The sequence below is a fragment of the Haliotis asinina genome, chromosome 12, assembly GCF_037392515.1.
Source record: "Haliotis asinina isolate JCU_RB_2024 chromosome 12, JCU_Hal_asi_v2, whole genome shotgun sequence".
NCBI classification, from domain to species: domain Eukaryota; kingdom Metazoa; phylum Mollusca; class Gastropoda; order Lepetellida; family Haliotidae; genus Haliotis; species Haliotis asinina.
The window spans coordinates 33,305,941-34,459,373 of NC_090291.1; the positions used below are offsets into that span (position 1 = coordinate 33,305,941).

Below are 1,153,433 nucleotides of genomic sequence, written 5' to 3' on the forward strand. Positions count from 1 at the left end.
GGTAGTTATGTGAGGTACACTTCGTGCCGACTGTATGACTGTCCCCTACCGTGCCAGTTAACATGATATTGCTGCCGACCACCCATGCTTCGCAAACACGACAATTTCAGGTCTTATTCATTACAATCTAAAAAGTTTAATTACACTGAAAGACACATCAGTATTGTTTGTTTATTTTTTTGCAGATCAACGCTTTAACGACGAGCCTGGTTCTAGCGTACAGCATTGCTTAGGGCGTAAAGGTTACACGTATAATTTTTGTCCTGACGTTAGCAGTTTCTCTTCTACATGTCGTTTATTTTTATGATTCGTCCTGAATAAGTGTTATATATGAAAGCTAAGGGGGCAAAAGTTATGATACGAGGGTAGTGTTTGTTTTTTTCGAATATGTATGCCATAAAGATACTTCAACATTAGCCGTCAGTGGGCTGTTCAACCCTCTGTGGCATTTCCCAATGAAACATTTAAACATGAACCTCTCTCTCTCTCTCTCTCTCTCTCTCTCTCACTCTCTCTCTCTCTCTCTCTCTCTCTCATTATCATTATTATTTATATACCACATTGTTATTAATTTTGTTTAGTGTTACGATTACATGGAACTCATGGCTGGTATTTACAACACTCTTTGTCGATCACCTCTCTACTCATCCCCACCCCCCTTGTTTCACTCGAACACTCGAACCATATTTGAGAGTGATGATTTGACGCAAACTCTCAAACTCATCTGCGCCCTTCTACTACCCATCCTTAGATATCTTTTGTGCAAAACGCGGGCTAATGGTGAAATTAAATACATCATTTCAGTTCCATAACAAATTATAAATTATTTGGCGTAGAAATTTTATCTCGAGACAGAAATTATGATCTGGAAGCTGATCCCGCCTAACACGTGCTGAACCCAGCAAGACCTATCAGGTGGCAGATGCATTGTAATTAGTTCGTCTAAGTTTAGTCTAAAATAAGAAGGGAAATGACTTTCTATGAAATCCACATTACTCTATATTTAATATTTGATCCTTTAAGATCAAAATTAATAATACCAGGGACTTCTTTGACATCAAACGTGCTATTGGCTTTTTTTCTGAAATGAGAGAACACGCCTATGTTTAGCAATACCAGCACAGGTTGGCCGTTTTAAATGTCTATTGTCGGGTACGCTACGCCATAAAATGCCTCTCTGACTTCTTCATTCGTTGAACTTAACACTCTAGGCTTAAAGAGGATTCTGTAGCGTTTAAAACAACTCGCTTTCAGGATCAAAGGTCACTGTTACATATGAGTTAAGCGTGATCAAAATTCAAAGGTCATTATTTGAAAAAGCTCATTCAAATGAAATATGAATCTCTTGTAAAACTAGCTACGGTTTATGATTTAACTCCACATGGCTAGGATGCAATAGGTTTAAAATATTAATTTATTTTTTTGAGGAATTATTTATGCTTAAGTTATTTTATTACCAAATGAATGAAACAGAGAACATGGTATCTGGTTACAAGAAGATCCACACACTGTGAGACCGTAATACTGTAACAACGAATACAATTGTACAGCGTCCATCTTGACGGTTTTTAATTATTGCGTCAAACTGATATTTTATCACCATTGTTCATAAGGTCAATATTATGTTTCTTTTACTTCAGAGGATGTTTGTCTTCTGTGGATGTAATGGGATCAAATGGCACTATTATTTGAGAGAGTTTAATTGTGATGAGCCATGCCTTCTTGTAATAAATGTACCCACGGGATCATATATAGCGTTAGCATCGTCGTTTCATATTCAGTAGTCTGTTGTACAGACCCTGAAGCAAATATATCCAAGAAAGCCCATGCAAGTCTAGTAAATGTGGCAAGTCTAGATTTCCTTAGCTTCAGAAAAATGGAGAAAGTCTCAGGGCTCCATTTCACCATACTATTTTTTACTACGAACCTTTTTTTCAATAAAATATGTTCATCATCATTATCATTATCATGAGGTTATCAAGGGTTATCATTCTTCTGACTTTGGAATGACATAATGGCTGTTTTGTCCTAAACTTGTGAAAACGACGTATTTATTTCTTTTCCAAATAGTTGGACATTTGTTACAAAATATGTTTCAATCTACTGAATATCACGCTCTAGCATCCAGTGTAGAACAGGCTCTGCGGCTGAGCTGAATCCAGTACTGTCTTACACCATTCAGTAATGTCCTACACCATCTAGTATTATCCTACACCATTCAGTATTGTCCTACACTATCCAGGGTAGTCCTACACCACCCGGTATTGTCCGGCACTACCAAGTATTGTCTTACACCATTCAGTAATGTCCTACACCATATAATATTATCCTACACCATTCAGTATTGTCCTACTCCATCCGGTATTGTCTTACATCATCCAGCATTGTCCTACACCACCCAGTATTGTCCCTACACATTCAGTATTGTCCTGCATCAACCAATATTATCCTACACCATCCAATATTATCCTATACCATCCAGTACGGTCCTTCACCATCCAGTATTGTACTACACCAACCAGTATTGCCCTACACCATCCAATATTATCCTACACTATCCAGTATTATCGTATACCATCCAGTACGGTCCTTCACCGTCCAGTATTGTCCTACACCGTCCAGTATTGTCCTACACCATCCAGTATTGTCCTACATCATCCAGTGTTGTCCTACATCGTCCAATGCTATCCTTTACTATCCAGTATGGTCATTCACCTTCCAGTATTATAATACACCATCAAATAGTATCCTAAACTGTCCAGTATTGACCCACATTACCCAGTATTAATCCACATCATCCAGGATTATTTCACCCTATCCAGTATAGTACCAAACAATCCAGAGTTACCCTAATCCAGACACTGGTAACCTTCATCTAATCTTAACCTTCACCCCAGCGTGACCCGACATCGTCCCAAACCAATCCCATCCACCCAAAACCAGTCCTACATCCACCATGTTTTTCCATTCTTTCATGAGGAGGTGAGCATCGCCCCTCCTTTCACTGCCCTGGTCTCGACAAATAATCCACTACAATTTTAATCAGACCACCGAACGTTACATAGTTTCGCGAAATGTTCCAACAAAGTAATTTATCAGTATACCCAAACACCTATATCGTCGGTACCAATACCGCCTTGGTAATTCGACTCAACCGAGAGCAACCCACGAACAGCTTTTTCGGTGAATCGAGTCATGAGGGACCAGTTAAACTGTTCTTCGACTTCCAACCAATTTAGCACCCAGGCACTCAAATTTCTTCGCGTGATTAGAGACGATAATTCGCTATAATTTTGGGCTCCATCTGTAAACCAACGCGAAGCTTATCAATTAGAAATGACGGCAAGTTCTAATGCTTATATAAGCAGGACTCGTCTCGACCTCTCGTGGTCCGATACCATACATGTAATCACAATTTTATTTCAAAATTTCATGGCAAAAAGAATTAGTAAAGAAAACTCCTTTTCAATGACGTTGAATGGTAATTCACATGCTATGTATCGGTTATTAGCACCGAGCGACGTGGTCTGTGTTGCATATACGAGACCCAAGGGCGGACCAAACCCTCTCTATCATCTTAATGCCTGTGCTGGCACTGGGCAGAGGATTAACACGACTTTTTGCATGATAAACTAAAATTCATCACTCTACAATAATGCATTCATATTGAAAACCTTTTTAGGCTCTAGTGGTGAATGATTTATGGCCGCATTCCCGTCAGTTTATGACAGAGGACCACGATTAAAGCTAGACGTGTGCGTCAGTGCCGAAGACCGACAGGAAATCGGGACGTGGCACGTGCGATGTGCCGGAGCTCGACCCGGGGGTCGTGTCGGGGAGAGGTGGGTCGAAAGGGGGAAAGGGTGGAAAAGCCCACGTCTGTCATAACATATCGATATATTGGCGTCTACATTACGGCTAACCTGTCGAGCAAGGGAAGCTAAACAGCGCTAAAAGCCCCTACATCCTGAAAAGGTAGAAGGGCCGTTAATAGCAATAATAATCTCTCACAATTCCATTGTACTGTACAGACCATCTCGGCATGATATTTCCGCTTGCGGACAGGTATTGCAAGAACAGTTTCGTGTTTCATGCACAGGTTCTAGGTTAATTATACCGTATCTCTGGTCATTACCGTACGATCATAGTCGATATGTCGTTTCATAAAAGAATAATCTTTCAGCGATTGATACCGTTTTATTGGTATTTGTCCGACAAATAATGGAAGCGAGCGTCGACGTAGCAGGATAGGCTTGTTAATGTGGTCTAATAAATCTAAAGACTCGCAGAGATGGTTGTATGGCTAAGAACATCATGTAATAAATACCATCTTGATATTATAATCTGGAATTATTACTCTATCATATCGCTATATATGTGATATTAATTGGGGGTTATTGTGTCGAGGCCGTTACGGAGCAACAACGGAGGGTTATGTCGTTTATGGAGTAATAACGGAGCCAATATGCCACTGAAACAAATGTCAGGAGCTGATGTTAACCCGTCATCTTGTCATGTAGTAAAAGACGGTAGACAGACACATTTTAAGGTTATTCATTTGAAAAATGGGATTAAAAAACTAAAGTTTATTTCCAATTCATACCCTTTTTAATTTCTCAACTGTCCATGAAAATATATTGATTTTAGGTTCAATCTCATTTTGTTCCTTTCAGTTTCGTGTTATGTTTTGTGGTGTAATATTTTAGTTGTGGTTTCTTCGGTAGGGTTAATATGAATCAGTATTGTTACGTTTGTTTAAATGACGAATGCAGAAACAAAGCGATATTTGCGTTATTTATGTACGAAGAGACATGGCTTATATTAATATTATTAAAGACAAATATCTTTCCATAACAACGGGGAAGGTCTAATAAAAGCAAAGATTCCGAACATATCACGAGCATGCGTTTATGAGTCACTATGAAATTGTGATGATGAGGTTGGCGAAAAAGTACGCCAGCGATGGCACCAGTCACAAGACACATGCGAACTGTTCTCATGAAAAAGCATGGAAAGTTCGTAACCGTTCGTAATCGTTGTGAGTGATGACTGTATGGGACGATAACACACTATCCCCGACTGTATGGAACGATAACACACCATTCCCGACTGTATGGAACGATAACACACCATCACCGACTAAATGGAACGATAACATATTCTGGCTGTATAGCATGGTCACCCTCCCTGCCTGTATGAACAGATAACCCACCTTGACTGTCTGAACAGGTGAGCCATCCTACTTGCATGAACAGTTAACCCACCTTGAACAGGTAACCAATCCTATCTGTATGAACAGATAGCCCACCTTGACTGTCTGAACAGGTAACTATCCTACCTGTATGAACAGATAGTCCACCTTGACTGTGTGAACAGGTCAGCTATCACGCATGCATGAACTATCCTGCCTATCCTGCCTGCATAAACAGGTAACACATCTAGACTGTCCGAACAGGTAAGCTATCCCAACTGTATGAACAGATAACCTACCTTGACTGAAGGAACATAGAACCCACATTGACTGTGTGATCAGGTAACCACCCTGACTGTATGAACAGATAACCCACCTTGACTGTCTGAACAGGCAACCTATTCTATCTGTATGAACAGATAGCCCACCTTGACTGTCTGAACAGGTAACCTATCCTATCTGTATGAACAGATAGCCCACCTTGATTGTATGAACACGTAAACCACACGGCAGGTAACCAATCCTGACTGAACAGATAGCTCAAACTGACTGTCTGAACAGATAACCCATCCTGATTGTCTGAACAGATAACCCATCCTTACAGTATGACAATTTTGTCCCAAGTCCACACAATGAAATAAATGGTTACGGATCTTACAGGATATATTGTACAACAACCTGTTGGGTCGCAGACGAATTCTTTGACATTGCATGGCTGGCCGTCGTATGGGTGATTACGTTTATGGGCATGTTCCAGGGACACCACAGTGGAAACCACCCAGAATGTCCTTGACGCCGTCTATCGACGTTGAGGAGGATCAAACCCGGATCATTAGTCGTAACGAGCGAACACCTTAACCACTGAACGATCCCATTACAAACTACACGGAACTATTGGCTTGCTTTCATGGACATTCTGTTGAACACATTGCGAAAAGACCAGCATTCCTGAAGTGTTAGGATCAGACATTTTGATTTCAACATCTGTGCATTAGGATGATCAAATAGTTCAAAAGAAACGGTTATTAGATGTTGCCAGACAGTGTAGTCAAACCAGCCTTAAGACGAAAATCTAAAGTATCGATTTTAGAGAACATTATACACTGTATATAGACATCAAAGCTATGAGGGTTACTACCAAGAACGGAACGGATATCTTTGAACAGAATGGGCGGAGAAATACATATAGCATATAAACGGATCTCTGCTTGTGTCCCTGCTCGGTAAGATATAGTTCGTTGATTTCTGTCAGATCCATTTCGGTAACGTAGCGCGTTATGTTACTATTGTAATTCCTGCTCTTACGCTATACTTCAAGGAGGTGCTCGCAGAAGATCTCAGCCAATCAGATTGCTCGACATTCGTGGTGAAGGCGACGGAGCGCACAACACACGAGGCGAGGAGCGATATTGATTGATGGCTGCCGATTTCACCGCGAGCGATATGGCGCACTGTCTGTCGCTAGCTGATTCCGCGATCTCTGTTGATTTAATCTTGTCTTTGGGAACGCGACATGACAAAAAGGATTCATAAACACATTACGCCTTGTCGGAGAACTCTTTACCTTGTATTGTACGCTGTTACAGACTGTGTTTTGTTTAAAGAGACTAACTGCATAATATAATGATCGTCTTTTTGGGACAACAAAGTTCGACCAGATAGCCATAGATTTACCTCGGGGTAATGTTCTTACAAGTTAATTATACAATCACGGCTGTACTGATATTGTTACATGTGTGCATGTTTCGTTATGCAAGTTCAGGGACAAACAGTGATCCGTTGAAATCAGTGATACTATCCTCTCCCGATCAAACAACGACCAAATGTATGTTAACGACCAAATGTATCTAAGTATTAACATATACAAACACGAGATACATTGGTTGTGACAGAATAGCTACAGTATGTGTCAAGAGTTACAGTAAGGTATGTGTCAGAGTTACAGTAGGGTATGTGTCAGACAAGAGGTACAGTGGGGTATGTGTCAGACAAGAGTTACAGTAGAGTGTATGTCAGACAATAGTGATATTATGTGTCAGACAATAATTCCAGTATGTATTTGACAACAGTTACCTTAGGGTATGTGTCAGACAATAGCTACAGTAGGGTATGTGTCAGACAATAGCTACAGTTGGGTATGTGTCAGACAAGAATTACAATAGGGTATGTGTCAGGCAATAGTTACAGTTGCGTATGTGTCAGACAATGGTTATAGTTGGGTATGTGTCAGACAATAGCTAGAGTTGGGTATGTGTCAGACAAGAGTTACAGTAGGGTATGTGTCGGACAATAGTTACAATATGTATTCGACAATAGTTACTGTAGGGTATGAGTCAGACAATAGCTACAGTAGGGTATGTGTCAGACAATAGCTACAGTTGGGTATGTGTCACACAATAGCTACAGTAGGGTATGTGTCAGACAGGAGTTGCAGTAGGGTGTATGTCAGCCAACAGTGACATTAAGTATCAGACAATAGCTATAGTAGGGTCTGTGTCAGACAATAGTTCCAGTATGTGTGAGACAATGGTTCCAGTATGTGTCGGACAATAGTTACAGTATGTATTCGACAATAGTTACAGTATGTATTCGACAATAGCTACGATAGGGTATGTGTCAGACAATAGCAACTATAAGTGATAGATAATAGTCACAGTAGGGCGTGTGTCTGGCAATGGTTACACTAGGGTCTGTGTCAGAAAACAGTTACATTATGTGTCAGACAATAGTAACAGCATTTGTCAAACAATAGTAACAGTAGAGTATGTATCAGACAATAGTTATAGTATGTGTCAAACAATAATAAAACTAGTGTTACAGTTTCGGGTTAAACTTTATTCTATATCCACAGATTGTGTCGTCATTAAAACACCTCTCTGTGAAGGATTATGTGTTAATCCTACATAGGATTCGTGAAACAAATGGGCAACTGTTGGTTGTCCTTGTGATATTAAAAAGAGGCACCTGTCGCTGGCCTCTCCTGTCATAAGTTTGGTCCATACAAGCTAGGTTACGTGCAAACTGCTGTCACATAGATGGAACATTACTGAGAATGGCGTTAGACTACAAATACATACATAATACGTCCTTTACACCTCGAGATGTCATGGATGACCGCGTCACCTGGTACTGTGCAGTAAAGGTTCAAACCCCTGCCTTGTTTAGTGTAGAATTGTACTCCTTAACTTACGACTCAAAAATAAAATGCACTTAAACGTACAGGCCCAGAGATGAGTTGATCTAACACGGCACCCAACCCGTTCTCGTCTCTGTACAATCTTCCTTGTGTTTCTTATTTGCTGTTGGGACAGGTTGGTAGCCTAGATTCCAATTGGTTTTCAGCATGGGTACAATGGGTGGCACCTATTTCTGGTGTACCCCACCAAGATATTGCTGGAATATTGTTCAAAGAGGCGAAAGACCATACTCACTCACCCTTTGTTGCTGTGGGTGATTCACTTGTGTCCACGACTCTGGCTACAGGATCATAGGCAAAGTCGTACTGTGGGAGAAATCAAACATTATTATATTACTTAATTTAGAAAAACGCCAATACTACATCAAAAACAATAGAAAACAGAACAAACGAACGTTACTCACAAGTCAAGCACACGTTAATCATAAGTCAAGCACACGTTAATCATAAGTCAGTCATACATAGCATACGTAAGTCATAGCCAAGCATATGTAATAAGTCAATCAATCATAAGTCAAACATACATTAATCATAGTCAAGCAGGCGTTACGCATGATTATAAGTTAAGCATATGTTAATCATAAGTCAAGCATATGTTAATCATAAGTCAAGCATAAGCATGCGTTAATTATAATGAAACATACGATAATCATAAGTCAAGCATACGTTAATTGGTCATAAGCCACACCCCTCATTCCTTCAATTTCAATAAAAATCACAATGAAATAGATTCTCTAGGGTCTACAAGAGAGACTACAAGTCTATATTACCATACAGAAGTATCATGTATATTAGCCAAGGCTAACCGCTGTTATTCATGTCACGAGGAGAGAAAAGGCAATTGTAGCCAACGGTATGAAATCATCAGGAAGAAAGAAAATAAGACGGATAAATCCTGTTTTGATTGTTTTCGTATATGTGACATTCACACAGTCACAATCAGACTTCTCCACAAATATGACAGGAGCGGTCAAACCAGTGTCCATCCCACCGACCACTCCCCATTCTATTGTCACACCTGTGTTTGGCGATGGTTGACAGTCATACAGGTGAATAACGCCCCGGTAATATCAACATACATTTAATACCGGTCATACGGCGCGAGCCACGTCAGGGCTGTATATACTTTATGACTCCCATAAATCATAAATATAACAGGATCTCATTCCTCTTGTACGTCCTGTCATGACGCGCGGCGACGCACTGGGACGATGATCGGCAATTTGAGTCGCCTGCAGTTTTGTATTTGTCCTACAAATTACTGGGATGAATAACTTTCTACTAACTCAGGAGGGGCGATGGCAGGTGACCGAGAGGTTGAATGTTGTAGTCTGTGAGGTTTATAGTTACAACACGGGTGATGGGAACGTTTCAGCAGGCCTAATGGTCAACTTGCGGCGTGCAGGCAGTGAGAATTGATCCACGTGGTACGAAGCTACACAAATTCAACCGGGCCGTGTCTCCAGAGAGATCAGGAGAAGCCGGGACTGGTTCAATATTGTTCTGATGGTATAGAAAAATCCCCAAGTCCGATGGTTAGTTGTTTAACGCCGCCGTAACATAAAAAGCGTAGATCGATGTTAATGTTGGTGATCACAGGATTGTCTGGTCCAGAATTGTTTGTTTTAAGAAAGCTGCAATATATACACCTGGAAATTAATCAAGCAACACCCCAATTTTTTCTATTGGAGCAACTTTGAAGTGTTCTGACAATCAAAATATGCCGGGTTGATATAGTTTGACACTTTTTTATTCAACAGACGATCTCTGACAAACAACTTAAAGGGAAAAAGTATCAAGACTTTGCTTTATTGCAACGAAATCCAAATTCTTAAAACTGTCTTAAATTCATGAAAAAATGGACACAATTTACTATTCATCCACAGACGTTGTTGTCAGGTGTATTAACACAAATGTCACATGGAAAGAAAGAACAGTCATCTGAGAGTCTGCACACCGACTTTCATCAATATCTAGTGTGTCCTCCCTGCGCACGCACCACCGATTCCAGACGCCTCCTCATTCCTTGAATGAGTCTCCGGATCTGATTCTGGGGGATCCTGTTCCACTCCTCATGCAGGGCAGCCGTCAATTCGTTGAGATTATGGACTGGTGGGTCTCTCTGCCTCACACGACGGCCAATAAAGTCCCACAAATGTTCAATGGGGTTGAGGTCAGGGCTCATGGCAGGCCATGGAATTCTGTCAATTGCATTTTGCCGCAAAAAATCATTTACAGCATGCGCCCTGTGAGGTCTAGCATTGTCGTCCATAAATATGGGTCTCGTTGCCAGAGGATGGTTCTCAAAATGAGGTACCACAGCCCTGTCAAGAACCTCCTGTTGGTAACGAACACCGTTAAGGTTGCCACGGATGGTAATGATATCCAACTTGCAGTTCATGGAAATGCACCCCCATACCATAACGGAACCTCCCCCAAAGGCCACAGTCTCCTGGATGTTCCGTGGAGCCATTGCTGTGTTCCTCTGCCTCCAGACCCGAGTACGACCGTCCACCATGTGCAGCAAGAACCGGCTCTCATCTGAGAAATGGACCTTCCTCCAAGAGGCAATGTTCCAGTGCAAACGGTCATTACACCAGGCCAGTCGGGCTGCCTTATGGGCTGGAGACAGTCTGGGTCGCTTGATTGGCCTCCTTGCCCGGTATCCTGCAGCTTTCAGACGATTCCGAACAGTCCTGTTCGAGATGGGTCTCCCTGGAAGCCACTCCTGTCTCAACCGAGAGCTCGAGTCGAAGGACCTGCGCCGTACAAGTCTCAGTAAAGCTCTGTCCTCCCGGACTGTGGTCTTCCTGGGTCTTCCTGGTCTAGGCAGGTCTTTAACTTCATTAGTGGCCCGGTATTTTTTCAAAAGTTTTGAAATTATGGAATGATGTCGTCCGATTTGAGTCCCGATTTGTCTTAGAGACATACCAGCATTCCTCATGCCGATTATTTGCCAACGAGTGGCCTCTGATAATTTCCTACGTGCCATGACATTGAAATGAATGAAAAACCGAATGCAATCGACAACCTGCGCTTGTAAACACCCCAGGGAAAAAGTGCATTTTTCGAAAGTTGAGGTTAAAGCAATGCACGTGCGCTGTGCAAGCTTCACGCGCGTCATATCAACCCATGAAAAGCTCATGCTGTATGTCAATACATCAAAATTGAATAATCAATCATCAAAATTACTTCGTTAAACTTTGTTAAGTTTTTATGTGTCTTTGAATTTGGTGTTGCTTAATTAATTTCCATATGTATAGCTGGCATATTTGTTCGTGTGACGTTAAAAACAAACAGATAAACTAAGTCAGTATAAACCTCCATGAGCATAACCATGTAAGCGGTGTGCGTGCGTGCGTGCGTGCGTGCGTGCGTGCGTGCGTGCGTGCGTGTGTGTTTTAGACTAACGTTGAGTCTCTAAATATATAATTTTGATTGTAACAAATGAAACCAAAAGGAGCACCAGGGAGACCAGAGATTCAGAACCTGAGGAGATCTGGAATTCCTACATTGAAGGCTTTAGAATTGCAGGGAGGGCTAGGCAGTAGGGAAAATAATGTGGTTCAGGGGCTGTGAGACAGACTTGGGGTTACTTCGCAGTCGGGGTGCCACGTGGTCGATGCCATGAGCGTCCCTCACGCCGTCGTGTCAAGACGTAACGTGTACGGTGTTCCACCCACATAGAGTTCACCCATCAGCTTAGTTCGACAAACTAATCAACCCTAATCCTGCACAATACAATGTACATCAAAGCATTGTCTGATTAAGTACGATAATAAAATTAATGTTATATCCATAATCCCAAGCATGTTATGAACTTTCATTAAACAGTGAACTTTGAACATGTCCCATGCGTTCAGACTACACTGCAGCCCATTAATCCACGGCCGTTATTGCTTTCAAATGGATGAAAACATGCTACAACAACGCTATTTCAGATGGCTTTCATGTTGACAATGCCAGTTTTCTATTACGTGTCTACTTTATAATAATGAGTCCCTCTATTTATGACATAATGTACGCTAGAACTCTGCAATGTTGACAGTAGAAACTAGGATCCCACATTAACTGAAATCGGATTCCGTATTTTTTTCCATACAATTTTGATCATGCGCTGTGTGTCATCCACCAAGTCCTCCAAACCTTTCAGAGCTCCGCACAGCGCTGGACAATATCGTAAATGGATAAATAGTTTGTTAATGTAGATATGTTCTAAACAAACACGCACGCTTGTCACGATCGACGGGCACTGTTTCTATAGCATAATCTTATTTGTTTTCTGACTGTAATATCGCTCGGCGTCCAGTGTTTTCATTAATCACCGAGCAAGTATTAACTTATGCAGTAATGGGTTAAATCTGCCATGTATTGTAACAATGGTCATACAGGCGGAGGGATGATCGCTTCTCCATTATGCGTATACCTTATGATCTGCCATTAGCATCCGGGCTGAGGTTCAGATCAGACGAGGACATGACTATATCAACCAAGCGCTATAGCTACATCGCCATAATTTGTAAAATACGTAAAACGCTTGCTAATTTGTGTGTATTGTTATAAACAAATGAAAAATAATAGATCGGCGGAGGGATTATATTGAATTTAATTCCCGTGCTTTTATGAGCGGCTCGAATACACACCAAATATCATTTAGAAAATTGGATTGTGATAGTTATAAAGAGAAACAGCTTTTATGCTTTGTGTATTTATGAATACGGTGCCCGTTCGATATTCAAACAAAATGCGGTGTCATTCGAGGCCGGGGGATCTAAAAGCGATGGTTTTAGATTTCACATATCTGTTTGTATGAACAGAGAAAGTCGTTAAGTATGAATTATTCTACGGGATACACACAATAGTGTGTGATCTGTGAAGTGTCTGGGAGACCTCTGCTGTCATATTACGAACAGACGCGGGGGGTGGGAGGTGGGGGGGGGTCTTGTCGGAGGGGGGGGGGGGCGCAGAGACCTATAACGAGGGACAGGCACGTAAGCCTTGAAAAACAATCTCGTCTCAGATGTTATAAAATGAGTGTAGAACAAATGCTCACGTTTAGACCCAAATCAAGCGGAAATACATCATTTCATAGCAGTGGGTTAGACCCGGTATGGGCGAATCTTACAACCCGATGGGAAAACTGACAAAAAATGTCCAAGCTGAAGCCGTGTGTCGGACCTTTGTGTTGTAGTCTGAAGTTAACACGTTGGTCGCAAAGAGATGAAAACCGCAATATAAGAGCGTGCACGTATCGCGCATCATGAATAAAGTTTGTTTAGAAAGCGAGATTATAAGCGAGCCCCTGCCTCCCTCCCTCCCTCCCTTCTGCACGGTGCACCTGTCACCCCAAGGGTATTAGCACGCTTAGGGACAGGGTTGTTTCATTCTTACCCAGGTAACTCAAAGCTCAGGGCGGCCTGAGCCGAGATTCGTCAAAAGATAAACTCATGGGTTCTTTTAGAAATTCGAGCGAGCCTTGCACTTCACTCAAAGCGAATATGATCCAGAGAAAATGATATAATTTGTCGTGTCTCAAGAATAAAGGAGCATGATTCAGTCGCGGTACCGCTGCCCCGGGTCCCCTCCAAACCCTGTATAATCACCTTTTTGTTAAGCTAACAGACCAAGCTAGACGGCTGCGTAACTTTACTCAACACACGCTCAGGAGCAAAGCCCGTCTTCTAAATGCCTTTTAATATTTTCCCGCCAAATTCTCTAATCGACGCTTGGGGCATGACTGGCAGACGTCTTCCGACTCGTGGCAGACGACAACTTTCGAGAGGGTATGATCCAATGTGTTTCGGGCGCAACTTTCCCATGTTCAACGCGACCTCCACAATTATACAGAGAGCCAAGGTCTCCGGATCAGATTGGCCAAATGAATTACATTTCCTAATTAAAACGCGAGCTCACATGTCCCCCGCACGATCTACCCCCATAGATCATGTTCGCAATGGCGGATCAAAGTGTTTATTAACGGTGCGAGACCAAGCGAAACATCTTCAAGGCCCATAACATCGACACTTTCTCATTGCTAGGCAAGGCGTGGGTGAAACATATCTTTAACACGACATTTTCTTATTTCATGTTTTCATAAATTATCCAAACGTTCGCCTTTCACACCCGTTTCGCATACTTTAATTAATTTATAGCCCTAATGGCTTTTGGTGTCGTGAAACATAAGCAGAGTACTATGCAGATTCTGACATTAAGAGACTTTGATAAAGTCTATTAAATTCACATGCATGGTTTGTCTTAGAGAAAAGAATGGCCATCCTTTGAAGAGGTCGACTGATCAGCCTTTCGCTGTGTTTACGTCATTAATTACGCCGATACACCAATACCCCACTCACGGCGAACACCAGCTGTTTACGAAGACGTGACGAGGGTGAACTCGCAAGGTGTCCCCCTCTCCTCCCAGAGACGGCAAGACTATGGGTTGCAGTAGGGAGAGGAAATATGCGTCAAACCCACTCGCGAAATATTTGTGATATTTCTACCAAAGGGATTAAAACCAACGAAAGGGGAAAGTTAGATAATATTGCCGTCGCACATCCCGGAAACGCATTGTTTAAGTACACACGTACCGCCGCTGAGATAGAAGTGTTTGTTGTTGTTGAAATGGAACAGGTTTATTTGTTTCGAGGATTAGAGCCCTTTTCGTAGGATATATTTTGGACAAAACATGGAAGCGTCCGCAAACCGCAAAACCAAATGTAACGACATGTTCGCAATCTAACATATGCTACTTGTTCTGCATCCAGTAATTAACAGCATCGCGTGAAATTCACGTATACCAGATTTCCGATATTATGCATGAGGTCATCAGAACTACTGCAAACTAAGAAATTAATGCGACATCCAAGCCTACAATGCGCCCACAATAAATGTGTCATTCCTGATTTAAAGTGCGTCTTGAAAGTAATGTGACAAATCCTATCCTTGAAATTTAGAACAGAGTTTGACGAACCGGCCTATATCAGTGTAAACACATGCATGGGGATGCAATATATTTATGTAGTATTGGAAATGCTTCCGGTTCGATTAAACAGTAACTCTTTCCACTTCGGAAAATCCCCCATATTTCCAGGACATGTCCATTCTTTCAAGGGTGGTGGGGTAGCCTATTGGATAATGCGTTCGCTCGCCACGCGGAAGACCCAGGTTCGATTACCTACATGGGTACAATGTGTTAAGCCCATTTATGGTGTTCCCACATTATATTGCCGGAATGTTGCTCAAAGCGTCTTAAAACTGAACTCACTCTTTCGGCATATCCAGCGTCGTCGTTAAACCTATGTTCGTCTCGCGCACCCCCGGTTTTAGTGGAATTCTGTTATCTGCCATATCCATGACGATAGATATTTTAACACATACACAACATGCGTGTTCTATGTGACACTGTCGCGACATCATCAGTGACGCTTCATCATAATAATGGTGGTCAAAGAATTACCTTACCATGCATCTTGAATCTGAAACGAATATTTAATGGGAAGAAATCTATAATGTTCTAAATAATGTTTTAGAAAGCGTCAAGAGATTTCCTCCTGTTCCCATGAAAGTAGTCTTGCCAAATATAATAGGTGTTGGGTATTTGTATAAGTACGTATACGTTCCTGTTGCTCTTTAGTGTGTTAGCCATTCCACAGTTGCACTTTTCATATAACCCATGTTCATGGCCAGGCCAAAAAGAGACAATAGCATAAGATGAGTGTATCTCCCATGTTTTAGCACTAGTATACGGTACGTTTAGCGCTGAGATCGGTTTGTGAAATTTATAATTCCCCATGATATATATTTCTCGTATAGATCTGAGCTTTTAACCAGGTACATTTCTTAATTCGTTTAAAGTTTTAACGTAAACAAACTGAAGAGTATAAAATTTAAATTTGACCGATCTACTGATGCGGAGAAAAAAGAGGGCATTTTCTTTGTGGTTTATTCTAAAAGAGTATGTACATGTGCGTGTAAAGCATAATATTTCTTGAAAAGAAAAACAACTCCACAACACCGGAAATGTACTTGTAAACAAGTTGCACAAACCCCATTCATTGGCTGTAACTCATTCGTTGCAAAAACCTCATATCATTTCCGGCTGACGTTAAAATATGCTAAACACTACAGATATATTCATTGTTGTGCGTGTTCCACATTTCCGTTGTGACGTAATCAATACCCCTGGAGCACATGGGGTTAACTTTAATTAAAATTTAGTGATTTCTATAACGAAACTTTAACAACAAAGCCTCGAGGCAATATCGGTAACACGTTTAGCGACATATATACATGAATAATTACACGCTACGAAACGCTGGAGGCAGAACACGGACGGATTCAATTCCTGACACTAAGTGTACCAATTTCATAAATCAATTTGTCCACAGGATAACCTCAGCAGGTGCTTGCGTCCGGCAGCGTCCGGTCGCTGACCATCCTTGCCACCAAGGACATAATTCTGCAATCAAACACTTTGCCCCTTTTGTATTTAGCAGAATATTTCTGTGTCAACTGAAAGGGACAGTAATACGAATCTGTTTATATTTTTGGCATTCGCTTCATAAAACCAGATCCGGTTTAACATAGGTGGGCTTGGCCTTCGACCTCTGCCCTGTCATCAGTTTCACTCCATCGGGTCAACCATCCGGGTTGTTTCATACCTTTCCGCTTGATAAATGCATCGGCTATAATAGGCAATTTTCGCATTGATACAATAAAGAGTTTTCTGAGGAATCTTCTTGAAGCAGCCTTGCCTCAGGCCGTTTGTATTTAACAAATTGTTAATCCGTAACCGCGTAATAAAATAGCCTGTCGCGGGTCACCGCTTCACGTGAAAGCCGTTATGATGTCACAGTGGTCATTTTCGCCTATGGTCAGTGGAATGTGAATGGCGCCACTCCTTACAGGGGTCAGTTTTTAAGCGTCTGTCAAAACGATTGTCATCCGCGGCCAACATTTGATTTGGTGCTTTTGAAAAATGAGCGGAATGATTATAGAGTAAGCGACATATTCATAATGGCGGGGGACATCACAGACCGCATTACGTATTCCGTACCTAACGTTCCCGGTGCGGGGGAACTGGATACGTGGGACACCCGTGTTTTATGACATCATGACATTGCATCTCATTATGCCTAGAAACCATTCAGCCACACTCAACATCGCAGTTCTATTCTATTCTTTTGTCATATACAGTATGACTGGTTGGACGAATGCAACCTGGCATGGTGGACACAATAGCGGTCACATTACTGACCAGTGGCATTGTTCCTTGGGCTCTAATAAAGTTCATAAGACATGGCTGAGATTCCTGGATCAATGATCTTCTTGAGGTATAGCCCTATTGCAATATGTCCACCACACCGGTCATAAGGAACGGGGGCGTACGTGACCGTTCTCACAATGCTCCAGATTGGGACTGGGCAACTGTGGCCAAAATAGCAGAGGGGATCTAGAATATAGTACACAGGGCTGAACTCATCGTGCGTCCAGACCAGGTCAAATACTTATAAGAGGTTGATAATTCATGAACACAGAATACTAGCATTTTCAAATATTAACCAATTTTGGAAACATCACCACGTTGATTGCATTTGCGGAAAGTACGATAAGACATCAGATATTAGAGATGTAAGACGTTTTATTGCATAGCATTCCATGAATGGCAATATTCTGTAAACTACACATACAAACATAGCGGCTAATGATGTATGTGTGAAGCCCATGCTTGGTGTCTGTTCCACCGTGTGACTATGCTCTGATGGAGGTAGTAAAAGTCGTTTTTGTTTCTTTCGCTGTTCAATATACAAATCAACATTCAGAAAGTGTATTTTTCACAAAAAATAGCAATTTTGCGACGTCCTGATTCTTATGCTGTTGTCAAACAGGAATAAATGAAGTTGGTGTTCATGAATTTGGTCAATAGTGTACTCCTCAAATGTAACTTAAGGAAGTTACATGCACAGTTTTCTCACCATCTACAGCATTAATAAATTCTTCTAAGTTTGCATATCCTAATTTCAGAATTACACTAGTATACAGATGGATATAAATAAACGCACCAGCAAAAGGGGTAGGGTATTCCTGGGTAGGATTCAAGCAGGATTATGTGGCTCCACAACACTAGGGTCTTTTGTATTACCCAAATTTGGCTAGGGTTGAACTCCGCAATGTTCTATTTATATGGCTGCGATCTATAAATAATCGAGGCAGGACAAGACAATCCAGTGATCAACAGCATGAGCTTCGATATGAATAGGATTCGATAGCATGTGTGAAAGAAGTCAGAGTCTGACCACCTGATCCCGATAGTTGCCTCTTACGGCAAACATGGGTTGCTGAAGACCAATTCTAACCCGGATCTTCAAGGGTTTAATTGTTAGCCAGAGTGTCAGAAGGGCTGTGTTACAGACGGCTAAACCCGGAACTCTCCTTATGTACGTCCCAAGCCAAAGTTAACAAGAACAATTCTGACAACTTGGCTAACGTTTGCATTGTTTTGGGTGTTTTTGTCATTATTTTTCAAACAAATTACTGCCAAAGATACAATCAACTGATAAATATTATTTCATTGAATATATGAAAGAGGACAAAGTCCTGTACGTTTGCATGGATACCTCTAAGGGTGTATACGGTCGTATTCCAAGTGTGCTCATCGTCGTCGTCATAATAGGCGGCGGCGTTGAGGTCGTCGTCATTGTTGTTGTCGACTTCATTATCATCATTACATCATCATTGTGCATCATCATCATCATCGTCGTCGTCATCATCATCATCATCATCATCACCACCACCACCGTCGTCATCATCATCATCATCATCATCATTACTATGCTCATCATCGTCATCACCATACTTTTCCTCCCCCTCGTCATTACTATTATCATTTTAACCCTGTTATTGTTTAGAACGCTAAAATGACAATCAACCTAACAAGCCCGCATAGCCAGCCATTAACATGCAAAGCGTCTCCTTTCCAATACAGATAGTCACTGACGCAGTTAAGACTTCATAACTTAACACAAAGCACATCTTCAATACGGCTTGGCTACCCCAAGGGAGCCCTCCCCCTTTGAAGTCGACGTTGTCGTTCATCCATTGTGCTCCTACCTCTCCAGTGTATTACACAACAGTATCTCGTAAGCCAAGCTCTAAACACATACGTAATTCTGGTGTTCAACACATGATTGTCTTTCAAACTAGAATCTGACAGCGTAATGCTCGTAGTATACGCTCGTATGGACGCTCGTCGCTTTTTATTAGAACGGATTAGCGTTTGATCCTTTGAAGATTCATTTCCTGTTTAGAGCGGATTATATCATATTTATTTACAGTGTTTTAGCGACTCCAGATCGCTGATGATGATTTATTACATAAGCCAGTAATTTAGTTGGGTTGATAAAAATAGGATTAATGCCTCCCTCCTAATGAAAATTAATGACATTATCATGTAAACCTCCAGACTGAACTGAGACAGAAAGCTGATTTTTAGCAGTAAACAGAAAAAGTGGGTGAGAATATTTGATTGTATGATTGTAAGAAAGGTACATATTTAACTTTCGACAATGTGAAGTTTTCTGCGCCGACCTAAACGCCATCACTCTGGCGCCATCATATATATACTTGCTCAGGATCATAAGAGCCGGCAAATGAGAATCGGAAGGTTACTGACAGAGTAATGAGTGAGTTTAGCTTTACGTCGCACTCCGCAATATTCCAGCTATATGACGGCGGCTGTAAATAATCATGTCTGGACCGGACAATCCACTGATCAACACCATGACCATTGGTCTACGCAACTGGGAACCGATGACATGTGCCATCCATGTCAGCTAGCCAGACTACCCGATCTCGTTAGTCGCCTGTTACAACAAGCATGGGTTGCCGAAGATCTTGACCTGATTTTCTGTAAGTCATGCTCATGATATCAATCACCAGTTTTCCTATCCCAGACCTGCTTTTGTTGCCTCAACCATACACAATCTCCAATCACAACCCACGAAGCAACATTTCTTCATACGTACATTCTTTCACTACGACCTTTAAACCATAACTCGTCACCTGGCTTGCGATCACAATGGCGCCGCTTAGGGAAGCGATATGGTCCCAATTTGATTTACAGCATGTGTTAAAAAGTAAAGCATAAATATTGCCCAGAGACTACCATCTTAGGTGTAAGCCGCTTGGTTGTTGGTGTGACTTAAGTTACCGAGAAGCCTATGTGCCCACGCTAAGAAAAGCCGAGATTAGAGTAATCTCGACTTCGCGACTGTTGCAAGCAAACACAAAGCGATTTAACACGTTTCTGTCAATGCCTAGCATATCCCGACATGCCTAGAGTAGCCATGCCCATCTACAGGCGATTAGTCAAAACTTTAAAGGATTATACCGACAAAATTGTGATTGGTATTTTATCGCAACGACAAAGGTCTATGATTGATTGTAATTGATTCGCTTATTGAATATTTCCAAACACTCGGCAACAAATTTCCATATGATTTCTAAGCTGATAAGGATCGGAGTCAACTCTGTCAGGTCTCGTTTGTCAGTGTTTATGGGCATGCCACACTGAGCTGGTTCGGATAAGCTTCTCAATAAACACAAAACGTTTATGAAAATCTACACTCTGAAGCCTATTTCAAACCGACTGAGGCAGTCTCGAGAGCAGCGCGGGTGGCGACGAATGGCAACTGCCGACGTGTCCCTGTCGCAGAAGGGGGAATGTATTTATGTATGTAATGATAAACTTAGCACAAGATTACCAATGTTGCAGATGCAGTGGTTATGTTCGCAAGACCACCCCACCTCCCCCACCTCACCTCCATTTCCCCCGTCCACTATTGTTCATATAGTTCATGTGGGCGGAAATCATCATCATCATCACCATCATCATCATCACCATCATCATCATCATCATCATCATCATCATCATCATCTCACTTGTGCAGTATGCGCTTTCGTCTTTGCCCCTTTCAACACCCCCATATCGCAAAATACTACAGTAACTGCTGCTACTGCTACTGCTACTGCTACTGCTACTGCTACTGCTACTGCTACTGCTACTGCTACTGCTACTGCTACTGCTAGACCCGTGAAGGTCCGGGGTAGAATGGGCCTTCAGCAACCCATGCTTGCCACAAAAGGCGACTATGCTTGTCGTAAGAGGCGACTAACGGGATCGGGTGGTCAGACTCGCTGACTTGGTTGACACATGTCATAGCATCCAATTTGCGCAGATCGATGCTCATGTTGTGGATCACTGGATTGTCTGGTCCAGACTCGATTATTTACAGACCGCCGCCATATAGCTGGAATATTGGAATAGTGCGGCGTAAAAATAAACTCACCCACTCACTCACTCACACACTCACACACTCACACACTCACTCACTCACTCACTACTACTACGTTTATGACAGTTACTGCTACTACTAATGTTACTGCTACTGCTTCTACCAAGAACACATTAACCTCTACCGCCATGGAAACGTATAAAGCACTGACATGACGTACACTGCAGATGGAATGATGAAGTCCGTCTGGCGTGAGTCGTAGATTCCCGTACCCCTCCCCACGCCCTCCCTCCCGCCCTACCCCCTCCGTATTTATGTCCGTACCCCTGGCACGGACTTCCAGCGACGTGGGGGCAAACTTGATGTATAGAACACATTTTAACGACCCATCTCGTTTCCCGTTCCGACTCGATGAAGAGCAGACGATAATTTTATATGATTTTTGCTTTATGACAACACCAGTTAAGCAGATGTGGACGAATTCTATGTCACTGATAAGCTCGCTAGTAGACCCGACAGTCTGGCGTTAATTACGTACATACAACTGTCGAATATTTCATTTCGTATTAATTCCAGACAAAATAGCTTGTGACTGGATATACACAAGCAGGCAATGAACGTCCTCCGTCGACGTAGATGGCTGCCGTTGTCCACGACGGGTACGATGTACATTTGTCAGCCGTCTGTTAATCGTTCGTGTGTCCGTCTCGCATATATGAGTAAGGATATTACTTTCAGAGCTATAACCGTGGGTTCAACTGCCTGTCTCTGTTAGCGTGCATAGCGCATCTGGGATTGATAAAAGTTATTGTAATCCTGACGATGTTTTGTTTTTACATGTTATTGTTCCCTTATCAAAGCACTGCATACCCCGATTATCGACGTACTCCTATAGCTACCCCTATATCGATGTACATAACTCTTCAGTCCACACGAATCCTGCATATTTAGAGATCACACATACACGCACAAAACACACACATGCATGCTCGTGCACGCGTGTTGGCTGGCATACGTCCACATAAGACAATACTACACAAACATACACACACACTGCATGGACACACTCATGAACATACACACCACGCCTTGCACACACACAAGCTAACCCACATACACGCACGCACGCACGCACGCACACACACATACATACATATGTCGTTTCTGCGTCTATTCCACCAACTCAGCAATGTTAGAGCACGTTCTTTTTGGCACAGATTGAATAAAAACAGACAAATGTTTATTCAGCTACACACTATGGGAGAATAACAACGATTCACATATCTGGTCCTTGCAGTTGAATTGAAACGGCAAGATGCCGCAGCAAGTGGATTGCTCAAAAGATTTTTTTTCGGTGAGTCTGTTTCCAAATTCTTAAAATTTCCCTCATATTTTTTTCTATGCTATTTTCGTTGATATACACTCAGTTCATTTCTACTTTCTTTGTAGAATGGCTGTACTTTTTGTAATAAAAAAACACTGCATTTGAATACAATTCTTTGCAATTAAATAGAAGTTTAGTGAATTATGCAGGCCAAACCCTGATGCCAACTCACAGAGTCAGACGCCGAGTCCTCTCAGCCACCTATTTGTACCAAAACCTCCAAACAAAGGGCCGACAAGCATGGAGACCTAGATACATATTTGTACCGGAACCTCCGTGGGTGGAGAAGCAGGAGGAAACTATATACATATTTACACCGGAACCACTAAACAAAGGGCAGACAAGTATGGGAAACAAGAGATCTATTTGCACCGGGACCTCCAAGGGCAGACAAGTATGGGAAACAAGAGACCTATTTGCACTGGAACCTCCAAGGGCAGACAAGCATGGGGAGCTCGAGACTTGTTTGCACTGGAACCTCCAAGGGCAGACAAGCACGGGAAACTCGAGACTTGTTTGCACTGGAACCTCCAAGGGCAGAAAAGTAAGGGGAACAAGAGACATATCTGCACCGGAACCTCCAAAGCGAGAAAAACATTTGGAACAGGATACCTATCTGCACCGGAATCCTCGCGTAGAGACAAGCATGAGAATGTATTTAACGGGGAAGCTCTACAAGAACGCCTCAGTACCGACGGATACACCTTCCATAAACGTACAAACTTCTTCTCCTATTATCTCCGATTTCCACTTAACAATCACATCACAGAAACATACATCCACATTGACCAGCTTCATGTAATGTTCCAGCTCTGACGTGCTCGCCCCGAACCCCAGCTGAGCCTCTGATCGTGCAGGTGCTCGTTCCCCTGGGGGTGACAAGCGCAACCTGCTCATATGAAGCACGTGGCGCAGTCTGCTAATTATAATTATTAATAATGTCATTATAATCAATCTGTCATGAACCACGGTTCATTCTGACCCTGGAATCATAAAGTCACGAGAAACACTCAAATCACAGAGAGACTGATCAACGACACATTGCCATCTTGACATCCACCCACGGCGGAACGTGGAGGTAGATGCCGGCGTGTTCGGCAGCGACCCTGCTGCACCGACAAGGACCACGCCATGTCAATGAAGTGCATGTACCATGAACCCATATAGTCCTACCTACCATATGTCGAATGTCACAAAACAAACGTAGTTGTAGGTCTGCTTGTATACCACCAGCTACAACACTGTCTGCCTCAAAGGTAACACTAAAGGCTCTGTAGCTCACCTATCTATTTTGGAAGTCCTCGATATTTTTAACATTTTATGAAAAAGACTTTCATTAAAAGTGACCGGGTATACGCCGTGTTTAGCAATATCATGGCAGGGAAAACCAGAAATGAGTTTCACACGTTGCATCCGTGAGGGGAATCGAACCCGGGTCTTCGGCGTGACGTTTGACCCACTAGGCTACCCACACTGAACCTATGATTTAAAGAATACATAAAACGTCAAAATAAACCAAATCATTTTATGCATATTACACACTCTCCTTACCACATGGGACATGCAAAACTGATATGGTGATGTTCAGATGTGACATTTTTAGCCAACATTTCCACTCTGAAGATCATATCTTAGACGATTCAGTCAAACAACTCCCTCTGGCGATGCCTAACAATTGATTATGTTCTGAAGTTTTGAAATTAATTTTCGACATGTTTTAATTATATCGTTGTAAAGAAGCTATATTTTTTCACAGTGACAGGAAATATATGTAACTTGTTTCATTTACACTCACAAATTGTACCGGCTGACTCGTACACAAAATGTTAACAAATCTGTCCTCAACCTGACGTAGTGGGGTTTCAAGGAACAATTTGAATCCGTACAACTTTAATTCTATGATAAATATTCTCCCTGTTTTAGCCAAACACCGTGTTTCATTGTATGTACCCATCTGGGAATGAAACCCGCTATGTGTGCGTGAAAAACACTTACAATTGCCCTAATGTTCCCCACCTCTAAGTCACGTGTCACGAATCATTAACTCCTCACACAGGTGCCTCTAAGCCATGCGCTGCTAGGAGTTCACAGGGTCAAGTACGATGTTTTTGTTTCTTTTTCTTGTAATTTGGCCACCTTTTGAATAAATTATATGATGTTTTATTACATGAAAAATTAATTTATCGAAAATTGCACACGCTGCCAAAGTCGATTTTCATTTCAACAGAATACACGTATGTAGTCATACGACCGTGACTTCATGACGTTATTGTGTCGCCGTAGCGACGTCGCATGTCCAGAAGTTGTTTCGTCGTCCCACGCGTTGCAATTACTACAACGTGGTCGGAGAGCCGGACATATCGTGGTGATATGGGCATACAAAACAACATCAAGAGGAAATATCCCTCATTTTTGTCACCTTACTTTTGTACGTGCAGATTAAAATCCCATTCATAAATATAAAATAAGCAAAGAAACCCACCAGGCACGGTGATTGCGACATAAGCCTTATGTCTGTCACGCTACGATCAAACATTCATCGTTAAATCACATTGGCTGTGTTCATAGTTGATTGGGATGAACCACTGACTGAGGCATACACTCCGGACTTTAATAATCCAGATCATAGGGAGATTGACAGTGACGGGGAAGGTGTCCGTGTATGCGCGTTAAGAATAACGAGAACTCGTGTGCAGTTGATTTGCTTCGCTTTCAACAATATTCCTGAAAAAGTATCCGAAAAGGACTCGAACAATTATCCTTGTTTATATATTGCTCTTTGTCGTGTGCGAGCGAGTCCGTATGGCAATATTCCAACTATACCAAGGCGGGGGACACCAGAAATGGGCTTCACACATTGTACTCATTTCGGGGATAGAAAACGGGTCTTCGACATCACGAGTGAACGCTTTAACCACTGGGCTATCCCACCGTCCCGTAAACGTACAAACTGTACCGTATATGCCACAAGACAAGAGGAAATAACACTTTCAAACTGACCCGAGAAGATCCGGGTTAGAATTGATCTTCAGTAACCCTTATTTGTCGTCAGAGGGGACTAATGGGATCGGGTGGTCAGGCTCGCTGACTCGGTTACCACATGTCATCGTATCCCAGCTGAATAGATCGATGTTCATGATGTCAGTCATTGGATGGTGTGGTCCGAACTTCATTATTTACATATAGCTGATATTTTGCTGAATGCGACGTTAAACAAACAAGCACTTCAACATCGGGACAAACAATAACTAATGGTATGAAAACGTTGTTTGGAAGAAAAAGAGTAACTTTAACAGGTTCTTGAGAGGCATATAGACATCGGTATTCTAATATACGACAAAATGTTATGGATGTCAACTTCTTCTTTACAATAAAGTACAGTAACTTTAAGGTCCATATTCAACTATGATGTCAAAAGACATCACCTGACATAACCAGTCCATGTCTGTTTGATTTTAAACACCATGAAACTTTGCGATTCCAAGATTCCGGTTTACCTTCTAATGGCTACTTTCTACCCCTTTCACCTCACCCACCTCACCCAACTTACATCACCTCACCTCACGTACATCACCTCACCTCACCGCCCTCACCCCACCGTACCGCACCTCACTCCACCTCACCGCACCGCCTCGCCTTGCCTCGCCTCGCCTCGCCTCGCCTCACCTCACCTCACCTCACCTCACCGCAACGCAACGCAACGCACCGCAACGCAACGCAATGCACTCCAACTCACCACACCGCATCGCACCTCATGACGTCGCGGTTTCCCCTGCCTTGCCACATAATGTCTCTCGCTGCAGTGAGTAATTTGACTGGACAGATATTCAGTGTCGCGCGGTCCAGATCGTATTCAAAAAGAATGTATTGTAGTGATAATACTGATAAAATATTCTGTATGTCCTGCTTTAGAAAAGAGGTGTTGAACATGTGGGGAATCAATACCAGCACTTAGGTGTGACATGCGAACACGTTACACTGTGGGCTACCCACGGCCTCACAGACGTAGAAAGCCTTAGAGATGTCAGGTGATTTTGTCACATGACTTATAAATACAATGGAAGCTGTCAAAATAGGCATCTGTCCAATACAAGTTGTAAACAACGGCATACAGTCTCAGCCCCGTCCGTGGCTAGTACATTTATCGTCAGCTTTACAACCCGGCATGTTGTCTAAACCGGATTCTCTCTTCAGTCCCGATGAGTGGTTGTTTAGACAGCTTCTACTGTAGTGTGTATGTATGTGTGTGCGAGCGTGCGTGCGTGCGTGTGCATCAGTGTGTGAGGGAGAGAGATAGTTTTTAAAGCAAATTTAAGTTATTAAAAAATGCACATACCACAACAAAGCCGTGCTAAATACTTTAAAACGTTCTGAAAAGAGACACTTCATAACTGAATACAATGACGCCCGTTTTTAAGACCGTTTACTTACAAGGACACATGGCAGATCAAACGCACTATTCACTGCAAGCCTATGACGCCAAAACCAACAATATACTGTGTCGGAAACTTTAAGCCAAACCTCCGCCAACTAATGCAAGGTAATAGCTCGGAACTCGTCCCAAGAGAACTAACATTAAATTTATAAACAAGTGCTATCGACAGCAACGCTCAAGTATCATTATGTTGTACAGACAGCAACAAGCAAAAAGCAGTATATTTGCATTGACGTTTCTAAACACAAAGCCCCCATGGTTCACTAAAGATGCATGTATACTTAATATCTATGCAAAATCATACGCCTATCTGGTAAAAAGGGAATTATACAAAATGAGGGATGGCGGTTTCCCCATGGGAGCCAAGGTCTTGCGATGATTAGTTTAAAATTTGATAAATGTATTGTCAGACCATTTGTCAGTCTTTCCGTTTCGTTCGGTTGGAACGGGATGCCATAAAACTATGTTAAATATTAATTCCAATGCCGAGTTGGTTTTTCGGACATGAAGGTATGTCAGGAAGGTTTGTTCGTTAATAACCCGTGCGGTGGAAGTATATTAAGTAAAGAGTCGATTTATGAAAATGAGAGGCTTAAACCCCGGGGACCACACAGAAGACAGGGCTCGGTCTGTGAAGCGGAACTCGAGACATATCGTATGAGCGACATGAGATCAAACAGGACACCACCCCCTTCATAAATATGTGTTTGTTTATGGTGTAAAATATCATCATAGAGTCACGACTCTTAAGACAGGATAGACTGAAACAGTCGTTGCTGCACAGGGAAAATGGTATTGCTAGTCAGCGATTGTAATTATTAGTTTGTCGACAGATGTCGGATGGTTGGGATGAGAGAAGGGGTTTCAGTTGGAGGGGGGTGTTGGACAAGGGTGTGAAGAAACATGTATGTACACTGAAGTCGAAAAGAAAGTATACACAAATTTTACTAAAACGTTTCTGAGCTGAAAACTGTCGCCAAAACGCGATCTTAAGCACTATCAAGTACACCAATAGGATCAAATACAGGTGCACACTCTCTGTAGCCAGATTTCACTCGTCTGACAGATGCGGATCCTGGCACCAGTAAGGGACGCAATACGACAGGGGATGATGCACCTGAGAAAAGGCTGTACAGTTCATTTTGACCCCTTTTCACGAGAGTTCCAATGGTCATTTAATAAACTTTCAGGACAAAAGGTTGGGTGTGCACCCCTGCACCACCACCCTACAACATTCCTCCCCCAAAACCACACCCTTCTAGATCCGCCAATGCACAAATTGCTCTTCTGACCCATAGGGAAGTATAAGGTGAGTGAATGAGTGAGTATGGTTTTACGCTACCTTTAACGACCACATCACATTGACATAATACATTATACCCATGTACGGAATCGAATCCGATCTTTGTTGTGATGAGCGAACGCCTCATCTAATAAGCTATCCCGCCGATCAAGAACAGGCATCGAGATCAAGAACTGGAATAAGCTGATGGAATAGGCGAACCCGTCCTACAGCAATCTTACATGATAAGATTGCTGTTTTTTTAGAACAGCCCTCACAACTTGTCTGGTTTGCACGGCGAGTAGAAAAGGGTCAACGGGTACAACGACGAGAACATTGATGAGCAAAACCAAAGTGCCGGTGACAGAGAAATATGGTTCCCACTAGAAAAGACCCAACAGCACAATAACAGAGTGGAAGACTCTACAACCTTGGGACACACTGACAAAACAGATGAAGATGGACACAGCAGACGATACAAAACCGTAACAAAAATACTACGTAATATGTCTACCATGACACATAGCAAGTTTAATGACTAACGTCACCAGAGAGATTCCACCTGTCGCTGTAACCGGTACATTGCTATATACATGTATTGTTGTGTTTATATATATGTATGTACGTGTTAGGCCCGTATTTGTATAATGCGCTCACCTGTCCTCTGATCCGACGTAATCAACCAACGTCTGACCTATCGACCTTTAAACATATTTACATGGGGACATCACGCTCGAAACGTCATGTTCCAACATTAAATTTTCTAACCACTGATTCAGTTATTCCTCGAGCACAATACAAGCTTGTTTAGGGAAACTGATAGCGTTATGTTATCAACAGCATATATGAAAGCGTCCGCCACTTAAAAATCGTCGCTCGAATAAACATAGAGACGAGGTTTCCTGTCACGCAATTTCACAATGGCGGGTGTCAGAGGAATGTCCATGATATTGATGCGGATATTGTTTATGTAGTCATTTACAATTGCCAACGTCATGATTATACCCGAAGCATACCCCACATAAGGTGCGGTGCACCCCTATATTTTGTAATCCTCCTATTTTCACAACCTCGTCTTACGTTACAGCTATTACTGAACGAAGAAAGAAATATTCCTATATCCGTTTCATTCCGCGATTAGCCGACTTCGTGAATGTCAAATATCTGCTTGTGACAGAGAGGTAGGTCAACCGACATTAAAACACTGCCAAAGCCGTATCACATTTCATTTTTATATCTTTGCAGGTGGGCTGGAAGTCTCTTGACCTTCGTTACTCTTGGTTGCTGCTGAGTGTCGACGTCAGTTCACAGATGGTCGGAACGTCCGTGTTTAAGTTTGAGTTTGGGCCGCTATGAACAGTTTTTCACTTATAAAATGGTCGTTATCTAGGATGCTTTTATTTTGTTTTACAGAAAGACTAACGAAAGGTACTGACAAACCATGAATTGGAATGAAAACGACTGGGATTCGAACCCAAGATTTTACCATCCCGGAATACAAATCAAAACTCTATGTGCAAGGAACGGTCATTGGAGAGTTCGATAGTACTTAATGGCCCTTTGTTGTCATGCGTCAAAGTCTGTGTGTCGACGTTTCGTCTATCAGGACAACAACGTGGGTGTTCATCCTGCAGTAAACAGTTTCTCAAACCCAGTAACCAATGTCCATGGGATACCCTGACCAGATGTGAACCCAGACCTTTCCCCTACTATAAACGCCTAGAACACCATCAAAGTCTCAGCCCACGGATCACGCTGGCATAACTTGGGCAGGTCCTGCACGAGGAGTGTAATAGATTCCCTTAAATCGCTATTAGGAAAACGTTTGACTGTCACGGCGGTATTACGCAATACAGACGTAAAGCCCGTCAAAACGTCAACTTTGAACGTCATCTTAACCGAGTCGTCCACAACATCTATTGTCATACTTCACTTCCGGTTGCAATGTATTCCTAATTCCATCATTACGATCACACTAATATTGCCTGATTAGCCATTATTATTCATACTCCCTACCCCTCATCGTAATAATCTTCGTGTTCCCTAGTAATAATCCACACATTAATCCGTGTGTTTCCTCTCAATTATTAATCTCTGCATTATGCTTCGAAATTCTCTTCGCGTCCCTCACTATAAGTTCAGGTAAAGTAGCAATTCTGAATTCGGCATCATTACAAGCCAACACTAAACCAGTTAGTAACAACGGCGATAATATGCCGACGGAACGCCGTTATGTTTTTATCAATGGCAGACAAGGGATTGCACACGAAGACATCTGCACATACGGCAGTTACATTTAATGTATGATATATATAAGGATTCTGTAATGTTGAATACTCGCGTCTATACTCATGCATAGACTAACGCTTAGTTTCTGAATATAATGTTGATGATAACATATAAACCCTTTCGTATTGAAAAGGGGACCCGGTGAGATGGGGGATTCAGACTGAGGAAATCTAGTCTTGCTTCGTTTAGGGTTTTAGCGTTAAGGGGAGGACAAGGCAGTAAGTAAGTGAGTGAGTGAGTTTGGTTTTACGCCGCACTCAGCAATATTCCAGCTATATGACGGCGATTGGTAAACAAGTGAGTCTGAACTAGACTGTCCAGTGATCAACACAATGAACATCAATGTATGCAGATAGGATGCGATGACATGTATCAACAAAGTAAGCGAATCTGACCACCCGATCCCGTCAGTAGTCTCTTTCGACAAGGTTAATGATGATTAATTCTAACAAGGGTCTTCACGGGTCATGGGGTAGGGGAAATATTGTGGATTAGGGACTGTGAGACAGACTAGATCGCGCATTGCGTAGTCGCCATATTAGCGCCTCCTATCTCACATCTGCATGATGCGATGACATAGTTCTATCGTTGTTGCACTGCAAAACTTGACAAGTGCAGTATATGTTGTCAATATCTATATGCCACGACGTGTCAGGAACTGGGGAAGAACAAACCATGATAATTGTGTGTTTTCCAGCTTGGCGTGTTTCTTCTTTCTTTCTTTTTTCTTATTTTCCATATAATGATCAGAGAATATGGTCGCTGAGAAAAACATGTGTTCCCCCTCTGAATTATGTGTCATATGGTTCTATCATACGTTTGTTACAGGGGCGATGAACCGTCATTTTTTACTGACGTAATTTTGTCTGTGGGAGGTCCAGGTTCGGCTTGTGGTGGAATGTTCATAATATGTCATCAGAGCTTCTGTAGAACATTCATATAACCTGCCATCATCATCATCATCATCATCATCATCATCATCATCATCGTGTCAGATGTTCTTCCGACGTCGCAACTACAATAGATCAGGCAGACATGAGTGTACATGATGAGAGAGTATTGTTTTACGCCGGTGATATTCCAGCAATATCACGACGGGGGACACCGGAAATGGTACCCATGTGGGGAATCGAACCTAATCTTCTAATTCAGATTCATTATATATTAACACTACATGGAAGAGAACTGGAACATAAAGTAATAAAAGATGCATCGCACACGAGCAGCATAGTGTTGTGAACCGAATTATCATAATCGCATTGAATTTGGGGTTCGAAGCCATGGCGGGTCATTAAAAGCTAAAAGACGTGTCATATGGTGGCACCTTATACCACTGGGCCACCCGTTTTGAGGGGCAACGACAATGGACGAGATACGAGAGGAGCTTTTACTTTTTGATGGGATTTAACACTAAATGCATGCTAAGGATAAAAATTGTCAAAAAGTCGGCGTAGATGGAACCGTCAACTACTAGACATCAATAGTACTTAACCCGTGAAGATCACGATTAGAGTATAGAACGATGCTCAAGATGTTGATCACTGGATTGTCTGACCTAAACTCAATTATTTACAGACCGTCGCTGCAATATTGCTGAGCGTCAAACAACAAACACACAAAAACAATATAACGTGGTGAATCGAACCCGGAGTTCCACTTTAATACTACCGCCAATTCCTTCTTTAAACAGCGAAACCATGGGAAGACCGTGATTGCAATTGTTATAACGCAGGCCATCTTCTTTAGGTCATTTCAAGAGAGAAATAAAAACCAGGAAAAATATCATACTGAGGCGGTTTTGTTCGTTTTCCGTTCATTAATACAGATATCGTGTTGGGACATTAATTAGGATACCTCGACATCATTATTGCCGAATCAATTTTCTTATATCGTCTCTCCCTTCCCCTGAACTTTGTTTTTGCACGCATAATCCGCACCGACCGCCATTTGCATATTTAATATTTGATATCGACACGTATTTCCATCAAAAATTGCTATCATGGGGAAACGGAGTGAGGATCGAATGTCTTTCATCCCCCCAAAGCGTGAAAGAAACGCGGTGCCAGCTAGTTTATGCCTGTTATGATTTGCTTTTTCTGCTAGACTTATCACGCAGGGGTCACGTGACTTGCGTGACTCGCATAATCAGCTGAAACATAATTATGTGATTCTAGAATACAGAAAATTGTATTTGAATATTGTATGTGACAGTGTACCTGCTTCCGAGGAGAATTATTAAAATGTAATAACTGCATTTTTCAGTATGCAATGTGCCATTTCTTATTTATGTGAAGGTAATCAAAATAGACCATCAATTGTGATTATTTTTTTGAAAACCTCACCCGTATCATAATGTATTTCTGTATTATTTCATCAAAACTCTTATTTTATTATCAAACATATGATTCGAATAAATCAATCATCAATTCTTTCGTAAATGCAATCTCCCGTTGTTTAATTTTTTCCAAAAAAAATCACACAAAATAAATCACTGACGCATATACAAGCTTCTACATTTTCATTTGTCATAAAAATGATTGTGAAAACTCAAACTGATCGAAACAATAACAGATACGTGTAAATACAGTATTTATATGTTCATTAAGGGAAGCGGTGATGTTACCATTATAACAGCCCGTCAATCAATATGTCACATGCACCGAAAACAAACTGCGAGTCGGTGCAAAATACCCGCAATAAACAAAATATGCCTCTGGGGAATAATATCGTTGTGAATTGTAATAACAATATCAATCAGGTGATTACTTCTACCTTCAATACATACATCTTATTTACTGTGACAAAAACCATCACAAATCACAGAGTAGTGACAGTTGCCCAGTGCGTGCAATGATGTCCCAATGAATGTTTGATCGGCAGCATATGAAATATGTTCCTTGTTTTACTGCGTCATCGATTTGGTGTTTATATTTTATCCATTAGGCTATTGCAGATGGAAAATGCATGGACACGTGTACCTGTCAAATATCATTTGTGTTTACACGTCTATTTAATCAGAAAGCCATGACGATAGGTTGTGTGCTTTATTGCCGGTTTATCGTCACCCTACTAATAACGATGCTGCCGCGATGCTTTTAATACCTGTAATAGCTGTCGGTATCACCATAACACTGTTTTCATAATCATCATCAGAGTGTATCCGTCGTCCAGCGCGTCATCATTTCCAGCGTTATTAATATTGTAAGTACACGCATACTGAAACTCGTGATCACTTTCATCCTTGGTGTCGTCGTCGTCATCGTCATCATCATCATCATCATCATACTACTACTCCTCATTTTCGTCGTCGTCGTCGTCGTCATCAGTACCATCATCATCACTATCTTCACCATCATATCATACTCATCATACTACTTCTCTTTATCATCATCGTCGTTGTCGTCTATCATCACCATCATCATCGTCATGGTCATTATAACACTAATCATACGCATCGTTGTAAGCCATACTCATCATTTTCATCATCATCATCATCACTATCATCATCATCATCATCATCACCATCATCATCATCATCATCATCATCACTATCATCATCATCATCACAATCTTCATCATCATTATCATCATCATCATCATCATCATCATCACTATCTTCATCATCATTATCATCATCATCATCATCGTCATCACCCTTTCTCAACCATCGTTATTTAAGTATCAGCATCGACCTCACAAACCGTCTCCACTCAGCCTGGTCATCGCCGGTGTCGTCGCGTCGTACACGAGGCAACCGCCGCCGCCTCCTATGATATGCTGATCTTAACCGAACGATTGGCCGGAGGCAGCACGGTAACACAATGAAGAACTGTGTCCTCATTATGTCCGCACTTTGTTAGATCGCATCTGTCCATCACTGCTCATTAATAAAAATACATTAATTCAATGAGGTCAATAATATAACCCGGCAGTGAAATTCTTGGAGCTGCTGGATATCTAAACTGATCACGTGATATGTGGATTAGGTTCAAAATAAATGTTTTGAGTGAGTGAGTTTAGTTTTACGCCGCACTCAGCGATATTCCAGCTATATGGCGGCGGTCTGTAAATAACTGAGCCTGGACCAGACAGTCTTGTGACTAACAGCATAATGATCGATCTGCTCAATTATGAACCGATGACACGTGTCAACCAAGTCAGCGAGCCTGACCACCCGATCCCGTTAGACGCCGCTTACAACAAGCAAAGAGTGCCCTTTGTTGCAAACATGGGATGCTGAAAGCCTATTCTAACTCGGATCTTCACGGGTCAAACATTTAGTAAACGAGGGCGAGCGTATTAGACACTTCATCATGGATCAACGAATTTTTTTATCGTGAGTGGGGGTTCAATGCCGCCTTTAGCAATATTCAAGCAATATCACGTCGGGGGTCACCAAACATGAGCTGCACGCATGGAACCCATGTAGGGAATCGAACCCGGGTCTTCGGCGTTACGAACTAACGCCGGGCCACCCCACCGGTTCGCTTCCATTATGAAGTGAGCAATGTAGTTATGATAAAAGTATACTCATACAAATGTTGTCACCGGCAGTAGCGCATACATTTATAGTAGACAAAAATAGTTATCCCTTTTGAAATTATGAATAATGACGTATTTATTCCCTGACATACTGAAAAAATTATCAGTCATAGAAATATTAACATCCCTTACTTATTTTGTCCAGTATATTAGCAGGTAAGAAACGCAGTAATGATGTACAGAAATTACTTTGCATGATTACAGTGATTACGTTTCAGAGAACCAGTCGAACACCGATATGTCGAAGTTGAATGGACATATGCTTCGACTTCGCACAAAATACTGATTACATGAGAGATGAGTCAAGAATTTCTCAATGCTAAATAATGCTAATTTGTAATGCTAATTTTTGCGCCTAGAATCCAACACGATGATGCTCTCTGCCTCTGACTTTCAAAACCGCTGCTAAGCGACCGCACAGGTCCGTACATCCGCTTTTCAGGCACCAATTTTAAACAGCTGGGAGTACTGAGTGCAAGGACACAACACAGTATGAGACCCAGGTCACAAATTTTGGTTTCTCCGGGATTCGAACCCGGACCTTTGACCTGAGTAGCTAGCATGATAACCACTTCACCACCATAGGTTCGACACACCGAGGTTCGACACAGTAGAGTTTGACAATATGTATCATAACAGCAAATCACAAAACATATAACACATATGGTGGAGACCGTTTAGTCGCATGTATGGAAGCACTTCCTGACAACATATCGATAATATTGCTTTAATATCGTACATCTATTTTCAAGTCTTCCTCAAACCAAAGACAATGATCTAATTAAAACTAAACACAAGAAAGTGTCTAAATACAAAGTTTGGCTCAGAACAAAGCAAATACGTCTCCAGTAGAAGGTAATTAAACAACATAAGGTAAAAAAGTTGTTTAAAATGCAGGGGAATGGCATTGACTTGGGCCTCGTGTGTCTCCTTGTCTCGCTATCAGCTCTCCCCAGAAACATAAGGCAAGTGTTATTCTGTCGTGGAGCAAGTGTCCGCTGTTTCAACACTTGGGTTGTTTTGGGGGAAAGTCAAACAGTGTTTTCAGCCACTCGAACCCCCCAAACCTCTCTTTGACAGGGGCATTATTGGAAACTAACAAACTGGATGTTTGCATCTGATCGTATGGTGTATTTTTTCTCGATGCGCGAAGTGTTGCGCCGTGCAATTAGGAGGGTCAAGGGCCCCTTCTGGAAAAGGACAGAGGCGACGGGGGTGGGGGTAGGGGATGGGGGTGGCGTGTGTGTTGTGTGTGTTGGGGGTGGGGGGTTGGAATTCATAATTCTGTCTGAGCGTGTCAGCACCCCCTAGTGATCTCTCACACGAGACCGAGATCTTGGAGGACCTGGGTCCATATTCCCTTCTTAATAATTTACCAGGAATTGAACTAATTGTTCGCTCTGGGGAGATTTGAGAAGAAAGTGACGGATTACACCCTAACTGTCCTGATTAAACCTAAAGGACACTGGGCGACTTAAACAGTTATATATTTCATAAAGGTACATGTTATTTTGTAGAAAAAACCAAGATATGTTCATGCGTTTATGACAGCACGTCTCCCAGAGAGCGGTGAAGTCTTTTTACACCACTGTCAACAAAATTTCGAAAAACGGAAAAAGAGGTGCATTTAAAAATTTCTTCGGCAAGAGAAAAACGAAAATTACTTATAGCTGTGGACATAATTTTGTTTTATAAACCCCAGGATAATTTCAATTTAATGAAAATCAAATTTCCTTCTTATCTTTTGGGTGAAAGACTTCTTTTCAAAGTTAATTTGGGATAAAGGAAAAAGTTCCTTTCCCTCATAACACGTGCCATCTTAACTGACATTCTAGGTTCTTGAAAATTAACTGCTATAATTGCCAACAGTAGATTTTTTAACTGTCATAACCTTTACAGTAAACATTTTTCAAATTGTGAAGACATCAAAAAAACAATCGGCCGAGTGAAAAAAAAGAGTTCATACAGTTCGGCTTGAATACCTACGGAAGAAATTTCATCGCAACTTGTATTGTCGGTTTGAAAATTATTTGTACTTTCTGTAAAAGCTTGGGTGAAAAATTAAATTGCACTGTCACCTGGTAGGACTAAAAGAAGAGCGTTTGCAGTTGTTAGAGTAATGACCTTAAACTCTGGAAACATATTTAGAGATACACTAAGAGTAGCAATAGCATGGTTTTATATACCCACCATCAAGTTCCGTGGAGCGTGTACGATGTCTGTAAAATTATTCGTTTCGTAAAATATCTGTTTCCCTAAATAGATGAAACTTAGTCTCGAAAATGTTTCGTTTCGTAAAATATCTATTCCAGGAAATAGATGAAACACAGTTCAAAAAGTCTTTCGTTTAGTGAAATATGTATTGCAGGAGATATAAATAGATTAAACGTAGTATAGAGCAGTGTGCTAATTAGATGTCAAAGCTGGACAGTTTACAAAATTGACGTTATCTGTCCTATAGACAGACTTTACCTAATTTACAAATACTGATGCTAAGGGTATCAAAATGATTAATTCGAGTCATCAAACCCCTTCGGGAGCTTAGCACTCGGCACCACTTTCTCAGGTGCTATTGGCCTCACAACTAATTATGTAGTACTACGTATGTTCGTGTCGTGCAGTGACACGATTGTTCAAGTGGGACTTGTTAGTCGGCGTCGTTAATTTAATCAATGCCCCCACGTGATTGCAGTTTACATTCTAACTGCAGTTGAACAGAACTGTTCGCCAGGTGATGATGTTCCGTGTCAGTGTCTCCGTTCAATATTAACAGCGTAAATAATAACTTGCTGGGAATGTATCACAAGGTTCACCTCGTAATTGGGGCTAATGGATATATGATACATAATTAACATTCAGGCAATTAGTATTTGTGAGTAGATTATGGGCCCAACGGTTCATTATGACAACATCCCATTCAGAAGAAAGTGATCCTTGGTCATCTGTTCGTTGTGATGCTCAAGAGGTGATGGCTCTGTTCTATATTTCAAACGTCCCACATACTCCTTCAACTTCCTTTCTGCTTGGGTACATCTGGTAGTAAAGAAAAAAATCATTGGACAAAAAAGTGTGACATACATCTGAATCAGATCCATTTTGGAACTTTTCTCCAACTCCAACATGTTTGATTGAATCATTCCTCTATCGACCTTGTAAACGTTCAACCTGCTTTGCCATTCAAGGCCTTGTAAACCCATCCGGACACTGCCTTACTAAACATATCCCTGTAGACCCATCTCGCCACCACGCTGACCGATTCCAGAATCAATCAACGTGTAAACCCATTCCAACACCACCCACCCCAACACTACACTGTAAGCCCATTCTAACTCTACACATGTAAAGCCATCACAGAATTAACGTGTAAGCCTATTCCAACACCGCCCCCGTAAACCCATCCCAGAATTAACGTGTAAACACCACCCCTGTATACCCATCCCAACACCACCCCGTAAGCACTACCCGGTAAACAAATTTCAGAATTAACGTGTAAAACCATCCCAACACCACCCTGTAAACCCATCCCAACACTACCCTCTAAACACTCCTAACACTACCCTGTAAACACATCTAAACACCGCAATGCAAACCCATTCCACCACTACCCCCAAAACACCCCCACATTACCCTCTAAACACCCTCAAAACTACCCTCGAAACACACCCTAATACTACCCTGTAAACACATCTAAACACTATCCTCTAAACACACCCAGCATTACCCTGTAAACCCACCCCCACAATATGCCGTAAACACATCTAAACACCACAATGCAAACCCATCCTACCAATACCCCCAAAACACCCCCACACTACCCTCTAAACACAACCAAAACTACTCTCTAAACACACTCAACACTACCCTGTAAACACATCCAAACACTACCCTCTAAACACCCCCAACACTACCATGTAAACCCATCCCAACACTACCCTCTAAACACCCCCAACACTACCATGTAAACCTATCCCCATACAACCATCTAAACACCCCGAACACTACGGTCTACCCTACCCCAGACACGAACCTCACCCTCACCTCCAACCCTAAACACGAACCTTACCCTCACCTCCAACCCCAGACACAAAACTACTCACCCTCACCTCACCCCACCCCCAACACCAGACGACAATCTCACTCTCACCTCCAACCCCAGACACGAACCTCACTCTCACCATCACCCTCAAACCCCACACAAACCTCGCCCTAACCTCAGCATTTAATCACAACTCTCCTGTCGCCGTGTATTAAACACTGCACATGTAACGGCCACTACTTGCTCTATCTATTTCACCGGCCTTCGTACAAGGTAGGTGAACAGTGGCACCATGAATATCATATTTTGTTTGAAGAGTCTTTTGCTCTGTGACTTATTGATGAGGACATCTGGGATAGATGTAAACACTCCCCGTTGTTCTTTGTCTCCAATTTCCCATCTTCCTTGGCAATATCGCGAATAATGTAATGTACTATTTTCTTCAATTAGAATATTGAAATGTGGACTCACTGGAGCCTAACCGTTGGCCATGCATCAACGAATCCATGGCGTTCACATGCATTAATTCTAATTTGATATTCAGTTTGATGAAAGCGAGTATTATGAGGTCATGTAGCACAAAAAGACACCGGCTGCAAATATCATGACGTTTTAATTGACACTTTAATGATCCTAGCTTCATTTGCTCTCCCAATATCGATTTCGTTTCAAACTATTGATACATAATTTAAAAGTATTTTCATTTTAAAAAAAAAACAGGAAAAATAATACCGATGTCTTTGAAACTAAACTGTGTGTTTGATATCGATCTTTCAAAAGAGTTTCAAGTAATATCGTCTGTCTCGGGCGCCTCAAAAATAACCCAACCGCCGACACCGCCACGCAGCTAATATACAACAATATACGCAGACGTAATAAAAACTAGTTGAGGTTAACGAATTAGTGGACTTAAGTAAGTTGAAATTCGATTTGTTTTTCCTGAGTATGTTGAGAGAGGTCAGTAATGCGGCCCAGACCATAAAAGTAATACGTAGCAGCGTTTGGAGGTGCGATGGTAGTTCTTATTCGCTGCAGTAACATTAATGCAAGGATATTACCGACCCCTACTCGCAACACGCTGCCGGAAGGTTTGAATTAAAGTCCACAATGTTATGGAGCGTGGGATATTTCTGTTTTGACTATCCAGACGAATGACAGTCTTTACTGAGCCCAAAGAACATATAAACTCCACTCCAAACAGCCCAGGCAGTCTAGGAAATGAAGAATAGGAATATACGGAGTTTGCTAAAATGTTGCCATTATCCTGTGACGTGAGACCGCGATTGGAGGAATTATGAGGTAAAATCGATAAAATACGCTTTCGATGTTATTGGAGAAAACACCGCAAAAATGCCGTCTTTTTTCGATTCAAAATTTACTCAACATGAAGTTGTATTGTTTTTAGAAAATAGATTAAATCGAGATCTTTTCGATATATTTTTTAAAAATTGATTCAAATGCGCTAACGCTATTCCCGTGTACCATACGAAAGAATGAGATGCGGCTGAGGTTTTTTTAATGCACATGTGACAAATTCTGGGAAAGGGAACACAGCATCGCTACGCTCGCACGTGACTGTCACGTGCCCTCTATGCTTCTCATATGCTCTTTGAACACCGACAAAAGATAATGCTAAAGCTTAATGCTATTCAGCCTTTTTTCGCGCCATTTTAGTTTAGGAACAAAAGCCCTTAAGTAAACGCAATCATTCAGATGCCGGTCAAGAAGCTAGTCATCGGGTTAAAAAACACCGCCTAATACATATATTCGTCTTGAAATATTACTGGGTCAGAGACAGATGACCAGACGCTATTTGGTTTTAAAAAATGGAAGCAAAAACAGCTTCCGTTTCATAAGAAGATAGAGCTTTTAGTTCACTTGTATTAATTTTTCCGTGATCGATATGCTCGGCTTCCAGAAAATGTATTTAGCAAAACGAACTCGCGTCACATCCGTGTTAAAAATCATCAGTAACGCAGGCCTGTGCAACTCAGCATCATTCAGAAACCGTCCATCGTATTGTAGTTTTGAAGGATTGTTAATAAATACATTATATTAACCTCGCTATCGGGTCGGGCTGTCATTTAAGGCCCAAGAAGTGTAAGCCGTCATGTGTATAACATAATAAGTAGGGACGCTTGTCTTCGACACTAAACAAATTTCATTTGATGGAGATGAAGCACAAAGAATATACGAAAAATCGATCTTCACATGCTGGAGTCAAGGCAAGCATTGAAGTCCGTTATAGATGTAAAAACAGTGGGACGTTCTACCATAGAGGCCAACCTAGTGTTTAGATGTCGCAAGAGCTCCATCCTCTTTTTGCTCCGGTTCGTGACGCGTTCGCCATTTCCAATCTAATTACCCGTTCGTGTATTGAAGCGCTGTAGGGCTAATAATCAGAACGCACTGAACAAGTTCCGAAAAAAGTAAAAAGTGATATATTTTGTTTCAAGAATAATTAAATAAAATATTGTCTATTTTATTTTGTTAGGGGGGACCTGTCATTTCAAGGAAGGCGTTCTTAGGTGGAATAACTTAATAAGCTGGTGAGATGAAATCCAAAATACAACGGCTTATACATCAGCAAGTCAAAGACGTGGATGAAAAAAATATTGATGGCATTACGCTCAAGTCTCAATGATTCGCTCCCCCTCTCGTCAAAATATCTCATCGTAGGAAGTTATAGGCATTGGGGGACCGTTTTCGCGACTCAATCCCTATAAACAATTTAGATAAATATCGCAAGCCTACATTCAACCGCCGATAAGCCTCCACCGTCGACATTTCGCCCGAGAGCCTGTCAGTACTGACACAACCGCGATTTGAGGTGAAACCCCCTACTTTTATCAGTTCATCATGAGCTGAATATTTCAATTTGAGCCGATTACAGTTCGATCTGAATAGCGACGAGAGGAATACATTATTACGGGCGATATTAAAACACCGTTCCTCTGAAAGGGGAAGCGAGTTTGGGCCGTGTTCTGCTTCCGGAAACAAGAGAGAGGTGTCTTGACTCCGTCGCTGATCGCGTAGCCACGACGCGTCACGTACCTTTTGATGGAAGGGGTGGGCCGGGGCTAAACGGGTTCTAAGCGCTGGAGTAATTTCACGGATAAAATTGAATTTGCTGCGAACTTTTAAATACAAAATAATTAAAGTGACGCACTAACCTATTTCAAGAGTTAGCGAGCCAGTTACAACGGAGTCTATCCAATTAATTAGACATCTGTCGGCATTCTTGTTAAAACGCATCTTCGAAATACAGATTAAATCAATTATTCAAAATATAATAATAGTGGTGATGAATTGATAAATGAACGAAATAATGGATGAAATAAAATGGGATAAAGGGGAATTGTAATCAACGGCAATTTTTATCACCATATTCATAATCAAAATTGATATTAATGGTGAAGGCGGGCGCGCATGGAAGCTAATTCCCGTCTAAATCTGTCCCTCATGAACTATCGTGAACAAAATGCATATTCATAACCATTTTCATCAACAAGAAAGTTCAAAGTTATTAACCTCAATCGTCGCAACATTTCATCAAAGTTTTTATGGTGTTTTAATTTTAGACAGATATCATCTAGAAAATAGATTGTCTGCGTTGGTTGTAACCTTGGGTTTTTACTTAAAGATGGATCGGGCGGTTTTTACGGACCTTTTTTCACCTCCCGGTCTCCAGGAGTGAAGTACATATTTTTGTCTGCGGGAATTGTTTCTTAATTCCCATTGCGGGGGCATTATCGCAATCCCTATATCGCCACAATACAAGACAAATCGCCTAACAAAAAGCGGGAAAATTCCCTACAGGGTTTATGAACATCACTTTTCACATGGAAGCGACAAAAACTGTTGCGTTTGTGTGAAGTTGACTATAATTCACTGTTCCCCTACAGGCGTGTGTTGTACATTCCACAATAAATACTTGCCCATGTCCCCAAGGACAGTTTTAATTATTTACAAGCAAGTCACCCATATTCACGAATATGTAAGTCACTAGAAATGGTTGTTTGAAGGACGTGCGCACAGACTGGGTCCCGTCTGTGGATTGATAAATGTAATAAGAAACTGGACCCCGTGCTCATACACAGGGGTAATCCTGTCAAACATACATGCGTTTGAAATATTTTCAGTCGATTTAAGTACGAGTAAGTATGCTGCAGTGTAGGAGAACAGCTATTAACATAAACAATTGTTCAAATACCAAGAAATCATACAAAGAAATTGTGTTTTCGATCGCCGTACAAGGAAGACCAAAACACAACAGCCATTCAGAGCCCTGAACATGCATTAAGTAAAGGAAAACTTAGTTTTATGGATAGCCATCTTCTAAGCTGCAATAAAGAAGGTGACTATCCATAGAACTTGATTTTCCTTCGCCTATACAACTTCTTAAATGCCTCTCAAAGAAATGCAATAAGTAAGCAAAGGTGAACATTTGTCATCCGGCACGCGCACATAGAGCCTTGGTTGCAGAATCTCATAGCTAACTATGCTTGAAAATGAAATACATATAGACAGACAAAATATATTAGTATTTAACAATAAGAGAATGCAAACAAAGTCTTCAAGATGCCATGCTTAATAATATTGATACATTGTATTCATTTATTCACATCACTTTTGATGAAAACATAAATTCCTATGTATATTATTTTACATGTCAAAATGCATGTGTATTCTAATTTTGGCGTGCATTTAACAATTCATATTCTCCAGGCTTCCACGCCCCTCCCGCAGCCGGCAAACCCCCCAACCCCTCCACTATCCCCCACTTAACCGTACTGACGCTTGTAGTTGGCTTCGCCTTTTAGACGTTTTCCTGTTTGAGAAATGAGTGCCAGAAATATCCATTTGTAAACATTTAGTGTGGCACAGTTACCTACTAACATCACTACTGTGCTGTTAACTATCCGTCTAGTGTTCATGCTGTAGAATGCCAACATTCGTGCGAGATGAATCATATATGGACACTTAATGAACACGTCGCGGACACATGAACACATTCACATGAACAGACCTATGGTGTCGGTTTGTCTCTCAGTCCCTGCAGAACATTTCCCTTCTATCTGGTCCTACCTGAAATGCTAAACCCCAACACGAAGCAAGTCTAGATATCCTTTGTTTCTGGGTCTCCTCTTCAATTTAAAAGACATTATTTGTTACTTACATATAAAATTTACATGTATCCAGAGGCTAAATTACAGTCTTGGCCCAAGTCGGTGTTCAACTCTGGCTAATGTCCAAAGCACGCTGCTAAAAGGTGAATATACATCATACCATACTGTCGGGTACCCATGTTTCGACATATTTCCACTGGATCGTTTGCATGTGGGTCAGACACTTCAGTGTGTGTGTGTTACTGATCCAGTAGAGTTTAAACTCCCCTGGAAGTATCCAAATAAATGATTTGCAAGATTACTTCTACCGATTATAAATCCCAACATTTCTTTTTCCGCAGAATCTAGTGATTTGAGAATTAGGAGTAGAATAATATATATTTCAATTAGGTCTCCTCAGTAATTAGGTTGTACCACGTGACCAAGATGAACCACCCTGCTTTGTTTTGATGGCCTTTTAAAGCAAACATTACTAAGGTAACTACAATACAATCAGGCACCTATATATCTACCGAGTATCTACGCTGTCTGAGTAGTCTTCCTAAGTTTCGATACACCAGATAATATCATACAATATCTCCTAAGTTTCAATACACCAGATAACACCACACAATATCGAGCAGATAAAACGGACAAACACAAACCAGTAAAACACAAGCTTCCTCCAAAATACAAGAGCAAAATTATGTAGAAAGAAAAAACCATACGAGGAGGAATGCTCTTTTTGCGAAGGGTGGGGTTGGGGGGGAGGGGAGGGGAAGGGTGGTAAGAAGGGGGAGGTCGATAGAAGAAAATATCTACGAGAGGGGGAGGGGTGCTAGGGATGTGTTTGAGAGGTTTGGGGAAGGTTTTTAACGCAGCTTGGTTCAACAGCAAGGAGATATCACTCACAAAAGAAAATATTATTGGGCCCCCGATTGCTCATCCGCAGTCATCCTTCAGTTGTTGCCCTAGCTCATTCAGATCCGAGGCGCTACAAATGTGAGAAAACAAGTGGCTTCCGACCCCCTATTCGCCATCGACCGGAGATCCCCGATCAAAGCCGATTGTTTAGATAATTGATTCCTTACCTCAATTAATCAATATTAAACTATTTTAAGGTTTGTCTCAAATATGGCTCTCAATAGCGGGCGACTGATTGAAACAATGTCCAAGTATCTGGCAACAATGAAGGGAAATTTAGTCGGAATGCGGGAAGTGGAATGCTGCATGCCGGGACGTCAGCCCGTTTCAAGACCGGTTAAGTCACGCGGTGTTTTGTGAGTCAAAATTAAATTAATTAACCCTTTTAGTATAAATGATTACACAATCTGATTTCGAAAAAAAGGCTGAGACGGTAACCGTGGTACATTGGCAGCGGATATGAATAATTGAAAAACACTGACGTCGTATTTACTGGAATTACTACATGTCAAATTCCGGTTTTGTAGCATTCTGATTTTCCATCATTGTACTGACCTTCTCCGAGTTATGTTCTTAAAATGTAACTGTTTATTACCTAAATATATGTTTTTTAACGATCGATTTAACTTTTTTTAAAGCGGAAATGACTCCAATGCGCCATTTCATTGTCCACACAAGATTAGTGGTTAAAAAATAAATCGATTTCAATTTAACAAACACAAAAATGACAATGCTTGATGGCCATTTTAGCAGGCAAAAATTCAAGATAAAAAAATCCATTTTCTAAGACGCCTATACAGGGGCGCAAGACTTCTAAGTGCACGCGGTGTTGAGATCAAAGAAAAAGTTATTACAACCAAAATACCACATAACTCTGCACAGTTTTCGAAGCCAATTTAGATCTAGAGGTACAATATCATAAAATTGCCCATCCGCCGTGCACAATACAAAACCAGTGGTTTGAAGGGCTAAACGTTGGGAAAAAAATAGCATAAATCGATGTTTTCTCCGAAATTTATCCGGTTTGCCACAACATCTGTGCAATCAGAAGAAATAATGCCTTTCCCCCTCTATAATCATATTTGCACGGCTTCAAATTACCAAAATCTGAAATAGGCGGTCAACGGGCAGCAATTGCATGAAATAACATCCGCGGACCAATCATATTCCCCGGCCTAATTGTAGGTATTTGATAAATTTCATATCTTGCCCCGCGGGCGAGCGCAGCACCCAGTCTAATATATGAGATTATCGATGGTTGTGCATTATATGTTGCGCACAATCTCTACTTTCGCTGGATTTAGAGCTACCAAATGACCGCTAGACTAGTGTTAGACGTAAAGACAAACCGATCCTACGTTTTCTATAGGACTACCCTAGCTCTACATTTAAGACTAATAAAAAGAAGTGAACCAGGTATATATAGAATTATATTGTTTGGACTCGGCGTTGTCACCGCCTTCTAATGAAGCATACGACCTTGCCATCTAGACCCGCGGGCAACAGCGCAATCTGGCCAATCTGAAGGGTCACCTCGCGTGAGTTACGAAATAAAAATAATCTTCGATAGGAGAGATCGATGAAGAATAGCATAGCTGGCTGAGTAATTACACTGGAAGATGTCATTTTTCAAAATTGAATTCAGAAACTAGGTGATGAGAGTTCGATATGGCGACCCACTACGCGCTCTTCTACCATCACGGCCATTCTCTCGCCTAATGCCACGCACCTCTATACGCGCTTCTAACTCCATAGAGCCCGGATGAAGACGCAAAAACAGGAAATAGAAACAAGAGGAGGTGGACACGGAAAAGGAATTAGATTCAATCTAAATCTTTCGAAATTCCATTTACACTGTATGATTTATTGCAATATTCTGAAAAAGGTGGTGAAATTACCAATGTTAGTTCGATCAAAATTCATTCCATTTCTTGGCTTACCAAATGTGACATCATAGTGATTGCCACCGCAGACATGATTGTATAAAGCTGCTAGATGAAATAAATATGTGTATATATGTAATTATGAATTGGTTCATTGGTTCTGGTTTGTGCAGAATTCTGATACTGTACAGTGAATGCTTTCATTATTTCAGGCCTACGTTTGGAACGTTTCATATATATATATATATATATATATATATATATATATATATATATATATATATATATATATATATATATATATATATAAAGCATCTATCTAGTTGATTGCATTTAAGAGATATCGATTAATTATTTGGTTTACCATATGTCTATGCTGGTAAAGTCGGTCTTTTCACCAGGACAAACAAGCTGAAAAAAGCTGATTTAGTATGATGTTTTTTCGCAACTTTAAACATTATTACGGCAGCACGGGACACCAGAAATGGGCATCACACATTGTACCCATATGAGGAATCGAACCAAGGTGTATAGCGAAACAAACGAATGGTTTCATCATTAGGCTACGTCATCGTCTACGTGTGAAAACAGTCAGTAAACAAATGAATCTGGGCCAGACAATCCGGTTATTTACACCATGATCGAGAGCCACTATCATCGATCTAGGCAGTGGGGAATCAAGTAACATTGATTTCGGGTCAGTGAGGGGCGATGGTGTAGCCCAGTGGTTAAAGCGGTTGCTCGTCACGTCGAAGGTCCTGGTTCGATTCCACACACGGGTAAAATTGTGTGAGGTCCATACCTCGTGTCCCCCGCCACAACGTTGTCGGAATATTGCTCACTCAATGAAAAAGACACTCGAAGACATGTCAGGTCAGAGTGAGAACGCAGAATGTAGCCATATTCAAGCAAATATACGGCGGAGCACACCCGTAATGTGCTTTACAAACTGCACAAATGCTGAGAATCGTACCCGGTCCTTCGGAGTAACGAGCGAACGCTTTATCATGAACCTACCCCAGCGCCCATCAGTACAGACCAGCAGGGCGGTTACTGGACGACCACAGCGACACCTACTGACTTAAATCCAGGGTGATTTGATACACGGTATAGTTTGGTTGAATATCCATATCGTGTATATGAAACATCACAACAGAAACTAGGACAATGTCTTAAATTTGTCCGATTTATAGATGAGCATGACAATTATTTGCCGAATGGGCATTCGATGTATGTTTTAAAGTAATATATTCAGTAATATTTATGGTAGTTCCTTGCTCGTGTGAGTTCATAAGTGACTTAAGAGCATGTCGTGGAAGCTCCCGATGCTGTAGGCTCACAGTCCAGCCAGACAGATGGACGTATAGCTGTGCCCACATGGCGCAGTAGGTCTTTCAGAACAGACAGGAGTAGGACTGTCAGAACAGACATGAGCAGGTATGTCATAACAGACAGGAGTAGGTCTGTCATAACAGGCAGGAGTAGGACTGTCAGAACAGACAGGAGTAGGTCTGCCAGAACAGACAAGAGTAGACCTTTAGAACAGTCAGGGGCAGGTCTGTCAGGAAAGACAGGGGAAGGTCTGTCAGAAGAGACATGGGTAGGTCTGTCTGAACAGACAGGAGTAGAATTGTCAATACAGGCCAGAGTAGAAACGTCAGTACAAGCCGGAGTAGAATTGTCAATACAAATCAGAGTAGAAATGGCAATAGTGACCGGAGTAGAAACGTCAATACAGACCAGAGTAGAATTGTCAATACAGACCATTGTAGAATCGTCAAAACAGGCCAGAGTAGAAAAGTCAAAACAGACCAGAACAGATAAGTAATGCATACCAGTGTAGATCTGTCAATACAGAACGGAGCAAATCAGAATTAGATCAATCCCTTCACACAGAACAACATCTAAACATTCCTTTACATTATGAAATGTCCGTTGCAGCTCGCTGTATTGACTTCTGTCCCTCTCTGTGTTTTGTTGTTCACTTGGGCAACAGATTTGCCTTTGCGTGTGTTTTGAATGTGATGTCATCGGTGAGTCATAAGAACATATTCCCACTTTCGTCACTACCGCATAAATAAGACAAAATACATATGATAAAGTACAACTGACCTTGGTTTTGGCACAGATTTACCATTATTATGGACAACAAACCTCTAAAATCAACAATTCCACACGATCACATATCACAAAGTGTCACGCAGATAAAATGTCAAGAAACCTGATATGAGGGGTTAAACAATCATATCAGATTATCAATCTGTCCCCTCGTTCGTCGATGGACTGATAATAGACATCGCTGACTGTCCCTCGACCGCTGCTTATAGTTGCTTGGCCGGAGTTACCATAACTCGTGCCAATCACTTCCCTTTAACATACCGGTACCATATGCACGACTAGCAATCATAACCCACAACGCCGTGCCGGTCAATCGCCAAGCATCTATTGATCCAAATATCGCTATGAAAAGGGATAACACGATCTAATGCACATTTCAACAGCATTATTTCGGAAATGAGTAATTGGCGATCATTTCATACATGATATATAGCTCTCTCTCTATCAGTTTTCATACACCGAGCGATAGCACTGTTAAGCAATTGATCGCGCGACCTCAGCGGCTGGTCGCGTGAAGGGTCCATCCTGTGTTATTTGCTCTAACGATCCGTCGATGTGAAGATATTATATTTTGAAAGAAATGTATTATATGAGAGCAAGTAATGATGGCAGGTCAAATGTAATAACTGTCTCCCGTCAACTTTCATCAAGCGCTCTCGCAACGTTGGCAGCGAGGCAACGGCACACAATGCCCGTTCCTGGAGACTGGTTTAGCGCTGGTTGGACGAAACGTGTTCGTGACGTCAGGGCAAATTGTATTACCCGGGAAAAATTGTCTTTTTATGCTTTTTTTCACAATTACAAATAGGAAAAAGATACCATTTCTCCCGATATGACGAGCACAGTCCATTGTTAGAGTAATTAGATTATTTTTAAGTGTTGCCAAAAACGTAAATAGGTATGGCGTTTTCGCCTGCGAAGGTTAACTACTTTTTGAGAGAAATATTCTGCCAAAATAAGCCATGTAGAATTTTATTATGTTATATTCTAAAACTAACTTAGAATGGCTAGAATGGTAATTATTTGAAATAATAAAACTCGAGACCCATCTTGGGTTGAAATGGGGAACCTTTGGGTATGGTGGTGTCCTTGGTTGACCTTGAATCAAATTTCACGGTAAACTACTAGAAATTAAAATCTGTGGGTTTGGGGTTTTTTTTCAGAACGATACCCTGCTCGTTTGGCAGGTAGATTTGGCAATCGAGACTCGGAAGGATTTTTGAAAAGATGCATTAGTGCAGTGTCTATCTCGTACAGTCAGTTTAAAACTGAGACGGCGAAAATCCATAGGCTGCTTATGTTATGTTCGTACGTACGTATGCCACAATTCAGATCAGGAACAATGATCAGAAATGGTAATATTTGGAATATCTTGGAGAAAAATTATGACGACATGAGGATTTATTTTCTATTTATTTTCATGTCGCTTGGAAAAAATATTTGTCACTTACATCACGGAATGATGTGTGGTCTGAGTGGTTCTGGATGCTTCCACGGACAATGGTCTTGACTTCAGCGCCCAGACTGTGTGGTTATGTTTCAGCTCCTGTCAACACCATATCGGCGCTGGTGGGTCGAAGTGATACACATCGAAGACCCCCTTTAAACTGAAAAACTGAAACACCTACTCTAATGATAATGGCAATACAATTCGTTTCAGCCATTTTCATGGCTGTTTTTTCGGTGTTACTGTTCAATGGTATTATAGATGGAGACTAGTGTCCTTCTTGTTGGTTTTCTTTTGTTTTAAAAGAGAGAAAAACTGGGTAAAATGTTGGCAGCTTATCCCCACTATGGCATGTTATGTTTGTAAAACTTGATGGGATCATGGAAGGGCTATCTTTATAATTTATATTTAAAAAACAAAAGTGATGTATGGGGAACTGGCCACACTCGGACTAGTCACTGCTATCTTGTGAGCTGACCATTGTGTCTTATGGAGAACTGAGTATGTTTCTTATGACGATGGATTTGTTTTAAATATGGCAGTAAAATTGACTGACACTCGTGAGCGAGTTTTGTTTTACGCCGCACCAGCAGTATTCTTGTTATGTGGCAACAGTCTGTAAATAATCGAATCTGCACTAGACTATCCAGTGATCGACATCATGAGCATTGACTGACACTCATGATTTAAATATCTCTTTGAATAAAGTGTGCGAATACCATTCTAACATCTTTATTATATTACGGTTAGTGTGGCTTTGTAATTTATGGCTTTATGCCACTTTCAGAATAATTTGAACCCGGTTCTTCCGAGTGGAGAGGTAAAGTTTTAACCACTAGGCTATCCGATAGCCATTGACAGTACGCCAGTGCACGATTCATACCCCTTTCAGCAAACTTTTAGCGACGGCACGAACGGGAACAGCAGAAATTGACAGCGTGCTTTGTACCCATTTGGGAGTCAAACACGGACTTAATGTTCGACGCATTAATGTTCGACGCGAGTGAACGCATTAACCACATGACTAACCATCCGTGCCTACTCTGTGCCTAACAGGGTATACGGAAGATGTGAAAACTATTGATTCATTTCTTATGATTTTGACAGTTAAGTGTATCTACATCACTTTATAATTCTGTTATTTGAAAAAAGAACATCAGTTTTTGCATCTTTTATGCGCTATCGTTCACAAAACTGTTAAACAAAATAACTGGCCGAGGAACCGTATGTACATCTCGTACCTGACTACGATCTTCTCTGAAAGCAAGAGATTCCCGAGTTTTGATTCCCGGAAACAGTCGATGATTGCCGAACAAAAACTTTGATGATTAGTACGGGCTGGACGTGCGTGACCTCTGTCGGCAGCGGCGAGAGGTCAAGAGGGCAGCTCAGATGAGGATCACCCAGGATAGTGTATATTGATTAGAGGGGATTGGGACTGTAATTGCACATTTTGTAAAATATCTCCATACACTCTCACCAGGGGGCGCTGTGAGGAATAGCGCCCTCGTTGTGACGTCACGAAACTTGACAGTTGCTTCCGTCGTTAATAAATGATAGCTCTCTGTCTAATCAATGGAACATTTTAGAAAGAACTTGAAGCGAAAGTCGTTGATTTAGTTCTGATGTTAAAGAAGGCGGGCTTGCGTTTAAAATGGGGATTATATTCTTCTAGAAGTATTTAGTTTATATTAAATTATTTGGTCATTTGTTTCTGTACCACACGAGCAAGAAGAATGAGAGTTGAGATTAAGATTCACTGATGCAGGACTTCGAGTTAAACGAATTGTGTTGTTTGAAATAAACAATCTGAACGCGCATCTGGGAATATCCTATATGATATCTCGTTCATCATATCAGCGCGGATCCCCAGAATCGGTGCGTGTCGTGAAAGCCGATTAGATGGGTAACAAGAATGTCCATTATGAGTGAATGATTATTATTTGCTTCGAGGGAAATACGACATCACGCCAAGAGGTCCTATGTCATAATATTACACACCATAGACGTCTGAGCATCACACATTGGTGGGCATCACACATCACACGTTGCTCCGCAACAAACGCCATACATTACGAAGCATCATATATACAACATTGTCGACCAACACATTCATACACTGCTGAACAAAAAAGTTACACATTGCTCTGTGCAACACACATCACAGATTCGTGAACAACAAACGTCACACATTGCTCTGTGCAACATACATCACAGACTCATGAACAACAAACGTCACACATTGCTCTGTGCAACACACACCGCAGATTCATGAACAACAAACGTCACACATTGCTCTGTGCAACACACACCACAGATTCATGAACAACAAACGTCACACATTGCCCTGAGCAACACACACCATAGACTGATGAACAACAAACGTCACAGATTGCTCTGTGCAACACAAATCACAGACTCATGAACAAAAAACGTCACACATTGCTGATCGAAAGCACACCACGTTGATGAGCAACACACCACAGATTGTCGATCGAGTCACACTAAAGATTGCTGTTGGAGTCACTGATTCTTGAGCAAAAGACATCACTTATTGTTGATTAGCAACACATATCACATATTGTCCCCTAACGTATTCAATATTTCATATGGTCGAAAAAAGTTTGACTATAAGATATGTTTTGAATCTCGTTTTTAACACCTTTATGATTTTTTTTCTAATCTGTAAACAAAATCTCATTTACCAAAAGATAATGTTCTTTAGAACTGGTAATCTCATATGTTTTGAGGTGAAAGGGGTGGGAGGGGTGTGGAAAGCAGTTACACCTATACGAATAGGTACACACCCCAGTAAGACCAACAGCTGTGCAATAAATTTCCCTTTCCACAAATAATTAGTTGGAATGACCAAAACAAAAATTTCAAAGCGTTATTTACGAGTATTTCAATTTCTTGACATCCTTTGGGCTCTTTGTTTTAATTTCCAAATCGCCCCAATGCATGTTTTTTCATCATTGTCTATAGTTCAAGTGTTATAAATGTGAGATTTTTTTCTCCCGTGAAGAGTGTAATTTCCTCGCACGGTGCTTGCCACTGCGTGCCCTGCTGCAGAGCCCGACTCCCCTAGTCTTTAATCAAGCCGGTCCGAAATGAACTTGCTTGATGAAATTCTCTAAATTACAAAATGTCACTTTGTCAATTTACTGTCTTGTCTTACGAGATCAATAATGCAGAAAATAAAAACGTAAATTAGAGCGGAGAACGTGGGGAATAAAATCGCAATGGCGAAGCAGACGAAACTACGTCGTCACTGCCACGCCGATTTGCAGTTAGTTTTTGACAAATTCTCGCCATTTTATGTCTTAGGGCTGTCTACGGGAAAGCAAGCGACAAAATTCAAGTTGTTATGATTTTAAAAGGAAAAAGTGGAAGATGCCTACGAAGCGTGAACGCGAACGTGTCGCGCACGAGAGGGGGCGACAGTCATTGATGTAATCTCGCGTGTGGGGGGTAACACAGCGAGAAAATCACATTAAAACAGCGATGACGTTTGGTTGTAGTCTGAGAAGCGAAGCTGATGTGATCCCGCCAGGAAATTTCTGTTGACGAGTATTTGTATTAAAACCTTACAATATTACGTTGAATAGACTACAACGCAGTCACTCAAAAACCCATCTTCGCTCTCAGTTACAATGTAAATTTAGACACCATATGAAAATCCAATTTTTCCGCCCCGGCTCTCGTAAGTGAGATTGCTCGTGTTATGGGCGATCCAGGATGACAGGCTGGGAGAGATATTGAAATTCTAGTCAGGCTGTGCATATTGCTATATTCTCAGCTTAATCAACCATGATTCTCTTGCATTAGACCGCTTGACCTCCCTGATTAACCTATAATTAATAAACAACCCGGTGTTAAAGCCGAAGAAAAGCTTAGGACGGAGGTCGCGTAACGTTCCCACCAAAACCATTTCACTCGAGATGAAAGTCCTCTCAACATTAAGCCTATGGGTGAGGAAAATGCCTCTTCTCTTTAGAAGCGGAGTCTCTATAGATCGTTTCTCATATCGGAAATGTCCAAAACGGCTCGAAAGGGTGCATATTAAGTTACCAAAGTCAATCGGAACTACGCCGAAATTCAATTGTATGTATTAGTCACAACTGAAGGTCGAACAACGATAGAAACCCAAGCTGTCTGAGGCGGAAACTACCCGCGATCCTACAAAGAAAATATTGAATTCCATTGCTCCGAAGGACGTGGGGAAAGCCACAAATTTAATTACTTCCCTCACGTAGAAATTCCTAGGTATTCCCTGGCATTAATTTTTAATCTTCACAATTGGGAATTATGCCATCTCCGCGTATCCTCTTTCTTACCTTGTATCAATATGGTTGGGGAAATACCCCGGATTGAAAGATACAGCGCATGCTCAATCTAATTAGAGGCAACGGAGAAATTAACAAGCAAGTTATTCGTAGTGCAAACAGCACAAGAGCGTTTAGGGGCGGGGAAGAGGGGGGAATTTATCAGTATCCCTTCGCCTTGTATCTGTGTAACGATAGACAGGCTAGTTCTAAACGGGTTCTAGGCAGCGGGTGTATTTATATTACCCTCCAATTGCCTCCCGTCGCCCAGTGTTTAGATACAATTTAATCGTTCTCGCAAAGACGTCACCCACGTTCAACCCCCACAGTTCTGACTCTCGACAAACCGGATCGCACCCCTGTGTGACCCCCACCCCCGAGACGGTAATATGACGGGGGTCACTGCCATTACCTCCCTATTCTCGCACTAAATAATTTCTGCAGCAATTTGGACGTTGATAAGGAGGGTTTCTGTCTATGGAGTAATTAATTGTACAAGATATCTGAAATTGACCTAAACACGCACGAAGTCTGCGAACTATCACAAAGTTGGATATCTTCGGCTGAAGTTTATTTTCCCGACCCCCCATTTTAAACGCAGACCCTCCCCTTTTCAGGTAAACTTACCCCTGCATACATGTAAATCGATAATTTAATACTATTTTACTTGTATATTCGACTTAACGTTCTGCGTGATTTCACGGTTTCTGTTTAAAGGCTTCTTGTATACAAAAAAGAAGGTATTGATTATAATTGTCAGAATGGACATTGAAGAATACTTCCACCGTCAGAAATGTAGGCAACTGAATGTATGAGTTATGGTGGATTTACATGTACTTCAAGATATTGTTAAGGACAAGTCTAATCTCCGTTTTTTTCTGGTCGATTTTACATTTTAATTTCATATTTTATATTTTCATAATGAACATTTCGATTTATGCAGAACATATTTGGTCTACTCGAATGTCCAGGTACAGATTCTTTTGTTCTTCAAGCGTTTGAAGAACACACATTGCGTTAACTTGCCAGGTACTGCCACAACAAGAGCGTCTTCAGGTAACCGAATCAGACGCTTTTATCAAATCTCTACTGTTATATCTGGCAAAATAAATTACAACAACAAGGCCTGCTTGTGTGTTTCACCGCTGGGTGGACAGTTAGACGAGACACGCCATCACAATGTTTCGAAAGTTCGCGTGAGGTTCATGGCCGATTAAAATATTTCTGTTTTCTCCTCTTCACCTTTTCCACTCTCGATTGTAAAACAACATGTAGTATTTGTCTGCAGACAGATTTGCATCATCACCAGAGCTGAGTGCTTCAGACGAACACAAGTAGCGCCCGTCACAACCGCTCGACATGGAAACGGCCCCAGATAGTTTTAATTTTGTTGTCAACTCTGAGCCTAATCGCCTACCCTCCCGCCACTATCTGTGCCCCGGGGTCGTCTAGGTGGCGTTATCTTAGGGACTACATCGCGAAAAGATACATACGCGCTGACTGGCGGAAGCTTTTCCTGCACTGTGTGCCCTACAAGAGGCCTCTCTCTGTGCACTGAATCTTTGTTGTTGAAAAGTAAATGGATACTCTTGTTACATAAAGCAAATTAAGTAAAAAGAACCTAAAAGGCTTTAATAAAACCTCGAAATATAAAATGCATCATGCTTCATGATCGATTTTTTATAACAACTCATAAGTTCGCCATTTTTTAAGGATATGAAACCTTAGAGGCCTTGCATGATTATTCGAAATATTACCTGGTAATCTTTTAATGTATTTAAAAATCAGTTTACGCGGTTCAATGTACATGTAAAATGACGGATTCCACATGATCGTCGTAACATCGTCTTGTATTCGTTGGGTGTCGTTACACCCCGGAACTCCACATGGTTGTTATCTAGCAATGGTTCAAGTTTTAGTACTCTTATTAACATCATCGAGGATCAAATACGAATATTGTGTATGATAACAGCTGAGTTTGACATGGAAGATTATACCCTCGCTTGTAAATGCCATAAACTCTGTCTGTATTTTTTCAGTGGATTTCATGTTTTATTGTACATGAGGTTATTTTTTCCTTTCGACAATGCTCATGTTTTTATAGCAAGAGCTCCCGTGATATTTGAGATCAAAGCCATATTGACTGCATCGGGGCTGTAGTCTGTCATACGGATACTGAAACAAATACATCCAAGTCCATGCGAGTTTAGAATATGTGGCAAGTCTAGATTTCACATTTTGTGAAGGTCTCAGGTTTCCATTTTGTTATATTTCATTTTTTTTTACACAAACTTTTTTTTTCAGTGAAATGAATTCATTTCAGTAACTAGTTGTTTCTCCAAGCACATTGTAAAAGAGCATTTTTATGCTATGCGTCTGATTGTGCTATAGTAAGCAAATTGTATGATATTCTTACTTCCAGTGTTAATACACACACACACACACACACACACACACACACACACACACACACACATATATATATATATATATATATATATATATATATATATATATATATATATATATATATATATATATATATATATATATATGTATGGCTTCGTGGACTGGAAGCCACAATCTTTTGTTGTTACATGATTTGAAAAAAAAATAATTGTAACGTCTCGAGGAAACCTCCAGGAGAATTTCATCCAGCGTAATCTCCATGGTATATGTTCCGCTAAATCTCCAAAACTACCCTGGATGAATCTGTGGCTAGAAAAGATGATTGTATTTCCCCCCTTTGCTGATTCCGTATTCAACCAATCAGCTTAGCCGTTACAACTGAGCTTGCCAGCATCAACAAAGATAACTGCGAAGGTTTGTACGCAATGCGACTCAGATTTGGGGGGACATCATACAAAGTGATAGGCCCGTAACTTAAACAATTTTATGCAAGAACTCCTTGTACCTCTTTCAGAATTTCAATGTAACGAATGTGTTGTCAAGTTTAATCGGTTAGATGATTTAAGGAGCGAAAGTGGGTTGTGATTGGTACGTTCAACTTCCCAGCGTAGACACCTGATTGGATAAAAAGTCAGCAAAGAGAGGTATAATAAAATCATATGACCGTAGATGCATTCAGGGTATAGTTTAGTTTGGTTCGTAGAATATGCCCAGGAGATTAGCAAGTCTACAATATGGTGCAAGTCTAGACCTCTACGTTTCTGAAAATGAAGAAAGACACTGGGCTCCTTTTCATAATATGTTATGATTATATTCCACAAACTGTTAAATACGAGTAGATGTTAGTCTAGGGGTATGCCAAGCTCACGCACTCATTCAAAAGCCATTTTAATGGCTACGATAAATGACCTCTACGACAACTTTCACTTCCGTAATAATATCGAATCCGTCAACCACTAAACACGCCTTTGGGTACCCTAACCACCCAGTGTCCCTGTTCACTGGTAACAGTCACCCACACCCAAAAATCAAAACCTCTCAGGGGTTCGAAGCTTAACCCAGTACGCAGCTTTAGAAACCTGAAGTAATTTTAGATGCTATGTTCTTAATATGAGGGGTGATTGGGTAGCCTAACAGTTAAAGCGTACGCTCGTCACGCCGAAGACCCGAGTTCGATTCCCTACATGAAGCAATGCGTTATTCCGATGTCTGGTGTCCCCCGCCTGGGATATTCCCAAAACGGCGTAAACCCAAACTCACTCATTCACTCTTAATACGACACGACAGCCCTTCCACCGAACCTGCCAATGGAACTTATATGCACCCAGACCCAATGCTTCTACCCTTTAACCAACCCCGTCCATTTCCAATCTCACCCCTGTTGGCGACGTCGTTGCGCACTGAAGTAGTTTATGACGTTGACCGTTGCCCCAGTGGCACAGTTACGCCGAAGCAAACGTGATTAACCGCTTTGTATTTCTGTAATAACCAACCTTCTGTTGATAAATTTCTTTTCTTAGGCGGACAGAATTGAGAGAAAATTGGCTAATTAATATTTGGGCTACCGGACCGGCCGTATAAACAGATTGGACAAGGGATGGCGCGGGCGCCCGACCTGGCTTGGAATCAAATTAGCATTGCAGTTCGTCATCTTTGTGGAGTGTTACCACTTTGCGAACAAGAATGATGCCATTGGGTTCTCCACGCCGCGCAGGATTGGGGTTAAGATACGGCGAAGTTGTAAACAGACGCTCAAGTCTTGCTTGGGGGCTATCGACACCGAAATACGATATAAGAATTACTTGTCCATTTTTCTACAGACATTTACGATCTCAGCTGGAAGATGTCACTTCATATCATATACTATTATGATATCAAACGTCCAGCATTCTTTTGTGCGTGGTTTTAGGAACGGAATTAATCCATAATGTATAACAGTATAAATATATACATTTTGTATAATTTTTTTTTCAATTGTTTACTTTTTGTTATTTGTTTATTTGTCTGTTTATATGTTTAATTTTAAGTTTTATCATACTTTTTTCTTTGGGGTGGTGGATGGGTGGGGGTGCAGAGGAGGAGTGGGTTGAATTGGTATCACCGTGAGCAAATCATTTGCTGTTAACGTTTTTACCCTTTATCCACATTACGTATACTGCTTAAGAAGTTAAATCATGAAGAATTGTATTAAAATCAAGTTTTAAAACGTTTGATCACACATAGAAACATGATTTTATATCCAAAAATAATTAATTGAAATTAAATTACTGACTCAATTAGTATTTTCACAATGTCACATATATATTTTGTGCCTCGGCCAAATTTAACCTTTTCACAAACAAAATACCAAAGTTTAACAGATGTCCTAGTAACAACAGAAATGGCGTCTATTGTTGCCATTTGAAAGAGAGTCAAAAGTCAAAAATGAAATAAAAACGTTTCCAAATCTGCATGAATGACGAAATTCACCCTGTTTCCTATGCAGACGGGGTGAACTTTGTGTGACTTAATTCAAACAATAGTGGTGTCTAGCTTCTCAAATGGAATGTATGTATGAATTCCATCTAAAAAGCATTTGCTTTCCGGGCTGAAAAAAAACCTTTGTGGCGCGTCTGGGCCTAGATTTTTGTTATTTTCTCACAATAACTTTCACACCGTCGTTGCCTATTAGATGTATACACAGAATAAAAGGTATGTATGATGGTAAATACGGAACATTATGATTGCATTTCCGAGTGCTTTGACATTTGAGGTTGCTCTCTCCGAGGTCCGCGCCTTGTTGTGTCGGTTTATCTCTTTGATCTCTTCTCCGGCGATGAGAAACACCGTTGCCTGCTGGATTCTATCATCGACAGATATGTGAATTTTTTCTTTCAAGATTATCTATTGAAAGGGTATCATAATATTGCCGTTGGTGCAACCTGATCTCATCCCAAACAAACGCTACCAACCCACAAAGGAGTGCAAACTGTTTTAAAATTTCATCTGTCAAAGACCAAGGAAACAGTCGGGTGATATTTTAAGAGTATTTCCATTAATGTTGCCTGCCCTGGTCTTTGAAAAGATACTTCTGCAAGATGGCTTGATGTGACTGCTCTCTTTACCAGCCGCTGCAGTCATGGACCGGGGGAGGGGGAGGAGAATGAGGATGCTAAAGATGCGTTCTGTAGGCTTGTTAGCAGCTGACCCAAGCACCGATCCTAGTGAAACCTATAATTATAAAGTCAGCAGGCCAACTAGCTCCCTGGGCCCCAAATTAAAACATGTCACTCCTGTCATTGTAGTTTCCGTTCAAAAACACCGGCGTTGACTGCCTCTGAATATGAGTGGCAATATTCGTTTTGTGAGGTTCTCTTTCCTCTATCGGCCAGTTTCCTCTGCGCCATAGGTCGGTCCAGACTCGCAAATAACCCGCTACAGCCTCAGGAAGGCTGATTTTGAAGCTTTTATTCAGAATGGATACAGATACAAATTTGAATAAATGAAATAAACAGTGTGCACGATGTGTGCGTGCTAGTCGGACAGAGACAGCGGACCAGGGCCGGCTTCTATTGACGAGTCAGCAGACCGCGGATCGCAACCATTCATTGCGAATTTATGGATTTCCTCCTCTCATGATCTACAATGCAAAACGCGACTTGACTGATTTTGGCTGCCGAAATTGATGTTTGCATATCAAACAGTGATTAATCTGCTCGAGGTGCCATTTCTAGCCATTCTTATTTCGAATGGACATGACAGGGATAGCCTTTCGGACAAGTTTAGATGACAGACGCAAAGGGGCGTCTTGTCCGACATGTCCCGCACGTGCTGGTCGCGCGCGGCAAACGGGTCACGTGCCACGCGACCTCTCCTGTCTTTGCTATATGAATAAGCAGACGACAATTTGAGGGTCAGACATCTTCAGGAAAAATAATTACAAGACACTTTTGTCATCACTCTCAAGGGAAAAGCAGCTCCGTGTGACACTTAAAAACACGATTATAATGAAGTAGAAGCTAAAACACAATAAAACAGCTGAAAAATGAACACCCTTGCTAATTTCGAAACAAAACAGGCGACACGCACCATGAACCGATCTTGTCCTGAACACACGTTGCCCTGACAGTCAGAGTAACACTTCTGCCTCTCTCCACACCCGGAGAATATGCGTATTGCTAATAAAGTGCGCCCGCCCGGGGTTAGAGTCGTGTGCATGGCAGTCCTGGGGGCGAGTCTCAATTTATACTGGCGATATTTATATGTGTGGTTTGTTGTGAGAGTAGTGTGTGGGGAAACTGTTCTGTTTACGAAACATCTCACATTGTTGTCGTTGCGTCGTGGAGTGAACAGCTGTAAGACTGCTGATCACCCACCCACTCACTCACTCACTCACTATGGCGTTTAATCAACTGAAACTTGCCGTTCGACATTTTTTTCCTTTGCTTGACATTTCGTTTTGATGGGACATCTAGAATGACCATTACCAGTAAATACCACAGATGTGTATGGCCCAATGGGTGATATCATGAGCAACATCGGCGGGACAGGATTTCAGTCAGCGGGGTCATAGATTAAGGCCATTCAATTCCCACTTGTCTGCTGGGCGTTGGGGTAGTCTAGTGGTTAAAGCGTTCGCTCGTCACGGTGACGACCAGATTCCCATATGCAACATGCGAAGCCAATTCTGGTGTCCCACGACGTGATATTGCTGGAATAGCGGAATAAAACCACATTCACTCACCCACTTGGTGCGGGGAATCCCTGCAAAGATATTGCCTGAAAACTGCGACAAATAGGCCTGTGATAGGGTTCCAAGATGTATTTCTGTCAAACATGTTCATATTTCTCCTGAAATTACTCATCATGTATCACATGTTCATACATGAGGTTTTCGTTCGAAGGACACGTGTATTCTTCGAGGTTCGATGCAAACCAACACGACACGCGCGTCAATAACCCTTACAGTCTGGTCACGACCAGCATTAAATGGCCTCAGACATTACAGTCTACAAGGTCAGGGACTGGATCATAAGTTCTTATCAGGTTTATTTTAATTCCTTTGGTTTGCGCCTTTTGGGCGTGAACAGTTTTACAAATTCTTTTACGAAAACAAGAAGGAAAAACACCCTGGTAGTAAAAACGAGTTGACTGAAAAAGTTGTCAACTTCACACACTCGAAAGCCCTGCCGTACAACCAACGTTTTGAATCATTAAGAGGCAGGAAACGTTCACAAAAGAATTTCTTTGAGGATTCCAACAATTTCACAATTAAGCTTTTGGGGTATGTCTCAAAACTGAAGAAATTAACCTTTTAATCCCGTTTCGCAATTTTGAACTGCCCCCTAACAGGATCTAAGCTGTCGAGGTGTCACCATACCCATATTTACGTCATGCCGTTGAACGTGAAACACGTAAAAGATCCATCGTTTTTTATGATTAAAACAAAATCAATATTGCCATTTTTCATCATTAATGTTCGATGGACAACTATCCCAACCATTATACCTACGTGAAAGAAGTAATTACGATACATCATGTTATTAAGTCAGGAAGACATGAAATAGCGAGGCCTATACATCATCGTCTAAATCCTAGAAATGTAACTAGAAATGGGGATTTTGACAAATTAATCCGCTTACTGTTATTCTATATAAAAGTAATCTTCGATCATAAATTGCAAGGGATGACAGTCGTCACGATCGGGCGAGAAGAAACGCCCCCAGCAGCCGAAGATGATCAATGTATCAGTCAAGTTATCGCTATGCGAATATTCGCCTCGCCACAGATTGATAAATCTGGGCTGGCATCATGCAATATGGCAATCATCTGATGGCTCTCTGTGAACAAGAGGTGGGTCTAATTTCAACTGGTCATAAGTCTTCCGCCTCCCGACCCTGCTCAGTCAGTTCCAGAGAGCGATCTCTGGTCTGGTGTGACCGTCTCGCGCATTATAAGAAGCGCCATCTATATTTCATCGATTCATTATATGAATACATGTATATTGGAAGCATAAACTAGGCGCCGTACTTGGAGAGTGAGTTATTAGAAAAGATTAATTTAATGGAAAATTGGTTGTTTAAAACTGTGTTAGTAAAAACTACGAATAACGAGTTTGGAGATAAAAATTTTCATAATGTCTTCTTGGGAAGGTTGTGGGAACTTTAAAGACACATGAACATTTCATGAATTCAACCTTTCAGCCAAATTTCAGACACTAAACAAAAGTACGTAGCACGCCTATAATTGGACGGAATTCAATAATATAGGGCAAGTATTGCAAAGAAGATATCTGGGTCGAAAATAGACACAAGCCTTTGATTAAACAGGGAAAATCAAACTTTTAGTCGACTTTGCAAACCAGTTAATTATATATTTCACAGCTTTTGGCATTTTTTCCCACAATGGATGTAGCTAACTATTCATGTATACACGTAGGTCAATACCAGTCAATACACCTACATATGTTACAGAACCAAGTCATCAAGGCATATACATGTGCAACTCAACAACTGTCGATATGCCTACATGTGTTACAGAACTAAGTTATCAAGGTATATGCACATGTAAGTCAATACCCGTCGATACATCTACATATGTTACAGGACAACGTTATCAAGGCATATGCACATGTAAGTCAATACCAGTCGATATACCTACATATGTTACAGAACCAAGTCATCAAGGTATATGCACATGTAAGTCAATACCCGTCGATACACCTACATATGTTACAGGACAACGTTATCAAGGCATATGCACATGTAAGTCAATACCAGTCGATATACCTACATATGTTACAGAACCAAGTTATCAAGGTATATGCACATGTAAGTCAATACCCGTCGATACACCTACATATGTTACAGAACAACGTTATCAAGGTATATGCACATGTAAGTCAATACCAGTCGATATACCTACATATGTTACAGAACCAAGTCATCAAGGCATATGCACGTGTACCTCAACACCAGTCGATATACCGATATATACACCACAGAACACCGGTATAATTGACAATATTACTGGCCCTCACTTCCCACCGTTAATGACCCAATCAGAGACCTAGTGTGCGTACAATTAGTACTGATTCTGGGAAGGGGTGAATGTTGTTTTGCGCCATATTCATCAAAACTGTGAATGATCTGACAATCCATTGGTCCGACGCACTGCAGCCACTTGGTTCGTGATTTAGTCTGATTCATCAACACACATGATTTTTTTTATGGCCTGTACAGATACATCCCTACAGACCCTGTTATTGTGGAAAAGGACATGACCGCGTACAACAGCAATGGCCGCTGCGATGTTATGAGAATGTTGCAATGATTTTTCAAAGAGACAGGCGGGAAAAAATGGAATAATTACTCAACTGCGTCATGTTCAAACCGATGGTTACTTTGTATGAGGACAAAAGAACTGTAAATGATTTAATAAGAGCAAATCGAAGATCGATACAAAGCCACATGCATATGTTGAAAACAGCAGGAGAATGGGTGTCGATACAGCAGCATAGGGTTCAGAGTGACATCTGATCTCCACATGACAAATACAGGAGTTAGCTCCCTTGACGATCATAGCTCTCGCATTAGCGGAGTTCATTTCTGTAACGCATGTAAGCACACAGGCCGTGAAATAGCATATTATATAGTCCTGCTTATGTCGATTATTGCGCTTTCCTTAACAAAGCACTAGAGCAATTGTGAATAATTTCAAACTATCTCCCGGCGTCTTGTAATAAAATATTGAAGAGTTCGGTGTCAACATGGCCGACTGAAAGTTTTACATCTGACAAGAGGCTCGCGTTCATTAATTATGTATTATTTAAATAAAAAGAGGCTTAGTGTATATAGCCATGAGAGACAGAGACCCGGTGAACTGGTGTATCTTTTGTTGATGAGACAACGTCGGGTGATGAAGTACGCTGTCCCATGTACTATTTATCAAGAAGCGGTAACATTTTTACAAAGGAATAATATATACATCTTATTGCATATGAATGTGATTCTGTATGCGACATGCGCGAATAAAGGCCTTTGTCCGATCCTGTATTCCCTTTCACAAATCATGCAATAAGCGGTGTTTTCAAAATGCGCCTTTTATGTGCAGCTACCTGGGTAGAACGTGTTTCATTAAAATGGCATGAGGAGTCTGTCCGCTCATAATGGTTGGATAAGTGGGGGGTTGAGGTTAAAGGGGGTTATGATTAATTTTTTTTCCATTTTGTGGGGACGATTTTGAAAGTAACAGGAACTGAATATGTCGACGTCATGAGTGTGACGGAGCGTACCGGCATTACCATCTTCCCACCATCCCAACACCGCCTTCATATATACAAAACAAGATAAACATACGTACACCCATCCACACACACACTCATATCCACATTCACCCCGCATTTACATCCACACCAATAACGACTCTCACACACCCACCCATCAATAACGACTCTCTCATACCCATCCATCCACAACCACTCTCTAACACCCGCCCACCCATCAATAACCACTCTCACACATCCATCCATCCATAACCACTTTCACACACCCATCCATCCATAACCACTCTCTAACGCCCACCTATCCATACCACTCTCGCACATCCATCCATCCATAACCACTCTCACATATCCATCCATCCATAACCACTCTCACACATCCATCCATCCATCCATCCATAACCACTCTCACACATCCATCCATCCATCCATCCATAACCTCTCACATACCCATCCATCCATAACCACTCTCACACATCCATCCATCCATCCATCCATCCATAACCACTCTCACACATCCATCCATCCATAACCGCTCTCACATATCCATCCATCCATAACCTCTCACATACCCATCCATCCATAACCACTCTCACACATCCATCCATCCATCCATAACCACTCTCACACATGCATCCATCCATCCATCCATAACCTCTCACATACCCATCCATCCATAACCACTCTCACACATCCATCCATCCATCCATCCATCCATAACCACTCTCACACATCCATCCATCCAAAACCTCTCACATATCCATCCATCCATAATCTCTCTCACATACCCATCCATTCATAACCACTCTCACATACCCATCCATGCATAACCACTCTCACACATCCATCCATCTATACAAATCTCACATACCCATCCATGCATAACCACTCTCACATACCCATCCATCCATAACCACTCTCAAACACCCATCCACTCATACCTCTCTCACATACCCATCCATCCCTAACCGCTGTCGCATAACCGCTCTCATATCTCTGATAGTGTTCACGTATACCCAGCCCCTAAAAAGTGCCTGTTTATTTACAAACTTTCTAAATGTTCTGATCACCAAGCCTCGGCCCCACCACTCCTCCACCGCTCCCCAACCCCGCCCCTCCCAGTGACAGCAGCATTACTTCCAAAGCAAACGATCCCCATGCCAGACAGGAAGCCATTCATGTAAAATTTATATACTTAACAGAATTCTTTCTTTTTAGAGAACGTAATTGAAGAAAAAAAATAATAAACTTTCCTGTGGTCTTGAGATGGTGTACAATGACGTCACTGACCTCGAGTCTACCCATGCTTCTCCACACCGAAATGGACACGGGCTCAACGTCACGGCTTCGCGGGGTTTATCAATAATGCAACGCAAAGCAGCCGATATGAAATAAATCTACAGCTTCATCAAATGATTGCAGTACAAGCGGGGTCTCAGGATATAATTCTTTGATTTCGCTTGGGTCGGTAAGGTAAATCGGAGGCAGATATAGCCATTCATCACGAATATGTTTTCCTGAGACGGGCCGGTTTCAGCGCTAATTGTTTCTGAAGAACGCCGACGAGGTGGTTGTCACGTCATTCCAACCGAACGCACCCAGTACACCCGGTGGCGATCGCAGTGCGCATGCGCAGACAGACCAAATCGTCATAAAATTACCTGGGTATGAAATAAATATGAAATATGACACTGTGTGCGGGCAACATGGCTATGATAGTTAATGAGTTAGTACCGCTGGCAGTTTGGAACTATCCTGGAAGTAGATTTTTTCCCTCCACCTGATTACTTTTAGATGACTTCGTGTCGGGGTCGCCGAGCTACCATTCAGGCCTTACTGCGTGAACTCTACAACATCGGCCATTGTCTGAAAGATACACCCAAAGAGTCAGTTTTTTTTATAAAAAAAGCTGAACGGTGTTTCTAATAAAATATTATCATGCAATATATGCTACATATTTGATGTAGTATAATCACTGGGTGTAGTTTTTCGCCGCAATTTCCCAACAGTCTCACAGCGGGGGACACCAGAAATGGGCTTCACGCATTGCATCCATGTGGGGAATCGAACCGGGTCTTCAGAGAGACGAACGAAAGCTTTAATCATAAGACCGTCCGACAGCCCCACAAGCATTCTATAGCTGAAAAACAAAGTTTGTCTTTTCACTCGAGTGAGTGAGGGTTTTACGTCGCCTTCAGCAACATTCCAGCAACATGGCGGCGGGTTTCACCACTGGTTTCACACCTTGTACCCATGTGAATAATCGAGCCCGGGTCTTCTGCGTGACGAGCGAGCTGTCGCGATGTTACTGGCCTGTTGCTGGTTATATATAGCTGGTTTTTTTCTTACCCTTGGTAGAGACAGCACCCGTTGTCCTGTTCCTCGACTTGCACAAGTTCCCAATGCAATAATTAATAGGTTAAATTGACAATTTCTAAAAAAATATATCACCTGGTGTCCCGAACAGTCCCCTCACCTAGAGTTGCCTGAATAATCTATAGGATAGAATTACAATGCATGTGGATCCATTGTGGATCAATTGTGGATCCACTGGATTAGCATTCAGTAAACCTTAGACAAGGCTACCCGGCCTGTTCCTAGTTTGTCTCACAGTCCCTGAACCACATTATTTTCCCAACTGCGTCTCCCTTCCTGCAATGCTAAACCTTAAAGTCTAGATTTCCTCAGGTTCAGCAATCTCTGGTCTCCCTGGGGCTACTTTTCAATTTATATACGTTTGTTTGTTACTATCAAAATTTTGTTTATTTAGATTAAGCATTAGCCTACCCTGTCCACTGTATGACTCTATCAGGCCCATCGATACCCTCTGGTTTACCTCGGTATAAGGAATCTGCAGTGCCATAACAAACCCAGCAAGGCTGCAGTCACCGAGATCAATTACACTGCACTAGCCTAATTCACCAAAACCATCTTCAAAAAAGTTATAAAAAATAAAAATAATGGCACCTTGCCCAAACCGACCCCGATGGAGTTATAAAAACGAGCATGGTACCCAGATGGAGAATATATTTGATATCATATGAAGATCGATACCAATAAAAAAAACCGGAAGTCATTTCCGCCCGATACAAGCAACCTTTAACTTCATCGCCTGTCTGCGGCGCTAGGGGTCGCTGCTCCGCTTAACAGCCATAATTCCCTTCACGACCCTATTTCATGACCTGTCATCGCGATGCTCGTCCTTCGCAGACATGGCTGCCAATAATATTTTCGCAGACAACGTGATCCCAATGAGAACAGACTGGACCCTTGAGGGCTTCAGCCATACCCTTCATATGATTATGAAATTTCATTACATGTCTCGCGACGACCAGCGCTCGAAAATGAACGAGAGCGTAAAGCGGACGAAACGTATCTTACCGTCAACAAAGTTTCCTTAATATTTCTTGTCACAACGAACTGACAGACCCGTTTCGGCGACCAGACAGACTTGTGTGAATAAATTGTCCCTTGCGACATAAAATCTGATCAAAAATAATATCTGCAATAAATAAATGAAACGCCATTCCCCGCTGGGAATTACTGGAGATTGGATAAACAGAATATTATTTTAGAAAAGCGAAGGCCCACGATGCTAAATCATGTATAATGACACTTACATATTACCTGAGAGAGACGCAGTCCCAGGACAGAACCTTCTAAAACAGACAGGGCAAAACAGCGCCGGAGACGCCATTGTTTTTGCAGTAACTCTTGGGGGAAGAGGCCCTTCAATATTTCAATATAAAGACGCAGTTATTGTCATCAATTATATTTGCCGGTGACAAGCTTACCGCACAAAATTGTAACAACATAAATCAATATTTTTACAGGCATATAAAAGACACCGCAGGTGTAGAGCAGGGCTGCATGTTTTTGTAAGTGGTCCGGACGGAGGGTAGTAAGAATTGGTCCACGATATACCATTGTCCAGACTTGCACGGCGTTAGCTGTGTTGTGTCATTGTAGGGCGTCAGGCGTATTCCTTGCGGAGAGGCATCCCTGTTAGCAAATCTTGAAGGCTTTTTACATAATTCAGTTCTGTATACATTTTAAACGAAGGAATAGAACAATTGTACTTTCGAGATTTCTTAAGAGTTTTTTTTTCATGAAAAACAGTTTAAAACGTCTTGGGAGCACGAGCCCTTTACTATCGTTGTCATCATCATCATCATCATCATCATCATCGATGTCGTCGACGTCACAAATATCACTGTACACAGCGCATACAGTCACCAAAAAAGTAAACGTTAATTTATGTAATACTTAAATTTCAACCAAAGGGTTTGATGAACCATCAGGTCTTTTAATTTCAGACAGGCAATACTTATTTATGTATCTGTAAATGTATGTACATACATAAAACAATATTGGAATATACAATGACATTTCAGAAACAGGACTGAGTATTGACTTCTATTGGTCTGAGTGAGTGAGTTTAATTTAATGTCGCTTTTAGCAATATTCCAGCAATATCTAGGCGAGAGACCACACAAATGGCTTAACACCTTGTGCCCAATTAGGGAATCGAACCCGGGTGTTCGGTCTGACGAGTGGACGCTTTAACCACCACCCCACCTTCAAGGGTTCAAGAGTTGCCACCTACCCAAGACATAATACTTTTTTAAATAATGTGTATTGCTGGATTATTGTTACAAGCGGCGTAAAACTAAACTCAATCATTAATTTTCAGTGGCATTGTTGGCTTGATGTCACCGAGTTCGGATCGTGCTGGCTGTGTACAAAGTATGATCAGAGGACAATCACACACTTAAAATAACCAAACAATCGAGATTTTTACCAAATCCCACTGTCAGGATAAGTATGTACAGAAAAGAAGATAAAAGAGCACTGGACGTGCCCTGTATAACTTCATCGGACGCAGCGTACGCCGAGATGATTTTTCACCATACCGTCCTGCCACATACGTCAGGTTATAAGTTATCGGAGTGAGAGAAAAAAAATTATCCAATTACAAAATACCCGACACTTTAATCCAAACAGATTGCTCCGACACAGGGCCTTAACGAATAACCTGATATCAATGACGATATATACAAACGTGTCCCATTACGGAGTGTTGGAGTTGAAGCCACATAAAAAAGATATCCTTGTTTCTCAACACTTTTTCAAAAAAATATGGGTCGAGCGGGCGGAATTTATTTTTACATTTTAACGCATTTTATGTCCCAAACCCCTTGATTTCTGTGGAAATTTAACCTGGTTTCCTACAGAAAATCAAAACTTAGAAGCGTACAAAAATCCTGCACATTTTGCGAGTCAAAGATGCATTTTCTCTGATTAAAAAATCATCGGGTAGGGTCGAATGTTTGGTACGGCCGGTGATGAGAAACAAGAATGTTTTCATGTATGACCTTAGCTAGTCATACTCCAAGGCAGCATTGTCATACAGATCCTGAAGCAAACATATATAAGAAAGCCCACGCAAATCTAGAAAATGTGTCAAGTCTAAATTTCCACAGCTCCTGCAAAAGAGGAAAGCCTCAGGGTTCTGGGGGTTTTTTCACATTGATTTTTTTTTAACTGAAAGCTTTTTTTTCTGTAAAATATGTTCATTTCAAAGACTAGTCGTGAATGATGAGTTCATGTATGTTCATTATATTCTATCCTTCAAAGAGGCAGTTCTAGATAAGCGGACAGTCTATGGATGCCAGTCTGATAGAGAAATATTTATATTTTTCAGAAATTATCATATAAACTATTAATTTTTACCTGAGAGACTTGTGAAAGAGTATTGTTTAGCAATCTATTGAAGGCAACCGACGATCCGTTTTATGGGACTTTTCTTTGTACTTGGGACCCAGGAAGATGGTTCATAGGCGATATTAAGATTGACAACGTGCATACTAAACATTCACATCAGAATGCTTGTGACAAATAACCTCGTATTTAATTTTAGTGTATTTGAAAACAGATATATTGTGTTTTTGATGTTATGTGAGTCGTATGTTCGTGTAGATAACACCTGCAAACCCTTTTTTCAACACCTTGTAAATCACGAGTTTTATTGATCTGTTCATAAAATCTTAATAATGTGCCTTTCAAGTCCAGTCTGTTTCAAGCGACCACTATGACTGTAAGGATATCAAAAGACGTTAAGATATGGTACTTGTTGTTCCCTGCCTGGCGCTCGGCAAGTGGGTACGGGAAGGACTGGTCAGCTCAGTCAGTATAATGTGTCAGAGGGAGATGTTCACGTTTAACTGCGGCGTGGTATCTCAGCGAACTAGCACTATAAAACCAGTCTAGCACAGTACAGCTAGTACAAGCAGCCACACATACATATGTATGCACGTTGTCATGTGAACGAAATATTCTTAAGCACGACGTTTTAACCCCACCTCACCTCACCTCACCTGAGATGTTGACCTGTTTTTTACGGCAGTTGTATTTTCAGTACGATCAGAACATGTTTTCACTTCATCTGGTTGATTAAGTTCTTTGATAGTATATATTTAATAAAAAAAGATGAACAGAACAAATTATGTTGATATATGATAAAACATACGTACATCCGCCACCATTATTTTCTACGGTAGTGAACTCGTTCATGTTTAACTCGAATCGATATGATGCAAAAGATGAATTTTTTACCAGTGATAATGCCACTGATTGGCTTTGAAACTGCTCGATAAATACCTTTCGTGATGAAGAAGGTGCAAGACAAAGGGGTTTTATTTCGTGTAAACATAAGCTTTTTTTGAAGGGGCATATGGTTGACACAAGTCGCAGTCACAAGATGATGAATTAAAATCGACCAAACACAACTTTTAAAATTTAATAATGCATTTTATTTCAGTTTGGTAGTTACTCATTATCACACTAGTCACAATGTCTAGGTTTCATCCGAGTGTCTAGTTTACATCGGTTAGACATAGACCGTAAATGAGAACTGGACCACTGCCTTGTTCAGTCCGACATACACCGTCTAAGAAATAGAAATACACATAATTTATTTAACACGTCATCTTAAAGTATTAAGGATGGGAATATGTTTCATTCATCCCCATCCTCGAATGAGTGAGCTGAACCGTAACATCGTACCTCCTAGTTCAGTACCAACCGAACATTGATAAACCGAACAGTTAACACTTATCAAAATAAAGTCGCCTTTACCTTTAGCTATACTCTTACATTCTGCCAGGGACAGGCGCAGTTAACCCAGCATTGTTTGGGATCCTCAACCAGCACGGCACTCGGGAAGGGTGAGGTTAACAGGGGGGATAGCTTGATCACAACGTGGGTAAATCCCCAATAAAACACAACAGCCTGTGAAATCAACACAGTTTCCACCAGATCCGTCCTAGTATCGTTATTCAGTTAGTTCCTTTCCGGTGGGGCGCTACATGAAAGCTTTCCACCATAACCCACCACTAAGCCAAACGGAATAAAATAAATGTCCAAATAAATTGGGCTTTAGAGGGATTAAGTGCTTTTTGGAGACACATTCGGGGTCGGGGAACCATCGTTATACGTACAGGCCAAAATTTAACAAAACAAATGTACACTAAAGAGGACTTGTAGAATTCTCTCCAAAACAATCTGACCTCCATTTGCCATGTGAGTACGTTCGGTTATGTTTATGATGCGTTGACATGATTTTTTAACAAATCTGTGACAGACGTTAATAAATCATAACCCGAAATTGCCCCATTTCGTCTGATAATAAACTTGGATGTTGGTTTTTTTTCTTTCGTTTTATACTTTGTCACCAAAGCCGTTACTTGTTTTTGACAACATATTGGCAAGGATAGACAAAGAGGAACATAGTATAACCTGTCTATTTCTTCATTTGCCTTTATGAGAACTCTGAATCATTATAAATGTGTTTTTTGCGACATTCCCATTCCTCCCAGGTAATAACTAAAATTAAGAATCAAATAAAACGCCCCCAAATCATATTTCGGCATGCTTGTCCGTCTGTTAAGTCCTGTGAAATTAGCGAGGAAGAGGCTTGTTTTAATTAGAACGCAGCCTTGTATATTAGATCCGTTAGAACGAATCCGTCCAACCACTGTAGCCAAAACTAATAAAACGTCACTACTTTTAATAGGACACCAATTGGTAAACACCAATTTTGATGAACCCTCGCTGGTGACTGGGCAGAATATTGCGAGTTTTGATAATCTGTTCATTTTTAGGGTACGGTATTATTTTCCCCAACAACTAATTAAGACTTTCAGATAGGATATTAACTCGGCTACCTTCCAGCTGACATGGACCGACGAACTAATTTGCTATGGTTGAATTTCTGTTTCCAAAAAAAGAATAGATATTATGGTAACTGAACTCGAAGGTCTTAACGCCTTTAGGCTGTCTGTCCAATGACGGTGGTCGCCATTAATCTGGAACTTTTCTTTGTATTGTCCAGTTCAAGGGATGACCCTTTGTCGCAAGTAATGTCAGAGGCATCTTGAAGACCATGTATCTTGGAATTTGCTCAACACACCAAATGGATTTGTGATCAGAGCTTGGCGTAGTTCAATCTCTGTTTTGTTACACTGTTTAGGTACTAATGCTTTGTGTTAGAACCAATGTCAGAACCAATGCTTTGCGTTGGAACCAATGTTAGAACCAAAGCTTTGTGTTGGAACCAATGTTAGAACCAATGCTTTGTGTTGGAACCAATGTCAGAACCAATGCTGTGTGTTGGAACCAATGTCTGGACCAATGCTTTGTGTTGGAACCAATGATATAACCAAAGCTTTGTGTTGGAACCAATGCTAGAACCAATGCTTTGTGTTGGAACCAATGTCAGAACCAATACTTTGTGTTGGAACCAATGTCAGAACCTATGCTTTGTGTTGGAACCAATGTTATAACCAAAGCTTTGTGTTGGAACCAATGTTAGAACCAATGCTTTGTGTTGGAACCAATGTTAGAACCAATGCTTTGTGTTGGAACCAATGTCAAAACCAATGCTTTGTGTTGGAACCAATGTTAGAACCAATGCTTTGTGTTGGAACCAATGTCAAAACCAATGCTTTGTGTTGGAACCAATGTTAGAACCAAAGCTTTGTGCTGGAACCAATGTTAGAACCAATGCTTTGTGCTGGAACCAATGTCAAAACCAATGCTTTGTGTTGGAACCAATGTCAGGACCAATGCTTTGTGTTGGAACCAATGTTATAACCAATGCTTTGTGTTGGAACCAATGTTAGAACCAAAGCTTTGTGTTGGAACCAATGTCAAAACCAATGCTTTGTGCTGGAACCAATGTCAGAACCAATGCTGTGTGTTGGAACCAGTGTCAGAACCAAAGCTTTCTGTACTCGTAAAACTCATTGTCAGTATAAAGGTGCAGCGCATCCTTAGGAAATTGGTATATCCACGTATACTATTAATACGTCCTTTGCAGAATGGTATTTATCATTTTGGTATATTTGTAGTAGTTCGGCTTATTCATTGTATAATGATTTAACTCGTTATTGGTTTAATAGTAGAACATTTGTAATCTTGGTATAACAGTATAGCTCAACCTTGGTATAACATTTAAACTGTTGTTGCACTCTGATGTAGCTTATTTTGGGTTTATAGTAAGGCTCATTCTTAGTATAATGGTATAATTCATCCTTGGTATAATAGTATACAGTTCAACCTTCAAACCGTTCTTGGTATTTATGATATAGACGCATTCTTAGAATATTAATATAGCTCATTCATAGTTTTATAGTATAGCTTATTATTAGTATATGGTATAATTTAAACAACATGAAAACTCATACAACAAAGCCTCCTCACTCGATTCCTCAAATCTGCCACAGTGTTTCAAGAAACCCATTGTAACCCCCGAGCATGAATATGATACTAAAATCTATGACTTTAGTTTAATATATTAATGGTGCACCTTGAATTCGAACCCGTTTGTATAAACTGATGCTCAAGTTCACATTTGAGGTGGCGACAGGCATGGCAGATTCTATTCAGCAGTTAACCAATATTCATGTATCATCGTCGTCATCGTCATCATCATCGTCGTCATCAACGTCATCGTCGTTGTTACACCTCGTATTTCCTTCTGCAACGTCCTTTTCCTGTCGTAGTAGTAGTAGTAGCAGCAGCAGTAATGTTTATAAGTAGTAAATTAGTATAAAATATTATTTCTTACAGTGTTCCCTGTAAATATCACGACCAATGCAAGCATTCCTAAACATCACTGTGTTGTCTGATGTTAATTGTTGATACTGAAGTTTGAAACAATCGTCCAGAAGACATTGTTGTGCAGATTGGACTCAATTGTTGGGAGGAGAAAGTTAACTCCTAACTATCAACTGTTTAATGTTGACATAATATGCATCTCTAAACATATTGGTTGTTGATTCAGTTAAGTCAGCGATCGGACGTTGGCACACCATCGCGTCCTGTTTCTTTGGAATGAGATACACGCTCTCTTTATCTGATATTAAGGACGCCATTAATGCCCCTGACCTCTGCCCCAACAACCGCTACCCCCGGGGCGGTGATGGGAGCAAGCTGCCAAATCTCTTGACCACCGTCCCAAGAGGTTTGCAGATAGTTTGTGATCATATTTACAACAGCTCATCGCCATTCGGACTAATATTTGTCCATGCGTGACCTGTCGTGCTCCGGCCATGTCCGGAGAGCCCCCATACGCGGTGAGCAAATAGCCCCCACATGTCGCGAGTGGCCAATTACAAGCAGCCACAGGTCCGGACTAGTGGACGGAGAAATATGATAGCTATTCAACTGACACCTTCACAGTTTTCTCTCAAAACCTAATACTAGTTGACAGGCAAATGCTACTTGCAGTTGCCTCCACGTGCAACTCATTCAATCGTTACTGGGGAACGGGTGGGACAGTTTTGAACTTGACTTCAAAATAAAATAAACTATATCCTTAAATTAACACCCAATCTTTTTTCTCAGCTCCCTACCTTTCTGAAGCTGCAGGTGCTAAGGGGAGTTGTATGTTTGGTGTTCAAGAGTTTAGAATTTCGCTCAGTAAGTCCATTTGGACGGTTTCCAGGCATTGTACAAGTAATAAAAGTTCATACGTCTTAGAAATAAAAGTTCATTGTTTTGTTTCAAAGAAAATACGCACATATTTCTTGAGCTTACAATCTCTTACTTCGAATGTTTTGAAAAATAAACATTAAGTTTAAAACATAAATGCATGTAATGGTTGTTTTCTGTTAAATTGTGTTTTAATGGATGGTTGAAAGATAACCAGAGAATCTCAAAGTGATTTAAGTTCACAGAATTTACGGAATGGTCTAAAATGAAACGTTTATGTTTGTCATGATGAATATCTCTAATCTGAAAATTTTCAACAACCCAAAACACCTTTCTTCAAAGTTAGGATGATCATCCATTGTATTGTTACAGAACGCAGTGGTTAATCGAGTGTGCCTACCCCCGAATTCCCCGGATCCGAAACCGTTGTGATGTAACTCAAAATTATTGTGATATCAAAACATGAATTATTCACACAGTGACGATTTCTTTACATTGTGTCCTTTTACCTACAGCAGAGGGGCAGTAGGGCCGAGTTAATAGGGTAGCTGAATGGTTCAAGCGTTCGCTCAGCATTTCAAAGACCGAAGTTTGATTCCCGTCATGGGTACGCTGTCACATGTGTGAAGCCCATGTTTGATTTCCCACAGCCACGCTTTTGCTGGAATATTAGCAAAAGCGGCCTAAAACTATACTCACCGGTGAGAGTTGTATTAACAGCAGTCATGCAGGGAGCGTCTGACCCTTTTGCACCTGACATTAATCCCCATCACAATATCGACATTTAGTTGGATAAATTCACTTTACACGCGTTTAGCCCCTCACCCCGAGGTCGACTTACTTCCTTACAAGGCTAGATACCCGCCCCCAACTTGTCAGTCAACCCCTCAGTGAGCAAAAACGCTGACCCGTGAAAAGTCAGTCACCCAGTATTCTCCACTAATTAAACTGGCTCTGGCTCTGTTTCGCGCTAGCTGCTACTACATGCTTGGCTAATTAGTGCGTGTAACCGTTATACCCCACCCAGGGGACCCTCTCTCGTCTACATGCCACCCCCACCCCTGAAGAATGAGCGCGTTACACACGACATGATAATTGAATCGATACAGTATAATTGGCGAACAGTTGCAGCCCCTATTTCAGGACCTAAGCCCTATTAGGAATTATCATGAAAATTAAATGTTCTCGCTGTTGCGCAATAATTTGATTTACTGAAAGAGCTGTTTATTTCCATATCATAATTACACTTTTGCATTATTCATGCAGGATTATACAATAGAATATTGAATGAACTGGGACAAATTTGTCAAATTTTGTCTGTCAGACGTTGATGCGAAATTAATTTGACCGTTTTAGTTAATGCCAATGACCAAATTTCTATATTCCGACTATAACGTATAGATGAACACAGAGCCCGGGGGACAGAAGCCCTCCTCGCGATGCTGTCGATTATTGTACATTCAGTGAAGGCATTTACAATGTATTCCGACATGTATATAATGTGCATTCCCAGAGGTGTTTTGCAAATGATGTGTAAACCGTCAATTTTAAGCAATAAATAAGATATTTAGAACCTTTCAATAAAACCTTGGCAAAAGAGTCACCATTACATCGATGACGTCAGTCATGCCAAGCATCGCTAATTTCATGAGGTTTCTAGTTCAATGTTTAGTCTGCTGCAGTCGAATAACGTCGCCTTTGACCCAGCGTTTAAGTGGTTACCCAGGCACGCAAACGTTTCATTTTAAACTTACTGATATTGTAAAACTTTTCAAAAGAACGTGAAAATGTTAATCGTTTCAATGATAAAAAAGGAGGATAGCATGAGTGAATATGGTTTCACTCCGCTTTTGGCATTATGCCAGTTAACGTCTTCATGAGACAATTTACATGTTATACGTATTAGGGCTAACGTCTTGTCTATAAAATGACTTATTTTACAGAGGAAAAGTTCCTAAATTACATGTACATAAATTACAACAAAAAGGAGTCTAGAGACTGTTTTCATTTTCAGAAACTGTAGTAATCTAGACTTGTTTCGTATTCTAGACTTGAAACGACTATATTGGGTATACTTGTTCCAGGGTCCGTAGAATCTGTACCAATACGGATTCTATGCAGGAAAGAAGGGACATTTCACATTCAGAGATTTTTTAGCGAACATTCAGTTTTTGTAGTGACAATGACTGAAATCAACTCATACCCGCCTCTTTGACAAGTAAATACTTCCCTAAATAAACAGTAGCCTACGCACTTTGGTTGGGAAAGAAACACTACAGTCGGGTCCAAATGCTTCAAACTTTGATTACATGTACATAAAACTGTACATGTGTATGGTACAAACTGTTCTACCCGTTGTTCGCGCTCGTACCCGTCACGTGATTGACAGATCACGTGGTGGTTGTCAACGCAGTGACAGCCCAACTCTCGTCCCATCTCACTAACAGCGATAACTTGAAGAGTGCCACTTGACAGGCTGGCTACAGCAAACAAGCCAGTCAATGACCATTCGCGCCTGAATGAGCCGGCCAATATGTATTCAATAATCTGCTCTGTATGATCACACATCGTAACTGTCTGCTCGCGGTGTTGCGCGCATTAACGCCGTGTAGCACTTGTTCTTAATGTTTGTGCAAGGAAATTGACAGTAGATGGCGCCGGTTGCAGTGCGTTGGACATCATCTGGGCAGGGCAGTGGACATAATTGCTGGTTTCCTCACATCACCATCACAATCGCCATATCAGAATCACCCGCTGTTAATACTCGCTGATTGTCAGATTCCGATGGAGATCGGGCTAACGGTAAACACATTCATAAACTCAGCCGTCCGACTGTGGTCAATGGTGGTCACTTGAAAAGTCTATCAGTAAGGCGATCAGACAGTGGATAGTTGCGGTCAACACCTTCATGAAATCTCCGATTTGGGCATGAATATTGGCTTTCAAATGACGAGGGAGTCTAGAAGAGCTGTAGTTGACTGCCACCGTGGAGTTTGGAAGCCTGGAGAGCATTTCACATTGGCGTATATTGTCGAGAGGGTCTTTGATGTTGAGCAGTTACTGACATGATACGAACATGAGTGGCGTGTTGTTAAGTGTCAATGAATACATAAATACTCACTGAGCTTGAAAAACCCGCGGTGAAAATGTCATTAAAAGTGGATTTTGTAAGTAGAGTGGCTCATATGCACAATATGCCGTTAACACTCTCAAAATTGCAAGTATTTCTGCAACAGCAGAACGTCGTCTTCGACGATAAATTTACAATAATTATGACACTAAATCTGAAAACTCTACGATAATTATCGCTACATTTTATACAAACGGCACTGCAACCCCTTCGACACATTCTCCGACTGTATCTACTGTTATACAGCCAGCGTCATCTACGGCAAGTACGACCACAACGTCCTCTTCTGCAATTACCACTACAACATCTCCTACGACACATATTTCTACAAATACTGATACGACTTCTTCGAGAACATCTGCTATTAAAATTAACAATTACTACAACATCTACGAAACAGACGTCTACAAATCTCGTTAAAACTTTATCAGCACTATAACCTACCTCTACTACTATACACCTGGAAATTAATCAAGCAACACCCCAATTTTTTCTATTGGAGCAACTTTGAAGTGTTCTGACAATCAAAATATGCCGGGTTGATATAGTTTGACACTTTTTTATTCAACAGACGATCTCTGACAAACAACTTAAAGGGAAAAAGTATGAAGACTTTGCTTTATTGCAACGAAATCCAAATTCTTAAAACTGTCTTAAATTCATGAAAAAATGGACACAATTTACTATTCATCCACAGACGTTGTTGTCAGGTGTATTAACACAAATGTCACATGGAAAGAAAGAACAGTCATCTGAGAGTCTGCACACCGACTTTCATCAATATCTAGTGTGTCCTCCCTGCGCACGCACCACCGATTCCAGACGCCTCCTCATTCCTTGGATGAGTCTCCGGATCTGATTCTGGGGGATCCTGTTCCACTCCTCATGCAGGGCAGCCGTCAATTCGTTGAGATTATGGACTGGTGGGTCTCTCTGCCTCACACGACGGCCAATAAAGTCCCACAAATGTTCAATGGGGTTGAGGTCAGGGCTCATGGCAGGCCATGGAATTCTGTCAATTGCATTTTGCCGCAAAAAATCATTTACAGCATGCGCCCTGTGAGGTCTAGCATTGTCGTCCATAAATATGGGTCTCGTTGCCAGAGGATGGTTCTCAAAATGAGGTACCACAGCCCTGTCAAGAACCTCCTGTTGGTAACGAACACCGTTAAGGTTGCCACGGATGGTAATGATATCCAACTTGCAGTTCATGGAAATGCACCCCCATACCATAACGGAACCTCCCCCAAAGGCCACAGTCTCCTGGATGTTCCGTGGAGCCATTGCTGTGTTCCTCTGCCTCCAGACCCGAGTACGACCGTCCACCATGTGCAGCAAGAACCGGCTCTCATCTGAGAAATGGACCTTCCTCCAAGAGGCAATGTTCCAGTGCAAACGGTCATTACACCAGGCCAGTCGGGCTGCCTTATGGGCTGGAGACAGTCTGGGTCGCTTGATTGGCCTCCTTGCCCGGTATCCTGCAGCTTTCAGACGATTCCGAACAGTCCTGTTCGAGATGGGTCTCCCTGGAAGCCACTCCTGTCTCAACCGAGAGCTCGAGTCGAAGGACCTGCGCCGTACAAGTCTCAGTAAAGCTCTGTCCTCCCGGACTGTGGTCTTCCTGGGTCTTCCTGGTCTAGGCAGGTCTTTAACTTCATTAGTGGCCCGGTATTTTTTCAAAAGTTTTGAAATTATGGAATGATGTCGTCCGATTTGAGTCCCGATTTGTCTTAGAGACATACCAGCATTCCTCATGCCGATTATTTGCCAACGAGTGGCCTCTGATAATTTCCTACGTGCCATGACATTGAAATGAATGAAAAACCGAATGCAATCGACAACCTGCGCTTGTAAACACCCCAGGGAAAAAGTGCATTTTTCGAAAGTTGAGGTTAAAGCAATGCACGTGCGCTGTGCAAGCTTCACGCGCGTCATATCAACCCATGAAAAGCTCATGCTGTATGTCAATACATCAAAATTGAATAATCAATCATCAAAATTACTTCGTTAAACTTTGTTAAGTTTTTATGTGTCTTTGAATTTGGTGTTGCTTAATTAATTTCCATATGTATATATGTACACCTTACTCTTGCCATGTTCTGTGCCTCCATCAAAAAGTGAGTTGTGTTTTACGCCGCCTTTATACTTCCTTTAAATATCAGCATGTCAGATTGCAATTGGAGAAACTGATCACTATGGTGAAACCCACGGGTAAGGGTCTCAAAAATGCACTATCAGTGCGAATCTGGGATTCGAATCCTCCAATGTCGAATCCTGGTATGACTAAGGGAGTATGATCAATGCAGATTTCACAGAGCCAGTCCACTGACACATCTTGCCAGACTAGAAGAGATACCCAATTTATATATTATGCGGAGATCTAACCGGTCTGTCCGAATCTGAGGTTAACAAGTCTTGAGTTGGGTCGTATATACCGCCAGAAACGAGTGTCAGGAAGTTTTCATGTCTTGTAATATGTCGTAGATTTTCTGCCAATACAGCACCCAAACATCCATTGAAACCAACCAGGTAACCAGCAAGTAAGTGAGAATGTTTCACGCCATTTTCACAATGCTCGATCCCATTTACAGTGGAGAGAATCAAACCCGGTCCTTAGCATTATGAGCCAGCGCTGCAACCACTAGGCTACGAAACCAGTTCTAACGCTTGCCCGAGCTCTGAGCTCCTTCGAGTTTAACACAACAGAAGCAGCTATCCCCGACTGTACGACCATTGTGTTCTATTCTTTCAGTTACATACTGGTCCAATCAGTATGCCAGTCTTGCCATATATTAAGACAGTACATATCGAAATGCACCGATAATCGGTTAACCGCAACAGATGTAAAAATAACTATTCAAGACAGAGCGGCCATCTTAATAACTGGGTTCAACGTACAGGGCTTTTTCACTCCCAAGAATTGATGTCAAATGTCCGAGCAGAAAACTATGTAATTTACGAACACTGGTCATCTGGAATTCGGACTTCCGTAATATATTTTACAACAAAGCCCAAAACTAGCATTTCGGTCACCCTCAAACCACGTGACGGGAACCAGACCCGAAAGATGACGTCCGCCATGTTTGATCTTGCCGCTCACAACATTAATAAATGATAGAACCCCGTGATTTAGCCGTCATTCAGCACCCAACATAACAGAAGCCTTTCATCACTTCTGGAATATTTTCAATTCCGGACCAGACCATATATTTATGGTCAGACAAGCAATCTTTACACGCATTGGTAAATCGGATCAGTTTAAATATTTATTGTCTGTTGGTAATAACAGTAAAAGTAATGGTAAATATAATGAAGATTTAGAAAGACTTACGTTTTTTGTGTGGAAATCACATAAGTTCTATACCATTACAGGACTCCGCTGGGGTTATCCGGTCCGAGATATGACAGCAAAACTCGTAAGGGAAAGTTTCTGAAAAACAAGCGGTTAAACTTTGGCAGCACTTCTTGGTGAAAAGTATATAGGCGTCAACAATTGACGTCGACTAACGTCACGATGTTGTACCTCCTTTGAAACATACTCTTCTGAGGGCTGAGCGGCCACACCTTCTTACGACGCGAGTGTAAGTACGAATCTTTTTAAGAAAAAGCCTTTTGCCCACCTGTTCTTGTTCGGTTTTTTCCTATCCTCTATTTCAGTGAAAACATTCGTGTCAACATTCATTCTTTGTACACGTTAGCTTTCTTATGAGAACATATAATTTATCCAGGCAGCCGAATTACCGAGGATGCAATAAACGTGATCCATACATCTAGAGATGCAACAGATATGACCCAAACATCTTGAGATGATGCAATAAAGATCCCAACCATCTAGAGATGCAGTCAGTATGATCCAAACAGCTAGAAATACAATAAATACGACTTAAACATCTCGGGATGCAACGAATATGGCCCAAACATCTAGGGATGCAATGAATATGGCCCAAACATCTAGGGATGCAACAGCTTTGACCTAAACATCTAGAGATGCAATGGCTGGCACCCTAGGGATGCAAGAAATATTGCCCAATTATATCTAGAAATGCAATAAAATTTATCCCAACATCTAAAGGCGCAATTCCTGGGACCTCATCACCGAGAGATGCAAAAGATATAATCCAAACATCTGGAGATGCAATAGATATAATCCAAACATCTGGAGATGCAATGCAAATGACCCAAATATCTAGAGATGCAATGTAAATCACCCAAACATATAGAGATGCAATATAAATGACCCAAAGATCTTGTGATGCAATAAACACTCTGAACGTTGAGGGAATCAGCACAGATCTAGTGTATCTAGGATTCCAATGACCCTCTTCCCCTTACATCTTGGTATACAATAAATATCAAAAACGTCAATGGAAAAGGCAAACACAACAAAATTCCATTTGACTATATATGTACCAACCATGGAAGGGTGCAATTCACGCCCCCTATATAATGGAATGCAACAATCCACGAAACATTAATGGTTGTAGTCCAAAGTATCCGATGACGTAAATAACATCGCAAACATTTACGGATGTAATGATAACCCCATACATTTTGGATTGGAAACAAACAAACAAACAAAACAAACCTCTTGGTATGCAATAAATTAACTACCCACACCTCTATACTTCATATAATATAGATATCACCATACCCATATCCAGGTATGCACCCGTCGTAAACATATAAAGGTACATCTGTATTAAACTGAGACTGTTGTATACTGATATGAGTTAAACTAGTCCTAGTGCAAATGTGCTTAACACAAGTCAATGCAAGCAGATGAGCTTTAACATCCAGGTAGAGACCTATCATCTCAGATATATTCTGGCATGCAATTAACGTATTAAACATGTAGGTATTCTGTATGACAGGCTTTACGCATTTAAATATCCATTTAACATGCCCCTACCCCTGTGGCTCAATAGCGAGTGAGTTTGGTTTTACGCCGCTTTTAGCAATATTACCGCCAGGCTACCCACGGCCCCCTGTCGCGCAATGCGTTTTGTCATCTAGACTTACAAAGAAACAACCCATCAGACTGTTACCTGTATTACATTATTGTAATTATATTATTGACACTAATAGTGCCACATCACAGACATTCATCCAGAGCTACTATTGTATATCGTTACTGAAAATCTGAAATCTAAATCCTGTCACAATATGTATTTTAACCTGACAACCCAACACTACCAGTGATCATCACAGACAGTCATTCAGCAATACAGAGTCCCAACACGTCTCATCCCATATGCCCCGCATCTAACGCCATCATCGTTTCATCCGAAAGAACAGCATTCCAATATGCATTTTTCCACGTATTATCTCAAAAAGCAAAACCTAAGCATTAGAAGAATTCTCTGCCTTTGAGCTCGCCATTCACAGGTGTTAGCCGATGTACAAGAAGTTATCGTTGGAAATCACGGCGTGAGGTTACGGCCGTATCCTTGCCTGCGTTACGTGCCTCACGGCTCCGTTCGATGCTGACTGCCCTCCATCACTACCAAGACAGCGCATCTGGAGGGCCTGTTCCTCTCTGGGAAAGGTTTAAACAAGAAAGAAGCCACGTGGCTTTTTGCAGAGATATTTCTCGACTGAAAATATCTTTTATTGTCTATAAATCAAAGCATGTTTATACCTCTGATACCGCAATATACCGGTTCTGTTTCCAACCACGACGGCACGGCCTATCTCCCACGTTCAGCAGAGCAACGGCACGACGCAATATGCTTTATGCCTACCTTTGTGAAGCGCTATTTGGAAGAACTTTATAGATGTGCCAAGTGGCAATATGGAACTTATAGCATTAATGGCTGTACTATTTACTTAAAAACATTATGCTTCAAAGCCCACTTACGGGGAAATTGTAAACTTTGGAATCTTACAAAACCGGAATGTTGGTTTGAGCGCAGGGATAAAACGGATTTAACAACAAATAGACACATCTTTTTTTACGTCACCTGAGTATTATATGGGGAGTATTTTGCTGTATTTTTTATGAGTGGAAATATTAACAATGTGCTACCTCTGGTTCTGCGTCTGCACGGGATGCCATTGAAAGGGGTCACTGAGTGGGTAAGTGAATGTTATTCAATGCCGCATGTAGAAATAGTTCAAATATCACGACTGCCAATACGTAATGGCTTCTGGGCAGCACCAACCAGTGTTTCACAGCATGAACAACGACGAGCAGTAAAGATGTGGTTGTTGTAGATGTAGTTATAGTAGTTATTGTTGTGGTAGGAGTTAATGTAGTCGTAGTAGAAGTAGCTGTTGTGGTTGTAGAATAAGTAGTAGTGACTGTTGTTGTTGCAGCAGCATAGTCTCCATGGTGCTAGTAGTCGTGGTCACTGAGATGGGGTCACGTGAAAATGGGGTGTAACATCGCTTAAAATCACTGCGCCTATCTTGGGACAATCATGCACGTATGTACGTGCGTGTGTAATTGCGGCTGTGTGTGCTGCCAAATGTCAGTTTATGGGGCTAGTGGAGATACCAGTGCCGTATGGATATTCCGATTTAGTGCAGTATGCTTACTACATTTCAAATTGAGCAATGAAGATCCACGTTAAAATTGATCTTCAGGTATCCATGCTTGTCGTAAGAGGCGCCGAACGGGATGAGAATGGTTTACAACATGCCATCGTATCCCAGTTGTGTAGGTCGATGCTCATGCTGTTGATCACTGGATTGACTGGTCCAGACTCGGTTATTTATTTAAAGCTGGATTATTGCTGAATGTAAACAACAACCCAATTACCCACCCAAACCACACATCGCACCTATGTGGAATCGAACCACGGTTTTCGGCGTGAGAAGCGAAACAACCAGGCAACCCATCGCTCCTCCAAGTACCAGGGAGGGTAACAAAAGGTACCATGTTTTCGCAGGGATTCCAACAATCTTACCCTCCCCGTGCTGGCACCCTATCCACTGGACTACGGTACAAACTAGTGCTAACAGTTGGTCAGTATTACAAGCAAAGACTGCCGTAGTACCCGTCGTCACGGCAGCAGACGTCGAATTAGCAGTTGAAGTAGTAACTCCTACTATCGTAGTAGCAGTTGCACTGGTAGCCGGTGTGGTATGAGGGCAGCGTGCCGTGTTATGAGAGCCAGCGTTTCATCGTGGGAACCAACACCCGAAGCCCACATCGTGTACAACGATGTATAAAGGCGCTGCAGCAACGACGGCAGTTGAGGGCCATAACTGTCATCCCGGCGAGAAGTGTATCCATGGAAGTTCTCGGGAGTGCAACGCTCGTGGCATGTGCTTCAAAATGTTGACATCAAGTCCCCAAATGAGCCTGATTAATTACCAACTGCTTATTAATTAAAAGTGAAATACGTTTGGCATCCATGTGTGATATGAGTAATAATAGTTCCAGGTCTGTCATGGCCGCTTTTCATTTCTCCTTCATTCACCAGCCTTTGAGAGCAACTGGAGATTTTATTATCCCGTTTTTGTCGAAAAATGTCAAAATCATTTTAGCTTGATTGAAAAAACTAGACAGCCCATGGATCATAATTATCGATTTGAGTCATATTTCCGATGCACTTCAATATTACTTCAAATTTGTAGACACTCGTCAGTTGTTTCTTCACTTAGGTTTCAACACTAACTGAACGCTGATGAATAACTTAAGGGGCAGACCAGCTCTATTCATCACACACCACCTCCCAAAAAACCATTGATTGTGTCATAAACGCGCGAGAAGGATATGATATTTTATTACTTCAAAAGAGACGCTTTTTGTCCCAGCTTTGATGTAACCATGCCATATTTGTAAGGATCTCTGAAAAAGCTGTCTGGCTGATTGTAAGCTGGTTATTGGAATTTGATTGATGGTGTATTTTCCAAGAAAGAGTGTCATCCATATTTGCATGATGCCAATGACCCGACTCGGATATCAGAAACTCCTAACTCAGCAAGTGAATCAGACGACCCCCCAAGCCCCCTAATGGCCTAATTTTGTGACCCTGTCTTTGAAATTAATTTTTCATAAGCCGCAATAAAATTCACGACCGCCACAAAAAGCGTGTCACCATAATAATCGGAACTGAATAGGTTAAACATGCGAGTAACGTACTCCCAACCGTCTTGAATTGAGCTTTCAGGGTATCGTAGGGAAGTGTTCATTGTTCACAGAACACCGACTCCACATTTCCAAACAGTTTCACAATGACACAAACTTCAAGTAGCCGTTTAGGGCATCTGTGTATGTGGAATTTGGAACATTCTGCAGTATATTCATGAGAGGAATACATGGAAATACGGGTATATGGAAATATGGGTATATGGAAATATTTCGATCAAAATGTGCCCTCTGATTGTATGTCATTTTGAATAATTTCTAGTAAATAAAAGCGACCTTTGTCCCTAACGTAATGAATCTACTGTATATTTGAACATGTTCATAAATTCTGGTCTGACAGTGGTGATACCAGACGTTCGTAGAACACGCGTCGGTATGAGTGAGTGAGTTAGGTTTTACGCCGCTGAATTCTAGTCTAACAGTAGTGATACCAGACGTTCGCAGAACACGCGTCGGTATGAGTGAGTAAGTTAGGTTTTACGCCGCTTTTACTAATATTCCCGCAATATCACGGCGGAGGTGGAGGTGAGCTTCACACACTGTACAGGAGGTGAATCGAACCGCGCTCCTCGACTTGACGAGCGAACGCTCTAACCACTGTGCGACCCCGCCGTCTCTCCGTTTGAGTGAGGGTCGCATGTTGTTTAACGCCGCCGTTAGCATTATCACGATGAAGTCTTGACGATGCAAAACTAAAGACTGACATATTCAACGGTATTTTCTTTGAGCTCATATCGGACCATATGTAGACCACAGTATTCAATAAGGAACGGTCTGTTTGGTTGGTTGGTTGGTTGGCTGGTTGGTTGGTTGGTTGGTTGGTTGGTTGGCTGGCATTTAATTATAACCCCACATTCAGCCAAGTTCCAACTAACATTAGAGCGTTCTGCTAATTATCTGGTCTGGACCAGTCAATCCAGTGATTGGTATTATCAACGGCTCGGGTCAGCGTAGATATTAATTAATCATTTCAGTTACAGCCGAAATTAAACATCTGGGATTCCACGAACCTATGTCATTATTCACGGGACCACTGGAGGCTTACCATCTACAATGAATGAGGGAGTGAGTGAGCTGGGTGTAACGTCACTTTTACCAACGTTCCAGGATTATTACGAAGGGGGACATCAGATATGCGCTTCACTTTTTCACTTTCACGAAAACATTGGCTTGCAACTCGCCTGGCCCAAAGAAGCTTTTCACGTGATCAGTGCTCAACAAATGCAACTTGTATTACAACTAGTCATTGCTGCAAGACACACTACCACTGCAGCATCAGTGATACTCAAAATGGAAGTGAGACCAAGGGTAATTTACAACATAGCCTGTATATAGTCTCCCTGGTGAGACAAAGAATTGTTTTTCGTACAAGGAATGGTCCACAATGAATATGCCGCCTCCGTACCAAACGGGAATTACAACAAAAATTCTATACTACTTGCAATGAAACTAACCATTAATACAAAACTGAAACAAAATCATTTTGATATACAGTATTGAAGACGACAAAAATAATACTATTTGTCTTACAACTACTCCGTCAGTAGCGTGCCTGACATCAGGCATGTACCTACACTTAATTTTTTGGCATATTCACCTCTTTGTCCGTAACATTAGCATCAAGCGAGAGATCCTCCAGTGCAATGTGGAGGATCAAGACGTACCTTTTGTCCACCATGGGTGATGGGTATGTCATGTATGGACTTATCAATTTCTGCAGAGACATGCCAGTAAACACACGCTGTGTCTTTGACATGCCAGTAAACACACACGCTGTGTCTTTCAGCAGTCTGCTGCTCTGAAGACGAGACGTATGGATTCATATAAGACTGTACGTAACACAAGTTTACTCCACAGAATAGAGAATTTGTTTTCTTATTGGTCCACATAATTGCCATATACTCAAAATATCTTTACAAAAATAATCAGAAGCAGGCTTTCTAGCACTTGGTATGTATTCACTATATCCTGCACCACATTTAACAATTATTACTGGTTTCAGACGATATAACAAGCTTACTCATCAGATTTTTCTATATAAGTAACTGTATACTGACAGTTTACACAAGAAAATGCATGGAAAGTTTGTTTTATATATTTTGATAAAAAGTAAACCAGCTGGTACATAACATTTCATGACTAAATACTGCTTTTAGCTGAAAGTTGTTTGGTCAATGCTTAAATATGTTACTAGTTGTACCTACACTTCATTTCTGGCCTGGGTAACGCCCCTCCATGATGAAAATAATGAGTCTTAAAAGACCTGAAAATAAAGGTTAAACTCCTAATCCCTGCTCTAAATCAACCAACCAATACCACCAATGATTGTGGTGAGGATGAATGGCAAAAAGTGATCCTAACTGCTAATTTTCTAGTCATTAAGTTTAAAAAAGAAATTCACAACAATTATTTGCAACGTTATACATACAGTATGACCTTAGAGACATTTGACATGTGAGACCAGCACGGATTTTAACAAACTCATTAGATTTGACAGTCATTGTTAGCTTCCAGCTAATTGTCTGTTTTACACAGATATTCTGCAAGTATTTATTCATCTGTGCAATTATTAATCTTATAATATTTTAATAACAGAAATATTCAAATAATTATGTTGTAGTTCTCCTAAACAATATTTGTCGAGAGGGAAATATTCTCCCTAACTCAAATACAATGTTAGTTTCTATTTCGGAACGTTTGTCATATAAGAAAGTGATATCACATCTTAGTAAACGGAGAAATAGTATCATGTGTCTGTTACAAAAAAATCTTTTATGTCTCATTTAACGGTAGGCGCCCTTTGTTTTAGAAGATACACTGAGAAAACACGGGACTCATTTCTTGAAAATTGGCACAAAGCCGTTACATTTACTCTGTTGATATGTGATCAAATATGATAAAAATGAAATCTTGTCTTATGAAGCTACCTTTAGCATTCGCCAGTCTATTTCAATATGGTCAAATTTATATATGGGGTTGAAATGTATAATGTAAGATTTCTGAAAATATGTATTGTTAAACAGCACGCAGTTCAAGCCTGTGTTAAAATAATATTGTTCTCATGACCATGCTGATTGCATACTGCTTACAAACAGAATAATGTTAGACTGTCAAATAAGATTTAATTTATTAATGTCATGGCCTAAGGTTCTTGAATTAAAGTTCATGAGAAAATTCTCGCCTTTTGGACAAAAAGCGCATCTGTTAGTTTTCCAATACTTATGATGGACAATTACCAGTTGCTCAAACTGAAGGGTGAATGTGTTTTTAATTTACATATTAGTAATGAATTATTGGAGTTACCACAATTGTTTTCAGGGAATAAAATTATCATCTGTTGTGAAACTAGTTTGAATCTACTCCAGTGACACTATGGCTGGTTTGTTGTTGAGATTCACAAAACCATATAGGAAAATAAATCAATTATTGACATGGGTGTTTTCCTTGTCATATGATATATTTTTCACAAAAACATCTAAGGTTACGAGCAGTCGATAGTATATACTTTATCATGGGCATAGAATGAGTGAGTGAGTTTTACGTCGCACTCAGCAATATTCCAGCTATATGGTGGTGGTTGGTCTGTAAACAAACAATCCAGTGATCAATAGCACGAGCATCAATCTATGCAATAGGGAACCACGCGATCCCGATCCCATGTAAATTGAAAGGAGCCCTAGAGAGTTGGGAGATTCAGAACCTGGGGAGATCTAGTCTTGCTTCATTTAGGGACTTAGCATTGCAGAGAGGACTGGGCGAAGGGGTAAATAATACAGTTTAAGGACTGTGAGACAGACTACATTGCACCCAACTTTCCAATACATCACGGCGCCTTCAAAAGACGCTGTAAGTAATACAAGTTACAGTAACAGGATTCCAAATGTCACCGATGATATACACAACTATACACAAGGTAGAACTAATCCTTCATCTTGTTATACTGATTTTCTGCCTTATTAAATTAAGATGAAGAAGACAAAATCATACTAGGTTTTTATTTAAAATAGATGGTTTAAGGTTACCTTGAAGTCAATTACATATAATTAGTTGTCAGGATGTTAACTTGCCATTAAATCCCTGGCAATGTGTGGTGGAAAGCCTAATGGTTGAAGTCTTTGCTCATCTCACTGAGGCCTGGGTTCGATTTCCCAGGTATGCTAAACATTGGATTACTGTTAAAACCCAACTCACTCAAACGCAGGCAAACTACTACTGTTTGAAACACCACGCAAATTTCAACTATTTAGATGTCATCCAAGTTGATCCCTGATTGAAAAGCGAGAGTGTTGAGGTTACAGTTGGTTGAATGAGTAAAACACTGGTAACCCCAAAAAATTAAATGATAATAAAGGTTTATGGAAAATCACAAGTACGGTTGTCTAAGAAAAACTTTGTAAAGTTCAGCTTTGTGGTTTAGATGGTTTTACGACAAATATGTACCTGGAATTTAACTCTACCTATAAGACCGTCTGGTATCTCATAAGGTTGGGGACCATCCTTGCCCGATGTATTATTAATTGTAATAATATAATAATACTTAACTAACATTAAAAATTGTAATAATAATCTATCCTTCGAAGAGGTAGGTCTCAGTTAGCTAAGGACCCCTGTCTGTTAGTTTTTATCTTCTCAGAAATTATTATTTAAGCTATATATTTTTTTAACTTAGACACTAGTGCAGGGTACAGAGTAAATGAACACTTTTATTTTTTAGCTCTGAGGGTGTGACAATTAAGTGTAGAAACATATTGCTCAAAACAATTTAAGAAGCACCTATTAAAAGGAAGTGTACTGCAAAACTCGGCAAAATGACAAAATATCTCATCACATGATTACAATTTCAAATCCTTAAATCTCTTTATAATTACATAAATAGATAAAAGGTAAAAGTAAATGGGCACTTTGTCCACACACTGATGAATCAATTAGAAATGACCAACCCAGGAGTGAAGTCAAGAGTCTTACTGCAAAGTTAAACTTTGCACCGGGACAAATGAGTGGGTGAGTGGGTGGGTGGGTGGATGGATGATGCATGATGGACCAACCAACCAACTAATCGATCAATCAATCAAATAAATCAATCAAATAAATAAATAAATAAATAAATAAATAAATAAATAAATAAATAAATAAATAAATAAATAAATAAATAAACCAATCAATCAATCAATCAATCAATCAATCCTGATCGCATAAATGAAAGCTTATATTATATCGACAGTTGAAATAACAGATCTAACCACCAATCAGCGAAAAACAACACAAGTCCCACAATGCACCTGTGTTGTCATGGGAGACAAGGGGGCCTATATGCCTCTGGTGCTATTGGCCATACCACTGATATTATTCATCACAAACAAAGTGCATCAATTATACAGGACAAGTTTATTCAAAGTTTACAGTCTGAACACATCGGAGTCTTCATCGGCCACTGAAGCAGCATTCTTGAGATGCAGCTGTTGCAGCCATCTTGGCCTCAAATTAGAGAGATCCTCACAGACTAGCTCCAATGCCCCTCAGCTAAAAAAAGAAAAAATACAGTGATGATTATCACAGTGACTAAATGCTTCTTGAAAGGAAATCAGGGACGCGCACAGGAAACGTAACACTAGACGCTGTTGTCATAAGAATTTTTCTGCAAAAATTCTGTGCAATTTTTAAGTATCGTTCATCTATACAGTGTCATATCAGCGCCCACCCATAGTTGAAAAAGTTCACAGATGAATTTAATACCTTCTCAAAAAGGTTTATTTATAAAAAAAAAAGTATATCCTAAAATGAAAAAAAGATATATGCCAAGCTAAGGGGTTAAGTTACAAGCATTTGTAAAATTTGACAAATCATTTGTGAGCTGACCTGAAATGACACTCCCAGATGTCAAAATCTCGTATCTATGGCATTGTGCGGCCACCAAGAAGCTCAACCACGTTCTGCGAAAATTTATGTCCACGGAGCAAAGTATACCAGAGCGAAGATCACATTTCAACCATTTGTGAAATTTCAGAAAGCATATGGTCTACCGCAGATGACTACGTTAATGGTCGTGGAGGCAAAACACAGTTGCAGCAGAGCAATATGGCTGTAATACCGCGCTCATAAATGTCATCCGTCAGAGACAAGCAAAATGTCATGGATAGATAGTGGGAAATAAGGGGACACCATAGCATTCAGCCTTCACCTTCTATCAGGCATAAACTGCTAATTGACATACGACTGAGAAAATTGTTTCAAATTCCCTATTTAATCAAATAGCATGCAAACATTTCTCCTGTCATGATAAGATTAGAGATATGGAAAATTAATAGGTTTCCAGGTTTGCGGGAACAAGACTTATGTGTGCGTCTATAATATTAGGGAAAGCGGACAAAGAAATTTATGACTTTTGGAAAATATTTCTTTATGAGGCTGTGCATGTTTCTTCATGGCTGATTAGAGGTTATAGGAGGTTCGGGAATGGCATTCGTAAGTTGCTTGTTACACGTCTCAGATAGGTGGCCCTCAATGACACGCACAGATGGCTCACATCCACCAAGGAGCAGGCATCCAACTCCAAATTGGCTCCAAGGCTACATGATGGAGCCATTGAGGAGTGAGTGAGTTGAGACTGATGTCAGTTTGAAAATTATGTCAGCATGTCAATCCACTGAATACCCATCGTGACAGAGGTTTTTTAGTTTTACAGTTTTGTTTTAGTTACAAAAATTGTCAAACACATATTGGTCTACAAACACGGGATGGAAATACATGTATAATCTATGATAGGGAATGACGGGATCCTGGAACACAAAGGGAGGTAATTCTATGCTGTGCCACCAAGTCTCACAGTTGTGGTTATTGTTGGATCAACCATGGTCGTGGCTGACTTACACCCTTTAGGTGCTGGTGACTTGTTGAATGCTTCATGAGGGATTCTGCATCAGAATAGGCCCCAGCATGGCATCCTTGTCACACTGAAGGCTGATATGATTCCCCACAAGGATGGAATGTGTGAAGCCAGGAAGTGACAACATTCCTGGCTGTGTTATGTGTTCACAGGTTAGGCATTAGGATGGTGTCTCAAAATGTGAACAGTAGGTACCATTCAACATTCTTAAGTTAGGCATTTGGGAACCCCATCTCTTCCTCTGAATCAGTGGCTACTGACACCTCCATTGAGACAATCCACACTCCTTAGCTGTATCAACTTCTTTTATTAGGACTGTATTTCCAATTCCAGTTCTGAATAAGCATAATTCAAAATTCCATTCATAGAACTATACTCACTCACTCTCCCACTGTGATATTGCTGGAATGTTGCTAAAATCGACACAAACTATACTCACTCACTCTCCCACTGTGATATTGCTGGAATGTTGCTAAAATCAGCACAAACTATACTCACTCACTGTCCCACTGTGATATTGCTGGAATGTTGCTAAAATCAGCACAAACTATACTCACTCACTCTCCCACTGTGATATTGCTGGAATGTTGCTAAAATCAGCACAAACTATACTCACTCACTCTCCCACTGTGATATTGCTGGAATGTTGCTAAAATCAGCACAAACTATACTCACTCACTCTCCCACTGTGATATTGCTGGAATGTTGCTAAAATCAGCACAAACTATACTCACTCACTCTCCCACTGTGATATTGCTGGAATGTTGCTAAAATCAGCACAAACTATTCTCCCTCACTCACTAACTAACTCACTTTTCAGATACATCTTAGTTTAAATGGCAGTTATTTCTGATGCAGACTGTATTTCAGAAACACAATTCCTAAGTAATGTGCAGAATAAGTCCAGCTCCTCTACATGTTGTCTGTTTCCACACATACTTGTGATTGGTGCTGTATATATAAAAGCTGAGTTGGAATGTCATAACTGTGCATGTGTGTAATGTAAATAACACACATGGCCCTGTCAAGCTTCGGTATGTGGCATAAGCTGTCTGTTTATATCATGTCTATACACACATGGCCTATTTATGAATGTATATAGCAATGTCACTCTGTCGAGATCAGCTGAGTAAGCAATTTATATATATTATCTTAGACAGTGGTATGTGGCATTGAAGTAGGTTTGATAGACACTAATAACCTCAAGTGGGCTTCGTGCAAGTTATGCCCTATGCTGAAAAAGAACCGGCTTGAAATTGAAAAAAATGGAGTTGTCAGATATGATGAATTACAAATGTCACAAATTAATTACAAAAGAAATTTATAACGTTTAACTTAAAGGTTACACCATAGCCGAGATTATTTTCAAATGAGGGCTTGCATTGCCTCTTGTATTAATGACTGGGGGTTTAATCATATGCTTACAATAAATAGTTATACGACATCCTTGATAGCAAAAGCATATTCTGCCAAATAAGCTGCAGATAAAGAACGTCTGATTATGTTTCACTTAATGCATGGTTTGCTGAGGAGATATTTCGCCAGATAAGGTCTATAAACTTTTCAAACTGACGGCTGCCATTAGCCCCTCAACAGTTTTTTGTTTTAAAATAATGGATAGTTGATATGGGGTAAAAACAAATGCTGATAAATACCTGAAAAAATATATAACAATTCCTGGAAAAAATGAACAAATGTGAAACAAAGCATAAGCTCACCTGGTAAAATGATTAATCTGTGGGGGCAATATGATGGAAATCTGTTTGTGTAATCGGAGGTTTTTCAAAATGGCTGTATTGCAGCCATATTGTATTTCAGATCAGTATCTTCTTTACTGAAAATAATGTTGTTTGTGACACATAACTGAACAAGGCTGAGGAACATGAAGGAAAAGTTTTTATCAATAACATAGTGCATGAATAAGGTTTATAACAGAATAACAGATATAGAAACCAGTATGCATGAAGTGTGTAACAGATATATAACACAATCCTCGTGTGTGAAATGTGTAACAGATTTATAACAGTTCTGATATAGGAAGTATGTAACAGATTTATAGCAGTTGTTATATGAAATGTGTAACAGATTTACAACAGTTCTGTTAAATGAAATGTGTAACAGATTTATAATAGTCCTGTTATAAGAAGTGTGTAACAGATAAATAACACAGTCCTGTTAAATGAAGTGTGTAACAGATTTATAATGGTGATGTTATATGAAGTGTGTAACAGATACATATATAACACATTCCTTATGTATGACGTATGTAATAGATTTTTATTGGATCATCTGCTTTTACAAATCTGATCTGTATAGGAACACTTGAATTTTGCACTCATGTTTTGGAAATTGAAGCAACATACATTCTTTATGATATCACTGAAATCTGCATTGCAAAGAACCAATATTTCAGCCCATGACCTCAGTATCATTGTCCCTCCCAAATCTTCCCGATACATCCCCAACACAACAAAACAGGAGCTACCCGGGTCAAAGAGGTACAGATAACCTCACAACATTTATGATACATGAGTTGATATCTCTCCTAAACAACACCAAATGCAGGATTCCAAGAATATAGGATAGCTCCACATACAAGGAAACAGAGAATTGCCTTACAAGAAAAAAACAAAACATAGCTAGTTTTCTGTCACAGATGAACTTTTTCCACTCAACATCAGCTATATTTTTGTTCTAAGTGGAGACACTGTTTTCAGTAGTCATAACAGAGTTACATATCTGGTACATGACCTTCAACAAGGGGACATTACCCAATGTATTGACCTGTGGCTTTTGCTATATATATTTTGTATTAGAGTCAGAAAAACCTAACACGTCATTGACGAGTACAAATATTTTCTGCAGTAAGGGATTAATTATAGGAGCTATTTTGTTTGATAATTCATATTCACTGGATGGATTTGTTAAAAAAATCATGAATTTGTCCATAATTATTAAGCAAAAGAAATCTCCTTGGATGATTATAAAATAATGTTGTTTGAAATATATATTTTTTCATTTTCAGACACTAAACAATTGATTGGAATTTCACAACACAAGTGAAGATTCTGCCACAAATACTAGAATTGCATGGGCATTCTTGGGTGTACTTGTTTCAGGGTCTGCAAGACAGACTACCATGGGAATACGATACTGTTAAAATAAACAATTTCAAACCTGATAAGACACTGTCTACTGTCAAATTATGAATCATGACTGGTACTTTGAATACAATCTACAGCCAGGGACCCCATGTGGATAAGGACTGTAACTCTGCAAGGATCTTGTATCACTGGCTGTGTCCAATCAGGGCCAGGGCAATGGTTTGAATCATACAAAACACCATATACTTAGAAGCTTTTCAGTGTGAATGAGTATGTATTTGGCAATACTACAGCAATATCATAGCTGGGGGACACCAGAAATGAACTGACACATTTTACCTATGAGGGGAACTGAACCCGGGCCTTCAGTGTGATGAGTGAACACTTTAACCACAAGGCTACCACACTGCCACTAGAGGCTTTTTAAGTGATTGAAAGTGCTATCAAGTGATCTGGATTTGCTAAAGGCAAACATATTACAACATGACAGCTTTAACTTTTTAGTGATTCAAGAAACAACAGAATTATTCAATGAAAATCAGAAGTCACAAAATGCATAGGCTTTTTTCAGAAAATGTATTCATGTTTGATGTTCCTCTGAACCTGTACAAATTCTCCAGGTCATGTCTTTCACCAAAAGATCATAACTGAATGCCACCTTTTGAAATATTCCATGAATATCATCGCAGGGGACACCAGGGGCTTCACACATTGTACCCAAATGGGAAATCAAACCCAGGTCCTCAGCATGACAAGTGGGCTCTTTAACCATGAAGGCCTTCTTAGTGAGGACATATATGCCATTCCACTGTAATACTACCATGAATTAGGACCACAGACGGAACTGTGTTGGGGACAAATGACACACTGCCCAGGGCAGACATTTTATTCCTTTCTTTCTTTTAAACAAAATTCAAGCTATCTGACAGCAGCCTGTAAATAACAAGTCAGGATCTAGCTGGACAATGATTGATATCATGAGCAAAGTTCACAACAATATGGTACACAGTGACCCAGTGATTCCTGAGGGAGCGATGAATTAATTCCAACCCAGAATCCCTGCTCTGGTTACTGTTATTAAGATTATTAAGACCTATATGCTAAAAATGATACTGATATTCAAATTGCTAAATTTGTCAAACTGTATTGTCTTCACCAAAAGGTTTGATAGTCTACCTAAATACATTGTAATTATGAAATTATTATTATGCATTATGTTACAGGTGTCTGTTACGGATAGATTTTCCATACATTCAGTGCTAAATATACTGCCATGTTTATGATTGTGTTTTGTAGGGAAAGGTTTTTACGTGTTTTTTGCCTGTTCATGAATCTTAATTAATGAAAACAAAAAATATTGCTTAAACCTCAGATGATAATCAGATCACTCTGTAGCAATAAGTGTAGACAAGATATGATGCTCTCTCTTTCTCAAACCCTCTTCAACCACCACCATCACTCCCAGATCTTCATTTCTGCCCCTCCCTCCCCCTCCCTCCCCCTCCCCATCCTGAACAGGTGTCCTCTGTTTCAGCTGCCAGAGAGAATATAGACAGCATACCATTGCTTCATATTTTCTACATAAACATATTAATCTGGGCCGATGGGAAGAATAACAGGCCTAACTGATGAAACAAGATGGGTGGTGGGAAGGGGATGGGAGATTCCTAAATATGCCGGACCACCTCTGGGAGAAGGATATCTCCAAGGGAATATTTCCTGGATAATTGAAAGAGAGGATTTGTTTTGATTTGGAGAAAGCCTGTTACTGTAGCTGGTACCTGTCAAATGCCTGTTTCATCATAACAATCTTCTCAGCTTCATCTCAGCCACTTTCAAGCTCACTAACATCTCAAAATGAAGCAGCTAAAAGATGTAAAAATTCAGTCACCACAACCAAATGCTTCTCACAAATAAACAACTGGATATGATTACACTTAAAAAATGGAAAAAACAGATATGACCAGACAAAACAAATATTTCAAATGTTATGCTTTTTTTGTCTTTAATGTACAAGGACATGGTTCCAGAAATTGTACAAGGACGGGGAAATATAACTGTTTTTACATGCTTGTGAAATAACACTGCTGTCATAACACAAGTGTCAAGGTATTATACATGTGTGTTCGACAGTGTATGTGTATTGAAGAACTGATTCAACATTGTATGTATAAAACTGATCCAATATTATGCATAAGTTTTTTCCCATTCATATATATCAAATATGTGTGTGTGTCTGTGTGTCTGTCTGTGTGTCTGTGTGTGTCTCTGTCTGTCTGTGTATGTCTTTCTGTGTGTGTCTGTGTGTGTATCTGTGTCTGTGTCTCTCTGAAAAAAAATCAACTCAGTAAATATGTTGCACGATAAATTCATCATGACATAAAAGAGATTCAACATATATATGTTCCAGAAAACCATCAACATGGTGAATATTTTGCTGGAAAAATCCTACATTGCAGGGTAAATTCATCATTGTACATACACTGCAGGAATATTCAGGGTAAATTCAACGATGTATATACACAGTAGGAAAACGCAGGATAAATTCAACATTGTATACACATTGTAGGAAAATGCAGAATAAATTAAACATTTGTATATTCAGTGCGGGAAACTATCAACATGGTAAATATGTTGCAAGGAAGATTCAACATTGTGGTGAAACAGATTCATTCAACAAATGTTTCATTCAGTATTGTACATGTGCCAGCAGTATTCTACCAGTTATAAATGTAACGGAAGGCTGAATATACATTTCATGCCTCCACATACATCCTAAGTCTTAGTGCCAAGGACGACTTGAAAACAATGATGACAAGTCTAGAAGTTGCAATTTGACTTCAGCAATAGCCTATGATAACAGCTTGGTAACAATGTTGACATTACTTGATAGTATAAATAATGTCAAGATTCATCAGCGAAGCTGTATATGGTGAGTGAATCATTTTGACTCATTTTATGAATTCTTTATGAACTCACATATTTCAAATGGAAAGGAAAACATTCAGACAATGAGCCGAAGAGATAACAATTCTGAAAGAGTTATTGCACAAACACCAGGTGTTGACAATACAATGCGACACATGTCTGATCATCCATCATTAACTGAATAGCTTTTTGTCATTCATAAGTAGATTGATTTTTCTAAAACATATCAATTATATAATTACCATATCTGTATATTAGATATTTGTTCAAGATAGCAGGTTTTCCATAGTTTTCAAAATTTCTTTATAATGTTATCATTTATTTACATACATGTTGTGTGTTTGTTTTGTTAGCTATTTTAGTGATGCCTGATATGTTAATACTTGTATTGTATTTCATAGGTTGAGTATAACATCGTCATAGGTGTAGACATTGTATAGAAATGGTGGGTGTTCATATAGGGAGGTATGGGAGTGCAAATGAATATGTGCTTGTTAACTTCACAAACTTCAGCAACCAATGTTTGCGACTAACAGGATTGGTTTCCACAGACTAACAGACTTGGACGACACACATCATCATATCCCAGTTGTGTAGATCAATGCTCATGCTGTTGATCACTGGATTGTCTGGTATACACTTGATTCATTACACACTGCCACAATATCGCTGGAATATTGCTGAGTGTCCCATTAAACAACAAACCAACCAATCAATCCAATCTGATAAAAAGCTATCTTTGTTATCTACAGAAAACATTATTTTTTAGCTGAATATACTTTAACGTAGGCTTTAGCTTAATTTCTTCACTTTGATTCTCATCTAGAAAAAATACTTTCATGTATTTTACCTTAACTGGGAAAGTATGCAAATCAAAATACATCAGAAAACATAAGAGTTAATCTGTCAAGTCAAGCCCTTCATATTATATGGTATATCTGTCATGGTTAGCTACAGTAATCGTTAATTAGCACTGAATAAATGAAATCAATATCATATTTTAAGATTTCATAGACAGGACCAAAACATTCATAAAAAAGATTCAAATATTGAAGAAATGCAGTTTGTGTTTTCCTTTCACAAAACACACTGAAATATACTCAATTATTATATTTTTAGGATCATGGATATATTTTTGTAATAAGACCAAGCACACATTTTCATAAAAGTTATAAACAAACAGTGAAAAACATCAATGTTCCCAAATAGTTCATTAGGGAACCACTAAAAAATAAGAGTGAGTGAGTGAGTGAGTTTGGTTTTACGCCGCTTTTAGCAATACTCCAGCGATATCACGGTGGGGGACACCAGAAAATGGGCCTCAAACATTGTACCCATGTGGGGAATCGAACCCGTGTCTTCAGCGTGACGAGCGAATGCTTTAACAACTAGGCTATCCCACCGCCCCTAAAAAATTAGAGAAAAGTCACACCACATCACTCCATCTTACTAAGTATGAATGTAACCTTTTCTAAAGAGTGTACTCAAACAAAAGAATAAAAAGTGGAAAAAATGTATACTAAACAAAAAAAGAAATACAACTCTGTTTTTGAGAAGTTTTTATATAGGAGACACAAATATGAATGCTTACTTTTATGAAATTTCATTTTTTTTAAATTTGTGTTTCTTTTGCTGTTTGGTATATATGTTTCTCAGTTAACTGTCAATCATATCATTGTTATTCTTAAAGAAAACACTTCACAAAATGATTTATACATCATTATGATTAATATGCATCAAAAAGGAGGGGGGTAAAATTGCACCCCTGCACACACCACACCCTTTTGCATCCCATTATGAACATCCCCATTTCATTACAATAAATGTTCCCCTTATGTTAAATATATAAAACATCCATTTGATAAGATTACTATATGGCATTTACTTTATTTCCACCAAAGGGATCTCTAATCTCCACCTTCCATACTACCAAGCACCTCTGCACACCTTCATATGTCCCGCAAACACGTCTGATTAGATTAATCTGTGTAATGTGTTGATGGACGAACGTGAACTAGCAGCAATATTATGGATGCAAAGATTCTAGGGTGGTGAGTTTACTGCTTCTGTTATGATAAGCATAAGTTTCTCTGGTATGGCAGCAGGGAGGGCCTTGTCAGATTCTAATAGCCCATTACACACGTGTCAACACTTGCATATACACACACGATGGGGTACCCTGCTACCATAGTCTCCCAAATTTTGCCCCAGAGGCACATATGTGCTGTGAGCATTGCTGTTGATATTTTTCGTGCATTGATTTGAGACGAGAAAGAGATCCTATGGCTCATGAACAATTTTTTTGCAAAGACATGCAACTATAATTTACTATCCTACAGAAACTGACATAAATAGTCTCTTAAGTTGACTATGCTAAGGAGTCAGGCTATGCTCAACTCAAGAATCTGGCTATGCTCTTGAGTCTGGCTATGCTCAAGAATCTTTTTATGCTCAGGAGCCTGGCTATACTTAGGAGTCTGGCAGTGGTCCGGTGTCTGGCTATGCTCAGGAGTTTGCCTGTGCACAAGATCCTGGCTTTGCTCAGTCTGGCTATGCTCAGCAGTCTGGCTATGTTCCGGAATCTGACTTTGATCAGGAGGTTTGCTATACTCAGGACTTAGCTATGCTCAGGAGTCTGGCAGTGCTCTGGTGTCTGGCTATGCTCATGAGTCAGGCAGTTGTCCGGGGTCTGGCTACGTTCAGGAGTAAGGCTGTGAGGCAAGAGTGTGAATGTGTTCAGGAATCTGGCTATGCTCCTCTATGTCTTAGTCTGAAAAACTGGTTTCACTCACCTGTTCACTAAAAAGTGCTTCGAGCCTAGATATGAACGGTCACTATGATGAGACCATGTATTATTTCCCAAACTAAAATCTGTTCTGTACCAAACTCACGCCTTCATTCTAACCATGTAATTCTTCCCCTTAACAATTTCAGGAAAACAGATGTCTGTGGTCGACCGTAAATATGTCATCATTAGTGAAATTTCGATAGACTTACATGTTAATAAACTGTTGCAAGAATAATGTTCGTAAATTGAGTAGAAGTCATTTTATTTTGATATTTTGCAAACATCTTGGAAATCATCCTCAGCTACATGTACATAATTTTCTTTCATTGTTCCATGGACTAGTTATTGAATGAAACCTGATTTTGAACCACATATAAGTACAACTTTTAATCTATCCCATAGATAGCCATGTTAAACCTGATTGGTACGTCACATATATGTTGTTTAAATAGTTGCAGTTTTCTTAATAGTCATCTGGCTGAAATGATTTCCCAGCTGGCAGATAAGTATTGAAAGCAATTCAACCGAATTAATGAAAATTATTCTTGTAAGAGTTAAGTAACATGCAAGTCTATAAAATTCATTAATAATGACTCACTATGGCCAACTACTGTATATGACCTATATATATTCTGTAACATCTGCCACACAAATTCAGTCATTTGTAATCAAATGCAATAATCCCTCCACTTAATGTTTCCCAAGACAAGGCTGAAGACAAAGGGATTTTAAAATATCTAGCAAACACCTAACAAGAGATTTCTCTCAACACTAGTTCAGCACTCACATCTTGTCAGGTTGACACTAGACAAATATAGTCTTTGAAATATTTTTTTGCACAAAACAGTACTTTAAAAACATTATTCTTTCCTGTTGGCTGGACCAGATTTTATATGCTAGGTTTGGGATTTATAAAAGACATAATATTTTTAAATTCTATAGTGATGGTGTTGAAATTGTTTAATGTTGAAGGTAACAGACATTTCACAAAATAAGCCGAATTTGAACTAGATCCTGTAACTCTCAGGGAACACAACTCTTCACATGAAATTTTAAGACTCTTTGACTTCCCTGTATCCTCCAAATATAAAAAATGCATAATAAACTATATATACTGGCATCATTTGTCATTCCACTAGAATATTGCAGAGTGTTGCATTGAGTAAGTTTAGTTTATTTCACCTATATGGCAGCAGTCTGTAAATAACCGAGTCTGGACCAGACAATGCAGTGATCAACAGCATGAGTCTCGATCTGCACACCTGGGAACCGATAACATGTGTCAGCCACGTCAGCGAGTCTGACCACCCAATCCTGTTAGTCACCTCTCACAACAAGCATGGGTTACTAAAGGCCAATATCCTAACCAGGACCTTCACCGGTACTGTTGCACTGAACAGCAATCATTAATTCATCCTATTGAATCTACCTTATTGTGTGACTACCATTTAAATACACCTGAATTTTCACACCTGACTTGTTGGCACCATTACGGTTCCTGTTTCTCTCTGCTGGTGGCCATCCCATACTAACCAGGAAGTGCCTGACACGCGCCATATCATTATAATCCCCAACATTGAAGGAGGTGCATTCAAATGTGATTAGCACCACAGTCTGACAAACCCATGACATAACAAATCCCCCATCAGCAAATGGCAGTGTTGATAAGTATGACGGCACCAAGGGAGGTAGAGAAATTGGCCAAAATTGCTAACAGCAAGCCGAAATTGGAGGAATTTCTCCTAAGTAATTTGTGAACCGTATTTGTGTAACTGTAGCTAGGTTGGTTTAGTAATGCGATAATGTTTGGAAGATATGACATGGAACCCCTCTCCCAGCTGCACCGCAAGGCTCTCTAGGTTACAAACATCCTCCCTCGTACATTCAGATCTGACACAACCTGTCTTCTTGCTTATTATATCTTTCCCATGGTTTAAATACTTTCCATTTAGGTTTCACTCTGTCTAATACATTCCGACATTTCTCGCTTCCCCCTCCATACCAACACCCCCCTCCACAGTTCCACACCTATACTCCATTCATGTATTGATGTCAGCAATCATATCTCAAGCTTCTGTCCAACGTCTCTTTGGTTCCTAATTGGCACTGCTGGATGAGAGGAATGCAAAATTGCTCCCATAACATAGAAATCTTTGGGTCAGGTTTTATGCTTTAGACGAGTGGGTGGCCATGTCATCTAAAGTGCTACTATTTGCTTACAGAGTTAAGTCCCTTGGGTATGCCAGGAAGCAATGATCATGGCTTCACTGATTATGTTTCTAGGTTTGTCAGCATTATGATAGGGGTTTCACCTAGTGCAGACAGATGCATAGTAACAAAGAAACACCTTTAAAATGAAAAGAAGCCCCAGGCAGTTGGGAGATTCAGAGCCTGGAGAAATCTGGACTTGCTTCATTTGGGGCTTTAGTAATGCAGGTGAGGGTAGGCTGAAGGGAAAATAATATTGTTTAGGGACTGTGAGACAGACTAGGGCTGGGTGGAAGTGAAACTATTGAGTTCAGGACTGTGAGACAGACTAAGACCAAACAAAGACTGCTGGTTTGACCCTATCCTATCTATTACCTCTGATGATGGCTGGGTGTAAGGAAATCGGTGGACCCAAGTTTCCTTACAATAGACCTGGAACATTGCCATGAATCGTTCTTTGAATCATCCTCTCCATGTCGTACTAATATACAACTTTAACAATGCATGTTGGGCACTGTTCCTTTGGTCTATCCACAGCCATTAACAATTCATTAACAAGACACATTAACCTAATCCCTTCATCGGTGGGTGATCTAGTGCATTATCAGCTAACTACTTCCTTAGATCTTAATAAAGATAACTTTTACTGGTTATTTTTTTTAATTTCAGTATCTCTTTCCCATCCTGTTCAATACTAAATTATACACCCTGATAACTAAACTCGGTAACCCCAGGTTACATTTCCCCAGTCAGTGTATCCCCAACTAGACTTGCAGATGTCTCCAGGGTTAAAAATTAATAGTTTAAATGTTAATTTCTAAAAGAATAATAAATTACAGACTTTGGTCCTTACTTAGTGTTCTGTCTGCTTATCTAGACTTGATAGGATAGAATTACTATACATCTATGGCTCAGCATTCAGTACAGACTTGGAGCAAGGCTAATACCCAAACTGCATATCCCAAAACATTACATCTCCAAACAGCACATTCAAAAATGTCTTGCCATAACAAATAGCAGTAAATATCTGCTTTTGTCAAGACATAGTACTCATATTGGTCTCTTACTTCCTGTCATCCCCTACCCTCACCCTTAACCCCACCCCAATGCATCTCTGTCTCCAGACTATGATATATTGATATATTAGTAAGAAGTCTCTTTACTATCCCCCAACAATACCAACTAAACTTAAATTAAGATCAGAAAATAACTGCCCATCTCCTTAATTCTACCCTTCTGAAATTCATTAATACATCCTTAACTCCTTCTGTCAGCCTGAAATGGTTATCCCTTAAGATAAAAAACTACTCCTCATTCCTCTACCACTCAATTCTCCCCACCACACACAAACATCATCATCCCTTTACTATATATTATCAACACCCTAATTGGTCCCTCCCCATCTCTTCAATGTAGGTATAAGTATCTGTGTGGAACCCCACCCCTCCCTCCCTGATCCCCACCCTAAGAGCTTCTGTCAATAATACCCCAGCTGGGCTGTCAATCAACATTGACAACTACTGGTCACGCCTACTTTGCTTGAAATTCTATAATATTGATAAAACTATTTTTTACCTAATTAAAAAATATAGCTTCCACAGAAAAAGCTATATATTTTTTTTAATATATTTTTTATAAAGTAAGAAGAATCAAATGGGCTTCAATAGAAAAGGGGAAAATAGATGACTTTGCCAGGAGGTTGTACGAAAGTTTATTATAACTTTCAAAGTACCTAACTATGTATACAGAATGCTCTACATCCCCTTATCCCATCCCCGCATATGTATAATACTGTTTATCTTTTTTCTTACAGAAACATGTTTGTTATTACTTTAAAAACTTACAAGTTCGTCTCATATTTGCCCTCTATTAACTGATATTCAATATGGTTGTACAACAAAATGATAAAATAAATATTTTCAAAATAGATATACTTTCTGCAATTAGAATTTCAAGTTATTTTCTTTTCTTTAAAAACTGCCCTTAACAAACCACACCTCCATCAAGTGCCAATATGGTTTGTTATTTTGATACCATTTTCCATGAAACATATCTTCTATCTGACGAGTTAAAAAAATAACTAACAGTAAATAAAAATGAGATTTTGCAACTGTGCTTTGAAATATGTCAACAGAGAACCTAGAAGTGATGTAGATCCTATGCACCTGCCATTTTGGTGGGAGAGACATAATTGTTTCAATATTTGGACAGTCTTACTTATGTGTTTACCTTGTATTTGTGACATCACTTGTCATCAAGTTGAAACTCAGAGGATTTAGATTCAGAGGCGAGTACATCCTTGTTCTTGTGAGAGATGACAGAAATATACAGACAGGAAACCAAAGTTTGTTACCAAACCTAAAAACACATACCCAGTGTTATAAAATATTTGTAGGTTAAAGGTTATGTTGGAAACTATGCAATCTAATTTACTTAAATAATTATTAAACTAATTTCATTGTCAGGACATTTAACACTTTGAAAATACATACATGTACATAACAATCAGATTTTAATGACTGAATGATAATTTATGTACAGTATAAATCTGTAAGCTATATACATTTAGTCTTAAATGGAGATTCACATTTTTCAATTGTGGGTTAATGTTGAAATTTTATCAAGTAAAATATTAAGTTTAGCTACAATAATTTTAAATGAAAATTTACATTGTTAAAATTTTGGGTAAATATTGGAATTTTATCAAGTAAAATTTAAGGTTTCGCTATGATGTATGGATGTTTCATTTTAAATGCTTTAAGAAGTTACGGAGTTCTTGATTTTATCACAGACTGATGATACAAAGTCATTCATCACTGACTGAGCAGACTCTGTGAGTTTGAAAGAAAGCATTACAACATATGTAACCTGGTCTAAAAAATGTGAATTTTCTTCTTAATTATGGAAAATCAATAAATGGCATAGACATTATTGTTCTTTAAAGCCGAAAAGTTAATTAAATTAAGACATCTTTGAAAACATGTGTCCACTGAAAAACGAACAGGCGACTAAAACATAAGCAGTAGAATGCTTAAATCAACGGAAAACTAAGCAGGAACGGGAAAAAGTATTCCAAGTTTCATCGAAACTGTCACACACATACTTCGTGTAACACCATGTTTTTCTTGACAATTCATTCACACATGGGTTTCAAGACCAAATTAACTGGAGAATTGTGACTTTCAAAATTTCCATTTTTTTTATGAGAATACACAGGTTGTGTTATTTCCGTGAAAAAATATCACGACTGATAAATTGAATTTTTGACAAAAAACCACCATGACAATATGCTGTTGTTTTCTTTTGGGAGAAAGGCATCTTTAAGCAAGATGAAGACTGTAAAGCCTCTGTTTTGGCCTTCTTTGCGTACATCAATGTTTGTGGGATACATTATTGATGTGATTGGCCTAGCTATCACCAACACCCTTTCACAGATTCCAAATCTCTTACTGAGGCTGTCACCTCCTTTCTCCCCAACAAAAAAATATGACAAAAGTTGATAACGTTTTTGGTCAAAAATGTCAGTTTCCATGTGTGAACCCTTCTGTATTTGGCACTTGGGGAGATGAAGCACATGACACAGCATCAGAAAATGAAACGTTAGTTCTGTGCCGGGAATTGATCAGGGGTGCCCGTCAATCGGAAATGTCCATGTTTGTATGGAAGGCCGCCTTCGCCAGAGTCTGCATCTGACCGAAGCACAGCTAAGTAATTTTCTAGACACAATAATCTTGGTAATAACCTGCCCTCGGCCAAACCCTCACAAAGAACGGGATCGGTGCTTAATATTACATAACTCAAGGGTGTTATCTTCACTGTAAGGAGAAAAGAAAATTATATCGTTTGCTCAGAATGGCAAAATAATACCCCATGGCCTCGAGGGACATCTTGATGAAGAAACAATGCAAATTTGAATCGGAAAAGCGTGAAAAGAAAATCCATCCCATCTCCTGGAGCTGATAAGCTAAAAGAAATGACGTGCGGGAGAAAGAGGCAGGATATTGTCGCGCACAACTTATGTTTATTGCATTACCATCGTAAGTTGTTTTACTTCTATCAGCCCACGAAATGAGCCTGGAGGGGCGTCGACCCACCATTACCCAAAGGCTGAAATATGATTAATCTCAGCTCATAGATTGGGGGGTCCACACTTGCAGCATAGCCCGACAGAGATACACTCAATTACTCTCACATAAAACAGCAACGACAACGTTTGTCATACCCTCTAGAAATTAGTAAGGTAATTACTAAGCTTAACCTTTGACCCCTGGCTCTCACAAAGGTCAACAAAAAGCCCTAACCTATTTTGAGCTTTGGAAGTAAAACGGAAAAAGTGAATTTAGTTAATGAAATGGGAGTTTGGGCAATCGGGATAAAGGAGATTTAAACAGGAATGACACATGACACAAACCCGAGGTGAATTTGTAATTGTGGATTATTATATTGGTCATATCCCAGTAACACATTTTCATTGTTTAATTTGTTAGTTTGCATTACAAATGGCAGACGCTCATCAGGGCTCAGAGACTGAGGGCTCACTGTGAACACACTGAAGCTCTTACACATGGAAATTTACGGGTAATTATGCAAACGTGTTTTGATTTTTTTAAATCAGCTCCAAACAATGACCATTTTAGCCAGTTAAGAAACCAAGCTTAAACAATTAATGCTATACTGTTTCCTAAATAGGAGGATTTTGTTTAACATGAATCAGGACCTGTTTAACCTTCTTCAAAGGTATCAAGAGTTACATGTATTGTATGGAAAGAATACATTATTCAATCTAGTGTTGTTTGAAGAGGAGGTATTTCATAAATTCATCTGTTTGACTGTACCAATGCTTGATGGACCTGAGAGGATGGGGACAACAAAAGAAAGTTATTGAGAAAATTCTCTGTGGTATTGTGCAGAAAAAATAGGGAGGGAGAACATGGGGGTGTATTGACTCAATGGCCAGCCCTAGGGTATATCATTTGTGGAATGCTATTATGGTTTTCTGGGTGGATATATATGCTGTAAGGTGCTGGGGGTGCATGGCTGAGGGTGTGAATTGTTGGGGGTGGGAAGTGGGAATGGTGGATGGTCTAAAGGTTGGGCTCTAAGTTGGAAGGGGGAGGTTGGGATCTGGGCTGATAGGCAGTTTGTGAGTTGGGTGTGAGATAGGTGTTTTTGTATGATGTTGGAGACTTGATTGTCAAACGCTTGGTGTGTCTGGGGTCGGGGAAGGTGTGGAGGGGAAAATGTGTTGAGTGGGGTGTGGTGCTGGGAGTGGTAAGTGGGAGTGCATGTTGATTGTGATTGATGTGTCAGGGGTGGGATTATGGTAAAAGGGGTGAAGGGGCTTGATTGTGGAGAGTGGATAAAGGTTTATTTGTTTGTTTATTTGCTAGTTTGTTTGTTTAATGCCACCCCCAGCAATATTACAGCTGTATGGCTGCAGTCTGTAAATCATGCAGGGTGGCTGGTTCTTGAGGTGGTTGTGTTTAGGAGATATGGGAGAAGGGCTGGGTTATGGAGGTTGGGTATTATAGGATGCAAGGTGGCTGATTGTTGGGATTGGGGTGCTAGGGGTGGGTATAAGGTGAAGGGGTGGGGTTGTGAAGGTTGAGTAAATGCTACAGGGTGGCTGGTTATTGGGGTTTGGGTGCTTGGGGTGGGTTTAAGGGATAAGGGTGAAGGGGTGGGGTTGTGAAGGTTGAGTAAATGATGCAGGGTGGCTGGTTATTGGGGTTTGGGTGCTTGGGGTGGGTTTAAGGGTGAAGGGTGGGGTTGTAAAGGTTGAGTATAGGATGCAAGGTGGCTGAGACTGGGGTGCTTAGGGTGGGTTTTGGGGATAAAGATGAAGGGTGGGGTTGTGTAGGTTGGGTATAGGATGCAGGGTGGCTGGTTGTTGGAACTGGGGTACTAGGAGTGGATTTAGGGGATAAGGGTAAAGAGGTGGGTTCTGGAGGTTGGGTATATATATGATGCTGAGTCGCTGGTTGAGACTGACGTGCTGAGGTGGGCTTAGGGGACAAGGTTGAAGATGTGGCGGTTGGGTATAGGGTGCTGGGTGGCTGTATTTTTTGGACTCTAGTACCAGTGGTGGGTTTAGGGGTTTGGTTGTGAAGAGCAGGGAGAGAGGTGAGGGATGTCGGGGGAGTGAAGAAGTTGTCTGAGGAGAAAGTGTCACATATGTGTGAAGTACATTAGATGATGTTTAGCTGGAGATGAAGGTTTCTTTATGATAGGCATAAAGACAGTGAGAATATCCTGCCTCCATTGCATACCAATTAATGGTTGGTGCAAGTGAAACATTTTGTAGGAATGCACAGAAATTAAAAACCTGACATTCGACATCTATGATCTAGCTTCAGACAGACTTATGAATTGAAGCTTTGTAATAATCATTTCCTTTTCTGTGAAAAGAGCCACTTGACTCAACACCACCATACATACTGATTACTTAAGAAAGCTCCCTTGCCATCATATTTTAATATCATACATAAGAAAGGTGATCCTTTCTCATAAACTCTTGAGTGTAATTATAAGCCAATCATATTAATACTGTCTAGCATTTCATTAATCAAACAGCCATCACTCTAGACTGAGCGGCAATAATATATCATAATTTCTAACTTGTGAAGGCCATTTTGAGACTTGATGTCTATGAAGGCAACAAGTCACCAACAGAAAATCTAATAAGAATCAAATGCCAGGTTCAATATCAGCAGGGATTCCTTTCAAATATCATAATATCTGCAAGACATTTCCAATGTGCAGATACAATATTCCAGAAATAGCTCCTTTGAGAGTAAAGGAATTGCACAGCAAATTTGCAATCATAGATCAAATGCCTTGAATATTAAAATGGAATTGGAAATGTAAATGACTAACTTCAACAATCGGTGGATGATTGTGTGTCAGTAAATGGGATAACCTGTTAACTTCTGAATCAGTCAACTTTCAGTGAGATAGCCACAAAAAGGCTTGATGGTAAGAGCCAGATAGTTAATTATGAGTATTCAAGTAGCCTAGAGGTAGCCTAGAGGTTAGTGTGCTCACTCATCATGACAAAGACCGGGGTTCAATTCCTCATGTGGGTACAATGTCTGAAGCCCATTTCTGGTGTCCCCCACTGTGATTTTGCTGGAATATTGCATGAAACCCAATTCATTCATTACGGTCATATGACAGCTGCCTCAAAATAATGAAGTCTGTATCAGGCAAATCAGTGATTGATATCATGAACAACAACATTACAAAGTCTCACTAACCTTTGGCAACCTATGCCTCTCATGAGAGAAAATTAACAGGATCGGGTGGTCAGGCTTGATAACATAGTTGACACAAGCCATTGTGCCCTAAAGGCATAGATCTAGTTCACAGATCTATGTGCACTTGATGATCACTGGATTGTCTGGTTGGAAAACTGCTGAGTGCAGTGTTACACAGGTAAGAAACATGCCTTACCAAAATGACCTTTTAAATTGCATCTTATGCCAAGTTATAATGAACAGATGGAATTAATTCTAACCTGGGTATTGAAATTTGCTACTCGCAGTCAGGTAATAATTAAGGAGAAAGTGCATTTCCTTGGTGTCTATCAGTGTTTTATTCAGACAGATGATGCATATAGTTGATTATATCTGCAGATCAGTGACAAAAGCAATAATATTTCCAACCACACATCCCCACCATACAACATGGGATGAAACAGAATGTCTGTAAATATTACATTATGTCATATATATAACAATCATTTTTCATAACACCATTGGAATCTGGTGAGACTGGTTATTCTCCAGCCTTGAGATCTTATATTTACACATACATCTTACAATAGATGATGTCAAAGTTGGGGAAATTTTGGGGACAAACAGGATATTTTACGATAATGTTTATATTAATTAAGTATACAGTCAAGTCTCTGTTTATCTGACAATCCAACGCATTTGTTGGTAACAAATTGAATAAACATACTTTAGTCGTACTTGTTTAGTCCAATATCCTCATTAATTTGACAATTTGATGTGCAACAGACAATGTCACATTAACAAGACTTGACTGTACTTTATCATCACACATATTGTAAACATTTGATTACAACCACTTTCCCATGAGTCAAATCTTGTCACATGATGGACAATATAATTTCAGACTCATGGGTAAACCAGTCCAAACAATCATTTCATTTCTCATAAATTACGATAAAACATTTCCATTTCCTTTCTTGTTATTTCAGATAGTGAGAATATCTGGGGGCCTAGTTCAACTGAAGTGTGGGACGATGACAAACATAATAGAAGATATAATGAGGTAATATATCAAAATATCTGATATGAAATCGTCATGGAGCTAAACCTTCACTGGGAAACACCAAAGAGGGATTGACAAAAGAGAGTCTCTATTTCAAAATGTAAATGCTTTTGTGAAATGTCGTATAAAAAATAATACTGAATTACAAGATACCACGGTCAAACAAATGAATCTGCACTAAATCTTCAGGTCTCCAAAAACATAATATCCTCAAGATAATAAATAACTGTGACATAAGTAAATGAAATAGGACATAGTAGATCCCCCGATCTTAACACCTGCCTGGACTCACTTTAACACCTTATCGTCATACACCTATTCATTTGAGTAGAAAAACTCAAGAGAGAGAAATAAAATTAATTTATAACATTAATAGCCAATTCAGTACATTATAGTAGGGCATCGAAATGTTTCAATTTATGCATTTACAACTTGGTCCATCATAAATCATGCCATTGTGATGTCTATGAATTCTTTTTTAAGCTTCCTTTATATGTCATTTCAAATGTTATTGAAGGCAGCGTTTATTCTTCTACCTATTCCTGGTTCAAGATTTCTCAAAATGCCAAACTTGATTACAGAGTGTTAAAGATGCTATCAGCATGCTGCTAATTATATCATGGTACAAAAAAGAATCCCATAGAGCTGGGTCTAGTTAGGGACTGCATGGGCATTCCATCTCTCAGAATAATGGCTTTCCTGCAATAGTGTGACATTGAAACCCATCAGCATGGCTTGTTTTGCCCATATTCTGTTCTTTCCGCCACACACAGACAACAAATTGCTGTTCCTCCTATACCTCCTTAACCAGCTCCTTTCAGTGTTGTCCCATCATCAGAGAACTCACTCTGGTTTGTGTGTACCAGATTTGAACCTTGCTTCCACTATACCAAAAGTCTGAATCATCTGATCAATGGCTGTGGTTTCATTGGAGAGATAGATATGCTTGTAATGCATCATTTTGGGTGTTACTTTGATAAATTTGATAAATCAAACTGTATAAACACAATGCTGGCATGTAGGGATAAAACAGGTGTGTCACACATACACAGACACAACACACATTTAGACATGACACACATTTAGACATGATACAAATTTAGACATGAGACATGTATACAGGTGTGTCATACACACTTAGACATGACTCATATTTAGACATGTCACACATGTGTGGGTGTGACAGACATTTATACATGAGACATATATACATATATGTCGTACATTTAGACACACATGTACAGCTATGTCATACATTTATACATGTCGCACATTTAGACAAGACACATATTCAGACAAGACACACATGTACAGCTATGTCATACATTTATACATGTCACACATTTAGACATGTTATACATTTAGACATGGCACACATTTAGATATGACACATACACAGGTATGTCATACATTCAGACATGTCATACATTCAGACATGACACACATTTAGACATGTCATACATTTAGACATGACACACATTTAGACATTAGACATGCACATGTATGTCATACATCAAGACATGTCATACATTCATACATGACACACATTTAGACATGACACACATATAGGTATGTCATACATTTAGACATGACACACATTTAGACATGGCACACATTTAGACATGATACACATTTATACATGACACACCTTTAGACATGCAACATGTACAGGCATGACACATACTGATATATCAGACACCCTCATTCTAACTTATCTCACTCTCTCTCACTCACACACACATGCACACACACACACACAGAGGTGACATGCGTACAGATACATCTCACACATTCAGATATTGCACACACACATACATAAACAGATGCCATACACTGAGATCTGTTATACAAATTCAGACATAACACACAGAGATGCCACACATACTGACACAGCACAATCATTTAGACATTAGAAAGAGAGACACAGAGAGAGATATATAGATATATCACACACCCAGATGTGTCCCACACACACAGATGACACATGTACAGGTATCTCATACACCCAGATGTGTCCCACACACACAGATGACACATGTACAGATATCTCATACACCCAGATGTGTCCCACACACACAGATGACATGTGTACAGATATCTCATACACCCAGATGTGTCCCACACACACAGATGACACATGTACAGGTATCTCATACACCCAGATGTGTCCCTCACACACAGATGACACATGTACAAAAATCTTGCACACCTAGATGACACACATACAGATATGTCACACATCCAGATGTGTCCCACATATCACATACAGATGACACACATACAGATATGTCACACACACACGTTCACACAAACACACACACACATATGACACACATGCAGACACATCACGCAAATTTAGACATCACAGGGAAAGAGGGAGAGACACTGGTGCCACACATACAGATACATCATTCATCCAGATGTGTCAGACACATTCAGGCATTACACACAGACACAGATGACATACACACAAACCTATCTTGAAGGTAACACAACAACCAGTTTAGGCCAATCCCTCCATTAGTACAACGCACCTCCCTTTCAGCCAGACAAGGGTTAACGTCGTCCCTTAGATGGGACAGCTCACCCAGAGACAATCAAGTATCCTTATTATGAAATATTTCAGCCTGCTTATAAAGATCAAGGGAATGTTTCCAAGTTATGAATTCAAGCAGTTACTGTGCAAACACTGATATGAACTGCAAGTGTGAACTTCAGCTTGTCATAAGTCACCCCATGGGGTCCCAGTCGACTATTCTCCACATCAGACTTCCTACAACCAGTGATTGATATGTTTACAATTTTCGTTTCAAATCAGGTGGTCATGAATTCATAGGAACATCAAACAGCCTTTCAAATATACAATAAGATATTGTTTGCCTTTTCTTATAACTTATGATTGATGTGTTTAATATTTTCATTTTATATCCTGCTTTCAACAATCCCAGTACATGCAAACACACATATATTAGCCAATATGAAATATTGTACCATATGTTTGCTTATTTGTCGGGAAACATGAATTAATGAAATCTTTGACCGGAGTTCCGTGTCAAGAGAAAACTGTATCAACTGGGTGCTTGGTCTGTCTGCCAGATATTAAAACTCAGACAGTCAACTTGAGACAAACATACACAATTAATGGCTATGAAATTGGGGTTGCGATAGCATTGCTATACATGTTACGTTTACTTGTCTAAATACAAGATTAACCAGCCAACAGGCCTAATGGATTACATGAAAGTAGAAGGTTTTCAAACCAACAGATCAATCTGTAACTTTGAAGAGATGCTTTTATTGCGCTGTTGATAACAATGTTTAATACTTTCCTCTAATTGAATATCAATTGATAAATCTTGCTGATAAAGAAGAAAATGTGACAGGAAAACAAATTTCTTTTCCATTCTAAATATTTCCTTGTCGAAAGTAATGATAGGTATTTTTTGTACATAAGTATTTATCATAAGATGCATTTTAAACAATAAAATTTGAATTCTATGATCTTATTTTAAAGTTTTATATTTTGACAAATGCACTGATTCATTTTACTTAGGTATTTTCACTAATGCAATAAATTAAATGAAATTTTATATGTTTTTATGGACCTTAATATGGCTATCCAGGTTTTTTATGCGTTTTTGAGTGAGTGAGTGAGTGAGTGAGTGAGTGAGTGAGTGAGTGAGTGAGTGAGTGAGTGAGTTTTTAGCAACATTCCTGCAACATCACAGCAGGGGACACAAGATGTGGGCTTCCCACATTGTACCCATGTATTGAATCGAACCCGGTACTTCAGTGTAGACAAGCTAATGCTTACCCACTAGGCTACCCCACTAGGGGAGTGAGTGAATGAACATGAGCAACAGTATTTCAGGTACATCCTGTTGAGTCCTGAGAGGAAAGTTTTACAAGTCACAGTCAAACACAAGACACAGTCAAACACAAATCAGCAAATCTTGGCAATTTTACTCTCACTGCAACCCAGAATGTCTCAGAAAACTCTGAAAATGATCCAAAATCACAAGTATCTATTTTTTTCTAAAGTACTTCTGAAATTCTAATGATTGGAAATTCTCTTTGAATTTGGGGGTTTTAGATGAATAATTGACATGCCTGTGCATGCATTTGTGACAAGAGCAACTACTGGCACATAATATCCTCACTAGTCCTGAACACCTGGTATAAATCATTTGATAATGATAATGATAATTTGATAATGATTCGCAAACACATGCTTGTGATTTAGTCAGATTATTTCAATCAATGCTGCTTTTAGCATTGATCATATAGACATGAAAAGGGTTTGAGTCCCTTTCACCTATTCAAAAATGTTTACATGATATTCCATGCTTATAGAATAACCCATGAAGTAGAATATTGCATAGAGTATGTCACAAGTGAAATTAATGCTTTAAGTTCTGAGCTTTACCTTATACCAGTTATCAGCCCATATGAGTAAAGAAAAGATATTGTTCTTAATTTGAGATGCTATTTCAGGACCCCACCTCCATAATATACGCAGAAAATACAAAGCATGGATAATATGTAAAAACTTTATATTTTCACATGAATTACTTCTTAATATTTCCAAAACATGATTCTGTGAACATACACTCATCCTCAATGTTAATTCCTTCCAATAAAATCAAAAATGGCATTAAAAAAACAGACATAACTTCATAGCAAGCTGCTTCTTAATCACACACTTAATCTTGTAAAAGAAAACTATTTGGCACAAGTCTTGACACACGTAACAGAAACAGCCAGTGCCATTGTTGAATTATCATCCAAGGTCAAAGTTCATTCAAAACTGGAAATGACTTTCTTACTGAAATAAGATTCTTATTTCCACCCGTCTCGTCTTTATCTTTCAAGATGATGCACTTGTTCACACAATGCTATGTCTTTGTTAAATGACAGACTTTATCTTACAGAAAGACTTAAGGGTTGTTGTGCTTCCAAAACCTCTCAGAGATTGCACCCAATTGTCTATCCCTTACCAGCACACTACTTCCCCACTCTTTATCCAGGAGTAACTCCCTATATAAACCAACAATAAATTATTACTTTATAGATAAAAGGAATAAACTTTTCCAAAGCATGTGAGGGAATGAGTCATTTAGCAAGCCTCCTGTTTAACCTCTATGACGATATGTTCGCGCAGGTGTCGGGGATATTTACGATCCAGCTCTGGTCCATGTTACCAAATCTCACCTCCGAGGCCTTACTGTTCACATTTACGGCCTACATCTGTAAGTTTTCCTTGTCAATTGATTTACGCTGCATATTTGCTAAGTAGAGGTCTATTTTAATCTGCAATTTCTCCTTTATAGCTGTGTGGCTGAACAGATCCGATTACTTGCAAGGATTCTTGTTCTCTGAACAACTAGTTCAACTCTGTAATTATGGAACTGATTAATTCTGATCAAACTTCTCAGTCCGGCAAAGGGTAGTAAATTTGGGAATCTGTCATTTATGCTCAAGAACTTTTGCTATATGAGCCTTCAAAATTGTTCCAAATCTGGGGGGTCGTCCAGCACTGGAAACTGAAGCTGTAATGTACAATAGGTTCATTAGCTACCTGCTAACCCTGCCTCTCTAAGCAGACTTGTTATTTACAAATTAATAATAAAAGTTAATTTATGTGCAATATAAATTACTGCCATGTCAGCAGGTCTGTCATTATCTAGTTTTCCGCTAAGATTCTTCTCAAACCGAACCTACCACTGTAATATAAATCATAACAATTAACATGTACATGATCATGATAAGTCATTTAATGTTACATAACTCATTTCCTCGGCCCCCAGCAGGGGGCGCTGTATTCAAGTCAACTTACGCAGTGGATATTACCCATAAATTAAGATAATTAAGAATCCAAGATTTATCTGACTGTCTTTAATTTCAATTCAAATTACTTTCTCAATGGCAATATATGTCGTCCACAACATATTTATATCATTGTATTGATCAGAATGGATATTTGTCATGCATTGCCATGTCTACATATCGGTGCTGGTTTAACTGGTGCAGATACAGTAAAATATTGATTCAAAGTCTTTGTGGGCATTTCTTAGAAAAACTGGAGGAAATGCAAAAATATCTTGGTACATAATGATAGAAGAAACAGAAAGTATTTACAATGTTTGTGAAAACGGAAACAAAAGAGACATAAAATATCATAATTCACTCCTTGGCTTGAGCTTAAGACCACACAACTGGAAATTTGTCATAGCATGTGTGTAGTGGGGATGTTATTATTCATGGGTCTGTTGATGCTTCGGGTGTTACGGGTCTTGAAATAGGGTTATCAGCTATATCATTAAAATCTCTTCTTGCGCAGGAAGTGTTATGCAAACGTATCATACATGAAATTGCAATATAGGTAATAACAATGATATCACAAACAACCATCATCATCGTCGTCATCATCATCATCACCATCATAATCATCATTGTCATCATCATCGTCATCGTCATCGTCATCGTCATCATCATCTGTAGAGGACCTTTCTCCACTAACTGGTCAGACATTTAGAGAGACCAGTTCTAACAAGTTGTCTGCTTGTTAGCCTTTCAAAAGAACCGAGTCATCAGTAGACCCTTAAGGAGGATAGGTCTTGATTAAACAGAGATGATCTTGAAGATCGTGCCACAGTACAGGTTTGGCTTTGGCAAAAGCTCAGTCCCCATAAATATAGCATGAAAGCTGAAGCAAACATATATGTAGCATTTTCTGACATTTGATTCAATTGATATTATGTGAATATTTGGCCATGGGAGTTATTACATTATAATCCTATCCCGGTACATAACTCCCCTGTAGAGACATGACGTGACGTGACGTGACGTGATATTACATGATACGATATGATATGATATGATACGATATGATATGATATGATATATGTGACATGACCAATATATGATAAATATTATATCGACACAACTACAAAATCCTTAATTAAAGTTTCAAATATGAAAAACTACACGCCCCACACATCCGAAAACTACTCAACTCAAAGTGCGCTGTAAACACAATATGTGTTAACCCCAACACAAAAGTTGCTGTCTCTAAAGGATTATTTTTTTGAATGCTATTGAACCCTATTGCAAAGGCATGTAATTGAATACCACATTAAAAAAATAATTCCATTTTTTCCAACAGCAAATCCATTTTTTGTAGCAGCAGTTGACAGGTCTGTGTAGAATTTATAATGTTGAAAAGTGAGTGATTTGTGACATGACTTGTGCATTGAGGCGAGGTCTGATGATGGCATTCCCAGACGGGTAAAAACGAGGAAGGTTAACCCCCCTCTTTGTTCAGGTCAAGGAGGGCACTGGCGCTGGGGTGATGAGCAGTTGGAACACACAACATGGATGCTTTTATGTGATGTCATTTCAGGTTGTGTATGAGGCATTAAGTCTGGATTACGCATAGACTCCGATCCAAACAATCCTCAGCCTCTCGGAAACTGGACATGATCCCTGAATATTATTGCCTTAATAATGCTTTATGATTTTTGTAATGGATTTTGTTTTCAATATCATTGTTTCATTATATCTTGTTTTTGTTCTTCAAACCAGATACAGATTAAATCTTTGAATGATGAGTTCTTAATACAATCTAGTAATTTTTTTAGAAAATAGTTTTTTTCTAAATTATTTTATTCTTTTAACAAATACATCTGAAGATACAATCATGATGATGATGGTTGAAACATCACTATGACAATACACTTATGCATTTAATTAGAAAATATTTACACTCTTTCATGCAAGGATTTCAAATTGGAAGATTCAATTTCAGTTCCAAAACTGTCATCTCATTTGTAACAACTGGAAACATGGATATTCTTACAAAATAACAAATTTATCAGAATACATACAAAAACTGATGCTTTTCCCTGCCTAAATGATCACTTTCGTTAATTCTGAAAAGTTTCATCAAGACGTGTCATATAACCAGTCTTTAACTAACCAGTCTTGAAACATCTTTATTTCTGAGCAAAGACAGGTTAAATTTCCACGTGCTATGTTTCAATTCCATCTATCTGGCCAAAATCCTCCCAATAATGAATTTACCATGTTCCCCATTGCCTCACCCTTCTGGTCAAACCATACATCACAATGGCTGCTTCATGTATCACCAGGGCGCCCTCTACCACAGTAAGGGAGGTAATCTGTTTAACACTCCAGGGACCAGGTTAACAAGGTGCTGGTCAAGGCAGAATGTAATGTATTTACCAAGTCAGGAATTTATGATGAGCTCACTCAAGTGCAATATAGTAAATTAGACAAATCTGGAGAATGTTCCTCAAAGTTGACCACCACTCATGGTTGGAACTCCTGCATTCTAAGAATACAGTTTATGAGCAATACGCAGTTTAATGACTTTCCCAGACCCTCTAGTGTTAAAGGTGTATTTTAATATTTCGCAAAACAAAAACTTTTGTCAAGATTGTTCATCTTTTTTAGCATAAAGAAGCTTGACATTCAGCAATCTATATTTAATACATTGAGCTTCTGGAAAGGTCTTCCATTATTTTCTTTTATGATATTATCAAAATAAGAAGTTAAACAGTAAATATATTCAATTCCCAACCAAACGTACTGCAGAAATATACTTTGATAAGAACTACCTTTTGTCACTTCCATTTCGTAGGTGCTTTGTTCCGTTTTTATGTCAAAGATCCATGTGTGAATATCTTTGAGGCACTGACTTTTTTTTAAAGAAAATCTAGCTGCACATGAATCTAGATAATCAATTTATATAGTAATTACATTAGAAAAGATAAATTGTATGTTGACAAACCTCAGTGACTGTATTGATACCTCCAGGGCAGTCTTTTGATATTCTGTGGAGTTTAGGTGATGGTCTGAAAATTGAAAAAAATATATAAATGTGTTCTAAAAAATAATGGAAATAAGATTATATTCGACCTATGATTTAAAAACTAACAGGACATGATGGATGTTCTGAACAATAATGTGTTCTGGGATTCAAATTAGATATTGACTCTTCCTTTCAGGTTGCAGTGAGGTAGGTAAGTGGTTAAAGCATTTGCTTGTCATGCTGAAGACCTAGGTTTGATTCTCCACGTGACTACAATGTGTTCAGCCAAGTTTAGCAGCCACCTGTTGTAACAATTTGCTGGAATATTGCTAAAAGGTAGTGTAAAACCATACTCACATAGTAAATAATAAATAATTTACTGATTTACAAATATGAAAAATACATGATTGGGTATTATCAGGTTGGTCTTTTGATCTTGGAAATCCCTGGCAGAACAGACAAACAGTTGAAATTCTTTGAATCATAGAGCATCATTTAAATTATCACCATTTTGTTTACAACAAAGACCAGTCTTGAATAACAATTTATGAGCCCAAAGCAAATTCTTTGTAAAAGTTAGCAAAATTCTTTGTTTAGTCTACAGGAAAACATAATTTCCCCCGAAAATTCATGCAAACTCATTTGTTATCATACAATGTTTTACTCTCTCACATATATGGTTGCATGTAAACATAGTTTACATTGTCAAAATAGCAAACAAACATTTCCTTATCAAATTTCATTCTGTTGCAAGACTACATTTTGTGTAAGTTTGAATAATATGAAATACATTTGATGAAAATGCCTGAAACTAACGTAACAATAATAAGTAAACTGATTGATAAAAAAGCATATTCCACAATTTTTCTGTAATTCTGCATTAAGTGACATTTTCTGAAAACCTGTCTGCCATTGCAGAATAGTCTACAACTGATATATTGTAAAGAATGATGTGGTCAAAATTTGGAAGATTTAATTTCTACCAAAAATTTTAAGCATTGTCGTGAAAACAGATCACATCAACCAAACATTTTCTGAGACGAAATGTATAAACAAGAGTTGATAATATTAAATAATGGAACTTTGTGATGATGATATTAAGAATTGTTGATATATTTTCTATTAAAAGACACAAGGTTCAGATTGAAAGTAATTCTCCCAATATGTTCAGTTGTAAAGAGTAAGCAATGTGTTGAGTGTGAAGGTACTCTTCTGTGTATCAATAGCTATAGTTTAGTTTTGTCATTCAGCTGTGGTGTCATGGTAACAAGATGGTACTCACAAATGGTAATGTATGACAGTATGCCTATTAAAACACCCGAAAAAATTAATTTCCGACTTCAAAAATAAAATACTTACACCACACAAAATCCCTTTTTGGAATTCTTCTGTCCCTGTCGTCTACCTGAACATATTATATTTGTCGAAATGTAAACATTAAACATGAAAATCACTCAAAACTGGATATTTTGTGTGTGATGGACAATTCTTCTGTTCAGTTGCTTCTAACAGATAATAAGAGGGAAGGATACATCTTGATCACAAAGCATCACTTCATTGGTTAGTTCTAGCCTTTGATGTTGGCAGCTTACACCGAACCTGCCGCAAACATCAGTGTTTAACAAATAAACTACTAATGCATTTTTCTCATGGCACACAACACTGGGAGCAACAAGAAATTGAAAAAAAATTGTCAAAATTTTTTAATCTCTCTATTGATATGGAAAGTAATATTTACTGTATGTGATACACCGATGATCTCACAGTTTCCTCACACAGAAACAGAATGTCTTCAAAGAAATACCTGAATCATGTGTTTTATCAAACAGAGATACATATGTCCATGAACAGAAAATGGCAGTTGTAAAATTTATGTATTTTGTATTTTCACAGCAGAACTGTCTTAACATTCAAGAAAATTAAGTTTGGAACATAGTTATTTACTCATCCAAATAGTGCAGTTCTATTCTAACGAAAGATATTAATTGTATAGTCTGTTAAAGTACCATACATTCAAGTCAGTTGGTTGACCTTGGGTTCTAAAATCTGAGCTGGCATAGAGAAAACATATGTCTCACCCTTGCTCTGACAAATAAATAGAAATAACAGTACTTAGTAGGCGGTGTCAAGTTATCTACATAGCTTCCCTAAAAGATAAAGTTGTCAGAATTAAACTGAAATTTCTCAAAACTGACACATACAACCACCACTTGTGTAGACAAGGGGAGACAACTAATTCCCTTATCTTAAAAAACTTATTTGATAATATGACCTTTGTTTAAAAAAAAATTGACAATGATCTATCATAGTTTTTTAACAATATGTTTTAACAATTTTGAACATAAACATCAGAAAAATGTTAAATACCGCCAAGTGACATTTAAATTATGAAGTGCCCTCTCGGTGAATAACGGTACAAACAGCACTTTGGGGAATTACTTCTTTGTAGCGTTTATTCCATGAATGTTTTTTTGGTATGGCATTTGTGCTTAATTTGACGAGTACAAATATCATCGCTATTCGCCATGATGGCAATGTATTCACGAACTGGCAACTCGGACAACATATGATGTTGTGCTTGACTATACAACACCCAAGGGAAACTTTAAGATACAAATCGCCTATGGAAATATCTTCCCAGTGAAAAAACGCCAAAGGTGGATAGAAATTTGTAAAAAATAGAGATGAACTTCAAATCTGTTTGTTGTGTCTAAATGTCAGAAAAAAATGTTGATTTTTTTTTGCTGTGTAGTTCTTTGAACAAAGAAATTTAGTATTGAAATTGCTGATCATCTTGGAGGTGAAGTTTACATGTACCAATATGGCGGGTTTGGCAAACCCACTATAAGCCCCACCGAGGGGCAGGGGAGGGTGTTTGAACAATAGATTTTCCCACAGCCCATGAGGGGAGGAGGCAGGTGAAATATGATTTGAGTCGGTGTTAGTCCTCGTCCGCCCCACCCAGAGACAATAGGGTCAGAGCCAAAGCACACATACACAATATTAAACAGGATATAGGCTTCATACAATGAGAGGACAAGATTTGGGTTGGGACACACATATTTCAAATACATCCAAACCATCAGAAACACTGTGGGAAGATAGGACATCCGTGCCCCTGTCATTTTGCCTCCTAACCCCCCTCATTTTCCTTAGGGTGACAACCATTGCATTCCCTCCCCAAGCACATCACACTATCATTTTATTTCACCAAGCTGTGAAATGTGCAGGTTATCTTAAGAATTACAAATTCACACAAATCTCCCTACTAAGACCTTTAAGAGCTATCACCCCCTCTCAAAGGGCTCCTGGGTCAACCACGGGCAAACCTAGTAAAGCTGACAACAAACAAGGCAGGGGGTTACTAAACTCCAACCCCACATGGAAAAAACAGGGGGACAGAAGAACGTTCAGTGTTTATTGATTGTTGAAAAAAGATTGAGCATGTAGCAATGAAAGACAAGCGGATTCAGCCTGAGTCGTGTCCCTGATGAAGAAATTCTAGGTGTGAAGAAGACAAGAAGCGATGAGCCAACGGTGCCAGTATGATAGCGAGTTAGGGGTAATCCTTCACACAGATGGATCACTCTCTACAAGACCATACACCTAGTCATTAGGAAAACACTACGTACTTTTAATAACTAGTTAGCCTTCAGGAAGAAAGTTTTTAGCCAAATCCAATCATCTAGGGCTGAATTCAGTGATGGGGCCCGACGGTAAATATATGCATGTCAAACAAACGCGGTTAAGGTCGTTTATTTGGCTTTTCATACCTGAAAATTAAAAAATCCATTGAATGTCCAAAGTACGATTTCACCAGCTCCCCACACCATGGTCAAAAGACTGCAAGAAACCCCCTTTTTTTATGAAAAGGTGGGAAACAAGTAGATAAAACTTTAGAAAATGTACAAAATTTCAAAATCTGTATAACTGTCCGTAAACACACACCTGTTACCTATCATTAACATTTGACACAAGTTTAAGATAAGATTCCATTCAAGATTCATTCAATAATAGGTATTAAGGTGAATATGACTTCATTCAAAATGCATACAGAAGTAAATATTAAAGTAAATATGATTTTGCTCAAGATTCATACAATAATAAATTGAAGGTAAATATGATTTAATCCAAAACACATACAACAGTAATTATTACGGTAAATATGATTTCATTCCAAATTTATACAACAGTAAGTATTAAGATAAATGTGATTTCATTCCAAATGTATACAATAGTAAGTATTGAGGTAAATGTGATTTAATTCCAAATTTACACAATAGTAAGTATTAAGGTAAATGTGATTTAATTCCAAATTTACACAATAGTAAGTATTATGGTAAATATGATTTCATTCAAAAAACAATTTATAAAACAATATATTTGAACCAAGTAAACTTTAACGAACCTCATTTGGTTGAATTTTTATAACTGAAATTAGGTTTTTTTTGCATCACAGAACAAAGGCATAATTGATAACTTTGTAAAGGTGAGCGTAGATAGAATGAGCAATCACTGGACCCTTGATTGACGACAAACAGAGTTTTTCACTGATCTTCGCCCCATCACTTTCTCACGACACTCCTCAAATTCTATCTTTTTCCTTCCTCTTTTTTCCCATAGGAAGGCAGACGAGTTCAAAGAAATTTTTAATAAGGGAATCTTTATGTGCCAGCCTCTATCGTGTTCCGATATGTCAACTTATGCGGCACCTGACAAAATGCTAAGCTGCACAATCTGTTATTCTTACTAAAAAACTGGCCCAACTTGCCAAGTTGGTTTGCAGAATATAATGTTTAACATGTAACACTGAGACCTACAAGGGGCAAGATTGATGTGCTGATGTTCATGACAATTTATTAAAATTAACATGGCACATTACATCCATAAATGTCATGGAATGAGACATGGTAAGCTCACACGGTCCGTTGACAGAGTGACTTTGTAGGTCTCATTACCAGCCTTTACAGGATTTATTTGAAATCTAAGTTTGTGTTAACATCAGCAAAATCAGCATTTTGTAGCTGGTCATATCACAAGGTAAAGATGCGGGTCTTCATGGAAGAATTGAATGATCACATGACACTCGGTGGAAGCGCTGATATGCCGAGACAAAAAAAAGCAGCATCCGTGCCTCATTTTGATTGTTCCCACGGTGACGAAGGCGACTTGTCTTTGCTAAGTTGTTGATTCGAATCCAGAGTTTATTTGTCTTTGTCACAAATCCAATTTTATAAAAAGACAGTAAAAAAAGCGAAGACCCTTTTGCAGTGCATTGTCATAAATAATGTCGCAAATTGTGCATGTCTTTGGTAGCATGCAACCAGGTGTGATTTATCCCAAACACATTTGGGATTGGTTTTCTGCGATGAAATCCAATAGCATCATGTTAATTATTGCCTGTTACACCTCGCCTTACAATACCTGCTCCCAAACTTCCACAAATCTGCTTCTGTTTACAATATATCACTTGCATATGTCCAAATGTAGGGGAGGAGTGGAGGTGGGGGGATGTTGGGAGGGGGTGAAGTTAAAGCAGATCGGTGTTGTCAAAAGGGAGAGTGGGCAGGGCTGATACACAGGGGGACGAGTCAGACAGAGTGGGGGAGGGTCATAAACACGAGGGGGGTTATCTGAGGGGATGAGGGCAGAGCCGAATACATTGGGTGGGGTGGTAAAGGAGGGAGAGGGGGTCAGGAAAATGGTTGTAAGGGTGCAGCTGACGGGGTGGGAGGGGCTGCTTGTGGAGATGGTGGAGGGATGCATTGGGCAAGGAAGTAATTTCGAGGAGGGTTTGAAAACAAAGATTAACAGTGAGAATGGGTGGACCAGTGGGAGAAGCAAGTTTGAAGGGAAGGGGAATGTTCATAGAGAAAAACGATGAAGGAAGGACAACTTCCAAAGCCATTACATACTGAAAAGTACACCTGCATTCAAGACACAACAGCAACCATTATTACCTATCTGCTGGTCATTCTTCAGTAGTTCAGCACTGCCATTCCATATGTGATATAGCAAGAGGGTTGATCTTAACATACCGGTACTCTATTTGATAATCTCAGAATCCATTTACTGGATATAATTACAAAACCATTTCATCGTAAAGTTTACAAAAATCTGGTCAATTGGTTGATTTTCTTATTGATATAACACTCAATGATTTGACAGGGGATGGTGATTTACTTAATTACTTTTCAATTATATATACCAGTGATATTATCTTACAACAGAAATAGTCTGGGAAGAAGAACCCTGCAGTGTCAATGAGCATCATAAATGAATTAGTATAATAATTTACATATAAAATTTCAAATAATAAAATGCAATGACTCAGTATTACAAATATAATGGAAACATCATCAGAAATGTAAATGTAAACCATATTACAAAAATAATATAACATGAATAAAAATAATAATAATAATGATAAAATTGGTAACATTAATAATTTTACAACTGATAACATTAATATACAATAAGAACATATTTCTTAACAATACACTTTTCCACCCACAAAATCTGCATCTGGGAGCTTATGTTACGAAAAATAACCCAGAATTTTAGACAATGGATATATATATGATCACAATCAATATTGTTAACCCCAGTAGACCCTGGATATTAAAATGAAGGAATACATGAGACAGGGAAAGTAGACTCTATAGAAATGATATGTAAGTCTATGGTGATGTGGCTCCCACTGTAATTTCCCCAGTTCCCTGACTAACCAAGCTGCAGTACGCTATGCTATTTTAGTGAATTCATAGTCTAAATGTGCTGTCAGAATCAATAGCGGCCACTCGGACTCCTGGTACCAAGAAATAGGGATTCGGAGGGCGAAAGAGCATGTTGTAAATATGAAATGTGTGAATAAAAACGAAAGTCTCTCGAGGGCCATACAGTCAAATATACATGCCGCGTTCATAAGTCATTTTTTCTCCATGTGCTAACGAGCCTGGAGAAAGACTGGAATTTTTTTATCGCTCTCCAAAGAATGAAGAAAAATGTACACTGTGTGGCCTATTCAGACATGGTAACGAGACGAGTTGGAGAGATCATGTCGGCCACCATTAGATCGGTATTAGTTCATGATGCCATCACATTGGATGTGTGTAATTAGCAAACTGTTTCTAATTAATCAGTAATAAGCATTTGGGTAGACATATGGAAGGAATTATTGATGTGTTTTCTCAACTGTGGTTAGTGAATGTGTTGGGGTTGGACTGTAATCATGAAAAGGAGACATTTAAATGTATCATTCAAACTGTACTATACATATAGACTGGGCCACAGTTAGTCCTACTGTCTCAACATACTTGGAGGGATAAAAGAATAAAATTGAATTGATATTTAATTGGTTAGATTATCTAAAAAAATCACAATGGGTCTGTGTAAGTGGAAAATGCAAGGCCAGACAGGAGCAAGAGAACTACAGACAAGAGTTGTTTGGAAATTTATACCTGGAACATCTTAAAATAGTAAAATGTGTAAAGTTGGAAATTTAGTGCTCCATTCAAAAAGGAATGCGATACCCTATAGCAATATGTATCAATGTTAGATATCATTATGGCTGGTTATTGATGCATGTTGTAACTTGCTTGCAATATGGAGGATAGACTTGCAAAAATCTCTAAGGTAAAAATTAACAGTTTTACATGATAATTTTGAACAAATTATATATAACAGACAGGGGTCCTTATGCCTCTTGGAACGATGGACTTACTATACATACATGGGCTCAACATTCAGTACTGTCTTAGAAAAGGCTATATCCAGGCTTCATGGAGAACTAAACAAGAATATTTACACACAGGCGGATCCACTGCAGGGGTGCAGGGGTGCAGGGGTGCAGGGGTGCAGGGGTGTGCACACACACATACCCTTTTGTCCTGAAATTCTGTTAAATGACCATTGAAACTCGGGTGAAAATAAAGTCATATGTACCTGATGACAGAGGAAGTCATGTGTACCTGATGACAGAGGAAGTCATGTGTACCTGATGACAGATGAAGTCATAGGTACCTGATGACAGAGGAAGTAATATGTGCCTGATGACACTTAAGTAATTCATTCCGTCGTACTTATTTTTTGGATCACGTCAGTCATCCATAATTAGAGGTGTAAGTAACAACACTTGTTATCAGACACCTGAAGATATCTGATACTTTTCACAGTCATCATCATCATCATCATCATCATCATCATCATCATCATAAAATACAAGGGACTAAAAGAAAATAGAAGCATAACCATCATTCTCTGAGATGAATCACTCTACAAAGGTGTGTCTTAATAAACGGAGATGCCCTTCAGTCCATCAACTTCATACTTCCTTTCTGAGAACTTAGTTTAATTGTAAACAAGCCAGACAGAAAGAAAATCAATTTTAAGTAAATTTCTCAAATCCCTCTCACACACAGAATGAGAGACCCTAGCAAAGGGAGATAACTCCATTTCTCTCCATTTTTATACCTGCCAATCTGACTTTAAAGGTACATTACTCACAAAAACTACAACTGATAAACAATGATATCTATTATGAATGCACATTTGTTTAACTGTATTGCCATAATTTAGTGCAATGCACTCTTTACTTTTTTTATATTTTGGAAGCAAATTAAATCTAGAATTTAATATTTTAACATGAAACAAATGTATAATTTAAAAACTTCAATAATTTGTTAACTGCCTTGTTAGGAAGTGTATTTAATCTACTGTAACTTTTCTACGGAAAAAAAAGGAAATGTTCACATTGCCCATGACATCTGGAAGGAGTTACGACCCATTATGTTAAAGCATCAATATCGATTTGTTAACATAAATGTGAAAAGTTCAGTTTTTATCAAAAGAGCACCCAGGTGCTCATGGCTACTCTCACGTGTTATTTTGTATTCGTCTTCCATTCAGAGAGAATTCCTCGCACATGAAGTCACGACCATATGCCTAAATACAAATATCAAATGTTTACACTAGATGCACTGAGTGAAGCCAAGCCATTCTGCAAGTCATTAAAACATTTTTCAAAGACAACAATATCTGAAACAATATGTAAAAGAATGGGAATGCTTCTCCATATGTAAGAAAGGCGAAAGTTTATCAAAAGACCGGATTTCTTACGAAGTTCTCAAGTTGCATAATCAAAACCTGTTCTTGACTACAATAATTCTAAACACATTTTTCATTTCCAAACAGCCTGGAAATTATATGGCCTTTAGAAGGCTTTTATCTTTTTGCGGAGTAATAATATCAACTTGCAACATTCTTGTTAAATGCTGGTGAGGTTCCGGTGAAAATGGCGAAGCCCCCACCATCTGTAGATTATCAAAGCTCACACGGCCCCCCCTTGACAAATTAGGACTATTTATTTTTTATCACAACGGGGAAATTTGGCCCTAGGGGAGCTGAAAATAACACTGGTATATATTAGAACATCAAAGCTTTTGAACAGATTATCTCATGGATTAGATTACACAGTGGGAATCTCGGCCTCAGATGCTCTCCTCTGCCAAAACAAAGCTGCAAATTTTTGCAAATATTTAGCAGGTGCATAAACTTCATTTTCACCATTCAAAGTTGAAATATCCACGCAGAAGAAAAAGTATCGAGAAAGATGTTAAAGATAAAAAGAATTTGTAACTCTCCAAACAAAGAGAAACAGATGTACAGACTTCCTGTACAGTGGGGATTTTGCCGATGATATTCACATGTACGCTAATTGAATAGCTCCGTTCTCTATGATATTCCAACGCCAAGACTGAAAAAGCTGCATGAAAGTTCAAAACACACTTATAAGCAAAAATAAATCTCCCATTAGAGAAACTATTTGTTCACTGTAACTGTGCAAACCCGAGAATAATGTTTGTTGTTGTTTTTTCTCGACGAGTTGAAACGTTCGCAACCATGTTTGAGTTATAACTGGAAGTCATCAAACTAACAAGCAAGAAAACACAGCCAGATGCCGGCCGGGGAAGTGAGAGTATCAAATCTACCACAAAACACCTCATGGACACACGAGAGAACATGACAACACACTCAGGTAGAGCCACACTTAACATCCTCTCCCTTCATCTATCTAAATACACATGGATACTGAGCACATAGACAAACAGATGCCACAAAAAGCATGGCAAAGAAATGGATAGGAAACTAGTCAGATAGAAACAAAGGAAATTATGAAACTACTATAAGTATGGAACTAGTGTGGTAAAGAAACTAACAGGTATGAAACTAAAGTAGTAATGAAATCAACACAGATATGAAACAGAGGTATGAATTCAAGGTAGAAATGAAACTAACGGGTATGAAACTAAAGTAGTAATTAAATTAACACAGATATTAAACTTACACAGATATGAAACAAACACAGGCATGAAACCAAGGTAGAAATTAAACTAACAGGTATGAAACTAAGGTAGTAATGAAGCTTACAGGTATATGAAACAAAGGTAGCAATGAAACAAACACAGGTATGAAAGTAAGGAAGCAATAAACTAACACAGGCATGAAACTAGGGTCATTAACTCTTATTATGAAGACATTCCACCCAGGTGGATTTGTCTAAGATTAATATCAAGTGAGGAACCACCATAGCATGAAACAAGTGTAGACATGAAACTATCATAACATGAGGCAAGCGTAGACCTGAAACTATCATAGCAAGAAGCATGAAACAAGCATAGACGTGAAACTATCATAGCATGGGGCAATCTAGACATGAAACTATCATAACACTAAACAAGTAGAGACATGAGGCATGAGACAATCTTAGGCATGAAACTATCATAGTATGAAAGAAGTGTAGAAATTAAACTATCACAGCATGAAATAAGAGTACGCATGAAACTATCAATGCACCAAAAAAGGCATAGACATGAAACTATCACAGCATGAGACAATCTAGACAAGAAACTATCATAGCATGAAACAAACATAGACATGAAACTATCACAGCATAAAACAAGCATAGACCTGAAACTATCACAGCATGAAACAAGTGTGTAGACATAAAACGATTACAGCTTTAAACAATTGTAGACATGAAACTATCATAGCATGAAACAAGTGTAGACATGAAAATGTTATTACATGAAACTATCACAGAGAAAAGAAGTACAGTTATGAAACTCAGTATGTGAAACAAATTTCACTGGTGAGTGAAATAGAAAAGCAATCTGGAGTAAAACCCAGGCTTTCTGAGCAAACACATGTCCCACCAAGCAGACCAGCTAATTCAATGTATTCAGTACAGAAAGGTCTCCACAGACTGACAGTGAAGAGACTGTGTTGTTCTCAACATGGAGAAACCAGCAGGTGCAAGCAGTGATCTCTGACAGAGAGTTGCCGAGAATTACCATTTAATCATAGTACACGTAGAACTAAAAAGTCACCTTGTCTTCACACAAAGATACTGGTGAAACAGTTAACACAACGGTTTGTCTGTACATTTTAAAACACTGAGCATCATGATAAATTATTAAAAGGTGAGCAAATGTTGTTTTATGCATCAATAAATTCCATGGGCTTTTTTCATAACTGTAGGTAACTATTCCTGTCTTGGTGAGCCAAACCATTGGTTGAAATCATGAGCATCAATCCAGTATGTCAGAGCATGATGACATGCAATCAAAAAGGCTATATACTGTAACAAGTCTATTTACATTAGTCCCTCCAGCAATATTTCACAGCAATATTCCCCAGCAATATTCCCCAGCAATATTTCATCAATATTTCCAGCAATTACCCAGCAATTCCATCAAATATTCCCAGAGTAATATTCCTCAACAATATTCCCCTGCAATAGTTACTAGCAATATTCCAGCAATATTTCCCAGCAATTTCCCCTAGCAACATTTCATCAATATTTCCCTGCAATAGTTCCCCACAATATTTTCCCAGCAATATTCCATCAATATTTACCAGCAATGATCCAGCAATGTCCTACCAACAACAATCCAATAACGTTCCAGAAATATTCCAACAGCATTCCAGTATTACTACCATGACAAATTAAAAACTGACATGTATTGCTTGGTGAATCAAGCCTAAAGAGACATTTTATCTACTACACTGCCCCTGTATCTACAGGTAGAGATAATAGTATACAGGTACCTGTGAAAAAACACCTAAACAATGACTGGACACATTTAAACAAGGGTCTAGATTTTCAAAGCTCTCTTAGCGCTAAGATAGTCTTAAGTGCCATACTTTAGCACAGAGACGGCTTCAAAAATCTAGACCCGGTATTACAATTTGACATCTTTGCTAACAGTGCTAGTGGCTGATGCTGATTAAATCATGAGGTCTAAAACATACTGTCTATACATACCAGCATCTGCTCAAATAAGTTTTCAGGAATGTTATTTCTATAACTCATTCTACAATTCTGTTTTCATCTGGTTATATCGGGGCCTTATCTCAACCAGTTCAGAATTCAGCTTTAAATTTGGAACAATTGACAGTAAAATTAAAATTATCCATTTACATAAATAAATTTTCTTCATATAAAATTGTCATGTAAAAAAGAATGAGGGAATTCAGTTCTACACCGCTTTTCATAACATTCTAGGAATATCATCAATTCGTGTAAAAGAAGTGATTCATTTAAATCATCAATTCATGTGAAAGAATCAGATTAATTGAAAATCATCAAGTCATGTAAAAAAGAATGAGTGAATTTAGTTTATGCTGGTTTTTTTTGTAACATTCCAGGAATATCATTAATCCATGTAAAAGAAGTCTATTCATAAAAAAATCATCAATTCATGTAAAAGAAGTTCATTCATAAAAAAATCATCAATTCATGTAAAAGAAGTTTATTCATAAAAAAATCATCAATTCATGTAAAAGAAATCTATTCATGAAAAATCTCATTTCATGAATCTGTTTCAGCTATATGACATTATCAAGCATCAGCTACCCTCAACATCAATATGCTTATCAGCAAGTAGTTATTTAATAAATGAAAAATTATATGCAAATAACCCTATAAATTGAATTACAAATATCTGACTGACACGGCACATTATTTACAAGGAATCAATAACCAGTCATTGTCTGATACACAGCATATTACCCATAATTCCAGGTATAACTCTCAACATTCATCAATCATTCCATTCATGTCTGGACCTATTAATTTTTTCGCATACTATTATCATGGAAAAATTTGTCATCATTATCGACACCATAAATCAATTCTCTGCTGTTTATGACTAGTTTTCATAATTGATGAATACTGTACAATAACATTTTCGGATAACGTTGATCAATATATCCAATTATTATTATGACAAATGCGTGTTTGATGATACGGGCTTAAGCAGGTGTCACATACTACACACAGATTGTCATTTCCGCGACGATGTTCGTGTCATAACATACATCAATCAAGTGAGATTGTATTATGATTAAATAATTCGCTGGTATTGATTTGGTTGCCGTGTCGGCAATTCAGATGATAAATTCATAACTATGAGTGCTTGATGCGACATAAACGCATTACGGAGTGTTTTCTTTGCGCTTGACACGTCTCGTCTGTGAGAAATACTTCTGTGATTGAAACCTGAGAGGAATACATATCGCATGATTGACAGCTTTCAACACCAGGAGGAGCAATTTACGACTCTCTTCTTCTTGGAGTAATATCGCAGATTTATTAGAAATATTTCATCTTTTGTGACAGCACGCTCCAAGCCAAAACAATCATATTGTCAGAGTCTGTTTTTTCAGCTAATGTTTTAGGTTCATTATTATATCTTGCTATTGATTCCCGTCTGTTTTTGACAGGTTTATTATTTGAGTGATAAACAAATTCAATAACATTTACCTTTTTTACTTGGAATTGGTGTGCAGTGCTTTTAAGGAAGTGTCTGTTGTTATTTTTTGTCTTGTCTAGAAATAACACATAAGCAATGTGACAATGTGTTCAGTGACTGATTGGAGCGTTGGTTTACTTAAAGATTGAGGCCTGTCTTTGATGGGTGCTTAATTGAGGTGATTGTGGGGTTCAGTGTTGGAGGGTAGTGGGGTGGCATTGACTATTGGAGGTTGTTGGTAAGGGGCTGTTGGCTGTTTGCAGTGTATGGGTTTCAATATCGGGGTTTTGTGGGGTTTGTGGGGCATGGGGTTGTGTATTGGAGGTTTGTGGGATATGAGGTTGAGTATTGAGTATTGAGGTTTGTGGGGCATGGGGTTGAATACTTGGAATTTGTGGGGTGCAGTGTTGAGTAATTGAGTGTTGAGATTTGTGTGGGGTGGAAAAGGGTATTAGGTGTTGAGGTTTGAGTGGCATCTGGTTGAGTATTGAGTGTTATGGTTTGTGTGGGTTGGGGTTGAGCATTGGGTGTTGGAGGTTGTGAGGCTTGATACTCAGAATTGGGTGTGAAGGTTTGTGTGGGGTGGGGTTGAATTAGGGTTTATGTAGACTATCACATAGTACCAGAATATATATAATTTTGATTGTAACAAATATACCCATTTAAAATGAAAAGGAGCCCCAGTGAATTGGGAGATTTAGACTTGCTTCATTTAGGGCTTTTTTTCAGGGAGGGCTAGGCTGCATGTGGGGAAATAATGTGGTTCAGGGACTGTGAGATAGTTACATGCCACACTCAATAACATTCCAGCTATGTGGCGGCAGTCTGTACATAATCGAGTCTGGACCATACAATTTAGTGATCAACAGCATGAACATCGATCTGCACACATGCGAACCAATAACATGTGTCAGCCACATCAGCGAGTTTGATCGCCCAGTCCCGTTAGTCACAACAAGCATGGTCCCTTTTGAGGCAAGAATGGGTTGCTGAAGGTCTGTTCTACCCTGGGCCTTCACGGGTCATAACCAAATTGAGTGGGAATAGGAGTGAGTGCATCACTTTGAGAGTTGGACAAGAGTAGTTCAGCAATTTGGTGTTAGGAGTTTGGTGGGTCTGTGTTGGGGTGCTGCATGTGGTCACAAGGGGGCATCGGTTGAGGTATGCTTGATGTTTGTTTTTGTTCCCTGAGCCTGAAGAAGGGGAACATAAACAAACATCGAGGGTACCTCAACCCACGGTCCCCAAAGGACCAGTGAACAGCGTATTTATCTAACCTAACACCTAAACGTTAATTTTGAAGTGTTTGAAGCATGGGTATCAGATCGTACACTTCACCCAGCCTGTGTGAATGAAACGATTCAAATCTTTCATCTTGCTGTTTTTTTTCCCGTAGGTATTGTCTAAGTAAAGTCACCATGATGTAATTCCCCTTCTTAATATTCACAGGGACTACATTTGGATGTTTTGTCGAAAATTTATTTATTGGAAAGAGAGTCAAATGTTTTCATAGCCATCACTAGATTTTGTGGACAACACAAGAAAAACAGATTTAGAGTTATCTCCCTTTTATCAATTTCCATTTGCAAAACATCAGTAATTTCAACACATTATGCATCATTTAATGGTATTTGAGATAATAAACTAACTACCATGATGTACTGAATGAGTTGCTGTTGGCAGCGGGGTGTATTGCAATGTACATCGTTTGTACACGGGTACATTGAGAAAAATAGAAGAGCACTCGGTCAGACAGTGACATCTATGTGTGAGGTAAGACAATATAAGTTGTTCACTGGTCGCGAGGGCGCCATGGGCTCATGTACATAACATAAACAACATATTTAATCTTACCGAACACCTGAATTTTAATTTTAAACTGTTTGAAGCACTTCTGTTAAATGCGAGGCAAATTGCCATTTTGCAGACGACACAAGGTAAACAGATTTAGAGTTATCTCCCTTTCATCAATTTTCAATCCCAAAACATCGGAAATTTCTGTGCTTGATGCATGATTTAATGTTATTAAAAAAAAGTGCTATCATGAAGCAACAGAAGAGTTCAGAATTCCCAGCGGTGTACATTGAAAATAATACATCGCCTGCAACCGGGGTACATTGAAAATAATAGAATTGCGCTTAGCCAGTCAGAAAGCAACATTCATGTGTGAGGTAAGATAATGTAAGGTGATCCCCTGCTGAGTCTACCACATGTACTTTCAGCAAAAGCACTGGTGAAGCAATATCAAGCAATGGGTGCAGCAATAGGTCAGCGATAGACAAGTTATACGCCAGCAATAGAAGAGCAATTATCAAGCAAGAGGCCAGCAATAGTCAATTAATGGTGTAGCAAATGGCCAGCAATAGTCAATTAATGGTGGAGCAAAAGGCCAGCAATAGTCAATCAAGAGTGGAGCAATAGGTCAGCAATAGGCCAGTAACAGTGAAACAATAAGTCAGTAATAGTCAAGCAATAGTCAAGCAATAAGTCAGCAATAGTCAAGCAATAAGTCAGGAATAGTCATGCAATAGTAAAGCAATAAGTCAGCAATAGTCAAGCAATAGTCAAGCAAAAAGTCAGGAATAGTCAGCAATAGGTCACCAAGTCAAGCAATAGTAAAGCAATAAGTCAGGAATAGTCAAGCAATAGTAAAGCAGTAAGTCAGGAATAGTCAAGCAATAGTAAAGCAGTAAGTCAGGAATAGTCAAGCAATAGGTCACCAAGTCAAGCAATAGTAAAGCAATAAGTCAGCAATAGTCAAGCAATAGTAAAGCAGTAAGTCAGGAATAGTCAAGCAATAGGTCACCAAGTCAAGCAATAGTAAAGCAATAAGTCAGGAATAGTCAAGCAATAGTAAAGCAGTAAGTCAGGAATAGTCAAGCAATAGGTCACCAAGTCAAGCAATAGTAAAGCAATAAGTCAGGAATAGTCAAGCAATAGTAAAGCAATAAGTCAGGAATAGTCAAGCAATAGTAAAGCAATAAGTCAGGAATAGTCAAGCAATAGTAAAGCAATAAGTCAGGAATAGTCAAGCAATAGTAAAGCAGTAAGTCAGGAATAGTCAAGCAATAGGTCACCAAGTCAAGCAATAGTAAAGCAATAAGTCAGGAATAGTCAAGCAATAGTAAAGCAGTAGGTCAGCAATAGACCACCTGGATACACAGAGGTCGGCCTTAACAGAATGTTCCACACACAGACTTCACATTTAATGAACTTGTGATACTCTGTCATGATGCTTTTTGGTAGATTTTTGTATTTTAATTACCAGCTGCCAGGAGCTGAAGATAAAAGAGCAATAATATTTCAAAGCTTTGGTCACAACCAAACAGAAAAAAACCTTCCAGAAACATATTTTTAAATGAAACGGAAAATATCAACATGGATGACACACAGAACATCAATCAACTATTTCAATGTGATATTGAACAGATTGAAAATTTTCACAGATGCTTTCAAAGAAATGGGAAGTTATTACTTTTTACAATGATTTGCTGTCATGAAAAATGCCATGAGATGAGATGGAAGAATTGTGCACCCCCTCAACCTGATGATAGGGACAATATGTTGCCCGCTAAGATGACCTGTACTCAATCCTTAGAGTAAATGCGTCTCGAACTGACCGATATTTGATTTAGTAAGTACTCGCCAACAAAAGTCATGTCAAGCCGATAGTACCAGGAACAAAACGGGCAGGAGATAGGGGACAGATCGGACGGACCACGAAGCGATATTAAAGATTGATTTTTATACTGCAAATGAATGGAAGATCACAGCTGTCCGTCTTGGGCGCAATTCTATACTCATGTTGATACCACTAAATATCCTCAATCTGTCTGCAATAAAATTGCCAATATCCTGATCGAGGGCGAATGGCATTGCAGAGGAATCCGAAGTGACCGGTATCAATCGTGATGACCTCTCCGCAGTCTCCGGTGTCATCTTAACTCTGATAAGTGAGGGCAGCACTTGCTGGGGACGTGTATCAAATTGCAGGGTTTGATCTCTCCATGTTGCCTTTAATGATGTTTTATGCTGAAATCCCTATTCTAGCCACAGTTTCTAATGGCCCCTCCGCCAGACCCATGTCCCCTAATTATTGGAATTTCCAGGCAAATCGTAGGTGCGAAAGATGATACCGGCCCCACATACACAGTGCGCGCTTTGATCAATAAACTCAACTAATGATGAAAATCTTAAATTCTTTCCTTTTCGGTGAGAGCAGAGGGATGAGTGAGTTATTCAGGTTTCGAGTATGATTTGGTCTACAAGAGCATCAATTCTATCAATAAAGAAAATTAGCGGGAGGAGAGAGTCTCACTGAGGCTGTGATTATGGTAGAGGCACTTCAATCATGTGTGAGCGCGCCAGCCTTGACGGTAGTATATGGGTTATCATTTCAAGTCTGTGATGTAATGAAATTATTGGAGTATCAGCCAGAATTAACATCACTTCCTTAAGAAGACCATATGTATCGCGACAGACCGACTCCAAGTTAATACTGACAGGAAATTGTTATCATTTCAAATTGAAACTGATTGAATTAGGAGGAAAGAGGTAAAAACGTTCCGATTGAAATGACCATCAAAGGCGGGCATGTTTTCTGAGAAATAGTTCAGCTGACCCACGACATGATAGGCCAAGTCCCGACACTGCAGATAACCTCCCATCCCGATGCTGACGCATTAGGACCCCAACAATACCAGCAGAGAGAAAATTCATCAAGTCAGATGAAAATAGCTCTGGTATGCCGATATATATCATACATCATGCAAATCAGATCTTTTCAGACTTTTTTTCGTCTGTTTGTTCCTAGAAATTATTTTGCCATCTTTCCAGGAACGTGTTGAATACACCAGGACACACAAGTAGAGCAGGCAGCATGATAAACTATTCATTTAGAAAAAACACACCTGTGGTGAACAATTCTGTCATAAAAAGATTTTTTTCTTGCGGGAGAAATTATTTTTCCATGTTTACTGAATGATGTTCATCAAAGCGTATATTAAGCACCACACACAAAGTCGCAGTGAAAAAGGTAAACCCGCACTTGCAGGGCCGACTGATTTGAAAGCCATTCCATACATTCATAACTCAATGTGGAAAAAGAAACCTGTTAAAGTATTTGTAGATCAGGAATCTCATGATCTGGCTAAATGTGTTAGCAACAATGGAGGATGTGGGTCGTTTTTGTGTTTATGAACATGGTAAAATTGGTGGAATGGGACTTCTGCTTCTGCTTTTTAAAATCTGGACATTTTTACGGGACATTGCATGTAGGCGAACCTTACCATTATTAGCTAGGTTCAACACAAGATGTTTTTATCACTGTCTTGCGGATTTATTTCATTCAAGTGTCATGCTGTGAATTTTCATAAAAAATGTAGTTGTCCATTTTCCCATATGTTTGAATGATATGAAACTGAAATCAATATGGAATTTTCACACAAGAAAAATTCACACTTCCAAAGTTTAAAAAATTTAAAAATAAATTTCCAGGAAAGAACAATATCAGATAAAAAATTCTGTGCATTATGAAAAGAAGGTTTGAAAGGTCAAACATAAATGATATGATTATTGATCACTATTTTTCACAAGGAAAGATTACATTTAACCAAGAAACAAATTTAAATGGAACAACTAAAAAATCCTAAAATTTGACTGTCATGCTTTGACAAAAGCCACAAACAAAAACAAAATGCATGCTTTCAGCACTTGCATGTACTTGAAATCCCATTAACTGAGTTCTGTAGGCCGAGGCAGATATCCCTTCATCTTAAACATATCAAACAGCAATGGTAAGTTATGAAAACAGGGGCACTATCTGGCAGGATATGGTAGAGGTCATGAATGGCCATTTCTAACCCCACTCCCTTTAAACTTGCAACAAGTGCAATCTTTGACATATTAAGTTACAAGTGATACATCACTATGTACCCATTCATAAACTTTCATATTTCCTCCCAGGCTCTGACTTTTACCATATGCGCTGATGCCATGTTTCCATCATGTATGGTATTTGTTCCTGGAATACAGTTTCCACATTTAGAGTGAGTCAGTTTTGATACCATTTGGAGAAGTGAGTAAGTGAGGTTTTACACCACTTTTAGCTTATATCATGGCTGGGGACACCAGAAATGGGCTTCACACATTGTAGCCATTTGAGGAATTGAACCCAGGTCTTTGGCATGACGAGTGAACACCTTAACCACAAGGCTAAGCCACTGTCGTTGCATGGAAATGTATTCTAGTTATTCTCATAATGGATAGCAAGTCTTTGCTGATACAGGTCTTAAATATTTACTAATTAAGTGAAAACTAAAGAGCACAGGTATGGCACTGAGCAGCCTAGAAACATGCATGTTGCAAATTTACGTTCATCTCAATTCATCAACTACTCCTAAATCGGACATCTGATGCTTCATTTAACTGACCAAAATCTGTGAAAAGGTGTTTGAATTTACAGTTCCTTTAAGTATAGCCCGGAAACAAAAAGAAAGAAGGACAACCTGAATGGACTGTGCCCTTTTGGGGAATCAAACCCAGGATTGTAACAAGAAAATGTTTGACCACATGGCTACTCCACGACATCGTTAAGTGATGAAAAGCATCTTTTTTCACCCCATGATGTGACTGAAACATTGTTCAAAGTGTTATTAAACCAGACTCTCAGTTAAAATCTGAGACTCTCACATATGCATGCACGCATGCACGCAGACACACACATATATTTAGGTGACTGCTTTGTATAATGTTCCTGCATGTGTGAGTACCTCATCATTTGTAAAGACACCCAAACAATGTACCCGGTTGAGAAAAAACACCCTTCACATTTTGCTGTTGCTATATTTAAGATGAAAAATAAGTATTTTGTCACTGTTCTCTTCTCACGCTACTAGTACATGATTGCCACGGAGAGATAAATTGCCTCTGCTGCCAGTTTGAAATAATAATCAGCTAAGTTCTGTTTTTGTCCTGAGTTGAAGGTGACCTGTTTGTAAAGTATCCTTGAGCATGAAAAGATAGTAAAAAATAAGAACCTTTACTGAACAATAAGGGAGTGCGAGGGTGATGAGGGAGGGAGGGAGGGATGGATGGATGTAGATTTGAATAGATGGATGGATGGAAGAATTGGTCTGAATAGATGATGGATGGAAGGATCGGTCTGAATATATGGATGGATGGAAGGATCGGTCTGAATAGATGGATGGATGGAAGGATCGGTCTGAATAGATGATGGATGGAAGGATCGGTCTGAATAAATGGATGAATGGAAGGACTGGTCTGAATAGATGATGGATGGAAGGATTGGTCTGAATAAATGGATGGATGGAAGGATCGGTCTGAATAGATGATGGATGGAAGGATTGGTCTGAATAAATGGATGGATGGAAGGATTGGTCTGAATAGATGGATGGATGGAAGGATCGGTCTGAATAGATGATGGATGGAAGGATTGGTCTGAATAGATGGATGGATGGAAGGATCAGTCTGAATAGATGGATGGATGGAAGGATCGGTCTGAATAGATGATGGATGGAAGGATCGGTCTGAATAGATGATGGATGGAAGGATTGGTCTGAATAAATGGATGGATGGAAGGATCAGTCTGAATAGATGGATGGATGGAAGGATCGGTCTGAATAGATGATGGATGGAAGGATCAGTCTGAATAGATGGATGGATGGAAGGATCGGTCTGAATAGATGGATGGATGGAAGGATCGGTCTGAATAGATGATGGATGGAAGGATTGGTCTGAATAAATGGATGGATGGAAGGATCAGTCTGAATAGATGGATGGATGGAAGGATCGGTCTGAATAGATGGATGGATGGAAGGATCGGTCTGAATAGATGATGGATGGAAGGATTGGTCTGAATAAATGGATGGATGGAAGGATCAGTCTGAATAGATGGATGGATGGAAGGATCGGTCTGAATAGATGGATGGAAGAATGGATGATGTTTGTATAGATAGGCGGAATGATGTTTAGATGCGTGGATGGACTGGTTTGAATATATGATAGATGAATGGGTAGATGGTTGGAAGGATGTGTTTGAATAGATGGATGATTAGATGAATGGATGGATGAATGGAAGGGTGGATGAATGATAAATGGATGGATGGATGTTGATGGATGGGTGAAATGAATGATGGATGGATGGTTTATACCACAGTCATTCAAATTCCAGTTACTGACAAAGCTACATTTCTCATACAATATAATGACTCACTAAATGTCTACCGCAAAACTTGGTAAACATTGTCTAATATTCAGTGAACATTAGTGAATTCCTAGCTCAGCATCAACATTCTCAACAAAAGCATCAGATAATCATCATGGTCAACTAATACTGATATTATTTAATAATGCCCCAAGAAATTCATTAATGAATTTAACACCTGTAGTTCTCATCTTTCGCTCAATGATTTTACTAATTGTGTTACTGGTTATTCAGCCTGTTCAGACAGAACCAAAAGCATCCAATGTTTACTTTCATGTTTGACAGTGGCAGACAATGCCCTTAACCTTCTATCTGACTCAAACAACTGGATGGAAGAAACTTGCTATGTCTTTGAGCATGCAAGCAAAATCACCTTTCAAACAAAGAAATTGCAGACTACCAAAAACTTGATATTCCTTTACAAACGTAGGACCTATCAACTTTGGGTTTTATCAGATGGGGAATAGGGTTGTCAGTTAAATTGTTAAAAAAATCAAGAAGGACCACTTACACACAGATTTAAAAAGTATGTCTGCAGTCACATTCATTTTCACTTAAAAACACCCGTATCTGATGTGTTGTTTTCGTCTCTCGCACATTTCGTTTGGAAGTGAGGAAGAACCCTTACTTACTATGAGTTAAATCACTTGCTGTCTTTAACACAAGTTTTTAATCCATCTCAAAAGCTATATCCATTGAAGAACACACAAAAGTTTTGAAATGTTTATTTGCATTTTGCTTCCAAATTAAATATTGTGCCATCTCAATATTCTTTGTATTTTAGTGACACAGAATGCATGCCAAACCCTACATTACATCTATACTTACGCTCTACTTACAGACGTCAAAATGTCTTACGCAATTTCAAATGACCTACAGGAATACAAGCCAGCAGAGGACAATGTTTTACTCACACTAGAAGAGCAAAGGACATATGCTCCATCAATGTCCTGTGACATCTTCCTTATATGCTTACTTGAGGAATTTATCTAACCGAAGGTGTTAAGTCTCACAACTTTCATAATTACTTTGTCACTTAAGTATCTGTATGCTTGTCTGCTGCAAATTCATCAGTGACAAAAAACTTGTCGTTCCCCATTTTGTAATTCATCTTTCCTTCCTGGCATCACTTGCTCTATAATCTAAAGATGGAGTTTTTCTCACATCAAAATAAGCAGTTTTTGCATAAGCTTCAATTATTCTAGCTTCCCTCTCTGTATGTTGCCAGACCTAACTGAGATCAATGCTAAGAGTGTTATGGATATGTCTGTATCACATTCCAACATCTATTATAGCACGACCTTTTTCTAACATTTCTGCTGGACAATAATGATCAGTTTTTAAAGAAACGAACAAAACATTTTGGGGAAGATTTAGACCATATATAATGTGTTATGCTTGATATGTAACAATCTAGCTCAAACTTAACCCAAATAGTAGCCTATATCATGTTTGAGTATATAGGTTCACTTACATCTGAGTGAGTGAGTGAGTGAGTGAGTGAGTGAGTGAGTGAGTGAGTGAGTGAGTGAGTGAGTGAGTGAGTGAGTGAGTGAGTGAGTGAGTGAGTGAGTGAGTGAGTGAGTGAGTGAGTGAGTGAGTGAGTGAGTGAGTGAGTGAGTGAGTGAGTGATATGTCCTAAATCACCATAAGGGTAAGTAGTGGGACCAGAAAAACTATTCTGTTCTGGAATTCTGACATGAGGTACTGGTGAACTTTCCTGCAACAGATTGTCAACAGGGACACGACAGTACAACAGATTGTCCATAGGCAGACAAAAATGGGGTATTAAAGATGTTTAATGTAGGTAACACATTCCACACAGACAAGGAGGAGGTGCTGGTGACCTTTCCTTCAACAGATTGTCCACTAGGATGGGGTATTTAAGATCTTAGATCTTTCTTGTAACAAACTCCACACAGACAAGGAGGAGGTGCTGGTGACCTTTCCTTCAACAGACTGTCCACTAAGATGGGTCATTTAAGATCTTAGATTTTTCTTGTAACAGACTCCACACAGACAAGGAGGAGGTGCTGGTGACCTTTCCTTCAACAGATTGTCCACTAAGATGGGGTATTTAAGATCTTTCTTGTAACAGACTCCACACAGACAAGGATGAGGTACTACATGACAAAGTGTTATGGATGTCAACTTCTTCTTTATTGTTTACACAATGTTTCTGGGCTAGTCCTTGCCCCTTCGTGAAGGAATAGCCCAGACACATTGTGTAAACAATAAAGAAGAAGTTACCATCCACAACATTTTGTCATATATCAGAATACAGACTTCTAAATGACTCTCAAAAACCTCAAGGATGAGGCACTGGAGACCACTCCTGCAACAGATCCTCTAAAGGGAGACAAGCAAGCTGTACTTGGGACATTTCCTGTAACAGATTCTTCACAGACACAGAATGGGTACAGTACTTGGCATCTGTTCTGGAACAGATTGAGTTAACAACATCTTTACAATAGATAATAACTAACTACAGTGTAACTAATGATATTTATCTTCTACAATGTTTCATATAACCTCAAGAACCTGAAACCCAAAATGCACAACAGGAGCCTCAGAACAGCAGAACATCACAGGGGCTCTGGTTGTCCCCAATCCAGAACCAAATCAGAATACCATGGATTGAAATATTATCCCAGCTGTGAGAATTGGCTTTTCGGGATACTTCTGATTGTAATAGGGGAATCTGGTGAAGCACAGTGGCCCCATTAGGGAATCCTGTCAATAACTTGCAAATATTGGCAGAGGACATACACTGTGTGCGATAGAGTGGAAACTCACAAAATGAGATGATAATTCAAGTGGAAGGGACACCTACAAGAGCAGACAATACTTTCTAATTCCTGAGGTTTTTGTTCTATACCATAGCCATGATGCCAGTGACATTTAGTGAAATGTTTATCCATAGTGAATGTTTTTTGCTGGTAAACTTGTGGAAACAGTTATGTCCCTGATCACATCAGCCATTTGATACGATGTACATAGCTTGTAAATTTACCACACCAAAACAGCTTTTTGTTTAGGTAGTCTGTCTGTGGGCTTGATTCTCATACGATAGACTAGTTCATCATCATCGTCATCGTCATCATCATCATCATCATCATCATCATCATCATCATCATCATCATCATCATCATCATCATCATCACCACCACCACCACCATCATCATCATCATCATCATCATCATCATCATCATCATCATCATCACCAAATGAGTTTTCTTCATCCCTATGTTTTATCTATGATTCATAATGAAAATATAAACAAAAGTCCACCATGGAAAATGAAGAAAAGTCTCTACTTCATAAGTTGTTGTTTTTAAGTTTGAATGATTCTAAAAACAAATCAATGATGGAACCATTAATTGATAAAGGGAAGGAGTTTGGAAGTCATTGAAGACGGGCCCAGCCACTACAAGTCAGGGCCTCCAGCAAATTTGTCAAAGAGCAAATTCCTTGCTTGACATTACAGATCAATTTTGTCTACGAAATGGCGACCTAATAGCAGAAATTGCATTTTCAGCGTTGGATACACCCTCAAGTCACAAATAATGTGGTTACATTTTCCATTTCATCAAAAAACAACCTTTATAGGGTGTCGGCCATGGTCCGAGGAAAGTTGGTCTCCTGACGTTTAGACAAACGAGATGAAAAAGCTGCCATTGTTTCAGCAAACGATGTTTTTCATACGCAAAATCATACAAGTGGCAGGCGAATAAGATTTGTACATGCTGAGGGATCGCTATAACACTTTAAAATGTGTCCCAAGATTTGACGCCTCATTTGAAAGCATTTTGCCATTCTAAATGCGGCTCGGATGTGCAATAACTATGAATTATCCGACACAATTTGCAACTAAAGTCATCATGTTTTTTGTGTGTCCAGTCTATTGGGGTTTAGCGTACTCATGGCTAAAGGCTCGTTATGGGGCTCAGTACAGGTACAAAGTAACTCCATCCCCGGGAATGTTGGGTCCTCGCACCGAGATCGTAGAGTCCCCGCAGTGATCAAGCCCCCAATAATTTTACTACATTTTGGTCTGAGCAGTAAATCATTTAGATAGCACATACAACAGTCTATTTGGAAACAAAAGTAGTTGTTGTCCGCTGCAATCTAACAAATGAGTCGGTGTGTAAAGTGCGATAAATTGTTCGAATGTTTCCGCAGAATAGAAAGCTCCAGTTTAGTTTCTGAATAATTCACATCAGCTTCTATCCCAGCCATGTTGTCTGCCTTGCCAGACACAAATATTGCTGTTCCATAACAATTATATGATGGCCATTCTTGTTTTAGTTCCACAAAGTATACAGGTAGCCTACTGGATGGATTTCAGAATCACTGATACTTTGGAATTTTTGTTCAGGATAATTAAAAGAATGTTTATCATAATCATACTGGACACTAAAACACAGTGTATGAATCTGTTTGAGCTGGTCAATAAAGGTTTTTGGTTTGCTTCAAAATGAGGTTTTGGTTCTAGCTGCATGGCAATCCAAATTATTGTTAGATGATAGATTTTTGGGCATCATTTTGGCAGTGTTACTTGGGCCATAATGACTGAGTCAATGTTACATCTTGTGTTGGCATTCCTCTAAGACACTCTGAGGGGACACCTGAGGTGTCTGGATCACACGATCACTCCTAACACCTACAACTCAAGCATTCTTGTTTTCAGTGCAAAAACTGATTTGCAAATAAATATAACTTTTACCACACACACATGCATCAAATTGTGTTGAATATGTGTAACCTTTAGGATACACGTACACCTGTATCACATTCATGACAAAATGTCCTTCACCCTAACCAGCAGCATATGAACCCTAGAACATTTATTTAGCATGCATTCACAACAGTCTTAGACATGACACAGGATGTCTGTTTGTCATCAGAATCCAGGAACTGGAGAGACAATTCTACAAATAGATTCCATAGATCTTCTTTACAAACTAGACTCATGAAGGTCCAGGTTAGAATAGAATGCCTTCAGCAACCAATGTTTGTTGTAAGAGGCAACTAACGGGATCGTGTGGTCATGCTCCTGATGTGGCTGACATGTCATCGGTTCCCATTTGCGAAGATCCATGCTCAGGTTGTTGATCACTGGATTGTCTGGTCCAGACTCAATTATTTACAGAGCGCAGTCATATAGCTGTAATATTGCTGAGTGTGGTATAAAACTAAACTCCCTCTTTCATCAGTTTATCCATTACCTATCTATCTACTTACACACACCTATCTGCCTACCTATATGTCTACTAACACCTACTTATATACCTGTCTATCTACTTACACACACCTATCTAGCTACTAACACTTATCTATCTACCAACTCTGCCTGTCTATCTACTTACACACATCTGTCTACCTACCTATCTATCTACTAATGCCTATATGCCTGCCCCCTCCCTATCTCACTATCTATCTATCTCACTATCTCACTATCTATCTATCTATCTATCTATCTATCTATCCTATTCATTCCACCCATCTATCCATCCATCCATCCATCCATCACACAACACATTCCCCATGCAACACCATCTCCCCGTGTGTAAGGTATACTTCCCAGATGTCCCCACTCCCAATGTCAATACAATCATATTCCCAGCCAGCAATCTTTTCTACTGCTTAGCAGTTGACATACTGTTTCCCCTCAGCCTTCATGATAGTGTCAGCATCTCATCAACACCTTCCTCCATCCACAAAACCCCATGGCTGATGCTGGAGGACAGAAGACACTAACTGATGTGCTTTCCACAAAGGGTAAGAAAAATGTCAAATAACTAGTCCAAAACGGAACAAATAATACAGTACCTATGTCAACCTGTCACTGAAGTATCCCGCTTACGCCAACAACACTATGGTCTGTATATCAGTATGCATCTGGTAAACCTCCATCTTCAAATAACAAATACAAATAAATCAATATGAAGCCACATTTGATAAAATACATTTAAAACATTTAGTTTCAATCTAAAAAAAAATGTATTTGAACATATTTCCAATAAAAGTGACTCCCCATGTAGAGTTTTGTTAAGTCTATGACTCAGATAGTAATTCAACCAAAAATACATCATTTTTTTTGTCTGAAGGCTATGTAGAGTACAGAATCTGAAGTCATATTAGATGCTCAGGGAATTTCGTCATCAGCAAAAAATCACTGAAAATACAAAGCAATCCTATAAAATTTGTGTACCTAGAGCTCAAGAGAAGTTTTGCTTTATCAGACATCAAGCCAATGTTCAGGAAACTGCTCCTCTCGATGTTATGACTTCGCATATAAAACCCAAAGAAAAGTAAGTTTCAATTAGACAAAATGAGTAATGTGTTGCATCTTTTTTGCCCCCATACAGAAGTGGGTGAAGGATAATAGAAGACCTTAATCATGCAGTAACTTGCACACAAATACTAGTCCTTGCCCAGTCTTGTATTCCCTGTGCTGTTGAATTCAATTCACATCCCACTCGTCAAGATTTTCGAAGATAAACTCCAATTGAACAAGCGCTATTTTCAAAAGGCACACATAATTGATGGTAGGGTAAACTGGTCTCTCGAATGCAAAGTGCAAAATACCTGCGATCAATCAGAAACATACAGCGGGCATAACTCCCACTGGGGCCATTCCATCTCAAGGAAGTCATTATATATAATATGCAGGAACTGATCAGAACTATCATCATCGTATGAAGGGTAATAAACAATATTAGGAATCGTTGCTAGTCATTGAAATGGGCGAGTAAGAATAGAAGGAACTAATAGAGGGGATATGGCGACAAGATGTTAATATTGTTGGCACCCTTTACCATGATTAATGACATCTAATATCAGATTGTTGAAAATTATGGACGAGATATTGATATGGCCCATACAGCAAAAATGACACCCCATGGAAATCAGTCAGGACTGCAACTTTTCACTATCGTCTTCTAGTGTAATAATTTCATTCAGAAGTGCATTTCCTTCTGTGAGAAAATTTCATTACAGTCCACGAAGATTGATTTCATAAATCAAGCGTCAGACAAAGCCCAAACGTCCTGTAAGTCGTACCACAGTGGATGTAAACACGGCTTTTTGACATAATGCTCATGCTGACTGCCTATTGTTGGAAACGGGGTAATTTGAATGCATATTCTGCAATTACAATATGCTATCGCTGCGGCCCAATGATGATGGAGAGGCAGACGAGGTTCTGGCTGACAAAGAGCGCGGGCTTCCAAGTACATCAATCATAACGCTCTCATGAAATCAGACATCATGCATTAATAACGCGTTGACTCCTTTACCATCCTAATGCCCCTGATATGATCGCTGAGCAACCCTCTTCCTTCTATTCCCAGGATCTAACGCATCTTTGGCACATTTCCCGTCATCTCGTCCGAAGAGCCGTGTTCGGCAAAGCAGAAAAATCGTTAGTCAAAGACTCCATTTGGCGACACGAGGGCCGCGATCCCAGTTGTCCCGAGTCACCCGGGTTAATTAGTGTGTCAAAACAATTAACAGCTCGACTTTGCAAGGTGAAGATGCCTTACACCTAAGCCATAATCGTGATATTGTAATGACGGCGTTTCCAGGCTGCTACTACTGTCGTTCGTCATAATTAAACACCAAAAAATCTTATTTACTGACTGCCATCAGGACGATGGACGGGCCATATAATTTTCAGGAAACATTTTACAGGACAGGGCGAGAAAATTGAGAATTATCGTTGATGTAATAATTCCTTTCAACTGTAACAGATGATAAACCCACAATTTTCCCTGGTCATTCAAAGCCTGATTTCATCTATCCGTCTCTATTATTAAAGAGATTTGCTAGGGAGATCAGTCATTTCAGATTGGCAAGTATAATCCCCTTCTCGCATCTATGCTAAACAATGTGTCAATGTGTCCCTCCCTCTAACAATGACTCGCACCGCCACAGTTGAGGGCTAATCTCGGCGAAAAGACATCTTTTCAACTTGTTACCAGTTGAAGTGAAGATTACATCTGAGCCACTAGCAAAATTCAGAACATTGATTGTCATCTGAAAAACAGATTGAAGCTAATTAAACCATTAAAATCTGTGATTGTTATCATATATGGGTTACATTTATAGGAAAGGTTAGCGAGCTGTTCTCCAGACACCTCAGGTGTCCCCTCAGAATGTCTCAGAGGAATGCCAACACTAGATGTAACATTGACTTAATGTGTAGATAAGTATACCCACATCAAAGGATTAGCACGTCACCATCAAGTGTAGCTTAGGATTTTATAATAACATATTTGAAGGACAATGCCTATGAATGAAGTTCTGGGTCATGAGTGAGTGAGTGAGTGAGTGAGTGAGTGAGTGAGTGAGTGAGTGAGTGAGTGAGTGAGCGAGTGAGCGAGTGAGCGAGTATTTAACATCACATCGGCAATATTTCAGCCATCTTCTGGGTCATTAACTAAATATGGTAAGCTATTATGAAATGTGTGTACATGCATAAGCTTTGAAATAAGATATAGCAAAGATTTTTCATTTAAAGGGGTAAATTCATGGCATGTTTTAGATGAGTCATTATTACTGACCTGGTTCATGACCTCAGTTAGTAAGATGACTATCCATATGGACCTAGATTTTCAAAGATCTCTTAGTGCTAAGATGGTCATAAGTGTCATACAATAAAATTAACTTATGACTATCTTAGCTCTAAGACAGCTTTGTAAATCTTGGCCCTGGTACTTAAAACTGAGTCAAAAATTCATACAAGTGTTACTAGTCACAGACTGCATTGATATTACAGATATTACAATTTTTCCTTCACACTAATATGACATTACTGAAAGAACTGACACTTTAGATCGCATTGACATCACAGATATGACTGACACTACAGATTAAATGACAAAACTGACACTTAACACTGTAACAGATGGTTCTATGGACTATACTAACACAATTGACTCTTTATACTGCAATGATATGACAAATATCAGTGGTACAATGAACTAAATGACATAAAAGACACTTCAAATTGCATTGACAGAGCACGTATCAGTGACACAGTGCATTGCAACAATACTGAGGGCTTAAAATAAATGAATGACTGTACAATGTCAGTACAGAAAGACAGTTTGACACTACAGATATGAATGACACAAATGACATAAGCACTGCAATGACATAATGGACTGCAAAGATACAAATGATACTACAGACTGCCACAATAGTGAAAAAAATACTTATAGTGCACTATTTGACACCTAAATGACCACAGTTCAGATTCCAAGGGCAATATTGACTGCAGTGGCACTAATCATAAGAAATGTTGATATTGACCTTCTATTTTGAATCTATCCACTTGTTTCCTATGCGAGTATAACACATTTAGGATGATAAATGTTGATATTGTCCTTCTGTCTGGCCTTTTCCACTTGTTTCCTATGATGACAGTGAGTGAGTGAGTTTATTCTAGCTATATGGTGGTGGTCGGTAAATAATCGAGTCTGGACCAGACAATCCAGTGATCAACGGGATGAGCATCGATCTGCACAACTGGGAACTGATGACATGTGTCAACAAAGTCAGCGAGCCTGACAACCTGATCCTGTTAGTCGCCTCTACCGACAAGCAGAGTCGCCTTTAACAGCAAGCATGGGTTGATGAAGGCCTAGTGTATGCCAGACCTTCACAGGTCCTGTGATGATATAACAAATTTAGGATAATATTAATAAATGTTGATACTGACTGTCTATCTGGCCTCTATCCACTTGTTTCCTATCTTGATATAAAAAGGTTTTTGGTGATAAATGTTGATATTGACCTTCACTCTTGTCTCTATCCACATGTTTCCCAATGCTGATATAACATGTATAGGATAATATATGCCGATAATTACCTTCTAATTAGTCTCTCTCCACTTGTTTCCTATCCTGATTTAACAAGTTTAGAATGATAAATGTTGACATTGACCTTCTATCTTGACTCTATCCACTTGTTTCCCAATGCTGATATAACACAGTTAGGATGATCAATGATAATATTGACCTTCTGTCTGGCCTCTATCCACTTGTTTTGTATGATGACATAACTAATTTTGGATAATTAATGCTGATATCGTCCATCTTTCTGATATCTATTTACTTGTTTCCCCATGCTCATATAACAGTTCAGTAATAAATCCTCAATTTGACCATCTATCTTGACTCTATCCAATTGTTCCCCCAATGCTGATATACCAAATTGTTTATGATAAATACATATATTGATCTCAATCTTGATAAACCTAATACTAACTCTGTCCAATTGTTCCTTACAACAGAGGTCCACCACATCGAAACAACAAGCATAACAATTTGATTACCTCATAAAACATTATTCTACTTCTTTACATTTTTTGGGCCTGCCACTGATTGGAAGCCAGTAGTATATCCTGCTTGGAGTGAACAGCACTGGGACGCATAACAAGACTAATTGCCACACACCTAACTCCAACCCCGACACCCCACCGGTGCCGATATTGTTTCATTACTGGGAGCATTTGTATTCATCAATCTTTTATTATGACAAAGGATAAATGCTTTTTATCCGCAGGTCTTGTCAATTAAGGGACAATAATTCATACAGTGCAAGATCTTGTGGCCAGGATGCATTCTATGACTACGGAAGACAAATACACGAACAGGGAGTCCATTTGCTCTGGGCTGACATCTGATGACCATGTAATAATATTCCTTCACATGGTGTCCATCTTAATGTTTAAATCTGATTGCAATTAGATCCGGCCTTTGTTTAGCATCCTCATTAGGCAACCTTATACATCAATTACATTGCAAAGTCAGAATAAATGAAAAATATTTTGTTCAGCCTTCATTATACATGTGATATTTGTTTTTCTTTCAGTTCAGGTCAGTCTTGATATTACATTTTTGTATCTTAATGCATACATATAAGATATAAGATACTGGGTCACACTTGTTAAAAAGGTAAATAAAGTTGTGTAATTATTTAATGGTAGAAAATTCGTTATTTCATATGTGAGTCAACACTTTGAAGCTGTGTGTGATAAATTGGTGGATAAAGAAAGCAAGTGTTTAGTTACAAGTATCCCTGCAATAACAGCAGTTTTCTTTAGCGTTAGAAAAATTTGTGTGTTGTAATAACAGTATGTCAGATATGAAATATATGTTTTAACTACACACCAATAATATAACTGAGATAATTAGAAAATAGCTTATGTAAGAAGTACAACTAATTGCATTGATTTGTCAAACAATTCTCATTTGAATCTGAATTCTATATTTCTAACACATGCTATTTTCCTTTAAATGTACAATCAGAGTAAGATTCATCTTAATTACTAAAATGAGATGGAAATAAAACAGTTTTACCAGTATCATTGATTATATAAATGATTATCATATGAATTTTAAATAACAATGACTCGATATTAAAAGAAAATGAAATTGTAAAATAAAAACACATGACCCTAAATATGGACCAAAATTTTGTTAATATGACTTCACAAGGGAGGTCACTGGTGATGAAAAAGAATACCGTTTTTCATTTCGAGGGAAAAAAAGGGCCCCCAAATTGTATCAATTTATAACAAAGGAAGAACAGGAATCGTAATGCTGTTACCGTTCCCCTCTTCCTTTGTCTGTCATCATTGCCGTTTGACTGAAACCTTTGTGTATCACGCTGAAATCATATCTTCGCCATGATTGACGCCAAAATTAGATTTACCTGACAGTGGTAGTGCTTTAAGATTTCTAGCCATGGGCTAAATTATGATATCTTGTTATAAGTCTGTTTCTGCCATGTTCGGCTGTCAGCCATAACAACAAGAGCATGTCATCAAGCCCAGCTGAGACAAGCTTCATCGCAAAGTCTATTCACTTCCCCTTTTTATCAGATTTGCAAAAAAAACCTCATTTTCTTTGAGAGTTCATTTCATATAGTCAGTGCAGGGCTCCCCTGTGTCACGGAGAACCATTCAACTTGTCAATCTTTTTGTCCATTTTTGAGCAAAACAGATTCTTGTGAATTCGCTCAAATTCCAGTCACCTCAATTCATTCATAACTATTTTTTTATGAAATTGTAGGAAAAACATTTTTTCTTTCGTTAACTTCATTTCCCCTTGTCAGCCATGCTACTATCTGGAGTGGTTAGGCAGGAGGTTTTTAAATTTTGACAGAAAATGATATCTTTGAAAAGAAGAAGTGAGATGTATTCCATTGATATTGACAGGGATAAAAATTCCTCAATAAATGGAAACATCAATCACAGACTGTTGGAGATGGGGACAGAATTGGTCAATGGCTTAAAGACTCACTGCATGACAGGAGCTGAGCTGGGAGATTATTTATATAGGAACTCCTGAATGGGTCCCAATTGAAGACCACTTTGGTTACTGGTTCCATGCTTGTTAAAAAACGGGTAAATGTGGATTGGTTGGTTTGAAGGTCACTGATGAACATTGAGAGACATTATTCAGTTGCAGATGTTGAGCTGTGAGATTATTTACTTTGGATTTTCATAAAGGCTACCAATCAAAGCCAGTTTTGGTTGTTGGTTTCAAACAATATGCTTGTTAAAGAAAAACTGGAAAAATTTGGATTGGTTGGCTACAAGGTTACTGATGAACATCCAGAGATATTACTCTGTTCCACATGCTAGCTGGGGGATTATTTTTATTTTTGATCTCCTTCAAGGTTCCCATTCAAAGACCGCATTTGTATATGATTCTCAGTCCAAACTTGTTGATAAACCAGCTAAATGTGGATTCATGGGTCATAATGGCTGCTGGTAAACAGGTAGGGGCATTCTGTAATGGAGAAATCTTGAGAATCTGTTGATACTACTTTCTATCAAACAAATTTCAAGTGATTTCTGTGACTTAAACCAGGTCGTGAATGAAATATAGTTTCTTGACAATTTTGGATCATGACCTAGTTGTGTTAGTTTAACTTGCCCCAAATTGACATCCAGGGACCCGTTTCACGAAACTCTCGTAAGCCTAAGATCTCATAACTTTTCTCGTAGCATCCATAGCTCCTGTGTTACAGTATAGGAGGTACGGATGCTACGAGATAAGTTACGAGATCTTAGGCTTACAAGAGCTTTGTGAAACAGGCCCCAGATCTGCAAGAGATTCACTGGCTCACAGTCAACAACAATGTGATGTCATCACTTTAGTTTAATATGTCACCAAGGCTGACTGTGTGTTCATAGTAACCAAGTGTAAGACCATAGTGTTCAAAGAGATTGCAGTTCAGTTAGCTGAAACTCAACATGGCTTTGCAAATATTCCTCATTGTGGCCTCTATGTGAGACAATGCAAAATGTGCATCACAGATCAATGAAAAAACACCAAAGACATCTATCTCATAATTCCTTTCCTCTTCACTTGCTCAGCTGTCAAAGTATCTTGACAAATGTATCCTACACCTTCCCAAAACCAACATATATATATACAGTATACTGATGTGAGTGAGTGAGTGAGTGAGTTGAGTTTTACGCCACACTCAGCAATATTCCATCTACATGGTGGCGGTCTGCAAATAATCAAGTCTGGACCAGACAATCCAGCAACCAGCATCAATCTGTGCAGTTGGGAACTGATGACATACGTCAACCAAGTCAGCAAGCCTGACCACACGATCCTGTTAGTTGCCTCCTACAACAAGCATAGTTGCCTTTTGTGGAAAGCATGGGTTGCTGAAGACCTATTCTACCCCAGATCTTCACGAGTACCTTGTGACCTTCCTCCCTCAATCAGAGTATCTTGTCAAATGTACCATGTACCCTCTCCAACCCCTGAAACAAGAACCACATACTTTCACATCAGTGATTTTGGAGTGACTCCTCTTACTACTCACATTATTCTTTTATATTATCAAACTCAGTATGTCATACAAGAACAGATTAACTATCGTATGATAAAATCAGTGTTATTTGACTCATTCTAAGTAATGCAAAACACAATAAATAACCATGCCAAGCTGACAAACATTTAAATATCAAACTTTATTCAATTTCTAATTATTTTTACAATTGAAATTCCAAATTTAATTTCTCAAAATACAATATGTATTCATGTTTTTCAACATCTGAAAAAACCATAAAAAGAAGCTGACAAATGTTTAAATTTAACTCCATTTCATTTTTTGATAAAATGTATATAATGCTCTACATGTAAAACAAAAAGTAAATTTGAAAATGAAAAAAACAATCTTAAAGAAGCAACATGATTTTTTGTCTAAACAGAAACATAAAATTAGCACTTTGTTCCATCCTAGACAGTGTACATATACACATATGCCTTAACCCAGGGTTCTCTCAGTCTGCCCTTGTTGTACAAATTGTGTTACTACACGGTGCATACATCAAAATATATCTCCATCATGATATGAACCAGTTTCCCCTTCAAATGATAAACAAACATTTTATTCCCCCTTTTTGTCCTTCAAGCAAAGGTTTGGGCTTACATCTAATCTCAGTTTCACAACTCGCTTTGTTCATTTCATAACACAAAAGCATTCATAATTCAATCAGATTCACTATAAACTTTCTTCCTTGCAATATCATAAAAGAACAAGATAAAAACACGTTGAGTTACATCACCTGGAAATCTTATTAGTATCGGAACAAAAACTTTATTACAAACTTATTTCTATCCTGCCCTCCAGGCCTAGCCATATCAAACACTAATTCTATATGATTTGCTCATCAAAGTTGCTTGGGGATCCAATTCCATTTTATGGCACATATCCTAATACCCCTCGGACACATAATGGGATCATCTTACATATGAGAATCCATGTTGTCCCTCTGGAAGATTATCAAGGAGAAACTATTTCAGGGGGAAGCAGGTGGGAACAACTCGAAAGATTTATGAAATCATACTGCCCTTTTCATGTTATTTGTGTTAGTCTCACAGATGAGGTCCCTGAGGGGAAACAAGACAACCACTGCACCTGTCGTGGAGATATACAACCTTAATCTAACCCTCTTCAAAACCTGAAAGCTTTCTGTTAGTGTGTTGATCTGCTTAGAATCATGTTTGTCATATAAGAATTTCACCAGTAACTTTTTCATAGCAAGTATCCATTGTATAATTTCATCGACCTTCATCGATAATTTTATTACTGTTGTATGCTGGCCTCACGCCCAGGGCATTACGGTATTACCATAGTTAACCATATTGGCAGTTCCTGTTCTCTCGGGAATGTTCATGGTGTAAGACATGTTATTTCTCTATCAGCTGCTCCCTTGTTCACTGCTAATTATCTACAGGACAAGCAACATGTTAATTATTAACCATCATGCACCAGTGGTGGATGGAAACTGGACCACACGGTATGTTATGGGACTGCCACAGACTGGTGTGGTCTGGTTGTCTGGGGAAGGAGTGGCGCGTGGTTGGGTCAAGAACTCAAGGTCTCGATCACTCTTTCAGTCTTTTAGAATTTAAATAAATCACTTAAAATCACACATGGAGAAATGGGGAAGGGGAGTGTGGTTCACATGGGAAAAAAGTCATATAATAAATTCTTTGTACTGCATAAGTGAGAGTGAGGTAACTACAGTAACTGTGGTATCAGCAGTGTGGACAGACAGACAGACAGACAGACAGACAGACAGACAGACAGACAGACAGACAGACAGACAGACAGACAGACAGACAGACAGACAGACAGACAGACAGACCAAAAGTGCTTTCACAATCCTGTTGAAAACCTACACTGACTCGTGAAGATCCAATTTAGAACAGATCTCCAGCAAACCCATGTTTTCGTAAGAGGCAACAAACGACATCAGGTGGTCAGACTTGCTGACATGGTTGTCATTGTATCCCAGTTGCACAGACTGAAGCTCATGCTGTTCCAGATGTGATTATTTACAGACTACCACTACATAGCTGGAATATTGCTGAATGTGGCATAAAACTTTAACTCACTCACTCTCTAAAATCTACATCACATAATTAGCAAACACTTCTACCACAAGTTTCCAAGACAAGGAGCTGACTAAATATACATTTATACTAATGTGCACTTTCACATACATATAGATACACATCTAAGTATACGTATATATCAGGAAACAAAAAAAAACAAACAAAAAAAACCATACAGGCATTTAAAACAATTCTGCATTTTCAAACAGTCAGTAAGCATCTACAAAACATTTAAGAAGAAGACTTGAAAGTCATAACTCAAGGCATTGTTTCAAAGATATTCTCAAGACAATAAAAATGAAAAAACGATCTCATCAAAAGAGTCATAAATCCCTGTAAAACTAAAACTGCTTGTATGCACTTAAATGTCAGGTAGGATAGGAAAAGTAACAAAACATTTGTAGCATGTACACATCTCATAATTGTCAATATTGATAATCGAATCAATATTCTCCTTAAGCAGCACTCAACAACTTTCGGACTGGGAAGCATGCATTTTCATACTCTCCACAGCTTATTGCAGAAAAATATGATGGCCATATTTCATCCTCTGCTATACTAGTCTAAACCCTGGCAGAAGCCTTGTTGAGATGCTCCTTAAAATGATTATAATCTTTTATTGCACATTTGGAATGACAGTACACAACAAATTGCCCCCAAATCAATGGGAACTGAAACGATAATACTCTTATAAAGCTTGGGTGGTTTACATTGCAGGGTTTACCAATCCTTGGCGCCACTTCAGCGCCAGATTTACTGTCAGACAATAGGAATGTTATGAGGTTATATCCCATATTAGATATCATGATATACGATTTTGTCATAGAATTGATTTAGAAACATGATACTCGTCATTTTGCAACGTGCATCAATGAATACATGTGTTTTGAACAGTATTTTTCCCAAAGTTGTGATTTTTTATTGAGAGTATTTCAAGAGGGGTATTAGAGCTCTAAATCTCACTTATACAGATTAAACATAACATAAAAGCTGAAGATTTCTCCGCAAACATTCTCGCAGTGATTCATGATGCACTATTCCAGTTAAGCTGCTTTGAACACAGCACAGAACTCTGTGTTACTGCTGTACAGATTTCAATAGATAACCATGATATAATCGCATTGCCTTCATAGAATTACAGTGATGTTCTGAGGCAGAAACTGATACTGTTTTGCATGCATTTTCAGCTTTAAATCAGCATGTTTGAGAGTTGTATAACATCTCCAGAAGAAGTGAGGATCAGCAGCATACAGAAGTATAACTAAATAATAACCCTAAGCATACAAAACAATAACTTTCTCTCCTGCACATTTTTTGTGTCTGTCTGTCTTCACTACCTTCAAACCCTACCATAAACAATAAAACCCTACCAAAACATGCCTACCTACACATCTCTACCCTACCATCACATCCTACACCTATCTACACAACCCTACCACAGCTGCATGTCCCTACCCAACCTACACACACCTACCCCTACCTACAAAACTGTGCCCTACCTAAACACCTCTACCTACACATAACTATCCTTCTGGGTACCTTCACACGCTATCACAACCCACAATACCTCTTCACATCCTACCCTTCCAAGACACCCTTCCCTATCTTCACCCCTCTACCAAAACACCCTACCCTACTTACACACGTCTACCTACACAACTACCCTACTTGCACCTCCTACCTCACCTTCACATCCCTACCCTACCTTCACACCCTTCCCTACCTACACACCCCTCCATACCTACACACCCCTCCATACCTTCCCACCCTACCATTATCTACTCACCCTACCCTACCTTCACACCCTTACTTACACACACCTCCCTACCTACACACCCCTACCTACACACCCCTACCCTACTTAGACACCCCTACCCTACCTACACAACCCTACCCTAACTACACACCCCTACCCTAACTACACACCCCTACCACACCCACACACCCATTACCCTACCCATACACCCCTACTCTACCAACACACCCTACCATATCTTCACATCCCTACCCTACTTTTCACAGCCCTACTCTAACTACACACCCCTACCATACCTACACAACCCTACTCTACCCTACCCACAAAATACTACCCTACCCATACACCCCTCCCCTACCTAAACACTCCTACCCATACCTACACACCCTACCCTACCTAACCACCCTAACTACACACCCCAACCTGCACACCTTATCTTATCATCATACCCCTACCCTATCTTCACACCCCTGCCCTACCTACAGACCCTAACCTAACTACACATCCCTACCCCACCTACACACTCCTACCTACACACCCCTACCCATACCTTCACACCCTCCCTACACACCCTACCCTACCCACACAGCCATCCAGCCCCCAACATATACCCCTTACCTACCTACTCACCTTATCCTATGTACATACCTTATCGTACCAACACCCACCCTGTACTGTAGCTACACACCATGCCCTGCACATAAAGTCATCCAACCCCCCACATACACCCACATGTGAAGGAAGCAGTACACCACCAGCAGTCAAGAGATGCTGTTAATCCTTATCATGTACGATGTATTCCTGTCACTGCCATTAGTCAGTGTCTATAAGTCATCCCTTCGTTCCTGTCAAAATAAATCACCTGGCCATTTCTTTGGCTGTTAATAACAGAACTGTCAATGTAAAAGAATGCTATGCACAGCTCAATTCCTCATTTTGAGTCAAATGACACTCATTATGCTTTCAAGGCAATTACATATAAGCCTTTATTTCTGATAGATATTCCATTATAAGAATCCCCAGTCCATCCAGAGATCATTCCATTGGCAAGAAAGATGGCACAGATTTGAGAATGCTGGATGCTTTGCATGTCAGGTTACATTGAACATTACCCCAAATGATGAATTGACCAAAATAACGCATTAATAAACATATAAAAAATGGATTGGCTTATAATTTCACATTTAGAGCCTGACTTGATGGTATTCCATTATAAAGTTCATTTCTGGAAACGATACATTGATATATTGTTTGTTAATACCAGGAAAATACTTGATTTGATACTTGTCTAAATTATCTCTGAAACCCTCAGCTGGAGAATTTTCCATTCATCAAGCTGGGATTCTGGATGAAAATTGCAAAAGTTTGAATGAGGCACATAAAATTTTGAACTTGGTGACCGAAATATATCATTTTCCTTCTGCACCCTGAAATTGAGTAGTCACCTCAGCAACCAAATTTGATTGACACTTTCAAGATGTTTCAGCTTTTTCAACGACTTAACCTCTTGTACTTACGATAAATTTAGTTCCCACATTGAAATTTTATTGCTTAATTTTCCAGGGAACAGTCTTCATTACAGCAGCAAAAGCTATGATATTGATATTACCCACGAAGCGAAGTAGCAGAACGTTCCGCTTGACTCCCATCCCACACGGAGCATGTCCTGCAAGGTCTGGCAAAGGGTGTTCCTGCAGAACATCAGAGCAATATTATGTGTGTAGACAGTCAAGGTGGCAATACACCATGTGCACGTGACAGGCTTCTGACAGTTACAAACAAGATGCCACCATCCAGGAGGGAAACTTGATGATGAGGGTTTTTGACGTGCAAGTCTTGATGTCATGGACAAGGTGTTGAAAGATGACCCACATATGACAGGATAATCACAAGAGTTTATCATGCTCAAGATTTATCCAGATCTTGAGATGATTTTGTTTCATACGTAGATGTTTAGATTGAAGAAAGTATTGAATACATATCTTCATAGAAAATGATGATATGATCCTTGGAAATAAACATTTAACGGATCATGGGGAAAACGGGAAATGATCCAGGGAAAAGAACATATGGTCCATTTAAACAGATGTGTCATTGAAATATACTCATGTCATGATACATATAAATAAATAAATAAGGTCTCCTAAACTATTGAAACAGATGTGTCATGATCCATATAAACAGATGTGTAATGATCTGTTACTAATAAATGTGTCATCATATGTTACTAAGTAAATGTGTCATGATCCACTGAAATATATGCCTCATGATCCATAGAAATAGACGTGTAATGATCTGTCACTAATAAATGTGTCATGATCTGATACAAAATATATATGTCATGATCCACTTACATAGATTTGTCATGATCCATAGAAACAGATGTGTAATGATGTGTTACTAATAAATGCGTCATGATCTGTTACTAAGTAAATGTGTCATGATCCACTGAAATATATGCCTCATGATCCATAGAAATAGACATGTAATGATCTGTCACAAATAAATGTGTCATGATCTGATACAAAATAATCTGTCATGATCCACTTACATAGATTTGTCATGATCCATAGAAACAGATGTGTAATGATGTGTTACTAATAAATGTGTCATGATCTGTTACTAATAAATGTGTCATGATCCACTGAAATAGATGTCATGATCTGTTACTAATAAATGTGTCATGATCTGTTACTAATAAATGTGTCATGATCTGTTGCTAAGTAGATGTGTCATGATCCACTGAAATAGATGCCTCATGATCCATGGAAATGCACGAGCCACAGTCTGTAGCTGAATAGGCATGATAATCTGTTGATAGATAGTGTCATCAGCCATGGAAACAGTTATCATAATCCTGGATAATGGAATTGGAGATGTCATGATCTTCTGAGCCATGAAAATACAAGTGTCAGAATCAACAGAATCTGGACACCATCAAGTGGGCTGTTCTAATGTATGACTGAAGTGTAAAAAGAATGTGTGGATGATCATACAGAGCATTACCCTAAGAACTATCTGATTAACTGTCAAAGTTAACTATATCTGACTTAAGACAAAATTCACAAGTAATTCAACAGAATTAAATCAGGTAATATTGCAGGGAGACATGAATAAATGGCGACATGTAAAAGTAAAACTGGAACTATTTGCACTAAAGCATATTGTTCTGAATGAGAAAAAAATATCAACATCATGTTTTTTTTCCTCCATCATTTAACCCCACCTAATGTCCCCTCCTTTTTGGCATTTAACTGAATTCAATGAGTCAACAATTTCTACTTAAACAGGGGGCAGTTGGACTGTAGTGTCTTTTTTAATGATCTTGAGACAAAAAACCCCTACTCTCTCCTCAAAAAAAGTTTAACTCTCATATGACATGGCTTGGCTGAATTCTAGAAAACCTGGTCGGCTCAATCAACCCTTTCACAATGCATACAAGAAAATGGCCTCAAAAGCTGAATTTCATTAATGTACACTGTTGACCAATTTTGCTGCTGAAGAGGACGACACGATTATTTTCCTTGTACAGGATTCTTCATTACTCTTACAGACTCCCCACGAATTTGACATTTATGAAATAAAAAAATCTGGACAGGATCATTTGGAAAGATTAACTGTACAAGATTAAACCTCTTGAATGTTCGCCTCTCCTTCAGTATGTGAGGTCAATGGGCTATTTGTCATGAGGTCCTGAAGGTCGCCCTCTCTTGTCCCGCACAGCCCTCAAATTATTTCTGTAATCCTGTGCACTGACTCAAATTCCTTTTAATTCCATTGCGCAGTCATAAATCATAAGCCCATTGACCTGAGAACATCATGTTGCTTTTAACATAGAAGATGAGTTTCCTTGCTCATATAATGGCTTGCCGAGCTTTAAAATATCCCTTTTGCCCGGAGGTCCACGCAATATTTCTATTTTCTCGGCTCTATCTGACCAATAAATTGCTTGGCTATGTGACAGTCTTGCAGCAGAGCATGGAGGTAACCTCGACCAGTTTTTATCCAGACCTCTATCAAAAGAAGTTTAATAAATAGTGAACGGATAAGGGCCGAGCCGAATATGCTGCTTGTCTTATATTTCATAAAATAATGAGCCTTGTGAGGCAATTACTGACTTTATCAGGCGCGGATCTTTGCGTCTCATCGTTGTGACAAGGCCTGATGGATGTGGGATAACTCCGTCATTCATCTCTGCTCATGACAAAATTCAAAGCATGAAACTGGAGGACCTCCGAGCTTGGACTGTAATTGCATATTAACTCGCCAACATCCGACAAAAATGGATGGAAAAGCCCAAAATGAGAAAAAAACGTCAGCAGCTGACAGAGAAATGAAATTTTTCATAACTCGGATGCTGTCGCAGTGGCAATTATTTGTGTGGAATGTTTGATGAATGTAGAAGAGTGGAGAACGGGCCCCAGTAACTTTCTAGCAGGCTTAGATCAGGTGGCATAACAATTCCCTGTCATACATTTCAAGGCAGAAAAGGGAGAAAAAAGAGGGAAAAAACACTGCCGAGGTCATGGACCACCGAAATGGAGGTTCATTCTCCTGTTCAATTTTCTGAATGTTTCTAATTTCTCTGCTGTCAAAGTGTTTTTACTTTTCCAAGACTGCCAATCAGCTGACTGCGAGAAATATGCAACATTGTAATCGGATTAATTATGAAAACAACTCGATATAAGATCTATGTGATACTCGTCCCTGCCATTCCCAGCATGATCCTGTTTTCCTGACAACTGCTATACACTTATTTTTGTAAACTTAATTTTCAGATGAAATGATTGGACTAAAAAAACAATTTTTGACAAATCTGAAGATCAAGCCATGACTAAGAATAATTGCTATTTTCTTGTCTGTTTAATTCTTTCCTAAACCATTTTTGCATTGTTGTCAAGTTGCTCTGTATGTAAGGCTTTAACACAAATGCCAGCAACTCATGTTTGTTGCAAGACAAACAAGACAGGGTGGTCAGACTCACTCATCAATCATGGATTTCTTGATAGATTCCTTGATTGGAAACTGAAACCATCCATTCATTGATGAAACTAAATGAGGCAGAGATCTGTTGTATAAGCTGATGTTTTATGTAAACTTTAGTTGGGATAAACTGGAAAGGAACGCGAATCTTAGTACATCATAATCATAGTTTGTTTTATGCATTGGGATTTGAATTGACAGCAAGTGACCAGTACAACAAAATTTTATCATATCAGTTAGTTTGTCATAAATGTAGAATACTGTATAAACATGGGGTGAGAACACAGGCTCTGGACTGAGGTCATACAGCTCTTGGGCAACAGCAGGGTGTCATAGATGTTATATAGGATTAGGCAGCAGCAGGCATAAACAGTTAGACATCACATGCAACCAAAAAATCAAACATTATATTTGTTCACTGCATTTTTTTTCAACTTTATAGGTTGAATTGGCATTTTGGATGATTTGTTTCATTAAGTGCATACCAAAAGGTGTCAGAATCTGCAAAGTTGTGGTTTACGTTGCATGTGACCTTTAAAGAGGCATAACAGCGGGTGTCACGTGAGTTATATTGACAAACAGCAGGGTGTCATAGATGTTATATAGGATTAGGTAGCAGCAGGCATAAACAGCAGGCATAAACAGCAGGCATAGGCATAGGGCAACATTAGTGTGTCATATGCATCATATAGACCTTGGGCAACAACAGGGTGTCACATGTGTTATATAAACTTAAGGCAACAGCAGGGTGTCATATGTTACACAGGCATAGGGCAACATTAGAGTGTCATATGTGTTTTATACACCTTGGACAACAGCAGGGTGTTACCTGTGTTATACAGAGTTAGGACAACAGTAGGGTGTAACCTGTGTTGTACAGACTTAGGACAACAGCAGGGTGTGACAAGTGTTGTACAGATTTAGGACAACAGCAGGGTGTCACATGTGTTGTACAGACTGGAGGCAACAGTAGGGTGTGATATAAGTTAGACGTCACATGCAACCAAAAAATCAAAAATAATTAACACACAATTATCACTTATTCATGACATATAATATACATTGCTGCTTGTAAGAAAACCAATAAACAAAATTATAAGCATACAATCGCGATTCAAAAGTGCAATATTTTGTACTTGGGCTTACTTCCCTTGAAATGAAGCCCTTGGGAGACTGAACCCAGTCATAGCGGGTGGGTGCGCACTCAAGTGATATGACGGCTTCTGATTGGCTGGTTCATTTGCTGATACGCTGAGGGCTCATTGTGTATGCAGAAAGATGATCTGTTTGATGGGCATTTCAGAAGTATAGCCAGTCACAAGAAAGTAAGATTCTTTATGGATAACAACTTCTTTACTTGTACTTGAAGCGTTGTTTCAGTATGGATTCATACACTGTTGTCAAACAAAATCATATACACTAGAAGAAGTTGTTATCCATAAAGAATGTATATAGAGATGGTGGGTTTTGTAAATACATGTTCTCTGAATTTGTGTTCAATACAATCAAAAATCATCTCAGTAGAGATGGTGAACTATTGCATGGCTGGAAACTGTCATTCGTCCAAGTACAAAGCAGAACTTGAAACTGACAAGAATTTGCACCAGTTTCCATCAGATCCAGTCATTGGAGAAAAATGGATGCAGTTTGTTTGCAATCAACAGACATAAAAACATATCATGTGTACAAGTATCACACCTGCCTAATTACATAATGTGGTAGAGACAGGACTTGGGTGCACGAGTCATAAATCAATTTATTTTGTTTATGGCGGATAGCCTGATGGGTGTTAAGTTCAATTTTGCATGTGGTCAGTGACTGAAGCTGTGTATTGCAGACAGGCAGGCAGACATATAGGTGTCACTAAACCAGACATTGAGCTTTCCCTGTGACAGAGGCTGCTTATCACTATCAACATGTATTTTTTTATGTAACGAGTAGATCATTTGCTTGTTTGTGTACACAACCAAAATTAGACTACTGCTCAGGGCCTCATACTCCGGGCATGAAAAACTGTTTCAAGCTCCGCAAACCTATTCACTGTGCATGCGTTATGAGCGCAGCGCAGCACAGCTGTTGAAACCACTTTTTCCCCCAGAGCTGGGAGAAATTTAGTAAAACTTTTGAACTTTGATTTCGCGGGCTATTTATTCACTGCATTTTGTTCAACTTTATAGGTGGAACTGGCATTTTGGATGATTTGTTTCAGTAAGTGCATACCGAAAGGAATCTGAATCTGCAAAGTTGTGGTTTACGTTGCATGTGACCTTTAAAGAGGCATAACAGCGGGTGTCATATGAGTTATATTGACAAAAGGACAACAGCAGGGTGTCATATTGACAAAAGGACAACAGCAGGGTGTCATATGTGTTATATTGACAAAAGGACAACAGCGGGGTGTCATATGTGTTATATTGGCAAAAGGGCAAAAGCAGGGTGTCTTATGTGTTATATCAATAAAAGGGCAACAGCAGGGTGTCACTGGTGTTATATTGTCTTAAACAATGTTATTATTACAGGATATTTATACATATATCCATGCAAATAGTGTTTGCTTAAGGCACTGATAATTGTTTCCTTCAATTATTGGATGTCAATCTTAATGTCACATGGCATCATCGATCTCAACTCCCTGGGGAGTATACAGCTCTTGCCACTAAGCACTGCAAGTTTTGTTGTGGCTGGGTTGACTGGGACATATAGTCACAGTACTTTGTCCAAATTTACTGTACGTTGCTGTACCTGCAACCAGGTATTTGCACGTATTGGCCACCCTCTGGTCATATGCAAACAGATTCGGGGGTTCTTTTACATGCACAGGGTTGTGTATTGTACCCTAGGAGTTGTGACATGAAATTCATCTGACTCCAAGGTTTTTACACCCAGGTGGGCTCAATCCTGACACTTAAACCTCACTGGATCACTAGCCCCAAGCTTTCGCCATCAAGCCCCAAATATAACCAATATAGACCATGCAAATCTAGAAAATGTGGCTAGTCAGTTGAAGGTCTCTGGAAATGAAGAAAGCTTCCGAGTTTCTTTTTAGAATTTTCAATATAATAATTTGAAAAATAAAATTTCGTTAAATATGCTAATTTCAAAGACCAATGTGTATTTAACAATGCTGGGAAGTTGACACAATACATGACAATATCAGACAAAAAAAACAAACAATGACAAATATACCCAGTGATTTGCAATTACACAATGATGAAAATGAATAATATAGGGAGTTAATATTTATTGTTACAGCCATATCGTGATGAAAAGTAAATAATATAACATCAACATGTAAATAGTGAAGACATTTACGGTCATCATGTTGATCAACACTGGGTTACAACCACTGTGACATTTCAGCTCTGAGTCTTACACCATACCGATGCAGGTCAGCATTAGAATGTTCACAAAAGCATCAAGACAATGAAAATAAAGAAGCTCATTATCCATATTATCCTGTCGTCAGTTAGATCTGAAACCAACTCACATATCTGATACAGGTCATTTAAGTTCAGGATTGTGCCCTTTAATGGAACGTTCACAAGGAAGCCAATACAAACCAGCGTGATTATCGTTTCTGATGAGAAGACATGCAGAGAGACATATTCCACGAAAATTAGGTCTTGTTCACATTTGTAATCTGGACATGTAATACATTATGCTGACATAATTTATTTAATTCATGTGAGATTTTCCCAAACTACACGATAAGAGAAATGAGTGTTATACTTTATGACATTTTCAAATTGTGTTATAATGCGTGCACAATAAGGTCGCATAGGAAAGAGAAGGTCATGGCAGACATCATCCGTAGTTATACATGGTAATATAGCAAAAACTCACATGAAAATGATACGCTTAACATATAAGTTCAAATCAACTATCATTATTGTGTAACAGCCGAAGGAAAATATGAAAAAAAAACATATTTGTGTTTGTGGGAATATGGGTGTAATGATGTGTCATTAATATAGAAGCTTGCAATGCTGTATTAGGAAATATCAGGGGTCACTTTAGACCAGGGGCTGGGGGTGGGTGTTAGTAGGGGTAGATGAGGGAGGGAGGGGAAGGAGGTGTTTTTGTGAGGGGCGAGTCTGGGGATGGGAGGGGGGAAGGCATCGTCAGATGAGAGTGAAAGGGTGATGCAGATGAGGAGGTGGGGAGAGAGAAGTATGTAAAGGGAATTAAGGGTAAGATGGAAGCTGGGAGAAGGGTGAGTTGAAAACAGGGATGGGACAAGGTGGGTCAAGATGATAGTAGGAGGGTTGATTAGTCAGTGTGGGTCAGGGTGGAAGAGGACTGGTTTGTCAGTGTGGGGCATGGCAGAGGGAGGGTGGGTCAGGGTAGAAAGAGGGTGGTGCGGAATGGAAGGAAGGTGGGGTAGACAGTGTGGGTCAGGGTGGAAGGAGGGTGGGGCAGGGTGGACAGTGGGTAAGCAGTTACATGTGGGTCAGGGTGGAAAGAGGGTGGGGCAGGGTGGAAGGAGGGTGAGTAGGTCAGTATGGGGCAGGGTGACAAGAGGGTAAGGAAAGGTCAAAGAAAAAGGGACAGCAATTTTAAACAATAAATTTCTATGAAGGTAAAATATATCCACTTCAAACAAATTTGCAAAAAAATCTCCATAACAATTAAAATATCCTGCTATATATTATAAAACAAAGAAAACAAAAACAAAAATGAGTATCAAGCAAAGAACAAACAAAATTCAATTTCCATGCCTTTCGTAACATCCACAAAAAAAGCTAAGCATAAAACAAGCTGCACAATTAGACCTGACTGTGGGAGACAGATGCATCTCTCACTAGCTCACCCGTGACCCGTCATTTCATCTCAAGTTGTTAAGAATGTATTTGAACTTATAGTTGGTAAACTAGTTCGTTATGGAGTAGGCTCTTTGCCATACAGAACACACTGGTTATAATATGCTCAGAGTTAACAGGCTTGCCAGCTCCTGGCTTTATTGTTCAAAATAGTTGTGAAACAGATCCTGTCTGATGCTGAACAATCAATTAAACTTAAATAGGCTCTGTCAACAGAACCGACTGACGCTGAACATGTAAGTGCATGTACAGGTGCTTCTCTTTCAGTACGAGGATAATCCTGATGAAATCTTTATCAAATATGCACTGAAATAGTAAAACATAGTAAGTCTTCCTCATATCTTTTTAAAATTAGAAATAAGGAAAAAAGAAGGTTTTCAGGACAATTTCGGTATATGTTAGGTTTGGTGAGAATTGTTTATTCTACAATTTACCAGTACCTAGACTAAGCCTAGTCTAAGAACATGATGAAATCTAGACTTGCTTCATATTTGTGTTGAAGATTTGTAGAGCATGCTTGCCAAAAGGGAAAATAATGTGGTTTTGTGATTGTTAAGACTATAGTGCAAATCTAACTTGAAAACTAATAAACATAGCATACTCAATGCAACACTGATCATAATCAAAACATTAGCCAGTCGTACAGACCCTGAAGTAGATATATCCAAGAAAGCCCATGCAAGTCTAGAAAATGTGGCAAATGTTCAGATTTCCTCAGCTTCAGGAAATGAAGAAAGTCTCAGGGGTCCGTTTCATTATATTATTTTTTTTCACTATGAACGTTTTTTCAGTAAAATTCATTTGTTCATTTCATTCATTGTTCATTTCAGAGACTAGTTGTTAGTCTATCAAAACATCATACCATCTCTTTGACGTTTTTGCAATTTTTTTTCCCTAAAAATAAACAAGCTGTTTCACAATCTATCATTAAAATATTGACACAGTTCACTATTTGTTACGAGGAAGTGCAGAGAAATGGACAGCCAGGTGTGCAAGAAAGCATGGAGATGGCAAAGCTCTGGTTAATAAATAAAAAACTCACTCAGCACTTGTGCAGATGCTTCTTGAACCATCTGTCTGTTCTTTTCTCAGCACGCCTCCCTCTTAACTAACACTGAACTGTGTCAGTAATTTAATGATAGTTTGTTAAACAACTTTTTTCATTTTTAAGCAAAAAAAATTGTAAAATTTATTTCAAATAACATTGAATCATGCATGATGCACAGGAATTACCTTTGTTTTGCAAATGCATATCTGTGGAAGGGAGATAACTCTACATTTGTTTTTAGTGAGTTGTCTGCAAATTCTTGCAATGGCTACTAAATGATTTCCTTCACATTCAAATAAATAAATTTTGACAAAACACTCAAATGTAGTCAAATTAAGAAGGGGAATTACACAGCGGCGACTGTGTAAGACAATACCTGCAGGAAGAACAGCAAGATGAAAGATTCGAGTCGTTTGATTCTCACAGGTTGGCTGAAGCGTAAGATCTGATACCTATGCTTCAAACAGTTAAAAAGTAACATTGAGGGGTTCAGTAATGAGTTCAGTTTTATGCCACTTTTAGCAATATTCCAGCGATATCACAGTGGGGTACCACTGAAATGAGGTCTTCAGTGTGATGAGTGATGCTTTAACAACTTGTGTACCCCTCCGTCCCCACAGCGTATGAGCTTGACGTCAGTGGTAACCTGTGTGATTTAGGTTTCAGCTTTGAACAATTTGCTGAAGCCAAGCAGAAAGAATATGGCACAGGCTAACAAAGACTTTGTTGTTTCCAGTAGTGAGTGAGTTTAGTTCATGCTGCACTCAGCAATATTCCTGTTATATACATACATTAGCAGTCTGTAAATAACCAAATTTGGACCAGACAATCCAGCGATCAACAGTATGAACATCAATCATGCAACTGGGATATGATGACATGTGTCAACCGCCTCAATGAGCCTGTCCTCCTGATCCTGTTAGTCGTGCCAATTGCTTCTACAAGACAGTGTTACAGATCCAGTGATGAGGCATTGAAATTCATCATAGCACGTTAGTACCTCGACATTGACAATCAGAGTTAATGATATCAATCACTGGTTTGTATAGTCCAGACTCAATTTACAGGCTGCTGAAGAAAAAATGTTTTGGAATCATGAAAATTTGTGGATAAAATGGTTCTTACAATTTGCATCAAAATATTTATCATGTCTAACACTTTTTATAAATAAACATTTAAAATTGTGACATTAAGCCATGCAATCAAACATGTAATTCATATTTCTTAATAAGAATGAATTTCTAAGTAACATGGCATTAACTGAGACTTCATTACAGGTCAATGTGTCGATTTCAGTTGAAATTAACTTCAGTCAATATCTTGAGCAAATATTACAATGTACTTTTCATCAGCTGTTCTATCTTTATCTAGCCCTCGTCTACACAGGCTGGTCACATCCCTAAAGTAATTAAAGATACAATCAATGTCGTTTGTACAAGTAATCAGTTTGAGTCATAAGGGTGATTTTTTTTTTAAACAGTGATAGTCCCTGAGGATTTCATAACCAACATTAAACTTATACCCATTGATTACCTCAGTTCTCCACAGTTCCTCATGGCACTAATGGACACCTCAGTATATCACTTTGCTGTTTTTCCCAATGACTCTACAAAACATATATTCTTAATTACATGCTGGGAAAAACAACTATGGCTTAAAAACATGACCCCTCGCGACATGAGAACTTAACTCAGACCATTGGACCAAGAGTGAAAGCCTTACTCACTCAGCTAGCTACCCATGAAGACTGCGATTCTTGCCATTCTGCCCAGGTATATTTTTCTCTTAATCACATTCTTGGAACAACAAATATGATTATATAATATACTCCATGTCACATGAGAATCAAACTCAGGCCAATGATCTCAAAGTGAATGCCTTTCTAACTGTGCTACATGGAAATAAGTATTTAGCTGTCAAACCAGAGAATTTCTGTGTTAACATTTTTCACTTAATTATATGCTGGGAATGACAAATGATTTTAAAAAACAGCCCATGTCACATGAAAATCAAACTCAGAAAATTAGACCCAAAGTGAAAGCCTTACCCACTATACCTACACCACCTGCGAAAAATAAGTATCTTGCTTTCCTTACAGAGAATGTTTCTGAAAACATTATTCTCTAAATTACATCCTTGGAACAGCTCATGATTTTAAAAAATATCCCATGTCACATAAGAATAAAACTCAGACCTTGACCCAGAAGCGAATGCCCTACCATCTAAGCCACCCATGTGGAGTAAGTATTTTGCTGTCATCCCAGAGGATACTTCAGTAAATATTATTCTCTTAATTAAATGGTGGGAAAAACACAAAATTTTATAAAATACCCAAAGTCACATAAGAGTAAAACTCTGATCCCTGGCACAAGAGTGAAAACTTGTCCCCCTAGGCCACCCATGAACACCAAGTGTCTGAACATGCAACATACATATATATATATGTCTAAATATTTATCAGTCGCTGTGGGCTTTAGATGAACATGAATAAAGCAGCATTAACAAAGCATATATATAACCAGCAGCTAATATTTGTTTTCTACAAGGCTCGCAGCCTGCAATGCATCTGACTGTCCTATAAATCAATAGTCACCATTCATTACACACAAGCCTCTTAATGGTTCTGTATGGACTACCTGAACTTCTCATTGTAATTTCCTCTGACACCTGCCAACCTCTGTGTAGCAACATGTCCGATTGTACACTGTCCCATTACATATTTAATGAATGTTGTCTGTTATCAATATTTTGAACATACAGGGATGAACCTTATTAGATTGAAAAAGCGGTGTACATGTGTTATCTTAGAAGTGCCAAAATAAATTCCTGCATATCCTGTGTGAGAGCATGAGTGCTGTGTTGTCAGCCCACCTGAAGCCATTTATTGCAGGATATGACACCTTTGACTGTCCCTCGTTATTACGTTTTTCTTTATGCATGTTAAAGTTGACGTTCTCACAAATTATATCATGTCCCCCACTCTTACACCCCACATGGCTCTGTTACATGATTGTGTCTTCATGTTTGAATTAAAAGAAGTAAAGTTGACTTTCATCATCTAACACTTGCTATGTACAAGTCATGAGGTTATCCAAGTCATGAGGTTATTCATGTCTTGACATTATCCCAGCTGCTGATGGAATTCACGTTACTATTAGGGATGTCATGATTCACCGATGCATCGGCATCGTCAGCAAGTTTGCATGCTACGTCTGATCATGCATGATTCATGTGATTTTGTATCAATTCCGGTTTGTTTACACATATTGATTACTATTTTGATTCCTAACACATTTGTCTTTTGTATTTTGTACACAAAACAGCAAACATGAATGGGTACTTGGGTACAAATGGGTACTTGGCTGATGGGTAGTTGTGCTTTATCTATTAATCTCTACCTATAACAGAAATTACTTGGATTATTTGTTAAGAGGTTTACAGTGAACAGTGGTTTCAACACCAGATATTTTCCTATTAAGGACCCATCTTTCAGTATCACCCACTAGCACTGTAACCAATCTCCCCTTTTCATCTTTCAGTATCACCCACTAATACTGTAACCAATCTTCCCTTTACATCTTTCAGTATCACCCACTAACACTGTAACCAATCTCCCCTTCACATCTGTAAGTATCACCCACTAACACTGTAACAAATCTCCCCTTTACATCTGTAAGTATCACCCACTAACACTATAACAAATCTCCCATTTACATCGTTCAGTATTACCCACTAACACAAACCAACTTTCACTCATATAACACAACATAGTTTATTCACATCAAATGTTAACCCAGGTATATAAACCATATTTACCAAATTCCTTGAAAACCATCCAACCAAAACACAGTTTTATCCCAGATAACCTATATTAGTCTATCCATATCCCAAGTATACCCCAGCCCAGATTGATAACCTAGATTATCCTTTCACTGGATAACTCACAAGTTAAGGAATACCCTAGGTATGCCCTGACCAATACATATACCCGAGATATATCCCTCCATAAGAACTATCAACACCCAGCATATGCCCCTCTATAAGAACTATCAACACCCAGGATATACCCCTCCATAAGAACTATCAACACCCAGGACATACACCTGCAAAAGAACTATCAACACCCAGGATATACCCCTGCATAAGAACTATTAACACACAGGATATACAACAGTTCTACTTTGGAAAGTATCTGGCATATCAAATTAAATTCTCAAGCAACAATTTACCTTGATCTTCCCCTTTCTCAAGATCCTTTGTACTCTTTACCCCAAAGTCAACCACAATAAATAATTTACAGACTTCATCAACTTTCAGCTAAGTACACATCTATTTATCCAAAAGCCTTATCCTCAAAAATATACCCCAAATTTACACCACCCACCCCATATGTACCCCTTGTATAATTGAAAATCTTTGCCCACCTGCATGAAGAAAAAAATATCATGTAGACCTTTTACCACCATTCCCACCTAAATACACCCTAACCCATCTCAAATATATCAAGGCCCAGATTTTCAAAGTTCTCTTAGCACTAAGACAGGTGTAAGTTAATGTTCATATATGGCACTTAGTGCTAAGAGAGTTTTGAAAATCTGGGCCAAGTGTATGTAAAACATATCACACCTCCTTTAAAAACAATGAAAATTTACACATCTCACACACACTAACAAATGTCCATTCATTAGCCTATAAACGTACAACACACCTTAATCCAAGGACCCACTTTTCCATTAAATCCCCAACAACCCCCCACCCTCACCCATCGTCTCCAACTCACCCCCTGAAGACACTGAGCACCTGTCAAACATGTCTGCTTTTCAGCATGTATCTGTTCTTCCAGTAATCCCTACTAACATTGATATGGGCAAATTGTCTCCTATTACCCTCAAATGACAAGGATAATAGGTGTTTGTTATAATTTACACTCATAAATCATCCGCCTCACAATGGTTTGATAATAAGCCCGAGTTTAACCCGGAGTGATCGAGATTGACGTCTGGGCATCAAGGATGCCGCATATTAGATTCGTCGCTCATCACAGTGATAATGGAATATGATCAATAAAGCTCCCGGCTCTATATCATACCACGCACAATGACGGTTATTAATCAAAGATGCGAAGTGAACAAAGTTTAAGAACGAGTTGATCCCGGCAAAAGCCGGGTTAAATGGAGGCGTGAGCCCGGGGTGTCACAGGATGACGGAGTCTGACAGCAGAGGAGGAGGATGTGTAAGTTTAATATTCCCCTTCTTTCAGAGAAGCGCTGACATTTTTTCTAAAAAATGCAATATTTGATCCATTTGTGGATCACACGTATCGAGATGCCAATTAACCTGCCCCTTGTCTGAATGTGATTGCCACAATGTCAGAGGGGGACACAGATTGAGTCACACACAACAGCGGATCTCCGCGCAAGTATTTTCTAATACTTCTGTCCCCCAATCCTACAGCGATTATGGCATTAGAATCTTCGACTCGTCTAATAACTAAGGGGTCAGCAAGCATTAACCCCATTTTTTGCCAATAATTGCATTATCTGACGGCTAAAATTGCCGGGGCGACCACTCCAGCTCCCCAATGCCATGTGACAAACCCATTACACCTCTTCTATTGATATAGTGCGCCATCGAAAACATATGAATTACATTTAATAATCCTGTATGACAAGCAGCCTTGCAAGTGAAAATGAAATTTTCTGGTCTTGAATATTAGGGAATTCTTAAGAATGGCGACCTGAGTGACACTTAATCAATAACTATAGCAACGAACCACAGTTGTGCTACAATCCATGGTGTTATAACCCGGATTCATATTGCTTACAGCATGTGCTAAGAAATTGAAATGTCGTGGCCCCTTCACCGCGCTCCTCACACACAAAAATAATTTTGTAATTCACTTCAAGAGGCATGAGTATGAATTTGGAAACTTTATAAACACAACCCACTAAAACTTTCCCGCTATGGGCAGTCAGCGTTTGGCAACATAAATGACAGGTTTTCGTATCGCGGCGATAGTGCTGTCGTCTTTTTTATCCACTTTTACATGATATGTATGGGGCAGTCAATATTGAATTTGCGAATTCCATTTAAATTTGCATCACATAGACATGAATGCTTGATAACCTTTACAACTTGGTCATATTGAAAAGTTGAAAACTTCCATAATTTGATGGGGAAAGGTTTGCCCGTCGGAACTTCATAGGACATTAAGTCTTGCAGCAGACATATTTATCTAATTTCAAGGTTATTTTGGAGGAGCAATATGATAATTCAGAATTGATTGCAGCAAGTCAACAGGTGAACGCATCTCTGTGTTGTAACAATGTCAGAGCTGGATTTGTTCATTTTATCCCATTTTGTAACATTGGAATTAAATTAACAATTACAGAATCCCAGACTTTGTCCCTTGCAGTTTAAATAAATATCATATTCAGCAAAAACATGTGAAACCCAGAGTGAGTGAGTGAGTGAGTGAGTGAGTGAGTGAGTGAGTGAGTGAGTGAGTGAGTGAGTGAGTGAGTGAGTGAGTGAGTGAGTGAGTGAGTGAGTGAGTGAGTGAGTGAGTGAGTGAGTGAGTGAGTGGTAAAGCCTGAAGTGATGCTGGTCTCCGATGATCTGACAAACTCAGGAACAACATGAGAAATAAATGTGATTGAAGCTTTTACGTTTCGGGCTGGGTGCGGTGGGGTGGCCTAATGGTAAAAGCATCTACTCATCACACTGAAGAGCCAGTTTCAATTCCCCACATGGGTACACAGTGATACTCACCATATTCACTCACTCACCAATCAGGGCATGTCAAAGGGAGGCTACTCTTAACAATGAATTCCTTAGCTCATTGGGCATCTGTTCCCCTTTATAGAGCAGCATAAGCTTGCTCCAAGGCTATAATGAACCAGCGTTCAAAATACCTGCCTGTCTACCTGCCCAGGATGTTAGTTTTAATTTAGATATACTTAGTAAATTGTATTTTTGTGACCAGGTAACCTTTGGTTAGGGCTGACAAGTTTTACATCTAACCTGACCAGTATGGTCTGGCTGAAAATTGTTGGGAGTTTCTTACCCTGGCTGAACTCTGAATCCATGGATGTTTTGTAATTCAATCCTCAAAAGGGACAAGTCTAGATAAGTGAACAGTAAGGATGCCAGTCTCTTATCTATATATTTTTTTTAAATTGCCATTTAAACTATTAATTATTGCCATAAAGACTTGTGCGAGTCTAAGTGTAGCACTATCATACTCTAATACTACCCATGACTGGGAAAATGTAAAAGGATATCGTTCATTCTCACCTTGTCATCTTGCTGATCAGAAGGTCTGGTGATAAAATATCAACATGAGACTCTACAATAACATAACACAAATCTACATAACTGAAGAACTCAAACCAATGTCTTTGAATATTCTCAGTCATTTGAGGGCAGGAGTCTTTTCATCAATACTGTGTTACACGACAGATAAAGAAGCTGACATCCATGGGCCAAACTGTTTCTTCCATGCACCTTATCAATTCTCACAGATTCTTTCAACATTTAACTTAGCCACCATCTTTTTCACCCACATCAAACCTCAGTATTAATTACAGGCTTACATAGCTCTGAACACAGAGTTGCCCTTTCTTCTAACATATGCAAACTAGCTTGACATCCCTAACTGACAAAAAACAATCATTGATTCAGTCTGAAAAAACAATCCTGGCATTTATTTAGAGACAGGGCAGTTATTAGTGTTTTATTGATTAATTCATTCACAGTGTCTTGTGACTTGACACTTATTAGGCCTGAGCTCCATACACCTCCAGTACTGCTGGGGAGTTCGGTATTTAATGTCATACCATCATGTTTCAGAATGCTGGGTTCCTTAATGCAGGAATCCAATACTATAAAACAAACAGAACAGTAATGGCTTTGTCAAATTGTCAGTGACAACAAATGTTCCAAAGCTGCCAGTTTCTCTTCTTTATCTTTCCTACCCTCCATCAAATCCAAATTAAACCATCATTTATACATCCTAATAATTCTTATCTTCCAATTCAACCCAGTATTGCCAAACGTCAAATCATTCACAATTTCACATATCCCCTCTCATCCCAACCAATGAAAGACAGCCATTCTTCTTTGCCAACTTTGCCAATGCTCTAATCCTTTTCCCACCTATCCTAATACAGCAAAATCTTCTTCCATCCCAATCTAGGCAATTTTCTAACCCATTCTGTAATTCCATCTTCAATTCAAACCTTGTATGTTTCTACACCCAGCCTAATACAGCAAGTACTTCTTCCATCCCAATCTTGACAATCTTCTACACCATCATGCTATTTCCAACAATCCTTTCAAGTTTTGTCCGTTTTCCCACCCATTCCAATCATCAAATCATTTATCCTTCACTTGCTGATATTCAAACCAATCCTACTATTTTCACTTTCATCCATTCAAATCTTGTTTGTTTAACCACCCATCTAATACAACAAATCCCTCTTCCATCCTAATCTTGCCAGTCTTCTAACCAATCCTACCAATCCCACTTTCTTCCTGTCAAATCTTGTCTGTTTTCAGACCCATCCTAATACAGGCAAACCTCCAATTACAGACCCATCCTAATACAGGCAAACCTCCAATTACAGACCCATCCCAATACAGGCAAACCTTCAATTATAGACCCATCCCAATACAGGCAAACCTCCAATTACACACCCACCCTAATACAGGCAAACCTCCAATTACAGACCCATCATAATACAGGCAAACCTTCAATTATAGATCCATCCTTATACAGGCAAACCTCCAATTACACACCCACCCTAATACAGGCAAACCTCCTGTTACAGACCCATCCTAATACAGGCAAACCTCCAGTTACAGACCCATCCTAATACAGGCAAACCTCCAGTTACAGACCCATGCTAATACAGGCAAACCTCCAATTATAGTTATCCTCACTTTCAACCCATACTGCTATTGCCTACTCATCTCCTGCCCAAATCTTCCCAATCATCTGACCCATCCTAAGAAAACCCATCCTCTTCCCACCCAAATCTTGCCCATCTAACCAATCCTAATAGTACCATCCTCTACCTTCACCCATTCCTCTTTGACTGTTTCAGTACTATTGCACACTGTCACCTACAGTGTCTGCCTCGAGAGGAGGTTGATAGTTTCATCCCCATCTTTTCTTGAACATTTAAAGCTTCTGTAAATCACATAAGCATAGGTATGATGCTGACAAAAGATTGATATAAACAGTTGGGTTTGAACACTATCACAATATACTGAGAAAATCACACAGCTTCACAAAGCACCTTAGGCCAAAGAGCCATTCAGCCATTCATGAAAATCTGGGGTACAATAGGTTTTAGGCAACCCATGCTTGCCACAAAAGGCGATTATGATTGTTGTAAGAGGCAACTAACAGGATCAGGTGGTCAGAGTCGATGACTTGGTTGACACATGTTATTGGTTCCAAACTGGGCACATCAATGCTCATGCTGTTAATCACTGGATTTTCTGGTCCAGACTTAATTATGTACAGGTTGCCGTCATATGCCTGGGAGTATTGCTGAATGCAACTTAAAACTAAACTCACTCACTCACTCACTCTCATCAGTTGTTGATTCTTCTTCTACTGCACCTACTGTTGCACAAAGCCATCTCGTACTAACATGTCATAAGTCACACATACAACCTTCACAACTAGTCTGTCTCACAGTCCCTGCACCACATTATTTTCCCTAATGCAAAGCCCTCCCTCCAATGCTAAACTATAAATGAAGCAAGTCTCGACTTCCACAGGTTCTCCTGACTCACTTGGGCTCCTTTTCAACATAAATGTGAAATATAATTGTTACTATAGAAAAATTTATATATTTGGGGAGTGAAGCCCATTTTGAGCACACGGTCCCTAAAATACCTTTGAATTCCCACAGATATCAATTTTAGATGGAAATCTCATGTGCCAAAAACAAGTGAGCTGAGTTCAAAACTGTTTCAGGCGCATAGAAGTTTGATCACAAGTTGTCATTTCAACGTTGAAGCAAAGCTAAGGACACAATAGGATAGAAGGATTGCAGTAGAGTGGACAAATATCATAGAATACATGCAGGACTTCCAGGAGGGGTTGCCCGGAATACAGTGGTGAACTGACCAGGCACCTTTCACCCACTTTTGGATTGCTGCCATTTTCATAGACCATTCTCTTGTTCATAGGAATGCGACAAAAAAGGTGGCACTGAATCATCTTTAAAATGAAGAAACAGAAAGAACTTTCCACCCTAATTTCAAAATGTGTATTTTTTCCATTCAGAGTTGCAATCTGAACTGAATAATTAATAGGAAATGTGAAGAGTGACAATTGCCATCACTAGGGGCAAAAGATTGAAAATGTAACTTAACAATTGGACAAAAGACATTAGTCTTATATACAGAACATTAGCATCTTGTAAAGCAGTCCATCTATAACAATTTCAAGACAAAAACACTGAATTGACATAAATGACACTTTTGGGACAATTACCATTTCTTGCTGGACCTTGCATTCCTGCAAATGTCTCCAGTTAAGTGGTTTTGGGGTCCACATTACAAAAACCTCAACATCCTTGGAGTTAATGATCCTTCACAAATTGGGAAATCTGTATGAAAACAAGAAATGCTCTTTGGGACTGGGGAAGAATTAGGCTTATTGATCTGAAGGGCTATCTGGCATTTACATCGCTTTTTGCTGCAAGTGACATTTATTAATATGACCAATTAGAGGGGCCATATTGTCATTAGTTCCACCTGAAGACCGATACAGGTATGTATGTCACTCAGTCATGTTGTCCATTCTGGCATTGGCACAAATCTGGACTTGTCCATATCGCTTGAGGTATTTTTTCCCCACCTGGGAAATTTTTAAGAGATGGTGCCTGATTTCTGGAAAAAATGATGCTAGTTTGAACTTATCGTGAAATGTTGAGGTCTATTTTCTGGTGATGTAAGTTGGTTGAGGAGAACAGCATTTTGGGGAGCAATGTGCAGGAAATTGGCTGACTGTCTTCGGGAAGCTTCAGGTGGATTACATTCACAAGTCCAGAAGGTTAGCCACTGAAAACAACATGGAGTCATCACCATGGAAACATCTCTAAATACTGGGGAACTATGGTGACCATTTCATGCTTTCTGTAGGAATGTTACTGCGTGTTTATTTGCCCTAGACGTGTCCTCTAAGTTCTTGCAACATGCCAACAAGCTGAATGTGTCCACTTGACACAAACTGATATCCTTCCTCCTTTTTCACTCTGTTGCTGACCATGGAACCAATCCATGCCTCTCAGATTCACCCCATCAATGCTAACAGCCACCCTCGTCCATTCATGTCACCTTAAAATGGTATATTTCAACCCTTCTCATCCAACATGGAACATATATACCCTTCTACCTCCCTTCCCTACCCTGTCCTTGGCCAGATTTTTGTCTAACATCATAATGACTTTCATCCTAGAATTGCACAAGTCTCTACACTAAAAATTAATATAACATTAAAGGGGAGGGTAGTAGGGGATAGTCCATTTTGCGAGCTTACCACTAGCCAATGACTATCCGTATGAGAAAAAGTAAAACATATCCATACAGATGAAACATTGCCAAAGGAATGGAATATATCATTACAGTTTCCCTTAATTGCTCTTCATCATCTGTTTCCTCCTTGTCTTCATCATGTGTATTTTATCAGTCTTGTAAATCCAATATCTCCTACTTTTTTCAATGGTATAGTTTAAATGTTAAGCTTTTACAAAAATATTAAATAACAGACTGGGGTCCTGGAATCTGATACCTAGACTTCATCTTCGAAGGATAGCATTATGATATATTCATGGGACCAGCATTCAGTATAGCCATGAAGCAAGGCTATCTTCACCCCTCTCAACATTTCAGCTTGGCCAAAATGTACCCCTTCCACCATTTTTCCTCTATTGCTATGTTTTGAGAAAACCCACAAATTTTCCTTTTTTCCTTACTCTTTGAATGGTATATTTTGACTCTTGTCCCACCATCATTTCCCTCATTGTACTTTTGTACTCACCTTCATCCTGAACCTACATTGTCTGTGACAATATTTCAACAACCTACCCTCCCTCTCCTGTTTTCCTACTACCTCAGTAGATATAGTTCATCTACCTCACCTCCATGGCTATATTTCACTGATCTTTCTCACCCTTCTCATGTACCTCACCTCACCCACTTACCTAAACCCTCCATGGTTATATTTCACTGATCTATCTCACCCTTCTGTTATGCCTCACCTCTCCAACTTACCTAAACCATTCATGACAACATTCCAAATCAATATCACCCTTCCCATCTACTTTAGCTCTCAAACCTACCCTACCTCACCCACTTCTCTAAACCATCCAGGGCTATATTCCCCACCTATATCACCCCTCCCATCTACTTCAGCCCTCCCACCTACATCGCCTCACCCACTTCCCAAAAGCATCCATGACTCTTTCACCATGTATATCACCCCTCATTTCACCCACTTCCCAAAACCATCCATGACTCTTTCACCATGTATATCACCCCTCATTTCACCCACTTCCCAAAACCATCCATGACTCTTTCACCATGTATGTCACCCCTCATTTCACCCACTACCCTAAACCATCCATGACTCTTTCACCATGTACATCACCCCTCATTTCTACTTCGGCCCTCCCACCTATCCCATCTCACCTACTTCAATAAACCCTCCATGGCTATATTCCCCATCTATATCACACCTCCCATCCTTTCCAGCCCTCCCACCTACCCCACTTCCCTACCCCATCCATGGCTATATTTCACCTACCTCTCCCCTCTCTCCTTCCACCCCTAATACCTTTCTACCCCATACTTCAACCCCCTCATCCCCTCCCCCAACCATAAGCACTTCTTGCAGTAATGTTGATTTAATGTTCTCAGTGAGATTATCCTAAGTGTTCATTACTCCCTCTAGTGTCAGCCCTGCTGCACGACAACCCCCCAAATCCCCCATGTCACACACACATCGTTTATGACACAGCTGGGACCTGCCACACGAACTCAGCTCTATACCCTCCTCATCCCACGCTAACCATCTAAAAGACAAAGTTAACACTAATCTGTGTCCACCACTGATAAATAGCCATTACACTGGGTACATAATTACATGCCATACTGAATCATTTGGATGTGTAAATACTAGACTTCATGCTAGCAAATCTGAGCAAGTGAGTTAAATAAAACAAATCAGCAATACCTTAGCCTCAAGGGTGTTATTTTATCAAATCCATGTGAGTGACTGAGTTTGGTTTTACGCCGCACTCAGCAATATTCCAGCTATATGGCTGCAGTCTGTAAACAATCAAGACCAGACAATCCAGAGATCAACAGCACGAGCATCGATCTGCCCAACTGAGAATTGTAGACATGTATCAACCAAGTTAGTGAGCCTGACCACCCCATCCCGTTAGTTGCCTCTTATGACAAGCATCTTTTGCATGATTAAAGTCAAATGGAGGGATGGTTATTTATGGTGATGTGTCACAAACTGAAGAAAAAACTACACCTGATTTGTTGATGTGAGCTGACATGGCTTCTGAAAAAGTGCAGACAAATCTGTCAAACAGACTTGACACAAAAACATGCTGTCTCTGTACGTCTATAACTGGCAGTTCCAGATTTCTGCATTTTGAGGTTTGATATTGAAGAGCATCATTGGGCTTCTTTTTATTATATTTCTTCAAGACAATTTAGAAACAATTTTCCTCATAAATTATTTTTATCTCAGAGATGCACGCACACATGCTTGCATATATATAAAACAATGAACAGGTGGTGTAGCCTAGTGGTTAAAGTGTTTGCTCTTCACACCTATGACCCGTGTTCCATTCCCCAAATGGGTACAATGTGTGAAGTCTACTATGTCAACCACCAATGAACCACCCACATACAGTTACACTATTTTACCTTTTCTGGACAACAAGTGCTAATATGAATAGCAGACACAGCCACACAGTCATCCTAGGAGACACAAATCTGCATTGTGACCCATTGCCCAAATGAGTGAGTTGCTTTTAACTCTGCTCTTAGCAATATTCCTATAATATCATGGCAAGGGACACCAGAAATGGACTTCACAAATTGTACCCATGTGAAGAATCAAACCCAGGTCTTCAGCTTGATGAGCAAACGCTTTAACCACTAAGCTTCACTTAAAGGCAAGAGGCAAACACAGAGAATCACACCAACAACACCAATGAACATATCACAGTCACCTGATATGACAATTAGCATTGACCAGAAACTAATGCAGACGCTGATGAAGCAAGCAGACCTCAATGGGTGGGATTGAGGGGGTGGAGTATTAGCCAGGAAATGGAGGGGGTGGGCCACGGCAGTGGGCAGATGGGTGACCTGAGGCAGATCTCAGTTAATTTGGGGTGAATGAAAGGTTGGTCATACCAGGGTGAACTTTGGAAAAGGATGAAGAGGTTTGAAACATATACCATTGGAAAAAAGGGTAGGGTAGGGAATACTGGATTTACAAGATTGATACAATGCAAATGATAAAGCCAAGGAGGAGATGGATGATGTAGAGAAATTAAGGAAAAATGTGACAATTTATTCCATTCCATTGGAAAGGTATCATCTGTATGGATATATATCACTTTTTCTGACATGCATTGGCATGTGGTATGCTCACAAAATGGAATATCCCTACTTTTTTAATGGTATATGACATCAAAACAAACATTCTTGGAATGGTTTTCTTTTTTATCAAAGATGCACTGACCCTGTAACTTTTCTCTCTTTCCATGAAGGATTATTGGTCCAGACAGTGATGAAAATGGTGTTTCACACACAGAAGTTTTAGTGATTTACCTTCTTAAACTATACACCCCTTCATCTAACAATTTAAAAAATAGCCTCTACTCAACCAACCAACCAACCAAATGTACCCATGATAACCAATCAACCAACACATCACCTTTCCTTCAACCCCAAAAACGTCATGCAACCAACCTACATAAACCTAACATAACATCTCACCAACCAACCAACTTTATATCCATCAACCAAACGCCCACCCAATTACCAGGGGTGGGTATTGCATAGAATTTTCATATTGTGATATATTGCAAAGCGAAAGCATATATTGAGATATATATTGCAATATATTGCAAGAATTTTTTTCCAACAAATATAATACTTATAATCAAGTTAATGCTTGATTTTAAAGCAAACATAAAAAAATCTCTATGCTTGATTAAACTTTCATAAAAACATTTAATCATGACAGAAAATGTAAACATTTGACACAAAAGAAATAAAGAAAGACCAAATTAACACCAATGCAGTGGTTACTATTTTGGACTAGTTTCTCCCCTCTCAACAAAAAGTTTGGACAGTAACTTGATATATCAAGTCAGGATATATCAGAGATCCCTGGTCATTATTGAATAAATATTTAAAACATTCAGATCCAAAACACAACAAAAATTACGAACTTAACTTCTGGTGTGAAAAATGGAAATATCTGAAGATTTCAGAGTGTTATGAAGTTCTCCATATACATGCCATAATACTGGTTTTTGATAAGCATATCACAATACATATCTTATTCATGTCTGAACCAGTAAATACCGGTCAACCAGTTATATTGTGCAAATTACCAGCCAAATCCATACAACCAACCAGCAAACAAACCAAGCCTACTGGCCAGCCAAAGAGCCAAAGAGCCAACCCAACCAGCCAACCAATCAATCCATCAAAAATCAAACAAACCATCAAGCAAACAGACCAATCAACCAGCCAGCCATCCAACCAACAAACTTTCCATCAACCAAACAAACATCATCAAATCAAATCAACCTACCACACCAATCTAAAAAACCCACCGCTTGACCTACCACACCAGTCTACTAACCAGTCGCTTGACTCCCACCCATATACCCAAAAGCATCTTTATCAAACCAAGTCACCTAGCAGCCACCCAATCAACAAAATCAACTGACATTTTATTCCAGCTGAGTACATGGCATACCAGGAGCCATGAAACATTCAAGCATGAATTAGGACAAGCAGAAGGTATTTCTGGAAGCACAGCACTGGATCCAAGATTCCAACAGAAAGCTGAATGACTAGAGATGACTGCTAATTCTATGTATCTAATGAATAGAAAGGTGGGCATGTTGAGATAAGGGCAATCAGGCAATAGATATACAGGAGGGACCATACAGCAGGACAGGGGGATAGCCCAACATGCCTAGGGTGGACTGACTTGACAGGAGTGGATATTGAAGAGATTAGGCTAGACCATTCGACATGAGCGACAGATCAGCGATATTTAGTTAAGACTTTCAGTCAGGGGAGGTAAACAAAAACTGACAGGTGACTTAATTACAGGTGTAAATGACAGGTAGGTGGAACATCGGAGCCGACACTTACGTGTCATGGCCGTGATTTATTGCCAGTTATCATATTTATGGAATATGATCAGGATGGACAAAATGGAAAGGTTGGCTTAATTTGCTCCATGTATTAAGCAAAGTCAGGAACATTCAAGGAAATGGGGCAGGCGTTGAATGCAGTCATACACTGACTCTACCTGTCATGGGATAATGTGATTGATGTGGGTCTGTTGACATACAATACCATGGACATGATATAGCCTGGCTTCAGGTTCTAGTGTGCTCTTATGTTTTATCATGCTTGATAAACCATGGACCAATTATCTGACAAAACTGAGCTTCTGTTGTGCTGAAGTTTAATCTTGTTACTTTGCACAATGCTATTATCTGGTCTAAGTCTTTGAAAGGCAAAAACATTCCATCTTACTCAGTAAATAACATTTAAATAATAAATATGTTTTCTTCTCAAGCCACATCAATAGAATGAGATGGACATTAATTATTCATGATTTCATTCATTCATAAAATTTTCAAGAACCAAAAGACACCCAAAAAAGCATGAAATGAACCGTAAAGATAAAAGTCAAAATTATAGTCAGGAATTTTAAGACTTCAGTGCCCAAAACACTAACCAATAAGTATGATGAAGAATTATGGCTGTGTGACTCAGTGGTTACATACACTCGCCCTTGACCACTCTGTGGGTGTTACCGAAACCAAGATGGCTGCCATGTGAGATGCGAGCAGCCGACAGGGATGGACAGACTCAGTGAGGCAGAGACAAGAGCAGGAGGAAACATCTTGGTGTGTTCTCTCTGCTCTCTCACACAACGTCTGATGAGCCAGCCACTCCATCACGGCAGTGCTGACACCATCTCTACATAGGCATAAGATGTAATTACCCTCACTATAGTATAACTTGGGTCGCCATTTATCATAAATGTCAGGCGGTGGGCAAGGCTGGTCTCCACAGGCCATCAACATACCCAATCTGCCTTCCCACAAGATTAAGTTTCGATCAATCATCAAAACCCCGATTTATGAGCTCAATGACCAAATCGTCCATTTTCTCTAATGTTTCATATACCTAATCGCCAAGACCCTTTCCTCTATTACCAAAGTAAATGGAGCTATTATTCATCTTTTATCATCAAGAAAAGCGTTTCATTTGCAGATTTTGCTATCTGTCTGATCCTTTGAAATAAAATACTATTTACCACATTACAGGCAATATGTGGTTCTGATCGTGAGAGAGCGTGTCGAAGCCTCCAGTAACGATAGTACCGTAATTATTTCCTGCTCAGATTCATAACATAGGATAAACACCGAATAGACCCCTTGACCTTCCAAGGAAATGTCGTCTTTCAACAGAAACAGGAAATGATCAGGGGACAAGCCCTTAATAAACAGTTCATACAGGACTATTATAAGTTAGTGTCAGCTCTTATGGGCCCTCATCATGCAATGTTATATGTGTTGACGATCCCAGCCAAATATCCCATAAATTTTTATATGGTCACAGTGCATTAGGACATGCCATTCCGCTAATCACTAGCTCCATATTAAATGGTGGAATAAGTCGGTAACGGGGATGATACAAGTGAAAGTTAATCACAAATTAGTCAGTACAGGGTTAAACAAACAGCGTACCATCCCGCAGAGCACTGCCGACAAATATATTGACGAATGAATCAAAAAGTTTCCAAGGTCTGTAAAAATATTTGAAAATCTCTTAACGAGTGATTTGTAGAATAAACGCAAAATAAATGCCTGGAAGGGTTGTGTTTAAGTTGTGTATCGGTATTATTTGCACGTCGGCAGCACATGAAAATGACCACACATAGTTATTATGGCGGTAAGCAGAGTCTTCATTTTCTTGGATTACTTCAAAGCATGAAGTGAATATTTTTCCAATTTCCCAATAGCCAATTTTCGTCTTTAGCCCATATTCCGTTAGATTCCAACATTGAAAAGGAATCTTGAATTATTTGCTCAATCTGTCTCATCGGAAAATGGCACGCAAACTAACATTATTATCCCCAATATGATGAGCAAATTAAGATATGAGAATTATATTCCAATTACGAGCAGAAAATTGAAACTGTCTTAATACTGCTTAGGGTAATAGTATGTCATCACGCTGTAATCCCCTCTGAAGTGCCGTTGCTTCAATATTCTCCTTTCATAAAGTAATCCTAATATTTTGAGAGCTATCACACTACATGGTGCGTTGGCAGCCATTTTTCATAATTGGAACACGGTGCAAGCCCCACTTAACCTCGCGGGTCCATCTCAATATATGAAAGAGTTTTATGAAGACGATTTTCCCATGTGACAGGTCTTTTAACCAGCATCATCTCATGACTACATTTGGTGACGTTTTCCCTCAAACTAACAATTATTTCACATGATAGCTGTCTCATCGCAAATTTTATACCCTCAAGCGACAATGACCATTTTTATGGAGAATTAAAAAGCATAATCTGTGGCAGATGAAGATTCTATCATTTAAGATCCCAATAAAAGAGAATTTAAACACATGATGAGTGTCGTGTGCCATTATTGAAAAAAAATCGATTCATAGATACAGGATAATTATTTTCTCCAAATGGGAAAAATGCTATGGGAATAATGACATTTGAGACCAAACTAATAACGTGTTACTTTGGCATAAAAACACCTGGGAGAAACTTCAACATTCTGAACAGTATATCACATGAACTTTGAAATCAACATAAACTACTGACTTACCATTACTATTAAAAACAGTAAATTTATTTCTAAACATCAAACACAGCCATGCCTGCCAAATCTCTCCCTTACTATACCAGGGTGTATGCCCACCAACCTATCTAAAACACCACAGGGTGTTTGGGTAGCCTTACGGTCAAAGGGTCTGCATGTCATGCTGAAGACCCGAGTTCGATTCCCCACATGGGTACAATGTGTGAAGCCTACTTTTGGTGTCCCCTGTCATGATATCGCTGTAATATTCCTAAAAGCAGCATAAAACCATACTCACTCTCTTAAGCTCCATAAAGTCTGTCTTGCACACAATCTGAGTAAACTTCCAATGCAATGGTGGATTCTGTGAAAGGGCAAATTCAGTCTTGTGAATCTAGTTACTGAACATCAGTCTAATGGAAAGATGAATTCCACGTTATGAAATTAAGCACACTGCACTTGCCCATTATAAAAGTGAATTCAATGAGGTGAAACCAGTTCAAGTCCATCCATCAATTGCAAAGGTGAATTCAGTATTGTGAATCAAGTTATAGTATGTGAAACTACAACATATCTGTCCATTACAAAAGTTAATAAAATATTGTGAACCAAGTTACAGTATGTGAAATTACAGTATATCTGCCCATTACAAAGATGAATTCAGTATTGTGAACCAAGTCACAGCATGTGAAACTACAGTATATCTGTCCATTGTAAATGTGAATGCCACATTGTGAAACTAGTTACAGCATGTGAAAACTACAGTATATATGCCCATTTTAAAGGTGAATTCCACATTATGAGGCAAGTTACAATATGTAAAACTACAACATATTTGTCTATTGTGAAGGTGAATTCCACATTGTGAAATTAGTTACAGTATGTGAAAACTACAGTAGAGCTGTCCATTTAAAGGTGAATTCAAAGTTGTGAAACCAGTTCAGGAACAGTTATCGATTGCAAAGGTGAATTCCACATGTGAAACTATTCACTGTACATCTGTCCTTTTTAAAGGTGGAATTCCACACGTGAAACTATTCATTGTGCATCTGTCCTTTTTAAAGGTGGAATTCCACACATTAAACTATTCATTGTGCATCTGTCCTTTTTAAAGGTGGAATTCCACACATGAAACTATTCACTGTGCATCTGTCCTTTTCAAAGGTGGAATTCCACATGTGAAACTATTCATTGTGCATCTGTCCTTTTCAAAGGTGGAATTCCACACGTGAAACTATTCATTGTGCATCTGTCCTTTTTAAAGGTGGAATTCCACACATGAAACTATTCACTGTGCATCTGTCCTTTTCAAAGGTGGAATTCCACATGTGAAACTATTCATTGTGCATCTGTCCTTTTCAAAGGTGGAATTCCACACGTGAAACTATTCATCGTGCATCTGTCCTTTTTAAAGGTGGAATTCCACACATGAAACTATTCACTGTGCATCTGTCCTTTTCAAAGGTGGAATTCCACACGTGAAACTATTCATTGTGCATCTGTCCTTTTCAAAGGTGGAATTCCACACGTGAAACTATTCATTGTGCATCTTTCCTTTTTAAAGGTGGAATTCCACACATGAAACTATTCACTGTGCATCTGTCCTTTTTAAAGGTGAATTCCACATTATGCAACAGGGAGCCATAAAATTGTCCATGGTGAAAGTGAATTCACTAGTGTGAAACTAGATAACACTTCAACAGTCCATTGCAAATATGAATTTGATGTTGTGAAACTAGTTGCATTACAAATGTTCCTAGCATAAGCTCATTCAATATTATTATGCTCATAATGGCGTGTTTGTCAAAAGCTAGGGTGGATCAAGTTTTGTGAAAATATGCTTGTTTGTAAGCTGTAAAAGTGTTTTTGATTTATTTTGATTTAAAGAAACGTATGTCAATGGTTGACAGTTATAAAAGCTATAGTACAACTATTAAAATGCTTTCATGAAGCACACATGCTGGGTTGCAAAGCCGATTTCAGCATTGTGAAACAACAAAGTGTTTACATCCAACTTGACTTCAACCATCTGGGTCAGCTATTTTTATATCCTGGAACTGTGTACTGAAATGTAAAATTGCAACTATTGGATATCCATGAACTGAAGGGGATATGAGACTGCTTAAAAACATACTGCTAAACAAATATACTTTGGCTTAGGTTTTACAAAAATATAGAAGAAATCACCTGGCATGCTGGATCTGCTGTTGTCACACACAAAAGCAGTGACAGTTTTATATCGACTTTCCCCTCATAAACAAATGGCTATCAACACATATATGTACACACAGTTACTTCACACTAGTAAGGTTATCCTACCACAGTAAGATTGTTGAGTGAGTGAGTGTCTTCCACTTTTAGCAATATTCCAGCAATGTCACAGCAAGGGACATCAGAAATGGGTTTCACACATTGTACCCATGTGGGGAATCAAACCTAGATTCTTAGCATGTCAAACCAATGATACCACTAGGCTACCTAATAGGTCCCATGGAAAAAATAACTTCTATTGAGTAGTATAGTGTGCTGATTCCTTTCTTACTTGGGCAAAAGGATATTAAATAAATCTAAACAAAAAACAAAAAAAACCCACTAAACTGTAACAAAACAGCCTTCAATAGAATTGTTAACCCTGCACTCAAAGAACCCATTCCCAGGAAGAGGGGATGCAAATATTTTGATATTGATCTTCCATTCTTACAAAATTTAACATCAATCAGAAATTATCAATAAAAGAGAAATAAGACAGAAAAGGACAAAAATATGCTAGTCCTCCATTTCACTGTTCAGGGGGAGTTTTTCCCAACTTGTATATATTTTTTCCTCCAAATTAGCTATGTTCACATTTCCCTTAACAAGCACAAAGGGAGAAATTTGGTGGCACAATCCTGGTGTGACAACCATTGGCCTCTTGACCATCAAAGAAGTTCATCTGCCGATGAATTATTACTGAGCGAGAGACGGAAGTGAGTTCAACTAGCCAGCATAATTACATCAAAGAGGTCGCACATTGCAAACATGACTGAGAAGACCCTAGCCAAGTAATTTGACCAATCATAAACAAGCTGACAGACAGTTATTGTATGGCAAGGGTTCGAAATGGATCATTTTTTGCTTCAAAAAAAGTTATTTGTCCAAGTCCCTGGTGGAAAGGCCTGAGCCCTTCGTCCCCTCAGTGTCTGCGGCAAGATCAACTTGTAATCGAAACTAATCCCTTCCCCGACTCAGGAAACCCATTTCGCTCACGTTATTTTCAACTAATTCCAGTGGTCTTTGAGCCTAAATCGCTTGCCGGCGACAGTAAAGACCTTATTGCGAGTCCAATTTTGCCAACATGCAAGAAGTTTTCATGTTGGTGCTATCATTATGTATGTTCGACCATCCATCATGGAGAGGGTGGTTGGGCAGGGGGGACTAGGGGGAGGGGGGGATAAGGGGACAGGAGGAGGATAGTACGTGGGTCATGGGGGTGGGGGGTGGACAGTCCACACAGAATACAACTATTACACACAACTTGCACATGTTCCATCTTGCCGCATCCGCATATCCCACAATCCTTTAGTACAGACAGAAGGCTGGACAGTTACCATGGTAATAGATACGGTGCCACATCTGATGGGGGGATACTCCTATTTGCCTTTTACTTTATAAACACCTTTAAATCGTCTTTATTTTTTTTTCGTGAAAATAGAGTTAACAATGAACTTGGCTGGTGCAGTTCCATCTGTCTTAACCACAGGTTGGATAAGAAATTGAATGATTCTCAAGAAATTAAATGATTTTCAAGAAATTAAATGATTTTCAAGAAATAATAGATTTTTCAATAATTTTATTTGAGATGATTGACCAGATAAGTCAAAATACAAGAAGCAAAGCAAAATAAGAGACATGCTATTGACTGACAAGTGATATATAGATAACTAAAAAAAATAATTTAAAAATCTCAGGACAGGAATCATCAGATATAAATGAACATTCAAGTGAAAAAACAAAAGAAAACCTTACTTTTTGATTGCAACATCACAATAAGAACTTGTTTCAGTCATGATTAGGAACACTGGGTACTGTGCTTGTTCATGCCAGCACCTCTGGTTTGATTCCCCTTGTGAGTACTGTGGAGCCTGTCCTCAGTGTGAGAGGTGGTGGAAGGACTAACTGTGGAGCCTGTCCTCAGTGTGAGGGGTGGTGGAAGGACTAACTGTGGAGCCTGTTCTCAGTGTGAGGGGTGGTGGAAGGACTAACTGTGGAGCCTGTTCTCAGTGTGATGTGTGGTGGAAGGACTAACTGTGGAGCCTGTCCACAGTGTGAGAGGTGGTGGAAGGACTAACTGTTGAGCCTGTTCTCAGTGTGATGAGTGGTAAAAGGACTAACTGTGGAGCACCTCTGGTTCGATTCCCCTTGTGAGTACTGTGGAGCCTGTCCTCAGTGTGAGAGGTGGTGGAAGGACTAACTGTGGAGCCTGTCCTCAGTGTGAGGGGTGGTGGAAGGACTAACTGTGGAGCCTGTTTTCAGTGTGAGAGGTGGTGGAAGGACTAACTGTGGAGCCTGTTCTCAGTGTGATGTGTGGTGGAAGGACTAACTGTGGAGCCTGTTCTCAGTGTGATGAGTGGTGGAAGGACTAACTGTGGAGCCTGTTCTCAGTGTGAGGGGTGGTGGAAGGACTAACTGTGGAGCCTGTCCTCAGTGTGATGAGTGGTGGAAGGACTAACTGTGGAGCCTGTCCTCAGTGTGAGGGGTGGTGGAAGGACTAACTGTGGAGCCTGTTCTCAGTGTGAGGGGTGGTGGAAGGACTAACTGTGGAGCCTGTTCTCAGTGTGAAGGTGGTGGAAGGACTAACTGTGGAGCCTGCCCTCAGTGTGATGAGTGGTAAAAGGACTAACTGTGGAGCCTGTCCACAGTGTGAGGGGTGGTGGAAGGACTAACTGTGTAGCCTGTTCTCAGTGTGAGGGGTGGTGGAAGGACTAACTGTGGAGCCTGCCCTCAGTGTGATGAGTGGTGGAAGGACTAACTGTGGAGCCTGTTCTCAGTGTGATGAGTGGTGGAAGGACTAACTGTGGAGCCTGTTCTCAGTGTGAGGGGTGGTGGAAGGACTAACTGTGGAGCCTGTCCTCAGTGTGATGAGTGGTGGAAGGACTAACTGTGGAGCCAGTCCTCAGTGTGAGGGGTGGTGGAAGGACTAACTGTGGAGCCTGTCCTCAGTGTGAGGGGTGGTGGAAGGACTAACTGTGGAGCCTGTTCTCAGTGTGAGGGTGGTGGAAGGACTAACTGTGGAGCCTGCCCTCAGTGTGAGGGGTGGTGGAAGGACTAACTGCGGAGCCTGTTTTCAGTGTGAGGGGTGTTGGAGTAGTCTAGTGGTTAAAGCACTGTCTCATCAAGAGAAGTTTTTTTTTATTTTCTATTTTCAACATGGCTACATCACATAAGCCAGTTTCTGAAGTCATGTTGTATGCTTTTGCGAGATTATTGCTAAAAACAGCATAAAATCATGCTCACTCACTCATGGAGACAGACACTATGACTTGGCTTGGATATTGAAAAACCACACTCAATTTGAATATTAGTATTCCTGAAAAGTCATCCTTCTGACTTACATGAAATAAGAACAAAGACATCACAGAGGACATCAGGAAAAAAAGAAAGAAAATCAATTGTATATGGGTATCAACAAAATATCAGATGCAAAATAAAGGAAATAAATATTGGAATAATATTTATGCCTTCAAATTCAAGAACACATGGGGCAAAACAGATTTTGCTACCAGCAATCATGTACCTTAATGAGGTGCAACTCAGGGAACCCCATGTTTTGACTTGAGGAAATTTCTTAACACAAACATATGCTCGAGAGACATGGTTAAAAGCTGGATGTAATAGACTTGTGAACAAACTAAGACTGAAATCAAAAGCTAAAAGCTCTGGGCAAATAGGGACTTAAAAGTCAGGAATAATTTATCTGCCACGAAATATTAGCAGTGTTATTGAAGAAATGAGAACATTTCACAGCAAAAGAGCAGTGCGATGATTATGTGCAAATCACTGTGGAGAGCTGCGTTATAAGCCCAGGGTGTCAAACACACGACACTAAATCAAAATTCCATTAGAACACTCACCAACAAAAATCATCCTGAAAAAGTTATTATTTGAAAATGGAAAAATAAGGAAAAGCTTTTTGACTGAAGTGTTGCCTCTAATCGAACACTGCCATGGATGGAAAATGAAATTGGCGAGAAAAGCGTTAATTTTCCAATAGTTCCTCTGGGACAAGTAAGCTGGGTTGTACGACGTTCCATGGACAATATGGCAAGATAGTATCATCTGGCAAAATGGTGAAACATTTCACGTCATAAGCATGCCACGCGCTAGACATTATCTCCCTTTTCATGTTGCTGCTTTTGGAAGTACGATCTATTTGTGTTTGCTCAGCATTAAAAGACGTGCACATAGGCTTGAGTTTTTGTTTGTAGCTGAAGTGCCGTCGGTGCCGTCGGTGATCGTGCTCCTAGGTTGCAATGAAGCCCTGCCTCTGATGGGAAGTTAATTCATAAATTGATGACATGTTCTGGGGGCACTAAGTGACAAACCGCCATGACACTAATTGACATATTCATACTTCGCACCCTCGCCCAGCGCAAAAATTAAATTAACCCGATGCATGAGCCCTCCTAATGATTGCTTCATCTGTTAAATTTTGTAAAAAATGTGAATTGGAAGTGTCACCCCCATTGTCGGGCGTTCCTGTATGCATGAATTCTCCACAATAGACACACTGCCTCCAGGCCCCTCAAAAAACTTGCAGCCATGGCCGTAACAACAAAGTAGTGTCACTAATATAATTTAGTATGTGCTTGGGCCAGAGAGGCGAATATGTCTTCCTAATTCAATACACAAAAATTGATGCATAATTTATAAATAATTGGAAAGGCATCGGCAGTGCTGGCTAAAACGAGCAGAAATATTGAATTTCCAAGTTGCAATTACCACTTTACCTATGATAAATTGAAGGATGGAACACCATGATGGAGGCCAGACGCGGGTCAAGGCAGATTTACACACTTCATCTGCAACATCGGCCAAACATCCACTGCTTCGTTAGTCGTGAGCTCTCACCCATACATACGATCTCTGGACCTGCAGTTTACGATGCCAACACTGGTCCACATTTTCAATATAATCACTGAGAAGCCTCAAAAATACTACAAGGCTTCTTTCGATATTGGGTCCATAATAGAAACCATGCCTTTAGCTGTGACATTTTTCTGCAAGAAACAACTAACGAAATTTGCTTGATGGTTCCGATGTAATCGTTGGGCGTTTTTTTTTCCCTCGTGCTTTGTTTCAGTTCATGTCAATCCTCTGAAGAATAAATCATCGATGCAATCTTATTGAATAAGGCTGACAATTTTTCACAATTTTACGTTTTTATATTTAACATGAAATCTGGGCTATCTGATGTTCCTGCAGACGTGGTATAGAGGCAGATGACATCAGAAATGCCAAAATGAGGCTTTGTTTTCGTCAGAGCTGTTAAGGCGGGACCAAGATGGATGACCAAGAAGCAAGGGCCAATTGAGTTATGGAGCCATAAATCATGTTTAGCGTTATTCACGTGATAAAACATATTCTAACATTAGTTTGCGTGCCTGTTTCTCTCTGATGAGACAGACGAATGAAGGTTCCTGATAGATCAAGAATTTAGCGACATTGGTGATAGTTGTCGTGTTTGAACATGAGCGTCTTGTTGTAGACCAAACACTTCTCAGAACAACACATACAATCTCCATGTCCTATCAGAATGATGAATTACCATGCTAGAACATACAGATATATGTGCTACTTGATCACAAATAACTATGTCTGTTACAAAACTCTGGTACAGGTGTTTCCTGAAGCCTTAACATTTTCCGTATGTTTGAAGGTGAACATAAATGACTGCATACAATATATCTCTGTTTGACAAAACATCCTTTGATGTCAAAGTGAATACATTAAAAGTTAGCATTGTTTTAGCAATCACTCTGTATGTCAGTGTGAGGCATGACATTATGATATATTGTTTTAGCAATCTCTGTATGTCAATGTGAAGGCATGTTAGTATATGCAATATGGTTTTAGCGATCTCTGTGTGAAGTGAAGGTATGTTAAGGTGTGCTCATGTATGCAATTTTGTTTTAGCAATTTCGTTTTGTGTGAACATCAAGGCATGTCAGGAGGTGCAATATCATTTTAGTGATCTCTGCATGTTAAAGTGAAGGTATGTTAGTCTATGCAATATTGTGTCTGTGTGAAGGTATGTTAGTCTATGCAATATTGTGTCAGTGTGAAGGTATGTTAGTCTATGCAATATTATGTCAGTGTGAAGGTATGTTAGTATATGCAATATTGTGTCAGTGTGAAGGTATGTTAGTATATGCAATATTGTGTCAGTGTGAAGGTATGTTAGTGTATGCAATATTGTGTCCGTGTGAAAGGTATGTTAGTGTATGCAGCATTATTTTAGCAATCTCTTAGTGAGTGTATGTCAAGGCATGTCAGGATATGCAATATTGGTGACATCTGTCAGTTAAAGTGAAGATATATAATTGCAATCATGAATATGACATCATCACTTTCATCATCATCACTTTCATCACCACCATTGTCGTCATCATTGTTGTTGTCGGCGGCGTCATCGTCATCATCGTCATCATCATCATCTGAAGAGCCCATTTCTGGTGTTCCCCTTGATGTTGATGGTGCTGAAATATTTCTAAAAGCTGTGTAACACCATACTGACACTCTCTCACTCACTCACGCGTTCACTCACTCATCACAACCATCACTCACACAGGTTGTAATAGTTACAGCAGCACTATTCTCAACCACCCAAAATAAAGACATACCTAAACACTTACAGCATAAACCTGTATCTGAGAGTCAACCATTTATCCAGTCAACCTTCAACCAGAGACAGATATCACAAAACATGGAAGTACTTGCTACGTCTCCGCTCCAAAGTCCGCCTGATGCTCTCCCACTAAAATACAGGCCATAACGAGCAATTAAAATAAAGCTCTTTTTGTTTTTTGTCTCGCAATCTAACACCAGATTTGGTTAAGTCACCGGATGCTACTGTCTGGTTGGGGAGATCAATACCAACACTTTATGTAGAAAAACATTCCCGAATCAAAGAGAAGCTCCAAATTAGGACTGAAGCTCTTGTTTCGTGTCAATGCGTGTCTGGAGAAACAATTTTCAACTAATTTACATACATGGGATGCATATACTTAGATTATGTGGATTATGAAAATTCATTTGAATGAAAAATATCACTATAAATTTTATAATATACTTAATGCACATGTGCTATTTCAAACGGCTCATCTTGAGGAGATACCGCTGGTATCATTATTTCAAAATGGTGCTTCACACATACAGCCTGGAAATGCATGCAAATAGTTTCGAGGTCTGTAATTGTCAAATTTGTATCATCATCATCATCATCATCATCATCATCATCATCATCAGCATCATCGTATACTCATCAATCAAACTTTCACTACAAACTACTTGTTACACACAAAAATGAGTCCTAGAACAAACCCAGGTAATGTCAATAAATTAAAGTTTGACAGAACACAAAATAATCACTGAAACTGTCTCTCAATTTAACCACAAACAATAGAGACACTATGTCTCCGTACATTATTTTTTCAACACTCTAAGGGCTATCTCCCCAAGGACTGTTTACACCTATGCTCCATCAAGGCACTTCTAACATCAGGTAAACTAATATCACCAAAAAAAACCCACCTCTACGTAAAAAATCCCATATTTCCCCTCATTGCGGGACAAGAACCACAGAGGAAGTTTATTTGATATCCTGTTGCTGTGATGGGTCTCCTCCTCTACATTCACACTCAAAAATTTTAAGACATTGCAACTTTGAACTTACAAACTACCAGAAATAATAGCAGTTCATTTTACTGTTGACCTCAAATATTGAATTGAGGTCCGCTGAGACAATGGGCTAGTAGTACTCAATAGGGCTAAGCTTTACAATCGAGACACAGGACATTGTCAAACAACTGGGGCTCACAATTCCCTTTCAATATCGCCATTAATTACCATTGTTTGTGTTAACACAACCGATCACTTGCTCCATTCTACAAATTTTTGCATCTTTTGGAATGCAGTAATGTGACGCTGTATGTCAGGTGTTCTTTTTCATAATTGTCTCATCAGGTCTTTGAATGGCATTTAGAAGTGATACACACGAGGAAGAGAGTCTTTATGGATGACAGCTTCTTTATTATGTGGAACACAATGTTTTACTTCTTCATCAGGTGATCAGGCAATGAAGTAAGGATATAATCTGAAACATTATGTTCCTCATAGTACAAAAGTTGACATCCACAAAATAATCTCTTCCTAATTGCTTAATGATGATAAAATAACTGTCAATATAATTGAAATATAAAAAAAGTTTCATTCCAAAACAGTTTAATCCTTATATTATGATAAGAAATATTTCACAATTTATTTCCTTTTCCCTATCACAAATCAGTAGTGATTAATCAAAACATGTTCATGACATAGACCTTTCATGTGGACTCTTCACAAATAAAGTAAGGGTTTTGTATGTTTTATCTATAATGGCCATATTAACTGTAGCAAAAACTTAAAATTTCAAATAATTTGAGAAGCATAAATTTCATCAGTAAATAACTTATCACACTTAGCCATCTTTAAACAGTCAATGCTCCCTAAAACAAACACACCAGAACCTACTGGTTAAGTTTACAACTGAGGGATGAGTATTGAAGGGAGAAAGTGATTCTGACACCAATTTCATTAATTATCGCCTAACGAGCATAAATCAAAATGTCCATTTATCAACATGAAACTTTTGCAATGTTGAAAACTGGCTTTCCGAATTAGTCCCAAACAGCACCCTTGGGCTTTAAGTGATGGCAATTTGAAATTCTAAAACAGCCTGACCGAAATTTGACAGTGAAATTAACCCTGGCAAACAGCGAGGATTAGTGCTGGTATTCCCTCGTCATAAGCATGTTCATCTGGGTGTACAGACTGCCCATACACCCACTATTTTCCTCACTACAAGTCATTTAGTTTGTCAATATACATACAGATAGAACGTTAATTTCTCTTCCGACAACCTTTTAATATATATTCCCCTGAGAAGGAAACTTGGATGATGCAGCTAATTGTCAAATCAATGCACGAATCACACAACATCTGTAGCTAAAACTAACGGCAGGAAAACAGTCCACTTTAATTGCTGCCTATTTGGTTTGTCTTTGAAGTAAGCGACCTGGTGTGGCTTGTAGGAGACTTCTGATGCCTGTCCGTTTCTTAGTTTTCATTATATTGCACAGTATAATTAATTCCTGCAAGACAAGGAGCTCCTTTAATTGACTTTTATAATTAAAGGAAAAGCAAATCTGTGGCTCTCGAAAAACCATCAATAAATGTCATTTCAAATAACATGACCTTTTCTTATTTGGAAAATAACAGATTATTTATTAACCCTGCATTTGTAGTTAATTTATATTCAGATTATTTTCTTTGCTGCTGAAACTCAGAAATAAATGGTACTGATGTCATTTGACGTTTAATGAATACATTTCCTGTTTTATGTCAGTAGAGTGCAAATGACTATTTTTCATATTTCAGAAAATGAACACATTTTGCAAAATGACCATAAAAGTTCTGGTAATAATATTTGAATGTATTATTTCATGAAACATGTTCATATCATCAGCTACACATTCCAGCAACACCCTGAAATATATTATGATTATGCTATAAATGTCATAATAGTGTAGAACCTGTAGGATATTTGGGCTGACTTTTAATCCATATTTATATGATAATGTGTTGGATTTAAAGGATATGCTGAGTTTGGTCCTTGCTGCCAAGTCTTAAGAATAAGGGACTCTTCAGTGTCAGATAAAACATATAGTTCTATTTTTCTTTGACGAAAGTTAATAAACGAACATTACATATAAATTTATAGATATATTTAGAGAGATGTAAGGAAACATATGAAAATGCATTTCAACACTGTCAGAATAAATAACTATTTATTCAACAGTTAGTTTGAATGCTTTCTCAATTTAACGATCAATTTTAATATTATGTAAAAAAAATTAACAGACACAATAAATCATCTTTCCGTACAAATAAACCCTATTGTTTGTTTCCTTCTTATTGTGACATTTATTAAACATGATAAAAATACTATATTCCATTAAACATATTATTTTCTTTCTCATGTCATGACATGCAATCACAAGCAAGTATGAGTATATAATATAGGTATTGAACATTGTGAGGATGACATAATGGTTATAACAAAACAGTCATAACACCCAGGATGCAGTTCTGTTCATCATGTCAGTAGATGTATGTGACCCGTCCAGCAACAAGCTTCGACTTATATCTTCAATCAGGCCCAGTTTCATCCTTGATAAGGTTGTAATTCACCACCAGTAAATGTGGAAGAAATTATGACTGGGAGATGGCCCATGTATCAATGCTATCAACAAAAGTTGAATTGTTTGAGAGTTACTGACTTGAACTTTCATCAGACACAAAGGTGTGAACAGCCTTCACATAATCATGTTTCATATAGTGAATCAATCAGGCCCAGTTTCATCCTTGCTAAGGTTGTAATTCACCACTAGTAAATGTGGAAGAAATTATGACTGGGAGATGGCCCATGTATCAATGCTATCTACAAAAGTTGAACTGTTTGAGAGTTACTGACTTGAACTTTCATCAGACACAAAGGTGTGAACAACCTTCACATAATCATGTTTCATATAGTGAACAGTGGAATGAACATTATGAGACGTGTTTTATGAAATAGTTCCTTTTCATCATTAATCATCCAATATATACCTACATCAATAACTTATGCGATATCAGGATGCATCCAAATTTAAGATAATTGTTTCATGACAGTTTAAACAGAATGATCACTTTCATAATTCATGAATTGTGGAAATGTCATTGTAGAGGTTGACAGTTCAGAGATGACAAAACTTTATGGATGACCAACTACCAAATTTCCACAATAGTGATGCTGTAATAGAGATTCTTAAACCATGTCAAACATACAATTTTCAAGTATGATTAAAGAAAGATGCTGTTTCTGTTACTATTCTGCAGTGTCGCTATTGTGAAATTAAAGAAGACATATTTAATGTTTCAAATTCAGATGTCAGTTTAAATTACTCCTTAAATGTGTAATACTATATTGATATGTTCATTCAAGATGTGTGTGAAGAGCTGTAGTGGTACATTGACAGATTCAACACATAGTACTTTATTTACGTGGGTGCTTGTTGAAAAGGTCACGTAAATGTCAGCCCCTCAGCCAGGTGTGTGTCCTAACTCCCTGCTTGTTTGAGTGAGTGAGTTCCTTGCCGTTGCAACAGCAGTCACATCACTCCACCATCAAACAAACAATGACAACAGTATAAGCACACTTTAACACCTACACTTCACATCTACTCAAAGACAAATTAAACTCATGTACATTTTATAATATTGTGACTGCTTTCAAACCACGACTGTAAATTTTACTTTGAAAAATATACACATATCAGTGTGTAAGTGGCTTGACATAGACTTAAGTCAAATTTAAACACAAATTCAAATTTGGTTTAGAAATTGGATCATGATTGTATGTGTAAGAATTTTTAAGAAAACGTGACATTTTCAGTTTTACACCATTACACATTAAAAACAACTTCACTCTACAATTATCAACTTCATGAGTGAATCGTTCATAGCCAGGTAGAATACAGTATGTCAAATATATGGTTTGAGGTTTTGTATTTGTTTACATAGAACAGAATAGACTTTTATCATGATATTAAATTCTGAATACAATTCTTGCATAATCATGCAGATGAACAAATGATACTAGCATGAATATATATGTAATCGATTAATGAATGAATCAAATAATATATATAATTCATAATCAGCTTTTTGCTACATTCGAAACATGAATGAGAACAATTTCATACTTATAACACAAATAAACAGACATTAAATATGTCTATGATTGTTGACGAATTATTATATCATTTCTGTGTTTGCAATCATGAAGATTTTCCACAGTTAGCATGCATGTAGAATGATGAATGTTTACTATAAGTTTCCAATATCAAACAGCTGCATTAGCGACCATAATACTATTTTCATGACAAGTTATTAAATTAGTACATTTTAATTTTTCGGTTCGTAATACAAATAGCAGTTTATTTTAAATTTTGTCAGTATAACTACTTCATGTACATTTAGTGTTTTCATTACAATAAACATGAATTAACAATATGTCATAATCCTGCTTTTTGAGGAATGTTTTGGCAGTGTTAAGTCATGTTGAGAGAGTCGTACTGTTGCTTCAGATTTTTGTGACTTTAACCTGTAAAGTGGATGATATCGTACCTACTCCACACAGATCACATTTCCCTGGTCACAACAGCTACTGAATTCTATGATTATTCATAATTCACAATCAAAATATAAAGTAACATTTTATTTCCATCACGATTGTCTAATAACCCTTTTACCTGGAAAAGATGAACCTTACATCATATTTATTTAAGTTTATTCATTTATTCATTTTCCCCTACATTTGTTAATATCTGATATCTTATCTGCATAAGTATGCAAGAAGTGTATATCACATATGTATATATATTCAGATAATAATGCTTCCCTGTGTAACAAAATGCAATATCTCCGTAAATATGCATGATCTTAAACATTATCTATATAAATATGAAAGAATATCTGCATAATTATGAAAGAGACAGACTTTTGCTTATGATTTTACAGGAAAAAGAGTTAAACATCATTCTGTGAGATATAAGGATGTGTTAAACTGAAGTAATTTATAAACACCATTTTTTATGGGTTTTCACAAACACATTTGATAATTAAGTCTATTGTGAGGCCTTGATGAAGCCTGTATAGACGTATACTGACACAAAAAACCCTAATCTATATCAAATCTTACAGTAAGGCTATTTCTCATGTATGTCTGGATTAAACTGAAAAAAGAGTGTTAAAGCAATATATGGAAAGTGGAAATAATCATTATGATCACACACAAATGCTCACCATTTTATTTTGTGCCAATGCTGGGTTTTATCAACATGATAAGTTGTAAATATTTCAGGCAATCAAAAAACTAGCTGAAATCAGTGAAAGGTCTCCTCTGATTTGATCGATTTGTGTAATGTAAAACCTTTATAAGTTAGTATGCATGGGTTATTGAGCAATTATGTTCCAATAAATAATATAAATTGGAAATAATAAACACTGGCTATATATAATGACAGTACAGAATGTAATACTGCAGGTGCAATGTACGAAACTTGTCAATAATTCATGCGATAATTTCCTAGTGGAGAGGCTATCTGCGCTGACAATGTGTCCCATAGCGTTTGTAATTCTTATCATGCAGCGTCCAGACTGCACAATACAGACATCACAATACTACCTAATTGTGTATCATGTTGAAAGTTTTCTTCTCAATGTACAACTGCAGGATACACTGATGCTGATACAAATTGGTTACGTATACCAATATCCTATCTTCCTGTCACAGGTATAATAAACTTAATCACAAACATATCAAACATTTTAAAAAGTTATTAATTATTTTTAAATTTTACATCAGTCTTATAACCAAATCATCTTTTATTATAGCTACCAGTCTGTCTCTCAAATTACTGCTTTCTGTTATTAATATGAAATTATTTTTGACAAAATACCATAATATTATAATTATATGAAATTTATGTTTAAAGTCTTGTTACAAATAAGTAACTATCCATCACCATTTTTGAACCATGTGGCTTACATCTGACACACGTTTGTCATAATGTGGCTGTCAAAATAATACAAATCTTTTTATTCCAGGATTATTATAACCAAACATAATGATTAATGACCAAACTGAATAATTATTGTCCAAATAAGGTTTCATGAATTTGAACACACTTTCAAATTTGAACTGGAGATTGTCAGCAAGCCTTTTTTGAAATCCCCATTACTGCTCCTTGCTGACCATGTCATGCAGGCCTGGGGAATGTGTCTGCCTTGATATCATACAACACCAGCTTCTGAGTAAACTCTGAAATTGACAAGATGGAATGTAAGATGTGGAAGTGGTATTTCCTACCTGAGAGCTGTGGAGAATCATGAAAATACTCCATCTTTTCAGCCTGAGTTCCCTTCCAGTCTCTGGTATTGAAGCAGAGGCGGCATCTCTTCAAAAACAAGAAATTCCTTGAATTAGCTGAGGTGCATTTAAACATTTGATCGAGTCTGATACCCTCTTTCAATACACTACACATACAAACAGGATGAAGACGAAACACATTTAATACGACAGATATATTTTTTCAGTCTTGTGTTAAGATGTCTTATATCTCATAATTTTCAATGCAGTATCAATATTCTTTATTAATATTATAAAATGATAATCTGATGAAATCCTAATGACTTTTGAAAATGCTACCATCATCTTTCAGAATTAGAACACGTTATACTTAACACTACTGGACACATGAAAATGAGTCAAAAATGGGGGATATTTCATATTTTGAAAGAACACAATGTATTTTGTGTTGTTCATGGGCACTACTAGTAAAGGGAGGTAACTCCCATTAAGCTATGCATAGGTATGTTTACATTTAAGTCAGCTGGTTCTTTGTAATCAATAACAGATATGCAAAAACCCAAATGCTTACATCATTGAATTTACATTCATCATGGATTAATCTGATATTAACTCACTTTTTTCAGCTTGATTAAAATATTCAAAATACTTACAAATGACTGGTCATAAAATATCAGGTTATTTTTCATGGTAAGATATTTCCCTTTAGTATTAATTTAGATTATGACTTGCTGAAATTATGTTAAGGAAATTTGTTTCCTAAAAATATATTCCAAATATGGACAACCTCCCTCATTGGATCCACAAAGATTCAGTTTAAAACTGATCCAGAGCAAGTTACGCTGGTTGTAACAGTAGATCAATGGATAAGGTGGGCTTGTCTGGAGCATGTCATTTATCTCAGTCGTCTACATTGATACTCATGATGTCAGCCACTGGATTTACATTGCTCTGTAAATAACTTAAATTTCACTGAGCATGATGCTAAACAACAACAAAAAGCAAAATTAATTCATCTAGTTGACAATCACAAGCTCTGCTTTCAAATTAGACAACTAGTCTCTGAAATGAACATATTTGTCTGAAAAAAGTTCATTGTAAAAGAAAATAATATAATGAAATGGAGCCCTGGGACTCTCTTCATTTTCAGAAGTTCAGAAAATATAGACTTGCCCCATTTTCTAGACTTGCGTGGGGTTTCTTGGTTATATTTGCTTCAGGGTCTGTGTGACAGACTACTTTTGGACCATCAGTTTCAGTATGATAGTTGATATTTGACATTACCCTGCAATATTACCTTGAGCTGAGGGTTCCCAAGAGAGTGTCCTCTTTCTGAGAGAAATCCCTCATCTCAAATCCACCCACCTAACCGTCCCATACAGTAAACAAGCAGTCCCATAGTTATTCAAATCTGTAGTGTGCAATCAGTGATTGATGTTAGAATTAACATCCCAAGTCACTTGGTGTTGACATAGTGTAAACCTAGTGACCTAGTCTGACCAATACATCCATCAGTTCATCAGTGGTGAGAAAAAAGTGTGTTGGTGATCTTGTCAACTTGAAATCACAGTATGGCTCTTTCAAACATACATTGAACATATGTGGAGAATTGACAGGGATAGGCATTGTACCCATGTCAGAGGTCAACACTGATTCACAATGTACCCATGTGGGGAATTCTGAAGTCTTAACATTGCAGGGAGATTGTGGGAGATCAACAGAGATTCACACTGTACCCATTCGTTGGTTTCACATTAATTTCAGACTGGCTGTGAGCATGCGCAAAGCGTGTAAAAATATCTACTGGCCAATTTCCGCTTTGGTCGTACTGATAGTGTAAACACAATCTAAAGAAAACGAAAAATCAAACTAAATACATAGTTTTATGTCTATTACAACTTATTACTATACCTGTATGCATGAAAGACTGGGAGTAGTGAAATAAATAGCTTGATTTATGTCAACAAGTTCTTGTATGAACACACCTCGCCACCTCTATCCTTCCCGCACATCCCCTTCTCACTACTATCAAAAGACACATTTCTGATGCAGCTGCAACCAAAATAGGACATCAATACCTGAAAAGCATATGCAAATCGATATATTTAGTCAGCTATGAACAGTTGTCACTTGTAAATAATTATCATTTAATCATTTTGTTTTGAGTGTATGCACAGCAAGTCAAATTAATCTGAAACCAACAAATGTGAGAGGACACCAGAAAACTAACAGTGCTTCACACTGCACCCATGCCAGAGGTCAACAGGGATTCACATTGCACCCATGCCAGAGGTCAACAGGGATTCACATTACACCCAAGTGGGAGATCAACGGGGATTTACATTGCACCCATGTGAGAGGCAACCAGGGATTCACATTTTACCTATGTGGGAAACTAAAAGTGCTTCACATTGCACCCATCCCAGAGGTCAACAGGGATTCACATTGCACCCATGTGGGGAATTGTCATGGATTCACACTGTGTCCATGTCAGAGGTCAACAGGAATTAACATTGCAGATTCACACTGTGCCCATGTCAGAGGTCAACAGGAATTAACATTGCACCCATGTGGGGAACTGTCGCGGATTCACACTGTGCCCATGTCAGAGGTCAACAGGAATTAACTTTGCACCCATGTGGGGAATTGTCATGGATTCACACTGTGTCCATGTCAGAGGTCAACAGGAATTAACATTGCACCCATGTGGGGAACTGTCGCAGATTCACACTGTGCCCATGTCAGGGGTCAACAGGAATTAACATTGCACCCATGTGGGGAACTGTCGCGGATTCACACTGTGCCCATGTCAGAGGTCAACAGGAATTAACTTTGCACCCATGTGGGGAATTGTCATGGATTCACACTGTGTCCATGTCAGAGGTCAACAGGAATTAACATTGCACCCATGTGGGGAACTGTCGCAGATTCACACTGTGCCCATGTCAGGGGTCAACAGGAATTAACATTGCACCCATGTGGGGAATAAACAATGCTTCACATTGTACCCATGCGACAGATAAATGGGGATTCACACTGAACCCATGTGGGGTATTGTCATGGTTTCACACTGTACCTAAGTCTGATGTCAATAGGAATTCACATTGCACCAAATACAAGGTGCAACGTTTCACATTGTACCCATGCCAGAGGTCAACAGGGATTCACACTGCACCCATGTTGGGAATTAATAGTGCTGCAGATTGTGGGAGGGCATGTGGGATGTCATTATTAACACTATCTCCCTCTTACACTCATCAGCCTTTGCTGGTAGTAAGAGGATTGGGTAGTCATGATCATGTCATTGTACTCCACTGCAAAGCTGATGCTCATAATATCAATCACAGGAATTTCTGGTCCAACTTGCTCATTTACAGAGGGTCACCATAAAGCCACACTATTACATTAAACAGAAACATAACAAAACATAAAACATAGATATAATCAGATGTACATTCTCAGTTTCCCACAGGTACCATATTACTTGAATGTTGACAAACATACCAAACAAATCTCATTTTCTCCCCCTTAAAAGATGGACCATCTCAACCTCAAATACCCCCCACCCTGCCCCAACACCCCTTCCCGGGTCAATATTTATATCATGTCCACCTACCATCAGCTGGACAATGTCACTAAACAGATACCCAGTGATCATTTTGACTTGACATATTAAAGTCTAGTCTTTCGAAGCACAGATTAATTTGTACTTGTACAGTTTTATCCCCCTTGTCAACTCATATCTTGATTTTACAAAACCAACATTTCAATTTCAACATAATATGTTTCTGATTTTCAACAGCTTTGAATTTTGTCCAGAAATTAAATGATGGCTACAATTTGACATTTTGTCCAATTTGCAATATCAAAGACAAAATCAATCACTGTTTACAAAGTTATTAGCTTCATACCAACAAATTAATTGATAAAGGTTCACATTTATCATTAAACTAAATCAATTTTAAAAAAATCTATAAAATCTGTAAAATCCATCTCTAAACATTTTTATCATTGTGTTTGGATACCAAGGAACCATCCAACCATTAATCAAAGTTAAAACACTTGCAGTTTCTTGCCACAAAAACATGACATAAAACCAGACAAACTATTCAACCTATAAATGGTCTCTTTGAAGAAAAGCTGACTTTGAAAATGTTAGCGTGGCATGCTTACATCACCATTAATCAGGAAAGGACCCCCACTTACACATCTTAAAAAGAGTCTGCAAACTAATACATCTTCCATTGACATGTTTCACTTTTAATTCAACCACAGTCAAATATCAAAAGATTAGCAAGATTATTTGTGATCCGAATTTATAAAACAATGGCAAATAAAAAGATACATTGAAGCAGATAAATGGAGCCACAAAATCTTCAAAAAAAAGTCTTCATTCATTTTCTCAAATCATTCGTCATGATCCTGATGTTGATAATATATCTGTCTTGCACAGTTTTCAATTTTTCCTGGTCTTCATTTACCATACATATTTTTTTTTAGTGGGAAGAAAAAGCATAATGTCAAAAAAAATAAATGCCTCCAAACTTTTTAAAACCGATCTACACCCAAGCACATTTACGATGTCATCGACATCCCTGAACTTTTTAATAAAACTTAATCTCCAAGGGGAAACTAAAGTCGGTGAATAAAAAAATCACAAAGCCAAAATGTACATCAATTTACTGATACTTTTAGCCTGAAACATCAAAGTCGAACCTCTCTGCCAAAAAAGTTTCAAACTCGCAGAATTGATTGGTGACACATTGGATGCCAGTGAGCAAAACTCAGTTATGCCGCAAGCAGGGGACGAATTAATAACCAACGCTATTCATCTCCGACTAGGAATGGCGGAAAGAAATTTATTTTGGCTATGCTCAAGCCAGGCCAATTCCAATTTCATTACAGCATAAAGTCCAGTTATCCCTACCAGTCCTCAACACTTTTATCATTAGTCATTAATTCATTCAGCCAAAACTGAGCGGGATCATTTTCTCGCGAAAAATAGTGTGATTTCTTTAGAAGCGTCCATTTGCCGTCTCGAATCCATCATCTAGGCTTCCTCAAGACATTGGTTTTGGAGCCCCCCAAATGCCTTCTCATGCTCTCGCATTGACGCTATGATGCCGTGCATACATGCCATAATCAACAGCGCATTCAAAATTGAATGAAAGATGATCCGTACGTCGGCAATATTTAAGAAACGGCATTAGATATCTTCTGAAGAAAGAGTCCTCGGATAGCAGAGAGAGACTGCTTGAATTATGCATAAAATCAGGAAGTCAGATGGACCTGGGATGAATAATAGGACACCTTCCCTTTCTTCCCTGACAAATTCTCTCTATTTGAGTGATATTGAGCTTAAACTAATTACGCTGCCCCCTCCAATACAAAGGACGCGCATTTCCGTGACCTGTCTGCCCTCCTCTATTCTACAAATTGATTTTCAGTGCACAACGATATGAATATGAGCCAAAATATCAGTGATAAATATCAAGCCGTTCTCAAATTGATTTAGGCCTGACATTAGTGTCAAAGGGCCTATTCCCATGTTGGGGCGGCCATGCGAGATAATTTTTTTGCAAAGTCACAGGGACTATTACATTGTGATGAACGAGTTGTATGCACACACATCATTAAATGTATTTAACCTCGCCCCTAACTGACGGAGGCAAATAGCTTGCCTGGCACTGAAGCATGCATATAACTCAGAGCCAATCTCTCATCTGTGCATCATGGCCCTTGCCACAGATCATATCGTTTTGGAATGTGTGAATGATAGAGAGAGCGGCCAAGACGAACATATGCAGGGACTCGCGAAAATATGATTACTGTCACGTCAATCCCACGATGCCCCAGGCAGGCCCAGCTGCTATGACAAGGATGGAGCAGCGCCTCTCTGTGTCAGAAAAACTCTTCAGCAGATAAACCAGTACAATAAAAAGTTAACCTCTTGACAGCTACAATTGATAACTGAAGCTATTTTTCAAACCTTACAATTCAAAGTTAGAAAATGATGACGTATGAAATTTCAAGAAGTCAACTTTCCAAAGAAAAGGGATACTTTTATCATTTATTTCAACGATTTCTAAAACAAATAAAGAACATTGTGGATCAAAATGTGCAAAACATCTGCTTGGCATTATTTTTTTTATTCATTTCACCATTACCTTGCTTAAAAACATTTTCCAGACAATTATTAAAGGAATAGTTCATTGCATTGTCCATATGAGCCAGTGGAGTGCATTTGAAAAAAAAAGAGAAAAGATTTAAATGTTTAGTTCTTTTTTAATTATGTGAGATAAAAATAGGCATACTGAAGTAACTTTAGATTGAAAAGCCATACTCTTTAAGAGAGAACTATTTTTCAAGGAATATACAATTTCTTTTGAATCGTTGCTGTATCTCCTGTAGTGAGCACTTTGCATCTAAGTAACACATGAAATGTCTCAACAGATCTGTCAGTATATGATCTGAGTACTAAACTGAAATGTTTCCAAGAGAACCTACATTTTCTGGTGCATAATAAATACGTTTTTCACAGAAGATACAACATCATGGGAGGAATCTACAATTGCCTTGTGACTATTAAATAGACTTTGAAAAGACTCTGTTTTATCAATGTTTGGACTGACATGCCTTTATTCCACTCAGTCTCTGACAAAATTAAACTTGGTGTCTCCCTTTTGTGCTTCTTGTACTTTTTATGGCACTGAGTACAGACATGTCACATTTGTGAAAGTTGAATGATTTTTAGTTAGTTAACCTGTGCCCAAAATAAGTTAGAGGCATAAAAAATTACCTATGTCGGCATTCGAAATAACTGCCTGTCCGACTGCCCGGGATGGGATATTTTCAAGATGGACTGCAAGATTCTCAAATTGACCTGCCTGACTAGATGGTTTGGGTTTCCCCAGTGTGTCCTACTGTGTACATGGGTTTCCCCTCTTTGTCCTACTGTGTACATCGGTTTCCCCAGTGTGTCCTACTGTGTACATGGGTTTCCCCAGTGTGTCCTACTGTGTACATGGGTTTCCCCTCTTTGTCCTACTGTGTACATTGGTTTTCCTAGTATGTCCTACTGTGTACATGGGGTTTCCCCAGTGGGTCGTACAGCACACATGGGTTTCCCCTGTGTGTCCTATTGTGTTCATAGGGTTTCCCCAGTGTGTCCTACTGTGTACATGGGTTTTCCCAGTGTCCTATTGTGTTCCTGGGGTTTCCCCAGTGTGTCCTACTGTGTACATGGGTTTTCCCAGTGTCCTATTGTGTTCCTGGGGTTTCCCTAGTATGTCATACAGCACGCATGGATTTTCCCAGTGTGTCCTACTGTGTACATGGGGTTTCACAAGTGTGTCAAGCAGCACACGTGGGTTTCCCCTGTGTGTCCTGTTGTGTTCATAGGGTTTCCCCAGTGTGTCCTACTGTGTACATGGGTTTTCCCAGTGTCCTATTGTGTTCCTGGGGTTTCCCCAGTGTGTCCTACTGTGTACATGGGTTTTCCCAGTGTCCTATTGTGTTCCTGGGGTTTCCCCAGTGTGTCCTACTGTGTACATGGGTTTTCCCAGTGTCCTATTGTGTTCCTGGGGTTTCCCCAGTGTGTCCTACTGTGTACATGGGTTTTCCCAGTGTCCTATTGTGTTCCTGGGGTTTCCCTAGTATGTCATACAGCACGCATGGATTTTCCCAGTGTGTCCTACTGTGTACATGGGGTTTCACAAGTGTGTCAAGCAGCACACGTGGGTTTCCCCTGTGTGTCCTGTTGTGTTCATAGGGTTTTCCCAGTGTGTCCTACTGTGTACATGGGTTTCCCCAGTGTGTCCTACTGTGTACATGGGGTTTCACAAGTGTGTCAAGCAGCACACGTGGGTTTCCCCTGTGTGTCCTGTTGTGTTCATAGGGTTTCCCCAGTGTGTCCTACTGTGTACATGGATTTTCCCAGTGTGTCCTACTGTGTACATGGGGTTTCACAAGTGTGTCAAGCAGCACACATGGGTTTTCCCCAGTGTGTCGTACAGCACTCAAGGGTTTCATCAAATAAGTACATATCTTGTAACTGCATCACTTTGGGCCCTCCTTACAATGAACTGACAAACCAGGATATCACTTAAATACAGTACAATGTATCAAGAACACAACTTGCGTAATAAATGGGCATAGCTTTCAAGGATAACCTCTGGAAGCCAATTTGAAAGAAAGATACAAAATGTCTGCATTAATTAGGAAAATGACAACATGTAACATTCACACAGTTTTGAAAAGAGTGGTGGTGTGGTAGTGTAGTGGTTAAGTCGTTTGACCATCATGCTAAGAATCTAGGTTTGATTCCCAATATGGGTACAATGTGTACAGCCCGTTTCTGATGATATCAGTGTCTACTGAAAAAAAAACATCTCACTCTGCCTGATTAAAAAAAAATGCACGTCGTTTTATCTATCTATTCTAAACCTGACGTAAATTGCAACAGCCAACACACACTACCACTGTTCACAGGTTGAAACTCGGACAATCATCAGAGTTACGTACATGAGTTGAAAACACTCGAGTGACCCAGTTATACATAAGTGTATGTAACAAATTGAGGTCATGTCATGTTGCCACATGCATACTCCTAAGGGAGTTGAGATTGTTGAGTCTTCTTGTTAGGTTTTCTTTTTTCCAGGTCACACTGCTCGACATGAATACTGGCTAATTGGTGTCAGTCAATACTGACGCTATGCCATTCACTGTTGTTTGTCTGACAACATAATACTGTATACAGGGACAGAACATGTCATTTATTGAACCTTCAGCTCCTGTATGAAAGGGAAACATCTTTCTACCATTACTAATAAGCAAGTATTTTTTGTTCTGCAACTGAACACTTCAAACAACTCGTACCATTTGATTAGCTGATTACATATCTAATTCTAACTTAAATAAATCACAGAATTTACAAATATCTTTTACATTTATATATTTTTCTGGGAAAAAAGATTGTCCAAATGCTAAGTATACGGAGTATTTGTGAAGGGAATCTCAACAGAGTTATTGGCTAAAACTAGATTACCTGAATAGATTGTAAAGAATGTCTTGCATACAAAGGTGAAAGAGTGCAAATCTGTCCCATCCTCTCTTACCTACCCATCTCCTCTCATCCATTTTCACCTACCCACCCATCCATTCCATCTTCTTTCACCTTCCTATGCATGTTTTCTCAACTATCCACCCATACTCTAACATCCACCCCATCCTCTCATCTACCCATCCATCCCATACTAGACATCCATCCTTGTTGTCCTTTCACTACCCATCCATTCATCCCATCCTGCCTCTCCATCAATCCATTCCATCCTCTCCCATCCCCTACCAACCATCTACTCTCTCACTCCTACCCATCCATACATCTCATCCTCTCACTCCTACCCATCCACATATCCATCCTCTCACTCCTACCCATCCACATATCCATCCTCTCACTCCTACCCATCCATACATCCATCCTCTCACTCCTACCCATTTATCTACCCATCCATTCATCCCATCCTGCCTCTCCATCAATCCATTCCATCCTCTCCTATCCCCTACCAACCATCTACCCACTCACTCCTACCCATCCACACATCCATCCTCTCACTCCTACCCATCCATACATCCATCCTCTCACTCCTACCCATCTATACATCCCATTCTCTCTCACCTACCCATCCATACATCCCACCCTCTCACTCCTATCTATCCATATATCCGTCCTCTCACTCCCATCCATCCATCCCATCCTCTCACTCCTACCAATCTATACATCCCATTCTCTCTCACCTTCCATCCATTTATCCTATTCTGTCTCACCTACCCATCCATACATCAAATCCTCTCACACCTACCCATTCATAGATCCCATTCTCTCTCACCTAACATCCATAGATCCCATCCTCTCTCACCTACCATCCATAGATCCCATCCTCTCTCACCTTCCACCCATTTATCCCATTCTCTCTCACCTACCCATCCACCCCATCCTCTCTTACCTACTCATCTATCCATCCCATCCTCTTTCAACTACCCATCCATCCATCCCATGCTAACTCAACTGTCCATCATCCCATCCTATCTCACCTACCAACCCATCTCATCTCTCAACTACCCCTTCCCTATCATTCATCCCATCCTCTTTCACCTACCCATCCATCCCATCCTTTCTCACCAACCCCTCCCGTCCATACCACTGACTCCCTCATAATTACCTGTATCCCTTCCCACCTACCCATCAACTCCTCCACCACCCCGCTCCCTCTAGGCAGACTGTGGCATTAACTCAGTGGTGGTGTAAGTGATAACGATCTACGCATCACGACAGCAGGGCTGTTGCTACAGGTATATACACCACGATGTGTTGGGCAGAGAAAACAAGCCCTCGTATCAAGCTCAATAGCTCAGGTTAATGCTGAAAACACAACAGACATTCCTCTCCACATGGAGGTAACATGAACCAAATTCATTCGAGAGAAGCCTATCCTATCACCGGATATAAGTCAAGATGGATTATATCAAGCACATGCCGCCAAATGATGGACTGTTAGCATTATTTGTAATAATTGTCAAAGTTATAGAGCAGTGTTAGCATTGGTTACACAAGTGAACAGAAGATGGGTTTCCAGGGAAATCCTAAATTAAACAAAACCCACAATGCGCACTAAATAAAAATGTCAGATGCACGTGTATGGTGTCCGCATCTCGCTCTCCATCTTGGTGGGCCTTGCTCACTCTGAACCATCGCTAAACGGCATTTGAAGCACAAGGACCTATCTGCCATAATAATTTACATTTACATGAATGCTCAATTGCAAGGAGTAAATGGACTGCCAATGTTTCTGAGGCTGCTCATACGGGCAGCCATTTCAAAGGCATTCCCATGTAACATCTGGTAATGGCGGTATTCTGTTATATCATTTCTGGTGAAGTTTTTCGCCCCACTTGACAAAACGTCTACTTTGAGTGTAGGAATGGGTAGAACTACAGGGGCTGTGATGATCACTAATTAAATTGCCGTCTCTCATCAGTGCCATCCCTCCAACAAGGTGAGGCTTAAAAGTGAACATTTTAACAGATGTACCTCCCTCAGCTGAGAGATGGCAAGTCTATTTTTATTGTCGAGAAATAGGTCTTTGTCAAATTTGAGTCAGTCAGTGATTTACGAGTCTCTGGCATGAAGTTGAAATAGGCACGCTAGAATTAATATTTCACACAAGGAAGTTTTGACTCAGTTATAAACAAATATGCAGATGAGGTGCTTGTATCTAACTGGCACAAAATGTTCATGGCATTCATCAGTGGTATGTCATGACATTGTCACAAAGGGGGCATATGTGATAATAAAAGCATGACATTGTATCCACAAGACATGTATCAATGTTATGACTGTCGTCGCAATGATACCATGACACTGTAACCACAAGTCATACATCAATTTTAAGACTGTCATGACAGTAACACCATGACATTGTATCCACATGACATGTATCAATGTTATGACTGTCATCACAATGATACCATGACACTGTATCCACAAGTCATACATCAATTTTAAGACTGTCATGACAGTAACACCATGACATTGTATCCACATGACATGTATCAATGTTATGACTGTCATCGCAATGATACCATGACACTGTATCCACAAAACATGCATTAATTTTAAGACTGTCATGATATTAACAGCATGACATGGGTTCTGCTTATCTAGACCTGCTTCTTGGAGCAAGGATACTGTCCTCTTATCTAGACTTGCTTCTTTAAAGGATAGAATTACTTACAACGCATCTCTGGGCTCAGCATTCAGTTTAGTCTTGGAGCAAAGCTAATAGAGGAGGTATCTGGGAGTTTCTGAATGCAAAATGAAAATGTTTTTGTTGACCTGCAGCATAGGTACTTTCATGGTTCAAATGCATAAACTATGAGATACTCAATTTATTAAAAAGGACCAGGGCCTCCTTTCACAAAGCAACCTTTACTAAGGTTAACCTTAACTCCCATTCTTTAACACTGCACTGTGGTTACCTATGTCTAAGGCAAATTAGGCTGTACAAAGGGAACATGGATATGAGTCTAGTGTTATGCCACTATTAGCAGCGTTCCAGCAATATCACTGCAGGCCATACCAGAAATGGGTTCGCACATTGTACCTATTTGAGGAATTAAAATCAGGTCTCCAACCTCTAAGCAAATGCTTTAACCACTGGGCTAACACAGTGAGGAAATGTGCAATTTTTAAATTTCCACTGCAAAAGTTCATTTTCTCCATGTGTAACCAAATCTGTCTTCAAAACCAAAGAAAACATACTAAAAAGGAGATCAACTCAATCCAAGAGTGATTGATCAAGTCAACATTGTCTCAGCTCTGAAATTAAGAATTGTTCTGCTGTCTTTAGATTTTTAAAAATGCATCTATCATAATGTCTTTTAGCAGCATGTAGAAGTTATACTTTTTTATTTATAGATAAGACATCTATATTTCTGTGTCTAAATGTCAATTTAGTGTGTCCACTTGATCATGGCTAAGAGACCATGGCGGTTGCTGTTGTACTTTCTCAATTATACATGCAGATAAAGTACTGGTGTGATGATCTGAAAAAAAAACAAACAATGTTAGAGCATACACAACGCCATGCTTAGTTTAAATGCTAGTATCGATGTTTCCTTAATTCAGATTGATTGAAAACCCACTCAAAACATTGAACTCAGCATGTGCTACTTCACTCAACACTGTCTTCAAGAGTTTGCAGTCATTTTCTCATGGTAGAATGGATATTACGTTTTTAATGCTGTGCCAGGTTGCTTGTAGATTTAACCACGCTAAATTTAACATTTGAAACCTCACCCTTGTCATTTGGTTCCAAGTTCAATTTGGCCCGTTTTACTCTACAGGTAACATACACTAGGTCTACAATGAAACCTAAGTTAGGTTCCCTCCTAATTTACTCATTCATAGCGTGTTAAAGGCCGACCACCAGCCATGGAGAATGGGCTTGTTTAACCCCCTCTGTCACTGTTATCAGGCATATCTCGACACTCTGTCCCTGTTTGAAAAACACTTAGGGTATTAAAAAAATTCACCCTTTTTCCTGAACCCTTTTGCCTCTGTTTGATTTTCAGTGTATAGTTTTGTCTACATATGCCCAAGTTTTTGTTGAAAGCAAATCTCAAAAGTGTATGTTCTTCATTTTTATGAGTAATTGTCCCAATGTGCCATTTCTTAAACTGCAGGAACTCAAGTGGGGAGGGAATGGATGGGGAGGTACAGCTGTTGGGACAAGATTAAATCAGTCAACTTTGTTGTTAAATCCTTGCCAAGTTACATAAACAGCTACTACATGCAAACAACATGCAAAATACTTAATCAGCATCATAAGTATGTGAGTGAGTGAGTGAACATGGTTTTATTCTATGTTAAGCAATATTCCTGCAATATCACCAGAAATGGGCTTCAATAAAATAAATGAGAGGTATATATGTTTAGTAATTTTAGTAACAATGTTATGTAAATTTAATAGCTATCAAATATGCCAAGTTTATTTTGTGTTAACATAATTTTCCTCCTTGGTGAACTAGTGGTGACACTGGGATTCACACGATTATGGTGTGATGTTCCTCGAATTAAAACACCAATTGATGCATATAGACAAGGATATCCTGCCTCATGACAAGAAAATAGTAGCTACATATGGAAGCTGGAAAGTTCAACGTGGTCAGGTTTAATTTCAAACACCTTATGTCATGATCTGAGATCCATACATAAGCGTTTGTATTCTTTATTAATCTGCAAGTGAAAAAAAAACAAAACAGTATAATCAAAACAGATTTTCAGATCAGAAAATCAAGGAGAAAAATAAAAAAAGAGAATATTTTCACAACACTGTGTACAAATTAGTTTCCTCAGTGTAAAACAATTTTACAAATGTCAAATGAAATACAATTTTTCGAAAAAATACTTCAACCAATTATTCTCTAGTGAATTTTTTTCCCCCACTTCTTGAGGTTATAGAAGTTCTTATTCCCATAAAACACACCAATATTGCTTGTGAAGACAACAGTTGTCACTCCGCTAGTACCAAAGAAAGTCATAAATGGCTGCCAGTCCCCAATCAGACGGCCAGTACACAGATTGGTATAATTGTATAAGGTGCCTTCGACTTCCCTGTGAAGTTATATGAAGCAAGGGTCAATAGAGCGCACTACACCAGACAATCAGGAAACATATATGCTTGCAAATCTCTTTCCAAAGTAAACTCGATATTCTCTCCGCACCATAAGAAGTTTTAAGTCAAGAAATTGCTTTTCTTTGGAAAATGAAGAAATTGCTGGGAGAGAGATAACAACCCCGGCCTCATCAAGACCTAGCGATAATCGCACTCTTATTGCTCGCGAGGAGAAATATTGGGAAGAGGATGGAAACTCATCAAAAATTAAGGTGGCCGTGCGAAGCCTCTCAAGTTTTATTGATGAAAGCCCGGCAAAATGACTCCCAGCAAATTAAGAGGGCTGAAGAGATTATTAATATTCTGTATTTGATTTCAACTGTGGCCGAATCAAAGGGCAGAAAAATCATCGCAAATTTCCCCGCCCTCGAGTTGTGAAGGGTCGGAGCAGGTAGAGTGCGGAGATCAATTTTCTGTCACTGCCATCTATTGAACCTTTAGCCCCATCCACCCTTTATGAGCTTCGCCAATTTTGAGATACTATAATTGAATTTGCATAAGGGCAGGGATCTCATGAACGAGCCTCATATGCAGGCTCCGAAAGCGTTATTTCGGAGATGACACAGAGAGACAATATCAATTTCTACACAATCTATACATCAATTAGCTCAATGTCGAAGGCCGAGGCCAGGATATGAACGCAGGACAATTCAATTAATACGGCTATAAGTCATGGAAATGATTTTCGCGCGCAACTTGTACCAAATATTCCCCAAAGCACACATTTCACGCCGAAGAAAATGAAAGTCTTGGCTAAGGCACTGGCCCTGTAACCCTCATATTAGTTTTTGATAGTATCAATTACTGGGTTTCACAACGGCTCCTCTTGAAGGTGATTTACACAGTATTATTGAGTAGCCAAAATGGTCAATATGAAGGCTTTTTCCTGCAAAAATGAGCAATTCATTTTGTGACTTGATGACAAGTCTCTCTGGGGTGATACATTGTTAGCGAGTAGTGGCACTCAATACTTTAAATAAGAAACAAGCGGAGAATTCTAATGCCGTCCCAATTTACTTTGTAGTAAATCCTCCCAACATGCCTTCAATGAAACACAAATAAATGACAAAAGGATGGCGCATTGTGCCGACAAAATTAGAACAAGAAACGGCAGCATTACTGACTGAGTGATATATGCGGTTAGCGAGATGAAATTTGTGATTTGTCTACCAATGGCGGATTAAGAAATTGAAATAAAACTTGTTCCAACTGAGTCACATCTTCCGAGTCACCAATTTTCACCAACAGCTGAGCAAGATTCGATGACGAGCGCACGTCGCGGGAAAAAAACTGCTTGTTTTCTGAATATGAGATTAAACCTCTGAGCAGACAAAAAACCAATCGGCTGTTTCTCCTCTTATCTCATTCTAATATTGTACAAGTTTAAATCCATTTTATTCAAATTTGACTGGGGATTGTTCGAGTGTTGGCTGTTGGATACAGAGACTTGCCATACCCTTCAGTAATGACTGTATTTAGGCGGAAAATTTAATGCAATTGAATATCCAAACATTCAACTTAACACTATTCGTGGCTTGTAGTGGCTCGGTGTTAAGTTACATGATGTTACATTTTGTGATGTTACGTTTCATGATGTTACATTTTGTGATGTTATACTTCATAATGTTACATTAAATTATGTTACATTTTTTTATGTTATACTTCACGGTGTTACATTTTGTGATGTTATACTTCATAATGTTACATTAAATTATGTTACATTTTTTTATGTTATACTTCACGGTGTTACATTTTGTGATGTTATACTTCATAATGTTACATTAAATTATGTTACATTTTTTTATGTTATACTTCGCGGTGTTACATTTTTTTGATGTTATACTTCATAATGTTACATTTAATGATGTTATACTTATAATGTTACACTTCATGTTACATTTCATAATGTTAAGCCTAGGAATGTTCATTCCCATGTAAATAGTTAGTGTCCAGTAATCACTCTGCTGAAATGTCTGATGCAAGTATACTTTACCCAGGAGTGGAATCTAAATACAATCAAATCCGAATGAGTCAAATCGCTGGGGACCAAGTATTACATTAGACTTATCGATGTATTCGAGATATAGGTACGTCTATGATGGTAGAAAAAATAGTCAAGACCGACAGATACTTCCAGTTATGCAAAATATTCAAGACGCCAACATTCGACTCATCGGCATTTGACTCATCGGGATTTGACTGTAGTCTAACTGTCCAGACATTCTTTTTAATTTCCCTGAGCATAGTGGACACTCCTCAATATGGATGGTTTTGCACCCTGGGCAGTATTTGTAAAACATGTTATAGCAACAATAGAAAATATTTATTTGCTGTTCTGAATGGATTTAATCTTAATAACTTCCCATGAGGTATGAATTTTTGTAAAAAGAAGAAACTTTAATTCCATTTGTTATATTTTCATTTGAAACATCACAGTAGAGACTAAAGACTAACTAAAACTATATCAAGTGTAATTAATTATTAACTGATTTTGATCCAAATGCCAATTTTATCAACATTATGAAAACAAGAAGTGACTGTACCATAAAAGATGTTACTATTTTTCTGTATTATGTACTTCGGCACATTAGAAATGTTCCTCTAAACTATAGATACCATATGCAAATGACTCTATGATGGGCCTGTGGCCCCTCCTGAATAAACATGTCTGTCTGTCTGTCTGATTGTCAATAGTTTCATTTTTTCCCCACTAAAGGCTGTTATTCTGATCAGAATTAATGATGTCATGTGTTACCAAACCATCTACTGTATATTTCATTGAGCAAATTTGTTTTAGTGCTGGTGCAGACAGTATTTCATTTACATAATGGCATGTCAGTTTGGAAAGCTTAAAGTGATGCCGATTAGAGTGGGTAATATTAAATTATAGGTCCTGATGCTGGAATATCCAATGGATAACAAGCGCATGTTTCTATCCTTTTGTTGTTGTTGTTTTATTTAAAAAAGCTGCAATATCACTTCTCTTAAACATGGTAATAAGGCATCTAATTCATGATTACTTGATTCAAGAATATTTTTATATTTTTTTATTTTATTTTTAAAAAGTTATGCTATATGGTAATTTTCAAATATACGACAATCACGCTTCCAACTTACCATTACTTGTCAAACAAATGTTTTGACATTTTTCTAGATACAAAAGTGATGAAGAAGATATATTTGTTTTAATATGGTAATTAGGCCTCTAATTCTGCATTACTTGTCTTAAGAATGTTCATTTGGTGAAAACGAAGTGTGACAATCACTGGATCATAGGTTAGTGCACATATGGGAATTTTGGGTACATTTGGGTGAGATTGTTCTTGTGGAACAAAGCATGAACATTTCCACTGTTTGCCAAGGCCAATAGAGAGAGAAGTATGATTTGTACAATACCCATCAACAGTTTAAACTTACTAGTGTTACACAGCCATTCACGTCAAGCAACTGTTCTACACTGAATTCATCCTATTGAAACAAAGGTGACAAAATACACAGCTGAGAAATAATATGATCATGCTCTCCACGCATTCAACACATCATCCCTAGCGATAGTGAATTACCTTAAGACACTGACAACTTCATCACTGACAACTAATCAATGATTTCTTAACGCAGCTGACAAAACTGACAAGCCATATCACATTACAAGCTGTTTAATGTCAAACTGCTACAAAAATCCACTTGATATCTGAAGCCAAAAAACATTTATCACCAGTCACTAATCATATTTCTTGCACATTCCCATGAAAAAAAAATCCTTATTTGAGCGAGTACAATGACAATACCCCCAAACCAATTTTCAAATCTGAAATATTGGATTTAAACTATTCTGAAAGAAAAAATTCCAAAGCCTCCATGGTCATGTCAGTACAGGACATCAAAACAGTTTTTGCAATAATTAAATGTAAACAGCTATAATTTACTATGTTATGAAATCATTTTCTTCTAAAGATCCATAAAGATTTTTCATTATAGCATAAAATGTCCAATACTGTTCTTCATTACTATGAAGGGCAAAATAACCAGTTCATTTCAATGCGCTGTCAAAGAAGAGATTGAGACTTTTGATCTTCTTTATTGAAAAGTTAACGAGGGAAAATGATATTGTTTTCTATATATGAATACACGCTGTTAACCCCCGAGCCTTGTTCATATATGGATGACAATGTCGAACAAAATACAATACATGTAATCTACATTATCGCTACATCAAATTAACTTTAAACCCATAAACGGCAAGTCTTTATGGTTGTCCGAGAGCACAAATGAATCCTGAATTAACCCTCCCGAAGGATTCAGCCATTTGGAAACTTGTAATAACATGATGGAATGCAGGTATATGTTAAGCTATTCTTCGTTATAGCCCTGTGCATGATTTCATCAACGGTGATTTGAAAACACATCATTCCGAAAAGGAATAGCGGATGACGTAGTTTTTATAAATTAATAAAGGAAAAAGCTGATGGCTGACTGTTGACACGGGACTGCGTTAAGTAACAATGATACAATCAAGAAGTGAAACAGCTTGATCAATGGTGTTTAGTTAATTAATTAATATTCCTCCCACTTTCTGACATGGCAAGTTCTGTCAATATTGGATAACGTTCTGGAGCCACAGTCTCTGCAAACATCGGCACACAAAATATGCCCAGGAGGAGATGATTGAATGATAAATCTGCAAGAGTATTAATGTAAGCTGGAAAAATACTGCTGTTCTAATCAGAGCCACACGACATTTACCTTCCTAAAGCTTGAATTTTGACAGTTTGCGACAATAAACATGGTGTAGCAATTGATGACTACGCAAGCCTGACAACCATTATGCAGACGTTTTCTCCACGACCTATCCTATTACAATTCCTCTGCAGGTGAGCTGTGATATTAACGCAGAATCGGCACACAAATTTCCCATAAATCCCTATGATTATGCGAGTAACACTGATTTATCGCTTGACAGCTCATGATACATCATATAACGAGCTAAGAAGATGAAACATAATTGCTCTAAATAGACACACGCATCGGTAAAGCATCGCATCATATGTCAACAGGGCTTCTGGCTGCGATTGAGATGATTTTCCTTGCATAATGCACCCTCCAAAAGCCCCAAAGATCATTTTAACGACAACCAAGAAAAAAAGGGTTTTATCAATTTCCCCATAGATCAGACTCCATGACATTAAATATGTCTTAGCTGGGATTTCCCTTACTTGTGATTATTCATTATGAATAGGCTTAACAATGTTTAGTTCTCTTAGCTCAAGCTTTTATTAAAACTACGACCAGGTTTACGAGGCAAACTCATTCTGGCACAGGATCTGTTTCCTGTGTTTATATTTCTATGTTTAATGGGCTATTATCATGTCAAATAAAATATTCTATCGAGTTACTTTCTAGCATACCTTTAACAGAGACGACTTACAAAGGCGTTTGTATCATTTTCTGCGGGATTAATGGCGTTAAAGCATTGTCCTCGACCGAACAGCCATAAAGAGGTCACTCCTGGCCATCAGAGATATCTAAGATGCTTACAGTATATCTTGTAATTACCGTGCACACATTTAATTTGTATGTACCACTTATTGACCAGTGAGTCAGGAAATTAGAAACACTGATCATATTATTGACTTAAACTATCAAATTAAGTCTGTGAAAATTAGATTCCTTAGAATGTGTTTGTAATTTGTGAAAATTTCACTCGATGAAAACGATGCATATAAATGTCTTATCCAACTTAATTGACTAAAATATCGTTTTTGATACTCAGGTACCTGAACTAATTGAAATCGTCATTTCAAACTGAGATGAAAGTGTCAGAAACTTAAGCACTTTATTTAAAATGTGGTTTTGAAATTGCAAACCCACTTGATAAAATTTGTGATCTTTAAAACAATCTCCCTTTACCAACTTTCAAATGGATATTACAAATGTCTAAAACGAATCAAGTGACCATTGTTTGTTCAACAAATAGGCATAAGAAAGTAGGAAAATTTGTGCCATTTTGCAGTCATATTGTTCTGCAGGACATATGCTATGCTGAAGTAAAACGTAAATAAATATTTCATATTCATTCTATTGTATTGGTGTGGAATGTTTGGGTGGGTGGGTGGGTGAGTGAGTGAGTTTTGTATGGGTGAGTGATTGAGAGTGCATGTTGAGTGCATGTCTTTCCTCCAGTCATCACCATGTGCTTTCCTCCAGTCATCACCATGTGATTTACTCCAGTCATCACCATGGGCTTTCCTCCAAACATCACCATGAGCTTTCCTCCAGTCATCACCACCATGTTCTTTGCTCCAGTCATCACCATGTGCTTTCCTGCAATCAATCACCATGGACTTTCCTCCAGTCATCACCATGAGCTTTCCTCCAGTCATCACCATGAGCTTTCCTCCAGTCATCACCATGTGCTTTCCTCCAGTCATCACTATGTGATTTCCTCCAGTTGTCACCATGGGCTTTCCTCCAGTCATCACCACCATGGTCTTTCCTCCAGTCATCACCATGTGTTTTCCTCCAGTCATCACCACCATGGTCTTTCCTCCAGTCATCACAATGGGCTTTCCACCAGTCATCACCATGGGCTTTCCTCCAGTCATCACCACCATGGTCTTTCCTCCAGTCATCACCATGTGTTTTCCTCCAGTCATCACAATGGGCTTTCCACCAGTCATCACAATGGGCTTTCCACCATTCATCACCATGATGTTTCCTCCAGTTATCACCATCTCATCATACCTGACAGGATAGAACACTTGTGCCCGACTCTTTGTCTGCTCCTGCAGATTCTCAGAGTAGGCCACCTTGCATGCTTATCTTCCTACAATGATTCCTTGCTATTATAGACCTTGACTGCTTCATCGGTGAACTCCCATATAGATTAGATCACCTGTGCCCAAATGCTTGACTACCCTTAAGGATTCCCAGATAGATTAGATCAAGTGTGCCCAAATGCTTGAGTACTTTAGATTCCCAGACTGCTCCAGGAAATTCTCAGATGGACTTGAATAACTTGTGTCCCCACCATAACTTCCTATGGGGATGGACTAGATCACCTGTGCCCCATGTTGAACTCCCTATGAGGATTGACTAGAAAACTAGTGCCCCAAAACTAACTGCCTATGGGTATGGACTAGGCAACCTGTGCCCCATGCTGGATCCGTATAGGGATTGACTAGATCACTTGTGAACCAAGTTGGACTCCCTGTGAGGATGGACTAGATCACCTGTGCCCCAAGCTGGACTCCCTGTGAGGATGGACTAGATAACCGGTGACCCAAGTTGGACTCCCTGTGAGGATGGACTAGATCACCTGTGCCCCAAGCTGGACTCCCTGTGAGGATGGACTAGATTACTTGTGCCCTTAGTGAATGTGCATAAATACACCATTAAAAGAAAAGATACTGCTCACTTTTTCTCCAGGAAGACATGGGTGGTCATGTCATAGATGGCACTGCACTTCTCTGTGCAGAAGATCTGGTTCCCCAAGGCATGTCAACTAACCCTAACTATGTTTGTAGGTGTGTCAGCCCTATACTCCTGCTTGGGGGTACATCAAATGTTTACCATGTAGAATCTGCATCTCTTCAGGCTGTCCTCCCCCATCAAGCTGACATGGAATGACATGATGGCAACACTGACTGGTCAAAGTGACATTTAAGTTAACTTATTCATTATCCCAGATATAGGAACACATTCACCTACAGTAAAAGAATATTTTTCTTTTTCCAAAACCCCAAACAATGACAAAACTTTGAAGTAATTATTTAGATAAATATGTTTTATAAAAAAAATATGCTATTTTTTAACCCAAACCACATTTTATATACAACACAAAGTTAATAAAAGAATAAGATATGCCCTTATAAGGTTCAAACAACTTATTTTCGCATTTTGAAAACTTCAAACAGTGACAAAACTTTTAAGCATTTATTACAAGAACTATGGTACAAATCTATCTGTATAATTAATCAATATGACCAAGGGCCACACAAATCTCTCGTCTGTTATACAAAGACGAAGGACTACCCACTGAACCTGATACTTTAAAGATGCTGTGGAACTTCAGGAAGTATTGTCCTATTTTTTAGTTATCTCTTATAGTAGAAAGGTATCACTATCAACCATTACCATCAAAAGGTCACCCTCAAAACCTGTGATGGTACGCGGGATATAGGTAGGCGCGTAAGTAAAAGCATCTATAACACAATGCTGCCGACTTGCGTGCGTAATAAAAAAAGTCTTATTTAAAAGGGCTCTGTCACACTCTAAATCAGACCCAATAGCATCCCATTCCAGTGGAGGACGTAAGGCAGTAAGAGCCGGAGAGGTTGGCTTCCTGTTACAGGGTTTTACAATGAGGCTTGTTACAGGGTTCTTTTTCCATTGCATGTTTATTATTTCTTCAGCTGTTTATCGTATCTTACATATAATTTTATGACCTCCTTTATCATGATTTAGATAATGTGGTCAAGGATAGTTTTAGAATTGTGATGGACTAATGGAGTTGGTCAAGGTTCTAAAAAACGTTAAAACTACTTACGAACCGATAAATTAATGTATTAGATGAGTAAGTGGGTATAATGCAGACTTGAATAGTGTTTCCGTCAATGATTGATGCCACATGTCAAATATCACATGGTGTGGGAGACGAGACATAAGTGAGGTCTTAGACATTTTCCATGTTGATGTTTGTTGTTCAACACTGCACTTAGCACAATTCCAGCTATACGGAAGCTGTCTGTAAATAATCACATCTTCAACAGACATTCTAGTGATCAACACCATGAGCACTGATCTACGCTATTGGGATACAATGACCTGTCAACCAAGTCAGTGAACCTGAGCACCTGATCCCGTTAGTCGCCTCTTACAACAAGCATGGGTTACTGAAGATCAGTTCTATCACAGATATTCACAGGGCCACCTGATCCTGTTAGTCGCCTCTTACAAGCATGGGTTACTGAAGATCAGTTCTAACACAGATCTTCAGAGGGCCACCTGATCCTGTTAGTCACCTCTTACAACAAACCTGGGTTACTGAAGATCAGTTCTAACACAGATCTTCACAGGGCCACCTGATCCCGTTAGTCGCCTCTTACAAGAAACATGGGTTACTGAAGATCAGTTCTAACACAGACCTTCACAGGGCCACCTGATCCTGTTAGTCGCCTCTTACAAGCATGGGTTACTGAAGATCAGTTCTAACACAGATCTTCACAGTGCCACCTGATCCTGTTATTCGCCTCTTACAACAAGCATGGGTTACTGAAGATCAGTTCTAACACAGATCTTCACAGGGCCACCTGATAGTGTTAGTCGCCTCTTACAACAAGCATGGGTTACTGAAGATCAGTTCTAACACAGATCTTCACAGGGCCACCTGATCCTGTTAGTCGCCTCTTACAACAAGCATAGGTTACTGAAGATCAGTTCTAACACAGATCTTCAAGGTAATCCCATGTTGAAACCCATGAACAAGATGTGGTCCAGACAAACACAGAAACTAAATCGGGACTTGTTTGGATCTGAACCTACAACAACTGCCATCGAACACACCTAAGGAAGGCAACCTAGAAGTTGATCTGAGATATAATTTTGAAAAGCAGGTACTGCTAGCATGCCTAATGGATTCCTAGGCCTTCAGCAAATCCTGTTTGCCACAAAAGGCGGCTATGCTTGTCATACGGGGCGACTAATGGGATAGAGTGGTCTGAGTTGATACATATTATTGTATCCCAATCGTGTTGATTGATGCTCATGCTGTTAATCACCAGATTGTCTGGTCCAAACTCGATTCTTTACAGACTGCCACCACTTAGCTGGAATATTGTTGAGTGTGGCATCAAACTTAACTCACTCACATGGATCATTAGGAGGCCCACTGAGGTCCAAGATACAATGTTGTTATCTGATTTGTTATGATTTTGACAGAATGAGAGATATTTGGACATTTATGGAAAGAACAAACTCGGTCAATGCACTCAGGAAAGAACTGTTTGACATGGCATAATGATAAAATACATAGGTGTTTGAATACAATGTATAGTAATTAAAGCACTTCAAACTACACTAACCTGTCATGGTAGAGATAATTTTCTGCAGAATCTAAAGCAAACAACAAGAAGATTCATGATCAGAAGACGAATTAAGGAAACATATCTATTGTCACACAGAGTGTGTACAAATTACAAAGTGGCTTTATCCAATGTCTATGCATTCAATAGCATGCACCTATATGTGTGTCAGTGAGTAAATAGATCATTATTCAAAGTTTCAAATTTTGCATATATCCTTAACTACTTTTATCCATTTTTTTTAACCTCAAATGGAGTTAATGTTAGCTTTAAGAAAACAGGTTCATTTTTGGCTTTAATCGTGATATATACTGATGAAATGGGTTAAAATGTGGATATGTATTTATATAATTCCTTAGATTTCTAACAACCATTCATGTTCCAACACACTTTTCACTGCCTGCATATTACCATATTCGACTTACTGAGTCAAAAATGAAGAAAATAATTATAACATTATTTCCAAATTATTCCCTATCAAAAATGTGAAAGTCAAACAGAGACATTTGCTAACAACTGTGTGCAAAAACAGACTTGCCTGTGCATTAAAGTCAAAACAGCTGTAAAAATGATAAAAATGAGCATTGTCACTTTCATACAAAATACAACATATCTGTAAAAATGAAATATTTCCAGCAGTTTTATTTCTGTTCTATATGGAGCCAACTTAAAACAGAAAAATGTAAATAAAATATAACAGAATGTGTATATGTGAAAACAACTTTACATACTTAATAACATAACTCATCACCTCTGAAAGGAAATAAACTCTTTGGTTAGTAATTATACAGGGAAAACCTAAATTGTTATTTTAAAATTTCACATTAATTAGTTATTTCTTAATGGCCATCTCACTACCCTATCACAGATTTGTTTCTGTGACACCTCTATGTCATCATATAGGCTGAGAAAATCCATTAAAGAGAAATACATTTTGTCTGGCTTCAGGAAACATGTTGTAATGTTTGAAACTCAATCAGATCCACCAATCTGTGAAGACACATTTCAAATTGTGCAAAATGACTATCTCTATTCCCGATGTTCACAGCCACCCAAGCATTTATTTTCCGCCACCTATCTTCTAATCTGACTTCACACCTCCTGCGAATCACAACACAGTTTACAAAGTGTTAGGGAAAATCTACAAAGAGCCGGCTTTGATATGACGAGTTGAAAATCCTCAGGGGTGATTTGCCAGTCCCATTTCCATATGAGATGTATGAAAGGCTAGGATTTCAGCAACTCATCCCAAGTCTCCGCAATATGGAGATGACATTAACTCTATCTGTCCTTGCGGGTTTGTTTTTGAATCGCGATGAAACCCAGTGGTGCAAAATCATATCAACTGCTTGAGTTAGTCTTCCACAAACATACAACAAATAACTGCGCATCTAAATGAGAGAAAATTACCCACGATGCACGTAGAACGTCCGTCACCTGATGCTCAGTCTTAATGGAAGATAATCAAATATTTACTAAGCGCGGGATCTCTATAAACTTGCAAATACGAGATATAATTAAGCTCAAGGAAGTATGGGAACTCTTGATCAGAAATGTATTGAGTTTGGTGGAGAAGAAATCTCGTAATTTCTTATTTGCTGGTGCGCTTCTCGTGAGATGGCCATAACCCCTCAAGTGTGGGGGCAGGTTGGCCACAAAATGGACAGTATCTCCAGAGAGTGTCATTCAAGATGCCCCTCAAAATGTGTTGATTGAGGGAAGAGTTGAAATTCATATCAACTCCCATTTTGTTCCCAGATAATCATAATTGGGAGATCTAATCCCGATTTGATCGGCATTGAGAAAATTAAACAATTCTCGGCCGTCTGAAACAATTCACGTTCTCATTTCTCAATGGCAGGGCTCGCCAACACAGGCCACAAACGTGGAATATTTTGCTGAAGGAATCGCAAGGTCAATAACAGTGAAATGGATAGCAATTTACAACATGACCAGTTATCTGGGTGATTTCTACGAGATTGTCTCATCTGGCATGATGTCCCTGCCAAGGAGATGGTCCAGCATCCCCTCCACTCCCTTCTCTCCTCCCCCACAACCATTCCCACCCCTACCCCTGTCCTATATAGTAATAGTGGACATTATTCAAGCCTTATTTCACATTCAACCACTTGTAGAAGATGCCTGTGCTACTGGGTACAACATTGCAAAGATAGACAATAAAATATATGCTTGTCAGCAAGGGAAACTTCTAAACGCAGTCCATCCAGCCATGCCAGTTAATTGACTGGGCTGTACACAAGACTTGTAAATAAGACTTGTCAGTAGGAAGATAACATGGGCTCTGACTGGAATAACTATTTGGGCCCTTTAAGGCAATTTGATGTTCAGACACAGGTTCGAAAGACTACCGATCTGTTATTATTCTGTTCAGTGACACATATATATGATGTCAAATATCAATATTAACACCACATGACAGATACAGAATATCTAAATAAATGTGCTAATGTCAATTTCTTTTCATTTCTTGTTTTGATATAGATGCTTATTCATCACTTTCTAAACATTACAAGATATGAATATAATATGTTCATGAAAATTAATTATTTCCTTATTGAATTTTAAATTTGACAAATTTGAAGACAAAATTACAACAAAAATTGTGAAAGGTAATATTTAAATATGCTGCATTTTCACAAGACATGGTTTTATTACCTTTTGAATAAAATGTGGTAGGAAAGCATTAAAAAAAATATTAATGTGGTTTTGGGTATATTCTGAAGACAACAAATTAATGTGGTGAAATGCATTTTGTTTGATCTTTCTTTCAAAAATACATTACATTCTGATTTGAAATCTATTTCACTCATTGTAAAACAACAATGAATGGTTGAAAGCAAAGAAACGATTAAAACCTGGAAACCCTAACCAGTTAACTGGGTGACATATGACAATGGTGGGTCTCATATTACTTTGAAATGTCCATTAGAATCCCATTTCAAGTCTTTTCAGAATTGTACAAAGTTAATTCTCTTCGTTCAGAACCCCATATTGATAATTGAGTGGTACGCCTATTCTTGTTAAGTGAAAAAACAATATTTCCGAATGAAAACATCTGACGTCAAGCCCCAGAGATGAAAGCTGAGTACAATTATAGAGTGTGAATTTAAAAGAAAATTGATCTCGGGATGCTTTGGTACAAACTATGGTCACATTAGGAGAGCACAGCTAGGCATTGGATGCATGGTTCAGTCTCTACTGAAAGACTACAGACAACTCCTAGAGATAATCTAATGATAATGGCTTCATTTCAGAATGTAATTTAGACACTCTGTATCAGCAGAAATGATTTTGAAGTAAGTGAAATATGGTGCTAATTAATTCAAAAGATGTTCAGTTCATCAGAAGTACAGTTTTTTACAGGAGCACGTGTGTGGTACCGAGATTATGAAATGTGAGAATTGTCTGTTTTCTTGTAGGAAGAGTGATTTAAATATGTGGACTTGTTTCATCATATCAGTATTTTACAAAATATTTTATAAATATATTTTGGTATTATATTAGTGTGGTGAGAGTGAGTGAGTGAGTGAGTGAGTGAGTGAGTGAGTGAGTGAGTGAGTGAGTGAGTGAGTGAGTGAGTGAGTGAGTGAGTGAGTGAGTATCATTTTATGCAATACTCCTGCAATATCATGGCTGTGGACACCAGAAATAGGCTTAGCACATTGTACCCATGAGGGTACCTGGACCTTTTGCATCACAAGTGATTGTTTTAACCACTAGGCGACCGCCCAGTCCCTTCATAATATCACAGTGAAGCATGCATGTAAACTGTCTGATGTCCAAACTTTATATTTAATGGTAGAGAAGTTTTGTGGCCTGTACAAATAATTGTGTTGAAAAGTGATCACATTTACTGTGATGCCATTACCTTCAACATTGATGTCCTCAACTACTATGACATCATCAACTACTGTGACATCATCAACTACTATGACATCATCAGCTACTATGACATCATCAACTACTATGACATCATCAACTACTATGACATCATCACAAACTGCAATCGCATCATCTTCTACAGCATCATGACCACCATCTACTGAACTACCATCAATCACCAACTATAACTGCATCATCTGCTGTGACACCATCAACTACTGCGGCCACAAGTCCCATATCTTCTTCTGTGACTTCATAATATATCATGATATCATCAAAAACTGTGTTGTGTCCAACTGCTTTGATATCATCATTTACTGGGACATCAACTACCATGATGCCATCTTCTAATTTGACATCATCAGCTACTATGACATCATCACATATGGTGACCTTATAGAAGGCTTGGATCTATCATTTGTATTGGGAATGTTCAGGAGAATCAACTGCATTTGTAAACGTAGAGTATTCACGTGCATTTTTGTTTCAGAAATACAAACATTCACGTAAACGCTCTTTACTTCGCGTAATTTCATTGCGCGAAACACATGGAGTTGAGCCTGCATGGGGTTCCCCCAATAGCAGTTTTGAACAGCACGTTAGAACTTCAGACTACAGCGATTGTGTTTTCGAAGACCCCTGCTAAAATATGATTATGACTCACCACTTGATAGGGTGCATTTGCAATACCTATTGATAGTTTTTCATTGTACTCACAATAGGACTAGACTGCTGTGAATAGTACACCAACTGTATGCATGTATACAAACAGAATTAAGGTGAAAATAGATTAGTCACAGTGTTAAGAATTTATTTCATAGAACACTGCGTAACACTGTTTTAACACAGCATATGATGTAAGGTACGAAGTGATACAATCAATGATATAACAGTCAACTGCCATTATATTTGACATATGTTCCAAACAACTGATCTTCAGTCAAGTTCATCCATGACAAGAAGGGCAGTGTAGCCTATTGGTTAAAGTGTTTGCTTGACACACTTAAGATCTGGGTTCAATATCCCTAATGGGTACATGGTGCGAAGCCCATTTCTGATGTCCCCTGCCATGATATTCCTGGAATGACGCTAAAAGTGCTGTAGGAACTCACTCACTCACTCATGACAAGCATGTAACTGTATGTCCTGTTTATGTGGTTTCATTTATCTTCCAAAACTGATTTTAATGATAAAAAGAATCTCACCCTCATGTCTACTGATATCAATTATATCAACACTTATTGATAAAGGTAAACATTTTCTGGATAATTGTAACTTTATCAGCTAATGTTGATATAATTGACCTCAGTAGACATGAGGGTGAGATTCTCTCTAATAAAAAATAAATAAATAAAAGAAAAATTTATTATTTTCTTGTTTCATTTTCAAACATTGTTTTAATCAACACATTCAAACTTGACATCACTTGGCTCTCAAATAATTGATACTTAAGAACTGACACGAGATTATTGGCATATGAGCTTAATGGAATCATTCATGTTTTAGATACCTTTGACAAAATATTGATTTGAAATGTTATAGAGAACAGAAAAGAACCAATACAAGGGTTAATGTTTAGGCCACCAGTGAAATTAAGGGTTAATGTCTAAATTCCCGCTCATTTATCATCTGGAATTTAACAAACAAGAATTCACATGAAACAAAAGTTTTTCAAATTTAAAAACAGGTAATCAGTCAAAAAACACTTCCTTTTTCATAGAAAAATCTATTCAAAACAAACTTTTAAGTTCCACAGATGCAAAACGCTGGTTTATAAATGAGATTTTTACTCAATAAAGAAAATAGACAGATTACATCACCGGACATCATCTGATACAAAAATATACGTTTCATCTACGACAATGCTCAAAAACAAAAACATAGCAATCAATTTATTGTGTTGCACCCTAGAGGATTGTAATGACTGCACTTTTTAACACCTGATATTGGTGGGAAATGAGCCTAGAGGAGGTGACCATCAATCTGAAGACCCTACCAAAATCAGTATATGTCCTTGATTTGATCCTACCGTAAATGACTTGTTTCAAAGTTATTTTGGGAAAATTATAGTGATAGGTTGACAAGATGGCGTGACGGATGTGATGAAGATGAAATTAAACCAAAGATTTGAATTTCCATTCCTTGAGGGCATGTATGTTCAGTGCTGTACAGCCTTAATTGCAGAAGCTTAAAGATGGGCTTGTCTCTGGCAAAATGTCTGGCACTGCTTTGCTGAAACAAGTCATTAAAACAAGCCACACCACTATTATCTCCTGCATGAAGACATATTTATCATATTTATCTGATTCCTGGGTCAAGATCCACAACGGTTCATAGCGCTACAATTTCTCTGCAACTTACAAATTCTAGTACCTTTTGCAGTTGAGTCCCAATGAGGATTTGAACCCATACTCTCAGAGCAAGGCATCTAATCACCAGGATAGAAGTCAGTGACTTAACCAACTCAGACACAGCATCTTCCACGAAAATAAAGTTGGCACAGCTCCCAACTGGCAAAGGTGTGGCACACATTATAATTTGTTCACTGATTATGAGGGGGATATCTTGTTATCTTATTATTTTACTTCACACACAAATGTCATTTTCTGATTGGCTCAGTGCTCTTCTATTATTTCAAATGTACCCCATATACAACTGAGGTTCATGTCAGTGTGTACCGCCCTGCCAGTACTCATTCGGTACTTCGTGGTAGTTATTCTTTACTCAAATAACATTGCACCACGCATGATGCATGGAAATTAATGATGTTTTGAATGAAAATTGATGGAAGGGAGATAAGTCTGTTTTTCCTGTGTCATCGGCAAAATCTTGCAATGGGTTCAAAAAGATTTGCCTCGCAATTTTGACAAAATGTTCAAATGTAGTCCCTGTACATTGGTACATTGAAAATAATAGAAGAGTGCTCAGCCAATCAGAAAACTCCACTTACATGTGAGGTAAGATGATGTTCTTCAGAAAGTGGTCAAATGTAACAACTTACACTTGGAATTACGTTACACTTTCTTGGTAAGGTACAGAGACAACTACCGTCCCAGATTTGAACCTATTCTTTGTCACTCTCTAAGCAATTCAGCAACATAATCCACTCAGTCACATAATTCAGTTTCCTCACTGAGAGTGTTGGTGCAAATCACAATGTGAGTCAACTCTACAAATATTACAAAATGACCACTTTCTAGAATACACAATATATCTTGCATCAGATAAATTTGTCTTAAGCAACCAATGGGTAGCATAAATAGTGTTTGACTGGATCGAGTGGTAAGAGTCATGACTTGGTTCATTCGTAACTGCTCGTCTCTTTCCATAACCTACAAGATGACTCGTACCCCTCTAGTATGAAATTATTGCCAAGAATTGTGGCGAACCAATTGAATCGCGCGTAGTAAAACGCATTTAAAAACATGAAAATGGCGGAACCGTTGAACTTTGAAACTTCACGAAACTATACCAAGCACAATTTTAACATGCACTTTGAGCTAAAGGATGAACAACTTTCAACACTGAAACATATTTACAAAGGAAATGACCGTATCACTGTTTTGCCTATGGGATGTAGGATATTCTTAGAGCCATGCTTGGAAATTCAGAGTTATCTTTCCTTGATAATGATACTAGACTGTTTTCATCTCCATGCCCGTTTGTGCTTAGACAGAACCCAGTCGTAAACATGGCCAAAAGAGGGGTACGAGACGCCTTCCGGCTTGTCGGAATGACAAGAATAGTTACGATTGGACTTGGTTTACACATGTCCTCATATCCCATCATAAAATACAAACAAACATACAAGTACACAAAAAGACATACTAATGAAGGGGAAACAACTATCGTGATAACCATAGTTTATTGCAACATACTATTAAATATATTGGTCACATTTAAGCACAAGATATGTCAACCATAACACTGTTTAAGTTTTCAGTGCATGACCTAATCAAAATGGTCACTATCGTTCATTCAAAATCTGCACATTTTGAGTCATGGATTAATTCCAAAGAATACAAAAATATACAATCACAAAAACATATTACATTTCTTAGCCGACACATGAAGAAATTCAAGATCGTTCATGCTAAAAAACATCCACATGATATTTCATGGTCACTCAATCAAATAAGCGAAAAAAGATAAACAAATTACAAATGGCAACAGATTTGTTAATGAATGACACTGAACTTGAAAATATCCATCCACAACTGCAAAAAAACAATGTGGACATGTGACCAATATTAGAACGCAATCCCATGAAGCTCAGCTGACGACTTCCAAGTAAGATTTGTCCGAACTATCGTCAATAAGTACTATGGTACTGCATGCAATTGTGTTCTTTTTGCAGTCATTTAGTTCAATAAATGTCAACGAGAAGACTGATTTACGAAGAGAGAATGGCAAAAAGTTCAAGTTCTAATTCAATCAAAACTATACCAAATTCCTTCAATATCTAGTTTTTTCATTTTCCCCGAAAAGGGCAAAAAGTGTGCCGATTGATTAAGTAGTGTATATGGCAATAAGTGATGGGGCTGGTAGTTAATCAACAGCCACATGTCGAGTGACAGACAGAGGTCCATTTGGGCAACCAATCAAATCACAATTGAGTCGCAGACACCGTGGGTTATATGGTATACTTGTATTAATCAAAACGTTGCCCATGCAGACAATCTAATAATCATAGCGGGGATTAATCTAAGGGACGAAGGCACAAGTGTGTCGATTAATGTGGCAAATCGTAACGATATCACCACAAACATACCTGTCAAGGGTGACAACTCTACTTGCCCTTTGAGTGGAACTCTCCAATTCCCGAAGGAGGAAAATAATTATCTTCATTAATCTTTCATTGGCTATTCAACTTTCAAAACTAACGTTGATAGGCGGGGGAATTCACGAGAAAATTCTTTGTCACTTCGTTCCCTCTGCAAGTCTCAGCGGATTTCAAATATAATAAATGAAAATTATCTCGGTGGGGGAAATCGCATTGTGAAAACTGCCCAGTAGCTGAAGTCTTGTAAATGCAAAAGGACAGGTGTCATTAAGTTAGACAGTTAACTCTGGATACATTGTCGCCACACGGCATTAACTTCCTTTCGCATCTACCAATGCATCGTTGGCTATATGCTAACGTACTATTGTAAATTGCACACTGTCAGACCCACTTTTTATCACAACTCTGCTATTGACGGCTTCGAAATAGACATATAATTGTAGCCACTTGCCGGTGGCGATATGTCAACCCCTGAGGTGTATTAACTATACATGAGCCAGTCATTTACAAAGAAGAAATTTTCTGCCTCTATTCCTCATTATTCAAAATTTGTGTGAAATAATTATTCAATCAAGGCTGAAGAGTCGGTACAGTTCGATCTCTTCACACCAAATGCAAACTTGCCCTTTCCTGTTCAGGGAAAATTGAACAAGTCTTTTTCACTCCACTCATAATTAACACCGGTATAATGGGGACTCAATATCAAATAGTCTGCAAGTGATAATGTTGAGTTTTTTACACCATCCCGGAATCAAAATCCATACACATAATCTGTTCATGAACACCTTTGTCAAGACAATAAGCCAATCCTGTCCATGCTTTTCTTGATAACATCAGAACGCAGAGCGTTGAAAAAAGACGATTACTAAAATTACTATAATCATTAGAGCTGACCCTCATACAGCATCACACGTAATTCTCTCAAGGACTCTCAAGTACAAACAAATTAATAATTCAGATATTGTTATAATATTTGATGGCTAATGACATGCTCAGCTGAGCGTTAAATGATATTATTATTTCAAAGAAGTTTTAAAAAGTTGGTTTTCCTTATAAAAAAACATATTCCTGTTTTTTTCTTTTACATATTTGATGACCACTGATTCATCATACCATCTGCATGTTGTACTGACATGATTTTGTGGTCCGCAAACAGAAACAAGCTTCATTTATCTTGCCAAAAAATTTAAAAGCACTTGAGTTCATTTTTATATTCATTTCACTGAAGTAATAATCAAATCAAGGGTAGCATAAAACACACTGAACGTCTGAGCATTTAAAAAGGACAAAATGAAAAAACATTACTTTTTAAACAAAACTTTGAATGATCAAACAAATACATTACTAAAATCCAATTTTATTTAAATCAATATTTATTTGTTTTACAAAGGCACTCTTTTGCTCAAAGTACAAAAGCCCTCTCTCTCAGTCTATTAAACTGGTATCATATTAGCTCCAGTTTACGTTTTATTCTAAAGCGCCAATTTGCCGATACAGATATTCCTAGGATACTACATCTACAGGGCTCTCAGGAAAAGCCTTGCTATCCAATCAAATCCATCATTCTAGCTGTCAAATAAATCACAACCTTGATTATACCTTGCCGTATGAAAAAGAACCGTTTAATCACTTGCTTGTCACCAAAATTATTTTTTGTCCTTTAAAGTCAGCAGACGACTTGTTTTTGATGTGTAAACAAGTTGTGCGTTGGATAGTATTAACCATCCTCTGAAAGATGATATACAAACCCTTTGTCTTTGTGTCTGGCCTGACTCCATACATTTTGCGTGTCCCTGTAGACATTGAATATCAAATGTAATGAATCTCAGGATCTAGTTACCTACAACTACCTCTGATAAAGGACACCTTATAGAAAACATTAAATAAAAACCTATGTGTAATTTGTAATTCAATACAAGTTTGTCGGTTTCTTTATTGTCTAGCATTATACATTCTTTTATAAGCACGAAGGATTCATTAAAGCTGTCTGGGTTGAGGCTATTTGTGGATTTAGCCAATCACTGATCTTTATTTATATAAGATATGGAAATCCAATCTCGTTGACTTGCTACAGTTTCCCTTACAACTTGTGTCATATCAGATGGTTCACTTATTGGTAGTTGTGTAGATAGTATATCTGACAATCCAATTTGCTCAGATATATTATACGTGTGAAGTAATACTTCCCAAAACAAAATTGTACTTCAGTAAATGAATGAACATATTATGGTTTATAACCATCTGACATGAAACCTACATTAATCTGTCATATAATTTGTTTAATTATAAAGTATATGTCATGAAACAGAATGTTCACATGTATATACCGACATATTGTCAAGCACAAAAAATTCATGTACTTCAATGGCTAAATGTGAAAATGGGCTATTCATGATGTATTTTGTTCTCAGAATTTTGGCAATTGTTTTGATACTGACAATGTTTGGAAAATTATTGTACTTTTTGCAATCAAATTCATTTTTAAAGTGTATAATAATTGAATGTGATGGCATGGCTTCTACTTCACATTTGAGCACAATATCAATGCACTTTTCTCAAGTACTGTTTATTATGTTAAAACTGTAATATTGCTACAAGAAGCATACTTATTTATTCATCCATCCAACTATTCTCCCTCCTCCCTCCATCCATCCCTCACTCACTAACACTTGGCAGTTACGTATGGTTGTAACAAACGGTCCACTAATAATAATTCCTTATAACTATAGTTCATCATTAATATGATGAATATGAATGAGTGAGTGGATATGGTTTTGCTCTGCTTTTAACAATATCTAAGCATTATCATGACAGGGTACACCAGAAATAGGCTTCACACATTGTACCCATGTTGGAATCAAACCTGGGTCTTCAACATGATGAGCAAATGCTTCAACCACTTGGCTACCCCACTGCCGCCTTGAATAAGGCATACATCAAGTGGTTGAGACTTTGTTATACCCATTAGATCATCATACGCATATTCAATTTGAACAAAGTGTACCACATTAGGAAATAGTAGTTCTAATACACATGAACATGTGTGATAACTTTGTGAATATTTTGCACTGAGCACATATTCAACACTGAGCCTGGCCATGAAAGACAACGTGATGAATAGTCACACTCATTGACTTGGATTGCATGTAGTAGCCTATCCCTTGCTCATAGTTTTACTTAATGAATTTTCTGATCCAGAGCAGTGTTGAAAGTTGAGCCAAATTTACTACGGTATGTCATAGTGGTGTTAACTATGGGGTGTCACTAAGTGTTCACTATTGGGCATCAATGGTTGTTCAACATGAAGTACGTCAATGGATTGTTCACTATGTCTGTCACTGGGTGTTCAATATGCGGTGTCAATGGGGTGTTCACTAAAAGGTGTAACTGGGTGTTCACTATGGGTGTCACTGGAGTATTCACTATAGGGTATCACTGGGGTGTTCACCCTGGGTGCCACTGTAGGGTACGAATGGGGTGTTCAGTGTGATTTATCCACTCTGTGATATTCACTATGAGAAATTTCCCCCTGGAAATTGCAGGTCAACACTGAGCCTGTCCATGAAAGACAACCTGATGAATCATAACACTCGCTGACTTGGATTGCATATAGTAGCCTAATCCATGCTCATAGTTTTATTTAATGAATTTTCTGATCAAGGGCAGTGTTGAAAGCTGAGCCAAATTTATGGGTGTCACTGGGGTGTTCACAATGAGGTGTCACTGCATGTTCACTAAGCGGTGTCAATGGGTGTTCACTATGGGGTGTTACTGGAGTATTCACTAAGGGGTGTTCACTATAGGGTGTCACTGTAGGCTTTCACTGGGGTGTTCAGTATGGGTGCCACTGTAGGGTATGGATGGGGTGTTCAGTGTGATTTATCCACTTTGGGGTGTCATTGGGTTGTTCATTATGGGTGTCACTATGCATTCACTACGGGTGTCACTGTAGTGCGTCACTGGGGTGTTCACTATGGGGTATCACTGCGGATTCACTATGGGTGTCACTGTAGGGTGTCACTGGGGTGTTTACTATGGGTACCACTAGGGCATTCACTATGGGGTGTCACTGCATGTTCACCATGAGTACCACTGTAGGGTATCACTGGGTGTTCACTATGGCATGTTACTGTAGGGTATCAATGGAGTGTTCACTTTGGGATGTCACTGCATGGTCACTATGAGGTGTCACTGTAAGGTATAACTGCAGTGTTCACTATGAGGTGTTCCCTATGGGGTGTCACTGGGTGTTGCCACTGTAGGGTATAACTGGAGCATTAACTTTGGTGTGTTCACTATGAGGTGTCACTTCAGTGTTCACTACAGGGTGTCACTGGGTGTTCACTATGAGGTGTCACTGAGTGTTTACTATGGCATGTCACTGTAGGGTATCACTGGTGTGTTCACTATGGGTTGTTACTAGAGTGTTCACTAAGGGGTATCACTTTGGCTTTTACTATGAGGTATCCATGGAGTGTTTACTTTGGGGCGTCACTGGGATGTTCACTATGAGGAGTCCCTGGGGTGTTTACTATAGGGTGTCACTGGACTCATCTCGCAACTGACACCTTACCATCCAAATCTGCTGAAGGACTAAACCTCTGAGGTTCTTGAAAAAGACATGACACAAATCCCATCATAAGTCGCTTCACAGCTGCAGCATTATGCCGCTTTCAGCAATATTCCAGCAATATCACTGCATGGGACACAAGAAATGGGCTTCAAACATGGTACCCATGTGTGGAACCACACCCAGGTCTTTGGTGTGAACAGCAATAACGCTTTAACCACTGCACCATGGTCATAACCAATGGTCATACATGTTAAAACAACATTAACATATGTCTGCATGACATGTGTAGAGCACAAGACATGTGTAGCTTGAAGGGTACAACCTCTTTAGTCATGTGACTCAAAGCCATTACTGCACTACACATACAACACCTGTACTAACTCTAGTTACTCAGCATCAGAGAATGTTATTAAGCACTTCAACTAGAGCATTCATGACTTTTGTCCAAACCATGTCACATTAACAAGTCATTTCATCACACACAAAAAAATACAACATAATTACGCCATGACATAAACATAAATAAAGTCACATTCTGACTTGGCGCTTGAGATGATAAAATGGTCGAGTTTTGTGATACAGTCATTACTGCTGTCCAATATGTGCCATGATGTGTCTGAAGCATGTTGTGATCAGACAGACCTCTGTTTTCTGGGAAGGAAATACTGCCCTTGCCAATGGTTTCCACAGCATATCTATGCATGATGACACCTCAGCAAGAACAACCTCATACAATAAGTTAGCAGTTTTTATCTGAGAATATATATGAAACATGATGGTTTTGCACAGAAAATCTATGGTATTGTGTGATAATGAGGTTTCTGGAAAGGTTGGAAATAGGTTTGCAGAATCAATATGTATTTCTTATTTAGCAGGGACAACTGAGCTGGAGTTTCTAGTGTTGACACTTCTGTTTATCATCATGTACATCAGGACCAGCATTATAGAAGGTATTTAACAGAGGGAGATGGGTGGATGGGTAATGGATGGATGGTGGGTAGTAAATGGATAGTGGGTGAATGGGTGGGTAGTAAATGGATAGTGGATGAATGGTGGGTAGTAAATGGATAGTGGATGGACCGGTGGGTAGTATTTGGGTAGTGGATGGATGGTGGATAGAAAATGGATAGTGGAGGAATGGGTGGATAGTAAACGGTTAGTGAGAGGACAGGTGAGTGGTAATCGAGTAATGGATGGGTAGTAAATTAGTATTGGGTGGACAGGTGTGTAGTAATTGGGAAGTGGATGATGGGTGGGCAGGAATTAAGTAGTGGACAGATGGTTAGTGGTAGATGGGTAGTAGAGGGATGGGTAGGTGATGGATGGATGGATGGATGGATGGATAGTTGATGGGTAGTGCAGTGATGAGTGGGTAGTAAATGGTAGTTGATGGATGAAAGGACAGGTAGTTTGATTGATGATGTGGTAGATGGTGAAGGTATTTGAGGGATGTGTGGGTAGAATATGGTTGTATGGGTATGGAAATATGGGTTTGTAAACCATTGGTTGGGTGGTGGAAACATGGATGACTAGATGGATGATGGAAGGGCAGATTATAAGTAGTACATCAATGGATGAATAGGTTGGTACAGGTGAAGTGGGTGGTAAGAGGTTTATGTGGAATGGGTTTGCAAATGGAAGGATAAAAGGAAAAGTGGATGGATGGATGGATAGATGGAGGGAGGGATGGATGAATGGAGGGAAAATTGAACTGGTCAGAAGACTGATGGAGAAATGATGATGGCCCATTGACTAATCTGAAAGATTTTCCAACCACTAGCTCTGCACATCAAACTTTCCTGCCCATAAACGTCTCCTTGACGACTGCTCAGATACCGCCTCTGTTTGGCCAAGCCATCATGCAACATAAACACACAAAGAAATCACAAAAACGGTAACATTCAACAAATAAATTGGTTGCATATAACAATGATATTTTATTTCAATGATAATGCAACATTCTCAATAATGAAACAAAAATAATAGCAGGAGCACGATAAATTTGTCATTTAGAAATTTACAGCGTGCTGATGCCAATAAATGTCAGTGACACGTTCCCAGTTTATGTCAGATAAAAACCATTTCCATTTTGTGAATTTAATAGTTACCGTCTTGCTTTGCATACAAAATAGAAATTCATTCTTGGTCCAAAGCCTCTCCGAGTGAGAGTCTATTTGAAATGAACTTTATGAGAACGGGACCAGCCTTGCTTCATCTTAGCAAGATGAACACATGATGGGGACTTGGAAATGGTCAGTGATAAAACCGTGTTGTCTAGAGCTTTAATCCTTTATTGTCTATCAAACGACTTCTCATACGCCAATCCACCAGCCACCATATTCGTCTCATTTTTCTTAATTCTTTCTGTGACTATAAACTTGGATAAGATGGATGAAGGCTTTTCCGAGATGTATTAGGCAAAGTCATAAGAGGCTGCCCTCGACACAGGCATGCAGGAGAGAGAAACGCAAATGGCGTCAGGCAAATCACCACAAGTCTATGACTATCGTTATTTGGACTTTGGTTGACAGAATCGTGCAAGTATTTCTCATAATGCAGTATTAGTCTTCATCGCACTTGATTACTCGTCCGATTCTCGATTAAAACAAGACTGATCCACGACTAGCAAATATGGCCTCGTGCATTATTTACTCTGTTGGAAATAATGGCTTTTCTATCAAGCCCATAAACAGGGATAACATTGCCACTCCAGACGTCATAAATCAAATAAATACATGTTTTATGGCCCCCTTTTCACCTTCTGCGACCTGTCATTAAAACAATAAATCCTACTAACCAATAATTTATCATCCTTCGATGTGATCCATAACTAAGACGAGGGCTTAGGTGAATGGGTTTTTCATCTTCAGGCTTCTTAGAAAGGGCATTTCTGTTCTCTCCTCTATGGTTCTTCGACTTGGATTACTTAGCAAATTCATAGATTTATCACGGGAGTAGCTTCAGTGCTAAACATCAGGATGTGCATGTGTCAGTGGTGGATTTAGACAATCAGCATATAACACACCACAGTGAGGAACACTGACAGTTCACATCAGCCAAGAGTAGTAAGTCCGACCAAGCTTTGTATTGCACAGGGTCTTACACTATCCCTCATTGCACCACCTTATTCAAATGGACTGAAAAAAAAAGGGATAAAAATATATTAAAAATATTGGTCAAGTTTTAAATTGTATCCAAATTTAGAATTCTGTTTGTAAGATATTATGATAATTTTTATTTATTAAAATTTGCTGATTTAAACATTCACATTTTTAAGTTAATTTTTAAAGATATTATGATTTTTACATTGTTTACCACATAGATTAATAAAAATGTGATGAGTATTGACAAGAGACATTTTACAGTGCCAATATAATAAATAAGCTCTTTAATCAAAGAAGCAGAAATTAAAAACAAGACCCTGAAAAATAAAACAAATCATAGGAACCTGAAAAAAACATCTGAAAATGTTTTAAAATTAATGTTAATTTGTCAAGAATTAATTTCCGTGTATCAAACTGCATCATCTGTGTTAAAAACCACCAGTATTTCAAACCCCTAGCTTGGCAATAAAAAGAACCTTATTTGGGCTTGAATAACCACAAGACCCATGAAGTAAGGGTAGTCTTCAGATTGCTACTATCTAGTCCAAAGATCAAAGCCCCAGAAAAAAAACAGATTTAGATTGGTCCAAAATTTATGTCACAATTTGGCCTGTTTTTCATTCAGAATAATCAAATATTAGCAGTGATAACAGAGAGGTCCAAATGAAAATGTGTCTCATTAACATACTATCATATTCTGCAGTACAATGACAAAAGCGTGATAGGCCAGTGAAAGTGAAGTAATTATAATCTATGCAACTCAAAATAAGTTAGGAAACCCTAAAGACTGGAATAGCGAAAATGTCTTAGAATGACATCCTTAAAAAAAGAAGGAATCACGTATTTCTTAAGTTCCTTTGAGCAATATATGTTTAAAATTTAAAAAAAAAAATACCAATAAAGCTTTTGCCATGTGATTCTCTAATAATACTTGAATATGTATTCAAGGCGGATATTTTGTTGTTTATGTTTCTGTTTTGTATCAAGGGCATTTAACACAAAACCGTATAGAAGTCAGGAGTCCTGTTACGATAACAGATTCAGATTTAATTTTCAGCTATTTTTTTTTGTAAATTTTAATCAAAACAACGGGAGAATGTCACCTGATTGACAGAGGTAATAATCATAATCTCTGTGTGATATTGCAAATCACTGTACCTGGTAATCCTTTTTTATATTGTAAATTGTTTTTCATCTCCTCTTCATTTTTCTGAAGTTGCACAATGTTGTATCTGAATGTGCAGTATATAAAAATAACATACTTTTGCTGGAACTTGTACCCCAAAATGAGTAGGTGCTTTATTCCCGAGTACACATAGCACGCAATAAACATGGTAACCCCTCTGTGAAAGCAATTATTGTTAATATCCCAAGATATAAATACAATACGAGCAGCCTACACACCCCAAGATTCCTGTAATCTCAGATACAGGACCCGTGAAAGTCCCGGTGTAGAATAGACCTGAAGCAACCCATGCTTGCCTTAAATGGCGACTATGCTTGTTGTAAGAGGTGATTAACAGGATCAGGTGGTCAGGCCCGCTGACTTGGTTGACACATGTCATCAGTTCCCAATTGTGCACATCGATGCTCATGTTGTTGATCACTGGATTGTCTGGTCTAGACTTGATTATTTACAGACCGCTGCCACACTGCTTGAATATTGCTGAGTGCGGCGTAAAACTCAACTCACACACTCACTCAGATATAGATTACTCATATCAAGAAATAAAGAAATATTTTTTACAATGAAAGGAATTCCATACCCTTTTTCCTGATGTTTTAGCAACTGTCAGTTTTATCACAAAATCGGATGAGATGCAGTTTAAAGACATTTATCAGGTAAATATCTCATGGCACAAGTGTTAAAGTTACACATGATGGTTGAAGCAAAGGTGGTGCAGTGCTCTACGCATCCGCTTCGCATATCACACAATTGATCCATTCTCATCACCAATACTGGTATGATAATAAAAACGAGGAAAAAATTTCATATCTCTTTTTGTCATATCAAGTGGGCCACCAATGTAAACCGACATGACAGCTCAGAGTCAGTCAGTGTAGAAATGGAACAAAACACCAGGAAACTGTATATCATCTTTTTGTGCAGTTGTCATAATTCAGAAAAACTTTCTTACACAGCGTTAAGTAGGTTCATGGAGTAGACTCCATCTGCAACAATAGCATCATTGCCAGATTACCACGGCAACTATTCTGTAAGACCGACACAAGCATATATAATCAGAGCCAGCCCACCACCAATCAGTAAACTTTAGAATTTCCATTGTTTAAAAACAAATCTAAACATGACAGTATCAGCAGTCAGATTATTTTGGATTTTCATCAGCTTACATCCCACATTCCACATGTAAACCATTATAGTCATGTGGAGCGGAATTTGTATTATTTTCTAATCCAACCCTGTGTGTTTGACATATCGCAACAACTGCAAGCACCTCCGCCTCCCCACTCTCCTACTCAGCCTAAACTGGCATCTACAAGCAGCGACATCATGAATTAGTAGCTGTGAAAGCTAGAAGTGCCATTTGCTTTTGATGATCTGATAGTGTCGGGATGTCAGAAACAAGGAAAAAACTTGGAACCTGTTGGAAAGCTCTCCCCTTAACTTGGTCTGGCTGGCCATGGCAAATATGGCTTGTCATCACTGCTGGTTCCTCCATACATCAACCCCAAACTTTATGATATTTATGTGAAAACTCTTTGACAGGTAACAGGCATCCCAGACTTCATCCTAAACTATTGTTGCCAAAATTCCAAATTGTACACATCCTGAAGCTACTTTCATCATAAATAATCTCTTTTCTATCCATCAATTTCTAATATGACAAGGCCGACCCAGTGCAAACCATCCACCCTTACTTCTAGACCTGGGAAAGAAAAACTTCCCATATCCCTGAAATTACAGTGACAGGTGATTTATAATTTCTTAATAGAAACTCGTGCCAAATTGGCAGGAAATATGAGCTAAAAACCCGGCCATATCTATGATCTGTCAGAATTATCACAAAAGAAATGCAGCTCTCTTGTTGTCCATAAAACTCTTCCTAGCATTTGGCGAACTTTCTTGGAAATCGGTCAAACTGCTTGGTGTCAGAGCATGATGGACATGACAGAAGACCATTTTTATCTGCGGGGTGTGTCATAACCAATTATTACACCTGTTACCCAAGTCATCTCACTGTTGGGGGAAGTCAACAAGTTCACATGCCTTAATAAAGCATTCATTATGAATCTATTACCCAGGGCACCTTCCACTGAGTAATCTTAGTGCTGGAACTGACAGAAGTTTATATCAAAGTCTTAAAGCTATGGGTGTCGGAAGTGTGTGTTAAGAGTATGGAAGTCTTAGAGCTATGACGGTCTGAAGTCTACGTTAAAGTATGGGAGTGTTAGAGCTATGCCAGTCTGAAGTCTACATTAAAGTATGGGAGTCTTAGAGCTATGACGGTCTGAAGTCTACATTAAAGTATGGGAGTCTTAGAGCTATGACGGTCTGAAGTCTACGTTAAAGTATGGGAATCTTAGAGCTATGACGGTCTGAAGTCTACATTAAAGGATGTGAGACTTAGAGCTATGCCGGTCTGAAGTCTACGTTAAAGTATGGGAGCCTTAGAGCTATGACGGTCTGAAGTCTACGTTAAAGTATGGGAGTCTTAGAGCTATGCTGGTCTGAAGTCTACATTAAAGGATGGGGGTCTTAGAGCTATGCCGGTCTGAAGTCTACGTTAAAGTATGGGTGTCATAGAGCTATGACGGTCTGAAGTCTATGTTAAAGTATGGGAGTCTTAGAGCTATGACTGTCTGAAGTCTACGTTAAAGTATGGGAGTCTTAGAGCTATGACGGTCTGAAGTCTACATTAAAGGATGGAAGTCTTAGAGCTATGACGGTCTGAAGTATACGTTAAAGTATGGGAGTCTTAGAGCTATGACGGTCTGAAGTCTACGTTAAAGTATGGGAGTCTTAGAGCTATGACGGTCTGAAGTCTACATTAAAGCATGGGAGTCTTAGAGCTATGCCGGTCTGAAGTCTACATTAAAGTATGGGAGTCTTAGAGCTATGACGGTCTGAAGTCTACATTAAAGTATGGGAGTCTTAGAGCTATGACGGTCTGAAGTCTACATTAAAGTATGGGAGTCTTAGAGCTATGCCGGTCTGAAGTCTACATTAAAGGATGGAAGTCTTAGAGCTATGACGGTCTGAAGTCTACATTAAAGTATGGGGGTCTTAGAGCTATGCCGGTCTGAAGTCTACATTAAAGTATGGGAGTCTTAGAGCTATGACGGTCTGAAGTCTACATTAAAGGATTGGAGTCTTAGAGCTATGACGGTCTGAAGTCTACATTAAAGCATGGGAGTCTTAGAGCTATGATGGTCTGAAGTCTTCGTTAAAGTATGGGAGTCTTAGAGCTACAAGTCAGAGGTCAAGTTAAGCATGGGAGTCTTAGAGCTATGACGGTCTGAAGTCTACGTTAAAGTATGGGAGTCTTAGAGCTATGACGGTCTGAAGTCTACGTTAAAGTATGGGAGTCTTAGAGCTATGCTGGTCTGAAGTCTACATTAAAGGATGGGGGTCTTAGAGCTATGCCGGTCTGAAGTCTACGTTAAAGTATGGGTGTCATAGAGCTATGACGGTCTGAAGTCTACATTAAAGTATGGGAGTCTTAAAGCTATGATGGTCTGAAGTCTACATTAATGTATGGGAGTCTTAGAGCTACAAGTCAGAGGTCAAGTTAAGCATAGGAGTCTTAGAGCTTTCTGTACATGCAAATATTGAAAAGGTGAACTTGGTTGTGAATTTGTCTTCATTTGTCAATGACAATACTTACAGTATAGTTAAGATAAATTCTTGATGCCTAAAGAGCACACACACACACAAAAGATTGAATTTATTTATAAACATTTTTCATACTAAACAAGCAGTATATTCATTTCACAAGTAAACTTGACAACATAGTAAAGACCATTGTGAAGTCAGTGACAAGGGCAAACTTAGAGTCCAACTTGTAGTGAAACCACATTCACTTGGTTAAAGAAGGCTCCGTAGAAGGTATTGCTCTTCTGGGCACATTTAAATTGCAAGGGGCACGCCTAAACATCTTTATGAAAACCCTGAGGCACACTTAACAAAAAATACATTTGCGGACTGTGCGGTCTCAGAGCTAACACTGCAGTAAGTTAAACACAGGCCTATGACAATCAATTGTTGCAGCACTGTCTAAACAAGCCTCCAGTCTACCTCATCTGCTAGTTCTAGATTCAGTGAATAGAAGGATTAAGGATATGAACCTGGTACTCATCATATTGATAAAGGAATCATTAACACAAACATTTAATCATATTCATCAGCTCTTGATGTCCATAGTAAACTGACTGCTTCTGACCTATCTGGAGTAGGCAAACCCACTTTCACACAGCATGACCTGTCAAGAGTGTATACACTTCAAATCATTTTGAATCAAGAATGTCTGAGTTGGTGTGTGAGTGTACATGTAAAATGTTCTTTCATTGAGTTGTCAGCAAAAGACTTAACCTGGAGTCCTAATGGTGTCACGAAAAAGGAGACTCAGCACAGAGACTTTTGTACCTGGACTCACCATAGTGAGAAAAAGGATGGGTACTGGGGCTTGTTCTAACCTGAATTCAGCACAGAGACTTTTGTACCTGGACTCACCATAGTGAGAGGAGGATGGGGTACTGGGGCTTGTTCTAACCTGAACTCAGCACAGAGGCTTTTGTACCTGGACTCACCATAGAGAGAGAAGGATGGGGTACTGGGGCTTGTTCTCACCTGAACTCAGTACAGAGACTATTGGGACCTGAACTCAGCACAGAGACTATTGGCACCTGAACTCACCACAGAGACTATTGGGACCTGGACTCACCACAGAGACTATTGGGAACTCACCATAGCAACTACTGAAAGATGAACTCACCACAGACCAATAAGCCTGGGTTACTGGGACTTGTTCTGACCTTAACTCACCAAAGATACTATAGGGATCTGAACTCCCCACAGACACTATTAGGACCTTAACTCCCCACAGAGACTATAGGGACAGGAACTCACCACAGACCAATAAGCATGCAACACTGGGACTTGTTCTGACCTGAACTCACCTCAGAGATTATTGGGACCTGAACTCACCACAGACAGACAAGCACATGTTTCTGGGGACCTATTCTGACCCAACGTTCCCACAAAAAGACAGGAACAAAACAGGCACCCCACTCACCATCCACAAATATTTACTGCCCATGAAATTCCTTTCATAATGAGCACAAATTATCTCATCACACTGAAATGTTTCTACATGAAGTGAAATCATTTGAGCATCAAGCCTAATCATTTCTTGAAACAATCAACAGCAGATCTTTATCATTCTTCCCGTTCAATTGTCAAGTGCACAAAGATTATAAACAACTTTCACCCCTCAAAACATCATAACCATGAAACTATAAATACATGTGAAGAAAATGAACTCATTCTTGGACGCTTTGCACATATTTCTTGCATGATTTACACAACACCGAAACAATTCCACAGCCAGATTAGGTCACTGAGCATTCTGCACATCAATTATCTTTAAGACGTTTTATGCATTTGTAAAATATTCGCATAAACATTCTATTTCCTCATCAAGACAGTTCCTTAAAAATGGTTTCTTTTCAATAACAGCCATTTCCAACATGAAATTTAAACAAACATAAACAAAAGCATTTTCCCTAAACAGATGAAGGCTGTTTTTTATCTGTTTGACATTAATCACGCCAAGACACTTCATCCTATTCTTTGTTGCAAATATAGAAATGATGTATATATCTTGCATCTAACTCATTTTTTAAACCGCAGCAATTTCCTCTTTTTATGATTTATAGCATTTTGGCTGTATAGTTTTTTTTTAACATTATGGAACAACTGTGTCTATTGCGTTGGTTGAGTGAAAAATAGGTATTCTTATCACTGCATCTTTGATGTAGGGTAGAAAAAAAACGTATCTTGGGTTTGGATCATATTCCGTAACATAACCCTCGTCCATATATGCCAACAATATGAAATACACTTAGGTGCAGTGAGATCATCACAATGTGTGCTATCCATTACAAGCTGGTGACTAAATCAACCTGTCTTCGGCCATATATCAGACTGACTTGGATGAAAAGACAATAAAATATTTCAGAAGAGTATTTGGCACAGACTGACTTTCAAAGAAACATGGACAATAAAATATTTCAGAAAAACATTCAGAACACACTGTCTTTGAAAGAAATATAGACAATATAATATTTCAGGCAGAAAAATATATCTGGCAGAGACTGGCTTTCATAAAAAAAATTTACAGATATATAATATTTCACAAGAATATTGGGACAGAGTGACTTTCATAAAAACTTAGACAATAAAATATTTCAGAAAAAAACATTCAGGACAGACTGACATTGAAAGAAATATAGACAAAAAATCATTTCATAAAAATAATGAGAAAATATTCAGACAGACTTAAAATGTGGAATATAATATTTCATGATGAGTGAGTGAGTGAGTGAGTGGGCGGGCGGGCGGGCGGGCGAGCGAGTGAGTGAGTGAGTGAGTGAGTGGGCGAGTGACTTGGTTTTAACTCTGCTTTGACTAGCATTCCATCTACCTCACAAAAATGTAGCTTGATGATGTGGCTGGGGGTGGGGGTGTGGCTGGGGGTGGGATGGGGCTGAGGCAAGAGTATATTTGGGACAGTCTCCAACGGTGGATAACAGTTTCCCACAAAAATGTTTTTCTGATTTTGTGTGGAAGCAAAGGTCATGTGTAGCTTTATCAAATCCTCTGATACACAGATAGCAGTGTTGTAAAGATGTCCATACGCAGTAGCAGAATCTAACATCCCAAGCCACAAGGGGTGGTAGGGTTGTGGGGGGGTAAGTGGGTGGGTGAGAGGGCGAGTGGGTGAGAGGGCGAGTGGGTGAGCGGGTGAGCGGGTTACTGAGTGAGGGAGCGAGTGAGCTTTAAAATCCTGCAATTACACTGCACAGGATGTCAGAAATGTGTTCTTTGGAGTGACAAGTTAACATTATAGCAAGATGACAACACTATGACAACACAAGCAAATGACACTATCAAATAGTGAATAATTCGTCCAGTACCTTGTGAATACAAGATTTCCTCTAATAAGCATTTATTCTCATTTGTCATTGGTCAAACTGCCATACTAAGTTGGCTATAAGGGCACAGCAGGACTATGAGACTTCACACTTTGCACCTTATCTAACATATTGCTCTGTGTTATATATTTTTTTGTCTCACAGCGTTAGGTTGTAAGACAGTTTGAGAATACGTCTCTCAGCTAGTGCAAATGTCTTACACCTAAATAATATCACTTGAATTACACCTAAAAATATGTCTGACAGCTGGAGAATATGTTTTACACATTGATATCTCTTACACCTCAGGAATATGTCTTATAACATAAGAATGTCAGATCTGTCAACAAATTCAGAATATATCTCTTTGGTTAAAGATTTCTGACAGCCAGAAAATACCTCTTACAGGATACTTATGAATTTGCCTCCCAGTTCCAGAATGTTTCATAAATATATATGCAAGAGGGAGAGAGGGAAGGAAAGAGAGAGAGAGAGGAGGGGAGGGAAAGAGAGAGAGAGGGAGAAAGAGGGAGACAGGGAGGGAGGGAAAGAGAAAGAGAGAGAGATGTGATCATCATAACTAGATGTCCTGTGGCATCAGAATTTGCCCCAGTTCAAGAATATTTTGATTACATGCAAGAGAGAGAGAGAGAGAGAGAGAGAGAGAGAAAGAGAGACAGGAGAGAGAGAGAGGTGAACATCATACCTATTTATATCATCAGATTGTGAATGGCATGTGCGTCCGTCAGTTTCATATGACAAATGATATGACAGTTACATTTTGACACACAGTTTGCCACAATCATATAGTATAAACAAAGTTTATAAAAAAAAGATTTATCAAAAGCATACTTTTTTAAAAAAAAGAGACACAAAAATATTTTATCACATTTGTTTCATATCCATACTACACTGGCATAAAACATGTCAGTAATTATTCTCAGCGAGCCAATGATTTGATGAGGCCATATGATACGATTACTGACATACCACGCAATAAAACATGGAAGCAGACTTAAACAGTAAACATGAAAAAAAGTTCCTGACATTTCACTCTCATTTTAACATTTCCAATTTTTTTACCAAATTACAGAATTTCTTTCAAGCATGTTCACCACCATGATGGATGCTGAGGACAATGTATTGAAGCATATTTTTTGACACTGGATAATTGTCACAGATAACAGAGTGTGTTGTACTTTTCCATATGATATTGAATATGGCCTCATCAGTTTCTTTCTGGACAGTGATGGAGTTGGGTCATTATTTTATGACATTGTGTTGGTGATCACATCCATAAGGTGAAACAAAAACTGACACAATGTTATGTTGTTTTTCTGGGAGTTAAAGTCTATCAGATGATTCTTAAAACCAGAGGAGGAGGAAAAGGGTGGTGACTGACGATGATGATGATGATCATTATTATCAATATTTTCCAACAATTTAAGAAAAAAACAGCTTCAATAGAACCCAATCTGTCTTCCTACACACTTGAGGGGAAATAAATAAATAATTTAATATCCACAATAATCTCAAGATCTAAAACAAAAAATGAAAGTACTTCAAATACATAAGAAACTGATGTCTTTAACATAATTGTGATAACACATATACATAGAACCATACACTAAATTAACACTTTATTCCTTTAAGTTTTAACAACTAACCATTAAAACACTTCCTGTTTAACATTCTAATGGTGAAACATAGACTACAGATTCACATATCTTCAAACAAATTCTAAAATTACACAACTACTTTCCACACGAATTACACGTTTTCCCCCATCTAGTTATCAAATACATATCCTTTTACATAATGGTTCCCTTTCTAATATGTAATAGGATTTTTTTCACTTTTCTATGACAGTGTACAACTTATGAAACACTTTTTTTCCTTTATCCTACAAAGCCCGAAACTATTAATTCTTTGAAAAGATCATTATTCTTTCCTTCACTAGAATAACTATATAAAAATTATCCAGATAATTCAAATATCAAAATACTGTGAGCCTCTGATGCAGGTGGTTCCAATAACTTGCACTGGCGTGATAAATACGAAATAACAGTGGTCCAAGAGGATTAAAAGTGACAAACAAGAACTGTCAAAATGACCTCACAGATTACAAAATAAACTCTTCAAAGCAACAAAAAAAAGGCACAAAAATCTACTTCCAACAAATACATGAACATAACAAAATACTACTTTAGGCTGACTGAAAAAAATCAAAATGGCCGCTTGTCCAGACAGAGCAGATGAGAGCTGGATATTGTATAAGACACCATGAATCTTCCTCACAGATCCAACTCAATCAAATCAGCTTGAAACAAAAGCAATGAAGATTTACAGTGCCCCAGAGTGGTCCCGAACAATTAGATATAAGTCGAATCAATAAGTACCCATCATCTGTTTTAGAAAAAATTGGATTTGTTGCGTGCGTCTCTAAAAGTAACGATGTCACACGTTGAGTTCAACATCCAATACGCCAGATCCTGTTTTTATTCCATCACTTTGATATAATGTGTACATCTGTTAAATTTAAAATGTCAGTGATTTTGGTGAGTACTCGTCTTTCTTCCTCATAATGCTGGAGGCGAGTTTTATAATGAACACCAACTGGTTAGACTTGCCCTGACAAAAATTACACTCGGGTCAAGATGAAATAGCATCAAATTATGTTCAGAAAGAAAACTATATGTCGATTGAGCCTCTGTCAAAGTTAATTCTGTCGGAAAAAATGTTTGAAATTCTTCCCCAAATCAAAAACTATGAGTCTGATTAGTGTTACTTTCAGGCATAATTTCAACCATGGTTCTTTTAAAATGGAGAGAAATCTTGTTTCCTAAAAGGCCTCAAGATCATCAGATACATCTAAAGTTTAAAAGTTTTAACGAAAAACAGGGTCTTATATTGATCATCCAATTTCCAGAAATATACAAAGTAACAGTGTCCTGATCAAGCTGAGTATATATTGAACCATCAACATCACTTTGCAACAAATCAATAAAACATTGATGAGTTATACTAAACAGGGACTATCCTCAACTCACTGAAGACATTCAGTTTTGAGTGTGGAAAAAAAAGCAATGTTTGGCTGGTTGTTTACAGCTATTCTGGAATTGATTTGCTCAAAGTAATTTCCACACATCTTAAAAATATTTATCAGCTCTAAAAACAAACTTATATGTGAGACATCAAAAAACCCTGGTGATGTGTAATACTCAAAAATATAAATATATTCAGGTTCTTCTCTCCCTGAGATGAGAAACTTTAAGGACCTGGAAAATTTTAAAGCAGTGAGAAGAGGAATATCTTCCTCTAACCAAATACCCTGGTTCTGGAGGCTGGTCAGTGGTCATTCTTCCAAGAATGATGGTTTCAGGAAAGGCACCACTAGTACCAGGAGGTACAGTTACTATGGGTTTTATTTACAGGGGCTAACAAAACAGTCTCATCTGGTACACTGCGTAATAAGGCTCCATGAGGAAGCATGTTAAACCAGGTATCCAGTTTCTGAGGTTCAAGTTTAAAGAGGGTGTACTATGTCGGGGAAAGAGCCTTCATCCTAAACTGAATGTAGCATATCTATATCTGTCTGGATACTCCAGTTCGGGCAGAATTCTAGGTCACCTTGATTTGACAAATTACATTAATCACTGAAAGAACCTGACCGTATTTTAGCACAAGCGGTATGGGATCAGCCCAAATACTGCCTTAGATTCCTCGTGGGTGCAGGATACTGATGGAACAGTCTCATCAGCTGTATTCAGTGCTACTTTCAAGCACAAGTCAAGCACTTTGATAACTAACATTTAATATCTGAGTGAAAGTATTTTAAGAATATTTTAGCAAAATATTTATTTGATGTTTTTGTTTGCTTGTTGTTTAATATCATATTTAGCAATAATCCAGCAGAGAACATATCAGGTTTTTTTATGTGGTCTCTGATTCCAGCTATATGGCACCAGTGTGTAAATAAATAAGCATGTCTGGACCAGACAATCCAGTGATTAACAATATGAGCATAACATAAAAGAGATCAGAGAAACACTGCATTTGTGGTCTAAGAATACAGGTTTGGTGGTTTTTAAATTATATCTGAGTCAAAGTCTATATGAGGGACTAATAAAAGAGAAAAGACTCTCTCCATATTCAAAAGAAATTCTGCTAAAAGCAGAATTGCTGAGTGATCTTGTCATATCAGATGTGTAATTAATACCAGTGTCCACAAAAGAGGTAAGCATCTCGTTCCCAACACAAAGAGACCGCATCTCTTCTCCATCACTTTCAAGCGATATATACCTGTTCTACAGGACCTATGATATATTAGGAGACCTCCTATCCTATTTATGCACCAAGCGTCTGTTAAATATACTGTCAAACTGGCGTATGTGTGTCTACATATTAGCTCATTTTCAAACTTATACATCTGTTACTGTCCAGCCCATGAGCTGTACTACAAGCTCCACCCTATGACACACAGACTGGTATTCAAGATTACAGTGAAGCATTTGCGGATTTCTACTAATAGTAATAAGGACATCAGGATTGTGAATTTGTTCTATATTGCGTTGAGTTTTACTGTGAGGCTAATTAAACATTAAAGCTTACACACAGACTTATTTGGAGGAGGCATGACTATACAATCTGCCAGTATCACAACTAACCATATTTAGCAATAAAATTACCTAAGCTATAACATCAAAAATGACAAATGACAAAAATTGATTATTTGAAATGACTGTCTTCTGTTCTAGCAATCAACACTGCGTTTCACATATTGTCAAGAAACATTATCAATTTGTAAAGTCTATTGTGAACAGGGTTATGAAAAAAAAAAAACAGACAGAAACAAATTGTCGCTTTCCTATGATCGCTTTCCTATGCACATATAATCAATGATATCAGTGTTCAGGCAGCTGGAGAGCAAAAACTGTCTCGATCCTTCCCTTCACCTTTTGTTCAGCTTATGAAAATGAAATGCTACTGTGTAGCAGACTGTCTAACTATGGCATAACATTAGGCAACACTTAATTTATGTTTCAGTTCATTTATTTGATCAACACCCCTCTTTTTACATTTTACCTGCCAAAACTATACTTTATGTGGATTGGAAAAACAGAAAGTGTTGCTGTGGATCATACAGCAGTTAAATTTAAGGACTCCAAAACAATTATCTTTTAACATTAGGATTATGACAAAGATTGTAAGACTTTAATGACAAAAATAAATTAAACAATAAACCAAGTAAAGGTTTGGCTTTAATGGGACCACCCAAAACTTCAGCTTAATTATTTTTGTCACCAAAACAACATTCTAATGCATTAAAATTTAATTGAGGCTAACTGATTTGATTTGATTCATGATGACCTACTTCAGCTAAAGGGTTTGCAAAAATCAATTCATAAAAATGTATTTGTAGTATGGCATTATGTATCCTTCAGTCTGGGACTCAGCACTATAGGACTTGTAGAACATTACTTTACAGATAAATACCTCAATGATACATGTGGATGTCAAGACCCTTATAATGTCCTTGACCTTCATGATAGTGTGGGTACATCACTGTGCATACAAATGTACACAAGTCTCACATTCGCATGGTGTATTACTAAGCAGTGATGGCCTCACATGACCAAAAGAATGCTACTTGACTTGTATTACTCATTAAAGCCCAAGATTTTGTATATTTACATTAAACTGTCATTTTGGCATGGTAAAATCTAGTGATTGATGTTATGTGTTACACACAGCCTGAGATCAATGACAATCAATCAACAAAGTCACTGATTATATTCATCTGATCCCCTTATCACCTCACACTACAAAAGCATACCGTACTTGCCTAAATAAGCACCCTGCTTCCGTTAGCACTCCAGACCAACTTCAAAGTGATATAAAAAAACCCAAAAAAACCAACTTCAAAGTGATATTAAAATGAACTTGGGATAATTTCACATTTTGTACAGAAAACGGCCGGACAGAAGTGATGTATAGTTTCATAGTCTTATTTCAAAGTTTCAGTGTCATCGATATTTCATTCAAGTGCAAACTGAAAAGATTTAATGGTTTAGAAAAGTAAATTAAATGGTTTTAATATGTGCCCCCTTGTCAGCTGTCTACACACCAAGGTTGTTTATTAAGGCAAATATGGTTGGTAAAAAGTTTCTCTATCAAAGGTGAGATAATTTGATTTCCATTAGCGACGAGGTTTTAAAAAAAACAAACCTCATAATTCTGGGGGAAAAAAACCAACTAAACCTTCATGAGGGAAACAAAAAATCTCACCCTCTACATCAACAACAACAACAATAATAATAATAATAATCCATATTTATATGTGCACCCAATCCACCTCGACAGACATGCTCAAGGCACTACAAGAAGTCTTTCTTGAGAAAAGCAATATTTCTGTCACAGAAACATGGACATGAGAGACTGTATGCCTGTACCATATTTATCATTAATAATTTCAACTCTTGTATTTAAGGAGACCATTTCATGCACATCTCATGTGAAAAGTTAGATATTCTTAACATTCTTGAAATAGTTTTTTTATTTTTTTTAAAATGTGATTAAGAAACTAATTTCTTTGTGTATATGGACAAAAACACTCTGACCCTACAAATGAAGGAAACATATATCTAAAGGATTAGGTCATACAGTAAAAAGATTTCCGCATAGACTGACAGTATTTTTAAGAAAAAAAAATGTAGCATACGTATAATTGAACAAATCAAAGCATCTCAAGGGGGGGGCAACAATATCTATCTAATAATTCTCCCCTGTTGTAGACCAACATTTTTCATCATGCTTGACTAAGATTTATTTTGTTATTTAACAGTCTAACAATAAGTCTGCTCTTTGTGGAAGGAAATTCGCAAGTGATGAAGGACACATTCCAGCAAAGTCATGGATGTGTATCAGTGCTATGTCAGTGGGATCAGGTTACAATACACAGACGGGTTTATGATGATCTCATGTACCACTCTCTTTGAAAACATTCCCAATTTCCAATGTCACACCATGAACATAACCAATCAGAGTAAAAATACTCAATCCATTTATCTTCGGTTAAAACTTCACAATTAACCTATTTCAAGTAAATTATTTATATGGATACACAAAAAAAGTGTTTTTAATGAACAAAAGTCAGCTTGTCTTTGGAACAAAACGCACAATCACAAATAAACAGAGATGTCATATTTTATGCAAGTTCCATGTTTAAAATGTGAGAAAGCACATTATTTCCTAACTGTGGCAGCAGTTTGTTTACAAGGGAGGACAGTGTTTCCACAATGCTAACAAGTACACTAAAGCAACTGTTTTGCAACATCCAGGCATAGTAATTTAATTACTGTCAGAAAACTCAACACTTGAACAAATGTTACACTTTGCTTTTTCCCATGGGGTATGTTTCCATTCTGAACTGCAAACAAAATATCTCCATATACCTCGCTTGATTCAAAGTTGCTTTCAGAAACACATGATTAAATTTTATTGTTTTCATAATGAAGAAATTGCCACATTCCTGACAGCTGAAGAAATAGTTCGTCGTGGGAGGTAGGTTTTATATATCACAGGTTTACCAAAATATGTGCCGGCACATGATGGACAAAGGGAGATCACTGTGCCTAAAGATGACTGTTGGCAGAATTATCCTCAAAAGAAAATCTGTCCAAAGGAAACCTGGTTCAAATCTGCATACAAACATTTTTTGTTTTGTTTTTGTGCTGTTGTTGCTTTTTTCTGTTTCCTTTTATTATTGCAATAAACAATATCTTAAACCAATTTAATAAACTAAATTAAAGATTATTTTAGGCACCTATTCACATAACAGACAAATACATTAGAAGCCTAGAATAATGATTCACAGCAGTCTAAACTGTAATGCAACAAATATGATTTTAATGTAAATAAACAAATGAAAAAAAACCACACACACAAATGTCTACTCCTGATTTTCTAGGGTGTAATCATAGTAACAACTAAAATAAAGCAATTACAATTTATTTGACTACATATCACAACTGTACCTTTATGTTAAATATAAAATTGATTCTTGCACTCTTACTTATATAAACAAATGCCAGACCATGATGGAAAAGGAAATACATGTAAACTCCTGAATGATACTAAAATTATGCTTCCTTTATGGGGCAGTGTATCAGCATCTGTCATAATACCAAAAGAAAAGTCATTTCATGTTATCAAACATGTAAGAGTTATCTCCCTTTATTATCCCCACTTTCAATATAAAGTGAATGTCTGTTGTTAATCTTACTGACAGGAACAGTCTCACAAAACATTCCACAAAATACTAAGATGAGCTCAAGAGGACCACAAATTTTAGTTTGTTATTAACAACCACCACTGTCGTATGCATTTTATCAAAATTTTACAACATGTTACCCTCCCACCTTCTCATTTCCACAATATTTGTCATTTCATCATTTCATTATAAAAAGTTCGGTATCAACATAGTTTAATGTAGATGCAGAGCACCTCTCCCCTAACATGACAGAGTGTAAAGGGTACACACCTGAATCAATCTATCAGAGGCAACCTGTTGACATGGGTCTTAAAATCATAAGATTCCTAATCTCTAGTGCAATTATCACAGCACTGTTCTGACGAAGGATGTTAAAAGAGGAACTTCAAATTTTGAAACAGCTTTTGCCTGATGATCCTGGATAATTCAAGGGCAGATAACTGCAACCACATATGAAGTGGGTTACACCTATTTCTATGGCAGTTATTTTTCAAATTTTATCCTAAGGTCTTACTCCTCCTTCCCCAGTAAATAATGGGCAGTCATGGTCTCCCTGCTACAACAAGTCACTGCGGTAGATCTAAGGTCAGTGCATCTGTTTATTCCACAAAAAGTCCAGGTTCAATTCCCAAATGGGGACAATGTCTGAAGTCAATTCTCGATGTGCTTTTTAGAAACAAGTTGTATAGGGAGAGTTCCAAAAGTGTAAGGCTAAATAAAAAAAGTGAAATGTTTCTTGGGCATCAGTACGTCATTTTTATTTGTGCGCATAACAATTTTGATTGCCATTTAAAAAAATATTTTTGACGCGTCCCAATCATCCATTGTCTACTATAAGAATGAGTGTCTGTATGAACGAGTGTGACTGAACCTATAACTCATTAGCACATGCTAAACATTCCAAGCTGTATTTCTGAGAGAATAAAAATATAATAAAAATAAAATAAAATAAAAATGTGTACCCGCTCCGCATTTTTTTCTGAGAAAAATTAAAAAAGAAAGTCCTACTGCCCTCATCAATTTTGAAAAACATGTGCCCAAGAAAGATTTAATTTTGTTTATGCTGCCTAACATAAGCATCGCATACACGTACCACTAATAAACCATCTGTCAACCAAGTCAGCAAGCCTGACCACCCAATCCCGTCAGTCACCCCTTTCGACTAGCACGGGTCACTGATAGCCAATATTCTCACCACGACATGACAAGACAATGACATGAACTAGGTTGAGTTTGAAGAATGGTTCCAGGGAATCATTTCATATCTTGATGCTTGCTAAGGTACATTTGTGTATGCCTAAAAGTAACTTGCAGTATCCATGACAACAATGGTGATTTCAATTGAGAACATAAGGGAAAAAACGTTTCCATGTGGTCATTAATTTGAAAATAATGTTACAAAATGATGCCCCAAAAGATTTGCTAATTATTAAAGCTACAAGAAATTTTGTAAGCACTATAAGCACTTAAAGCACAGCATGCAGTAAGTCCAAACTAAATTGAAGCAGTTATGTACACACAAGCACAAGCACAAGCACAAGCACAAGCACAAGCACAAGCACAAGCACTGAATAAGAGCTCCAACACAGAGGCATTGCAGATAAACAGTTGTGAGTTTTATACAGCTTGTAGCAATGTTCCAGCAATATCACGGCAGGGGACCTCAGAAACAGGCTTTGTATCCACGTGGGGAATCGAGCTTGGGTCTTCAGCTTTAACCACTAGGCTACCACACCGCCCCTTGTCATATCTAGACATGTCAGCTTGAGAAAGGCATGAAGTGATACAGGTCTCAAAGTTTACCACTTTGGTTGGAATTGATCTACACTAAGCCATGCCTGTCATAAGAAGCGACTTACAGGATCAGGTGGTCAGGCTCTCTGACTTGGTTGACATATGTCATTGTATTCCAACTGTGCAGATTGATGCTCATACTGTTGATTACTGGACTGTCTGGTCCCGATTTGATTATTTACAAACCGCCGCAATATACTGCTGTGTGCAGTGAGAAGCTAAACTCAATCACTTACAACTTTGATTTTCTTAAGGCACACAACCATGCACAACCAATTGTTGAGGAATGCTTGGCTAACCTTGCCCACCACCAGCATAAAAGCAAGCACTACAAGCTCTCAAGTACACAGTACAAGTACTAAAGCAAGCACTACAAGCTCTCAAGTACACAGTACAAGTACTAAAGCAAGCACTACAAGCTCTCAAGTACACAATACAAGTACACAAGTATACACTATGAGCTCTCAAGTACACAGTACAAGTACTCAAGTACACAGTACAAGTACTAAAGCAAGCACTACAAGCTCTCAAGTTTACAGTGCAACTACTGAAGTAGACACAAGGTCTTAAGTACATAGTACAAGTACTGGAGTACACACAACCTCTGAAGTACACAGTACAAATACACAAGTATACACTACGAGCTCTCAAGTACACAGTACAAGTACTAAAGCAAGCACTACAAGCTCTCAAGTATACAATTCAAGTACTGAAGTACTCTATGTACTGACCTCCATGGGATGACGTTGCTCCTTGTGCATCAACGGCAACAACAACTTCCTGGGATGTCACAGACGTGCTGTCTGGTTGATAGCCAGTGTTTTGGCCTGCTATTGAATCTGTAATGAGATTTATAGAAACATGCAGAATGGAGGCACACACTCTGACATCAACCACAATACAACTGCTCCTGATCTATAACCTACATGATCTGTTACAGTTATATACTAAACTCTGAACATCTACATTCTATTTCCTCACTTTCAATCACTGGAGGTACTTTTCACAATCACAGCCCATATGTCTGTGTATAGGAGCGACATTAAAAAGCAATTCTACAGTACAGCACTTACAACAGCCACAGTGATATGTCTATGACAAGTTGTGGAAGAAACTTGCTGACAAATTGTAGTGCAGTTTCTCTTACACACAAAAAACATGTAACAAGTGAAGCATTCATAAAATACTTCCTCAGTGTGGAAGCCAAATTACTGTCTGCTTAAATAATTGTCTGCTTAAAAAATCATTAGTTTTACATCTGCTACCTTCATTCTGTATGCATTTGCTTATTATGAATATTTGTTAACATGGAAAGGGAATAAGATCTATTTATAAGAAAGGCCCAAATAACCTGTCCCACTCTCATTTACATTGTGACCCATCAAAATATGCGTTAGAATTGATCTGCAGTAACTCATCCTTGTTGTAAGAGGTGACTAACAGGATCGGATGGTCAGACTCACTGACTTGGTCGACACATGTCATCATATTCCAATAGTGAAGATCAGTCCTCGGGCTATTGATCACTAGATTGTCTAGTCCAGACTTCTTTGAGTGGCATTTAGAAGCTGGTGTGATGAACATTAAGGAGAGTTCTATGAATATAGATATATACAGATCACTTGCCAGAAGACAGTGTTAGCACTACACCAAAATGTTGTTTGTGTTACATAAAGAAGTTGTATATTCATAGAACTCTCCTTGTAAGCCTTGATTATTCACAGATGGCACCATATAGCTTGGATATTGGTATGTGTGGTGTAAATCTAAACTCACTCACTGACTCATTTACCTTGCATGCGCATCTGTGAGATGAGCGCCTGACAGACAGACGAGGACAGCGTGATGACATTTGGCTGTGGTGCAGGCGTCGACACCGCCGGTTCCTGGAACTGTACAACAATCTGTGGACGACTGGGCTGGGACACTTGACCTGGGAGCGACACTTGAGGCACTTGTTGGTTGGCATGATGGGGCGAGGAGAAGCCACTCGATGGAAGGATAATTTGTATTTGTGCTGACTGCGTCGCTGATGCTGCTCCATGGTGATGCTGTTGCTGCTGCTGGGGGTGTTGTTGAGGTTGTAGGTGTTGAGGATGTGCATGTTGTGCTAGTTGGGACTGGTGCATATGTTGTTGCTGCTGCTGCTGTTGTTGTTGCTGTTGCTGGTGTTGATTCTGCTGCTGTTGAAGTTGAAGGTCACGTGTGACCAGGCTGACCGGGTATGGGTCAGGTGGCTGGACAACCTACAATACAGAATAATTAAAAAATGATTTCACATTTTCTTAGGTGCAACACAATGCCAATGTTAAAGGTAAAGGTGTCTGATGCAGGTTACAATAAACCCTCTAACATCTGTATAGCTGCCATTAATCTAGCAGTAAGCATATGGTTGAGATTTATAAATAAACGTAACACAAAACCGAAACTGAATCATGAATCATTTATCATCATAGGGTAAGGTTTGTTGGGTGTATCTGGTACTGAGGACTTTAGATGAAAATTGCTGAAAAAGCATTTATGTTAGTTATTCAGAACCAGTGACATTATTTTATGGTGTAACCATAATTTTGGTGATGAAGCCAAAGCTATAGGCCAGGCTGCACTTGCTGCAGGCACTGAGAGAAATACCCCCCAAAACCAAAATCTCACACTGAAATATGTCCATGAAAGATAATTCAGTGAATGATTGTGAGATAATTCACATGAATGGTTCTGGCATATCCCTAACACTTTGCATGCCATAAAATGCAAAATTCTACTAGGTAGGCAATCTGCCATTGGATTTTACACCCTAATTATAATTATTCATATAGTTTGGCAGTTAATGGCCCCATCTGTTTCATGCATAGATTAAACTAAAGCACAAACTTCTCCTTGTTCAACACATAGGTATAGTAACACAGGACCCGTGAAGGTCCTGGGGTAGAACAGGCCTTCAACAACCCATGCTTACCAGGAAAGGCGACTATGCTTGTCGTAAGAGGCGACTAATGGGATCAGGTGGTCAGGCTTGCTGACTTGGTTGACACATGTCATCGGTTCCCAACTATGCAGATTGATGATCATGCTGTTCATCACTAGATTGTCCAGACTCGATTATTTACAGACCGCCGACATATAGCTGGAATATTGCTGAGTGCAGTGTAAAACTAAACTCACTCACTCACTCTAGTAGTACAGTGGGTGAGTCAAGTTTTATGCCAGTTTTAGCAGTATTCAAGCATTAAATATTTAATACAGTGGGAGACACTAGAAATATGTTTCATTTGTATCACACTTGAATCTTTATCCAGTAAATGAATATAACAGTTTCTCATAATGAGTAAGTTAATGATTTAAGTTTGTGCCACTTTTAGAAATATTCCAGCAATATCACAGCAGGGGGACACCAGAAAGGCACTTCACATACCGCAACCATGTGAGAGATCAAACGTGGATCATCATGAGTAAATACCTCAAAAATCAGGCTGTGTCCCCACCCCCGTTGTTTAGTGAACCAACGGATAAAACATACTTATTTTGATCCTGCTGTATGCTGTATATTTTAGTCAGTTTCAGTTAACAAACTTTGATTATAAGAAACAAAACGTAGTCAATACTTTGAGTTTGTTACAACCATAGTTTACTGTCTGGAGTGACTTATATTTTATGTTGCATCAGCATTTTATTCAGCCACATAGCGATGAGACCAAGTCTACACATATACACTGAGTTCTTTATACATATTACATCATGACAGTATTACTTCCAGTAAGAAAACATCAGTACAACAAAAATGAAAACATTCAGTTTGTCATACATGTACAGACCAGTTCTTGAAGGGGATTTTAGAAGTTATATGAACATAAATACGACAAGTTTTTATGGATGTCCTGGCGAAGGAGCAAGAATTAGCTTTTAAATGTCATATAAGAATAAAAAGAAGTTATTACCCATCATAATGTGTCATATATCCAAGTACAGACCAGTCAGACACTTAAGTCACATGCCCATTATTGTATAATTAGGCCAGGCCAATTTATATTTCTTCTTTTATGGAATTTTGACCACAGAAAACCTAGATCAGGAGGGAAAAAATGTCAAAGTAATGTTCCTTTTAAATACTAAGTATTTCAAGTTTGGCCAAGAAAAAAAAGATGAAAAATGAAAAAATATTATTTGGTAAGTATTATATGTCTTGCCTGTAAGTTAATGGCCCCTGCGTCAGGTTGCTGAGCAATGCCCCGAGGAAGCTGATGAGGGTTCATGTGTTGGACCACCTGGTGATGGTGAGGCAGGGAATGTGGAACTCCATCATTTGACGGGTAAGGCTTGTTGTTCATCAGCTTCAGCCCTGGGTATGGGTTCTGCAGGACCTGCATGCTCTGAGAGCTTTGTATAAACTGCTGATGGTGCATATTCTGATGTTCTGATGTTGGAGGAAGCTGACCAAGGGATAACGAGTCATCAGGGAATCCCATATTAGCAGAAGTGTGTGCCCGGGAGGTGGTCACATATTGCTGCTGTTGATGTTGATAGGGTGATGTCGGTCGGACTGGGGAGGGACATCCATGGGGAATCTGGGAGAGGGTAGCAGCAGCTTCAGCTATGTCCTGAAGCCCACCCCGGCTACTAGACCTCTTCCTCCTGATATTCATCCTTTGCTGAGCCATCTGAGCAGACGTCTGAATCGTGTGGGAGACAACAGGAGACTGGACGACATTGACACTGGAAACGATGCTGCTGGGTGATGCCACCATCACCGCTTCCATCTCAGTCTCTATTTGGTCCCCTGGTTGAACCATACTGGCGATGGTTGACACAACTGTGTCGGACATCTGGCTGTCACTTGGGCCAGCATTCTGGAGCTGAAGAACTGCCAAGGCTGTGCTCTCCAGGTTCTGTGCAATCTCCTTACAATGCTGTCTCATGTGACTTCTGAGAGAGTCCTCTCTCACAAAAGCAGCTGTGCATATATTACAACTAAACGTTTTCTTACAATTTGGTTTTAGATTGGACCCATATCCTCTCTCCTCTCGAGTTTTAGTTGGACTGGGTGTATTTGTTGCCACAGCCCTAGCACCCTTCTTCATAACTGTTCTGCCTGGTTTACGATCCCCCAGCAACTTTTCAGGGTGCTTCTTACGGACATGGGTTTTCACGTTACCACTTTGCTTTGATGAGTAGGAACAGAAGTTACAGTTAAAGGGCCGCTCATCACTGTGGATGCGCATATGAGCCTTGAGGGCACTGTTGTTAGCACAGCAATAATTACATGTCGGACACTTTACTGGGTGGGTTGTGTCATGAATCTTCTTGTGTTCCCGGAGTAGTTTCCGTGACGACGTCTGAAAGTCACAATAGTTGCACTTCACCTCATTCTCATTGGAATGGTTTATACGGATGTGACTTTTCAGGTTCCCTGAAACATATGTATGTGAATGAGAGAGTGAGTGAGTGAGTGAGTGAGTGAGTATATTAGTGACCTGCTGATATCTAGAACTGCCAGCTTGAGAAAGCAACAACCAGCACTGGACCTCTAGGCCAGCCATTATTTTGAATGCACGAGGATATACACATCAAATATGTCTATACCTTGGATAAAATACTTTGATGGTGAAGTATTCTCACTATACAAGGCATTCAGTATATCAGTGACACCCTTCAAAGGGACATTTATAGAATATCAAGGGCAGGTAATTCTTCTTAGCTGAGGTTTTGGAATAAAGCAAAAGGGACATTCCATACACTCTCTGGAACTTCTTAAAGACAGACAATTATACAGATAAATAATAAACTAATTTTACTGTACAACAATGGCAGATACCTCCTCACCTTGGTTAGAACCTTAGATTCAATACAGATATTTCCTCAACAATATATTAACTTTGGCAGCACATCAAGGGGGGTAACTCCTTACCTCTAATGGAACACCTGTAGTCGCACAGCTCACAACCATAGGGTTTCTCGCCTGTGTGTGTCCGCATGTGGCGCTTCAGGTCAGAGTTAATCTTGAACTTGGCATCACACAGAGAGCACTGGAATGGTGTGTCCCCCGTGTGTGTGCGGAGGTGGACAATCAGCTGGCTGGAGTTACGGCTGGCATATGGGCAAATCTGGCATCTGGAGACAATAAAGCCACATCGGTGATAGAAGTGAGTGAGCTTACTTATACGCCACTTTCAGCAATATCGTGAGACACCATGTACTTCACACTATGTACGCATGTTGGGAATCGAACCCAGGTCGAACCCATGACAAGTGAACATTTTAACCACTCAGCTACTCCACCACCCCTCAGTGTTAGGAATCAACCTGAAAAGTTGACTGAAAATTCATTACATTCAACACAGTGTCCAAGGACACTACCTATCTATATCAACAAGTCGATATCCATTAACCTCCAGGCTAGAATTGCTCTTCAGTAACCCATGCTCGTTGCCAGAGGCAACGAATGGGATTGGGATGTTAGACCTGGTTGACACATGTTAACATAACAGATGCATAGATCTATGATCATGCTGTTGATCATCGGATTGTAAGGTCCAGACTCAATTATTTACCAACTGTGCCATATAGCTGGAATATTGTGGTGTACAACTAAATGCACTCACAAAACAAGTATGACAATCAAGTCAAACACTCAAGATAGTTGACAAGTGCTCACTGCCAGTTTCTGTCCCGCTATTTCTGACCAAACCTTGGTCAAATTACAGAAATAAAAATACAAAGAGCAACTTTAAATCATAACAAAATGTAATTTAAATAGGTTGTAAACTGTATATATTTAAAGGACAACTGACCAACATTTTAGTGTCTTTGTTTATCAAAAGTATTTGAACACATTTAGACAAAATCATGACACATTGTTTTCTGTACATCACATGTGTATCACACATATTTAATTATCCTTTAACCAGGCAAAACATTAGTAGTAATTAAAACTACCTCAATGGAAAAAGGTAAAATACTGGTTTAATATCAGCCCCTGAGTCAGATGCATATATGAGGGATTATTACTCATATAAAATTTTAAATGATATGATCATGATTATTTTTTACCCATATTCATATTCAGTTTATGTTTCAATATTACAAATTACAACTTATGATATATATCCCTCTCCTCCCCGTTCCCACTCCCAAATATTTGTAAACACAATATCACGGCAGGGAACACCAAAACCGGTTTTTAAACATTGTACCCATGAGGGGAATTGGACCCAGATCTTCAGCATGACAAGCAAATGCTCTAACTGCTAGGCTACCCTGCCAACTGTCCTGTCCAGCCTTTTACACATGGAAATATCTTTAAAAATTTGAAACTTAAATCTATAAATTTAAAGCTCACTTAAATGGCCTCTCATCAGTGTGTATGCGAAGGTGTTTTCTCAGGCTGCTGCTGTCCGCTGCTCCATAGTCGCCTGGGGAGATCAAGAATATGATACATGATACATGTGATACAGATGATACATAATACAGTTAGGGACCGTTCATAATTTATGGCTGGAGGGGAGGGGGGCAGAAACGTGAATGTACAAGCATGTACAATGTGAATGACAAACACACACACACACCCCTAAATGTATGCACAAAGTAACTTTAGTGACCCCCTGACTGTCAGATCAATAAATGTTGTTACTAACTTTTGACAAGTGTTATTCACTGACAAGAGCTGCCATGAATATCACTGGTCCAAGACCAATAAATTATTGGATCAACCGTAACTGAAGTCAATAACTGTTCATCATATGATGCAAAACTAAGACGGTCCTGATTTTAAGAGTGATTAAAGATGACATCAATGATCCTTCTTGCCAACCATTGTTTGGAAAGGGATGAGATTTTATTTCGGTATAAAGGCCATTGGCCCATGTGCAGTAAATAAATGCAAGGTGATATATGATGTGTTGACAATATGGTTTACAGATATACATTAGAGTAAACATGTATGTCTCGTTTATCTCTGGATACAATTTGTTTTATAAAGAGTATGTTGAATAAACAGCGCAATTTTTATAAGCAGATTCTTATCTTTACATGTTAACAACTTATAATATTTGCCTACGGTAGATGGACAATTTAGTTCTGGTAAATATTAGAAACACACACGGGGCACACACCATTCCAGTGCTCTCTGTGTGACGCCAAGTTCAAGATTAACTCTGACCTGAAGCGCCACATGTGGACACACACAGGCGAGAAACCCTATGGTTGTGAGCTGTGCGACTACAGGTGTTATTAGAAAATGTGGTTCATCTTCCAAACTATTACTGTTACACATTTTACATATTTTGCTGGTTCCACTGACATCTTTAAATCTTACATTACATAGGATTGGCAATTGTTGAATACGTAATAAGCATAAATAACGTCTATGTTCCTTTAGATGTACATTGGAGTGAGTGAGTGAGTTTAGTTTTACGCCGCACTTAGCAATATTCCAGCTATATGGCGACGGTCTGTAAATAATCGAGTCTGGACCAGACAATCCAGTGATCAACAACATGAGCATCGATCTGCGCAATTGGGAACCGATGACATGTGTCAACCAAGTCAGCTAGTCTGACCACCCGATCCCGTTAGTCGCCTCTTACGACAAGCATAGTCACCTTTTATGGCAAGCATGGGTTGCTGAAGGCCTATTCTACCCCGGGACCTTCACGGGTCTGTACATTGGAGATATAGTACTCAACATCCAGTAATGACTTTAATGATTTATAATAAGATAAATGAACTGACTCATTTATTTTGCTGAACATATTTTGCTTTGCAGAATCTATAAGTCTTTGTTTAAATACAGCTAGAAAGTCATTGCCAGTACCAACTTCTTGGCTTTACCCAAACAAAACCAAAGCCATACATGTTTAACAATGTCCTAATATAATCCTACAATTCTACCATTGTTTGGAAAGGGAAGCAACTCTGAATCAGTAACATCACAGAAATAAGGCAATGCCTATCTTATGCTGTTGTAACTGACATGTGGAATCAGGAGTTACGGTTATGGGTTTACCATTCCACTTTTAGCAGAGTGGGGTCTACAGGTTGCTATGTTAACCACATGTGAGGTTAACATAATCAGGCCCCCCTAAGTAATTGAAGGAATTACAGCAAATTTGAAGGAATTGCATCTCAAATGTAAACAAACGCAGCCCACTCGCGAAACAATTGCAGCGATATCGGTAGTTTAGCGGTAATAACAGAAACACATCGGCCCTATCGGAAGCAATGTCGGTAATACTGGAAACACGATCGGCCATCTTCGGAGATTTTTCGGTCGCGAGCGGAAACTCACGCAGCAAAACATGGCGTCGTTGGAAGAAGCACCCGTCTCGGTGAGATTTGTTTTTAGTTCCTACTATTACATTTTCATACTTATCCATCTTTGACCACCCGCGTTGAATGCGTTTAGGTATGAGGTGTTGTCGGGGCAATAGCTTATGTTTTTAGGAAAAGATTGTCACTGCAGAAGAGTGTCACAAGTCATGCCCCTGTAGTTTGTTTACATCTGAACATCGAAGTCGTGCCGATGATTACGAACGTGCGCCAGATATAACATCATTTTTTGTAAAATGTGTTTAAATTTGTCAATTGCACTTCGTAGCAAGAAAAATTATGGCTCATAAACTTCTTCATGGCGCACGTTCATGATGTTCGTAATCATCGGCACGACTTCGATGTTCAGATGTAAACAATCTCCAGGGGCATGACTTGTGACACTCTTCTGCAGTGACAATCTTTTCCTAAAAACATAAGCTATTGCCCCGACAACACCTCATACCTAAACGCATTCAACGCGGGTGGTCAAAGATGGATAAGTATGAAAATGTAATAGTAGGAACTAAAAACAAATCTCACCGAGACGGGTGCTTCTTCCAACGACGCCATGTTTTGCTGCGTGAGTTTCCGCTCGCGACCGAAAAATCTCCGAAGATGGCCGATCGTGTTTCCAGTATTACCGACATTGCTTCCGATAGGGCCGATGTGTTTCTGTTATTACCGCTAAACTACCGATATCGCTGCAATTGTTTCGCGAGTGGGCTGCGTTTGTTTACATTTGAGATGCAATTCCTTCAAATTTGCTGTATTTCCTTCAATTACTTAGGGGGGCCTGATAATGCTGTGTCACAAGATGCCCTGTGACAGCTCAACCAATCAGATAAAATTAAATTTGGCAGTCATATAATAAATGGCATTTGTAGTACAAACTACACATTATGGCATTTAAAACACATGTGACACAGTACACAATGGTATACACCTACACATCTGAAACAAGCACCTCTCATTGCGTTTTAGTGACAATATTGTGAGACTTTTATTAGTTTTAAGTAATTTATATTTAAAAAATACTGGTGCTAAAGTGTACAATAAACAAGAAAACTGACATTTACCTAGTTATTTTGTGTTTGGATTGAGCAGTCACCAAATATAGGAACAAGCACACCCAGAGCAACAGTGGTAGCAGTTGGCTAATATCTACACTGAGAATTAAATTATTTTGAAAGAAACGAATAATTCCATTTGAATTGAAAAGAGCCTAAGTGAAACAGCACACCCAGAACCTGAGGGAATCTAGACCTTCTTCACAAAAGGCTCTATCACTGCACAAATGGCTGGCAGAAAGGGCAAATAATGTGATTCAGGATCTGTGTGACAAACTTGGGCCACAGAAGATGTAAGATTGGCAGAGTTACTTCCCTTGCCCCAAGCTTTCTCTCCAGCATCCACAGAGGTCACAGGATATGAGTGAGTGAGTGAGTGAGTGAGTGAGTGAGTGAGGTTAGTTTTGCATTCAGCAATATTCAAGCTATATGACGGCAGTCTGTAAATAATCGAGACAATCCAGTGATCAACAACATGAGCATTGATCTGCACAATTGGGAACCGATGACATGTGTCAACCAAGCCAGCGAGCCTGACCACCCGATCATGTTAGTCGCCTCTTACGATAAGCACAGTCGCCTTTTATGGCAAGCATGGGTTGCTGAAGGCCTATTCTACCACGGGACCTTCACAGGTCTCACAGGATATAATGTTGAACAATTTACAACAGCTTTGACAGCAACCTTGAAAACACATTACAGATTAAAAGGAGGCAAGTCTTGGGGCAACTGGTTGTCCTAAAACATCATCATTATAACAATTCAAATCACTCACATTCCTAATATTTTCATTTTAAGGTGCTGCATTCACTTAAACTTTAAAGTAAAGATATCTGAAGGTCAGTATACTCACAGTAATGACATTTGAAGGGCTTGCTCCCTGTGTGTCCCCGAAGGTGTATCTTGAGTTTGTCACTGCGGCTGAAGGCTTTGCTGCAGTGCATACACTGAAATGGACGCTCACCCGTGTGTGTTCGAACATGGCGTTCAAGATCACGAACATACAGCGTGATGAAGTTACAGGCTGCAAATGTGCACTTGTACTTCTTGCGACTCGGTGACACAGGGTCATCTATCGCCAACATCAGTTCTGCAACACATGTCATAGAAAATACCTGTCATGAGGAAAAGGATCAAGAGGTGAATCCGGTTAATCTGAAATGTTGGAATGATAGCCAAAAATCAGTTTTGTTCTCATAATAATAAAGGACAATGTACCTGATAAATATGAATGAGAAAGGTCACATATATTCAAATTTCTGAGGAAAAAATGTGAGACAATGTCAACATTCTTAGCGCTAAAAAAGCCCTCAAGAACCAATTCATATTACTTGATACAGCATTAAAATTATTGTTTTATATAGACATGTACAACATAAATATGTTTTAAATAAAAAAAATGACGACAAATATGAATGACAGAGTTTGGCTTTTATGCCAGTTGTTGCAGAATTCCAGCACCATCATGGCGTGGGACACCAGAAATCAGCTTCACACACTGAACCCATTTGGGGATTCGAACCCAGGTCTTTGGCATGATGAGTCAATGCTTTAACCACTAGGCTACCCCATCACTCAACAACAAATCTGAAAAACAAGTAATTGTATCAATAACAATATGCTGATTTTGAACATACTTACCCTGTCCCCTAATGCTAGTGAAAGGCCTGAGTGGAGGTAAGGGCGTCTCCTCTGAATACATGACACTTTGAACTTCGGAAGCTTCTCCCTCCTCGCTCACCAAGTAGTGCTCACCCTGGTTGACAAGCTCAGCATTGGGCAGCAGAGACCCTGACTCAGGTGCCATGCCCTGCTGCCCTGATGCTGTCAGCATGGTCTCTGTTACAATAACCTCAGTTCTCTCCCCTTGTCGAGGTGACCCACCACTGCTCAGAGAGAGACTGACGCCACTGAACTGTTCTTCTTTCGTCTTCACCCGATTCAGGTCATAGTCTTGCTCCGGCTGTTGGATAGCCTCCACATAAATTGTCTGGGCAGGCTGTAACTGTTTAAGGTCATGATTGTCTTCACTTCTGGATATTTTGTTCTTCTCCTCCAAAGATGCTTCTTTTGTCTTCTGAAACACTGCAGCCTCTTCACTGGACAGAAACATGACACTCGAAGTTGGAGTATTTTGTTCCACTTGTGACCAACCAGAGGTTGAATCTTCTTGAGCTTGCAAGATGCCATCCTTGGTCAACACCATTGACTGTCCAGTACCTGATTGAACAGTGATGGAAGTTGAATGTCGACTATCCACCTCCGACTCACTGCTCGAAATCTGTTGGGATGAGACCAGCTGGCTTTCTGCTGCTTGAACAAGGTGTTTGATTGATGCCACTTCCCCTTCCGTTGTCCGGGGCGATTCATTATTACCATTTGCTTCCAAACTGGAAGCAGACGACATCTTGGCAGCCATTTTGGCTCGTAACTCTGCCAAGGATGGGCATTGGCTCTTGTGCAGTAGAAAAACTTCAACATTGTTGAATTGACTCTTGCAGGCACCACAGATGTGGATGTCAATGAAAGCATCCAGGGAACCTGAAATTACAGCATGAATCTAATGCATACATGCAAGACACACATTGGAATTGTAATTAAACAATAAAAGTGGTTAAAAGTTTACAGGGTGCATTGCTTTATGTTGTTAAGCGCAAGGATGTTCATGTTTGTTCAATAATATTCATCAAATATGATGGTTAGTTTACTTCATTCAAGTGGGTAATACTAAACAAAAATCTTTTGATGAATAAAAAATATGTTTTTTTACGATCGATGATCACTTTTAATCCTTATGGTGAATTTTTTATTATTTTCGATCACTTGAACACCACTAGGACTGGCTAGCTGTAAATTTAGACTGTCCATAAGAAATCCAGCCAGTCTCAGGCGGTTGGTCGGACCTTATTTCATACACTAAATATGGACTGTTATTCAATTTTGACCTGAACTTTACAGTTACTGAAAGAATACTCAAGTCTGTGGTTACTCTTAGGATCAGTGATATATTCAAGGATTACAAAATGTTGTGACATTGCATTAATATCAACGGCACATTAGTATGTGTAATTACAAGATTTTTCTTTTCCACGTGTCACAGATTATAGGTATGTAAAATATCCTGCAAGACGATATATGCATGCTAAACCAACAGTTACTTTGATGATATTTCATAAAGTTCTGTGCCTAAATCCTTGATCAATTATAAAAGCCCACTTCCATATATACCTAGTCTGTATACATAGAATAACTACAAGACTCTTTTGGCGTTCTGAGGTAAAAAATTATATAAAAGTAATAGTGTTAATTGGGTATTTTCAATTTTAATTGAAGAAAAATCTTTATTACTTCCTAAGATAATGAGGATTGCTCTGTTAACAACAAAATGTGCATGTATAGTGTCCCAAATGATGAATGCATATAGTCAGGGGGCATAACTATTCGTTAGTCACCAATATTCTCATAGGCTTACACAATATATTAGAAAGTTGTAATAATTTTCATTTGTTCAGTTTTCAGTATTTGGTTGACAGTATTTAGTTGCCAAATATTGAAGGTTGTTAGGAAACAGGTATCTTATTTCCATGTACCGTTCCTTCAAGTATTTTTTGTATAGTCATTACATTGTGTATTCTGTCCATAGACCGCCATGTTCAAAATTCTTATAACCAAGATATGTATGAAATATAGTGTGGTCATTCTCGTAAGACTGAATGGAAAATAAAACATGAATTATGTCTTTGCAGCTGAGATCATTGACACATGTAAAAAATATGAACACGATCAAATGACATTAAATTCAAGACAAGTTTTCTAGCTGCACTAAATCAACATGTAGTTCCTGAGAAATTAAGCAAAGTGATGAATACTTAAGTCCTATGACTGTTCAGTGAAGCCCATACTTCTAATAATGGATATTAATTGTTTTTCTTGATACAAGAAATATTATTTTTCTAAATTTTATTTTGTTCTTTGGTAATTCCATATAAGATAATTTACTTCTTAACAAAAACAGAAATTTTAATACATGTATATTCCATGCTCAAAAAAGTCTCTTATTGTCACAAGATATATTACAACCATGCTGCATTATTCAACATAAAGCCTTCCTTGAGTTGCAAAAAATAAGTAAACACTGTTAGAATGCTTTAAACATAATAACACAGTTCTTCATTTCGGCGTCATTTTCCAAATTCAAATTGAGAATGGAACGCATGGCAGCAATGCCGTTTGTTTATATATAAGCCCGGCACCCAGCACAAGAAGAACATTTATTCTGTCAGGTGCCCTTGAAAAGCGTCATGGCTAAAACAGTCATACGTGTTATTAGTTTATCAACAGATGACAGCTTTTTTATACTGCTTCAAGAAAACTAAACTATGTCACTGCTCATTGAACTTCACCCTGTCAACTTCTAGTTGCAGTTCAGATGCATAGTGGTAGAAGGGGCCCGAGTTGTCAGAAACTGCACAGGGCCCGACACCGTTCCTGGCCCTTCCTCGCCCCAACCGAGTGTCGCCATAACGAGGCCTCGTTTCAGCGTCGCCCCTTGCGCTCAAAGAAGTTTAAACTGGCAGGACATTAGGCTAAAACAGTTTAAAACATGCATACTCTGTTTCTCCATCGCGGTGCCACACGTCGTGGGACGACTTATTAATACAGGGTCGGGGTTATCCCATCAGTGATCGTCTTCTTTTTACGAATACACACAATGGCGGAACATGGACGATTATCATAACGGAAGTAGATGCTACATTCCTCGCGCAACTTATACTACAGGCAACTGGGTCAACCATGTAAATCACGATTGGCGACTTTAAAAAGCACAGGAGTTTGAATCAGTGTTTACACAAAGCTGTGTTAGCATTTCTCTAGATGCATCGAAGCTGAATCGTTTTTCAATAAAATTCGCATGGTATTTTCGTACGAATGGAAAAGCAACCATGCTGCAGCTAAGTGCCAATTTGCAGGGAAAATGATGTGAACCAGACAGTGCATCGTGGTCTCATAATATTTAAAAGCAGGACGAATAACCAGATTCATTAATTTTCTTTATTCCGCGTCAGTTTATATTAAAGTATTGCTAATCCATGCACTAAGATTAAATATCATAATGAGATTGTTAATGCAGTATTGATAACTCAATTGTAACTCGAGGCCCATGCATTAACGGCCATGTATAAGTCCCAAGCAACCCTGTAAGCATACTGTGGAGATATTCTATACATAAGCCCCACACAGAAGTAGCAGCACAGCACTAGAAGTAGTCGTAGTTGTAGTAGCTCTAGTAGTAGCAGTAGTAGTAGCAGCAGCCACAGTAGCACATATCAGTAGTAAATAAGTACTACTAGTAGTATAGTAGTAGTAGTAACTTTAACGTCGTCGCTGTAGTAGCAGCAGCAGCAGCATTAGTAGCAGCACTATTATATTCTTTTTATGCATTATACGAGGGGATGTCAATAAGTTTTGCACCTTGTATAGAAAAACACAAAATATTGGTATGAACCACATTTATTTTTCAACATAGTCCCTTTGTGAGTCCAGACACTTGTTCCATCTTTTCTGCCAGGCGCTGATGCCATCCTTGTAGAAGGCGCCATTTTGGTCCTCAAACCAGAGACCATATAATATAATATAATATTATATGGTCTCTGCTCAAACCAAGCCTCAGTAGCAGTAATAAGCTCATTATCACCCTGAAATCTACGATCACGCAAGTGTTTCTTAGAGATTTGGGAACAGATGGTAATCACTTGGTGCCAGGTCTGGAGAGTAGGGGGGATGCAGCAAGATTTCGTACCCGCACTCCTGGACAGCAGCGGCTGCAACGCGAGAGGTGTGTACTGGAGCATTGTCTTGATGTAGAAGAATACCACGTCTGATCTTGCCCCGGCGCTTCTCCTTGATTGACTGTCGCACTTGCCTCAACAAGTTAGCGTAATATTCCCCATTCATTGTTCTTCCTTTTGGTAAGTAATCTATGTGGATGACGCCTTTGATATCCCAGAAGTCTGTCGCCATTACCTTCAGCATTGATCTGGAGGCTTTGAACTTTTTGGTCCTGGGAGAAGTGACATGTTTCCATTCCATGGATTCTTGTTTGCTCTCTCAGGATCATACTGGTGGATCCAGGTTTCATCACAGGTTACTAGCCTAAAGTGAAAATCTTCTGGATTCTTGTTGTATCTGGTTAGCATGGAGTTGCTTATGGTGACCCTTGTTTGCTTTATTTCATCTGTAAGCATTCTTGGCACCCATCTTGCGCACACCTTAGACATGACGAGATGTTCATGAAGAATTGTCTCGATGGATCCGTGTGAAATGCCTGTGGTCTCCTCTAGCTCAAGGAGTGTGATTCGACGATTTTCCAGCACAAGTCTATGCACTCTGTCAATGTTTTCCTGACCAGTGCTTGTTGTTGGGCGACCTGGACGGGCGTCATCTTCAAGACTCTCTCTACCATGCTTAAATTCATTGACCCATCGTTTGATGGTAGCAGATGAAGGGGAAGACTTCCCATAAACTGCTGAAAGCCTTTCTTCAATGTTCTTCGCCGAGTTTCCTTCAAGAACTAAAAACTTAATTACTGCTCTATACTCAAATTTTATTCATTTTCACTGCAGCGAGGGGGGCCTCTTTCTGTCAATGTGAGCTGTTCAATAACTTCTGAGAGTAGGATACCAAAACTTATATATCACATCAGCTACACCCCAAGGTTCAATGTCGTACCATAGGCTGTGACACCTGGGTATGAAAAATGCTCAAGGCTCAAAACGTATTGACATCCTCTCGTACATTTCTCATCCGTCTTCATTATTCTAGGGAGGTGGGAGCCTAATGGTTAGAGCGTTCGCTCGTCACGCCGAAGGTCCAGGTTCGATAGTTACAATGTGTGAAGCCCATTTGTGGTCTCCCCCGCTGTGATATTGCTGAAATATTGTTTGGGAGATATTATATACAAAAGTCCCATGCTACTAGTATTAGCGACAGCAGTAGTAGTGCATCTTCGTGACGCATGCCCAACTTTGTTTATTCAAACCCTGACAAAATTGATATTTTCGAGTCTGTCACAGACCTCCAAATTAGATATGAACGACGTTAGACATGGAAAAGGTATTTTTGAATGGATTATGTATATTCCCATCTTCCTTCGTGATTCTGGGGAAGGGATAGCATAGAGGTTGTTGCTGCAATATTGCTAAAATCGACGAAATGATTCGATCTACTCTCATATTTGCAATGATCCATGAACAGGCAAACAGAACGCAAAATAGTCGAGATCAAATGTTATTCTTATACGATATCAAACAAACGAAACTTAACAATCAATAAATAAAAATAGATATGAAATGCTTGTATGTTTGTTTTTTTCAGTTCAAATGTTCTTCGGCACTTTAGATTCAGCAGAAGAACCACTATTGAGACAGTAAAGTGAGAATTCGTCAGAAAAGTATTGACGTCAGAGACTAAAATGGAAACCCATGAACTTATCATAGAAATATAAATGGATTACTTCTAGAGATAATTCAGTCAATTGTAATTTTATTGTAGTGTTTATTTCCCTGGTGATACAAACGATGACGCGTTTGGGGTTTTGTATTATTTTAAATAAACTAGTGCTCAAAAGAAAGTACACAGTACGTTTGACCATATTTGAAAAGAAAAGAGAAGCATACCAGTATGTGAATAACATCTTTTTAATTTCAACAGAGTGTTCAATTCTACAGGAAATATACACAAATCATTTCATACAAAGTCGAAAGTAACGTTTGGCTGATACTGAAAGTTACGTGGTGTCATTGTCTGATCTTTTACACAAATCAACCAGGCGTTTTTCTTCTGCAAAATGTCATCAAATGCTGTATCAATAATAAGTTTGACTCCATGCACATGCCAGAATACGTCGATGCATTGATGACTTAAAGATGGCGAATGACATAAGGCGTGATCCGTTGCCATTTCCGTAGGAGACATTGTTCCAGTTGTTGAGCAGTGACAAGTGGCACTGGTAGACCTCTGATTTGTCGATCCTGATAAAGTCCAGTAAGTGTCCTATCGGATTCGCGTCGTGTTAACATGCTGGCTACGAAAAAAGGACGACATTAGCGTTATGCAGAAAGTCGTACTTCAATCTCGCTGTTCATAGACAACGTCATATGGTTGCTGCTGGATAAATGGCAACACAACTGGTCGCAAAACTTCATCCCTGTATCTTCGAACATTTAGGCTGTGATGAATAATCTCAAGTCTCGTTTTGAGATAGCCCCATGTCGAACTTGTCACTCGTCGGATCGTCGTCACTGAACAGGCAAACCCTACTCTCTCTCTCTCTCTCTCTCCTCTCTCTCTCTCGTATATACTTGGAAGTATCTGTTCTGAACATACAGAAAAGACCAAATACATATATTGTAGTACATCTAAAGTGGAGCCTATTTTCTGTGAAATTTTGATACAGAGTCTGTTTTCTGTGATCTGATTAACTGTTGGTATAGACAGTTGTACATTCCACCAGCTTTTCGGGAACACATGGGAACAATGTGCGAAGCCCATTTACTGTCTCCCCAAACGTGGTATCACAAGCGGCGTAAAACACATCTTACTCTCTGATCATGTCGAATGTTCACAAAGGCAATGGACAAGACGTGATCTTACAACGCCTTTCTTCTGGGCATCGAAATCACTGTTATTGGTTTATTTCGGCATATTCGAAAATAGGACAATTCTTTTAAAAAAACTGTATTTCAACCTAAATATGGATGCATTTGAGGATTTTATTATTTTTGTGATTTGCATAAAGCTGTGTTGTTATGTTTTCTTGTAAACTAATACCTTCTAACATCTTTGATAGTTTTTAAGTAATGAATATAGATAGGAGGTAACGTTTCTTTTGGCGCTTACTGTATATTGGCCTTGCGTTAATGACCGTGTTGTATAACCTCAGGATTTCGGGCACAGTCTTATCCGAGCATAAGAGGTCGACCTCGACGAATGAAACATATAAGGATACGGTGTTAATCAGCGATTCTGAAAACGATACTGTTGGTCACACAAAGGAAGGTGGTGTCGATACAGTTACAAGGCGACTTGGACCAGAAGTAGGGTCTATTTGTGCCCGACACATTAATTGGAGCTGAACTAGCACAAATATATGTAGTCACACTGCAAATGATTATAGTTGCCATGTCCAGAATTGTTTTCAGTTTTCCAGTCCTCAGATTGCTGTTTTCACGGATGGGATGGAATGGAAGCCCGGGCGGATGATGTGCATTAATGTTATAGGGTATTTATATAGCGCACATATCCACGCAACTATAGTGCTTGCTCAAGGCGCTGGTATTTGGTTCACTGGATGTCAGTCTCTACGTCACATCGTGTTATCAATCTCGACTCCCTTGGGACTATACAACTCTTGCTGCCACTTGGCGCATCGAGTTTATTGTGGCTCTCTCATCCTTGCGAGGTACCCAATGTACAGCTGGGTAGACTGGGATACATAGTCACAGCACTTTGTCTAGGTTTACTGCACGTTGCTGTACCCGCAAATAGGTTTTGCACGTGTTTATGTGGCAACCGTCTGGTAATACACAAACGGATTCGTGGGTTCTTTTAAGTGCGCAGGATTTTGTACTCTACACAAAACTGAAAGAGTCTGCTCACAAAGTTGACTCCAAGGTTTTCACACGGGTTCAATCCCGACTCCTCAACCTCGCTGAATCACCAGCCATATCGCCCACCGCGCCCTTTTAGACCAGCATATATCCTCGGACCAGCAGCATGCAGCCTCCCTCTTATGGTACTGGTGGAGAGTCGGTGTAGTTCTCGGCTTGAGATTGCGTCTTGCCACACGTATAACGATTCAGTCGTCATGGTGATTGGTCTTCCTTGATCTTCCAGGTGTTGGACGATCCAGTATTTCCTGGTAGTCACGTTCTTCCTCGCAGTTCCGGATTAAAATGTAACTTCAGTAACCCATGCATGTCGCACGAGGCGAATAACGGAATCGGGTGGAAAGGATAAATGACACATGTCATCGTATCTCAGTTGCAAGGATTGATGATCATGTTGTTGATCACTGGTGTGTCAGGTCCAAACTCGATTATTTACAGATCGTCGCCGTATAGCTCGAATATTGCTGAGTAAGGCGTAAAACTAAACTCATACTCCTCAGGAGCGTGTGGTTAAAGTTCAAATTAGGACCGCTGTCACTGCCTCGTGCATCCTAATAACCTTCCATTGTGTATATTCTGAAAGTCTATACGTCTTGCCATGACAAGAAAAGTTCATTTTTAGTACTTTCGTCTCTTAAATCATTTTAGATAACTGTGCAAATTCCAACAATGTAATTTACACCACATTGTGTGTAAATTGCACCCTTTTTCGCTGCACACGAACAAGCAACATATAGGTTTTATAGGATCATGTGCAAAGCATATGCTGTACAGTGTTCCCAGAAATTATTGAGAAAATCTTTGTTTTTTTCTAATGATGCTAAGATTGGAAAAAGGGCTTTCACTATGCACTAAGCATACTAAATAAGGGAGACAAGTCTTGAAGGCTTAGAAGGCAGCTCATTACGTCAAGAGTTATCTCCCTTGTCTGAGCAGACGGCTTCCTGTGTTGACATGGCAGAATTTACAGCAAGAGAGAAAAGAAAACTCATTCTAGATGATTTTGAAAGGGGTGAGGCTGATGCTAAAGTGTTAGCTTGTAGACATGGTATTCCTCTGTCTACAGTATACAGAACTTTGAAGAATATTCAAACAGGAACCGGGATAGAGCACAAAGCAGGGGCAGGTCGGCCTAGGAAATTCAGTGTTGTGGATCGCCGAAGACTTGGGCAGATTGTGAGTAGGGGCAAATTGAAAAGTGTTGAGAACATCAGAAATGAAATGATTAGCAGAGGAAGTCCTCAGGTATGCAATGAAACAGTTAGGCAGGAATTACAGAGACTTAATTGGGTGAAAAAACGTGGAATTCCCTCGCCGTTGATGAAAGATGTACAAAAGGAAAAACGTTTAACCTGGTGTCGGGCTCATGAAAATCAAGATTGGGATAATACCAGCAACCAAAACATAGCCCGAAGTTTCACATGTGGGGTGGCATGTCGGCTCGCGGAGTGACGCCATTGTGTGTTTTCACGGGAAACTTGACAAAAGAAAGATACGTTGACATTCTAAATGGTCACCTTCTTCCGACAGCACAAACATTGTATGTAGATGATTGGATTTTCCAGCATGATAATGACCCAAAACACACTGCACGCTACACTAAACAGTGGTTGTCGGGCGAAAATGTTCAAGTTTTAGACTGGCCCAGTTACAGCCCAGACCTAAACCCAATTGAAAATGTGTGGGGAGTCATGAAGGACAGAATAAACCAAAAGGGACTGAGAAATATTGAAGATATGAAGGCCGAGGTGGTCCAATATTGGGATACCCTGTCACACGATTACCTACAAACTTTGATGGGTAGTGTGCCTAGGCGTATTCAGGCATGCACTGCTGAGCGAGGAGGTCTAACAAAGTACTAAAACAAGACTGAGACTGTAAAAGGATGATGTTTTAACATGTTTATGTAAGTAAAACGCCAGAAGTTAATAAACGTAATGAGTTACATGGCGCAACATGATTCTCAATAATTTCTGGGAATACTATACATGTACATTCAGATATGCTTATCGCCAGTTTGGACCAAAATTTTCAAACTTGCACTTGGATTCAGTTAATGCAGATATGTCTATTTAACATCCTGCATTCCAAACAGAACAATCAAATAATTCAATCTTATGATATCAAGTGGAAAACACAACTTTCGTGGCTGTCTTAGATCAGTTCTTGTCGGTTGATTGGATGTCGCTGTCCGACACGGCGATCTGTGACATCCCCGAGGGAAAATGTCTGGGAATCGTAACTTGTAGTTTCTGGAAATGGATACCTGTGACAGCTGTTAAAATTGTAGAAACAGATAGGAAGAATCCGAAGAATGTTATCCATGTAAAGGCCGGACAGTCAAATGTCCGCAAACGATGACCAGCAGTTCTCTCCTACCCACAAATTCCTCCCCACACCATAACATCTTTTTTCTTAAACATTCCCGCGATCAGTCTTCCCTAGGTAAGTGTGTTGCCAATCGCAGCTCTGAACACACAAAATCGACTTTCATCACTGAACATGACCTTCTGCCAGTCACGTCGCTGCCAGCGACGAACACACTTGGTGCATCCTAATCTTTGACGACGATGTTGCGTCGTTTTAGGTCCGATGTAATGTAATGTACATTTCAGTACATGACACATCCGAAAATGGTGCCATGAGGGGGAGCCATGGGCATGTTTTACGGTGTCAGCATCAGTTTAGAATTTTCATCATGACATCAACTGTGATTGCTTAATAACAATGAAAAAAAAACCAACAAAACAAAACAAACGAGGCAAGGCAAGTCAGGTTTTTAATCAGCACTGAGTAGCGAACTGGTAAACATTCAGTTTTGATTATCCGAACAAAGGGTCCAGTAGCAGTCAAAAATCCATTGCTATTTGATAAATATTGTGTATCAAATGCGCAGGTTTCATTAGTGTATTCACGTTTGAAAGACAACACCAACGGTGCTTCCTACGACCCGAGATACGCAGCTCTGTACACCGAATTGCAGCTTTAAACTACTGGATCAACCGTACGTTCACCAGTCTCTCTGACATCAGTCGAAGGACAGAGACGAATGTAAATCTCATATTTCAGACTTTCAGCCTCTTTTGGTATTGAGTTCAGGTTGCCACCACCCTGAAAAACGTGAGGTAAATTTGGTCCATCCATCAATATCATTCCGAGAATAAAAACTTATTCATGAAAATTTATATGAATTAAATACACAGATCCTCATATAATGGCATATAATGGGTGTTTGGTGTGGTGTCAGTAATGTTCCACCAATATGGTGACTATGTCTACATAATTTTCCAAACCAGACTTTCCAGTAATCAACAGCATGAACATCAATGTATGCAGTTGGGACACCTGATCCCATTTGTCACCTCTTACAAGCCAGGATTGCCTGCCCACTAAACACTTATTTCTAAGTTCTGACAGATGTTAGGTTCATATGAGTGTTGTCGTATCATGAAAATATTATGCCCAGGTATCCAAGTGAGAATGTTGATACAAAGCTTTGCAATGTGAGAGTTATTGTACAGGATCTTGAATAACAAGCAAAACAAGGCATACAGAAATGAAGTCATTTATTGTAACCATGGTAACAGATCAATTCCAAACATCACTGAGATTTCTCACTCCCGGTTAGAAATGTTTGAAGCAATTTATCCAGTCTCTATCTAACAGCAAACCACACAGCCTAGCTACAAGACTCAATACAACTTCAAATTTCACTCAAAACAGGTAACAACACAGAAAGTAACAAAAGAAAGAAATTTTGTATCCAGTAATTCATTTGTTTTACATTGTGACTTGTGGCTGTGCTGAAAAAAAAGAGTAACAAAAGTTCATGAATATCAACACAATTCCATAACACTGACTCTAAGTATGTATCTAACAAACAAGATATCCTGCACCAAACAATACCAAACAAAAACAGTACCTTAACAGATATGACCTTTCCTGCAGGTTTTGCAGCATTGTCTGTCCGAGTGCCAAACATCAGAATACCTTGTAACTTACTGTCCCTTGTGAAATGTATGCATTGAAGCAGGAAACAAATCATGTAAATATCAAACAATGCATTGAACACTATAAATAATTTTTTTTTTAAATTATCAAAAAATACTCAAGCACCTTTGCAACTACATTATCCTGAGACTGAATCAGTTGTATGGCCATTTTAGTAAACATTCTTCAGGAAAAAATAATTTGGAAAGTTCATATATGAGAACATAAAACCAGGTTTGCAGTTTGGTCTGAGATAACCCTTTCCCTGCTGTGCTAAATAACAATTTCTTGATAATCTATTGGGAAGAAGTGAATGTTTATAAATCAAAGCAGAAAATTTGTCAGCCATGGAAAACCACCAAAAAGCTATTTCCAGCCCAATGACAGGATCTTGTTTGTGGAAACACTGGTTTTCAACAAATATAACTCTAGACACTAAATTCGAATACTTTGATTGATCCTCTGGAAGATACTGTAATATCCTTAATAAATCTCCTACATATGCGGTGGTTGGTTGAGTGATACGAAACTGTTTCAGTATTTCACACCCAAAATAGGTTTCTGGGAACAAAACCAGGCAGTGTGTGACCAATCTAGGCTTAAACCACAAGGCTACCCCACATCCCCTCAGCCAGACCTTATTCACAGTGCAGTTTGACTGAAAATATGCTGTTTGAACAGTAGCAGTGCCACTGAGCAGCAGATACGCTGAAAACTTGGCAATATATACATTTATTATTGTTATTATCATATATTATCCGACATATCCTCTTTTTTTTTGTCTTGGTGAGTTAGTGAAATGCTTTTATCATTGCTTTGGACAGTATCTATTCCAGTTGTTTCTCAGGGTGGCAGCTTAACAGGGAGGAAATCCCGAAGTGATGATACAAGTCTCTGACCAGCACATCTTCAGAGACCTACAACTGGGTATAATGACAATACTAATAATGAGGGCACTTATACCATGCAATACTCCACACCACAAAGGGGCATGGTCAAAGCATGCCTATCTGCACAACATTATTCCCTGGATAACCCAAGCTGCTTGTTTGGTGCTAGAAGGTTTTTGCCATACGACATCCAACTGGGTACCCATTTTCTGCTGAGTGAGCAGAGGCAATTTTGAACAAACTCACTTGCCTAAGGTGAGAGCACATGTATCATGGGTTTTGTTGTGGGGCTCAATGTCCCATGCTCAGTGTTGCTTAACTTCAACTGATGTGTGACCTGAGCTCTATGCACAGGACCACACCCTACCATGTGGGTATGATAGTGACACACCTGGAAACAATCTGGGAGAACAGGAACCCTCAGTTTAAATTTTCCTGTACTTTATAAATAAAAATCTTTAAAATAACATATACGTTAAAAAAAAAAAAAAAAATAACAGAAAAGAAAAAAAACCCCTTTAGAATCGTTTTTTCATATAGAGAAGAAAGACATTACTGCCTAGCATCTTGACACTTCCTCATACTGACCACTCAGTAAAATATAGCCCTGCCTTATACTTTGTACATTTATATATACTTAACAAAATAACCATGATCAATAACTAAGTAATTATCATCATCATCATCATCATCATCATCATCATCATCATCATCATCATCATCATCATCAATACTTCTAGGATTACCGATGATACATGTAAAAGGAAGCTTGCTGGAAATGATACTTTGGTAACCATGGTAACATATAAAATGCAATGAAAACTATGTACATAACAAGCTAAAACAATAATGCCATAAATGATCTATAGCTGTCATAATGAAATGAACATGTCATGTTATGTACAACTTCAGTGTCCAAACACCTGACTAGTATTATGCTCTGCAGTAAACACACATTGACTGCGGACAAAAAAGCATGCACATATGTTGATACAAATATTACTGTTGGGTTAGTAGGAAAATATAATTTACACACGTAAACAACGTGGAAGTTAAGTACATAATAGCTGAATACCAACAGGATGGATTACTATAAACTCCTGCTATAGCACTACAGATACAGAAGGGTGTGCACTGTCCTACTAGAAAAACAAACTTGGCCATTACCATGTCATGGGCAAGGTCATCAACCACAGGGGTACCCCACCAGTGTAACCAGAGTTATCTTTCATTACAAGGACATCCTCAAAATTCATTACCATGGCCAAGATTTTTGAAGATCTCTTAGAACTGAGAAAATTGTAAGTTAATGTTAACGTATGGCACTAACGACCATCTTTATACTAGAAGAGCTTTGATATCTACGTCCATGTCCTTAAGTAACTTCTTGTCCTTACTAGATGGCAAATGAAACAATTAACCACAAAAAGTAGAACTGCCTGCATAAAACAGCATTGATTGATGAGATTTGTAACACAGATCTAAGCATAAATGCAGTCAATTTAAATGAGAACTGGTCATTTCTGTGCCAGAATATTAGATTCAATTCAGTGATTAGTTTTGTATAAATAGATTATGGCAGAGAAGCTGACATAAAGTTGAGGCAATTTAGATCATTTCAACTACTCAATCGTCACTAGCATGTCTGATTATGAATTATATGAAGTAACTTATCTTTGGTATTAGCTCTCTTAGCAGCCCAAATATATAGAATCTGTAATCTTTAATTTATAAGCTAAACAAAGGAACTAAGGTTTAGATGAATCTGTGATAAACTGATTGTTGTAAGGTGAATAGTTTAAATTACAGGTGATTTCCACATCATGTCACAGACATGAAAGTTCACTTGACGGTTCTGGAGATTGCTCTCATGACTGGCTCAGATCTGTGACTCTGTTATTGTCTATATGCATAACAGCTGCACCACTTTGACAGCTCAGGCAATGTCTACACACAACTGACACATTTTAAATATTTTGTGTCTGCATAACTTATATTACTGTATCAAAACTTCTTTTAAAAAACTGAACTGCACAATCATAATACTGAGGAACTACTATTTTCTAAGGGAGCCATGGTTGATTTATGGAATCTCAAGATTTGAAGGCCTTATCACAAGCATACAAAATAACACTGACATGTAATGGCTTCAAACTGCAAATCTTAATGTCAAACTCAAATCACTGCCATATAGAATACTTCCCTAAGAAATGTCCATAAAGTCAGGTGAACCCTCAAATGATAGTCTGTCGTACAGACCCTGAAGTATATATATCCAAGAAAGCCAACACAAGTCTAGAAAATGTGGCAAAATAAAGAAAGTCTCAGGGCTCCTTTTCATTATATTATTTTTTTTCACTATGAACATTTTTCAGTAAAATATGTTCATTTCAGAGACTAGCTGTTAGTCTACCTAAGTATCCAATTTCAAAGGAGGATGTTAGAGTGAGTGAGTGTTGACTACATCATTTCAGCAATATTCCAGCAATATCATGTAAGGGACCCAACAAATGGGCTTCACACATTGTAGTCCTATTGGGAACTGAACTCTTGTCTTAGTCGTGATGAGCAAACGCTTTAACCTCTACGCTACCCTCAGCCAGTCAGAACTCAGCTTTTCCAAACAATTCAGGATTAGAAATTTTAGCAACAGAAGGAAGCCAACAAGCTCCAGGAATATTCTTTCTTGAGCTACCTTTTCGGATGCAGATGCCACAGCACTCAGAGATGAGAAAAATATCAAGAAATATTATAAAATTCTTTTCCATAATGAGGCAAGTGTAGGGATATGATGGACTAAATGCTTTCTCATACATCATGAGAATTCAGAATGACACATTTCACTTTCATCATTGAGCTGCTCATCTATGAGATATTCTCAGATCTTCGCACATAGAGTTCAGATTTTACACTACTTTCAGGCATATCCCAACAATACCATGGCAATGGACAGGTGAAACAGGCTGAGCACTTAGTACTCATGTTGGGAATTAAGCCCAGGTCTTCAGCGTTTCATCGTATGTATACCCCACATCCTTACACTGAGACGCACGATATTGGTGTAAACGATCTTGTCTGAGTTTGACATCGAGCAAAGATCATTAATAATTAACTGTACCCATTCCAGTAATTCTCAGTGATATTCAACAGCAAAGTAAGGAATTAAATCAAACTGTGCTATACAATAATTAATGAGTGAGTATGGTTTTACGCCACTCTTGCCAATATTCCAGCAGATGACACCAGAAAATGGGCTTCAACAACAATCAATGACATACACATGCAAGAAAACTCTCCAAAACTGGTAATTAATAAAAGTAGATATGACAACAAAAAAACGCACAGTAACTTTCTATAATCACTAAGTAAATCAAACTGACTAAATGATATTTGATGGTAAATATATCTTATATTGTAAAAGAGTTTAAGAGCACACTAGATCACATGGAAGACACATTTAACAATGACAAATCACAAGGATGAACACTGGGGTGATAGATGAACACATTCCCTGAAGGAATAGCTTGTGTAGAAATAGTGAACAGAATACTATGCGTGTACCATATGTACTAAAGGATATGGGTATTAGCGATCATCTGTTTGGACAGTCTTGGAGGGTTTCATCACACTGACATGGCTAAAATGCATAGAATTATTTTCATCTAATGTATTCCTATCTGAAAGAATTCATTTTTAAAGAAAATATATTATTTCTATCTCAGCAGTCACTAAACATGATGCACCAGTTTCACGAAAATGAGCCCTCAGCAGCAGCAAGCCGTAAGATTTGACTTAATCAGATTGAATGACACGCAAAGGTTCTGATGGCAAAACCTCTGAAAGAGCCCAAAATGATAGGTCTCAAGCCTTCCAAGTATGGATGCATACTTGCAGGGTTTTGCCTTGACTCACTAACATCGAGGTCCTGGTGGACATGGTGAATTTTTGTCTGCTTCCATTCGCTAACTTTATTGAGTACTGGATGCACATTTGCGCATCCCGTGAAACTCTGGACACATGTCAGAGACTATTGTGATCACATCTTAACCAGGTGAGGATAGCTGGAGTTTAAAAGAAAATGTTTCCCAACATGTGAAATTCTAGGACATTTCCACTTTATCTGTCATTTGAATGACAAATCAGTGATATTTAATAAAAAAAAAAATACCCAAGAAAACAAGCACACACAAAAAAAGAACCAACTGAGTTGACAGATGTATGTCACCAATGAAAGAACAGCTCAAAACAAATCTTTCCACCTGCAACACTGTTCTACTCCTACTGATTATACTGTCTCACTGAAACAAAATACAAACTGGTGTTATTTCAACTAAACATCTTAGAAGAGAAACCCATGACCCACACATTGATTAAAAAAACTGATACACAATCAGTGGAATACACACTGACAGAGGGTACTGAAACTCTAAAAAGCAAAACAATGATATTCTACAGGTAAAGGAAGCACTATCATTTACAACTCCAGAGCATCAACAATTAAATATTATGAATATTATACAAGAGCATGAAGGATGAGAAAAGGAGATCTTGAAATTTGCATAAGTGCACAAATTATTGAATTGTATGAAGAATTTACACCATAACACTTAAAATTTAACAATGTCAGTAACATAGGCACATGACACAAAGTTGTACCATTTCTGGCACCAAGGACTATTGGCCTGGCATTATCAGACACAGGTACATTAATACTATGTATACACCACACAGTGACTTAAACAAGTTCTATGCCCTGATGACAGAATCCTATCAAGCTGTTTTGGGACCTACCCTGTGAACTACATGTTATGAGTGACAGAGTGAGTTTGGTTTATCCTGCATTTAGCAATATTCCAGCAATATCAAGGCTGGGGACACCATAAATGTTATGACAACATTATTGCAATACAAACATGCATTGTATACGATTAATTATTCATATGACTAGATACTGAATAATAATAATAATGATAAAACCAGAAAAAACACTGTTCTTATCCATGTGCACAATATTTGTGTGTAAGAAATATAGGGCATGAAGGGCATGTATTTATTCTTGTAGGTTCTGAAAAATATACTTGGCATCACATCACTCCAGCTTGGAGCCTATTCTATTTTTTTACAGTTTTCTCACAAAACACAAAACAGTAACTTCTGTAGCCATCAAGATAAATCTTGATTTTGTGCAGATGAATTAAACGAGTAACCTTCCAAGTACCTGCTTTTCACTTTCAGATAGGTTATACTGACAGAATTGTAAAAATATTTACAATTGGCCACACTCAGCGGCAGATAAAAATCACTTACAGAATGAACCATCATCAGCACAAGCTGTAAAAGGCTTCAGGACCCGCCCATCCGTCAGTGGGGAAAACAGTAGGCAGTATCTTTGGTTAACTGAGAGTTTGAGGGTTTTCCCAAAGCCTTTTACAGCAGTACTACTGGACACCGCTGCTACACAGCAGTTTTTTTCCAACAAGCATCTGCAGGATGTCTTTGTCTTCTAGGATCTGGAACTACCTCAACTAATGGACACAGCAGACTGGTCATGTATACGTTTCAGAATGGACGTGACATCAATAGTCTGTGACCAATGATCATGTTTTCATTTAGGTTCCTGTTTTCATGATTGTGGATTAATTCCCAACCACCCAAAATCAAACATTAAACAATTACATATATGTAAAATCAGTCCTTATTTGTAATTTCTCCGTATTTCTCCTTACATTCAGCTAAAAAAACATGTTTACTAAGCTATATTTCCTTTCGGTTTTGTATTTCAACCACAAGCTATAGGTTTACGAGCAAAATTCCAAAAATATATCTATTCATTATGATAAATGCAATTTCAGTATTAATCCCATTTAATTTCACACATAAATCAACAAACAGAAAAATGAGTCCATCACCTGGGTTGAGTATTTTCCCCCAAACACAGAACAGACATCTGTAGCAACAGTCAGCCATGGTCCTGAGTTTTGACAATTTTACTTGGTGGGTTATCTCCCTTCAGCAGTGTGTCCACAGCAGATCTCTTGCCCCCTGGAGCATGTCGAACCAGTCCTTGGTTCACCTCCAGGGTGCGTTGTATAATGTCTGAGTGTGACCTCATGTGAACATTAAGTTGTGCCTTGTTGATAGTTTCAAAACCACACTGACAGCATTTGAATACCACCCAGCAGACAGGTTGACGACCATCAGGTCCCATAGAGTTATTTAATCTCCCTTCGAGTATTTTCTTTTCTGAGATGAGAATCTTTTCCAACATGTCAGGGTCGCTGGTGTTGCTGCTGTCAATACGACAGTCATAGTCAATGGCGGCATTGATGACGTCATTGGTGAACTCATAGCTGTAGTTTCTGTCGCTGGCATGCCTCCACATGTGAGACTTGAGTGAGGGCAGATGATGGCAGACATAGCCGCAGAGATTACATTTGTACTGTTCCAGGGGCTGCTGAACATACCGCTGGTCGTTGATGTGACGCTTCATGTGAGATTTCAAACTCCTACTAGATACAGCAGTAAAGTCACACATCTCACATTTCAGGGTTTTAGTTTCTTCATGAATGCGAGCATGATCTGTAAAAACAGCTACACTTGTTGTAGTGAATTCACACTGGGAACATTTGAGATTTTCCTTCTTGGGCAAGAAATCCTTTGGAACTTCGTAGTCCGAATCAGTGGCATCCGAATCTTCAATGCTTTCAGGCTGGTCTTTGTAACAAAGCTCCTGCTTGTGAGAGCGCAATTCCAGCTTCGTAACAAATAGTTTGTTACAAAGGTCACATTTGTGATAGTACTGATCAGCATGGAAGCGGAGATGGTTCCTGTAAGCCATTGGGTCATTAGTTTCAAAGTCGCACATGTGGCAGATCAACGGGTCCTTATCACTGTGAGCTCTCATGTGGGCTCTTAACTGACTCTTGTAGTTGAAGGTGGAGGGGCAGAGTTTGCATGGATAGGTACGCATCTTACAGTGACGAATCATATGATCCTGCAGAGACTCACTGGAACCGGCAATAAAGTCACATAGTGAACATTCAAAGGGCTTCTTGGACTTGTGAAGACGCATGTGTAATCGGATCAGAAGTGTTCTGGAGTTGCTATAATGACAAAGCTTACATCTGTATTTAGTTTCTCCATCTTCTTCAATCTTCTCCATGTTTTCAATAGGGTCTACATTGAGTTCATCTTCATTAGATTCCCTCCTACTCCTGCGTCTTGACTGGCGTCTGCCTGGCAAGTTCTTAGCAGATTCATCCGTTTCACTCTCAGACTTCGACCGTTCTCTTAGCTGTTCAATGACAGCAAGCAGTGAGGAACAAATACCTGTCTTAGGTTTTGCAGACTCACTTGACAAATCTTCTGAAACAACTTCATCATCAGATTCTGTGTCACTATCAACCTCAGATGAATCGTTACTCGGCTTCACATTTTCTTCCTCACCAGTCTGAAGAGCACACACAGGGTTGCGATTAGGACCCTTCTTCAGCAAGGACAAAAGTGTGACTGCTTCTTCACTGTGCTTTTTAGCCCTGGTTAAAGGTCCCTTTGAAACATTTTCTTCTGTAACAGTCATCTTCTCCAACTGAGATAACTTTTTGGCTTGAACTGCTTCCAACCTCTCTTTAGCAGCTTGTCGCGTGCGAGCTCTTGTTACCATAGAAGGAGAACTACTTTGATTTACTGGTACCATTTCAGGTGACCCTGCACGGTCTGTCCAGTCATCATGCTGGGATTGTTCCACCACACGAGGACTGTTCTGTTGGCTCTTCATGCCAGTAAATCCAGAGGCAGATGGAACCGAGTCAACTGTTTCAACTACCACACTAACTTCCCCAGTCTTTGACTCTTCAGCCTCTTTATCAAAACAAATTCTCTTGGCTACTTGTAGTATATTTGTATCATCTCTCTGAATAGGTTTCTCTGGGCCTAGCTTTGCACCAGCTGATGGAGATTCAGAAGACTCTTTACTCAATGTGGATAGTGAACCTTGCTCACTGGATGGAGATTTACTCTTTGCTATGATAGAGGGTTTGAGCAATTTGGATGATGCTCTGGGAGGACTAGTGGTTTTTGATCCAACTAATGGTGTCACACCGGAGATAACTACTTTTTTTCCTGGACTGTTTGATGTTTCAACTAGATTCAACTCAGAAGTTGTGACAGTTTCTTCATTTCCAATATGTGCTATTGGAGCAGATTCTTTCATCTGTACTTCTTTGCTTGATGAAGGGATGTTTATTACAGAAGCAGTTTTCTGATGAGGCTCTCGAACTAAGGCCAGTGTTTTACCATCAATGGTCTGCATCTGGCAGATGGCAGTTCCTCCTGCAACTGTCTTTGGAGCAATGTCAGTTTTAACAAGCTTGATATTAGTGATAGTGTTGTCACTGACAGATCTGAAAACATGGGTAACTGGTGCAGCAATCTGAGTTGGGGTCTTTTGAGATTCTGAGTTAGTTTTCTGCACAGTGAAGTCACCAAGAGGAGTTGAGACTTTCCCATTTTCCTGATTCTCTGCATCATCAGTGCCTCCAGAAAATGATTGGGGAGGTACTTTTGGTGTTGGTATGTCATCGTACATACTAAGAGGGCCATTCTGAAACATCGGGTAGTCAATGGCTTGGTTTCCTGAGTGTTTCCAGATATGAGCTTTGATTGTTCGCTGATACTCACAAGTGTAGCCACAGATGATGCACTTGAATCGGCCTGTTGATGGATCATGTGTGAAAGGGGTATTCTCAGAGTTCTTGCATGTATTTTCTTTCGTTACTGGAGCAACCAGAAATGTCTGATCTGCCTTCAAGTCTGCAGGTGGCTGTGGCTGCTGCTGAGGTGGCTGTTGTTTTTGTTGCTGCTGCTGTTGTTGTGGCTTCTCTTGGTCCACTTTCACAGATGGCTTCACTCTATGAGTCAGCATGTGTTTGATAAACACTGTTGCTTCCTTGTGGACAAAGCTGCATTCTGTACACTTGTAGGCTGCATTGTCTGGGAGGGTAGCTTCAATGACTCGTATCTCCTTAGGAGCAGATTGGCCAATCTTCGATGTTTTTTCAACTAGTTTGGAAACATCAGGCTTCTTTTCTACTTGTGCCTCAGTCTTGATGTGAGACCACATGTGTGTCTTCATAGTGTCTGCATCTGGGGCAGTAAATCCACATTCTGTGCACTTAATCATGACATGCTTGCTCTGCTCTGCTTTAGGAGCTGTTCCAAGAGGCAGCGGAGGTGTTGCTTGGGCTCTTGGAGGTTGAGGTGTTGAGGACAAAGGTGAAACTAACTTTTCAGAGAGAGGTGGTTTCAATATATGAGTGTCAGCATGTGAAGCAAGCTTGTTAATATCTGCTGTTACAAAGGAGCATTCGCTACACTTGAACACCTTATCATGAGACTGGATGTGTTTCACAATCAGACTTTGATCGCCCGCAACAAAGTCACAAAGTTCACAAGCATAGATTCTGTCAGTATTGTGGGTATCCTTGAGATGTTTTTCAAAAGCTTCTTGATCAGCCAGATACACTGAACACAAACTACACTTAATCAATTTCTGTGTTGTGTGGAGTTTGATATGATTCGTGAGATGCCCTTTTTTCCTGAAAGATGCATTGCAATGCTCACATTCATACGGTCTCTCATTGGTATGGACAACTAAATGCTCACGCAAGGAGTGACTGCGTTTCCCAGCATAATCGCAAAATGGACACTTGTATGGACGTTCAGGATTATGAACCAGGTCAATGTGCTGCTTCAGGTAGTGCTTATTGTGGCTGGAGTAATCACATTCATCACACTTATGGACAGCATCAGATAAATGAGTCTGTCCTGGACTTGATGACGGTGGAACTGTCCCAACATGTTCAATGATCACACAGGGTATAGCATCCTTATCAAAGTTATCTGTGTTTAAGGGAGATGATGCTACAATAGTTATAACAGGAGCAGATCTAGATGGTGCTGTGTTGTCCTTGACAACAAGGCTTTCAGATCCATGGGTGGCAACGGTTTCCATTCTGGTCACAGGTACAAGAGACACTGGACATCCTTCGGACATGATGGATTCCTAAAGATGTGTGTCAACATGAGATCACATCAAGAAGATTCTAGATTCAGATCTAAGTCTATTGGTTCACTCAGAGAGGAGTTACATCATGGATCCTGCACTGCCCATGGACAAGAACGAACAATCATGTTCCAGGAGATCTAACCATAACTGGAAAATCTGAAACAAAGAAAATAATCAGCTTTGTAATCATCTTCTGAAAGAAACACACAACCACAGCAAAACATTTACAGCAAAAACTATGCTACTTCAAATATTGGCCTGTTTTAACTTTCACATTCCATGTTAGTAGTACTACATTGTTATATGGTTGGTTGGCTTTTAAAGGAACACTCATCAATATTCCAGCCATATGGAAATGGTCTCTAAATAATTGAACCTGGACCAGGCAATCCAGTGATCAGCAATTAATCTATACTACTGGGATATCATGACATTTGACAATCAAGTCAGCCAGTCTGACCACCCAAACTTGTTAGTCACCCCTTACTACACGCATGGGTTACTGAACACCCAATTCTAATCTGGATCTTCTTGGGTGTTATTGTTACAAGGAAAACAAAAATTCAATGAAGGTAAACTGGTAGTCCTCAAATGCCAAAGTGAGTGAGCAAGTTCAGTTTTCTGCCGCGCTCAGTAATGGCGGTGACCAGTAAATAATCAAGTCTGAACCAATCCAGTGGTCAAAAGCATCAGCATCAATCTGTGCAACAGGGAACTGATGACGTGTGTCAACCAAGTCAGCGAGCATCACCACCTGATCCCGTTAGACGTCTCTTATGACAAGCATGGGTTACTGAAGGCCCATATTATAACCTTGACCTTCACAGGTCTAAAAGACCAGACACAACTGAGGGCTCTCAACCTGATCCAGTTTAACTACAAAACAATCTAATAAGGATCAGCCAACAATCCATCAATTAATTTTTCTACATTCCATGATTTATCACATTAACTGGCAAAACACTGTGACAAATTAAACCATTTCGAAACATAAAGAGCCAACACAGGATATGTCTTTAGAAATGCTCATTGATCAAACTGAAATCAAGGTACAGTCAAGGTACCAACTATGGCTGAACCTATCCTCTAACCACATATACAAAATGAAGTTAAAATGTATAATATGCATGAAATGAACACTAATTACGAGTGGAATAATACATGGGGTTTGGTGTTACAAAGTAAATACATCAGCTTAGCGTTTGCCCTTAACCTGAAAAGCTGCAAGCCCAAGGAGAGGTCCCAGACTGATAAAAAATTGTGGGTCCTCATCAAAATGTGTAGGCACTACATTAATTCTGAAACACTGCATCAGCAACATTTGGACCCACTAAAATGATGTCATACACTGAAACATAATCAGAGTCTGGGGTGGAAATAACCCACTGCCCGATGTCCCAGTCTATTGTTTTTTTATCAAGCAAGCAAATTTGTACCTTACGCTGTAATGGTGTCCAGTTTACTTTCTAATACTACTTACGTTGTTTCTTTAAGAATTAACACGAAAACCAGACTGTATGGTGGAAAAATTATCAGGGCGAGTGTTTTGACATGTGCTACTGTACAGGAGTACACTAACAATTTTACAGTTATTACCCACCTTCAGAGCACACTTTGAGAGAGATATGTCTTCAGTAAACTTTAAATCTTATCAGCAATTCTGACCAGCATATTCCCTACATATTTTGGGAGGCATAGTTTAAACAGACTTCATAAGATTAAGAATAATTCAGTTACATCAGAGACTATATAATAGAGGGACGGAACTCAAGCCAGTGTGCGAAACCATCAGCGCTGAGGTTTGTACTAAGCAGCCTATTCGGAAGCTGACTGAAACGCGTGTTCAGTTCAGTCGTAGATTTCACGTATTTTCATTACAAAGGTAAGATTTAATTTTTCTCATTTATTCTCAGGTACATACTTATATTTGCACCAGTGCGTCTGACGTTTGGGGTGCTAAAGCATGTACATGTCTTTGTATTTGATGAATGCTGTCATGAGTGATCGTTGTTCTGTGAGGACAACAGCGGCGGCGTAAAATTGTCAAGATTTTGATTTTCAATAATGGCTACTAAGTCTCAATACCAATTCTTAGTTACCGCAATGTAGTAAAAGCAGATTAGCTAAAGTTTGGTTTAGTGGTATCCATAAGTCTGTGGGGGTCTCGAAATTCCTTATTTTGACTCATGCAATACGATGAAAAATGAACGTTTTCTGAAATATTACCTGACTTTCACACGCTTTCACAATAACAGCTTACTAGTAGTATTTTTAAAATAAGTTTGTGAACATTCACGGCAATTGAATCTTTTGCTTGGTACCAAATTTATATGGCCATAATCGGTATTTTATTTTTTATGGCTTTTTGACGTAAACCCATGTTTGCATCATGTACTGCGTGTTTCAATTACTGTGTAGCCGACGACACAACATTCATTTTCTTTGTTAATATGACACGAACATATATTTAATTCATTCTACAAAAGTCTCATGCACTAAAAATAGTTTCAATGAACAGTTCTTGTTGATTGCAGGTAAGTAATAATGGAAATAATATGTTCAAAATGATGTCCCTGTTAACTAAGGATGCACACCAAAGAAATCATTTTATTGAATGAAAAATCATTAATACAAAGTTGATAATTTGTAGTTACTGGTAGTTATTATTCTATTGGTATTTGTATTATCTGTTACCTGCAGAAATAAGTTTAAAATATCAAAGCGTTTGTATAATCAAGAATTTATATTGCTTCTTTTCTTATGTCAGCAAAGATAGTGTCAGTTAAGTGTAATATTCCCATCTTGAGAGTAAGTAAACAGATGTTGTTTGAAAGAACATTGACAATCAGCTATTGTATAATTTCAACAAGTATTTCTGGCACCCAATTCTTATTATTTTGTCTTCAATATAAAAATTGTGCATCTCCTCTTTTCAGTTCAATAGATGCACTGTGTGACAGAGCATGGAAGTCATTCTTCATTGACCTCACTGATGAACGCACAGATACCCCATGCCGGCAAGAGGAGACAGATTATGATGGTTGTCCTGCCATCAATTCTGCGGTTTAGCGTGAAGATGTCAATACGTCTATGATGGCTGCTGACTTCTATACATGTATGCATACTCTAAATAAAATCTCCCTGATGCACATCTGATGATATATGATCCAAAGTACCTCTCTCTAATGAGCTTCAGTGGCCAAACCCATTGAACACATGGTGTAACTTTATTGTCATAATAACTATGGAATAAATAAAGAAACTGACTATCCATATAACTTTGCTTTTCTTCAGCTATAAAATGGTTTATTATATCGGAATCTCTACTGAGGGCTTTTGCAATTTGAATTTGATCATGACCAAGTATTGAACCTGACTGTGATGCATCCATCACTGGGTCGCAAGTATACATCTTTCCTGCATCCATCATTTGAACTTCACTTGCAGGAGGCAAGACCTTTGAACTGTGTTTTTCATTAGGTTTGAAACTGTGTGGTTTGGTGGTTGTTCTCTTTAAGATATCCGTGGACAAAGTTGTGCACAGATTTGATGTTTTTCATTTACAATATCATGTGTTAATATTGTAAAAAAGTAGTATATTCTTTAGTGTTAGTCTCAATTTCAAACAATTGACATTCATATTTCTTTTTAATGAAAGAATATTATCTAAATGGTTGCATTTAGCAATACATATACATACATACACATTTATTTATCTTTTTTATAAAATAAATAACATAACATCAGAATCACACACTGCACAGTTCCTGTCAGTTGCAATTCCGGTATATTTGGATAGGTATGTGATAATAAATTCTTCATGGTAGCTAACAAGATAAAATTAGAGTTATGAACCCTATGAAATTGAAAATGATTAATTTCATGATGTGGCGGAGGGCGGGGATGCCCCATGACCTTTATGTCATGACAAGTTCAAGTTCTCAAGTCATTGTTTCATTCTATCTCAATCTACTGTGAAGGAAACGGTCAAATGGTCACAAAATCTGCTATACCCGGTTACTGTATGTAATGTTGTACATTGACGTTTGTGGAAATTGTCCTTCTGGCTTCCCTTTGCGTTTGTGAATAATGTTAAATCATGTTTCATTGGGACTATCAATTCATAAAATTATGCGAATTTATATGAAATTAAAATCAGAGAGCAATAGCATCATTTAGTGAACCACCTACCAGTGGCAACGGGTACTTAAAAGAAATCTAGAGATTATACATTCAGCGAATATCTGGGATACTAAAAACAGTACTGTTACATGACTGACTAAAACGACTCGGATTTCGCGAACGATACACATTTTCAGCAATGTTGTCAGCTGACATGTGCATATGAGAGAAAAGATAAAGATTATGATTATTGTAATAAGTTTATTGGAGCTGTTCATGTAATCTTTGACTCTCAATCGCAGCCGGTGAAATCCAGCTACGAATTAACTCCGGTCTGGATATTGCGCAGTATTGTTTACTTCGATACCAGAATGCTCATTTGTGAATGTCTGCGCATCTGTTGTGCATGTGTAACGGCAGGGATACTCTACAACAGGGATAGGTCACTCGCTTGCTTTCTTTACCATTTGTACTAATTAACGTGTGCCTCGTCATGCTCCAACGCACACAGTGACTTGGTTCGTTCCCAGTGCAACCTCAGTTGTGTATAAACCAGGGAGACGATATAGAGTAAATGTTGTGTAGATTATGTAGATTATCCCTGGTTTAACAGAACTTCAGCCAGTTTATTGTATCAGTCGGAATTTGACAATGAATTAATGAATTATAGTAAGAATTAAAAGCAAGAATTATGTGAATGAATGAACAAAATAAAGAAAAAAGAATAAAACAAAGTACATATGTGAATGAATGAAAGAGTAAATGATAAACTGCGACCTTCCCTCCCAAAACATGTTAAAGAACGCTAAAGTATTGCGAGAACATGCGTTAACATCAGCTGTCCTTTTAAAGAATCTACTTTGAAACATTTTGGTTTACATTAATAATTAATTCAGATATCTAATTGCATGTGGGGAATGAACATTAACAAAATGTCAACTGACACTGTCACACTGCCCTAAAAAATAAAGTGTAAAACTTCCACAAAGTGTTCTAAAACACCTTTCCAGTTTTGTTGAATAGTAAGATCAACAAGAAAGAAAGAAGTTATGGAACTTTAACCCTCAAGCATCAATGGCCAATCAGATCAGATCGGCAATATGTCATATTTTTCTCACACCTCAAATACACCCTAACATTTTGTTTTAGATTATGGAACTATCTACACCCTAACATTTTGTTTTAGATTATGGAACTATCACTATTACTTGCAAACACATCTCACATGAAAGTATATTCCTCTCATAAGTATTAAAGGTGTATGTGAAAGATGTTTTTGAAGTAATAACTAAAAACACTCAAACAACGGTGTATACTATTTCAATGGCGGATCAGAGCAGATCGGCGATATGTCACATCTTTCACACACCTCAATTACACCCTAACATTCTTTTTCAGATTATGAAACTATCACTATTACTTGCAAACACATTTCATCCGATAGTATATTCCCCTCATATGAATTAAAGGTGTATGTGAAAGATGTTTTTGAGGAAGTAACTAGGAATACTCAAACAACGGCGTATAGCATTTCAATGGCAAAATGTCATATCTTTCACACACCTTAGTTACACCCTAACAATTTTTAAAGTCATGAAACTGTCACTATTACCTGCAAATACCTTTCAACTAAAGGTATGTTCTCCTTCTAAAACTGAAACGAATGTGTGAAAGAAGTTTTTATCGGCACAATTTAGTCTATCTTCGCGGTGATTCCAGAATAGAAGCCAGTGAGCTATAACATACCGACTTGAAACTTTACTACAAATCTACTGTCCTAATACAGACACTAATACCAGTTATTTGACTTAAACTGAAGTGACAAAATACTTTACCTATCTTCTACATGTTGGATTTCAGTTGTTACAACAACTTAATCAGCTGTTGAAAATAAACCGGGCTCAATCTTAAATACTACGCTGCCACCGTATTGGCTACACTGGTTATGGAACGACCCGAGACATACGTTCAGCGGCTTTTCGAGGAGTTTCTTCTCCCTCTCTATATAGGCTCCCTGGTACCGGTAACCGAAGTTAGCAGCAGGGTGTCAATGAGTATCAGTTACATGCCAGACCGTAGCGCTGATGTTTAATGATAAACTCTTTACGGGGGCGTCCTTCTATTATACGGTCTCTGGTTACATCTTAATCATATCATGATTCTGAAATACACATTCCCTACAGAATCGGTGATGGGCTTTAAGTATTTGTCCTTTTGAGGGCAGTGCTGCAGGAGTTGGATGAAAGTAGAACTAAATGTTGAGAACTTGGAGTAGTTGGAGCCACTCTTCAAATTGTCATACACTGGCATTAGTGGCAAGATCTGAATCTATGTCCTTATACTGACACCGCCTTGGGCATTTATAGCCTAGCAACAAAGGCAGATGCAAATACGCACACAGCATCAAGCACGCCACTTCATTGGAAATATATAAAAACCAACGCGACATCTACTAATAAGGTTGTAACTGACTACCCTTCTCAAATTTTCCAACTGAAAATTATTGCAGATTACAAAATTATTGTATCTTTAAGTTCAGTCGGTAAGTGTTTGCCCATCAGACTTAGAACACAAACGCTTCGAGTTGTGAGACAAAAATATTGGACATAGCATGGACATGCTCACGTCAATAGTTGCAATTTTACGACAGCACAAAATGCACGTCCATCTGTGGAAGATGAGCACATGGCATCTATTTGTCAAGAACCGCGCGTTTTCGAGTGTGTGAACTTGACAGTTCTTGGGCTCCCGTCAAAACATGCATAATCATGACAAAACAAGTTTCAGTTGATCAAAAACTGAGCAAACCGAAATTGTATGTGGAATGGATGTTTCAGAAGCTAACAGAAACAAACAGTACTCACCATCTTTGACATTTTCTGAAATTTTCGGATTTGCTCCATTCGGTCAAGATGGCGATAAAGAATGTCACGTGATCAACTTTGTACGCCAGAGAAAGTCACGTGGTTAGAAATATGATCGATTTAAAAGAAACATAAAAACTATGACTCGATGTCATATCTATATTTATCTGTCTACTACTTATCAGCAAATGCCACAACAAGAATATCATTCTTTCTCAAGTAAAGATAATTGGTTTGTCGGCAGCGTTTCAAATAATTGTTTCCCAACAACATATATTGTATCGAGTATTTTTACCTAGGTCTTGAGATGACCAAAGGTATTATTCATTAGAACAAAATAAGTTCGAGTTCAAACATGACAGCCTGTCTAAACTCGGAGAGAAACTAATGTCTGAAACCTGATTTCTTCATTTAGAGCGTTTGTATTGAAGACAGTGCTGGGTTGAAACAAGGCCAATATAATGGTCTGTGGCTGAGGAGACTAATATATGGTGCAGCTGCCATGAAACGACATATCCAGTTTTAGCCTGTCCCGCAGTCCCTGAACCCGAGTATTTTTCCTCCACCCAGCTCCAGCTGCATGCTGTAGCCTATAATGAAGCAAGTCTAAAGTTTCTGCAGTATCACTTTTGCCCTCCTTCTCAAATTAAAATTTTTGAGCTTCGGTTTGTTCTATCCAACACACATAATTTACATTGCTACAAGGTGTAATCTAATCCAGATATCAGTGACTTCATTTTCACTCTAGTTGAAGTAAAGTGAAATGGTGTGCGTTCGTGCCCATATCTACCCCGCCGTGATATTGCTGGAATGTTGCTAAAAGCGGCGTAAAAACTCACCCACTCACCCACTCACTCACTCACTCACTCACTCACTCATCTTTTGAGACGATCTGCAAAGTACCGACCCCCATAAAATCACAAGTTCGGATAATTCCGACATACTTAACCCCTTGTGGGTTCGCGTACGGGGACCCGTGAAGGTCCCGGGGTAGAATAGCCCTTCAGCAACCCATGCTTGCCATAAAAGGCGACTATGCTTGTCGTAAGAGGCGACTAACGGGATCGGGTGGTCAGACTAGCCGACTTGGTTGACACATGTCATCGGTTCCCAATTGTGCAGGTCGATGCTCATGTTGTTGATCACTGGATTGTCTGGTCCAGACTCGATTATTCACAGACCGTCGCCATATAGCTGGAATATTGCTAAGTGTGACGTAAAACTAAACTCACTCACTCACTCGCGTACGGGATGAATGTGACCAGAGATCAAATGGTCTCTGATGTAACCAGACTCGTGCGTCTTCATACTCGTTGATCAATCTATTACATATCAAATACTTGACATGTGTCCAAAGAAACAAGCCAGTTTGGAAGTTAAAAACATTTGAGAACAACAGAGGTCTCGGTTCTAGTTACAGTTTAGGAAGTCGTCATGAAAATGGTATGTTGTTGCTGAGGACGGAAGAGCACTTGCCACGTTTCGGGGACACTGGTACGATTTGCCGGGTGGACACGTCAAAATGCCGGAGAAATTAACGTCTGTCGTTGCAAAGTTTTATGACGAATATATCCAGTCAACTCCGAAAAGACTTAAAATTGTAGATGCTTACCTAGTTTACGTGTTCTTGACGGGAGTATTCCAGTTTGGATACTGTTGTTTAGTGGGAACCTTCCCATTCAACTCATTTCTCTCTGGATTTATTTCAACTGTTGGTTCATTTGTTTTGGGAGGTAAGTATTCATTACATTTTTGCACAAAGATGCCATTGATGCAATCTTTATATTACTGAGTCATAATCCTGTTGTCTTATGATTCGTATAAGCTGACAATATAACTTGGCCTCTTTGCCGGTTATGCTTTTGGGCACACTGGTGACTCAAAAAGCACTAGATATAGTAATCGTGTTTTGTGGAGACGTAATCCTGTGAAAATTGGTTTTATTGTGTTATGACCGATAATTTGCACAATTTAGTTTTTGCATACTCCAATCAAAGGTCTTGGTACATTTGATAATTGGACATAGAAAAACACATAGAGTCGCCCCTATTACTAGTGGCAAAGGGAAGAACCAATCAGAGCTGTCCACTTAGGAGGTATGTAAAATGTGTGGTGTGTAAAACGTTGCAATTTGATGTCTTATTTAGTCAACTTGACCTGTCTTTAGCCATATTAACATTTTCTTCTGAATTCATCAATGTTGCATCTAAAACTCTAAACTCTGTTTCTGTCACATTAATAAATAATAAATAATAAATTTAAGGGAGAAGACAAATGATTTGATTCGACTTAATCAACCAAATAGCATAGCTTTTAGGTCTGAAACATTCCCTGGTCTTTAATCCTTTTACATAATTGAGAAAGTTAAAGAAATAAGCACTTCCATATTAGTGACTGATTGCCAATCTGGGTCCACATGAATAATTTATTGTCATGTTTCTAAACTTTGTTTTGAACAAGCAAAATGTAATTTGTATGCCTTGATGATCATAAATTGTGAAACATTCATAACAGTCCATGTTGCCAGATGGCGATCATGCTATGAAGTCTAGTTGCATCATCCCATGCAATCTTATGAGGCAACTATGAGGATCGAGTGAGTGGTCATGCTCGCTGACTCAGCTGATATGTCATCATATCATAATTGTGGATATCAATGCTCGTGCTGTTGATCACTGGATTGTCTGGTCCAGACTCGATTATTTACAGGCTGCCTTATAAAGTCATAGCTGGAATATATCTGATTGCTGCATTAAACAACAAACTCACAAAACAAAACTGTTTTGTCGCCAGTGTCCTGCTTGTGTAATAGCTCTTTACCATGCAGTCTTGTTACCATGTGCATATATTTACAATTCTGTGAAAGATTTTTGTTTGATTGCAGTGTGTCTAAGGCTTCAAGTGAATCCCCAGAATAAAAACGACTTTGTCGGAATCAGCCCTGAACGAGCCTTTGCTGACTTTGTTTTTGCTCACGTCATTCTACACTTAGTTGTTATAAACTTTCTGGGGTAAGTGTTACATTTGCTTTACTCATATTGGTTGGGCGAAATAAACCAATCTTGTGGTTCCAAAGACATCTCTTTAAATTTTTATGGTAGATAGGTATGTTTTTTTGGGGTTTTTTTTCGTTTTGTTATCACTATTCATGACTGCCAACGATAGTATTCTGCTATTTCAGATCACCCTTTGCAAATTTTATTTGGGTTTGATGCATCAATCTTAAACAGTTTGAAAAATTTATGTTGTTTATGTGGTCCCTGGCTAGTAAACATTCATTAGGACCACAAAGTTTGTAATGGTCCTGGTGACTATTGAATTTCGTATTGATAGTTGAGTAAATCTATGAATGTGATTTTGGACCAGTGAAGGTACAGACCACTAGTTGTCCATTCATTGGTCCTGTGGTCTAGTGTGAAAACTGGAAAGGTTTCTTTCCCAGATCTTTTCTATCCAATAAATGATACTACTTAAGCAAGTGGTCCCCCCTTGTAAAAAGTAGCCATAAGTGACAACTACATAATGATAATTTGTGAAACACATTTTTATTAAGACAGCCAAAATTATGAAACAAATCATAAGAGTTGATCTGACGATATCATGTTACTGTGCAACATTTTGTTGTAATGAAATTATTAGATCATCTGTTACTGAGCAATTTGTCTGTCTCAAATGAAATCAATCAGACCATAGTCTTTATGATATGTTGTGAATGGTGATTTGTTTTCATGCGTAATATTAAGTGATATGTTATCTTAAATTTCAGTTGATGGACAGCAGACACTTGTGGCAAGATTGAGGCCATCACAAGGGGAAGGGTGGGAATAGGGGGGATATTCATGCATATACAACACAATCATCAATAAATGTTAATTTAGCAGTACAAATTCGTATCTTATGTTTCTGGCAACATTGTTCCTGAAGCAGAAATTGGTGGAATGTGATTGACACAAGATAGTGAACTCAGGCCAAGGATAGACCGAAGTCAAGGACACTCCAAGGTCAAGGATACAATGACAAAGTCGTAGACAATGATATGCTAAAGTCATGAACAGACCAAGGTCAAGGATACACAATAGAATGATTTCAAGTGTAGTTGTTTTAAGTCAGTTAGATCAGTTTGTGAAACAATATGTATTGCTCCAAGTTTTGAAGAAGTGTTGTTGACCTTTGCAATGTTATGGTGGTTTGGCCATGTGAATCTCAGATAAAATCGGTGTCAGGGACCTGAAGCAACTTGATGACATGCCTGATCATGTAACATTCTGTAACAACTGCATATGTCTGTGCTGTCTTTAAGTCAATGGTGACTGTGCCAGAAGGTAACAACAATTGAATGTCATCACCCAATGGGGTATCTGCTGTGATGGTGTTAATCCAGGTAGGATTTGCCCTCTTTTACCCATGTTGATCCAACTTACATGGTGATCAGTTCATTACATAAGTGTATGTGGTAACCATGGCAATATTTTTGAATGTTTGGGGGGCATTCTTCATCCAATATAATGTTTTCTGATGAACTAAACATCATAGTTGATGAATGTATCCCTAAGACCTCTGCTGTTCTTCACATATGACAAGCATGGGTCCAGGGTTATTTTACAGTGTTAGATAGATGGATTAGAACACACATCTTGAGGAAGTGAAGGGTCTCGGGTATTTCTTAGCATGTCATACTATACCATGTAAATCTTGACTTCTGTTTCTTACATAACCACACATGCCAGTAAGTAGACTATTGGTTTCTTGGTGCCAAACTAATCAATTACTGATCATGTATTCCATAGTTTTGCAAATGTAGCTTGTTAGTGAAATTTGTTGACAATTTGAAGGATCAGTAAGGTCACATCCAGGTTAAGGAATTGGAACAAAGATGGCATCACACCATTAAGAAGGAAATTCCACGGACGTCCAACTACTATCAAAAATATTTAAAAGGGTTTCTACACATGATTCTGTGAGTGCTTTTGGAGTTGATACTAAATAGTATCTGCTCCTGCAGCAGTATCTTGAGCATGTTTCAGAGCTTTTTGAAGCTCATGAAGGGAAAATATTTCCTTATAATCTTGCCCCGCAGAGGACTTTGGGATACATTCATCAACTATGATGTTTTAGTTCATCAGAAAACATTTTCTGGGATCAGTTACGTGAATGGTTCAACCATTCAACAATTTACGTACTTTCACTCATGTCTAGACTGCAAGTTTGTATCTTCAGCAATATGAGAGAAATGCTTTTTTTGAAGTACCCATCACTCAAATGGAGCAGTATGCATAAATGGGTTAAACGTAAATCATCACAAGGATCCTTAACACAGAAACCTGCTGATTAAAGCATAAAAACATAAGTCTGATTCGTTAGTGACACAAAAATAATTTATTGAATACCTCTAACGGTATGTTTAAACTTCATCTGAGTACATAAAATAACAACACAACTTTGATTATAAGCCACTCCAATTAGTCCCTGTGTTCAAAGATACTTAGAAACCATTGTCACAAAAGCCTCACATTGGTTAGAGTTAATCAAATGGCTGTCGGAGACATGCAAGACAAATGCATCTTCCAGAGTGCACAAATCTTTGTCTGATAAACAAACTGGCAAAAGGACATCAAGGACGTAACATGTTTTCTTCATTTTAACTATTTAATACAAATTATATTCATACCAGCAAAAACAAGTTTCAAATATAAAGACACTTTCAGAGAAAACATGATAAATGAGATATTTTCATTAAACAAGAAAAAATCATAAATCTAAATCACATTGATTAATTCAGGACAAGTTAGAAACATAATTACAAGGTATTAAAAAGGTCTTACACATACTTTTTGCATTATTTTTTATATTTATTAGAAAAGCAGATATTTGCATCCTCGATATCTCCAGGGTCTACGTTCCGAAAAGTCTCCACTATACCCTGGATGCATCTACGGCTCAGCCCGATAAATTTATTACCTCCCTTGGCTGGCTTTTTATCCAATCAGGTGTCTACGCTGGGAAGTTGAGCGAACCAATCACAACTCACTTTCGCTTTTTAAATTCTCTAACCGATTAAACTTGGCAAACAAACCATGCGTAGGTTCTCTGAAAGTATTAGATGGATTTCTTGCATATGTTTTAAAAAAGGTTTCGGACCTATAAAGTTGCATGTATGATTTCCCCAAATTGTGAGTCGTACGGCGAGCAAACCTTCGCAGTTGCAACTGCTACCTTTGTTGATACTGGCAAGTTCGGTTATAACGGCGACCACTCTGATTGGCTACTAGAGTCAGCAAAGGGACGTAATAAAATTATCGGGCCGACCCAGAGATGCGTCCAGGGTATAGTGGAGACTTTTCGGAACGTATACCCTGGAGATATCGAGGATGATATTTGAAGCGACAAGCAAATCTCATAGATCTCTTATATTGACAGTTAGCATTAGGAAAACAAAAATAAAACAGACAAAATGTAAACAATCACTGGTATTCCTTTACAGATCTGCACATATTACGTATCCTTCATAACAGCTACAACAAATATACAACTCAAAAGAAGTTAAGGAACACCTGGGGAATGTCTCCTGGCAAACTATAGTCTTCAGGAAAACATAGGTGTTGTCTGACTTAAGTAATATACATCTAGAAGTCCTTCACAGAGGCATCTAACGACAACATAACTGGGAACAAAACTACATGCTCCACATGTACACACCAGGTTAATAATAATATAGGTAATACTAATTACATTTATAGACATCTGACTCCATTACCTACATGAATGTGCATGTGGTGTACTATTACCCTGGACAATAGATTCATCCATCCATCCATCCATCATCCATCCATCCATTCATTCTTTCATTCTGCAGTTTCAGTATCCCTCTCAAAAGTTGAGTAATAAAATTATTGTAATGAGAAATGCAGCAAGCAAACATTTACTTTATCAGATGAATGTGAAATAGCTTTCAGTGTTGGATTAGTGTGCAAGTTTTAATTATGGGTCTGGCTATTTCTCAAAGCAAACAGTGAATTACAAATGCTGGCATTTAGTGTTTTCGAAAGAAGAGGTGCATCTGGTAATCTATAGTCAACATTGAAGAGCATTATGATCGAAATAATTCTTAAAGCAATTGTAGTCATGATAATTTGGTAAATAACAGGTTGGTTGTACAATAATTCAAAGTTTTTTAAACAAAACTTTATTACATACACATTTTTGGGACATTGCCATTGGGGTGGGTGAAGGTCATCTGTGTATGATCACAATAACTGACAAAACTAATCCAAGAAATTAATTTATCAGGTTTTGAAAAATTATTGAGTTCAATGAGCAAGCTTTGTACAGCTTATCAAATCTTGAAAATGTCTGCAAGTGAAAGAGTGTGACATTGAGTGAGTATGGTTTTACACCACTCTAAGCAATATTACAGCGATATCATGGCTGGGGACAACAAATGGGATTCACACATTGTACTCATCTGGAGAATTTAACCCCTTGGCTACCCTTTAACTTCATCTGACACCCAACATCTGTGAGATCACTTACATTTGGATAAGGAAAACAGCAACTGTGAGATCACATTGTTCTATGGCAAAATAACCCAGGTTGACTTATTTTAAACATCACTTCAGCGCTCTGTAGTACAGTCAAACAATCTATTCAAATATTTACTTGAACACCATATAAATCTGACTATTTGTTCTTCAACAGTCTGAAATCTCGACAAAGATTGTCAACAACATCTAAAGCAATGTACAGACATCAATCCCTTCATCTCATGAGACAAGCAGTAGGATGACTACTGATGAGATTATTTATACGAATATATTACATGAACATATCCTTATCACACAGTTGTACATTAGATTGAGCTACACAAGATACACAAGCCATGAAAACACTTGAGCCGTACCTCATATTTAATCCTGCATCAACTAACTTCTTGTGATGCTAAGGCATCCTCTCACCTTCATAGAAGACTTGAAAACAATGGGACCCAGTGGACAAAATTCACGATGGAAAACTAGTGACCACTTGAATTCTTGAGAAAACTAACCAGAGAGGACTACGAACACACTTCCCTGTTTCATAATTCAATAAAACTAAGTTTTGATGACACTTACAAATACATAGGACTGACAGACCAAGGATAAGAATCAGGTTGAATCAAGACTTGACCGAGTTTGGGTTTATGCCGTTAAAGTAATATTCCAGCAACACCAGAAATGGGCTACAAACATTGTACCCATGTGGGGATTTGAACCTGAGTCTTCAGTGTGGCAAGCCAACGCTTTAACCACTAGGCTACTCCACCACCCCAGGCTGAATCTCGAACTTGAACCGTTAATTGGTGAGTCCTTGCTGCAAGGGACAAGTCTGAACAGTGTGCCCAGTGTTACAGTCAACTCATGATCCAAAGGGTCCTTATTACATATTCTAAGAAAGGAGACAGAAAATCTGGAATAAAGGTAAGCTTGATGCCTAATAAATCTTACGATGAAATCCAATGCATAATTCAAGGCATGTCTAAATACAGACAGCACCAACAAAAAGGAAATATCACAAATGCTGTAAAATCCAGGCCAGAAATAATTCCGAAGAAGTAGTTTGTACAGAAAGTATATACATATTATGGAGCTCATTTATCAGCTGTACTGAGAGTTGTTAAAGGAGTTCAGTCTGCGCTGAGCTGCCTGAAATATCACCTCTCGTTGTGACCTTGGGTCATCCGACTGATCAGACACTGAGGAATGATCCCCTGCTTCTGCACTGTGTCTGTTCTTGTGGAGGTATTTCCTACAATACAAGAAAAGAAAAACATACAACAGACTAGGTGAGTTTGGTTTTATGCCACCTTTGGCAATATTCCAGCAATATCATGACAGGAACACTAGAAATGGGCTTCACACTTTACCCATGTCCAGGTCTTCGTCTTGATCCAGGTCATGGATCCAGGTCTTCGTCTTGATGAGCAAATGCTTTAACAAGTGGGCTAACCCACTGCCCCACAACAGACTGAAAGGGATTTCAGGTATTCCACAACCTTCGCCAGGGAAGAGGAGATAAGCAATTAAGCATGAGTCAGTCAGGACAAGGAAAAATTTAGATATTTCTAGCATCATTTACCCAAATCTGTCCCCCTGTCATATCTTCACATCTGAAAAGGGTTTCTCACATACTATCATAGGGAATCAGACACAGGTCTTCGGTGTGAAGAGCAAACAGCTTAACCACTGCCCCAAAACAGACTGGAAGTTCTACATCTTTTTGGTATCATTTACCCAAATATACCCATTAATCTTACTTTTCATATGGAAAAATACTGATGTCCTAAACAGACATACTGGTCTTTTTAATGATGTGTTAGTAAATCATCATTCAACGTGAGTAGACTTACCTTCTGGCTTGATCAACCATGGATGTTTTTCTGTGTTCTAACATGGACATTCTCTCTGATGCAGATTTGGAAAATCTTCCTCCTAAGGGTGATGGAACATCCTCACTGAAACATGCCATACAACATCCAGCATGAAGTACCTGGTATAACATTACACTTACACAGAAACATGTCATACAACATCCAGCATGAAGTATTTGGCATAACATCCTCACTGAAACATGTCATACAACATCCAGCATGAAGTACTTGGCATAACATCCTCACTGAAACATGTCATACAACATTCAGCATGAAGTACCTGGTATAACATTATCCTTACACTGAAACATGTCATACAACATCCAACATGAAGTACCTGGTATAACATTACACTGTCATACAACATCCAGCATGAAATACTTGGCATAACCTACTCACTGAAACATGTCATACAACATCCAGCATGAAGTACCTGGTATAACATTACACTGTCATACAACATCCAGCATGAAGTACTTGGCATAACCTACTCACTGAAACATGTCATACAACATCCAGAATGAAGTACCTGGTATAACATTACACTTACACTGAAACATGTCATACAACATCCAGCATGAAGTACTTGGCATAACATCCTCACTGAAACATGCCATACAACATCCAGCATGAAGTGCCTGGTATAACATTGCACTGAAACATGTCATACAACATCCAGCATGAAGTACTTGGCAATACATCCTCAGCTTTGAAGACAGCTTTGAAAATCTAGGCCCTGGTCCTCAGACACTTAAACCATTAGGTCCCAGCACACAAAGATGGGTGCTGGATTAATAGCCTGGTGCCTTAGACGTCTCTCCCCCACGTCTTCACTGAAACACACATCACATAAAGTCTCCTCCTTCAAACACACATCACACACCATGTCTGCTCAATGAAGCACACATCAGACAATACTAGTATGTCTCCTCTCTGATTACACACAGGTGCATGTGATACACCTGGATAATCCCAGCTGCAGTGGTGACCATGTATCTGTATGGGTTCAACCTCTACATGCTATCTATCACCTACCTGTGTCTAAAGTCCCCAGAGTTATTAACTATGGCCTTGACCTGAGCCAACAGAGGATCTGCCTGAGTGTCCAAGTTATCCTCCACTAACTGATGGGTATCAGCCAATGCAGCCCTCAATCCCATCAGCCCTGTCCGAGACACGGTGGATGGTACAGCTATCTGCTGAAAGACATGGCATAGCTACACATAGTCAACTGTGGAAAGCAAACAATAATTAACACAAAGCCCAAAGCCCTTTTCATTCACATAAAAAAAATCTCTGAGAAGACATAACACAAGAAACAACTATATTTATGCTCACAAAATGCCCAATATTGGCATTAATGTTTCCTAAAAGAAATCCTTTGTCTTAGAATACTGAAGTTTTTATTTTACAGTAATGGTACTTGTGAATTAGAGCAGAGACCATATATATTATATCGTCTCTAATCAGAGGAATTAAAATGACATGAAAGCAATGATGTCTGCAAACACCAAACAAGGCTGTCAAGTCATAACCATTTTGCTCATACCTGCATATTCTGTTCATCATCAGCGTCGTTGTCAACACTGGGTCTGTTGGCAAGTACTGGTGTCTGAAAAACACAATTGTACATGAATAATGCTACTGAGTAAACCACATGACTATATTAGTGGGCTCTGTTCAACAACCATGGTGATCTACAACATATCTAGTTTATTGCAAGAGTGGCTCATGGATCCTACAGAAATAAACATGTTCAATTTTACTAGTATTTGCACAATTATCAATATATATGTATTTGTCACAACAATATGAAACATGTCAATGGTAGTTTAAGAGAGGGGCTGTTCAATAATAGAGCCTAAGAGCTCGATCACAGTATCACTTTGAACAGTGTTTGAGTTATATCAACAAATGTCATAGATATCCGATGTAAGAAATCTGATGAACATTTACAACTACAGGGAAACCAAGAAACATGAATATGGTGCCTTCATGGCTGTGATATGGTCATTACAAATAACGTGAGAAAAAGCAGAGGTATAGTGCTGACAACCCAAGGATCATAATCTGGGAGATTCAAACTAATATTACTGGGAGGTATGATCACCTTAGCGCTAAGATCACTTTGTACAACAGCCTCCTACAGAAAACACCCAGTTTCCTGGTCTGCAGTTCCTTCACTTGGCTAATATCATTTTTCAATGGATATAATGTGTCAGTTCAAATCATAAATAAACAGCAACACGACAACGTTCGCAATGTTTACACTCTCAAAATTCAAAAGTTGTAGAATGAATGAATTCACATGTTTGTTATGAATGGAAAAGTTTCATCACAACTTGACCTTATTATCCAATGAAATCGTTAGAATCTCAGATCAAGTCGTCCTGACACATGTCAATGCAAGACAATGTACGACTCGTGTGATATATGAGATTAATATGTAACTACCCATACGTTCACCACGTGGGTAATAAAATGCCTTACTCCACTGGGTCAACTGGGTGCTCACGGCAAGAAGTGAAATGGCAATACTCACTGGTGGAGCTACAAGTCTTCCCTCCAGAATGTTGTCTATGGTCAGGTTCACAGATCGAGTAGCTCCTAAATCATCCACAATGGTAGCCAGAGGCATGTTAGGAAATACTGCTTGCACCTGTCTAGCCTGAAACAAGGATAGTGAGTGTTAGTTTTACCCCGTTTTTAATAATATTACAGCAATATCACAGCGAGAGACACCAGAAATGGGCTTCACATACTGTACCCATGTGGGGAATTGAACCTGGGTCTATCGATACATTCCCAAGACATGACTGAAATACTGCCGATGTGACTTTATACTGTAACTCACTCATTCTTGTTCATTGCTGTCAGCAATATTTCAGCTAATTCATGGCAGTCTGTATATTACAACGTCTGGACCAGACAAGTGATTGACAACATGAGCAACACAACCCAATTACTGATCAGCCAAGTCAGGAAATCTGACACAGACTATTTGGTCTGTGTTGACAATGTCTATCAAAAACAGATTACCTTAGATCTGTTACTCACCATGTTATCTAACTGGGAAGTAGGTGACACCCGTGCTTGCTGTTGTCCTGGCAACAGATTGGTGTGAGTCACCTCCACCGAGAAACTCGGCAACCAGCTCACATAGCGAGATGCTGAAACAACAAAAACGTTCATAGCAGAGAAATGCTTCCTTGCAAATTATTTTTGAGCATTAAATGGTGATGAGAAAAAAACACAAGTTTCGAGAAAAAAATTGGTGGCCTATTTTCTCGCCTTTAGTTACCTTGGGTACGTTAGTTTTATGCGATTCTTAGTAACATTCCAGCAACAAAACGATGGGGGGAACCACAAATGGTCTACACATATTGTACCTATGTCAGGAATCAAACCTGGGTCTTCAACATGATGAGTGAACGCTTTAACCACTATGCTAGACTTGAAGCTACATTTCACCATGTTAAGGAACGTAACAGCTCCATCACTCCTTCATTCAGGCTTACTTACCATCAAAATGAAAGAAGTGATTCGTGGTTGCCTGGTTGGCAGGTGGCGCTGGTGGTGCCCCAGCATTCCCTGTTTCGGGTGGCACTCCTTGTGGCACGTTTTGTCTCTCACGTGGACCGTCACTCAGTGGCATGCGACAGGTTGGACAAGACGTGTCTTGTTCCAGCCAGGATCGTAAACAGGAACTGCAGACAGAACAGTGCATAACCATGACATCCCTATATCTCAGTTGCATCATGTATATCTTGATCATAGATTATTGATATCTCAATTGTTTCAGGGATAGCTTGATCATAGATTATTGATATCTCAGCTGTATCATGGATATCTTGATCATAGATTATTGATATCTCAGTTGTTTCAGGGATATCTTGATCATAGATTATTAATATCTCAGCTGTATCATGGATATCTTGATCATAGATTATTGATATCTCAGTTGTTTCAGGGATATCTTGATCATAGATTATTGATATCTCAGTTGTTTCAGGGATATCTTGATCATAGATTATTGATATCTCAATTGTTTCAGGGATATCTTGATCATAGATTATTGATATCTCAGTTGTTTCAGGGATACACTTCACGGATATTATTATGGCTATTTCCCTGATATACCATTGTTATATCAATGCTCTGTGACAGATATCTGTCAACTGTTTAGCAGATACCTGTCTGCTTTATGATGGATGTCTGTCATGTATATTGCATTGAATACACAATGCCATTTAGAAAGTGGTCAGATATAACCAATTGTATTTGGGATTATCTGGGATTCGAAATCACTAGCCTAGAGTCAGACGCCTAATTGCCAGCACACAAAAGTCAGTCGCCCAACTTTATTGGTACATATCTGTTTCTGCCCAAATGACTCTATCTTATGTTTCAGAATATGTTCATAAATCAGAAAATATGCTGAATTCCCTCCATAAATTCCCGAACTACCTCTGCTGAACATCAAACATGGTGAACAAATCACATTCTTACTTCACACTGCTACACTGGTAGGTGAAAGAACTTTATACTATTGCAACATAATTGGAAAAAGTTTCACACAAGTGTATTAGTATGAGAGGCATGGGAGACATTTCAGAGTGAGTGAGTGAGTGAGCGAGTGAGTGAGCGAGTGTAGTTTTACGCCACACTCAGCAATATTCCAGCTATATGGCGGCAGTCTGTAAATAATCTAGTCTGGACCAGACAATCCAGTGACCAACAACATGAGTATCGATCTGCGCAATGGGGAACCGATGACATGTGTCAACCAAGTCAGTGATCCTGACCATCCGATCCCGTTAGTCGCCTCTTACAACTAGCATAGTCACGAGACATTTCAGAAGTTATGCAGTACAAATAGAATGTCTCCACTAATTAGCCCTCATCACATCTGGTCCGGACTTACTTGTGGAAAAGATGGCTGCAGGGGAGCTTCCTGGCTGACTCCATCCTCTCCCAGCAGATAGCACAGTCATCATTGTTCTGCTCCAGGTCTTCCTGTGTTGCCATGGGGAACCTAACAGAACAGTTCCCATGATACATTCAGCCCTCGTGTCACTCACAATAATCAAGGATAATCCTACTGATCATTTTAAATTTAGCAGAGCAAATACCACTTATTAAGCTGAAATCCTCTTCAAATCTTTCTGAACTTTTTACGTTTTTTTGTAAGTACATTTAACTTTGCACAAATCAAAACCTTACACACTATATCTGTTTAAGGAATGTCTGCACCATTCACTCCTTTTACTCACTTGGCCTCCATGTTCTTGACAACACGCAGGTAGTTCTTGTGTCTTTTGACCCGTCTCTGGAACTCGTAGAACAGGTAGCGAAGCTGCATGCAGATCACCAGACTGGCCATGCTCAGGAAGATGTTGCCCCAAAGCTGCAGACAGAATCACACACCACAATCACACAAGGTTATCGGACTTCAGTGCTTATTTCCCCACTACTGTGGTCAGCATGATTCCAGTTATATTATGTAGATCTGTCTCTCATATTCACGGATTGGAAAGGCAAACCAATGAATAATTTCGTCAAAAATGTCTGATACAGAGATCTGGCTAAAGACAATGCGCAGGACATTTTATGATGTTTAGCAAAGTTTGTATTTTCTGTACTACCAGACTTATTTGAAACCTTGATGATCAGGCCATTACCCTGTGACCTGGCTGTCTATACATAAGGGTGTTCAAATCGAGTTATACGTTGCTCATGCTATCATCCACTAGCTTTGTACTATGAATATGGACGGCTGGGGCATAAATCAACATTCAGCCTCATTGTGCGAATATCAACATTCCCCAACCAGACTTTGTACTGTGACATCTCAAACTGTTGTTGATGCATTTGCCCACTGGTTCTCCTCTAGATTGAGTATTTACAGGCTGCAGTGATGCAGTAAAACATCATTCAATCACTTCCTTGACTGACAATCAGGGTAGTTTCCCACTGACACAGTCACAGCTGATAGTTTCACTTTCCTGCTTGTCAGCTTTGTTAAATCTAATCACAGTGAACACCAAACTAAGCTGGACAAGCTTGGAAGTTTTACTGCCAGTTAAAGAGGAGTGATGGGCTTTGTTTAAATGCTGCCTTGAACAATATTTCAGTTACAATGTTACAGAATACCTAATGTTGAAATTCTCAGATCCAACAGCTCCACCATTGTAAAAACAGGATGAATCTTGGGTTTGTACCCACAGTAGGTCTGAACATTTGACCACAAGTAACCTTGTAAACAGACAGACCACAGACAACAAAAATATAAAATGGCACACTCACCAGCATGTGTAAATGATGACAGAAGTCGATGGAGAGGGCAGCCAGTTCGAAGATGAGCTCTGCATAGTACACATACATGGATCTGTTCTCCCATACACCCTCCTTGCTCATGTCCCACAGGTGGATGACGTACCTAACACACAATCACATGGCATTATTGCACATTCCCTACCCGGTCAACCATAAATATCTCTTCTTTCAGCAGTAAATGCGAGGTAAGACAGCCGGGCTAACAGAACATTTATTGTTCAAAAACAAATTTTGAAACTTTCCCAAATGTGCATTTTTCTATATTAACAGAGAATTCCTCACTTTTTCCTGGGATGACTTGCACAAAACAACAATGTTAATTGTAACTTACTTAAGAAAATCTCAGTGCTAAGATCGTCCTGTGTAAACGACCACTGATATAATTCCATAATGAAATTGCTCTCTTGGGAAAAAGGACAAAGGTGCTTGGCAAGATTCTTATAAGATAACATTTTGAACAACTTCATGGTTTATAAATATTGTTTCACAAAGACGAGGGCACACCAGGCCCAACATGCCTGACCTGGTACGTCTTAGAGCCACCATTGGCGAAAATGTCAATGCAAGGAATGATAGCTGTGACGTGCTACTCACCTCACAACAACATACAGAGCCCGGATTCCCAGCAACAGACACTATGAAGGAACAAGACAAGAAATAATGCAGGAAAAATCTATTCAAACTACATACATTATGTCACATTCTTTTTCTTAAAAGGGACGTTGGAGTAGACTTGTGGTTAAAAGTGTTAATTAGTCTATTCCCCACATGGGTACAATGCATGAAGCATGTCCCCCGCCATGATACTGCTGGCATATTGCTAAAAGTAGCATGAAACTATACCCATTCTCTAAACTTTAAACCTCTCACATTATGTGGCGTACCATAGCACATCAGCTCCCTCAGTCAAGACAGTTTTATTTTTTATCCATGATCCAGATCAGTGATAATACGGAAGTCAGGAAATCATGACGTGGAAGACCAAGAACATGATACATGAATTGTACAGTTTGGTGAATTATACCTAGGTCTCTAGCATAATACACAAAGCTACCATGAGACTCGACCATCTGATTTCTGGGGATGCTGAGTCTCCCAACTCACCTCAGCCGCCATGAAAGCCAGTATAGTCAGTCCAACTTGCAGTCCGACGTAGACACACACGAGGAGCAGACCTCCACATGACACCAGGATCACCCATAACAGACTGAGGAGCTTCACGTGGGAGTACCGGGCTGTGGTTGGGGAGAACGACAACTGTAAACACAAACAATAGTCAAATGAACATTTATACAGGACATGAGTGAACTAAAAATCAAAAGGACTTATAAATGTTGTGGCTGCTAGCAGCACAACCATGCCCTTTTTGTCTCTCAGATGACTAGAAATGAACGTGATTCCATTCACAGTTTGCATGAATATCTGAGACACAACTTCTTGCCAAGTTAAGTGTGCGAGTGAGTTCAGATTCATCCTGCAATCAGCACTATTCCAGCTATATGGTGGCAGTCTGTAAATAATCAAGTCTGGACCTGAGTATCAGTTTGCACAATTAGGAACTGATGACACGTCTCCACCAAACCAAGTTCAAAATTGGCCATCTGATCTCTAACAACAAACATGGGTTACTGAAGATAAATTCTCACCCAGATCTTATGGGTACTTATCCAGGAAAGCCATAACAATCCAAGCATGTATAAAGTATACTCACGTATTCGAACCTGTCCTTGCAGAGCTGTGTGAGGAGGTGGAAGAAGCCAAGGATGGAGAACCAAGCCACCCACAGCACAACCTCCTCCATCGTCTGAACATTCATCACACCAAAGATGAAGATGAACTTGTAGAACACAAAGTTCCAGAATTTGTCCTTAAGGTGCTGAGCAAAATGTAAAGGCAAATAATAAGCAATCAACCAGAGACAACAAATCATAAATGTCTTTCTAACTTGATGATACTACTTGCTTGACCACCAAAGCTTATTTACTTATTTACTATTACATAGGTCCTTCACATTAATTGTACAAAAGAAAATATATGAACTAGCTTCTGGCAGTGGTACAGAGCTGAGCAGACGGAAAGTCATTTAGCTTCTGTCAAATGTACAGAGCTGAGCAGACATAAAGTCAATAAGCTTCTGTCAATGGTACAGAGTTGAGCAAATAGAAAGTCAGTAAGTTTCTGTAAATTGAACAAAGTTGAGCAGACAGACAGGCCACCAACATAACACTCACTATTGATTTCTAAAAACATTTACACCTCTACAATCATCTCTCGACTAGGACTCCGTGAATTAACTGATTACCTGTTGTTCACTGACTCGGAGTTCCCCAAACACCATGCGCTGAATGAGCTTGCCCAAAAGGATCAGGCAGCAATAGGCTGTATTTACCAGGGTCTGAAACACACATACAAGTTGGAATATCACTACTGGATGTCACCAAACTTACACCAGGGAACAACCTTGACATTCAACTTTTATGTTTCATGCTGCTGGAAAGAAGTAGTGGTCAGTGTATTTTATTTGAATTTTGGAATCCGACCTTTCTAAGATGGAATACTTCAACTGAAGCATGTAATTTTCTGAATAAAATTGATATTTTATACTTATCCTGACTCATGCTTATTTGCATATCTCTTTCCTCTATGCAAAGATAGTGGAACACTTGAAATCACTTGAAGTTCCCTTCTTTTGAAATGGCCATACAATCACACTCACCCACTGGAAGCCTCCCCGTTTCCCACCTCATTGGTCACATGACCAGTCCTGTCTGACATTCTCTCCATAATTCAATAAGCCCAATACAAAAATTGCAGAGAACCCAATGTGTCTGAGTGGGGCGGTAGGGAGGGCTTGACATCATGTGTCAGGATAAGTGTAAAATACAAATTTTATTTAGAAAAGAACACATTTTTCCTTATCCTGACTCATGCTTATTCTGCCTACAGAATCCAATGGAATCAACAGTGAGTCAGACCACAGTGGATTCTGTTGGATGCCATGTAAGTACATCCAGTACTCCCCGCTCCTTCAGGAACTGTAAAGGTGGTAATTTGGTCCTGTTCTTCCAAGAGTCATCTGTAAAACTAGGGAATCACATCCAGTCAAAGTTCTCTTCTTGTGAAGCGATTGCTGACTGGAACATAATGACATGCAGATCATCTCGCATCCTGCTAATGTCTCAGGCAACTGTATGTCAAGATTCGTATCACAACAAGTTGCAACCCTTCACATGTACAGGTATCTCCATTACGAGTATCGGATCAAAATCACTCATGATTCTAGATTCTCTTGCAACTTTTCCTTTATGATGTCCTCATCATCGAGTTGCGACTCTTTTTCATGAACAAGTAACTCCTTTACAAGTACAGGGTTATCATCACTCTGGATAAAAAGGGGTGAGCGAAACTGAGCATCTTTGTGGAACCGTTTGTTGTTGTAGTACAAGTGGCCCAAACTGGTGAATGCCAGCGACCTTCTCAGTGGCAATGTTCCATAGGTAGTGGTTGGGAAACACTGTATTTGATTTCCAAGAGCAGCCGTCCATTATAGATGTTAGCAAACATTTTCCATGTAGAGCAAGTGTCGACGCCAAGGTGCTCACTTCGCGAAGGTTTGAGTCATGTTGTGTTGTAGTCTGATCCATACTGAGATACTTCTGTAAGTGTCTCAGTAGATAATTGCATGAATAGTTGCTTGAACTTTTGTCTCCTTCACTTAGTTCACTGAAGATGTATTTTCAATGCTCTGAATTGGGCAAAATGATAAATCCTGTGTATCATGTAGCCCAAGGACTGTCAATAATGCCAGAATTGTCATACCAGATCTCCAGGCAATTGAGTTTGGGCAATAACATCCCATCACAGTCCTTGGAGCGCAAACGCACAATGATTGGTGACAAATAGCGTACGATTGTTGAAGTCCAGTGCATGTATTTCTGACATCTGTGTTGCCGTAGCTATGGCGAATAGAAACAGTGTTGTCTGTGTCAACAGATAGAAAGATTTCCGATCTGGTGTTTTGTAAGTGTCACAAGTGAGATGCTGAAGTACAACATTCATGTTCCAAGCTGCTGCCTTAAATCTGCGTTGTTTTTTGCAGCTTGAACCAGTATAGTGGGGTGAGTAAGACCGGCACTTTCGTCAGCTTGACCCCAGTTCTCCTGGTCCTGCTAAGTAGGTCAAAAGTGTAGAACTTTTAAGTCCTCTAGAATGCCATGGGTGACATAGACAGTCCTCTACTGGAGGATGTGTGGTTTTCAGTTCAGTGAAGCCCTTCCACTTGGTGCATGTCTCAAATCGCATCCATTTATCGTCGTTGACCTTGCTTATTTATGTATAACGGTACTGTGGAGTTTTTGATGTGGACCATCAGTAGTCTGTCCCTCAAAGCAGTCGACCAGTCATACTGCGCTGATTACAACTTTCATCTCAGGTGGGCTGACATGCAGAGTGTGGTTGTTGCTTGCCTGAATTCCTGCTGCAACCTCATCAAATCTTCCAGTAATGCGATACTGTTCTGTGTACACCATGCTCTTTGTTGCAGGAACATTTCAATCTGCTGAATATTCATGAAGACAAATGGCCATGATCAGCTAGAGTGTACCTTGGTAACGTGTTTCGTACAGCATGTACTTATCAGACAAACATACAGTGGATGTGTGTGGATTTATATACAGAAGAATCTTGGTGGTAGTGTTATTGGTGAGATCACAGTAAGAGAATGTCCTTGTGATGTCATGACTGCAGAGCTTGCTGGTGGGGGATTCCCAGTGGGTGTGTGGCAGCGTTGTTTAGCCGTGTGTTTGGAAACATAGTTTGATAATCCAATTAATCACTCTGGTGTTTTAGAGTGTATTGATTCCGGGTAGGGATTGTTATGAGAACTGTTATCATTTTGCGACACTGTTGTTAGAGTGGATTGTCTAACAACAGTAAGTGTAGAAACTTTGTGTTTATACATAGAGTGTTATACAAATAAAGAGTGAGTAAAACACAGTGTTTGTGTTTTTACTAGATGGGGGAAGGCTCTCTGAAATGATAACTACGGAAATACAACATTACTAAAGATGAAGGTACTATATACAATTTATGGTTACTGGATGAATGATAGCATACAAAAACCTTTGGTACTGAGGCGCCATGGCTCACTAGATAGTGGTCACACTTTCTAACTGCCAATTTGGTTATTGTCGGTAGCATTGAAGTCCTAAGGATATCATTGTGTGTTGTTCCAGGTTATGCTTGCTGGTACTCTTGGAGGATAGATAGATATAGAATATTTATATAGCACACATATCCACGCACTAGTGAATGCTCAAGACGCTGCTATTTTTCCCTCGATCACTGGGTGTCATATCTCAACAGCACATCGTATTTCAGTCTCAACTCCCTTGGGAGTATACAACTTGCTGCCACTTGGCGCACTGAGTTTATTGAGGCTCTCTCATCCTAACGAGGTACCCATTCACAGCTGGATGGACTGGGACACATAGTCACAGTACTTTGTCCAAGGTCACTGCATGTTGCTGTACCCGCAACTAGGTGTCTGCACGTATTCTTGCGGCCACCATCTGGTCATATACCAACGGATTCGTGGGGTCTTTTAAGTGCACAGGGTTGTGAACTGTACACTAGGGGTTGTGACAACACTGAAAGAGTCTGCACACAAAGTTGACTCCAAGGTTTTTACACCCAGTCACAGGTGGGCCCAATCCCGACACCTCGCTGGATCACTAGCCCAGCGCCTTAGCCAGCTTGCCCACCATGCCCACCATTAGGATCAAGTCTAATCTGACCCATCCTTGAAAATTACCACAAAGTAGCGGACAAATTGTCAACAAAACAAAATTCTTATAAAGTGAACACTGGAAGAACAAATAACCGTGCGAGTAGGACATAATACTACGGAACAGACGCAGACAGCCATAACCTACATCATAAGCACAATTTCATCAGTGTAAATGTAATCTAACATGATGAAATACATGTTCAACAAATTAAAAATCTGTAAATTTATCCACACAAAATTTGATATTGTAGTGCCAATCAGAGCTGGTCAGATGACAAATGTGGCGGGAAGCAGAGAGGCTTCCTGTGGGTGAGTGTGATTGTACATTTACTTCAATTGGAAGGGAACTTCAAGGCATTCCAAGAGTTCCACTATCTTCACACAGGAGGAGGAGATAAGCAAATAAGCATGAGTCAGGATAAGGAAAAATAATAATTTCCCCTCCAGTCAGAACGTTAATTACTTGACAGCAAACAGCAACCTCAAAAGGTTACATGGAGAACTGAAGGCATTGAGTACATGGGTTACGGCTGTATTCTTTCAAAATCATTGTTTATCATTTGCTTTGAATGGATTTAAGAGGCAAAATGGAAGATACTTTCAAAAGGCTGTTGCAAATCCTGCCAATACAACATTTGAACATTTCTGTTGTTCTTTTTCCAAATTTTGAATTAAGAAGTTAATCAAAATATTCTCAAAGTGTTGTGTGAAGTACAGGTTGCAATAATGTTACTGACTAATGTTCACCATTTCATAGGCCAAGCAAAGTGTGCAAATGGTTGTTCTGATGTCACCCACAATGGGATGTTCCTTCTCCTGTAATATATACAATAAATTCTCCAAAAACTTCTTACATAGTCTCTAAGCATGACCTTAAACAAATAAGCACTTTGACTTCATAATGAAGTCTGCTACATAGGTCAAAATCTATCTGGTGTTTTCTCAACTCACCCAAACACACCATGCCTGAGTTGTCATAACAAACAGGAAGTTCCACTCGTAGGAATCATAGGGTAGTGTGGTGTTCCATGGGTCAGTGATCATGATCTCGGGGTCATCATCACTCAGGTTCTCCGTTAAAGGGATCTCAGTTTTGACTGGAGCAGATTCTTCATGTTCCAGGCTTTCGAATGGAGTGGAGGTGACCGTCTGATGCGTGTAGAAGAGTGCACATGCCAGGAGAATTGTACTGAAGGCTGTGTACGTCTGCAGGCTGGGCAAAGGAATCCTCTCTAATAGGATGGCTGGCATTTTCCTACACAGAAATATACATATTTGATGAAGCAAAACCTATAGCTTCAACAACACATTAACCTCTGACAGTAGAAATAAGCCTTACAGACTACTGATCATGCTGATATTATCATTATTAGATCCTAGTGTTTGATCAAGTTGAGGGTTCCTGTCCTCATGCTTAAATGTAAAAGATTATGGGATCCCAAAACTTGAATTCTACAAAGGCAAACATTAAGGACCCCTCTTCATTCAAAATACTGGACTTAAAATCTGAAATATATATAGGTTCAATATGTTGACTCTCATCTTCTCCAACCCACTGAGAGTGCATGTGCTCCATTGTGGAGCCTACATACTGGGATATGGATCATTAGCACACGGAAGAGCTGGCAGCAAATGCAGTAAAATGTCAGTTTGTCCACTGGATCTCATTCCTAACTACTCACCTCTTTTCATGATCTACAACTTGTACAAGAACACTTCTACCTGTATATTACACTATTACTGCCAAGCATCGTGCCAAGCATCGTGCCAAGCATCGTGCCAAGCATCATGCCAAACAGTGGCACCGTCAACTTTGACACTTTGTTAAACTATCCAAAGCAGAATTTAAGCATGAAGTTTGAGCTAAAGGATCCGCAACTTTCAAAACATCTTTGTGAAGAGAATGACTGTAGAGCTGTTTTGCCCAGAGGATATGGGATATTCTCCTAAAAATTGTTTTTGAAATTCAGAGTTGTCTTTCCTTGGTAATAGTACTATTTTCATCTCTGTGCTTCCACAGGGTCAAGTCGTGAACATGGCTACGAGAGGGGTACATGACACCATCCAACATGGTGGAATGACACAAGAACTTACAAATGCACTGGAGCTGTGCAATTTATAACTTTGTTATTTTGAGAAACATGAGACTTTTCATTTATTATTCTCATCCTAATAAATTACTTCCCGGAGCACCAAGGAATGTCTTGGAGTATCTTGGAAACATCGCAGGGGGGTGTGGGGTGGGAGTGCACAGGGTATAAGTATAAAGGGGGCCATGTATGTGGGAACAATTTGGCAAATTCTACTAAGTAATCATGTTTTAGATATAATTTTGTTCATGGCATTATTACCTGTGCATTTAAAACACTGAAGACTGTAAGACAAGTTTGGCATACACTCTTTGATATTGACAGTCTATTAGTATCTGTATGAAGAAAAAACAACAAAACGAAAATAAGAAAATACTAAATAAAAAAAATCTCTCTCGCCAAACAAAACAGCTGAATGAAGTTGTGTGGTTAATGAAGTTCTCTGAATATATTTCTTTTACAACAGAAATATTTGACATATTCTTCGGGTAAATAATTAGTTGTAGGTTTGTTAGGTTTTACCAGTAAGCACTGAGTTCACTTCTGTGCCACTCTCTAATTGCTGTGAAGCTCAATAGGCTGATTGGCCAAGCTAACCCCTGTTGTTAAACTGCATGTTTGTTCACTACCTATCAGTTCATGACAGAACTGCTCTGGTCAGCAAAGGAATGAGCTTTCACAGCAAAAAAAGGAAAGTAAGTTATATGATTATTTTCAATACATTATTCTGTACTGGAATAATACAGCATGCATGCATTGTCTCTTTGAGTAAACTAAATGTGAGTAATATGTTATACAAATAGACATGACTGATTACTAGTAACTAAACATTTACGGGGATCACTAAATATTCTGTGTAGTGAATGAATGGATGTGTACAAGCATTATTACATTTCCAGAATGCTTGATAGGGTTTTGTTGATAGTTTGTCTCATACAAATTTATATATAATGCATGTGAATCCGTATGAAAAGGATATGTATATGTGTATTATTCTATTATATTTAATCTACATGGTTTATGTGTATCATCCTTCAAGTCCATTATTACAGTCCTCCCAAAGTGTGGCAGTTGAGATCAACCCTTGTATTACCAGATTACAGACAGGTAAGCTTAAGCACATGATAAGGGTTCTGCCTGTATTATTCCAATGGAGAAGGCCTCCTCTGGAGCAAACTTAATATGTGAAAAGAGGGGTGTATGGGCAGAACTCTTTCCCAGGTTAGGCAATATTTCATTTTCATTTGTCCAAGATCTGTGACATATCTCCATCTTGTAACCTTGTTCAGGGAAAGACTTCTTCCTGTATCCCCTCTTAAATTTCATTCTAGTTTATGGAACATGTACAGCACATCAAAAGGTTTGCATTAGTCCCATCTATTATAATTTCCTAGTGTGTTTACAAACAAGAAGAAATGAGGTAGTAATCCAGGGGCCCATTTCACAAAACTCTTGTAAGCCTAAGGTATCGTAACTTTTCTCGTAGCATTTGTACCTGGCATACTATAACATAGGAGGTGGAAATGCTACGAGAAACGTTACGAGACCTTAGGCTTACGAGAGTTTTCTGAAACGGGGCCCAGAAAAGTAAAACAACATTGATTTCCAATTGTTTTTTCTATTGTTGTAAGTGGTGCATTTAAAAAATGCAAGAACAAACATTTCAGTGTAACAATCATAAAATGATGAATCGACACCAAAAGGAGATATTTGTATCACATTATGGCTTCATACTCCAAATAAATATTGATGTGAAATTGAAGCAGAGCGAGGTGTGAAACATATCTTATGATTAACAGTATAACACATTTATTAACAAACGTTTTGGGTTAAACCTCAGTGTGGAGGGAATGCATGCTGGTTATAGATGCTGATTAAAATTTTAACCCTCGTGTATGAAGAGTTCCTTCGATTCCGGCATATTCTTTCTTATGCAGACTAACATTAACAATAGTCACACTGAGTGGCTCAACCCTATTGTACTTAATTTTCGGACTTTTTTTCAGTCCTCTAGTAATTGTTGTGTTAGGTTTTGTGAATAATTCTGGTATGTGTCAAGATATAAATATTATTTGGGATGTGGAAACGGGAGGAACTCTTACCGTATAATCTACTTGTTAAACAACATCGGTTTACGAGTATGTTCTAGAATACAACCGTGGCCGTGGGGTACAGAACTAGAACTGCTTAAAAATACTTTAGGGCGACAGACTGACCAATAAAACTGATAATTACCAGTCTGAATGCGGTAGATACGTGGATATTCTTCTCGAACTACAAAAATATTGCCGAGACAGTACCGGTCGGTAATGTGCTTGACCCGTCTAGACGGAACAGAAAAACATACGGAACAACTCCGTTAATGTCATAGTACGTCAACGACATCAGAACACATCTCACAGTGATATTATTTCTTGCACTTCTAGTGGAAAGAGATATGATATAAACACTGAACAAGCATGACGATTACGATAACAAATATAACAGACTTACATAAAACAAAACACAAATGTCGATCTCAAAATGTCGTCCAAGTCTAAACCGGAAGTTTTCGTACTTGCGTGGGATTAATACAACTAGCTTTTATTTCATTGAAGTCTAAACAATACACGGCAATACATTTTCATTTTCTTGCTAGATTTTATAATTAATATAAAGATACCTGGCTTTTAAAACGTGAAAAAGAAAATAATGACCATAAAATGATTTTATATGGGGAATTTCTGACATTAGGGTTGTTTGTAATACTAGTAGTTTTTAGGTTTATCCTTTTCCTTGCGTCCCGGAAGCCCTGATACTTCAAGGCCGGTCATGCAGACGATGGAAATGTGCGCTTGCATAAGGTGATACTTGGTGTATAGAAATGAGTGTCCTAATTGGTAAGTAGACATTGTTTATTAATGGTATCAAACAACAAGAGACTGCAGTTCAAGAATGCCCCTAGATATTAGTGCATAAAAAGCCCCAAACTGGAAATTTTATATCCAATTCCTGTTAGGTAGACAGTGTTGGCTCAAGAGAAGGTTTTGGAGTGTTTTGACTCATCAAATTCAGTGAGGACCCCCTCTATTTTACATCTGCCCATCTATTTAACATTGGAGGGGGTCCAGAAACATTATTTTCATCAATTTGGACCCACTCAAAATTTCACCCAAATCTAACAGTGGGTAGATCTCATAGGGTTTACGACAACTATATTTTTGCAAGCATTTTAAAATTGTGCTGCATGTGGCATATGCTGTTCATCATAAGTGACAATTTATCATTGACATTAAACACGAATAGAGAACCATAGTGTATGCACACCAGCCTTACCAGGTGCTTGGGAAACAGATGTAGGCAGCTGAAATATTCAGTCCTGTGATAAACCAATCGAATGTACGAGTCAGTTATTTTGCATATCAGAAAAGCATAAATAAAATATTACAATTAGCGTTTCAAAATCAGAATTATATATTTCTTATGATCATGAAAGTAAGTTAAATCCAATATTATCTGATACATTCTCTGTTTAAATCAGAAACATAATATCCCTTCAGTCTGTGTAATCAGCAAAACAATAATGACCTTGGGTGCCATTCCTGACAGTAGAATGCTATAGTCTGTTGCACATGAAGTTCCTCAACAAGCAAAATGTGCTATTTTTTATTTAGGGATCAAAAGATGATGTTAAGTTATAATATGTTTGCTCTATCCAAATACAAGATCTGAATTTATTTGATATTTACTGTACACTGGAATAAATCACTGGAGACAAGTGTTATATGCATAACTTATGCATAACCATACTAATTGTGCTAGACATTATTATGGTTGACCTTTCCTGGTTGATGTCAGTATAGTGCAAGATTTCAAAGGTATTAGACAAGTATTAGATGAGCCACGACCTGACAAATGACCCCAATTTGCATATATGGGAGTGCCCACTGGAACATTCCATTTGAAACAATATGGAAACAGGTTGTCATCTAAATATTGAAAAGTCTATTTTCTTGTGCAAATCATATTTTGATTGTTATATCATACTACTGGACAAATGCTAAACAGAAGTTGCCAGTCAGCGTGCATTGCACATGCTTAATCCCTCCTTAATCTACCTCATGTGCATGTATTCGTCTACAATCCCTGACCCGTCTGCTTGTCACAAACATGTTCACTGCACAAGTTCATCTAATACATGCCGAGCAGTAGTCCATTGCATACAGTTCATTACACTTTGCCCAATTCATTGGTTCCATTTGTCCATTGCGCTGTCAGGGTACAAAGTCAACACACAAATAATAGTGATAACTTACTGCAAATGTTTTTATGTCTGTAAGCCTTTTATGTCTGTGTATGTCCATTTAACATCTAAATCAAAATAATATACTTCTGTTTTTCCAGTTTATGTTTAACATGTTTCTATGTTACTGTTGCCAACTATTTGGAGATAGCAGATGCCTCTTGTCCCTCTGCTGTATACTCACTATGATGTAATAGAGGTATGATCTTTGAGGAATTTTCAGCAGTAGGTATCCTTGTGTCTTCTAGTCCATGAGGAGTCTCATCCAAATCATCAGTGTAACTACATCTAGTTGATGAGGGTTGAAATAAATGACATTTTACTGCCCCACACATGTACAGGTGCATTTTCTACAGAAGATAGGGTTTTCCTCGTAACTTTGATATGTTGGTATATGAAGTGGACATCTGTTGAAAATCTAGATTCAGTTTTATACTATTCCTGACAACCAAGTTTTGGTTAGTTATTTAATCTCAAATCAGTAGTAAAATATGTTGATAACTGATGTATTTATCATTATTTTACCTCTGGCATCATGGCTCTGTGACTTAATTAACCTTTACAATGAGAGTGAGCGAGTGAGTTTAGTTTTACGCTGCACTCAACAATATTCCAGCTATATGGCGGCAGTCTGTAAATAATCGAGTTTGGACCAGACAATCCAATGATCAACAACACGGGCATCAATCTGCGCAATTGGGAACCAATGACGTGTCAACCAAGTGAGTGAGCCTGACCAACCGATCCCGTTAGTCACCTCTTATGACAAACATAGTCACCTTTTCTTTGCAATGCGAAAATGAATTGGCCAGTACAATCATAAAAGGGAGGTTGTTGTTGGATTGGACCCGTGTGTAAAGTTAACCACTTCTCCATGCAGGTGGCGGAAGTGGTTTCATTGGACGACATTTAAGCAGGCTTCTCGTTGAAAATGGCTTCAAAGTCACTGTTGTGTCAAGACAGACTGGCCCAGATAAAATCACCTGGGTAAGTTACAGTAACTGCCAAACTTACATCTACTTAAATGTTAACCTGTTTGAAATGACATTTACCAACTTTGATTGGTGTAAAACTTTGTCTTCTTTGCAGATAGGAGTGCCCTGTTTTGCACACATGAATGTTTTCATCCCTGCAAGTTCATGTTTTTATTCATTTAACTTATTTGCAATTCAGCTTCAGGTGCATAGGATTGTAAGGTTGTGTTGAATATTCAGATCGTTCCTCTGGTCTGTTTATGCAAATCAGTAAGCACAGATTCAGTTGGCATTGTCATAGTGTGTTTGTGACAATTTGTCCATGGAATATGAGAATCTTAGTCAAAGATTGTTACCATTGGGTCAGATTTGTTAAACAAAGGTTGTGAGGAGATGTAACATATTGACACAACATTTCACAATACTCACACTCCTCTTTAACACTGCACAGGTACCGAAGGAGGTCTGTAAATAATTGGATCTTGACGAGGCAGTCAAAGGATTGACACAGATCTGCTCAGTTGGGTTGCAATGATATGCAAGCAACCAAATCGCTGACGCTGGTCACCTGATCTATTTTTGCCCATTATGCCAATCATAGGTTCCTTGTGACTTGTATGTTGCTGGTGATCCCACCAGACTGGGCTAGCAAAGTGTTGAAAGTTGTTGGACGTCAGTTTTGTTCAGTGTACAGACCTGTCTAATCAGCTTACAATGGATTTGAAGACTAAAGGTCAAATGACCCTGTAACTAGTGCGAATGTTCAACCAGGATTAAGAAACAGGATTTAGGCCTCAGGTCCATGAGATTAGTATAACAATATATTCATCATAATTTGGCATAAGCATTTTCTATCTGACATTATTCATATATTTGTTCCAGAAGGTATTGATGTTTATGTTTACAATGTTATTCAGAATGACTTGAGTCGCAATGGCCTGCCGGAAGGATGCACAGCCGTTGTCAGCATGGCTGGGGAAAATATTCTCAACCCAAAGAGACGGTACTGTTCTTGGGGTGTCTGTTGTTGTCAAACTTCACCTTGCTGTAGTGTAGCAGATTGTTCAGTAACTAAAACCATTCCTGTCAGTTATGTTTGGTTGGTACAACTCTAACCTATGTAACTGCATCCTCGATATCTACAGGGTGTATGTTCTGATCTCCACTATACCCTGGATGCATGTGTGACTCCAATAATTATTTACCTTCCTTGGCTGGCTTTTTATCTAATCAGGGTTCTATGCTGGCAAGATCACAAATACCAATCACAACTCACTTTCGCCTTTTAAATTATCTAACCTATTAATCTTGGAAACACAAATCATACAGAGGAACTCTGAAAGAGCACAATCAGTTCTTACATAAAGTTTCGGACCTGACAATTTGTCTGAATGATTTCCCCCAAAATCTTGAGTCTCACTGCAAACAAACTTTTGCAGCCGCAACTGCTGTCTTTGACAGTGACATGCTCAGTTGTAATGACAGCTTAGTTGATTAGCCAATGTGAGAATGCGGAGTCAGCCAAGGGAGGTAATAAAATTACCATAGATGCATCCACAATATACTGTAGATTTATTGGAATGTATACCCTGGAGATTACGAGGATGGTTTAAATGAAGACATATAGGATATCGAGATGATGGAACGTTCATTGACTGAGTGAGGGAGTTTAGTTTTACACTGCACTCAGCAATATTCCAGCTATATGGCTGCAGATGGAACGTTCAGTCTGATTATAGTTTTCACATGCTTTTGTTGCATTCATACTTATTATGTTAGCAGAGGTTGGTGAGAACCCGTGAAGATCCGCATTAGAATTGTTCTTCAGTAACCCATGCTTGTTGTAAGAGATAAGTAACAGATATGGTGGTCAGGCTCGCTGACTTGGTTGACATATCATTGTATCCAAACTGCATAGATATTGATATCGTCTGGTCCAAACTCAATTATTTACGAACTGCTGCTATATAACTGGAATATTGCTGAGTGTGGCATGACACTATACTTGTTCACTGGAAAATACTGTAAAAAATTCTGCTAAGTTGAAATATTACTTGGGCAATCCTGTCACAGTTTTTGTCAGCTACTAATATACTGCCTCAGAACAAATCACTCACTGTTAAACCCGCCTGCAAATATATTTATTGATATCAGATTCATGTTTGTAGATGGACACCAGAATTCAAGGAGGAGGTTTATAACAGTCGCATCTCCACCACCAAAGCACTCACATCAGCTATCTTGGCTGCGAGCAAGGTTCCAGAGGTATTTGTATCCATGTCAGGAGTGGGTGAGTATAGAGATAAACCTTGGTTAGAATTGGTTTCTAATTTTACTAATCCTGCACTACTTGCTTCCTGCTCTTATTGTTTACGGCTTCAAAAACAATGTAAAAAGATGTAGACTGTAATAATTTTAAATTTTACTAATTTCAACCCACATCATCTTGATTGTCTGGTCTGTATGAATTGTTTACAAACCACTGGCATATAACATTGTTGAATGCAGAGTTAAACAACAAACAATTGTACACAGTTGATATCAATCTGATCATATCCAGGTGAACTATCGAGGGCATCAAGTGAAGGCTTTTAACTATGGTGATACTATTGTTATAAAGGTTAAGTTATCCAGTAGTACAAGTGGATTTGGATGAGATTACATCATGATAAATCCTGACCAATCAAATCTCCTGCAGATGACTAGAAGTTAGAGTTCCTTAGATCATTGTCTATACTACTCAACATAATCTTAAGTATCACCCAGTTTCATAGTTCATCTGCAGCAAGGTGGTTCATGTCTGGCAATCCTGACGTGTTATGTAGATATTTAATGAATGCTGCTTCAAATCACCATATTGGTTTATTTTCCTTATTAAAAATCTTGCATAGAGTCAGCTATTAAAATGAGTATTACAAAGACTGTTTTTAAGCTTATTAAAGTTTAAAAAGACTGTAAAAGATACTCTTTAGTTATAAATGTTCTTCTGAAAAGATATACAGCATTCTCTCAATATTTATGGGTCCAGGAAAAACTGTTGACTTATCCGAATAACATCACATCCGAGTTCGGCATATCACATGAAAGAAATGGAAGAAAACAGTAGATTGCATGTCTACTATTTATTTGTTATCACAGAGATTGCAAATACACATGGTAATCTTGTCATAGTGTCCTTTTCGAAATATAGAAAAGTTGGATTTACTCCACAAATGAAGTAAAGAAATGAGAAAGTTTTAACTGACGGGCGTTTGGTGCACACAACCCATCAATGAATTGCTTGTCACATGATGACGTAAGTCCCTGATCAGATTCTCACTCTTATTTCATTCGATACTATAATCCGTTATCAGGTGTGTCAAGTTGAAATTGGGAGTACATCCTAATTAGATAAACAAACAAGTGACGTCTACAACTCAATTAGCCTGTTAAGGTCAAGGTAGAATAGGCCTTCAGCAACCCATGCTTGCCATAAAAGGTGACTATGCTTGTCGTAAGAGGCAACTAATGGGATCGGATGGTCAAGCTCGCTGACTTGGTTGACACGTCATCGGTTCCCAATTGCGCAGATCAATGCTCATGCTGTTGATCACTGGATTGTCTGGTCCAGACCCAGTTATCTACAGACCGCCACCATATAGCTGGAATATTGCTGAGCGTTACATAAAACTAAACTCTCTCAGAATGTTATAATTTAAAAACAATCACATTTTAAAAAAAAAACATTTCACTTTTGTCCAGCCTACATGTCTGTCAGTCCTATGTTTATACTTGACTACTCTGTTTACTATCTGTACTTACTGTGATTGCAGCCTATTACCCACCAAGTCCCACTGCGGAGTACACAGAAGACAGTTCAGGAGGTGACTACGACTTCCTGTCTCGACTGACAACAGACTGGGAGGCAGCTGCCCGACTACCTGACTCAATCAATGTCCGACAAGTTATTGTTAGATCAGGTCAGGGAGTGGTTGTAGTCCCAAACTGCTGTTGTAATACTCTACTTAACCAGTATAGTTCTGACATCATTTGGGCACACCACATTATTCTGTATGAATATATCCTTTTCAGATTTGCATGACATACTGAATTCAGATTTATGTGGTAATGAGTGTTATGACCTATTATATTTGAAAAGGATGAATGTCAGAAATCAAGTGAGTGAGTTGGGTTTTACGCAGAAATATTCCAGCAATATCATGGCAGAGGACACCAGAAATGAGCTTTAGGCATTGTACTCAAATGGGAAATTGAACCTGGTCTTCGGCATGACGAGCAAATGTTTTAAACACCAGGGTACTCCACCACCCAATCAGAAACCAAGTACCATGAAAATCCTGACACTCAGAAGCATGGTCTCACAAAAATAAAGAAGTGTTGTATTCAGAATGTAAAATCTTAGGAAAATAGTTGTCTGCTCAAAACTTGATTATTTTCAGAAGAGCCTTATGTAAATGGGGTATTGCTGAATATCATTTGAGTGAGCAGGGGAGTTGGGTTTTGTGCAGCTTTTAGCAATCTTCCAGCAATATCATGGTGGGGACAGCAGAAATGGGCTTCACACATTGTGCCCAAGTGGGGAATCAAACCTGAGTCTTCGCTGTGAATAAACCATATGAAGACATGGCTCTTGATCGTGTTGATCTATAGTCAACATTTTCATTTTCATTCCAGGTGTGGTCCTTGGTCGTGACGGTGGAATGGTTCAGCAGATGTTCATTCCATTTTTCCTAGGAGTGGGAGGAAGAGTAGGATCAGGATCCCAGTGGTTGCCATGGATACATGTTGCTGATATTGCTGGGCTGTTTACACATGCAATAATGAATCCCAGTGTTGCTGGAGTATTGAATGGAGTGGCACCAGAAGCTGCCACCAACAGTGACTTTACCAATGCCTTTGCCAGGGCCATGTGGAGGCCAGCCTTATTCCCAGTGCCTGCTTTCGCCATGAATTTCATATTTGGGGAAGAAAGAGGGAGGATCGTTTTGGAGGGGCAAAAAGTCTTGCCCAAAAAGACTTTAGAAAGTGGTTATAAATTTGTGTATCCTGACCTAAAGTCTGCTTGCACAAGCTGTGCACAACTGGTTTATGTGTAAATGTAGATGATCATGAGAGTGTCAGTTATCTAGGATGTCTAAAGTATTAGCACTGATCATTAAATAAAGCATACAAATACAGGGTCCCTGTTGTAAGCCTTGAAGGTTAAGTGTTCATGGGATCCTGGATTTAACATTTTAGATGCAAGATGCCTGTCATAAATACCATTGTAGCTTGTTGGTAAAAGCTATATTAGTTTCTGTGTGAATTAAGCTGTGAATAAAGAGTATTTTGTACAAAGTATTTATGATTATGTGTCACATTGTGCATGGGGGTCAACCCGTGAACCAGGTGTTTGGCAACAAAACTGAAGGCATGCACATCATGAAAACCACAGACTGGTCATGCTCCTGAAATGTTTCTGCGGATTAAATAAGCTATTATAGGGAGGCAAAATTTAGATTTCTGCCCTACGTCAATACCAACAGTAACGTCTCTTCAGAAGTAACACTATCACCATCACAATGATGGCATCATGCTGAGTACCAGCTGTGTAATCATGTCACATCAGGGAGTACAACAATACCTCTCTGATGTTTCACATGAAATCATTCATGACATGTAACAAGAAGATAGTCAATGAAACACACAGGCAGATGCTCCATATCAAAGAGCTTTTTCTCAGTGAAGAGGTCAGCCTCATGAATGCGAAAGCTCAATCATGAAGTCATGTATAGTTTCAAACAAAACCCATCTGGTGAATTTTCTGTAAATGAGTATATTCGATTTCTGATCTCAAAAGCATCAAAATAAGAGTAGCAAGTATATCTGTGCCATGAGGTCGTGTATAGTTTTAAAAAAAACGTGGTTTACCTTTCTGTTTAGCGGCAAAGCTGATTAGAAATGAGCATAATTGATTTCTGATCTCAAAACAACAAATAAGAGCAGGAAGTATGTCTGTGTTATTACACAATTGTTGATCAATAATGCAGTTTCTGGGACATCTATACAAATAGTGAGTAGCACTGTGTTCTTTCATTCCTACAAACGAAAATTCTGAGGTGAAATGATGATGTGATAACTGAGATGAAAACCCCAACATGAGGATTCTTGAAAAATACTATGGTCAACATTTGAACAGGTGATTATCAAGTGTATCATTCCAAGCTATTTGCATAGTTAATGAGATGATTCCATACCACCTCCAAGCTATATTTCTCAGATTTTTACAACAAAACCCATCAGAGGCACATCGAGTCAAACTTGAACCACTGTTATCCCACTTACCATCTCGCTTCCTGAAAGAATTTTCACTATAACACAGAACAGCAATGTATTTGGACATGAATTTTATTTGGCAGGATAATAATGAACCATAGCTCTTCATCACGGTGGTGATCAACCACTTTGCACAGAAAAACATTATTTTACACAGACAGGCTTAGTTCATATATACAGTCTTGTCAATACTTCATCCGGTATCTACAAAGCACGGCTGAATTTTACAAATAGCAATTATTTCTGAATATGTACACCATCTTCCTGGTCTAGAACATGCATTCTGTGACAACAATAGCACAAAAAAATCACAACAAAATCAATAGTCATTTTACAGTCAGGTCTTGTTGGAAAGCAGGCCTGGAAGAATATAATGTGAACTTTAAAAAAAGATTATGACAATATTCAAGGTTCCAAGACCATTAGTTTGAAAGTTTCACAATCAATCTGCACAAATAATACTTGTGATAAAAATAGTATTACCTTGGTAAGAAGACATTTTCTACCTTGAAAATAAATAGTGACAATATATGAAAACATGAACTGCTGACTGTTTTACGGCACTGACTTGAAGATGAAGAATGTGAAGACAAGGGTTGGAATGAAGTTATGAGATGATCTGATAAAATGCACACATTCAGATCACCACACAGCCCCCTCAGAAGTCCATCAGTGACAAAACGGGGATTTACTGGCATAAAACTTTGGATAGGATATTCTCAATTTCAAGCTGTTCAAAATCATGCAGGAAAGTCAGCAAAAGCAGGTCAATTCAGACATAGTCACTAAATTTCTGTTTCCAAATTCAGTGGTCATAGAGGTACTGGTCTTTGGCACTGAACAAGTGACATGATCTAAGTCAACAAATGTGTGGTTCATCCTTCATCTCTGTACTAAGATTGTATATACCTGCAACTATCCACAATGAATTAAACCAATTCAATCTAACCAAGTCCTGTGGCCTATTGATGTCCTCTTGTCAAAAAGCAACTTACTGCAAAACATACTTTCACACTAACATTCTTCAAGGCCACTACTATCTTCTTACCATGATTCATGAGGTATCGATGCATATGTTCAATCGTGCCCCCAATCATTGGTTTACTTGCATACCTTGACTAAAAGCTTCAACGTACTAATAAAGATAAAGCTGATTCTAAACTCACGAAAACACTTTGGTTCTCATTGAACTTCATAAATCTGTGGTTTTGTTTGCCTTTGTGACCTTCAGATAGAGTGAAGTCTTTCAAATTCAAGCCTAACCTGCAGGAAAACGTCCTCTCTTTTTAGTGTGGTGCTCCTTTCCAATCTTATGTAATAAGAGCCAAGTGCCAAACTGAGATGGTAATTCATTTTGAGATTGATACACACTAGTATGTAAGACTGCGATTGTTTCATGTAATTAAATGAAACTTGATGGGACTGCCAATTATGCCTTTAGAACAGATTAAAGCTATATAACTCAACATGCTCTATGTGTCGTCAAAGGAAACTTAATTTCAGATTTAACACGCAAATCAACAATTAGCTATAGAAACAACTCACATATATCCCCTTTATTGTCTCTTCCATCCAATATATATTGCCTCGGAAACCCAACTATTATCGATCATAAATATGATGTATATAGGAATATGGTACAGTCAGTATTAGATCTTATGTACATCTTTTCCAGGTTGATTACATAAATTAAAGAATATACAAGTATTTAACAATTACAGTTTCGGTCATGCATATTTTGATCTACTGTTTGTTCTACTCAATGCCTTCGATAATCCTACTATGATGGTGAATGATGGTGTTGCGTCAAGGTGATGGCAAGGTGGGTGATGATTATATATCAAGAGTTCACCAACAGACTTGCATGCACTGTTCCACTATAAACAATAGTATATACAAAATAATCACAAACTATGTGACAGAAAATACAAACTTTGCATTTTACCGTTCTGTGCCCATCTTGAAAAAAAAAAGACAAACAAAACAAAACAAGTATGTGATAGTTCTGTTCAATGTGCATTTACGCTGTCCAAATTTCTTATAAATAAACATGTTCACAACAAGGCCAACATCCGTAGCATGGAGCGAAGCATACAGGCTACAAATACTAAGATTAGATTTCAAACATACCTATAGTGACATAGGTACCTGATTCAGGATTAACCGCTGTAGTCAGTGAATATCCATCAGTCGATTAGGAGTGGTTGACAGACAAAATTTAGCACTGCGAGATCTGATTAACACCAAATTATAGCACACAGTTCAGCTTGGCAGGACCACAACATCAGATCTGCCTAGGAATTCAGTCAGTGGTCTGTCAGTCCATCATGGAGAAACTGTCCTGGACTTGATTTACAGCTCCCAAGAACTCACTATACAAAACTCTGCATCCATGAAAGACTTGAAGCCATGACTGGGCAAACGTGTCATTTCTACAGAAACTGTCAACTATGCTATTGCCACAGGCCTTGGGGAAAATTGGAAACTTCACCCATCTCTGTTACCGCATTTCCATTTTGGGTGTATGTCATTCGTATCCTCATTCGAATGGCTTGCTGTAAAACAAGATGTAGAAAATTTAGTGTTTCAGTGCTTTTTAGTGCTTTAGTGTTTCAGTGCTTTTAGCAATATTCACGCGATAACATTGTGGTGGAGCACATTGTAACCATGTGCTCATCGAACCAAGGTCTTCGGCAGGATGAGCATACACTTAAACAACAAGTCTACCTCAGTGTCCTGTAGTTAACGGGACTGAGGGAGTCAAACCAGCTTCATGCCAGCCATACTGGTGTAGAAGTCAACACTATATGACTGAAATCTGTACCTATTTGACTCAGTGACGCATGGGCAGTGGGGTAGCCTCGTGGCCAAAACATTTGCTCTTACTGATAAAACAACCAAGGTTGATAACTCAATCCACTAAGTCACCTATTAAGACCTGTATGGGCTCAAGCTACATGACACAGCTTGGTCCAACTAGATGCTTCTAACAACAAGCATGGTTCTAGATGCTTCTAACAAATATGGTTAACCAAATCTCCAGTCAGGGATTGAGACTGAGCAGATAAAACAACACTACCAGGGATATTCCTGCCATATCAAGCAGCAGTGAGTGGGAGTTTTACACCACTTTCAGCAATATTTTAGCAATATCATAGCAGGGACACCTAAAATGGGCTTTAACTGCTTTACAATCAGGCCCCATCCACTGCAGCATGAGGAAGTTTGGTGTGAGGAGTGAGTTACCTCTGGCACTGCTTCAACAGTATTGCAGTTATATCACGGCTTAACTCAAATTGGGCAGATGCCAGGCTATGAAAGGTACCACTGACTGCGCTATGAGGAAGACAAACCCAGAATGACACATTTACCACTTTAAATCCTAGAAGTATGGGTATGGTACAGACAAACCAGTATACTAGGTTTCACACCAACAAGAACAGGTGATGCAAATCAGCACAGCGGATAAAGGAAAGCTGCGAGGCCAACCATGAAACGAAAGTATGAGGTAGTGTCATTGCCCTGACCTTGGAGGGGTTCTGGATACAGATGACTTGTTCCACAAACCCATCATTCATTGGTGGCAGATTGTTACCGGAGGGGGACTGAAGCTGCAGCTGGAATGACTGTGAATAGAAAGCACTGACTAGTATTTCACAGTTATCAACATTCTCAATCTATAAACAGTAAACTATGGTAATAGTAAGTCAAAGGTGAGGTAAAATGGGGTTTAACATTGTGTTTAAGAATATATGACTTCCGTGTGCGTATGTGTGTGTGTGTGTGTGTGTGTGTACGAACCCTGACCTGTGCTGGTTTTAACTGCCAACTCACACAGAATACCATGTCACAGTAAAAAAACTTAAGACACATTGTACTGACTCTGAGCCATCCAGTCCTTGTTGTACCCAATAATCCTGAACGCCAAGCAAGGACCAACAAGAACCCTGTTTTAGTGTCTTTTGTTAAGATATGGCTGAGGATCGAACTTGAGACCCTTCAGCAGGCACTCTAACCTATACACCACACAGACAGTTCAAGTTCCAAAGGAACCGCATATTTTAATGTGTTATTACCATAGTTTGTGATGTGCATTTCACCTTTTTACAGTGAGACAAAAAAAATAAAAATGACCAGTTCATTATATGCATAACGTGTCCTATTATCTATTGTATCTGATTTGGGGACAGTGCCCTAAAGCACCTGTACTCAGACAATGATGTATCTTGCAAGTTTTTCTTAGGAAACAGGAAGTTTCTTTTAAAAATAGGGAGAGATTTCAATTAGTGAGTCCAGATATATTTCAGTTAAGGTAAACTGGGAGGAACTTCAAGCAACTCCGTACAATACAAAGACAATGTGCTCAGCAAGTCCATTTTAAGCACCTTTGGAACGGCTGCCTGGAAAACAAAATCTGAGATTGAAGACGCTGAGGAGTTGGTGGCCTTCATGTTGATGATGGTGGCTTCAGCCTGACCTCCTTGACGCTCACATCTGAACTCCAGGAGCAGCCCATTTTTGTTGAAAGCCACAATTGGCAGGAAGCCTGTAGTGACAAAAGTTGAAACCAATGGTACATGATCATGTTTCAATTAGCTTCCGGTCTTTTCAGATCTATCTTTAACTAACATATAAACTTGTCTGAGTGAATAGAAAACAAATCTAAAATGTCTTCTAATTTCTTTCAGTTTTCTCCAGGGCCTAGATTTTCAAAGTTCTCTTAGCGCAAAGATAGCGCTGATGTAAAATACTGACAATAAAGGGGTAAACCTGTTTCAGTAATTCAAATTGTCAGCTGTTGATTTTTTCAAGACCCATTTTGTAGCTTTGGACCCCCCCTTCTTTCCCATTCTTACCCATAACACAAGAGAAATCCCTTCAAGTGTCAGTAAATGTGAGTTTACCTGTGCCTCCATTCATCTGGTTGCTGAGGGGCTGCTGTGATGGCTGCATGAAACCCTCCATGAGGTTGCTCTGAGGCACCGGCACTGCAAAATAACAAGTACATATCAATAAATCCCCAAAAAGGAAGTCTGAAGAGACATATCATAAACTGTGAGCACAAACTTGACAGTCCTCCACACAAAGAGGTGATGTAATAGACTGTTCACTAATATCTGCTGAGTTTGCCACCCCAGTGGGTGATCATGTGACACACTAAAGAATTAAATACCGACTGTAAACCTCGTCATCACATGACCAAGATGCTAAGAGTGAGTTAGTTTGGTCTTATGTTGCTTCTAGCAATATTCCAGCAATATCACAGCAAGGGACATCAGAAAAGGAAAGAAAAAAAATACCCACAGTCCTGCAACAGGAGAGTGACATTAGCATTGAAAGATTTTATTCAAATATCACCAAACTGTTTCTAAGCAATGGAGGTCAATTTGAAAGACTTCATTCCAATATCACAAGCTGTCTCTAAACAAAGAAGGTCAGTTTGAAAGGAAATCCTCAATCACATGATTGTTAGCACTTAGAATTGAATAAGAAGTTATACACTGTAATGTGCTACAGTATAAGTTGTTCACTGGTCAAGAGGGGACCATGGGTGGAGGTACCTTTGATGTTTGCTTGTGTTCCCTTTGTTTTGAAGGAGCAGTGAACAACATATTTATCTTACCAAACACCTCAATGTTTATATGGAACTGTTTGAAGCATAGGTATCAGATCATACACTTCAGCCAACCTGTGTGAATCAAACGATTGGAATCTTGCTGTTTCTCCCCTCGCAGGTATTGTCTTTGTAAAGTCGCCACAATATAATTCCCCTGCTTGATATTCAGAGGGACTACATTTGAATGTTTTGTCGCAATATATTTATTGGAAATAGAGTCAAATGTTTTCGTAGCCATCGCTAGATTTTGCGGACAACACAAGAAAATCAGATTTAGAGTTATCTCCATTCTAACGATTTCCATTCCCAAAACATTGGTAATTTCCATGTACCGTGCATCATTTACTGTTTACTGTTCAAGACGAAAAAGTAACTACCACAAAGAACCGAATGAGTTGTTATTAGCAGCAGGGGGTATTGCAATCTTTGGCATGACGAGCAGACAGTTCAACCATTTGGTTACCTCACCACCATTCTCCTGAATATGTCCTCACCTGAGTTTGTAGGAGAGCTGATTGGGCCAAGGTCACCCAGAAGGTCAAGGAGGTCATCAACACCACTGCCCTTTGCTGTCTCACTTGTGTTGTTGCCAGGACTCGAGATGCCATTACCCAGAATATCAAGGATATTTGCTGACTGCAATGTTGGAACATAGACGGATAGAACTACACTTTGTGGCATTTCTGTGCTAGAAACAACATGCACAGTCAAAAATATATACATTAAGTATCCATATTCAGTGGCCAACTGAAACTAGCTTTAAAAGCACTACATATTTAGAAAAGTATTAAATAACTTCTTACAGAATAGAAAACAAATCTGAAATGTCTTAATTTCTTTCTATTTTCCCCAGAGCCTAGATTTTCAAAATTCTCTTAGCGCAAAGATGGCACTAATCTTAATACAAGGCACTTACGACTATCTTGGTGCTAAGACAGCTTTGAAAATCAGGCCCTGCATTCTAATAAACATGTCACATTAAAACATTTGCCAAACAAAAAAAAAAAAATATTTTCTTCAGCATAATCCATGCCTACACTAGACTAAACTGTCCTACCTCTGTCTGCTGATTGTTCTGCAGGTTCATGGCATTTGTCCTTTCCACCATGTTGGTGTTGAGCAAATCATCCTCCTCTGAGGCGTTGGTCACCTCACCGTTCTCCATCATGTTGCGGCACTTGGAGTGTTCCAGAAGAGGCATCCGCTCCAACAGAGCAGATCTGTCAGGCACAGATAAATAGAGGGCAGGGTTAGCTGTTGTGAAGTTCTCAATAACAGATGAGCCATATAGCAGCCTACTAATCATCTGGTATAGTCTAGTCATCATATTGGGAGCAAAAATTCATGCAACTGGGGAGAAAGAACATGAAATGAACCTTCTCTCCTAGCCTTGATCAGATGAACTTCTTTGAGTGGCATCTTAGAAGATGGGATGTACAATAATTAACAAACTTTATGTATCACAACTTTCATAGTTTGAGAATGTGATGTTTCAATATGGATTCTCGGCTTGACAACTTTAAAAGAATCTGTATCAAAACCTCACAATCATGAAATAAAAGAAGTTGTTAGTCATAAAGTTTGTTAAATATTGATCAGCTCATCCATTCCATCACCTATCAGAACCAACGATAGAATAGGCTGTATCACAGAGTAGAAACAAACCATGACTGGTGCTGTGATAATACCCACTGTCAAGATATGTTTCCTAACAGGATGGGTGTTAGGTGATGCATGCTTTCATACAGTCCCAACTCCCAACACATCCACTGTGAAGGAGACAACCTCCATCACCCAAGGACGAACAACCTTCTCCTAAAATATTGAACACACAGGCAGACATAAGGCAGCTCTCGGCCTAGATTTTCAAAGTTCACTTACGCAAAGACAGTGGTACATGCCATACATTAACATTAACTTATGACTATTTTAGAGCTGAGAAAGCTTAAAAGATCTAGGCCCTGATATTATCACAAGAACAATATCTAAAATTGCAACCACACCATCCTTAGTGAACTCACGAGTGGGTATGAGGTCTTACTCTAGCCAAGTATATTCAGAGGAGGCTGATATACAGCCTTGATGTCCTTTACAGTGTATACTACATAACCTCATCCTGAACTATTCACACCTCACTAGGGATCAAATCATGGATTCAACAGGAAACTTATGTAGGGTCAAATTTGGTTTAAATACCTCAGCTTATAGAAGGTAGTGGATCATAGGTTTCTGTAGGTCATTGCATTTTGTGGATCCCACACCTGCTATTGACATGTGTTGTATATTTGTCAGTGACTCCTTCCATGATTTGTTAAATGGTTGATTGGTGCCACGAAAACCATTAATATGGTTACTCATGTATCAAATACATCAGCAACATATGTCATATTTGGGATTTCACTTTCTTAGTAAAGTACAAATTCTAGTACTTTTTTCGGTTGAGTCCCATCCGGGATTCGAACCCGCACCCTCAGAGTCAGGCACCTAATCGCCATCACACAAAGTCAGCCGCCTAGCCCGCTCATGGAAGTCGCGGTGGCTGAGCGGGCTAGGCGGCTGACTTTGTGTGCTGGCGATTAGGTGCCTGACTCTGAGGGTGCGGGTTCGAATCCCGGATGGGACTCAACCGAAAAAAGTACTAGAATTTGTACTTTACTAAGAAAGTGAAATCCCAAATATGACATATGTTGCATTTGACCACTTTCTAAATGGCATCGTGCAAATACATCAGGTTAGAAGAAACTGTTTTTTTTGCCCAAATATGGGTTACCGTATCATTATGTAACCAATTTTAAATGGAAACAATACTTTAAATCATAAATCTACATTTCTTGCAATCCTTATCAAAATGTGATAAGACTATCTGAACACCCATGAATAACATGACATCACTTCTCACTTGGCTGTAAGAAAATTGTGAACATAATGCTCTTCCTTCACAAATATATCTTGGTAGTGAATGGTTCCAGAAAACTTCTCATAATAGCTAGGGCCAGATAATCCAATGATGAGCATCCATTTACAAACACATGTGAAGTCAGCAAGTCTGACCACCTAATCCTGTTAGTGGCCTCTCACAATTGTCACTGAAGATCAATTGTAACCCAGATCTTCACAAGCTGGCAGGTGCAAAGCCTACACCAGTATTACCTCATGTGGTCATGCTTATTAAAGAGGCTGGTAAACTCCACAGATCTCTGCTGCAGCTCTACATCAGTATGGCACCCATACACCTCTAACACTCGCTGGATGTTCCTGCAACATAGTCAAACTTGAGTAGTCTTCATACTAAACTGGGCTGACTGAATTAGGTCTTTATATTCAAAGATCACAATTCAAAGCCTGTGATCAAACGTTTCGTAGACAAAGGACAATATCACATGAAGAGTGAGTGAATGAGTTAGTGAGTTTGGTTTAATGTCACTTTAAGCAATATTCCAGCAACACAGCATGGGAATACCAGAAACAAGCTTCAATCCAACATAAATATGAAATGATCATTGTATACATGTGGGGTTTTTTTAATAATGAGTTAGTTTCACTCCACTTTAACAATATTCCAGCAATATTGCAGCAGGGACACAAGAAATGGGCTTCACACTGCTTTCTTAAGGCAATTGATCAGGGAACGTGGACCCCTAGCACCCTTAAAACATGTAACAGTTAATCAGGGGTACGGACAAATCTAGTGTGTTTGCTCACTGAATAGCCAGGTCCAATTCAATACATGGGTACAATGTTTGAACCCCTTTTCTGATCTCCACTGTCAGAAATTTAACATAATGTAAACAGACATGCAGCCAGTGGAATGACTTACGGCACGGCACGTGGGAATCTTGAGCTGAGCTTCATAATGGCGGTGATGGCATACTCCTTGGTTATGATGGAGGAGTTGCTGCCAGCCAGGACTTTCTCCAAGATCTGTACCACATCCTCTTCCGTGGCCTGTCAACACATATTACACAAACACAATATTACACAAATCATTTTGATTATCCAATTTAATATTTGAGCAAAATGGACAGAATAGTAAATATCTGGGCTCACCCTTGAAATGAACTCACTTCATTTGATTTGTTGTTTCACGCCACACTAACAAATATTTCAGTTGTATGAGGTCAGTCTTTAACTAAACGTGTCTGTACCAGACAATCCAGTGATCAACATTTAATATTTGAGCAAAAAGGGCAGAACAATCATGCCAAAAATGGTTTTCACTTAAAATGAGTCAATAATAAAACCAATTCAACTCACATTCAAAGGAGGCTCATCTTCAATGGTCTCAGAGAAGAGTTGTTCACCGTATTCTCCGATACACCAGGCAGCAACCTGCACTAAAGGCTGCTGGGACTGGTCATCTCGAATGGCTTTGAAAAGCTGGACAGTTGTGTATCCATGTAAAGACGTCGCCTCTGCAATCAGTTGGATCAGCGTGGACACAATTTCTGATCTCATACTATTACCAGCCTGAAAGTAGAGTTGGGTCCTAAGAGTTAGTCTTATGTACCACCATTTCTATGAATTTCTTCAATCAGAAGTTGATGTACTATACAAGATAAATCTTGTGGACAACTTCTTTAATTGCTTACCACGATGATTCTGTGCTTGCTCTTGCCGTTGTTCATCAACCTTAAGAAGACGCAAGAACTAGTCCAGGAACATCACAGTAAACAAATAAAGAAGTTGTCATCCATATTTCTATGTTCAGTGGTATGTCTTTCTTGGATTTTTAAGTAAACCAAGAAAGACAGAAATACCTAAACCCATTTATATCCCAGATGATTGATATTACAATGAATAAAGCATTGCAATACCATACCTGTATGTGATACAATGACGACTCCACTATGACTGACAAACCAAGACCATGCAACATCAGTAGAGTAAATACACCAAGTATGTGAACACTTACTGTTGTCAGCACTTTCATAACTGTGTCTATGTGCCATCTCTTGTTGGGTGCATATCTACAGGAAAAGGAATCAAAATGTCATACCCCTATTACCTCATGCTCAACATTTGAATCAGATAAATTATATACAAACATACTGAGTGTGACTGACCAACTATTCCTGCAGACATTAATCATGGCAAAGAAATGAATGAAATGAATGGGCAAGAGAAAGCAATTTGGTATGTACTTACTTTGATATGAATGTTTTTCATCTTTCTTAGACACAAAATGGCTCAAGTATGTGTATATTATTGAACACATGACAAGTAATTATTCCTATCAAAAGTGGAGAGAGTACTATAAATATTCACACTGTGTAATGTTCAGATGGGACTGAAGAGCAGTCAGCAATATTGTAGCTCCAAGACTTGAGGGTTTCGAATCATATTTATGTTTAAGAAACACAAAATTCAACTTCAAATAGAACAGCTTTCACACATGGTGACAAGGGCCAAGTTTGCTCAAGTTACAGAAACAGATACTTTGATGCCACAAAAACATTACACTTACTTGGTGGCTGCCATGATGATGTTTGAGCAGCAGTCAGGCTTGAACTCCAAATCACAGCTCTCCAGGAAATGTAGTAGTTCCTTCATCATGCCACGCACATTGTTGGAGTTGATCAAAGCAAATGACAACTCAACTGCACGTCTACAACACAACCATTGTGTCATTACATCAAAGCTCAAACTTTGACAATTTGTTTACAATACGCAAATGGAAAATTCTGCCACAGGAAAATATTGTTCAGTGTTAAGATTCAAACATCACTTACTAATAAACATAAAAAATAAGAACATATAACATGAAGGAAAAGACTCCACACACCAATATGGGGAAGACAAATAATTTCTTCGGTGAGTTAACATTTTTATCACGCTGTTAACACTGCTGTCGTATCATCATGAAAACAAGATACCATAAATAGATATGTCAACAAAGAAGTGAGTGCGTTTAGTTTTACGCTACTTCAAGCTACAATCCAGAAATATCACAGCAGGGGCCACTAAAAATGGGCTTCACACACTGTGCCCATATTGTGAATTGGACCTGCATCTTTAGAATGACAAGTAAACACCAAACCACTACACTATACCACCACCCCTGTCGACAAAGGAAGTCAAACAGTATATGGTGGTTCTAGAATTAGACTGATCTTAAGTAATGCCACACTAACAACATAACCAATGGGATACTACATTCCTAAGAAGTACAATATAGTGTGCATGACAATTATTAGCCAGTGAGGTTATAAGTGAAAACAGCCAACATGACAGCATTCATTATATCCTGTCACTCTTACTCAAATCTAAAACTTCAAACACTAATTCTCCAGTATACCCCATTTCCAAATCACAACTACGCATCCCATGTGTGCTGTAAAGTGTAAATGTTTTGATAATGTAAGACTTACCTTCTAATGGAGATATCTGGGTCTTTGAGGCAATCAACAATAGTTGTTCGATGTCTCTGTACTGCATTGTAATCAGCCTGCACGACTCTCAACAACGTATTGAGGGCAACATACCTACAAAACAAAACTGCATCATTTTAAGGATTGTCGACTGTCTATACAACATTTTAAAGATGAAGGAATAAAATGTATGGCTCCAAATAAACTGAATACATGACTACATAGTTATCGATCATAACAGTGGGTAACCTTTCTTTCATGGCATATATGCTGCATATGTTGACTAAATGTAAACTCACCTAATATTTTTATCATTATTTAGAAGGAACCTCCCCAGGATATTTACAGCAAGTACCTGCAACAAAGTAAAGATGGATACAACATAGATAAAGTCAACATAGACAAAAGTACAAACATGTTACATAAGAGAAATCAGCAAGCAAGACAGCTGACTTCAATAGAAAATACAGGTTTATTAGTTGAGGCAGGATACAAGTGAGACTGTCTTTTAAGTGTAAGAACAGATTCTCTGAAAGAATATTACTCAATCAACTACTCTAACGAACTGGTAAAATCTCATAATCGACGGTTGGTTCCTGACAACTGATAAATCATTGAAAATAATTGGTTAGCTAAATTCCCCTCATTTTTCAACTTAAGGCTGTTAATGCACAAAAATAAAGAAAAACATGAGTGTAATTTTTTCGTGGTTTGGGTTTTTTTCGTAAAAGTGAACAAAATGCACTTGCAAATTTCATATCCTCTGAGTTAGCAACATGATTTGCTGGAGTTTTGAAGATAAATTCAATCAGGACATGGAACGAGCTTGTAGTGCTTATGAAATGTAACTGGCAAAAACCAACCCTGTGAAAAATTTTAATGGAAAAAAATGTTCCAAACTTGCATGTGTTCAAAAACATGACTGATTGCTTGGTCGCTTAGTCATTGTGACCAATCTTTGATTATTACAATTCATTGAACTACTAATAGTAGCAACACAGGCTGGTTGTAAGAAGTGGGTAACTGAACGGACTGGATTGCCAGATAGAATTGTAAGCCATGGTGACATTATGCATGTTATAAAATGGGAACTGTGCTGATTGATGCTCAAGAAGATGATCACTGGATTTTAAGGAGTTTATTATTTTCAGACTGCTGTAATAAAGCAGGAATATTTTTGTTAGCAATGGTCAAGTAAATGAATGATGGAACAAACAAACACATGTACACAAAACCACTGAACAAATTTATTTTAAAAAACACACATAGAAAGGTTAACTGTTCTATGAGGAAATAACAATAACGAGCAAATGAACAATCAATGCAGTGTAATTACTTATCTTTGTACTGGCAACACTACTGCATTATATGGAATCTATATGGTACTGAGTTAGTACCTGATAACTCTGATGGACTTTATGCAAATTTTTTTTATAAAACACCAGGCAGAGATCCGGAACTTACCCTCAGTCCAGCTTCTGACTGGATGCCCATAATCGTCAGTACAATCTCGTACAGAATCGCGTGTCCCACATTCTTACTTGTATCTGTGTTTGTGGCAACCTTCAAGAAAATATTTAAATGTGTTAGCAATCAAAATATGAGCACATACACATACTGTATTGAAATGTTGTGGAATCTCAAAAAGGCATAAAAAAACATGAAATCTGTAAGCGTAAAGAGAACAATTGTTCTTGTTAACTTCTTACCTGTGCCAGAATATCATTCATTGTTTCACTGGCCTCTGTATCGTTTTTACCCAGAATTCTCAGCAAGCGCAATATTTTCACCTGCAACATAAGCAGAAAATGCATTAATAACTCATATTTTACAAAACACAAAGATTTGTGTAAAGGATGTATGATGATGGAACATGACAATTCTGAATTTGTGAATGGTGTGATGAAAAGATATTCAAAGTCTTCAACAATTAAAGTGACACACTGTACCATCACAGAGGTTGTGAACACCAAGAATCGCCTTTGCAGACCATTTACACATACTGAACCAGGTTAATGTAAAAACGAAATACGAACTTTTCATTAGTTCCTAAATATATACAGGGAGGTAAACATTTGGAAACATATTCTGGGCTAGCTTCCCTTTGATGATAAAAGCACAGGATTCAGGACCAATTTTATCCCATAATCTCAGAGGATGCTGGATTGGCTTGGATGTTGTACAACACAGCATTCAGCAATACTCCAACCATATGGCGGCAGTTTGAAAATTGTTTGGACCAGACAAACTAATGATCAACAGCATAAGCATTGATATATGCAGTTGGGATACGATGACAGGTGTAAATCAAGTCAGCGAGCCTGACCAACCAATCCTGTTAGTCGCCTCTAACAAAAGCATGGGTTGCTGAAGATAATTCTAACCAGGATCTTCATGTATCGTTCCCCCTAGGCACATTTAGGAGGGCGCAGCGCCCTGCCCTTTGATTTTTGCGCCCTGCCCTTTTTATTTTGCGCCCTGCCCTTTTCGCCTCAATCGCAGTCGTTTGCTACGACGCGTGTGTATTTTCCGGATTTTACCCAGGACGGAGTTCTCTCCCTTTCTTGAGGAGTCGCGATATTGTTTTTATAATGAATAAGAAATTGACATATAAACCATGGCAAAGTCAAAGGAGTTTAATTCGCCTTATGAATCACAATGCCTACCAAGGAAAGAATCAAGAGGAAAAGAGAAGAAGCGGTGAATGCTGATGCAAGGAAGTGTCGCCGACTGTTAGATTTCTTCGCTCCGAACCGGTATGTGCCTCTAAGTTCGTAATTTTTAAGCTGTTGATTTCCGATTCTTTTTCACATGCCTTTCATATAATACCTTTATTTGCTACAGACAATAATCTGTGGATTACACGGAATGTATTTTTGTGCGTTTAGGGACAGATATTCATACGACTGTGCCGTTTAGTTAAAATCTGTAACTCGAAAATGTCCGCCATTTTGAACCCATCGGCAATTTGAAACTGAACTTGTTTTATTTCGTTATTTGTCCTGGTAAATGAAATAGTTGAAACAGCTTACACACTGTTAAACCAGTTCTTTTAGTTTTGTGTTTAGTAGCGATTTCATTAAGAAGTATGTCTTGAAGGAATAAATCTTTTTCGATTTCAAACAATGGGAAGCCATACGCCATGTTGAAGCAGACAGAACTTACAGTAGATACTTACGTCCAGGCGAATGCTTGTTGGATATTGTAGTAAAAGTAGTCATGATATCAAATTTCACTATCTTAAAATATTTTTAACATGGTATTTTAACTTTGTATACTATTTTTCAGGCCGGAATTAGACGAGTCAGAGGTAGTTTCCTATGTCAACTCAAGGACACAGGAGTCAGAGGCAGTTATTCAAACAAAGAAGAAAGATGGTGGTCACAAAAGTGCATTTGACACAAATTGGCAGCAAAACCGGCCCTGGCTGAGGTACTCAGAAAATGACAAAATGAAGGGAAAGATGTTTTGTTCATTATGCTCCAAGTGGAATACCAAGGGCAGAAATGGATCTCAGGTTTGGACAGAGGTTGGATGCGAGACTGTCCGACTTGATAAGGTTTCCCTCCATGAGAATTCTCAAATGCATCGAGATGCTGTCCTTATGGAAAAGGATGACAAAGTGTCCATTGAAAACATTTTCTCAAGATACACAGAAAAGGAAAGTGCCGCACTGGAAGATGCACAGAAAGTACTGTTGTTTGTGTGTTTTGTGAAATTGTGAACAAATGTGGTAACAGATTAATGTCTTGAAATGCTTTTTTTCAAATTCTAATCTTAACGTACAAACTGAGGAGAGTAAAAACGAACTTTAGAATTCAACTTCATACACATTTTGTTATTTTTTCCAACATGCCCTTTTATGTCATGAAGTGCCCTTTTCCATGAATTTACCCTGCCCTTTTTGAACCCTAGGGGGAACACTATCATGGATTAGTCAGGAGAACACAAGGATGGAATATCTGGGACCTACTCTTTCCCACACCCAATACAGTCATTTGATGACAGCAACACACCTGCAGGTAGGGATCGCTGACTCCAGACACGTCGTGTTCTGGTGAGTAGCCTGCCATGATGAGGTTCTTCAGTATTCTGACTAGCTGTGGCACAAGCTGGAAGAAAATCAACACACGATAAACAACACAATCTACAACATCTGTACACTCATACCTAGGATTGCCATCTTCAAAACAGGATGTAGCTTTGTCTTAAGAACATTAAATCTTTGTGCAAAAAATACAAATCATACACAAACATAACTTTAATTAATGTCCAGAAATGCATGTAAAACTCTACAGCTGTCTAGAAGTAGAAATTAGCTCCCTGTATTTTCCTGGTTATTCACAATTTTGTGGGTGTGTCAAACAATTTTACTCAATTGTGCCCGCCTTAAAACTGAACACCATCATAGTGCCATGCATCAACATTTTTAATGACATCCAATTATAAAACGAGTGATCAATTTTCTAAATCTCCAAATATACTAAAAAGTCTTGAAAACAACTTATCATTTACAACATTTCACTAATCTGTTGGTGTGATCAGTTTGAGGTATTTACTTGAAGACCTGTCTGATTACTAACAATAACGTATATCTTGGGTATATAAGTGTGAACTCAGGATTTCAGCATCAAGAGCAGAAGCTCCAACCAACCACCTGAAGGGATAAGGAAGGTTCTCATATTTACAACTGAAGGTACAGTTCTCACAGGCATAATCAGAGCAAACACTGATTCGAACCAATGATCACTGCCTCTTCGACACAACCATATGCAATAAAATGTGATTCTTTTGTCCACTGGGTGACCTGTGCCCAAGAGTGTGTTGAAATAATCGTTGCTCTTGACATTATTTTTTGGCAGAAGATATAAAAAATGGACATTGTACCCTTGGAGCAAATTCAGACCATCTTGGGTGTGACAACCCCTAAGCTATCTCATATGTACAGAGAAACCTGCACCCCTAATACAGGGACTTGTCTGCAAGTACTACTAACAAACCTCTGCAAAAACCAGGTCTAATAACTACTCTGGCTGGTATGACTCTACCAGAGGAAAAAGAAAAACTAATCCCATCAAATCAATCTGGTTTTACAGTCATTCAAACTGAAATCAAAATGACTGCCAACAAGAACCTCCCCAACTTGAACAAAACAATACAGTAATGGTGTAAAATGTATGGTGTGGCGCATTTGGCATTGTGATTCAAACAGTAGCATTGTTGGGAAAAATTCTCAAACCAAAGCATCAGAACACATATTATTGCTACATGCATTATCTTGCAGAGCAATTACATGTGGAATCAATTTTAGCTCATATCCTTCCATACTGAATAACAGGCAACAGACTTCAACCATTTGCTGAAGACCTTTTAAATGAGTGGGTTGGTAAGTGAATGATGTTTTAGAAACATTCATTATCTTGACAGCTTACAGACATAATGTGGTAAGAGTCTTTGTACTGTTTTGTATATAATATATCATGGTAATGTCAACCTTTCCTGTCATTTTCATTATGTTGAATTTCTGGATGTGAAAAGGTTACACGTTATTTCTCTGAAGATAAAGATGAAATCTTATACGAGATAACCATTATATCAGAGCCATCTCTGATCTTGATGCCTAAACAGCTCGTGAAATATTCCAGTTTGAAACATTCATTTCTTAACAACTACATACTTATATGCACCACTACACCATAACTGCCATGGACTCCTATCATCAATAGTGTCATGTAACAAAGCCTGTTGTCCAATGTTAAGGCTGTGTGCAAGATGAAGCCCTTTCACCACATTATGCCTCATGCATAGCATACTACGAAAACAAAATTCATAAACATGCAAAAATAACTACAAAATGACCAAGTTTTATATTTTCCAAAACAAAGGAGTGATTCCTGAGTTAATTTGTACAGATGTATCTCGACTGTAATATCAGCTGTGGTGTGTTTAATGCTTAATTCTTCTAGTCTTGCATTCAATCATTGTAGTCATTGAAAGTTTGAATCTCTAAAAAACCAGAGTAAGCCTATCAAAAACATTCAGTAAGTGTAAGCATGAAAAAGGAGATAAAAGACCTTGCAATAATACTCAATGGTATATAATCACAATTAGGGTTAAGAATGAGTTCATAAATGCTTAAAATATTGATAATTATACAAAGATTTTACACTTCAGTTATATAGCATAATCAATGATTTTCTTGAAGCAACAGTTAATGTTGGAACCAACAAATACTGTCAGGAAAGTACACTGAACATGTTGACATTTTATTATGTTGGCATGGTGATAATGATGCAAACAAAGCATATCCCCTGCAACAGATGGCTCTGTATTGTATTGACCTCCAAGCACCATATTTTCAGCTTTGCACAATACCTTACATGTAATCTACATTTATTATGAACAAGCTTACTATAATGAACCATATTTTTTTTTTATCCTGTCACTCACTATATTTTAGGAAAAATGCCCAACAAATGAAAGTAGCAGTCCCTTCAATGTATTTCTCACATAAAAATCTACCGAAGTCAGATCACCCAACATTAACCAACTTTACTAAGTCTTTCCGACCAGTTCTATTGATCAACGCTTCTCACACACACCAGTTGCTGAACACTAGTTGCTGAATGACAAATGTTTGTCTGCTTGATTTTAGTTTACTCAGCAATATTCCAGCTACGTGGCAGTGGTCTGTTAATAATCAAGATTGGACCAGACAGTCCAGAGATCAACAGCAAGAGCATCAATCAACACTATTGGGATATGATGACATGTCAAACATGAGTGAGTCAATTTAGCTTTACACAGCTCTCAGCAATATTCCAGCTATATGGCAGTGGTCTGTAGATAGCTGAATCTGGACAAGAGCATCCACCTCCACATTTGAGAACCGATGACACGTGTCAACCAAGTCGGCAAGCCTGATCACCCAATCCTGTTGATCGCCTCATACGATAAAATCCCTGAGTAATTATTGTTACACAAAATTGATAAAAACTCTGGCTACATGAGGATATACCAACCAATGTATATGTTCTTAGACAGTACTTATCCACTGTTTTGATGTTATCTTGTTGACATCACCACCAAACAAAATACTCAGTAGGAATGACAATGTAAATTTAATTAGCACAGTTAAATAATATAACATAATTCATGAAATGTTAGTGTAAACAAAATAGCTAACAAGCCTTGAAGAAACTGGTATGTGAAGTGCATCTGGCTTTAGCTGTGGTAATGAAGCAGGTGACAGAGCAGGTGGGCATAAGCATTTCCTAGTGACACACATTTCTGCCATCATGGAACTTCCTCAAATCAGTTTTTCTTAGACTCACTTTTTTGGTAAATAAAACTACAACTCAAGAACTCCGATATGGTCTGACGGCCATTTTGGCATCATCTTACAAACAAAGTAGAACTCTTTTAGAGACAAAAACTCAGTCTTAGACAAAATGACACTCATGTCTGGCACAAACACATACACGCATTTTGTTCAACAAACACTGACAACATCTTGTGCAATAGTTCAGTGTACAAAGCAATTGTTTGCATTCCATATATGGCAAGTATTCACCATGAAGGTACAATTATCAATTTCAGGCAAGCCATATAGGGAAAATTAGTCTTTTACTGCAATTATTAGTTAACATGAATGCATATGTCCCAATATATATGATATAGTGAAAAATATTGTCAAAAATTTGTAAAATTATGTCTTTAGGAGACAACATGAGGATACTTAGTACTTCTGTAAAAGAAGACAATTTCAAATTGATATACTGCTCAACATTTGCTAAGGATCAAATAGGCATCTTTAGTGGTGTATCCCTTGGGGAATGTTGAGTAGTACATATACAGAAGACTGTCATTATGCCCATGAAACAGTGCAGAGGTGTTCATGTGAATCATGCTAAGTTCCACTGGGACATGTCAATGTCTGCCATCTTTCTCAAGGCGATGAATGGTTTCTTGGAAATTTTCTTGTTAAACCACTACCATAACTAATCAAAATAGCACAACATTTACACTACACAGAACCAAAACCCCAAAATAATCTATTAACTGCTGTATTAATGTTATTGTTAGTTTCCATAGCAACCCCTCTAAACTGCAGTGCTCCAGATAATGCTGTATCATGTGTATTTCTCTGGATTTCAAACATACAAAGAAATACTACACCCTTTTATGACAAACTTCTGCCACACTATGTATCTACTCTCAACTACTCTATATTTTATTACGCATTACATTTACTTTATTACTTTAAAACATGTCATTTGCATTAGTTGTACTGAAACGATTTTCTCCCTATCTTCCAATGTGATTGGTTAGTATCAAATAATAAACATGAAATTCTATGTCTTGGTTTTGTTCATTATTACTAGTAAAATCCAAAAATGCAATATATCATCTTTAATTACCTGATTTATAGTTAACAGATTTTTCCTAGCCAATTTGACATGCAAGTTAGATATTTTCAAGAAATAGTTACATAAATGACCAATCACAAGATCAATGATGTAGATCTGCAGGACAGTGTCCAGACATCTTTACTTGATTAAAATTAAATCTGCACAAAATATATTTTTCCATCACACAAATTGGTGTACATGTCAAATCTAAAACTGAGTGAGTGAGTGAGTTGTCTTTTACGCCGCACTCAGAAATATTCCAGTTATATGGCAGGGGTCAGTAAATAATCGAGTCTGGACCAGACAATCCAGTGACCAACAACATGAGCACTGACCTGCGCAGTTGGGAACTGATGACATGTGTCAATGAAGTCAGCGAGCCTGACCACCTGATCCCGTTAGTTGCCTCTTCCGACAAGCATAGTCGTCCTTTATGGCAAGCATCAATACACATAGCCATATAAAAAGTGGAAGCCTTGGGGGCATTTAAACATCAGAGTTAGTGCTGGTAATAAGGTTCCTCGACTATGAAAGTGTTGGTTTAAATCCAGGATGAGCAGTAAAGTACATTCTAATATGAAAACATATGTCTGATACATGTTTTGGAATGACCAGTCATGTATTTTGGTGGTTGAGAATTATCTGAAGCACTGTCGGCTGACAACACAAGTGCAATGTCAACATACAACATCAGCCACAAATTTTCATGTAAGGTTTATGAAATTAAACTTAAACATACAGACTAATAATCAATTCCATCTTTTGATTTATTTTCAAAAAATAAATCAATAAAAATCAAATTATAACAAGTCAGAATTTTTTCCCCAGAAAAAAAATAGGATGAAATTTCCATTTTTTTCTCAGACACAAACACTTCCATATGTGACATTTCCATTCCCAAATGAATGTACCTCACCACCCCCTTGTATAACAGGAAACGTACTTACATCATGTCTAGAGCCCTGTTAAGTACAGACAAAAGGTTATTTCATTTTACTGAAAGTAAGAAGCCATGAACATGACAAATGTTATTTCAGTATCAACCAATCAAATAGCTTGTTCATCAGGCATTCTATTAGACTGTAATGTCTGACAATCAAATAGTTGGTTTTAAGTTTGTATTATTTGCAGTGTTTCATACAAAAAATGCTAGGGTTGCACAGAATTAAAAATAACCAGTATACCTGTACATCACAATACACTTTTATAAGTACAGCAATATGTTTTAGGAGATAATCTATATGGTTTCAGTTAAAATCTACACATATTCTTATTAACAACAGATGTTTCCCTTCGTTATTTAGTGACAAAACTGCATCCTGCAATACTATGATTTGCATAATGAGGAAAATAGTATACATTGATATGCAAACTTATTTCTAAGATTACTGTTATCAGAACCATAACACATATGTTTAGGGACTTAAAATGTAGAAAATAGGATTGACATGCACAATTAGTGCCACTCACTGTCACTTAAGGTCCCAATATATCGTAATACGTATGGCAATGTGTTGGCGACAATTTGTTGGCGACACACAGCCCTATAAACACAATGTTTTGCGTGCATGTTTAGGACACATAGATTCTGATCTCCCTAATTTTTACAAGAGCCTTAAAACAGCGACATATATACAAAAAATAATTCTGAATGATTCAGGATTGCTATGAAGATTTCATGAGCAGGATTTGGACTACACATTTATAATTATATTGCTGCACACACTCATACAAAACCACCGCAAACACCAATTGCCAACAAATAGTTCATGCCATTCAAACTGGTTCTTCCATTCCTGCAACATAATTGTGTCTCACCAAACTAGGAGTACTAGTGACAGACAGGGACTGCCATTGTAGAATTTGTTCATAGCACTTCATGAGCTTATCAAAATATAAAAAAATAGTGTGACTTCTTTCCGTTTGAGACACACACACTACAATACATGTAATGACTGCATCACCAAGACATCAACAATATACAACAATGACTGCTCCCTCACACAGCTGTGGGCACACATGAAGTGAAAGCACTCAGCAAGCTAAGCACCTAGCATATCTAAGCTGGAGGAAATGACACAGAATGACATTTAATGATAAAGAATTTTTCAGAAGATTGGTTGTCAAAGTACTGTCATCATATTCCATAAACAGACCCATGCCTTTAAAAAAAAAATGCCTAACTTCCGTCATGTTTTAAAAGACTATTTTGCAGTCATGGTCACTACCTTGTTTATTCTCACATCCATACAATAAATAGAATACTGTACTTCATACAATTCCTTGACCTAAACACAAAACAACAAATCATGCAGTACAAAAAACCAGGTTAAGTATATTTTCATAAAATAGGATTCCAAAATAAACCAAAAGAAGTGACCTTCCATACGAAAACCACAAGGATTAAAAAAGGTTGCAATAGAAATTACTGACCCATACCCAAAAGAAAATAAACTGATCAGTAAAAGAGGCCATGCATTAGGCTAGAGCGAGCAAATTGAAGTGCTGCCACGCAATGGCTGCCATGTAATGGCTGCACTACCGTGGCACATGGCCACAACTGCAGCTTTCAAACATACCTCTTTCCCCTGGCAGAAGCATGGGAAAATAAACACAAAGCTCACATAGGAACAACCAAACATACAACAAAGTAATCATTTCTTTACATGGCGTCAATAAAAAAATCAACAAATTTATACTGTGTATTAAAAATGGTTGCTTAATATTGTTAATCAACCAGAATACTGTAATTTATGTTTTGAAATTTCTTTTGTTGGAATCTGACTTTTAATAAAAAAAATATTCTTTGGAATGATTTCAAAATAAATAAAAGTTAAACACGATGGACAAAGGACAAACTTTATATGGTTTTCAACAACTGAATTTCACATACATAAACAGTCATTAAACCTGCTGAACAAGTACGTACAACAGCGACCACATCTTAGTGCCATCTCATCTACTGAAGGTAAAAACGCCAGCTACCAAATTACCTTACAACTGTAAGGCAAAGTGGTATCCATTCACTGCACGTTAAACACACTACAACATGACACCCTTATCTAGCTATCTCGGACCATGACAAGCCACAACATTAAGAAAACTCCCGAAACAACATCAGCCACTCCCCGTACCCTCCCTCTAGCTCAGCTGAATAACTGCTCCACACTACTGCAAACACCTAAGTTCTTGCACTCACTGCCTACTCTTTATAACTCTGATAGCTCATACAGTTCCCATGGTAACATAAACACAGTAACCATGGCAACACAGGTTGATCAGCATGGGGAAAATCAATTCTATTACAAAACAGAAAATACAATCAACAGAAATAGTGCAAGTGCCCAATCAAAGGTTTACTTGGATAAACCATCTACAAGAGCTATTTTTACCAACAAATTCATGAGCATTGCCACATGCCCTTTTATGGATTAATTTGAATATTTTGCCACAAACGTATAAGCAAAACGAAGGGGTAAGGAAAAAGCCCTGAAACGTTATGAAAAGTACAGAAGTTGACATCCATAACATTTTGTCGTATAAATGTATAAACTGTTAAAACAAAGTTCTCAGTCTGCCTGACAATATTCTAACAAATCCCTTTTCAGATGAATGAAGCAAATCTGAGGGCCACCTCTAAGTGATGACGGAACCAGTAGTCTGTAAGTTAACAGTTGTTAAAGGGCTTGATGGTGCAAATCTGCTTCTGTAAACCTCACCCAAATTGTTTTCATACATAACATCCAAAACAATAACACCAAACGATAAACAGTAGGCATGCTGGATGTAATTCTGTAATAACAATGCATCATATTTACAGTTACATAGTTCACCATCTATGCCTTGTGGCAAGCAGACTGAAAGACTGACACCATGCAAGATATACTTTAAGCATTGAGAATGACGTATGACAAAAGGCCAGAGCAAGACCTACCTTCCTGAAGTGATGCAGGGTGTCTGGGCTTCTCTCACACATCTCTGTGATCAGACACACAGCTGTGAGCAGCACACCTGCAACACAAACACATCTCAGTGGTCACACAGGAGGCTGAGTACAGCACATCAGCACATCATCTCAAACTTTATCAGTCAAAAAACAAACTTAAATCTCAAAAGATCCCATTTCCAAAGACAAGCACTTTTTTCTGGTTGAGAACATGACCTGGGTGACATCAGCCTATAATATCTCTTCATGCTAAATAAGTTGCATTTTAAATTAGAGCTGTCTTGTAATTCTGACAAACTCAGAAACAGTTCTTCAAAGGTTACCATGGTTACAAATTTTTTATCAATACATACTGCATATCATTAAGTGCAAACTGAAAACAGATAACTGAGACCAGTGCCTGTTATATTCTCGCGAAATACGTAAAATGTGAAAATTTGTGTCATCCAATAGATTGCCAGCATGACAAAAGAGACCAACTACATATCCCAACGCAGCTGGTGTGAGACAAGTGAGAATCATTCTATGATCAAGTCTGTTTGCACTTTGAGTAGATCTTCCATTTCCTCAGCAAGCCATCTTTCCTCATGAAGAATTCTTAAGTGACTTGAGCTATGTAATAACCCCGAAAAAATGTTCAGTATAAATCTTAAAAAGGTAGAAATATTCTCTATCTATGACTGGGATGAAAATAATTATTGAACTGCTGATGTACCCTGGTACAGTGGCACTTGTAAAATCACTTGCTCTGATATTTTTTCCACTATACCTGCCAGTTTCCTTGTTGATTACTTAAATAAACAACAGAACTAACAGTGTAACGTCAACTGGACACTGGTACAGCAAGACATACAAATTAGCTTGCCTGACAGAAAAAAAGCCCACTAGACTGGGACATCAGGCAATGGGGTATTTCCATCCTGATATGGGTAACAACAAAGAGAAGGACTTCAGTTGTGTGTCATTATCAAGTGGTCAGCCAGGGCAGATCACACATTTGCAGTGATGCCAACTCCTAACTGATGCAATGGGAATCTGAGCTCCTAGAGGTAGGAAAGAATAAGGGATCCCTATAAATTGTTCCACTCAAGGAACAAAACGTTTAAATGCCATTAGACATAGTGATCCCAATAGAACTAAAACTGGTTTGTACTTGGCAGCAGTGTTTGTAAATGTTGCGAGAAAAAAATAAAAATTGCATGGAATCTAACAGGCAGCCAACACAAGTTCCCAATGACTTTCATGTGTACAAAATTTGATAACCTCTTTAAATAAAGTGTTACATTTAATCATCCTCATTTGATCCTAAAGTCAAAGATGATCCTGAGCCTCCAATAAGAAAGACTATCTACATCTTTCAAGATGATTCCGATAAATTCGGGATGGTTGGCATCTTTGCATTTGCATTTGCATGAGCTTCCAGTGGATGCCTTTAACAACAAAATACACGGGGTGTTACGGCAAGATGTTACAAATGGATGGCAAGTTGTTCCACACCATGATAAAAAGAACAAGAGAAAATGCATAACGAGACAGATAAGGTTTAGAATTCACAAACATCATTATCATCTGTATCTATAAGGATTGTGTTTGGGTAAACCTCAACTACCACGGGATGCACTCTCATTTCTTTTTTAATCAGTTTTTTAATGTTGAAATTATCACAAAGTCTGTAATGATCAATGGAACTAGCAGTATGTAGTTATCATCAACCCAACACTGATGCTAGCATTTAAATCACATTCAGATATGCCCAAGAGACACAGCAAATCAAACTGGCTTTTGAATACCAAAGGGTAGATAATTCTCAGAGGCAAGAGCAGGAAACCCACAAGTTAGTTCAAGTCTATCCAAAGTCCTGGATTCCAAGAGATAAAGAAAATGCAATACCATAAGCTGGTGCCTTACCATGATTCTTCTCATTGAGCAGTGAGCGTGTCGCAGGAATATACATCTCCATGAGATCAGGAACTTTCCGGATGATACGGAATGCACACAATATGGACTGCAATAACAAAATAAGAACTGAACAACTGTACAAATGTACAATACGAGCACAGACAAGTTACAGAACAACTCATTCAAATGAACCAATCTCAGTACACGAAATGACAGTTCCATTAACAAGGATGGCAGCAATAAAATCTATTTTCTGCTACAAACTTAATATTGTGTCATCGAATGAGGGTCTAGACAATTCACAGAATATATCGATTTGAAACAAAATCAAAGGAAATCCATGGATCAGCAAAAAATTGCCATCCCTTCATTAATCTCCATTCAGCAAGGCTAGAGAGCCACCCTCATGGAAATATTACTGTATACACTGAAAACAAGTAAATAAACAATAAGCAACAGTTTATCATCAGCTTAATTTTACCTTTTTCTTTATGTAGGCATTTGAAGATTTGATCATTTTCTCTATCTCTCCAGCTAAGTCTCTGCTCATTTCCACCGAGCATATTGAGCCCAACGTACAAAGGGCAAGGCTCTGAATGTACTGGGTTTGATGATTCAAGTCACTGGAACAAAACAAGTCACATGTCACATCCAGTTCAATGCTTTATCACTTGCTTATTAAAAGTTCCAAACATAAAGTGAGTGTATGAGTATAGCTTTACGCCACACTCAGCAATATTCCAGTTATTTGGCAGCAGTCTGTAAATAATTGAGTCTGAAGCAGATAATCCAGTGACCAACAGCATGAGCATCAATCTGCACATCTGGGAACCAATGATGTGTCAACCCAGTCAGCGAGCCTAACCTAATGCTAATCTGGGATAGAGTAACTTAGACCATTTGACTGAGTTCAAGACTAGTGAGTGAGTGAGTGAGTAAAGTTCTACGCAGCTCTAGGCAATATTCCAGCTAGATGGCAGCGGTCTGTAAATAACTGAGTCTGGACAAGACAATCCAGGGATCAACAGCATGGGCGCTCAATCTACACTACTGGAATACAATGACATGTCCATCAAGTCAAGCCTGACCACCGAACTCGTTATTTGCCTCTTGCAAAAACAATCTTGACCTGGATCTTCACACATCTCTTATAAACCAAAGTTTACTTCATCAGTGAAATGAAATGCTGAAATGCATAAACCACAAAAGCATGAGGACAGCAGCTACATACTTCTTAAGGGAGTTTGTGACAAGAAGGTGGACATCTTGTCTCTCATCCAGAAGCAACATGGCACCAAGGTACCCAATTCTTTTATCTGTGAAACGAGGTGAGGCAATCAGCTTCAGACATTCCAGCTGAAAAAACATGGCATGATAATGTTAAATTCATTTCACATTTAATTTCACTCATCGACAGACAAGTCAAAATATTTTTACACCAAGTAACAAGGAGAAAACAAAGTCATCAATATCCCCCTCAATGGTAGAATACACTTTATGAATATGTCAACATGTTATGATTATAAACTGTTTAGGGACTGTCGTTTCTTCATTATTGGAACAGATGGGAATAAAATCCTGTTCCCATGACCAAAGATTCAAGGTCAGAAATAAAACTGCATCTTCACTAGTTCGCCAAATGTATCTGTGACGAAAATGCCATCAACCATACAGTAAAACAGGTTGTCTATTAAGAAATGATTACTTAATTCTGAATATAACAAGTCTCAATCTGTATACAATCACACTCTTTAATACAATCTGAAAGCAATAATACAACATCACAAAAAACGTTTCCAAAAACTTCTACAAATATTACCCATTGCATTATTACACCATTCTCTATTAAAGATCTCACCTGGCCAAAGTGGGCTGGATATCCAAGCATGTGTATATAAAGTAGCTTGGCTACATTGCGGCACCTGTAGGTGTTGTCCTCGTCTCGGAAAGAATCTCGAATTGCAGCACATTCCTTGTTGACGACTGATCTCTCATCTGCAGCAGTACGGGCAGATCGGATTTCCCGTATAAGGTCTCGCAGCCGTTTGGGGGTCGGCATGGCTAGTGCCTAAACACTGAAAATATTGAAGATGATTCATAGTTATTAAATTTACAACATGAACAAAGTAACGATATTTACTTGTGAAACAAATAACTGTATTATACATCTATTATGCTGCATTTAGTTGGGGTCAGGTGAGGTTATACAATACCAGCCCACAAAGATTAAAGTACACTGAAAATAATGCCTATTCACATTTTAGGTTTGAAACCTAAAATGTATTTGGCATACAATCTATTTAGCACTTCATGTAAACAAGACAATCAATTCTTTAAATCATGAACTTTGTGTCTTACAACTAATTAAATGTGTCAGCTATAAGGCAGTGGTCTGTTAAAACACTGACAGAAAACTCAACCTTTTTCTTGTTCTAGTGAGTTTACTTTTATGCTGCACTTGACAATATTAGAGCTACATGGCAGTTGTCTGTAATTTAGTGTAAGTAACTGAGTCTAGATAATCCAGTGATCAGCATGAGCATCGATATGCGCAACTGGGAACCAATGACATGTCGATCAAGTCTGTGAGTCTAATCACCCGATCCTTCTAGTCACCCCTTATGACAGGCATCGTTGCCTTTTGTAGCAAGCATGGGTTGCTGAAGACCCATTCTACTCCAAATCTTCATGGGTCACTTCTTGTTTTACAACTAATCAGATATATTTTGGCTATACGGCATTGACCTGTACACGATCAAATTTGGACCACAACCAATGACTGATGTTATGAGCACATGTCGCTTGGCTCGACTAACCATTCTCAGAATCTGACCACCTAATAAAGTTTTCCAATATGAAGGTTGTGCTGGTGTCCTTAGGTTTGCTGCTGAAGCATTAGAATCTAGGGACCTCCATAATCTTTTAACACTGCATTTATTACATGAAAGATTAGCTTTCATGAATGTTACCAACAGCTGACCTATTAGGTCACCATAGTCAACCATAGCTCCTGATCAGCAGTAATAATAACAGCATCTGTTAACACAACACTCAACAAAATTACAGCTGCATCATTGAAGTCTGTAAATAACTGTGTTCGTATCAGGCAATCCGGTGATTGACAGCATCAACTGATGCAGGTAAGACAGAATGATATTAATCAACTAATGATCAATATTAAAAAAAGCCACAGAGCTTTACCCCTCTTATCTATTAAACACCAATTATGACCATCACTGGATTCAAATTCCAACGTATCCATCAAAGACAATTGTGTGTTTATCGTTGAGTCCATCGGGTTGAAAACAATATTAGCATTTCATAACAAGTTTCCACTCTGGTAACACATTTTCTCAAGTGATGATGCAATTTCACATCTGTCAGTTGAAACAGTAAAGAAGGCAAAATGCAGTATGTTGTGAGGTTTGATTGTACAATAGAGCAGTCATGATAATGCTCTTTATACAGCTGCCATTTTGTGTTGTGTCCCTCTCCATCCTCTCTTGCAATAAGAGTTTCCAAAAAATGTTCTCAAGAAAAGTGTATCTTTGTATATTTTCATTTGACTAGTACGAGCTGGAAAGCTGCTTCAGAATAGTGGCTGAAGTCAACGACTGCCATTGTCACATTTTCCTGTTTTCTGGAATTTGAAAAATAACATATAAAAATACCCACTGCTATGATTAGAATTTAGCAACTGAAAAAATAGTATTACATTATTCTATACATGTTAAAAATATGCTCATTGATGCTATTGGATGCATTTTCATGTGATACAATTAACATGATTAATGATAAGTGTATGCATAATTAGTTTATGTTGAAAAAAAACGTGAATGTCTACAATTTGACATAAACAGTCCATGCTGAATAATAGTTTTGACACAACTTTCAACAGTTAATGTATAATCATGGTCTTGTATCAATTATAACAAACAAATGAGAAACAGTCATCATTTGGACATCACAATCTTTCTCACAATAAATTCCATATGTAAGAAGTCTGTAAACATGGTAAATAGGAAGAAATACTACAATACCATCCTGCAAAAAATACATATCATGAGTCGGGTCTGAAGTTGAACTATTTCACATCTTGAAGTTTTTTTGTAATATCTGATATCATAAGGATCAGTCATATTTTCACCACTGATGTCAAACTGAAAAGAGGTACCATTGCGTATTTTAACAGAAGACTGCTACGTGATGAACAGAATCAGGACTTGAGTTATCAGTTGCATTAACCATGATCACCACCGATAACAACATTCCTCGAACAGGTGATTTTAAAGTTTCTCAAAATGCACTACTTTGAACTACTGACAGATGAATTAATGTCTGCACTCTAGAAATAGATATGATCAAATTGTATGATCTTATGTCAAGTTCCAATTTTCAAAAAGAGATTTGTACATATTTAATATTAATAATTCCGATCACATGCGTCAATGCTGAAAGAATCATACGGCAATGGCACACCGATCAAAATCATTGAAATGTAATCAGCTACATAGTAATTTTATCAGTGCAACTACTTGTTTTGTAATCAAATAAACAATAGCATATATAAGGATTCAATTGTTTGATGGTGAGTGACAGTTTTTTCACCTGCCATAATTTGTTGACTATTTAGCATACGAAGGAGGTGGGGACGGCTGCAAGCCGGTGTCATTTTACCTTGTAATAGTATGCGACAGATCTTCAGTGCCAACTTAAGGGTAAATTCTAATTATGTAGGTATAATCCAAAGGCACAAAGCGTCGAATAATTCTAAAAACCAACCGTAGAAGTGTGATACTATATTTTCTTATTCATTTACCACATTGCCTTCCTACAATATGGCGGTGCGTGATAAGATGTGAGGTGATCCGCGACATGAAAATAGTACCTAATTAAATTTGCATTTAATCCTGCTGCGGTTGTATGCTTACGTCCGGTTCTTCTCAGTTGCTCAGTACAAATATAGGTGGTACTTACAATATCTTATCTATCGGAATTAGGTTGTATTTCACGTTCGGCGAAATAATAACAAACCTGAAAATAGTGCACTACACCCGTGGCAAGTGGTTGTGACGTCACATCCGTGAATCTACGTATGGGCGACAACTCGAAATTGTGCGGCGGAATGCATTGCACACCACGATAAATAATACAACGAGCACATGGGTTGAAAGTCACCACACAAAGTTAAACTCCAAAGGCCAGTTAACTCAGCTACCGAAGTCATACAGCACAAACTAAGAAGGTTTCACAAAATTTATAAAAACACATCATTTAATTTCCGTATTTAATTTAATGCTTATTAGAGTGTAATAATTGAATTACCTTATTAAAATCTACCCTTTTAGTACTTGAACTGAAGGCCATGTGGTCAAGATTAGAACAGGTAATACAACAGTGCCATGGTGTGTAAAATAATACAATCATGTTAAGATAGGTTTTGCTCCAGCACTCGAAATTTTACAATTGGAGCTGGGCTGGAATACACTGGGATCTGCATCGATTATTAAATGAACACATTAGCAACATGTCGTATTCATCTTCAAGCGAGTTTAAAATACATTTGTCACAAATAGATTCGTCAAGTATGGGACCATTTTCTTTTAAAGATATGGTGGTGGTTGTGGTGGTGGTGGTGGAGGAGGGGGAGGGGAGGGTTGTACATTCAGGTAATGCGACTGTCATCGAAATTTGATAAACATTTGTTTTAGATCTGGGTTTTAGGCGCCACACGAAATATGCACTTCAGGTTCAGAAAGGGACTTAAATGTACTATTATTGACCATAAATGATGAGTTAATTGTCTTTACTTGTTACTTTCCCCCAGTATATTTCCCTGATTTAGATAGGTATACCAGTAAACCAACATTCCAAGCTGAGGAAAATACACCTGAATCTAAAATGACATTCCATATAAATGATCAGCAAGGGAAAGTAAATTATCAAACACTGTGAAGCTGTGAAGAATGTATTCTCATATCTGTTATTAACGAAAACAGACTAGCTGATGCAAGGAAATAGTCTACTAGACTAGTATCATTATTCTTAATAAAAGTAAAAGAATCATCATTATCCGCTGGCCTTCTTCCATTAACAATTTCCATTGTGATAATTTCAAGTCACATCTTGTTCATTCGTCGAATTTGCTTTACGCATTCATTAAAAGAGAGTCGTAGGGAGAGGGAATAGTATTCACACGATGCTATTTATAGTGACACGTTGTGTACACTCATTACAAAACAAATACGTTCACACCAATAGGTATCGTGGCCATCATTTGTTTACTGCATCGATTCCGAAATTTCGATCTTTAGAGAAGGACGACAGCAAAACACATCCTTAATAGATCACCCCCATAAGCCGCATGCAGTATAGTCTAGCTAAACAATTCCCAGGCAAACTGAAACATTGAAAAAGGTAACATACAGATAATAAATCTACACCTTCCTAATGAGGGCTCAGACTGACCAACCACAGCCTAAAGATTGGATCATAATTTCAATGTATTAGAAGATATTGCGTCTGAGATCGAACTTGAACCTGATTGAAAAAAAATCGGTTTAATAGGATCTGGTGCTTCTTAACTGGAGGTAGACATTAACTCATTACAATAACAAATAGAGCATATCTCACCTGGAGGCGAGACACTCAAAGGCCATTCACCATGTTAAGAAAACGTGTGTTTCACCTTGAGCTGTGACAATAAAACAGGAGAAATATTAATATATGCAGATCGTTATCAACCTCTGCAATGTCATTGCCGGAACAGGTTCAAACTGGGAAGGTCCAAATCCCGAAAAAAATGCTAGTCCACCCGGTACTGATAGGCATATGTATTGTTTTACAACTGAAGCTTAGAGCTTTCAAATGTTACCCGCATGTATGTACAAAGGAATTCAGAACTTTCTATGACCTCATCTGACACTACCACTGCCTTTCTACGGTAACTGGGGTATCAATGGGTGTGGACAGCAACCACAACTCATTCTTACAGTTCACCACGAACGCGGAGGGTCATATTTTCCCCGCTACTCGAAATATTCGGACAAGAGAAATACACCCCTAAGTCTACTGACCACGTTCTACACTGAGAAAGTCCAACGTAGCATGGTATTCTGTAGCAGTAATTAAGTTTTTAGTTCTTGAAGGAAACTCGACGAAGAACCTTGAAGAAAGGCTTTCAGCAGTTTATGGGAAGTCTCCTCCTTCATCTGCTACCATCAAACGATGGGTCGATGAATTTAAGCATGGTAGAGAGAGTCTTGAAAATAACCCCCTTCCAGGTCGCCCAACAACAAGCACTAGTCAGGAAAACATTGACAGAGTGCGTAGACTTGTGCTGGAAAATCGTCGAATCACACTCCACGAGTAAGAGGAGACCACAGGCATTTCACACGGATCCACCGAGACAATTCTTCATGAACATCTCGTCATGTCTAATGTGTGCGCAAGATGGGTGCCAAGAATGCTTACAGATGAAATGAAGCAAACAAGGGTCACCATAAGCAAAGTCCATGCTAACCAGATACAGCAAGAATCCAGAAGATTTTCACTTTAGGCTAGTAACCTGTGATGAAACCTGGATCCACCACTATGATCCTGAGAGAGCAAACAAGAATCCATGGAATGGAAACATGTCACTTCTCCCAGGAGCAAAACGTTCAAAGCCTCCAGATCAGTGCAGAAGGTAATGGCGACAGTCTTCTGGGATAGCAAAGGCGTCATCCACATAGATTACTTACCAAAAGGAAGTCAAGAACAATGAATGGGGAATATTACGCTAACTTGTTGAGGCAAGGGCGACAGTCAATCAAGGAGAAGCGCCGGGGCAAGATCAGACGTGGTATTCTTCTACATCAAGACAATGCTTCAGTACACACCTCTCGAGTTGCAGCCGCTGCTGTCCAGGAGTGCGGGTACGAAATCTTGCCGCATCCCCACTACTCCCCAAACCTGGCACCAAGTGATTACCATCTGTTCCCAAATCTCAAGAAACATTTGCGTGGTCGTAGATTTCAGGATGATAATGAGCATATTGCTGCTACTGAGGCTTGGTTTGAGGACCAAAATGGCCAAGGGGCGAGTATCAGGTGGACATAGAACATTTAATGAGCAAATAGTAGTGTATCTACTGTAAATGCATCTAAAATGTTAGCTACCTCACAATAAAAGAGACTTAACTGACACCTGGAGGTTTCCTTTCAAGAACCATAGATATGACAAGACGATTCTGTCTGGATATTGTATCTGCACTATCTAATTGACAATATGTCAAATGAAACATTAAGAGACTGAATCATGTCAATAACCATTAAAGTGAACACGAATGCATCTATCTTGAGTTAAGAATTAGTAGAACAACCGATTATGAAACGTGGTGCAGCGTCTGAAATGGAGACCAACCATTAACTAACCATTTCCTTGTAATAGACGAACTATGTATGAGACTCCATGTAAAATTACATGGAGATATATAATGTCAGATTCCTATCAGATAATGTAAATTAAAGTGAAATACTTTGGTGGTTTTAAAAAAGAAAATGGTAAGCGTTGACCGAAATTTTGTTATGACTTTCAAGACAGGAACCTTCTCGAGTCGACATAATTATACGCTATAAGAATCATTCAACACGTGATATTGACGCAAATACTACTTGCATATTGCTACCTTTAGGCGACTGGTATTGCTATTTGTAAACAGAAAAAGGGGAAAATGTTTCTTTTCAAGCACAAATGTCAAGAAAGATAATATTGGTGTTCCTAAACACCTTTTCACAATACATGTATCAAAGACATGATTTACTTGTTTTCACTACTGCAAGTAGACTGAAATCATAGAAATGATTCTTTTACAATTATAGACATTCTACAACATTCTTGTTTATCTTGTTTTAATAGTTGAAAGTGGTGACTTTAAATGGTTTTTCTTTGTCACAAAGTAGAATTTTTAGATTTCACTTTTTTTCATTTTCCTTTGGACATCTAAACCACTATAATGAGTTTATTTCGGCATAGTCGAAAATATGAAATTAAACTACAAAATATACAAACTTTACGGGTAACAACTTCTTTATTACGAGAGGGCGACATTTCGATATAGATTCTTGTAACGTTGTCAAGCAGGACATTACAAGAATCTGTTTTAAACCGTCTCGCAATAAAGAAGTTCTTATTCATAAAGTTTGTCAGTTTTGTACTCACACGTCACACACAGAAGACAATAAAACTCTTCTGAAAAAAGATGCATTTCACCTGAACATTAATGCATTTGACGATTTTATTCGTACTTTGCGTAAAGTTGTGTTGTTAAGCTTTTCTTTCTTTAAACTATTACCTTCTGACATATCTTTGATAATTTTAAGTAATTCGAAGGTTGGAGGGTAACGTATCGTTTGGCGTTTAGTTTATTGTATACCAGTAAAATTACTGCACGGTGATGTTCCTTTTAATTGACATTTTTCCAGAAAGTGTGGCATAGCAGATATCTGAACAAAATAAATAAGGCACTAAGTGGATTTGCATGGGAATTCAAAACGTCATACATTCGATATATGCTGATGGGCAAAAGAACCTTCGTCGGCGTTACCAACAGACTGGTCAGACCTCAGACAGACCTCAGACCCTGGATGACAACTGCGCAGGAAGACCACCACTTGAGGAAGTTAGAAATCGCGTCAACAGCACTCCTTCACCCAGTGAGTCGAATGACTGTGTCAAGGAGGCTACGGGCGTATGGAATCAATTTAAAGTGTTTCAGCAAGAACATTTCAAACCAAACCACAATATATTCAATGCTGGACTTTTTCGTATTTATATTAAAGTGTATATTTCCCAAAATGAACAAAATTAACACAATCCTGAATCAGAATAGCAGTGTTCATTTTACACAAATGAGTACGTGGCATAGTTTATATACAAATAATGTTAAGTATACATGTATGGCACCATACACGTACATGGTTTATATATAAGACTTAGTATGTACATATTTAACAGTAAATGACGAATAATGGTATTAATTTCCTAAAATATATGTAAAACATAGGCAAAATCTACATCATAACATTGAAACCGTGAGCACAAGAGTAGGATAAACGCTGTATACTCCTATTCCAACGACATTCACCTTTAAGAAATGATCAGCTATGTGTTGGCCGATACCGGAAACTGAAGGAAACTCAACCAGGGATCGTTTGCACACATCTGTGTGTGATGTTTTCATCAGAAACATACTCACTGTTGTTATTCCGTATTGTTATTTGTCTTTGGGGGTTTTTTTTGCCACAGTAACCAATGGAAGTATAAATGTCGATAAATAGTTACGCCTGATTTTGTCAGACATTTAATGTCGCGCTAGACAGAAATTCTGCCAAGTTACCCAATCATTGTAATAAATCTTTTTTTCTGTTCCCTAATTCTTTCCAAGTATATTCTTAAAATATTGAGAAAATGCATCGGTCTCTCCAAATTTGAGAAAATACTTCAGAATATAAAATCTTATTATTCACAGCACAGCGTTCGTTTTTAATCCTAAATTATTTTGCTTGATTTCACCTGCACGTTTGATATTGGTGACAAAGACCAATTATCATTTGATACTCAACTGTTTGAGAAATTCTGCGATGCATATGTTGTGGATGTGAAATATACAGTAGTTTGCCATAGGTCTGTCATCATTAGCGAAATATACCTTAGACTCACGTGTTATTTACTGTTGCAAGAATAATTTAAATAAATTGTGTATTAGTCATTGTATTTTAATAATCTGCAAACATTTTATACGTGTACATAATTCGACATCTGATTAAGCACTACAAGTACATCTAACTTCCATCTGTTCCATGGACAACCATGTTAAATCTGATTGGTATATCTAATATAGGTTGTTTAGAAAGTTGCAGCTTTTGTAATAATCATCGGAAAAGTGAATGGAAATTCTGTGTATGTAGCTGAGATTATTTCCCAGCTGGTAGATACACACTGAAAGCAATTCAACCGAAAATTTATTAAAATTATTCTTGCAAAAGTTAATTAAAATGCAAGTCCATGGGAATTTCACTAATAATGACTAATCACCACTGAATGTGATGTAATAGGTGTCTTATGGCCGGCCTGTAAACAATATTTAATGTCTGATAGTTACGTGTGCAGATGGACCAGGCAATCCATTGACTGACAATATAAGCATCTGCGCAATGAGAATGCAATGTCAGATAGTATGTAAATCCACACGGTTACCAGTACACCCCGTTAGTGACCTCTTTCAGCAAACATGGACTACTGAAAGCCAACTGTAATCCAATTTACGTTGTAGCAGTCAAGGGACAAGGAACCAGTTTACATCAGATTCCTACCCATACTAACAGCTAAACAGTCCGCTAGGCACGCACAAGACCCGGTTCGATTCTCCTCGGTGATACAATTTGTGTCCGATATCAACTGTCTTGGTATCGCAAACATATTGCTATAAGCTACTTAGAACTATTCGCACTCCCAATCGGCTAAAAAATATAAATAACATGCTCCATGCTCGATGTGCAAATGAAATTGTTTGTATAAATGTCGATATAGTATGACCAGAAATAATAGAGAATTTAAAGATGGTAAATTTCCTTCAACACGTGTGGTCAGAGGTGGCCAGTTATAAAGATTAAATAGTCGAAACTAAAAACAAAAGTCACCGAGACGGGTGCTCCTTCCAGTGATGCCATGTTTAGACGTGTGAGTTTCAGGACGCGACCGACAAATCACGGAACGGATCCGATAAATTTCTGAAGATGGCCCATGGTGCTTAAAGTATTATGGACACTGCTTCCGACAGGGGCGTTGTGTTTATGCTATTACAGCTAAACCACCAATACCACTGATGGTGATTTTTAGGGCGAAGCATGTGCAATTTGTATGACAGGCGACTAACGGGTTCGGGTACATGGACAGACTCCATGACTTGACTCCTGTTTCATCGATCAATCAAGATCGATGCTCATACTGTTGATCACCGGATTGTGTTGTCCAGACTCCTTTACTGGATTATGGAGGAGTGCGACGTAAAACTAAACTTATCCATCTCCTCACTCATTCCTTGTACAAGTACAAGACATTTGGTACAGTCAACCCTTTTAACCGACATGTTTAAAATTAACTTTATACAAAACCAGTTCTCCCTCGTACATGGTCGCAACGACTGTCAACAACAGAACCATAACACTTTCAGTATTGACAGGCGAACAACCCTAGACTACAGTAAGTCCATGGTCGAGTTCACTACTACACTATATCAAGCAGACAATAGTTTGGTTCCGCATGTTGCCGACAGGAAGCCTAATCGACCGGTTGCGTGATAGGTACGCATATGTCTGATGAAGGAACTCAGTTTACTTATTGTTATAAAGACATACAGTAATGTGGTCACGTAGCCACGCGACTTGAGCAATCGAATCCTTCTAACAACGGCAAAAATGACACTGAGATTTTCTGTTTCTACTGACCAGTGAGCGGTAACCACTGGGTCATACTCGGCCACAGCGATTTGCAGAGCAGTGAGTGACTTTAGTTTTACGCCGCACTCAACAATGGTCCATGTATATGTCGGCGGTCTGTGTATAACTGAGTCTGTACCAGAGAACACCAAGAGCATCGATCTGCTCAACTGGGAACCGATGACATGTGTCAATAAATCCTGATCACATGATCCCATTAGCCGCCTCTTACGACATGGGTTACTGAAGATCAAATCTAAGCCAGATCTTCACGGGTCTTGCAAAGCAGAGTTGCGCCCTTAGGTGTATCAGAGACCATATAATAGATTATATGGTCTCTGGGTGTATCAGCCACCTCCTAATCATGGCTTGGAATCATGATCGCCCTGATTATGTTTTTAGGTTGATTAGAACCTCAGGCATGTTCGTGGATTTCTTTGTTACATCAACCTGACGCGTCGTGACAGGGACAGAATACTGTTCAATCAAGTTCATCACTTGACGTGGGCACAGAATAGCGCAGAAGTTGACATTTTATATGATCTTCATCTTAGGCCTAACTTGGAAGCTAGATCTTAGTCACAACAAGGTGAATAGTCTCATTAATATAGTATAATAAGTACTGCTTATGTTACAGTGTGTATATGTGTACTGCCGCGTCATTTTACTGCCATTGTAATTCGCACACCATACCACTCACAGTTTGCTAAGGATCATAAACTTTCACAGCTTTACTTGAACGTATATTTATACCGAGTCCATAACTAACACATGTCAATAGCAGGTGTGGGATCCACATGATGTAATGACATACTGAAACCTAGGATCCATACTTACCTACTTACTATATAATAGCTTTCTCTTGTATCCATGATTTGACCCTTAGCAAAGTGTGAGCAGCATTTATATATATATATATATATATATGTGTGTGTGTGTGTGTGTGTGTGTGTGTGTGTGTGTGTGTGTGTGTGTAGATTTTATATATCTATGAATGACTTTAATTAACCAATGCCAGTATTTACTTAAGTCATGGAAGAATTATGATTGTCTGAAAACTACATATACGTGACACCCTTGGTCACTGGAATGGAATGCCAGGATGTGAAATGCGTGAATATGCTCCTACGTCGCTTCTACCAACACAACGGCATGGGCACCAGAAATGGGCTTCACACATTGTACCCATGTTGGGAATCGAACCCGCTCTTGGGATGACGAGCGAACGCTTTCACAAGGATGTCCGACCTTCCCGGCTGATAAGAAACTATCTGTGGAGGTGTATTTGATGCAGGGAACTATACAGTATCGGAATAAAAGATCTTCCCATATGGGAAGTAGAATGCAGGCCTTCGGTCCGACCATTGAACTTCTAGGCTATGATTGAATAAATGAAAGGAGTGAGTGAGTTGAGTTTTACGCCGCAGTCAGCAATATTCCAGCTACATGGCAGCGGTCTGTAAATAATCGAGCCTGGACCAGACAATCCAGTGATCAACAACATGAGCATCGATCTGCGGAATTGGGAACCGATGACATGTGTCAACCAAGTCAGCGAGCCTGACCACCCGATCCCGTTAGTCGCCTCTTACGACAAGCAGAGTCGCCTTTTATGGCAAAGGCCTATTCTACACCGGGACCTTCACGGGGCCACCATCTATGACAAGCATAAGTTGCTGAAGGTCTATTCTACCCCGGGACCTTCACGGGTCTATTCATGGAAAGGTACAAGGGAACACAGAAATTATGTGTGTTCCTCTATTTTTCTACTGATTTCTTCACAAGGTAAGCATTGTATTGTGAGTGAAATTCTGGAGATGAATGGAGGAACACTTGAATTTTCACGTGTTCCCTTACTCGTTTCCATGAGTATATAAATAGTAACAGATATCCGTATGAACTGGTTCATTCGAACTGATTATTAACACAACGCCATCGACAAAAGCATCATTGTGATGGACGCTGTTGTCTCAGCAATCATGTTTTCTTTGCTTGCCACGCTCAGCACTATTCCAACCATATAGCAAGGTCTGTAATTTACCGAGTCTGGACCAGATAATCCAGTGATCAACAGCATGAGCACTGGTCAACGCAACTGGGACACGACGACATGTGTAGTCCAAGTCAGCGATGTTGACCACCCGATCCTGTTGGTCAACCTGTAGCTTAGGTGACGGAAGACCCGTTCAGCCCCGGACCTTCACGGGTGTAAGATCTTATTTTGAAATTTCAAGAGCCGCCAATGTCCCTCGTATATATTTCGCGGATTATGATATCGCATGCTCGCGTTAAAAAAAATGAAGGACGTCAGGTGACATTTCTTTCAGCACAACTAAAAGTGTCCAAAACATGCACTTGTGGGGTTCCGTTGGCCTGTATCACGCAAAACGTAACAATTGACAGCATGCCGAGGTCATATTAGGTTAACTTCAAGTGTTTTCGTCACGATGTCACGTAATAATGCGGGATTTCAGCCGCGTGACTCAACAGACGTGACGGCGCTGGTTACCGAATGCAGCGTCTCTACTGAATGCAGAGTAGTTTTATCCTTGAAGAGGCAAGGATAAATAAACAGACTGGAAAGACGCCAGTCTGTTGGTTTGTTAGTTGGCTTGGTTTACGCTGCACTCAACAATACCCCAACAACATGCCGGTGGTCTGTAAATAATCGACTCTGGACCAGTCAACCCAATGATCAACATCATGAACATCGATCTACGCAACTGAGTTACGATGACATGATTGTGTCAACCAAGTCAGACAGCCTGGTCGTACGATCCTGTTAGTCGCCTTTTACGACTAGCATATCGGATATTTATACTTTTTAGACATTGTCAGTTTAACTATTAATTATTACCTTAGAGTCATGTGCAAATCTAATTATGGAAACACACACACACACACACACACACACACACACACACACACACACACACACCGAGAATATTTGTATGAAAATATTTTACTATATTTAGGAAAAAAACAATCGACATTTTCGAGTGAGAGGGTACACATAAATGTTTTACAGCCATCTGATAAACAATCATAAAGTCCACGTGAAATGTGGAAGTCTGTAGGTACGGCCTGCTATCGGATTAGAATATTGGCCTTCACTAAACCATGCTTGTCGTGAGAGGCAACAAACGGATCGGGTGGTCAGGGTCGCAGACTTGGCTGACAATTGTCATCTGTTCCCGATTGCGCAGATCGATGATCACGTTCTTGATCATGGGATTGTCTGGTCTACACTTGATTATTTACAGGCCGCCGCCATATAGCGGTGTTCGTCGGAAAACTAAACCCACTCACTCATTCACCTGCTAATAGAATGTCCTTTAAACTAATTCGGTACATATATTTTCACCATAAGGTTAATTGCGAGGAGAAAGCTCTGATCAATCACCATTCCCCAGAAGACAAAAACACTGATGTTTTTTCATGACTGATTGATCCAGCGATGGGGAAATATAACTTGGAACCTCTTATAAACATCTCTAATCTGCGGCCTGATGAACAAACATTTCCTTTGAAAATGATTTACACATTACACTTTACGAGAAGATATCATGCACAGGGTAAACATCGAAACACACATATGACCTCTCAGTTTCTGAGAGGACTGCGAAAGAAATTGAAAGAGGCGGCAGTAAAATATGCACTCAAGCACCTGTGCGTTCGTCTGCCTTATTGGGGTCTACACATTTGTCTGGCCAGTGGCAGGGGTTCTATCCTCATCGCAAGGAACTCTGATTAGGAGAGCGAGTAAAACCCATGTCTTTTGGTTTGCTTTTGTATTTATAGTGTTGATAAACGCAGTTGGTTCCAAATGAATTCCCACGCCTCAAATACTCACTAAGACCTCAAATACTAAGACCTGGAAATTGGCCAACATAACACCTTTAGCCCTTAAGTACCATCTGTGTGTCACTTGATATGAAATATATCATCACAAGTTGATAACATTACAATTTGTACGTTTATCATGATATGTTTGATGTCAGAAGGCACAAGGTGAGATTCTATTTAGCATTAAAACCACAATTCTTTCGTTTTCAATGAAAAATGTACATCTCTGAACACACTACTGCCATTATACTTGCAGAGCAGCGATGTCATAGCATTGTGATGTCATAAAGTTCATGATGCCATAGCATTGTCAGGGCACTGTCCAAAATCTACTGTCAAAACGATATCTCCTAGGATTTGACACTCGCAACATCTCATGGGGAACAAAATTTTGGAGGAAAAATAATTTTAACTGGGTTCCCATCAGGACTATTTAAAAAAAATAAATAAAAAATACAGAAACACTCATGACCTTGTCTGTATCAGGAATTGTTTAAGATTCTGTGTGTACTACATGATTTATAGTTATACAAGGCAATCTAGAACAAACAACAAAAAAGGAATGAGGTATTTATTGTGAAGAAACTGAGGTAATACCTAATACAACTATTTGTACTCCTTGGATTATTATATTGTACAGAACAGTGAACTCATACAAGACAGCCACTCTTCTGTATTCTCCATTCAATTTGAGTGCAGAGAACTACTGGATGTTATATTGTCTTCCTATTGGGCAAGTTACAGTACATTGTAGTTCCTCTAATAAGTGCCAAGTCTCTGATAAGCAAAATATTTCAGTTAGCACTACGGATGAAACAGCACCAAACACAATAACCATTAGTTTATTACAATAATCCCCCCTCTTCCTGAAATTAATAAAACTGGTAAACTTGAACAAAGCACTATGACTCAATGTCAATTTAACTCAGCTGTGAATGGGTACCTGTAAGGATGGGAAAGTCACATTAACTTGGTGTGCGTACTGGCTGCAAGACTTGTATGATCCCAGGGAGTTGAGACTGATAATATGGCATGCCATTGAGATGACATCCAGTGACTGAGGGGAAAAACACAGCACCTTTGAACAGCTGTGCTGGCTTTCCTTGGCACTGTACAAATGTTAGTATAACAATAATAATTTCAGTACTTGACCCATGGCAAGAGTCAAGAGGTTTATCAAGATTTTGGCTGTAAAAATGTTTCTATGTGTACAGACATATTTGGTATTCAATATCAGATGTGGGACTCTTTTATTATGGATGTATCTTCTGCAATATTCTTGTTGAAATATAAACGCCAGTTCTCTTACAAAATTGCCCAATAACTTTCAAATATTGTTAAAAGAAAGACCCGAGCACTTATTAGAGAAAATAAGGTACAAAAAACAACCATCAACATAAACTTTTGTTGTGATCATTCTACTTACAATTCTATTTTCATCCCAAACCTTTCAACTGATCTAAATATTCAGAAATATCAGAAAAACAAGGTATCTGAGTGTACAGTGCTTCAAATACATGTTCACACATAATCACATATAAATATATTTCATGAACCAGTGAGCTGTAAAATTTGACTAATGTCTGAAATAATCAAACAAACCAATTCAATGTGAGGAAACATACTAGGATTATACAAATCAAAAGGGGAACTGAACAGAGGTAAAGTTAATAAAAGTGATTTATAAATAAACAGCTAGAGGCAAACACATGGAGTATGTGGTGGCCCAGGGTTCCTCATACAATGCCATAAAGGGTGACTGAGCTTTTCAGATGTGGGAAGAGATATGAAAGAATGAATGAGTTTGGTTTATGGCGCTTTTAGCAATGTTCCAGCAATATGATGGCAGGGGACACCAGAAATGGACTTCACACATTGTATCCATGTGGGGAATCAAACCTGGGTCTATTTAAAACATACCGCTGAAATGGTTTGGGCACTGGGTAGATGGTCCAGCGGTTAAAGCATTTGCTTGCTATACTGTAGGCCCTGCTTCAGTTCCAAACAAGGTTTTAATTTGTGAAGCCTATTTCTTAGCAACCCCTACTATGATTGTGACACACAACAAAATCTGGAACATTATAAGGTTGATAGAAGTGGCAGTAGAATCTCTACATTAACCCTGCACATCATGGCCATGCTGCTTATCACAGTCCTTTGTCTATGCAATCTTTACTCTGTACTCATCAGCATTATTCTTCAGCTAGCTGTAGTTGGAGAAGAGGTCAGTGTTGACCACGCTGGGCAATGTGTCGACTCCCAGCCATCCACCTGTAAGGTCACTAAGGTTATACCCCCTTTATAAAGCTAGAGCAATCAGATCTACAGTAACCAAGAATACAGACAGAAGCTGGTATCATATGATTCAGGCTTCCGTTGTTTCAGGGATATTTCATTCTTGTTCCAAGGTCATCAAGGTTGGTGACCTTCACCTTCAGAAGAGGTTAGACTGGAGGTCTCCTAGAGCATGAGTCAAACGTTTGACCTTTTCCTCCATAGCACGTTTGTTGCTCTCAGTCTCTCTCAGCAACTCGCGCATCTCATTTTCCACTAGCGCCACCTGGTGTGAACAGAAGACAAGACATCATGAGACTAGAAATGTGGCAAAATGATTTTACAGAACTATATGCTTATTGCAAACATAGGGTCACTTTCTATCCAGCAGAAAATCTTTCAAATGGAGTGGCAGTGAAAGTCAATCGAAAGTCAATGATTATGGCTTGGAACATTATGTAGCAGTGCTATGACCATCTCAGGTCTTTATTTTAGCACTGGTACAAATAATACTCACCATGATACTATCGATCATCAAAATATTCAGACATATCTAAACTCAGCCAAAGCTTGGAAGGGAACTGAAGCTGACAAATCAGGCAATAACTATTCCCAGGAGATAGTTCAACAGTTTCTATTCATAACAAACCCCAATAACAACATCCAAAACCTTTCAATATTAACTATTAACATTTAACATGGTTCTATACAATATGTCCCCAGATTCTTTTAGAGGGAGATAACTGCAGTTTGAGAGCCAGTCATACCCTTCTGTTTGCTTCTTGCACTTCCTGTTCTTTTTGTTCCTTAACAAGAGTTATCTCCTCTTGGTGTGATTTCTCCTTTGCCTCTAGCTGTTTGCGAAATGCATCATCCATACCTCTGAGCTTCTCTATGGCCAAGCTAGACAACAAACAACAGTGAATTACTGCTTTCTGGCATAAAACTGCATAGATCATTACATAGGAATCTTACAAACTTTATTTTACTGTAATATCCCTCGCAATAAACAATCTTAGCACCAGGACAGTTGTAACTTTCATTCTCTAACACAGGCTTATGATAGTCATCTTGCCATGGTCCTCTTGTACAGGTGCCCGCTGCCTGTATGAGTGACCTTGAGCTTATCACTTTCACATCTGTGACAAGAAGATATAGCAAAGTCAATGAAATAGGGCTCGAAAGAGGGTCACAGGACTTTGTGACACCTTACATTGTTTGGTACTTCCAGTGACTAACAATGTTTTAAACCTTTTTGAATGGTTTATGGCAGCAAGTTGACAGTAAGGAACCAATAATTCTTGCAGGAATGACAAATTTCCAATCAAACCACCCCCGTATTAGTAAACTGTTATGACTGTCATCAGCTCCAACAGGCAATTGTTGTAGACTTGGTCTGGTCTAGTAAATAACATTTGGCAGATTGTCTGACCCACATTGATTATTTACAGACTGCTGTCAAATAGCTGGAATATTTCTGAGTGCATCATTAAAGAACAAAGAAAACCTATTCAAACGAGGTACAAGAAGCAATGAGCCTAACTAACTTTGCCGCTTCGATGGCCTTGTTTCTTTCTCCCATCAGCTTCTCCTCTTTGCCTTCCCATGATTCCTTCATTTGAGACACCTGGTGTTCAAGCTGACCAATCACAGCAGATTTCTCCTTCCAGCGTGTGTTCAAAATGCTGAAAAACATCTGTTGTTGTTATCAAGATATTCATATGAGTGACGCTGGCTTTCTGGGCCCAGTTCTTTAATACAGGTTTGGGATCATTGTAGCATTAAGGCTGTTTTGTGGAACAGAGGCCCTTCAGGGGCCATTTCACAAAGTTGCGCTATGACTCTTGTACGTCTATGTTAAAGTATGTGGGATATAATCACCTTAGTGTTATGATCGCTTGTAAAATGAGGTACATGTATAAGGAAAACAAATTTTCCATCAAATATTCCCTCAAGATGACAAGAAAACCCACATGTTTGATAAACCTGAGAATAGTACATGTACATCTATTGTAAACAGACAAAATGGAAATCAAGAATAACTGATCATCAATTCTTTGTGATGTAATGGTGAAAGCTCCTTGCGAGACTGGCGACAGGTAATCCAAAATTCAATATTTCATTAACATGTTTACAATAGAGTGAATTAACATAGATTGAACCCCGCCAAGGGAATACAGTGACAGAAATTGGGACATACAATAATAGGTGACTGTGATGCACAGCATGTTTGGGCAAACACCATTATTGCACAGAAATCAGTTAGCGCACAAGGCATTGGGAAGGAAGTCACCCTGGTTCCCATTCAGCTCAGGTTTTAGCCCATACTATTCAGTATTAACCCAGAAATACTGTGTGCAAATAATAAAGAAGTTGCACATCCATATCAAGTGTCTTGTATTATGCAATGCACTTCTAAATGCCAATCAAACATCTGTTGTGATTGTAAAGTCAAGAAAATTGCTCAAGCACTCTGTTGTTGAAAATAATGACCGAAACACATGATAACATCTCATTTGCCATGATGCAGATTCAGATGATCAAACTGATACTTTGAGTATGGTGACAATAAGTGAAAAAGGCTGAATCTTTAAAGTGAAAAAAAAAAATTCAGAGCTTGAGAAAGGCCTTTGTAAAACAGTTTAGCTTTCATACACATAAGTGTTGTTTCAGTACAACATTCACCTGTGAGCCTTCTGGGACTCGGCAAGGTCTTCACGTAAAGATGAAACTTCTCGTTTCAACTCATCTTTCCGTTCTCGCAATCTGTCCATTGTATCCTAAAGAATGAAGGCGGAAATCATTATATCAAGCACTTCTTTGTCTGCTTGTAGGGTACACTGACATTGATGAAATGACTTGGGAATAACAAACCTTAAATACATAACCGTCATTGATAATTAATAATTCTTACAAAATCAGCATCAAACAAATATGCCAAGATCTCCATTTTCATCCTGGATCAAATGTGTGACATCACAGTTATCTTTCATCCAGGCAGATAGTTTATTCTCCAACAAAGGACATGAAACGGAAATCCTACACTGCAAGACGATTAAATGTCAGAGATCCATAGAAGAGTCAAGTATGGAGGAATGTAAGCTGCAACAACAATTTAAAAAGCTCATCCACGCTTAATGATATGTGAAGAAAACTTACATGAGAGGACTTTAGAAGATGACGTAAAACTATATAATGTCAGTTTATCCAAACAGTATCATGTGACTCACCTGGGTGTCCTGATTAGCTGTTCTTTCCTCCAATAACTGAGCTTCTAAGTCCTGTTGTAATTTCAAAGTATCTTCTCGAGCTTTTTTTATTTCTCCATCTCGTTCAACAAGACCCTAGAAGAGCAGTAAAAATACACAATTCTGTCTTTTCCGATAATCCAGCTATATCATCATTCTGTTTGATAAACACTGAGGACACTTTTGCCAACTTAGCATTATTGAGATAGTTGGCAATAAAAATATCTTCATGGAAATGAATGAATCATGTCCTAATTCCATTTATATGATGTTTTACTTGGCCTATATAAACCTGCACTGTGCTTCTCACTGACACATCAAATTCCTTAACAAATACATGCATATCTATATCTATATAAACCTGCACTGTGCTTCTCACTGTATATTAAGTCATCTCTTGTTTTCCCAAAATAATCGCATTGGAGGTTTTTGTTTTGGAGGGACAGGTTTTACTTTTCGGAAGAAAGACCTCTTCCCAGGTTTCACTTTTCGTTAGTAAGACCGCTTCCCAGGTTTTACTTTTCCTAGACTAATATATGAACATCAACATTCAAATGATACATGGGTGTTTGAAATCAATTGAAAAATATCGTTCAAGATTAAGCCTATGACACAAATGTTTACCACAAGCGGGATTTGAGCCGCAAACCTCAGATTCATAGGCAGACGCTCTACCGCATGGGCACCAGGCAGACGAAGGTGATGGGGCTAAATTATCTACTTATAGTTACTGTCATTAAATTAACTTTACATGCGCTTCAGTGATTGTTATGAGTAAATGATCATCTACATTGTAGTAACCCATCATTGACGGTGTAAGAGAAAACACTTCTCAGTTTTGGTAGACAATGTAAAACCATCGGGGTGGGGAAATCCCTCCCCCTCCTGTTTTACACCGTCTACCAAAACCGAGGAGTATTTTCTCCTATACTTATTCCATGTTATAAACAAAGCACATGTCTAAAAACGCGGGGGGACATTCATGAATCCCAAGGTCCACATTATGGTGAAGGATGAGTGTATGTACATAGAATTAAAGACCTCCAGTGATGTCACTCTATTGTTCTGTTGAGGCACCATGTCTTGTCATACCTGATGCTGTGTTGAATGAGGGGCATGACTTCAATACTGTCCCTCTGCCCCAAGATATTACATCACTATTGTCCCTCTGACCAGAGATTTTCAGAGGAATATCCCTTGACTTTTCAGTATTTCTTGTTTTGAAGATCGACACAACTTTATCATGCCATCACTGAATATGATCCTAAAATATGACATTATTGACAATTTCAAACATGTCGTGCCAACACTCGGTTTCGAACCTGCAACCCCTTTCTTAACCACTAAGCTACAAAGGATCACTGTGAAGAATGAGCTTATTGTCTCCATGAACCGCATGTTCCTTGCAAGATGGGTAGTGCGTGAAGGGCATTGGTGGAATGTGTGGAGAATGTGCACTGCAAGGTGAGGTGTTGGCTGCCAGTCACATCCCATTTGATTTCAACACTAAATACCAAATATTGAAATTATATCAAAAGTATATCTTTGGTCGCTTTATAAACTGGAAAAAGCATGACCCATGAACATTACAAAGAAGTAAAGATGCCCATGGGCCATGCTATATCCTGTACATCAATCATGTTTATTTCATCATTCGGGTACAGGGCTCTAAGTGTAGTTGTAAGATATATAACATTTAGGTCACTGGTCCAGGGTGTCAATTAGACTTAGGCGTTGTCTCTGTATATATTATATAATTTTGATAGTAACAAACAAACCCAGTTTAATTGAAAAGGAGACCTAGGGAGACCAGAGATTCAGAACCTTAGGAAATCTTGACTCTGTTCATTTAAGGGTTTAGCACTGTAGAGAAGGCTTGGCAGTAGGCAGAATAATGTGGTTCAGGGACTGTGAAACAGACTAACTGTTACTGATAAATCTTGTTTTAATCTCATTTTAAACAACTTACATTGATACATAGCTATCAAACTTGGTACATTGATATCACAGGAATTAAATAATTTACAAACAAAATTCTACCTTTACAATAATGAGGTAAGAAAAAAATATTTCTTAAGTGTATTTATATAAATACAAGATCCTCCCTGTTGAGACAAAGTCCAAATTGTTTCCATGGAAACTGATAAAGACAAAAATGCCAACAATCTACAAATAATAAAATGCAGCAGTTCTGTTAGGTGTATATACCAGTTTTTGTTGAAAAATACTGAACATCTTTTTTGTTATGCTCCATAAACAAAATCATTACAGATGGATGCATGGATGGACAGCCGGACGAGGTAATCACAATATCCCCCTCTGGAGGATAAAAAGTCATAGTATTCACCTTCTACTAATTGACAGTCACAGGCTTTACATACAGATTCTGCATATTTAAAAATGCCCTTTTTGACATGAAAGTTACTAAAAATTTGCATGTTGCCCTTATTAACAATTTGTCTCTGAGTAAAGTTACATATAACTGCGTTGCAGGAGAGATTTTATACCAACAAAGTGCACAAAAAGAGATGACATTTCTAAACTGTGGTACCATATGTTTAATACAGATAAAAACATGCTCATATCATGAACATCCCCAGACAAATTATCTTTGCCATTTTCACTTGATACTTTAAGCAAAACAATGGAAAAGGTATCCCCTTGCACTTATTCCCTAAAGATTAATTCAGTACTTAAAGGCACAATGTCATGCTTTTTTGACAATATTTGTGTGTGTGTGTGCCTGCGTGTGTGCGCATGTGTTGGGGCATATGCACTTTGGCTCCCTATTTATGCAATAAAATTCTTATTATTCTGCGCTGTCGGTGTTTGCCAAACTGGCCCATTTATAACCTGCTCTCTTGGATTTTCGTAAAGAGTGTTCCAAGGGGCATAACTCTATGGTGTTTGCTTGAAATAAAGTTGAGGGTGCAAGAGTTGATTTAATGCATTGATTTAATGGCATTAATTCATTCCAGGTTTTAATTTCATTATGCAATGTTAATATGTAATTTTTTTCGGAATAAACTATAGCGTAGCTTTGCTGGGATCTGATAGTATTAATGACACAAATGCAATACTGACTTTTATTGGCATAATAGTGTGCCTTTAATTACTCTTATTTGTGTATTTCCAGAGACCATATAACAGATAACAGATAATCATATGGTCTCTGGTATTTCCTAAGATATTCATCCATGCAATATAAGCAGACTCATGATATTACAATGAAAGCAAGGGAATTCTACTTAATCAGTGCTGAAAAGGATTTGATCAATCTATTTTCAGTCAACATAACTTTACCAAGTTTCACTTTTCCAAGATTCGTCAGATAAGATTTCTAACAAACAGGCATCCTCTCACTGTCCCTTTTCTAGATTTGCCTCTCAAAAGGATAGAATTATTATACATCCCTAGCCTTCAGTATAGCCTTTGAGCAAGGCTACATCATGTGTTGATCTTCTGTCTGGTCTGCATGTTTCTGATGTAGCCGAGTGGGGAGACACTGATATCTGTAATTCTCACCTCTTTCAGTTTCCGAATGGTCTCTGTTTGATCATCAATGACCTTGGACTTGATTCTGAGACCGTCAGTCTCTCTCTGGAATAAAAACATAACAAAAAGATGATGTCCCATCTCTGACTTAATGCACTACTACTGGGAACACTGGTTATGAGTACTGTGTAAAGGTTTCGTTGATTACAGCCAGAAATGCTGCAGGTTTTATGTTTCAAACAATATATACTGAGGGAAACAAATAAGGGAATACCACTTCAAGGCAGTGTTTATTTATTCCTCAACACTATTCAAAGCTGATGATGAAAACTGGAAAATATAAAATGAACACTTGAATTTTCTTGAGGTTCCTTTACTTGTTTCTCACCTCAAGCTGTTTCTTGAGTGTGGCATTCTCCTGGTTAAGGATCTCAATCCTGGATTCCAGACGTCCTCGGTCCTGTGCCAAAGATGAACCTGAAACACACACATACCCAGCTGAAATAATATTCAGATGATACAAGGATTGTACTGTGTACTCTCGCCTTTGCCCATCACTTTGCATGGGTTTGATGATGGAGTTCGGTGGCAGTGAGTGAATGAGTTTAGTTTTATGCCACTTTTAGTTAGCAATATTCCAACAATATGAGGAGGAGGAGGAGGAGAAGGAGGAGGAGGAGAAGGAAAAAGAGGGGGATGAGCAGGGGTGAAGGAGGAGGAGGAGAAGGAAAAAGAGGGGGATGAGCAGGGGTGAAGGAGGAGGAGAAGGGGAAGGAGAAGGAGGGGGGATGAGCAGGGGTGAAGGAGGAGGATGAGGAGGAGGAGAGAAGAAGGAGGAGGAGGAGAAAGAGGGGGATGAGCAGGGGTGAAGGAGGAGGATGAGAAGGAGAAGGAGAAGGATAAGGGGGGATGAGCAGGGGTGAAGGAGGAGGATGAGGAGGAGGAGAGAAGAAGAAGGAGGAGGAGAAAGAGGGGGATGAGCAGGGGTGAGGGAGGAGGATGAGAAGGAGAAGGAGAAGGAGAAGGGGGGGTGAGCAGGGGTGAAGGAGGAGGATGAGGAGAAGGAGGATGAGGATGAGAATGAGGATGAGAAGGTGAAGAAGGAGGAGGAGTAGTGAAGGAGGAGAAGGAGGATGATGATGAGGATGAGGTGAAGAAGGAGGAGGAGTAGTGAAGGAGGAGGAGAAGGAGGATGAGGATGAGAATGAGGATGAGAAGGTGAAGAAGGAGGAGGAGTAGTGAAGGAGGATGAGGAGGATGAGAATGAGGATGAGAAGGTGAAGGAGGAGGAGTAGTGAAGGAGGAGGAGAAGGATGAGGAGGATGAGAAGGAGGAGGAAGTGACAAGAATCAAAGTTTTAAACTTCTTGATATATTATGCATCAAAGACTCTCTACATAGCTCACCTTGCTGAGCGAGTTCCTGCCCCCATAACTTCCTCTCTGCTTTCAAGCCTTCAATCACAGACTCCTGGGCATGGACCTCAGCAGAGAGACGAGCCTTCTCCTGGAACATACAGTCACTGTTCAAGTCCACTTTGAAAAGTATTCTGGCTATGGCAATATGATGAAAGATTTGAGTGACAAACATCATAGACGCATACCAGGTATGTGCTGACAAACCAGCAGATAGCAATGGAGAAATAGTGCAGTTAAACCCAAAATACTGGTGATAAATTGATGGACTGTAGTATTCAGCGCTGTGAACGTTTAGATAAAAATGTATTTCAGTTATATCAGGTTCAGGGTTAAAGAAATATTAGTGTAATGCTCCAGTAGGTCTTGGTCATGTTTGTTTGGGTGGTTACTGTTTTACACAGCTGTCAGCAATTTTCCAGCTACATGAAAGATGTCTGATCAATAAAAACCAATTCTGGGTAAGACAATCCAGTGATCACCATCATGAGCATCAATGCTCATATATAGTATTACACAAATAGTATATGATGACATGTGTCAACCAAGTCAGTGAGCCTGACCACCTGATCCCATTAGTTTGCTCCTGTGACAAGCATGGGTTACTGAAGATCAATTCTAACCCAGATCTTTGGTCTCTGAGACATGGGAAAACCTAACGGTGGTGGTGACAAATATAGTACAGTAATGTGTCCAGAGTGAAGCCCAGCTGCAGAGCATACACAGCTGGAAGTGTTTCTGTGGCAAAAATGTGCATAACAACAAGAGTTTTACTGATATCATCTTCTTGACACAATGCTTTGAAGAATATTCTTTGAGTCTATCACAATAAAAAAGTTACCCTCCATAAAATTCTTGCCTTTATGTGTATTACTTCTAAATGCAATTCAAAGACTTAAAAAATGTGTATATTTTGTGCATAATGTTTCAGTGATAGTAGCTTTAGGGCAAAGTGTCAACTTTCTCAATCCAGTATCAAACTATCAATGTGTAGAAGGTGACAAACAGGATCAGGAAGTCAGGCTGACTTGTCATCGTATCCTAACTGCATAGATTAATGCTCATGCTGTTGATCACTGGATGGCTGGTCAAGACTTGATTATTTGTAGACCGATGCCCATATAGCTGGATTATTGCCGAATGCAACATTAAACAAACCAAACAAATGTTAATGTCATGCTTGTTTCCAAAAAGCAGTTGCCATGAACAATAGAACCCAAAAAGACCTGAAGAACAAGAAACCATTCCCTGATACCCCTTTCATACATCCTGCTTCCACAAACTTACATTACAGACAGCAATATATAGCACCAGCCCTGGATTGTCAAGATAAATCACAAAATATACATAGCATAATTAAATTTGGTGCTGGTCTAATTAAAGGCAAAATAACAAGTAATTCTTTTTAGAATACAGGCTTTCAGATTGAATGTGATAACAATAATGAGTGTGAATTTGACTACTGGGATGGCTTTGATCTCCTCATTTAGAGTTAGCATTGACTTCAAAAACGATGATCAATTATTTTAAAGTTTATGTAAATGTTTGATTACATGTTTGATGTATCTGCAGGCTAATAACAGAACTGCAGACATTAAAGACCATCATACAATGCATCTCTTATTTCTAATCTGTATCATGATAAACAAACAATTGTACTAAGTCTGTATGTAAATCTTGAAAAAAATATCAAAATTACGGCATATTCCTTGCACTTTATTTCCTCATTAGCATGAGAAATAGGAAATATTTGCTGCCATGAAAGCTGATGGAAAAATTATGCATGGAATGCATTTTAGAAAAGACCAATTTCAAAGAGTAGTTGCTATTGGGTGTCCTCATTTGCACACTCTGCATCACTGATGCTGTCTATTACATAATGAAGATAAATTGACAAGCTCAATGCTGTCCTGTTACTCACTGATAACATCAGGGTTCCCCATGAGGTAACATTTTTTCTGCTATTTTGATACAATAAGTGAAAAAAGTGCATCAGACCATGGTCAATATGTCCTCTTCATGTAATTGATATGCCAAGTAAATAATCTATGAGACATAAATATTTCCTGTTAGGGGTTCAAAATTTAAATACTGCAGTGAAGCTTTTGCCCAGGTGTGATCTAACAGCTCCAAAAGGGAGACAACTCTTACCTTCTTGAGCAATTCAAGCTGCACCATTCTTTTCCTGGCTTCCTCCACATGGGCCTCTAGAGTCGTCACTCGTTCCTGAAATATTTGGACAACCGTTATGAGGAAATTAGTCTCTCTGACCACCACCAGATTCCCGTTCTCTTTTGATGTATCATGGCCATAACCTGAGCGTAATGGAGAACATGTCTCTTCCAAGTTTGCTGTTCGTCTGGATTTAATTATTTGGTTACACCCATTTATCAACTTTTTACGTCTGCAATACCTTATTATGAACAGATCAATGGGATCTTAAATATAATCAGTGTTGAAAAAACGAGCAAAATTGGAAAAGTTCATACTTACAAGTTAAACAACCGAAATGGCCATTTGATGAAGTGGATTTGACATGACTTAATCTTTGTGAACACTGCACATGCAGCAAGATATTCTGACAATGTATTTATGATTCATAAATAATATTGAATGTTTTTTTCATTTTTTTGTTTCTGAAAAATTAAACAAAGCTCAATCATCTGATTATGAATGGGAGACATTAGCTTCACTTGACTTCGAAGTGGTGGGGTAGCCTAGTGGTTAAAGCTGCCACCTGTCATACCAAAGACACGGGTTCAATTACCCAAATGGATAGAAAGTACCTTTTTGGTGTCCACCACCTTAATATTGCTGGAATATTGCTAAAACCATCATTATACTAAACTTATTCACTCACACACTTCACTTGAATGAGATTTACACTGATCTTAGCAATACTCCAAGAATATCTTGGCGAGAACACGAGAAACAGGCTCCATGCATTGAACCCATGTGGGTAATAAACCCGGTTTTCAGTCTGACCAGTGAACACTTTAACCACTAGGCTACCCACCACCCACCTAGCATGGTGAGATTAACACCAGACTGGACAAGATTTACATCTGACAGGACAAGATTTACACTAATTGACCACTGGCGAGACGATCCTCCCACACAAGGTAGTGAATAAGGGAGTGATTGGGTACGTTGCCTTTATAACAGACCAAGGATTCAAAAATATTTTGAAAAGCCACTTGCCACTGGATAAGTGACTCCAAGAAAGTAACTAATTTTCCACTAGGTCCACTAGCCTGATTTTATGACACAATGCGTGATGTTAATGTTTACTGGACTGTTTATCGAAGAGTGATAATTTCACTCTCTACTAGCTCTACTTTATTATCATTGTAAACTTTAATAGCTTCATTATGAGCAGATATGAAATGAAATCCAAGATTATGTGCATGTTTGAAACCAAAAGTATAAATTATCTACTCCATGGACAAGTAAGATACCATTATTTGACTGCCTGAATTGAACACTGACTTGTCCTGGGATTTTTAAACTCTTGCAGACATATTGTCCAAAGATAATTTCAAGCATACGAGAGTGCTTGATGAAGTCAACAATATTTATCAAAAGTATGAAAAAATTATCTTTTTTAATAGAAAATTTAATTATGAAGTTTAACTTTTTTCACAGACTGGTAATTTTGTATAGGCTTAGGCTGGGGGAAAGGTAGTAAAAAATTTATGTAGGGGTTTAGAAAATGTTGCATGAAAATTAGGAAGGGGGGTTGGCTCTCTTTTTCCTAAGATGAATTCCTCCATCCATATAATACATTCTTCCTTTAATATATCCTAAATTCAGATAATCCTCATACTTTAAAACAATACATATGATAAATTTCATAAGATTTCAAAAACAAATTTACAAACCACAAATTATTTTAAAGAAACAGAACTTCTCCTAAGGATTCATCCACTGGTTTAATGGCTCCTAAAAACGACTGTTTAAGGACACTGATGCCAACACTTACAAAAACAATAAACCAGCTGCAACATATCACAACAGTCATGTAAGTGAAAGGTTCTGATAATAATTCATATTTTTAAATCCAAAGGATATCTGTCAGATGGAAAAACTGACTTTCCTATTTTTCAAACATCATAACACACTGTGCATTAACCTGATAAAGAGCAAGACTCAGCTCTGATACTTTGTATGAAGGATAGGAAGAAGTTGCTCTCTATAAAAACATGACGTGTTTCTATTTGTTCTACTTCTAATGCCTCTTAAAAACTGCTGATGTTAATCGTGGATACTGTTTGAGACATGCGTTGTCACGTTGTATAACGTTCTCATCAGTATGCCCCTGCAAGACCAGCATCAGACAAGAAATGTGAATGTATGATTAAACAAAAGTCGACAGCTTCACTGACTGATGTGGAATCATAACATGATCCCAAATGCCTTGATCATTGCCTGGCGTGACTTAGAGTGGACAGATTTAGCTTTGAAAGCATCACACCTACAGAGTCACCCATAATGGATTTTTGGAGTGTTGTGTGTGTGGGAGTGAATTGTGTTTTGTGGGAATGAGTTATTGTATGAGTGTAGTCTTTGTGTAAAATCTGTCATGTGTGTGTGAGTCAATTCTGCCATTTTTGAGCGAGTGAATTCTGACATGTTTGAGTGAGCAAGTGAGTGAATTCTGCCATGTTTGAGTGGGTAAGTAAGTGAATTCTGTCATGTTTGAGTGAGTGAATTCTGCCATGTTTGAGTAAGAGAGTGAGTGTATTCTGCCATGTTTGAGTAAGAGAGTGAGTGTATTCTGCCATGTTTGAGTGAGTGAGTGAATTCTGCCATGTTTGAATGAGTGAGTGAATTCTGCCATGTTTGAGTGAGAGAATTCTGCCACATTTGAGTAAGAGAGTGAGTGTATTCTGCCATGTTTGAGTAAGTGAGTGAGTGAATTCTGCCATGTTTGAGTGAGTGAGTAAATTCTGCCATGCTTGAGTAAGAGAGTGAGTGAGTGGGTGGTTGGGTGAGTGAGTGAATGTTTCATGAGAGATTGATCATTCCAAAATTTGGAAGATAATAAAAGTGTACGACCAATACATTATGTAGAACGAATGAGAAGGATTCTGTGTGAGAGTTTATGAGAGAAAGAGTTTAACAGTGAGGATATGTGGGTACGGCTGAGAGTATGACTGATAGATCTTAGATTTTATCAATAAGAGTATGTAAGGCAACCATTTAACTACCTCTCCCTGCTTCTTCACCAGTTACTGTGACTGTCTGGGCTAAGACGAGGTGCTGTAGAACCAAGCACTTATCTGGAAACACTACACTATCCTCTCACACAGCTTACCCTGAAGTCCACATTCTGTTCATGCTTGGACTTAGTCAGTTCAGATATTCTCCCTTTCTGTTCCTTGACCAGCTGTAAACAGAAATACACCAGCTTGCACACAAAAGTTATCATTTGTCAGACTTCTTCCAGCTTTAGCTTCTTCGAAGTTCATTAAAGGGTTAGTATGTAAACAAAAACCCAGCCATTAAGATCTGTCAATAAATTACATATGCTTACTACATTCATAACTGACCTGCGAAGATCCATTTTGAATTTGTCTTCAGCAAAACATGCTTGTCATTAGTGGAGACCAATGGTTCGGTTGATCAGAATCTCTGACTTGGTTGACTCATGTCATTATATAACAATTGTGTAGATTGATGCTCATGATATTGATCACTGGATCATTTGGCCCAGATTTTATTATTTACAAAGTGCCATCATACAGATGAAATAGTATTGCAGAGAGTAATGTTATGAAAAAAACATCAAAATACCACAGAAGGATAACGTATTGTCTAAAAGAACAATGACATATTAGGTTATCAGGACAAATTGCTAGTTTATGTACAACACATATGTTATTTTCAAACTGTCAATAAATCATGTATGGAAGAAATTAATCCTTGTGACCTAAATACCCTACTTTTATTGAATGTAACGCTTGAAAGGTGTGTACATCAAGACCAGCTGATGCCCCTTTTGACAAATTGACATTCATAATCGACAATATGGCAATTGGAGCACACCACTGAACATATTCTGTCATTGATGATAACTTCATTCAGTTTATTGATTTTGTTGGTAATTGATACCTGTTTTGGAACTTTTCAGAACTATTTTGTATCAGCAGTAAAAGATGGCTACAGTGTGTATGATCTTAGGATATTTATATGATAATAATAATGATGATAATAAATGCCTTTATGACATGCTAAACTCCATTCACTAGATGAATACTCACACTGATAACAAGAATGCTCTAAGTGCACAATCTGAGCCCATTTCCGGAAAGCAAGCGTACTTTAATATAGCCTTACGACTGTTGAAGCACTACAATTACTTTGTGAAACCGACACTTCATTCCAGCTTTGAAATTTAATTTGGAAGAGACAGTTTGTACAAGATTTTGACTCTCCATTCCAGCTTTGAAATTTATTTGGAAGAGACAGTTTGTACAATATTTTGACTCTCCATTTCAGCTTTGAAATTTTATTTGGAAGAGACAGTTTGTACGAGATTTTGATGATACATTTTTTATTTTGCTGGGCATGGTGGCTCCTTTCTGTTTGGACATAATGACTGTTGATGTGCAACAACAGTAAGCGTGTTGTTATCAGTAAAGGGACACAGCGTGCTGGCATCATAGGTGCAACAATTTGCTGTGCAGAGTTATGTCCCTTTAGTACACAAGAAACCTATGGTTGTGCTTTCAAATCAAATGTCATAAAACTCTGTTTCACAACTCTTCATGGTTAAGAGTAGTGTATTCAGGTTGAATGAAATAATCAAACATTGATTGCAGTGACCAAGTGACAAAGTAATCAATCATTTTTTTCTCAAAAGCAAACACAAACGACTTTGGAACACAGGTTTACATTAACAGTATTTTGTTGTTTTCGTCTGTGTCATTAAATTAACTACAAGCTTGTTCCAAGCGAAGACTGACTCCGGGTTGTTGTTTAAAGGTGCATGTTGGATGTGAACTTTATAAATGTATTTTGTACATTTGCAAATAGAACAAATCACAACCTGTTTTTTTTCTGTATTTTTTGTGCATGAAGAACCATAACTGAAAAACAACACTGACCAATTATTTTTTAAAGAACCAATCATGAATTATGAGTGAGTGAGTTGGGTTTTACACCACTTTTAGCAATATTTCTGCAATATCATGGCAGGGGACAGCAGAAAGGGGCTTCACACACTGTATCCCTGTTAATAGAACCTGAGTCTTGATGAGCGGACACTTTAACCACTAGGCTACCCCACCACCCCTCATCACTCAGATTTTAACAAATTCCCAACACTGGTTAAGGGCCCTGTGGGACTGTCATGAAGAGACAGATGGTCTGTTTCCCACAGAGTAACTTAGACAAAAATTACAATGTAGGTAACATATGTTTTATTTGGGGTTATGCTTTCTTAGTTATTTTTTAATTCTTACCTTGACAAAAGCTTTGATTTTGGCATTTTTAGTATTCTTATTTCATTCTAGAAGGACACATTTGAAAATAATGAAGTTTGAGTTTTTTCCTTTCTGATAAATTGGCAGTTATCTTCATCTGCATTGAAAAATTTCCAACTTTACTGACATTTACATAATCATTGCTCTGCTGAATATTCAACTTCAGTTACATTGCTGGAATATTGCTAACTCACTTCAATATTTGCATGTCATCTTTGACGTTTATAGGGAGTTAACTCCAACAGGTAATCTTCTACTTCAAGTAGAAATATGCTTGCGGACGAATGGTAAAGATTTGGTTGGTTGGTTGGTTAATAACCAATATTAACCCTTCATGGCAACTGTCTGTAAATAAACAAGTCTGGATCTAACAATCCAGTGATCAAAATCATGAGCATTGATCTACACATCTGGGATACAATGATGTGTCAACCAAGTCAGTGAGTCTCACCACCTGATCCTGACTGTCACTTATTACGAGTGTTATAGTGTCTAATTCAGGAAAACCATCATGCAAATATTTCTAAAACCCTAAAACTATGTAGTCACGCCATATGAGACTTATTTGTTATTATTTAATCTGCATTTTTAATCTTTATCACTACCGCCATGTACACTTTCTTGTCAGTCACCCTGTTCTTTTTTGTCACTTCCAATAATTACAGTACATGTATATGACATTTATGGCCTTTATTGGTCATCCCCCTTAGCTGTGTCTCTCATTGCATCAACTATGCAAGGAAGTGCTGATGTTTCTCTGTTTATTGTTGAGTCTTTGCCTGTCCATTGTTGTCAAAAACTGTTACATATGTGCTCACATCTATATTGAAAACAGGGAGACCGGTATTCCAACTGGGACTACCAAAAGCAGGATAATTCCACTTGTAGGAAACATCCTGAGGTTGAGCTGGAAGTAAGTTCACCTCATTGTTTGTCATGTCTTGTGTAAGCAACTAAAGAAGAAGAATATTCGAGAATGTATTATAATCTTAATTATGAGCTGATTCCCTAGTCAATGCACCATACACCGTACCTACGTGATGACACAAGCATGGGTTACTGAAGATCAATTCATCTGGTAACACTGCAGCAATATCACAAGGACAAATGGGAAGAAACATGGCTAAATATGTCATATTGAGTCACATTTGAAACAAGATGTCCAAACTGGATCTCAGAGCAAAATTGAGATATACAATTCTGTCGAAACCACACTGACTGTCTTACCGCTGTTAGTTCACTGATCATTGCTGACGACTTTTCATCCTTTTTCTGTGCTGTCAATATAAGCTGACGGTTATCTTCATTTTCCCGCCTTGTTTTTTCAAACGCCGTCTGGAGCTGTCAAAATGTAAAAAAAAAAAAACCCAGAGGATTAAATTTTTCACCAATTTGAGTTCTGACAGTTATGATCATATTGATTGCCTGTTGATGTCCATGCTTTTACTAAAAAAAACCCAAATCAGCATGAAGTAATGACGTCTTCATTTATGCAAACTATGTCAAACACTCTTGAAAATAACTGATCGAAAAAAAGTTAAACAAAATATGGCCATAACAAACTACAATTTCTACTTACGATCACTAATCAGACACACTATCTATATTTGTTAATGCTGAAAATATCACTACTCCTTCAGATTACAAGCTTGCAAACATTTCTCGATGACTTTGATCAGATAGGGTCAGTCAGAAGAGTTGACCTAATTTTCATTTTCCCAAAGAGATGAGACATGTTTTCTAACTTCAAAGCATACTTATGTTGAACATTACAGCTGTAAGGAAATAGTGGCACACCAAAACATTGGACAAAAATCTGACACAAGCCAAATCTGTCACTGTTTTGTGGACAAGAAAGTGTTGTGGAGTTAAGAAGGGCATTTCATTGATCCTTGTTACATTCGTCTGGAAAACATCCATCAATGGATAAAGAAGGGATTAAGTGAAAATGAATTGGGACTGGTTAATCCCATGTCAGAGTTCTTTATTTGGGCAAGCCCTTACAATTAATTGGATGATGGGATCAGACAGCACAATCTCAAAGTTGGTGCTTGAGACAAAGGTATTAATAAACATAGGTTTACCTGAGTATGCAGTCAATTAAATTTATTGAAAGAAAGAATTCTTGTCTGGGATTGACACAGCTGGAGGTGGTGTGAGTCTGTATCTATCTACTGGTGAATTTTATTCCTTAGTTACTCAGTTTTCCACAAATCTAATCAACTTTCAACACTTATTCATCTTTCAAATATTTGTTCAATTCATTCATTAATTTAGTTAAATTTCTTTCAACTTTTTTTATGCCTTTAACATTTGCTAAATTTCATTAATTTATTCAGCTTTCCTTAATTCACTCATGAATTCAATTTTCATTACCTCGTTCAGATTTCATAAACATGTGCAACTTTCATTAATCCATTAAACTTTCAGTCAACTTTCATTGATTCCTTTATTTGTTCAATTTTCATCCATTCAATTTTTCATCTTTCATTCATCTCTTCATTCATTCAACTTTCCTTTGTTCACTCACTCATAACATGGGAAGCCATCTCTAACCAGCTAATTACATACAACCTGATGAATCACAAATACATTTCTTCATCACATTCTAACAAATGTCGACATTTAACTGAACACCTTAGTGAACAGCTGCAGCCATTGTCATCACATGGAGTCTGGCCAAGGGAGATAATGTTAGTGTTTTGGCGGGGCAAATTAGCTCCCAGAGGGCACCCTACTCTGTCTTTGATATAGGTACAACTCATTACAAGGACCACATGTTCTTCAGGGGTGTGACAGGCCAAACAGTGATACTGCCAGCCAACAAAGGCCACTTTGGTTCAGTTTATCTTGTGGTTCTTTGAAGGAATTTACCACTTGCTGTCATGTAAAGGTTGTCAGTATTGTGATCACAGAAACTCCCAGCTGCCTCAATGGCATAAAGGTCATTGTTCTGTATCTGCAATAGGTTTTGATGCTCACCGTAGTGACTATTTTTGTGATGAGTCTTGTCAACATGAGCTCTACCTGTGAGTTAATGAGTGAATGAATGCGTTCCTCTGTGTGTGCCGCTCAGTAACAACCCCAAGTTCAACTGATGGAATATTTTGCACAAATGAGGCTTCTGTTTGAAAGTGTATATGAGAATTGATAAATGAATCAGAGTACATGAGAGCATGGGTTAGAGTATAAATGAGAGTACATGAGTGCATTGGTCAGAGTATGAATGAGAGTACATGAGTGCATGGGTTAGAGTATGAATGTGAGTACATGAGTACACTGGTTAGAGTATGAGAGTACATGAGTGCATGAGTTAGAGTATGAATGAGAGCACATGAGTGCATGGATTAGAGTATGAATGTGAGTACATGAGTGCATGGGTTAGAGTATGAATGTGAGTACATGAGTGCATGGGTTAGAGTATGAATGAGAGTACATGAGTTAGAGTATGAATGTGAGTACATGAGTGCATGGGTTAGAGTATGAATGTGAGTACATGAGTGCATGGGTTAGAGTATGAATGTGAGTACATGAGTGCATGGGTTAGAGTATGAATGTGAGTACATGAATGCATGGGTGAGAGTATGAATGAGAGTATAAGCGTAAGACACTGCAACAACTGGAGGGAGAGAATGCCAGACAGAGTGATCGAGTTATTTTCCAGTAATATTGCAGTAAGGGCCACTTCAGACAGGATTCCATGTTTGGGTATAGAACAAGAGTCTGCAATGAGGTAAATGCAAACTAGAAAAGATCAGAGAACATTTATCAAACACTCTATGACTATAAAGTTTTGACGCAGACAAGTGAATTCAACTGAAGTACAAGAGCGAGTGAGTGAGCTGGGTTTTACACCACTTGTAACAATATTCCAGGGTACCCCAGAAATGGGATGTACACATTGTACCAATGTGGGGAATCGCTGAGCGGAAGGCTGAGCACAGGTTATTGGAGGGTTTGATGCCATGTTGTCTTAGGAAGTCCAGTGTTCCTCTGTCAGTGTGGGCACAATCATTGTCTTGATGGAAGATGTGATTTCTGTAGCATCCGAAACATGGTACAGCATGGGGTCTTTTCAGGTGGTCAGATTACAGCGAGCAGCTGTCACATCATTCCCCATCCAGGACCAAGATTATAGTGCAACAGGTTCAGGTTCAGACTGACTGCACCTCACACCAGATGCTTGGACCTTCACATGAGTCTCTTTCACCAATACGCTCATTTGAAAACAGGTCTTCACACCTTCACCATATTCTCTCTCTGGTATCAACTGTCGGTCTTTTCAATACTGGCGTTGTGCACGGTGAAAAACTCGGATATGAAATCAGCACTATCAGAGCATATCATCAAAAATCCCGGTCACACCATAAATTGGGAGGACACTGAGATTTTGGCCGTCAACGTCAATAACTGGCGAAAAAGGAAACTGCTGGATCCACCGCTCCAAACCGGAAATTAACAGAGATCAGGGTGTCTTCCTACCAAATGAGTGGTGCAAGATCATAGCCTTCAATGAACATGTATCTCCTTGTTTTCCACTATCACTGCACATGCCTTCATGTGTTTTTCCTAATATTGTTTACATAAGTGGCTTCTATCCCATAATGTGTTTTCATATCATTGTTTTCATAACTGGCTTCCAATCATCCAACTGTTAATCCTATCCTTCTAGTTGTATATACAGCCAGTATGTCAACACTTCAGTTAATCCTCTTGATCTCTGTACATCTCATCTGTAAATACTATCTCACTGGCTTCCTTTACACACTATATAATTTTTGCTCATTACCATACTATGTCATTCACCAGATGAAGGGGCAAGAAGTAGCCAAGGAATCTCGTGTTGTAAACATTAAAGAAGTTGTAAATCCATACTATTGGTTGTCATGAGTTATGGACTGACTTTCATTGGTTTCATTGGTGCATTTTAATTTCCACAAATGTTATATGGAACCTTTTGCCACATCCGCCTTTCTAGATGTGTTTGGTCGATATGCTTTTTCATCAGAAAACACTGATTTTGGTAATAACTACCAATCTTGATTGAAAACAAGTTAGCAAAACAATGCCATCATAACAAAAACACCATTTTGTGAGAACCAAATCTTGCAAGTGATGTTTCTTTTGTGGTTCAGTATATATAGCTCCTTAAAATAGTTGCCAGTTACACAAAATTCAAATATGGATGTTGATGACATTAACAAACTTAAGGGCATCCATTCATGAAAACAAATGCAATTGTTTTATTCCTTCTACACTTAGTCTGACATCTGCTGAATAGTTTAAAGGCATGTAAGGCAAAGTGGCTTTGGCAATAAACAGGAACCCCAAGGTGTCATCAAACAACACAACCTCAAATGAGCAGTCTTTTTATCACAGTGTGTGTTCTCTGCTGAATATTAATTGTGTTATTCTGTACTTACACCCTGTAAACACAAAGCATAACAAGTGATTAATAATTCAGCCTACTGAAGCATGCTGGGTAAATGGATCAGCCACTTCCCATGATTGCAGGATGTAGTTTGAATATTAACTTCAGTGAAATTACCATGTTTAATTATGTATTCTTCAAAAGCTGCACTGATGGTAATCACTAATATTGTGTAAGAAGGAAATGGCTTTTCAATAGCAAAATTGAAACTGCTATTCATTGCAGTCAAACTAGTTTTAAGTTCACAATTACTGATCACCCAAATTACTTTGAGAACATAGATACAATATCTTGGCACGAAATGGGTAATTTTTTAAGACTGTGAGCATAACTAGTCCTCATGTGTTACATTGCTGTTTAATGCAGCATTCCTGAACACTGTACACATTCACAGGTCATACATCCCATGTAGTCATACACATTCACAGGTCATATGTTCCATGTAGTCATACACATTCACAGGTCATACACATTCGCGGGTCATATGTTCCATGTAGTCATAAACATTCATAAGTCATACATTCCATGAGGTCATACACATTTACAGGTCATACATTCCATGTAGTCAAACATTCATAAGTCATACATTCCATGAGGCCATACGCATTCACAGGTCATACATTCCATGAAGTCATACACATTCACAAGTCATACATTCCATGTAGTCATACACATTTCACATCTATTGGTATTAAATACTCTCAGACAGTGTCTAGTAACAGAATAATAGAACACAAAATCAGTTTGGAACAAATTAATTATTAAAACTCATTAAAAACACCCAATCACAATTCTACAAGAATAAAATGCTCATCTTGGAATGGTACTGAAACTGTGTGATTCTAATATCTATTTCAATGGCCATTACAATGTAAAGACAGACAAATTTAGTCTAAGTAAACTTAGTCTCAGTATTATTTGTTACACTCCATGTCATCAGAGAGTATATAGAGCACATACAAAATCTGTTTTATGCAGACGTTTGTTTGTTGAGGGAGTGTCAGTGACTGGGGAATTTTGTAAGTCCTGCCAAACCCGTAACAGTAGCTGTTATCTGATTGATTAAATCCAATTGTCCGTCTTGCACATGATTGGACGCTCAGAGATGACCACATGTGACCTCCTACAAGGGTTTAGACTCAGTGTAGGAGTGCAACAAACGATACTGAGCCTACGTTGACCTAGACTGACACAGAATATGCTTAAAGCGAGACAATTATAATCCTTCTTTGGAACAAAATATTCTGACTAAAAATGTTTTATGATACTTGCAAATTTGATTAATCTAAACTGAATTTGGAACTGAATGAGGAGCAATTTCATGAATCTGATCCATAGCAGAGGCTTGGCTAATTTGACAGTAATGCATTGCTTTAAAGTGACACACTGGTACATGTGATATTTAAACTTTAACAGTATGATTTCAACATATTATCAAGCTAAATATTACAAATCATTTCACATTTAATCAGTTATTTTAAGTATATATATGCTGTTCAGAAGACAGAATTTTCATCTTCATTTTCAACAAATGAGTCAGACTTCTACAAATGATTTATTACGAGTACTGGAATTGCATATTGTAATATTATGAAATGCAATAAAGTTATCGTTTTCAGTTATCTGCCTCACAGAGAACCTATGAAATAGTTGAACTAAGTTCAGAATGACCTAGCATGTCCAGACTGCTTTAGCTTAAAGCGGACATACTTTTTACGCCATCTTAGTTATTTTAAAACTGACACAACCATGTTATCATCATTGTACAAGTCTTTTAATCAGCATATTGCAGTTTTCAATGGTCATTGCTAGTATGGGAGTCTATCTGTTTGAAATTGATGTAAAGTTTCCAAAATTGTTAATGCAGCAAGTAAAATTTCTCAATTTAAATTGCAAGATACTGGCACTATTTACAAGCAACAAATTGAATGGAAATCACCTAAAACATCAGATGACAACACTTGTGTCCGGTTTCTTGAATTTGAACCACTTTTTTCTGGCTGACAAAAGTCAGAACAGGGCTTGAAATTCTCTCATTATCAACTGTTTCAAACTGCCATCTTAATATATATTTAGTGCTCATGTTCATTAGAATAATTTTAATAAATCTTAATACCCTAAATGAAGCAAGTCTAGGTTCCCTCAGGTTCTGAATCTCCCAAGTTTTTGGGGCTCCTTTTCAGTTTAAACAGGTTCATTTGTTACAATCAATATTGATATATATAGAGGGACTAAGTCTTTGTCTCAGGGTTATTGTGTACTAGCATCTCCACAGGATACACTTCAGTGTATAGGAGCTGGTAGTAGTACTCAGTGGACAAATACTACTGATTATTCACTGACCTGGAAGGTAATAATGAGCTTACCTCTGAGAACCTGTTGGCCTCTATCTGCAGTGCCAGCCTAAACTCATCTTCCAGCTCACTGTACTGCTTTGTCAACTCATCAATCCTGTAGCAGCATATATAACATGTCAGAAACCACACTGTCCTGTACATTACTGTAGTGCACAAGTGGAATACAAGCAGAATACAAGTGGAATACAAGTGGAACACAAGTAGTATGTAAGTGGAATACAATTAGAATACAAGAAGATATCAAGTGCAATACAAGTTAAATACAAGTATAATACACGTGGAGTACAATTAAAATGCAAATGTAATACAATTATTATACAAGTGGCATACAATTAGAAAGAAAGTAGAATGCCAGTAGCATGCCAGCAAAACAAAAGTGAAATACAATTAGAATACAAGTGGAACACTAGTACAATACAAGAGGACTACACTTAGAGCACAAGTTGAATACAATTAGGATACAATTGAGATACAAGTAGAATGCAAGTAGAATGCAGGTGGAATATAGGTTCAATACAAGTTAAATACAATTAGAATACAAGTGGAATACAAGTAGAATAGTGGTGGAATGCTATTAGAATCCAAGTGGAATACAAGTGAAAGCATGCAGAATGCAAGTGGAATAAATTAGGATACACGTAAAATACAAGTATAATACAAGTTGAATACAAGAAGAGTACAGCTATAATACAAGTTGAATGCAAGCAGAGTACAAGTTGAATACAAGTAGGATGAGTGGAATACAAGCAGAATAAAACTTGTATACAAGAGAAATTCAGGTTGAGTTCAAGTAGAGTAAAAAATAGATACAGGTGGAATACAAGTAGAAAACAATTGGAGCACAAGTAGAGTATAATGCACAATAACAGTGGGTTATAAGTAACATACAAGGGACATATTAAGTAAAATACAGGTAGATTCACAAGCACAAAAACGAAATAGAGGTAGAACATACATGGAACATAAGAATGATACAAGGGGAATAGAAGAATAGAATAAGTAGACCACAAGTAAATTATAAGCAGAATTAAAGTTGAATAAAAATGGAGCCAAATTTTTATGTTGAAATACTAATATATATGTGGAGCTGAAGAAGACTGGAATATCAAGGGGTCATAAGGGAAATAAATGAAGAATGTATGTTAAATATTAAGAAGGATATAAGTTGAACAAAAGTGGAATACACACAAGTATGGCACATGATGGGCACAAGTAAGTGAATATGAATGGGATTCCATGAGAATACAAGTGAAATACAAGCAAAATACAAATGTAATACAATTAGAATACAAGCAGAATCAGAATTTCACATAAACTTAAATCACTGGGGTCAGTATGACCCATAGTAAATATTATGGGGAGTCATCAAAACCTTTTGTTTTACATGTGAAAAATGATTTAACTCTTGTTGTGTGACATATGACTTCTCTTCTTGTACGATAGATCTTAAACAATGGAATAAGATAGATCTTAAACAATGGAATCATTACATGTGTGACATAACAAAATAAGTAAAAACATCAGTGAAAGTTTTCATTCATTTATTTGCACTGAAGGCTGTTAGACACAAGGAATGTCAACCACCTCTTGCACATGGTCAACTTGTGGGTTTGGGCTTATGTTGTTTTCCTTGGGCTTATGGACAGAAACCCAAAAATACATACATTATTAACCAATCCAAGACTATTTTATCACTTGTAAGTGACCCATCATGTTTGATGAACAGTGGAATACAAGTACAGATCAGAATAATACAAGTAGAATACAAGTGGCACAAGCAGAATACAAGAGGAATACAGCTCATCAATACAGCAACTGTACTGTGGAGCCAATGGCGTTTCCTAGAGGTTACAGTGTTTACTCATCACACCAAAGACCAAGGTTCAATTCCCAACATGAGCACTGTGTGTGAAGCCCATTTCTGGTGTCCCCCTCTGTAAAACTGTTGAAATAGTGCTATTAAACAGTGTAAAACTAAACTTACAATTCTGTGATGAATTATCTAGGGTACTTTCATCAACCTATTCACCAAGTCTCACTACATATCGGAGAGGCCGCCTCCATGACAAAACCAGTACAATAGGGTGCGAAAACAATTCTAAACCAAATCCCCATGTGTACAATTGTGGATCATGTACAAAGAAGTGTAATAAACATGTCAGAGCAGACATTCACCAATGTCACTTTATCATATGATGGAGTATGGATGTGAATTCTATGACTGCCAATGACGCCAGTGTCGTGAAAATGTTGCAAAATCCGTGTATTATGTCTTGGAGGCTAGAGAATGATGCTGCATTACATGACCAGTAACACAAACAGTGTCATGAAGATGGAGGATGTTTAAGTCAGTGGGACAGCCTGGCACCTTGATTCATTTCTTCTTGCAGAATTTGGACATCAGTATGATTCAAAAGTAGTGTAGCTCACCTTGATATGTTGATTAGTTTGTTCATTGTTTGGCGCCATACTCAGCAATATTCCATCTATATGGCAGCTGTTTGTAAATAAAGTCTGAACCAGACAATCCATCTATGCAATTGGGATACAATGACTTGTCAACCAGGTCAGCGAATCTGACATCCTGATTCTGTTAGTCGCCTCTTAAGACAAGAATGGGCTGCCAAAGCTCAATTTTAAATTTGATCTTCACAGGTTACCATGACATGAAATGATTAACTTAGATTTTAACATAGACATAAAACAAAAGTTGCAATAAATCGTTTTGAAAACTTGATTTTACAATGAAGCATGGCAGCCATGTTGAAATTTCAATTCAATTACTTTTGGAGAATCCTCATGACAGGTAGGGACGAGCATGTGAAGCTCTACCGCAATTGGTAAAACAGTTTCTAAGGATGGAGATGTTTACTGAGCAGCCTGTCACTGGCTGATGTAGGACAAGGTGACTTGACTTTCAGTCAGGTGATCAAACAATAAAAACAATGTCTTCCAACACAGTCTTGTCTTCCCATCAACTACCACCTCATATCCAGAAGTGACATGACACACCACTTCCATCACTATCACCACAACCATGAAAGCATCAAGTAATTCATTCTCATGAACACAGCTAAAAAGTTTATTAGCAATTACTAAGAATCTCTCCACTTGCTGAAAAAGACTCCCCCATCACTGTACGATGCGGCAAACAAAGCTACTCAAGATGTGGTAGTCAATCATAAGACCAAATCACTGCTTACAAGGCTGACATTTAACAAGACATTTCTTCACAGAAGTGATTGGATTTTAGGATGCCAGCCAACATCCTCATCATGATTAAAACTTGACATGTGACTTGGAAATTGTACGAGGCTGATAAAGCCAATCTGAAGTCCATGAATTTTTGCAATTTGAGACTTCTGACACCTAATAATTGAATGCTGTTAGGTAACTGCTTGGCACTTCTTCAAGTGCCTCTGCTCAACAGGTTTCATGAGAGTTGTGTTTTTAAGATAACGATCTGTTTGCAATGTAAGGATCTGCTGTTTGGTATTGGTTTGAGGGGTTGGTGACGAGAAAGGGGTTTTGGGATTTAGTGTTTCAGGGGTTATGAGGTTTAGCTTCTGGTTGGACTTTGGGGTAATTGGGTAGAAGATCAGATAGGTCAACGTCAAAGATATTTTCATTGTAGATATCCTGGTGAGCATACCTGCAATTGGATCAGAATTTCTTGGACAGATCTCATCATTCAATTTCCCAAAATAACGGTGTTTTCCAAACATCACTGATGATGATAGCACCATATGTGAAGGTATGACCATTTTTATGTCTCAAAAAACATGAATAACGATTACAAAAATCTAAATGAACTCAAATTGCACAAAGGATGTGTGAATGAGTGATGTAGGAAGTTAGACCATATTGAAGAATATTTCACTTCCATGAAATCATAGGTCTGGTTGATGTGGGAGGTTGGTTGGTTTTGTTTCATGCCACACTCAGCAATATTCCTTTTATATGGTTTTGTAAATAATTAAATCTGGACAAGACAATCCAGTCATCAACAGCATGAGCATCAGTCTAAGCCATCAGGATACATGGACAGATGTGTAAACCATGTTAGCGACTCTGACCACTTCATCATGTTAGTCAACTCCTATGACAAACATGGATTGCTGAAGATTAATTCTTACCCAGATCTTCATGGGTCTGATGAGGAGGAAGAACCAGAGGAGGAACTTTGGCATAATAACTGAATACATATCTTGTGAACAGAAATACAAACCCAGAATTATTGGTTTCTGGCATGCCAAAGGGACACAACTCTACACAGCAAATCATGATCCCTGAGAATACTGGTTTGCAATGCCCTCTGATGACTTTGAACCAAATAAACTAAAACATTTACTGAATGACAGGTTTCTTAAGCAGTCTTCATGAAAACTGTATTTAGTTATTTGATGAACACATAAAATCTGCTATCTCTCTGTCAAGGGGATCCTGAAACAGGATACCATACAAAAACAATAAGCACATTCAACAGTGTTGAAGTGACAGTTAACTCCCCCTGACCTTTGGAACTACATTTTAAACCACATCTGAGGAGGAATCTTTAAACGTTCAACTTATGGAAGGATTACTGAAAGGACCAGGAGACAGTGGGACACCTTCCAGTGAAGCAACACAGATTTCATGATATGAAACTACAGAATTCATGCTTTATGACCCCAAAACAGAATTAAAGATATGAAACAATGTAATGTTAATGGTATGAAGCAATAAGAATGCATGATATTAAACAATACAGAATTCATGATATAAGACCATGCAGAATTCACTTCATGAAATGATGCAGTATTCATTATTTGAAATTATACAGATTTCATTATATGAATACTTGCAGATTTCTTTATATGAAACAATATGGTATTCATGTCATAAAACAAATACCACGTCCTAACGCTGGAAAATAAAACCTCCCAGCACATTGTAAACATGTGAAACCCATGCTTGAAAGTAGTACCTCTTACAAGGTTTCTCAGAGATTGCAATACGTCTGATATTGAAGCTTAAAGTGACAGCAGGGTTACAACTGATCAACAGGATTATCTGTTCCTGTTTTCAACAGTATATCTGTCATACATGTATGACAACACACTGAGTTGAGTTCAGTTCGGCTCTATGTCACTTCATCATTATTCCAGCCAAACAGGAACAAGAACAAGTTTGAATTCATACACATTTTTGCATTACATTACTATTTAAAAGAGATGTCATAGCACCAAATACAAAAGCAGACAATTTGGTATTCATATAACATTGCCCAACATTTATATACAGTACCTCAGTGCAAAATAATAGCTTGGAAATAAACTCTGAATATTCAGCTCAGGATTCGAAGACCTCAGGGAAAAAAGGTGATGGAAGCTGAGACCTGAGTTGACTGTGTGAATATTAAGAAACCCTGCAACAACAGCTTATATCACAGGGGGTTCAAAGACCTCTTAGCGTGAGAGGAAAGCCTACAGCAACTCTAGTTACAGATGTTTATCATTTTAGTGCAGCTCCAGCTGCTAGTACCTGCATGGCATTGACAGTCCAAAGATGATTAAACTTGACAAGAGAGACCACCTCTGGTACAATGAGAGAGGAATTTTGTCTTTAAACCTGCGACAAATTAATCTTGAGAAGAGAGACTAATCTCTGTGCAGTAAGTTGAATGGGCACTGGGGACCTATTTTTAGACAGACTGCCCCCTAGCTGACGTTTAATGTCAAGAACATGCCCTAACACTGGCTCAGTGGAAATAAGAACTGCAATCAGACCTGTCAAATTTTTCACGAAGCAAGCAGAAGCAATCACCAAGGCCAACCTGCTTCTATTTCTGAAAGGTCAGCTACTTGAACATATGTTAGCAAGAGAAGAAATTCTTTTTATGAATGAGAAATCCTAACAGATTCTTATCATCATGAAAATCGAAATCTTATCTTATCCAAACAAAAACATAACTTTTATCAACACTGAAAATCAGATGTATCAGATACCCAAACCATACTCGTATATCAAGACAAGGAGGGTCATGCAGACTTAATTTAACCCTGAGTGCCAACGTGGAGACAAGGAGAGTGATGGAGACCTGTTTAACCCAGAAAGCCAACAGGAAGACAAGGAGGGTGATGGAGACTTAATTTAACCTAGAGTGTCAACATGGAGACAAGGAGGGTGATGGAGAAGTATTTTAACCCAGAGTGTCAACATGGAGACAAGGAGGGTGATGGAGAAGTATTTTAACCCAGAGTGTCAACATGGAGACAAGGAGGGTGATGGAGAAGTATTTTAACCCAGAGTGTCAACATGGAGACAAGGAGGGTGATGGAGAAGTATTTTAAGCCAGAGTGTCAACATGGAGACAAGGAGGGTGATGGAGACCAAATTTAACTCAGAATGCCAACAGGAAGACAAGGAAGGTGATGGAGGCCTACATTAACCCAGGGTGTCAATATGGAGAAAAGAAGGGGGAAAAGGAATGAAGCATGGGTGTTGTTATCAGGCAACAGAGTGCCAGCAGCCAGTGTTAGCTTGAAGCGGGAGAAAATAAGAATAAATGAGTTGAATTTTATCACAGTGTATCAGCTAAATGTCAGCAGAAAGCAATCAAAGCCTCAGGTGTTTACACCCTTTGTGAAATCTGAAGGTATAGCATTAACCAACCTCAAAACATTATAGAGAAGAAACCCCATTTGGACCAACCATCATCGGTTTCTGGCGTTGGAAGGGGAGGCAAATCTGCACAGTGAACTGCAAAACCTCAAACATCTGGACAGGCAATGCCCAAGAGGTCATTATGACATTATAAAACTAGCTGAGATTTCAATGATTTGACAAAAGTAAGACACGTGAAGATCCACCAAGGCTTTCAAGACGACAAGAACTGTCAACTCAACACCACTGTATGTCATGATTATTGACAAATCTCCCTTTATACTATTTTTCTGATACTTTAAACAGACAGCTGAGGTCATCTGTGTAACAAAAACAATATGGTTTCAGGTAATTTCAGATAAGTAATCTTCCTTGCAATGTTCATTTGTTCAATAAAGAATGAGATTCTAGCAGCTGTGAAGTTGGGCATAGATAAATGTCAATAGGCATGACAACTCAAAGCTTTTGTTGAAATACATTGCACAATATTTTCTTAATTATTTTTACCGATCGAGAGTCACATATCCTCACACAAATGAATAAAGATTACAACAAGAGCATGAGTGTACAGCCTAATATTACAAGGGAGTAAGATTAGTTCCAGACAATCCAGTGATCAACAGCATGAGCATCGATCTGCACAAATGGGAAGCAAGGACATGCTTCAACCAAGTCAGTGAGTCTGACCATTCAATCCCATTGGTCACCTTTTACAACATGCATCGTTTAATGAAGGCCGATATTTTAACCTGGACATTCATGAATGTATTATTACGAAATAAGTATATGATTTTGTGTATTCCTATTTCATGTCACAATGCACCTGTAACTACCATATAAGGAAAAATGTATTGCCGAAGAGAGCAATGACAAGTGAGTGAGTTTAGTTTTTTTCAGTTTTTGTTGGAATGGTGTAGTGGCCTTGTGGGTAATGTGTTTGCTCATGATGTAAAGAACTGGGTTCCAGTCCCCATATGGTGTATTGCCTATCTGTGGAATATCCCATCAGGGTATTGGAGGAGAATTACCAAAAGTGCCATACAACCATACTCACTCACTCACTCACGTTTGCTCCTGAAGTAGAATATGATCACATACTCCATGTTCTCTGCACCATATACTACTTTGTTTGCTAATCCTTAATTTTAAGAAGTGTAGTTGAATGATCAATACTGATAGAAAATTGAAACAACAAAAATATGTGAGTGAGTGAATATAGTTTTATGCAGCTAGCAGCAATATTCCTGCAATATGATGGTTGGAACATCAGAGATAGAATCTACTCATTGTACCCATGTGGGAATCGAACCTGGATTTTCAGTGTGATGAGTGAATACTATAACCATTAAGCTACCTCACCTCCAAGAAACATGTGGGTTGAAATAACATGTCAAGAATGTGACAAACAGAGTTTGACATAACGCCTTAGATGAACTAAATATTTCAGCCAAGTCGTGGGTTATTATCAATGTCTGGCAACCCTGCTCTAGCCATTCAGTCATCGAGTGTTTCTCTCACTTGACTACTTAGACTGTATTTCATAACATATTCCTTTACAGGTCAAGTCGAGTCAAAGGCAAAACATAAAACGAAATAAAAATACAACAATTATCTTCATTTGCCCATTTATTCATTTCCTACTTTTGTTATTGCTTTCTTTCCTGAATAAATATTTCCAAAATTCTCAAAGGTGTAGGTTGAAGCTGAAGTAACTGAATTGGAAATGAACTTGAAGCCATCTTGGAGGAAAGATGCATTGACTTACTTGTGTTTCTGATGTGTTAGGTCCTGTTGATGCTGGGCTGCCAGTCGTTCTGCCTCTTTCTGAATCTGCTGCTGGAGCTCAGGGCTGCCCAGACTGTATCGATGCTTCAGCTCTTGTCTGTAACAAGTGAGTGAGTGAGTGAGTGAGTGAGTGAGTGAGTGAGTAAAAGTGAGTGAGCGAGTGAGTGTTAGGTAGCCATCATGGAAGCCATGTTGAAAATCTGATTCAACTTCTGAGCATGTTTTATGGGCACTTTCAAAAGGAATATTCCTGAAAAGATCAAGCTACAGATTCCTACTAGTTCCAGAGACGTCTGAAGAGAAATACATAAATAAAATCGTAAGATGACATATCTAACATGACTCTCATTCAGGTGAGCTAAAACAACTTGAAACCTGTGTAAAATAATTAGATTTTTTAACTAGTGCAATAATTATGTAACAATCCATATTTGTACATGTATTTATTTCAAATTAAGATGTAATCAAATCCAATTCAATCGTTTTGTAAACATCATTTCACATGTAATCAGAATTTCATTGTGTTTGACAAATGTGATTATCAAACTAACCACTTAATGATATGCCATTTAAGTCAGACATTCTCACATACAACTGATGATTAAAGGCCAAAAAATGGCATAAAATGTGTTGTGTCATGCTCTAATATGAACAAGAATCTTCTCTATATGAGAGCATGCACACACAGAGGCTCTTGTCAATCGTCCATATTGTATATTCCCCAAATTAGAAGCATGAGACACATGAAGATCTAGGTAAGAATTGATCTTCAGTAACCTATGCTTGTCATAAGGGGCAACTAATGAGATCAGGTGGTTAGGGTCATTGAATTGGTTGACCCACATGTCTTCGTATCCCAAATGCGTAGGACAATCCTCATGATGTTGATCACTGGGTTACCTGGTCCAGACTCCATCATTTACACACCGCCAATATTTAGCTGGAATATTGGTTAGTGAAGCATCAAACAACAAACAATGACTAGACCGCTTAGGTATATGCAACATTTGTTTTATATGTTGACCCATCTATTACTGGAGACAAACTTGTGAAGATCAAGGTTAGATGCAATCCATGAAGATCAAGTTCAGAGCTGATCTTCAGTACCCTTCCCTTGCTCGTAATAAGAGGGATTTATAGGATCAGGAGGGCAGTCCCACTGACTTGGCTGACACTTATCATTGTATCCCAGTTACTGTAATTGATGCTCATAATGTCAATCACTAGACTGTTGATTCCAGACAATATCAATTAAAGGCCACTACCATACAGATGGAAAATTGTTAAGTACTGTTTCAGAACAGCAAGTATTTAACAAATTCAAATGAGACCAACTTTTCTGTGTAATGACAACTAAGTATCTAACCAAATTCCAAATTCACAAATGGTGAACATTTTCATGACAAGGGCATCATAAATCGCTAGCATGTGACAGTATTGGATACATGTAGACTCAAAGAGGCTGGCTGGTGTTTTGCAACAGAGAAAATGATCTGAGTGACATTGGATGAGCTAGCTAATGTCTTTCTAAGGGCTTCACTTATATTAATTTATTACCTGCAAGTGCAATAATATTGGGGTTAATATTTTTCATATGAGACCCTGGGGTAAAATATCAGTTTGTCTTAGTGACGTGACATTATGAGCAATGCTTTTTTAGTGCTGTGATGGCAGGCAGCCAGGCTACTTTGGAAAGTAGATTTGGGTGTATTTCTCTCAATTTCAGGAATAAACAGAACATTATATTCATGCCCATATCACACTATGTTTATAACATTAACCTTTACACAGCACTATACATTTGTTAGTTACGATGATATAGGTTACTTTTGGTTCAGTGCTATTGGACACTTTCCATTAAGCTGAACTCAACAGACAATTATGCACTTTGGTGTTTAGCAGCATCACAAATGATTAAAAACACCACTTCAACTCTTGACTGATCTGTTTAGCAAAACATAAATATCCCACAGATATGGAGCTCTCTTGTAGTAATGAATACTATCCTCGAGAAAAACATCCTAAAAAGTTGAAAAGTGTAACTCAACAAAAAGGGAAAGCATACCACAAAAAAGTTTAAAAAAACACACCAAAAAACATCAATTCAGCACTAGTCTGATAGTGGAACAAGATTCATCCAGATATTTTCTATGTTTTAGCAGTTCTGCTCCAAAAACCAACAACAGAAGACAGACAGATGGACATACTGACTACTATAATGCTGGTTTTGCTGAAAAGTTGTCTCTAGAACATGCTGAACATGTGGTGTGGTGCCATTCATACACTGTTAAGACGTATCACTCAGTGCAAAACAAAAGTCACCAAATGAAAACAGACTACAGATTTCGTACAAGGTAACTTCTATTCACAATCAGCAGAAATGGAGCTTGGGGATAGCCATGAACCATCAATATTTCCATTGTAATGTTTCAACAAATGAAAATATTGTCATTTCTAACATTTGATCCTGACAATTATCAGTTAAGTGTCTGGGAGACCAAAGCCAGCTTCACGTTAGTTCAGAAACAGTTTATAAACATATAATTAACTCCCACATAGCCCACGATGTTGACTGATTTTTACATTGCTATATTTTTTTAACACGATCACCCAATCCCCCCTTCCCCAACTGACATAAACTGAATGTCCTCTAATACTTGACCAGCAATTAATATTCTGATAAAATCGTTCAGGCAAGTCTTTCATCTCACCACGGACATGCTTCCATTAAATATTCTCAGAAAACCTTCCTCCTAAAGCTGATGCTATTTTTCTATTTAACTAAATCTGTGTTGTTTATTGGAAAGTAGTATGTGTCTCCATTCCATTGATGTATTAGTAGCAGGACCAGTTACTGACCAGCCTATACTGGTCACTCCAAGACCACAACATCTTAATGGTCATCTGCCAGAGCATCAACAACTGACCAGTTACTTGGCATGTAAAGAGTGTAATCAGATGTTGCTCATGCATAGAACCCTGAAAACTGGTCATCAATTTTGCTGTTTCTTTGACAGATTTGTGGCCTTGGATTCCATCAATCATTGATAATAGGCCTGTCTTCTTGGTTGAAATGGCTTAAGGAACATATTTTTCACACTGCATGATCAGATTATTTCAATTTCCTGTTCCACCAATTCCTTGTTCAATCTGCTTAAAAGGCTAGTGGCCAAACTACTGATACAAATTTTTGAGGTGGCAACAAGGTTAAATCACTTCATGAAAATGGTAAAACACAAATCAAACAAAAAAGTATAGAAGACTGGATTTAAAAAGTTTAAACCATGAAAGTGGCTTTAGAAATATTTAGGGATTGTAGTGAGTGGGTTTAGTTTTGCAGCCCTTGGCAATATCCCAGCTCAACAGCAGTGGTGTGTAAATATTCATGTCTAGACCAGACAATCCAGTGATCAACAGCATGAGTATCAATCAGTGCAACTGAGAAATGATGACATGTGTCAACTAAGTCAGCAAGTCTGACCAACCGATCATGACTGTCGCCTCTTAAGACAAGCATGGGTTAAAGAAAGCCAATATTCTAACCCAAACCTACATAGCTCCATGGTAGTTGAGGCTGGTTATGAGAAACCTGTCAAAAATTATGCATGGCCTGAAATAGGATCTGCATGCATTTTCACCGTCAAATACTTAACCTTCCAACACAACACAAATAGTAATCATGATATCTCCAGGACTTGGCGCCAGTACATAGCCCTGGCATATGTCATAATGAAATGAAGAGCATACCACAGAACATTAACGATGACTTACAAACATTGAGACTACTAGTGAAAATAGTGAGTGAGAGGTCATTATGGTTTTGCTTACACCGCTTTTAGCAATGTTCCAGCAGTATCATGGTAGGGGGTGACAGAAATGAGCTTTACACATTGTTGTCAACATGGGGAATTGAACCTAGGTCTTTGGTGTGACAAGCCAATGCTTTGACCACTCTGCTGCCCCATGGAAGTAATGAAGGATGGTTACCTGAAGTTGTTTTGTCAAGCAATTTTTCAGATAATGGGAGATAACAATGTGAGCGATACATAATTGTTTCAATTCTGTTTACACATAACATTTAACAAATATTAATCAGTAGTTTTCAACAGTATAGAATTAAGAAGAAAAGAAGAAACACTTCCCATAAAGTTTGACATTCTTAACCTAAATTTCTGATGCATGTCTTCTCGAATACTTAAAGGTTAACAAGGAGTGGTTAAGATACAGTTGAAGCAACTGTGGGTTCCATAATTTCTTTTTCAAGAAAATGTATTTTCACCTTTTGAGCCTGTATGGATGACACTGTGACAACTCAAGCATCTAGAGAGTATTCAATCAGTTATGACATATTTAGACTGTCTGCCACATCTTGGCCTGGCATTCAATCCAGGAACAATTCAGTCATCTGGGAGTTCACATAATAAGCATTTAGGTCCAATCCTCTGTAGAAACTGATATCCTGATAACAACTTCTAATGGTCTGAGCCAGACATACATGCATGACTTGACTTTGATGTATGAAGAAAGAATATATGACACAGTTAAGATATTTTCCTTATTTCTGTTCTGAAAGGTTTTGACAAATAGTGACTTTACCATCACAAAAACCTATGACATACTTGAATATATAACTGTTAAGTAATAGGTAATTATAACAAACAATTTACTTGTGTAATTTCCTGTGTCTTGATTTGACAAAAGTATAAGGGTTTGATGATTGCAGGCACTTGCAGACTAGTGTATAGGAAAACAGAATATTTTATTTTCAAATGTACACTCTTCAAAAAAAGAAACGCAAAACCCAAATATCAATGAAAATTTGGTGTTATTCAAGGATGTGTAGATAGGCAGAAAACAAAAATACATAGATGAAATTTTGTGGAGCATCACAGTCATTACTGCTGTCCACCAGGTGGTGTTGAAGTCAGTATCTCATATGAGCACCTCCAGCTGTTACCATGGCCCGAGACTTCCTACAGATCGAATCAGTTGTTGGATGTTTCACTGTTATTGTGGAATCCTCCTGCAGCATGTGGAACAACTGTTGAAGAATACAACGTTGACATACTTGTGTATTGATCTCTTCCCAAAGGTGTTCGATTGGGTTTAGATCTGGGAATCTGGAGGGCCAGGGGAGGGTGTTGATGATGTTGTTGTTGGTCAGGTAGTCCATGATGGCACATGCTGTGTGGGGCCTGGCGTTGTCCTGTTGGAAGAGCCACCGCTGATGGTCAACAAGATGACAGACACAGACAGATGGAGAATCTGGTCGATGTATCGACCTTCTCCCCACTGAATCTGTTCACCTGTCTGATGCAGTCAGGAGTAAAACGTTCATGACGTTGCTAAACCATATGCGCCTCCAATTTGCCAGGTTCCATGGCAGCACCATGTTACACCATCTCACTCATCAATGTCAATGTAGTTGTGTCAAGGAGGGGGTAACTTTTGGATGTTTGGTAACGTATTCTTACTTCTTGGAGAAGGTTCATGATTGTCTGAGCGGACACTCTTCGGGCTCCAAACTGTTCTTGTGCTGTGTCCTGGGCGGTACAATGGATGTCCCGATCTTGGGCAGGTGACTCTTGGTGCAGTGCAGGTGACTCTAGGTCTCCCTGATCTTGGACGGTCATTTGTTGAATTTGTTAGACGAAATCGATCCCACAATCAAGTTACGTCCTGGGATGAACGTTGAAGATTCTTGCCACCTCACTCTTTGATTCGCAAGTTTGCAATTGTATATTTGCCTGATTACAATTGGCAGCATTGAGACGTTCCGTTTTCATGTACAGTACTTGCAAAGATCGTGGATGAAATTGTGATATTCTTTTGGGTCTTTTATAGTCACATGCTGTACTCATGCTTGGCATGTGAGAAACAATCATTGTGCCTGATATTCGTGCTGCATGACATCCATGAACATCATGACAATCCTCAATGATAAAACCATTGTAAGTATCATTTTTGAATTTCATTTTGCATTTCTTTTTTTCAAGTGTGTACTGTAATTTTATTCTCACAAGTATTCAGTTAGCTAACACAATACCACATCTCATTCCTGCAAATGACAATGACACAGTTAACTTTCTAGCATGTCACAGTTTGAAAACATTTTGTCGACACAGCATGTAGACAAAGTTTTTAACAAGATTTGACAAACAGTACAAAGACTTGCAAATCATGCAAATCATGTGGGTAGCAGTGCAGTGATTGTTCTAGACATGCTTTCCCATTCTGCAATCCATTCATAAACTCTTGGCTCTTGTGCTTCTTGGAATCTGACAGTGGTATGTGGCTAAAGGTTTGGCACCGTTCACATTCAAACAGTGATTTCAGTAATTCACATCATTAGCAATGTCTGACACTCTCAATGTAGGATAACACACAATGAACAGAATTGCCAAGCCACCATCAGGGCCCAGTTGCACATAGCTATTGTTGGTGATCATAAATCTCTCACTAAAGCATGGACTGGCAACAGTCACAGTGCCAAAAACGTTTAGTGTCACAGACACCACACTACACACGAAGACTTGGCAGCACCAAGATGATCCTAACACCCTTACTTCAAAAAGAAATGATGATGGTGGTCAAAGTGGTAAGACAACCTTGTGAATGAGGGATAGGTCTTCAGCAACCCATGCTTGCCACAAAAGTCGACTAAGCTCGTCATAAGAGGCTACTAATGGGATTTGATGGTCAGGCTTTCTGATATTGTTGACATTTGTCACTGTATCCAAGTTGCGTTGATTAATGCTCATGCTGTTGATCACTGGATTTTCTGGTCCATATTTGATTATCAACAGAATGCAGCCATAAAGCTGGAAAACTGCTGAGTATGGATTTAACAACAAACCAGCCAACCAAACAACTATGTTTCAAATGTCACGAGCATGTACTAGTTGTTTGGATATTTGTGTTATGTAAATATAATCTTAATAATCATAATAATAGGTTTCAAACTCCAGTCAAGTTTTCTGGCACATGCAACAACTTAGCACAATAAAATGTGGCTATCAGTCCCTCCAAATAAGAACTAACTATAAATTGTTAAATACTACCTGTCTTTTCTTATTATTGATAAGGAATCAGTGGGTGATTTACAAATTATTTGTCAATTTTGTTGAGGCAGATTTGGATGAATTGTGTGCCCATTCTAATAATGGATGAAAAGGAGATGGATGGACTGTCTGTTCACTCTGATAATAGATAAGGAAGACATGGGTGGATTATCTAGCGGTTCTGATCATGGATAAAGAGGATACGGATGGTCAGTCAGTCCACTCTGATCACAGATAAGGAATACATGGGTGGGTTGTCTAGCGGTTCCGATCATGGATAAAGAAGATACGGATGGTCAGTCAGTCCAATCTGATCATGGATAAGGAAGACATGGGTGGATTGTCTAGCGGTTCTGATCATGGATAAAGAGGATACGGATGGTCAGTCAGTCCAATCTGATCATGGATAAGGAAAACATGGGTGGATTGTCTAGCGGTTCTGATCATGGAGAAAGAAGATATGGATGGTCAGTCAGTCCAATCTGATCATGGATAAGGAAGACATGGGTGGATTGTCTAGCGGTTCTGATCATGGAGAAAGAAGATATGGATGGTCAGTCAGTCAAATCTGATCACAGATAAGGAATACATGGGTGGGTTGTCTAGCGGTTCCGATCATGGATAAAGAAGATACGGATGGTCAGTCAGTCCAATCTGATCATGGATAAGGAAGACATGGGTGGATTGTCTAGCGGTTCTGATCATGGATAAAGAAGATATGGATGGTCAGTCAGTCCTATCTGATCATGGATAAGGAAGACATGGGTGGATTGTCTAGTGGTTCTGATCATGGATAAAGAGGATACGGATGGTCAGTCAGTCCAGTCTGATTATGGATAAGGAACCTGGTATGGATGGAAAATGAGTACAATGTAATAATGGTGATATGAGTCAGGTAACATTTAACATTGTATCAGCTTTATTTCAAATAAATATTGTCAACAAATATAAACTGACAAATAAACAACAGACTTTGATGTTTAGATTGGTCAGTGTCTGAGGAAAATCACACTGTCACTTGTCAGAAAATAAGACCCCTTAGTCCAATATGGCATCCCCAAACCTGATCCCATAAATCAACACAAATTCTTTTAAGGTATACCATCTAAGGTAAGCATCTAATAAAAAGAAGAGCTCTCTCAAAGAAGAAATTGTTCCATAGCATTTTGTTTAAAGTGGTTATAGGTAACAAATGCAATGGAATCTGTGACAGTGATCTCCATCGTATTAAGTAAATACAAAATGTTTATTACACAGTTAAGGTCACTTTCAGTTCAAGGAAGTATTGGTCTATGAATAACTTTTTGTCCATTGCTAATAGCATAGTGATGATTCCTGTATCGAGGGAGTATTCAATCAGTTATGACATATTCAGATTGTCTGCTGCATACTGCCCGAGCATTCATTTCACAGAAAATTTTGCAACAGGGGAATTCACATATTGAGCATTCAGTTCCATTCTCAGGCAGAGTCTGATTTCCTGACAACTAATTTACATCAGTAGACCATATCCCAAATGACATACCAATATCCTGACAACTATGTCTAATGGGTTTAGTCTGACAAACATGCATGTGTTGACATTTCTGCACAATAAGGGAATATATGACACTGATATCATATTACCCTTCCAACTAATCTGAAAGGTTTGAAAAGTAATAACTTTGATGTGAAACCTTCTCCATCACCTAATGAGTTTGCTTGGTTTTTATCGCACCTTCTGAGCAAACACAGCTCTGTTTCAACTGACACCATATATCAGTATATAGTCTATGGTTTCAAATAGCATGAAAAGGTTAGTTTGGCGAACCTAGTTCCCATGTTTGCCACTGTAAAGAAGATGAATAGTTGTGTCTTAAGTAGTGTCTTAATCTTCAGTAACACACATGTCTACATGGTGATGGTGATCTAAAATGGCTCCTTCTCCCTAAACGTCCCCTACAAAACTCTTAGGACGTAATCAGTCGGTGCCATAACATCATCTATAACCATGTTCCTTGACGTCATCAACTGTGATCTTAAACAATACAGACACTTTGATGAACGTGAAACTTGGAACCGACATGTCTTGAATGAAGAGATCACTTGACCCGAGTAGCATGTGTATATAGTCTGATGACCAACATGATATCCACAGAATGACCACATGACACTAATACTGGCAGATCCCTCCAACAGCATATTTCCACCTATATCTTCAATGCATTCACTTCGGTAGTTGGTCAGTGGTGTAGCCTAATGGTTAAAGTGTTACCCTGGCATGCTGAAAACCTGGGTTCAATTCCAAACATGGGTGCAGTGTGAAGCCTGTTTCTAGTGTCCCCCATTTTGACATTTTGAATTTTGCTACTTTGGTAGCTGCAGTGAACATGACTGTATTCAGTATTGAGTCAAGTGTGGATCAACCAGTGACTGAAATCACTGACACCTATCCATATGATTCAGACATGAAGACATGCAGTTACCAGGCCTGACCTTCTTTAATGACTATGGGCCAAACCTTGCATTGGTTCCACATCAGAGTTTATCAACAGGATTGGTGATCAGGCTGTTTACTGCAGATCATCACTGCCAGTTAAACATCATTTGTAGCTCAGGATATCAACCACTGGGTTGATTTTTCTTGACTAGATTACTTAGAAACAGCTGGAATATTGCTGACAGAGGCATTAGACATCAAAGAGCCGAAACAACAAGCACTGAATACTCATGAAATGTGTAGTCAAGAGACAGAAGATTAACACATGCAAGCTGTAGAACTTAATGATGATCATTGAACATCCTGGTTTGGCACAATGTCCCCTCTGGATGACCTGAAATTAACTTCAGCAGACAGTGAGTTAAAGTGAGTGAGTGAGTGAGTGAGTGAGTGAGTGAGTGAGTGAGTGAGTGCAATGTCCCCTTTGGATGACCCAAAGGTAACTTCAGCAGACAGTGAGTAAGTGAGTGAGTGAGTTAAAGTGAGTGAGTGGATGAGTGAGTGAGTGTGTGAGTGAGTGAGAATGGAGAAAACCCCAAGTGATGAATTCATTTCCCACTCTGGTGAAACACAGGTATAATGCTGATTGATCTATGATTCATACCAAGGAATGTAGGTTCCTGTCCTGGAATATAAAGCCAACAGTCTGAGTGATTTGTAGCACCTCAGACAGTTGGTCCCTTGTTATAAAGAAAACAAATTAAACCAAAGAAAATCTGAAGGATGTTTTGTTTCAAAAAAAAAAACATTGTAAAATAATTGCTTGTCAACAAAGAGGTTATTAAACCAGTGCTATCAGTTGACTTGACAGTTTGTTGTGACAACATAAGGATATCAAAGCTCCTCAGAAAAATGTATTTCCTACAGTTGGTAAACATCACAGAATTGGTGGGGAAGAACGAACAACAACTGAGTCTGAATACGTTGCTACAGTATGGATCTCTCCTTGAAATATGATATTTAAAAGACTTGCAAAAACAACATAAATACTACATATTATCAAAATTTGAATTTTGATTTCATATTTCAAAGACACACTGCATCCAATACAATCATAAGGACCTTTGTTGCATAACAATCAGCACTGTTGGAATTATGGTAAGTTTCCATGGGAACAATGCAAATTTAAGAATTCACAAATTATCTATAGATACATATATATATATATATATATAGATCAGACATACACAATAACCTACATCAGGCTATTCTTTTTGTCTCCAAAGGCACTGCCTTGAAGAAATTGATGCATGTAAATTCTGTTTGGATGTCAGCTTGATAAACACGAAAAAATGGCTCCACTGATTTGATAATTTCTGTGGAAAGGATTTGTGATTAGATCCTGCTATAAAAATGTGAAAACATCAACAGAAATGGGATCAATGGAATACACAACGGGGATGAGAGAAATGATGCTTGAGAAAATAGGGTGTGATTATGATGACTATACTAAACTATACAACACGGTCACTTGGGGCCTCCATAAATGAATTCCCATACCACTTTGGTGTTCACAGTTGGCACTTCTCTCAAAGGAATTCATAAAGATTTCAGACTTATGTCTAAAACTAGGATTTTCTTGCCAGGAATACAGCAATAACCGACTTTTGGAACTTCCATCACAGTATGCATCATCATACGATTTCCTTTCACTTCATTACAACACATGCTTGATCGGAACAAACGTCCAATGGAGCATTTTGTGTGATTGTGCCAGGGAAATCAGTCCACCGTGTTTATATTGAATTAGACATGCAAAAAGTTACACTTGTCATGGAGTTGATTTCTTCACAGGGAAGCGAAAACTATGGGATTTAAAAGAGATTGCATAACATCATCCAAAGATGAAGTTGTCTTTCAGAAGTCGGAAGTAAAGATCTTATTCTGAAGTCCTACTGTTTTATTCTCACTATCTGAAAATTAATAGTTTCACAGACAACACAAATTGGAGATATTTTTTTTCAATAAATGTAGACTTATGTTAATGATGTCAGAAAACTACCATGTTATGCTTTTAACCCATAATATTTAATGGATGTGATGGTATTTTTCAAAACACCCATGATTAAAAGGAAATTCACAGCGAAACTATGGATGTGATGTTTTGTTTGTAATACCCTACATACACCGTCAACCACTTTCTGCAGCAGTACTTTCTGAAATTACTAATGTCAGTCATATATAGAACACCTTTCTGGAATATTTAGGCCTTGGGGTCTTTACTGAGCGACTCTGCTATATTTTCTGTCCACAGTATATTTAGCACATTTGTAGGTCATTGATGATATGGCTGCCTTAAAGGGGGCTATACTTTCTGTCCTTAGCATATTAACCACATTTGTGGGTCATTAACGCTTTGGCTGCCTCAAAAAGGGACTCTGCTATACTTTCTGTCCATAGTACAGTCAGTGGCCAAAAGTCTGTGCACAAATCATGTCACGTTGCCCATGTTTTGAGCTGCAAGCTGACTTTGAAACTTTACATTTTTGTCGCCTGCTATCATGCCAACCGAGAACTGACACCTGATCAAAGAAATCTAATTGTTGAGTTGGATCAACAAGGCCAATCAAACTACAAAATTGCTGATTTGACAGGTATAAACCCTAGAACAATTCAGAAAACTTTCAAACATTTTCGGGAGTGCGGTACAGTGAAATCGTTGCCGAGAAGTGGCCGGCCTCACAAATAGTCACCAAGAAGTGAACGACGATTTTTTCGTCCTGTGAAAAGCAATCGCTGTCAAACTCTTGGAACTTTGAATTCAATCATAACAAAACCTACTATTGTCTGTCAAAGAGACAGCACTGCCTTGATGACTTCAGTTTTAACAAAAGAATTGTAAATAACTGTAACATGTTATAGAAAGTGTATGAGATGAATTGGGCTTGGTATTATGAGTGGTTGGCATATTTAGTAACAATTAATATTATATCGCTACTTGACCCTTCTTATGAAGATGTGCACTGTAACAAAAACACCTTTAACCTAATCAGACATACGTTGTTCAAGCAGATCAGTATTGTATCTGGATAGTCTTCTCTTCCAGTGCAGAGAAAAATTAAGCTAAGCACTTCTTGAACTGTTGTATAAGGCTCATTTCCAGGATTTCTCACATCAGAAAAGACATGAATTTGCTTATACGTTTTCCTCCATCTTGAAATATACTCCTTTCATATTTTATGTAAGGGATAGAAAAGACTAAAAGAGACATACTCAATAATTGAGAAAAAATCCAGTAAATCACAAGTGTAAGAGATTCCTTGAGTGTCTGGAGCCTTGCAAATTACACATTTTCTCCTTTCGCTCTTACAACTGTATTCCTGTGTGATGTACAATGGCTGTTGGTAGCAGATGGCTACAAGAGAGATATAACACTGAGGCAAGGTACTAACTGTACTCCTGTGTGATGTACAATGGCTGCTGGTAGCAGACGGCCACAAGAGAGTGCTAAGACGTTCCTGACACATGAAGTCTCATGAAACAGATGTGGCGGAACTAATGTTAACCTCTGAAAGGCATTTAGAAGTGATACACATAGTGCTGAGATGCCAAACCCAAAGCATTGCAAATAGTAGTTTCAAGGATCAAAATAGTAGTCTTACAATAAAATTAGTAGTTAACTAAATACTTAAAATCATGATGAATTTTGAGAAAGATATTATGACACTAATAGAGACTGAAGCTTTAATTTCATATAGCATAAATAGCAGATTTTGAAATTATCAGCATTATATCTCTTTTTACTGAAAAAAAAATTAATCAACAACGATATGTTTTTGTGTATATAACCCAAATTTTGACTAATTTTCTTCAAATTGCATCAAATTTCTAGTGCAATTATATAGGTGTAGTTTGAGGCTACAATTTGTAATGACTACCATCAAATCATAGAAGATAAAATTTCTGATAGAAGCAAGAATTTTATGAATGTCAACTTCTATATTGTGATGGTTTCCATTTATTTTCTTATCCCTTGTTAAATTGCCACCATTGTTATCTCATCAACAATACCCAAGTTAACAATCACTGGCCTCCACTTGTCCATCTACTTTATAGTGCCCACTAACTACTGATTTCTCTTGCTATCTCATAACTGTTGTTGTTTTCACATGTACAGATACAGTGGTCTGTTTCCTGATTCTTTCATTCACCTGATGAAGGAGTAAGACTGTACTTTGAAATGTTGTGTCCATCACAAGAAAAGAAACTGACATCCATAGAATTCTTGCCTTCAATGTCAACCTTTAGTAATAATTAGCCAAACCATGACCTTGATGTCAGCTACGATTTGACCGCTGAGACCATCATTTGATTAATGTGAGAGTCATATCATGTCATTTCATCTGTACATCATGAAGTGAGGCACATTTAATCACAGGACTGTATTAAGTCAACCTTATTTTCATCTGGTATGACAGCAATTAATCTTAATTGAAACTACAGCCATATAAGAGTCGTTGATGCAATGTTTAACTTCACGCCACGCCACGCCACGCCACGCCACGCCACGCCACGCCACGCCACGCCACGCCACGCCACAAGTAGTTGTACTGGACGACCACTACAAACTGAGTGATATCAAAAAAGTGCTTTTCAGTTGAAGCACTTCCTAAAATATTTGCATCCACACAATCATGAAGCCATGTCTTAGTGCAAGTTAAATTTTAATATTTTACTTCTAATTTTGCTGTCTTGAGAAAATATAAATTAATTCTCAAATGAAACAATTTCAAGAAGGCATGAAGACAATATGTATAGGATAAATATCCTAGATAGTCTGTTTGACAATAAATGATATGAACCGATGGATGCTGGGATATGAATAATATTCAAATGATGTATGCAAATAAGAAGATGGGAGTCACTAAAAATTTAAACATTTCATAGTCAAAGAGAGCCTGCAAAAGCATTCATTCTTTTGTATGGAGAAGAAGCATGTCTATCACATCATGCATAGATAAAAATTCTCAGAGGGACAGGGATTAATCCAGCCATCAAGGATGAGATAACAATGGAGGCACTTAGGAGCACCGATAAACTACTGTCTTCCCTTGTTAGTGTTCCCTAATATCATTGTTGTTGTTTCACATGTATGTTATAAGTTGTTCACTGGTTGCGAGGGGGCCATGGGCTCATGTACCCTCGAGGTTTGTTTATGTTCCCCGAGCCTGCAGGACCCACAGGGCAAGGGGAACATAAACAAACCTCGAGGGTACATGAGCCCATGGACCCCGGGGGACCAGTGAACAATGTATTTATCTTACCAAACATCTAAATCTTAATTTTGAACTGTTTGAAGCACTTCTGTTGAATGCAAGGCAAATCGCCATTTTGCAGATGACACAAGGTAATCAGATTTAGAGTAATCTCCCTTCCATCAATTTTCAATCGCAAAACATTGGTAATTTCCGTGCTTGATGCATGATTCAATGTTATTCGAGGTAAAAAGTACTAAAATGAAGCACCAGAAGAGTTCAGAATTCCCAGCGGTGTACAATGAAAATAATACATCGCCTGTAAGCGGGGTACATTGAAAATAAGAGAACAGCGCTTTGCCAATCGGAGAGCGACATTCATGTGTGAAGTAAGATAAATATAACTGTCTGTAGCTTATCTCTATTTTTTTATCCATCTGATGAAGGAGTAAGAATATGTACTCGGACATGTAATGGTTCTATAGAAACTTACATCATAAACTGGTGGCTTTAACATTTGGTTTTAGTTGAAATATGAGCCACCATGTCTACTCTGTTCTTTCTCATGTCTGTGTATCTTGGAGGGATGAGTGTGTGAGTGAGTGATTCTAGTTTTATGCTGCACTCACCAATAATCCAGCTATATGGTGGCGGTCTGTAAATAATCAAGTCTGGACCAGACAATCCAGTGATCAACAGCATGAGCATCAATCTGGGCAGATGTGAACCAAAGAAATGTGTCAACAAAGTCCGCAAGTCTGACAACCTAATCCTGTTAGTCACTGCCTCCTATGACAAGGATAGTAGCCTATTTTTGGCAAGCATGGGTTGTTGAAGGCCTATTCTACCCCAGACTTTCGCGGGTCAACACTTATATAGTCTGATATTGGATGATGTTATTATTTATACACAGGTCCTTAAAAAGATAAATACTGAAGATACAGCCGAAAGACAAACAGTATCAACTGTAGTCAGAAGGCAATAACAATTGTGTTTAGTTGAAATATGTGCCAGAATGTTTACAATGTTCCTTTTTTGTGTTTGTTTTGGACATGTGAATACATCTGAAAATGCTAAGACAATGAGATATGACTGAGCAGACATGTTTCGAGTAGTCTCCCTTTGATGAAGGGTAACGTATCCTGCACATGGACAAAGGGGTTCCTGGAAATGACATAGTCATTCTGTGATTGGAGTAACTATTGTGAAAAGCTGTGTATGCAATTGTTGTTCTGCCTGTATGGCAGTTTGCCACTGTTTAAATATGCAAATTTAAAGTGGAATTATATTGTCTTATTATGTAAGAATGATGTATGCTGAAAACAATTATCCCACTAGTGTGTTTTTGGATGGGTAATTTTGTATTAGGAATTAACACTGTGTATGAAAACATCTATTTTCATAGCAAGGTGCAAGTCACCTATTAACTGCCTGTCAAATATATAATATACACTACATACCTGAAGTAAATATGCTGTAAAATAGCTGAAAGGGCATTCATCTTGCCTATAACTACCAGACAAATGTAGAATACATACAACATTACTAAACTAAATATGTTGTAATACAGCTGATTAGGCAATCTTGTCACCTACTAACTACCAATACAGGACAAATTTTATGGATAGCAACTTCTTGGGTTTGTTTTGACGACGTTTCGGAGCTTATCCTAGCCCCCTCATCAGGTTGAGCTGAACTGAGCTCTCCTGTATTGCTACGTCAACTTCTTAATGCCTTTGAAGAATTACTAACTACCAGTCAAAAAATACATACAACATACCTGAACTAAATATGTTGTAATATAGCTGAATAGGCAATCTTGTCACCTACTAACTACTAATCAAATATAACATACATACAACATTCCTGAACTAAATATGTTGTAATATAGCTTAATGGGCAATCTTGTCACCTACTAACTACCAATGAAATATAACATACATACAACATACCTGAAATAAATGTGTTGTAATATAGCTGAATAGGCAATCGTGTCACCCACTAATTACAAGTCAAATATATAATATATACTACAAACATGAACTAAATATGTTGTAAAATAGCTGAGTAGGCAATATTGTTCTCAAGAACCTTCAATAAATGTAATTTTCTGCTATGAACAAATACTGTTACGGATCCACCCATAAGAAAGGTTGGATACTTTATATTCAGGTAACCAAACACTCAGTTCTCTAGACTTATGGGAATCAGTTTTAGAAAAAGAATATTCATTTCATGTTTTTAATTAAAATAGATTCTGCAAACAACAATTCAGACTTACATCCAAATTTAAAGTTGCACTGCACAATGGTGATGGACATGCAAACAAAGGTTTAGTTTCATATCACAAAACACTCAAGGAAATGAAAATTAAATGAATAATGGTAACAGTGTTTGCTTGACATGAAAATGACCTGGGTTTTATTCAACCTGTGGGTACAATGTGCGAAAGCCCATTTCTGGTGCCGCCTGCCATGATATTGCTGGAATATTGCTGGAACACACTCACTCACTAACAATGTCCCTCCATACTGACATTTACACAGTGCTGTCTAATATTCAACATTTGCCTCACAGCTCGGTATTTGAATTGCCGTGATACTACTAGAACACAATCAACGTTTCTCAATGTATTAATTCTAATTGTTTATGTAAAATTGACTTCACCATTAGGGGTAACTGCTCGCATATTCATGAAAAACTGAATGTATCTTTTGCAATAACTGTATGCACTAGAGAAGTTAACACTGATCAATCAAACTAACTGCTAAAGGGAAATATAGATCTGTTATCACTTTAATCTTGTCATCAAAGTAATAAGCAATGATGGCAGCTGCAGGTCATGTTGAGTAATGAAAGTTTTCATCAGAATGTAATGGCTGATCAAAGGATCAATTTAAACCCAGAAGTGTAATAAATGATGCCGGTATTTACGATGCCAGGCTTCTGAATATGACTACTGCAACTGGACAGTGGGACTTCCTTCTGCCCACAGGCAGTCCTGCTTCAGCCATCGGATAGGGATGCACTAACAAGCACGTCTCATACAAAGTCACGTTCATTAGGGAAAGCTGTGGTAAACAAACGGAAAGTTTCCGAGAATATTCCACACTGTATTCCACACTATGGCATGTTAAGTGGCATCTAATCTGAACGGTTGATTCTGTGACAGGAAATCTGCCCCATGAGGCACTTAGCCATTTCCGAGTGTCTATCATGAGTGGTCAGTTCTCTAATGACAGGGTTTGAGCCTAGATGACATTTAGTCCCAGAATGAAAGTTATAATGTTTGAAAATATATGTCTCAGAAAACATACTAAATAAAATGAAGTATCTGTTCTTCCTACCCATTCAAGATATGAGATTGTTTTTCTCTATTAATTCTCTAGCGTGAGTATGAGTGAACTTTTTTTTTTTACTCCATACAACAATATTCAAGACATAGGCAGAGGTCTGTAAATAATGGTGTCTGGATCAGATAATCTAGTGATCAACAGCAAGAGCATCAGTCTATGCAATTTGGATGCAACAACATGTGTCAACCAAGTCAGCAAATCTGACCACCTGATCCTGTACTTCTTAAGCCATTCTTAACACATTGGCTACGATCAAAGTTAAGAAGTGCTGTGAACGTTTCGAGAATAGCTAGCTTGATCCTGTTGGTCACCTCTTATGACAGACTGGGGTTCTTGAAGACCAGTTCTAACCTGGATCTTCACAGGTTAGATAAATCTATGATATTTGTCCTGGATATATTCCCTTCATGAATAATTTTTGGTTCCTTTGAAAGCTAAATTATCTTTTCATGTGAAAGAGATTTTAAAATTTTGCTCATCTGACTGATGCATGACATAACATCCCAATTACATAGATTAAGGCTCATGATGTTGATGACTGGATTGACTCTGACTCGAATGTATTATTTACAGACAGACGCCACACAGCTAGAAGATTACTGAGCATAGCTGAGTGTGAATGAGACCAGTATTAAACAAAGAACAAATAAATGTCCAAACACACCATGTCCATCCTTGTTTAATGTAATCTGGAAAATCATACCACACATCAGTCAAATGGTCAATGATTTCTTGTACAGTACCAGGATGAGGATAAGTTCTTGAAGACTGTTGAGCAAAAGTGAAGTAGAATTGAAAAACAATTCCATTCTGTAAGCATGTCTTGTAGGTGGCCCATACAGAACAGTTATGTATGTTTTCACAGAGACCATATCTTATATGGTTTTCAAACAACAGTGCTTTGACATCACAGACATGGGAGATAACTGCATAGTCTATAGGCATACCACTAGGGACAGCTATGGCGTATTTCGAATTTTAATTTCCACTTCTGCACGTCTCAGTGGCACCTACAGGACAGAGGTAGTAATAATCCAGGGGGAACGTTTACAACGTAATTGCTCAAGTTTTTTGGAAATCAGCATTTATTATGACCCACGTAAACTTAATGGCCCAAAATGATCTGCCATGTTTGAACTAAATCAGAATTTTGTGAGCACTTTTAGAGTCACCATTACTTCAAAAAATATAACTTACATTCATTAATTAATCCAGGCACAGAGTTAGATGACCAAATAGAGCTTCATGGATGATCAACTTCTTTATTTTAACAATGGCCATGTTTCGGCATAGGTTCTTAGACCGTTTTCCAGCACGTGTAACAAGCATATGAAACTTTCAAGCATATGCTTGAAAATGGTATAGGAACTTATGCCGAAACATCGCAATTGTTAAAATAACGAAGTTGATCATCCATAAAGCTGTGTCATCTCTACACCAGCAACTTCTAGAATGCCACAAATAGACCAAATCCAGATATGCAGGCAAGGTTTTGAGAGTGCAAGGCCACAATCGGATACCGAAAACAAACTATACCAACAGGACATCAATGTTATTCGGCATGCCACTTTCTCATATAATTGGAAATGTTATGATGATCACATGGTCATGTAATGGAGAGACGAGGATAATTGAAAAAGGTTGTCTTGACATCCATGTTGAAAATCAGATTTTTGATGAAAAAATTTGATGACCCCTCAGAAGATTTCAGCTTTCTTGATGCGAGATTCTTAAGAGATGTTGCAAGGTTAATCCTACATGAAATTTCATCAGAAGTAATAACACTTGTTTAAATTGTACCAGATCCACACCTAAATGTTTCAACTACTTGCCTGATAACAGTGTTAACCCTACACCATTTACCTGATAACAGTGTTAACCCTTCACCATTTGCCTGATAACAGTGTTAACCCTACACCATTTGCCTGATAACAGTGTTAGCATCTGCACCTACTTGCCTGATAGCAGTTTTAGCACCTACACCTACTTGCCTGATACCAGTGGTAACAGCTACACCTACTTGTCTGATAACAGCAATAACAGCTACATCTACCTGTCTGATAACAGTGTTAGCACCTACACTAATTGCATAAAACAGTGTCAGAATCTACACCTACTTGTCCGATAACAGTGGTAACAGCTACACCTACTTGCCTGATACCAGTGTTAGCACCTACACCTACTTGCCTGATAAAAGTGTTAACAGCTACACCTACTTGCCTGATACAAGTGTTAACAGCTACACCTACTTGCCTGATACCAGTGTTAACAGCTACACCTACTTGCCTGATACCAGTGTTAACAGCTACACCTACTTGCCTGGTAATGGTATTAAGAGCTACACTACTTGCAGCTACACTGGAGATTGAAACATCATTTATTTGATAACATACAGCTTTCTCCTTTGTCCATCATGCCAACTTCTAAATGCCACTCAGAGAAGTGAACTTCATAAGTCTGCTGAAAAGCCTCTTTCATTACAAGGAATCAATCAGACACAATTACTTGTCAGAACCAATTACATAACATTGTTTGGCTAGTTGGTTTCATATTTAAAAATTAGCAACAGATTGATTGATAAAAGTGATTTTCAAACTTTTGCTGAAAACATCCAACACTTTTTTGGCTCTCAGCATGTTTTACAACACAAGCCACAGAATCCAATTTAATTGCACTTCTGAGAAGGCAAACTTTAATGAGTATCAGTTTACAAAACTTAATTTGACAAAGATCATTGATATAAATGGTGAAACTCTAATGAGTTTTCCATCTTTAACTTCCTTATAACAATTAGTTGTCTGGAGAACTGTGTAGGAGATGAAAATAGGATGCTCAACCTAAGATCGGATGAGAATAGGATGCTAGAAGTGAGAATGGGATGCCAGAAGTGTCAATGGGGTGCTAGAAAGGACAAGAGTGGATAGGATACTAGAACCAAGAGTGGAATGGCAATGGGATGCTGGAGCTTTTAGTGACTGATTTACAAACAATATCCTCCAGAATTTCATACGCAAACCAACATGATATTTGGAAGTGAAACAGTGCAGACTTCTTTATTGCAATGGATGTGACGTTTTGGTGCAGATGCTAACACCGTTATCAAGCAAGAGAGTGAGTGAGTGAGTGAGTGAGTGAGTGAAAGAGTGAGAGAGTCAATGCAGCTCTAAGTCACATTAACAATTTTGCAGCTGTCAAGCAAGTAATGACAACTGTATGCAGCAGTGTAATTGTATCTTTTATTTCAGTATTTGCACCAAGTGCAATCTCGCTTACAGGTTTAGCTGCACCATCAGACTTATGGCTGCACAATAAAATAATGTTACTGGTTCTAAAAAGGATAAAATATATTTGGTAAGCAGTTTCATAAATATCTGATACATTCAACAGAACCTGACCCAAGATGATAAATTATCACTGATTCTGTTTCAGTTTTGACTTGCCTGTGTCCATAAATGACTCAATCATATGATTTCTTCTATGTAACTAATTTTCCATATGCATTTATTGTGACAAATACCAAAGTTCTAGCTTTCTGAAACTTTATGCTTTCTGAGAAGTTTTGCAATTTTCATATGATTTGATCTAATTTTTTTCTGCTTCAAAAGAAATGTTGACAATTTAAAAATTCATGATGGATTAATGATTATCAGACTGTCATGAAAGCCTTTGTGCTGGAAATGACAAATGATTTTCCTTTATCCCACAGAGATGCATCACTTCGACCCGTGACATATGACATAATATTTCTCTGGTCAGTGGAGGATCACATAACCTTCATATTGCTTTCTCAACTACCTGGGGAACATCCATCCCAAACTCCATGTTAGACATTAATAGTTTTACATTCTCATTACCATGCTAGGATATGTGAATAAGCACTGGACAAGCATTTATTGCCTTTTCAACTGTTAAGTAGCAAGCAAAATGTTAGAAATCTGAGGCCCTGGTGTATCACTGTGGTTTAAGCATTCACTCATTGAATGCCAATGACTTAGGTTTGATTCCCCATATGGCTGTGTGAAGCCCATTTCTGGTGTATCCTGCCATGATATCGCTACAATATTGCTACAATATTGCTAAAGTCGGTGTAAAACTAAATTCAATCATTCACAAACTTTCTGAATCCGAACATCCCAAATGAAGCAAGGCCAGATTTTCTATGGTTCAGGTAAAGATCTTCAATTTTACCCAGGCTCATTTTCGGCATGGAAGCTGATACCTGTTTCCATCAAAATTATATATTTCCATCTTTTCACAAAGACACAGAGACATATAATTTCCAAACTGACATTGCAAGATCTCAGGCCATCATTCTAAAACATTCTAGTTGTTTTAAATCTGTTTTGGATGTTGAAAAGTATATTCTTGAATTGTTCCCCCCAAAAGAACAGTCGTAAGTTTCACTGTGTATCACATAAATTGAGAGTTCAGTCAGATAGATTTAAATGCTGTAACCCCAAAGCACTGTTATGTACAAGATGTGTTTTGGGTGGTATTGAGGATGAAAATAACTTCTCATTCACTTGTTGGTATTATATAACAAGCAGAGAACTGTTTTCACCTGAATATTATTATAAGAATCTGTCTGCCTCCCAAATGTATCAATTATTAGCTTCCACTGACAAAAAGTATTAAATCTCTGTATTTGAAAAGAAACTTGCCAAGATGTTGTAAATAAATGATACATTGGTATGTGTACTATGTGTAGTTGTTTATGTACTAGTAATACAGATCACATGGCCCCAAATACTAATAAAGTTGTCAATTGTCACTTCCATGCTTAATGTCAGTCTCAACTTTAATTCCAAACGGTATTTGTGATGATGATTGTAAACACCAATGTTTTAAACCCTTAACATTTATGACTTATGTGTGAAATCCTGTGGAAATTGTGTTAGCACATCTTCAAAGACATCCTGACCCGTGATGATCCGAGTAGAATAGGTCTTCAGCAACCCATGCTTGAAACAAGAGGTGACTACTAGTCGTAAGATGTGAATAACGGGATCGGGTGGCTAGGCTCGCTGACTTGGTTGACACACTTCAGACCTCCACCAGTAGATAGAATATTGATGAGTGTAAAATTAAACTCACTCACTCACTCACTCACTCGCTCGCTCACTCACTCACTCAAAGACAAACCCAGTTCTGGTATGTCATCTACCGGAAACCAGATCATGTTGGTTGGAATCCTGATTCACACTTTGGGAGTCACCATCCTGACCTACAGTTAAATTAGTTAAATTCAGTTTTGACATCCAACTCACCCACTCAACTCATCAGTACTTTTTGTGACACTATTGCCCTGCCTGAATCATGACTCTCTTGCCCATAATTTCATGTGACCAGCATGATACCTCTTACATCATACACAATCCGTTAACAAAAAATATTAATTTCATTTTCAACTGTTTCATTTTTGATGAGCTTTCACATCTAGATATCAAATGTGATCGATTAGTTAACTTTCATTTAGAAAATATTGAAAAAGAAATACAACAAAAACATTGAGAAAATACATTATATGACAAAAAATTAGAAAAAGTATTTCAATTTACAATATTCCAGCAACATGATGGATGACATCAGAAATGGGCTTCACACATTGTACCTATGTGGGGAATCAAACATAATGTTGGTCTTTGGTGTGACAAGCAAACGCTAACCACTAAGCTGCCAAGCCATCCCTGGACACTGTAAGTACTTGAACAAGCTCTCTATCTCTCAACAACCAGGTAGAAAACTGAAGTGCGATGAACTACAGACTGCCGACTATTATCACAGATTATTTGAAGAAGATTGTACAATTTCATATAAACTGTCAAATTTAGTCAAATCTTCATAGTTTAAGGGGACAGTGGGGTACCCCAATAGGTAAGAGTGTCTGCTTGTCACACTAAAAACCTGGGCTCACTTCCCCACATTTCTGGAGTCGCTAGCCGTGATATGGCTAAAGGGATGTAAAACCATTCTCACGCACTCAGTCACTCATTAATTCCTGTCAAGCTGAAATGCAAAGTTTCATGAATCACAAGAGTTCCATGTCTTAATACAGTATACACTGTCATGGTTTTATCATGGCACAGATTTACTCCCATGATCAAAATAGAGAAGTTCTATCCGACGAGAGATTTTGCTTGTTCTAACATGATCAGATGAATGCTTTAGACTTAAGATGCACACGCTATAAAAAAAATCACAACTTCGAGACAGCTGCTGAAGCTCCTATTGAAATATATTGTATGAGAGAAAATTCACTGCATCTAACTGATGCTTTGCTCCTTTGCTATTCAATAATCGATGACTCAAGAAAACTAAATCTTCAATACAGATGCACACAGTGGCATGTTTTGCATTGCTTTTGCGCAAAATGGAAAATGACTACATAATTGATCAAGAAAAGGACACAGCACTAGTTTCAAAAGTTTTAACAGTTTGTAACAAGTTGAAAGCATCATATACAAGACAGAATCCAGGACAGAGGATTGCTGTGAAAATACAGAAGCTTCCTTGAATATATAGAACCCATCAATGCCAATTTGGAGCCGTTTCCTCTTCTCTGGAGAGTTCCCTTTCAAATATCGTGTGAAACTCACTCCTAATGACATCGTCTGTGTTCAGCTCATGAACTGCCAAAGGGTGTTAATGGGTCGTAGGTATGGGACACGTTTTTTATTTCTTCTCTTTACTGTTTTAGGACTGAAATATCTTGAGGTCTGAAGAAAAATTACATGGTTAGGATGGTATGTGAACTACACCTTCGTTCATGAAAATGTCCCTTAAAAAGGGTATATTCTGCAGCAAAACATAAGACATCTCAATCACTTAGCACCATGTCTGGTATATAAATATATCATGTGTGGTAGACACATCTGTATCGTGTGTGATACACATCTGTATCACATGTGTCTGATATACACATCTGTATTGTGTGTATGATATACACATATGTATCATCTGTGTGATATACACATCTGCATAATGTGTGTGAGGTACACATCTGTATCACGTGTGTGATATACATATCTGCATCATGTGTGTGATATAATGTGTGTGATATACACATCTGTATTATGTATCTGATATTCACATCTGTATCACGTGTGTGATATACACATCTGCATCATGTGTGTGATATACACATCTGTATCATGTGTGACATACACACCTGCATCACATGTGTGAAATACACATCTGTATCATGTGTGGTATACACATCTGTATCAACTGTGTGAAATACACACCTTTGTCATGAACGATTATCTTACCTTCATGTAAATACTTTAATTTCACTGGACTATGACAGTTTAACAAGATTCCGTGTCACCCTACAAGGAGCCTACCTACAATGAGGCATACATCAGACCATATTACCCTCGAGAGAAGCATACAACTTATATTATCATGTATGTGCTATACAAAAATATCTCCTGTCAATAACACATGTGCAATATTTCTAGCCAGTTTGTGTACCATATATTTGGACAACCTTTCTGTACACATTTTCATTTTTAAGAATTCTTCATTATCCTGAATGTATCACATGTCCCAAGTGTTCATCACATTTGTATCATGTATCTGTATCACACCTATATCAGAAGTCCACATCAAACGCCTCTTTATGCATCCGTAGGACATATTTGCATCATGTGACTTCATTAAACGTCACAAAGACGCAAGGATTCTATGACACAAATTGGCAAACAGAGTCAAGTTCTGATCACATCCCAGGAGTGATCATATTTCAATCACACTGTAACTTAATACCATACAGAGGCAAAAGTGCAACAGCTCGTGGCATCAACAAAAATCACAAACCTGTATCATCAATCTCCATAATGACATAAAATGACAACCAATGCATAGAAAGTCAGAAATCTGCTGACCTCATGGGGATAGAAAGGAATTTGAGGCAGAGAAAAATTTCACTGAAGCTGTCAAATTTGTCAATTCTATGCATGCTGAGCTTGTTAAATGTTGTCTAATTACTGAGGGCTGTCACTACACACTGGCAGTGTAAAATTCAGCTGAATACTGTGAGTTGCGGAAATTCCCCAAGCAACCATGGTTACATGTGTTTGATGATGAAACGGTGTGATCAGTTGCATGTTTCACAAAGCTCTCATAGCATTATGACTATAAGTTCAGTTACAATAAAGGAAGTATGAAGTTGTATAGAAAGGCTACAAAATCTTAGACTTACGAGAGCTTTGTGAAATGGGGCCAAGCCTCATACTGACCATGATACTAAGCTGGATAGTACAACATCCTGAGTAGTGTGTCTCAACATCTACAACTGTGCTCCTGTTCATGGGCAGTCAGGAGTTCTTGCAGCTGACTGATTTGCCCCTTCTGGTTCTCAGTAGTGAGTCTCAAGATCTACCCCCCTCCCACAAACAACATGCATTGACAAATATACCTGTGCTCCTGTTCACGGGCAGCCAAGAGTTCTTGCAGCTGACCGAGTTGCCCCTTTTGGTTCTCAGTAGTGTGTCTCAACAATTCAGCCTCACGTGCCATGGCTGCTGCCTTCATCTGAGCTTCTTGCAACTTCTTTGTCTGGATTGAAACACAAATGTGGATATATCATTGCTGGATGATAGTCAAACGAGTGTTTGATTTACCCATTCTGAAAATAAAAAAACAAAGGACAAATCTGTTTTCTGTTCAAATACTAGTAACTTGTCATTGGCATATCAGACAAACACGTGACCTATCACTGAAAGGAAACCGGCTGTCTGACTGATCAAGTTTGAATCTGTTTCTAACATTGTGTGTAAGCCTTTCATGTGAACGTTTTGCGTAAGCCATGCAAGTAAGTATTGTGTTAGCCTTCTACGCATGTAAGCCTTGCAAGTATTGTATGTATGTTTTGTAAGCCTCGCATGTAAGCATTTTCTGTAAGCCTTGCAAGTAAGTATTGTGTTAGCCTTGTAAGCATGTAAGTCTTGCAAGTATTGTATGTATTGTACGAATGTTTTGTAAACCTTGAGTGTAAGCATTTTGTGTAAGCCTTGCAAGTAAGTATTGTGTTAGTCTTGTAAGCATGTAAGTCTTGCAAGTATTGTATGTTTTGTAAGGCCTGCGTGTAAGTACTGTGTTAGCCGTGTAAGCTTGTAAGCCTTGCAACTGTTGTATGTATGTTTTGTAAACCTTGAGTGTACGCATTTGTGTAAGCCTTGCAAGTAAGTATTGTGTTAGCCTTGTAAGCATGTAAGCCTTGCAAGTATTGTATGTATGTTTTGTAAGCCTTGCAAGTAAGTATTGTGTTAGCCTTGTAAGCATGTAAGCCTTGCAAGTATTGTATGTATGTTTTGTAAGCCTTGAATGTAAGCATTGTGTTAGCCTTGTAAGCATGTAAGCCTTGTAAGTATTGCATGTATGTTTTGTAAGCCTTGCATGTAAGCATTTTGTGTAAGTCTTGCATGTAGGTATTTTGTTAGCCTTGTAAGCATGTAAGCATTGAAAGCCACCTACCTCATGAGCTTCCTGATTCAACCTCTCCCTGTCTTGTTTCATCACTGTCTCCTCCATGGCTCTCAATGCAAGTTTATGGGACTGTTCATTTGCTTTGGACTGTGTCAGTTCTTCAGTTAGATCTCCAATTCTGTCCTAAACAGAAAGACCCGTAACTTTGACCATTACGATCTCATTGCTATTTTTTTAACTGACAGACTCCAAAATTGAAATTGACATCAGTCTGCATTTAACTAAATGCAGTCCACACAATCAAGTGACTGATATCATGAGCAACAGTTGGGATATGATGACATGCATCAACCAGGTGACCAAGTCACATGTGACAACTCCTATACCATGCATAGCACTCTTTGAAATACCTGCTGGCCCAACCTTCCGGGACAGGTTATTTTCAACACAGACTGTCAGATTCTCAAATCCACCTGCCCGAAGGTCCTGTTGACATTTAGGCATGTATCATATTTCAGGATCATAAATCATTATTCATTCACTTTAAAAAAAAAAAAAAAGAATAATAAAAATAATTAAATCCATTTGGATGACAAACGTGTCGCTTGTCGAACCTTAAATATTTGAGGGCAGGTACGTTTTGGACAAGGCTGGCACATTTTACATCTAACCAGCACAGTGGTCTGGCTGAAATTTTTGGTATTTCATAACCTGCATATACCATGCATGGCTTGGAGAAGACCAACATGGCTTGGAGAAGACCAACATGGATCCATCAACCAAGCTTAGGCACAGTGGAAGCTGTCAAAACCAACATCTGTCCAATCCAGCAAGTTGTCAACACCAGCACTAAATCTCTCTCAGTCCCTCCTGTGACATGTACATTTATCATCAGCTCTATAATCTGGCACATTGTCTAAACCAAATTATTCCTTCAGTCCCAACAACAGCCGGCACTGCATTCATGCAGAGCCAAAATGACACTTCACCATTCCAGGAATGTGATTAAAGAATCCCAAGAACAGTTCTTGTGAAATATTTTAAAATATATGAAGCTTCCGTTATTATCAACAAGCAAGAAAAACAATCAAGCAAGAAAAATCAAACCCAGGTCTTCAGCATGATGAGCAGATACTTCAACCACTAGGCCACCTAACTACCCAAACTGTTAGAAAGTCTAGAAGCATCAGTGATAGAGAAGGTGCCCCACAGTTTAAGAATTCAGAATTTATTGCTGATTTCTGTTTAAGATTACTGTTATTGAAGCTGGTTGATGTTTCCTCCAAGCTACCATGATTGAAAGTGGCATATCTGGTTAATAACAAGATGTGTTTTCTTTGTCTTACTATTTCGCCTTCAGAAAATTGCCACTGAAAGAAAACATGATTAATTCTTCATGGCAAATCTGATAAATCTACAAGAAAATTACACCCACCTTCAAACTTTGATTTTCTTCCTGCAGCCTTATCTTAACCTCTCTCTCATTCATCACAGCCTTCTTCAGGTGGCCCGTAGCCTCCAGCGCTGTGGTCTTTGTGTCACTGTCTTCTTTAGCTATGGAAGACAAAGACATTGATTGATTGATTGATTGATTGATTGATTGATTGATTGATTTTAGTTTTATGTCACACTCAGCAATATTCCAGCTATATGGCAGCAGTCTGTAAATAATCAAGTCTGGGCCAGACAATCCAGTAGTCATAGATTTACACAACTGGGGTAAGATGGCATGTTTCCACCTAGTCAGTGAGCCTGAACACCCGATCCCATTAGTTGCCTCTTACAAGGAGCATGGGTTACTGAAGATCAATTCTAACCCAGATCATCACGGGGGAAATAAGACTTTGTGATGGAAGATCAATTCTAACCCCGATCTTAATTGGTCAAAGAAGTTTGATTGTCTTGTACTCAGCAATATTCAACATGTATAGGTCTGGGCCAAGCAATCCACTGAATGACTTGTTTTGTTTGTTTGCTATTTAATGCCACACAATATTCTAGCTATGTGGCAGCAGTCCATAAATAATTGATTCTGGACTAGAAAATCCAGTGATCAACAGCATGAGCATCGATTTGCACAACTGGAATGCGATGACATGCCCAGTGGATGACATCATGAACATCATTCTATGAAACTGGGTTACCATGACATGCATAAACCTCAGCAAACCTCAGGTCTCTTCAGACATCTCTTATCACAAACAAGTATGCATTGATAAAGACCAGTGGTTCGGCACACATCTTTAGGTCAATAGAATACAATATCATTGCAAACTAATTTGCATAAAACCACAGTCTGTTACAAATAAATTGCTTTTCATGTTTCCTATCTCGAAACCACTGGAACTGTAGTTGGGCTGAATTATTTTAACAGATACTGCACATTTTTGCATATCAACTACATAAATTGTACAGATAAATATGAAAAAAAGGTTTCCTATTTCCAACAGTACTTGACCTTTTTGCAGACATGACAATAAACAGTGCTCTAATCAGGTACAAATCTTGAAAACTACAGTTGAAGAAAATAGTTTTGTTGATTGATCCAGATTCAAGCTAAATAAAAGAGATTCAGAAAATAAGGATTGGGATGACATTCTGATATATTAGAACCAGCATGTGTTTTGTGTTCATATATGGGCTTCTCAGTACAATTCTCAGACCCGTCTTTTTTCTTACAATGAATCAGCTCTTCAGTCAAGGTGACAAGTGAGTGGAATTTCCTTCGAATGGTTATAATTGTTTTCAAAGTAAAAGATATAGGTCATTACTCTTTCACCAAAGGCAAAATAACATTTGCCCCAATTGGGCTGAAGCTCACCTGCAATCTTTGAGTACCATGCATGACGATGTAAGTCAAGGTAGCAACTTGTGAACAGTCTTCAGAAACAGAGTGTCAACAAATCCATATTGAATCAAGCAAGTAAATCCTTTGTTCAACTATCTTGAAATAAAACAATGTTCTTTGTATATCTGGAATTATATTTGTAATACAGTGCATTAATTTTACTCCAAATGTCATTCAATAGTGTTTGATTAATTGACGAGGAATTGTGTGCCTTTTTAGTATGTGCAACGTTTGGTGACCTTTAGTGAGTGAGTGAGTGAGCAAGCGAGTGAAACATTGGCCATTCAACATTGCAAATTATACTAACAGACCCACAAACTTCAACCATGATTATTAACCCCCTGGCTGAGAATTGTATCTGCAGGGTTTTACAACACTGACATGAACTGAAAAATATGAAAACAACTTACTGACCAAATGCAAGGGTGTCTTGTAAGCATAAAACCCATGCTATCAGAAATACCATGGGAAAAAATGTTTATTAAGTCCAGTGTGTGGTTTTGGAAAAAGATTAAAGATAAATTTTTGCAACAATCATGATCAAATGAAAGTCATGATGCTTCAATCATATCTGAAACTCCTTATAGTCATTTTGAATACCTCAAACGTGGGCTTTCTGGGCTTGGATACAACAATGGCAAAAACACTGTGACCTTCACCTTTCAATAGGAACCCTTCATAACAGTTCATTTCAACAACAGATGAAAAATGGAACTCTAATGTTTTGACCAAGCAGTTGATATCTGTGGTGATAAGAAAGTGATGAGGGAGTCTACATCAAGGATTCATGTAAAAAAAAATTAAATTCACCAACAGTTCATCTATATCAGTTGGTTTTAACCCTGGGGCTCCAACTTCAGGTCTTCAATCAATCCAACAAGCAAAAAATCATCAAATCTTTAACTTGACAGTGACATTTAATATTCTTGAAGTTTAAATCTGCATCAAATCGTGGAAAACAAATCATCAATCACGAAAGGTTAATGAAATTGAGTTGTACCCAAAACACATTTGCCCATTCTCTAAGTGACTGGATCTTTGCATATGATAAATTTGATTTCCTGAAATGGAATGCTGTTCAATTTCTTCATGGAAAAACACTTCCTTTTAGCTTTTTATTATCAATAATGTAGACGATCAAGAGATCAAAGCTATACTAGCATGCCATCAGACCGAGGCATGAGGCAAAAAGAGCAGACTAATAGGCTGAAGAACGAGGTTAAAACAGCAGAATAATAGATTGAAGAAGCAGGCAATATCCTAGTGTTCCGGGATCAAGCCTTGCCCTTCATTAGGATTGCAGCAACAAAGACAAAAGTATCACTTGTGCAACTTTCTGTGGAATCGGTGGCAAATAAACTGTCTGAGTCCATGGATGTGTCTTGCTCTAAGAGGCGTACAGGATCTGAAAATGTCCGTGACAAATGCTTCAGCTTGTGTATAATGACACTGGTGGAGACAGCCAATGATCATATTATAGATCTCACAACACCTATAATAAGAACTTTGTTATATATGGGGTGGACAAACAGTCACTAGTCAGTCACATTTGGAGCTTTTAACTAGCAGCCATGGTTTACTGGCTTCGTGTGAGTGAGTGAGTGAGTGAGTGAGTGACTTCAATTTCACATTGCTTTTAGCACTATTCCAGCAATATCACAACTGGTTTCACAAGAAATGGGCTTCACACATTGTACTCATGTGGGGAATCAAACCCAGGCATGGTAAGTGAACGCTTTAACCACTAGGCTACCCCACCTCCTGGCTTAGTGGGAAAAGACTTCAGTGGTTTACAAACTATCAGGTTATATGTAAAATCAATTACCACAATCACTCTGCCCACTGACATTTGACATGTATGCACATTTTGCTCAAGATGTTGAATGCTGCATTCTGTTTGAATACTCATTGAGAGTCTCTTTGGGTTGGGAGCTTAGTGCCTAAAGCTCATCTCACCGAAGACCCAAGGTCCCCACTGTGACACTGCTGGAATGTTGCTAAAAGCAGCATACTCTCTCACTCTTTTTAAGGTAATGATGCTTGATTTGTTTTGGATTGGAAAATGAACTGCTACCAACAGGTGTTGATCAACTAACAATAGTTGGCTTCAATGACCACATTCACACCGCCTACTGACCATAAAGTGATTGGTTGATTGATTAACAGACTGACTGACTGACTGACTGACTGACTGACTGACTTAACAGTATTTGAATTATATCACTGGATGTCTGTCATATGTGTGAATCCAAGATCAGTGACTTCTGGCTACCCAAGGGACTTAACTCTCAGCAGCAGACATCAATGACAGGCCCCTCCTTGCACAGCTGACAACAAGGGAATCTGTCAAGGGAATCTGTACAGAGCAAGAAGACAATGATTTATTTTTCTATTCAAAGTGTAAATACATCTTCTGAAACGTTTTTTTCCAAAAGAACCTCCCAAACAAAACCTATCAAAATAATTATATCTCGAGGTCAAATACAATTTTTTTTTACAACTCTTGGAGAAATGCAATAATCCAACAGAATAATCAATATGCACATGTCTCTTTATGTGCGCTTCGTCCTGTATTACAAAGGAAAATTTAATAAATGCTATTTTGAGGTTGAAAGCAAACAACAAACTGCCCCCGCAGTGGAGAATCTATCTTGACATTCCATCCATTTCATCAAGTATATACTTCTTAAATCAGATTTATCACAGCATTTCTGTCTGAAAACTTTCTCCATGATTAAATACTAACTTTAACCCTTTCAGGGACAGCTTGGGCATGAGTTCATATATTACAAGTAACAAGGGATCTGTTATTGCTTTGAATCCACACAACATTCCAGCATTAGAATAAAGGGTCTGTTCTGCCGTGGACAACAATCATGCAATAGTGGGGACCTATTCTGGAATAGAATAACAAATACGAGACATGCATAGAGAACTAAAGACCTATTCTGGCTAAGAACACCAAACGGGAGATAAGCACTGAGAACTAAAGGCTTATTATGGGAGGGGCTAAAAGGGGAACCAACTATGTAATCTGGCCCAGAATACCAAAGGTGAGACAAGCATAGAGGGCTAACTCATTCTGGCAAAGGAGATCAAAACATGGAGAACTTGTGATCATGACATTCGGAAGGTATGGAGTTTTCAACAAACAATAGTGTTCCATCCTCATTCCGGTCCCCATCACCATTTCATAAGATGGAACTACTCTCAAGCGGCAGAACCTGAGAGGCTGAGGGTGGCACATCTCATGTCTGGGGCGTCTGAGAAAAACTACATGGTCCAGCATCAACTGTTCTTTCCCTTTCCAATGACTTCTCAAAACAAAATTATCTCCAAAACTCCAAATTATTGAAAAAAAACCAACATGATCAGTATTGAAAACAACCAGGGTATTGGTCATCAACAATCAATTTGTTGGATGGACATTCGAGATTGTAGTTATGACATTCTCACGAGAGAAGATGATTTTCTTGATGCCTCCATCTGCTGATCAATAACAACTTCATGCAAAATCACCACAACAGTCTCATCGGCTCAGTTTTATTCAATCCACCATCAAGTGACTTAATCTGGTAATAGTCATGTCATTAAGGGCTAACGTATCCCAAGTGAACCAACAGACAAATCCCAGATCAGTCTCCTTAATTCCAAGGTTCAGATCACCCAATATATTCCTAAGCTGCATGTTTATATGATTCCCAAAGGTGCAAATCTTAGACCCTGTATATTTCACCACCAGTGAAATATGTCCTTACCATCATTGAACATAAACGTAGACAAGCAAGAGACGCTTGTTAGCATTATACAAAGAAGATCAAGGCATTAAATAATGGCAAGAGGAGTCCTCAGCCTTATCCTAACTTAAAGGTATACAGACTCGAACATAGAATGATGGACTATCACAGATTATCTGGATAAACTGTAAACAGCATCTTCACAGGCCTACGTCCATATGTGTTTTGACCGAGAGCAAACTTGAAACATTTGCAACTATATGTACTATATTTTTTAATAGTATTTTAGCCTTTCAGTCCACTGTCATACTAATGATTAGGGTCTACCTCCACTTTGTCTCTGGTGCAGACATTGTGTGAGTAAGTGAGTTTGGTTTTATGCCACTCTTAGCAGAGGACACTGAAATGGGCTTCATACATTGTACCCAACTTCAGTCTTCGGTGTGACAAGCTGACAAGTGAACGCTTTAACCATCAGGCTATCCCACCACCTAACAGGCATTCTGGAAATCGGGTGAGGAAGGGTGAGGTGGGGTGAGGTGTGGCAAGGTTGGGTCTCATATGGTGTGCAAGAACAATGTGTATGCACAGATGGTTGTGCTCTTCTATAACAAAGCAAGTTGTAGAGTAATGGTCCATTGAGATACCATACCACAGTTCAACATACACACCCTACTCAGCAGACTAGTGTATGAAATAAGCAAAAAACACAGCCATAACATTTTATCTAGCCCAAACGAACCTAATCAGACCAGACATCAATATATTGTGAATTTACTCAGAGCACCTCAAGTTTTTACTCGACCATCGTACTGGCTACTGGCTAATCAACATTAAACACAAACATAGCAGACGTTTTTAGTTGGACAGATAAATTAAATTGTTTGGGCTTTTTAATTTTAAAAATACAGTTGAGTTTTACCTTTAATCTGTTTTAAACTGTCAAACTCTTTTTCAAATTTGAGCAAAAACTTAAGTTTGTTTCGCAAAATTGGAGCCAATTCTTGTTTTATACAGTCTATACCAGCAGGCAGTGAAACAACATACACCATCTTTCAATGTCTTTTGGCATGATCTATATTTGAGGATCAACCACTTTTTGCTCAATGGATCAATTATATATCCACAAATGAGGTAGGCTATTTTAAAATACTAGTACTATGGAATGCGACAGAAATTTATTTTGTTTTTGCCTTTTCACTTGTTTGGAGGAACTTAAAACCTGATTATTATATGAAACAAATACAACTGTTTTAAATCTCCAACCAACCATTATTTAGAAAAATGCTTGTAGAATAAAAAAAATCAATAATTAAAAACACAGGTGTAGCTATCTTATGAAAAAGAAATCTGTGCAAGAACAATTATTTCTCTGCAACTGAAAGCCTCATTTGTAGAATAAAAAGATCTTGAGTTTGTCATTTATCAAATGATATAATTTCATTTGAAAGGACAATGCATGCTATAGCTGAATGAACTCAAGTTTCACAGGGCATAAAAGGATTACTTTCAAAGGCATTCTCAAAACTGTCTAATTGCTTGAACTTGGTTCCGAGTGTGATATTTAGTAGATTGCAGTGCAAGGATACTGATTATTTTTAGTAGTAAGCACAAGATGTCGCTTGATCATGTTTTTTGCAATAAAACTGCACTTTCTCCAAACGCATGTACAGGTATTTAGAAACAGTAAAAGTCTATTGGAAATGGCTGTCCATTTCTTATATGAGCAAAATGAAGGGGTCTTTTTCAGCTGAAACTGAACACATTTCCTGAAACACACTTCCATTTCTAGGACAAAAAAAAAGATCATTATTCACCATCTAACTCAAATAATTTTTATGTGTCCCTAATACCCTCATTCATGGGTATCTACATGTGTGCTCTTTAAGTTCTTTCCTAGATGAAAAGTCACCATAAGTCACAAAAGAAGGAAGTAAACCTTACTTATCTCCCCTTAATACACATCACTCTTTTCTCAATGGCTGCCATCTTCATGTCTGAACATGCCTTTTTGACCCTTCTAATTTCACAATCTCATAAAGAGTCAATTTTTTAAGACAACACCAAAATACACATTATTTTGTTATGGTTGTCTCAGAAGACAGTCACATGATTTGTTGACCATCCCGTGATTCCAACAATCACCTGACCTATAAATCAGGAAATCAGGAAATCAGGACACCTGAAAACAACCGAGCCATCATGATGTGTCATGATCTGTTGCTAAATAGATCTATCATCACTAAACAGATGCATTCGTGAAGGTCTGGGGTAGAATAGGTCTTAGCAACCCATGCTTGCCATGAAAGGCATCTATGCTTGTGACAAGAGGGGACTAACGGGATCGGGTGTTCAGGCTCGCTGACTTGGTTGACATGTCATTGGTTCCCAGTTGTGCAGATTGATGCACATGCTGTTGATCACTGGATTGTCTGGTCCAGACTCAATAAGTTATAGACCGCTGCTGTATAGCTGGAATATAGATGAGTGTGGCATAAAACTAAACTCACTCACTACTAAATAGATGTGTCATGATCTGTTAACTGTACTTCAAAGACAACAGAACATATGAGGTCAATAAAGTTTCAGATTATAAGAACAGCAGAAAAATATTAAAATGTGCAGAGTGATGAATATTTTTCCACAATCTGCATGGCAACACTCATTTGTTTTGATTCCCTGTATACTCTGTTAATAAATATTCCATGTCCATATTGATATCACCTGGAGCAGCAAGGCTTCTACTGCATTGAGGAATCCACTACACTATCATACAAACATGACATTTATCATCAGAAAAGGATGACATGGAAAGGTCAATTACGTAAATTTTATCAAGTAATTTTCGACAAATGACAGTGGCTTGAGACATTTGTAATGTCTTAAACAATTAGAAATAAAACTACTAGCTTGGCATTCTCTGATGAGTCCTTGGTCCCTACATTGGGAGAAAAACATTAGTACAAAACATTATTTTCACTTTTACATTTTAATTTAACATTATCCATCACTATTTTTAACTTCTTTGAGAGACATGTAGAGGTTGGGTCAGTAAAGGAAGGATAACAACACATGGATGAACAACCTCTTTATTACCATGTGAATGATATTATAAGGAAACAGTTCATATATATGTTGTTATCATTCATTTATCACTTCATTTACAGGAGTGAGTGAGTGAGTATTGTTTTATGCCACTCTCAGCAATATTTGGACAGCTTTGCCGAAATACAAAATAAAAGGGGTTCACTTTCTTTTGCCTGTGAGTTTATATTCAATGATCAGCAATTGCCTTGATCTATACTGATGGGTTTTCCTACTCAGAACTTGTGTCGAGGGCACTTGTTGTCTCTGTTAAATATATTTGCCATGTACATCCTCATGAACCTTGGATTCTGATTGTCCAAGACTTGTCATTTTTTTCAGAAGACCAATGCATTAAATGTAGCAGAATGAAATAAACTGTGCTATCGTCACAAACAAGGTTCTTTTCCATTCTATCTGGTTATTCCCAAGGCTGAGAATCATGGCTGTTATCTCTAATGAAGCAGGAACATTGTCTACAGTGCTTTGGCTGTGAAGTCAGATCAAAGACATCATTCGGTTGACATCATCAAAAAATGAACAATTAAATAAAAAATGATAAAAAGTGATGCTTTTCACAGTGATATTACTCACTCTTAGGAAAGTTTGGCTCCCTGGAAATGGAGGTGTTTTTCATATTGTAATATGCTCAAGGCCCAAAAATATTGAAAACATTAACAACAATACTCCTCAGTTTCATATGTTCAGTAAAATTTTTGGATTTGAAGGAATTTGATATTTGAATACATCCATATACTTTGTGCAGGAATTTGCAGTCAAAGAATAGGTAAACAAAAAGCACTTCCAACTTTCAACCAAGCAAATATTCCTGTTGAACTTCTTTTCGTGATGTAATTGAAAGTCCAATAGGTGAACTCTTTTGTTTCAGATTAATATCGTCTTACACAGAAAGTTGTCAAAGGATTTTTTTTAGTTAAACGACAAGAATTATCAATGCAGAACGTCATACTACCTCATTGACTTGGTAATCTGTCTGTTCCAAATAAAGATAAACTCAACAAAATTGAAAACAGAGCACTAAAAATCATTGGCACTATATATCGGTCTACTTTACAAGCAGTAAATCATAATAAAGTGCAGAAAATTGTCAATGACAGCTCTTACATTCCTTTTTAACGACTTTGAATTTCTTCCATCAGGTCACTGTCTGCGCATGCTGATAGGTTGAACAAACACATTCTGTCACGTTTTTGTACCAGCTCGTATTCATTATTTTAACGACAGCTAATGCTGAGTGAGTGAGTGAGTTAACATTTAACGTCACATCGGCAGTATCTCAGCCATATCGTGACGAGACTAATGCTCAGTAATTATATTCATCATCTTACCATCATGTAGACCATTTTACACGACCGTTTTGAAATCATCAAAATAAAGTATTATCTTACCCTTATCTTAAAGAGCTTTGGAATTACTCCAAGACTTCAACAACATTGTTAGACAAGTCATTTTTTTCCTTTTAGTTTCCCCTGAATGTGCAAATTATTATTTGATACAAAAAATTGGTTTGAGTGTTGAGGGAGTGTTAAACTGTCTGTTGAAAAGTATTGGCTTCACTGTGAGTGACTTGCTACAATGGATGTCGTACATTGCAGCAGGGCTGGCAGTGACACTTAGACCACCATGGCTCTTCACATCCTCCAGCTAAACTTGACCTTATTAGTTTCATATTTGGACAAAATATGTGATAAGGACTATCTATTGGTAGATAGCATCAATTCTCATGTGTCATTTTACAAATTCTCAGTGTGGTCATCACGACCTGGGGCTCCTTTCACAAAGCAAATAGGAGATCATCAATCACTAAAGAAACCTCAATGCAGGTTAAAGAATGGGAGTTAAGGTTAACCTTTGTAACAGTAAAACAGCATTTCTACCTAAAAGTGATGAGTTTGCTTGCAAGTCTGTTAATCTAAAGTCACTTACTAATTTGAGAGAAAAATATGATCAATACCTTTTCCAAATCACTTAACAACAGACTAGTGTTTATCAGCTGGATGACCTTAAATTGGTTATCTTGCTACATGCACTCACATTAAAAAAATGTTACTATTTCCAGGTGTTCTCTGTGCAAATGCCTTTTAAACATGTCACTCTAAATGTGCTATGCTGATATTATGCTCTTTACACAGCAGAAATTACACCAGATAATTTCGTTTATGGCATAACTGTTCAGTAAAACACAAACACATTTGTTTGAACAATCAATTCTGCTTTTAGCGCAGATTTCAATGGACGTGAAAAGGGTTTTGTCATTTTTAATTATCTCCATGTGTGCATTGTTATTTCAGAATAATATGTCAACAATACGATAACATATCTCCACCAGAACTAATGCCTCACTTCAAGTTTTGTTCTGTTTGCTTGTTCTGTTCACCATACTGAGCAATATTCCAGCCATATGGTTGAGGTCTGTAAATAATTGAGTCTGGACCAGACAATCCAGTGATCAACAGCATGATCACTGATTTACACAACTGGGATACAATAACCACCTGGTCCCATTGGTCATCTCTTACGACAAGTATGGGTTACTGCAGACCGATTCTAACACGGATGTTCACGGGTTTGTCAATTCAAGTGTTTTCATAATTCAAACAACATGGCCAAAAGCACAGATAAATGAAGTACAATGTCCAGTGTGATGACAATGCAGATGATGCAGAGGCAGACGATGATGACGATGACGGTGGTGGTGGTGATGATGATGATGGTGATGGTGATGGTGGTGATGGTGGTGGTGATGGTGATGATGATGGTGATGGTGATGGTGGTGATGGTGGTGATGGTGATGGTGATGGTGATGGTGGTGATGATGCTGATGGATTAGAGTCACATGTTCTAATGACTTTCTTACAAGCCACATGAAGAAACATGTCATCCTTCAATTCAAAAATTGATTTTGCCTTTCATGTTGAACATTATCGGTTGTGCTCAAAAAACATTTGTGTTGAGTTCCATGCACAAGAACATATTGGTCCAAAACCAACAGAGCTGAAAGCATGGCATTTGTAATTCAGCCCACACAAATGTGATTGTTGGAAAAGTCTGTTCATCATATAAAGGGTTGTTGGACAAAGCTAAACTTAATTAAGCAAACTTTGCATCATGATCCAATAAATATGCAAATGATTTTTTGGAACTACATTCAAGCTGCATACTTGCTGGATGTGATGTCTTAATTCTTGATGAACTGTGGAATCAAGTTCCAAAAAGACTTTAACAGAATACTAAATCATTTCAGTATTCAAGACTGTATTTTGTCTTGTTTCTTTTGGATATACAATATTTAGCAGACCTAATGGACTTTACACATTGTACCCATGTGGAGAATAGGGTCTTTGGTACACTTGCTACCCTTGTGGGGATTAGAACTCTGGCCTATGTCATGTCAAGCAAACACTTTAACCACTAGACTACCCTACTGCGCCAAAGGGCAGTAAGAAATGAAAATGCAAAAAAATATAATAATTGATAAGCATCTACAAATTAAGGTGAAAGGAGTGACCCCAAATTAGGAAAAAGACAACTATTTATACAAGAAAGTGTTTTAACATTTTTAAGTACTTCAACTGTTCCTGAGTGACAAGAAACTCTCCACACTATTGGGACAATCTGCATACCATACAATTTCCCATCTCTGTGTTCAACTCTGCATCAAACAAATAATCACAAGTACCTGTTACACCTAACAGATGTAACCGTCCTTAAGAGCTTGTAGTGCCCTCCTTTGTGATGAAGTCAACACATTCTAGCTTGCAGATAAGCTATATATTATCATCAACACCATGTAATCACATCTCATTTTTGCAAGCATATTTCACTCCAAACCTTTGCAACAGTAAGACTTGATGAAGTAACAGCCAAGAAATAAGAACATATGAATAAAATATTGTCTATACATGGCCAAACATTCATTTTCATGATTGTGCTTCTTTCTGGGTTAGGAATCATATTTTGTTGACGGAGGAATCATATGGTTTTTCTTTGTTTACTGAGATAGAAGAATATTTCCAAGAGTTTGGAAAAACTGAATTATGATCTTGTAAAAGTAGAAAACTTCAATGATACAGAATGTACAAGTTTATGCTTCTGCTGTAAGTCAGAACTAATTGGGCACCTGGTTTCTTTGAGTGTGTTTCTACAGTTAGTCAGGGAGCCATTGTTCAAAACAAGTCTGACTGTCAGAATTCTGGGTTAGTGGGAAGAAGATTGCTGGATATGAAAGGCACCCAGAACAACAAGGATTAGGTCAGCCAGTTTCTTACTGATTAGCCCTTCTGTATGGACAACAAGGATGCAGTCCCCTGGCTCATGTTCCTACCTTTAGCTTGTACTGCACGAATATGGTCGGCAAGTTTCTTGGCTGCCTGATCTGCTTTCCAGTACAGTACAGTAAGACGACACGTACATGGTCCCACAGTTCGTGTTCCTACCTTTAGCTTGTACTGCACGAATATGGTCAGCAAGTTTCTTGGCTGCCTGATCTGCTTTCCAGTACAGTACAGTAAGACGACACGTACATGGTCCCACAGTTCATGTTCCTATCTTTAGCTTGTACTGCACGAATATGGTCGACAAGTTTCTTGGCTGCCTGATCTGCTTTCCAGTACAGTACAGTAAGACGACACGTACATGGTCCCACAGTTCGTGTTCCTACCTTTAGCTTGTACTGCACGAATATGGTCAGCAAGTTTCTTGGCTGCCTGATCTGCTTTCCAGTACAGTACAGTAAGACGACACGTACATGGTCCCACAGTTCATGTTCCTATCTTTAGCTTGTACTGCACGAATATGGTCGGCAAGTTTCTTGGCTGCCTGATCTGCTTTCCAGTACAGTACAGTAAGACGACACGTACATGGTCCCACAGTTTGTGTTCCTACCTTTAGCTTGTACTGCACGAATATGGTCGACAAGTGTCTTGGCTGCCTGCTCTGCTTTCCAGTACAGTACAGTAAGACGACAAGTACATGGTCCCACAGTTTGTGTTCCTACCTTTAGCTTGTACTGCACGAATATGGTCGACAAGTGTCTTGGCTGCCTGATCTGCTTTCCAGTACAGTACAGTAAGACGACACGTACATGGTCCCACAGTTTGTGTTCCTACCTTTAGCTTGTACTGCACGAATATGGTCGACAAGTGTCTTGGCTGCCTGATCTGCTTTCCAGTACAGTACAGTAAGACGACACGTACATGGTCCCACAGTTTGTGTTCCTACCTTTAGCTTGTACTGCACGAATATGGTCGACAAGTGTCTTGGCTGCCTGATCTGCTTTCCAGTACAGTACAGTAAGACGACACGTACATGGTCCCACAGTTTGTGTTCCTACCTTTAGCTTGTACTGCACGAATATGGTCGACAAGTGTCTTGGCTGCCTGATCTGCTTTCCAGTACAGTACAGTAAGACGACACGTACATGGTCCCACAGTTTGTGTTCCTACCTTTAGCTTGTACTGCACGAATATGGTCGACAAGTGTCTTGGCTGCCTGATCTGCTTTCCAGTACAGTACAGTAAGACGACACGTACATGGTCCCACAGTTTGTGTTCCTACCTTTAGCTTGTACTGCACGAATATGGTCGACAAGTGTCTTGGCTGCCTGATCTGCTTTCCAGTACAGTACAGTAAGACGACAAGTACATGGTCCCACAGTTTGTGTTCCTACCTTTAGCTTGTACTGCACGAATATGGTCGGCAAGTTTCTTGGCTGCCTGATCTGCTTTCCAGTACAGTACAGTAAGACGACAAGTACATGGTCCCACAGTTCATGTTCCTACCTTTAGCTTGTACTGCACGAATATGGTCGGCAAGTTTCTTGACTGCCTGATCTGCTTTCCAGTACAGTACAGTAAGACGACACGTACATGGTCCCACAGTTCATGTTCCTACCTTTAGCTTGTACTGCACGAATATGGTCGGCAAGTTTCTTGGCTGCCTGATCTGCTTTCCAGTACAGTACAGTAAGACGACAAGTACATGGTCCCACAGTTCGTGTTCCTACCTTTAGCTTGTACTGCACGAATATGGTCGGCAAGTTTCTTGACTGCCTGATCTGCTTTCCAGTACAGTACAGTAAGACGACACGTACATGGTCCCACAGTTCGTGTTCCTATCTTTAGCTTGTACTGCACGAATATGGTCGGCAAGTTTCTTGGCTGCCTGATCTGCTTTCCAGTACAGTACAGTAAGACGACAAGTACACGGTCACACAGTTCATGTTCCTATCTTTAGCTTGTACTGCACGAATATGGTCGGCAAGTTTCTTGGCTGCCTGCTCTGCTTTCCAGTACAGTACAGTAAGACGACACGTACATGGTCCCACAGTTTGTGTTCCTATCTTTAGCTTGTACTGCACGAATATGGTCGGCAAGTTTCTTGGCTGCCTGATCTGCTTTCCAGTACAGTACAGTAAGACGACAAGTACACGGTCACACAGTTCATGTTCCTATCTTTAGCTTGTACTGCACGAATATGGTCGGCAAGTTTCTTGGCTGCCTGATCTGCTTTCCAGTACAGTACAGTAAGACGACAAGTACACGGTCACACAGTTCATGTTCCTATCTTTAGCTCGTACTGCACGAATATGGTCAGCAAGTTTCTTGGCTGCCTGATCTGCTTTCCAGTACAGTACAGTAAGACGACAAGTACACGGTCACACAGTTCATGTTCCTATCTTTAGCTTGTACTGCACGAATATGGTCGGCAAGTTTCTTGGCTGCCTGATCTGCTTTCCAGTACAGTACAGTAAGACGACAAGTACACGGTCACACAGTTCATGTTCCTATCTTTAGCTTGTACTGCACGAATATGGTCGGCAAGTTTCTTGACTGCCTGATCTGCTTTCCAGTACAGTACAGTAAGACGACAAGTACACGGTCACACAGTTCATGTTCCTATCTTTAGCTTGTACTGCACGAATATGGTCGACAAGTGTCTTGGCTGCCTGATCTGCTTTCCAGTACAGTACAGTAAGACGACAAGTACATGGTTCCACAGTTCATGTTCCTATCTTTAGCTTGTACTGCACGAATATGGTCGACAAGTTTCTTGGCTGCCTGATCTGCTTTCCAGTACAGTACAGTAAGACGACAAGTACACGGTCACACAGTTCATGTTCCTACCTTTAGCTTGTACTGCACGAATATGGTCGGCAAGTTTCTTGGCTGCCTGATCTGCTTTCCAGTACAGTACAGTAAGACGACAAGTACACGGTCACACAGTTCATGTTCCTACCTTTAGCTTGTACTGCACGAATATGGTCGGCAAGTTTCTTGGCTGCCTGATCTGCTTTCCAGTACAGTACAGTAAGACGACAAGTACACGGTCACACAGTTCATGTTCCTATCCTTAGCTTGTACTGCACGAATATGGTCGGCAAGTTTCTTGGCTGCCTGATCTGCTTTCCAGTACAGTACAGTAAGACGACAAGTACACGGTCACACAGTTCATGTTCCTACCTTTAGCTTGTACTGCACGAATATGGTCGGCAAGTTTCTTGGCTGCCTGATCTGCTTTCCAGTACAGTACAGTAAGACGACAAGTACACGGTCACACAGTTCATGTTCCTACCTTTAGCTTGTACTGCACGAATATGGTCGGCAAGTTTCTTGGCTGCCTGATCTGCTTTCCAGTACAGTACAGTAAGACGACAAGTACATGGTCCCACAGTTCATGTTCCTATCTTTAGCTTGTACTGCACGAATATGGTCGGCAAGTTTCTTGGCTGCCTGATCTGCTTTCCAGTACAGTACAGTAAGACGACAAGTACACGGTCACACAGTTCATGTTCCTATCTTTAGCTTGTACTGCACGAATATGGTCGGCAAGTTTCTTGGCTGCCTGATCTGCTTTCCAGTACAGTACAGTAAGACGACAAGTACACGGTCACACAGTTCATGTTCCTATCTTTAGCTTGTACTGCACGAATATGGTCGGCAAGTTTCTTGGCTGCCTGATCTGCTTTCCAGTACAGTACAGTAAGACGACACGTACATGGTCCCACAGTTCATGTTCCTACCTTTAGCTTGTACTGCACGAATATGGTCAGCAAGTTTCTTGGCTGCCTGATCTGCTTTCCAGTACAGTACAGTAAGACGACAAGTACATGGTCCCACAGTTCGTGTTCCTACCTTTAGCTTGTACTGCACGAATATGGTCAGCAAGTTTCTTGACTGCCTGATCTGCTTTCCAGTACAGTACAGTAAGACGACAAGTACACGGTCACACAGTTCATGTTCCTATCTTTAGCTTGTACTGCACGAATATGGTCAGCAAGTTTCTTGGCTGCCTGATCTGCTTTCCAGTACAGTACAGTAAGACGACAAGTACACGGTCACACAGTTCATGTTCCTATCTTTAGCTTGTACTGCACGAATATGGTCGGCAAGTTTCTTGGCTGCCTGATCTGCTTTCCAGTACAGTACAGTAAGACGACAAGTACACGGTCACACAGTTCATGTTCCTATCTTTAGCTTGTACTGCACGAATATGGTCGGCAAGTTTCTTGGCTGCCTGATCTGCTTTCCAGTACAGTACAGTAAGACGACAAGTACATGGTCCCACAGTTCGTGTTCCTACCTTTAGCTTGTACTGCACGAATATGGTCGGCAAGTTTCTTGGCTGCCTGATCTGCTTTCCAGTACAGTACAGTAAGACGACAAGTACACGGTCACACAGTTCGTGTTCTTACCTTTAGCTTGTACTGCACGAATATGGTCGGCAAGTTTCTTGGCTGCCTGATCTGCTTTCCAGTACAGTACAGTAAGACGACACGTACATGGTCCCACAGTTCATGTTCCTATCTTTAGCTTGTACTGCACGAATATGGTCAGCAAGTTTCTTGGCTGCCTGATCTGCTTTCCAGTACAGTACAGTAAGACGACAAGTACACGGTCACACAGTTCATGTTCCTATCCTTAGCTTGTACTGCACGAATATGGTCGGCAAGTTTCTTGGCTGCCTGATCTGCTTTCCAGTACAGTACAGTAAGACGACAAGTACACGGTCACACAGTTCATGTTCCTATCCTTAGCTTGTACTGCACGAATATGGTCGGCAAGTTTCTTGGCTGCCTGATCTGCTTTCCAGTACAGTACAGTAAGACGACAAGTACACGGTCACACAGTTCATGTTCCTATCCTTAGCTTGTACTGCACGAATATGGTCGGCAAGTTTCTTGGCTGCCTGATCTGCTTTCCAGTACAGTACAGTAAGACGACAAGTACATGGTCCCACAGTTTGTGTTCCTACCTTTAGCTTGTACTGCACGAATATGGTCGACAAGTGTCTTGGCTGCCTGATCTGCTTTCCAGTACAGTACAGTAAGACGACACGTACATGGTCCCACAGTTTGTGTTCCTACCTTTAGCTTGTACTGCACGAATATGGTCGACAAGTGTCTTGGCTGCCTGATCTGCTTTCCAGTACAGTACAGTAAGACGACACGTACATGGTCCCACAGTTTGTGTTCCTACCTTTAGCTTGTACTGCACGAATATGGTCGACAAGTGTCTTGGCTGCCTGATCTGCTTTCCAGTACAGTACAGTAAGACGACAAGTACATGGTCCCACAGTTTGTGTTCCTACCTTTAGCTTGTACTGCACGAATATGGTCGGCAAGTTTCTTGGCTGCCTGATCTGCTTTCCAGTACAGTACAGTAAGACGACAAGTACATGGTCCCACAGTTCATGTTCCTACCTTTAGCTTGTACTGCACGAATATGGTCGGCAAGTTTCTTGACTGCCTGATCTGCTTTCCAGTACAGTACAGTAAGACGACACGTACATGGTCCCACAGTTCATGTTCCTACCTTTAGCTTGTACTGCACGAATATGGTCGGCAAGTTTCTTGGCTGCCTGATCTGCTTTCCAGTACAGTACAGTAAGACGACAAGTACATGGTCCCACAGTTCGTGTTCCTACCTTTAGCTTGTACTGCACGAATATGGTCGGCAAGTTTCTTGACTGCCTGATCTGCTTTCCAGTACAGTACAGTAAGACGACACGTACATGGTCCCACAGTTCGTGTTCCTATCTTTAGCTTGTACTGCACGAATATGGTCGGCAAGTTTCTTGGCTGCCTGATCTGCTTTCCAGTACAGTACAGTAAGACGACAAGTACACGGTCACACAGTTCATGTTCCTATCTTTAGCTTGTACTGCACGAATATGGTCGGCAAGTTTCTTGGCTGCCTGCTCTGCTTTCCAGTACAGTACAGTAAGACGACACGTACATGGTCCCACAGTTTGTGTTCCTATCTTTAGCTTGTACTGCACGAATATGGTCGGCAAGTTTCTTGGCTGCCTGATCTGCTTTCCAGTACAGTACAGTAAGACGACAAGTACACGGTCACACAGTTCATGTTCCTATCTTTAGCTTGTACTGCACGAATATGGTCGGCAAGTTTCTTGGCTGCCTGATCTGCTTTCCAGTACAGTACAGTAAGACGACAAGTACACGGTCACACAGTTCATGTTCCTATCTTTAGCTCGTACTGCACGAATATGGTCAGCAAGTTTCTTGGCTGCCTGATCTGCTTTCCAGTACAGTACAGTAAGACGACAAGTACACGGTCACACAGTTCATGTTCCTATCTTTAGCTTGTACTGCACGAATATGGTCGGCAAGTTTCTTGGCTGCCTGATCTGCTTTCCAGTACAGTACAGTAAGACGACAAGTACACGGTCACACAGTTCATGTTCCTATCTTTAGCTTGTACTGCACGAATATGGTCGGCAAGTTTCTTGACTGCCTGATCTGCTTTCCAGTACAGTACAGTAAGACGACAAGTACACGGTCACACAGTTCATGTTCCTATCTTTAGCTTGTACTGCACGAATATGGTCGACAAGTGTCTTGGCTGCCTGATCTGCTTTCCAGTACAGTACAGTAAGACGACAAGTACATGGTTCCACAGTTCATGTTCCTATCTTTAGCTTGTACTGCACGAATATGGTCGACAAGTTTCTTGGCTGCCTGATCTGCTTTCCAGTACAGTACAGTAAGACGACAAGTACACGGTCACACAGTTCATGTTCCTACCTTTAGCTTGTACTGCACGAATATGGTCGGCAAGTTTCTTGGCTGCCTGATCTGCTTTCCAGTACAGTACAGTAAGACGACAAGTACACGGTCACACAGTTCATGTTCCTACCTTTAGCTTGTACTGCACGAATATGGTCGGCAAGTTTCTTGGCTGCCTGATCTGCTTTCCAGTACAGTACAGTAAGACGACAAGTACACGGTCACACAGTTCATGTTCCTATCCTTAGCTTGTACTGCACGAATATGGTCGGCAAGTTTCTTGGCTGCCTGATCTGCTTTCCAGTACAGTACAGTAAGACGACAAGTACACGGTCACACAGTTCATGTTCCTACCTTTAGCTTGTACTGCACGAATATGGTCGGCAAGTTTCTTGGCTGCCTGATCTGCTTTCCAGTACAGTACAGTAAGACGACAAGTACACGGTCACACAGTTCATGTTCCTACCTTTAGCTTGTACTGCACGAATATGGTCGGCAAGTTTCTTGGCTGCCTGATCTGCTTTCCAGTACAGTACAGTAAGACGACAAGTACATGGTCCCACAGTTCATGTTCCTATCTTTAGCTTGTACTGCACGAATATGGTCGGCAAGTTTCTTGGCTGCCTGATCTGCTTTCCAGTACAGTACAGTAAGACGACAAGTACACGGTCACACAGTTCATGTTCCTATCTTTAGCTTGTACTGCACGAATATGGTCGGCAAGTTTCTTGGCTGCCTGATCTGCTTTCCAGTACAGTACAGTAAGACGACAAGTACACGGTCACACAGTTCATGTTCCTATCTTTAGCTTGTACTGCACGAATATGGTCGGCAAGTTTCTTGGCTGCCTGATCTGCTTTCCAGTACAGTACAGTAAGACGACACGTACATGGTCCCACAGTTCATGTTCCTACCTTTAGCTTGTACTGCACGAATATGGTCAGCAAGTTTCTTGGCTGCCTGATCTGCTTTCCAGTACAGTACAGTAAGACGACAAGTACATGGTCCCACAGTTCGTGTTCCTACCTTTAGCTTGTACTGCACGAATATGGTCAGCAAGTTTCTTGACTGCCTGATCTGCTTTCCAGTACAGTACAGTAAGACGACAAGTACACGGTCACACAGTTCATGTTCCTATCTTTAGCTTGTACTGCACGAATATGGTCAGCAAGTTTCTTGGCTGCCTGATCTGCTTTCCAGTACAGTACAGTAAGACGACAAGTACACGGTCACACAGTTCATGTTCCTATCTTTAGCTTGTACTGCACGAATATGGTCGGCAAGTTTCTTGGCTGCCTGATCTGCTTTCCAGTACAGTACAGTAAGACGACAAGTACACGGTCACACAGTTCATGTTCCTATCTTTAGCTTGTACTGCACGAATATGGTCGGCAAGTTTCTTGGCTGCCTGATCTGCTTTCCAGTACAGTACAGTAAGACGACAAGTACATGGTCCCACAGTTCGTGTTCCTACCTTTAGCTTGTACTGCACGAATATGGTCGGCAAGTTTCTTGGCTGCCTGATCTGCTTTCCAGTACAGTACAGTAAGACGACAAGTACACGGTCACACAGTTCGTGTTCTTACCTTTAGCTTGTACTGCACGAATATGGTCGGCAAGTTTCTTGGCTGCCTGATCTGCTTTCCAGTACAGTACAGTAAGACGACACGTACATGGTCCCACAGTTCATGTTCCTATCTTTAGCTTGTACTGCACGAATATGGTCAGCAAGTTTCTTGGCTGCCTGATCTGCTTTCCAGTACAGTACAGTAAGACGACAAGTACACGGTCACACAGTTCATGTTCCTATCCTTAGCTTGTACTGCACGAATATGGTCGGCAAGTTTCTTGGCTGCCTGATCTGCTTTCCAGTACAGTACAGTAAGACGACAAGTACACGGTCACACAGTTCATGTTCCTATCCTTAGCTTGTACTGCACGAATATGGTCGGCAAGTTTCTTGGCTGCCTGATCTGCTTTCCAGTACAGTACAGTAAGACGACAAGTACACGGTCACACAGTTCATGTTCCTATCCTTAGCTTGTACTGCACGAATATGGTCGGCAAGTTTCTTGGCTGCCTGATCTGCTTTCCAGTACAGTACAGTAAGACGACAAGTACATGGTTCCACAGTTTGTGTTCCTACCTTTAGCTTGTACTGCACGAATATGGTCGGCAAGTTTCTTGGCTGCCTGCTCTGCTTTCCATCGTCTCTCTCTCTCCTCCTCCAGTTCTTTCATCAGGTGCTGCAACATAATTTGGGTAGAATAGATTCAGCAACTGATTCAGTGATCAGTCACAGAGGCACATAGCGTAGAATATGTTTGGTACTGTATTCAATGATCAGTCACAGAGGAACTTGGTTTAGAATAGGCTAAGCAACTGATTTAGTGATCAGTCACAGAGGCACTTGGCGTAGAATATGTTTAGAACTGTATTCAATGATCAGTCACAGACGTACATGGTTTAGAGTAGGCTCAGCAACTGGTTAGAAGATCAGTCACAGAGGAAATCGGTTTAGAGTAGGATCAGCAACTGATTCAGTGATCAGTCATTAAATCAACAAGGAACCATCAGTCTGCTGAAAGGTATACTGTAATCCACAGAAAACTTACAATAGAATAAAAATTCAAGGCTTGAACAGTCAACAAGAAGATGAATTTATCAATATCCCCCACAATGGTAAAATACTCTTCATGAATATGTCAGCTAATTACTACCATATCAAGTGTATATTTTGATGTACCTCAGTAATGTTGGTATCGGAAATAGTGTGGTACTGTTGATTTAGGTGACAAGGTTCTTGAATACCCACATAGTGGAAGTAGAGCACTGAAGGGTTTTAAACTTCAGCCAGGATAAAAAAACAACAAAAAACACAACATGTTGTTATCATAGGTCTGCAGAAAAACATATCCACATCATGTGTTGTCTGGAAGAAACAGTCTGTCAGGCTGGGTGTAATGTTGACCAATCAGTATAAAATTCTACTTTAGAGAAGGAACTGTTCAAATACAATTTATATGATTTGTTAGTGTCAGTAACTTAACTATTTCTATTAACACCTCATGTTTCAAGTTTTAAAATAATTAGATAGTGAGTTTAGTTTTACGCTGCTTCTAGCAATATTCCATATTAGAACCCAGGACTTCAGTGTGATGACCTAACGCTTTAACCACAAGGCTACCCTGCCTACCCAAAAACTTAGTTAAATCAATTGTCAAAACAGGGGCAGAATTCAAGCTTTAACATATAATTCACTAGTTGCATTCTTGACAGGCATGAGTAATCAGGGCTTGTTTTGACCATGACTATAGACTACTCTAATCTTTACAGTCCTGGATAGTTTCAACATGTATTACTGTATTATTGGTTAGGACAGAGTAAACATGAGAAAACCTCACATGCAGCTTCATGATCAGCAGTTACATTTGATTTGTGATTAATCTGGGAGCCCATTTATCCAGTGAATATGCAGATATTGACTGATAAGTTGCATGAGGGAATACCACTTACCATCAGGAGCAGCGTGTGGGGTTTCTATGGTTCATATTGGGGGAACACTATATTGTTTGATCATGCTGCAGTGTGTGCAGCATGCATGGTTTACCTAATTTCTGTAGAAAAGTGCATACGCATGCACAATGTGCACCTCTTCACTGTATTTGGGACAAGAATACTTTGTGGTCTATAAGCAGACCAAAAACAGACCACACCTCATCAGCAACATTATAAGTGAGTTGCACTCACCAATATTCCAGATACATGGCTGTGGTCTGTAAAAAATCGAGTCTAGACCAGACAATCCAGTGATCAACAGCATGTGCATTGATCTACGCAATTGGGAAACAATGATATGTGTCAGCCAAGGCAGCAAGCCTTACCACTTGATCCTGTTAGTCACCTCTTACGACAAGCATTGGTTACTGAAGATCAATTCTAATCTTCACTGGTCCTTCAGCAAATTAAGGTACTGTACTTAATGAACAGGCATTCTTAAAACTTGGTGAATAAAACTTTGAGATTTGAGCTAAAATATCATTTGCCATTCAAATACTGGTGTAGCTCCTGTTCTGCAAGGGATACTTTAGGTGCAGAAATTAAGATTACTATAGGGTGGTTGAGTAGTCTGGTGGTTTAAGCCTTGGCTTACCATGCCGAAGACCTGGGTTCAATTCCTGCCATGATATTGCTGGAATATTGCTAAAAGTGACATAAAACCAAACTCACTCACTATGATGGCTGTGCATTGTGTCATGCATACAAAGATGGAAATAGCAATGAGCTGTGCAAACATTTCTCTCTCCCAGTGTGGTGATTCAGTTAAAACATACTACCCAAAATAACTTCAATAAATTTCAAACAATCAGAAATGTCATATCACAGACTATAGATTTTCAGAAATAATAAATCATACATGTCCCTTGTACAATGTCCATTTTAGGTTTGCTGTGTTATTTTAGTTTTAAAATTCAGTCAAAATACTGAACATGATAAAATGCGTACTAGACCTTGTGGTTAGAAACACAAGTCTAAAATCTTGGCCAATCCAGATTAAAGCAGGATCATAAATGCCAAACGGTTCTTTCTTATGATGATAATTTAATGAGATTTTATTTACAACTAAATGTTGACATGGGATACTTCAGAATCTCACATTAAAAACCAACAAACCCGTGCAACTTACTTTAAGGCAAGGACCGACCATACGATTGTCTCAGTTATCATAACTCTTGTCATTGCCCGATTTCATCATTTTATTTTGTTGCTAAATCAGTATTCGTATTGGCATTCCTTGGCATCTTTTCATAGACAAGTTTTGTTACGTTACACATGACACAAGATATCTGAAAGCCTCATGTAGATTTTATGTTATACACATTTTCCAAATAGCTTTACATTTTATTTTCAATAATGATTAACTGACTAAAAACTTATTACTAGAATATAATTACATTCTAAACTGAAAACATCTTCTTTCACAGCAGGTCTTGTCGCATTCTAGCTTTGCATTCCAATCATGATGGAATCAGACCAGAGACAATTTGAGCACATTTTCTGATAAATTATTGACATAAATATATCAAAAGTTTAGCCTCACTAAAAACACTCACTATATGCTTTGCATAAATATATGGTTACATCGAAGTTTGATTCCTCCACTATCTTGGGGGAACCAACTGCAAACTTTATGCAGATTAATTGCATGAAGATCATGCATCAAACTGCTGAAAAGCATGTTTTAATGTCATGTGAACAGTTGCATTTTGGTTGTAAATATTTTTCAAAGGTCACATGCAGCGTAAAATACAAGTTTGCAGATTCTGACACCTTTTGGCATGCACATGCTAAAACAAATCATCAAAAACGCCAACTCAACCTATAAAGATGAAAAAAACAAACAAAAACAATGTCACAATAAAAAAAAGCCCCCAAAACTGGGGTTCAAACAATTCACTAACTTTCCCCCCAGTGCTGATGGAAAAAGTGGTTTCAACGGCTATGCTGCCCTCATAACACATGCGCTGTGAATAGGTTCGTAGAGCTTGAAACAGTATGCATGCCTGGAGTATGAGGTTGTGGGCAGTAGTCTGATCTTGGTTGTGTACACAAACAAGTACATAATCTACTTGTTACATAAGAAAACATGTTGATTGTGTTAAGCAGACTCTGTCACACAGAAAACTTAGCGTCTGGTTTTACTCACACCTACATGTCTGCATGCCAGGTGTCTGCTAATGACAAAATTCAATGTACAACTTCAATCATTGACCACATCCAATTTGAAATTAACACCTATCGGGCTTATATGTCATAAAGAAAGAACCAGCTAAGCCTATCGACAAGTGAACCAGTGGCCAGTGAAATGGCTTAGTTACATTTGAGAGCATACCCACCAGCTCTGATTGGGTTCGGTATCATGGCTGCTTTGTTTCGAGGGAGGTAAATCTGAATACAAAATACTGCACTTTTGATCTGAGATTATACACTTATAATTTTGTTTATTTGTATTTTTCTTAATCAGAAATGCATTTTATATATCATGAATAAGTGATAACTGTGTTTTAATTATGTTTGATTTTTTGGTTTAAGAATTCACAAATTTTCTCTGATTGTTATCATTTATTAAACTCTGGACAATAACCTTTTCAGCATTACAAATTTATTTTACAATACATCATTCCTTGTGTAAACAGTACCTTTAAACAGTATGGAATATTTTGCAAAACTTAGTTTAGAACAGTCGCCTGAAGTAAGTGGTTATATTTACTCTAGTAGGTCTAAAATGTTTGATTTGATGAAAAGTAAACAAATAAACATAAATGATGACAAAAAGCAGTGTGATTTTGAATTAATTTGTTTAATTTTAAATCATGAAGATATGATCATTGGTTGGTATGTTTTGAAATTTCCATTTTGTCATTACTTTTGATTCTCTTTGAATGTCAACAATTGTTTTGAGAATTTTCTGTACAAAAACAGATTGAATTCACTTCAGACTTCAAAGACAACCTTGAGAGCACATATATACTGAAGCGAAAATATAAGGAAACAAATGAAAGGATAATTTTTCCTTTATTTTTTCGAAGGTTTCTTCACAAACTTTGTATGACATAGTTTGTGAAGAAACCTGGACAAAAATAAGGTAAGACTTTTGCTTTCATGTGATCCTTATTTTTCCCCTAAGTATATATGGATACAATTGTTTGTAGCAAGTAACACACTTCAGTGCTGTCTTCATTAAAGAGGGTGATGTGTAGCCTTGTGGTGAAGGTACCAGCTTATTAAGCTCAAGGCCTGGGTTTGATTCCTCACACAGGTATAATCTAGGTATCTGATCAGACTAAGGCTTAGTCTCTGAAAATTTATAATTTTGAAAGTAACAAACAAACCCATTTTAATTGAAAAGGAGCACCAGGGAGACGAGAGATTCAGAACCTAAGGAAATCTAGACTTGATTCATTTAAGGCTTTAGCACTGCAGAGAAGACTTGGCATTAGACAAAATAAGGTGATTCAGGGACTGTGAGACAGACTAATATCTGATTTATAATGTCTACGTGTGTAATATTGATGGAATGCTAGTTTTGCATAAATACATGTAAAATCTTGCTCAGACATTCTTCAGGGAAAATATTGCTATCAATGATCTGCTTTGGTCAAAAGGACAAACTTCAACACTGTAGCTCAGCTGAAAAATCCTTGAGTTGTGTCATGGTAATTTTCATGGATCTAATATTCTCAAGTGATAACATGGCTCTTTGGATGTTGAATAGGTCTTCAGTAATCCATGCTTGTTGTAAGAGGCAAGTAATGGGATCGGGTGGTCAGAACTTGGTTCCTATCTGTCATTGCATCCCTATTATGTAGATCGATGTTCCTGCTGTCGATCACTGGATTGTCTAGACTTGTTCACATACCTCTGTCAAACTGCTGGAAAATTGCTGAATGCTGCATTAAACAACAGATATTCTAATCTTTGAACTTTGAACATGTGGGTACTTCCTTATATATCTTTCCACAAAATTTTGGAAAATACCCAGGGATGGGTTTAACATACTGTGGACAAAAAGAAAGATGGATGAAAAGTACATGATGTTATAACGACTAGCAAACACTTAGGTCACAAGACTGCTCCATCTCGATTTTCTGCAAGTTTTCAGACAGACAAGGCCACTTAATATAATATCTAGGCATTTATCCTTCACAGAGATAATAGGTTATTAGGATTAGTTTTGACATGAAGGTAATTTCTACACGATACAGACAGATTATACACCGTAACGAGTTGAATGTGTAGATAGCAATTATTTCTGATCAGATCTTGCCAAACAGCAATTACAGGTCCTTAATGGCTATGTCTCTGGCCACCCAAGAGTGTGATCAGTTCCTGGTGGGCAGTCACTCAATGTTATCTACTCAGACAAGGGTCTTCATTGCTGACATGCACCATATTACATTGCATAAAGACTCTTCCTGGTACAAGCTGATTGTACTGTTTTCCACACAACTATGTATGAGCAAGTATTCATCCCACAGATGACATCTTTACTTTGTCCATCAGGACAAGATGTCTGACTGAGATCTGAAGTTTCCTGGTTAACCTCCCATAGTGGAATACAGAAATTTTATGTACGCAATATTGGCATCCAACATGGGTCACAGCACAATCTTTAATTTAAGTCCAATAAGTTTCAGTACCTGTTAATTTGATCCATTAATGCCTTCAGTTGTGAGCCTGTTGCAGGTTGTGGAGTTATTTCATGTGTAATCAAGGGAAAGTTCCAGCACCTTCAGGATGTACTAGTTGTGTGGATATGTGTAAATATATCCATTAATTACCAAAAAAATATAGATGAAATAACATCCTTTATTTGTCAGCCTGCTGAAAGGGTTAAACTCTTAATATGCCCTCTGGATCAGCAAGTCTACATCCCAAATACCATCATTGGGTTGGTAAAAGTTATGGCCGCTACACAACCAAGATGCATGGCTATTGTGTTACCTTATACTTGCAGGTCTTCTTGTCAAAACACATACTTGTTTCCAGATGAAAATGAAAGTCACATGGGAAAATATATTGGGATGTTTATCACGAGAGAATTGCTACAACAACACAAGATGGTCTGAAGCGTTTCATTCTGTCTGAGGCACATTAGTTCCAACTCCAAGTGGCCGCAATTACTTAAGCATCTGAATTTATTCACATCAGAATCCAAAGTTATGTTGCTACTTAGAATTACATCAGATTTAGCATATGATTCTATCTGCAGGCATTCCAAGCTGATGGTCTGAGTAAGCACAGCTCCTTCTGCTTGTCTTCAACATGATGGCTTGGGATCGGTCTCTTGGCCGACTGTCTGCACAATGATATGTCTCAGTGGAGTGGCTGTGCATTCATGTTTCCTGTCTTCAACGTGATGGCTCGGGATCAGTCTCTTGGCCAACTGTCAGCCCAAGCATATGCCTCAATGGTGTGGCTCTGAATTCATGTTTCCTGTCACTGGTTTGTCTGGTTCAAACTTGAATATTTCCAAGCCTCAGTGATAAAGCTTGAATATTGCTGATGGGAGCATGAAAAAAACATTCACTCAGTCACAATCAATTTGCAAATATGTAATGATGGATACTACCAATAATCATATATCCAAAAAGTTTCACAATGCACAAAGGTCACCAAACTTAGTGACTTACGATCACCTTATTGTTTTGTGAAAGGAAGTCCAGATCTGGAAAACATGCTGAACATGTTTGATGTGTTGAGAACCACGGACATCAATGGTTAATTCTCTACGAAGGCAGTAATTCATATACAAGAATTCTAATCCACACCACTGCTGGGGAGACAACACTCTGCTTTCGTTGAGAAAAAAAGTCATTAGTTTTATATACTACAATGAACAAAGTCCTGCTATTGTGACATCTTCCGGGCCCATTCCTCAAAGTGACTGTAGCACATGACTGTCATTAGTGTATGTTAATGCATGAGTGTTACAATCATCTTAGTGCTCTGATCACTTTGAGGAACAGGGGTCTGGATTAGAGTGTTTAGATAACTTAGACAGATACAGGATGGACAATGTGCGCTTTTGCATGCCTGTTTGGACTCTCAGTCTGTGAGAAGTAGGGATAAAATTTTAGATATACTGGTGTCTCCTATTCTCGCGGTACTTACAGACATCGGCTGAAAAAATTACACAAACAGTTCCAATCGTATGAATGCTTGTTGTTTCTAAATGAAGAGACTCCCCCTCTAACATCTGCATCTATCAGCTGCTTAATCCATCACGTGTATTGTTGCACTTGATCTCGAAGAAAAACAAGGTCACCCACTGCTGACTTTTCAAGGTGTCTCCCATTTTCGTGGCTAACAAGAAAGTAACGTTATTAAGTGTAAGGAAGGGGAATCCTGTTGAAAAGGGTGGGAAAAAGGTATGATTTTTCCAAGTTGGTTAAAACTCATGAATATTTGTTACATTGCAAAATTTTGATAATTCACAAACTTGGGTCACTTCCTAGTTACTGGTCAATGATGTAAACAACCACTAAGTATCAGTTTTGAATGGCACCACATTGGTGATCTCGGCAGAAAATGTATTTACCATGAGAATAGGAAACCCCCGAGCACAGGAGACGGCCCTATACATACAGTCATCCATCGCCATAATGCAGAACTCATCCATGGACCCAAAGACCACATTCATTCCACCAGGAGACACAGCACAATCCCCACCAGAGACAAATCGACACAATGTACCAATTTGACTTTCTAAAATCGGATTTCAGAAGATTCACAATATGATAATACTGACATAATAACTGTTTGAAAACAAATTTGTTTTAAATATGTTCCAAGTAATTTGCATTAAATTTGAATTATATTGATAGTTGTGAAAGTGAAGGCATACAATGAGAGACATGCTTGATGCGTAATCATGCTTAAAGAAGCTATGTTTAAGGAATATTAGATCTTCACACAAAACACTGGTCAACAAAGACTAAACTTTGGCAGGAAATACCAACAAAATCGGCAATGAACACAACAAATCGAAGATTTGATGCAATAGACCGAGTAACAATGTAATTTGTGTGAGTCTTGGCCTGGCAGAGGACAGTAATATTATGTGTTATGGGATTTTAATTGTATTAGATGATTGGAAATTTCATTTAGATCAAATACTATTGGACAAATTTTAGTACATGACTATTCTACATACAGCACTAGGCTTACCAGACAGAGCACAACCAACAATTGTCAAGATTGAGGTCCTTCATGCCATCGGAGCTATCTTTGTCCATAATATATCTAAATCGTGCTCTCAATGTGTCGAATAGCTCCAGCTGAAAATCCTGGATTGTTAGACCTTGGCCTCCTTGAGGAGGCAGCTGGACTTTGAGATTGTAATTATGTAGATGATACATCAAATTTAGGTAGAAAGTCTGAGGCAAGGAGTCTTTATACCTAAGCAGTATGCTTCATTTTCTCGACACACCATCACCCTTATCCTCACTGCATCAAATCATAAATATATTCTTCACAAATATAAAGAAAGCAATAAAATCTAAATTTTCTACAGACAAGTGCTTGCACATATGTCAGTATATACATGTATAGGTAAAGTAATTTAATTTCCCGCATGTTAAACCCCACCCCACCTCATCTATACCATCTCAACTCATCGAACCTATCTGACCTCACTTCACCATGCTTTGTCTCATGCATATAAACCTGAAGTGTGCTTCTCACTATATATTAAGTCATCTCTTGTTTTCCCAGAATAACCACACATGAAGTTTTTGTTTTGGAGGGACAGGTTTTACTTTTCACTAGAAAGACCTCTTCCCAGGTTTTACTTTTTGTCAGTAAGACTGCTTTTTTTGGACATCAGGATTCAAATGATACATGAGTGTTTGAAATCAATTGAAAAATTTCATTTAAGTTTATGCTCAAAGTACAAAGGTCTTCCCAAGCAAGATCGGAACCGCAAGTCTCAAATCCGCAAGTTTTGTAGGCAGGCTGATGAAGGTGGTGGGGTTAAATTATCTACCTATAGTTACGGTCATTAAATTGATTTTATGCGCATTTAAGTCATTGTTATGCAGCTGCATTAAATGATCATCTACAGTGTAATTGATGGTATATATGTTACAGAAAACACTTCTCGGTTTTGGTAGACACCCCTCATGATTTCCCTCCCATTCCGGTTTTACGCTGTCTACCAAATCTCGGAGGCATGTTTTCTCCTAAACTTCACATCCTCACCTCAACCAAACCCAACCCACCTCATCACAGCCCAATTCACGACTCTCTTGACCTCACCTCACCATACCACAACCCATGTAACCTTGCCTCACTTCACCTCCAGCCTTTCACCTCACCCCAACTCACATAACCCAAGCCAAACTCAACCCACCTCACTCCAACCCATCTAGCCTGACCATACCTCACCTTACCACACCACAACCAATGTAACCTCACCTCATTTTACTTCCAGCCTCTCACTTCATCCCAACTCATATAACCTAAAGTCAATTCAACCCACCTCACTCTGATTTCCAAACCATCTATCCTGATATTCTTTGCTTCACTCTACCCTCTGATCTTACCTCAACCCACGTCACCACAGCCTACCTCATCTCACCAATGTCACCTTACCTCACCTAACCAAACTATAACTCATCCAATCTCACCTCTCTTTACCTCCACACTCAACATCCCACCTCACTTGATCTTACCTTACCTTACGTCACCTCGCTTCAGCTCACAAATATGCAGTCTAAAACACATGCACATTTCTTGTTCGCAGTGAACATAAAAGACTGCTTCCCTTTGAATTAAAAAAGTCTTTTGACACCTAATCCCATTTCCCAAGATTATTCAGTTGCTTATTGTGAAGAAATGAATAACTCGGTAGTGGTATTTCTCAACTCTCATTGTTTGCGCAAGATCAATGAACAGAACATTGTCTATAGTATCACGGACATTTGTTCAAAATCATGAAAGTGGCATGCAAAGGAAATGATCACAACCCTATTAACCTTTCTTCTAAATGTCACAACATATTGCAATTTGATGAAAATGTGCCAGGTGAAGGACAATCTGTTTGAGTTAACAAAGCCCAAGGCTCTGCAGTTCCCCTATCAAATCCAGAATGATGAAGAAATGGACTTTCTGTCATAATATCAAATCTGAAGGTCAAAAATATAATTTCCTGAAAGTTATTTGAAAGTGTATGAAATCATGGCAAACATAATGCATCTCTGAAGCGTGTTACTTTGTTGGTGAAGGAGTAGCAGAATCTTGTTTCATGATGGTCTTGCAATGTTCTAGTTTCAAGTCTGTCATGTATCCCTTGTGGCAAAAATGACAAGAATCAACATCACAATCTTCTTTAAATAATGACATTGCTGTACTGCAGCCTCATTCCCTTCTCTTTTTCATGTGGACAGAGAGATAAAATCATTTTGATTTCATTAATACTTGTCCAAGAAGAAATGGTTCAGTACTCCCTGAGCAGATCAGCTGACACGCTTACAAGCGACTGGAAGCATTAGACATGTCAAAGTGGAATTGTTGGTTTTAAGTCTGCTTTGAACATCATTTCAGTGATATCATGATGTGTAAGCTAAAGTGGGACCTAATCCCTAAGTGATGCAGTTGCCTGACATTCAAAACTTTGATAAAAACCCACAGCATTGTATGACGGTTATTTGATTGTTGTTTAAAGCCGCACTCTGCAATATTAGTTATGTGGCAGTGGTCTGTAAATGATCAAGTCTGGGCCAGACAGTCAAGTACTGAGCATCATGGCCTACGTAGTTGGAGCATGATGACATGTCAACCAAGTCAGTGAGCCTGACTTCCCAATTTCCTTAGTCACCTCTTACGACAAGCATATGTTACTGAAGATCAATTTTAACCCAGATCTTCGTGGGTCACAACAACACTGTATGGTGATGACGAAGTTGGATTCATACGATGTGAAACAGTACCATGATCTCCATCACAAATCAAATGATGGTCCTCATTGCTGTGATAAGGTGCTGCCCAGTTACACAATCAATTGTAGAAAACGATGTTCCTTGTGAGGATCCTTCATGGATTTGACCCCAGCAAACTAGACTAACGGTTAGTTTCTGAATATACATAGTTTTCATTGTCACAAACCCATTTAGGTTGAAAACAAGCACCAGGGAGGTCCGAGATTCAGAGATGCGACCCTGTGGGAATCTAGACTTGCATTATTTATGGCTTTAGCACTGCAGGGAGAGCAGTAGGGAAAATATTGTGGTTCTGTGGCTGTGAGACAGAATACATTGCAGGGAAGGTTAGGTGTTTGGAAACATACTGTGGTTCAGGGACTGTCAGCCAACATTGCCTGGAGGGATAGGCTGTAGAGAAAATAATGTGGTTCAGTGATTGCGAAGGTTATGAAAAACGTGGGTTCAACTAAGTGCAAATTCCGGTTTATTTAGAAGATAATTACACTTTACATCTGTTTCCACTAGATATGTAGGTTATCACTCTCAGGTGACTTGGGATGGTTATCTTGGATTAGCAATAAACATTGCATTTAGCGAGTCTTATGAGTATGGCTAGGAGCATGACAGAATTTGCTTAAGTCTTTACTAATGAGTGAGTGAGTTGGGGTTTTTTTTGCCACTTTTAGCCATATTCCAGCCAGATCATAATGGGAAACACCAGAAAAGGCCTTCACAACATGAACCAGTGCAGGGAATCAAACCCAAGTCTTTGGTGTGATGAATGAACACTTTAAGCACTCAGTTTCCCACCACCCCTTTTCACAAGCAATAATATTTACAAAAATAAAAATGACCTCACACTGTGAAACTTTCAGTGTGGGCTAAATTTGTTGGCAAAACTCTCATGCTACTACTATTAACACTTTTAACATAGGAATTCAAATAAAACTGCAGAAAATCCTCCAACTGTGCATCCCAGCAAGATCTCTGCTTCTTATGCCAAGTGAGCATACCTCGCAGACATTCCAAGTATTTTCATACACAGAGATTCCAATGCACGGAAATTCTACACTAGCAACAGGGAGAGAACAGGAGAGACAGAGGTTATCCAGAAACATACTGAGGGAAACAAATAAGGCAACACCACTTCATCCCAGCATTCTTCTATTTATTCTCAGCTTCTTACCACAATGTGATTCAAAGCTTGTGGAGAATCCTGAAATAAAATATAGGAACACCTGAGCTATAATGTGTTCCCTTATTTTTTTCCTTCAGTATATCCACCTGGTGGGCATTACAGAATAGCGAACTTTATCATTTACAGTTGTTGGGAGAATGGACATGGTTGTTTCCTACAAAACAAGATAATTGAGTCAGTGCTGGTTTGGGTTGATCCTGATTCGGTAAGAGACGGTTACCACATGCGAGAACACTGTCAGATATTAAAGCAATGAAAACAAGAAGACAAAGTTGTTTGATCCATACCCTGCAACTGTGGTGAAGGTATGTCTTATGAATTATCAAAGAAAACTGGCTGGTTTCATGTAACAAAACTGAAAGAATACTTCAGATAAAAAGGATTTCATTTCCCAACTAAATGTAGTTTCAGCTGAGCAGAGTCAAAAGTATAGTTTCATTTCGAGATCTTTCCACCTTTGATGGATATAAAAAATATGACAGAGAATAATGAAAATAACTATTAACTTTAAAAAAAATAAATCATGAAGTACATTTTGTGTTTTCTCTGGTCGAATGTGGTTCTTGAAAGGCTTTAGGCATTGGAGAAACATGTATACGTGTTCCTTCATCAGGAGTAAGAATTAGCTCAGAAACAAATAAAAACATGTTGTTTTCCATAAAATGTGTCATGCATCCAACAAACAATCTCTCATAAAGGCAACAAAACCTGTCATATACGGTCATATATCATACGGTTATCCATATTTGTTCTTCTTATATTTTTTTTCTTCATTTGTTATTGAATATTGTTGTTTTAGTATAAGACACTTGAATGAAGTAAACAAATGCTCAACAGCGTAAAGATACAAATCCTATGTCTTTCTTGCACACATGCATGCCATTGCATGACAGTATTAGTTATACAAAAAACATTCAGAAGAAATATATGGAGAAAAGCTCTAAAAATTTGTGATTATATTAAAAATGTACATATAGTTTGATAATAATTGATAATTGTTCCCCACAAGTCTCCTGATAATTGATAATGGAACTGGTTTCCAATCCCCAACACTAGGCCATGTGGTCATTTAAAAGTCAGAAGTCATGTCGAATGTAGTTCCTTCACGTCACTAGATATTCTTGTGCTTTGTTTGCTATTTCATGATGCACTCAGCAATATTCAAGCAGTCTCACTAATCCAGTCTGGACCAGAAAATCCACTGATCAACATAATGAACATCGCTTTACACAAATAAGGACACCAATCAGGTCAGCAAGCCTGACCACTTGATCCCATTAGTTGCCTCCTACAATAAGCATTGCAGGAGGATCAATTCATATGCATAATATCAATTCATAAACAATGTATTTATCCTATCGAACACCTGAATTTTAATTTTAAACTGTTTGAAGCACTTCATAGTGGGTGTCATTTTCTGGGCACATGGTGTCCACCTTATTTCAAGAAAAAAATGAGCTCCAAATTCCCTTTCAGAAAAGATGCTCCTTAACACCCTCTCAATGTGATTAGTGTTGATGTGAAAAGCTTTTGGTTAATGCTAGAGGTTATTACCCTTATGACTTAAAACTAGTCTATGAAATTACATGTAACATATTTTACAGACAAAAAATCACACACACAAAAAAAATATAATGGAAAGGAATCCTGAGATCTTCATTCATGAAGCTGTGAAAATATAGACTTGTTACATTTTCTAGACTTGCGTGGGTTTCCTTGGATATATTTGCTTTAGAGTCTGTATCACAGACTACCCTTGGGACACATCAAAACTCGGATTCAGTGTAAGATGTTTACAAGAATGAGAATGAATTAAACAGGAGTCCTAATCAAGTATAGAGTCAGTTTAGTCATACAAAGCCTCCGTAGGCCTGTCTCCCTGACTCATGAAAATAGACTAAACAGGCACCTTACTCAAGTCTAGACAGATCTCGCAAGTTTCAGAGTACTTCAGTAAGTCTGTCTACCAGACCAATGAGAATATATTGGGGAAAGGTTTTGGCATACAATGTCAGACAATGTAAAAACGGAGAGGGAAGGAAATCCCGAGAGGGGGGAGCATCAATCATGGATAATTACAATGAATATTATCATTTAATGAAGCTACATAATAATAACTGAAGCACAGGCAAAATCCATTTAATAACAGTAACTACAAATAGAAAATTCAAACCAACATCCTTCATTACCCTAGTGGCTGTGTGGTAGAGCATCTGCCTACAAATCTGAAGGTTGCAGTTCCAGTCTTGCTTGGGAAGAGATTTGCACTTTGAACTTGAATTTTAAATGAAATTTTCCCATTGATTTCAAACACTCACATACCATTTGAATGTTGACATATAGAGTTCATATAGGGAAAGACAATAACAAAAAGTAAAACCTGGGAAGAGGTTTGCTTACAAACAAAAACCTCAAATGCGATTATTCTGGGCATCTTAGATGACCTAAGATATAGTGAGAAGCACGCTTCAGGTTTATGTAATAGGAGTCAAACTTAAGTCTAGAATGTTTGAGTTTGTTCTTGGTTCCATTTAGATTTCTTTGCATTTATTTTATAGACATACATCTTTAAATAAATACCTTAATTTCTGAACCTAAATATTGTTAGTCTAGATCCTGACCATCAACCTCAGATGTGTAAACTTCATGGCGTTTACCTCACATCTTTGAAGCACTATCAGGAGTGTTACAATCAACAGACAACCATCTACTGACAGCTCCAAGGGTTCACAGAATGTATAGACACAAATCCTAGTCATACACCACAGCAATAGTACTTCAGAAAATGTTTAACCGGATCTGGTGACTTCATCTTGTGATTGCTTCAAATCCAGACCAAACACGACACACCAATTTTCTCGAATCAGTAAGTTTTCACTTTTTATATGCAACTGTTCATTTGACTTGAGTGCAATATTCCTGTATCATGACGTGCAATAGGTATCCTCTTGACAGATGACATTTGGTGTAATATAAATGGACTAATTATTTCTTATATATATATATAAAAACAGGCAGAAATGTAACACTTTTAGTGGATTTTGTGAGGCACATCTCCACTAAAAGTGTTACATTTCTGCCTGTTTATATATATATATATATATATATAAGAAATAATTAGTCCATTTATATTACACCAAATGTCATCTGTCAAGAGGATACCTATTGCACGTCATGATACAGGAATATTGCACTCAAGTCAAATATATACACAAGTACTAAGATAGAGTACCGAGGTATACATATACACAAGTACTAAGATAGAGTACCGAGGTACACAAGTACTAAGATAGAGTACCAAGGTATATATACACACAAGTACTAAGATAGAGTACCAAGGTATATATACACACAAGTACTAAGATAGAGTATCGAGGTACACAAATACTAAGATAGAGTACTGAGGTATATATATACACAAGTACTAAGATAGAGTATCAAGGGATTTTGTGAGGAACATCTCCACTAAAAGTGTTACATTTCCGCCTGTTTGAGAAGGTACGGTGGGGTTGGTGGTCTTGATAAATAAATATGAGGGGATGTCAAAAAACTAGTAAGCCTAACTAAATGCTCGATGTCCAATTTTCGTAAAGTGTCCATTTTATTGCGAAGGGATCATTACCATAATTTAACATATGTGAGTAATGTAGTTCAAGAGATATGAGTCATCACCTGTCACATTGGGGTATAATATTTGTAAAATAATTCAGAAAATTAAAATGATGTCATTTGGTACCTCTCGGATAATGGTTTGTCTTCAAATAATATCATATACAATATGTTCAGAATAGTATTGTATGTATTCCTGTCATCATCAACATCCAATGATCTGGATTGCTAGATTTAGACAGGGTCTGTTTTTTTTAAGGATACCCCAACTTTGATCTTTCACAAACGTAGTGTCCACATATTCAAGCTGGCTCTGTTTATAATATATTGAGAGCTGACGCTTGTGAGACCTTGAAGTATTTAGCTTAAACCCTTGGCACCATGTATGAACAGTAGTCTATACAACTAAGACATGATGACTTGCATGACCAAGTCAGCAAACTTGATCACCAGCAGATCCTACATGTCATGAAGGAATGGTTTGGTAGAATAGTGGTAAGGGTAGAGTAAAACCATACTCACTCACTACTATCTTTGAAAAAAGATCAGTTCTTACCAATCTACTCACGAGTCACATTTATGGTTTCAGTACCCCATGGAACTACATGCAAGGTTAAACCCATGAAGATCCCGGTTCAAATTGATCTTCAGTAACCCATGCTTGTTGTAAGAGGTGATTAACGGGATCGGAAGGTCAGTTTCGCTGACTTGGTTGACACATGTCATCATATCCCAATTGCATAGATCGATGCCCATGCTGTTGATCATTTGATTGTATTGTAGACACTGGATTATTTCTTGATCATGGGATCGTTTGGTCCAGACCCGATCATTTACAGACCATCACCATATAGCTGGAAAATTCCTGATTGCCTCATGAAAGTAAATTCACTCACTTACTCAAAAGCATTATCAGCTGAAGACCATGTGAAATCCACACCTGTATAGGTTGCGGATTGTGAGACAAACTACCAGACCTTAACTCTGTTGTCACTTGCTGGCCCTGCGCCAAGTCCCAGGCCCAGATCTCAGTTTGGATTTAATGACACCTCCCACAACGCATCTCATGGTTTCAGCATCTCATACATCACTGGATATGTACCACCCATGTGGGCTCTGTTTGCTCAAATTTGTATGTTTTTTTAAAACAATGAGACGCATTCATGATCAGCACACTTAAAAGCATCTACTTCACTCAATGTACTTTCAGCCACGATTCCCTCCTTGTAAACCGTTTAACAGGTATCCTGCTGTTTAATAGATTTGCGGTGCGTGTTTCCATCTCCTCAAACAGATATAATAGGTTTAATCTCTGATCATAATATGCTGCAGTTACAAGACATAAAATTATTCATAGCTACAGAAACACAATTTGATGACACATATTTTCATTTAAGTAATAAGAATCATTTTGACCATGCCCACACAAATAATATGAAACCAATAATTTGTTTGCTTGTTTATTGCTTAATGCCTCATTCAGCAATATTTCAGTTAGTAATTGAGTGTAGACAAAAGAATCCAGTAATCAAAAGCATGTGCATCCATCTAGGCAGTTGGAATACGATGACATGTGTCAGCTCAAACGGAGAGCCTGACCTCCTTCACGGGTCTCTTGACGGAGGAAGTGGAGATTATGTGATCCCACAGTCTGCTGAGGCACTGCTGCGAGTATATCCCCAACTTTATTCATGATGAAACATCTTTTTTGTTTCTGTCACCTAAAACCTATCTTGAAAACAGGTCGATAAATGAATTTAAAAAATTACAATGCAGGTTTGATCATCCACTGGAAGAGTCCACTTTTAGATAATAGGGGTGACACTAGTTCATCACTGCATATTCAACAGTCAACAGACCATGAAAAGATGTTTTAAGATTGCAGGCGAATTAGGACGTAAGCAAATAGAGAACAGCACCGTGACCTATGTCTTTGTCAGTCCCTGAACCATATTGGTTTTCCTTATGCCCAGCCCTTTGCTTAAGCTTGAAATGAAGAAATGCTACATTTTCTTTTAAAGGTTGCTCTGAGCCTCCATTCTTCATTTTTATAGGAATCATTTGTATCTGTGAAAATAGTATATATTCACTGACTAAGAGTTAGTCTACCGGGGCTCCACTGAGGATGCTTGCTTTTCACCCAAATGTATATCCTAAATACTTCACCCAGCTCTTAACAGTGAAAAGGTAGGGTAGAATAGAATTTAAAGTGTTAATTTATCAAGCTGAAGACTCGAGTTTAACTGCCCACATTGTTACAATGCGTGAAGCCCATTTCTGGTTCCTAGAATACTGCTATAGGTCTGAAAAAGACATACTCACTCACTATCAGTGAAGAAACCCACACATTGTATTTTCCATAATCTAAAATCACATTCGCTTTTAATGTTGACAAAGTGATGAAGATAGAGATGTTCATTCAGGGATTGAAATAATGACAAAAAGGGCACATTGGTTGAAATTTAAAACTCTGTATTTGAAAGACTTATAACTTGCACTGCACCATCCTTTTAACAAAAACTTGAAACAGTTGGTAGCTGTTAAAGTTTTCCTTTCCACGATCAATGTCATGAATTGGCAAACAAAATTTTACACATTTTATTCTATGACACATAAACACAACTAAAAGGTGCAAAAAAAGCTTAATTTTAAAACTTAAAGAGGAAATCAGACTAAAAAGTAGAATGCAATGATAAAGTATATTGTCACTATTTTGTACTGGTTCTAGCTCCATCTTGAAAGAAAGTCACCTTCGGTCAAAGACTTGTTCACCTTCAAATACCAGAGCCATGAAAACGTTTTAGTCATACAGAATATTAGGAAGAGAGTTTAATGGATGTCAACGTCTTTCTTATGAGGAACACAACATTTCAGTGTATATTCTTACTGCTTCATTGGATGAAGGAGTAATTAGCCTGCTGATGGAGTAAGGATATTTAAAGAAGCAGTGTGTTAATCATAATAAAAATGTCGACATTCATAAAACTCTCTTCCTTATGTGTATCACTTCTAAATGTCCTTCAAAGAGTGAGTGAGTTTAGTTTTATGCCACACTCAGCAATATTCCAGCTGTATGGCGACGGTCTGTAAATAATTGAGTCAGGACCAGACAATCCAGTGATCAACAACATGAGCATCGATCTGCGCACATGGGAACCGATGACATATGTCAACCAAGTCAGCAAGCCTAACCACCCGATCCTGTTAGTCGCCTCGTACGACAAGATTGGGTTGCCTATTCTACCCCATGACCTTCACGGGTCGACCTTCAAAGACCTCATATAGATGCTATGTAGTTTTCCATGATTAGCATAGCTCAATATTTGTGTTTTTATCACAGTATTTGTAGAATACTTGTCATCAGTGTGTTGAGAGATATTTGGATGCACAAAGACCTGGGGTGGACAACAGGTCTTAAGCAACCCATGCTTACCACAAAAGGTGACAACAGGATTGGGTGGTCAGGTTCCCTGACTTGGTTGACATGTCATTACAGGGATTGAATTTTTTTTTTTTTTTCAAGTGTGTCTCATGGGCACTGTCATCACAATTTAAGTGTGTCATTTCAATTTCAGGTGTGCCATATATTCATGATCTATTCAACTGCATAACATGACTTGAAGTGAATGTTTGAGTTGATATTGTATTGTAACATTCACTAATAAATCATGAGTAATAAAACAATGCTAGGAATGTATTTTTGTTTATTTACTGAAAAGACATTGATGATAAGCAGGCTGCCTGACCTTTACACTTTATCATTTAAGTCATTGTCCATAATGTCGCTTTAAGTCATAAAAAATAATAATGTGAAAACATTCTTTAATGCACTTTGGCAAACAAATCATGTGTGCCAAAAAGGCACACTGATAGGAAATGAACTGTGCCATTTCAATTTTAACCATGTCATCGGTGCATTAGTTCACCTGCATTAGTTCCAAACTGTACAGCTGGATGCTCCCTTGACTTTGTGGATTATTTACAGACAGCTGCCATACAGCTGGAATATTGATGAGTGTGTCATGAAACTTAACTCACCCACTCACTTGAATGACATCTAGCAAATCTGACATGTTTATGATAAAGTGTTCAAGTGATCTGAAGCACAAGGTGAGGTAAACCCTGTTCTGTGACAACTGAGAGCTTGATTATTCATCGCATTAATTGTCTTTACTAGTCAATACCACTCATACCTGAAGCGGATGATGGTGACATGAAAAGTGGAATTGGATTGTAATTAAGGACAAGGGAAATAATTGATAGCACAGGACATAGAAGGGAGATAATGGTCACAACTAGTACCACAATGGGGTAACAAAATTACAGCCTATTTTATCAACGGTGGAGGTGAACTTTTGCAGAAGTTATTTCCCTTTCTTAAGAAAGCTGTTTGTTTATCAAGGTCCTTGACCTTGACCTGTCCTGTTCAGGACCAGTAACTGGGTCATGCCCATTTATGTCAGTGTTAATACTGATATATTGGGAAATCTAATTCTGATGAAGCTAATTTATGATGCTACACTAAACTACTGCATCATTTGTCTACAAGACTTGTCTATGCCCATCTCATGAAAACCATCAATTTATTGCCCCACTTGTGTTCAGTTCTGGTTTGCTTTTTTTCATGTTCATTATCTTTGGTAATTGTCCTCTGATTCCAACAAGAAACAACTCTGTAAACATGATCCTGACACTCTCCCTGCAACTAGAATGAAAAATGAATTAATAAAAGGAAAGTCAAATTTTCATGCTTCTCCAGAGAGAAGAGAATCCATATCATATGATTGAAAAATAAGTTGCAATTTTTAACTCAAGACAGGACATTGTTTTACAAAATCTACAAATAATTATGTCAATTGTTGTGTACCTCTTTCACTTTGATAATTTGATGTAAATTAGAAAAAAAAACATGTAGTGTTAAATTATACAGAAATTGGAAATTAAATGACTGAACTACAAAATGTCAAGTATGTGTTCCTATGATTAGAATTTATTTATCAAAATATATATAGAATTTATTTTATGTGACTAAATATTTATTTCTAATTACTTTGACAGAAAGTGTTGTGTTTAGGGAGTGTTACAAAATAATAAATGCTGACTTTACAAAGCTTCAAGGAAGATTCAGGAATAACATAATAAGGCCACCAACATGGGCATGCTCTAAGCACATACAACATAATGGACATTTATCAGCCTGGCTAACCCATGCTGTGTGTTAGGCATTAGAAGGTTGATAGTCGTATGACTTATTCCACCAGGTACCCATTTTCTGCTGGGAGAGCAAGGATACTTTTTGAAGAAACTAACTTGATGGGACCACATGTGTTACAAGTGCTTTGTTGTTGGGCAGGACAGAAGTTGAAAAAACTCTCAGGAGTCAAGCTGCCAGACAGGTCATCCATCCAAGAACTCCCTGTGACTGTAGTTCTGTGACATGGGCTCTGTGCACAGGACCACACACCACCATGACATGTGGCATAGGTCTCCCAGACAGTCAATGTCATCACTTGTGTCACCTAAATCTATGATTGCAGGGTTGTAAGAAAGGCTACTAGTTTTAGGGTAAATACTGTATAATGATACTCTTGACTGGAGCTAACATACAGAGATGCCAATCCCAACTTAGGCCAATTAGTATTTTTGCCAAAACAAAATTCATTATGCAAAAATTCAAATTTCCATATTGAATACAAAAGTACATAGACATTCTAAACACTTATCATTTACATTTTACTCCTGTAAAACAGTAGTAAGTATGTGGTTGAAATTTATTGTATATGGTACATTAAGTATTTGATAATATAATGCATTTTATTTTAAATTCATATATTTTACTGCTATTTTCTGCTATCATGGTCACATATTTTGTGTTGTATTTTTGCAACAAAAATGATAACGTCGTACAGGTTGGCATCTCTGTCGCATAATTCTAATCATGATTCAGCAAAGTGGAAAACATCCTGCATCAGTGTGGGCATTATCCCCACATTCAAGGTAGTGCTGCCCAAACCTGTGATTGCAAGGTCATATCAAAGTTTGTTAGTTGTTGTGTGGAAAATATCATGCATCACTATGGTGGTTCCCTCCAACATGAAGCTGACACACTTTGACAAATCTAGAACACTGTTCAAAGTGAGCTTATTCCAAACTCACTCGCTTGTCAAAAATGGTTTCGGCTTTTCCATCATCAGTTGACAATTATCAGAAAACAGACACAGGACATATGACAAAACTGACTTGACAAGTTAACCTTTCAGATTAATCAAAGCTTTTCTTCAAACTGACCACAGGTAATGTGACTGGAGAAGAGAATAAAATAACCAGCAGCATTTTTATAAATAACTGATTATTTCTGCTGTTTAAAGTTGAACGAAATCATACAATTCTTCTTTTAACTTTTCTTTGTAAGTCCATCAAACACAAAGAAATTGTATAGAGAACATTATAAAATGTATTCCGGATATATTTCTATGACTACATGTATCACTTGGCCTATGTCTTTTGAAACGATAAACCATAAAACACAAAATATCAGACATTTTCAACCTCATCAACATAAAACCTTTTTTGATGATGGATAAGCATCACTGTATACCGAATCCTACAACCTTGCAACCGTACACCACACCACGTATGCCAACATGACACAAATGCCTACCAGCACTCAAATATGGACCAATGAGAGACCTCATTACAGGTATCTTTTTTTCACCAAAAGCAACAGGAATACACACAAATCTGAGAGGTAGGCTTCTGATATTGCCCCCAGGGAGGTTTTCTTTGACCTTTTCATATGGTTCTGGATCCTTGATAACATCAGTGGTCAGTGGAATTGTGCTGCCGAGCTTAGGATGATGGGTGGAAGTGATGGGGAGGGCCAAAGCAAATAAGTCTGGTATAATGGAAGTTGTGGTATGCCACATGTTCTGAGATGATATCAGTGATATCATTGGCAGACTTAGGAAGATAAATGTTGTGTATTTCCAGATCAGTAGGTGTTATTGGGTATTTATCTGGCTGGCATCATTCGCATTAATGGAAACCAGCAACAAAACTAACTACGTGAACTCTCACAGCTGGGTGACAGACATGCATCACTATGGAAGGGTATAGGACATTATACAATTTATGGCAGCATGTTTCCTTGACAGCTGTTCTTGCCTGGTTTGTAGAATGTGGGAAATACTGCGGCAATGAAATGGAAGTTATTCTTTAAAATAGTTGTTGTATCTGCATTCAAGATGTTGGTGAGTTAATACTAAAGTATAGAACTTTATGGATAACAGCTTCTTGTCAAATGAACAGATTGATGTTTCGGCGCAGATTCTTAAACTGTTATCAGCAAACAAGCAAATGAGACTAAGGTGACATAATTCCCTGACCCAAATTGTCAAATTGTTTAAGATGAAGTTAAGTGTCAATAAAAACATGACCAGTCAACTCTTGATATCTTGCTCTAGTTGTTCAAACACACAAACATTTTCAAGTCTCACTTTGACCTTGATGTGAATGTCATAGTGTTGGAAATATGCAAAAAATAATACTAAAGAAATTGCTTATCAAAAAGGATTAACGAGAAGTCCTGAAAGTCTATGAAAGAAATCCAGTGAACGGTTACTGAGATATCTTACTGACAATCTGAACAAACTGACATCTTCAACGTGTTAGTGTGACCTTGAAAATTATGTGAACATCACGTTGCCCTGTATGAAGCTTGGTGATAGATATGAAGAAAGGTTGTCATGCTGAAATCTTCAAAGTGTCTTTGTGACCTTGAAAAGTATGTGAAGGTCACAAAACTTGACTTGGCCCTTCATCTTCCCTGTATGAAGCTTGGTGTCAAATATAAAGAAAATCTGGTGAAAGCTTCTTGAGAAATCTTGCTGACAAGGGAAATATGTTAAAGTCCCCTGTGACCTTGAAATGAAGGTCAAGGTCACCAAACCTGACTTGGGTCTTTCACACACTGTGATGAACAAAGGTACCAAGTATGAAAAGAATCTAGTGGATGGGTCTTATGATATTCCAGTTAATATATACATACCGATAGATTGACCTATGAAGCCTTATACTATATCCCCTATATATACTATATAAGCACAAAAGCACACAAGATATACACATTATTAACACGATTCCCATAAATTCACATGGCAAAGTGTGAAACACCTAACATGCATGCCTCAACAACAAAATGCACAGTAAGCCATTTACTTATTTTTGTCATCATTAAATAACTAATTAACATTCTAAAAAGATTTTCCTTTTGAATAACAGTTGAATATTTTAATGTAGACTACGGACATACTTGAATGTTGTAGCAATTGATTGAGGAAGGCAAGATATCTATTTTCAGACCATGTATCTTAATTTGCAATGGAATTTTACATGAGAGAGGTGTAAGTGGTGCATGGAATGATAAAGCTGGGTTCTGTCTATTGATGATTATCTCTGGATTTGATGAGTTGACACTTTTTTTGCTCCTTCATCACTAACAAGCTCCAGCTATCGCCATTGATTTCTTGCAAATCCAGACAAATAATTAGTGGAACATTCACTCACAATCGAGGAATGATGTGAAAGATTATTTTGATGTATCTGCACCTAGAAACAAGTTATAAACTACTTCTTTACTGCCATGTACCTCAACAACTGTCCAAAATACTACTCATTAATCTTGGAATGTGGCTACAAATCTTTAATGGGTATGACTTCAACACTGCAATCTATGAACATTTAGACACTCGAAGAAAAATATTGTTTTCATTCTTTCATCTGTAATTTTTAATAGATTAAAAAATCTATTACATTTTATATCCATATTTACAACAACTTTGTTGCTGTCTGCCATTCTGTTAAGTAGTGTTCCCTTCCTCATGAATATATGCGAAAAACATACACAATATAATTGTATGAACATTTTGTTTGTTGTTTACCACCACACTCAGTAATATTCCAACTATATTGCAGCAGTCTGTAAATGATCGAGTCTGATCCAAACAATCCTGTGACTGACATCATAAGCATCAATCTACACAAATGAGATTCAATGACAAGTGAGTCTGACCACCCAATCCTGTTAGCTGCTTCTTATGACAAGCATGGGTGGCTGAGGGCCAATTCTAACCAGGCCCCTTATTCTTGAAATGTTCGTATCTCTAAGAATTCTTAACTTTGATCGTAGCCAATGTGTTAAGAATGGGCGGAAGAAGTACGTAGGGCTACGAACGTTTCGAGAATAGCTAGGCTGGACCTTCAAGAGTTCATGTACATAGAAAGTCAGTCTTTGTTCACTTGTCTGATCATGAAATCAGTAGATACATTTTTAATATCCTGATTTCAGTTTGACTTTTCCACTGATGTAAGCTTTGTCATAAATATGAAGATATGAATGATTTGGAATAATCGGTATTTTCCAAACACATTTGGACATCAAAAGAAAAACAGAAAAACACTTCTGGTGTGGATTTCTTTTGCTTGGGTTCTGCACAATATTTCAGAAATTGACAGTTGGTTTTCCGTCACTATTGCAAGTGTGCTATGGTTGACGGACTGATCCTTATAATACATGGGACATGGCTCTATACAACATTTTTGTCAATGTTGCCTTAAGTTGGAGGATATCCTTTTAACTCACCATTCCTTTATTAAAATTAAAATTAAAATTAAGTTAATCAAGATTAAAATTAAAATTTGTAAGTTTGTATTTCATTTGTATGTCCATGAGAGTTACATGGACACAATGATCAACCTACTTAAAAACTGTGGTGTTTATGTAACGTTTCACCTGTATAACGTTCATGTGAAAGTTCTATAATGTTCAATACAATGCAAGGAAGTAGTACTGATTAGCAACCGACCACTCATGCTGTCAACGGTTTGATTACTGATCCTAATGATCAGTTACTTTTTTTAATTAATGGTCAAATTATTACAACAGTTGAAGCAGAAAATATGGTAGTCAAAGAATTAGATTGAAACGTGAAGGAAGATGCCATCAGAAAATAGATTTGGATCTACAAAATTGTGCTTAAACCTTGGGACAGGAATACAGCATAGTTAATGGCTACTGTCAAAGTAATGTCGTTATTGACGATGGCTCAAAAACATGGTAATTCCAATTCCATTCAACAGATTCAAATAGTGACATTTTTATCTTGATAGAGCACCTTCACAATTTCGACATCCTCGAGACAAAAAGTTCAATCCATCTCAAAATCATTTGATTTTCTTTTCTTCGACTTTTTTACGTTACATGAGCAATTTTCTATATTGATGCCTTCACACTTGCAAGGGACATCTATAAAAAAAACAGTTTCAGCTCTTCAAGTGGGTCAAGTGATCAATCGAAATGTTTTGCAAGCAACATCATCAACATCAGCCAAAGTTGATTGTCAATCATGATGCTTGAGCAAAAATGTAAAAACTTCACAGAGTTCCCATTTCAGTTTACTGAGCATGTAATATCTGAGAATACATTCCTAATCTTGAACCTTAAAACTATATATTAGTGAAAGCAATAATTCTGTTTTTAGTGTTCACAGCAGGATTGCACTGTTGTTTAATGCCCTATTTCTTTTCCAGAAGATACGTGACCTATTTTGTTGTCATTTGTTTCTTGATGTAAAGCAGAAGAAATAAATCTGAGCTATTGCAAAGAAAGATTGCCAGATAAATAAAGGGGTAACAGGACTTTGTATTGGTTCCTGTTGAAAAAGGATGAGTGAGTGAGTGAGTGAGTGAGTGAGTGAGCACATGTGTCGTCAACAAGTGAAATTTTTAATATACATTTGTTTACTTCTTTCAGCGGCACATTTAGAAAGTTGACAACATCACAACAATCTGAATCGAAACATTGCATTACCTGAATATAAAATGCATTAATTCATTCAGTTTTTCCTTATCTAATACAGTCGAAGGAACGCAATAGCACACACACACAAAAATCTACTGCAGTTAAAATACCCCATATTTAAAAAAATTAAAGTTCATCACTTAAGCAGTTTTGTAAATTTAATAACCGATATTTACTGCTTCTGGGATACCGCATCGCAGGACCATAAGACAAATATTCAAGTGGATTACTAGTGACTTGACCTGGAAGCAGACATCTGCAGGAAAGAACTTCAGTTACACATAAAAAATCGCATGTCACTTATTCCTTTATCCTTTATTGCATTGACCAGAGGTGAATTTTCTGTTAGCACATTTGTTTTCATCTCGCCAGCATATTGATGACACATGTCCTATCTTACCTTAGCCCATTGTGCCATTTCTTTCTGATTTATTTTAGTGATTGTGTTCTCGGAAATTATAAATTTGGCTGAGCAAACATGCCATCCAGTGATGGAGACCTACAGTCATTTACTGGTTTGCTGGCGTTACTTATCTCAGCGCCCGAGCACTGTAGAAGAATTCTTCACAGAGGACTGCTGTCATGATTACTCCATCAGAAGTTCATGAAGTCAGCACATGTATTCTGGAAATGTGATTGAAAATACCATTACTGCTTTATAACAAGTTTGTACAGACAGTCCAGAATCACCACTCCATCTTTTACAGGTGAAAAGATCAATTTAATCCTAATTCAAAATGCAAAACTGGCTTGTAAATCTATACTTGACAGATAATTCTCATGGTATTGATATTGGAGATTTGAATTTACTTCTGTCTTTTTGGTGACCCTTTAATAAAAAATTTAAAAATTTCTTCTCTGATGCACTTCTCTGACCTGGCAAGAAACCGGTGCACTTGTGTGTCCTGATGGTAAACTGTTGTACTTCTCTGAGCTGATGATCAACACTTGCACTTTTCTGACTTGATGGTAAACTGTTGCACTTCTCTGACTTGATGGTAAACTGTTACACTTCTCTGACTTGATGGTAAACTGTTGCACTTCTCTGACTTGATGGTAAACTGTTGAACCACTCTGAGTTAACAGTGATACAGTGAAACATGTTACTTCACTTTGTAGACAGTGAAACCGTTTCCTTCTCGGAGTTAGCAGTGACACATTTTACTTCCCAGAATGGATGCTGAAACATTTTACTTCACCAAGTGGACACTGAAACATTTTACTTTATTGAGTGGATGGTAAAACAATATACTTCACTGAGTGGGATTTGACTTCACCCAGCTGATGGTATACTTTTGAACTCACCACTCCTGGCAAACTGAAGCACTAAGTATAGTATATACAATATATTTCCTGTACACAAAGCTTTCAATCAGACTAAGCACACTGCCATGAATATTCATATCAACACTGCCCTTCACCATAAACCATATTGAGTAAATGGCTTCAAAACAGGATATCATATAAATGGATCAGGGTCACTGATGTTATCACAACTGGATTGGATTATATCAACTTAATCAGAACAACTGTGTGTCAGGCAGTTTCATGGAAAGACACTTACACTCCTGGACAAAAACTATGATCAGACAAATTGGATCAGCTAAGCTAACAGGTCATCAGACGGTTAATTTCATAGCTTATGCAGTCTCGAAGGAAGTCTTCTTTATTTAACTAATGGCCAATACACCCAAGAATAGTCAGTGACAGGTACTGGTATTAGTACAGAAAAGTTTCTAATCAATGCTTTGGGCATTTGGACAGCATGCTGCGCTCAACACAACACATTTAGAGTGTCACATCACAGCTTCAAGAACAGTGATATGGGAAAAATATTTAGTGATACACACTGTCTGACAGGCAGACTGTATGCTGCCATTAACATGCATGAGGGTTGGCACTGTCCAATAAAAGTAATACCTTACAGAGATTTCCAGATGTGTCTTGGAGGACATGAGTATGTATTTATATATTCGTACCTAATGGGCAGTTTGTTGATGGTTGGAGTCTGGCTAGATGCCAATAATCTCAATGAATGGAATCAAGTCCTCAGTGTACAATTATGTTCATGTTTATATCAAAGAAATACAGTTTGCTGAACTGCCATGTCTGTGTATTAAAGAACACTTTTGCCCGGAACTATCATAGTTAAAGCAAAAGGACGCTGGTGGTAGAGAGAACTGTAACAATAAGAATACTCTTGATTAATCTAAGCAGAAAACAAACACTGGTGTCGATGACCTTAATTAAGAATCCTGAATAATGCACTGTTCTTTTGACACATCTGTTCCCACCATTAAGACGAGCGTTACCAGAGAAACGAATGATGAACAGTTTGGTGTCTGCGATCGGGTTAAATATCTTCTCTAAATTATCTTAATTACATCTGTGATTAATGTAAACCACATGGGGCAATATTGTTGCACTTTCACTACCAAAGTAATTTAGATTAGTACGTCCAAATAAAGCTGACTTAAGTCAAGTGATATTCCACGAACATTGCGCATATTACTGTGTTGCAGTAAAATTGTGAGACGAACTATGAGACATTTCATCCATCGGAAAACAAACGTACGTTTCTACAAGTGATGTTACCTGAGTGACGCATCTGCAAACCAAGAAACAGGATGCAACAGAGTAGTTTACTGTAGCAAGCTGTACAAGGCGATGACAACTGACATGCATCGTGACGTTGGTTACATCATGACGTAATGCAAAAGTGTTCAATTACGAGGGCGCAGACTAGAATGGTGCAGAAAAGTCAACACATTGTGACATAATGCAAAAGATGTACTTTATCGGCTGCTAAAGTACTATCGGTGCCTTTAATCTTTCACCGTAGCATCTTAGAATCTTCTAAAGATGCTGAGTGACATTGCTTGAAGAGAAACGAAGAAGATGAGAAGAGAGACATAATAATAGATTACAGTTATTGACCCCTGATCTGTTAAGTAAAGATTTTGTTGACCCCCTTGAAGTGTTTTGTGCTAGTTCATGTTGTTTGGATGGAAAACAATAAAACATGATTTATTGTATTATTTTAGGATGAAAATCGATGGAATTTTGACACTGATAGAAAACAACCAAATCTGGTCCACTGTTGTTTATATGTTACATGGAATGCCTGAAACAGGGAATCCCTAAATAAGTCAGTGATTTCATGTACTTCACGGAATTTCATTAAATTAATGACTTTTATGGTCTTCCATTACACACAGTCTGCTACTCTCGGAGAATGAGCTTTATGTTATATCACTGAATGTGTGAAATTAATGTTGGTTGCTGAAAGCTTTGACAATTTACTATTGAGTCTCATTTCAATCCTCAGTTCCTAGGAGTTGAAACTTTGACAATTTATTGGTGACACTCTTGGCTAATTGCTAGCTGGACTTTGGGGTTCCAAGGTCATTTTCTTGCTGTTTTACATGAGTGTATCTTATGTTCCTGCTTTGTTCGCTCCTTTCTGCTCTTTCACCTATCTGTAATGTTATTTCTATTAAATGTATAATGTTTTTTCTATCGCACATAACCCCAAAATAACCAGGATTAAGTGAAAGGACTAGAATATTCTGTTCCCTAATATAGTGGTAGTGTTGCCAACTTAGCAGTGCCAAGCCACCACAAGCACAGAAAAACAGATAAAGTCATACAAGAGCATCAGGTAATAATCAGAGATTTAATCCTATATCCGCCATGAGATTTATAACAATCTAAGAAGGACATACTGGGGAGAAGCAGGGTTTAATATCGCCATTAGTGAAAATGATGTACTTGTGTACATTGTTACGAGTGTGTATTTTCTGTGTATTTTGTTATCAATTAAGTAATAATTATTATTGGGTCACAACATTTAGTGTTTTGAATAATAATTATGATGGGTCATATTTCGTTTTAATAGATGGTTAACACTTTTAGGATTCTGGTTTTCAAGAATTTATCTGCTCCTAGTTTTCTATGTGTTTACTTACAGGAGACTTATTTGAGGGCATTCTACAGTGTTGACGATTGTCGTATGTGCCCGAACTTTCGGGAAATGACTGAGTATATATGTAAAGGCTGGTTGCCGTGTTGAGGACGACACACATTCACATAACTGGAGCATATACGTACATCACTACCAACACTTGATCATTAAAACCTGTCAATGCCTCAATCTACATTGTCTGCTGTCAGACCGATCGCTGTGTTTACATTCTGCATAGTTGATTAACTCTCGTACTGAGATTTTGGTGAGTTTGATATATTATATCTTGTGACCCATCGCCTTAGAATTTGTCTCATTTGTATTGAATTTGTAATCAGCAATGTGACTATTGACTTATGACTTTGTATACCTTGCTCTCGTTGCATAATAATACAGAATTTGAACGTTTATGACTTGTCTGTGTTCTGTTTCGCTGGTTCACAGGGGGATTTCTTACATCGTTTGTCATGGTAAATTCTTAACCGTAACAACATGTAGGTAAGTATCTCTGTCAGTGTGAGTGAGTGAGTAAGCTGTTTTTTTATGCCGTTGTTAGCAACATTCCAGCAATACCACAGCAGGGGACACCAGAAGAGGGCTTCACACACTGTATACATGTGGGGAATCATGGCCATATTTTCCTCATGATGATCAAATGCTTAAACCACATGTGAGTGTGGTTGTTTGTTGGTTTGTTTAGTTAGTTTGTTTCTGAAAAAAAAATAAGGCCAGAATTTGTCTTCAGCAACCAAGGCTTGTTGTAACAGGTGACTAGTAGTCGTTGGCAACCCATGATTGTAATTAGAGGCCGTCTGATTCAGCCTCAATTATTCACATATTTCTGTCATATTGCTTGAAAAATTGAAAGGAAATACAAAGCATGAATTACAACAGTGGGAGAAAACATCACTTTGATATCAAGAAAGCATTTTTATCAACCCATGGTCCAAGTTTCCATTCACAAAATTCAACTGGTGTTTTCACATGCTGACGACAAATGTCGCATCCACAAATTGATTCATTTATCTCAAAACACTAATCTGATTTTCTTCTCACCTTTTAACAAATTGTTTGCGCTGTTTTGAGCAAGCAGAAAATCAGCAGCACCCAAAGGATTACACAAGTCAATCTCCCTTTCTTATCAAACCAATAATCAAAGTACTCTTGCCAAGCTAAGCGCCATGAAAAGCAAAAACTCTTCATTTAGAAGAGACTTAAATAGTTCCAAAGATCAATGTCTTTGGTCATCATCAATGTGGGACCAGGCACGATGTTCCACTCAGAAATATCAGACATGATGTTCAACACAGAAAAACAAGTCATGATGTTCCATACTGGAATTAGAGACACGATGTCCCACAAAGGAATTGCAGGTGAAAATTAATTCTGTTAATTCAATGCAGATACAGACAGAGTTCCGCAATAAATATAGACTCATATGGTAAGACCAACGTACATCAAGGACTAGGATGTACACCATAATCCTTTGGGGTTCCTTATAATTTGCACAATCTACTCTGTAAACAGTCTCTATTTGGTTAAGGAAATGTTCTGTCAGTAATGAAAAGGCTAAAACATGATTACTGGAGGAATATTGTGAAAGGTATGAGACAGGAATGAAACTGAGCACTCACAAAAGGATGGAAGCTGTTTGGACAAAACTGCTTCCATATGTTCGTACTTCCTCATTGAAATTTTTTCCTTTTTTACCCTCTAACACTTATAGTGGCGCCTGGTCCTGTGCATGAAGCTCAGGTCACAAATCAGTTGGGAGTTAAGCAAGGTCGAGCTCAGTGAGTCCTTAGATGGGTTACTGTGTTTGGCAACTTGATTCCTGAGTGTTTCTATGACTTGCCCCATAGTGAGTGAGTTTAGTTTTACGCTGCACTCAGCAATATTACAGCTATATGGCAGCGGTCTGTAAATAATCGAGTCCGGACCAGACAATCCAGTGATCAACAACATGAGCATCAATCTGCGCAATTGGGAACCGATGACATGCGTCAACCAAGTCAGCCAGCCTGACCACCCGATCCCGTTAACAAAGAACATGTGATACATGGGGTCTAACCTTAGGCAACTCTGTTTAAAGAGAAGCTGGTAGATAAGTTTTGAAAGCAAGAGTTAAGTAACATGCAAGACTTTGAAAATTTCATCAACGATGATTCACTTATGGCCAATTACCATATATATGTTGACAAACCAAGGAACAAAACTGGGACAAAACAGGATTCAAACTCAGATTCTTAAGTTCTAGAATACCTGACGGGTTTCAACTCATCATATCTTCGTGATGAAAAAAGAAAAATCCACACAATTGAAACATCTTCTGAGACATAATTTCTGCCTATATCTAATAGAAATTTACGAACAAAGTCTGAGAGAAGTCAGAGTCAAAATTGACATCATGACAGAGAGTGAATATATGAGATTACAATTATTTTGGTGCAATTAATACAAGACATTTAAATATTTCATGTATGTAGACTCATAAAAAATAAGTTTCAAATATCTTTTCGTATATGAACTTCGCACCAAACAGTTCAACTTAAAGAAGAAAAAAAAATTCCTAAAAATTAGTTGCAAATGTTGCTTGTCTCATCACAATCCTAACCAGGTCATATTACTTCTCCAATATGTTTCAATCTCTTGTTTTATGACATCTAGATGCCTGAAAATTACTAGGAACCATTTTTATCAAGCTTTACAGTTGCATTAACCGTTACGTCAATTTTCAAAGAAATGTTGATTTCGAAGTCGTAAGGAAATATTTATGTCTCTCTCAACAATTTTCTATAAATTAAAGAGAAAGAAAATGGAGATTTCTATTGTCTAAAAATGCAAAATCTACAAGATTACCAATATTATTCTAGTGTTATCCTTTGAAGTAGAATCAAATCCTTCCATGTCGAATCTTGTAAAGTTATTAAGTGCATAACTCTGTGACTCAATGAGAACCTGATTACACAGACAAATTGCTTGGCAATCATGCCAGTTTATGATAAGCACAGAATTATAACAAACATAGGGGCTTTCTTTTCATGAAATATTCATACAACATTCGACCAGTTTCAAGATGTTATAAAGCTATCTGAATGATGAACGGAATGGTGTGATTGAGTTCGATGGTGAGATGGTTCTCAACCAGATCAATGCATGTACATGTGGAAAGTGTGAGAATTAATTGAATCTTTACCATATTGGGTTGTCGGTGCTGACATGTAGTCGCTTAGCACACCAAGTGTACACATTCAGAAATAACATGTCAAATGTCATTCAATAAATCAATATGGCGCTGATACGCAAGTCTTCACATTTGGATAAATTTGTTTGATTTAGTCATTTGCGAAGTCGTGACTATTCACGGCAAGAATGTCCTTTGAGCAGACAGAACTTCCTGTGTGAGTAAACACGAGCCTGGACCAATAGCGTCTCTCTGTCCATGACTAAGGCTGAACAAACTGTTCTTTAAGTGGGTCTGATGGTTAGGTGTTTGTGGTGTAACTTGAGGTGTCATGCAGCAAACATTCTTACACAACACATCTTCAGTCAATCTATAGCTGAAGAACATGAGTCACTAACCAAGGTGTATGAGGTGCTGCAATGTGTCTGAGGAACAGCCCTTGATTGCACCAGGTTCCCATGACTGTGAGTTCTAATCCTAGTTTGTCCTAACTATACTGACAGAAGAAATTATGGGATCACATCAAAGCATCAAAGTTCCTTTATTTTTTGGCAAGGTTTCTTTGCAAGCCATGTCTTGCACAGCTTATGAAGAAACCTAAACAATAGGAACACTTGTGCTTTCATGTGATCCCTTATTTATTTTCTTCAGTATGTATTACAAATGGTGTAAGAAAAAAAAAAGGAATCTGTGCTAATTTTGTACAGATTCTTTGGCTGACTTCTGATAACAGAGTTTGGAAGATTAAAGAAACGGAGCAATTTTTAAAAAAATGGCATGTTGAAAACAGTTAAAGTCAGAAGGAAAGGCCAGTAGCATATAGAACAGCTTATGTGTAAGGTTGACTCCATTCGGCATGCCAGACACCTACAGTCCATTTGATGTCATTATAAAATCTAATAATTGCCACAAACTGAGGTGCATGATTGAATGACTGTTGACATTGATAATAACATGTGTGTTAAACATTTTATCTGCATTATTTTTATCATTCATACTCTTAAAGAATAAACACACAAAGATAAAGAAACCATGATATTTTCTTCTGATGCACAGTGTGACCATACATAAATGACATGTTTAAAGTTATATTATAAAAGTTAAACTGTGGGTCACTCAGCAATAATGCAGCTATATACAGTCTGTTAATAATCTAGTCTGACCCGTAAAGGTCCCGGGGTAGAATAGACCTTCAGCAAACCATGCTTGCCATAAAAGGAGACTATGCTTGTCGTAAGAGGTGACTAACGGGATCGGGTGGTCAGGCTCGCTGACTTGGTTGACACATCATCGGTTCCAAAATGCGCAGATTGAAGCTCATGTTGTTGGTCACTGGATTGTTTGGTCCAGACTTGATTACTTACAGACCGCCATATAGCTGGAATATTGCTGAGTGTGTGTAAAACTAGACACACTCACTCACTCACTAATAATCTAGTCTAGGCCAGACAACCAACAAACAAAGACAAGTGACTCTAAATGTAGCATACTGGAACAGTTACTGTAGCATACTGGAGCTATATTTTGAAGCACCGAATCAGTTACCAAGTTCCCTTTGAGGACTCCTGCAGTGTTATTGCTCCAGGCAAGATATGTTACAGAGTTATTGTGTATCGTCTTTGTCAGTTGATATTCAAATACCGGTATTCCAAATATATTATGACAGGGGACACCAGAAATGGGCTCCACAAATTGTACCAGTGCCATGAATAAAACCCAGGGCATCAGCAGGACGAGGAAACACAAGGTTACAGCAGGCAATGAACATATACACCATTAGGCTAATATGGATGGCTTGAATTTTTTAAAACTTACATCTGCCGTTGATAGAACACAGTAGCCATATGAAGACAATATTCAACCAGATGTAGAAATGGTTATATAGTATTTAAGGTGTAGGAACATAACATTATTTAATGATTAAACAAAGCTGTGATGGGATCCAGATAAATCTTGTTTATGAACACATTTTTTCAAATTTGAAATGTATTTACTTCAGTCTTTTTGCCTTTTCATATCCACTGTCATTACAGACAGCAGCCTAGTCTCCAGCTACACTACTCTGTTGTGTAAGCCAGCAAACTGTTCCACCTTGGCTAATGAACCCTTCCCGGGAGCACACAGCTGTCAAGACCTCTTGAAGGTGAAGATTTTTTTAAAATGGTATGTTGATTCAGTATTTTGCTATGTTTGCCCTTTAATCCCAACATGGGACAAAGTTTTGCAAATATAACACAAAGTGTCAGTGCATGTGCATGTGTGTGTGCGAATGCATGTGTGTGTGCATGCTAACTAAGTGTATTTGTCAATGAGTGAGTTGGAGTTTTTCACCACATTTAGCAATATCAGCAATATCATGGCAGGGGACAACAAAAAGGGGCTTCACACAGTGAACCCATGTAAGGAATCGAACGTGACGAGCCAACACTAAATTAACCATAAGCCTACCCCACCACCCCTATACATACATAAACTTGTCCATAACATTGTATGCAACACAAAGAAGCATTGTCACACAGACCGAAAGAAATGTAAAATGAATACAAACAAACAAAAAAAGTGTCATGCATCACTGTTTTTCAAACTTCAAAAAGCATACAACATGGAAACGAAGCTCATCCCCCCATTTTGAGGCCAAGTCTGAATCATTTCTATGGAAATCCAGGAAATGATAAATTATAAAAACCTGTAAATACCAAAAGGCACCATGTTGGGGTCTGCCACATATATCTACCAAGTTTTGTTGAGAGATATTAAGAAGTTTTTGAGTTTGGCTCCAGAAACAAAATACACCTCTCACTTTTGAGACTAAGTCCGAAATGTTTCCATGGAAACTGGGAAATAAGAAATCACAAAAACCTGTATGTAGCAAAAGGCACCACTTTAGGTTCTGATTGACATATCTACCAAGTTTTGCAGAAAAATATTGAACAGTTTTTGAGTTCTGCTCTGAAAATGAAGCCCACCCCACCATAAGACTAACACCAAAATGTTCCATGGAAAAGTAAGAAAAATAAAACTGCCAAAAATCTGTAAATAGAAAAAGGCACAACTACAGGTTCAAATTATTATATCTATCAATTTTGGTCTTAAAATATTGAACAGTGTTTGAGTTATGCTCCAGAAACAAATTGATTACGGACGGACAGACGAGGCGTTGACTATATCCCCCTGCAATACATGCCGAGGGGATAACAAGTAACAAACTACATGTATTCATCATTGCCATAAATCCATGAAATTAACAGATTTTTCAATCTCCAGTACTCACCACACACATGTAAATTTGCATTACATTTTCAACAAATAAAAGGACATAACATTTTTTTTCAATATGGCTGTCTTGGCAGCCATACTGAAATTTGATTTTGAACTTTTCGAACAAACTCATATATAACCAATGTTGATGACAAGCTTTTGTGGTTTTTAAGGTCAAGATGGTCCCACCAATGTGATGGCCATCTAGTTCACCAAATTTCAGCATCTGACCTTTAAGTATATAGACAAAATGTTTAACTTTTTTCTGGAATCAAGTGCAGCTGAAACTCAAATGTACGTGATTTTAACAAAATTGAACGCACTTTTGCAATAAAACTCCAGACACAATTTCTGATGAATCCATTTGGAAAATAACTTTATGTGTTCAGCATGGCTGCTGGACAGCCTTCAGGTAAAATGAGCTAAAATGTGTTTCTTTCTAGAAGATAAATAAATGTACTGGTAATATAATACAGCAATGTCTTTCAGTGAGTGCTTAAGGTGTGTAATGACACTCTCTATTGCTCTGAGGATACAAAAACTTTCAGGCATGACAACAAGTGTTTACATGTCATGCAACCCATCATGAAAAACAGACATGAGACTGGGTGTCAGGTATAATGTCAAACAGTCATTTTTGATTTGGCTTGAAATGTTGTAGTATGTAGGCTGGTGATCATATTTCATTCTTAAATGACAGCTGTGTTAGTCAGCATTCAGAAATTCTGAGTCGTCTGATCATATTTGCACATACTGATGCCAATATTGAAGTGAGGTATGCTCAGTGTGTAACAGATATGATACCTTCAGACCATGATATCTGTACAGATCATGATGCTATGATACCTTCAGACCATGATATCTGTACCGATCATGCCAAGATATCTTCACTGATCATGATGCCATGATACCTGCAGACCATGATATCTGTACCGATCATACCAAGATATCTGTACAGATCATGATGCCATGATACCTTGCAGACCATGATATCTGTACCGATCATGCCAAGATATCTATACTGATCATGATGCATGATAACTTGCAGACCATGATATCTGTACCGACCATGCAAAGATATCTGTACAGATCATGATGCCATGATACCTTCAGACCATGATATCTGTACTGATCATGCCAAGATATCTGTACAGATCATGATGCCATCATACCTTCAGACCATGATATATGTACAGATCATGATGTCATGATACCTTCAGACCATGATATCTGTACAGATCATGCCAAGATACCTGTACAGATCATGATGCCATGATACCTTCAGACCATGATATCTGTACAGATCATGATGCCATGATACCTTCAGACCATTATATCTGTACCGATCATACCAAGATACCTGTACAGATCATGATGCCATGATACCTTCAGACCATGATATCTGTACAGATCATGATGCCATGATATCTGTACAGATCATGATGCCATGATACCTTCAGACCATGATATCTGTACCGATCATGCCAAGATATCTGTACAGATCATGATGCCATCATACCTTCAGACCATGATATCTGTACCGATCATGCCAAGATATCTGTACTGATCATGATGCCATGATAACTTGCTGACCATGATATCTGTACCGACCATGCCAAGATATCTGTACAGATCATGATGCCATGATACCTTCAGACCATGATATCTGTACAGATCATGATGCCATGATACCTTCAGACCATGATATCTCTACCGATCATACCAAGATACCTGTACAGATCATGATGCCATGATACCTTGCAGACTAAGATATCTGTACGGATCATGCCAAGATATCAGTACGGATCATGATGCCATGATACCTTCAGACCATGATATCTGTACAGATCATACCAAGATACCTGTACAGATCATGATGCCATGATACATTCAGACCATGATATCTGTACCGATCATGCCAAGATATCTGTACAGATCATGATGCCATGATATCTGAACAGATCATGATGCCATGATACCTTGCAGACCATGATATCTGTACAGATCACACCATGATACCCATATGGAGAGTCGAACCCACATCTTCGGTGTGATGAGCAAGTGCCTTAACCACTAGGCTACCCCACTGCCCCTCTAGATCTGGAACTGAACTTAACTTATCATCGCTATTGGCAAGTGTGGACTGACAGAACTCCTCACACCAAGAACCAATAACCGCTTTTTAGCAATTTTCCAGCAATATCACGACAAGTGACACCAGAAAATGGCCTTCACACATTGTACCCATGTGGGGAATCGAACCCGGGTCTTTGGCATGATGAGCGAACGCTTTAACCATTAGGCTACCCAACTGCCCCTCTAGATCTGGAACTGAACTTGAACTTATCATCGCTATTGGCAAGTGTGGACTGACAGAACTCCTCACACCAAGAACCAATAACAGAGGCAGATAGAAACACATAAAACTGAACGTACAGTAATTATTAATAATAATGACAACATTTTGGAATGGAAGCTCAGTAATAAATTGAAATTGAACACTGACAAAAAACAGAACTTATGCCAGTTGGTGAGTCAGCTGTTGTAGGAGAGAGTGATATTCCCTTCCAATCTTGTGGGAAGTACCTATCAGTGCACCTAGATCAATCGCCAACTCTCCATAACCATCACCAGTGTATCACATGCTTGCTTCATGGAGATACGCTGACTTGCTTTTATTAGACGATGTCTCACTGATGATACAGCAGCCAGTCCTTGAGTTGTTTTATCACTTCAAGGTTGGACTACTGCAATTCAGTTTTCTTTGGTCTCCCTCTTGATGAGATCACTAGACTCAAGTGAGTACAGCATAGCGCAGTTCGTCTTGTGATGAAGAGAAGTATAATCATATAACTCCCATGCTGCAGCATCTACATTGGCGGCGTGTCACATTTCGATGGAAATACAAGACTGCAACACTTGTGTTTCCCCATTTTGATAGTTTCATTCTAGACTGGTTTGAAAACATTCTTATTTAAACAGGCTTTCCGTTAATTTGTACTTTTCCATTAAATTTTTGTGAGAGAAATGTGCAAAAAGTCCTTTTGGCGACTAGTGCTATATAAATGCTATCCATTACTATTATTACTATCACTGACATGACCTTTCCAAATCAACAGCCTATAAATACTTGAGCTGACAGTTATGGTCTATCATTTTCTCATCGGCAGGTGTTAATTGACATGTACAACAGCTGACCTTGCTTTAAGAACTCTCAACCTTGGTCAGTCTTGAAGACAGTATACATATAATCATATCTCATGTTGAAAGATACTCCTATAAATTGCCAAATTGAAAACCATTCCTGAGGTCACAAAAGGTCAACCATTTAAAAGGAAGAGACTTTTAGCTGTGATAATTTTATTCCACCAAAAAGTCTTTCATTCCAGTGGTTCATAATAGCCACAATGATATATATGTAGAAGAATATACAAGTAGTGCCCCGTATCCTCTCCTCCACAATGACCTCTCTTGTAACATAGCTTAATATATATTGAGTCCCAGATGAAATCTGTTTGATCTGAACTAACAGTCATCTTAAGTTAAACAAATGTAAGCACTGCATCAATGTATATGCAGTGATCCTCTTGCTTTTGGAAAGAACTAAAATGTCAGAACGTTTGCTGATGGACTAAATATTTCCATGCATAGTGGTGACTTATCTGCTTTATCAGTCGTTTGAACAGGGCATTTTGGAGATTGAACAGGGCATTTTGGAGATTACCACTGAGTAAAGGTGGGGATATGTAGCTATTCAACTCTTGGATCTTGGAGTCAGGAATATAATCAGGCTGAAGTAAATCCACAGAAAGACATTACACACTGTGGTTCCATGTGATGAAACAGGAAATGTGGAACATCACATTATTCAGTCTGGATTACTTACAATGAATGCTTTAATGGTTTGGATTTAATCCAAGAGTTTTCAGTCATCGCTGACATCAACATCTATTTTCTCTGGAAGAAACAGGTTGGTGAGCGTGAGAGAAAGGAGATGGAGAGAAAAAGGGGAGAGGGAGAAAGGAAGATGGAGAAACCAAGAGAGAGAAACAGGGAGAATATGGAGAAAGGAGATGGAGAGAGGATATAAAATGGAGACAGAGAGAAAGATGAGAGAGATAGACAATATGATGCAGAGGTAGAGAAAGATGGACAAAGTGAGAATGAGAGTGATTGATTCAGTCTTCAAACTCCATTTCAATTAAAATGTAATGGGGGCAGATTTCACAGGGGTAGCCTAGTGTTTAAAACATTCGCTGTTCACGCTGAAGACCTGAGATCAATTCGCAACATGGGAACAATTTGTGAAGCTCATATCTGAAGACCTCTGCTATGACATTGCTGGAATATTGTTAAAAGCCTCATAAAGCCGAACTCACTCACATAAATATAATGGCTGGTGTTTGTAAAAATTACATATTTTTAGAGATGAGGCATTGGACTTGCTCACAGAAATGCACATAAAAGACCAATAATCTTAAGCATGACTTTGAGCCCTATTTCATCTCGCCTCACGCCACAAACATCATTTTTCTGTAAATCCCCTTTTGCTCGCTTCACAGTTTCAGTCTTGAACAAGTGGCCCCTCGAGTTTCATGAGGATGCCAATATTCTATTAAGATTGATGACAGCCCTTATCAGTAGAATGTATAAACCTGTTCAGTGATGATACAGTTATAAGCAAAATGAGCTGGACTGGGTACATACTAGCATGCGAAGAATAAGAACGAACATTAAGAACGTGGATCATGACCAGGACAAAAAAAAAAATAAATCATGACAAATTGCTCAAATAGCCTGACTATTAGCCATATCTCTACTTGGTCCAAATCTAAACCCTAACAAGCATGCTTCTCAGTGAAGGTTTATACTGCACAAGGATCATGAAAATCACGATGAAGAATGAGGATCATGAAGATCAATATCAGTAACAATAATCATTACTTGTCATACCTGGACGTACTGGTATTCTGATCTTTGAGACCTAATCATGCACTACACCATAAACATGAATGTTTGAGAAATCGTTTCTGTCAATATTTATACAATATATATTTCACCTGCTGCATTTATTAACATTTTACAGGAAAACAAATAATAATGACTTCTGGGTTACACAAAATAGCATCTATCTCTAAACATACTGAACAGCAGTAGAGTGGGCAAATGTATTTAAGCTTTGACAAAACAGCACATGACTATATCACCAGAGTGGGTGAGGGAGAATAGTTTGATGCCACACTCAGCAATATTCCTATATGGTAGCAGTCTGTCAATAATCATGTCTCAACCAGACAATCCAGTGATCAACAACATGAGCATCGATCAGTACAATTGGGAACAGAAGACATGTGTCAACCAAGTCAGCAAGTCTGACCATCCGATCCCGTTTGTCGCCTCTTACGATAAGCATAGTCACCTTTCACTGGAAACATGGGTTCTGAAGCCATATTCTAACCAGACAGATCACCAGAACTGGACTAACATTGTGATTACATAACAGAAACAAATAAACCAAATTACACTAAAAAGGGGGGAGATGGGATTTTCTGAACCTGATGAAACTAGACTTGCTTTAATCAAGGCTTTAGCATTGTAGAAAGGACTTGGCAGTGGAGAACATGAGGTGGTTCTGCTAACTTTTGTAATCATGAAGTATTTTTGTTCACTGCATTCTGGAAAGTATATACCTGGAGATAGTTTTGTGGAAGTTACTTTTCAAAATCAAATGCTTGATTCTGCTTATACTGCTTTTATTCCAGCAATTTCACAGCAGAGCCACCATAAATAGGCTACAGGATGCAAGTCTAGATTCAGGTTTTGAATCTGCTAATAGGCTACAGGATGCAAGTCTAGATTCGGGTTTTGAATCTGCCAACAGGCTACAAGATGCAAGTTTAGATTCGGGTTTTGAATCTGCCAATAGGCTACAGGATGCAAATCTAGATTCAGGATTTGAATCTCTCAATAGGCTACATGATACATGTCTAGATTCAGGTTTTGAATCTGCCAATAGGCTACAAGATGCAAGTTTAGATTCGGGTTTTGAATCTGCCAATAGGCTACAGGATGCAAATCTAGATTCAGGATTTGAATCTCTCAATAGGCTACATGATACATGTCTAGATTCAGGTTTTGAATCTGCCAATAGGCTATGAGGATGCAGGTTTACATTCGGGTTTTGAATCTGCCAATAGGCTACAGGACGCAAATCTAGATTCGGGTTTTGAATCTCCCAACAGGCTAAATGCAGAAAACCTTGATTTGGGTTTTGAATCTCCTATCTCGCTGAGGCTCTTTTTCAATTTATATGAAATGATTTGTTCTGTCAAAATTAAACATTTAAAAAACTGACAGCTAATCCAAAAGACATGCACAAGTCACTGCTTCTGACCAATACTCAAGAGAGCATCATTACACCTCACTCAACTCACATTTAATTCCAAATCCATTACAGCAAACAAATATAACCAGATTCTATCTGAACAGCCTTCCATTGGGACTTGTCTCTCCAAATGTCTCCCTAGGACATAGTTATTTATCAGCATGCTGTTCAACTGACATTAAATAATTCAACATTGTGGCTTGTCAGATTTATCCCAAATGACTAGAGACGAGAGAAAAACATGTTTTGCTTACAAAACACTGGTTACAGATTGCATTCACAAGCCAATTGGAGTAAACGATTCTTGTCTGGAAGACCAATATACGCCACTTAACCTTAAGCTGACAGCTTAAAGAGCAACAGATACTAAATACACATGCAAATTAGTTTTAATCTGTAGTGACAACAGTTACATAGTTAAAATTTACTGTTGGTTTTTTTTTTTTTTTCTCAGGTCAGTTGTTCTTGCAAGAGTGTCAGGATAAAAATATTTTCTGTTGTTTTTTTGTTGCAGGATTTTCAAACCCTCAGTTGGGTATTTCTGAGAGAATGAGCGAGTTTTCAACATTTTATGCCACTTTTTGTATATATACTTTTTCAACATTTTATGCCAATATTCCAGCAGTGTCAACACAGGGGACACCAAACACTGGCTTCATACATTGTATTCATGTTGGTGATTGAACCTGGATCTTCGACATGACAAGCGAAATGAGTCAACACCCAAACCACTTGTCTGATTACATTTCTCAGTGGTACTGAAAACTTTGAGCATTGTACTTTATCTAAATAATCTGTCAAATTCACACGTAGTTAGAAAGCATTAATACATTAAAGGCCATTTATATACAATACTATTTTATAATAGGAAATTGCAAATTTAAGTTGAAAAACAACCACAACAAACAGAAATCTGAATTTTCAACCACATGTTTGGTCCCCAATTTATGCTGCTAAATCAATAAGCAATCAAGCTTTACATTGAAAACCCAGAATGCATACCTCCTGTAAATTGAAGTTAAGTGGAAATTAATGAACGTTTAGTCTGATATATGATATCAGGAATGGAACATTGAACAAACCATTCCTGACAACACAGATCAATATCAGTAACAGATTGACATGACACATCCTTATGAAAACCCTTACCCTGACACTGACCTTGACCTTAACACTGACCTTGATCCCTGCACAGTCAAAAGACTTCACCAACCATCAATCTTCTGCTGATGTATGACCTAAATTGATTTTAGGAAAATATTTTGTCTGTCCCTCGTACAAGTGTAACCATCAAGCATGTAATCTATTCATGTTATGAATCGAACAGGCCGACGTGGACATTTATCCAAATTTACTGATTTCCTGTATATTGTAATAATGATAGATATTGACTGATAATGACTTTGAAGGACTCAGTTGCTTTTAGAAACATTGTGTCATTATCAGAGGGTGATGCAAACACTGACCCTATAGTGTCCTGATTAGACCTGACTTCATCAGCTGACTTTATCAACCATGGTTTTCTGGGGTGAGCGAGTGGTAGTTTTACATTGCACTCATAAACCTAACTTTATATGAACATCAACATTCAAATGATATATGAGCGTTTGAAATCAACTAGAAAAAGAAAAATATCGTCCATGATTAAGCTCAAAGGACAAATGTATTCCCTACTAGGATTAGAACTATAAGTCTCAGAACCATAGGCAGACGCTCTACCACATAGCCACCAGGCCAACACAGGGGAAGGGTTAAATTATCTACTTATACTTACTGTCATTAAATTCATTTTATGTCTGCTTCAGTTATTGTTATGTGGCTTTATCATATGATCATCTACACTGTAATTATACAGCACTGACGGTATATATATTATATCTCTCCCTGTCTGGTTTTATATTATCTACCAAAACGTTGGAGGCGTGTTTTCCCCTATACTTAGCAATATTCCAGCTATATGGATGGCTGTGGTCTGTAAATAATTGAGTCTGGACCAGACAATCCATTGATCAACTGCATAAGCATTGATCTATGCAACTGAGGACTGATGACATGTGTCAACTTGCCTCTTACAACAAACATGAGAAACTGAAGAGCGATTCTGACCCAAGGGGTCAAGGTCATTTCAGTGTTAGTGCAGGTCATCTTGACCCTGTCCTTAGACTGATGCTCATGACGTAAATCACTGAAATGTTTGGTCCAGATCTGACCATATATAAAGACTGCCATCGAAAGGCTTGATTGTCTGGATTACAGTCTGGAGATAAAACAAGCCGACATCAGGAGTGTATTGCAGAAACCAAGACATCCAACCATACGAAAGCATCAAAACCACAAGGCTAGATATCTGTCCCTACTTCAAATAAAGATGGTTTTATTGACAGATAACACAGTTGACCATGAAAAGGATATCTGATGACAAATACCCCAAGCATCAATATCTCATAAACCCATTAGCATGAATGTTTCAAAATGGACACAACCACACATGAATCAAGTGTTGGAAAAAGTAGTTTCAAGGACAAAAATTAGCAGTTTGACCATAAAATTAGAAGTTAACATATATAAATACTTAAAATCATGATGGATTCTGAGAAAGATATTATGACACTAATAAAGAGTGAAGCTTTAATTTCACATACCTCCAACAGCAGGTTTCCAAACTTGTGTCAATCAATCCGTTCCAAATTTCATTAAATTTGATGAATGGAAGGTAAGTGAAGTCCGAAAATATATTTAATCAACAAAAATATGCTTTCATCAATATATATACATATTCAAGTCAATTTTCTTCAAATCGACTTTCTAGTGCAATCATATTGGCAAAGTTTGTGGCTAAAATTTGTAGCAACTATGATAAAATTGTAGAGGTTGGCATCTCAACATGAATGTCTCACAACATATATCCACTACACAGTGAGAACATCCTGAACATACAATGGAAGCCCTCTAAACAGGCATTTAAGACCTGTGAAGGTCTGGGGTAGAATAGGCCTTCAGCAACCCATGCTTGCTTTAAAAGGCGACTCTGTAACAGTATCAGTGGTCAGACTCGTTGCCTTGGCTGACACATGTCATCGGTTCCCAATTGCACAGATCAATGCTCACTCTTTTGATCACTGGATTGTCTGGTCCAGATCTGATTAACTAGCATTTGGTGATTCATTGGGATTTGCAAAAAATGCCGTTATAGAGGGCATGCCGGATTAGATTACTTTTCCCTTCACAACCTGAAAAATATGACTGCTAGTCATCATATTGTGTATTCATCAGTCAAGCCCACTTGTCTGGTCCAACCATCTTGACACAGTGAGCATTATGCAGAATGCTTTGTAAGCTTAATGCCATCAGCAATCCACTAGTTTCTTAAAATCAGCCAGGAGAGCTGAGATACCTGATGTCAGTTTAGGGAGCATTAATTACTGCACAAACAGTCAACCAAATACAGAAAAGACTGACACTAGAGGACAAGTAAATGATCATAAAATAACCAGTTTCCAGGACCAAATTCTAGCGCTGACAGTGAAGGCAGGGATTTACTTGAGTCCTATATTTGAGGGTCCCTGGTACTCTTGCTTATAATTTTCATTGATCATGGACAACAAAATGGAGTTGCCAGACACTTAAATATTAGTATTAATACTGTTATTGTATTGTGTATCTTGATGAACACATCAATTGCTGCAGCAATGAAATAGCATATTGCATATCCCAGCCAGCAGCAAACTTGGTCATAACTTATTGTTATGTGATTGAAAGTTTTACAAAAGTGTTTTTACGCTTTCTGCATCTGTACGGATGTGGTAACAAATTTCATTGCATCCACTGTCAATTTTTATCATATTGGATGCAGGAATTGTGTCGTGTAAAATCCCTATGAGGGAATGCTGGATTAGAGAGCTGCTGGATTAGAGGGGTTCAACTGAACATCCTGTTGAGCATCCAAGTCACTGTGATCATTTGGTAGGAGATCCTGGTTATCCTTTTGTGCCTCACAGGAAGTAAAAGGAAGTAAATATATTGGCATGGATGGTCTTAGCGGCCGAGTCCACTGCATGGCATCTTCAGACATTGTTCATACTATAAACCATTGGTTTTCCATGTCAAGATTCCATTATAACAGGTGTCAATAAAGCGGGCTAAATGCTGTAGTCTCCTGAAAATAATAACAAAAAGGAAATTGGCCAAATAGCTAGACAAACAGCCATAACGGCCATCTAGGAAATCTCTGCTTGGCCAAGTCTAACACTAACAATGTTTATTGTTCAAGAAGAATCCAACGGACACAGAAATGTATCACGATTTTCAAACTGCCATTACCTGTTGTCTGGAGAATTAATCTTTATTTCAAGTAAACAATCTGACATAAACATCACAAATAGCCTCCGATTATTTCACGATGTATGAATGAAATATATCCCATGTACAAGACCAGGGACCATAGATACTGAAGATCACTGCAAGGTATTCATCTTCACGATGTACATCATGTTGTTTTTAGATATACTGAGGGAAACAAGTAAGGGAACACATGACAGCACAAATGTGCCTTTATTCTTTTCCAGGTCTCTTTACCAGGGCCCATATTCTCGAAACGTTTGTAGCCCTACGAACTTCTAAAGCCAATTGTTAACACATTGGCTACGATCAAAGTTAAGAATTCTTAGGGCTACGAACATTTCGAGACTAAGTGCCCAGTTTGGTATTGCAAAATGCATGAAAATCTTAGAAGAAATAAAGTAACGCAGCAATGAAGAGGTGCAGTATCATTTGTGTTCTAAGTACATATTCTAGTTATTGTTGATAATTCATGTCTTTAAGGCAGAGCTTTACCTGATATTTTAAACTTAATGTGCTTGAGCCTCGCAGGCTTACTGGGAACAAAATTTAATTGAATTAAAAACTGTCATGTTTTCATTCTGGAATTAAATGTTATTATTTTCTTGATTTTAGAGGTACATTAATACTGCAGCTAATGTACTATTAAGCCATAATTTAACTGAAATGTCCAGCGGGATTAGGGGATTATGGTATATTATTGGCCTTGCAGCAGGTGCTTATATATCCATGCCAGTGTAGAATAATTACAACAAGAATTTCAACCTTTAGTAAGTGAGTATGATTTTACATCACTTTTTACCATATTCCACCAATTTACAAAATTTATAAATTTGTCATTCAATGCAAGTAGTGGATCCCTAAAACAATATATAAAATTGGTATGGTCTAACAGAAACATATTTGGTAGTATGTCCATACACTGAGTTCAATTCTTGTCAATATTTCTAGGGTTCAGGAGAAGGTTTGGTGGTTCAGACATGCCATGTTTCATTGTATTTCAGAAGCTCTTGCATTGAAATAAAGCTATGTCTTTCGTAAGGCTATGCTAAAGAATGGAGAGTCCGATCATCTTTGCAAATTGATCTCTACATGGAATGACACCCAGGAGAATATGTTTCATGTGTCTTGTTGTTCCCTACTGTCTGCTTGTAATCAGAACCAGCTACAAATCTACTGTGACATTTCACGGAGACAACTTAGCTCTTGTTTCCAGCATGGATGCTTCTTTAAAGCATCGATACAAAGAACACACCAAATTAAGTCGTCAGTAATGAAGCATTATCAAGCTGCGAACATTCATCATTCTGTCTTTAATATTACCATCCAGAAGTAAAAACTTGGAATCAGAGTCTTAACAGTTTGAAAGTATGTAGTCATTAAATCGAAGTGATTACTACGCAGTTTGAACAGCTATTGAGCAACATTATATGAAGTCAGCTTGAACTGGTGAGATATGACTCAGCTCTGTCACAGAAACCCACGATCGAGGGTATGGTTCTCCATGGAGATTCTTAACACAGTTCTTTGGTTCCTGCATGCCTAAGGGACAGAAACTCAGCACAACTAATTGCGACAGCTTCAAATATTTGGCCATTCATCATTCTGTAATATTTGAAAACTAAACACTAAGGCTGTTGTCATCAATAAGGGTCATTCAATTCTTTGTTGGAACAAGAGTGAGTTTGGTTTACTGCTGCTTTTAGCAATATTCCAGTAGTATCATGGCAGGGGGCACCAGAAATGGGCTTTAAACATTATGCCCATGTGGGAATCAACCTGGGTTTTCAGCATCATGAGTGAACACCTTAACCACTAGACTCTTAACTGCCCTGGCAAAAGATTCTGATTTCATTCTTCCCCAGACAGCAAGACATTCTAAACCAATATCCTCGTATCAAGGATCATACAGAATGTCACAATACATTGTGGTGAGTGAGTGAGTGAGTGAGTGAGTGAGTGAGTGAGTGAGTGAGTGTAGATATATGCCACAATCAGGAATATTCCAGCTATATGGCAGCAGTAAATAATTGAGTTTGGACCAGACAATCTAGTGATCAACAGCACAAGCATTGATCCGTGCATTTGGGAACCTATGACATGTGTCAGCCAAGTCAGGAAGTCTGACCACTGATCCTGTTACAGGGTCACCTTTTATGGCAAGCATGGGTTGCTGAAGGCCTATTCTACCCCAGACCTTCACGGGTCTTAAATGCCTGTTTAGAGGGCTTCCATTATGTGTTCAGGATGTACCTACTGTGTAGTGGGTATCTGTTGTGAGAGATTCATGTTGAGATGCCAACCTCTACAATTTTTTATGGCAAGCATGGATTGCAGAAGGCCTATTCTATCCTGGACCTTCATGGGTCAGGGAGGGTTTTACAAAAGCTACAATGGTGAAGTGATTTAGATGACTGAATGTGTATGCTGGTGATAGATGCCTGTCTCTAGGAGTATGGCTTCAAGCCCAGAATCAATCTAACAAAAGGACAAGAATCAGTAGTTTCTTTCAAAATCATAAACCCAGTTATGACATATCTTCCATTTATGAAAACAGCATTAACTTTTTGTCTACTAAGCTCTCTTGTTTTTTTAATAATCATAGAGTCAAATTCAAGTATATTTCATCTTAAAAATAATAATTTGTGGAAAGGATTCAACAGAGGGAATTATTTTTATTGTGTACTCCAAAGCAGAATGTTCTTGCCAGCTTCAAAATGAAATTATTAAAGGCAACTCTCCTGATCCTGTTGGTCTGGTTGGTTGGTTGGTTGGTTGGTTTGTTATTTGAACACTGTACTTATCAATATTCCACCAATATGGCAGCAGTAAGATACGTTGGAGGATGGAGACTGCTGTGAATGATTTAATTAGCTTCTGTTGTCTGAACAATTTTCCACATGACATATACATGTTCTTAAAGACAATATTCTGTGGAAAGGTTAAGATTTCCCAAACTTTGAAAAATTGTGTTCTGAGTTAAAAACTAAAGAGATTTGGAGAAGAGGACATAATTTTTTTTTCTGCTTTCTGTTGTACTCATCAATATTCCCGCTATATGGTAGCAGTCTGTAAATAATTAAGCTTGGACAAGACAATCCAGTGAACAACATCATGGGCACCAATCTACACAACTGGAATACGATAACAAGGATCAACCAAGTCAGCGAGCCTGACCACCAGATCCCGTTAGTTGCCTCATATGACAACTTGAGTTATTGAAAACAGTTCTAACCCGTGATTACACGATGCCATTTAGAAAGTGGTCAAATGCAACATATGTCATATTTGGGATTTCACTTTCTTAGTAAAGTACAAATTCTAGTACTTTTTTTCGGTTGAGTCCCATCCGGGATTCGAACCCGCACCCTCAGAGTCAGGCACCTAATCGCCAGCACACAAAGTCAGCCGCCTAGCCCGCTCAGCCAGTGGAAGTCTGGCCTTGACAAAGCCTTGAATATATTCATGGCCTCTTCACACCCAGCTAGCATAAATTCAAAGCCTCTTTTCTGCCAGACTGCAAATCTTCGAGCCCTTTTCAAGGCCACTTTATGTGAATTTGAGGCCTTTTCAAGGCCAGACTGACTAAACTAAATACCAGAATGGTCATGTACGTCCAAAGCCTCTTCAAGACTGCTTAACAACTATTAAAGGCCTTTCTAAGTCCACTCTGCATAAAATCAAGGCTAGACTGCATATGTTAAAGGTCTCTTTAAGATTACTCAGTATGTAGTCAAGGCCTTTTCAAAGTCAGACTGCATAAACTCAAGTTCTCTTTAATACTAGACCGCGTATCTTCAAGGTGACTTGGTATGTATTCAAGGCCTTTTTAATACAAGACTGCATATCTTCAAGGCCACTCAATATGTATTCGAGGCTTCTTTAATACAAGATGGCATATGTCCAAGGCCTCATTAAGGGGCCACTTAACAAGTATTAAAGGCCTTTCTAAGCCCACACTGTAGAAATTCTTTTCAAGTCTTAACAAAAATGTGCGAACCAAGAATCGGCCAGTGACAGTGCTTCTTGTCATTGATTGCAACAACTAGTCACTAACATCTTGCGGAATCTTAATAGCCGGGAAACATTGATGCAGTACATCTTCTTAATAATGGACGATAATAATGGACGATTGTCACGTGGGTAGACTTTCACTAAACCAGCAACCTCTTCCACAGATGCTCAGCTCCTGTCCCAGATTTATCAGGGCAATTACATCTTGCTTCCTCCACCTATGGGAGCTTGGATGACGTTTGCAGGTTTCATTTAGATCCTCAAATTAAGTTATGGGCTTTGATGGTCCGTACAGGTGAAAAGAATTTCCTTGTTCCCTTTTATCACCAAGGCCACAGTCACGATACTCATCACCCGAAAACACTACTTTAGAAAGATTCGTAAACATCAAAGTTGCTACGTGACTATTTTGTGCACTCCTGATATGTAATTACCATCCTCTTGCAATAAGGTAATTAAATATCAATAGAGAGAGACAACCTGTCAGCAAGGAAAACGACGAGGACACAATTCTGACAGACTTTGCACAGTATAAGCAGCTAGGCACAGTTGAACACCTTACAAAAGTATAATTAAATACAAATAGAGAAGGACAATATTCATCATGTCTGAGTCTGGGTTCGATTCCCAACACCGGTTTGTTTACTGAAACCCATTCCTGAATTTTTAATAGAGTGGCTTCCAAAACAGGCTTCAGACCTATTTTGACAAAAGTCCAAACAAGCTGAGGACAGATGTAGTGTTGCCCGTCTCCTGCAAACAGTTGTCACAGTATTACCATGGGAAAAGGGATATTCAGATTTCGAATATACCATTGATTTACTGAACCTGAGATTTAAACACTGACAAGCACACCATGATGAATAAGGGAAACGACTGTGATGCTCAAAGGTAGAGAACCACGACAAATCTTTATGTCCTGCAAACAAACTGGTCTTGGCTAAAGTTGAGGCAAAATTTTGTGTGTCTGTGTGTGTGTGTGTGTCTGCATGCATGCCAGGGTAGGCAACAGAGGGTGCTGACAAAAGCTGTTTGTTTTGGAGGTTCCTATGGTGTGGTGTAGTGTGATTTCATGTGTGTTTCATTGGATATGTGTGGCCATGAATACCACAATGTAAAACAGCAACACATAATTTTAGCTGTATCGATGAGCACGTTACATGTTATGGATGCGGTTTATGACAAAACTTCTTGCATGCCTGCCATTAAAGTTAGAACATCTTTGGACATACTCCAAGGATATATCCATTAAGAAGAACTTGGACAATGATTGACGTGGAATTTAGAATTCCTGAATTGAGGAAAGAGCTGGAAAAGCTATTGTTTAGGGGAGTCATCAAAAGTTATGGCATTGCAATTTGTTTCTCGTGGTCATCCAAAACCTTTGTAATGGCATCAAGGAACATAAAGAATCGCACAAGAAATAGAGGGATTTTTCATGGGATTTGTGTCAGCAATACATCAACCATCCCATGTCATCATTGTAATCAGAATAAGAGCTTCATCCAGTTTAAATCAAGTTAGGTATTGTTAGCTCACTTTTATCGGTGCTGAAATCAAATGTTAAAATCAATGGTAGAAATGAATACCCACTTTCAGTGATAGCAAATATTGGAGTGAAAACAAACAACAGCAGAAATGTAGATCAGTTCAATTGGATAAACTTTTACTCTGCCATCAATATTTTGATCAGTGAGTGAGTGAGTGAGTTTATTTTTACGCCACACTCAGCAATATTCCAGCTATATGGCAGCAGTCTGTAAATAATCAAGTCTGGACCAGACAATCTAGTAATCAACAGCATGAGCATCGATCAATTTTGCGCAGTTGGGAACCGATGACTTGTGTCAACCAAGTCAGCGAGCCTGACCACCCGATCCCGTTAGTAACATCTCACGACAAGCATAGTCGCCTTTTGTGGCAAGCCTGGGTTGCTGAAGGCCTATTCTACCACAGTCCTTCATGGGTCAACATTTTGACCAGGTCATGTACATTCAATCATTCATGAGACAGCATGGTTCTATGCTCCAAACATTGTACACATGTGGGAAACTGAACCAAATTCTTTGGTGTGAATAGCAAAAACTTCACCCATTTGGCTAGCCCCATGATCGAGGAAAACCAGAAATAATTCTTTCTGATACATTAACTCTTTTCCTGGAACCTATGGAGATCTGTTCAGCAGCTAATAAAAAAATCAAATTTGGAGTTAACAATTTTCCAATTCATGTCAATATTGTTGGAATTATGACGATGATGTTTTGATGTTTTGGTGTTAAAGTGACCAATAAGTTTATATTCGTATCGAGTGAAGATCTGGGTTAGAAATGGATCTTGAACAACTCTTGCATGCAGTAAATAACATGAATGGACTTAGTATGATGCATGTCACTGAATCCTTGTTGCATAGATGCTCCCAGCTGCTCATAGATGCTCATAGGTGCTCCCAGCTGCTCATAGATGCACACAGGTGCTCCCAGCTTCTCATGGATGCTCATAGATGCACACTGGTGCTCATAGATGCTCATAGGTGCTCCCAGCTGCTCATAGATGCTCACAGATGCACCTAGATGCACATAGGTGCTCCCAGCTGCTCACGGATGCTCATAGATGCACATAGGTGCGCATAGGTACGCATAGATGCTCACAGATGCTCACAGATGCTCATAGATGCACATAGGTGCTCATAGATGCTCACAGATGCTCATGATGTTAATCTTGTCAATATAGTTGGAATCACTATAAATGATAATAAGTACCCAATAAAGATATGGGTTCGAACTTAATCAACCCATGCATGTTGTAAAAGGAGATGAATGGTTCTGGCTACTGCCTTGAAGCAATTATTGCATCTTGACACAATGGAAACAATGCTCATGCCATCAATCACTGGACTCTCCAGACACAATACTTATAGACCACCATTAAACACCTAGTAATTTGGTAAGACGTGTGATAAACAAAAAACAAATGCAAATCATCACTTAGGGCTCATCACTGTCCCAGCCTTACAAAGCAGGTCTGAATGTTCATCTCAACGTCTCCCTTCACTAGGAGCTGCTTACACCTTAGCTTAATCCACATCTCCACCTTGCTCGAATCTAATCCGTCGGCACCATTTGATTCTGCCCATCATCCTTTCAGCTCTAAACTGTAAAGCCGCAGGAACAGCAGTCATCGTAAGGAGAATGAGAACAAGATGAGTGGCTGGTCTGTCTGTTGCACAACGTCTGCTGACCTAACTCCACCAGTGTCAGCCACATTGTGATCACAAGTGTGATCAATCGTCTGATCTATTGACAGCAGTAATTGATAACAAGATGTTTAGCGGCTGATTTCTGAAGTTCCTGTGGTGAAAATTCCAGCTCTTGGACATGTGCTGTCAGGTGATAGGGTTGGCTCAGACAAACTTCTTCATACTTTCACATTTATCTCAAACTGTCTAATTGCTATAGGGAAACCTTTGAGCTTAAAATTTCTGGCATTTCCAACGGATTTCCTAACAGATTTCCATTTTAACTCACCAACCCTAATACAAACACAAGGGTATTGGAGTAAGTTAAAGTGATTAATGGGTTTCTCTTGTTACGAAGAATACAGTGCTTCAAATCATGAAGCACCTTGTGATATTACGTATTTGATCACTTCAATATTAAATCCTTCAATAATGGAGTACTGATGATACTAAGAAATATGCTTTATGTACACACCATTTCAAGTGAAAATATTAATAAAACAACTTCCTTATCATGTCAAGTCTTTTATTTCATACGAATACCTTTGGCCCATATACAAATTTACAAATAGTAAATACATATATGATGAATGGTTCATAGGTACACTATAAACACGATTAATTTAACATAAGAGGCATGATGAATTACAAACATATTATTCATTAACTAGCCACTGTCAGAGCGCGAAGCTCAAACATAAATATTTACAGAGATCATTTAACAACTCAGTTCATGTAGAAGATCGTAATTGCCTGAATTTATAGGTTGATGTATTGACATTGTACACTTGTGGTAAATAGTTGTTCCTTAAATTATTATAGCCTTGACATGTAAGTATAAAATGAAATTCATCTTCTGTTCCTTTATTGCATTTGGGGCTTATACATTGACTAAAATCAACTCCCAACCACCGTCCCTGATTAACCTCTAGCTTTAAAATACCCGCTCTGATTTTAGTAAAAATATTTCTGTGTTGTTTTTATTCATCAACATAGTTAAATATTTTTCTGGTTCTAAAAGGCTTTTTCATTGTCTGTGCAGCTTATATCTTGAACTTTTTTCAGCTATTCCTTGTCTGTATATACATATCAATACATTTATGTTGGCCATAAAGGTAACGGTCCATTAGGGGAGGTCATTTACACGTCTGGGACCCGTTCATCAAAGTGATCATAGCATTATGACTGTTTCAAGTCTATGTTAAAGTATGCAAGTTACGATATTAGTAGCACTACGATCACTTTGAGGAGAGGGGCCAAGCATTGCCTATGTAAAGAATTATTCCAGTTTTTCCAACATAATTCAAGCAAGATAGTGACCTGTTACGACTTTCAGCAGCACAAAGCTCACTCGTTCACACTCCTGAAGCAAAAATGAATAATTATTTTATCAGGGACATACGTCAGTGATTAAGTTTGGTTTATGTACAAGTTTACAGCATGTCGAGTAGGTGAGACGTGAAATCCTGATTTGATGAAGATTTGGGGCATTTGCTGACTGAAATTCCATAGGCTTTTTATTTTAGGTACAGAAACATCACATCAAATAACAGACAAATATATATTCTTATAGAGATTTTGGCAAGCATATTATAATAAATAACTCTGTTGGAAAAGGGGTCTGTTGTACGTTAGCAATAATCAAACAATTAGTGAAGGACAATTTAGGCATACAGACAGGCGGAACCAGGATTTGCGCTTCCTCTGGCGATATGAGCCACCTTGTGGTCTGAAAGGTGAGAACATTCTAAAGACAAGTGAAAAATCAGAGCATCTCTTTCAAAAGTCAAGCCCGAAATTCTTTTCATCATATCATCATATACACTTAAACAAAGCAAATATCGCAGCAGTCACTGCCTCACTTTCCATTTGAGCCAATTAATCTAAAAAATTAATTAAAAAAATAGGTCTGGCATCATCATTCACCAATTATTTTAGTTGATAAAGACTGTAGTTTACAAATTTTGTCGAATAAAAATATTCAAATTTTATTTGTACTTGAGTGTGGAAAAATAATTTTTATTTTCATTCTTATTCTTGAAAAATATGACAGGCGGATCCATAGAACAAGAAATAAAATTGGTGTGGCCTAAATAAAAATAAGACAGAAATATTATTACAGGGAATTATTCCATGAGTATGAAATATTTTTACAATGTAATTTAGACAATGACTTTTAATACTGTTGGTGTTTTAGAAGGTCATCAGGGAATTGTAAACATCAATTAATTAAAAAAAACAACAAGAAATATAAATCAATTATAACTTGGTCAGTGAGGTCAACTTGTGTAATAAACGCTATTATTGAATCCAACCAGCTGTCACCAGTGTATTACTTTCAAAATATGATATCAAACTTTTTTCAACAAAACAAGGCCATGAGGTGAATGCTGGGGGAAAATAATTAATAAAACTCAATAACAGCTGTATCAGATTAAAATGCACATGAGCCAAAATAGATTTTGTGAGTGGGATTCTTGAACTAATGGTGTTGATGGACAATAACATTTTATGTTTCAACACACAGATGACCTCTGGGAAAACTGCTTGACAACAATTTGTACTAGTGTTTTCATCAATGAAATCTCTTCAAATATGGTATCTCTGCAAGATTCCCCTGCTTACATGGACCAAACTGTTATGCAAAATCAGAACTCGTTTGCTCGGTAGTCAGAGAATATGCTGTGTCAGGGGACAGACAGACAGAGGCATGCAGTGTTTTGTTTGTTCGTTATTTAACACTTGTGTGAGCTGCTACACATGCACACAGGAACAGGTCATGTCATGAAAATATGTGAAGCGAAGTACAAACTATCAATCAGTTTGAAATATGTATAAGGAAAGGAAATTTACGGATTTGATAAAGAGAAATAGGACTACAGTCAATTATTGATAATTAAAATGACTATAACAAGTGTTTGCCACTGATATGTCAATGAAAAATAAAATATTTAGAACATATTAAATGTTTTTTTACTTTTTGGTCACACACAAGATGCATGAAATGAGTGGTGTCTGCATAATCACCCAATGTAGGCCGTCGACACAATTTAAGACATCGGTTGCAATGTTATATGACCATGAAAATAAGGTCAAGGACACCAAATGTGTTGATCCCTCAATGCAGATTGTCACCAAATTTGAAGACATTGGATACAATAGTTCATGAGATATTGCTTCAACAACAGTTTGGAAAGTGGTGAAAGAGTCATTGTTATCTTGAAAATAAGGACAAGGTCACAAATAATGACTGCATTGTGTCTATGCAATTCCCAAACAAAGGCTGTCACCAAATGTGAAGACACTGGGTACAACAGTTCCTGAGATATTGCATTAATAAGAGTTTGAAGAACGGTAAAAAAGTTCAGGTGACAATGAAGAAAGTTTAACAAAACAACAAACAAAAGTTCTGATTCATGTCCAGGTTCCAGCATGAGCCTAAATCTAGGTTGGAAATGGAAATTTTGACCTAAAATATTATCCAGAATGTGAACAAACAACAATGAATGTTTCATGTGACAATCCTAGTTTTAGTATCAACTGGTTGCCATTTTGGAAATGGCAAATTCCACCTAAACTTCAAAGTAATTTAATGCTAAACGGATTATTTGAGAGTCCAAAGACTCAAAATTATGACTGGTGATGCCACAAGAACTTGTTTGTGTCTGCAATGAAATTATTCAAGCAGATTTATCCCATAACTGACAACGTATACTATCTGTGCACATTAGTAGGGCTACAGAATCAACAGGGGATTAGAACCTCATTAAATGGTATTACCCCCATACATTTTAACAAGAAATGTTAACAAGGTTGTACAGAAACCATTCCAATAAGCTTAATATCACGATCCAATAAGTACACAAATGAGGACATCTTTCATGAACCACTTCCATTAATGCAATGTATACTTGATGAGTAATCTTTGCATCATAATGCGAGTGCTTTTGTATTTATCTACAAATAAATCTGGCACAGCCTAAACATTCTGACACTGTCTTCCTGCAACATTTCTATAGCTCTGCTGAAGTTTTAAACCCAGGAGTGAGGAAATCCAACTTCTTGTCAATGATGACAGTTGATGCTAGAAGATCTTCGTCCTGTATGATAAATGGAGGATACTAAATACCCAGTTTAATACCCAGTTTAATACCCATTTAACACCCAGTACCATTTCTTTTAAATGAATTAATGATTTGATATCAAATGATCAAAAGTGAGTTTGATATATAATCTTTCAAGAGTTTAATAAAAATGGTATTTCATGGAGGCGAGTAAAGTATTCTGTTTATTACTCTGCAAAATAAACTGATAAAAACTGTGGCAAAATTGCGTGATAATTCAGCTTTCTGAGAGGCAAGCAAGGCCTAGTACCATTGTGACGGAAGCATGAGCATTGTGACATTATGACATCATAATTGTAAACCATAATGACACCACACATCTAGCACAGTAAACTAGTGTCATATTGCTGTGAAAATATTACACCGCAGTGTCTTCCCCAGTAATAAATATCTTCAAAGAACTCTAACTCAGTGTCTGTTGTATGTCTAATATTATGGTGCTAAAAATGGTGCACCAAACATTGTCACAAGATTATCTCCCTTGCCTAACCACCATTGACCTAATCCATCTTCTATAATTATCTGATTCCCAACATCCAGCAAGTGAGTGAGTGAGTGAGTGAGTGAGTGAGCTGGATTAAAATGGTTTTGATGTCCATTAGAATGTCAAAATAGCGTTGGAAGAAAAACGTTCGTGATTTAGGCTTCAGATGTTCCCTGTTTTATAGACATGCTTAGAATCTGTACACATATAATTGTGATAGAAACAACTTCCTCCCTTCAAACTGAAAATGAGTCCTCTCAAAACAGGAGATTCAGAACCTGAGAAATGTAGACTTGCTTCATTTAGGGCCTTAAACTTTCAGAGAGAATTGGATGGACAGGGAAATATAGCACCTCTGGGACTGTGATACAAACTATTTCAGAGAAATCAGACAGCACTGGAGTTGTGCCAACAACCCTTGGAACATAACACGTGTGAATTTGGACTGGAACCCACCATAACAAGTTCTGGTCTGCCCATAGGACATAGCTCTACACAGACAAAATGTGGCACCTCTGATGACTAGATACCCAGCCATAAGACATAAAGGAGAATCGGGGGACTGCAAAGTTATGAGGAAAATACACTGAAAGTTTCAGAAATGTACTGGACTACATGGGGGAGTTCAAAATTTACAATTTTACCATAGTGTGACTAACACCAGCGTGCCATCTAGAGAAGAGGCATCACAAGAAATGACCAATGAAGACTTTGGCACATTTTTGCTCTAAGTTACTTATCCATAATTAATCAATATTTAGTTGATGATTGTCAGTCTATATGATCCACACAGATAGACAGTCGTACAAGTAAATATTTACAGGGCCAGTGGTCCATGAATCCATTCTGTACTCTTAAAAACAAGTAGGGGAACCTGAACTTTCCATTGGGATAGGAAGTATAAGCTATATCACCAACCCTAACCACAAAGTGTGGGATCCACGTGAACAACGCAATGGCCCAGTATGTGAAAAGGGTGTCATTCTTGATTTTGAATGTTTACAAGTAGGTTAATAAATCACTGAAGACAGATATCTTGAACCACCCACTTTTTACTCTTTGTTTCCTGCCGTCTTATATTTGTCTGAAAATCAAAATTACACACATGCAAATTTCATGTCAAACACTAATAATCTTTCAAAAGTGATTACTGTCCAAACATCTATGATCATAAGGAAATGCTACTGGCGATGAACTCTTAAAACATTTATTATTATATCAGCATCAAATAACTCAGATTTCTCTTCCATTTTTTTTCAATCGTAAATTAAAAATGAAATTGCCCTACTTGTTTTGAAATGTGAGAAAATACATCAACTTGAATTCAAACTTCTATATAGTCATACGTAATCACATATGCCACTAAACTACCTGTTTCAACCTTACAGAAAACATTCTAGTTAAGACATATTTCCAGATGTGTGGAAACTGCTTTACCAAAGTCATTATTCTACCCACCAAATATCATTCTTCTTCAAATAGTCAGTCCAGAACTTGCTTCACCATCTTCTTCTTGTTAAGGGAAGTATAGTTAGGCTATTGCTTGGTAAACAAGGTGATTAACCTTTTTATCTAAATTGCCTGTGTATGTAGTGTAATGTCTGTGATAGTATTTATTCACCAGCTATATGATATATTAAATTAACATATTGATAACCTACATATGTTGGCCATATCCTGATTTACATGAAATTTTGCAACAAAATAAAAACAATAATGAGAACAGCTTCTTGTTTATTACCTGTGACGGCCCAGGTTAGAACTAGTCTTCAGCAACTCTTGCTTGTAGTAAGAGGCAACTATTGTATAAGAAGGTCAGACTTGATGACTTGGTTGATACGTCATTCACCACCATATATGGTGAAGATAAACTGTCATCATGGAGAATAGTAATTCAAACCTAAGGTCACATCTGAAGGTCATAACTCTACAGTGAATTGTTAAGCCTGAGACTGATTTGAAACAAGTAATTGTCACTATGGTGACATAAACTCCCACCGCAAATTATCAAATCACCTTGAGAACCTTAACATGCTGAAATCTTCAAAGTGTTGCTGTGACCTTGAAAATGATGTAAAGGTCACCAAAACTGACTAGGCCATGCACATTCCCTTGATGAAGCTTGATGGCAAATATGAAAAAAAAATGCAGTAGACAGTTTTTTAGATGTCCCACTGGACAGGAAAAAACATTAAAGCCCCCTTGTGACCTTAAAATGAAGGTCAAGGTGAGCAAACCTGACTGAGACTTTTTGCATACCGTGATGAGCCTAGATTCCAAGTATGAAAAGAATCTGATCAACTGGTCTTAAGTTATTCAAATTCGTACCTACAGACATAGAGACAGACTATATCCCTCGATTCATGCTAAACATGAGACACGAATTTGCTTCATACACCAGTTCACCAGCATGACAAGCAAACACTTTAATCACCTGGCCACTAATTTTTTACACATTATTCAGCCTAGTTAGTACATTTGTGGTAGCACAGGGAATGAACACAGGACAGGAATACAGTCCTGAAATGAGCATACCATCAAGAGCAGGTAATCTTTGTGTGTTAATATCGCGTAGGTTTGCTTTCAATCAGCAGATCAATCTGGACGTGAGATATATAATCCAGTTATTAGACCCCATATCTCAAACACTGACCATCATCTGATCAGTTCTGGCACAGACAGTTAACAATTTCCCCCATTACTGTAATGGTCAGTAAAAGGTATAGTCAATAGTGATGAGAGCCAATAGTCAATATATGGTCCAAAGTCAACAACTAGCCAATTCCCATTCATGAGAAGGATTTGTCTTGTGTGTACCCCTGCCACCATTATCTACAAGATAATGATGCTTGCACTAAAGCTGGTTTATCTGCTTTGAAACAGATGAGGGAAATTACCTACAATGTGCACGTTTAAGGGTAAGTTGAACCTGTAAGACTGAACTCATGTCACATGACCAGTGTACCAGTGAGTGCTTTCACCACGAGAGCGGGCCTCTGAAGTTACCTGACCTCTGTAACATGGTTACAATGTAATCAATGTTTGTTTGTTGTCTGTAATTAATTATACTTGACATCATCATCTATCTACACAACTGATCATGATATACAACGACATGTCAACCAAATCAGCAAGCCTGACCACCAAACCCTGTTAGTCATATCACCTGGATTTGTGGGTTGGTTTAAGTGCAGAGGGTTACGTACTGTAAGAGTTTGCACTCAAAGTCAACTCCAATGTTTTCACACCTAGCCACAGGTGGGCTCGATCCTGACACCTTAAACATGCAGAATCACTTGCCTCATGTGTTAGACAGCTTGCCCAACATACCATGACAAGCATGAAGATGGATTCTATCCCAGATCTTTAAATTCATGTCTTAACATAAATGACACCTTTGCTGTCAAGATTTAGAAAAATGTCAATATGAGTGCATTAGATGAGTCTGCACCACTTCAAACAGCATTCCACTCATATCCTGCCTGCCATCTCATTCAACTAAATGATGGCAGCTTGTACATAAATTAGTCAAGTGATGGATAATGGAAGCAATGATCTACACAGTGAGGGTACAATTACACTCAATCAAGTAGATCACTGAATGTACGCACCCAATCCATTTAGACACTTCTTGAGACAACAGACATTACTCTGGAGTAATTCTCACTCAGAATTCTCACTAAGACGACTGTTTCATCTTGGCATGTCAGTATAACGTCAGAGGAAAGCCCAAGGTGATGCGGAGGTTTGACATTCATCACATTGGTAAAACACACACGCATCGACATGGCGCTGACAATCCAAGACTCAGAATCAGGGATTAGAACACAAAATCATTGGATTCTATCACAACCAAGGGATGTAGTGAAGGTATTGATTGAATGGGTGGAGGCTCAGTCCAATATTCTTAATCAGTGAAATGCTGAAAATAGGGTTTAAATCAAGTATGTCAAAAAAATATCTAAGTGAGTGAGTATGGTTTCATGACGCTTTTAGCAAAATTCCAATAACATCACTGCCGGGGACACCACAAAATGGTTTCACACATTGTAGACACGTCCGAAACCAAACCTGGGCCTTCCTTGTAACAAGAGAACACTTTAACCACTGGGCAACCCCACCATACCTAAGGTATTTAAAAAATCTGTTCCAAATCATTATCTTACTCTTACTGACAATTGTTAGGAAGGTGCTTCAAACCAGCACATATCAACAATTAAGCTATCTGTGTTTGGTATGTGACAGTTGTGTCTCATTGTCATGTCTGTTTGTTGTTTGTTTAAAGCCACGATCAATAACGTTCCAGCCAAATGGTGGTGGTTGGTAGAAGCAAGTCTTACCCTAGTGATCAACATCATGAGCATTGATACTCGCAATTGGGATATGATGACGTGTCGACCTGATCCCGTTAGTCACCTTTTCTGATAAGCATGGGTTGCTGAAGACCAATTCTAACCATGATCTTCACGGGAATTATCGTAAGGTAAAATCGATGGTGTCACAGTTGGAGACATGTAAGAACTTCAACAAAAGCTATGTCCTCACTGAAAAACTTGAAATACATTCCCTGAGAAAATAATACTGAAGAGCTCGATATAAGAAAATCAAGCCAACTTGCACCAAGTGCAACCTTAGGTTAGAGCCGTTGGACCAGACAAGAACAGGTTGTACCTGCTACTCAAAATAAGATTATATATAGTGCTTGAGTTTTGATTTTGATGATTCAGAACACCACTGTAACAAAACTATCCTGGTCTGATAAGATCATATAAAATTTCAAGATAATAGAAACAGTCATGTCATCTAACAGCTGTGGTCACTGCTTCAAAACAGTTTCCCACATTCATTTCTACAACTGATGTCTGTGTTCTGTCAACACCCAGAAATGAGTGAATGAGTTCAGTTTTATGCCACACTCAGCAATATTCCAGCTATATGGCTGCAGTCTGTAAATAATCAAGTCTGGACCAGATAATCCAGTGATCAACCACATGAGCATTGATCTGTGCCACTGGGAACCAATGACATGTGTCATCCAAGTCAGTGAGTTTGACCACCCAATATTGTTAATTGCCTCTTACGACAAACATGGGTTACTGAAGATCAGTTCAAACCAGGAACTTCATGAAAAAATTAACACACATTGGTATAATTATGATTGGTATTAATATGACATTGCTTCAGCAGTTTCAGGTTGCACCAGTGCAAGTTCTAATTCCATCAAATGAGACCTGTTTTCTGTTGTCCAAAATTATTTTCCACACATACTCTGAATTTTGTGCATTTGCTTTGGTTGATGTTTAATGCCAGATTCAACAATAATCCAGGAAAATGGCAATGGTCTCTCTATAATCATGCCTGGACCATGTAATCAAGTGATTAACATTATGACCATCACAACTGGGATATGACGTGCCAAATGAGTCCGTGGGAAACAAACCAATATTGTTAGTCACCTCTAATGACAAGCATGGTATGAAGAAGCATTCTGAACAAGGTTCACACAAATATCAACTTCCAAGTATTACCAATGTAAACATTAAACATTGAACAAAGAAAATTGTAAAAGAAAGCAACAAAAATTTCCAGGTATTTCATATGGACATCTGACTGACATATGTTCTAATTTGTGGACCATTTCTGACATTTAAACAAGAGTCATTAGAAGATGACATATCCCCCTGGCCCCTACATATTTGAAAGGACATATCATCTGTTACTTGATGTGCTTTTAGATTAAATTTGAATTGTTCCTGTGGAAATCATGCAAAATATAAATGCCATATATCTGTAAACAGCAAAAGGTACCACTTCTGTCTCATATATATATATATATATATGTATGCCAAGATCTACTGAAAGATGGGTTGTGCTACAGATACGTAGCCCATCCATACCTTTTGAGACTAAGTCCAAATCGTTTCCATGGAATAAAGAAAAAAATGGCAAAAATTACTAAATACCAAAAGGCCCCACTCTGAGGGCATAACTCATATATCTGACAAGTTTTACAGAAAGATAGTACAAAATTTTCCAGTTGTACTCCGGAAATGGAGCCCATCACTAACTTTTGAGACTAAGTATGAATTGCTTCCATGGAAACCAAGAAAAATAAAAATGCCACTTCAAAATCAGTCTCATGTAACAAATTATATGCCAAGATCTAAGAACAGATATCAAATGGTTTTCAAGTTGTGCTCCAGAAAATCATCAATCACCAAAACCTGTAAATAGGAAACGGCTACACTTTGGGGTCTGCCACACATATCTACCAAGTTTTGCTGAGAGATATTTAAAAGTTTCGAGTTCTGCTCTGGAAATGAAGCCTAGGCCTCCCTATTGAGACTAAGTTCAAATAATTTCCATGTAAACCCCGAAAATTATAAATCACCCAAACCTCTTAATAGCGAAAGGGATCTGCCACACAAACCTACCAAGTTTTGCTGACAGGTATCAAGAATTTCTTGAGTTGTGCTAGAAACTAGAAACATGTCCAAAATGTTTCCATGGAAACCGAGAAAATTATATATCACATATACCTGTAAATAGCAAAAGGCACCACTTTAGGTTCTGATTGATATATCTACCAAGTTTTGCAGAAAAATATTGAATGTATGTTTTTGTGTTATGCTCCGGAAATGAAGCCCATCCAGCCATTGCACTAAGACAAAAACGTTCCATGGAAGAGCAAAAAAACAAAACAAAAAAACCCAAAAATCTGTAAATAGCAAAAGGCACAACCATAGGTTCAGTTTATTATACCTACCAATCTTGGTCTAAAAATATTTAATGATTTTTTAGCTATGATCCGGACACAAAATTACGACAGACAAATGGACGGACAGGCAGACTAAGAGTAGACCATATTCCAACCCATTACTAGAAGCTAATTTTTTCGTAACTTTCTTTTCAATTCAATTTCAGACTAACAAACTCCAAGATGAAAAAAATCCATTGAAGCCATTGTGATACAATGTTATGCATCAATGAAATCTGCATGTCTGATAAACAGGTATCGCTACTTTCCATTCACAAAATGAAATGAAAAACAATTTTATTCTGGTTCATCACAGGTCCCAAGATGGGGCCGAGGTAATCAAATGAAAGAGTCAGCTTGCAAGAATCCCTTTGACAGTGACAGACACTCCTTCCAGCACAGGAGTATTACCTACCGGTGTTGTTTTCACTGATTCACAGAGTTTCAGCCAAGACATAATGATGTTCAATGATAACATAATGCAATGGGGATTTTGTGCCGGTTCAATGTAAAAGTTGGAATCCTGAAGGAATTGATGTCAAACAAATAATTGCGTTCTACAAGAAAAACAAATTATTTTATAGACAACATCCCAGGCACTGGCCATGGGACTGTCTGTCTTGATTAACATTTTGTTATTTAAAAATTATGCCCTAAGTTTAAATTGATAACTGCATTTGATGTTTAGATGAGCATAATGATGTTCAATGATAACATAATGCAATGGGGATTTTGTCCCGGTTCAGTGTAAAAGTTGGAATCCCGAAGGAATTGATGTCAAACAAATAATTGCGTTCTACAAGAAAAACAAATTATTTTATAGACAACATCCCAGGCACTGGCCATGGGACTGTCTGTCTTGATTAACATTTTGTTATTTAAAAATTATGCCCTAAGTTTAAATTGATAACTGCATTTGATGTTTAGATGAGCTCTTGAAGCAATTGCAACACTGCTTTAATATTTTCACCCTTAGTCTGTCATACTGACCTTGAAGCAAATATATCCAAGAAAGCCCATGCAAATCTAGATTTCCTTACTTCTGAAAATGAAAAAAGTCTCAGGGCGCCATTTCGTTATATTATTTTTGTTCACTATGAACTTTAAGTCCACAGAAACCAGGGTTTATTGAGTGCAGGTGAAAGTCACATGATATTCACATGTTGATGAGCACTCCTGACTTTTAAAATGCCCTATGTATACAGAGCTTTGTCAGTCCTACATGAAATATATGTACAATGTGCTCAAGTTGGGGCAGATTTTATTCATCATTGCCAGCCAAATACATTTCAGTTTGTCATCATATATGCCTGTTGTGTTATTAACGTGTTATGTCGCTGTGATTGTGTAACATTGCCACATGATCTGTGTGGATGTCACGGGGAGCCAGTCTCGAATGTTCAGGTGTCATCTTGTTCATAGAGGTCAGGTCACAAAAAAATTCAAGTTGAGCAATATTGGTTATGGTAAATGTTTGGATGATGGATCTGCTTGGACACTTGATGATTCCTGAGAGTTTTAAGCACTTCTTCCTGTCCCAAAATTATGCACATGTGTCATCTGTCCTAAACTGAATCAAGTGAGTATCTTGCCTCAGTTTACCCAGCAGTGAATGGGTACCTGGTGGGATAAGTCACATGACTCTTTACCTTCAAACACCTGACAGGCATCTTTGGTTAAGTAGGATGATAGTATTTTAGCATCATGAGCACAAGTGTGTGGTTCCTGGCACTTTATGAACAGCCATAAACTACACTCTGGCTGTTTGTCACAATGGTAGGTTTCTAACATGCCTATTGGATCGAACAGGGCATATCAAATTCCCACACTTTAGGCACTGACCAAAAGCTCCATATTACTGGCAGTATTCAAATGATTGGTTTTTCTCTGATGTCAGTTGAAAATGTTTACGTTCAATGTCACAATTGATTCAGTGACTGAGTTAGTTGGGTTTTAGGATGCTTTTAGCAATATGCAAGCCATATCTTTGCAGGTGACTTCACACTTTGTACCAATATGGGAAATCCAACCTGGGTCTTTGGCGTGACGAGCAAACACTTTAACCATGAGGCTACCCCACTGCCTTCCAGTGGTAGAAATAATCAGCCTGTGGTCACCCGACGAAAGCATAAGCCAATTAGCGAATTGAAAAAAATTGGCAAATATGTATCTCAGTTGGCATTCAGAGAGATCAGGAAACCACTCATCTCCATTGGGTGCCCTCAAATTATTCCGCCAACTGCATAATATCTTGCGTTCCAATCAAGCAGTGCATGAAATCACACTATAAGTGCATAATGTCAAATCAAGCTGCAGTTAGTTTTAGAAACCTGCTATTCTGTACTCAGCAGGAATGAAAGATTGCTGTAATTTGAGGCCTGGAGACAAATTTAAAGCAAATACAACAAGATTTGATCAATTATATTTGGTTTACGACTGCACCAACTGTACTTTATATAGTCCCAAATGAGAAACTAGTTCCAACTGGATTCCTGTCAGGGATGGCTGCAGTTCTATTAGACTGAAACAAACCTAGGGTGTCTCATTTTGATCTCACACAAATAATACCCCCTCTGGGAGTTAGTATTGGATTATAAATCTAGTTATCAGTTGGTCATGGAAAACAGACTGCTGGTACGAGACACGTTTCTTTGGAGGATTATGTACAGTTCATGAAGCCACATCATCGTGAATGATAACCACTAGCTTTTAATTTTGTGGTCCTCAAAACACAGCTGCATCGTGGCAGCGCGTTGATGTTTACATACTTACAATTGAGCTGCATCATATCAGAGCATAAGACTGGATTTTCACAAGTTTATATCATTGTACGTCTTTAAATGGCATTTAAAAGAGACATATATGAGAGAGAATTTATGTTTCAATGTATGTGTTCACTAAGTTCATCAGGTGGTCCAATTTATGGATCTAATTCATGAACTTCTTAATGAAAAGCAACACAATGTTTCAGAGTATGTGCTTGCTCTTTCATCAGGCAGTCAAATGTATGGATGTCAACTTCTTTATCAAAAGGAACACTATTTGCTAGTTCACTAGGTGGTCCAGTTTACAGATGTCAATTTCTTTATCAAACGAGTATGTGCTTTGAGGCTTAATTTCCTAGATAAATATCAGGCACTCCTGAGTGAGTGAATTTATTAGATTTTAATGAGTTTGCATCCTTGTATACCTTTGAATTTAGAAGTGTCAACATGACAATATGGGGCACATGTACAATGTTTCAATGTATGTGCTTACTAGTTCATCGGGTGGTCCAGTTTATGGATGTCAACTTTTGCATCACAAGTAACACAAAGTTTCAAAGTATGTGCTTTCTTCTTCATAGAGTGGTCCGTCTTACATAGCGTTTAGTAATTATCTTATAAAGCACCTAAACAAAATAACAGGGATGTGTATTTATTATATTGATGGTATTTCAACATACATTAGTTTCTGACAAAATGAAAAAAAACCCAAACAAACAAATACATAAATAATTACTATGAGTAGTCAATAAAAATTTTGAATCAAGCATTAATTTACACCAAATGAGAACATAATAATCAAAGTATCGAAAGATGAAAATAATTCGGAGTTAAAAAACTGTATTAGAGCTTTGTTTCCTTTATGAAATATTTCCCTAATGAACCATTTGTGAACCTAATGAACCTATGTCACTTTAAATACACAATATCAGACATTTTATACTATATTTCTGCCTATATAATATATTTTGGATCATATGCACGCACTTTAGGTGCCACTGACACAGTAAAAGACTAATTATCCTTTATGATTAAGACGAACAGATTCAAAACAGAAAACACTTGTAAACAATTGCTCCGTGTAACATTGAAAACTACTGCTGGTGTTGTCGGTGTTTGCAGAACTGGTTTCAATCAAGTAATGTGTAAAATATTGGTAAAAAGTGCTCTGAGGAAATAAACTCCATGAGGTTTGCTTGAAATAATGTTTGGTCATTAGAGGGCATGAGAGGCAATTGTATAAATTGATTTGAACTTTTTAATGTAATATTGTAATCTAAATACATAACTTATGGGGGAAAAATTATATGGTAGTTTCCATGAAAGATGATAGTTAGTGTTACTGAGAGAAATGCATTATTAATTTCAGAGAAATGTGTTGCGATACAGTGCCTTTAACATAATATTCCCAGCAATGACAAGAAAACGTATTCTCTAAGGAAATCTGAAAGCATTCTATTTGTGTTGAAAAGATATGTTATTCCTTCTTTTGAAAAAAAGACAATGTGGAATAATATTCCACTTTATGAACGAAACCCATTAACATTATTTAAGCCCTGGGAAACTGTTGACATATTAAAAAGATAATCTAAATACTAAAAATATGTCACTTTGGCAAAAGAACTTCAATGAGACAACAAACACTCTTTTCTGCCTTGGGGTGCATTAGAATTTAATGTTCTGATTTCTATAAACATGTATTCCAACAAGTTGACAAAAAAAAATAAATAAATAGGTCATGCTTAGGTCATGTTGTTCTGTTTCTTGGTAAACTGACAAATGCAGAGATGCCACCCCAAAGTGTAGCAAATAGGATCAAAATTAGCAGTCTGAACGTAAAATCAGTAGTCAGGTAAATACCTAAAATCCTGATGGAGTCAAAGGAGGATTATATGACACCAATCAAGAGTGAAGCTTTAATGTCACATACCTCCAAGAACAGATTTTCAAATTGTCAGCATTATGGTTCTTCTTCCTCTTGTTTCTTTTTGGCAAAAATGTATATAATCAATGAAAATATGTTTTGTCTACATATCTGTATTTTAGTTATTTTCTTCATAGTTTGAGGGTATAATTCATAGAAACTATGATAAAATCACATGTTTCATCGCTGGAGACAGACAGACAGACAGACAGACAGACAGACAGACAGACAGACAGACAGAAACAGATGTTTTCTTCTTTGGTGAAACAGAAACAGTGAAACAATATAAATGGGGAATATTGAAACCATGATCACAGGTTTCTGGTCTATGATTACACATTGCCATTAAGAAAGTGGTCAAATACAACATATGTGATATTTGGGATTTCATTTTCTTTGTGTACAAATTCTAGTATTTTTTGGGGTTGAGTCCCAAGTCGGACAATTTGGTAGTCTAGACTGCGTGCACAGACTACCAGTTGTCCGACTTTCATTTTTGTGGAAGTCGCGGTGGCTGAGCGGGTTAGGTGGCTGACGTGGTGTGCTGGCGATTAGGTGCCTGACTCTGAGGGTGCAGGTTCGAATCCCGGATGGGACTCAACCAAAAAGGTACCAGAATTTGTACTTTACTAAGAAAGTGAAATCCCAAATATGGTCTGCCAAAGGGACACAACTCTGCATTGCAATGCCTCTTATAACATGGGAATATTAGCTTATGTATGTTCACAGTAAGCTCTTACAGGTCACTAAAAATATAAACATTGAGTGGACACATATGTCTAGGATACAAATAGATTCAAAGTTGATTCTTTGCCCTTATCCCTCAGGACCAGAACCAAAAGCTGTGGTTCCTAATCAGAATGTGGTGGCCTTATATTATTATATGGGAATATTATTCTTTATTATAGGAGATTAAATAGCTGGCAGTCACATGAACCTGCAGATAACAAAAGCTGTGGGTCTGAGTGGCTTTCAGTAGGCCTGGGCCTAAGGACCATTAATTTCGATAAGTTGTTTGAGTGATTGCATGTAACTGAGTCAGGACTAGACAATCCAGTGATCAACAGCATGAGTATTGGTCTGTGCAGTTGGGAACCGATGACACGTGTCAAGCAAGTCACCAAGCCTGACTACCCAATATGATAGTCACCTCTTCTGACAAGCTTTATTGTCACCTTTTGTGGTGAGCATGGTTTGCTGAAGACCTATTCTAGCACATTTACCCAAATCTCGCTATGGATCCTGTAAGTCACTCTTATGACAAGCAGATCAGAACCTGAATCTTCACAGGGTCATCCAGGTGTCAATCACATGAACCACTACACTGAACACAAAAAGAAACGACACATTTGGAGAAATGAATAATACTGAAAATGGGTTGTTAACATAGTCTATATGGGTGAATGCCATAATGGACAGATCTTAGTTGATGGCTACGTCCTTTTCCACTGTGGTGAACCATGTAGGCTCTATGCAGCATGACCAGTTTATGTGCCTAACCACCTACATGATTGCATAATTTGCTGGTGAAAAACATGAACAATTTCTAGAGATAAACATTTCTCTTGCACTGCCGTATACATGTTGAATGTGAACATGAACAATTGGTATGATCCTGGTTGCTTTGGTGTATCAAGTGCTCATTATGGCCACACACCAGATTATCTATGACCAACACTACACTCTATGTTTTGGACATGAAGTCACATGTGATGTTTCTTTTTGTGTTTACTAAATCAGCCTTGACTTGAGTTTGCTACACTTTATATTTGTTTTGAAAACTCTGTCAATAAAAATACATTTCTAAAAACAAAAACAAAAAATAACGCAACATTTTAGAATTACACAATAGTTACACATACTTCACATAGCTGATGAGCATGATTGTTTCTGGGAATTGCAGCAAAAACACCTCGGTGGAAATAAATGATTGCCTTGACTGCATATCGTGTATTTCTGAAAAGAGCTGAAAAGACATTTCTTTTCTGTCATAAACAGACACAGTAAGCTTGAACTGAAGCAAAACAAAAATATCTATATTCTGATGATTTAGCAAATTTGTCATTCAGAACAAGAAGATCATCATCATCATCATCATCATCATTAGTTGTAGCTGAATGCCCTATAATTCCATATTGATGGCTGCATCCCCGGTACATAACCTCTATATTGATAGAGGAGAGGCATGTCTTGGTATGTAACCTCCATATTGATAGAGGCCTGTCTTGGTATGTAACCTCTATAAAGATACATGAATGCCATGGTATGTAACCTCCATTTTATAGAGGCATGTCTTGGTATGTAACCGCCATATTGATACATGCATGCCATGGTATGTAACCTCCATTTTATAGAGGCATGTCTTGGTATGTAACCTCTATATTGATAGAGGCATGTCTTGGTATGTAACCTCTATAAAGATACATGAATGCCATGGTATGTAACCTCCATTTTATAGAGGCATGTCTTGGTATGTAACCGCCATATTGATACATGCATGCCATGGTATGTAACCTCCATATTGATAGAGGCCTGTCATGGTATATAACCTACATATTGATAGAGGAGAGGCATGTCTTGGTATGTAACCTCCATATTGATACATGCATGCCATGGTATATAACCTCTATATTGATACATGCATGCCATGGTATGTAACATCCATATTGATACATGCATGCCATGGTATGTAACCTCTATATTGATACATGCATGCCATGGTATGTAACCTCTATATTGATAGAGGCCTGTCATGGTATATAACCTACATATTGATAGAGGAAAGGCATGTCTTGGTATGTAACCTCTATATTGATAGAGGAGAGGCATGTCTTGGTATGTAACCTCTATAAAGATACATGCATGCCATGGTATGTAACCTCCATTTTATAGAGGCATGTCTTGGTATGTAACCTACATATTGATACATGCATGCCATGGTATGTAACCTCCATATTGATAGAGGCCTGTCTTGGTATGTAACCTCTATATTGATATATGCATGCCATGGTATGTAACCTCCATATTGATAGAGGCCTGTCATGGTATATAACCTACATATTGATAGAGGAGAGGCATGTCTTGGTATGTAACCTCTATATTGATAGAGGAGAGGCATGTCTTGGTATGTAACTGCCATATTGATACATGCATGCCATGGTATGAAACCTCCATATTGATAGGGGCTTGTCATGGTATGTAACCACTATATTGATAGAGGCATGCAATGGTATGTAACCTCCATATTGATAGAGGCATGTCTTGGTATGTAACCTCTATATTGATAGAGGCATGTCTTGGTATGTAACCTCTATATTGACACATGCATGCCATGGTATGTAGCCTCCATATTGATAGAGGCATGCCTTGGTATGTAGCCTCCATATTGATAGAGGCATGCCTTGGTATGTAGCCTCCATATTGATAGAGGCATGCCTTGGTATGTAACCTCTATATTGATAGAGGCATGCCTTGGTATGTAGCCTCCATATTGATAGAGGCATGCCTTGGTATGTAACCTCCATATTGATAGAGGCATGCCTTGGTATGTAGCCTCCATATTGATAGAGGCATGCAATGGTATGTAACCTCCATATTGATAGAGGCATGCCTTGGTATGTAGCCTCCATATTGATAGAGGCACATCATGGTATGTAACCTCTGTATTGATACATGCATGCCATGGTATGTAACCTCTATATTGATAGAGGCCTGTCATGGTATGTAACCGCCATATTGATACATGCATGTCTTTGCATATAACCTAAAAGTATGAGTCTGTGGAAACACAGATGTAGATGACATCAGGTATTTAAGACTAGGTGAGCACATTCTGCCTGCATCACAAACATATGTCAAGGTAAGTACAAAGTAACAGCCATCTTGACTAAACCATGTACTGGATCTCATTAACTATGACTGACTGTTTGGTTTAGCATGGCATCTATTCATATTGAACTAGAGGTAGTGAGTATCCCATTGGCTAAAGTGTCTGCTCCTCATACCCAGGACCTGGGTTTGTTTTAACAAATGGGTTTGTGTGAAGCCCTTTCTGTCTCCCCTTCCATGACATTGCTGAAATACTACTAAAATTGGCGTAAAATCAGACTCACTCACTGAGAAAAATGAATGAAGTTTTATATTTGTGATCAACCCTTTGTAAACATGATTTCAAGAGTCCAATAGTTTAACAATGCTGCAAGGTGAACAAAATAAGTTTGAACTGAGTGTCTGTGTTTCAGAAAAAAATGCTAAATATTATTGGTTGTTGGTGTGTATGATTTGGATTTAAAACCTTTGAAAAGCATTTCAATTATGTGACAGTTTTAAGTAGGGGAAAACAACAAATCAGCTTTGGTGAAATACATGACTGACCACTGCAGTCATACTGAAGACTCATTTTTTCAGTAAAACTTCTTGAAATGTGTCAAGCAACACATGTTTTGCTTGATTCCATCTTAAAACAACAACACATTATACACAAGTTGCCCAGGATGAACTTGTCACTGTCCCCCTCACACATAGTGAGGTTGTTTGTACCAGTTTGATCAGTAAGCCCTTCCTCTTTATATTGGACAATGAATAGCCTTCATTCACCAGCACCAGCGTCATGTTTCACCTTCATTTAAGCAAAATTTGAAAATGAATCGAACACCAAAATAATGCAATAGTTATCAGGGTGTATAATTCTAAAAACACCTTATTTTTAACATCATAGTAATTATTTGTGGGTAATGACTGTCCTCAAGCTATTTAGATTTAAGATTTTTATCAGATGTTCCTCTACTCTCCCTACTATCAATTAATCCAAATGCAGGTAGCATATTCCTGCAAAAACAATACTTTGTGGGTTGGAGAGGCAACATGTAACATTTTTTCCCAGATTGAGCATGCCTGATGCCTGAAATAGTATAGTGAGTGTAAGTGAGGTTGGTTTTACTCCACTTTTAGCAATATTCCAGCAATTTCATGGCAGGCAACACCTGAAATGAGCTCCACACACAGTACCCATTGAATTGAACCAGGGTCTTCAGGCTGATGGGCAAACGTTTTAACCACTAGATTGCTCCACTGCCCCTAACATAATGGACATCTGGCAGTCAATAAATGACTGTTGTCATTTTAGATTGAGTTGAATTATACAAAAACACATGAATAATTAAACACTGCGTTTTGTGGCAAAAAAATGGGTTTTTACTAAGTATTCTGTAAAGGTAATGCAAGCTGCATCAGAACATTTGAACACAATTTCATCTTCAAACACCTTGTAGTTTCAGTGAAGATGCCATAAGTATGAAAGTACCATAAGTGAATGGATGTGATGGTTGGATGGATGGATGGATGGATGTTTAACTGGATGGATAGACAGATGAATATATGGATGGGCAAATGGTTCAGCAGATGGATGGACAAATGGGATGGTATAAAATATAGCAAGGATGGGATGGGAAGACACTAGTTAAAGTCAACTGCAAAAAATAAAACAAACGAATTCTTGTTTTCAATTTTAGTTTTTAAAATGCTTGAAATGGTACACCACCAAAGCAACAGACACATCCAGTTATGTTACACAACTGACAAAACAGTTTAAGTAAGTAGTTTTCCATTCCGGTGAGTCATGGTTCTTTTCTATACAATTGAAACACAAACAGATCAGCTTCTTTATCTAAGGGACCAACTCAAAAGTTCAGTTTCAGATATAAAAATTAATTCCTTTTTAAAGTTCCCTTCCCTCTACCAAACCTGATTTCTTAAAAAGTTTATTTTCTTGTAGCATTAAAAGAGCATATTGCCAGGAAGGATACGAAACATAATAGAATTATTCCATAAATTTAAACTACAACCTTGACAATATTCTGGGATGTTAGGATAAAATTTCACAATTTGAACAAAAGAAATGGAAAAACAGAATCAGTTGGCATCTTTGGGATATTTCAGTCACAAAAACAAATCACATTATTTTAATCCAACATGAAACTTTTGATCTGGTCCCTAACCTCCTTGGTTTTGCCCATATATGGTGAATCTGTTGGATGCAGACACGGTGTGCCAGACTTAATATTGTTCAAGAGAGGCTCTTCAGGATGCAAGATGTTCTTGTGTATATTTTGAGGCAATATTATTGCTGTAAAGGTAAGAATGAACATACTGAATTTTTTAACTGAGAAGCTCTCATCGCTTGATATATGATTTGTGAAACTAAAACTGAAAGTACTTTTTCTCAAGCAAAATAAAGACAAAAAAAGGGAAAGAAATGAAATAAACAAATGTCCATACACGCTGAACCAAACAAAATGTTGTTTTTTTTTAATTTCTTGGTTTCAAAAGAAAATATGTCTCTTGCATATTTTAAGTTAACCCTTAAATCGGTTGTTAGTGAAACAAGACTTTAATGTGTTGCTAGGTGAACATTCTAGAGAGTAATGATTCAAGTCATATCTTGTGATCATATTTATCTCCACACCCGTCAGATTTGGGTATTTGCATATTGTTCCTGAAAAAAAAATACCCCAAGGATAATTCCAGTTCAATAAAGAGAGCAAATATATATAATTAAATATTTCTAGGTGGAGCTTTAGTATAAGTCTTTTTCTCCATACCTGTCAAAATCCACTTGATAGCTTGTGTGCTGAAAGATAGTGACACTTTTACAAGCGTAGTTTAGTCCTAAAAACTCTATAGAATTCTTTGAGAACAAAATGTGCTGGTAATTTGCAACATGAAACATCTTCTCAGTAAAAAAGACAAATAATATAAAGCTGTTATTGTCATAAATACAAACTGTATCAATACAGAGTGAAATTTAGATAATATGTAGAAGTAACATACATGTATGTTATATTTAGGGATTCACTTTCTCAGAAAGCAGATTGTAGGTCTTCTGTTAGGTGTGTTGCTTCAATAGTTCAAACCCATATTCTCTGAATCGTCCACCTAATCGTTCTCTTCCCTCAGAGTTTACTCAAGTAGTATCTTTCCACATCACCTCTGTTCTGATACGGCCCTTCATGGTGATGGTGCGATTGTTCTGGGTTTGTGATTATAGCAATCAGATTTAGTTGTGCAATCAGCAATGTTGTTTCAAAAGTTATCACACTCTTAGTCTCTGTAATTTCTGTATGGTTTGGGAAAACTAGAACCTTTCCCTGCATGATGTTCAAATGTTTCTTCTAGACAGAAACTAGTCATGTAATGGAGGATCAAAGGAGCCTCGATTGTCCTCCTTGACAACGAACATGTTGGCCATTATACGTCCTGTATGTCAGACCAACATAAGTACTTGGCAGAGGAGGCATATTTGTGACCCCACTTTCTATTGCTAGTGTCTGATTTTCAGTTGAGCATGAAATACCAAATCTATCCTTCGCATACTGATCAACTAACTCAATGGCGGCCACCATATTAGATCTATGTTGCTGTAACACATGTCCTGTTGGGATAGGAACAAGGGAGACAATTTGTGTTATTTTCCATTGGGGAATTTCATGAGAACTGGGAAATATGTCCATATTAGTACAGAGTATAAAGATGATATTGAGTAACCTCTGGGGGAAGAGAATGCCACCTAATTGCTCCTAAAGACAGCCATCTAACCCACTCAGCCATTATTGCTTATGAAAGAATCCGGTCTTTACTGAAAACCCAAATGTAACTTCTTATTTAAAAACTGTCAACTCCAAAACTGTCTACCGAGGCAACAAATTAAAGGTGTATATGTACTATTGAAACCATCTATCAAACCTGATTTTCAAAGGGAGGTAATTATGTTTATACTACATCATGTACAAATTTCCATCTCTGATTGGTTCACATGACTTTGAGTCAAATTATTATTATAATGCCTTGTATTGTAATTGGTTCGACCATCAATTATATGTTATGGTTAGAAAAGTATATATAAGTAATACCGTGTAGTCCTACTAGAGTATTGTGTTCCTGAAGTGTTAACCAACTCATATTGCCTCTGTTCACCCAGCAGAAAATGGGTACCCGATGGAATAGGTCATGTAACCACTAACCTCCTAGCGCCGAACAGGCTGTTTGGGTTAAATCGGCGTAATAATAATCAGATTTGATTGGGTGCTTCCAGCATGCATTGTGCATGGAGTAATGTGCATGATACATGGACTATTATTATTATTATTATTATTATGTTTTAAAGATTAAGATAGAAATGCAGCAGAGAGGGTTCGGGTGATCCTGGCACAGTCAGGCCGCTAATTCTCATCATCAGCTCAGGGCTGATATATATACATCACAATGCTACAATTTATAATATCACTGTTGTATAACGTTTTTCTGATACTCGAATGTCACAATGAAAATGAATGATTTAGTGAGAAAAAAGACTGTTTGCAGTTGAAATCAGGGATTGTGGGTTGACACGGAAAAAAACATGATTTGATCACAGAAAAGTGTGAATTTTGTTTAAAAGACCAAGATGACTGTAAAAAAACAATAACCCCCTCCAAAGAAAACGGTGAAAGAATGATGCATGGTTTAGCAAATTTTCCTTAATGGGAAAAAATGAATTTTTACGACAGTGACCATGAATTATTGCTGTACTGCTTGACGTAAATATCCTTAACTGGAAAGGTTAATTACAGAAAAATGTGAAAAGTACTGAATACATGAAAGTTTATAAAATGTCAAAGGTCCAGTGGATTTGCTGCCAGATCAGTACAACATACTGACACATTGCACTTAACAATCTTCTTTCAGCCCTGCCAATCAAAGCGAAATTATTATGTATTTGAGTCAGCGAGTGAGTGAGTGAGACGTTTTATACCATTTTAGCAATATTCCAGCAATATCATGGCAGGAAGACACCAGATTTGACCTTCACTCATTGTACCCATGTGGGGAATCGAACACGGGTCTTTGGCATGACAAGTGAACACTTTACCCACTAGGCTACCCCACCAAAGAATACATAACAGCTATTAATAGATAAGAATACTAGTCATGACAAAAGATCATACATGGGTACCCGGTGGGTTAAAATGGTCATGAGACTGTCAATCAGTGTAATAATGTCCATTGTCTTGTATGTACTTAGAAGGTGCCAGTGCAAAGTGAGTTAAGTGCCATAATGTGGGAAACAGAATCCTGTCTGAGAAGAACTCTGAGAAGAATCATATCTGACCAGTACTTGTTAGGCCCGAACTTCTATATTTCATATGAATAATGATTGTATGACTGAATTTTTAATCATGTTACCAAATTACAACTGGAATATTCTTCCTCTCATTATATTAGAATTACACAAAAACTGACACCTCTAGACTTCTTTTATGGCTTTGAAGTGTCAGAGAAAGTCAGTTCAGGTACCAGAATACTCATTTATCTCATATGCACGTAGGCTTTGTTTGTGATAAAATGAAACGTTATATTTTCATAACAACGCATGCCTGGATAATTGTTGGTGTTATCTAACAATTAGAAAAACTTTAAAACTGATTTTGGACATCGTTCCAAAACAATCATGTTCAGCTAACATGTCTTTCAATGATTCATGGAGACTGCTTATGCAATATGATATTGATAGAGGGGATTTGAAATGCTTGCTCGTCTTAACCTTCAAATGACAAAGGTTTTAGTGAGGACATTTACTGAATAATGGCGTTCATCTTCAATGAAGGTGTCTAGGTATTTTAATTTGCATCATAATACATGACCAAGAAGCACTGAAATTGATATCTATGTGTCTTTGATCTATCAACACTTAATCCAGTTATATCACAGCAAATGGAAAGGTCATGGTTTCTTGTGTAACGACACACTCAGCAGTGTTCCAGCTTTATGGCGGTGGTCTGTAAAAAATTGAGTATCACAAAATCCAGTGATCAACAGCATGAGCATCAATCAAACCAGCTGGAATATAATGACATGTTTCAACCAAGTCAGCAACCCTGACCCCTAATCCTGTGAATCGGATCTTACGACAAGTATGGGTTATCAAAGACTGATTCTAACCTGAATCTTCACAGATTTGAAAAGGTCATGATGCAATTCTCAGACACGTGAACACAGTATACTAAGTCCAAGATGTCCATTCCTTGTTTTACCTTGTAAATACAGAGCACTAGGCAGGGAAACAAAATGTAACACCCTTTAACATCTTTTGACATGACACAGCTAAGCTAGGCAAAAGCTCCATTCCATGGACCCCAAAGACTTTCCTGAAGAAGCGTTTTTTGCAAAGCTTGTTAGCCTTGACATTTCCACAAACCCATCACTTAACTTGCCCAACACACACATTTTCTAATTAATTAATTGACAACGTTATCACATCAGTCGACTGATGTCCTTCAACAGAAACAACAAAGGCATCAAACTTCTAAAAAAGCCAAGATATTCCAAACAAAAATCTGACTCTGTGAATTTCTGTAAAGGATTAAAAAAAAATATTTATATGACAGTCTCTTTTTACTGTGTTAAAAAAGGACAGTGACATACCTGCAAGCACTGCTTCTGTGGATACAAATAGTGTTGGGTCATCAGAACTGTTGGCACATTGGGCAATAATTGGAAGTTTTCACAACAGCTCTGTTTCATCATTCCTCTCCCTCGTCCCTAACACCTGCAGGCGTCTCTCTCCCATGCTACTCAAGTCACATAATCATGTCTCCAAATCTGCCGTTAGTGTTGGAGCCAAACACTGTTGTGATGCACTCTTAGAATACAAATGCACATTTAGAAGGGAAACAATTCTACAGTCCGTTTGAGTCAGAAATGGATCAATGAATTGCAAATATTTAATTGTACAAAATTGCCACATAAACTTAAATAGTGCATGTTTATCATTTACTAATACCCAACAGTTTTCTGATATTTGAAAAATTTCCAGACCACACCAAAAAGGTTGTTTAAGAAACTATCATCATTGAAAATGCAAAAGTTGTCTGCCGCAGTGGGGTGAAACCGCATAAAGGGAAGAGCCAATATCTCATTGTGCACAGGATACATATGCCGTGAATGCTGATGTGAAACAGGTGATCATTAAAGTGTTCTCCGGAAATGGGCTTCACACACTGTACCCATGTGGGGAATCGAACTCAGGTCCCTGGTGTAACCAACAAATCTACATAACTGCCCCTTTACCATTCTGTCTCAAACTCTTACAAAATATATTACCGAAACGTCATGATTATGAGAAACAAAATCTTCAAGATTTCAAGAACATTCTACTTAAAGAGTACTAAGTATTTTCTGTGCCTTGCTGCAGACATTCGGTCTGAGCTTTTTCATAATCAGAGTTAGGCCACCCTCGGGCTCCTTCTGATGAGTCAAGGTCACATGAGGGTAAGTGAGTGAGTGAGTTTAGTTTCAAGCCGCACTCAGCAATATTCAAGCTATTTGGAAGTAGTCTGTAAATAATTGGGTCTGGACCAGAAAATCCAGTGATCAACATCAATCTGAGCAATTAAATGGATGACATGTGTCAGCAGAGTCAGCGAACATGATCACCCAATCTCATTAGCTGCCAAGAATTGGCGCCTTCTGTGGCAAGCATTGGTTGCTGAAGATCTGTTCTACTATGGATATTCACAAGTTTGAAATGAGGTGAAGGCAGTTGAGTTCCGATGAAATAGAGGTCAACAAACTTATTGTACAATATGCAGTTCTGTCCATGCATGTGTGCATGTCAGTTTGTCTATGTGGCTATTGTTCTCCTCTGGACCCATGCTGTTTTGTCACAAACTTTTCACAGTCTGTGAGTCTACCAGCCCTTGTATGAATGTCGTATGTCCAGAGCAATGAAGGGTGTCAGGGAAGGTCAGTTTCTGACACCTTTTGATAGGAATCTGAGAATGATATTCTTCCCTGCGGGCAGATTTGACAATACTACAAAGACAGTCTGCTCACTGTAATGACTTGCATCCTCAATTAATGGCCATATACACAATGTGAGTGAGCATGCATGTGTGCTTGTACCCATGCTGGGGAATCAAACATAGATCTTCAGCATTTACATGCTTTAAAAACAAGTCTACCTGTTGTACCTCATCTACAATGAGGAGTAACAAAATTACTTAGCATAGAAATATTGAAGCTATATCCCACAAGGATGTTGATAATGAAAACTGGATCAGGAAAACCAGAAAAAGAATGAGCAGTAAGCAAGGTCATTGATGTAAGGTCATCAGGGTGAGATAATTTAGCAAAGTCATTGAAGTAAGGTAATCGAGAAGGTAAATCATCTAGTAAGATCGTCAAGGTAAAGTTATCTAGTAAGGTCATCAAGGTAAAGTTATCTAGTAAGGTCATCTAGTAAGATCATCAAGGTAAAACCGTTAAGGTAACGTCATCAAGGCAAAGTTATCTAGTTCCATCATCAACGTAAAGTTATCTAGTAAGGTCATCAAGGTAAGGTCACCTAGTAAGATCATCAAGGTAAAGCTGTTAAGGTAGGGTCATCAAGGTGAGATCATCTAGTAAGGTAATCTAGTAATGTCAACAAGGTAAATCATCTAGTAAGATCGTCAAGGTAAAGTTATCTAGTAAGGTCATCAAGGTAAAGTTATCTAGTAAGGTCATCTAGTAAGATCATCAAGGTAAAACCGTTAAGGTAACGTCATCAAGGTAAAGTTATCTAGTTCCATCATCAACGTAAAGTCATCTAGTAAGGTCATCAAGGTAAGGTCACCTAGTAAGATCATCAAGGTAAAGCTGTTAAGGTAGGGTCATCAAGGTGAGATCATCTAGTAAGGTAATCTAGTAATGTCAACAAGGTAAATCATCTAGTAAGATCGTCAAGGTAAAGTTATCTAGTAAGGTCATCAAGGTAAAGTTATCTAGTAAGGTCATCTAGTAAGATCATCAAGGTAAAACCGTTAAGGTAACGTCATCAAGGTAAAGTTATCTAGTTCCATCATCAACGTAAAGTTATCTAGTAAGGTCATCAAGGTAAGGTCACCTAGTAAGATCATCAAGGTAAAGCTGTTAAGGTAGGGTCATCAAGGTGAGATCATCTAGTAAGGTAATCTAGTAATGTCAACAAGGTAAATCATCTAGTAAGATCGTCAAGGTAAAGTTATCTAGTAAGGTCATCAAGGTAAAGTTATCTAGTAAGGTCATCTAGTAAGATCATCAAGGTAAAACCGTTAAGGTAACGTCATCAAGGTAAAGTTATCTAGTTCCATCATCAACGTAAGGTCATCTAGTAAGGTCATCAAGGTAAGGTCACCTAGTAAGATCATCAAAGTAAAGCTGTTAAGGTAGGGTCATCAAGGTGAGATCATCTAGTAAGGTAATCTAGTAATGTCAACAAGGTAAATCATCTAGTAAGATCGTCAAGGTAAAGTTATCTAGTAAGGTCATCAAGGTAAAGTTATCTAGTAAGGTCATCTAGTAAGATCATCAAGGTAAAACCGTTAAGGTAACGTCATCAAGGTAAAGTTATCTAGTTCCATCATCAACGTAAAGTTATCTAGTAAGGTCATCAAGGTAAGGTCACCTAGTAAGATCATCAAGGTAAAGCTGTTAAGGTAGGGTCATCAAGGTGAGATCATCTAGTAAGGTAATCTAGTAATGTCAACAAGGTAAATCATCTAGTAAGATCGTCAAGGTAAAGTTATCTAGTAAGGTCATCAAGGTAAAGTTATCTAGTAAGGTCATCTAGTAAGATCATCAAGGTAAAACCGTTAAGGTAACGTCATCAAGGTAAAGTTATCTAGTTCCATCATCAACGTAAAGTTATCTAGTAAGGTCATCAAGGTAAGGTCACCTAGTAAGATCATCAAGGTAAAGCTGTTAAGGTAGGGTCATCAAGGTGAGATCATCTAGTAAGGTAATCTAGTAATGTCAACAAGGTCAATCATCTAGTAAGATCATCAAGGTAAAGCTGTTAAGGTAGGGTCATCAAGGTGAGATCATCTAGTAAGGTAATCTAGTAATGTCAACAAGGTCAATCATCTAGTAAGATCATCAAGGTAAAGCTGTTAAGGTATTGGGTCATCAAGGTGAGATCATCTAGTAAGGTAATCTAGTAATGTCAACAAGGTAAATCATCTAGTAAGATCGTCAAGGTAAAGCTGTTAAGGTAGGGTCATCAAGGTGAGATCATCTAGTAAGGTAATCTAGCAATGTCAACAAGGTAAATCATCTAGTAAGATCATCAAGGTAAAGCTGTTAAGGTAGGGTCATCAAGGTGAGATCATCTAGTAAGGTAATCTAGTAATGTCAACAAGGTAAATCATCTAGTAAGATCGTCAAGGTAAAGTTATCTAGTAAGGTCATCAAGGTAAAGTTATCTAGTAAGGTCATCTAGTAAGATCATCAAGGTAAAACCGTTAAGGTAACGTCATCAAGGTAAAGTTATCTAGTTCCATCATCAACGTAAAGTTATCTAGTAAGGTCATCAAGGTAAGGTCACCTAGTAAGATCATCAAGGTAAAGCTGTTAAGGTATTGGGTCATCAAGGTGAGATCATCTAGTAAGGTAATCTAGTAATGTCAACAAGGTAAATCATCTAGTAAGATCATCAAGGTAAAGCTGTTAAGGTAGGGTCATCAAGGTGAGATCATCTAGTAAGGTAATCTAGTAATGTCAACAAGGTAAATCATCTAGTAAGATCGTCAAGGTAAAGTTATCTAGTAAGGTCATCAAGGTAAAGTTATCTAGTAAGGTCATCTAGTAAGATCATCAAGGTAAAACCGTTAAGGTAACGTCATCAAGGTAAAGTTATCTAGTTCCATCATCAACGTAAAGTTATCTAGTAAGGTCATCAAGGTAAGGTCACCTAGTAAGATCATCAAGGTAAAGCTGTTAAGGTATTGGGTCATCAAGGTGAGATCATCTAGTAAGGTAATCTAGTAATGTCAACAAGGTAAATCATCTAGTAAGATCAGCAAAGCAAAATTGTCAAGGTAAGGTCATAAAGGTAAGGTCATCTGGTAAGGTCATCAAGGTTAAGTCATCAAAGTTAGGTCATTTAGTAAGATCAACAGGTATGATCATCGAGGTAAAGTCATAAAGGTAAGATCATTTAGGAAGGTCATCTGGTAAGGTCATCAAGGTAAAGTCATAAAAGTAAGGTCATCAGGGTAAAGTTGTCAAAGTATGGTCATCAAAGTAAGGTCATCAAGGTAGAGCCATCAAGGTTAGGCCATCAAGGTAAAGTCATTGAGGTAAGGCCATCAAGGCATGATCACATAAAGCCACACAACTGTGACTTGCCTGAATCACTACATACTCTTAAAAAACAATTTAGCACCATCAAGTCTTCATTAGGTAAAAAGACTGAACTGAAGACACACATTGCTGTATTCAACCTGAAGTTTCAATAGCAATTTCAATAACATTTTTACGAAGGATAGCTTTAAAAGGCTTTGGAATGTTCTTTAAATCTTTACAAAACCTGCTACTTGTTTCAAGAAAACTTCATCATGATATAATTCTTTCCTACACTAGCTGAGACCAGATGCCCTTCTCAGGTTCCGTTGTGTAACATCGGTCTTTGATAAGGTCAAAATGTTCAAGTTTCCCATAAAGACATGGTAAACTTGAAGATAAGAATCAACCGAAATTGATTTAATAACCTGATGATTTGCATATTCATGTGATTGTTGTCAGGAAACAAGCATCAGCTGTCATTCTCTGAATCAAGTGGGTGAGTGCGTTTTACGCCACACTCAGCAGTATTCCAGTTATTTAGCAGCAGTATGTAAATAATAGAGCCTGGACCAGATAATCCAGTTATCAACAGCATGAGCATCAATCTGTGCAACTGAGAACTGATGACATGTGTCAACCAAGCCAGTAAGGCTGCCCGCCTGACCCCATTAGTTGCCTCTCACGACAAGCATGGGTTATTGAAGGCCAATATTTTAACCCAGACCTACATGGGTCCTCGAAATCAAGAGAAGAAACACTTCAATTCCTGTTCCTAATTTGTGCTGCATAAAGGTATGCCTCTGGAATGATTACTTATAACGAAGTAATAATCTGTGTTGTCTGGTAAATGTCAAAGTATGACATTTTGTGACCTTTTTGAAATGAATTATTACAGTGGCCACTTAATTCTTCAGTGAAGAGGAGTTCCTCCTACAGGTGAAATTATGATTGATATGACAGATGGCAAGCAAAGTAATACTAAAAAGATTAACCTGTAAATGAAAATCAATATTATTTTATTAGGAAGACAGTAAACTGGTAATATTTCATGTCAGATGCCATATTTTAACTTTCCGAGTGACACCTTTCCCTCTTTTGTTGTTGCAGTTGATTCTTTTCCATAGCATGGTTTCAGTTGGTGAAGCATCACAATGACCCACACGACTGTTCCTGTAGGTACATGAACCACTGCATACTTTCACTTGGTGAAGTACAATAATGACGTCACAGAATTGTTCCTGAAGGTGATTCTAAAAAGGAAATCACGGACCATTCTGTACATGCCATTATACTGACTGGCAATAGAGCAATATCACATGAACCAGTGCATGGTATCCTTTGGTGAAGCTTTATGATACCATCATACAATCATCCCCGATATTAAGATCATTGGTTTCATTGGCCATTATGAAAATACCCTTAAATATGGCTTGTACATTTATCATCTGCTCTACAATCCAGCACATTGTATAAACTGGAATATTTCTTCAGTCCCAATGAGTGCCGGTTTAGACAGCTTCCACTGTACTTATAATGGACTATGAATAACCACTGTGATTCATATTACAGACTAGGATCAATGGAAATTTGGTTTGAAGACATTTAGCCATCAACCAAGCTTGTGAACATGATACTTTATAAAAGGTGTATAAACTGACACTGAAGGTGGGATGACAATAACAGTAAATGATACCATGGTGAAGAACATACAGCAAAATGGCTTGGTCTGTTTGACTCCTCATCAACGGTAACCATTATGGGTTTAAATGGGAATTGGTGTCATATAGAAAGCCACATCTCAAAATAACATTACTTGTTCATACGTAAACACATTTTTGGCTAGGAGTATAAAGAGCCTGATATGTTTTATTAAAAAAAATACTCAGTTTGAGTTTGTAATTCATTCAGTTTGATTTCAGTGTTTTGTAATAAAGCTAAATTAGATTATATTTGAGTTATGTAGACTTGAAGATGTATAACTAAATACTTGCATTTTTTTAAGAAACTGTCTGAATAGAACAAATTTCCAGATAAGAGATTCACTTTATACTGATCAGAGTTAGCTCCCTTGCTCAAACTCAAACATGAAATACTGAGCTGTCTTTTGATGAATATTCCAGCAACATCGCAGTAGGGGACATCAGAAATGAACTTCAAACATTGCACCCATGTGGGGAATCAAACTCAGGTCTTTGGGGTGATGAGCAATCACTTCAACCACTGGGCTACACCACTGTCCACAAACATAAAATATGTTACTCACACCTTCACAGATTATCAGATTAACATGAAAGAAACATGCAAACTTCTTTTGAACAGTATAGCACAAACAAACTTACTCATACTGATGGTCTGTTCCGTCAATATTTGTCACATGACAGTATTTGCTAGTCAAGGTCATGTAACCCATCTCATGAAGGAGTGAGTGAGTGAGTTAGTTTGGTTTTACACTGCTTTTAGCAATATTCCAGCGATATCACTGTAGGGAACACCAGAAAATGGGCCTAACACATTGTACCCATGTGGGGAATCGAACCTGGGTCTTCAGTGTGTGAACGCTTTAACCACTATGCTACCCCACCGCCCCCACATGTGGGATAAAAGGTCATCCACGCCTGTATGACATATCAAAAGACTGTAAATAAGTGTCATACTCCTTACTGAGTGCCTCGTTAAAATAGGATTAAAATCCCATTTATCATTCCAAACATTAACCCACTATGAAATGCTGAATGTTTGATGTCGGATGTTGTGTGACGAACTACAGAACAAACTTGTCATCACTGGTGGATGCTATCTGATTAGTGAGCCGGTTATTGAGTTTGTTTAATGACACAGTTTGCTATGTATAACACCTATCTGTGCATGATACAACTTAAAAAAATAATCCAGTGATAGACATTATGAGCATCAATCCATATATTGGAAACACATTGACATACATCAGCCATGTCAGCAAGCCAGAAAACTGGAATTGTGGAATTCAGATAAGTGGGGTTCCGACATATGGGTTCTAGACATGAGAGGTTCAGACAAGTGGGGTACAGACATCAGGGGTTCAGACATGTGGGGTCCAGACATATGGAGTTCAGATGTGGGGTTCAAACATGTGGGTCCCAGACATAGGGGGTTCAGACAATTGGAGTTCAGACAAGTGGGGACCAGACATGTGCGGTCCAGACAAGTGAGGTTCCGACATGTGGGGTTCCACACATGAGGGGTTGAGACATGTGGGGTCTACTCAAGTGGGGTCCAGACAAATGGACTTCAGACAAGTAGCATCATCACAAGTGTGGTTCCGACAAGAGATTCCTGAACCAATCTTGTCTTCCACTAGTGGACACCAAACAAGTACTTGACCATTACTCACACCCCAAGCCTACGTCACCACTAGTAACTAACAGAGCTAATCAAGTATAGTGTAGGCTGAAGTCATCATGAAAGCAGCTTTTGTATAACGAGCTCTGACCTTGGTCTTACCGCCAGGATGGGTTTACCACTGCTCCTTATGAATGGCACCAAAGTGCCTACAGATACACCTCCAGATAAGGCAGGTTATGGAGGAATCTGGAAAACAAACACTCGGGGCACTGGCAATATTTCCAATAAACAAATTAAGCAAAACAATCTTGAAATAAAATGTCCAAGGTGTATATAGGTTTCAGCTTACATATCATAAAGGCGTAAATATGTCAATGCAAATGGGACGTCAAGACAAATGAGAAGTAATAATGAAAACATGGGTCTTAACTTCATTTCTAGATCTGATTACAAACAGATATGCATTCTGTACTTGACTAGGGACAAGACAATCCAGTGAGTAACAGCATGAACATCGATCAACATAATTAAGATTCAACAACATGTGTCAGTGAGTCCGACAACCCAATCCCATTAGCCACCTCCTACGAGAAAGCATTAGTTCCTGAAGATCAATTTTAACACGGATCTTCACTGGACCAATCGATTTGATGTAGATCAGGTAGAATGACTGACCTTCCACTTTCACGGCAGATGATATGTGCAAGACAACAGAGGAAGACATAAGCACAGTTAGATGAAAAAGTTGCTGTCAGCATCACTGCACCGACCATAAACATAGCTGAGATGACGTCCATCATCTTTCAAGGCATTGAGTTACACATTGTCTACATACCAAATGTCAGTCTATCATCGAGAGACACATTGTTCAAGATTTGTGCAGCAAAAGCATCTACAGTCTGTTTGGATTCAAATGAGACCGATGAATGATTAAAGAACTCAAAATAGGTACAAGAGCACAAAACCTGAAACCTCTGTACCCAACAGGATTAGATGTCTGAGGGTTTTTTATCAATCATGGAAACAGTTTATTTAAGCAACTTACATATAACGTTGTTCTATTTTCACTCTTCACAGTGAGGGGTGACAAATGGTTGGTAGAACAGCGCCAACACTGCACTTCAGGTGCAATTAAGCACAGTCCCCAACTAGTCAGGAAACTGAATTGTCTCTTGAATTGTCTCATTTCCAAAATTAATGTATTGTTTATATGAAATATAAATAAGTTGACGTAGTTTCCGTCTCTTTTAGTGACTGAAACTTAAAACCCAAATCAAATAAACAGGTAAAATATAAGCTGCAAATCTGCTGCAACACTATGGGTGGCAATCAAGTTTAAAATAACCACATAAGTTAACTATTTTGAGAACTAGAAAATTGGAACCAAATGTAGCATATAGTACCTCTCCTTTAGATTTTGAAATTTGAAAACATTCTGACCAATACTTGTCAAATTGTTGGTTGAACAAATTTGTAAAAGTTTAAAATTTCAGTAATTCTTAAAAACAATCTCAATTATCATAATCACAATATGCGCTGAACCAAACCTTTAGAAAAAGAAGGTGGTTCCAAAATTTGAAAACATTTCACCCAACACTTTCCAAGTTATTGAGTGAAAAATTTGTCAAAAACATAATTTATAATTTCCTGTATTAAAAAAATTCTTATAAAATATAATGAAAATTTGCACTTTTTCTTTAGACTGAACAAAAAAATAAAAATAAATCATAATTGCACAAAAAAAATATATTATAAAATATAATGAACAATTTCACTGCACCTTTCCATTAAGCTGAAAAAAAAGGTGGTCAAACATTCCAGCTAATCCTTTTCAAATTTTTGTTAAGAATGAACGAAAATGTCTTCAACGGATGGAGTTCCTTGCTGTTATCAAATATCTCCAAACAGGAAATTAGGGTGAGCTGGGATCAGAAGCAGTCACAATTTCATATCTCTGCCATGATTAGCGGATGCAGCTCTACAAGAAGGATAACATAACAAAGAACAATAGAAGATGATGTCCCTTTAGAGGATGATGTCACAATAGAAGACGTAACTGAACATGATGTCACAAAAGAAGATGATGTCACTGTACATGATGATATCACAGTAGATTATGTCACTGATATGTGGGGTTTCCTGAACAGTTTTCTCAACAGCGACACAATTTTTTAATGCTACTAATAATCAAGAGATGGTAAACATCAAATTCATATTACAATGAAGAGAGAATATCTGACACTTTGCAAGATAATGTAAGACTCAACTGATGCAAGCTGACATTCATAAACACTTGGAGTTGTCTGGATGGTCTCATACAGTCAGAAAGTCATGACTATAGAGCAGAGATCAATCTTTGAGACATCCACATGTTTGATACAAGAGTGTTGAGGCAAATCACACTCTTCAGTTTCACTAACATGACGATCAAAGGTCCATTGCACAGAGCAACTAAAGCACCATAGGAACTTAACTCCAATACATATATTGGAAACTGTTTGTGGACAGATGCCGTGGTAAAAGATCACATGGCACATACAGAAAATCATAGAAAACCTGTGGGTCTGTCAAGAAACCTGATTAAGCCTCATACGTAAGTATATTGTCTCATTCAGTTGCATGAGCCAGCGAACAGGTCCAAGGTAGCCCGTGATCTTTTTTCTGCTGTCCTTCCAGATGGTAGCATTGTCTCTTGTCTCCTTCAGTTGCATGAGCCATCAATGAGCCCCAATGTAGCTGGTGAGCCTTTTTCTGCTATCCTTCCATATGGTAGCATAGTCTCCTCTCTCATTCAGTTGTCTAAGCCAGCAACTGGACCAAGGTAGCTGGTGAGATTTAATCTGTGTTGGACGTGGTAGCCTAGTCTTCTGTCTTGTTCAGTTGTGTAAGCCAGCAACTGGACCAGGGTAGCTGGTGAGATTTAATCTGTGTTAGACATGGTAGCCTAGTCTTCTGTCTTGTTCAGTTGTGTAAGCCAGCAACTGGACCAAGGTAGCTGGTGAGATTTAATCTGTGTTGGACGTGGTAGCCTAGTCTTCTGTCTTGTTCAGTTGTGTAAGCCAGCAACTGGACCAAGGTAGCTGGTGAGATTTAATCTGTGTTGGACGTGGTAGCCTAGTCTTCTGTCTTGTTCAGTTGTGTAAGCCAGCAATTGGACCAAGGTAGCTGGTGAGCTTCACTGTGATATTCTTAGATATGGTAACCTAGTTTCATTCTGAAGACAGAAATGAGCCAGCAAATGGACTAAGGTAGCTGATCAGCCTTATAGTGTTAGCACTTCAAATGGCAGCCTAGATTCAAGACACACTAAGTTGCATAAGCCAGGAAATGGATCAAGGTAGCAGCTTATGACAGGAAGTGCTACACTGGAATATAGCAGCTACTAAGTTTGGCTTTAAAAAAAAAAGTCACTTAGATTTTGCGGGGGTTAAATTTGGATGCCCAGCAACTTTGCTCCAGATGAGCTTGATATAGAACACTTTTTATACATCGACATAATTAGACCAATAAGTCCTATATTAGACTAAGGGGCAACTACATTCATCCATTATATAGCCAGCAGCATGGAGTACCCTCTACACTGAGCTGCCAATTACTGAGTGTATCATGTTATCTTATTATGGCTTCTTGAAAAGCATCCAAAGCAAAGCATGCCACAGGCACATTGTCATTGGGGTCGATAATTTTGATCATTCTCATATTCCAGAATATATGCAGATTGTATGTACCAGTTAGAATCTGACACAAGAAGTACTGGCATTGAATTAATTGTTCAATTAATACCCTGAATGAGTGAGTTTAGTTTAACAATGTACTCAGCAATATTCTAGCAAAATGTAGATAATCAAATCTGGATCAGACAATCCAGTGATAAAATATATACTGATCTGTGCAATTGTTATCCGAGTCACCAAGCCTGACCACCTGATCCTGTTTGTCGCCTCTTATGACAAGCATGGGTTGCTGAAGGTCAATATTCTAACCTGGACCTTCACAGGTCAAAAGAAATGCTGTGAAGCACCTCCATTTCTAGTTAAAATGTCATAAAGTGGAAACGATTGCTCAAACTTATATATTTCATATATCTATAATTTGTTTTTGTTTTTTTTATTTATTCTAAACATTTACACGGTTTTACACAGTGTCTTTAGGATAATAGAGCATGGCAGTTTGAACCCTTACTGACGTAGTCTCTATTACAATTAATGACAAAGGTATACTTTGTTAACTTACAAAATTCAGTGAGCTCGTTCTGTTGGTGGTTAGTTATTCTTTCTAAAGTTGAAAATGATTTGTTTTGTTTTAAGGGATTGTTATTTTTCGATATATAGCCAACAAGAACGTTTTTTTTCATAATGTTACTATCACATGTTGTTTTATGTTTGATATTTTTAAAGATTTTGCTAGTTAGTCTCTATGATTCTCAGAGTGGTGGAGTTGCCTAATGATTATAACCTTGTTCATCACGGTCAATGAAGACCGTGGGGTTCGATTCCCCACAATGTGGGTTCAATGTGTGAAGCACATTTCTGGTGTTCTCCACTGTGATATTGCTGGAATATTGTTAAAAGCAGTGTAAAACTTATGAAATTTACTCAATCACCCCATGATTCTCAGTGGCACTGCTACAACCTGTGAATAAAGTTTTTGAAAGTTGAACGAATATGAATACATGACACGTTTATAGATAACTTTTAATTCTTTACACAACGTTTCTGAGCGATTTTTTAAATTCTGAATAAAGGTGAATGCTGAGCCAGTGTACAGAGTGGATATATATACATGTATATGTTACAGTCAATATGTTTAATCAGTCATTTCATGTAATGACTAAATGAATCAGTCATTTCGTGAAGTGCCAGTGAGCACTTGGCAATACATGTAATGACTAAAATTTATAGCTATCTTTTACACATAATATCTGACTGAAGATTCTTCTTTTTCCAGTGGTTGATGTTAGAGTGTAGAATCTTAGTTTGTTATCAGGATTTGGGGCAGATTTCATGTCAGATTTTTCTACAGATTTCTTTTGTGCGTTTTTTTCTATACTGGTGACTTGGGGCATGATGCCTCTCCTACATATATATATAGGGAAAGAGAGAGGGGGAAAGGGGGAGAAGAGAGAGATGTACACACCACTATATAGCCTTAACCACTAGGCTACCCCTCAGATCCACAAACAGAAGCGTGATCCAACCTGTGAATGGCCAGATCAATAACATAATTACATGAGTGAGCATGTTGTTTGCAGAAGCAACAAATCATGTTGTTGAAATATCGAATAATCTTGACAAGACATCACTCCATTAGCCTCAAACTTAAACTGAACAGATTTTTCCTTTCCATCCATAAAGGTCACAAGACATTCACACCTTTCTGACCTGGTCTACCCAAATCCATCAAGAGTACTGAGTCTATGTTTCAACTGATAATTCATCTGGATGACATCCCCATTTTCAGAACTGGTTGCATGAGTTCTCTAAAGTGCTTGTGACACCCTAACAACTAAATACAAGTCAGTAATGACTTGTCATGACCTCTGATGAACCTTTATAGATTGCGAAAGTACTCCTACAACTACTTCAAGCATATCCCAACAAGGCTTCAACATTGTCAGTTGTCACTTAAATGCTATCCATCACACCACCATGATAAGGCAGGACAGAAAATTAAGTCTCATTAATTTCTATAATAAACTCCCCAACAGCATGCGAACGTTAAATGAACTATTGATTGCAAAGGTCCACAGTCGGATTAGTTTTTGATGCCTATTTTCAGGCGTGGCAGAGCAACTGATGATGCATGTATAACTAAGAGAACGTCTATGTGCACTTTGAGTTACAAACCATTGCTGCATATCTATATAAAAAAAAAATAAATAAAATAACATGCTTACCTTTGCACAAACATCTGGTATCGTCACTACTTTTTCAAAAACAAGTGCTTATAGGTGGTCAAGAAAGTATAACAGACTCTGATTTAAGTAGAGATTTCTTTGTTGATAGAAAGGGTTTTGTTGCTAAACTGACCTGAAGTCATCATGCCAAGAATTATTTCCTCATTATTAGAGATTTGTTATTAGGGAAATTGGCTGGCTCCTTTCTATTTACACAGAATGGCTAATGCATGTTCTGATGAGAGATCCTTGCATTAGATCTTCCATACATGATGCTATAATTAGACTGAAGCTATCTCAATAAGAAAAAAATAAAGTTGACAAAGAAAAACAAGAAATATATTGTTTGCTCTTTTTTTGAGAGAGTGAGTTTAGGTTTAAAATGCACTAAGCAATATTCAAGCTACATAGCAGCAATCTGATGATAATCAAATCTGGACCAGGCAATCCAGTGACCAACAGCATGAGCACTGACCCACACAGTTGGAAACAACATGTATCACATTTGCTTTGTTGTGGGGCAGGGCCTAGATTTGTTACGCTCTCTGAGAACTGAGACACTCTTAAGTTTATGTTAATGCATGGCATGTATGATCCTGTTAGTGCCAAGAGAGCTTTGAAAATATGGGCCCTGAAGGACTGAACCTAGAAACTCTAAGGAGTCAAGATGCCAAACAATGTCACCCATCCAAGGACTCTCTCTCTATATTTATATCTCATAGTAACAAGTCAGTTATCACGGAAACGGAACGTATGCTAAAGTAAAGCCAGTTCAAGACTTTATTATCAGGAATAATACTAGTCTTCAGAGAAACCTGGGAAATCTATTTTGTCATGTCTAACTTAAACCTGACACAGGTAATAGAAGTCTGACAACCGCTTACAAATATACAGACTTATCCCATAGATATTGATAGTCTCGGAGTGTCTGGTCGTTTGGTTCAATAGCAAGGGCAATAATGGCAGCATAATGGAAGTAAGGACGTGACTCAGATGAGTTGCAACCACCACACGTCTTGAGCTGTTTGTCAAAAGACAGATATCATCATTTCAGTCGGATAAACATGGTCATCCATTGTGCATAAACCAATAAGAAATTGAAGTTCACCCACACAATGATGACGTGTGTGGACTGTTTCGATGTTGGCGTCGTGGGTCGTGACAGTGATCATCCTGACGTGATTTGTGAAGAGGAGGGAAACTGGAAACATTGTTATGAGTGGGAGGCATGTGATGCCGTGTCATTGTTTTCTAACGGAAGTTGTCATGTTCCTTCAACGAAATGAAAGTAGGCTAATATTCTTCCCAATTAGGTTCAAATGAAGTCTAATAATTGAGTTCGTACACTGTGTGTGTAACTAAATTTGTACGCTGAATGTGCTTGAATGCCACGAGAAAGAACCATGAAGGGCATATGTGGACATTCATCTTGCTACAGAACATTTTATTACAAGTTAACAAGATGCAAAGAGTTATATTCATGAAAAATCTGTCTGTTTAAATGACATGAATCTGTGACAGCTATCGATATGAAAAGTGGAATTCTGCTAAAAGCATCTTGCATCATGGCAAGACAGTTTGGATAATTTTGGGATGACAACTTAATTATGAAGAACTCTAGCACAAAACAGAACAAACTTATACACATCTACCAGGGATTAATTAATTATGTGGGTGGGTGAGTGAGTGAGTGAGTGAGTGAGTGAGTGAGTGAGTGAGTGAGTGAGTGAGGGAGTGAGTGAGTGAGTGAGTGAGTGAATGAGTGAGTTTAGTTTTACGCTGCTTTTAGCAATATTCTAGCATCATGTACCCATGAGGAGAACCGAACCAGGGCTTCCGGCATAATGAGAAAACGAGAGAAAAATTCTGAAAAGCTAAAAACTACTATCAAAACAGTTAATTATATTTAAGTTGAGTGTGCAAATTTTTCACAGTATAAAATAGTCTAATGAAAAGCAGTGGAAGTCAGTAGAAGAAATGTGCACTTGTGAACTGAACTGAACAACAACACCACCACCAACAACAACGGATATTGGTCATAATGAAATAATAATTAGAGGACACTAGTGACCAATGAGAGAGCATCCATACAGGATAAACAGCATACTAGCATCAATTTTCATGCCAACCTAGGAAATAAATGGCTTGATTCTTTACTGACTAAAGATAATCATACAAACATGATATATTTTAGGATGATGGGTAATACAGCTGAAAATTAATCAGAAAACTGTGTTTCTAATGGTGATTGTTCTCATGTTACAAGATTTGCTGATGGAAGATTTCTGAATGTTAATGATTGGTTAGTGTCTCTCACCTGGATAATGTCTCCCTAAAGACAGATTATTGGTATGCAGTTAATGAGACAGATTCACATCAGTTAACTCCTCCACAAATCAACATTACAACTACAAAAACAGTGCTTCATCAAAAACATCAAAAGTGACATTCATTATCATGGAGCTGTCTGAAAACCGAACTATGGTGTTAGATTGCAAAATTAAAACCCACAACCTTTGTTATCACTGTCATTGTGAATTATAACTGGTTGGTTTGTTGTTTAATGCAACACTTACAATATTTCAGCTATAAGGCGTCACTGTGTAAATAATCAACCCTGGACCAGACAATCCAGTGATCAACAGCATTGATCTATGCAAATGGGATACCATGTCAAGTGTCAAGCAAGTCAGCAAGCCTGACCACATTACCCCATGTCTTCTTATGACAAGCATATGTTACTGAAGAGGATATTGAACATGGACGTACACGAGTCTATATATTGTGATATTAATAACATAATAATTAATAAGGCTGTATTCGCCTCTGTGATGCCAAGGGCATATTATGGGCAAAGCACAAAAACAATCATGTTACCCCTACTAATTAGAGCTGTCTGATTAAAGCAGTGACATGAGGTAGATACATCACAGATGTAGTTTAGTAAAAGATTAAAAAATCTCTGTGGTTCTCTGATAATTACAAATATGAAGTTCAGGTAGCGAGTATCCAGGTACGATATAATCTGAAATATATATAACTTTGAAAAAGAAACAAAACCTTTTGTTCTCAAAGGATGGTCTGTTTTGTTGGGCAGTTGTTTAACCCTGCACACAGCAATGTTACAGATATATAGAGGTCTCAAAGGGATGGAAACAGGCTCCGTCTGGTGTCACTTTTATCATAAAAATAGCTAAGTTTCAAATTTGGCAGAGAGGCAACAAAACTAAACAAAAAGTCTGTCTATTCCCAAATGTTGTTTATATAACGTCACACAACACCCAGCATTGGTGCCTAATGTGTCAGTGCTGAATGTATAACTTTGTAATCCACACTCAAAAATAACAAAATAATGACAATTGTTTTTATTCCTGAAAAGGGTGCACCTAGAATCACATTTCGCCTACCATGTACAAACTACCTTACAAGTCCCAGCTGGATGTTAGTGGAACTTTGTGAGTTTAATACAGTATCTCACGAACTAAAGTTCGTTAAATTTTTTATGAGTTGTCTTAAAATCGCTATGTCTTAATAAACTAACTGATTCACTCAGGAACTCAGTCATATTAAGATGGCAAAATGAAGTAAACAGATCTGAATATTTTAAAACTGTAGTAGTTTCCATGAAGCAACAATTATGGCAAACATATTTGATACAATTGTAAAAATATATGAAACATCAAACTCGGAATGGCCTCTCAAAAGTGCAAACAGCTGCAAAGAGCTTCCAACAAACCAATAAGAACAATATACAAGTCATACTTGTACCATCTTCATTGCACAACACTAAGCATTGTTACCGTATCATCATTACTATACTGAACCACTAAAGAAATGTTGCACCAATAGCAATTTCTTAAAGCACACACTTTAATTCACTCTAATTCACTGATTAACAATCAAAAATGTGGATTGAGTTCAAACTTTACATTTATGTTTAACACATTTTTGGGACTCACACAAAATTACCAAAAATTATACCCCAAATCAAAATTACACGTGACCTTCATGTTCATCAATAAAAGCATTGCATTGCCTGAACATGGAATCAACTAGCCGGCTGATAAAAGACACTGGCACTTTGGGTCCATACTGTTGGCTTTGGTTGCAGGTCAATCGGTCTTCTTTGAATCTTTCCCCAAAGGTGTTGTATTGGGCTTGAATCGGGATTGAGTGCAGGCTAACGTATGTTTGGATACCATGTTGTTTTGTCCAATGTTGCTCTGGTAGTATGGGCACAAACATTTTCTTGCTGGAATGTGTGATTTCTGTAATGTCCAAAATGTGGTACAACGTGGTATCTTGTGGTTTTGTCAATATATTGAGCAGCTGTCACACCACTTCCTCATCCTGGACCAAGATTCTGGAACACTTTGGAGTTCTTTCCATGCAAACGTTGATGCACTATATTGGTGCTGATGGGTCTGCTGTGAGCCCCAGTGGTCTGGCATCCTGTTTCTGTTGTTCTCGGGAAGCAATCTGTTGGTCTTGACATTGTGATGCTACTGAAGGTCAACCACTGGGTGGACGGTCATGGATGCTGTTAGTGACCTGATACCACTCCTGCTGTAGGTGGATTGTCCTACAGGAAACTACAATGATTGGCTAGCCTCCCAAACTTGCAATCATCAAAAGACTCAGTTCCTCTGACATATGATAAGTCATGGCATGGCGACTGCGTCAAAACAAATATGATTTCAGGCAAGTTTGGGACTTGCATTTATCGCTAAGGTTGTCACAACATGAATACAAAAATATAAAAAAATAAAAAAGAATAATGAAAACAGCACCTTGATAGAACAAAATTTGCATTTGGCTTTGAAAGGTGATGTTTCTTTTGTGAACCAGCATATATTGAGAGTATATCCAGTTGAGACATATACCTATTCAAGCATATAAAACAAAGACAAAAGTTTATTCATAATAGGAGAACTATGTTGCTCTGTAAGAAAAGCATCCAGTCTTGAGGTATAGTGCATTAAGCAATATTTTCATACACACTCTTACATCGCTATCAGGCAGCTGGAGATAATTTCTCCCGCTGAATAACATTGTGATAGTCTACACTGATTGTTGCTTAATGAAATAAGGGGAAGCTGTCGTCAACATTGTTGCATGTTTTCTGATGAACTCACTGTTTCCAGAATGTTTATCAAATAGTGACCTGCGCTCAGAATAAAAATTTTATGCCTACTGTTTCCTGATATTGACTGATTGAGCAAGCGAGTTTAGCAATTATGACACACTAAGTGATATTCCAGCTGTATGGCAGCGGCCAGTAAATGATGGAGACTGGACCAGATAATCCAGTGATCTGCAGTATGAGCATCAATGATAATAATATGTGTCAATGTAGTCAGTGAGTCTGAACACCCGATCCCGTTGGTCGCTTCTAATATCAAGCATGGGTTACTATCAACTGTAACCTGGATCTTGATATTGAAGCAATGTGGAGAAAAGATGGGTTCAAGGCTGCAAAACATTGACAAATCAGAATACTGTTTAGCATGAGGACTAATAGGTTTCTCTTCTACTATAACCATGCAGTAGACTGATAGGCTTCAAAATACTGTGCATCTGTAACACCAGTTATATCTGGGATCAGATTACCTGTGTTGGGTTACGTCTCGTCATGAAATCGAACCCACATTCTTCAAGTCAGGCACCTAATTGTCAATACAAAAAATCTGCAACCACCTAACCCACTCAGTCAGCATGGCTTCCCCAAAAACTGAAAGTCAGATGACTGGAATTCTAGATCACAGATTTTGTGTGCCCAAAAGCTATGAAGAAGGTCTCACTAAGTCACCATGGTTTCCACAAAAACTGGAAGTCAGACGACTGGAATTATAGACCACAGATTTTGTGTGCCCAAAAGCCATGAAGAAAGTCTCACTCAGTCACCATGGCTTCCACAAAAAAGGAAGTCAGACAGACATCTGGAATTCTATACCACAGATTCTGTGTGCCCAAAAGCCATGAAGAAAGTCTCATTCAGTTACCACCAGGCTTCCACAAAAAAGGAAGTCAGACAGACAACTGGAATTCTAGACCACAGATTCTGTGTGCCCAAAAGCCACGAAGAAAGTCTCACTCAGTCACCATGGCTTCCACAAAAAAGGAAGTCAGACAGACATCTGGAATTCTAGACCACAGATTCTGTGTGCCCAAAAGCCATGAAGAAAGTCTAACCCTAATTAAAACATGTGTTATATTTGACAATTTTCTAAATGACATCGAGCATTCACTTCATATCTGTTGTATGAGGTTAGGAGGACCTGGCCGTCCATACAAAGCTACTGACAATCTGTAGCAGACATCGGGTTGGACACCTATCAGTCACATCTGCTGGTTCTATTCTATTGTGCAGTTCTGATAACTGACAGAGAAAAATGGTAAAATAAACATCCTTTATTGTTGCCATGAAACCACTTTGGACAAGTATTACCCTCTGGAGAGGGCAGTTGATGGGTATTATGCATCATCAAGTGCTCTATGTTGTCATTAAAAACAATACCATGTCATCTCTTCATTTTCAGGGGACGCCATGTCCTGTTAATTACAAAACACTCCAGACAAATAAGTTCAAAGGTTTCAGTCAAAAAGTATATAAAGTGAAAGAGGCTTGGATGGGTCAACAGTCCATTTCTTTAATTTCATCACGTGGTAGTTTCATTTTCACAATGTCATATATCATGAGACTTGTCAGTGTATGAAACTCCTACGAAAAGACAGAAAGCCCATAGGGCTGATAACTAAAAATGCTGCAGGCCTTGTTAACATGTAACCAGCCCTGTATTAAATATAGGAAATTGAGATATAGTGTTAAAAGAAAATACGTAATTAATTAATTGTAGTGAAGCAAATTTCTACGTGTGCAAAAGCAAATATTCTAAAACCATGACTTGGGGGTCACTGTTATTTCATTTAGTGTCACTGCCATCAGGAAAGAACGACATTATTCATTGGCTGAAATCATTCTCCAGACCAGTCACATTTAGTGTTAGTTAAATGGGTAGGATGAGCTGTGGAAATTACAGTTTGATTGACCATGAACTATACAGACAACATCTAGTTACCACAATTGTAAATTCTTTTCAAAATATTTCCCGTAGTCAATGACATGGTCAAATATATACCATTGGAAAATGTAATGGCACACAGGGCTGGCTATTATATAAAGTTGTAAGCCTGCCATGTAACTAGTAAGCAGCGGGCCACCAGGCAGACGCTATTTCATACACTGGACTTGTGTAGTGATGCAGCTTCTTGTATGGAGGGAATGTCTGTATGGGATGAAAGCATCTGTGGTGACTGTTCACTAAGTTCTCAATATATCCGCGTTGTTTTACCAGTCACCTACATATCAGCCACCAGAATCAGCTCGCTCCTGTTGGTAGACACCTACATACCTGCAACCAAGGACATCTACGTACCTGATAGCAAAACCAATTACATACCTGTTACTAAAGGTGCCTACATATCTGCTACCAAAACTGCCTCCATGTCTGTCACAAAAGACACATACATACCTGTTGCCAAAAGCTTACATACCTGTTACTGAAATCACATGTACTTGTTATTGAGAGCGCACACATAACTGTTGCCAAAGGCACTTACATAGCCGTTACTGAACACACAAACACACCTGTTACTGAAAACACCTACATACCTGTTACTGAAAAAACACACATACTTCTTGCAAAAGCAACGTCCATACCTGTTGCCAAAGACACTGACATATTCTTACAACAAAAACACCTCAATGCTTGTTCCAAAAGACAACTCCATATTTATTAAATAAGACAACTATATTTGTGTCACCAAAGACACATACAGGTGTTGCCAAAGGTGACAACAGTTATGCTACCAAATACAGAAACAATTTGTCAATGAAGGCACATCAATATATGCTCCCCAAACCACCTGTGTTGATCTTACCAAAGACACCAATGCTTAAGTTACAAAAGACATACTAGTATGCTACCAAAGACACCTACACCTAAGTTACCACAGACACCTACACCTAAGTTACCACAGACACCTACACCTATGTTAACACCTACACCTACACCTATGTTCCCACAGACACCTACACCTATGTTCCCACAGATACCTACACCTATGTTAACACCTACACCTGTTATCACAGACACCTACACCTATGTTCCCACAGACACCTACACCTATGTTACCACAGACACCTACACCTATGTTCCCACAGACGCCTACACCTATGTTCCCACAGACGCCTACACCTATGTTCCCACAGACACCTACACCTATGTTAACACATACACCTACACCTAAGTTACCACAGACACCTACACCTATGTTACCACAGACACCTACACCTATGTTACCACAGACACCTACACCTATGTTACCGATACACCAGTGCTCCATGCCCTCCTCCATCACTTGTACATTATCTCCGACATTGATGAAACAACAAAACCTCCTCAGCACATCCTGGCTCCAGAAAACAATGCACATGACAGTCCATTATGGCTGATTTTCCAACACAACGAATTGTAGGTTAAATTCAGAACTGTGACTTTACTTTCTCATAAGTGCCAAATGTCATAAATATACATACTAAAAATGATATTTATCAATGATCATGCTCTATTTTCTGAAATCAGCATTCAAACAATACAAAAATATAACCTATTGTCCGAGATGCAACACCAACATTTCTACCATGTCCTTCTATTACATTTCTAAATGCCTAGTATTTGTAAATCAAACAGCATCGACTGAAACCAATCAGTCGCGCCAGTCCTCATCAAAGTTAAACCAATTCCTGTTTTGTCTTGAATGTCTGGCTAAGATATAATGGCCCATTACTGTATTTGTAAAACAGTTCAATCTATATACAGGCATTTGCAGTGAATACAGCCTACACACGCATGAAATGAAAAGGAAACACAAAAATGAGTATTTGTCAGCTCACAAGAGCTTTTCTGATACCAATGATGTATGTAATCAGCAAGGCTATCAGTTTCTAGGTGTTGTAAATCGCAAATGATCTCATTACTAACACCTTTACTGATTATAGGTTTGCTCTAGCACAAGCCATGGATTTCATGGTGGTCCAGCCAAATACATTTCCAATTTTATCACTGTTGTTAATAGGTTTACCTTGCATTATAATTCTTACAAGGACTACATAGTCTTGTGGAAATGTTTGCAATAGGGATGTATATCAGTAAATAATCTGATTGTAGTAATTTGCAATTCAGGACCCATACAGTGCTAGTTTGCAATATTATTGTAAAATGATCAAGATATGGTCAAACAAGATAGTGTCAGTTGCACTTTCAGGACAAGGAATGCTCATCCATTTCGTTAACAACTTGTCATCACTGATTTTCAGTGAACCATTCAAATGATTTTCACTCCATTTTAGCCTTTTCACTAAAATAGACTTATTGGATGTTTGGTTGGTTGTTTGTTGAACACCACACTCAGCAATGTTCTGGCCACTTGGTGGTGGTCTGTAAATACCTGAGTATGGACCAGTTAATCCAGTGATCAACAGCATGAGCATCAAATTACACAATTTGCATACCTCGACATGTGTCAAGCAATTACGTCTCACCTTCCAATCCTGTTAATCACCTCTGACGATAAACATGGGTTACTGAAGATCAATTCTAACCAGAATCTGTAAGAGTCCTGAAGGAAATAAAGACTGGGTGTTCTTTTGCATTTATGTTCTATGTTAACAGGCTGCCATCTGATAGCTGCAATATGGCCATATTGCGATGTGGGCCAGCTGTCTAAGGCACCACGCAACGACCTTGAGCTTGAGGTGTCAGGATTGAGCCAAACTGTGGCCAGGTGTAAAAAACTAGGAGGCAGCTTTGTGTGCAAACTCTTTCAGTGTTGTCACAACTCTGTGCACTTAAGCAACCCATGAATCTGCTGGTAAATGACCAGATGGTAGCCACATGAATATGTACAAACACCTAATAATGGGTATAGCAACATACAGTAAACTTGGACAAATTACCTGTAACAATGTGTCTCAGTACATCCATCTGTGAATGGGAACTGTGTAAGGATGGGAAAGTCACAACAACTCAGTGCACCAAGTAGGCTACTTGAGTTGTATGATCCCCAGGAAGTTGAGAATCATAATAAGATGTGCCATTGATATTGACATCCAATGATCAAGGGAAATCATAGTGCCTTTGAGCAGCTGAACTGAGCAGGGTATCTGCGCTGTACAAATGTTAGGATAATAAGTTACTTCTGAAAATGACACTATCATAAATAAAGACAAGCTACATGAATTATTATTACTGCATTTGTTCATTTTGTTTTTGAAACAAAAATGGTTTGAAGCTGTCATGAAGAGTAGCTACATTGCAAATATATATATATATGGAACAGATTGGTATTGTTCCAATACCTCTCAGAAAAGTGGGACTAAGTAGATGCTGTAGCAGATCACCAAGCAATCTTACTGTGATGACATGGGTTTCTGGTCATGATATCAATCACCAGTTTTGTTTGATTCAAGTTAACAGACCTGATGACATTGACAGTAGATGGTACAATGCAGCTTTAGCCAACATAAACTTTACAAAGTTTCACTGATTTTTTAATTTTGAAACATGTTTGTCATTAGCTTCTGATAAGTGATGTCAGATGTCAGATGTCAACAACAAACTAGCAAATAAATTTTATAATGACAGACAGCATAAAGTCCCAAGGAAAATCTATAACAGTGTTGAGAAACAGTTGTCACTCAAACAGTTAATGTTAGAATACTCCAAACGATTCATTATTTAATAACCCAGCCTTTGACAAATGTGCTTCTTCTTTGCTGCTGTAGATGTCCAATGTAATCAGTGTTATTCATGTGATACCATTGAGGACATGTCAAATTACCCGACAAATGAAACAGATTTCAGAATATAATTACACTCAGTACAAAGATATTTTGTGATAATATTCTCTGAAGTATTCCCTACACAGATACATTGTAAGCAAAAAGTCACAGGGTTCTGTAATCTGATTGGTTGATAAACATGATCAAATGGTATTTGATTTCCGGAAACTGCAAGGCTGTTCACTGCGAATTGACACGTAGAAACTTCGCAAACAATGATTATTGTCTTGTTGTGTCATCAGCACTGGTGATGTCATTCAAATCATATTGTGACGTAAAGTCAGAATGACGTCACAAATGAGCAACTCCAGATGCTACCATGGGAACCAGCTGGAACAGCCAGCTGATGACACTTCACTACTGTACCTGCACTTGATGTAAACGAGTAAGACACTAAAACCCTTTGGTTTACTTTGTCATTTATGATGTCGATAAACATCATGTGTTGGCCAATTTCTGGGTGCTATTGAGCATTTGAAGCACGGGAATATTTCATTTGAAACCTCTGGCTGATGATGTTGGTTCCAAATGTATTCCCATGCCTCAAATATTCAATAAAGCCTGGAAATTGGCCAACACATGATGTTTATCTCCTAAATGAGTTAAGTCACTTTTTGGGCTCTGGACTCCTGAAATGGGCTCCATTTTAATGTGTTGTACCCATGAATGGAATGGAATCCTGGTCTTCAGCATTGCAGGCAAATGCTTTAACCACTAGACTGCCCCATTTTAGAGAAGTGTTGAATATGTAAGAGAGAAAAATCTTGGAGATTATTTCAGAGAAACCTGGAGGAATGTTTGAAAAAATCTTGGGGAATCCTAGGAGAATATCCCAGAGAAACCTGTAACATCACCCTCCCTCCTTCTCTCTCTCCCCCATGAAATAGTTCTAGCCATAAATATATTCAATGGAGGATGTTCACACTGTTTGTGATGGGACCAGTTACTCAGTTGAACTAAGAAAAGAATCATTAAGTCACAAACCTGTCTCAGCTATATAAGTCTGTCAGTGTATGGAGAACAGTTATTTCCAGTCAAAGTGTATAAAAGCTCTTGCAGCTGTTAACCAAATGAAATGTTGAAAACTTTACCAACATCATTGCATGCACTTTGGGATGGAATGAAAATGAACAGTATTGATAGTTCAAGATCATGGTGAAAAGTTAAACCCTCAGCTAATATACTGAAGAGAACTCTCCAATGGTTGTACCTCCTTCCTGAATTCCAGAGCCCGTTTTTTCTCAAAAGCCTGTTAAAAATAATTTAACAAAAATGGCTACTGCTTTCAGTAGATCAAAACATGCTTTAACTCTTCATGAACATTCCATGTCATCACCGATTCCATTCATATTATTTTCATCTGTCGCTTCTCCCTTTTTCGTCCTCTGGCATCTGTTTTTATGGCAGATATTCAGGAAAGATCATATTCTAGTTCTGACATTTTAAAGCTACCGAAGTTTTGATGATAATGATCGGGTAATGGACAAAATATCATTTGACGTTGCCTGTAATGAAGTTGTGACAGAGACACTAAGAAGAGGGGAAGAGTTCCCAAGGATGTCACCTTGTTTATTATGAGGAACACATGTGCTGGGACATACTCCAAAACGTCACGTTCCTCATAATAAAGATGTTGAAATCCTTAAAAAACTCTCTTTCTTAGATGTATCACTTGTAAATGCCATTCAAAGACCTGATTTAAGAAGAGAATTTACATGCTTGAAAGAACAAACCCAAAAACGGTTTGTTTTTTTCTAAATTTAACAGTTATCTGCAGAATTTCCAAGTGAATGTTATAATGTCTGTAATGATATAGGTTCAAAAAATCAGAAAGGAGAAATTTACTTTCTTAAATCAACAAGCATAAATAAGGATTGATCTCATAAAAGTCAAATTTTTGCACATTATCATCCATAAAACTTACACAACTACCAAACAAAGCGAAAACATATGCTCTTTTGGGAAACACATTTCTTCAAGAGGTCTGTCAAGACTAAAGGTGATAATTCCTTATGACATTCCTTAGTCCAGAGTGATGAAATACCAGGAAGTGAAATTTTAAGTTATTGTAACATGATGGATCATTGACCATTCCGAAACATTAATAACATCAACAACAACAACATCAACAACAACCTCAACAACAACATCATCAACAACAACATCATCAACAACAACATCATCAACAACAACAACAACATCAACAACAACTACTACTACTACTACAAAAATGACTAAAACAACAACGACGACTACAACAACAATAAGGAAAAGATTCCAGTTAAAGAAAAAAAGACAGGTAATTTATGGAAGGCCTCAATGGCTTGCTAATATTTAGACCTGCCAGCCTGATACAATAACAACCCATGATGGGCCTCTGGTCTGGTGATTATTTCAATTTTTTCTAGCGCCTTGTGGATGCCCTATAACATGTGACATCAGGACAACCTTTCACAAACTTTGAGCAATGAAATTACTTACATGAAGTTGTCATACGTTTATGAGACAATGTCTTTATCGAGTTTCCACAGCATGTGTTTCAACTTGGAGACATCAATTCCAAACTATTGTTTGATAAATAAAGACTAAAAAAAACAACAGAAACTGATGGAATACAGTGGAACTTCTCGAATAAATAATATTTGACAACTGATTTTCTCTATCATCCAGACTTCTCTCTGAGTCCTGGTGAAATTGTTCTTAATTCATCATTAAAGATTTCTATGTAATCAGTCAGTAATCTCAATAATGGATTACTGACTGAAATAAGTCCTGACAATCAACTTGAGAACAATGCTTTGTATGAAATGCTCTGGATGTAGCTGACTAAAACAACAGTCTCCTGAATAAACATCTCTGTTACTTCTGTTGTTGATGGTTAATCAATTCTATAAACACACATTGCAGTCCCTCCCCATGACAAGGACAGCCAATCAGATGACTTGGATGAATGCTGCTGTATTCACTGATTGGTTGGAGCAAATAAACAGACACATGAGATGACAATGGTTGAAGATGTTATTGCTTATTGACACCTCTCCTTCCCTTGGATCGAAAATACAAAAGTTGACTAATCCACACTGCTTAATAATCTGGACAAATGATCCATCCAAGGTCAGTCCGTTATACTCAGAACCCACTGTTTCTAACAGGTGCCAACATGGCCTGGTAGGGCCTCCTCTGTACTGCAGGGAGTGTGTTCTGTTTTGGATGTTCATCTCATTGATGTGAGAGAAGAAGACTCATTTTGACCATAACCCGAGTTTGCATATCCAGTACCTGGTTAGAAGATTCCTTCAAGCTGTCTCTGTTTCAGTCTTGTATACTGGTTTTGACTGGTCAGGTGAAAAGGTCTCCGTCTTGTGTACAATGTTTTGACTGGTCAGGTGAAAAGGTCTCCGTCTTGTATACAATGTTTTGACTGGTCAGGTGAAAAGGTCTCCGTCTTGTATACAATGTTTTGACTGGTCAGGTGAAAAGGTCTCAGTCTTGTATACAATGTTTTGACTGGTCAGGTGAAAAGGTCTCAGTCTTGTATACAATGTTTTGACTGGTCAGGTGAAAAGGTCTCAGTCTTGTATACAATGTTTTGACTGGTCAGGTGAAAAGGTCTCAGTCTTGTATACAATGTTTTGATTGGTCAGGTGAAAAGGTCTCAGTCTTGTATACAATGTTTTGATTGGTCAGGTGAAAAGGTCTCAGTCTTGTATACAATGTGTTGACTGGTCAGGCGAAAAGGTCTCAGTCTTGTATACAATGTTTTGACTGGTCAGGTGAAAAGGTCTCAGTCTTGTATACAATGTTTTGACTGGTCAGGTGAAAAGGTCTCAGTCTTGTATACAATGTTTTGATTGGTCAGGTGAAAAGGTCTCAGTCTTGTATACAATGTTTTGATTGGTCAGGTGAAAAGGTCTCAGTCTTGTATACAATGTGTTGACTGGTCAGGCGAAAAGGTCTCAGTCTTGTATACAATGTTTTGATTGGTCAGATGAAAAGGTCTCAGTCTTGTATACAATGTGTTGACTGGTCAGATGAAAAGGTCTCAGTCTTGTGTACAATGTTTTGACTGGTCAGGTGAAAAGGTCTCAGTCTTGTATACAATGTTTTGATTGGTCAGGTGAAAAGGTCTCAGTCTTGTATACAATGTTTTGACTGGTCAGGCGAAAAGGTCTCAGTCTTGTATACAATGTTTTGATTGGTCAGATGAAAAGGTCAGTTTGACACAATTCAAAATGGGATGCGTAATTAAAACATACTCATAATTTTCCAGCAGAAGTCAGAACAAATTATCTGACTTTTTATGAAATCAGCTCTCAAACATATCTTGTTCAAGGACCCAACCCAAAAATTTATCTTTCATAACCAAATCACCACTCAAAATAAATATATTACACAAATCATATTTCTACTTCGCACAATCCTTACAGGTCGGTAAAACATGTGACAAAAATTACATGATTCTCATAAATGTAGTCAGGCATGAGCTTGTAGTCCCAGTGAGATATATTCAGTATACTGCTTCCTTGGTTAGTATTTTTGTTATATCATGACATGCTAGATGCAGATGTCCACATCAGAAGTGCACACAACACTGTTCCCAGATGGAAGTCACACAACTTAGAAACGTTCTATGGTATCTATTGTTTTTAGTGTCCTGTTTACAAAGCTATCCAGATGGTTTTACTGTTGAGTTCCTTCAAACAAATCCCTGCCACATTCATTGAGTGTGATTTTGCATTTGAACCTCTTCTTTGCCCACTTGCAAAAAAAGCAATCTTAGTGCTGCAACAATCCTATGCCTATGTTGGAGAATGGGAGTTACAATCATTGCAGCGTTGAGACTGCTTTGTGCAAGTGGGGCCTGGGCCTAGATTTTCAAAGCTCTACTACTACCAAGATAGTTTTAAGTGCCATACGGGTTTTAGTTTCTTATATTCTTTCATTCTACAATGTCATTCTTACTTGTTCCCGTCACGATATGGCTGCAATATTGCCGATGTGACGATAAAATTTAACTCACTCACTTGCTCATTAAGTGCCATACATTAACAATGATGCTAATCCTAATCTTAGTGCTAAGAGATCTTTAAAAATCTAGGCTCTGGAAAGTCTATCTCTTCATCCATTGCAGCAAGTAGCCTGTTGTATCCACATGAACTTTTCCTGAACTATTTCCTAAGCATGTTACGTAAGTTGAACCCCAAACCACTTGACAATTGCCAATCATTTCTCTGATTGACACTAAAACATCCATTGAGGTCTTACATAAAAAGGAGACAACTTTGAAGATGTCATTGAGAAATGTAAGAAATAACACTGTGGAACAAAAAAAAAGCTTGCTTTCAATCTTCGCCCATTCATCATGAACTAGAAATTGCATTTGTATCTGAAGGGTTTCTAGAAGAACAACTATTACTTTCTATTTTGTTGAATAAAACAGCTACTAACTGGATGTTGTCACCACAAACTTGTTTTCTAAGCTACAAGTCTAAACAATTCTCCACTTCAGATACGGTAGGGGTTAGAAAAAGAGAATTATGTTTTCATCCTGCATGTATACCCTAAAATAATGAATGCTTAACTTTCAGTGCCACGTGATCATCATAAGAACAACTACAGCCCTTCAAAGATCAACTGCCTCAAGCCAAACGTCTACACCATCAGGCACGATGTCAGAAGCCATATAAGCACAACTGGAAAGTGGTAATTTCCTGATATAGCTTTCTTTTATGAGTCCTCCTTGAGTGTGAGTCGCAATGAGGCAGTTTTTCCCACTCTCATCGTCAGTAATGTCCATATTGACAAGTGGTCTGCTACAGATTGAAGGATTGAAGGAAGTCCTCCACCAACATCTTATCTTCCAGAATGGAAATGAAAACATTCACCTCCATTCAGTTCCACTGTGACTGCATATTTAGTGGTTGTCTGTGATTATTATGGAAATTAAATAGTCTGAATCTTCCTTACCATGATAGATGTGAAGGGCCAAACTAGACTTTTACACTGCTTATCTCCCCTCATTAACTCTTTAATTTCAAGGTGGAAATGTCAGTGAGATAGGTAATGGAGGAAGCATCTCACAACAGAGTTCCTTCTTGTAGATCGAGATGGTTCTAGCTGTCTGGCTATCAACATGTTGCCTGAATACCTCCCATTTCCTGCTTTGTAGAAGTCAGATTTGGTGATGGAATCAATCTCTTGTAGCTGTCTGGGATAGCCTGGTCAATGTATTTCAGATGTGTGTTTATTTGTTGTTGAATGCTGCACTCAACAATATTTCTGTTATATGACCACAGTCTGTAAATAACCTGGACCAGACAATCCAGTGATCAAGAGCATGAGCATGAGCACTGATATGGTGACAGATCTGAACCAAGTCAGTGAACCTGACCACCACATCCTGTTAGTCACCTCTTAATATAGGGTGGTGAAAATTAATTCTAACCCAAATCTTCACAGATTATCTCAAATGTGAAAACAGTTCTACGTGGGCAATTCATTCATCAGTGATATACATCAGTGTTATATTGGAAATGAAACCAATAGTTATCTTGGATCTATTCCAGTTAATCCTGATTTGAAATTACCTGCCCTTGGTTTTAATTTGCAGTTAACTGTGGAATAAAAGACATAAAGATTAAAAAAAACCTAATTTGCCAGGAAGGCTGACACTAAAATATCCCATCAATAAAGAAATATTCTGAAGGCTTTCTTTTACACAAGAGTCAGTTTTCAATGAACCAGCCACACAAAGTGCGACCTTGCCACCATGTGTCTTTCAACATCAATCCAACATCAAGCCTCCTATGTTACCTAAGTTTCATTCTGATTTGTTCAACAGACTCAGTAAGGAAAATCAAGGGCAGGTAATTCAAGATCTCCAGATCCATTGTAGCTGTGTAATGTCAATGTACATTCAAATAAAAGTGATCCCCCCAAGATTTTTTACTTCCAATCTGTCACACGTCTTGTATGTGGTCCATGCAGGACAATTAGGAGGTTTTTCAAAAGATGACATCACACGAAGGGAGATAATCACTTAACTACATAAGCATACCACTGAGGATAATTATTACTTAGTTTAATTTTCGATTTCTGTATGCTTCAGAGGTACCCACAGCTAAAAGACAACCATATTCCAGACATATTTGTGGATGGTCTTCCAATCCAGAGAGAACCTTTATGACAATAATTGTAGATAGTCTTGCAATCCAGAGAGAACCTTTCTGACAATAACTGTAGATAGTCTTGCAATCCAGAGAGAACCTTTCCGACAATAATGTAGATTCTTGCAATCCAGAGAGAACCTTTCTGACAATAATTGTAGATTCTTGCAATCCACAGAGAACATTCCCAAAATAATTGTAGATAATGTTCTAATCTAGAGAGAACTTTATGGCATAACTGTAGACGGTCTTCTGATCCAGAGAGAATGTTTACGACAAAATTGTGGATGGTTTGAAGGTTACTCTTTTGATGCAAGCACTCACTTCACCTTCATGTTATGAGTGCAATGAATAAACTCAATATCACAAATTATCAAATCAAACTTCGAAAGTATTGTAAGTGAAGGTCGTAGCTTAAGATGAACTTAAATGTCAACAAAACATGACCTGTCTCTTGATGTCTTGCTCTGCAGTTGTTCAAACGTACAAATATTTTCAAGATTCACTTTGACCTTGACATGAATTTCATAGTGAAGTAAATATGCCAAAAATAATAACAAAGAAATTGACCAATTTTATGGACAAATCTTCTTTTAATCTTCTACACATATTTTTTTCGGGTCATTTCAGATCCCTTCATCCTTTTGAGTTCACCTTCTAAATGCTGCTAAAAGATATAATGCAGAAAACTATAAAGAGAAGTCTTGAAAGTCTCAGAAGAAAATCCAATGAACTGTTCTTGAGACATCATGCTGACAATCTCTACATACTGAAATCTTCAGTGTGACCTTGAAAATTAAGTGAAGGTCACCAAAATCAACTGGGTCCTGCGCCTTCCCTAGCTGAAGCTTGGTGTGACATATGAAGAAAATCCAGCGAACGGTGCTTGATATAAAACATTAAAGTCCCCTTGTTACCTTGAAATGAAGGTCAAGGTCACCAAACTTGACACTTAAATGAAACTAAGCACTCAGTATGAACAGAGTGTAGTCAATGCTTCTTAAGATAACCAAAGTGGACGGACAGACACTGAATGTGCGGCAAGGGATAAAAGGTTAGTTAATGGTACATTAAAATGTGGTCGCTGAAAAGGTCTTTTGAAGAAGCCATTAACTGAGAGTATGATTAGAGGTTAACAGCCTGTTAAAGCCTTAACCTTTAGCCACAATTCCTTGCACACTATCCTATGATTCCCTGTCAAAATGGCATCACAACCACAAGCATCTGAGATGATCACCTCAGTAACCACTGACTCCAAGAAAAGAAACGAAAATTCAGTGCAGAAGAAGAGAGACATTGACTCAGACCAAGTTTCATTAAAAAAGTGACATTCATCTCTCCTAAATCTGTATCTTTGGTGTAATCCATTAATCTTGTCAGAACAATTTCTGAATCCATAACATTTTCTTGCATTTGTTTTTTGTTTTGCATTTTTTTGGGGGGTGGGTGGGCGGGGTATAGCTCTCTTAAACTTAATGATCCATAAAAGACTAGTTAAGGTCACATTTTAACACATTTTTAGCAGGCGTTTGAAAAACCAGGCTCTGGAATTCAAAAAGAAAGTACAATCACTGGAGACTTTTTTTTAGTATATTACGTGACGGTTAAATAAGTTCTTCTTGAACTAACATCAGCTTCTTGAACTAACATCAGCTTCTTGAACTAACATCAGCTTCTTGAACTAACATCAGCTTCTTGAACTAACAATACTGTTCATTTTCATTCCATCCCAAAGTGCATGCAATGATGTTGAGAACGATTTCAACATTTCATTTGGATAACAGCTGTAAGAGCTATTATACACTTTTACTTGAAATAGCTGTTCTCCATACACTGACAGAACTGTAATTGTGACATCATGATTTTGTTCTTTGTTCAACCGAGTAACCGGTGCCATCACAAACAGTGCTAACATCCTCCATTGAATATATTTATGGTTAGAACTATTTTAAAATGAATGTGAAATATTGCAATGTTTTATTCTAGAAGGAACCATCCTGCTTCTTCGGGCCATGAAATCTGACAGGTCACTACTTTGATTTCATTTGTTGTCTCTCAAGACAAACCCTGCTTGGCAGTGCTGATAAAGTCTCACATGATCTATCTCTGAGTACCTTTTAAAACAGTCAGACCTATTATGTCACCTAACATAGTGGAATGGTATGTTAAAATGTTGGGGGGGAGGGGGGTGGGGCGTAGAAGAGGAGATTGGAAGGTAATATGACAGGTTTCTTTTCTCTCTTGGATATTCTCCAAGACTGCTCTATAACAGGGGCAGTTGGGTAGTCCAGTGGTGAAAACATTCACCAGTTACCAGTCATGACCAAGGTTCCATACCCCATGGGTACAACACATGAAGTCTATGTCTGACCAAACTTGGCTCCTCAAAACATGTACCCATGTAGAGAATCAAACCATGGGCTTCAGGCTGGAGAGCAAACATATTAACCACTAGGTTACCCCACTGCCTCGACCCACATGGGGAACTGAAACTGTGTCTTCAGCAGGATGGAAAAACATGTCTACTACCGGACAAGTACAAACAACAACACAGTAAGTGCAATTACCTCAAGTAAGCAAGTACAATAATGTTAAATGTGACATAAAACCTCATCACCTCAACTCCCATCATCCTGAAGAAGTCAAACTTCAATGATTGGATTACTTCAGAGAATATTTTCATAGAATATCTTTGTTTTTACCAAGTGCAATTATGTTCTGAAATCTGTTTCAGTTGTCGGGTAATCTGACATGTCCTCAATGGTATCACATGAATTACATTTATTTCATTGGACATCCAGAGATGTGAATAAGCTTCTGCTCTCATCAAAAAACAACCCAAAAACACACACACACAAAAAAAAATCAATTTGTCAAAGGCAGGGTTATTAAATAATGAATCGTTTGGAGTATTCTAACATTAACTGAGTAAATGACAGCTGTTACTCAACACTGTTGTAGACTTCCCCATGGACATTATACTGTCCGTCACTTATCAAATTATTCGCTAATTTGTTGTTGACATCTGCCATCTAACATCCCTTATCAGGAAGTAATGGCAAAGATATGTTTCAACGTGAAAAATTGAGTGAAACTTTGTAAACTTTGTGTTGGCTGAAGCTGCACAGTGCACTATCAATATTGTCATGTCTGTTAACTTGGACCAGACAAAAACAGTGATTGAAATAATGAGCAAAACATAAAATGACAGGGTGACGTATCATTGCCTCCGACTACCTGATCTACTTAGTTCCACTCTCATGAAAAGTATGGGAACATAACTTACTGAAGTGTTCTAAATACGAAACTTTGCTAAAAAATTGTCTTTCTTTGGAAAACATAATGAATACAGGCAATGATAATAACAATGGAAGACTGGGCCTTATTCCTGAAAGCGATCTAGAGCTATGATTGTCATAAGTGTCTGTTAAAAGTACCAGAGTTACGATCATCTTTGGGTTACGGTCTCTTTGTGGAACGGAGCCCTGGAGTCCTTATATATCATAGTTACGTTTTAAGAAATAACTGGGCAGAAAAACACTTTTTTCACTTGACTGTTTACACATCTGATGTGAAGAATTGATTGATCATTCTTATTATGTTGTTTTCTTGACACATTCCTCTCTGTACCTAAACATGAGTGCAAAACTGATCTCCAAAAGAGTTATTGTTAATGTTGTGTTTGTTGGTGAATGATGGACTCAGCAATATTCCTGCCATGTGACGGCTATGCCTAAATACTGAAGTCTGGACCAGATAATCCAGTGACTGACACAAGCATGAGTACCTAAACATGAGTGCAAAACTGATCTCCAAAAGAGTTATTGTTACTGTTGTGTTTGTTGGTGAATGATGGACTCAGCAATATTCCTGCCATGTGACGGCTATGCCTAAATACTAAAGTCTGGACCAGACAATCCAGTGACTGACACAAGCAGCGTCAATCTATGCAGCTGAGACACAATGAGATGATTCATCTAAGTCTGAGAGTCTGACCATCCGATCCCGTTTGTTGCTTCTTCTGACAAGCATGGGTTACTTGGGACCAATTCCAAGGCACATTTTCAAGGGTCCCATTTCACAGTGTTGGTGCATTTCAAAATGTACAACAGGTGAATATCTTTTTCAGAATTAAACTGACTATTAGTCTGTTTGCAGTGAAAATGTACTTATTTCTAAAAATAGCTTGAACTGAGTGTGTGGGTTTCGTCTTATGCCACAATCAGCAATATTCCAGCTATATGGTGGTGGTCTGTCCCCTGGACACAATCAGCAATATTCCAGCTATATGGTGGTGGTCTGTCCCCTGGACACAATCAGCAATATTCCAGCTATATGGTGGTGGTCTGTCCCCTGGACACAATCAGCAATATTCCAGCTATATGGTGGTGGTCTGTCCCCTGGACACAATCAGCAATATTCCAGCTATATGGTGGTGGTCTGTAAATAACCGAGTCTTCACCACACAATCTAGTGACCAACAGCATGAGCATCGATCTGCACAATTGGGAACCGATGACATCTGTCAACCAAGTCAGTGAGCCTGACCACCCGATCCCGTCAGGCACCTCTTGCGATATGCATAGTCGCCTTTTATGGCAAGCATGGGACCTTCACGGGTCTCAAGGAAAGCATGGGTTGCTGAATGCCTATTCTTACAGCTTAATGTGTAATTATATATACGTTAATATGTCAAACCATTATATATATGTTAATAACCATTTCCCACTTCCAGCTTACAAGTCAGCAAAGTAAGAACCATGAGCTGCAAGTGTGTATGGAGGAGAGGCTCGCTGAGATGGAGGCAGAAGAGCAGCTTGCTGTCCAGACCAGGACAATGCCGCACCCTCATTCAGTCACACACTCACTCACATTAAACCCCTAAACTCTTCAGATATGAATCAGTGTCAATAGGGACACTGGGTATTTATTTAATCATACACTCACTCACCTCTGTCCCCTGGACACATCAAATCTGACTGAGAGTCAATAGGGAAAATAGGTATTTATCAAATCGCTCACTCACTCAAAAGCTCTAGACTCATCAGAAATGAATCAGAGTTGTTTGGCAAATTATCAAAATCACTCTCACTCACTCACTCTGTACTCACCACACTCAAATAATAGTTGACAGGGAAATTAGGTGAATGGCTATTTATCTAACTAGTATGAATCTGGATTAATCACAAAAGGTAGACAACTATCACCCAATATCCCATTTTTCCATCAGTTAATCTGTAAGCAGATGTCTGGAGGGATGATCAAGGATTCTTAAACAAATACCATCTCTCTGATAAACCCTGCAGCAGCATATTTGAAGCTTCTTCTTCACTGTACTATCAGAGAAGCCTGGTAACATGTCTTCAGCAAGTACTCGGTCACATCAGCAGCCTCACAATGGCTGTGATCCCAAGATACACTATCCTGTTATTGCAAGAATGCTATTACCTATAATCAGTCATCAGATCAGAAAAAACACCTTGTAAGACTGCTACAGAACATAATACGATGTCACTGAGAATATATCATGATCATAGCTTTGATTACTTAGCCTAATCATAAAACGATGCAAGAGTAAGTGAGTGAGTTTACTTTTATACTTTCCAGCTATATGGTGGCGGTCTGTAAATAATTGAGTCTGGACCAGACTATCTAGTGATCAACAACATGAACATCGATCTGCGCAACTGGGAACCAACTCAGTGAGTGAGTTTAGTTTTACGCCACACTCAGCAATATTCCAGCTATATGGCGTGGGTCTGTAAATGATCAAGTCTGGACCAGACAATCCAGTGATCAACAACATGAGATTGGGTTGCTGAAGGCCTATTCTACCCCGGGACCTTTGCGGGTCAAACGCTGCAAGAGGTGTTATCAACAAGTAACTTAGAGGCCTAGGTTTTATGAGCTTGTGATTTAGTTTCACAGCATTTCAAATGCCTGACCGCCCAGGACAGGTTATTTTCACCACGGATTCTCAAAGTCTGCAACTCACCCTCATGAAGGCCAGGTTGAAATCAAGACATGTTCATGAAGATGTTCATCATATTTCAGGATAATAAATCATTATGAATTCACACAAATGATAAATAATGCTCATCTTCACCTCACATTAAGAAATCTTATTGTGAGAACTACTTCCATCTGACCACAGTCATGGCGGATCATTACAACAATGCCATGAAATTTTCCAGATAGGTAACACATTCGGTTCCAATTGAAATTTTGTTGCCATCAATTCAGTAAAGCATGTCTCTCATTTTCAAAACATTAGGTTCACCTCCTACTTATTAATATTATATTTTTGGTGTTATACCTTTTTTATAGGTACAAAACATTAAATACAACAGCAGTAGTTTTAAAGCTGAAGGAACTAATGGGAGGAGTTATGAAAAATAGAAGAGACATCTATTACTTCCTGTTCAAATTATTAAACCTCTGAAGGTCCAGATTACAATATTTGCCTTCAGTAATCCATGGTCCAGAGTAGAATGGGCCTTCAGCAACCCATGCTTGCCATAAAAGGCGATTATGCTTGTCGTAAGAGGTGACTGACGGGATCGGGTGGTCAGGCTTGCTGACTTGGTTGACAGATGTCATCGGTTCCCAGTTGCTCAGATCGATGCTCATGCTGTTAAGTCACTAGACAATCTGGGCCAGACTCGATTTATTAACACAATGCAGCCATATTGTTGGAATATTGCAGAGTGTGGCGTAAAACTAAACTCACCCACTCATTTGTTAAACACAAAACTGATAAAGGTCTCAGATGCTGACCACTTTGATAAAGTCCACAAGCATGGTTTAGAGATGACCAGCAAGATGACAGAAATACACAAAAACAATCAAGGTAAATCTAGGATTTTCAAGCACTGATTGCATCTGGCATGCCAAAGGGATGTAACTCTGGAGATCAACTAGAAGTACCTGAAAACTTGTGTCAACCATGCATCCTTGTATTAGACTGTTTCTTTGCTTAAATGCAATTTAATTTGATTTGGGCAATCCAGCAATGACATTATCATTACTCTGCACTGATAAAAAATGATAAAACAGAACTTTCAACCCCAAAATAGAGAACAAAGATTGAGATGCCCATTGTGCCAAGGTATCAGTGTGGCAATGTACAAAGTGATCCAAACACGAAGGTGATTGTAACTCCCATAGCTTACATATACTTATGATAAGCTAAGGTCGCTCTGTAGGACTGCACCGTGGCAGTGAGGTGTGGTCGGGGATACTGAGGTGTAAATATCCCTGAAGCCAACCAACAATTTGCAAATTCCCTTCTGATGTGTTCAGACCTGTTTGTGAGATTTTGAGTGGTTAAATATCAAAAAGAAGATTTTTATTTTTATTTTGTAAATCAACCAGTTTAATGTGAGTGTTATCAGTTGTCATGAGAGCATGACCTAAGTGACAAAAGTGTGACTTGTAAGTCACATGAGTGAGAGTTGGCAGGTATGGATGAAAAGGATTCAAACAGAAACCTTGCCTTGCATGGGCAATGCACTTGCTCTGGTGGCAATAAAGGTGTCCTGCACATGCGCTGCCCACACTACCCATCTTGTTCATACTGACAAATAATCTTTTTCTTCACAGCGATCTATTGTAGTCTAGTGGATAAACATGCCAAGCGAAGGGTTGCAAATTTCGTACAAGGCATCGGCACTATACATTGGAAGTTTTCATTAATGTGATAATTTACAATTGTATACATAGTCATAGCAAGACAAAGTTATATCAATCTTCAAAACAAGTAATCATTCAAAGTCAAGGGATATTCCTCAGAAAATCCCTGGGCTACTGGTGACTCTGTAGAAATGCCAAAGTACTTCTTGGAGAATGCTCATAAAACTGCTTATCTAGCCTCATGTAAGAATGTCGAGTTTTGATTGGTCCACGTGACTCTGATAAAATACCATGTACATCCATCACGATCCGCCAGTGGGAGTATAAAAGTCGTATACTCCCGCTGCGAAAGTCATATCACCTCGCTACGCCTTGAGACGACGCGATGTGAGAAAAGTGTGCAGTGACAAGCCTTTAGTAACGTGCGGTGCATTGAGGTCAAACGATCAGCCGGTGTCAACATGGCAGCAAGTCAATTTGATGCGTGTTGTTTTGTTTTGATTCAGTGAAAACATTCAGCTAGATAAATGCGTTATCACATCGTGTCGAGGGAATTAAGGGGTTTTATCAGTCCCTTACATCCTTACTCAGGACTGATAAAACATTGTATTTCCCAAGACACGATGTGATAACTTATATTGTAGATGTTTACTCAATAAAAAGAGAAGCAGGTGAGACAATACAGTGATACCACTGGAGGTTCATAAAATATGCAGCAAAATCATGAATGAATCTAGCAGCTCAATCCCTTGAGTCAGCCCTTGCAAGTTGGATTGCTGATGATAAATTCTAACCATGCCCTTGCAGTAGACATTGCTTGTTCTAACGCAGGGACTCTGATAAGTCTGCTGATACAGTCAATTTTGTTCAAAAACATTTCCACCTTACTCACTCTTATGAATCGAAACCAGCTGATGAATTTTCCAATGATACTTCTATAATCACTGTTGGAAATCCATAACAGCTTTTATATATGGTACGCATTATCGACACTTTACAAATGTGTTGTTATTATTATTATTACTAGATGACAGATAGTTGTAACTCATTAGAAATCTGTGAAATCATGTAAGAGATAACATTGTCAATTTAATTCAGCAGCTGCCAACAACAAGTTCAGGACTCATTCATTTCAGTTATGGAGATACTAGTGCAACAGAGATGTCATATTGCTTTCTACTCCAAATTAAATTAACAGGGCCACAAACAAGGCAATGACTTGCTGATATTAACAAGCATGTCTAACACACAATTACCCAATTCCATGACTTCAAATAACAGCTCTCCTGAGACAGAAAAATAATTTGATGACATATCAAGCAATGAATAAACTGATGGATTTGTTTAATCAGAACTTATGATTGACATAAGTTGAAATAAATGGATTTATGGAGCGAAGTAAAAAGGGTCAGTAACAGGGAAACTATCAGTGTGAATGGGTGAGAAAAACAAATTACATAGGGCACAAAAGGCAAAATTGAATGGAATCTATACGAATGGATCATGGAAAATCAGATGACACCAGGTGTTTGTGTCTTGGGTAAGTGTTTGTGAACAGGGTTAGTGTTTGTGATAAGGGTGAGTGAGTGTGTTTAGGGTGTTAGTGTAGAGGGTGAGTGTTTGTGATGAGCGTGAGTAAGTGTGCCTAGGGTGTTTGTATATAGGGTGTTAGGCATGGGGAGAGTAGTAGTGTATAGTATAAGTTTTTGTGAATAGGTGGAGTGTTTGCGTATAGGGTGAATATTTCTGAATAAGGTGAGTGTTTGTGTATTGGGAGAGTGTTTGTGTATTGGGTGAGTGTTTGTGTATTGGGTGAGTGTGTATATGTTGAGTGTTTGTGTCTAGGGTGAGTGTTTGTATATAGGCTGAGTGTTTGTGTGTAGGGTGTTTGTGTATTGGGTGTTTGTGTACAGGGTGAGTGTTTGTGTACAGGGTGAGTGTTTGTGTGTAGTGTGTTTGTGTATAGAGTGTTTGTGTATAGGGTAAGTGTTTGTGTACAGGGTGAGAGTTTGTGAATAGGTTGAGAGTTAGTGTGTATAGGGTGAGCATGATCAGTTTGAGTAACAGAGGAAGATGTGAAAACTGCAGCTAAAGGCACGATGTCACATTTTGGCCTAAATAAATAGATATATTGGAGGCCTGTGCACTCACTTCAGACCTATTGAAGAAAAGACTTTTTATCCCTCACAAGTTGATGATTCAATTCAGCTTCCAAACAAATGCCATATATTACCGTACAGAAGGCAATCTCACAGATAAGCCTCTCCCTAACTTAACCCTCAAAATCAAAATGGGACATTTTGTACATAAACCCCACCCCATGATGGGGGTCGTAAAACATATTATTCAGTAATGTTCTGCATCTACTCACATCTAAAAATGAAGTGTGGTTGATAGAAAATGGTTACGGATAAATATTTTGCATTCCTAAAAAGTCATATTTAGTGTAGCTGGATGATCACATGTCAACAAGCTGCAGTGGAAAAAGCAAGATGGTGCGTAATATAAATAGGTAAGTTATGTTGGAATTAGTCACACAGCAGCTTCGCTGTGGGCTAATAGTATTATTGAGATAAATGCTTTATGTATTTTTAGAGATATGTGGTGTGATGTTGTGCCTTTAAACTGAGTGAGTTGGTTTAGTTTTGAGCTGCTTTTAGGAATATCCCAGTGACATAATGTTTTTTGGGGACATCAGAAATGGGTTGCACACATTGTACCCACGTGGGAATCAATCCTGGGTCTTCATCGTGATGAGAGAACACTTCAACCACATGGCTAGCCCATCGCCCTCAGTCAAGGAGTCAGTGATTGGCTTTTATGTTGTTATAGCAATAAGTGACACCAGAAATAGGCTTTTCACATTGTACGCACGTGGGGAGCCAATGTGCACACCTCTAACAAGTGTAAATTGGTGAAAGATTTAAATAAAAATTACTTTTTTTAAAGTGGTCAAATGCAAGATATGTTAGATTGTGTGTTACTCAAATCTCTAATATAAAATATGTTGATTTGACCACTTTCTCAAGAGACAATGTGTATTCACAACACAAAGCTGACATTAGAATTCTGAAAGTCACTTTCCTGACAACTTATTACTTTTGACTCAAACTACACTTTGAAGAATGTGTTCAGAAAGCTCTTGATTCAAAATTTGAGAAATTAACAAAAGGAGATTGTAAAATGATGACGATGGACAAAATTTTGTAGCAGTACTTCCTGCAGAATTTGGAAAATCTTGTTCATTTAAAATGTTTCTCATTTGGCAGATGATGAAAGGAATTATGCACTCTGTAGCCATCATTTGAAATGCTCAAATTTGACCTTTACAAGGTTGCATGATTACAAAACTCATCTGAAATTTTACTTTGGCAGTCATGAAAGTCATGCTCTGTTTGGTGTGATGTGACATGTACATGGATGTCCTCTGATGTTTGTGCAGCGGTGCCGACATTGTGAGTTGATTTTAATGAGATTTGAGTAATCTCCTACATCAGTATTAAATGAGGAATTTCATGCCAATTCGACTTATAAACTTTACTGCAACTCTACCAAAAGCAATATGTAAACTCCTCATTTTCACATCTTTCTGGTTCTTCTGTTTCAACAATCAGGACACCTCTTAAATATTGTAATCTAAATAAACATATGTTTTGGGAATAAATTATAGCATAGCTTCCCTGATGACTAGTAGTTAGTGTTAAGCTTCCCTGATGACTAGTAGTTAGTGTTAAGCTTCCCTGATGACTAGTAGTTAGTGTTAAGCTTCCCTGATGACTAGTAGTTAGTGTTAAGCTTCCCTGATGACTAGTAGTTAGTGTTAAGCTTCCCTGATGACTAGTAGTTAGTGTTAAGCTTCCCTGATGACTAGTAGTTAGTGTTAAGCTTCCCTGATGACTAGTAGTCAGTGTTATTGAGATAAATGCATTATTTATTTCTTTGAGAAGTGTGGTGTGACAAAGTGCCTATAAAGGTCAAGTAGACTCAACCCAAAACTGCAGAATTTAATACTATGGGAAATATTTAATCCCATTTGCTTTATAAGCCAAATTAACGTTTGAAAAACGAAGTAAAAAGTGTTTTACAGATGTAAAAGGCAAAATTGTTCCCAAAACATAAAACAACCCCTCACAGAGGTTATACAGAGTTCACAATTTTGGTGTGCTTTGCAAGAATTCAATTTGTTGGTTTTTGAGCCTGGTCTGAATGTTCATTTTTATAAGGCCTAAACAGTTATATTTCTTGGTATGTGGACTTTGTCCTCAGAAAACATAAAGGCAGGAGGGAATATAACATTTAAAAAATCACCAAAGAAATATTCCTTTCAAAGGCACAAAGTATTTTACATTTGGCAATTTATGGAGTGCATATGGTGTTACAAACAATCCAAACAAATGTCTTTTTTGTTGAGTGGAGAAAATAAATTGTTACTTTGTTTCTTATTCTTAAAATAATATGACCAGTGGGTGCATAAAACAAGAAATAAAATTGGTCTGGCCTAATCATATAATTTCATATTTCATTATGGAATCGATTTCATGACATATGGTACCTTATCTATGGTTGCAAGGAGAAGATATTGATATGGTTCAAATTTGAAGACATAAATTCGATGAGCTCATGATTTCAGGACAACTTTCCTTTAGGCAAATACTTGATAAAATATCCTCATCTACAACTGGTTAGCAATATCAATCTATATTGTGTGTTCATGGATATTTGATATTGACCAGCTCCTATTACAAGATTTTTTTTTAGTTATTAGGTTGTATATAACATCAGAAGATGACAAATGACCCCGCCCTTTACAAACTTGAAGGAACAAATCACCTGACATTTTTTATAAGTCAAACTTGATGAGAAAATTTCTGTTTAATCTGACACAAGAGTACACATGAGTAGCTATTGAGCTATTAAAATAATAAAATGGAACTTTGTCCTTTTATGTCAGGTACACACTAATATCCAATTTTCAAAATCACTCATACCTAAGGCTGCTGTTGACAACCTGGTTTCTGTTTGTGCACAGTTTTGTGAAAGAATACCCACCATTCTTTCATGATGTGGTCCTGACAACACATAACTACGAACAGAATCAAAGGCAAACATACTGGTATGGAAATAGGAAAGAAATTCATTTTCTTGAATTTCATAAATAGCAAAACACATTACTTATGGATCTGTCTGATGTACTGGCCAAGTTGTATTGATAGACATTGACCAGTTTTGTAGTTAATCCCTGAAAATGAAATCCACCTATTTTTACACTAAATCAAAATATTTCCATGGAAATAGCAACAGGCACCACTTAATGTTCTCTTTGTTATACCTACCAAATTTTGTTGAGAAATATTGAACATTGTTTTAGTTACACTCTGGAAAATAAATGATTACATAAAGACAAACCTGGGGGATATCTATATGAAATGTTGTTTGTCTGCTCATGTTTTGTTTTTTTCCATAAAATATGTTACCTAGCACCCTTTCAAAAGATATGACAATCCATTAATTAAGAAACATTGAGTAATGAGAAATAATCCATACTACAATTATAGAGCCAGTGCTCCATACAATTTAGCCAAGGGAAAACATTTGAATAAACTCAAGATGAGGATGAAGACTTATGGATAGACAACTTTTTTCTTGCAATGGATGCAACATTTCGGTGTAGATTCTAACACCGTTATCAAACAAAAGATAAACTGAAACGTCGTATCCATTGCAAGAAAGAAGTTGTCAATCTATAAAAGTCTTCATCCTTATCATACCAACTTCTGCAATGCCACTTAAAGAAGTAAACTTACGGTGTATTTGCTTTGTACTTAAGATCAGCCATCTGTACATTAAGAAATATTTTGAAACATGTGTTTTGGTTGTTGAGCCTACAGAATTTAACACAGAGACTACTGAAGGACATCATTTCTATGACCTCACAGGCCTAAAACATTATGCATTTGTTTACTGACAAAACATTATATGGCTGATGAACAAAGAAAGAATATAAGATCCCGAGATGTCAGTGTGCGCCACAGTAACTGTTCCCTCAAATGGAGATTGACTTCATCTTATGTAACACACAATTGTATAAAGTAATATAATTTTCACCAATGGAATCTGTTTTGTCAGGTAATAGAGATTGAGTACTCACTGGTGTGGGCAGTTTATTCAAGCTATAAAATACTAAGCCACTTCCATCAATCTGTCATCACACAATCAATCTTGCTTGGGCTTTATTAACCTGCACAGTTATTTAAATTTCTCCTCTGAGACTCATCTAGTCTGTAATCCTTCATAACCTTAATTTTGTTCAATAGTTACTGAGGCTCACAAAGATTCTATGTCACCAAATCAGAATCAGTCATTCAACGATTCGTTTTTGTAGGGAGCATTCAGTGCAGACTGACTGATCTGACAGTTGTTGCTGGATGATTTTGTGTAAATTTTTTTACTAATTTCAAAATGTACATCTGTCCTGCAATTTAAACTGACCATGTTTTTTAATATTTTACTTTTATATTTTAATATCTAAACATAAGCACTTCTGTTGAATATGACCACAGGTATTTTCAAGTGGACATTTTGTGCAGAACTGAGGTGGGTCAGTTTAGTTTCCTGTTTTTAGAGAAGGATCTGGCTAAGCTGACCTTTTTGTGTTCATATTGGTGCTTTAAATACTTTATGACATGAAAAAACACAACTTCAGAGGTGGCATGTGGTGCTGTGCAGAGGTCCAGGTCACAAATCAGTTGATATAATGCAAAGTTGATCACATAGAGTCCTTGGATGGGTGACCATGTTTTGCACCTTTTCTCCTGAAAGTTTTTAGGACTTCAGTCCTGCCTCAAAACAAAGCAAATACGACACGTGTGGTCTCACCTTAGGCAATGAGTGTGTTAATAAACTGACACTGTTCACCCAGCAGTAAATGGGTACCTGGTGGGATAAGTCATATGAAAGTTAACCTTCTAACGCTTAACACACAACTTGGGTTATCAGTTGAAATAATACATTTGCAAGTGTTTTTACAGGCAGTTTATAAAGTCATTATTATTTCATTATATCATTAATAACATTACCCTCCAAACATAAATCAGTCAAAAAAAACCAAATAAAATCATATGGATATCTCACTACACAGACAAACCTGGTTACACTATTATGGTGGGGATCTCAGAAATTGGTTAACACACTGTACCCAATAGCGCCACAAACCTCCCAAACATTGTAAATCCTCTTAACACAGAACCAGGGTCACAAATTTTCTGATGCACCTCATTGGACAAAGTATTCTCGAGTATATCCAGTGGTATGAGCAGTCAGTGCATCAATGTTGGCCTGGCAAATTCACTTCATGTAGGCGACTAAATGTTCATGAAAGTCATGGGGAAGATCACTCAATATCACTGAAAGGATATGATGGAGTTTGGTACTGAATTGTTGAAGGAACTGGAGGATTTTGCTTATATACATGTGTTTATCTTCAGATACAAGAAATCTGGGTGCAGAAATAGTCTAGCTGTTTACACTGTTCTGGTGGTTTTGGTGGAAATATGAATGAATGTAACAACTAATTGACTTTTTAACCTACCCAAAATAAATGTCTGGTTTCAGCGATATTGAAATCCCAATGCCAATATTCTAACATATAAAAACCTGGGAGCAAGTGTAGTTCTTTCACTCGCAAATCTCTAAGTGGTTGTGTTCCAACACATGTTTATGTATTCCATAAACAGAAGTTGAACAAGATGTGTTTGAGTGAACTTTCCCAAACAAACACATTAACCTTGAAGCCAACCTGTACAAGTATGTCTTGAATAAAATTCCCTATACAGTGGAGAGTGTCTAAGCCAGCGCCTATCCAGACCGAAGACATAATCAAGTTTAGACAACGTGCCAGATTGTACAGATGATGACAAATGTACATGCCATGGATGGGACTGAGATTTTATGTTTTATGGATTGGACAGATGCTGGTTTTGACAGCTTCCACTGTACTCCAAAAGAAACATCATTCAACTGTATGTGACAATATATTGCCTAAAAGTCATATTGGCTGGGCGTAAACAATCCAGATGGATCAAGTAAACAATCAAGGCTGGTCAGTGTATAAGTTAACTGTTTGCTTTGGGAAAATTACTGTAACAAATGACGGTTTGCTTGCTGTTTAATGCCCAACTTATCAATATTCCACCTATACATTGGAAGTTTAATAATTAAGTCTGGGACTGATGATCCAGTGCTTAATATCATGTGCATCAGTCAACATAACTGTGAGGCTACCAAGTCATGGAAACTGTCCAACCGATCCATTCTGTCATGAAAACAGACCAACCAATCCATTTACTCATAAAAACAGACCAACCGAACCATTCTGGAACACAAACAGACCAACCGATCCATTCTGTCATTTAAACTAACCAACCGATCCATTCAGTCATCAAAAGATCCATTCTGTTGTTGAAACAGACCAACCAATCCATTTTGCCCTTGAAATGGACAAACGAATCCATTCTGTCATTGAAACTGACCAACAAATTCATTATGACCTAATTAAATTCTCATATTAATGAATAATTACGAATGCCAATAATTTAATGAGTAGAATATGAAGATACATAGCTTGTTTTCCTCAGAAAACATCAGGAAGCATGGTACATCATGTCTAGAAGACTACATCAAGACACTCAATTCATTTAGTCATCCTCTGCAACAAGTACTATTCAAACCTGGATTTGTGTTCTGTTGTTGTTTGAACCTGCAGCAACTACCATCCAGGGTATCTCAACAGTTATGCAAAAGAAGATTATATTACAATGAATGTCCTCACACTTATCTGAAAACTTTGAGTTAGTGGTGTTCTGATTAACTGAAATAATCGAAGACTGGTCACAGCTTCCAAATGACCAAACAATCGAAAATATTTTCTCATAATCAAACACAAATGACTTAAGAAGTATTGTTATAGTCATTTAGGCACCTGACAATGGAACATATCTTCAAAGTTATCAGGGCCTGAAAACGTGTTTAATCCTTAGAAAACTCACTTCCGTCACTGTATGGTTTAAGTTTATGATATATATTTGTCATTACTTTAAAGTAAAGCAAGTTGCATGTGGTTATTGGTATCTGCAATAACAGTCAGAATGGGGAAATCTAAAGAATGACGCAAATCAATTTTTTTTGATGATTCATTGATTGTAATGAGACAATCATCAGATATTTCAACCAATTCCCAACTCTACTTTGTTTGTATTCATTCAAGAGACCTGAGAAGTCAGTTTGCATCTGACATGCTGAATCCAACAATAATATCTTGAATTATGGGGCAAAATAACCGTGATATCATCACAGATAAATGACCTGAAAAAAGACAGATGGACCATGATCCTGGAAAAAAAGGACACTATTTCAGCCAATCAGAAGCCATAGACAAATCCAGGGGCTGTTGTTGGCCTACAGAAATTCACAAATTCTCTTCTTCATTTTGAATCATAGATTCAGTAAGCAAAACAGATCACACATACCTATTCATTTCGGATATAACAATGTCACATTTTCAGAAATGACCTGAATATTTCAATTTAAAATGTCTGACTTACCACATATGTTGTCTTGATGTCCTCTCGGTATCTCTTCTCAGAGCCAACCTTAACCTTCAGTTGACCTTCAGCTTCACTGCTTCCCTCATCACCATCTTGTGTGCTGCTGTGAAAAAGACAAGAAAATCATTACCAAATATCTGCATTGAATGTACAAACCCCATGAGTGAAAAATAATGCTTCAGAAACAAATGCAAGCATTGACCACGTTTACCACGACACTAAACATTGTGGACACTAACCACAATGGTGGGTTAGTCTGACTTTTGGGGCAAACTTAATCTTTGGTCCTTTGCAAATGGAGACTTGTCTATGTTGAATGAAGAAATGTTTCATTCTGTGTCATAATCAGGAGAAAGTTCTTCTCGATGTAACACTGACTAGACAAAGGGTGGTGGGGTAGCCTTGCAGTTAAAATGTTTGCTTTTCATGCCAAAGACCCAGGTTCAATTTCCCACATAAGTACAACATGTGAAGTGCATTTCTGGAGACCTCTGCCATGATGTTGCTAAAAGTCGTATGAGCCATACTCACTCACACACTCACTGATTAATCCTACTAAAAAATTTGGATACACAGTTTAAACTGTGGTGTCACAGAATGCATCAGTAATTTTGTGTGTTTACACAAGTCCTTTATTCCTCTTCTGTTGGGACAACAACAGCTAGACCCGTGAAGGTCTTGGGGTAGAATAGGCCTTCAGCAATTCATGCTTGCCAGAAAAGGCGACTATGTTTCGTAAGACGCTACTAACGGGATCAGGTGGTCATGCTCGCTGACTTGGTTGGTACATGTCATCGGTTCCCCAATTGTGCAGATCGATGCTCATGTTGTTGGTCACTGGATTGTCTGGTCCAGACTTGATTAATTACAGACCACTGTCATATAGCTGGAATATTGCCGCGTGCAGCGTAAAACTAAAGTAAACTCACTCACTCACTCACTCACTCATCAACAGCTAAGAGTAAGGTTCTGGGTCTACTCCCTCAAAGCATACGTAACCCTATGGTGATTCCAACTTCCATACTTTATCATAGACTTATGACAATCGTTTTGAGCAATGGGGCCCTGAAGCTTACCATCCTCACCGCACTCGCCCTGATTTGCCAGTAACTGGTATAATGCTGACTCCTACATGCAGTGGCGGATACGGAGTTAGAGAAAGGGGGTGTGCGCTTTTGTTAGAAGGGGAGCTGCATACTTTATTTTCTCCCCAGTTTCAATGGTCATTTAACAAAATTTCAGAAAAAAGGGGGAGGTGGGGTGTGCACATCCCCAATCTGGATCTGCTTATGACTTCTAACCATTGGCCACTCAAAGGTTTATAACAAAACCCATGATAAGATGGAAAAGTTCCAGGAAAATGGAGTGAACTTTATTTACTGCCATAGGTAAAAGCTGTTACTGCTGGAAAATTGCTAACCATTTTTATAGTAATACTGCTCCAAATAATATTGTCTTCGAAAAAATGTTTCGGAATCTGACCTTTTAATTTGGATAGGAACTAGAAGCATTAAGAAACTTTTCAATGACAGACTTTTCAAAGTGATCACCACCATCACCTCTATACACAACACATGGGGTGCGATTCTTGATTTTAATGGCTTTCAAGGTCAATAAAGACTTTTATAGTGCAGACTATTAATTTTGAAAATTATCTTGCATCACTCAGTTGCTAGAGTTTGTTTCTATCTGCTTTTCTTGTGTATGAAAATAAAAATTGTACATATGCAAATTTTACGCCATACACAATGGCAGGGCAGCTGCTTGCTGTAATGACCAAGTCATAAGGCCCATGTTGCATCATATTTTTGACATCACAGGCATCATACTAGTATCTTCCCACAAGGCAATGATCATGCCTACACTGCCAGAGAAACATTGGACTTCCCAAGACAACATGGTCTCCAAACCATTCTATGGCTATTAGGTCCAGTAGAACACCTTTGGACATTTAAACAAGACTGAATGACTCCCAACCAACGGCAGCAACACTTTGAGGTGTCCTAATGGTACCATTTTGGGGGATTTTGTGTAAACTCTAAATGTGATTCCCAAAAATATGTTAACCATAATTGTCAGGTTTGAACTCAGTCCACTGTTTTGATTAACTGTGTGGTTTAAGAACCCTCTATTGGTGTGGCTGTTTTTTTGTTGCGGTTCAGTTTATTTGACAGGTCATCAAATTCACACTAGCTGGACTGACAACAGGTTGACACCAGGTTTCAGCTTCACTCAGGCATAACATATTCAGCGAGATGGTATGTTGGTAGTAATCAAGGTTTTATGATGCTTTTAGAAATATTTCAGCAATACCATGGGGGACACCAGACTAAGGCTTGACTCATTGTAACCATGTTTGGAATTGAACCTGGGTCTTTACCAAGATGAGCAAACACTTAAATCACAAGGCTACCCCACTGCCCCTTGCACTATGGTAAGGGAAAATCAACACAGAAAATATTATAGTACATGGACTGTCAGACAAACGACACTGGGAAGACCAGCTTCACATACATGTCAAACAATAAATATCAAAACAAATATTTAAACTGAACAAAATCTGTAAAAAATACTTCCATCAAAATGTCTGGCCCAAGTCAAAGAACCGATCTCATTCAAAACCACTTAACAATAAAGTAAGGATAACTCACTTAGGCATTCCAAATATTGTCAAACGACTCAAGTATGGAAAATTAATATTTAATCAATGTTTCAAGTTTCACCAAGATTGATTGATGTTGTCTCCAAAGATAAGTCTATTTCATATTTTCATTGTATATCTGTAACTGAAGATTTGTTGTAAATGAGAGCGATGCTCCTGAGATATGGAGTAGATAGCGGAAGTCTCAAGAGTCTGCAGGCAGTCATTAAGAAACCAGTTAACAGGAACATGTCTTCATTCAGTCAGTGAATGCTGATATCCCCCATAAATAACACAGTATTAAATATCAATAAAGCTGGAATAAGGAAGTGTTTCCTTGAATAAAGGATGTCTGTGAGGTATGCCTTAATGATCAATAAGCAATTTCCTCAGCCTTGTTTGTTGTGTTCTTCACGGTGTAGTGGTAAGAGCGTCTGCCTGCAGAGCTGAAGGTCATGGGTTCAATTCCCGACAGCATCTTACCAAAAGACATTCAAACATTGTTCTTGTTGTTCCCTGCCTGGCACTCGGCATTATGGGTAACACGAGGGAGTGAGAGAGTTCAGTTTAATGCTGTGCAAGCAATATTACAACTATATGGCAGCAGTCTGTAAATAATCAAGTCTGGACCAGACTATCCAGTGATCAACAACATAAGCATCAATCTGTGCAACTGGGAACTGATGACATGTGTTAACCAAGTCAATGAGCCTGACCACCCATTCCTGGGTAAAAACAAGGACTGGTCAGCTCTGAGTCAGTATGACGTGTCTGGGTAGGCTATTGATGCTTAACTTGAACACAGTATAAAACCTGTTTCTGTCGTCATATGAGCAAAATAACCCCATTTCACCCTCATGTGACATTTTAATGTCAGTCAAAGATTTAAGTGTTGCTTTTCAGATATAAAGTGTACTAAAAACAAACACATTCTGTCCCATTACAAGAAGACCACTTGTTTCATGTGGACAAAGTTTGCGGTATAGTCTAAAGTTCTTAAAGAAGGAATTGCTGCATTGAACTTCCTTGTATCATATCCCAGTAGAAATCTTCTCAGACCAGCACTAACTACTTAGTCTTCGGCACAGACAAGTGACAATATTCCAAGCCATGCCATCAGGTTCAAGCATTCATGAATCAGCCAGGTCGCTGATAAGGGAAAGTATTCCCAGATATACCAGACAATAGCACTGCTTACCTCTGTGATCTTGACCTAATACAATGTCCTTGACCCTTTATGATAATGACCTTGATCTCTTATGACAATGACCATGACCCTTCAACACAGTATTTTGTTCCACTAAATATATCAGAATGAATGCCTTCATATAATGAGGTGGATTTCATTGCTCAAAACTTTCTGAACACAATGGTTACTGCAAGTCCCATTCTTTAGCATAGAGTTGCAGCAATCGTGGATGCTATGGTTGCCCTGAGTCACTGGGACATGACTGAAGTAAAGATAATACCTGGAAAGGTTCAATGCTTTGTGGTTTTGGAAACAGTGCAAGTTCCAAGAAAACAGTCGGTAGCAGTGAGGCTGGTTCATTATCAATCTCCACAGAGGCCAGTAGTCTGTTTAAATGCAACCTGTGATGATGTGCACATGATCCTGTGAATATCCCCAACAGTGAAGACGTTTTCTGTTTGTAATGGTTCTCTGTTTCATTCTGAAGAATTCTGTAGGGATTTTGATGAATTCATATGCAGTTGATGTTTCAGCTTGAGTATGATTAGGATAAAATTATGATGAACATCAATATCTGCCTCCAAGGCCCCGTGTCACAAGGCTATCGTAGAGCAATCACTGTTGTAAGTCTGTGTTACAGTATAGGAGTTACAACAGTTGTAGCACTGGGATAGCTTTGTGAAATAGAGCCTTCTGAAACAGTATGTTTTCAAAGCTCTCTTAGTGCTAAGACAGACGTAAGTTCATGTTAATGTATGGCACTATCTTAGCGCTAGGAGAGTTTAACAAATCTACGCCCAGGGAATTTCATCGTTTGTTTCTATCTGCGGCGATATTTTGCTGCAGTTGCTGTATGTAATCAAGTCTGGACCAAATGATATAGTGATTGATGTCACAAGGAGATAATGCTAACTGTAAGAAGCAATTACGTGGACCTGGTGACGAGGCTCAATGACTCCGTGTCAAGTCTTGACTTAGTGGATGAAGCCTTCCTTATATCAATCATTGGTCTTGGTTTATTCAGTTACAATACTTTACTGTATTATATTCATGGAAAGCAAAATTAAAACACATCAGTTAATTAGGATTTTCAACATTCAACACAGTTATCTTCTGTCCCCTGACAACACTGTCTCTTTTACATCTTGTTTGAGTGAGTGAGTGAGTGAGTGAGTGAGTGAGCGAGTGAGTTCACAGCAGAGCTGACAACAGTGTCTCATTTACATCTTGATTGACTGACTGATTGATTGAGTGATTGATTGATTTATTGAGTGCTTTGGTGAATGGTTCAAAGCAGAGCTGATCTTACCACACCAAATATTCTCTTCATCAGTTTTCATTAGCTTTATGACCCAACTGAACTCCTTCCTTACAAATCTGTCTCTTGATATTATTCCACAATCAGTGTTACCATGACATGACTCCCTATATATACAAACCTGATTATAACTCTGACGTTCCAGATGAAAGTGAGAGATTTAATATATTTGAAATCTACATTTATATGGGAATAATCATAAAAGTACATTTGATACATTTCTAAAACCATTAAACATATTTCCAAAAGAAACTACTGACAAAGGATAATTTTCACATATTAATAAGGACATTGTACATGTTTTGAGGGATTTTGAACATTAATATTACATTCACATGCACTGACTGACTGACTTAAATGTGATTCCTGCATATCCCTCTGTCAAGAACCCATGAAGTCGTGACAACACTTACAGATTTACTTAGACATGATAAACACTGGAAAAGCTTCAAAGCCTTGAAGAGATTCTCTCATCTGATCCTGTTCTGAACTGGCTTTAGAAATGCACAAGATCAGATTACCACAACCCAAATGGCCAGGCCATCAATGGTAGCAAGAATGATTTATCTCGTACTCATATTAAATACTTAGAGGGACGCAAGTACAAGATATCAACATCACTGCTGAATGACAAGTACCGTATTCCCTTAAATAACGGCACTAGTTGTTCAAGTTCCAACAATACTAGGTAATGACTTTTTTTGGATAATAAGAGATTCTTTGCTTAATAGTTGAACCTCAGCGTTGCATAGGTTGACAAAGCCTTAATTCGACTTCGCTTTGAACTGTTTTCAGATCAGCGCCTCATTCCTCAAATAGCAATATGTTGTAAGTGTATGTCATGATCGTCATAGGGTTTCATGAACTGGGCGTTGGCACTTAGTGTCTTGTTTGTTGGTTCATATCAGGTGTTTATAGGATTGTGACTCACACGGGTTGGCACATCATTATGACCTGCTGATTTCCATACATTGTACATGTTCACTGGTTGTAACGAATATCGATTGATTGATTTGCTACCATTCACATAATTTGATCTGCTGATATTAATGTTCATCTCATAATATTTTGTGGTATTTCATTTCTGTGGTATCAAAATGTCTGAATCAGACTTAGCAGCAGTTACCTGCTGCACAGCACTATGTGAGGAACATATCAATGCCAAAGTGACAAAGCAAAGAGAAGTTGTTGGACGAAATATTGGATTCCATCACGATATTTCACTGGGTTTCAGGCGATATGAATCGGCCAGCTAGTGTTAGTGGTAGTAGAGGAAATATGGTAGCTCATCTATAACAACCCTGCTATAAATGAGTGAGTGAGTGAGTGAGTGAGTGAGGCTGTTTAGTAGCCCAGTCAGCACTATGGCCTGCAAACAAGCACCTGGACAACTTTAAGCCACTTGTTGACATTGTCCTAGTCATCATTACATGCTGTCAGGTCTGATGGCAGCCAGTCGACAGTAAGTCTCATCGCATGACTCAAGTAAGCTTGAAGCTGTTTATGGGTTCCAACAGACTGTCTGCATGGTTCAGTACAGACATCAGTGTCAAGATGATTACAGTCCTTGGTGACCATAAACAGATTTCATGTCAAATTGCCAACAGGGTTCTGCTATGAGTATTACTGATCTCACAGGATACTGTTATAGTACCATTATCATCAAGGTACTGGGTACTAAGGCTGTTGGGATTCATTCCCATATTCGGTGAATCGAATTGTAGCCCTTCATGACTTGAATTCATTATTCATGGTTACCAGAGAGGAATATAAATGAATATTTACATTTTTTAAGGGAGCATGTTTTACTTGAACTGATATGTCCTTCTGTCAAGGTGAGACATGCAGCAATGGAATATGAACTAGCTTTGCAGTAGCACATGTGATGTTAGTTTGCAAAGGTCGCGCATGGTACTGTCAAGAATAACTATTACATACCAAATTTGAGTGTTGTGAGATCACTGGTTATGCCTGTGACAAATTAACACTGTTAACATGGCCTTTCATAATGTGCATCAATCACTTAACTTGAATATTCATCAGTATTCACTTCAAACTTCATCCTGCTACAAGGTACTGATATACATATTACCATCCTGCCGTGCTGCTTACAGGGTACTGCAATAAATATTACCATCCTGCCTTGCTGCCTACAGGGTACTGCAATAAATATTACCATCCTGCCTTGCTGCCTACAAGGTACTGCTTTACGTATTACCATCCTGCCATGCTGCTTACAGGGTACTGCTATAAATATTACCATCCTGCCGAGTTACTCACCGGGTACTGCTATAAATATTACTGTCTAGCCAAGTTACCTCTGGGAACTACTACAAACATATTGGTGATCACATTGCATACAATACCATAATTACTAATCCTTGTGTGTCATCCATGTTTTGCATAAACCTTAGACTTGTGTATTTGTTGTCAGTTAATGACTTTATTACAAGCACCATTTAGTTGCGACAGCACTTGGATTACCTAGACCATGCAAATTAACTCTGTAAAGTTCACCTCTGCCTCTGAGGCTGGCATGGATCCATAGCAATCAATGGTTCGCATTTGGCATTTCTCATGTCTGGATAAATAATTATTAAAAATAACATTGGGTTAAGAAAGGCTTCATGTGGTTAATGTATTATGTGTTAGGTAATTTGCACATAGCAGCACAAGAGAGTGGTCAGTTGCACAAGGTTCAGTTGAATGAATAACCCATAGGACCTTGATAAACCATTGGTACCTTGCTGAGCTAAATCTAGGTGGACGATGGGTGGGCTGGGCGAGTATACTTATACTCAGCGATAGGCCAGCTATATGGAAGTGGTCTGTAAATAATCGAGTCTGGACCAGACAATCCAGTGATTAACAGCAGGAGCATCAATTGATTTACACAAATGTGATACGATGACATGCTTCAGCCAAGCCAGTGGGCTTGACCATACAGTCACGATAGTCACCTCTTTGACAAACATTCAAACAATAAACTACCATCAGTTGAAAAGCAGCAGAGGATCACGATCCTGAAGCAATAACTGAACTCATCTGAACTGAACTGAACTGAACTCATCTGAACTGAACTGAACTGAACTCATCTGAACTTAACTGAACTGAACTCATCTGAACTGAACTGAACTGAACTCATCTGAACTTAACTGAACTGAACTCATCTGAACTTAACTGAACTGAACTCATCTGAACTGAACTGAACTGAACTCATCTGAACTTAACTGAACTGAACTCATCTGAACTTAACTGAACTGAACTCATCTGAACTGAACTGAACTATATTTACACTGGCCTCTATCAGCAGCATGACAAAAACATTTAAATCATGATATAGATATATATCTATAAACACAAATAACAAGCAAAATGTATTTTGCAATTACAGCATAATATTTCTGAAACAATAATTTTGTAGCTGTGATTTTGTTATAACTGTTCTTGTAGTTTCTAGATTTGCTGAGATATTATAATGAATTTCTACATAAGGCCACCTTGTCATGCATAACGATAATCCCTTCTATTCTAATAATAATACTTGGAGCTTGGGAAGTCAAACGTCTATATTGCAAGCTTACAAACAGAAAGCTTAGCCATCCAGCAACCAGTCAGCAGCATCCGCAAAAGTCAAGTCGCTCGCAGCAGCATAAGACATACAACATTCAATGTACATACCTTGATATATAGGTAAACAATATGCATGCACACCATCACACAGCATCAAGAACAGATATCAGAGTACAATATTTAAATGCCACATAAGTTGTTTGTGTGTAATTATGCAAACATTACGGTGGGCAATTTTCGCAGAGTTCCTAGTTTTGGAGCATTGAAAAGTAAGCTCAGTTTAATTAGGTTTGTCAGTGAAAAAATATTTGTGAATTAACTGTTTCCTCTTTCACTTTCCCAAACTGGACAAATAAATATATAATTAAATTCATCACCTAAATCTAACCCACCTAGGTGGGTAATTTCTCTCAGTTACAGGTATATTTATCCACCTGACAGTTTCAATGGGCAGATTCTGATTGGTCGTTCTTAATTTTAGCAACACATGCCAAATATTTTCTGGCAGATCAAGGCTATTAAAAGAACATAGGGAATCATTTTAAATGAATGCTGTACATGGCTCTTTAGGAAGATGTGTCTATTGTTGCTCTCCAAAATTGTAAGCAAATATCACTGATTTTGTTTTTAAGTAGATATTGAAAACTTTGTGACTCAGAAAATCATTTTTATGATCATCAAAAATGTTTTTCAGAAATATTAGCAAATAGTGTGAAAATATTAACAGTTTAATCAGTATTCTAGAAGTTGGTGAGTCATGAAGAAAATTCTTAAATTAATCCAGTTGGCTTTTCCTCATACAAAAGCTCATCATGTCACAATGTTTTTGTGCAAAATCATGATAAAATTGCAGTTCCTGCATAAAATTGATCCTAATTTGACAAAAGGGCACTCGCAGCCTTTCTAACAACTTGTGATGACATTGACAACTTGGATGCGTTTTCTGATTGAGTGGATCATGAGCCCATCTTACATGAGAATATCTGATTTTTTCTAAATATCGCAATATTTCAGTGATGACAGAAGACTTTTAAAACACCCTCATGGTTTCAACAGACATGAAATAATTTTGAAAACTATAGAGAGACATGATCTATTTCTCATCAATCCCTTGTCTGAATTTTCTCACAATTATCAAACATGCTTGATTGTCCAAATTCATGATTTGTCACTGGTCAGTCATCCTGAAAATATATTGAAATGTGAGAATGTTATCTTAAGTGAGAGTATCAGGTCTGATACAGCCAGTGGCCATTTTAATGTATCTATTCCAGAACAAAGACTTTGTAGTAGTCAAAGGAACATACAGGAAACCATATGTTTATGACAGACAAACCTTTATGATCTCATGGAATCAGTACTTTAAAAACCAAAATTTCCCATACCATACATTGGACAGGAATTAAGTTTTATTTGGACCAAAATTAATTCAATGCATACAATTGGTAAGAGACAATAAATGCAGGTCATTGAGGCAACAAATGCACAGATTCAAGACACTGAAACAACACATTCAGGTCACTGCGGCAACACATTCAGGTCACTGAGACAACCACATTCATTTCACTGAGGCAACACATTCAGATCACTAAGGCAGCACATTCAGATCACTGAGACAACCACATTCAGGTCACTGAGGCAACAGATTCAGGTCACTGAGGAAACCACGGTCAGGTCACTGAGGCAACACATGCAGGTCACTGAGGCAACCACATTCAGATCACTGAGGCAACCACATTCAGACTACTGAAACAGCAGATTCAGGTCAATGAGGCAACATATTCAGGTCACTGAGGCAACCACATTCAGGTCACTGAGACAAAACATTCTGGTCACTGACGCAACACATTCACGTCACTGAAACAGCAGATTCAGGTCACCGAGGCAACCACGTTCAGGTCATTTAATCAACAAATTCAGGTAAGTGAGGTCATAGAGTCGGTTATTGAGACAATAGATTCAGGTCGCTGATGCCACATACTCAGATCATTTAGACAACATATTCAGGTCAATGAGACAACAGATTCAGGTCATTGAGGCCACAAATTCAGGTCAATGAGACAACAGTTTCAGGTCATTGAGGCAACAGATTCTGTGTCATTAATGCAATAATTGGAGGTCATTGAGGCAAGAGATTCAGGCCCTTGAGGCCACAAATTTGGTAACTGTAGCAACAAATTCAAATCATGTAAGCAACAAATTCAGGTCCTTGAGGCAACAAATTTGGTAACTCTGGCAATAAATTTAGGTCACAGAATCCTACCGTTTAGGATAAGACATGTATATGTTGCAGCTGCAAATTTCCAGGTGACAAAAGAGGTTCACCACCTCAGCCAGCTGACAAGGTAAGGATGTCGTCTGTGAGATGTCTCCATGCCCTGCTACGTACACAAGAAAGACAAGACTGTCAAGACAAACATCCATAACCACAATCTCAGTATGCCACAACAGGCCACAAATACATACATCCATTAACAAGGAACCAAGAGTCAAAAGCACCAAGAATGACTTCAAAGAAAGGATGTTTCCGGGGCTTCTCATTTCACTGAAATGGCTTATTAATCAGATCTACAGATAATGCATATTACTGGAGACGCATAGCTACTTGTCAGAGAAAGTAGGTGAAATGGACATACAATTGTCAGACTTCCACTTTTGTGGATGCTGCCATCCACCAGAAGTTGTCCCAAAGTGGGTTACTGGTTGCTGCCCTTGTGTGCCAACGATCATAAGCCGAGTATTACTCTGTAAGCATGGATTCAAATCCCAGATGGGGCTTGACCCCAAAAAAGTAACTAGAATCTGTACTTTGCTGAAAAGTGTATTCCTAAATTATTAACATGTCATACTTGCACAATGAATCAATAAGAGACCACCAGTAAGCCCCTGTCAATGGATATGAAGGATTTAAGAAATAGATTATTATTATTATTATTTAGATTGTTTCAATGTGGAGCACTCAGGCTACCATGAGTAGTCAATAACGTCACAGCACGTCATCATGTCTCAAATGTGCTGATTGATGCTCATTATATCAAGCACTGGATTGTGTGGTCAAGCTTGATTCCGCAGGCCACCATCATATAAATGGAAATATTGATGCACATTGTATATAATAAAAAAAATAGCCCCAGCTTTAAATGCCTCAGGTGCTCCTTGTCAATCATATTTCAGCGTCTAATGATGTTTTCCAGGATTTGAGAAGTTTCAGTGGATGAACATTAAACTGGTGCTACTGACTCAGACCAAAAAGTCGTATTTCAGTTATATTTTAGAAAGACTCAGGCAAACAAATAAATAACATTGAAACCTTGTCCTTCTGTATCAGCTTTATCATCCCCTTCTATATCAGCTTTAACATCCCCTTCTGTATCAGTTTTAACATCCCCTTCTGTATCAGCTTTAGCATCCCCTTCTGTATCACCTTTAACATTCCCTCCTGCATCAGCTTTAACATCATCTTCTGTATCAGCTTTATCATCCCCTTCTATATCAGCTTTAACATCCCCTTCTGTATAAGTTTTATCATCCCCTTCTGTATCAGCTTTAACATCCCCTTCTGTATCACCTTTAACATTCCCTTCTGTATCACCTTTAACATTCCCTTCTGCATCACCTTTAACATTCCCTTCTGCATCAGCTTTAACATTCCCTTCTGCATCAGCTTTAACATCCCCTTCTGTATCACCTTTAACATTCCCTTCTGCATCAGCTTTAACATCTCCTTCTGTATCACCTTTAACATTCCCTTCTGCATCAGCTTTAACATCATCTTCTGTATCACCTTTAACATTCCCTTCTGCATCAGCTTTAACATCTCCTTCTGCATCACCTTTAACATTCCCTTCTGCATCAGCTTTAACATCATCTTCTGTATCACCTTTAACATTCCCTTCTGTATCACCTTTAACATTCCCTTCTGCATCACCTTTAACATTCCCTTCTGCATCAGCTTTAACATCCCCTTCTGTATCACCTTTAACATTCCCTTCTGCATCACCTTTAACATTCACTTCTGCATCAGCTTTAACATCCCCTTCTGTATCACCTTTAACATTCCCTTCTGCATCACCTTTAACATCCCCTTCTGTATCACCTTTAACATTCCCTTCTGCATCAGCTTTAACATCTCCTTCTGTATCACCTTTAACATTCCCTTCTGCATCAGCTTTAACATCATCTTCTGTATCACCTTTAACATTCCCTTCTGCATCAGCTTTAACATTCCCTTCTGCATCAGCTTTAACATCATCTTCTGCATCAGCTTTAACATTCCCTTCTGCATCAGCTTTAACATTCCCTTCTGCATCAGCTTTAACATCATCTTCTGTATCACCTTTAACATTCCCTTCTGCATCAGCTTTAACATCATCTTCTGTATCACCTTTAACATTCCCTTCTGCATCAGCTTTAACATCATCTTCTGTATCACCTTTAACATTACCTTCTGCATCAGCTTTAACATTCCCTTCTGCATCAGCTTTAACATCATCTTCTGCATCAGCTTTAACATTCCCTTCTGCATCAGCTTTAACATCATCTTCTGTATCACCTTTAACACTCCCTTCTGCATCAGCTTTAACATCATCTTCTGTATCACCTTTAACATTCCCTTCTGCATCAGCTTTATCATCCCCTTCTGTATCACCTTTAACATTCCCTTCTGCATCAGCTTTAACATCATCTTCTGTATCACCTTTAACATTCCCTTCTGCATCAGCTTTAACATCTCCTTCTGTATCACCTTTAACATTCCCTTCTGCATCAGCTTTAACATCATCTTCTGCATCACCTTTAACATTCCCTTCTGTATCACCTTTAACATTCCCTTCTGCATCACCTTTAACATTCCCTTCTGCATCAGCTTTAACATTCCCTTCTGCATCAGCTTTAACATCTCCTTCTGTATCACCTTTAACATTCCCTTCTGCATCAGCTTTAACATCATCTTCTGTATCACCTTTAACATTCCCTTCTGCATCAGCTTTAACATTCCCTTCTGCATCAGCTTTAACATCATCTTCTGCATCAGCTTTAACATTCCCTTCTGCATCAGCTTTAACATTCCCTTCTGCATCAGCTTTAACATCATCTTCTGTATCACCTTTAACATTCCCTTCTGCATCAGCTTTAACATCATCTTCTGTATCACCTTTAACATTCCCTTCTGCATCAGCTTTATCATCCCCTTCTGTATCACCTTTAACATTCCCTTCTGCATCAGCTTTAACATCATCTTCTGCATCAGCTTTAACATCATCTTCTGCATCAGCTTTAACATTCCCTTCTGCATCAGCTTTAACATCATCTTCTGTATCACCTTTAACATTCCCTTCTGCATCACCTTTAACATCTCCTTCTGTATCACCTTTAACATTCCCTTCTGCATCAGCTTTAACATCATCTTCTGTATCACCTTTAACATTCCCTTCTGTATCACCTTTAACATTCCCTTCTGCATCACCTTTAACATTCCCTTCTGCATCAGCTTTAACATTCCCTTCTGCATCAGCTTTAACATCCCCTTCTGTATCACCTTTAACATTCCCTTCTGCATCAGCTTTAACATCCCCTTCTGTATCACCTTTAACATTCCCTTCTGCATCAGCTTTAACATCATCTTCTGTATCACCTTTAACATTCCCTTCTGCATCACCTTTAACATTCCCTTCTGCATCAGCTTTAACATCATCTTCTGCATCAGCTTTAACATTACCTTCTGCATCAGCTTTAACATCCCCTTCTGCATCAGCTTTAACATCCCCTTCTGTATCAGCTTTAACATCATCTTCTGCATCAGCTTTAACATCATCTTCTGTATCAGCTTTATCATCCCCTTCTGTATCACCTTTAACATCCCCTTCTGTATCACCTTTAACATTCCCTTCTGTATCAGCTTTAACATCATCTTCTGTATCAGCTTTATCATCACCTTCCGTATCAACTATATCATCACCTTCTGTATCAGCTTTATCATATGGCTCATATGATCTGATAAAATGTATCATCATCATCATCATCATCATCATCAAATATCAACATTGATATCAAGTGTTCATCACTGTTTACTAGCTTTGTGATCACCAATATTCCAGCATTATGGCGGGGACATCAGAAATAGGCTTCACACATTACACCTATATGGGAATTGAATCTGGAACTTCAGCGTGATGATCAAACACTTTAACGACTGGGCTACCCCAAAGTCCATGCTGTTACCAAGATCAGTGGACATAGGGTCAGGACAACATACCACCAACCTTTCATGTTCTGTCTGCAAATCAGGTAGGTTGACATTTTGTTGTTCCTGATAACAACGTGCTCACCGAGGAATCATGGCAGTTGGTGTAAGTTTATCTCAATGAGTGAGTGAGTGAGTGAGTGAGTGAGTGAATTCACTTTTACCCCGTACTTACTACTGTTTGCAATGTGTTCCAATCTCTTGTATTTTCATCCTAAAAGTATGACAAGATTTTGGAAAATTACACTTTGTTATTTCTGTACCACCTACTGTTTTAGAGAGAAGACAAAAGAATTGCCCTTGCTTCAAGAAATAGATATAGGTCAGTGCAACTTTAGCGTCTCTTTTTTCATTGAACAAAATGATGTATCTAAAGCTCTGTCTGACATAAAAATCCCCCTTCCTCCACCAAACAATATTTTATGGCCAGTCCAAAACACCAAATCAGTAAAATTGAGTGAATCAATACAGACAGGTGAGCTTTGATGTTTTTCTTCTGTCAGTATATATACATATGCTTATCGCCTTAGTCTACATGAACATCAAGTTTACTATATGAACAACAAGTAATCTTCCAATCAATTCAAGAACTATTTTAGGAAGAAATAGATACTTATTCAGTATTGGACATTAAAGTAATTCAAAGATTTAAGTAGCATGTAAATACAAGGTAAATACATATCTGGCAACACCAATAAGAAGTTTTCTCCCAAGAAAACAAAAACAAAAGTTATTCTTGGCTCCTCATGATGGTATTCCCTTGAGAAGATATTCTCCTGTGATGTATTTTCAAGTCATCAAAGGAAACGATACATCATATCTGAAGACTGCAGGATCTTATATTGACATTAGGGTTTTATTTTTTTTTATTTTTGAACATATTTTGTTCTTCTTCCCCCAAAATAATGGTTAATTGGATGTATATTGCTGGTGAAACTTTGTCCCCAATAACCTTCACTTGTCATATGGGTGAGTTAGTGAGTTGGGTTTTTGCGGCAATTTTCCAGCTATATCACATCAAAGGACGCCTGAAATGAGCTTCACATGTTGTATCCATATGTGGAACTGATCCTTGATCTCAGGCTTTGGCATGATGAGCGAACGCTTCAACCACTAGGCTACCCTTCTGCCCCTTTCGTAGCCATGACCGACATGGACCTGAAGATGAAATGTAGTTGGTTGGATAGCTTGATCTTTTAAAGGTCAAAAGAGTATATATACATATACTCATGCTTATCACTGATCTAGTACAAAGAAACAAATATGCTGCCATAATCTTCAATCACGAGATAATATGCCTCCACAATTACCAATTACTTAAAGGCAAAGAAGCCAGCATGTTGCCGCAGTTACCAAGAGTAATACATTTAAGAAGTCTATTGTTCTTCTTCAGTTTGCAATGATTGCAGGATAAAGGGTGAGTGAGTGAGTGAGTGTTAGTTTTATGCCACACTCAGCAACATTCCAGCTACATGACGGTGGTCTGCAAAGTATGGTTATCCAGTGATCAACAATATGAGCATCGATCTATGCAGTTGCGATAAGATGACGTGTCAACCTAGTCAGCAAACCAGATCCCCTGATCCTGTTAGCGCCTCTCACAACAAGAATGGGTTGCTGTAGATCAATTCTAACCCCGATCTTCATGGGTCTGCTGGGTAAGAAGCCAATTTTCCTCCACTGCTTATGGTTACTAATAATAACAGGACAATGAAGCCTGCAAAAGATGCCCATCTATGTAATACGATAGCCATATTTACCAATGGCCACAGAAGAGGCAACATGCCCTTCATTATTACCAATATTCAAAGGAAAAACAGCATTTTATTCCCTCAACAATTGCCAACGGTCAAATGACAAATGAAAGCACATCTGAGAACTTGATCACTAAATTCTTTGTTCAGTGTGAAAAGAATGAGAGTGATTATAAACAGCTTTCAGCAGTCTTCTTTAAAAATTAGAATCTGGATCACAACGACCTGGTTTCAAAAGTTGAATAGCTTGGCTTGGTTTATTGTTACACGTCAGCAGTAGTAAATTATATAAAAAGAAATATGACATAATTATTGACAAAATATCTGTTTGCATCATCATTTTAATGATTTTGGTGGCCATCTTGAAATTGGTAGCCATTTTGAAAATGCCACAGGGTAGAATTGGTAGAACTTTGTATCTTGCAAATGGCAATGATGTTCTGAAGCTTTCCTGAAAAATTCAGCTTTCTACTATTTTTTCCCAATCTTACCTTGCCTATAAGACATCAACACCAATCTCTGTGGCCACTCAGCCACCCTGATCAATGGGTAAAAAAAAGATGATAAGATTGAGAACAGAAATCTTTGACTGTTTTCTCCAAACTTGGATATTTCACACAATAAAATAGAACATACTTCAATGTATCATCAAGCATTTTTCCTAAATGATCCTTCAGTTCTTACGAGCCTCTTTCATCTGGCTGACTCATTGACACTGTCACCTTACACCGAGATTTGGAAACATAGTTTAAACAACACTGGATCAAAGATATATCTTAACTCAATCAACCAATGATACTTTATTCTGAAGGAATCTGATCTCTGTATTTCCTCCAATTATATCATCTTTCATCTTGCTCAATGGATCAAACCCATGGATCAAAAGTCAGTATTATCATATCTGTAATTTTCATATTGAAGCAATGGAATTGGTGGTCTTGTGGTTAAGGCAATGTCTTGTGAGTGTCTGAATTCACCATGTGGACAAAAGTGGTGGGTTCTTTGGAATTTATTAAAAGCGAATTTAATATCTTGAACACGTGATCTGACAATTTTCTTTGAACAAAGGTGAGGGGAGGTGAAATCAGGTTCAAGGTCACATTCAAGATAATTATTCTACTGCTTGCATGTATGTGTGCATGCATTAGTATGTGTATGCATGCATGTGCGTATCTGGTTTTTCTTTTACAAGGACAGATTTGTGATCAGGTTGTATTGTGCAAGCCCACAGAGATGCAGTGTAGCTGATCAAGGTATCATCATGTATACTTGGGCTGTGGATTGGTAAATAAATTGTACTGCAAAATATTGTGATTTTGGCACCCATATTCTCATACATTATAAGTTGAAAATAATAGAGGAGCGCTCAGGTAATCAGAAAACAGCACTTATGTGTGAGGTAAGATAAATTGCGATATATTGCGTGTGACTGTCAGTGACACCAGTTGTACATGCAGGGCCTATAAAAATATGCTTAATGGTTGAGATAACAGAAACTTTGAATTTATATTTGATTTTGAGGAATTTCAGTTTCCTTTTCATAAAATGTATTGAACCTAAAGCATGCTGTTTTGTCAATTACAATGTAAAACCAGTGCGAATGAAAGTCTGTGTAGATTAACTTCAAACATAGAAATAATGACAAAACTTTATAAACAGTTTATTACCCAAAATATTGGTTTTAAAAAAAAAAGACACTGCAACATGTATTGTTTGAAATGAGCACTGCAATACGCCAGTCCTAATAGATAATTAGACCCAATTCAAATCAAGCCAATCCCCTTTTTATTTTTTTAAATACTGGATATAAAGAAGTACCAACTTTCAATCACTCTTGGTTCAAGTGAGAGAGTGAGTTTGGTTTAACACTGCTTTTAACACTGTTCCTGTTAATTATGTCGGAGTAGGGCCTGAAGTAGTGCAGGTGCCACATGTACCACTTTGGTAAAAGTGACAAGCACTGTTACACTGTGGACACACCTGACAACATAATCAGGACAAAAAGAATCATAGGGTCACAGGTTCAGGGCAGTACTACAGGCTGCAGCTGCAAAAAAATGTGTGCCTTACTTTCGTAAGAATTGAACTTGGATCAGACTAACCTTCCCTTCAGCAGGTTAACACTTTATCCACTTGACCACACAGGTGGTCTGACTTGAACAAAGAGTGAGTGAGTGGGTTTCTAGCTTGGGTGGATGAGTGAGTAAGTGAGTGAGTGAGTGAGTGGGTTTCTAGCTTGGTTGTTTGAGTGAGTGTGTGAGTGAGTGGGTTTTTAGCTTGGGTAAGTGAGCATGTTTCTAGCTTGGGTGAGTGAGTGAGTGAGTGAGAGAGTGTGTTTCTAGCTTGGGTGGACAGATGAGAGAATTAGTAAGTGAGGAGTGAGAGGGTGTGTTGGTGGGTTGATGAGCAAGCTTAGTTCTAAATCATTTTTAGCAATATTCCAGCAGGAGACACAGCAGGAGAGCACGACTGGAGACACCAGAAATGGGTTTCATAGGTTGTACCCATGTGACGAATCGAACCCAGGTCTTCAGTGTGATGAGTGTATGGTTTAATCTCTAAGCCACCCCACTGCCCCACCCCAAAAGTGTGGGAATGGCTTATACTTGAACCACATTACAGCTAACTTACAGTAAGACAACTTTAGGCAAAATGGAAATTCAAAACTGATCGAAGTCTAAACACTTTGGAGTTCACAAATCCAAAGATAATGCTGGCTGGCATGGTAAGGGAGGTAATTAAAAACAACAAATAACAGATTCCTCAGACAAATGGGCCAAAGTGAATGAGTGAGTGAGTGAGTGAGTGAGTGAGTGAGTGAGTGAGTGAGTATGGCTTAACATCCACTATAGCAATATTCGTGACAGTGGAATCAAACAGGAATCTGCTTTGTGGGCAAATGACACTGCCAAACATCCCAAAGACCATTATCATTTATCTATTAATGCCTTGATGCTGTTTTCTTTTAATTTCCTGTTGACTCAATGTGCACTATTGTTTTACAGATATCTTTAACAAAACTAGCTAGGTAGGTGTTGTCTGGCACATTACAGCTTACAGATGAGGCAGACCTCTATCAACATGGAGATACACTTCCAGCAACATGTTAACCTGTCTTTGAAGTACTACCACTTGACTCACTCTTTACAGTATCAAATATCGAGATGTTTGGCAGGATAGGAATTCATTTAAAGTGCTGCACTGCTTTCTGTTGACACTCCTTCTCAAGGTTACACAAAACCAGATATTTTTCCTTTCATTGTAATTATATATACTCCTGGAAACAAAAAAGGGAACACCTGAAAGTACAAGTGTTCCCTCATCATTTTCCAGGTTTCTTCACAAGCTTTGTGGTGCACTGTGGGTGAAATTCTGGAGAAAAGTAAGGACTTTGTAGACTGTAATAGCTGTGTGTGTACAGTTTCATTAAGGGATTTAGCACTGTAGTAAGGGCTGGGCAGTAGGGAACAAAATGACGCTCAGTGACTATGAGACAGACTAAAAGGAGAACCAGTGAGCTGGGAGATTCCGTATGTAGGGAATTCAAAACTTGCATCAATTAGAGATTCAGCATTGCAGTAATGGCTGGGTAGCTGGGAAAACAATGTGGTTCGGGGACTTGGATACAGATTACCCAAAGTGATATAGGTCTGTTCTGGTTCAAATCTTTGATTTGAATGAGCTTGGGGTTTGTACTCACAAACCTAGAAACATAATCAGCGGCAAACTGGGATTCAAAACAACAATCTTCAGTTTCCGGTGTCCCTTGGAGACCAAACCTCCACAACCAACTGTGTTGATTACTATGCCACCTGGGTCACAATGATCAAAGGAATGGTTTGCTTTCTTTGTTTATACAAACATCAGTTTACCTGCAAAAGAGCTGTATCCTGTTCTATCTAATCTGATTTAATGAGCATACTTCTTTTTTGTTTGTGACGACATTTACATTTGGATGAACGCATTACTTAATTGTTAAACCGAATTAAATTTTCCTGTGATGTACAATGGTGGTGATATTTACACAACTTCTTCAACAACCTTGAACATGCCATAGCGGTACTGACATTTAGTTCCATGAATAGAGTTAGAATCATTAAAAATACACAAAAGACATATATCTACAAAGCAAATCCAATCTTTAATTCCTGCTACATCTGAAGCAGTCATGCCAAATCATTGTGGACTTGGGCAGGGCCCACGTGCACAAAGCAATCTTAGTGCTACGATGATTGCAACTCCCATTTTCCAACACAAGCTTACGATACGTGTAGCGCCAAGACCGCTTTGTTCAAGTGGGCCCTGGATCCTTGTTAAACCTACCATAGAAAACTTTCCCACTATACAGAAAAACGCAGAAAAGCCCACATTAACCATAGAAATAGAAACACAAATACAATACCTTGCTACCGAAACGGCAAAAATGACAACTTTAAATTGCTAAGACTGGAGCAAAAAACGAAAACCCTGCAGCTTCGATTTCACGCATGCGTACATGTATAAGGAAGTTTTAAACGCATGTTGCCATTTCTAGTTTGAACAGAAGTTACATTCCATTGTTGCAGTATTTCTGTTGTGTTATGTGGCAGTTATCATCATTGTGCTTGTGTGTACACTTGTTTAGTTCGCTTTTCACTTGTATGAAATGTTTGACAATAATTATTTTGAAATATCCAAAATGTTTTCTATGCGAGGCAATGCACAGCTGCTCGGAAATATGACAGAAACGAGGATTGTAAAGCGCAGGAGCAGTAGAGGTCTACTGATGTTAAAATGTTGCAGGTTCATAGGTTTTTTTTGGTTGTCGTTTTTACTGTTGCAGTAGCGAGGTCATATGTTTATGTACTACTTCCACGATTAATGTGGGCTTTTCTGCATATTTCTGCACAGTGGGAAAGGTTTCTTTGGTAGGCCTGAAAGACAGAAGGGGTCGGTGCTTCAGCTGGGAGCCACAAGGTAGTGAGGATGGAGTGAGTGAGTTTAGTTTTATGCTGCACCCAGCAATATTCCAACCATATGGCGGTGGTCTGTAAATAATCGAGTCAGGATCAGACAATCCACTGATCAACAGCATGAACATCAATCTGTGCAAGTTGGAACTGATTACATGTGACAACAAAGTTAGCAAGCCTGACCAGCCGATCCCTTTACTCTCACAACGAGCATGAGTTATTGAACACCAATATTCTAACCCTGTCACAGATTTCCATCTATATGACAATGGTAAGTAAATAATCAGTCTGGACAGATAATCCAGTGATCAACAGCATGAGCATCAACCTGGGCAACCGGCATATGATGACATATGACAAACAAGTCTGGTCACATGCCCTCTTATGACAAATATGGGCTGCAGAGACCAGGTTTAGCATGGAACGTCACAGATTGATAACGTAAGGAGGAAAAGTGATATTGATTGATTGCAGGATTCTTACAGAATTTCAAGAAATAAATTTAAGACTTTGTAAGGCCTTTTCAAAGCTTTTCTGGGCAACAATAAGGCCAAAAAATCAATAATTATATTAGTAAACCTAATAAAAAATAATAAAAAACCCCACAACTTCTGAGCACTTTTAGGTTTAATCTGAAATTCAAAGACAGCATAATGCAAAACCTTACCAAGATAGATATCAAGGTTTAAGTCAAGGTCTAAGGTCTGTAGCCATCCAAACACCATGAACGTCAATGAAAGAATATATTAGGAAAGTATCTTCATACTCACAAAACAAACTCTAAAAACAGCTTAAGCAAATCTATATTACAAACACCCACACATTAGATGTTACTTGGCGGACACAATCTTCACTTCATCAGGACTGTATGAACCCTTGATTGACATCCCTTGTTTCTCTTGTTTGACAACAGCAATTGGAACATGATCGAAACATTACATCATACCAGAACAATGAAGATAATGAAGACTACGCCATTCTGGATAACAACATCTGGCAGTGCTGCAGCCAGAGTATGTATACAAATAAAACAACATGAAAAAATTCTGAATCAATTTTACTTGTCATTTCAAAATTATGTTGTTACTGGTTGTGATTTCTGGTGAAAATTCTTCTGTCCTTTTGGCTAATCCATGTTAGTCCATACTTTTGAAATCAAAGTTTGACATTAAACAACGTGCTCTCAAATATAATTGTTGCTCCAATTGGTCATTATAAAGCATCAAGGTCAGTACATTCCCGCAGCTATGCAGTCGAGCTGCAGGAATGAATCTTGCATATTCCATTGTGTGCGTGCATATGTGTGGTAAGATATAACAAACCATTGTGTTTAGTTTCTAGGCCATTTTCTGTATTGTTTGCATCCGATCATTTATATTCATATAAATGTGCATAACTACAGATAAATGTCTGCGTGCGCACGTGCGTGCATGTGTGCATGCTCGTGCAAATCCAGACTAACACTGTTAGACTCAACAGTGTTCCCCCTATTCACTAGGATACCATGTCAGTTTAACATAGGCATTCCTTTCAGACATCTTGTAATGAATTTGAACATCCTCGCTTCCTCCGATCAATGGCAACCGAATCAACAACATATTTTAACCCAGCAACGTTTCGATGACTACAACCACTTTTGGATTGATGACGGTGTAAGAATCTATTCCAAAACATCATTCCATGCAGTTCACACGAAGCTGTTATTAATAAATGTGTGATTTTCATTACTGACTCACAAATTTCTAGAATACCAATAAAACAATTAAGAAAACAAGAGTCATCAGAAGATGACATATCCCCCCGGCCCCCACATGTTTGAATGGACAAATCATCTGACAGTTACTCATTGTGTTTTTATGCTAAGTTTGAATTGTTTCCATGTAATTCATGAAAATTATAAATGCCATATATCTGTAATCAGCAAAGTCACAATTGTTTCTAGATCTGTCTCATATATCTGTCAAGATCTGTAGAAAGATATGAAATGGTTTTCGAGTTGTGCTCTGGGAACAAAGCCCATCCCTCCATTTTGAGTCCGAAACATTTCCATGGTAAGCAAGAAAATAATACATCACAAAAACCTTTAAAAACCAAAACGCACCACTTTGGGGTCTGCCACACATCTCTGCCAAGTTCTACAGACAGATATTAAGAAGTTTTTGAGTTCTGCTCTGAAACGAAACACCTCTCTCACTTTCAATGGAAACCAAGAAAATAATAAATCACAAGATCCTGTACATAGCAAAAGGCACCACTACAGGTTCTGATTTATATATCTACCAAGTTTTGCAGAAAAATATTGACTGGCTTTTGGGTTCTGCTATAGAAACGAAGCCCATTCCTCTATTTTGAGACTACGTCTGAAACGTTTCCATGGAAACCGAGAAAATAATAAATCACAAAAACCTGTAGAGAGCAAAAGGCAACACTTTGGGGTCTGCAACACATATCTGCCAAGTTTTACCAACAGACATGAAGAAGTTTTTGAGTTCTGCTCTGAAATGAAACACACTTCTCACTTTTGAGAGTAAGTCAAAAATGTTTCCATGGAAACTGAGAAAATAATAAATCACTAAAACCTGAAAATAGCAAAAGGCACCACTATTGGTTCCAATTGATATATCTATTTAAGTATTGCAGAAAAATATTGAATGGTTTTTGAGTTCTGCTCCGGAAACAAAGCCCATCCCTCTATTTTGAGACTATGTCCAAAACGTTTCCATGGAATTCGAGAAAATAATAAATCACATAAACCTGTACATAGCAAAAGGTACCACTTTAGGTTCTGATTGATATATCTACCAAGTTTTTAAATATTGAACGGTTTTTGAGTTCTGCTCCAGAAACGAAGCATACCCCACCATAAGACTAACACCAAAATGTTACATGGAAAAACAAACAAAATACAAATGCCAAAAATGCTGGGGAGATTAAAAAAATTGCCCTGTACTTTTGATTCCAAGCCTCTAAAATGCCAATCGATAAGTTGACTTTTTGTTATTTACCGTGTTGTTTTTTTTTGTGTGTGTTTTCATTCAGTATGTATGCATGATTTACCATTACTACGCCAAATGGTAAAATCATCCCTCAAGGAAATATAGAGCTTGTAATGGAATTACAATGCCCTACTCAAAGCACTTTGTAAAGGCCACTTCAGTCGCGCTTTTCTCTACTTGACAGGCCAAAAAGGCATAAATATTTCTCCATCCAAAATGCAACCCCCTCAGCCCCCACCCCCACAGCTCAACAGCCTACTGTGAAATAATTTCTAACACTTCCCCCTTTGACATACAATCGATTTCCATGAAGAGACACCTGGCTACAGACTCTAACATGACACGAACATCCACTCAACACCCATTAGTACTGGAAGTCAAGACAGTATGTGGGGATTAGAACAGAGAGATGAGGGTGTTGGGACAATGGACACGAGGTTGATGGGTGGCACTGTTCAGGCTGGGGACTGTGGAGGTGGGGGTGTATGGGAGAGAGTTAGGGTTGCAGGGTTGGGGACTGAAGGTGAGAGGGTTGCAGGGTTGGAGACTGGAGGTGAGAGGGTTGCAGGAGTAGGGATTTGAGATGAGAGGGTAACAGGAGTGGGGACTGGAGATGAGAGGGTTACAGGAGTGGGGAGCGGAGGTGAGAGGGTTGCAGGAGTGGGGAGTGGAGGTGAGAGGGTTACAGGAGTGGGGAGTGGAGGTGAGAGGGTTACATGTTGGAGTGGGGACTTGAGATGAGAGGGTTGCAGGAGTAGAGAGTGGAGGTGAGAGGGTTACAGGAGTAGGGACTCGAGATGAGAGGGTAACAGGAGTGGGAACTGGAGAAGAGAGGGTTACAGCAGTAGGGACTGGAGGTGAAAGGGTTACAGGGGTGGGGAGTGGAGGTGAGAGGGTTGCAGGGGTGGGGAGGGGAGGTGAGAGGGTTACAGGGGTGGGGAGTGGAGGTGAGAGGGTTACAGGGGTGGGGACTGGAGGTGAGAAGGTTACAGGGGTGGGGAGTGGAGGTGAGATGGGTACACTGGGGCTGCAGGGATGGAGACTGAGATGACAGAGACTTCACAAAGTTTACCCATTGACAGAAACCTGATCTTCAGAGTTATTTGTGAACACTTTAACCACCCTAGCTACGTTAACGACCTATTCTCACCCTAAATCCCTACAAGCTTGATCTACATAAAATCAGTCATGATGTTTGAATAAAATGTGGAACATATTATAAATTAGCTTGAATCTTCAAACATTGTGTTCCTTCAGAAATCCACTTGAGGATATGGCTTTTGCCCTTATGGAATTTTTTTCTTTCAAGCACTAGAAACAGTGCTAGTATAGAAGTCACTGTCTATTTAGTGGAAATAGCACACACAATAAATACACAAGTAAACGAGGATGATATTTAATTAAAAGTATTCTACAATTAAAATATTTTACAAAAATTACAATAATTTGGTCCTGAATATGGTTGTAACAGAGAGAGAGAGATAAAAGGCACTGATGAACTTCTTGTGATAAATATAGTTGGTTTAATTAAACCTGACAGATGGACAAAGACCATGGACAACTAGTATTATACTTTTGCATTGAAAGACTTGTTATCTAGCCACACATAACCCAACAGAAAGCCTGAAGTCATCACTGAACCAACACCTGTGAAATAGTCACAGGCTGCACCCACATGTACTCCACACAATGCAATACACACCACAGCCTCTCCATTCATTCAAGCCAGCTTAAAGGGGCCAGTAGTTGGTCTACTAGTCTTATAGATAGAGCGTCGCTTCTATTGATTGGCTGATGTTGGAGCATCAACATCGGTAGTGTTGAGGCTGGTACTGTGAAGTGTACGATCTGCATCAGGTTTACTGTCCTTTCTCTTGACTCTACCAGTAGCAGCAGAGCTAATGACTTAATCAGTGGCTTCGCACGAGTGCAGTCCAGGATTCATCTTAACACTAATCGGACTGATTCCTACAAATTTTTCTGTCAATTTTTTTTTTCACCATTTCTAAAATCTGAAGTAATTCTTTTTTGCGTCAGATGTGACATGTGAGCTAGTCATTCATCTGTGAACGAAGAGTTTTATTAAGTTCAAACCTGGGATTTGTTTCAACGGACGCACTCTCTCAGATCCTCAGGACTACTTCAAATGATGCTGCCCTAAATTCAAGACCTCCTTCAAGACAGGATAGTTCTCAATCTTAAGGTAAGGTCTTATAATACTCTTCTTTTCTCTAACAACTCTCATACAATGAGACAACTTTTCCTTTTCTCTGTAAACTCTATATCCATTTTTGCTACCAACACTGATGCCCAAACATTTCCAAACTTTCCTACAATGAGATAAATTTTCCTTTTCCCTGATAGCTTTCATATCCATATTTTTTATACAAAAAATGATACCAGAACATTTCGTTAGTAATACATTTAAATCAAAGTCATATCCAAACGCTAGGAATCTAACACCGTCAAACAAATTAAAAGTCTCTAACAAATTTTTCAAAATGGACTAAGGTGGGTCAGACAAACAGCTTCTGCTTCAGCAGAAGAGGTGAGTGAGTGAGTGAGTTTAGCTTTTTGCCACACTCAGCAATATTCCAGCTATATGGTGGCGGTCTGTAAATAATCGAATCGGGACCAGACAATCTAGTGATCAACAGCATAAGCATCAATCTGCACAACTGGGAAATGACGACATGTGTTATCCAAGTCAGTAAGCCTGACCACCCGATCCTGTTAGTTGCCTCTTACAACAAGCATAGTCACCTTTTATGGCAAACATGAGTTGCTGAAGGCCTATTCTACCCATGATCTTTACAGGTTCCAACTGCAGGGACATGACGATGGGAATGACAGTTAGATACATAATGGTTTCACGTTCTGTGCTGATCCAGTTGATTTTATTATGAAACAAAGAACTTCATAAAATATCTTCTCATCAGTAGTATGAAAAGTGCTTAAATTACAAGTGATAAAGTGGGCTATTTGACGGATATTTGTCTTAATGTAAATTCGTTATAGATTATTCTGAAGTTTTAAAAATTTGTGCCTGTATTGACTGAATTTATCAACTGAATGTTGAAACAGAGAGAGCACAGCAAGTGATAGTAGGAATTCAAATATATTTCTGGGGACAGTTAGTCTTGGGATTTGGGAATTCTGCTTCAGTGATTCTGAAAAAGAGATTCAGTGAACTGAGCCATCAGATTCATTGATATTAATGTCACGTCACTGTGTCATTCATATCCACTAAATGATATGGTGCTCACAATATCAACCACTAGTTGGTCTGAGCTTGATTATTTAGAAGCACCTTCAAACAGCTTGAATATTGCTGAGCAAGGAGTGAAAGAAAAGAGTTTAAATCTTTCTCATCATCCACTGTTGTCATCCATCAGATCTGATTCTTTAAACAAGATTTATCACTATTTTACAAAGGCTGCGTGCGTCTAAGTTTACCATCCTCCCTATATCAAGTTCTCCACGTCATTATAATGACATAACCTGTTGAATAAATCACACTTAGGCTCAGGCAGCTGATAATGTCATGGATGGTCCATTACACCTGTACAATGAGAGATTCCTATTCTTGCTAATAATGATAGATAAAACATAAGGTTGTTGCTTCATCACGTCCTGTGCTGAAATTCTTTATGACACAATGCCTTAAGACATGCAAATCCTGTTCCAGTTGATACTCTACCTGATAACATATGTAGTTTTATGACTAAAGTCATGAATATTGCACAAATACAGACAACTCAGTGTGTGTGTGAGAGAGAGAGAGAGAGAGAGAGAGCATGTGAGACATTAAATGAGTGTGTGTGCATGTGTGTGAGAGAGAGAAAGAGAAAGAGATTGAATGAATGTGTCTGTCTGTCTGTCTGTCTGTATGTGTGTGTGGTAAGATATATTGTAAACCAAAAGTTACTGTGTTCTGTAATCTGATTGGTTGAAAAACATGATTAAATGGTATTAGATTCCCGGAAACTGAAAGACTATTCACCGCGTATTGACACGTAAACAACTGTTTTGTTGTGTCATCAACAGTGGTGACGTCATTCAAATCATATTGTGACGTAAAGTTAGAATGACGTCACAAATGAGCACCTCCAGATGCTACCATAAAAACCAGCTGAAACGGCCAGCTGATGACACTTCACTGCTGTGTCCGTATTCGATGTGAACGAGTGCAGACACTAAAACCCCTTTGGTTTACTTTTGTGTTTACAATGTCCATAAACATCATGTGTTGGCCAATTTCCGGGTGTTATTGAGTATTTGAAGCACGGGCATATTTCATTTGAAACCTCCGGCTGACGCCGTCGGTTCCAAATGCATTCCCGTGCTTCAAATACTCAATAACACCCGGAAATTGGCCAACACATGATGTTTATCTCCTAAATGAACCATTGTTTTTCATTTCCAGGCGATTTTCTGTATCTGTTGTTTGCATTATGTAACAATCAATATGTACATAACCCATGTATATTCATAAATGTACATAACTACCGATAAATGTGTGTGTGTGTGTGTGTGTGTGTGTGTGTGTGTGTGTGTGTGTGTGTGCATTCGTGCGTGTGTGCTCATGCAAATCCAGACTAACAACAGTGTTCCCACTATTCACTAGCATACCATGCCAGTTTATCATAAGACACTCCATTCAGACATCTTGTAATGAATTTGAACAAACTCACTTCATCCCATCAATGTCAGCCCAATCAACAACATACTTGATCCCGACAACCAATCCTCCATTTTCCACGGATGATCCACTAGACCGTGGCCAAGTCACAAACAGGATGCATGGCATTTTATGAGCTATGCACACGTTGCGATCACAGGTTTGGGGCCGTGTAAACAACATAATGCATGTTAAGTCTCATATATCATCAAAGTTACCGAAGTAATGAAAGTTTTGATTACAAGTTAACAGATTTTTAGGCTAAACATTTGTGTACGAGAAATATATTTTGATATGTTCTGTGAACAGAAAAACAGTTTCGTGACTTGAGGCGCGAACAAAACTGGTCATATGATATACAAATTCTAAACATATGATATACAAACTCTAAACATATGATATACAAACTCTAAACATATGATATACAAACTCTAAACATATGATATACAAACTCTAAACATATGATATACAAACTATGTCATGTCTATCATAATGATGTCATGATATCTGTAATGACAAAACAAGCTGTAACATATTTTACAAGACGGCAACAGGCCAATCAGAGAACTCACATTTTGCTCAAGGATACTGATTAGTTTTGACATGAGTTAATGAAAAGAATTAGAAAAATGCTGTCAAATTCGATTTAGGTTCTATTTCTGAAAAATTGTCGAACAAATTGTTTGACAAACTACTAACCGGATCTTCAAAATAATAAATTTTGTTTCAATTTCACACTCTCTGGACAAGTTGTTTTAGTGCAACAGCTGCAAAACTGATGCAACTGTTAACAACACAATTACAAATGGCCAAACATTGACAAGACTGCTATTTCGCATTATGTCAATCCATGAACACTTTCTGTCATAATATTATGAAGCAATGCCCTACTCATTTACAAATCTCCCAGCTATGTTTTAAAAAGAGATGCATATTTTAACACAACATGAAGAAACAGAGCCGTTACACATGATAGATTACAGGAAATTAGTTCAGTTGGGTCGTCCAGTCACGTTGTATGGAGACACTTTGCATTATTTCAGCTAAATCAATGCAAGAAATGAAGTGTTAGAATACGTTAAAACGAGGTTTTACTCGACTGAACAAACGTGCATTCAGTACGCACTAATGTTGAGAATGGATGCAGATAAAAAATTCACCGCGTCCACGGGGCCGTATAATATTATTCATTGTACCCACAACACATCTATGACTTTGTAAAGAGTTTGGCTGTTTCTTTCTGAGCAGTTATGTGCATCATTTCATTCATCAGTCCACATGATCAATGATTCATTCCCAGTTCTCTGGATATTATCAAATGGTAATGTGACTTTCCTACACTATTACCACACAGGAGCTTCCTTTAGCCATCAAGGACCAGAAAAATGATAATTAGGTGTCCCCAGGCCACATGACAGGGACAGATACAGGAATTTGGAGAAGGGGGTGATGCATATACATCATGATGTCCAAAGGTTTGGGGGAAATGATCCTCAAGGACTTTAGGGGAATCTGGGGAAGGGAGGTGGATTTTACACCCCTGTGCCACTCCTCTGGATTTGCTCCAGCATGCTTGCTACCTGGTAAATCCCTGATAAAAGTTTTAGAAAACAGAAACCATATGAAAATCAAAATAATGAACAAAATGTCTCTTTCCCAATTTGTATCTTGGGTTTCCTAGAAGAATTCATGATATAACTACACCTTAAATGTATTGACACATAAATTGGCTGTTTCATGCTTAAACTGAAATCTCTGTCGAAACTGAAATCTCTGTCTAAACTGAAATCACTGTCTTGCTGAAATACTGAGATACACAACCGCTCTGTCGAGCTCAGTATTGAACCTAAGAGACTACTTCAGAGAAAAACAACAGATGCGTTATTCTATACCAGGTCCCATAGGGCATATTGCTTGTATCTACCAAACAGGACCCTGATGGAGATATCTGTCACAGGAGTATTCATTGATCAACTGGAACAAGAGTTACCACTGTGTTCAAATGCTTCATAGGACCAAAATAAATCTTCTTCAGCCTGCCTTTCAAGATGATACTGCAACACGGTAATTGTCTCCAGTGTACAAAACAACTGGTGAACTGATGTCAAAATTCTGATTGGTTGACAAGTCAGACAGACAGACAGACAGACAGACAGACAGACAGACAGACAGACAGACAGACAGATCATCTATGATATGAAACTGAATGATCAGGCTGGACAAGGAGGTATGGCTGCACATTGTAGCAAAAGGTTTGCTTGCACATTTAAACAATCATCTTGCTGATTGAACACCATTTATAAACCTAATTCTGATCACTGCCTTTAATGGTCATTATCCTTTCTACTTGCACCAATACCCGGTAAGAGGTTTTACTCCCAATGTAAAACCTGGGAATAGGTTTAACTAGATTTAAGTAAAACCTATTCCCAGGTTTTACTAGGAGTAAACCCTCGTCCCGAAAGTACCGGTTTGGAGCGATCAGCCACCGAAATCTGCATTCACAGGAAAGGAAAAACAAAAACTCTGACAACAGTGTTTTAATTGAAATTGAACGTCATTGTAACACTTCCGTGAGCGACAGTTTGTGTTGTACCGGAATCTCCCTCTGAAGTAGGAACCGACACTGTCGCAGACGTCTGAGTTTTCTTTGGAGCTGAACATGAGAGAACATCTGACGCCATTGCTTGTTGTTGATCACTGGTTCTCTTGTAAACCCTCACTGCCTCGCTTTTGTGACCTACAATAAAAGAATTCATCTTGATAAGTCATTTCAAATTGTACATAACCGTTTGAAAAGCAATTTATATGATATTGTAATCGCTTTGCTTGGGGCCATCATTGGGATTCGAACCCGGATCTTGGCATGTTAACCATAACACATGTTGACATCACAAGTTCTAGCATTTAAAATCGCCAAATTGCAATTTGGCCCAGTCACTTCAAGTTTCATTCGTGTTTTGCAGATATTCATTGAGTTACATACCAGTTTGTTCACAAATCTGTTGCTCGCTTATGTTTGCCTCGTAGAGACGGGTAGCAGCAGTGCATCTGAGCGAGTGGTTCGTTTTCCTTCCTTCAATTCCGGCTTCAGCACATATTCTCTTCACCGTTGTCTGGATTGTGTTGTGGCCCATGGGCGACTCTAGGTACCATTTTCCATCCTTAGGTTTCTTCATCGGGGTGAAGTAAAACGCATTTGCTCGAGTTGAAGATGGTAGGCTGGAAAGTTAAATTGTGTTGACATAGAATCAATTAAGTATGAAATGTTTGCATTTGTCATTTATATGCCCCTAAACCAATGCGTGCAATCATCATCAGGGAGTAAAATTATAAGACAATTTACATGCAGTATGGGTCAAGTCACCCGCATGATGTGATTAAATGAGTGGTATATCTAAAGAATGTATAACATGTATCAGAAATGTATCAGAAAACATCTAATACATACCAAAGTGACTTGTACTTCATGAAAAGGCGCACATAACATCGTTCCGGGTTCTTGGTATTTTCATACGCTCGCACCTTTTTCTTCTGCAGTTTCCTGTCTTTCACTCCCCCGGCATTTGTCTTAGAGACGTCTTCCACATACTGCAGGTACCTGCGGCCGTTCTGGTCTGTATGTGGGCCTGTAATCTGAGGTTGTTGGTGTAGTCTTAAACTCCGATGTTCCTTTCCACCTCTCAAGGCGAAGTTAAGTCCTGGAAAATAAAATTCCGTACACAATTATATAATGTTTATCTATTTTGGTCTTAACACGGGATTCAAAATATCCATCCAAACTTTGTTTGGTTTGGTTTGCCTCAAAGTGAAGTCGGGCATTTTGTTCCAGTTAATCACATTTATTTTCGATGTGAAGGTTTGATTGTAAATGCCAAAATTGCTAATATCCGACTTTTCGACAGGGAAATCAAATGCAAAATGCAACTCACCAGTTAAGTAGAGGACTGTGTCCAGGAGTTTTTGCGGCGTGCCTTCTCCAAGAGCCCCCTTCTCCCACAGAGTGTTCTCCTCGTCTCGAGTTATCACCTCTGTAGGTTTTCTCACGTCTGCTCCAAGACCAGCTGTGGACCTCTCACGCATGCATGCGTCCAGTGCCTGTCTGCTGTCCTGGAACTCTTCGCCTTCCATCAGATTGTAAGGAGATTTGTTAGCTTTCAAGTGTGACGCTATTGCCGTGAATAGCCCATACACAGTAACAGCTGGGTAGCAAGTCCCGTCCACTTTCCTCGCCTCGAATAGGAAATACTTTAGGGCTGTATTTATATCTTTAGCAGTCATATCCAGCAAGTCTTCAGTCAAGACGGACGACGACAGCGCGATGTTTGCATCCATTGACCTCGTCCGACGCTCTTCTTGCCATCGCCTGAATACTCCTTTCGCCCAATCATTTTTGTACCTTGTCGTTCTTGGAACACATCGAGATAATTTCCTTTCAATATCTTCCTCAGTCAAAGGTGCCGCGAAACGGAACAGAAAATCATCATCATCATCATCAGCAGCAGCAGCAGCAGCAGCAGCATTGTCATCATCTTTCTTAAACTGCGACTGTGTTAAAAACATTTCGTCTTCGCTCTGGTTTGCCATGGTTAGCAATGAGCGGATTCAAGTAACCACGTGGTATATAACTGACTCACTCACAAAAAACACGTGCACTGCGTGAAAATCCCGTGCGTTTTCTAACTTGTGCATTAGAGTTGCGACATTGCTGTCATTCCGAATGTTCGCGGTATAGTGAGGTCCTAATTCCTTATAACGCAATATTTAAAATGACGGTTTATAAGCAAGAGAAAAAACTTCTCCTCAGTTTTGGTAGAGAATGTAAACCTTCGGCGGTCGGGAAATCCCTCGGGGCTACGCCCCTCGGGATTTCCCTACCCCTCAGGTTTACATTCTCTACCAAAACTTCGGAGGCGTTTTTTCTCCTATACTTATTCGTTTATGAAGATTTGCTACAATAGTAAATGGGACCTCTTGATTAAGCTTTCATGGATTTTTTTATGAACTTTTGATAAATGTGAAATCTCTTATCTATTCATTCTGAGAAGTAATAAGCAATCACAGTGTACACATGTTTCAACTCTAATATAGATTTATCATCATTATGTAGGTAACAGGCCAGGTTTTCAACAGGTCAGTGTGATGTCACTTGCATTGTGACATCATAGCACAGTTATGAATTCATAGGGCTGCCCTCATAAAATCAACTCTCGGTTCACATGATGAAAGGATCTGGAATGATCCAAAAAGTTGTGTGGATAAGATAAAAGAAGTTTAATCCATAAAATACCTTGGCAAACAATAAATGTGTCAGAAAATACCCACAATTTGCTGTCGACTGACAAACTTGCAATCTGGATCAGCTAAATTCCAGCTTTCTATTATTTTTGTTTCAATGTTACCTACTGTTTGTGTCTAATGCTCCTGGTCTAAGTAGGCTATGAGAGATATATCTATAATGTGATATACTGTATTACAAAAGCAACAAAACAATGTAGCGGGAATTCTTTCCAGTGATACTTTGCACCTGTGTCATCATTGAAAACCCTGTATGGCAGTTGTCTCAACAGCCTCAAGTATTGATTGATTCACTTCTTTCTTCATTAGCATACACAAACATCTAACAAAACATTATTGAATTACATCACTGTGATTGTACAAGAGTACATGGTACATCAATACTTGTTGTCATGTGGTAGACTTCAGTGTGGCAAACATCATTGTCATGACCAGATTACAAATAGTACCCAGACTACCTATTCTCGAAATATTCGTAGCCCATTCTTAACACATTGGGTACGATCAGAGTTAAGAATTCTTAGGGCTACGAACGTTTCGAGAATAAGGGCCCTGGCTAGCTATTCTCAAATTGTCTGTAGCCCTACGAACTTCTTAAGCCCAATGTTTCGAGAATAAGGGCCCACAGGTCACTGATAAAGAGGATGACTGAACTGAACTAGGAACCAGATCTGACTGATGTGTTCAGAAATGAGTCTCCTGCCTCAAATAAAGAACAGGTGGGACTTGTTTTCCTTCATGAGGAATATACTGTTCCATATAAATCAAAACAGGTTTCTAGATTAAGTTGAAAGGGATAATCAAAATAACTTGCAGAAAATGTATCACTTTTATGACAATATATTGTAAGGGACTGTGTATAATTTATGGGGGTGATGATAATTTTTATTAATATGAATGATCTCCCCTCTAAAATTTATGTACAATACTGCTGCTCACCTCCCCTCCCATAATGTCCCAGCATATTTTTCAAATATTATTATGTATCAATATTGTTGACAATTCACATAATTTCCAAGTAAATCTTTTAAATATTTTATGCACAAAATAGATGCACCCACCCCACATCTCCCATAATATCTAAGCATATTTTTAAAACACTTTTATGTTCAAAATTCATCAGCTGCCACCATGTTCGATATCTCAACATATCATGAGCTGTCACCATGTTTGATATATAAATACATCATTAGCTGAATACCATGTTTGATATCTCTACTTATTACCCATATGGGGTTGGATACACAGGTGGTTAATTTTGTGATAATTGCACAAGCATGTTTCACTGATTCTCAACAATGATTGGTCAGCTAAGCAGAGAAGGAATGATTGGTTGACAGACCTACTTGTCACGATCTGAGTTAATTGACAAATTTGACCGTTTCACTGGTAATTAGAATGTGTTGCACTTCCACCCTCCGAGATTCAAAAAAAGAAAACATGAAGGTTAAATAATTTGAATACTCTTTTTATTAGACATTATTATTTTGCCATAAAATTGCATCATAAATAGTAGTCTTTTAAAAATAAATTACCTTGAAAAAAACCCCATAAAAACAAAACAAATGTTTGACATGTTTGTAAACAAGCATGTCTGCCATTAGGCTATCGCCAATCAAGGTGAATGACTTAGTTCAAGTTTACAGTCATTGAATTCCTACAAGCTGTTTGTTGTTAAAACTGAAATCGGGGAAACAGAAGCTGCAGAATACCGACTAAAGGTGTTACCAGAAAGTGTGACCTGTGAGTCAGTGTCCATGCTATCAAACATCACAGTCTTTGTGTATGTAGTCTTTCAGAATATGTGCACACTATTCTCAGGTCCAATTTATGCAGGTGTATTCTACTTCAAAACTTCAAAAGACTCCTCTGTCAGCCTACCATTTGTGGAAAAGGCGTATTGGTTTCCGACTAGAGTTATCCTTCTTGGAACTTCTGTACTCTACTGGGACCAATAATGTGACTGTAACACGCCTTCCACAGAAGAAAATGTTCAATCTTCAAACTTGAGTTTCTTTTTTCGAGATGAATTTATGGGAAGGTTGTCTTTTAGATTTCCCAACTTTTAACCATGACTTCACCCAAGCTGACAGGTTTTTGTTGAAGAGTGTTTTAACACTACACCACATCCTGTCACTAGACACGCGTCATTTGTCAATGAACAATGTTAAGGGGCACTGACTGATCAAATACCGTTTTAGCTGTTACTACGTTCAATTATATTGCATGATCATTTTTATCATATCAACAAATGTTTATAAATTATTCTACACAAAATATTTTTGTTGTATTTTAAATCAGTTTTATGAGGCACTGCTTTCCATAACGTAGTTATGTTTTGACCACTTGAGATGTTAGGTTTAATACACAGATGATTATTAATCAGCTGGTTGAGGTCACAAGTCCTGTCTGCGGGTAGTTTTTATTTTCTGAGTCTTCTTGCTAAATTACATCATGTGTAATAAATACAATAACAGACTCGGTACAACTGATTATGGAAAATATGCCCTCCTTATAAATAATGTTCAGGCTTGGCACTGTGAACATTATTCCAATTCAGGGTATTTCCTGTAATCACTCATACCTTTGTTGGTTATTCTCCAAATATCATTAGCTGAACACTGATATTTCAATATATAATGAGCTATCACCATGTTTGATATCCCTACATATTATTAGCTGAACACCATGTTTCATATTTCAATACTAGGGGTGTTACAAAACATAAGTTTCATGAATCAAGACATATCACAATGTCATGATTCGATATGTATCATGATTCCTACTTTTTGCAGCATTATCGTGTAAATATATCTACATTTAGAACATTATTGTTTCATATTTCGTAATGCATCAATAACTGTATCATCTTTGAAAAAGCATCGATGCATCAATGTATTGTGGCATCCCTACTTGATATAAAATCAGAAATCACCATGTCCGATATCTGAAAACACATTCCTGGTCAGTTGTAAGGAAGCCAGTATTTTAAAAGGACAACTTGCTCTGGATGCGTCTGGACTTTAACATGCACTCTCATCAATAGCCAGCTCTATCAACTTTGGATGTGTAAGATGACACCTCAAATATCCCTGCCTTCCAAGGGACAATGAATGATCAAGGAGTTTTTACTGGAAATGTTCAAAGTTGCATACATGTAAATACAGATTCAAACACACTACATTTTCTTTAGTGTATTGCATCCCAGTTAAACACAAAAAAATATGCCAAGATTCTGTTAAAAATATAGATTTTTAAAATGTTTGCAGAAAGTCTTATTGCATTTTGTTCCCCAAAATTGTAGTATCCAGTGTTCGTGTTCATGCAGAAATCTGTGTTTTTCATGACAAAAAATAATAATAGTGTGGAAAGATAATTTTTGCGGCGGTGTTTTGGACACATAGATTCTGATGTCCTTAATTTTAAAAGTAACTTAAAACGGCAACATATAATAAACAGGACAATTTGAAATGATTCCAGATTGTAATGAAAATTTCATGCGCAAAAGTTTGAACTACATATTTAATTTCATTTCTGCACGCACTCTTACAAAATCTACCGTGAACACTGAGTATCCAAAGAATACTAATTTGGCTTAACAACTTGCACAGCCTGAAACCTATCAAAAACAGACTATTTTCAGAGATAAAATCTTGAAATCTCTCAAAACACATTTTTCTGCCTTGTGATACAATTTGTATTACTACATGTGAAAAATGCATCTGTTGCTGGAATTTTCAGTCAAGATGAACAAATTTGAAAAGCTACGCTGACTTTCAGAATTACCCACTGGTGAATACAGGCATGTAGCATTCCATGCCCTGTAGGGATCCAAACCCAGAACCTTTTTGCTTAGATAGAATACCATCCACTGAGCTATCAGTGAGTTTAGTTTTACTCTGCATTAAGTGAAAAAAAATAAAAAATACATGCGGGGGGAGGATGAAGAGAAGGAGGAAGGATGAGGCAGGTGTGATAGAGAGGGGAGAAAAGCACCAGAAATATGCTTCACACCTTGTACCGCCTGACCACTAGGCCATGTAGGCTACCCTACTGACCCCTACTGAACTAACAATTAACCCCAAGGTGTGAAGGAGAAACCTAACCCTACCACAAGAGGTCAGTGTGTCCACGCTTATATTTGCAAGTGATGAAAACTACTCTGTGTGCTGTCATACAAGACTCTCCCATCCACTTGACTATTTATATCAGCTCCAATGCATATTTCAACCACCTGCTGATTGGGGACAGTTCCTGTTTCAAGAGCAGCCTTCCAGGGGAGATTCACCCCACCGCACCTTGCAAGCAAACTGTCATTCAACACTGGCTTGCTTTATCGAATGTTGTTGTGGAATAATACATATTTTATGATGAATTCAGACTCATACAGTGTAGCATCTTCTTTTAATCTTGGCGATCTATATATTCAAAGTGTTGTGTTGTTGGAATCCATCACTGTCAGTCAAAACTGGCTTGCTTCATCACTTGATGAAGGAGCAAGCATAGATTCCGAAATGCCAAGTTATTCACAATATAGAAGTTGACATCCATAAATCTTGCTTTTCTCATGCATTCCAGTATTAAATGGGCTTAAAAGATTTCATCAACCATATCATTTTGATAAATTTTGGTTTATTTATTTTCAATTCAGTCTTCACAGTGAAGCATCTTCTTCCAATTTGTCCAAAGTGTTGTCTTCCAGTGGAAACCCTTAACTGTCAATCAACAACTTTGGAATCCTTCTGTGTCATGAAATGATAGCTTATTTTATCGACCATATTATTTTGAACAATTTTTTTTATGATGAATTCATGCTTACACTGTGCAACATCTTCCTCTAATCTAGATCCATTCATTCAAATTGTTGAAGTAACATCCTTCATTGTCTTTCAGCACTGACCTGCTTTATTGAACATCAGTGAAAAATTTCGATTATCGTGATACATTCAGACTTGGCACTCTCCTATATTTTTTTCTAATCTGAGTGATCAATTTGCTTCAAGTGCTGCCGTCAGTTGGAGATAATCTTTGCAATGCACAAAAGACACACAGTCACTGAAGAATTGCAGTGCTATTTCTGTCACATAAATCATGAATAACGTTTGTTAGCATGATAAATTTTGCCTTGATATAATGTAGCATTTTCTTCCAGTTTGAGACTCATCCTATAATCTGTCAGCTGCATACATCAGATAACATTTTGAGAGTGTGTGTGAGTGAGTGAGTTTGGTTTTATTCCCCTTTTAGCAATATTCCGGGAATATCACTGCAGTGGACACAAGAAATGGGCTACACACATTGTACCCTTGAGGGAAATCGAACCCATGTCTTGGGTGTGAAGAGCAAATGCTACCCTACTGTTTCAAATCTGAATGGAGCAGTTTATTTGTTTACAAATCAGTCAGCTGAAATTAGCTTCCTACTGAACAATCGTGTAAAACATTTTGCATGATTATATTCATGATTCAATTACTTTTTTCAACTTTTAAGCCTTGGACACCCAATGGTGTCATCACTGAGTGTCAGCGAACCATTCATTATTTTTTCTGATATTTTTCTTTTTTCATCAAACGACATCTGATTCAGCTGACAGATGAGGTTGATTGTTGTGCTGCATCAACAACACATACATGTATTTCATCTGAAAGTGTCAGGTAACTAATTGCTGAGTATTCAAGCTGTAATTACATAACATGACACAATACCAGCAGCTGTGGATCTGTACTGTTTCACTGATGCTGTCAACCATTGTAATGTCAAACATTACAACAGACATCAGTAATGATGGCCACCATTTTTTAAAATTTATTTTCTTAATGAAATGTAGTGGTGATCAAAATTGATACAGATAAAATGCATTGTGCAGGATGCTTTTAACCATCTTAAACCTGTGGAGATTTGGCTTTGCACTGGTTTTGAGTAACCCATGCTTGTTGTAAGAAGCAACTAACAGGATCGGGTGGTCAGGCTCACACTAGGTAAATTGATCTGGTTCAGGGACTGTGAGACAGACTGCATTGCAGGGAGGGCTAGGCAGTAGGGAAAATGATGTGGTTCAGGGACTGTGAGACAGACTACATTGGAGGGAGGGCTAGGCAGTAGAGAAAATGATGTGGTTCAGGGACTGTGAGACAGACTACATTGGAGGGAGGGCTAGGCAGTAGAGAAAATGATGTGGTTCAGGGACTGTGAGACAGACTACATTGGAGGGAGGGCTAGGCAGTAGAGAAAATGATGTGATTCAGGGACTGTGAGACAGAGTGATGGAGCTTAGCTGTTTAGAATCTAAGCTCTACCCCAGTGCTTAACACCATGTTCACCCTCCAGGTATGGAGAACTCAGCTGTAAGGAGTTTGTTTACAGCTGTTAATGACCTTCTGGAACCGACTTACTCATTATGAGATGCTCAACAAGGTAACAGTTTCCGATAAAGTGGCTGTAACAAGTGGTAGGGTACCATCAGAAAACAACACTGTTTCCTGGATTCAAGAGGGTTGGGGGAAGTGCAGTTGCGAAAGTGCTGGCTCATCATGCCAAAATCGACCCGTGAAGGTCCCGGGGTAGAATAGGCCTTTCGCAATCCATGCTTGCCTTAAAGAGCAGCTATGCTTGTCATAAGAGGTGACTAATGGGATCTGGTGGCCAGGCTCTCTTACTTGGTTGACACATGTCATCAGTTCCCCATTGCACAGATCTATGCTCATGTTGTTTATCCCTGGATTGACTGGTCCAGACTCGATTATTTACAGCCCGCCGCCACATAGCTGGAATATTGCTGAGTGCGCAATAAAACTTAACTCACTCACTCATGCCAAAATCACAGGTTTGATTCCCTGCATGGGTACAAAATGGGAAGCAATACTTCTTATCTGACTTGAATGTTGGTACAGTGGCATAAAATCAAACTCACTTATGCACCCCAGGGTTCAAGAATGAAGATGTTTGCACATATAACCTCCTTCAAGACTCAACAGTGACAAATTCTCAACAGTCATCAGTTGCATATTTGTGATAGGGCCCTGTCAACTGCTGCTTCCACCTGTTTCTCCCATTGTATTGCTATTTACAACTGTAACCTACATGTTTCATTAAAAATTGTCAATTAACATTGATCTTGCAGGGTTGCTCACCTAACTATTTAGTTCTGTATGTACTGATTCATTGCTTAATGTTTGCATGTCATGTTCGTAATACAATCTAACAGTTGCCTTCAGTACGATATCCAGCAGTTTGATCAAGGAACTTGTCAATTAAGATTTAATTGATGGATGAATATGTTTGGGCCAGCACTTAGTTTTAAGTTTCTGTGCTAGAATGACATATTTGTTTGGGTAAAATTAATCTGTCCTCAAAATACATAAAAGAGTACAGGTTGTACCTGCATGAGCCAACAACAACTCTTTTAACCACAATGACATTGTGAAAACCAATGAAACTAAGTCATGGTTTTCACTAAAACCGGTTGGAAAAAAACAAATTGACATCTGTACGCACTCAGTGGGAATTTTGCTAATGCTACTTTCCATGATAAAAACTAAACATTTAAAAAACATTCCCTACATTGAGGTGGCTTGTCACTGTTAGGCATTGGGTGAGTGAGTGAGGGGATTGGTGCATGGGTGGGCACTGGGTGAGTGAGTGAGTAAGAGGATGGACATAAAGTGAGTGAGGGAGGGGTGGGTGCATGGGTGGGTAGTAGATGAGTAAGAAGAGGACAGGCATTGGTTGAGTGATTGAGTGGGTAAGAGGGTAAGTTAGCGAATGAGAGGTTAAGGGAGGGAGTAAGTGAGACAGTCAGGCAGTTAGTCTTGTATTTCAGTGATGATAACATCGTTTTCCACTTTTTGCCTGGTATGGTGATACCTGATATTCATGCTGCAATAAATAATCTCTGTCAACTTTCAGCTCTGTATGAGGAGTTAGTTGCCTTGTCTTGAATTATTCAAGGCCTTGTTTCAGACTGCCAATATGCACCAGACCATGCAGAGTTTTCAAAAGCCATCTGCCACCAAGCAGGAACACTTGAGTTCACCTTGCCCACCTGCATCCCTGAACATTAGATGGCTTCTTTATCCTTGCTTCAACATTTATAGGTTTTACTTGAGCCTTTTAGAAAAAAAACCCAACCTGTTACTTCCTTGTAGATCTGTCTCTGATGTGGCTTCAGCCATAGAATTGGGACAGCATTGATACAAGTGTATTTTGTTTCATTGAAATTTGTTTTTTGACCTCTGATAGGACTTCCTCATCAGATGCCACCTCTATGGTGTAGTAAGTAGAGCAGCTGCCTGGTGAGTCATTGGTTCAATCCTGATGGAATTTGTTATTAAACCTGCTACTAGGCATTAAAGAGATACACTAAGGAATGCAGGGTTTGACACTAAGGCATGTCCCAATTTACATTAATAGATACACTGAGGAATGCAGGGTTTGACACTAAGGCATGTCCCAATTTACATTAATAGATACACTGAAGAATGCAGGGTGTGACTCTAGGGTATGTCTCTATGACACTGTCTAGTAAATAGCTGGTTCAGTCCAGTTTGTGTCTGAAAACCCTGACATGTCATGTAGGTATTTAATTAATGCAGTGTCAAATCACCATACTTGAGTATTTCGATTCTTAAAAATCTTGCACAGTGTCATCTATAATAGTGAGTATTATGGAGACTGTTATCAAGTATATCCAAGAGTGAAAACACCACAAAAGCTACTCTTTAATGTTAAATATTCTTAAGAAAAGTCAAAAGTTATGGTATATAGTATTCATAATGGACAAAAAGAAAACAATAATTATTGCCTTGTTTGGTGTTTGATATAGATTGTTCATCTAGCAGGTACTATAAACCTGGTCTTTAACAGTACAGTCTAGTTGACATTTGGTGGGGTCTACAAGACTAGTCAAATTTGGCACCTACTAGGCCACCGGTCTGGTATAAATACTGTTACAGTGGACCCTTGGATTGGTCAACTTGGTCAGCACATGTCCATGGGGCACTGTAACTAATGCCTGCATTTGTCACAATTAATATGTAACCAAGTACAAGCAGTTGCACAGCTATACAATAATCAAGAACAGAAATAATGCAAACCCTGTTTGCCTCAAGTAACATCCTTCATAACAGGTTTGGGACCAGGTTTGGGGACAAGGTGTTAAAACCCATTTTGCCTTTCATATCAGGTTTATTGACGGACGACATAAACTATAATTACATGTGTTTAATATTCTTAACTTAACAGAATATATTCATGCCTAACAGGATTTCTTCTCATTGAGGTGCTGTGGGGTTGCCTGGTTGTTAAAGTGTTCGCTCATCAAGCCAAAGACCAGGGTTTGATTCTCCACATGGGTACACTGTGTGACGCCCATTTCTGTCCCCTGCTGTATTGTTGGTGTATTGTTGAAATATTGTTTCAAGCAGCATAAATCCAGACTCACTTTTCTCAAGGAAATAAAAAACACAAAGACAGTTATCATGGATCACTTGAGAACTTCAATTAAGCAGCCGATGGAGGACACATGTCATTTCTCTGTCAACATATATAACTACAGCTACAGCAGAAAGAACAATGCAAGAGGAGAAGTCAGGCTTATTGTACAAACAACTATTTGTATCTTCTCATAAAGTGATGCCATGCGTCTAATATGTGTATCCCACTAACACCACACTAATGTCAGTGCTGTAAACTTGTCCAGATTTCAGCCATATAACTGGCCTGGAAACTCTCAAAAGTTACTAGACCGGTTGGAAAATTGCCAGTTCATAATTTTCTGGATTAAGGAAAATGATAAAAAGGTAAATGAGAGGAGGGAAACAGCACAGTGTTTTCAAATATGTTTCAGTCAAGGCTTCAGTCATTATACTCAAAGTCAGATTCATGCAAAACCATCAGGTGAGCAACTTCTTAAAACTGACCATTGGGTCACAAAACAGATTGTCCCAGACGACTGGGCAGGCGGGAGTTTGCAGCGCTAGTAATGTGGTTTGTTTCTTGTTAAGTGTCAATATTCCAGCTATATGACCACAGTATATAAATAATCAAGTCAGGACCAGACAATCCTGTGGTAAACAGCATGAGCATCAATCTATGCAGTTGGGAAAAAAATCCATGGTCATCAACTTGTTTTTAGTATTTAAACATAGGACAAGAAACATGTTATGAAAGAATGAGTGATCCTTAGTTTGTTTTGAGTAGTATATAGCGAAGAGACGAGAAACATGTTATGAAAGAATCAGTTATCTCTAACTTGCTTTGAGTACTATATAATGAAGAGACGAGAAACATGTTATGAAAGAATCAGTTATCTTTAACTTGCTTTGAGTACTATATAATGAAGAAACGAGAAACATGTTATGAAAGAATCAGTAATCTTTAACTTGCTTTGAGTGCTATATAATGAAGGGACAGACAAGAAATGTTATGAAAGATTCCTTGATCCTTCAACTATTTTGAGTACTATATAAAAAAGGGACCAGAAGAAACATGTTATGAAAGATCCAAAGATCTTTAACTTGTTTTGAGTAGTATATAATGAAGGGATCAGAAACGTTATGAAAGAATCTGTTATCCTTAACTTGTGTTCAGCAGTATATGATGAAGGGAGAAGAAACATGAAAGAATCAGTGACTCTTACATTGTTTTGAGTAGTATATATTGAAGTGACAAGAAACACGATATGAGCAAATCAGTGATGCTTCCCTTGCTTTTTTGATCAGCAGATAACAAAAGGTCGAGAACCATGATATTAAAGATTCAGTGACCCAGAACTTGTTTTATGTTGTATATAATGAGGGCACAATAAACAATAAGAAAGATTCAGTGATCCGTCAGTTGTTTTGAGCAGTATACAATGAAGGGACAAGGATATGAGCAAATCAGTGATCCGTCAGTTGTTTTGAGCAGTATACAATGAAGGGACAAGGATATGAGCAAATCAGTGATCCGTCAGTTGTTTTGAGCAGTATACAATGAAGGGACAAGGATATGAGCAAATCAGTGATCCGTCAGTTGTTTTGAGCAGTATACAATGAAGGGACAAGGATATGAGCAAATCAGTGATCCGTCAGTTGTTTTGAGCAGTATACAATGAAGGGACAAGGATATGAGCAAATCAGTGATTCAGGGTAGCATATAATAATGAAACAAGAACCATGTTATGAACTTGTTTTGAGTAAGTCTATACTTAAAGGCTAAAAAGAACACATGCTATGAAAGAATTAGTGATCCTTAACTTGTTTTGGGTAGGATATAATAACGAGACAAGAAATATCTTACCAAAGAAATAATCATGATGCTTAACATGTTTTGAGTAGTACACAAAAAGAGGATCACAAACACGCTGTTATGAAAGTATTCACTGAGAAGACACTTATCACCTATTCATGCAGTGGATGGTTGTTGAAAAGACATTTACAAACTCAGCAGTTGGCCAACTTTAAGGACTTTATATGATCTGCTTCAGAGCACATTATTCTCTGCATACTGAAATTAACTTTTTAGATGTGTGTTTAGAATGCACCCATGAAAATCCAGGGTATAACTGTTAATCAGCAACCCATACTTTTCATAAGTGGTGACTAATGGAATTGCAGGCCTCCCAAAACGCAGACCTTTCAAAACAATATTCTCTATAGTTGGTTGCATCCATGATTAGTAGGCATGTCCATTTTCATAAAGTCACAGTGCATATTTTACTGACCGGTCACAGAGAAAACAAAGAAAACTGGAAAAAAGTCTGTTTTAGTGGCTCAAACGTTTGTGGATACACCTCCATGACCACATGTAAAGTCTGTTTTAGTGGCTCAGACGTTTGTGGATACACCTCCATGACCACATGTAAAGTCTGTTTTAGTGGCTCAGACGTTTGTGGATACACCTCCATGACCACATGTAAAGTCTGTTTTAGTGGCTCAGACATTTGTGGATACACCCCCATGACCACATGTAAAGTCTGTTTTAGTGGCTCAAACGTTTGTGGATACACCTCCATGACCACATGTAAAGTCTGTTTTAGTGGCTCAAACGTTTGTGGATACACCTCCATGACCACATGTAAACCCCTATGAAGATATTTCATCATGCTATCAAGGCGAGGCTTAGAACATCTACAAACTGCCCTCATGACATATTATTTCCAGAATTCACAATATCAACAAGAAGACACAGTCATCAATATCCCCTGCATTACCTCCAATTTCAGTCTAAGTCACACTTGTTGCCATGGAAACGCCAAAATATTTTTATTCAGAATTCTAAAACTATCAAAAGGCACCTATACACCACCAGACCAATCTAAAGTTTGGTGAAGAAATATTAAACGGTTTTAGAGTTCTGCTCCGGAAAAGGTAAATGTGCACAGACTGGCGGGGTGCATTTTAATATCACCCGCAAAACGTGTTGCAGGGGATAAAAATCAAATCCTCAGAGCCTGTATTTATATACCTCTGTCATTTCTGATGCACCATATTTCTTCAAAGTGGACCGTGTGACAGTTTATCTTCAAAAGTCTCTTCCTAAGATTTGCTGTCGGGAAAGACCCTTGAGGTTTCTCAATGTCTAGTCATTCTACTTTCGTTCTTCCATGTTGCTTGTGACAATGCTTGAAAACTGTTGACAAATTAAATAAAAGATAGTGTTTCTACTTTCGTTCTTCCATGTTGCTTGTGACAATGCTTGAAAACTGTTGACAAATTAAATAAAAGATAGTGTTTCTACTTTTGTGTTGCAAAAAGTAATCTACAGTTCAACTCACACTAGGCATCTATCAATCTAACGTTGCACATTGTTTCTGGGAAAGGGGGCATTGATGTTACAGTGGAAGGCGGAATGGAGACTTGTCAGTTGGGAGTTTGACAAATACTCAGCCTCTCAGAGATACATTACAGATCCAGATTAGTGCAGTAATAAAATCACTCAACTCTTTCGTTGGTTTAATTTTTGCTATAAACAATAGAGATGGTGTTAGCCTAACAATTAGAATCTGAATATGTAAGTACGGTAGAAACATATAATTTCTTTCAATTTGTAATGGATCCCCAGGAAGATGGGAATGACAGGAGGAAATTTTCTGTTAGATTCAATTCATTCAGGGTTTAGCTTTGAAATAAGTTTTAACAGTGAGTGAGTAAGTGAGTGAGTGAGTGAGGTTCAACTCTGCCTGAGACAGTCCTCCAATACAAAAATAAATGTTCCGAATTTTCAAAAAGAATAAATAAAGATGATATACGAGGGTTGGCTGAAAAGTTCTAAGCCTCACTGTGAAAAAAAGTTACAAAGTCCACGTTTGTAATTTATTTTTCTACATAGTCCCCTTCCAAGTTCACACACTTTTGCCAGCGATGCTGCAAGGCCCGAATCCCGGTCAGGAAGAAATCTTCTTCAGCTACCCTAAAAAAATCAGTCACAGCGGAAATAACGTCATCATTACTTGCAAAATGGCGACCGGCGAGTTCCTTTTTCATTTTGGGGAACGGGTGGAAGTCAGAAGGAGCCAAATCAGGTGAATAAGGAGGATGATCAATGAGTTCAAAGCCACAATCGCGGATTGTTGACATGGCCACCACCGATTTGTGAACAGGCGCATTGTCTTGGTGGAAGAGGACACCTTCATCCCTCGTCGTTTGGCTTTGATTGCTTCTCGCAACTGGTTCAGTAGATCTGCATAGTATCTGCCGTTGATAGTTTGACCTTTTTCAAGATAATCAATGAGCAGAATACCCCTGGAATCCCAAAAGACTGATGCCATCACCTTTCCAGCTGAAGGAACAGACTTGGCTTTCTTCGGAGCTGGTGAATCAGGATGCTTCCACTGTTTTGACTGTAGTTTTGTTTCTGGTTGAAAGTGATGTATCCAGGTCTCATCCATGGTTACAAATCGTGCCACAAAATCATCGGGATCTGCTTCAAAATGACGCAAATTGTCAAGGGACGTCTGGAACCTGACACGTTTCTGTTCTGCTGTCAAGAGCTTTGGCACCCATCTTGCAGAAACTTTAGTCATTCCTAATTCGTTGGTGATAATATGCTCAACCCTCTCATGAGAGATACCCACTACACTAGCAATATGTCGAGTAGTCAATCGTCGATCATCCATCAACATATTGAGCACTCGCGTGATGTTTTCTGGAGTGGTTACTGTTGAAGGCCTTCCTGAGCGTGGGTCATCATCAAGGCTTTGTCTGCCACGCTTAAATTCTGCAGCCCACTTCTTTACTGTGGAAAATGAAGGAGCATCATCCCCTAGAGTGGAGACCATGTCAGCATGTATCTGTGTTGGGGACATCCCTTTCTTTTGCAAGTACTTGATGACTGCCCTGTATTCAGTTTTGTCCATTTCTGATGATTTCAGAGGGTAGGTTTACCAAAAGAGCTGTAGTTGAGATAAAACTATTAGTTCGTTTGTAGTTCTTGTGTCTATGATTCACTAAATGATTGTCCTCATTGGTGGCAAACACCTGTCTCTACCTGGAGGGGAAAAACCACTCAGGCTGAGAACTTTTCAGCCAACCCTCGTAAGTAACACCCAGTCAGTGACTTAGTTCACAACTTACTGATGCATATACAAATGCTTGCTTTACCTTGGACATTAGTGAGTGTTATTGGGGTTCCTTGATGAAATACCATTCATTTAGTATCAAAGAGCATCAGCATTAGAGTGACTATTGAGAGGGAAACAACAATTGCCATACTAAGTCTACTGCAACAAACTATTGTGATCATGACAGTCTACTGCAACAAACTATTGTGATCATGACAGTCTACTGCAACAAACTATCGTGATCATGACAGTCTACTGCAACAAACTATTGTGATCATGACAGTCTACTGCAACAAACTATTGTGATCATGACAGTCTACTGCAACAAACTATTGTGATCATGACAGTCTACTGCAACAAACTATTGTGATCATGACAGTCTACTGCAACAAACTATTGTGATCATGATAGTCTACTGCAACAAACTATCGTGATCATGATAGTCTACTGCAACAAACTATTGTGATCATGACAGTCTACTGCAACAAACTATTGTGATCATGACAGTCTACTGCAACAAACTATCGTGATCATGATAGTCTACTGCAACAAACTATTGTGATCATGACAGTCTACTGCAACAAACTATTGTGATCATGACAGTCTACTGCAACAAACTATTGTGATCATGACAGTCTACTGCAACAAACTATTGTGATCATGACAGTCTACTGCAACAAACTATTGTGATCATGACAGTCTACTGCAACAAACTATTGTGATCATGACAGTCTACTGCAACAAACTATTGTGATCATGATAGTCTACTGCAACAAACTATCGTGATCATGATAGTCTACTGCAACAAACTATTGTGATCATGACAGTCTACTGCAACAAACTATTGTGATCATGACAGTCTACTGCAACAAACTATCGTGATCATGATAGTCTACTGCAACAAACTATTGTGATCATGACAGTCTACTGCAACAAACTATTGTGATCATGACAGTCTACTGCAACAAACTATTGTGATCATGATAGTCTACTGCAACAAACTATTGTGATCATGATAGTCTATTGCAATAGTTTGTTTTCTCCTTGAATTCTCTCATTTGAAGACATTTCCCAAATGAATGTATAGTAACTATGAAATATAAACAAGTTGAAATAGTTTCAGTTAACCGAGAAGCAGCTTCAAACCCAGATCAAACAGATAAACAGTTAAATAATAAATGACAAAATGCTGTAAGTCATCACCAAAATAACTTGTATTTTGTGCTGTGCATTTATTAACGGAAGTCAATCGAACACTATCGATAGTCATACATACTTGTTCCTTTCTAAAACTGATTAACTGTTATCAAAGACTCAACAATTGCAATCCATCGCTAGTTCGTTGTATTTCTACAGCACGGAGTATCACGGAGCATAAGTGATTGAAAAAAGTGTGATGCACAGATGCAGGCTCACATGAATCATATACCAGTGAATCTAAATATCTCTGATTATCACATATAAACAATGAAAATGATTTCTGTCAAATCAGTCTAATGAAAAACAAACTGTCATCCCTGTATCCTGTTTGGACGAGAATCCATTTCTTCCCAAGTAAACAACTGTGTTAACTTCTTTGTTCAAGAAAAACTTATTTACGTATTGGACACAGTATTTTCCAACTGCTTATCAAAGACTAAATCAATATGAGATGGACGTTCTCAAATAAGAATATGCATACTTAATATCATCTGTTTGATGGCAGAAGTCATCAAAGAACTTTTCCATTCAGAAAGATAGTGACCCTGTCCACTGGACAAAGCCTCTTTATTTGACTGGTGGCTTCAAAGCATTGCTGCATGCATCAAAGGTTCAAGAAAGTAGGATTTAATGTGGATTAAGAAAAACTATTTTCCTAAAGGCAACAAACAATAAATGTAATGCACCATATGATCAGCTCTACTGACCTTTGCCTATAGAGGAGACTTAGCATGCTTACTGTAAATAACATACATAGTACCAACCGATATCTAGAGAAGATGAAGATATCACATGAAGATATCAGAGAGGAATACAGACTTAATATTCTTCTATGTCCTTGTTGATGCTAAATTTGAGAATGTGTATTCAAGAATTGAATTTGACGTCAATATTTTTTTTACTACACTAACAAGGGTATGGCGCCAATAAAATTGGACTAAAATTATTGGACTTACAGATAGAGCCTGTCTCTAAGAAAACTTTGATTCCCCACACGGGTACAATGTGAAGGCTAATTCTGGTGTAACCTGCCGTGATGTTGCTGGAATATTGCAATAAATGGCATAAAACCATAATCGCTTCTTAGACAACATGACCATGTCAATGTAGGCTTACAGAGAGAGTGAGTGAGTGAGCAATGTTTCAGCTATACTGCGGCAGACTATAAATAATCAAGTCTGACCCAGACATTTCAGTGATCAACAACATGAGCATGGATCTATGAATTAGGGAAATGATGACATGGGTCAACTGAGCTACTGAGACAGACACCCAATATCGCTTGTTGCCTCTTATGACAAGCATGGGTTCTTAAAGGCCAATTCTGACCCGGATTTTCATGGTTCTCTTAAAGACACATGTAGCATGGTCAAATGTTACACATGTTCTATATGGTAATATTTCCTGTCCAGACCTCTTTAAGATATTCGATTCAATGATTACCCCTATTTTATGCTATGGTTCAGAAGTCTGGGGATTATCTTATTGTAAAACTGTCGAGTCTGTTCATCTTGCTTTCTGCAAATATTTTCTGAAAGTCAACAAATCCACTTCATCAAATATGGTTTTAGGAGAATGTGGTAGGTATCCACTACAGCGTGTGTACACAACAAAGGTTATTAAGTATTGGTGTCACTTATTGCAGCTACCCAAAGATAGATTACCATACCAGTCCTACATGATGCTTAAGGCACTTGATGAGTGTGGGAGAATTACATGGGCTAGTAAGGTTAAACATTTACTATTCCAGTTTGGTTTTGGTTATGCCTGGTTAAGTCACAATGTTGGAGATTCAAAGGTTTTCATATCTATGTTCAAACAGCGGTTATGTGATAATTTACAGCAGACATGGTACTCCTCTCTAGAGTCTTCACCCAAATGTTACCTCTACAAATCGTACAAATCTTTGTTGGATGTTGAAAAGTACCTACGATGTGATTTACCTCTTTATGTAAGAACTGCTATTTCTAGATTTAGATGTTCAAACTTCAAAATTGCCATAGAAACAGGAAGATACACTAATACTGATAGACATCTAAGACTGTGTAGCCACTGCAAAAATAATAATGTAAATGTCATTGAGGATGAATTCCATATTTTATTGGAATGCCCACTATATGCAGATATTAGAACGAAATACCTTAGTAATACGCTAAAGAAACCACACAACCTCATGTCTGTTGTTAACATTTTTAAAGATCCCAACACAAATACTCTCCATAATGTTGGACATTTCCTCTTTCATGCTGAAAAGACGATCCATTTAAAATATGCTCAGCGACTGTAATTGAATTATGTTTGTATTTTGGGCCTGTGGCCTTTATACAGAATAAAAAAATGTCTATGTCTATGTCTATGTCTATATGGGATTACACTTTGCTGGTAATGTTCAGATTACAGTCATTTTGTTGGGTGGCTGTCCCACTCAGAATTCGAACAGAATTTGTGCAGAGTCAAGGACCTAATTGACAGTGCACAGAGTCAGCCATCTAACCCACTCAGCCACTGCGGCTTCCACAACAATGGTAGTCTTGACAATTTATACCAGTTGTACAACATCAAATTCTAAAAAATAACTTATGTTACACATGAAGCTGACAGAACATTTCCGAGTCAGCAGCCAGCAGTATATATAAGATCCTAGGTGGAAGTCAACACTCAAAAGTACCAATCATTGTCCTTTATTGAGAGAGGGTATGCCTTTGAACGGAAAAATGAAATGAGTTTTTATGGACATCAACTTCATTATTCCTAGATGCATGTATGTTTTGGAGCATATATTTACTCCTTCATCAGAACTGTTGTGTTCCTCATAATAAAGAAGTTGACATGAAAGAGCATAATCTATAATTTACCAGAGTGCACACACAGACAAACTCCACTTTCTTGGGTTCAGGTTCTAAATCTCCCATCCAATTGGGTGGCTTTTCAGTTTCAAAGGCCTCATTTATTCTGTCAAAATTATATATATTCAGAGACTAAAAGTTAGTGTAAGAATGGCTGACAGTCGTTGTGCAACTCAGGATTCACAACTTACAAGTAATGACATATTACAAGTTATGACTTGAAAACAAGAACACAAAGTCATCAATATCTTCCGCAACAGTAAACAACTCTTCATGAATATATCTATATATCTGTTATGATTATGTCAAATGTTTGGGTGTGTATATAGCAAAGTGGAAGGAGAGTATTGAAAGCTTTAAAGTTCTGTTCCAGAAAGGAGCATGACCATCAAGTTCAGTCAGTTTAACATATTGCCCAGGAAATGCAAAAAGGATTTTATTCAGAAATCCCAAACTACCAAAAGGCTCCTGTAAAGGTTTCTTAAAGAAATAGTGTATGCTTTTAAAATTCTGCTCCAGATACAAACACTACCACTAATTGTAGTCGAAGTCAAACTTTTTTTATGAAAAACAAAGTTTATTTAGAAATCCAAAATTATGAGAAGGCACCAGTTTACAACCAGATCTATCTATGTGCCAAGCTTGGTGAAGAAGTTTAACATTCTGGTCCAGAAAAGACGAATGTGTATGGATGCAAAAACACAGAGATGCATGGATGGAATCCATTGTAATACCCCCTACAAATAACAAGTATGAAAAGTTACTCAATGATTCTGTTTACACGTCATAACAAAAAGTGAACCAAACAATCGAACAAAATGTTCATTTAAAGGTGCAATAACACTATGACAACTCCTAACTTGAACATTTCTATCACAGGTTACATAATGGATGGGCATGACTGGTTACACATGAGAGTTAACTTACAATTACAAGTGACATTGACTATCATGGTTCAGTGACTAACTCAACTCCCATTACAATGCTCAGCAGCAGGTGCTCTCTGTTGAAGGCAGGTGGTGGAGGTCGTTACTGCTGGATATGAAAGCTGAGCTTTGGGTGGGTGTATCAACAGGTAAGCCAATAGACACTTCTCAAATAACTGGAACTTTGATAGAACTTATGTTTACATGATACAGAAGCAACCTATATGGACAATGTGGATACTTAGTATTCTATTTATGGAATACAGAGGCCCAGATAAGCTGCGTTTTCAGGTAAACTATGCCTAGAAAAGTCCAATTATGAATTGAAAATAATTACGCACTTAAAATCTTAGCTATGCAAAAACTTTAAAACATACGGAATAAATTTATAAAAAATCGATTGCGGAATGAAAAAGACATCAATTGCTATCAAGTTGCGTAATTAGTACAGTGGAAGCTGTCAAAACTGGTATCTGTCCAAACCAGCAAGTTGTCAACACCAGCATAAAGTCTCAGTTCCACCCGTGGCTTGTACATTTATCACCAGCTCTACAATCGAGTACACTGTCTACACCGGACCATTTCTTCAGTCCTGGTGAGTGCCGGTTTAGACAGCTTCCACTTACAGGACTAGTGTTGTAGTGTCAGTACACTCGATTTCACTCTCACTTTTAGCAATATTCCGGCACTATCACTGCGATGGACACTAGAAATGAACCACAATATAAGGACTATTAAAAAAGCTAGTGAGCTCCTGATAGTCCAAAAACTGAAATATATTTTTATTATCCTTGTGATACCAGGGTGTTGGGTTCATGCCATGTTTAGCAATATTCTAAGAATATCTCGACAGGGGACTTCAGGAATGAGCAATGAGGAATGCAAATTTGGAGAATCAAACCCTGGTCTTTGGCATCATGAGCGAACAGTTTAATCACTTGACTACCCCATGAATTAATCCTGTGTATATCTTCCACATGTAGAGGTTCCAAACTATTAATTAAGCTTAATTTCATACACAAAGTCTGGCAAACTCCTTTTCCAAAAGATCTGAGAATTTGTGTTTGCAAAAACAAAAGTACCTAGCCATTCCTGTTTACTTGTTTCGATTGAAAAAAGTAAACATTCTGTACCATCTACCCACAGTTAAATCATGTCAAGCTCAAGAACACAAAAAATAATTAACTTTTTGCCCAAAAATGCTACCTGTCACAAAAATGATATATTTTTGGCACTGGTTAGAAACTCCTGTTACAGATAAACAGCAGAATGTGGAGTGTCCGTCATCGATACACCAAGCTCATGAACAATCAGCAAACTGTAGCCAACTGTCATGTCATTACCATTACAGAAAGCAAAAATTCCATGTACATCCACCTATATTCAAACTATTGTTTACTAACTTATCAACCAGAAAGGAACAGCATGTTTAAATCATTGTTTTGCAGAAAAAGATGATATGTAGCCTACTGGTATTCATAATACTGCCAACTCATGTCAATGAACTGCTGTTTGGAACATTGCCCTCCACCCACACCACACACACACACACACCAGTCCTGTTATCTATAGACTGTAACCTATAGACTATAGACTATTTTTGCATCATATTATTATGGAACATTCCGTACCGTGTGAGCACATTTTCATACAATAAGCATTCGAATGCCGGTACTTACAAAGTTGGCAAGATGTGTCAATAAATCCACCAGATTCTAGTAAACAATAAAATATTCTCCACACAGTATTTTCTTCCCTAGTACCACTACCCCTTGATAGCTGACCTGTCATGATGTGGGTTAGATTTGCTCTTCATCAACCAAGACTTGTCGTAAGAGGCAACTAACAAGATTGAGAGGACTGACTTGGCTGACAAATGGCATCTAATCCCATTTGTGTAGACGGATGCCCATGCAATTCATCACTGGATTATCTGGTCCAGACTTGATTATTTACAGACCTGAGGCTCTCGGCCATTATAGCTGGAATATTGCTGATTGCAGCATTAAACAACAAACAAAACAATAACAAAAACATATTTTATTGGGGGGTTGAGGGGTGGGGGTATGCAACATGTTTATATTCCCATTTCTGTATTCTATATCGTGAATAAAAAGTTAAGCACCAGCTAAGATGTGAAGCTGTGGAAATATTTGGCTGAACTAATTGAGAAGACCAGCTGAAGATACCAAACCAGGAAGCATAATCCATGTCAGGCATAAAGAGAAATCTTTTCAAAACACTATAATAATCTTCCTTGCTTGTTTATAACTTCATAACAATTTTTGAGAGACATTTAGAAGTTGGTACTGAAGTAGAGGACAATATGGATGACAACTTCTTGTTTATTACGTATATATATGTATATGTTCCTTACCCCTTCGTCAGGTGAACTGATACAAACGAGATACACCAATGGTATATATATATATACTTATTTTTACAAGACGCCACTGTTGGATAGATGATATGAAATAAATGAATTAGAAGCATGTGATGAGAGGGTGAAACATACAGACAGAGGGTATATCTTTTACTCAAGGGAAGATTTTATACAAGTCATTAGTGGGTAGATATAAACTTTGATAATTTCTAAAGAGTAGACAGTTTGCTTGATGCGAACAATGATTTCATTTTAGTGGGATGCTAACAGTTTCAAGTTGATGATAGTGTCTAATCATTCTTACAAAGATATATATTTCTCTAGGTAATCTGCCTAATTCTCCATATACTATGAAGCTTGGTGTAGATGAACTGAGTCCAGTAGCATATTTACAAAACTTTAGGAGTATCTTTTCTACAACTTATAGGTTTTTGCAATGCCAAACTTCACATCCATATATGACCCTAGGTAAAAGTAACATGTCAAATGCTTTCAGAAGTGTATCCATCAGCAAATTATATATTTCAGAGTCTTTTCAAGAGTGAGAACATGGCTTTGGCTGCACCATTAGTGAGTTCTTTAATAGCAGTTATCATCCATCCATTTAAATGAAAATGGATTCCAAAGTATGTGTACCCATCACACATTTCAGTTATTTGCTGCTCAACGGTAAACGTGGTAAAAGAAAGTCTGGAGTGATCAGTAGAAAACTGCGTCTGCGAGCTTGTGACGTCATGCATTTCTAAGCACATATTTGTGACATCATAGATCTGCGGGCACATGTCAGGAAGTATAGTTTCATGATCTGTGGCAAATGAAATCACATTTTTTTTAAATTATGAAGTAAGAATGACATTATATGATATATAGGTTATCACACTCATGTGTTTTGGGATGGTTAATATCCTGCATTAGGAATAAAGACTATGCATTTAGCTTGCCAAGGTTAACTAAATACTATGCTTATTCCCAATGCAGGATATTAACCATCCCAAAATACATGAGTGTGATAACCTATATATCTTCTTAGTAAGTTGTCAGCACCTCAGAGTCTCAGGCACACAGTGTTCATTCAGCCATAACATTGCATTGGAAGTACCATGAAGACTACGCTCACAGAACCAAGAAGGGTCACGAATTAAGCCTTCCCGGCCATGAACTGTCTGGACAAGACACTAAATCCTTACATACCCCATTTGTTACCTGGAAAGAAATAGAAACAATTTCCAAAATCAGTACGTCTTTGGCGATTCCTAGCTCCTGCACGAATATTTATTGGCCAGGGTGCCACTTTATGTACAAAATCTGACATAACATTACTGTCACATGATCACCTTAGTACTAAGATGCACACAGTCCTATAATTATTCAATCTAGATCTAAGTACAGCAATTACCTGTTCTTGTTGCCACAGATGTTGTGTAACAGCGGACATGTTTTCCATCATCCCATGTAATTAACAACAGCATGCCATTCCCGTAGACACGGTTACAATCTTGTAATTGTTTTGGTTCTTACAACACAAGTTATGCGCAGAGGCAATCAGACTAAAAGTACAGATCAGTCTTACTATCCATGTGTGACTAAACATCACTTCACAGCTCGGGTTAGCTTGTTTTACTTACACAAGGACGACATTTACAAATTTGATGTATGATTTTTTTATCCTCCAAAGACAGGAGAGTTCAGAAACAATATATACAAATACATATACTGCATGTTATAAATAATGAACGTTTAGTAAAATTGCAACGATGATGTTATTTACAGCCTGGTAGTAATTCATGTCAATGTCATTCAAATTTATTTCACGTCAAGTCTTCTTGACAATGGTATCTGGGGCGGTACAAGTGTCTACACGCTGAATGTAGAAATGGCACAGACACTTTAACAAAGGGCTCCCTCTCACTGCAGTTTAGTTTGTACCTAGGTCAGCAGGACAGCAAACACACCAAAAGGTCCTGTTCTGACAGATTGTCCAGATGAACGCTGAAGTCTATAGGTCCAGTGCTAGCTAGGGCTCTGCCTGTACTTGTGTTACTCGCTTTGCCTGTACTTGCGGTACTGCTTTGCAGGATATGCTTACTTTGCTATGGACACCTGGTGTCATCATAATTATCTTAGGATATTTATATAGCGCACATATCCATGCAACTAGTGCTTGCTTAAGGTACTGGTATTTGTTTCCCTCGATCATTGGATGTCAATCTCAACGTCACATCCTATTATCAATCTCAACTCCAGGGGAAGTAAATAACTCTTGCTGCCACTAGGCACATCAAGTTTACTGTGGCTCTCTCATCCTAACGAGGTATTCAATTCACAGCTGGGTGGACTGGGACACATAGTCACAGTACTTCGTCCAACTTCACTGCACGTTGCTGTACACACAACAAACCGTGTTTGCTTGCATTCATGTGACCATTGCACATTTACCAATAGATCTGTGGGTTCTTTTAAGTGCACAGGACTGTGTATTGTACACAAGGGGTTGTGCCAACACACAAAGAGTCTGCACACAAAGTTGACTCCAAGTTTTTTACACCCGATCACGGGTGGGCTTGATCCCGACAACTCAACCTCGCTGAATCACTAGGTGCTTTAGCCAGCTTGCCCACCATGCCAACTGTTTGATAGTGGTGTGCTTATGATACAAGACTGTGAGCTGTGTTTTCAATGGAGACATCACCTCATGGGAGACTTGTTATTTGTGCTTGTTGTTTACAACTTTCCACACTCAACATTCCACTTTTCCAACTGACAGTCTGAATAATCATAACAAGGATAACAAACTGTTTTTGCAATCAGTTCATTAGTTATGTGGAGTTCATATTTCACTCCCAATTGCTGATGGTATCATCACGTTGGTTTCAATGTATAAATTGTGACAAACAGCAAGCTTTAGATCAGATCATGATGGTTTCAGAAAATTCAGACAACACTGAACCCTATGATTTTAGAACATATACAATGGCTGTTTCAGAATAAAACTAATCAGCTTCCACTTCATCATAATTATGATCAATATTATGATGACAATGATTTTATTATACAACATCACTTTGTTGTCATAAAATACTCTTTTGGTTTCGTGGAAAGTCCAGCAATGTTAACCCTTTCAATAGGCATGTCAATTATCCCTTGATTAAGAAACCATTATCTCAAGATTGCTATAAGTGTGGTGTAAAATTAAACTCACTCACTCGCCATTGAATGGGTGTGAACATGACATATTCTGAAACAAGGAAACCATTCCTCATAGCACAGGATTTCTACGGAGCGATAATACCCAATAATCATAATATACTGAAGGAAACAAATAAGGGAACATCAGTGTTCTTATATATATTCCCAGAATTTCACTCACAATGCAGAACAAAGCCAACTAGAAACCTGGAAAATAATAAAGGAACATTGTTACTTTCAAGTGTTCCTTTAGTTGTTTTCCTCAGTATACATTCAGTTTTCAGAAAAGGTTGATGTCTTCTGTACATGCTGCATTAAACATTATATATCACACCAGGGAGTAAGCTGAATGTCAAATATCTACAGGCACTAATTCCACTCAGCATAAAAGGTAAAACCCAGGTGAAAATTATATGGATTGATCAGTGAAACATCGGCTCTAACTGACACCGTATGTTTGCGAAGAGGATAAACACATTCTTCCGTAAGGGAAGTTAAACTACACCGCTTTGGTTGGGTAAGGTCTTTACTGTGAGCATGAAGGGATTACGGACTTGGTCAAAAGTTCAACACAAATATAAATACATGTATCACTGGCTTATAGATTCCCAGACATTGTAACAGTGTTTGCTGTCAGAATACTGTCGTTTTTTAAAACACAATTGTACATTATTATGTTATTTCCTTGTAAAACAACCTGGATATATATACTGAGAGAAACAAATAAAGGAATACAGGAAAATTCAAGTGTTCGTTTAATGTTTTCCAGTTTTCTTCTCCAACTTCACCAAGAACACTGTGGGAGGAAGTCTGAGATTGAAAAAGGAACAATTCCACAAAGTGGTGTTCACTTATTTGTTGCCCTCAGTATACATACAAATCTTTGAAATACACATTATGCTTGAAAATCATATATTCTTTGATATTTAATTCACAAAATTCCCACACTTAGACATGTTATTTCCTCGTAAACCAATCTTCTTCATAAGTATCCAAATTCTTGAAATAATCATATGTTTGAAAAGAACACATTCTTAGACACTTAATTCACAAAATTGTAAGTGAGCCAGTGAGTTCAGTTTTAGGCCGTACTCAGCAATATTCCAGTCATATGGCGGCAGTCTGTAAATAATCGAGTCTGGACCACTTGTGCAGGAGCATCAATCTGCGCGACTGGGAACTAATGATGTGTCCACCTAGTCAGCAAGCGCGACCACCCGATCCTGTTAGTCACCTCTTACAGCAAGCATAGTCACCTATTACGGCAAGCCTGAAGACCTATTCTACCCCTCATCTTCACAGGTCCACAAAATTATGTTTGAACATATATTTTCATAACATATAACATTCTACGATGCATCGGTGAAAGATCAAAGGCACCAATAGTAACTTTTTTCATTACATTATAATGTGTTGGAGTGCCATTCTCATCTGCCCTGTTCTTATGGAACACTTTTGCATTACGTCACAATGTAACAGATGTCACGATTCATGTCAGTTGCCATCGCCTCGTACAGACTCCTACAATAAAATACTCCTGTTTCTTGGTTTGCAGTTGTGTCACTTAGCTAATGTCACTGGTGGAAACATTACATTTATATTTTCCAACACATCAAATCTCAGTTCAGCTAACAATTTTATAGTGACATGGTAACATTTACAATGTTTACATTCTCACAATGCAAACATGAAATGTCGCTTGACTAGTCAGCTTCATCTGGATGGACGGTTCTAAACTCACATTGGTAGTAGAAATGTGACGTTCATATTGTCCCATATGGTTTAACTTAATCACAGATGTAATTAAAATTATTTGTCCCGAACATACCAGTCACCAAACTGTTTATCATTTGTTTCTTTACTGGTAACATCTTAATGTAGGGGGGGGAGACATCAACAGAACAGTACATCAGTTAGCCCTGTGCGAGGATTCTTTAATTTAGATCATCAACACCATTGTTTGCTTTCTGCTTTTGATTAATTTTAATTATCCTCAAAAACTACTGAATTTAGTATCTTAAAGAAGAAATAAAGTTCACTCTACCACCATGTATAGTGTAATAAATCACTTGTACGCAAGTGTCCTTGTGCTTTAATTATAATAGTTCAGGGGGAAAGTGTTCTTTATTACACAATACATGATGGTAGAGCGAACTGTATTTCTTAATAAAATACTCTATGATAATGGGTTACATATTGAATGCAATAATAATTCTGTTACTGGTTTTGACAGATGTAGCAAATCCTCCAAGAAAACAGTTCCAATAATGTTGGCTACTTTTGGGATGTCAAGTGTTTACATCTAATCCATTGTGAACTAGATTTCCACCTCCATGTTTATTATTAACAAAGGCTGTAAATACATATGCACTTACCATGCATGGCTGCTCATTCAGTATAAACTGCTTATGAATCATGTCGGTACCTTTTCTATGAATTACTCAACATATTTATCCAATCCTGATAAGTACAGTGTGACTCAATTCATAATAGAGGTATAGGCACATTTAACAGTTGCAAGGAACTATAAAAACACACATAACACATAAGTACCGGTAGCTGAACATGCAAGGTTGGTCAAATGCCCGAGCACAAAGAAACACAATAATCCATAGATGAACAACAACAACTTCTTTATTGTGACGTACAATAAATACAGTAAGTACAATAAAGAAGTTGTTCATCCATTGATTATTATCCTTCCTTGCTGATCAAACTTCTAAATGCCTCTCAAAGAAGTTAAACGTAGGCCAACCATCAGATGCAATTCACTCTTCAGCTTCATCACTGAAGGGTGGGTAAGTTTTGCTTTGCAATGGTGATTACCTGACACCCATGTTGCAAGTTACCTTTATTGATATTATTATTTATTATTGCTTGTCAAGTTTGACTAAAAATAATGGCTTCTAAGTGCTAATCACTGGCAATCAAGACCTTTTGAAGACTAAAATGAATATAGGGCCTTTTTAAGGTAAAATTCCTCAAATCGGGCTTTTTCAGGCCCATGGGAACATTGTCTTGATTATACAGAGTGTTCTCCTCACCAAACACTTGATGTAACTTGTGTGACAGGATGCGATGTTTGAGTGAGTCACTCATACAGATGCAGGACTTAGTGGCCTTTGAGCATATATACGGGGATCTACACATTGGTCCATGTTGCATCATGACTCCGAAACACAGCATGGTATTCTTTGATCAACACAACATACACATTTAATTAATTATTTGGTACACTTTCAAAGACACTCCTGCAGTTCTGTCAGCTGAATCTTGAAAAATGTGTTGCAGTTGTCATTTTTGTCAGTCAAATAGTGATAAAATACAGCATTTGAAGTTCACAACCGAAAACAGCAACAAACATCATCATTTTGGTTGTATTCACATTTAGCTTGAAAATGATGTAAGAATCTACATCGAAACGTCTCTCAGTGTAATAAACAAGAAGCTGTAATCCATAAAGCTGTATGTTTCATTTTCGGCAACAAACATGTTTCTTTAGGCAAAATTTCCTTTAAATCCTGCTCTGAAATATTTAAAGTAAAAAGTTGCTACACAACTTAAACAGACTGAAAATAAAAAGTTAAGCGCCAGCCTATTTCAGACCTACAGTCCCTGGCCATAAGTATTCGTGATTTTGGTTATGGTAACGTCACTCACATAATATCCGCGTTTTTTGGGTCGCACTGTATCCAAGCCACATGTGTTTCTGGGTTTGTTGGCAGTCAGCAAAATGGGTAGAAAATCTAAGGAATTGAGTACTGAGAAAAAAACATCATCATAAAATTACTAAATGAAGATTTGAGAGTATCCAAAATTTCAGAGATATTGAATCTATCATGGTCTACAGTGAAAAGTGTTTGTGAAGAATATGAAGCAACTGGGTCAGTAGAAAACATCTCTCGAAGTGGATGAAAGAAATCTTTGCGTGTTCGGGACCAGACGTTTTTAAAAAAGGTGTGTGAAACATAATCGACATGCGACTCTGAATAAAATTACGGCCAAATTTAATGAGAACAGGGACAAAACTTTCAGTAAATGGACAATTAGAAGAAAATGAACATTTGAAGGTTACAGACAAGTTGTGAAGAAACAAGTTGCATTTTGCCAGGTCAACTTGAAAAAGAGGCGATTGTGGTGTCATGAAAGGAGGTTATGGACTGTTAATCAAAACTGGAAAACTTTGTATTTTCTGACGAAAGTCAGGTTGAAATTGGAGCTGACAAATGTGTATACATTTGGAGAAAGGGAGACGAAGTCAACAAGCCCAAGTGTGTGTGCCGCTCCTCACAGTGTAAGGTTAGTTTGATGATCTGGGGTTGTATAAACTATCATGGTGTGGGAACTATTATCTCTGTAGAAGGTAATATAAATGCTGCCAAATACATGGACATATTAGAAAACAATCTTTGGCCGGTTGTGCGACATTTCCCAAATGAAGATTATGTATTCATGGATGACAATGCGCCCATGCCTCGGACCCGTGTAGTGGAAAATTATAAACAAGAAAATCATATACATGTAAATTGTACCACATGGCTCCCACAGTCTCCAGCTTTAAATGTTATCGAAAATATTTGGCTCCGCCTCAAAAGAGATCTACAGAACATTGCCGCAGTTGACTAAATGCACTCGTTGTATGACAGCATCCCACTACGAATACGTGAAGTATTGAAAATGAAGGGTCAGCTCATCAAATATTAAGGTAAGACTTAATGTATTTAGCGAGATATAGCATTTTCTGTAACGCCCACGCACAGTAACTGTGACGTCATCATAACCAAAATCGCGAACACTTATGACCAGGGACTGTAAGATGTGTAGCTGTGGAAATGTTAGGCAGAACTAATTAGGAAGACCAATCCATATTTCGAAAAGGTTCATCTGGTAACTGATTTAGGGATGTCATAATCATTTGTATTTACAATTGAAGAAAATATTAATTCAGATATGATGACACTGCTTTTGAAATCAAAATAACAATTCCTGTTGTGCTTATACAAGACTATTAAATTTAGGTTTCACTAGTTAAAAGTGACAATCATGTGACCATATAACAGTCATTTCTGATTTTCACTTTTCAAAAGAAGGCAACCTTTCTGAGGAAAACAAAATGCTTGTTTTCCCAAAGCACATACATCCTGTTGAAAGTGAAAGTGAAAATGTCCATTATGGTTTTGTTTTTAAACTAAAAGTACTACCCCAAGTTATGATAGCTCATTTTTTTCTGAAAGATTTCCCATGTGCCAACCTATATTTTTGCAAAATATACTGGGCTGCGCTCAACTTTTTATTCATGGTATATAAAAATATGTGTCATGAAGCATGTCACGGTGTGACCTATGTGTCAGAAAATATATCGCATCATGACCCTGCTGCAGATGATCCAGAATCCAGATTCTTAACACTGAAAATACTCTCTAGTGCGATGGTCAATATAAGCACTCCACTGTTCTATGTCTGTCAGTGACATGGTCCATGTAAGCACTCAATAATGTTCCACATCTGTCAGCGGGATCAGTCCATATAAGCACACCATTGTTCTATGTCTGTCACTGAGATGGTCCATATAGCACTCCATTTTTCTACATCTGTCAGGGGATGGTCCAATTTGTAAGCACTCTATTATTCTGCATATTTCAGGGGGATTGTTTGAATAAAAACACTGGTTGCATGTTGTGTATGTACTAGCTGCGTGGATATATATGCTATTTAAATATCCTATGATGGTGATGATGGGTCTACAGTCCATTTGAGTCAAAATCTCCCCAATGAATTGCACTCTAACTCAAAAACAAATAACTGTAATTGACTAAAATTTACACCAAAGTAAATAGGAAAAACACACAAACTCTCCCGAATTATGTTAATATTTTTGTCAACAAAATAAAAAAGTTGTTTACCAATCCGTCTTCATTTGATACTGCAAGATTTGTGACACAGGTGTCGCAACAGCTCAAATGGACTGTAACATCATGCTGTTTCAAGAAAAATGGGGAAATTGTATCAGTGGGGGGCAGCTCAGATAACACGCCTACCTCATCATCCATCTCACCATACATCTCCTAAATGTAAACTCCTTCAGGGTTCATACACCTGTTACCTCATTCTATCTCATCTCAATCTGCATCATCAACTGTCTCACAATACGGCCAATTATTGACATAGAAAAATTAGTCACAACTGAGACACCTGGATCAACTATGCAAGATTCAATATACCTTCCAAACAAACATGGTTATTTTCACAAGAAACACTGTGTTCCTACTCCTACCATATATTTATTTGGACAAATGGATCCCGATGTGAAGGTTCTTCGTGTGATACTTTGTCAGGTCAGGCAACGCTCTAGGATAATGGTAACAGATCTCCAGGAATTCCCAGGTATTCTTGAATTGGCACACACATCTCATCTGAATTAGCATCCCAAATATTATTGTGCAATGTGGAAATATCAGTGTCACATGGTCAATAAACATTTCTGAAAACAACCCTCCAGATGTAATGTCCTCTGTATCTTGAACTGAGGAAGTGTTAAATCAGTTTCATTCACCTTAAATATCACTACTAACATATGAAAACAATCCGAATGGTGAATAATAACACAATTAAATTCATGAAATATGGCAAATATTCAGTTTCCATTACTGCTCAAGTTATATGAAATAAAAAAAAACATTAGTGCCAATGGTTTCTGTCGGGGTTTTCTGTAAATTAGCATACTAGGTGTTTTAAACAAATAAAGTCGATGTGTATGACTTATGTTTCACTAACCAAGAGGCAGTGAATTATCTTAGTTCAGATGCCAACGAAACCCAAAAATTTTTGATTACTATTAGTTAACAAGATTATTTCCCTTTACTGTGCTGTTGTGCATTTATAAATATGTAATATACACAACTCAACACTGTCTGTTAAGTAAATGTAGTTTTATTTGGGTTTGATGGCAATGATCACCTTCAGACTGGCCAAGAGGTGGTCAGGGAAGCATATCTGAGAGGGACGCTAAATACAATACCTGTGATTATGTGTAAAGTTGTTTGAAATGCTTGTGTCAATTAAGGGCAGTCGATGTGGTATAATTGTTATCATGGCCTCCATACCGAGTCAGCGAACCTGACCACCTGATTCCATGAGTTGCCTCTTACGACAAGTATGCTTGCTTTTATGGCAAACATGGGCTGCTGAAGACCTATTGTACTCCAGATCTTCAAGGGTCTTGACAGGTAGGAAGAATGGGTAGGGTTGAATGCCAGAGTGAGTGAGTGAGTGAGTGAGTGAGTGAGTGAGTGAGTGAGTGAGTGAGTGAGTGAGTGAGCGAGCGAGCAACTTGGTGGTGGGGTGGGGGTGTACGGAACAGGGAAAGAGGAAAAGAGGGAGGGGAAAAGAGGAGAAGAGGGAGGGAAGGGGAAGGGGGAGTGCAAAGGGTGCACCCCTTGTCTTACGTCCTTAAAGATAATTAAATGACTACTGAAACCTGTGAAAAATAGGTGAGTCAATGGATGAGTGACAGTGTGAATAGGCTGATAGCTATTTGAGACTGCAAGTGAGTACACAAGCAGATCGAATTATAATCAAGCTCATAAATGAGTGGGAGAATGGATCAATGAGTAGGTGTCCACAACAAGATACTGCAACAATCAAACTACATCACAACCCTTTGGAGACAATTATGACATCATCAACTACACTGACAAAACAATCAAATTACATCATTTCTCTGATAATAAAGCTGGTTAGTCTTGCCACTCCTCGCTACGGGTTAACAACTGAAAAGGTCAGATTCATCAAAATGATAGATGGCATCTTACTGTCATGTCTTGCAAGCTCAAGTATATCAGGCTTAAAGATCATTGGCAAATACTTGTTGATACTTTCCATCCTGGAGGACACTGGGATGTGTGGAGCAAAGGCAATATCAAAGGAATACACATGGAACAAACATGTGCAGTGAGTGGGCGGCTGAAGATTGGGAACACCAGAAATAGGCATCATGTGAAGACTGCAGCAGATATAGAGGAAGGCAACACATCAAGTCATAACATCAACAATAAACAGGTTATAAAATAAGATTCTGTCTAAATTTGCCATGATCAATTCCATTTTAAATAAACTTGCCTTAATCAAAGACTTTGGTAACATGATACTGTATACGTATATTACCGTACATAAGCTGATCTCAGTGATACTCTGAACCCTTTACTTGACCCTTAATTTGCCTTCATAGTTCGTTTTTCAGAAAAACAAGGTTTACCGAATAATTTGAGATGGAACTGACATGTCCACTTATTCCTTGAAAACTTCAGGGTCAGATGCCATTAATTCCTTTTTCAATAGAATTCCCAGGCTTTGGTAGCAAGGTACTGTACATCACCATAGATAAGCCCATCTCATAAAGCTGATACCCATGCTTGACCCCTAAAATCACTGGCCGAATGGTATGTTTCGTAAAACCATTGTCAAAATGGTATGTTTCATACATAGCTGAAATTGATGAACGGAACATTTGTTCAGAGTCTGCTGATATCACAATCATGATGACAATTTCTGGCACTGATTTGAGGAAGTCTTCTTTTATCAGAAAATATACCTGACACAGTAGCATGTTTTTGATCAGGCATATCTCAGTATACAAACGTAATAATTTAGTTCTACTTCATTGTCAAGTAGACCTTCCATGATTTCAGCTTGAAGTATGTATAAGCTGTGGTTTTCAACACCGTTCTAACCAACATATTGGACATTGTGTCAAATGGTATTTTTAGTGCAGAGATGCTTACCCTAAAAGTGCCCCATCACTAATAGTCAGCATTTTTCATTTGCATAGCGGAAATATACGATCTTCGCTGACCCACTTTAACAACCAATGAGAGAAAAGCCCAGGTGTCACAAGGTAGTTCTTTCACATATCGGAATTACATGATCTTTGTGAACATGATTACCTCATGATGCACGGAAATAATTGTTGCGCCTCATTACAGGTAGTGCAGTAATGGGAGAAAGCTTTGAGGATCGTTGCAAATTGTTTTAGATTAAAAGTTTGACTTGTAAGTATTTTTAAAAAGTATTTTGAATTTTGACACTCAGAAAATCATAGTACTGCTATATACTACTGTAATGCCATAATTAGAAGGTAAAAATCATATCAATTATCGAGAAATCGTAAGGCACCTCTGTTAGTGTTGTGAACAATGATTTGAGGGGGCACTTCACAGGGGTTTTTATACCCTCTAACAAACACTTGAACAGATGGGAAAGTGCAGAATGTTACCTGGTCATGTCACTACTGTGTCAGAGTGATGTACTGGATGAGATGACATCCACCTACACATTCACCCACCCTTCCACTCACTCACCCACCCATCTATCAACTCTGCTAGCCAACCACTTATTCATTCATATTCCCTTGCACTTTCACTCACTCACTCACCCATCCATCCACCTTGTCATCCAACCACTTGCTCACTCACTCACTCACTCACTCACTCACTCACTCACTCACTCACTCACTCACTCACTCACTCACTCACTCACTCACTCACTCACTCTGGGTACATACCAGCTAAATGTTTTCACAAACAAACATGCTTAAGTGCCAGACAAGACATAATTGCTCAAGACTCCAGTGAGAAAAACAAGTCCTACTGAATGCCCACTGTAAGTCAGATTTTATACACAAACTTGACATGACTGGCAAGGTATGCAATAAGAAAACATGTGTGTCAGGAAAGAGCAGCATGCCTCTATGTCATTTTGCCAAGTAGGATAGGAATGGTGTGTATGTTGGTAAACTGAAGTTCAGCAGGTAAACTCACAGAAATATGCACACATACTATCCATCAAACATTTAGACTCAAAAGTGTAAATGCAGCCTTTTTTCAGTCAGCTGTTCTAAACTACATTTTGCAAAATGTTTCATTTTTTAAATGTACTGTTTACACATCTTAGCGTTGAAAAGATTACTGTCATGAGCTCAATAAATGATAAAAAGCAGTGAGAATTGGTGAATTCTTCACAAAACTTTACACCAAAATGCAGTTGATCACATGTACAATATTTCCACATGCTTTTCAGCTATTTTGACCCTTGAAGATCCCTGGGTAAAATAGGCCTTCAGCAACCCATGCTTGCCATATAAGGCAACTGTGCTTGTTGTAAGAGGCGACTAACAGTATCAGATAGTTGCTGACTTGGTTGACACATGTCATCAATTCCCAATTGCGCATATCAATCCTCATGGTGTTGATCACTGGATTGTCTGGTCCAGACTCGATTATTTACAGACAGCCGCCATATAGCTGGAATATTGATGAGTGCAGCTTAAAACTAAACTCACTCACTTACTTCAGCAATATGATGCATGGTCACTCTGCAGTTCATCTGCATAAAGTTCGTAGTTGGTTCTCACAAGTCAGCTGAGTAATTCAACTTTGGTGACACAAAATATAGGCTTCACATATTGTACCTGGGTCTTCGGCATGAGAAGCAAACGCCTTTACCGCTATGCTTCCACAGCACCATTCATTAAGTGACGGTTGACAGAGAGGTTTTGACAGACATCTCATGACATCCGTTTTGGAGGTTCTACATGCATGTCACTTGATAAGAAAGTTTGGACAGACATCTCATGTCATCCATTTTGAAGGTTCTAACGGCATGCCACTTGATAGGAAGGTTTTGACAGATACATTTCAGTGGAGATTCTCACACCATTATCAAGCAAGTGATACAAAGAGTTAAAACAAGGAGATATCTTTATAGCTGCCAATGCAGTATATATGATTGATAGAGTTGATGTACTCTGGATTGATTAGCGACTGGAACAGAGTAGGTTGATGTACACAGTGATTGGTTGTAATTACAGACTGAGGTCACTTATGCACAGTGAGTTTATACAATTGATGAGGTTGAAGTAGACGACATTAGTAAGTTAAAGAGTGGATGGAGTTGCACAAAGTGATTGGTTGTGATTACCATACTCTGATTAACCACAGAACTTGGTTTTCCATGATCCTTACAACTTCTAAAATGCCTCTCAAAGAACGAAATAAAAGCATGATTATCAGTATCTCAGATGAATCTAACTGTTCAACTTTTTCTCACGAGTGAACAGCCAACATCAGTCTCCTGGCACCAGACCTCATCATTGTCAAAAATATCAAAGCATCTGATGAATCTAACTGATGAACTTCTCACTGGCCATTAGTCAGTAGAAACCTTGTGGCACCACAACTTAACACAGAAAATAATCTAAACAAAAGAAAACACAAATATCAATTGTTACATTTTTTAAAAGTTTTGATGGTAATTAATTAAAAACATCACATGCGAATGTTAAAAACTATTCCAAATTATTCTTTCTTTTGAACCACATTAAAGGAGTAATACAAACATGACAAAAGCCTGATGGGAAGATGGACACCAGGAGTGAAATAATGGCCGTCATGGCACCTTATAATCAATGCACACAAATGGCTATTACCGAAGACATAGACAAAGTGATATGTTCATCTGAAAGTTGATCCACATGATTTAACAACACTGATTGGAACCTGGCCTGTTTGCAGCTCATAAAACAAGTTGTGTGGAAACTGTTACCCTCAAAGTCCTGTGCAGGACGGAAACATGACAAATGGGACATAATATCCACAACGATGGCAATCTAAAGAAATGCGCTTTAGTAATGTAGACTTGGATTCCATTAGATACTATCTCCTGTTCAGGATATGGCGCCATTTGACGTCCCTTAAACAATTGTATATTCTCATGATATTAGTATTCACATTCATAAACTGTCCTTCAAATTTAGGGATAGTGGATAAGAATTAGTCCTGAAAAACTAATTTGACTTGGTGCCTGGGTTGGTAACATGTCAATCAATCCCACCACAGACTCCCAATGATACTGATACCCTGATTGTCTTTTCCAATCTGTAATATGTTTGGATCTTTGCTGGTCATACAATATAGCATCAAATTTCTAGTGCCTGTGTAGCTATAACAAATAGGAATATATGTTCATGAATTGATGTTTTGAATATTTCTAATTGAAATGAAGGTGACATTTGAAATTTGTCAACTGCTTGCTAATACCTGAATAGTATTTGTGACGCATGACGTCTGGGGACACACACAAACAACATGGTAGCTGACTAGTGGTGTTGGGTATTGGAAACCAAATCCACTATCACCTAATTTTTGTTACTAATTCATATTTTTTTTTATTTTATAATTTATATTGTCATGGAATGAAAGAATCTGGAACTGTAATTAAAGAAAAACAAAAAGTGTTTAAATTTTACGGTACCGGTGTTTACTGTCATCTTATCATTACTTGATCATTCTACTCAATATCATTCAATATTATACTGTCATTAATGAGTATCTTGAATATTCCTTTAAGCTGAACGGTTAGTTTACTTCATGTCATACTGTGTCATACTAAAACAACAAAATTCTGATTAATAAAAAATATGTTTTGTTACAGTTGATAATAATGGTTTTCAATCCTTCTTTCGATCGATTTTTTATTAATTTTCATCACTGGAACACCACTATTAACTAGGTCTCCATCCATTCATGTTTTTTTAAAATATGTCATAAAGCTGCTGCCATGTCATGAAATTGATTGCTGCTACTAAATATATTCTGCCATATTTTGTCATGCATGTTTTGCTTTCGCTATGAAACAGGATCTGTAGAAGCCATAAAACAACTATTTTATGAGCAGATCACACACAATATTATTGATTCCCGTGCACAACCATTGTACAGCAAAACATGCAATAACTATCATTCATCATGTTCAGTAATCATTTATCACAAAAGATACTTTTACGACAAAGATGTTTGAAACCAAAATATAAATATGCATTGGATCACAGCCATAAAGTTGCAAGGTGTGTCTTGTCTACCGAGCTTCATCCACTAAAAGTTGTGTACTGAGTGCCATCTACCAAGAATCATCTACCAAGAATTGTGGACCCAGTGTCATCTACTGAGTGTCATCTACCAAGAGTTGTGAACAGATTCTTGTCTACCGAACATTGTACACTAAAAGTTGTGTACCTAATCTCGTCTACAAAGCATTGTCTACCAAAAATTGTGGCCCTAGTCTCATCTACTGAGTGTCATCTACCAAGATTTGTTGAGTGATTCGTGGTTACCAAGCTTCATCCAGTAAAAGTTGTGTACCGAGTCTCGTCTACAAAGCGTCGTCTACCAAGAATCGTGGACCCAGTCTCATCTATTGAGGGTCATCTACCAAGAGTTGTGGAGCGATTCTTGTCTACTGAACATGGTCCACTAAAAGTTGTGTACCAAGTCTCGTCTGCAAAGTATCATCTACCATGGACCCAGTGTCATCTACTGAGTGTCATCTACCAAGAGTCACCAAGTGAGTGTTTGGACTGTCGTCAGCCAAGTTTATGTTCTTTTCATGCAAACATGAGTGGCGGATGCTACCCATAGGCCGGGGCAACTTTAACCTTTACACAAACACCTGGTGTCGTCAATAATTGTTTGAGATCTATTCCAGTAAGTTCTACCTTAACTTTGATTTACATGCCCAAATTGAATTCCAGTCAAGTATGCTCTTTCTCTGACACGTATATTTAGTTCTGCGAGTTGCATGTGTGAAACATGTAGCACCACATGATCACTTTAGTCATGTCATACGACATCTCACTGAAGATGACCTGTGAGGTACACTACATCAATGACGTCCCAAACTGGATGTGTGCAAATTGTTTGAAATCGAAAAGTTACAGGACAGACTTCATCGTTTTTGGTACACAAAGACTTCCTCCTGTGAGCATTACAGTGGATTCAGTTCTTGTCCAGCCATCACATGCCAAGAACCTTGGTGTTTTTGTCCAGATCAACTGTCCTCTTGCACCTTTAATGAATCCAGAACAAAACAGTACCAAAAATCAACCGTACTCACCCAAATGAACACATCTCAACCAACCTTGAGGCAACTCCACTGGCTTCCTGTTAAGCATCGCATCACTTTCAAATGTCTTCTTTTCACTTTGGACCCCTCACCACATTAACTCAAACACAGTCTTAATCTGTACCAGCCCACAAGAACTCTCAGATCCTCAACCGAGCAGCAACTCTATCATGTCCACTCAACTCAATGAAAAAGCCTTGTCTGTGTATACTCCTTGACTCTGGAACTCAATGGACCAATGGACATCGAATCTGCACTCTAGTGCCACTGAGCAGGCCTAGAATGGAAATTAGGTGCTATAAAAGTTAATTATTCTATTCTTCAGCAATCTATGTTTTCCTGAAAAGGCAACCATTCTTGTTGTAAGAGGCAACTAATGGGATCGGGTGGTCAGTTCCCAAATGCACAGTTCGATGCTGATTCTGTTGATCACTGGATTGTCTGGTCAAGACTTGATTATTTACAGACCAACGCCATATCAGTGGAATACTACTGTAAAACTGAGCTCACTCACTCACTGAAGGCCTATCTGACCCTAACCTTTGCAAGGGAACAAAGATCCAAAAGGACGATCTGCCAATACCCTATACTTGTACAAGTCACTAAGTTAATAATTAATAGTTAAAATGTCAATTAAACAAAAATATACTGATGGAAACAATTTAGGGAACACATGAAAATGTAATTGCTCCTTTATTTATTCCCATAATGCGACCTGTGAAGGTCCTGGAATAGAATAGGCCTTCAGCAACCCATGCTTGCCATAAAAAGGCGACTATGCTTGTCATAAGAGGGATTGGGTTGTCAGGCTCGCTGACTTGGCTGACACATGTCATTGGTTACCAATTGTACAGATCGATGCTCATGCTGTTGATCACTGTATTGTCTGGTCCAGACTCAAGTATTTATAGACCGCCGTCATATAGCTTGAATATTGCTGAGTGCAGCGTAAAACTAAACTCACTCACTCATTTCCATAATGCAATGTAACACCTTGTGAAGAAACCTGGAAAAGAAGAAAGGAACGATTGTACTTCCATATGTTCCTTTATTTGTTTCCATGAGTATATAATATCTAAAAGCCTGTCATCCTTCCACAATCTAGACTTGCTTCTTTGAACGATAGAATTGCTATACATCCACAGGTGTAGCCTTCCCACTGCTCTGCTTTGTATTTTGTATTATGAGAATTAACTTAATCTTTGACATAGCTTATGAGCCATTTTTCAATCACACATTGTGAAAACCTTCGTATTCTGTATTATGAGATTTAACATAACTTATAATGCATCTTTTAAAAAAATTATCACGAAAAACTACTTGTTCTGTATTATGAGATTTAAAATAACATTTGAAAAAACTAAAATCCATCTTTGCAAACATACACTGTGAAAAAAGCATGCATTCTGTATCATGAGTTTGGAGCTTTTGTTTTAAATACATTTGATTCTGAATTGTTCACAAAACATTTCCATGTTTTTACCGTTCAGCCTGAAATCTTTATTCCTTAACCATTGATGATAAAACAATAAATGACTGAAAATATTGTTATCCCAGAATCGCCAAAGAAACACTTGATAATTTAAAACCAAAAACATTACACAATTGAAAACACAATAGTTCGAGAATTGTAGAGTCTGAATGATGTCTGCTTGAATGAGAACACAACATAATCATATAACAACCAAACAACTTCGCTTAATGGATGCATTGGATTGTAACAGGAATGTTATGGAATCATTAATAGTGATGACTAGATCAATTATAAAGGAGGTCAATCATGCACAGAGATGTCTGAACTTACCTTATTTATATTCAGTGGATAGTTGTTATTGGAAATTATAAGTGGTTTTTGTTCCAATGGCGTATATTTAGTCTTGAGTAAATATTGTTCTTCTCCAAAATATTCCATAAAAGCAAATAAAGATGTCATGGAATGTTCCATGGAGAACATAAGAATATAAAATGACAAGAAAAAAAATGATGATGCCAATCATGGTGTTTGTCCACAGGAATACCATAGTCCAGTTTATCATGGCAACCCGCACGTAGTTAATATACAGACAGATGAACAGAGACAGACAGTATATTTGCACCTCACTCCATATATACATTAAAAGTACATGTGAAGTAGGTAAAATAAAACAAGGAATATATGAACCATTCCATACAGTTACAACACACATGTATGCATGCACACACAAGGAACTTACATAAACAAACTAAAGTACCGCTTGTATTATTGCAATCTCAGGTTTACAACTGACATAAAACCTCTTGTGTGACCATGATGAAAAGGAACCGAGCTTGTTGGATATCTGACATGTGGGATATCTGACAACAAAGGTCTGGTACCAGTACCCACCTGGTTTCCCAGTGTACTGAGTACTCCATGCGTTATTCTGACATTGACCTACTCACTCTCAGACAGACCTGACACACCCTCATATTGACCTCCTCACTCTCAGACAGACCTGACACACCCTCATATTGGCCTACTCACTCTCAGACAGACCTGACACACCCTCATATTGACCTACTCACTCTCAGACAGACCTGACACACCCTCATATTGACCTCCTCACTCTCAGACAGACCTGACTCACTCTCATATTGATCTCCTCACATTCAGACTGACCTACTCACTCTCATATTGACCATCTCACTCTCATATCGACCTACTCACTCTGACATTGACCTACTCACTGTCATATTGACCTATTCACTTTCATACTGACCTAGTCACTCTCATATTTCTCATATTGACTTAGTCACTCTCGTACTGACTTACTCTCTCTCATATTGACCTATTCGCTCTGATATGGACCTTGTCATTCTCATACTGACCTACTCTCGCTCATGTTGACTCAGTCACTCTCATATTTACCTACTCGTCATACTGACCTAGTCACTCTCATATTTCTCATATTGACTTAGTCACTCTCGTACTGACTTACTCTCTCTCATATTGACCTATTCGCTCTGATATGGACCTTGTCATTCTCATACTGACCTACTCTCGCTCATGTTGACTCAGTCACTCTCATATTTACCTACTCGTCATACTGACCTAGTCACTCTCATAATGACCTGCCCACGAGACTCACATTTTCACAGAGGCTATGTAATAACCTAAAATTTGACTTTATATTTTTCCACAAAAAGACGATAAATCAATCAAGGAATGAACATATCACTAAAGTCAACGTTATGTTTGCCCATGTTATCACCAACAAGCAGGAACAACAGACAATCACAGCAGTAATACTGACTTAATAGTTTAACCGTCTATGTTCCAGGTTGCCACAATGGAGGACTTCAACAAGACATTCGTCATCCTGAACCTGACCACCATCTTGCCCAGCAGCACCGATAATGGGACGTATGGACCCAGCAAAGAATTTCAGTTGGAGCTCAAGACATTCCAGTTCTATATGCTTGGCATCATTGGAAACGCCCTGGCAGCGTTCGGACTGCTAGCCAACACCTTGTCAATCATAGTTCTGCGACACCGAAAAATGCGTTCCTCCACAGCATATTACCTCGTGACTTTGGCACTCTACGACAACGTCATTCTGGTTGCAATGGTGGTGTTCTTTGGCCTGCCTGCTTTGTATGAAAGAATGGAACCAAGCATCTTGGAGAGTTACCATTTTAACTATAGTTACGCAACACCTGTTGGCTACCCTGTGTCACTGGCTGCTCAAATGGCCTCTATATACACCTGTGTTGCCTTCACAATTGAGCGCTACATTGCTGTGTGCCACCCGCTGCATGCAGCTAACACATGCACCAAGTCCCGGGCGAAGAAAGCGATGTTACTCATCTTCCTATGGTCTATACTCTACAACATACCTAGGTACTTCCATTACAGAGTCGAGACAAAATGGGTAGAGGACAAAAACCGAACAAGAGCTATTGCCAAGGAAACAGAATTTGGCAGTGATACTGTTTTCCGACAAGTGTATTTGATATACTTCCAACTTATTTTCATGTTTCTGATTCCATTCTCCATCCTGATGATTCTCAACTCTGCCTTGATACGAGCGCTCAAACATTCTCATCAGCAACGGCAGCAGATGTCGAACTCTGCTGCTCGGGAACATAACCTAACCATCATGTTGGTGGCTGTCATTGTTCTGTTCCTCGTCTGCCAGTTTCCCTCCATCATTGACAACATTCTCTTGGCCTCAACAGACCAGGTACAACGCCTCACCAACATGCACTACAACAAATTCTACATTATGTGTACCCTGATGGTTGAGATAAACTCAGCGACGAACTTCATCATGTACTGTGTGTTTGGTAAAAAGTTCCGGATGGTGTTTTTACATATCTTTGGATGCAAGAAAGTGCAGAGCACCCTACAGTATCGCAGTACGTTGTATAACACTCGAACTAATGGACTACGATCATGTGACATGGAAGTATCATTAGTATGACTAGACAAATATAGAACAATACCAAAGAAAAAGGTCGGTTTTAAAGACATGTTTGAAGAAAGTCCATTATAAACCCTTATGTAATCTTAAATATATTCCTTTTCGAATGCGTCATTCCAGGGTTACAAATAAACACTGAGAAGTGGATACTAGAAAAAATGTCCTTGTTCTTCAATCCCTACAAGGATCTGAAATTGACGACATATTCCATAATCCTCAGAAATCCTCTAGAGCTATATCAACAGCAAGTGTTTGGGATTCACTATTAAATGGTGGTGATACCAGATATTCTGGAATAAGTTTGCAGGATAATGCATGAACTTGTTGTGTCAGTGTGTGATTCCAGTTGATTTGTACTGTGTGTTCCAACCCTGCATATGGATGAGACAGCATATCCCCACCACTGAGCAACACTGAGCACCATTCCAATCTTATTTCAGATGAACTGAGGCTCGACAGCTTGGCAACAGTCAAGGAAGAAAGCCCTAAGAGACATAGGTATTCGTTCATCTCTTCAAAGACAGGACTCTGGCACAGCAAAGGGATACAACTCTGCATAACAAATTATTTGGGTTTAGGCCACAGGGCCACATGTACCCCGGAAGTCATTGAATAATAGTATGAAGGTGTTTCCTATTCTCACGGCATTTACGGACATCAGCTGAAAACGTAACACAAACAATTCCTATTGTATGACTGCTTGTTGCTTTTAAATGGAGGACCATCTCCAGCAACATCTGCCATAAACAATGCTATCTGCCACTGCGGAGATGAGGCTTCTCCTGTTCTTGTGAGTGTATGGAGTGTATGTAAGAGCAATCCTGCCAGAGAGCAATGGAAAAAGGTTATGAAGTGTCCAAGTTGGTATATAACACTCATGTCTGCAAGATTTTGATCATTTGCAGATCTGGGCAAGGTTAACAACTGCTCAGTATCGCAACATTGGAGATATCAGCAGAAAATGTATGTTCTGCGAGAATAGGAAACCCTCAATAATACTAGATGGAGCTTTACGTCATGAGATCAGGTAGAAATCAGAAGAAGTTTGAACTCTACCCCTAGACTACACTATGCAGATTTTGATACCATAGCTCAACCCAGTGTTTGCCATGCTTTAACTTGCTAGTTGTCCATCAGAGTCTACTGCTGCAAAGAGGCCTCAAAATCTACAGGCCTCAAATGAAATCTGCAGGCTCTTTTTGCTTAAGTCACACCAGTAAAATAAAATAGAGTACACTGTACGCAGTTTCACAATTTCTACAAAATCAGTTAGCTCAGCCTGTGGCCCAGAGAGAAGGGCTAGTATCTAGAAATGCCAGCCTGCTACAATAACCACAGGCACTGGGCCTCCAGGCCAGCAAGTATTTCGAATGCTGACTCCACTACCTGATCCACTCACCCACTGAAAATCCACCCACTTGTTAACATGCTATTGCAGTGGACCAGTTCTTTCAGGACTTTAGCTGAAGCTAAGCTATTTCATGGTTTACAGGAATGTTTCTTAAATCCTGGCACCTGTTCATTCTGTTCAGATACCGTTGTTGAAAGGGTCCCAAGTCAGTTAGTTATCAACTGTATAAAGAGACATTATAAATAAATTTATTTGTTTTCCAAAATTTATTTTGCCTATCATCATCATCATCATCATCATCATCATCATCATCATCATCATCATCACCTCTGTTACCATGTGTGTTACTGTTTGTCAGAAACACATTTATTTTATTGTTTTATACTACAATGGGGATGAAAAAAAAAAAGATTTACAAAAAAAAAAAAAAGGCCCTATTTTTGGACACCACGGTGTTATGCTTTCTGGCCACCAGTTCTCCATTTCATACTAACTTCACTATTTTCTGCCAACCTTAACTGTTTTGGGACCCGAATTTAACTATTTTTGGCCAAACCTTTAACTTCTTTGGCCAAAACTTTTACTATTTTGGGCAACCAATTTTACTTTTTTTAACAGGCCACCAAATTTAATTATGGTTGGCAGTATCTACATACAAACATCTAATGCACTCACTTGTACTGCAGTCAAGAAACGTCCAGGGCCACCTTTCACAAAGCACTATGGTGATTGTAAGTGATCACAATGTTAAATAATGTGAGTTAAGGTTAACCTTAGTAAAGGTTGCTTCGCAAAAGGAACCCCAGAAAGTGATTTTAATTATCGATGAACAGTCACATAATGTCAAGTGTCTTGGTAATGGGAGGGTGCACAAGACAAATAACAAACAAATAAATATCCCAAATATAAACTATACAAACTGCTTTCAGCAATGAGTTGGATTACTATTTTCCATGTGTTGGAGATACATATAAGACTGGACATTGGTCAATGTAGAGGAAACATGGAGGTGTTCTGGGATGATTTGTAGGTGAAGACATTATATACAGAGAAGTTTCAAGCTTGGTGCTTGTATGCTGTTTGCCATAGTTCCTGGAGTATAGAGTTCACTCAATCATAGTGTGCTTTAAGGTATGATGCACATCCCCGTTTTGGGAATTTAATAAAAACTATTTCATGTGCAGCTTTTCTTGCAGTGAACGAACATGTTACAGGGATGCAGATGGGTATGAATGAAAAATATAGGAAAATGAATTGGGGGTATTGGGTGCTGCAGGTATAGACAATGGCCATGAATGACCAAAGTGCGATCAATACTGGAATTCTGGAAATTTCTTTTCCCTTATACAGTGGAAGCTGTCTAAACTGGCACTCACTGGGACTAAAGAAATAATCCAGTTTAGACAATGTGCTGGATTGTAGAGCTGATAATAAATGTATAAGCTGTGGATAGGACTGAGATTTCATGCCAGTGTCTACAACTTGCTGGATTGGACAGATGCCAGTTTTGACAACTTCTACTGTATTAGCAAACTTGGTAAATCCATTCTCTGTCAACATAACTTTGTTCCAAGACCACTAGTGTCCCTCTGACTCTGACCGCTGTCCATATCAATGAGTTGTTGCACTGACAATAAGATCACACATGATTTCAAGACATACAACAGACTCATTTTAGTACTATCAGCAAGTGTACGCATATGATCAAACAGCATGGTCAGTTTTGGATTTCAGTCATGGTGTTTCCAGTATTCTGTGGTCACATTCATGATTGTGCACTGGAATATAAATAATCAACATTAATTACGGCCTGTACAATGTACAAACCCCTCTCCACATCTATATTTTTTTTAAAAAGGTATGCACCATATTTCAGAAAATACTATTTATATAAGCGTTGCTTTTATACTGACTTCAAACTGTGCATCATACCTGTGCAACAAGGTCATTTATACCTGGCAAGTAACTTATTATAATTATAAAATATGTATTGTCCTGCACGTTGAAAAGAACAGCTTGGGGTCCCCCACTTCACTGGCATCTTTCATTCACTGATCAAGTCAGTCAGTGAGTTCGGATTTAATTCATAGACTATAAATAAGTTACAAGGGGCTTTTTTCATGTTTCTATTCAACAAACAAAATTTATTTTAAACTATTCCCAAGAGTGAGTGAGTGAGTTTAGTTTTATGCTGCTTTTAGCAATATTCCAGCAATATCAACACAGGGGATATCAGGCATTAGCTTCACAGATTGTACCCATATGGAGAATCGAACCTGGACCTTCAGCATGACAAGCAATCACTTTGACTACTAGGCTAACCGACTGCCCACTATTCACTAATCAATAGCCAGTTGTGATAATCCTTACCCAATAAGCTTCAAACTCAATTTGCAAATTATTGAAAATTACATCTCACAGAGATTATTTCAAATCATAATTCATATAAATTAATAACATTACTAGGACTAAAACTGACCCACAGCTCACTTTATCAGTGACGTATTTGAGAGAGGTCAGAAAGTGAGCTAAATCTGATGAAAAACACGATTACAATCAGCACATATGATCCATCTAATCCTTGCAGGGTTCCAGCCAAATGAGTTTCAGGAACTTGTTTTGTTTGAAACACGAAGTTCTTTCACAGTTTTCAAACATGCCACACTTTTCAGAGTAGTCATTGAATAGAAAAACTGTCTTCAGAAGCTATTTGTCTTCAGGACATCCATCACATCTTGCAAAAATTCAATTTAATTGTAAAACCTGAGGGCATATTTCTTCCAGTAATGGTGGAACAAACTGTTTTTAGAACCTGTAACCTTCTCTTAAACCCTAAATGTCAAATAGTCAGTCCTCTGCAAGGTAAAACAAAAATATTGTGTCCAACATCAGTGTCAAAAGACAACAGACTATAATAGCCCTCCTCTATTACACATTTGCTCGTTCTACTAATCCATTGATACTACAGCAGCTGACAGACATTCAAGCCCTTGAGGACAGTTGGGTGGCCTAGTGGTTAAAGTGTTTGCTTGTCTCATCGAAGACCTGGTTTCCATTCCCCATGTGAAGCCCATTCCTGGTGCTCCATGTTATTGCTGAAATATTGCCAAAAGGAGAGTACAGCTAAACTCACTCACTGAAGTCCGCGATTAGTACAGGTCTCAAAGGTAATGTTTCTTAGTTTAAATGGCAATTGTAGAAAATATAAAACATGCCTCTAACAGACTAGCATCTGTAGTCTATCTAGACTCCTTAAAGGATACATCTATGAGCTTACCCTTATAGATTTGGAAGAAGGCAACTCAAGTGCTAACTATCACAAACCTTGCAGTACAAAAGTTCAGTAACTGTTGTGAGCAGTGAGTAAGGGTTACTTGCATTCAGCTTTCATGAAGAGGGATATATATGACAGAGGTGGACCAGGTGAACCAGTGGTTGAAAGCATGAGCAAAAATCTTTGCCATCAGGGCAATATCAGCAAAGTGACAGAGCTTAACATCGATCCTTCCATCGATGATCCCTTTAAAAAACATCAGCCCCTTGGGACCTTCTCTGCCACAACCTCCCGGTGGTGTACCAATGAAAGGACAGACATAATGAATCTTGAAAGTGAACAAAAATTATCAGTTTTGTTGGTAAATGTCAGGCAGTGACGGAAACCCTAAGCGCATGAACCTTTAATGGTGGCCATGGTGGTGGTGGAATGTTCAATGTCAAATTGAAATTTGTCCCTCAGGAAATCATAACGAGATTATGTAAAAACTGTTCACATCCTTTTCTTCATCAGTCACTCAATGTGTGAAAATCTTTTCAATGGCACCCATTTCACCCCTTCCAGTCATACATCTAGCATAGAAAGGAATAAATCCCATTACTTTTTCCATAAATGACACCAATTTTCCACAAATGTAACATAATTAAGGCCTATAATTGAGTTCTGAACTTGTACAACTTTTAAAGACTGTAATTGATTTTTTTTTTGTGGCTATTTGGGAGTAGTTTCCTGGTTATTGAAACCTACGTCACTACCTTATATTCTTACCCTAAAATGATTTTGGTGACCTTGCCTGTCAACACTTATTTTAACCAAATCATGGGAATTGTTGTAACAACATAAGCAGTCATCTAGAAACCAGCTGATAAAATGCTAGTGAAAGTTCATTCAATGAAATCTTGGAATTTTCCCCAATACAGAAAAAATTAATTTTCTTCGATCTCAGCACTTCTTTGATAAATTTTCAGTTATCAAAGACACCTCACAAAGCTGATATAAAAATAATAAAGTTGACAAAAACAACAGGCAATACATGACTAAACCTCTGGGAACCAAAATGCACAAGAACATTTTTTTCTGAACAGGGACTGTTGTAGCCTAAGATGAATCTGTCAAAAAAGATCCTAGTTCCTGTTCAATAAAACAACAAATACTGTAGGTTTATCTGGAAGATTAGGGACTTAAAGAATTGTAGTCCTTGATGAATCTGTCCAACAAGATGCTGGTTCCTGTTCCATCAAATAACAAATGGTATAGGTTTGTCTCGAAGAACTACTAGAATTGTAGCACAAGATGAATCTGTCCAACAAGATGTTGGTTCCTGTTCCATCAAATAACAAATGGTATAGGTTTGTCTCGAAGAACTACTAGAATTGTAGCACAAGATGAATCTGTCCAACAAGATGTTGGTTCCTGTTCCACAAAGGAATCATGTTACAAATGCATAAGTTTATCTTATGGAACTACAACATTCATCAGCTTGATGACTGGGTTAGCTTTATATGTCATGCACATAAGGTGTCCAGACTTCCATCAAAAGATCAGTGCTTCAGTTCTCTGCACAGGACTCAGGCACAACACTTTCATTGTCTTGAAAATATAGTTATGATCGCATTGCAACAGTTGTGTACAATTAGTATATGCTACGTTAAAATCTTGTTTCAGCTGTGAAATACCGTTCCTGATTTTGAATTAATCGATGAATCAAGTTTCAGTGATAGTATGTACAGACAGTATCATGGTGGCCCTGTGACACATTGACTTTCACATTAAGCCTTGTTAATGTTACCATGTGTGTTGTCCTTTGTCGAACACCAGGTTGCGAGAGACAGTGCTGTTGTTTTGCATCTGTTGTTTATTATCATGTTGATAGTGTTAGATGTCCATAGTATGTGCACTGAGTCCTTCATCACATCTTTACATTTTGTTACATCTTTCCCCCAAAACCACATAAGTGTGCTACAATATATTGTAAAGAGTGATAATTTAAAAAAAAAAAGGTTTAAAATGTCATGTTGGTGCACCATCAGAATACTTATCAAGTTTTCAGAATAATATAAGGTGCAGTGGATTAGCCTAGTGGTTAAAGCATTAACTCATCATGCTGAAGATCCAGGTTTGATTTCCACATAGGAACAATGTGTAAAGCCCATTTCTGGTGTACCTGCCATGATATTACTGGAATATTGCTAAAAACTAACGCACCCACTCGCTAAAAAAGTAAAGCATAAAATTTGAAGCTGAAAAACTGTTACAGAAGACAGTTTTGGAAAAACTTCTTGTGATAATCAAAGATTCTGGTGATACTAAATATTTGTCCAGTGTCAAATTCTACAATCTAGTTCATCTGACAGGCCCTAAAACACATTATATTCCTTCTACCAGCCCTCCTTGCAATGCTAAAGCCCTAAATTAAACAAGTCTAGATTTTCCTCAGGTTCTGAATCTCAAATTTACCTGGGCTCCAAACTAACAGTCCCTGAACTACACTATTTCCCCTCTGACCCATCTCTCTTTGCAATGCTAAGGCCTAAATGAAACAAGTCTAGATTTCATCAGGTTCTTACTCTACCCACTCACTGGGAATCCTGTTCAATTTAAACAGGTTTATTTGTTTTTATCAAAATTATATACATTCAGAAACTAATTGTTTATCTTTCATCAACCCTGAAATGTGTATGTCTGATGGGTTGCTGAAGACCAGTTCTTCATGGGTGGGTGGGTGGGGGGTTTCGCATTTCATATTTGTGTGATAAAGAACAAACAAAAACATTAGTAATATAGGGACCATATGGACATTTAGTGTTCATGCTACAATAAAATCTAACCTGGATCTTCATAGGTAATGAGGCCATTTTGTATTTATGTAATAAAGAAGAAAATAGATGGATGTTAGGGCTAGTGTTCAGACTATGGACACAGCATTTATTGGTGGACCTGAGAATATTTTGCAGGCTTCTGTGATATTTCTGACTTCCAATTCTGTTGAACAACTCACTTTAGACTGATGAAATCTGACCTATGCTCAAATGTTCATATCACACTTAATATCCTTGTTAAACATCTGATAATGCACATTCTGTCATGTTATCTTAGCTGGTGTATCATGGTATTTGTGTCCATCATGAACATATTTCTTGATTAACAAAATTGTTTGAACAAAAATTTCATGTCCAATAAAACATGAACGAAGCCAATGACTTAATATTTTCACAGACAATTCTAATCCCCGACTGAACCAAGGAGTAAGTGGTTGAGTGACTGGGTGAGCAGTTGAGTAAGTGGATGAGCAGATGGGTGAGTGAGTGAGTGGGTGAGTGAGTGGGTGAGTGAGTGGGTGAGTGAATGAATGAATGAATGAATGAATGAATGAATGAATGAATGAGCGAGTGAATGGGTGGTGATTGAGTGGGTGACTGAGGAAGCGAGGGAGCGATCAGTCCAAGAAGAACCCACAATTATAACCATGTTCGTTATAAACCAGAATGGAAATAAAACCAAGGGGATTGGATAAACTAACTTTAAACAAAGTCTCTTTCTGTCTCTATTAAGTCATGATGAAGACCTTTTCTAACACAAGTCCCTCAGGAGGCAGAGGACACAAAATAACCATCCACATGTTCACAGTTAGACACTGATATTAAAAAAACAAATTCATTGAAGAAACTAGATTTTAACATTGTAAAGTTAATTAAAGGCAATTTTTTTCACTAGTATGTAGCTGGTTAATTTAATCTTGTTTCAGATTCAGCTCACATGGCAATGGTTACAATTGACGGAGAATCAATCACAAAAAGTAAACTTAAGTGACTTACACAGTCCATCAAATCTGCCAGTCCCACTTAAAGTGATAACATTCTAAACTCCCTATCTCATTTAGTAACATGCTGACTCCAAAAATGGTTCTTGTTGTAACTGAAACTGCTTAGGTTTTAAGACAGGTACCTAATCAAGCTTTCGAATTCAACTTTATCAATAATGCCTCTGTCATGGACCGGGCTTCACTCTCTGGACTGGCAGACAAAATTTGAAAGAAGAGATTGTCAGTTCATTGCACCTAGTAGCTTACTGTGAGGAGATTGATCTACATCTGGAGAAGGATGACAGATGGGTATTTGCCTGTGAAGGATAGATTTCAGGACAAACAATCTGTCCAGCATCTGACCATTGTGTCAACAGGGTCTACGTGACAAGAACTGGAGCCCTTGCAATCTATTACCATTAGATGAAGAGAAAATTGAGGTTATTACAAGTGCTGATTACTGAAATATCAGTCAAGGTTTCAAATGGTGACAGTCTGCCTAGGGGTGGAGTTGTACTAATAATTAATGGAATGTTGGCTGGGAAAAGGATGCTGAAGCAACAGACTTGTGTGACTGTCATGTGTGACTGTGTGCTTGTCTATATAACCAAACACTTGAAAATTTGATTTGAGCAAATTACTGAGCTGAAAACCATAAATGAAAACATTCATAAACAGGTTGCAAACTTCAGGATAATTTTTTTCGCTTAAGGATGCATCATATTCAAACTATATGGAGGTGGTCTGCAAATAATCGTTTCAACCTGATAATCCAGTGATCATCAGCATGACCATCGACCCATATGATGGGATATGATGACAGGTGTCAATCAGGTCAGTGACCTTGACCACCCAATCCCATTCGTCACTTTTTACGAAAGTCATGGATTATGAATGACCAATTCTAGCTTGGGTCTTCACATGTCTCAATAATTTGCTATGGCATAAATGACTAACAAAACTGGACCTACTGAATCTACACAACAAAACAGATCAGATTTGTTCATTCTTGACTCAAGCTGTTTCACCATGTGTCATTATTAAAGAGCATTAGATGGATAGTGTTTTTGCATTTAAAGTGACATCAGTGATGTTGTGACATGACTAAAGTGTTACCTACATATTTGTATTCAATTAAAGTTGTTTGGAAGATAAACATCTGTATCATTAACACATGTCTGCATGTCGGTCACTGTGGGTAGACAGAATCAGCATGTGATGATACACATGACTGCATGTCAGTCACTGTGGGTAGACAGAGTCTGCATGTGATGTTACATATGTCTGCATGTCAGTCACTGTGGGTAGACAGAATCCGCATGTGATGATACACATGACTGCATGTCAGTCACTGTGGGTAGACAGAGTCTGCATGTGATGTTACATATGTCTGCATGTCAGTCACTGTGGGTAGACAGAATCCGCATGTGATGATACACATGACTGCATGTCAGTCACTGTGGGTAGACAGAGTCTGCATGTGATGTTACATATGTCTGCATGTCAGTCACTGTGGGTAGACAGAATCCGCATGTGATGATACACATGACTGCATGTCGGTCACTGTGGGTAGACAGAGTCCACATGTGATCATACACATGTCTGCATGTCAGTCGCTGTGAGCAGACAGAGTCCACACCTGATGATACACTAGACTGCATGGTGTGTGTATGTGTGTGAGTGCTTGTGCCTGTGGAGGACTAAATAAGAAAATACAATTAAATCTACAACTCATATTTGTCCTCACTAAGGCAGATAAGACAATGAAAGAATAAATACCTGTGAATAAAACCAGTGAAGATCTGGGTCTGAATTGATCTTCACTAACTTATGCTCATCGTAAGAGGTGACTTACAGAATCATGTGGTCAGGCTCATTGACACATGTCATTGTGTCCTTACTAATTAGCCGGAATATTGCTAAGTGCAGAATGAAACAGCAAACAAACCAAACAATATATCAGAAAAGAAAGATGCTTGTAAACTACACCAGTGGGATTAGCTGGTACATCCTGCAGTGTTAAACAACAACCAACCAATGTTCCTGCAATGCGAAAGGCCTAAATGAAGCAAATCTAGATATTGCATGGGGTTAAAGACTCCTATATTAGAGGTTTTCTTTTAATCTTAGATGAAATTATTTCTTTGGAAAGAATTACATGTGTTCAGAGACTAAGTATTAAATTGTAAAACAGCAGGCACTAAACAGCTGTACTGCAGAAGCACATCGGTGATAAGGGTTCCATGTTTTCCCATCACTTGTCTTCTGTATTATCTAAATACAACATCAGCTATCACTGCAGCATTCCATTCATTTTCTTGAAAAAGATAAAAAGATACCAGACTTCGATGGCTTTAACTGAATGAGTGAATATGCTCTTAACACCTTTTAGCTGTAATTCAAATCCTATGATGTTGGAGGACCAGTTGGCAAGGTCAGCGTGACAAGCTCACAGTTTAATCACTGTACAAACATGCCACCAATGAGGACTAATGGCTGCATTGACGCTGCAGACCCTGCTGCATGAAACATCCTCAAGTAGATGCATATTTCATTCAAAACGTTTTGATTTCCCACAGGCCTTGCTTGAGGATGTCAGGCTTTAATTACCAGACTCTTGTCACTGAAACCATGTACAGTCAGCTTGTCAAGAGATGAGAAAGCCAGTGAAAACCTATCCAACATGCAAGGATAATTTCTTTGGCTTAATGAAGAATTTAATAAATAACTGAGAGGTTTCCAAACAGAGCTTGTTGTTTTGTCCAGTCAAGACCAATAACTGCCTATGTACTTATGGTATGGTGCTCATGCCTAATCAAGGCCTTGAGCCTATATCCACTCAAGAACTTGAGCTTATGTGATTTAAACATATTTATTTCCAATGAAAGGAACTTGATTGCTAAACAAGCATAAGCATATACAAATACCTCTCCAGGATACAGTGGAAAGAAGAGTGAACATGCCATGATGAATGGTCTGGTGAGCCTGCGTATACCCAAGGCCTGATACCTATGTCTAGTCAAGTCCTTGAGCCTATGTCCAGTCATGGCCTTGTGCCTATGTCTTGTAAACACCTTGAGTCTATGTCAAGTGGAGACCTTGAGTCCATGTCCACTCAAGGCCCAGTGCTTCTGTAAGGTCAAATCTTGGCACCTTTGTCCTCTGCCAGATGCCAACATTCATGATAACAGGAACCTCGTTCATAAGCCATCTATCAATGTGTTTAACCAGCTTTAAGAATATAATGACCCATCATCTGACTTTCTTACAACGTTATCAAACATTATTCATGCATTCTCCTCACAAACATTATAAGTTATTCACTGGTCACGAGGACGCCATGGGGGCCAGTGAACATTTTATTAACACCTGAATTTTAATTTTGAACTGTTTGAAACACTTCTCTTGAATGCAAGGCGAATCACCATTTTGCAGACGACACAAGGGAAACAGACTTAGAGTTATCTCCCTTCCATCGATTTTCAATCACAAGACATCGGTAATTTCCGTGCTTCATGTGTGATTCAATGTCATTCGAGATAAAAAAATACTACCATGAAGCACCAGAAGAGTTTGGAATTCCCAGCGGTCTACATTGATAATAATACATCGCCTGTAAGCAGGGTACATTGAAAATAATAGAATAGCACTTAGCCAATCAGAAAGCAACATTCATGTGCGAGGTAAGATAAAGAACAATGTACCAAATTTCATAATCTTTAGTGTCTTATTTCATAAACAAAATTTCCTTCAACTGCAGGAAATCTAATTTAAATATTCTCGCTGCTTTGAATTGACTTTCATCTATCTCAAGTAAATATTCATAGTGTTCACTCCTGGAAAAGAAATTGATCACTTGAAAGCAATTTAAATCAAATAAGTGCTGTTGCTGTATTTGCACTTCAATCTCTTTGTCGTCATACAATGATCATATCAGTAATTGCTCCCCAATCATCAATGCCTTGCTGGGGATGAATATTTTAATTTAACTTTTTTTACTTTTGGAACATATTTCAGGAACTTGTTTCACACAATGAAATGAGAAATCGACAGTTGTGAAGCGATGACTCAGAGCAATTGTTTACATAATTAAAAGTCATAAATGTGATTAATATATGGATGTTGTTTGGAGGAACCACTGAATGGCAATGAGATTGAAGGATGATGGGAAGAGGTCAACGGCTCTTGAACCAGTACAGATGCACCAAGAAGCAGACTTTACTGAAGTTATGATATTTCATAGGGCTTTTGCAAAACTCTGCAAGGAATGCAGACAACAGAAAATATCAGTGCAAATGTTAAGAGTTAAGGATTTACATCAGTTAAGCTTGTAAATACATAATCTAAATATTTAATAATATGTTTATATACATATATAAACAACATATCATATGTTATTATTTTCTACAATTAAATTTACAACACAGACTATAAATATTTTATACAGATAGTGAAAATGAGAATGACTTCTGCAACTCCACTGATGATCAAACATTTTGTTCAGGGGAGCTATAACAGCAACCAAGTCAAATACCCTTCTACATACACACAAAGAAACATTACAAGATTCGACAGAACTTTCTCAGTCTGATTGTTGCAGGCGCCACTTTAAATGTTTATGATTTCCATTCTTTCTTACAATGCGCATCATACATGGTCATCATGAATACATAAAATCTATACATCAACGAGAACTTTACCAAAGACTTTATTGATATGACATCTCATAGCCCAAATGTCCAGAATAAAAACACTATGGGGAATGGGTGCCATAGAAATATTGCAAAACAGTTTGGGGGTCGATACATTTTTATGTCATCATTGACTTGAGAGAAAAATCTTGGAATCTGAAATGTGCGACTGAAATGTGTGATTGATGGACAGAAAGAAAACTACATGTTCCCATTTTGCAAGCATGAATTAGCATTAACCAGTTTGCATATTTTGTTGGGATATTACACTTGTGAACTAAAGAGCTTTGAAAAGTTGGGTAGCCTGGTAATTAAAAGCATTCATTCATTGATTTAGAGAAGTTTTACCTTTTCAACTTGAGAATGATCTTCCATGTGCTTTAAAATACAACTGGACAATGACTTTCATCACATCAAGCACAACTTAAAGGAAGGGACAGCTGAGGGGTTGGGGGTCAACATCTTCTTCATCTGATGAATTTTTGGCGACTGACAAATTGTGAAATTAATTTGTTATACAAGTGACACTCGTCAATTTACCTCCATTGTACTTCACGGTTCCACTGTATTTTTAATACACCCAGCTGATAAACAGGAAAGCCAAAATAGCGATGCCGGTTTAGTGAGTGCTAATTACTGAATAAAAGTCATTTGGGCGGTCATTATTTGTGCCGAAATACCGCATAGACTCATGTTGGATCAGAGGGCATGTAAATGATCATCAATTAACTAGATTCTGACGGAACCAAATTCTAGTGCCGATATAGAGAGCATGTCGGATTGGAGGGCTGCCAGTTTGGTGGGCTCCATTGCTGTCATAAAACCATACTCACTCACTTTAAAAGTCTGAAAAAAAGGAGACAGGACAGATGAAGTCAAGAGATGTTAGTTGAATCTGTTCTGTGACAGCATGATGTCCCAGTGGCTGAAGCTAAAGATTCTTGGTCTATCAGCACCTTTCTCATGCTCATGGCTTTGCAAAAGTAACAACAAAATATAACACATGTCTTTGGTAGATATATGAAGGTTTGAGTTAGTATAGATCCCCAGAAATCAATGATTGTGATGATGAGAATCATTTCACAAAGTTCTTTCAACGTTACAACTATCTTAAGTCAATGTTGCAGTATTATGAGGAAGTGTGAATGCAAACGAGAAGAGGACGAAATCTTATTACAATAACTGTGAACAGGGCCAGTGTGATTATTTTTTGTGACAGATGTATGTCATCGCATGCTAAACACCAAAAGTTGATGTTCATAGTAACGTCCATAACTATACTATACATGCAATCATTATTCCAGCTGGAATGATGCTGAATCCAGCATTATAAACAAACAAACAAACAAACAAAGTTTGTAGCAAACATCCAAACTGTAAAACAAATATACTGTGATGGAGCCTCACACTCACATGACAAGCCTTACTTAAAAGTAGGCTTACGCTCCAATGAGCAACCTAGACGACATTTCTCCAAAACAGCAAATAATATTCTTGACATGGGAAGATTTCAACGTCAAAACTAACCGTTGTACACACAATAGGAAAGCTGATAACCACAGTAGACAAGACACAGTGAAGCTTAGGTATCTATTTCAACTCATGATAATTTATTATGTCACAGCTCGTGCTCCTGATATGCTGAGGGCAGCCGTGAGAAATCTTAACATAGTGCTTGTGAAACAGGATTCTGGCAAAACTACAGCTAAATGTAACACTGTCGCATTCAGTCAGAAGTGCCTAAATGATGTCGTGGGTTATCATGTGATCATACCTTGAATATTATCGACTGTTGTGGGTTATCATGTGATCATACCTTGAATATTATTGACTGATGTTGTAGGTTATCATGTGATCATACCTTGAATATTATTGACTGTATCGTAAACGTATATATACATACACATATACAGAGCGAGAACCCAGTTACTTTTCAGAATTATCTGTGTACCTTATATTCGTACAGAATAAAACGTCTTGTTTGAACTTTGAACAAGACATGAATGAGTGAGAGAATAGGCTTCAAACAAATTTTTAAGAGACGCTCCACATGTTTTCGGAATATTCCATTCTCCACTTAGGCCATAGACTGCACATGCTGACATTAAAAACAAACAGGGTTTGCCTTTCCTTTGCACCTTCAAGTATATGAGAAATGAACAAAACAGGGATTGTGTCTAAAGTATATTATGTGGAAAAATGTCACTAGGCTAATGTATTATATGCATGTATGCATGTGTGTACGTATCTATGTATCATGTGCATGCATGTATGTGTGTACGTATCTATGTATCATTACATGATTTTACATTTGTAATATGCTGATTTCAAATGTGTTAAGATTCCTTTTCATCTTTTTAGAACTGAAAGTGTGTAGGAGAAATTTCCATTTGCACAATAAAGACAATATTTTATCTTATCTTGTCTAAACATACAAACACACAAGCATATGAAAAGACTTTTTGGAATTATTCACACCTTGTTTTTTGTACAGATTAAAATGTCTTGTCTGAATTAATTATGAGTGAGTTTAGTTTTACGCCGCTTTTAGCAATAGTCCAGCAATATCACGTCGGGGGGCACCAGAAAATGGGCTTCACACATTGTACCCATGTGGGGAATCGAACCCGGGTCTTCGGCTTGATCAGCGAACGCTTTAACCATTAGGCTAACCCACCGCCCCGAATTAATTATGAAACATCTCTATAACATACAAATAGTAAAGTATGAGTAAATACTGAGTAAACACTGAATAAACCTGTCTTCAACAAAAATAAAAACTGTTAATCCAACGTTTTACTTAAGCTAATGACCGAAGATGATCAGAGTTATAACCAGTCTTCAGCAACCCATCCTTGTGTCAACTAACAGGATGAGATGGTCTGTCAGGCTCACTGAGGGGTAACCTTGTTCAAGTGTTCATCCCGAGGATCCGGGTTTGATTTCCCACATAGGTACAAAGTGTGGCGTCCATTTCTGGTGTTCCCAGCCGTGATATTGCTGGAATATTGCTAAAGGTGCATAAAACTGAACTCACTCACTCATTCAGACTTGCTGGCTTAGCTGATGCATGTCATTGTATCCCAGTGTTATACATCATGATGTCAATCACAGCATCATCTGATCTAGACATTATTATGCTATTATTACCCGCATGTATTTACAGAATGTTGTTATTTACCCATAATATTGCTGATCCCAGCATTAAACACCAAAAACTAATCCATCACATGTATGATAATGGATAGTACAAACAAAATCCTAACTACCACAACCACTTCACCTCCAAAGCTTTGTGTCAGAAGATATGTCACCATACTAATCTTTGCTGACTAATATAGCACTGAATTAGATTGATGTCTGTTTTTCAGTGCATCATCTAATTGGAACTGTGTTCAAAAATACGGCTATGGATGCGAGGTAGTCCAGAAGATGGAGTTATAATACCCTTGATTATCAAGGATGATTTCAACCTTTGTACATGTGACTGACGCAAGAGAAATACTTTAGTGCAGTGTTAGACCTGCTAACACACACTCCCCGAGTAATAAGCATTGATTGTCATGTGTGAAGTGTTATAGGGCTTATGTATCACAGCATGCAGACCATTTGTTTATGACGTTTTCACTAATACTAATGCTGATAAATGAAATATTGGTCGTCAGGATAGTTAAATAATTAATTAACAATTTTCAGTTTTCAAACAACATGAAAGAAATACACAAACAAAAAAAACAGGCTGAAGTTTTTGCTGTTTATTACTGTGATCAGAAATGTTGCACCTCCATAACAGCAGTCTTTAAATAAACCAAACATGACAAACCAGTGACCGATATTATGAACAAAGATCCAAGGCATGAGGGAACGGTGCATGGCAGACATCAAACATACCATTCTGGGGACCAGACAATAGGATACAGATTATCATAAACAAGATGCCCATTGGAAATTAATTATTTTTTAATGGGCTACAGAATCTGACAGCCAGGAAGATTTGGTCGTGTTTTGGAATACAACTATCCCCTATTAAGAAAAAGTTTTGTCACTTCTTGAGCAAGTGAGAAAGTTTTATGTACTTGCAGTCATGGGTGAACACAAAACACATCAGTTAAACATCTGATAAGACACACGGTTCATATTAACGGAACAAAACGTTTCCTTTACACTGCCAAATAGTGAATAATGGAATAATAATAAATACAGAATTGATCTTACGTTGCAGACTGCCACAACCAGATTTTTTCATTTGTTTGTCTTCTATCACCATCCTGACGGCTTCTGTCAATAAGTGAGGTGACCAAGTGCATGTGCTATTTAATCATGTTCCACTTTTCCTAAATTCAGAAGTCGCAACAATTTAAGTTTTATTTATTTCTGAAATGTACAAGGATGCTGAAAGCGTGTGCCATGCTCGCTTCTCAAGAAAGGCTTAAAAGTGTTTAGGCTCCATTACAGAAATTGGACCATGTATTTTGAGAGATCTAAAGCCCTTCCTGTGATGACCCTCAGTTCACCACAACTACGACAAAAAGATGTGGACAGACTGCAGGCCTTCCTGTTATCAAGCAGCAATGACTGTAACAACCCCTCACACAGACAACAACACCTATTGTGGTGACATCTCCGACACTGTTGGTCTCGGAAACACAGCAGGATACATCAACGTAGATTTATAACGAATCTGACATAATGGCTAAGTTTCATAGGCAGGGATTGTGTGTAAGATACAAGAGATTGAGCAATAATCAGCCTCAAGCGATAGTCTCTCTGTTTAACTTACAAGAGCAGTACAGCTTGAGGATGAGTGATTAATCCATGAGGTGTTTGTTTTCAGATCGTTCCAACAGCTCTTATTTACAGATACTGGAACCCAAACAAAGTGACTCCATGCTACTTGCAGCAACAGACATTCGATCAGCTCCATCTGCTACCTAAGGACATAATGACTGATTTATTAGACTTTCATCCTTGCTACCTGCAACTTCATGGTTTCCTTGTTACAAAGCACAAACAGATAACCTCCTCAAAGAACTGACAATGTCCTCAAGTATCTCCACACGATGTCTTCAACTGCCTACAATGTCTTCAAATGCCTTTAGACAATGTCCTCATGTTCCTACAATGTCCTCAAGTACCTCCACATAATGGCTTCAACTACATACAATGTCTTCAAATGCCTACAGACAATGTCATCATGTATTTGCATTGTCCCCATGTACCTCCAGACAATGTCCTCAAGTACCTACAATGTCATACGTTCAGACCAAGGTGTGACAAGTATAATTGATAATTTTGTTCCAGAGTTAAGAGCTCATTTGCTCTCTAGTCAACAGACCCTTTGCTCAAGTCAAACTAATCAAAGGCTCCTTAACACTTCCCTTAAGGGTTCCCTTATGGTCTAGCCCTGGGCGTATCATACAAAGTATATCTAACTAAAAACATAATTTTACATGGTGACAATGAGTTTATTGTAGCAATAGTATATATACATATGCTATGTCTTAATAATACTTCTGACCATGTCGAAAAAAAACCCCCAAAATATAACATACAACCAGCTATCACCTCTACCCCATTAAAATTCGTGTTGGAACTGATCTTCAGTAACCCATGCTTGTTGTAAGAGGCGTCTAAGAGGATCGGGTGGCTAGGCTCGCTGACTTGCTTGACACGTGTCATTGTCTTACCTCACACATGAATGTCACTTCCTGATTGGCTAAGAGCCCTTGTAATACAATATATCTCATATTTGGGATTTCACTTTCTCAGTAAAGTACAAATTCTAGTACTTTTTTGGTTGAGTCCCATCCAGGATTCGAACCCATACCCTCAGTCAGGCACCTAATCACCAGCACACAAAGTCAGACGCCTAGCCCGCTCAGCCACCGTATAAATTCATGGTCTATTAAACTGAACTTTAAACCATGACTTGATGTGAATGTAAAAGTTGCAATTGTAACATTCACTTATAAATTATGAGTAATAAAATATGCTTGATATGTATTTTTGTTTATTCACCGACCTCAAATTTTGAAAATATTAGCTGACTGTACACACTATCATAAGTTATAATGCCACCTTAAATCATGAAAGATAAAAATGGTGAAAACATACTTTGATGCACTTTATCAAACAAATCAGTCGTACCATAAGGGCATGCAGATAAGAATTTTACTGTGCCATTTCACTCAGAGGCATGTGATCGGTATGATGGCACTAATATTTTAGTTCCCTGCATATGTTTCTTGGGAGCACACAATAACAATTAGTTATGTCAATTTATGGAATATCCCATTCAAATTGGCAGCATGAAATGTTCAACAGGTCATCCATACTGTAAACAAAATATCAGTTATCACCATTGGTCACTCTTAATGTCAGACCAGTGGGGCAGCTGAGTGGTTAGACTGTTCACTGGTCATGTCATGTACAACACCTGACTTAATTCCCCACATGGGTACAAGTGTGAAGCCCATTTCGAGTGTCCTCTGCTGGGATATTGCTGAAATATTGTTAAAAGAGATGTAAAACTGACTGACTGACTGATTGATGTAAAACTGACTGACTGACTCACTGACTGACTGACTGAGACTGACTGACTGACTGACTGACTGACTGACTGACTGACTGACTGACTGACTGACTGACTGACTGACTGACTGACTGACTAGTAAAACCCACCATCATGGTAAGTTGCTTACACATTAACAAATGTGATCAAGTTGTATCCTGGATTCAAAACCACTGGCATCGATTTCTGGTACACCTAAGGGAGATTACCCTGCACGGAGAATCCTGGAGATTTTAGTGATGTGTCGACTGTGCCCATGACAATGATGAAGCCTTAGAGTTTCTTTCCCCCAATCTGCACCTAGTCCAAGTCCATATCCAAATTATGGTTCCAAGCAGATGGAATCACTGGACCTCTCAAACACTGGTGATTGTATGATGCTTCAACAAATTTGTGGTCTACCTGTAACAATGCTAGCTGAGGGCAGGTGCTTACTGCACTTCCATGGCAGTGTGTGCGTGTGCGTGCATGCGAACGTGTGTGTAAGCATGCAGGCGAGCATCTGTCCTTTACACATGTCCTTTACACATGTAACATTTCAAAAAATATTTGTTATACCACCTTTATGCCATAAGTATCATCTTTTAACATCTTTTGCTTTATCACCTTTATGACACAAGAATCATCCTTTAACAAGTTTTAGTACGACATGGCCCTGATAACACCACCAAACTTCTGTTCTCTGGGCAGGACACACATGCAAATCCTAGAATATTTCATGAGTTCATTCAGGTATGACAAAAAGATGGACTGTAAAGGCAAACAGGAGAAATATGATCAGGAGAAAGATACACTACAGCTGCAGTATACACTCCATGTGTCTTCAATAGAAATTGTTTGAAAGGATGTCTCGAAATATGGCTCTTCAGTATCATTGTGCAGGTTTACTCAGCGTGCACCCAAAAATAACAATCACCCTCATACCACAGCATTTTTATCAAATTTTACAATTTGTTTAAGCCAAACTGAAACGCAGTGAATTGGACCCGGACAGCACACCATCAGACAGCAGGATACTGCAAAAGCTTTATAATATGTAACCGTAGACTGCAGGCTGTTACACAGCATTGTGTAAATTCTTCTTTTGAATCTGTGTGATGAAGCATATCTGTGGAGGCATTTACCCCTCTAGGAGACTACCTGAGGTTGTGCTTTCAAAGAAGAGACGTTTACAGTCAATAGTCTTATTTACTAAGCGGCATAATACCTCAATTTCTGGGTGCAGTCAAGAGTGTTCTGTTGCATTAGATACACACAAAGCATGGCTGATGTTTCATACATTTCCATCCTGATGTGACTCAACCCCAAAACGTACTTGAAATTGAGCGAGTCTAGTTTTATTCCACATTCAGAGTGAGTAAGTTAGTTGAGTTTTACGCCACACTCAGCAATATTCTGGCTATATGGCACCTGTCTGTAAATAATCAAGTATGGATCAGATAATCCAGTGATCAACAGCATGGGCATCAATCTGGGCAACTGGGAACTGATGACATGTGTCAACCAAGTCAGCAAGCCACAATACTTGATTTCGTAAGTCACCTTTTACAACAAGCAGGGTTGCTGAAGGTCAACAATATGCTACCCCAGACCTTCACAGATCATTTGAATTTGTACTGTACTTAGAACATTTCATCCCAGTGACACAAAGGTCATATTTAATACTTGTAACAGCAAAAACTGTAGTGAGTATGGTTTAATGCTGCTCTTAGCAAGTATTGTAAACCAAAAGTCACTGTGTTCTGTAATCTGATTGGTTGAAAAACATGATCAAATGGTATTAGATTCCCGGAAACTGTAAGACTATTCACTGCGTATTTACACGTAAACAATTGTTTTGCTGTGTCATCAACAGTGGTGACATCATTCAAATCATATTGTGACGTAAAGTTAGAATGACGTCACAAATGAGCAACTCCAGATGCTACCATGGGAACCAGCTGAAACGGCCAGCTGATGACACTTTACTGCTGTACTCATACTTGATGTAAACGAGTGCAGACAGTAAAACCCCTTCGATTTACACATGATGTTTATCTCCTAATTATTCCAGCATTATCATGGCAGAGGATACCAGAAATGGGCTTTCCACATTGTTCCCATTTAGGGAATCTTTAGCTTGACGTATGAAAGCTTTAACCATTAGTGAGTGAGTGAGTTTAGTTTTACAAAGCACTCAGCAATATTCCAGCCATATGGCGGCAGTTTGTAAATACTCGAGTCTAGACCTGACAATCCAGTGATCAACAAAATGAGCATCGATCTGCACAATTGGGAACCAATGACATGGGTCAAGCAAGTCAACGAGCATGACCACCCAATCCCGTTAGTCGCCTATTGTGGCAAGCATGGGTTGCTGAAGGCCTATTCTACCCTGGGACCGTTACGGGTCGCATTAACCACTAGACTGTCCAAATGTCCCAGCAAAACTGGAACTATCAAAGACAGTTATAAGAATATTCTAATAGAATGAATGCTGAATGTCTGCTCGGATATAGAATTAATTTTTTTTTTGTTATGTGAATCTATCAAACTTTTCAACACAATTAAATCTAATCATGTTTGTAATATTTCAACTGATTTTTGATTTATATAGCAATTGTCTACATTCTATATATGGCAAGTGCCCTCTGTTTGGAAGCTGTTTGCTCAAAGTTCAATTATCAATTTCAGACAAGTCATAAACGATAAAAATTCTTTGACTGCATCAGGAGGAGCGAACATGAGTGCACATGCCCATGTATATGTAAAATAGGCCAAAACATTGTGTGACTTTGTGACTTTCAAAAATGTGTGTTTCAAAACAATAACATCCTGAAAAGTTATTGCATTAAATGCCACATCTGTGCAAGCTAGTTATCTACAGGTGTGTGAACATACATCTGCAGGAATAGTTTTTGGATAACCAAGACAGTTGGCTTTCAGAACCCTTTGAGCAATATTGCTCAAATATCACAGTGGGAGACACAAAAAAATCAGTATCATACATTGTATCCATGTGGGGAGTAACAACAGCATGACAAGCAAATGCTTTGATCATCAGGCTACACAAAACCTCGAGGATTACTTTTTGATGCTGCCTTGATCATTTGAGCAAGCAAGAAAGCTGTGTGTCATGTGTTTGATGTACATGGATATTATTTATGATCTGCGCCATCAGCATGTTGTGCTTCTGTTTGTAGTCACCCACCCAAAACACCCACTCACCCACCCACCCAAAACACCCACTTGTATATTATTGTGTTTCCGCAGCTGACCTTCACACAGACAATCTATTCCATCACCACTTTAATCTCATAAAATATATTTGTAGAGGAAACTATTTTCCTGGAGACATATTGCTGATTGAGAAGTGAACTTCTAACTCACTCAACGTGGGCCTCAGCATTACCCAGGTTTCTCATCCACGCACCACAAGTAGGCCTCACTAGCCAGTTAGCTTGAACACCCAGGGTGTCCAGACCATGATCAACAACTGACACCATTGTAGTATGTTGGACAGTTCACCAACCTATTGTTACTGTTAGAAATTACTGAGATAACACAACATTGTGAGTACCCTTTTAACCAGCAAAATAAAACACTGACAAGATTATAATATTCAGTAATATATTGAATAACAATATTACAATGAATGACCGTACAATGATTTCCAATACAACTGAGTCACAAAAATATAATATTGGGTCACTCACAAATCTTGATATAAGTCTTGATATAATCAGTAAGAACAGATTAAAGATTGTTGACAGCTGTTTTAAGTTCATGGTAGATGTTTGTCATCCCCCGAAGTGAAGCATGAAAAAAGCACAACATTACATCACAGCTTCTTAAACAACTTTGTCCATGATCAGTGAAAATAACTGTCAGATTTGAGATCCTGTTGGGTACAGAGGTTTCAGGTCTATGTGTCGTACCTAAGTTTCGTGCCCTTATGCCAAGTTTGATGTTATTTAATAATTTGTGGTTAGCATTTGCACCCAAATGGACAATAATTGTGAAGTGTTTTTGGAGTTACGGAAGCTCTCATAAAATATTGCTCTCTTCCCCGTTCACCGAAGTTTCTGAAGTCTGTTCCATGTACAGGGAAGCACTCACATAATATCTTAATTTGCCTCACTTTCCACTGAAAATGGGGAAGCTCAGTTCAACATAGAGAACGTGTTTCTTTCAGTAAAGGAAATAACAGTTTATTCCAGTGCTGATCCACCAACTGCTTGCATGAAATGTGTAAATTCAACTACATCATTGACAGCTCTGCCATACTGTATTATAATTAGACGTCAAAGTCATTAATAAGCCCTGCAAAGGTGAAATAGTGTTCATGAAAGGTTTAATGAACTTAATGTAATGCTAATACTAGAAGTGGAGCTGTTGATTTATGATGTTACTAGGTTCTGCAATGCTCATTAAGTGGAAGGAGAGTATTGAACAGCTTTGAAGTTCTGTTTGGGAAACATGCACTACCATCAGTTCCAGTTGAAGTCAAAGTGGTTGCCACCACCCAAAAAACTAAAACAAAAACATCCTTGGTACCTCTGCTGCTATACTGCATGATAGAAATACCATCCTTGGTACCTCTGCTGCTATACTGCATAATAGAAACAACATCCTTAGTACCTCTGCTGCTATACTGCATAATAGAAATAACATCCTTGGTACCTCTGCTGCTATACTGCATGATAGAAATACCATCCTCGGTACCTCTGCTGCTATACTGCATGATAGAAATACCATCCTTGGTACCTCTGCTGCTATATTGCATAATAGAAACAACATCCTTAGTACCTCTGCTGCTATACTGTATTATAGAAATAACATCCTTGGATCTTCTGCTCCTACAATGCACAATAGAAATAACATTATTGGTATCTCTGCCCCATTATCTAGTAGAAGAAATATCATCTTTGAAACAATAGTTTGTAAAGTAAGAAAAAACATTCTTGGTACCTCTGCCACATTATTTAGTAAAAGGAATAAAATCCTTGATATATAGATCTGCTATAATATTGAACAGAAGAAATGTCATTTATGGCATCAATGCTACATCATTGTGAAGATATAACAAAAGCAGCAAAACCTTTTCCCCATTCATAAGAAATCTGTGCTAAAAGTAGAGTTGACTGCACAAGTGTGACTGTAACATGAGGATATATTTGTTTCAACAGTATTACAGCTGTACGATGTTGTTTGTAAACAACTGGTAACCATAGGTATGCTTACATCTTGTCAAAAGTTTTTACCCTCAACTTTATGAAGATGTTATCAATGTTAAAATTCCACTGATTGTTTTCTCAGTAAACTTCAAATGACATTTACTTTCATTGTAAAATTGACAAATTGTCTTGAACCTGTATTGGTAGCTTTGGAATAACAATGTCTAAAAGAACAACATGGATACCTCTGCCATGAAAATGTTTGATACGTAGAATAACACCCTAGACCATCTGCCATAGTGTGATAACAGGAATAACCCCCCACTTCTGTTATCAGGGTGCATGGCTCCATATACAACTCATGACACCAACAAGACATTATTCAGCCCCAGCAACAGAGGAATTTGAGATAACATCCGGCATATCCTAAACACAATGATACATACACATGAGTGCTCATAAAGATTGGTCTCCTAAGCATCAGAATACTCATAGCAAGACTTCTAATCAACGCAGGTCTGCAATTCATATCCACAAATACCCAGCCTCTCCTAATAGAACTATTACAATACATGGATATCATCCCTCATCACTGCATTTCCTACTTTATGCTAGAGGGCAGTATGGTTTCCTGATGATTAAAACACCGAACAGAAGACGTAACTATCCGTAACCAATACAGATTTATTTGTCTGTAGGAACTCATCCTCTTATGAACAGACTTTTGTACCAGATTCTGAAGCATCTTTCCTACCAACTTTGATCTGGTAAAATTTTCATTGGTTTTTAACCATTCAGGAACCACAGCATGAAATATGAAAAGTAATGCGTAAATATATAGCCGTCATTTGGATATCAAAAGCTCTGTGACCTGGTCTAAGTTGGAATACCGAGAACCAAATGCTTGAGGATAATGAAGCCTTTGAAGTTCTCTACATGCATCCCCTTCCACCAACTGCATATTTTATGCATCAGCTATTTGTTTGATGAGGACTAGGCAATATCTAAGTTTGGTCTTCAGTGGTCATCGAAGCGCACTGCGTTTAAACGTAACAGAATCCACGTCATGTCCTGTATCCTGAGTGTTTTGTCAAGGGAGATGGTTATATCATAAACGTAAATTGCTGTATTAGCCAAGTAATGACATCATTATGCCATAGTTCAGAGGCTGTCTCATCACAAGTACTTAATGCTGGTATCACAAGTCTCGGCAGGCTTGTTCCCTTACAATATCCATCTCATCAATGTGCGGACAGATTTGAAAGTTCCTGTGTGATGGTTCCTGGAGAGTCATCGGCAGATGAAGGAGAGTTTTTTCCTCTGTTCTCTCATTGACAAGGACCGTAGGGCTGGAGACTCGGGATGTTGGAGCAGGTCAGGATGGGTCGTTGTCAGGAGGCTGTCTGTGACTTTCGGAGAAAAGTCAAGATGGGCACATGTCTCTTGAGTAACTACTGGTGCTAAACAGGGGGCATTATCTATCTGTACTTCTACCTAGGTAGGTAGGTAGGTAGGTTGGTGGGTGGGTAGGTAGGTGGGTAGGTAGGAAGGTAGGTAGGTAGGTAGGTAGGTACGTATTTAAGAAGTCCCACCCATGTCTTGATTATAGTCAAGTTTCGAGCAGCAAAGCAGTCACAATGTCAGGAAACTCAATGGTTAGAGTGTTTACTCATCTCACTGAAGACCCAGATTTCATTCCGTACTGCAATATGATTCACGAACACCATTCATGCTACCCCATGTTGCTATCTAACCTCAGAAACAAATGTCAGTTCAAAAGGAAATTTCCATGCATCACATACCAAACAACATCCACAAGACTGAAAATGGTATAATGTTGATCATCTGATTGTACCATGAAAACTTATACCAAAATCATTAACCAAAGCAAAGATGCAGTGGTGCATGAAATATAAAACCCAATCATAAGTAACACAATCTTTTTCACTTTGTATCACTGTATCAGTTCACCAATCATTTTGATCTTCTGCAACAAAATCCACACTGATAATAATCAGAGTTTTGGTCCACAATATAAAAGCCATTCCTAAGCCTCCCATGCATTTAAGCCATGAACACACGACATCAATAATTCATCTGAAAAAACAATAATATATCAGCAATCATATCATTCAAGACAGATTACTCTAACAGAAAAAAATTACAGCAAATTAGTAATGTAGGAATCCAGCCATTTCCAGCAAAAAATGGCAATAATGTGGAATTAATTCATGCTTACTCCGACAAAAAACAAATTACCACAAATTTGCATTGTTGGACCAAAGTTATTGAAAAAAGACCATCACATGAAATTGATTCAAGCTTACTGGAACAAGAACAGATTACACCGAATTAGAATTGTATGAACAAATTGTAGAGCCGTTTCAGCTTTCACAGGAACATGGCTGATGGTTCCGGAACGTGTTCCAGGAATAACAGCTGCATCAGTAACAGTGACAGGGTCCCCAGAGATGTGGCTAACAGTAACTATAAATATATATATGTGGAATTGACTACTAAATAACCAGCAACAGAATCATGGTACTAGAACACTTAGAACTAAGGAGCTCTTGTTGTTACAAGTGTCAGGATCTTCAAAGCTAGGTCTTGTAAGTCTGTCACACAGACCCTTGAGAATAAATCACTGAGCAAACCAAATTCAAATCGTGAACAATTTGGGTCAGCTGTTGGTCTGAGATTAAAAACTGTTCAATTCCCGGTTTGGATTTTCTTTGATGTTGTAAATATATATACCTTTCAATATGACTACAAATATAAGCATGTATATTGCACTATTTACAAGCTGCAAACTGGTAGGAAAGTATATACAATTTTAAAGTCCTCTTTGTTGAATTTCAACTTCTTCCTTCTACATAAAGATTGTGCATACCGATATTCAGAACAAACAGATCTGAAAATTCTTTCATCTCACCATCAGTGTTTAAAATGAATTACTTTAATGTTGGTTCATCATGATGTAATACTTTATCAATTGTTATTCTCTTACATTAATATACTTTTAGTGCTAATATACCTCAAGAAAAATGTTTATGTCACCACTATATAGCTCTGAATATATATTATTATATTATAATATATTATTATATTATAATATATTATTATATTATAATATATTATTATATTATAATATATTATTATATTATAATATATTATTATATTATAATATATTATTATACTATTTATCATTTATCTTCGCCTCATATAGCTCCTCTAGTAATATTTGACATATGTATGGGCGTTTTAGTTGTCGTATGTATAGCATGACCACCTGATCCCGTAAGTCACCTCGTAAGACAAGCATGGGTAAATGAACATCAATTCTAAACCAAATCTTTACGATTATTATTTAGGTTTACATTTAAATATATACATTGTTGTAACATTGTGTAACAGCACTGTATGACACCTCACAGATTGTGACAATAATCTGACAAACTGAGCATTGATTTCAGAGAAAGAGGGAACAAGTTAGAAATCAAACAGTATTCCAGTTGAGTGAGTGAGTGAGTTTAGCTTTATGCCAAACTCAGCAATGTTCCAGCTATATGGTGGCAGTCTGTAAATAATTGAGTCTGGACCAGACAATCCAGTGATCAACAACATGAGCATTGATATGCACAATTGGGAACTGATGACATGGGTCAACCAAGTCAGCGAGTCTGACCCCCCCAATCCTGTTAGTCGCCTCTTACGACAAGCATAGTTGCCTTTTATGGAAAGCAATTGGGTTGCTGAAGGCCTATTCTACCTCGAGACCTTCATGGGTCGTATTCCAGTTGAACATTCAGAAATCAGCAATTTTAGTTTGGTAATATCTAGGAATTTTAGGGTTCCACAAATGCATGATAAGAAAGTTAATGTCAAAGACAGATCCAAAACACTGGCAATGCAGTAAAATAACTCAACAATTTTAACTAAATACTTTGAATTTCAAATATTCTCTTTTCTGTAAGTGAAACCAGACATTTTTGTGTTTTTCAAATATAACTGGACCCATGGATTACACGTCCACTTTTCCTCATCAATGTTTAATGACAGTTAGTTTACGGAAATAGCACAGCAAATATAAAATCTTAAACCAGCTTGAAAATTTCAGAAGCACAATATGACATAAGAGCCAAGGGCATTTCTATAATCCGAGTTAGAGGAACAAAAGAACTTCACTACATTTGTGTTCCAGAACGTGCATTAACTTGAATTTCAGATTCTCCATATTTGAGGTCAAATTTCCATTTGTTAATACACCAATCAGCAGTGCTCAATACTTTGTTGAAATCAGGGAAATGTTTTTGCTTTGATGTGAGTATGTTTAATTATGAAACACAATGAAGCGTTAAACTTGGTAATCCTGGAAAGTGGCAAGAACATCTTGTGGCTCTGTGCAGGGTTTGAGCACTGAGTCGACCTTTGCTGAACGGAGGTTTCTTCAAACATCATAATGGCTTGACAGTTGATTTAATCACCCCCTTCATTGATAAGACATCAAGCAGGCTGTAAGTAAACAAGGCACCTATGCCTGCCAAGGAAACATCCTGCCAAGTTTGGCATGGTTGCCTTGCTGCACACTGGGTTGTATTAGTGAAGGCTTGTTGCAACTTAGACTTTCCCAAATATTCTGGTTTACGGTAGTTGGACGGACATTCCGTTGAACTGTGTTTTAGATATTTGATCATATCTGAAACTATGTTGACAGCCACTGAAATAGTACACTGTTCAGCTTGGTGTTGTATTACTGTTGCATGTCTATACTCTAAGGTGAGGTGAGGTAAGGTAAGGTCAAGGTGAAGTGATGTGTGGTGAGTTGGGGTGGTATGAGTAAACGTGAGGTGGGGTGGGGTGGTATATGGAAAGGTGAGGTGAGGTAAGGTGGTATGACAAGACGTGAAGTGGGGTGGTATGAGAAGAGGTGGTGTGAGGTGAGGTGGTGTGAGGTGAGGTGGTGTGAGGTGAGGTGAGGTGAGGTGGGGTGAGATAAGATGAAGTGTTGTGCAGTGATGTGGGGTTGGATGAGGTGAGGTGATGAGAGGTGATGAGAGGTGAGGTGAGGTGAGGTGAGGTGGTGAGGCAAGATAAGGTTTGGTGAGGTTTTGGTGAGGTTTGGCCAGGTGTGACGAGGTAAGGTGATCAGGTGAGGTGAGGTGAGGTGAGGTGAGGTGAGGTGAGGTGAGGTGAGGTGAGGTGAGGTGAGGTGAGGTGAGGTGAGGTGAGGTGAGGTGAGGTGAGGTGAGGTGAGGTGAATTTAAAGTCACATACTGACATGCATATCCTACTGGGATAAAATCACCTAGTTTAACATCAATACCCGATTCAGACAAATTATACTGACCCCAAGTGGACTAGATCATTTTCCCCTTTGTCTCTCTTTCAGAACATGAAACAAAATATGTTTCATGAGAGATAGTGAGAAACATAACCTCAGCCTATATGTGTCCTAAACCAACTGTTACATAACTTCAACATCATTATATAACGGGCACCAACTTTTATCTATGTCCCTGTATACAAATGGTCTATAAAGTATGTTTTCAAGAACCAAGAGAATGATTCAAATAGGATTCAAATTGGGCAAGGTTAAACAGCTTTGTTTCAATTCATTATTCTGGGCTAAAATTGTATTTGAATGTACAGAAATATCATAAATATGTAACTTTATTTCAGAGACTAAATGTCAGGCTAAAACACTGTTGATATCTAACTGAAAACAATAACCATCTGCTTACAGCATCTTTGTCTTAAAACAGGCACAGCATGTTTACCGCAGTCCCTATTTGATGACACGAACAGGATATTTTTACAGGGCTTATCAGAACTGTCCCTTTGTTCAACAGCTAAAAATATCTGGGATCTGATAAGGATTTCTTTGACAGAAAATAAGCAACAAACTTTTAGCAAAGTCCCTCTTCAAGAACATGATACCAGATATTTTTTAAGAGGGCTTAGCAGCGATGTGCTCTTTGGCTACATATGACAGCAGAAGGCCGTAGGTTCATGCAGTGAGTGTTGCTTTATGGTATGGTCTTGGGGTTAATGAGCAAGCCTGGAGACAACCACTGCACTTCAAGTTTATGCACAGGAATGCAAATTGATCTTAAATCATTCTACTGCCATCCCACTCAATGGCGAAGTCAAGATTCACTGGCATGCCATGGCTGACCTCACTCAGATAGATGAACTCGGGTTACTCAGCTTCAAAAGAAACGTCCAGAGACCGGTCCTGAGATAAACACTGTTAAGTAACAACTCTATCTCCGATTTCGTTTTATGACACAGTTTAATGTGAGTTTCACAATGTGATTTGTGTATTTTAGGAACTCAGTAGGGTTATACACACAATCAGCAGACTCACTTGATAATCTCTGCATCTTTCATCTATGTGGAGCTTACGTTTCGTGCTCTTTCTTTCAGTAATAAAGCAGAAACATCCTTTCTTGCAAAGAAAAGATTGAATGATTTCGACTGTCTAAACAGTATGATAAACAGGCCATTTCAACCATGGCATAAAAATGTTACTCTTTCTTTGAAAATGAAGAGTCCAAATAACCATTTGTGGTACGCTAAGAGAAAAAAGAGAGAAGCCACACGGAACACAGACAGTCGTGAGTGTTCCAGCTTTGAGCTGCTTAGTGTTCTGTTATTGTCAAGTGACGATAGAGGCTTGCATCCCATAACCTCTCATGAAGGTAATTGAGACAATTGACATTGTGGTAGATCTCTGTCCTGTCAAATATTTGATCAAACTCACAACCCAACTGTCATCAATTTACATCCTCAACTGACCGAGTCTCCACTCAGGGTAATTATTTCTTTGATTACTTCTTTACACTGCAGAGGCTGGGGGTGAAGAAAATATGTTTTTTTTTATGGGCAGATGGGGATATTATTTTTCACATATAAAAACCCTGCTACAATACAAAAGTCTCTGACACCCCCCAAAATTGAGTCAACTTGCCAAAACCTGTCTGTCGTTTGTTTGTTGTTTAACGTCACGCAACAGCCAAGCTATATAATGGTGGTCTGTAGATAATCAAGTTTGAACCGGACAATCTAGTGAATAATGGCATGAACATCTGGTTACTCAATTTAGCTACCACCTGTTTCCTTTAGTTGACTCTTACAGCAACTATGGGTTCGTGAAGACTACTTCTCATCTGGACCTTCATGGGTTGGTTATTTTTTTCTTTCCCCAACATCTTACCCTTATGTCATACTGAAGGCTGTGCCAAAAGAGTTTAATCAACTTGCCAAAACTTAGCTGGTAGCATTATTTTTTTGTATACTGAATGTTAAAATTTGATCAGCTTACAAGGCCAAACAGAATTTTACAAGACTCCTGTTTCAGAATGGATTGGATCCAGAAAACATAAGCCTGGAAATGCACAGAATCACACATCCACTCCACAGACAGATATACAGCCGCATAAAAAATTACATTTTTTGTGATTGATGATTAATTAACGTCCAAATCCAATTTAGCTGCAGCTGTGGGTTTGGATCATCTAATGAGAAATTATGTCAAAATTAAGGAGTATCATCAAGGACTGATGGGCTAAATTCAGTTAGTTGACGCCATCAAACCTCAGAGGATCAGCCTACGTACTTTCAGTGACACTGCAGATGATCAAGTGCTTGGAGATTGCCGTAGGCGGCGTGTGCATGCTATCAGACAATACCTTGTGAAGAGTCCTTTGTCCCCAATGAAATCTTTTTACTCACTGATATACCTAATTGACTTCATGCTAAATGAAAACATTGATCTTGTTTGTATTCTGCTACAATCTCTGTTGTGTTTGGATTTGAGTTGAAAATCTCACCAAGCCTGTGTCTTGCATCTTCTGGCTGCTGATGGGCGATAGAATAAGTGTGTAAGTGAATGAGTGAGTGAGTGGGTGAGTGGGTGGGTAGAAGGGTGAGAGAGTGAGATTGTGACTCAGTGAGTAAATGAGTGGGCCTATATTAGGTGCACGGATGAGAGAGTGGGTGCGTGGATGGTTGAGAGTGAGTGAGAGAATGAGAGAATGAGTGTGTGAGTGAGTGACTGGATGTTGAAAGTGAGTGGGTGGTTGAAAAAGTGAGTGAAGAGTGGGTGAGTGGATGGTTGAGAGTGAGTATACGAGAGAGTGAGTGAGTGAGTGAGTATGAGAGAGTGAGTGAGTGAAGAGTGGGTGAGTGGATGGTTGAGAGTGAGTATACGAGAGAGTGAGTGAGTATATGAGAGAGTGAGTGAGTGAAGAGTGGGTGAATGGATGATTGAGAGTAAGTGAGTGAAGAGTGGGTGAGAGGATGGTTGAAAGTGAGTGAGTGAGTGAGTGGGTATATGAGAGTGGGTGAAGAGTGGGTCAGTAGGTGGATGAGACAGTGAGAGGGTGGTTGAAATTTTGAGAGGAGGGTGAAAGAGTGAGAGAGTGAGTGGGTAGATGAGTGAGTGAGAGGCTGAGGAATGGGTGAGTGGATGGTTGAGAGAGTGACTGGGTAGATGAGAGAGTGAGAGGGTGAGGAATGGATGAGTGGATGATTGAGAGAGTGACTGGGTAGATGAGAGAGTGAGAAGCTGAGGAATGGGTGAGTGGATGGTTGAGAGAGTGACTGGGTAGATGAGAGAGTGAGAGGATGAGGAATGGATGAGTGGATGATTGAGAGAGTGAGTGGGTAGATGAGTGAGTGAGAGGCTGAGGAATGGGTGAGTGGATGGTTGAGAGAGTGAGTGGGTAGATGAGAGAGTGAGAGGGTGAGGAATGGATGAGTGGATGATTGAGAGAGTGAGAGGGTAGATGAGAGAGTGAGAGGCTGAGGAATGGTGAGTGGATGAGTGAGAGAGTGAGTGGGTAGATGAGAGAGTGAGAGGCTGAGGAATGGTGAGTGGATGATTGAGAGAGTGAGTGGGTAGATGAGAGAGTGAGAGGGTGAGGAATGGGTGAGTGGATGATTGAGAGAGTGAGTGGGTAGATGAGAGAGTGAGAGGGTGAGGAATGGGTGAGTGGATGATTGAGAGAGTGAGTGGGTAGATGAGAGAGTGAGAGGGTGAGGAATGGATGAGTGGATGATTGAGAGAGTGAGTGGGTAGATGAGAGAGTGAGAGGCTGAGGAATGGGTGAGTGGATGGTTGAGAGAGTGAGTGGGTAGATAAAAGAGTGAGAGGGTGAGGAATGGGTGAGTGGACGGTTGAGAGTGAGTTTAGTTTTACGCCGCACTCAGCAATGTTCCAGCTATATAGCGGTGGATGGTTGAGAGAGTGAGTGAGTGAGTGAGTACATGAGAGAGTGAATGAATAATGGGTGTTTGAGAGAGAGTCAGTGCATGGTTGAGTAAGTAAGAGAGTCTTGGATGAGATGGGGAAAAAAGACAAGAAAGAGACAAGTTACAGATAAAAAATAAAGTTTCCTTACTAGTCCAAACTGTGCAGAATAAATAGACAAAAGGACGTATTGACAACACTATAACATTGGCCAGATAATACATTGCAGCTGCTGGGCAATGTACAATACCGTAGACAACGCCATTGATGAGACTCATGATACATTTTTATCAGTAATAGGATAAATTAGTTCAGTTATTCACTCATACACCAATTGCAATTTCACAAGACGGAACACATGTATTAAACAGAAAAACAAGAATTTTTATGTCCTGCTTTCCCAAAGTAGAAAATCACATCTCATGATGTCACCAAGCTCAAATTCCACAGCTACTGTGGCACAGGAAAGGGAAATGAATTAGAAAGGAGATTGCATTTTCTCATAAGGAGGCGCCTGCAGAGACATTTTGCACGTCACATGCTACTTTCCTGACAGCTGACCACAGACAGCAAGACTAATTTTTTCATAAATGATAATTCAAACATAACCATTGTTTATTTCCAGTAAAATCTGTATCACTAACTCATTGTTTTGGACAAGCAGTAATAACGTTGTGGAAATCAAATAGAAGGTGGAGAAGATTCACTATGAGTACAAACTGGAAGATGGACGTATAATGTCACTGTACATGTATTTGCATGCACGTCAGAATATTAACCAACTTCAGTTTTTCATTCTGGGCTTCACCAAACAATTTTCAGAAATTTATTATTTTAATGTGTTTTTCAGGCGATGAAAAGTCTTTGCTTGAAACTAAGTGAGTGAGCATGGTTTTATGCTGTTTTTGGCTATATTGCAGCAGTATCATAGCAAGGAACACCAGAAATGGGCTTCATATGTTGAACCCATGTGGGGAATGGAACAAGGATCTTTGGCATGATGAGCAAACACTTTAACCACTAGGCTACCCATCCCCACTGAATGTGTCCAGGAAGGAGAGAGTGTGGTGGCCACCATTTCCAACTGTAGACAAGGGCATTCTAAGACAGGGAAGGGGAGAGGTGGAAGTAAGGAAGGATGGAAGAAGAAGGAAGAATAGAAAAATGAAGGAGGGAAAGACAGAAGAAAGAAAGAAGGAAGTGAAGAAAGAAGAAATGGGCAGGGAGGGAAGTTTTCTTAACTTAACCATTTTTTGTCCACTACTAACGATAAAAAATAAAAACAAATATATTTCAAACAAAATAGTGACATACCAAGGTTGTGACAAAGACAATATTGCAATTATTCTTGAGGGAAAGAAGAGGGATGAAAGAAGGAAGGAAGTGAAGAAAGAAGATATGGGCAGGGAGGGAAGTTTTCTCACCTTAACATTTCTTTGTCCACAACTAACAATAAAAAACAAAAACAAATATACTTCAACTAAAATAGTGACTTATGATACCAAGGTTGTGACAAAGACTTTATCACAATTATTCTCACAGAATAAATGCATCATCATTTAGTTCCTACTCAAAATAGCCAAGTAACAGCAACACGACAACATTCTATATTCATCTCCCTTGATTAATTCAGTAGATATCTTGAGGCCTCCCCATGGCACAAATTCTTGATGATAAATTTATAAATCTTTCAGATTCATCCCCATGTTCCTGCTTATAAAATCTTGCCTACAAAAATTACTACCAATAAAATAACATGCTTTGATGTTTTCACAGGGCTCTACTTCATCCATACAGTCATAACTATTTTATTTCATTTTGATTGTTGGTCCATGTGTAATTGTGTATGCTCATGTGCCAATTCTCTGGCACATATAAAAATAACATTACATGCTAGAAAGGCCCTTAAAGACAACTTACAGTCCAGGGCCCTCATTCTCGAAACTTTCGTAGCCCTGAAAATTCTTAACTTTGATCGTAGTCAATGTGCTAAGAATAGGCTTAAGAAGTTTGAAGGGATATGAACGTTTCGAGAATAGCTAGCCAGGGCCAGATTTCTCAGAATGATCATCTTTGTGTTCGTAACTCTCATACCTTAACATTGACTTAAGACAGTTGTCGCTTTATAATCATTTTGAGAAAGAGGCAAAGGGACCCATTTCACAAAGTGATCTTAGTGCTAAGGTGACGATAACTCTGATACTTATGACAGTTGTAATACTAAGATCATTTTAAGGAACAGGGCCCAGGGCCTTTAACATAGACTTACAACAGTCAGAGCACTACGACTGCTTTGAGGATCAGAGCCAGGGTCCATTTCACAAAGTGATCTTAACACTAAGGTGACTGTAACGCCCATATTATAACAAAGACTTATGACAGTCAGAGCACCAAGATCATTTTGAGGCACAAGGCCCCGGGCCCCATCTCACAAAGTGATCTTAGTGCTAAGGTGACTGTAACTCCCATACTTATAACACTGTGATGCTAAATACACTTTAAAGTCATATTCACTGCTGTACTGCTAAATATGCTTTAAAGCCATATTCACTGCTGTACTGCTAAATATGCTTTAAAGCCATATTCACTGCTGTAATGCTTAAAATACATGTTAAAGCCATATTCACCACTGTGTTGATAAATACATGTTAAAGCCATATTCACTGCTGTACTGCTAAATACACCTTAAAGCCATATTTACTACTGCACTGCCAAATACGCTTTAAAACCATACTGTGTTGCTAAATACACTTTAAAGACATATTCACGACTGCACTGCTAAATACACTTTAAAAGCCATATTCACTACTGCACTGCTAAATGCATTTTAAAGACACATTCCCTGCTGTACTGCTAAATGCACTTTAAAGACACATTCACTGCTGTACTGCTAAATACACTTTAAAGACACATTCACTGCTGTGCTGCTAAATACACTTTAAAGACATTCACTGCTGTACTGCTAAATGCACTTTAAACACACATTCACTCACTACAGGGATGGCAGCAGGAAAATAATTTTCAGCTGAAAACTGAATATTGTGTCATTGAATGGGGTTCAGGGTTTCTCAACAGATTTAGACGATACACAGAATTTATCAATTTGAAATAAAATCTGAGTATCAGCAGAAAACTGCCATCCTTGTCACCGATATTTGGAACTAGGAACATGGGTAGCCTAGCGGTATTGCGTTTGCTTGTCACTCTGAAGACCAAGATTTGATCCTCCTCATGGGTACAATGGTGTTTTCCCTATAGCTGTAGTATTACTAAGAAGCAGTGTAAATCCACTGTCCCAGAGCATATTTTCAGAAGAAACAATGAATAATGGAGTGTTGAGTGAATGCCTCCAATTGCCTCAAGGGGTGAACTTTCTCCTACCTAATGGCACCTCTTCATCTTGGCTCATGTGTTATTAGTGGCAAGATTAGGAATGGGATTATCAGACAAGGTCAATATGTTACATAATTCATTGTCTCACACCCGCCTTAAATACAATAGGAAACGTAAGCATGTCCCAGCGAACTCTCCATGTGTTTGTGTGGAGCTTCGTGCCTTCCTCTGAAGATGGTGGGGTAGGCTAGCAGTTGAAGCACTGGTCCATCATGATGAAGACCTGTGTTCTATTCCTCACATGGTACCAGCCCATTTCTGCTGTCCCCATATTGCCAAAAGTGATGTAAAACCATACTCACTCACTAGTGCCCTCCTCAAAATGATATTGTCAAAGTCTGAATCACTTATGTGTATTTTTCTGTGTTGTGTGTGTGTATGTGTTGCACTGTGTGTGTGTATGTGTTGCACTGTGTGTCTGCAATGTGATATGTGTGTGGCTGCATTGCTATGTGTGTATGTGTTGTACTGTGCATGTCTGCATTGTAATGTGTATGTGTTGTGCTAGGTGTGCCTGCATTGTGCTGTGTGCATTGTTGTGTAGTGTGTGTGTGCGTGTGCGCGCGCGTGCGTGCGAGGGTGCGCGTGCATGTGTTGTGATATGGGTGTCTGCATTGTGCATTGTGTCTAAGTGTTGTGCTGTGTGTCTGCATTGTGCTGTTTTATGTGCTTGCATTGTGCTGTGTGCATGTGTTTAGTTGGGTGTGTATGTGTTTTGCTGTGCATGTCTGCATTGTGCTGTGTGCATGTGTTATGTGTATCTGTTATGCTGAGTGTGTCTGTGTTGTATTTATCTGTATGCACTGCAGCATGTGTGAGTGAGGGTCAGTATGCCGCATGCATTTATTCTCAAAACAACAACTCTGGAAACAGCAGCGGAATACTTCAGGACTACACAAATCTAACAACAAGGCTGTGAAGTATAATCCCTTCTTAAATAAATAAATTGCAAGCAATTTGATTGGTATCCAGGGTATGGTTTGTGTTCATGTTTCCATAAACTGACTGAACAACACTAAGTCACAGCCACAGAGTGACAACTGCTGGTGATGCATAAGTTTTCATAAGGTTCTTGTCAGTTTTTGGTCTATGGTGAGACAAGCAGTCTGTGAATTTCTTACTGTTCGGAAGATGAATACAAAAATTGACCTTGATATGTTTTTATGCATTTATGGAGTTAAAAACATTATAACTGTTATGCACACTTAGCGTAAATCTGTTTACATCTCCTTGAATGCATAACATATTGAAGTAAGCTCTTAAAGATTTGCATTTACACACAAAACTAATCTTACAGAAATCAGAATTGATTCAATTTCAGCTTGACGGGCTTTGGTCCAAGGTCTGTTACTCAGTATGGGGCATGTCTGCAGTCTGGTCTTCGGATGAGTTATCTGAGCTGATGCCGTTTGAACTACAACACAACTCCATCTTGATGTTACTTAATCTGCACTAACATTGGCGCAAGACTGTTTCCTCCCACTCTTTATAATCTTGGCTGCATCAGAAACAACTCTATGAAGGTTCTGAGTGAGCTCTCCTCCTACTACTGTTGTATGATGGGATACTAGCTTGAGGTAAGAGGAAAGCCTGTAGCAGTGCTGGTCATTATGAGTGAGTGAGTGAGTGAGTGAGTGAGTGATTTAGCATGAGCATCGATCTGCACAACTCAGGGAACCAATGATATGTGCCAACCAAGTCAGAGAGCCTGACCACCCAATCCCACTAATTGCCTCCGACAAGCATGGGTAACTGAAGGTCTGAAGGTCACTATTCTAACCCTGGCCTTGGTGGGTTAAAAAAAAAAAAAAAAGAGAAGAGGAAAGCTGATGCATTTTGAGTTGTGATCAGAATGTTTTCAGGTTTTGATTTGTTTTCCCTGTCTCCTATGATAGTGAGTTTTATTGGCTGTTCTGGAAACTTGGGGTTCATCTGGTCTCCTGATCAAAGTAGAACCGCAATCCGCAAATGAATAAATTGGGTTTTTTGGCTTTCATACAATCATTTCTATCCAGTCATAAAATTACAGTTTTGTTATTAAAAATAACAAAGACTAAGGTTATTTCTTTCCATGTTAGACCCGTGAAGGTCCCGGGGTAGAATAGGCCTTCAGCAACCCATGTTTGCCATAAAAGGTGACTATGCTTGTCGTAAGAGGCGACTAACGGGATCGGGTGGTCAGGCTCGCTGACTTGGTTGACACATGTCATTGGTTCCCAATTGCGCAGATCGATGCTCATGTTGTTGATCACTGGATTGTCTGGACCAGACTCGATTATTTACAGACCGCCGTCATATTGCTGAGTGAGGCGTAAAACTAAACTCACTCACTCACTCTTTCCATGTTAATAAATAATGTCACATTTGGCTCTTGTCAGTCTCCTGCATTATGATAATATCTCATATACCAAACAGAAATGCATCACACCGAAGGGCTTGCACTGCAATATACGTAATGGGTACCATACCAAGGTAAGACTGTATTGTTAGTGAGTGAATTTAGTCTAGTTTAGTTTTACACCACTTTCAGCAATATTCCAGCAATATCATGGTGAGGGGCAAAAGAAATAGGCTTCACATACCCATGTGGGGAATCAAACCTGGGTCTTTGGCATGACAAACGAACACTTTAACCACTGGGCTACCACATCACTCCTTATTTACAACTAGGTTATGGAGATACATACGGCTCCAGTATTTAGGTACAAAATGATCTTGTTTCCAGAATGTTATGCCGTGTGTTACTGACAAACTGTCAATAGATGGCTCTGTATTATAAATCTCATTTCAAGCCCTGATATTGTCCATATTAATAACAGACATAATCCCAGCCATGAAAACTCTGAAACTAGCACATTAATCATTCATGTGGACATTATATGACAAAAAGACAGTTCAATCGACTGGGAATTATCTACAAAGTTTCCCCCTTGTGCTTGAAGTGAGGAAGTGTCCAAGTTAAAAGGAATAACCACGACTAAGCAAAACCCTGTAACAGCTTCAGGCCTCAATAAAGAGAAAACAGAATCGCTTAAATTACCATTAAATGCTCAGGGGTTTGCCGAAACAGGATATGAGATTTCAAAATAAAAAAAATAATCTTCATCCATATAATTTCCTGAAGATAGTGACGTCTGAAGGCAATTTAATATTATTTTTATACTGGAAATAAAAATAATAACTCCCACAATGTGTGAGTTGCTTCATTTGTTAAATCGTCAGTTAAACTACCATAGTGACTGAGTAGGGACCACAGCCATATCCTGGTGACAAACATCAGTCATGTATTGTTTCCTAGCCAGACTGAAACACATCTACACCTCAGGCCCAATGTTTAAGTCATTGCCTTTGAAAATAATAAACAGAAAACTGCCTGTGTACATCTGGGTTAGAATTGATCTTCAGCAATCCATGCTTCTCGTAAGATAGGACTGACATTACTGAGTGCTCAGGCTCACTGACACACAAGATCCATTCAATCACCTTCAAATAACCACCAAATCCATCCAATCACCTCAAAACTTGACCACCCTAATCTATCCAATCACCTCCAAATGGCTACCAAATCATCCAGTCACCTCCAAATCTCACACCTAATGATCACCGCAGGAGGTAAGAACATAGTATTGGTTTCCCATGCAAGAATAAAATTTGACCTAAATGTGTGAAGACCATTTTTAAAATTTGATACACGAAACATTTGTAGATTTGAAACAATGAAGCCATAGATTAACCAATCCTGACTTTAAGCCCAAACAGATTCCACTGGGCATTAAGGGGAAGAGTAATAGGAAAGAAAATCTGAAAATCAGATACCAGACGTTTCTGAAAAGGGTGAGCATGTCGTGCCTCCCTGGAACTAGCTTCATGAGCTGTATTAACATCTCCCATGATGAGTTATTAGGTTTGTGAGTATGGGAGAGTATCTGATGCCTGGAAGTTTCACTTAGGACAGAAGGCCTTGAATATTGAAATACAATAACACCCAAAATAATCAATAACACCTAAAAATCTTTAAAACACAAGTTAATATTAAAGTATAAAATGTTATGTCAGCTTTACAAGTTCAGCAGTCTCTCTCTTTCTCCTTATATAAAATCTCACAGTTGTGGGACAATGTCAATTTTGAATGTGATGGTATCAAGAAAATATGGATGACATGTCTCCATGACATCTCTAACCAATTTCCTAGCGTAATGTCTAGCATATCCTCTCAGGATCAAATTTTCTCTGACATTTATTGACCAAACAGGCATCCATTTTACAAATCAAAAAGGCGTACTTTTTTTGGTCAAATTTGAGACTGAGAAAAAAAAAACAAGTTCAAATCTGAAACTAATAAAGGATCAAATCCCAATTAACACTGGTTTCAAACAATCCAATAGCAAAATACACCAGTGCCCTTAACAATGGATTTTTCATTATATCCCAGAATATTTACTGGGGTCCTCAACTCCTCAGAGTCCCCCATCTACTAGATTACATAGGCATGGCACTCCATAGTGCACTTTTCAGGGGCTCTAACAGGTGGCTATAAAATGGCTAATGGCTTTACAAGCCATGCCACGGTAGTATTCAATCAATGCACAGTATCAATATCAGTAGAACAGTCATATCTGAAGTGAGATTAATTTCACGTCCAAATGGTAATCAATGTTCCCATGTCACAAGGCAAAATGCCTTGGTAAGTGATAATTGCAGTGGGATTTTGTTGATTTGGGAAAGGGGTGACCTGTAATCCTTCATGAAAGAGGTGACCTGTATTTAGATCAAGCAGAAAGAGAGAGTGATGGAAATGACCACCAAATCCTTTATGTCAGGGAATATCTAAGTAAACTCTTGGTGTTGAAAGTCTTAAATGGCAATGGTTATTTCTTCTCAAAAGAAAGGAGTGAGTGAGTGAGTTTAGTTTCATCTTTTATTCAGCAATATTCCATATTCCATATGGCTGAGGTCTATGAATGATCCAGGGACCAACAGCATGAGCATCAATTCGGAACCGATGATATAGGTCAGCCAGACTGACCACCTCATCCTGTTAGTTGCCTCTTATTAAAAGCATCATTCGGGTTACTGAATATCAAGGTTGGGTATTGCCAAAATTTTCGTGTTTGGTTTGTTTATAAATACGAGTACCAGTCTATTTGTTCTTTTCATACTGTTAGAAAGTCATGCAAATGTAATTATATGGTGAAAAAACATTCACAAAACTATTTACATTTGATAATGTAAAGGAAATACAAATGTCATCAGTATTTTTGACTTTCAGTTCAAGAAAGGTGCACCGTATTGTGAAGTTTGAATTGCAATATCCTGCTTAACCTGTATTATCGCCCACCCTTAATAAAGATCAATTCTAACCCAGATCTTCATGGGTCTTTTTCCAAAGTATGCTTGATGAACAAGAATTCAGTTGGGTCAGAATTAAACAGCAAAATCCAGAGAGTTTGTCATACACCATCTAGAAGACTAATTTTGGAGGAAACCTCTGAAGATCTGCAGGAGCAAGTGTCCCCATTAACTTATGCTTGTCAATGGAAGTTACTCAAGAGTGAGTAAGAATGGGTTTTAGCAACATTCAAGACGTATCACATGGGGACACTACAACTGTCCAGCTACCCATGTGGGGAATCAATAACAGGTATTCAGCATGACAAGCCAACACTTTAACCACTAGACTACCAAACCTTGTGGGGAGGTACCCTTTAAATACCAGGGAAAGACATGTAGGAGATATACTGGGTACCTGTTCTACCCTTCTAACACTGTGGAAAGACAAGGACAAGATACTGAAAATCAAGAAATTTTCTTGAGCATGATATTTTTGGCAAAAACTGCGAATGACCAGAGATCACACAATTATCATGGTTGCCATTCAAGGCAGTAAACAATCAACAAATAATCTCATTATGTCTTTTCTTTATTCCCCAGTCCATACAAGCAACAACAGATTTAGACAATACATCGATTAACCAATGACAACAACTTGTGGGAGGACTAATTAGTAGCGTCAAACTAGTACTCACATGCGTGTGCTGTTTTGGGGGAAAACATCACTGATTCGTACACATGGAGCACTCGACTGAGCTCAGTTCAAGATTACTGACAACCCTTAATGTGCGATTGGATTTACTTTAGGTAGAACTTTCAAAAGCAATTTATTTCTGAGAATTAGATAAGTCACAAAAATATCCTGATGCAAAAATGTCTGTTGGTTGCCACTTGGAAAAATATTTTGATGCAAAGGCTTTGTGATTTACAGTGGACCAGATACTTGCACCAGATGAAAACAAGCAGAGGCAAACTAAATTAATTCTGGTATTCCAGTTTATTTGTCTCACCTGATACTGTTATTACTGATCATATCAGAAAATAGTCACTTATTTGCCAGGATATCAATGTTTTTTGACTGTCCATAACCAACCTGTCATCAACATTTGTTCCATTTATCGTCCTAAACACAAGTGTCAACAGCATATTAGATGTCAACCAGATAAGGTGCCATCTGAAGATGAACCAAAGATCGATCTCATTAGGCTGGACAGCATTCCTCATGTTGAAAGTGTGTAGTGCTTGTACTACAACTGATAGCATTAAGTGACTGAGTTTACTTTTACGCTGCACTCAGCAATATTCCAGCAATATTCCAGCTATATGGCAGCAGTCTGTAAATAACTGCATGAGCATCGATCTGGGTAAATGAAAACCAATGACATGTGTCAACCTAGCCAGTGTGCCTGACCACCCGATCTTGTTAGCCGCCTCTTAAAACAAGCATTGGTTGCTAAGATAAATTCTAACACGAACCTTCAGGGGGCTGACAGTATTAAACCTGAAAGATAATTTCAAATCGAAATACGATATTAAGACAAGCTATAATCATCATATGGGAAAATATCATCAATTATCATGATTATGTTATTATGTTGGCGCCATTATTTGGTGTATTCAAACCACTTAATTTTCCCGTTGATTGGTAGGTTTCAGTCAGAAACCATGACAATACAAAGAGGTAAATTGTGCCTGATTCCATTCCGATTTGGGCAGAGTGATAGCCTTGCGGTTAAAGCAATAGCTCATCACGCTGACGACCCTGGTGGTGAAAGGCCTGACTTAGGTTCCCCACATGGATACAAAGAGTGAAGCCCATTTCTGGTGTCCCAAGCTATGATATAACTGGGATATTGCTAAAAGTGGCATAGAACCATACCCACTCACTCTAATTCTTTTCTACATGAAGCTACTCTAACAATAGCCCCTAAGTGCACAAGAAACAGTCCCCCCATCAGCAATGTTGATTGTATGGCATGTAGGGAATGGAACCGAAGACCATCATCTACATGCCCTTGTTTGTTTGTTGTTTACCACCCCATTCTGCAGTATTCCACCTATATGACAGCAGTCTGTAAATAATTGAGTTTGACAATCCTGTGATCAACAGCATCAATCTAGGTAACTGACATATGCATTTCCTACAAGCGGCATTATCCTGCTCACGGATGTCCCTACTGGACTGCTGAAAACATAGATGTGAGCATATATAAAGATTTCTACAACAATGGACAGGTGAAGACTCAGAAATGGACAGATAGAGAAGCAATTTTCCTTGGTCCGTTGATGTGATGACAGACAGAACCAAGGGAGATAACCAATAAAGGCCATGAATGCCATCTGCAACAATTTATTACAGTGACAGTATGGTACAGGGGGGCTGACAAGACTATGTACAATATGTTAGTGATAATGATTAATGATTAAGATGCAGATTACATGACTACAATGAAGTCTCAGATGGTTTGCCTACATTATAAAGTTTCTTTAATTTGGGAATATTTCGACTATGGCTATCCTGAATTAGATACTATAACAGTACTCATGGAAATAGAAATATAATTGTTGTTGGCATATATTTGTATGTTGCTTCATTGAAATAAGTTGAATTGACAAACATTAACTATGTTTTTCCAAACTTGGTTTTTCAATTTGGCCCTCTAATCATCATCCAAAATACCATTTTACAGGTGAAAATAAAAACATTTGCACACTACCAACAAATTTAGAAACATGTTATAACTTACGTTGCAATCAGCATAACAACTACCTGCAGACTGACAATTAATTATTCATATTTGTACAATGTGTGATCCTGCTGGAATATTCTCAAAAGAAGAGTGAAAGCATACTCACTCACTCACTCACTCACTATTTAGAGAGGCAACCAAATTTTGATAAGGAGGTGAAAATACCCCTGCAATGTAAGTTGTTTCTAATTTTATAAGCTTTAAACATTTATCTGCAATGGCTGACTGCATGTCAAAATACCCCTGGAATGTGAGGTGTTGCTCTTTCTATCATTCACAAGTTTGTCCAACCCAGACTCATCTTTATACATTTCTGAAGTCTCTCTGACCCAGCATCAAGTTTATATATTTTCTGGAATGGCTGGCTGTGATATGAAACAGCAAATATATTTACCCAAACTCCCACCAGGGGTCTAAGCAAGTGCACACAGTGATACTATCTTCCTGTCAGCCAATTATTGATGATGCACACAATTGCATGACAACCTCAGACAATGACATTATAATCAGCTGATGGGAAATGTAAGTGACTGAAAGAACCAATCCTGTAAGTCTTTCATCATGCACATTACGGAAATTGATACCATTCCAGAAAACAAGATAAAAGATTCCGCTGCTTACATCTTGTCTGATACAACTGACAATCGCTGCCAGGAAACATGGGACCGCCAGTAGTGGCATCAGGCCAACATCACAAAACGGTGACTACAACATCAACTGTCAATCATCATTATGCTTCAAAGTTTGCACTTCAAACGTTCATTTTCACGTGCAGCTCAACTTTTGGTAGGGATATTCCGAGTGTAAATGGTCAAAGATGTCTTCATGCAAATATCAAGTCAGAAAACATTTTCTCTTTCACATAATATTTTTTGCTATTCGAAAGGTGAAACTAAATCTATCACAAACATGAGATTAGGCTCATTGGATCTATTCTGACTTGGTGTTGCAGAGATTGAAGACAAACATTGGATAGAGAAGGTCTATTCTCCCTTGACGTTAAACAGATGTAGGGTAAAGATTGGCTTAGTTTGGATCTACTCTGCACTGGCATTGTACAGATGTAGGGCAAACGTTGGATATAGAAGGTCTGTTCTGCAATACAATTCTGCAAATATTGGAGAAACATCGGGTAAAGGAGGTTTGTTCTGACAGGCATTAAACAGATTCAGCACAAATATTGTGTTAATTTGGACTATTCTGCCTTGGCATTGTACAGATGTATGAATAACGTTGGATACAGAACATCTATTGTGCCTTTGCATTGTACACATGTAGGTAAAACATTGGCTACCAGAGGTCTGTTCTCACTTGAAGTTGTACCGATTTTGGATAAACATTAGGTACAGGAGGTCTGTTCTGCACCCAAATACCCCCAACAATACAAGCACTGGCTGCTCCAGATCTACATATATGGGGACATATATCAGGGTTCTGTAGATCTGCTCTGCACCAAAATCTTAACAAATCTTGATATCATTCAGTGAATACAGTTTTACGCTTCTTTTAGAAATATTCCCCCAATATCACGGCAGGGACACTAGAAAAAGCTTTACACAATGTACCCATGTCTGGAATGTCAACACAACCAGAGAATGGTTGTCAATGTGAGACTACACCACTGCCTCCTTAGACATTGCAGCACAGAAGCATGAATCAATTACCAAGTCAACTACCAAAGAAATGTTTTGGTGGCGACATTAAAACTGCCCCCCACTGACTTGCCAAAGAAACATATTTTTGAAAGTGTCTCTTTTTGTGAGCAGTTGTATCTTGGCACTTTTCCACATGAGACTTTTCCACAGTTCTTAAATATTTTTGTTTCATCCCCCTAAGATGAGTCAACATGACGATGTCACTGAATTGTCTGTTTAAGTCAAGGACTAATTGTCTCGTCAATGACTGATTGTGTGGTGAAGGGATGATTGTCTCGTCAAGGATGGACTGATTAGTCTAGGACTGATTGTCAAGAACTGCCTGTCAAGGATGGACTGATTAGTCTAGGACTGATTGTCAAGAACTGCCTGTCAAGGACTGATTGGTCAAGGATGGATTGCATAGCCATGGACTGATTGCCTGGTCAAGAACTGATTGATTGGTCAAGGCTGTTTGACTGGTCAAGAAGTGTTTGTAAGTACTGACTATTTGGTCAGCAACTTATTGTTTGGTCAAGAATTGTTTGGTCAAGTTTGGTCACTGACTAACTGCCTGGTCAAGAACTGTTTGTCAAGGACTGATTGATTAGCCATGGACTAATTGTTTGGCGAAGGACTTATTGCCTGATGAAGGGTTGATTGTTTGGTCAATGACCAATTGTTTGGTCAAGGACTGATTGTACGGACAAGAACTGTGTCAAGGACTGACTGCTTGATCTAGGACTGATTACCTGGTCAAGGAGTAATTGTTTGGGGAAGAAGTCATTGTTTGGTGAAGGACTGATTGTCTGGTCAATAACTGTCTGTCAAGGACTGATAGTCTGGTCAAGAACTGCCTGTCAAGGACTGATGGTTTGGTCAATGACTGACTCCCTGGTCAAGGACTGATTTTCTGTCAAAGACTGATTGCCTGGTCAAGGACTGATTATCAAGGACTGACTGTTTAGAGGTCACACTGGTGCCTTCACCAACTTTTGGAAGCCGTCCCAGATATTATTTTTCAACATCCACTGGAATCATGTTTTGGCATAAAATTTAGGCTGACTATTCTTTGGCACTGATGTTTTGTGTTCATTTTTACAATTTCTAATAACACTTTACATTTCTACTGTTCTGTGACATTACATTTGAACACTGAATTTAAAGATTGAGGAGACAGGATTTGACATTCAGAGGCGTTTTGCCAACATCAAGTGGGAAGGTTTCAGTGAATCATCTCGTAAGTTGTGCAAGTTGTTGCAACAGAGAAGCATTGAGCCTCCACATTTCTTTAACAATCAATGTGAAAAGCCAAGCCGATACACAAGCTTGTCTGGACATATATAGACACTTTCAGTCGCATTTATCCAAATATAGCACATAACTAGTCAGTTATCAGGTAGTCTGGGAATAAAGGTATTTTCTTACCACTAGTACACAGTTTTTAATCCATTTCCTTGTTTTACTGCCTTTACTGTTGATAATCTACAATTGTTTAATTGATCAATGCTTTTTAAGATTAGCTCCCTTATGGTAAATATAATAGGTAGACACGTGACTGTGCCTCTGAAAATACAGACCCATGAAGACCCATGGCCCATATCTTCTGTAAATTGTGTTTGTCGTATGAGGCAACTAACAAGATAGGGTCGTCAGACTCACTCACTTGGTTGACACATCGCCTCTCAATTGCGTAGATTGATGTTTATGCTGTTGATCACTGGATTGTCTGGTCTAGAATCAGTTATTTACAGACAGACTATTGAGGGGGAAACCACTACTGCAATAGCAATAGTTTATTCTGAACAAGGCAAGGTTTTTTTTGCTTTGAATTGTCTCATTTGAAGTCATTACCCAAATGAATGTATATTTTATAAAAAGTTACTAAATAGTTAATGAAATAAAAACAAGCAGAAGTAGTTTCAGTCTCTTAATAACTGACAAGGAACTGGAAGCCAAGATCAAGTTTGGTAAAGAGGTAACAGGGGCAGGTAACTCTAAATCAAAGTGACGAAATCTGGTACTTCCCATATTTTGTGCTGCGCATTTATCAACGGAAGTCAGTTACTAACTTATTGATAGTAACACACGCTACTGATGCATCAATAGGTTTTGTTTCTACCATCAACTATCCATCGATTGATGCACTGTTACAGTCCTAATGTCTTGTGAGCAAAATGGACACATTGATTTATGGATGGTGTTTAGATTGTTGCAACAGTGGGTGAACCAACATGGCATATCAAGAAAAAATCCTGAGTAAGTTTAGTTTTCTGCCACACTCAGCATTATCCCAGCTATATGATGGTGGCCTGTAAAAAATGATCTGACAATCCAGTGATCAACAGCATGAGCATTGATCTGCGCAACTGAGAACCAATGACATGTGTCACACATGCAAGCCAGCCTGTCCATCTGATCCTTATGGTTACTGAACATCTATTCTAACCTGTTCTATCTATTCTAACATCTATTCTATTCTAATCTGGACCATCACAGGTCAGAAAACAATTGTGTTGGTGCGCTGGTAGAGGCGATGGAATTCACATTAACGTATTTACACATAAAAGCCTAATCCAGCTTCCCCTTAATGAACACACTATGATTCAGAAGAAGAAACTTTGATGCAGTAGGTTTTCTAATCTGCCACTCAGAAATTCTCCATCAGTATTCAAGTGACATACACATAGAAGAAAAGGTCCCTTGCAACACACACAACTGGGAATTGTTCCAGCAGATTCTTTAACCCATTTCTTTCAAAAATCAATGAAATGAACAGGACATGATTGCATTTTATACTTCCATGGCGACTTTGAAATGCTTTCAGATGAGATTTCCATAATAAGGAAATGACATCTTTTCAAAATTTCAGTGCTGACTCCCAAGAATATCCATTTCAAGGTAGAATCCTCAGATGACTCAAACGCAATATACATAACTATAAATGTATGAAAATAGTCACAATCAACAATATCATCAGTAACATGTGAGATATTCTGAAGATACGAGTTAGAAGTGATCTTCGCTAACCCATGTTTATTGTAAGAGGCGACCAACAGGATTGTCATCATATTCCAACTGATGCTCATGGTGTTGATCACAGGATTGTCTTGTCCAGACTCAGTTATTATTCTTGAAAATATTCCAATATTCTTTTCAGTATATGCCATTACTATCTCCACAGACCACGATGACATACTTGTGGTGGGGTAGCCCAGTTGTTAAGGTTTTTGATCCCCCACATGGGTACAACATGTGATTCCTACTCCTGAAGTCCTGTGCCATGATATTGCTGGAATGTTAGTAAAAGTGGCATAAAAACAAATTCACTCACTCACAATAACATCACTGAGGTCTTACTACAAAAGGTCTGTCTGTTTCTCCTCTAACCTCATGTAATCGGGCTGTAATTGTTCCTTTGAGAATGGTGCTGGGCAGATTTAACAGGCGCCAATGGTACAGAGCTACTTAACATACACTCTCAAGATAAAAAGCAAGAATAAAAACACATCCGCTGTCTGCTATGAATGCACACAATCCACCATCGCTACTGAGGAATTATGTTGACATAACTTTCATACCATCATCAATTAAACCATCACAGGAGATATTAATTGTGGTGACGGGGAAAAAACAGGAAAATCCTGTCTGAGAATTCCATACGAGAATGACAGAACTCTAACAACAGCATCGATAACATCGAGTCATTGGTGTGATCCAGTCACAGTGCTTAGCCCTACGACAAATAACCTGTTCAATTACGGGATTCACATGCACAAACACATTGGGCAGCCAAATCTGTGCATGTCAGGTAATTATAATCGGTATCAAAATATGAAAAGACGGAATGGGTCATTGAGAACTCGTATTATCGCCGTATCCTGCGATAAACAAACAGGATAATAATTTAGGAGATGATTTGCACAAGCAATGCCAACTTTTCACTACAGTTGTAAAACTGGTCTGATGGCGGGATAGAAAAAAGCTGCAGCATCTAGATGTCTACGTCAATATTTTCCGTCCCAACAAATGCTGATGCTGATGACAAAGATGTCAACGTGGGCTTTTTAAAGCCATCTAAAATCTGCTTAAAGATTTACTTGTTCTAGGGTTGAGAAATGTGTTTTTTCGCTCTGTAAGTTGTGGATTCATGAGAACTTGTAAGTTGAATGGAAGTTTTAAAACATTGAAGGGAGTTGGAGAGTCAAGTGGTGGTGGTTGTGGGAGTGAGTGAATGATTGAATGGTTGAATGGTCGATTGAGTGGTTGAACGAGTGAATGGTTGAGTGATTGAATGGTTGTGTGATTCATTGTGTGAGTGGTTGAGTGAGTGAGTGGTTGTGTGAGTGGATGAGTGAGTGAGTGGTTGTGTGTCTGAATGAGTGAGAGGCTGCATGAGAAGATGGGTGAGTGAGTGGGTGAGTGAGTGGATGATATGGTTGAGTGAGTGAGTGGTTGTAAAGTGAGTGGTTTAGTGAGTGAGTGGTACAGTGAGAGGATAGCTGTGTGGTTGAGTGAGTGTGTGTGTAGTACAACGTGTAGGAGGATGGGTTGTTGAGTAGTACATGAGCAAGTGGTTGAGTGAGTGGGTAGATGAGTGGTTGAGTAGTAAATAAGTGGTTGATTGAGTAGGTAGATCAGAGGTTGAGTAGTAAATAAGTGGTTGAGTGAATGGTTAAGTGAGTAGGTAGATGGGTGGTTGAGTTGTAAATTAGTAAATGGTTGACTGAATGGCTGAATAGGTGGTTGACTAGTGAGTGGCTGAGTGAGTGAGGAAGTGAGTGAGTGTCTCGTGTTTGTGGTGATTGAAATGCTTGCTGGTTCAGTAGGATGTATTTCTGCATTTTATAATTGGGCCTTGGCATTGTCAAACATGAGGTTGATATCATGAGCAACTATCCACATTGTCAGAGTATGATGGCATATTTCCAGCATATGAATGAACTTGCATAACCAAGATTCATTTTAGTCAACTCTTAGCACAGGGGACTGGGAACCTAATCATCCCTGGAATACTTCCTGCTGCACATAATACATGTTTAATCATCCTCTGGTGATTCAAACCTCAATGATCACATCCTTAAACTCCTAAGGGACATAACTCTGCACAATGTACTGTAGTGCCTCACATGACAGAGGAGCATTTCCCCCTTGGAAATTCCTCATTATTGTTAGATAAATTTATCCAGAATATTTTTGTCAGTCCTGCTCGTTTTGTCAAACTCAGTGCAGCCACTGGTGAATATTATAATTACTGACTATTATAATTGCTGACTTTCAAGAAGTGTCCAGTCAAACCAGGATATGATCTTTATGTGTCTCTCACTGTCCTGCCAACCTCATCGCGCCACTGTCTACCAACAGCAAATGCTTAATCTAAATTTTTATTTAATCTTACCAGATATTAAATCTGCCAACAGTTTTTATTCAGTCTAACTGAATTTCTTTCTTATGCACATACAGAACAAAAAGAAATGAAGCCAGAATAAATGATAGATGGAAATAGAGACATGTATTTCCACTGTCAGTGTATAACATATTCCCACCTTTCTGGGCATCAGGCTTCGGGGAGAAAAATGACAAAACATGTGAAAGTCAACAAGTGAGTGTGTCCATAAAATATATTTATAAAACAAGTGCATATTCCTATTTTTTTCTTTCAGAAACTGTGTACCTCACAGAAAGCAACCAGTCAGTATGTTGATCTAAATGCACAAATGACTACAAATTAATTGCAGATTGGATGTTTCAGATTTTGAACTTCAATATGATACTTGCAAGAGTAATTTAACCAATACTCCAGCAAAATCATGTGGGGAATTGAACCCAAGCATGACAAGCAAACACTATAACTGCTGCGCTACCCTACCACCCCTCAACAAGAGACTGAGGATGTAAGTGGTGTAACAGAGAGGATTCCTAAATGCTTTTTCCTTTTTCAGCTGATCTCACAAACAGGAAATGATACAGATTTTAAATTTTACATAGATATGTACAGGCTAAGAGTGATCAAGTGATGAGTACATATTTGAGGTCAGTTTCAAGCACATCAATGTCATCAATCATAAAAATTAAATTTTCAAAATGTAAGACAGAGGTTCAAAATTTTCTTATAAGCAACTTGCCACAGGGTAAGTGACTTCGAGAAAGTCACTTGTCTTGACTAAATTTCCACTAGTTCTGATTTTCTGACACAATGTTTGATGTTAATGTTTACTGGACTATATATATCGAACAGTGATAAATTTCAAACAATGATAGCTCTAAATTACTATTATTGCGATATGTAATAGTTACAATATCAGCAGATATGAAATGAAAGTTTATATGCAATTTGAAAGCATAAGTGGAAATTATCTAGTAGTCCACGGATAAGTAAGTTACCATTATTTCATCGCCCGAAATGAAAACTAACTAATCCTGGGCATCAGGCAATGGGATTTTTTAACCCCTGTAAGGTGAGCATTGAATTTTGCTTTCCTCCAAACCAAAGAAATTCAAATGCCGATCCAATGACACAGAAATGAAAGATTGTCTCGATTCTTATACACATTTTCCTGGCAAATTATGTGCAAAGTGGCATGTTAGTTGATAAACGCTCACACACTGAACTCCGAAGTCCTGAGTTTAACTCCTGTGTATTTCTGGTGTTCCCTCAACCTAATATTATTTCACTATTCTACCATAACCATCAACTCATTCTCACAAGCTTTAGACCTTGCATACCATGAAACAAAAATGGGTTCATTATATCACAAGTATGCATCTCTGCACTAGCTGGAGCGTTGGGATAGCTTCATGGTTAAAGTGTTGGCTTGTTATGTCGAATACACAGGTTTGATTCCCACATGGATGTGTGGAGCCCATTGCTGGTGTCCCATCCCATGATATGGCTGGAATATTGTTAAAAGCATCACCGCTCATTCTAATTCCCTTCAACATGCAGGTACTATAGCAACTGTTAGCTTGTGAGTGATGCTGCTTCCACCAATATTCCTGCAGTATTGCTAATAGCGGCGTAAAGCCAAACTCACGCACTCAACTTGGACCAGCTAGCATCAGACAGACGAAGACAATATCAACACTTGTATGATCATGTTTCCATCAGCATGGTGTAAAGGTCTGCATCTGCAGTCTGCATTGTATTGATTCACCACGTGTTTGTTTCCCGTACCTTTAAGCAGAAAGGTGTGCATTTCCCATGACAAAATGGTAAAATGGTCTACACCAGACACGATAAACACACATATTTTCATTTTTTATAAACCACATGTGTATCACTTCACAGCAACACAAAAATAGCTAGTTTCAATGCAAATCTTTCAATGCATATGTCCATGCTCCTGTCTCCAATACGCATGTTTTCTTGTGTACAATATTCAAATATACATAGTGACAGACTGCACATATCCACACAGCACATGTGTTTCACAGTTTAGCTGCAAGAACAATAAGACCTGAATAAATAAACTGTAGCATGAAGCTAGGGATTGAAAAGATACTGAGCGAAACATGTTTGTTACAACTGTCATCCCACCTCTTTTTCCTACAGAGTTTGTGCATAGTGCATGTTTGCATGCATGTATTATTCATATGATATAGAGCTAACCTGGGTAACCCTGTTATGAGGGATGGGTGGTCCAGGTCCCTGTCTCAATACCCGGACCCATTATGATCATGTGACTAAACAATCTAAAATGCTAAATAATTCTTTCATAACTCATGATGAAAAGGTTGTATTGACTATGAGGACTGAGACAAAATGTATAGTCAAATCTTTTGTCTTTTGAGTATAATACATGGGTAAGATATATTCAAAACTCAAGATTTTAGCCTCTGAGCTGAAGAATACATTGTAAAGTTGATGTGAGGAATTAACATAACAGGTATCTGGGTAGGGTTGGGTAATAGGGGGTGGGGTACCTAGCTAGGACATTGGCCCCTCCAAGGCCTAATGTAATATGTAAGTATGTGTATATGAACCAATTAAACAGCTGATACTGCACTAATCTGGAGCCACATTATATTTTTTTGCAAATGAAAATGATTTACCGAGCTATGATCAACTGATTACGAAAAAAAAAACAAATGAAAAAAAAATTAATCCATGAAATATCTTGGTCATCTATAACAACTTCTAAATGCTGCTAAAAGACAAAAAGTAATTTGTTAAAAATCAACGATGCCATCACAAACTATTGTGTGTGAGGATTTCACTCAAAGTTAGGGAGCAGCCGTGTTTCTTGGGATGCTGTGAAATCTATGATACTCTAATACTGTGACATGTTTCCATCTGGTCACTGAGCCTTGTCATTACATCCTGTTTGTACCCACCAACTTTTTTTTGTTGATTTTATTCATCAGTAAAAGTTGGAAGTCAGAGAGTTGAATGAAAATAATGAGAAGAATGTTTGGTGACGGTACCCCCAGCAATATTCCATTTGGATGAAGACAAAACGTAATAATCAAATTGGTGATTGATATCGACAGAATCCCATTTTTTTCAAGCGTCAAAAACTTATATCAAAATACTTTCAACATTTAAACAACTGAAAAAAAAGGTTGTTTGAACCACAAAGTCTTCATAAACTACTTGCATGGCAGGAGTGAATCAAAACTCATAAGTGGACTTTAAACAAAGAGATAAGTTTTTATCAAAATTAAAAGGATTGTAAAAATATAACATAACACTACAATGCTGACGAAATATAAGATGAATTGATCAGTTACTGTAATTTTACTAATACAACTATTCTAAAATCTAACAGCACAATTCCATTCATTGCAAATATATTTCCTCAGAGTCAATCTCAAATTGTTCTCATAATGTTTGGAATTAAATAATCATCATCGTATCCTTGCACAGGAAATGGATTTGCAAGCTTAATTTTCACTTTCATTTGCTTTGACCATTTAACAACTGTCCTGTGGGTATGAGGAAGACCTGTAGACTAGTTCTGCCTGTGTGGTGCTGCTCTCACTGCTTCATCACCTGCCCAGTGCACTTTACTACGTCTGCACACACATCTGCTCTCGCGTCTGCCCATAAGTCCTGCTCTCACAAGTTTGCCACTGCTACAAGTACCTTGGCTGGAGTGCCCAGTGTTACTGAGGAGCTGTGGCAGTGTTAGACAGCGTTGCTGAGTAGACCTGCTAGACATATCGAATCATTGATGACATTTGCTTCTCGGATGCTCCCCACCAACACTAGATTACTCTATGATTGGTCATTACTGGCATAACAGGGAACACCTCTGTATTTTGTTGGTATTCATTGACTTGTATTAGGACATAAAAAGGAAGTCTGTCCTGTGACAACCTGTCAGGAAGTGTCTATTTGTATGCTGTGGCTATGTAGCAATCAGAAATGAAATGCTCCTCAAACCAAATTGAATTCAACATGGGTATGCTTCATCTGAAGTTCTTTGTGAAATGTGGTGGAAAATATTCACTGTTGACAACTTCTTTAACTTAGTTTCCCCACACCAGTAGCACAAAGCCATCTGGTTGCTTAAATGTCCGTCAAAGGCTGAGGCTTAAAAATCAATGCATCTCGGAGAGCTCACTATGCAGTAAGCTCGACAGTGGAGCCTAACACAACCTGTGTTCTGAGGGACCTACGTAACACAAACTTCAATTTCCTACAAGGCTTCAGGCTTTACTTACAAATATTGCTAAACCAGACAGAAGACATTGTGATGATCGGAAGTGAGAGACAAATACTTAACGTAATGTGGAGGCCGGCAGTCTCTTTCCTCCCAATAACTAATTTACAAACTTGTTAAAAGTCAGACAGACATATTTTGCCAACCTTTGGAAACAAAGCTTGGTTTGTCAAGAGAAGTGTTCTGGTGGAACAGTAACAGTTGTGGAAATTCGTGTTTAATTATCAGTACCTTACAGCCTGATATCTGTGGAATACAATCTGCATGTCAGACTGTGCATCAAGGAAGAGATGGCATTTCAAGGAAGATGTGAGAGGATTGATGTCATGATTGAAAGTTCACCAACTTTTTGTAATCGCCAAGTTTCCATGATGGTGCCAACAAACACAGAGGTTCCCTATCCTCTAAGAAGTTAAAAAGCATAATTGGGAACCTCTCAGAGGGACTTGACTAATCATGACAGCTAATACTACTTTACCGACAGCTGATGATATCCTGAAACAGTGTACTGGCATGTACAATGCTTCCCACTGTCCTAATGTGTCTCAGTCTAAAGGCTTTTCAGATTCACTACCAGCCATATTGGACATATGGTACTATGTTCATGGGCTTGGAGGAACAGGTATTGCACTTTTTGGATTACTTGGAAATACAATATGCATTTTTGTGCTTTCCAACAAAAGAATGCGCTCTTCAACTGCACTGTTTCTAATTTTCTTGGCCGTTTGTGACAACTTGATGCTGTTGTTTGTCATTATGCTTCAAACGTTTCCGATAATCTGTCAACACAATGATGTTTTTCACAGCTACATCTTCATTCGCGAATCAGCATATCAGGTGTTTTATCCAATTGTACATATCTCCCACACTGGGACCATCTACACAACAATTGTTGTGATTGCTGAACGATTTGTTGCAATTGTTAAACCTTTAAAAGCAACAGCAATCTGCACGCGATCTCGTGCATGGAAAATTATCTTTGTGATATTCGTCTGGTCGATCCTCTACAACATTCCACGTTGTCTCGACAACACTTTACGAGCAATTCCCGATCCTGACACCAACAAAACGACATATGTAACGGAACATTCGCAATTTGGAGAAAGCAGTTTTTACACCTCTGTATACCTTGTGTACCTGAATTTCTTGTTCCATTTTCTTCTTCCATTTGTGACAATATCAGTTTTGAACATCCTGATACTGAAAACATTACAACGACGTAAGAGTGCTATACGTGGACGGCGGTATCGCTCCTACTCCCTCGATGAACATCGTCTGACAGCAATGGTTCTGGCTATGACTGTTGTCTTCTTTGTGTGTCAACTGTTCGGTGCTGTTCAGTTATTGTTTCTTCAAGTCAATGACGTTCGTTCTGGAAGGATTGGTGACTATCCGTTGTCACTGGAAATATTCAACGCCACAGCAGAAACCATGGTGATTGTAAATTCTGCTTTCAATTTTATCCTGTTTTGTGTTTTTGGTCGGAAATTCCGACACACATTTTTAAAGTGCATCTGCACCTACCAAGAAAGAAGCTTAATCCGAATAAATACCCAGTAATCATGGTGAGTGTTTGTTTCTGTCTTCTGTCTTCTCTTGTCAAGGACATGTATTTTATTACTGTAATTCTTCTCTTGATGCATGTGTCTTTATCCTGATGAAAACACTGAACTGAAAATGTAAGCCAAAGATTTCCTTTTTCCCTACATAAATCCCAGGAAGTATGTAAAAATTAAGTAATCTGTTACCATTTCCTTAGCTCTTAAGTGCTTTTGCCTATCCTCATCATAGGCGCTTGTCATTATGCATCAGATAGGATGAATCACACAAGGTGAGTGAGTGAGTATGAATTTACGCTGCTTTTAGCAATTTTCCATATATATCATGGTGGGGGACACCAGAAATGGGCTTTTTACATTGTACCCATGCGGGGAATTGAACCCCGTTCTTTGGTGTGACAAGCAAAGGCTTTATCCACAAGGCCACCCTGCTGCTTCTCAGATAGAAGGACAATATTGACCAGATATTTAGGTATTTGAAGGATTGCACCATGTTCATGATATTTATGTACTGCATATTGTATGATGTACTGTTTACAACAAACCTTCATTTGAGTTAGCTCTGATATGAAAGACTGTATTTTCAAGAGTGATATTCTGTAAGAATTGTAAATGATTAGTAAATCATCCAATCATCACTAGGTTCATAAACTTAAAAGGAGATGCATGCGGTGAATTTTGACAAAAATTCATTTCTCCCATCAGAGCGCCCTGAGTTACATGTATTTATGTATGTAAGGCCAGATGAAAACTTTCTGTTTCAAGGATCCATTAGTCTGTCAATTTCTTGTCATTCCTCATTTACAAACCTTAGACTATATCCCCACTCATACTGTCATTTGTGTTACATTTTATAGACTGTCCATGACTTGTCTTTGAAGGGCATTTAGAGGTGAAATACTGGCTTCCAGCTTTCGTTAATTCATTCCACTTGTTACTTTGTTATTGTTTTACCTGTACATATATAATATAGCTCTGTACCCCATTCTCAGTCACCTGATGAAGGAGTAAGCATTAACTTCGAAACGATGTGTTCTCATATAGAGAAGTTGATATCCATGAAATCTTCATTCTTATGTCCATGACTTAATAAGCTTGATGTGCAGAGCCTTAGTAGACTGAGTAGACTCAGGTTTGGCACTGACTGAAAAACACACACATTCATGACAATGTTTTTAATACTTGAAATTAACTGTTGATAGATATGAACAGCACAATAGATCACAGCATTTGAAATAGGCGTTATATAGTTTAGGAATCACGATACTGATTCTAGAATTAGGCTCTAAATCTATTACTTTGAACATAAATTGAACTTGTACAAGCTAACTTGCCCCACAACCATATTCACAACTTAACACTAATAAAAAAAAAAACACAAAAAAAAAAATTTCTATAAACATATATCACTGATAAAGAATTTTATTATTTCAAACTAAAATAAATAGGATAAAATAATAAATAAAGATATATATTCTTACATTTATCGTAACAGCAAAATTACTTTTTAATTTGAATGATACAACAGAATTCTGGTATGTACATTTACTGTGTATAGTATATACTCATATATATCATCATTCACAAATCTCACTGATGCCAGCTCGAGGCATTTCAATTTAAGATACAACCCTGTCTTTTTAGACCTAATTCAAAAAGACAGATGAACAGATAGTCTGACAGTGACAGTGTTCATCAGTTCAAAGGATTGAAAATACAACATGGAAACAGCATCCGACAAAACCATCACCATTTTTCCATCTATCAAATTAAAATAACTTTTTCCAGATCTAACTCTTTCTTGTCAGTCAACAGATATGAATGAACTACACATCTCCGAGTATCATAGATTGTGACATGCAGTGTTAAACTTTTCTACACACACTGTTTACATTTCTGATCAATTTTTTTTCTCCCCTAACCACAGTGAAGAGAGTTCAAAGCATTTTTATGTTAAATAACTCATTTGCACGGGTTGAAAACAAAGAATCAGATGAATGGCTAACTTAATGTTAATACAGTCTATCCATTAATCATTTCATCTGGATGTAAACTTCTTTAGTGACAACTTCATTTGTGACAACTTCTCTTGTGACAACTTCTTTTCTTCTTCAGAATTTCCTAAATAACATTTGTCTCTCCCAATGTTCTTCTGTACAACATTTATAACTAACCTTCGTACATCAAAACCCTATTCTTCTGGGCTTAGATTTTGGAAACTCTCTTAGTGCTAAGACAGTCGTAAGTGCCATACATTAACATTAACTTATAACTATCTTAGCGCTAAGAGAGTTTCGAAAATCTAGGCCCTGGAGAATGTTTCAGGGTGACTCATGTATCTCCCAAACCCTGTTCTTCTGTACAATGTTTCTGAGTAAACTTTGTATCTCCCAAACCCTGTTCTTCTGTACAGTGTTTCTGAGTAACCCTTGTATCTCCCAAACCCTGTTCTTCGGTACAATGTTTCAAAGTAACCTTTATATCTCCCAAACCCTGTTCTTCTGTACAATGTTTCAGAGAAACCTTTGTACATCCAAAACCCTGTTCTTCTGTACAATGTTTCTGAGCAGCCCCTGTATCTCCCAACATTGTTCTTCTGTACAATACTTCTGAGTAACCTTTGTATCTCCCAAACCCTGTTCTTCTTTACAGTGTTTCTGAGTAACCTTTGTATCTCCCAAACCCTGGATTCTTCTGTACAATGTTTCTGATTAATCTTTCTATCTCTGAAACCTTTTTCTTCTGTACAATACTTCCGAGTAACCTTTGTATCTCCCAAACCCTGTTCTTCTTTACAGTGTTTCTGAGTAACCTTTGTATCTCCAAAACCCTCCCAAACAATGTTTCTGATTAATCTTTCTATCTCTGAAACCTTTTTCTTCTGTACAATGTTTCTGAGTAACCCTTGTATCTCCCAAACCCTGTTCTTCGGTACAATGTTTCTGAGTAACGTTTAAGTAACCTTTTGTCTTCCAAACCTCAAAAAAGGTTACCTAATGAATTTTATCTTAACTAAAATACTGATTTGGACAGATCTAAAACAAAACATTAGTTGATCAAACAATACTTTATCAATTATTTAATCAGACTGTAGATGAACAATACAACAGAAGCTATTTATTTAATCTAGACTGTACCACATTGTGCAAAAGCTTTTATTGTTCAATAAATGTTCCTGAGCAAAATTTTTCTCTCTGAAACATTTATACAGCTACCTCAAAAAATTCCATCATAAGTGATCTGCAACATCAAAAACAAAATGCCAGATAAACAAGCAATAGATAACACATCATCTGTTAGCTTCATCTTATCTGTACCATGTAAATGCATTAATCCTTCTGTTAACTTTTAAGTGTCTGAGCAACATTTTGCTCTTCCCCTCTCATTACATTTGTAAGTAAAAGGTTTTATCTTTCATTTAAAGACATCATATGACTCAGGCATAGTTTACTTTTCATCACAAAGTTTTTCTGACAAAGTTCCTTTTATCTATACTAAGGAATGTCAGTAAAACTGATGCTCAATCAAATTACATAGGTTCTGATAAGCTAGACATCTTGGCACTTCAGGGAGAGAAACAGACTTCACAGGCCTACAGAACATGAAAGAAAAGAGCATATTTTTTGTGTGATTCAAAAAGATGATAATTCTTCTGAACAAATATTTCATATCATTTGGTTTGTCTTATCTAAGCTTCAGCCGATTATCCCTGATCACAGAAATTATGTCTTGTGAGCAACAAGTGTACTTGATAGCTGATGTTAGATTGAAAGATGTAAAAAATATTCATATCTTACAGTTTTTTATCTTACAATTCTTGGATAAATCCATCAGCAATTTCAATTACGAAAGTCGTTCCTACTTCATGAAATACATCCCTGTTGCTCATATAACACAATCTGTTGCCAAGCACTGAAGTAAATGCAGTTAACTTTCAAACATCTGCAAGTTATTGTCAGTATTATTCAGTGTTTGGCTTGACCAATCATTTGTTGTATTCAGTGTTTGGCTTGCCCAATCATTTTTTTGTATTCAGTGTTTGGCTTGGCCAATCATTTTTTGTATTCAGTGTTTGGCTGGCCCAATCATTTTTTTGTATTCAGTGTTTGGCTTGCCCAATCATTTTTTGTATTCAGTGTTTGGCTGGCCCAATCATTTTTTTGTATTCAGTGTTTGGCTTGCCCAGTCATTTTTGTGTATTCAGTGTTTGGCTTGGCCAATAAGTTTTTGTATTCAGTGTTTGGCTTGGCCAATCATTTTTTGTATTCAGTGTTTGGCTTGGCCAATCATTTTTTGTATTCAGTGTTTGGCTTGGCCAGTCATTTTTTGTATTCAGTGTTTGGCTTGCCCAGTCATTTTTTTGTATTCTTTGTTTGGCTTGGCCAATCATTTGTTGTATTCAGTGTTTGGCTTGGCCAATCATTTGTTGTATTCAGTGTTTGGCTTGGCCAATCATTTGTTGTATTCAGTGTTTGGCTTGGCCAATCATTTGTTGTATTCTGTGTTTGACTTGTCCAATAATGTTTTTGTAAACATCTCCATAGGAACTCAAGTTATTACATGTCTCATACATATGGTAGTGATGAGGCTGGTCGTCAGGCAAATGATGTAGCATGCTGGGTGCAGTGAAGCAGCCTAGCGATTCACTTAGTGTTTGCTTGTCACACCGAAGACCATGCATGAAGTCCATTTCTGCTGTCTCAGATGATAATGTGGATATTGGTGGAATATTGTTAGAAGCGGCCAATATTGTTAGAACCATACTCACTCACCATAGCATGCACTGTGTAATTTCTCAGATAACTGGATCCACGCTCACTGGTTTGAATCCATGATTGATCTTTATTGTGGTGGTGCGTGGTCCTGTGCATAAAGCTCAGGTCACAACTGAGTGAAGTTAAACAATGACGGGTGTGGACAGTGCTCGGATGGGTGACCAGCAGTTTGACTCTTGAGAGATTCTAGGACTTTAGTCCTGCCCCACAACAAAGCACATATGACACCTGTGGTTTCACCTTAGGCAAGTGAGTTTGTTCAAAACTGCCTCTGTTCACGAAGCAGAAAATGGGTATCTGGTGGGATAAGTCATGTGACTATAACATTCTAGCACCTAACCTGACTGGGTTATCCAGGGTAATAATATGCCTGCTTTGACTGCGAGCACTATGAACTTTCACCTTGTGAGTGGAGTTTGGCACAATATAAATGCACATATTCTTATTACAACAATCTTAGGACTACCACGATGTTACCAAAGAAGATTTCTTAAGCATTCTTTCCACGTTATCTGTTTGTTGTTCAACACAAGAAACTATCAAGCTGCAGACAATGTTTCTAAATCATTAAGTCTGGACCAGGCAAGCCTGTGATTCAGTACTGTGAGCATTCATAATGCACCATTAGGTTATGAAGACATGCGATCAAGCAGTTCAGAGAGCCTGACCTCCTCAACCACTGGTTGACACATGCAACAAGCATACGTTACACCAGATCTATTACAAACCAGCATTCATACATCCAAAATTGAGATGACTTTACCAACTGATTGAGTGACTTTTGTATTCCACACTCAGCAATATTCCAGTTAGATTGTGGTGGCCTGTAAATAAGTAAATAATTGAGCAGTCTTTAGCAGGGTGGTGGGGTAGCCTCGTGGTTAAAGGGTTCAATTCTCCACAAGGGTAGATTATGTGAAGCCCATTCCTGTTGTTCCATGAAAAGCACTTTGACAATCACTCAGTTATGTGCAGGTGTTCCAAGGCCTTGTTTGAGAAAGTGATCATGGCTCTACTAATGTTTTAAGTCTTGGTATAGGAGTTATGATCACTGTTGAGCAATGACCGTGGTGAGAGTGTAAAATTCTTAGTGACTCAGGTTGAATATATAAAATGTTGGTGAAAACCCATGTCTGAGTTCTGTATAGCACATCAAACATTAAACCACTAATCTGAATTCTGATCTTGAGCGTCTTCCTGGGAATTGCCTTTTATGTTCCTATATAATGTTTCTATACAATGTTTCTGTTTCTTCACAAGATTCAAGTGACCATCTAGCCTGCATCTGGGACTCCCCTTGTACAGTGCTACCAATATCATTTGTCCATTAAATAGTGCAGAAGCATCGGTATCTAAGGAAACACAACATCTAGAACCACATCCTTTCATAAGCTGATATCTTCAGCAACATATAAAAACCAAAAAATTTTGAAATGATTCAGAATTGTAATGAATATTTCAGACGCAAAAGATTTGGACTATATATTTATCAAATTATTTCTGCACACACTCATACAGAACCTCACCACGAACACTTCCATATACTAGTAACCACTTCAGGTCTAATATATCTGGGGTGGTGGGGTAGCCTAGTGGTTAAAGCGCTTGCATGTCATGCCAAAGACTCAGGTTCGATTCCCCACATGCACACAATGTGTGAAGTCCATTTCTGTTGTTTTCAACTGTGATATTGCTGAAATATTGCTATATGTAGCATAAAACTAAACTCACTTACTATAATCTTGTATCTGAACATATCTACGTCAATATGACAATTAAGAATGACCTCAAGCATTCCATCAGATGAATCTCTCCTGCAGTTAACTCAGCCTATCTTGCACGAGTAAAGGAATCATCTGTATTGCCCTTGTTACAATCAACTGTTAATACACAATACACAAAGCACTCTCTTATACACCATTCATCTGGTGTGCATTAAGCTTATGGTCCCCTACACAAGCTATCAGAGTTTAAGGGTCTTTTATTACCCCCTGCAGTTGTTGATATCTAATGTTCTCAAGTACCACCCATTTTATAACCTCCCATGTTGGACATACACAGGTCTTGAAGGAAGAAACAAGGTAGAAAGCCAATACATAAATAACTTGGGCTCCTCTCAGAGATCTGCCAATCAGAACAAAGCTAACTTGCTGAATATGGTAATTTAACCAATCAGAAAACAGCTTGCTTCTTGCACAAAACCAGTCAGTCTTGTTAATGACTGTTTGTATATCTGATTCGAGGGTTTTGTACAGGAACAAAAGTTTATGATTAATGAAGAATTTTGGTTAATTTCTCCCCCGTGAATAATAATGTTGTCCCAACATACCACTTCCATTCACAAGGCAGAACTAATGCATAATTCTGCATGTTGAGTGGGAGTTGTTTTATAACCAAACTTGGGATTTATTCAAGTCCATAAACTCTGTACTTGATGCGGTCAAAATCCTTGAGTCCTATTCATCTATACCATTAAGAGTGGTTAGACAGGCAGTTTTGTTACGTCTACAGGACTCCATGTTTTGCAGTCCGTTTTAGTGGCAAATGTTGACATTCATGTCATTATATTTTCTGTGATAGAGATATTAATGTCCGTCTAAAATGGATAAATGTGTTAGAATCACATTCAAATGTCCAATGAAGGATTATCAGAGTCAGTGGTCAGTGAAATTAGAGTCTTTTAGTCAGGTGCTATAATTTTAGACAGGTTATTCGGAAATGATAACACCTAAATTGAAAACAAGTTACAGGGTTGAATCTAAAATATAAAACCATGTCCATGTCAGTGTGGATCAACTAGATCTGCTTTTGTTTCATACATATCCATCATGTTTGAGAAATAACAAATTAGATATTACATGAGCAAGTGTGTGATATGACTAATACAAATCCATTAATTGATGTATTATTAAGCAGACAAACTCTTTATTCTCTAGAAACCACCTATGGTGGTACATGGGAAAAGCGTATGCATGTATACATTTGCTGGCGATTAGGTGCCTGACTCTGAAGGTGTGGGTTTAAATCCCGGATGGGACTCAGCTCAAAAATGTACTAGAATTTGTACTTTACGAAGACAGTGTAATCCCAAATACTGTATAACATATGCTACATGCACACATTTACATAATACACACAACAAATGTGAAATCTTGTATTACCCAAGTGATTGTGCATTTGTGCCATCAAATACAATAATGGTAAACAAGTGTGATGACCCTCTTCAATGGTGCCATGTTCAGTCATTTAATGATGTCACAGACGATGAAATACAGAAACAATGGTTGCTTGGCAAAAGGTGATAAGTGTGTAGATGGACATGTGTACAATGAAACAGGTGATACTGGTTATGTTTCACCACATGGATAATGATTTTATATACAACTTGCTCCTTCAGGATTTTCATTTGTTCACAATACACAAAAATTATTTAATTAAATTTTGACAATTTATTTATGGAACCTTAACATTTATCTTTTATGAAATAACCACATACTCAAATTTGTCCCTTCAGTAGTTGCTAAACAGTATACTCCTTCAGGGCCTCACACGTTGCCACCAAAAGGGCCTCATAAAAATGTTGATCTTGCAGCTAAGAGTCTTCCTGATCTTGATTCAAAATGGCAAGGACAGGCTATCTACAGCTGTTGAAAACCCCTTCAATCATGAGAAGTATGATCAAATTCAGCATTGTGATGATCCATTTGGATTTTTTTTCAAAAGGTTCTCCATGTCACCAGAAACCATATTTTCTACACCACTAAATCAAATGCAACCCAAACTCAATCAACTGCATATTTTGCAAATCTTTGAAGGGCATTAAAAAGTGGATTGTCTAGGAAAAGCAAGATTTATGGATGTCAACTTCTTTATTGTGAAAACACAACGTTTCGACGTATGTGCTTGCTCCTTCATCAGATGAATGAATGAATCTCACCTGATGACTAGCAAGTATTATGTGACAATCATCCCAATAAACAAGAAGTTGACATCAATAAATCTTGCTTTTTCTTACTCATATTTTGTCTTTCCTGTACCAGGCAACATATCCAATGTCTCTTGGGGACACTTTTTACGTTGTCTGAATATTTATAGTTAGTTCACCATAATAAGCCTCCATTGATGTCACTCTATTGTTTTTTTGGGTTTTTTTGAGGGGGGCACCTTATTTTTCGTAATATCCCTCAAATCTGGTATAATGTCGCTTCCCTGGTCAATCATCTAAGTCATATCCCTCTGACCTGGGCATTCTCTTAATAACATCCATCTGCCCCCAAACTTGGAATAATTGATTGTTTCGAAGATTGATATGATTTTGCCATCTCTGAGTGTGATTGTAAAATGTGACATTATTGACAATTTCCAACATGTATAGCGCCAACACTCGGTTTCAAACCTGCATCTCAGAATGAGACTGTTTCTTGGCATGAACCATGTGTTCCTCACAAGATGGGTAGTGTGGGCAGCGCATGTGCAGCGCATGTGCAGTGCATGTGCAACACGTACGTGTGGAGCATGTTCATAGCATGTGCAAGGCAAGGCATCAGCTGCTAGTTTCATCCCAGTTGATTTTCATCAGTGAGTACCAAATATTGAAATTATATCTGAAGAATATCTTTGGTTGTTTTACAGGCTAGATAAAACATGACCCCGGGGCACTATGAAGAAGTAAGGCCGTTTTCGTAATGCCTGCGGGTCATGCTTTATCCTATACTTAATCCCACAATATTCTGGAAACCAGACTCAATCATCACCTCTGGACCAGTGATTGACAAAATGAGCGCTAGTGTGGTTGGACACACAGTCAACCAAGCCACAAAGTCTGACCACCTGAAAACAATTCCAATCCTGGGACACTTACGGTGAAGTGAGTGATTGAGTACAGTTTTAAGCTGCTTTTGGCAATGTTCCAGCAATATCATCTTGGAGGACACCAGAAACAGGTTTCATACGATATACCCATGTGGGGAATTAAATGCTTTAACCACTAGGATACCCTACTAAGTAAACTCTCTTGTAAACTGTTATATGCATTTTCATGTTACAATTTTTATTTGTGATTGAGTGGATTAATATGGGTGACAATATTTTCACTTTTTTTTATTTGATGTTAAACCCAATATAAATAAAATATTTCAAGAAGTGATTATGTATATGTTTAGTTGCCAGACTGCTCTATTTTTAATCAATGGGAATGTAAAAACACTGAATATAATAATTTTTATTTTCAAAACAACTAAAGCTGACATCTGGAACAAAAATGAGCACCAGTATTTCTGTTTTACTTTAAAATTGACAAAAAATAGCTACCTTCCAGTTTATACAGTTAAACCTGCTTCTGTATTTCCAATGTGTCTACTTTTTTCACAGACATTCAAAACAGCTTGTTAACAAAATGCGTCATAATGTGAAAAATTGATGAAATAAAATAAACATGCTGTACTTAAAACAAAATTAGCATGTTTGTTTTGCCCCTAAATCAATCAACATGGAAAAAAATTAATGCCAAATGAACAATTACACATTTACCCATGCAAATATATTTCATTGATGTTTCCACCTACGTAAACTTACTGAATAATCTGTTTATAATGAAATAAAGAAAGCATGGTCACAGCTGCTACTTGAGTCATCTATGCAACAATTACGCTAAAAGCAGTCAGTTTAAGTTCCTGGCTTGTCAACAGCAAATGACTCTTGACTATCACTCATTTAAACCACGTTTTCAAATGACACAACAGGCTGAAGAAAAGAAACTGACACTAACACATAATATATTTCTGAAACATTTCTGACCTTGCACATGAACAAATTGTACCTTTGATGCAGATAAATCTGTGAAGATCGGGTTTAGATCTTCAGTTACCCATGCTTGTCATAAGGCAACAAATGGGATTAGGTGGTCAGGCTTGCTGTCGTGGTTGACATGTCATTGTATCCCAAGTGCATAGATTGATGCTCATGCTGTTGATCACTGGTCCAGACATGATTATTTACAAACCACCACCACACAGTTGGTATATTGTTGAATGAGGTGTAAGACAAAACTCACTCACTCACTCATAATTCCTGTCACTTCTAGAATTTTACTCACATAACGGAAAGCTTGCATGTCTCAATTTAAGATTTGATGAAAATCAGATCCTTTTCCGAACTCCAACACAAAAACTACATTTATATCATTACCAGAAACGTGCGTCTATTAACACAAGCATCAGAATCTAAAATCCATTCCACCTCAAATATGAGTATCCATTCATTACATGTATTTAAATCATTAAAATGATGACAGTACAACATATTACGATCATTCGATTCTATACGTAGCACATCCATGGTGCCCTAACAAAAGAATACCAGCCTACTTTGGAAAGCAGCTGATTAAACTGATCGGTTGAATGAGAAGAGTCAACAGAAGCCACATATGTTCAATTAAATGAGTCAATAATTCCATCAAGGTGTCCTTAGTGTATGTCCATGTCCAACTGCAGTGTTGTAATGAGATCGTTTTATGTGTATACACCTGATGTATACAACACTGACCTCCACGGAATACATGTCAAACCATGGTGGAAATGTGGGTATATGTGCACAAGGGAGGCATGCCAATATAAATATACAAGCGTTCTACCCCACTGTTCTACAGAGTAGTCCTTCCACGATGGTGATGGTGATCCTATACAGTCACACCGACTTATGTCTGCTGTGCTATTATTGAGTTTGGTTTTACACTGCTTTTAGCAATATTACAGCAATATCATGATGGGCAGCACTGGAAATGGGTATCATACATTATATCTCTGTGGGGAATCGAACCCAGGTTTCTAGTGTGATTAATGAACAACTTTAACCACTAGGCTACCCCACCATGACTGTTGTGCTATGATAGCATTGTGCAACACGCTCTGGTTATCTTGAGTACACAAATGTTATAATGAGAAATGGTAGAGTCAAACTTCATCATAGGAAAGAAATTTCACACAGTGAAATACCCACTGGAGATAAGGTAAAACAAGGTACAAAATGAGGTCAAGGTAAAAAAATGGAACTTGTGTTGAATCCTACAACAAATTACACAAACGATAACCTTCCACTGTTTTATCAAGTGGCAGAATAATAACAGAAGTGCTACCTTTTGGAACAGTTGACGTGCAAAGGTCAAATCGAGCTGAAACTTAAGTGAGCGCGTGAAGATGTTATTTTTTTTGCCACTTCAGTAATATTCTGGCAATGTTATGACACTGAACACCAGAAATGGGAGCGACACTGTACCCATCTGAGGATTTGAACCCTGGCCTTCAGCATTGTGAAGCACTTTTACCCACAAGACAAGAGCACCAATCCTGTGTCAATTTAAAGACCGTGAAGGCCAAAAGAAAATGCATGACATGAGCATATACAACAGGTCAGGTGAGCAAAAGTTGGAAGCATAATTCTTCATGAAAAGGATGACAGAAGGCAGGCAAACTTTCAACTTGTGCTTAATATCCTGTCTTGGTGAAATGACATTCTGTAATGACAAATTTATTCCTCTAGTAATGCTGTGCAGCGTACAAATAATTTCACCCGCATATCATAATTCTGTATTGCTCATTTGAAACCTAATAAGCGCAAATTGTTTGACATTCTAGAAGATGCTGGGTTAATGATAAAGCACACAACTTTTGGACAACTTCTTGCTTTTTGCACAGAATATTCTAAAAGATGCTGCGTCAAAAACGAAGCATACAGCTTTATGAACAACCACGTCTTGTTTTTTGCACAGAATATTCTAGAAGATGCTGCGTCAAAAACGAAGCATACAGCTTTATGAACAACCACGTCTTGTTTATTGCACAGAATATTCTAGAAGATGCTGCGTCAAAATCGAAGCATACAGCTTTATGAACAACCACGTCTTGTTTTTTGCACAGAATATTCTAGAAGATGCTGCGTCAAAATCGAAGCATACAGCTTTATGAACAACCACGTCTTGTTTTTTGCACAGAATATTCTAGAAGATGCTGCGTCAAAATCGAAGCATACAGCTTTATGAACAACCACGTCTTGTTTTTTGCACAGAATATTCTAGAAGATGCTGCGTCAAAAACGAAGCATACAGCTTTATGAACAACCACGTCTTGTTTTTTGCACAGAATATTCTAGAAGATGCTGCGTCAAATACAAAGCATAAAGCTTTATGAACAACCACGTCTTGTTTTTTGCACAGAATATTCTAGAAGATGCTGCGTCAAATACAAAGCATACAGCTTTATGAACAACCACGTCTTGTTTATTGCACAGAATATTCTAGAAGATGCTGCGTCAAAATCGAAGCATACAGCTTTATGAACAACCACGTCTTGTTTTTTGCACAGAATATTCTAGAAGATGCTGCGTCAAAATCGAAGCATACAGCTTTATGAACAACCACGTCTTGTTTTTTGCACAGAATATTCTAGAAGATGCTGCGTCAAAAACGAAGCATACAGCTTTATGAACAACCACGTCTTGTTTTTTGCACAGAATATTCTAGAAGATGCTGCGTCAAAATCGAAGCATACAGCTTTATGAACAACCACGTCTTGTTTATTGCACAGAATATTCTAGAAGATGCTGAGTCAAATACAAAGCATAAAGCTTTATGACCTACTACTTAAAGTTTTACGCATTTTCACTAATGAGTGCCCGCTGCACACCTGATAAAGACATCATATTTCTGTTTCTGCTTATCATCAGACTGCCTCCATTGTGACAGCTAAGTACAAATATTACCTTTAATGAGGCAACCTAGTTCTCAAGGAGATTAACATATTCCTCCTCACTGACACACTAAATCATCTCTGTCACAACCTAGAGATCTAGTGTTCCAGGATTATCAGTCTATCCTACACTAAAAGTTGTTAGGTCTCTTGACCAGCCATGGTGAGACATGGACCATGCTTATAACTCGGGGACGTGGACCAAGATACTGGAATCACTGAAGGGTACAACTGCTACACAGTATCAATCACCAAGACTATATGAGCTTGATCATCTGTTGTACCTCAAAATGTTGATTGTTCAGTTATCATCTTATTCATTTAATTATTTTTAGTCACATATTTATGTCTTTATAATATTTTTATTAATTTGTATTTTTCTCAAGCTCTGTGGTCTAAAACAAATTCCTGTTAAGGTGATACAGTATTGTCTATTGTCAGTTGTGTTCATTGTTAACACGTGTTAACAATGGGTGATGAGATGTGCATCATCTTGAGCCAAAACGAACAAAACACTTGACCTCATTCTGGTTTGAAATCCTACTTGAAATTCACACTTGAAGTTTAACTGTGGAGTAGAGTATTTCTGTGGCTTGTCATGCTTACAGGGAAAGAATCCAAGTGGTGAAATGTATGTAAAGTTCTTTCGAGCCACAGAGAATATGGACCTGATTCTGATTTGAGATTCCCACTGGAATTTCTGATTTGAAATCTCCATAGAAAAGGGGTTACCCTGTACTCGATGGTCACTGACAAAAAGCCATGAAATATGCTTACAGTAGGTGATGAAAAGGTATGTCATTATACCCCTAAACTACCAGGTTTTCAAACCCTGGTGGAAACATGTAACCCTTTTCAAATGGCATTGTGTATTCATGTAACCTCTGTGTGATTTTTTGATCTAAGGATAGGTGCATGGCACATGAGTGAGTGAGTGAGTGAGTGAGTGAGTGAGTGAGTGAGTGAGTGATTGAGCAGTTTTACACTGCACTTGGCAATATTCCAGCTACATGACACGTTTTAACCCAGCCAGCGAGTCTGATCCTGTAAGTTGCCTGTTACGACAAACATTGGTTGCTGAAGATCAATTCTAACTAAGATCTTCATGGGGTACAAGAATAGGTTACAGCAGATAAATTCTAATCCAGATCTTTAGAAGGTACAAGCATGGGCTAATAAAGATGAATTCCTACACAGATCTTCACTGGGTACAAAAATGGGTTACTGAAGTTCAAATTTAACCCAGATTTTCATGGGGTTCCTGAAGCTTAATTATAACCTGGATCTTCACTAATGGCATGAAATAGATGTTGCCAAATTGCATAAATTAAAATATGGTGGAATATGGGTTAGTTAGAGAACCAGATAATGGAACTCTACGAGTTAAAACGGGCGGATAAATATGGGCGAATAAAGTATCATCTTACATCAATGGCACAGTAGATGGTTCTGTTTTATAATAAAGTCATAAAGTTCAGATTTGTAATGTGCCTGAATCCAATAATCAGAGGTGCAGGCAAAAGCATATGGGGGCAGAGTTTTAAAACTACGGCTGAATTCAGATTTGAAATCAAGGTTTTGAGGTGAGGATTTGAAGTTAGATTTGAAGTTAGATTCTGTTGCAGAATTTGGAATAAATATCTTCCAATGTACTTTATGCAGATTGCTACATCAATAAAACAAAAAGTTGTAGAGGTTGTGTCATCTTATTCCAGCAGATGGTTCTGGTTTTGAAACTCTGGTAAATTTTTACAGTCAAACCTTGTGTTGAACTTGTCGGGAGCAACTTTGGGGAACAGTTTGACTTATCTGAGTGTTCACCACATACATCAGCATAGAAATAGTAATCAATATAAGGAAAACCAGGGACTGAGAGATGATTTTGACACAACTGAGAATTCATCTCAAAAGAGTTTGAGACATTGGGGTCTGACTGTATTTGAAATCTAACCTCAGGAGCCCTTGTTAAGAATTTAGAATTGAAATCTTCCATGGCACCTCTAAGCAGATTGCTACATACACACAGGAAAGAGTGATGAAACGTGTTTCATCCATACAGCACAGAACATGGAACTAGTTCTGGCTTTGAAATCCAGGAGTAACTTTAAACTTGAAATCTCTGTGCAAATCTATATGTCTATGGTACCTTAGTGAAACACAGACTTTTGACTCTGACTCATGTCCCTTCAGAAACTGTTAGACTGAATAGGGCCATTGACCAGTATGCTAATTGGTAACATCAAACAGACTTCAGATTTTGCAAGCAGACGGGATCAAATGAATAACTCCTCAAGTTACAAACCACATTCCTCCTTATGTTACAAATCACTGGTTTGTCAGCTCTAGGCGTTCTTCATATTGCTGTCATCAGGGATTTTCAAATTAAGTCTCCTTACCATGTAATTTGGGAAAATGATGTGTCACTTGTACAAAGCCATTACATTAGATATTACCATACAACATAAGCTGGACAATTGTAATAGCAGTTTGGGAATATTTGCTCACACTTGCTGCTGAGGTGGGACTGAATATTGGAGTCTGAACAGGCAAGGGAAAATGCCCAGTGAGTGATCTCATAATCAATTACCGATCATTTGCCGAGCTCTGATGCATTACGATCAATTGAATGTTTCAGTTTCAGATATTACTATTTCTGGCTAACATGGTACTTCACAAGATTCTTTTTTAATATCTGAATGTTAAATTATCCTTGGATCTCTACAAAAAATACAAATACATTTTCCTTGTCAATAAGCTGTCAGTCAAGTAAACATAATAAAGGAATAAGATTCTGAAGTTTCACATAAATATTGAAATGCAGCTCTTTGAAAGTATGGGAAAAGAAAAATCCACAAAAATTGAAGAATATTTAATTGTAAACACTTCCCTGCTCAACAGTTAATATAATTATGATTATTGTTGTTATTATAGGGTATATACATAGCACACATATGCACGCAACTAGTACATGGTGCTGGTAATGGTGCTGGTAATTTTCCCTCGATCATTGATATCAAACTCAACAGCACATCATATTATCAATCTCAACTCCATAGGGAGCATACAACTCTTGCAGCCACCGAGTAACTGCAATTTTCTACTTCTTCTTACAAGGTTTCATCCCCCCAAATCTCAACAATGATGACTGGTGCATAAAACTGGATTCATTCGCTTATTCGCACATATTGACGTGGGATCATTTCTGAATATGACTGAAGCTAGACAGTTGAAACAAAGATCTGTTTACAGAGTATTTTCCATAAATAGTTGACTGTGTGCAATTACAATGTCCACATTCAGACAAAGATTGATCCTGTGTAAATATTGCTTTCAGTTCATAACAGATATTGGTATCATATGCCAGACTTTCTCATCCTCCGACAAGATACATTATGAATGGGCGTTCCTTTTCATCGCCTCCGCACCAAACATTACATGACATGTGGTCATTGGAGAATTTGGTCGAAATTAAGAATCTCATTGTTGTACAAACACCAGTTCCTGTTAGATTCAGTTTCAAATAATGTCTAGCATATTTTGTGGGCTCTCTACGTCTTACAGTGACTGGGAAATTAGTAATGGCCACATGCAATATCTAGGATGTCTACAGTTCTTATTTGCCCAGTTTAAACATTTAGGGATTAACACAAAATAGTCTAAAGACTTCTGTGAAGAACTTGATCAGCTGGTGTCTGAGTGAATGAGTGGGGTTGAATACACAGCTGAGTGAGTGGTTGAGCATCTGAGTGAGTGGGGTTGAATGCGCAGCTGAGTGAGTGGTTGAGTATCTGAGTGAGTGGGGTTGAATACGCAGCTGAGTGAGTGGTTGAGTATCTGAGTGAGTGGGGTTGAATACGTAGCTGAGTGAGTGGTTGAGTACCTGAGTGAGTGGGGTTGAATACGCAGCTGAGTGAGTGGTTGAGTATCTGAGTGAGTGGGGTTGAATACGTAGCTGCGTGAGTGGTTCAGTATCTGAGTGAGAGAGGTTGAATAGGCAGCTGAGTAAGTGGTTGAGTATCTGAGAGTCTGTGTGAGTGGCTGAGTATTTGACTGAGTGGGGTTGAATCAGCAGCTAAGTACGTGCTTGAGTATCTGAGTGACTGGGTGAGTGGTTGAGTGAGTGAATGGGGTTGAGTGAGGTGTTGAATGAGCAGTTGAGTGAGTGGTTGAGTGAGGGTGTGAATGACCAGTTGAACAGTTGAGTGAGTGGTTGAGGAAGTAACTGAGTGGCTGACAGGCTAAGCGAGTGCGTGAATGAGTGGGGTTGAATAAGCAAATAAGTGACTGGTTGAGTGAGTGGTTGAATTATTGTGAGTGAGTGAATGGAGTACATATAAACAACTCCAGCCTAGTATACCCTAAAACAAATGCATACATTCCCTCTGCAATCCCGCTAGATGATCACATCCACAACATCCAAGGAAACCTGTGATGACAAATCTGTAGCAAATAAACAAACCAATTAATCAAACTGACAAGGGGAACAACTCTATAACGATCCCACAACAGCAACATGAATACAGCCTCAAAGCCCTAAATGTTGCTCCATCTCATCAGAAGATTTATGGAGTTCATATCATCTCCACAAACCCCGTCAGGGTCAAGAAACGCTGGAGGAATATTCAAAGAATGCTGCTTCCTTCAAGCACATCCTTCACACTAAGATACTCCTTGTGCAGGTAGTAAGTGGATGAAGTAGTTTATGTTGCTGTAAAGAACAGGCAAGACAGGTTGGTATTGTGTTCCTGCCTGGATTCAAAACCAAGGACATTCTCAAAGAGGACAGAGTCTGGCAGCCACATCAGGCGATTGGGGAGTCAATTTAAACAAGAGGCATCAATCATAGCATTATCATAACTGTGGCCCAGACATTGTGCTTCTCGTTTTATTGTGATTGACTAATCTGACAGCCTGATTTCACTGCTGAAACTTTTAAAACATGGCATGACATCAATTCTCATGACATCATAATGGCTGTAAGGGTGGTGAGACATATTGTGTTTACATGTGGCTGTTGACTGGCTAATATGACAGCTGGATTTGACAAATAGCATAAGTGACATGAATCCTTATGCCAACTGTAAAACAGTGTGTTGTGCTTGTTGCTTTTTAGAGTTTACAAACAGAACATTACACCTGTGACCGGGTATAAAAGCCCTGAAGTCAACTTTGTGTGCAGACTCTTTCAGTGTTGTCACAACCCCTAGTACACAACCCTGTGCACTTAAAAGAGCCCATGAATCCATTGGTATATGACCAGATGGTGGCCACATGAATACGTGCAAACACCTAGTTGCGGGTACAGCAACGTGCAGTAAACTTGGAGAAAGTACTGTTACTATGTGTCCCAGTCCATCCAGCTGTGAATTGGGTACCTTGTTAGAATGAGAGAGCCACAATAAACTTGGTGCGCCTAGTGGCAACAACGGTTGTATGATCCCCAGGGAGTTGAAATTAATAATATGATGTGATGCTGAGATAGACATCCAATGATCGAGGGAAACAAATACCAGCGCCTTGAGCAAGCAATAGTTGCATGGATATGTGTGCTATATAAATATCCAGTACAACTGAATTTTACTCTACAAAACACAGGTATGTGCATTTTTTTCTGCAGACATTATCTGGGGCGGTGGGTAGCCTACAGCAGTTAAAGTCGTCGCTAGTCACGCTGAATGTCTGAAGCTCATTTCTGGTGTTCCCTGCTGTGATATTGCAGGAATATTCCTAAAAGTGGCATAAAATTAAACTCACAGACAGTAATAATGTCTTCTAGTTGGACCAGTGAACCACATCACCAGGGTATGTTGATAAACTCTAATCTGAACCACACAGCAACACAACATACAAGAAACCCTGTCAACATTCTTAGTATTACGTTACTCATAAGCCAGTGATGAAGTGAGGGAGTGAGTTTGCTTTCAGCAAAAAGTTTCACTTTTAGCAATATTCCACCAATATCGCAGTGGGAGAGATACTAGAAATGGGCTTCACACATTGTAACCATGTGAAGATTCGAAAGTGGGACCTATGGGTGATGTGAACACCTTACCTACAAGGCTACCAGTGATGTAGTAGAGTTACAATAGGGCCCAGATTTTCAAGTCTCTCTTAGTGCTAAGATATTCCAACTATCTTAGTGTTAAGAAAGCTTAGAGAATCTAGGCCCACGTGTTTAAGGGCTTCCAATATAGAATTCTGCTTCAGTTTGGGGTGAATTTCTCCAAAAGTATATTTCACTTGATAATGAATAATGGCACAATTTCAGTAACATATAAACAGCTTCAACACTTGCCACACACAGTCACCATGTTAATTCTGAAGTGACATTCACATTTCTCTGGTCATATAACTGTTGATTAAAAGATTCTTCATCTCATCTGTCTTACCACTGAAAGCAATCCCAAAAAATCGTTCTTGTGTAATTTTATTTCTGTTCCGCAATCCCCATTTCATGCCTGATTGAATGCTGACACTACAGATCATTATCAGAATGTCTAACCCAGATTGTTTAAATCCTCTTCATTCCACTCAAATTACCCGACTTTGTGAAATGATCAAACAACAAATGCTAAAAGGGTAATCTGTCAGAGAAAATCAGGAGATGTTTTACCTAAATTGTCTCGTGTAAGATACGGATTCTGGCTACTTAAATAGAGCTGCACCACTTTCTGACATCACAGATCATCAAGACTAGATCTGTACATTGAGGTCCCTAGAATAATGAGTTAGTGAGTGAGTTTAGTTTTATGCCACACTCAGCAATATTCCAGCTATATGGTGGCGGTCTGTAAATAATCGAGTCTGGACCAAACAATCCAGTGACCATCAACATGAGCATCGATCTGCACAATTAGGAACCGATGACATGTGTCAACCAAGTCAGTGAGTCTGACCACCCGATCCTGTTAGTCACCTCTTACGACAAGCATAGTCACTTTTTATGGCAAGCATGGGTTACTGAAGGCCTATTCTACCCCGGAACCTTCATGGGTCCCTAGAATAAAGTTCCCATCAAAAGTTTAGACTCACTAAAGTAAATATAGCCATTTACTTCAGGCGACTCTCATAAACGAAATTTTGAAAAATACTTCTTACATTTTAAACATTAACTTTGAACTTTTGTATTATATAACAAATTCGTAACACTGAAAATATTACTGTCATGAGTTCAATAAATGACAAAAATTAGTGAAAATTGGTGATTTGTTGTGTGTGTTGTTCAATCTGCATGAAGCAGGTCTGACGTGCACAACCAGGTATGACTGAGAAATTGGTTACTCAACCACCAGGTCAGTAGTCAGGAGAGCCTAGTGCTTTAAAAAAACATTTGGTGCTGGAGTTCATATGCATGATATTTCCACATGCTTTTCAGCAATTTCATGCACGATTCTCATGGAAATCATCAGCATATGGTTTGGTTCCCCCACGTTAGTAGAGAACTCAATCATCAATGTAACTATATACACATCCATAACACATAGTGTGTGTTTTGAGTGAGTCTTAACTTTTGAAAGGAAGCATACATAACAGTTCTTGAGTTAAGTGATTATTAGTCATGAAAGTGAAAAAATGGAAAAAGAAAAAAAGAATGTCATGAAAACAAAATGCATAATATTTTAGAAAATGCTGAGTTTTCAAGACTGATCAGTTCATTGGTTTGGTTGGGCAGGTTTCATCAAGAAACATTCAACATTTTGGGAATTCTGCACTGCCCTTATTTCCAGTAGAAGTGAACTCTGGTCATTGCAGTAATGGGATTAAACCAACAAGCTACACCACTGCCTCATATGAAATACTGAATGAGTGAAGGAGTATGGATTTATGTCATTTTCATCAATGTTCCAGAAATATCATAACTGGGACACCAAAATTGTGCTTCAGATATTTTAATGTGGGGAATCGGACCTGGGTCATTGGGGAAGACATAATGTAAGCAAATTCTTTAATCGCTATGCTCTGCCTGTTCTATGCACCCTGTCATGAAGTATAAAAGAATAAAATAAAAAAAAAACTCATGCCAAATGAAAAACACAAATCCAAAATCATGGAAAGGCACAAGTTCATCACAAGACTGATCTGTCTCATAGGTGTCAGCAAGACATTAACAGCTTAAGAGTTTGACTGTCCGAGAAACTAAAAGTGGATGGTGGACAGACAGGTAGTTTCAGCAAGAAATAAATTGCAGTATAGGATGAGTGACTTTACTTTTATGGCACACTTCAATAAACTATATGGCTGTGGTCTGTAAATAATTTAAACTAGACAATCCATTGCTCAATACCATGAGCATCGATGTGTGAAATGGGGAACAGATGACGTGTCACCCAAGTCAGTGACGCTGACCAGTCAATCTCGATATTCGTCTCTTACGACAAGCACAGTTGCCTTTTGTGGTAAGCATGGGTTGGTGAAGATGTATTCTATCCCAGATCTTCACGGGACCACAGTTTAGGAGTCTGTCTGTTCAAGAAACAGAAAGCTGATGATGGTAGACAGTACTGGGAGGACATGCTCTGCTGATCACTGCAGCCCCCTGGTTTCCAACCCTGCTGGGATTATCACAGGTAATTAATATGTTCGACGTATCCCACATTTGTAGGTTTCTGGTGGTGTTCGGAATTGGAAACCAAATCCACTCTCGATCATTGAAGACTTGTGGAGAATAATTATCAGTTTGAATCAAAATACACACATTTTTAATATAATCCCCAATTTCAAGGGTTTGCTGCCATGTGTTTTATCAAATTTATGCTTTTATAACTATATTATATGCAATAAAAATGCATGCATGCAAGAGAGATATTGGAACTGAAATTACACACTAAATTATAGTTGCCAAAATTTTACAATGTGCATAGCTTTATGTGGACATCAGTGTATCACTTAATTTATTATCTGAAAATCTTTAATTGTAATATAATATTTGTAAAGTGTTTTCTAAATCCCATTCCTCTTCTTGATCACACCTTTTCAGAATTAAAAATTTCAAAATTTGGTAGCGGGATCTTTTTGGATGTCTGCCTATCATTGGCACTGACACAGTTACCTCTCTCACTAACAGGCAAGTAGTGTATGCAGTTTAACGAAATACTGCCCTCTCCCAACACCTACTAAAATCCAAATGAACTCAAACTTGTGCTCAGACCTTTATTTGACCTGTCTACATTATTTTGCTAAGCACCTATTTGTTAGTGACTATTTTTGAAATCTAACAGTTAGTTTACTTCATTTAAGCATGTTATACTAAAACAACAAAATTCTGATTAATCAAAAATATGTTTTTGCCAATCGAGAATTACTTTTAATCCTTCTTTCAATCAATTTTCAATTATTTTCAATCATCTGAACACCACTTACTAAGTTTCTTGTATACCCAAGGGAGACAACTCTGAATAGAGAATTACAGCGTCTCAGACAACTGAGCAAGTTGGTTATTTATGAGGCAATGGAGCTATTATGACAAAGTGGACAGATAAAGGCGCCAACACCAGAATAAAGAAACTGAAATCCATATGAAATATGTCTGCCTATGCTACATGTTCTTGAAGAGGTAAAAAAGATTTTGGAATCAATTGTGAAAGCTATACATCAATTTTTGTTTTTTCTAATGGACTGATATGAACTTATTTCAGACCAAAGACATAACATAAGTTCCCTGAAGGTGTCAATGTAGCAAGTCTGTCTTCAGACCTGACAGAATAAATTCATTAGTCCTTCTCAAATCTAGAATGTATTGGCAAGTCTTGGAAAACAAAGATTGCTCTTGATTCCATATGAATTTGTTTAGTACATAAATATTTATTGAATATATTTTGGCATAAGATTCTTTCTGGAACTACAACTCTGTCAACATCCCCACATCAACTGCCACATGCATAAAATCTGCTTATCGCCTATGTTGGATTAACGTGGCTCAGTAGCAGCTTTATTTCTGTTCTCATCAATTACATAATACTCTTTCCATCCTCCTTTCAATATCGTTTACTGAAAACCTGCTTTATTCACAGGAATAAGCACCCTGTTCCTATGACCAATATTTGTACCCCAGTCTGCAAGTAAATTCTACATAAAAAAGTTCCAAAACAGTCAATAACATTTTTATTTGTAACAGATGTTTAACAGGAATCAGCACCACAAAAAAGGTACAAAATTGCCCCAAGACCAGATCAGTTTTATTTCTTGTTTTATGGATCTGCAGTTCTTATTTTTTCATCAACAAAAAAACAAAAAAAACCCCAGAAAATATTAATTTTCGCTGCTCAAAAACTAAAATCCTAATGGTTTATTGGCCCAAAATGCAAACTTATAAGAACATTACTGTTAAATTGTCTTCTGTTATATACACTTCATATATTGCCAATAGTGAAATACTTATAGCATTTAGAAGGAATATTACTTTGATTAGTGATTTTAAAAAAATAATAAAGAAACAAGAAATAAAATTCGTCTTGCCTTAACTGTTATTGAAAGAGGTTTGGTTTAGCTGGTTTGTTGACAACTTCCCAATCTCTGGGAAGCAATGGAACAAACTGTTATGTTTGGCACAACTTCCAGTGGATACACAAGAATTATGGCAATCGGTTCCAGTGACCTGTCAACATGTGTAACATTAAAATGAGACTCCTGTTGCCCATTTTCAGTGTAACTTAACACATTGTAATTAATGTGTTGTGTGACACTGAAAAATTGTGTAAGTAGGATAATCATCACTACTGGGTTCTGAATCATTTGAGGGAAACATGCTGGGCTTGCCATTACTGACAGCACAGCTCCCCTTTCAAAAGTAGAGGCAAGTTTAGATTATTTTTCACAAATATATCAGCAAGGATACACAAGAGATCACATATTGTTATAATGCAGGAGCAGTGAGTGAGTGAGTGAGTGAGTGAGTGAGTGAGTGAGTGAGTGAGTGAGTGAGTGATGGCTCAGATGAGTGGTAGAGTCAGCAAGTTTGCATGAGTGAGTGAGTTTGCCATAACAGGCCTCTTTGGCATCATTTGAAAATTGACAAAACTGGTACATTTTGAAACAGCAAATGGTTCATTTTTTTTACCTTTTACCAGTATCCCAGCACCATTATGGCTAGGGAGTCTCAAAATGGGCTTCACACATTGTAACCATGTGGGTAAGTGAACCTTGGCCTTCAGCATGATGAGCATGGCTCTAATGTAGGAAAATAGACCCAATTACTTGTCACAACAATAACGCTACTGCACCTGAAACATAATGACTGATAAAGATATGCAACTCAAAAGAAGTTAAGGCCACCAAATTATTTCACAATATAAAGGTTCATATTTCACTGATTGGCTTCACATATTTACACAGGCAATGTGAAAGATTCAGATGTTCTTATCTTCTTTTGAGCTGTATATTTAGAAGGTAAAAACTCATCCTTCAAATCAGTACAAGATCAAATCTGACAGCTAATCTATTTAAATTTCTAAATGAAACCATTACAATAGCTTCTATAGATAATTCATCTTAGAAAGTGGCAACAGAGTTACCCAACTTTAATCCCGAGTCTTTCATAAATCAAAGGTTAACACAATCTATTACTCCCAAAAAATCTAACATTCACATCCCTTGAAGAAATTGCCAATAGAGGGTGTCATTAAAATGAATTCAACTGAAACGAGAAAAAATCTCCATGTTGAGCCAGACACGTTTATCGACGCAGTTGAGCCAATATAGCTATAAACGACTACTGCCTCGAGATACCAAGGACCACCATGACGCAATACTCTGAAACATGGTCAGGAAAACCCAATGAGTTGCCTTGTTTTTATTGACTTGTGATACAGACCTACCCATATTCAGAAAGATTTTCACTGTAAGAATGCAAAGAATGTGAATGCCAAAAAGGTTAACTGAATATTGCTTAATAAATCAGTGTGCTGTGATAATGCGGGCAATAATCTCCGTACAACACTTCTCCCCCATAGAGACAATGAGAGGCATTACTATTCATTCAAGACATTAAATCATACGTGTAACCTTGATGCATCATACACAGATTCTCGAAGGAAAAATTTGTCCATGTTCCAAATAATTGATGATATTAGTCTTCTTAAGTGTTTGTTTTACGAGTATGACCAAACTTGTTCCAAGCACAGAGTTCCAGGCCACGATTGTGGTTGTTGACAAGGCCCAGCTTACAGAACATCATGATGTTGAAGCAGGATTTTGGAGAAGTGCTCCAGGGATAGAACGAAGAATTGTTTATATACTTTGACTCCAATATCACTCTTGTCTGAGGAGTATAAATAAATGGTAATGTCAGCTTTAATTATATATGGTTGTAAGGTCATAACATGCTCAATGAGATTGTGTCGTACTGACAGAGTATCTGAGTGATAGGTGGGTGGGTGAGTGAGTGGGCATTTGGGTGAGTGAGTGAGCAGGTTGGACTTTGTGTGACTTTTAGCAACATTCCAGCAAAATCACATCAGGGGACACTGGAAATAGGCTTCACACATTTTACCCATGTAAGGGATTGAACCTAGGCCTTCAGCATGAAGAGCAAATGCTTTAACCACTAGGCTACCCCACCGCCCACAGAGTGGTTGTGAGATTTGGTGTGTAGTTTAATGACTGGTTCATTGACTTACTGAATGGTTGAATGAATGGTTGAGTAAGAACTCTGATCTGTCAGTGCATGAAAAGTGCAGAGAGTTGTTAACGCAGTGGTAAGAACTCTTTAACATCTATGTCCTGGTTTTATGTCATTCAAGTTTCACTTCAATCCTCACATGTCATATTTAATGTCAGGAGCTCCAGTAGTGACGCAACTAGGAAGTCAGTTGGAAACGATGTGATTTTTCAATTGTTTTTGTTCAAATGACATTCAAATACAAATTATTGCGTCTTCCTTGAAACTGAGAATGGAAGATGTTTGTGCAAACTATAATTAGTTTTACTTTGCCTTTTCACTATTAGTTTACCCAACAGAAAAACGTTATCCAAACCAAATCAGGAATAACAGATATTTTTAAGTCTGAGATCAAATGATTTTCATGTTATAAATAAGGGATGGATGCAAAGATCATGTCATGGCCGATTGGTTAGTTCATTGTGACACCGCGCCACAGTTGAATATGAATACCCCACACTGATACAGTACAGTGATGTTACAATGAAGACTTCTTAACCATTTTCAGCTTGAAATAACCTAAGAGCTACAGATAACTTTTGGGGTTATTATGCTATGTGCTCACTTTTGTTCACCTCAGTAGCGTAACTAATTTTCCCTTGTGTAACCAAACAAATCGTACCAGTGAAATTCAATTGGGGATTTTGCCATTATAAGAATATAATAAAGTTTATATGTTGATGTGTGGAAATGGGACCTCTTAATATACCTCAGTGATGTTATCTATCATCAGTAACTTCCTTCACATTTTAGTGGGTACACATGTGAGATCATATTTATTGAGTGTTTACAAAAGTTTAAGAGTGATTGTACAGGCTTCACAGAAATTGACTTTTCACATAAATACTTGTGTAATTTACTCACATACAGGTATCTGTACCTCTGATTCTCCTACATCCTGCTCAATGCAGTATTATCAATAAAACTGTATGTTTCATAACTTACTCACCAGCTTCTAGAATACTATCAAACCCACCAATCCTTGTTTTAGCCACTTTAGGCCTTGCACCAGGCAGATATACAAATACAAAGATAGAAGAACAAATACCATTTTTTTGACTTGACATAGGCAGGTATTGAACTCTGACTTTTCACTCTCTCAAAGCCAGACCTTCCACACTCTGTGAAGATTTTCTATCCAAGACTATGGAGGCAGTCAGTCATAACAATATCCTAAAAACATCTCACAAAGGCTAATGTCAAAATTTTTACAATATTGAGTTATGTTCTGGAACAACAAGTACAGTCATTCCCTGCCATAATGTGGATCTGAAAATATGAAACCAAAGAAATTCTATTCCATGATCAGAAGACTTTCAGCAGTTATTTCAACAGGAATACACATACTGCTATCATATAAGTACAATGCACGTTTTCTATGTACATATCTAAAACATAATGATTGACAAAGGCTCATCAGTTTGGGCACATGGGTGGACAGATGTAGGTGACAGTCTGAAAAGTCAGAGCTGATTTCCCTTCCACTTTGATAGTAAAAACAAAATGTTGGCAATTAACTGACAAACATGACATCAATGAGTCGACAACATGTGTCTAGCGGTCCATGGATGATGTGGCGTCAATCAGTCTGTGATTGGTCAAACACGCTATAAGGTGCAAAAAGCAGACACCCATGAACATGGTAAGCGGAAGTAGTATGCGAATAGAATGAGGCGATTTCATCTCATGTATGTTTTCTCTGATGTTACTGTCGTTAGTGAAAATGGGTCTAAACATAATCAAATATGATGAAATCAAGAGAGATCCTCCCATTATGTGTTTTCAGACATACTACATTTTTAGATAGCGATGTTTACCTGCACGATGATGCTCTGTGTTGCATCAAAGCAAACTTCGTAAGTATTTAACTGATGGCATGTCTTTATCATATTCTGATGTTCTGCTATTCATGTGATTATTCAAGTAAATCTTGAATGTTTCAAAATCATCTGTAAACCCATAACACCTGTGAAGTGAAAACTATTCAACTTTGATCCGTACTGAATTTCGCTAAACAACACAATTAACCACAGTGGATTTGTTGATACTCTATTTCCGATGACATGAAGATGTGTGCTCGCAAGGCAACTTGTTTTTTTTCACGGGATCCACAGATTACTCTGCAGTTTAATAAAATCCACCATCAGCATTCATACACTTGCTACAGTTCACACACTTTGCCCATTTCAGGATCAAAACCTGGATGTTTTAACAAGCTAACACATGAACCACTTGACTAATCTACCATCCACTTCATAGCAGTAAGAAGTGAAGTTATTACCAGCAGTGATAGATAAATCACCTGTGCAACAAGTCTTCCAGACACACAAATGAGGAAATGAAATGTTGTATCATTTACACTTTCTAAAATTAGAAGTAACTGAATGTCTACAGAACAAATTACCAGTCATGAAATCATTTATGATGCTGATTAGAGAACGGAAATACTTCACATTTTTTTCAACTAATGTGACAAAGACCAATATGTTTCATTTTGAGAACATGAAATTTCAAAATACAGATCAGACTTTTATGACTATTGGCATACTCATCTTTTGAAACATGAGCCTAGCATAATGGTGGTGAAGTAATACAATTACAAGTACATCATTTGGGGTAGTAGTATTTAATACTGTCGTTCAACAGACAAATTTTCATCTATGATCAAGATAAAAGAACTACATGTTCAAAGTAGTGGCTGTTCAGTATGAAAAAACTCTTGTTAGGGTACTGCATACAACTAAGTGTGTGCTACAGCATGAAATAACTCCTGTGGTACTGCATGAAATAACTCCTGTGGAACAGCATGAAATAACTCCTGTGGAACAGCATGAAACAACTCCTGTGGTACAGCATGAAATAACTCCTGTGCTAGAGTTTGAAATATCTGCTGTGGCACAGCATCAAATAACTCCTGTAGTACAACATGAAATATCTCCTGTGGCATAGCATGAAATATCTCCTGTGGTATAGCATGAAATAACTCCTGTAGTACAACATAAAACATCCCCTATGGAACAACATGAAATATCTCCTATGGCACAACATGAAATAACTCCTGTGGTACAACATCAAATAACTCCTGTACTACAGTATGAGTCATTGAATGAGCAGGTTTAATGCGTCTTTGAATAGTTTGGACTCATTATAATGTGTCAGCTTGTTGTGGATCAAGCCTTATGTAACTGACGTATGGGTATGGTGCCAACAAACCAAGAAACATAATTGGGGGAACCAGGATTCAAACCCACCCACATCTTTTGCTTTGCCTAAGAAACACAATTCCGTACAGGTAATTGCAGCCTTAACATCGGGGTAACTGAGCCCGAGTAAGCAAGAGAAGGGACTTTGTCCATCTGGAGTGAGTGGGGTGGGTGAGTGAGTGACACATCAGTGTTGTCAGAAACAAATTACATGGTTTCATGCCAATAATTCATGCCATTCTCCAAAAACAGTAATAAGGAACACAACATTCAAATATAAATGGTATATCCCTGTATTGTGCTCTGAATGTAAGCAGCATACACTGGACTGCAATTTTCTTATGTGTTAAACCTGTGAAGCTCCAGGTTAGAACTGGCATCCACTAACCCATGTTTGTCACAAGATGCAAGTAATGGGATGGGTTCACAAGATGCAAGTAATGGATAGTCTGGTCCAGACTTGATTATTTACAGACAGCTACCATACAGCTGGAATATTGCTGAGTGTGGCTTCTAAGGATTTCATGTCATCCCTGGCTTGTCAGGTATGACATCTTCTGCCCAATGGGATATGACAAATGTCATATGAGGATCAGCTGGTGTCAATATGAACTGATAAATATTAATTGTCTGAGGCTTTGCTAAGATGTGCAGTGACTTTCATCCACAATCATTCTTCAAATTTCCTCTGTTCATGAACAAGAATAACCAGTATCCTGTGTGTTGAAAGTGTAGCTTAGTAATCCTCAGCAGCAGAAATTCTTTCCACTAATCTCTAATACAGAACCGACCATGACGTCTTGGAAGAAAGGTTCCAAGGATAATTTTGATGGGGAATAATGTTCATCAGCAGGTTTAAAATAAATTTTAAAGGATTTCCTAAGTTTCGTCAATGCTGGATTCTATTTGAGAGTAAACAAAAGAATCCTGGCCTGGCATGAGTACTTATAAATATTGTAAATCTGATGACCATCTTTGTCCCTACCATAGGCTGAATAACAAACACAAATATTTAATGCCATTCTGGTGGTATTTTTGTTTTGAATATTAAGGTAAGAAGCCAAAGAAAATAAATATAATACAAACCTGATGCTGTATCTTACAATTAGATTCCAAGACGTCTTAACGATACAATATAGTGGTATATTCAGGTGTGTTTTTCACCAATTAGTTCCCAATTTCTTCAACAAATAAAACCAAATCAATGTGTTTGCAATTTCTTAATAGATCTTTAGGTGGCCAAGGAAATAAGACATGAGTTTCTGAATAGCCAAGTTCAACATTGTGAATTCTATGATAGAATCTGATGGAAATGATGTTGAATCTACAAAACATTCTGGAAGCCAATACAATTCTTCAGTAAATATTTAATTTTTTAGAACATACACAGACTGGAGCTTGGCAATGTCAATTAGCATGAGCTGATAATGGAAAGCTTGTGTCAACATAATGTCTTTTTCTCTCAAGGATATTTGTTAAAGAAATATTTTGAAGGATTTCCTTTTCCAGGTTTGGAAATTGCTGCGTGTTCATGAGGATATCAATATCAGACTGAATATAGTAAATGAATATTAACATTTCACAAAAGTGCTTTGGAATACTTCTAAATGAATACAAATGGTCAATTTTCTATCTGAAGGAGCAATTTATTTTTACATGGAAGCAAAATGGTCTCATTTAGTGTATGGACAGAAAGTTAAAAGCTTTCATCAGAAGTGACAAAAATATTCAGCAAATGAAATATTTGTTTTTCTTTTCATCAAAGCAGTTGGCACTGAAATTATTCAACCTTGTCAACAAAGCTGCATCTTTTGCCACAGCAGTAGTTTCATTTGTATCCATCCTACAGTGAGTGAATGAGTTTAGGTGACTTTGCTTGTCATAAGAGACATAATTGGATTGGAATAATTATGAGTGAGTATGGTTTTACACCATTTTTAGAAACAGTCTAGCAATATCACAGCTGGGGATATGAAACCCAAGCAGCACCTACAAAGGTAGACCTTGACAACAAATGCGGAGAAGTTGATGAAAAGACAAATGGAGTTCTTCAGTCATTCGGAAGACATCATTAAATTATAAACTTCAACACTATGGAATAATCAATACTGATTAGGAAATCAAGTAGATTCTACTGGGTTTACAAGGTGCTATGGTGGTAAATATTTTTTGAATGGATCATTGAAAACAAAGTGTTGACACCAGGCTAGTCATTCTTGAAATGTTCGTAGCCCTACAAACTTCTTAAGCCCATTCCTAATACATTGGATACGATCAAAGTTAAGAATTCTTAGGGTTACAAACATTTCGAGAATGGCTCAGGAGTTCATACAAAGGGTTAGTAGACTGAATATGTTCATGCATCAGTGTCATCATGTTTGCTTGTATCGCATAATCAAATAATGAGCCACTACCTTTTTCACTGTTATTTAGATGAAACTTCCCGTTACAGAATGCCCCTGCCACATGGTGGTTCAAAAGTTTGTGACCCAGTTGTTATTGAGTCTTTTGCTGAACATATCTGCCTTGAAATGAAACCTTCACGTTTACACTATTGACATGTTTCTGATTAATGTTACAATGATCACGCTTATGAGAATTCAACTGATTTGCTGAAATTTATATAAATGTAGGTGCCTTGTCACCTTTGGAGGAGTCCAAGTTGTAATGTCATTGGGTAATGTTTCGTAGATCATAATTGGATCACGATATTCATGGCTGTATCCTCAAGTGTGCAAACGTTTTGACTATATTTCTCTAGTATATAGAACCATTACAGTATTTTTATCAGAAGCGTGATATTATCTTGTGGATATTTTCTTGTCAGTTCATTGAAATTACCTACCATCCGTCTTCCAAGAATTGGCGGACAAGTTCGAGTTGCCCACATGATGGTACTGACCTTAAAAGTTGTTATATCTTGTTAGAGGTCACCTTAAAGCAGATTCTGTTTATATGTCCAGAGTAAAGAGTATAAATATTTCTACAGCTGAGGAGTATTAATCTAGGCCATTGTGTAAAGAGTTAATATAGGGATTGTGGCAATGGCACCGACTGATTTCTATTTATGCACGCTTCAGTTATTATTGAAAGTTGCATTGTTGGATAATGTACCTCAAACACCTCTATTTGTGTTCCAGAATATGCTTTGCATTTCTGTATTGTACCATCAAACAACGTAAAACAATACAGAACATATTAGAAAAGTTCATGGTTCAGTTGTCTGTTCTATTGAAACCAGTTAGCATATCATGTCCTGCCCTGAGTAACTGCTAACTGCAGCCCATGCCAAGAGAAATGACATACAAGCTGAGGCTCTTTTCTTTCATCTTATTGTCATGCTACTAGAATTAATAAGACAAATCTTAATTGTACTAAGATGTCATTGATAGTCTCTTACTGACACTGGCAGGTGGTAACTAGGGTAGCCTAGTTGTTAAAGCGTTGGCTTGTCACTCTTAAGACCCGTGTTTGATTCCCCACATGGGTCCAGTGTGTAAAGCCCATTTCTGGTTCCCCTGTCGTGACATTCCTGGAATATTGATGGAAGTGGCTTAAAACCATCTTACTCACTCACTGTAACTATACTGAATATTGTAATATAATTACACTTCATAGAGACAGAAAGTGGGTTTTGGGTCGATGTTCATCAAGGCTGAGTTAACTTACTTTCATTGATCAAAAGCTATCTCAAGTAATCACTCATTATATTTGCTGTAATTACACGGTAAAGATTTTTGACACATTATTACCACTTAACGCTTTTTGAGAACCTAAACTCCTATATTTACTAACACATGATGGTGTTTAAATTGGAAACATAATCAACAGGTTTACACACTTGGCACTGTTTTCGAGACAATTGTTTCAGGTGATCAATGAAGGTGAATCAATCAAGAGCCAGGTGTCCACAGGAAGCTAGGTGTCTGCGGAAGGCTGGGTGTCTACAGGAAGCCTTGTGTCTGTGGGAGGTTGGGTGTCTGCTGGAATGCTGGTGTCTGTTGGAGGCTGGGTGTCTACTGGAAGCCAGCTGTCTGCTTAAGGCTGGGTGTCTGCTGAAAGAGAGGTGTCAACTGGAGGCAGAGTGTCTCCTGGAAGTCGGGTGTCTCCCGGAGGCAGAGTGTCTGCTGGATGACAGGTGTCAAATGGAGGCTGGGTGCCTGCTGGATGACAGGTGTCAATTGGAGGTAGAGTGTCTGCCTGATGACAGGTGTCAAATGGAGGCTGGGTGTCTGTTTGATGACAGATGTCAAATGGAATCAGAGTGTCTGCTTGTTGACAGGTGTCAAAAGGAGGCAGGATGACTGCTTGATGACAGGTGTCAAATGGAGTCCAGCTGTCTGCTGGATAACAGGTGTCAAATGGAGGCTGGGTGTCTGCTGGATGACAGGTGTAAATGGAGGCTGTGTTGTCTGCGGGATGACAGGCGTCCACTGAAGGCTGAGTGTTTATTGGAAACCAGGTGTTTTTTCTGGCAACTGGGATTCTATTGGAAGCCAGCTGTCAACTGGAGGCTGGGTGGGTACAGGAAGCCAGTTGTCAAATGGATGTTGTCTGTCTACAGGAAGCCAGTTGGCAACTGGAAGTTGTCTATCTACTGGAAGCCAGTTGGCAACTGGAAGTTGTCTGTCTACGGGACCTTGGTGGTCTACTGGAATTCAAACTTTACTTAGAAAGTGTAATCCCAAAAATGACATTATGTTACATGTCTACTGGAAGCCAGCTGTCAACTGGAGACTGTCTGTCTGTTAGAAGCCAGCTAGGGGCCAAATCCACAAAGTGATTGTAGTATTACAACCCACCTTAACTCTATACTCCATCATAGGATTATGAAACATACAACACTACAAACATTTTGTGGATACGGGCTCAGGTGTCAACTGGAAACTGAGTGTCTAATAGAGGCCAGGTGTATATTGGAGACCTAATCCTGGCATTGTCTGTGTGACTTTGAATATCTACTGGAGACCATATCTCTATTGGATATTTTATGTCTATTGAAATCTTGGCATGTACCTGGGAAAATCGTTACCTTTATGATCAAAGCCTTGTTCCATCTAGTGTCTACAAAGTCAAGGTCACAAGCCACCTCATTGCTAGTCATTCCTCCTGATAATGAATATTTGCATGTAGATGGTACTGACACAGCCAATGTCTGCCGCAGGTGTCTTGTAGCCTCTCTTCCTGTTCTGGTCAATCAATACATCCGGTCACTAATTAATGTCAGAACAAAACAAGAGTACTGTTCATCAATTACCCACAGGATCAAAATGGATAAAAATTAACAGCAAAAGGTTTATAATTTGACAGCTTGGTTCAGGTTGACCTTGCCAAACCAGTTAGAAATATCAGTGCTAATGATTGATGATGGTGTTGAAATTCTCATGCAAATGGGCCTTGGTGGCCAAGGTAGAATGCAACTGAAATGGAACCTTCGACTTTTGGGGCGGCAAAAGTCTATCACTGTCGGTTCAGATCCTAAAGTTTCAATGGTTTATATTCATGAACATTATGATTTTGATAGAAACAAATTGGAAAGAAGTTGTAGGAAAAAAATTCATGGAAAAAAAGGTACAGGAAAATAAGTTTTAAACTCAAACAAGAAAAAATTGTGTCCAGGGACACAAGAAGAGTTAATTCCCTACACTGAGTGTGCTCTGGTGATTAATTTCTTACTACACAAGTTCAATAAACATCTATGCAACTATGAGATGCACACCTCTGGAGTCCAAATGAAATGCACGTATAAGCTTAATCAATTCTTTTGAGCAGTTTTTGTGGAGAAGTGGATAGATAAACTTAACCCCTATTTCACCATCATCTGAGAGAAATTCCACAAAACTGATCTAAGTTCAAATGTCTCTAAACATACAAAAAACTATAAAATACAAAAATAATATGAGATGCACACCTTTAGAGTCTCTATAAAGGCGTATGTAAGCTAAATGAGTTTTATGGAGTGGGTTTTGAGGAGAAGTGGATAAAGTACACCCCCAGTTGTAAGGGACAAACAGGATAAATAGAACAAAATTCAACTTAAAGTTCAAACATCTGTAAAAGTGACAAAATTAAGAAATTGCATAAAAAATTATGAAATGCACACCTACAGAGGTTCATTAAATTCTGTTGAGCAGTTTTCTGCAGAAGTGGATAGACTTCATCACCAATTACACTGTCATCATAGAGAAATTCAGCAAAAATGTACCAAAGTTCAAATGTCTCTAAACTTACAAAAAAATTCCCAATAAAATATCTTAAAAAAAGGAAAATAGAATCTGAAGAAAGCCTATGTATAAGTTCATTGAATTGTACAGAGTATTCTTTTTTTTCCTGTGGAGAAGTGGATAGAGTACATTCCCTGTTTTGTATGGACGCACGGACATGGAGGGTAACCCTATATGCCCCTGCCATATATGGTGGAAGCATCAAAAGTCGGTATTAATAATATAGTTATACAACAAGTTATAACAATATTATCATCAATAGCATTACATAAAATACTCTGAACCACATCTGAACCTTAAGAAATTAATATGATTATTCAAGTATAATACATGACATCACACAATGAACAGGAATAATTTAACTTGAAAGTGACATGGTATAAACCTGGCATAAGTAAATGGAGAACAGGATGTTTTTATAACTTTTCAGCGTTGAATTAGTTTTTACAGACTGTGAAAGGGAAATAGGATTTATTAAATACAGTATAAACAGGATGTTCTATTCATGACAATAACATGAAATAGTATTGATAAAATACAGTATAAACAGGATATTTTATTTATGACAATAACATGAAAATAGTATTCATAAAATACAGTATAAACAGGATGCTTTATTTATGACAATCACATGAAATAATGTTATTGAAATACAGTATTAACACACTAAATAACTGGAGAATAGGATGTTTCTTAATAGTTATTTTTCTGACGAATTTTTCCTGTATGACATTTTTTCCTATGACTTTTTATCCAATCACCTGAAAACAAACCCCAAGGAGATGGGAGATTCCGATCCTGAGCAAATCTCAACTTGCTTCATTGAAGACTCTACCAGGGAGAAGGGCAAATAAATTGGTTCAAGGACTGTGAGACAGACTAACACAAGCCAGTGCTCATGGATGCAAATCAAGAGTCACATGTTCAATGGACATGCAAGAAACCTGGGACTATAGGTTTGAACCCCAGTTTCTTGGTTTGTTAGCACCACAGTAGTAAATATCAGGTGTTTATCATGATCCAGCGTCAACAGCCTATGTCATGAATAATTACTTTATTGAGCAGGCAACAGTAGCTGACCCTAATAAAGATCTTCCAAACGTGAATCTGAATAATAACACTGCATATTTGACTGATTTTCATTTCATTCAACAGGTTGTTCTAGACGTGTTATCATCATTAAATATTAATAAAGCGACAGGACCGGACGGTATAGGAAATCGTATTCTTTGTCTCTACCATTAACTCATCTTTTTAACCAGTCACTTCAAACATCAGTCTTCCCAGATACATTGACAGAATCATTTGTCATAACCATGCATAAGAAAGGTAATATTAACGACCGTTGTAAGTATAGACCGGTTACTTTGACATCTTGCTTATCAAAAGTCTTTGAAAAATGTGTATTTAAATAGGTCTTTAATTTCATGAGAGACAATAACTGCCTTTCAAACGTACAATCTGGATTTATTCCAGGAGATTCACCAGCATATCAACTTACACATTTGTATAATTTTTTGCTAAAGCTATAGATCCAATTCTCACGTAAAAGTGAACATTCCGTAAAACCTCCCCTCACCATGAATGGTACGGTCATAAATGAAGTTAAGACTCATTAACACCTCAGGATAAATTACTTTGGCATTCCCACATCAATGAAATGATCAGCCCCATGATAAATTGTTTTCGTAGTTTTTAATATAGGCTGTCATGCAAAACATTGGAAAGAATGTACAATCCTTTATTCTACCATTATTTGATTATTGTTGTCATTGCACAAATGAGCCATCCTTGTCACTAGAGCACCTAGGCACGAGCCATGATAAGTTGTATAATGAGACAAATCAAACCTCCTTAGCAAAAAGAAGAGAAAGATCCAAATTAACACTGTTTTATTAAACCATAAGCCACATGGTTCCTGATTATCCTTGTGGTCTTGTTCCAGGCATTGTATCTGACAATAATAATTATAATCTTAGAAATAATGAAAATTACCAAACTCTCAGATGCAGATCTACAAATTACATTTTTCTACCCGATACAATCAGACTGTGGAATAATCTACCTACAAATGCGACTAGTGCTTCTTCTGTTGGACAGTTTAATAATCAAATCACACCCCGCACAAATTCTGATATTAAGTTTGATCTAGACTATGGTAGTCGATTCTGTCAAATAATACACAGTTGCCTTAGGTTGGGATGCAGTGACTTAAACAGTGACAAATACAACGGTTTCATTTCTGATAATGCCTCTAGTTCCTGCTCACATGTTTCTGAGGATGTTTTCAATTATTTCTTCACATGTCCTAAATATAACAGTATATGATATGAATATTTCTATAAGAAAGGTTTCACACTGCGGGACGTCCTGAATGGCAATGATTCAGCTTCATATCAGGCAAATAAGGATATTCTTCACTCAGTTCATCAGTTCATCAATGCACCAAAATGATTTGATTCTTAAAAGCTTTAGTAGGTAATAACTTCTTTGTATTAACTGGCCACAAAACAAATATGACCAACTATTAGTAAAGCTACTACGTTTACTTTAAATGTAATGTTTACTTTTAATGTAACTTAAAGCTTATCATACGTACCTTATGCTACGGCAATGTCAAGGACGCTTTCAAATCATTTGCTAAAGCACCTCTTGATACGTCTGATCACAACTCGGTGTATCTAATTCCCACATACAAGCCTAAATTGAAAACTGAAAAGCGAAAATCAAAGTCAGTAAAATCATGGACAGCTGATTCACTCGACCAACTCAAAGACTGCTTTGATTGTACAGCTTGGGACGTTTTCGAGAACTCGTGCTCGGACATTCATGAACTGACTGATGTGGTAACTGATTACATCAATTTCTGTGTTGATTGTGTCATACCCGTGAAAACAATAAAGCTGTATCCTAACAATAAGCCGTGGGTGACTAAAGAACTCAAGTCTGTGCAAAATGAAAAGAAAAGGGCGCTCTCTACTGGTGACATGGCGAAAGTAAAAGTTGTTCAGAAGGAAATATCACATGCAATAGATGCATGTAAAAGACAACACAAGTCTAAAATTGAACAACAAATTTTTGGACGATGATCTTCTGCGTCAAATGTGTACTGGGGACAAATAAGAAGCGTGCTGACATGAACATCTCGACAGTTTGCAAACAATTTAAATACTTTCTACTCTCCATTTGATACAGTGGACTTCAGTGAAGAAAGAGGCAATGTTCAAAATATGTTATCCGAAGACCGTATGATTGAGTTAACTCCCTTTGATGTCCTCAATTCATTTTCTAAAATACATACTCACAAAGCAACTGGTCCGGATAATCTTTGTGGTAAAGTTTTAAGAGAATGCAGTGAACAATTATCCCACATTTTTAAAGCAATTTTTCAAATTTCTATCAACAACCATTAGCTGTAAAGTTTGCAGAGTTTTAAGAGAATGCAGTGAACAATTATCCCACATTTTTAAAGCAATTTTTCAAATTTCTATCATCAACCATTAACTGTAAAGTTTGCAGAGTTTTAAGAGAATGCAGTGAACAATTATCCCACATTTTTAAAGCAATTTTTCAAATTTCTATCAACAACCATTAGCTGTAAAGTTTGCAGATGATGCTGCACACACTGGATTTATAAGGCACTTGGAGAATGACTATCGCTCTGAAATCACAAAATGTCTTGATTGGTATAACATCAACTTACCTATAAGGAATATAAGTATCTTGGCACAGTGATAGCTTCAAAGCTCACCAGGAACAGCAATACTGACTGCATATACAAGAAAGGGCTAAAGCGGCTATACTTTTTATGTTGTCTTCATTATTTTAAGACTGACACAACCATATTGTCATTGTTCTATAAGTCTTTTATTCAAAGTATTTTAGTTTTCAATGTACATTGTTGGTATGGGGGTCTGTCTGTTCAAAATCGATGTAAACTTTCCAAAATTGTTAACATTACAAGCAAAATTTCTGGACTTAAAATGCAAGATCTCTTTACCTCATATACTGGGCACTGTTGCTAGCTGTTTTAGTACTACTTGATATATGAATGGGTGTTTTGTGTCCTTATGTATAGTATTCCCAGAAATTATTGAGAATCATGTTGCGTCATGTAACTCATTACGTTTATTAACTTCTGGCGTTTTACTTACATAAACATGTTAAAACATCATCCTTTTACAGTCTCAGTCTTGTTTTAGTACTTTGTTAGACCTCCTCGCTCAGCAATGCATGCCTGAATACGCCTAGGCACACTACCCATCAAAGTTTGTAGGTAATCGTGTGACAGGGTATCCCAATATTGGACCACCTCGGCCTTCATATCTTCAATATTTCTCAGTCCCTTTTGGTTTATTCTGTCCTTCATGACTCCCCACACATTCTCAATTGGGTTTAGGTCTGGGCTGTAACTGGGCCAGTCTAAAACTTGAACATTTTCGCCCGACAACCACTGTTTTGTGTGGCGCGCAGTGTGTTTTGGGTCATTATTATGCTGGAAAATCCAATCATCTTCATACAATGTTTGTGCTGTCGGAAGAAGGTGACCATTTAGAATGTCAACGTATCTTTCTTTTGTCAAGTTTCCCGTGAAAACACACAATGGCGTCACTCCGCGAGTCGATATGCCACCCCACATGTGAAACTTCGGGCTATGTTTTGGTCGCTGGTAGATAGGTTTGACAGTATCTTTGGTCCAAATTTTCACACAATTAGGGAAAAGTCAAACAGAACTTTCATCCAAAAAGAAAGCATTATCCCAATCTTGATTTTCATGAGCCCGACACCAGTTTAAACGTTTTTCCTTTTGTGCATCTTTCATCAACGGCGAGGGAATTCCACGTTTTTTCACCCAATTAAGTCTCTGTAATTCTTGCCTAACTGTTTCATTGCATACCTGAGGACTTCCTCTGCTAATCATTTCATTTCTGATGTTCTCAACACTTTTCAATTTGCCCCTACTCACAATCTGCCCAAGTCTTCGGCGATCCACAACACTGAATTTCCTAGGTCGACCTGCCCCTGCTTTGTGCTCTATCCCGGTTCCTGTTTGAATATTCTTCAAAGTTCTGTATACTGTAGACAGAGGAATACCATGTCTACAAGCTAACACTTTAGCATCAGCCTCACCCCTTTCAAAATCATCTAGAATGAGCTTTCTTTTCTCTCTTGCTGTAAATTCTGCCATGTCAACACAGGAAGCCGTCTGCTCAGACAAGGGAGATAACTCTTGACGTAATGAGCTGCCTTCTAAGCCTTCAAGAGTTGTCTCCCTTATTTAGTATGCTTAGTGCATAGTGAAAGCCCTTTTTCCAATCTTAGCATCATTAGAAAAAAAACAAAGATTTTCTCAATAATTTCTGGGAACACTGTATGTGTATCTCTTGTATTGTATGTGTTTCTCTTGTATTGTATGTGTTTTCAATTTTAACCATGCAAAACAAATTTCCTTCGGGATAATAAAGCATTATCTTATCTTAAATGCAATCTGTACTTATTTTGATGACTGATTTGTTTATCGTACGAAACATTCTGACTCATCTAAAATAACAATAACAATATTATGTCACTGTATAGTAATATCATGTAAAATTTCCAAAGCACGTATTCTGGAGAGGCATTAATATATGCCATACAGGCTTGTTTGCCAATCCATTTCCAAGTGAACAAATTATGTTTAAACAAACACAAAAAAAAAAAAAAAAAAAAAAAAAAAATCTGGGTGCTTTCATCAGCTGAAGCTTTCTTCCACATCTAGTGAGCATCTAGAATAATAATACATTATTGCACTTAATGCACATCAAAGCCCTGACATAGGTCAACAGTTCATTATAGCCCCAGATAACACAAGCTGAGGCACTAGAATGTTAAATGACCTATCCCACTGGGTACCCATTTTCTGCTGGATGAACAGAGGGTTGACAGACTCACCTGACTTAGGTGAAACTACATGTATCACATAGGCTTCATTCTGAGGCATGACTGAAGTCCTGAAATTATAGGTGCCGTAGTGAGTGAGTGAGTTTAGTTTTGCACCACTTTTGGCGAAAATTCCATCAATGTCATGGTGGAGGACACCAAAAATGGGCTTCACAAATAGTATCCAAGTGAGGAATCAAACCCAGGTCCTTGACGAGACAAACACTTGCACCACTATGCTACACCATTGCCGTTACGGCTGCTGTAAGTCTATGTTACACTAGAGTAGTTATATTCACATTAAGACCATTTTGCAATGTGACATCAAGGACCTAGATTTTCGAAGTTCTCTTAGCGCTAAGTTAGTCGTAAGTGCCATACATTAGCATTAACTAACAACTATCTAGCCTTAAGAAAGTTTCGAAACTTTAAGACCAGCTTTGTAAGAATCTCACCCAGGGCCTAGATTTTTTAAGCACTCTTAGCACTAAGGTACTCATAAGTGGCCTACATTAATGTACGGCTATCATAGCACTAAGACAGCTTGGAAACTCTAGTCCCTGGTTAATAAGAATCTCTAATCAGGTACCATTGGTAATACCAACTTACATTCAACTAATTAATGGCCTCAGCCCTATGCACAGGACCACATTCCACCACTGATATTCTTGAACTGCAGTTCAGGGCGACATAGAACCCAACAAACTCACTTAGAATAGTCTGTCATTCCTGGAAGTTGTTGGTTAATTGTATTCTGTATCCAAAAAAGAAATCCTACAAGTACAACAATAGCTATTTTCTTCAGCTCCTGGTCTGATCTGATCACAACTTTTACCCAGAATGTTGACAAATGGTGTTGTTTAAATAACACTTTTATTCAAATAACGCTTCCATTCAACTGAGTAGGTTTGGAGATCCACCAACGTGGTTATATTTAGTTTATTGCAAAGATCTCAGGACGACACCAAGTCTGACATCAAACACAATGAATCCCCAATAGCGTGATCACTTCGTATTGTTCTATCCGTGGAAGTGTCTGACTAGGGAATTCACACCTCTGTCCTCTATCATTCACTTAGCCTCCTTAGTAATCTGTGCTCGTGAGCACATACTGTGGCTGATGACACCAGGGTCCACTGTCACACCTCTGCTTGGTGTTTCCCCAAGTGGTCACATTACTGGAGCAAGCAGATTCTTCTCTGCCACTTGAACCACCTGATCACCACCTTAGTGACCATTGTGGGTATTATTAAAGGAATATTACCCTTAGTCATTATGGAAACATTGTTTGATTTCAAGAGTGACTGCATGCACTTTTCAAAGTTCTATCATTTCATGTGATTGTCTTCAGGAGGGCCTACATGAAATGTTCAAATACATATCAGGGCATCAGTGTTTGCGTTAAATGCAATTTTCAAACTGTAGGAGAAATGAAAAACATGAAATTTGACTGAAGTTTTTGAATGCATATAAGCAAGACAACCCAGAGACAATATAACACTTTCGTACTTGCGATGCTTCTCTTGGTCTATTCAGAAACCGGATACAAAATTGTGCACATGCTTTGACTCAGGTTTATCGAAATGTGAAACTAAATGTGAAATACAGAAATAAAGCAATGTAGAAATACTAATAAGAATACACATATATTATTTCATAATGTTTCATTTAATGTCTCTTAAAGTTTGATGAGTTTTTAATCCACGCATTCATAAATTACTATGAGGTAGAAGTCAAGAACAGGGTGTATGGTGTTTTATTAATTAATAGGCCTCAGTGTAAGAAGTATGAAGCACTAAGTCATTCATTCTCTCAGTCGCTCTCAGACACAGTCAAATACAGGTGTATCAAAGTGGAAGGGACCAAAAAACTTTGCTTTTATATTACAACCAATATACTGGGGCCAAACTTTCACACATCCAGTTTGACAAATCAAAGTTCGAGACAACTGTTAAACCTCTGTTAGAACTGATCTACAGTAACCCATGTTTGCCTTGAGAGGTGACAAATGGGATTTGGCATCTGGACTTGCTGAGCTGGTTTGACACATGTCATTGTATCCCGGTTGCGTAGATCAATGCTCATGCTGTTGATCAATGGATTGTCTGTCTGGTCCCGGCTTAAATTATTTACAAACCGCTGCCATAGAGCTGGAATATTGCTGAGTGCAGTGTAAAACTAAACTCAATCACTAATAAGAGACAATTGTGTGTGACTGTAGACATATCAATGAAGTCACTGAGATAAAATGGAAAAACTGAAACCACTGCTGCTATTTCCTGTTCCTCTGCAACCAAAACAGAAGACAAAATATACAGGGACTGAACTTTTACTTGTGGAGTGCAACAGTGCAGAGTGCAGTGGTAGGGCATCTGCCTAATAGGCCTGGGTTTGATCCCCTGTGGAGGCATCTAAATTTGGGTCCTGAGCAGGACACATTTGCATAGTATGATTGGACAAGGTACTTAGATCCACATTGTCTCAGTTCACCCACCTGTAAAATGAGAACCCTTGAGGATGTGCTGGCAATGTGAATGCTTTGTTCATTGCACCTACAGGCAGCAAGACTGTATGATCCCCAGGGAGTTGGAAAAGTATTGGAAAGCATGATTGTGTCCTATGACTGAGGACAGTAATGTACGTAGCGTTGTGAGCAGGTAATGTGCCTGGATATAAGCACCATATAAGCAGTCACTATTAGTATTATTATCACTACTGTAAATCTGACACAACTGTTTGTGACTGTAGTCATTAGACACATACTGCCTTCACATTGTTTCACTTCTCTCAGACTTGTGGAAATGTCACTGAAATCATTGAGACAAAATGGACAAATGAACACACTGCTATTTCCTGCGAGTCAGCCATACATTAAACATGACATTCACTCAGGGCACTTTATGCCGCACAAGTACAAAAACTGCTGTCGCCTTTGTGGTAATCAAAACATCCTCCATCAAAATGGAACAAGGAGCACTTTCAACTGCTACAATTTCTTTCCAACCACCATTATAATCAAGATAAAAGCTTAAGAGGTATCACATATAATGTGAGGATCATTACAATACTTGAGATATTTGTAACTAAGTGAGGTGAAGACATAACATTCTCGTCTGAAATTACTTGTGGTATGTGGTTAAAAGATGGTGAGTTTGAATGCATAAATGAGTCTTGGTTCATCAAACCCTGGGTCATGCAACAAAATCTATTTGATTTGAAGGTTTCAAACATAAATTTGACACCTGTAAATTTCCCAAAAAGAACCCAAAATGCATTGAATGCAGGATTCTAAATGTCACAATAGAGTGATAGTTGATTATTTTTCATGTCCTTCAATGGCAACCTTGATACTATTGGAATAAAAGTGAGTGAGTGAGTGAATTTGTGTTGTTTATACCAACATTCCAGCAATATCACAACAGGAGACACCAGGAATGGGTTTCACATCTTGTACCCATCTAAGGATTTTAACCCAGGTTTCAGGCTCAACAAGCAGACCACAAGGCTACACCATAGCCCATTACATAAAAAAACGCAGACTTGAAGAACAGCATAAGTAACGACATCTTCAGCCCAACCACCAGCAGATAAAAACAATATCACAGGCAGTTTTTGTAAAATAACTGAACATAAAACTGTGAAAGTATAATCAGCAGCTTTAAGGAACGGAGATGGAGAAGCCATCCTTCAGCAGTTCTGCAGGAAGCAGTTCAAGACATATGCAAGTGATCCAAAAGGCCTTAAGTGCATATATGGACAACTCATATTACAGTTTCCCCAAAGGTTGCTGCAAAATCCCTCTGGTTACAAAAAAACGTGGAGATCGTACAAACATACATGAGCCAAATTAGGATTATGGAGCCCTTCCATGTCAACATGTCTTCAAGTTGGAGGCCTCATGGCCCGGACCATGTTCCAACAATCTGTTGTCTGGACTCCTGTGACCATCATCCTAGTGTGAAGTGGCAAGTGTCTGGTGTTGACATGAGCTGTGGTGATGCCAGAGGCACGTCTGGAAGCCAAACTACTGCACCAAAAGCAGATCTGAAGGACACCTTCACAAACTTCCCATCATAGATTGGAACAGAAGTGTTTTCATGACAACTAACCTTCAGCATGTAATCTGGACTTTCTATGCTTGCCATACTTTCTCATGTAAAGTTCATCCTTTTTTCATAATAATTACAGATGTAGAGACAAGTGTGCACAGACTGGACACAGACAAGTTTTTTGACGCTCGAACACAGTAGAGGGCTCCACATTATACTCATTATACTCAAGTGCATGGCTACCACCATGGATGTAGTTGATTTTTCATCACTGATGGTTTCAGAGAAGAACAAACAACACTGAAACTATTTCAACCATTTAAAATGTTTCTGTGGTCATTTCTTTGCATTTGATATTTTGTAGTAAGCATAGATATGGACAATTGTCAATCACTTGCTGAGTCATTCGTGGCTACCTGATGAAGATGTACACACAGAGATCATTTGTTAATTTAAAAGTTGCCTGAGATGTTGGTTTTCTGACTAAAGATTTCCTACTATACATCCAGAATCTATTAAAAACTCAACAGAAAATACACATCTAAATATTATGTGACAACATACAAAAGAAAGAAACTTCACAGATTTTTTTCCACATGACTCTATCACACACAGAGGAGAAATGACATTTACTACTCTCTGCATGCACAAGAGCATTAGGCAGCAGCAGACTATTATCCAAACGACTGATTAAGGATAGCTGACAGTGAAGAGGACTTCTATTGAAGATTTTATTGTGTGATGTCAGCCAGAATATAGGATCATGGTTTTTGAGTGTAACAGAGGTTTGCAGGAAATAGTGTGGCAGGAAAGCCGAAGTATTCATAAAAAAATCACAACAGGACCATTTTCGGACTCAAACATGCAATCCCAGGAACTCATTTTAATGCTACAAGCTTTTCCTGTTTGCTTGACACTTTCTCTGACAATTTTGTCAGCTATCAAGCTGACAGTGTTTCGATTCACTGTGTAGAGTCTCTGAGAGATCATAAACCAAATTCAGTCACTGACATGGCCTGCAGAGTTTCCAGATTTGAACGTTATAGAAAACATTTGGCTTTGGATCAAAACATTTGGCTTCAGATCAAAAGAGAGTTGCAAACATAACTAGCTAAAATGGCAGGCAAATATTCATGGAACAGCTTACACTGGTGGGTTCATGACCTTGAGCAGTGGTGCATGCAGTGTCATCAGTGGGGAAATCAGGGTCGTCAATGGTGAGTTCTCAGTCGTCAATGGTGCATGCAGCAGATCATCAATAGCATCTAGCATATGTGTTACCACTGAAAACAATGCTAGGCTGTATCGTAACTCATTGTGTCCTCATCGGTTCTTGAAGGACACATGGATAAGTTTTTAACGCCACTTTTAGCAATATTCCAGTAATATCACTTTTTGCAATTTTCAAGCAATATCACGGTAAAGGACACCAAAAATGGGCTTCACACATTGTACCCATGTGGGGAATTGAAAGTGGATCTTCGGACAAGGAAAATGCTATGCTGCCTTTATGCTACCTCACTGCCATTCAGTGCTTGTGACAAATGACAGCAACATTGTCCTGAGTAAATGGTGCAACAGCCAAAGGATAGGTATTCATTGACCTCACAAGCACAGGTCGTCATGTGCACAGCATTCATGGCCATTCCTTATCAGTCTATTACAACTTTAAGAAGTCTGAATGGCTGTCACTATCGGTAGAGGCATTTTTGGTGGGTAACTCTTACTTTTTACTATTCATCTTAAACCTCCATTTATGCCAATGGACACACAGATGTGGTGTGTTACTCATGATTCAGAAAAATACCTTACATCACAAATCAATAAAAGCAAATCATTTCATTTAAGTGGTCAACCAAATAGATATGTCAAACCAGTCCTGCAATGAAAACTATTTGATGATGTTGTTTAGCTTCAGTGTGGTATCAACCAATGTATGACAATTCTGTTACCAATGTGGAACACAGAAGGAGCTGTTTATGATGGAAGTCAGATTTTACATCATGAACGTGCTCCTCATCTGATTCTTACCTTTTAACATCAGGTCGGCCTAAATTGCTCCTTTACAGTAACTGTCTGGAATATTTTAGTTGGTTTGATGCAATAAGTTATACTTTCAGATGAATGGAATTTGTGATGAGGTTGCTTTTTGCTCCAAGGCTGTACTGAATTCCTTGCCCATGGATGGGTAGTAATTCTTGAAGATGCAAGCCTAGAGAAGCAGACAATACAGTCTCTTATTTAGTATGTTTCTGAAATTATCTTTTAAACTATTAATTTTTACCCTATAGACTTCTGTAAGTCTACTTCTAGGGTTGCTCCAACAAGTAATCTCAGTCAAATTAATCTCAGACTAAGGCATTATTTTATTCTGAGCAACACGGCAATGAAGTTCCGTATCAGGTCCATAGTGAGGACAATTAAACGAGAACATCCATATGTGTAGGAGTGAAAATAGTAATTCACAACTTCCATACTGTTCCCAAAGCTGCCAACGATGTCAATAATACATATGCGCACACATGCAATGCATCGTCTCCTCATGGAATGACTGATATGCCAAACACACCATCAGGGATACGACACCATAACTGCACCAACATGGCACCAAGTTCCTGTAAAATCAGTGGGGCGTTAGGTACTTGGTGGAGATGTCTGTCCAACACATTCCGGATATGTTTGATGTGACTGAGGTCGGGAAACCTTGAGGGCCACTCCATGACATCCATGCCTATGATCCGGAGGAAATTTCTTGTCAAGATGGCTGCATGAGGTCGTGTTGAAAGACCAGGCTTGGGCCATGAGGTGCCATGAAGGGTTGAAACTCTGAGCCCTTATTCTTGAAACGTTTGTAGCCCTTTGAATTCTTAACTTTGATTGTAGCCAGTGTGTTAAGAATGGGCTTAAGAAGTTTGTAGGCTATGAACATTTCGAGAATAGCTAGCCTGGAGTTTGCACTTGATAACGATGTCCTGCAGTATTAAGGTTTACCTGGGTAACAAGCAGTTGGGAATGGACATGTCTGCAAAAGGCAAAAGCCCAAACCATAATGACTTCTGTCTCTGAAGTGGTCTGCTTCTGTAAACAAGAGTGCATGACCTTCACCATGGCTCATCCATACCCTGATCCTGCCATCAACCAATCATGGAGAGAAACTGGATTCATCAGTAAACACAACCATATTCCACTGCCTCTGTGTCCACAGCTGCCATGTCAGAATGTCAAAATGGGTCCACGATATGGTTGCCATACATGATGGTGAGGCTCGCAGGTGAATCATGACCTTTGAACGGCTAATTTCCGGTGGATGTTTTAGTGACAAATCGATTGTGAAGGTGATGCAACACAATAAGCGGTCTTCTGCTTGTGATGTCACACATGGTCAACCAGGACAAGCATGGCCGGCCGTTAATTGCAGGCATTTTTGTAGAACATGGATTGTCTGGTGACTGCATTCCACCACCCTCGCAACATGAGCTACAGGTGTATCCATGTGCAGCATGCCAGTGGCACATTCATGCAAAATGTATCATTTTCCAGAAAAGTTTCTATTGTCATGTCATGTAATAGTATTCTGTTGCTTTGGAATGGTTCATGTGCTGTTTAAGATGGCATGTATGCCATCTTATGTTATGAAATGTAAAGACAATGTCAAAAAGGACATGCCACACATCAATGTCTTGGTGCACTGATCTGTAGCACATGCATATGAGTTTTGGATCAAAAGTGTATTTTCACGTGCCTCTTGTCATGTGACCACATGAGACATGCATAGTATCGTGACAAACCAGGAAAACAAGTTATAAAAACAAGCTTATACTGTGAATTTCCACATGGATACACCTGTAAATTTTTGTGGAACAAGCATTCAATCAATCACTGATTCTCAATGATCCATTTATGAACTTTCAAGCCCTACACTGCCTTTTACACTCATCAGAAAATCCACACCCAGAGATTTAAGGGACATGAATTCCTGCCTCCTATACACATAAATAAATATTGTCAATGGATGCAGCAGAATTTATCAGCATGGCCACAGGGACGCAGAAAAAGTGCAAATACATTCGGTGCAAATTTTGATCAAGTAACAATAAGTTATCACTGAGTGCTACTAGATGGGTTATAGTATCATGTGCAAATAAATTACTGTGATAACAATGTGATGATCATGATACACAATACAATAACAGTAACTGAATTACAACAATATTACAGCATAGTATTAATAACAATATTTAAGAGTCTTGGACCCCCATTTTGTAGTCTAGAACCCCTGGACATTAAGAATATGAGTAGCAGGTACCCTCCAATACAGGACTCAGAATAAATGCCTGCACACCATTAGTTCTCTGCCACTGGCTTTTCACATTGATAACAATTAATAATATTGATATTGATAACAGAATTCCTTAATTTTTAACATCTCTCAACAGATGTCTACACAAAGGCCACACATCAAGGTTCTCACACTTTTACTTTTTGGCTGTCCACCTGGATAAAAATTATGTTTCTTTGTCAAACATTCTGAAAAGTCTGTGATTATATATGCAAAGTAAAACCATTTCCTAAAAATTGCTTTACTAAGAAAACCATTGTGAATGTTCATTTTCAAGGACAGAACAATGCTATGTAATAAAATAGCCTTTTAGATATGGTTGTTATTCAACGCCTCACTCTGCAAAACATGTATTCCAGTTATATAGTTGGGGTCTGTAAATAATTGAGTCTGGACCACACAATCTAACGATAAACAGCATGAGCATCAATCTACTGACACGGGAACTGACAACATGCTTCTACCCAGTGCTTCAACAAGATCCTGTTAGTCACCTGTTATGACAAGCACTGTTCCTGAACACCATTTCTAAACCAGATCTCTAAGGGAAGTGTAGATATGATCCTATGTCGTATTAAGTAGTGTTCAAAATATTCAATAACCACAAGACAAATAGCAAATTAAAAATATTTGATTTTAAAACACATTTAACAACATGTCTCCTAGCTGAGCCTTCACATATTTGAGCATCACAAACAAGTTACAAGTACATGTTACATGTACTTCATGGAGTTCTGAGATAACAGGCTTTGTCATATCTGAGACATTCTTCCTGAGAAAATCAATAGGTGGAGAGAATTCAGTTACCCTTGCAACATGGTTTTATTATTACAGTAATTGTTGTGAAACCATATCAAGCTGCCCATTACAGTCTCTGTGTTGGATTAAATGCCCTGATCATTCCATTCTATGGCACTTGAAAAACTCACAAGATACCCACCAACCATATCGGGAATCTTTGTGTTCCACACAAAAAAGCATGCATATTTACCACGGCAATACTCAAAGTTTGTCCACATAATCATGATTTTCCTTTAAACCAATCCCAATTTTCTGGCATTATTTAAATCTGTCTTGACTCTCCAGTTCCGGTCTCAAAAACATTGTTAAAGGAAGCTTTAGTTTTCAATGATCTTTCTCCAATCTGCAAAAGAAGTGATTTTTTCGGCAAATGACACCGCAATAAATGCCTAGCATGTGTAATGGAGTTATATCCTTCTCTGCGACTCTGTGAAACGCTTATTAGAGAACATCCTCCGCACTGTGCAATGCCGCTAGAACGGTATCGACATAAAAATGAGGTTTCATCTCATCGTCATAAAGATGATGAGGGGGAATATTCTCCAACATCATTTTCCATCCTTCCAGGAGGGGTATGAATCAAGGTTCATGAATCTGCACTACTTGGTTCGAAGATCCTTCCTTTCTGTTCTAATAATGTTTGCTATCTCGTGCAAATGGTCGTTCTTAGAAGACAAATGGACATTTGGCATGTTGGAACATATGTGCAGATTCAATGGAAAAATTGATCAAATATCTCTCAGATGAAGAATTCATACATTTTTTAATCCAAGAATAAAGAATATGTCGAATTTGAATACATTTCTCAGACTTGTAGAGAGATTTTTAAATTTGGAGTATGTTCTTTCTGTGTATTGACAGAGTATTACTGAGGAGAGAAACAACTTTCCTCTTTTCAGATAAAATAATATCAGAACTTTTGACATTATGAACACAAATAAACGAATATGTCTGGCAAAGATTCTAGCTTCTCCCTGCTAAAAAAATAATACTTTTTACGATGATTTTTTCCTTCTTTTGGGGCTTGGAAACCTAACACTTTTATCTGTGAGTGAGTGAGTTCAGTTCAGCAATATTCCACACTCAGTCAGTCAGTGATACACTGCTTAAAACAACATTCCATCAATATCATGTCATGTAACATCAGAAAAGTGTTTCACAGATCAAATCCTCCTATGTGAATCCAACCAGAGTCCTAAATGAGATGAAAAACGCTGTGCCCCCTTGGTTGTTAAGCCATAAATTCGGTCTTTTAAAAATAGGAATTCAAGAAACGGATCTACTATTATACACAAATACCAGCTGATCAGAATCAGAACTGCCAGAAATTTGCATGAATTATACCTCAACATGGTTATAACTGTGTCAACTAAACATGTATATTATTATCATGAGCATATCAAAAACCTCTGGTTTCACTTTGAAGCTTTTTGAATGACACAATATCAAGTTTTGTCCAAACTTCAGTCCACAATCTTGTTTGGTTCCCAATACTCAGATATACTATTTTCCTAACCAAGAAATACATACATAATATGAGCATAAAAAATAACATTCTTGAATTCTGGAAATTCAAGAAATCTCTCAATGAAAGTGAGTGAGTGAGTGAGTTCAGTTTTACGCCACACTCAACAATATTCCAGCTATATGCAATATAAAGGCGGTCTGTAAATAATGGAGTTTGGACCAGACAATCCAGTGATCAACAACATAAGCATCGATCTGCGCCACTGGGAACCGATGATATGTATATATATGATATATTGCAACAAAGAACAAAGAATATATATGTGAGCATTAGTGGAGACAACTGGCGGGTATGCTTTAAAAGTTCCCACCTCAGTAAATCTTTTGTTATACAAATGTGAAAATATATTTGACATTGTAAACCAAAAGTCACTGTGTTCTTTAATCTGATTGGTTGAAAAACATGATCAAATGGTATTAGATTCCCGGAAACTGCAAGACTGTTCACTGTGTATTGACACATAGAAACCATGCAAACAATTGTTTTCTTGTGTCATCAACAGTGGTGATGTCATTCAAATCATATTGTGACATAAAGTTGGAATGACGTCACAAATTAGCAACTCTAGATGCTACCATGGGATCCAGCTGAAACAGGAAGATTTCATTTGAAACCTCCAGCTGACGCCCTTGCTTCCAAATGCATTGCCCCGCTTCAAACACTCAATAACACCCGGAAATGGGCCAACACATGATGTTTATCTCCTAATTTAAAAGCATCTATATTGAATTGATGTAGTGTATATATGGACTAAGTAAGCATATATACACTCTGGAACTGAATAAAAACATTTAAGAAAAACCCCAAAACAACAACAAAGAAACAAACAAATCAAAAACATCTATCTCTTATCAAACTGGTTGTTATTGTTATGTGATGCATGGAAGTGCTTGAACCAATCTGCCTCAAAAAAGAGATTCTTATCAAGAATTCATATCCATATACACTGTAAGATTTCTGGAATCAAAACCTATTTTAATATCCAAGGTTTGCAATCAATCACACTGCGGAACACATTTTTATATAACTTTTTAGAAGACGATATCTTTGGGGAATTGAAGAAACACATTCTCTCAAACCAACACCTATGATCCCCTTATTAATCATGAAATATAAAATCATTCTGTTGTCAAGTATTAACTAAAGATCCACCATCCATGCACACAGCCAACTGTCCAAAATAATACCACTTGAAAATCTTTCTTACCTCAAAGTAATATATCAACAATTTTTACATGTGACATTTTAGATATAAAAATATTCCATGAAGTTTAAGCTAGTTGATTGATCGATCACACTAAATACATGATAGATGGAGAAAGATGAATAAAGACATCTCATATTTTTCTAAAATGAGCCTGGCACTATCGCACAGAACTTCAAGGACGCCATTTCATCATCAGTGGCCTGATGCTGTACAGCTGGAACAAACTGAGACAGAGTATTAAGGCATTAAGCCACAGGGCCATTTAGGTCAAGAAGACACACATCCTCTCTAATGTCTGATCAGGAAACACATACTGAACTCATTCAGGCCATAAATGCACAGGTCATCTCTAATGTCTGATACATATATTGGGCTGATTGGTGAACACATTTTGGACTCATTCATGCCCTGAAGGCATGTCATTTGTAATGTTTGATTGGGGAACACATTTTGGACTCATTCAGGCCCTGAAGGCATGTCATTTGTAATGTTTGATTCGGGAACACATTTTGGACTCATTCAGGCCATGAAGACACATATCATTTGTAGTATCTGATCAGGAACACATTTTGGACATTTTGGATCGGTGAGCACAGTTTTTACTCATTCAGGCCATGAAGACACATATCATTTGTAATGTTTTATCGGGGAACACATTTTGGACTCATTCAGACCATGAAGGCACATGTCATTTGTAGTATCTGATCAGGAACACATACTGGACTCATTCAGACCGTGAAGGCACATGTCATCTCTAATGTCTGATACATATATTGGGCTGATTGTGAACACATTTTGGACTCATTCATGCCCCGAAGGCATGTCATTTGTAATGTTTGATTCGGGAACACATTTTGGACTCATTCAGACCGTGAAGGCACATGTCATCTCTAATGTCTGATACATATATTGGGCTGATCGGTGAACACAGTTTTTACTCATTCAAGACATGAAGACACATATCATTTGTAATGTTTTATCAGGGAACACATTTTGGACTCATTCAGACCATGAAGGCACATGTCATTTGTAGTATCTGATCAGGAACACATACTGGACTCATTCAGACCATGAAGGCACATGTCATCAGTAATGTTTGATTGGAGAACACATTTTGGATTCATTCAGGCCATGAAGACACATGTTATCTGTAATGTTGATCGGTGAACACAAATTGGACTCATTCAGGCCATGAAGGCACATGTCGCCTCTAATGTCTGATTAGGGAACTCATACTGGACTCAGTCAGATCAAAAAGACACACATGTTGTTTGTAATGAGTGATAGAGGCACATATCTTATCCTCATTCAGGCAAAGAAGCGATGAGCAATCAGCGCACATATCATTGACTCTTTCAGTTAATCAATGCATACACATGGTATCTTTCTTTGGTAGGCGAAAATGTCTCATGCCTCATAAGCAGATGCACTCACTTAATCCAAACATTCACACAATTTGTACCTTAATGTACAAACCAGCCCCATTCCTCATAGCACAGATTAAGTACACAACTTTCTTGAAGTTTTTGTTTAACATAAAATTTCCTCCACAAATTTAAAATCAATATATTAACAAACAAACTGCTACATGTATAAATGTCTCATTACCATAAACCTGGAAACGTGAAAATTTCTGCCAAAGTTTTTATAAATAGAGAGAATATTCTCATTACAGGGTTGAATTTTTATATTGATGACTAAATCCAGGGTGCAGTCCAGGTAAAGAGTTTGAGGATGGTGGTTGTCAAATATATTGATTCTGTAAACACTATGAAGAAGACTGTAATGGCTACATGAAGCAGACGCAGCCATTGTCAGACAAGCAAGGAAGTGATGCAACACTTGAAGCTGCTAATACTCCTCTTTCATAACTGTGGACCTGCAATTACACTTGTGTTTCAATTCAAACACAGAATGAGAAAAAAAAATAATCATCCTGATTCAGTTTTCATAAAAGTGAAATAGTATTAATCTCTGATTACTGTTTCCATCTCCTCTCTAATAATAGGTATCAGTGAGTTTCACTCAACATACTTTGGAGGTTTTATTGATAAAAAAAAAGAAATGTAAACTCACTGAAACTGTTGGAAAAAACAAAGCAAACATTTAACTGTCGTGTTCCAAAGGCAATATCTGATAGGCTTATGATAGGAAAGAAAACTTCCTGTCTCAGACTACGCATATAAACAGCAAGTGATTCTATGACAGTGATTGGAATCTATTCTTTGTGGGTTGATTTGACAAATATTCTATAATTAGAACCTTGGTAGTCCTCTGTAATATCATGCTCCTGCTTTTGTAAGCTAATATTTAAAAGTCTGTGATAGTGTCATGTAATTGCATAACTATATGTTTTAAAATTGGCATCACTAGTTTTGCTCGATTTTCAATGTCGTGAGGAGTTTTCATTTTGAGTATGGTATGAGTTTGAGCTGTTTGTTGTCAAGTCATATTTCTTTCAGTTTGATTCATGGGCAAAACTTGACAATAACTTTACTTGATATTGGTTGACAAGTTTACAGCAAGAGAGTACAGTTTGGCACTTTCCTTAGCAACACTGAAGGAATCATTTCAGTGGAAGAGATCAGAAATGGGCGTCACACAATGTGACATTGTAAGGAGCCTGGTCCTAAGCAGTGACAAACAAACACCTTAACCACTGGAATCCCCTTCCACAATCATAGATTACAGACTGGTGGGATAGCCTAGTGGTTAAAGTGTTTGCTTGTCATGCTGAAGACCTGGGTTTAATTCCCAACATTGGTAAAAAGTGTGGAGGACATTTCTGGCATCTCCTATACCATTGCTGGAATATTGCTAAAAGCGGTGTAAAACTAAACTCACTCACTCACTCAGCCATCCATTGATTATAGCAGAGACATATAAAAATTAACCTAACTAATCACCCAGTAATTACTAAATAATTAGATAATATGGAGATTATGCAATAACATCAAAAGATCCAACATAATTGTTTGAGTTCCAGGGCTGACATCACTGCTCCACAAGGAACAAGGTACGTATGCTCCTCAGTGCCTGTCATTTTTCCTCTTCCAGCAGGTCGGATCCCTAATTAGATTGCCCCCAGTTATATTTGTCAAGAGCATAAACGTGATGTTCCCAGACATACTGCCATTCAAGATTCATCAGTTGCACATATGAGCATTCTGAAGAATACTTCAAATAATCAAGCAATTTGTTTCCTAATTATTTGGTTGACATAGCATTCCATCACAGAATTCTCCAAGACACTAGAACAGAGACACCTTCACAACCATGGATCCTGAGAACCCAAACTTGTCCTACCTGAGGAATTCATGACAGAAGGTCTCCAGGAAGTGATGTCTTTCTCTGTGGAATTCTAGGGCAGATATGTTCATTAGTACCCAATGCTATATATTCCTCCAATAGTATTATGTTAAAGAATTGGTCCCATTAACTCAGTACCTGTAATCCGTATGTAAGCACAGGTACATCCTGACATCCTGTCATGAAAGGATAATTTCTGGTAGTTTGGTAAGCCTTCCGACAATCATGAGGTTGATGTTTGTATATAATGTATAGCCTGACTGGTGCAATCTGATAATAACGAAGTTCATGCATATAGGTAGGAAAGTGTACCTTTTGGTACCTTGGTATTCCTTCCCACTCATGAGGTTCATGCTTGTACTATTTTTCTTTTTTTTTGCTTGCTTGCTTGATTTGTAACGCCACATTAAGCAATATTTCAGTTATTTGGGAGCAGTGACTGTAAATAATCGAGTCTGTACCAGACAATCCTGTGGACAACAGCATGAGCACCAATCTATGCAATTTAGGTGATGCGTGTATGAAAAGTATGTTCTGGTTGGTTCATTGTAACGATCATGATGTCAATTCATGTAAGAAAGGATTGTTTCTGGCTATGAGAGATACAATTTCAATCAAAAAGATATGTTTTGGTGAGTATCAGGTACACACTGGTACTGAAAGGTAATTTCAACAATGAGTTGAACATTCCATTTCATTTTACACCGTGAACCACTTTCAATCCTCAATTACATTCCATAAAAATCCTTACACAACAAAACCCACACATTCTAATGAAAGTCTCAGCAAAGGCGCCAGTTGCCATGCAAAAACATCAAATGACAGAAAAATGCAATCATGTTTTGATGACAGTTCTAAAAACACATATTGCATTTTAGATAAACTTGTCTTTGAAGATATTCTTGCATTGTTTTAATGCAATGGTAGAGGAGACCCTTTGGTTACCTTACTGATTGAAGTGAAAATTCAGACAGCCCTGTAATCATCAACATACAGACAGTCTTCCTGCACATGCCACCTTGATTGAATCTTGCAGAGACTATTTCCCTAACTGCTGTCCACCTCTGTGAAGGTCTGTCTGTAGCCATCATTATCAAAGCTACAATATTAACCGGTACCCCTAGGGATCTTGAGCATAAAGGACAACATGTATGTCCATCTGTGCTGCTTATACGAGCAGACGTCCATATTGACTTAATATCCTTAAACGCAGAATAAAAACTTGTAACACAATTATTTCCGAAGATTCCCAAGGAACAAGTAGTTATGATTAGCAAGTATTTATTATTCTGTAATTGGTCTACCTGGACTGGCAATTAGTATCAATCTGACCAAGACAGAAAAGCATTGAAGGCATTTACTGGCATAACTTTGTTTAGCATCTGTTATAAAAGTTTTCAACTTTCCATGATAGACTTGAAAGCTGGAATATTCTTTTGCATCTCGAAGTTAGGGAATGCATGCACATCTTGTTCAGACATATTCACTCTTTCAATCCCAGATTAATGAAATATGGATCATAACACAGTTTCAAATGTGTAAATACATGAAACAGACACAATCAAGGAATAAAAAAGTGACAAATGTACAGAAAAAAATGATAGACACCATTACCATATTGGCAAGTGTAACTTTTTCAAACAGAATCAACAAAATGTGAACATGATAATAGACGACAGACTACTTGATATAAACTCACCTGAACTAGGAACAGTCAGTGATTTTAGCTTTGGACCACACTCAACAATATTCCAGCTATGTGTTGGTGGTTGGTAAATAATAAAGTCTGGAACAGACAATCCAGTGATCAATGACCTGAGCACTGATCTGTGGAACTGGGAACTGATGACATGTGGCATCAAGTCACCGAGTCTGACCACACAATTCCTCAGTCGCTGGTTACAAGCATGGGTTACTGAGGCCAATATTCTAAGGCTGCATTAAAAAAAATTCTTGTGCGCATTTTTCTTAAAAGAGATGAAGGCTGTTGGACTTTACTTTCAATTTTCCATAAAAAAAAAGGTGACAAGGAAGAAACATATTTTCACGTGTTAATGAGTTGTAGATTCAATCACACTCGTTCTTCCAGACACTCATTCTTCTGGTGGACAAACTGATGATCGGGACGCTGCCAAGTAAAGATGATTCTTTGTAAATGGCAATAAAAAATTGTTACCCGCACATATAAAAGTGATGTGACGATCCCTGAGAAACATTTAACTTTTCTTGTATTTCGTTCGCCAGAGACTACTAATAGGTTCAGGTTGTCAGGCTTGCTGATTTGATTTATGAGTAAGTGAGTGAGTTTAGGTTTTTTCTGCTTTTAGCAATAAACCAGCAATATCATGGCAAGGGAAACCAGAAATGGCCTTCACACTTTGTACTCATGTGGGGAATCGAACCTGGGTCTTTGGCATGACAAGAGAATGTTTCCACCACTAGGCTACCCCACTGCCCTGATTTGGTTTATGCAGGTCAATGGATCCTGATTGTGTAGCTCAGTGTTCACAATGTCAATCATTGGAATGTCTGGTCCATTCATTCTGCCTTCATACATGTAGCTGGAATACTGCTGAAGGTGCCATTAAAACAGAAGCAACCCATATAAACTTTTTGTTTCAAGTCCAACCATGTCATCAGCCTTCGATGGCTCACAATCACTAACCTAATTCAAGTGCACATCAAAGAATCACATTAAAGAATATTTTCTTTTTAATCTCTGCTTCCCAAACACCTATACTAGCTGCTTCATTGAAGGTATAGAAAACAGCAGCTATAATAAAAAACAACAACTTAGCAACGATATGAAAACATTAAGAATGAATGAAGAATATTGTCCTTACAACATTGGTTCAAACCTTTGCTTTTCATAAAAATATAAGAAACATTAAACTGCTTGCAAAACATATTTATACACAAATGGGAAAGAAAGGCCCAGTTTTCCTCTAACTGAGCTCATTCAAAGCCATAACCATTAAGGGAAAATGGACATCAAAGGGTTATGGCTTAACAGGCTTTAAACCTCCTTCTTCCACTAAAGTAAATTCTGTAGTGCTAAATAAAACCTCCTCTCTTCCATATTGATTTACTCGACTAAGATAGGCCCAAGTGTGTCTGGAATGGAACCTGTTATGATTGTCTGTTTTTGTGTAGAACTCGAGGTGAGTTAGTCTGCTTTTCAGATTGATAAGGGAAAAGGGGATTTGTTTGGATCACCTTTGTGCTTTATTAGGTTTTTCAAACAAGTGCTAGTGAAAACCTAACTGTCAACATCCAACACAGGTATAGACCTGTCAAGAAAGGGATCACTTAAGTTTAAAGAGATGATAGTTTTGTTACCACCAAGTGTCTTTAATCAATGTTAATCAGACATACATAGACGACCCGAGTCCTTAGGAGAATTCATGTGACAGATTCTCTCTTCGGTGGACAGGTCCATTCACAAAAACTTCTTCCTGTTGTACCAAAGTTCTGTGCTATGATGTATGTTAGCCCTGATGTATACTGTAACAATGGAGTCTGAAGTGAGGAGATGGTATATGATTTTCAGTCTGTGAATAACAAGTGTTATCAAGAGACGCCACATCATTCATATCTGGAGTAATTCAGAAATGAAATCTGGTTTCTTTTCTCCAAGCTTTGGTCTACTGCCATTGGATACCTTCTGTAAAACTGAATTGTACAATATCTGAAATAATTTAAAAGCCCCCAGTTCACCACAAGACTGATCTGTATTGTTTGTTTCATCTCAGTACTGCTGCAGAAATGGCCAAATGAGAAAAATAAGCATCCTGAAAAAACAACAACAAATTGTTGGTTTATTGTTTCATGTTGCATCAACAATATAAAAACAATGTGGTGGCAGTCTGTAAATAATCTGGACCAGTGATCAACGCCAAGAGTATCGATCTTTGTAACTGGGATATTGCAAAGTCAGTGTGTCACACCATCTGATCACGTTAGTCGCCTGTTACAACAATCATGGGTTGCTGAAGATCAATTCTAATCCAAATCTTCATGGGTCACCATCAAAAGAAACCAATCTGCCAGTATAGTTTTGGAGGTAAGCTCCATGGCCAGAAGTGTAAACAGAAACAGAATATAAATGATCAAATCTTGTAAAAGAATATATGGCTGAGATCTGGTTGACTTCTCAGACTCCTTGACTTGGTGTACCCACATCATCGTATCCTGATGGCATAGATCAATACTCATGATGTCAATCTATGGATTATCTGGTCCACACTTGAGCATTTTCAACATCTGTGTAGAGTGAAGGTCACTTTGTTCCCGCTGCAGCTGCTAGCTGCCATATTGTGCTCATCTATCACACTTGAGCTAGTCACCTTGATTCATCTCGAAAGGTTAATTTACCTTCACCATAGAACAGGTACAATGTGTTAAATCTTTTAACTCCATGTAAGTTTCAATGGCTCTTGCCCATTCATTTAACCCAATGTCATCTACTTCCTTTCCTTCTGATTCTCTAACTCCATCAGCTCGTCTGCTCATTACACCCTCCTTGATGCAGTAACCCGAGAAACATGAGGAGATAAGAGTCCAGGCGACAAGTGGAGCTGGTGACCGGACACGGTGATAGACATACATTATATTTTGACATGGATCTTGGAAAAACATAATAACTTCACATTTAGATGTGGCTCATTCATTCAAGCTCGTGGAGTATCAGCCACTGAATCTGCTTGTGAGACACTTCGAAAAGCATATCACATAAATGTCAGGCTGCCAGGTTTTTGTGGAGAAGTTTCATAAGCAATGAAAGTTACATATTTTTTATCCCTTTGTTAAAATCTAAAGATACATGGATGCTGACCACAAAGACATGTCTGGTATAACATGCAGTTGATACCATGAGTAACACTTTACACTTTGGGCATACTATAGTGTGCTGGCAAACTAACAACTGTCTCACAAACCAGTGGTTAATACAATGAACACCAATCCACATTGTCTGGGCATGATGATCCCAGTTTGCTGCAAGCAAGGATCATCTTCAAGTAGGTCAAACCAGGGCCTCCTCTCAGAAAGCACTAAGGTGATCATAAGTCACCAAGGTAACCTTAGTGCAATGTTAAAGAATGGGAGTTAAGGTTAACCTTAGTATAGGTTGCTTTGTGAAGGAGACCCCAGCAAATATGTGAGCGAACCCCATATAGGACAAGGTCAGAAACAAATGACACGTACTGTTTGAATATGTCTTCACTGATACTCCAGCAATATAATACATTGAGAGACCCCTTAATTTGGAGACACACATTACACCACCGAAACGTTCTATACTGATTCAGAGGCACAAAATTATTTTTAGAAGCCACTTGCTGCAGGGCAAGTAACTTTAAGAAAGTAACTTTTCCTGACTAAATTTTCCATTTGCCCTGATTTATATAAAATAATGCAATTATGAAAGAAAAACTCAACATGATATTTGATGTTAATATTTACTGGACTATTTATGGAGAAGTGACAAATAGCAGAGAAAGTTGATTCTACTTTATTATCACTGCAAAATTTAATTGCTACATTTTTAGCAGATATAAAATCTTGTACTCCATGAACAAATAAGATACCATTATTTCAGTGTCCGTAATGAAAACAGACTTGTCACAAGTGTCAGGCAATGGGATTTTTTTTAACCCCTTTGTGATCGATGCAACCACCTCACTATAGTCAAAACAGATGGGCAGATGTTCAAGATACAGTACTATATTCATAGTATATATAGCCATTTTGGCCAGATAATCCCCAGTATCAGGTGATTATGTTGTGACAGGCATGTGATCCTCAAGACCTATTTCCCCAAATACATCTGAAGTACATTTTTTTATGGAATTCATATTGGACAAAGAACATATGTAAGCTCATAAATATTCCAAAATCTCATCAGCAACTACCTTATCAGAACAAAAACAATATTTCTTTCAAAGAAAAAGTAATGATACCAGAATCTAAGAATATATTGAACAAGCATGCAAGGATGTTCAAAACACTGAAAAGATCATACGCCGTATTACACAAAGGCAATATTTAAAAAATAGATAATGAAAATTCTAAGCTCAATTGCTCTGCCAACAGATTTCAGGGAACTTTCCAACACTACATCCTTGTAACCATGATATTATATAGAACGTAATCCATAGCCGTGCGTGGGAGCAGATCTGCCTCGAGGTAGGATTCTCACAGCTCCATCCAGGAAGGTTATGTCCAAATCTCATCATTACCTGGAGCCGGTTCATCCCAATAGTTTCAATCTGTCATGTCTGCATGCTAAAGAAATGTTCATAACAGACACGATACTATTTCCCTGATAACTTCATCAAAGACTTATTGACTAATTCCACTTGAAGTGGACAGTACTGTGAGGTCTGCTGCTCCTCATTTTGTTCTGGGAAGATATGACATTTTGATCAATTGATAAATTTGGTGTCACAAATATTCTGAGACAATTTATACCTTGGACAATTAAATCTTTTTATTATTTTTTGAAGCAGGAAAAGTTCCGGGGGATATGGAGTAACATGGATGAAAGTAAACATCTAAGTTTTCTTGTTCAGTTCTGCACTGCGAGAACCTTAACAAAATAATCTTCTTCCTGTTGCATAAATATTCTTCTTTGAAGCTAAAATCCCATTTTTGCCTCAACACAAAAGGAACACTTGGTGGCAGCAGGCATCATCTCACAAAGTAGGGATTATTCTTAAGCCAAATATCACCCCCCCTGCCCCCCCCCCTCCCCCAAACATGAAAGCCCAGCCATGACAGTTTAGACAACAGAGGAAATTAAACGTACATTATTTGTATGAAGTTATTAAGTTAGTGAACAAATTCAGATGAGCCCTGTCATAAATTTTTATTACACAGTTTAAGTTTTTGATGGTTAAAAAAATTCCAAAAATGCAGTTTAAGAGGAGTTACAAGAACTTCTGTTCATTTTATTATATTCAAAACATATACCGAAACAGGGGTTCAATTTTTTGTTTAAAAGCGACTTGCCACAGAGCAAATGACTTAAAGAAAGTAACATGACTACTTTTGAACTTGCCCTGATTTTATGGCACATTGTTTGATGTTAATGTTTACTGGACTCTTTATTGAAGAGTGATAAAATTCAAAGAATGATTGCTCAAAATTACTATTATTGAGAAATGTAATAGCTACACCATGAGCAGACATGAAATGAAATCTAAGTTTATTTGCAGTTTGTGGAAATTATCTAGTAGTCCACGGAAGATACCATTATTTGATTGGCTGAAATGAAACCTGACTTGTCCTGGGCGATGGGATTTTTTAACAGCTGCAAAACACATTTCTTAACCAACTGGATATCTTACACTTAAGTACAGCAAAATATACTCACTTGGAGTACTCAGGTTGGAAGAAGGAGCATACTGAATCAATGATTATTCCAGAAAACCTAAACAAAAATCTTCTAACATCTCTGAATACCATTTTATTGTTGTGAAGTTCAATATGAACAAACTTCATTGGGCCTTCCTTCAGAATACAACACCACAAACTTTAAAGACACGTCATAATACTAATTTACGTAATTGCAGGCGATTTTGTTCAAAAGCACGTTCTTGAAACAATGCTCTATGATGCTGGAATAGCAACAAGGTTGTCGAGCTCAGCGAGTGTGTATAAGCTCCACTCACTGATGTTTCATCTCTACCAGTCATGTCATTACAGAAACCCAACGATGTTGCGAGTTTCCAGTAGTAGTTCCCGGCGGATGTGCAATTTTTCGCTAGCACCAGTTTTAAATATTTTTTCTTTTTTTACTAATATGCTCATATTTCTTTGTATTAAGAGGTGCTGAGGTGTTATATTTTGTGTATTTATATACTTTGTATTTTTAAATTTAGCAAGAATGACTTACATTTGTCACATTGATCCATGTTTTTTTATTCGCAGTTTTGGTCAATTAAAATAATCAAAATATATTCTATATTTTGGTTTCAAACGTAACTATTTGGATCAAATGAATTATAACTGTAAACTAATATACATGCGTATCTTTTGTCATTCAGTATATTTGTGCCATTACAAGGAAATATTTATTTTTTGAAGCGGTAAGAATTCATTACACTGGATACATCCGCCATTTTCGTGCCGGTTCCGAGAGCATATTCTATTTATTAGAATTGTTCCAAGGTTTAGGTTTAGGTTTAGGTTTAAGGTTAGGTTAGGTTAGGTTAGGTTAGGTTAGGTTAGGTTAGGTTAGGTTAGGTTAGGTTAGGTTAGGTTAGGTTAGGTTAGGTTAGGTTAGGTTTAGGTTTAGGGTTAGGATTAGGTTTAGGGTTAGGATTAGGTTTAGGTTTAGGTTTAGGTTTAGGGTAAGGGACCTAATCCAATATAGTAGGTAAATGCATGAGTACCAATTGTTTTCTTTTTCCACTTTTAATGCTTTGTTCACAAAGAAAAACGGGAGACCAAAAACGTCAAAAGTTAAATAAACGATGAAATGGTTTAATGTCGAAATTTAGGGTTGATGGAAATTGGCCTCCAGTAACTTTCACCTACTTTTTCAGATCTACATATTTTCAAGAATGATTCGTCACCAAACATGCCCATGTCTCACACATTCCTTAGCGCGATCCACATTATCCTTACTGGGTGCCCTACAACACTTTTCTGTCATGAAAGCACAGAATGATTTTTATACAAGCACGTCATTCATGCATGCACCGTGAAATCAACGTCTGACGCCTGACATCAACAACCGTTTTCAGTTTGAACCATATCAGCTCATTCAACATAGCATGGTATCTTGTAGATTACGGAACAGGACTACGATATCGGGACCATTTGGCAACCATCAATAGAATGAAAGCACGAAGCACCAAATGTACCCGTAACCTTTGTAATTGTGCGCAACCAATTCAACTCTTTCTGTTCATTTCCGTGATGTCATGGGAATTTGCACATTGTGCAACAATGTGGACATAGCTCAGTCAGTTAGCTGTTGGGGGTTCACGTCCGAGAGGTTCTCACAAACTGGTTGCCTGTCTCACTGATATATGACCTACGGCTGAGAACGTCCTTTTTTGGGGTGGGGGGTGGGACCTTGCAATGTTTCAATACAGATTCTTGTACCATTTCATGCTGGGAAAGCTTGAGAATTGGTTACATCTCCTTTAACTTGTATACATGCTTGGTAACAGTGTTAGAACCTACACCAAAACATTGCTCTCACTGCAGTGAAGATGTAGTTCATCCATATATTGTTCTTATTATTTGATATTTATATAGCCCACATATCCACGCATTTAGTGCTTGCTCGAGATACTGGTATTTTATCCATCAACCATTGGATGTCAATCTCAATGGCATATCCGTATTATCAATCTCAGCTTCCTTGGGAGTATACAACTCTTGCTGTCTCTTGGCGAACTGAGTTTATGGTGGCTTTCTCATCTTAACAAGATATTGTTACCCTTCCCTAATTGGTTACAGGAGTGTACAAGGCAGAGCACCCAAGTATTTTGATAACACCATAGTTCCCACAGTGCACAACAAGCATCTTACAGTACACTGACGCTGTTCCTCAGTCCATATCTTCTGTTTTCCCAAAGAGGTGCGTGTTCAGATTGTAGTGGACAATGTCATATGGTTCCTGCAAATATTGGTGCATGACAGTTGTACACAGAAAATAATTTTCCATGCTTACGATATTTGCTGTAATCAGCCACTTTGGCATCATCAGAAAATTGAAAAAAATAAAAAATTTTGAAACAGAAAATGCTATATTTTTTTCAGCACTTGAATGAACATTCTGAAGCCAATGGAACTAAAACATTTTTTATTAAAGTTATTTTACAGTTATTCCGACATCTTTCCTGCATTTTTGTTTTCAATAAAAATATAATTCTGAGTGCTACATAATTATTGTCTTGCAGATTTCTCCAGTCTGGTGTGCTTACTAGAGCACAGAGGATATAACGGCCAGTATGGTATATTCTGAAGAGCTTGGTTGCATTTTATAATCTGATAATGCACACAGTAAAATAATTTGTAGTATTACCAGTAAATGTTTCAAATTTCAGCTTGAGCCATTTAGAAACAAATGGAAGGGATACAGACTCTCATGCCATGGATGGCTTTGATCATGTGATTAAGAAAGATGCCAGCATCCATATTTGATGAATTGGATAAGAAACAATAAAATACATTTGAAAAAAGCAAACCAAGACAAGCGTAAAATCCTGTTTCTATTACGACAACCAAAGTGACAGCATATCTACAATATGGCCTGACGTTAATATTCTGTGTTTAGTTGTGACACGATATTACGAACATAAAATCTCATCACGATTCTTGCCTGCTAAACTGATTAATCTAAGACATTGCATGTGCATTTTATGCCAACCCTGGTTCCTGGCAATTCTGCCAACAGCTTTTCTCTGTAGCATCACATCAGTCTGCCAAAGTCAATCTTGGAATCATTCTTCGTCCTGATAGACTGCCTGGAACTAGGAGACTGACACTCCCTCCCACATCACTCAGTAAAACTTCTTGTCTGGCTTCTTGTGTGTTTTTAAGTGAGGCCAAACTCAGTAAAATTCATTGCAGTTGTGTAGCCTTATGGTTAAAGCATTACAACGTAATGACTGAGACCCAGGTTCAATTCCCCATTTAATTTAACCTCACATCAGAAATGTGCAATACACTAACTACATGAAACTACGTTCATCATGAAGTCAGGCATTTTCAGTTGCATGTAAAGGTCTGTCTTCTGATATGTACATGTTCAAAGTGGAAATACCAAAATGCTGTCAATAATTGAATATCTCTAATAACTACTCATGTACCAATTTTCATTACACACAGAACATACAATGAGTGATGTCCAGACGCATGCACATAAATCTTTTAATATGGCTGCCAGCTGGATTCAAACCCATTGAAAAATTGGGGTGTCACCATTACTGGGAACAAGCATGTGACGTGTCAGTTTTCCTTGGTACAACTGTTTCTGAGGAAAAGGTGTTTATATCAGCAAAATCACACTCAAAACAGATGATGGAAACTCAACAACTGGTCAAGACATATCCTCACTCAGAGAGTTTAGAGCGTGGGCCAGGAGAGCGGAAGGTCACGGATTCTATCCCCAGCCATGTCATACCAAAAGACTTTGGTCTTTGATACTTGTCGGTTCCTGATTGGTGATCAACAATTATGGGTATAAGAACGACTGGTCAGCTCGGGGCCAGTATAATGTGTCCAAGCAGGCATTAATAGCAATATTTGTCTGGGCTAGTAAGTAACAAGCTACCACTCATACACAGGCAGGCAAGTCGTCATATGAGTGAAATATTTTCAAGTGTGACATAAAACCTAGAGATTCAAAGAACATCAAATCTGACATTAGTTTCAATTTTCGATACCCATTGTCACTAATTTGATTTGATATTTGAATACCTATTTAGATTATTCCTACACAGTGAGATAGTAATTTTGACTCAAACTCGATCAGTTTCATGCTCTGAAAACTCAAGCAGTTTTATGCACTAAACATAAGGCAAAACATAATCGGTTGACACCGGGCTAATCATCCAGTGAGAACTGTTCTTAGTAGACATCGCCAAATTGATTAAAACCTGACTCTGAGAGTTAAATGATATCTGCATGTATGTATGTTCTTACTTGAATGACAAATTGAATAAAAAATGATCAAATCAATGGTCCAATATCGAAAATCGAATCAAGGTTTGGGAGAATCGTTGCAGCACTAGTTAGACCCCATTTCCCCGTATCTGACCCCCCTCACTCATACAGTTCACACAGCTGACTTTCAGAGTGGCCTGAGAATTCTTTTGACTGAAATGCCACCATTAAATATCTTAAAGAATACTTGTACCAGTTATTTAACACAAACTACAAAGCATTGGCCAAACATGTTTGTAGTTTCTGTAGGCTTTGCAGCTTCAGGCTACACCAGTCAGTACTTGTTTCTACCTCTTGCACTGACAAGATTAATTGCTTTGGAAACAAACATGACAGTTGATTAACCTTGTAATGCAGGAAAGATGCTTAATTTAAGAAATATTGATTAAAGCAGCATTCACATAAAGTTCAAGAAACTTGTAACACGTAGAAAGTGTCAGAAGAGGAAATATTATTAAAATTAGATGAAACGTATGAATTATTCCTGTGAAATTGCTAAAAATACTTTGTTGTCAATGATGAAAACTGCTTATTTTCGTAAAATATATAAAAATAGATGATTACAGAAGAATGTCCTTTGCCTTCATTGCACGACTTTGTTGTATCATCTCTGTGACTTTCATGATTGAACTGCTTTTAAATTTGTATTTTTCAAGGAGACATTTTGTAACAGGTACACATACCTTTACAAAGAAGCTATCAAAACTTTATAGTCTTCTAAGTCTACAGTTTCTGAAATGCCACTAAAAAGATCAAAGAATTTGCTTCCAATTTTTATAACTTTCTTTTGTTACTAAGTTTGTTTTATGCATCTTATAGCAATGTGTGGAGCACCAGAAGAGTATGGGTATAGTTTCCTGCCTCTTCAAGCAACATTCAGGCAATATCACGACAGGAACACCAAAAATGGGCTTCATACATTGTACCAATGTGGAAATTTGAACCCACGTCTTTGACATAATGAGCGAACACTTTAGCTGCTATGCTATACCACTGTCCCATATCAGGAAAGATTCAATAGTGGTGAAAGGAATCTTGATGCTTGGAATTACCAACTAGCTAGACTACTGGCTCACAAGGTTAAGTTAGTTTGTATGAGTGCTGCCAACTGGCGCTTGCCACTGTGATCATGTTGTCCGCGATCACATGTGATCACATAGAGTCTTGTGAGCAAGACGTGTGCAGACGCATGGAATCAATTTCACGGTCATGTACATGCACTAGTCTTACATATGCACTCCCTTTCTTAAACCAAACAGGTTTGCTCATTGCTGTGCACTGCCTCCTTCTTGCAAATGCATTCTTCCTGACGGTCCAACTTATCCTGGTTTGCTAGCAGGTGCATTTATAAATCACCAAATTCCACTGACCAAGTGGATAGTCGGGCTTGGGACTCCATTATTACTCTGGTCAATGTCCAATCGATTTTTATTCTCAACTCCCTGAGGAGAACCCAAGCTGCCACAGAGGTGAGGGAAATTGTAATACACCTACACAATCACTATTAATGCAAGTGATTTCTACCTTTCTAACAACACAGACCGGTGTGATTGTCAAGCTGTGGATATTACCATACAGCTGCAGAAGTTATATGGAAGAAGAAGCGTTTTGAAACTATTTATGCTTCAAGAACCATTTCAGTTTTGGTTGTTTGTTGTATTAACCCCAAACTCAGCAGTATTCCAGCTATTTGGCAGTGGTATAAGAATAATCAAGTTAGAGCCAGACAATTCAGTGATCAACATGAGTATTGATCTATTTTGAATTCAATTTTTTCAGTAACCTTCATCAATGTGATGCAAATAAAACATCCAGTTTACATGGAAACATTAAAGAATATCTCATTGAAGGAACGTTGTTTCATAACGTGAACAGAATTTTGTTCCAACCTGTTCCATAAAACTTCAACTTCAACAAGAATCATGACATGGTAACGTTTTGGCCAGCGACCTTCACCTTTGATCTGAGAAACAGTTCAAAACTGTTTGCAGTACTTGAGTCATGAATGGGAAGCGGAGGATTTTAGAAACAGAATGGACTTTTACACCACGACAACAAAAGTATCTGAAAAACCTTACCAGCCAAGATGTATGGATTTGTTCAAGCCAACAACTGGCTGAATTATTAAACAATGTTGTCCACATGATTGTGATTGCGCTCCAGAGATTATTAGATTTATCTTCTGACTTACACATGGCTTTCAGTGTTACTCGCAGTACAACAGGGACAACTGTAGAGAGACATGACGTCACATCAAACATGGCCCTGTGACAAGGGAATCCTGTACTTACAGTTAAGCAATTAAATTGGTCTGACCTCATCTGACACCTGTCAACAGATTTGATTTTCCTTTTATTATGATGTGTTGCCTCAATTCACTTGAAACGTTTTGGAGTGGGCAACAACTTTTTGTAAAATTTTAGAAGAATGGCTGCAGTTTCGTAAAACAATTACTTGTACGATTGTTTTATGGGACAAAGATGGGTTTAAAAAAGGTGATTTCTATGGGCGTCTTGCCCTCTCTTGGGCAATAGTTCGAGTGGAATTATATTATTGGTCACAATGTTGATAAAGGAAGTAGCTGGTGGCAGTATGCTAATTTCCTGTAAGACGAAAAAAACAACATGAAAAAGAAAATTACTTCTGGGGACATTCTGACCTTGACATTAAAACACATGAGTTTGATATACACCTCCTGACTTCAGATATCTTTACCAAACAACAGCTTCTGCTAAAAACATTTCCAAATTTGTCTCATCAGTGACCAAAAGATGTGATTCTCTAAACATTTTTGCATCATATGTTCCAGTGTATTTTCAGATGAGTTGCCTAACCTTTGCATGTGTTTGTGACATGTCACCAGAGCAAACGAGTACATTGCCTGATATATGAAGCACCTGGTATCAGGACTTTTGTAGTGTTTGTTTGTTGTTTAACGCCACAATATTCCAGCTGTATGGATGCAGTCTGTAAACAGAGTCGGGAGCAGAAAATCTGATGATCAAAAGCATGAGCATGATCAGCAATGATCTACGCAACTAGGAAAGCATGATCAATCTACGCAACTGGGAAAGCATGATCAATCTACGCAACTAGGAAAGCATGATCAATCTACGCAACTAGGAAACCATGATCAATCTACGCAACTAGGAAAGCATGATCAATCTACGCAACTAGGAAACCATGATCAATCTACGCAACTGGGAAAGCATGATCAGTCTATGCAACTGGGAAAGCATGATCAAGCTACGCAACTGGGAAAGCATGATCAATCTACACAACTGGAAGCAACTCATGCTTATGATATCATCAAAATCATACAATGCACTATGTATTTTCATTTGATTATTAAAATGGTCATTACTTTTCTTCATCTGATCAACTGAATTTCTCAATTACGAACAAGTAAAGGTTTTACGTTACCCACAGCTTATAGTAGTCAAGCAATATCATGTGTCCTCTGGGTTCCTGTGATCATGTTTGGAATCAAACACAGACCATCAAACAAGTGAAAGCTGTGACCACAAGTCTACCCCGTCATCAGTACGGACCAGGATGTTTCTAATCAGATCATGTGTCATATGTCTCCATCTTTAATCAAGTTGTACGGTAGTAATGCATCTTCCCTCAGGACACACCAAGAACCAGTAACAGAACATGAGACACAGAGATAATATTCCCCAGACGATAATAGTCATCAAACTCATACTGCATTTCACATAATATTCCATTTAATTAGATTCAGTATTATATAAAAGAATCGAGCAAAATTTAAACCCTCTGAATTCTGTACAAGCATACAGAATGAGAAAAGAATGTTGGTTGATTTGTCTGTATTATTGTTGTATTTGTTGACGTTAATACAAATGTCGACAGACTGCACAGAATAAAAATTTTATATTGGAAACTTTGGTTTGTTATCAACATCAGTCAGGGTGACATCAAATCTATCACATCATGTCGGAACTCATAAAAGTCTGTCTCCCAGTTCTGATATTGGTTGGTTGATTTGTTGTTTAAGGTCACACTCAACAATGTCCCAGCTTAAAAAAAATTGAGTCTGGACCAGACAATCCAGGGATCAACAGCATGAGCATCTGTCTGCAATCTGATAACATGTGTCAACTCAGTGAGTAAGTCTGACCATCCAATCCTGTAAGGCACCTATTATGACAAGCATGGGATGGGGGTCTTTAGAGGATATACTGAATTAATTCAACAAAAAGTTGCCATTGTTTGGAAAATCTATTTTCAGCTCTTAAAATATTAGCACTAATCTGGGCTCCATCTGGAGTTTATTTTTTCATTTAAAATATACATTTTTAAACATGATAACTGTAATTGAGGTACTAAATGTTGTTGGCATCTTCCTAAGCCTGTTCAGATGTTGACATTGACCCCCATTCTGCCACAAATGTCACAAAATACTCCTAAACCCCAAAACTGAAATTACAAATATCCCAATTCATGCAATACAGTAACAAATAATTTTAGAAGTTTATAAAGGTTATAAATTGATATATCACTGACCAGTTTGAGCACAGCAGCCTACTTTATACCAATATGCCTCCACCCCTATCCCACCTCAAGGGTGTTGATTTTAAATCTTTGTCAAATTCCTGCTGCTGACTCAATTTAGGTGGAAATTGCAACGATGCAAGTGCAAAAATGTTTTAACAAACTTTGATGAAAGCCATAAAACATGTTGGAACCCCCTCCCTCTACAAAAAACCCAAAACAAAACAAAACAAGAAACACAATCAGGGCAAATTTGGGATTTGAACTTATAACCACTGAAATATGGCATGAACAAGATACATGAACCAGTGAGGGAGATAGGATGGAGGGAGCGAGTGTGTTGGTGTTTACACCACACTTAATAATATTCTAGCAATAGTCAGGAAGGAGATACCAGACTTTAAGAAAGTAACTTGTCCTGACTAATTTTCCACTTGCCCTGATTTTTTGGGCATAATCATGATGATGTAATTATGAAAGAATAAATCAATCTGGTAATTCATTTTAATGTTTAGTGGACTATTTATTCAGAAGTGATAATATAGCAAAGAAAGATAACTCTTCTTCATTATCATTGTGAAATTTAATATCTACATGGGTAGATATGAAAGAAAATCCAAGTATATTTGCGGTTTAAAACTGTAAGCTGAAATTACCCAGTAGCCTACGGACAAGTTTAAAAACCATTATCTGACAGCCCGAAATAAAACTGACTTGTCCCGGGCCTAAGGTGATGGGATTTGTGAACCCCTGTATCCAAATGTGGAACTGAACTCTTTGGAATGATGAACAAACGTTTTAGCCACTAAGCAAACCTCCCCCACCCCATCCCACCTCATGACCAGCCCACATAGTAAACCTCCATAACCCTATCCCACTTCATGACCAGCCCACACAGCTAACCTCCCCCCACCCTATCCCACCTTGTGACCAGCCCATACAGCTAGCCTCCCCCCACCCTACCCCACCTCATAACTAGCCCACACAGTAAAGCTCCCCCCACCCTATCACACCTTATGACCAGCCCACACAGCAAACCTCCCCCACCCTACCCCACCTCATAACCAGCCCACACAGTAAAGCTCCCCCAACCCTATCCCACCTCATAACCAGCCCATACAGTAAACCTACCCCTATCCGACCCCACCTCATAACCAGCCCACACAGTAAACCTCCCTACACCCTATCCCACTTTATGACCAGCCCACACAGCAAACCTCCAACCACCCAATCTGACCTCATAACTAGCCCACACAGCTAACCTCCCCCAACCCTATCCCATCTCATGACCAGCCCACACAGCTAACCTCCCCTACCCTATCCCACCTCATGACCAGCCCATATAGCAAACCTCCCCACACAGCAGTATCGTCTTGTTGTTCATAAAGATATCGTAATACTTGTTCTATGACCAAACAGTGTTGGGGCTACAATCTTTTGCACGTTGCAGTAAACTTACAATTAAATTTATGTCTATGTTTTGTCTATTTTTAACACAAAATCGATCCATTTTAGTTAAAACAGGGGCAACACTGGTCTTCAAACAATTATCACTTGAGGAGGTCCACAGTCTTTTCAAATGCACCCCTTTGTTGGACAGTTAAGGGAAGGGTTACTGCCAGTGTCCTTACCCTGGAAAACAGCGTTGCCCCCAGAATATACTGAGGGAAGAAAATAAGGGATCACAAGAAAGCACAAGTGTTTCTTTATTTTTTCCAGGTTTCTACACAAGCTTGTGAAAAAATAAAGGAACACTGATGCTTTCATGTGATCCCTTACTTTTTTCACTCAGTATATGTCTGAATCCCTAAGCACAAAATGATCTTAACACTACAACCATCATATGCCTAAGTTGGAGTATAGGAGCTACAATCGTATCGCTAAGATTGCTTTGTGCAAGTACACTTCGATGGCAACCATCACATTACTGTTAAAGGAAAGTCATCAGTCATGGATTTAAACTGCTTCAAAGAATAAATGTACACTTCACCTAATGAAAGAATAACCCAACACAGCGAGGGCCAAAAAGTGGTTGACAAATATTACACAATTAGCTTAAGTTGCAATGTACTTAACTGCCCAACATTCCGCCTTTGTCTCCACAAATGTTAAAACATTAAAACCTTCATGCAATAAGTGAAACAACAGCTGACAAGAAACGTGCATCAACTTTCTAACAGAAATCCACCTTTAAAAAAAAGAACTAATAGAATCAGGCACATCTAATGCTCAAGAGCCCTACTGTTTGTTGTGATTAAGCTGCTCAAGCCTATTACCTGCAATACAAAAACTGCATAAAAACACTAACTGAATAAGGTTGAGCAAACAAAGAGAACAAAACCTATCTACCATATCCTTGATCAGTGTGAGCCCTGCATCCTCCAGGATGATCTTGGGGTTCATCAGCATGTCTTAGCCCAGTGTTCACGAATAGTGTCTGACCCTCTGACAAATCTGGCAGATTTGCCAATGGTCAGACAGAAGTTCCCAACCTGCTGGCCTGAGTGTCTGACTGAATATATTACAATGACTTTGCCTGAAGTTGTTATTTGTGGCATGTGACACTTGTGCACTGTTTATAAATTTATGTTTATAATGTTTGCCATTATATAATGTTAATAATTTCAATGCCAATTATGAGAAATGTTAAATCTGAAATGTGTATAGTCTGTGGGTCCTGTGAATTTACAGTGGGTCAGACAGACATTTGAAACTTACAGGACCCCATGTCCTGTTACTTTGAAACACCATTCGTAAACACTGTTAGCCCGATATATCACTTCTTTCCCATACCGAAGACTTCAATCTAGTCTTGCAGGCTGAGAGGCATTATCGTTAAATGGTACTAGCTTCATGTGAAAAAGGAGAGAAGCAGAACTTACAGGTGTAAGGTGCACCGCTGTTTGTATCATTGCCTCCCACATCTTATTATACACCCTCACCCATGCTGGTTTTAATGCCATCTCAACTATCAACTTCATCATAAATGTCATCATCACACCCACCAGAATCCCTTCCCAACTCCCAACATCCTCAGATGACCCTTCCTCCCTCACCAATATCCCCTCTCAGCTTTTACCCCCAATCCCACCCATTCAATCCCAACACCCTCACATGTCCTTTCCACCCCATCCCCATCATCCCCTCCCAGCTTTTACCCTGCCCCACCCACTAAATCCTGACAACCTTACATGTCCCTTCCACACTCACCACCATCCCCTCCCACCTTTTACCCCCACACCCACACACTAAATCCTGACATCACAAGTGCCTTTCACTCTACACCATCCCCTCCCACCTTTTACCCCCACCCCCACCCACTTAATCCTGACAACCTCACATGTCCCTTCCACACTCACCACTATCCCCTCCCACCCATTACCCCTACCCCCACACCCACCCACTAAATCCTGACAACCTCACATGTCCCTTCCACACTCACCACCATCCCCTCCCACCTTTTATCCCCACCCCCATCCACTAAATCCTGAGGTTTGAGGTTTCATCAGAACACTGATCCACAGCTGTACTGCTTGAATTAGAAACTCCTAGGTGCTGTAGTCATAACCAAAATGTTCAAATCCACTACTTTTTAATTATTTAGGTGGTGTTGTAAGATTTGTTCTAGTGCAGACTAAAAGCTTGACGTGAACAAAGATCCCTTCCTTAAACACATCTGCCCCAAACATGATTGGAAAACCATGAAAAACTACAATGATTTAAACCTTAATTTCACAAAGTGTACAAGGCCACTGTGTTTGAAATTAGGAATGTTATTTTATGCAGAACAACAGCAATATTTCAACAAACTGTGAATAATTGAGTTTTGCCAGGCATATTGTATTCAAGCTGTCTAGGAAGGATGACATCAGGTGACCCAGCTAACACACTGAGTTCATTCAATTTTGAGTAACCTAACACAGTGAGCATCAGGTAATGCAGACCCTATGAGATGGACATACCAGAGGCAACTGACATGTTGTGAGCCCCACAATGAAAGGCCTGACCTGCTCTCGTAAAAATAACCTTTTCTCATCATCATACCCTGTCATATACAGATACACTTTTCCCTGCAATGTTTCAACAGTCTAATTAAGTTATAACATGGTATGTAAGCTGGGTGTGAACAGTATTGCAGTTATATCATGGTATATAAGCTGGATTTCAATAGTATATGTCAGTTACATCGTAGCTGGGTTTCAACAGTATGTTGCATTTATATCATGATTGTAAACTCTTGTGCAAGGGAGGGGAGAAGGGGTGGGGTGAGGTCGTCTAGAGGTTAAAGTGTTCGCTTGTCATGCTGAAGGTCTGGTGTATCTAGCCATGTCTTCCCCTGGTCTAAACCTGCCTTGGGGAGAATCTAGCCTAGGCCAAACATGCCCAGAGGACATTTTGTCCTAGGATATTCTTAAGGTTTGTGCTAGTTTTTTTCCCGCCATGGGGAAAGTTTGGCCTGTTACACCAGGTTCATTTCCCCACATGGGTACAATGAGTGAAGCCCATTCCTGGTGTCCCCCATTGTGATATTGTTAGGATATTGCTAAAATGGGTGTAAAAGTCAACTCACTCACTTACTAATGTGCGAGAAACAGCATTGGGTAGCCCAGTTCTGGACACTTCCAACACTGTAGAAATATTTACCATACTTCTCAAGCACAACACAATATACTTTTTTCTTGTACATGTGATAGGATAGTTACAGACTATCATCCTGACCTTTACTCCAGCCACCATCAAATTGCTGACTCAGCAGAACCAATAATGGCCATTGTGTTAGGGTGACAGATTACAAAAACAGGGTTCAAGCAGGGAGTCTGGCTTGCACAGTCATTATTTCAAATTTGTCTGGATCCCTTCAGCAGTATATTATACAACATTCCATCCTTCAAACGTTTGCTGTGCAAAACTGGACGAAAACCACAATGGAATCCAATTTCATCAACAAAATATTCCAAAGAATGAAATGACACTTGATTCAAGAGATTACCATTTCCCACAAACTGAATGTTTTGCGAACACGACAGACATGACGATTCATCATTCGTTGTGTATCAGTGCAACAAAGTTTGGTGATATTTTACAGAATAAAAATTACTGACAAAACCAAACACTTTCCGTAATTGTTATAGTCAAGGGATAAGTTGGTTTGCAGATATATATCTAATACATGAGAGGCCTTAAACATTTCAGCCAGACATAAGCAATTAACAGATACACAAGGAACAAGCACTGTACCATTGTTAGTATTGACGTCAGAGTGAGTGAGTTTGGTTTTATGCTGCTTTTAACAATATTCCAGCAATATCCTGGCAGCGGACACCAGAAATGGGCTTTACACACAGTACCCATGTGTGGAATTGAACTTGGACCTTTGGAATGATGAGTGAATCTTTTAACCACTAAAAGCTGCATTGGGTAGCCCAGTTCTGGACACTTCCAACCCCTATCAGTTCACACAGCAAACAAAATTTACTGTATTATAGCTAAAATAGAAGGAATTTTCTTGATGCTGACAGATGATGGTGCAGGAGCAAGTTACACATATAGATTTCCTTATAATATTTGATAAAAAGTTTGGTACTGATCCTGATACTTAGCTTTCTTGAAAATGGTACAAGGAACTATTTAAAATATTGCTGTCTATATTCAAGAAGTGGTTATTCATAAATTGTGTCAGCTTTGCCTCTTTATCAAAGCCTTAAAACATACATCAGAGTACAGGCTTCACCCACTGTACCACTCTGCGGATTCAATCAAATATCTTGGATTATATGGGGGCAAGGTTTATTCCACTACATCGATGACAGGTTGCATCACTTAGATATTGTAAATGCTCGAATGATTCCTTGTGGTCAAGACAAAGTTGTCTTTAATAAAGTTCTGACATGGTTTAAAATTGTTCATGCAACAATTGAGAAAACAATGGCTGTTCTTCGAGTCGAAAAACCCATAACTTGAAGATATTACTTTTTCGTCAAGACTTCTCATATCATTTCCTGTGTGGTATTCAGATTGAATGCAATCTTGGATACTAACATGATCCATAGATCAGAGCAAGGTAGGGAAAGGGAACAAGCTAAGACTATGATCATATGTACATGTGAAAACTTTTCAACAAATCAGAGTTGGAAGTTTGTCTGAAATAAGTTGAGAAGCAGCACTTTCACACCTAACCTTCATCCAGGAACAAAAAGGCTCTTTACAAACAACCAAAAGACATTTTGAAAAGATGGTAAGCTACTCATAAAACTGAAAGGACTGATTAAAAAAATAAAATGTCTGGAACTGAAAGGACTTTGTGTCTGAAGTCCAGACTTCAAAGTCAACAGGATGGTACCATCTGAAAGGTATATTCTTGATATGTTTTTAACTCTCTGGCAACAGCCACTCCAAAGATTTACTCTACGTTCATAGGCAGTCAAAGTCCATTTACTGACCCATTCCTCTCAATATAGTCAATGACTGTAGGAAGTCTGTGTGAGATCAACATGCTTCGTCAATGAGTTCAAAGATTTTTTACTGTGGACAAACATGCCCTTGACTTTGAAGCTCACCTTATTCACGATATGTTACAGTCTTATGTTGGTTTGAGATATACTGTCAAAATTCATGCAAAGGTGTAGAAGCTGAAATGATACAGTCCAGCCTACCATTGTACAAAGCAATATTAGCACTAATATTAGCACTAGTATCTCCCATACCTTACATCATATAAGACTTAAGGTAGTCTTGGCACTGAGGTTGTTTTGTACAATGGCACCCAGGGCCCCCTTTCTCAAACCACCTAGGTGATCGTAAGACACTATGAGGTAACATTAGTGCAATGTTAAAGAATGAGAGCTAAGGTTAGCCTTCGTAAAGGTTGCTTCGTGATGTTAAATTCACGCTAAGAAGATGACTTAGGTTGGTCAATTGGCATACTTGCAACTTTAATCTGCAATACATATTATCTGTCAACTAAACTTTGAAGCTGATGATAAGACCAATTATGTAAAGATGGCAAGTCAGTTTGACAACAGCCACTAAATAACAGGCCAGATACAATATGATTATAGGTACAAAGCAAATCTGGCTTTGGCCAGCTGACATTTTCTTTATGACACTAATTACAGAATCATGACCTTGACTGAAAGTGCACTAGGCACTAGGTCATTGTATTATGTTCTCAGTTAAGGTTTGGATGATATTCTGGGGGCTATAACAAAACGTCAGCTACAACTTATCCACCTGTGAACAAGAACAGCCTTGGTCTCCTGTTCCACAATAAAATCTTATTGCTAAGACGATCATGTGAATGGCGAGGATACGACACAGTAATGTAGGTAAGTTTTGGTCCTTGGCTTACAAAGGCTTTGTTCAACCATTACTCTTAGTGGTAAGTTATGGCCGTCTTGTAAGGACACATGGCCAAACCTGCCACAGCCTTACAACACTCATAGAGTGAGTGAGTGAGTTTGCTTGAACACCTTATTTAGCAATATTCCAGCAATATCATGGCAGGGAGACAACCGAAACGGGCTTCATACATTTTACCCATGTGGAGAATCTGACCCGGGTCTTTGGCATGACCATCAAATTGCTAAACTACTATGTTACCCCAATGCCCTCTTATAGGGTGAAGATTTAACATGCATCATACAGGCCAAAGATCTTGGTCATTCCGTGTTGTACCCCTGAACATCTAGCATATCCAGCACAATAATAAATAGGTTCAAGTAGACAATAGTTGTTGTGTTAGAGAAACAAATCGATGCTCTCATGTCTGAAACACAGCACTGGAGAGTTAAATAAGAGACATCGCTATGAAGACAACATGGGAGCTTCAAACCTGGTGAGCTTAAGGAGGGACTTCACCATAATGTCAATATGTGAAGTAAAAGGAAATAATTCACCATAGCAGCTGCATCAGGACCTTAGCCCTGATGAGTTAATGAAATGACTTCACCATGATAGCAATATGTGAAGTAGAAGGAAATAATTCACCGTGGCAGCTGCATCAGGACCTTACTCTCAGTGAGTCAATGAAATGACTTCACCATGATGGCAGCACGAGTGTTGACTTACAGAATTTCATTCACCATGCCAAGAGCATGTGGACATACCAGGTGAGCTACAGCATTAGCACTAAATCATTTTTTTCACTCTGAAATGTCAATCAATATAGGGTAAATAGACATTTGGGGATATTCATAGAGGTGCTAGAATAAAATGAAGAGTACCATTATCTACATGAAAAACCAAGTCATTTGTTCTGAACACTCACCTAATGCTATTTACATTTATCAGTCTTTCAGAACATTCCTCTGACCTTGAATGTCAATGCGACTTAATCAAACATGACCATGTATACACATCTTTCATATTATTAATAGACTGGTGTCATTTCTAAATTTGGGGCTGCTAGCTAATTTCATTGTTATTGGTTGCCAATGGAGATTGAATAAACACACTCAAGTTCTTGGAGAAAGTCCTGAATTAATTTCTCCTGGTATCATTCAAACACTTTCATGTCTTCTGTTACTTCTCTTGACTCTCCGATAGGAGGAAGTTTTAATTTCCCTAACTTTGCTTTTGCAAGTTTTGTGCCAAGGATTACTTTTTCAATTAAAACTTTTTCAATCCATAAAAATACTGCAATTTGACACTTACACGCTTGTCTTGATGAAACTGATGAAATAAATTATCATGAACAAAATTAAAGGCGCAACATCATCATCATCATCATCATCATCATCATCATCATCATCACCACCACCACCACCAGACTATCATCCAGTTTGGCTGCCAAAATGTATTTGCATGAATAACACCCGAGACAAAAATATCTGATAAATAATACATCATCATAAACATCCATTCGTGAATAAGAGGGATGCATGTGTTTCTGCTGTATTCAATGGCTGTAAAAACCATCACATCATGGCCTAGATTGTGTATAGTATCCAAGTGACATTTAAATATGAAGCAGATGCCAAGAACATTGTGTTTACAGCAAGATCAGAACAGTGGAAGTAAACAAGGCAGTTGTTACATGTAAATCCTCCTCTTCAGATCCTGCAATCAACCCTTCATCAGTTCCTGATTGCATCAGGAACATGGCATTAGGACCATCATCCATGGAATAATACATCCCAACATACTTCCCCAGCAAATGTGACTTTTCTTCTTCTTCGTCACATCCTCATCATCCCCTTGTGGTTGTCAGCTGGGAGAAAGATCCCTCATGGCTCTAAAGACAGCAAATACATTTAAGAAATCAATCTGTCACCTACCTTGATGTTTTCCCAGCTTGATGCTCTTCAGATCTGACCCGAGATGAGTTGGTAGTTTTTGTACCTGTCGTAAATTTTGTTTTCTTTCCCTTTCGTCCAGTCTTTTTCCCCTTTGTGTGACTAAGAACATCGGAACTGCTTTCCCCAGTTTCATCAGCTTCTAAAACACAGTAAGTTCATAAATCTGAAAATATTCTCTCAAAATCAATACAATTCATGAAGTCAAGTCAAGTTTGTATTCTTACCTGTATTTTCTGTCCAACATATTCTTATCTAATGACCATAATTGCGAGATCATATAAAACTGAAATGCTTTATATACAGATAAATGTAAAATGTTCAGTGATCTTAAATTTTCTTTGAAATTGAAGGTCAAACATCAATGTCAGAGAAGGTTAACATCTAAAGCACCGAAAAAGATGTATTGACATTCTGCAAATGTTTGATCAGCCCTTATTTGACATTTAAAACTTGTTAAAATGAATTGTTTGTGGAATCACGTTTCCAAAGTGTCCAAATTTGCTTCCGCAGATGCAATCAATGCAGAACAATGCATCCATAGATCTTCAGTTATGTCCATAAATTGTCCAGAATTGGTTAAAATAAGAACTTTTAGTTTATGGTCAAACTACTATTGATATATCACAAATGAGGATAGTTATTAGTTGGATGACGTCATCACCTTCTCGGAGTAGCAGGTCAAGCAGTCCTCCCACAGAGGACATCCTCACTATGTCAGTTAAGCTGGGTGTCAGCTATCCCACAGAGGACATGACCTTACCATGTCAGTTCAGCTGGGTGATAGTTATTATACTGATGACATCCTTACCATGTCAGTTCAGCTGGGTGATAGTTATCCCACAGATGACATCCTTACCATATCAGTTCAGCTGGGTGATAGTTATTATACTGATGACATCCTTACCATGTCAGTTCAGCTGGGTGATAGTTATTATACTGATGACATCCTTACCATGTCAGTTCAGCTGGGTGATAGTTATCCCACAGATGACATCCTCACAGCATATCAGTTGAGCTGGGTGTTAGTTATCCCACATAATAATCTATTTGTAAGATGTAAGAAACTACAAATGAACAACGAACCTTTAGTTGCCTGCAAACTGTTTCTGCCAGTTGTCTCCTCCTTGTTTAGAAGTGATGGTTTCTCTGAAGATTGACTTTCACAGGATGGGGATTTCTGAAATCAATTTTTTTCTAAATATCCATAAAAAACCTGTGAGATTGTTCATGCTATTTGGTTGGTGTGTGCTTAAACCTTCTGTGTGAATGATACCACCTTTTGTGTGAATGTGTACTGAAGGGGCAGTATGGTAGCCTTGAGGTTAAAGCATTTGATCGTCATACCTAAGATCCAGGTACAATTCTCCATATGGGTACAAAGTGTGAAACCCATTCCTGGTGTCCCCTGCCATGATATTGTGAGAATATTGATAAAACGCGGTAAAAACCCAACTCACTCATTACAATGTGTAACCATCATTTCGTGATGTATTTTCAAATGAAATAACCAATAGCATGAGGCTGTAATGTAAATGCTTCCTCACTGGCTTCTTGATTTGAATACTCCCCATGGAGTTGAGAATGAAAAGCTGGTGCACACTGATCCACTGACTAGGGCAATAATGTTACTAAGTTCATTGAGCTGGTGCGAATTTAGAAGTCTACAAACACACAATACTGTTTACATGAAAACAACACAAATTGCTATTCATATTATTTGTACTCGTCTAACACTGGTGTGATAAGTCATGAATACACAATTAACTTTTTAACGATGATAATTAACCTCACTTGTGAGGGTTTACATCAGCTGATCAGCATCACTGCATCCAGTTGGGTTCACACAGTACGAAGGTGTTAGTATATACTCTAAGGTCATGAATACACATTGCCATTTTAGGAAGTGGTCAAATGTAACATGCTGTACTTGGGACTGCACTTTCTCAGCATTGTACAGATTGTAAGTACTTTTTCTGGTATGATTCCCATCAAGCATTGGAACCCACAGCCTCAGCTTTTGGCCATGGGAGCTGATCCAATTTGTACTTTCCAGAGTAGACAAAGTTCATGATCAAGACTACCAGTCATCCTACTTCCATTTTTGTGGAAGATGCAGTGGCTGAGTGGGCAAGATGGCAGACTCTGAGGGTGTGGGTTTGAATCCCTGATGGGACACAACCCAACAAAAGTACTAGAATCTATTTTTAACTGTGAAACCAAAATCTCAAATATAACATAATAATAATGATGAGAATATTCATAACACGCCTTTTCCAGGCTATATATCACGCTCAAAGAGCACAATTTTATTATAATTCCACAGATAACATAAACTGGTAGGTTAACAGTCTTATTTCACCTGGATCCCCTTACTGCTTGGTAAACAGAGTCAATTCTGAACTCACTTGCCTAAGGAGAAACCACATGTGTGCTTCTTTGTGGGGCAGGACTGAAGTCCTAGAAACACTGAGGTGTCAAGCTGCCAAGCACAAACACTCATCCAAGGACTCTGCGCCAAATGTTGCTTAACTTCAACTGATTTATGACCTGAGCTCTACACAGAAGACCACACACCACTATGTTACATTAATAACTTAATGGGTGCTGTTGTGAGTGAGCGAGTTTAGTTTTACACCACTTTTAGCAGTATCACTGCTTTTATATTCCAGCAATATCACAGCAGGGGACACCAAAAATGGGCTTCACAAATAGTATCCAAGTGAGGAATCAAACCCAGGTCCTCGACGAGGCGAACACTTTCACCACTATGCTACCCCACTGCCGTTACGGCTGCTGTAAGTCTATGTTACACTAGAGTTGTTATATTCACATTAAGACCATTTTGCAATGTGGCACCAAGGACCTAGATTTTTGAAGTTCTTAGTGCTAAGTTAGTTGTAAGTGCATTAACTTAAGACTATGTTAGCGCTAAGAGAGCTTAAAAAATCTAAGCCTTGGTCAGTAAAGAATCTCACACAGGGCCTACATTTTTTAATCTCTCTCAGTGCTAAGATAGTCGTCAGGGCCATACATTGACTTAAGACTATCTTAGCGCTAAGAGAGCTTCAAAAATCTGTCTGTGTAAGAATCTCACCCACGGCCTATATTTTCGAGGCTCTCTTAGCACTAAGATAGTTTATATCTTTTTATATGATTATTATTATTATTTATAACTCAACATTTGTGACAGTCGCATCCTCACAGCAAATCAGAAACAAACCAAACTTTGTCCAGTTCTCCATATAGAATTTCAAAGAAAAAATTTAATTAAATTCTAGAAAGAACTACAGCTCTAATCCTCTGAGCCATGCAAAAAGAACACGGATTAATAAATCAGGAAAGTGCATATGCTGGTGTTATTCTGTGTAATGAGTTTCCTGGAGATCTAGGTGACCTAAGGCAACAGATGGCAGCAAACATGAGATCCATGACCTCATAGATATTGTTATATCACCATTAAGGTTATGAAGTGCAGTACCAACACAACCTTGGTGTGAAAGGCTTGTGAATATTCATTAGTCTAGCGACTCTTAAGCTACAGCTGCTGTTTACAAGGGTGTTACAATGCTGTTACAAGGGTGTTACAATGCTGTTACAAGGGTGTTACAATGCTGTTACAAGGGTGTTACAATGCTGTTACAAGGGAGTTACAATGCTGTTACAACCAGCGGGTGAGATGAGTTTTATGTGTAGGCTAAAACACGCAGCCGAGGTTTTACATTGTCTACCAAAACCATGGAGGCATGTTCTCTCTAATATATATATGCTGTCAATGATGGATAAGCTAGATAACAATAACTAAAGCCCTTTAACATCAATATAATGACAGTAACTATAAATGGATAATTCTACCCCACTTCCTTCGTTGGCTTAGTGGCTGTGTGGTAGAACGACTCTGAACACAATGTGAGAGTTGCAGTTGAGATTGTGCTAGGGAAAACATTTGCATGTTGAGCTTAATCTTAACGATAGTTTTCAGTTGACTTCAAACACTCATATATCTTTTGATTGTTGATGTTTATGAAGAGTTAAAAAAATGATGATTGCAAAATGTCAAACCTGGCAAGAGGTCTTACTAACAAAAATTAAAGCCTGGGAAGAGGTCATACTAGCGAAAAGTAAAACATGTCCCTACAAAACAAAAGCCTCAAATGTGGTTATTTGGGGAAAACAAGAGAGAAGCTAATATATAGTGAGAAGCACACTTCAGCTTTATATGTCACTCTCAGGGTGAATATGTGGACATATGAATGTGGGTTCTGGGTGTGTTGGATTGTGGGGTATGAAAGGGATTCCTAGTACCCAATGAGTTTGTTCCTGCAGGGTTTCAATGTCCAAGATGGTTGCATGTACCCAATGAGTTTGTTCCTGTATGCATTCAGTGTACGAGTTGGTCCCAAGGACACAATGAGTTTGTCCCCGTTGGGATTCAACATCCCCGTTGGTTGCACATACCCAGTGAGTTTGTTCCTGTAGGGATTCAATGTCCAAGTTGGTTGTACATACCCAATGAGTTTGTTCCTGTAGGGATTCAATGTCCGAGTTGGTCTAAAAAATTCCATGTCTGAAGTGGCCCCTAGTACCCAATGAGTTTGTCCCTGGAGGGATTCTATGTCTGAAGTGGTCGCAAGTACCTCATGAATTTGTCCCTGGAGAGATTCCCGGATGTCTGAAGTGCCCCTAGTACCTAATGCACTTGTCCCTGGAGGGATTCTATGTCTGAAGTGACACCAAGTACCTAATGAGTTTGTCCCTGGACGGATTCCATGTCTGAAATGACCCCAAGTACCTAATGAGTTTGTCCCTGGAGGGATTCCATGTCTGAAGTGCCCCTAGTACCTGATGCACTTGTCCCTGGAGGGATTCCATGTCTGAAGTGACACCAAGTACCTAATGAGTTTGTCCCTGGAGGGTTTCCATGTCTGAAGTGCCCCTTGTACCAAATGAGTTTGTCCCTGGAGGGTTTCCATGTCTGAAGTGCCCCTAGTACCTAATGTGTCACCTTGCTGACATTCACATGACATCACAGAGACATGTCACTGTCATTATAGTGACGTTATAGAGACATTTCAGTGACACCGTCATCATATGATAGAGATATAAGGGATTTCTCAAGTCTTTTTTACTTGACTGGGTTAACTAAGTGATATGTGTTCAGTTTATTCATAAGTCACATTTTTTTCATCTGTGTCTACCCACTCCCAGGAAACCAGTGAGTGAACCTATCAGTTCCTCACCATCTCATTTTAAAAAAGTTGACTTCTTCCTGACATTTATTTTGAGGACAAGATTTATGGAAGTCACCTTTTGTACTGTAAGGAACATGACAAGGTCCATTTCATACCCGAAGCTATGTTAACATAGTGAGTGAGTCAGTCAGGTTAATTTTACATCACACTCAGAAATATTGCACCTATATAGCAGCAGTCTGTAAACCAGTCTAGACCAGACGATCTAGTGATCAACAGAATGAGCATCGATCTACTCAGCTGGGATACGATGACATGTGTTAACCAAATAAGCAAGTCTGATCACCTGATAACCTAGTCACCTCTTACATTAAAAAAAAAAAAGTTACAAGCATGGTTACCACAGATCCACTTTAAACCAGCTGACATCAATACACTTTCCCGCCTTTATGTGTACGACATCTGAAAGTCATTCATAGACTTTATATTTATTTTGGTTTGTTACAGCCTGATTGTAGTAGTTCTTCTTGACAAACACAACTTAGATACAAAACAAACTGGTTGCTACGAGAACAAAAAATCGAACGGTCATATGAAAAACTACTAACACAGAACTCTGAGGAGATTACAAGAATTTATTTCTTGATAAAGCACCATTATACTTCTTCCTTTCACGCCTGGATAACACAAGAAAGTTCAAATAACACTCAGAACATCAAACAGTAATACTGAACCATCATGAAAGTTTTTGTGTTTTTCTTGTTGTTGACTATTTTTATTTACATGAGTAGATACATTCACTCTACACAAAGATTATGCAGGGAAGTAATGGTACAACAGTCAGAAATAGTAACTGTTTGCTCATAGGTTCATTTGGTTAGTGTTTCACTGCAGCAACATATCCTTCAAAGTAGCAATGAAGTAGAAACATTCATACGTTGCCAGACAGAGATAATAATTTCATCAGTAAAGTTGGGACTTGACAATATTACAATATCATGATAAGGCCAGACCAATTTCATTTCTTGTTTTACAGCATTTTGTCCTCAGAAAACCCAAAGGCATGTGAGAAAAAAGAACAAAAAATCACTAATCAAACTAATACTCCATCTAAGTAGAATAGGTCTTCAGCAACCCATGCTTGCCATAAAAGGTGAGGTGACTATGCTTGTCGTAAGAGGTGAGTAACAGGATCGGGTGGTCAGGCTTGCTGACTTGGTTGACACATGTCATCGGTTCCCATTTGCGCAGATTGATGCTCATGCTGTTGATCACTGAATTGTCTGGTCCAGACTCGATTATTTACAGATTGCTGCCATATAGCTGGAATATTGCTGAGTGGGGCGTAAACTACACTCACTCAGTCACTAAGTACTCAAAGCATTTTATTTCTGACAATTTACGAAGTGTATATGGGTTGAAAAACAAAAAGATTTTGTCAGTTGACCAATGAAAACATTAGGATTCTATTTTTTGAGCAGGGAACATTCACTTGTATTTTTTTTTTAAATTCTTGAAAAAATACAGCAGGCGGATCTGTAAAGCAAGAAACATAATTGGTGTGGCCTAACATGGAGGAATAAAATGGGCCAAGTATGTGTCATGTCAGTTATTAAAGGAGAATACTAAAACACTGCAATAACTGTTTGGGTTATTAAGGTAAAGTCATCAGAAACATGTACACTGATTTTGAATGCACATGCATTGTTATTTATAGTTTAATTGCGAGCAATTTCATCTTCTGCCAATATGCATATGTGAACACATGAAGCCTTTTATGATACTGGTGATATGAGAATGCTGCAATTTTACCCCTGTGAAATAGAGCAACTGTGTGTTAGTAAAAAGGCCATGTCAGTCCACTCGGAAATGTCTTGCAATTAAATGAGGCTCATGACCTGTTCAGAAGGAAGGAAACAGTTTTCGAAGCAGACAGAATGGTTGCTTCCAGACATGTTTCCTATACACAATGGGTAAATAGAAGACATGGAAGTAAAGTCACCGAAAATCTGAAACAGCCTTTCATGACTCTTTTATTGCACCAGCCTGCCTTTCAGAAATTGTTCGTTCACATGATCTATCAAAAGAGATTGTTAAGCCAAGACAAACTGAACAACGGTAAACATGCTCCTTTCAGGGCATTTCTTAACATTAGGAGTTTTCTAAAGGTGGACAGAATTTTCTTAACAAGGGAGGACACTTCTCTAAATTACAATCCCTTCAATAAGCAACCACACACAATGAACAAGAATTAAATGACAACACGTTCGACCACAAAAAAATCTCCTTCTTCAGGAAGTACATTACATTGCTGAGAAAAATGAAATAAAACGCAATATTTTCAAGAAAACAAGTGTCTTCATAAAAGAATCTATTAAACATGCTACATGAACATAAAATACATGTCACTGTTATATAACACTGCAAAAAGCATATGCATTCTGATCAATCAAGTGATTCTGAAACTGCACAGTCTTTGCAAATTATTTGTTTGATCTTATGATTAAACTCTTGCAAAGATGAACTCCACCTCATCAACTGCTGATTTTCATTCATCATTTTGTGATAAAAAGTCAGTGACCTATGATCAGTGAATACTCCACTGGGATACACAGTAGTTTCCCCCAAAAAATATTGAAAGATGTACTTAGTTTGAGAGTTTCTTCCTTCTTAATTGAAGTATTTTGGTGCTTCTAATATTTGCTACATTCCAATTACAAAGTTGAACGTGAAGGTTAATCCAGAAATTGACACAACAAATGGAAATCATAAAGTCACAGAATCAGCTTACAAGATCAACGAACAACTGACAAATGATATTTGAACTCACAGGACTGGGTTCATAATCATGAAATGCAATAAAGTGGGTCAAACATGGCAGCAGCAATAGTAATTAGCTGGACCGGTTATGCAAGCATATACACTCAGAAATGTTCAGGAATGGTTACACCTGAATGTCTTCTGTGGAATGTTCTTACACTGAGGAAACACTGCGTCTGAGCTGGTGTTTTCAGACTGTTCTTGTGTCCACAATGGGAAAATCCATGTGATGGCACAGAAGGCACCGAATTGCCCACTAATCTTGGTTGGTTGGTTGGTTCGTTGTTTAACACTGCTCTGAGAAATATTTCAGCTATAAGGCAGTGGTCTGTAAATAATTGGGTCTCAACCACACAATCCAGTGATCAGCAGCTTGAGTATCAATCTACGCAGTTGGGATAGATGACATGTGCCAACCAAGTCAGCAAATCTGACCACCCAGTCCCATCGGTAGCCACCTATGACAAGCATGTTCTACTAAAGATTGATTCTAGCCCATGGGTCTTTCAGCTAGGATGAAATCATATTTTGACTGTGTAACATAAGAGTAAATACCGACAAAATACAGGGATCGAAATTATTAATGCCATCGTAGCAATTTCACAGCTAAGACTGAAATAACATGGTTAAATTTTCACTTGCGTGCCCTTATGGCACACTTGACTTATTTACGAAAATGCATTAAAGTATGTTTTCACCATTGTTATCTTTCATGATTTAAAGTGACATTATGAATAATAGCTGATGATAATGTGTACAGGTGAGACAGTTAATCATCACTGTCTTTTCAAATCTTGAGCTCAGTAAATAAACAAAAATATATTACTCACAATTTATTAGTGAATGTTACAACACAACTACAACTGTTACATTCACTTCAAGTCATGCAATATTTTGAAGTCCAGTATAATAGACCATGAATTTATGGCACATGTGAAACTTAAATCATTATGACTGTGTCCATGAGGCACACTTGAAAAATCTTAATTTCAATTCTTGGACATATATTACATTATATGGGATATAATTCTGTAAAGCAATTAGCAGTGCCAATGATAATGGAACACAAATTCCCCTTCACATACTGATTAGACGAAGTACTCATTCCAGTATGTGATAGTATCATGAAAGTAGTGAACTGCAGGCAAGGTCTTTGTTTTACGTCTCTGAGGATACAGACATCAATCAAACGAATAGCTAAATGCTGCAAACCAGTGATTAACATCATGAGCATCAATCAGTTCTAATATGATAACATGTCGATCAAGTCCTGTTAAACGTAACTGTTAACTGTAAACTGTAAGCTTCAGTTGCTGAAGATTTCATCATGCACAAAGAAGCTAGATATCTGCTTGTTTGGTCAACACTTTGCATAATCCAAAATGGCTTCCCTTATGACAAGTTCTTAATAATTACCGGGGTCAAACACAGGCAAATTGTGGATTGGGGATTGCGCAGCATAGAGAATATGACAAGTCTTCTAATATGCGAGCAAAGGTTGGCAATGTACTTCCCTCGCTTCGGTTCGAAAAATATTTTTTGTGTCAAAATAAAATATCACCACCATCAAAGGTATACTCCCATTTCCTCACTTGGTTGTGCTCTCAGATTTCCTACCCCATTTTTAATAATTACTCACATGAAATATGTTTTATTCAACATTTTAAGCGCCACTCGTGGTATTCAGATCGCCTCCATTACGCCTGCCAGCTTCCGGTTGAATGGAGTGATGGAACAAGAATGTGCAGAAATTGAAAAGAAATACCATACTGCCTATTTTTATCCTGAACCTGTTGGAGTTATTTGTCTTGTCTGTCGTTTCTGTTGTTAGAATTTTAGTAATATTTATGCTACATAAAACACTTCTGGTGTAATGGGGGAATGAAGCAGGCGACGTAACTGTAAGTATTCCATATGGAACAATACCCTCCTGTTCTTTCGCTCCATTGAACACGAAGCTGATAGAGGGAATGGAGGCGAAGAAATATATGGTCTGATATACGAGTTGCGCTTAAAATGTTGAATAAAAAATATGGCACATAATTGTTCATCATGGGGTTGGAGATTGTGAGAGTACAACCCAGTGAAGAAATGGGTGTATACCTTTGATGGTAATGACTTTTCGAACCGAAATGAGGTTCGCTTGCATGTAAGAGGACTGATCATTTTCTCTATGGTGCGCAAACCCAAATTCGCTACAGTTTGCCTGTGGGTCAAAGAGTATGTTTTTATGAGAACAGTACTGTTGAAAGTAAAGTGTACACAATAAAAAAAGGTATCTGTACTCTTCCCATGCATGTTCTAAAAGTTGTCAGTAAGTGTATGCCACAAGTAGGTGAATGGATGTCTCATAATATGTGAAAATGACACAGTGTAAAATTTCAATTGGTTTACCTTACATTTTAGACAACCCCTCTTTTGTTTTTCACATCTGACAAATTTCGCTTGATATCAATGAGACAGTTGGTATTGGTATCACCTACGTGTCATTTGATTTTATTTTCACCTTGCATCACGGTTGACATCCACTCTGGCATTCATGTTTGCTTGTTTTCGATAACATTCTCAGTGATTCTATGGTCAACCAATTATCAGAATGTTCACTGGTGATTTGATAAAAAACAACAGCAACAACAACAACAACAACAAAAAAAACCCACAAAAAAACAAATACTGTGATCACAGTCATATGTGTGGCTGCTTGTACGAGCCTGACTTTAGCGGGTTTTAGAGTGCCAGCTCACTCAGAGATACCATTGCGCAGTTAAGTATGAATGCACTCCTCAGACACATTATACTGACTCCAAGGCAACCAGTCCTTGTTGTACAGATTACTGCCATGCGCCTGACAGGGATCAACAAGTATCATATTGTTTTTTTTGTTTTTTTTGACATGATGTGACTGGGGACCAAACCTGTGACTTTTCCATATGTGTCCCCCGTTGTAATATTGCTGGAATATTGCTAAAAGTGGCGTAAAACAAAACTCACTCACTCACTCATAAAGATAAATTCATAACATAGTTAAAAATATTCATAACAAAATTGAGTATAACAAACTGATGGCAATGATGATTTTTTTTTTCTTGGAACTGACCACCTGATTTTGGATGAAATGTACATTAGAAACTATGAGTGAGTCAGTGAGTGTTTTACACAACTTTAAGCTATATTCCAGCAATATCATGGCAGAGGGACATGAGAAAGGGGCTTCACACTTTGCACCCATGTGGAGAATTGAACATGGGTCTTCGGTGTGATGAGCGAACACTTTATCCACTAGGCTAGCCTTTCATCCAATAACAAACTATGACTCATCAAATAATAAACCATACCTATGCCCAGTGGTTAAATCAGTCTTATATGAACAGTCCCTCTGATTTTGTTATAGCTATTGTTAGCAAGGTAGCAAGGTGAAGAGTATTATACAAAGTATTAAAATGTCTGTGTACTCTTCTTCAGTCTCATGGTATATAAGCACATACGGCTCATAAGATCTGGGATATACACTACTGAACTGCAAGTTTACAGGATCATGATAAATAATAATTCTGCAGTTCAGGACGTTTAATACTCTTCCACATAAGGTAAATGAATTCATCAGAATTTATAATCCACTTTAACAATTATTTTAAAATAATTAACAAATACCACCAAATATTTTGGTAGCTGCACTTTTAAATCTTTATAGTTCATCACAGATTCAGCATTTGCTTAAATTAAAATTAGATTCTAATTTTCTATGTTTTTTCTTATCCCTTATTTGTAAATATAGTAAACAACTGCCCACACAAATTCTTCAGATAATCAAGCAATGATGCTATCGCTGATGGAATCACTCCTGTTATTCATCCTACACTTCTTGAATCATAGTTACCAAGCAACATTTCAAAAGGTAAAAAGTTCCAGATTCAGTCTCCAGTTACTCAGTCCACTGAGCAGATGTGAACTTTATGAAACACCAGGAAATACTATGATACCATCTGACACACTACACCACCTCACACAGCACCAAACAGGCTCCAGAAAATGCCTGGCTCTGATGCAACAGCGTCAATGAAGACCCAGCAAAAATAAAAAAATCATTGAAAAGACCTTGACAATAATGAAATTAGTTAATGAATGGTTGCATTTAACGCCGCTTCCCACATTGGTAGCATGCCGAGATATGAAGATGACTATCTTGTCCATCGCAGATTTCAAAGCAGCATCTTATCTCGCAGCAGCAAACATAAAAGGTGATGGCTCCCATCTCGTCAGCCAACTGCCATTGGTGTTTAATGATCCTTCAAGAAAGTACCTATATTTGAGTTCATCGTTTTACTCCAGGGAGCTGACAGTAAACACTAGTGATGTTCAAATGGCTGCTCTGTCCATTAAGTGTAGGAGCAGCTCAGTGAGTGAAGGGAGTGTTCATTAGTTTACTGCCCTGGAGATACAGGACATAGACTACTGCATGGTAGATCAGCTCCAATGCAATGATTGCACTCTCTTTAAGATATTCAGGCCAGAAACTCTAGCATCTGCAGGTCTCAGATTGTCTTTTGGCATCATTTTCTTGTTAGTGTTAATACATAGAATATCAGACCTGCCCTCAGAAATAACGTAGACATAGCCTACAAGGGCGTTTTTTTGTGCCCAGGTCACCAATCAGTTGAAGCTAAGCAACACTGATGATGGAGAGCCCTTGGACGGGTGACCATGCTTGGCAGCTTGACTCCTGAGAGTATCTCAGACTTTTGTCTCAGTCTACAACAAATATGTGACACGTGGTGGCACCTTTGACAAGTTTGATCAAAATTGACACTGTTCACTGTGCAGAACATGGGTACCTGGTGGGATAAGTTATATGACAGCAACAGGTATTTTGGGTATTAATGTCCATGCAAACATGGCTTGGATTTTGGCACTGTACATGTGACTCCATTGTTGTATGCCTTTAAAAAACTTTCAGAAATATCTACAATTTCTTGATGAAACAAGTAATATACCCATGCAAATATGAACATATCAAATACACACGGACACAAGTATTAATTATTCTATTTAAAAAAATGATTCTGTTATTTCAGGTAGATTAATGATTCTGTAATTTATGTTGTCTTGGTGTTGCGACTGGATGAATGATTCCATACAAATTTCCATGTGTGAATGGAGATGAGTATGAGGCTTCCCCCTTGGTTCAACAAAGAGTCAATCATACAAGGGCCTGTTCCTCTGTTCTGCCAGACTTATTTATTACAGACAGCCTCCATATGCTTCCGAGATCCAATAATTAGCCCCCCTACCATGATAAATGTCTCTCACAAGCTATTTAGTGGACACCAATTTTCTGGATAACATCAGTTATTTGGGACATGTTCTTTACATGGAAAAAAGTCAATGATAGCATAGTAAACTGGCTGGTCATCGAAATGAACGAGCTGTGGGAATTCTGAGTTAGAATAGGCCCAAGCCTGTCTAACAGTCCCTGAACCACATTATTTTCCCTATTGCCTAGTCTTTTTATAATCCAAAATGAAGCAAGTCCACATTTCCTTGGGTTCTGAATCTCCCAACTTGTTTGGGTCCCTTTTCAATTAAAACGGGTTCATTTGGTACTATCATAATTACATATATTCAAAGACTAAGCATTAGTCTAAATAGGTATCAGCAAATAGGATTAATATTAACAACAACATATAATACAATAAACATGTGGTAGATAATTGGAAGAGGTCAGAAGGGAACTAAAACAGCAATGAGCACTAGTGATGAAGCCAATGACGAGGCATAGTAAGTAGTAACAACAAACAGACACAGTGCTTAGATAATCCATGGTTTGATTAGTTCTTGATAGGCCGATGGCATGTAGTAGCCTTGGTCTCTACTGATCAAAGGTTTGTGGCGGCGGATTTCGATGGCTTCCAACAGTTTCCTGTTTGTGAAGTCCTGCTTCAATTCCAGCTGTACCTGACCCGGAGTACCCGAGTACCCATCCCAGCTCTAATGTACCCAAATTCTGATGGCAATATGAACCAGTAGCGACATGCTGATTTTACCACCTGGAGTTCCAACTGTTGTCACAAGGAAATATACAATTCTTCAGAAAAATTACTTGGAGTCTGTTTAAAAGTGGCAGAATGGTGGGTGTTTAAAAGTCATGTACATTTACAGTTTTGCTCTAGTCCAAGGGTATAGATATGACACCAACTGACCAAAGAACAAAATTCAGGAATATTTTAAAGATTCCAAACTAAGCGCCACACAAATGCTTTGGGAAAAGAAACTGTCATTTAGCCAAAAGTGGTCCATGAAATACAAGATACTTTTACAAAGGCATAACAAGTCACATTAATCTTAAAGTCCAGACACTGCTAGGAGCAGTGTCTGTCAAACTGTAGACTCGGATTTGATTCCCAACATGAGAAAAATGTGTGAAGCCCACTAAGTGTGGTGTCCTCTGCCACGACATTGCTGGCATACTGCTAAAAGTGGTGTCAAACCCAACCTAATCCCCTTGTTCAACACTAGATTTAAAGGTATACTCAGACTGCAATGCAGAAGTCAGATTATTGGGTGTTCCAAGGTACATATGACACACAGGGATGCAATTTGTAGTTCGACCATTGCCAATAACATAATGACTGGGAGTGTAAAAGTTGGTTTTATGGTTTAGCAGTTTACCCACAAATCATACACTGTACCCATTTTGGGAATAGAACACAAATCTTTTGTCATGATGAGCGAACACAAAACCAACAGACCACCATTACACCATTTTTAAACATGGCTCTGGAAATTGATTACTTGAACCAGGAATAACAATTCAATCAGAGACAGCTACAAAACTGGCTAGTTTCAAGACACAAGGTATTGTGTGAATGTTTGTAAAGTGTACTTGTCTGTTTGACATGACCCAAGCCTGATTAATTCCCAGCTGCTAGATCACATGACATCAGACTTTACAACATCTTGAACACGGAATGATCCTTAATCACTGAGGAATCTCTGAAATATAGCATTTACTGGTAGTGATGTCTCATGACATTCAGAATATTGAGAAGATCAAATTTCAGACTGAGCACTTACTTCACAATTTCTCAAAGTTGTTTGAAACCTGACTCATCTGATGATATGACATACGACATATTTATATACCATTGGATTTACAAGATTGATAAAAGGCAAACGATGAAGACAAAGAGGAAACAGATGATGAAGAGAAATTAAGGAAAAGGTGACAAATTTTACCATTCCTTTGGAAATGTTTCATCAGTATGGATATATATTACTTTTTCTCATATGCATTGGCACTTGTGAGTGGTATGCTCGCAAAATGGATTATTTCCGACTTTTTGGAATAAAAAATCAGGAAACAAATGAAGTTAATGGTTCTTTTCTCAGCATCAACAAATTGGCATTTTCCCTTTGTTACAATTTTACCGGATCATACTCAAGCTCCTTGTCAAACTAGCTTTACATTATAATTTGCAACATAAAATGTGTGCATTCAAAATATAATATCAGTGATGAAAATCAAACCAGAAATGTTGATAACCATGTTAGCCCATAACTATGGCAACCTGATCTAGTTCCACATATGAGAATGGACAATAAAGCCCAACCAAAGACAGAGCTAAAGGTTCTGTAGCTAATCTGGAAATTTCAAACCTTGCAAAGAATCAAAGAATTAACACATTTTCAAATTATTAGGAAATGTTTTTTTTAATAATGTCTGTATTTGTCACTGTGTTTTTTTTCTTCCTTTTTCTTTTTTGTTTTTGTTTGCAAATGCTTATTTTATTTATACTTCATATATTCCTTTTCAGGAATAATTCGAAGAAGTCACAGAAGAGATAACATAGTAAGTCAGTGAGCAAGTATGGTTTTACACCACCTTTAGCAATATTCCAGCAATACCATGGTGGAGGACACCAGAGACAGGTTTCACACATTGTACCCATGTGGGGAATCAAACCCGAGCCTCTGGCATGACGAACCACCAGTGTCCAGACACCACAGCTGGACTTCAAAGTTCACCCATGAAAGGAATACACAAAAAAAGGCTTTCAGTTTAGATAAGTGAATGCTCTAAGCCATAATTATTACCCTGGCAAAAATATGCAGTCTGGATCTAATGGCCACTGAAAATATTATCACGTTCACTGAAACTGAACACCAGTCATGTTGATATATGCATGCCTGCAGGATGAGAAGAAGCCATCATTATTCATACAAAAATAATATTTAAAATGAAATAAAGATTAAAATTACAAAGTCTTTTGGTTGCTATGTAGATCTCATACAAAACACCAACAATTAGAAGCAATTGTGAGCATAACGGTTCTATTTGGAGTGAAAACAGTGCTGAAAGATGCATCAAAGGAGGGCAGAATGCTGCCATCATTTTACATACCAAAAGTTTAAAATGAAAAAAGGTTTATAATTACAAAGTCTTTTAGTTGCTATGTAGATCTCATAGCACACAAAAACAACCAGTTTCAAATGTCAGCATAATGGATTCCATTTGGAGTAAAAAGCAACATAGTGCAGAAAAATTTATCCAAGGATGACAGAAAATCCATGAGGACACCAGGTGCTCAAATGTTTTAATCATCTCTTGAAAATTAATATCAAATGACTCCTAATAATTCATTCATGAAAGCCTAATCATTTCTCAGTGTCCTTTCAAACTTCAAGTAAAGTGGGCCTACAAGTTCACAAGTTTTTAAAATGAAAGCCATCCACGACCAGTGTTCACATTAATGCAGAAACATTTTTGATAGCCCCCAAATAATAAAAACATGCCTAAAATAGTCTGCATGCATGTTTTGAAAGCATACTTTCTGATCTACTTAATTCTAAAAAGTAACTTTAAACAGCATCATATAAAAAGCAACAAATTTTTCAAAGATTCAGGATTGTAATGAAAATTTCACTCGGAAAAGATTTGAACTGTATATTTATCATTTTATTTCTGCACGCATTCATACAAAACCTAGAATGAACACTGAGGACAAAATGTGTCATGCAAATTTTCAAATAAGCATGCTTCTGATCTACACAAATGTAAACTATGTTTATAGGGAACATGCTTTTAGTGAACTGACAGATACAATCAGCTGGGTATTTTTGTTCCGATCACTGGCAGTATATATTAATTGAAATGCACAAAATGAAGCACTGGTATAACAAACTAAAATTAGTATTCCATTTGAGTGTTAAATAACCTTGTTTAATGTATATGATTTGTTCCTATTTCAGATTATTAGCAAACAGCTTACACATAAAGAACAGTCTGAAACCTTTGAACAGTTTCTCATCACAGTGTTTGCTCCCAGCAATTAGTCCTCTAGGATCATACAGGATCTTCGAAATGCTATTTGATTCCTTGAAATTGCAAGACAGTTTACTACCTATTAATACATACAAATATTGCACACAATTGCATTGTTACGTCATCAGCATTGGTGATGTCATTCACATCTTAATGTGGTGTAAAGTCAGAATGACATCACAAATGAGCAGCTCCAGATGCTACCATGGGAACCAGCTGGAACAGCCAGCTGAAGACAGACACTTCACTGCTGTACCTGTACGTGATGTCAATGAGTGCAGACAGTAAAACCCATGTGGGCCTTTTGGTTTATTTTTGTGTTTGCAATGTCGCTAACCATCATTATGTTGGCCAATTCTGGGTGTTCAGTGAGTATTTGAAGCATGGGGAATATTTAATTCTAATTACCTCTGGTTAACTCAGTTCCACACGAATACCTGTACTTCAAATACTCCACAACACCTAGAAATTGACCAACACACATTGTTCATCTCCTATATGAAAATGTTTTCCAGTAGTTGGTATGATACCTCCCACTCTCCAGAAATTCTTGCTGATATGGAACTAGCCACAGAATGTATCAGGGTACTGAAATCAAACAAGTTTAGCTAACTGTTGAAACAGAGACCTTCATAGTCCAACTACATGATACAATGGACAGCGACAAGTGCTGGTATTCCATGGAGAACATATACAATGATGGTGATAAGTCTGGGTGTATCATATTACTTGATCTTAAAGCTATTTGTACACCTGGGGCAGGAGAAAGATATTACTGTGGTATGTATTTAAGTCTTGACCAGACAATCTAGTGACTGAAATAATGAGCATCAAATTACACAACATAGCTTTTTTCACCTCTGCAAAGGCTAAGCATCATTTGGGACATGGTTGCTCAATTCCACAAAACAGTCATCACATAACTAGTGTGACTCATATACTAAGAAACGGGCTTACGATAATCATAGCTCTATAAAACAGGAACTGGGTGTCTTTCTACTCTGACAGCATGAATATTTGCTCATGTTTTCATCCTCAAGTTTGCAGGACCATAATGGTATCGCAAGAACACGGTTCCAAGTGAATGACACAGAATACTTTTATTGGTACTGAATACTTTCTGTTGGACATTTAACAATGTGCCACCCCTGGAAGAATTTACTAGAGGGGCACCATTAGGGGCACAAAGCCTAGAAGATCACTTTAAAACACTGAGTCGATATCAGTGTTGTTTTTTCACTGAAGAACATTTTACTGCATTTCACATGATGAGAATAGTTGACACAAGGCACATGAATAGTAACAAAATGCACAAGAGTTCTCATGGTCTCATGAGTTCCCCAAAAGGTTTTAGTAACATTTAACTCTACAGATAGACTGAGTGAGTGAGTGAGTGAGTGAGTGAGTGAGTGAGTGAGTGAGTGAGTTTAGTTTTACGTCGCACTCAGCAATAGTCCAGCTATATGGTGGCGGTCTGTAAACAATCGAGTCTGGATCAGACAATCTGGTGATCAATAACATGAGCATCGACCTGTGCAGTTGGGAACCGATGACATGTGTCAACCAAGTCAACAACCACACGATACCGTAAGTCACCTCTTATGACGAGCATAGTCGCCTTTTATGGCAAGCATGGGTTGCTGAAGGCCTATTCTACCCCAGGTGGACCTTCATGGGTCAGTTACACTGAGGCTTAGTCTCTGAATATATATAATTTTGATAGTAACAAACAAACCCATTTTAATTGCAAAGGAGCCCCAGGGAGACCAGAGATTCAGAAGACTAAGAACATCTGCATTTGGGCTACAACAATCAGATGTCACATCATAAAACCATCAGGTAAAAGTAAAAGTGACATGCATATTTATTGGTCCTTGTTTTCAGCCCTGTCCTTTCTCTGTTTTGGTCCAGTAAAGTTCCTCTACTGCCTAACAGTTGACAGTTTGGAAACTTGCAGCAAACAATGTCACTTGGGGACTGTATGGCCAAGGATCAGAACACCAACCAAATTATTTCAGAAATTAAACTTGTTTAAAAAAATATGAAAATAGATATAAATTGAATTCACAATGCATGTGACCTGTGCGCAAATAGGTCCTTGTCATATGCTGACAGTGAGTTTTACTGTTGAACAGTTAGATAAAGTGAGATGATCAAACCACAACAGAGTTTCACACAATAATCCAATACAGGAAGTAAAAATATAATCCTGGTTTTACATACAATCAAACCCTTAAACACATTAACAGCTGCGCTGCCATGTGTGGACCCAAGTCAAGCAATGAAACAATACGTTTTACAGTATGACATTCAGGAGGAACCTTTCCCAATCATTTTCCTTGATTTGTCTCTTCAAACCAGAAACAGTGTCTAGCCTCCACTACAGCTTGTGTCATCCCTGTGAGCTTCTTAATTAAGAGCTAACAGATGGATATGTGAGACAAGATTCCAGAGCACTGGTGAGGATACTGGCCCGGCCAGCCATGGCAGTTAGATATATTTACTTTGTAGCCCCGACCCCAAAAGTGGGTTATTTTTTTTTGCAGAACTGTCAACAGAGAATGAACCTGAGGAAATCTAGACTTGCTTCATTTAAGGCTTTAGCACTGCAGAGAAGCCTTGCCATTTGGCAAAATAATATAATTCAGGGACTGTGAGACAGACTACTCTGCAGTCAGTCACAAGAAATCCGGACCAGCAATGTGATGAAGTGGACAGCACAGAGAGGTGGATGCAATGGTAGTTGATCCACTCACCAGTCCATACCAAAAGACATCAACAGTCGGATCACCAATGTGAGGAAGTGGATAGATCATCTGCACTGAGAGGTGAAAGTCTGGAGTTTGATCCACTGACCTATCCAGAGCAAAAGACATCAAACGTCAGAACTTTATCCTGGCTGGTCACAGCTCAGCATCAAGGAGATAAAATGTTGACAGGCCAGCTCAATGTCAGCAAAATGTGTTTGAGTGGAGTATCCATGTAAAATGTGTTGCATGGCATCTCTGTAGTCTATAATTATATAACAACAACACTAAGCCAGACTTGGCCAAGCTCACACACACAAACAGACACAACACTACGCCAGACTTGACCAATCTCTCCCTCCCCCTCTCTCTCTCTCTCTTTCATGCACGCACGCACACACAGAGAGAGCACACAAGAGCAGCATTCTCTATTGTCTAGCATTACATAGCAACACCAATCCAGACTTGTCTAAGCTGAAACACAGACACACAGGCACGTCAATGTAATATTCTTCGATCTGACATTAAACCCGATTTCATCATCATCATAAAACCAACAGGAAGTCACTCTGACACCATCCTGCAGTTTCCCCGTCACCTAATACCATCCAGTCATCACTAGCAAACACCACTCAGGAAAAACCATTCCCAGCACACTTCAAGCATTCTTTTGAACAAGGCACAGTATTGTTAATGAGTAATAAATGAGAATTCCTGCCATTTTTCACAATTTTCCCAGTTCTGATGCAATCAAACTACACGCTACTTGTCTTTTATCGGTTATCGACCGACATCTTCTTTTGAAGTGAGAAAACAGATCATCTTCAAAAGACAGTTTTGAGAGGGCAGTACACTCTTCTAATTGACCCATAACGAACTTGGACAGTATTGACAAGGTGTCTGCTTGCACTCAAGCATGGATGTGTGTCAATGGCTGCTTGACCTTCCACAGTGTGTCTGCCAATACTAACCTAATCAACAACTTCTTGATTTAATCATCTTGACAACATGATGATAACTAAATACTGAAGGTCAACATTCCCTTCATTTGTGGATGGAAAACACTCTCTCTTGTTACTGATATCTGTTTGCCTTGTTATGTTGATACCAGTATATATGTAATATATGAGAGTATCGGCTTGCCTTCTTTCAGCAATAATCAGGCCTTATAACAGTGGGACTCAGCCAGAATTGGCTTACATTGTACCCATGTGTTCACGAAACCCAAAACTTCAACATGATCAGCAAATGCTTTAAACTTTTGGACACTTAAATAAACTTAAAAAGCAGAATTTCCTGGACTGGCTAGTAGTTACCACTATGAAGAATATTTATGCGATTTTAAACAAATTTATCCTGTTGTTCAAATATATGTTGGTATGTCAGCATATCTGAGAGAAAAGCCCAGTTTTTTGTGGCAGAAGTTGCCTGTCACTGACCTATACCATTTGCATGAAACTTACCAAAACTTACTTAAGTACCGATATGATCCTGCCCAAAATGATAATCAAAGATTATCCTCTGAACTGGAGCTGCAACTCTAATCTGACCCGTGACTGTGATCTGAAGTCCCCGCTCTAATCTGACTCCTTGACTCTGATCTGAAGTCCCCACTCTAATCTGACCCCTTGACTCTGATCTGAAGTCCCCACTCTAATCTGACCCCTTGACTCTGATCTGAAGTCCCCACTCAAATCTGACTCCTTGACTCTGTTCTGAAATCCCCACTAAAATCTGACTCTTTGACTCTGATCTGAAGTCCCCACTCTAATCTGACTCCTTGACTCTGATCTGAAGTCCCCACTCTAACCTGACTCCTTGACTCTGATCTGAAGTCCCCACTCTAATCTGACTCCTTGACTCTGATCTGAAGTCCCCGCTCTAATCTGACCCCTTGACTCTGATCTGAAGTCCCCACTCAAATCTGACCCCTTGACTCTGATCTGAAGTCCCCACTCTAATCTGACTCCTTGACTCTGATCTGAAGTCCCCACTCTAATCTGCGTCCTTGACTCTGATCTGAAGTCCCCACTCTAATCTGACCCCTTGACTCTGATCTGAAGTCCCCACTCAAATCTGACTCCTTGACTCTGATCTGAAGTCCCCACTCTAATCTGACTGATTGACTCTGTTCTGAAATCCCCACTAAAATCTGACCCCTTGACTCTGTTCTGAAATCCCCACTAAAATCTGACTCCTTGACTCTGTTCTGAAGTCCCCACTCTAATCTGACTGATTGACTCTGATCTGAAGACCCAACTCTAACCTGACTCCTTGACTCTGATCTGAAGTCCCCACTCTAATCATACTCCTTGACTCTGATCTGAAGTCCCCACTCTAATCTGACCCCTTGACTCTGATCTGAAGTCCCCACTCAAATCTGACTCCTTGACTCTGATCTGAAGTCCCCACTCTAATCTGACTCCTTGACTCTGTTCTGAAATCCCCACTAAAATCTGACTCCTTGACTCTGATCTGAAGTCCCCACTCTAATCTGACTCCTTGACTCTGATCTGAAGTCCCCACTCTAATCTGACCCCTTGACTCTGATCTGAAGTCCCCACTCTAATCTGACTCCTTGACTCTGATCTGAAGTCTCCTCTCCAATCTGACTCCTTGACACTGATCTGAAGCCCCCACTCTAATCTAACCCCCTGACTCTGATCTGAAGTCTATACTTATACAGAATAAGTGTATACAGAAATGCACCCCAAACAAAGTCAAAATACAGAAACATAACCGATACCATAAACTGGGGGAGGAGTCCACATTTTGCAACCATGCAACAAGTGCCACATGTAGTTGTTCCTGTGCAAATGACTGCAAGTGGTCCGGTGCATCACAAAATATTTTTTACAGTGTATGCACATTCCATATATAACACATCACATGTATCTAATACAACAGTATGACCACTCTGATCACAAAAACAGCACAGTGCGGAATGGACTCATGTTAGGGTATAATTAAGATTTTGGCTTGGGTCATTCATAACTACTCGTCTCTTTCCGTGACCTACAAGAAGACTTGTACCCCTCGCATACACCGTCAATGCCAAGAACCTTGGCAAACTAATCAAATTGCGCATACTAAATGCAGTTCAAAACATGAAAATAACGGAACCGTTGAACTATGAAACTTCGCTAAACCATACAAAGCACAATTTAAACATAAACTAAAGGATGAACAACTTTCAACACTGAAACATATTTGCAAATGGAATGACTGTATTGCCGTTTTGCCCACTGGATGTAGGATATTCTTAGAACCATGTTTGGAAATTCAGAGTTATCTTTCCTTGATAATAGTACTAGACTGTTTTCATCTCCATGCCCGTTTGCGCTTAGACCAGACCCAGTCATAAACATGGCCATGAGAGGGATATGAGACGCCATTCAGCTTGCCGGAATGACATGAGTAGTTTTGAATGGGCTTGGGTTTCTTTCTATAGTACATTACTGTTTGACAAGTATTAGCAGTGAACGCATTTGTGTCAAGCAGGCGGGGCTTAAGTAATCTGGATGTATAAACCTTGGTTGCTACAGGTAGACTGGCGATTAAGCAAGCGCAATACATGCTGACCGTCGCATGAGATCTATACCGCTATTGTTTAACATACATCTCGTACAGCGATTTAGTTCAGCAAGACACCATCACGACATGATACACACAAGGAAATTGAACTTTTCAGTACTTAGACAACCTGTTTCCCTCTAATTTCAAATGGAATGTTCTGGAGGGTGTTCCTATATATGCAGATTGGGGTCATATGTCACATCATGACTCATCTAAGCAACAATGAAACCATCAGCCTGAGTGTACTCCTATCCCAAACCCTCAACAAACTGATCTTTATCATCTGAAGTGTTTCCCTCAGTAAAGGTGTGGAGGATATTACTGTGCTTTTATAAATGACAATATCTTCCGTGATGCATTACCAAATGTCCATGTATAGTTTTTCGTACTAGAACTATGGAGATTCAAATTAGATAGAATATGTCAAAATTCTGTTCTAACTGCATCACGTGACAATCTGTGTTAAATTGATCTTCAGTTACCCATGCTTTTCAGAAGAGGCAGAAGAGATCGGGTAGTCAGGCTCCCTGACATGGTTGACACATCATCGTTTCCCTGTTGCGTAGATTGATGCTCATGTTGTTTATCACTGGATTGTCTTGTTAGACTTGAATATTTACAGACCGCTGGCATATAGGTATAATGTTGCTCAGTGTGGCATGAAAACAACAAACCAACCAATCAACTGTCTGGCTTCACCTATTGATGTTGTAGGACAGGAAAAGATTGTATTTCTTCAGAAATAAATGTTCCAAGAACTATTCAGGCATGTGAATTTCCTTTATATATACATTCGTTGTTCATATTATACGTATTCTGCACATAAAGCTCAAATAAGTCTATTGACAATGCCTCAATCATCAGGTATAGCCTAATGGTTTCTAAGCATCTGCTTGTCATGCTGAAGACCCGGGTTCGAATCCCCACAACGGCACTGGGTATGAAGCCCATTCCTGGTGTTTCAGGCTTGATATTGTTGGAATATTGCAAAAAGCGGTGTAAAAACATGCTCACTCACTCAAACATGATTACCACAGTGGAAAAAGTGAGTGAGTGTGTAAGTGTGTTTTAGTTTTGCTTTTACGGTGATTTTAACAATATTCAAGCAATATCACGACCAGGGACACCAGAAAATAGGCTTCAAACAATATACTCATGTGGGGAATCGAACCCAGGTTTTCGGAGTGATGAGCGAATGCTTTAACCACTTCGCTACACTACAACCCCAGTGGAAAAAGAACAATCTTTATCATCAGAGAGCCAAAGCAAGTATGTACAAGATCATGTCAACTTCACTGATACAAATTCGTATAACAGTTACACAAATACCCATCAATGAGGTTCGTTTGATATAGAGTGATGATATAGTGTATAAAGAATATGAGTACAATTATAGATTATATATCATTGTCACAAGCTAATAATATCAGATTTAGTCTAATTATTTCCATATGTATATATATCTGTGTCGTGACAGGGAGCCATTAATTACAACCTTGTGTGCAATGTAATACCGGCAAGGAACATTATCTTATACCCAAGTGTGCATTACACCAAAAAATACACTAAATCAATCCTTTCGTTGTAGAAACTTGAGTCAAGATAGTCTAGGCAATCAGAATTGGTGTAGGATTTTAATGCAAGCACCAGTGCTGAACTTTGAAAAACAGCTCATACTATGCTATGAAGAAATTTTAATTTGGTGACATTTTCGTTATCAAGCTGAAAGGGGATAGTGCACCCTGAAAGTTGAACCTGCTGAAATGAGTGAGTGAGTGAGTGAGTGAGTGAGTGAGTGAGTGAGTGAGTGAGTGAAAGAGTGAGTTTGGTTTTACATCATTTTTAGCAATGTTCCAACAATGGCATGCCAGGGGACATCACAAATGTGCTTCACATACTGTGGAGAATTGAACACTGATCTTCAGCGTGACAAGTCAAGACTTTAATCACTGGCTGAGGCTACCCCATCGCCTGTTTAATAAAAGCAAAAATTAGTCTTAATTTCTCAAGTTCGGGGTGGAGTGGGAGGGTGTGTGTTACATGGTATGTCCCTTAAACAGTGAGTGAGTGAGTGAGTGAGTGAAAGTTTTTAGTTCCTTAAACAAAGAAATAAGTTCTTATGAAACATAACAACTGATGCTACTAGTATAGTTGTTTAAGTAGTTGGACTCTGTATGTAGATGAGCTTGGTTGTATTACAGGTAAAAGAACAGATACATCAGCAGATCAATACACAGAAAACTAGCGAACTGGCTAAATATTTAACTGAGTGATTGCTAAAGGTTTGTTTTACACCACTTTTGACAATACACCTGCAACATCAGGGCAGGATATGCAAGAAAAAGGCTTCACATACTGAACCCTTATGGGGAATCAAACCCAGGTCTTCATCATGACAAGAGAACACCTTAACCACTAGGCTACACCCCCACCTTCATCCTCAGATGATTAAGTAGATGTAATAAGAGTCAAATAAACTAGTAGAATCAGATACTATAATAAGTATATAACTAATGAAAGTATGGGTAGAAAGAATAACCCAATTAATCAATTTGGAAACAAACTGCCCAAGTAAATCAATACATCTGAAATATAAAAAAACAACCAAAAACAACCAACCAAACAATCCATCCATTCATGGTCATTTTGGTGCCATTAAAGATTGCTTATAGGAACCGAAACCAAGTTTACAGAGGTTTCCAGCTCAGGAATAACAGTTCAAACGATCCTATTTTTCTCTCCAAATGCAGCATTTCTATCATTGGTAGAAGACTAAATTGGCTGAAGAGGAAGAGTCAAACTGACATACTTGAATGGCTGAAAAACAGGTGGCAGCAACAAAACTTTGGAAAGATATAATTACTTTGCATAAGCTGTAAACGTTTTCCTAATAAAGTAAATTTTGGTTGGTGGGAGGTCTAAAAACTTTAAAAAGATCAAGAATTATTTTTGTAACCAACATTGAACTTACAGGTGCTCTCTTTCTTCGAATTTTCATTTTCACATTTTTCAAATTTTCAGCTTTTTTTAAACAGAATTTTGTAAATTTTAATGACATTTGATTACTTCAAACTAACAAAGAAACTGGTAATTGGTGAGAAGAGGTGAAATGGGGTTTGAGACATTGGCACTCAATAGTGTCTTGAAAGAAGAATGGAGAAAAAATCTTTAAAGAAACATGCCCCTAAATTCAGCTTCTAATGATGATCTGTCCATCAGTATCAGAGTATTCTGAGCTGTTTTCAGAGCCTAATGACAATGACCTAACACACCTGACCTTCAGCCCTGTCAGTCGAGCAGGACCAACAACAGTTCACAGTCTTTATCAATCTCAACAGTTCACAGCCATTACCAATCTCAACAGTTCACAGCCATTACCAATCTCAACAGTTCACAGCCATTACCAATCGTCCATGTTCCAACTAACACCTTTGAGAAATATCATACTATGTCCAAGACTTATATATTCAACAATAATACCATATGAATTTCTCTCCCTCATCACATAAACACCCATTGACCTCCATCTCTGGATTGAAGTTCCATTAATTGTGTTATTCAGAGCTAAGAAAATGTCCAAATAAGACTGGGATGTCTAACAACTACAAAACCATCACTATGCAGACTGCAAACTCATAGCCACCATTTGAAGATTAGCCTCAAGGCAGTGGAGGCACTCGGTACACAGACTGTGTAGGAAATGTCTCAAGATCGGAATTTCTTACAGCTACACAAATACTTTTCGCATCACAACACACAGCATGCCAAATTCATAATTTCCATTTCCAGATTAGTACTGACCTCTTCTGATTAGGTGCAACATGCCGTCCCAAAACCCACAGGATTTGATTTAGCAATGTGCATTTTCTATCATGGTGCTGTCGAGGCAGGGTTATAATTGTCATATGGATATATAGAGAATTTTTATATCAAATATATCACCATGAGTTGATGGATTTACAAACATACCATTCTTGCAGAGGATATTTTTACTTTTATCAACGAGTGTTGATATATTTGATATTAGAAGATATGAGGTTGAGATTATATTTATCATCACATATCACACTTCTTTAGTTTTCAATGAAAAATGTCCATCTCTGAACAGAATACTGCCATTAGACTTGCAGCGAAGGGATGTCATAGCATTGTGATGTCATTAAATTCATGATGCCATATCATTGTCATAGCTTTGTACAAAATCTACAGTCAAAATGCTACCTCTCAGGATATATTTCTTTCAAGCAATATCTTCTGTGGAAGGGTTTTGGATGATAAAATGTTTTCTTTCTGTGAATAATGCCTGTTTTGGAACATCCTGATATACCTTCCATAAACATTGGTCTCATGCTGAACACAAAGGTGTCAGGATAAGACCTATGCACATGGGTGTTAACACCAGTATAGGACCTGTACACTGGGGTGGTGACACCAGTATAGGACCTGTACATTGGGATGATGACACCCTTATAGGACCTGTACACTGGGATGATGACACCCTTATAGGACCTGTACACTGGGGTTGTGACACCATTTTAGGACCTGTACACTGAGGTGATGACATCATTATAGGGCCTGTACACTAGGGTGGTGACAACAGTATAGGGCCTGTACACTAGGGTGGTGACAACAGTATAGGGCCTGTACACTAGGGTGGTGACAACAGTATAGGGCCTGTACACTAGGGTGGTGACAACAGTATAGGGCCTGTACACTAGGGTGGTGACAACAGTATAGGGCCTGTACACTAGGGTGGTGACAACAGTATAGGGCCTGTACACTAGGGTGGTGATAACAGTATAGGGCCTGTACAGTGGGGTGGTGACACCCTTATAGGACCTGTACACTGGGGTAGTGACAACAGTATAGGGCCTGTACACTTGGGTGGTGACACCATTTTAGGACCTGTACACTGAGGTGATGACACCATTATAGGACCTGTACACTAGGGTGGTGACATCAGTATAGGACCTGTACACTGGGGTAGTGACAACAGTATAGGACCTGTACACTAGGGTGGTGACAACAGTATAGGGCCTGTACACTAGGGTGATGACACCATTATAGGGCCTGTACTCTAGGGTGGTGACATCAGTATAGGACCTGTACACTAGGGTGGTGACATCAGTATAGGACCTGTACACTAGGGTGGTGACATCAGTATAGGACCTGTACACTAGGGTGGTGACATCAGTATAGGACCTGTACACAATGTTCCACTCTGAGGTGTTAGTCTGGCTGTTTCCAAGGTGGATGAACCTGATGGTTGCTCTGACAGAATCACTTACATGATCATCAATTAACAACTTCCAGCACATATGTTGCTGGCATATAAAATGTTGGTGCGAAAGAATACACAGTCTTGACTATCCCCAGAAACAAATTCTGTTCGGTGTGAAAGTGAAAATTAGTTGTGAAAATTATGTGACAGCATCACACAAAACCAGTGACAAGACCAGGTGTGAAAGCAATGCTGTAATTCAACTAGAATGACCTAGTCAGTGGTAACAACATAACTCATGAAAGATTGAGCAGTTTGATCACAATTAGCTCATCTAGACAAGCTGGGTCTGAGGAAGTGTGATGTACCCTGCACACATATTTTCTTCAAAGTCAGAAAAGATCATGGCGTGTTTTCTGATATGTTTATCCCAAATTACAAGCAAAGCAGCTGACACGTCCTACTTTGGATTCCTTGCCCACACCAGTTTTGCCACGTACAGCGTCCAACCAATTATCACTGGATACTTAGATGTAACATGAGTTATAAACAAGACATCCAGGGGAGTGCATATTGTTCATTCCACCATGACTCCAGTAAATACTGGATTTTGATTGGTTAATCAAAGTCATTCAGAGGTATATAATCACATTATATACTACTGACTTTCCAAAGCATTAAGTATTTTTTTTTAAATCTGAATAATATGGTTATGGTAGAAATTGGAGATAAACGTACTGTGTTGGAAAATCAGACGCATAATATGATTCCAGATAGATCAGAGCAGTCTAGTAAATCTGGACTATGTCACTTTAACCAGAATGGACTTCAAGAACATGCCCCATCAACAGTGTTTTAGAGTGTCACCATGACAATATGTATTCCTGACATTATTAATAGTACTTCCCACATAAATCTCTCCAAAATCCTGATTTACAAATTTGACAAAGACTTGTCAAGGGGGATTAAATGGAAATCTCCAAAAACAAACAGCTTAAAAGATTTTCACATTTAAATGCAAATGAAATGATTTTAGGAAAGAAATGTAGTTCTAGATTCATTTTCATTGTAGAATTCTGGGAAGGTTTTTCCACAGAACATAGAAGAAAGTTGGCCTGGCCTCTTAGACCTCAATTTTAACTCACTCACTCATACACCTTATGTGAAATGGTGTGAATTTGAGCGAGCGAGCAAGTTAAATTTTAATTTGCACTCAGCAACATTCCAGCATTCTGGTGATGGTCTGTAAATAATCAAGTCTGGACCAGTCATCAACAGCACCAGCATCGATCTATGCTGCTGGGATACGATGACATGTGCCAAATGTCAAGTCAAAGAGCATGATCATGCGACCCTGTTAGTTGCTTCTGACAACAAGTGTGGGCTACTGAAGATCAATTTTAACCAGGATCTTCACGAGTTGAAGTGGGTTGTAAAGTGATTCAAAATGTTGACAATTACACAACAAAATACATGCACATTGGCTGTGGACCTTATCTGGAATTTAATGATGCTACCACTCTGAGATACAATGCCACAGTATAACACTGACACCCCACTCAGACATAATATTCAGACTCTGTGCCAACCACTCCTTGTTTGTTGGACAGACCATGTGAGAAACTTCATCAGCATCAACAGCACCAACAGCACCAACAGCACCATCAGACCGACAGATGTTTGGAAATCACCTGCCTGCTTGAAAGTAAGTATTAAGACACTGACCAAATTCCATGACAAAACATATTGCCGAAGATTGGGCAAAACCTCAAATGTACCATAGTATCTTGTGTACAGCATGCACTTCTACAAGCAAATACAGCTGTGCTGAGGAGGGTGTGAATAATTGCAAATCAATATGTCTAGTGATGCTTTATCAGAAAATGCACAATTCCATTGACCAAGTTTGCTATCTTTAATTCATTCACCAGAAGCAATGTAGGGTAGTTTGACTCTGCACAGAATAAGAAATCATATATTTTGCATAACCTTGCTCATAAGAGTAAGTCACATAATTGTTCTCAACTGCTTTTACATGTAATCCAGCAATGTCACAGGAGGTGACATTCAAGAGTACTTGTGTGAGGACAACTTCACAGCCTACATTCAAGAGTACTTAGGTCAAGACAGCTTCACAGCCTTCATTCAAGAGTACTTGTGTTAGGACAACTTCACAGCCTACATTAAAGAGTACTTAAGTCAAGACAGCTTCACAGCCTTCATTCAAGAGTACTTAGATCAAGACATCTTCACAGCCTACATTAAAGAGTACTTAGGTCAAGACAGCTTCACAGCCTTCATTCAAGAGTACTTAGATCAAGACATCTTCACAGCCTACATTAAAGAGTACTTAAGTCAAGACAGCTTCACAGCCTTCATTCAAGAGTACTTAGATCAAGACATCTTCACAGCCTACATTAAAGAGTACTTGGGTCAGGACAACTTCACATTACAGAGTACTTGGGTCAAGACAACTTCACAGTCTACATTAGAGAGTACTTGGGTTAGGACAACTTCACAGCCTACATTTAAGAGTACTTGGGTCAGGACAACTTCACAGCCTACATTAGAGAGCACTTGGGTCAAGACAACTTCACAACCTTCATTCAAAAGTACTTGGGTCAGGACAACTTCACAGCCTACATTTAAGAGTACTTGGGTCAAGACAACTTCACAGTCTACATTAGAGAGTACTTGGGTCAAGACAACTTCACAACCTTCATTGAGTCAGGAAAGCTTCAAAAGCTGTTAAGAGCTGAACAAGCAAGAGGAGGTACCTGGATTTGCCATCTAAACAACTTGGATACATATGGTACCAAGTTTGTTGTAAATAATTTCACAAGTGTGAACATGCAGAGATTAGAATTTGCAAACAGTTGTTAAATTGTCTCTTAAAGTAATGTGAATTTACAATGTAATTTTCACACAGAGAAGAAGTTTCATAAACTCTGTACGAACAGAATACTTGGGTTAAATACACTTTAGATTATATGGTGCCAAATGACAAGCAGCTAATTAAGTCCACAGAATCGTGGCGATACATTGATAAACTGCTGTCTAATGATAATGGGGATCGTAGTCAATAGTTTCATGAGGAAAAGGGCATACATGCATTGATGTATGGAGCTGAAAAGTAGTTCCTTCTGGGCAGCCTTATTTGCATATGTATCTGATTAAGACACCAAGCTTATTAGATTGGTTTATTGCATCAATAACACAAGCCTCTATTTGATGAACTAGGAATTTTTTGTACACCTCGGAATACATACAGCTGATTAGTTCTGTGAAAGTTACAAGCCAATTCCAGTCATGAAATAAGGCTGTCTATGACAAGGTTAAAAAGCAGAAACCATGCCAGTAATGTTCACAAAATTGAAAAGCGTGCACAAACTTTGTAGATTTTATGAAAGGAATTTACAGCATGACATGAAAAAATGGACACCTATTGGACTATGAATCATGCATCGCATGCATGTTTATCCCAACCATGACTGAGTGTGTGATTTAATACAGTTTAATGCCAAACCAATTAAGTTTGAACAAGATAATCCAGTGATCAATGTCATGAGCATTCATTTATCTAACTGTGATACAGTGACATGTGGCAACCAAGTCAGCAAGCCTGACAACCTGATCTTGATAGTCGCCTCTTACGTCAAGCATGGGTTGCTGAAGATCAATTCTAAACCCAGATCTTGACAGGTCCCCACCTAAAAACATATCAGCAAAAGGTGTAAGTGCTGTTATTCTGCATGCCCGTCATGCTGTAAGTAAAGTCAATTTGGCTGGCTAGTGAGTGCTGAAAGCTATACACTTCAGGTGTATACCATTCAAAAGAAAGTTACAAAGGGATTGGGGATTTTACAAGATTGATAAAAAGGCAAATGATGACGCCAAGGAGGAAAAAAATGATGGAGATAAAAAGGGAAAATGTGTCAGTTTATTCCATTCCTTTGGAAATATTTCATCTGTATGCTCTCAAAATGGAAAATCCCCTATTTTTATTTGATGGTTTATTACGTTTCTTATTACTTTTATCAACAGTACAATGATGAAGCACTGATATTAACCAAATCTACCACAGGAAGGAATAATTAATCTATGTCTTGTTGACACAAAAACATTTTAATCAAAATTTGCTTGCAATGAAACATGTGGATTATTGGGTCTCTGTTTCACTATAAAGATTTTTGATAATTAAAGCCAATTTCTATAGCTAAAAATTGTTCATCCTGAATTAGAAAGACAAATTCTAATCTGGTGAAAAGTATCTCAGGCATGTCCCCATTTTCACTACAGTTTTATCAAAACAAATTTACACTTCTGTGGCTATGCTACTTGTGAAAAATGGAACCACTTACTATATACAACTGACTATAAACAATGTCTAATATATTTATAAATTTCCATCATACTGTCTCAGGTAATTATAATAATACTAATATGTGCATTTATATTGCGCTACACTCCATTCATGAGGTGAATGCTGATAACACTAACAGTCAAAGCAGGCATATTATTATCCTGGATAACCCAAGCTGCCTGTTAGGCGCTAGAAGGTTATAGTCACATGACTTATCCCACCGGGTACCCATTTTCTGCTGGATAAACAGAAGCAATTTCGAACAAGCTCGGTTGCCTAAGATGAAACCACATGTATCACATGTTCTAATTGGAGTTTTATGCCACTTTTTAGCAATATTCCAGCAATATCATGGTGAAGGACACCAGAATAAGGGCTTCACACATTGTACCCTTGTGGGGAATCGACCCGGGTCTTTGGCGTGACCAGCAAGTGCTCTAACCACTAGCCTACCCCACTGTCCTGCTAATTGGGTTGAGGAGTGAGTGAGTGAGCGAGTGAGCAAGTTTAGTGTTACGCTGCACTCGTAGCAGTAGACTGCATCAACCATTTTGGTCACAGGATATTTTGTTCGTGTTTCTCAACATGCTCATCGCAGAAGTCGCTTCAAAAGGAAAGGAAAGAGTTTTCTGAATTAATGTTGATTTCAGTGTGAATGTTCCCACTTGTTTTAATATCGCTGCTCATCAACCTTCAAGTGAGTGATTGAGTGAGTTTAATTTTACACCACACTCAGCAATATTCCAGCTTTATGGTGGTGGTCTGTAAATAATCAAGTCTGGAGCAGACAATCCAGTGATCAACAGCATGAGCACAGATCTGCGCAATTGGGAACCAATGATATGACCACCCAATCCCATTAGTCGCCTCTTACGAGAAGTATAGTCACCTTTTATGGCAAGCATGGGTTGCTGAAGGCCTGTTCTACCCTTGGACCTTCACAAGCCAGATTGATGAGCTTAATGAAGTTTGATCAAGTGTCTGAATGGCTGTCTTCCATCACAAACCACTGTTTCAGACACTTCAGATGGTGGTCAGTGTTAATAAACACATGGTCTTAGTCGGTAAGTTCTCGGATTGCTGTATATACTGGACTGAACTTACAGTTCTGACGTAATCCTTCTTTGTTGTCATAAGGAAAAAGCTCTGTATCTCGGACTCTCATTATTTTGGATTTCGGACCGAAAAGGTAAGTACACGTAAGAACATTGTTTTATGACCTAGACTGAGCAGGAAGTCTGCTTGGCCAAACCTTGAATAAACAACCTGTTGATTGGTTTGTGTATTTTGTCTTATTTACCGAGCAGGAAGTACGCTTGGCCTGAATAAACCGTGTGTTAATGACCCGATGATTGGTTCGTGTATTTTGTGCACCAGTGAATGCTTTTTTTGATGCAATTAACACAATTTTTGATGCGATTAACAGGCCTTCAGACACATTGTGATTAGTGCTGCACCGATCCATCACATAATGAGTTTATTGACAATCAAATAAAAACATTTCCAATCGATAATACTGTATACTATCTTCAAAAACAACAAAATGATTGGTGTACATGCAATATTTATAAATATCTCCTGGTGATATAGGAACTTTCTGTGTAATTCAGACTGCTGTCTAATTTGGACTCTTTTAGTTGGTCCAATTTAGTCAGAGTGCACTGTACTGTAATAAATATAAAATACAGTAAAAAATATATAAAAACAGTAAGAAAGGTACATTCTTTTATGGAATACACGAATCAGGGCTTTTGACAGGGCTGCTCAATTTGTTAGCAAGGGGTTTTGTCCACGGGGACCTTTAGTCCAGGGGCTGTTGAACCAAGGGGCTATTGACAGGTGCCTGTTCTCTCAAAATCAAAGAATGTGAACACAGTAAGATCAGGATGCTTAGAACTTGGAACAGAGTAGCGTATCCACTTGGGACATATTCATTTATGCAAAAGGGGTGTCCCATATTTGCTTTTCCTTCACTTTAGACAAATTGAGATGTTGGGAAAATGAGACCAACATGAGACAGTATCTCAACATCATTCAAACCATCATGACTGCTGTACATCTGTGAAGGAACTCACAGGTGCTACTTCTGTACTGTTACAATAAGAGTCATGGTTATAACAGAAGGCGCAAAGTTAAGTTCCTTAGGCATGACAAAATCTGCTGATGTAAGTTCAAGCATCATTTTCATAGCAAAGTGACTAGCTGTTATTTACAGAGGCTCTCTCTCAACAAATGTAAGAGACAGAGATTGTTCACCGGCGTCCAAATCACTGAGGATGAAATTGGACGGCTCATGAAATATCATGTGATTGTACAAGAGATTAGCTGAAAATGTTTCCAAATAGGAGATTTTACACTACACTTTGGAAGTCGAGAAATAGCGTTTGCAGCAGCGTCTGCCAATTTGGTTTGTTTATCTCTACAACAATCTGGTTTTTTTTTATTCATCTTGTTTAAAAGTCACGCAAATGCAATCATATGACCAATAAAACTAGTAATGAATAATATTAAGGGAATACAAATGTTCTAAATACTTTTTCACTACATCAAGAAAATTACTGATCACGGTTGATTTGTTGACTGTATAAGTGTGAACCAGTTTGCCAAAAGTGCATCACAATATACCGTATTGTGAAGTCTGACTTGCAGTAAACCAGTTAACCCATATTATCACCTATCCCTAGTAACAAACAGAAAGAAGACACACTCATCACAGTATCATGTTTTAAACATCATAATATCAAAGTCTTGAAGGTTGATACCTGCGAAGGTCCCGGGGTAGAATAGGTCTTCAGCAACCCATGCTGGCCATAATAGGCGACTCTGATTGTCGTAAGAGGAGACTAACGGGATCAGGTGGTCAGGCTTGCTGACTTGGTTGACACATGTCATCAGTTCCCAATTGCGCAGACTGACGCTCATGTTGTTGATCACTGGACTGTCTGGTCCAGACTTGATTATTTACAGACCACCACCATATAACTGGAATATTGCTGAGTGTGGCGTAAAATTAAACTCACTCAATCACTCACTTGAAGGTTGATGAGCAGCGATCTTAAAACAAGTGGGAACATTCACACTGAAATCAACAATAATTCAGAAAACTCTTTCCTTTCCCTTTGAAGCTACTTCTGTGATGAGCATGTTGAGAAACACGAACAAAAAATCCTGTGACCAAAATGGTTGATGCAGTCTACTGCTACAACCACAAAAGCATTTGCAAATCACAGACCGAACTGCACGCATAATAACAGAAAACATGAAGTCAACCAGTGTAATGAGCTGAGTTTACAGATAGACCGGTAAATAACCCACTAACACTTTGACAAATGTGTCAATGGAATCATAAAAGACATGCCTTCGGATTCCGACAACTTTTTACTGTGCTGAGCAAATGACATTATTTGCTGTCATGTTGCACCCATGCCTATGGAAATGGGTCCATTTGCTGTTAATGACGTCTGCTATTGATCGTCACGTGTTGTCATGAACCAATTCATGTTTGAAATTTAAAGGAAGTGGGAATAACAAAACACTGTCTCAGGAACCATTCATAAAGTCTCAGAGACTACTATTTTATAACGTACTCATTTACTGAATGGAATGAATGAGAGAGTGACGTTCTTCTGAAGCTTGTGCATTACATACCACGTCGCTGTCAACCATTATATAACACAGTTAATTAATTTAAAGTGTGAATGATTCATTGAATGCCTTTTCTGTATTTTTTTCTCACTGAATGATATTTAAAGCTGCAGTTGGCTATATTCCAATGTTCCTACATTTTGATATATGTATTGTTTAATGCGAAAATCTACATTAATGCATCAAAATATCTTCAAATGTGAGTGTCTGAGTTTAGTTTTAAGCCACGCTGCAATATTCAAGCATCATGGAGGCAGTCTGTAAATGATTAAGTCAGGATCAGACAATCCAATGATCAGCATCAGCATCAATCTACACAAATGGAATGTGGTGACGTGTCAAACAAGCCAGTGAACCTGACCACCCAATCCTGTTGGTCTCTTCTTACGACAAGCATGGGTTGCTGAAAACCAACGCTAATCCCGATCTTTACGAGGTAATGTCTTCATGAAGGAAGCATAGGACCAAATCTGAACCAGACTGCAGTGAATTGATTAACAAACCACTGTCACACAGTTGGAATATTGTTGTGAGCATAAACAAGAAAGGAGTAAAACCTTCACCCAAGATACACATGTACGATATTACTCAGGTACTGCTGCATATATGTGTTACAACACAACCAGTTAAGATCGGGGTGACCTTCAGTAACCCATGCTGGCCATAAAAGACGACTATGTTTGTCATAAGAGGCGACTAACGGAATTGGGTGGTCAGACTCGCTGACTTGGTTGACACATGTCATCAGTTCCCAAGTGCACAGATTAATGCTCATGCTGTTGATCACTGGACTGTCTGGTCCAGACTTGATTATTTACAGATCACTGCCCTATAGCTGGAATATTGCTGAGCGCGTAAAACTAAACTCACTCAATCCCTCCACTGATCACTCACTCACCCTGAAATCAGCCCACAATTGCCAGAAATTCTTGAAAAGACACAAAAGCATTGCAATGTGTACCAGTTTGCATTTCCCCAAAGGAATCTCACACATCTGACTTTAAATCAATAAAAACATTTTGCCCTGAAAGGATAGTTCTGTAAAACCTATTCCATTTGTCAGGAATAGCCTGTTCCAGACCTGTAGCTTTGAATAACTGCAGCTTAAAACAACACGAAAGGCTTACCACTCCTGAAATATGTGGGATTAAGTTGGCGCTATAGGATGTCATCCTGAACAGTCAACAGAATTGAAGAAGAGCATAAACAACATGAAGGACAAGTAATCACTGAAGACAGTGGAAACAAGAAAACATGGAAATAGAAAAAGCACCTAAGAGAAAAATCTATTGAAAAACAGAAATCTTAAGACAAATGAAACTAACTGTACAGAGAAGTCACAGTTTGGGTAAAACCTTTCACAATTTCTTAACGCCAAAACAATCAACAGTAGAACTGTAGAATGTGGGTTTGGTTCAAATGAACTCAAATCCATTTTGTCTGCACTACATCCCTTATCTACCATATCTTTCATATAAATCCATCCACTTTGAACACAACCCACCCCTTACCTACCATATCGTTAACCCATCCATTTTGTCCAGACTCCATCTCTAACCATCCGTATCCTTCATTCATCCATCTTGTGAACACTCCACCCCTAACCAACCACATCCCTGTCGTCCACACTCGACCACCACTAACTAATCACATATTTAACCCATCCATCTTGTCCATACCCTATTTCTAACCAACCACGTGCACATCCTCAACCCATCCATTTTGTGAATGCTCCATTCCTAACCAAACACATCCTTATCCCATCCTTATTGTCAACACTCAATCCCTAACAAACCACATCTTTAACTCATCCATCTTATCCTAGCTTCATCCATAACCAACCACATCCTTAACCCATCCATTTTGTCCATACTTATCCCCAACAAACAATCACTATCCCTCCTTTTCTTTTCTCAACTAACTCTAACGCTACCCAATCCATCTCCTTCCATCACCTCCCATAACCAACCCTATTCTAACCACATTCCTTTTCTAACCATTTCATTAATCCTCTTCCCCAAACAACATCACCCTTTCATTTTCCCTCCCTTTCCAAAATGAACCCTATTAGCTCCACACTTACGCCGTCGCCACTCCAATCCTAACCAACCCAGCTATGTATGGTACACTGATGTATACTCTTCAAAAAAAGTAGGGGAACCTGAACTTTGAAGTCGATAGAAAGAAATCCCATTGAGGAACGTAACAGTGACATTCACCTTGTGTATGCAGCATCATTTTGTGGTTATCACCACACGCAAACACAATGCATGGGGTGTCATTTTTCAGGCAGGTTGATAAATCACTGTAGACCATTTTTTCCGATAAAGTTTTTTGCATCAGTGCATGGTCAGGGTTTTCAGGGTCAAATCACACACTACTGACTGAAAATTGTAAGCCTGAAATATTCATTTCAATCTCCAGTCACCTAACAAGGGAGATAACTGAAGGAACAGCTTTGCTTTGAGTGAAATCCATGTGGTGAACATCAAAACATCCATTATTATTGTATCAACATTGATTCCATCCCATATGTCTCCCAATTTCGACAATCGTACATTGAAAGAATCATACACTGGAGAGCATATATTATGTACGATCCACATACAACAGAGAGTATTATGAGCACACCACCCTCGCCATGTTCCCCTTCCATCTTCCATACAACTAGGAATTTCCTTGATTCCAAACAAACATCCCTTGCTTGAGAAAAGCATAAATTTGTTCACATCTGCCCTTTCTCAAAAGCTATTTTCCTAAATTCAATTGCATTTGATATTTTATTCAGCACAAAAAATGCAAAACTGAATATTTAAATCTCTTCTTAAATCTTTGCTCTGTTGTCAATTAACAGCAAGTTTATTTGACAAATTCCTAAAAATGATATCTTGACTTGGCAATATTTTATACAAATGCTGGAAATTTTACAGCCATTTGTGTCAGAACTGGGTTCAAATATCACACTCTCTGCAGGTAAAAAATAGTTCTGTTAACAATCACCAGTCAAATGATGTACACAACTCTTTCCATTTTCTGTCCTCCAGAAATGACAAGTGACAGCTAAAACAGTCCAACACCTGCTTCAAACACCTGATCCACCAACAAAACCATTTCATCAGGAAAGGTCTGTTTACACTCAGAATCAGTCATGACATAAACGTCATGTAGGTGTACTTCAAAGTCTGACAAGTTCTCATTTCCATGATGAAAATAGATGGCTGCAGATGAGTCTGGTTTGTGTCTTAGAGTTACATTAATTAATACATACCTTGAAGGGGGAAGGGTTATGTAGTGAAACTATCATTAAATGTATACAATGAATAACATGAACTATATCTAGCTGTAATCACAGAAATTGAAAATTTTCAGACTGAGGAAGACAGGGTGAAACATAATATTTCCCATGATTCTAATGATTGTGAGAGACAGTAGAGTGGTGGGGTTGTGTGAGTAAGAGACAGTAGAGTGGTGGGGTTGTGTGAGTAAGAGACAGTAGAGTGGTGGGGTTGTGTGAGTGAGTGACAGTAGAGAGGTGGGGCTGAGTGAATGAGTGACAGTAGAGCGGTGGGGTTGAGTGAGTGACAGTAGAGTGGTGGGATTGAGTAAGAGAGTAGAGTGGTGGGGTTGTGTGAGTGAGTGACAGCGGAGGGGTTTTGTGAGTGTAGAGTGGTGGGGTTGAGTGAGTGAGTGTGGTGGGGTTGTGTGAGTGAGTGTAGAGTGGTGGGGTTATGTGAGTGAGAGTAGAGATATAGAGTTGTGTGAGTGACAGTTGAGTGATGGGGTTGAGTGAGTAAGAGATAGTAGTGTGGTGGTGTGGTGTGAGTAAGAGTAGAGTGATGAGGTTGAGTGAGAGTAGAGTGGTGGTGGGGTTGTGTGAGTGAGAGTAGAGTGGTGGGGTTGTGTGTGTGAAAGAAGAGTGGTGGGGTTGTGTGAGTGAGTGAGAGTAGAGTGCTGGGGTTGAGTGACAGTAGAGAGATGGGGTTGAGTTAGTGACTGAGTGACAGTAGATTGGTAGAGCTTAATTGTTTCAACCAAGTCACTGAGTCTGACCGTCAATTGCCTCTTTTGCAAAGTATGGTTTACAGGTCACATGCAATGAAAAAATCAAACATAATTAAAACACAGTTATCACTTGTTCATGGTATATAAAATGCATTGGTGATTTTGAAAAAACCCCAAATAAACAGAATTATAAGCGTGTAATCACAAATCAAAAGAGCAATATTTTGTACTCCTGCTGGGTGTGCAGTCAAGTGAAATGGGGCTTCCCCATTGGCCCCTGGTTCATTTGCTGATACGCTTAGCCGGCTCTTTGTTTATGGCTTGCAAGCCCGATAGGTCATAAATTCAAATTGTAAATGGTCAGTAATTGAAGTTGTGCATTGCATATTGTCATCAGCAGACAGACGGGCAGACGCAAAGGTGTCAATAAACCAGACATTGTGTTTTCTCTCTGATAGACTCTGTATATCACAATCAACATGTTCGTTTTATGTAACGAGTAGATTATTTACTTGTTTATGTACACAACTAAGCAAACCTACTCCCTGCGTTATGAGCACAGTGCAGCATAGCTTTTGAAGCCAGTTTTTCCCCCAGCGCTGGGGGTAAATTAGTGAATAGTTTGAACTCTGATTTCGCAGGCTTTTTTTCATTGTGGTCTTTTTCAACTTTATAGGGTGAATTGACATTTTTGATGATTTGTGTCTGTAAGTGCACACCGAAAGGTATCAGAATCTGCAAAGTTGTGTTTTACGTTGCATGTGACCTTTAATGAAGACATATTCTAACCTGGATCACCATGAGATACAAGAATGGGTTCCTGAAGACTAATTCTAACCCAGATCTTCATCAGGTACAAGCATGGGTTCCTGAAGAACAGATTTTAACCTGGATCTTCATGATGTACAAGGGTTACTGAAGACTAATTCTAACCCAGATCTTCATCAGCTACAAGCATGGGTTCCTGAAGAACAGATTTTAACCTGGATCTTCATGATGTACAAGGGTTACTGAAGACTAATTCTAACCCAGATCTTCATCAGCTACAAGCATGGGTTGCTGAAGACCAGATTTTAACCTGGATCTTCATGACGTACAAGGGTTACTGAAGACTAATTCTAACCCAGATCTTCATGAGGTACAAGCATGGGTTCCTGAAGACCAGATTTTAACCTGGATCTTCATGACGTACAAGGGTTACTGAAGACTAATTCTAACCCAGATCTTCACGGGTTGGGTTCAACATTACCTGCATGTCCCAATGTCACAGTTAAAAAAATATAACAGACAGGTAATTCCCTAGAGGCTGGGCTGGCACATATAAAGCTAATTTTCTTAGTGTTCAAAGAACATTTCCATACTTTAGCAAAGACATTCCTAGTGATAATGTTTATAATGTGGAATCATTTGGTAATGTTTTTCTAATCATATGCACCACATGACCAGCACAAAACATGTTTTCTTGCATCATTTTACCTAATGTTCATCACTGTTTACGTTTTCACATCTACTGGTGTTGAGGCAGATAACCAACATGGATTGTTCTTGCATTTCGGTCTTAATGAGATTTAATTTTCAGTTTGCCAACATGAAGAAATGACTTCACTTAACCATGAGCTAGAAAATAAAAAGTTATAATTTTGGACCTATCCTTTCATAATATGGAGGGGTGGGAAGTCTAATAGAAGCATTCATTTATCACGCTAAAGACATGGGTATTATTCCCCACATTGGTACCACGTGTGAAGGTTATTTCTGGTGTCACCCGCCTTGATATTGCTGGACCATACTCACTCACCAACTGAATGCTTTCATATTAAATGGACCCATGAAGAAGATCTGGGTTAGAATTTATCTTCAGCAGCCCATGCTTGTCGTAAGAAGCGACTAACAGGATTGGGTGGTCAGGCTCGCTGGCTTGGTTGACACATGTCATTGTATCCCGGCTACGTAGATCATGCTGTTGATCAGTGAAATATTTAGTTCAGGCTTGATTATTTAGACTGCTGCCATAACACTGGAATATTCTTGAGTGTGACGTAAAAGTAACCTCACTCTTTCACTCACTCATAATGAATGATAAAATGTTTCAATTTATGCCATCATCAGTATCTGTTAATGTGTTTGTCCAGAGCACAAGACTGTACTACTCACTATGTAGTCTTCTCAACCTTAAATGTGATTGGCTACTCAACTTGATCTAACATAATAATGAGAATGAAAGATACAAGTCGTCCTCAGTGTTAGGCTGCCAATTGATTATAACCAATTTGTAAGAAAATCTGTGTTGAAAAACTGACTGACAAGCGAAAGAAGACCTCAAAAAGGTTCCTGAATGGAAGGGATGTTTTAAGTACAACTCTTGTGGCTTCTGGGCAGTGTGAGCTACTGCCATTGAGTTTTCACCCATGTAAAAGGTTTCTGGTGCATAAAATGTTGATGGCAATATGGGTGGGAAATGTGCAATGGTAATAACCACGGGAATAGATCCTACATTCTTGAGCAGTAGAGATAAATAACCCTAAATCCTGATGGTGATTCTGAAACAGACGTGTCCAAGAACAGCAGTTGCCAAAAATCATGATTATTACCATCCATGACCTGGTATTAAGCCTGTATGTTTTAGTTGTACATTCTACATTCAAGTCTAATCAATCCAACATCATCTGTTCCACAGCAAATTGTTGGATTAAAAAGGATGTCAGACTAAATAAATGACACTAAATTATGTTTATTAAATTTGTTACCAAATGATTGTCAGATAAACAGACGTCGGATTAATGAGATTTGACTGTATGTGCAGATGATCAATGGTTTGACAGGTGCCAGATCTCCAAAAATAGAACAAACTTCAGGCACATCTGGGATATATATTGGCTGGCACCAGATTCCACATAGCTATCATAGCAGTGATAATTCTACATTAAAAATTGGGAGATATGATCCCCTAACCATTACCATCACTTTGTGGAAAGACGGTCTCCACATCTGATTTTTGCCCCACAGTTTCAACAAATGACTAAGAATTGTGGATTAAGTGGATAAAAAACGAATTGATGTTAATAATGTATTGTCCAGTTATGTTATAAATGAAATGAGTCTGGCAATATCATGATGAAGGAACGAGAGAAATTGGCAGCACATGTGGGGAAATAAATCTGATCCTTGACATGACGATATCTTTTGACCACTTAGCTGTCCTATGAACCAATAGTAATGACTAGGTGATGAGATCCACTGATGACAGCACTTAACACATGTTATAATAAGGATCACACTTAATCACACTCAAGTACAAATTCTAGCACTTTTGTTGGGTTGAGTTTCATCCGGGATTCGAACCTACACCATTTAGGCTCCATATCATCAGCACACAAAATCAGCAATCCAACCCATACAGCCACCACTGCTCTTTTGAGGAGGTGTAATCCTGAACATAATGTTACATTTGACCTTTTTCTTCATGGCATTGCATATTTATATCTATGAACTTTTATAACTATATATGTAAACAATGTGATTTTCTAAACTGCACAGAGTGTGGGCTGAAAAAAATCATGGAACAACAAAAAACACAAGAACTTCCTGACCTGTTGTTTGTTCAAGAGCTGAGCCAGTTGTCCTTCCAGTTGCTGAAGTCGAGATTCCTGGTCCCGAATTCCATCCTGTGCATCATAAAAGGACATGTCACCAGCAGTGAAATAATATGTTGCGGTATTTACTGGACAGATACCACCTGGTGTTACACTCCACTTGGACATATAACACCAGGTGTTAAATTGCCCTGAGGCACATTTTACCACGTTTTATATTGAACTAAGGACATATATCCCTGGAGTTTAATTGCAGACACATACCACCTGGGGTTATATTGAATTAGGGGTATATACCACCTGGGGCTATATTGCACTGAGGACACAAACTACCTGCTGTATTACACCTGGACACATACCACCTGGTGTTTCACTCCAAACATACACATACTTTCTGTTTTTTTGCTGCACTTGGACACATCAACTGGTTCTGTATTTCACTTTGACACACATGCCACCTGGTGTTATACTGCATACAGACCACATGGTGTTATAGTGCACCGAGACACATACCACCTGGGGCTATATTTCACTCAGACACATACCACCTGGTGTTATGTTGCACCTGAACAAACCACCTGGTTCTGTATTGCAGTCAGAACACACCACCTGGTGTTACACTGCACTAACAAATAACACCTGGTGTTATATTCCACTCAGAAACATACTACTTGGTGTGCTATTGCACTTGATATGTACCACTTGATGATATATTGCAATCAGACACATACCACCTGCTGATATATTGCACTCATACACATACAATCTGGTATTTAATGTACTAAGGACAAATACCACCTTGTATTATATTGCACTCAGACACATACCATCTGGTATTTAATGCACTAAGGACAATACCACCTTTTATTATACTGCACTCAGACACATACTGCCTGGTGTTTAATGCACTAAGGACAAATGCCACCTTGTGTTATATTGCACTCAGACACATACCACCTGGTATTTAATGTACTAAGGACAAATACCACCTTGTGTTATATTGCACTCAGACACATACCACCTGGTATTTAATGCACTAATGACAAATACCACCTTGTGTTATATTGCACTCAGACACATACTGCCAGGTGTTTTGCTACGTTTGATATCATACTCGCTGTTACATTGCACCAGGCTTAACACCACCTAGTGTTACACAGGAGTAGGCAACGTACCACCCAGTGTTACAATGAACATATGTGTTGACATATAACACCTGGTGTTCTCATAAAATAGTTCCACAATCTCAGTATTATAATACAAACAGCCACTCTACATACACACTTGTCTCTGTTTTTAAAGCTCTCAAGAGTATTCTCCCTTTAATCACTTCCCATACACTCCATACGAACATCTTGACAGCAATGTTACATTACCTGCCAAGACGATGCCAATTATTCAATTAAAAGACTGGTACAAACCTTGACACCCACAGGGCTCTGTTCTATGTCAGTTGAAGAGACAGTTGTGCTAATCTCTCCCGACACTAGGTGGCGCTGTCTAAATACAGCGAGAGCCTGGTCAATTTTAGGAGTGATAACGTCCGCCAGTTGTGGATCCTAGAACACCCCAGAGAAATATTAATGGTTGTATACAAACATTGTGACTCCTGGAAGAAAGGTTGATACTATACGATATATGCGAGGTGAAAGATATTAAAAGAACATAGATATCAGAGAGGTGTGATTCTTTGAATACAGATGAAATACAGAATTTATAGATTCATTTCAAAATTGGTAAATTAGAAGAAAAATCATCAATCTAAATATGAACAATGAACTACGTTTTTTTCAGAACTGCAGTAAAACTGAGATATAAATGCTAATATACTCAAGACACTATAAGTACAGGGAAACTTGAATTTCATGAAAACATGAAACACTGAAAAGGTGTTACTCAGTGGAGTGAGTGAGTGAGTGAGTGAGTGAGTGAGTGAGTGAGTGAGTGAGTGAGTGAGCGAGCGAGTTGGCCTTTACGGTGCTTTTAGCAATATTCCTGCAATATCACAGCAGTGGACACCAGAAATGCACTTCACACATTGTACCCATGTGGGGAATGGAACCCGGATCTTTGATGTGATGAGCAAACACTTTAACCACTAGGCTACCCCATCACCTAAAGCAGTCAGTGTCTCCTGTGATGTCTCTCGGATATAATAATCAGGTTTAACGTGATGCAGAAGTGTCAGTCCGATACACCCAAATGTATAGAATGGATGCAGAAAAATAAATACATTGCATTGCGTAGGACACAAAATAATATTCTCAGTTCAAATTTTGAAACAAACAATATAAATATAAAGTAATTAAAGTAATCAATAATTATTCCAGTACAGTCTTCTACATCATTTCATTACTTTACAGGACACTCGTAATTCGTGTAGTGACCCTTGAAATAAGTAAGTGGGAGTCCGTGGATCCCAAGTTCTATCGGCCAATCAAAACCATGCATGACACATGCAATGACATGCAACAAGTACTGTTCCCATAGTAACATGTGCCAGTTCCTCCTGAAAATTTTAAAGGCACTGTTTCACACTACACTTCTCTAAAAATAAATAACAAAATTTCACTCTAATAGTAACTATCAGCCCTTGGAAGCTACCACATAATTTATTAGATGAAATAATTACATATTTGGATTAAAATTAATAAGTGAATTAATGCAACAGTGCATTAAATCGACAACCATGTAATCTACTGGCCGAACAAAATTTCAAGCGAACCCCATTAAGAGCTCTTTGTGTATATCCATCACTCCTTTGGAGAAAGAACTCCACCCTAGACAAAATGACACTAATTAAATGTCTGGCACATAAACATATGTGCAACTTGTGACTGAAACCTGTTCGGCAAACACTGACAACCCTGTGTGCACACTTTTGAGAGCAATTGTTAACATTCCATACACGGCAAGTGTTCTGTGCTAGAAAGATGTTCGCTTTAAGGTTTCAAATATCAGTTTCAGACAAGTTATAAAGGATAATAAGTCTTGTATTACTGCACCCAAAGTGAGTGCACAGGCCCAAATATATAAAACAGAGGCCAAAATATTGTCGAAAATAGGTGAAATTGTGCCTTTAAGTTTCCTTTAACCTATTTCAATAATACCATCATACATATGTTTGTCCACTTTATATATACACATCATCCAGTCATATCATATCACCTTAATATATACTACCCATCAAATGTTTAGACTCACTAGTGTAAATGTAGCCACCTACTTCAGGCAACTGCAAAATATTCCATACTGTTTAAAGGTATTATTTACACATTTATCAATGCATTGCAACACAAATTTGTAACTTTGAAATTATTATTGTCAAGAGTTCAGTAAATAATGAAAATCAGTGAAAATTGGTAAATTTTAAGTAAAACCTCACCAGCTGTTCACATGCATGATATTTGTACATGCTTTTCAGCAATCTGATGCATGATTCTCCTGCAGTTCATCTGACTAAGGTGCTGATGGTTCCCCCAAGTTAGTGGAGAAATTAATACTTGATTAACCTTTTGATGGGTAGTATACTTTGTAAGTGACCAGTGTTCATGAATGGTGTTTCACAGTAACAGGACATTGGTTCTGTGAATTTTCAGAGGTCTGTGTGACCCACTGAAAATTCACAGGACCCATAGGATAAAATTAAACATTGTGCTGAAGCCAGTCAGACAAGGGAGTCTTTCTTGTAAACATTTCAGATTTAACATTTCCTATAATTGGCACTGAAATTATATAATAACAAACATAAGATTTAAAAGCAACAAACAAGGGTCGGATGCCACTAATAAAACTTCAGACAAAGTCGTTGTGAAATATTCAATGAGACACTGGTGCGGGCAGGTTGGTGACTTCTATCTGAAATCTGACAGGATTGTCAGAGTGTCAGAGGCTATTTCTGAACACTGTGTGAGTGATGTATTTTATGCCACTTTAAACACATCATCTAGTCATCTCATGACGTCAGCTTAGTATGAGAGAAAACCAGGAAAAGATGCAAGTCACAGATGTTTACAACTTTTGTGAAACTGATAAAAGTCATCTACAGCTGATAAAGAAGACAAGGATTCATACCCACAATCACAGGTTTGAGATGGTACCAAGGGAGACAACTCTGTACAGATCACATGGCAGACTGGACCTTAAGCTCCACCTTGATATGTTTAATCTTTGGTTATCAGTAAAAGTATTCAGAAACAGAGTACATTAAGCCACTTACAGAACTGCTTGAAGAAATCAGATACTCCATGTAGTCCTCTAAACCTGAAACCATCAAGGAACTGCATGACATACATGATAAAACCACATGCTAAGAATCTTAGGATCAATGTGAATGTCAGATTCAGCAGATAATGGCTAATCTCAGTTCATAACAAATTGCATCATTTGTTTTGTGATTACATTTCCATCATTGTGTTATTATGCATGGAAATATATTACAGCATACAGTCGTTGTCATAACCATCATACCAGATACTGGACAATATAATGAGTGGGTGAGTGAGTTAAGTTTTACTCTGCACTCAACATTATTACAGTTGTAAGGCAGCAGTCTGTAAATAGTAAAGTCTAAACATACAATCCAGTGATTAACAGCATGATCATCAATCTACATAAATGGGAACTGATGTCAGCCGAGTCAGTGAGCCACCCGATCCTGTTAATTGTCTCTTACAACAAACATGGGTTACAGGAGGCCAATATTCAAACACGGACCTTCATGGGTTCTAATCAATATAAAATAAGAGTACCTCAGTCTGCAATCTTAGACTGTTCATTCCAGCAACATTAGCTAGTCTGATAACAAGGCTAATGAGCCCATAAATGTTATGCTTACAGCCTTGTTTGGGCTCACAGACAAAATAATTTTTAGCACAGAATGTTCAAGCTGGCAGTCATACAACACACCGATCCTGGGTCCTGTTCTACACAGTTTCTAAGCTGAAACAATATTAAACCTGGACACTTCACACCGTGACCGTGATTCTATGATGCAGTGCTTCTAGTTCATTTTCTCTCCAATTTGTTGCTGAAACACATCCCTCTGCTGTTGTTTTAAATTTCACATAGCAAAGATGGTATATTGTTGGTGAGAAACATGTAATCTTGGAGGCACTGTGTAGATTCAGGTTTTTATATCCAACCAGGGCCCCGTTTCACAAAACTCTCGTAAGCCTAAGGTCTCGTAACTTTTCTTGTAGCCTTTGCACCTCCTATGTTACAGTATGCCAGGTACAAATGCTACAAGAAAAGTTACGAGACCTTAGGCTTACAGGAGTTTTATAAAACGGGCCCCAGGAATCTTCATAAACAGGTTCTTGAAAAGGTTCCATGATTATCCACAGTAGGATACAAGAGTTGTAAACTGATGTATACAATCATAAGCCTCTTACCACAAGACAGTCCTATACAGACATATCATCATACCACTAGAAATTACCATTCCAAGTACATATTTGTTAGCTTAAATAATTAACAATAGTAAGAGGTGACAAAAAGGATGACTGCTGACTTTGTTGAAAAATGTCATCACATTCCAACTGCGGAGATCAATGCTCATGCTGTTGATCACTGGATTGTCTGTTCCTGACTTGATTATTTATAGAATGCTGCCATAAAGCTAAAATACTTCTGAGAGTGGCATTAAACAACAACCAATCAATTGTCAATAAATGATAACATGAGTGAGTGAGTGAGTTTAGTTTTACGTCGCACTTAGCAATATTCCAGCTATATGGCGACGGTCTGTAAATAATCGAGTCTGGACCAGACAATCCAGTGATCAATAACATGAGCATCGATCTGCGCAATGGGGAACCGATGACATGTGTCAACCAAGTCAGCTAGTCTGACCACCCGATCCCGTTAGTCGCCTCTTACGACAAGCATAGTCACCTTTTATGGCAAGCATGGGTTGCTGAAGGCCTATTCTACCCCGGGACCTTCACGGGTCTGATAACATGAAACAGTATTGAGATGGTTTATATTTCACCTACTGTGTAATATGTTATGGTTACCTGGGATATCGTTGAGGACCTCGGTCACGTCTGCCGGCTGTCCAAGCCTGTCCTTGCCATCCAGACATTTCACCTGAGGAAGTGCACTGAACACCTTTGATGGATAGCCTGACCACAAAGCACAAAACTCAAAAACTACTTTCCTCAAACAAATGAATCTTTAACTTTTGATGACAAGCATTCCATAAGCTTTCATAATGATAAATATATATTCTAGCTTGACATTGTAGGATACTTGAATCTGATTGGTTGACTAACTGATTCCTAACTGGATATAACTGTCTTCAAAGCAACCCCCATAGAAAACTTCAAAATCAATACTGAAACAATATGTTCTTTCTGTAATGCACAGACTGAAGAAATCTTGAGCAAAGCACATAACATCCATGCCCCCTGTAAATGCAATAAAATGTGCTGAACCCCGTCTGACAAGGGAATCTGTTTCTTGTAAATTTATCACCACCTGTCCAAGTTTTAATTTACTAAGCTACACACAAATTATCTATTTATTTTCAAACTTCATCAAATAAACAAAATAAGTTGACAAGAGTGCCTGTGTCAATTTGGTTTCACTTTCTGCACTGTTATACATTTCAGTATGTCTAAAACATAAGGTGAACTACATGACATCTAAGGCATGAACCCATCCTTACCTGGCTGATGGCACACTGGATTGCCTGAGCCATCCTGATACAACACCAGGTGTCGAAGATTGAAGCAGCCGATCAGAGCCTGTGTTACATGTGGCAGGGACCGCAGTTTGTTTCCATGGAGTTCAATGTGGGACAGCTTATACTGGGGGCCAGAGAGTTGGCTGAATCCTTCGACATTCCCAATCTGGTTGTAGCTCAAGTTTATTTTGACAAGAGACCTGCATAAAAGTGAACAAATTTCATCTTTTATATTCAGGAGTAACAAAATGGTTACCTCTTTCATTTGTCACAGGATGTTGTTTAAAACAATTTTCACTCAATCTTAAAAATTCAGAAAAGGGGGTGAGTGAATGAGTGAGTGAGTTTTAGATTTATGCCGCACTCAGCAATATCCTAGCTATATGGTGGTGGTCCGTAAATAAGTAAGTCTTGACCAAACACTCCAGTCATCAATAGCATGAGCATCGATCTACACAACAGGGAACCGATGACATGTGTCAGCCAAGTCAGCGATCCTGACCACCAGATCCCGTTAGTCTCCTCTTACAACAAGCATAGTCACCTTTTATGGCAAGCATGGGTTCCTGAAGGACTACTCTACCCGGACCTTCACGGGTCAGCTGCAAATTAGATGTTGTTCCAGTTGACCAAGATCTGTTATGGATAAACCTTCTTTAATCTTTTTACACACAACCTTTCGGGGTCATTCCAGATCCCTTCATGCCAGATTCCTATATGGTCATTCTAGATCCCTTCACCAGGTGAACTGAAGGGATCTGGAAATACCCAAGAAAAGGTGGGTGTAAAAGATTGAAAAAGGTTGTGACTACAAGGAGTAATGTCAAACAAGTGTCAAAGAAGTCAGAGAGCCATGAGTTGCCTCCTACGACAAGCATGGGTTACTGAAGTGTTGGTTATTACCAAACAGCTTGTACCATATCCTACCAAATTCCTGTTTCATCACATGAAACAATACAAATGCAATATCATAATATAGAAATAGATCATATTTAACACATAAAGACTAGTAATTCATCAAACCTGTTACTGATAAATTTCATTTTTCAATCCTGTCTGCTTCTTGAGCACCTTTATCAGGCTATTCTGAACAATGCCACACACTTTTGGCCAAACGGTCTGTCATGGAACATAAGCTGTATCAGAAATGTCAAGTCTTTGCTGGACTGTCTTTTGCTTTCGATGGGTACAAAAAGTTAATAAACTCTTTCCTCATTCCTGTTGCTTAACCATATTTTCAGCAACATGACAAAGGAAAGGAGTTCCTGGACCAGTATTTTCCACATATAAAGTGTCTGTATACGTTAACCATTTCAATAAATATTTGAAAAGAACCAATGGATGACAATATAACGAATGATAACAAGACCAAAATTCCCATTAAGGCAACAAAGTAACATTTGTTAAACTGTTATTCGATTGGTCACTCGCATTTTGCTCAGCATAACCCGGATAGTTGAGTGCTATTCAAATCCTGTATAAAAAGCTACTAGTACCTCCTCAGTATGCAGTGAAATACAACAATACATATAAGTTGTATTGAAAAAGATCCGCTAAATTTATTCATGAGAGAAAACAAGATAAATGCATTTCAAGATGTTCTTTATTACATAATAGACACTCAATTGACTTTTCATCATTTGACAAAATTTGTCAGCTTTTTAGAGGATGTAAATGTACATTGGTGCACATTGTTTTTCAGTGACAGTAAAATATATTCATTGAAGCAATGCCCAAAATATTTTGGTTTAAGAAATGATTAAATTGCAAAACTTTTCTCATAGTGTCCATGTGCAAATCTACAGTGTTTATTATATAGTCGATCATATAACTGACATGTATTCATTTTTTGGATGAGGCATGAAGGGGAAAATATTTCTTTTTGAAGATGAAGGAGTAGAGTACTTGCTCGAGCAATGACTTATTTCAACATGGACGGTAGTGATAGTAACTGGACTGTTGATTTTTTTTGTAGTCTTATACGTCTATGCAAACACATTTTATAAAAGACTCACAAACATTATATTTTTCATTGTACTTTGAGCATTGACTGACACTGACATATTTAACTGAAATTTGATACATTTATATATAACTTTATCATGTCTGATACATGATATGCAGGTGTGTGTCTGTCAGCAGAGTGCTCATGGGATGGAAAGCACTCTCATCAAAGTCATTAAATTAACTGCCTTTGAAATCTTCTATGAGTTCATTGACGGACATCTATGATTGTTTACTAACAATAAAAAACAAGGTAAAGCAGTTCAGGGATTTAATCACCAATTAGCAGCTACCTGGATAACAATAAACTAAGTATGTTTAAACAACAGCTTATATTATCATTACATTGGACCCAGTAGCATCAACAATGACTCAAGTTTTAGAAATCACTCTATATTTGAGATGATTTGTGCGTCAGCTATGCAGGTTGTCTGCATCAGGGCAAACACTGTAGGTGCCTCGCTCATGGAATGTGGTTTTGACTCCCTGATGAGATTCAACCCAGGAAACTAAAAAAAATGTACTTTTCCCGAAAAGAATAATCCCAAATATACTACATGTACATGATATCTTTTACCACTGTCTAAATGTGATCCTATTCACTTCATTGAGTATAAAGAATAAACTGAAATTATAAAACAAGTGGGTGTTGAACATGGAAAAATATAATGCATTATATATATCATGAACAAGTGAAAACTGCGTTTTATGTATGTTTGATTTTTTTGGTTGCATGTGACCTTTAAGCTGCACATGTGATAAACATTTGTATAAGACCTTCCATGGTTTTGAAGTGCATACATATTTAACAAGTCTGAAAGTGTAATATATTTACAAAATGACCATCAGAAAATTCACTTGCCAGTCTGACCACAGTGCCTGTGGTGATTTACAGGATTTCTACTAGACACAGGCTAACGGGCCAGAGGCTTTTTCTGCACACTCATGCGTATTGTCTAAAAATGCGTAGCAAACTTTTTCTAAGAGTCCTAACAAGTATTAACATTAACAACCTCATGAAGGCAAAAGAATACATCCATAAATGTACAAAAATAATGTATCCTACCTAAGGTTAGATAATCCACTGACTTCTGCGATAAGGTTGCAGGAGAGGTTGAGCGTCCTGAGGGACACAAGGCCTTCTAAACCCTCAATCCTGGTGATCTGATTGGACGACAAGTCCAGATGTCTCAGTTGCTGCAGCTGGGACAGATTGTGGATCTGTTGGATGTAATTACTGTGTAAGTTCAGCACCAGGAGATGGGGACGAAGGGGTACATCTCGGATGTCATGTACTCCAGAGTCAATTAAACACAACTCATTGGAATCCAAATCTACTCTCCCTGATGCCATGTTTGTCTGGTCAAGTCTTCTGGATACACTTTTTGGGTTTAGTAAATCAGATTTTTTAATAGCAATTCATCTCACGATGTTGATGGGATATCTGTCACATTTCACTGACAATTTAAACGATCTGCCATCAGTTATTGTGGAGAAGGTTTCACACCTGAAACATAACAAAATCATGGACTCAGATTAAAGGACCTTTCATAAATTATGGCAAAGTGAGTGGTGATGATTTGTATGGAGAAGCATGTACAACATTGGGCCATTGTCTGAATGCTAACTGGGAACACCCCTGCATGTCATGTATAAAATCAATACTCCACCCCATCCCATAATTTTAAGCACAATATTTTGATTTTTTCTTGTACAAAAAAAAAAGATGATACACGCATGCATGTACACACATACACACACCAGTATATGTGTACAAAATTTATAATGAAAGATAACATGGTCAACTGCTGAATCTTGATTACTGGATGTTTGTATGTTTATAAGGTCTAAAGTACCCTAGCTATTGACAGACTTGGGACATTCATAATGTCCATTTAGGGAACATTCATAATGTCCATCTTGATCGACCATGTCTAATTAACGCAAATTCCTTATCATAAATGTTAAGTATGTTTCAATTCAAACATCAGCTCTCCTGAGATTTTACGTGAACACAAAGTCTTTGATCACAAGAATCTAATTTGCATAACACAGTATTCTGTTCCTGAGTATTTCAGGATTTCGACTCAGCATCTGTGTATGCGGCATTTATGAAAATAAGACAAGGATTTTTTTATTTAAACTTTAATGCATTAGTTCATGTTCTGTGATTAACATTCGCCTTGGATGAAAGTCAAATTACTCATGAATATGCCATATAAAGTACAGAATGATTACTTGGAACCTATATATATTCAGAAGTAAGTGTCCGTTTACCACAAGCGTGGGACGCATGCGAAATAACTGTTAACATCACGACGGTAAGCTGATCGAAAATAGGACAATAACAACACACATGGTTATCGTTCCTCTCGGAACCACTGGCGTTTGTCGTGACATTTGTCTGACAGAAGTGACAATGGGAGTATCTTTATCAATAAATATAACTTATTCGCTAAAATTTCAAAACTATTTTACAAAAAAGATATCACTAAGCAGTACTCACGCTTCCACATTGCCGGGTCAAGCGCATGTTTATACTTGCCGCGGTACGAGAATCGCCAAAAAGTTGCATTATACTTTCCTAGAAACAAGTAATGTAAATATGTAAGCTCCAAGCGTCGGTTTGTACGCGTTATTCATGAAAGAATTTCAATGGTTCGTTGTGCACAAATGGTCGCAAGCAAAGAATTTCCTTTCTTTTATGCCGATATTCGTTGAGCAGCATTGAAAATCATAAGCATATCAGGACCAGGCGATTCTGGGTTCGAATCCCAGTTTGGTTTGTTCTCTTATAATTCGTTCTCTTATGATTCGTGAAAGTGATAATATAGAAAGGTAGAATGTGTGAGGTCCATTTACGTTGTTCCCCCATTTGATATCTGACTCTGTCACATGAGTGCTACAAGAGTGCTGGCAATTAGGTACAGTACTGTGCGTGTGAAAAACTACTAACAGTGATGAGGTAACAAATGTAACAGAGGTGTTCCTATATGGTAGATGCAAGTCGAACTCTTGTGAATGTTCTCAGGAATTTATTCCAGGGCTGGTGGTCTGGGATATGGAGATCCCCAGTTGGCTGTCTATATAACTGGACTAACAATGTGTCATGAATGATAAAACATACATCAATTGGAAATTGTTAATTGGTGCTGGTCTGTGTTGACAAAGGATGGATTCAAGCCTGAAGTAAATCTGGGCGGAGCTGTATTACTGATAGGTAATTAGCAGTAATTGGTAATTAAGCACTAATTAGTAATGCAGAAAAGGAGGACTAGGAGGTAACAGCACTGACTGGCCATGGTCGTGGGGGTCAGCTGGATAAATAACAACACAAGTGGTTAAAATAGTCACAAGCGTTAAACAGGTTGTTAATTATTATTGTTTAAAGTCAAGCTCTGCAATATCCCAGCTATATGCCGGCGGTCTGTAAATTATGTAATCGTGTCTGGACTAGACAATCCGGTGATCAACAACACGCGCACAGATATACGCAGTGGGGAAACGGTAACTTGTGTCAGCCAAGTCATCGAGTTTGTAAGTCGCCATTTACAAGCATAGGTTACTGAAGACCAATTCTAACCCGCATTTTCACGGGACAACCTGATCCCGTATGTCGCCTCTCACGAAAAGCATGGATGACTGAAGACCAATTCTAACCCGCATTTTCACGGGACCACCTGATGCCGTTAGTCGCCTCTCACGAAAAGCACGGGTCACTGAAGACCCGCATTTTCACGGGACAACCTGATCCCGTTAGATCCCGAAAAGCATGGATCACTGAAGACCTAACCCAGATATTCGCGGGTTCAGTCCTCTGGACCTCTAGACACAATTATGATATTTTGAGACTCAATAATAATAAATAATAGTAGTAGTTAAAGGCCTGGTTAAACGCTTGTGCCGAATGGTTTCTAAACTAAAATGGTTTCTTTACTGGTTCATACGCATGCAATGTATAAAACTGTCATTGGTTCCGGGGCCCGTTTCACAAAGCTCTCGTAAGCCTGAGATCTCGTAACGTTTCTCGTAGCATTCGTACCGCCTATACTGTAACATAGGAAGTAGGAATGCTACGAGAAACGTTACCAGACCTTAGGCTTACTAGACTTTTGTGAAAGGGGGCCAAGAGCGATATCTTCTCGATTACCAGATGGCAACTCAATTCTCTACACGCAGAAACAGCCATCATATTAACAGCTCTTAAATATATAGAAATTCCTATTATATGCAGTAGCGGGTAGGGGGAGAGACTAACACCCAGTCTCTGAAATGAACATATTTTAAAACGTTCATATTGAAAACAAATAATATAATGGAGCTCTGAGACATTCTTCATTTTCAGAGACTAAACAAATCTGCAGAGCGATAATGTCTTGGAATTTCCTGAAGCTATGGAAATCTAGACTTGCCACATTTTCTAGACCTGCGTGGGCTTTCTTGGATATATATACTTCAGGGTCTGTACGACAGACTAGTGGGGGGATAATGTTGGTGGAGGGGTGCACACAACACAGCGCTACTGGTGGTTACAGTTGACAGCCATTTATTCCAGTTAAAATGAACGGTTGAGGTCACCCTGAAAACATACCTACATCTAACTCACCATTTTATATCACATACACACGATTATACATTCACACCATATATTTAGACTGGTAGAGACCAACTGCATATGTCATATTTAATATAAATAGGTAATTGATATTCAATGACGAAATTTAGATAAATTTCACTTAAATTACACACCCAACCGACTGTGTTGATAGTTGGAGAACAATAAATACACTTAGTTATACACGGATGCATTAATATAACACTTCTGTAAGGAGTACACTATATACAATACCATAAATACATATACAATACATGTACTAACCTGATAAATATACTCCTCACTAAATCCCAGAAATGTTCCAGAAAACATCCAAAATATTGATCTGATCCTCCTCTTTAAATGATCTGTGTTGACTGCCAACAAACTATGTGTGACATAAACCTTTAAAACTTAGCAGACAATAGGTGGACAGCTGACCAGAGAAACTGGGGCAGAAGGACGAAAGACGCATGTGCAGAGTGTAAGCGAAGGGTCAGAACCTGGCCTGACCCAGTAGAGTGGCTATTGGTAATTTGAGTGATTGTGGGTGCATGGATATATATAACTGAGAGGGTTTGTTATATTTTATTTGTACACCTAAACGATGGCACCTATACACTGTATATTAACTATATACAAGTACTGAAAATTGAAACTAACAATAAACCATGAAACTAACAATGATTAAAAGGATGACTTGGCCACATATAAACACCTTGAATGTAAACATTTGTGCAATTTTTTCAGATTAACCTTCGTGCTTTCGTACTGTTAAAAACTATCTTTTAAACACCCACTTTAAATCGAAATATTTGATTTATATAATGATCTTGCTACAGGCCAAATGACCACTGTTATTGCTTGCCATGCTAGAATTTCTTGTAACAAGATGGCCGATTTTGCTGTCAACGCACCACCCAGCAAATCCCAATGGCCCCAAGTTTGGTGATCTACCTTCAGTTGTTGTCAATCTGTAGCCTATTTTTATCATTAGGAGTGTGGAAGAAACTGAATTGGCATCAGAATGCGCGAATACGAGAAAATGAGGATACTCTTGACCGATCAGAAGCATATTCTCGTAAGAACAATCTTCCGCTAGTTAGCATCCCTGCTAACGTTAAAGAGTCTACAGTGTTCTCTCAGGATCAGTTTATGTAAGAGATTTTATGTGTGATACTCTAAAGAAAGTATCAGACACACCGTTTCTTAAGAATGTGAAGAATTTCATTACACCATATCTTGCAATATTACTTTCGAAGGGGAAATATAAATAGTTATTCAAGTATCTAAGAAAAGAAATAGTAATGAACCTGCAATTACAGAGGTTTCTTTGCCTAATAGTGTGAGCAAACTCTTTGTAACCCTAATTAATAACAGAATCGATGAATATGTTAAAAGTATTGGTTTTACTGGTGTAAAGGTTAGGAAAAAACACTCGATAATTAATGACATATTTATTCTTCAACCATTTACTCAAATGCTTACAGCAAAGAAACACAGTATTGCGCACATGCTGATTTTAAAAAGGGTTTTCAACTGGTAGGAAATGAAAATGTATTCGTGTCTTTTTTTCTGAGAAATGATATACATTGAAATACATTTAAGGTTCTCTAATCTCTGTACGACAAAATGAAATCTGCAGCTGTAATTGAAGTGACAAAACTATCGAATTATTTCAATTCTTCTGCAGGGGTTAGACAAGGATGTGCACCTATTCCCTTGCAGTTTTCCATGTTCATCAATGAACTGTCTGAATCTGTGAGTGAAGCTTTTGATGCTGGGATATTTACATCAGACATGTATAATATATCAGATCATCTCGTGTTAGTTGCGGATACACCTGTTAAGCTGCAAAAACAACACCATTTTTTTCTACGGATATTGCCATAAATGGGGCTTGGAAATACATACTGACAAATACTGGTTTTAGAAATAGTGGGCAATTTTCAAGAGTTGAGATATGAATATATAACAGTATAGATAAGAGACATAAAAGTATCCAGGTAGTATAATGACACTTAAACTTATATGGACATGATCATGCACTAATTTAGCACAACACGCGAGGAAAGCTCATAAAAAGTCGTTTTCAGAAATATGATATAAATATTCGTTAAGCATTCAAGATATTTGACACAGATACAGGCCTATATTTTCGAAGATCCCTTAGCGCGAAGATAGTCGTAAGTGCCATGCCTTAATACTAATATATGACTATCTTAACGCTAAGAGAACTTCGAAAATCCAGGCCCAGGTTAAGAACAGTTGTCATGGCATCATATAGGAACCAAAAACAATGCTGTCTTATGTTGAAACAAACGTGCCATAGAAGACGTACAAACTGGGCTCCGGATATTATGCAACTATCGTTCACTTACGGTTTTCGCCATGCATGTGTGGATACAATAGGGAGTAGTTATTTTTAAAGCTACTAAAGGAAAGATTAATTGACTGTGCCAAGCAGGACTGGCATGCAGAACCCGCTGACACAGACTCCTTACTTTAAAATCTACTATTAAACCATCTCTTAATTCAGAATTGTACATATATGATCTTAATAATATAAAATATCGGAAGATACTGCATATTTTTAGAAGTTGTTACAATTGCCTAGGAGTACAATGTATTTAGAAAAGGTATTTGTGATTAGGAAAGTCCTCATTCTAAATCTTTTAGTATTGTAACCGAAACCATGTTATATATGTTTTTCAAGAAGAAACTTGACATAGGAGTAAAACTGCTTTTCTGAAAATATCCACACGCATTGAATAAATGTGAACAGAAAAGTGTTGCATAAGGCTGTTTTATTTTCAAAATTTGCGGAAAAACATCCAAACCACATAAACGTTGCGTTCGTGGACCAATTTCACCGGTTCACCCACACGCCGCCGGCTGTAGAAACGTGGTGCACATAATCCTGTATTTATGCAAACGGTCCCTCGCTTCTAAAGGGGTGTAAGAATCCACTTCAACGGGTGCTCATACAGATCATATAACGCCAGTAGACCGAATACAGCTCAACGTAACAACGCCATTGGCAGATTGCAACTCGTCCAGACGTGGCAAGGCACTTTGGTGTATCCCTGTAATATGCGCGTTGTGGACCCGGTACAATCACACCAACAGAGCTGACGAAAGACCAAGGTCAAGGAGACCAAGGGCGACAACTGCAGCACAAGGTCGATACATCGTGCTGCTAAGACACTTACGAGACCGCACTACGACAGCGACGTTTACAGCTACGCAGATCCCTGGGTTACGCAGAATTTCTGATCAAACAGTACGCAACAGATTCAGGGAGGCCGGACCGTTTGCAGGAAAACCTGTTCGTGTCATTTATTGACCGCAGGCCATCCAGCGGTCCGTCTACATTGGTGTCAGCAGAAGGTGAGATGAGCTCGTGCAAGATGGAGAACTGTATTGTTCACTGATGAGTTTCGTTTTCTACTCATATGTGGACGCACGCGTGTCTACTGACGCACGGGTGACTGTTTTGCTCCCAAAATTGTGCAGCAGGTTGCCACATTTGGAGAAGAGAGTGTCATGGTGTGGGCTGGTATTCATCACGGTGGTAGGACGCCTCTCGTGCATGTGGTAGGCACACTGAGACCCGATCCTCTAGCCTTACGTTCTGTATTTTGGGTCAGCTGACCTTGAAAACAAAAAACCATTGAATGGAATTGAAGCTTAAACAGTACAATTCTTTGAAGCTTAAACAGTACAGTAGCCGAGGGCTCAGGTCCATGTATCCATGTAGGAAGTAAACGTTTAGTGACGTCCAGTCCTCCTTATGCTGATCTGCCTTCAAGTATTGACGATCTGTAGATTGTTTTAGATGTTGGATTGTCTATGGTGTTACACTACATGCTGGCTTTACATCTGTGATCGATTTAATGCAGTTCGTTGATGTGCTATTGTTATTGTTATTGTTATTTTGAGTGTGTGTATGAGATTGTGTGTGTGTGAGATTGTGTGTGTGTGCGTGTGCGTGTGTGCGTGCGTGCGTGTGTGTGTGTGTGACGCGCATAACTCTCTAACAATCAGTGACGAAGTTAGGGAAGAAACTTGTTCAACCAATACAATTGCTGTGTCATATGAGATAAGAAAACACAGGCCTCTGTCACCAAAGTAATGAAGACCACCTTCTCGTTGGTTAAGACATCAACTCGATCATACTAACAGAGACGTCGTCTACAAATAAAAAGCTGTCAGGAATTGCTCCAGGGTCTCTCTCCTTGAAGTTGTGAGTGCTCACACCATCGATCACTAACTGGAATAAACCAGTCATTATTTTACTGCTAATGTTTTATCCAAACATCGTACACAAAGTGAAAAACAGTGTTAGAATTCTAATTATGTTCTTGAATTTGTTTTCTCCAGTATAATGCTCTTCCATGACAAAGAAAACAAAATTAAATATACACTGTATAGTTGCCACAGTGATGAACACAAATTGTCACACTCTGTGACACTAGAATATGAAATGAAACCGCAGTGATATATGGGGCGATTGAGTAGTCCAGTGCTTAAAGTGTTTCACTCGTCACGCCAAAGATCCGGGTTTGATTTCCCACATGGGTAGATTGTGTCAAGCACCCTGATCTTGATGAAATATTACCGAAAGGAGCGTAAAACCAAACTCATCCACTCATTCAATGATATGCATACTCTAATACACTCTTTGCAATTTACATTTCATGTATAAATCATCTACACCCTTTAGTTTACATTCAAAAGCTACTTAATAATGTATGCATCCTCACTGTTATATTCCATACATACCCCGTATTCTCCATCTCCGAGAGTTATTTGAACCTCCATTGTTTTTTCAACAGCCAAATTCAGATCGAAACTCTCCTTTGTTCCCCAGTTATCATCTATCTTTGTGTTGACAACGGTCATGTTACTGTCTCCCTTGTAGTCGAGGCGGAACTCTACGTAGAATAACGTGTCAGCTTGTTTCTTTATCCCGATACCCCATCTGCAGTTGAATGATAACAGATGAAACGACTCAGTTCGTATTTGTACACTATTTCAACTGCTTAATTTAACAAGTTTCACTTATGGTCTAACAAAAAATTGTTCAGCAATGTCCATAAATTTGCTCTTCACTTTCTTGTCATCATGATAATGTCCATAAATTTGCTCTTCACCTACTTGCCATCGCGATATTGTCCATATATATGCTCTTCACTTTCTTGCCATCGTGATAATGTCCTTAAATATGCTCTTAACTTTCTTGCCATCGTGATAATGTCCATAAATATGCTCTTCACTTTCTTGCCATCGTGATAATGTCCATAAATATGCTCTTCACTTTCTTGCCATCGTGATAATGTCCATAAATATGCTCTTCACTTTCTTGCCATCGTGATAATGTCCTTAAATATGTTCTTCACCTACCTGCCATCGCGATATTGTCCATATATATGTTCTTCACTTTCTTGCCATCGTGATAATGTTCATAAATATGCTCTTCACTTTCTTGCCATCGTGATAATGTCCTTAAATGTGCTCTTCACTTTCTTGCCATCGTGATCAATTATATTGCTAAATGTATTTCACCTGTATTGTGCCTTACGTTATAATTCGCTCATAATCCATGGTTTCGTCCTTGTTAACCTATTAACGGCATCTTTACGGTTCAGTTTCGGTCAGATATACAGACGAAATATAACTTATATTCAATATAAATATTTTGGCCAGATTTACATGTTGTATACCGAACATATACAGACGACGGTTTAAATATGACTGAATGTCTAAATTAGTTTAACAATGTGATTCAAACTGTGTATGCGTTACCTTGTAACCTCGGTTGCTTTCCCATTGACTACCAGCCGGAACTTGCTGGATGGACCACACGGAAATGAATACCTGCCTTTGATCTGCAACAGACATACCAGCACATTTCATTATTCCCTGTTTCATAAGAACTGATGTGATTTTCTTATAATTTTGTGTATGATTTTAAGAAACATGTATTAGAGCTGTTTAAGTCAAAGGATCTCTTAAGGGTGTAGTGTAAATACTGTGATGCATCGCATAAATTGAATGTTCAGTTACTATGTTTTAAGCGTTTGGAAGGTCGTCACCAACTGTTATGCTCGAAGTGTGATGCAGGACCTGCTGAAGATGAGTTTTATTTCCTTCTGCTATATCCTCATTATAAGTCATGTAGAGAACTGTTTGTACCGCCATGTTATTATAGGTCATGTAGAGAACTGTTTGTACCGCCATGTTATTATAAGTCATGTAGAGAACTGTTTGTACCGCCATGTTATTATTAGTCATATAGAGAACTGTTTGTACCGCCATGTTATTATAAGTCATGTAGAGAACTGTTTGTACCGCCATGTTATTATAAGAATCCACCCCATGATGAATTTGTCTAATTAATATCAATAACAAATTCTGTGCACATAAAGAAGACATGACTGTACCTCAAGTGAAATGTATCATGTTAAACAGACTTTTTTATAATTTGTATTTATTCTAAGTATTTACACGGTTTTGCATAAAAGTGGAGGAGAATAGTGCATGGCAGTTTGACCAAATCTTAATGAAGTAATGTGTATGACAATTAATGACCGCGTTACACATTGTTAACTTACAACATTCAGTGAGCTATTTTTGTAAGGTATGGAATGTTTGTGGGTAGGTATTCTGAAGTTGAAAAAGATTTGTGTTGACAGAATAATTACTGGGTTTACGGGGTTATAGGAGGGCCAACAAGAACGTTCTATTTGGGCTTTGCATTTTGTGCGATATCCAACTTTCCAGGCGCCTCGAGTTGGAACACACGTTGGTGCTTTGTTGAGTAGTCTTGCATTGTATATCAGTATATGTTGCCCATTGCATGTTTCTTGTATCTTAGTACTATGGGCCATGAGGAGTCAAATGCAAAAAATCAGCTTGTCACTTCACTCTTGTGATGTGACTTTGTATGTTTTCTTGTGTACATCTATCTTTGATTTAATTCAAAATATATTGCATATATTCAAATATGATCGGAATTACTGGACCTTTAAAAAGAGAATCTAAAAGAGATCTAAATTTGTGTTATGCTGCCGTTTGCTTGCCCTGTCAACACAAGTCAGACCGAGACTTGACCAGCCGTCAGATATGTATGGTGCTGGGTACCAGTTAAACCAGAAAACAGGGCTTGATGTGTGTAGGGTCTGTGTTTACGTATACCAAGGATCCTTAAATACTCAGAATATCTTACCGGGTCGTACCACCGGCTCTGTCCACAAAGACCGACCAAACTCTCCCATGCTCCAGATGACTGACAGGTGCTGGTGACATTGTTGTAGCAGGCTCTGTAGTCAGGGTCACATGAGTAGGTCGCCACAGATCCCTCGTAGTGACCGTCATACGTGATGTTGGCGTCGCTCACTTCCGGGGGATGACCACAACCCTGGAACTCTTCACACAAACGATTATATGTCTAAAAATTACAGTCAGCAGTCGTGTTTTAAGAACTTCAATATGTCATCTGTCAATCCCCGATTAATAGACTAGTTTGACTAGTTATCAAAGTAACACAACACCAAGTCCGGAAGGGAATATTGTTTTTTTCATGAACATTCCTAAGATTTCATTACTCCAAGAATGCTTAAAAGACACAGAACAGCACAGATGTTCACGCTCATATCTTTTGTTTGGATCACCGTTCTACCCACAGGGGTTCGAATGTCTGTTTGGATAATAATTTTCAAAAACAAAATCTAGATTTTTACAGTCGTATATTGTTTTTATGTGTTGTGTTTAGCATATATTTCAAATTTGAACGAAATCGGTGAAGAAATGAATTTTAGAAAATTCTACTGCTGTAGCAGTAGATGTTTCTAAAAAATAATAATTTCATCACCGATTTCGTTCAAATATTTGAACACAGAATATACTTTCATGTAATAAGTGTAGCAGTAGAACTTTCTAACAAACCATTTCTTCGCCGATTTCGTTTTAATTTGAATTATATGTCAATCATAACGTAAGAAAAGAATATACGGTTATAAAAATCAAGATTTTTATTTTTGAAAATTATTGTGCGAACAGAGATTCAAAACCCTGTGATTCTACTCACGTTTTTGGTCTTTACACTGCTTTTGTGTGTTGCCTCTGCTACTGTTGGCTGATAGTGTCTTTTATAAGTTCAAAAACTTATTTAAGTCAATTTATCAGGAACGCAATAAGGCAACCAGTTAAAATCATGGACAGTCTCGCTAACTAGAACTTTAAAACTATCTTGGTATATGCATCCCGTAAAGTTAGTTGAGATGGTGGAAGAACACTGGTTACCTGGAGCACATCTTGCAAGACCAAGTCGAGTTACCTCACAGCGGGTGTTGGGACACATCACTATAGCGCATCGTCCAGAGAGAGACTATGAAGAAAAGAACCCGTTCACAAATATACTGACCACGTTCAAACAACAATTGTTCGCGTTGTGTTTTCCTGTGTATATCAATCCAACGAGGGTAGGTATTGCTTCTCCGACTTTTAATTCCACTTTTAACATATTTTTAAATCACACATCGAAAAATGAGAAATAGATTGCCATTGGGCACCCATTCAGTGAAATTATGAATATAAATCTCCGTAATTGGAACACGATGAAATCTATTGACCAATACAGCGAGGCTGACCAGTTGATCCCCTCAGTGACATCTAAGGTAAAGGTTGATAAAGGTTAATCACTCTTAATCACCTGCATTGCCCGAGCAGAGTTTATTTGAATACCTACCACAGTGAGGGTGTTTAAACGGCTTAGCATCAGTCATGCTAATAGGACACTTCGAAGAACAGTGGACATAACTTAAGAGAAGATAATTCCTTTCCCGCCTTTTCACAAGGCCTTGTTACCAAATCAGACATAAATCTGTCGCAGAATTCCAAAACTTACAACAAGCATATTTGGACATACTTAATGGAAATGTTTATACTCATTCACAAAATAAAAGCTGCTTTTTTCACAAGGTCATGGAATCTGTACCAAAACAACATCGTGAGATCTGTACCAGCTTCCTACGTTTGTCGTTGACAAAATAGGTAACACTGAAATATAGCAATTATGCAAAACATCCCCCAACATCTCAAAATTTCATATAAACGTATCCAATAAAACACGTTCATATTTACATTCCACTTCCATATACATCTCACAGTAATTTCTGCTAAAGGCAAAATCGATTGTACATTCCCGGTTATGTCATGATCCCGTGTTTATGAATCATTATGAAAGCGTGGTCTTGGTAAGTGTGCACATTCTGCACCTTCGATCACGCCCTGCATTAACAAATGGAAGTCTAGTCCTGTTTTACCTGAACAAAAGCACGTGGAAGTATGATACATGGCCAAATTAGGATTAGCATAAAACAAATGCCCATATGGAAATACCCTGCATGGGTTTTCCATTTGACATTTCAGTTTTTAAAAAAAAAAAACTGAACAGAGGCTTGCATGTAAGAGAAATCTTGATTAAAAGAGCGTGTTCGATTGTAACTCAAACGTTGTGAAACAGAGACATCGGATCTTGGAGCTCTTGACAAACTGCTCCACGTTGAGCTGCATTCATCCTTGTTGTCCTCAGCCTTGCTCGACATGGAGGAAAAGTCATCCTTGTTGTCATCAGCCTTGCTCAACATAGGGGGACGTCATTTTTGTTGTCATCAGCCTTGCTCGACATAGGGGAACGCATCCTTGTCATCAGCCTTGCTCGACATAGGGGAAGTCATCTTTGTTGTCATCAGCCTTGCTCGACATAGGGGAAGTCATCCTTGTTGTCATCAGCCTTGCTCGACATAGGAGAATGTCATTCTTGTTGTCATCAGCCTTGCTCGACATAGGGGAAGTCATCCTTGTTGTCATCAGTCTTGCTCGACATAGGGGAAAGTCATCCTTGTTGTCATCAGCCTTGCTCGACATAGGGGGAAGTAGTCATCCTTGTTGTCATCAGCCTTGCTCAACATAGGGGGAAGCCATCCTTGTTGTCATCAGCCCTGCTCGATATTTGGGGAGGTCATCCTTGTTGTCATCAGCGTTGCTCGACATCGGGAGAAGTCATCTCTGTTGTCATCAACCTTGCTCGACATAGGGGGAAGTCATCCTTAACTTGTCATCAGTCTTGATCGACATCGGGGGAAAGCTACCCCTATTGTTATACAGCCTTGCTCGACATTGTGGGAAAGCCATCACTATTGACACCAGCTTTGCTTGACATTGCGAGAAAGATACAGCCTATTGTCATACAGCCTTGGAGAGATCTTGTTTGCCTCTGAATGGTTGTGAATAGATCTAAAATGGAAAGACATACGGCGGCCTCGTTGGTCTGTGTACTTTAGTATCTTGTCATTTTTATCGTGAAGCAGAATGATGAACGTAATAAATCCTTTAAATATGTATGTAAGCTAGATTAATATTATTAACAGTGACTTTATTTCCACAATGAATGATATTATTTGTGTCCTTAAAACACATAACAAATGTGCTTTCCCTAACTATGTCGGTTTTCTTAGGAAATCTGTCCCCATCACTACGGACCGTCGAAGCTCAAATATACATTCCCTTTGCAATTCATCGTGAACCTCACATGGATCTAAATATATTATTAAGCTATATTCAAATGTCATCACCACACGCAGGTGTGACTAAATTTTATGGAAAAAAACCATTAGACAAGAATGGAACAATTTTGATATCCTTTCTGTGTATGACAAAGTTTAGATTTAGATGTAGAATTAGTGAGTAATTCTTGGTTTTGTAATTTTAAGAAGATTCTACATTTTATCACGATTTTATCAAAAGAATGAATGTTTACACCTCCAAGAAACTGGAAAAAACATTATTAAGGTAAATGTTGCAGACATTCAGAAGTCACTGAGATAACACGTACTTGGCAGAGTGCCAACAACATAACACCTTTAAACAAGGAGGTCTGAACTGAAAGACTAAAATCTGCTGTGAACACCTACCTTTGGCCAGTGTTGAATATCACTGAATAGGAATCCCGTTCTGTCAACGAGGTTAGCAGTATCACTACTGTTACTGTTGAGGAGGCAGGTGCGCGTTTTCTTCTCAAATCCAAAGGACAGACATACTGAGGACATGAGACATTCTGATGCACAGGCGTAGAGAGACTGACTCCAGAACTTTCTGAACACCTGGTGTTCCATGTTCCTGTCACGCTGAACTACAGACTCCACGTCCAGACAGTTGTCACCATTGACGAACCTCATTATTCCTAAAATCAGTAAAACGACTTCGTCATGATAAGACCACATTTCAGTACCTCGAACGTCAACTGTCTAGCTGCTGCTGACATGCCCGAGATATCACAGCAATCAATATATTGTGAGGCATGTCAAATCTTCGGATGACTTTATATCAAATAAGTAGGCACAGATGAGAACATACAGAATCATTCATACGTGTAAATTAACAACCTGCCCGTGATCACATCTACTTCAAACAGTCATCGAGCGTTTCTCATTCGCATGTCTTTGTCTTTGCTTGTATTTGTATCTGTTTGTGTCTATGTAAATTTACAACCTGCGCTTGATCACAACTGCTTCAAATTGCGTTATTACCTGGCACAATGATAAAGGTAATATGCTTACCATCACGATACATCCATATATGATACATACATGTATAATAGTCTCCCATAAGTGACTTATCATTAGAGAAATTCCATTAGACTTGCATGCTAATTAACTCTTGCAGGAATAATTTTCATAAATTTAGTTTCGGTCGAATTGCCTTCAGTACTTATCTATCTACCAGCAAATCACTTCAGCTACAAACACATAATTTCCATTCAACTTTCCGATGATTTTACGAAAACTGCAACTATTTAAACACATGTTTTAGACATACCAATCAGGTTTATCATGGCTGTCTATGGGATAGATTAAGTTGTACTTGCACATGATGCTTCCTCAGGTGTCATTCGATAACTAATCAATTAAAATATGAGTGAGTGAGTTAATATTTAACGTCACATCGGCAATATCTCAGCCATATCGTGACGAGAACAGTTAATACTGAAATGAAATATATATCTATTATAAAACCTGTCAACGAAGGACAGTAAAACAACTAGAATATCACAGATGAGAATATAAAACTAGTAACTATACCTAAAACAATTTATCTATAGAGGACAATACAAGATAAAAATGGGCTAGAGATTAAAATACGAAAGAAAGCTTTCTGCACGCAGCCGACGATGATTTCCAAGATGTTTTTGCAAATATAAAAAAATAAAATGACGTCTCCCCGATTATGAAAATTACTGTTGCAACAGTTAATTACCATTTAAATCAATGGAAACTTCACTAATGATTAATGAGTAACTTTAATTACACGCCTTACTCAGCAATATTCCAGCTATATGGGGACGGTCTATAAATATTCTAGTCTGGACCAGACAATCCAGTGATCAACAGCATGAGCATCGATCTACGCAATTGGGAACCGATGACATGTCAACCAAGTCAGCGAGCCTGACCACCCGATCCCGTTAGTCGCCTCTTACGACAAGCATAGTCACCTTTTGTGGAAGCATGGATTGCTGAATGCCTATTCTACCCGTGACCTTTACGGGTCTCACTAACGATGACTTACATATGGTCACATTCGTTACTACTCGTGTCATTCCGGCAAACCGGATTGCGACTCGTACCCCTCTCGTGGCCATGTTTACGACTGGTCGTGTCTAAGCGCAAACGGACCATGGCGATGAAAAGATCTAGTACTATTATCAAGGAAAGATAATTCTGGATTTCCAAACATTGCTGTTAGAACATCCAACATCCAGTGGGCAAAACAGCAAAACGGTCATTCCCCTTGCAAATATGTTTCAGTGTTGAAAGTTGTTCATCCTTTAGCTCAAAGTTTATGTTTAAATTGTCCTTGCTAAGTTTAGCGAAGTTTCAAAGTTCAACGGTTCCGCGATTTTTATGCTTTGAAATGCGTTTTACTATGCGCGATTTGATTGGTTTGCCATGATTCTTGGCAATAATCTCGTGCGAGAGAGGTACGAGTCTTCTTGTAGGTCACGGAAAGAGACGAGTAGTTACGAATACTAATGAGCTACTGTACTAATGATTTAGTCAGAGTTTTACTTGTTCTCTCAGACTGTATAACGAAAATGAAAAAGGTTATTGGGTCAGTATTGGGTTATTGGGTCGAGGGTTAATAGGAGAATGCATCCGATCGATAAGATTGTTTTTGTAACTCTGGGAAGTCTGATTCCACTGAATTCTCGTCTTTAATTAAGCATTTATTTATTAGGATTGTTTCAATGTCACGACAGTAAGGCTCACGAGTGGTTCGGTTGAGGACAAGAACTCCACTATACTAACAGAGACGTGATTAGATTTTGCCCCAGATATTCTTTCAGGTAAGTTGCAAACGCTGGCAAAACTGAAATACATCAGCTATTTGTATAATTCTCTGTAAATGTTTTAACTATTATCATGTACAAAGTGTTGACAACATATTTCAGAAAAACAAATATATATTCCAGATAAAATTACTAAAATATTTATATATCGTCATTATGGTCAAAATAATGAAAAATGTATTTGTATTGCGAACTGAGTGAGTGAGTGAGTTGAGTAATTTAGTTATGAACGAGTTAGTTAAGAGTTTTAGTCATGTTGGCATTTGCGATATATAAAGTTAGAATATTTTTTAAAATGTCTACAAATGACAGTAAAACCAACTAAAATATCATAGATAAATGTGTAATAATGTAGGGATGAAGTAAATAACGCATATTCTACGAATTCCAACACTTGCAGAGATAAACACACTTGGGCTGTCAAGGAGACAATGTGAGGTTGGGGTAGCTTAGAGGTTAAAGCGCTCGCTTATCATGTGTAAGTCCCGGGTTCGATTCCTAGACAGGCACTATGTGTGAAGCCAATTTCTGGTACCCCCGCCATGATATTGCTGAACTCCCTCACTGACACATGTTTCCTTTAATTACGTACATGAAAACTAACATTATTAAAAGACACACCATGGATGACAGTAATCAGCTGTGATGGAAAAATATATCACTGAAGCAGGGCATGCTTGACCATGATTCTTTCATCACATGGGGTACAGCACGGAGGCTCCACGGCTTTTAATATCATGTATTCGGGAGGTTATATGCATTGACCAATACGGTGTCGTTATTTATAAGATGGCCTTTTCAATTCTGGACTGACAACCCAAGTTGTCTACACCGTTACCTGGATCTTTTTCATACTGGAGTCAGTCAGATGTGTATTGTCACCTATAAATCCTGCGTTGAAACTGGTTTTTGGCCATGATAATTTAAGCTTAGTTCGGTATGGCTATACTTTTACATACAGGATATAAACCAGTATTCTGAAGCTAACATTCAACTGATATATCCACCCTATGTTTTCCCACAGTGAAACGAAAATCGGTATGAATGAATGAATAGGAATGGAAATCCATGTTCTCAGGTTGTCCCACTGAAACTTCTCTGGAAAACATGTCTCGCTGAATACATATTTGTGATAAAGGTCTTAGACATTAAAACATCCGTGAACATCCGTTGGTTTGGGGAAAACAGAAACGACACCTTCAGAATCCAGAACTGGTGTCGTATATCTGAAAAAGGTACAGAAATATACTGATTAAATATCAGTGAAGAAACCAATTATTTTATATTCATCCTACATGGACGAATACATAAGTCACATTCCGTCCTTTTTCGTGTGCATTTTATATCAGATTCTGCATATAACATTATCTTTCAGCATAATTATATCAAACTGAGTCAGCTGAATGTCTTACATAGCAAGCGTTTGGTACTCTATAACTTTAATAGGGCGCTGAACAAATTGACAGATTGACATGCATTTCTGTTACTCTGTTTTTCGACATAATTTCCTATTGATGTCCTCAAAATCTTTAGGAAAAATAAACTCATAGAAACGAACAAGGGAACACATGAAAGTACAAGACTAATGTTCCTTTGCTTTTTTTCCAGAAAAGAATAAAGGGACACTTGTACATTTATTTGTTTCCATGAGTATATATAGCGCATTTGTGTCTGGTTACAACTGACAAATTGGAGATTCTCCTGTGTGAGGTGATTTTGGTCATCGCTTCCCCAATCCGGGAAGAAACATGAAAGTAATCGAAATACTTTTTTCAGATCCACAATAGGGAGTATGGAAGTGTACTTCCTGATGCACTGGAAAAGATATTTACACCTGGAACACATCTTGCACGACCAAGTCGAGTTAACTCACCCCGACTGATTTCTTGACATGTCCTTTGTGTGGATCCACCAGGCAGTGACTATAAGGAAGATCGATTACAACTGAGCAGACGACATTTGGTTGAAATGGAGCCTCACCTTATGTCTGTTGTAGATAGTAGCTTATTACGTATTCTAGGATCAAAGATGTTTTATTTCTGTAATTGAATTTTTTGACAAATCAAATCGTTTATTTGCATAGTACAGTTTTCAAAATGTATTTCAGTCTAATGACACGGACACGATAACGATTAAACATGATCCTAGGTCTGAAAGCAAAGAAGGAAGGAACTTCTTCTCTCAAAAGGTTTCTGATACAGCTGGAATTAAAACCATGTTTGATGTATGTCACTGTATGCCACTTGCAAACATCGATGTTCATGATATAACCCCCTGGATTGACTTCATTTTTAAAGGCAACGTTATACAAATGGTATGTTACTGCGTGCAGGGAAATCGATCGTTGGACTGTCAGTGAGTGCAACCGCCAACGTGAAGCTAAAATATTGCATTATTTAACAGCAAACATAGCCATATTGACTTACATGGCTCTTTGTTTCAACTCATGCACCATTTTCTTCTCTGTGGTGAAATGAGGTATGTAGGTTCGCAATTATATGTTGCCTTTCCAATGGTTTGTGAGTATTAGAAGATTCTATTTGTACCTCTAATTAAAGAGATAGAACATCTACCGTGGGCACCAACCTTTGGGTAGTGTCGAATATCACTAAAGAGGATTCCCGTTCTGTCAACAACGTTAGCAGTATCGCTATTGTTACTGTTGAGGAGGCAGGTGCTCGTTTTCTTCACAAATCCAAAGGACAGACATACTGAGGTCATGAGGCATTCTGATGCACAGGCGTAGAGAGACTGACTCCAGAAGTTTCTGAACACCAGGTGTTCCATGTACTTGTCACGCTGAACTACAGAATCCATGTCCAAACGGTAGTTACCGTACAGTAACTTTCTGTACTTGTCTCCAGGAACGCCACATTCCACATCCAAACAGTTGTCACCGTGGACTGACTGACGATATAATTCCAAAGATGATGAAAACACATTTGCTATGGTTAGACGACATGTGCATAGCCTTGATCGCCAAGTGTCAATTAGTGGCTAACGCATCTTACTTTAATTGTGTTAACAACGTAAACTGCCTAGTTACCATGCGCGTTCATATGTTTTGATATAAAAGCTTGGAAACATCAATATAAGCAGATCATTTAAATTTCGGTATGCTGTTCAATTAAGCTCATATTCAACGTTGCTCATTTTTGTGTGGTCTTGAGAACGAAGCAATGTGATTTTTACGTTTACTAGTCTAGTGTGAGTGAGTTAATATTTAACGTCACATCGGCAATATCTCAGCCATATCGTGACAAGAACATTAAACATTTAAATGGAATATATGCATATTGTAAAATTCTGTCAACGAAGGACACTAAAACAAGTAGAATATCACAATTTGAATAAAAAAATAGCATGGGAAGTTAATATTTATATCACTATTTAGACAATATTTCAATAGTCTAGAAATGACAATCGTTAAACATCTATATAATGTTCAGTCTATTCTGCACCACCTTCGTCATTTTAAGCGTCGAAACAGTATTCTTGTGACATACAATTGCATGCACACGTACGTGTTGTACTGTTGTACTCAAGAAAGCTTATTGTCTTGTCTGACAGCGACGTCCTCACACTCTGTAGCCACAAGTCCCTAGCTGAACACGAGTAAAGGGAAGATTAGCTGGAGAGTTCCAGAATGTTGAAGACTTCCATCGAGGACCGACAACCCAGGGTCAGTTTGTGATGCCAGTAATGGCTTTGGTACACGAGACTCTTTCAAGACAATCACTTGATATCAAGTTCGTGTCACAGGTTAAAAAGGACACTTTTCGAGGCAAAAGAGTACCTATGTATCCTTATTCTTAATGCACTCAGAAACATTCCAGCAACGAGTATATGTCGGCAGTCTGTAAATAATCGAGTCAGGAGCATCAATATACAGTCTTATCAACAGCATGAGGATCGATCTGCGCAGTCGAGAAAATAATCATGAACCAGAATAGCTATGTTATTTTGAACTTCTATGCAGAAGTTCAGGGACCCCGATGCTTCGCAGCAATGAAAAAGAAAACTGTTCGGAAAAATATTTTCTTTGAAACAATGCTTCTGGTATCGTTGTCAAGCAAGTACTTCGATACAGCTTCTTGTATCGTTGTCAAGCAAGTACTTCGATACAGCTTCTTGTATCGTTGTCAAGCAAGTACTTCGATACAGCTTCTTGTATCGTTGTCAAGCAAGTACTTCGATACAGATTCTTGTATCGTTGTCAAGCAAGCACTTCGATACAGCTTCTTGTATCGTTGTCAAGCAAGTACTTCGATACAGCTTCTTGAATCGTTGTCAAGCAAGCACTTCGATACAGCTTCTTGTATCGTTGTCAAGCAAGTGAATTGTGAAGATGAACTATTTCAAACATATTTATGTTGACTATAGTGCCTCGGCACTGTCTTAAACATGTTGGTACTGTTACCCTCAATGTTAATTGGTATCTGAGTGTACATATTGTTAAGTGGCGTTTTATAATGTACGTGGTTTGGGCACACCAGGTATCTTCAGAGTCGTGTAGTTATTAACAAACATAACATGATACAGTCGGAATGTGGACAATCGATTCTTCTTTTCCAGATGCGGAAACGTTGAGAGTTCCGTTGCTTTTTAGTTCACACGTGAATCGGTTAATCCATGGAACAAATTATATTGGTAATTGCAAGATAACACCAAAAATGCTATACTCTAGTACAGACAGAAACACAACAAGTACCAGGTATATGTGTACAGATAACACAGTGTGATATGACAACAGTAACAAACGTAACTAGCATAGTCATACAATGAAATGACACCAAAGACTCCCTCCAGAGAGATGACACGAGTATATGAACGGCCGCTGAAGCAATGAACCACTGCACACGCACGCCTTTCTCAATGAAAACGTAGCAGCTTTTCCAAGGTCCAAATATTAGGAATTCAAGAGGTAATGTTTTTAACTGTTAAGCACCCGATAGCAACCCGACACGCATTTCCTTCCAAGTTTGCCATTAGTGTAGTGTTGCAGGAAAGTATACCTAATACGACTCAGTGTAAAATTATATTAAGATATCACTCTTAAGATCCAAAGACTTTTCAAATCTAAAAACGTGTCAGAGGCAATAGAAGACAAATTTCGAACTGTGACTTATGTACACAATTACCTATTCATATCTTTACGTGTCATTCCAGTAAATTAACCAGAAATCAGTCCGTGACGTTTGATGTGAAACTAACACATAACGAAGAAATTAAACATAACTGTCAACAACTGTTCTTTGAATGTAAATAAGGTTACAAATCCCTACACAATACAGTGACATAACATAATGAGTGAGTGAGTTTAGTTTTACGTCACACTCAGCAATACTCCAGTCATATAGCGGCGGTCTGTAAATAATCGAGTCTGGACCAGACAATCCAGTGATCAACAGCATAACCATACCATCGATCTGCGCAATTGGGAACCGATGATATGTTTTAACCAAGTCAGCGAGCCTAACCACCCGATCCCGTTAATCGCCTCTCACGACAAGTAAAGTCGTCCTTTATGACAAATATGGATTGTAGAAGGCCTATTCTACCCCGGGACCTTCAAGGGTCGACAGAACAAAGTGAGTGACAATGCAAATACGGTACTGATTTAATATAATCATTGACCATAAAAATAGTAAACACTCTGACTGTAACTTTCACCCGTTGCAATCCTTATATATAATGTAGCTTTTTCACGAACGTTATTTTGGGTTAGAGTGATGAATGAGTGAGTTTAGTTTTACGCCGCACTTAGCAATATTACAGCTATATGGCAGCGGTCTGTAAATAATCGAGTCTGGACCAGACAATCCAGTGATCAGCAACATGAGCATCGATCAGCGCAATTGGGAACCAATGACATGTGCCAACCAAGTCAGCGAGCCTGACCACCTGATCCCGTTAGTCGCCTCTTACGACAAGCATAGTCGCCTTTTATGGCAAGCATGGGTTGCTGAAGGCCTATTCTACCCCGGGACCTTCACGGGCATTTTGGGTTAGACAATTCTGGAAAGGATAAGTACATACGAAGATGAACAAATTCTTTGATACAACAGGAGCGACGTTCAGATGTAAGTTCTAACACTGTTATCAAACGAAGACCATGTCCTGCTTATGGACTGAGATTAACCTGACAATCTCAACCATGAACACACTATACAACATGGAGACAACTAGGTCGACTCAAACACCAGGTCTGTACAAGCGCACATCGCTTAACGCTGTTGGAATCGTAACGTCGCTCCTATTGTAATCAGATAGTGCTTTCCTTTATTTTAAAGTCTTCTCAAAAACGTTTTGTTGATAAGGCTCATACGACTGTGACACCCTAGTGACACCAGTGCTCTCAGTCATACATTAAAATCAATCGGGAAATTCATAACTTTCTTTTACAACTGTCAAGAACACCCAATCCACAGATATTGAACAGAACGACTACAAAGTGTCCTGCATCTGTGAGTGAGTGAACTTAGTTTTACACCGCGCTCAACAATATTCCAGCTATATGGAAGCGGTCTGTAAATAATCGAGACAGTCTAGTGATCAACAACATGTGCATCGAACTGCGCAGTTGGGAACCGATGACGTGTGTCAACCAATTGCAAGTCAGCGAGCCTGACCACCTGATCCCGTTAGTCGTCTCTTGCGACACGCATAGTCGCCTTTTATGGCAAGCATGGGTTGATGAAGGCCTATTCTACCTCGGGACATTCACGGGTCTCCTGCATGCATGAAATAACTAAATGTTATGTTGACCTGCCCATTATGTTACTCTTATCACACTTTGACAAACAGTCACTTCTTATATCGGGTCATAAAGTTGGTGTTTAAGAGCATAAACACGTTCAAGGTTGGTGTTTTTAATACAATCACTATGTCGCATGAGACAAGAAAACATGTCCGATGATCAAAATTATGAAGATAAAGTGTTCTCCAGTTGTTCGGTTAAGACATCAACTCCATCATACCAACAGAGACGTCGCCCCAAACTAAAACTTGGTCAGGCTTAGCCCCAGGTTCTCTCTCGGTGAGGTTATGAATGTAGGCACCATCGATTACGAACTGGAATAAACCGGGCATGACGTAGTTTCACAAGGTGAATGTAAGTACAGGTTCATGAAATTCTTTTTCTCCAGTAAGTTTTCTTTCTTGTGATTGGGATCATTATAAGTTTACACCGTTTAGGCATCACGAGGACAATCACTGGAATATTAAATGAAACTGCGGTGTATTTCACACTGTTCTCGATTTGCTTTCAATATTATAAATACACAAATACAGCGTTTGCAATTTACATTCCATGTATAAATCCTCTTGAGCTTTTAGTTTCCATTCAACTGCGCTTTTAACCACGTACACTAGAAACTGTCTAAACCGGCACTCATTGGGACTGAAGAAGTAATGATAGAGCTGCTGGTAAATGTACAAGGTATGGATGGGGCTGAGCTTTTATGCAGGCGTAGAAATCATGCCGGATTGGACAGATACCGGTTTGGGCAGCTTCCACTGTATTTATCATCGGTCTTTCTCGTTTATATTCCATACATACCCTGTATACGCCATCTTGGAGGGTTATTTGAATCTCCATTGTTTTGCCAACAGCCATTGTGAGATGGAAAGAAAACTCACTTCTGCTACCATCATCTAACTTTTTGTTGATGACAGCCGTGTTATTCATCCCACTGTAGTCTAAGCGAAACTCTACGTAAAATAACGTGTCAACTTGTTTTTTCACCCCGACCCTCCATCTGCAAATGAAGGACAACAGAAATGAATCAGTTTGTATTATAAAACCTTTCGTAAACGTTCAAACCAAAAATGGTTCAGCAGTGACTGTATTAGTTGTTCACTGGGGCAGGGATTGATGTACCCTCTATATTTATGTTCCCTGAGCCCGAAGGGTGAGGGGAACATAAACAAACATCAAGGGTACATTAACCCAAGGGCCCCGAGGGTCAAGTGAACAACGTATTTATCTTACCGAACACCTCAATATTATAACTTCTTTAAGTGGCATTACAGAAGTTGGTGTAAGGAGGATGAAGACTTTATGGACAGACAACTTCTTTCTTGCAATGGATGCCATGTTTCGGTGAAGATTCTAACACCGTTATCAAGCAAAAGATAAAATCATATGCACAGGGAGAAATATATACATGGCAGGGATATGAGTTTATACAGAAGATGGGGTGATGTATAGTGTGTTGATATGAGGCTTGTTGTGATAAGAAATTACAAAGCCAGTGGGCAAGGGTGGGTTATTCTTGATTAGGTTTGATTAGTTGATCGTAAACCGTAGGGGTGTAATAACCTTGACCTCTGTTGATTGTCGGGCTAAGCCGTTTGACGTTGATTGCCTGTTAGAGGTTCCTTGTCTTGTGATCTGAGCGGTTGGTTTCTAGGATGCTGATTTTGTTCCAAAGCATGGCATGGTTTGGGTTGACTTGGATGTGATCGGAAATGGCTGATTTGGAGGGGTTTTTTTTCTTGACAGATGTCTGATGTTGCTTGATTCGTCGGTTGAGGGGCCGGGGCGTTTCTATTATGTACGAATCACCACATTCGCATTGAATGTGGTAGACAACGCTTGGAGGTTCTTCTTTGTTACTTGTGGCTGGTTTACCGTTGGCTTGTTGGATATGCTGAATTGATCTGCCTCTCTGGAACACAGCATCTATGTTGATTTCCTTCTTAAGTAGTCTGTGGATATGGTGGCTGATAGTATTGACATATGGTATGCTGATGATGAACGGGGCTGATTGTTGATGAGGTAGTTTTTTGCTTTGGGTTCAGGGTGCTCTTGACTGTTCTGTTGATAAGGTTAGCTGGGTACTGACTAAGATTTGTGAACACATGATGAAGGTGTTCTAACTCGATTTCAAGGGCATGGGTTGCTCTTTGCTCTTCTGGCGAGGGTGCCGATTATACCTCTCTTCACTTGTAGTGGATGATTAGATAAGAAGTGTAGATATTGATCCGTGTGGGTTGGTTTTCTGTAGACACTTGCGTTGAGTTTGTTGTCGTCTTTTTCTACTTGGGCGTCTAGGAATGGTAGCTTGTTGTCAGTTTCTTGTTCCACTGTGAATTTCATACGTTGATGTTGGGCATTGAGGTGATTGAGAAGGCAGCTAGTGGTGTTGATTATGACAAAGCTGTCGTCAACTTTCCGGAACCAGCATATTGGTGTGACGGGTCAGGTGAGGAGGACCTTTTCTTCGAGTTCTGTAGTGTAGATCTCGGTGATTATAGGGGAGAGAGTTGAGCCCATGGGTGGACCGTGAGTTTGTTGGTAGAATTTATCAGACTAGGTAAAGGATGTTGAGCTTGTACAGGAGTGGATGAGATGGATGATGCTTTCCACAGAGTCTAGGTCAGCGTGGATGTCGTCTGCGTTTCTTCTAATGATGGTTAGGGCTTCGTCTGTTTGTACATTTGTGAAAAGATCAACCACATCATAACTGATAAGTTTGCCTGGCTGGGTGATAGCTATAGTCCTGATCTTCTTGCAAAATTCCGTGGAGTCTGAGATAAAGGATTTAGCTGATTTGCCTAGTGGAGCTAGAAGGCTGGCGAGATGCTTGGTGGTATTGTAATGGACTGTTTCTGGAACAGACTAGGAGGCGGGTTTTGATGGGGGTCTTGATGGTGGCTCGGACGTAGGGTGGTGTAGGATGGGGATATGTTTTCCAGCGCAATATCGGCATCAGACACGAATGGTTTAATTCTTAGCCCAAGAGTCGGAAAAAGAGAAGTCTTCTTCTTGTAAACATCCTCATAAAGAGGACTAAAGACACAGTTAGAAGAAGGATTACACTCGCTAGAATATAGCTTTGTGGTATATTGTAAGGATAATTTTTACGGCGTTGTGTAAGAGATGGTTCATCAGCTTCAACATAGTGACTGTTAACAGAAGTTCGAAAGACCCAAGACAAAGTCTAAGACCTTGGTGGTGGAGATAATCAAGAAGTTTTAGATTGCCATTTAAAGAGTGCTATTTAAAGATAGTTTATGCGGCTTATATTTTCTACAAAAGTCTAGAAAATTAGTTTTGGACTTGGAAAATGTAAAGCCGTTTTCATGACACCATTCATTTATTTTATTGATAAGCACAACTGCCTTGTTATTCATTGGTATGCATGTTTGTTTTTACCACGACAAGAAATATTCAACTCATTCAGAAAAAATGATCCATCGACTGAATCGTTTAAAACCTTGGATAAACTGTTGATACTGCCCTGTGGCACACCATCATCCTGATTATAATAGTCTTACAGGGTTGAACCTACTCGGACTTCAAACTGTCTGCTGCTTAAAAACTGAGATATAACAAGAGGCGATTAACGGGATCGATTGGTCAGGCTTGCTGAGGGGCGGTATGGATCCCATGTAATGAAACAGTAAATTGTTCATTATAATCTTCACCATTGTCTGAGTTAAAATTGATTCTTTTCTTCTCCTGTTGTTTCTGATACTTTTGAAACTCAGGGACATTATTTGATGAAGATGAATGTTTAGCTAAAGTTTAGTTGCAATGTCTATTTTATTAGTTAATATAGTTTCACTGTCCTTCAGATGATGAACAGTAGATTTGGAATCTTTGCCCTTTACTCTTTGACCACATTCCACACCATTGACAGAGGTGTACGTGAATGTATTTTGCAAACATTATTTCGCCAAGGCTGACGCTTTTTTTGTTTAAAAGCACGTCTAGCCTTGGCGTCAGTACTTGTAACATTCTCTAAGTAATGGGCAGTAAATGGTTTGCGAAACTATTTTTCAGTTTTCTCCCTACTCTGTCTTGCCTGTTTACATTCATTATTAAACCATGGTTTACGAAGATGTGGAATTGCAGGAGGATTGTGGAATTGCTCTGTCAGCAATGTCATTAAGAATATCCGAAAGCGTCATGATAATGAACCCACTCATCGATAGGAGCACCTACATGTGTTGCAGGATAGTTACTTAACCGTTTAGTTACTATGCTGCTTGGGGTTACTTATACCTCACGCCAGTTATTTGAGTGAGTGAGTCAGTTAATGTAGTACAGTTCAGTATGATTTGTTTATTATTCTCTGCTTTTGTCCTTGTTCATCTGTTCATGATGTGTTAGCCTGTTTAGTCTGTTCTATTTATCCCGCCCCCTACTTAAACATGCAATATTAAGGTGAACAAGCGAGCGAGCGAGCGAGTTTAGTTTTACGTCGCACTTAGCAATATTCCAGCTATATAACGACGGTCTGTAAATAATCGAGTCTGGACCAGACAATCCAGTGATCAACAACATGAGCATCGATCTGCGCAATTGGGAACCGATGACATGTGTCGATCAAGTCAGCGAGCCTGACCACCCGATCCCGTTAGTCACCTCTTACGACAAGCATAGTCGCCTTTTATGGCAAGCATGGGTTTATTAAGGTGAACAACCTCACACCACATCTCCATATCTGTCTGTGCATACTTATGTGTAATGAACTAATACATTTTGTACCAGGAGCCGTTGGCCCACACCTGTAGTGAAATAAAGCACGTGAATGATATCTTTACATTTTAATTTTGGATAGATATTTCATTGTTACTGTTCGTTAAACTATAATTTGTTCACCAATTATTGTTCTTGTCCTTGTACAGCTATTTACGATATCTTTAAGTTTTAATTTTTGTTGACGGTTGAAATAAAATATGTAACAAAATCTGTCAATTATTTAAATAATTTAATTCAAAGTGTGCAGTCTTTACCTTGTAGCCTCGGTTGCTTTCCCACTGATTACCAGCCGGAACTTGTTGGATGGACCACACGGAAATGAATACTTGCCCGTTTTCTGCAACAGTCATAACGCCACATTTCATATTTTGCTGTTTCACAAGACAGATGCAATTTTGTTGTGTATGATTTGTTTAAGGGTTACTAATCCTGACTTAATTTGATATATACTCCAGATATTATGTCAAAATAATCAGAAGTACTAGACATGGAAAAACAGAAATCATATTTGTGTGTTTAACTAGCCATGTCAGAACAAGACATAAAAGACCCAAAGCGCCCAGGTAGACCAACGATCAGTTATGTATGTTGCTTGGTACCAGTCCAGGTGACCCGTGAAGGTCCCGGGGTAGAATGGGCCTTCAGCAACCCATGCTTGCCATAAAAGGCAACTATGCTTGTCGTAAGAGGCGACTAACGGGATCGATTGCTCAGGCTCGCTGACTTGGTTGACACATGTCATCAGTTCCCAATTACGCAGATCACTGGATTGTCTGGTCCAGACTCGATTATTTACAGACCGTCGCCGTATGGCTGGTATAGTGCTGAGTGCGGCGTAAAACTAAACTCACCCACTCACCAGTCCAGGTTTCGCACTAGGAATACTAGGACTAGGAGAGGATGTGTGTACGGTCTGTGTTCATGTATACCAAAGATCCTTAAATACTCAGACAAAAATAATATCTTACCGTATCGTGCCACCTGTACTGTCCACAAAGACCGACTAAACTCTCCCATGCTCCAGATGACTGACAGGTGCTGGTGACATTGTTGTAGCAGGCTCTGTAGTCAGGGTCACAGGAGTAAGTCGCCACAGATCCCTCGTAGTGACCGTCATGCTTGATGTTGGCGCCGCTCACTTCCGGTGGATGACCACAACCCTGGAACTCTTCACACACAAAAATCTTTAATTATAATCCACGCTAAAGTGTCAAAAAATGTGGAACTTTAATCTCATTATGCATGTATTCCAAACCACATGTCAGCTTTGCTAGAAATCAAAGTAGCAAAACACAAAGTCCTCAATGGAATATATTTTCAAACAGTATTCTGGTGTTTTCATTACTCCAAGAATGTTTAAATGGTACAGAGCAGCACACGGAGATGTTCACTCGCACACCTTTTGTTTCAATGAAACATTGCAGCTTTACCAGTCTACATTCCAACGATGTCTTTACTGCCTGTTGTTTCAGCACCTGCATGTCGTTGATCGTGGCGTTTAATTGTACAAAATGTAACTTACTTAAGTCAGTTTATCAGGAACGCGGTTAAGCAACCACTTTAAATCATGTACAGTATCGCTATAGTCTGGTAGAAAATGTTTCAGGGCGGTGTTTGGTAACTTTACTTTAAAACTATAAGTGCTATCCGTTTCCAATTCGGTATGAGATTTTATAATTCTTCTATCATTGAGGATTTTAATCGTGATTATTTATCACTCGATAATAAGAAAGTTGTCTTTAAGAGCTGTCATTATTTCAAGTCAAAACAACACCTCACATGTCAAGAGTGTTGAGCTACATTTTCTGCCCGTCTATAACTGGAACTGCAAAACTCTCCCGGTATGTGCATTGGCTAAACGCAGTTGAGACACTGAAAGAGCACTGGTTACCTGGAACACACCTTGCAAGACCCAGTCGAGTAACGTCACAGCGGGTGTTGTTGGGACATATCAATTCAGCGCAGTGCCCAGAGAGAGACTAGGAACAAAACAATCCATGCACAAAATATACTTGTTAAGATACAGGGCGGTGATAGAGAAAACATTGTTGAAGTTGTATTGTCCAATGGAAGTATTTGTGGGACGTAACAAATGACGTGCAGCAGAAAGGTCAAGGTGACAGCAGTATTTTGTATGAACATCAATGGTTGCCTGGTCTGAAATAATATTCTGAATATTCTGACATTCTTCCAGCAAAGCAAAAAAGAAAAAAAACCAAAAGAAAGAAACAAAACAAAAACAAACAAAACAAAACAAATAACCAAACAAAAAAACCAAACCAAACCAAAACTAAAAAAACAAAAAAAAAACAATACAAACAAAGCAGCTAAGTCCGGGGAACATGCTATCTCACACGTCGATCCAGTTTGTCCCACAAATGGTCAACTGGGTTCAGAGCTGCTGATCTCCTGGACATTCATTTAAGAATCTGAACGTTGTGCTGAGCAAGAAAAACGCTGGTTAATCAGTGACTTCAAGTCTTTCAAAAAGCAGGTGTTTCTGAAGATCAGTTCAGACCCACTAGTCATGGGGCCCTGCCAGCAGATCAAACGCAATTCTGTTGCCGAATTCCACAACAAACGACAAGCATATTTGGTATTTTAATTGGAACCGGTACTTCATGTACATGGACGATGTTCTAAGTAACACTGATGATGTCTATATGATCCTTACACCAGCCTGTACAAAGAAGGTAGCTGTTGCTTTATACATGTACTCATGTAGCATGATGGGAAATGCAAACTCGTCGTGGGTCTGGATAAAATTATGATTTGCACAGACAAACATGTTGTCACATATGTAAGTGTCCTGCACGTGGCTTTCATCTGATATTTCATTTTTTAAAAAAAAAAAAAAATCCGACGAATATGTCTGTTACGACGAATATGTCAGACATTCAGAATCCAGGGAGATAGCATGGGGTTTGCAGTGTGGTGACAACATAACGCCCTGTAACAAGATGGCCTGAAATTGAAAAAAAGCTACTGTGAACACCTACCTTTGGCCAGTGTTGAATATCACTGAAGAGGAATCCCGTTCTGTCAACAACGTTAGCAATATCACTACTGTTACTGTTGAGTAGGCAAGTGCGCGTTTTCTTCTCAAATCCAAAGGACAGACATGCTGAAGACATGAGACATTCTGATGCACAGGTGTAGAGAGACTGACTCAAGAACTTTCTGAACACCTGGTGTTCCATGTACTTATCATACTGAACTACAGAATCCATGTCCAAACAGTTGTCACCACTGACGAACTTCATGATTCCAAAAATTAGTAAAACAACTTCTCTCCAGTAAGACCACATTTTCACCAGCTGGAACTTCAAATGCGAAGTTGCTACATTCACGCTTTATTTCTGTTGAAACCTTTTACCCCCGCGGCCTTACTTTTCATGACAGGTATTCAGATTTAATAATTAAGCTGAGAACATCAGTACATCAACAATGATCTCAGGTGGGGAATTATCCTCGACAACAATCTGTTCAATACAAACGGTATTCTATTGAGCTAATTGAAATGTCAGAACTGATAAAATCATTCCACGAACCAATAATGAATTTATTATTTAACAAGACAGTTCACTGGAACAAACAAAGTACACTGTGAATAGTCAATCACTAATCAGGTGCGTGTGTTCACCCGGTGGTTGTAGTACATGAGACAAATGTACCGGGGTAAAATAAAGTCATGGCTGAAATACTGCCCATATCACTTTAGAATTTACCTCACTCGTTCATTCGTCAGTACTAAGGATCTTAATATTTACAGTGTTAACGCAATGATGTCAGCCATACGGAGGGCAATTACGATATACCTCAGAGTAATCTATACAAGTAATGAAACAAACTACGGTAATGATTTTAAAACAGTCGTCAAGTGGTAGACACTAATACACAAAGCTCCTGGACAAGAACGACAGTGTGATATCAACATAATAACATCATCATAATGCAATATAAATTACATCAACGTCTCTTAATGGATAATCTCATTATCACTAGTATGGTGATCTACCTTCGGTTGCTGGCGATCTTTAGCCCATTTATATATTATGTTGTTAACTAACAGTCTATTATTATGAATACTCTTTAAACATATTAATTTTCTAAAAGTGGACATACTGTTTAATGCAAGAATTTTTTTCTATTTTCTCTGATCAACTGAGAACCAGTTCCATAAGTTAGTACAACGCCAAACAATCGGCACCCTGTGTCAGAAGTTGATACTGACTGGATGATAAAGACAATGTTATATTTAGCATTTTCCAAAATACCGTTTTAGGTGTACGTTTTAGTCCTCATCCTCCAAATCTCAAATGCGTTTTCCCTCAGTCAGTGTGTGTATGAACACAAATTACGAACAGCTACCTAACACGGGTCAGTGGGGGAAAAAGGTGTACACAGTAAAATCTTAAATCAAATCTTTTATGAAACATGTAAAAAGAAGTATGTTGAAGAAGAATTTTTTCTTCAGTCAGATTTGTAAAAACTGCTTATGTTCTGCAAACTACTGAGAGTTAATAAAATAAGCTGAGTTTGACATCACATGAACGAGCACCACGTGACCTGACGTCATTGTTGGGAGTTAATTCATTGCTTCTGTACTGTGTAGATAACTTGCGTTCGCCATGGCATCACCTGACAATAAAACCTCTAAAACATTCATTGTTCACACAATGACCTTACTCATTCGCACATACAGTGAAAGCTGTCAAAACCGGCGTCTGTCCAATCCGGCAAGTTGTCAACATTGGCGTAAAGTCCCGTTCGTTTGTGTACACCTATGACCACATATTAGATAATTCACGACTCGAGCATATGTTTATATGTAATTATTTGCATATACTAATGAATAGGAGTGTTATAATAATAATAATCTAGGAGTGTTATAATAAACATCGTATTATTTCATGTTACCCTCGGGTTTCTTTGAAACATTTCTTTAAGTCTTTCGACAGGCAGTTATTCTTATATGAATTGTGAAAGGAGTGAGTTGAAGCTGAAGGTTGTGAAAATGTTTGCAATACTTTAACACCAGACAATTAGCCTAGAACTAAGACTAACCTTGTTTTCTGCACAACTAATGTTATGCTTTTCTTTGAATTCTCTAGTGTGTGTGGTGATGGTTTGCTTAGTTTTTGTTGTCGTTATCACATTTGGTTTAAGAAGCACTTTACTCATGAATCTTTTGATTGGTATTTAGCATACAATTAGTACTCTGTTAGTGATACTGATGAATATTTTGGTCAAGACTATCTTATATTACACATTCTCCCTGGATGTGCTTCGTTGTTTCGCGCAAAAGCTAAAGATGACCGCTAATTTTGTTGTAGCAATCTCTGTTCAGCCTTTCGAAATTCATTGGAGAAACAGTTACTTTCAGTTCTACCTTCGAATTCGTGATGGACATTGGTCCCTATTACAGTACAGCATACGTTAAGAGCAGCATCCTCGTGGTGGGGGCTGGACAACGATAGTAGCTCTTCGGCCCGCGCGCACCTGGGATAGACTCTGTCCACATATGGTCGTAAAACAATTGTTTGCCGTGGGTTCCGCACTTGTGTCGGTGGAGAACGGGTTCCGGTGGTTGAGTGTAATAGGGACCAGAAACAGCGTTCCTTTTGCCCAACACACCACTTCGACCCTCACTTCACCTAGACTGTTCCCCACTGTATAATTGATCATGCCAAACCCTGTGCGTGTTGAATATTATTGCACATTTACTTATTTTTGGGCCTTGGGCATTATGAATTGCCTATAAACCGAAGGAGATGGCCTATGGGTCAGTCTGGTAAAAATGACCAGATGATGTTGGTCTACCATGTAATTGTTATAGGCCGAGCCATTCTGACATTAAATTAGTAGATACGAGGGGATGTCAATAAGTTTTGAGCCTTGAGCATTTTTCATACCCAGGTGTCACAGCCTATAGTACGACAATGAACCTTGGGGTGTAGCTGATGTGATAAATAAGTTTTGGTATCCTACTCTCAGAAGTTATAGAACAGCTCACACTGACAAAAAGAGACCCCCCTTACGGCAGTGAAAATGAATAAAATTTGAGTATAGAGCAGTAATTAAGCTTTTAGTTCTTGAAGGAAACTCGACGAAGAACGTTGAAGAAAGGCTTTCAGCAGTTTATGGGAAGTCTTCCCCTTTATCTGCTACCAGCAAACGATGGGTCAATGAATTTAAGCATGGTAGAGAGAGTCTTGAAGATGACCCCCGTCCAGGTCGCCCAACAACAAGCACTAGTCAGGAAAACATTGACAGAGTGCATAGACTTGTGCTGGAAAATCGTCGAATCACACTGCACGAGACCCCAGGCATTTCACACGGATCCATCGAGACAATTCTTCATGAACATCTCGTCATGTCTAAGGTGTGCGCAAGATGGGTGCCATGAATGCTTACAGATGAAATGAAGCAAACAAGGGTTACCATAAGCAACTCCATGCTAACCAGATACAACAAGAATCCAGAAGATTTTCACTTTAGGCTAGTAACCTGTGATGAAACCTGGATCCACCACTATGATTTGGAGAGCAAACAAGAATCCATGGAATGGAAACATGTCACTTCTCCCAGGACCAAAAAAGCCTCCAGATCAGTGCAGAAGGTAATGGCGACAGTCTTCTGGGACAGCAAAGGATTACTTACCGAAAGGAAGAACAATGAATGGGGAATATTGCGCTAACTTGTTGAGGCAAGTGCGACAGTCCAGCAAGGAGAAGCGCCGGGGCAAGACGTGGTATTCTTCTACATCAAGACAATGCTCCAGTACACACCTCTCGCGTTGCAGCTGCTGCTGTCCAGGAATGCGGGTACGAAATCTTGCCGCATCCCCCCTACTCTCCAAACCTGGCATCAAGTGATTACCATCTGTTCCCAGATCTCAAGAAACACTTGCGTGGTCGTAGATTTCAGGATGATAATGAGCTTATTGTTGCTACTGGGGCTTGGTTTGAGGACCAAAATGGCGCCTTCTACAGGGATGGCATCAGCGACTGGCAGAAAAGATGGAACAAGTGTCTTGACTCACAAAGGGACTATGTTGAAAAATAAATGTGGTTCATACCAATATTTTGTGTTTTTCTATGCAAGACTCAAAACTTATTGACATCCCCTCGTAAATGCAGCTGTTTATGTCTTTTAGCAGCCCTGAATCCATGGTGTCTGCATCTTGGATATCCGGCGCTACAAGACATCGTCCTGGTTGACACTCCCGGGTGGGTGGGGAGCAGGGTTGCTGAACCGTATTCTTCTCATTATGGCACCACCACTATCTGGTTTATCAAGAGTCTATGTAAGTGAGTGAGTGAGTTTAGTTTTACGCCGCACTCAGCAATATTCCACCTATATGATGGCGGTCTGTAAATAATCGAGTCTGGACCTGACAATCCAGTCACCAACAACATGAGCATCGATCTGCGCAACTGAAAACCAATGACATGTGTCAACCAAGTCAGCAAGCCTTAACCTCTCGATCCCTTTAATCGCCTCTTACGACAAGCATAGTCATCTTTTATGGCAAGCATGGGTTGCTGAAGAAATTTTCTACCCCGGGACCTTCACGGGTGGAGTTTATATGAAAAATAGAGATGCAATTAAAATGTCGATGAATCTTTGAAAAGTGTTTCCCCCAATTTTGATTCCTGGGCTCGTTTTCTGGTGACTGAGGCTACTGATTTTCTACTGGTTTCATTCGAAACAGAGCTCGTTGTCTCGTTGAAATGTGCGAGAGAGATACTGCTGCAGAACTACATGACTAGGGTGTGACAACAGTCGAACCTTTTGCCGTCAAGAGAGAAGGTATCATGGGTGAAAGTCAGAGGAACCCTTAACATCAACTTCAGTCATACCACCAACTTCCAAAGTAACTCAGTCCTGCTCGATCTCAGACAGAATCAGCCCGCAACATCGCCACAAATGTGCGACAAACAGCCAAGCACTCGGAGGTTCCTTTAGGGAGCACTTTTGTGGTGACACTGTCTTCTCAGGATATATGGACACGCTTTTCCTCCTCGCATATCTCCAATAACCATGACTCAACTGGCCAATGTACTTCAGTGAAATTGCAGAGGGTTTAAAATAGCTTCAGTGAAATACAGTTACTCATACAAGATTTTTAACCATCAGCATTATGTCTGCAGGATGCATATCTTTAAAATACAGTGGAAACCTGATAAAGTAAAATTTCAAAGGACTCGCCAGAATTGTTTATTTGCAAATGACAGTTATATGCAGGTATGATTTACATGCACATGTATATGTATACATCATAATAACAGACAACATTTTAAGTACTATGTTTTATTTCATAAACTTTAAATGAGGTAAGCAATACATTCATAATACAAAGTAATAAAAAGCAAACAAGATATTCCAGTCACAACTCCCCAAAAGCTGTCATGAGGGATTGTCTCTCGCCAAAAAGTGTTTCCATGTCCTTCTCTGCAACATCGTTGGCCACCATGTTTATAATAATCGAGTCGGGACCAGACAATCCAGTGACCGATCTGCGCAATTGGGAACCGCTGACATGTGTCTACCAAGTCAGCGAGTCTGACCACCCGATCCCGTTAATCGCCTCTTACGACAAGCCCTTTTGTGGCAAGCATGGATGGCTCAAGGCCTATTCTACCCCTGCAGAAGTGAAAATGTCTGGTCCATACTCGATTATATACAGACCGCCGCCATAGGGCTGAAATATTGCTGAGTACGGCGTAAAACTAAACTCACTCACTCTTTTCATGTCCTTCTCTGCAGCATAGTTGGTCACCATATTATTGCCTGGCATGTCAGTATCTCCATCTTGTGAAATCACGTGACGTCTGATGTTTTCTAGGGGTGCTGTTGTGGCATTAAGAGTAGGTGGTAGAGGCGGAGGCATTTCGTCTACATCTTCATCACAGGGCAGCTGGATCCTGGTCCCGAAATCGATAATGTTCTGGACAATGTCTTGCTCACTGGCAGGGCAACTGGCTACCACGTCACCATCCACATGGCATAGTGCGCAAGGGTGATGTTGTTGACAACTGAGGTAGCAGAAGGCACATCATCCTCAGTGATCATCGTCTTTGGTGTTGGCGTGGTCAGAGATCTGGAAACCTGCGTGAAAGTAGCACTTGTTGATCGCCTGGTGTTGGACGTAGTCTCAAGCCTGTCGTTCATGGTGCATGGCACCACGAACTGTTATGCATATGCAATCCCTGTCAATGGCGCTGAAGAACTTGGTCGCCAGCTACTTTCTGTAGTGGACCTTTAAGTTGTTGATGATGCCTTGGTGCATCGGCTGAGTGTTAGGTGTTGTATTTGGAGGCAAAATGAGGTCCTCATGGCCCCTAGTATGGTGATATACCTTCAGTTGTTGGTGAACTAGAGCTTGTTGTTTGTATATTGTAATGAATGGTTAAAATATTTTAGATTAAATTACTAGTTATAATATTAGTTGCGATAATTTAGTTCATCACCTGATGAAGGAGTAAGCATTAACTCCGAAACGTTGTGTCATATAAAGAAGTTGATATCCATAAAAATCTTCATTCTGATAATTTAGTTGCTTTACTGTCCTTCGTTTGCAGTTAATAGTCACGACTTGGCTGGAATAATGGCGATGTGACTATTTGTTAAACTTCCAATCAACGAAGACATGTAATACAACTGAAACTGTACTTTGTCAGTAACTACTTTTTCAAAACACTTTAAAGGAAGTGCCAAGGCAGTACAAAATAAAGTGGCAGTATATATTTAGTGGCAAATACTGTGACAATGTGGTAAAAATGCAACAATAAATACAATGACGATGATATGCACCCATTCCAAATTAATCTCAAAAACGTTGTGCTGGAAAGACTGTTTCTAATTTAAGATATAGCACACCAAATACGATATGCGCATGCGCAGGCAACCAGGGAAGCATTACACGGTGGTGGGTGGTTGTTGTCATGTTCTGATTCTCAATCAACCCCCCTATCCCCACCCACCCCATACACACCTCCTCCTCACCTTCTTCTACGTAGGAGATATTAAGTCCTACGTAGGAGATAGTGACACCAAAAAAAATTTTAACCGTGGTCCCAATACTCTGTCGTACGGCGGCGTATTAGGGCCAAGGTGAAAAAGTTTTTGGGTGTCACTGGACTTATTATCACCTACGTAGGAGTTAAGAATACTATCTTCAACGTAGGAATTACTATCTCCTACGTAGGAGTTAGTAAGTCCTACGTAGGTGATATTAAGTCCTACGTAGATGATAATAAGTCCTACCTAGGAGATAGTAAGTCCTACGTAGGTGATATTAAGTCCTACCTAGGAGATAGTAAGTCCTACGTAGGTGATATTAAGTCCTACGTAGATGATAATAAGTCCTACCTAGGAGATAGTAAGTCCTACGTAGGTGATATTAAGTCCTACCTAGGAGATAGTAAGTCCTACGTAGGTGATATTAAGTCCTACGTAGATGATAATAAGTCCTACCTAGGAGATAGTAAGTCCTACGTAGGTGATATTAAGTCCTACCTAGGAGATAGTAAGTCCTACGTAGGTGATATTAAGTCCTACCTAGGAGATAGTAAGTCCTACGTAGGTGATATTAAGTCCTACCTAGGAGATAGTAAGTCCTACGTAGATGATAATAAGTTCTACGTAGATGATAATAAGTCCTACCTAGGAGATAGTAAGTCCTACGTAGGTGATATTAAGTCCTACGTAGATGATAATAAGTCCTACCTAGGAGATAGTAAGTCCTACGTAGGTGATATTAAGTCCTACGTAGATGATAATAAGTCCTACCTAGGAGATAGTAAGTCCTACGTAGGTGATATTAAGTCCTACGTAGATGATATTAAGTCCTACCTAGGAGATAGTAAGTCCTACGTAGGTGATATTAAGTCCTACGTAGATGATAATAAGTCCTACCTAGGAGATAGTAAGTCCTACGTAGATGATAATAAGTTCTACGTAGATGATAATAAGTCCTACCTAGGAGATAGTAAGTCCTACGTAGATGATAATAAGTCCTACCTAGGAGATAGTAAGTCCTACGTAGGTGATATTAAGTCCTACCTAGGAGATAGTAAGTCCTACGTAGATGATAATAAGTTCTACGTAGATGATAATAAGTCCTACCTAGGAGATAGTAAGTCCTACGTAGGTGATATTAAGTCCTACGTAGATGATAATAAGTCCTACCTAGGAGATAGTAAGTCCTACGTAGGTGATATTAAGTCCTACGTAGATGATAATAAGTCCTACCTAGGAGATAGTAAGTCCTACGTAGGTGATATTAAGTCCTACGTAGATGATAATAAGTCCTACCTAGGAGATAGTAAGTCCTACGTAGATGATAATAAGTCCTACCTAGGAGATAGTAAGTCCTACGTAGGTGATATTAAGTCCTACGTAGGTGATATTAAGTCCTACGTAGATGATAATAAGTCCTACCTAGGAGATAGTAAGTCCTACGTAGATGATAATAAGTCCTACCTAGGAGATAGTAAGTCCTACGTAGGTGATATTAAGTCCTACGTAGGTGATATTAAGTCCTACGTAGATGATAATAAGTCCTACCTAGGAGATAGTAAGTCCTACGTAGATGATAATAAGTCCTACCTAGGAGATAGTAAGTCCTACGTAGGTGATATTAAGTCCTACGTAGGTGATATTAAGTCCTACGTAGATGATAATAAGTCCTACCTAGGAGATAGTAAGTCCTACGTAGATGATAATAAGTCCTACCTAGGAGATAGTAAGTCCTACGTAGGTGATATTAAGTCCTACGTAGGTGATATTAAGTCCTACGTAGATGATAATAAGTCCTACCTAGGAGATAGTAAGTCCTACGTAGATGATAATAAGTCCTACCTAGGAGATAGTAAGTCCTACGTAGGTGATATTAAGTCCTACGTAGATGATATTAAGTCCTACCTAGGAGATAGTAAGTCCTACGTAGGTGATATTAAGTCCTACGTAGATGATAATAAGTCCTACCTAGGAGATAGTAAGTCCTACGTAGATGATAATAAGTTCTACGTAGATGATAATAAGTCCTACCTAGGAGATAGTAAGTCCTACGTAGGTGATATTAAGTCCTACCTAGGAGATAGTAAGTCCTACGTAGGTGATATTAAGTCCTACGTAGATGATAATAAGTCCTACCTAGGAGATAGTAAGTCCGACTTACTAAGTCCTACGTAGGAGATGTTAAGTACTAAGTCCTACGTAGGAGATTCTAAGTAGTAAGTCCTACGTAGGAGATACTAAGTCCTGCGTAGGAGATGCTAAGTCTGAGATAACCGATTCAGAGCCAAGCATGATATATATAGCACCGTAAAAAGTGCAAACATAACCCCGCCCACATTGTGATTTCTATAGAGAGCACCGGAAGTGGGAAAACTCAACCGAAATCTGACAACAAATCGTACGAGATCTCAGTCGCGGGATACATCAACGGTGGAGACATGCACTTATACACAGTAATCAGCAGCGTCAACTGTCAATCAACCAAGACTCACTCGGCCAGGGTGACAGGACACTGTCCACTGGAGAGAACAGTACGGCCAAAGCGCGCTCTCTCACGTGAGTACGTATCAAGCTGGTAATGCTTAATAAACGTGCTAGGCTTGCTCCAAATGGCAGCAGAGCAAATCTCTTCAATGGGCAGTGCCGATGCAAATGCTTTGGAAGCGGCGACTGCCCCGACCGAGTGAGCCTTCAACCCCTCAGGGTCTTGCCCTTAGCCTGGTAAACAGCACAGATGACCGAAACTAGCCAGCGAGATAGGGTCTGTTTAATAGCCAGTAACGCTGCCTTCCCACCGCCGTAACAGCAGAACAGATGGGTACCCGTAGGGATCCCTTGTGTTCCTTTGATATAGACCTTGAGGGTCTTACGGACATCCAGTGGGTGTGTGCTCGTTGCAGAGGTCTCCGATGTAGAAGGCTGGGTGAGAGCAGGAAGTTCGATAGCAGCTGTCACATGGAAAGCGTGATCGATCGAGGCGAATACTGACACTGTCTAGATGAAAGACAATCAGCGCCGGGTCTGTAGACATGGCATGTAAATCACCATCCCTTCTCCCAGATGTTACCGCCACCAGAAATACGGCATTCCATGTTAACAGCTGAATGGAAATAGCCGATAGACGTGAGAAAGTAGGACCGGACAGTCAATCAAGCATGATTGACAAATCCCAAGGTGGGCTGGTACGCCTGACAGCAGGTCGAACACGATCCACACCAGGTAAAAAACACTGCACGAGAGGGTGCTGCCCCAGAAGAGCACCATCGATATGGGTGTGAAAGGTTAAAATACCGGTGGAGTAGCCACGAATGGTCGAAGCCACCAAGCCTTCTTCCAAAGGTGTTTGAGATAGCGCACTGAGCAACCAATCGTTCAGGTAAGGGTGACAACGTCTTCCTTGTGATCTGGCTAGAGTAGCCAGCACTAACATGAGTTTGGTAAACACCCTTGGGGCCGTGATCACACACGAACTGATAACACACCCCGTCGTAAGAGAACTGGAGGAACTGCTTGAACGAGGGGTGTATCGGCACATGAAAATACGCATCATAGAGGTCGATCAAAGTAAGCCAGTCTGTGGGCTGAACAGATGAGATCACCGAGCGAAGTGTCTCCATCTTGAAGGATGGAACTTCTATCATGCAGTTCAACCATTTGAGGTTGAGAATGGGACGGAACCCGGCGTCCTTCTTCGGAATGATGAAGTACGTGGAGTAGAAACCCATCTGTTCCTCGCCCGGGGGTACACGCTCTATTGCGGACTTGTCCAGCAAAACCCGAACCTCGTATCGCAGAATACCTGCCTTGATCGAAACAGTACGGCAGCGGAGTGCGCCTTATGCTGACAAACTGGAGCAGGCCTCGCTTCCACAGTAGTAGATGGCCAACACAAATGGTGGACAGCACCCAAGGATTTCGCATTGCCATCTCCCATTCTGGTAGGTAGGGCGTGAGTAATCCTGAGCAACACTGGAAGTGACTGGGACTGCCCCGCGGGAACCACCAGGGTGTCTAACGGGCAGTTGGGCAGACCCCCCGCGACCGTGAAAAGGTTGCTGGGAGCTAGACAAAGAGGTTCGCTTAAATTGGCGGCGTGACTCCTCTTCCTACTCCTGCCAAGCGGCCGAAGCCAGCCCGCAGACTCAGACGTAGGCTGCGTCCCGGAAGTTCACTACGGGAGTGTAGGGGCGAGAAACCCGTGGCTGCTCCAGCAAGGTTTTCGAGTCTTAAAAAGACGTCGCAGCTGCTGCAGCCTCCCGAATGACCTGCTGTGCCCCGGAAACAATATTGCTCCCAGCCACAACGGAAGGGCCATCACGGTCTGCTGTGTTGCTGCCGAGTAATGAGACGTCGACAGCCACAGCTTGCACATCCCCATAACTGCGCACATCACCGTAGACGCTGCCGCCTTCGATGAGTCGTGCGTCAGGTGGGCCTGCACTTCGGACAGCTAAGAGAACTACATTTGGGGAGACGTCCCCAGAGTTCTCTCCCGCCTCCAGAGCTGACCTCTGTAAAGAGGAGAGGTAAGGCGTATGGACCACAACCCTAACCTTCTATATGGCATTCCGACAGACCTCCTCATAGGTCCGGTATGCCTGTCGCAGGGGGGCAGCCAACTGGGCGAACAAAGTGAATACACACTCATCCATGACCGGTACCAGGAAAAGAGAATCGTCCCCTTGCTGGTAACGCCGAACAAGCCCTGGTAAATCAAAGCACAGGCGGGTACCAGCAAGGAAGGGATCCATCTTGTCCCGCACAAAGGAAGGGAGTATAAGGAGATGCATCTGCAAGGGCTGCCCAGGAGCAAACGCCTCGCTCGGCAGGTGGAACTTAGCTGAGTCCGGGCGGCTAGTCGGGACTGCAGCCTGGGGAATAGCTTGTGCGATACGCTGATGCACCTCCCTGAAGGCCGAGGAAAAGCGGAAAGCTGCCTCGGACTCCTCGACCTCCCCAACATCCATAGCCTCAATCTCTGACCCCGAGGCCAAGCCGGAATCCTCTCAAAAAGAGGACCCATACCCGGACCCAGTGGATGATCGAACCACAGTGGGGAAGGAAGAGCCCAAGGCACCTTCCACTCCAGTCACCAAAATACCATCCGAACCCCCGTCCAAAGACGCAGGAGGAAGCGCGAACGAAACTGTTGGTACTACAAGTGGAACACGCCGTAAAGGCCTGAAAGCCAAAATGCCAAGCATAAGCTGGCGGCCTACACAGCAGCACATAATTAACACGTACAAAACTTTGGAAATTACGAGGATACGCGCGACATGAACTAATTTGTACTAGACGTAATACTTCAACACGCGGGGGCGCCGACTTCCCGCCATGGGAACACGTGCGTAACCCACGGGAAAGCCAGCACAAATTCAACTCCTGGTTTAAATAAAACGTTCTGTTTCACTATTAACGAACGAATAAACCATACATACAGTCGAGGAAGATATCTTCGAAGTACGCACTGAGTTGAACTCTCACTTTGTCTTTACTTTTTTTCCAGCACACACGTCTTATCAGAACGGTGACAGCAGAAGAAATGATGATACAGGCTTGGATGCTTACCTGCGCATGCGCGTCAGAGGGGTGACTCCACGTGGTGAGGGGCCGTACAACAAGAACAGGAACCAAAAAGACTTTTTCTTTATTGTACAATATTTTATTAAAACATTGATACAACGGTCACGTGGCATCTTCCGGCAGCAGAAAATGCATATATGTACTCCAAGGACGATCTCTATGGGAAAGAATTAGAACACATTCAACCTTGGAGTTAGTAATACAATTACTGTCTCGTGTGAGAAACATGTCTGTTGGCCAAGTGATCAAGGTAATCTGTTGTTTTCGAGGAGTTCGACTAAGATACCCATTCCATCTTACTAACAGAGACGTCGCCCCAAAATGAAAGGTGGTCAGGCATTGCTCCAGGGACTTTCTCCGTGAAGTTGTGAATACTGGCACCATCGATTACTAACTGGAATAAACCAGCCAATACCTTATTTTACATTGGCAATAACAAATTGTCACGCACTGGAATATTAAATGAAACTGCTGCGTATTTCCTATTGTTCTCGGCTTACTTTCAATGGGAAATACCCTAATACAAAGTTCGCATATATATATACCTTAAATTTAACCATGTATATATCCGTAATGCTTGTCATTTACATTCTATACACACCCTGTATACTCCATCTTGGACGGTTATTTGAATCCCCATTGTTTTTCCAACAGCCATTGTGAGATCGAAACGGTACTCTGTCCCCCACACGCCATCAATCACAGAGTTGATAATGACCGTGTTTCTGATCCCGTTGTGGCCCACGCGAAACTCTAAGTAGAATAATGTGTCGCCTTGTTTCTGTAGCTTGACGCCCCATCTGCAAATGAGTGAAAAGAGTATTGAAACAGTTCATATTTGCACACTAGTTCCACAACTTCCGTTGTTCAGCAATGTCCTTAAATATAAATGTCCATTTATTTATGATGTTCTTATGTTTCGATTTGGGTCTCATGTGCCACAAACACCTCTCCTATCTCATGTACTTCACAACTGAAGTATAATTAAATGTGTAAATTACTTTGATAATTTAATTCAAAGTATCAACTTCTACCTTGTCGATTCTGTCGCTGCACCATTCATTATCAGCTGAAACATACTGGATGGACTACACGGAAAAGAATACAAGCCTCTTCTCTGCAACAGACATAACAAACGTTTCATGATTCGCCGTTTCACAAATATAGATGTGATTTTGTAGTGTATGATTGCTTTAAGGGGACTAACCCTAATTTAATTTCTTATATATTCGATACATTTTGTGTTTAAAACAAGTCATCTAGATTGACCACAGATCAGTGATACATGTTGCTAGGTACTAGTCTAACAAGGAATCCGCACTTAGAGGTGGCAGGGTTGGGGGTGTTTAGTACCTGTTCAAGTATATCACATCTGTGCAAGAACCTTAAATATTCAGACAAAAATAAAATCTTACCGGATCGTGATACCTGAACTGCCCACAAAGATCTTCTAGACTCTCCCACGTTTCCGATGACTGACAGGTGCTGGTGACATTGTTGTAGCAGGCTCTGAAGTCAGGGTCACATGAGTAGGTCGCCACAGCTCCCTCGTAGTGACCATCATACTTGATGTTGGCGCCGCTCACTTCCGGGGGATGACCACAACCCTGGAACTCTTCACACAAAAAATCACAAAGTCTAGGTATTTGAATCTTCGTCAGCATGTCAACAGTCTTGTTTTTGGAAGTACAGTCTTTCGCGATGCGTGTCTTGCACCTGCTATATCAGCTGGTGTAGAACTCAAAGTATCAAAAAACCAAAAAGTCCGGAAAGGGAATCATTTTTCCAAAAGCATTTAGCAAGTTTTGATAGATCCAAGAATGCTTGTATGAACGAAGAACAGTACACGGACTTGTTCACATTGAATTTTTGATTCGATGAAAATTTGCAGCTTCACCTGTCTACTCATGACTGATGCATCTATGTGCAGCCATTGCTATTTCCTGCCTTAAAATGTCGCACTGTACATAGTGTAACTTGCAAATGTCAGTGTATACACCAGGGACGTGATGTAGCAGCTAGCCCAAATCATATACACCATCGCCTAATGAAACTATGCAAAACTAACCTCCTGAATGCACCCGCAAAAGGTAGTCGACACATTGAAAGAACATTGGTTACCTGGAGCACAGCTTGCAAGACCAAGTCTGGTTACTTCACAACGGGTGCCGCTTTGACACACCAGTCGAGCGCATCGTCCAGAGAGAGACTAGGAAGAAAAGAATTCATACAGACGAAACGTAAGTTATGGTTTCCAATGTATATATAAATCAAAGGACAGATTGACAGATCTCCAAGCTCAATCTTTAGACAACAGAAGATGTCGTTCGTCTAAACTTTAATTCCGCCTTTCACAGCAATTGTCAACTACACATGGGAACATGAGAAATTGGTTGGCACCAGGCATCCACTGGATGACATCATGAGCATAAGTCTGAGGGACTGGCACACTATGAAACCTATTGACCCAATGAGAGAGACCGACCACTTGACGTGACGTCTTTCAACAAGCATGGATTGCTAACGATCGATTCTATCGCTTTTGCGAAGGGCTCCTTGTTGACAGATCAAACATGATTTCAAAACACTCATGTTTTGAATTTCCTTTCTTAATGGAAATGACACATTCACAAAATAAACAATGGTGCCTATTACACAACGTCATGGAAACAGTTTTTGATGTAAAGTGAAGTCAGAGATTCCTTGATAATGTTTACACGTTCCTAACTTTGGTGTCTACAAACAAGTTAAAGGACTGTTGGTTTAAACTCATGTAACAGTCACTGAAAAATATCATTTTTCCAAACAATGCCATAATATTTCTAATCAAAGCATGTGTTTCCGAACTAATGCGTCCACGTTTGCAATAAAATCAGCAAAACCCTTTCAACGTTCATAAGTTATCTCTGCTAAAAGCAAAATTGATTGTATATTTCAGCTATATCATAAGCATGTGATTAAGAAGATAATACCAAGTGCTCCCGCCATGAACAAATAAAAAGACCAGTCACGTTTTACAGGGAATGCATGTTTTATTGTACTTATTTATTGTAACGGTCAACATTTAGATTTGACAAAAACATTGTCGCAGTTGGAAATGCCCTGCATGTGTCTGAACTGAGGCTCAAGTATGGTGACCTACCTCTACTTGCTGGTGATCTCTAGCCCGTTGTGTTATAGTGTATTGTCCGTCAAAGGTTGTTTAATTTCACAGTTGTATGGCAGTCTTAATTCTCTATCTGTGATAATCTAGTTTTATTTCTCTGAATCTTAATGCATAGATCCAAATAGGAAATGCATGCGGCGGTCTTGCCTCCTATGTTTCAAGTTCGGGTTAGTAAATCGTTGGAAGGGAATCGGTTCACTGGTATCTTTGTAGTATTGTTATTGTGAAGTAGCCAGAATCACCAAGATCGTTTATGGATAAACACAACGTTTCGGGGTCATTTTAGACCCCTTCATCAGGTGAACTGACAGTTGATGCTATAATAGCATCAAGACACCTAATCGGGGTGATGATAGCATCAACTGTCACTTCACATGATAAAGGGGTCTGAAATGACCCCGAAACGTATGTCAAAGAATTAAAAGAATCACAGCTTCCTGTATGAAAGATTATGAATGCTATTGCGTCTATTCCATTTTATGTTGCCCTTGAGATTGCAATGTTGCACTTTCATTGCTCTTCCTTTGCAGCAATTTGTATTGTTTGGTACACATAGTAAATTTTATCAAGTAACTGTTAATCGGAGACCATCCAGTGTTTGTTACTGGTTTTACAAAGTATTTGAACAACGGTAACCCTCAGGGCGAGAACTGATATCAATCATCAAAATATCATGAAGTTCCATTAAACCACCACGAACGCTGCCGCCATTTTCCACGTCTAAACATTGAAAACTATTGAAATCCACCAGTTGGCCACTAGCTCTCTACACGGGTCAAGATCGGTTGAGATCACTGAACATTTGTTATGGTCTGCTCAGGAAAGGACCTCTTGGCACACTCGCGGTACGTAAAAAACTCATGGTGTCATCGTATGATTTAGTTACCAGTAAACACAAACCACTTCCGTGCAAAAACAAACTCCTTATACAGATATTGCATTCCCTGTCTTTGCAAACTTTCGGCGTCGCTTTGTGGGCAATGAAATAAACGTTGAATGCAGACAGACACATCCCAAAAAACTGTTACTTGTTTTCAACTGCTATTTCTATAATTCCCGTGTTAATTGTAAGCACAAAAACATTTTGATATTTTAATGAGGCAGCTGTGAATCACAGCTTCCTGTATGAATGAGTTTATATTTCACTTCGGTCAGATTTTTCTTGGTCTTGTACATTGCATAAAATTCTATTTGTGCCTCTACACAGAACAGTTGGATTTGCATTTGATATTATATTAAATGACTGACTGAATCTGTATATACCTTTAAGAAACTTAAACAATCCCTCTACTACGATATAAGACATTCAGAGACAACTGAAAGCCCTTAAACACAATGGTTTGAAATGAAAGAACAAAAAAATCTACTGTGAACACCTACCTTTGGCCAGTGTTGAATATCACTCAAGAGGAATCCCGTTCTGTCAACAATTATAGCAGTATCACTACTGTTACTGTTGAGTAGGCAGGTGTGCGTTTTCTTCTCAAATCCAAAGGACAGACATGCTGAGGATATCAGACATTCTGATGCACAGGTGTAGAGAGACTGACTCCAGAACTTACTGAACACCTGGTGTTCCATGTACTTGTCACGCTGAACTACTGAATCCACGTCCAGACAGTTGTCACCTTGGACTAGGTTTAGGATTCCAAAAAATAGGAAAACTATTTCGCTATGGTTTGACGACATTTGTATGACCTTGGTCTCCAACTGCCAAGATGGAAGTAACACTCCTTGTACGTACTGGTTTTTGTTACCATTACAACTTAAACCGAATGGTAACCATGTTCTTTTGAATGTTTGGATTTAGAAACTAGACAACATCAATAGAAGATGAGGTATGTGTGATGTGTTTTCCAGCAAAGCAACCACTTTTTACGGCTTATGAAGTTTTGAGGATGAGGTTCAATTCAACACAGTTATAAAATGTGCAATAAACTGTGAGGCCTTCACGTTTAATTGTCCACAAATGGCAAAGTTAAACATCGCTTATATGTTGTTTCACCAGCGCTCTTCACAGTGTTATATTTTTTGGAAACGTGTTTCATAATTTTAGATAATCAGATGCAATTCCGTTTGACTCAAGGGTAAGTGTTTCACATGCGTCTTCAGTTGGTGGTAGTTTGATGAAGAAGAGTTCTCAGTCTTAACTGTCATTATAAGTGCCAGTACTGCCGTGCGACGATTTCCGTAAACAAACCAGACATTGAAATAATCGATAGCATTGATAAGTTTGACTGATGTGCATTGATCGGTTATAACTGATGTGCAGAGCTTCTGATACTTGTGAGTAACGAAAAACGTTTGGGAAAATACTTGCTCTACAACACCAAAGGCTTCTCTTATTCTTGTGAATGTTATTTATTACTCTCAATAACATGTAGGTGGCCAGTTAGGATAAATTTCAAAATACCGTCAGGGAGAATGGACGTAAGATACCATTGCCATCCATGAACCCGTCTTACATATTCTCTAACTTCTAAATACGTCTCAAGAATCTATTCTGAAGTGTTCAACTTCATTCATTGAAGGGGCAATAAGACCTGGTCATTAGGACACATCTGTTTTAGGTTCTATAAGGTATAAGTAAAAACATTAAAAGGGAAAAAAACAATGGTGAAACCCAGTCAGAACTGAGTGAGTGAGTGGGTTTAGTTTTACGCCGCACTCAGCAATATTCCAGCCATATGGCGGCGGTTTGTAAATAGTCGGGTCTGGACCAGACAATCCAGTGACCAACAACATGAGCATCGATCTGCGCAATTGGGAACCGATGACATGTGTCAACCAAGTCAGCGAGCCTGACCACCCGATCCCGTTAGTCGCCTCTTACGACAAGCATAGTCGCCTTTTATGGCAAGCATGGGTTTGCTGAAGGTCTATTCTACCCCAGGACCTTCACGGGTCCAGTCAGAACTGAAAGGTATTACACACTGCGATGGTTTACGTAAGTAACGTGCAGATGCTGTGTCAACATCCACTGACCAGTCGTAATGTGGGTCAAGGCCGCTTTCAAGGGACGTAACCTGATAACAAATTTGTAAGCACCAAGCTATAGACAGAAGCTATGATGCGAGTTAGTTTTGGAATGGTAAATAATAGGTATAGAGATGGTATTAAGGACAGAACGCACATCGGGACTGAGTGACCAATGATCCCGATGTGGAGACCCGCTCTGTCACACACATTGAGAAGTCCGACGGCGATTCTTCATCGTGGATGTAGTCGAAGGTGGGGCGACGGCCTTGGCCGACACCCCGACTAGCCGCACAATCCGTCCACTTCTCGTTTCCCTTACTGGTCTCCTTGGTCTTGTTGGATGGTCTTGTTGGATGGTCTCCCCGACTGACCATATCAGACAGGTTTTTATGCACAGGGCCATTACGCCTCATTGTGCAAGGTCACTGGCCCATGCACATGTACATACGTAAGATTCGCCGACGTAGGGAGGTGTTAATTGACATGCATTGATAGCGTTTAGAATTAAGGGTCCTGCCCGAGGGGGGGGGAGGTGTTATGATAAGAGGGGATACACCGAATGTTTGCTGAATACATTACATAGACAAAGGGGATAGAATTTCGGTGCACTTTGGACTTATATTGAAACAAATAGATCGTTTGAATACATAAAGTTTTAAGGAAACTTATTGATTTAGTCAATGACAACACCCCTGAACGTCGTGGAGCTTTTGTCCTCAAAAGCGCTTTTTAAAAATAGTTACAATATTGGATGTACAAGTATACGGTAAATGGCATGAAACGTTGACGCGTTGACAATATCTGGTACAGGCATCGATCATAAGTCACATAATCTTAATGGCATATACAAGAACTTACAAGGACTTATATTGAAACAAATAGATCGTTTGAATGCATTAAGTTTTAAGGAAACTTATTGAAATGATTTAGTCAATGACAATTCCAAAAAATAGGAAAACTATTTCGCTATGGTTTGACGACATTTGTATGACCTTGGTCTCCAACTGCCAAGATGGAAGTAACACTCCTTGTACGTACTGGTTTTTTGTTACCATTACAACTTAAACCGAATGGTAACCATGTTCTTTTGAATGTTTGGATTTAGAAACTAGACAACATCAATAGAAGATGAGACATGTGTGATGTGTTTTCCAGCAAAGCAACCACTTTTTACAACTTATGAAGTTTTGAGGATGTGGCTCTATTCAACACAGTTATAAAATGTGCAATAAACTGTGAGGCCTTCACGTTTAATTGTCCACAAATGGCAAAGTTAAACATCGCTTATGTTGTTTCACCAGCGCTCTTCACAGTGTTATATTTTTTTGGAAACGTGTTTCATAATTTTAGATAATCAGATGCAATTCCGTTTGATTCAAGGGTAGGTTTTTCACATGCGTCTTCAGTTGGTGGTAGTTTGATGAAGAAGAGTTCTCAGTCTTAACTGTAATTGTAAGTGCCATTGCTGCCGTGCGACGATTTCCGTAAACAAACCAGACATTGAAATAATCGATAGCATTGATAAGTTTGACTGATGTGCATTGATCGGTTATAACTGAACTTCTGATACTTGTGAGTAACGAAAAACGTTTGGGAAAATACTTGCTCTACAACACCAAAGGCTTCTCTTATTCTTGTGAATGTTATTTATTACTCTCAATAACATGTAGGTGGCCAGTTAGGATAAATTTCAAAATACCGTCAGGGAGAATGGACGTAAGATACCTTTGCCATCCATGAACCCGTCTTACATATTCTCTAACTTCTAAATACGTCTCTAGAATCTATTCTGAAGTGTTCAACTTCATTCATTGAAGGGGCAATAAGACCTGGTCATTAGGACACATCTGTTTTAGGTTCTATAAGGTATAAGTAAAAACATTAAAAGGGAAAAAAAACAATGGTGAAACCCAGTCAGAACTGAGTGAGTGAGTGGGTTTAGTTTTACGCCGCACTCAGCAATATTCCAGCCATATGGCGGCGGTTTGTAAATAGTCGGGTCTGGACCAGACAATCCAGTGACCAACAACATGAGCATCGATCTGCGCAATTGGGAACCGATGACATGTGTCAACCAAGTCAGCGAGCCTGTTCACCTGATCCCGTTAGTCGCCTCTTACGACAAGCATAGTCGCCTTTTATGGCAAGCATGCGTTGCTGAAGGTCTATTCTACCCCAGGACCTTCACGGGTCCAGTCAGAACTGAAAGGTATTACACACTGCGATGGTTTACGTAAGTAACGTGCAGATGCTGTGTCAACATCCACTGACCAGTCGTAATGTGGGTCAAGGCCGCTTTCAAGGGACGTAACCTGATATCAAATTTGTAAGCACCAAGCTATAGACAGAAGCTATGATGCGAGTTAGTTTTGGAATGGTAAATATTAGGTATAGACATGGTATTAAGGTTATGGTTGCAGAAAGCATGTTTACACTTTTTATTTGAGTTTGAGTTAGGTCTTAATGGTGAAGTGGTTGTTGTGATAACAGCAGTGCTCCAGTAATCAAACCATTCATGCTGGTGTTAGGACTTGCTGCAGGGGAAATCACAGAATCCAGGATAATTGTATGTAAATGAATGGAGCGTGATTAAACGGCTTACACCATGAGGGTACACTTACTCAATATGCTTGTAATGTATTAGGCATGATGAAGATTGGCTGACTTTGTGTGCTGGAGATTAGGTTCCTGACTCTGAGGGTGTGGGTTCGAATCCCGGATGGGACTCAACCAAAAAACAAAGTACTAGAATTTGTACTTCACCAAGAAAGTGTAATCCCAAATATGACATATGCTGCATGATGAAGATTGTACAAATTAGTACAATTTTATTCTTTTTAAATAGAAATAATTGTCCCAGGAGGGTTAATCAGTTATGCTAATAAAACACCTCCAAGAAAAATGAATCTAACTTTCCATAGTAGTTAACTTGGGCAAACCATCGTATATCCACGCTACTTTAAAGAGGGTGTCCAAGCGGCAGGATAGCCTGAAAATCCACACTCAGACGACAGTTTGCTTTAGTTGCACTGTAAATGTATGCTTACCTGACTGAGCAAAATCTCCGAGACCAGTTCCGGCGCCTGAAGATGCGCATTCACTATGAGGCAGTTGAACCCACAACCAAGGGAGATGTGGGAGAGATCGGGTTTGGTGACAGGAGATATTTCCACGTTTGGTGACTCGGGAGAGGTCAGGTGTTAGTCACGTGGTACAGGTCAGGACGGAGGACACGGCACAGGTCAATAACTACAACATTAAAAGGGCAGCATCCTTGACATAATAGCATGATATCGTAATGAGTTTGACTCTTACATCACTCAGATTACGATACAAGTACTAACTTGGCTAAAAAATGAGTGTGTGTGTTCATTGCCCTCATTTACTAAAGATTCCACCTCATTTACGAAAGTAGTTATGAATGATATTTTGCTTTGGTCTGTTATATCTTTCAGAGGAGGCAAAACAGTGCTCTAACAGTCTAAAGCTCTGGGCCGCTGTGATTTGACGTATCGCTCACTACCATTTTTTCTTACGCGTTAAACATTACACCCAGTGATTTCACGAAAATAATTTTAGGTCATAAACACTGACGGTTAAGAGTTCCAGCAAAACAAAGGCTCTTTTTGTCTCGGATACGGAGATAGTGCGCTTGTTTAAATACCACACAAATGATTTGAAGATGTCTCCTCACACAAAGCACTTTTTCAGATGTGGTCTGTATGTTTTGAAGGGGATATGGGGTAGCTTAGTGGTTTAAACGTGCGCTCGTCACGCCTAAGATCAGGTTTGGATCTCCACATGGACATCTAACGTGAAGCCCATTTCCGGTGTCCCTCGTTTAAAGGCTACAACTAAACTAATTCTCTGCATGTTTTGAAGAACTGATTGACAGTATTTGTTTTGAAGAGCTGATTGACAAAATTTGAACTCACAACTGTAAACAAGTTCTCGAGAAATCAATGCTTGTCATAATTCGTCCAAGAGCCCTTATACGTTGGGTGGAAATGCACGTTGTGTTATCGTATGTCGTCGGGGTAGATCGACGTATATTGTCAACGAAGAGTACTTTTGAAGCAGAAATCGGTATGTTTGGCTTTGTATCGGATGTGGACACTATTGATTCTGTTCGTCACATGATATTTTTGCCGACGTCAGTTTCTTTCTTAAAGTGTTTAGCTTCGTAACAAGTATGCACATGATAGAATTCCATTAGTCCGAGCCACGATGTTTGTCTTTTGCATCAAATCCTCTCTTTTGACCACATTACTTTGTTATTGTGGCTGATAGAATGGCACTAATGTGTGTACTTTTGCTCTCTTCTAGTAGACCCGTGAAGGTTCTGGGGTAGAATAGGCCTTCAACAACGCATGCTTGCCATAAAAGGCAACTTTGCTTGTCGTAAGAGGCGACCAACGGGATCGGGTGCACCGGCTCGCTGACTTGATTGACACATGTCATCGGTTTCCAGTTGAGTAGATCGATGCTCATGTTGTTGGTCACTGGATTGTCTGGTCCAGACTCGATTATCTACAGACCGCTGCCATACGCTGGAATATTGCTGAGTGCGGCGTAAAACTAAACTCACTCACTTTTGTACTGAACTAATCCGCAGCAAATGACCAAAGAGGACACGTCACTTACTCTTGTAGTTCCTTCTGCCAACAGGGGGCCCGTCCTTTAATATTAATCTGGTTGTTTGCTTCTGGTTTGTTTTTTTTTTGTTTTGTTTTTGTTTTTGTCTTTTTTGTTTTTTTTTGCATTTACGTTGGGACCGGGAGTGAGTGAGGGGAAAAGGCTTATATTCTGGTACTGTAAAACGGCGACAGGAACATCCTGTCCAAATTACTTCCTGTAGAACCGATGTCGTCCCCGCCTGTATGTTTGAGAAATCTCTTTGGATGTCTGCGTGCATTTGAATGAATCGATCTGGACCAAGAGTTAGATCGGGAAGACAAGCCCTCTTAGCATTACACAACAAACATGGGACAATGATGTTGTTTTCTAAAGGGAAAAAGCATCAATATTTGCAAATCACACATGGAGTAACTGGAGGATGAGTTTAGGTTTTACGCCGCCTTTAGCAATATTCTGGCAATACCACAATAGGGGGACATCAGAAATGGGCACATTGTATCATATGGGAATTGAACCCATGTCTTTGACGTGACGAGCCAGCGCTGTAAGTAAATAACTGAAAAGGGGAGTGAGTTGGTACCAAATGTCACGAACAGAGTCTTTTGGGTGTGTTGTACATTTGTTTTCCCAACATTTTCATTATGTTCATATCTCCTAATATGACTAATTAACCAACTTCGCGTGTGTCCGTGATATGTTCACCTAAAACTGTTAAACAACTGCTGAGCAACAGTGACTGTGTTTTACGCCTTTAGAAATATTCCAGCAACATCAGGGAGACGGATATCAGAAATGGGCTTCACACATTCTACCCATGTGGAGAATCGAAAACGGGTGTTCGGCGTGACGAGTTAACGATTTAACCACTAGCCAACCCCCATCGACCCGTTAAGCAACGGTCTTGACCCTTTGAAATTCTTCTCAGAGGCGCATCCACGTTTGTACCTCCAGAGATGATGGAAGGGGCTGCTGAATATTGCTGACATGGGAGAAGTATTATTTTTGTTAATCTTATTGATAGCATTTTGTCACTCGGTTTTAAATCTTTTTAAATCACTCTGAGACCTAATATCATACATACGAGGCGTTTTACATTCCTCTTACTTCCAGATCAGGCTACCAGTGAAGGCCCGGGTGAGAATACTGGCCCTCAGTAACCCATGCTTGTCGTAAGAGGCAAACATGGGATCAGGTGGTCAGGCTCATTGGCTTGGTTGGCAGATGTCCTCGGTTCCCGATTGCGAAGATCGATGCTCATGCTGTTGATTACTGGATTGTCTGGTCCAGACTGTTGCCGTCATATAGCTGCGATTTTGGTGAGTGAGGCGTAAAACTAAACTCACTCTAGATCAGGTTTGTGTATTGATGGAAGACAATTGTCTATCTGACCATTATTGAAAGATATTACCATCACCCACATAACTGGCCAGCTTCTTGGCCAGAAATGGAGAGAAACATTTGAACTGACACACCTCCAAGGCCAACTTGGACAAAGACAAGTGTAGATATTCAAATGATTTTATTCAACAATGAATACAATAACAACCAATTGCATATAATACTAAAACTAAAGGTACTATGTATATGCACAATAATGAACTGAAGGTTTCATTTGTGTAATGGGCAAGCCTTTGACTGTGGTCTCAATGACTAGTACCAACTAAATTCAGTGTTTTGCCTTGGCAACTGAGAGGGGTGAATGAAAACAGGTGCATGACTTACACAAAACAATACATTATGGCACAAACTGGTCAGCCAAACTAGAGCACATGCTACATAATATGAATAATATGAATCATGGACAAGAACAAAATGGTGAAAACTGGCATTTGGTAATCGTTTAGAAAATAATTAGGTAACAGTAGGAGGGAAAGTGTATCTGTGTCTGATTTGACCAATTATTTGGCATCTGAACTTAGTCATCAAGCCATGTATGTCATGTATATATTTTCAGAAAATCCTGTACTAGAACACAAGTTTTCATGGAAGAGTCACTAAAAACGTCCATACAATACATCAACAATACATGAAACATGTATACTGAGCATTCTACGCTTTAAATAACTGTAATACATGTATGGAATGACTTGAGACAATCAATGTTATATATATCCTGGCTCTCATGCTGAACAAGCCAATACCATAGTATTATCTTGTGGTTATATGGGACTTGTCACCTTACCTCTAAAAAGATAATACAAAACTTACCTCCTGGCCAACAAGGTAAAACTATACTTATCGCATGGCTAACAAGGATGTACAAGACCTAAAACCTCATGGCTAACAAGGTAAAACTATACTTATCGCATGGCTAACAAGGATGTACAAGACCTAAAACCTCATGGCCAACAAGGTAAAACTATACTTATCGCATGGCTAACAAGGATGTACAAGACCTAAAACCTCATGGCCAACAAGGTAAAACTATACTTATTGCATGGCTAACAAGGATGTACAAGACCTATAACCTCATGGCTAACAAGGTAAACTCAGACTTATCATCCTCATGACATATAAATAACTGCAAAACAGTTAACATACATATGTATGGAGGGACTTAAGAAAATGATGTTATATATACTCTTCCAAAAAAGTAGGGGAACTGTACTTACAATGTATGATTGTCGAAATTGGGAGATATATGGGATTGAATCAATGTTTATACAATAATAATGGATGTTTTGAGAATGTATCTCTACATGGATTTCAGTAGTGTGTGATCTGACCCTGAAAACCCTGACCATAACAGATGCAAGAAAATTATCGCAAAAAATGGTCTATTGTGATTTATCGACCTTCCTGAAAAACATTAAGATTCATAATGACGCGCCATGCACGTGTAGGAGACTCCCACGTTGTGCACATGCTTCCCATGCATGGTGTTTGCGTGTGGTGATACCGTGAAATGATACACAAGATGAATGTCATTGTCACATTCCTCAATGGGTTTTCTTTCTACCAGACTTCAAAGTTCAGGTTTCCCTACTTTTTATTAAGAGTATATATCCTGTCAAGACTAACATTTAAGCCTATATAGGACTATGGCTAACAAGGTCATACCAGATTTATCATCTCATAGACTAATAAGCCTATATAGGACTCAAGGTTATACCACACTTATCATTTCATGGTTCTGTAGCATGTATCATTTTGTGGCTAAAAAGGTCATAATACATATATCATGTCATGGCTTTCTGGGACTTGTCGTCTCATAGCGAACAAGATTATATCACACTTATCATCTAATTTCTGTACTGGACTTTTCAGCTCATGACTTAACAAAGTTATACCACAGTTGCCATCTCATGGCTATGTGCGACTTGTCATTTTGTGGCTAACAAGGTTATACCATAATTTATCATCTCATGGTTATATGGGACTTGTCACCTTAGGGAAAACAAGTTAACAAGAGACTTATCATCTCATGGCTAACAAGGTAAAACCAGACTTATCATCTCATGGCTAACAAGGTAAAACCAGACTTATCATCTCATGGCTAACAAGGTAAAACCAGACTTACCATCTCATGGCTAACAAGGTTATACCAGACTTATCATCTCATGGCTAACAAAGTTATACCAGACTTATCATCTCATGGCTAACAAGGTAAAACCAGACTTATCATCTCATGGCTAAAAAGGTTATACCAGACTTATCATCTCATGGCTAACAAGGTTATACCAGACTTATCATCTCATGGCTAACAAGGTAAAACCAGACTTATCATCTCATGGCTAACAAGATTATACCAGACTTATCACGTCATGGCTAACAAGGTTATACCAGACTTATCATCTCATGGCTAACAAGGTTATACCAGACTTATCATCTCATGGCTAAAAAGGTAAAACCAGACTTATCATCTCATGGCTAACAAGGTTATACCAGACTTATCATCTCATGGCTAACAAGGTAAAACCAGACTTATCATCTCATGGCTAACAAGGTTATACCAGACTTATCATCTCATGGCTAACAAGGTTATACCAGACTTATCATCACATGGCTTACAAAGGTTATATCAGACTTATCATCACATGGCTTACAAAGGTTATGCCCAACTTATCACGTCAAGGCTATACTGGACTTGTTATCTAATGGTCAACACGGCTATACCAGACTTATCATTTCATGGATAACAAGCCTGTGTTGATAAGCAGCTCTCCTTGTTTTCACTTCTTAGATAACATCGATAACAGCTTTGACTACAGATAAGGAAAAAATTTTGAAAATTCCCAATCTATCATAATTCAAAGACTTGAAACAATTTTTAGAAGAACTTCATCCACAAACTGTCATATTTTTGTTCCGCTTGTACACATATTGTGTGTCTTCATATATTCCTGCTGACTGCTCATGGACAAAGTCACATAAGTATATAAACACACTTCAAGGCGTGGTTGAAAAGTTCTGAGCCTAATTACATGAAATGTATTTCTGAATGCATGCAGTTGCTACATGCCTGAAAGTAACATGGCATTCTCTATTGAAACAGGATTTATTTGGCCACCAAGTTGTCAACATCATGATTGTATTTTGAGGTATGCTTAAACAGCTACACCACTAACAATCTCAGTTAATTGTTTATACTTAGTATGACATGCATGTGCCATTCAGCAAAATCATGATTTTCCCCACATTCCACTCACATTAAAGGGTATCTGAGTCTTGAGAGTATAATACACATTGTTTACTACTTGCAATTTACAAAGAAAAAATATTTTGACATATTTTCAAAAGGTTTCCTTTTAATACCGTGGAAGCTGTCAAAACTGGCATCTGTCCAACCCGGCAAGTAGTCAACACTGGTGTAAAATCTCAGCCCTGTCCGTGGCTTGTACAGTTATTATTTCTTCAGTCCCAATGAGTGCCGGTTTAGACAGCTTCCACTGTAATTCCCCCAAACATAGCACATTCTTTCTTCACATATCAGTTGATTTATGCTCAGAATTTTCAGTCAACCCTCATATCTGACTGTTTCATAATGTTTTAGGGTACGGTTCACTAAGATTTGGAACAAACACTTTGCACAAAGAAGCACATGGATACATTCTAGACAGCCACGAAAGGGGTATCACAATATGGCTGCTGGTCACAACTAAAACATAAAGAAATTGGAGCAAAGGATCAAGTTGTAAGGTGAATCCTGAAATGAATTAGTTTTGAAACATGAATATTTAAATGTGAATCATGAAATGTGAATCACAAAATGTGAAACCTGTAAGAATCAGAATGAAGACCAATGTTGTTATACAAACATTTCATGATTCAAAGACCTGCTTGACATCACAGAATCACAACATGCCAATTGAAGGTTATATACTGAACTGCAAAAGAAACGCATGTTTAGACAAAATGAAATCACATAAAAGTGTATATTTCAAAAACTTGACAAAATGACAGTAGTGTTTCTCTTGCTGTTCAGTATATATCTGTATTATTCACATGAACAAGATATGTATCCGTATTGTCTGAGCAATGTTAAATTTGAGGTATTTAACGACAGCATTTCCGCTAGTTGCAGAACTCTGATATAAGAAAATGAAAACATCTATGTTATCTAAATATACATGATATTATAACAAACTTATCATAGTTATAGATAGTTTCAGCATTAGAATCTTCCACTGCTTGGATGTGCACAGGAACAATTCACTTTTACATGTGCAACAAATGCAGAAATTGAGACTTTAGTTTTCTTCTTTTATCAAACTAGAAACTGTGGATGCAAAAATATGCAGCTCACACTATGCGAAGTCTGCAGAGATATGTATCCTTACAAAAATATCATTTCAGTATTAAAACTATTTCAACAAGACAATCATTTGATGTTGGTGTCCATCTGCCAGCAAGTGATTGGTTGCCATGGTTACCATGAATATTTCATATCAATGATCATTGGCATTAAAGTCAGGTCTCCCTTTCCTAGATACAGTTATGAAAACATCTACACCCTTGCTCCCCACTCTGGATCATTCTATGGAGTTTAGAGGAATCTAAGTGCTTCAAATGTCCTGAATCCATCATAAACCATGGGATTTTACAATATCTTATAGCAACGAATGTCATGAATGTATGCTACGCATGAGTGAGTGAGTGAGTGAGTGAGTTTAGTTTTATGCTGCACTCAGTAATATTCCAGCTTTATGGCGGCGGTTTGTAAATAATTGAGTCTGGATCAGACAATCCAGTGATCATCAACATGAGTATCGATCTGCGCAATTGGGAACTAATGACATGTGTCAACCAAGTCAGCGAGTCTGACCACTCGATCCCGTTAGTCGCCTCTTACGACAAGCATAGTCATTTTTTGTGCTGAGCATGAGAGATGCAAGACTAAAGCTGAGATTATCATGAATTCATGTGTACAGGAATTTTAAGCAACTCAGCACTACAAGTATAATACGGTATGGAAGGTATAAGCATAAAAAAAGTAGGACAACTATGAGGCAATATAAAAAACTTGGGACTTACGAGTGAGTTTAGTTATAAGCCGCTTTGTAGCAATATTCCAGCAATATCACGGCACGGGACACCAGAAAATGAGCTTCACATATTGTACCCATGTGGAGAATCGAACCCGGGTCTTTGGCGTGACAAGCAAACGCTTTAACCACTAGGCAGTTTGGGACTTATGACCATCAAAGAGTTAAGTATGAGTGTTCAAAGCACCTTACAGCAATAACTATAATGAACACATGCTAAAGTATGGTATTTAAATGAATTCAGACCTACCATTTTCATAAGCCATTCATAAAGTACTAGAGTCAGACTATCATAATTGTAAGTCATTGTACTGAAGTCAAAATTATATATTCAGCTATCATGACTATATGCGACTTACAAGCATCTTACTGATTGAGTCTTTGTTAAAGTAAGGCTCTTGCCTCGTTCTTGTACTTACTGCAGTTGTATTCCCTGACATTTGTCATTCTTGTAATTCTTTGTTAACTGATGTCATAACTGTCTAAGTTAACACCTGAAAGCTATTCATCTTGGGCCATCTGCACAAAGTTATCTTAGTACTAAGACTATTTGAGACAATCTATGATAAAGTAATGAAACTACTATTTCCATAGCATCAAGATCTGTCTGAGCAGATGGTCCCTGGGTGTAATGTGCTTGTTATAATCACTCAAAGTGTCTGGGCATAGGTGTCTATAAATTAAATACACATTATTTTAAAGTCTCACAAACAACATATTGCTGTTCTAAACAGCCCTAAAACATTGACTTAACACTCACACATAAATATGGTTCATTTAACATTGTCACTTGAGCAATAGTGGACTTCTAGTTTCCAACCTGATTGTAATTCTACACATCAGAAATAGTATAAACTTAAAAAACACCTCCACAGTTGGTGAAGAACGCTCCCCGTGCTGACTGGGGGCATAAATATCCAGCTTACATCTATGTACACAACAATTCATAACAAAATAATAGTGAGATCTAAAATTGCATGTGAAAGAACTGATATACTCTAAATAGAATCACAGAAACATATCTTCTTGAGTTGAGTGCACACTTACTTTTTACCAAACCACAGCTTGGAATACACAATGCTATTTAGAAAGTGGTCAAATGTAACATGTTACTTCTGGGATTACGCATTGTCAGTACAGTACTGATTCAACTACTTTTGTTGGGTTGAGTTCCCTCCAGGATTCAAACCCTCACCCCTTGAGTCAGATATCTAATTGCCAGTTCACAGTCAGCCATCTAACCCACACAGCCACCACATCTTCCACACCGCAGAGGGTGTGCTCATTATACTTACTATCATGAAATTATGTCTCTCTATCTCAATGCATAGCCTTACCATGAGTCTGTAACACTAGCAATACCAAAAGTTTAGTCTGCTGTCTACAGCAGTACCATGTCAACGAAAAAGCAACTAAATTTAATCATGTAATTTCACTTTCTAGTTATATACAGCTGTTCAACTGAACAGTTAAACCTTTTTTCACTTAATACTCAGGCATGTGAACATTGTCCAAGGTAGTGCACTGAACTCAAGAAAATATGGTATGTAAAAATATGGCTGCCTTACCATGACCACTGCACAGCACGTTCCTGACCACAGCAGGTGCTTGTTGCAGTTCTTTAGACAACTAGTCACTGATGACCAGATTTCTCAAGGCAAAACAACACAGTACAATACATTTTTAATCCTTTGCTCAAGAAGACAATCTCAGCTACGATCATGTTAAAGTACAGGTGGCTCTCCTTCTCTTGCGCCTGTATGAGATCTATGTAATATATTAATGATTAGGGCTGTACAATAAAACCAGTTTACCAGTATTTACCACTTCAGATAAGAAATCGAAATGCACTGCAATATCCTTTCTAAAACCCTTTTTTTTAATATGCATTCAGAAAACATTGTAACACTTGGCAATCTTTGGATATTTCCATTTTTCATCCCAGAAATCAAGTTAAATTTGGTTTGAAGTTGTGTTCTTAATATTTGTTCAAGTGTTCCACAATATTTTGGATCTAGGTGTTATAAATATTTACTCATTAACCTCTCAAAGATCTCTGATATGTCCTGACCAGGTCAAGTTGTTGCCTAAAATCCAGGGGCTTTTTTTAGAGTGGAGAAACTAGGAACAAGTGTGCTAAATTGTTCTTTTCCTTGTGTCCTTCATTTTGACATGATTAAAAGTTTTTTTATCAAAGCTTATTCAAGCAAATTGGATTTGTTGTGGTTTTGCTTTAAAAAACAAGCATTAACGCGATTATCATTTTTTTGTGAAAAAAATACTCTTGCAAAATATTGCAGTACGTCTTGCAATATATTTTTCGAATTGAAAAAAAAAAGAAAAAAAAAAGAAGAAAATTCCCTGCAATATACTCACTACTATTCATGATGGACCTCAGATAAAATGGTTGATCATCTCTTCTGTGGCATCTTACAGAGGTGTATAAAAAATAACAATAAATAAAAATAACAATCTAAAATATCACAATCATAACAATCAACATAAAATTGGCCTTGATGAGGGCTTTATTAAGTTGGATAACATGCGCCCAATCCTTTTCTTTAATGACTAAAATATGTTTAAATCAAACTGGCCTTGGAAAGTAAACAGTTTCTTGGAGCTAAGAAGAAGTTCAAAGATAAAAATGAGACAAAATACACTCACACTAAAAGTAATATTCTATATTATTAATAAAATCCCAGAGATCAATTAACGAGTGTCTTGGACATGCTGAACCGCCATGTCTGAACCGAAAGTGGAAAGAAAGTGTAGAATGAAGCAGCAGGTTCATCATTCAAACCAGAAACCCACACACTGCACCTTAACTAAATACATGACATTCTGGTGTGGCTAGGGGAGGCAACTCTGAATAGCAAATCATGTTACTCTAGACCTGATCCCCAACTTCCACCATCTAAATTCCCTCTTCCCCGTCGATTTAATGATGAAAAGGGATAAAAAAAAAATCCACAGAATTAACAATCAAAACTAGATTCACATTCACAACTTATTTTTCTTCAATGTTTATGGGAATAAGTTACTGATCCTCAAGGTTAGGTTTTCATTAAATGACAGCGAATATGACTATATAAGGAAAATTGCAATATTTGCTTCTTGTTTGAATGAAATAAAGCACACTGTACTAATCAGTTGTGACAAATTTGTTCAACAAGCACCTTTGTACTGATCAATTGATGAAATATGTGCAATCATGCTCACTAATGTAAGCTAAAGTGTAACAAATAAGTTCATAAAACAAAAAATAAAGTGTAACTGTATATTTGATTAAAATATCTGTATAAAATAAACTTCAAATTCTGTTTGATATTCTCAGCTTATAATACTGAACATTGACATCATTGTAACAAGTGCTCACAATGACTTGTAACATAAAAGTAGCCATTGAGGAAACCTCACCGCAAAAAAGTTGATGCTTGGTACATTTCTTAGAGTTTGACTACACGTTAAAATGGCTGTATAAGCAAATAAACATCACTTAGAACAAATGAACAAACAGAACAAACACAAAAAGCTCACTATAAAAAAACACAATCGAAAATATAACATAAAGTAAACCACTGAAGACAGTGTGAAAATGTTCCTTCAACAAATGCAGGTGTCAAATTCATTGTTTTGTAAGTACCTGCATGGAGTCCAACCTGGCTTTAAGGTGTGGCTGCACCATCAAAATTATGGTTGCAAAATAAAATAGTGTCACAGGTTCTAAAAAGTAACGTAAATATTTGTGTTTAACAGTTTTCATAATAAGCACTCAGTATCAGAGACATCCAACAAACCTGACCGTTTGATGATGAATGACGAAAGATTCTGTTTCAGTTTTGCCTTACTTGGTTAATAAATCTCAATAATATGATAACTTCACTGTAACTAACTTATGAGTACACAAATGTTCATGCTTGTGTAGCGGCCATTCCATGCTGGGATTCGAACCACGTACCTTCTGATGGACACCTTGTCCACATGACCAAAGAGGTTAACCCCCCCGTCAGCAAGCTGACAAGGTAAGGATGCCATCTGTGGGATGAATCCATGCCCTGCTCTCGTAACAAGTCACGTGGAGGGAGACGAATTACTTCTAGGCATTTACTTCCCTATTGAAACATACAATGACAGCTGTATGACGCTGAAAGATTTCTGGTTACCTGCACTGAGTGCAACCTTTTACTGAAGGTAACCTGTACCAGCCATTTTTTAATATGGACCGGTGCAGGTTGTATGTTAGTAAAATCACACCCTGATTCACACCAGGTGAATGTTGTTTTACGCCACTGCCACCACTCTTCCAAACTCATCGTGAAGCAGTGGTTGACAGAATGACCACCAATTAGGTGGTCAGGTAACAACACATGATCAGGTAACAACACATGATCAGTTTGCTGATCCAACAGTGCCAGACCTTACTATCAAAGACAGAGTGAATAGGGTTTAATTTGCTATTACAGCATAGGGATATAGGGTAACGTGGGCACACCACAGCCCCTTAACAGAAAGGCGTTTGCACTTGGCCAGTCATGACACCCATAATTTCATATAGGCCTACATCAATCTTAGTGCAAAGATCCCCTAGTGGAATGGGCCCACAAGGTCCTCTGAGGGTATTCTACTGAAATGCTACATCAAAACAAGTTTGAGAGGTCATTTTGCATCCTTTTTAACAGTTCAAAGAAACAGTAAATTCTTGAAAAATACGTCCTAAACACGAACAACTTGATACAATATCATAGCGTAATGACCCCTAAAACACCGGCCTATGTGGCATCCTGGGGTGAAAGTTGAACAAATACGATGACATATTTAAAACCGTTGCTGATGGATCTGGTCTTTCTGAAATAAACCCATTACAATATGTAAAAGTGGCATTTCCATGATTTTCCCTCTCGAACCAATATGTCGTGTTCAGAAACTGCACCTCTTCAAGGGTAAGGTTCCGCATGGTCTGGTTACTATGGAGATCGTGATAGATAAGCGTCAAATTCAAATCTTTTCCCAGAATTAGGAAACAGTTGGTGTGGTTGTTGAGATGGGACAGCACACGGTCAATGATGATCCCCATGGCCAAAACCATGAGCAGGCATACCAAGAACACGCCGCGCTTCAGTAGCGTTTTCTGGAGGTCAGTCAGCTCGTCAGACTGGCCGCTGCGGACACTCTCGAGACTGCTATAGGTAGACAGTTGGATGTGGTCAGCTTCCATGAGGTCTGTGTCAGACATCGACATTGGGCGGTGGAGAGGAGATATGTCTGGAAAAAACAACATTGTAGGATAATCCAATATCCAAATCATTTAACAAATATTGTGAACTTTTAAATTAGGCCTGGGATGGGTACTAGAACCTGGGTCTGGTACAACTGAAATTGAATACTATTTCTAGGAACTGAGTACCTGTAAAGGGAGAGAACTCTGCAGTGATAAGGGCAGATAATAACTTGTCTTTTTCAGTATTGAAGTTACATACTTTAAACTGGTTAAAGGTCACATGCAACCAAAAAATCAAACATAATTAATACACATTTATCACTTATTCATGACATATAATATACATTGCTGCTTTTAAAAAAACAAATAACACAATTATAAGCGTACAATCGCGATTCAAAAGTGCGATATTTTGCACTTGGGCTTACTTCCCCCGAAACGAAGCCCTCGGGAGACCGAACCCAGTCATAGCGGGTGGATCTGCACTCAAGTGTAACGATGGTTTCCGATTGGCTGTTTCATTTGCTGATATATATGCTGAGGGTTCGTTGTGTGTACAGAAAGATGATCTGTTTGATGGGCATTTTAGAAGTATAGCCAGTCACAAGAAAGTAAGATTCTTTATGGATAACAACTTCTTTTTGTGTACTTGATGCGTCGTTTCAGTATGGATTCATATACTGCTGTCAAACAAAATCATATACACGAAAAGAAGTCGTTATCCATGAAGAATGTATATAGAGATGTTGGATTTGGAAAATACATGTTCTCTGAATTTTGCGCTCGATCAAATAAAAAATCATGTCAGTATGGATGGTAAACTACTGCGTGGCTGGAATCTGTCATTCGTCCAAGTACAAAGCAGGACTTGAAACTGACAAGAGTTTGCACCAGTTTCTGTCAGATCCAGCCATCCGAAAAAAAATGAATGTAGTTTGTTTTCAACCCACAGACATAAAAACATGCCATGTGTATCACACGTGCCTAATTACATAATGTGGCAGACACGGGACTCGGGTGCAGGAGTCGTAAATCAACTTATTTTCTTTATGTCGTATAGTCTGATAGGTGTTAAGTTCAAATTGCACGTGGTCAATGATTGAAGCTGTGTATTGCATGTTGTCTTTAGCAGTCAGACATTTAGGTGTGAATAAACCAGACACTGAGCTTTCTCTGTGACAGAGACTGTTTACTACAATCAACAAGTTGTTTTACGTAACGAGTAGATTATTTACTTGTTTGTGTACACTACCAAGATTAGACTACTGCTCACGACCTCAGACGCTGGGCATGCATAGTGTTTCAAGCTCCTCGAACCTATTCACTGCGCATGCGTTATGGAGGCAGCGCAGCACAGCCGTTGAAACCAGTTTTCCCCCCAGCGCTGGGGGGAATTTAGTGAAACGTTTGAACTCCGATTTCGCGGGCTTTTCTTTCATCGCGTTTTTATCAACTTTATAGGTTGAATTGGCATTTTTTATGATTTGTTTCGGTAAGTGCATACCTAAAGGTACCAGAATCTGCAAAGTTGTGTTTTACGTTGCATGTGACCTTTAAACAGACGTAAATAGCTTCTTATCAGTATTAATGTCTTATTGCCACCCTTTCAAGTTTTCTATAATAATCTGTCTAATTATGATTGAATCTTCAAAAAGTTTACTGAAATACTGTATTTCTTACATTTTGGGTAGTCGATTCCGATTTGGGTAAGTACATGTGTACACAATTCCAATTTTTCCTGTCCATTCCAACCCTAGTTTATATTTTATTGCAAATATCATAAAAAAAAACCCCATAGATATGCGTTAAATCTCAGATTTTTATTACAAATACAAAAAATACATAGACAACCTAAACATATAACCATTGAATACTAAACTCATGTCAAATCTGATTACTTTTAATGACTGAGTTCACTCTTGGTGGTGAGTGAACTCCACTTACACAAACAGACTAAAATTGCACAAACACTGGACTGTTCATCCTAATCTGTTTATTGCCAGTTAAAGCGCTGGCAAAAAGCGAATACATCCCATTAACACCAACGCATTGAGCTGCACAGACCCAAGTCTGTTTCATCATGATATGGCTGAGATACTGATGATGTGATTTTAAATATTAACTCACTCAGTCAAGTCTGTCCGAGTTAGTCTAGATGCACATTCATGCTGAAACTTGTCAAGCCTTAGTGTTATAAATACCTTTATCTGTTTGTTCTTGATCGATGCCTGAAGAACCAGCACGGATTTGAGCCTGAAACAGACAATAACTAATGTGTCGCCTTTTCATCTCTTCATCACTGACGTACAATCATGTAAATTTCACACATGTAAACAATCCCCGACTTGGCTGATGCACTTGCTCACATCAAAGAGTAGTGAGTGACTTTGGTTTCATGTAGCTTTCAGCAATGTCACAGCAGTGACACCAAAAATATGTGTGACATATTGTACCAATGTGGAGAATCAAATCTAGCTTTTCAGTACAAGTGAATGCTTTAATTACTAGGCTACCCCCACCAACCATAGATCAAAGAGCATGATGTCAATCACTGGTTTGCCTTGTCAAAACTAAATAAATTACAGACTGCTGTCATGTAAATGGGTAAATTATGAATGCGATATGCGAAGAACAAAGGGAGGTTGGGTAGGCATGTGGTTAAAGCACTTGCTTGTCATGCCGAAGATCTGGGTTCAAGTAAGCACATGGGCACAATGTCTGAAATCCAGTTTTGGTGTCCCTGCCATGACAATCCTAATATTGATAAATGTCGTTTAAACCTAAACACCCTCAATCACTAATTAAAGAACAAGCAAACAAATATATGTGAATACTCACAATTTTCGCCTGTTTTGTCCAGTCTGTCATACCAATCATGGTAAGGAAGGCCAGGGACTGTAGAAACACGGACAGAACGAGAGCAGACCACATACCTGTAACACAACAAGCTTGTGAGGTAGAGTCTGGTCTAGCAACATCTTCAACAGACAAAGCTGTTGTGACGTCTGGGACGAATGTGAAACTATGAGTGGGGATGAATGTGAAACTATGAGTGAGTGAGTGAGTGAGTAAGTGAGTGAGTTTAGTTTCATGCTACACTCAGCAATATTCCAGCCATATGGCAGCTGTCCGTAGATAATCGAGTCTGGACGAGACAATCCAGTGATCAACAACATGAGCATCGATCTGCACTATTGGGAACCGATGACTTGTCATCAAGTCAGCGAGTCTGACCACAAATTCCCTTTTATGGCAAGCATGGGTTGCTGAAGGCCTATTCTATTCTACCCGTGACCTTCACAGGTTTGTGAAACTATGGACATTCATATGGTTTCAGCTTTGAAAGGGTAAATGGCAAATAAATAAAAACACTTAAATATAAACTGCCACATTTCTTATCAGGGGAATATGTTGTATTTTGCTACATGTTTTGGGACATCAAACAAAATTTATCAGACTGATCAATCACCTCAACTGGTAGTAAGGAGCTTAACTGCTGATTGTGACCACCGTCCAGTATACATACATCAAACATCATACATCAAACTTGAGTTTGAGAGCGGGAAAAATTCCATCACCAAAACAACCCCACCAATTCAAACTGTTGATGAGAAATAGAATCAGTCTCTATTCTCACCAAATTTTCTATCAAACTTTAGTGTTGTCAAACTCATGTTATTCCGAAACAACCAATCATAATCAATGAACTTGTCACATGATGTTTCAGTTGCCTGGTCAACTAGACCTACAAAATAACATCGCTCAAATGACATGGAAGTTTGACAACGTGAGTTTGATGTGTGAAAACATGAGTTTAAAAACTTTTAAGATTCTAGTACCAGGTGTTGTCAAACTTCAGCATGCCTTGTGAAGGCTGCTTATACTATACATTGTTCAGTTTCTAAACAGGCAAGTTTTTAAACAGCTCAACTTAGAGTGAGCAATGGATGGTCTATAATGCTGGACCATAATGTAGGTCAGTGTTCGGTACTAGGAACATCACTAAATCATGGCACAATCAAATGAGGCTAAAATGTGACATTACTGAGTACTGATCACCAAATCCTGGCATGGCCAAGGGAGGCTACCTTCAAGCTGTAAGGACGTCTTGAACATGAGCAATGCACCAACTGGCAGGGCTATAACGTAGTAGGAGATAAAGTTCATGGAGGCACCAAACAACTGCTTGCCCAAGCCACGCAACACTCCACTGCAGACACCCTGAAGACAGAAGATACTGTCAAATATTACAACAAACAAAACAACAAACAATGCATAGAACTAATGATGAATAGCAATTAATCAATGGTAGAAACAAAATACTATTGATGCAATGTGTGACTATCAATAGTTCAGTAACTGACTTCCACTGATAAATGTGCAGCGCAAAATACATGAATCACCAGATTTGTTCACTTTGATCTAGAATTATCCAACCCTGTTACCTCGTAAACAGTGAGTTTAATTTTACACTGCACCCAGCAATATTCCAGCTATACGGCGGCGGTCTGTAAATAAGCAAATCTGAAACAGACAATCCTTTGACCAGCAACATGAGCATCGATCTGAGCAATTGGGAACCGATGACATGAGTCAACCAAGTCAACGAGCCTGACCACCTGATCCCGTTAGTCGCCTCTTACAACAAGCATAGGCACCTTTTATGGCAAGCATGGGTTGCTGAAAGCCTATTCTACCCCGGGACCTTCACGGGTCGATGCAATCTGTGACTATCAATAGTTCAGTAATTGTCTTCCATTGATAAACGTGCAGCACAAAATACATAAAGTACCAGATTAGCCTCGTAGTTAATGTGTCTTGACAGGCTATCGACTGTTCAATTCTCCACATGGGTACAAAATATGCAGACAGTCTTTGGTGATATTGCTGAAGTATTACTAAAAACAGCATCAAACTACACTCAGATCATTCACTTACCTGCATGGCATCGAACAGGTGGAACAGGGCAATCATTGGTAAAATTTTTATTATCAGGTCAACAATCGATCTGTAAGAAACAAACTTTACTGTCAATTCAATATACAAACGAAAAGAAGTTAAGAAGCCAACAGACACACCTATATAAGGAATATGACAAAAAATCATAGTAACAATGCATCACAATACAATATGTGTGCAATGCTGTACACACTATGTGTGCCTCATTATGCATTGTAGAAATGATGCATCACACTAAAGTGTGCCTCATGATGCATTGTAGTAATGATGCATCACAGTATGTGGGCCTCATTATGCATTGTTGTAATGATGTATCACACTAAAGTGTTCCTCATTATGCATTGTAGCAATGATGCATCACACTTTGTGTACCTCATGATGCATTGTAGTAATGATGCATCACACTTTGTGTACCTCATGATGCATTGTAGTAATGATGCATCACACTAAAGTGTGCCTCATGATGCACTGTAGTAATGATGCATCACACTAAATTGTGCCTCATGATCCATTGTAGTAATGATGCATCACACTAAAGTGTGGCCTATGACACAGGGGCTTGTATCGCTTTGAAACGGCGTTCGAAAGACATATAGATGTATAGACCCTACCCTAGTACTATATAAAAGGAAAGGGATGTAACGAAGAAACCACCCCCTCCTCGATCAAAGTTACATGTCACCGGGTAAAATATTTTTAAGACAACGTCGAGGCCAACGGATCGAACGCCAGATGATTTCCCTACAAAATGAGCCATAAATGGTCACAATCGGATCATTATTTCAAAAGTTATACGCTACGAATCATCGAAAACAGCTACCACCGCAATTTCACGCCAAAATCATGGATCACCAAATACGGCAAAAACTCACCTTTTAAATTAGTTTATTAATTCCAGACACGTTGACAGCACCAGCGCTGGGCTGGATTCGATCGGCTGCGGCATTTCGTGGGTCGGAAAACTTATTGCAACATCTACATGTCATTTTCTCGACAGTAAGCAAACATTGTCACCAAAATCGCTGGCAAACCTACTCACTTGTCGGCCATAAGTGACCTTGACATTCAATGAACTGAGCAGATCTGCGCAAACAGACTCGGGTCATCCGATTGGTGGGAAATAAAATATACAGTGGCAGTGGCCAATCGGATGACCCGAGTCTGTTTGCGCGGATCTGCTCAGTTCATTGAATGTCAAGGTCACTTATGGCCGACAAGTGAGTAGGTTTGCCAGCGATTTTGGTGACAATGTTTGCTTACTGTCGAGAAAATGACATGTAGATGTTGCAATAAGTTTTCCGACCCACGAAATGCCGCAGCCGATCGAATCCAGCCCAGCGCTGGTGCTGTCAACGTGTCTGGAATTAATAAACTAATTTAAAAGGTGAGTTTTTGCCGTATTTGGTGATCCATGATTTTGGCGTGAAATTGTGGTGGTAGCTGTTTTCGATGATTCGTAGCGTATAACTTTTGAAATAATGATCCGATTGTGACCATTTATGGCTCATTTTGTAGGGAAATCATCTGGCGTTCGATCCGTTGGCCTCGACGTTGTCTTAAAAATATTTTACCCGGTGACATGTAACTTTGATCGAGGAGGGGGTGGTTTCTTCGTTACATCCCTTTCCTTTTATATAGTACTAGGGTAGGGTCTATACATCTATATGTCTTTCGAACGCCGTTTCAAAGCGATACAAGCCCCTGTGGCCTATGATGCACTGTAGTAATGATGCATCACACTATGTGTGCCTCATGATCCACTGTAGTAATGATGCATCACACTATGTGTGCCTCATGATCCACTGTAGTCATGACGCCTCACACTATTTGTGCATAATAAAAATGATGCTTTACAATGTTTGCATCACACTATGTAGGCATGATAAAACATCCTAACTAAGCATGACAATACACTGTATCATTCTCCTGATAAATATGCAAAAAAAATGGGTGCTTCATAATGCACAATAGTGTCTGTGCCCCATAAATGACTTTGTCAAGTCATCTTAGATGATATGCATCAAAATAGACCATGTACATGATTACACAACACAGTAACCGTGCAACACAATATGGATACCATGGTAACATGGTAACTAGGTATCACGATACACTTTGAACTAGGCACCATTATCTTACCTCACACATAAATGTCCCTGTCTGATTGGCTGAGAGCTCTTCTATTATTTTTAATGTAAAGCGAGGTGCATTTCAATTCACCCTGCTGCCAATAGCAACTCATTCAGCACTTTGTGGTAGTTACTTTTTCATCTTGAGTAATCAGTTGTTAATCAGTGAACAACTTTTATTAACACCTAACTATATATCACATCTATCAAATCATCACTGTAAACCAAAAGTCACTGTGTTCTCTCATCTGATTGGTTGAAAAGCATGATCAAATGGTATTCAATTCCTGGAAAGTATAAGGCTATTTGCTGCATATTGACACGTATAAATATTGCACACAAAAGCATTGTTGTGTCAACAGTGGTGACGTCATTCAAATCATAATGTGATGTAAAGTATGCATGATACTACCATGGGAACCAGCTGAAATGACCAGCTGATGACACTTCACTGCTGTACTTGTACTCAATGTAAATATGTGCAGACAGTAAAACCCATGTGGGCCTTTTGTTTTATTTTAGTGTTTACAATGTTAAAAAACATCATGTGTTGGCCAATTTCCAGGTGTCATTGAATATCTGAAGCACAGGAAATGGAGCCGGCATGAGCCCAGCACAGTACACATTTACTGCAAAAACACTAACTTTGATCAAAAGTACCAATGTAAATTGATAGAAATAGTGACACAGACAGACAGACAGGTGCCAGACAGACAGACAGACAGGCGCCAGACAGACAGACAGACAGACGCCATACTAAGACTTTAGCTGATAGTGATCCAAATGAGTTACCTGCTCAGGTAAAGAAGTTTACTTACTTCTCATTAGTAAATGCTAAGGGAATGACTTGTCGTAGTAAAAGCAGCAGCATTGCCAAAAACAGAGCTATCAACCCTGAAAGTAGAAAGGCCAAGGTCAAGTAGAGTATGTTGGGGCATGTTAGCTCCAACACATCTTTCACAAAGTTTGTTTCGTAACGGAATGTATTGTCTCCTGGGAAACAGTAGCTTAACTAACAACATAACTCATAAACCACCAGAATGTGGACTCTCTGGACCGAATCTGGCATCGCTGAGTCATAAGGTTTGCTGCCCACCTGTTTATGGTGGCTTAGTAAGGGGGAACCAAACTAAGAAGTAAGTCTCAGCTGATTGAAAAACATGTCCAATTACCTCAAAATTACAAAAAATTCAACGATAATTTAACATCGTAACAACAGATAATACAAAAGAAAAGCCAAATATGACAAAATTGGGGTAATAGGACAGAAACAGAAAGAGAACTTAGTCCATATCGGGACCCAATGTGCCTTCAACTGTCAAGATAAAGAAAATTTAACAGAATGCAAACGATATCATGTATTCATGTACCAAAATTTGTGTTGGGTTTATTTCTCTGACTGACAAGTAAGAATTGAAAGTTTCCAACATACATATGAGAGAGATGGCTACATGGGCAGCTGTCATGGCTTCCATAGGGTTGCCCTCACCAAGATGGTTGCCCACCCGAACACTGGCAGCAATAGCAGTTCCAATTGCAATCTGAAACAAGCATTGTCAGTATGGTGACATAATCACCCAATACAAATTAGAAATGAAAAGAAATAAAAGTGAAGGTCACAGTTTTGACCTTGACCCATATGTCATGGGGAATGAAATATGCAACAATACCTGCTGCTTGGTTTTGTAATTAGACCTTTGGCAAGAAACAATAATCGCTCAGCATCAATGCCCCTTCAAGAGAAGTCTTGAAAGTCTACAAAGAGAATCCAGTGAATGGTTCTTGAGATACCTCGCTGACAAGCTTAACATGCCGAAATGTTCAAGGTGTCGCTGTGATCTTAAAAATCATGTGACGGTCACCAAAATCAACTTGGCCCTTAGCTTGGTGTCAAGAATGAAGAATATCCAGTGAACATTCTTGAGGTATCTCGCTGACAAGGTAAAACGTTTGAGTCCTCATTTGACCTTGAAATGAGGGTCAAGGTCATCAAACTTGACTGGGACCCTTCTTATACTGTGATGAACCTAGGCACCCAATATGAAAAGAATCTAGTCAATGGTTCTTAAGATATTCCAATTCGTACGTACACACATATGGATGGACACAGCCTATACTACATCCCCCACTTCGTGCTAAACATGCGAGAGGTTAAAGACACTGTACATATTTGCTTAATGTTTTCAAGGCAGAACTGATGATCTGCGTACATAAACAGGATACCAACACCAATACTCACCAGTAACAACCAATCCTCAACAGCAATAACCAACACTCACCAGGAACAACCAACACCAACCAAAAACAACCAACACTCACCAGGAACAACCACTTTCACCAGATATGAAAAACCCTCAGTTTCATCAACCAACACTCACCATGAGCTACCAATATTCACCATGAATGCTCAAAACTCGCCAAAATAGCCAACACTCAACAACATCAACCAACACTCACCAGGAACCACCAACACCCACCACCAGCTTCACCAGAAACGAAGAATCCTTAGCATCAACAACCAAAACACACCAAGGACACGCTCATCTGACGCTCAGTTCTCACCATGAACATGAGGATGGCCATCTGGAACAGTATTGCATGAGTTGCGAGCTCCACACCACCTAGCAGACCTGTAAAAAGATATTTACATCAGAGTGAGTGAGTGAGTGAGGTTAGTTTTACGACACACTCAGCAATATTCCAGCTATATATTGGTGGTCTGTAAATATTTGAATATTTGAGTCTGGACCAGACAATTACGAGATCAACAGCATCAGCACTGATCTGTACAACTGGGAAGTGATGACATGTGTCAACCAAGTCAGCAAGCCTGACCACATGATCCTGTTAATCGCACTGTCACTCGATGACTTTGCATATAGCTTTCTGGGACTATATAGGCCTTCACTTTATTTCAATTTGAAACTGAAAACTTAACAGACGTGATTATCTTTCCAGCCTTATCATACTATGGTCACTGGTTGCATCAAATGGGTTGACAGGCCATGATATAACTGGATTTCTATATAAAATGGCATTAAACCCAAGTCGATCAGACCAGTGTTATTAGCGGCTTAATCGATGACCTCTATCCAAAGATGCAGACAGACATAGGTAGATACACAGTCAGGCCGCGTTAGTCCGGACCCCGACAATCCGATTCCCGCGATATCCGAACAGTAGCTGGCTGTAACCAATCTTGTTTACTATATAAACTCATTACTTGTTGATTCATTAATCCAATGCTTCAGTCTCTGTATCTGGACATTAATTAGCGGTAACAGATTGGCTAGTTACACATGGTTTTGCTTCATTAATCCGGTGGTACATCAAAGAGGTTCGGATAATAGCCTTACCTCGTGAGCGCCTGTGATTAGCGCTGGTCTTCATCGGCTGACTTCAATTGTAATTGTTAACGGAGGTGACACTTCTGCGTTGAGCATGTCATTAGTTTGTGATTTTAATCAGTTAATAGGTTTCACTTTTGTTTAGTTTGAGTAATACCTGTCATGTTTCCTTGCTGTATAAAATACCGATCGAGTCAAAATGAGATCAGCTGCACTTGACACCTGTCAGTCACAATGGCAAGTCCCGCCCCTAAGTGTAAAACGATGGGAAATTACTGCCGCACATTGATTGATTGTTATGTTAATATTCCAGTTGTTGTCTACAAACTGTAATAATGTCATTTGATACATGCATACATTCGTATGTTCTTGTCTCAGTATGTCAAAGGGAAGTAACTCGCCTGAAGTGGTATTTGCTTCAGTAGTCCGTACGTTTCACTAACCGAACGTTTTTGATGAAAAACAGAAGTGTTCGGATTAACGCGGCCTGACTGTACATCCAAATTTTCTAGTATAAATTTTCTCATATAAGTCTACTAATATGTCTTTGACATCACATCTTTTTCTGAATTTAACTTCTTATGAAGGTTCTCAGAAGGCTATCTGAACTCACTCACCCTATTTGACAGTCAAGATAACATTTATCTCAAAGCACCACCACTCACTCCATCAAACCATCAAAGTGTCAATATAAAGAAACTACCAACCTGAAAGAATGACAGAAATCTCAAAGCTCCACCACTCACTCCACCAAACTGTCAATATAAAGAAACTACCAACCTGTAAGAATGACAGAAATCTCAAAGCTCCACCACTCCAGACATGTCATGAAGAGTCCAGGCAGCGTCAGACTGAAGAACACCTTCCACTCCGACAGACACTGTACAGACCAACCTGAAACATGCAGTCATCCAGTCAGTCATCCAGTCAGTCATCCAGTCAGTCAGTCAGTCAGTCAGTCAGTCAGTCAGTCAGTCAGTCAGTCAGTCAGTCAGTCAGTCAGTCAGTCAGTCAGTCAGTCAGTCATCCAGTCAGTCAGTCAGTCAGTCAGTCAGTCATCCAGTCAGTCAGGTACAACCTGTAAGGATTTTAGTTATCCTTAGTTCAGTGCTAAGAGCCTCACAAACACAAGGGGTCATTCTACACCTTGCACTCTTAAAGGACCAGGTGGAAATCTTATGGTAGCACCAGTCTAGTGTTCTGCTCTATCTTGCTGACTCACAGACCAGGTGAAATTCTTGCTGTTTTACCAGACGAGGTGTTCTGCCTTATCTTGCCAACTTACAAAACCAGTGGAAATCTTCCTGTTTTACTAGACAAGGTGTTCTGCCTTATCTTGCCAACTTACAAAACCAGGTGGAAATCTTCCTGTTTTACTAGACAAGGTGTTCTGCCTTATCTTGCAAACTTGAAGACCAGGTGGAAAGCTTGCTGACTCACAGAACAGGTGAAAATCCTGATAACTCTCAGACATCTGTTCTGCTCTATCTTGACAACTTAGGGAATCAGGTGGAAATCTTCTTTGTTTACTAGACATTCTAACTGTTCTCGAAACGTTCGTAGCGATACGAACTTCTTAAGCCCATTCTTAACACATTGGCTAAGATCAAAGTTAAGAATTCTTAGGGCTACGAATGTTTCCAGAATAAGGGCTCAGGTCCTCTGCCTGATCTGGCTAAACTTACCAGACCATGTGTCCTCATAGATCTTGCTGGCTTTGATGTACCCTAAATGGAGAAACACCACTGCCCAGAAGCTAAGGCCAATGGACAAACTTGCTCCTCTGGAAGAAATGAAAATCTGATCAAAATCAAGTGGTGAGAAACAAGAATATAAAGTTTGTGATATCTGATATATTCCCATAATTGTACATATTTAATATTTATATACAGTTGGTACACTCTATGGCTTCAAGGCTAACCCGTGATGGATTGTATTACTCACAACAACTCCAGCTTGAGCCAGAACAGGAAGAGAGCCAGGAGTGCAACATTGAGGAGGTTCCCAGCAATGAGGATCAGGCATGATGGGACCACAATACTCTGAAAAAGACACACACAAAATCTCTCTACCAAAAAGATACAGCATTATTCAACATCACAAGACTGCAAGACAATTCACCAACCAATCATCAGCAATGGTGTATTGTATTAGAATGAAGTAGAAACTACACATTTACAAAAGGAGAAATATGATAAAACATTTGTCTTACCTGAGCTTGGAGATACTTGCTAAAAACGAAGTACAACACATTTGCCTGAAAATAAAGAATACCCTAGTCAGCAATATGGAATCAAGCAGTTTGGACAGGCAATCCCGAGAAAGATACCATAACCAAAGTTGATGCTGTATAGAATCAACAAAGTCATACAGCCTGACTACTCAATCCACCACTTTACTTCTTGACAACATGCACAATACAGTCATTGTATTGGCCCTGTGAAGATCCAAGTTTGAATTGGTCTTCAGTAACCCATGCTTGTCGTGAGAGGAGACTAACTGGATGAGGTGGTCAGGCTTGCTGACTTGGTTGAAACATGTCTTTGTATCCCAATTGCATAGACTGATGCTCATGGTGATCACTGGATTGTCTGGTCCTGACTCGATTTTTTACAGACTGCTGCCATATAGCTGGAATATTGCTGAAAACAGTGTAAAACTAAACTCACTCACGAACTCATAGTTTGTACTGAAGTAAAAAGGTGTCAATCCAGTTATTACTACTCCAATTACTGAGCACTCCTCAACTCCTTGAGAAGTACAGAAGATAATGTTAATGAAAAATGACATCAAACTCTTAGAAATAAACTTACCGGGAGAATCGGAATATAACACAGTGCAAACTGTCCAGCCATGCTGAAAGAAATAGGGAAAAAAATTCAAACATATAATCAGAGAAGACACAAGATGAACTGTGGACAATAACATGAAAAAAGTATTTGGCAATTACAGTCAAATATTTATAAAACAAATACTCTTCCAACTTACTGATGGAAAGGGTATGCACCAACATCACAGTGACAACAGACACTAGAGGATAATATCAACTTAGAAACCTGATGTTTGAGTTACATAATGGCTTTACACTGTTTGGATAGAAGGCTACTTACTTGGCCACCACTGGGTCCTGTCCCGTGGCCAAGAGAATGTGCTCAACATTGATGAAGATGGCCCAACAAGGAATACACAGCAACAACAAGATAACAATGGCTGAAAGTAACAGCAGGTGCCTGTAAATACTTTATGATGACACATTTCACAATAATCATAATGGCTACTTATAAAGTATCTGTTTCCATGCACTTGTGCATGCTTAAAGCTGTAACACATTATAACCCCGGATAACACTTACTGCATGTGAGGCGCTAGAAGGTTGACAATCATGACTTATCCCACCAGGTACCCATTCAATGATGGGTGAAAGTGAGTGAGTATAGCTTAGTTTCCATTTTAGCAATATTTCGGCAGGAAACAGCAGAAATGGGCTTCGCACATTGTACCCATGTGGGGAATCAAACCCGAGTCTTTAACATGATGAGTGAACACTCTAACCAGTAGGGTACCCCACTGCCCCTAATAGCATACATGATGATGGCACGGGAGGAGTTCCATCCCCCAAAAATGGGCCCTTGAGATGTCCCTTATCCCATGCCATCACTATGTATACTACTTGCCATGGTGCATGTAATATTTGAGTAAAACTGGTTGAAGAGTTTTTGAGAACGGGACCAGATCCTTCCCTAATCCATCTCCATCATTGTGTTTACTACTTACTGAGGTACAAGCAAAATCTGATGAAAATAGTTTTCAAGATAAGGACTTTGAAGTGAGCATGGGGTCAGTCGGGGAAAAGGCTCGGATTGCCGAGACATCATATTTGTTGCGTACTGAACTGGTCTGCGGTTGATTACTCATTATGCTAGCAGCTACATGTCAGTGTATTAAAACCAAAAATAGCTTATGAGTCTTCAAAGGTGATGAATGACGATTCTAAAATCATGGACTGTGTGGCTTCTAAATATTTTTTAGCGTCCATCGATGTATCTATCATGTTCAGCATTGTTTAGACTATCAGAAAGTACTGTGTTTGCATTTAATTAGACCTTTATTTGAGGTGAAAAGTCTTCCAACATTTTTGTTGCGAGAAGACAGAAGTGAACTGTTTGTGTTATTATAGACGGAACTCAGCTTACACATGCAATTCAATGATGGATTGTGGTTACTAAGAATGTTTTCAGCGTCCACTGACCTGCTTGTTGTGTTCAGCGTGTGTAAAATTCCCTGGGAATACCATGTAAAAAGCCACCAAACTTTGAAGCAGAAGTGGAATTTGTGATAAACTCGATCCAGACTTCTTGTGCGCTCAGGTTATAAAGGGGGGATAAGGAAAAATTAAATTTGTTAAAATATTGGGCCCATGGGAAGGACCTGGTCCTGTTCCTTCACCGTGTATACTACTCCCCTGAAAGTGTTTGAATGGCAATTAGAAGTGATACACAAAAAGAGGGGAAATTTGTTGTATGTATGCAAACTATTTACCCTTAAACACATAAACACTAGCTGTTTTAATGTCAACAGTATTTATGCAGAAATAACCCTCTACATAGATTATGTTTTTCAGAAGACTACATGGACATTGGATAAATCTTGCCATCACACATTCTTACATTTTAAAACTGTATAACTGTATATTATTCAATGGTAGGTGTCAAAATGGTCATGAGTATATTTTAATTCTGACAATGGCTTTACTAACCTTTCTGCATAACAATGCCAAGATTTCTTCTGTTGGAACTGCCATATGTCTGAAGAAAAGGTAAACAATATGACCAAGACGTGAAAACATACTTTACAAAACATACAGTCACAAAAGTCTAAATCCAAGTTCAATATAATCACCACTTCAACCTGACTGTACATACTCAACAAGCCTGCAAATCTTTAAGACAAGTTTCCATACTGCTGAACTGAATTCTAAGACTTCACATCATATACATGTATATACAATCAAATATAATTCAAAATCAATCCAACTGAACAGTGCAAATATCAAATGAAACAACTTTCTATCAGTAGTAATGGGAATAAAGCAGGAACAGTTAGGTGACAGTTTGAAAAACTTTTGTGTCAGTCTAATATTCTAATTTGTGTACTAGTTATGTCTGTATAGACAGTTTTAAGGAAATTAGAACAAACCCCCACCCCAACCCAAAATGGATTGATTGTATATATCTGTTTAAGAGACCACTTTTCTTATCAATGAGATTCAAGCTGGATACGAAAAATGTCATAACAAGAGGAACTCGTGTTTCTTGAAACAACCAAATTGTGGACAGGCAAAAGTGAATATTTTAAATATAGGTAGACAAAGCCGAGTTTTGTTAATGATGCGAGTTTTTGTTTCCAGACAATAGGCCTGACCTGAGGGAAGAGAGTATCACATGCAGATGCCAGTCCAGATACCACAGACAGCCCCGTAACATTGGTCATCTGGAAATACAAAACATGTTGAAATATGTTACCATAAAAAAACAAGCAGGCAAAAAGGGAAAAATCACAATCTCTATAAAAGCAGATCTTAGTTCTTGAAATGTGATATGGGCTAGAACTGGTCTTCAGCAATCCATGCTTGTCGTAAGAGGCGACTGACTGGATCGGGCTGTCAGGTTTGATGACTTGATCGAAGAATGCCATTATATCCCAATTATGTAGAACGATGCTCATGCTGTCGATCACTGGATTATCAGGTCAAGACTTATTATTTGCAGAAAAAATATTGCTGGAATATTTCTGAGTGGGGTATTAAAAACAAAAAGTTTATCAAGCCTAGTTCTCGCTACAGTTGAACAAATATCTGATACTATTTCAATATGTACCATATTGGAACAACCTTTCACCCTGATCCATCAGAACGTCATTTGGAATGGAATATTCCCTACCTTTTTTTAATGGCATATTACTGAATGAAACTAAACAAGGAGATATGAGAAGGAGACACATAAACAATGACTGCCTTAAGAGAGGAACTCACTGTGATGCCAAGAGCTGCTGCATCTAGCTCAAGCTGACCAAGATGGCCGACAAACATGGCGGTCACCAGAAACAACAACTGCTGAAAGAAGGTGGTCACAGTCTGGAATGAAGAATTAATCCTCTCAATGCTGCTGTCGAACCCATTCGACAGAGCAGTAGCCTAATGACATCCCTAAACATAACTTGCAACAACTATTTACCAAACATGATTTACGTATGACTTGAATTACGTATGGAATGAACAAATTCTCAGCTTTCTAAATATATCAAGTTTAAGAAGTTTTTGTACCTCAAAACGAAACGCCCACGAATTAAAAAATGCATTAGCTAATTTTATCGGCACAAGGCTCCCGCAACGGCCATTGTTTATGCGAGGCGCTTCACGTTCAGCTACATAAAGTCCGATATTTTCATCGAAATGTTATAATTTTTTTTAACTGACCAAAATTTGTTATTTTTTGATAATACAGAGTAGGAAACAAAACTTATTTTTGGAAAGTAGTCACTTTATGTGAAGATATTAATCACAAAAACGAGAACGGTTGTTACATCATCGACAGGCTGACACGGAAACTGTCATAGAATTAAATAAATTGTGAAGGGGTTTGACGTTCGTCATATTACAGTATCCATTCTACAACAAAATCAAAACAGTACAGTTAACTTCGAGGAGTCTTAAGGATGCAATACCTTGTGGCAATGGTATAATTATATAATACCAGAGACCATATAATATATTATTATAATATCATATGGTCTCTGATAAAACTGCACTGAATGTCACAAATGCATGGTGAATAATAAAGATGTGAATCTGTTTAATGCACAGAATGACTCATATTTATGACTCATATTTAATGACTCATATTTATATTAGCTGGTAATGCTGGTCATAAACTGGAGATTGAATTTTAAAACGTTACCATACACACATATTGGATGTGTGCAAACACTTATTACAGTGGAACCTGTCTAAACCGTTGCTCATTGGGACTGACAAAATAATCTGGTTTAGACAGTGTGCCGGATTGTGGAACTGGTGACAAATGTACAAGTCATTTATGCCAGTGCTGACAACTTGCTGGATTGGACAGGTGCCAGTTTTGACAGCTTCCACTGCCCTGCTAGCACAATTTGAGTCTTTATCATGGCCACACATATTTATTTGTGCATACTAAATATGTACTATGTACTATGGCAAGGACTGAAGACTCTTGATTCTCACCACACATACATTTAAATGGAATCAAGCAGAAAAAATGAGACACATATTACATATATGAAAATTGATAATATACGCGAATAGATTGCCGGACACTAATATAGGCTATTTGGAGTTGTCTTCCCATGTTGTCAAGCGCTTATCTCCCTTACATGCACTTTCGGCTTGGTCACGTGACCTTGTTGTTAGCAGACAACAGAATGGACGAAATGGTAAATATCACTCAAAGAAGTAGACTTCAGGCATTGTATGAATCAGGCGTGCGATCAGTTAAGAAACTTGTGAAGTGGTCAGGCCTTAGTAGGGCATCAGTTTACAGAATTGTGAAAAGAATCGAAGCAAGAGATGGCGTAAGACATAAGCCGAGATTGGGACGTCGCTCGAGCCTGGGGCCTAATGACGGGAGGAGGGTCGCGCACCTCGCTCTGATGCATCCTAACTGGTCTGCCAAACAGATTGCTGTCAAAGCATCAAGTCAAGGTGGCCCAGACGTATCAGAACGGACAATTCGACGCTCATTAAAACACTCTGGATATGCTAAACAGGTACCGAAAAAAGTCCCCTTGATGACAGATCACCATAAGGCTAAACGACTTAGAAAGTAGAAAGTATTGCTGCCAGGATTTTTCCAATGTGATTTTCACAGATGAGAGTAAATTTCAGTTTTACAGAATAACGACGAAGAGGAAAGTGCTTGTAAATGGTACCGAAGTTTTCTCCAAGTGTCATGGTATGTGGTGGCATCAGTAAACTCAGTGTGACGCCTCTGCTGAAGATGGAGATTTGAAGAAGATTTGATTCTCGCAAATACTGTGATATTTTACAGCAAGGCATACTAGATTCCCACATAGGTCAAAGTGCAATCCCATTCCAACTTCAACAAGACAATGCAACGATTCACAAATCAATTCACACCTTGACCTGTCTGGAAGCCAGACTACTAAGATATATTTCCTTTAAGGACAAGGCATCAGACACATCTGTGACAAATTTTATGAAATTTTAATGTAAAATAAAAAATAGACAGCACTGTGAAAAGTCTCAATTTTTCTGCTCGATAGTATAGATGTGCACACAAAACATGCACAATATCCATGGCAAGGAATGAAGACTCTTGATTCTTACACATATCCATACACGCATATTATATGTGCACACAAAGCAGCTTGTTGTGGCGGCATGACCATTGATTATGACCTTACACACACGACATACATGCAAACAAAACTTACAATTGGCCAGGCTATGGAGACAAGACTCTTGAATTCATTTTTATATCCAAGTGGGAAGAGCCGCCGGTAAAGTCGTCCAAAACAATCACAGCCACATCTTGACTTAAACCAGCTGAGACATCTGGGTCCTGAAACATTTTCTGTACATAAAATCAACTGACATTATGCATAGCCTAGGTTGTGAAACTACAATAATCGCATGAGCATGGAGAACAGGTAGTGTGTAATTATTTTCAAGACATGAAAAGGTATTGTGATTATACCTGCATAGACTGTACATTGTAAATGTATGTGCTAAGTAGAACAGGCTTATGAAATAAGTAACATTGTTATTAAGGTTTTTAAGGAATGTTCACACACATTCATCAAATTCAAACAGACCTTCAATGCTTTGAAAGCAGGAATAATGCTGAACAGTTTTATGCATGATTCAATAATTTCAGTCCATGACAGTTAAACTGTTGGTGGATGAAAAACGATAAAGAATGGATACTTAAATAGAGCTTTACACCAGTAATGAGAACTGATAATGTGTGGGTGGGTGTTTTTGTGCATGGTGCATTTCTTCATGCATGTGTGTGTTTCATCAGTGAGCATCCTTCAAGTGAGTGGGCATGCTTTCACAATGGCGACCTGCGTCCATTTAAGTCCCAAACACCGATCTTTAAATCGTCATCTTGTCTCTCCCTTTAAGTTAATTTTCAAAGATTACTATGTGTATCTGCTCGGTACACAAGGAAACACAAGGATTTAGGTTGTATTGAACCCTAACTAACAAGAACGGTAGAGTATTTCTGCCGATAAGAATATGGAACCTGTTATTTAAAAACGCCGTTATGATATGCAATTTCATCAATTTTCAGCTTACTAAACCGCATTAATTATGAATGAAACATGCGATAATGACCCCGATCGGAAAAGGAATAAAGCGTGGTGGATCCATGCAAGAAAGCAACGTCGCTCCCTGGTGTTGACACCATAGCCAGTGGTTCGCACATGACACCATCGTCGGCGATGTCGTCCATTTCACCCACACAACCTCTCGGCTGAAACCTTTTGACAGGGCCGCATTGAAGCTCCCTGCGACGTTGTGGGCGATACAACTGATATGTATTTGAAGCGATGCCATGAATCGTTGTATGGAGCTCAGAACCTTTACGAACTCCACGTTAAAGAGTGAAATAAGCATGCGTAAAATGTCAACAAGGGAAATGTGTCAGATGTCATAACGTTATTTTGAGATCTTTTCATTGCCTGTGACAATAATATATATCATACGGTGCGATGTAATCAATATTAATAATTATCATGTTTGCTTGTTTTAATAAATAACACTAATGCAGATTTTCTTTGTATCCGACAGTATGTTATCAGTTAATTCACGAAAAGAGAAATTTTTAGTTCTTTCCAATGAGACATTATCATATCTATATGTGTCAGATATCGCTAAAGTATTATATATTTGTGAAACGTGGAGTTCATGACCCCCACAAACTCTGAGGACAAATTTGAGAGTGTTTTACCACTCCGAGTTTGGTACGCTTTTTGGAAATAGATTCTATTTTTAAATCACTTGAAAGCATGTTTTACACAATATTGTGGATGGCAAGGGCAATATTTCGCTAGACTGTTTGAACATTAATAATTACTTCCCTTGATCCCTAGCGCCAGGCAGGGTAACAGAGGGCATCATCTTTCAAAGTCTGTTAGTAGGAAGTTGCTGTGGATCAAACCACCCATGCAATTCCTCCCGCCTGGTAGTGGCACTTCATCCACCAGGACACGGAGTTTCCATTATGATAGGCGAGGGTAACGTTTAAATTTGCCATGTCTAAATCGTATTTGAATTTTAGATATAAATGTTTTACGAAGTCACAAACTTATTCTGTGGGGTAGCCTGTAGTTGTTGAAGTGCCCGCCTGTGGTTTACATGTAACTGGATTCAGTTCCCCACAAAGGTACAGCGCGCGTTTCACTCCCTACGTTGTGTTTGTCTTTGAAAGCGACAAAGCACGGTCCAACACTCACAGTCACTGCAGCGTCAGCGTGATATGTTGTTGATAAACGTCGCACCCCAAATACTTGACAGCCACATAAAGACTGAATCAGACAATTCAGTGATCAACATCATGAACATCCTTCTATGCAATTGGGATATGATGACATGTGTCGACCAAGTCAGCGAGCCTGACCAACCGATCCCGTTAGTCGCCTAACCCTGATTTAATTTGTGTCAAAGAAGTCAACTAGCCTCAACACTCGATCCCCCGAGTCTCCTAAAATATACAATTACGATCCTAAATGGAGCCTTCTCTTCCCAGTACTGAGATGACACCAAACTATATCAATTCGTACCTGACATCATCTATACGTTTTATGATATATGCATGTATATTAATATAGTATAATGATATCATACATGTACGCCATGTGTCTATTACTATAGGTTATATGCATCGCGGCTTTGATGTCTGTGATATTATCTAATTTTATGAACCAATAAAATACGAGATCAAAAAAGAAAATATTCTTGGATAGCGATGTAATGAATTAATCTTGGCATCAGAGGTGAGATCACATGTGACACATCAACGTTTATTTCAGTTTGTTTGTTGTTTTACACTGCACTCCGGGATGTCCCAGCACTCCGGGATGTCCCAGCAACATGGCGGCGGCAAGTAAATAATCGAGTCTGGACCAGACAATCCAATTAATGACATCATGAGCATCAGTATACGCAACTGGGATACGATGATATGTCGATCCAATTAGTTGCCATTATCCCATTTACACAGATGCCGGAGATGAGCTCTATACTGAGTCAAAAAAGAAACTTCACAAAATGTAATTTTTAAAAATAATGAACAATTGTTCACTGATGATACATCTATGTATCCGAAATGGAATCCCTATCTTTCGACTCCAGAAAACGTTAGCAAAACCCACTCAAACCCATCCATTCGTCGTGCAAATGACGTTAGTGCCAAATTAGATTTTGCACGTGCAGTCGATCATGTGATCTTCGCATCGAAGTTTTCTCCATTTAAACGTGTTTGCATTGGCCCCCAAAATTGAACAAAAACACTTTTAAACCACAGTTCTAACGGGACTTTAAATGCCACAATTGTCAAATGTGCAACGTGAACGTGCCGTTGGCATGTTGCAAGCGGTAAGATCAGTTATTGACGTCGCATGAGGAATGGGATGCAGCCGTCGTACTGTATATGACTTGCAAGGTCGTTTACAACAAACTGGCACCACTTTTGATCGCCCAAGGTTGGGTCGTCCACGTGTGACGTCACGAGCAGAAGACCGTCAAATCGTCCTTCATCACCTACATGACAGATTTCTGCCAGCTACACGAACCAGGGCTGAGATGTTTAGAGGTCGACTGTCCTCACAGACCATTCGAAATCTGTAGCGGGCTGCCAATCTCCATTCTCGATGTCCATTTCGTGGGCCAATATTGACGCCGTTTCATCAACGTCAACGTCCGATGGACCCAGAGAGACTGGAATCAAGTCGTCTTTAGCGATGAATCCGGGTTTACCCTCAGATTCGCAGACGTCAGGCATAGAGTCTGGAGAGACGTCGTGAACGGTATGCCCAATGTTGTGTACAGGAAGTCGACAGATTCGGGGGCGAAAGCTGCATGGTGTGGGGTGCTTTCTGTGGAACAACCGTTCCCGACTTCTGCTCACCCCTGAACTCGTCCCTTTCATGGCGGCTCATGGCGCAGGTCTACAGCTCCAGCATGATAATGCTCGGCCGCACACCGCGATGTTGACACGAAATTTCCTTCAAAACGCTGGAATCAACGCCATGGACTGGCCATCGAGGTCCCCTGACCTTAATCCAATAGAGCACGTTTGGGATGCACTTGGGAGATGACTTCGTGGTCTTAGGAACCAACCTCAGAATTTGCAGGAACTTGGCGCTGCCTTGCAAGAGCAATGGCGCAGAATCCCCAACCACGTGTTCACAAGCATCAGGCAATCGATGGTGTTTGGCATATAATTGTGACTTGACATTCTGTATATCCATGTTTTGGAACGGCGGTGTAGCCTAATGGAACTGATTGTGGCACTGTCAGTGTATCGAGTACATCACAAAGATCTCAGCAATGAAATAATAACAATTTAACCATCTTACCATCTCTTGTTCTTTTATAGTGCCCGGAAGAAAGAATGTGAAGTTTCTTTTTTGACTCGGTATGCAATAACTCTTTTACAAAGTGCACTGCTTTTCACTCTTTTAATGATATGCAGGAAGTAGGTTTTATTGTTTCAGAAGTACATTTAGCTGGTGTCAAGGACTGCACATCTATTCTATCTACTCGTAAAGATAAGCTGTTTTACAACGATTTATAGATCATTTTGCAATTTTATATCTCACCTCTTTAACTCTGTATATATGTTTATTTCCTTATAGCTCATTTTAAAAATTAATGTGGCGCATTTTACCAGCATTCACAAGTACATATGTGATTTGTGAAGTGAATGATATATCTTATCTGTCACTGGGATATATTTAATAACTTCCGTTATTAGACATATATTTTCACAGTCTCTTATAACTCTTACATAAAGAGTGGCATTTTATCTGTTGTATGTATGTGTTAGAATTTTAATGTCTATTGTAACAAGGTGAGACTTTAATAAACAAACTGTCTGTCTGTCTGTCTGTCTGTCATGAACACAAGGAAGGGGGTGGGGGTTGGGGGGGGGGGGGGGTGTTGGGTAAAATAATGGCTGGTGCCTTCGCTCGTTATGCAGCAGGCCAGAGTTCGAGTCCCAAATGGGTAAAGTGCATGCGTCAAGTAGGTTTCTATGTGCGCGTTGTGCGTACTGCGCACTGCATAAACAACATTTTGTACCAAAAAGGTATGTACTGTCATAATAAGGGGCTCACAAAGTGTCCGAAAACGCATCACGCATGTTTATATACGGAGAACGGAAATTTGGATGCTCATGGGTTTGTACCAGTGTCACGTGGTTGTTCAGTGGAAAAAATCTCAGGAACCTTTCAAAGTGGTGATTCCTTTATGCGGCGGTGAAAATTGCCATTTGTCCTCTTTGTGTTCACGGACCAACTGTAGAGAGCAAATGTGATCAGTAAGATCTCCAGGAGAAGAAAGACGTGATTTCACGTACCACATAACCTTTAACGAGTACAGAAGGAATTGGACACACGTAATACCCGCCACGCAATTACATAGACAATATGTACACATAGAAACACAGCTTGAAATTCATTTCTGGTGTTCTCCCCGCCGCGATATTGGGAATATTGCTTAGAACGGCGGCCCATGCCGTGATATTGCTGGAATGTTGCTAAAAGTGGCCTAAAACCATCTTCACTCACTCATTCACTCACTCTAACAGAGAGCTTACCTTGCCCATCTTCAGAGCGTGTAGGCCTCTTGGAATCAGTCCTCAGATTGATTTCATCCCCGACAAAGTGGTTTCCATTTTTCACGTCTTTTGAGGAAAGTGACTGGATTGTGCCGTAATGTGACATCGGTTCCTCGGGAGTCTGCATGTCGGAGAACTAATAAATTTGGGTAATGAATTCGTGTTCTGAATTTAGTTTGTTTCAATGACGAGACAGTTCCTTCGCTCTCTGTTAAATAAAACGTGCCAATTCAAGCTGTTTCCAGTAAACGACATGCTCTTAATTGGCCGTTTACCATACTGACAAAGGTACACATGTGACATGATTATTTGTGAAATTTTGAAGTAATTATTTCTGCATCTGGGTAACAGTGAACAGTAACAGTGGTTTTACGCCGCTTGTAGCAATAACCCAGCAATATCACGTCGGGGGATATCAGACAGGGGCTTTACGTTGTATTCATGGAGAAAATCGAACACGGGTCTGCGGCGTGTCGACCATACGTTTAACCCACTTGGCTATCCCGCCAGCCCGGGGTAACCATAATTTGTGAGTTTAGTTTAACGCTGTTTTTCGATCACACGTGACATGTCACGCTGTGCTCGACGCGATTTCCACTTTGGTGCCGGGAGTGTGTTTAGTTTTACCTCGCCTTTTAGCATTATTCTACAAATATCACGGGTGGGAACTCCAAAAATGGGCTTCAGACATTGATCCCATCTGAAGAATCGAAATCGGGTGTACAGCCTACGCTCTAACCACAAGGCTACCCAATCGCCCCGCTTGATTAGAGTATGCTGCGGTTATTATTGCGCTCGTTAACAGTGTTGGGTAACAGTTGTTGATACCATGGTAGCCCATGAAGATCCGGGTTAGAACTGATCTTCAGTAACCCATGCTTGTCGCAAGAGGCAACTCACATGATCGGGTGGTCAAACTCGCTGACATGTCATCATTTGCGCAGATTGATACTCATGCTGCTGATCACTGGAATGTTTGGTCCATTCATTGACCACCACCATAATGGACTATTAACGGCCTTAAATAACAAACAAGCCAAAGGTGTCTAGCGTTCTAAAGATACGCAATCCTGCGCTGCGAATTTTTTAGGCTTAGACACCCTCAGAACAAGCGTTCGAAATAATCGCCGGCCCGGAGGCCCAGCGCCTGTCGTTATTGTATCGGGCTGGCAGTTTCAAATATCTGCAGGCCCTAGTGGCCCTCGGTACATTTTCTGTCCTTTTCCGTCAACTGGAATCTTTCCCTTCTTGTTTGTTTATTAACGTTCGAGAATTATACATGATTCATTGTGTTACGATAACATTTTCACTTCCTGGTATTTCAAAGCTTTGAGCACAGGAATGTAAACAACGATTTTGCAGAAACAGAGTAAAAGCATGTACAGTGTAGTCTGTTTTTGTTTTTATTGTTTTTATTGGACTTTAACAAAATGTGCCTGCAGATTCCAAGGTTTCATCCACGACCTGTAGATTTTAAAGGCAAACACTGCGCAGTGCTGTCATTTCTACAGAAATAAGGGTTGAAAAATAGATACAGATGAACATATATCTTCACATTTCCAAACATAACCATGTCCTCCACTGTGTTAGCTGTTCCCAATAATGACCCCATTCGTAACTACTCGTGTCATCCCGGCAAGCCTCCTTGTAGGTCATGGAAGAGGCGAGTTGTTACGAATGATAATTACCCCTCCTCCAACCATTGTTGGTCGTTCCAGATAGTTAAGCCTCCCCAACCGAATTTAGACAACAAAACATCTTCATGTATGAACGAAGCGCAACTACAACATTTTGTAACATATGTTTCCAACAAAAGAAGTAACACTCTTTTTCAATCCTTATTTGGTTCATTTCACTGCAAACAATTTGAAAAATAATTATCTATGCATGAAGGCTATCCATTATCAGATAATAATGTGGTGCCGCTCGACCACTACAGACAGTTGCTTATATTATTGAGACTCCATGGTAATCTGACAAGGGGTTCACATTAAAAATAAGTAATTATGTGTATTAATATGAGTTCCGGATTGGTCTAAACATATCTTTACACATGTCGCAATGATTAAAATACAAACATGGATAGAGAATTATTCAGTGATGTTAATATAACAAAATAATGAAATACCTTTAACATAATTTGTATGCAGCTCACACAGGTTAATGGCTGGAGGAAGCAAGGAACAAATTACAAAAATGTTTCATGTTATTTATAGACAAAGTTGGCTGAGGTTTAGGAAGATGTTTGATAAAATGGGGGAATATACAGAAGACGTGTTGTAGATTATCCCTGAAAAAATACACAAGGTGACTGTGGATGTTGGACGACTACAGTCGAAGATTCAGATTTATTCAAGTTTAACGTCGGTTTTTAACATGTAGCCAATATCGCTAACGGGGTAGGTGAGGTTTAAATAATTAATGAATAATAGATTAATAAGAGGAAACCACCTACTCAAAAAAATATTTAAATGATAGGAGTAAACCTAGATAATTTATTATTGACCAAAGGACTACAACCGAACACCGTTGTCTCGATATTTATGGGACCAGGAAAAAATATCGACTTACCCGAATATCGACACATCTGAGTTGGGCATATCATCACATACCAACATGAAAGAAAGAAAACAGCAGACTGCATGTCTGTTACTTATTTGTCCTTACAGAGATCGCAAATAAATGGTACTTTGGTCATAGTTTCCATTTTGAAATATAGAAAAGTTGGACTTTCTCCAGAAATGCAGTGAAGAAATCAGAAAGTTTGAACTGACTGGCTGGAGAACAGGTGAGGAGTTCGTCAATTTACCAATAACTCAAAGATCAATTGCTCCACACATGATAACAGAAGTCCCTGATCAGATTCTCACTATGTTTTGGTTTGATACTATAATCCGTTATCAGGAGTGTTAAGTTGAAATTGGGAGTACATCCTAACTAGATAAACAAGTAACACTTACACCTCAATTAGCCTTAATTATCTTACACTAACGCTACCTTTGATCCATGCCGCAGCGTGTGTGTAAACACATGGAGACACAGTTCAGATGAATACTTGTCTGAGAAAGTTGGTGTATATCTACTTTATGTGCAGATATCGAGTAGAAAGGGTAATTTTGCATGTCAGGACCATGAAATCATATCAAAATATCTGAAACATCCGTATCAAGTTAAAGCAAGCGCTTAACAGGCAGCAGGGATCACAGGTTCCCACTCCTTCCGGTGTTTTTTCATGGATATATACTATCTATGTCTGTCATTTTCTGCATACATTGTTCTGAAGGTTCACAGAAGCTAATACTGTGGACATACTAGCTTTTTGCTCGGTGGATAGCTGGATTTTGATGGCAATATTTCTTTTATCATTGTGTAGTTTGAAAGTGAGTGCAAATTTACACCACGGCACAGTCCTATTGTTGGAGACTTGACAGGATAATCCTTGTCATGCCTGATCGACACCAGTACCAATACAACAGGCAAGAGCTGATTGAGCTTGGCCTATCATGTACCCAAGATGACATATCATCTCAGAAGCTAAGGGCTGCCCTCAACCTCATGATATTCTTGCTAGACAAAAGAACTGATCATAATAAAAGCTCAAGGAAAAGACCAAGTACTGAGAAAGTGAAATCCCAAATATGACATATGTTGATCAAGGGGTAGAAAGGCTGGTCGGCGTAAGCAGAGACCTATCAGTGTTTTTATTGGACACAGGCCACCAAGCCACAACACCAATCAGATTGCTTCATCAATAAGTTATGACAATCTCATTTACATACAGTCCCGTAGATTACCACCCACTTTGAAGTTATCTCTCTGGAATGTTCAGTCAGCTTGTAACAAACATGAGGACATCATGGATACCATTATTGATTGTGACATCGACATTACAGTCCTAACAGAAACATGGCTACAGGCTCAAGGGGATGAGTCCAAACTTGTCAGCATGACACCTCAAGATACAAGTGAAGACACCAACCAAGGCAGACACGTGGAGGTGGTTTAGCTGTTATCTACAGAGATAATCTTCAAGTGAAATTTCGCCATGGTGCTCAGTTTAACTCCTTTGAGTAAATGCAGTTTCAGGTGACTCAAGGCAAGAAACTGACATTGTGTCTCACTATCGCCTTCCCCCATCATAAAAGAACCAAATACCATTTTCAGTTTTTTTACCAAGATTTTTCTATTCTTTTGCATCAAATTTGCGTGGATAGGAAACAACCAATCATCATAGGAGATTTTAACATTCACTTTGATGTAACAACCAAAAGTGATACACCACAGATGCTCAGTCTGCTACAAGCTCACAACTGTCATCAAATCATAGACCTGCCTACTCAAAAACCAGGCCACATTCTGGACTGGGTTATCAAAAGAGAGTCTGACCCCATCATAACTAATTCCAGAGTAATCGACAATCAGATCTCAGATCACTACTTGGTAACTCTGAACACTGATATCACAAGACCATCGCATCCAGTCAGATATGTTCAGTGTAGAAACATCAAGAACATGGATATTGCTACTTTTCGTTCAGATCTGTTGACAGATCTGTTGACCTTTGTTGGCCAATCCTCCCTCAACCTGTGAAGCATATGTAGATATGTACAGAGTACTTCTAGAGCTACTGGACAAACATGCCCCAGAGAAAGTCAAGCGGATCCCTCACTGACCTGACGCCATCTGGCTTTACAGTTCAGATGTCAAGGAAGCCAAGTCAGAGAGACGAGTGGCCGAGAGGAGATGGAGAACGTCATAACTGGAAGTATACCGTCAGATGTACTGTAAGGCCAGAGACAGGGTCAACATTGTCATCAAACAAGCTAAACAGAACTTCATGAACTCTAAAATCATTGACTGCAAATCTAACTCTCAGGCCTTGTACAAGCTGATGTTTAACTTGATGGGAAAGTCTTTGGATAATCTCTTACCTGATATCGGGACCACCAAAGAAATTGCTCAATCCTTTGCAATTTACTTTCAGGAAAACATCCAAAATATCAGAAGCATATTCCATGACAGCGAACTATCGACGGCTGTAACATCAACGGCTTCTTTAAGATGTGACGATGCGTTTGACGAAAACCCTTTCTTGAATGTTTTGCCCCCTTCCACAGTAACAGAAACACTTAAACTTCTTACAAAGTCAAAAATGACCAGCTGTTTCATCGAGCCGATCCCAACTAACATTGTTTTGGGTTGTATTGATATCCTCCTCCCCACTATTACGTCAATTATCAACTGCTGTCTGCAAGAAGGTACTATGCCACTTTCTCTGAAAAATGCCATGGTGAAGCCACTCCTCAAGAAGCCTGACCTAGACACAGAAAATCTCAAGAACTACTGACCCGTTTCGAACCTTCCATTCTCCTCCACGCTCATCGAAAGAGCTGTTGCAGAATGTCAGTCACAGCACTTGTCCCAGCAGAACTTGTATGATCCACTTCAATCAGTGTATCGCCATCGACATAGCACTGAACCAACACTCCTTAAAGTCGTCATTGACCTGAGATGTGCAATCGACTCAGGCAATGTTGCTCTGTTTGTGCTTCTGGATTTGAACGCGGCTTTTGACACCATCGATCAGGAGAGATTGCTGCAGCGACTCCAGGATGATTTTGGTGTCCAAGGTTCTGCACTGAATTGGTTCGGCTCCTATCTGTCTCAGAGATCAAAATGTGTGTACATAGATGGACAGTTCTCAGAGTCAGTACACCTAGAATGTGGTGTCCCTCAAGGTTCAGTATTGGGCCCGATATTATTCACCCTATATGCAAAGGAATTGGGTAAAGTCATTGACAAGCACAAGCTGCCAAGACACATCTATGCCGATGATACGCAGCTCATGAAAGCTTCCACCAACACCATTTACAGCTGAAGCAGCTTCTGTTCATGATACCAAGTACTGTACACAAATAAAAAGCTGGATGAACATCAATACACTCAAGCTGAACGACGACAAGACAAAGTGTATGCTAATAGGCCAACCTGCATCCAGTGACACAAGATGCATCCAGTCTGCTCTCACCACAGTTCAGATTGGAAACTCAAGCATTGACGTCACACGGTCTGTGAAGAACTTGGGTGTTAGTCACATCTTCTCCAGAGTCTGCTCTTTCCAGTTGACGAATATCAGCAATATCCGAAAGTACTTCAACAAGGAATCTCTTATCTTGATTCTCTTCCTGGTAACATCTACGATTGATTACTGTAACAGTCTAACAAGCTCCAGCACATTCAGAATACAGCTGCTCGGATAGTCTCCAGCTGCAGGAAGTACGACCACATCACCCCTATCTTACATGACCTACACTGGCTTCCCATCTGACAGAGAATCAGTTATAAGATCTTGTGTCATGGGTGTCGATGCCTGTCCAAAGACGCTCCACAATATCTGTGTGATCTGATCACAGAGTACAAACCAGCTTGATCTCTGCGTTCAGAAAACAAGCTCTTGTTGACAGTTTCATCTGTGAACTATGGACAACGTTCCTTTGCTTTTAATGCAGCAAAGGAATGGAACAAACTCCTGCTCTATCTCAGTAGGGAGCCTATATAGAGCCTATATATGTTGTAGAGTATCCCCGATCTCAGACAGTCGTCAACTCCTATCCTGCATCCTTCCAATCTCAGCTAAAAACCTGCCTATTTAAAACTGCTTTTCCAGAATGCCTCTGTACCCACGCATATGCGCGCTTCCCGCATGCATTGAGCATGGATTAATGCGTTATATATTGATGAATATTGCTAAAGACTAAATAACTGTCTAATAAGCGAAAACATTCCCAAGAAGAAGGCAAATTCTGTTTTATTAGATTCATGATGAAGAGAACAACTGGTGGACAAGCTCAGGAAAACTCACGTCATGCATGACCAATATTTTTATAATCTGCGTGGGAAACTGCATGAAGGTATCAAGGCCACTGCAGTGGAAACTCCCTGTTGGTGTGTTACTTTACTAGTACAAAATGTACTAGTCTGATGCTGTCACGGCTAAAGTGTATGGCCCTGGATTTCAGCATCATCCTATTCACAAGATTTGGCCTTCAAACTTGAAAAGAAAACGATTATCTAAATTATTGTCATATTAAAGAATTATGCAAATTGTTGAGAGCGCTTGACACACAAAGAGCTTTATAGAGTGAAATTTTAGTTGCTATTAGCAACATTTCATCAAAATCACAGCATAACACATTGTACCCATGTGGGAAAATGAACTTGGGTCTTCAGTGGGACGATCAAATGCTTTAATTACAAGGCTACCTTACCCCTCCAAAAGAACTTTAGAACTTTTCAAGTATTTATTAATGGCATTAAACGGAGTTCCTCTTTCTACTTCATATTAAAAGATATACTCTCTAACAACAACCTGTACTATCCAGCATGTAAAGCAGGGAATAAGAGAAGGGTAGTCAGATGCTGCAATGAGGTATCACTGAGAGGTGAATCAACTACTGCAGCCTTGTGGTAATGGTGTTTTGCTGCTGCCAATATGAATCTGTTTAATGAGGAAATGTTACAAATGTCTATCACTGGGTACCAGCTAATGGGGGTACTGTAAAACCTGCTAAATGATCATCCATTAATGCTAAACATCCAGCTGATCCATTTTTTTCATATTACTGCCTACTAGAATGAGAGAGTGGTGTGTAGTGATCCAACCCTATTATGGTGTATTGTAGATAATTGAGTCTTGAACAGAAAACCAAGTGGTTGAAATTGTCTGTTTGCTTCATCGAGGTTAGCCATACTCAGAATTTTTCCAGCTGTATGGCGGTGGTCTGTAAATATCCGACTCTGGAAAACAGATTCCAGTTATACGTTACAGGTACAGTATCTTGGCAATAGGGATGACACCGCCAAGACAGCGAACTTAACCACCTGATCCCATTAGTAACCTCAATTTTACCTCAGATCTCAATGTGTCGAAAGGTAAAGAAAAAATGAAGACAAGTAAATAGTATCTGTTCTGGTGAGGTAAAGGGGGACATCAAATTTGTACACTTGGGTGGTTTCATTAATTTTCTATGATGTGTGTGTATGTGAGAGAGAGACAGAAAGAGAAAGAGAAATAGAAAGAGAAAGAGAAAGAGTTACTTTGTACAAAAATTTTAGAGGGTTTACAACCATATGCATGGTTTAATTCAGTGTTTTATGTCACAATCTGGACTACTTGAACATAAACTTATCAATGTTTGAACATCAAATCTTGACATTGTGTAGCCACAGGAAACTCATGGCTCATGAATATGTGTGATCATTTTCATGTATGCTCATCACAAAACGGAACTGACTGTTGCCCACTTTATGTTATTTTTATTCTGTAATAACAGGTGGCGGGTACAAACCAAGGTCGATGTCATGGTAGCAGGTGGGATTCCACAAAGACCACTAAGACAGAAGATTCATGAAAGATAAAATATGTTAGCATACACAAGGAATAACTGCACCAACTAAAACACAAGGTTTGTTTGATATTACTGTTGTAACTTTGTCGAATCATGTCCCATGTTACAAAAATATATTTCATTAACGAACATTTGAGCAAATTTATGCACCTCTCAAGAAGATCATGCTTATGAATAACTATATAAACACTTTTCACAGAATCACACTCAAGTACGGTCACACCTGCTGTATGCTACTCAACTTTGATAAGGATACAGCATATGTCACTATTGCTAAGCTCAGAGGTCACTTATATTGTTGATTATTTGAACATGATTGAGATTGCAGATTTGGGGAACTTTCAAAGAATGAGATAACAGAAACAGGCTTCAAACATTGTACTCACATGAAGGAATCAAACCCAAGTCTTCATGAGCAAATGCTTAAAGTGCTGGGCTGTCCCATCCCTCAATTTGAAATGTTAAAAATGCAAGCAACCTCAATTACTATCCATAAGATAACCTCTCAAGCAATCAACCCCCAGATTTTTTCCTGTATTGATATATCCTTATCAAAACATGAGCAGCATATCTCCTAGACTGTATTGTTCCCTGCTCGGCTACACTCAGGTTTACAAGTTGGACTTCCTTGTGAAGAATGCCATGATAGCATTCATACATTCATCAGACTGCCATCTCTCCACCAGCAGGTCACACTCCTTCGCATTGACATCATGCAGCTTCTGTCTCTCAACCTCCCGCATCAGGTTTTTGGAGGTGGTCATGCTCTGAAATATGGAATTGAATTCAATAACATTAACTTCTGATGTGTATGTGTTGATACTTCCCTATTTTGATGAATTGAACCAAACCCATAATGACTAGAGTTAATTATTCAGGTATATTTTTGGAGAAGTGTTTTTGCGTTAGTTAGATACTGTAAATTGTTTTATTTCTGCACCTTCAATGATACATCTATATTATCGTATGTTTTTATTCTCATATCATAAAGTCTGATGCGAAGTTTGCGAAAATTAAATGGTTGCGAAAATTTGGCTGCTTTCATGAAAGTATTTATCAAAATGACATGTACAAAATGGAATATATTTCCAAGTAAAGCAAGATAATATCATAATAAATTACACTGTCATAATGGTCAAAACACTCATATAGTTACTAGCTTGAAGTGTACATTTCAAAATGTCAAGATAAATTTTGGGTTCTCGTAAGTATGTACAAATCAGGGATGGCAATAGCTTAAAGCACAGGCAAACAGTAGCGCAAATGGGGTTGCGCAGCATAGAAAATTTGACAACTTTTCTTATATGCGAGCGAAGCGAGCAAACGTTGGCAACATACTACCTTCGCTTCTGATCAAAAAATATTTTTCATGTCAAAATAAAATATTGCCATGGTCAAAGGTACACTCCCATTTCCTCACTTGGTTGTGCTCTCAGATTTCCTACCACATGTTTAATAATTACTCAAGTGAAATATGTTTCATTCAACATTTTAAGTGCCACTCATGTTATTCAGGTTGTTGTTTGCCTCAGAAATTAAAAAGAAATACCCTATTGCTTAATTTTATCATGAATTTTCGGAACATTTATTCTACATAAAAAACACTTCTGGCATAGGTAGGGGAGGTAACTGTAAGCATTCTATATGGAATAATACCCTCCTGTTCCTTCACTTCGTTGAACCTGAAGCTGGAAGGAGTAATGGAGGTGAAGAACGGTCTCATATACCATGAGTTGCGCTTAAAATGTTGAATAAAAAGCATTTCACATGAGCAATTGTTCAACATGGGGATGGAAATGCGAGAGCACAACCCAGTGAAGTAATAGGTATATACCTTTGATGGTGGTGATGTTTTATTTTGACATGAAAAATATTTTTCGAACTGAAGCTAGGAAAGTATGTTGCCAACCTTTGCTCGCATGTAAGAACACTGCTCATTTTCTCTATGCTGCGCAATCCATTTGCGCTACAGTTTACCTGTGCTTAAAGTGATTTCAGCTGAAAATAAACCTGAGATCTGGGGGCCAAAACAATGTATCGAAGAAGTTACAGTGACATTCTGCAATTTGATACCCAACGAGACACAGATGTGGGTACATTGTACTTGACACTGATCAGTGGGACCTCAACCTCCTAAATATTTTCTTTCCAGATAAAGACGAATCTCAAGATTGACAGATTGGCAATGAAATCCATGGATTTCCGTGGATGCACAGGAAATTGCTATCCCTGACAAATGTAAATAAGATGGGTGGTGAAATACAATAGAGTAGCTTTAATTCCTAAAAGTATTTATTTCAATTAATCCATAAATTTCAAGACTAGATGAATATTGCAAGGACAATGTTTAGACTGAGTCAGGTTGTGTATTACAGTCAGCAATGATCTGCATTACAAGTCCAAGATGCAATTCAGACAAGTCAGAAGCATTGTGACCATGCAATCCTCATTCTAGTTGATTCTTGTGACAGAAATAGGGTACTCGGGACTTATTCTGCCTCGGAAATGCTCCAAGGATGTAAGACATAAAACCCTTGCCTAGCTGAAAAGAAATATACTGGATATCCTCTACTATTTTGGTAATAGTTGAGTGCAAACTCCTTGGTAACAGTTTTAAAGTTTTTCAACTGCCTTTATTAGCCTCAATAGTCTCCTGGGTATACGTTCTGACAAATCTCCACTAATACTCTGGATGTACCAACAGCTTGCCCCGATAACTGTAATAAGTTCCTTTGCTGACTCTGCCTGCTCACAGTAGCCAAGTTTCCTGGCTGTGGTACTCAGTTATGGTACTGACTTGTGATAGAAGCCTTGTGATTGGTATGATTTGTCTGATTTGCACCATCCACAAATAGATTTTTTATTCAATTTTGTGGTTTAAACATATTTACTATACAAAAGCATCTGGGATAATTTTTTATGCTCATTTTCAGCTTTATCAACCCTTCTTTCCACTGTCTCAAGCCCTTGTATTAGAAACATCACACAAATAAGGATACAGGTATCCAGCATAATTCAAGTCAACAATTTTTTTTACAGCTTTAACATAGAAGCATTCTGTAGAAGTTAAGAGGATAATTTCAATAGGTAGTTGCACTGCAAATACATTTCAAACAGATTTCTATTGTGTTACCTTCGGTGGCAACTTTGAAAACTCCTGCATCATTGTATCTGTCTCCTGCTGGAATGAACTTTCCGGGATAACACTAGTGATGAGATTTCTCTCTTTTGCTTCTGGAGCTGTCAATTTTCTGTTGAACAACAACACCTCACTGGCCTGTAAAAAAAGATTAATCATAGCATAACATAGGAAGTTCTTGTATATGAAGTATGCTACTTTCTTCCTCTGCCACTAAAAACAGTGGCACATTTTGTGGAGAACTTAATCCAAGAATCACAAGTTAGAAAATGGCTCACACAATAGTATCAGCATGCTGGTTAATGGTTCTTTGTAGCTAACATTCTTCCTCTGCCATTAGTATAAACAGTGAATGTTTTGTTGAGAGCTTAATCCAGGAATTAGTGTTGGGAGCAGGGGGATCGAACTAGTATATTAATTTTCTGGTAAAATTGATTTCTGGCAAACAATTATTATTAGAGATAACATTTCACAGGAAGTAACTGTCTCAAAGCAGGAGCACTTTCTTATCTAAAAGCTCCAGAAAGTGAAATAAATAACTGATTGAAGTATCTTGTGATATTCGTAACACATCACTTTATCATTCTGGCAGAATAAGATTCAAAATATTGTGCAGATTCTCCTCAATTTGTAAATGTTGGCATTTCCTTTGCTTCAGACTGATGTTAAGTCTCTGAATATTTTCAGTTCTTATAGAAGGTCCCTTAAATTTTCAAGTGAGATGAGATCCCTGAGAAAATCAAGACTTGCTTCATTTAGGGCTACAGCACTTAAGAAATGGGTTGGGTGGAAGGAAAATAATGCAGTTCAGGGACCATGATACTAACCTTTGCTGCTCCCATGAGCTTTGGGAACATATACGATGAGCATCCCTCAGGTGACTGACCCAACACAGTGAAAGGAGTATGGAATGTTGCCTGCAAAACATGTTCATAGTGAATTTAAGCAGTGGATGCAAAAAGGTCCGCCCAACCACCTGATAACATGGTCTATACATCTGATTAATATTGTCTGGGCTAGTTCAAACCACTTTGTGCTGGTAACATTTTGAAGTTACCAGCCCTAATGTCTGGCTAGGTTTTTGGCTTATTTCATACACTGGTTTAAGTAGTGCCACACAGGAAGTGCAACATTAGCAAGAGTTTGAAACTGAAATTTGCATCAAACATCAACAAATGTAATATTATTTACTAACTAATCATGCACCAACACATCAATATTTGTCATGGTTACTGGTAGGCATTTGTCAACATGAGACCACCATTGTGGGATGTTCAATCCTGTGGAAATATATCACTAATTTGGTTTCCCATAAATGTCTTTTCTATCACTTACCTTCAGTAATGGTTTCATAAAACTTCACTCCCAAATGGACTTTAATGATTGAAAACGGCACTGGCACTAGACTGACAAGTTTACTTACAAAAAATTGTGCATCTTGTCTGTAGAAAATGAGCCATATTTCTCCCTAAAGTTCATTATTCATTTATACAGCACAAATGACAACTAAAAGATGCAAATCAAAAACAGGCAGAAAATATTTTATAGCAATATTTTCTCTAAAGATGGTGCAGCAAATACTGGACAGTAACTAATATGTATCTTGTCTGAGCAGAGCATTAGTGTCAACTGTTTAACTGAAAATCAGAGAGAGAGCTTAATTTTTCAGCTGCAATATCAAGTCCAGGGACACCAGAAATGGGCTTCACACATTGTTCCAATGTGGGGCATCAAACTTGGGTCTTCAGTGTAATGAGCGAATACTTTAACCACTAGGCTACACCACCGCCCTGATCCATCTCAAAACATCACCATATTGACCATCCTACTACATCATGTGCCTGCGTTAAAACTCATCAAACAGTGTGACAAATGGTCTGTCATGTTCGCTTGCAAATTCACCTGCTTAACAATTTGACCAGGTTTGCGGGGAATTGAAGTATAAGAGACAGATGTTTTGTCTGATTAATCTGGAATAAATAGAAGTTATTCATAATGTTTGCAACTTACCCGAGATGAGGCATAGACTGCATCATACAGCCCAAGTGTGGTGACTGAAATACCAACTGCTGGGCCATTAATCAGACCAATCAGTGGTTTGGGGAAATCTATGAAAGTCCCAACAAATTCACTGAAACAAAAACATCTCAGGTGACCAATTCTTCAACACATGTGATCAGTTCATGTTGCTGAATGTCTGCGACATCTGTATCAAACATTTCATTTGCAAGCTTGGACATTACCAACAATGTAATTTTCTTAATAAAATTGAAATTTTACACTTATCCTGACTTATGCTTATTTCCTCCCTCTGTGTGAAGATTGGGGAACACTTTAAATTCCATGAAATTCCCTTCTAACTGAAGTGGACGTACAATATACTCGCCCATCGCCATACTCACTTTCCTGGTAATACAGGTCACATGACCAACCACGCTTGCCACTCTCTAAATTTCATAAGCCTGACACGAGAATTTCTGTGAATTCAGCATGCCTGAGAGGGGTGGTTGGGAGGGCTTGACGTCATGAGTCAGGATGAGTATAAATATATCAATTTCATTCAGAAAATTGCATATTTGTCCTTATCCTGCCTCATGCTTATTATGCTTACCAAACCCGTTTTGATCAATTACAGCTTTCATCTCCAGGCGGATGAAGATTCCTGCTGCCACATCATTGGTTAGATGAAAACCCTAACAATTCTACGTAGAGATGGTTGTTGTGGACTAGTTCGAGCAAATAAGTCCCTGCACACACATTCAATCATTGAGTCCACCATAGTAGATATGGTCTAAAGTTGTCCGGCAGCTTTATCCAAGGTGCTGAATCAGGAACCTTTATAATGAGTGTACTTGTAAACGTCCTCGTCTGGTCAAATCTGGTGCTGGTGTGAGCAGACCAAGTAGACATTGTGGTAATGGAGAGAGTAGAGCTTGTTATGTCATGGTTTGAATTTTGACCACCGATCTTCTGGGACGACAATGTGGTTCAACAGGGTGATGAACTGAATCCTGAGGAATTGAAGATCTTTCTGTGGCTCCAATTCCGATTTCAGTAGATGCACAAGCCATCCAAGCTGAGTTAGTAAGTAGCCTGATGGTAAAATCTAACTGTAGTCTGAGTTGACTTCTTGTGATGAGCTTTAATGCTGTTGTCCAGGAAAAAGGTGCGAAGTCCTCGCCGTTGTAGGTAAGTGACGATGGGCTTGGTGACTCGAGTAAATAGCCATGAGGCCAAAGATGTTCCAAAAGGTAGGACCGATCACTGATAGCGCTGACCATGAATGGGAAGCACAGATATTTCCTGGAGTCCAGATGAATCGGAGTGTGCTGGTAGGCATCAGTAGATTGATGCTGGCCAGGTAAATCTGCTGGACAGATGAGATGCCGCTGTTGTGATAGATTGATCATTCTGAACTGTTCTGGTTTCAGTAGATGATTCTTGCTGAACTTCTTCATGCTGTATATAAGAAGAAACATTTCTTTGGAGTTTTTCTTGGGTACCAGAAAGATTGGGGAGTAGAATCCTGGTGTTAGTCAATTTAGATGTAATTTTTTGACTGTGCCTTTCTCTAGTCCAGATGATATGGCGCATGCTAACTTGTTTTGTTGATCCCTGGCATACACAATGAGTACTGGATCTCTTGTGAGCAGTGGTATTGCCTGTAGTGGGATCTTGTAGCCATCTCGTAGGATGCTCATGACACAATCATTGTTGAGAAGTCCCCAATTCCAGTAGCGTTGTAGACGTACACACGCATAAAGATTGTACGGGAATGGCTAGAGGTGGATGACTCCAATTGTTCTGAACTTGATCTTCAGTGCTTTCCTCCTTTAACGCACATGGCAGGATGTCCTGTTTCATGGCCTGTTTCCTCAGGTAGAGTGACGACCCAGACAACTTTGACTTGTTGAAATAATGCTGAAAAGTCTGCTTGAGGACTCAAGTCAAAGTGTCTATTGACCTTATCATCATTACTTTGCTGGAGTCCTGAGATACGGATATAGCAATGTCCTTGATTCTGCCATTGAATATTGCAGATGCTGACCAGGGAGTTTGATATAAAGGTTTAGTAAAGCTGTTGCCCCAAGATGATACTGATAATAAACCTTGCTGGAGTAGTAGATTCATTGACGGAGACATAGAGGCTAAATGCTACGAAATGAATTGTTGATCCTTCTTCTGAGTGCAGGGAGGATCATCCTCTGCTTCTTTATTCTCTGGTTTGCTGAACATGGATATGAGAACCTAATGCAGTCGGTGAACCATCATGGAGAGCGACTGTAGTTGTAGCAACTGACTGTAGACTCTGTTCCTCTTCAAAAAGGTGATCCATTAGGTTCATCACATGAGTGGTGAACTGTTGCATGAAGAGGTCAGTGTCCAGTGACAGCAGTGCAAGGCCTAGTTGATCACTGATCATACGAGCTGACGATCTGCACCTCAGGAAGTAGTAGCAGAGGTTTGTCGTAGATATGACGTTTGTGCATCGTTGAAGCACTTCATAGAAGCCGTCGAGTGTAGTAGTGCAGACATAGTACTTGAATACTTAGTGTTTGATGATGACGACTTCAACTTCTTAGGTTCAGATGATCCTGATTCCTCTACTGTGATCTAGGCAAAGTCTTGCTGGTATCTCGACCATGCTCCTGTGGTGTGTCAGGCTGACCACTAAAATTATTATTTGTTAGCTGTTAACAATGTACAGTTACTAGATGCAGAATCGACCAATTTAGGCATGACTAGCGAGAGCCTACGTTGTTTGTCCTTAGCACACCTTTGAACAATACATAAATATAATGCAAATTCTGAATCTGATAAATTCTTGCAAAGTTCACAGCGAGCAGTGGAGGAACATATAGGTTTGCATGAAGGACATACTACATGCGGATCAACCACCAACAGCCATAGTTTACACTGGGAGCATGATTTCATCAACAAAGACTAAGTCAAAGTTGAAGAAAATGTGTCCAAAGCACATAAGTTTCAACAATAATTTTACATAACAATGATAAAAATTACAATCCAAAAACCCAATACGACACAATTTAAATCATAGGACCAAAATATAAGCAAAAACTTATCGCCATATTGGGACCCAACCGTCCTTGTCATGCGATGAAGGAGAGAGTGACAATCATGGCTGGTCATCTGGCTGTATCAGCACAGAAGGGAGGCTGCCAATGGGTGAGTGTATTGTGCATCCACTTCAATCAGAAGGGAACTTCAAGGTATTTCAAGTGTTCTACTATCTTCGCATAGAGGGAGGAGATAAGCATAATAAGCATGAGTCAGGATAAGGAAACATTCACAAATATCGTAACTGAGCGAGTTAGAAATATCAACCTGAACTGCATAAATGCAGCTGAAGGTGAACGAGGCAACAGCTCTATATAGGTTGAACTGATTGATCTTCAACACCAGTGCAGTCGTAACCTCACTGATGTTCAGTCTCAACAGTCACAAACTAATTGCTCTGGGAATGAAGCCCACCCCTCCATTTTGAGACGAAGTCTGAAACGTTTCCTTGGAAACCAAGAAAATAATTAATCACAAAAACCTGTACATAGCAAAAGGTACCACTTCAGTTTCTGACTGATATATCTACCAAGTTTTGCAGAAAAATATTGAACGGTTTTTGAGTTCTGCTCTGGAAACGAAACACACCTCTCACTTTTGAGACTATGTCTAAAACATTTCCATGGAAACCGAGAAAATAATAAATCACAAAAACCTGTAAATACCAAAAAGCACCACTATAGGTTCAGACTGATATATCTACCAAGTTTTGCAGAAAAATATTGGAACGGTTTTTGAGTTCTGCTCCGGAAACGAAGCCCACCCCACCATAAGACTAACACCAAAATGTTCCATGGAAAAACAAAAAAAATATAAATGCCAAAAATCTGTAAATAGCAGAAGGCACAACCATAGGCTGAGATTACTATATCTATCAAGTTTGGTCTAAAAATATTGCACAGTTTCTGATTTATGCTAAGGAAACAAAATGATTACGGATGGACGAGGCGTCGACTATATCCTCCTGCATTACATGCCGGGGGGATAAAAAAGTCATGTCATAAAAATTATTCATAAATCTTACATTAAGTCAATCAAAATAATTTTTGCCTTTGATGGTAGCATATATTCGTAAGGCTATGACAAAGACACCATGGCATAAACGCTTAACTTGGGATACTGTGTTCTATTACATCAAAATCATTCAAGATAAGAGATGAATAGATTGGAAACTCACTTGAGTATCTCCCTTGCATCCAGTGCCATCTTGCCAATATCACTGGGTTTGATGTTTGCAAAGTTAGCCAAGTCATTACCACTACAAAAATAGTCTCCAGCGCCTGTGAACCAATCAGTCGAACACAGTCCTAAGTATAACTTTATTAATACGTCTATTCTATCATTCTCAAAATATGTTTACAGGCAAGCAGCATATCTCATTCATCATGCAATGCCAGATGAGCATACAATTACGAAACAAGGCAAAACGGACAAGGTTATTAAGTTTTTACTGAAATGATTATCAGAAGACACATTTCTGCCAACTGATCCATTTTTTTCAATGAGCCTCCAATTTAATCTATGTATGTATATAATCATTTGAAATTTTTTAATTGACTTCATGATCAGGGCTTCTTCCTATAATTTTCAAGAAACTGAATAAATAGAAACGACTGCCTCCTCAAAAATCTTTCACTGTCAAGGAACAGGTTAACTCTTAAAACTGTCAATGTTATCTTTGCTTACCAGTCACGACAGCTATTGTCACACTTTTATCCTGACTGGCCTCTTTCAGAGCATCAATCCATTCTCTGTACATCTGTAAGAATACTGCATAGTAAAATGTGTGATTTAAGTACATGCTGTATTGGTACCATGGCAGGTCTTAACCTAACATTTATTCCTCTGAAATAATCTGAAATAATTCCCACTGTGGACTGCATACTTTTAATCATATATACATCATAATCATGGACTTGAGAAAGTCAAATATATCAGTAATTAATGAGCAGGTACTCCGCACTCAGCAGTATTTCACTTATGTGGCGGGTGTCTGTAAATAAATGAGTCTTGACAAGACAATCCAGTGATCAAGGGCATGAGCATCAATCAATTAAGATATGTCAACAAAGTCAGAGACTCTGAGCACTCGATCTAGTTAACCTCTCAAAGCATGGGTTATTGAAGATCCATTTTAACTTGGATCATGACAGGTTGGTCCTTAACAAATATTGGATAGTATTTGGGCAATTCAGCCAGCATCTTTACCAGCATGATAAAGGACATTTAGGGTACCTGTTTACGTGAATTTAATTAGTAGAATTGATATCAGTAAGTGGTAAAAATGTCTGAGTCTACTTTATTGAACTACAATCACAACATAGTTTTTCTGTTTATTTTAGGGTTACCATATGGAGCATAACAGATTTTACTTGTCTCAGGTACATTGACTCAACAACCAAAACATCAACATAATTAAACATAATTAAAACACAGTCATCACTTATTCATGACATATAAAATGCATTGCTGATAAAGAAATAAACAAATAAACAGAACATTAAGTGTTTAATGGCAAATCACAAGTGCAGTATTTTGTACTTGGGTTTACCTCCCTCGAAATAAAGCAGCTGTGATACCGAACCCTGTCAGAGCCGGTGCATGTGCACTCAAGTGTAACAAAGCCTTTTCATTGGCTGGTTCATTTGTTGATACGCTTAGCCAGTTCTTTGTTTAAGGAGTACAAGCCTGGTGTTAATTTCAAATTTCATGTGGTCAATGATTGAAGTTGTACATAGTATATTGTCATTAGCAGACAGGCAGGCCGACATATAGGTATCAATAAACCAGACATTGAGTTTTCTGGGTGACAGAGGCTGCTTATCACAATCAATATGTTGTTTTGGAATATAATAAGTAGATCATTTAGTCATTTTATGTACACAACCAAGATTAGACTACTAACCTCATACCCCAGGTACTATACTTTTCAAGCTCTGCAAACCTATTCACTGCACATGTGTTACGATTGCAGCGCAGCACAGCTGTTGAAACCACTTTTTCCTCCAGTGCTGGGGGAAAATTAGTGAATCACTTGAACTCCAATTTCTACCTTTATAGGTTGAATTGGCATGTTTACTGATTTGTTTTGGTAAGTGCATACTGGCAGGTATCAGAATCTGCACATTTGTTTTTTATGTTGCATGTGACCTTAACTGATTGTGATATGAATACAACATTCATCCATGCAGCATTATAACTCCAATAACTATCTGAAAAACTTCATCATACCTCATAATTGATAGCATTTTTCTTGGTAGGTCTGTTTAAGAGGATCTTGAAGACTTTGCCTTCTCGAGTCACTTTGATCTGTGTGTACTTCCCTCCATCTCCACTTGCCTCTGTCGTGGAAGACCCTTTCTCTTCAGCCACTAAAGACTCAATTATATTGATGTAGGCCTTCTGTGCATCATCCTTAAACAACAAATGGAGTGAGGGCACACTCAGCAATATTCCAGCCGCATGATGTCAAGTCTGTCAATAATCCAGACTGGACCAGACAATCCAGTGATCAACACCATGAGCATCTATCTACACAGTTGGGATACAAGGACATTCTTCAACCAAGCCCTGAGACATGCATGGGTTACTGAAGATCAATTCTATGCTGGATCTTCATTGGTCTACAGCAAATCAAATCAGTACCTCAAAAAGCCCAGTACAGATAGCTCAAAATGAGTTTGTAAAGCCAAATTTGTGAGATTACATATTGACAATCATAAATCATTCTCCGGCCATCACCATTTCCTCCTAAAAGAAGTTTTGCTCATATTGCCCATATCAAATGAGGATTACCTGTGACATATCACCAAGTTGATTCCAGCTCTGCCATTTTGCTTGTCCAACCATGTCCCACATTCCAGGTTTAGGTGCATTACATTTGCCAAGAGTGGCCTACAAAAAATAAATGACATAATGGATAGTTTATATTTTCAAAAGGTATATCTTGGAGACTAATGGTTCCAAAGTATTAACGCATTTGACATTTTAGTCTAACTACATGAATTGATTAAAATATCTACCAGTACCTACCATTTCACTTCAAACATCTGTGTCCACCAAAGTAGATTTATTACTCTATTTCAAAGCAGCAGCATCAGACAACAATATTTCAAACTCACTTGATCAATGCGGAAATAATATATAAACCAGTTCACACTGATTCATCTATAGATAAATGTTACTATTATAAGATATTTATGTATACATATCCACGCAACTAGTTCATGCTCAAGATGCTCAATGTCTTAACAATTAGCTTACCATTTGTCAACAGCCATGATCAAGTATATTCTTCGGGAACAAATAATGTGTCTGATACATGTAAACATACCTGCTTGAAGAGACCATACATCTTCAGCTTAACCTCATTGCCTGGGTCCTCACTGAGAGTCTTGAGCTTGTCTTTAGCCTGATTGAACTCTGCATCATGAGCTGGCATTGTCCTCACTGCAGCTAGATGAAACTGTCTCTCACTGTGAGATCTAAGAAGTCTGAAAAACAGTTCTCACATTCATTTAAATAAAATAAAAAAAAGCATAATATTATCAGCACAAGCATTGTTTAATGTGTAGGGCTTGTTTTTATCCTTATAGATTGTTTTATGTAATAATATGTAGAGTGTCAAAACGTATGAATTACCTGAAGTCACGATCAAATAAGAGGGTCTACCTTAGAAAAAGTTAGTTGTTTTTGTACCTTGAATTATAAATGTCAACTGACAATCCCATTAGAGCTAGAATGGTAATTTTTTTTAACTTGCTAAGTGGTGGAAGTGACTAAGAAAATGTGTCCCCAAAGGATTACCAAAATGAGATGGTAGTAATGATTCATTGTTTAATGCACAAAACCCCAAAAAAACCCTCTTACAAGCATTTGCAGTTTTTCTGAAAATCCTTCTGATGTTGGTAGGGCTTCAGCCCATATCTCCCCTAAATTTTAACAATAAGGAAAAAATTCTTGAAGTGTCATTTTTAGAAGTTGGATAGGTCTTTCATAACGTTAAGATACAATTAAAGATACACGCTAAAACCCATCCTTATCGGGACGCAGCGCTAGCATTTCCAAAAGGTCATCAAAATGAAAAATTCAGTTTCTTTTCCCAATTCAACTTCTGTGCTTATTAAGTTAAGGCAAACATGCACTACTTGACCCCATGATTTTGTGTTTGCATGTGCATTCACATTTTTTCATTTTTCTAGGCTACAAAGTTGAGGAATGCATGTGACTTTACAGTTTCATGAAACTAAAGGATTCAAAATGTTTACTTTTACTTGAGAAACCGTTTGAAAAATTCCAATAAACAAAAAAAATACATAAATATACCAGTGTCGAGTTTTCTTTTTTGCTCAGTATATTTTGAGCTTGTATTCTTCCATTTCCAAATATTGTTTTTTTTGTATGGTCTGAATTTTGAGAGTGCTTACATAGATGATACTATACAACTGTCTGCATAATACACTTTTATTATACGAGTTAAATATTTGATATTAAACAAACGAATGTACGTTAATGTTGGGACAGGTGTGGACACTGTGAAATCTTGTTATCACTGCCAGCAACACACTGGGTTGACTTGATGAATCGCTTGGGAAGAATTATTGGAAACCCATTAAAACATAAAGGCATGTAAATATAACAGCTTCCGAAAAGGCTTTCCTAGACTAAACCTGTAAATAATATTCAAAGGAGAATTAGAAGGTTCTGAATACTGATCACACCTGGGAGGTTGAAATTGACAATATCACAAATAATGGCAAAGTTGCTTTGAAAACCATGTCACCTTACACGTGTGCACTATGTTAGTGTAAAAGCGACTTGATAAGTAGGTTTAATCAAAGTGTACACATGATTTTGCACATACGTCTTTGTCCTGTTTTATAATGATGTCTAAGAACTGGGTCCAAAGTTCATATTCATTCGGACTCGAGTCTTGCTTCTCGAATTCTGTTTTGCTGTCTTTAAAAAAATAACATTCAGAACAAAACAAAACAACGGCTACCACATACTTGTCATAAATGTTCTAAGTTTCACGATTCAGTGTTGATAAACAAATAATACCTGACACTTGCAGACGACAAAAGTCCAAAAGTCCTCCTGACAGACGCTGCCATTGCAAACTCGGTGGTACCCGTAACTCAGAGTTCTCTCCCCTGGTCTTCTGATCGCTGAACTCCAACACAGCGCGTGACACTCAAATACGGGGCTAAGCTCCGTGTGATATTTTGACTGGATCAATCGTTTTTGCGAGTATAACTTGACCACATTTGACGTCTTCCGCAAAGAGATATTAAATAAAGGACAGGAAAAGAAAATTCTTCACAAGTAACACAACACAACGCAACACAACATAACATAACATTCTCCAGAATGAATTCTAACCTTCACTGATAGCTTCACGTGATATTCAGTGAGCAGACGACGCGCTTGAGGGCACAACAGACGACACTACGTTTCTGGAGGTCTTCAAATGGTAAATACGCATAGCAGTTACTGATTTCGTTATCGCCTGATAATGTACCGTGGGTGTCTTTGATCGTTTTGACCTACCGCATAATGAAAAACAGATATTAAGCAACACTACAATGTCATCACATCTGTTGCATTTACAAAGGAGGACAAACTCAAAGTACCCTTGATGGTAACCCAATAACGTGTAAATCAGTCTATTTATGTATTCAACATTATAACATAACACTTCCAGTGTGTTCAGGACACAAAAGGCACCATGTTATGAGACACTATCAATTGTAGATTTCAATTTAATGAGACCAAGTTTATATCCAATACCCAGATGCGTAATCCGGTTATCCTTTGTATCCAGAGAGTCATGTGTGTTGTTTTATTCTTGTAAAACTATATGTAACAAAAGGTGATATCATGGCAGGTTTAGCCAGCAAGATACCTCAAGAACCATTCACTGGGTTTTATTCATATTTGATACAAAACTTTATCTAGGGAAGGCACAGGGCCCAGTCAGTTTTGGCAGGGAGGCTACAAAAAGTTGTAGAGTATCTCTGGTTTTGGTGACCTTCACTTCAGTTTCAAGGTCACGATGGCACTTTAAAGATTTCAGCAGTCTAAGCAGAGATCCTACAATATCTATTATATGGTCTCTGGTCTTACGTAAACATAGTCTCTGAGTGCTATTCGTTACACTCCACCACTGATGGAGTGTAACGAAAAGTACTGAGGCTAAGTTTACTTAGACTGAAGATTTCAGCATGTTTTCCCGAATTGTCAGCAAGGTATCTCAACAACAGTTCTGTTGATTTTCTCCAGAGACTTTCAAGACTTCCCTTGAATGTTTTTCAGTAGGCCATTTCTTCAGCACATTTTTTGCAGATTTCATACACTATCAAAGGGGCTTGTAACGCAAAAAATGTCATCTAGGTATGTACTGCCACTAACGGGATCTTAGCACTATGAAAAGATCTTTCGTCTGTTGCTCGTTTATGTTAATATTTTAGCTTTCATAAGTTGTTTTATTTATATCAGGGCTTCAACTTTCATGTTGTTTCATTAAAACCAATGCTTCAACTGACGTCTGCTGCTTCGATCATTTATATCAATGCTTCTACTGCCGTCTGCTGCTTCCTTTATACCAACGCTTGTACTGCTGACTGTTGCTCATTTATATCAGTCTTACATCTTTTGAGTGCTGCTTCTTTTATATCAACCTTTCAAGGTCTGTTGCGTTTCAGTATATCAGTTTCAGCTGCCCTCTGCTGCTTCATTATATCAATTTTTCAACTTCTGTATCCTGCTTAATTTATGTTAATATTTCACCTGCCGTTTGTTCTTTGGTCTGTTATATTGTTTCATTTACATCAGTGTTTTTGGTTTCTTGTTCTGTTTTCTTCCAATTAAGATGTTTGTATCATTGCTTCGTGGTTTGCAAGATGTAGCTGATAATAATGATATCAGCCTCATGAAAAGAATTATAATAGTAAAGGTAAATGTTTCAGGGCCATCCCATCATCTTTTGAGGATAAGAGGACAGAAATGGGGATTCTATGGTCACAATGGTGTCCTCCTTGATGCATTGTTCAGGTTATTAAGTAAATGTGTACCTTTCCCCGACTTGTTTATTGACTGGAGACATTGTCAGGTGGAATATTACAGCTGTGTCGTAAAACAGCATTTGCGCACCTCTTTCGTTTTTAAGGCAAGATGAAGTGAAGAGAGAAAAGACAGAAGGACAACTGAACTCTGCTAATGGACACACCTGTGACCAGACAATGATTATGAATATTGTTTGTTTTATTTGTTTGTTCATTGGTTGTTTAATGCCATTCAGTAATATGGCCGTAAATAATCGTGTCTGGACCAGACAATCCAGTGATCACAACATGAGCATTAATCTGCACAATGGGTTACTATGACGCTTTTCAACTAAGTCAGCAAGCCTGACTACCCAATTCCATAATTTGCATCTTTCAACAAACATGGGTTGGATCTTAATAAAATGACTAACTCAAAAAACAAATGAAGAAAAAGACAATTGTTATATCAGCTTTATTGATCAAACCCCTTTATAAAATATTATAATGATATATGATAAAATAGACTGACTCAAGTTTTGATATATATGACCATATACACCCACAATGATAACAGACATTATAGAAGATATGTGCAGTTGAATCACAATCAGTATTTGACCTCACAACATTTTGGCCCCAACTACTATTGCTTGATTCTGACAAAAAACAGTCATGATATTGTGTCCATAAATCAGAGCAATATTATGTACACGCAGTATATGACCACAACTGTGGCCATAATGGCACTGGGGTAATCTAAATTTACACTAATACTAAGCAAAACCTAGAAGCTTACCTGAAGATTCTGAACAACTTAGTATACGTGACCTTACTGGAAAAGTGCATAATTATTAACTCTTTCGGAGAGTTCTTTAATTCTTATTGAAAACCAGATCAGTGTTACTTGCTAAGCTCGGCAACTCAGGGTACTAATACACAACCCTCTTTTGCAGTCCTCCCCGTCCACAGAAATACAGCTTATTTTTATCTGAATGAAACCAAAACAGTTTTTAAAAAAGATAATAAAGGTAAACTCTTTAACTATCAAAATACATGAAGATAGATAGGAAAAAAATTGATGAGCTGATAAAGCTTTCATTTGAAAAGGTCGCCTCTATAAAAGTTTCTTCATACTATTTTTCTGAGGGTAGAGATAGGTCACATCACTCCAAGGGACTGAACAAAAAACAACTTTGCTAGTGAAGTAAAGAAATATGAGAGTAAACAAAGTAGGTCAATTGCAAGCCTTTTCACCCTTCTGCTTAAATATACTGAATAAGGAATACAGAATGTTAAGCGAGAGATTACGTGAGTGTGTGAGTGAGTAAGTGAGCAAGTTTAGTTTTATGCCACACTCAGCAATATTCTCGCTTTCTGATGGCGGTCAATAAATAATAAAAAAATCCTGTGATCAAAAACATGAGCATCGACCTGCACAACTGGAAATTGATGACACTCATCAACCAAGTCAGTGAGTCTGACCATCTGATCCTGTTAGTCGCCTCTTACGACAAGTTACTGAAGACCATTATTCCAACCCGAACTTTCATGGGTCTATTAGATTAAGCCATCACAATAAAATGCAAAAAGCAAATTACACAGGGAATAAAAGTGAAAAAAAAATGTGCATGGAGGATCAGTAAAAATCAGTGATGACACCAGGTGTTCACTGGAAGGGTATTTCCAGCCCAAATGCAATATACAAACACTGATGGGGACTGGTCAACTCCAGTAGGGCCAGACCTGATCTGAAAAACAAGATATAAAATTGGTCTTGCCTACATACAAAAAGCTTCACATTATTTTTCAAAAGTCTACGTTTTCACACTTTCCAACTATGAGTATTCTGTTTTATTACCCTGTCCTGGATATTTTTATATCCTTCTGTTACCCTTATTCTCTCAATGTACCCACATGAATGGTGACTGATCCACAATTAAAGGTACTGCTTTTCCTAAAGGAATTAATCTTCAGTGATCTGTTAATGAATGCGCCACCAAATTCTTGTTTTATCCTAATTCATGAACTGTACATGATACATGATGAATTCCATTATATTCACATGGAACAGTTGGCAATGTTTTATGTCCTTGGACCAGACAGGTTGTCAGTAGTTTCATTACAAAGCTATTATGCATTATAGTACAATTCTAAATATATCCTGAGGTAAAGAAATAAGGTATCACAGGTAAGCACAAGTCTTCCTTTATTTATTTCCCAGGTTTCTTTATAAGCTTTGTATCACACAACTTGTGAAGAAACATGGGAATAAAATAAGGAAACTCTTGTGATTTCATGTGATCCCTTATTTTTTTCGTTCAGTACCATATGAAACATTCGCATATTGTCATGCTAGTCTTAAATACAGCATACAGAAGCTTAGTTGTGTACATTTCCTGAATCTCCATCCATCAATTTCCTCCACAAACTTGAATACAAAAGGTGGCTACATGTTACACCCAGTTCTCTTTATTTACCCTGAAAATGTTGAACATGTCAATTGAAATGATAAATGCTAATTGTCTGAAATATAGAAATGAAAGTTTGTGGGCATTGCTGAAATTGGCTCTAGTCCCTAGAAACTAACCTCAAAGTATTCACAGACATAGAATACCTGACACAGATGGTGAGTGACCTGATAAAGCTGCCATAGTACTGTACTAAAGGATGAACAATTACTGAGACTGTAAAATGATACTTTGGCAATAAACAAAACAGAATACAGAGATGCCAACCCCAAAGTCTTGCAAATGGTAGTGTCAAGAATCAAAATTAATGGTTTGACCATAAAATTAGTGGTCAACTAAATACTAGTACTGTAAATTATATTGCATTCTGAGAGAAATAATATGACACTAGTGAAGAGTGAAGCTATTATTTCACATATCTCCAACAGCAGATTTCCTAGTTAGCTGCATTACATTTCTTCTTGTCTCTTTTTTGGTGAAAATGTACTTAATCTGGGAAAATATATGTTTTTGTCTCTATGTACAAATTTTAATTAACTGTCATCAATTTTTTTAGAATTTCAAGTGCAATCACATCTGCGTAGTTTAGTTTGAGGCGAAAATTTGTGGTGACTTCATAGAGGTTGGCGTCTCTGAAAACATTCATACAGGTCTCAGGGATTCATGAGAGCTCTGAACTATTAGAGTGGTGAGTGAACGAGTTTGGTACTGTGGTGGTTTTGAAAAAGATTTGCGCAAGATCATGATGGGAACACCAGTTCCTTAAAACCATCAGTCCATATGACTTCTTTGAAATGTCCCATTCAATGCCTGATGCCAATGTTTCAAAGTTATATTAATAGGACATCATTCAGTACTAAACATATAGGATGATCTCATTAACTGTTATCAAAGCTGGTGATATCCTGCTGCTTATCTGATTAAGCAGCATTTATTAGTCTCTAAAACTGTTGATGGTGTCATCAAGCATGAGGTGATAATGGTCAGTACAGACAGACCTTACAGACTTTATCTCAATGAAAATGTGAAAAGTGAAACAGTATCCTGTCTTGTGAACTCAACTAGGTGCAATTTGAATACATGGTTTACAATATACCATATGGTATGAACTCTGTAAGTGAGAAAAGTGAGAATGTATCCTGGTTTGTGGATTCAACTAAAGTTAAGTCCAATATAAATTACAATACACTATACTAAACAGCAAAATAAACACAACTTTCTCAGAAAAGAAACCATTCATGTTTATGTCTTCTATTAAGAACTTGACAAAAAACCCTGGGTTGTTTCTCTTTTGTTGTTAAGTATGTATGGTATGCACTCTGTAAGTGAGTAGGGTTTAACGTCCCATTGTATGACAGTGTGTCAGCTTTATATCGGAGAAACAAGTGAAGCTTTGCAGGTCTACCACTTTGGAAGAAACTCTACACCATTGGTAGGTTACTAAAACAAGATCTTAGGACTGTATATCCTGATCATTGGTTCCTGGTGTGTCCAAGGAATGTAATTCTACATCTGTGGCCCTTTTGGACCATTGAACCACCTACACCACAAAACACAAATGGTTTCCATCCCGCTCTTCATTCACTGATTATGACACTATTTTTATAAAGATATAAGAGTGAGTGAGGTCGGTTCTACATCGCTTTTAGAAATTTTCCAGCAATACCATAGCATGGGACACCAGAAGTGGGCTTCTCACTATTGACATAAGAAAGTCTTTGGTCACTCGTCAACTAATTACATGCACCAACACTGTAAGAAACATTTCACTAAAGCCTGTGTGTGATAATACTAATTTAGTACCAAGTGAAAATTGATTTCCCACAAGCTTACAAAGGGCCAAAATGTATTGCCTAGTTTACAAAAACATAAATAAACTTTATTGTTTTATAATTTCTCTTCATAATGTCCTGCACAAAATAATTATTTAACCATTTTAATGATATACAACATTATTTCTTTCTAGATTATTACTCATACATGCTGGTAGATAAGTGATTACTACATACGGGATAGACAAAACTATACTATTTCCCTTACAATAAATATTATGACACTATAAGTGTAATATTTCACTAAATATATATAAGTACATTAAAACAATGTATAAAATTTGACACATGCTCAGTAATAATAGATATTGAACACAAAGTAAGGTATAAAACAGAACAATCACTAAATATGATTATTACACTTAAGACAAACAGTTTGATCATGATGATCACAGTCAAAATTATGTTCATAAATTCAAGGAAGCAGTTAAGACAAGGGTGTTTTTAAGTGGCATACAAATTAAGCCAAATTTGATAATAAAGAATTGTAAAACATTCCTCAAAACACTTTTCTTCCTGAATTAAACATAGGAACATCTATCATACAAGATAACTTTTGATAGGGATTTTTTAATCTTTCAATGGTAAAAAAAGCAGATTTTTATAATATATGTAAACTGTGAGAAACAAATAAGGGAACACAGGAAATTTCAAGTGTTCTTTTAATATACTTATTGAAACGAATAAGGGAACATGAAATACAAGTGTTCTACTGTCAATTTCCAGAATTTCACCCACAGTGCAATATACACCTTATGATGAAACCTGGAAAAGGAAAAAAAGGGACATTTGTTCTTTCTTGTGTTCCCTCATTTGTTTCCAGGAGTACCTTTTTTCAGTTTTCTTCACCACCTTTGAATAATGCTGTGGGAGGTAATTTGAACATAAGAAAATAAAACTGACATGAAGTGGTGTTCCCTTATTTGTTTCCCTCAGTATAATGAAATATGCCAAGTTTATTGCAATACCTTCTTGTCAAAGGTTGTCAGTATATGTTAAAATTTCAAACTATTCATACAAACCAACCACTTTTAAATATCCATAAATGATCTTGGTCACAATTAAATAATCAGAAAATACAAAAATAATGAAAAATAATCTGTCAGCCACGATTTACAATCTTGCCTAAACTGCTTCTGTTATAAGGCACAATGCGGCTGATAAACAAAACATCACGGTTACAATGCCTGGTTCACTGCATGTATCAATTCACATCAAGAGCAGCACAAAACAGATCCAGCTATCATTGTAATCTTTCACTGAACACTACCAAAGCCTACATTTTTCACTGAAGTTCCATTTCAGTAACCATTTAAAATATTCCAAACATTCACTGTGCAAAATGCCCTGTTCTAACACACATCCCTAATCTATTTCTCGACCGGACCTCTTGACCTATCTGTGAAGAAAAACACTCTAAGTTCATGTTTACACCTTTCCAAATTTTCTGGGGTACTTTGAAGATTTGTATGATGCATACATGATTATCTAAAAAAATAATAAAATTCTTCAGTTTCTTTGACATTTGATTATGTTCCTTAACTACTACTTTACATGTAACAACAAAGTTAATGCCTTTTGTATGGTTTAGACAAGATGTTAAGTGTGGTGCTCTTAATGGTTACCATGGTTTCCTGAATATTCAGTGCAATTTGCTGCAAGAACACTGGGTGCGCGGTCAACAATTTATGTTGACCTGGGACCATATACCGACTCAGCATATGGTCTCTGTGTTGACATACATGATGTGTTTGTTCACAAATGGCCTCAGCGTGAACATGAGACTGTTTAAACATGGATCCACTTCAGTATGATTAGTTTGGATGAATACTAATAAATATATGCACAGTATTTAACAGCAATGAAATATATTGTAATAATTTGTTTTACTTTCTTAACATACCAGAAAAACCATGATTATTTCAGTGCTTCATAGAGTAAAATACATGCACAAGAAAAAGTTGTAAAATAAAATCAAAATATAGACATTGATATAAGTATCAATGACAAATTGACAATCCCAAATGTCAGGAAGTCACAACATTGATTCCTTCCCAAAACAATGCTCCTCTATGTGGAGTTCAAACAGGAAACAGTGAGAGTTATCTCCCTTTACAAATTAATGTGAATGCGAGTTGAATAACCAACCATGCATGAAAAATAGTAGAAATGAACTAGTGAAATAAGTGATTGTAAATGTCATCATTTTTCATATGAAAAACAGATTCATCTCCCAAGTTAGACATAATTGGGATCCAACACGTCAACATATCAGGATTATCAACAAATAACATGGTCCTCTAACAGACAAGAAACTTGACATGTGTCTGAACAAAGTTGACAATGTTGTCACACATTTCAAACTTTCAAGGTAGGATAAAAACAACCAGGGCAAGGCCCTACGTCACACATGAATTATGAAAACAAAGGAGGCCATATCTAAAGATATACTGCAAAGTTTTGTCTCCAGTTAGTCAAACATGCAGACCACAAGTAAAAACAAAAGAGATCAGAAAAGGTCAATGAGTCACAACTTCAATAAACATTTACATGATACCCAAAATGTTTTTATCTAATGTTTTTTATTCAGTTGAATACAAACCAGAAATGTCTGACACAAATCAGAAGGAATGGCATTTTCAATATGGCTGGTTGACAGGAATATCGTTGGCACATTTTATACATACAACTTATTTCTGTAAATGTTGACATCCAAAAGATCTATTTTGTCAAGAAATCTCAAATCTTCAGATGCAGAAAGTTTGTGCATGCTTTGTCAGTTTCTTTTTCTTCTGAATCAATTTTAAACATGACAGTCAGAGACCATATTTATTGACTTAAACTGTAAATTCATGCAAAAGTTAAGATAAATGTTTTGGTTAAACCCATTATTAAGCTCTTTCACAAAAATTACTAGAATGACCAGTCAACTCTTTCTAAAGTATTTCAACTTTTAGAGAATTTCAGCTGAGCATCAACAATTAATATTCAGTGTGGAAATATAAGCTAAACACTGTGACCGAATTTAGGAATAAATATGTAGTGGTCTACAGGTAGTAAAATCACACAAATTATCTCTCTTGAATTAGAACCACACATGCAAACATCAGGAAAGTAACTCCAGATGCTTATTACTGGCTGGGGGTCAAGTGTTACCATCTGTGACTATTTCTTACTAGTTTTCAAATAGTTAACTAGTCACTTCAGTATTATGTCCCTTAGTGGCATTTTGAAGTTGATACAGATGTCAAAGATATTTCATGGATTTAAAAGGAAGATTTAATAAAAAAAAATATCTCTGACATCTCAGCATTCATAAGCCGCAATGTTAGAACAGCAACATGTGGAATATCACACGCATCTGCTATAACAGGATTATGCCTGAGAGAGTCCATATAAGGTCTCTATCATATCCTAATACTGAGAATACTGGAGTGGAGATTCACATAGCAAGAGTATATCATAGCAACAGAATGCTGTTGTTTTGGTCCCATTCATAAACTGAACTGTTCGGTCTAATATTGATTTTGTCACCTCCCAAGGATAAACAGATTTTACATAAAATGTTGTGCATAAACCCCTCCTTCCCCACCCACCCTCCGAAAAAAATAATTCCTTGAGGAGCACTTCCCCCTAATCTTGGACTTCATGATTAAAGAAGGCACCCTCACTTCTACAAAATCCTTCGCTATTCTGACCCTCATATTTGTCAAATCAAGCCTCTATCTGTTTCTGTCAGAACACAGAGAAGATAAATACAGACAAATAGTCTCAACCTTTGATTTTAAAACTCTACACTTGGGAACAAATTTTGGATTTTCAAACATAAACAAACGGAGAAATCAGGGATAAGGGGTATGATCTTTATTTATTATGCATGGAATTAGACGTGACCGATTTGGTATAATTTGAAAGTCAAACTGAACATCATGGTGTTGCGGTTTCCTTCAAGGCTCAGTGACACCAAATTTTATTTTTTTGAAACATGTCCTTCATATTCCTGTTTGTTGTCAAAGCAGAACACTTCCACAGTTGTTTCAAAATATAACCATGTTAACAGTCACACAGTTCTGTCATGTGACCAAACTGTTCTGAAGAACACAAAATCAACTTGAATATCATGACAATCATAACCTTCAGCTTAGAAATTTTCAGACAATAACAAGTTTAAACAACCCACTCAGCTGTGACCTGGAAGCGAACAGACATATTGTATAGTTAGTTGTATACAGTGAAATGTCATCCCAAAACATCAAATTTACAAACTATAACAAGTAAATCATTCCCCTATGAGCTGTCCAGTGGCACTGGCATCCTCTGATATCCAAATGGAGGTCTGAATAACATTGATAATGCTACTGATCATTTCATCATGACAAGTAATATTTGTGGAAATAAGTCTTAAGTCAAAACAAATGTGCTTTATGGGAAAATATTAAATGTCTCTGAATGTCTTTGGGAAACCATGAGAAAAATTAAGATAATATGATTGTTGGTAAAATATGACTTGCTCAAGACCAATTTCATTGACAACTCTACTCCCAACATGCATGATCAGTTTGTAACTCCAAACAGTGAAGATCATGACGTTTGAGTTGTTTTATCCCCAAAACTTAATAAATCTAAGAAAGTGAAATGAGAAGCTGACCAGTTTAATGTGACCAACAGCATCTATCCCACTTGGTCTGCTCCAAAAACTTTGTTCATCCCCAAATATGCTGTTGACTTATTGTTCTGTTGTTTCTTAAGAAATATGCATGAAATATTATCAGAAGAGTCCCCACAGCCATGAAATACCAGAAATGGTGAGAAGATTAACTTTCATGCAAATGAATATATATTTAGCATTTAATCATCACATGATCCCATCATATACGATTTACAAGAATATATTTGATTCAACATTTCAGCATTTCGCTGACACAGAACATGACATAAAACGTGAGTTACTGTGACCTAATAATGATCATGATGCAGTTCAAGGTCATCACCGAATGGTAAAATCCAATCATCTTGGAACACATCACTTCTTGTTGCCATGGTTACCTTGAAAACCATTATATTGTATTTTACCACATCCAGTCACTATCGTGAGGTTCACCCGTAGAATGGGAACTGTTCCCATCCAGGAAATTGGACGTTGCTTCTTCATAAGACGGAGGTGGCTCATCAGAGTATGGTGGCGGTCCAGATTCATACATTGGAGAAAAAAGATCAAGCAGGATGTTACGTGGTGAGTCTCCTATCCTTGGAGAGCTGGTATTGGAATCAAACCCATCTGATGAAATGGAATCGGAACTGACATCTTCCTGACTGGGAAACTGATTCTGATTTGGGATAAAGTCTGCTGCATTGGCAAAATGATGAATGTGTCCATCCAGCCAGCAATCTGGAGAAAAGTTTTCCACCTGTCCATTAATAATTTCCTCATAGTTAATTTCAGGAAGACTTTTGGGTTGGAAGGTTTTGACTCCAAATCTTTTTGACCACAGCATTTCCTCATAAGTATGTGACCTTGAGAAGATGGGCATCTCACTGCAGTCAGTGCTGTTTTGGCGTGGACCCCTGTGGAATCGGGCAAGGATCCGACTAAGGAATGTCCACCGCTCCATTCTGTTCTCTATAGGTTGACGTCTGCTGAGGGGCAGTTAATCTTGTTGATCTTTATTGACTTTCCATAACACCTGAAATCAGAAGAACAAATTAAACATGTTTTCTGGTCAGAAGCACATACTTTTTCATCCAAAGTGCCAATGGCAGGTGTGTAAACATTTGGTCTTATCGATGACTTTCAACCCAGCGTTTGAACTGATCTTCAACAACACAGGTTGGTCATAAGAAGCGACGAACGGGATTGGGTGGTCACACCGACTTGCTCAGTTATTTCTGTTATAATCTGTAAATAACCGAATCTGGGCCAGACAATCCAGTGATCTACATCACGTACATCAATCTACCCAGTTGGCATATAATAACACGTGTCAGCCTAAGTGAGTGAATCTAATCACCTGATCTCTTCTTACGACATGCATGGGTTGTGGATTTCTACATGTATCAATTTATCATGTTTACAGAGAGCTTGTCAGCTGCTGTGATTATGTTTTCTAAGCATCATATCTCATTATATCATATGTCAGGAATGCAAATTGTATAAATGAGTCATTAGCAAAGCGATATCTGACATTTTGAAACACCACATGGAAATGATCACTTTATGATACCATGTCATTCTAATAGTAAACATGGTAAATGACGTTTAGTCATACATTTTACTTCCTGATGTAGCCTCAGAAACCATGAATATGGTGTTCAAATGAACCGTCCTGTACTGATGTTCCGATGATTGAAAATAATAAAAACTTGATCAAAAGAAGGATTATAAATGATCATCGATTGTGAAAAAACATACTTTTGATTAATGGAGTTTTACTGATTAAGCATAACACATAAATGAAGTAAACTTACCATTAAATCTGATGAAAATTCATGAACAAATGTGCTCAACAGCGTAAAGCTATGTGCATAGTAAAATTTTAACCATTTTTATTGCTTGATTATAATATGCCAGTGTCTTTCTTGCAGACATGCATTTCATTCCAGAATCACTAGTCATACAAAACATTAATCAGTGAAAAAACAAATGGGAAAAAAACCCTTAGATTTGTTGATTACATTAAAGATGTATCCATATGTATTTTTCGATTACCACCAATCATCACTCACCAAAAGTCCTCCCTGACTCAATAGCTGATTTGGTTGCTGACTACCAACCAACGTGTTATCATCGTGACAAATCATTGGCAGCCATATTTGATTACATTATCACACGTTTCATAGAGCCCTTATCTAAACTTACTGGAAACATTTGTAAACAGCACATCGATATTGAATTGATTTGTGGTGATGAGAAGTACTTCCTTCTGGTTGCGCTCATTTGCATATTTATCAGATGGACGTACAAAGTTTATCGGAATGGTTTATCACACTGATTTCCTCCATAGGGTGATAAAATAATGTAAAACTACTAAAATGGACAGACTGCGTAGTATTTTACTTGTCCCTGTATTGTTTCAAAGTGGTTAATAAGACTAGACATGACCAACCTACTTGCTGGAGAAGATTTTTACAACTCATGTATGAGTGAGGTTTTACACTGCATTCAGCAATATTCCAGCAATATCATGGTGGGGAACACCAGAAATGGGCTTCACACAGTTTACCCATGTAAGCAATCAAATCTGGGTCTTTGTATGGAGTGAACACTTTAACCACTAGGCTACCCCAATGACCCCTTATGAATGAAGGGAAATTACAATTTCCTTATACTTGTGGTTTTGCTGAATGAAAACATCACTGAGTGAATATTGTTTTATGCTACAGTCCATAACTGACTCTCACAGTTCTTTTTGGTTTATTGTCTGACGGAGCAACCAGCAATATTTCAGACAAACAGCAGCAGTCTACAAATAACTGTCTGAACCACATTATCAGGTCTCATCAAGATTAGTTCACACTTTTAACAATGTTTAATGACATGCAATCAATACGGTCAGTCCCTAGTTCATCTGATGTCAATAACTCGATATTTTTCTACAACTAATTATCAATAAACATGTATTAATATCAACAATAATCAATATTTGGACATTTGGGTTTCTTTGAATAATAATATCAAGTACTGATTCTTGGACCAGAGTGTGTGAAACAAATTGTGCTTATACAACCAAAGTCAAACACTAGAGTCACATGACACAACATTCACCCAATTATTACAAGAAGTTTCTGCCTTTCAAGGTAACCCTAAATCAGCATTAAATCTTAACATATTGGGGTGGCATGATAGCCAGGTGGTTAATGTGTGTCCTGGTCATGCCAATTACCTGGGTTCGATTCCCCATATGGGTACCATCATTGTCTTCCCACTGAGGTTACTCCTGTCATATCTTCCTATGTTACCAGGGTACCATGTGTGAAGCCCATGTGCCATGTTTGCAGTGTCCATGGCAGATATTGCTGGAATATTGCTAAAAGCAGCATAAAACAACTCACACTCAATGAACATATCCCTTAGATCCAGTATATTGTTCTCAAAACCACAGACAACATATTTTACAAAGTTATTCTGCTTTTAAAAAAAACGGTTTCAGGTAATGGGCTCGTTTTTCTATTTATGTGAGTGGTGCATTAGTCTACAACAGCTATATATGTCTCAGTTGCAATAATCAAGACAACCCTTTAGAGTATTAAGAATAAAGAGAGGGTTTTTTATGAATCAACGACGCTAGCTTTCAGTTAGGACAAATACAAAAACAGCCCCAAAACATGTTGTGGTTCCAGTTTCACCTTGACTTTCACTATCAGAATGACTGATGTCTGTTGGTACCTGTAAGTTTATTTCATTCATACCTGTAAAATATATAGGGTTGGTTGGGTAATGTGAACCACAACATTCGTTTATTATGGTCTTAGTAAATAATGTCCAGATCAGTAAACAGATATATGTAATTGTAAAGGCATATTTACCTACTAAATTGTAAATCCCGCATAGCGTAATATTACGCTCATTGTTAGTACACTAATTGCGCAATCAGCTAAAATTCAATTGAATGGGCTCTGGTAGTATAGTCCAGGGACGCCAATACGTATAGTCTATCTGTATTCCATTCTTGAACAAACCCACCAACAACACGATTAAACCATCAGCGTCTGAATATAATGTCGGATAAGTGATACCCACTCGGCCTGCCCTTGTCATACGTACAGCATCCAAACTTCCTGAAACTTTTAGATACACTGCCTTTCCTCTCTCGGTCTCACTTTCACTGACATTGGTATGTACACAGTACAGCTGACTCGTGTCATGATACATTGATAGATAGAGCTATATGTGTAAAGACAACCTGCTGATAAACGCCTACCTGTCACGGCGATATGTAGCTCGCGTACACAGCTGGTGAATTGTGCATCCAGACCAAGCAGCGTCGTCCTTTAACCATGTCTGACAGGTCAGTTCGTCCGTATATATCGTAAACAACTAATAACAATGACGCAGGTACCCGGAAGTAAAGGTGCTCCTCACAGCGTTCTCCAACGCAACAAGTTGTCGTAAACGCTGTTCAGAGTTTTAAAATATCCCGTTATTTTTGTATGTAGGGATTGCTGGCTGGTTTAGTGTAGTGTTTGAAGTGTACCTATGCATCCACAGCTCTACTGCAAAGACCTTAAGGTGTTTTCTAAAACAATCAATGAAATTACAATTACAAGCCAACAGATTATGCTACTTGTGGTTCGACTTATTATTAGTAGCTGACGTTCACAGGAGCTTCGCGTGGAGATATTCATATACTGCCTACGCGATATTTTTGTTTTCCGAGGAAAGACATTTCGTCTCAAATAATTGAGCTTTCATGACCGGTAGTGAAATGTTCAGCTGACATCACCTATGCATCTCACTTACACAAAAATAAATACAATATTTTCGACTTTCTCAACAATTTGTCAGTGCTTCATACATTATCGTATTTTCCCCGCCATGACTGAAAGTTGGTCAAGCCCGGAAGTGGGTAGATATAATATCTCGACTTCTTTATTATCCTGAGCAGTCGCAAAAGTGCCATTTAACTTTGATGTTGCAATAATTATACTTCGTACACAGCAACAATTCGTACTGTCACAGAGGAATGCTTTCAAAAATTCGTTTTATAAAAGTATGTTTTCACACAAATGAGACATACAAGTTTATGGATGACAACTTATTGTGTATTGCATTAAGCTACATTTCGATGTAGATTCTTACGTCCTTACAACTCTTAGCTTTATAAAAACCTGAACCTACATCGACACGTCGCTCAATACAATAAAAAATAACTTGTCAACCAAACGGTTGTATGTTTCATGTTTGCGCCAGCAGCTTCTAGAATGCAGATCAAACAGTGATTTCATACCTTCACTTCTTACACGAAAAAGTCACATACACCCTACATTTTTAATATCAAAACTGTTCCCAATGGTCCTTGTTCCTGGGTGGTAGGTAATTTGCCAGTCGCTTTGATGGTGTGAAGGATGCTGTAGTTGTTTCTTTTGAAAACCACATCTATACTGGCATTTTTTAGGAGTCTATGGACCTTGTGGCTAACAATGTCGTAGAATGGAATACTGATGCAGAATTACAAAATTATGGTGTCCAAGGAGAAGAATACACACTCGTTTCTTACGAATTTCATGTCAAATGAACAAAACGGGAGTTAGGGTAGGGTAGGATAACGGGTTATAGGGTATCCAGAAGGGAAGTCTGCACCCGACCAAACTCCAGTTCAAATACAGCGGAAGCTGTCTAAACCGGCGCTCATTGGGACTGAAGAAATATTCTGGTTTATACAATGTGCTAGTGATAACGTGCAAGCAATGGATAGGACTGAAAGTTTATGCCGGTGTAGACAACTTGCCGGATCGGACAGATGCCATTCTCACAGCTTCCACTGTATATATAGGTTGCTTCTAGATGGTGTAATGTGTAAGGTTACTCATGCTTAGTAGCGTAATGGTGTAATTGCATATATACAATATTAATATATTGCTTAGATTGAAGACGACATGGGCTCTAAATTTGTGTAAATAAAACTTGAGAAAACTGGCAGCTCTCACGCTAGTCCTAGGAGCAACATGGAAGTGCACTGTGTATTTTTGAGTAACAACGAGGGTACTTATTCTCCAAGATTAAGGCTGTCCGTATTTTTTCTTGTGCTTGCCTATCTCTCGTCTCCCAGAGTTTTTATTCCGACGTGCAAACATTGTAACAACGTTTCTTACTTCAATTTTCACCGTGCTGAAAATTATGCCCTAACCTGATAAAACAAACCCAACAAGCCTTGCCCTTGCACACTGATGAAAAACGGTCCAGACTGATCTATCTTCAGTAACGTTTATTTACACATGTGTTAGAAACAAAGCGACTCGATTCTTATAATAAATTTATGCAAACACCAGTATCAAATGCTAAAACATGCTAAACCTCATAAATATCTCACACAGTTAGTTTTAAAAAGTTTTCTCTTGGTGATTGTGGTTGCATCCGGAGACGAGACTCGCCCAAACAAATACGGATCGCTATAATTACAGATCTACTGATGTTAGCGTTCGACGTGACGAAAGCCATACTGTTCTCAGATTTAAACCGTTAATTTTGTGCATCAGTATATTAATATGACACTGTTTTAACGTGGATGGTGCCCGCCTTAATTATAAAAGTACGGCCCCGTTGTCTCTCAAAAGGACACTGTTCCTGGTTGGGTATAAGGGATGGGCTATTGCCGCCATGGTACTAGGAGGGCTCAATGACGTAACAAGTTCATATACCTATCAGTCATTTGCCCATCATTAGTTACTAACATTAATAACGGGCAGCCTGTAATGAGGGGTGGGATGGGCTGATTCCCTTGTTAAATCCATGTGTCCTATTATCCGGCGGTTCGTGAATAGATGATATTGACCTGTCGTTGTAATAGACCTGTCCTAATAGACTCAGCGGACTAAATCTGTGTAATTAAGATGACATAAATAAAGTCTTTTGAAGTTAACGGTGAATTAATTTATCTACGCGGATATACCAAGGTGATATATTGTTATATTTACTGATTAGACTAATGAATCATTTAACCATGAAAACGAGTTTTCAACTTAGCGTTTAGCAGAATATTTTTTTTTGTCAATTCGCCTTTTCTTGTTGAGTTGTGAATACATTGTCAGAGATAGATTTGAATTTGTCGCAGTCTTGGTAGGTTTGAAATTAAATTGAGAATACAAACAAAACATGGGATGTTTGTCAGTTGCAATAATTAGTCCAACATTTTAATGAGTTGTTTGTTTTTGTTTGTTTGCTTGTTTACTTGCTTGTTTGTTTGTTTTTATGGGGTTTGTTTTCAGTTTCCTGGAAAATGCTTTTCATTATTTCTTTAGAGTTTGTTTTGATTTATAAATTCGTTCTTCTTTTCTCATTGCTTATTTCTTTCAGTTCAAACCTTTAATTTTGCCCCAGGGGAATGATTATTATTATGTTTTACAGATTAAGATGAAAAACGCAACAGAGAGGATTCAGGTGATCCTGGCACAGTCAGGCTGGTAGGGTTCATCATCAGCTCAGACCCTCGCCCCTCTACACGCAGCCCAGACAGGGACTCCTTAATGGGACTTCTCCTAGGAAACACTGCCTAGTCGAACCCACCCAATTCATTGGCTTTATCCAAAAAAGGACATGATCAGGTTTGTTGGCTGGAATTCCTCTGAGGCTGTATATGTGCATATTCCAAAGAAGTTTAAAATCACCATTTCCATGACGATCTGGATAAGTTCAGGGTTGTACCATGGATGAACCTCGGAGTCAAAGCCGGTGGCATGGCGAAGACGATAGCAGGAGCATCATTCCATAATGCCGTTTAATTGTAAGGTATGCTGATTGTTCATGTTAATATTTTCTTTAAGAATCACATTTTAACGGGTGGGAAGTGACTGGTCCTGGGCAGCAAAACGAAAGCCATTCACTTTTAAGACCAGCTGACTTCATTCAGGAGAAGAAATCGTTTGGATTGTTATTTTGTTCCACATATTTTGTGTACACACGATGCAATGGCTCCTCTGAAGGTTTCTCCACAAATGACCGACTCTGGGCAGACTTGGTGAAGGACTTCACCATAGCGTATGCGCAGTGATTAGTTTCGCTGGGGTTGAACCGGGAAGATGACTTGTAAAAATACAGCAGGATAATCGCTGCGGTCGAAGTTGGAGAACAAGAGATGTTTCTTGTGATTACAAATCATCTTGGGTCTGCAGTAATAAAAATACGCTGATCCCATAGTTGCAGATTTGCAAACCAAGTTTTCAAGAAAGTGTAGTTTTAGAAATATTAATTGTTCTGTTAAAAATTCCCCAGCTTGAAAACTGAAAATTCTTAATACATGTCTATGAAAACAGAAAAACATGTTGATTCTGACAAACAGTGGCTGCAGCAGACAAAACTCCATGTCTGTCTGACTGTCTGCTAATGACAATATGCAATGCACAACTTCAGCCACATGCAATTTGAACATAACACTTACCAGGCTATACACCATATTAAACACACAACATTGTGGCTCGTGTCTCTTTCACATCATGAAATTACACAGACAGGTGGAAGTGATCCTTGTACACATGGGCATGTTATTATGCCTTAGGGTTACAAACAAACTGCATCCTTTCTTCCCGGACGACTGGATCTGTGGGAAACTGCTGCAAACTCACATTGTCAGTTTCAACTTCTGCTTTGCACTTGGCCGAAGGACAGTTTCCAGCCACGCAGTACTTCACCATCTCAGTGTTTTTGATTGGATCGAACACAAATGCAGAGATCATGTATTTACAAAACACAACATCTCTTTTTACATTCTTTAATGGATAACAACTTCTTCTGTTGTATATAATGCAACACAAGAGAGACAACAGTATAAGAATCAATACCGAAACGCCGCATCATATACAAGAAAGAAGCTGTTATCCATAAAATAATCCTTCTTTCTTATTCCTCACCATACTTTTAGTGTGCCTACGTTAAAAGCTAACTGAATGTGCAGTTCCCGGAAAACACCCATTTCTGGGAATTCCACACGAAATGTGAAGTCATCGATGACGTCAGTTATGACGTCTAACGTAAACACAACAGCGGCAACCATTTGCAGTGAACCGTCACCTTGTAAGAGGGCGGACGTACGCCTGCTGTTTACAGTTAAATCTCGGGATCACCTTAGCGATGGTCACGATCCCCTACGATCGTGACACAGTATTACGAAGGACTGTAAACAATTCTCCAAATCAAATGGACCATGAGTATAGTGGATAGGAAACTCACTGAATGAAAAGAACGTGTGTGAGCACTGGGGCACTGCGACGCAAAATTCATAGCCACTTGAATCATTTAGTGATAGAGACAATGAAATCTCAACGTTGGTAAGATGATTACGTGAATATCTTGTCACTGAATGAACGCTCGTAGGATTCACAGCCATTCGAGACGCTCTCCTCATCAGGTGCTGACTGAAACTGAAAGCATGCAGACGCCTCCCGCCTCCGTGTCCTTTCGTTTACCGCTTGTGCGAGACAGATTACTACAGTTATCTGCACTGTCCCATTACATATGCCCAAAGAAGACCAACGACGGCAGTACTAACAAGCACGATAAGCTACGACTGTGACAAAAACGGAACTGCCCTACAAAGACCCAGAAACGTTCGGCTCCCGTCAGCCAGTCAGGAGAACCGCTGAAAAAAGTGAGTAAACATGAATGCAATCGTCAACTGACTTGACTCCATGACAAGATCATACTCGTTCAAGAACGCATAGACACCATGCACACTCTACATCAGTGCGTTAGAGTTTGTTGAACCCATGGACGATTCCACCAGCACTGTCGCCAGTGGACCACCATCACAACAATAGATGCCATGCCTCGGTGATGCTTCACAACGGCTCCTTTCAGGGCCGTCCACCTCGCTCGATAGAATACCCGAGTACAACAACAACAAAGAAACACACACGGAACTCTGGGTAGGAGAGTGAGGGGACGCCATCTTGACCCCGACGTGACGTCATGCGCATATACCGGAACCAGAAGTGACTTCATCGCAATACGTAAGCACATATCGGAACCAGAAGCTCGCAATATCTCCTTTGACCGGAAGTGGCGTGTCACGGGACCAGAAGTACCACCATCTTGAAAAAGACTCTTGGGAGACGTTGTTCGCTGCTCACAGATAAAAGCTCGGTTCTGACATCTCCGTTCATTTTTATTAAGCATGTTTTCCCAAAATCTTGAGGCAGATAAAAGAGTGTCTCCAACTCATCCATTAACTATATAGATTTTAGGGTACCTTCTTCGTGCCAAAGCGACGTTGTCTCTTTGTTGCCCATTTCAAGTATGTGCAGTAATTGTTGCATATAGTGTCGATCTATAAATCGTTCTTCGCATTTTGTTAATGTAATGGTTGTTATAATCAATTAACGAGTTTCAGTATGGACAAAAAGCTTTAGAGATACGTGGAATGTAAACCATATGGGTTCTCAAAAAAGGAATTCCTAGAAGTTTTGAAATCTAATTTGCCTTGTAGACATTTCATAACTTCTCGATTGGGCTCTATTGGGCCAAATAAATTTTACACCTGTACATGCATTAAGATTCGGACTAACAGTTCACAAGACTGTGGGGCAAAAGGGATTGCTTCAACTTTGCGAGCAATATTTCCCCAGCCTCATGTGTTTACATTTCAGAACTTTTAATATGGAGGTAAACTCGAGCATGATCCTTTCACCTTTCATAGATGGAAAGTACATGTTGTTCTCAGTCAGTGCTGAGGTCATCTCCAGAACACATTTTATGTCAATATGCGTTCCGAAAGATAACTAAGACAGTTTTTACGAAGTCATTAAATTTGTCGCTTGCATATACGATGCAATAGGTTAATAAATTGTCATTTTAATTTCTTCTCTTGAAGAGCTTTGTCTATTTTTTTTTTCAGGTTATGTTGCCTTTATCTTTAGGATTTTTGCGGAACGAGCATACTCCGTTGAACCTCAAAACGCCTTAAGTGTTTACGTTGAATGATATAGTACACGATACCCTATGATATCGTCAGGTCACAAGTGTGGAAAGCATACTGCCATCTTCCCATAACAACGTGAATGAGCTGTTAAACTGAGTTGAATTGAACACATATGCTATATAGGCATGGGAATGTAAAAACATTTGTGTGTGAGCAATATCATGGCGGAGTACACCAGAAATGGGCTCCATGCATTTTACCTATGTGGGGAAAAGAACCGGATCTTCGGCATGACGAACGAATGCTTTAACCACTAGGCTATTCAACCATCCCAATAAACGTTTGTGCCAGTACATCAAGATATACGGCCCGGAACATGCTGATTGCAAATACTGCTGTCGATTTGGGAACATGATTGTTGACGATTGATACTTATAAATATACTGAGTCAAAAAAAAAAAAAGAGAAACTTCACATTTTTTCTCCAGGGCACTATAAAAGAACATGAGATGGTAAGAAGGTTAACTTGTTATTATTTCATTGCTGAGATCTGTGTGATGTATTCGATACACTGGCAGTGCCACAATCAGTTTCATTAGGCTACACCGGGTATTCCAAAACAGAATGTCAAGTTACATGAATAAAAATTCGAAATTTCTCAGTTCAGTATTGTGTATGGCCGCTCCGCGCATTCACCACTGCCAAATGTAACAATTACAAAATACATAATAAGGTTAAAATACTTAATAAGGTTAAATACATAAGTACAAAATACACAAATTGTAAAAGTGTGCTGGAAATATAAACTATTTTAACATGTCTTGTCTTGTTTATCTGTTTGGGATCAATTTAGAACACCTTAAACAATAATACAATTGTCAGTAAAAAGGTTTACATTTTTACAAGTCCATGATGTATTCAAAGTAACCACTGGGTCATGGGTCGAAAGTAGTTCCTATGCAAATTAGTCAAGTTTTAATGAGGTCAGGCCTGCTGTCTTGTCCCTGGTTTCTATTGGCTGAAGATGTGCAGCATCTTGATTGGATGTTGAATTTAGTTGCATTTGGAAAGTGTGAAGTTTGTTCACTTGCTGTCTTTCTCCCAAGTGGGAAGGTGATTTGAAAGTCATGTGAAGAGGATATTGACTTTGGTGGATTTCAGGTTGGTTATATTTGATTTTACAGAAAAGGAATAAACTGCAAAAATATGTTCAATTGTTGAAAGGTTAATTGAGTATTTATTGTAAATGAATTTATGCATTTGGTGGAGGTATATTTTGACTCAGGGTTAAAGTTGTTGGTGTTGATAATTTCACTTCCAATTGATTTAGATTAATGTTTAGATTTGATTCAGATTAGAGTCCAAACAGATTGTACGTTTACTGTTCTGGTGAGAATTAGCATTTCCATGCTAATTGCGGCATACATATTTTAGGTCCTTGGAGGGTGTATTTTGGTGCCTCACAACATGTGCTCAGTTGATGCAAGTTGTCCCATAGATGGTAAGACAAGCTGATATGTTACTGTGTCTGGAAGATGCCAAAAGTTTGTCATAAGTGCACTTCTAGGAGTCTTGTGTAACTGAACCTTTAATTTTGTGATATCCATTTATTTGAGTTATTTGTATATGTTTAGTGGTAGAACAATTATCTGAACAAAGTGCAATGTCTTGGATGTGATAAAGGGTAATTTTGACGGAGACTAATATATTTGTACACATTGTTTCAGACTTGTATTATTAGTCAACAAAAGAAATAAAACGAACTACAGCCTCAACGGAGCTTGGTTTTCTGTGGTCGAGCCATTCCCGTTACAAACACCGTCTCATCGACTGCCTGATGCTTGTGAACACGTGGTTGGGGATTCTGCGCCATTGCTCTTGCGAAGGCAGCACCAAGTTCCTGCAAATTCTGAGGTTGGTTCCTAAGACCACTAAACATTCTCCCAAGTGCATCCCAAACGTGCTCTATTGGATTAATAAGGTCAGGGGACCTCGATGGCCAGTCCATGACGTTGATTTCAGAGTTTTGAAGGACATTTTGCGTCAACATCGCGGTATGCCACCAAGCATTAACATGCTGGAAGTGTAGACCTGGGCCACGAGCCGCCATGAACGAGTTCAGGGGTGAGCACCTGGTCGCGGTATGCAGCAGCTGTGAGGTTTCTACGGATGACCAGAAGTCGGGAACGGTTGTTCCCACAGAAGGCACCCCACACCATGCAACTTCACCCCCGAATCTGTCGACTTCCTGTACACACCACTGGCCATACCGTTCACGACGTCGTCTCCAGACTCTATGCCTGCTGTCCCCGAATCCAAGGATAAACCTGGATTCATCGCTGAAGACGACTCGATTCCAGTCTTTCTGAGTTGATGAAACGACGTCAATATTGGCCCACGATATGGATGTCGAGAATGGATATTGGCAGCCCGCAACCGATTTCGAATGGTCTTTGAGGACAGTCGGCCTCTAAACACCTCAGCGCTGGTTCGTGTAGTCGGCAGAAATCTGTCACGTAGGTGACGTAGGTCGAATTGACGTAGACGACCCGACCTTGGGCGACCAGAAGTGGTGCCAGTTTGTTGTAGACGACCTCGCAAGTCATACACAGTATGACGGCTGCATCCCATTGCTCTTGCGACGTCAATAACTGATCTTCTCGCTTGCACCATGCCAACGGCACGTTCTCTTTCAACATTTGTACAATCGTGGCTTTTAAAGTACCGTTAGAACTGTGGTTTAAACGTGTTTTCTCAATTCTTGAGGCCAATGCAAACACATGCAAATGAAGAAAATCGAAGATCACATGATCGATTGCACGTGCAAAACCTGATTTGGCACTAACGTCATTTGCACGACGAATGGATAGGTTTGAGTGGGATTTGCTAACGTTTTACTAGAGTCGAAAGATAGGGATCCCATTTCGGATACATAGATGTATTATCAGAGAAACATTATTCATTATTTAAAAAAATTACTTTTTGTGAAGTTTCTTTTTTCACTCAGTATATTAACAAGCTTTTTACTCAGTATATTAAAAAGCTAATGGACCGCAAACCGTGCTGACTTGCGAGACAGTTGGGGGAAAGTCTCGATGGCAGGTGCCTCCGCTTCTCCATTGGCATCGAGACGTCATTTCAGCACTGTTCCCTTGAAACATTAGCGGAACAAAAATGAAGTTGAAGATCTCCCACGCGTTCCAACGCCAAGACAAGACAGGTGGATTTAGGTAACCCTGCAGTGGAGGCTGACTACTAAAACCGTACATGAATGACATCAGCTAAGCAATCTACTCATAGGGACTACATGAAGATAGATTAATTTTTTCTGAACATTGATCTTGGGTGATATATCAAATAGTATTTTTCTTCGGTAAGAAACTTAAAAATGAACTTTAATGCATTTTCTGTAACGTGAATTTATTTCACTAAATTGCTTGAAAGAAATGATTTTCGATTTCACTGAAAGCATAAAGATTCTTTTATCCTGTGTCTGTGTGTGTGTTCTCAAAAACGCACGTTTTTGAAAGCCCAGGAATTTAAACTGAATTCAGCAAGAGATGTAATATGCTTTTCAGTATATTGATTGCTGTGGAGGAAATCATTCCAAACAGGTTGCTTCCCACACTGGTCTTCCCAGATAAAACATTTGAACACTTCATGCATGGCACTAAGAGGCGTCGTTATTGACAGCGTCACAAAAACTTATAATATAGGAGTGCCAGTGGGAGCGTGGCAGTTGAAGATCAAGGCGATGCAAATGTCTAACCATAGCAAATTTGTTCTCTTAATATTAGGAATCATGAAGTTCGTCAGTGGTGACAACTGTTTGGACGTGTATTCTGTACTTCAGCATGACATGTACATGGAACACCAGGTGTTCAGAAAGTTCTGGAGTCAGTCTCCTTACGCATGTGCATCAGAATGCCTCATGTCTTCAGCATGTCTGTCCTTTGGATTTGAGAAGAAAACGCACACCTGCCTCGTCAACAGTAAAAGTAGTGATACTGCTAACGTTGTTCACAGAACGGGATTCCTCTTCAGTGATATTCAACACTGGCCAAAGGTTGGTGTTGGTTGACTTTTTCATTAATTACAGGTCACCATGCCCAGAATGTCGCCAATATTTATCTCACTACAAAAGCCCTGTTCCTGAAAATGATAAAAAATATCTAACATTTATCTTTGATTGCCGACGTGACTCGAAATCTAACTCATCCATTCATGTGTTTCATATTTGGATACCTGCAGAGACCATCAAATATAGGAACAGTAACTCCAAAAGGCAATATGGAAAAGGAATGATTTATTTATGTGTACCTCTTTATGGTGAATAACAAAACGTTTCGGGGTGTACGCTCGCTCTTTCGCTTCGGCGTTATTCACCATAAAGAAGTTGACACGCATTAATCTTGCTTTTGTTTGTGCAATATGCCCTTCAAAGATATAAATGTATTTGCCTGACAGTAGAAATAGATAGAACTGTGGGATTTAAATGATCTGTAACAACCTTCCTTCGTTATCCCACAAGAAGGTTACCATCAGGATCAAGTATTTACTTTTCAGAATTTAACATTTTTCGATGTCTGGAGGTTGAGGTGTGTCGATTCGTTGGATTTATATACACAACACGAAAACATGCTTTTTGAACGACATGTATAAACGTGTACGGACTCTTTTCTTTCAAGTCTCTCTCTGGACGGTGTGCTCAAATAACATGTCACGACAACACCGGCTGTGAAGTAACTCGACTTGGCCTTGCAAGATGTGCTCAAGGTAACCAATGTTCTTCTAATGCCTCAACTACCTTTAGCAAGTGCATTCCAGACGTGGGGTAATTAGAATTTGTAATTGTAACTAAATGTAATTAATTACAAAAGATCTATGTAATCGCATTGGATTTGTAACTAAATGTTCAAAATACAATTTTGAACTGTAATTTTGCTTAAGTAAATTCTCAGTGAAATTATTTTTTTTATTACTTTCTCAATTACACCAATTTACATCTCACTTTTATATATTTTGGTGGTCATAGGGAAACCCATGCAGTTATATGCTTTACAAGACATTATTTTCACAGCATTTTGTACACCAAAGTATCAGCACTCATTGTCCCACAAAAGGCCTTAATATATTCCTTGCCTAGAATACAGGCGTTTGCTACACTAATTTCTGTTACGGTTGACAATTTGTCGTGACAAAAGGTATAAGAAATCCCCTCAGAACCAGCAAAACATAACACAGACAAGTCTAAAATATTCTGTAAAATGTATTGACCAAGGAGAAAGATACAACGATTCACAACTGAGGTTTCTAGTACAATGCAGATTAGTCAAATCTAAAGTAATGGGTCACAAATATAATATCAACTCACCAAAGTCTTGGTTTTCAGTGAGAAACATTTGACGTCAAGTCTTATCACCAGGAAATGCGAAGAAATAATTCTAGTGATGAGAGAGAGAGTGAGAGAGGGAGAGAGTGAGAGAGAGAGTGAGAGAGAGAGAGAGAGAGTGAGAGAGAGAGAGTGAGAGAGAGAGAATGAGAGAGAGAATGAGAGAGAGAATGAGAATGAATCTGTGGTCAAGTCGCCAAATTAGATTATTCATAGAAATAACTGGACATTATATCTGTAAACGGCACTTAGAGTACGTCACACTCAGGTGTAAGCAGGTTACAGGTCGACACACAGCTGAGAATATCCCGCAGCATTATGAAGAAACAGTGGTTACCGTAAACCTGAGCAGTAAGATCAAAAACATTGTAACGGACCATGCTTGCAACATTATTTATGCTGAATAAAGCCTTCAGAGTCCACCTGCCAAGTTTTGTGGAAGGAAGTCCAGGTGATAAGAGAGGCAGTGAAGAAGAGAGCCTGTCAGACAACAAGGTGGACACATCAGATGCTTATGACTAAATTCCAGAGCTGCTTCACCCACACCTTACAGCTGACTGTACGTGATGGACTTGGGGAATGTTTGCAGATCAACAAAATCATTGTCAGGGCCTTTAATATTGTGTCCCGTGTGATGAGATCAACTTTTGCCCCTGAGATCCTTGCGGATGAAAGAAAACTAAAAAGTCCAACACAGACAAGATGGAATTCACAGTTAAGGATGATAAAGTAAATGCGGGATGTCAGAGAGGAGTAACTTGAAAAAGTACATGTCTCAAGTCTCACAAAGTATGAGAGAAACATTGTGACGTTGCTGACATTCTAACGCCATTGCAGAGGTCACACATCTGCAGGGACAGAACATTGTCACAACGAGTCTTATCGTGCCATGTGTGAAATGACTAAAATCCCAAACTGACATTATTACATCAAAATACAACAACAGGTTTGTTAAGAGTTTCTGTCATCAAGAGACTTTCCCCCGAGGAATCAAACGATGGTTGTGTGATGGCTAGCACCCTTGACCAAGGTCCAAGCTGACCTGGTGCAGTAGTCAAGAAGTCAAAAGTGCAGACTTCATCTCGTAGAACCGTCCCGACGGAAGAAGATGATATGCCGTCACCACCTAAGAAGAGCGCCAAACTCTTCAGCTACATGAAGAGCAAACCTGTAATCAGGCCATCAGTGCCTGCAGAGCGAGAGGTCAAGGAATATCTGGCACAGCCAACCAGTGGAGAAAGCTGCAACCTCCTGCGAAGGAAATTTGCCAAGGAATACCTGGCAATCGTCAGCCCAGTTGAGAGGTTATTTAGTGTTGCTGTGAGGACATTAAGGCCTGAGAGAGGCAGGCTGAGCAGCACAACACTTGAGACGACATTGATGATGATCAAGTCCACTGGATATATCCTGAAGAAAATCTGTGTTATGTTAGTCTGCTACAACACCTTTGTGAGCAAAGGTGTGAAAGTTAGTAGGACTTCCGACTAATGACAATGGACACATTAAACAAAAAAACGGAAAGGGGAAATAGATCTATGTATTGAACAATCCTAATTTTGCATTTTGCATGACAAAATGTGATTTGGTTTTAGTGACCACTGTTTACCAACATCGATGCCGAGTTGATTATTGAAATACAGAACTATATGTTTTGTTTTTGTTGTGTGCAATGTTATTTATAATGTAATGTAATTAATTACATTAATTGTAATTGTAATCGGGGAGAATCAAAGTAATTGCAATTTAATTACATTTCAAAGTATTTGAACCCATGTCTGGTGCATTCAGGAGGTTCGTTTTGCATAGTTCCAGTGCATGATTTGGATTGGATGCTACATGGCGTTTTTTATTTATAGTTGACAAAAATAAATAATACATTTTGTGTTATATATGTGCATTCCCAGAAACACAAGTGATCGGATTACACGTAGATGCAGTGTAAAGATACTAACAGGGATGGCAATTTTCCGCCAGTTTGCGGAAATCCAGTTTAAACGCAAATCAATCGATCCTAGACCGTGTTAGGAACCTGTGGCCCCAAACCCCAGCTGATTTTCAGCTAAATTCACTTCACACATTGCCATCGCTGTACTGAATAGGAATGGAATGGTATCGCCACGTTTCATAGAATCAAAAGTCTGAGTGTGAGCATTCCCGTGTGCTGTTCTGTGCCTCTATCAACAAAATTGGAGTAATGACAACTTTAGGATGAATCATTCCCTTCGAGTCTTTTGGGGTGTTTTGTCATTTGGATTTCTAGTCAGACAAATATCAAGTGGAATACATGTATTATAGGAGATTGTATTTCCAACACATGACGGTTACTTTTTGTGTGAAGAGTTCCAAGGGTGTGGTCATCCTCCGGAAGTAACTGGTGCCAGCATCACGTATGATGGTCACTATCAGGGAGCTGTGGCGACCTACTCATGTGACCCTGACTTCAGAATCTGCTACCAGACCGTCACCAGCACCTGTCTGTCATCTGGATTGTGGGAGAGTCTGGCAGGTCTTTGTCGACAGTACAAGTGGCACGATCCGGTAAGATACTATTTTCGTCTGATCGTTTCAGGATCTTTCGTTGAACACAAACTCACCATTAATCCTCAACTGTACCACCTCCACGACCGTCTTTCGGGGTAGGCTGCTACCAAGCAGCCTATACATAGTGTGTTTGAGTTAAAGTGAGAACGATGAATGATTACATAAATCGAAATAGGGATACGTCACGTCGCTCGTCACGCCAAAGACCAGGGTTCGATTCCCTACGTGAGTACAATGAGCAACGCCCATTTCTGGTGTCCCCCGCAGTGACATGGCTGTAATATTGCTGAAAGTGGCATAAAACAGAACTCATTCACTCAGTATATCGCGGATCACATTCAGCCTTGGTCATATTGTCAACTTCGTACCCAGAATCGCCTGTGTTGTAGCCTACTGTCACCACTAAGGGAAGGGCGGTAGCTTGATGCAAGTCATCACGTACCTAGTATCTTCGATCTACCTGATTGCCTCCGTGGTGTAGTGGTTAAAGCGTTCGCCCGGAGAGCGGATGATCGCGGGTTCGGTCCTTGGCCACGTCATACCAACAGACGATAAAACATGGTACCTGTCTGGCGCTCGGCATTAATGGGCTCGGAGTCAATAAATTGTGTCAGAGTGGGAATGGTCTCCCAGTGAGCTACCACTCTAAAACCAGCTCAAGTCTAGGCTGGTACAAGCAGCCACGCACACACACATGCATGCACGTCGTCATATGAGCGGCGTTAAACGCCATTTCGCCATGCTACCTTGTTCTACTTCGTCTAAATCGTACTCCTCGGCCACACATCCCTTCCTGACTATTATTGGACAGCAAATGATACCTTTAGTTAGGAATAAGACCTGATTGTTGGCCAAGCTTGATGCCTTGTCTTGACTTGTCTTAACGTGGCTTGTCAAGCGGCAAAACACAACATTCAAATTACATATCAGTCTGAATTCTACTTTTGGTGCAGTGATTCCGTTCATTTCTATCAATTGTCATTTGTTGAAATAAATCAGCCTTCGTTCCACACAAACAATAATACACAACAAATAACTCTTTATTAATGAAACAGGGAATTGTGAAATGTACTGGTACGTCTGTTGCAGATCAAAGGCAGGTTTTCATTTCCGTGTGGTCCATCCAGCAAGTTCCGGCTGGTATTCATTGGGACGCCGACAGAAGCTACAAAGTAAAGAATACACACTTTGAATTATATTGTTAAAATAATTTACACATTTAGTCGTATTTCAACCGCCGTCTGTATATGTTCGGTATACATGTAAATCTTGCCAAAATAATTTACAAATTAAGAAAAGAAAAGATCGTTCCCTGAAGATCCCGCGTAGAGTAGGTCTTCAGCAACCCATGCTTGCCACAAAAAGCTACAATGCATATTGTAAGAGGTGACTAACGGGATCGGACGGCCAGTCTCGTTGACTTGGTTGACACATGTCATCGGTTCCCAGTTGAGCAATCGATGCTCATGCTGTTGATCACTGGATTGTCGGGTACAAACGTGATAATATACAGACCGCCGCTAAATAGCTGAAATATTTTTCACTCAAGAACAATGAATAATCAACGAATAGTCCAGGTAAGAATATGTTTGGCCATACAGTGGGTAACTACGAGCACCAAAACTAAACTACATGTAACTGCACAAGTGGATGAGTGCATTCATTCCCATGATGGCAAGATTGTGAAAAGTATATTGCTGTCATTTGCTCTCTGGACAGTTTCTTGTTTTAATATAAACGAAATTTGCTATATTAAGTTAAACTAGTGCACAAATATGAACTGATTCATTTTATTTATCTCTCACTTGCAAATAGGGAATCAAGATTGCAAAAGAACCATTAAATTTGTGACTCATTTGCAAATTGAGCATCAAGATTACGATGATTTTATGTGTCATTCTTTTGCAGATGGAGTATCAAGATTGCAAAAGAATCATTTTATTTGTGACTCATTTGCACAGGCATCATCAAGATTGTGAAAAAATCATTTATTGATCACTAATCTGCACATGAAGTATCAAGACTGCGAAAGAATCATTTTATTTATCACTCATTTGCAGATCGGGTATCAAGATTGTGACTCTTTTCACGATGGAGTATCAAGATTGCGATAGAATAATTATTATTTATCACTTATTTGCAGATGGGGTTTCAAGATTGCGAAAGAATCATTTAATTTTTGACTCATTTGCAGATGGAGTATCAAGACTGCGAAAGAATCATTTTATTTATCACTCATTTGCAGATCGGGTATCAAGATCGTGACTCTTTTCACGATGGAGTATCAAGATTGCGATAGAATAATGATTATTTATCACTTATTTTGCAGATGGGGTTTCAAGGTTGCGAAAGAATCATTTAATTTTTGACTCATTTGCAGATGAAGTATCAAGACTGCGAAAGAATCATTTTATTTATCACTCATTTGCAGATCGGGTATCAAGATCGTGACTCTTTTCACGATGGAGTATCAAGATTGCGATAGAATAATGATTATTTATCACTTATTTTGCAGATGGGGTTTCAAGGTTGCGAAAGAATCATTTAATTTTTGACTCATTTGCAGATGAAGTATCAAGACTGCGAAAGAATCATTTTATTTATCACTCATTTGCAGATCGGGTATCAAGATTGTGACTCTTTTCACGATGGAGTATCAAGATTGCGATAGAATAATGATTATTTATCACTTATTTTGCAGATGGGGTTTCAAGGTTGCGAAAGAATCATTTAATTTTTTACTCATTTGCAGATGAAGTATCAAGACTGCGAAAGAATCATTTTATTTATCACTCATTTGCAGATCGGGTATCAAGATTGTGACTCTTTTCACGATGGAGTATCAAGATTGCGATAGAATAATTATTATTTATCACTTATTTTGCAGATGGGGTTTCAAGGTTGCGAAAGAATCATTTAATTTTTGACTCATGTGCAGATGAAGTATCAAGACTGCGAAAGAATCATTTTATTTATCACTCATTTGCAGATCGGGTATCAAGATTGTGACTCTTTTCACGATGGAGTATCAAGATTGCGATAGAATAATTATTATTTATCACTTATTTTGCAGATGGGGTTTCAAGGTTGCGAAAGAATCATTTAATTTTTTACTCATTTGCAGATGAAGTATCAAGATTGTGAAAGAATAATTTTATTTGTGACTCATTTGCAGATGGGGTATCCGGATCGTGAAAGAAAACTTTTGTTTATCACTCATCGGCAGATGGGGTATCCAGATTTAGAAAGAATCATTTAATTTGTGCCTCATTTGCAAATGGAGTATCAAGATTGCAAAAGAATCATTTTATTTATTTTTCATTTGCAGATGGGGTATCAAGATTGCGAAAGGAGCTGACTCATTATTCTACGTAGAGTTCCGCTTAGGCTACAACGGGGTGATCAACACGGTGGTTATCAACACTGAGGTTGGTGGTGTTTGGGGGACAGAGAAGCGTTTCCATCGTGCAATGACCGTTTGGAAAACAATGGAGATTCAAATAACCCTCCAAGATGGAGTATACAGGGTATGTATGGAATATAAACCCATAATACTGATGATATGTACATGGTTAAAATATCAGTTGTGTGTAAACTGGAGACTGGAGACAATAGATGTAAATTGCAAACCAGTGTATTACTTACTTCTATCAGTGAAGGTAAACCGAGATCAGCACGCACATTAGATTCATTTCATATTTCAGCGCGTGACGATTTGTTTATCATTGTGAAAATTATTTGTTATAAGAAATAATACACACTAGAGAAAACTAATTGCAGAAGTAGTTGACACTTTGTATACGACGTTAGGTAAAACAGTTGAAAAAGGTCATGGTCGATTTATTTCAGTTAGTAGTCGATGGTGCCAGCATTCACAACCTCACGGGGAGGGTTTCTGGGGCGAAACCTGATCAAGTTTCCTTCGTGGGCGATGTCTCTGCTCGTATGATGGAGCTGATGTAAACGAACTACCCGAGAGCAACACTCCATAACTTGGATTATCAAGACGAACGGAGATGTATTGTTTCGACACAGTGAACACCAAGGTTGAATGTGTTCAAACATACCTTAACCAAGGTTGAATGTGTTCAAACATACCTTAACCAAGGTTGAATGTGATCGAACATACCTTGAGTGAGTGAGTGAATGAAATTTATGTTAATGCTTAATTAACAGAAGTGTAGGCCATCGGAACAGAACTACATAGGTTACATTGTACATGGCAAAAACATGGCGCCTACAGTACGAATGAATAATTTTAACATCTTAAATGCATTGTATGATAGAGAAATCTGGCTAATTCTTTTTATAAGTTTCCAATCTGGTGATGACGTGAGGAATTTGAATTTAGCCTTACTTGGATTGTACGATAGGTTTTAGGTAAATGGTTTAAGAGGAGATGTTTAAACTTGGGCCACACGAGAAGAAAATGGTATTCATCCTCAATATTTTCCTCAATATTTTCGATATATATCCTCAATTATTTCTGTCTATATTATAACACATTCCAGTTTCTTTACGTAACTGATGTAAAAAACATCATACCTGAGCAAGTGTTACTGTAAAATGTCTCATTAATTACATTTAAACACAATTCGCTTGGAAAATGATATTTTGAATTAAGAATACGACAAAGATTTGCTGTCATTTCAAAGTGCACTATACCAATGCTATTCAAGAATATCTTTAACTTCATTCACAAATTCAGTAAAAAACGAATTAGGAAATAGGTAGGAAAATTGCTGTTCCTGAACAAAACATAAACAGATCCTGACACTTACTGTAGATGACCAATTAATTTTATTATGATAATTATTATAAAATCTTTATTATCATGTTATAACATTTTAAGGATGGCGAGAACCAGACATACTTAACAGTTTATCCAAAACGTTATTACCATGTTGAAAGCTAGGATAAATAGGTGGTACCCACCACATTCACCACGAGATATATTATAAGGTGTTGAGATCTTAACACCTAAAAACGTTTACAAGCCAATGTACCAAAACCCAAGTTTGCAGACATATTCAAGAATGGTTTTCCGACGTTCTGCTTGGTGATGATCTGTTGTACAAGGTGGTGTGTGTGGGGACACACGTCTTTGTGGTTGATGTTGTTCTAACTGTGCGAGGTTTTGTTGTCAACCGTCCATCCTGCAACAGCTGACGATGACGTGAGTCACGATGACGTGAGTCACTAAGATCACTCTAAATTACAAGACCTACTTCTTTGAATGTGGGTATCGCTTTAATGGTACGAACTCTGCCGTTAAGGATATGTAGCTCAGCAGTCACTGACAAGGCTGTTTCACATTTAATGCCAAGCCCGTGTGCAAATATGATGACCAACGATTGCCACGTTTTGAATTCAGCGTGCTTATTAAGGATGCATACCACAGTACACGCCATTGATATTTTCGCCGCCTGCAGCTTCAGATTAGAATGTTGTTACGTCTGCTATGTTACTCAAGTCTGTGTAGTGTATTCATGTTATTCCGGGGTAAGCCGAATAGCGACTCGTGTCCCTCTCGAAGGATTTCATATTGGCGAAGGAACATCAGAACTACTTCATACAAGAACGATAACTCTAATCCTGTCCAAGGTACGTAATATCACCGAAGTACTCATACATTGTATTGAGTGTTTGCTTATTTATTTTAAAGAATCAGAAAGAAGGAGAAAAATATGTTTGTTTATTCTGACATATTCTGACGTAATTTTTACCAGTAAAGAAGAAAAAACCCAGCTACATTAAATTCAAAAGCAGAAGCTCAAAATGACTTTTAAACTTAACATTGCCTTGCTGTCATAACCCAAGCGGAATTTTAAATGAATTCGCTGAAAAATAAATGAATGGCCAAAAAACATCAGACTAAAATATTCCCAGAGATGTGATATATATGCGACATGTTAAAAATGAAAGTTGTTTAGCTATATATAATATCATTGTTTTGAAACTCAAAGCCATTCATTATCATAGTCTCTAAATGTGTTAGAATCGCACGCACAATCACCACAACAAGCCCGCAAGGTCTTCAGAAATACGCTTAGATGAAAAATTAGTGAGTGCCTTTATGTCCATAAACGCACGTTCGTGTATATGAATCTCTCACCGTCAGATCTTAACTTCACATTAGACAGAACAATTTTGTTAGCAACGATCTATATTGTGCATGTTTTTCAAACAATGACATAATATCATTAACGATTTAAGTACAAAGATAAAAGCACAGCAACCATTACGCGCGTTCTGATTGGTTTGTCGTGTTTTCCCTCATAACGAACATCGTGACGGGGACTTCTTGGATGTTACCGGAAGGTGTGAGTGGTGACGAATGTTGTATACCGGATGTTGCTAAATCCAACATCCGGACATGCATTTGTACACCATAGATGGTCTCTGGTGTCACGTGATTCTTTATAGTTTTATACAATATTGCCCACCACCTAAGTTGCACATGCTTACCTCTATTAGAGTTTGAATTGCTTGTATATGCTTGTATGTGAGTTGGATTGCACTTGTGTATCGGAGTACAGGCAATAAACTTATTTTCAGCTCATTTGTGTTTAGGCTTTGGTCTGAAAGAAACAGAGCATCATTAACCTTGTCTAAAAATGCATCCATATCCTCATACATATGCGTTACATTACGCATTTGTTTCAAGTTCTGTAACAGACCCTTCCAGCTGTTCACACTTAGCATCAGTATTGTACTATCGTTCTGTAGCTCTGAGACCCTGAAGATCCGGGTTAAGATTTTGTCACCAGAAACCCATGCGTGTCGCAAGAGGCGACGGATCGGGTGGTCATACTTGCTGACTTGGTTGACACAAGTCATCTTATCTGGCCCCCGTTTTCTTGAAATAAACATAAGTTCTTACTCAAATTTCCAAATGAGTTTGACAATTTGAAACCACTGAATCTTTATCTCAGCTTTTTCAAAGTAGAAAATGTCCAAACACCTTAAGGTATATGTTCACAAAACTCAAACGGTCTACTAATTTTGAGTTTGATATCAATTTCAGTACATTCTGGGAAATGTGTTTATACAAAGTTGAGTAAGAACTCGAGCTTAAGTCAAACCTCAGACTTAAGATTGTTTCGAGGAACCGGGGCCTGATTTATGTAGACTGATGCTCATGCTGTTTTGATCACTGGATTGTCTGGTTAAGATGTCACAGGGGTATCACGTCAGAACTGAATACAGATGACGAATGCTTGTAACGGTTCAGGGTTTATTGTCTGTGAAGACGTGAGGATCCCTCGCCCTTGATATGATGATAACACCCTTGACATATAACAAACATATCCCATCTATTGTCCTCACGAAGATGACATAAAGATCTGTAAGCATTTCTAAATCTTCATTCCTCTTGTTGACAGTGTTGTAATAAATCACTATGAATAGCGGTGAAAGAACTATGCATACTTACAGCCGTACAGACCCACCGTATGGGCGACGTTGAACATGCGCTTTCATGTGGAGCAGACGACTAGAAGGGAGGTCACTCTAACATGACATGAAATTAGTGAACCGAACATAAAGTGAATGAAGCGCTCGTAAAGGATTGCAGTAAGACCATGAGGGAGAGCTACAACCACATCAGAATGGAACACAAAAACATGTAATTAATGCATACAAAATAAGTGACCCTATGTGGGGCAACACATATCATATTACTGGTATACAGCAACAGGTGTGTAATAACCATATAATTACATTTCACGTTTTCTGTACACCATAAAGGTTACTCAATCTAAGTACATACCATAAGCCCATATTACAAATTACAGAAATAAAAACGGAAATCTGACATGTACGATAACATGAAGAACATAACCTATACAATTCCTTGACATAAATACTGGCCTCAGGGATGCAGGTACCCCACAGTGCATGCCCCCAGTGGCAAATGAGTTCATCTAAGACCTACTAATAGAATAGTAATAACAACACATACACAGACATAAACGCAGGTGTATGCACTCACACACACACACACACACGCACGCACGCACGCACGCGCACGCACGCACACGCACGCACACACGCACACACACACATCTACACACCTACCTTGTATTGCACCTAATATATGTAAAATAGTCAACATCAGCCAAACATAAAATAATCATATATGACACTGTGTAATGACATTCAGTATATAAACTATTTACACATATCATCATTTAGATGATATTGCAACTCATAAATATATTTCAAATATATGAGTAAAATGATTAGCTACACTAACACATATCCTAACCTCCTTATAATAACATGTATACAAAGACATATAAAGTAACTTACTCCTATACGTGATGGAACAGTGAGAGTTGAGATTGTATCAGTGGGAGCTGGAATTGTAGCGGTGACCCGGAAAAGAATGTTGGAACACATAAAACTCCAGGTATGATCACGTGTTCCAGAAACAATAGCCAACCAATCACAGGCCAGGCAATGGCTGGACCAGGAGTCTGAAAAACAAAACAAAAACAGATCCCCAAGCAGGCTTACATAATTTACCTAAGGATTAGTAGAGTCTTGTGTTAATTTAAAGGGTTGTTACATTACTTAACTAAATTATATACTTAAAATATTTGCATTCTGCTACATTCTCTCCTGTTAACATTAACGTCGTACCCGACGTACATATGTCACATGACTTGGTTTACAGATCTTTTTATCAGAGGTGACACGGTTCTATAGGCATCTTTGGGGAGATCCTGCAAGAGTCTTGAGAAATGATGCCCTGGGTATCCAATCGCTTAATGCTAATGGCACCATACTCTTTCAGTACAGAGATGACACGGTTCTATAGGCGTCTTTGGGGAGATCCTGCAAGAGTCTTGAGAAATGATGCCCTGGGTATCCAATCGCTTAATGCTAACGGCACCATACTCTTACAGTAATCCCCACAGTTCGTCCACGTAGGTTTGTGACGCTCTCTTAAGGATCTCCTGGGTGGCAGAGGTGGGAGAACTCTCCCAGGTGCCTTCCTAGGAAGTTCCGGTACCAGACCTTGAAGTGGTTCTTGTTCCATGTGGGCTTGCGTCTCAATCTCAGCTTGAGATACATTGCCTGCTGTGACCTCAACCTCTCCTTCCCTCGTTGAATCCATGGTATCGGTAGAACCAAATTCTTCTGATTGTCCATTGGATGCCAAAGGGTCTTCTGTCTTCAGTATCCGTGTTAACATTGGACGGAATGTTTGTCTCTGAAGAGTGTTCTTAATCTTCCTTCTCCATTTTCCTTCTGGACTGTCCTGGTTAGAATCGGCCTTCAGCAACTCATGCTTAGAAAGCGACTATGCTTGTCGTAAGAGACGACTAACGGGATCGGGTGGTCAGGCTCGCTGGCTTGGTTGACACATGTCATCGGTTCCCAATTGCGCAGATCGATGCTCATGTTGTTGATCACTGGATTGTCTGGTCCTGACTCCAGATTACTTACAGACCGCCGCCATATAGATGGAATATTGGTGAGTGCGGCGTAAAACTCATCTCAGTCACTGGACGCAGTAAACAGGAATATCTGGATTAGGTTGATCCTCAGCAATATAGGTGTCCCCTTCCCACGTGTCGGCCAGTTTATGCTTCCCGTTAAAAGCAAGTTACTATGCCATGACGTCACGGATCTACTGTGACGTTGCATTCTACATGCGGCAAAGGCTGGTAGTCAGCCGATGTTTGAAAGTAGATTTGGGTTTATTTTCCTCAATTTAATTTAATTTAATTTCACCAATTGTCCTCAATTTGATTTATTCGTGCCATAACATACTATGTTTACGACACCTGTGCCTAAATGTCGGTATATCCCTCGCTCTAGATCGGGAAATACCAAATTTTAGGCACTCGTGTCGTAAACACAGTATGACATCATCACGCATATGATATCCTCTATAAACGTGATGTCATGAGTTAAATAGAGGTCGGAAAATTGAACTGAAATCGTCTGAGCAGGGCAGAGGTGATTTCATATTTGCCTGTCAAATTTTACAAATATCAGTCCTTAACTCTCTCCATGAAAAGTATCTATGCTATACTGAAATAACATTTACGTCTATTACTCCGGTCAGCCTAACCGAAAAACGGAAATTACGGCAAGTAACCCAATATGACTGGCACGGGTCTGTATGTTACGCAGGAGATACTGCTTGTTTGACAGTATATTTTTTATAATGCCCTGACAATGTTATTACATTCATGAACTTGATGAAGTCACAATGCGATGACATCACTGCGCTGGAAGCCTTATGGCAGCACCATGTTCAGAGACGTACATTTTTCATTGAAGAGTATTTTTCATGAGATTTTTGTTGTTATAAGAAAACATATCCTGAGCAAGCTTCGGATATTTGTATCTTTATCAACTCGGTGTCAGCCGATATAATTGATATCGGCAAGGATGATCGAAAATCTACGATGATAGCGAGTGCTTGTCATTAAACGTCGAACCATTAGTACACGGTGTTACTAACTAAATGTTTGCCAGTGTCTTTGTGTTCACCACAATTTCGATGTCAAGTAGTCCATGTTGTACAACAGCTGTTTACAAAGTCAAAATACATCGACGTCAGATATTTAATTGCTAGTGGTAGATTATTAAATCAGCCCCGATTTCAACACCCACATGGCCGTCAGCCCATGACACGTGATATTAATAACAATACTTGATGGCCCTCGGCATTGCTCCTACTGGCATGTGCAATCAAACCGTGACAGATGTTCACATGTTATAGTCCTAACACACTGTACGTTTAAAAGGTCTATGGCTCCGTCCGTGGACATTCGTGTTTTCCGGAGCAGATCTTTAAAACAGTTCACTATTTCTTCACCCAAACTGGCACATGGATAGGTATTGTGTGGTACATTTGGTAATTTATGGAATTCTGAATGAAATATTCTTTTACGTGTCCATGGCAACAAATTTGACTTCTACTGAAATTGGTAGAGGTGATCTTTTCTGAAGTAGAACTTTAAAACCGTTTAGTATTTCTTCACCAAAGTTCTCACGTAGATAGGTCCGGTGATGTACCGGTGCCCTTTGCTATTTTTGGATTTCCGAATAAATCGTTTTTGTGCTTTTCAAGCTGAATTTGGTGGTAGTGATCCCTTCTGGAGCAGATCTTAAATACCTTTCAATACCGCTACTTTCCCTTTGATACAAACTCACCAAAACATTTGACATAATTATAACTAGTAGACATATTTGGTATTTTGCCGTTGCCGGGGACATTGATGACTTTGTGTTCTTCTTGTCGTTACAAGATTGCTTGAGATGTGTCATGCAGTGTGTTTTCGTTTTTCGTATCCAGTTGCAAGATGTGAATATCACACATGCAAAATAAGATGCAAATACAGTAATATAGCTCAACCAGTGCGTGACGGCATTATTCCCCTTTCAGCGAAATAACCCCTTCAAAAACCTTAACCCAAATGTACTTTTTATGTGAATGAATAACTATTCCAAAAAGAATAATTACAAGTAATACGCCTGTTCATATGCTCCCCTGGTGTGTTTCACAATCCTTAAACTACACTTATTCAATACTGCCAAATCCTCTCTGCAATGGTCTACGTGAAATCTAGATTTTCTCAGGTTTTCAATCTCTGGTGAAACCGGTGCTTCTTTACAATTAAAAGGGTATGTTTGTTGCTGTCAAAATTAGAGACTGAACGTAACGTTAATCTAATGCTTCCCATGCAATATGCCGATAAAAATCAAAAACAAAAAACAAAGAAACAATATATATATATATATATATATATATATATATATATATATATATATATATGCCTGCTTATATATGCTCACTATGTCAATCACAGGATTGTCCGATCCAGGTGGCATTATTTGATTATTTGTAAAGACAGCTGCATGGGTTTTCAGTTGACAAAACAGGGGGCGAAAGTGTCTATTTATCGTTTATATAAGATAAGTCGCTTTTAGACGTCCTGGGTAAGAAAGATAAGATAATATTCTACATTTACCTTACCAGTCACGCACCTGTACATAGCTGAAAAGAGTTGATAAAAGGATGTTTGGAGGGCTAGATAAGAATCGATTTGTCTGCGCCATATATCTATAGTCATTACATTGTTTATCCGTTGATCCACAGCTAACGTCCCCATAAACAGATAACTGGTAAAATAAAGTTATATAATCAATAGAGGACATCGCAAGCTGTTCCCATACTTTTAAGACGGGGACGACAGCTGTTTAAACCCTCCTTTTTGAGGGGTAACACGTTCGACTGTTACACGCATGCGCGGCGACATTGACATTGGGCAAGTGTTTATCGATCGGGACGAGCATTATTATTTCGTTTTGCAGATAGGCTTTGCGTAGATTAGCTCCACATATGTTGTCGACACGCGGCACGTGGATCCCATGTCGTGCTTTATGAAGAAAGTATTAAGTAAAGGCGATGTGACATCCTGAGTGTGTGATTCTAACAGTTGGTGACTTGTGAGAGTGTACGAAAAGTCGATCCCGGAATCGCAAGTTGTTTTATTTTCAAAACTTGAGTGTCATATCTAATAAGACGATGTGTCCAGAAACTGGAAAGATTAAATGGAGCACATGTGGACGACAGCTCGGAAAACTGGTACTGGTCATTCTTCTCACGAACACCAACACAGCGACTTCCACGGTCGATGTGGACGAAGGTGAGGATATTGACGCCTTATGACACGTTTAGTCATGTGCATCACCATGGATATATAGGTTTATTAAAACATGGTAACATGAACATAGTCGGTTAAATCATATCATACGGCAACATGTGATTCTCCTCAGTCAGCAATCGCCGAAAAAAGTGCCGTAATTTCTTTTCAGGAAATGTTCTTTCTGTGACCATGGCACAGGTGGATCAAAAAATGCATGTGGTAATAATTGTTCCGGTGTATTCCTGCACCAGAATAAGTGAGATGATGTATGGAAACTTAGTATTACAATGTTAGTAAATACCTAATGTTAATTCAATAGTTTCATTACTGTTCGTTGTTTTACATTTTCAATACTATTGCAGCCAGTATTGTATTATGTTTGACATTACATGCTGCTCAATGAGTCAAAAAGTGTCTCAGCTACATATGTACTGGTATATATGCCATCACGGTTTCCTGAAGTTTTTTTCAAAGTTTTATCCCAAGTGTAAATGTGACTTTTTTAAGGGTATGTTCAACAGACATGAAATAGATAAAGCTTACCAAATGGAACAGCTTTTCTCAATGTGTTTCAGTATTTATAATGCTGACATCAATCCTTCTGCCATATTAGACGGGTGATGTGTAGCCTAGTGATTATAATGTTTGCTTGTCACACCAAAGATCTGGGTTTGATTCCCCATCTGGATGCAATGAGTGAAGCCCAGCCTCCGCCCTGTTGTCTTCTGTCGTGATGTTACTGGAATACTGCTAAATGTGGCATAGAACTAAACTATAGAATAGAACTTGCTCACTCATTCATGATTTAATCATTACCACTAAGTAGTGACTAACATCAGATGACGCCATCCGGCAGTATGTTGTGGCGTATGTACAATTCCAAGCACATTAACGCTTCTAAGGCCTCATTAATCATTGTTGAGATTGGTCCACTACTAATGTTGTTGTTCCTTGAAACTATGTGTTACCATTACCATTGTGTTATTAGGGTCTTGTAAAGGGTTCAGATGGTGAAGTGTTCTAAAGATGATGTGGGTGGTGAGGTAGCCTAGGGGTTATATAAAGCATTTGCTTGTCACACTGAAGACTTGGGTTTGATTCCCACCATGGGTACTACGTGTGAAGCCCATCTCTGGTATTCCATCACCATGGTATTGCTGAAATATTCCTTAAAGTGGTGAAATCTATGCTCACACATTCAATCTTAAGATAATTACTTCAGTCAGTCTTCAATGAATGAATGATCGTGTGGACAGTGGTGTAATGTCGTGGTTTATCTCCTGTACAGGGTAAGAAATGAATTTCCCACCCGACCACAGGACCAGAAAGTGGACAATATTTTGTGGTCCTGTCTGTACTTCATTGGTTCAAAATATCATTTGTAATTTTACTAAAGTATTGATGCAAAATTCGCTAACTAAAAAGACCATTGCAAACTTATCATTTATGAGTCCTATTATGATTTTTACATGCCAGAGACCACAGGACCAGTGTAAATTTTGCACAATGCTGTACATATGCTGATTGGTATTATTGTGTCCCTTAGAATATACAGTATTGTTGTTTTTCTGCATCCCTTCACTCCATTATGTCCTACCTGGCTAATCATGAAACATCTATCTCATATTTCAATTGTATGTAACAAGTTAGTTCTGGTATATCATATTTTGTTCTTCTATGTGTTTAATTGTTCTAATTATGCTAATTATCTCAACATGAGCAAATGGTTCCTGAAGTTGGAATCAAGATTGAAGGCAAGTTACTAAGATACTGATATGCTTACACAATGCCATTTTTAGAAAGTGGTCAGATGTAACATGTGTAATGCTTGGGATTGCACATTTTTCATAAAGTACAGATTCTAGTACTTTTGTTGGGTTGAGTCCCATGTAGGATTTGAACCCACGCCCAAAGAGTCAGACATCTCATCAACAAAAGTAAAGGAACCTGTACCTTCTGCAGACAGTGTAATCTCAAATATAACATACGTAATAAAGGTATTGATAAGTTCAAATAGTAAGATTGATATATCTATTACAAACTTTGTATGGCATGTGTACACACAATATACTCTTTGACACATCGTGAAATAGATTACCTTTTCTTATCTGAAACACAAAGTGAATGCTTCAGTTTCCAGAACCACAAAGAGTCTATTTCTGTCTTCATATATAAGTACCATGGCTTCTAGATAAGTCCACACACGACACATTAAATGTTTTGTTAGATAGTGAGTGGTGGAGAGTAAACTTTGTTCAAACATCCATTAAACCAAAACAATTTATTGTAATAGTTACCCCCCTCCACCATTATGTCAACACTGTTGTTTTCTCAAGGTCAGTGGGTATGGTTTTATGATCCTTTTAGCACTGTTCCAGCTGTATCTTGGCACAGGACACCAGAAACTGACTTCAGACATTTGTATCCACATGGGGAATAAAACCCATGTCATCAGTATGATGAGTGAACACTTCAAGCACTTGGCCACACCTGCACAATGTCTGCTGTAGAAAACATCCTTAATAAAGACAACATGATATTGACTGGCATGCAAGTTTTAATGTTCAGTGTAGGGCATTTAAAGGTACAATGCCATATTTTGGACAATATTTTGGCCTGTATTTTGTATATAATGGGACATATATGCTCACATTGCCTTCCTATTAATGCAATAAAAGACTTGTTATCCCTTACGACATGCCTGGACTTGGAAGTTAACAGCTTTTAAACAGATAGCCCTTGCGAGTGAGTGAGTGAGTGAGTGAGTGAGTGAGTGAGTGAGTAAGAGAGAGAGAGTTTTACGCAGCACTCAGAAATATTCCAGCTGTATGGTGGTGGTCTCTAAATAATCAAGTCTGGACCACATAATCCGGTGATCAACAACATGAGCATCGATCTGCACAATTGGGAACTGATGACATGTGTCTGTCAAGTCAGTGAACCTGACCACCCGATCCCGTTAGTCGCCTTTTATGACAAACATAGTTGCCTTTTATGGCAAGCATGAGTTGCTGAAGGCCTCTTCTACCCTTGGACCTTCACTGGCCAGATAACCCTTTGCCATATATGGAATGTGAATGTTTGGTCTGTACATCAAAAACTGTCTCACACAGTGTTGTCGGTGTTTGTTGAACTGGCCTCCATCACAAGGATATTCATAAAGAGTGCTCCAAGAGACATAACTCATTGGGGTTCATTTGAAATTATGTTCGGCCGGTAGAGGGCCCAAGAGTTAATTTAATGCAATGTTGCATTAAATATTCCTAACGTTTTAATTTAATACTGTTTAATTTAGTATTATTGAGAGAAATGCACTATGTAGTTTTAGAGAAATGTGTTGTGACAGTGTGCCTTTAAGAATTGTGTAGGATTTGGAAATGAAATCAGATACATACTGGCAAACAAGGATAAGTTGAGCACTGACCTGACAACTGACCCATATTAGCATGTATGAGTGCTGTCCACAGGCGTTTGCCATTGTGAGTGAGGGGGCCTCAGGTTGAGTCTCCGCGACCTCATGAGAGTCTTATGAGCAAGACGTGCAGCTACAAACGAAGTCAGTTTCATCATCATCCACTACACATGCTCTAGCCTACATCTGCTCTCCCTTTACAAACCAAATTGTTTTTTTCATTGCCGAACACTGCCTACTTCTTGTAAACACACCCTCAGAGCCAGTTCAAGTTATCCTTGTTTACCAGTAACATATGACTCGAAACCCCAAACAAATACAACGATTTTAACAATATCACTAGCATTATTAAGAAGCTACTGATATGTGCATAATTTATGTGTGCTTTTGAAAAAAAAAAAATTTAACGTAGCAAATTTGAATGATGATACAGATATTCTGTGTATTGTGTAAATTACGTGCGACATACTCGTGAGAGAGGTGTGTACTCTTGACTATGCACATGCGGAACTTGATGAGCAATAACTTAGAATAGCTGCTGCTTGTTCTTGGTGTATCATTTAATGTGCATACAAAACTATGAGGATTCACAATATTAAATTCACTTTATTAAATAATACATTTTTGCTAACAGTGAAATTCATTGAGACATTTTCACTGCAAGCAAACTAAAACCAAAACATGTTTAAAATCATACCTGCCCTTAGATTACCTTAAACAACATTTGTGTTGTTTTCGTTGTGAGTCAATTATGAACATGTTGAACAGCGTATTACAGTCTCACGTGTTGTTAAAAACAAGACAGTTGAAATAATGTCTTTCAGTTCATCAGTGAGTGGTACTGTGATATTCCACAGTGAGGTCTTTGTTACTTGTGTTAATCGTACACTGAGAAACACTAGAGTTGATGATGCAGGAGTTGGTGAAGTGTTTACAGTATTGAATGGTATATATGTGTACATATGACAGCTGGTGGTGTCTTCAGGAGAATGTTCTAAGAAGTTGTTCAGTCAAATGTTGGGTGGGACGGTCATAGTGTTCGCCTGTCTCGTCAAATTCAAGGTTCAGTTCCCCATTGGGTACAAGGTGAAGACCATTTCTAGTGTATCTTGCTGTGATATTGCTGGAATATTGCTAACAGCGACATAGAACTAAACTTACTCACTCACCCATGGTGTCGGTTGTGCACTATCAAGGCTCATCATACTAAAGAACACTTGTCAACTGAGAAGGTACGGGGTAGAATAGATCTCAGCATCTCATGCTTCCACAAAAGGCGACTATGCTTGTCCTAAGAGGCGACCTACGTGATTGGGTGGCCAGGCTGATGCATTATATCAGTTATCAACTGCGCAGATCGATGCTCATGCAGTTGATCTCTGGAATGTCTTGTCCAGACTTGATTATTTACAGATTCCTGCCATATAGTGTGGTGTAAAGCTAAATTCACTCACTCACTAAAGGATTCCTTTTGTTAGGCATTATGACCGAAAAAATGTGACAAGTTGCCTCTGTCACTGAGGGTCAGTATGCTGCACTTGAGTGTAGATTCATTAAAATCAGATCTTTGTTCTTCCTGTTGCTATTAATAGTTTTAACTATCTCTAAGTCATTTCCAGGCAGTCTTCATGTCAGGTATTAAGTAAGTTTCCTGTCATTCATTGGCCTAATTGCTAAAGTTTGTTGTGATGTGACTCATTATGGGATGAAGGGCAGATTCAGGATTTTGAAAGAGGGGATGGGAGGTTGTTGGCACATAAATCATGAAATCCAAAGGTTAGGGGGAAATGCTGCTCACTGAAATATTTTTAGGGGAGAAGGGTGTGTGTCTCTGGATTTGCCCCTGAGATGTCTTCAGACCTCTGTTAACATTAGCAAGAACTAAGATCCAAATGAAAGATATTGTGTCTGACTCTCAGTTTGATGTAGTTATTGGAACTGTGATAGCATACATCAGTTGGCATGTACAGAATCTGGATTAGTAACACCATCGCAGATGTGGAAACATAATGTTACTCCGCATTTCGCCCTGTTTCTGTACGCATACTAGGGAAATGTCAGATATAATGACAGCCTTTATTGGATGCTCAGTTGTACAGCAACTTTCAAATGCCAGTTTTAACAAACCATCAATTATTCCTCATAATGAACATTTATGTCTGTTACACATAACACATGTCTGTTACACATGTCGACTACTTTACTAGCTCAAAGACATTGTTCAGCAATAGTTGGATTTTTCGCCTCAGGGTTGTGAAAACCATCTGGCCTTTTTCGCCTTTGAGAAATAATGTATGTGTACGTATAATCATGAAAATTATGTCACATCAGTTTTGTTCATGCAATTCTGTCTGTTAGATACCTCCAGTCTATATATGCATGCAGGAGTTCAATTGTTTTTTTTGAATGGCCACTTGCCACATGGCAAGTGACTTTAACAAAGATAACTCTACTTCATTGTCATTGCAAAATTTAATGGCTACATTTTGAGCAGATATGAAATGGAATAAAAATTTATTTGCAGTTTAAAACTTTCAGTGGAAATTTTCTAGGAGCCCACGGACAAGTGAGATACCATTATTTGATTGCCCGAAATGAGAAGTGACCCGTCTCGGTCATCAGGTGATGGGTTGATTCTGCAAAACATGTGACCTTGTACTAAGTATTGAATGATCATGGGAGTAGCTTAGTGGTTATAACATTTGTTTATCATGCCGAAGACCAGGGTTTGATTCCTCCCTCATATTATGCTGGAATATTGCTAAAAGCGGTTTATAACTAAACTCACTCACTCAGAAGTGATGAGGAAGACAATTGGATGGCGTGTAGATAAACATTATAATATGTTTTTCTTCACAACTAATTGTGAATCGTGTTCATTTCAGATGGAAAACGTGAATAATGGAGATTGCGAAATGCAATAACATCTTGACATTTACCTCTACTTTGTCACATGCCATGACGCTATGTCTACTGATTTGTAACATATGGCGTCTTTGGTGGTAGAATGTTATGTTGTCCTGACATTTGTTTTCCGCACCATTGGCAAGAGTTTACATAACTCTTACATGATATTTGATCTACACACTGTAATTGTCTTATGTGTTATTTGATTGAAGTGTTTTATAATGTTCATGAAAATATATCCTTTAAGTACATGAAAGTCATTGTTGGCTGATTTTGGCCATTTGGCATTGATGTTCTTATTGAATTTTTTTGAAAGTATTAATCTTGACAACGCTTCTTATATCATGAAGTAGTTCAAACATATATTGTTGTTTAATGCCACGCTCAAAAATATTCCAGCTAAATGGCGGTCTTTATACATTTGAGCCTGGACCTGACAGTCAGATGATAGACAGCATGGGTATCACTCTGCACAGTAGGGATATGATGACATGTCTAATAAGTCTGAGCAGGTCTCGGACCACCCAATCAAGGTAGTCACGTCTTAAGACAAGCAGGTCTCGAGCAGGTCTCGGACCACCCGATTGAGGTAGTCACGTCTTAAGACAAGCAGGTCTCGAGCAGGTCTCGGACCACCCGATTGAGGTAGTTACGTCTTAAGACAAGCAGGTTTCGAGCAGGTCTCGGACCACCCGATTGAGGTAGTTACGTCTTAAGACAAGCTTGTATCGGACCACCCGATCCAGGTAGTCACGTCTTAAGACATGTAGGTCTCGGACCACCCGATCAAGGTAGTAACGTCTAAAGACAAGCAGGTCTCGGACCACTCGAGCAAGGTAGACACGTCTTAAGACAAGCTTTAAACTTAGTAATATTTCAAAAATATATTTTCTCCAGGTTAGAGTATTTCAAATATGATACATTACAACCACTTATGCCAGCTGCATTTGAAATATAAAACGGGAATATATCTCAGATATAGAAGTCCTATGAATTAAAATGAATTATTCAACGACATATCCTGAAGCCATCTGTAATATACTGAATGAGAAACCTGATCATCAGAGATGCAGATAGACTAGCCTCTAGTCCCTGAAGTGATAATATTTCACGCAGAAAGTGTTATCAAAATATCTCTGTAAAATATGCCTGACGGCAATATCCTCAACTTGCCAACTCTTTCAGAAAATTTCTTTGAGTGGCATTTTAGAAGTGAGAAGAACAATATTGACAAACTTATGCACTACAATTTCTTTTATTTTGTTTGTTTATTATTTCATTAAAGATTTTGTGCTGGTATGTTTAGTGCAACCTTTCTATACAGATTTTGTGCAGGTACAAGAATCTGAAACGTCTCACTCTCAAAATAAAGGAAGTTGTGATCCATAAAGTTTGTCTATATGGAAATGTTCAGGCATTGAATGGGCTGTTCTGCAGAGTTTCAGGTGTATACGATATACTATAATGCAGTATAATTTCTTCTTTGTCTGTGCAAAGATGTGGAAAGATTTCAAAAGCTATTTTGACTAAATATTTACTTGTACATTTATTCATATTCTGAATAACCATACATGATACATATAGCTTAAACAATTTTACCTTAAATGTTAAATTGAGAGCAGATGATATGCTCTTTGGGGCCCGCAGGAGACACAAAGTTATTGTCGTATATGTGATATAGACATACCCAGCTGTATAGATCGACAGTCCCACAGTCCCTGAACCACATTATTTTCCCCTCTGCCAAGCCCTTTCTGCTGTGCTAAAGCTGTAAATGAAGCAAGTCTTTATTTCTTAGTTTCCGAATCTTAGGGGCTTCTTTCCATTTTAAAATGAATTATTTGTTTCTATCAAAATAATATATATTCAGAAATTAAGCGACTGTTTATAATGTATGACAAGGTGGGTGTTGATGATTTTACGGAGCGGTTACCCATTTTGTTCTAGGCAAGCAGTTTGAACTGATGAAACTGTATGAGACGTTTTGTTTACCATCAGTAGCTAAGTTTCATTTCAAACAATAAGTGACCTTCTAGATTAACGAAAAAAGTTCTCAAATACTTTTATAATTTTGTTGTTTTAGTAAATGCACGGATACACATTCCTTAAGCCCTAGAAATTATTGCTGAGAGTCCTAAGGATAGACAAAGTGTGTTGCTTATACATGTATTTTAGTTTTGAGCTAATTTGTAACAGTAAGAATTCATCTCATTCTCAGCAGGATATCCTTCCAACACTTTGTCATGTTTACACCCTTTGATGTTGGGAAATTGAAACCACTTTGTTTAGATGTTTCAGCTTAATTGTTTCATGTTCATCAAGTGACCCTTATGGTAAATTGAAAATATTGATTGGTTTAGTCTTGTGGCATTGTTTGGCAAGCCGCTCTTTATACAGATTTATCCAGCTGTTGCAGACGTGGTGGCCATATTGGATGTCTCACAAACACGTGAAAGTCAGCATGATACAAAATCTGCCGCAGTAAATAGATGTAGATCACAGGCAGACTCAGAGATGTATGGGTCTTATAAGTTTCAATGTTGTTCGATTTTATATTTTGGTAATCCCGATGTTTATATACATGATTTCATATTTTATTCCCAAATAATATAGTTGGTCATCAGAGTACCATTATTTCAATTATTTTTTCAAATAGATAAATGTAGGGTGAAATAAATCACAAAACTCATAAATATTTAATGAAATGTCAATCGAATGATAAAATTTTCTTCTGTATGTTATATTTCCAGTTTCTTGATGAGTTTACTTGTACATTTTGATAAATGGAACAGGACTCATGTTTTTAATCACATTTAGCCCCCCTTCACTTTGTCATGATGTGCTGATCATCAATTCTCATCCGATATTCTTCTTGATTATTTTTCTTTGTCAACGACATTGTAACCATTAAAGTGATTTTCAGCATTATTAAATGTCTTCAACAATTTTCCCCTCTTCCAAAAATGATGTCTTCCTTCCAAGCTTTCCGCTGGAATACATTCAACATGTTTGAAAGGACATAACACACAGCTGATGAGATCTCTTTGTGAAAAATATCTCCCATCTGAAACTCGAGAGCACCTGTTGCCGATGTAATTACACAGTGTTCGCTAGATTAAATATTACCATGATACTCAGCATGTAATGAAGGACAAACAATTGTCCTTCTGCGTTATTATTCCTCTTGATACAGTTATTGTGGTCGTAGAGCTCATCTGCATATTATTACCAGGGAGACATGTGGATGGGAAAATGGCAATTTATCACAGTAGGTCGGGCTTTGTTTTGGTATGACAGCTTTGAATGTGACTGGAAGAACCCCAAGAAAATAAACATGTGTCAATCCCATAAATAAAGGATAGTTTAATTATGCGACCAATTTGTCTGGTGCTAGTACATGCTTGTCTGTTTAAAAATAGGATTATGAGGGTGGTATAAGGGTATAATGACATGACATATATAATGAGCTGTATCAGTCGTGCTTGTTATTTCCAGGAATTTCCACGTTTGTATCAAGCCGCCTGTTCCGTTAATCAGTTGTTATTTGTAGAACTGTTTAATTATGAATGTGCAAGGGGGTAATACCGTCACTACATGGCATGTACATGATATATGATATGTAATGTATGATATGTAAATAATTCATAATTTATAGCATGGTATTGTGGTTAGGCCATACTGTTTTAGACTGGGACAGTGGGGTAGGCTAGTGGTTAAAAGGCTCGCTCTTCAAAACCAAGGTTTGATTCCCTACGTAGGAACAAAGTGTGAAGTCCATTTTTGGTGTCCCATGCTGGGATATTGCTGCAATATTGCTAAAAGTGGTATAAACCCATACTCACTGACTCTATTTTATGGTTGAACAGTAGTCCCAGGGGCTTGTAATCTGAAAAACTTGCATTGTCACTACTGGCACTAAAAGCCTGTCGGTGACATTATTTTTGTGATTTTTTCTGTGTGTTACAAGCCCTCATGAAAATAAATAACAAATAGACCTGTCTCTCAGGGCATGTATACAATAATGCACAATTCATGCTAATACAACACTTATATATATTTTAATATTTGTATGGTTGGATTTTCGCTGATAAAAATTATTGGGTTGGTCAAAATGAAAAGATAAATTATTGTGCTGGTAAATATTTTTTTGTTAAGTGTCTTTACTGGCGTAAAGATACAATTACCGAGTTTCAGTTAGATTAGTGTGATCGAAACATATATGAGTGGAAAAGCATTGCTTGCTGTTATTTAATACCATGCTTGTGATAATTATTCACAATTTATAGGCTCAGGTCCCACTTTTATTATCATTTTTATGCTTTATGGTTAATTGATTGTTGATCATAAATAAGTAACAATTCATGAATATGAAACTGAGAATATATTAATGTATTGCTTATTATTTTTATCATTTTATCACATTTTGGTTTATACCTTTGGACACCAGTATTTAAGCAGTGTTTTGAAGTTTTGACTGTCAGTTGAGTGAGTGATATAGAAATGCGATGTCTGTGTCAGTTGTAGTGTGATTTCATCTGAGCCATGACATCGTTGCTAATACATGTATACATACTGGCGTCTCCTATTCTCGCGGTACTTACGGATATCGGCTGAAAAAATAGTACAAACAGTTCTTTTTGTATGTATGCTTGTTGTTTTTGAATGAAGAGATTCACCCTCAAACATTTGCATCTATCAACTGCTTAATCCAGCAGGTGTATTATCGCACATGAGCTCGATGAAAAACATGGTCGTTTTTAGGTGCAGGGAAGGGGAATCCTGTCGGAAAAGTTATGATTTTTCCAAACTGGTTACAACTCACGAATATTCGTTATATTGCGAAATTTTGATAATTCACAGACTTGGGCCACTTCCTAGTTACCGGTCAATGATGTAAACAACCGCTAAGTATCACGCATAGGCGATCTCGGCAGAAAATGCGTTTACCACGAGAATAGGAAACCCGCGAGAATAGGAGACGGCCATATATTTGAATGTTAATAACCATGCATGGTATCAAAATTCTTCCAGTGGGAAAGTAACTGGCCTCAAATTTTTCGGACAAATTTTGTTTATGACTAAACCTACATGGTTTGTCATTTTTTAGAGGCCAACAGTCAGCCTAGTGTATTTATTCCAGACGTATGTTTTAATTGATGCCATGACTGAAAAAATTAGGCCACATGTTATCACATAATTTTAACAACAGAAATGCAAGCTAACTGAAAACTAGCCTCCCAGAAAATGTGACAATATGTATCTGTCTGTTCAGCAGTGGTTAAACATTTTGACAAGCCTTAACCAAAACAAAAAATAATTGAAAATGACAACAATTTATTGTGTAATTTCCCTATCTCTCTGTGCGGATTAGCAAAGCAAGGATATATACTGAAGGAAAAAATAAGGGATCCCATGAAAGCACAGCTGTTCCTCTATTTTTTTCCTGCTTTGTATCATTCAGCTTGTGAAGAAACCTGGAAAAAATAAGGAACACTTGTGCTTTCATGTGATCCTTTATTTTTTCCCTTAGTATATAATCTTGTGCAACTACCATATTCTAACAGGAAGTAATTTCTTCCGTTTTCAATAATGAATGATGCGATGCTGATTTATGGCCCAGTAACTGTAATGAAACAGCCTGAAACAGTTATCTTTTAGTAATGTGTTACAATCGTACTTCTGGGGTGGTAGGGATTGGGTTAAAATGTAGGCTTGTCATGCCAAAGATCCGTGATCAATTCCCCGCATTCAAACAATGTGTGAAGCCCATTTTTGGGGTCTCCCACCGTGATATTGCTGGAACATTGCTAAAAGCGATGTAAAACCTCACTCACTCACTCACTCACTCACTCACTCACTCACTCACTCACTCACTCACTCACTCACTCACTCACTCACTCACTCACTCACTCACTCACTCACTCACTCACTCACTCACTCACTCACTCACTCACTCACTCACTCACTCACTCACTCACTCACTCACTCATTCATACTTCTGGGCTTGTGAATCTGGGCTTCATCCATTATCAGCTGTATTTATCTGTAAAACATTTTAGGCCTAATAAAGTCTTTAAAAGCACAATGCCTTTGCTGGCATACATGTATGTTGACACGTTTTGTTTATGTTTCTTTGTGGTAGTCAAAACTATTAAAATTGATGGATTGCCACACAACAAACTAATAACCACACAACTAGCACTATGCAGGAGGGCCGGGCACCATCTCCGACCCCTGGAATTTTTATATGGATTTTGTGTAACTAGTCACATTTACTCATAACGGTTGTGGACAAAGAGAGAGTGCTTTATGTACGAAATATGTTAAAAAAAAGGTGAGTCACACTGATCTGGCAGCTGATTAACAGGAATGTTTTTTATACAGAGAAGGAGTATATGCTAGTACTGTTTCCAAGCAATAGATAAAGGTGTTATCATGTACATGGCAACATCAGATCCATAATACAGTAAAAAGCTGTTCGTTCTTAATAAAAAAGTCCTGTTCATCCTACCAGCTTGTTAATGCCATTCAAAGAAGAAGACAGTGGACTGACAGGATTATTGGTATGTTACCGATATTATTTCCTTTCATAGAGACTATTTCACGCAACCGTGATCGATTCTATGGTCCACACATTATATGAGTTATTTACTATGTGCATCTGACATAGCGTTTTCCTTCAAACAGTGTACATGTTGTGTGTAATAGAACTTCGCTCACTCACTGACCCATGAAGATCCGGGTTAGAATTGATCTTCAGCAACACATGCTTGTTGTAAGAGGAGATTGACAGGATCTGGTGGTCAGGCTTGCAGACTTGGTATATATTTATGTCATTTCATATCAAATTGCATAGATCAATGTTCATGCTGTAGATCATTGGATTGTTTGGTCCAGATTTGATTATTTAGAGACAGCCACCATATTGCTGGAATATTGGCATTATAATTTCATCCTCAGGGCTATTTTTCAGTCTCTGTAAAGTAGATATTTTTTCTTTGTGGTTTATTTTACAGACTCTATAAGTTGAGGCATGGCCAACTGTACTTCTGCCTTTTTGAATACATTTTGTTTGCTCATCAGTACTTACTTAATTGTCCTCAGCCCACACAGGAAGTTACAGTATTGTAAGTGAGTGACTTAATATTTAACATCACAACGGCAGTAGTTCAGCCATATCATGACAAAGTTACAATATAGCTTTTATACAACAGCCACCAGCATTATAAAATGTGCTTATAATTAGTGGTGACTAAATGGATGGGGTGGCAATGCCTGGTAACTTGACTGCATGTCATCATGCCCTTCCACACTGGAAGTGTTCATGCTATCAATCATTGGTTTGTCAGGCATTATTAATGGTTCATGGTAGAAACAAACCCTGTCTCAGTTATGAGCCACATGAAAGTCAAGTCACATTTACTGCAGGTTCAATTCCCACATGGATGATATTGCTGGAATATTGCTACAAGTGGATATACCATACTCACTCACTCTGTGTATGAAAACTAGGCCATCAGTCGATCTGTTTCCTGCTACATCAGTTCACATGAAACTGCGTCATGAATACTCACATATATTGCATGCTTGTTGAGAAAATCAATACTGGTATGTACTCTGAAGATGACTTCCGTGCAGTCATGATCAACAGGTAACCTGAATAGACATACATATTATTGGTGTCAGTCTTTGTCCATGATGGCGGCTCTTGTTGCTGCACTGTATCCGTCACACAGCTACTCCCACTCAGGCAGTGAGGGAATGGATGGCAATATGTATATGAGGCACAAATTGTGGATGAACATTCTTAAAACATTTCTTAGAAATAGTTATAACAATTATGATATTTTGGGCAGTGGGTCCTCTCTCATTTAAGACTAAAACATGTTCTATGTGGGCTGGCAAACATTTTAGAAAAAAGAAATATTAAAAAAATCCTTTTTTCTATCAAAGAAACTTGCTTCAGTGTTATCTTGGCTTCCATCAGACAGAAGATATAGAGATGTAAAATATTTATATAAAAACATGTCATGATGCTCTCGTTAGTTTCATGTAAATTGGCTGTCAATAAAATATGAGGAAACCTGTAATTATTATTAAGTATAATTGAAGGCGACATTTCTACGCAGTTCAGTGTCGTCAAGCTCCACATTTCTACACAGGTTCAGTGTCGTCAAGCATTGTGATGCATGAGTAAGAAATAATAATGTATTCCCTCTATTTGTTTCTCATGGATCAATTGCTTGATGACATTAGAATCTCTGTTGAAACATCACGTTTCACAGAATGAAAGATGTATATCCATACCAATTGTTATCCTTTTACAAGCTCTGATAGGATGCAGTGTAATCAGCACAGCTGCTTAAAACCATTTTGTGGTGCTATGCATCATTGCATGACAGGGTAACAGGACCATTCGGTGCATGTCCTTACTCTGGAAACAGCGACAACAGCTGTCCTTTACAGCTGTGTCTGTATCATATTACCTCATTGATAAATGATGGTGATCATCATCAAGATCCTGGAGGTAACATGATGATGATGCCGATGATAATGAGGAGGAGGATAGTGATGATGATGGTGATGTATGAATGGCGAATGGGCTTTCTCCAAGATCTTGACGTTAAAAAAAATGATGATGATGATGATGTTGATGATGATGATGATGATGATGATGATGATGATGATGATGATGATGATGATTTTAGTCAAGTGGCTAAGCGTTTGATCGTCACACTTATTAGAAGATCCCAGTTCGATTCACCACGTGGGTACAGTGTGTGAAGCCCATTTCTGGTTTCCCTGGCGGTGATATTGCTGGAATATTGCTAAAAGCAGCATAAAACCCAGCTCACCCAAACTTGCTCATGTCATGTCTCACTTTGCAAATGAGCATTCTAGCATGAATATACTAAAACTCTATATTAAGCAGTAGTGAGAACTGAGGTCTGATTTTAATAATTTATAGTGTGACTGATGAAATAATTCATTCAGTATAGCTTAGTCTGAAATCTGTTAAATGATCTCATGAAATATACATTATTCCAGTCAGGCAGATAAATAAACATGATAAAACCAGAAGTAATGAGGTCTGTCATGTATGAGATATAGGTGGTTGATTTGGAATTTATGTAGGTAAGGCTCATTTATTATTATTGATTTGAGTTAATAAATTGCTGTATCATTGTCAGCTTTGACTCTGTTGTAAGTAATACATTTAAAGCATTACATCCCAGATCTCACCACTGGACGTTGGATATTCAACATTTATTGATTAACCACTTTTTTTCAACCACTAATCTCATTTATGAGGGTAATAACAGTAAATGTCATGTCATCATGTAAAGTATATGTCACTCATAACATGGCAGCACATGTTATATCACAGTAATTAGTTATATCACAGTAATTAGTTATAACACAGTAATTAGTTATATCACAGTAATTATAGAGTTAAAGCATAAATAATGCCCATTTCTGATGGTAATGTTACAGTTTTCATTGTATTATTGCTGCAACATATTCTGAAACTTGCACGCTAATGATATGACTAAACAGATGTTTTCCCAACAAAGCAAGTTGTTAGGATTCTTCTTCATGATGTGACAGTACTTTGAAAATTTGTAAGACTTGGGGATGAACTTTTGCATGGACAGTAAGAGCATAATGGGGAAAGCTGTGTTAATCTGATGATATCATCTGATAGTATTGGGAGAAGTTGTCTAATAGTGTTGTGTGAGGTCATCTCATATTATCATGGGATCATCTGCTGGTATTATGGGAGATCATCTGCTGGTATTATGGGACATCATCTGCTGGTATTATGGGACATCATCTGCTGGTATTGTGTGAGATCATCTGCTGGTATTATGGGAGATCATCTGCTGGTATTGTGTGAGATCATCTGCTGGTATTATGGGAGATCATCTGCTGGTATTATGGGAGATAATCTGCTGGTATTATGGGAGATCATCTGCTGGTATTATGGGAGATAATCTGCTGGTATTATGGGAGATCATCTGCTGGTATTATGGGAGATAATCTGCTGGTATTATGGGAGATCATCTGCTGGTATTATGGGAGATCACCTGCTGGTATTGTATGAAGTCATCTATTGTCCTTTTGGCTCTACAGTGGACCGATGAATAGCACCTAAAACCTAATACACACAAAATACTCATTGAAATGCTGATCATAATCAAAACATTATACCAACTCAGTGAGTTTTTTTTGCAGGATTTTTGGTCTAAAATAAAAAAGTTTTTCAACAAAATATCATTTAAATATAAACACAGTTCATATGAAGGAGGAGTGTAGAGAAAAGGACAGCCAGGTGTTCGAGAAGCATGTGCACAAAGTGCTGAGAAAATTGTTGATTCATTAACCTGTCTTGTGCCATCTCCATCCTTTCTTGCACACCTGGCTGTTCCTTTTTCCACACTCCTCCCTAGTAACAGGCTTTGATTATGATCATCTCCATCCTTTCTTGTACACCTGGCTGTCCCTTTTTCCACACTCCTCCCTAGTAACAGGCTTTGATTATGATCATCTCCATCCTTTCTTGCACACCTGGCTGTCCCTTTTTCCACACTCCTCCCTAGTAACAGGCTTTGATTATGATCATCTCCATCCTTTCTTGCACACCTGGCTGTTCCTTTTTCCATGCTCCTCCCTAGTAACAGGCTTTGATTATGATCATCTCCATCCTTTCTTGCACACCTGGCTGTTCCTTTTTCCACACTCTTCCCTAGTAACATGCTTTGATTATGATCATCTCCATCCTTTCTTGCACACGTGGCTGTTCCTTTTTCCCCATTCCTCCTTAGTAACATGCTTTGATTATGATCAGCGTTTCATTGAGTATTTTATGTTTGTTGGTTTACAAGTTAGATTGCAATTCATCAGTCCGCTTTTGAGCCAAACAGACTGTAATGTTATTATATGAGGTCATCTGCTTGTGTTTTGTGAGGTGATCCTGTGGTATTGTATGAGGTCATCTGCTGGTTTTATTGAGGTCATGTAATGGCATTGACGTCATCAGATGGTATTCTGTGAGGTCATGTAATGAGGTGTCATCTAATGATATTATTATTATTAGTTTTGTAAATTAGTACCTAGTTTTTCATCATCATTAATTGTGGAAGTAGTTCATGATTTTCTCATCTGTTTCAGAGCAATGTCTGCCGGAACAGGTTCACCTGTCCTACGGGAACACGATGTCTGAGATGGTCGTCATGTGGGCCACACCCAGCAACTGTACCACAGCCCTTGTGTATGGAGACAAGGAGTGGGGCTTCCACGAGACAGCCAGTGGAAGATCTGTCAAGTTTGATATGAAGAATCCAAACGGCATCCAGTATCTTCATCATGTCAAGCTGCAGGTAGGAGGGAGTTTGACCAGAGTGAGGGAGTGAGTGAGTCTTTACACCACTTTCAGCAATATTCCAGCAATATCATGACAAGAAACACCAGAAATGGGCTTCACAAACTGTATCCATGTGGGAATTAAACTCGTGACTTCAGCAAGACAAGTGAACACTTCGACTATTGGGCTTCTCCACTTCCCCATGATAAGGGGAAGCGACACCTTATTTGGGCCTACTGGGTCCCTTACCTGCTGGGTCCCTTACCTGATTCTCAAAATTTTGTCCTTTTTGGCCATCACCATCCATCATCAGTGAAATGATGTGTCACAGTACATTCATTGAACCAGAAACAGTAGAAATATTGTGGACTTTGCCATAAACCAACGAACAAACATACAAAACCTGTAGTATTTTTGTCAGTCACTGGTCGGTGATTTTTTTACTTTCAGCTGCATGGCATGCCAAAAAAACTCTTTCGAACATATCTGGCAACTTCTTTGAGAATCAGTTTAGAGGTTTTTTAGCTGAAGGAAAACCAAGTTATATGGATAGCTAACTTCTGCATTGTAACGAGTGACATGTTTCACTTGCTTGGTAAAAGTGTTAGTACCTAGCCTACACCGAAACTTTGTACTCATTGCAATAAAGACGTTGACTATCCTTATAACTTGGTTTTCCTTCACCTAAACAACCTGGTTTTCCTTTAACTTGGTTTTCCTTCACCTAAACAACCTGGTTTTCCTTTAACTTGGTTTTCCTTCACCTAAACAACCTGGTTTTCCTTTAACTTGGTTTTCCTTCACCTAAACAACCTGGTTTTCCTTTAACTTGGTTTTCTGGTGTTCCCCACCTTGATCATGCAGGAACATTGTTAAAAAGAGACTTGATAAAACTCACCCACCCACTCTTTCACTCACCCACCCACCCACTAGAGTGCCTACACCCACCCACTCTTTCACTCACTCACCCACCCACTAGAGTGCCTACACCCACCCACTCTTTCACTCACTCACCCACCCACTAGAGTGCCTACACCCACCCACTCTTTCACTCACCCACCCACCCACTAGAGTGCCTACACCCACCCACTCTTTCACTCACTCACCCACTAGAGTGCCTACACCCACCCACTCTTTCACACACTCACCCACCCACTAGAGTGCCTACACCCACCCACTTTCACTCACTCACCCACCCACTAGAGTGCCTACACCCACCCACTCTTTCACTCACTCACTCACCCACCCGCTAGAGTGCCTACACCCACCTGGTCGTCTCCTGGCAGTGATTCAGTGCATGATGAAAATTGTTTCAGAACCTAAAGGCAGAGACAACATATCACTATCGTCCTCTCAGTAACAACATTGGTGCTGGACCTTTCTACTTCAAGACTCCACCAGCAGGACAGGTATGCAACGCACACATTACGGCAGACTCAAGAGCATGTTTTTGGAACAGGATAGATACATTTTGTCATTTTACAGTTCTCATTATAGTAATCATGCTATTCTGTTAGAAATCTTTTGCCAAATGATTCATAATATGTTAGACGTTTAAGTCAGTTTTAACAGACTTCCATATAAATTTTTGCAGCAGCTAATATGAAGGTTGCTTCAAAAAGTGGTGCAGCTTTTAAAAGTGGTGTTGCTTCAAAAAGTGGTTTGTGCAGTCTTGGAGAGGTGCCAAGTACTCTGATTCATGCAAAGATGCACTTAATTTTTACCCTCAAATCCAACCTCTGATTTACTGTGATAAAACTCTGAACTTTTACAGAAAGTGTTAATTTTGACTGTAAAACAAATAAACCTTTATTTCTACATTAGCAATTGTAGGCTTTCGATTAGGTGGCCTGGAAGTTGTCCTAACCATTAGGAATTCAAATCAGTAACAGTATGTTCTGTGTAGAAGCCGACGCACCAACTTTTGTTCATCTTTGCAGTCATCAGAAATAGTGTCAGTAAATCCATATTGAATTAATGCCTATTTGTTTTTAGAAACATACACCAGGCTGATCACAGGCCAGATAAGGCCTTTGGACATGGTTATGATGTATGGCATCAGGTTGTGTAGGACCCATGAAGATCTGGGTTAGAAGAGCTCTTCAACAGCTGTGCTCCTGATTTCTTTTATGTATAAACTCTGTCTTATGGCTATCATATTGCTGAGTTCATTGTCATAAAGCAAACACAAAACATATTTCCAGGACTGGTCACCAGTGTTCCTGGTATACGGAGACCTTGGTATCCATTCCTACACCATCCCCTCACTCACAGAGGAGGCGCTGTCCGGGGAGTACACTGCCGTGCTGCATGATGGGGACTTTGCCTACAACCTTCATGATAATGGGGGAACGGTAAGTTGCCAGCTTGCTGAACAAACATGTGAATGTGTTGTTACTAAAATTCACATTCAAATGCCTCGTCTGTCCGTCCGTTAGACCGTCTGTAATCATAACTAAAAAAACATTCAATATTTTTAGACCAAAACTGATAGATATAACAATCCGAACCTATGGTTGTGCCTTTGTGCTGTTAACAGATATATGGCATACATATTTTTCGTGATTTATATGGAAACGATTCAGACTTAGTCTACAAATCGTCAAATGATTTGTCCTTTCAAATATTTGGCTGTCAGGGGATATGTTGATGTCCTGATGACTCTTGTTACCTGTTTATGATACTTCAAGAAGTGACATTTTGACCTGTTGGTAATGCTGCAGTCAGGAATCCTCTTCCTCTTTCTTATACTGCAAGTTGGCGACTTTAACTTGTTTGTGACTCTGTGTGTAAGAACACTTTCACTCTGTATTGCCACAGGTTGGGGACACGTTCATGCGGCTGATACAAGGAATTTCCTCTCAGCTTCCATATATGACATCGGTGGGCAACCATGGTGAGTAGCCATTGGTAATTGTTTGATCGGCATTCTAGAAGTCGGTGACTCAAAAATGAAACATACAACTTTATGGATGACAACTGCCTATTTATTGCATAGAGCAACGTTTTGATGTAGGTTCTTACATTGTTACCAAGCTGTAAGTCAATACAACCAGATGATGAGAGGTATATATACCCGTCTCATTTGTTGTTCCTAGTCTCCCATTGGCCTCTCCCAATTATGCACCAGTTGTTATTCAATTATATGTTGTTGTTAATGTTATTCTGCTGTTTGTCAAAATATACTATGTATATATACCTTCAGCTGTGTATATGCAGTGGAAGCTGTCAAAACCGGCATCTGTCCAATGCGGCAAGTTGTCAACACTGACACAAAATCTCAGTCCCATCCGCGGCATGTACATTCATTATCAGCTCTACAATCCAGCACATTGTCTAAACCGGATTATTTGTACCGGTTTTGACAGCTTCAACTGTATACCTAACTGTTGGTAGCAGGTAGCTAGTGGGCAAAGATAATAGTAGCCAAGTTGCCTACTGCCAGAGAGTTTAGGTAGCTTAAGTTTTGTAGGTGGACTGTAGCCAGAAAGTGTGGATAGCATGTAGCTGGTGAACAGTGAGGCAGTATTAGACAATTGTCTGTCACCAGCAGGTGCTTCTGGCTTGTTGGCAGCATATGTGGTGGCTGGTGGGAGTGGGTGTCTGCAGAGTATGGATGGCCAGTTGTGGGTGCAGGTGGAAAGTGGTTGAGGATGGTGTGAATGGACTGTGTTAGTTGGTGGCCAGTAGGTAGACGGTGGGTGTGGGTATCTGCCAAGTATGGGTGACCAGTTGATGTTGGTGCAGAGGGCAACTGGGTGTGAATGGTGTGAGTGGGCTGTGTTTGTGGGTGGTCAGTAGGTAGACGGTGGGTGTGGGTATCTGCCAAGTATGGGTGACCAGTTGATGTTGGTGCAGAGGGCAACTGGGTGTGAATGGTGTGAGTGGGCTGTGTTTGTGGGTGGTCAGTAGGTAGACAGTGGGTGTGGGTATCTGCCAAGTATGGGTGACCAGTTGATGTTGGTGCAGAGCGCAACTGGGTGTGGATGGTGTGAGTGGACTGTGTTTTTGGGTGGCCAGTAGGTAGACAGTGGGTCTGGATAGATAAGGTTGTCCGTAGGTGTGTGTGGCTACCGGATATTGATGTACATGGTTGGTGGTTATGGGATTCCATGGGTGAACTGATGCGTCACAAGGGTTGAAATGGTATACCAGGGTATTAATAGAACTGTGGTATTTTGCCTTTGATTTGATATACTGTAATGCAATCTAATGAATTTGTTCCTTTTGTTTTCATACCGTTCTTCTATCTTGTCATAAAATGACAGTTTTCTTCATTTAAAATAACAAAGATTATGGTTATTTTTTTCTATGCAATCAAACAATGTAAGGTTAGGCGCTTGTCAGTTTACTGCATTATCTCATGTGCTGAAATGAAACAGACTGAACTGAGAGCCTAGTACCACAATACACACCATACCATGGTACGAGTGTAAACCAAAAGTCACTGTGTTTTGTAATCTGATTGGTTGAAAAACATGATCAAATGGTATTTAATTCCCGGAAACTGCAAGACTATTTGCTTCGTATTGACACACAGAAACATCTCAAACAATTGTTTCGTTGTGTCATCAACAGTAGTGACTTCATTGAAATCATATTGTGACGTAAAGTCAGAAAGACGTGACAAATGAGCAACTCCAGATGCTGCCATGGGAACCAGCTGAAACGGCCAGCTGATGACACTTCACTGCTGTACTCATACTCGATGTAAACGAGTGCAGACAATAAAACCCCACTGGTTTTCTTTTTTGTTTGCAATGTTGATAAACATTGCCAACGCCATCGGTCCCAAATACATTCCTGTACTTCAAATACTCAATAACACCCAAAAAATTGGCCAACACATGATGTTTATCACCTTATTTAAATTCATAAATAAGATATATAATCATTAAATATTTCACAGTCACCAGAAAAATATTTGTTTTTTTTGTTATGCCTCAGTCATTGAATGTGCCACTTTGTACAATTCTGTAGTTTTTTCAGAAATCATCGATGACACATTCGCACACTACCGCCACAGGTTCTCTATGCCGGGATCTGATTGGCCAATTCCTCTAGAAAAGATGTGGTACAGCATTGATGTGGGACCTGTGCACTTAATCAGGTGGGAATCTGTGGGTATATCAGTTAAAAATGCTCCTCAGCAACCTCTGCTGGAGACCTGTGAAGAATTGTCGTAAAAGGCGATTAATGGGATAGGGCAGTCAGTCTTGTTGACTTATTACATTGCATATCATCATACTTCCAACGGCTTGGACAGTTGCTCACAATATCAGCCTTCAAGACTTCTGCATGATGCTGACTTTTAGTTTAGATGGAATATTGCTGAATTTGGATTCAAACAACAATCAAGAAAAGATGAACTTTGTCCAAAGTCTTTCCAAGTGCAGTGTCTGACGCTTGGGTGAATGAGTGAGTTTTGTTTTATGCTGCAATCAGCAATATTCCAGCTATATGGCTTGGTCTGTTAAGAATCAGATCTGAACCAGACAATCCAGTGATCAAGAGCACAAGCATCGATCTGCCAAATCAGGAACTCATGACATGTGTCTCCATAAAACTACACACCCAAGAATATTGGTCGGCCATTTAGGATGATAAAACATTTGATCTGAGACAGGAAATGTACTTTTTTCAGCTATTCCACAGAGGTGTTTTTCACTCTGGACAAGAAGTATGTTAACACGCAACATGATTGGCTAATTAAGGATCTGAAGCAAGCCAATGAGAATCGAGCCAATTGTCCATGGGTGGTAGCATATGGACACCGTCCAATGTATTGCTCCAATGATGACAATGATGACTGCACCAAACCAGACTCTCTAGTCCGAGCAGGGTAAGTCCCCACTGGTTCACTCTCAGTATGTTATGGGCATATTCTGACTGGAGTGAGTGAGTGGGTTTTTGTTGAATGAGAGTGAGTGAGTGAGTGAGTGAGTGAGTGGATGAGTCAATGTTTTTGAGTAAGTGTGTAAGTTGTGTGACTGAGCAAAATGGAAGTGAGTACAGTCCAGTTAGGTTCAAATGAGAATGATGAAGGATTAAATAATTCAAAATAGGATAAGTGCACAAAAGATGAATAAACACTTGGTCCTGAAACCTCTGTACCCAACAGGATCTGAAATCTGACATTTTATGATCAATCACAGGGATTGTTTGAGAAATTGTCCCATAAGTCAGTCAATATTTACTCGTAATGAAGGCCACAAGCCCATAGTACACAAAAACATAGTACACATGAACATAGTACACAATATCATAGAAAGGAATAATATGGTCACATTGTGCTATTTTCACTTTCCACACCGAGGAACAGAGCCAGCATGCACTTCAAGTGCAACTGTGAATATGAATTAAGGAAAATTGAAAGCTTGAAAAAACAACGTAAGTTATATCTGGGATTGTACTTTTTCAGAACATTTCTTGGGAATTATACTCACTGGGGATTCAAAACCACACTCCCAAAGTGAGGCATCATACTGCCAGCACTCAAAGTGAGCAATTTAACCCACTCAGCCCCTACTTAAATGGATCACATACTTTGTGTGCCCCTCTGAGGACTGTAAAATAGCACAACTCCCATGATACTGGAGCAATCCCATATACTCATGGAAACAAATAAGGGAACACATGAAAGTACAAGCGTTCCTTTATTCTTTTCCAGGCTTCTCCACAAGGTATGTATTGCACAATGAGTGAAATTCTGGAAATAAGCAAAGGAACACTTGTACTTTCATGTGTTCTTTTATTCATTTACGTGAGTGTATGTTACGTTTAACTACTTTTTAACAGGTATTGTGTATGCACAGCTTGTATAAAGGTATGCAAATGTTTGTTAGCATACTTGCACATTCAATACACACAACCACATACAGTGCAATCTGTCTTATTCGGACTGGCTTGGGGTGATTGATATGTCTGAATTAGATAGCACTCTGAGTTACACAGACGTTTCCTATATCGATGCCTGAAGGCTAGAATTATTCACTGGTCAAGAGGCTGGAGAACTGACGTGTTGGTCAGAAGATATTCTACTGTAACATTGCTGATGAATGAATATGAATTTTGATCACTATTTTTACAGTTAAACGATACATACATAAATTATTTGAAGCTTGATTGTCAAACAATCAATAAACCGATTATTTGATGGATCGGTGCAGCACTAATCACAATGTGTCTGAAGGCCTCCTAAATGCATAGTGACATTGGCACTGAGTTTATCTGATTATCTCAATTTTGGTTTATAAGTTTTGTGTAAATTGCATCAATGGGAAATAGGCACTGAAAAAATACAGTAACCAATCAACAGGTTGTTTATTTAAGCTTTATTGGCAAGTTGAGTAGTCGGAGTTACACAGAGAGCACTGTAGTTAGAATCTATCATGAGTAAGATATTGCACAGCATATAGAACAACAGTGACGATAAATAGGTGTAGTTTTGAACTTAATTTGAATTGAGGTGCATGTATTAATGTGTCAGAATGCATGCATAAAAATACAAATTTGAGTATTATTTTTTTCAGATGTGTTATAAAATGCATCTGACATATATTTCCTTATTTCTAGATTGGAGGACATTTTCTACCACTTTGGAGTCGACATAGTAATCCAGGCTCATGAACATTCCTACGAGCGTCTCTGGCCACATTACAAGGGGGTGGTAATTGCCAACAACTACACCAACCCAGGGGCTCCTGTGCAGCTCATTACTGGTGCAGCTGGCAGCAAACATGGGCTGGATCTCATGGCTAACAGGACTGATGGTAGGTGCAGTGAGCTTTGCTACAAGGTTTGATGCAAATCATGAGAGTTGTCTCCCTTAGATCAGTGTCTTCATTCTGTGACAAGCAAAGCAGTGGTGTGGCCAGGAATGTGTTTACAGGAAATGGTTATACTCAGAGGGAGGACATGATCATATGAGTGTGTATTACTGGAGGCGATTGTTACGTACAGGATAAAACATGACACATGGGCATTATGAAGCAGTAATGCAGTGCCCTCAGGCCTACAGCTTAATGATTAAGGGAAACAAATACCAACGCCTTGAGCAAGCAATAGTTGCAAGGATATATTATTGCTGGATTATTGCTAAAAGTGGCTAAAACTACACACATTCACCAACTACAACATTACCCTGTGAGTAATATTTATTTGTAGGAGGCATTTGATTTTGAATAAGCATCAGTTCAAAATTTCATCATGTTTCATGTTTTTCTTCCAGATCCTTGGTCAGCCTTCAGACGAGACAATGGCTCCCTGAACAGCTATGGCCGTCTGGAGATCGTCAACACAACTCATGCATTATGGGAACAGAAGTCCGCCATGGACCATGACCTTATGGATTCAATTTGGATTGTGCAAGAAAAACATGGACCCTTCAAGACAGAAGAATTACCAGCTAATGTGACGAAAGTAATTGAAGAAACCATTGAGGCAACTGGCGGGAAGCCAACATTCTCAGAAACTGAAACAGTAGATACAAACTCTGCGATTGTTGAAGATGACAATAAGCAACGAATGGCGATCGGAATCGCATTTGGTTCTCTTGTAGCTGTTGTGCTAGTTGTTGTGATAGCTGTGAAGAAATGTCGACGGAAAAGGAAAGCTGTTCGGAGATGGGAACAGATGGATTTCAATTATGGGAAAAAGTTCTATTCCCCTGCCAAAGATCTGGACAAGGAATTAGATAATGATTTTGAGATCGATATGAGTGATGGAACTCTTCCTACGACCAAACTGCTGTCAGATGACTAGTCAAAACAAAATATACATAGTGTCAAACTGGATTACTAACTTTGTGATGCCTTGTGTTACCTTGGTTACAGCCTTAAATGTATGTATAAGGCTGGATATTCATCATTCCATTGTAAGGAAACATTTTGTGCCTTATTCACCATCATTCCATGCTTTCTCTAAATGATTGTTTTATGTTGTGATGATGTTTTACAATGTTGTGCATAATATATGCAATGAGGATCTTAGGGATCTTAACACTAAGGTGAACTTAACTCCAGTATGTTGACATTGGTTTCAGATTGTAGTAGTGCCAGGATTGCTTTGTGGAACCGATGACGTATTTCTATGTTGTGCATAATATATATGATGAGGATCTTAGCGCTAAAGTGATCGTAAATCCTATACGAAGACGTTGACTTACCGGTAAGATCGTAGTAGTGGTAGGATGGCTTCATGGAACCAATGATGTATTACTGTGTTATGCATGATATATATGTAATAAGGATCTTAGCACTAAGATGATCGTAGCTCCTATATGTAGACATTGACTTAAGGTCATAGTACCACTGGGATGGCTTTGTGGAACCGATGATGTATTACTGTGTTATGCATAATATATATATATATAGATATCTAGAGGATCTTAGCACTAAGATCCAATATGTTGACATTGACCTAAGATCATAGTAGTACTGGGATGGCTTTGTGGAACCGATGATGTATTCCTGTGTTGTTCATAATCTATGCAACGATTCATAGAAATCCACATGTGTGCTGGGCCCACATAGGGATCTTATCAGTAAGGTGGGCGTAACTCCTACACGTCGACATTGACTTACGATCGCAGTAGCGCAAGGATCGCTTTGTGGGACCAAGCCATGCTGACATGAATGGATTATGACGCTCAAAAACTCCACAAATGATAGTTTCAAGCTCACATTCAAAGGCATCACATAAATGTGTAGCATGTATGAGGTTCTTTGTTATTTTGTTGTTTCAAAACCAGATTTCCCTTTAAGATTATGCTAACCACATGACATCCACTACTGTTTGTAAGGACTTCCTTATTCACTAAACTGATGATGATGTGAAAAAACTGCTAACATGTCTAGCTTTAAGGAAGTGTTTTTAAAGCCAAGTTTCTATTGAAAGTGAGTGAGTATGGTTTTATGCCGCCTTTAGCAAATATTTAGATGGAGGGAGATGGTGTATGAGTGAAGATTGGCCTATGTAGTGATGAAGATGTCTATTTGTGTTACTGAAAGGTCTTCCATGGTATTTAATTGCTCTTCTTTTCCTACAATACTGTGATTTATTAACGTGTTCCCTAACATGATAGTTTGTGATTTGACATTGTTTAGAGTTCCTTGTCAGATATATCAATCAAGATTAGAGAGTAAGGGTGCACATCCTTGTATTTAAAGAGAGTGAGTGAGTTTAGTTTTACACTGGACTCGGCACTATTCCAGTCCTGTGGCGGCGTTCCATGTATTTAAAGCTTTCTGGTTATACTAATGTTAAAACTGATACATGAATAACTCATTTTGTGATGTTTACAACAATAATGGTTTCTCCATTAGTTCATGTAACATGTTCGTGTAGTATATTTCAGAAGAAATTGCCATTTCAAATTCACTTTTGACATTTTCTAAGAAATTATACAACTAGAAGTAAAAAGTGTTTCTAAATTTCCTTGCAAAGGCATCAACCTTTGAATTGACAGTGATTACGCTGATATTGTGTGAGATGGTTTGGGGGTAGCATAGTAGTTAAGGCATTTGCTCGTCACACTGAAGATCCGGGTTCAATGCCCCAGGTGGGTACAATGTGTGAAGCTAATTAATGGTGTTCACCACCGTGAATATTGCTGGGATGTTGCTAAAAGCAGTGTAAAACTAAACTAAACTCACTCACTCACTCCTAATGTGTAAGAGACTGATTTCCTTGGTGTCTGTGTTTATGATGGTCAGGTTTGTGGATGTTGTTATTTTCAGAATTAGTGGACAGGCTGATGTAAAGTGTTCAGGGTTTTTCACATTCTCCTCCCACAGCGGTTACTTGTCATATCTTCCTACCTAACCTCTGTTCTAATACAACCCTTTCATGGTGCGAGTGTTCAAGACTCGTGATTGGAGGCAATCAGATTTAGCTGTGCAGTCAGCAACCTTGTTTCAAAAGTGATCGTTCGCAAGATCTTGGTAATTTACGGATGCATCATGAAAACTAGAATCTCTTCCCGAGCGCGATACTCAAATGTTTCTTCTAGACAGAACTCAGTCATCTCGTATTTGTTTCTCCACACTGCTTGCATTTGTCAAGTTGAATCTAGGTTGATTTACATCATGTGTTCTGATTAAGCAGAAAAAACGGGAGATAAATCTGCTGCCATTTTTTGCTGCTGGGGGATTTTATGACCATATTATATGGCCATATTAGAACAGAGGTTCATAGGAAGATATGACAAGTAACCTCTGTGGGAAGAGAATGGGTTTTTCAGGGAGTTAGTTTAGATCATTGTTTGTTAGGAGCTTTTTGTAACTAAGAGTACAGTTTCTGCTCAATAAGCAGAGATTTTAACTCAGTGATTTTTGTAGTAGCTATGAATTATAGCCCCAAACTATGCTAAAATGTCTGTCCTAAAAATTCTATGAAATTTGAAGAAAATTCATTGAAATTTATATAGACAAAAACATATATTTTCAATGATTAAATAAATTTTTGCCAAACAGAAATGAGAAGAAGAAATGAAATGCCAATAATTTTGTGAAATTAAGCTTTACTCTTGATTGTGTCATATGATCGTTCTGAGAATCCATCATGATTTTGGTATATAGTTGACTACTGATTTTATGGACAAATTACTAATATTGGTCGTTGAAAACTACTTTTCGTAACACAGAGGATGTCATCTCTGAATAACCATGGACTGTGGGAAGTATTTGTATAGATACAAATACAATAGAAATAAACATCTAGAGTCTGGTAAGGGTCTAACAGTAAACTGAAGACAATATTGGATCCCTAAAAGAAGAAATAACATGTGTTATATTGAAGTCATCCTGAATGATGGCAAGTCTTTCACTACAGGTTCACCTTCACAAACGTGTTAACCACTTGGTGACCCCACCGTTCATGTATAAAAGGAAAACCTTTTTGAAACCCTAATACATTTAATACTATGCTTAAATATTAAACCGTAAGACAATCAAAATGGATAACCATTACATATATATATATATAAAACTTAAATATGATATAATAATCTAATTTCATGTCAGTGTCATTCCTGGAATTTCTGAAAATTGATTACAGGATTCATTTCAGTGTAGCTCCATGCATACATCAATAAAGGGTGAAGCTCCAAGGTATAGCTGTGAGATAACGGTCAACAGAATGCATTTCAGAAAAATAAAACCGAAGCTGGTATGGATTTTCACTGAGATCCTCTTCACCATTATATTCAGGCAAACTGGTCTGATTAACTGAAATAATCAACGATTGGTAGCAGTGATCCAACGACCAAGCAGTCGATCACATTTTCACATAATCGAACATAAATGATTTATGATGTAGTTTTGGTGTTTGAAACACTTGACAACGGAACACGTTAGAAATTGTCAGGGCCGGGAAACGTTTAATTCTTAGAAAACTTGACTCGCTGAAAATTCATGACTGAATACTTCTTGAAGATTCATGATATATTAGTAGTCACTTTATGAAAGCATGTTACATTCATGATGTATCAGTCATCACTTTATGAAAGCATGTTACATTCATGATATATTAGTAGTCACTTTATAGAAACAAGTTACATTGGATCTGACATTTGCGAATGCAGTTTGCCAGTATCTGACTAAAACAAGAAAACAACCAGAGAACCATGTTATACTTATCTGCGAAAACACCTTTAATAATAAGATTTGAAAACTGATGCTGACCATTTTGTTTTCATGTTTGCTTATGATGAACTCTGTCATCAGTTGGGAGATTTCAGCCAATTCCCAACACTAGTTGTGATGAAGTATGATGTGCCGAACTGATAGTTCTCTTGAAGTGATAATTGTACCAGTCTTTTTAATTTGTTGTTTTTCGGTTGTGTTGGATGTTTGATGACATGAAGTATTTACTTTCATTTCTTCAACTTTATGATGCAATGGTGTTTGATGTATCTTCTAAACATAATATAAATATCCCTAGCTCATTGGCTTTCGTCCAGGAATTTAGAGGAATATTTAGGCAATCAGACAGTTCTGTTTTTAGCATGGTAGCCATAGAGAAGTCATGTGAAGCTATGTGAATTTTTTTCACTTTTCATTTGATAAAGTCACCTGCATTTTTATATCTATTAATATGTGTTACACCTTTTTCTGTGATTGTTTATGTTATCAGAGCCAAGCTGTATAAATGTATCATGTTTATTTCTTGATTTATGGCTCAGGGGAGTGATGATGATTTTTATGGAGAAGCATGTAAAATGTGAGTGATCCCGCCACACACCATAAATTATGAATGGTCCCTTACTGTACAGATTCATTCCATGTGTCTGATGAAGGTGGTGCACAGACCTGTTGACAGACATGTTGGTACATGATGTGGCTGTGGTGTGAGAATTTACTGGAGTGGATGTATTGTCAAATCAAAACACACCGAGGTCATGTTGTCAAGATGGTGCACTGTTGTCCTGTTTTTATCGGTGGAATACATCATCATCATGTTTCCAATCAAGGTGAACATTCTGAGGGTGTTTCGTCAAGATGGAAAAATCTATGGACGCTTTGTTAAGATGGAACACTCTAGGGGTGATTTTTCAAGGTGGAATACTTTGGGTGTTTTGTCAAGATTGAACACTCTGTAGGTGTTTTGTCGAGATGGAACACTCTAGGAGCGTGTTTTTTCAAGATGGAACACTATGAGTGTTTTTGTCAAGCTGGAACACTATCGGCATTTTGTCAAGGAAGAACACTATCGTGTTGTTAAGGTGAAACACTCTATGGTCATGTTGCCAATCTGAAATCTATGGGCGTTTTGTCAAGTTTGAACTCTACATGGGTGTTTTGTCAAGATGGAACACTCTTAGGTCAAGTTGTCAAGATGGAACACTTGTGTTGTCAAAGTGAAACACTCAGTGGTCATGTTGTCAAGATGGAACACTTGTGTTGTCAAAGTGAAACACTCAGTGGTCATGTTGTCAAGATGGAACACTTTGGGTATTTACTATAATTTAGTCAAAGTCGAACACTCGATCTCTAAATCATCCCTACTGCATGGCCCTGTAGTGTAGTCACAACCATTACCTCTTGCAACATTCCACAAATTGCGTATTGATTTTATAAAAACTTGAAGATCGGACACACAACTTTTTCCGAAGTGTCTGTAAATATATCTCTGCGTGTTGTGCAATAAAACAAACTTTTGATCTGCTAACACTAGCATTTGTCATTAATGAAATACCATCATATGCAAAGTCGACATACCAGAGGACCTTTGGTGTATGAAACAAATGTGATGAAACTTTTTAAAATTCTGAACTAATTCACCTGTTTTTTTTCAATTTTGTAATACAGTTTTGCTTGTTTTCATTTAAAATGAACTGTGAGCTGTATATGCCATGCTTGAGTGTTCCAGTCCCCAAGCGTGGTGGTGAGATACTTACAGGGCTAGTTGAACCCATTCGCAACTATTCGACTTTTTCGGTGACTTGCCGGAATGACACGAGTAGTTAAGAAAGTAGTTGAACCAAACGTAAGTTCTATTTACTCTCTTGGGGGTGGGTTGGGGTATCACCATTGAAACTCGGAAGAAAGTGGTGTGCACCTCACCTTTCTTAAGGGAAGCAGTATCCGCTCCTGAGTTCATGTGTGTCCCTTCCTTTGCGTCCCTTGGGCACGCAGGAAACCGAGTCATCGTGGGTTCATTTCCGTTTATCACGATTTTGTTTCTTGGTTCGTCGGCTGCACAGTCGTTATCGTGGGATTCACTCAGGTGGTAAACGTCCAGCATTACTTCACACATTAAACTGACATGCCGTTATGTAACAGTACATATGGAAATTAATTAAGAGATACCAAATACGTTTTGTTATAATTTTGTACCTTTGAATGTTGTGATGGTGTACAGATGCTGAATGGCGTTTCTTTGAACGAATGTTCAGTTTGGGGATGAATGGAATACATGATGCATCGTCCCCTGCAAAAAGCAAAAAACACTTGCAGTTCGATGTGCCAGAAGGTATAAAATGAGACAAATTCGTGATAATGTGCTCAGAACTTATCAGTATGGCGCTGCGGCGATATTCAGAAACAAGGGGATGGGAAATTATTGCCATACGTAAAAACAGGAATGTCCGCTACAGCAATTGGTCGTCAGCTGTACATTCATCACTCAAGGTCAGAACGACCCATGAAGACAATCAGTGGAAAATGCCCTGGCACGTCTTTGTTCGATGTCAACCCTTCACCACAAGTGGCGTATCGAAAACCATTTGGCTTCCAAAACAGAGTATTGAGCAACAGAACAGTGAGAAACCGCTTAAAGTCGATCTGCACGAGGGCATGACGGGTAATTAAGCGCCCAGCATTAAGTAATCTCCATAAAATCCATTTGGATTGGTGACGTCAGTGGAATTTTAACTCATGGAGGTCCAATGGTCGGGCGAGAGCCGCTTCCTTTAACACGTCACAGATGGCTGTCAACTTGTTTGGAGGACCAGAAACACTGCGTATGTGCCAAGAAACATGCAAGCTTCAGTTCCATTTGGTTGGGGTCAGATATGGTCTGGGGATGCCTTTCCCATGACTGTAAGCTGGATCTTGTCATGGTTCAGAGGAACCTCAATGGCGATCTCTACATCCGGGACATCCTTGATCCCCTCAATCATGCTTTAGCTACTCGTCCCTTATTCACGGTTGACAACGCTTAGTCTAACCGTTCCCGTGCTGTGAAGGAGTATCTTCAGAGAGACGCTATCAACTAAATCACCTGGCCTGCTATGAGCCCAAATTTGAATCCTTTGGAACATGTCTGGGACATTATTGGGCGTCGAATCGAAACACTGGAACCTCGTCCACAGAACCTTGCTGGTTTAGAGGATGCATTGCATCGTAAATAGCTGCCTTTAGAACGAATTCGACGACTCAGTGGGCATTAGGAGAAGGGTCGACACCACCATCCGGGCTCGTGGCAGGTACACTCGCTACTGACATTTTTTTGGTGATTTGGCTTCTTGAAACCTCACAGAACACATTCTTTCAGAAATGAACTTATCTGTGTCGTTGTCGATCTCCACGTACAGCACCAATGTGGTATTGTGGAACAATTCTGCTGAAATTCCCACTTTAGAATCACGTGTCGAAAACAGATTGAAACATGCTATCACTTTTTACTATTTTTTTATACATCCCTCAGTCAGTTCAACTTTCATACTTGGGTACATTCTCTTCCCACAGAGGTTACTCCTGTCATATCTTCCAACGTAGGAAGATATGACAGGAGTAACCTCTGTGGGAAGAGAATGACTTGGGTAGTGTTAGACCCATTCCTGACTTGATATGATGGCGGTATTACATCATACTTATCCAAAGCTGACAAAATCGTGTGTCACTTAACTGATTTCCATGTGTATAGAATCACTGTACCTAATGTGCTGCTGATAACGCGCGTTACCACGAGGAGGCACACACACACAATCACAAACACGCATAAACCATAAAGCCGTTCTTCCGTTTGAACGATTCTACCACTGGAGAATGAGGGCTACTTTTATGGATATACCATTTTTATGGATATACAACTCCTTTACTCTGTATTGGTGACGTTTCCAGATCCAGTCTAATGTCGTCAAGTGAGCAGTCTGAGTAAACTTAGTCTCAGTGTATTTCGTTACACTCCACCACTGAGTCTAACAAAACCTAGTACTGCTAGACACATTAGATGATCCTGCGCACTAAACGCATTTGTGACAAGAGAGGCGGTACAACGAATTGGGCAAGTACACTTGTCTGCTACAGGTAGCTTGACGATTATGCACGTGCAATACATGCTAACCGTGACATGAAATCAGCACCGCTACTGATTAACACCTGTCTCGCTACTGTGTAACACCTGTCTCGCTACTGTTTTACACCTGTCTCAATACTGTTAAACAGATTTCAGTTGTAGTAAAAAATGTCCAAGTTAGGAAAACATGGGCAAATAGTTCATTCTCAGGCAAGGGAGATAGCATACAATGTTATCATGTATATGGACAAAAATTGTGCAACCAAAGCAGATTACCTTTCACAAAGTAGCCTTGCTACTGGACTCTCAACGGCAACTTTAAAGCGCATTAAGGCAGAAGGTGGTAGGAGTGCGAGTGGACCTACATTTATCAGTCCCACCAAGCTGCACAAACCCAAAACTTGCAGTTACAAACTTGAAGATTTCGACCGGTGTGCAGTCCATCAATTTGTACAAAGTTTATATGGCGTAAAAAACAACTACCCACTCTGGATACGATGTATGATATGGCAAAGTGCCAGTTGAACTACAAGGGTTCTAAGGAAAGTTTTCGAAAAAATCTCAAAGACATGGGGTTTAGGTGGCGAAAAACGCAGTCAAACCGTAAACTTTTAATGGAACGTAAAGACATTGTTTCCAAGCGTTTGCAATACTTGCGTGCAATAAAGAAATACAGAGAAGAAAATCGAACACTCATCTTTATCGATGAAACATGGTTGCATGTACACCACATTGTCCCAAAGTGTTGGCAACTTGAGGGTGAAGTAATAAATGGGGTTCAACCTCCGTCTGGCACCGGAACTCGGCTTATTGTGGTCCATGCAGGGGGTTAAAACGGTTTTGTTCCAAATGCTTTGCTTGTTTTTGATTCCAAACTCAAATCAGCAGACTATCATGACGAGATGAACTTTGATAATTTTTCCAAATGGCTCCAGGAAAAGTTGATCCCAAACCTTCCACTTCACTCTGTCATCGTTATGGATAATGCACCATATCATAGCAAGCAAGTGGACAAATGTCCGACAACCGCCAACAGAAAAGATGACATAAAAGCGTGGCTACAAAGGCACAATATCTCATTTGATGAGAAAATGCTTAAAGTCGAACTATTGTTTCTTGCAAAATCCAACAAATCGGGCCCTGTCTACAGAGAAGACACGATGTTGAAGCAACATGGTCATGATGTACTACGTCTCCCTCCATACCACGCAGAACTAAACCCGATTGAGTTAATTTGGGCAAAGGTGAAAGATCATGTCGCTTCACAAAACTTGCAGTTCACAAAAAGTTCCTTAAGAGTTGCCATAAACGAAAGGATGTATGCAATCGGTGCAAAAGAATGGTCGGAATGTTGTAAACATGTTAAAACAATTGAAGATGGTTACTGGCAACGCGAAATCGCAGTAGAAAGGGAAATTGACAGACTACTGATTGACTTAGGACTTGCGAGTGATTCAGACACCGAGACTGATTCAGAGAGTGATAATTAAAGCATAAATCAGTAAGTCCGCCTAATTTTCCAGCATTGATGTGTCTTGTATAATAACTGACACATACTACATCAGGTTTTTACTGTTCCCATACTTTGTCATAAAAAGCGTAATCTTTTGTGAGTTGTCTGTATTATATATTGTTTTAGTCACTGATAAATCTACTGAGTCTGGTACTGAGTAATCCCCAAACCGACAAATTTGTGTACAAAGATATTTCTCTCTGACTTATCAATGTCAAAAGGTATTTTCAGTTTTCTGTACACAATTTTGGTGACCATAATAAAAATATGACAGAAATATTGTTTGAATACTAACCATTTCTCTGGAACCGGTTATATAAATTTCCAAGAAAAGTATTCCCGGTCGATCACCAGCGGAATTATGGACGAAAATCAGCTCGTACAGAGAAATAGGAACAAAATTATGGGATAAAAATATTTCCCCCTTGCTACTCTGATTCAGCCACCACCATTCAGTAACAGATAACTTTTAACATATTAAAAAGTTAAATGAAACACAATTAACTATATGTAGTTATTATCTATTTAATATTTAGAAGACGAAAAGTCAACTTTACCCATTAAAACAACACCGCATATTCCTTCGAATGATAAGACTGCAATTTCAGGCATAAGATACTGATATTCCACGGTAACCTTTAGTTAAGACGAAGGCAAAGGGGCATTGACAAGCATTTTAGATATTCAACAATTTTGTTAAAAAAAACCCCCAGGAAAATGTCATTTGCTTCGTGAAATGGATCGGTGGTCCTAAACATATTTGCTCAGTATATTGTGCTGATTCAATTCGTTGGTACCTGTTCCCAAATCGAGTGTGCTATAACAATTCATGGGGGCACGGGGACAATGAACTTCTCGATATTTATCAGACAACTTGTCTCCCTGTTGTTTCAAGTGGATCGTTCTGTGGGGCGTTCCCAAGTATGCAAATTGGGGTCATTTTTCAGGTTGTGGATCATCTTATATGCGTTTACCAGTAGAAGGTCGCGTCGAGTAACCTTTGAGTGACCCATGGCCGTCTAATCAAACGTGAGACGGTTAAATAGACTTAACCAATCAGACAACGGCTACTATTTAGGGATCGGAGGGACTTTCAAAATATTCAGGTCACTGACACAGATCTCTCCACAAACAAAAATCAGCATATAACACAGTTATTTGACCTGCAGTATATACGCTTTGAGGTTTCTGTTGACATGGTTACCATTAGCTAATATTTCCGTAAGATGATATCCTTGAATATTGCCAAAAACACTATTTTCAGCGACTGGTTACTCACTGCTGTCACGGTTGTAGTACGCCCTGTGTATCACTCGGAAGCGAGCGTACGCTAAATAGCATTCAGAATCGTTCGGGTACGAACTTTTTCGAGATAAAGAGTTCCAAAGGTATGTGCGAATGTCCATTTTCACGATTTGGTAAGCTGTGTTCTGATTGGTCAATCTCAAAGGTTACCTGACACGACCTCCCATAAGGTTTTATGAGACTCAGTAGTGGATTTTAACGAAAAGTACAGAGGATAAGTTTACTTAGACTGTATTGTGATGTTGACAACCAAGTGATTCTACCACTGCACGCCACACTGCTTACAGTATTAACTGCCTATGTTGCGGTGCAGGAAATGTAGACTTAGTCTCAACCAAAACAAGAAATATTTTAATTACCTTATCTTTTTTTTCAATTTTGAGGTTTTCATACATATCTATTACAGATTAACTATCGATGACTGGTGATAAGTCATATTAGTGGTATACGTGGATCTGATAAACAAAGTGTGTTTAAAAATATGTGTTTGTGTTATAGTAGGCGGTACTACAGGGGGCAAAGAGAGCCTTTTGAGTGAGTGAGTGAGTTTAGTTTTACGCCACACTCTGCAATATCCCAGCCATAGGGCGGCGGTCTGCAAACAATCGAGTCAGGACCAGACAATCCACCGATCAACAACATGAGCATCGATCTGCACAATTAGGAACCGATGACATGTGTCAACCAAGTCAGCGAGTCTGACCACCCGATCCTGTTAGTCGTCAGTCTTACGACAAGCATAGTCACTTTTTATGGCAAGCATGGGTTGCTGAAGGTCTATTCTACCATCGGGACCTCCACGGGTCGCCTTTTGAGAAAGATGGGTGCAAACCTTATTTTCATGAGAGTTCCAACGGTCATTTAGTCACTTTTCAGAACAAAATCACCAGCACAGATAAGTACAACCCCACCTTGATCCTCCCATTTACTGTGTGAGATATCCTTCATTGTCCTTGTTTACTTGCCACAGTCTTCGTGGGCGAGTGGATTAGGCGTTCGCAGAGTGTAGGGTTCGTCACTGGTTCGACCCCGTGCCCGTCATGCAGAACGGCGTCAAATTATGGTACTTGTTTATGCCCTGCCTGGCGCTCAGCAAATGTTTATAAGATAAGGAATGGTCGTAATAATGTGCTTTAGTTTGTTGTCCGTGTTAACCTGCGGCATTGTATACATCTGCCGTACTGTAACACGGCAATGGTTCGTACGAGTATTCGAATACTCGGGCACCCACCCACGCACGCACGCACGCACGCTCGCTCGCTCGCTCGCTCGCAAATACACACACACAACTAATCTTAAACCGGACTTTTAAGTCCACCTGATAAACACCAGCCGTATCTTTCCTTTTTTATACTCATACGACGGTACCGTTTCCACATCCCTTTTATCACGGGGTAAGGTAAGGTAAGGTAGGTAAGGTTTTAGGGCGACCTTGGGCCTTAAAAGACCTATATGCGCCCAACACTTAACAAACAGTTACATTCTTGTCCAGTTAAATTACGTCGTACTTATCCGTTTTGACGAGGAAGTCTAATACAGCTCTCTGTACGCAACCATACATTAAATTATCGCCAAGTATTGCGTTCAGCGTAAAAATAGTTTTGGTTTTATTCAGCACAATGTCTCTAAGAGCCTTGCGTGGGTTTTCATGAGCTGGACATTCAATGAGGTAGTGCTGAACTGTTTCTGGGCAGTGTAAGTTACAGCTTTCACATATAGGAGAGATGTCTTTATCTAAAATGCTTTTATATGCCTTTAATCCACAGTGTCCTAGCCTGAGGCGAGTTAAAACAACTTCATCTCTGCGGCAACGCCTACGGATTTTAAAATGTTTGTTTACTGCAGGACAAATCGAGTACATGTGTCTACCTGTAGTTTCACTGTCCCATGTATTTCGCCAAGAGGCATTTAATGACGATGAAATGACAAACCAGTAATCTCTTGAAATGGGCTTAATTGATAGAATATCTGGCTGTGGTCTGTTGCAAGCCATCTTAGCAAGTGTGTCGACTACTTCGTTCCCAGCTATACCTACATGTGCAGGGATCCAAACAATATCACAGCTGATGTACATGGAGTTTAGAACAGTATCAAGATACAAGATGTCGTATATAATGTCACTGCGTGGACCTTGGACACCTGATTGAATTGCTTGTATAGCTGATAACGAATCAGTAAGAATTATTGCTTCGTGCTCGTTATCTTTTACCCATTTTAAAGCTTGAAGTATAGCTGTCAATTCTGCTGCAAACACAGACAGATGATCAGTCAATCTAAATCTTTTAGATAAACCAAGATCAGGAATATAAAAGGCCCCACCAACATGACCGGTTCTGGGATCTTTTGAAGCATCAGTGTAAATATGAGTAAAATTACTATATTTGTTGTGGATGTAGTCTTGGGTTAGGATTTTAACAACACATGGTGACATTTGTTTGTTTACAAGCCCCGATAAATCATAAGAAATCGAAGGTTGTGTTAAAGTCCATGGAACCGTTTTAGGTAGAGATTGCGCAGCATTCAGCTGAAGATTGTTCAACTCGTACTGTGATGCAAATTGTTGAACGAGTAATCCAAATGGTGGTTTTCCATGATTCCAATCACACATGACATATTCCACACAATCACACAAAATATCAGTTGCTGGTTGATACCTAGATGACGCTTTTAAAGATAAATAGTACTTAAGGGCCACTTTAAGACGATGGTATTGCAAAGGAGGTTCTGAGCATTCCACCTGCAAGGCAGAAACTGGTGTAGTAGGAAAGGCACCAGTGCATATCCGAAGAGCTTTAGCTTGAACACGATCAAGTTTAACCAAATGACATTTTGCAGCATTCATGAAAACTTGACAACCGTATTCTAATCTAGACAAAATGAGTGCTTTGTACAAAAGAAGCAAGGACGATTTATCAGCACCCCACTTTGTGGAAGACACGCTCTTCAGTAAATTGAGAGCTTTAGTGCATTTTGATGAAATGTAATCGATGTGGCTGGACCATGTGAGTTTTTGATCAAAGATTACACCCAAGAATTTAAATTCTGAAACAAATTTTATGTCCTGACCACCAATGTGTAGCTTCAGATTTGGGGGAAGTTTACGTCTTGTGAAGAACATAGCAACTGATTTAGAAGTGGATACCTTGAACCCCCACTTTGAACACCAAAGATCGATAGAATTTAGAGCCAATTGAATAGATTTGTGAACAAACTCAATGTTTCCAAAACGTCTCCAACAAGCACCATCATCTGCAAATTGTGATGCGTCAATATTTAACGGAAGTTCAGAAAAGAAATCATTGATCATGATATTAAAGAGCAAAGGGCTTATAACACTGCCCTGTGGAGTGCCATTTACAATAATTCGCACGTCAGACACGTGTTGCCCAATACGAACTTGTATGGTTCGATCAGTTAGGAAGGACTTTATCCACTGTAGCATACGCCCCTTTACCCCTAAACTTTGCAGTTTAAATAAAAGGCCATTTCTCCATAACATATCATACGCCTTTTCAATGTCTAAAAGTACACACAGCATATACTCTTGGTTTCCTAATGCTTTCTGCGCTTCATTTTGTAGTCGAACTAGGTGATCTGTGCATGAACGAGTTTTCCTAAACCCACACTGTAGCCTCGCTAATAATTCATTTGATTCTAAGTAGAAACTCAGACGATTTGTGACCATCCTTTCCATGATTTTACACAAATTAGACGTTAAGGCTATTGGTCTGTATGAAACAGGGCGAGATGGATCTTTACCAGGTTTAGGAACAGGGATAACAACAGCATGTCTCCAGCTCCTGGGTAACTTTCCAGATATCCAGCTTTGATTTATGATATTTAGTATGACTTCTAAAGATGAATCGGGCATATGTTTAAAGTGTTCGTAGCACAATTCATCCGCACCAGGAGATGTATTCTTACCTTTTGATATTGCAGATTTTAATTCTCCCAGATGGAAGTATAAATCATATTCAGGAAAAGGTTGTAATAAAGAAACTGAAATTTTAGGGATAATCTCATTCTCTAAATATGTGACTTCCTTTTTAAATTGAGTAGAAAAGTTTTCATAGCTGCTAACAGCCTCAAACTGATCTGCTAAAAGATTGGCTTTCTCTTCACGGGAAATAGCACTTTGATCCAAAACAGGAATAGCGGATCTATTGTGGTTCCCACTAATCCTTTTTACTTTGGCCCAAATAGAAGACAAGGAAGTATGCCTGTTTATTGTAGATATATAGGAACGCCAACTGTTGCGTTTTAAAGAGCGTACAAGACGCTGGAATTCAGCCCGTTTTTTGCGAAAGTCTTCTAAATCAACCGGTAAGGATGTCCTGCGAAGTCGGTTATAGGCCTTTTGTCGAGCTTTATCAGCTTTGTCACAATCCTTATTCCACCAATACTGAGTATTTCGAGTATTTGGCTTTCCAGAAGTTTTCCCAATAGCTCTTTCTGAGATTTTAGTCAAAGAGAAAGTTAGATTGTAATTTGACCTTTCAATGTCGTCTGTAAGCAAATCACACGTTATTTCATTTGAACAATGTTCAACAAATTCATGCCAATCTGCAGATTTAAATCTCCATCTAGAAATTCCTAGTCCAGGTGTTCGAAGAGGTTTAAATGATATTTCAGTGAAAACTGGAAAATGATCACTCCCCAGACTGTCATTTTGATAAACACCCCACTGACATTTGTGTGATAATATAGGCGAAACAAGGGTAAGATCCAATGCTGAGAAAGTAAAGTTACTAGTATTTATACGGGTCATTTCGCCAGAGTTTAGCACTATCAAACCTGTGTCATCCAAAAGATTTTCTACAACTTGACCAGCATGATTTGTATGCCTGCTTCCCCACAGTACATTGTGACTATTAAAATCACCACATATCAAAACTGGCGTAGCTACAGAATTTGTCAGCATTTTATAATCATCTACAGATGGCGTACCATTGCTGTATATATTAACAATGGTTAGGAATTGCTTCTCTTCTGAGACAATTTCCACAGCATTTGCCTCAAAATTAAGTTTCGGCAAGGTATGGCTATTATATGTTAAATCCGATTTAACAAAAATAGCACAACCGCCACGTTTGGGATTTCTAGTCTTAGGGTCATATTCAATGCGGTCTTTTCGCATGCAAACATAGCCATTAATTTTGAACTGACACTCAGGCCAGAGAAAGGTTTCTTGAATGCATAGTACATCCGGTTTGAATTCTAGTTTTCCAAGAAACGTTTTAAGATGAGGACCGTGTGCTACTAAACTCTGTGCATTCCACTGCAGAATAGTTAATAGTAAGATGGCGCTATCCATCATGATTTATCAGTGGAAAAAGAACGGAAGATATCTTGAGATATGTCAATGTGGAGATGAGACTTTGCAGCGGACATAATTCGATATATTTGGTCATCACGGTTTGTAGCACCAAAGCTGACTGTGATAACCTCTAGCAGGAATGCAACAAGATTTTCAGTTGAATATTCAGCTCGGGATGTGCTGCGGTCGCCAGATAGATGTGTAGACTGCAAATGATCCAACGACCTATCACCATTGATAGAACACTGACAGGAGCATTTATTTGCTCTGTTCGAACCCTGAGTGACCTTCACTGAAGGTAGACTTGTTGCAACTTGCTGAGAAGATGAAACAACTGGCTGTTTATTAGGACGACGTTTGACAACATTTGCAAATGACACAGGCATAGTAGTGTTGTTCTCTTTGACCATTTGTACAGCTTCTTTATAAGAAACTTTGTTCTCAACTTTTACACGTTGGATTTCAACCGCTTCCTTGTATTTACTACAACCTCTATAGGCAGCGCTGTGTTTTCCTCCGCAATTTGAACATTTCAAGGTATCTTTAGAGGGACAGGCATCATAGGCATGATCCCCACTGCAACGAGCACAAACCTGAACTGTACTTTTACAATTGGTCGATGTATGGCCGAAACGCTGGCATTTATAACACCTGAGGGCTGGTGGGACATATGCTCTTACCTTGAAGGACTGATAGTACATGTATACATGCTCAGGGAGTGTAGTACTTGCAAAAGTTAACAGAACTGATAATGTCTGCTCTTTTTCCTTACCTCTGGTCAAACGTTTAGCATCAGTAACTTTAAAGGGTTTCAGCTGCTCAACTATTTCATCTTCAGAAATATCCAGATCGATATTGTAAATGACACCTTTTGTTTCTCGCAGACTTTTGGGGACATAAGCTTTGATCTGTTTACCACAAATTCTCGTTAAAGAGAGAGCCATTTTGGACTGATCAGCCGATCTGCAGTGTAACACAATGTCACCCTTATCCAACCTCTTCAGGCTATGGATATCACCAACATGTTTTTGAATGTCCTTAGCTAGTGCAACGGGACTGACGGATTTCAAACTGACACTAGGGTCAACCGAGGAAAAAATAACAATGGGTTTCAAATTATGTTCATTAAAACTACATTTTGTCTGAACATCGTCATCATGTTTTCGTTTCGGACGTTTAGCCAACATAGCATTATATTTCTCAGCGAATTCAGCATGAGTGGAAGTTTCCTCAAAATCATCAGGAGCCGACCAGTCGGCTGTAAATTCCCCATCAGAATCTGAATTCATCGTCCTATCTGCGAAACAAACGCTATCACTGTTGTCGACAATCCTAATCCTCGAAGTAGGGTCTGCACGAGCCAAACGTGCCACACGCACGCACAAAGCCGAGCGTGCTCAGCCAACCGAAACACGAAAGTGAGGTTCACGAGCACAAACTTACAACTAAAGGCAGTTACAAAATATAATTACTAAATTAATTACCAAAGCAAGTTTCACCAACTATGCTTATGGTATAGTTCAAAGAACACCCCCAACTAACCACTGTAAATCTCAGCGAGAACAATCCACACAAGACCACTGACCCAGAGAGCGAGATAAACACGTCTGTCTTCGTCAGCAGACCAAGCAAAACTCTATCACGGGGTAACTGTCATTGCCCACTTACCTCCCCTCAAAGCCGATGTGGGTGTTCAGCGCATCATCGAGATATTTCATGAAGCGAAAGTAAAAGTATATTTCAGAAACACTGACGCTTATATTTGGGTCAAAGCGTCAATCGCACAGTCAGGAGAACCAAACGCAGTGTTACAGACCGCTGTTGTACTGACATGTAGACTCCTTCGCAGGTAGGACATGTTTAGTCAATGTTGTAATAAGTAAGGCATGTGGATTCCATGTTTGTCCAGGTGGGAAGTGTGTTCAATGTACATTGGTTCTGACCACACCTTACTCAACACAATCCGCTTAGTTCCGGGTTATGCTGCACTGCTGCACTGCTGCACTGCTGCACTGCACATAGCTCAGCAGACCATTCTCATGTTCCACACAGGAAGGGCATGTTGCTCTATCTGTTTCCTGGCTATACGCTGTTGTCGCTTGTCGTCAACAAAGTGGTCGCAGAGCATGGGTGGATACAGAATTTTGAGAAGAGGGTTGGGGTGGTGTGTCCACCCTTGAGAAAGGGGTATATGCACACGTCATTTTCACCCGTTTTCACGAGTGTTTCAATGATCATTTAATAATAATAAAAGGAGGGTGGGGTTGGGGTAGGGGGTGCGCACCCAACTCTTGATCGCCTATATGTATGCGGAGAGGGTAGGCAGCACAGAATGGAAGTGAAACAGTTTTATGTAGAGCTCTGTCCCTGCAAACTGACGTGGACTAACTGGTCCATTATTTTAGTCCTAAAAACGATTGTGCCTAATGCCAGAGGCGGGTCCACACTGTGCGTGCGTGCAGTCAACCATTATGTGTTTTAGTACACTTGCTTATAAAACTTGATACCCATTTAAATACACTTTGACAGTGTGCGTTAGTAGCGTAAACATATATGTTTGTTTTGTTTATTTTGTAACTAGAAATACAGCCACGTGTGTTAACATGACACATGATCATGTTGGTCTTTTTCACGTGGCTTTGTGTCCACAACTCATCTTTTTCAAAGTCTATGTTCTGACGCCTTTACATGTCAACGCAGGGGAGGTTACTCTGTTTTGAAGTACGTAGTCAGCCAACCGCGAAGGCCTCTACCTATATATCCTGAACCGTGAAAGAAACGTAACCCTACCAAAAACAGTGCCCGATGTGTTTCACCTTGATATATATTTTCCCACTTTTTATGTTAGCTAGATCTGGTTTGTAGCAAATGTTCAAGAAAATTCGGTTTCAGATTCTTTATTTGAAACCAAAAAGAGCCATGTCGTCAAAACGTAGTTACTATGGTAGGGTTGGGACGAAGTTTCTGTGCGTCTTTCATGCATCCCGGGGTGTCATCCCTAAAAGAAGAGCAACCGAACATGAACCGAACCATTCACTGTCCGACAGTTGCGACATGCCGCGATTAGTATGGGAACAGAGGGACCAAGCTTTAGGAAGATTGAATGCTAGCCTGACTGCAACACAAGTTACAAATCATTTTTCTGTTCATGTTCGAACAATATACCGCCTGCAGCAACGAATCCAAGCCACTGGAAACACAGAAGACAGTCCTCGCAGTGGAAGGCCGCTGACAAGGTTGAGGCAAAATCTGCAAAATCGTTTCGCTCGGGCTAGGGAAACTGCGTGGACAAACCATTGGCAATCACTAGAGACCAATCAGCGCCGATACAGTGCGGAGGCGTCTGAGGCAGAGAAAAGTCAGATGTCGTAGGTCTTACCGGGGTCCGATTCTCACTGTTCGACATCGTCGTGCTTGTCTTCAGTGGGCCACACATCATCCGACTTGGCGTCACTCGGAGCGGCGAACTGTAGTCGTCTCTAACGAAAACCGGTATTGCGTCTAGACGGCTGATGACGGAGTGAGAGTGTGCCAACGACGCGTGGGGGAGAGACTCGTGGGGAGGTCCTAGCATAATGGTTTGGGGTGCTATTGCTCTCAGTCTAGGCCCTATGTTGTTACAAACATTTGGTCCTGGGTAGAGGAAATGGTGTAGCATCTTCCCGCTACATTGATCAAGCGCTGAGACCGTTCATCGCACCACATTTTGGTCGTCATGGAAACCACGTCTTCCAGCAGGACAATGCGCGTCCCAGTACTGCCAGAACAACCTGGGACGTTCTCCGTCAACACGGCATACAAACTCTTCAGTGGCCTGCCTTCAGTCTAGACTTAAACCTGATAGAACATTTGTGAGACGAGATTCAGAGGAGGCTCAATGATATGCGACCAAGGCCGACAACTGCAGCTGAACTCTCTCAAGCGCATCACCGAGTCTCATCGCAAGTTCTTGTGGCCTTCAACCGTCTCATCCACTCCATGTACAGACGATGCAACGCTGTTGTCCAGTCTAAGTTAACTTAGTCTCAGTGTATTTTGTTACACTCCATCGCTGAGTCTAACAAAACCTAGCAGAAGGTCGCTTCAGATAACCTGACCAGTAGAAGGTCGCGTCGAGTAACCTTTGAGTGACCCATGGCCGTCTAATCAAACGTGAGACGGTTAAATAGATCTAACCAATCAAACAACGGCTACTATTTAGGGATCGAAGGGACTTTCAAAATATTGAGGTCACTGACACAGATCTCTCCACAAACAAAAAACCGCACAAAACACAGTTATTTGACCTGCAGTATCTTTCCTTTTTTTCATAATCATACGACGGTATCGTGTCCACGTCCCTTGTATCACAGAGAAACTGTTATTGTCCACTTACCTCCCCTCAAAACCGATGTGGGTGTCCTGCACGCAATATGGAGGTATTTCATGAAACGAAAGTAAAAGTATATTTCAGAAACACTGACGCTTATATTTGGGCCAGAGCCTCAATCGCACAGTCAGGAGAACCAAACGCAGTGTTATAGACCACTGCTGTACTGTAGACTCCTTCGCAGGTAGGACATGTTTAGTCACTGTTGTATTATGTATGGCATGTGGATTCCATGTTTGTCCAGGTAGGAAGTGTGTTCAATGTACATTGGTTCTGACCACACCTTACTCAACACAACCTTAGTTCCGGGCTGCTGTGCTAAGTGTCGAAACGTCAGTGCATCCAGACTGATATACACAACACAGTCTCTCGTGTTCCACATAAATAGGGCGTGTTGCACTTTGTGTATCCTGTACGCTGTTGTCGCTTGTCGTCAACAACCTGGTTGCAGAGCAGGGGCGGATATAGCTTTTTGAGGGGAAGGGTTGGGGGGTGGTCGGGTCTGCACACTCTTGAGAAAGGGGTATGTGCACGCTGCATTTTCACCAGTTTTCACGTGAGTTTCAATGGTCATTTAATAGTAATAAAAGGAGGGAGAGGGGAGGATGGCGTTGGAGGGAAGGGTCGCTCCCAACTCTGGATCCGCCTATGCGGTGGAAGAGGGTAGGGAGAACAAGAGGGAGGTGAAACAGTTTGACGTTGAGCCATGTCCCTGCAAATTGACAACCCATCTTTTTCAAAATCTAGGTCCTGACTCCGCTCTTGGAATGCATGTCAACGCAGGGGAGGTTACTCTGATTTGGATTAAAGTAATACCACTTCTCAATTCAACCACAAAAGCCTGTTTCTATATATTCAAAACAGATCGGTGCTCCTAATTTTTGTTTTGTTTCTTTTTGTAGGGATTTCGTTGTTTTTTTTCATTGCTGGTCTGTATAAGTAGTCAGATATAGTCAATCATGTGATTGACAAATTGTGCATCGTTAAACGCAATTAGAATATGACCTGCATCAACCAGTCAGTTCTGCGCCGATAGGAGCGGTGGGGTAGCCTTGTGGTAAAAACGTTCACACTGAAGATCCGGTTTCGATAGCCGACATGGATCCAATGTGTGAAGCCCATTCCTTAACCGTGATATTGGTGGAATAGTGCTAAAAGCGACGTAAAACTAAACGCACCTGACCATCGTCTTACCCTCTTGTAACAACCGCAAAAAGCAGTGTTCTCTTCATAAGATATGTTTAAATAAAAAATCCAAACCACCATCACCACCCCCACCACCAACAAAATACCCGAGGATCACTCACTCACTCACTCATTAATCATGAAGTCAACAATGATGTTAAAGTGAAAGAGTACGGTTTTACGCCGCGTTTCAATATTCCAGCAATATCCGGTCGCGGGAACACCAGAAATGCACTCCACACATTGTTCCCATATAGAGAATCAAACCGGACCATCGGCGTGACTAGCAAACCACTGGTCTACCCCCGTGACATAAAGTTGAATCACATACATCTAGAAAACCCCGACCCTGATGTAAAGGTCTACTTTCTGGCGGCTCTTGTCCGTTAGGTGTGACCAAAAGACAAAAGAAAAGTTAGTGAAGTGGCAGGAGTGAAAAATTTTTTAATTCGTTGAATTGACGTTCATTTTTTATCCACTCCCCCTAAGAAGACGAATAGAATTGGATAGAGGTTTTTCCAGGTAACTATTGACTTTATATTTATATAATTTATTGTTTTTGTTTGTTTGTTTTGTGTTTTTGTAAACCCTACTGGGTAGTAGGAAGGAATACGTGAGTATATGCTGGTTTCAGCAGTATTCTAGCAACAGCACAGCGAGGACACCAGAAATGGACTGACATATTGTGAGGGGAATCGTACCCAGGTATTCGGCACGACGAGCGAGCCGCCGCCACGAGTGGTAGTGGTAGTGGTAGTGGTAGTGGTAGTGGTAGTGGTAGAATTATCAGTAGTATTTCTGTTTATTTGTTTTTACAGTGAAATTTCATCGTTCGTATGTGTTGTGCCTGACTGTTTCCAATGGATATATAAGACTGCCAGCAATAGGTCATTTTGGCTTTTCTCTTGTAGACACTCTTCGTCGACGATGTCGTTCATTGGGCGAGGCGAATGTAGGAACTGCGGCTGTGGAGAGTACGTGAAACCGCTCGACGGGCAGAAATGTTACCACTGCAACCACGACGTAGACGTCCACCTCGTCAAATACAAACCCCAAACAACTACATCGACACCAACCAGAAAAACCCATTCATTATCTGTTCAGAACACGATGGATGGTGCCACGATTGACGTTAGCCAAATGCACTCGGGGGAGACGTTTAAACAAGGAGCCCCTGACATATGTTTTGAAGAAACGAGACAAGTTCGTGAACCCTATGTCCGGACGCAGGGACATTTTGTCAAGCCCCAAGATAAAGTTTCAATCATCTCAAAACAAATATCATCAGTCACAAGAAAGGACGAAGATGCTGGACACAGTGAAGGTAATACGCCCCCCATAGCAGCTCAAAGATCAATAGGTGCGGTTCCAGAAAGAGAGGAGTCCAGTCCAGTCTCTAAGTCCAGAAAGTCCTTGCCGAGGACACCGATGAAGGCATCCGATGTATTCGTTGCTACAGCACCTTACAATGGACCGGTATGTACTGCGTCTTTGATAAAAGGCCGGTGGGATAGCCTAGTGGTTAAGGCATTCGCTCGTCATGCCGAAGAACCGGGTTCGATTCCCTACATGGGTACAGTGTGTGAAGCCCATGTCTGGTGCCACCGCCGTGATACTGCTGGAATATTGCTAAAAGCGGCGTAAAACTAAACTCACTCATGTGAAAGCTCAATAAATTGCTGGAAATTTGGGGAATTTCGTTATTCTAAGCCCAGGCTGTCATTAGATTGTTTAGTCACGTTACTAATTAGAATTTGTTTTGGAGGTACCTTTTTTTAAGAACCTCATAAGGAGACTAATGAATATGTCTTTAATTACAAATTAACACCAAATAAGACATCGGTCTGGGTGCAGTTCCACTATCCAATCTTAACTAAGATCAGTCTGAGCAAGTTACGCCATTCTTTCAATTGTCTTAGCTAAAAGATACGCCCATTCCACAAACCGATCCTAGGCCGATCGTAGTCGGTACCGATCTTATCATCCGATCAGCGCAAATGCCGTGACTCTTTCGTGCGAGAGATAGAAAAGTGCGAGACACGAGTCACGAGTGTCCCTTTGCATAGTCCAGCAGACGAAGGGCAAAGATCGGTTACTGGAACGGGACCCCTGGCCACCTGATCACGCATCATTCACTGACACATTGTTCGCCTTGTTTGTAGAAACCATCCTGCTGGCGTCTCAGAATGAGCCATCTTGCCTACGGAACTGAACCACCGGAACGTCTTTGTGGCTCATACAAAATTGCAGAAAATGGACGGACAATCTACGTGGGCAATGCTGAAAGTGCATCAATCAGAAGAGCATTGCGGAGGCACTTCAGAGGAATGGAAAAGCAAAACATTGGGGCTTATCTTACCACCTTAGACGAAGAGTACAAAGATAAATTTATAACAGTATTCTGGCTTGGTAGTGAAATCAAACATGACTGCAAGTGCAGCTATCTTAAGTGCTTTGAAAGAATGGAAGGGAAAAAGCCCCAGTATAACATGCAGGGCCATTCCTACACCTCACGACCAAAGCGAGAGGGTTCACGGGTTACACCTGACCCATATAATCGGGAAATTATTACACCTTTAGTTGTCGAAGAGTTAGGGATTCTTCAAGAGGACTTAAAGGTTGAATAGCCGACTCATATTTTGTGGGGAGGAAAAGATTTCTTTGATTCTTAACACCGCACTCACCAGTAATCCAGTTATATGGCGGCGGTCAGTAATCTGGACCACACAATCCAATGATCAACAGCTCGAGCATCGCTCTACGCAATCGGGATACGATGACATGTGCCTGCTAAATCATATTAATCGATTTGGTTGAATAAATATGTCTTTAAAAGCAAGATTGTGTTCGTTATATTGGGGTAATATATTTGCCATGACATCAGAAAAGGTATCATCACGCTTACTGTCACTTAAAGTCAGAGTGAATAAGTGAGTGTGCGCACGCACGCACGCACGCACACACGCACGCACACATACACGAGTTTTTGAGCTTGGTTTTAGCAATTGTCCAGCAATATCACGGCGGGGGACGCCAGCAATGGACTTTACACATTTTACCTACGTGGGGAAACGAACCCGGATCTTCGGCGAAACGAGCGAACGCGTTAACCGCTAGGCTACCCCGCCGGCCCTACACACTTACAAAATGTAAGGTATGTGATTGTTATACAAGACGATAATAGTGAGTTCGTCATGGTAGTTAAATGGATCAGTTAAACGCTGTCTTCTATCTCACTCCGGCAAGATGGCGCAGCTGGTCACAGTCCGTTATCAACACGTATTATCAGTCCGTGATAACACGTATTAGCCTTTGTTATTATTGTCGTCCTTAGCTCAACAACAGTCTTTTTCGCCCTGTATTTTTAGTTTTGTTTCACCTTGCGAGCAAATTGTCGACCTAATTTCGTTTCGTTTTTCATTTCCTAGACATGGCAGTGTGCATAGACACAAACAAAGACAAGCGCGGAGTTGTTCGGGGTAGGTGTAAGGACTGTCCCGAGGACTGCCTAGAGTATTCCCAACCTGTCCACCGACACAACTGTACTTATTGCGGGTGTCCGGCGGGACAACATGAGAGGGTAGAACCTCGACCGGAACGCATCATCAAGACAGAGCCTGGGGAGGAGGAGGCAGGATCTCCGGGACAGAGTAATGGCGGACCAACACCGGGTCCATCCAGAAGACCGGGTGGCTTGACAACTGACCGAGGCCGGCCTGGTCCTTCTAGGCGATACGAGTCCCCAAATAACTCAACCACACACCGAGGTCAATCGCGACCAGTAAGCCAGGTACAATTTCAACTTAGGTACTTTTTAGCTTTTAGAAAGTATATGGAAGTTATCCAGACCCAAACCTAACCTGGTCCCTCCACGCGAATAGATCGCTTCTAGTGTCAAGAACACTTCGGGATATATAGTAATGCAGGTATTAAATCAGTCTTGACTACCATCAACAGAAGGATGAGTTTTATGACAACTACTTTATTACCATAGATGAAACGTCCCGTCGTAATTGCTAATTTAACAGAGTTATGAAATTATGAAACAAGGGGTGACACTTGTCCTTCGTTATTATAGAAATTGTTCAAAGTAAGCTTGTTATTTGCTTGGAATGTGTCTGCCCGTAATCACTTTGTTGCCGGAGCACAACTCGAAACCCGTTCCATATTTTTTTCCACAAAAGATAGTAAACTATCAAAAAGAACCAAAAGTGGTGCCTTGAGCTCTTAACAGATTTTTGCAATTTATATCTTTCTGGAATTCCATGGAAACTTTCTGTACTCAGTCTCTAAACAGAGGTGTGGACTTCGTTTCCGGATTAAAACTGTTCTATATATTTTAACCACAATTGGTAGATTCATCAAACAGAAACTGATGTGGTGCCTTTGGCTATCTACGGGTTTTTTTGTCATGATTTTATTTTTCTCGGTTTCCACGGAAACGATCTGGACTGCTGAAAAGGGAGGGTTCGGTTTCGTTTCCGGAGCACAAATCGAAAAGCATTCAATATCAATTTGCAATTTGCAATATATACAAGACAGATTCCAAAGTTCTGGACTTCTTTCCCGGAGTACAACTCGAATACCGTGCAATAAGTTTTCAACAAAAATGGTAGAAATATCAAACAGAACCCACTGTGGTACCTAGTTTGCTTTTACAGGTTTTTGGCATGTATATATATTTGTTATGATTTCCATGGAAAAAATCTCAAAAGGGAGGCGTGGGACAGATCCCAAAGTGGTGCCTCTTGCTGTTTGCGGAATTTTGTCTTTTGTTTCTTCTTGATTTCCGAGCAAACAAGGCACCACTTGATAATCTACCGGGTCTCCCTGCTTAAAGTAAGTGCTAGATGATTTGTTTTTTAATATATGTTAGGACTTGGGTTATTGTCATCTTCTGGAGACCGTTGTTTGAGAATGGGGATGTCACATTTCAAGTCTTGAAAGACACGTGCGTACATAGTTCATCCGGACAGTTAGTCTCTTAGACGCCTTAAATTTCACATATTCATTTCAGAAACGCTGCAAACAGTTATTTGAGAGTGAAGGTATCGCCTATTCTCAGCTTAAAAGACACCTCAGCGCAACAGAACATGGTGTGTTCACAATTCTGTGGAAGGAGGAGATAATTTATGTTGGTAATCCAAAGAAGACACCAATGTTATCGAACATTCGTAGCATATTTACTGGTGGAAACACTCAAGACATCGGCAAATATCTGAAAAGTTTACCAAAAGATTTGGTACGGCAGCACGCCCGAGTCGCGTGGCTCAAACACATTGATGACGACCCTCACCGTCGAACCTGCAGGGAAGGCTACAAAATCCTGTCGTACCAACAGTGTCTATCAAAATTGCAACGGAGGAAACCAAGGGATGCGCTAAAACATTTAATGCAATCAACTGTTGGAAGATAAATATGTTAACACACACAAAAATGAACTAAAAAATCAGGTTCAGTAGTCTTCACCCCCTGTTAAGGAGCTGAACCTTTATAATTGTTGTTAAGAATTCCCAGATTTTGTATGTACAGTTTACAAACTGCTCAATCCCATAGTTTACAAATTGCTTGTATCTCAACGTCTTTGCTATTCCGTGCATAACATTACAACCAGGCTCACGATCCATAAACCATTCTTAACGTTACGACCTGTCTTAACTCTATAGTTTTTTAAATATTTTTTTATGATTGAAATGTTCCATCTGTTTATTTTTTTGGCATATATATTTCTCGACAAAGAAGATTTCTTTTAGGGTTTTTATAAATGAAGTTATGCTAAGATGTCTATTCCTAATACTACATATGTCTTTTGGCTGCAATGATGATGTGGTTTAGTAATGTATTTTGGTGTAGAGTACCAAACCAAACCATATGTTTTGTAAAAGTGAAATTGATGAGGGAATGAATTGTTGAGCCAAATTTGTAATTTTCTCTAAAAGGTTTGTGTCACTTGGCATTCCCAGCATACATTGAAAACACTCTCAGTTAGATCCTTGCAGAAACAGCATATGCTACTATCAACTTTCTTCAAGATCTGGTGTAAATTTGATACCTAGTACATCAAATTCACCAACTAACCATTCAACTTTTAGATCATTATATATCATATCATTAGATTTAGCTTTTGATCCAATCCATACCGCTTTTGATTTATCCAAATTAATTTTCAAACCTGACATTTTGTAAAATGTATTAACTATGTCTATTGCAGAGTACAAACTCTCTTCAGTCCCATTCAGAAATAATTCATTATCATCGGCATATTGATTCAGTTTATATTCATTATCTTTAATAACTATACCTTAGATGTTTTCATTGTGTCTTATCATGCAACCAAGAATTTCAGCTACAAAGAGGAAAAGATATGGAGATAAAGGGTCTCCTTGTCTACAGCCCCTTTCATCTGCAAACCCCCCAGATAGGTTACCATGTTAGATGACACAGGATGTCGTTTCATACGTTAATGTATTTATCCATCCTACCAGTTTGGGGCCAAATTCGAATGTATGGATGACTAGATTCATAAAATCTTTTGAAATAGAATCAAACGCTTTTTCAAAATCAATAAGGATTAGCAAACATAATATTGTATAATAATCTTGTATTTTCACTAATTGTCCTCCCTGGTATAAAACCAGTTTGGTTAGAGTGAATGAGTTCGTCTAGAGTAGATTATAATCTGTGTGCTATACAGGAGCTGATAATTTTGTAAATAGCATTAAGTAAAGTGATTGGTCTCCAGTTCTTCAGTAATGTTCTATCTTAATGGGGTTTTGGAATACAGGTAATAACACCTCTTAATTGGCAGACATTTCATACTTGGCTTATACATCTTTAATGAATCTATAGATCCATGTTTTTAATTCTTTCCAAAAACATTTAAAGAAATCAATAGGAAAACCGTTAATCCCTGGGCTTTTATTATTCTTCATTCTGTACACAGTATTACTAATTTCATCTAATCTGATAACTCTTTCAAGGTAGTCCCTCTGCGTTTGGTTCTAAATTGGAGTAGTAATATCGTTTAAACAGTTTTCATCCTCATAATGTTTGTGAGAGGCATATATATTTTTGTAAAATAGTTTTAGTTCATTCAGTATTGACTTGCTGTCAGTAATTTTACTATTATCATTAGTTACTAACTTGTTAATTGATTTTTGGGTGAACGTTCTATTTTCCAGGTGACATAAATATTTTGAAGGTTTTTCTCCTTCTTCATACCAAAGAATTCGGTTTCGGATTTGTATTCCTTTCATTTCCTGATTTATAATTTCTTCCATTTCTTTCTTATATTTCGACAGTTCACCCAAAAGTTCTTCATCTATGTTTTGAAAAGTTTTTCTTATGGTATCTTCAAACTGTTTTATTTTAAATTCTAACTGTCCTATAGTTTTTACTTTTGCTTTTTTCAAGCAGGATGAAAAAGATATAGTCTTTCCTCGAATTTTCATTAATAACGTTTCCAGAAATAAAGAGTTAGAAATAGTAAGTATAACATTGTCAGTGTTATTATTCTGTTGCATATTCCTGAACTGTGTCAGTTAAAATAGATCTGACAAAGTTTCCATACACAGGATTTAACAGCAATGAAGTGTTAAACTTCCAATATCCGTGTCCTCGTTCCTGGCCTGAAGTGTTTGAAAAGGTTAATGTAATTGTTGAGTGATCACTTTTATAGCCTGGCAAAATGTCTGAATTTAGACTTATATCAAATATATCCTCTGATACAATAAAGAAATCAAGCCTGGCTTGTTGTCTTGTATTTTCTATATTTATCATTCATATTGCTCCAAACATCAATAAGATTTGATAAATTCTAAAACAGTATTTCTTGATTTCGGGTTGTTTAGATGTTTATAATTCACAAGATCAATTGTTGGATCAATAACCAAAGTCCAGTCTCAAACTGTTATCAGAGAATCATTCTCAAAATTAAGAATACATGTATTTTTAAACAGATTAGTGTAAGAAATACTGTCATCGATATTAGGACCATAGAGATTAGTTAGCGTTAGTCTTTTATCCTCTATTGTTAAATCAGCTATTCTATAATTTCCATTTTTATCTATTAAAGTCTTATGTATTTTAAGATCAATATCGTTGTTAAAGAGAATGGCCACTCCTATGGAATTAGATTTAAAAGGTGCAATTATGGATTGTAAACCCCATTCGTTTCTCATGATATTGCAAGTAGATTCATCAATATGAATATCTTGCAGACATATGATTGAGTGTTTTTTTCCGGTTTATGTTCATTAATTCTTTTCTTTTAGATTTGTCTGCAAGTCCTCTACAATTAGCTGAGATAACTGACGTAATAAAAATGCATTAAAGCTGGGACCTGCATCTAATAGTATTGAAAGAGGAATATCTATACAAAAACATTCTTACTGGAGAAAAAGCGTAGGGTTAAGTATACATGTATAACATAATACAAGTGTCCCGCCAATATGACTGACACGCTTCACTCTCAGACCACCTCTCCCTCTGTCATTAAGAGAGTGACACCCCCCCCCCCACCCCCCCACCCCCCCGAGCCGATACACGTGCACGGAGTCGACGTGATTACATACGTCGAACAGATGCTTGTGGGGATGTTCTGCCACTCTCAGTGCGAAGACAGGGTCAACACAGGGACGTTGTTTGGCTGACATTGACACGAAAAGGGTTTGAAACCAGATGGGCAAGTGGTTTTCTTCGGTAACCTCACATTACCATTCGAGTGATAAATGAAAGTGCTTCATAAAACTTTATTAGAATTTTTTTGGCTATTTTTTGCGTTTTCAGTGTGTGTCGGTATGGATGACAACTTCTTGATTTATTGCATAGAGCGACTTACACCAATGGCATCATCTCACATTTAAATCGAACGTCGCGCTATGCAGTAAATCTAGATGTTGTCATCCATAAAGTTGGATGTTTCATTTTTGACTCAACAACTTCTAGAATGCCGATCAAACAATGAAAAGAGTTCCTGCACTTATGACAACAGTATACGATCAAAGCCACCCATTTACTTTTGACCCTACAGCAGAGGCAACGCAGTTCCTGGACCATGTGTTCTGGTATCTACGTTAGAGGAAAGCTTAGTTACTGCAACATCGCTGTCTAACAGACCACGGGCAAACTGTAGCGCAAATGGGGTTGTGCAGTTTAGAGAAAATGACCAGTCTTCTTACATGCGAGCTGGCAGTGGTAATGGAGGCGAAGAACGTACTGAATACCACGAGTGGCGCCTAAAATGTTGAATAAAACATATTTCACATGAGTACTTCTTAAACATGGAGTAGGAAATCTGAGAGCACAACCAAGTGAGGAAATGGGAGTGTACGTTTGATGTTGGTTATGTTTTATTTTGACTTAAAAATAATTTCGATCCCAAGCGATAGAAGAACGTTGCCAACCTTTGCTCACTTCACTCGCATATAAGAAGACTTGTCAAATTCTCTATGCTGCGCAACCCCATTTGCGCAACAGTTTGCCTGCGAATAGACTCACACGCCTTGTCATTCATGATAATGACATACTGTAGTCAATATCGACCTTTATATTATTACTCGCTAATTATCAGTCGCTTATATTCATCAATATCAGTTGGGCGCGAAGGAGTGTTCTAGTGGTTAAAGCTTTAACTCGTCACGTCCGGGTTCGACTACCCATGAAGGTCCCGGGGTAGAATAGGTCTTCAGCAACCCATGCTTGCCATAAAAGGCGACTAACGGGATCGGGTGGTTAGGCTTGGTTGACACATGTCATAGGTTCCCGATTGCGCAGATCGATGCTCATGTTATTGATCAGTGGATTGTCTGGTCCTGGCTCGATTATTTACAGACCGCCGCCATAGAGCTGGAATATTGCTGAGTGCGGCGTAAAATTCAACTCACTCACCGACCCGTGAAGGTCCCGGGGTAGAATAGGCCTTCAGCAACCCATGCTTGCCATAAAAGGCGACTATGCTTGTCGTAAGGCGACTAACAGGATCAGGTGGTCAGACTCGCTGACTTGGTTGACAAATGTCATCGTATCCCAATTGGATAGATCGATGCTTATGATGTTGATCACTGGTTTGTCTGGTTCTGGATCGATTATTTACAGACCGCTGCCATATAGCTGGAATATTGCTGAGTGCGGCGCAAAACAAAACTCGGTCACTCACCCACTCGCTCACTCACCGGGTTCGACTCCTCACATGAATGTAATGTGTAAAGTCCATTCCTGGCGTCCCCAGCGTGATCCTGGCGTGATATTACGGGGATATTGCTAAAGGCGACGTCAATATCAACTCACCCACTCAGAGGCAGATTGCTTTGAACAACGTAGAGGTTCTTCATGAGACTATTGTTACGCAGTTTTGCACATATATATTTGTATGAAGATACTCCAGTGGAGCATGATAAAACTCATGATGAAAACAAGGCATTCCACAGAGCCAATCAACTCACAATCTCAGTATCAAATCTTATTTTCCTGATGGTTCAGCTGTGGGATACAGCAATGCGTGTCAAGCAATCAAAGTGCCTCAGTAAATCGACACCTACTCACAGGATTGAGACCGCGCCACAAAGCTGGGGTATTGCTGAGTGCAGCGTTAAACACACTGTGCCCATGTGAGGAATCGAACCCCGGTGTTCAGCGTGAAGAGCGAACGCTTTAACCACTGGGCTACCTCACCGCTCAAGACCTTTAGAACAAAGACAGTATGGCGATGCTGGGATCTTCTAGCACATTGTTATTTTTAATATTCAGACTCATTTTTGTCGTTTGCGCTGTAGAGATGTGATCAGTTATGTAAATGCCATTTTATACGCAATACGTCAACAAACAAACAAACAAACACACAAACAAACAAACAAACAAATAAATAAATATATATCCTTATTGGCGTATAAGTTTGAACAATGTATCTACAACACCTTCATGGGGCCGGAAAGTCAATTTCTAGGGAAACATTTGGTAAAATATGTGATGTGTGAGAATAATGACCAGACTAAACTAAAAACAGTAAAAATATAAATACTAAACATATATTCTAAAACGAAAATATCTACGGTTAGACCGTAAATACACAGTATGCGGCGCATTATCCTGACTGCAACCAAATAAGGACACTCAGTGAGACGAATGCAAAACGAAAAGCATAAACAACCCCGGCCGAAATTCTGGACACAAATATTTCAGTAAGTTCTTGATTGCGATTGCTAACTGAAGCCATATTGGGGTGTATGATCACGTCATATACCTTTGAGTTTTAACTCTTAATAACGCGGCCATGGTGCAGAGGAGACACGCATACTGTGTTGGAAAATCAGAGGTATATATACCAGCCCAAAATTATTTATTTAAAACCCCACGCGTTCACTTTCACATCAAACCTAATAATGGCGGTATGCACACACACACACACACACACACACACACACACACACACACACACACACACACACACACACACACACACACACACACACACACACACACACACACACACACACACACACACACACACACACACACACACACACACACACACACAACAACAACAACAACAACAAACAAAAAAATCCTAATTGTTTAATTCCTTTCTTTCAAAGTGTATTGAAACAGGCCGGGTATTGGAAATAAAACAATTTCTTAAAATATATCAAAGAAACAATAATTCTTATTTTGCTTTCAATGTGAATGTGAATGTTCTGTTAACAATAAGCATTGGGATGTAGGTTTGTTTCATCCCAGTTTTGGAAGACATCGTTCATAGGTAACTCTCTAACACTTGTTGGCCACCTAAATCAATTATATTCTCTCTCATTATACCCTTTAGCACATCCCTTGGGTTCCTCCCCTGCAGTTTTGACAGGCACTGTCGATATGACAAGCCTTTCTTTCCTTCTTTACACGTCTTAAGGTGCGGGTCATCGCCATTGTGTTTCAGCCAGGCGATTTTGATATGAGCACTTCTCAAATCGCTGCGTAATATTTTCAGAAATGAACTGATGGCTTGATTGCTTCCACCAACAAAGATACTACGAAGGCTCGATAATATCGGCGTCTTCTTTGGCTCTCCAACATAAATTATTTTCCCTTTCCAACGGATTGTAAACACGCCACATTCTGTTTTGCTGAGGTGTCTTTCAAGTTGAGAATATTCGACGCCAGTATTATCAAATAACGTCTTACAGCCTTTCTGAAACCAACATAAGAAATTCATAAAGGTCAGATCATGGAAATTTGTAAAATCATTTAAGATCAGTCCTTAATTTCACAAACATAAATATCCAGTGTCTGACAGACCACTCACGTGGTTTTTGGTGTAACAAATAAAGTACTTACGTTTTTTAGTGTGGCAACACGGAATATACCTTGATATAAGGTAAAATGTTGGTAATCGAGATGACGAAATAACTTCCAAACACTTTCTAAAAGCTAAAAGTTGAAACTGTACCTGGCTTACTGGTCGCGATTGACCCTGGTGTGTGGTAGTGTCATTTGGCGACTCATTTCGCCTAGAGGGACCTGGCCGACCTCGGTCCGTGGTCCAGCCATCCGGTCTTCTAGATGGACCCGGTGTTGGTCCGCCATTACTCCGTCCCGGAGATCCTGCCTCCTCCTCCTCCTCCTCCCCAGGTTCTGTCTTGATGATGAGTTCCGGGCGAGGTTCTACCCTCTCATGTTGTCCCGCCGGACACCCGCAATAAGTACAGTTGTGTCGGAGGACAGGCTGGGAATACTCTGGGCAGTCCTCGGGGCAGTCTTTACACTTACCCCGAACAACTCCGTACTTGTCTCTGTTGATGTCCGTGAACACTGCTGCCATCTCTAGGAGTAGAGCTAGAATAATACACTTCATTAAGTTCAGCTGTTTGTGACGCAACAAATAATATTCGGAATTGGGGAGTCAAATGACATGTCAAATTATTTGTAACTTTCGATTCTCAAAGGTTTGGGCTGACCATTAAGCTGTTGTCTTGATATCAGCGAGCTTCGAAATAGTAGTTAACTATTTAACTGATTAATGCTATTTTATATTTTCACATGATCATGTCATTATATTTTTACAGCATGTCTTTGTCTTTTTCAATCTGATGTATCCGTTACCATAGATACGTGTTTGCATTCATATTGAAGTTAAATGTGTTTCGTAAATAATCTATGTACTTATGTTTCGTCCAGAGAAATTCTCAGTGGGCAGGGTTACCTGGTGTTTAAATTGTTGGCTCATCACGCGGAAGACCGGGGTTCGATTCCACCGAGTACACGTTCTGAAGCCAATTTTGGCCTTACTAAATCACTTCACTGTCCAATCTCAGTGCTCGCACAATGTGTGTAGGGCATGTCGCTACATCCTGGTTCCCGGGCCTCTCATTAATATTCAGAATATTAATGAGAGGCCCGGGAAACAGGATGATGTCGCTATAGCTTACGTCAGGACACTTACTTTGTTTCGCGAACTTTAACGGAAGTAACACGAGAAGGCTGCCGGATTCGAAAGCTGATTTCATTTGATTTGCATTATGGCATGTCCCCAGCGGTGCTCGCTCACTCACGTACGAACACCCTGTCACGGCTGTCCTGATGAGTCATGAAACGAAACCATTCTTTGTGTTCGTAAAGGTTTTCATTGTTATTATTAATCTCTTACTCAACATTTCGAGAACTTTCAGACCGAGAACTCGTAAGACAGTTTGACTGTGGCTTACAAGTATTTCCTATGCTGAATTGTGGTATCTGCTGTGTAATTACATTGCAACTTCATAGTTTGTGCTCCTTTTCTTTGCAGGATGTACCGAAACTTGTGCTGAAATGTCTGAAGTGCCTCCGCAGAGTTCTGATAATTGCATAATTGACATTGTCCACATAGAATGTCAGACTATTCTGGGCCATTTTGTACGATCTATTTCAAACTAAGCGGTTCCGCATCAGCATGAAATCTCAATTTAAATACTCAATTACGACTACGTCAAGAACATCTTTTAAACATATCAGGTGTTCGCGACAAGATCTTCCCAGAGGGTCCCCAGAATATAAAATATTGTACTGTGAATCGTCCCAAATCGGGTGTCATCTCAAAATTTTCATATCTAAGAAAAAAAAATTCTTTAATCCTCGCAATTACACGAGCGCCTGTGGGTGGCACCCGTCATACCTACATACAGATAAGTAGGGGAACTGTACTTTCAACGTACGATTGTCGACATTGGGAGATACATGGGATGGAATCAATGTTGATACAATAATAATGGATGTTTTGTGAATGCATCGCCACATGGATTTCATTCAAAGAAAAACTGTTCGTTCAGTTATCCCGTTTGTTTGGTCACTAGAGTATGGCATGAAAATTTCAGGTTTACAATTTTCAGTCAGTAGTGTGTGACTTGCTCCTGAAGAGTCAGACATTCATCCAGACGACGCGGCATACTGCGTATGAGTTTCCCAATAGTCGTTTGAGGGAGTCTGTTCCATTCATCATGTAGTGCAAGGCCGCGCTCATCCAGCGTAGTCGGTGGCCTTTGACGTTGACGCACACGTCTCCCTATCATGCCCCAGACGTGTTCGATGGGGGAAAGGTCAGGGCTTAACGCTGGCCATGGCATACGATAGATGTTGTGCTGGAGGTGATCATTGACGGTACGCGCAAGGTGTGCACGTGCACTATCATCCTGAAAGATGAACTGACGACCGACCTGCCTCGCAAAGGGGACAACACAGGGTGTCAGTATGTTGTCTCGGTCTTCCTTGCACAACATGAAGAGGGGTTCGGTCTGTCATAGTGATACCACACCATACCATTACTGACCCACCTCCAAATCGATCGCGACTATGCTTGTCGTAAGAGACGACTAACGGGATCAGGTGGTCAGGCTCGCTGACTTGGTTGACACATGTCATCGGTTCCCATTTGCGCAGATCGATTCTCATGTTGTTGATCACTGGACCCTCTTGTCCAGACTCAATAATTTACAGACCGCCGCCATAAAACTGGAATATTGCTGAGTGCGGCTTAAAACTAACTCACTCACCAATCCAAATCGATCGTGTGGTCTCATGCTGATGTCAGCATGGCGTTCATTTCTTCTTCGCCAGTCCCGACCACGCCCGTCAAGGACGTCCAAGGTAAATCCTGACTCGTCTGAAAATATGACACGTGACCAACGACAATTTCTCCAGTGTCTACGTGCCCTGCACCACTGTCGTCTTTGAACCATGTGACGATCAGTCAAGAGGGGTACAACATGGTGCCGTCGTGCATGTAAATGAGCTGCATGGAGGCAATTCCTAATCGTCTGACCAGAAACTCGAACACCAGTAGCCGGCTTCAGTTTGGCTGCAATTTGATTTGCCGTTTGAGCTCGATTCCTTAAAACCTGGTTAAGAATGAAACGGTGCTGTACTCTTGTTGTTGACCTTGGACGACCTGAACGGGGTCGATCATCAACATTTTGGGTTTGCTGGTCTGTTAATGACTGACTTGGAAACATTATATTGAAGGCGTTGGCCACTGCTCGCTGGGTAGTGCCAGTTTGCAACATTCGAATTGGACGTAAACGTTCATTATGTTGCATAAGCGGCATTGCAAATTCATACCATCTAAACGACTAGAAGCATACACTAACAACTGCGTGATGCACAGATGCAAGAAGAAAATTATAGGAAACAATGGTATGCAGTGATTTATCGACCTGCCTGAAAAACGTCAAGATTCATAATGACACCCCATGGACGTGTAGGAGGCTTCCCATGCATTGTGTTTGTGTGTGGTGATAAAGTGAAATGATGCTGCATACACAAGATGATTGTCATTGTAACGTTCCACGATGGGGTTTCTTTCTAACACACTTCAAACTTCAGGTTCCCCTACTTTTTTAAACAGTATATTATGTCCACCACAATTCCACCATAATGCTTACTGGCGGTATACTGACTCCCATCACCAATATGATACCCCACTGCTCCTCGGCATGAAGAGCGAACGTTTTAAACACTTTGGAATCCCACCAGCTTAGACGTAAGCCTGTAACGAATCTAACGATATTGTTCGTCCATATGGGGAAGGGTTATATAATATTTTCACACCATCGTTGACGTTGTACAAATTGAAACGTTAACGATGCACAAGCAGATTTCTTGACGTGTTTCACGATAGCACAATGGTAATGACATCACAGGTATCATGGTTGAAGATGTGTTTGGTGAAAAACTATGATAGAGTACACTACCTCAGAGCCGCAGCTATTGGGCGATTTGGAGAATAAACAAATGATGTTGTTCCAAAACTGGAAATCACGGCAAGTATGTCGTTGAAAATTGCCAATGAAAGCGCAGTAGGAGAAGGCGTGAGTTTGGTTCTGAAATTGCATGTGAAAGCTGTCGCAGCGCACATTGACACGGGAACCAGATTGGAAGCGAGAAGTTGTACCATCGCATACATCATTTCAAAAGGAAACTTATCGCCCTTCGGGACAAAGGGATAGCCCATTATCAAGCGTGCATGATTATAATCTAGAGCGTTCGTTGGGATTGCCTCGGGTGGTTATTCACTGATCGAACACAGGAACCGTGGCACATAGTCCCAGCTGCATACACCCCGGGTGGTCGACACCACGACTAGGGGCTCAATCCGTACACTTATGTCGATGATTTGGACCCGTCTCCCAACTTGGAGATCGTCTTCCTACTTGTCTCTCTGGCTGATCATATCTGTCAGCATTATACTCGGGAACATTACGTCATGTTGTGCAAAGTACGTAATATACGCAGGCATAGTGACGTGTTGTTAGACATTTACTGATAGCAGGGAGACTACATATATTGTAGATTATCCCTGCTGATAGCTTTGAGAATTACGGGTCCAGCCTAGCTAAGATACATAGCGTTCACTACACTACATCATGTAGTGAACGCTATGTATCTTAGCTAGGTCCAGCCTGGAGGGGTTTATGACACCGAATGTTTACTGAATACACGAAACAAAGGAGATTATGTCGCTTGAATACATATGACGTGTTAAAGGAACTTATTGAAATGGTTTACTGTATGACAGATATTACATTGTGTGTATGCCGCTGATGTTAGGATCGGTGTGAGTGAACATTACACTGGATGTCTAGAACCAATTTGGGGGTTTGAAACCAGAAGATGAATTCTAACCCGGATGTGAATTGAGGAAGACAAATGACAGAATAGAGTTGCCTCCTCTTCAATGTAGGGGAAGTTCACGGTTTTCAAATGGATTCTGTTGGGTTTCACCAATTCAGCTTTGATATTTAAGCGCAGTTGTTCCAGCGCTCGTTGGGATATCATATCATAACCTACACTGTTTAAAACATGTCTCACCTGTGAAGGAATCTATAGCTGTGATGATCCAGACAGCATGCCTCCCGCTCCCGGTTGTTAACTGGCCTCTGACCTACATACAAACGTGACGTCAGCGTATTTGTGACTTAGTTGTGCATAGCTGCACTAGAATATTCCAGCTACTATAGTAGAGGAACTGCACTTTCAATGTACGGTTGTCGAAATTAGGAGATATGTGGGATTGAATCAATGTTGATACAATAATAATGGATGTTTTGAGATTGCATCGCCACACGGATTTCATTCAAAGCAAAACTGTTCCTTCAGTTATCTCCCTTGTTAGGTGACTGGAGTATGAAATGAAAATTTCAGGTTTACAATTTTCAGTCAGTAGTGTGTGATTTGACCCCGAAAACCCTGACCATACACAGATGCAAGAAAAGTATCGGACATTTTTCGCTGAAGAAGGGTGAGGTATTATGTTGTTGTCATTTTATGCCCAAGAAATGAAGAAAGAATTGTCTGCGAGAATAATATCTTTACTGAACGTAAGGTTAAACAATGTATCTACAAAACCTTTTTGCGCTCAGAAAAATCTGTAAAAATATCTAACTGAATGTGAGAAAAATGATCACATACAGAGCTAAACTAAAACATAAAAATAAATATAATAAAATATATAGTATTTAAGTATTACTTGTATTCTGAAAAGAAATTGTCTACGGATAGACGTCAAATACAGTCGATGCGATTCATTATCTGTAGATCTACATGGTATTTTGCAATCGAATAGCGACAGTCAAATACAAAACAAAAAGCGTATAAACAGCCCCGGTGGAAGTTCCTGAGACAAATCATACATGTTCAGTTGATGTCGGCCAAAAGACCATGGTGACAAGATAAACCAATACTTCATGATGTAAGCGACCTTCGTGATGTTATATAACCCGTATCTATCACATAAACCGCTGACCACAACTTCGACTTAGACTTAGTTCCAGGGTGCCGATCCACAAAGCGTTCGTACCGTTACGACCTGTCGTAACTCGATACGTCATCATAGTAGTAGCGCTACGAAGACTTTGTGGGTAGGGGGCCTGAATACACGCACGCACGCACGCACTACTGATAGTAACAATTAATCCCACATCTATTGAAAAGGAGCCGCAGTGAGCTATTCGGGCAGAACATGGCTTGCTTCTTCTAGGGCTTTAGCATTGGAGGGAGGACAGTAGGGAAAATACTGTCTTTCAGGGACCTGAGTGAGTGAGTTAAGCTTTACGCCGCACTCAGCAATATTCCAGCTTTATGACGGCGGTCTGTAAGTAATCGAGTCTGGACCAGACAATCCAGTGATCAACAACATGAGCATCGATCTGCGCAATTGGGAACCGATGACATGTGTCAACCAAGTCAGCGAGTCTGACCACCTGATCCCGTTAGTCGTCTCTTACGATAAGCATAGTCGCCTTTTATGGCAAGCATGGGTTGCTGAAGGTCTGTTCTACCCCGGGACCTTCACGGGTCTCAGGAACCTGAGAGGGGTCAGCGAAAGAAATGCTGTACCTTCTAGACCACTAATGTCTCTATTGCAGCAATGTATCAAAACAACCCCACATTCACTACAGCTGTGTCCACGTGTTTCCTTGGTGTAGGATATCGACACGTCAACAGTAACCGCTCCCGCTTAGTCTAATGCGAGTGTCGTCTTCGAGGTTTGTGAATTCCAGTACATGTTATACTGACCTAACCCCGAGTAACCCCATATTGATGAAAGTTTTATATTAAAAGAGGAGCAGCTGCTTACGTTGTTATGTGTTATTTGAGAGTTCCTTAATATACAAAAGTTTGACAATGAAAGACGTTTGATTGCACCGTTTCGATCTAAGGTGGAATGTCTGCACGAGGTGACGTGAGCGTTCAAACGCATGTGAGACGTTTAGCGTAATTTGTAGAAATATGTAGAACTTTTTGTGCTGAATGCAATGGTACGAACCAAAACATTGTATGTTCACAAATGAAAAAGGTATACTGACACAATCGGTCGCCATTTTGATTGTCTCACTCTTTCAGTCCAGGTATATAGCACTTATCGAGGATGCTCGTAGAGATAAATTCGTTATCATGTGTTCGAAAGTTTGATATGGAGATTTATCATGTGTCCGTGTTAAATATCAAACTCGAACGAGGAACTCGCGAACTCATGGTAACTTATATTGTATTGTTCGAAAAGAAAACACCAAGATGTTTGATATGTTGATGTACACCCTACAAATGTTCATTATTTAAGATCAAGTTTTCTTCCCATTTATCCAGTTGGGCTAAATCATAGCTGAGAGTAGCTTCAGTCAGTTTTACACATTTTTCTGCAACACCGATTGACAGGTTAATGTTTTTTTTTCAGGTAAAGCATTGACATATAACAGGAACAAAAAAGGACCTAAGACAGATCCTTGAGGAATCCTTGCAGCAACCATCAGTTCTTTTGATCATGTTCCATTAAAAAGACACACTGTGCTCAGAACTCAGTATATATGTTGGAAGATGACAAAAACGTGGAGACAATGGTCAGCATGCGTGCGTCTTTCAAGCCACTCTCCAAACCGACTGTTATTGGAGATTTCTTTCACCACAAGTGAGTGTCTAAATTTTGATTGGTATTTGTAATACTATGAACAATCTATCCAGACATTGTATACATTGCTTGATTGTTATGTTAATATTAAAAAAAACTGTAATAAAGTCATTTGATACATGTATAAGTTCGTATGTTCTCTTTCACCGTAAGTCAAAGGGAAGTAACTCTACTGAAGCGGTGTTTGTTTCAGTAGTCCGTACATTTCACTATCCGAACGTTTTTGATGAAAACCAGAAGTGTCCGGATTAACGCGGCCTGACTGTATGCTAAATTTCTGAGTTGATATACAGTAGAATGACTATCATTGAAAATGACTTCATTTGACTTAACTATCTGTGTTCATGCATGGAAATGGATGTTGGTTGGGATCGATTTATCTCATATAATGAAAATAGGAATAACGTTTCACATTGTAGGGTATACACATTTTCTTATGTTATACAACACAGAAAAGGGTTCGCCAATTGTAAATAAATACATGCTTGAAGCAAAAAATATTGCATTAAAAAATATTAAACAGGTGGCTAAAAATGTGAATATGTTAATAAATAGGTACAGACTATAGAACTGGAACAAAACAATTACAGTCTGTTTAGTCAGAAACGGACCGATGAATTGCAAATTTTATCTTTGTATAAATTGCCACATAAATATACATAGTACACATGTTTATTATTTATTGATACCCAGCAGCTTTCTGATATCTGAAACTTTTTCGGACTCCACCAAAAAGGTTGCATTAAGAACTATCATAATTGAAAACGCAAATGTTGTTTTCTGTCGCGACGGGGTGAAACCGCAGAAACAGCCATTATCTCGGGATACACATGCCTGACGAAAAATGAAGTTGAATGCTGTTGTAAAACAGTTGATGATTAAAGCGTACGATTTTTCCGAGCTGAAGCCGAAAGGGGCAAATAATTTTATGCCATAATAGAAATTCCGTAAGGGCTTTACACTTTTCAGCAAAGGTACTGACAAATGTTCTGGAAGGACAAACATTGTGAGGGGTATGCGTAGTGAGGGGTCGTGTCAAGGTCACAGAAAATCAAAGCATTTGGACAACTTTCGAAAGAACCGTGTAAGTCTATCAACAAGTTCTATTCTGAAAACAAATACATGTCGCTGAAAATTTTAAAAAAAACAAACAAAACATTTGATTCAAGAACACAGCCTCAGAATATCAAAGTACGCACTCTGGCGACTCTTACACTCTTTCGGGTATCGTTATAAGAAAATTTCGGGGGAGAATAGGTCAGTACTCTGTGAACGCACTGATATCCTTCGCTTGAGAAATAATTTTCTCGGGATAATAAAGAAGAAGCGCGAGGAAGGGTTCGAGCCAGTGTACTTGGATGAGACCTGGGTCAATGCCTCGCACACTGTCAGCAGTCAGTGGGTACCTGATGAGGGTGATAAGGGGTCACGCAGAACGCTGCATCTAGGGAAAGGAGAGAGACTAATCATTCTCCATGCTGGTTGCTCCTGCAAAGGCTTTCTCTCAGGCTGCGACTTGGTATTCAGGGCAAAGTCCACAGATGACAGAGACTACCATTCCGAGATGAATGGTGCGCTTTTCCACGACTGGGTTAAAAACAAGCTGGTACCAGCCCTACCAGAGAATTCTTTTATCGTAATGGACAACGCCCCATACCACAGCGTGCAGGACCCCGACAGCAAAGCCCCGACATAGAACAGTCGAAAAGGTGATATGATATCAAGGCTCGACAAATTTCAGATTGCACGGCCATCAAAGGCAACGAAGCCTTAGATATATGAGGTCATAAAAACCCACAAAGGTGAACCTTTCTCCAAAGCTGACAGTTACGTAAAAAGTAAGGGTCGCGATATTCTGCGACTTCCGCCCTATCACTGTGACTTTAACCTCAATGGAATGACATGGGTATTGTCAAAGGAGATGTTGCCAGATCAAACACAACTTTTAGATTACGTGGCGTACAGGTTTTGGTTAAGGAATTCAACAAATCCACGACTGAAACTTGGCAAAACTGTGTTAACAAGGTAGCAAAAGTTATTGTACAAGGTCTCGGGATGGCTTACAACAGGCAACTGTGGAACCACTTGTCACCCCTTTAAGTCGTGACTATGACACTACGATAGACGAGGAACCGACAGGTCTCCCTGGATAGATTTTGAGATGTCCCCAGCCATGACTGGCTGTTCCGTTTCTGCGGTTTCACCCCACTGCGTCAGATAACAACTTCTGCGTTTTCAATGATGATAGTTCCTAATGCAACCTTTTTGGTCGGGTACGGAAATTTTTCAAATATCAGAAAACTGTTGGGTATTAGTAAATGATAAACATGTGTACTATTTATATTTATGTTTGTGTACCAGAACATTTGTCAGCACCACCAGCGTATGGTGCCCGCTTACGGACTTAGGGATTTATCAGTGGCATAAAATGATTTGCCCCTTTCGACGTCAGAATGGAAAAATCGTACACTTTAATCATCAGCTGTTTCAGGTCAGCATTCAACCTCCTTTTTCAGAGATAGTGGCTGTTCCGTTTCTGCGGCTTCACCCCGCCGCGCCAGAATACACCTTTTGCGTTTTCAGTGATGATAGTTTCTAATGCAACTTTTTTGGTGGAGTACGGAAAAATTTCAAACATCAGAAGGCTGTTGGGGGTAAGAGTTCCGCCCGTACCCCAACCTCAAACAAAAGCCAACATTACAAAATGACATGCACATCTCACCTTAAATATACATTCAATAAACTTGAACGGGTATTAAAAAAACCCCAAAAATGAACTTATTTCAGTGTTGGAATATTAAACAGGGGAAGGTGGAAATATGCTATGTGAAAAGAGGTGGGTACGGGCGGAACTCCCGAGTTGAGTATCAGTAAATGATAAACATGTGTACTACTAATATAATGATAAAACTGGCAATTCATCGTTCCATTCTGACTCAAACGGACTGTATGTTCTAACGATTGATGGTTTCCTCTCTCATCAAACCTTTCAGAACATCCCTTGGCTTCACCCCCTGCAGATTTGACAGACACTGTCGATATGACATCCCTTTCTTGCCCTCTTTACACGTCTTGGGGTGCGGGTCATCGTCTATGTGTTTTAGCCAGGCAATCTTAATGTGAGCACTTTTCAAAACGTTGGGTACGTTTTTCAAACATTTGCTGATGTCTTGATTGCTTCCACCAGTAAATATGCTACGAAGACAGGTTAATATTGGCGTCTTCTTTGGCTCTCCAACATAAATTATTTTCCCTTTCCACAGGATTGTGAACACGCCACATTCTGTTCTGCTGAGGTGTCTTTCAAGTTGAGAATATTGGACGCCGTTATTCTCAAATAACGTCTTACAACGTCTCTGAAACCAACATGTGAAAGAAAATCAGACAGGTGAGCTCATGGAAATTTGAATTTGAAATTCATGTTACGGCAGTGTAAGTTAACTTAGACTCAGTATTATTCGTTACTCTGGTATATACTGAATCTACCAAACCTTAGTAGAAGGTTGCTCAAAGGTTAACTGAAGCGACCTTCTACAGTGACTGTTCAATCAAAAGCGAGACAGCCGAACGGAATTAACCAACCAGACAAAGGGTACTGTTTAGGGTTCGGCGGGATCTACCAATTGGCGACGCATGATGACATAGTTACTATTAGATTATATTTCCGTAAGATGACATACTGGACTACAGATCGAATGTCCTTTTCAGCAACTGTTTATTATCGTTCAGCGTCCTCCACGAGTATCCCCCGGAAGTGATCGTGCGGTAATATCACTACGGAATCGTTCGAGCATAAACGTTTTCGAGGTGAAGGTTAAAACGGTACGTGCAAATGCTAACTTTCGCGATTTGGTAGGCTGTGATTGGTCAGTTAAAAGTTTTTAAGGGTTTGTCAGACTCAGAATAGCTGTGAAACGGATATAATACTGAGCCTAAATCTACTTAGATTTCATGTCACAGACTGATTTGTCTGTGGTGAAAAAACAGGTGAAAAAACAGTTGCAGGTGCACGCCATGTACTACGTGCCTGGTACACACCAGGCAATGGCAGTGTCTGTCAGATAATGTAGTTTCTTTAATTACAGGCATGCATCTCTGTTTCCATGAACTGTTCATATTAAAACAATTTCTCATATATAGGCAAGTGTAACCCTGTATTCTAGTAAATATACTCGACAACAAAATTCCCTGCGATACAGACATTTTTGGATAAATTTGATCAGGTTTACCCAAAACGTACATAATACGAAAACAGAGCATACAAACGCAACTTTGAAATGATTTTTTTAAAACCAGGTCAAGCTGCTTTTGCACGTGCAATTTCGTGAAAAAAAACCGTCTGTGAGTTGCGGAGCTTTTTTCAATGTGGATAAAGACACGTTCAATGACAGCTACCTGAATACAGCTACCTGGATAAACATTGAATTTCAAACCAGAAGTAAACTCTTTTGATGTCAAGACTTTCTGAAAAGGAGTGGTAGCGAGCACTTGGAAGCCGGAACCACAGGCGCTCTTGTCATTGCGAGGATATATCTAGATATATTGTCCCGTGAAGCGTTACAAATGGCATGTTGTACACCAGCTGGCAAAAGACTAAACGCCAGCCACGTGGTTGTATTTTAAACCTCAACATTTAATTGCACAAACATATAAATACCCAGCACCTAAGATACCAAATCAACGTCTTCCTGGTGCGGATCCAGGGCTTTGGAGAAGCGGGAGCATTATCATGTAAATTATAGCATCTAAAAACATTATACGTTTGCAAAAGTCTAGATTTATGTTTTAAAAAATTGTTGTCCAAACATAGATTCGAATCCCTGTGTCCTGGATCAGTGGTGGTCAAGCAGCATAAACAATAAGATAAGGTAAAACATAGATAATCAAGATGTCTAAATAACTTCCAAACAGTTACTGAAATCTAAAACATTAAGTAAAGTGAAATTGTACCTGGCTTACTGTTCGCCACTGACCCCGGTGTGTGGTAGAGTCATTTGACGACTCATTTCGTCTAGAGGGACCAGGCCAGACTTGGACCGTGGTCCAGCCATCTGGTCTTCTGGATGGACCCTGTGTTGGTCCGCCGTTAGTCCGTCCCGGACACCCTGCTTCCTCGTCCTCCCCAGGCTCTGTCTTGATGATGAGTTCCGGTCGAGGTTCCACCCTCTCGTGTTGTCCCGCCGGACACCCGCAGTAGGTACAGTTATGTCGGAGGACAGGTTGGGAATACTCTGGGCAGTCCTCGGGGCAGTCTTTACACCTACCCCGAACAACTCCGTACTTGTCTCTGTTTGTGTCTGTGAACACTGCTGCCATCTCTAGGTACTGAGCAAAATTAATACAGTCAAATTGGCTCTTTGTGAGCTTCGGAACGGCAACGGGGGAAAAGAGTAAAAACGTTTCACCAAAAACTAACACGTAAGGGGCAAATACAGCTTTTTGAGAAAGGGTGGTTGCACAGTTCATTTGCACCCGCTTTCACTAGAGTTTCAATTAGTGAACTTTCAGGACAACAGGTGGGTCCGCATGGTAACCCCATCCTAACAGTTCATAAGATAATGAAATAAATAAAAATGACAAATAAAAGAATAACATAAAAAACAATGAATACACAAACATTAATTGGTGAAACAAATCTATAAATAGTATCATATAAACTAAAAGTCTGGGATAGAATTGTCAGCATGGGGCGAATCGCTGGTATTCACATCGTGGGGCCACGAGTTACTGAATCTGGCAACTAGACTGTCAACTGAAATTTACAATACAATTTTTATGTGTTAACAATATTGAACAGTTGTTTTGCACATAGTTAATTTTATAGTTCTGAACAATATCTACGGGTGCTACACTTTTGGACAAGGAAACCCTTTTTAAAACACATTAAAAAATGATCAAACGTAACAGACTGATATTAACAGAGTCATTTTACCTTCAGAAGGCAGGAAATTGCACCTGGGAGAATCTAATTTTAAAACATTCTGGGGCCGGACCCCCTAGATCCTCGGCCGTTTTGAGGCCTCGAACGTGCTGAAGATCAAGTCTAATCCGTATGTTTTCCTTTACTAATTTGAGGAAAACAAATATAGCAGAGTTGCCTCCCCTGTATTGTCGACGCTGTGTCCATGAATTTGACATTTTTCTGACAGTTCGTTAATTTCTGTAGGGTTTACGAAATTCAGCTTCTTATTGGAACGCAGTTATACTTTTTAAGGGTACCAAGCATGTCACGTGGTTTGTGAAACATGGAATAAACATGGCTCACCTGTGACGGAATCTAAAGCTGGGTGAACTTAGTTTGACAACACGCCTCCCGCTCCGGCTGTACGACTGGGTCTCTGACCTACATACAAACGTCAGTGTCCTTTTGAACTCGCGTGTAGCCAACCCATTCAGGACAAATCACCGTATCAAAGAGAGTATAGAGACGTCAGGGTATGTCAGTCAGGGCACTCACATTCAGAGGTGAAGGGTCTGTTGGATAGCCAAATTGTTAATGTGTTCGCTCATCACGCCGAAGACCTGGGTTCGATTCCCCATATGGGTTCAATGTGTGAAGCTCAGTACTGGTTGCTGGAATATTGCGAAAAGCGGATTAAACCTAAACTCACTCAGAGTTATTGGCTAAACGTAATTCAAAATGATACTGCAGGGATACGTCTACAACGAACGTAAAGGGGCCACTAAAGTTAGTCTATCTGAACCGTACCTCGTAAAATGCCAAATGAGTAGTTCGTAATATCCATCGTCCTGTTCATTACAAACGTATTTGTACTGTCCTTTGTTTGATACTGTTTGGCAGATTAGATCCGTATGCATTAAAGAATTTGAACTGATGGGAAACATTACGTACCGTACTGCTTAAAATAATAATAAAAACAAAAAACAAAAACAAACAAACAAAAACAAAACATTATTCGTCGTTCCACTTCTTTTGCTCACAGTTATGCCATCATGAAAAAGATGGGTGAGAGAATATTCCACCTCGATAGGGTCGGTGGGGTAACCCAGCAGTCAAATGATTTGCTCGACCCGCCAATGGATACGCATGTTTTTGATAAGTAATTTTATGTAAGTACATTGATATATGCGTGTAGTGCTTGGTTGAATAGCACCGACATCGTTGTTGAAAAGAAAAGACGGTCTAAAGATAAAAACAAGAAAGACCCCTTTCCCCATCAATAGCAGGGGTAGCTAAGATACATAACGGTTCATGTTAGTGAACCCAATGTATCTTACCTATAGTAGGGGCAAATTCTGAGGCCATTCTAAACACTGTCACCATAGCAACACAACCGAGTAATACATTTGTACCACAATGTTGCAAATAGGGAGCTGTCCTCAGCGATTGTTAATCAATCTATTTGTGTACATCATGATCAAAGTATTGATACAGCACTGTTTGAGTGCCATGTACACAAAGGTAATAAGGAGTTTTAACAGTAGAAGTTTCTAAAATATTCATTTCTTCGCCGATTTCGTTCAAATTTGCAATATAAGTTAATCATAACATATTAAAACAACACACAATTGCAAAAGTCTAGATTTTTATTTAAAAATATATTGTACAAACAGAGATTCGAACCGCTTTGGCCATATACCCTCACCGCAGTCCTGAAATCCACACCTCAATTAATGACGCAAAGACATTAGCAGCCCATCTAACAGATGATCTGTATCAGAATGGTATACCGAAATACATACGATTACAAAAATCATCAGTTCATAAGATAATGAATCCAGACAATTCAAGAATAACATTCAAAACAATGAATACACGATTCACAAACAAACATTAATTGGTGAAAAAATCTGTAAATAGTATCATATAAACTAAAAGTCTAGGATAGAATTGTCAGCATTGGGCGAATTGCTGGTATTCACATCGCGAGGCCACGACAACTAGACTGTCAACTGAATTTTATAACAACTATTGTATGTTAACAATACTAAAAAAACAGTTTTATTGCATAGCTGTATATGCAGATATGTCTAAACACATTTACATAGCTAATTTTATAGCTCGGAACATTATCCACGTATGCTACACTTTGGCACATAGAAACTATTTTTAAAACACATGAAAAAATGGTCAAACGTAACAGACTGATATTAACAGAGTCATTTTACCTTCAGAAGGCAGGAAATTGCACCTGGGAGAATCTAATTTTAAAACATTCTGGGGCCGGACCCCCTAGATCCTCGGCCGTTTTGAGGCCTCGAACGTGCTGAAGATCAAGTCTAATCCGTATGTTTTCCTTTCCTGATTAGGGGAAAACAAATATAGCAGAGTTGCCTCCCCTGCGTTGTCGACGCTGTGTCCATGAATTTGACATTTTTCTGACAGTTGCTTAATTTCTATAGGGGTTACGAAATTCAGCTTCATACCGGAACGCAGTTGTGCTTTTTAAGGATACCAAGCATGTCACGTAGTTTGTGAAACATGGAATAAACATGCCTTACCTGTGACGGAATCTAAAGCTGGGTAGACTTGAACAACACGTCTTCCGCTAACGGCTGAACGACTGGGTCTTTGACCTACATACAAACGTCAGTATTCTTGTGTGCTATTGAGCTCTCGTGTAGGCAATCCATTCAGCCCCCAATTGCCATATCAGTGAGAGTATAGATATGTCAGGGTATATCAGCCAGGGCACTCACATTCAGAGTTGAGGGGGGCTGTGGGATAGCCGAATTGTTGAGGTGATCGCTCATCACGCCGAATACCTGGGTTCGATTCCCCATATGGGTTCAATGTGTGAAGCTCAGTACTGGTTGCTAGAATATTGCGAAAAGCGGATTAAACCTAAACTCAATCAGAGTTATTGGCAAAACGTAATTCAAAATGATACTGCAGGGATACGTCTATAACGAACGTAAAGGGGCCAGTAAAGTTATAGTCTGTCTGAACCGTAGCTCGTAAAATGCCAAATGAGTAGTTCGTAATATCCATCATCCTGTTCATTACAAACGTATTTCTACTGTCCTTTGTTTTATACTGTTTTGGCAGATTAGATCCGTATGCATTAAAGAATTTGAACTGATGGGAAACATTAAGTACCGTACTGCTTACAAAATATAAACAACAACAACAGCAACAACAGCAACAACAACAACAAGAAAACATCATTCCTCGTTCCACTTCTTTTGTTCAGAGTTATACCATCGTAAAATTAATGGGTGAGAGACACAACACGGAAGGCAAGAACTCGTGGCTGGCCAGGCCTACATGACGCGCCATAAAATATCGTAGAATTGGGGTGTGGCTTGTCCATAAGTGCACTCAGTACAGAGTACCATATTTACATAAAGATACAAAAATTACGCATAATTTCTTTAGCTTATGAGCTTATGTTCCGTTAACTTACAATAGTCCTTTAAACATGTTTTGAATTGTCGTGAATCAAGAAGAATCAACAGAAATTTATTTTCCAAAATTCGAACCGCATTCGGGAGAGAATGTCAAAATAAACGTTAATTTCAAACTGTTAAGAATGCCTAACTGGCGACTTCCAAATGCTATCTGACGTTTGAATAAAAGTGGGACACGTTTTCATGTTATTCGGGGTGAATTCGAGGTACGGGGTGCATTCGAGCTGTATTCCAGATGCAGTCGAACTATTCCGATATTTTTGAAGAATATTCCTCCTGAACTCCAGCAGCAATTGGAATGCTTAGAATGTGAAAAGAATACACTTCAAATGCCGTTCGATGTTTTTCAACTTCGATTGTACCTCGAAACTGTTCACTCGAAAGGTTTCAATGCATTCGGAATACAGTTTTAGAATGCTCTTAGAATTTCCACCAACCTCGAGAAATTTTCATTCCGACAGCATTCCGGATCCTCCTGGCTCAAGTGTAAGGTGGTATATCCGACACTTCTTGTAAGAGGCAACTAACTGGATCGGATGGTCAGGCTCACTGACTTGGTTGATGAATATCATGTACATTTAAGTAGATCGATGGTTGTTATATCAATAAATGGTTTGTCTGATCCAGATTCAGTTTACAGGTAATCGTAAAACTGAAATATGTGCGCCACTAAGGAGGATACCAAAAACGTCATGAGGTGGTGTAGTAGCCGTGGTTAAAGTGTTCACCCGTGTCACCCGAGATCGATTCCCCACAATGTTGCATCAGCGTTACAATGTGTGAAGCTCATTTATGGTATCTTCAGCCGTGATATTGCTGGACGATAGCTAAAAACGGCTCAAACCCAACCTTACATTTTATACATGGAGAGGCTGAATTTCATAAGGAGCAACATAACTTCACACCGACTGAAAAATAAAATAGTTGGTCACGAGTTGACCGGATATTTACTGACATTGCTGATTGTGGGTAATGCTGGCATAAGTCATAGAGGCCGTAAGTACGTGCGAGATTCTAACAACAGTTTATAGATGTCGTTTTCAACAGCGTTCCTTTACAACATCGAATCAGAAAGCAGCGTTAAAGCGTATTACGTTTTTATCGATGACTAACTGCCTGATAGATAACCACTGCACTGGTTATATCCGTGCTCTCCGTTCGAGGCCACTAACGCGACTCGTTTGTCATCATATCCTTATTGCGTTGACTGATACTTGTGATGTCGAGCAATGATCCAGACTCAGCTATAAACAGATCGCCGTCTTACAACTGAAATATTTGCGACTGGAGAGCAACCTAACCAAACAGTACAGTTGATTCAAGTCTGATCAATAACGACTACACTGGATAAATATACAGGTGGATAGATAGGTAGAATTTTTGTAAACAAGGATCCAACTTGAAGTTACGTATTTTATATATAGAAGTAAATGAGTACACTGTGAGGTGAGCTACTGCCCTCCAAACGCCTCCAAGGAACTTCAGTTGTATGCTCACCAGGGAGCAGGGACTATGAGAAAGAGTGCACTTTGATCTGCTCATCCGGGCTGTAAATATCCTTTCTGTTTCAGCACATCGTTGTATAACTGTGGCAGAGCACCGAGGACTACTTACTCTAAAGGATCCACTTGTGCGTTCTCCCTGCTGAACCTCTTGCCCTATGCATACCATCTATCACCGAGCAACACTGACAGCAATGTGGTGATGGGTGCCAGACCCCGCCAGCGAGTGCAAGGTTCAGACCCTAAGACAAGATGTTATGCATGTAATCGAAATTACCCAGCTCATTCAATCAAAGCTAATAGATCACTCTGGCGGCATGGGTTTGTCAAACGTTACAGGTAACTGCGGGAACAGTATCGAGACTGATAACAAGTGCTTCCAGTGACTCTAGGTCGCAACCAGAAACACACCCCTCTAAAGAGTCCTAACGCTGGAGAGACTTCCGAAAACCATACAAAAAACACACGAAGGACAACATAAAGATACAGAGCTATCAACGGAGACAGGGCAGTTCTTAACTGGTAAACAAGACAAATACCATAACGATGGCAAAACCAAACCATTTACCCTTGATTGACGTAAGTAATACGAATGAGGTAGATGTTGTTTTACGCCGCCTTAGACATATCGCAGTGATATCAGGCCGACACGGGCTTCACATATTGTACCCATATGTGTGATCGAGCATTGCTCCGTCCTCAAGTGATAGATATGCTTCCAAATTAATATTGGTGAATAGCCATTACGTATTTTCATTACTTCGTAAACTGATCATAAACACGTTACCATTTCTAAAATGTACATGGGTACAATGTGTGAACCCCGTATCTGGTGTCCCTCGCCGTGATGTTGCTATAACTCACTCACTCACTCACTCGCCCATGTCGTGAAGCTTGATTACATGTATGGATTAAAATTTACACACCTCTTACGAGAAATAAGGGTTACTGAAGATCAATTCTAATCCGGATCTTCACTGGTATATATGAATGATAGATAAAATACTGCACTTATTTCCAGATTAAACCATGCAAGCTGTTGCATAGAGGCCATGTACCGTACTCAGTCGTTGCCCGGACAAAGCGCAGGCCTAGTGGAGTGTACAAGGTTGCCTACATGTGGGAGACTGTCTATGTCGGTTCATCCAGCAACGTCATCAAGGACCTTCGGAAACAGTTCAGTGGTAATGGCAAGCTGGACTTAATCGAATTCTTGCTGAATCTCACCAAGAAGGAACTTGAGATGGTATCCGTGTACTGGCTGGACGAAGCGATACATGTCCACAGCTGTGGTAAATCCTACCTGGAATGTATTACAGATCTACAAGGAAGGAAACCAAAGTTTAACGACATACAACCGATTCTCTGCTCCATGTCAGCTGCCAGCGTTGTCAGTACTGACTCCCAAACCTTGAAACATGGAAAAGGACAATCACAGGATGATGTATCTATCCGACCTAGCAACGCTACAGAAGAGCCAAAGACGATTGTCCAAAGGAGACTGGGATCGGCAGATAAACGTACTTCACCTGGATTCAGTGTAACGTCGAGGAAGAGACCTGCGGAAGAGGATGGAGAGAGATCGCAATTTCATACCGATCAAAAGAAAATTAAGACTGGTCAACTTGCAGAACAACCAATGAATCGTCCTTTGACAACGAACCCCGAGTACACTGCTGTGACTGGTCAACATGCAGTACAACCAATGCATCGTCCTTTGACAACGAAGCCCGAGTACACTGCTATGACTGGTCAACATGCAGAACAACCAATGCATCGTCCTTTGACAACGAAGCCCGAGTACACTGCTGTGACTGGTCAACATGCAGAACAACCAGTGCATCGTCCTTTGACAACGAAGCCCGAGTACACTGCTGTGACTGGTCAACATGCAGAACAACCAGTGCATCGTCCTTTGACAACGAAGCCCGAGTACACTGCTGTGACTGGTCAACATGCAGAACAACCAATGCATCGTCCTTTGACAACGAAGCCCGAGTACACTGCTGTGACTGGTCAACATGCAGAACAACCAATGCATCGTCCTTTGACAACGAAGCCCGAGTACACTGCTGTGACTGGTCAACATGCAGTACAACCAGTGCATCGTCCTTTGACAACGAAGCCCGAGTACACTGCTGTGACTGGTCAACATGCAGAACAACCAATGCATCGTCCTTTGACAACGAACCCCGAGTACACTGCTGTGACTGGTCAACATGCAGTACAACCAATGCATCGTCCTTTGACAACGAAGCCCGAGTACACTGCTATGACTGGTCAACATGCAGTACAACCAATGCATCGTCCTTTGACAACGAAGCCCGAGTACACTGCTATGACTGGTCAACATGCAGAACAACCAATGCATCGTCCTTTGACAACGAACCCCGAGTACACTGCTGTGACTGGTCAACATGCAGTACAACCAATGCATCGTCCTTTGACAACGAAGCCCGAGTACACTGCTATGACTGGTCAACATGCAGAACAACCAATGCATCGTCCTTTGACAACGAACCCCGAGTACACTGCTGTGACTGGTCAACATGCAGTACAACCAATGCATCGTCCTTTGACAACGAACCCTGAGGACACTCCTGTCTGCCGAAGTCAAACAGCAAACTTACACTTTTCTGCCACAATGCTCAGTACAAATGTGACCTTAAAGATGCAGAGCATGGAAACGCCCAAGATGTTGCTGAACAACATCCCAAGAAGACCAGTCATATCAAAGTTATCGTACAAGCAAAGATCTCAGTCACAGGGAGGAGCTACTGTTGACATGTCTTTGAACCATGAAAATCTCACGACCCAGGCGTTACTTCAACAATTCTGTATTTCTCCAAGATCACCTGAGTTTGAAGAGAGAATCCAACGTGATAAAACTGGATACATCGCTGGACGCTCAGAGATTAGGAAGGATAACTGTGGCAATATCCCAATTTCAACTATCACCAAAGGGAGTCAGCCTGTGTGTCCTACCACTTCACATTTTGACAAGGAGTCCCAAAAGGGGCTACAACCACATGTAGTGGGAGATAAATGCGAATCAACCAAAGAAAAAACATTTAGAGATCGCCCAAATGCTTCCCAGAGACATTCACTGGAAAAATATCCTCGTTTCCAAACATCCTCGGGAGGAAATGAACAAACACACACCGTCAGCTCTACACAGTCTCAGTCTACACATGCAGGGATAACACCTAGCCATGAGTTTAAGCCCTCAAACAAGGATCCAGGACAAAACGAACTGTCAAATCAAGAAAACAAGGTATCAGCACCATGTGCTTCTAGTGGAAATGACCCTGAAGGGAATATACAAATTCCTCCATTTTCTTCGACATCGGTTTCAGGTTTGGCTGAAGCAGTTCGTCTGTTCATGCCCGATGCTGTACCTGAACCAGAAACACATGCAACAAGGTCATGCACCGGTATCCCCATAGGAGATAGCTCCAAACTGTTGGAGAGAATCTTAAAAGCTGCACCAGTGAAACCGAGCTCCCCTTGCCGGATAAAAACCCCTAGTGGAAGACGCAAAACAATGAATGAGACAACATCTTCGTCTTACAAAGGTCCAGATGCCAATATTGTGAGAATGCTGGTTTGTGATCCCCTCGTCTCCAGTACTCAGACATGTAAATCAAATCAGAGCCCTCAGACAAAGGTTCCAAACAAAGCTGCTGAAGAACCTCATTCAGAGACAAAGGTTCCAAACAAAGATATTGAAGAGCCTCATTCACAGACAAGGGTTCCAAACAAACCATCTGGAGAGCCACATTTACAGCCCATTGTCTCCAGTACTCAGACATGTCTTTCAAACCAGACCTCCCTGGCTGAAGTTCCAAACAAAGCTGCTGGCGGGCCACGTTCACAGACAAAAGTTGCTAACATAGCATGTGGAGAGCCATGTTCACAGAAAAAAGTTCCAATCAAAGATCCTGGAAGGTCAAGGTTGCAGCCAAAAGTTCCAAACATGACATGTAGAGAGCCACGTTTACAGACGATAGCTCCAAACATGGTACGTGGAGAACCACGTTCGCAAACAAAAGTTCCAAACAAGGATCCTGGAGAGACACGTACACAACCAAAAGTTCCAAACGTAGCATGTGGGAAGCCAAATTCACTGCCAAAAGTTCCAAGCATAGTATGTAGAGAGCCACGTTCACAGTCGAAAGCTCCAAACATAGCATGTGGAGAGTCGCGTTCAAAAACAAAAGTTCCAAGCAAGGATCCTGGAGAGTCACGTACACAGCCAAAAGTTCCAAACAAGGCATGTGCAGAGCCACGTTCAAAAACAAAAGTTCCAAACAAGGCATGTGCAGAGCCACGTTCAAAAACAAAAGTTCCAAACAAGGCATGTGCAGAGCCACGTTCAAAAACAAAAGTTCCAAACAAGGCATGTGCAGAGTCACGTTCAAAAACAAAAGTTCCAAACAAGGCATGTGCAGAGCCACGTTCAAAAACAAAAGTTCCAAACAAGGCATGTGGAGAGTCGCGTTCACAGACAAAAGTTCCATGCAAAGATCCTGGAGAGCGACGAACAATCAGGACACAATCATTGCCGAAGAAAGACTCGGATACAGTGGAAGGAGCTGGTGTATTTTCCGTGATCAAGACCATTGGTTCCAAAGTGTTTACGATGATGAACCCATTTGCCTCAAACGGTGGTCAGTAACCATGGAAACGCAAAGCTATAATTGATCTGATCACTCCAATGAATATGATTTGTTTCAGCTTTGTTGTGTGTAGATAACACTTTTAGCTTTTGATCAAGTTAAAGTGTTCTTTAAAGTGTATAATTTTCCTTTGCCCAGTTGTTTGGTCCATGCATTTGGAGAATGCCAGATCTCCAGATCAACCGGGTGTGGAAGGCAAAACTTTGTTGTTTTTTTTGTAAATAATATAACAGTTATATCTAAGGACAGTTAACATTTATTCTTTCTGACAAACGATTGATGTTACTGATTATTGTTAGCCATATGACTGTTAAGTTTCGTCGCCCAGTCAACATGGGAGTCCTTTTGCATCGTTTTGATTTGCTATTTTGAATCACAGCTAAAATCACATCGATATACTCGGTTGTTCTCTACTGTACTTATCTTGAGTGAGGCTTATCATGCTATACTAGGCACAATAAGAAACCTAGTGCAAAACAAATTCAAAATCTAAATTTATCAAACCTATGTAGACACATTATGATTTAAACTCAGAGATTAGTGACACGTCTCATTCCATGACCTCAGGGATTTCGTTCTTGAAACGTGCAATACGTTGTTGCACGTGCATTCCGGGAAAGAAATACAGAGCAAACGAATGTCACACAATACTGTCACTTTGGAAAGCCCAACCCCTTACGATCGTTCAAAAAAGTAAACGGCTATTAAAACGCATGGCATCCCAAGGCTAACTTCTGCACAAAGCCATGAGGCCATCGGGATAGTCCGTTGGGGAATGTCTCAACGACAAGTGGCTGCACATTTCCACTGCCACCGGAACACCGGTTCTTCACTAGTGAGACGCTACCAGAGCACACATGACGTCATCGAGTGGCCACGGTCTGGACGTCCACGTGTAACAACGCCAAGACAGGACAGATGGATAAGGGTGACCCATCTTCGCCACAGGTTTCAGACTCCAGTGATGACTGCCCGGACCATCCCAGGACTTCCCCTATTCACCCCAACACAGGTCGACAACGTTTACGGCATCACGGGATCAGACCACGACGTCCCACCATGCGACCTATTCTGACACAACGCCATGACAAGCTCGCCGAATGTGATGCCGAAATCATGTCCGCAGACCCCTGTTTTATTTTTACAGATGAGTCCAGGTTTAATATCAATGTTATTGAGCTTGTGACATGGTCGTTTGAACTCTGTCCCGCTTGTGGACTCGTGACATCATTGTGATTGACTTTTCAACTGAGATTCTCCTGACTTGTTATGGTCTCATGATACCTTTCACATTGTTATCGTACTTATCACCTGGAATAATATTTTGGCAATGCACAGTTTCTTTATGTGACTAGTATAAGACGTTTTGCTATGCAACCTAGAGTATGTATTTCAACTCAGACATTTTTACTTAAATAAATGATCTAACTCCTGGAAAATTTGTTCAGTTAACCTAGTATGACCGCGTGTGTGCGTGTGCGTGTGCGTGTGCGTGTGCGTGTGCGTGTGCGTGTGCGCGCACCTGTGCATGCGCGCCTGCGCGTGTATGTGCACTAAAGTTGATTGTTTGATGTGATGTTTAACGCCGCACTCAGCAAGATTCCAGAGGGTGGGGTTCACATACTTTGCATGTAAATTTTCGAGTGGAGGGGTCATTCACACTATACATCATCATCACACCTCCTTGCCAACGGCCCCATTCTACCTAAATCCGTGTTGTATGACGAGAAGCATGGGTGGTGTACCCTAAATATCAAGCCAAACTAACGTCCAAAAGAAACGCGGCAGCCGATTTAAAACACAAAAACGAACAAAACAACATGTCACAAATGAACATAATGAAAGGTATTGTAAACCAATCAGTCGGTGCCTAATCCTTGTGCAAACATTCATAACAATGCAATGAGCGATCAAATAAATATGGATGGTCATATCGGCGTAATACGTAACACGGTTTTTCAGTACATGTACAAATGGTGAACTCTGTCCAACATAACCGTAGATGGTATTGCGTGTCATCCCTGCAGCGTGTGTGACCTGTATTGGCTTGAATGCAGACTCCTGCGCTTGGAATTCGTCGGTCACTTGATGACGTCACACATAATGCATCGCCATTCTTCACAGAGCGCTACAATGACTTAATCCCGGGAGGTTGTTGTCGCCGTCGAATTTGTCTGCAAATGATATCCCAATTGAATTTAATCTACAGGGTTACGGTCTAGAACACGAGCTAGCCAGGGCAACTCGTGAACGTTGTTAATGTTACAGAACGAATAAACTCAAATTACTCTTTTTACCATTGCATATGAAAGACTTCTGCCTTGTCATAAACGGAACACCATTGTTTTTGTTTTTTTTGGGGAGGGGGGGGGGGGGGGGGGGGTGTTTAACAAACTTTAAACGTTTTGTTGTTTGTTGGTGGAAGAATGGTTGGGAGTCAAAAGGGCAACAACAGCAGTGGCAGTAGCAACTACAGCAGACTTAGAAAGAGACAAGTCAAGGTCGAGACATAAGCACTAGTAGCCTAATGGTTGGGGAGCTCCAGCTATGGGTTTTGTGGCCAGATCCACGGAGGGGTTCGGGGGATTCTAACTCCCTGAATTAACCCCCACCCCTCCTCCCCGTCCCGCTTCCATGGTCTTTGTGGTGTCACTGAGTTGGTCATCCGAGGATATTAAAAACGAATAAACTCAATTTTGTGGTACTCTTTTCACAATTGTATATGAAAGACTTAATTAATACCAAGCGCTTAAAAGTTGCTAAAAAGCCGTCTGCTTCTCTCTCGCCTGCAAACGAAACTACAGACAGGCTATGTAACTCTGTCGCCAGAGCCATGCAGTGGCGTAATAGAAGGAACGATTTTCAGTTAGTTGTAAAGCAAATGTGTAGGAAGCTCGTCATTCTGCTGATTTCTCGACGTCACCAAAGACATGCCGAATTGTCAGGTAAAACAATAACAAAGTAACAAGTTAATTCATTCCACTTGTTACTTTGCTATTGTTTTACCTGTACATATAAATATAGCTCTGTACCCCATTCTCATTCACCTGATGAAGGAGTAAGCATTAACTCTGAAACGTTGTGTTCTCATAATAAAGAAGTTGATTTCCATAAAAATCTTCATCCTTATGTATTTCACTTCTAAATGCCCTTCAAAGACTTGAGTGTTTTATGCATTTGCACCCCCTAGAGTATATGTAATCTGACACGAATTTGACACGATCTTCGCAGTCTGATGCCTGGCATTGTCGCGTTGGAACATAATACCCGTGGCTGTTGGAACATAGAATATTTTTATGTGCCAAGTTTCTTGTTGGGCTTCAGTTTACATTTAGATATGTAGTACGAGTATGCAACTTATATCAGATTAATATAGTTCACGTGTGTTTGGGGCACATGCATCGATGTCAATTTTATCTGAATTGAAGTATTTGCTACGATTACTGCCTTTGGACCTTAACATTGCCTTTGGACCTTAACATTGCCGTATTTTGGTTACTGCTTGTATCCTTGCATCGTTTTGATAATATTTCTAATATTTTTGTTAAGATGCAGTTTTCAAGTACATGCTTTATTTTGCCCCGCAGTCTGTGTTGTCCAATGCACAACCAAGGCTAAAAGGATGTTACAGCACAGCTGACCAGTCAGGATTAGAGTATCCATGTCTAGCATGCCATCACTGATGGCACCGGGTGTCCTATTCTGGGACAGGTAACGATTCGTGTGAGAACGGATTTCTAGAAGTCATGCTAGTCGTAGGGGCGGTGGGGTAACCTAATGGTTAAAGCGTTCGCACGTCACGCCGAAGACTCGGGTTCGATTCCTCACATGGGTACAATGTGTGAAGCCCATTTTTTGGTATCCCCCGCCGTAATATTGCTGGAATATTGCTAAAAAGCGGCGTAAAACCAAACACACTCACTCACTCACCCATGCTAGTCGTAAGGGGCGACTAACGGGTGGTCGGGCAGGCTGACTTGGTTGACACATGTCACTGTATACCAACTGCGTAGATCGATACTCATGCTGTCGATCACTGGACTGTCTGGCCCAGAATCCAGTTAGTTAGAGACTGTCGCCATATAGCTGGAATATTGCGTGTGGCATAAAACTAAACTCACTCACTCCTATTCCTGTTCTCTGTAACAGGTTTGTTATAACTTCAGTCTACCAATGACGCATGTTTTTTGTTGATATGGATCTTCTGCAAGGTGCAACAAAACTGCCTCGACACCGGTGTTTTCGTTTGCAATAGCTGCTACCTGCTGGATATCACCTGCAGGAGACATATTACTTCATCGCAGGCAGGTAATATATCCCGATTTGTTATTGAATGTTATTCCATTTTGTTATGTCGGTAGGACAATGGGACTTATGTTTATAGTCATATCAACAATTCTCAACATGGTTTGTAATAAGCAAAAACAAAGTTGACAGGAGCTACCGGGAAGCATAAGTGGCTAGAAACTGCACACGTCACCATTTGGTTGAATACCACTTAGTAGACAGTCACTAAGTTAGGACTGATGCACAATGTGGCTGATAGTCTACGCTAAAAAAGGGCGCTGGGTAGCCTAGTGGATGAAGCGTTCGCTCATCCAACCGAAGACCCGAGTTCGATTCCCCACATGGGTACAATGTGTGAAGCATACTTCTGGTGAAGCCCATGTCCCCCGCCGTGATATCGCAGGAATGTTGCTAAAAGTAGTGTAAAACTAAACCCTCTCACTCAACCACTACAATAAATAAAATGACGGATTACTCGCGATTGTTATAATTAGCCATACACTGTGTACAATAAGGCTTTATCACACATACACACATGCACGCACGCAAACACGCATGCATACACACACAGCCATGTTGCTACGAATCGCCTATCTTATTTCCAGGAAGGCCTTGTTGGTTACAGTCAGGCTTATCACGTTTATAAGTAGTGCTCCTTCCATATGAATTGTTTACTTACTGACACTGACATGTGTACTGGTAGAACATACTGACATGATAATTTAAAAATATTATCACGGTACACCACAGCATGTAAATAATATGGCTCAGCATTAACACAAGTCTCTCTAGGCCCGTGGTGTTAGGGACCGTACATAATATATGGTAAGTGGGGTGATATGGAATCCTAGAAGAGGCGTTGTCGCCCTCCCCAAAACAGTAAAAAAAGAGGCAAACATAGCCAAAGCGAGCAATGCGACATTTTAGACATTTGAAATGCTACAAAGAGTCAGAATACTGTCGCCCCCATCTAACATGTGTAAAGAAAGCCTAAAATTGAGCGTCAACGCGCCATTGTCCTTTCCAGGATTCCATAGAATAGTGATGACTTTTTAGTGGAGTAGTATGTACAGTGTAAATGACTCTTCCCTCACCCAGCCCCTAAAATGTATGTACGAAGTGTGTGTTCACAACATTCTCCTGACATTATCATTCAACAACCCATGTTTGTCTTAAGAGACGACTAACGGGGTCGGGTACTCAGACTCGTTGACTTACTTGACACATGTCATCGCATCCCAGTTACGTAGATCGATGGTCATGCTGGTAATTGGTTGTTTGTCCCAGACTCCCTTATGTCAAGACCGCCACCACACAGCTGAATGCGGCGTAAAACATCACTCACCGATTTCCCATTTGCCTGGTCCTGACTTCGGAGTACGATAGTATTCACACAAATACAAACGAGGCCTTTCACATGTTAATATGGTGAATGTATGTCCTATCCTTTCAGAACGGTGCGATGGAACCACCAAGCATCTACTTCGGTTGCAAATGTCGAAGGTGCTACAGTTACAAGGCTCCGGACGACGGTGCCACCACGAACTGCGCCGCGTGTGAATGTCCGCCAAGTGACCACAGCGTCATGATGAGGGTCGACCCCGACGAGGATGATGATGACCTCCCTGATCCATCTTGTTATTCAGTAGTGCCAATGTCTGGCACAGCATCCGCCCCTCCATCGGAAACAACTTCATGGTCGTTGACAGACTCGGACGTAACTGACTTTGCTAGCCTGTTGGATACCAAGAGTAAGAAACGTGCTGCGGATGATCTTGGCGGGGAACCGGCCAAAAAGAAGCCGAAGGGTGCCACAACTGGACCAAAAACAGACAAAGATTTTAATGGGAATGAGGTATGTTCTACAAATCCCCAACCCTCTCAGTAACAAATTCCATGAAAGCAAAACAAATTGTATGTTTTCATGTACAACGTGACTTACCCGTGAAGGTCCGGTTTTGAGTATTGGTCGTCAGTTACCAGTTTCAGTTGTGGTGAGAGGCGACTGACGGGATCGGATGCCCAGACTCGCTGACTTGGTTGACACGTGTTCTTGGTTCCCAACTGCGCAGACCGATGCTCATAGCCGTTCATATGCCCATGTTGTTGATCACTGGATTGTCTGGTCCAGACTCGATTATTTGCAGACAGCCGCCATATAGCTGGAATATTGCTGAGTGTGGCGTAAAACTAAACTCACTCACTCTACGGATTGACTATCGTCCCGGCGTTACAGGTGCAATAAAAGCACCATCTTACTGACTGGTGATATATTTACGTGTGAAGAGGACACACGCCCATCACAAAATACGAGTGAACGTTTTTTTCATCCACCACTATTCCCTAAAACACAAGCTTCAAATATGAAACATACACTTTCTTTGACGGAGGCTGTCAAAGACGCTCACCAACCATTACAGAAGAAGCGATAGGAATCAAGTAGTGAGTGAGTCTGTTTATAAATACTCGAGTCTGAACCAGGCAATCCAGTGACCAACATCGTGAGCATCGAACTACGCATTTGGGGTACGATGAAATTTGTAAACCACGTAAGCAAATCTGACAACCCGATCCCGCCAATCGCCCCTTACGACAAGCACGCTTTACTGAAGGTCAGTTCCAAACCATATAGCTGTAGTAATATTGCATGCTGAGTGCGACATTAAACAACAAACAAAACATCACACTCCTTTCATTGTCTGTCCATTTATCCTAGGGCTTGCTGAAGATGAAGCCATGCAAGGTTCTCCAGACAGGACACATCCCCTTCACCGAGATGGAACAAATTCCATATGATGTCAGAGGAGTGTACAAGATCGCCTTCAACTGGCAGACAATCTACGTAGGCTCAAATTCCTGCAAGATCAAAACTACCCTGAAGAGCCATTTCAGCGGTCACGGCCGGGTCGATCTGTTTGACTATATTAAGCGCCTGAGTCAGAAGGACCTGGAGAAGGTGACGGTGTATTACCTAGACGAGACAAAGTACGTCCACAACTGCCCAAAGAAAAGTTATATGAAGTGTATTGAAGACTTGCAGGGCGCCAGACCAATGTTCAATCTGCCACTTAACAAAAATCCTACGTCAAAATGGTGGTGCAATGTCCAATAAGACGACCAATGTTAGTTGTATAATTCATAAACCAAATATCTCACATCGACGGAATCACGCCTTTATCTACCCTGCTTATCATGTTATAGTGAGTGAGTGAGCGAATGATTGAATGAGTGTGGTTTTACGCCGTTTTCAGCAGTAATCCCGCAACAAGAAATGGGCTTAACACATTGTACCCATGTGGAGAATCAAACCCGGGCCTTCGGCATGACGAGCGAGCGCTTCAACCACTATGCCACTCCACCGCCCCCGTCCTACAGTGATGAGATCTAGGAGGCGACCATTTGATATTCCAAGGCCAGCAAAGACCTGGGATGTTGCCATCAAAATGTGTGAAAGCAACATCGTCATGCCTCTGACAGAAGGAACAAAATATTTCGTATCACAAAATATAAATTGTTCGTAGATATGTGAAAGAAGCATTTAGGCTCGTAGTTTAATGCCTGGTTTTGCCTGTAACTGAAATTGATAGCAAGCACCAAGCACCAATTTTCTTTCCCCATCGAAGATCATAGTTGGTCGCAATTATCCTCAACCGTATGGAACCAAGTGCTCGTGTCTAGATATTGTTGCCATTGTTGTAGCGTGAATGATTTTTGCTTAAGCTGTGAATTACAAGTAAATAAAGGTAGAAAAGTAAAAGCATGTTTCTCTTCTAAAATGTTTGATTTTGTTATTTTTTTGTATGTGTGTGTTGTTGTTGCTATTGTTTGTGTTGTTTGATCTACTTAAGAGAAGATATGGTAATACTGTGATCGTACCGAGCACCGCATGCGAGGTACATGATGTAAACGAGTGACAAACGAAAACACATTCGTAACGATGTTTGTCTTTTTTATGCAAATGAAAACTGAAATAATTTATTCAGCACTAAAAAAGTATAATTTGTGCTAGTTAATTTAGATTACAAACATATACTTTTTTTTTAGTTAAGGGATATCGTAAATCGCGTCGCATCAAAAGCACTATAGTGATGTTTGAGTTTGATTATACGCCGCTATTAACAATACCACAGCAGGGGTTACCACACATTGTACCACGTGGGGAATCGAACCCTGGTCTTCAGCTTTAACCACCAGGCTACTCCCACCACCGAAAGTACTGAAGTCCCCTCGATCCTCAACAGATACACGGCTGTAATATTGCCGTAAAATTTAACTCTTTCACACATCACATAGTAAATGTATGCATTGCCCATTTCTCGTTTCCCGGTCATGTCGTTGTCGGGACGACGTGCGCTACATGTTACTCAATTGTTTATTTCATTAATTACTCACGTTTGTAAAGAGGTACAACGGTAATTCACATGATATCAATCTCTGTAGCTATAGAAATCTATCCATATCCGCTAAGAGTTACCTGCCCTTACCTGCAGTTGACCTTCAACGTGTGTCGCTTGGCACACTTTCGGCCAGACATTTGGTGATTGATTAATAGTCTACGTTTAGCTGGCCGTTGACATCACATTTAAGGTAATAGTTGAATTGTTGTTTTAAAAAATGACGAAGTCCTTTTTCCGTTAAAGTGACGGGTTTCAGTGCATACGATTAAAGGAAATGACAATCAACAAAGCGTCACTCGTCCGTAATATGTAAAGCCCAAACTTAGGGAGCGAACAGTGATGAAAAAAATAAAATGAACAAAAACAGCAGCGGTCTACAGCAGTGTAGGCTAGTGACGTTTTAAAGACATGTTCTCAATGACGTCATGTTCTCATTTTAAATATCATCTATTTGCGTATGCCAACAGTATATGTGATATTTGTGAGACCGTACACACGATAAGGGGAGGCAACTCGTGCTATTTCTCAGACATGTGACATGTCCTAACTTTTCATACCTATTTTGTTATTAAAAAGTCAAATTGCCAACATACATATGTGTAGTAGTCAACAACGACTGAACATTATTTAGAATTCAGGGACCATTCATAATTTATGGTTGGGATTTGTTTCATGCTTAAAATACATGCTTCTCCATTAAAAATGTCATTGTCCCCCAAGTCATAAATTCTGGGGGATAAATTTGAAAAGGAGTTTAAGTCGAAGACCCGCACCATTTGGCGTACCTCTGGACAATTGTTCAAAGGAACCTTAAACCTAATTCACCAACTACTATCTCCAGTGGTCACCATGCAGTGGTTACTAATTTATGGTTAGGGGTGGAGGGATGGTGATTTTAAGGTGGGGCACCCATATTGTTTTGGGGAGTTAGGGATCAGTAATTTTGTACAATGCTGTATGTAAATGTTATGCTTGAAGATTATTACTTTAGTACTTGACATGCAGGGGGTCACTTACTTTGCACATAAATCTTGGGAGGGGTAGGGAGTGAAGGTGTGTGTGTGTGTGTTCATTCACACTGTACATGCTTATTCTTTAAAAAAATCACCTCACTGGTCATAAATTATGACTGATCCCTCATGACCTCCCACAGCATCAAGCATGGTGATGAAGAATCTAGGCCATGTATGTCAACCACACAGAAACTCATTTTAAGTCGTGCTAGATGGATACTTTCTGGACAAGACTCTTATTGGTAGCTCAGATTCAAGTTAATTGAAAATCAAACTGAGTAAACTTGACATAAAAATAGGATATGCGTGTGGACATTTACAGAGGGCTATATTCATCCCCAAGTCAACAACAAATATCAGTTAAATTCCAACACAAGAATGATAATGAACAAAAAAAATACTTAGTGTTATAAATATTGTCTTGACTTCAGTTATGGATTTGTAAAGGGGCGTGACTTTCGTAGTCCACTAGGAAGGGAAGAAACATCTCACATTTTTACTATTGAATTCATTGCATTGTTAAAATTGGTGACAACTCAGTTGGTACCAAAATAACATTTACCGAATTTACTCACTTAGGTGTGCCAAAAAGCCCAGTGAGATAGATTATATAATTAGTGATATTAGTGAAATAATTTTAACTAGTCCAAGATTATTTATGCAAAAATAGACATCTGGTTTCAAAACGATGTGAATTGGATTGCACTGGTAAGTCCTGTACTTGATAAATTTCACCAATGAAGAATTGTTGAAGGCGTTACAAATAGGGAATATCAGATTATCAAGACGTAGACAAAATCATTTTTACTCTACTGTAAACTTTGGACTTCTTTACTCAGTAAGTGAATTCAAGAATAAGATTAAATCATAATTATTGTAATACATTAAATTCATTTGGGTTTGATATCAACACTCGAAACAGGTTCTGTCAAATAACGATCAGAATACAGCGATTTAAATGGCCGTAAAGAGTGAGACACCAAGTGGTGTTCACCTATTGCCCCCATGAGGGGAATCGAACATTGGTCTTCGGATCGAACGCTGGGCTACCCGACTGTCCCAAAACAATTATGTCACTATACAGTGCACATGGTTAGGAGCTGGGACCTGTCAGATATATGTCAGGAGATTTGTAGTTTAGGCGTACCATTGTTTGACATTGGTGAAATAGATATAACATGTTAAATTTATTTTGGATTGAATCTAACACAGCTGAAATGATGACAGATAAGATATATATAACTAGTTAGGGCTGGCTAAAGTGATCGATAATCGGAAATATCGCCGAGAAGAAAGATCGTTCATGAACAGAAACAAGTTTCAGTTATGTCACACAATATACATATTTAGGACTTCATGGACAGCTTCAAAATTATATTCAGGACGCTCTTTTTGTTAATCCGTGCATAAATAGGTCACCACTCACCCGTTATGTGAAATATGTTTATTTCCTTAAGACGTCTATGGCATGTTTGCTCAAGGTTACGTCTCTCCGATTATCGACCCGTAAAGATCCGGGGTAGAATAGGTCTTCAGCGACCCATGCTTGCCATAAAAGGCAACTATGCTTGTCGTAAGAGGCGACTAACGGGATCGGGTTGTCGGGCCCGCTGACACATATCAGCAGTTCCTAGTTGCGCAGATCGATGCTCATGCTGTTGATCAATGGATTGTCTGGTCCAGGCTCGATTATTTACAGACCGCCGCCATGTTTGCTGGAATATTGCTGAGTGCGGCGTAAAACTAAACTCACGCACACACTCTTCAATTATCGACCTCTGTGATCTGTATCGATAGCCAGCCTATGACTAGTCACCTGCCTAACCTCTCTGTGCTAACACAGGTTGCTGGAGGCTACATGATGTCTTATGTTGAAGACAAACGCGGTGTTCCCCGCGGAAGCTGCATCTGTGGACAATGCGCCCACTATGTACCACAGCCCGATGGACATGCATGTGGCTATTGCGGCTGTCTGCCTGTGAAGCATGAAGACCTCAGAAAGATCTCAAATCTGCAAGAGCCCTTTCCAGTTCTTGGAATTAAAAGAGAAATTGCTTCAGAAGATGAACTTCCTGTCATACTTGGGCCATGTAGGCCTAGAAAATCAAACAATCTCCCAGACAGATCAGATGCTAAGGACTGGACGTCTGAACAGGCAACAGCCGGTGCGAAGACACACAGTGGTGTGGTGTCAGTCAAAACAAACAAACTACCTTGTCATGAGAACCTGGCGAAGGATAACCAAGTACCGGAATCGTTCAGTTACCCGCAATATCAAAATTCAGATGCACTTAAGAAGGTAGTGTATGAAACAGTTCATCATTTGTTTAGGAATGCTCCTATTTACGTTAAAAATGTAAAAAAAGCACAACTTCACTGTAAACACTAGCGCCAGATTGAGTGTACCAGCGTACTGTGTATAAAACGCGTCAGTGATTATCAGTAAATGAATCAGTAATGAATTATTTTATTATGTGTAAATATGCTACAAACTACCAGGCAAAGTAAAGCGTACACTTTAAAACTGTTTTTTAGCTAAAAAGATATGAAAACATTACGACCCGTAAAGGTCTGTTCTGTTTGATTGGCAAACCCGTAAAAGTCCAGGTTACAGCTGATCTTCAGCAGCCAATGCTTGTTGTAAGAGACGACAAACGGGATTGGGAGTTCAGGTTCGATGACTTGGTTTACACATGTCATCGGTTTCCAGTTACGCGGAACGATATTCATGCTGTTGATTACTTGATTGTCTGGTCCAGACTTGATTATTTACAGACCACCGCCAGATATCTGGAATATTCCTGAGTGCGGCGTAAAACCAAACTCACTCACTCGCTATAAAATATTACAGGGTTGAATACAGTAACATCTACAAACGTAAATCCATAACAGAAATGTGAAACCCACATCAGTCATGAAATAACCATCCCTTTTCTTTATTTCCAGCCACCGCCAAACAGACACATATACATTGATTTGCCTTGTGGTATATACACTTACACATACCAAGGTGAATATCATATAATCTTTCTCCTCAGGTACCACCGTGCGAGCTCCTTCAAACAAGTCATATGCCATACTACGAGCTTCCTAGCAAACAGCCAATGAGGGGTGTATTTAAGATCGCCTACAAACACAAGACAATCTACATAGGAAAATCACTTAACATCCGTCGACACTTGAAAAGGCTTATGCCAGGGAGAATACGTCAGGAGATAGGAAATTTCCTCAGAAATCTTTCGAAGAAGAAAAAGAAGTATTTGACTGTGTCTTGGATCGACTCGGACGTATACGAGCACAACTGTAAAGGGAAGTCGTATTTCAGGTGTATCACTAGGATACAGGGGGAAAAGCCCAAATATTCCTATCCTAAGAAGTACACCGAGGCTGGAGGAGGAGCTGGAGGTGAAGGAACTGCAGCTGTACCTACTGACGTCGTGTCAACACCTGAGCTCACAGGCATGATCAAAACTGCTAACCAACATAGCCATGTAGAGGTGGAGGATGTTGTGCTTCACAAGAGGATTGACTCTCCGCCTCAAATTCAAAGTTTTAATATTGGAGTTGATAACAGAGAAGTAAAGAGACAGAGGAGTGAATCTCCGCAACAACAGCGCAGCACTCTCACTGGAGATAGTCAGGGAAGAAGCAAGAAGCCCTTTGGTAGTGGGAACTTTTTGAAAAAGGAAACTGATGACGTAAGCGAAGGAATTAAAATCACAGTTTTTGAATCATACGTGCATGAAGTTGAGCCTGTAGTGGAAAAAATAGCACCATTCAAAGGAAAATGTCAAACGAATCGCAAGAAACCCAAAACAAGTGCTGCTAACCTGCTCTCTAAAGCTCTTCAGCCTAAATCCACAAAACGTTCAAAAAATGCTCCAGAAGCTCTGGGCACGAAAGATTACGCCACAAAGACGAAGTCATGTTGCGTTTTACTGAACAAGGAAGTATATTACATACCAGAAGCAGACGTAAGTAAACCGCCCAATGAACATTTTGAGAAGAAAACATCAGATACAGAGGAATGTAATGGTGTAGAAAGAGTGAAGGCTTTATCTTCCCTGAGGAAAATCCCACATGTGTCATCTGCTGAGGAGACTACAGTTTCCAAATCTTCCAATGTAACCGAACTAAAGACAAAAGATGTTGCCATATCTACGAGATACATGGACACGGCCATGTCACCAGCAAAAGTCAATTGGTCTGGTGGACTTTCTGGACAAGAAAGTCCGTTGACTGATATCAGACTGAACACGTCAACACCCATTCATTTCATTCAAACAGCAGAAAAGAATGAGTCAGAATCACTATGTAAAGAACAAAAATCACACGGAGTATGGTCCTCTCCGGGTATCCCTTTCACTGCAGAAGAGAACCAAGAATGGGTTCCTGATATTTTGGCTGATTCAGAAGACTCGATGAAACTCATCATAGATGAACACCAATGTGCTTACTCACCTGACACATCAAAAAGCACCTATGAAAACTTGCCAGAGAGTCCCATAACCCCCTTGAACGTGGAACATGATTACAGGAATGAGTCTGTTAGATCTGATTCGAAATCTCATCCAGAGGAAGATGATGCTTCTTTTCCAGCTATTCCTGGAAGCTTCTGGAGTTCACAGTCGACACGTCCCAAATCAACACAGTGGGTAAGTCCGGTTCGGTATCAGCATCCAACTAACGCATCAACAGATTCACTGAGACCGCAAACTGTACCGACGATGTCACAGTTTCCAAATTCTTTCGAAGAGAACAAAGGAACCTTTAACTCAGATTCGTCGGATTTATCACATTCTATCAACCGTAGCATGGTGGCAAAGAGTAGATGTGAGGGTTCTACCGGGTGTACAACTGAGTGCGGTTCCACTGATGAGAGATTATCTCCAGGTACGCTTCCTAGCAAACCTCATGTTCATGTCTTTGCTGACGGGAATTTGTCCAGCGCTGCTAATGACACAAAACCTGTCAAAGCCCTTTCAGAAAACAACGGTTCAGTTTGTACCACCAAGTGTCTAGAAGGAAGGACCTCTCGTTGTGACACCAGAATTGTCGTTTGTGATAAAACGTCAGAACCCTGTAGTCCTCCGACTCAGTATAGGAAGAAACCCAATATGCGAAGAGAACCATGGCCTATGTTTGATAACATCGAACACTGGAGATCTCATCAACACGACCTTTTCAAATCCTACAGCTCTAGTAACTGCTACACAAGGCGAGAACAAACTTCAGGCAGGGTCGAAGCCCATCATGGAAACATGAAGGACACAACCCATTTGAAAAGAGAACGTCCCTCGGGGCCCTAGTTGGTACGGTACAGGATGTCCATGGTGCGCACTGTATCTAGACATCAGAAGGGACACAACAACCAAAGGCCGTACGTGTCTATTCGCGCAACTGACGAATAGCGATTTGAATTCCAGATAATCGGTTTAAAATCCCGACAGTTATCCTAGGCTGGCACAGAGCCCCGCCTCTTTGATTCACTTCCAAACTGTGTGTATGTGAGTTGTTTCGTTGGCAGTTTGTAGGAATGTTCCAGCATTGTTATACAAATGAAGGTCTGAGTTAGAATTAATCTTTAGTTTTCAAAAAGTGATTGTTATCAGAGGCTACTGGGGGTGAGGCTCGTTTGCTTGGTTGATACGTCATCGGTTCCAAATTGGGCAGATCGATGATTATTCTGTTGATCATTGGATTGTCTGGTCTAAACCCGATTACTTACAGACCGCCGCCATGTAGCTGGAATATTGCTGAGTGCGGCGCAAAATTAAACTCACTCACTGACTCCATATTGCATGCTAGCAATAGACTTCACGCATTGTACCTATGTGCTACTCCAACACACCAACATTTGTCTTAAGTTAATTACCATCCGTGATATAATCATTCATAACTATTCAAGCAGTAGGGGCGGTTGGGTAGCTTAGTGGTTAAAGCGTTCGCTCGTCACGACAAAGACCAAGGTTCGATTCCCCGCATGGATACAATATTTTGGTGTGTCCCCCGCCGTGACATTGCTGGAATACTGTTGAAAGCGGCGTAAAACTAAACATACTCACTCACTCACTCAAGGCAGTGGTGCTTGCATCCCAATGTTCCAACTTCATGTTAAAGTTTGTGTTATGACTAAGATGCTGAGAGACGCCTTTCTTACAAATGAAAACCAGCATAGGTCACAGTTTGATTTGTGTAATAATCCAACGCGCAAAAAATGTATATACGTGCATGTTTTTGGTATCGACATTACACAAACAAGATATGGCTATTCTATGATGATGTAATTGATGCTGGTATCAAAGATGAGATGTTTTCCCTCCATTTGGTTTGTTGTGTTTCGGTGACTGTTAGGTTTGTAATTATTTGTTCAAATCAGAGGGGGCGGTTAGTCGCCTAGTGGTGAAAGCGTCTTCTCGTCACGCCGAAGACACGGGTTCGATTCCCGTCTTGGGTACAGTATGTTCTTGTGTCCCTAGCCGTGATATTGCTGGTTAATAGCTAAAGGCGGCGTGGAACCATGACCACTGACTGAAAAAAAGCTTTAGGTGTTTATTTCCTTTGTCGGGCATTTGTAGAACTGAATCTGCCCTTTATTGTGGTATTCAGTATCAAATGAAGTCGGCGAGGTGCTCCTTCATTTCTGTTCTTCAACTGTAGAATCAGTGACTTCATATTCAAACTGCTTTGTTATTTACCTTGAATGTTCTTTGAATGTTTTGAAGTTGTTGCACGTGTTTAAAGGTCTTGCATTGGCTGTAGATGTACCATGCATTTGTGAGAGTAGAGCATTAAGGAAAGTTCTACTTTCTACTCAAACACAATTCATTTATAGTTCTCCGATTTTGACTTAACTTCAGTATATTTACATATATTATTCTCAAGTTTAGTAACCTTGTTCAGTAAGGTTTCAATACATGATTAAAATACATCTGTTACCTCAGTGTTTCTTTCTAATGTTGTAATTTGTTTGTCTGCGATTGCAACAAACCGGAATGGAATAGTATTTTATTTTATTTTCCTCTTTATTGGAAATAATTCTACCTACTTTAGCAAATACCTATGTTTTTAACTTTATGAATTAAATTTGATAAAGCGTGACACTGGTTGTATTCTTCTGTTGTTTGTTTGTTGCTTAACGATCAGACAGTATATTCCAGGTTTTTGGTGGAGGTCTGTGATATAACCGGCTCTAAACCAGACAACCCAGTGATTGACATTATGAGCATCGGTCACTGTAATTTGGATACGGTGCATTGAAAATAGGCATCCTGATTATCCCAATCCATCAAACAAGCGTTTGTTGCTGAAAACACATTATAACCCGGATCTTCTCAGGTCGTCCTTTTCTTTTAAGAGAATCGACTGAAGCAATCTGGTGTGTGCCACAGTGCATCACAGTAACCGATTATTACTGTGGATTGCACTAAGCAGTATACCAGTACAGTAAATCCTCTATTCCTTTACTGATACTGCCCCGTCTAAAGATCTGTTTACTTGCCGTTCCACGTCCTTCAATAGTCCTTATATATCACAGCCACCTGTAAATATCGATCAGACGCCAACGTGGTGTTTTCTTTTACTGCAACGCTAAATGCGGTTTATAACACTTGTTATAAACCGTCATTTTAAATATTGCGTTATAAGGAATTAGGACCTCACTATACCGCGAACATTCGGAATGACAGCAATGTCGCAACTCTAATGCACAAGTTAGAAAACGCACGGGATTTTCACGCAGTGCACGTGTTTTTTGTGAGTGAGTCAGTTATATACCACGTGGTTACTTGAATCCGCTCATTGCTAACCATGGCAAACCAGAGCGAAGACGAAATGTTTTTAACACAGTCGCAGTTTAAGAAAGATGATGACAACGCTGCTGCTGCTGCTGCTGCTGCTGATGATGATGATGTTGATGATGATGATGATGATGATGATGATGATGATTTTCTGTTCCGTTTCGCGGCACCTTTGACTGAGGAAGATATTGAAAGGAAATTATCTCGATGTGTTCCAAGAACGACAAGGTACAAAAATGATTGGGCGAAAGGAGTATTCAGGCGATGGCAAGAAGAGCGTCGGACGAGGTCAATGGATGCAAACATCACGCTGTCGTCGTCCGTCTTGACTGAAGACTTGCTGGATATGACTGCTAAAGATATAAATACAGCCCTAAAGTATTTCCTATTCGAGGCGAGGAAAGTGGACGGGACTTGCTACCCAGCTGTTACTGTGTATGGGCTATTCACGGCAATAGCGTCACACTTGAAAGCTAACAAATCTCCTTACAATCTGATGGAAGGCGAAGAGTTCCAGGACAGCAGACAGGCACTGGACGCATGCATGCGTGAGAGGTCCACAGCTGGTCTTGGAGCAGACGTGAGAAAACCTACAGAGGTGATAACTCGAGACGAGGAGAACACTCTGTGGGAGAAGGGGGCTCTTGGAGAAGGCACGCCGCAAAAACTCCTGGACACAGTCCTCTACTTAACTGGTGAGTTGCATTTTGCATTTGATTTCCCTGTCGAAAAGTCGGATATTAGCAATTTTGGCATTTACAATCAAACCTTCACATCGAAAATAAATGTGATTAACTGGAACAAAATGCCCGACTTCACTTTGAGGCAAACCAAACCAAACAAAGTTTGGATGGATATTTTGAATCCCGTGTTAAGACCAAAATAGATAAACATTATATAATTGTGTACGGAATTTTATTTTCCAGGACTTAACTTCGCCTTGAGAGGTGGAAAGGAACATCGGAGTTTAAGACTACACCAACAACCTCAGATTACAGGCCCACATACAGACCAGAACGGCCGCAGGTACCTGCAGTATGTGGAAGACGTCTCTAAGACAAATGCCGGGGGAGTGAAAGACAGGAAACTGCAGAAGAAAAAGGTGCGAGCGTATGAAAATACCAAGAACCCGGAACGATGTTATGTGCGCCTTTTCATGAAGTACAAGTCACTTTGGTATGTATTAGATGTTTTCTGATACATTTCTGATACATGTTATACATTCTTTAGATATACCACTCATTTAATCACATCATGCGGGTGACTTGACCCATACTGCATGTAAATTGTCTTATAATTTTACTCCCTGATGATGATTGCACGCATTGGTTTAGGGGCATATAAATGACAAATGCAAACATTTCATACTTAATTGATTCTATGTCAACACAATTTAACTTTCCAGCCTACCATCTTCAACTCGAGCAAATGCGTTTTACTTCACCCCGATGAAGAAACCTAAGGATGGAAAATGGTACCTAGAGTCGCCCATGGGCCACAACACAATCCAGACAACGGTGAAGAGAATATGTGCTGAAGCCGGAATTGAAGGAAGGAAAACGAACCACTCGCTCAGATGCACTGCTGCTACCCGTCTCTACGAGGCAAACATAAGCGAGCAACAGATTTGTGAACAAACTGGTATGTAACTCAATGAATATCTGCAAAACACGAATGAAACTTGAAGTGACTGGGCCAAATTGCAATTTGGCGATTTTAAATGCTAGAACTTGTGATGTCAACATGTGTTATGGTTAACATGCCAAGATCCGGGTTCGAATCCCAATGATGGCCCCAAGCAAAGCGATTACAATATCATATAAATTGCTTTTCAAACGGTTATGTACAATTTGAAATGACTTATCAAGATGAATTCTTTTATTGTATGTCACAAAAGCGAGGCAGTGAGGGTTTACAAGAGAACCAGTGATCAACAACAAGCAATGGCGTCAGATGTTCTCTCATGTTCAGCTCCAAAGAAAACTCAGACGTCTGCGACAGTGTCGGTTCCTACTTCAGAGGGAGATTCCGGTACAACACAAACTGTCGCTCACGGAAGTGTTACAATGACGTTCAATTTCAATTAAAACACTGTTGTCAGAGTTTTTGTTTTTCCTTTCCTGTGAATGCAGATTTCGGTGGCTGATCGCTCCAAACCGGTACTTTCGGGACGAGGGTTTACTCCTAGTAAAACCTGGGAATAGGTTTTACTTAAATCTAGTTAAACCTATTCCCAGGTTTTACATTGGGAGTAAAACCTCTTACCGGGTATTGGTGCAAGTAGAAAGGATAATGACCATTAAAGGCAGTGATCAGAATTAGGTTTATAAGCAAGAGAAAAAACTTCTCCTCAGTTTTGGTAGAGAATGTAAACCTTCGGGGGTCGGGAAATCCCTCGGGGCTACGCCCCTCGGGATTTCCCTACCCCTCAGGTTTACATTCTCTACCAAAACTTCGGAGGCGTTTTTTCTCCTATACATAGGGCCCTAACTGAAGATTTACCGTAGTTTAAATTATGGTATTCCCTTTATTTATGGCAGTGTTTAACTCCATACTGAACACATGACACATGAGCAGAGTCGAGAGAGAGAGTTGTTGTGCTGTTCTTTGTTATCAAGGACGCACATTTTATTCAAATCGCATTGTGAAGTCAAGGGATTTGGGAGGATACATAAAAATCATTTTCTCATGCTTTTGATTATAGACACTCATAAACTAACTGGCCCGTATCTATGGAATAAAAATAGTTATGAGCATGGGTACATTTCAGTTGTAACTCTACAACACATATCGAGTTTAACCGCCGCAGTGTTTAGTAGGTTATTTATATACTACACGTCCGTGGTGTTCGAAATAGCGACAGATCACTTCCGGGTTTACACGCTGACTACAGCTAGGCGGTTAACCGTTGTCAATGTACATAAATACTCGCGTCATACCGTGTTGTCCCAGGTAGCCACATTTCTCCACGGAATAACTCTTACAAGACACGAGGTAAGGAGCTGAATCTGTATTTTTCTGTTTAATTAAACAGTCGGTTAATATTATATTCGCTCTCAAATATGAATAAATACTGAATCTTTCTATTCATGGCGTGAGATCAGGTGGATATTGAAGGGAGAGGTTGAGTAATGGATTTTTATTCTCATTAGGCATGACATGTACATTTGTGTTTCCCAAACTGATAAGTATAAATAGTAAATACACTAAACGAATTACAATACAGCCATTCACCTGGAGACGTCCAACGAGTAATTAAAAACTTGCTAACTGAAAGTGTTCTCACTTGTATATATAATTACTAGTATATTGTTTAAAGAGTATCAAAGAAAAGTGTTAAAATGTCGTATCTCCGAAAGCTTACTATTTCCTGAAGTGTGTTTAAATTATTCGTGCCAGTCAGTAGTGATGTATTTGGAAGTTTGAGAAAGAACTGATCTACAGTCACAGTATCGCCTTCTACAGCTAACAGGTGAAGGATGGGAAAGTGGAACCACAGCAGAAACCCCTGGAACTCTCCAGTAAGTACAGTCTCTCGCGGTGCTTGTTGTTACCCTGCTTGTATTATGATGATGAAACAAGGACTGGTCAGCAGGGAGTCCGTTTACTCATGTGTCCATGTTCAACTATAGTATATTAGTATCTCAGAGAGACTACATATTAAGCGTTATTACGGACAGGCACGCACACACGCACGAACGCGTGCACACACAAGGTCACTCACTTACGGGTCGCTATATAAAGTTATCCAGTAGTTATATGATAGTCACATATCATAAACAGCTCCACGTAAGTACATTGGGCGTGCCTTGTATGCTTCTCGGTATGCATTAAAGTCAAACGGAGGGTGCTTGTTATCTGGGACTACAATAGAATACTTTTATAACGAACACGGATATAACGAACAGACAGCTATAGCGAACTGTTTTAAAAGTCCCGAATAAACCACTATATGTTATCATATAAAAAAGTCGTGAATAACGAATTCTCTATAATGAACTTACCGGCGACAGCGAACTGATTTGCAATCCCCGCGAGTCCCAGGAAACACTAATTAACGGTGTGAATAACGAACTGAGCAAACTCAATCAGTGTTACTGCCAATTATCGGTGCTCACTTTGAAATCAGTGTTTGGCGAACCCAGGAGTCCCAGTACATGTATCTTATCTCAAATGCACATGGTAAATATATCCGCACCAAAGTGTTGACTATTGCAAATTCCAATGAGATAGTGTTCCTGACGAATTATACGTGGACGTTTGTAATATCAATACCTTAAACATTCTATCAAAAAACATGTTTTTGTGGTTCTGTTGTCCTATGGAATAGCTGTAGTTTTCGAAAATATTTCCTTGATTGCAGGCGAAGAGAAGCGTCTCTCAGTTGCTCCGACAAGAGAAGTTGTGCCGTTGCAGCAACACAACACACCTATCGAAGACGGACAACAATATTTTGGAAACGCGGACAAGGATGGACAAACTGAAGTCTTCCACTCCGTCAGTCAACGAAGATCTTATGAAACTTCAACTACTGTGCCACTCCGTCACCTTTGTGACGTCATAATTGTCTTCAAATGACCGTCCAATCATCATTCACGGCTTCACTGACAATGTATGACATGTATCTACGGGAAGCCTGTTCTATTCAACATGTGCTTTGATACGCTTATGATATGTATCATATCACTGTGTTTCTTCATATTTGCATGTAATACATTATCATATACATGTACAATATATGTAAAGTGTATCTGCAGTGTTCGGGATCCTTGACGATTTAGCAAAAGGGGTATTTTAGCAGAAGGGCGTAGGCACATACTAAACGATGCATGGTCCTGTTACCGGGGCGTACACCTGTCACCGGATGTAGACATGATCCTGTTACCGGGACGCAGACATGATCCTGTCACCGGATGTAGACATGGTCCTGTTACTGGGACGTAGACATGATCCTCTTACTGGCACACGTGTTTAACATGCATGATCTTGTTACAGGACACAATCATATTAGCAAAGCATGGTCCCTGTTAACGATGCATATCTCCGAGCGTCGATACCTAGTAAACGCTTTTTACTGCATTGTAAATGTATCAGCACAAAATATGTCACTTCCAAAAGCGCTTTCATCATGCATGTTGATGGGATGGACTATAGCGCTAGCTACAATACCCATATATGTGTACACAAGCAACTCACCTAGTCACCCCCTGAATTTTTGCAATGATGGGCTGCACGTACATAAAATTTCTCGTGGTAATCGCGATGAAAAAAGTTAGTTGTTCCAACCCATATGAACCCTTGAATTCATGTTATTTCATGGTGATAATTTCTAATTTGAAAAAAGAGATGTCATTTTCGTGTCGTACATGGTCAAGGTCATTACCAAGTGTAACCTCCATGAGACTTTATGGCAGCCGGCATGTTTTCCTTAACAACCTCCTCATTCTCCTCATTCTCTCAAACGGGCAGTCCACCTCATCCCTCGTGTAAAGCAGATTCCATTTGGACCAGGTTCTGTACAGGAGGATCCCTGTGTTGCATAGGACGTCCATGCAATCATGTCCGCCCAAAGGGGTTAAGACCGGGGCTCATTCAATCGTGAGATGTGTCAGGGGCATGTTTAACCGAGTTCTGTGTGTATACAAACAAACGAGCGCATCATTGTTAACTGTCTATCGAACACAAATTGTTGCTATGAAGTATATTGCAATATCGCGTTTTAATACCATTTTCACCACAAGAAGTGAATAAACAAAGTCCAAAATGATTTTGAGTCTCTCTGAAATGGTTTCATCGTAGCAGAGAAACAAAAGTAACGGGTATTGAGAACTGGAGGAGTAATGTTATAGGTGCATTAAGTCGCCAGCAGCGAGCGCAGCCAAGTGAGAGACAACGTTAACATTCGGCCAAGTTCGTTGAACACGAGGAGCACCGTGAACGCAGTAAAACAAGTTTGTTGGCAAGTGTGCGTGCGTGCGTGAACATGGTTTTACGTCGGTTTTGGCAATATTCCAGCAATATCACGGCGGGAGACACCAGAAATGGGCTTCAAACATGTACCCATGTGCGGAATCGAACCCGATTCCTCGGCATGAGGAGCGGAGAGGATATGACCATGATGCTAAAAGATAAGTCAACACAAAAAACTCCCCTGAACACCCGATCCCCTATTACGACAAGCATAGTCACCTTTTATGGTGTGCATGTGTTGCTGAAGGCCTATTCCGCTCCGGACCTTCGCGGGTCTTTAAATAAATAATCACACGGACACCGGCCATAATATATATTTGCCGAAAATACAAAATAAAAGGTGCTCACTTTCTTTCGCCAATGAGTTTATATTAGTTTCAGTAGGTTTCTTTTTTAGCCTTTGAAGCTAACGGTACAGCACCGTGACAAACAAATGAATAGGCCGATCACATGACTTGTCCTTGTCTGAAGTTATGAGTGTGTGCGTGCGTGCGTCCGTGCGTCCGTGCGTCCGTGCGAGCGAGCTTGTGCGTGACCATTTGCGTAAAATATGTACAGTACCGAAGCCATCTATAGTACATGTACAGCAACATCATGGCGCAGTCTGTGCATCAGAATGCACGCCAAATAGCCCATTCTCGGTCTCGTTTAAAGCGAGCGCACACGCACGCGCATGCACGCAAACACAACCAGTCACATTCGTTTTGCTGTCTATATTTCTGTTTAATGCGATTGTGACCGAACATGGAAGCGTTCGTGTTCCTAATCATATGTGTGTATGTTTTACGTTGATCACGATGTCGCTCAATAGTTTGCCTGATCCTGACTTGGGTATTTACAAGCAGCCGTCAAGTTGTAGCTTGAGTATTGCAGAGAGCAAACGGGAAATCCAGTCCCCACTAATTGATATCGGTGAGGCCTACGTACATGTACACATCTGTCTATACTTATACCATCAAATGCGCATGCGGATGGCACAGCAGAGGTCACAAACCAGTTACGAATTGGGATATCATCCGGGGACTCACGGGAGAAAAAGAATAACAAAAGCAACAACCAGTCCACGGAAATTGCTAAGGATCAATGCCCCTTTAAATCACTCCGATATGATAGTCTGTTAAGTGTTTGCATAATCAGACAATGTCTCTCTTTGATGTTCTTAATAGGGAAATACTAAATATCTGTATCCTCTTGAAACCCAATCAGTTTGCAAATATACTGCACAAAAGTATTTTAACATTGACACATTGTTAAATCTAAAGTACAGAATTGTTAGGTGGTATGCAGTGGTGGGCCAATCTTGAGACTTACCTCCCCTACAAAAGCACTTCCGTGTTTTGATTACGCATTTCGCTGGTGTAATAACAATACATTCCTGCTATATCTGACTTAAAAAGGTAGTGTATTCACATTTTTGTACACTTTTTATATAGTCATGGCGCATAACTGATTCGTTTGCCAGCCCTGTCAGTACAAAGGCAGGGAACGAAAGCGCTAATTGTCCTACAAACCCCTGGCTTTCTCCGTATTGGTTTCTTTACAATGAACTGACAATCTTGGTTTCAATTTGTTTAGTATAGGATAAAATACCTGCTTTTAGTTTGCCATTCCTGTGAATCGCAAGTTTCCATGTGGTTTATTTATGGGATTTCTGCCATGCCCCCGAACATCTTTTAACATTACCGTGCCTTCTTTAGGCGGTGGTACATCTGCTTTTCCTTCTTGTTAGTCCTCTGTTGATTGTTTGTTTAGGTTTTGTGAATAATTTTAGCATATATTGATTTATAAATATTATTTGGGATTGGGAAACGTGATGAACTCTTACCTTATTGAATACAGTAGATGTGATGAATGTGTGAAAAATATTTAAGAATATTTTACGTATGTTATTTCTGTTTAACAGAATTATCTTCAAACATTGTGGATATCGTCACTATTTAATTAGAATACCAGAACTTACTTGCAATTTTTTCCAATTTTATTTTATATAGGCGTAAGAAAAGAACCAAACTTCCTACATTCTTTTTTATGCTTTACATTAAGATAACAATATACACTTGTTATTATAATGTTAATCTGTTTAGAGTGTTATTGCACCATATACTCATAACAATGAAGGTTAGAGGTCAGACTCATTGAAACAGCATAGACAAAATATATGTTGTACATGTGTTCATCACATCTGTTGTAATAGATAAACATCCAGACCATTATTTCCGCATGAGTCAGCCAAACGAATGTAGAGTCTGCTTCTGATTGATAATTGACTATGGCCATGATAGTTGTATTAATTTCATTGAAATAATATCTGCAAAATAAACGTTTTACACATGTTCAATACATCTAGTGTAATAAATAGATATCTGAAACACAAGATGTCAATGGGATGGGCAGTTATCTGATGATAGTACTATATCAGATGATAATGTGCACTTTTTGCGTTACGTCACAATGCGCTGGCACCACTATGTGTTTCTAGTCTGCCCCCTCGTAATTGAACACTTTTGCATTACCTCACAATGTAATGTACTTGATGATGCATATCAATTGAAATCGCCGTGTACAGCCTTCCACAATAAACAACTCTGTTTCATCTCATGTCTTGTATGCAGTTACGTAAGTCAGCTCACATCACTGGTGGAAACATTCCATTTATGTCTCACAATTTGACTCACAGTTTTGCACTGTTTGCAGTGTGTACATTCTAAGAAAGAAGAGGTCTGTTTTACAAAACAAAAACTTCAAATGTGGATTTTCTGGGATAACAAGAGATGACCTAATATATAGTGAGAAGCACACTTCAAGTTTATATCTCTCATCCATACTTATATCAGGAAGTGAATATCCCTGTCCAGTAATCACTTCACCGATCAGGCCAATTACACACAGATAGTGTCTAAGTTTCAGTGAAACATCTCAACCTGTGCAGGAAACTGACCCCAGTTGACTTGCTGAATGATGAAGGAATGTTGACAGCCTAAAATGATGAAGAAATGTTGACAGGCTGAATGATGAAGAAATGTTGACTGGCTGAATGATGAAGAAATGTGGAAAAGGCTGAATGATGAAATGTGTTGAATGGTAAAGAAATGTTGACTTGTGGAATGATGAAGAAATGTTGACAGGCTGAATGTATATTGGTGGTGTTGTTTATGTTGTTGATCAGTTGTCATCGCTTGATTTAAAGTCACAATGTCACACATTTTTGACAATAATTGGCCTGTATTATATATACTGGGGGCATATGCCCTCAGTTTAGTTCCTTATTGATGCAATAAAAGAATTATTATCCTTTACTACTTCCCTGAATTGATAATTGAAACTTGGAGGCCAACAGCCTCCAAACAGACAATATTTGTTTGAGAGACATATTTTAGAAGTTGGAAGTAAATAGAATAAGTTTATATGGATGACAACTTCTTTAATACTGGAACATGACATTTCGATACAGGTTCTTGTATCGTTTTCAAAGCATAAATGATACAGGGAGAGAACAGGCGATATATATACATAAACTAATTAACAAGTGATGATAATGTCTAAGGGTTAACAATGGATACAAGGATAACATGGATGCCAGTAGTGCACAGAGCCTAGTATGAATACTATAAGGGTAACGCTATTTTTCAGGGCATTATCCTTCGTCGGGCAGTTAATGAAAGACCTCTGGCTTCTGCAAATGATAATGCCCTGAAATGAATAGAATTTTTGATGAAACAAGAATAAAAACAGTGGCATCGGTTTAGAAGAATTTACTGCCAACAACAAAACGACAGAGGTCACTGACACACATTTTACAAATATAGACACGTCATAGAACAACACAAATGACATCACTATTGAGAGTGATGACATTCGACCTTGACCTTTGCTCATATTACCAGTCGCCATTGTTTTCAGTGATTATCAGACTTCAAGACGATACTTTTGTTGCTGTATGTTGTCATTTATGGTACAATTGTTATGGTTGGCACAGGCAGGAAAGTGCATAATGGCACAGGCACATGTGACGAATGTGAGCCAGATATATGGTCAATAATGAACCCAAGTTTAAACGAGCCGTAGGTGACTGAACTTCAACAGCTGAGCTACGCATGACGTCATGTAACAACGGGCTTGTTAATGGCCCGTCGTCAAGCATTTTGCGGGCATTATGAAGTTACGGTGGCCCGCTCATTTCTGATAACATGTGGTCGTTTTAATGATAATGCTATCCATTTTAGCTATAAAAGTTAACAATGTGAAGATAACTAAGCCAGTGAGGTACACAGAGTGGGTTGTTTGTACAGTAGGCTAGAGTGGTTTGATGAGCTCATTGTAAGCCGTGGGGATGGGGTAACCTTGGTCTCTGTTAATCAGGGGTCGGTATCGTTTGATGTTGATTGCTTCAGTTATTTTCCTTTTGGTAAAGTCTGATTGGTTCTTTGAGACTATGGTGTAGTCAGTCCAGTTGATTTGGTGATTGGGATGGGCTGCTATGTGATCTGAAATCGCTGATTTCTGGTCCGATTTGATGGTTGATGTCTGATGTTCCTTGATTCTGGTGTAGACAGGCCTGGATGTTTTTCCTATGTATGAGTGCCCACAATTACAGTCAGTTTTGTAGATTACATCCTTGGTGTTGGGTTTTATGGCTTGTGGGTGCCTTCTTCCTTTGGCCTGTAGGAGGTTGTTGATGGTGACAGAGGTAGTAAAGGTGGTGTCTATTCCTGCTTGTTGCTTAAGAAGCCTGTTGATCTGGTTGGAGGGTTTGCCGATGTATGGGATGGAAATCTTTATTGGAGCCGATTCAGGTCGAGAGGGTTTGGAAGTAGGTGGTGATAAAGTTGCTGCAATTGTCCTGTTCACTAACTGTGGTGGGTAATCATTAAGGTTGACAAAAATATCTCTCTGGTGGTTGTCGTTATCATCACTTAGTCGTTAACATCACTTTTTAATTAGTTTATGAATATGTATTGCCTGTTCTCTCCCTGTATCATTTACACTTTGAAAATGATACAAGAACCTGTATCGAAACGTCGTGTTCCAGTATTGAAGAAGTTGTCATCCATATACACTTATTCTACAGACAATATTTGTCAAATATGGAATGTAAACATTGCTCTGTACATTGAAACGTTGTCGCATGCAGTGTTGTCGTCGTTTGCAGAACTGGTTTCATTCATAAAGAGCATTCCAAAGGACATAACTCAATGGGGCTTGGTTGAACTAATGTTCTGTTGCTAGAGGACACAAGAAACCCCCCAACACACATCCACCCACACACCCCACACACCCTAAAGTTAATGTACAAAGTAAGTAGCCAGCCCCCCTCCCCTTGTCATGAACAAAATCAGTGAAACCCTCCTCCAGATCATGTGTACAAAATTAATTACCCCTCCTACCTCCCCAGAACAAACTGGGTGATCTCCTCCCCACCCCAAATTAAAATCATCACCACCACCCTTAGCCATAAATCATGAATGGTGCATAAGTAATGGTTAGTCAGACATTGATTTTGAAATATATTGAGATGCACTTGACATATGCTTAAGTCTTTTGTTTGCATTTTTAGAAGTAGACAATTCATGACTCCATAACTATTGTCTAGCAAGTGAAAGGTGAACTGAATATTATCAATCCCAGTTTACATAATCTGGACTGAATCAGTATAGAATTGTGCCGATTTTTACGCAAAATATCAACAAAATCACGGCAGGGAACACCAAAAATGGGTTTCACACAATGAACTCATGTTGGGAATGAAACTTGGTTTTCTTTTTGTCGTGAGCTTATGTCTTCAGATATCCCCATGCAAAACTCTGCAATCAAAAAGTAAAAATTAGTCTTATTCTCACTCCCTCTATTTCTGACATTTCATGAAAGTAAACCAGACATTTTCAAACAACTCAACAATTAATGCATTAAATATAGGGGTGGTGGGGGTAGCCTGATGGTTAACTTGTTGATGTGTTCGCTAGTCATGCCAAAGGCCCAGGTTTGAATCCTCACATGAGAACAATGTGTGAAGCTCATTTCTGGTGTTCCTGCTGTGATATTGCTGGAATATTGCTATGAGCAGCTTAGAACCGAACTCACTCACTTATTAGATAAACTTTTTTTTCATGATTTTTAGCTGAGTGTGGCCATTTTGTATCATAAATAAATTAAATGTTCAATAAAAAAGATTGTGTATTGTGTAATATCATTTGTTTTGTTGCCAGTAACGCTGTCATAGTTCCAATATAGCAATACCAGTAGTAATCTCATCATGGTTGTATAACATTCTTGCTATTTAAAATATGAATACCAATATTCAATGATTATAACCCCAGTGGACTGCTTCACCTAAGATAGAGGGTCAAATATTTTGCAGTAAACAAACTTCTCTCGTATCATGCTTATGAATTTGGTAACAATGTGCACTAACTTTGCAGTAAGTGAATACCACACATACACAGCTTACTTGAAATAGAGCTGACTTAAATTAAAATAGCGGTTACTTGAAATAGTTCCAATTTGTCAGAGGACACAAAGTTATTTTTATGGCTTCATCATATTGATAGTGCCATCCATGATAAGATAATGTAATATATCAAATGCTGGGTGTACTGTGTCTTTCCACTTTGAACTGTTTGATAAGTGATTGATGGATACAAACTGAGAGGATAATGTATGGATAACACCATCCTTGATACGCTATACTGGTCATGTTTCAGTGTCAGATTGTATTTTTATTCTCTGTCTTTCAGTGTAATTGTATCATTCTCCCTTGACCATAACAAGGATGAAAATGACATCAATATATACTTCAAAGGTTTAGCCTTACTTTAAGCGTATATATGGTTACATTAAAAATGAACTTGGTGATAACAACTGCAAACTTTAAGCAGATGAATTGCACAAGGATTGTGCAAATTACTAAATACCATGGGCAAATATCGTTCATGTGAACAGCTGCATTTTGGTGAAGAATTTGCCAATTTTCACTGATTTTCATCCTTTACTGAACTCATGGCAATTTGCTTTACAATACACCAGTTCATGTGTAAACAGTACCTTTGAACAGAAAGGAATATTTTTCAGAATCTAGTTCAGAACAGTTGCCTGAAGTAAGTGACTACATTTTCACAAGTGAGTGTAAACTTTTGATGGGTAATAAAGTATGTAAGGAATCTGTAATCCATGAATTGTGTTGTCTTTATTTTCCACCTTGACAGATCAGAGGCTATCCCAAATAATTCCATATGAAAAAATATATGTTAAAAATATATTATGAAAAAAATATTAAACAAGCTAAACATGTTTTAATTTTCTTCTTGCTGAACTTGATAAACCTACCTAAATGGAACAAAGATAAGTAATGTTCAGTTTATTTCATCTCCCTACAAATGTGAAAAAAACTTAATGCCCAGTAAAATTAACATGAACAGGAAAAGTAGTATTTTTTAAATGTTTTGTCATTTTTGTTTTACCAAGCCAAACATATTTCTAACACTTTTGAAAGGTCAAATTGTCATACCCTATTTCTACTTCAATTTCTTCCTCTCTCAGTCTCACTCACTCATTCGCCCTCCCACCCACTCAGTCACTTTCACTGACACTCTCACCCACTCACTCAGTCACTCAACAATCCACCCACCCACTCACTCACCCACCCACCCACCCACCCACTCACTCACTCACTCACTCACTGTCCTTTATATGAACTTGGCCCTTCATTTACAGCCACCAAGGAACCTTACACAATGAGGAATATATGCCTGGATGTGAAGCTCTGTGCTAGCACGTCAGAGATGTTTCCTGGTATTCAGAATTGTTGTCCTGGCTTTACAGTGTAATACTCTGCATTATCATGTATTGATTTGGTGCTACGTGTGTTGTTCTGGAGAATAACTTATTCACAATCTGGTCATGGTGTGGCTGCTCCGAGTGAATAATACATGCCTGCAGAACAGATATGAAGTACAAACATGAAGAACAAAAATTGATTTGTGTGAATGATCTTCAGTAATTATATCCCTGTTCAATGATTAGTCACTGATTTGGCTTCAGGTTCAGGGTTGTTGAAGTCTGATCTGCAGCTTTAATGAACTGGATTTAAGTTGGCCCTCTGTTTTAATGTTGAAATATTTAACGAGAAAATCTTTTGCCTTCTTGTAAAGTTATGGTAACCCAGTAATTTTTGGTAATGTTTGTTAAAGAACCACTTTCAGCCACCACTTTGGACAATGTTGGAACCTAGTAGTGTCCTCTGTAAGGACCTTTTTTCTTAGTTTTATGGAGTCTGCCAAACCTAAACAATATAAAAAGTGGAAAATTATTTTTTAAAAAATATTTTCCTTTTCCCAACCAGTTTTTTTTCTGGAGAAAATGTTTAAACCCAAACTTGTGAAACAGACAATGGAAGGCCTTAGTTTTCAAACACACCCATAATTTAGCTCAAAGTCACGTAAAATAGTACATCTTCCTGAAAGCATTCTAGTTGTCTTACTGGAACAGTCCAATGAACTTGTCGAATTGATTACCAAAATTCAGTAATGAATCATGCACATTAACTGTCAAGACTAATGCTTTGAAAATATATAATTTAATCAAGGAAGGAAAAGGATCTTTGGTGTGCCTTTTAGATTTGAAGTGTTAGGTTGTTCATGAACATAAGTTCAGATGATGTTTTTCTTCTGCAGTGATACAATATGGCTGAGCAACCTGAGGCCGCTGTCCAAGGTCTCACCTGCGGGATCTGTCTGGACAAGGTGAAGCAGTCGAAACAGCTGCCCTGCTTCCACACCTTCTGTAGGGACTGTCTTGAAAAGCACATTAAGCACTCAAACAACACTGTCACAGACCAGGGGAAAGAGGTCATACACTGCCCCCAGTGCCGACGCTCAGTTCCTGTTCCAGACAATGGTGTCAATGGTTTCCCCAGCAGCTACTTTGTGATGGCAAACTGTGCAATGTCAGAGATTGAATCTGGCGATATGACCTGTGGAGTGTGTGGGACTGTGGACTCGGCTGTCGGGTTCTGTATTGAGTGTCGGAAAAACCTGTGCATGTCATGCAAGGAGCTGCACAAGAGTGATGAGAAGACGCAGAACCACCATATCCTGGTCATGGGAGATGGAAGGAAAACTGTTGAAACCATGGAGATGTGTGAAAAACATCCTAGTCAGGAACTTAAGTTCTACTGCACCAAATGCAAGGTGCCTGTCTGCACAGATTGCCGTCAGACCGCACACTATGGTCATACAGCTATTGACATAGCGGAAGCTGCAGAGTTAGACAGGGAGAAGCTGACTGACATGGTGAAGGAGCTGAAGGTGCTGGTGATAAAGTTCCAGGCTGCCAGAGAGAAGGCTGCCGAGGCACGTGACAGGATGAAAGTGAACGGGGAAGTGGTGATCGGTGCAGTCGAGACGCGAAGGGAAGAGGTAAAGAGGATGGTGGAGCAGATGTGTGAAGATGGGATCAAGTTTGTCCAGGAGAAGATGGATGCAGAGAAAAAGTCCATTCAGGCAGAGTATGAAGACATCAAAGAAGACCATGAGCTCCTCCTGAGATCCATTCAGGAGTCAGAAGAGGTTCTCCGACTCAGTGCTGCAGTACAGATTGTCCGTGTTGCTAAAGACATCAGCGATGTCCTTGAGAGATATGCAAAACTTCAGGCTAAAGAGTTGGATGAGAAACAGACCATTTTTGCAACAGGAATATATGGGACTCAGATTCTCAGCAATTTTTGTGGTATGTTTGGCTTTGAACCCCTGAAGCTTAGACAAGCCTTCCATTTTGAAACAGACCACTTTGTAGAGTTCAGCCTTATTCCTGTGTCTGCAACACAAGCATGGGTGTCCTATTACACCTCTGAAGGAAGTGCACTTGTGAAATATGATTTCTCTGGGGAGATAAAGGAAGATATTGCCCTCCAGCCTGATGGAAACACTCGAGTTGTTAAGTTAGGGCGAGAGTTTCTGATGACATCAAAGAAGGAGAGAAAACTGTACGTCTACAAAGGTAAAGCAGAACCTCTGCAGGAGTTTGCAGATGTTGGTCTCCCACCCAGGGGGATGGCCCTAACACAAGAAAACCAGATAGTGCTCTGTACATCAGAATCCAATGGAGACTCTGACAATGCCCTTCTGGTGTTCTCAGAGAGGGGTGATCTGCTGCAGAAGGTTGTTGAGGAGGATGGCAAGAAGATCTTCATGGCCCCAAGGTACATTGCAGTCAACATCAATGGTGACATCTGTGTGTCTGACAAGGGAGCGAGCTGTGTCGTTATTATGAATAAGAACTTCCAGGTCAAGGCTCGCTACATCCCACCAGACAGTCTTAAGCTTCGTAGCTCATTCTGCCCTCGAGGCATCTGCTGTGACAGGTTTGGTCGCATCATTGTTGCCGATGGCTGTAACAACAAGCTACATCTTCTGTCTTCTCAAGGTGACTTCCTCCGCTTCCTCCTGGGGGAGTCTGATGGCATTAAGTGGCCACGCCTGGTTGCCACTGGACCTGGAGACAAACTATGGGTGGTCTGTCGAGGAAATGTGCAAGTTTTCGACTACCTTGACAATTAAACCTTGCGGACAGGTGAAGTCAGTTGAAGGAATGTACTTTACCACAACTGTTTAATGTTAACTGTACAATGCTTCAATCAGCAGCATGTCTTCTGTTCATAGAGAAAGAATTAATGTGAAATGTTAAAGTTCAATGTGGTACTGTTCCTTTGATATTAAGTATGGAAGGGGAACTCTTATCGTATTGAAAACAGAAAACTACCAGAAAATACTGTGAAAAACTAATTATGCTTCAGACAGTTGAAAACAAAGATTGTTTCAAGAAATGTTGTCAGGTGTTTTCAAAAGAGAAAATATTGAAGCTCAAAAGTTTAAACTCTTTGGTTTTGAAGGTATATTCAGCTGAATATGTAACTTGTTTCTATATGAAATCCCAGGCCTATTCTAGAATATATAATGGATGGTTCTCAAGTACCAAAGTCAGAGGAGACAAAGAAATACACATTCTGAACTCAGTTTCAACATAGAATGTGTGAGTAACTAAGGTGTGAGTGAACGAATAAGTGAGTATGGATGAGTATTGGAGTGAGTGAGTTAATGTCTGAGTGAGTGTGACATAAACTATTGAAGACATGAGTGAACAGCTTCAGTTGGCATATTCTGCAACTATTTGATCACATTTTGTAATCAAATCATAAAATGTTACATAGCCACAGTATGCATCGTTAGTGTTACATGTATTGATGGCTGCTGACTTTTTGTGGCTCTCTTCTGACAGAGGATCTGTGAGATGTTTGTAACATGTATGTATGACTTATTCTGATTGATCCATTGATATGAACAGGTTCTCAAAGTTATCTATCTCATATGGCCATTAAACATATAAAATTAAGACACTTGTATTATTACAAAAAATGGTAATGTCAAAAACATGAAGAATACAATCATGTTTTCATGATTTTTGACAATGTGTGTCTAATTCATTAAATCATAAATTAACATCTGGGATATATTATTGAAGAAACCATATGTATCAGTTCTGTTTGAAATGTATTAATTTGATAACATATATAAGGTTACTTTTGAAAAATGTGTGATGCGTATACAAGATACAGGCTGTTAGATATACAGACTACAGAATATGTTGTGGTGAATATTATGAATGACATTATTTTGCCATGATTCTTGTCAAGCAAATGGATGATAATCTTTTTGCTGATATTTAAGCATTAGTGATGCTGTGAATATGTTTCTTGAGAAGACATAGCAAGGTATAGAGAGGTGTGAGGCTGCCTATGAGATTAAGGAGAGCTTCACACGGCATACTGAAATTTAACAACGCATGCTGTGACAATTTTGTGTCATTTGAACAAATGACTCTATTGGTGCGGTCATGTGACAGTTTTGTTGTCTCTGAAGAACTCGAGTTTCACAACAAGGAAAATTTGATGAAAAGTTGGTGAGAACAGAGACCAATCCTGTTTCTTGACAACGGTTTGACGAAACTGAAATTGGTGATGGTGGCAAGTTGTTGGAATGCTCACACTTTCAAACTTGAGTTTGACAACATGATTTTGACGTGTTGTCAATCTTTAGTTTGGCATGTGAAGGCTGCTTAAGGGTTTTACTTTGAGGCTTTAGTTGTTAGGAACTGTGGTGATGTTCTTGCTACGCAATCAGTGTTTGCCACAGCAATACTCATGTTCACATACATCATCCATACTTTATGATCTCGTTAATCCCACATAGTTCATCACATGTGATATTTATTAGTCACTGTGTAGTCCTGGTTTTACATCCAGGCAGCCTAAGCTCCCTGGTGTTATGTTATACCTGCCTTCAAGGGAATCAGTGTCTTCAACATTCCTGTCGATATTGTGTGTATCTGTACCCCATGTATCCATGTGTATCTGTTGGAATTGGTCTTCAGCAACCCATGCTTATATCTTGTGAAGATCTGGATCAGAATTAGTCTTCAGCAACCCATGCTTTTCCCTTGTGAAGATCTGGGTCAGAATTAGTCTTCAGCAACCTATGCTTGTCCCTTGTGAAGATCTGGATCAGAATTAGTCTTCAGCAACCTATGCTTGTCCCTTGTGAAGATCTGGGTCAGAATTAGTCTTCAGCAACCCATGCTTGTCCCCTGTGAAGATCTGGATCAGAATTGGTCTTCAGCAATCCATGCTTGTCCCCTGTGAAGATCTGGATCAGAATTGGTCTTCAGCAACCCATGCTTGTCCCCTGTGAAGATCTGTATCAGAATTGGACTTCAGCAACCCATGCTTGCCCCCTGTGAAGATCTGGATCAGAATTGGTCTTCAGCAACCCATGCTTGTCCCCTGTGAAGATCTGGATCAGAATTGGTCTTCAGCAACCCATGCTTATCCCCTGTGAAGATCTGGATCAGAATTGGTCTTCAGCAACCCATGCTTGTCCCCTGTGAAGATCTGGATCAGAATTGGTCTTCAGCAACCCATGCTTGTCCCCTGTGAAGATCTGGATCAGAAGTGGTCTTCAGCAACCCATGCTTGTTATAAGGGGCGACTAATGGGATAGGAGTGGAGGCTTTCTGACTTGGTGGACACATGTCATAGTATCCCAATGATGTAGACTGAAGCTCATGGTAATGATCACTGGATTGTGTGGTCCAGACCAAAATATTTACAGACTGCCGCTATATGGCTGGAATATTGCTTAGAGCAGCGTTAAACAAGAATCCTTCCCCAACTACTCCTGTGTAATGCCAGACATATATAGAAGTACTCAAATAGCTTCAGTAATGTGATACAGAACAGCAAAAGAAACACAACTCTAACATTTTGTCAGGTTTTAAATAGGAGACATAAACATGAACACTAACTGTTATGAGATGTAATTTTTTAAAAATTTGCGTTTCTTTTGCTTTTCAGTATATGTTGTGAACTATTATTGTTGGAAGTTTTACTGTGGCTTTTTTTCCTGATTTTATTTTATGTTATTTTCATTAGCAGTAAGAGTATATGTTTGTCAAATACAAATAAGGTAACTTGTGTGTTGCCATGGTGATGGATGTAAACATGATTGTGTCAAGTTTTACATTGGACTCACCATGCTCAATATATATTCTGAATATAGTTGAATTGAATGGAATTATTTTGGTAAAACACAAACAAACCTGGAGCAGATGACTGAATTAATATATGATGCAAAAATTATGCTCAATATATTTTAATGGAAGTAAATCTATTATTTTATATTTTTGAATGTAGTATTTAAAACGATCATATTACCAAAAGGCTTCATCTGATCATAATCTCAATGACTGAAACAAGTATTTTTATATCATTT

At 38.8% G+C, this 1,153,433-nt stretch overlaps 23 protein-coding genes and 2 long non-coding RNA genes across 33 annotated transcripts; 12 read left to right on the forward strand and 13 right to left on the reverse strand.

Moving 5' to 3' along the window:
• Positions 1–93,707: 93,707 nt before the first annotated feature.
• LOC137257986 (zinc finger protein 64-like) lies at positions 93,708–283,320 on the reverse strand. 2 transcript variants are annotated; one of them, XM_067795510.1, is made up of 10 exons: positions 283,187–283,320; positions 280,217–281,116; positions 279,429–279,665; positions 275,539–275,611; positions 274,108–274,310; positions 272,390–273,609; positions 269,998–270,451; positions 268,937–269,044; positions 209,310–209,397; positions 93,708–93,861 (listed from the first exon to the last, which is right to left on the reverse strand). In XM_067795510.1, the coding sequence occupies exons 1-9, from the start codon at positions 283,197–283,199 to the stop codon at positions 209,348–209,350; spliced, it is 3,258 nt and encodes a 1,085-aa protein (XP_067651611.1). In that variant the 5' UTR covers positions 283,200–283,320; the 3' UTR covers positions 93,708–93,861; positions 209,310–209,347. The 2 variants fall into 2 exon arrangements, with proteins under 2 accessions (XP_067651611.1, XP_067651612.1); XM_067795511.1 differs by lacking the exons at positions 93,708–93,861; positions 209,310–209,397 and adding an exon at positions 248,799–250,018 and having other exon boundaries at positions 283,187–283,314.
• Positions 283,321–299,082: 15,762 nt separating this feature from the next.
• Positions 299,083–310,243, reverse strand: LOC137258113 (zinc finger protein 507-like). The gene is made up of 2 exons (XM_067795675.1): positions 310,176–310,243; positions 299,083–303,345 (listed from the first exon to the last, which is right to left on the reverse strand). Exon 2 carries the CDS (start codon positions 303,175–303,177, stop codon positions 299,083–299,085), a length of 4,095 nt encoding a protein of 1,364 aa, XP_067651776.1. The 5' UTR covers positions 303,178–303,345; positions 310,176–310,243.
• Positions 310,244–313,061: 2,818 nt separating this feature from the next.
• LOC137258114 (uncharacterized) lies at positions 313,062–314,062 on the forward strand. Its single transcript, XR_010954614.1, has 2 exons — positions 313,062–313,186; positions 313,942–314,062. It is a non-coding gene; the product is annotated as an uncharacterized lncRNA (long non-coding RNA).
• A 1,466-nt stretch (positions 314,063–315,528) lies between these two features.
• Positions 315,529–336,345, reverse strand: LOC137258119 (E3 ubiquitin-protein ligase AMFR-like). 2 transcript variants are annotated; one of them, XM_067795680.1, is made up of 16 exons: positions 336,286–336,345; positions 332,654–332,957; positions 328,217–328,309; positions 327,626–327,790; positions 327,019–327,171; positions 326,509–326,549; positions 325,885–326,017; positions 324,852–324,985; positions 324,503–324,613; positions 323,101–323,285; positions 322,636–322,748; positions 322,121–322,246; positions 321,128–321,190; positions 320,614–320,777; positions 319,558–319,662; positions 315,529–318,956 (listed from the first exon to the last, which is right to left on the reverse strand). In XM_067795680.1, coding segments are annotated over exons 1-16 (2,043 nt in total). In that variant the 5' UTR covers positions 336,288–336,345; the 3' UTR covers positions 315,529–318,805. The 2 variants fall into 2 exon arrangements, with proteins under 2 accessions (XP_067651781.1, XP_067651782.1); XM_067795681.1 differs by having other exon boundaries at positions 318,623–318,956; positions 320,614–320,774; positions 336,286–336,340.
• A 220-nt stretch (positions 336,346–336,565) lies between these two features.
• On the forward strand, positions 336,566–344,385 carry LOC137257836 (epimerase family protein SDR39U1-like). The gene is made up of 6 exons (XM_067795313.1): positions 336,566–336,671; positions 338,955–339,061; positions 339,966–340,051; positions 341,217–341,338; positions 342,861–343,007; positions 343,723–344,385. The coding sequence occupies exons 1-6, from the start codon at positions 336,656–336,658 to the stop codon at positions 344,142–344,144; spliced, it is 900 nt and encodes a 299-aa protein (XP_067651414.1). The 5' UTR covers positions 336,566–336,655; the 3' UTR covers positions 344,145–344,385.
• Positions 344,386–345,417: 1,032 nt separating this feature from the next.
• Positions 345,418–376,466, reverse strand: LOC137257988 (AP-1 complex subunit gamma-1-like). Its single transcript, XM_067795513.1, has 22 exons — positions 376,282–376,466; positions 373,463–373,679; positions 372,836–372,960; positions 372,086–372,227; positions 371,614–371,710; positions 369,694–369,770; positions 361,365–361,460; positions 359,058–359,138; positions 358,813–358,911; positions 357,648–357,703; positions 357,349–357,462; positions 356,445–356,585; positions 355,893–355,947; positions 355,235–355,447; positions 354,798–354,925; positions 354,131–354,235; positions 352,038–352,200; positions 351,475–351,616; positions 350,268–350,351; positions 349,749–349,909; positions 348,891–348,989; positions 345,418–347,918 (listed from the first exon to the last, which is right to left on the reverse strand). The coding sequence occupies exons 2-22, from the start codon at positions 373,661–373,663 to the stop codon at positions 347,817–347,819; spliced, it is 2,481 nt and encodes an 826-aa protein (XP_067651614.1). The 5' UTR covers positions 373,664–373,679; positions 376,282–376,466; the 3' UTR covers positions 345,418–347,816.
• Positions 376,467–388,486: 12,020 nt separating this feature from the next.
• Positions 388,487–877,892, reverse strand: LOC137257987 (leucine-rich repeat and coiled-coil domain-containing protein 1-like). The gene is made up of 27 exons (XM_067795512.1): positions 877,761–877,892; positions 876,550–876,990; positions 873,462–873,679; positions 872,809–872,916; positions 871,011–871,054; positions 868,213–868,350; positions 866,789–866,863; positions 823,400–823,493; positions 822,296–822,455; positions 603,517–603,622; positions 472,448–472,547; positions 451,021–451,139; positions 449,634–449,768; positions 448,576–448,715; positions 422,046–422,162; positions 413,645–413,729; positions 407,075–407,188; positions 403,678–403,749; positions 400,512–400,586; positions 398,352–398,451; positions 397,335–397,423; positions 396,977–397,051; positions 393,434–393,547; positions 392,889–392,983; positions 391,751–391,888; positions 390,971–391,106; positions 388,487–390,489 (listed from the first exon to the last, which is right to left on the reverse strand). The coding sequence occupies exons 2-27, from the start codon at positions 876,834–876,836 to the stop codon at positions 390,364–390,366; spliced, it is 3,060 nt and encodes a 1,019-aa protein (XP_067651613.1). The 5' UTR covers positions 876,837–876,990; positions 877,761–877,892; the 3' UTR covers positions 388,487–390,363.
• LOC137258612 (serine-aspartate repeat-containing protein I-like) lies at positions 615,522–618,266 on the reverse strand. The gene has a single exon (XM_067796311.1). It carries the CDS (start codon positions 618,264–618,266, stop codon positions 615,522–615,524), a length of 2,745 nt encoding a protein of 914 aa, XP_067652412.1.
• On the forward strand, positions 629,925–683,253 carry LOC137257990 (FMRFamide receptor-like). Of its 4 annotated transcripts, none has more exons than XM_067795515.1 (3): positions 629,925–630,386; positions 680,495–681,572; positions 682,078–683,253. In XM_067795515.1, the coding sequence occupies exons 2-3, from the start codon at positions 680,504–680,506 to the stop codon at positions 682,251–682,253; spliced, it is 1,245 nt and encodes a 414-aa protein (XP_067651616.1). In that variant the 5' UTR covers positions 629,925–630,386; positions 680,495–680,503; the 3' UTR covers positions 682,254–683,253. The 4 variants fall into 4 exon arrangements, with proteins under 4 accessions (XP_067651616.1, XP_067651619.1, XP_067651617.1 ...); XM_067795518.1 differs by having other exon boundaries at positions 629,946–630,386; positions 680,495–681,670; XM_067795516.1 differs by lacking the exon at positions 629,925–630,386 and adding an exon at positions 657,747–657,822.
• Positions 738,770–740,077, forward strand: LOC137257992 (FMRFamide receptor-like). Its single transcript, XM_067795519.1, has one exon. It carries the CDS (start codon positions 738,965–738,967, stop codon positions 740,066–740,068), a length of 1,104 nt encoding a protein of 367 aa, XP_067651620.1. The 5' UTR covers positions 738,770–738,964; the 3' UTR covers positions 740,069–740,077.
• A 4,993-nt stretch (positions 877,893–882,885) lies between the features above and the next one.
• On the reverse strand, positions 882,886–891,367 carry LOC137258429 (uncharacterized). Its single transcript, XM_067796106.1, has 6 exons — positions 891,057–891,367; positions 888,385–888,469; positions 887,309–887,508; positions 885,886–885,968; positions 884,863–885,061; positions 882,886–884,350 (listed from the first exon to the last, which is right to left on the reverse strand). The coding sequence occupies exons 1-6, from the start codon at positions 891,363–891,365 to the stop codon at positions 884,234–884,236; spliced, it is 993 nt and encodes a 330-aa protein (XP_067652207.1). The 5' UTR covers positions 891,366–891,367; the 3' UTR covers positions 882,886–884,233.
• A 9,081-nt stretch (positions 891,368–900,448) lies between these two features.
• Positions 900,449–913,881, reverse strand: LOC137257476 (uncharacterized). Its single transcript, XM_067794808.1, has 7 exons — positions 913,735–913,881; positions 907,985–908,308; positions 906,877–906,964; positions 905,954–906,153; positions 905,240–905,322; positions 901,053–901,251; positions 900,449–900,565 (listed from the first exon to the last, which is right to left on the reverse strand). Exons 1-7 carry the CDS (start codon positions 913,879–913,881, stop codon positions 900,449–900,451), a joined length of 1,158 nt encoding a protein of 385 aa, XP_067650909.1.
• A 6,990-nt stretch (positions 913,882–920,871) lies between these two features.
• On the reverse strand, positions 920,872–925,449 carry LOC137259070 (uncharacterized). The gene is made up of 6 exons (XM_067796782.1): positions 925,141–925,449; positions 922,716–922,803; positions 922,010–922,209; positions 921,629–921,711; positions 921,196–921,394; positions 920,872–920,988 (listed from the first exon to the last, which is right to left on the reverse strand). The coding sequence occupies exons 1-6, from the start codon at positions 925,447–925,449 to the stop codon at positions 920,872–920,874; spliced, it is 996 nt and encodes a 331-aa protein (XP_067652883.1).
• Positions 925,450–942,618: 17,169 nt separating this feature from the next.
• LOC137257989 (multidrug and toxin extrusion protein 1-like) lies at positions 942,619–963,027 on the reverse strand. The gene is made up of 19 exons (XM_067795514.1): positions 962,910–963,027; positions 962,003–962,130; positions 959,547–959,648; positions 958,937–959,005; positions 958,272–958,320; positions 956,626–956,725; positions 956,329–956,371; positions 955,728–955,772; positions 955,460–955,557; positions 955,201–955,298; positions 954,296–954,409; positions 952,731–952,798; positions 951,601–951,709; positions 950,987–951,062; positions 948,019–948,088; positions 947,169–947,301; positions 945,919–946,013; positions 945,282–945,333; positions 942,619–943,124 (listed from the first exon to the last, which is right to left on the reverse strand). The coding sequence occupies exons 1-19, from the start codon at positions 963,025–963,027 to the stop codon at positions 942,619–942,621; spliced, it is 2,073 nt and encodes a 690-aa protein (XP_067651615.1).
• A 12,685-nt stretch (positions 963,028–975,712) lies between these two features.
• On the reverse strand, positions 975,713–990,533 carry LOC137259039 (enoyl-CoA delta isomerase 2-like). The gene is made up of 10 exons (XM_067796745.1): positions 990,103–990,533; positions 988,376–988,535; positions 987,838–987,936; positions 987,274–987,456; positions 985,729–985,801; positions 985,220–985,322; positions 980,974–981,094; positions 979,791–979,880; positions 978,958–979,101; positions 975,713–976,591 (listed from the first exon to the last, which is right to left on the reverse strand). Exons 1-10 carry the CDS (start codon positions 990,153–990,155, stop codon positions 976,436–976,438), a joined length of 1,182 nt encoding a protein of 393 aa, XP_067652846.1. The 5' UTR covers positions 990,156–990,533; the 3' UTR covers positions 975,713–976,435.
• Positions 990,534–1,015,707: 25,174 nt separating this feature from the next.
• On the forward strand, positions 1,015,708–1,023,849 carry LOC137257477 (uncharacterized). Its single transcript, XM_067794809.1, has 6 exons — positions 1,015,708–1,016,019; positions 1,016,642–1,016,729; positions 1,019,684–1,019,883; positions 1,020,976–1,021,058; positions 1,023,215–1,023,413; positions 1,023,736–1,023,849. The coding sequence occupies exons 1-6, from the start codon at positions 1,015,708–1,015,710 to the stop codon at positions 1,023,847–1,023,849; spliced, it is 996 nt and encodes a 331-aa protein (XP_067650910.1).
• Positions 1,023,850–1,032,212: 8,363 nt separating this feature from the next.
• Positions 1,032,213–1,059,960, forward strand: LOC137258414 (acid phosphatase type 7-like). Of its 2 annotated transcripts, none has more exons than XM_067796089.1 (9): positions 1,032,213–1,032,560; positions 1,050,052–1,050,260; positions 1,051,561–1,051,653; positions 1,052,449–1,052,598; positions 1,053,065–1,053,140; positions 1,055,234–1,055,354; positions 1,055,889–1,056,086; positions 1,057,820–1,058,016; positions 1,058,475–1,059,960. In XM_067796089.1, the coding sequence occupies exons 1-9, from the start codon at positions 1,032,440–1,032,442 to the stop codon at positions 1,059,005–1,059,007; spliced, it is 1,698 nt and encodes a 565-aa protein (XP_067652190.1). In that variant the 5' UTR covers positions 1,032,213–1,032,439; the 3' UTR covers positions 1,059,008–1,059,960. The 2 variants fall into 2 exon arrangements, with proteins under 2 accessions (XP_067652190.1, XP_067652189.1); XM_067796088.1 differs by having other exon boundaries at positions 1,032,373–1,032,560; positions 1,055,225–1,055,354; positions 1,058,475–1,059,089.
• A 16,868-nt stretch (positions 1,059,961–1,076,828) lies between these two features.
• LOC137258256 (uncharacterized) lies at positions 1,076,829–1,088,420 on the forward strand. Of its 3 annotated transcripts, XM_067795864.1 has the most exons (4): positions 1,079,566–1,079,672; positions 1,081,585–1,081,997; positions 1,084,102–1,084,463; positions 1,085,691–1,088,420. In XM_067795864.1, exons 2-4 carry the CDS (start codon positions 1,081,601–1,081,603, stop codon positions 1,086,087–1,086,089), a joined length of 1,158 nt encoding a protein of 385 aa, XP_067651965.1. In that variant the 5' UTR covers positions 1,079,566–1,079,672; positions 1,081,585–1,081,600; the 3' UTR covers positions 1,086,090–1,088,420. The 3 variants fall into 3 exon arrangements, with proteins under 3 accessions (XP_067651963.1, XP_067651964.1, XP_067651965.1); XM_067795862.1 differs by lacking the exons at positions 1,079,566–1,079,672; positions 1,084,102–1,084,463; positions 1,085,691–1,088,420 and adding exons at positions 1,076,829–1,076,968; positions 1,082,836–1,083,512 and having other exon boundaries at positions 1,081,585–1,082,149; XM_067795863.1 differs by lacking the exons at positions 1,084,102–1,084,463; positions 1,085,691–1,088,420 and adding an exon at positions 1,082,836–1,083,512 and having other exon boundaries at positions 1,079,493–1,079,672; positions 1,081,585–1,082,149.
• Positions 1,088,421–1,092,230: 3,810 nt separating this feature from the next.
• On the reverse strand, positions 1,092,231–1,098,074 carry LOC137258267 (uncharacterized). Its single transcript, XM_067795877.1, has 3 exons — positions 1,098,002–1,098,074; positions 1,093,113–1,093,498; positions 1,092,231–1,092,854 (listed from the first exon to the last, which is right to left on the reverse strand). Exons 2-3 carry the CDS (start codon positions 1,093,482–1,093,484, stop codon positions 1,092,423–1,092,425), a joined length of 804 nt encoding a protein of 267 aa, XP_067651978.1. The 5' UTR covers positions 1,093,485–1,093,498; positions 1,098,002–1,098,074; the 3' UTR covers positions 1,092,231–1,092,422.
• A 5,477-nt stretch (positions 1,098,075–1,103,551) lies between these two features.
• LOC137257478 (uncharacterized) lies at positions 1,103,552–1,105,913 on the reverse strand. The gene is made up of 2 exons (XM_067794810.1): positions 1,105,548–1,105,913; positions 1,103,552–1,103,953 (listed from the first exon to the last, which is right to left on the reverse strand). The coding sequence occupies exons 1-2, from the start codon at positions 1,105,911–1,105,913 to the stop codon at positions 1,103,552–1,103,554; spliced, it is 768 nt and encodes a 255-aa protein (XP_067650911.1).
• A 5,265-nt stretch (positions 1,105,914–1,111,178) lies between these two features.
• On the forward strand, positions 1,111,179–1,116,149 carry LOC137257479 (nascent polypeptide-associated complex subunit alpha, muscle-specific form-like). The gene is made up of 3 exons (XM_067794811.1): positions 1,111,179–1,111,328; positions 1,111,541–1,112,050; positions 1,112,493–1,116,149. The coding sequence occupies exons 2-3, from the start codon at positions 1,112,018–1,112,020 to the stop codon at positions 1,116,147–1,116,149; spliced, it is 3,690 nt and encodes a 1,229-aa protein (XP_067650912.1). The 5' UTR covers positions 1,111,179–1,111,328; positions 1,111,541–1,112,017.
• Positions 1,116,150–1,120,380: 4,231 nt separating this feature from the next.
• Positions 1,120,381–1,124,213, forward strand: LOC137257993 (uncharacterized). The gene is made up of 3 exons (XM_067795520.1): positions 1,120,381–1,120,458; positions 1,121,891–1,122,292; positions 1,123,154–1,124,213. The coding sequence occupies exons 2-3, from the start codon at positions 1,121,900–1,121,902 to the stop codon at positions 1,123,547–1,123,549; spliced, it is 789 nt and encodes a 262-aa protein (XP_067651621.1). The 5' UTR covers positions 1,120,381–1,120,458; positions 1,121,891–1,121,899; the 3' UTR covers positions 1,123,550–1,124,213.
• A 3,495-nt stretch (positions 1,124,214–1,127,708) lies between these two features.
• Positions 1,127,709–1,131,156, forward strand: LOC137257480 (uncharacterized). The gene is made up of 2 exons (XM_067794812.1): positions 1,127,709–1,128,146; positions 1,128,886–1,131,156. The coding sequence occupies exons 1-2, from the start codon at positions 1,127,709–1,127,711 to the stop codon at positions 1,131,154–1,131,156; spliced, it is 2,709 nt and encodes a 902-aa protein (XP_067650913.1).
• Positions 1,131,157–1,136,531: 5,375 nt separating this feature from the next.
• On the forward strand, positions 1,136,532–1,139,413 carry LOC137258213 (uncharacterized). Its single transcript, XR_010954617.1, has 3 exons — positions 1,136,532–1,136,640; positions 1,137,112–1,137,167; positions 1,138,010–1,139,413. It is a non-coding gene; the product is annotated as an uncharacterized lncRNA (long non-coding RNA).
• A 1,541-nt stretch (positions 1,139,414–1,140,954) lies between these two features.
• LOC137257970 (E3 ubiquitin-protein ligase TRIM71-like) lies at positions 1,140,955–1,150,694 on the forward strand. The gene is made up of 2 exons (XM_067795495.1): positions 1,140,955–1,141,013; positions 1,148,283–1,150,694. The coding sequence occupies exon 2, from the start codon at positions 1,148,292–1,148,294 to the stop codon at positions 1,150,164–1,150,166; it is 1,875 nt and encodes a 624-aa protein (XP_067651596.1). The 5' UTR covers positions 1,140,955–1,141,013; positions 1,148,283–1,148,291; the 3' UTR covers positions 1,150,167–1,150,694.
• The last annotated feature ends 2,739 nt before the right edge of the window (positions 1,150,695–1,153,433 follow it).

What these genes read in the sequence shown, in the direction of transcription:
- LOC137257986 (XM_067795510.1), bottom strand. An exon ending in ACTGATGAGAGGCCATTTAA is followed by an intron (nt 274,311 to 275,538) that starts GTGAGCTTTAAA and finishes TATTGTCTCCAG; the next exon opens with ATGCCAGATTTGCCCATATG. An exon ending in AGCAACGTCATCCCATGGAG is followed by an intron (nt 209,398 to 268,936) that starts GTCAGTACATAG and finishes TTGTTTTTGAAG; the next exon opens with AGATGCCGCCTCTGCTTCAA.
- LOC137258113 (XM_067795675.1), bottom strand. Translation starts at nt 303,177, where the DNA reads ATGTCCGAAGGATGTCCAGTGTCTCTTGTACCTGTGACCAGAATGGAA.
- LOC137258119 (XM_067795680.1), bottom strand. An exon ending in CTCAGGCATGGTGTGTTTGG is followed by an intron (nt 328,310 to 332,653) that starts GTGAGTTGAGAA and finishes TGTGTGTTTCAG; the next exon opens with ACCCTGGTAAATACAGCCTA. An exon ending in GCAAGGACAGGTTCGAATAC is followed by an intron (nt 327,172 to 327,625) that starts GTGAGTATACTT and finishes TTGTGTTTACAG; the next exon opens with TTGTCGTTCTCCCCAACCAC.
- LOC137257836 (XM_067795313.1), top strand. An exon ending in GCCCAGATAAAATCACCTGG is followed by an intron (nt 339,062 to 339,965) that starts GTAAGTTACAGT and finishes AATGTTATTCAG; the next exon opens with AATGACTTGAGTCGCAATGG. An exon ending in TGTATCCATGTCAGGAGTGG is followed by an intron (nt 341,339 to 342,860) that starts GTGAGTATAGAG and finishes CTGTGATTGCAG; the next exon opens with CCTATTACCCACCAAGTCCC.
- LOC137257988 (XM_067795513.1), bottom strand. Translation starts at nt 373,663, where the DNA reads ATGCCGACCCCCAAACGGCTGCGAGACCTTATACGGGAAATCCGATCT. An exon ending in GCTCAATGAGAAGAATCATG is followed by an intron (nt 369,771 to 371,613) that starts GTAAGGCACCAG and finishes TTTGTGTTGCAG; the next exon opens with GTGTGCTGCTCACAGCTGTG. An exon ending in TCCAGGCAGCCGTTCCAAAG is followed by an intron (nt 348,990 to 349,748) that starts GTGCTTAAAATG and finishes TTCTATTCACAG; the next exon opens with TCATTCCAGCTGCAGCTTCA.
- LOC137258612 (XM_067796311.1), bottom strand. Translation starts at nt 618,266, where the DNA reads ATGATGATGATGATGATGATGATACATTTTATCAGATCATATGAGCCA.
- LOC137257990 (XM_067795515.1), top strand. Translation starts at nt 680,504, where the DNA reads ATGGAGGACTTCAACAAGACATTCGTCATCCTGAACCTGACCACCATC. An exon ending in GAGCACCCTACAGTATCGCA is followed by an intron (nt 681,573 to 682,077) that starts GTACGTTGTATA and finishes ATCTTATTTCAG; the next exon opens with ATGAACTGAGGCTCGACAGC.
- LOC137257992 (XM_067795519.1), top strand. Translation starts at nt 738,965, where the DNA reads ATGACAGCTAATACTACTTTACCGACAGCTGATGATATCCTGAAACAG.
- LOC137257987 (XM_067795512.1), bottom strand. Translation starts at nt 876,836, where the DNA reads ATGGCATCAGGGAGAGTAGATTTGGATTCCAATGAGTTGTGTTTAATT. An exon ending in AGCTTGAATTGCTCAAGAAG is followed by an intron (nt 398,452 to 400,511) that starts GTAAGAGTTGTC and finishes TGTATGTTCCAG; the next exon opens with GAGAAGGCTCGTCTCTCTGC. An exon ending in CCATTCGGAAACTGAAAGAG is followed by an intron (nt 393,548 to 396,976) that starts GTGAGAATTACA and finishes CTGCTCTTCTAG; the next exon opens with GGTCTTGTTGAACGAGATGG.
- LOC137258429 (XM_067796106.1), bottom strand. Translation starts at nt 891,365, where the DNA reads ATGTGGTCTTATCATGACGAAGTCGTTTTACTGATTTTAGGAATAATG. An exon ending in TCTTGCAAGATGTGCTCCAG is followed by an intron (nt 887,509 to 888,384) that starts GTAACCAGTGTT and finishes GTTTGTGTGAAG; the next exon opens with AGTTCCAGGGTTGTGGTCAT. An exon ending in AAAGCAACCGAGGTTACAAG is followed by an intron (nt 885,062 to 885,885) that starts GTAACGCATACA and finishes ATTCAACTGCAG; the next exon opens with ATGGGGTATCGGGATAAAGA.
- LOC137257476 (XM_067794808.1), bottom strand. Translation starts at nt 913,881, where the DNA reads ATGCCTCCGCCTCTACCACCTACTCTTAATGCCACAACAGCACCCCTA. An exon ending in CAGAGAAGGACATGAAAAGA is followed by an intron (nt 908,309 to 913,734) that starts GTGAGTGAGTTT and finishes TCGCATTTGAAG; the next exon opens with TTCCAGCTGGTGAAAATGTG. An exon ending in ATATTCAACACTGGCCAAAG is followed by an intron (nt 906,965 to 907,984) that starts GTAGGTGTTCAC and finishes TTTTGTTCCTAG; the next exon opens with TCTCTCTCTGGGCACTGCGC.
- LOC137259070 (XM_067796782.1), bottom strand. Translation starts at nt 925,449, where the DNA reads ATGTCGTCAAACCATAGCGAAATAGTTTTCCTATTTTTTGGAATCCTA. An exon ending in AGTTCAGGTATCACGATCCG is followed by an intron (nt 921,712 to 922,009) that starts GTAAGATTTTAT and finishes TGTCTGTTGCAG; the next exon opens with AGAAGAGGCTTGTATTCTTT. An exon ending in TCCAAGATGGAGTATACAGG is followed by an intron (nt 920,989 to 921,195) that starts GTGTGTATAGAA and finishes GGTTTATTCCAG; the next exon opens with TTAGTAATCGATGGTGCCAG.
- LOC137257989 (XM_067795514.1), bottom strand. Translation starts at nt 963,027, where the DNA reads ATGGACGACATCGCCGACGATGGTGTCATGTGCGAACCACTGGCTATG. An exon ending in GTGATACTCTCTTCCCTCAG is followed by an intron (nt 958,321 to 958,936) that starts GTCAGGCCTATT and finishes CCTTTTCTTCAG; the next exon opens with ACATATGGCAGTTCCAACAG. An exon ending in GATTTCTGTCATTCTTACAG is followed by an intron (nt 952,799 to 954,295) that starts GTTGGTAGTTTC and finishes ATCTTTTTACAG; the next exon opens with GTCTGCTAGGTGGTGTGGAG.
- LOC137259039 (XM_067796745.1), bottom strand. Translation starts at nt 990,155, where the DNA reads ATGGCAGCGTCTGTCAGGAGGACTTTTGGACTTTTGTCGTCTGCAAGT. An exon ending in AAAATGCTATCAATTATGAG is followed by an intron (nt 985,802 to 987,273) that starts GTATGATGAAGT and finishes GTATTCTTACAG; the next exon opens with ATGTACAGAGAATGGATTGA. An exon ending in CAGTCTATGCCTCATCTCGG is followed by an intron (nt 979,881 to 980,973) that starts GTAAGTTGCAAA and finishes CATGTTTTGCAG; the next exon opens with GCAACATTCCATACTCCTTT.
- LOC137257477 (XM_067794809.1), top strand. Translation starts at nt 1,015,708, where the DNA reads ATGCAAATGTCTAACCATAGCAAATTTGTTCTCTTAATATTAGGAATC. An exon ending in AGTACAAGTGGCACGATCCG is followed by an intron (nt 1,019,884 to 1,020,975) that starts GTAAGATACTAT and finishes CGTCTGTTGCAG; the next exon opens with ATCAAAGGCAGGTTTTCATT. An exon ending in TCCAAGATGGAGTATACAGG is followed by an intron (nt 1,023,414 to 1,023,735) that starts GTATGTATGGAA and finishes GATTTATTTCAG; the next exon opens with TTAGTAGTCGATGGTGCCAG.
- LOC137258414 (XM_067796088.1), top strand. Translation starts at nt 1,032,440, where the DNA reads ATGTGTCCAGAAACTGGAAAGATTAAATGGAGCACATGTGGACGACAG. An exon ending in AGACTCCACCAGCAGGACAG is followed by an intron (nt 1,051,654 to 1,052,448) that starts GTATGCAACGCA and finishes ACATATTTCCAG; the next exon opens with GACTGGTCACCAGTGTTCCT. An exon ending in GACTCTCTAGTCCGAGCAGG is followed by an intron (nt 1,056,087 to 1,057,819) that starts GTAAGTCCCCAC and finishes CCTTATTTCTAG; the next exon opens with ATTGGAGGACATTTTCTACC.
- LOC137258256 (XM_067795864.1), top strand. Translation starts at nt 1,081,601, where the DNA reads ATGTCGTTCATTGGGCGAGGCGAATGTAGGAACTGCGGCTGTGGAGAG. An exon ending in AGATGCTGGACACAGTGAAG is followed by an intron (nt 1,081,998 to 1,084,101) that starts GTAATACGCCCC and finishes TTCATTTCCTAG; the next exon opens with ACATGGCAGTGTGCATAGAC. An exon ending in AATCGCGACCAGTAAGCCAG is followed by an intron (nt 1,084,464 to 1,085,690) that starts GTACAATTTCAA and finishes TATTCATTTCAG; the next exon opens with AAACGCTGCAAACAGTTATT.
- LOC137258267 (XM_067795877.1), bottom strand. Translation starts at nt 1,093,484, where the DNA reads ATGGCAGCAGTGTTCACGGACATCAACAGAGACAAGTACGGAGTTGTT. An exon ending in AATCGCGACCAGTAAGCCAG is followed by an intron (nt 1,092,855 to 1,093,112) that starts GTACAGTTTCAA and finishes TGTTGGTTTCAG; the next exon opens with AAAGGCTGTAAGACGTTATT.
- LOC137257478 (XM_067794810.1), bottom strand. Translation starts at nt 1,105,913, where the DNA reads ATGGCAGCAGTGTTCACAGACACAAACAGAGACAAGTACGGAGTTGTT. An exon ending in AGTGGCGAACAGTAAGCCAG is followed by an intron (nt 1,103,954 to 1,105,547) that starts GTACAATTTCAC and finishes TGTTGGTTTCAG; the next exon opens with AGACGTTGTAAGACGTTATT.
- LOC137257479 (XM_067794811.1), top strand. Translation starts at nt 1,112,018, where the DNA reads ATGGCAAAACCAAACCATTTACCCTTGATTGAC. An exon ending in ACCATTTACCCTTGATTGAC is followed by an intron (nt 1,112,051 to 1,112,492) that starts GTAAGTAATACG and finishes ACTTATTTCCAG; the next exon opens with ATTAAACCATGCAAGCTGTT.
- LOC137257993 (XM_067795520.1), top strand. Translation starts at nt 1,121,900, where the DNA reads ATGGAACCACCAAGCATCTACTTCGGTTGCAAATGTCGAAGGTGCTAC. An exon ending in AAGATTTTAATGGGAATGAG is followed by an intron (nt 1,122,293 to 1,123,153) that starts GTATGTTCTACA and finishes CATTTATCCTAG; the next exon opens with GGCTTGCTGAAGATGAAGCC.
- LOC137257480 (XM_067794812.1), top strand. Translation starts at nt 1,127,709, where the DNA reads ATGTCTTATGTTGAAGACAAACGCGGTGTTCCCCGCGGAAGCTGCATC. An exon ending in ATTCAGATGCACTTAAGAAG is followed by an intron (nt 1,128,147 to 1,128,885) that starts GTAGTGTATGAA and finishes CTTTCTCCTCAG; the next exon opens with GTACCACCGTGCGAGCTCCT.
- LOC137257970 (XM_067795495.1), top strand. Translation starts at nt 1,148,292, where the DNA reads ATGGCTGAGCAACCTGAGGCCGCTGTCCAAGGTCTCACCTGCGGGATC.